The sequence below is a fragment of the Schistocerca americana genome, chromosome 5 (genome assembly GCF_021461395.2).
Source record: "Schistocerca americana isolate TAMUIC-IGC-003095 chromosome 5, iqSchAmer2.1, whole genome shotgun sequence".
In the NCBI taxonomy this organism is placed as follows: Eukaryota; Metazoa; Arthropoda; class Insecta; order Orthoptera; family Acrididae; genus Schistocerca; species Schistocerca americana.
The window spans coordinates 156,369,474-157,522,906 of record NC_060123.1 but is presented as its reverse complement, the minus strand read 5'-3'; the positions used below and the strand labels follow the sequence as shown (position 1 = coordinate 157,522,906).

At 42.2% G+C, this 1,153,433-nt stretch overlaps 2 protein-coding genes and 1 pseudogene across 3 annotated transcripts; 2 read left to right on the top strand and 1 right to left on the bottom strand.

Annotated features, from left to right (window-relative positions):
* Positions 1–215,408: 215,408 nt before the first annotated feature.
* Positions 215,409–832,605, bottom strand: LOC124615605 (E3 ubiquitin-protein ligase mib1). Its single transcript, XM_047143599.1, has 12 exons — positions 832,429–832,605; positions 832,211–832,352; positions 827,496–827,667; positions 808,538–808,772; positions 803,575–803,694; positions 796,078–796,232; positions 770,421–770,595; positions 762,334–762,481; positions 760,992–761,233; positions 760,682–760,879; positions 439,790–439,941; positions 215,409–215,445 (listed from the first exon to the last, which is right to left on the bottom strand). Exons 1-12 carry the CDS (start codon positions 832,528–832,530, stop codon positions 215,424–215,426), a joined length of 1,863 nt encoding a protein of 620 aa, XP_046999555.1. The 5' UTR covers positions 832,531–832,605; the 3' UTR covers positions 215,409–215,423.
* LOC124617167 lies at positions 655,464–655,581 on the top strand (annotated as a pseudogene).
* Positions 832,606–832,705: 100 nt separating the features above from the next.
* LOC124616795 (CDK5 and ABL1 enzyme substrate 2) lies at positions 832,706–1,012,317 on the top strand. 2 transcript variants are annotated; one of them, XM_047145210.1, is made up of 9 exons: positions 832,706–833,398; positions 853,208–853,353; positions 874,109–874,310; positions 912,018–912,138; positions 930,760–930,890; positions 935,191–935,226; positions 986,408–986,618; positions 992,248–992,559; positions 1,011,334–1,012,317. In XM_047145210.1, the coding sequence occupies exons 1-9, from the start codon at positions 833,004–833,006 to the stop codon at positions 1,011,472–1,011,474; spliced, it is 1,695 nt and encodes a 564-aa protein (XP_047001166.1). In that variant the 5' UTR covers positions 832,706–833,003; the 3' UTR covers positions 1,011,475–1,012,317. The 2 variants fall into 2 exon arrangements, with proteins under 2 accessions (XP_047001166.1, XP_047001167.1); XM_047145211.1 differs by lacking the exon at positions 935,191–935,226 and having other exon boundaries at positions 1,011,334–1,012,316.
* The last annotated feature ends 141,116 nt before the right edge of the window (positions 1,012,318–1,153,433 follow it).

Here is a 1,153,433-nt window from a genome sequence, read left to right as displayed (position 1 = left end):
ACTATCTAGGCAGGCAAAAATAAGAATATATCAGACCATCATCAAGACAATAGTGTGCTACGCAAGTGAGCCATGGACCCTGATAAAGAAAACAGAGAAAAAACTCATCACCTTTGAAAATAAAGTAGACTACTGAGAAAAATATATGGACCAGTGAAAGGAAACATACAGTGGAGAATAAGAAAAAATAGAGAATTCAAACAATTACACTCCTGGAAATGGAAAAAAGAACACATTGACACCGGTGTGTCAGACCCACCATACTTGCTCCGGACACTGCGAGAGGGCTGTACAAGCAATGATCACACGCACGGCACAGCGGACACACCAGGAACCGCGGTGTTGGCCGTCGAATGGCGCTAGCTGCGCAGCATTTGTGCACCGCCGCCGTCAGTGTCAGCCAGTTTGCCGTGGCATACGGAGCTCCATCGCAGTCTTTAACACTGGTAGCATGCCGCGACAGCGTGGACGTGAACCGTATGTGCAGTTGACGGACTTTGAGCGAGGGCGTATAGTGGGCATGCGGGAGGCCGGGTCGACGTACCGCCGAATTGCTCAACACGTGGGGCGTGAGGTCTCCACAGTACATCAATGTTGTCGCCAGTGGTCGGCGGAAGATGCACGTGCCCGTCGACCTGGGACCGGACCGCAGCGACGCACGGATGCACGCCAAGACCGTAGGATCCTACGCAGTGCCGTAGGGGACCGCACCGCCACTTCCCAGCAAATTAGGGACACTGTTGCTCCTGGGGTATCGGCGAGGACCATTCGCAACCGTCTCCATGAAGCTGGGCTACGGTCCCGCACACCGTTAGGCCGTCTTCCGCTCACGCCCCAACATCGTGCAGCCCGCCTCCAGTGGTGTCGCGACAGGCGTGAATGGAGGGACGAATGGAGACGTGTCGTCTTCAGCGATGAGAGTCGCTTCTGCCTTGGTGCCAATGATGGTCGTATGCGTGTTTGGCGCCGTGCAGGTGAGCCCCACAATCAGGACTGCATACGACCGAGGCACACAGGGCCAACACCCGGCATCATGGTGTGGGGAGCGATCTCCTACACTGGCCGTACACCACTGGTGATCGTCGAGGGGACACTGAATAGTGCACGGTACATCCAAACCGTCATCGAACCCATCGTTCTACCATTCCTAGACCGGCAAGGGAACTTGCTGTTCCAACAGGACAATGCACGTCCGCATGTATCCCGTGCCACCCAACGTGCTCTAGAAGGTGTAAGTCAACTACCCTGGCCAGCAAGATCTCCAGATCTGTCCCCCATTGAGCATGTTTGGGACTGGATGAAGCGTCGTCTCACGCGGTCTGCACGTCCAGCACGAACGCTGGTCCAACTGAGGCGCCAGGTGGAAATGGCATGGCAAGCCGTTCCACAGGACTACATCCAGCATCTCTACGATCGTCTCCATGGGAGAATAGCAGCCTGCATTGCTGCGAAAGGTGGATATACACTGTACTAGTGCCGACACTGTGCATGCTCTGTTGCCTGTGTCTATGTGCCTGTGGTTCTGTCAGTGTGATAATGTGATGTATCTGACCCCAGGAATGTGTCAATAAAGTTTCCCCTTCCTGGGACAATGAATTCACGGTGTTCTTATTTCAATTTCCAGGAGTGTATTTTGTGTTAAACCTCCTAATTCTCTGGAATTCCTGGCCATTTTCGAGAGTAATATTTTCCGCTACTTTATTCTCCGAAAGTTGGTTGAGAAATTTGGGAACTTATGTATCTAAAATACAAACACTTATATGATAATACAGTACTGGTCATTAAAATTGCTACACCACGAAGGTGACGTGCTACAGACCCGAAATTTAACCGACAGGAAGAAGATGCTGTGATATGCAAATGATTAGCTTTTCAGAGCATTCACACAACACTGGCGCCGGCGGCGACACCTACAACATGCTGACATGAGGAAAGTTTCCAACCGATTTCTCATACACAAACAGCAGCTGACCGGCGTTGCCTGGTGAAACGTTGTTGTGATGCCTCGTGTAAGGGGGAGAAATGCGTACCATCACGTTTCCGACTTTGATAAAGGTCGGATTGTAGCCTATCGCGATTGCGGTTTATCGTATCGCGACATTGCTGCTTGCGTTGGTCGACATCCAACGACTGTTAGCAGAATATGGAATTGGAGGGTTCAGGAGGGTAATACGGAACGCCGTGCTGGATCCCAACGGCCTCGTATCACTAGCAATCGAGATCACAGGCATCTTATCCGCATGGCTGTAACGGATCGTGCTGCCACGTCTCGATCCCTGAGTCAACAGATTGGGACGTTTGCAAGACAACAACCATCTGCACGAACAGTTCGACGACGTTTGCAGCAGCATGGACTGTCAGCTCGGAGACCATGGCTGCGGTTACCCCTGACGCTGCGTCACAGACAGGAGCGCCGGCGATGGTGTAATCAACGACGAACCTGGGTGCACAAATGGCAAAACGTCATTTTTTCGGATGAATCCAGGTTCTGTTTACAGCATCATCATGGGCGCATCCGTGTTTGGCGACATGGCGGTGAACGCGTGCCATTGCTTACACGTATCGGTCACCTCTTGTTCGCACTGACGGCACTTTGAACAGTGGACGTTACATTTAAGATGTGTTACGACCCGTGGCTCTACCCTTCATTCGATCTCTGCGATTTCAGCAGGATAATGCACGACTGCATGTGGCCGGCCAGGGTGGCTGAGCGGTTCTAGGCGCTACAGTCTGGAACCGCGCGCCCGCTACGGTCGCAGGTCCGAATCCTGCCTCGGGCATGGATGTGTGTGATGTCCTTAGGTTAGTTAGGTTTATTTAAGTAGTTCTAAGTTCTAGGGGACTGATGACCTTAGAAGTTAAGTCCCATAGTGCTCAGAGCCATTTTTGAACCGCATGAAGCAGGTCCTGTAGGGGACTTTCTGGACACAGAAAATGTTCGACTGCTGCCCTGGCCGATTCTCCAGATCTCTCACCAATTGAAAACGTCTGGTCAATGGTGGCCGAGCAACTGGCTCGTCACAATACGCCAGTCACTACTCTTGATGAACTGTAGTATCGTGTTGAAGTTGCATGGGCAGCTGTACTTGTTTACGCCATCTAAGCTCATTCTGACTCAATGCCCAGGCGTATAAAGGCCGTTACTACGGGCAGAGGTGGTTGTTCTGTGTACTGATTTCTCAGGATCTATGCACCCAAATTGCGTGAAAAAGTAATCACATGTCAGTTCTAGTATAATATGTTTGTCTAATGAATAACCGTTTATCATCTGTATTTCTTCTCGGTACAGCAATTTTAATGGCCAGTAGTGTATTGTTGGTGGAGGGGACGGGTCGCGACACTCGTGACCCCATATCACCCCTTGGATCCGCGCCTCATGTTTTTCGTGGTACACCTCAAAACGCAAGGTGTCGCGCTTATAAGAGAGATGTAGACGTAGGCAAGGGCGCTGGCAGTAACAAACTTGTCGATCAACAACCTCTAGGGCTGCAAACTCGGTACCGCATCTTGTCGCGATGGAAGCTGCAGGGCTCTTTCGGACCCAAGTCCTTAAGCTGAGCGTCCGTCCGCGGGCCGCATCACGAGATCGGGCCAAGTTTACCCGCCAGAGTGTATCTGGAAATGTATCCCACTTAAGCTGGATCAATACGGAGACGGCAGGGCAGAGCACGGCAGGGAAGGGCAAAGCCGGCGGATCCCCCGGCCGCGCCACTTGCTGGATAGCGCCGCATCGCGTCGGATCAGGCGCCGCACGCGGACGCTACCGCAAGGTTTACGACCTGCCAGTCAGCGGCCATCGTGACCTGATGCACTCCCCAGATGCGGTCGCGGTACACTCGCGATGGGAAGACAACGGAACGTCTCTTCTCTTCAAATGAGGCTCGCCTGTTTAAAACGTTAGTCCGTAGACTTCGGCGGCAACACTAACTGTGAGTAACAGTATGCAGCTGACTAGTAATCTCCGCGTGTGCACCCCGACAGTCGGCTAGCAAACACGGACGTACAGATAATTGAATTTATGGCGTCTGCATCACAGCCATTAGGATTATGTCCGGAGGTATTTCACGATAATCTCGTGATTTATGTCCAACTACACGACGACAGAACTGTGCGACTCCTTCCGATATGTTACTGTGTAAGTGATTTACGTGTTGAATTAGTACTCGTTATCCGACTGACTCTAGTTGTCCAAGTGCCACTATTAATCAACTTTTGTTTTTTTATTTTGTTTATAACCCTCCTTAGAGCCAGATTCGGCATTTCGACTCTATCCCTTGGGTTACAGATACTCTGCAGAATGAATTTCTAGCAAGAACCATTCATACATAAATAAAATTTCTCTCAAACGAAAAAGTCTAAGGGTTCAAAGCCTCTAGAGCGCAACCGATATCGATAAAGAGCTACCGAACAATATATTTTGTGTCACTTACGAAGACGTACAGCAAACACGAAATCAGATATGCAGTTAATGTCAGAAGTCCGTTCCCGAAACACGCTGCCAGGGCGACAGTTTACCAAATTCTGAAACTGCGTAACGTGCTGCCTACGCTTATTTTCAGTAATATTCGGTTAATCATTAATCGGCAGAAAATGGATATGGGATTCGAGAGAGAAAAGTTAAAGCATAACATTTAGTGGCTGTCGGTGCAATCGATATATTTCTTTAGTTCACTTTATCCAGGACAAGGGAGGAAGTCATCTTCGGCGTTCCTGAAGCAGCCATCCCGACATTCGCTGACGGAAGTTTAGGGAAATCACAAAAGACCTACTCGTGATGACTGGGTGTTGTGTGTTGTCCTTAGGTTAGTTAGGTTTAAGTAGTTCTAAGTTCTAGGGGACTGATGACCATAGCTGTTAATTCCCATAGTGCTCAGAGCCATTTGAACAAAAGACCTAATTCAGGTTGTCGGGGTGTCGGGAAAGATTCTAAAAGGAGCCTAGTTGGAAAAAAAATGGATCTGTGCCATCCACTGAAACTTGAAAACATTATCTCATTCTGTACAAGACACTTCGGGCTCGGTCACTGATACGTATACCACTCTGGCACAGGACCTACTTGCTACATGCCCACTAACATCTCCCCAAGAGCACAAAAAAGTGCTGACGGAATGGAACAACTGAACATGTCTTTGCACAATACCATCGTTGAACGATTTCTTTTCCTTGAAATTATTCTGTCTACTGGGATTTTATTGCCTAGGCGCATTAAAACAATAATTCACATTCTCGTCAAGTCTCTTTTTGAAGCGCTTCCTGATTTATTTTGATTTTGACAACAGAAAAATATAATTTCTAATTTCTTTCGATTTAAAAGAAGTGTCTAAACCGGTTAACTAACAAATCAATCGTTTGTTTTTCTATCAGTATCAGATGTACGAAGTGCTACTGTTTCTTTAATATAAAAATTATTTTTAGATACATCTGTGAATGTACGAAGTTCACAGTTTCTGAAGGTAGAAGTTCTATAGTTCCTACTTTTTTCCAAGCAAAACTGTATCAACGTATGATATTCTTGGAAAATTACTTTCTTCGGTTACATTCCGCCACTTTCTGTAACCTATAAGACAAAATATGTGGCAAGTTTGAATATATGTGTTACATTAACATTTTTTTTAAATTTTTTTGTCGCACGTTGCTGTCTCTATGAATTTTTGCGCTGCACACTGGCTCACACAGTATTACTTTTTTCAACTTTAACAAATGCTTGTGGATTTGAACGTTCTATTTGGGTGATTTGTTTTTTAATTCATTTATTTAGCCTCACCCAGCAACAAATACAAATCTTCTCTCCTGGGACATTAATCAAATTAATGATTACAATGTTTCAATAGACTATCAATGAAACATTTTGCACTTCACATAAAAATGCTACAGATTGATTATATACATGTTCAGAATTTAGTACCAGAGCGATTTAAGAGGGCTGCAAACTTTCCTTAGCTACTAGGAATTGTAATCCTAATTGTGACCTACAAAACTTATTCGTAGTGGGTTCTTTTATTTTTAAAAGTGCGTCTGACCTAGAGGGAATACTGCGACAGCCATTTTACTACTTTTTTCTTCGCGGGCAATAAATATTCCGAGTAAGTTAGTTATGTGTCTGGTAAGTTAATTCCAATGGCTTCTTGGGCTAAGAATAAAAAAACACAAGTCGGCAGAAAAGAAAATCATCCTAGAACTCGTTGTCGCGGAAAAAAGTAAACAGAGCACGCGAACTTGGGGGCGAGATTAAGTCGAAGGAAGGGGCTAATATTGCCGTTTATAAGGAGTGCTTCTGGTGCGTTAACGTAAGTTAATATGTATGCAAATTTCCGGCGGACCAATACGCCGCCGGTAATTCTAGCTCGTGGGCAAGTAGGGCAGACGATGGACAAAGAAAACTTGCCGATCTGCGAACAGAAATGACGACGGATGATGAAGCGGGCGGCCCTCTGTGCGGAGCGGAACCGGCTGCGACCGCATTATACGCGAGGCGCTGCCTTAAGCGGCCGTCACGCAGTGCTCAAAGGCGCAGCCAGCCGCTGGAACAGGCCGGCGACCGGCTTGTGTACTGAATTCGCGAGAAGCAATTCTCAACTTGAAATGAGATACGGCCGCCCGGAAAAGGAACGACGAGAGCATTACCAAGAGCGGATAGACACTTTTCGAGATCGATAGTGCCCAAGTTTTTCTCCTGAGAAAGAAAGTTCCCTTTGACAGGCGAATGTTCTGTGAGGCCTTGCAACAAGGTTCGCCGCTGGCGGAACGGATCGGCGAGGAAATGCTGCGGCGGGCCATTGTGGTTCCTCCACGAGGAATCCCACTCCCTGCGAAGGTGCGCGCCCTCGAGAGCGTGCAAAGAGTTCTGCATCTGCATGCCTACTCTGTAAGTCACACTTCAGCGTCTGGCAGAGAGTACACACACCACTATAAGACTATGTCTCCACCTTTCCACTCTCGAACGGCACACGGGGAATATTAACACCGGAATCTCTCCGTGCGAGCTCTGACTTTTGTGATTTTATTACGATGGTAGGTAGGAGTCAACAAAATATTTTGGCATTCCTGGAGGAGGCTGATAATTAAAACCTATTCCGCAACAATAAAAGACGAGCAGCACTTCTTTGAACTTTTTCGATGTCCTCTGTCAATCTTATGGGTTAAGAATACCACACAGCGCAGCAGCAGGGAACGGACAACAGTAGTGTAGGCAGTTTCTTTTAGTAGAGCTGTTGGATGTTCTATGTGTTCTGCCAATGAAATACGGACCAGGGTTGCCTTCCCCACAACATTTTCTGTGTCATGCTACGTATTTGCTACATACTTGAATCAGCAATCTTACGACAACAATACGATCCTCTCTTGTGCATAATGTTTAATATTAGACTCTAGAAAATCATTTGAGGAACAAACACCGACCACAAAGGCGCCGACCTGAATGGAGGAACATATTTGTTACAACATGCCGACGACATTACAGACCTGGCACAGTGGTAAGGCGGTAGGGTGGAGACAGTGAGGAACATATCATAAAACGCAACAAAAAAAAAGTCAGTTTGAAAATCAACGCTGAGAAGCGGCAGTTACGGTACTATTCAAAGCAGCAATGTAGAAAATCTCATTGCAAGCTAGTGATATAACAGCTAACTATTAATGCAGCCAGAACATGCCTATGCGTAAACACATCTGAAGTCACACGTGCTCTCTAGTAAACTCACATTAAAGGATTACAATGCAAAAATAGTGCCAGTGGCGTTATATAGAACAGAGACTTCGAGTGATGAGAAACTGTTAGTAGTTAAGGGAAAATGTTGACGCAGGTCTTTGGCCCAATGCGAGATGCGGATGACTTAAACAGATGGAAGGGCCAGTAATTATAGTAATCGACACAGCAGCCAAACATCGTCTATGAAATAAAGGTGGGAGGACTTATACAGCCCGCATGCCTCAGTACAGCCAAAGACTCCAAGAAACATGTCCGGTAGGCTGACCCACGCAGCGATGGGTGGACAAAATCGTGGTAAGACCTATGACAGCTGGAAGTTTAATCGAACCTGATGCAAACAGTCCAAGAGCGCAGTCACCAGATTAAGAATGTGTGGTCGAGCACGGTCTTCGAGATCGGTAAACGCCTGAGAAGTAAGGAAAAGCATGTGCTTTCACAGAAAGCGCATCTACATTAGACCTGAGAGACAATATTTGCTGAGGCGCAGTCCGCGGTCTCTGCAGTGAGACTGGCGCCGCGGTGTTGTGCCCGTAATGCGAGATTCTCAGCATCTCTCTTTTAAGAACTAGTCTACGGCAGTAGCCGGGTATATGTACTTCGCTTATCTCAAAGTGGTCAGAATCCCATGACAATGACTGGAGAAACGGCTGCCCATATGTTTGGAAATTGAATATTTTCACAAGCAGTCATTTAGTAGTAATTAGGAGAACATGAACTAAATTTATAACCAAAGAATCCTACCATCTGAAGATACAGTTATATACTTTTGCTCCTAACGGCGTGTACAAACGAAATTCTGTCCTAATCTGTCAACAAGAAATCAGAGTGACAGGCCCTGATGTCGAATTGAAGTTATGTTCTAGCAACCATGAAAACGCGTCACTAAAATTACCAGATTAGTGGTGGCAAACTGGAACTCTTTCAAGATGATAAATGAATGGAATACTGACTCTTCATCGTGAGTTATTGAACATGAAGTTCTTTAACTCCTAGAATACGCATACTTCTTCATAAAAGCACAAATGGTATCAGTGAATTTTCTATGAAGTTACATTACAGATCAATATATGCAATAAGACTATCGGAAAACATACCTTTAAAAACATCACAGCAACTTACACAGCTCAAATGAAATTACAAAATAAAGCAACTGCCAAGAAAACAAATGCATCTTATATACTTACCTCACTGGAGAGTGACTCAGAACATGAGTAAATTGCAGACGGCAAAAAAACTGCCGTTAACTGCACAGCAGAGACCTCCAAATTATTTACTTACCTGTAACAAAAGAAAGAAACAAAGATATGATTCTGCAGCAAACAAGTAAAGTCAATGTTCTACGATGTAATTTCTTAATTTTACCAGACAAAAATTACGAACCTGTACAACACACGAAAGATCTAATACAACGTGCACAGAACTCGTAAAATGTGGCTCGTATGCAGTGGTATGCATATAAGATGGACTATCCACTTACGTTAAGTAGCTACCATACGCTTTTGGGTGCATACGTGACAGTTCACACGTTTTATGTGGTGCTCTCAGAATGGAATAATTTCTTTTCCTCCTGTTAAGCTAATTGTTACTTTCCTAGTGGCCAGTTAACTTCAATTCGATCCTTTGCCTTACAGAGATGACTTCCACCTGACTACACAACAAAACGAGAACAAAAATTGCTGAAGTCTGTCAACAGCGAACAACTTAAACATACGACATGTGCCATGAGCAGAAGTAAGAGGGATAAACGCAGTTATTTAGCACAGGCACCTGAGAAATGCCTTACATGAGTTTTTGTTCAAATTTTCGAGAGGAACGAAAATAAAAGCGACACACTATAAATTACGCAACGGTTTATTGTCCACATCTTCACAGCAAAACTGAGTGTGAGAAAAGGACAAATGGGGTATGAAATTGACCAACGTGTGGTCTTGTTTTGCAAAAAGATACTTAATTGTTTGAAATTATTCACGCTAATTAAGTAAAATTTAACTAGCGATTTGAGTAAAAACTGAAATATTTCACTATTTTGCACATCAGAAGTTACAATGGTGTGATATTTAACTGTCGTAATGGATTCGTTCAAATCTAGTACTGAATTCAGGAATTTGGAGAACACAAAACGCTAGGAAAGCAAAAGTGGTGACAATAAGATGGTGTTTTCTGAACAACATTTGAGAATTAAAAAAAATATTGAAAAATTAGCCAGATGTTTTGTGACATGATCCGTGTAAAAGTAACAAATAAAACATACTAGCAAAATACTTGACCTGACTTTGAATGACGGTCGAAATTATTTACAGCAAATGAAGTATATGAAATGTTTCTGGACTTTATTTTATTTATTCCATTTGGACAAATCGTTTCACAAAACATTTGATCATTTTTTTCTTATTCCATCTTTTTCGTTGAAATTATCCATTTTTCAAACTAAATATTTTGGCCTCTATCTGTTTCACAGTGCGCAAGTGCACCCACATGAAAGTGTGCTGAAAAGAAATAACAGAGCTCTAGTTCATTTTACGAAAGGGAAGCACCTATTGAGGAAACTCTTAATGAAACGAAATTTTTCATCAAATATTATTATCCGAGAGATAAGCAAGAGGAAGTAATAGGCCTCCACTGCTTGACTCGGATTGGAACGCTGATATTCTGAACACTGAGAACAGAGCCTTCCTTGTATAGTATCCCACTGGAGTTTGTTGAGAATTTCTGAGGCGTTCTCGCGAGGTCACTAAATGCTTGACGAATTACGCAGCTCTTTTTTTATATCTCTTCTATATGTTACGAATATTTAACTTTGTACGAAGCCAGTATTCAAGAACTGGTCGCGAGAGAGAACGCCAATGTACTCTTTCGTCGAAGGATCACACTTTCTCAGGAGTCCTCGAACAAATTTGAATCTATTAACTTCCCCATCTCCCACGAAGCGATGAGATCCTAAAACTTTTCTAACGACATAGCTTTGTTGTTTACAACTGTGTCGTCTCGAAAAGCCTGAGGCTCTGAGAAATTTGTCTGTCAGATTGTTTGAATGTATCGTAAACAAGGAAGGTTCTGCCAAACTTTCTTGAGGTACAATGGATGCTGTTTTCGCTTCTAACGAATCACCTCATTACACAGTTCATTTTATAACACTACAACACAGTACTACACAATTTTTTGTCATCTTTCGCAATTTTCATAGTAACTTCAAATTTTAATTGTATATATTGCGTCATTTCATTGTTAATATTAATTATTTGGAGTACAGCAACGCAAATTTACTGTAAAGTGTTTAAAAACAACATTGCAAAGAAATGCAGTAGATACGTTGGCGAAGTCAGGAATTTTGCTATGTATGGCAAGAATCTGTACCGAAAGATAATTTCGGCACGGCAATAACATCGTTGGTGTGCGGGAACGCAAACGGCGTAGCTGCACGTTGACAGTGAGCGGGGCCAGCCATGAGTAACTGCGAAAGCGCGCGTAAAAGTTAACGTGTGTGTACTTGTTGGTGATAAAATGTTGGGCGAGGCAATGTGAAGATAATGAGCAATAGTACGGGTCACAGTGCAACAATTATGTGAAAAGTGTTAGAGAGTATTAATGAAAGAAACGCGGCTACAGAAAATCAACTCCAAAGTAGGACTGTGCCATTACGGATATTTAGAAATGTAAAAGATTTGCCAGCGTATTAGGATCAGAAATCTAAATTTTGCAAGTGTTAATAACTTTCTCAAGTCATCACTACCGACTGTAGGATCCTGTTCTTATCACTGTAATAACCGACTGCCGCATAACTGCAAAGACTTGCATCTGAAATTCATGTAAGAGACAGAGAGTAAATCTTAAATTTTATTAGTTCAGAAAAATGTTAAACTTAACAATTTAAGTGATAATGTTGATTTATTTCGCAAATTCTGCTAGGAAAAGACTTTTGTGAGGCTTTTGGTAACTACGTTAAACAACTTGTCTTGATATCTACCTAGTAATATGCGTCAAAAATAGAATCTACTGTGCGTTATATGAGTTTATTTGTAATGTAACTATCGCAAAAATTGAAAATAAAAAATAAAACATTTCTGCACAGAGACTCGAGCCTACGACCCTCGGTGTGCCGTTCTGCACCCTTTCCGCTACGCCAGCCGCTGCCTGGAAAGTATGGTAACATAAATGGCTCATCATTCGCCCCACCCGCGCGAATTATCATATTTTTTTGTGTTCGTTTGGCCGTATGGATTACTTGTTTCATTTTCGTTTCTGGCCAGCCCTTCATATACCACAAATTTGAACAAAATCGGTGATGACGAAGAGACGCGGCCCCTGGTGAGTAAAACACGAAATGACATCAGTAACGTTTCAGTGAGAAGGAAATCGTATCATCCTAATGTGAATCACACTGACCGAAGTAGTGCGTAGTCTAGAGAAAAAGAAGGAAGCGCTGTTAAGTCCAAGCTCGGATTGGGGAATGATAGGGAAGGTGTTTCAGCGTGTCCTTTTCGAACAAAATATTCCGGTATATTTGCCATCAGCTATTAGCAAAACCATAAAATACATAAATCTCGATATCCAGACGAGGAACTGACCCTGGTCCTTGCGATTGCAGGACCAGTACCTCAACCACTGTCCCACCCCGCAGGCTAGAGTTGACTCGTAACCGATGGAAGATACGTCAGTAACTGGCGTATAACACAATCTAAGATGAACCTTGGTCTAAGTAGAAAATACATCTATATGCCGAGAGACATCTTGCAGTGCACGGCAGAGTGTCCTTCACGCTGCACCGTAATGCAGCCTTTCCTGCTCCATGCGCAAATGGTACGTGGGAAGAACCATTGTTGTAGGCCTCCGTATGAGCCTGAGTTTCTCCTGTTTATCATTATCCTTATTTCGTAAGGTAGTTCAAAAGTGTTCGCAAGGCAGTTCAAAAGTGTTCAAATGTATGTGAATTTCTAAGAGACCAAACTGCTGAGGTCATTGGTCCCTAGACTTGTACACTACTTAAACTAACTTATGCTAACGAGGGAGGACCCGAACGTCCGGCAGGAAGGGCCGCACTGTCCGTGACATGGCGCCTCTAACCACGCGGCCACTCCGCGCAGTGATAGTAGCACATTGTTTGACGTTTCTTGGAATATAGGCTTTCTGAAAAATAACCATAAAATCCTCCGTGATGTCTAAAGCCTATGTTGCAGCGTCTGACACTGGAGTTTCATGAACGTCTCCCTGAGCTCTCGCACTTCACCGACACAGGGCTCTTACTGGGGACACTGTGGTACGAATCCCTACCCGGCCATCGAGTTTTAGGTTTCCCAATACCTCCTTAAATGGATTAAGTTGAATGTCGAGATGGTTCCTTCGAAATAGCGCGGTCGATTTCCTCCATCATCCTTCCCCTATTCGTTCCTGTCTGTCTCTAAATGTTCTCGTCGTCGAAGGGACGCTAAATACTAATACCCCTTAGTTCCTTTCCAATAAATTTGTCCAGCATCTGCTACATCTGCAACTCGGTTTATGTAATCTTTAGATCGCTTCGGGTGCACACTGTTAGACATTTTTCTATCGCTGCTGTTTCAAGTGCTTTATGTGCAGTACTTTACACGTCCTTGTCGCAGGCCGGAGTGGCCGAGCGGTTCTAGGCGTCACAGTCTGGAACCGAGCGACCGCTACGGTCGCAGGTTCGAATCCTGCCTCGGGCATGGGTATGTGTGATGTCCGTAGGTTAGTTAGGTTTAAGTAGTTCAAAGTTCTAGGAGGCTGATGACCTCACAAGTTAAGTCCCATAGTGCTCAGAGCCATTTGAAATTTGAACGTCCTTGTCTTGAGGGTCAACAGCCAGTTCTTGCAGGAAGCGTTGAGCGTCACCAAGTCTTCGAGTATTTCGTACTATTCCTGTGTATTTCAAAAAATGTTCAAATGTGTGTGAAATCTTATGGGACTTAACTGCTAAGGTCATCAGTCCCTAAACTTACACACTACTTAACCTAAATTATCCTAAGGACAAACACACATACCCATGCCCGGGACCAGCCGCACAGCATTCCTTAAAATTGTTTCTCATTTACCACATAGTGTACTCCAGCTCATGGATACTTTATGCTAGGTTGTAGAATAAATCATGAAACCAGGTTAGGACCTTTCCTAGTGATTCCGCGGGCGCATAATTCTTAAATCTGTGGCTGTCACATGGCACTGCTGTTTGTTTTCGTCGCCTTTTGCGATATTCCCATAAATCATAGATTCGTCGCGATTTTTATGTTTTAATGATTCTACATAAAAGTAAGGAGAACTTATGCTGCATTCTTCCAGCGCGGCAAAAACAGAGTCACAATGATAACTGAGGACAAAGAAGATTTTCTAAGCTTTAGGGCTGCTGCCTGCAACCTTAGTAATGTATCTTACAGCAGGGAAAGTGAAATTGATTCAATTCGACTGAAATAAAGCAAATGAAACTTAAATTTTCTAGTCGACTCATGTTGTTTCCAAACCATCCAGTTATGTGACTAAGTCTACCGTTCGTCGGACACACAAATTGCTTCGTGCCAGACTGTCTCATTTGCCCTCACATTCCAATGTACGGCACGTAACTGAGAAACCCGGTGCTGCACGGGTATTTACTAATACCAGTTTTCTATTGATCATCTCCTTCTGCCCCTCTCTGTCCACCTCCTCCTCATCTTCTCCCTGTCCATCACTCCGTTACCACTCCCATCCCCAAACCACAATGGGAGGTTGGTGATTTTTTACTCTCACAGTATATCTTTCCAGACAGTAAGTAATATGTGTACCTAGTTTGGTTGGAATCGATCCAGGAGCATAAGAGATCCTGCTGTTTTACACGAAACGACTACATAGAGGACGTTGAATTTATCTGTGGTATTCGGCCTTGCGACTTCTTCTTCGGACCCGAAACACGTTGACAAAATTATTGACTTGCTGACGCACCCATTCTCCGACCTGCTTAACTCACTGATCAGCTCAAGTACGAGAAAAATATGCACTCCATCCTTTTAAAAGTATTCTAGATCAACTAAATACAGGAATAAATACCAGCAGGTGGTTGTAGTACATTTTTACGTCACTCCTTTTCACCTTCGTCCCCACCCTTAGTGCTAGTGAGGAATCTTACTCCCGCAGTAGCTTTATACAATTAATAATTCAGGTACATAACAAATTTAGTTGATCTGCTCCAGAGTGCCTGAATTATGCTTCAGTGTCACCCCCTTTTCATTCCCACTCTGCGACTTTCTAGATAGTAAGCAGGGTAAACCCACAGTTCTTTGAAGCAGATGTGGCCAAGATTTCAGCTCGCGAGCCACGGGTGGTGGGAACGAGTGCCAAAGCGCTCAGCCTCGCTTCACATTTTCCCAACAGTCACGCCACGCTGTCTGAGCTCAAGAAAGGGGAACAGGGGAAAACATGAATGCGCCGCATTTAAATGGCAGTGCAGTCGCAATGCATGCGACTTGGTTTTATATTTCACATTTCTCAACAGCACAGATCACAAACAAAACAAGTTTTCAGTGTTAATTGTTTTTGGCGCGTTGAAGACATAATATAATTTTTATCTGGTACAAACTGCCGGCATACGGACAGACGCAGAAAATTTAACAGAGTTTCGCACTCAATTGCCACGAAGTTGTGACTTATTTAGTTTCATAACCGAAAAAAGGTCTTTCACACAAATATGTCGATCGCAATATTTTAGCAGCTTTGCAACCTCATTAGGGAGACTTGGGAAATTTACCTGACGAGGGAAGTGTAGATGTCCTGGACAGTTTAACGCAAAAAGATGTGTCACTGAAATTGAAATTACCTTTCAGGACAATCGGTTACATCTGCGCATGCACTGGGCGCTTTCAAAGGAAACGGCAAACGGTGTCGAAAACAGCTTGAAAAAAGATGTAAGACTGACAGTGTCCTCAAAACTTTTATAAATCTATCCTTTTAATTCTTGCAACGTCACTATGAATTATTGAAACCTCGCGCTTTCGTTAACGGCAGTGAACTTACGGCACTGGACTGCATTGTCAGAATGTGTCCCTTCTACAACGCAATTTTCTTTTTGAATGCATCCCCATCAAATCAGAAAGAAATTACATTGCAATGTTTTGTTGTGGGCAGCGTACAGTCAAATCCACTAAAAAAAGGAAGTCTGCAATCCATTCCGAATGTTCTAATTTTCGTTAAAATCGCTCCAGTTATGCACCTTGACTTAACCTACGTACTCTACAGTAATACAGTATATGAAGTCCTCATATCCTTCGTTCATCTCCACTGAAAACCGATACAACTGACAACTGAATAATGGCGGCGACTTCACGAATTTTACTATTCGTACCATCAATTTCTTCAAGCGCTCCATGCCTGCTAATTTAGCGCAAAGTACTTCTTGCTGGACAGAACAATGAATGCGGTCTGTCTTTCATTGTCATCAAAATGCTTAAATTCTCTCTGCATGATACTGTAATGTCGTTTCATAGCAAATAAGCAGTACCTGTCGCTTATGCGAATTGCGAATTCTCATACCTCTCTTCTGTCATTCCCGTTCATTTTAAAGGATTTTTACAATAGATCGCTAGAGTGCCTTTGTTTGCCGAAACAGCCTCTGCACCTGTGAGCGTCCTTCATATCACAGACAGCGCCGAACTGAGAGAGTTGTGCCGACCGTGAAATGGCGAAGCCGCAGTGCTAAATGAAGTGTCGCGCTGCTTCAGAGAACGACCGAGCAAGCCCGGGCGGGAGGCCGCGCCTCGGCGCGCCCGCGGCTCGCAAACGCAGCCGGCCCTGTACATGAGAGCTTCAAACTTCTGATTACTTTACAAATAACACAATGTGTCGAATATTTTGACGTTGAGCATGTTCTTGTAAGCGAGAAAAATTTTAGAAAATGTATGACATTATGTTCACAGTTCGTTGGACGTCGCTCAGTGCTCTCACACTCAAACACTGGGTGAGCGTAGCCTGGGGAATTTTCACTCCGTTTTAAGAAAACCTAGTTCTTCGTGCATTCAGAGGCTATGACGTCCTATCTCCTGAACTATGCGTCGTATAATGATATAATTTTTCAGGTACTTTTAATGGTATAAGTGGATACTGTCCGCAAAACGTGTTGCGAACCGAGTTAATAGTAAAAGAAGGAAAAAATTTAAACGTCATTCTTGATGCGACAGTTTTGCTGCACGAACAGCGAAAATGTAGCAAGCAATAAACATTTATTTCTTTCATCATCTTGTACGGGCTGCCAGCGAAAAGAAGCTTCCAAAAGTTTTGAAATTATGTGTAAAGTCACTGTGTACATGCGCGCGCTGCGTTACGCTTCTTTTTCACCCACGCCCCCTCCTTATTGGGAGGCAGGTGGTTCTTACACCAACAGCGCTTCTCTCCAGATAGCAAGTGATACGCATATAAAGTATGGTTGCAATCGACCCCTCACTGTCGGAGGAGATGTTGAATATACATACATAAACCATATACAGATAGAGACACTGACGGAAAAATAATCGTGACACCAGAAGGAGTCATGCGACATTAACTAAAGTTGGTAGGCGTGTTCCTATATCTGAAAGATGATCTCTAATCAAATCTCGCGCCAATTGCTTAAGAGTGGCGCTAGTAGCAACACTTTGAGGATACAGATCAGGTCTGCTTTAATAATAAATAAATAAATAAATAAATAAGATATTGGACGTGGTGAGTAGACGTTAGTCAAGAATGCCTTTAAGGCTACAAAGACGCCATTATCGTCCCGGCGGAGGTTCGAGACCTACCTCTGGCATGGGTGTGTGTGTGTGTGTGTGTATGTGTGTGTCCTTAGGATAATTTAGGTTAAGTAGTGTGTGTGTTTGTCCTTAGGATAATTTAGGTTAAGTAGTGTGTAAGCTTAGGGACTGATGACCTTAGCAGTTAAGTCCCATAAGATTTCACGCACATTTGAACATTTTTTGAACGCCATTATCAGTACATCACTGAGTTTGAACGCGGTCGTGTACTACGGCTACGAGAAGCCGGATGTTCCTTCTGCAGTACTGCAAAAGGCTTGGCGGGATGATGTGTTGGCAGCGGTGGTCACGAGAGTGTACGATGCCAATATCGAGGTGGAACACCATAGTGTTCGGCATATGGCTCCTGCGTACCGTACTTCATCTGCAGCAGCAATATGAGCAGCATTTGGCACCACGGTGACAACGAACCGTCACAAATCGGTTACTTCAAGGACAGCTCCGAGCCAGATGCCTTGTGGCGTGCATTCCATTGACCCCAAATCACCCCCATTTGCGACTTCAGTTGTGTCAAACTACAGTTCATTGGAGGGCTGCTTGAAGGTCTGTTGTTTTTTCTGGTGGAAGTCGGTTCTACTTCGGTACCAGTGACGCTGTGTGTTGGTAAGAAGGAAGCTAGTTAAGGGCCTGCAAACAACTCGTCTGCGTGCTAGAAACACTGGACCTACACTTGCAGTTGTGGTCTGGGATGCGATTTCGTATGACAGTAGGAGCACTCTCGTGGTGATTCCACGCACTGTAACTGCAAATTTGTGTGTCAACCTGGGCATTCGACCTGTTTTGCTGCCATTCACAAACGAAGTTCCGGAGGGTGTTTTCCAACAGGACAACGCTCGCTCACATACCGCTGCTGTAACCCAATACGCTGTACAGAGTGTCGACATGTTGCCTTGCCCTGCTCGATCGCCAGATCTGTCTTCAATGGAGCACATAAGGGACATTATCGAACGACAAATCCAGCATTATTCACAAACAGCTTAAACCTTACCTGTATTGACCGACCACGTGCAACAGGCATGGAGCTCCATCCCACAAACTGACATCCGGCACGTGTACAAAACAATGTATGCACGTGTGCATTGTACAACACAATGCATGCACGTTTGCATGCTTGCATTCGCCATTCTGGCGATTATACCGGTTATTAGTCGACCAGCATTTCACATTTCCAATGGCTTATGTCGCACTTTCATTAACATGTGATCTTGCAATGTTAATCACTTAAATATGTAACCTAGATAAATATATTCCCGAAACTAATTTCATTAATGTATATCAATAAATTTCTGGACTTGCCACTTTTACCCGTCATTGTAAATACACACATTTTTGTAACGAGATACATAAATAGCGTTGCAGTAATCTGTTATCAAATGAGACGTTAGAAATATTGATGTGATGTTACTTATCAAATCCATGTCTTTTTATAGTCTGTAGGAGACTACATTTCTATTGGTGACGCTGCCTGACTGTATGGACTGCCGGCACTCTGTTAAATACAAAATACATGGCAGCCGACGGAGAATTTGCGACTAATCAGGATTTTTGAGCTGGAATAGTAAACATTGTAGTAGGTGGTTCTGTAGACTGTCCGCCTTCGTAGCTGAGTGGTCAGCATACTTGAGTGTCAAGCCAAGGACTTTTGCTTGTCGGGAGGACCAGTACTGAGCTCTTAGTCTAGTGATGTCAATTGAGGAGCTACTTAGTTGAGAAATAGCGGCTCCAAGATCTTGTAAGCCGGTAAAACTGCCGGGGGAGCGGTGTGCTGATCACATGCTCTTGCATACCGCATGCGTATGATGCCGAACGACAGAGGATGACACGGCGGCCAGTGGACATCCACCGGGCAGAGCCTGGGAGAGTAGCTTGGTGGTATAGACTAAATAGAATAGAGCATGCCATATCACATATGTCCAATTTTTACTGGTCGCAGAGATACAACTGTCAGAATGGAACTCAAACAAAGACTCACAGAAGGTGTTAAGCTAAGACAAATGCTTAAGTTGTAAAGGCGATTTCATATGTTCCATATCGTCCGAATTCTCTTGACAATACTACGTGTAGGTCATCTCAGGCGGTCTTGGCTTTCTTTGAAGAGAGCAGCACTATCCATAATCTGAGTGATCAGTTAAAATCCTTTATTTACTTCAGGGGAATCATCGGCTTAGATGGTTCAAATGGCTCTGAGCACTATGGGACTTAACTTCTAAGGTCATCTGTTCCCTAGAACTTAGAACTACTTAAACCTAACTAACCCAAGGACATCACACACATCCATGCTCGAGGCAGGATTCCAACCTGCTACCGTAGCGGACGCACGGTTCCAGACTGTAGCGCCTAGAACCGCTCGGCCACCCCGGCCGGCCATCGGCTTAGATGTTATGTCACCGGACGACTAGAATATTCAGCGGCCCCGTCATTCCAGGAGATGGTATGCGATGTGTCGCTCACGCCGACACAGGGAAAAGTGATCAAAGTTTACAAAAGTTTATTGACCATGGAAAGAAATGTTCCAATGTGTGCGAAATCTTATGGGACTTAACTGCTAAGGTCATCAGTCCCTAAGCTTACGCACTACTTAACCTAAATTATCCTAAGGGCAAACACACACACCCATGCCCGAGGGAGGACTCGAACCTCCGCCGGGACTAGCCGCACAGTCCATGACTGAAGCGCCTCAGACCGCTCGGCTAATCCGGCGCGGCCACGGAAAGAAACGTCTGCTTCGACGATAACAACAAAACACGATCACAGTGTCTCATAGGTATCAAGACTTGACAGTATGGTGATTGCAAAGTCAGGCACGTAACACGGTTAGGATCTTCACAGATAAAAACACTTGTATGGAAAATATTCTAAGCTGTCCTGGATAACACCAACGTAGGAACAGAAAAACCTATCCTGGATGCAGTCGGATTGCACAAAGGGAAACAACTATGAATGCCGAATACAACGGCCTCAGTCCCTACGATGGACGTCGAGGGCGTCCTAAGATGATGGAGTGAATAGCACCCGTTCAGAAGTCAGGAGATGGTCTCGAAGCCGGAAGAAGTGACATACGCATCTCTGGCGCCAACCTTTATAGTGGTCGGCGGCGGAATACTCGCGGCACTACTTTCTGGTCACACGTGTGGTAGACGCGTATAGGTCCTTTGGAAGTGGCAGCCCCTTCTACCGCTGGTACCTCCGCCTGATGTCCGCCTGTTACTGAGACAGCGCGACGTTCGCGACGCTGACGCGTGCAGGGGAATGCCGGACATTTGCCACACTTGCCCCTTCGCCAGGTAGCTTGAGTAGCGATCCCTCAGGTAAGGGACGCCCTTCCCCGCACTACCTCTGTCCGCTTTCAAACCGCCGCCTCCACATCTTACTCGATACAACCAGTACGTAAGGGACCTTCTTCTTCGACATCTTGGCCAAATACAGAGCTTCTTTTCCGAAACCGAAATATTTATAACTTTTGGGAAACGAAAGCAATACCGACGATTATGTCAGTATGTAATTAGTTCTGCCAAGTATAAATATAGATTCCTCTGCCTGTACGGTAGCGTCCTTTCACGCTTACTGATTGCGATAGAAACAGTCCATCGGCCTGGTAGCAACAAGAAAGGAACGATGTAACGAGAATGCGAATGTACGCTAATCATTTCTTTTTGATCACTGCATTTGTGCCTACTTTAATTACTACAACTGCATACTCAAATGACAACAGGGAAAGAATAAACCGGTATGTGAATGTTTGAAAAGAAGAACGACATACTCCATATTAATTTACTCTCTAAAAACATTAGTTAATAAAGTGTATGTTCAAAACATAACTGAAAACACGTTCACTAAATAGAGATAAGAACATCTATGATTGACACGTCATCTAAAGTCGACTTACAATTTTAAAATGTTAGAAATAAGGACATGAAGTAATACAGAATGCTACGCTTGTAACGCACGTTGTTGTTCTACATTGTTTAGCTCTGGTATTTACAGTGTCACAGAGAAAGCATCTTAGGTTCTGGAGGGAAAAGCCGTAATTGTAATTATTTGCACTACAAAAGAAACAAGAAGGACAACGTAAGGAAAAATAATGTAAGCTCACAACCGACTTTGAAGCAGATAGTTTCTGTGACTTAGTATGGGCAGAGGTTATATTCGACAACCGGAATAAATTAATAACTGGCTCCTTTTACCGACCCCCTGTCTCATATGAAACAGTTGCTGAACAGTTCAAAGAAAACTTGAGTCTCATCACAAATAGGTACCCTACTCATACAATTATAGTTGGCAGTTACTTCAATCTACCTTCCCCATGTTGACAAAAATACATTTTCATACCCTATTGTAAATAGAAAACAACTTCCGTAATTGTTCTAAATGCTTTTTTTTAAAAAATATTTTTAACAATTACTTGACGAGGCCATTCAAGTTGTAAATGGTTACGAAAACACACTTGACCTCTTAGCTGAAAAAAATAATCCTGAGCATCACGATGGATACAAGGATTAGTGAATACCCAGTCGTAGCGAGGCTCACTTTCGTAACAAAGAAATTCACCAACACTAAACGCGAAATATATCTATTTATAAAAGCAGCTAAAAATTCGGGTGACGTCTTTCTAAGAGATAGTCTTTAATCCTTCCAAACTATGTAAATGAAGACCATATGTGGCTTAAGTTCGAAGAAATAGTATCAACAGCACTCAAGACATTCATACCAAATAAATTAATAACAGACAGTACTGATCCCCCATGGTACACAAAACACGACAGGAAGCTGTTGCAGGAGCACCGCAAAAGGCACGTATAATTTAGACGAACGCAAGCTCTCCAAGATTGGTCAAGTTTTACTGAGGCTCGAAATCTGGTGCGGATTTCAATGCGAGATGCATTTAATAGTTTCCACAACGAAACTCGCTCTAGAAATGTGGCGGAAAATCCGATGAGATACTGGTCCCATGTTAAGCAAACCAGCGGAAAGGCTCAGTAAGTACCTTTTACTGCGCGACAGCGACGGTAATGTTACTGATGACAGTGCCACTAAAGTGGAGTTAGTAAATGCATTTTCCGAAATTCCTTCACCAAAGAAGACGAAGTAAATATTCCAGAATTCGAAATGAGAACAGCTGCAAACACAATTTAGAAGTAGATATCCTTGGTGTTGCAAAGCAACTGAAATTACAGTAACAGAGGAAATGATCAAATATCTTTTCAAAAAGTCTATAATGTATAAGAAAAGTAGGTCTAATACATTTGTTTCTGATGTTCTTTACTAACAATTAATTTTCAGTAGTAAGCTCCTTGCTTTTACTGGCCTGTTTAAATATAATTAACAATTTAGTAAAAAATTTTAATTTTTTAAGGACTATATCTAAATGTACTAAAGTAGATTTACATCTGCTATAAATGTTTGCAGCTAAACTTAAATAAAAAATATTTGAGGTGCCAAAATTGTCAACCTTAGGATCAGATCATTTTTGGGATGCAAATTTTAGGTGCATTTCAAAGGTTCAGTTCCCATTTTCTTTTACAAAAGCGTATACTTCATCAGTTTAACAAACCATGATATTTTAGGTGATAGTTGCAATTCTGAAGCTTCCGAAAATTATTTTAGAACTCACAATTATTTAATAGTATGGCGATAATATTGGAAGGTAGAAAAAAATTATCTTAACGTGACAACAATAGGAATACTTTTGTGAGGCTTGAAACACTTTTTAATTTTTACATTAATGGCTGATTCGCATCACACTTTGCACAGGCTTTGGACCGTGAAAATGATAAATGACCACTTACCATTCTGGCGTGTGTAAAATCAGCCTAAACACGCTGAACTAATGTACACTGTATTTACAATTACAACTTAATATTAGGTCCGATAATGCTGCTTCAATGTTTTAATAATTTTATCTCAGTAATCTGCGAGGACTCAGTGGTGTTCACAGTTTTTAATGCATTATTATGAACGTATTTTAGTCCAGTTTCAGAATATGGGCAATGGCTTTCAAACAAGGCCTATGTTGCCAGTCTCTTCATAATTCTTTACGATTCTCTCTGTCCTGTCGTCCAGCTTCAAGTACTTCTTCCTCCTCTTCTTACCTTCAAGATTCATTTCTAATTTCATGTACATGCAGTTTGTGAGCTCTGCTTCCTCTTTCAAGCACTCCAGCAAATAGTTGATTCTAGGGTGAGGGTTTCCAATAATACTATTTATTTTGTTGTGCCACCCTTCAACAGCATTCGTCGTTCGGTGCCTTTTTCCGTAACAGTCCCACATTTCTATTGCGATATCCTCATTCTCTATCCAATTATCCACAAAGTAGTCAAAAAATTGAGAGAACATTCCGTTATCAGAAGCTTCTGCATGAATCTCAATCCATCCATTGCTTACGTCCTCCGGTTTTGCAGCTGCCAGCGCTGCACACCTGCTGACGTGAAGTCTTAAATCCTCGTTCTAGCGGTACTCCTCAGTTAGACCGAGAACTCGAATTCTTCTCTATAAACTCTTCTTCATATGGAAATAGAATCCATTTATTTCAGTTGTGGGAAAAACTTGACGAATGGCCGATATCGCAGCTACCTTAAAGTCCACCTTTACTTGTTTAGGACACCACTCAGTGACTGCCTGTTTTATCAGACGAAACAGACGAACATATGCGTCTTTCTTCTTATTAGGGAGCAGTGCAAATACAGTAGGAAGAATGTTTGTTTCTTTAATCGGGCCTCCTAAGTCTACGTGTTTTGTGTAGATCTGTGCAAACTGCTTGCTGCATCTCTTAAATGTTCCATCCACAAAAAAATGGGAAAATGTTTTTAAACTTTCTTTTCCTTTGTTTCCATTAAAAATCATTATTCTCACCTCTAATCTATCGTCTTCCAGAAGAAAACTACTGCCATCTCCCATTTTTCATAGATCTTCATGAAGATCAATTACATAAGACTTCTTAGGCTCTTGTTGGTTCCCCCGCTCTTGACTCCATCAACGACGCATGGTTCTCTTCATAGATCCTGAATTAGGCATCACTGTAACAAAGTCATAAAATTTATTATGTAGATTTCCCATTTCATCCGTGTATATCTCCCATAACTGTGTAGTTTCTTCTCGAGACCTTCTCTTCGCCCTTTCCATTTGCTTTCTCACTTTCAGAGCCGCATCGTCAAGTGGTCCACAGAGATGTTCTAATACGTTCATTACTTCTCCGTTCCCCGAAAGCAGCTTTCCCTTGCAATGATCCGCTTTTCGGCGTAAGCACATCCATGTAACGACACCTACTTTAGATTCCCTCTGTTTAAGATACGCGTAACCTTTGTAATGAGCAGGACGCCGGCCCTTGTCCGTTGTAATAGCTTCCATACTGATGGTCACGTTAGGAACTTCGAAAGCAAACTGGCCGGGCGGGTGAGGAGGAGGAGGAGACAAGGGACCCAACCCTACGGAGCAGGTAAAATCGTGGCAAATGTCCGGCGTGGCAACTGTCCGGAGACCGTGCAGGGGCCATGTAGACTGTACGCGTGCCTGTGATGCCCGAAGGGTTGCCGACCGCTTTTGCGAAGATGTCCGGTGCAGCAATATCCATCCTTGCACCCAAGGGAAACCTCGTTCAGTAATTTTGAAAACTCATTTCAACAGTGTCTAGTTAATGAGGCCCAGTAAGACGACGCTGTAACGCAACAGGCCCAACCAACTGATTGTCTATCACATCGCATCACGTACTTACAGCGAAGCGTTCTTTCGAATGTATCTCCATAAAAGCATGTGCGTTTTCGTTTGACAACCTATGTGATTACGAATATTATTGATACCGTCAGATTTGAAGTGGCTTCATCAGTAAAGAGAATCAGTGTAATTACTCGACAAGCTGCGAGTAGCCAACAGCGGAATTCACATTGTCTAGCTTCATCTTCTTCACGAAGGTGTTTAATCCACTGGAGATGGCAAGGACAGGGGTCCTACATATGTAGTGTCCGACAATATTGTCGTATGTGCAACGCCGACACGTGCAGAGATTCTGCGAGTGCTTGCTGAAGGACTACATTCTACCAACTGAATAGTGTCCTCTATTTCATTCACACTCTGTTAAATTGCACTTTCACATGAAATACGGTAGATCGACACTGCAGCAGTCCTACATAGTTTAGCGAACACTCAAGAAAACGCTCTTGAGTCTGGTAATCTATGGTTAGCAAACAGCCTGTCATACGCCCAAATGTGGCAGCAGCATTTCCATTATAAAAGCCGCACTTAAATACCATATCGGCAAACTAGCATTTGTAAATATGTACCGCATGCCTAAACGATGCAGTAAAATTGGCCAAGCATCGTTGTTTTCGTCTTCAGTCCTGAGACTGGTTTGATGCAGCTCTCCATGCTACTCTATCCTGTGCAAGCTTCTTTATCTCCCAGTACCTACTGCAACCTACATCCTTCTGAATCTGCTTAGTGTATTCATCTCTTGGTCTCCCTCTACGATTTTTACCCTCCACGTTGCCCTCCAATACTAAACTGGTGATCCCTCGATGTCTCAGAACATGTCCTACCAACCGATCCCTTCTTCTAGTGAAGTTGTGCCACAAACTTCTCTTCTCCCCAATCCTATTCAGTACCTCCTCATTAGTTACGTGATCTACCCACCTTATCTTCAGCATTCTTCTGTAGCACCACATTTCGAAAGCTTCTATTCTCTTCTTGTCCAAACTAGTTATCGTCCATGTTTCACTTCCATACATGGCTACACTCCATACAAATACTTTCAGAAACGACTTCTTGACACTTAAATCTGACACCAAGCATGACAGTTGAAAAATGCAATAATACTCAATGAAGCATAACATCACAACTTGAACTTCAAAACAGGGAAAATTAAAACTTCTCTCTGTGCGCAATAAAAACTGTACACCGTTGGGACGCCCGTTATCCGTTCTCTTGTTCTACGAAACCTAAGGCGCCGCCTAAGAGCACGCAGAGAAGTATATATATATAACTAGGAAAGGTCATTGTTGAAAGTCGCCATACGCATCATTTAACATATATATTCTCCATAAGACGCAATTGTTGACATTATGAACACGAAATTATCAAGAGTAGCACTCGTTTGCTACAGTTATTTCGGCGATGGACTACAAGGTTTGTTCACCTGGGGAACACAAACTGCTCAGGAGTTTAGTTATCGACTGAGAACGTACGGTTCAATATAATACAGCAAGGTCCACTGCAACTGATACATGAAAATCTGCGGGTGGGTCACTGTATCAATAATATTGGCAACTGACTTGTCTGGTTAGATGTTGAGGCAATGCTGTAATACTGCTTTTCCTAAAAATGTAAAATGTAAGTTTCAATGGTATTCGTTGGTTCTCGCAACGAAGAGCACAATGAGCTAACGTTTTGTCTTTTACTAAGCTCTTGGATGCAAAAGCTCATCGATGCAGTAAGCAAACCTACTCTTTGTCAAACGTTGGACTACATGAACATACAGATTAATCACGAGTTTTGTTAAACCTGTAAACTACTCCTAAGACAGAAGAGCTGCGGCCCACATCTGCGGAGAGGTTAGAGGAAATATTTGCCTCATCGGCCCTTCCGAACTTGTTGCCGTCTGCCATCGTGCCTAAACTTCAGAATCAGTTTCCTCATGCTACAGGACTGTTTAACAAGACGCCGCGAGACCCTCAATCATCTGGAACGTGCAGACCTTTAACATAGAAATATTTTTAAAAAAAATTCACATTTGATTTACTTACGCAGTTTACTAATTCCGACTCTAATGAGTTATGAGCAGAACTATAAAAATACAGAGAACACTGAAAGAAAAGTTATATCAAATATAAAAAATATTAAGTACAACATAAAGAGAAAAATAAAATACACCCAGTGACTTCTTACAAAAGTAACAAGTCGAACGGTTACCTAGCGCTCAGGTTGCTCACATGACGCCAACTGCCGTGCCTGACCATGCAAGTGCGGAGGGATTAAATGAAAACTTAGCCCATCATTTCCTCCAAACCTATTATCGTCTGCTACCTTGAACTAAACTCCACGAAATTATGTTCATGGATGGTCCACGAGCTTGCTCGGCTTACATGAGCGAAAGGTACACTGATATATGTTTAAAAAATAATAACGTAATCACCATTTTTTATTTTTGTAATACAATCAACCACCATGTTGAAAATATATTTGTTTTTGGATGGGGTCCGCCTTCAGCAAAACACAATTTTGTTTCATGTCATATGACAAACCGTAAAAGAAAACAGACACTGTAAAAATATACAGCAGAAAAAACACCCCAAGTGGTAAAAAGGTATGAACACATAATTTTATGAGCTCTTCAAAAATCTATAATTACTGTTTAAAACCTAATATTTACATGTATATAAACAGTAAAGAACATTTTTTTATGTAACTCTTCAGGCTTTCCCGGCGAGATCTTGACATGTGGAATAATCGGGTCTACTGCCGGATGTTTGTGTCGCTCTGGCACAATATTTCGGCCACATAAGTCGTATACTGGACAAGATCCTCCAATACGGCAGTCTCAGGTAGCACCTGAAGAAGGCAACGAGTTACGTGGCCGAAATATTGTGCCAGAGCGACACAAACATCCGGCGGTAGACCCGATTATTCCACATGTCAACATTCTTTATGTCTAACAACCATAAAATAAAAAACCCACTGATGATATAACTGCAGTGAAACATGTTTGGGATTAAAAAAAAACTGTGTTTTGCTAAAGGCGGACGCCATCCAGAAACATACGTATCGTTAAAGTAAACACAGACAAAAGAGCTTCAACCTTAAGGTGATTACCATGTTCAGTATTTATAGAAACTAAGATTAACGATTACTAACGTTACAGGAACCATTCGTTCGACGCAACGAAAAGAATATGTTTGTTCAATAAACAAAGAAGTTAACAAAGGTGTTATTTCTAATTTAATAAGACGCGTGCTCCACATGATGCCAGTAATCGTTTATCTTAGTTTCTTTAAATACTATGTAAATGAAACTTCCTGGCAGATTAAAACTGTGTGCCCGACCGAGACTCGAACTCGGGACCTTTGCCTTTCGCGGGCAAGTGCTCTACCAACTGAGCTACCGAAGCACGACTCACGCCCGGTACTCACAGCTTTACTTCTGCCAGTACCTCGTCTCCTACCTTCCAAACTCGGTCGGGCACACAGTTTTAATCTGCCAAGAAGTTTCATATCAGCGCACACTCCGCTGCAGAGTGAAAATCTCATTCTGGAAACTATGTAAATGGTTTTTTGTTGAACTGAATTTTCTGGGCGTCTAAGCCTAGTATACTCAAGCGCCACATTCGCACGTAACAGTGCCACGTTATAAGTGAAATGTCTGATAAGCTACGGTACGTGATGCCAACGGACAACGATGGCCACTACGTGACTGCTCGACGCGTTAGTTTTCTCTTCATCTTGCACTTTTTAATTTTTGTATGTTTCACAGTAACTCCCCATTCTGTCTTTTCTTTTTTTTGGTTCTGATGATGACCTCTCTTAAGAGCTGAAACCGGAAAACTGTTGTAATTTCAGCCAATGCAATCAAGACAACTGTCAATCAAAAAGTATCTCCAACGCTAGATCGAATGCTCCAAACTGACAATGTCAAACTTTTCTAACAGAGGCTAACCCATGCCCACAAAGAATTCTAAGCTGTACCCTGTACTGTGTGAAATCGCTCTACACGCTGCGGAGAGACATCGGAGATCCAAGAACATCCTGAAGAAATGAGACATACCAGAAGAGGAAGACATCTTTTGTGAATGTGAGGAGCTTCAGACAACAGTGCACTTCGTGTACGTATTGTCCCGTACGAGCAACGCCCTAAGAGTTGTGCACAACTTTACTCGTCACTGGCTATTGACGGTGTCGTAAAGATGGTCAAATTTTGGAATGAAATGCAAATATAAACACGCAACTAATAACCATCACGATTAGTTTAACGCCGGCCGGGGTGGCCGAGCGGTTCTAGGCGCTATAGTCTGGAACCGCGCGACCGCTACGGTAGCAGGTTCGAATCCTGTCTTGGACAGGGATGTGTGTGATGCCCTTAGGTTAGTTAGGTTTAAGTAGTTAAGTTCTAGGGGACTGATGACCTCAGAAGTTAAGTCCCATAGTGCCCAGGGCCATTTGAACCATTTGATTAGTTTAACACTATTTACATTTTTAATTCCTGGGGCATTACGTAGTTATTTCTCACATCGTTGTACAAAAAAATTTGTGTGTCAAATATTCCTCCTTTCGAATTTTTATATGTAATAATTTAACATCTACGTCTTACGTCTCAGTGTTAATTCTTTACTTATAACATACAGGAAGGTGTATCGTGTATTGGACTACAGAAAAAAAAGCTCCTCTGATTAGCACGACAGACGTGAGCGTACCGAAAAAATATTCTTCGAACCTCTAATGTTATGCTGCCAACAAGAACAATGGGTCCTACATTTTTAACTTCATGTCTAGTAATTGCAGATTTAAAACTGGCCCTGTCTATCTAACGAAACTTTAAAGGTTTCTTCTGACTAAGCGCAATAATACCAGAAAGCATAATTACTTTTTATACACGTCAACAAAAGAGAAAGATGTATTAGTAATGCGACATGATAATTTTTTGTTTTCATCCAAGGTATTTTGAGTATTAACAAACTAACAATCCCCGTACACCCCTCCCCCTACCCCATTCTCCCCATTCCTCGCAACAAAAGAATGAGGTCATGCCGGGAAGTAAATGATCACGAGTATTTGACCTAAGGTATCAAAATAAAACGTTTATAATAATTTGCCACAATGATGTGTTAGGAATATGTATATAGTCATCCTCAGATTATGATTTGATATTTTTAATGCAATGTACTTGTGCATAATATGACTGATGGCATAGCGTACAATACAAAACACACTGGGAGGGAGAGTAGCTCCCCAGAATGAGCCTACAATGGCGCATAAAACTGAAAAGACTAGTGTTGATGATTTTGCATACAACAACCTCAGGCGACAGGAGAGAACATAAGACAGATAAAAAAATTGTTCCGCTTATTATTTCTAATGGTCTGCTTCTGCCAAACAGTTCAGATCAATCAATTCAATTAAACAGTAGTTCTGCACCACCCATTTATTTGAAATTCATGTCACAGAAAAAAAATGGCCCATTTTCATAGGATTCGTAAGCAACGTCAATACGTGGTCAGACGTCCCCTTGCTCTGTTGCAGGCTTGAATCCGTCGTAGCGTACCATCGTTAAGATCATCAAGCAAGCTCTGGTCCAAATTTTTCCATTCTTCAATCGCGATTTTGCGTAAGTCGGTCGTTGTCGACGTCCAAAAACAGCTCAGTTCAGTTAGTCTCACACAAGTTCGATTGTGTTCGTGTTCGGGAAACAGGCAAGGCACTCCATTCTGGTGATGCTACCATGCTGAAGCAAAGTGTTCGCGAAAACAGAAAGATGAGCACGTGGGACATCATCCGTCAACATGAAACTGTTAGCACAATAATGGTGATAGCTTCCCAATAGGTTGCAGAATCTCGTCCCTGTACCCCAGTGTAGTGCGATTGCTCTCAACACTAACGAAAGATTTATGCCGGCCTTGTATAACACCACCAGAGGGAATCACTGCACCACCACCTTGTTGCACATGTGGGACACAGTGTTGGAGGCGTTCGATATTACTGGTTTGTCTCCAAACAGGTCCTAGGTTCGTCCGTAAACAACACCGACGCCAATTCTGGGGCGTCCATCTCGCATTATTTCTTGCCCATTTGTGACGGGGTCCATGGTGTTGTTGTGTACGACGTGGCTCTCTCCATGGTCGTCGTGAATGAAAATTCGAATCATGGAGTCGTCTGCTAACAGTTTTATGCAAAACATGACGTCTTGTAGCCCTTTCTAACGCCGAATTGAGTTCCGAAGCACTTAGCTTAGAGTTACTTTCTCCAAAGTCGTAGGTACCGATCATCCTGGGCACCTGTCGAACGCGGACGGATCGTTCGGTGTAATTCCTCAACATTAGCTCTCAACTGGAACCCATAGATGTCCTCTGCGCACCACATCAGTCTGACACCGGTGCATACGTCGAGCAGCTTCACTGTTTCAAAAGCCTTCTGCGCATTACTTGTTAACGCGGAACCGATGATTGGGCACGACTATCCTTCGAGGCAGGATGGATGTTCACTTTACTGTACCACAGGCGTCTCTAATGCGTCCGCAGCTCGTGGTCGTGCGGTAGCGTTTTCGCTTCCCGCGCCCGGGTTCCCGGGATCGATTCCCGGGGGGGTCAGGGATTTTCTCTGCCTCGTGATGACTGGGTGTTGTGTGATGTCCTTAGGTTAGTTAGGTTTAAGTAGTTCTAAGTTCTAGGGGACTGATGACCATAGCTGTTAAGTCCCATAGTGCTCAGAGCCATTTGAACCATTTCTCTAATGCGTCCCCTATGGCGCTTTACTTACAGTTGAAATGCTGCAATCCATTCGAGTGCGGCGTTCTAGCCCCAGGTAGCGCTCATTGTAACTGTGTGTATGTTTATAAAGAACATCTTACAATAAAGAACACCCTGCAATCGGTACAGAAACACTCACAACAGCAACACACTTGCACGACATACAGTGCTCATAAAACATGTTTGTTGATGTGTGTATTTAAATTATAACCTAATTTTCATATGGGCCCGCAAGTTTCTTCATAGAATTTGAGTTATCGCAACGCGTTCATGTGATGAGAATATACTTGTCCCCTTCTTGAAGTTTGGAATTTTTAAATGCCTCACGCATGTGAGATGGAAAATGGCGGAAAAAGCTGTGCACTTGTGCAAAGTTGTGCAGATAGGTGCTGAAACAAAACATTCTCAGGCGAGTAGATGCGCCAAAGCCAGACCGACGGTCATTAACCCGGCGCGCCAATTCGATCCGAGTCTGTCTCAACTCGCTGCACAGCTCTACGCGTTGTCCCGGAGGTGTTGGCTCTTAGCTGCTAGCAATCTGGCACTCTTATCTTTCTACTATGTTGAATTATCTGTGGCATCACCACTTTGAACCTGGTAAACTATACAGTCTACCATATTTACTTCTTTACTTTCAATACGCCGCCGCCAAGAGAAGAAATCAGACGAAATCATGCATTTGCGTTAACATTTACACAGGTCCACCGGCAGCGTCAGCGTTGATTCTTGCATTTTTTACTTGCAGATGGTGTTTAATTGCCCCCTTCTCCACCCAACGAAAAGGACTATGAGCTGCGGAGGATGTGTTGAGCAGATAAGAAGCTGCTACTCCGTAGGTAGAGCGGCCAGGAGACGCAGCGGCGCAGTGTATGACCGGCAAACACACAACAGTGTCCTCTCAATTAATACGCATACCGCCAGCAATATCGCGACCACCGCGCGGATGAATTCACGCGGGCGCTTGCGTGTGCTATTCGCATTCCGCGTGTCGCGCGCGTCACTCGCATGCATTCCAGTCATCTCACGTCTACCACGTACCTTTCTTATTTCCACTGCGGCGCAGTTTCCGAGCAAAACGAGTGCCACAAATCCCGCCAGTAAACCAACATGCGAAGACGTGTAATAAAACCGCGAAATTTTCGAAATTAAAAGCGATATGTATACGCCGGGCACTCAAACATTCAGCATCGATAAATAATTAAACTACTGATTTCACCATACGATGAGCTATTCCATTAGTGATAAACCATCTTATATAAGTATAGGGATGGACGTAACAGAACGACTTCTAGAAATATATATTTTAGATTTCCTGGGATGTGTCTTTCCTGGAATGGGAGGAATCCATGGCCAACCTTCCCATTCATTGTCTAGGGCGCAGATGCATCACTATCTTGGTCGATTTGTAGTTGTTCCTGGCAAAGCGTAGTGCCCAATGACACTTCAGAGTCTTGCGACACACTCGATAACGTCATACACCGTTGTTCTTCTCCTTACCTATCTGTTCCTTGTCATATCTCTCAGACTCACGCCGGGTATTGGTCTCCATATTGCCCCTTCACGGACCAGCAGTCGATTTGCGCTGCTTGTTGGATCACTGTTTCGAGCCAGCATGTTATTACTGGCAGAATGCATGTGTGATAAACCTTCCTTGTTAAATTTATAGGAATAGTCGGCTCGGCTTACGGAGTATCAATATAACAAACCAAAATTACACACGTTTTCCTCATGTATGTCTCGTCTGTAGAGCGGTAGCAGACCGTGCAGGACACGTGTCTGCACACCCCGAGGACACACGATCCTTTCTCTATAGGTGGAACATGTTTCACCCACATTCTCTGTTTTATTTATCTATTAATTTTACAAATATTATATACAAGGTGTAGTCATAAAATTTTGATCGTCATCTCCAAAAAACAGAGATGTAATAAATTCATGTTTCATTGCAGGTATATGTCTGCAATCCTCGCCACAGTTCCGCAGCACACCACTACAAGAGATAAAAGAAAATGGCGCAGCAGACTGATAAAACGGCGTATCGTGTCGTAATTTGTTTCCTGCGTTTGAACGGTAACAATGCTATAACAATCCATGCAGAGTTGGTGGGAGATTGCAACAACACTGCACAGTCAAAGGATACAGTCATTATAGGACGCAAACGTTTCCAGTGTGGTCAAACGGGCCTCAATGACAAAGGACGAAGTGGAACACCATTTCTCTCTTAAGAATGGCTAGAGAAGTGAAGATCCTGCTGCTCGACTATCGGCGTGCCACAATCGAGGCGTCAGTGGAAAAAGTGAAAATCAATCACGGATCAGTTGTCAGTGTCTTGTACGACCTTTTGAATCAGACAACAGGTCACCGCGCTGAATTACGTGACTATTCACACCCACTGAAAAGAATCCACCGCACCGAGTCAGCAGTGGATACGTTGCAGCTTTGTGAGGCCAGTTCAGATCACGTCTTTAGCCGCCTTATCAGCGTGGACGAATGCTAGACAAAAGAGCAAAGCAAGCCGTGGAACGAATGAAGGACTGAAAAACAAAGCAAATCATAATCATCTACATTATTATTCTGCAATTCACATTTAGGTGCCTTTCATATGATTCATCAAACCACATTCAACCCACTTCTCCACCTTTCCACTATCCGAACAAATGGTTCAAATGGCTCTAAGCACTATGGGACTTAACATCTGACGTCATCAGTCCCCTAGAACTTAGAACTACTTAAACCTAACTAACCTAAGGACATCATGCACATCCATGCCCGAGGCAGGATTCGAACCTGCTATCGAAGCGGTCGCGCGGTTCCGGACTGTAGCGCCTAGAACCGCTCGGCAACACCGCTCGGTGCTATCGAACACCGCGCGGGAAAAACGAACAATTAAATCTATCCCTGCGAGCTCTGATTTCTGTTACTTTATTATTATTATCATTTCTCACTATGTAAGCAGGCGCCAACGGCATATTTTCGCAATCGGAGGAGACAGTTGATGATTAAAATTTCACGTGAAGATCCTACCTCAACAAAAAGCATGCCTGTGTTATAATGACCGCTATACCAATTCACGCATCATATGCGTGGTAATCTCTTCCCTATTTCGCAATCAAATACAAAACGTGCTCCCCTTCTTTAAGATCTTCGTTGTCCTCCGTCATTCCCGTCTGATGCGGGACCCCACACCGCACAGCAATATTCCAGAAGAGAGCGGAAAGGAGTGGTTTAAGCAGTCTCTTTAGTAGACCTGTTGCATTTCCTATGTCTTCTGCTAAGAAATTGTAGTCTTTGGTTTGCTTTCATCACACAATTATCTGAGGTGGTTCCAGTGTAAGTTATTCATCATTGTAATCCCTACGTATTTAGCTGAATCTATAACTTTTTAATTCATGTGACTTATCGTGTAACCGAAATGTAGCGGATTCCTTTTAGTACTCTTGTGGATGACTTCACACTTTTCATTATTTAGAATCAATTGCCACTTTTAGGCATCATAGAAATATCTTGTCTAAATCGTTTTGGAATTTGTTTTACTGCCGGCCGAAGTGGCCGTGCGGTTAAAGGCGCTGCAGTCTGGAACCGCAAGACCGCTACGGTCGCAGGTTAGAACCCTGCCACGGGCATGGATGTTTGTGATGTCCTTAGGTTAGTTAGGTTTAACTAGTTCTAGGGGACTAATGACCTCAGCAGTTGAGCCCCATAGTGCCCAGAGCCAGCCATTTTGTTTTACTCATCTGATGACTTTAAAAGACGGTAGATGACAGCATCATCTGCATACAATCTAAGAGGGCTACTCAGATTGTCTTCCGAATCGTTTAGATAGATAACGAACACTAGAGGGCACATAACACTTCCTTGGGGAACGTTAGATATCAAGTCTGTTTTACTCGATGACTTCCCATCAAGTATTTGGAACTGTGACCTTACTGACAGGAAATCACGAACGTAGTCGCATAAATGAGACAAATACTCCACAGGCACCCAGTTTAATTAGAAGTCGCTTGTGAGGAACGATGTCGAAAGTCTTCTAGAAATCTAAAACTTTGGAATGAATTTGACGTCCCCTGTCGATAGCACTCATTACTTCATGAGAATAAAGAGCTAGTTTGTTTCAAAATAAGGATATTTTCAGAATCCATGTTGGCTGTTTGTCAATGAATCGCTTTCTTCGAGGTAATTGTACGAGCACATTATAAGTTCACAAATTCTACTGCAAATCGACGTTAGTAATGTGGGTCTGTTTTTCAGCGGATTACTCCGATTGCCCTTCTTGGGTATTGGTGTGGCTTGTACAACTTTCAAGCTTTTGGATACTGATCTTCCGACGAGCGAGTGGTTGTCTATGACTGCTAAGTACGGAGCCACTGTATCAGAAAACTCTGAAAGGAACCTGACTGGCATACAATTTGGACCTTTCTTAAGTGTTTCGAACTGCTTCGCTACACAGAAGATATGTAATTCTAAGTTACTCATGTTGGCAATGGTTTTTGGTTAGAATTCTGGCATATTTACTTCCTTCTCTTTGGTGAAAGACTTTCGGAAAACTGTGTTTAGTAACTGTGTTATAGTGGCACTGTGATCAACATCACTACTGTTATAGAACAGTAAAGGTGTTGATTGCGTCTGGCCCCTGGTGTACTCTACATATGACCAAAATCTTTTTGAGTCTCCTGGCAGATCAGGCGAGAGTTTCGTTGCGGAAACAATTATAAGCATCTCGCATTGGAGTTCGAGCAAAATTTCGAGCTTCTGTACAATTTTGCCAATCATGGGGATTGCACCAACCCATGTGATGCTGATTTTTGTTTTTTTGTAACGGACTGCCATGGGATGGTCTTAAAAGCTTATCCTGTTAAGGAGAAAAATGTCGCAGGAGCATACTACCGAAATATTCTGACGAGGATATGGGAGGCTGTCAAGATGTCAAGACGGCGCGTCAGAGAAGCTGCCCAGTGGGTATGGTGTGGGGAGGTGAGGGGGGGGGGGGTTGTTTGTGCCCCACGACAACGCCTCAGCTCATTTCGTTTGTATTAAGACACAGTAACACGTGCTGCTTCATTTGACCACCAATTTCTACCGCATTCCTAGTTTTATCCCGACGTGACTTCTTCCTCTTTCCTGTGATGAAGAAACCACAGCGTGGCAGGCATTGCGAGAATGACGACGAGGTGATACTAAATGTGAAAATTTTCCTGAACAGCCAGAATACAGATTTCTGCAACCGAGATCTCCGCCAAGTCATCCATCGTTGAGAAAAATGGATCGCGCGAAAGGATGAAAGTGTACAAGAGGCGAAACACCGCCGACAGGTTTCATGATCGCAGGCAATAATTACTGTTATTCCCACCAGGTGACAAGTAAAACTTCATGACTAAGCATACGTGCATGCCACTTTCAACCGCGTGCAGGAACGGGTAGTGGGTTAGAGGGAATCTTTAAATGGAAAGCTTCGGCAGGGGCGCAGGACTCTGACAGAGAACACTTGTTTCTGGAGCATTACAGCGGCGGCGTGATGGACAGGGTGGCGTCGGGCGGCCGGAGCGGTCGCGATTAATTCGCGAGCCAGGAGCCGGTGGGGCCACGCCGCGCAGGGCCGGGCCGTTACAAATGCGCGCTCTTCTCCATCACACTAATCCCCAATTGCGCGTTACGGCGCCGGCGCTAATATTTTACGTAATTTATTTGTCTTGCGTCCGCAGTTGACTACGGCTTGTCCCTTCCACCGAATTTATCTCCGCCGCAGTATTAAACACAGTCAGTTTGAGCCGGTTAGCACGGCGGATCGCTGCCACTAGAGTGCAATGCATGTGCACCGTTATGTCCGCCGACCGCGGCGCTTCAGTGTAATGGCGTTTCCGCCGTGTTGGCGTGCAACAGCGTAAAATGCATTTCCGCGTTTTAGCATCCTACACACACTCCTGCGACATCTAGCTACAAATTACCTGCCCTTCAACGACTACTTTATTTTATTTCTGGCAATGTTTGAAGTACTGGGCGAGCCATATTAACCTGAACTACTTCAATTGGTCACAATTTCCTCCGAAACCTCGTGCAAACGGGAAAGTTATTTTAACGATCTGAGTAGCTCTGGTAGGACCAGAAGTTCCGCCCATTGTCCGTTATAATGCCGCGGTTGATCGGCTCGTATTAGTTCGTTCATAGCCTCGTCGGTCGCGGTGTGTGAAGTCTGTGAGTGTGTAGTTCGTGCCGCGCTACCCTAACGAGTAGATAAGTAATCCGTTTGCAGTCTTTTGCTGACAATAACATGCAATACACACTTCGAGAGCTGGTTTTCATTGTGAAATCATATTGGAAGACAGACTCATCGATTACAACGCTACGGGTATTCCGGAGAGAATTCAATGCGCGCGATTTTGTCGACTGTAAGTAAGGAAGGTAGAGATAGCTAATGTCAAAAACAGTGACCGTTACTGTCGATGGTTTCATGGGTTTCTTGTTCAACGTCTACATAACTTGGTTTACAGATGGGGCATGGTACCACCATCTGTCAGTTTACGCCACCACACAAAACAACAGATACTGGGCTGGTACAAACCCTCGTATCATCCACGAAACACCACTGCGTAATAGAAAGGTTGGAGTGTGGCGTGCGGCGTCAGCTTCCAAGATTGATGGCCCCATTTTCTTTGATACGACCTTAGACACTACAGTGTATATGGCCATCTTCAATACATTTGTTGAGCTGCTGGATGACGTCGAACTTACTGAAGGTTAGTTTCAACAAAATTGAGCAACATGGTATACGTCCAACGCTTCCACGCAACTTGTAACCAGTTTCTTTCGTGACGGAATGATCTCAAAAAAAATTGTGTCTCCTCTAATCATCTGATCTCACTCCTTGCCTGGATTTTTTCTATGGGAATTTTAAAAGCCGAGTGTATAAGAATAGAACACCGACAACAGCAGAGCTCCGTGAGGCCATTACACACGAAATAAGCGAGATGCACCCCACAGAATATCGCGGATTATGGTGAACAAAGTTCAGTTGTGCATCCTTACTGCTGGAAACGTAAATGTGTCCCATTATTAGTTCAAATGTTATGGCTCATTAAAATAGTTCACTATGGCGACACTATTACAGAAATAAACTAGTAACAAGACTGTGCAAGAAATTGGAACAATGTATTTATCAACGAATGCAAAAGATAGAACGGTATGGACTGCTGGCCCACATTTAATGTCATCTTGTCGTTTTTCAAAGTACACCAACTATGAACTTTGCAGTTACGTGGCAGTCAGAAATAAATTTCTTATTCCGAGTAGAGTGCACGTTGTCTTTATTATGTGAGAGGAGTTAAAAGTGTGCGCCGGACATTTCGTAGGCAAAGCGCTACCGACCGTGTGTCCAAGCATAGTTCACGGGCATACCCAAATCTTCCAGCCTTCCCTCCTAACAAACTCTAGAAAGACTCTTCCACATACACCTCAGAGAGTTATGTGCTCGGGTGACGTCGCTGATAGCACACATTGTGTGAGAGGCACGACTCCCGTTTCCGTGCGGCACATGGTTTTATCTTGTCTCATATAATCATTACATGGAAATTATATGAATGGACTTCCCAAAGACGACTAGTATACAACTTCAATTCATGCCTACATTGAGGATGAATTTAATTTGGAGACCGAACTGACGGGTAATAGTTCCTACACTACCGCCAATATTGACTCGTAGCAACAGTGACACGTCAACATCATTATTCTGCCGCATAGTGACGTACACCAGCTAATACAGTGATTCGGTACACACGACATGACGTACTTTGTGTAATCCCTGAACGGTGTGATTGTATCATTTAAGTGACGGGTGAATTATAGGTAGCGCTTCACAACAGCATCCTTTTGTTGTGCTCACGTTGTCTATTTGTCCAGTCTCTCTTATCTCTTATACCATTTCAATGCAGCGAAGAAAACAGTACTAGTTGGAAATCTGGTATCTTATAGTTGACTGCTTTCGTTGAAAAGCTTCCACAGCTACAAAACAAAAGGAAACTTTGCTGTGTAATTGAAATTTTAATTCCGACTGGCATATACTTTTACAATATTTATTCTACAAGAATACAGATACTTAACTTTAATTTCGTTCTGGGTCTAAGAAAAACCTACGGCGGCGCCCTAGTTTTTCAAAATGGTTCAAATGGCTCTGAGCACTATGGGACTTAACAACTTAGGTCATCAGTCCCCTAGAACTTTGAACTACTTAAACGTAACTACCCTCAGGACATCACACACATCAATGCCCGAGGCAGGATTCGAACCTGCGACCGTAGCGGTCGCGCGGTTCCAGACTGAAGCACCTAGAACCGGTCGGCCGCACTGGCCGGCTGCACTACTTTTTATTTTATTTGCTGTGCGCCTATCTAATCAGCGACCTAGGTAACCACAGCTGATTACGACGTTTTATCAATGCTCTTGTTGTTATTGCTCACAGAGTGCAGGTATTTTCTCTGATATTTCAATCAGTTCTATGCAGTTACACGCCACTTCTACCAGAAAATAGTGAGAGTCGTGTTTCAGTTGTTAACGAGTTTTGAGCGGCAAGAGGGAGGCGCAAACACACAACCCACTCATCTTCAACAGACCTGAGGAGGCTGTCGCCTTAGCGTCCCCGTACAGTCCCTGAGGCACAGGGGAAATGTTTGTATATAGAGGACGTTGGTCCATTGTCTGATGATCCCACAATACTCCACCATCTCTCTTCGCCTTTCTGGCCAAATTATTAACTTTTTTCTACGAGGCCAATTCAAGCCAATTGCTGTAGTATCAAATACCACCAATTTCACTGGAGGTCGGTATTTTCCCATGGTTACCGCGGAAGCGCGTATAGATATTATCTAACTGTAAAATAAGAAACAAAAAAACGAGGCATTTCAGAAGGTAGGACTATATCTTCAATAATATTTCTCTTCCAGACGGGTGTCCAGCACTCAATGTGTGTGGAGATAAGGTTACTTGATGGTACGCGCTAGGTTCCAATGAGCTGTTAGCTGAATCGGACGTTATTCAGAATTCAGTTGGCCGTTTCGTTTATTGGCGTTTGGTTACAGATCATGTAGCTGTCATAAGATTACATCCGGTAATGGTACTGACTAAAACAACGTGATGTAAGTAGGCCTACATACAGAGCACGTAACAGCTGACAACGGATCACAATGACACATCATGGCAACATCTAACAGACAAAATTGTGTCACATTAAAACACGTTTATGAGCAACATTCAAAGACTTGTAACTCTATATATCTCGTAGCTGATACATGTATGTTTATACTAACATTTTAGCTCAAAACTGTTCGTAGAAGGGAGATTATAAATGTTTCCAGTCTACGTAGGGATGACATAAGTGTGACTGAACTACTACGACATTCGGTAAATACGTACGTTTATTTATTAATTATGGCGGACGTGTAAGAATTCTAGAGTTAAGAATTTCACAAACGACGAATAAAATTGAATAGCGAATTGTTAGAAAGTATATCTTTTAATAAGTTAAAGCCAAAGAATATAATATAGAAGTCAAGGCTCGAGATTAAAAAGACTCTTTCCCTGCGTTTCCGATGTGTAAGAAGTGACCAGATGTATTGAAGAGTGCCCGTGCATTCGGTGAAGCTGATCAGCGCTTATGAAGTCCAAAAACGTGTACGGTTGTATAACAAATTAAAATGTTTTATTCACGGCCAAGATTGCAAGAAAACTTGATGTATTGTGTTTACAGCATTTCACACATTTATCAACTACAAATCCTTCCGTTCAATGACTCACCGCCGATCAACCATCATTCAAAAACGCATTCAAATGAACATCGTTAAGACTTGCTTGATGCGAATTTAGTGAGTTCCTTCGACGTTCCATAATAGAAGAGAAAAGATGATTTCCTCATTAAACGTCAGAGACGACGGCCCAATCGAAACAGTGGGCGACAAAAGCTGAAACTGTACAGAAGCCGTTGTAGGCTGTTAGCGGATTTTGAGAGGCTTACAGATGAAGAGCATCGCTATAGATTACTTCAGTAATGAACAGATGGAAAGAAGCTACTTCAGGCTTTTTCGCCACACGCCTCGAGTAGTTGTTGGAAAACTGAGTAACCTTCGAAGTAGTCCCACATCTGACCTTTCGGTTCCAAATCCGAAGAAATTTCTGAGGGGCGACACTTCACGTCAAATGAGAAGGTTAGTGCTGAGACAGTGTATTCTCCAATTTCTAGGACCACCACATATGTGGCGACGCAATAAAACTTTTGTAAAACACATTTCAATTGCCACCAAATAGCTCTTGGCAGCTTTACATTATTGTGAAACACTCGTACGTATTATTTTACCTTAACTTAACTTTAAAACGCGTATAGAAATCAAACTGTAATAGCTTCCACAACCTCGTCTAGCTATATGAGGACTTGCAGTGGCTAGCTCCAACTCATCCTCTACTCAAGTATGACCCTAATGGGAAAAATTGACTTCCAGCGTACTCTGACGTAAAGACGAGGGCTAAGAAGTGTTCATCGTTTCAAATTTAAACATTATGTAATGTGGTTAGGTATTTACTCAACTTATTACATGCGTATTTGTTTACTTTATGGGTACTTCACGATTTGAACTTTTTTACACAGCATTTTATAATTCTTAGTCAGTTAATGTGAGCACTGACTGGCATAAACTTTATAGCTAAAAATAATGTTCTAATTGATGTTCTTTCCCAGTAACATGGCAAATATTAACAAGAGGCATAAATGGCACCACTGGAAAAGCTTATTTTGCTGATGGAGTTATAAAGATGGAAAAATTATTGAACTAAATGGATGGCGTTAAAATTGTAGAAAATAAACATTATCTGCATCAATTAAATCTTACGTATCTTTTCAGGACGAGATATTTTTGAAAATTCGATGTAGTATCACCTCTTCGTTTTGTAATTGCGTTGTGAATAGTTACGCGAACCAAGGAATTTTGACTTTGTCTTTCGCTTGAAATGATGAAGACACAGAATTTTTCTTTGCTGAATTAAATTCGAGATTTTTCTCATAAACTTCAACAGGTACTTAAGTTTCTGTATCCTCGTCATCTATAAATGAGCAAGGGTGTCAGTGGCCGATTTTATGTTGAAGGTCACGCCTTTTCAATAATACAGAAGTATATACAGAATATTATGTACTAGTGCAAATATTTCTTTTGTGCTGTATTATTTGTTTGAGGTACTCCTTGGACAGCGTGTAGCGGTTGGAGTGCGCCAGCAGAAGCAGAAGCCTCTACGTCACAGCAAGGGCAGACTGGGTCTCCAACAGTGTCCAGAGATTTGCGGATGCCGGAACTTTTTGGACACAATAATTGCACCCTTCCCCCATCCTCAAGCGCTAGATGGCTCCCTGTCCCTGTGCCTGTCCCTCAGTCGCTCGCTGTACTTTGGCCTCTGTCCCGATCCTCAAACACTAATCCCTGTCCGTATTTTTCCGAAGATCCTAGTGTGATTTATTAGTATGGAAGTTGTTACATCGACCAAGGACAGACCTTCTGCTAGTTACAGTAGATATGCCCATATTACATTTAGGGGATCTAAAGAGGGTGTTGTTGCGTGCATGTGCTTCCGCAAGAAATCGGATCACTGCAAGGGGAAAATGGAGAAGTGTTTCACGTGTCCGAACATTCTCTGTGAACTACCTGACGACGCAGCTGTAGAAATAAAGAAGCTAGTGAAGGGGGGCGAAGAAGAGTGATCCAGAAGAAAGTACCAATTTATCCGAGATATGTATGGATGAAATGGGAAATCGCCCTAATGAAGGTTATAATTTCGTTACGGATCGCCTTACTCAGACAATATGAAGAGGGCCTTGCATTATCAGCGGAGTTAAGCACGAGGTAACCTACATGATCCCAAGAACTGTTTCACGAAGGCCTCTAAAAATTGATGGCGGCTGTTGTTTTCTTCTGGAAGATGAGAGATTAGAGGAAAGGATAATCAGTGTTCGTGGAAGCAAATGAGAAGAAATCTTAAAAACGTGTTCCCATTTTTTTAATGGACGGAACATTTAATAGGTGCAGCAAGCAGTTTGCGCAAATCTAAGCCAACAAGGACAAGGCTCAATAAAGAAACGAAGATTCCTCTAGTTTTATTTGCCACGCTCCCTAATAAGAAGCAAGACACCTATGTTCGCCTGCTTCGTCGGATTAAACGAACAGTTCCTCAGTGATGTCCAAGAAAAATGAATGTTCATTTTGAAGTGTATGCGATATCAGCCATTCGTCAAGTTTTCGCCTCAAATGAAATAAGTGGAAGTTCCATATGAAGATAAGTTTATGAGCAAATGAAATAACTGGAAGTTCCATATAAAGATAAGTTTATGAGGCAAAGTTCAAGATCTTGGTCTAACTACGAGACTGTCACAACGAATATTTAGGACTTCACGTCAGCATGTGTGCTGCGCTGGAATTTGTAATACCAGAGGACTTAAGTAATGGATGGGTTGATATTCATGCGCAAGCTCCTGATACCGAAAGATTCTCTCGATTTTTTGACTGATTTGTGGATACCTGATAACAGAATGAGGATATCCCCATAGCAATATGGAACAGTTATGGAAAAAGCCACTGAACGACAAATGGTGTGGAAAGAGTGGCGCAACAAAATAAATATAATTGAAAATCATTTGAAAAAGGAAGCGGAGCTCACAAACTGAATGTACAAAAAGTTGGAGATTAATCTTGAAGTGACGAATAGACTGCAAAATCAGATTATGTCTGACAGCCATTACCCACATTCACAAAGCGGACTAAGATCTATTTACAGTGACATACTAAAAGGCCGTAAAAGCCATCGAGTCATCGCAGATTATTTGGTTAAAATGATTAATTAAAATGTACTGCAGTTCTAGCATAAAAATAATAAAGCCTGTTTAGAATGACTTTAAACACTCCAAAATCGAAAATAATTAATTATGATTTTGACTGTCCAAATCCTCTGCATGTAGCAATGGGAATCAGCTTGCATTATTTGTAACAATTAAATATTGTTTCCGATCTCGGAACAGCTTTCTTAAACAGTTTAACGATGAAACTAACTGGTCGCAGTTCGGTTCACTAGCGCTTAATCAGTAATGCTTGAAATTTTGCCCTGTAGTTCGACTGAGTGTGGATTTACGATCCACTCGATCTGAGTGTAATAAAAGTGAATCGTCGTCTACAACAGTGAATGGTCTCTGTAAAACCTCTTTCATAATATTTTGCTATATCTTAAATTCACTTTCCATGTCTTTATCACCTCGAACTTTTAGTGCGTTTAATAAACCATGCTGGGAGAAACATTCAGCAGATACGTACTGTATATGATTATCAGCGACGAATCCAGACATTCCCGAATTAATGTTTGTATTTGTTTTACTTGCATATATCTCGATTTACTAAGTATTTATGTTTCCTCCACCTTCCCCACGCTCGATTGTGATGTTCTAATGTTGTGCTGCTATCCTTCTTTCCCGTTCCTATCTTCTTTGAATGACAGAACGGGTGAATGCGTCTGGATATTGGGTTCTCATTGTGTCTGGTGGACGGTACACGTCTTGTCTGCTATTGTGGCAGTTTACTCAACTTTTGAGCAGGCTTAGAAAGAGGCAAACAGGTTTCGTTTCTTCAGGTCGAAGGTGGCTGGGTGTGGACGAGTTTTGTCTGACGGTTACCGCTACCTGTGAGGGGCCCCGCTTTGGCTAGGGTGCTGCATACTCGTCCCTGGGATTTTGGTGAAAGACGTTGGACTTGGGAGTTCGTCTGCATTAGTGAGCAGGGTAACTGAATTTACGTAAGTTTTAGCCTAGGTGAGGTCTTAAACCGTTCCTTTTGTAGCTTCAGACTTTAGTAAACATTCAGGATATTTCATTCAGAACAGGAAGGGCGTAATTATTCAAATTTACTAGTAGTTTCTTTGTTCAACCATAAGCTAGGACTGTGGAAGCGTCATGTGCTAGTTATGCTTCGTTTCTGTTAATATTCGTGTATCTCAGTGTAAATGTGCATGTGCTTCGTTTCTTATATTAGTTATTCTTCTGTTTAGTTAGTTTAAGCTTTAAACAGTAATTTCCATCAGTTGGTAGGTGTGCCTTTGTTTTTTCAGTCGCAGTTGTCCGTCGTTGATTTGAAGAGCCATCGGCCTGAGGACAGGTACAGCAAACATTACGTTTTTATATAAGTATGTAGCGCTTTTCTAGTTGTTTATGGTAATATGAATGTCCAGTACTAGTTAAGAGAATCTCAGTGTTACTGCTGCTAAGTCTTCTCCCGCATCCCAACCTTTGTCCCATAGGATACATACTACAGCGTTTTCCCTTGTGCATATATATCTGAAGAAGTAATACACCTAGGAACAGATAGACTGTTTGATTAATAATAGATTTAAGCCATGAATCGTATACTCTCAGCCTGCTCCACCAACCAAGGAACTAATATTTTAATGTGGACTAAATATTGATGAAGGGCGTACCCTTCCCTTATTAAATTCAAACTATTTACTGTTTACTGCTGGAGTTACTCTGAATTAACCCTACGATTCATCCAAAAATTGCACCACTAGATCATTTAATCTATTAATTTTTAATAAAATATTTGATCTTTCTAAAAATTGACAAATTGAGACGTGTTCTCAGGCTTTCGAGAATCAGTTAATGGAAGATATCTTCCGCAAAACCTGTTGTATCACTGCGAATAGGAGATGTTTCTGGCTTTCAAAACACCTTAATATAGCTTCGGATAATTTCTTAAAGAGGAACCTAATACGAAAATTATACAACTAAAAAGATCGATAGGGGAAGGGACGGAGAACTTCAAGAAATTTTATGAAGTGGTCGAAAATGTCTTATTTTGCATCAGAACCGAGTTTTTTTACGTAGAGTTTTAGATTGCAAATTTGAAAAGTGTTTTCAACTGAAGCAATCGACTCGAAATAAATAGAGAGCAATCTATCCCCGATGTATGAAAACAGCGGCGAGTTCAGTAGTTGTATCGCATCATCATGATTACATTTCTATAGGAAATATTCGGAGACTTCTGTAGCAGAGTAAGTGTGTGCGGTTAATTGAATTTAACGCAGCATGTTATTTCCAGCAGCCGCAATGCTCGACTCAGTGCAAAGCCGGGTAAACACTGGGTAATGCCGGCAGGCCCTCTCTGAAGGCTGGGGTAACGACTCGGGTAACGCACGATACGCCGTGCGATCCCATTACCTGGCGCATAGGTGGCCGGCCATGCAAATAACGGCACGGCGACGGACGCTGCCCTGACGAGGCGAATTAAGCCCTCTCAACGGCAACACCGGCGGCGCGCTTTGAGGGCGACGGTTACGGCCCGCCTAAATCATTTAGCGGCGGACGCGCTTTTCGCACCTGCACCAAGTCGTTCTCGTTTACCAGAAGAATCTCAAAAGTGAATCATCAAACTCGAAAAAAAGATTTACACGAATCAGTCGGAAGAGACTGCCGCTAATATGAGAACAGCGCAGGCTAAGAACATGCATTTTGTTTGTGGATGTCTGTACCTACGAGACAAGCTCTGCGCCTGCAATCTTACAAGTATCAATTTAATTTTATATGTTAGAAAGCCTACAACAGTAAAAACAATGATTTTCTCTCTTATACAATAATACTTTCTGGTATCAGTCAGTCACGATTTTCCTTTATTTATTTCTTGCACGATGCGTTTCGGGGAATGATTCCCGTTACCAAGTACGTGTTTCATGTATCACGGATATTTTGAGCGTGAGGTTTGCCATCTTTATATCTGTACATAAAGATGAATCAGTAATTACGACATAGAGTGTCTTTATATTGTAGTAAAGGCACCAGAATAATGCAGCAGCTCGCACAACACAAACGTCATGCCAAAAAATACGAAAAAAAGATTCAAATGGCTCTGAGCACTATAGGACTCAACTGCTGAGGTCATTAGTCCCCTAGAAGTTAGAACTAGTTAAACCTAACTAACCTAAGGACATCACAAACATCCATGCCCGAGGCAGGATTCGAACCTGCGACCGTAGCGGTCTTGCGGTTCCAGACTGCAGCGCCTTTAACCGCACGGCCACGTTGGCCGGCTAATACGAAAAACGCAGTTGATAATGGGATTTATTTCCCGAAACGCATCGTGCACCAAATAGATAAAGGAAAATCGTGACCCCTGACAGCAAACGTTTATAACAAACAAAACCATCACAAGTTTTATTTCCCTTCCTCGGTATCGTATAATAGGTGAACTTTGTTATGGATTGCCCAGGACGACCGACTGTATTATATTTTAATCCAGAAGTACATCGCAAAGATAGGGGATTTTATTAATAAATACTGCTGAACGGACAGGCGAACTACAAACAGAGGGATTTATTGTGTGCTAATATTTGCGACAGTGTGTTGCAGAAGCTGTATCTTGCAACGAGCTTTACAGTGAGCGGATCTGCTGCGAGATGTGATTGTCGCAGGTCCGATGTTGCGCGGCAACAGCAGCCGCCACACAACGCCGGCGCGCCACTGCCGTCGAACGAGAAACAGAAAAAAATCTAGTACTCTACATTCGTTCTACCTACCTTGTTCCGAATAGACTGATGTGCTGAAATTATTACTGAAATTATTTTGAACTATTTGAGTTCACTACAGAAAAGTTAGCGAAATACGGCGCATTGCATGTATATTGCGTTTTATGAATATTTTAAGGATATCGATAGAGCAGTCATACTTTTCTGATTTGTAGTTGAAATTTAATGATGTGAAAGTATTTCAGCATGTATCCTGATTTGTAATGTAACATGCTCAACGCTTTATTTCAAGTGACAAATATTTACGTGAGTGACTCCTTGGAATTAATAGTTATTAACAGATATTTGCAAATTTTAAAGATCGCTTCAAGGGATGAGTATTTTAACTTTTTACGCAGCAGATACACTTATCAGTCAGGGAAAACATCTCAACTGACCTGGGGATTTATTTTAGGCCCCTACTGCCGGTGATCGTGTCTGGACCTGACTTACAGCCTCTGGCCGTCCAGGATCGGGAAAGTGCGAAGTTAGTCCAACTTCGTAATTCCATTCAATAAATCACATTTCGATAGGGAGACCGCCAAAACTTTCAGGCCAGCAAGTGGATGTAAGCAAACTCTTGTTTCGTAATCTTGTTCGAGTAGCTTCCAGCACTAATCTGAAATCGCTTAAAGTAAATGCTTGGTTCCTTTGCAAACATCGCGGCCAATTTCCTTTCGAACAGTTGCAAAACTGAGCTACAAGTATGTCTTTAAGTGTTCTCGTCGTCGACGGAATATCGAATTATAAATGTCCTTCCTCCCTCCATCTCCCCCCCCCCCCTCCCTCCCCCCCCCCCCCCCCCCCCCCCCCGGGCCACCTTGTCTGTGCTTCAGTTTGGTTTAACGTCACATGAAAACCTGAAGCAAATGTAAAACTGAAAACCAGAACTGTAATCCTCCAATAAACTTTACACCGAAACATATCTCACGCTGCGGAAATCAAATACTTAGTAACTAGAGACTTTTTGTATTACTAAATATAATATCCTAAAACTAGTGGCTCGTTGGCTCTATGTCATCAAATCTAAAAGTATGGATTTCGTTACCCAGTCGGGTCTGGGAGTTAACTGTCTCGTCTCTCTTCTTCTTCCTCTGGAAATTTTTTGCTAACGAGAAACTGCCAAGCAGTACCGTGGTTCGGAATCCACGATACATTTTACCTTTGCCTACCCTTGGCCTGGCACATAATGATGATGGGTGGTTTGTGGTGCGCTCAACTGCGCGGTTATCAGCGCCCGTGCAAATTCCCAACCTTTGAACAGTCCAAACTCGCCACTTTCATGAATGAAATGACGAGGACAACAGAAACACCCAGTCATCTCGAGGCAGGTGAAAATCCCTGACCCCGCCGGGAATCGAACTCGGGACCCCGTGCTCGGGAAACGAGAACGCGACAGCGAGGCCACGAGTTGCAGACGGCACGTAATGAAGAACACATCAGTCTATTCGGAACAAGATACGTAGAACGAACGTAGAGTACGGTCAAACAAAGACATACCACCTTCAGCAGGACCATGCGTAGTAATAAACTGCTGCCTTTAAACCAACCTTTGGGTTGAGGACAGCTTTTGCTTTAGTTTTGTACAAATTATACGTGTTAATAATGAGTGCTAGAAATGTTGGGAGCACGACGTTCTGTAAGGACACTGTGTAGTTTAGAAACCAAATGTTCTGTAACTATCCCTTCTTTGGGAGCCTACTCGTATTATGAAGAGGTACGCCTTTATCGCCATTAACTGAAACACTCGCCTGCCATATTTAATCAGATTCTTTGACAATTGAGCGTCAGAAAGATGATGTGGAGGTCAACATCGAACTCTGACGAGTCTCAACGCACCAGCAGAATACCCTTTTCGAAAGGTCAATCGCCGTTTCGAAATACAGGTCGAGGCGACTAACATGTTACTCATTATAAATATCACGTCTTCCCATCTAGAATCGTAGACGAATCTTGACCAAGCGTTCATGATGTAGAGATTGACACGTTTTCGCAACTTCATTGATCACCGAGATACACCATTAACTTCGTTTTTGATAAACGTAACTGTGGTTGTTTGGTGACAGAATAACACACTGCAGTGTCTGGGCTACCTATTTTGCAGGTCTGACAAGAAATTTCGGAGTAAGAATACGTTGAGTATGGGGATTTGTGCGCTGCTGCCGTGTCATCTTGAATAGCGCGATGCCCATAAGTTTACGCCACTTGCCACAGAAACAAGCACCGCCGAGGCAAATGGTGCGCCGTGTTGACGCCTGTCTCGAGGGAGACTGGAGTAAACGTAGGGGCGGCCCAACATCTAGACAGCCTCAACAACAAAAATTCCCATGAAACTTCCTGGCAGATTAACACTGTGTGCCGGATCGAGACTCGAACTCGGGACATTTGCCTTTCGCGGGCAAGTGCTCTATCATATGAGCTACCCAAGCACGACTCACGCCACGTCTTCACAGCTTTACTTCCGCCAGTACCTCGTCTTCTACCTTCAAAACTTCACAGAGGCTCTCCTGCGAAACTTGCAGAACTAGCACTCCTGGAAGAAAGGCTATTGCGGAGACATAGCTTTGCATTTGCACGCGAAAGGGTAGGAAGTTTCATATTAGCGCACACTCCGCTGCAGAGTGAAAATTTCACTCTGGAAAAATTCCCATATTCAGTGTATGTTTACTCCATAATTTCTTGTCAAACTTTCAGAACACTGCCTATGTAAAACTAGGTTACAAATATCCACTATTATTTCTCATATACGCAAACGACCTTTCATCCAATATACAACAAGCAGTTCAATTATTTTTGCAGATGACATTAGTATTGTAATGAGACATACATACGTACAGTAACAAAAGAAATGTTAAATAATGCTCTTGAAAATATTGTTGAGGTTGTTTTTTCTTTTTTTTCTTTTTTTAAACGGTCTCACTCTCAACAGCAAGAGACATAACATGATCAGTTCTGCACATCTAGGAGTATTACTCCTATGGTATATGTAATACATGGTGAGGTAACAACAACTGTCGCGCGGGATTAGTCGAGCGTTCTAAGGCGCTGAAGTCATGGACTGTGCGGCTGGTCCCGGCGGAGGTTCGAGTCCTCCCTCGGGCGTGGGTGTGTGTGCTTGTCCTTAGGATAATTTAGGTTAAGTAGTGTGTAAGCTTAGGGACTGATGACCTTAGCAGTTAAGTCCCATAACATTTCACACACATTTGAACATTTTTGCATCAACAACTGCCGAAAATTTAAACTGGAGAAAAAAAAAAAACTGAACAACTGTGCCTAGGATTCCGTACAACCTTGGCTAGGGTGATTCAGCTGCCCCTACATCTGCCATGAGCAAAATTTTTATAGGAAATTTAATGTAGTCAAATATGGTATTTGAAGCTTTTGCAGGTTGCATATCAAATCCAACGATAGAGGCAGCTGAATAATCCTGTATAGATATTTTATCTGTCCCGGGAAATAAGAATCTCATCGATTTTTTTCTGATATCGATATGAGTCCCAGGAATTAAAAGACTTTCAAGGATGTTTTAATTTTATGTTTAAGTTTTTTGTGTAATTTCGCATACCTTATCGTAAATTTTCATTTAGTTTAATAATTCTGAAGTTATATACACATGCTATGCTAACTGGCAATTGCATACGCGCTGACTCCATCTGCTCTCGTCCTTGGTGCGATTATTGTTAAGATTTGACGGAAGTCTCCACAAAAGAAAACGGTACACCCAGCCGTAGGGCAAATTGTTATGTGAAATGCTTCAACGGATATTTTATCGGATACCGGAACGTCATTCCACACCATGGAAGAGCAATCCAGCATCCATTATATCCATTACCGGTATTACTTTGCTCTGAAACATCACAAATGCTGTACATGTCGTTGGCATAGACTATCAGGGAATGTTTGTAGTGACCTGTCCGTAATGCCCTCTGGTGTCAGCGCCAGCGACGTGACGTGGTAGTAGACCTGCCTTACGCCTGCCAATGCTAGATGGCAAAAGCATCGTTTTCACAATGGCATGGGACTTGACTTTATCGCAGGTTAGCCAGTTAGCCCAACATGTCAGTAAATTATATACACAAACCTTTCTCGTCAATTACTCTACCTATTACTGAAAACCAGACCAAAATTCCTACAGCAGTTCCCGCAATTTTTGACGGACTGCGAATGCAATGTAAGTTCGTAATGGCAAAACATTTTTATGCCATATTATTACAAATTAACCATTTTCCGATTTTGTTCTTTACTTGTACTGTGAAACCATGCCCCTTGCCAAATTTCATTATTCTATGTCAATGGGAAGAACCCTACAGGTCTTCATGAGTGAGTTTGCGATTGCCAAAATATGTGACATAAATGGTCGTATCGTTTGATTGCATAATACTAACATCAACGTTGTCTTTGGTACAAAAAAGGGTGCACAGTGCTGCCACCTAAATTTTTGGTCCCTTAGCCAACGGCATAAAAGTGTGACAGAGAACACAGTTAAATTTGAAGACAAAATGAAATAGTTTCTCCTTGACAGATTCTTTTACTATGTATAAGATAGGGGAGTAAGAATTATTAATCCATGTCGTAGGTGTTTAAAATACTTGTAAATAATCAGCATATGGCCACATTTATACATGAATATAAAATGACTCGTGCCACATCGTTACGATTAATTGTGTACATGTTCCACAAAACCAACTTACTAACAAGAACTTAATTAAAGTGAATAATTTAAGCGCCTAATTCTGTATATAACAAAATGTCGCCAGAGGAAGGAAGCCCCGGTCAGAAGCATTAACTCGTCCTCGCACGGACCATGAGTTCGAAGGACAACGTACACGCGGTACACGCACCGTATGAAGAAGACAGACAGTTTCTGCACGTTAGGCATGCACGGAATGGCAGGTCCTTTGGCGACATTTCTGGCCAAGTATCTAGGGGCACGAACCTTCGCAGTGCATTCAGGAAGCAGTGTCTCCAACAAGCGAGAGACAGTTGCTAAGTTACCGCAAAGGTCGTAAGTTGCAAGGTGCTCTACAATGTCTACAAAGCTGATTTCCCGAAATCGCCGCGTGTCTGTAGAAATGTGTACGCTTACGACACTGCGCTCATTACAAGGAGCAGATGGTCTGCAGCAGTCCAGAGAAGATTACAAGGCGCGTGGAACGACCCGGAATAATGGTTGGCTGAGTGGAGCATAGGAGTACAGCTTGGCAGGAAAATCGTGAGGAGTCAGAAAGAAGCCGCTGCAGAGCGTAGACGCCGTCTGCCTGCTGCTCAACAAAACTTGACCATCTCCGTAGATTGCAGATCTGGAATCTATAGAAGCCACGTAAGACCACTGGTGGATTATGCAACTCCAGTATGAGGTATGGCAGCCAAAATCTATTTAGGCAGGTCCCAGAAGCAAGAGTACGTCGATCTCTGAAGAATACACTACTGGCCATTAAAATTGCTACAACAAGAAGAAATGCAGATGATAAACGGGTATTCATTGGACAAATATATTATACTAGAACCGACATGGATTACATTTTCACGCAATTTGGGTCCATAGGTCCTGAGAAATCAGTACCCAGCACACCCAACTCCAGCCGTAATAACGGCCTTGACACACCTGCGCATTGAGTCAAACAGAGCTTGGATGGCGTGTACAGGTACACCTGCCCATGCAGCTTCAACACGATACCACAGTTCATCAAGAGTAGTGACTGGCGTATTGTGACGAGCCAGTTGCTCGGCCACCATTGACCAGACGTTTTCAATTGGTGAGAGATCTGGAGAATCTTCTGGCCAGGGCGGCAGTCGAACATTTTCTGTGTCCAGAAAGGCCCGTACAGGAGCTGCAACATGCGGCCGTGCATTATCCTGCTGAAATGTAGGGTTTCGCAGGGATCGAATGAAGGGTAGAACCACGGGTCGTAACACATCTGAAATGTAACGTCCGCTGTTCAAAGTGCCGTCAGTGCGAACAAGAGGTGACCGAGACGTGTAACCAGTGGCACGCCATACCGTCACGCCGGGTGATACGCCATTATGGGTTAGGTAAGTGTTGTTTAACGTCCCGTCGACAACGAGGTCATTAGAGACGGAGCGCTAGCTCGGGTTAGGGAAGGATGGGGAAGGAAATCGGCCGTGCCCTTTGAAAGGAACTATCCCAGCATTTGCCTGAAACGATTTAGGGAAATCACGGAAAACCTAAATCAGGATGGCTGGAGACGGGATTGAACCGTCGTCCTCCTGAATGCGAGTCCAGTGTGCTAACCACTGCGCCACCTCGCTCGGTCTACGCCATTATGGCGAAGACGAATACACGCTTCCAATGTGCGTTCACCGCGATGTCGCCAAACACGGATGCGACCATCATGACGCTGCAAACAGAACCTGCATTCATCCGAAAAAATGACGTTTTGCTATTCGTGCACCCAGGTTCGTCGTTGAGTACACCATCGCAGACGCTCCTGTCTGTGATGCAGCGTCAAGGGTAACCGCAGCCATGGTCTCTGAGCTGATAGTCCATGCTGCTGCAAACGTCGTCGAACTGTTCGTGCAGATAGTTGTCGTCTTGCAAACGTCCCCATCTGTTGACTCAGGGATCGAGACGTGGCTGCACGATCCGTTACAGCCATGCGGATAAGATGACTGTGATCTCGACTGCTAGTGATACGAGGCCGTTGGGATCCAGCACGGCGTTCCATATTACCCTCCTGAACCCACCGATTCCATATTCTGCTAACAGTCATTGGATCTCGACCAACGCGAGCAGCAATGTCGCGATACGATAAACCGCATTCGCGATAGGCTACAATCCGACCTTTATCAAATCGGAAACGTGATGGTACGCATTTCTCCCCCTTACACGAGGCATCACAACAACGTTTCACCAGGCAACGCCGGTCAGCTGCTGTTTGTGTATGAGAAATCAGTTGGAAACTTTCCTCATGTCAGCATGTTGTAGGTGTCGCCACCGGCGCCAGTCTTGTGTGAATGCTCTGAAAAGCTAATCATTTGCATATCACAGCATGTTCTTCCTGTCGGTTAAATTTCGGGTCTGTAGCACGTCATCTTCGTGGTGTAGCAATTTTAATGGCCAGTAGTCTATATCGTGTCTCTCGGAACTCACCAGCCAACTGCCTTCATGAAGATGCCGTCGATCGGTTCCATGGTCATGCCACGAACATTCATCGTAAAAACAGTTCACAAATTACCCACTAGTTCGATGCCTGGTACGTCGAAATGCAAAAGGAGATTACTAGCGAAAGGATAGATGGTAGTACAGCTCACAAAAGGACAAATTGGCTGAAGATGAATAAGTGCTCCAAAAGAAAAACAATAGATACAGATGTGCACAAAATCTCACCCTAGAATAGCAAGCAATACTCTGCAGTAAATCCCACATCATACACGGCCAGCGAACCTCACCCCCTAACAAAAGAGTCGTGTGGACTGAATGAGAGTCAAGCAGCACGGCGGACATTACGTTTAGAGGCCGCTTGTCGACTACGGCCTATTGAGAGGAGTATCGAGGAGGCAGGCGCCTGAGCGCCGCCCGCGAGCGTTTTACGAAACGCGCAGAAGGAGCGGGACCCGCGCGGCGCTCGCGGCCGCCGCTACCTGCCCGCCACCGGCCGCCTTTGAATTGCAAAGTGCGGCTCGGCGCGTGCCGTAAGTCTTGGCCCGCAGGCAGCAGGCGTTTGCATAACGGCTCTCCGGGGGCAGATCGCGGGGACCGCGTCTAATCTCCTTACTCCGCTCCCATTCTTACCTCGTTCAATTTCGCTGGTCCGCGTCGCCTCGCTACGTGACGTCTTCGAAAGGTCCTCATTAAACTCTTCCGTGTAGTAACAAGCAGAGTTCGCGATACCGCCTCGTAAACTGCGCCGTCATCGTGTCGAACGACCCGCTCAAGAAGCTTGTTAATTAAACGTATTACCAAACTCAGACGTGCAGAACTCACGTTAGTGGTTTTCTCGTGCTCCGTGACCAACATTATTAAGTGCCGGCCCACTTGGTCAATCTGACGAGATATCAATAATAGTAACTTTTCGCCACTATTTTAACGGTCCATGAATGGTTACAATTTCCTTGTACGAGGCGTTGTACCGCTTTGAATTTCGTTAGACCAATTCTTCCGAAAACGCGAAACCGACTTACCGGAGGACTATCTAAAGAACTGCATTCGTCATTCACCTGGCCCTCACTTCATTTTAAATACCTATTGTATTTAGCCGCTGTACAAGCGAATGAATTTAAATGTCAGATCCGTTTGGAAATGCTGTTCACTGGTCAAGCAGTCCTGGGTAACATCTTCTCACGATACCCAGGGAAATACATTCGACATGGTGCTCTGCGCCAGGCTGTACCGTTCTTCCTGCAGAACATGAAAGGATGGTTTCACTGACCATGGAACTGAAGATGGATCACGCGACGCTATCCGATATATGGAAAGGAAGTGGCTCTCACTTCTTTCTCGGAAACACCCTCTCATCACTTACGGCCAGCCACTCTTCGACTTTTTTTCGTAACGGACAATAAAACAAAAAATTAAAAATTACGAATTCTCAAAAAATCACCTTTGCAGATTTCGGAAATCCAATTTTCAAAATCAGTTTATTCGAGTTCTAGAGCTGCGCCGTACTGCCTTACCAAACTCCGCGCACTGGCCTTGAAATGCTGCAACTACGAAGAAAACCTACGACAGCAGACCAGACCCTGAGAGGCCACCGTCAGAGTCAGTTGATCATCTTGGCTCTAGTCAAGACATGTACCCGTTGCTGAATGATTGTGGCAATGAGGAGGGCATTTTGAACGTTAGGGGTTTCGGCGAATATTAAACGAAACACATGGTCCTATTTATTAATTTAAAAAAGCAATGGTGGATGTTTCTTTTAAGTTGTATAGTAACACTTTTTACAGCAAAAATTACTTCACGAGTCAGCACGGGGCCAATTCGACGAAGAAATATATTAACCAATGACAGAACGATAGTTGTAAGCACACTGAAGTATCGCCGCCCGTCCTGTGTGCCCTCAACACTTGCCTCACTGGTGAGCGCAGAAAGTGGTTCTAGAGTCGTGGCTTACATTCCGCGTTGCACGTATCGTGCAGTGTTGAGGCTGTTGCGGCAGAATGTGAATCACGGTAATTCTCAAAGTAATTAAAATTCTTACCACGGCAGTTGTTTATTTTATACCACTGTTCAAGACTCAGTATTGGTGATTTATTTAACAAGTGAAAAATCCGATATCGTGTGTCAAATGGTTCAAATGGCTCTGAGCACTATGGGACTCAACAGCTTAGGTCATCAGTCCCCTAGAACTTAGAACTACTTAAACCTAACTAACCTAAGGACATCACACACATCCATGCCCGAGGCAGGATTCGAACCTGCGACCGTAGCAGTCACGCGGTTCCGGACTGAAGTGCCTAGAACCGCACGGCCACAGCGGCCGGCAAATCGTGTGTCGTGTCGCGAGATAAACAATAAACCGCGTCACGACGGTTACAACACAAGTAACGTCGATTACATTAAATTAAATCTCAGTGAACATTCTCAGTGACAGATAGGCATATAATCAATCCGACTAAATACTACGGGCACCGGATATTGTACCGCTGAATCATCAAACAGCCGCGTTGCGATAGTCACGCGTACGCTCGTGAAAATAAATGGTAGTGCCACTAAACTGATTAATATAAACTGAAGAACTCTGGCACCGTCTAAACTCATAAAAACCTGCTGGAACAGCGGATTTCTTGTGTTTGTGCTCCAAGCATCTAAACCGAGTAATGAACGGTTCGACAATGGATTTCAGTACATTTCTGCTCACTACGTGGCTGAAGTGCCAGTAAATGAGTACATCGATCATTTGAAAATATTAGCTGCGAACAGTGCAGCTCAAATTTAAGACGTTTTATTAACTCTATGTATTTGGATTTTACCAGATAACGCTTGATCTCATTGTGTGAGCGTTTACTCAATCTGTCAACAGATAAATATTACAGGATTCTATCTTTACGATCACCTGATGAAGAAATACAGCCACGGTAGAGGTGACCACACAGATTTGGCACAACTTTGAAATATAGGAACATTTTGATCGCAAAGTTCTTTATTAAGCGTTACGCGCTTCAAAATTTCATCATCAGACTAAAGATTTAACTCAAACTTTAGTAAAAAGCTCAAGAAAGTGATCAGATAGTCTAAATATAATACAGATCTCATCTCATATTGGCCTAGTTGATACTGCCTTTGTCTATTCGCAGAGAACCAGTACCAAACGGAGTTCTATTCTTAGCTGACGATGGGAGTAGCCGCGAGCTACACAGTCAATACAAAGGAAGACAAGCAAAAAAACAGTACTAGTGTGCATACGTTCGTTGACCGTGAGATAAAAAGAATTCTCATTCAAGGGAAGGCTGGTGTATCAAACTCATCTGTCTAGCATTAAACACTAGAGTGTAGCAAATAGGCTCTGCAGTACATGCGAGAAAGAGCAGGTACAGACTGAGATTCCCGTACTTGCCTAACAACAAGTGCCAAAATATTATGACAGGAAATTTCGCCTATTTATTTCACATCCACTCTAAGAGCACAGTAAAAAATAAGTAGCCCAGACAATTCTAGCGCACCGAGTTGGAAGACTGTACTGTAGGCTAAGCCAGGAGCATAGTGCAGTCTGTGTAAACTGCTGGTTTCTCGTCTACTCATACAATGACAATTTTTTGTAAGTTATAGAGGGTAACAATTATTAACATAATGTCTTTCAGTCGACACCAGTCTCTTTTGCAACTGGCTTATCCCCTAAGTGGTCTCGTTTAAGAAACAGCCACGCATATTCTTGTTCATATGTAATACACGAAGTACATTTATTTGACAAATATGTAATAATATATGCAGGAGGTTGTGAATTAATATCATGAGTGCCAACGATACTGTTTTGCGAGAGAACAATCTTCGTATGTGTTTTAATCGTCCACTGGCAATAGTTTAATCAACTCTCAATGCAGCGTAAATAATTAACCCAATATATGTATAGTAATTTGTACTGAGAGAAGTAAATGCTTTAGTGGTACTCATTCCAATATGTTTAACCTACGTAATGTGAGAGTGACACGCTAAGAGTTATGTTATTTAAGTAAATATCTTCATTTGCATAATGTTGAAAGTACTAATGCAAGATTCTGGTTTTTTAATTCAAAATAACAAGATTCCGTCAGGTCCAATGAGCCCTTTTCTCTATTAGGTGAGTACTCAATTTTTAGTACAATTTATGATTAATAATATAATATTTCATTTGCTACTGTGTGTAGATTTGAGTTCTGGCATTATCTCTAAGAGTTAGCTACACAGCATACTTCAACAGTCCTGGTTTGGCTGGTGTAGTAGAAGCTCATAGCAATAAAACTTGAGCCGGCCGTTGTGGCCGAGCGGTTCTAAGCGCTACAGTCTGGAACCGCGCGAACGCTACGGTCACAGGTTCGAATCCTGCCTCGGGCATGGATGTGTGTGATGTCCTTAGGTTAGTTAGGTTTAAATAGTTCTACGTTCTAGGGGACTGATGACCTCAGATGTTAAGTCCCATAGTGCTCAGAGCCATTTGAACCATTTTGAACCAATAAAACTAGAGAAAAGTTACAGCTACGGTCGCAGGTTCGAATCCTGCCTCGGGCATGGATGTGTGTGATGTGCTTAGGTTAGTTAGGTTTAAGTAGTTCTAAGTTCTAGGGGACTTATGACCACAGCAGTTGAGTCCCATAGTGCTCAGAGCCACTTACGACATTTTCTATAAACATTTAGATTAAATGTAATAATATCTTTGACAAAGTCTGTGTTTGTTTTTGGATAGCAGTCTTTAAGTCTCTGGCGATAGGGCCGAGCCGCTTAGCTGCTGACACGCATCCATTTTAGAACGCTGACCATGCCATGTGTGTTTTCATCTCTGTAATTACGGTAACGTATTTTGAAATACTGTGTGTGCTGGCACAGTGACAAAGTCCGCATAAGCGTTGCAATATTTTCTATTTTACGTATGAATTTCATGTCTGTGATAGTAAGTCATTCTTCGATAATATAGTACGAAATGAATCTGATGATGTGTTTTTGGTATGAACTACACTACTTGAGAAAAAAAGTACAGCACCTAGAAGACGTCAATATAACTTCGTACATGAACACACACGTCAATGACTAGAGTTGCAATTCTCTGTGCCAGGTAGAACAGCCACCAAACTGCATTAGTGTTGTTTGTGTTTAGTATCGCTACCAGACGACGTACGATACGTGAGGAGAGTGAACAGCGCCAGACGTTGAGCAATCGCAACACGAAGATGCCGTGCACTCGTCTGAGACAGCGTTATCAGCTCCTGACAGCGTTTTAAAGGCCGAATCTTGCAATATCCACATTTTTAGGGTTTTTGGATATGACAGCGGCCGGATGTTGGATTGCCTGGGAACGTGAGGACAGGAATACTCGTCTCGTCAACATTCCGATCGACAACGTGTGACCGCCGCAAGACAGGACCGCCGTACTGTGTACCGAGAATATCGTTTAAGCCCTTCACACCTGCGCCAGTCAGCCGAGAAACAGTAACGGACTCCATGCACCACAGTGTTATCCCGCACCCTTTGTCGGGGCTACCAGCAGCCTTTACCGCCCCACGCACAGGCTGCCGTTAATGCCAGGACACGAACGGCTGTCTCTGAAGTAGTGCCGTGACCGGTGAGCACGGGCTGCTGCCGGATGGCGTCCAGCGACGAATCGCTCTTCTGCGCTGCCCCAGATGGCCGTCGTCGATGAGTGTGGGAGAGGTCCCATTCTTCCAATCAACGATTTGCAGAAGCACAACGATGTTACTGCCGACGTCATAGTTATTAACGGGGAAGCTTTCTAAAACGTGAAGCTATCGTTGTGACAGCGGAAACAAATGTCTAAGAAATTACAATTACGGTATTAATCTTCAAACAACAGCAAACTTCCTTCTGCTGTGCTTGCTGACTTGAACAATGGCATTCTGGTAACCAAGTCCAAAGAGGAAAACTTACTTTCAAAAGACACTCGAAAGCACAGCAAAATTATTGCAGAATTGCACGTCGGCCCGAATTGTGACAAGAAAAGCAGCACTGAACAATTATGTACATGGCGTATGCAATATCTGAAAACTTTCTTAATTGTTAAATGAGACACACGAATAGCTGCTCGTTTGCTTACTCTCAACAGTGTCATTAAGGGTGTTAATGCATGTCCTCGTAAGGGAAATAATAAATTTTCTTATTAATGTACTCTCATTTCTTTTATGTCACCAAGACGTCTATTCCTGTGTTGATTATTGTCTTTTGTCTTCATTCGACGCACGAGCACGATAGTAGTGTTCTATCATGACGAGACTCTCCCCCCCCCCCCCCCCCCCGCCACACACACACAAACCTCCTAATTTTAATTATTTAATTATGACAGCATTAGTTTATTTCGTGATTGTTACTAGCAGGATGTGTTATTAGGTCTCAGACTTGTAATTTGGTATCGATGTGTCGTAGTCCAGTCTGGTAAAAAAAAAACAGAAGTAAGAAGAATGTGGAAGAATTATAATTCTGTACTTAAGAGCTTGTGCGTACAATGGGCAACAACCGAACAGTATAGTCTCAGCAACATTTCTTTGCATTCAGAGACTAGATACGTGATGCAGTCTCTCTGAACTATTCTTAACAGCATTAGAAGTAAAGTTACCCAACATCGAAAATCTTTGTTCACCTACCCGAGAGCGCTTTTCTGTACCCACGAGGGTTTTAGAGCATCTTGTAATATCTTCATGTGCAGAAAAAGCTCCCCTGACAACGAGAACATTACAGTAAAGCCATTATGCACCATAAAGTCTGCGAAGTATATGGCGGTTTTGCAGATATTATGCTTCCAGAACTCATAGTTCTAATTTTTCTCATTTTTCTGTGTTCTTCGTCAGGATAACCAGCTGCCAGAAGAATATCAGAAACATATTTTGAATGGTTATATTTGATGGTGCACTCGTTTCTTTCCAAAGCTTCTTCGTCTCAGGTCTATCTACCGCCTGCATACCCCCGTCTTTTGCATAATCTGTCATTTTCATCTGCCACTCAACCCTGATTACCAGGCCAAGCAGCGGCTTAGTCCATTCCCCCTGTATACTAGTCGGACTCCTCCTTCGGTGTGCCAAATATGTTTTCAGGGTTGTGATAAATCATTTAAGGATGATAAGACGACAGGCCCTTACGTTCAAAATCCTCCTTCATTCTTCTCGAACTGAAAATATTTACGTCCGCGCCGCAATATACCCTATCATATACTTTCTATCCTTTGTAAAGTCGCAACGGGGATACAGCTCTTCCCGTCTAGCTTCGTTATTGGCGACTATGAAGGTAATGCTTTGCACAAGTCTTCAATCCTGCGTACACATCTCATCAACTTCTTACGGTGTCAAATTGTACACAAACGACAATTACGATCCACAGTTAACTAAAATACGTAAGTGACTACGTTATTTCAAGATCTGCACCAATTTTCCTCCATCTGTTATCATTGAAGCTATATCTAAACCTTTATTAAGGAACTTAATTCCAAAGCGTCTTAACTTCATGAAATAGAGAAAAACATAAATCACACCTTTTTGAACTGTAAAAGATGTCGTTCGGTTGCAGCTATAGAAAGTGGAATTATGTTTACAACCGTTTCCCGCTTTTTCAGACTAAATTAAAAACGTATTAACCTTCTGGAAAGGTTAAAAGAAAACACTTTCTACTGTTAAGTTCTCTGGGAACAAGAAACCGTTTAAATATGATTTAGCTAAGGTAAAATTCATTTAATACACTCCAGTAGCCAACACTCACTACACTATAGCTGGTTTAACATTTATAAGGAAGATATTTAAACAAATAAATGCGAAACTGGCAAGAGAGAATAAAAATGTAATTTTATTGTAGTAATTTAACCATTTGTAACCAAAAAAAGATATTCAATTACTTCTGTTCACACAGATATATTACACACATCCGAAATATTTGCAAACGTGTGTAGACTTATATTCTGGAATGGTGGTCAGGCATGCAGTAAGCGCTAACTGAGGATGTTAGGCACGTGAGATAGTTGAAGTAGGAGCAGGCAGAGTTAGTATCGCGGTCTTTTGGTTGCTGTTCTCGGTTGGGCAAGGTGATAAATGCTTGAACGGCCTACGAGTAGCGCGTATGTAAAATTGTTGGCGTGAGGTGCACCTAGATCAGACATGGTCATTTCAGTGCAACAGTTTGCAACTTGATAATGTGCGTTCATTGTGAGTTAACATAGACTTTTGATACTGAATGTTACTGTTGACCACTTGCTATTCGGGTAGCGTACTAAATGTGGGGAATTTGTTCAGTTGACGTTCTGGTGTACTGGACAACGCTACTGGCTCTGCTGACTTTGACTGCACTGCGATTTTATATCGTATTTTTTTCACGTAAACGTTAGCCATTGTAAGGCCACCATTCAGTATAGCTTTTTTCTTGAGCTAAATAAAACTGAGGTGGTTGTAAGAGTACATCCTACGCCTGAAAGACTGTTTCTATATCATGTTATTTAATATTTCACATTTGTGCATGTTTTGCAATTTATTCACTGACTGTTTCTTAGGCTGGGCTTTTATGATTCAAAAGATTTCATTAAGGCATAGTGCAACATTGCACAACCACACTCGTACTAGTAGTCGAGCAATTAAATTAGTAGCCTATATGATTACACGCCCACCCGTGATGGTTGGAATGTGACAAATAAGTTTCATCAGATGACTTATTTTACTTCAAAACTATGTTACCATAAACTACCCCAGTGCATTGCAATTAGTCGGTCTCGTCTCGCATTAATCAGTTGTGTTCGTACTTTTGTCAAAAAAACGTTGGTGTGACACTAAGTCAAGAATATCTGTATACCCTTTCCAGGTCGTCATGTGAGAAGAGCGTTAATTGGGTTTCGTATGACTGATGTTTTCGGAATCCATGTTGGTTGGCTTGATGAAGGTCATTTGGTTCGAGACACCCTATGCGCGGGGTTTCACTGATGGCCACTACACGTAACGCAATTTTACTTGCCCGACGGAAGAACATGTTCACTTTATGCACTACATTATTATTATTATTATTATTATTACTATTATTATTATAAATAGAAACGTTTCCTGATCTGGAAAATTATATTTCTTTGGTCACGAGCCACCTTTCGCCTTCTTAGGGTATCTTCTGGTAACATCTGGATGGCACCAACATAGACACAATTACGTACGACTTTCACAGATATAATTACACATAAGATGAAAAAATGATGACATGTAGAGTTTTAAATAGGAGAGTATTAGGTATACCTGTATTTTTTTCCACACAGATGTTATTACATCAAATAAAAAAGGAAACAATGTTATTTGCGGAGGTAATTTAACAAGCGATGAAAAATAATTTTGAATTTAGAGTTTCTCTTATTTGTAACTAAATTTTAATTTAAAAGAGGAGAAAAAGGAAATTGATTTTGATCATTTAATACTAATTTGTTATTCTGTATCGTATGTTTGTCTACTCTTGTTTGCAGAATGTAAAACTTCGCATTCTACATCATATGAATGGTTTTATGGTAAAAGATGATCGGCAAAAGCTGAATCATATCTCTTAATCTCCACCTTCTATCATGTTCAGAAAAACCTAATTGCTATAGCTCTGCCTTACTGAGCAATATACAGGATGATTAAAAAAAAGTCATGTCCCATACGACAAAGCATGTATTGGTGATAGACAAAGTCGTATTCAGGGCATGACAAGAATGATCATTTGAAGCAAAAACACCAGTAAACATGGGCTTTAAAATGCGTACCTTAAGAGCGGTGAGCACTACCTCATCTCCGATAGTGTGAAACAAATCTCTTCTACGACAAGCTCTTTTTAATATTCTGAGAAGCCGTAGTACGGACCAAAACAAGAAAAAGATGTCCAGTAAACAAGGGCTCTAAAGTGCATACCTTAAGAGCTATGAATACTTGTTCATATTCGCTACTGTGAAACATGTCTCTTCCACTGAAGAAGTGTTCCCAGCTCTTGAGGTATACACATTATGGCCAATGTTTACTCGTCTTTCTTTTTGTTTCGAATGATCGTTCCTGTCATATCCCTGAATGCCATTAAACCACCAATGTACATTTTGTCCTAGGGGACATTACTTTTGAAACACCCTGTATATTTCCACCAAACCCTCCTCCCCCGTCACTATCCAGTGCCAAGAGTTGCAGTATGTCTTTACTATCGAATACAAGTTTTGATATGCTATTAGTATTACTAAATGTAGTACATATGTATGTAGCTGTGAGATTTCAATTTTTTCCGAGGTTGCTGAAATACTGCCAGTATATGGGATGATGCATTAGTGTTCCGTTATCCGAATGTACGTTTCAACAAGAGCTACAGACCATCAAATACATCGTTTTAAATAATGGCTACTGCTCTTCCCTAGTTCATAGTATACCATAAAATCACAGCACTTGTGTACGCAGGGCAAAAGGACCGAATCAGTCGTTACAGAAACTGTTGCATCATCCCATATACTGACACAATTTCCATGTATTAAGCGGGAAGTCGGGGTTCGAGTCCCGGTCCCGGCACAAATTTTTAACTTTTCACCATCGATTTCTTTTGATGTCAGATTGCGGTTAGAGTCGGCCTCTCCTTTCAAATTAATACTAAACGATCGAACTCTATTTCTTTTTCCCTCTCTTTTAAATTAAGTAGAAAGTAATAGACTGAAACTGTAAATTCAAAATTATTTTTCACCTGTTGTTAAATGTACTTCCATAAAAAATGCTGTTCCTTTTTCATTTAATGTAGTTATTTCTGCGAGAGAAAAAAATGTAATACTTGCCTATATGAACACTCTACATGTCGTCATTTTTGTATCTTTTGTATCTTATTTGTAAATAATATCTGCGCGATCCGCACGTCACTGTGTCTGCGTTTGCGACGTTCAGTTGCCGCCCTAAGATGATCTACGAAGCCCAAAGTCAGTTAGTGACCAAAGAAATATAATTTTGCAAAACGTAAGAAAGTGTGCTCCCAACCACCGACGAAAAAATTTAATTATTATTATTATTATTATTATTATTATCACCACCAGACAAGTATTAGTCATTTCCTTAAAAAGAGTGCATTAGTCGCTTTGGGGTGCTGTTGATGGTGTAGAAGTGGTATCTACATATATCGAAGACTGCTGAAAATTTATTTAAATAGTTTAAATGGTCAAAATATATTCAGAGAATGTCTAAGAACTGCGTTGACATACACACACTTCGGAGGCGTTACCGAGTATGTGGCGACAGTAAAAAAAAGGAAAAAGTAAAAATAAAAAATACAGCAGTCTTCGAATAAGTAACAGAAATGAATGACAAGTTCGACAACTCGCTGTTAACACACAAATACAACTTGCCATGACCAAAAAAGAACAGAAATACCGCGCTTTTTGGTCGCAAGGGCATAACAGTGGTATTGCTTTACACCCACTTTTTGTTTCATGATGAAGGTGGAATAAAAAAGAATGAAACTGCTTTGTTTGGATTGGACGAACTTTATGTGGACAGTAACATGGAACTTATTCCAGACAACTCTTAACCGCACCACTTAATTTTCGTCTTATGCCTTGGACAGTCTCACAAAACACAGCTTTGTTAAAGGCCGTCTGATGCTGACAATCAGTCATTTCGCCTTGTCAGTGATACTTTACAACAAAAACATCGAGCACTAAACTTCCGTACAAAGTCACGACCAGCCTCACTCCAGCACGTTTTAGTGAGGGAGAACGAGTCGAAGAGTACGAAACGACAGCAGTACCATCGTTGTCATATTCGCGAAAAGCGGGAACGAAGGAAGTCGTCACAACCCTTACCTAACAGTGGCGCCTTATTCGGAAAATATTCAATCCGCAATCGCCACATTAGTTTCTTGTCCGTTTCTGATCTCTGGTGCGTATGTGCCATTCGTCGGTATGAAACACTGCAGGAAGATGGGTCGGCGCGGCGACGTCACACAACGGCAGAAGGGAAATTTGTGGAACGTTCCTATGGGACCAAACTGCTGAGTTCATCGGTCCCTAGGCTTACACACTACTTAATCTAACTTACACTAACTTAGGCAAAGGACAACACACACACATTCATGCGCGAGGGAGAACTCGCACCTCTAACGGGGAGAGCCGCGCGAACCGCGGTAAGGCGCCTCACACCACGCGGCTACCCCGCGAGGCACGGCAGAAGGAAACTATCGTGTTGGAACGCGAATAAAGTTGCTCTATTTCTTTGTTAGTTAGTTACGTGACATTTGAACGATTCTTTTACGAAATGATGTCGAACGAGTCAGTTTAAGCATACGTATACATGATTAGTGTTGACATTAATGAACACATTAGTTTTTAGTCCTATTCACCAGCAAAAGTTGAAAACAAGGTTTTCTTTTTTTTTCGGCTACCAGTTTTTACACTAAATTTCGTCGATGGAGTAGGAGTTATCTAGAGGAAAAAACTTTAGGTTTGATTTAAAACTTGCTTTGCTAACGGTTGACATTTTACATTATTCAGCAAATGATAAAAAATTTTAGTTGCTACGTACTGAACTCCTGTCCGAGCCACTGATTCCTTTAATTATGGGTAAAATAGGTAACTTTTTTCGCTAGTCTTGTAGGTATCCACATAACTGTTCTTCTCAAATTGTGATGGATTTTTATTTATGACGAATTTCACTAGCGAATATATACATATAGTGAAGGTGCAGATAAAATGTTTAGCCCCTTGAAGAGGTAATTACGTGACGGCTGCGGGTGAAGACTAGACGTTATCGTTACCGCTCGCTTTTGTGCAATTAATACTTTCTTTCTAAGTGATGTGCTATTCCAGAAAACATTACTGAGTTGGTGTATCAAAGCCAACAGTCCAAGGTGACTACAAGAAATGGTGTACCACTCGCAGCCACGCGATGCGGCGTACAAATAGCGGTCCGGAAAAGGTCCTCACCGACAGCGACCGGAAATGAGTGTAACGCTTCGCCAGTGACAGTCGGTTTCATACTCGTCAGGAACTGCAGCTGGTAGTGAATGCAGGTACACTTCGAGCACTTTCGGAGCTAATATTGAGAAAGGTGGTGCGTGAAACGGCCATTTACAGTCGAGTCCGCTACAAAAGGCTATAGATCACAGCGGTACATGAAGTTGCACGTCTTCCATGGGGCAAACAGCAGAGAAACTGGACAGTAGTATCCGACGAGTGGCGATTTTGCAGCCTTTCAAACGATGAAACGCGTAGGGTGCACCGATGGCCCAATGAAACGATTAACTCGCTGTCTGTGTGTGGAGAGTGTAGTTCCTGCTGAAGGTGGTCCTGTGAAGTTTGTGAGTGTTTTTCATATCATGGCTTGGGGTCACTCACTATGGTTACGTGATCGTGAACTATGATGTTTATTTCAACATTCTATGTCATCTAGCGTTGCCCTTCCTTCTACAGGGTGACACAGAATAACGGGAATGTATGAAATAAATAGTGGCAACCATGGGCAGCTGGCAGCACTGTGAGTTAGTGACAGCGAGTAAACAGTCCACCATTTCAGTAATCATGGATCAGTGGAACGGACAACTGCGTGTGTTAGCCATAGAAATGTTATATAAAAACAATGATAGTTTGGTAGCGGCGCAGACGGAGTTTCGACGTTTTTCTAATTTAGGACGTCATTATGCCGCTCCGTCGAAACACGCGATAAAATACTGGATTAATAACTTTGAAGAGATTCGGTCTGCCTTCGAGAAGAAACCAACAAGACGACCAAGAAGTGTGCGTTCTCCAGTGAACAATGATGTTGTACGCGAGTCTGTTTCTCCGGAGCCCACGGCGTTCAATTCGTAAGCAAGTAGCAGTGGTTGGAATGTCCCAGGAAAGCGTTCGCTTTATTCTTCATCTTGATTTAAAATTTCATACGCACAAACTACAGATGCTGCAACAATTGAAGGACAACGATTAGCGGTTACGATTAGGATTCTGTCAACAAATGATAACAAAAATAAACAATGGCGATGAATTTCTAAACAGGTTGTGGATGTCAAATGGTTCAAATGGCTCTGAGCACTATGGGACTTAACATCTGAGGTCATCAGTCCCATAGAACTTAGAGCTAATTAAACCTAACTAACCTAAGGGCATCACACACATACATGCCGGAGGCAGGATTCGAATCTGCGACCGTAGCGGTCGCGCGGTTTCAGACTGAAGCGCCTGGGACTGCTCGGCCACTGCGGTAGGCTGTGGATGTCAGATGAGGCACATTTTCATCTCACAGGTTATGTGAATAAACTAACCAACCGTTACTGGGCAAACACAAATCCTAATGACTTTCATGAGCGCCCTTTACACGTTAGCAAAGTGACGATATAGTGTGGTGTTTCATGACATGGCATTATCGGACCGTAGTTTTTCGCAAATGAACACGGAAACACAATAACTCAATAACTGACAATGCCAATCGTTACAAACTTTCGTTACACCTGCATTGAACAACTTTCCAAACGTTCAAGAAGCCTGATTTCAACAAGACGAAGCGAAATCACATACTGCACGGCAATCAATGGCATAAGTGCGAGAACTGTGTGGCAACCGTGTGATCTCACGATTCGGTAATAATGCCTGGCCCCCTAGATCGCCAGATTTATCCGTCTGTGATTTTTTGTCTTGTGGGCCTACCTCAAGAGCGAAGTCTACGCGACTCGACCAAGAACCCTGGATGAGATAAAACAGAAAATTAGGGATGCAATTCACAGTATCACAGCGGTCAATGAGAAATCTCAACGGCAGATTTCACGAATGTATTTGTACAGGACGACGCCATTTAACGGCCGTAATTTTAAAAAGTGATAAATGCCATAAATGTTTCTAAATGGCAAGAGTTGTAAGGTTTCAATTACTACGAATGCAATTTCTTTTCTTCATCACTTCTAGTTTTATTCCATTGTGGAAATGTTCCCGTTTTTCTGTGTCATCCTGTACATATTCGTGACGACGCTCCCGTCTTCCCAGTGCTGCACAGTGATGTTGTTGATTTGACGAACCTGTCGCACCTAGAGTGGCCAGCTAAATAAACCGATTGTACTCCCAAATTAGCTGTGTGGGACTGTTTGGAACAGCGGCTGAAATGCAGCAATAAACATGCCGATAATTTGGTATCCCTACGGGATCCTTCAGTGGCTCCAGCCGGTGTGGCAGACGTGAGGAAACTCGTGGACTCTCTTACTCGCCTAAATGAGGCTATTACCACGGCTAGAGGCAGTATTATCGTGAGATATCCCGGGACTGACTAATTTTTTGTCGGTACGATTAAAAATTGCGAATACGAGGGTGATTTGATAAGCCTGGTAAATATCTATGAAGGAATGGAAATTTTTTGTTGCGCCCTCATGGTTGGTAAGCTTGATTATTCCAAGGATCGTATAAACAACTTCCACAATGTACAGCGTACATTTCATTGCTGACAGCCGTCTGAATTGGTCAGCGTGTCAACTGCGGTTGAAAATGGAGACAACAGGCTTTCAGGTTGTTATTACACATTTTCATTCGAAGGCTTGGACTGCCGCACAATAAAAACATAACTGGATGAAGTTCAAACGGACTCTGCACTATCACTGCAGACCATTTACCAGTGGATTGATGAAATTAAAGGGCGTCGGACAAACACCAAAGACGAAGCGCGCTCCGATCGTCGAAATGAAGGCACCACAAGAGAAGCCACTGCAAAATACATGACATGGTTCTGCAAGACCGCCGAATAAAAATTCGTACGACTTCTGAGATTGTAGCCATGAGAAGTGTGCGAGTGCATAACATCCTGCACTGAGAATTCGCTATGAAGAAGCTGTGTGCGATGTGGATACCGCGTTTTCTTACAGTCGGCCAAAAGCACATCCGGCACAACATTTCAACACAATGTCCGACGATGTTTAATCTGAATCTGCAAGATTTTTTGCGCCGATTTGTGACTGTTGATGAATCCTGGATCCATCAAAACGGTAGCCAAAACAGTGATAGCCACTGCTTTTTGGGATTACCAGGGAATAGCCCTAATAGACTACTTCGACAAAGGCAGGACCATAACTGTAGCCTACTATGCTCCATTGCTGGATCGTTCCAAGCTTGCGTTAGCTGAAAAAAAGGTTGGCACGCATAACAGTGGTCTTTCACCAGCGTAATGCACCATCCCACCTGGAGCTTCGAATTGCTTCCTCATTCACCCTGTTCACACTTAAAGTAGTAAAGGAGTTTTGCTATTTGGGGAGCAAAATAACTGATGACCGTCGAAGTAGAGAGGATACAAAATGTAGACTGGCAATGGCAAGGAAAGAGTTTCTGAAGAAGAGAAATTTGTTAACATCGAGTATAGATTTAAGTGTCAGGAAGTCGTTTCTGAAAGTATTTGTATGGAGTGTAGCCATGTATAGAAGTGAAACATGGACGATAAATAGTTTAGACAAGAAGGGAATAGAAGCTTTCGAAATGTGGTGCTACAGAAGAATGCTGAAGATTAGATGGGTAGATCACATAACTAATGAGGAGGTATTGAATAGAATTGGGGAGAAGATGAGCTTGTGGCACAACTTGACTAGAAGAAGGGATTGGTTGGTAGGACATGTTCTGAGGCATCAAGGGATCACCAATTTAGTATTGGAGGGCAGCGTGGAGGGTGAAAATCGTAGAGGGAGACCAAGAGATGAATACACCAAGCAGATTCAGAAGGATGTAGGCTGCAGTAGGTACTGGGAGATGAAGAAGCTTGCACAGGATAGAGTAGCATGGAGAGCTGCATCAAACCAGTCTCAGGACTGAAGACCACAACAACAACAACTCACCCTGTTCAGCAGACTTAGCGCCAAGTGGCTTTTTCCTGTTCCCTAACTGGAAGCTTTGGCTTTCTGGGAAGAAATTTTCATCAAATGAGGAAGTGATAGTTGCTGTTATTTTTATTTTGCAGAGTTTGACTAACTTATTTTTCCAATGGGATGAAAAAGCTGAAAGATCCCTGCACCGAGGGCATACCTCTCAAAGGAGACTATGTCGGATGGTAAGATGAGTTGTTTACGAAACAAACATTTTTCTTGCTTTTTTAGCGGGTTTATTAAACCACCCTCGTAAAGCTAACTTTATCCATTGCATCTTTACCTATTTTGATTCTCTTTCGCGATCTCATCGCTGCTTCGGACGCCGTTCCTTCAGCGTATGCCACTAGAAGCGACGCCTGCTCCCGCACGCACGACGCACGGGGTGATGTGGGGCGAAGGGGGGCCCCGAGGTGAGGAGGGCGGCGGGACCCGGAAGATGAGCGGAGCGGGGCCAGAGCTGGTAGCTGGTAGGCCGAGTGCCGGCAATCGAACGATGCGCAATCGTATTGATCCCCGGCGCCGCGCCCGCCGTGCCGGCGTAGTCCGGGCTGCAGCAGCAGCAGCAGCCGCAGCCTCTGCCTCTGCCAGCACGTGCGGACGCGGCGCGGCCAGGCGAGCCGCAGCGACACGCCGCACCGTCTCGTTCCAGGCGCGGCCAGGCCCCGTGGTCGCCGCGTGGCTCTCAAGAGGCCCACTCTCCGTTGGTTTCGGGGTGATTCGTTGATTTGGGAAGGGCACCAACCAGCGAGGTCATCGGTCCCATCGGGTTAGGGTGGATGGCGAAGGAAGTCGGCTGTGCCCTTCCAAAGGAACCATCACGGCATTCGCCTGAAGCGATTTAGGGAAATCACGGAAAACGTACATCAGGATGGGCGGACGCAGGTTTGAACCGTCGTCCTCCCGAATGCGAGTCCAGTGTGCTAACCACTGCACCATCTCGCTCGGTCGTTGTTTTCCGCCTGTAAAACAGTACATTGCCAATGGACTGCAACAGCAACTGTCGAGTTCAAAGAGACTAAAGTTTCTCTCAAAAGCTAAACGTTAAACTCACACTTTCACGAATGAAAGGAAAACAGCGATGTGATTCTCTAACTTTCCTCCGACTAGATGACTGACGGTACGTTTCGCCTTTCCAGTCGAGCTGACGATTCGACTTTCGCGCAGAACATTTCGACGACACAATGTCGTCTCCGTGCAGAAGGTGCGAGTGGAGACGGTACTTGTCCTCGCTGCGTATCTCCCGCCAGAGTGCAATGTAACTGGTATCACGCAGTGTCCAAATAACATCGCCGGGCTACATCTTATAGTGAGTCTCTCTTTTGCTCCACGTGTGTTATTACCCCGCCAAGTTCTAATACCCGCCCTGACGGATGACACGCGAGATTTTAATAAATTGAGAGCCGTACTCCTTTTTGTTCTGAAACTGATACCAAGGATTCTCTTCGATAGACTTGTCGATATATTCCACGATTGGATATCTAAGACTATGTAATGTACAACGCTACATGTTTTCTGATCACTTGACAACCAAAGAATAGAAGTTAAGTGTATCACCATGTCCACGTTGAGGTCATTAAAGACGAAACACTACCTCTGTTTCACAAGTACGACTTAGAGACTGTCAACCGCGGCACCATAAAGGGAATCATTACATTATATGTCTGAAATAATAAAGGAAAACCACACAGCCTCTGAAGTACAAAGACTGAATGGTGATCTGAACTTCTCTTCTTAAAAACTCGTTTCAGTGGTTTAACTTATTTCAGGCGGTAACTCTTAAGAGAGGGGAACTAGTGTCACTATACAAGTTATAATCATCGTAATGATAGCCACAGAGTGTGCGAATAAGAAACAAACCGTTGCCAAAACAGTCCTTTTAACGCCTTTCTTTTTATACCTTTCATCTCTTATTTATTTTTTGTGCTCCAGTACCACAGTGAAGAATTGGTTCGATGTATATCTTATCGCTCCCAGAATTTAACGACAGGCAGAATAGACTGGACTGTAAGTAACATAGTGTCGTTCATATCATTAGGGAGTCTACATGAATAAGAACATAGCACGACCTTGTAAAGAGGGACGAGTTTTCTACTTAGGTTATGCATCGGATACAGAACTCAGTTTGTTAAGATCTTGTCGGGGGTCTCGTCAGTGCACATAACACCGAGGGGATTTATGTTTCAAGGAACACAGCGGAGTGGTTAAGACGCCGCATTCCATTTCGGCAAGAGCGAAGTTCAAATACCCATCCGTTCACCCTGAGTTAGGTTCTTCACGATTTACCCCAGCCCGGTTACGGCGCATACTGAGATGATTCCTTTAAAACGAATGTGGCATTATTCCTTCCCCACCCTACAGCAAACTCACATTTTTTTCGCTCTCACAGTGTCGTCGTCGTCATTGGAAGGTTTAACTGTAGTAGCTTATTCCTTCTTCCATAACTCTGCTCCTATTCTCGAAGTATTCTGCTTCTTTCGTTTTCTGGTGGCAACGTCTCTGTAGAGCGTCAGAAACATAATTTGGTTCGACAAGTGCTTACTTGACCAAACTACTGCCCCTGTAAGCTCGAAAACATCCGCAACACTTTGGTATGTATGAAGCTTAACACTAAGTAAGTTACTCATGCACTATAAATGCAACTGAATAATCTGCTACGACAGACGAAAGTACGCGTAGGGATGACAGTCAAACAAGGGCGCCCATACCATACCCGGGAGCAAGGAGGGGCTGAGAATTCTACCCTTCCCCCCCCCCCCCCTTCCCAATAAATTCAGGGAAAAGAAAGAATATACTATAGTCAGCTCTTTTTCTTTCAAAAAAGTGAATTAAAAGGCGGTTTTGTGCAGGTTTTTAACAGAGCTGGAACTGGAATTTTATAATGGCTACTTGCAAGTTGGCTTTCGTCTTCCAAACAAGTAAAAATACTTCATAACCCTCTTCCCCTAACAATTATCATATGGGAGCTCTTGCATTCGAACTCCGCTTCTCTTTTTGGCGCCAATGTTGCACACACCGTGAGGGCAACCGCACGAGCCATCACAGAGCTTCAAATTTCACAGAGGACACCTCCGCAAACCACGTCAACCTAACACCTCTGAGCAGAGGATATGAACGACACTATGTTACTTACAGTCCAGTCTATTCTTCCTGTCGTTAAATTCTGGGAGCGATAAGATATACATCGAACCAATTCTTCATTGTGGTACTGGAGCACAAAAAATAAATAAGAGATGAAAGGTATAAAAAGAAAGGTGTTAAAAGGACTGTTTTGGCACTATTTCATGTAGATGGAAACGGTTTGTTTCTTATTCGTACACTTTGTGACTATCACCACTCGTTACCCTCTCTTAGAGTTACCGACTGAAATAAGTTCACTGCAAACGAGTTTTTAAGAAGAGAAGTTTAGATCACCATTCAGTCTTTCTAGTTCAAAGATTGTGTGGTTTTCCTCTATTATTTCAGACAAATAATGTAATGATTCCCTTTATGGTGCCGCGGTTGACAGTCTCTTAAGTCGTACTTGTCAAACAGAGGTAGTGTTCCGTCTTTAATGACCTCAACGTAGACATGGTAATACACTTAACTATTATTCTTTGGTTGTCAAGTGATCAGAAAATACGTAGCTTTGAACATTGCATAGTCTTAGATATCCAATCGCCAAGAAGTTTACTGATTATGCACAACTAGGGGGACAAATTGTGTCAACACGACTCGGTTCAAAATGGTTCAAATGGCTCTGAGCACTATGGGACTGAACATCTGTGGTCATCAGTCCCCTAGAACTTGGAACTACTTAAACCTAACTAACCTAATAACATCACACACATCCATGCCCGAGGCAGAATTCGAACCTGCGACCGTAGCGGTCACGTGGTTCCAGACTGAAGCGCCTAGAACCGCACGGCCACCCCGGCCGGCAACACGACTCGGTTTATTGTTACAAAGCACTAGGAGTTGGGCGGAAGGGAGGTTATTTTCTTGTGACAGCTCTCAGCAATTTGTTCACCTGCTTCCAAATAAATTTAGCAACATAGCGACCACAGAAAACAGTACTTTGTGTGTTAGTCTTCTACACTGTTGTAAACTCATATGGCTTCGCAGATATTCAACTCTTCAGACATGACACGTACGACGATTCTATTAGTTCTTAAAAGCCCACTGTTGAATTTACACTGCATATTTCTTCGTTGTTCGCGATATTCTTCAGTAAAATTCTTACCGTGGGACATGTTGCTAAGGTCAGTGCTTCTATTATTTCCTTTTACTTTTCCATTCTCTTCACCTATCAGTAGAGCGGGCTGAAGAGTCAGGAATACCAAGATACCTGGTAGTGGGGCAGGGTGATTCCAGTTTGGGATATGTCCCAGACAGAAAGTATGTAGCCTAGTGTACGTGAATGTGTTATGTTGACGTGCATACCAACTAAAGTCGATGACCTGCTACCCATATAGAGCGCCTAGAAGAAACAGGAATACAAACACAGGGAACAAGAGTTTAGTGGACGACGGTGTTATTATTATTGGAACGAAAATGAAATGGGACTAGCTGGGGCATAGAGACAGGAGAATAAAAGGAAGATTCATCAAGTCAAATTATAGAGTCCAAGACAAGGAAAGACCGAGACGACTGTCCAATTGTGATCGCGTAAACGTCACCGGGAAACCTCACTGTAAGTCCAGCTTTACACTGGATGGTTGCGGGACCTCGGCTTTACAAACAAAAATTTCAGATCGAAACACTTTCAACCGTCTAAATTCCCAGCTTTATTTTATTTTTGTTACCAGTTTCAGCGCTACACTACGCCATCCTACGTCCCCCTGGTTGACATGTAGGAAGAATCCCACTTCTTGAACAATCAAAATAGGAAACAGCATGCAGTCACTGGTACCCGACTGGTGCCGGCAGAGAATGATCGCAGGGATCGCTTTGTTAACAAGAAGTGCGCGCATGTGACTACGTGCAGGCTCCTAGTTTGATTCTGCAAGAGGTGGGGTTCTTCCCACACGTCGGTCAGGGGCCTGACGACGGCGCAGTGTAATGCTGAAAGTGGTAGGAAAAATAAAATAAAACTGGAAATTTGGACGACTGAGGTGTTTTGATTTGAAATTCTTTCACTGTAAAACAGCTGCAGCTGCAGTGCATGGTTGCGTATCGCTGGAGGTCGTGATGCACAGAAAAGCTTAGAGGCAACCTTTAAACAGCAGTTAATGTCAAGGGACTGAGGATCGTAACGACCACGCATCCTGTGATTATGTCTGATGAATAAGAAACTCTTGTATGAAGTAAGAGCAGCAGTCAAACAAACACTAGTTTAGTTTATATTTTAAATTATTTGTACTTCTCCTTACGGCTTAAAGAAAAGCGGATGAATTCTCAGAGATCTTTGTGGCTAGACCATAGCGCCCAAATGCACATGGTCCAGAAAATGATGGTCCTGTAATATCTTCCATGTGGTGATGAACTTGCAGTGGCTGCAAAATTAGGCAATGGTACTACAGATCGTGTCAAATTCAAAAACCGACTGGTTTCGTAGTATACCAACATAAAATGCCAACGTAAACGTTGTTTATGAGCTGTGACTTATTGTTGAGTACAAATACAGTAATGAAAGAAATACACTGAGGGACAAGGACCAAAAAGCCCAGTTAATCTAAGGCAATACCTAAAACAGATCCGCATTTTACCCTTACTACACATTTCGTAGCTATGAATACTTTCTCCTCTAAAGAAGGTCTTTGGTATTTCTTTTATTTCTCTAGTTCTTTTTAATCACCACCTTCAAAAATGTTGTACATTCGATTTTACTTTTCCGTCTTCCCACATGTCTAACAGATGAAGCGTACATGAGTCATCCGCGTTACAGAAGTGAATTTTTCCTTCTAGATAAGTGGCAACCATTTGCTGAGAAGCAACAAACGAAGCTGCAGAAAGTTTAGCTTAGCTTTTCTGGTGCTGAAGTATCACTTATATACCAGACAATAATTCTTGCACACCGATTTAAAAACGCTCAGTATTCAGAAGAACCAAGCTTAAAATCCCCATGAAGATGTCTCGTTTTAGGCTTTCCGTGATTTCCTTAAACTACTTGAGGGTAATCTCAAAATGATTCCTTACTCAAGACCATGCCCGTCCAGTCTGAATTTTTGCTCCATCTCTGGCCACCTCATTGTCAGTGGAACTGTTTCTGGTTCTAGAATACTTGACGGCAAATCGTATAAAGGGAGTGAGTCACGGACAAAGAAAAATATTCCGAAGCCGGCACGCTACTATGAATAGAAAGTCAAGAACACATAGGCTTGGTTTTCTCTCTTCCGGACTTATTGCTTCCAAAGCAACAAAACGCTTAACCATATACCGCAAGGTATGGACATATTACTCTACCAGAAACGCATTATGTGAAGCACCCAAGCTCTGAGTTGTAGCAGTCAGCGCTGAGAAGAGCAGGAAAAAAATGATCTAATTGAACGGTAGTAGCAATGGTAAAAGAACGTATGGACCACATGTTGGCGACAGTGACAAGGAGGAGACTACTAAAAAGCGCGCAAATTGGGCTCTCTTGTCGTTCTCTTTTCCTGGCTTATGCAGGCGCACTACAACACTCAAAAACTGCCTTCACCTTTCTCAGCTTTATGAAGCCGTTTATGAAACAGATGCACTCGGGGTTTTTGACACAAGAACAAGGGAAAAACAGTATGATGCCAGAAATATTTTTCCTTATTTATGAATCAAGTTGTATAACAAGCATATCTAAATTTTGTAAGCAAAACACTTCAAACTGAAGACTCGTTCAAACTGCGTGCCACTGTAAGCGCAAAGTGGTGGTTCAAACAAATTGTACCCTCGTAATAATATTCCGAATAGCATATAGGAGTCAGCTGATGAACACATTCCTCACAATCATTAAAGTTAAAATACTGTGTGTCACGACTTAATACGCGCTTAATAAGTAGCCCATACATTTCTGTGAGCAGCATCATCCAAAAAATTCTAACCTGCGCCACGCGCGACCTGTCTTACGAGAGACGTTTTTCATTGTTTTGTTCTCCGAAGAGGCGTACAAAGATGCTGCGAGTGCGGACGTCCGCAGGATATTCCGGGCACTTTCTCGCGCGCAGCTTCTGCATTTATGTATGGGCCTCCCGGACAAGGCCCCGAGCCGAGTTCTGAATAACGGAAAAGTTACTCGGGGCCGAGCACGACGTAACGGCCACCGCTCGCTCCCAGACACCGCCAATCCGCCTCGCCTCAGCAGATGGGGCTCCCCGTGTCAATAGCCAGGCGTTTACACAATGGAACGGCTCTCCGTTCTGACAGCAATGTTTCTCATAAATTAAAATGTGTAGCGCAAAGTAGTGACTAAATTAAACGTTTGAATGCGCTGCTCTCTCTCTCTCTCTCTCTCTCTCTCTCTCCAAAAGTCTAAAATATTGCAACGGCCGAAAGTTTTTTTGTCTACTAACGCGGTAGACATAATATAGGCCTAAAAACGCGTAATATCTCCCCAGTCTTTTTTAAGATCTTGGTTTCATCAGATCTTATATCAGTTTTGAACGCTATGAAGCAGAGTAGGTGAAATTCCACGACAAGCAATCTTATTTGGCAAAGCATCCAGTTTGAAATTCTGAAATCCTAGGTCAGGCGAAATAATTTATTGGTTTATGTCTCAAATGGTGAAGGCACAAAAACGAATTTTCCCAACTGACTTCAACTTTCGCTCTTTGCGCAGTCTGCTTTGAACACACAAAACGACTTCGATGATGGTTTAAGAGTTCTGACACGCCTCTACGGCAGCCACAGCTGCATCTCTTATGCATGAATTCAGCTAGTTGTCCCACGCAGACTTCGTTTCACGATGTGTGACAACCTAGATGGCCAAGTTAACTGTTCATCACATGAGGTATTTTCTGGTGCACCTTCACCGCATTGGCATCAGCCCAACTGCATGAACTCAACGAAAGGTGAAATTAAGCACAATCTGTTGCGTGCACAAAATTGGAAAGAAATAAGCGAGTGTTTTTGCTACGGCTATACCGCCTGAAACTAGAATTTGCCACAACCTTCCTCTCTGTCACGATATCATTGTAATTACAACGCCCCACCGGGGTTTATATTAGCATTTCTTGCAAAAAAGTGTGTAATTTCATTGTAAACAATGTCTGACCAAATTATGAAGCTACTCCACCACTATTAGGTATTAATATTATTATGTCATGTTTTCACCATTTTCGCTTTTGTACAAAATAATACTTTAAGATTGTCTGCAAAACCCGCTCTAGACTGTGACGCCAACGACCAATTACTATACTCAAAAAATGGTTCAAATGGCTCTGAGCACTATGGAACTTAACATCTCTGGTCATCAGTCCCCTAGAACTTAGAACTACTTAAACCTAACTAACCTAAGGACATCACACACATCCATGCCCGAGGCAGGATTCGAACCTGCGACCGTAGCAGTCACGCGGAATTACTATATTCGCCGCGGGCACAGGAGTGGTCCCTTTCCATCTGATAGGTATCTCTCACTCGCTTATGTTCATCTTACTACATTCAACAATCGTCTTATCAGTATATGAGTAACTCATAGTGGACATTGATCGCTCCCGTAAGAACCTTTACATGGAAAAACTGGTAGAAGCCGACCTCGGGGAAGATCAGTCTGGATTCCGTAGAAATGTTGGAACACGTGAGGCAATACTGACGCTACGACTTATCTTAGAAAATAGATTAAGGAAAGGCAAACCTACGTTTCTAGCATTTGTAGACGAAGTTCATTTACCGGCTAGAGCTGTGGATTTTTTGAAGTAAACAAAGTTAACATACAGGGAGCGACAAGTTATCTGCGAATTGTAGATAACACAGATTATAGTTCAGAGACAAAGGACACGAAAGGGAGATAATAAAAGAGAAGGAAGTGAGGCAGAGCTGTAGCCTACTCAGCCTGTACACTGATCAAGAGTACACGAAAACAAGGAGGAAGTTTTAAACGGAATTAAGGCTCAAGACGGAGAAAAAAGAATCGTGAGAATATGCAATAGATCGTAATTTTGTAAGAGTATAGTCCAATTACATCATGTGATGCTGAAGGAACTAAAAAGAAATGAGACAGTAAGAGTAGTGAATGAGTTTTGCTATTTGGGTAGCACAATAACAGACGATGGCCACAACAGACACAATTAATATGCACAATAGCGACAGCGTCTAAGTTTTTCTGAATAACAACAATATCATTTAGTTTAGCAAAAAGAGGTACGAATCATTTTACAGAAGTAAAATTTTAAAGAAGTCTAGACTTATATGGGAATGAAATGTGGACAATTAAGAATATAGAAAGAGGAAAATGAAAGCTTTCGGAATGCAATGCTACATAAGAATGTTGAAGATCAGATGGGAAGATCGAGTAACTAACAAAACAGTGCAAAGCTGCTACTCTGTCTGTGAGTAAAAATTATAAGTCTGCAGTAAAAGAATGAGATGTATTGTAGAAGCCTCTGTGGAGCATTGCGTTAACACCCGCGATTCTGTATACCCCAGTGTGGTGACATTTGGGTCACAATAATAGACACGCAAGCGTACTGCGAAGCCAGGATAGGCACGTGTAGCAGGAAACCGTACCGCACAATAACCGTGCAGCCAGCGGGGCGATGCCACCACACGAGGGCAAGTCTCTTGTTATGGGCGAAGTGACTACATACCAGTTTGTAGCGAAACAAATGCGCTAGAGGCGCATAAACAAGTCTGAATTTCGAGGCAAGGGATCACTAGTCTTCGCCGGAAACCAGCGACGTCACAGCTACGCCGAACCGCCAGACAACTGGGCACCGCCAGCAGCAGCCACGGATTCGAGACCCGGCTGCACCTGCTTCCAGCACTAAGTCCTTCACGGTACTTGGTACCACAGTCACGACGACATGGCGACGGGGCCTGCCGCCACCAGCGGCGAGTTCCTAGTGGAACTCGGCGACTCGTGCCAGAGGGTGGCGAGTCGCGCCTCGCGCACAGCAATCTTCGCGTGCCGTTGCAGTGACGCGAGCGGAATGAGGGGTCGCCGGGCCTTCACGACAACGGGGAAAGTAGCGCGCCACTGATGTTAAGGGGCTCCGGAACGCCCTATACTTGCAATGTTAAAATAACGCTTATAAATTACATCTTTCCTCACAAAGTATTTGAGGTAGGAAGTTGAACTTTTTACAGATTATTTATTGGAATATGGGCTACAACTTAACACAGGGATTTTACAAAATTTTAGTTCAGTTATTAAAGATTATTTTTTTCAATTGTAATGAAAATTCACAACATTTTTTTGCAATTTTTTATTTATATATTCAAAAATATACAGTTTTTTGGAAAAAGGCTGTGTTAAATTATGCAGAAGGTACTGTGTAACATTTACTGAAAGTTTGAAACAAATATGTTTGGAAGACCCTTAGAAAACATGTAATTATTATGACAAAATAAAAGTTTTGGGAATCGAGCGACAAAGATTGGATTAACTTTTTAGTGCATTCAAGGTCCATAGGATGGATTATCTTCATCCTCTGCAAACTACTCCTCCAGCTTCCTCTTGTTCCTCCTCCTGTTTACTCTTGCTTGTATTTCTAGACTCTTTACAGCCCTGTCTGCAGCCCGAAGGCGTTCCTTGTCTAAACCAAGCATCGCTCGTTGTTGTGTTCGTAGATTTTGCTGCCATTTTCTTCAATTGCAGTTACTGCAACACTGTTCCAAAAGGTGGTCATGTATGAACACTTATCACATTTCAGTTGTATTTCACTAGCAAGTCCTACGTGCTTTATTATGCAGAGTTCCAGACCAACTTCACTACAATGAATACATCTTACACAGTTTGAAAAAATTCCTTTGAGAACAGACATATCAAATATTTCATTCACATCCGATTCGCCCATAAAACATTCATAGTTTTCACTCATTGAACCAAGCTTCTTCTGTGAAGTATTTTCTTTCCCACTTTGACTGCTATGGGCAGGTGTACTTGAGAGGTTAGGTTCACTCACTTGGTTATCGTCTTTATTGTTTACAGTAATAACACATACCTTTGGCTTTCCAACATTTCTCCTTTTCTTAAAAGCCTTCAGAGGATTTCTAATAACTTTACTTTTACTCATTCTTATACTCCAACAAAACAGAGACTCAAGAAACAGAATTAATTATGAATATTTTCGAGATAACGACAGAGTAAATAAACATGAAACAATCGACAATCACACCAGCGATATATATTGAACCACCACAGGTTAGCCACAACACATACTTTATCTCACATCACTAAAATGTACCTGATGAACACGGACGTTAATAATAACACCATTTGACAGCAGTTTAACAGCGCCACAGTGGGTCACGCCCATGTAGAACACATTTCAAAAAAAATTTAAAAATAGTTGTAGTCTTCGGAATTGAATAAATTATATATCTATTAAAAGGTAATAGTCTGCAGATTCATAAAACGCAAAAAAGTAAAAATTGAACTTTTCATTATTTTGAGCCTTTCCGGAGCCCCTTAACGGCCGTGGCCTCTGAAAGCTGTCGGCTGACAGCGGGCCGCCTTCCGTCAGCATAGCAGAGTGCCGCTCAGCTGTCAGGGCGGAAGCTGCCGCTCGCTCATCGGCACCAGCCAGGGACAACAGACAGACAGGGGATCACCTTGAAACGCCGGAAATGCATATCCTCCTATTTACATCTATAGTACTATAAATTTTTTTCCTTATTTTGTTATCTGAAGATATGACGTTTCTGTGTCTTTGTATATTGTAATTGTTTTACTATTTGTATATATATGCATTTATGGCGATGCATAATTGGATTGTTTTGTAAAGATTATTGTATTTTTACGCTGGGTCCGGCCTAGGGAAAACTATGCTATCGAACGATTACATCGATAGGTTGTGTGGAGAACCAAAGTGTTTAAGATCTTTGGTAGTGTCAACTCAGCCGCATGGAGCGCGAGAGCAGAGGGAGAGTCTGGCTGCAGGAGGGCAGTGGAGCAGGTATATTGTGTGACGCTCCCGCGAGTTGCCGCGCTTTCGGGGTTTGGCAGCATGTAATTGCGCTCGACTTGCTATGATAGTTTCTGACACGGTGTCGTGGACGGGAAGCATTAGCTGGTGCACATCAAGAGCCCGTTTCGCCTGGTGACCGTGTCGAGAAGAAGGCGCGCCAACATCCAGCTTCTGCAACAGCGACGGCCGACAATGAGTGACTGTCGCCACCTCCTCGATCGACGGTTTCAAACCTTCAATCAACCAACAAGGAAGACTGGAAGCACGTAAAGTTTTAGAACTGTATGGCAGACCTCAGTTTTTAAAATTGTTGCATCACAAAATTACAGCAACTTAGCACGAACCTTTGTTGCTCATTGTCCCAATTGCATTACCAAGCAGGGTCCCTTCCTTTTCCGAAATGAACCCGAGTGTTGTTGAAATTCAGACGCCAGCATTAAAGTAATATCATTCCATTTCACTGCTTTAATTTCAAAGTACAGTTAAAGTATTCATAGCTGGCTACAATATTTAGATTACTCAAGCACAAATTAAGAGTGCGAGTTTTGTTACCATATTTTAGCTTACCTGTGACTGCAGCTCAGCTTGGTACGTACTAAATTTTACTATTGTTAATTGTTCAGAATCATTTAATTCAAGTTCAAAATTAAATCTCTTATTTCTAAATTGCATAGATTCAAGTAGCTTTTGAAATGATTGTTGAGGTAGCCCAAGACTAACCGTATTTTACTGAACTTCGATGTGCTTCAGAAACAAATCTCACTATTAATTTCAGTCACTAAATTAACTTTCAATTTTCCGGTTTTATTAATTCTTTTGCTAAATTAAGTCAGAGTGTAGCGAAATTTATTACTTCTGACAATCTTTCAGTTTTCACACTACACGTGTCAACCTTCAGTTGCCACGCTTCTAGTGCTAATTATATGTGTAATAACCTTTCTTTTTCAGTTACTATAGTAATTGTCCATAGGACTGGCGACCGTAATTTCCCCCAAATCTCAAATATCTAATTACCGCTAGTTAATTGTTAACGTAACGGCCGCACATTTACTTTCTTTATTAACTTCACCCCTCTTCAAAATTAATTTCTACCAGTTTCATTTGCATTTTTCCCTTTCATTTAGATGTAACCCTTTCCTCCCTCTTTACCGACAGATTAACTTCGGTGACGATTGCTTTTCCCAAATTTCCATTAGGTACACGCGGTTTAATGTTTCACTGTCATTAAGGTCGATAAGAGAGGGGGAGGTTACAACCTCACTACGCCATTTACTGAAGAAAATAAAAGTCATTATTAATTGTCAACAATGTTTCCTCTGGGGCTTTGACCCTACTATTCAACTCGCATCCTACAAAAAGTAGACTAAAAGGGATAGGTTGATGCCCACACCCCGGGGCCTGAATGAATACTTAATTTGGTACAGGAGTGAACAGAAAAAATCAAAAATTGTAGAGGGAGACCAAGGTTTGAATACAGAACATGGGTTCGAATGTATGTAGGCTACAATACAAAGAAAGAAAGAAGATTAAGGCTTAAAGTTCCATCAACAGTGAGGTCAGCCGAGCGGTTCTAGGTTGCTAAAGTCTGGAACGCGCGACCGCTACGGTCGCAGGTTCGAATCCTGCCTCGGGCAAGGATGTTTGTGCTGTCCTTAGGTTAGTTAGGTTTAACTAGTTCTAAGTTCTAGGGGACTGATGACCTCAGCAGTTAAGTCCCATAGTGCTCAGAGCCATTTGAACCATTTTGAACAGTGAGGTCATTACATTGAGCATAAGGGTAAGAATGTGGAAGAAAATCGGCTGCGACCTTTAACAGGAACCATACTGGCTTTTGCCTTGAGCGTTTTAGGGAAGTCATGGAAAACCTAAATCTGGATCACCGGACGTGTATTTGATCCCTCGTCATCCTGAATGGGTGGGAGTCCAATGTGGTAATCACTGTGCCATTTCACTCGGTAGTGGGGTATAAAAGTCATGTACATATGAAAACAAGCTCCTCAAGACAGAATAAAGCGATGTGCTGTATGAAACGAGTCTTCAGCCTAATGATTACAACAACAAAATCGAGAAGCTGCCTGAACCGAGGGGGGAGGGGGGTGCTTAATACAACACAGCAAATTGACATGTCGACACTAATGTCTATCTTTGTGGACTAAAAAGTTACCCATGTTCGTACGTATTCAACGACTATGGCATCAATCGAGATTCCGGTACCTGCAGTATACGACAAGGGAAGAAGTCGCGCCGACAGACACGTGCTTTGGTTTCCGTGACAGTGGATTAGTAAGAGCAACTGTAGATTTAAGTGGAACCAATTTTAAAGTTTGAGCGTTGTATTACATTTACATATTCAAATGGTTGCGGCAGAAGCTATTCAAATTTGGAGCAGTTTTCGCCATAACTCGATTATCGCCGGGTTTCAATGACTTGTGAATTATTCAGGGCGCGAGGAGCCCTCTACTTGGCTAGTCGGCGCGGGGCCTGCAAGGAGCGGCCGCATTAAGCAGAGCGCCCCGCCCGCCGCAGGACGCGGCTCTGAGTAAACACTGTGCGAGGGGCGCGGCGCAGCCTGCAGATTTCCGGCAGCGAGTCTCGTCCGCGCACTAATGGTTTACACGAGACTCTGCCAAGATTATAGAAGCGATCGAGAGACGTTTGCACAGAGAACTGTCAGGCTGGCGTTGACAGGGACGATGGAAATCCTGCATCTTAAGGCTTGTGTTCACGTTAATGGGAACACCACCTACATCCATACTCCACTCGGCATCATACGGAGCATGGCGGAGGAGACCTTCACCACTGCTAGTCATTCTCTTTCCTACTCTCCACGTAAATGGAACGAGAGAAAATCCGCTTTCTATATGCCTCAGTACGAGCCTTAATTTGTTGTAGACTATCTTGTCCTCGCTGTTCTTACACGAAATATTCGTTGCTGCAGTAGGATTGTCCTGCATTCTGTTGGAAACGTCGGTTCTCTGAACTTTAACAATAGTGTTACGTGAAACCCTGGCGGGATTCTCATTTCAGCTCTCGGCCCATTCCTGAAATAAGGACAATCTCTCTAAAACTCGAGTGTTGATAGAACCCACCGACAACAAATCTAGCGGCACGCCTCTGAATTGTTTCGATGTCTTCCTTTAATCCGACGCCGGCCGGAGTGGCCGAGCGATTCTAGGCGCTTCAGTCTGAACCGCGCGACCGTTGCCGTCGCAGGTTCGAATCCTGCCTCGGGCGTGGATGTGTGTGATGTCCTTAGGTTAGTTAGGTTTAAGTAGTTCTAGGGGACTGATGACCTCAGATGTTAAGTCCCATAGTGCTCAAAGCCATTTGAACCTTTTTTTTTAATCCGACCTGGTGGGGATCCCACAAACAATTGAGCACTACTAAAAGATCGGTCTCTCAGCTACTCTGTACACGGTGCCCTGAACAGATACGCAACAGTTTCCTGGAATTCGCCCAATAAACCGAAATCGACCATTCAAGTTTCCTACAACCGACCATAAGTGCTCGTTCCATTTCATGTCGCTTTACAATGTTACGCCCAAATATTTAATCGATATGGCTGCGTGAAGCAGCGCACTACTAACACCGTATTCGAACATTACGGGATGGTATCTCGTACTTATCCGCATTAACTTACATTCTTCTACATTTAGAGAAAACCGCTGTTCATCACAAAATGGTCCAAATGCCTCTGAGCACTATGAGACTTAACATCTGAGGTCATCAGTCCCCTTGAACTTAGAACTACTTAAACCTAACTAACCTAAGGACATCACACACATACATGACCGAGGCAGGATTCGAACCTACGCAAACGACAAAACACTGCCTCAGACCAAAGCGTCATCGGCAAACAGTCGCACATTGCTAGTAACAAGAATGGTGCTATCAAACCATAGTTAATACACTTATATGTTAACACGTGTTTCCTGAAGCATGATACATTCACGCTGTGCTTTCCGTTGGTGAGCCGAGTTGTTGCTTCAATTTTCATGGACGTGTCGACCACCACCCCAGTCGTTTTCTAGAGGCCAGTCGTTTTCTAGAGGTACTGCGAGCAGTGTTGTTATGTGTACTCCGTTTATTAAGATCCCTCCGGCCAACTCTGCGTTCACGCACTCTGAAATGCAGGAAAGGTCGAGGATGGATCCGTCAATTCCCTACCGGAATGTCGCAATTTGCCCTTCACGGTCAAAAGCACGCACACTCATCCTCGCAAGCGAGGCATTTGCTATTTGGAGAACGGGAGATACGTTTGAGAGTTTTCATTCTCTCTAATATTTACATTTTTGAGAGCAACTTGTGAGACTACGAACATTGTCTTAGATTCGGTTAAAAAGTGTCAGCTCTGGTTCCAAACCAAAAACTGACAAGAAAAGCAAGAAAGACAGGTGAACAACCAGAACGAAACTCAGCAATGGCAATATGGCAAAACGGAAAGCTTGCGTGAATTAAACTGTGTTTCCTACTGTGGGGCGGCGGATAGAATTAATGTTGTTAAATGTTCCTATTATTTAGAATGTTATTTATGCTGTCTTTCGCCGTTCTCAACACTGGCTCTCTAACTACAATATTGGCAACCAGAAAGCGATTAGTAAAACGTGAAGCCTGTAATTAGAATTCCTAGTGCCCACTTCATCTGAGAATACACTTATAGTTACAGCTTATAGCTCTGAGGAATTAGGAGATTGTCCGGGATTTATAATCAAAAACGATTTTCTAAAATAGTTGAGTATATTCTGAAAGTCACAGATGAAAAACAAAAGAATCCACACAACCTAACTAACAGAGCAGTTCAGAGTCTAATGCGCTGATGCAACTATAACTGTCCAAATTGAATATTTAGATGAATGCTCGCCATAATTTGATGATTAGTTTCATCAAACGCCACGCTAAATAAAAGTAGAATGTTTGTCCCGCGACGGCACGTGAAAATACGACAATACGCAAACTGAAGATCGATAATTAAAGTCAACCCAGAATTAAAACTTCACTCGCAAATGATTTCATGGTTACGCGTATCTCGAGTAACTTAATACGGCATCCGAGGCTGTTTGTAGCAATGATACCGACGCGACGCGATTCCCGACACAGATGACGTGCAATTCAGCGTCTGGAGAGAATTGGGGCCTTGCTTCCTCTCGCAGCGTTCTTATATATAAAGCCGCGGTGCGGACGGCTAAGGGAACGCCTGATCAAATCAGCTCTCCCGACTAGCCGCTGGGCTAGTAATGCACCACATTAAGTTATTGAATAAATCGTAGCTTCTTTTGCTGATGGCCGATGAAGCTCTCAATTTAAATGTGCATTCAGCACACAGGTAAGTAATCTTAATAAAAGTTTGACGTGGCTAAGTTAAATCTTTTGGGCGAGAGAATTATTTTAATTACACTGCACGCAGTAGACGAGCTCTGAACTGGCCATTTGGAGATACGCTATCGCTGTAGTTTTATAGGTATTCAAATGAAACTTCTCACATCTTCATAGTTATAGCGGATCTCCAACCTACTTAAATATAAACATCCTAGCCTTATTTATTAGCCTACTTAATCTATCTTGCTTCCTTAAGTTTTAAGACAAAAACCAGAAAATCATGAATTTCCACTAAAATCTTAAATTGTGAGATCCAGAAGACTGTTTTTATTAAATAATTATGAAAAATGAATCTAATTATCAATTTTTAATTCTGTAGCTCTTTTCTGTTGCGCCAATGATTTTTACAAAAATGGCTCTGAGCACTATGGGACTCAACTGCTGAGGTCATTAGTCCCCTAGAACGTAGAACTAGTTAGACCTAACTAACCTAAGGACATCACAAACATCCATGCCCGAGGCAGGATTCGAACCTGCGACCGTAGCGGTCTTGCGGTTCCAGACTGCAGCGCCTTTAACCGCACGGCCACTTCGGCCGGCATGATTTTTACAGAAAAACGTCCAAATTTCGAAATTGGTTAAAGTTATTGAACTGATATTCAACACATATTAATTTAGTATTACTCCTGACATGCTAGAAACATTTTAGGTTATTTATTTGATTTTTAAAGTATTGCGCAAGATTTATGACGTCAGAGCTAGTTACAGCGGACTGGCTGGCACACAATGGAAAGACTGCTGTGAATTTACTACGGCGTGAGTAGGCTGCTTCCCTACACTACAAAGCTTAAATGTTATCGTTAGCTTAAAAAATGTCTTCTGAATAGAAGTGTGATAGTCGCAACTGACGGTCGTTACAACACACTTTCTTCCCTTTAAACACTCCTTCGTCATCCTTCTGTTGCTTGACGTTGCTACACTCCTCTAATATGCCTACATGGCATGCTGCGGGGAGTGGCCAAGACAAAATCACAGGTCGGCTGCCGGTTCGTTACTGGCTGTAAGGGCAGTCGTGAGCAGCCTACTGCAGGTAAAAGTTGCGTAGTTCGAGTGAGCCACGCCAACTCATCGACCAGAGCTGGCAAACGCTGAAAGAATGTACCTTTCACGGAATATCAATGTGGGATGTAAAAAACAAATAAGCGTCCATGTGAACAGGAGGCATCGCAAGTGGAACTCAGCTATGACTAGGGGTGCGACACCAACAATTCACAAGCTGGCTTGGAGTCCAGGCGGCGAGTACGCTTAACAACACTGGATCGGTCATAGAAATATTATGCATAGAAATGGGATCAAAAGCTCGACTGAACAGCAGATAGCACGCCATTAATGTGTTAACATCCTTCGGGAAAGAGTATAGTATCCCACATGATCTTTTGAGAAATCATGTGTCTTTATCCATAATGGGAGCCCTCAAATAGAATTTCAAAGACGATACACATTTAGCACATTCTACGACGATTACACATTTAACTCAATCGTCTACTACAGTAACAAACATTATTCAGTGTAGCGATGGAGACATTTGTGAAGTCATCGTTACCTGGTAAGAAAAATACCTTGGAACAAAGCACACAAGAGGAGGTCCTTGTTTAATGCTTTTAAATGGTGTCAATGAGTTTCCATAAAATTTGAAACTAATTTAGGATTAGTAACTGAATTTTACTGTCTCATAATACGTGCGAGTACTAGCCAGTCTTCACCACATTTAAAACATTTGCATTTTATTTACCGTTCCATTTATTATTTCGTCACAGCACACAATGAAAACACCATCACACTGAAGAATCTTCTTAAAGTACACTTGGTTGTATTTATTAAATAAGGGCTACCTAACGCTGGAACAAACAGTACGAAACTGGGTTCACAAATATGAATCAAGCTAACATCTACGAAAACTTATATTTAGTTTTTAAAATCACCAAAATGAAATCTTACTGCGATGTTAATTTTCAAAACTCTGATAAACTAAGATGAAAACTGAAGATAAATACTGTGGGACTTGGACTGAAATCATTTGAAAGAGTGAAAGAAGAAAAAATAAGAGATCCTCGTCTGACCAGCTCGAATTTTCAAATAAACAAGAGAAGTATTGACACAATGAACACTGTGTTCGAAATGACCTAATGAATAAGTTAAATGTGAGCTGCTCAGAACACGGACCCTTAAATACATCTAACATTTCATGCTGTCTGCGCTTCTTCAAAGGCGACACTTACATTTTCAAAATCCACAGTCAGCAAGAGGCGAGACCCAGGAAACAAATGCAGTAAAAATTAGCTGTACTCTGTTCTGAGTTGAAGACACAGCCCAAACTCCTATGGAGGGCCGACTAAATGGTTCAAAATGGCTCTGAGCACTATGGGACTTAACATCTGAGGTCATCAGTCCCCTTGAACTTAGAACTACTGAAACCTAACTAAGGACATCACACACATCCATGCCTGAGGCAGGATTCGAACCTGCGACCGTACCGGCCGCGCGGTTCCGGACTGAAGCGCCTAGAACCGCTCGGTCACAAGGGCCGGCGAGGGGCGATAGAATGCTTGTTGCCAATACGACGAAATGTGAATAGGCCTTGTAGCTTAAAACTGGGGAGGGGGTGGAGGGGAGGGGGGAACACTGCTACAATTTCACTGGCGTGGAGCAGAAATACACGTACTACTATATGGCATGTTGGTACGAAGTCTGAGCAGTCTTGTTCTATTGGTAGGCGTAGTACACACAGTATCTAGTAGCAGGGACAATGCGCTGGATTTGACGGTCAAAATTTGTAGACATGGTATGAAGATTCTCAGGCCCTAAGGGAATCGAAAGACAGTGTTCTTGTAGACATCCAGTATGAATACGCATTTGTCATAACCCAAGCGGGCCTTGACCCCTTGAAGGCTTAGCGCTCCTACGGCCATGAAGACCACTTGCAACAGTGGCCGTAAAGGTGCCTGTCTGTAAAACGTGCCACTGCCTACAAGTCTGACGAAATTTTATGGAAATGGACAGCGACCGCGAACTAACATCATGACAATGGGGTCAATTAGTTTCTTTGGTCAGTGTAATTATTTTACTGCAATTTTAATCACAGGTATTCCTTTTCGCTGCAACAACGATTTCCACACTTCATCCGAAAGGTTTCTTTGGGCAGTATTCATGCATGAGGTAATGCGTAGTTTTTAATGAACAAGGTGTGGACTGGAAGCTCAACTTGCGACGTACTGGCAATAAGTAACTTGCGATCCCTGATCAGATCAGTTATCTGTACTGCGATGGCTGACCTGCGCTATGAACGGAGTATCAAGAGTTTTGAGTCTTCTCACTTATTTTAAGGTACCACTTACAATACGTATATCTTTTCCTCTCGTTTCGGTCGGGCTCAGTTGCAATGGGAAATTTCGTTAACTGAACACGTGTTAGTTAGCTTTACAGCTTTCTATTTCTTTTGCCAGTCACAAACATTACAAAAATACCATTTCTATATGAGTCCACCACTGGTATCTATGCACTACTATTTCAATAGATTTTAAATACGTCAAAAATGAGTCACAATAAAAGCAAACGTTTTCAAAGCTGTTGTCTGGGCAGCAATGGCACAACAAGCAAGACAGCGTAACAACCTAGAAGACTAACTGTTACTAGGAACGATAATGAGTAAGAAATAATGTTCAGCGCTCAACGTTCCGTCAACGATCAGGTAGACAGAAATGAAGCGCACCACTGGAATCGATAAAGACGAGGCTGAAAATTGGCCACAGCACGGCTCGCACTTTAAACGATTCAGGGAAACTCGGTGGATGGCTGCAGAGGTGAATTCCAGTCTTCCTGAATGCCAGTCCAGTGTTGTAGCGACAGTCACCTGACTCGGTTCACGGAATTGAGAATGCCGGGTTGGAAGACGAACATAGTGAGGGAAGAGAGAGACGAATGTTTACGCGTCAGGATAAACGAGGATGGGAAATACGAAAAGCGACCGTTGTGCTAGTGCGTGCACGTGACTCCATTACTCTACAGAAAATAGTTTGAACACACGAGGCGAGTGGGCACCTGGAAAGGCAGCGTCGCTGGGCGCGGAGCTCCGCCAGAGTTGGTGCCGCGGGACGCCTCCGCATTAATGAGTACAAGTCCGACCGCAAGAAATTCGCCTCTTCCAGAATAACAAATTAGATCCGCTCTCCGAGGAGCCTTTTAACGGCTCCCTAAAGCAGTGCGGGCCAGCGCTCACTGGGCGGCGGCTAACTTGGTAGGAGCAAAGTACCGCCCAGCGCTGCCTCAAAACGCACACTCCGACTAAATAACACCCTACGAAAACTTCCTCAATGTTCCACAACGTCATTTTTATCCTGAAATACGGTATTTGCGTTCAAGAAGCAAATTAACATTCATAACAAACCACAAGTTCGTATTCTTTACTTTAAACGCGAAGAAATATACACTTCACTGTAGAGAACACTATAATTATGCCGACGCTCGACATGTTGAAAAATTATTTCCTATTTTCCACATTCGTCATGAGCCCAAGTGTATTAACCAAAAAGACCCAGGCACCAATGTGGCTTTTGATATACCCAATACTGTAACCATGGTATGGTTCAAATGGCTCTGAGCACTATGGGACTGAACATCTTAGGTCATCAGTCCCCTAGAACTTAGAACTACTTAAACCTAACTAACCTAAGGACATCACACACATCCATGCCCGAGGCAGTATTCGAACCTGCGACCGTAGCAGTCCCGCGGTTCCGGACTGCAGCGCCTAGAACCGCACGGCCACCGCGGCCGGCTAACCATGGTATGCTGAAAGGACTTAAGGTGATTAATTTTAAAGACTTATCCAGAAATTTGACATGAGTACTGTACTAAGTAAAAATGCTATTAGGCAACAGCAGGATAGTAATCAACACAAATAACAGGAAATTTATGAAGTAAGTATGTTTCACAAGAGAGCATAAAACTGCAACTAATAATGGAAAGGCGGATAGTATAGACAAAAAGTAGACAAGTTTTCAGAATTATGTATGAATTAACTGTAGAAGCCTTTACGACGAAATACTGGCGAAGAATAAGATTTGAAATGGGGAATTTGAATACAAAATCATCAATGCAAAGAATAGAACATAAGAAAACTACATAGCCGAACAACAGGCGAAATGAGGTTACAGAATATTAAAAGGAATAAAGTAAAGAATTTATAAATTACGAGACATCGAAGATTTCTTGGACAGGTTCATCTATAAGAACTAAGATGCAGAGGTTACACAAATATCTTGAATGAGATTGGCGAGGTGGCTTGTTCATCGCACTGTGGATCTGTAAGGTATGCAAACAGATCTTCAGGAGTAGAGGGCTGTACTAGTGAAGTCTATAAATGAGAGGAGACTTTTGGACAGGGTATACAAGCAAACAAAGCTGTGAAAATATTAAGTGAACTGAAATGGATGGATTCAATGCTGAATTTTCAAAATCTGGAGAATGATGCAACCGCTTAGCATGCGATGCAAGTAAAAAGGCAGAAATAGGCGACCGCAACGCTGATGATCTACTGCTCCTCGGGTTTGTGTGTTCAACATGAACTGTTTATTACCAACACTCAATTCCGCATACCTAATCGCTACAAGTCTACTTGGCTGCATCCTCGCTCGAAGCTCTGGTACGCCCTTGACTATATCATCACCAGGAAATGTGATAAAAAGGATGTCCTTGTCACCAGGCTGCAAGAAATACTGATGACTGTCGGACAGATAATAAGCTTTTTTTCTGCTGGTTGAAGATCTCAATTGGTCACAAACCAAAAACATCCATTAATAACCTGCCCAGATGGAAATTCGACAATTCTAAACTTCAAATTAAATCCATTGCTACAGATTACCGAATCCCAAACTCAAACAAGGTGCCCACGCTTTTAGTTGGCACTGATAGTGCAAATCAGGAGTGGGCCACATTTCAGAAGGTCATTACAGAGTCACCTAAAAAAAAATAACCGGTGTTGTGAAGGAAAAAAAGACAAGACTGGTTTGATGAAAATAATGAAGAAATTGTGCAGTTGATCAATGAGAAAAGAGGTGCCAATTCATCTTTTCTTCAAGATCCGTCTTCCACTGCGAAGAAATCACATTTAATGGAACTTTAGGGGAAATGTCCGGCAAAAATTAGGGAAATCCAGAACAACTGGTGGCTACGGAATGCTGAAGAACTGCAAAGATTATCTGATGCCTGTGATGTGCAAAATTTCTATTGAGGCATAATGGAGATATACGGTCAACTTCGATCTTCATCAGGAACACTGAGGACTGCTGACAATTCCATCAGTTTAACTAAGGATGAAAAAGTCGTAGAGCGCTGGAATGACAATTTTTTCTGTGCTTCTAAACAGATCGTCCAACGTTGCTGAGGACTCTCTTTGTAATGTCCTTTAGGAACCCCAACAACCACTTCCGCTCACATACAGAGACTTCATCAAAGCACTCAGTCAACGAATAACAAAAAGGCTTCTAGTCCTGATAACACCCCTCTGAAATTGATAAAAAATGGAGGTACACCCTTGAAGAACAGACTTTTTACACTGGTCCTCTTAATTTGGAAAACTCGAGAAATACCTGGTGACTTGAAGAATGCTACTACCATCATCACTATCTTCAGGAAAGGTGACCATGTGTATGTGGGAACTACCATGGTAAGTCGCTATTGTCAGCTGCGGGTAAAATTTCGCAAGAATTCTTTTAAATTGGCTCCAGATTATTTCAGAGAAGATTTTGCGCAAATCTCAATGCGGTTTCCGAACCTTCAGGGGCACAACGGATATGATATTTTTTGCTAGACAACTCCAGGAAAAACGCAGAAAGCAATAGATGCCAATATCTTTAGTTTTCTATGACCTGGAAAAAGCCTTACTAAGACACTTTGGATGTCCTGAGCACTATGTGGATTTGGTTCAAGCTCTACATGATGGCCTGCCTCGGCTGCTTCTTCGTGGTAACTCTGCACTGGGTTCGCTTCCAATCACTCAGGGTTTGAAACGAGGCTGTAGGCTTCCTCCAACCCTCCTTGCTCTGTAAATGGCTGCCATGCTGTTTGAATGGTCTGCAAACAACCAATGCATGGAGATTAAATTTCGTTTTGATGGAGGCCTCTTCGATCTCGCAAGACTTTGTTCGCAAAGACATACCAACGTTACCCGAGTGACAGAACTACAGTGTACAGATGAAACTGCATCTCCTGCTTTAACACCGGCAGAGTTACAACAGCCAGTCAACCACTTTAAAAATGCATATGACCACTTTGGTCTTTCCATCAACGCGGGAAAAACTAAGGTACTCGCACAACTTGTCCCAGGTTTAACCCTCCTGAGTTCAGTACCTCTATCCTAGACAGAGCCCTGGTGTAGGTTGAGCGCTTTTCATATCTTGGGAGCATCCTGCTTAAATGGTGTACCTAGGAACAAGATGTTGATATAAGAATTGCGGCTGTTCATGCAGCATTTGGACGGTTAATACACAGAGTCTTCATGAATAAAAACCTAAAGCTGCACACCAAATTAATGGTGTTTAGAACTGTTGTCATTTCTTCGCTCTTGTATGGCTGTGAAACTTGGGACACTCTATCGTCATGATATCACGAAACTTGAGCGTTTCCACCAACAAAAAATCAGATACATCTTGAACATTATGTGGGAGGAACATGTGACCCACACTGCAGTTCTCAAAAAAGGGCATCCAAGCAACACTGAGGCAACCATCATCGCTCATCAATTGAGATGGTTAGGCCATGTTCATCGCATGACTGATACACGACTTCCCCGCAAAATCCTTTATTGTGAACTCTGCTCAGCAGTAGACCTTATGGAGCCCTCTCAGGTGCTTCAAGGACCAGATAAAGCGCACCATGAAGACAACTGGCATAAACATACAAACATTGGAAGAATATGCTGTCGACCGCTTACTCTGGAGGAACACTAAATCCAACACTGCCAACTTTTTTGAGGGTGAGTGCCGCAGGCACGAAGACGCCAAGCAACGAGCAAGGAAGCTCCTTCAGTTACAATCCTGCCCTTCTCCAACCATTCAGTGCGATGTATGTGGACGTACGTTTTATGCCGGCACTGGTCTGTTCAGCCACTAGCAACACATCCATAAGTTGAGTTGGAATGCTCATTCTATGCAGGAAGAAGCTCTGCATACTCGGAATCGAGTGCAGTGGACTGCTACACGATACAGAAACAGTCTCAACTCAAATTACCTTTCAGAGGGTTGTAATGGGTTGTAGACTAACAGACAGAGAGAGAACGCGATTTTTAAAAAAAAAATAAAGTTCATTTAATTAAATGGCAGTACAGACTAGAAAAATTAACTTAAATTTATGAGCTAAGAGACCGCCGAAGCGTATAATATCTTGTTGTGGTTTGCAGAATAAGCTATGTAACATAATCTTTAAATGCGGTCGAAGATGATGATTATGAGATAATGCTCCGTTTTCGTAACATCTAACGCTTTGATAATAATGCCGCTGTAAGCACACTACATGATACGGAGAAATCGATACACCTTTATATTTGATTTAATAGACTGATACGATTTTATTTTATGCTTACGAAAAAAAGGGAACAGAAAGAAAATAATTACAAAAAAATCCGATGATCATAAAGCAAGTCAACATGTGAGCTAATTTCAAGACAGTAAGATACATGAATAATCTTAGCATGCAGTTGAGTGGATAATTAGCGAATAATAAAGCCATTTAATCGGTAAACATGGTACTCGGCTCCCTATCATTAATGTGCCAGAGAGAGTTCATCTGTTAAGTGTCTCTGTACAAAGCTATGCTAATTAATTTTAGTAGAATACAGTGAACCGTTGCGGCTTAGAAAATAAATTAGGACTGAAACATACGAGTTGTCAATCTGTTGGAGACGCACAGGACGAAAACTTCTGCGAAGAAAAAGATACAATACCGCGTGCGGGGCTTAAGCTTGCTGTCATTTGATAGATACTAGTGCGTCAACCCAGCTTAACTAATATCTTTACCGTCACATTCGTCATGCACTGACGTAAACCTTCTTTTCCAGAAAATTTTTATTGCAAATATGCTTACACCCCATTCGCCACTGATCATAAAATAGCACCTTTTTTCATTAGCACGTAATATCCAATGTTGAAGAGAGGTCATGTAATGTTCACTGGTTTCCATTTACCATGGGAGAAAAATCACGGAAACAGCTACAAATGAAACGTTTGCGTCTTGACTGTGACGAATATATGACAAGACGTTAAAAAATATGAAAATGCAGCTCCAGTCGTAGAATTTCTTTCCGAAATGGAAATTTCGAAATGTTCGTAACAGAGGAGGTGCCAGTCTGCCACAGAAAAGTAAGCTATATTTCCCGCATATTGCTCAAACCTTTGCAAATTATTGATACAAACATCTATAACAACAAAAGGGCAACATACTAGGAAAACAAGAAAACTGATTTTCCCTAGCATTTAACAACGACCTACACAAACAAATTTAATGTTTCTAAGGCTACGCAGCCTACACAGGAATGCAAGCATGTCAGACTCAAAACCAAACTCCGGTAAAATAAACGAAGTGTGCATTCTGATGAGAAAAACTGAATTTTCATAGAAATGAAAATGGAGGTTTATTTTGAATGTGCAAGACACATATGTTCAAGAACACCGGTAAAATTACTGTTTTGTCCATGCCACAAAAAGAAACAATCCTTACTACCCTCATATTTCTGCAGTAGTTCAGGTTTATTTTGAATGGTCAGAGAGAGAGAGAGAGGAGAGGAAAAAAAGAAAAAACACCAACGTAGACAAAAATCTGTGTTTTCTTTCTGACACTTCACGTGTATTCTCTGATTTTATCTTTTCTACATCGAGAGAAACTTTGCTTGCAATTATTACTTTTAGTATTGATCCAGGATGAATGTAAATAATTCTTAATCTGACACATTTATTTCCCTTTATGACTGTAAATAATTTCTCTCAGCATTAAGACATTCCACACATACATACAGTTTCATACGAGAATTTCCTGGTATTTTATGATCTGGGCAATAAATATTTTTGAAATCTATTTAAATATTTATTGAAAAAAATTGAAGAAAACAAAGAAACGTATTGTTAATAATTCGAAAATTTGCCATACTCAGTTTCAAATGTTCTGAGGCTTAAAACAAATCTCCGTTGCATTATATCCCATGGCTTGTAGTGCAATGCGTACGATGAATCTAGGCTCCATCATTTCGTTTTGTTTCTTTTAGTAATGACACAAAACCACTGTTTTTTCGATTATACAACGAAGTCCGTTTATGCCGAAAAAGATTAATTTTTAAGTAGCCATACTGATCTTTTCAGATATCCAAAAGCACATATAAATTTACACAACTATTCCTCAAAAATATTTAAATGCTCAAGCATGAAGAAATAACTAATCGAATGTCACTAGCATAAAGAAACAGCTAATCGAGGTACGCACGCAATATTCGTATTTTCTTCATAGGCCATGGTAAAAGTTTTGGAACTGTATGAATATTTAAGTTGTTGGCCAAGTCAGTAATTCTTTACGCAACTATCCCGAGACAAAGAGATTATTGAAATGTGGTTTTTAATTTATCCGTTAGAAGTGTTTGGTCAAAGTACACAACTGTAAAAACAATGGTTTTATTTGTTAAAAATAACTTTTTCTACTGTCAATTTTGATTTTCTTTCATTTACTCTATTCACAACGCGTTTCGGAAAATGATTTCCATTCTTAACTGCGTTTATTCGTGTATTGTGGCATTTGTGCGTGAAGTTTACGTTGTCTGAGTTTCTGCATTATTCTGCTGCCTTTAGGTTTCCCTGTAGCGGTCTTTTGCAGCAATTCATACATCATTGCATCACTTACAGAATTTACAGCAGGCAGTACATGTGAAAAAACAGAAACGTATTAATGTGTTTTCTTTAACAGTAGTTTCCATATACCACAACTGGAAAGTTTATAAACAAACACGCAAACAAACATTTTTCCTGTTCACAGAAATTGAAACATTTTCTTTTAACACACATCAGAAATCAGTTCGGACAAAACGCTGTCGTTGATTTGCAGCTACTTGCGATATTGGCTCTGCCACTACAAAGTTAACTTCAAACAGAAACCTGCAGTGTAGCTTCTTCCTCAACGATTATGGAAGCAGTGATGAAAGAAAGTGTGAAATTCTCCCACTCTGAGGTCAATGAATACTAACCGACCAGTATTACTACATTTTTTGAGCTATGTACTTAACAAAAAATACATGATACAACACTCGCATGACTGGATCGGCAAAAGCCCGCGAGTCTGACACCTGCGCAGTAAAACACAAAACGCTCATATCGTCCTCATTATTTTTCTGATCGTGTTAACGTACAATTACAAAATTGGAAAACGAAATTTCCAAGTTTTTCCTAGAATACTGTCACTGGAGAGAATACTTGTAACGTGCAACTGATGAAAAATTCTGTAGAATCCTTAATTAACTTTTTATGCTTACTGAAATTTTAGAATTTATTGTTTTTAAGGTTTGTCTCCTTTTAGGGATCAAAGACGTATAGACGCTTCATATTGCGAATGTCAGAAGACGAGGGCATATTTTCGTTGCATATTTGTTTAAAACATATCGCAGTGTAGTGGCAACATCTGGTTTTGGGCCATCGATGTTTCGTCAGACATCTCGTGCGGTTGAATGTGATACATGTGTTGTAGTGCTCTCCTGAAGACCTTTATTTGACAGTAACACTTAAATTTTACATCAGTAATATCCTATTTTACCTTCCATTATGTCGATGTCTAATTCATTCTCATGTAAACGAGCAATCAACTAAGTCTTTACGACATGTGCCGTCCGAAAAGGTTTGCAAATTTCGGTTCCTTTTCTCTTGTTCTAATTTTAATCTACACCAGCTGATCTCTTCGTTACATCAATTATAGTCTCACCGATCAATTACGCTGCAATCCTACATACAATAGAATAGCCACGGACATGAAATACCTTAATTGTCCTATAGGACTCAGGTGTTATGAGCCCTGATTTACATTTTCTTCGCTGAATAATAATAATAATAATAATAATAATAATAATAATAATAAAATCGGACGTATTGTGTCGGTTGTGAAATTGCAATATCCATACAAAAAACACTTTTGGTGTGATACTGACGTTATATTTTAAGTGTACGCTACCAAAAACGAAATAAAAATCTCGTACAGAAGTTGTTACTGCACCATCTTTCTCAACATTGCTAACTGGAATCGAGAAACATCAGAACCTAAAAGATGAGTCGTAATGAAATGCTACCTTCTGTAACGGTGCCTTCGTGTAGATGTGGCACAGTAATAGTGACAAACTCTCTCTTGTTGGCGCAAATTAGGTGCTGGCCGCTGCTAAATCCCTCAGATTAGCAAGATTAATTTCGCCAACGCAGGGGCAATTATATTGGAAATCGTGTACGAGCTGCCCTTGGGAGCTATAGTTTCCTATAGAGTCAGCACGGCAGACATTCAAGCGTCCGCGCCATTACTTGCTGGCTCCCGATGTTATAAATCACGCACATACTGCCTATTCTTGTGGTCCGAATTACGAGCTACCGTCTAATTAAACAGCTGTTAATTCGACTAAACGTATTAAAAGCGCTAATACGAATGCTATCTCGTCCCAGTTAAAACAGAATGTTAGCAAACACTGTACGTGAACGGATGTGGGCACTTCGAATGAAAGGCAACTGGGCAGTGAAAGGAATCGGCCGCAATTACACGCTCCAACGACTGAAGCAATTACGCTGGACTGCTAATTAGTCACACACGCCGAATTTTGTTAGAACGTTATGTTCGATGTTTAACTGGGTCCAAAAATAGGAGTATTTGGCAGGCTGATCATCTTAAATCATTCTGCCCCGTCAACAACCCGCAACAACAAGTGTAAACAATATTATCTCGGTAAAGGATTGCCTCTTGAGCGACCATATCTTATTATGTTGTAACTTTTTCTGAATAATGCATTTCCACGAATGACAGGCTAACTTGGTACTCTGTGACTTTACATACCATTTCCAAGCTCAAGAGGTTCTGCTATTGATTCGTCCGCGCTATTAATCTATACGGCACCCTGTTTTCTTCTTTTTCTTCTTCTTCTTCTTCCTTCTACACTGGCTCCCTTGAGTATGATGGTATTGTATGAGTACAACGAACAAGGACTACAGAATGCGGAGGACCACTTGGATGGGATCTCTTCTAATGACTTCATCGTTGGCGCGACGTTGAATTATGATCTACTTTCCTTGATTGGAACACTGTTAAATTTATGACAGTAAATCCAGTCTTTTTAATAATGATGGCTGACGTTTGGTGAGAAAACGGCAGAATGCTGAATTCTACAACATTAATGTACGACCTAACGAGAAGCACGGCTAAGTAACGGTGAAATGGAATGAGAATGAAGACTATATCTGGAGTAGGCGAAGAAGGCTCCTTCGAAGGAGTAAAAATGTTGCAAGCTGAATTCTTCTAGCGTGGAAAGTATCTGATACATACGGCATAAATTGTCCTCTGCGGGTGGATTATCAATTACGAGGCCCTCTCCCTTCCAAAAATGTGAAAGTCACCGAGAGAACTTGCGAATAGACTCCACAGGCGTCTAAAGAAGCACGAAATAACTAGAAAAGCGCGATAGAAACGAGAAATCCTTCAGACAGTGCCGCAATATTGTGGAAATGTAAAGCCGGCCGGCCGCTGTGGCCGAGCGGTTCTAGGCGCTACAGTCTGGAACCGCGCGACCGCTACGATCGCAGGTTCGAATCCTGACTCGGGAATGGATGTGTGTGATGTCCTTAGGTTAGTTAGGTTTAAGTAGTTCTAAGTTCTACGGTGGCCGTGTGGTTCTAGGCGCTACAGTCTGGAACCGCGCGACCGCTACGATCGCAGGTTCGAATCCTGCCTCGGGCATGGGTGTGTGTGATGTCCTTAGGTTAGTTAGGTTTAAGTAGTTCTAAGTTCTAGGGGACTGATGACCTCAGCAGTTAAGTCCCATAGTGCTCAGAGCCATTTTTTTGTGGAAATGTAACAGTCCAAATGGGTTCGGTATCAAAGAGGAAACAAGATATTACATCAATTAAGTTGTCCTCAAATAATTAATCGGTTTTGAACACCGACCCGCAGTGTTAGGCATAGCACAACTGAAGTTAGCTAGCCTTCGTTTTCCTCGGAACTGAGAATCGGATCACTCGGCCAGTTACAGGGGAGGAAACCTTTTCTTTAACTGGGGGTCCGAAACAGGAAGCATCTTAGCAATTCTCACCAGGACCAACCGCGATAGAACCCTAGGGCTTTGTATTTGCAGTCGACATCCGCGCGTTTGGTCAAGGTACTCCTACAAGGCGAGGCTGCCAAATCTGGCTTACTGATCTGGATACTCGCAGAAACGATCGCCACTGAAATAAAAACGTCTGCTTCGACATTCGGATGACCACGTCGTCGTTTTTGGAGAACTGCCGAGGCGAATTATTCGTATGTTACACATGATGAAGCAAAGCCTTGATATTTCTACTGCATGTACCACAAGTTCCTTTCAAATCTCACATACAAGCCCCTAAGCTGAGATTAAGTTAATGTTATGGAAAAACGTAAAAAAGGAAGAGTTTATAACGTGCCGCAGGACGACGAGGTCATAAGGGATGGAGCACAAGCTCGAATTAGGGACGGAAATCGGCTATGGTCTTTCAACCTTCCCAGCATTCGCCGTAACCGATTTAGGGAAATCACGAAAAGCTTAATTCTGTATAACCAGACAGAGATTCGAACCGTCGTCTACCCGAGTGGAAGTACAGTATTCTGCCCACCGCGCAATTCGCTTGGTAGGATAATGCAGTTTAGTTTTGCTGTGATAAATTAAGATATATTATGATATGTAGTAACAAAACAAGATAAATAAGAACAATAAATTTTTTAAAAATGCAAAATTTTATAATACTGACGATCTCCTACTTATCGAATTTAAAGCTATTTACAATGTTTATAACGGTACTTACAATATAGTTTACACGAAAAAACAATTTCAAAACGGCAGATGGATTTGAGTCCAAGTCCGAAAATCGGAAGAATGACGTGTTCACCACTAGAACACTCACTCCCATTTTTCTCCTGCGCTCTTCATTCGTATTTTATACTTTCTTTTTGTTTGGAACATGTCCTTTGTATACGAGTCACACGCCTAATACTAAAATATCATACGTCATAAATTTCTAGCGACTGGGAATTATATGCTGCTAAAAAAAAAAAGTTACTTGTGCACGCTACTGAGAAAACGGCGATGCGTGAAGACAACGTTCGTGCAATATGGCCGTGAACGATGGAGCCTTTAAAGAAGACAGAGAAGAAAATCTGCGACAGTTTAATTATTCGTCATCGACGACGCTATTTTAGTCACTGTTTTAGATGTGTAACAATGGTATAGAATTTCTACATCTACATCTACACAGATACTCTGCAAATCACACTTAAATGCCTGGCAGGGAGCTCACCGATCTACCTTCACAATAATTCTCTATTATTCCACTCTCGAACAGCGTGAGGAAAAAACGAACACCTACATCTTTCCGTGCGAGCTCTGATTTTCCTTATTTGACTATGATGATCGTTTCTCGCTATGGAGGTCGGCGTCGCAAAATACTTTCGCATTCGGAGAAGAAACTTGGTGACTGAAATTTCGTGTGAAAATTTCGTGCCGGCCGGGGTGGCCGAGGGGTTCTAGGCGCTACAGTCTGGAACCGCGCGACCGCTACGGTCGCAGGTTCGAATCCTGCCTCGGGCATGGATGTGTGTGATGTCCTTAGGTTGGTTAGGTTTAAGTAGTTCTAAGTTCTAGGGGACTGATGACCTCAGATGTTAAGTCCCATAGTGCTCAGAACCATTTTTTTGAAAATTTCGTCCAACGTAAAACGCCTTTCTTTTAATGATGACCACCCAAATCCCGTATCATATGAGTGACACTCTCTCCTCTATTCCTCGACAATACAAAACTTGCTGCTCTCTTTTGAACTTTCTCGACATACTCCACTAATCCTATCTGGTAAGGATCCGACAACGCGCAACAGTCCACCAAATGACGACGGGCAAAGGCAGTGTAGGCAGTCTCTTTAAGATCTGTTGCATCTTCTAAATGTTTTGCCAATAAAACGCAGTCTTTGGTTAGCCTTCCCCACAACATTTTCTGTGTGTTCCATCCCAATTTAAGTTGTTCGTAATTGTAATTCCTAGGCATTCAGTTGAATTTACGGCCATTACATTTGACTGATTTTTCGTGTAATCGAAGTTCAACGAATTTCTTTCAGCACTCATGTGGATGACCTCACACTTTTCGTTAGTTAGGGTCAACTGCCAATTTTCGCACCATTCCGATATATTTTCTAAAGCGTTTTGCAATTTGTTTTGATCTTCAGATGACTATTAGTCGGTAAACGACAGCGTCATCTGGAAACAACCTAAGACGGCTGCTCAGATTGTCTCCTAGATCGTTTATATAGATAAGAAACAGCAGAGTGTCTATAACACTACGTTGAGGAACGCCAGAACTTCCGTTTTACTCGATGACTTTCCGTCAATTACTGCGAAAAGTGACCTCAATGACAGGAAATCATCAATCCAGTCACGTTACTGAGACGATATTACATAAGCATGCAATTAGACAACAACCCGCTTGCGAGGCACGGTGTCAAAAGCCTTCTAGAAATCTAGAATTACGGAATCAATTTGAAATTCGTTGTCAATAACAGTCAATACTTCGTGCGAGTTAAGAGCTAGTTGTGTTTCAGAAGAATGATGTTTTCTAAACCCATGTTGACTGTGTGTCAATAGACTGTTCTCTTCGAGGTAATTCATAATGGTCGAACACAATATATGTTCCAAAAATCCTGCTACATATCGATGTTAATGATATGGGCTTGTAATTTAGTGGGTAACTCCTACTGCCTTTCTTGAATATTGGTGTGATCTGTGCAATTTTCCAGTCTTCGGGCACGGATGTTTCGTCGAGCGAGCTGTAGTATATGATTGTTAAATATGAAACTGTTGTATGATGCAGTTTGGGCCGGAAGACTTGCTTTTATTACGCGATTTAAGTTGCTTCACTACTCAGAGGATATCTGCTTGTAAGTTACTCATGTTGGTTGCTGCTCTTGATTCGAATTCTGCAATATTTACTTTGCCTTTTTTCGTGAAGGAATTTCGAAAGGCTGTGTTTTGAAACATTGCTTTATCAGCATTGTCATCGATAATATTTCCATTGCTAACGCAGAGAGAGCATTGATTTTGAATTCCGCTGACATATTGTACATACTACCAGAATCTCTTTGGATTTTCTTCCAGGTGTCGAGACGAAATTTCACTGTGGGAACTATTATGAGTATCTCGCATTGAAGTCCGCGCTAAATTTCGAGCTTCCGTAAAAGATCGCTAATCTTGGGGATTTTGCGTCTGTTTAAATTTGGCATGCTTGTTTCGTTGTTTCTGCTACAGTGTTCTGACCCGTTTTGTTTGCCTATGAGGGTCAGCTCCGTCGTTTGTTAATTTAGTTGGTATAAATCTCTCAATTGCTGCCGATACTATTTCGTTGAATTAAAAGCCACATCTGGTCTACACCTATATTGTTAATTTGGAAGGAGTGGAGATTACCTCTCAGGAACGCGTCAAGTGAATTTTTATCTGCTTTTTTGAATATTTCGCTGTAAAAAAGTGTTCGAGATTTTAAGATTCGATGGGTATTGTAATTTGTTCTATTCTGCAATATAATGCATACTGTCGAAAGCATCTGTTTGTTTACCAGATTAGAGCCTGCTACTTTGAAAGATTTCACTAATATTTTTAGTGATAATACAGCCTGAAGATGAGAAATGAGGATCGGATATTGTGTTTGATGTAAAACTGAATGTAATAAATTTCTTTCAGACAGCAGCGTAGAAAGGACTTCACGAAATTTCACCGGAAATATAACTTATGTTGTGGCAGGGTAGAGGCGGTTGGTTTTTGTTAAAACAGATATCCGGATGCTTTTCCGTATATCTGTGAAAGTGGTTGTCTCCTACGTTATTGTGTGATGTTGGAAGTGCAATCACATTTAAACTTGAATGTATTTTTGAAGCTTGTGTAGAGAGGATTGCTCCTATTTTGAGCCACTACAGAAATGATGTATTTTTTCCTCGGATTTTTCGTGGAAAGCGGATCATTTAAGCTCTCGACTTCACTGATCGTTTCAGGTGGTAATTTACACTTCACCTTGGATAATACAATGCAAGCCTATTGACTACTGGTACCCTGGCGACCACATAATCCAATATAGTCTATTTATAACTATTCTTCGTTCGCATTCACAGTACAGTAAATATTGACGTAGCAGCATTACGGTAGATTATTTTTTATCTACAGTTCGCATGCGCAAAGTTTATGATAGTGTTCGCATCAACTACGCATTACTTCTTAAAGAAGTTGAAATTAATGAAACGTGCAGCGTTGACAAATTCTTAATAACCTTGTAGTTTAGGTCAAAATGTAATTCTTTTAAATTTGGCCTCTTTTAGTATTACGTTAGGGTAAACCAGTGACAGACAGCCATACGGGGGAGATTTACAGCACTACCCGTGGTTGATAGTGAGTCTTTGTCGTGAGTCTTTGATTCTCTTGACTCTTTATATCAACGAAAAGTAAGTATTTTTCATCATTCTAGATTTTAATACACGTTAATACTGTATAGCACGTCAGTACTTCTCCACTTTTCCGTAAATTAGACTGTGAGTACTTATGGAAACTTACATTTCAGGGCTGAATAAATTTAGCTGCATACCATTGTGTTATTTCTCTTTTCGTTCTTGTCCACCATGTTTGATGACGCGCTATGGCCATTTCTCCTTGCCGATGGGGAGATGGCCGTGGGATAGTTAGCCACCGCTTGAAACTTTATTTTCTAGTTCTGACAGTATTTTTTTTCAGGTGCCAACTAAGTACATTCCCAAGATTGGTTCTACAATAGCCAGATTGAGAGAAGAAGACTTCAAATAGCTATTAATCAAGTAAAAAAATGCTAGCTATTCAGTCAGAGTTTAATATTCCAAGGAAAATCCTAAAGAGAAAAATAAAAAATAAGTTGCAATTAAAAAACTCCTATGGATCCAGGTTCCTGTTTGGGTTGAGCCATTGAGGAACGACTTGTTTGATTTCCTATAATTTTCTCTACAAAACTTGCCTGTAACAAGTAGTTCAATAAAAATATCTTAAGACTATTAGATACTCTTTTAATGAGATTTACTTTTTGGTTTTGAAGTGTTTTCCAATCCCTTGCTTGTCTGGCCATCTAACCCCGATACACGAGGGAGACGGCCAAGTGTTACACAATTAAAAAAAAAATCGTCGTTAACTTTAAATTTGGTCGAGCTTCGTGAACCAAGTCATTTTTTATGAATATGTAAATCAATATACGTAAATTTCCCAATTTTTTTGTGTATTAGAATTTGATATTGGCATTTGAAAAGTATATCAGGCCATCCATCCCAATTTTACTCTATCATAATCTGTAATAACAACAGCAACACGCTCAAAACACTTGGAAAAGCTCTGAAGGGAAAACAACAATCACAGGAATTCCAGCAGACTAACAAAGTGCGTGAAACCATATATGATGTACAGAAAAAATAAAAACGTCCATAACAAAATTTCTAATAAGCAGCAAAAAAGAGAACCGATTCGCACAGTTCAAGCTAAAATAAATGTGGCTCAAAGGTAAATCGAGGAGATAAAGAGACAGCTATCGTCGCCATATTTCACCAATTAAAACGGAACGGTGTATATTACGCTGGCGTCCGGGAGCTCCGAGAAAGCAATTAAAAAGTCCCCCAGATTGGCTCGGAGCGAAGTGTATTTACGGTGTCGGCACAGGTATTTTATTGCGCCGGAGTCTCTGTTTCCTTTTTTGCTCGCCCCGTTCCGGTTTCGTCGCTCGCTGGGGTCCGGCGGTATTAATCCCGGACCAGGGGGGAGTCGAGCCCACGGTTGGGATACACGTTAGTCCACGAAGTCGACACGAAGCGCGCTACAATAGCTGTTTCTCGGTGGAATTGTTCGTCGGTCTCTAGGCGTTGAAACAGCGTTTTGCAGGGATTAACACACATACTTGCTCAAAATTTGAATTAAGATTTGTATGACATGGCGGGAACAACTCAAGTAATGTACAGCGTGATGGCACTACTTTAACGAGCCATCGGGGAAGCAATTTCCTTGTTGTGCCTGAGAGACTACTCTCACGATTTCGAATAAACTTATATAAAATTGAATTGACTGCTTTTCGTCTTGGAACAGAGCTCCTATGTAATTTCTGGTGGAACTGGTGCAATTCGAACCACTTAAAACAAAACTCCAATTTTTTTTTTTGGGGGGGGGGGGGGGGAGGCGGGGGGGTTCACTTCAGTAGAACGTTACTGTCCTGAAAAAAGGCAGCAGTGGAATCGTTCTGTTCACATGCCAACGCATGAGGTTCTACCTCGGCGGTACTTCTGTTTTTCTATATTTGCAAACAGAGCTTCCGTAAATAAGTTCGCAGAACCGTTGAGTGCAGCTACGAGACCTATGAACTACAGTTCCCGCTAAAGATTCTGCGATACAAACATTCTTCAAACGATCATATCCGTAAGAAATCAATAAAGGCAGTTGAATTCTTTCTCCTACGACTGTACAGTTCCTAGCGTGACCATCAGCATGAAAGTTATTACAAGGACTAAAGGCAGGGCTTCCCCTCATTACAGTGGTTAGCCTATCGTAAAGTGAAGACATCTAAAGAAGGAATTGTTACGTGAGTGCGCTTACGTCAAATAACGGATCGTCGCAAGGGAAGGATGCATTCGACGAACGGACAAATGCTTAATGTATCAGAACATCTATCTGGACAACCTGACGATGCAGCTCTGGAAGTGAAGAAGCAAGTGGAGAGGGCGAAGACGAGGGCTCGAGAAGAAACTACTAAGTTATCCAAGATATAAGTGGATTAAATGGGAAATCTTCATAATAAAGATTAGAACTTTGTTACCATGATGCCTAACTCAGAATCTATGAAGATTTTGAGTTGTCAGCGGATCAAGCGCATGGGAGCCCTCAAGAGCCCAAAAACTCTTATGAAATTGATCTTCACGAAGATCTCTAAAAATGGGAGATGGCAGGAGCTTTCTTTAAGAAGATGATAGATTAGAGGAGAGGATAATCATTTTCAGTGGAAACAAATCAAAAGAAAGCTTAAAAGAATGTTCACAATTTTTTTATGGATGGCTAATTTAAGAGCTGGAGCAAGCAGTTTGCACAACTCTATACCATACACACAGACATATGAGGCCTGAGTGACGATATAAATATTTTTCCGGTTGTATTGCACCGTTCCCTGGTAAGAATAACACATGTTCACCTGTTTCGTCTGATCAAACAAGCAGTTCAAAAGTGAACGTCGATTTTGAGGCAGCAGCGATATCGGCCCTTCGTTATGGCCTCCCCAGAAGTGAAATAAATGGATGTTATTTCCACATGAAGAAGAGTTTATGGAGAAGACTTCACGATCTCGGCCTAACTGAGGATTCCTGCCAGAACGAATATTCAAGACGCGTCAGCATGTGTGCAGCGCTGGCATTTACAAAATCAGAGGACGTAAGTAACGGATGGGTTGAGATTCATGCACAGGTTTCTGGCAGCGAAAGGCTCTCTCAATTTTTTGACTACTTCGTGGACAACTGGCTACAAAATGAGGTTATCCCCGTGCTACGGAAAAAGCACCGAACTACATATGCTGTTGAACGGTGGTACAACAAAATAAAAAATATTATTGGAAATCCTTACCCTAGAATCACCTATTTGGTGGAGTGTTCGAAGAAAGAAGCCAAGCTTACAGACTGCATGTACATGAGGTTGAAGATGAATGTTGAAGAGACGAAGAGGAAGACGGAATACTTGAAGGTGGACGACAAATCGAAAGCACAAAAAAAAATTATGAAGAGACTGGCAAAATTTGGTCCTGCTTAAAAGCCATTGCCCATATTTACAAACTGGACTAAATTATGTTAAAATGTAATATATTGAAAAGCTATGAAAACCACAGAGTCCTCGCAGATTATTTACTTAAAATCATTAAGTATATTGAAGGAGCACTATCGGCGTTAATATTAGGTTTTAAATTAAGTGTACAGTAGTCCTTGCAGAAAAATGATGAAGACTACTTAAGTTTGTTTTATATACGCCAAAATGGTAAATGACCATATGATGGAATCAGCATTTATTATTGTAAAAACTGAACTGTGTTTCAGGCCTCACAACAGTATCCCCAAATAGCTTAATGAAGAAAATATCTGGCTGCAGCTAAGTTGACTAGCGTTTGAGCAATAACCAGTGGGATATGGCTTAACGCAGCCAACATTAAATACTACTCTGTCACCAGAAATTAAAGTCACGTCTATTTTTTTCTCAACTGTACTTTACTATTTAGTTAAAACACATTCTTTCTCTGAATGTTGTCCAGCAACACATTATTAATGAATTTTTGGCCGTAAAGGATATCGGATTTTAGTGAATAAATTAACATGAAACATGTCGTCCTTCTTTTCAACGGTTCACAGCCCCAATTTGCTTCTTTTTATGTCTTTTCTTTCCTGCTCCTCCCATGTGCGACGGGCAGTCTCAATCGCAGAAAATAAGTACGGAAATCCGCAGAAATGTTGGAACACGTGAGGCAATACTAACCTTACGACTTATCTTAGAAGCTAGATTAAGAAAAGGCAAACCTACGTTTCTAGCATTTGTAGACTTGGAGAAAGCTTTTGACAATGTTAACTGGAATACTCTCTTTCAAATTCTGAAAGTGGCAGGGGTAAAATACAGGGAGCGAAAAGCTATTTACAATTTGTACAGAAACCAGATGGCAGTTATAAGAGTCGAGGGGCATGAAAGGGAAGCAGTGGTTGGGAAAGGAGTGAGACAGGGTTGTAGCCTCTCCCCGATGTTATTCAATCTGTATATTGAGCGAGCAGTAAAGGAAACAAAAGAAAAATTCGGTGTAGGTATTAAAATTCCTGGAAAAGAAGTAAAAACTTTGAGGTTCGCCGATGACATTGTAATTCTGTCAGAGACAGCAAAGGACTTGGAAGAGCAGTTGAACGGAATGGACAGTGTCTTGAAAGGAGGATATAAGATGAACATCAACAAAAGCAAAACGAGGATAATGGAATGTAGTCAAATTAAATCGGGTGATGCTGAGGGAATTAGATTAGGAAATGAGACACTTAAAGTAGTAAAGGAGTTTTGCTATTTAGGGAGTAAAATAACTGATGATGGTCGAAGTAGAGAGGATATAAAATGTAGACTGGCAATGGCAAGGAAATCGTTTCTGAAGAAGAGAAATTTGTTAACATCGAGCATAGATTTAAGTGTAAGGAAGTCGTTTCTGAAAGTATTTGTATGGAGTGTAGCCATGTATGGAAGTGAAACATGGACGATAACTAGTTTGGACAAGAAGAGAATAGAAGCTTTCGAAATGTGGTGCTACAGAAGAATGCTGAAGATAAGGTGGGTAGATCACGTAACTAATGAGGAGGTATTGAATAGGATTGGGGAGAAGAGAAGTTTGTGGCACAACTTGACTAGAAGAAGGGATCGGTTGGTAGGACATGTTTTGAGGCATCAAGGGATCACAAATTTAGCATTGGAGGGCAGCGTGGAGAGTAAAAATCGTAGAGGGAGACCAAGAGATGAAACACTAAGCAGATTCAGAAGGATGTAGGTTGCAGTAGGTACTGGGAGATGAAGAAGCTTGCACAGGATAGAGTAGCATGGAGAGCTGCATCAAACCAGTCTCAGGACTGAAGACAGCAACAACAACAACAACAACAACAACAACAACAAGTACGGAAAGAAGCTACCGAACAGGCAGAGCGAGGGTGGTGCTATGTTTAGGCTTTAAAGAACTAATTAAATGTTAACATAGTCGACGGTACTGCTTTCGCTTTCCAAAAGTTTTAAATATTTCGATTTCCGGATACTGAGAAGGAGCTGTGTAATTCGGTACATTGGAACGGTTTTTGGAAATATGTGGGCATTAAATACAACTACTATATCTAAAAGCCATCTATGTAGTGAGGCATCATCACTAATTACATCAGTATTTTTATTTGACAACGTGACTTCAAGAAGCCAAGATGTCGAAGAAAGAGGCCACTTCCGACTGGCTGTGTTAGGTATGATGCGGAGACGGCGGCTTCAAAGCGAACACTACGAGTGCAAAGGGGGGGGGGGGGAGGTGGGGGAGGGAACGCTCCTGAAACTGCATGGCGAAGGGGCTGACCGGAAATGTACGGCAAACTTTTCGACTGCAAAACGTTCTCAATAGCAACTTCCGGTGCCACATCTACGCAGCCGAAGGCCGATTAGTTCTCAGCAGCGAAAAAAGAAAGAAAAGCACTACTGTTGTATTGTTCAATCAGTGACGAAAGCAGGTTACGCTGCGGTGAATTCCTGTTAGGCATGGGATCACTGGGCGTGTTTTTCCTTTTGAACGTTGCTGCATGCTGAAAACTTAAGGTAGTGGGGACTACTTGTCCCAGATTGAGGAAAAGCGATTTTTTTCGCCTACATCAGAATGGTACGTGCATTGCTAAGTGAACTGGTACCGTAAAGAAAGGTAATACCCATGCAAAATTAGGTATTATTCACTGTAGGCGCAAATCAGACATACCAAAGCGAAGCAATAAAAACTTGTTGAATATTAATGCAGTTGCCATCAAAGGAGCCTTATCATCGGCCGAACGTCGGGAGATGTGTGTTCATATATTTTACTCAGACTTTAAAAGAGAACGTTGGGAACAATTCGAGGTACATAAATTGCCTCTCAAGTAAAACTAGAATTTTTTTCGCTCGAAGGAAGTACTTCATTAAAAATATTATCTCCTCCTTAAACGTGTGCGGAAAATGCCTTCCACAGTAGGATTTTTCAACAGACTGGATCAAGACTGGCGAATTTTCGAATCGTAAAGATATCAACAGAGAAGAGACAACAGCGTTGTAGCAAGTGTAAAACAATTCGTCGTCACTTTCCAAAAATGATATATTTTTGGTACGAAGTTGCTGAAACGAGAGAGACGTCACACAAACAGCTCCTTTATCTTATGACACTTCCGACTGGTGATATCCAGAAGAGTGGCCTGAGATGTTTGTGACCTGCAAACCAGTGACTCCGAACAATCACTGTTTTTCCCCTCAGAACTTTGTTTTCCCCGGGATAAATTGACTGTCGGAGAAGAAAGACGACTTGGAACGTGGCCACAGAGGGACCCGTTTCCAAGTGCAGAACTACCGCCGCACTTGTGCAGGCGAATCCCAAGATGAGAATTCAGATCTACACGAAATTAAGCAATATAGTTCGTATAAAATGACTCTGAAACAAAATGATAGCAGTAGCGTTTCGTAGTTTCTAAAGGTTATGCATTACGAATCATCGATTTCGATCTGCTTTCACTATTAAATTACACAGCAAAATATTGTGAAATTTTCAGTATTTATAGCACCTATTAAATACTTTCACAGTTGCGATAGTGCTACGTCTCACTTCCTTTCTCACATTAAGATGTAATTTCAGTTGAATGGTTATAAAGGCAGTCACGGAGTACACATGTGGACGAGCGAGGCACCCACATACGAAATAATTTTTCGTAGCTGACACTAAGATAGAAGCTTGAAATTAGCTGCCGAACGAACAATGCGGTAATTTAGCCCCATCGTGTACTGGATGTAAACCACGCTATACTGAACGTCATAAATTTCATTCACAAATACTGCCCTAAGACTATGTTTCACGAGTACTGACGGAAATGTGAAAAGTCGTATTTTAGTGAGGTTTATCGAAAAACACGAAATAAAAGGATTGAGTACAGTAGCATATCGCAGAAAAATTACATCGTAATATTTGTTTGAACGGAATTAGAAAATAAAATACTTGCAGATTTCTACTGATACAGCCACAGATACAGCAGAACAATGTCTGTATAGCGTTAAAGCTGGTGCTTTGAAACCAGCCCATTTCTTCTTAATAAACCCAAGAAGAGACTAAGAGACTTGGGAACTGATCTCACTGTTTGAAAACTGCGTTAGCTTTCTTGTAGCCAAGACGCGTACTCCTCTTCCCGCACAAGCCATGAAGGCCCAAAGGTAACGACTGGCCGCCGTGTCATCCTCAGCCCACAGGCGTCACTGGATGCGGATACGGAGGGGCATGTGGTCAGCACACCGCTCTCCCGGCCGTATGTCATTTTCCGAGACCGGAGTCGCTACTTCTCAATAAAGTAGCTCCTCAGTTTGCCTCACAATGGCTGAATGCACCCCGCTCGGCAGACCGGATGGTCACCCATCCCTACAGCGCTTACCTTCGGTGATCCGACGGGAACCGGTGTTACCACTGCGGCAAGGCCGTTGGCGCAAGACGCGTACGGTATACAATAAATATTGCTCCTTCTCGGCGATGGTTCTCTATATATTGTTGATGTTGCACGTGGAAAGTAATAGCTTAGTTAGAAATGCCTTTCCCTAACGGAGCACTGTAGAAATTCTTGAGAGTTAAAAATTGTTTGTATAATTATCGAACAGAGTTAAGCAATTTCGTGAAACCCATCCAATTTGGTCTTTTATCTCGGTAGGGTTTGTGGTTACAGCCTGCGACATGTTAAGCAGAGCATTCTATTGAAGTGAAATGCTAGGTTTCTTATATCCAGTCTAAACAGTCGGTAACGGTGCCTTCCAGGAACGATTTAGTAAAACGAACAGAGTACATCTGTACATTTAATCTCGATAACTGAAACCTAAATAGGGGAACCATACCTAAAAATGCGCAGTCAAGGAATAACCTTAAATATCTGGGTTATTATCAAGAGGGAAACAAAATAATTTTAGGTTTATATGTACTAATACAAAATCTACATGTTTAGAAAACCACTGCAGCCGATAATACTGTTGTTGAACTTTTCCAAAAAAAGAAAAACATGAAAGGCGCACTCTTTCGTTCACCTGCGCTTAACAGTAGGCAAATTATGTACAAAGAGTACGCATATAGCAAATGTCACGAATAAACGCAATATCATCCTCAAGTGAAGAGCGCCGTTCGTGCCACCATCTCCCACACTCAATGCACTGGATCCAGTCCTCTGGAAACGCCAAAATCTATGTTCTCTACTCACAGTTTTCAGCCTTTTCCTTAAAGCAGACTCTTTCGTACCAGGAGCACCGGCAAACTAATCTGAAGTCACTCAGAAACATAACCTTTCCTTCGGACTCCACAACACACTCAAGAGGTACACATTTGCAGCTGGGCCCTAAAGACAACGCACACACTCTTTTGGGACGCTATATGCACGCTCTTTCGAACAGAAACAACGGTTCCAAGTGAAGTCAACAGATTGCAGCACACGTCGCATTTGCAAAATATGTGGATGCAGAATCGTAGAGTATAAGGCAGCCTTTCAAAATGCAATCAGGAATTAAAGGCTATTGCTCGTCGATTCTGTGTGTAAATAATGCAGCAGAGTGCCAGAAATACATCAAGAATGCTGAAAAGTGATTCTTACCCGTTTCACTATGGAAACACACCATTTCTTCACACAACTTCTGCAAGATGTTTCAGATACCACTCTGAACACAACAACGACAGTGGCGAGCTGACGAGTTTAGTCAACTGCCAGGAACACAAGCTGCACTCTCTTTGGCACTGCGCACTCGGTACATTTACCCTACTAACTTCACGACCAGCCATTAGGAACACACGCTGCGGACTGAAGAATAGCAAAATCGTGAGTTCCAAATAAAAGCAAAATATCAGACAAGTTTTACCATGAAATTCCGTTTAAAAAACTGTCGCATATCTGTAAGCTTGCGCGGAAGAGAAATTTAACAATGAAGAGCAGCACTCTTCTTCTGGTACACATGAAGCGCCATGTGATGCCAAAGGAACATTTTCACTAGACAGAACATTCTACGCTGCAACAAAATGAAATTAACACAGCACAGCAAACTCTCGAGATGACTAATTTCTTTTGAGAAACCAAGATATGACCATACGGAGACTCTTCGCAAACATGCGATTGCCTCGATGAGTACTTAGCTAACAGAATCCAGTACGTTACACTGCACGCCAAATGTTTTACAGAAACGAAAGTACTGGAAGGAGGGCCGCAAGGAAGCGTAGTAGGGGGTTTTAATGTCCTCAATACAGTAGATAAACGATTCATCAGAAAGGATCAGCAGCACTATGAGTCTGTTCACTGACGGTGTTGTCGTCTGTAGGGAAGTATAGCCGTTCGACGATCGTGAAAAAACGGAAAAACATTTGCCCTAAATTTTTACCTGGTGCAGTTCTCTTTAAATGTGGATAAGTGCAACATAATGCCTATAACAAAGAGAACGAAGTCAACAGTGTCGGCTACAAGGTGAGACGTGATTATCTTGAACACGTGACAACGCACGAGTGCTCAGCCGTGAGGCTGGTTTGCAGCAGTACGCCATTTCCCTCTTCTGTCTGCCTTCCTCTTCATTTCCGCATGTGTAGTGCATCACTCATCATTCATAATCTGCTGCATGTATGGCATCCTGGGCAGGGCACCCGCTTGTCGTGGAAATGAGAAGCCATTTCTGAGGGCGGATGAATCAACTGATGGTCAACGGCGCAGGATGTGGAAGTCAAAGAAAAACCGCCACTTCAACGGATATCCCAATCATCAACAATACCTTCTGTAACATTTGCCGAAGACAAAATAGTTCTCCAATTGGATATCTGGGGGAGGACTGCAAAAGATACAGACAAGGTGAAGAAAAACGTATAAGAATTTGGGCGTAATACTGTGTATCTGTATGAAATAGAGCGACCTCGTAAAATGGATATCAGATTTGTTGAAAGGGATTTGGGATAGTGCAGTACATCTGTAGACGAAATCATGTTCACGTAATTCTAGAGTATTGTTCCTGTTTGGAATGCTCACCAAGTAGGCACGAAATCAGACATCAAGATGCTGCTAGGATCGTAACAGGTTGTTGCAGCCAGCAGCAAAGCGGCATAGAAACTCCTGTGGAAATGGGAATCTTTGGAAGAAAGACAACGTGGTTCTCGCGGAACCCCAAAGGGTGAATCTAGAGACCCAGTATATGAAGAAGAATGTGCGACCATTAGATTTCCATCAACGTATATCTCATAGATTCTTGAGAAGCAAATAAGAGATGTTAGGATGCGCAGAGAGAGAAACGTTTTCCATTTGCTCAACGGCGAATGAAACAGGACGAAAAATCGGTAGTATTGGTACGAAGTATCCTCCGCCTTGCCCTCCATAGTGACTAGCGGAGTATACAGGGTGAATCACTAGCTATTGCCACCTAGAATAGCTCCGAAAGTATGACAGTAGCTGAAAAGTTTGTGGGACGAAAGTTGCATGGGACAACGGGGACCATATATGACGTTGGTTTTTTGTTGCTAGGTGGGGTCGCTTCAGAGATATGAAGGTCAACTTTGTTTTTTAAATGGATGCTGTAGTTTGGTACTTATTTTATGAGAGCGCCTATCGTGGCGAATCCAATGTTGTGTAATAGTAAGGCCTTTGAAGGTCAAAGAAGGTCGAAAAGATGGTATGAACGTCCATCCCATATAGCATACCATTTAAAAGAACAAAGGTAATCAAATGGCTCTGAGCACTATGGGACTTAACATCTATGGTCATCAGTCCCCTAGAACTTAGAACTACTTAAACCTAACTAACCTATGGACAGCACACAACACCCAGCCATCACGAGGCAGAGAAAATCCCTGACCCCGCCGGGAATCGAACCCGGGAACCCGGGCGTGTGAAGCGAGAACGCTACCGCACGACCACGAGATGCGGGCTCAAAGGTAATCTCATATCTCTGAAGCGGCCCCACCTAGCAACAAAAAACCAACGTCATGACATGGCCCCGTTGTCCCATGCAACGTTTGTCCCACAAATTTTTCAGCTCCTATCGTACTTTCGGAGTTATTCTTGGTGGCAATAGTTAGTGACTCACCCTGTATACATGTATGCACATATAGATTAAGATAAAAGGTGTACTAACAGTCTGGGAGATGCGATATTTCTCAGCTGTTTTCTTGAAATCGTTTGTATTATGTGTATGATGATTATCAAGCTTACGTAACAACTGATGAAATTATGTGACTCAACTATTTTTCTTAAACTGGGTGCTTTGAAAACTTCCAGGGTGTTATAATACGAGTGGGAGACGAAAGACATCACTGTTTCGCAATTGGCCTGTTTATACCAGACTGTCCACAGTATTTCATACAGTCACCGTAGGTATACTTGTATTCCGTAACTATACAACATGTGGACTATCAAAAGCACTTTGTCACCTTCTGGAGGGTATGCCGGCTGTGCATCCGACACGCGGGATTACTGGTACTCGGCAGAGTGCGTTTACGGTTTGCGCCTGGTCACGTTTCCCCCTGCTGGAGTGCTCTGCCGCAGCCGCCTCCGTGAGCTGCCGGTGGTCAAGAGACAAGGAGGAGGCAGCGTTCGGCTGACCGTGGGCCGTGCCTGGCGCCAGTCGCCGCTAATACAGACGACGCTCCGCCGCTGCTGCGGTCGCTGGACGGCGCAGACAAGCCGCCTCCCGCTCAGTCTCTCACTCTCCCTTTCTTTACATTCCGCCCCGCATCACACCTCCGTCTTGCGCTTCTACTAAAAACGCAGACCAATCCCCTAGAAAAATTTAAAATGTTTGCGTATCACTTCCAATACAGCGAGGTGGCGTTGTGGTTAGCACACTGAACCTTTGCTAGGGTCCATATCCTGTGTCTGCGTATTCAGGTTTTAACTTTCCTTTGGCTACCCAAAATTGCTTAAGGCAAACACCAGGATGGTTCCCTTCAAAGAAAGCAGCCGATTTCCTTTCCCATTCTCGTTCATTCTGGTGCGGCCGCTTTTTCATCAAGACGACGGATTCCTTCCCAAGCCCTTCGCCATTTGGATAAATGCCCTGTTTATGATGACCCCAATATAGACGGTACGTTAACCTCTTCTCTCTCCTCGTGGTGCAATGTGATACAAGTATGACAACTGTGATGTCACACACGAAGTGTTGGAACATATAGCTGATACATAACTCACGAATCAAAAACAGTCCACAGTTTACGTGCCACCTGTTACTTTGAGTAAGAAACAATTTTGAGATTTGCCAAAACAAGATATGCAGGGAGCAACACACCAAATATGAGTTTAAGCTGCAGAAATTAATAGTACGAAGCCAAATGATTGACAGTCTGAATGACAAACGTTAATAATGAATACGGATAATAGACTGGACAATAACGGTGTGTGATGTGATGTGTGTGTTTGTGTGTGTGGAGACGAGAGAGAGAGAGAGAGAGAGAGAGAGAGAGAGATAAGGGGAGGAGGGAAAAGATGAGGAGTTGCTGAGGTTAGTAGGAAGGGAGGCGCAACACGATTAGGGCGTGACACTACTTCTCTCTTAAGTCAAAACAAGATTAGTGCAACTGTTTCGTAACAGCAGGCTACGGAAAACTAAGTGCCACGAGGAGCAAAGGATTTACTTCACATATATTCACGGAAACTTTACAAATTGCCAATTTTGTAGGTGAAACAAACGGAATCAAAGATGTCCATCTTCATGTTTCCCGGCGCAATGACTGAAGCATTAAATTTCGATCGTCCAACCGCACAAGCCCCACTTCTTATCAGCTTACGAGATTAAGTAAGGCTTATTCAGTTGCATACCCGAAATTTAATGGATGAGAAACAAAAGGTACTTCCTCTGTGAATATACATTATAGGCACGAGACAATACATATTACATATCGATTACGTTTTTCCATTTCTTTTATTGGAATCATTATTTAATGTTTGTCGGACACAGCTAACACTTTCTTACGGAGCAAGCATCAAAAACAATAACCACGGCAACTGTAAGACATTGACGGCTATATACGTGTTGTAAAAGGGAGAGGTTTCCAAATCAACAATACAAGTAAACTTCGCGTCATACTCACGTTCAAAAAAATTGTTAATGCATAAAGAGAAATACAAACAGCGTCGCTTAACACAAAAGCATTAGTTCATAACTTCCATGCCAAGCAACCATTTATGGACCAGCTTTTCAACCATTCTGTTTATTCTCTGTTCCTTGCCAGTGTTTTTTTGTTATGATTTAACGTTATCTTCATCTACGTACATAGTCCGCAAGTCACAGTGTGGTGAATGGCGGGCGGTACCTTGTACCACTATTAGTCACTTCCGTTCCTGTCCCCCACGCAAACAGAGCGAGGGGAAAATGACTGTCTGTGTGTCACAGTACGAGGTCTAATTTCTCTTCTGATCTTCGGGATTCTTACGTGAAACTAGCGATGCCGGCAGTAGGTTCGTTCCACAGTCAACTTCAAATGACGGTTCTCTTAATCTTCTCAACAGACCTCGTGAAAAGAACATAATCTTCCCTGCAGGGCTCCCATTTCTTTTCAGGAACATCCCTGGAATTCTCGCGTGTTGATCGAGCTTACCGGTAACAAATCCAAGAGCCCAGTATCGGTCGCACTTTTCCTAAAATTACCCCAATAAACCAAAGTCGACGATTCGCCTGTCGTCCTACTGTGCTCCTTCTATTCCGTATCACTTTGCAGCGTTACGCCCAGATGTTTAATCGATGTGACTGTGTCATGCAGCACACTACTAATGCTGTGTATTCGAAAATTACGCGATTGTTTTTCCAACTATTTTATAATGAGGTACGAAATTATGGGGCTAGGTAACGGAATTACTATCTAAGTAATGAAAAGCATCATCTCACGAGTACTTACAGGTAAAGTTTTACTGGAAGAAAATTAAATGAAGATGTATAAGTATTGCAGCGCGGTAGAGAACGAGTTTGAAGAGGTAAATATAAGGTTAACATTGTATCAAACCGATTAATAACAACAAGCAGATCGATAAAATCACCTATGAATGCCCAGCTGGAGTATACACAAGAACGTTACCCAGATCCAAGAACATCATGAACTAGCGAACCCTGCTGAGTCATCACGGCCACTGTTCGGATGACGCTATAGTAAGTACAGTCCGCAACCAAGACAGTAATGGTGCAACACAATGCTCGATTTTCTGAAGACACTGCGTACGAGTTTAAGGTACATGTGTGTATCTGGAGTTAGATATACTTTTTACGGCGATGTCACGTAAGTATAGTAAATCATCCGAGTTAGGAGTAAAAACATTTTCTTTTATTTCTATAGAACTTTTTCCACTCCAACACGCTGCCTATTCTTAATGCATTTTTAAATCTGATGTTGAATCACATTTTCCTTGTGTATACGAAGAGTATGTTGGACGTAAGCTCTGCAACAGCATTAGATACCAAAGCATGAAAGGAACTACGATTTTAGAAATTGGACGGACCCCATCTGCGTCCACGAACTCCTAACAGACCTCACGTCCGCGTAATGAGGCGCCAGCTGGTGCAGGAACGGAGGAATCATATGCAAAGCGACGGGCCGCGACGCGCCGGCGCCAGAAAGAATGCTGTCATTCCGTTTTACAGCTAACTGGCTGGCTCGTAATGAGATTACTACGCCGAAGTGCCACTGTACGGAAGAAACTTCCTTAATGGCATCTTAAACCGGTGAATTACTGTTTATTAACTACCCAGACAGCCATGCGCTCTCTTCTCGACACCACCGCCCGCTGGTGAGGAAGGCGTTTTCAATCCAAAGCCGCCAAGAATCCAGACTGTCGACAGCTGATGGGAAAGAATGTAAATTTGTAAGTTAAATGTGTGGGACAGGTTGCTCACAGTTTCTTAATATTAGTCAAAAGAGGTATGTAACACCACATACAACTTTACTACTTACACACACACACACACACACACACACACACACACACACGAGAGAGACAGAGAGAGAGAGAGAGAGAGAGAGAGAGAGAGAGTGAGAGAGAGAGAGAGAGCACTAAATTTTCTCACATTATATACTGCGAACTATGGATGAAGGGCAACAGGCAGATTGTATTTTTCTAGGTTTCCGGAAATGAAACGAAATGATTGTATGGCATTTATTGGCCGGGATATCACCTTCGGGGATCGGCCGCCGTATTGCAAGTGTTTTTAGTTGACGCCATTTCGGCGACTTGCGTGTCAATGACGATGCAAATGGTGATGAAGGACACACAACATCCAGTCCCCCGCCGGGAATCGAGCCCGGTCCCCCTTGCGTGGTAGGCGGTAACACTACCGCTGCGCTATGCAGGCGGACTTGGATTTCCGGAAAGCATTTGCCCCATTGCAGCCTGTTAACGATGGTACGAGCATATGGAATTGTTTCACAGATATATGAGTGGCTCGAAAACTTCTTAAGTAATAGAACTAGAACCCAGTAAGTTGTCCTCGGCGGCGAGTGTTCATCAGACACAAGGGTACCGTCAGGAGTGCTCCATGATAGTGAGATAGGACCGCTGTTGTTCTCCATATACATAAATGGTTTGGCGGACAGGGTTGGCAGCAATCTGAGGTTTTTTGCTGATGATGCCATGGTCTACGGTTGGGGTCGAAAGTGAGTGACAGTAGGAAGATACAAGACGACTTAGACAAAATTTCCAGTTGATGTGATGAATGGCAGCTAGCCTTAAATGTGAAAAAATATAAGTTAATGCGGATGAGTAGGAAGATCAAACCTGTAATGTGCAGATACAGTATTAATAGTGTCCTACTTGACACAGTCAAGTCGTTTACATATCTGGACGTAAAGTTGCAAAGCGATATGAGATGGAACGAGTATGTGAGACCTCTGATAGGGAAGGTGAATGGTCGACTTTGCTTTACTGGGAGAATTTTAGGAAAGAGTGATTCACTTGTAAAGGAGACAGCACGTAGGACGCTGGAGGGACCTATTCTTGAGTATTGCTCGAGTGTTTGGGATCAGTACCAGGTCGGTACAGAAGCCTCTTAAACGTGGTTTGCCAATAAAGTCAGGTCACCAGCAGAAATCCGGCATGGGATGCTTACGTTGTCTGCTGTCATCCCCATCCTTAATTCGGTGTTCGCTGGTAGAGCTCTGATCCATTCCCTGACGACTTTTTCTAGGACACAGCTAAATAATATATATGAAAATTAAATACTTGCCTCACCCCTTTATATTGCGTTGTACAGGGTGGCATGCACCAACCTACTGAGGTTTTCGTTGAGTCCTAGTCTCTTAATATTCCAAAGAGAGTGGTTCCATCTATGGACTCGTACGTCTTTTGTAAGTTTACGAAGATAGCAACCCACTGTCTGTCCTGTTTCTTGCTGTATTGGAAGATGGTCTTGAGGTTATGTATTTGTTCAATAGAGATATTGATACTCTAATACCTTTTGCTAAATCATTTTCCAGCTCTCTTGTTACACGTCGTTCGAGAATCCTGGAAGAGATTTTTTATGTGACTGCAAGGAACGATACTCCTCTGTAGTTGCTGAGATCCGTTTTGCTTCCTTTATGCCGCATTGTTCAGTTATCGGCTGATTTCCAGTCATCTGGGAATTTCTCGCTAGATCCAATATATTTTACAACTGTTTTAGTATCAGCTTTCTGTGATTTCTCATCAAATAATAGCACCAAACCATTGAATACATCAGTTCAAGAGGAATAACAGATTATAAAGTCTCGACGACAACGATTCCATTAGAGAAGGAGCACAGATCGAATAGGGAAGGCCGTCGGTGTAAATCGCCTGCGTCCTTTCTCTGCAGCCACCGTAATCGATTTAGAGGAATCAAGGAAAACCTCTATCACGACTGTTTGAACTTGTATCGCCCCTAATGCGAATCCAGTGTGCCAGCCACTGCGCCACCCAGCAGATGCACAGCCTGACAACCGAAGTGGACGCGCAGCACTGAGTTGGCGTAATGCAGGCTGGTGGTTGGTAGGGCAGATGAAACATGAAACACTAAGCGCAGCCTCTTATAGATCTTTATTTTCTATTATTAATAAGGAATAAAGACAAATAAGATAAAAAGCTCGTCATGATATTTCGCCATTCGAAGGGAAGTCATAAAGTTTTAATTACAACTTCGAAAAGATCAAACTGCGAGCATCAAATTTGTTGCTGGCGTTAGTCCATCTCTACATATTCACCCTTCAATTTTTCCAAAAAATACATGACTCGACGGAGATCTTGGATGTAGAAGTCTGCATTATAGCAGTTGAGGAAACACTGCATCCCAAAAATCACCTGGTCGTCATTCTCGCAATATCTGCCACACAATAGTTTCTTCGTCCGACAACAGAGAAAGGAGTCACTGGGTGCACACAGAATGGGAGGCGAAGCAGCATGAGTGACTGTGTACAGTACAGAATGAGATAAGAGCATAATCGTTTAGCACCACGCCACGGAAGTCCCTCCCACAAAAGTCAACACCACGTTGGCTGATAATGATTCGGTTTTCGCTTTCTTTTTCAGCTTTCCATCCACATGTTTCCACTGCTTGCATTCCTCCTTTGTCTAGGAACCACAATGATACACGAAGCACTCCTCCATGCTGATAAGGGCGCTAATGAATTCATCTGGATTGGCCTCACACAGTAGCAACTATTCCGCTGCTGCCTCGGTGCGGTGCATATTTTGAGTGGGTGTTAGAAGTCACGGAACCCAGCAATAGTGCCCTTTCTCAAGTTCAAAACATCGTGAAAGATGTGGAAACTGCCCCACGACTGATTTTCACTTTTTCTACTAGCGCCTTGAATGACACACCAGACACTGACTCTGGTGATTCCGGTTTTTCAAGGAGAAATGGCCTGCCACTCGGTTTCTCGTCATTCAGTCTTATTTGGCCACAGCGCAACGTAACCACTGAGTCATATTCCATGGTTCATTGTTGCTGGACACTACCATCTACTGTGCACTGATTGTTGCAACGTTGTTCCCCTTCACAGACAAATAATAGCCTCACGAGTGTAATTGTTTTTTGTCTCCTCCAGCAGCGTGTTCTGTGCTTTGGGACAGGCATATTAACGCATTCCAGGACTACAGACGTGTACCTCCAAACAGACAAAAGCATGCAGTGATATTACCACAGAAAAAATTAAGAATATAAGTCAACGACGGTGTAAGTTAACTTGTTTTCAAGAATTCAGTATGCCGAGAATTCACCACCAAGTCTATTACATTGTTTTTTCGTTTTCTTGCCATTTAACGACATACAGGAAAGCAGCACAAAGAAGAGCGTGTTTAATATACTTCTCCATATGTAAACTATAGTTATTAACAAGAACCAATATTTTTTAGTTCCTAGAATTTATCATCATCAGCAGAACACAGGAGAAGAACAGTCGTAAACACAGTACTTGTTTCCCAGACGCTGTAAACATGTCAAATAAGAAACGTTATCCGACCTCGGACTCAGCTTTCAGGTAGCAGAATTCGTAGTTTATCTCTGACAGAATTTAATTGTTCACGTAGTTTTGTTGTTTACTAAACGCCGTGGCATAAAAAAATGCCCACAAAGGTGTCTATGGCGGCAAAATCACGACTGCAAAACATATCTACTCTAGCTAATGCTGCTTATCATAAATTAATAGGCTGCTCCCAAACGCGTTTTTCCTAGCATCTAAATGTTCCGCCTGGCGATATATTAAGTAGGAGTACGAACATAGACGCACTGCACGTTGAGTGTTGTGTGCGTAGTAACATTCTTTGATAAAGGTTCGGCACAGGTTCGTAACAAAGGAAGACTTGCGCATCGTTCTCCGGCATGAGATATACGTTCCGATACTCACATAGCGTATACTGACAGACACCGAGGGTGGGTAGTATGAAAAGATAAGCTTCCGATATCGCGTACTCTAGACAGGACTGCATAATTTCTGGGAATCCGCTAAAGTTACGTGGATAGGTTGAAGATAAGTAGGGGCTACAGCCAGCCGCGCTCGCTCGAAACTGTTGTCTCCCCTACGCTTCCATGATATCCTTCCACACCTATGATATTACCGTGGTTGTTATTTATATCGCTTATCAGTCAAATCTTCTACCCACTTGAGTTTATAGCACATCGTCTGGCTTAATATCCTACCTCAGGGCAGCAATCCTATTCATCGCTCTTTCTGTCGTCCACAGGAGATAAGCCATGTCTCCGCAATAACCTTTCTTCCTCCTGGCACTTTCTCCTAGCACTCCTGTGCTAGTTCTGCTAGGTTCGCGGAAGAGTTTCTGTGAAGTCTGGAAGGTAGGAGACGAGGCACTAGCGGAATTGAAGTTGTGAGGGCGAGTCGTGAGTCGTGCTTGGGTAGCTCAGATGGTACAGCACTTACCCACGAAAGGCAAAGGACCCGAGTTCGACTCTGGGTCCGGCGCATAGTTTTAATCAGCCACGAAGTTTCACATCAGCGCACACTGCACTGCACAGTGAAAATCTCATTCTGGAAGCACAAAATCGTTCACACGAGGAGGCCGACGATTCTAACGATTCTACTGTAATGTCGGTCAATGATTGGTTAATTGACAGTTTTCTTGTGTCCGTGTTTGTACTTCAGAACCATTCATTGTCGGTAGAATACATTCGTGAGCGGAAACGTATCGCGCCAAAGCCGTGGACGGTGGAATAATGTACTGAAATGTGTACCGCCATGGTGACCTACCTATTGGTTCCTCGTAAAACTGAGGGCTGACCGATTCTTTGTCGACCTGCCGTCCTTACTAAATACAATTCACTGTACAACGAGAAAAAGAGTAAGAGAGAAAACAACTGTGGTTCGTCATCTCTCCAGCCCATAGGGAGAGAGAGTCACACGAAAAGAGACAAAGCCACTATATAACAATTTTTAGCATTCGAAACAGATTCGGATAACACCGTACGGGTTTGGAGACGCTACTCAAACAACCGAGGACGTCATCAGGACAGCATCCGAATTTCACTAAGACATCTACAACGTGAGGTGCCAGATCACGTATAGCGCCAGCAAATATACCCGCACTGGCAAAGGTGCTGGCAGCCAGATCGACTCAATAGATTTGGTTCTGTCGTCTGGTCAATTACGTACCCCATGTTCTACGACCATTTGTCAAAACTTTACTGGAGGAACTACTTGTATTTGCGATTGTCTTATTACTAATAAGTCAGGTCAATGTTAATGACTCCCGTTCCTTCCGAGAAGAAAGTTCGTACATTTGTTTCCTCCATCATGGAGAGATTTACTCTTAAAATTACAAGTGTGAAAGTTCCAAAATCTGTCATCAAACTTCACTTCCTGGGACTTAACCATCACGATGACTATAAAACTAGAATGGGTCGCAGTAGTGTCCTATATGCGGTTTCCTTTACAAACGAAGCACAGTTTCCTATAATACTAGAGGCATTCGACTTTATACTGACTGACGCCAACAGTAGTACACTCTGCGTATCACACGCGAAACGAATGGGCAAGGAGGGAGGCGACACGTTTGTATTATTGAGCATCCTTCACACGCCGTGCGGCAGATGCTGAGTGTGCATGTAGGCCTCGATATCGGTATCGATGTCAAGTGGACTACAAGCATTATAATATATAGGCACACAAGTCTCGTGAGATATCCTTTCGCTAAAAGGTACGGAACGTTGCGGTTGCAGCAATAAATTTACTAGCGGTATTAACCGTAGTTACAGCCACTCTCTTGCCGTAATTCCTACGTTACAAGAGTCCTCCTACCAAAAAGCACGAAATTTATCAGATGGTTGCAATGCCTTATATTCTGCCCTTATTTGAATGTAATAATAATAATAAAGGTGATAATTATTCTTAAGACTCGTGGACGCGCCACACGTTTCTCATTAGCGCCAATGTTTTTGTGATTTTTTTCCAAGCAAATGAAACGCTGGAAAACGAGGAAACAATATGAAATGCTGTACCTAAACTGAAACAGATTGAACCAGCAGACATTACTGATATCACTATCGCGTACAAAAATAATTCGTGTGGACACGACAAGTGGTGAGGGGAATGGGGAAAGAGAGGGGGAGGAGGAAGAGGAGGAGGGGAGAGAGAGAGAGAGAGAGAGAGAGAGAGAGAGAGAGAGAGAGAGAGAGATAGTTTCGGCAATTTCCACTTGTTATGCACTGATTTTATACGATAGTATTAAATGAATTTATAAGAGCCGTAAAATTACATTGTCAATATGAGTTATACACACGCCTTTTTTACATACGTTACCTTCGATCTTTGGCTGTAATTACGGTGCGTTCTTCGTTCATAATCAACATAAATCGGAATAAGTAACCTCGAAATTAACCGGATACGTAGCAAATAACTGAAACTTTCAAACTCATCCATTAACATACAGCCGGCCACTGTGACCGAGCGGTTCTAGGCGCTTCAGTCCGGAACCGCGCTGCTGCTGCGGTCGCAGGTTCGAATCCTGCCTCAGGCATGGATGTGTGTGATGTCCTTAGGTCAGTTAGGTTTAAGTAGTTCTAAGTCTAGGGGACTGATGACCTCAGATGTTAAGTACCATAGTGCTAAGAGCCATTAATATACAAAACATGAAATCATCCCTGTTTTTTCGAATAATAATTCAGCACAATTATTATTATTAGCATTTATCGACGCGGTTGGCATACTATTTCTAAGATGAGAAGTAAATGAAATTATCTAAAAGCCTGCCTTCCAGAACGCGTGACTGCACTGTTTCCGTCAGTCTTCTCGTTATGCTACATCCCACAAACATCGATATTCCTGTACGGTAGGTCCATTCTGAGTGTTACGATGGTGTATTCTGTTACTGTACAACACGATCGCATATACAACGCAAAAAGATACCAAACGATTAGTTAATTTTTTTGTACGAAGCAGCAAAAGTCAAACGAATGGAATAAATCAGGAACTACATTCATATTTTCCTAATAGAATTTTCGGAAGATTTTTAGACTGACGATCACCGAAATATTACAGATGTTCTGACACGCTTTATACTTCGTACAACTATAAAAAAAAAAAAAAAAAAAAAAAAAAAACGCATCTTTCGACTGACAATACAGAGAAGTGGAGTTCAATAGTTCCGTACAGGGAGCAATTCAACTGTGTCATCAACTAAACTAATCCACAAAAGCTAACTTTAATCAGAAAGAGAGTAAAACGAGAGAAAAATAGTGACCAGTCACTGTCAATAACCATAATATAGCGATGTTTGTGAAGTTCGCTGGCTCTAAGAGGTATTAATTTCAAAAATAAAGAAAAACGTTTTATTACACCCGGTACTATGTAAGCCAAGTTTGCACTACTCTTGCGAGGATTATGTAAATTTTTCAACAAACGTACGATGTTAAATCAGGAAGATGACATTTGGATTCGTATTTTCAGGACAGCATTCTCGGACACCTTGAAGCAGGTCAGATGCTACAGGAACTGACTTTCACATATTCGTTCTCGGTTGGAGGAAATCTGTAACTACCAACGGAATAGCGACGCGCGCTGCAAAAGCTCGTAGGGGCTCTTCAGAGGTGTAAACGGCCCAGATTTTCTCATGCAGAGCGATAGTGCCCTTTCGTAACGAACTGCTCTGGTGTATGAATTCCTCGCAATTGAAGATGGCCAGCGCAAGAAGTTACCCTGGATCTGAATCCCAGAAGTAAATTCGATAGTACCACCGATGAACACAGCCCTCTCTCGGTAATGGGAGTGACTGCTACAGGACCACTTCATGGAGAACACGCCACGTCGTTGCCAAGCATTTGTAGCAAATAGGACTAACACTGACCCATAGTAACTGTTATGTTGATGTGGACGAGATATTCAGATTTTGTTACTTGTTGGATAAGTATCTTCCAAATCGGAACTTTTCCAATTATAATTTTTGGACACTGTTGTGCAAAAAAGTCTTTGGATCAAAATTTGCCTTTCTCTTTGACCCTTTCCACATTCTGTTCAGAAAATACGGTATCACTTACTTACTATGCTTAACTTATGAACATTAGGGTTTATACACTGTCCACTCACATTAATGAGACCATCTGCCAAAAGCCTGAGTAACGACATTTTGCAGTTCGAGACGTGCAGGAAGAACGTCAGTGAGGATCCGGAAGGTACCGACGGGGATGAGTAACTATGCTCACTCCAGTGTCGCGGCCAGCTGCGCTAGGTTTCTCGGTTGAGGGTCCATGGCGCGAACAGCCTGATCGCGGTGGTCCGACAGATTCTCGATTCGGTTTGAATACGGGGAGTTTTGTGGCCAGTACAGTAAACTCACCTTGGTGTTCTTCGAACCTCGGACGTACAGTATGAGCCGTGTGACACGTTGCATTGTTCTGCTGGCAAATTCCACTGTGCCGGGGAAAAACAAACTGCATGTAGGGGTGGGCATGGCCCCCAAGGATAGAAGAGTACTGATCCACTGCGCCTTCCAAAATGACGACGTCACGCAGGGAATGCCACGTAAACATCCCCCGGACCATAACGCTCTCTCCTGCCTGCAGGATGTTTGCTTTCAGACGTTTCACGCCCTACACGCCAACGGCCATCTGTCCAACGAAGCATTAAAAGTGATTCATCTCAAAAGGCCACACATCGCCCTCACAAGGGAACATTCCTGAGTATAAGTAACCGATCCTGATGAAGCTTGGTGGGTGGGTAGAGGGGGCAAAATTGAGTAATACGTATTTATTTTGCTTGTGGCCAGTTTCACTTTTAAAGGGTAAAACGCATCCCGAAACGTAAACTGGTGTATTATGTTTAGAGGGAATATCTATGAAATAATGACAAATTCAGATGTTTTTCACGTAAAAGTCGATACGTAATTAACGTTCTTGAAAACTGCATGATCAACTTCTGTAGTAATTAGAAATTTTTCACTATACCTCACCAGCATCAATTAATTTTGAAAAATGAAAACTTTAGTTACAACATAAATTAAGGAAGCTTTGAAGCCATATACATCCACGTGTAATAAAGCTGGTTTCTCAAATACCAATTTTGGAAAATAAGCTATATTGAATGTGCAGTGGGAGTGTTTTCAACAAACCTATTTCATATACCTAAACACTCAGCCAAAGGGCTAGACGGCACAGATATAGCTATATAGGACGTATACGGTTTTCGAAGTCAGAAGAGCGTTGTGAGAAGATTTTCAGATCTAGTTCTAATGAATAATTATGATGTCAGTCTCCACTTTAGAAACAATATAATCAAGCTGCAGTACGTAATCAATTCTGTTCGCCAAGGCTTACCAATGTGCTGATACGTGCCTGATAGAAATGACGATTTTTGGAGGATCACCTACGATAGCTGAATTTGGTTTTATACTGTGCTCTCCATCTGTGTATTCTGTGAAGAAATTTCGCTCATTTTATGTTTTACGCATTTCTTTACATATTATCATTACTGTAATGATTTTGAATCATAATAGTGAGTTAGTTACTATTTTCAAATAATAACATATTTGCGTGTGGAACGGTAAAGTAAAAAACAAATAAAAATACGAACGTAAAACGTAAAACAAAAGTAAGTAAAATAAGTAATTAGGATGATAATGAAGGTTTAGATATTTTAATTAAATATGTTGAAAATATTCCGGAGCACAGTTTGTCCAGCTCATTTTCCAAAAATGGTATTTCAGAAACCAGTTTTATTACACATGAATGTGTGTGTCCCGAAAGCTTCTTTAATTTATGTTTTGTGCGAGAAACATTTTTTGTGAATCGTGGTTTCGAAGCTATTCCCTCTAAACCTTATATGCCAAATTTAAGAATGCAGTTAAAACAGTAACAGCAAATTATGAGTATTAAATGCAATTCACACATCAGGCATTTGAAATTGCAGAAGTGAAGAAGAATGCTTTGAGAAAATGGCATGACAAGCTGAATAGGAAAGGCGGTTGAAACATAAAGACCGCGTCCCCAGCTGTGCGCACCGTAGAAGAAAAGCGAGCAGTAATACAGTTTTTGTGGTCGCAGGGCATAAAACCTCTACACATCCATAGATGGATATTGGAAAAGTATGGAGATAGCTGCATTAGTGAGAGAAGAGTGTACGAGTGGGCAGATGCCATGGAAAGAGGACGTACGGCATTTACAGATGAGCAACATTCTAGTAATCCCAGCACGGTCTTTACTGACGAGAATATGGGACGCGTTGACGCCTTGATTCGTGAGAACCGACGTATTTCTGTAGAAGTTTTAACCAAGGAACGGAGTAGCCGCTCATACCATTATTAGTGAGGTTCTCAAGTACCATTTTTTGTAAGCACGGTAGATGCCTAGGATGCTCGCTGTTGAACACAAGATGATGCGTGTTCAGTTTGCCACATCATTTCTGGCACGATATAACGCTGAAGGACACAACTTTCTGGCAGGTATCGTCTCACAGGAGACGAAACCTGGGAGCACCACTATGAACCAGAAAGCACAAGACAACCTTCAGAATGGCGACACACAACTTCTCCACCCAAAAAGAAATTAATATCTCAGCCTTCTGCCGGAAAGATACTTTTCACTCTCTTCTGGGATATGAATGGGCCTATTTTGGAACACTATCAGCAAAGGAATGAAACAGTGAACAGTGCCCGGCACAGCGCCATGCTGGAGAACGAGCAAAAGCTAGCAATAGGGAGCCATCGCAGAGGACTTCTGTCTAGAGGAGTTCTTCTCCTTCAGGACAACTCGCATCTCCACACCAGCTGAAAACTCCTGCCGACATTCAGAGATTGAGGTTGCATCCTCCATACAGCCCTCATCTCGCTCGATCGGATTACCAAGTGTTTGGAACGGTCAATGACTCTCTCAGCGGACGACGATTTGAAAGTGATGACGAGGTTAACGAAGCGGTGTACTCTTGGTTGCGGGTGCAACCGAAAACCTTTTATTCGAATAGAATAGAAAATTTGGTGCAACGGTATGAGAAGTGTATCGAAAAGAAGGGCAGTTACGTTGAAAAAATACATGTTATTTGCATCTGTAAGTTAAATACATGCTTCGCAAAAATAGTTCGCTGTTACTTTTTGAACCACCCTCGTACCTGTCACAGTGTGTTTTATTAATTAAAAATGGAACTGGGCACACAAAAAAGTATTGCATTATTTTTCCACCTCTAGACAACCGCCGTGTATCATCACGATCGTTTATTTACACTTGGGAATGTTTCCTTGTCAGTGGACGTCCAGTCGCGGTACTGGAGTGCAAATTCCAGCCTTCGCCCTCGATGAACAGCAGCCAGCATGGGAGCATGAACCAGGCGCCTGCTGCGGAGGCCTACACAGTGCGAAATTCGCCAAACGTTCGTGAGGAGATACTGTTGGTAGCCCTGTGGTTCATCTGGATGGTCAGCTGCTCAACAGTTGCACGTCTACTCGGCCATGCGTATCTCCCCAGCCATCGTTCACCTCTGTCATCTATGGACCATAGTGCACCACTGTTTCCTCGGCGCCGGTTTTCGATGTCGCCATTTTTCTGTATAAATTGTACGATATACTTTAACCAGCACGCGAACAGTTTACAAACTTAGCCGTTTCGGAAACGCTTCCACCCTTGCCCCGTAAGCCAATGATCATGCCCTTTTGGAAATCAGATAATTCGCTCCGATTCCACATTACGACAAGGACTGCATTGTTCTCCGCGCCACTCCCCCCCCCCCCCCCCCCCCCCTCTCGAGACGCTTTATATATCCTCCACTGCTAGTGGCGCCACCTGCTGTCCGTGATTGGTTGGGCTGTGGTCATATTAATATGACTGAACTGTGTATGGTAGGCAGCTGCAGTGGGGATTGACGTTAAAATACGAAGACTACTCCCGCGAAGCAGTCAGTTTATCTGACAACAGCAACAGTATGGTGACTTTACAAGCTGTAGCGATTGCAATTGGTAAACACTACATAACCGAAGTCTCCCAACGCGGCAGTGAACGCGCTCTGTAGGCAGGGTACATATACGTGCCAGCGGAATGCTCCTGCGACTGTCATAAAGGTGTCAACGAAGGGAACAGACGTGGAAAACACGGAAAGTCCATCACCTGATTTCCCAGAAACTTCACTAAGCGGTAGAGAAGTCGAAATAATGGAAAACGTGTCTCGGGTTATCCGTAGATACTCGTTCGTTTCTGAAAAAACGACGGTCAAAGTGTTCCAGGTATTTTCGAGAGACTTGATGTGGCTTTTAGAAGGGAATATCCTGGCGAAGTGGTGGCTCACTGGTTAGCATCGTGGATTTTTAATTTTTCTTTTATTTTATTTTTAGTGTTTTCATTTATCTACCCATATCCGTAAGTTACTACACGAATTCTTCTTATCAATTTAGGGGTCACAAAGGTGATATATTAATTGTAAAATTACAACTGGATTCAAAAATAAATGCCACACATTTATTATAATATATATGTATGTATGTATGGTATTTGGGGGGTTACAGTCTTTTCAAACCGTCATATTAGCCGGCCGCGGTGGCCGAGCGGTTGTAGGCACTTCACTCCGGAACTGCGCGACTGCTACGGTCGCAGACTCGAATCCTGCCTCGGGCATGTATGTGATGATGTACTTAGGTCGGATAGGTTTAATAGTTCTAAGTTCTAGGGGACTGATGACCTCACATGTTAAGTTCCATAGTGCTCAGAGCCATTTCAACCATTTTTTTTGTTGTCAGTAGTTGTGCTACTGCACTTTGGCTTGAAAGAATACAGTCTGTATCATATTCTGATATTTGATTTTCATATTAATTTTTAAATTTTATTCATATGTTTATTCTTCAGAAAGATTTGGTTGATTCCCTTGGATGGTACCGACCATAGAAATATTCGAAAACCGATGGTCCGAAGGCACGTTTGCCACAGAGACATTTCTCCGTACGAATCTCACTCAGGAAAGAAACGTCGTTAACATTCGTGAAGATTTCGCGCGTTGGCAGTAACTTCGCGGAAAACAACGCATAACGGATCACTTTTTCGAAAACTGGCGCTTGTAATTGATTATGAATCAAGATACACAGCTGAAATTTCACCGAAAACAATTTCAAATAATTTTCTCATTCCTTATTGTTTTAACTCATTCATCTGACGTACAATTAGTAGACGAATAAGAATAACGTTATATCGACACACGCTGGAAAACATTCGTGCATGGTTATATAAATGAAAAACAAAAATAAAAGTAAAACTCGGGTTGGGAAGGGGCGCAAAATTAAGAAGCCGCGACGCTAACCACTGTGCCACCATTTCGTCTGAGGATATCCCCTTGTAAAAGGCACTTAAAGTACCTACAAATTACCCCGAAAACTTTGACCGTCGGTGTTTCAGAAACGGTCGTGCATCTACGGATAAGCCGAGACACGTGTTCGATTATTTAGATCCCTCTTCCACTACGCGAAGTTTCTGGGAAATCGGGTTATGGTACTTGCCGCGTTCTGTTCGTGTATTCTGTCCTACAGAATACACACCAGTTATATTTAGGTACCAGTTAAAAAAACTATTTCCTCCACTGTACAGCCAGGACTGGCCGTGTTCCCTAAAGGTAATCGTAATTTAAAACGGCTCATACTTGTAGGTGCGGCTTATCGAATGCCACTGTCAAGTTCTAAGTGGGTCTTACATGCGTCAAGAGATGGGATGTGAAATGAGCGAAAAAGAAGATAATGGCGTGTGACATAATTGTGGTCTTCAGAACCATATTTGATAGCAATACTACTACTTCCATCTATCATACCATCATCAGACGATCTCACGGATCGAAACCCGTCTTAACATAAAGGAAAGATTTTCCGATCAAAGACTCTTCTGAATTCCACGACTTTTTGGCTTCCTGGTAGCAAATAACGATGAGCTATGAGGCGGAGGAATATTTCCACTTCACTCGGGCGTTGGAAGGACTGTCTTCCATTCCGCAGCAGACGCACTCGCTTCCCCGCTGGAAGCGCGGCAGAAGAGAGTGGCGGCCGGAGCTTCCGGGCGACAGCAGATGTGCCTGCGGCGCGGCGGTCCTCCGTGTTAAGTGGGGAGAGAGACGGGTGGGAAGAAGAACGCCTCTTGTGGCGCCGCATCGATTGTCGGCAGCTGCCGTCGCCCGCCATAAACCGCACGGTGGCAGACGCCAGAGCGGAAGCCGGCCGGACGCGCCCAATGACAGAACTACGGCCGGCTGGCCTGCGCCACGTCGCGCCGCGTCAGCGAGCCGCGCCTCATCTCGTCCCGTCACGCCTCACCTCACCTCACGGCCGCGAGCCGACGCCGAGTTCCACGACTCCTGAACCGAGTGTTTCCCGTCCACTTGCCACCCGGCATTTATGTTAATACTTCTGTTGTTCATCATTTATAGCATTAGTCACTTGACACTGTCAACAACATATATTGAATGTCCCAAAAGTGTGTCAGTAATCAGAACTATTTAGTTGCACTGTACTTAAGATAAAAATGAAATACCGGTGCAATGATGTTATACATTTAATCAAGCTTCTTTTGTCAAGTAAGCTGCGATAAATTTACTGTAGTGCAGATCTTTGAAAGGTCTGGAAGTCGAAACTGTTCACAAATCATTAACAGTCCAATGTGAATTGCTCGATCACCGATAAGAACAGAGAGGAAATTTAAGGTTACGTATGGAAAGATCCCAATGTTAAGGTTTGCATACAACATAGCTCTTCTGGTCGGGTCTAAGGGAAACTTAAAAGATGTGTTCAAAGGAATGGAGAACACACTAAAAATGTAATACTGCATAGATTAACTATAAACAGGGCAAAGGTACTGGTTATGAAGAGTATTAGAAAGCACGATAACGACTTGCTTAAGATCAGTATTGGGAATGAAACAGTAGCGAGGCAAATTTATACAGGAAGCAATGAAGTAAACTGATGCAGGTGAAGAAAGCTCCCTTCAATGAAATAGTTGTGTTGATATGATAGGTTTATATAGAAATATTCGCTAAGACATCCAGAAATACACTGGTTGACAAAAAAAAAAAAAAAAAAAAAAATGGAGCACCCAGAGGACATGGTCGGATGTCAATACAGATTCGTACACCCGCACATCACCGGCATGTAAGTGAATGATTCGAGTTGGAATTCTCTGTGACACGTAGAACGGCCCAGAGTGCATTAGTGTTGTTACCAGGCCTAGTAGGGTGTGTAAAGGGGCGCTACCACGTCAGATGTTGAGTGGTCACAGTGAGGACACGAAAACGCCACGTACTCGTTTGAGACAGCGTTATGAGCACGTGACGAGTGTCGGAGGAGCCTCACCGAGGCTCCTTGTAGCCGGCTGCGCGAATCGTGTAATACCCAGAAGTGGAAGTGGCCCGATGGTAGACTGCATGGGAGCGTGGAGCTTCACAAAGTTTCGGGGGTACATATATTGCAAGTATTCGACAGTAGCCGCTCGAGTAGCGGCTCCGCTATTAATGTCGTTGAAGGTGCTAACAGCAGTGTTTTGGGAAATGTGTATAATGATAATCGTTGTCACTATAGGTTGAATAACCCCGGACCAAATGATCTGCCATTTCGAAAGGAGTTTGCTGCACACTTATCGGCAACATTTACTCAAAATGGTGGAGGCTTCCGTAGCACCGTAACTGCATTTATAACAAGTGCTACAGCTAAACGTGCACGATCTATTAGCTCTCACTGGAAATTTCTTAAAGCTATCGATCTGATTGTCCAGCTTACCATTCGCAGCAGAAGTTACAAATCTGTGCACACACAGACAACATTATAATACAGTAAATCAGCACAACGAACCGTTATACAGCTACCGTACGTACACTCCGCATGGAACTGTGCAGTGTATGGCGGAGGCTACATTGCAGCCGTATTATTAATTTTCTTTCCCACTTCAGCGGCACACTGAACGAGAAAAACGATTGTGTATACGCCTTCTAACAGTACCTACCTACAGCTAATCCAATGTAAACAGTAACCTGAAGTTGTCATCCTGCAGTTAAATAGTCTATGCATTCAATACGGTTGCAAGTTAACAAAATACACAGAAATATAAAGTAAAAGTTAAACGAGTAATTTAATAACCAGTGTTCCACTATAACGTCCGTAACTGATGTAGCAGACAGAGAATTACGTTGAATATTGTTTATTCAAGAACGGACATCTCAAATAAACGGGAAGTGGTCCTACGATATTCAGCTGAAATACAGACAGAAAATACCCTTATAAAATGCAGTGAAGTTACGTTCAAAGAATTACGAGAATGGTAGCAAACCCCCGAAACTAGTCATCAAAGATTGCGAAAATTAAACCCATTCCGCGATCAGAATACACGAAACATCCGCCAGTTCAAAATAGTTCAGAGTTCAACACGATTATTGACAAATTAACACATCGCGATACAAAAAATAGTAACTCATGCTCTGTCTACGCGCAATTCCGTACTGCCAGCGAAAACATAGTCATATTCTGGAGCACATTCAGACCTTTCGAAATGTGAAGCCCCCTCAGAAGCACGATAGCGGCCGTTCACCGCTCAGAATCAAACACCTCCACGATCGAATCACGCTCGTTGCCACAGGCAGGTCTGCCTTCTTCCAGCACTCGACATAGTGTTTAGAATCGATCCCTCGAAAAGTCCCAGTCTCCACTTGACTCCCTTAGTGTTCCGCTACTATGTGCTCTTCCTATCAAAAATTCATCGTCCTTAATCTATAGAGACATGCTTTGATTTAACATGATCACTTCCCGGACTGAACTAACATAGTACAACAATCTTTAAGTAAAGAAATTTTATAAAAATTCTCTCACACTCAGATAATTTACAATAATTACAAAGAAAGGTTTGTCCATAGGTAAATATGCCAGTATTTTTATGCCAGTGCGCCCACATTAAATGACTACAGATTATCTCTAAATTATTATTATTTTCGATTATTCCCATTTAAGAGAGCGTTTGAACTTGAATTCCTTTATGATGATTGTTTGTGTTTTTTCTGAGCCCAAATTTTCTTCATGTGTTCACTGTGTTGTTTCTTTCGCTCCGCTGTCCATTTGCATCCTGGTCTCTTCTGTGTTGTGGTGTCAAATTTATGTTTTTTGATGATGTTCCTGAATTCAGTTCTGTTTTCTGCATCGTTTACTGTTATTTGTGCTTGTCTGAGGTCCTCTTCAACTTCTTTTATCCATTTTGTTTTTCCCCTGCCTGAGTTGATGACTTTAAGAATTCGCTTTGAAATTCTGTTTTCATTCATCCTGTGGATATGTCCGTAGAACTGCATTCTTCTTTTCCTTACTGTATCTGTAATCTTGTCTGTGTATTTATATAATTCTGATGTTGGTCTCTTCTTCCAGATTCCTTGCTCTTGTATCGGGCCAAAAATTTTCCTGAGAATTTTCCTTTCTTGTTTCTCTATTTCTTTGATTTTAGTTTGCCCACCTATTTGTGTTGTTTCAGATGCATACAGTGCCTCCGGAAGTACGACAGTGTTGTAGTGCCTCAATTTTGCGTTAGTGGATATGGACTTTTTGTTATAATAGTTCCACGTGAGTTTATATGCTTTCTGTAATTTTTTTATTCTTTCCTCATTGGCCTTTAGGTTGATCCCTGATGGCTGAATGATTTCTCCCAGGTATTTAAAATGTGGTACTTGTATGATTTTCCCATGGGTTGTCACAATAGGCAATTTGTCTTGTGGCACTCTTTCTATGTACTGGGTTTTCTCATATGAGATTTGCAGGCCAGTTCTTTGTGCAATTTCGTGTAACTTCTCTATGGCGTTAGTGGCTTCTTTTCTATTATTTGTGAGGATTGCAAGGTCATCTGCAAAAGCTAAACACTTCACATTGAATCTATTATCTTTTCTAATGCCAATTTGGATTCCATTGACTTCTTTTTCCCATGTCCTGATGATTTTTTCAAGAATGATATTAAAGAGTAATGGTGAAAGTCCGTCACCCTGTCGCACTCCAGTTTGGATTACAAATGGTTCCGAGATATCCCCCATAAATTTAACCTTGGAGACTGTGTCAGTTAATGTTTCCTGAATTATTGCTCTTGTCTTTCTGTCAATGCTGAATTCTTCCAGCGTCTTGCAGAGCACTACTCTGTCTATTGAGTCGTAGGCCTTTTTAAAATCTACAAAAGTAACCACTGTGTTTCGGGTGTTTCTCATCTGGAGAATCATTTTCAGATTCCAGATCTGCTCTATGCATGATCGTCCCTTGCGAAAACCAGCCTGGTATTCTCCTATTTGTGGGTCAGCTTGTTCTTCTAATCTATTCATGAGAACTTTTGATAGGATTTTATATGTGACCGGTACGAGTGAGATACCCCTGTAATTATTTGGTTCAGTTTTGTCCCCTTTTTTGTGGAGTGGATGGATGAGTGCGCATTTCCATTCAGAAGGGATCTGTTCAGTTTCCCAAATGTTTAATATGATTTTGTGAATTTTTCCTGTTAATCTTTCATCATTTAGTTTCCATAGTTCTGCAATAATTCCATCTTCTCCTGGGGCTCTATTGTTTTTCAGTGTCTTGATAATTTCTACAATTTCGTTGATGGTTGGCAGTTTAGCGTCAGGATTTGGTGTAGACGTCTCGTAGTGAATGTCCTCTGTAGGTCTTTCACAGTTGAGAAGTTTGTTGAAATAGTCTGCGAGGATTTGGCAGTTATTCTTCGTGTTAGTTTCTAGTGAACCATCCAGTTTCTTGAAGCAAAGATTGGGTGGCTGGTATCCTGCAATATGTTCTTTAAACGTCTTATAAAAATTCCTGGTGTTGTTCTTCTTTAAGTCTTGTTCTATCTCATCTAGTCGCCGTTTGTCATAATTTCTTTTTTCCCTCCGAATAGTTTTCGATGTTTGTTTTCGGATTACTAGAAATTGTTGCCATTTTTCTGATGTTTTGTGACTATTGAAGTTTTTCCAGGCATTGGTCCTTTCTTCTATTGCTTGGTCACATATTATATTCCACCACCTGTGTTTTCTCCTTCTCGGGGGTTGACCCAATTTCATTGTGGATTTGAGGACGTCCACAAGTTCTGTCCAGTTTGTGGTGTTTGTCTGACTAATTTCCTGTAAGATGTTTTCCTTGTTGAGTTTTATGTATTCGGGGTCTGGTCTCAGCACTTTGTTTAGTTTTGGTTTTTTTCTATTGGGTTGTAATCTGGTCTTTATCTGTAGAAGATGGTGGTCTGAGTCAAAAAATCCTCTTCTCGTTTTCACATTCAGAATTTCTGCTGTGTTACTCTTGGAGATGGCCACATGGTCTATCTGGAATTCACCCAACATTGTGTTGGGCGACTTCCAAGTATACAGTTTCTTGTTGGGTTTTTTGAATTGTGTTGACATAATTACGAGGCCGAAATTTTCGCAAAAGCTTATCAATCTTTCCCCATTCTTGTTAGTTCTCTTGTGAGCTGTATGGATTCCGGTGATTTTCCTGTATTTTTTCTCTTTACCTAATTGTGCGTTAAAGTCGCCTAACAAGATTATTACATGGTGTTTGGCAATTTTGTTTGTCGTCTCTTCAAGGTCATTCCAGAAGTCATCCACTTTCTGGCAGTTCTTCTTGTTATAGTTATTTGTGGGTGCGTGTGCGTTGATCAAGGTATATGCTTTGTTGGCCGATTTGACGGAGAGCGTTGATATACGTTCTGAGGCAGACTGGAAGTCAATGACAGAGTCACTGATAGATTTGTGGACTGCAAATGCTGTGCCAAACTGTTTGAGTCCTTTCTCATTAGTTTTAACTGCTGGTTTTCCTTTGTAGATCCTGTAGTTGTCTGTATCAAAATGGGTTTCGTCCGTAAATCGTGTTTCCTGGATTGCAAGGATTTTGATCTGGAATTTTTGCAGCACGTCTGTAAGTTGTTTGATCTTGCCCAGTTTGAAAAGAGTATTAGTATTAAGTGTACCGATGAAGTGTCTTTGTTTTGTGTGTAATAATTTGGACGTCGTCTGGTTCTCAACCTTAGGCGTAACATGATGCTCCTGGTCCCCCGGAATCCGATGACCAGGTAAAGCCAGCCTTGCGACTGGTGCCCGGGGTAGTGGATTCATTCCTTGTGTTATCATCATGTTTGGTTTTCAAGTTGAAAACTAACTTGGTGGTGGTCCTTCCGAGGAAAGATCACGAGGAATACGACTTGATTGTTGAGATCAAGAAGGTTGCTGCAGCCGCACCATCTAGGCGAACAGACGCTGACCCCTAACCGCTGGATACCAGGCAGACGTTAGTGGATTTCGGTTGATAGTTTTGGTCCACCCCGGGTATTTTATTTCCCCGGTACCCTCCATATTTAAAACAATTATTTATGCGTTTTTTTTTACATAAGGAACTTTTGATTCTCTTTTCAATTATGATGTTCGCTAATACATGTGATTGACCAGTTTTAAATTAGCAAATTTTTTTTAGTAGCACTTTCGCTCAACATTTAAAAATCAATAGGCAAAATACTAAACTGTTCAGTAAATAAATGTACAAGTATAACAAAATATGAGGTATTGATGCCGTATTCATTTGCTGTGTAAATGTGGAGAATACGATGTTCTGACAAACATTTGCAGAATGAAAGCTATATAAGAGACGTCGTAAATCAATAAATAAAATAGATAAAAATAGAATGAGATTTTCACTCTGCAGCGGAGTGTGCGCTGATATGAAACTTCCTGGCAGATTAAAACTGTGTGCCCGACCGAGACTCGAACTCGGGACCTTTGCCTTTCGCGGGCAAGTGCTCTACCATCTGAGCTACCGAAGCACGACTCACGCCCGGTACTCACAGCTTTACTTCTGCCAGTATCTCGTCTCCTACCTTCCAAACTTTACAGAAGCTCTTCTGCGAACCTTGCAGAACTGGCACTCCTGATGAGTACTGTCACATGCACTTGCTGAGCACTCAAAACAATGGAAGAACAATCTAAAATTAGTCACACTAGCATCTGCTACACGATTTCCATTACAAAATGGCTCTGAGCACTATGGGACTTAACATCTGAGGTAATCAGTCCCCTAGAACTTAGAATTAATTAAACCTAACTAACCTAAGGACATCACACACATCCATGCCCGAGGCAGGATTCGAACCTGCGACCGTAGCGGTCGCGCGGTTCCAGACTGACGCGCCTAGAACCGCATGGCCACTGCGGCCGGCGATTTCCATTACAGATGGATGCATTTTTCCACAACCCTTCCCACAAATGCAAGTCTTCCTTTCGCATTCCCTAATGCTGATTTTATGCGATAGTCCAATTTAGTATCGGTTCATAATAATACCCCTAAATAGTTATACAATGTCGTGCGCTCAAGATGCTCCCCACTAATCTTGTAACCATATACTATCTGGTTCTTCCACTTTCCTTCTAGGTATCGTCTTACGTTTATGTTCATTTAAAGGCGGCTATCATTCATTAAACAAATGAAAATTTCGTCCAAGGTTTTCTGCTAGGTTCTCAGGATCATCGAAAGACGATACGATTCCGTAGATAAAGACACCGTCAGCAAACAACGTTATAGTGCTACTGATCCAATATGATGAATCGTTTCGCTGTACATCTGGTATAAAATGACACGCAGTTGTGAGAGGTGTCTGTCTACTGGCAGTAAGAGGCACCTGGGAAGAAGCGCGCCCCCTGACTTGGTGTGCGCGGCGTTTCAATCCCGGCTACGGCCCCTGCTACGGCCACGGCCACGGCGGGAGGGGACAGATAGCCCGGCTTACGGCCAACGGCTGCTGGGCTGTTACGTCCGCTTCTATCTCCGGCGCTCGCCGACCGCCGCCGCCGCCCGCCCGCCCGTTTACTCTGATACCGGGACAGGCGTTCCATAAGTTCCCATCTAATCCCCGCCCAATGGACGGCTGAATTAAATCGATAGCAAAGATTAGGGCCAGGTTTGGCCAGAACACAGACGAGCAAGATGTCGGGATCAAAGGCTGAACTACCGAGCCCGGAATCCGTCCCGCCGGCGCGGCTACGTCAGCTCAACGGGACCCGTCCGCTGGGAGTTAGCTGTTCTCTCTCTCTCTCTCTCTCTCTCTCTCTCTCTCTCTCTCTCTCGCTGTCACGACACACACACACACACACACACACACACACACACACACACACTCACTCACTTTAGCGTCAGCGCCTCTCCAAGACGTTCTCTTTCCGAAATCTTCTCATGTGATGAGCTACGTAAGAGCGCTCCAATATGTTCGCTTTCCGAAATCCTTTCGTGTGGTGAGTACGTACTCCCAAGGTAATTTGTATCATGAGCTCTTCCCAAGCTGGTATTGTTTCGCTTCTTATGAATTGAATACCAGAGTAAAGTTGTTGCTATCAATTACGGATGCAGTGGTCAGTAGCTTCGTAACAAGTGAAATGAACGAAAGGTAATTTGTTTAGAAAAGGACACCGTCTGAAACATTACTGGATACTTGATTTACGTGATTCTAAAAGAAAGACCTCAATGTTTCCTTAAAGCCTTACTGATGTTCACTGCTTCTTGAATTAACGATAAATGTTAATCTATGCCCCTAACCAGATGTCCTAAGAATTGCTCCTTACTATTAAAATTGCATTAAAAAAAGGAACGCAATTTCGAATTGGATTTGAGGTATCTTGCTCGCTAGTACGTTCCACAGTACGCGGCTGATGAAGAAAGAGTACAGCCTTTTAATTTAGAGCCAAGGCACCAGGCGTATCATCTTTTAGTCCGTATTACCATCAGAAATCACAAGGCAGCGAAATCAGTACAGTTACCACTCGAGTAAACTGGACGCCAAATCTGCTGCGAAATTACTAACTGAAAGTACACTTACTCAAGAAATAACAAAACAGGCCTGTTGTTGCGTTACTGAACAGATTAATTAAAACAGATTACAAATAAATTCGATTAATTTTAATGAAACTTCTGAGCGCGTATGAGTAGATCTAGGTGCAAACTGTACCTACTTTTCGACCATTATCGCCAGTGTCGTTCATCTGGATGACATTTTAAACTATAACGCCGCCATACACTCAGAGAACGTACTGCAACTACCAGTTGGTCAGGAAAGCGCTCACTCACTAAATCGTCAAATGCCGAATAGGCTCAAATATCTTACGAGAATGCAGACAGGTGACGCAGTCGACAACCGCCGATATTTCAACGGGAGCACACCCCGCCATTTTCAAAGCATAACTGTGCAAGAGAATTTGAAACCTCCGTTTTCAGAGAAGCTCCGGAAAGGTACCACACACACACTGTAACCACTATCGCTATCAAAAACCACAGATGATCGACGTGAGAAGCTATCGATGGTGACATTAACGGGTGAGATAGCATTGACTCACTCTTTCTGTTTTCTTAACAAATCACAGAGCAGGACTCCATGCAAAGTTTAAAGAAAAACCACCATTTTCATTTATAATTTAATTATAAATATAAATGGTGGTGCTAGTCTAAAGTCCGCATGGAATCCTGCTACTCACTTGTCATAAAACAGAGGTAGAGAGTTAATGCTACCTCAAGCGTTGATTACTAATTTCACCATCGATAACTGCTGACGCCGGTCGTCTACGGTCTGTGATGGAGATAGTGTTTACAGTGTGTGTGATTGTTACCTTTCCGAAATTTTTCTGAAAACCGAGGTTTTAAATTCCCTTACACCGCGTTTAATTGCTGCAGTTATGGCGTGAAAACGGTGGAGTGTGCTCCTGTCGAAATATCGGCAGTTCTCACCCGGCTGCATCCCCATAAGTTATTTGAACACTGTGTACGCCTGGAGAAACTCAGGCCTCACAGAATAGGCTGTCACACTACCGTCGTACGATGCCGTTTAATTTCAGGGGCCTACTCAGAGAAATGTAACCCCGGCAACCTTTGGTTGCAGATAGTAGTCACCCTGAGAAGATAGCCCTCAAGGTAATATTTTTTCCTCTCCTCGAGATGGCGTCCCGATTCCGCACCTTCTTACTGCAACTTCTTATCTGGCTAATTTCTTCTCGTTTTCCTTTCTGCCCGAGTTCAAGAGTTTCCGCCCCGTTTCCTCGTAGTACTTAATCTTCCGCAGTTTGAAGAAGTTTCTCTGCAGCCACCATTTAATTGTCAACAAACGTGGCCGGGCGTTCTCTGCGAACGGGGGAACAACTTAATTTCCAGATATTCCGCACTGTAATTAAAAGGGACTGTAAATCTGACTGAAAATACATTTCTTAGTTTTACCGCCGTCGGCACCCGAGTCGGAATTACGTTTAATAAGAGATGTATACTACGGTGATAATTATGAATCTCACTGCGGCCGCTCTGGCAGCGTAATACAGCATAATGCATGCTTTACGTAGACCTATTGACAGTAAATCAAATTAGCGAACTATAAAGCCGCGGCGGCGAACGAGGAAGGGGAAACATTAGAGGGAAAAAATGGAAAAAATATTACGTAGAGGGCGGCGGGGAGGTCGTTACGTGCTCAGCTGCCCCCGAAACGCCGGCTACAAGTGGCTGGCTCGTTGCTCTCGGCCCGAGCACTCCCAGAGCGCGCCTGGGCGCCTTCGTTTACGCGCCGTGAGGCGCCATCGCCGGCACACGCAGCTGCCGCGTGGCATGGCGTGGGAGGCGCGCGCCCCAGCGCCAGTCCGCCGCAGTCCCGAGAGAGCAAATAAACTCAGGCTTCAAAATCATCGGATAGCGACACGCACAGATACAGACGGCGGTAGTATCGCGTACACAACGTATAAAAATGCAAAGCGTTGGTGGTGCCGTCATTTGTACTTATGTGACTCATGTGAAACGGTATCGACGTGATTATGGCCCCCCGACGGGAATTAACACATTATGCACACGGAATGGTAGTTGGAACTAGACTCATGGGACATTCCGTTTCAGAATCGTTAGGGAACTCCATATGCTGAGATCCACAGTGTCAAGATTGTGCCGAGAGTGCCGTGAGAATACGTGGTCACCCTGAGAAGATAGCCCTCAAGGTAATATTTTTTCCTCTCCTCGAGATGGCGTCCCGATTCCGCCGACGGCTTTCACTTAACGATGGACCCAGAGCAGCGGCGTTTGCGTATAAGTTGTCAGTGCTAACAGACGATCAGTACTGCGTGAAATAACCGCGGAAATCATTGTGAGACGTACGACGAACGTATCCGTTAGGACAGTGCGGCGAAATTCGGTGTTAATGGGTTGTGCCAGGAGACGACCGACGCGACTGCTTTTGCTAACAGGATGCTATCGCCCGCAGTGGCTCTCCCAGTCTCGTGACATATCGGTTGCAACCTCGACGACTGGAAAACCTTGCCCTGGTCATATGCGTCCCGATTTTAACTAGTAAGAGGTGATGGTAGGGTTCGAGTGTGGAGCAGAACCCACGAAGCCATGACACAAGTTGTCAGCAAGGCACTGTGCAAGCTAGTGGTGACTCCATAACCGTGTGGTCTATGTTTACATGGAATGGGCTGGATCGTGTGGTCCATATGAACAGATTATTGACTGGAAATCGTTATTTTCGGCTATTTGGAGAGCAGCTGGTCCCAGACAACGATGGAACTTTTATTAGTGCGACACATCACAGGGCCACAGTTGTTCGCGATTGGTTTGAACTACATCCTGGACAATTCGAGCGAAGGATTTGGCCACCCACATCGCCGACATGACTCCCATCCAACATTTATGTGACATAGTCGAGAGGTCAGCTGTTGCACAAAAATTCTGCACTGGCAACACTTTCGCTATTAAGGACAGCTATAGACGTAGCATGGCTTAATATTTCTACAGGGGACTTCCAACGACATGCCACGTCGAGCTGCGGCAGTACGCCGGGAGAACAGAGGTCCGACTCGATATTAGGAGGTATCAGATGACTTCAGTCACCTCACTGTAAGGCGGTAGCCACTGACCCACATCACAGTGCATCCAGACAGGCCGCTTTTCACTCCTTTCTTCCACAAAGGTAACATTAAACTTTAAGAATCGACGGGAAAAAAGGCACCCTCCTCCTCCTTTGTCGAGCAGAGTACATCAAAAAATTTCAATTAAATGCAGCGCTCGCAAGCAGTATATCGTAGTTAAAGAAACAATGCCGCATAAATCAATTTGCAGATTTTCCGGATTTCGGTCAGTTGGCGTACTTGACTCTGCACCCCTGATGTTATCACGGGCAGGAAGAATTTTCAGCTGCTTACGAAGACAATGGAGCTGAAAGAATACCACAGAGCTCACACAAATTGAATAGAGATGGAAGTCCAAGGGAACGAAATAGCGCGTAACTGGAGCGTAGGAGGCTTCGTGTGGCTGCTCGCGGAAGATGCTGCAGTTTACCTTTACCACTCAAAATGGCTCTTCGTTCAGAAGTAAAATAAACAAATGTACCAAGCTGCTGATGTTTAGCTACCAGGGGGACATTAATCAGCATGACTGCTTTCTCCTAATTGTGTTCGTAACGAAGACATAAACAGCAAGCAGTATGTGTTTTTTTAAATAGCAACCCATATTTTTATTCGGTAACCCAGTTCCTCTCTTCATGACCTGTTCAAATATGTACGAGAGTGTCCGAGTCACGTAAACATGACGTTGCTGAAAACGTAACACAAAACGGACTTTCATTCTTCTCTACTCACACACAGTGCAGGTCACCATGGGTTACGTAATTCGTCCACTAGCTGTAGTTGACAGTGAACAAATGGAAAAGCATGTAAAATGCACATCGGTCATTCAGAGCACTGTGCTCAGCTGAAGGATTAGAGATCTGCAGGTGAGCGGCAGTACCATACGGACAGCAGTGACACAGTGCGTACGTGCTAGTCGGTTGTGTGGACTCAACGCAGAGAAAGGCGTCGACTTAAAGACGTGACAGCAAGGAGCAGTGTTGTTTGCACGCACCCACGACCACAAAGTGAATTAAGTTGCCAAATTTATTCGTCTATCAACGATAACTGTCGAAAGTGTGCAAAAGAAATGGTGTACGACTCGCACGCTTGTAACAAGATGTAAGAACGGTATTCGCAGAAAGATCTCAGCTGACGGGAAGCAGTGTCACACTTTGTCAATGACAACTGATTTTAAATTGCTGCTTTCAACAAATACAAATCCATCTCAATTATTTTTCGAATGAACACTGCGATGGGAGCATCATGCGGTGGAAGTTTGCAGGTGAGTACTTTGCACACGGGTACATGAACCTTCACGTCTTCAATAGGCCAAACAACACAGAAACCGGACGGTAGCTGTCTGCAGGCGTGTTTTGCCGCTTTTCAAATGATCGAAGGCGTCCAGTGCAATGACGGCCCGTGAAACATTATTGTAGTGTGTGCAGGGTGTAGTTCAAGTCGGATGTGACCTGTGACGTCCCCGGCTAACGCACATTTTTCTCTGAACATGATGGAAGATACTTATTTAGAAACGATAGGTGACCCATCTTCATGAGGACTTCTCTACTCCCATGACGACAAGAACCGTATCCACAGGACGGCGCACATGGGCTGCTGGTTTGAGGAACAATCAGGTATCGTATGGCACCTCGACTATCGAGCTAAATCATTCATCATAATCGCATCGAAAATGGTTGAGACTATTTGCGAGAGTTTTATGGCGTACCGAGAAAATCTTCTCGACTGTGCACCAGGCCGAAATGCACCCATTCCAAGCTACAGGCAGTTTTAAACGCTGTTAGCGCGACTGCTCCTCCGGGTGACTAATTTTTTATCCTGTCTGATTACACTGTGTGTCCCTCTTTCCTTATAACTGCTTGTGTGAAATTCGAAACTGTATGCTACTCGTGGCGAGTTGTGGCGTTACGATCACTGAAGTGAGGTGGCTCCATGGTCACTCCTCCAAGACAATGACTCACCCAAAGCGAAGACTATGTGGGAATTTTTGGCCGGCAAAGGGATCACAGTGAAGGATCACCTGGCGTATTCGCCAAATTGGCCCCAGTCGACTTCTGGTTGTTGACAATGAAAAGACAGAATTACGATGTAATTCACGATATCCAAGAAAATTGTATTGCAGTACTACATGCAGTTCCAAAAAAGGACGATAATGTCTGCTTCAAAACACTTTTGAAACGATTTTAGCTGTGTATTGATTCAGGGGGAGACTTTTTTTTGAATAAATACAGTGATGTCGTGAACATAAGCTACGACTTATTTTTCATGGCCACAGTCCTAAGTGAACTGGGACACACTGTGTATAATGCGGAGTTTGCCACACTGAAAGAGTCGTCGTGAGCGGGTGAACCTTACCTGAGGCAGCGTAAACACAACACGAATGCCGCTGCGGAAACTAAGAAGGCCCGATGGCCAGCGACGAATAGAGCCGCGTGTACCGACGGCGCGTGGTCCTGCGGCGGACGGCCGTTACCTCGGCAGCGGCAGCAGCAGCCTTTACGACCTTAATCATCTTAAAGCGGCTGCGGCCGCGGCGCATTACGTCGCGATGCGGCGCTGCCCAATCCGCGGCCGGGCAGCGACGTTAAAATTAAAAGCGAGCGCCGCGACCGCGGAGAGCGCGAGGAGCCTGTCAAACCAATATCTTCAGCTCCCGTTAAATCGCGCCCATGTACCCGGTCCCTGGAGCGGAACCCTTTACGTGGAAACATGCATCTAGCATAGTTCAAATCGCTAACCAATTATCTTTTGCTACCGCCAGTGGAACAGTACGCCATCAATGAGCGGAACGTTTGGATTGATGCGTTACCGTCTCTATTTCTTTCAGTTGTAGATCGTTTGTCTTGGAGCAACCAGTCGAGTTAACGATACCACTGCGACGAATCATCTAGTTGTTTTGATGTGACGGTGCACTCACTACCTGAATCCCAACCACTCCTGACCAAGACGGTTCGATTAATGTTCGAAATACTGTGTACTCCTCGTATTGCTTAATAGTTCACCATCTGCAATAACATTTAGTGATCAACACAATAGACACCTTAGTTAAATCAGAGGAGACGCCTAATGTCTTTTTGTTTAATACATCCAGTGCCTCACAGAAAAAAGGGACTATAGAATTTTGAGTTGTTAACCCACTTCTAAAAGTAAACTGTACACGTAACAGCAAATTACATCAACTGACATGAGCAGTTACGCTTGAATAATATAGAGGTTTTTTGCAAACAGTCGGCCGGAGTCTCATAGTGCTCAGAGCCATTTGCTAACACCGATGGCGTAGAAAAAAAAAATTGTTCAAATGGCTCTGAGCACTATGGGACTTAACATCGGAGGTCATCAGTACCCTAGAACTTAGAACTACTTAAACCTAACTAACCTAAGGACATCACACACATCCATGCCCGAGGCAGGATTCGAACCTGCGACCGTAGCAGTCGCGCAGTTCCGGACTGACGCGCCTAGAACCGCTCGGCCACCGCGGCCGGCGATGGCGTAGAAATCGGTCGAAAATGTCTATATTTTCCCGTTCTCCTTTTTTTATTTTATTTTTTTCCTAAGAGGTTTCACTATTGAGTATTTCAGTCGTTCTGGAAGGCGACCATTCCGAAAGAAATGTAACTAAATACAAGAGTAACACATGCAGAAGACTGCTTTAGTATCCTACTAGAAATCCCATCATACCCACAAGAGTCCTTAGTTTCCAGCGATTTAATCAGTGACCCAGTATCTCCCTTGTCACACTATCACGGTAGTGCGTTTCAGACGGCAGTCTTGGAAAACCATTTTCTAAGAGTGTTATACGGTTCCCTGCAGAAACTAAGTGTTTGTTTAACAAACCAGTTAAATTCAGAAGTGACTGTTAAATACTGTACATATATCTGACTTAAAGGTAGCAAAAACATATTTACTACGTTCTGGTTTCGTGTTATCGACCTTATGCTGTAGGTCAGACATGTCCTTCACGGCTCACCGTAAGACTTCAATTTTATCCTGAGTATGAGCTATTCCATCCGCATACCACATGCTTTTTGCTTTCCTAATAACACTTTTAAGACCTTATAGTACCGTCTGTAAAAGACAGTTGCCGTTCGATTGTTGCTATCGTTAATGTTTTGATTTAAGTCCTACTTTATTCTACGTGATATCCTATTCCATTAGTCAGGCAAGAGTTCACAGGGATACCACAAAATACATATTTTACAAAAAGCAACTTGCGGAACGCTCAGAAACCACATCTATTCAATCTATTTCGCAATTTTCTAGATCGAAACAGAGGACAAATGATATCAAAACAAATAGAATAAACAATTGTTCACATAATACCTAAAAGGCAGCCGGCCGGTGTGGCCGTGCGGTTCTAAGCGCGTCAGTTTGGAACCGCGAGACCGCTACGGTCGCAGGTTCGAATCCTGCCTCGGGCATGGATGTGTGTGATGTCCTTAGGTTAGTTAGGTTTAAGTAGTTCTAAGTTCTAGGGGACTGATGACCTCAGTAGTTAAGTCCCATAGTGCTCAGAGCCATTTGAACCTAAAAGGCAGGAAAATTGTATGTCCGAAGAAAATGCAACATTCTGCGAGAAAGTACACATAATCCTACGTACGCATATTCTTGGCGCAACTGGCAAGAATTTGCGTTAATGTAGACGCGAAATTAGAGGAATGACCTGACAACAAGAAGCAGAGGTAGGGAACAATTTGACGACTGGTTTAAAATCTTGACTTTTATCAACAGTCCTACACCTGTTCAGAAAAACGGCGGATTTGCTCGAGTAGTGTGGCAAAAACGAGTTAGAATGTTTATTCTGTTACTAAGAACTACAAGTTTTTCACGTTTCTAGATATAGATTTACCGTTGTGTGTAAGAAAACTAAAAATACAAATATAATGTCAAATACAAGATTTATATTTATTCCTACAACTGTCATTTACGTATTTACCACTATAATACGTACTATTTGAGCGAACCCGAGAAATTTTTGTGGCAATTGTGCCACTGTGCGCTAAATTTCAAAGAGTAAAAAGTCTAAAATATGTGTAACAAAGATAGTATAATTATAAGATTTGTGACAGCGCCCAGAAGAGGCAACCCAGTAATAAATTTTTTACCTTAGTAATGTACAACTAAATTGGGAAAACACCGCGTTTAGAAGTCGCGCTACGGCATGCGCGCGCTTTGAAATCAGCCCCTAACAGACGGTGCTAGGCTTGGGACACCCTGATTAAGCTGTTGTGTGCGAGGGGAGCTGCATTGTTCAAGCGATTGAAACTGGTGCTAATCCTTCGTAATACAACTTACTTTCGCCTGGGATGGAGGGGTGGATGCCTGTAAGTACGGGATTCTGGCAGAATTGCCTCATACATCGATAACCAGAGGGAGTGATGCCTGCACGATTCAGTGTTGCGCAGTACACCTAGAATTTGTTCTACTTCCACCACAATAACATACAACATCGCTTCATTTATTCAGGTGAATCTACAACAGGGGAAGCAGCAATTTAGAGGTGTGAACTGAAACACTGGAATATTGCGTCAAGGCCGGCCGCGGTGGCCGTGCGGTTCTGGCGCTGCAGTCCGGAACCGCGGGACTGCTACGGTCGCAGGTTCGAATCCTGCCTCGGGCATGGGTGTGTGTGATGTCCTTAGGTTAGTTAGGTTTAAGTAGTTCTAAGTTCTAGGGGACTTATGACCTAAGATGTTGAGTCCCATAGTGCTCAGAGCCATTCGAACCATTTTTTTGAATATTGCGTCAAATGTATCATATGACTCTCAATGAACCCAAGATTGTCCATATCCATAATTTTCTCAATATAATTTCATGCGCTGTTAAATGGAAGTGAAAAAAGTATTTGTTCGTAAAAGTGTACAGTTTTAAGGTTATAAACTGCTGCTTCAAAGCACTGAAGAATGAATGGTCTTAAGCCACTTCATTCAATACCGCTGCAAACACTTAAACATGCTGAGGCTCTTCTGCTATGATTTTTCTTATAGTTTTTCTGGAGGTTTGCTTTTACAGAGTAAATTATCTCACTGAGTAGAATCAATCCTTGCGAAGTCTTATAACACGTCATCTGCAGTGCTTCTGCTACGTAAAATATCAACGTAACAGATATTTCTTAGAAGCAAAAGTCGTTTCTATTGAAAAACGGCTACTTTTCGAAATTCCAAGTTTTCAATTAGTGTCCGAAATAATACGGTATAACAGGTGGAAATTCTGACGGTAGGTACTCAGTCTCAGTACGTGTGTGCTACACTGCAGTAAAACTACTTAAGTGTGGGGAAACACTCTTGCAGCTAAGAAGTGACACAGGGTATGTCCTCCCGAGGGGGGCCTCGAACCTCCGACGGCGGAGCCACGCGGACTGTGACAAGGCACCCTAGACCGCGCGGCAAAGCAGAAAGCTGGAAGGAGTGTATAGAGGGTCTATACAAGGTCTATGTACTCGAGGGCAGTATTATGGAAATGGATATAATTCCAACCCCAAGGAAAGAAGGTGTCGACAGGTGTGAAAATTACCAACTATCAGTTTCATAAGTCTTGGCTGTAAAATACTAACACGAATTCTTTACGGATGAATGGAAATGAAATGATCGTATGGCATTTATTGCCCGGAATATCCACTTCGAGGATCGGCCACCGTATTGCATGTCTTTTTAGTTGCCGCCACTTCAGCGACATGCGTATCAATGATGATGAAAATGACGTTGAAGGACACACGACATCCAGTCCCCTGCCAGGAATCGAGCCCAGGCCTCTTGCGTCGTAGGCGGTAACGTTATCGCTGCGCTACGGAGGCGGACAGATGAATATAAAAACTGGTAGAAGCCGAACTTTGAGAAGATCAGTTTGGATTCCGTAGGAATGTTGGACCACGCGAGGCAATACTGACCCTACCACTTATCTTAGATTAAGGAAAGGCAAACCTAGTTTCTAGCATTTGTAGACTTAGAGAAAGCTTTGGACAATGTTGACTGGAATATTTTCTTTCAAATTCTGAAGGTGGCAGGAGCAAAATACAGGGAACGAAAATCTATTTACAATTAGTGCAGAAACCAGATGGTCGAGAGGCATGACAGGGAAGCAGTGGTTGAGAAGGGAGTGAGACAAGGTTGTAGGTCATCCCCGATGTTATTCAATCTGTATAATGAGCAAGCAGTAAAGGAAACAAAAGAAAAATTTAGAGTAGGAATTAAAATTTATGGAGAAGAAAGAAAAACTTTGTGGTTTGCCGATGATATTGTAATTCTGTCAGAGACGGCAGAGGACATGGGAGAGCAGCTGAATGGAATGGACAATGTCTTGAAAGGAGGATATAAGATGAACATCAACAAAAGCAAAATGAGGATAATGGAACGTAGTCGAACTAAATCCGGTGATGCTGGGGGAATTACGTTAAGAAATGAGAAACTTAAAGTAGTTGATGAGTTTTGCTATTTGGGGAGCTAAAGAACTGATGATGGTCGAACTAGAGGATATAAAATGTAGACTGGCGGTGGCAAGAAAATCGTTTCTGAAGATGATAAATTGTTAACATCGAGTGCAGATCAGGAAGTCTTTTCTGAAAGTATTTGTATGGAGTGTAGCCATGTATGGAAGTGATGGTTCAAATGGCTCTGAGCACTATGGGACTTAACATCTGAGGTCATCAGTCCCCTAGAACTTAGAACTACTTAAACCTAACTAACCTAAGGACATCACACACATCCATGCCCAAGGCAGAATTCGAACCTGCGACCGTAGCGGTCGCGCGGTTCCAGACTGAAGCGCCTAGAACCGCTTGGCCACATCGGCCGGCGTTATGGAAGTGAAACAGGGACTCTAAATAGTTTAGACGAGAAGAGAATAGAAGCTTTCGAAATGTGGTGGTACAGAAGAATGCTGAAGATTAAATGGGTAGATCACGTAACTAATGAGGAGGTACTGAATAGAACTGGGTAGAAGAAGAAGAAATTGTGGCACAATCTGACTAAAAGAAGGGACCGGTTAGCAGGACACGCACTGAGACATCAAGGGATCACCCATTTAGTACTGGAGGAAATTGTGGAGGGTAAAAATCTTAGAGGTAAACCAAATGATGAATACACTAAGCAGATTAAGAAGCTTGTACAAGATAAGTAGCATGGAGAGCTGCATCAAACCAGTCTGTGGACTGAAGACGACAACATAAACGTGCAATTACATGTACCCACTCATTCCATGACCACAGAGACTGGATTTTCAATTTGGTCCTTGGGAACTAAACGTGTAAAATAAAATAAAAAATAAATAATATAAAAAATATGAGACTGGACCAAATGCACTGCCTGATAAGAAAAAGGGAAACATGCAGAAGATGTGGTCGGATGTCAACGTAACTTCGTACACGTACACACTATCGGCGGATGTGTAAAGTTACAATTCTCTGTGTCTAGAGCGGTCAGCCGGCCGGAGTGGCCGAGCGGTTAAAGGCGCTACAGTCTGGAACCGCACGACCGCTACGGTCGCAGGTTCGAATCCTGCCTCGGGCATGGCTGTGTGTGATGTCCTTAGGTTAGTTAGGTTTAAGTAGTTCTAAGTTCTAGGGGACTGATGACCACAGCAGTTGAGTCCCATAGTGCTCAGAGCCATTTGAACCATTTTTTAGAGCGGTCACCAGAGCGCATTAATCTTCTTTATGTTCAATGTTGTCACCAGTGTTGGTAGGGCATCTGACATGTGTGTTTAGCATCTGATGTTGAGTGATCACTGTGAAGGACACGTAAACGCCACGTACTCATGTTAGGCAGCGTTATCAGCACCTGATAGAGTTTGAAAGGGACATCATTGCGGGTCTCCATTTGGCTGATTGGTCGAATCGTGCAATATGCACATTTTTACTGTATTTTGATGTGACAGTGGCCCGATGTTGCACTGAATGGCACTGTGAGGACAGGTATTTGCGTTCGAAGTTCCGGTCGACCAAGTCTGAGCTCTAGAATGGGCGATCGCCATACTGGGCACTAAGCACATCGTAACCCCTTCAGATTTGCGCCTGTTATCTGAGAACTACTAACAGACTCTCCGAAACACTCTTTATCATCCGCAGCACTGTTCGGGGATTAGCAGCAGCCTGACTGGACAACAAGGATGTGCCGAATGCATGGATTAGGGGCAGAAAATACCCACCGCGAGGTATTAATGAAATTCGGAAACTGCTGAGGAAGCAGAAATAGTTGCCCTTTCCACGGAAAAAAAAGAAAAATTCGACAAGCAAAAGATAGTAGAAAATATTCATGCACGAAGCATACAACGTCCACAGTCGTACCTTGGAGGAAGATAACCCGAGAAAATTCTAGTCCTACGAAATATCGCTTAACGGGTGGAAGGCTTCTATCCGCTCACTCATCGATCAGTCTGATGTGGCAATAGAAAGCTGAAGTTTTAAATTTCGCGTATATGAGATCATCCACGCGAGAGGATCGTACAAACATAGCGTCGTTTGACCGTCGCACAAGTTCCATGTGGAGGAGATAGTTACAGGGATCCCTGGCGTAGAGAAGCAACTGAAAAGGGTTAAAAACAAACAAAGGTGCCGATGGAATCCCCATTCGGTTTCACAGTGTTCTCTACTGCACCTGTACCTTACTCAGCTTGCACTTCTCACGAATCTCTCGCCCAGCGCAATGTCCCAAGCGACTGAAAAAAAAAAAAAGCGCAAGTGACTCCAGTATATATGAAGGGTAAAAGAATGGACCTGCAAAATAACAGACCGGTATCCTTAACGTCAGTTTGCTGCAGAATTCTTGAAAATATTCTGAGTTCTAAATTTAACAAAATTTCTTGTGACAAAAAAATTTTCTGTCCACAAATCAACACGAATTAATAAAGCATCGTTCGTGTGAAAGAGCTTGCTCCTTTTCTTACACGATATTCTGTGAACCGTGGATGAAGGGCGACAGGTAGATTCCATATCACTAGACTTCCAAAAAACCTTTGATACGGCGCACCATTGCAAACAGTTACGGAAGGTCCGAGCACACGGAGCAACTTCGAAGATGTGTAACAGATGCGATTAAAGAAAGACCTCAAAGCAATTCAGAGGCATGCTGCTAGATTTGATACCGGTAGATTCGATCAACACGCGAGTGCTAAGGAGATTCTTCGTGAACTCAAGTGGGAAACCCTGAGGGAAGGCGACGTTCTTGTCGTAAGGCACTATTCATAAAATTTAGAGAACCGGCGTCTGTGGCTGATTAGAGAACAATTCTACCACAGCAAATGTACATTTCGCCTAATGACCACGAAGATAATCTATGAGAAATTAGACAGTCGTTTTCGCTCGCTTGATCTGCGAGTGGGACAACAAAGAAAATGACTAGTAGTGGTTCGAAGCAATCTCTGCCACGCACCAAGCGGTGGCTTGCCGAGATTTATGGAGATGTAGGTGAATTACCGTCCCACGTGTACGCTGCCGTTAGCAGCACCACACAAAGTGCTGGACTGGTGCCGTTACAAGGAAACATGGACTGCTGATGGATGACGTTACACTGTGTTCAGCGATGAGCAGCACTTCTGCATTGTCCTAGATGATCATCGTCATCGAATATGACCGCGACCTGGAGAGAAGTACCATTCTTCCAATGTTTTAGACAGGCACAGAAGTGTTACGTTACTCCATGCGCCACGGTGTGGAGAACCATAAGGCGTAACTTCTGGTCACGGCTGGTAGTGACTGAGGGAATCGTCCTATGTCCTTATGTGTCACCCCTCATTCAATAGTATCGCGGTGCCATTTTTCAACAGGACAATGCTCGTCCAGCTCCTAGTGACTAGTTCTTTGTACAAGTGACTCGATTTTGCAGCCGCTGAGATATACCCTCTGAACTCGCTAAGTTTCCTATCACTTCCTCTTCGCCGTCTAAGTGCTACACTTTTTTTTGTCAGGCGTAGTATTTCTCAATGAAAACTACCAAGCACTTATACTTACAGATGATTATACTTGACATTACCTATGTGTCTAAGCGAGCATAACACGCTCCTTATTTCAGAAATCGCTGTAATTGTTTTCCAGATGATATACTGCTGATTTACTTCACAAAGATGCCTTGCCGCATACATAACTGCAAAGAAAATAAAAAAGACTGAATTTGTTTAAGAGACAGAAACCATGGCCTTAATGTAGATAACGCAGGCGTTGATTCATAATCAGGACTAAGAATCCAACTGCTGTCGGCTACAGCACGGGCAAATTTTTGTGAGAACTGTCACAGCGGTCTAATACTTGACGTTAAGACACTACTGAGGGTGTCCACGACGTTCGGACCACGGATTTACTTGAAACTTTGTACACTTTTATATTAGCCCATCAGGACAGAATGATGGTCAACAAGTAAGGCGCACTAATTAGGCGATTTCGATAAAATGGCAAGAAAAGTTTTACGCGTCAGTGATGAACCGGTGATGGTTGGTTGGTTGTTTTGGGGAAGAAGACCAGACAGCGTGGTCATCGGTCTCATCGGATTAGGGAAGGATGGGGAAGGAAGTCGGCCGTGCCCTTTCAGAGGAACCATCCCAGCATTTGCCTGGAGTGATTTAGGGAAACCACGGAAAACCTAAATCAGGATGGCCGGACGCGGGATTGAACCGTCGTCCTCCCGAATGCGAGTCCAGTGTCTAACCACTGATGTAGCGGTGAGTAACGACGTTGAGCACGAGATGGCGGCGGTCATGTGGTTACCGTTAGAGTACCGTAATTAGTGAATCGCTGGATCGAGTCCCATTCATGTTTTGTTTTTAATTTATATTTTTCAAACATTAGTCACATTATTTCATGCATATTAACTTCGAAAAGGAATATGATGAAAAGACGCGTGTATTCGCAAGAACTTATCTTGAATTTCCATTGTTATTTGGTTGTTCGCTAATTTTTATTATCAGAACAAATATTATATTTATAATCAACGTCAAGTAGACGACCAAATTCACAAAGTTTTCCTGAAAATGTGTGCTTGTCGTCTTTTCCGAAATTCCTTACACCTGCGATTGTTTAAGGTACCGGGAACTACTTTGCACCTGGACGCTTCCATCTGCAGGCACAGGTTTCAAGTACGAGGGCAGGTTTGGAAAGCCCATGTCATATATCAATAAATAAAGGTGTAAATAACTATATTCGACAATACAACTTGTTACAATATGTCAGAATATGAGGGCACGATTAACTGCTGGAAGCTGTTTCGATATTACAATTTGCAGGACGATAATTACAGACATAAATTCAAACGGCAGCTACTACATCGAATGAATTCAGTTTTTCAGAATGTAAAAGAATCTTCAGAATTTCTACGAAAAAAAAAGCTCTTTGACATACTGAAAAAAATTCTCTTTCTTCCGATAGTTTGAATGCCAACCATGCGTAACGCAATATTTTCGTAAATATAGTGCTGAAAGTTGGCGATGTACGATAAAATGTACATCATCTTCTAGAGAAGCAATTTCTCGTTCGTTGTTAATCAAATATAAACAAGTATGAAGGCGCTTGATAAAGTAGAAATGCGTGTAGAAATAAAAGTGGGCTAATATTTGTTGCAATTACAAAAATTAGTAAACAGCCAATTAACATTGGAAATTCAATATAAGTTCACGCAAATACACGTGTCTTTTCATCATATTGCCGTTCAGACATCACTAGTGTTGAAAAACGTGTAAATTAAAAAAAAGGTGGGCGGGACGCGATCCAGCGACTCCCTGATTACGGAACTTGAACGCTAACCACATGGCCGCTGCCAGCTCGTGCTCAGGGTCCCAACGCACCGAAACATCACTGACGCGGGAAACTTCTCTTGCGTTTTCTCGAAACCGCCTAAGTAGTATGCCTTACTACTTCCACATCATGTTAATAATCAACTATTAAAAGTGTACAAAGTTTGAGGTAAATTCGTGATCCGAACGTCGTGTATCCCCCTCTTAGTAACAGGAAATGGAAAACAAAGAGCTAACTTTCGGGAAAACCGAAGGAATCAGTCAGTTCATACAAACATTTAGGTGTAACAATTTACCTCTGGACCTATGGGACTTACCATCTGAGGTCATTAGTCCCCTAGCGTTAGAACTACTTAAACCTAACTAACCTAAGGACATCACACACATCCATCCCCGAGGCAGGATTCGAACCTGCGACCGTAGTAGCAGCACGGTTCCGGACTGAAGCGCCTAGAACCGCTCGGCCACAACGGCCGGCTGTGTGGATATGAAATGGAATGTTCGCAAGGGCTCAGTCGTAGATAAACCAGGTGACAGACTATGGTTCACTGGCAAGATGAACATAGTGGGAAAATACGTCAGTCTGCAGAGGAGAGAACTGGCTGGAACTAACAGAGGATACTGAAGGTATACAAAGAATGGCAGCACGAATGGTCAGAGATTTGTTTGGCCCTGGGAAAACATCATAGAAGTGCTGAAGAACCTGAACTGGCAGACGTTTGAATATAGTCTCAATAACCAGTGAAAATTCTACAGATATACTTGAATCCCCTGCATTCCGCTCCCAAAGGTACCGCGAAAACAATGTACAGAGTCATGTAAGACGTATTGTCTGCCATGCACTTCGCACTGACTTGCGGAATATGTGTGTGGGTGCGGGTGTAGAATCCTCCGTTTCTTACGAAGATTTGTGACACAGTCTAAGAAATATACGCATGAAATGAAAATGTCAAGCATCCCGTTCTTGGTTACTACTCCATTGTTCGAGATTTATGACTGGTTCTGCTTTTTGAAACTAATCTTACCGCAAAGAAACTTAACTGCAAAGTTTGTGGAACTAGGAGGGGATGTAAAATTTTTAACGTCTCTTTTTTCCTATACATATTGGCTAAGTGAATAAAAAAGGAATATTATAAGGGGCATTAAAAAAGAAACGAACCGGAGGCATAACCACAGAAACCAGTACCTGTATGTTAGAAGTACTGACCCTGGCTGTTGAGACACTTGTCCCACTGTAACACATGGCGGTGAATGGCTGTCTCATAAAATTCCCGGAGTTGCGATGTTAACCAGTTGGACGTCGTCGTCCGAGGTGGATCGTTTGCCCTCAGAGCCTTTTTAAGGGAACCAAAAATGGCGTTAATCACAGAGCGAGAGAGAGGTCTGGACTGTATGGAGGGTTTGTGGGTAACGCTGGGCAGTCACCGTTGTCCCGTGCTGCAGGGAGTGAATCAGAAAGGGGCCGTCTTGGTCAAAGAAGAATGCCAGCATAACCTTCACCTCGGACGACGACGTCCAGCTGCACATACGTAACTGGTTAACATCGCAGACCCGGGAATTTTATGAGACAGTCATACACAGTGGGACAAGTGTCTCAAAGTCAGGGTCAATACCTCTAACACACAGGTACCAGTTTCTGTAATTACGCCTTCGGCTCGTTTCTTTTTGAACGCCGCTTATAAAAAGACAAGTACAACGTACGCAGAATTTTGCGTATTATAAACGTACACACGGATATAAAACAATAGGAAAAATGACAAAGAGGCGTAGTTCCACGACGAGAAGTAAATATCGTGTTGTTCAGAATAAAGAACAGTTTTATCACATACTGCGCTAATTTTGCCACTCGCCTCTGTGTCCTGAAGAGAAATTTGGCTTACTTCGAACACGAGCAATCTTTATATCGAATCAGCGTGTGAAACACGCAGCCAATCTGTAAAACCGGCGCCAGAGTGTGGTCTGCTCGGAAGCGCCTTCCGCTGATGGGTCCCGACAAACCAGTACAGAAATGTGTGCGACACGATGGCGGAAAGCTGTTAAAACAAATGATGGCATCCACGTGTGACTGATGCGCTGCAATTTTGAGCCGCCTAACAAAGCAATCAACGTAACGACGTGGCATCGAGCGAAAAATACACCGCTCTACAGCCGTGCGACACACGGTAATATACGTCCTCGTCATCCATCTGTGTATTTCGGTGTTAGGTTATTACACAGTTGGAAAACGTTAAACGAATTTGACCACTGTTGGAAAACTACTGATGTTGTCTAAAATGTACGTCAATGTAAAAGCTTCAAAACATTCCCCTCAGAAAATTGGTGTCTCTCGAATGTTTAGCATTTGCATACAGTATTAGAGAGCACAATGACCAGTAGAAACGACTTAAGTTATCCTGTCGTAGTGAAAACCGTGATGGGTCAAGTCATGTTCACAGTTTCTCAGCATGTGATCATCGTCATAGCCCTGACAACGTAAAACTGCAAGCAACTGGATATGACACTATGTGACCTCCGCAACATTCGACTTAATGACAAATCAACGATAGAAGCTGCATGTTAACGAGAAATGTCAGGAAAAGAGAGACCTTTCACAAAACATCTGTTATTTACAAAATAATTTTATTCTGCTTCAGTCACTTTTTACAAATATTTATTAGTGACAATAAATATTAGTAAAAAGTGACTGAAGAAGAATTATTATTTGACAAAATTTGTGATAAACTCGCTGACCTCAACAAATTCCACACAATATGGATAAATTTAACTCAAACACATAAATCTGTAACATCAGTTATGTTCCAAAAAAAACAATTCACGTTCCCTTGCTTGCTGTGTTTGTAGGGAAACTAAAATGTTATATTTTTTAATTATTTATGTAAATTACATGTAATGGCGCTGTGCCCTGACTGGAAGTGTCAATTTTAATTTATTTTTATGTACATTTTATGTTCCTGTAGAAAATATAAATAACCCTATGGAGTCTCCTATTCTCTTTTCGCGTTTCAACATAAATCTATACACAATTGCGCACTTAAGCTGAACAGTCATTGAAGTTTTGTAAAAAACATTTTAGTACATGTGTACAAGTTACCTGGCTAGTACCAGCTAAGGCAGTTCAAAATTTATGTACAGCCGGAAATATGGTCCAAATGGTGCTAAGCACTATGGGACTTAAAATCTGAGGTCATCAGTCCCTTAGACTTCGAACTACTTAAACCTAACTAACCTAAGGACACCGCACACATCCATTCCCGAGGCAGGATTCGAACCCGCGACCGTAGTAGCTGTGCGGTTCCGGACTGAAGCGCCTAGAACCGCTCGGCCACCGCGGCCGGCCACAACATAGTGCCACATAGTTATCACTTCCTATACTTTGCAATCTTGACACTATTTTTCGAAAATAAATGTACGTATTTTATTATTTTATTGGCAAAGATCACAATCTCCCCACGCGTTGTTCGCAAGTGAAAAGCGTTGGAGCGCTTAGTTAGTGGTACAAAAAGTACCCTCCGCCACGCACCATTAGGTGGCTTGCGGACTAAGGTGTAGATGTACATTTGTGACAAATTGCTCAGAATTTGTATTGTAAAATACTGTAGTAGAAACACTGGCAAAGACAGGGACCGTGTGATGTGTAGAATCCAAAAACATTGTTAAGAGTATGGCAGTAACATGGTTGATGCGCGAGCGCGCAAGGACAGGCAGAGAGTTGCAAGCATACAGTGTGGCAGAGAATGGATGCGAAGTTGCTGTGCTAGCGAGCGTAATTAAGTGCATTGTCGACGTGATACCCGAAGCGGCAAGATGGCGGCCGAGTAGGTTGCAGTGTGATGTGACTCCGCATTCAGATGCAGATTTTGTCGGTAAAAATTTGATTGTGGACACTGATTTTTAGTTATCGTGTACCGGGAGTTATCTTACACAGTCCGTTCTCGTTATCTCTTTAAATACTGTAAATAAAACAGAGAGAGTGATTAAAGTGCTGCTAGTGCGTTCGTCGTGTGCAACGCGTCAACGGAGAGGCCGAGCGCGTGTCGGTTTGGCCTGTCAGCCGCGTCGGTTCTCGCGTGTCAGCACTCCGCGCCGCGCGCTGCGACACCTCACCAGCCGCAGCGGAATCCGACGCGTCGGCAGCGGCCACCGGCTGCCCGCGCCCCGCCGTCGACGTCAGCAGTAGCGGCCACCAGCTGTGCTCCCTGCTGTTGGTAAACAACAGCCTGCCTACCTTCGGCCCTGGATTCCAGCCGACGAAGCAGCGACAACACCACACCAGAGGCCGACGGAAGAAGAAGGAAAGCATGGGGGTAAGACGCTAGCTCGAGCAACCAACGTCACACCCGACATGGAACACACGGAGGAACAACTTGTGCCCATGTCCCCCATTCAAAAGATAGCAGCCATAGACAAAATATTGAGTGAAATACGAGCAGAGTTAAAAGCTAAGCATGTTTCATCTGCCCTGTTAACCGTCATTAGAGACAAAGTGTTTCCCTTGGCTTTCGAAATAACTAGCCTCGAAGCTAAACTGTCCTGCCTAAACGATGAACATAGGCGACTAAGACTAGAACTACAGAGAGCCTCGAATCCAGTCAAAGATTTACAAATACAAACTTTGCAAGAGAAGGCTGAGAAATTAGAGGACGAAATCAGGGAATTGAGTGTAGCGAACCAAGACTTGCAGCAACAAATAAGAGAACTAACTAATAAAGTCACACAACAAGCACAGACACTGACATATGCTGCCGCCTTAACAATAGAGCCCAAAACCAAACAGGCTCGAAGAATAGAACAGGCTAAAACAAAACAGGCCACAACCCTCTATATCAAATCGACAGAAAATCAAGACGCCAAAGCTGTTCGACACACCATCACCAAGAATATAAATCCCAGGAAAGAGAATATACATATAAAATCAATCAGAACCACACAGACTGCAGTTATAGTAGAAACGGAAACACAGGAGGACTGTCGAAAAATAATAGAGAAGACTAAAGACCTGCACACCATTGTCTGTGAAGGACCGCGAAAACGCAAGCCACTCGTGGCAGTATATCACGTGCCAGATACACTTACCGACGAAGAGTTTCTAGAAAGCCTTTACGAGCAGAATCTAAGCGGTGACACCACGAAAGAAGACTTCGACAGAGAGGTCAAAATAAGATTCAAAACAAGGCCTAAGGGAAGGGGTTTCAGTCACCAGATACTGGAGGTCAGCCCACACCTGTACAGAGTCGTTACAAGAAGACAGAGAGTCTACATAGACTTCGAATCACTTTCTGTGAAATACTATACAGTAGTAAACAAGTGTTTTAAGTGTTGCGACCTAGGACATACGACTAAAACCTGCAGAAACGCTGACGTCACGTGTGCCCAGTGCGGCAACCAAGGACACAAGCGCAGTGAGTGCAGGTCCGCGGTTTGCGTCTGTATCCCCTGCAAATACAGACACCGCGTCTGCAATAAAACAAAAGGTGGTGATTGTCAGACCTATAAACAGCTGCATGACCGGCTCCTGGACAGTATAGACTATGGCAGCTAAAATCAGCACACACACAAGAAACGCGAACGCCCAAAGCCAATTACCCAAAACACATAAATACAAATCACCGTCAACATTACAGAGAAGCTACCAAAGAGCAGTTTCCTGGAGAAGACAAATGAATCTTCTGCCGGAGAATTACGTCGATAATGAACCCATCCCGCCCCTAACACACTCAACGACGTTACAGGATAGCAGCATTAATACGATTGAATATATAGATGACATGACAATCTGTGGCTCCATCCACTGCGAGGTGGCAAAGCAACTTAAAAGACAATTACACCACTGGATAAACTTTCAAATAACATTAATGCAGAGGATAGATGAGTTGGAAGATGAGCTTACATATATTGTGCACAAGAAAATGTACAAACAAAACCGACATACTCCCTCACAATTTCTCCCAGCCGAAGTACATCACACCACACACACACAGGATGAACACAAAGCAGAATCATCATCACATGGAAAACCCTACGACACACGTAAATGTGAACAGTACATCAAACCAGTCAAATTTGTCTCGGGAGGCACTCTTCACCCCGGGAAAAAGGAACAAGGAACAGACAGGCACGCAGTCCCTGAATCAAAACACATCGAAACACTCAGGCTACAGACCAATACAAAACTCAAAACTACCGGACCCAGACTTATAAAAGTAGACCAATTAGATGAGGACAAATCTGAGGGAGAGACATGTGACATTTGCAACGATGTCAACGTGCGTCTAGCAACAACCTCCACTCCAAACACAAACAAAGACAACATAACACATACAGTCAGTCCCATACAAATCACCACCATCGCCGACACCACGCCAGCAAGCACCACCAACATCAGTGAAAAACGTGTGAAGGCAAACAGCATTGAAGAGGCGTGTGACAAAACGAAAAGTAACCGTGTGACATCCCAAAGAGGACTTAAAATGTCCCCCAGTCAGCTGCCAACACCAAGCCACAATCCGTCTAGTACCACCTCAGAGACCGGAACAGAAACCAGCACCAACAGCAAGCCAGCTGCACTTAATTATGATAATTTAGAACTTAACTTACTTTTAAGTAGGCTAGAGAAAAAAGAGATACTGCAGACAGCGCAGCGGATGCTACTTAGATTGTGCCATCCAAAGGGAGATTCTCTCTGTTTTCCAGTAACTGAGCAAACAGACAGAATCATCCTATAGACAGAAAATATTCCTACACCAGCAGAGCCGCTGCTCGATCTCATGCTCCAGGTCTGCCTGCGCAGGTCAGAATCTTTCGACTTGGACAAAATATACATAGATCATGTAAGAGCATACGGACGAACATATTTTGATTACTCACAGACTGGCAGTAAATGTTTTGTACACGTAAAACACCCAGAACACACAGACAAAAAATGAATATCTTACAACATAATACAAAAAACAGTACGACAGTCAGCGCGGAAATCCCTAAAATAGCACAAGACCTGCAGGCAGACATCATGTGCTTACAAGAACCTTACAATAGAAACGGGCAACTGATATGTATACCAAAACATGCTACCACAATAACAGGCAGCAATGACTGTAAGGCTGCAATAGTAATTCTAAATAGAACTTATAATTAAGGTAACACAGTTGTGTAATCAACACTTGGTTACCATAGAGATAACTAACGGGAACGTCACATGGGTTATTGCATCCATGTACGCCCAATACAGCCATCAAATACAGCCGTATGCAGACTACATCAGAGACCTAGTAATGTATGCCAGAGGCAAAAAATTAGTGATAGGTGCTGACATTAATTCCAGATCGACCCTCTGGAACTCAGACAGAACAGATGACAGAGGACGCATAATCACCGATCTAATACAAGATACACAATTACATGTAATGAATACGGAAGGACCTATACCAACATATGCAGGGTTTGATGGTACGAGCAGTAATATCGACTTCACGCTAGCAAATAATGCAGCAATGGCATACGTAACAAACTGGACTGTACACGACAACATAACCAGTAGTGATCACAATGCCATAACATACACACTAACTCACACTCAGAACACAATGACCAAATCACACACCAGACACTTGCTGTTGCACAAAGCAGACTGGAACAAATTAACGGAAATTATCCAGCGACACGATCTAGAAAACATCAATGGAAGTATCGATTATAGAGCACACAAGTTAACACAGGTGATAAAACATGCACAAAACACTTCAATACCGACAGCAAAGAACACAAATTGCTCATCAGTACCATGGACCAACGAACTTACGAGACTCAAACAAGACGCAAGACGCAAACGAAAATTATATCAAAGGGCGATAGCAGATATGGACAGACGAATAAGACTTGAAGCATATAGGCATGCACAAGACTTATATAGACAGACCCTATACAACACGCGCGCAGACAACAATGGGAGCTATTTGTAACAACACAAACAGAGCAAAATATATGGGGGGGAACCATACAAAATACTGACAGAGAAGATAAAAACCCCACAAGTTCTAGGAACGCTAAGGCAGGATGACGGCACGATAACGAGGGGATGGAGGAATACAGCGGAGTTTCTGCTGTATAAACTGCTCCCTGTCGACATTATCGATACAGACACACAATATCATGCAACACTAAGAGAAAACCTACACACACCATACAACACTGCAACTGTCACCTGTCCTTTTGCGCAAGAAGAGGTTGCGCTAGCAATCTCAGAGCTCAAAAACAAAAAAGCACCTGGACCAGATGGTATCCACTCGGAAACACTGAAAAAACTAGCACCGCAGATCACCCCGTTCCTAACAACGTTACTGAACGATGCCTTACGGCTGGGCAGGGTACCTACAGGATGGAAAACCTCCAAAGCAGTCATTATTAACAAATCAGTGGACAGGGATCCTTCAGATCCAAAGACTTACAGGTCAATATGCCTAATAAACCCCCTAGCAAAGATTCAGGAGAAGCTACTGTGTAAGCGCCTGCAAACACACAGAGCTCTCAGGGGTATGGGCCAACACCAGTTCGGCTTCAGATCTGGCAGATCAATAGATGCCATCAACCAGGCCCTGCACATAGTTAACACCACAAAACAGAAATACGCCATGGCAATAATGATTGACAATGCTGGAGCATTTGATAATCTTTGGTGGCCAGCACTGTTTCAGAGGCTAAGACATCTGGAGGTACCGCAATCACTGTACAACAGTTTTCTAGACTACCGTAAAGGCCGAGTAGTCGATTGGCAGATGGATAGCCGGAAAGTAATTAAAAGAATTACCAAAGGCTGTCCTCAAGGGTCGATCTGCGGCCCCATCTTCTGGGACATAACAATCGAACCCCTCCTACAGCTTCTGGATGGGGATGACAGGTCAGACAGAATTGTCGCCTACGCAGATGACCTATTAGCTGTAGTCACTGCAAACAACGGAGCCCAGTTAGAAGAGAAAGCCAGTGGGTTACTACAAACAATTACTCAGTGGTGTCACAACAACAAACTCAGGATAGCCGAAAACAAAACAACATACACTTTACTGAAAGGATCACTCCAAAGGAATCCTTCGATTAAAATTGGGGCACAAACATAAAACGAGCACGCATTACGCGCTATCTTGGGGTACACATAGATGAAAAATTGAATTTCCACGAACACATAAGGCTAACAACAGACAAAGCAGAAAAAATACTCCACAAACTGGTGAGGCTAAATTCAAAACCGTACAGACTACCTCTACCAGTCATACGTACATACCACTGTGCGCTCTTCGAATCAGTACTCAGCTTTGCAGCTAGCACGTGGGCACATAGACTGAACGTAGTCACCAACAAAGCATCCGTCAGACGAGGGCAGAGAAGTGTCCTACTTAGGCTATCTGGAGCCTTCGGTACCATATCTGCCATCTGCGGATGCACTGTGTGTGGTGCTCGGAATATGCCCCATAGATATCACGATCAAATACAGAGCTGCAAGGTACTGGTTAAAGGTGGGGAGACTAGATAAGGCACACACAATAACCGGTGTGCCCATAGAGACGATACGTCACCTTAAAAGTTGGCGTTTGTATACATGGCAAGGTGAGTGGGATGTAAGTGATAAGGGACGTAGACCGCACGACTTCCTCCCTGACATAAGGGAGCGGTTGAGAATGAGACATATCGATCACAGCCGCGGTATGGTACATTTCTTAACCGGGCACGGACCTTATCCCACGCACTTAAACCGCGTGAGTCTGAGGCAGACACCTACATGCACATGCGGGGAAGAAGGTTCCCCAGAACACACTGTCTTTTTCTGTGGGCAATACGCGAACAATAGACATACACTACACTTAGATTACACAGATACAGACATAGATATATACACAGCAATAAGAGACGAAGAACAATGGGCACAATTAAACGCACTGACAAACAGTATTTCAAAAACAACACATGAAGAGTATATGCGGACACGACATCACAGACATGCCTATGTGCAGCGTAACAGAAATCTCTAGAGGATGGACAGCGATACCCACAGTGACAAAGAAAATAGTGACAATGAGAAGGAACAGGAGGAGGAAGCTGAGATGTGACAGTAAATAAGCAAATTGCTGGAAATCTAGCCAAGAAAACACCAAATGCTGTACATGGATGCGCACCTAAAGTAGTTCATACATAGGGTTAGTAACAAATAGGATAATCAACATTATTTCTGTACTATAGTTCAATTCTTTTATCTTGGCGGCTCGCGCATGCCCGCCCAGGCGATGGTGATTGCTGCGTTGCCAGTTGCACACGACGCACGCGCCAATAGAAGCAGCGCCGTAGTATAGCATAGTTCGCAAGCTTACGTGTAGGGGGGAGCGCGCAGTTCATGAAGTAAAGCCACCACGGCCGCATTAACCCTTTCGCTGCTACAAAGACGTGCTCCCTGCATTCCGCGCTGTGGGCGATTTTGTCACTGCACTGCTCGCCTGTGCAGACACATTGTGTTCCGACTGCTTTGACACTCTTTATCATTCGATTCCACAAAAACTATTTGGCTCAAAAATTAGATTTTTACCTATCTTCTTGACTCATACCTTCCCCCCATAAATGACTTAATTTTGTTTCGATGTTCAACGCAGTTATTATGCAGCATTAAATATAGTAAACCTTTGCACGAAATTTTGAAGAGTTTGCAGAGGTAAAAGTCCATAGAGTATACTTTCCATATGGTCGATTTTAGTTGCCACAATGTTGAGAATGAAATGTGGACAAGATACCTATATATTTCATTTAATTTAAGTACAACATAAGTGTCGTATGTAATATTGAGAAATATTCCACCTTTCGCGACTGTAACAAAAGTTTTACTTACACTGGGCACGTTTGGCTTTATTTTCAAGCACTTCAATCAATCAAAAGGAAGTAGACAAAATACATTAAACAAAACTGTGGACTTACAAAAACATTAGAACTTGAATACACCGTCTGTCAGTGAAGTGCTCAGAGCTATGTCAAATATAATTTTGTGTGTGGCACACACAAACAGCATTTTATGAGCCAACACAAACGTTGAATATTGTGCTACCGCAGCACAAAACTACGAAAGGTGACTTGGCAATGGAGGACACAAAATACTGTCCTCTTATGATGCTTCAAAAGAGAGAAACGCGTCTGGTCTAAATAAGTCGCTTATTACAGTTGCAGAAGAGGGATATATTTCAATACCATTGGTAAAACTGCGACTGTGGAACAAAAACAAGAAATAGAACATAAATACCATTGTGTATGTGCCATACCTTTCACCGATGGAAGTGCTTTAAAATAAAGCCAAACGCGCCGTGTGTATATAAAACTTTTATTACAGTCGCGAAAGACGGAATATTTCTCAATATTACATACGACACCTATGTGGTACTTAAATTAAATGAGATATTGTTATACAGTAAATATTATATGAAATTTAGGTATCTTGTCCACATTTCATTCTCAACATTGTGGCAACTAAAATCGACCACACGGAAAGTATACGCTATGGACTTTTTACCTCTGCAAACTCTTCAAAATTTCGTGCAATGGTTTACTACATTTAATGCTGCACATCAAAACAAAATTAAGTCATTTATGGGGGGAAGGTATCAGGCAAGAAGACGTGTAAAAATCAAATTTTTTGGCCAAATAGTTTTTGTGGAATCGAATGATCAGTGTGTCAAAGCAGTGGGAACACCATGTGTCTGCACAGGCGAGAAGTGCAGTGATGACAAAATCGCGCACTGCGCGGAATGCGGGGAGCACGTGTCTGCACGTTAATGAAGAGGCAAAGCACTAGAAATTTCATTCAAACGAATAAAATTCGTGAAGTAAGGCACTCCAATATTGTTTTTAAATAAAGAAAATATTAAGCACCGCACAAGGTTTGAACTCATAACCTTTCACTTGGCAGCCCAACACCTTAACCGTTCCGCTACCACAGCTCATCAAACAGTGTGACTCCATAAGGACTCTAACATCTCACGCAACTACTTATAAACACTGTTGGTATGACTATGAATTACTCACGCTTCGTCGAAGTACAATAGGAAATAAACAATTACCGCTGTTCTTTATTGCGAAAAAGCAGTTCGTGAGATTGAAACAAACACCTTTCCTTGCTATCGCCTGAATTAGGAGTCTTATTGCTTGTTTGGTTTAATTAATTAATAGAATATGAAGCAATTGGTATAAAGATGCTTTTTCCAAACTTTCTGTAAAAGAAAGTCTGCTATCAAGACATTGCTTTTGTTCTATTACTTTATTTATGACTGAACGTTTCTAAAACTGAAGACACTCGTCCGTGCTCTGCACTGCTGTCGAGATCTGGCAACGTCGTTTTCTGTTCATTGGCTGACTATTTGTCCAGCGTTAGCTGGCTACTGATGGTACGATTCAGTATTTAATATTTCAGTAAAAGTCACTAACGTAATTAATTAAAACTTCAGCTAACTACAACGAATTAATTAATTTGAGTACAAAGTTTATTTCCGATCGTTGTTGTACAGTATACTCAATTGTTCGATAACGATCACTGACAATCTTGTTGGCAGTCTTTCTGCCGAAGTTTATTCTTTGGAATCTATGTCTTTTCTGTGAAGCACAGAACATTTGGGCAACACTCTATTCACAACACTTTCCGCATAAATGACGTCATTTTGACGCCAAGCGCAATATCAAATGACAGCAGGAACTGCTATCGAATTTCGTTAGCGATCAGCAAAGGCCTCTCAGAACACTTCATGTATGCATACCGGATATTTATAAAACACATAATTCCTGGAATTATTTATTATAATTATTGGTATAACTAAACTTCAGATAATGGTTTATCGACGATTAATGCCTTCGTATAAGAGAACTCTCTCAGGAGTGAGTTGTTATCGTCAATAATTTACAAATTAAGCATGAAACACGCTTCTAATATAATTTGCAGTACGCCGTTTCAAGGTAACGGAACACTGAAAATTTATCACCAGCACATCACCATTATAATTAAACGTCAGTTAATAATGCATCAACCACATAAGCATTTAAGAAATACTATGATAATCAAGAGACGAATTCACATGCCAAAGTGCTAGTGTAGTGGATAACGTAATGTTTTCAGGAATCATAAGACATAGGTTTGTATTTCGAGATACGCAATTTTTTTTTCATGTTACCATTTTTGACACATTCTTCGACTCTCTCATGAACGTAATACAAGTATGTTCTGCAATATTCGATGTTGTTTACATTTTCATTCGATTATAGAACGAAGAATGAAGGAAATATTTTGCGATTTCCGAGTGTGTGGTTGGGTAGTAACCTAAAAAGGCAGCTTTAATTTCTGCGACTGAAACGAGCACCTATTAAATTCATATTCTTAATTTTTACAAATATTTGGTTCTATATTTCCGAATATGTGACGATTTCCGAAACCTAAGAGGACAGCTTAAATTGCTGCGAATTAAAGCAACATCCATATTCTTCCTTGTCGCAAAGTCGATAGCGGTTCCTGCGGTAATCGATATTGCGCGTGGCGTCAAACTGACGTTATGTCTGCGGGAAGTGTTGTGAAAAGAGTGTTACGCAGAACATTAGGTCAGACGTGTCATTAAACGTACCGAAGAGTGCGGGAGGATTATCGGTTAAGTCGGCTAATTGTCCCGTGCCTCCCCGAAAGCGTACCCCGGACAACGGCAGAAATGACTGAACACTTCCTGGAGGCCAATGCTTTCAATTGCAGAGGGGACGACTCCAAAAGTCTACGTGGTGTTTATCGGGAGGTCAAACCGTCTCCTCTGCTACTTGCGGGGACGTGGCGCCCGCGCCCGTCACAACCGGTGCCGTCCGCTCTGCAGGAGCAGGGCGCAGCCGGCAGCTCATCAGGAAGGTAGGCAGCCAGCCACGCAGCAGCGAGGCGCCACGCCCCCAGACGGCTCGGGTGCTGGCGGAGGCGGCGGTGGCAGCGCCGCTACAGATCACACAAATTTGTCTAGTTACGCTTGATTAAACCCCGGCGGGCGCGCCCAGCAGCCGGTAACGAGGCACGCGAGCCGCCAGCCCTCATATGAGGCGCCGGCGACGAGGTGCGTCTTCCCAAATTAATAACTGACTCGCCTTCCGCACAGTAATTAACGGCACGTACTGCTGCAAGACGCCCCACGGGCACACCTCCGTCCCGTACCTTCCTGTCTGTCCTCCAATTTCTGCCGTTTAGAACGACGTCAAGGGAGATTTGTTGTTCAACTGAGCTGCAACTTCGTCTGCAGTGCCCTCGCCACCTACTTAACCACAGCGCGAACATGGCAGGAACACTCTCAGCGTCTTAAGGGCCCAAACACGGGCGACGGATCGCTGCAATCTGCCGCTCGCCTCGACATCTCGTACACGAACAATTTGTCAAGCAATATCAACCAGTATTATTGATCATTGTATTGAGAAGTTGTGTTATGGAAAATGAACTGTTATGTTTAGCAGCAGTCGCAGCTGATTTGCGTATCTCCACGAATACTTGCAAAAGAAATGTAAAATACGCGAGAATTATAATTTATTAAACTTATTTTGAAACGCTTTTCTTGCGCACAAACTTCAATTGACTCTTACAGTCTATTTTACCCTTCTTAAATCGTCAGTATTGCCGAGTTTATCCGGTATTGGAATAGTTCCCCAGCTTTGTAAGTAATGGGGAAATCTTGCATTTATATTAAGCAACTTAATCTTCGATAATTAAACAAGCTGAAGAAATGAATCAAAATTTGTGCCACGGCCGGGGTTTGACCCTGGGTCTTCTGCTTACTAGACACATGTGCTAGCCATTTCTTGGAAAATGTAGGTCACTTTAAATATACAATTACATTTTTCGCTGACGTCAAATGGAGTGTGTTTATCATTCCAGTGTGCCAATACAATTTGTTTTACGTTTATTAGTCCTCAATTCATTCATATTCATTTGTTTTATAATTAAAATGCACATATTTACACTATTTCCTCGATGTGTCCATGCCCGAGGCAGGATTCGAACCTGCGACCGTAGCAGTCGCACGGTTCCGGACTGCGCGCCTAGAACCGCGAGACCACCGCGGCCGGCAAAATGTTTAAATGTGTGTGAAATGTTATGGGACTTAACTGCTAAGGTCATCAGTCCCTAAGCTTACACACTACTTAACCTAAATTATCCTAAGGACAAGCACACACACCCACGCCCGAGGGAGGACTCGAACCTCGGCCGGGACCAGCCGCACAGTCCATGACTGCAGCGCCTTAGATCGCTCGACTAATCCCCCATTGTTAACAGCAGCACTACTGATTACCGTAACTGTTGCCATTAATTGTGTGAAACGTGGATGAAATGACAAGGGACTTGATTGTAGAAGTATAAGAGATGTGCCCTGAACATTTAATTCAGAATGTCCTCTTAACACTTCAGTAGGTATGTACGCCATTCTGTTCAGAAGTTAAAATCTTTAATAATATTATAATTATTTCATAAATAACTCAAAATCGTAAGAGGCTGCACATTATATTACGATTATTACTGTGAACTTTCCATAAATTTTACTTCTATAGCACAGGCTTCCAAATGCTAATCTCTACAAAATTGGAGGGTGTATTCTCTATGACTTCTTGATATAAATGACAACTCCACCTTCCATTTCTCTTCTCAGGGGAGTTCATAGTCCATGGATAACTACCAGTTCTAACGTGAATTCCTCTCTCAACGTGGGCAAAGCGAAACGAAACAACACAACCACGCTTAGTAAACACAGGCGAGTCGGAGTCGTGGTCTCGCTGTCGCGTTCTCGCTTCACGAGCACCGGGTCCCGGTTTCGATTCCCGGCGGGGTCAGGGATTTTCACCTGCCTCGAGATGACTGGGTGTTTTTGTTGTCCACATCATTTCATCATCATTCCTGAAAGTGGCGAGATTGGACTGAGCAAAGGTTGAGAATTTGCACGGGCGCTGATAACCGCGCAGTTCAGTGCCCCACAAACCAAACATTACCATCACCATCATCATCGGAGTCATATTGCCACACACCGCTGCTAAGCAGCCACGCGGCCATATTCCATGCACGAATCGAATGCGATCCATCAGACTGCCTGAGATTTCCATGCGACGAGTGATCGGAGACCGATCGCTACGATCTGACCACACGCATGCGATGTATGAAGCGGTCGGCCGCCCATGCGACGGATAGCTGCGATCCGTCGCTCGTGTGTCGGTCCCTTTACACATTCCGGAGTGTGGATCCCGGCAAAATTAGCGGGCAAAATCAAATTATTTACGAGAAACGCGAGTAAATTTTATAGATTTTTACAAACGTCGTCTATAAGATAGGTGGTCATAAAGTTTTGTCACCTCGAATAAATAAAGTTAGGAAATTATTTTTCTTTGAGGTACATGTGTACAATCTTGGTACACAATGAATTACCCGAGCCGCATTAAAGTACAATGCCACTAAAGGGACCAAGACAACATAGAGCAGAACATTCATAAAGTGAGCTATCGTGCGGTAATTGGTTTTGCGGCAGCAGATGACTTATTTAGCTGTCTGGATTGGCCTAACACAGTTGCAACGTTTAGCGCTACTTCCTACTATTCCTTTCCACCATTTTGCCTCATCACTCTGCAGCGGTTAACGTTCGGAAAACGCAGAGGGAGTCATATCAGATCATTGTGGCCTGGTCAGTTGCACAGAACAAAGGACTAGCTAAATAATGTAGTACTCCTGCAATGCCATCTCTCAGATACACTTGAAAAATGATTCTATCAAAACTCTTCTGTATTCAAATCTTGTAACCCATAAAGATTTTCACCCGGCACCTCATCTCCGACACTGACCTCCTACCAACACCAAGGAAGGGCAGTCTTATTTCGGTCCCAAATCTCCCATATACCGTGGCCCCATAAGAGATCTAAATTCCTAATACGTTAAGGCTTCTTGCACCTTAAAAGCAAGATCTACAGCAATGGGTGTGTCAAAAGGCAGCCGAATGCACCTGCCTGCTTTCGTTCGCACAACCTATGGCAGCAGAGCTTTAACTTTCTGGTGTGTGTGTGTGTGTGTGTGTGTGTGTGTGTGTGTGTGTGACCGGCGCCCCGGTCCGCTTCGGCACACGTGACGCGGACAATGAATCCGAGGCGGACCCGGGCCGCGATCTAAATTGCATCTCTCGCCTGAGAACGTGCCCCGCCGGCAGCCGATAGCGACCGGTTTCATTTAGCGGGACGTCGGAGCCCCGACTCGCCGCACTATCTCTCCTGCAGTGGACACGACGCTGCCGACTTAAAAGCCGACAATCTTCTCCTTCACTAACGAATGATCTTTTTCCGCTGCATTTCGTCCTCTACCGGACGTCTACAAAGATCGCGCCTGCATCTGCTACGAAACAACACGTCTTTCAGTTCAATATGGACATAACATCAATTATTGAACTTTTGTTGCAGCCAGTAGAGGTACGTTATTTGGAGAGTATTGACGGTCGGTGAGAGTTGGAGTTGTATGTAAATAACGCTAACTTTAGAATCTAAATAGCTGCCGCTCTGTCGAGCCAATGACTACAAACCCCACAGATAGTACCAGGATGTAAGCATAAACATTGTGGTGAATTTCTTCCTGTACGTTAATGCGCTATTTTTTCTCACTGTGATAGCTCTATAAATATCTAGTGACAGGTAGATGTCTATAAAGGCTTCTGGCTCGTGGAACAGTGCTGTCGCCAGATTATGAGATTTTGAGAAAGTTACCAGGGCTCTGTGACTTGGCTGGGGACACCTAGAGTGAACCTTACTCGTCAAAATGAGGTTAGTGCAAATTCTATGCATCGAACACTACGATTTGTGAATGGTGAGTATATGAGGAGAGGAAGGGGGGGGGGGGGGGGGAAGTTAAGCAATAGTCTGACAAAATGGGAAGGCGGCTGAGAGGCGATGTCTTTACCGCTTCTTCTGTGTGCTGTGAGGAAACATTAATTCCACCTACAGACACTATGTGATCAAAAGTATACGGACACCTGGCTGAAAATGACTTACAAGTTCGTGGCGACCTCCATCGGTAATGCTGGAATGCAATATGATGTTGGCCCACCGTTGGCCTTGATGACAGCTACCTCTCTCGCAGGTGCTGGAACGTTTCTTGGGGAGTAGCAGCCCATTCTTCACGGAGTGCTGCACTGAGGAGAGGTATTGATGTCGGTCGGCGAGTCGTGGCATGAAGTAGGCGTTTCAAAACATCCCAAAGGTGTTCTATAGGATTCAGGTCAGGACTCTGTGCAGGCCAGTCCATTACAGGGATGTTATTGTAACGTAATCACTCCGCCACAGACCGTGAATTATGAACAGGTGCTTGATCGTGTAGAAAGATGCAATCCTCATCGCCGAATTACTCTTCAACAGTGGAAAGCAAGACGGTGCTTACAACATCAATTTAGGCCTGTGCTGTGATAGTGCCACGCAAAACAACAACGGGTGCAAGCCTCCTCCATGAAATACAAGACCACACCATAACACCACCGCCTCCGAATTTTACTGTTGGCATTGCACACGCTGGCAGATGACCTTCACCGGGCATTCGCCATACCCACACACTGCCATCGGATCGCCACACTGTGTACCAGGATTCGTCTCTCCACACAACAGTTTTTCACTGTTCCATCGTCCAATGTTTACGCTCCTTGCACCAAGAGAGGCGTCGTTTGACATTTACCGTCGTGATGTGTGGCTTATGAGCAGCCGAGCGACCATGAAATCCAAGTTTTCTCACCTCCCGCCTAACTGTCACAGTACTTGCAGTGGATCCTGATGCAGTTTGGAATTTCTGTGTGATGGTCTGGATAGATGTCTGCCTATTACACACTACGACCCCCTTCAACTGTCGGCGGTCTCTGTCAGTCAACAGATGAGATTGACCTGTACGCTTTTACGCAGTACGTGTCCCTTCACGTTTACCCTTCAATATCACATCGGAAACAGTGGACCAAGGGATGGATAGGAGTGTGGAAATTTCGAGTACAGACGTATGACACAAGTGAAACCCAATCACCTGACCACGTTCAAAGTCCGTGAGTTCCGTGGAGCGCCCCATTCTGCTCTCTCACGATGTCTAATGACTACTGAAGTCACTGATATGGAGTACCTGGCACTAGGTGGCAGCAAAATGCACCTAATATGAAATTAGTATGTTTTTTGGGGTGTCGGGATACTTTTGATCACAAAGTGTATGTCTACCACAACCAGATGGTAATGGGGACTCACTCCCGTTTCTCTGTTTGCGACTACCATACTGACAGTGCCGAACCAGCTGCACTTCTTTAAGCATTTTAAAAGAGGTGCAAATCATGCAGCCAGTGACATCCGGCAGATTAAGGGGCCCGCCGCTATTCTATTATGTACTTGAGAGACGCAAAAAGGCCTGGAAATAAGCACATACGACGTTCTAAATAGCTATGCCAACATATAGCAAATATAGGAAAAGAAGTTGTCATACTGAGGGGAATCATGTCTACATAAAAAAGCATCGGGTCAAGCGATTAAATAATGTGTAACAAAGAATACGATTGCGCTAAAACGTACATGAGAGGGAGGACTTTGATAGAGACATTGTAGGGTGATATAAATTGTCGATAAATGTAATTATTTATAAAAATAACTCCATCGACACTTAGGCAGAGTAGATGAAAATATGTTCAATCAGTGAGAGAAGGTCTCAACCAGCATGTATAAAGAGGCTTGCGGGTGAAGAGTGAAGTGTACGTAATTGTAGTACACATGAAGTATCATAAGTGAATCGAAAATGTTTAATTCCAGTGAAGACGTACTAATATACAATCGACATTTTTCGCTGTATGTAGATATTTCAAGTGCAATACAGTGAAACCTTTGAGTTAAACAACGTTTTTGAAATCGTTTTATTTATCCAACGACATTCCAGGGTAATACAAAATGCACCAAAAGGTACCAGGTGGGACACAAATTCACACATGCAGTCTGCTGGAATACATGAGGCTACGGGGGGGGGGGGGGGGGGGGGGGGGGGGGGGGGGAATTTGCTGAAATGTCATTACCCTTTATTAATCGTGATACGTGCGGAAGGGTGTCATAGAAATTTGGTGCGCTATCTCTCGCACGAGGCAGGGGGGAGCTTTGTGGGCAGCTGGCGGTTACCGGTCGCAGCACCTAGTGCAGCCCGGGGCAGCTGACGTTATTTTACACGAGGCAGCCCTCGGCGCAGACAATCTCTCATAATCAAAAGTGCTTTGGTGCGGTGAACACAGAGTGTTCTGCAGTGTGATAGGAATCACTGTGTGAAGTACAGAAGCTAATGTTTTGCAAGTTTTTAATGGGTCACTGCACTGTCGGGTGTTTGTTTAAATACTGGCTTTGTAATTAACTGCATGCTATCCTACTAATTATCTCACGGCGATACTAAAATGCGAAGCACTGACGGCGGCAGTTGCGAACAGGGAGTGACTTCCGTACACTAGGTACTTGCAGACAGACGTGTGTCTTCCCCTAGCCTACTGAAGGCTTTGCGTGTGGAGTGTATGCCTTTCTTTCTCTGTATAAGCGTCCTCGTAGCCATTTTTCTGTAGGTCCTGTGTAATCATGTAGTGTTAGGGGGACCTGGTAGTTTTGTCGTCCATTAAAATTTCAGTGGATGAGTTCGTTTAAACAAAGCTTAGGCCTAGTGGTGTTGTGTAATCATTTCTTTACGTGTCTTCCTGAAAAAAAAGTGGCAAGTTGTGTAGTAGTAGGCTAAAATCCGTAGAGTCGTGCATAGTACCACAGTGGTTACAGAAGGTACGTTGCGGAAATTTTTAACCTTTATAGCAAAGTATTTACGTGGGTATTTTCGAAAAAAATCGGTGAAATAAGCCATGAAACCAGTATTTATGTGTATCTTCTTAAAAAGTCGGGGACGGCAACTAAACCCACAAAATTTCTTCCAATCCATTACATCGTCCGGTCCAGACGCCGTATTTGGGATATTTGAATTAAAAACAGTCTTGGTTGCAAACTGATCTTTTATTAACAATGCGTTTTACTTTGGGGCTATGGGGCATTTTCAGATTATCTTAAACTTTCCTTTTCCACCGTTTTAAAAAACCATAAAACGCTCTCCGCTTTCATCTGATTCGGCGCGTATCTCAATCCAGCACACACCTGTTCCATGGTTTTTAAAATGTTGAACACGGGAAAGGTCTCGGCAGGTACATCTGATTACACGCATGCTTCAACCTAGCATAGATCCGTTTTTTAGCTTTAAAATGTTGGAAAATGAAAAGAACTCAGCGAGTCCATCTGATCGACGCAAACTTCAGTCTAGCACAGACCCGTTTTATTGTTTTTAATATGATGTAAAAGGAAAGTTTTAAGATAGTCTGAAGATGCCGTATGAAGGCGAAACGCGCTGTTAATAAAAGACGAAGTTACAGTCAAAACTGTTTTTAATTCAAATACACTAAACCCATATTTACAACAATCATCTTAAAAAGTGGAGAAATCCATGAAATAACAATGAAAAGTATGTCTTCCTAAAAAAACCGGGAAATTAACCACAAAACCATAAATAATGTCGTTCGTTGCACAAAATAGCGTTGCGTATAATACCTGTTGAACATACGAGAAAAGTGGGCCAATACCGCTGGGTGCTATACTATGCAGAAAATCTGCAATAACACGTGATGCTCTTGTGCTGCTGCTGCTGCTTGAGCAAGGTCCGTGCTATGAATGACGTTCAGGGTACTGAGGTCGGTGGTAGGGGTGCAAGCGGAAATAGGAGCTTTGTGTGGGAAGGGGCACACTCCGCCGGTGGTGGAGGGGAGAAGCCATTCCTTGGCTCACAGATTTTTGTCATTAAAATGACAGCTATCAATTAACGCTGAACGCATTTAACCACTAACACCTGGCTAAACATTAATGGAAGTGCCCTACCCGGCGGTCATCTTGCCTATAAATTACGGCAATTATCATGACAGTTACTGGCCATTACTGATGATTATCACGCCGCACATTGCCAATTAAACTACACAGTAAAAAATAAACACGAACACAAGTGAGCAGTTTGTTTACATAAGAGGAGCCAGGGCAATTGGCACGTTTTTTACATACTAAGAGAACAATGGCCACTTTGTTCGAGAACCTACCTTCACCTACTACTAACGTTCAGCACAGTCACGAAAACATCTTTGTTCACTAATATATGCACTGCACGCAACTGACGCTGTACTTTGACGCCTCCTTCGATTTTGATAGTGAAGTTTACGGCAAAGAGGCGACAGTAATTTCCCAATCAGTAACGTACCTACCACAGAAATGGAAATCTTATTAAGGGCGTATTTTCGAATACTATAGTAGTAGTAGTAGTAGTAGTAGTAGTAATAGTAGTAGTTTTATTCGTCTATGGATCACTTTTACAACGACATTTGACACGTCATGGTATTACAATTTAAGAATAAGGAAAAAAAAAGAATTTGGGATGGTAGTTAGCCGTGGCCTTATCGTAGGAATCATTTTCGAATTTGCCTGACATAATTTGGGGAGCCGTCCGCGGTGGTCTTGCGGTTCTAGGCGCTGCAGTCCGGAACCGCGGGACTGCTACGGTCGCAGGTTCGAATCCTGCCTCGGGCATGGATGTGTGTGATGTCCTTAGGTTAGTTAGGTTTAAGTAGTTCTAAGTTCTAGGGGACTGATGACCTCAGATGTTAAGTCCCATAGTGCTCAGAGCCATTTGAACCATTTTTTAATTTGGGGAAACCATGGAAACCCTAAAATCAGAATGGCCTAGTTGAGACTGAAGCCCCCGTCGTTCCAGATACAAGGCCAATCTGTTTGAAACGGCGCAACCTCATTCGGTTTACCGCTCGTGCACAATACTGGATTGCGAAGGTCTTATTTAATAATGTAAAAAGCTAGTGCTAGTCTGTTCAATCATTTGTCAATATCGATCGCTAAACTGACACTGTTTCATAATAACTTAGCACTACACTCACTACCAGCTACCGTCAGGACCGTAACGGCGACGATTGGTTTTCGTCATGGGTTCCGCAACTTCCACTTACTAACCTGGAAACCATCCCTCTATTGCGAGTGAGATGTTGACCTCATAAAGACGATAAGGTGTTAGTACTATGCAATGCACTGGTTTGGCACTAAAGTTTTAGAGTAAAAAATAAACATTTTGCCTCACAAGTGTTGTATGAAATTATTATTGTTCTTATTATTCCTATTATTATTTTATTTTCTAAATAAGTTTGTTTTAATAATTTCTTTATCATCCCTGATACATTTATTGCACTTCCTTATTCCTTTTCTTTCTTGGTAAATGTTACGTTCTGACTACATACTGCTCCATGGTCGTGGACACAAATGTTTCCGCAGTATTTATCAGTTTAATTTTGATGTGCTTAGACGACTGGAGTCCGCCTCCGCAGCTGAGTGGTGAGCTCGGCTGGCACCATGCAGAGAACCCGACTTCGATTCTCAGTACTGCCAGGGGTTTTCCCTCGGTGGGAGGACTGACTGGTACGGGGCGCGCACAGCCTCGTGAGGGCAACTGGAGGAGCTACTCGGTCGATTAGTAGCAGCTCCAAAGACAGCGACCCGGAGAACGGAGTGCTCAGCACGTGTCCCTCCATACCGCATCTAATGACACCGCTGGCAGAGGGTTACAGGGAGGTCGGTCGGGTCCGATTGGCCGGTCCAGGGCCACAACGCAGAACTTTAGCTTTAACGAACCGATTGGTATATATAGTTACATGGCGCAGATCATCTTTGAATTCATTCTCTCTCTCTCTCTCTCTCTCTCTCTCTCTCTAGCATAATTTTGACCAGTCAATAATTATATTTAGGCCTTCGTTTGTGGATGAATTCTCGACGATGAAGTGAACTAACAATGTAGGATACATTCACCTATTTATGCACAGTACGAGGGTTAGTTTTAATTACCACTCCAAAATTTGAAGTTAATTACTTAATAGTTTGTTGTTTGTAGCCGCATATCTTACAGTCCTTGTGTACAGTGATACCCCGTGACACAGTACCGTAGTATGCCGGTAGAGGAACTGAAATAGAATGGCGGAACCGACTGGTGAAATGGAGTATCCTGAGGTAACTCGTTTTCTGCATTTTAAGGCGAAGAACGCTGGAAAAATCTATGCTGAGTTGGTATGAGAATACGGCAAAGACGCACCCTCAGGACATACTCGTCAGCTGACGCAGACGCTTCCAGTGTGGTAAGACTAGACAGAATGACGACGAAGGAAGTAGTAGTGTGACATTAGAGTGTCTTTTAATGACTGCGACGGCGTGATGCTAATAGATGATGCTCGTACGGGCAAACCGTCATGGGAACATGCTGTCGACATATGCTGACGACTGTACGCATAGCTATCAAGACGAAGCGTTGCGGGAGGCTGTCTACCGAAGTGTTTTTGCTCCACGACAAAGCGTCATCTCATTCCGCACGAGTAACAGTCATACGTACTATTTCCGTGCGGTATCAAATTTTGACTCAGATCTCGTATATTCCCGCTACGGCGTCCACTGTCTTACTCCTCGTTCTTCGGGTCAAGAAATCATTGCGTAGCAGCCTAAATGAATACTTCCGCAAGCTTAGTCTCCACTAAGCCATCCGTCGTTGTGAAATAAATGTGTTGCACTGAAGGGTGAATAAGCAAAGGACTAACGCCATCACCAGCTATCATCGTCGCAGCATGATTGTTTTTTTCAGAGGTAATAGTTAAAAACTTTGGGACTCTCCCATATATTAATAGATTGGTGCATGCATAAGTTCGTAGCGGTTTCCCATAAGCTTAATAAACTCAACAGCTAAATATAACAGAGACTTTAGTAATCAGTAACATATTTTCCTTCACTTTTTATAACAGTCTGCCTACGCTGGGGTGACTTTTCGATTCTGCGACGTGCTTTGGAGCCTAAGAACTCGTCAAGCCACATCAGGAGCGCAGTTGCATCCCTTGAACGATTGTCCGATAGAAAGTGGAAAAAGTGAAAATCTGAGGGCGCGACATCAGATGAAAAGGGTGGTTGCGGAATGACTTCCCAGTCTAACTCTTGTATAATGTTTTCTGACAGTCTAGCAGAATGCGCACGGAAGCTATCGCGAAGCTGCATTACTGCACTCAGTCTTCCTGGTCGTTCTTCTTGGATTGAGTCTGGAAGACATCTCCGTTGTTGACAATAAATGTCAGCATTTCTTGTCACCAGCAGCGATGCAGGATAGGAATGATCATTCACGAGCCAATTGATTACGAGCAAGCAGAGACGTACATACGGCCACAGCTGATTTTTGTGAACTTGGCTTGGAGCATGCGGTACGCATACACCCGATTTTTGAACCTTTCCCACTGCATGAAAATGTCGCACGACGGTTGAATGATAACAGTTTATCACACTGACCATTTCTCGACTATAGTGATGTGATCACTGTAGATTAAACCGTTTAAACAGTCTTCAGCAAACCCCGAAGGTGTTCCTGAACGGCCGGCCGCGGTGGCCGTGCGGTTCTGGCGCTGCAGTCCGGAACCGCGGGACTGCTAAGGTCGCAGGTTCGAATCCTGCCTCGGGCATGGGTGTGTGTGATGTCCTTAGGTTAGTTAGGTTTAAGCAGTTCTAAGTTCTAGGGGACTTATGACCTAAGATGTTGAGTCCCATAGTGCTCAGAGCCATTTGAACCATTTTTTGTTCCTGAACGTGAAGAGTCACGAATGTCAGAACGATCCTCCTTAAAACTAGAAAGCCGTTTCCTTGACGCAGATGATTCTGGCTGCTTCCGCTGCTGTCACCCCCCCCCCTTTTTCCCTAGCGAACTCAAACAGAAGAATATGGAGGAAATGTTCAGATTTCTCCTCATGGGACCCCATTTTCTAACGTTCACAGCTACTTACTCTCCCCAAATGACAAAATGACAACATGTAAACTCAAATAGCAACAGTGAACTACAAACAAAAAATGGTAATCGACACACAAACCCTTAGCATGCGGAATACTAACATCCAAAACAAAAACCACAGCGACATATGCATCAGTTGATGATTGCTAATTGCTGCAACAGTTCGTTTCTAGGCTTAGCTTGCATATGATTCTCTCATAATACTCGAAAGCATTACCCGACGACTACATTCAGTTGCCCACGACACTGAGAAAAATACAAGTAATATGTTTTGTTCTGGTAATGAAACTGGAGTGTGGAATATGCAAGCCAAACGACTGTAGTAAACGGGATGGATGAGGTACGAAAAGACGGTGAGGAGCAGGAGCTGAGGGCACGCCGTTCGGACGTCTATTAAGATATTGGAAAAGTGCCGCCTCAGATTTACGAGCTGGCACAGGGACGGCGTTAATGACACGGGGACGCGTGTAGCTGGGCAGCGGTACCGGCGGCGGGGGATACGCCGTGCCAGCTATAAAGTTGTCCCGGTCGGCGAAGCGGCGTCCCCGCCCGCTGGCCGCTGCAGAGCCCATTGTCTGCTGCGGGCTTACGTGCGAGCGCCGCCGCTATACGGCAGAGTTTTGTCACCACTCGCTTTTGTACTTTTCACTTTACGGCGTCCCATAAACAAACGGATATTTATTTTTGGGAGAATAATAGCTTTTCCTTTTTTGCTAAGCCGTTTTCAGCTGGCGCACTGCTACATCCCTTGGAACATTTCCATAAAATTTTGAGACAGGAAACAACATTTCAGATGCACACCGAGCAACGGCCACGTTTCGAAATGTTCGTGTGAATTACAGCCGTGACAAATCGAACAAGAGTTACATCTCGCCAGATTTCTAGTTCTCTGGATAGGTTCTTCCTGTGTCTCCCGCAGCTGTGTGCCGTGTACACGAGCAAACTCACAGCGGATAACTGAGTACACTAGACGATCAAAGAACTGGAATGAAAATCAGATTTTTTAACCCATAATCGACAACATTATAACTCAACATCTGACGGGGAAAGGAACTTTACAGTTCAATCCTGACGACGTCATACCCATTTTAAGTGACAGAGAGAAAAGTAACTTCACTTTTCTATTGTAAATTTGGTCACAATCACGGACTGGACGAGCTAGCGGAATGGAACTGTCTGCGTTATTGCTAAGGAAGTATCCCAACAGTTGCCTCAAGCGATTTACAGAAATGATGAAAAACCTGAACAATGATGGCTGCACGGGGATTTTAATTCAGCTCTTGGGGGATTACAGTGTCCGTACCTTAAAAACTGCTCCTTATCGCTCCTTCGCATTCGATATGTGCCTGAAAGTCTGTTAAATAGACACACAGTGCTCTACTGTTACACGTCGCCATAGTACTACAATGACAGAGGTAGCGCTACACAGACGAAGTAACTATATTACATAGGGTGATGGTGGTATTAGCAATACTAAAAATTATTCTGACTGCATTTTTTAACAGTAGTGTCGTTATTATTTAAGTTACAGCGAATAAAAACATACAACTGCACCATCAGCGGAAATAGGTGTTAGCAATAAATACTCGTCGTTCCATCTGTACCGCTTGCAAGCACTGTCTATTATTTGAACTGTTTTTCCTTATTGTATTTAAGTTCTTGTCTCTGAATTTTGTCAGTATAACACACTCAATAACTCAAAATTATGCTCTCGTGTAGTATCGTGTTCTCTCTTCGAACTCTTCAACTGCAGACATACCGAAGTATAGCGTATTGAAGAATACTAGGTAACAGCCTACAATGTAACGTAAATAAATGTATAAAAACGTTTTTAAAACGATTTTTATCAACACAGATCCATGTTGAGACGTACACATAGCTGGAGAACTGTCGCACCTACACAGAAGAGGAGTATCTGATGAATCATATTTTAATATTTTCAGACTACAATATTTTATAAAGTACACTGAAGTATATTAATTTCTGATTTTAAGTGATGTATAGAAAAGTAATTTCAGTTTCACATTGCGAATTTGCATCGCGAAAGTAACAAATGTTTTTAAGAAAAAATTCTCTAATTAAGATATTTACACTACATTAGAGAATAACAGTATCAAAAACTTATTGGTATTTCGAAAGATACTGCATAATACGTAAAGAGTACCCCTAAATTCCCATTACACATCCTGAAGGATTGTTCAAGGGACCGGTTAAGTGCCATTTTGTATACAAAATCGTATTCGGAACAGAGGTACTCACATGTAAATGAATGTGTCCCACTCTCCCGCTACTGAATGATGGAAGGGCAACAATGGTTTACTTACATTATTAACCAGTGGAAGCAGGCATAAGCGCTGGGTTCGCTCCCGCGAGCTAAGTGGGCGATATTGTTCCAAGTTGAATTACGTCGTGTACAGCTAGCCTGAGCGTGGAACTGGTACTGAGTCTGAGGGTCCGTTTTTTGAATTTACAGCTGCTGTTCCTATTTGTTGAAAAACAATGCAGAATCGGTGGATTGTAATTGCACCAAACGCAGTGTGCGGCGTCGGCGGTATATGACAATCGTCAACGACAGTCCTGCAGAAATTAACTACAACACTGACGAGGTAACTGTGGCATTGTGATTTATAGCAACAGTCAAGGATTATGAGATAGACAGGGTTATTGTGGATGTTACTGGGAGTAAAGATGCATTAAACACTAGGGCGTCAAAGTTAGTGAAGTGGTGACAGGTTCATGCTTTAAAGAGAATAAGGAGAGTAGAACTTTTGTTGAATTACGCTTTTCTTAACGGAAGATCAGTATAACAGATATATTAGAATACGTGGATCGTTAACCGTCAACATTTCAGAAAGTTGGTACGACATCGCACACTAGTACGCAATCAATGGCAGCAGCATGGAGATAGGTTGATGACAGTGTAACCGTAAGTTTCATTGACATTTCGGGAATTTTTCGATATTTTCGTGCAGCTACTGTAAGAGTCACGTTAACACCACTCGGCCACAGACGAGAGATCAATAACTAATTCAAGACGATATCTGTGTTGTCCCTGTTAAAATGCTACAACAAGCAATGGCAAACTTCAAGCAGCCTTTGAACACACTAATATGAGGTCTATTACAAAAAATTACGGGAATTAATTTTTTCGGAAATAATTTTGTTTTTTCGTCTACATCAATGCTATCATCTTGTTCTGGTGTAACCATATGAGCCGGAACAAAGATGAAGAATGCGAGAGCAGAGAAGGCGATGAGACGATGTCGGCCAATAGTGTGCTGATCAGGACCGCACCAAGTCAGGAGCGCCCTCTAACCGAAGGCAACATAAGCGCCGCTCCTGCCAGCCTCGGCTCGATACTATTCGCACAGTACTAGGAGAGCACTGCAATAGCACTAACGTGTGATCCATATCAATTGCTTACGTGGACCTTCTAAACAGTAAAGGACTTGGACTGTTTGCATGTCGCCTATCGCTTGCGACACCGTGCAAATTTAAAATTAAGTATTGCCAATCTTCTTATTTGCAATAAAAACTATTAATGTCATTTGCTTGAATTGTTGTACAGCATTCTGAGAACGCAGCATCCTTTAGGCACCCTATACGAGACGAGTGGGTAGGACCCCACATATCTAGTCTCCATCAGATATTATTCACTTACGCAGGCTCTTTCTCTAATCTCAGAAACACTTCTGGAACGCAATCTTTGGGATAGCTTTCAGGTCTCTCAGTGACGCGCGTTTAGTTTCATTTACGGTTCTACTACACCGATCCTTTAAGGTTTTCTTTATTTTTGGGAACAGAAGAACCTCAGACGGGGCCATGTCTAGCGAAAATGGAGGATAGGGCAACAATACAGTATTGGTTTTGGCCAAAAATTACGAAAAAGCAAACAAAATGTGAGCAGGTGCATTACCGAGGTCCCAAAGCCATGGATTCTTCAAACAACATACGGGAATTCAGCCGAGTGACGTCTTCGAAAATTGCCGATATGTCAACAGCTGAACACGCTGTCACATGTCGAAAAACTGGCGGTTGTCGAAGAAGTTATGCAGTTGCAGTCCGTAAGTTGTCTGAATATTTTATACGCTATGAAAAATCTTATGTTTCACAAGTCATGAATCGTTTCTGCAAAAATCCGGGTGGTTTTTTTTCCGAAATCGTGTTGAAATTGTACAAAATACTACTTCTTGATCATTCGACGTTGTGGTAAGATCCCTGGTGCACTATATTTGTATAATCGAAGAACACAAATGAGCATAACCTTTACATTTCACCGTAACAGTCGAGCTTTTTCGGTCTTGACGATCGATAATGCTGTCACTAGGACGATGGAGCCTTAATTTCTACTTGGTACCCATAAATGCATGTTTCATCATCTGTTATAGGGCCTAACAGTGTCAGTACATCTGCAGCGTTGTTGGCATCTATCGACTACTAAGCAAATTGCATTCGCCGTAGTTTTCGCTCGAAATCGAACAATTGTGGATCAAATGTTGCCGTCACACGTTTCATTCCCAAATACAGTGATCAGCCAGAAATTATGACAACCTACCTAATAGTCGGTATGTGCAGCTTTTGCACGAATAATAGCGGCAACGCGCGGTGGCATGGAAGGAATGACCCCTTGGTAGATTGCTGGAGGGAGCATGATCGTTAATAGGGGATCTGCAACTCATTGGGCGTCATGTTGCCCTCCACGAGCTCCACTGGACCCACTGATGCCGTCGTGATTGCGCCGCCGCCAGTTTGTCTTCCTCCCGCAGTACAGGTGTTAAGGAGCCGTTCCCCTGGAAGATAAGGGATTCGCGCCCTCCCATCGGCATGATGAAGAAGATATTGGGATTCATCAGACCATGTAACGCTCTGTCAATGCGCCAATGTCTAGTGCCGATGGTTACGTGCCAATTTCATCGTAGTTGCCGATGTCGTGGTGTCAACATTGGCACATACATGGGTCGTCGGCTGCGGTGGCCCCTCGTTAGGAGTGTTCGGTGCACTGCGCGTTCAGACACACTTGTACTCTGCCCAGCATTAAAGTCTGATGTTAGTTTCAGCACAGTTCACGGCATGTCCTGCTTTACCGGTCTGCCCAGCAGTTGTAATGAGGCGTGGCCGCCCAACCCCATGACGTCTGGACGTGGTTTTACCTTCGTTTTGCTACGTGTTGGAGACACTGACCATAGCACTCCACGAACACCCAACAAGTCACGCAGTTTCCGAAATGCTTGTGCCGTGCCTACGGGCCATCGCAGCAACCTGCCCTCGATCAAACTCAGACAGATCGCGCGCCTACTCATTCTACACGCGATCAGCACGCTCTCTGCTACATCACCGTGCGTGTGTCTGACGAGCAGTAATTCCTCGTCAGGTAATGCTGCTATCCGCTGGTGTGCTCCCTGCCGCCGTTGGATAAGCAGCTGAGCAGCAAGTCGTATACTCCTAGCTCACTCATTTGTTACATAGTTTAATTCTTAATTTCTTTGCGTGTTTTTGGTACTTGCATTGTTTAATTCATAAATTTCGGGCGTATTATAGTATTTGAGAGTTGTAGCATCGCGTTTTAGTACGTGAATAGTGTAAATTCGCGTAGTCGTTTGTCTTCTGTTTTTGTTTTGAACGGCCAGTGTCGGTTGGTCACAGTCAGTGTGCTCCCTGCCGCCGTGGATAAGCAGCTGAGCAGCAAGTCGTATACTCCTTGCTCACTCATTTGTTACATAGTTTAATTCTTAATTTCTTTGCGTGTTTTTGGTACTTGCATTGTTTAATTCATAAATTTCGGGCGTATTATAGTATTTGAGAGTTGTAGCATCGCGTTTTAGTACGTGAATAGTGTAAATTCGCGTAGTCGTTTGTCTTCTGTTTTTGTTTTGAACGGCCAGTGTCGGTTGGTCACAGTCAGTGTGCTCCCTGCCGCCGTTGGATAAGCAGCTGAGCAGCAAGTCGTATACTCCTAGCTCACTCATTTGTTACATAGTTTAATTCTTAATTTCTTTGCGTGTTTTTGGTACTTGCATTGTTTAATTCATAAATTTCGGGCGTATTATAGTATTTGAGAGTTGTAGCATCGCGTTTTAGTAACTGAATAGTGTAAATTTGCGTAGTCTCCTTCCGCCGCCGAGCAGTGTCAGCAGTGCGCAAGTAGCAGCATTACTGCATTTACTAGGCAATCTTGTATTTTAATAACCATTTAAATTTTGTTTATTTGTTTGCGCTCTCTGTAGATCAGTTCAGACGTTCTTTGCACAACAGTTTTTAGCATGGATAGGGACTGCAACTGCTGTGATCGGATGCAGGCTGAGTTGGCATCCCTTCGCTCCCAGCTTCAGGCAGTGTTGGCTTCAGTCACACAGCTTGAGGCTGTTGCCAATGGGCATCACTGTGGGGGTCCGGATGGGAGTTTGTCGGGGACGGCCAGCTCGTCCCACGCATCCCCTGATCGGACTACGACTGTGGTTGCCCGGGATACTGCCCGCATTGAGGCTGATCCCTCACCTGTGGTAGAGTGGGAGGTCGTCTCAAGGTGTGGCAGGGGGCGAAAGACATTCCGGAGGGCTGAACGGAAAGCCTCTCCAGTTTGTCTGACGAACCGGTTTCAGGCTCTGTCTCAGGCTGATACTGATCTTCGGCCTGACATGGCTGCTTGTCCTGTTCCAGAGGTTGCCCCTCAGTCTGCAAGATCCGGGCAGTCGCAGAGGGTGGGCTTACTGGTAGTTGGGAGCTCCAACGTCAGGCGCGTAATGGGGCCCCTTAGGGAAATGGCAGCAAGAGAGGGGAAGAAAACCAATGTGCACTCCGTGTGCATACCGGGGGGTGTCATTCCAGATGTGGAAAGGGTCCTTCCGGATGCCATGAAGGGTACAGGGTGCACCCATCTGCAGGTGGTCGCTCATGTCGGCACCAATGATGTGTGTCGCTATGGATCGGAGGAAATCCTCTCTGGCTTCCGGCGGCTATCTGATTTGGTGAAGACTGCCAGTCTCGCTAGTGGGATGAAATCAGAGCTCACCATCTGCAGCATCGTCGACAGGACTGACTGCGGACATTTGGTACAGAGCCGAGTGGAGGGTCTGAATCAGAGGCTGAGACGGTTCTGCGACCGTGTGGGCTGCAGATTCCTCGACTTGCGCCATAGGGTGGTGGGGTTTCGGGTTCCGCTGGATAGGTCAGGAGTCCACTACACGCAACAAGCGGCTACACGGGTAGCAGGGGTTGTGTGGCGTGGGCTGGGCGGTTTTTTAGGTTAGATGGCCTTGGGCAAGTACAGAAAGGGCAACAGCCTCAACGGGTGCGGGGCAAAGTCAGGACATGCGGGGACCAAGCAGCAATCGGTATTGTAATTGTCAACTGTCGAAGCTGCGTTGGTAAAGTACCAGAACCTCAAGCGCTGATAGAAAGCACCGAAGCTGAAATCGTTATAGGTACAGAAAGCTGGCTTAAGCCAGAGATAAATTCTGCCGAAATTTTTACAAAGGTACAGACGGTGTTTAGAAAGGATAGATTGCATGAAAACCGGTGGTGGAGTGTTCGTTGCTGTTAGTAGTAGTTTATCCTGTAGTGAAGTAGAAGTGGATAGTTCCTGTGAATTATTATGGGTGGAGGTTACACTCAACAACCGAACTAGGTTAATAATTGGCTCCTTTTACCGACCTCCCGACTCAGCAGCATTAGTGGCAGAACAACTGAGAGAAAATTTGGAATACATTTCACATAAATTTTCTCAGCATGTTACAGTCTTAGGTGGAGATTTCAATTTACCAGATATAGACTGGGACACTCAGATGTTTAGGACGGGTGGTAGGGACAGAGCATCGAGTGACATTATACTGAGTGCACTATCCGAAAATTACCTCGAGCAATTAAACAGAGAACCGACTCGTGGAGATAACATCTTGGACCTACTGATAACAAACAGACCCGAACTTTTCGACTCTGTATGTACAGAACAGGGAATCAGTGATCATAAGGCCGTTGCAGCATCCCTGAATATGGAAGTTAATAGGAATATAAAAAAGGGAGGAAGGTTTATCTGTTTAGCAAGAGTAATAGAAGGCAGATTTCAGACTACCTAACAAATCAAAACGAAAATTTCTGTTCCGACACTGACAATGTTGAGTGTTTATGGAAAAAGTTCAAGGCAATCGTGAAATGCGTTTTAGACAGGTACGTGCCGAGTAAAACTGTGAGGGACGGGAAAAACCCACCGTGGTACAACAACAAAGTTAGGAAACTACTGCGAAAGCAAAGAGAGCTCCACTCCAAGTTTAAACGCAGCCAAAACCTCTCAGACAAACAGAAGCTAAACGATGTCAAAGTTAGCGTAAGGAGGGCTATGCGTGAAGCGTTCAGTGAATTCGAAAGTAAAATTCTATGTACCGACTTGACAGAAAATCCTAGGAAGTTCTGGTCTTACGTTAAATCAGTAAGTGGCTCGAAACAGCATATCCAGACACTACGGGATGATGATAGCTTTGAAACTGAGGATGACACGCGTAAAGCTGAAATACTAAACACCTTTTTCCAAAGCTGTTTCACAGAGGAAGACCGCACTGCAGTTCCTTCTCTAAATCCTCGCACAAACGAAAAAATGGCTGACATCGAAATAAGTGTCCAAGGAATAGAAAAGCAACTGGAATCACTCAATAGAGGAAAGTCCACTGGACCTGACGGGATACCAATTCGATTCTACACAGAGTACGCGAAAGAACTTGCCCCCCTTTTAACAGCCGTGTACCGCAAGTCTCTAGAGGAACGGAGGGTTCCAAATGATTGGAAAAGAGCACAGATAGTCCCAGTCTTCAAGAAGGGTCGTCGAGCAGATGCGCAAAACTATAGACCTATATCTCTGACGTCGATCTGTTGTAGAATTTTAGAACATGTTTTTTGCTCGAGTATCATGTCGTTTTTGGAAACCCAGAATCTACTCTGTAGGAATCAACATGGATTCCGGAAACAGCGATCGTGTGAGACCCAACTCGCTTTATTTGTTCATGAGACCCAGAAAATATTAGATACAGGCTCCCAGGTAGATGCTATTTTTCTTGACTTCCGGAAGGCGTTCGATACAGTTCCGCACTGTCGCCTGATAAACAAAGTAAGAGCCTACGGAATATCAGACCAGCTGTGTGGCTGGATTGAAGAGTTTTTAGCAAACAGAACACAGCATGTTGCTATCAATGGAGAGACGTCTACAGACGTTAAAGTAACCTCTGGCGTGCCACAGGGGAGTGTTATGGGACCATTGCTTTTCACAATATATATAAATGACCTAGTAGATAGTGTCGGAAGTTCCATGCGGCTTTTCGCGGATGATGCTGTAGTATACAGAGAAGCTGCAGCATTAGAAAATTGTAGCGAAATGCAGGAAGATCTGCAGCGGATAGGCACTTGGTGCAGGGAGTGGCAACTGACCCTTAACATAGACAAATGTAATGTATTGCGAATACATAGAAAGAAGGATCCTTTATTGTATGATTATATGATAGCGGAACAAACACTGGTAGCAGTTACTTCTGTAAAATATCTGGGAGTATGCGTGCGGAACGATTTGAAGTGGAATGATCATATAAAATTAATTGTTGGTAAGGTGGGTACCAGGTTGAGATTCATTGGGAGAGTGCTTAGAAAATGTAGTCCATCAACAAAGGAGGTGGCTTACAAAACACTCGTTCGACCTATACTTGAGAATTGCTCATCAGTGTGGGATCCGTACCAGATCGGTCTGACGGAGGAGATAGAGAAGATCCAAAGAAGAGCGGCGCGTTTCGTCACAGGGTTATTTGGTAACCGTGATAGCGTTACGGAGATGTTTAATAAACTCAAGTGGCAGACTCTGCAAGAGAGGCGCTCTGCATCGCGGTGTAGCTTGCTCGCCAGGTTTCGAGAGGGTGCGTTTCTGGATGAGGTATCGAATATATTGCTTCCCCCTACTTATACCTCCCGAGGAGATCACGAATGTAAAATTAGAGAGATTAGAGCGCGCACGGAGGCTTTCAGACAGTCGTTCTTCCCGCGAACCATACGCGACTGGAACAGGAAAGGGAGGTAATGACAGTGGCACGTAAAGTGCCCTCCGCCACACACCGTTGGGTGGCTTGCGGAGTATAAATGTAGATGTAGATGTAGACGGCGGTCATGATGTTCTGGTTGATGAACGTTTAACCGAAGAAAATTCATGGTATGAGTCAACTGAAACGCCATCAGGGACTTCTGTGATTATGATTCGGTGATCGATCACAACCATTTGCTTCACCTTTTTCCACGATTTCAAGGCTGATGGTGGTATGACTCAACTGAAACGCCATCAGGGACTTATGTGGTTATGATTCGGTGATCGATCACAATTATTTGCTTCACTTTTTTCCACGATTTTAAGGCTGATGATTTCTGGAGCGTCCAGGGCGCTAATCACCTTCACCGTCAATATGGCCCTTTTCGTAAAACCTTGTTTAACCCGTAGCAGACTCACCACAGGCGATATTTAAAACTTCTAAGAGTTTGCTGAGCGCTATTCTGTTCTCATAGCAATATTCAAGACAAATACTTTGATACATTTATATTAAATAAGTAACTACAGATACTACCAAAACATATGTAATTCATTTGGTAGCTGACAACAGACTAAATATCCGAAATGGCCAACACCAACACCGAACAGATACTTTCGATACATGTTTACCAACACGACAGCGAAAAAATCGCGCGAATAGGACTGATACACCACATGAAATTTTGCAACTCCCGTTACTTTTTCAACAGAAAGGCATCTTCTACAAGGACTAATTTTCAAAGCGACATAATTACGAAAATTGGTTCTGCCCCCCCAAGTGAGTTGCAGTGTGTGGCGCGCTGCCGGCTACTGCAGGGCACGCAGACGCATGTGCTCAGACGGAGCGAGGCTGCCGAGAACAGTGGCGGCGGCGCCGACGACAGGGTTCTTGCGCCAGGCGGCGCCACTTCGGCCGTTTTTCGCGCAGTTAATCAAGCAGTGCACGGCGCATACTGCAGGACGGATACGCCGGCAAGAAGCGTCATCTCCCGTCCCGCGGCTTCCCTTATTAAATAGACTTGCGACCGGCTGCCGCCGCTCTTTGCATAATCAGTTGTTTTATAAGCTCATGACAACCAGACGAGAGAGCCCGGCCGCACGTAATCCACTTCTCGTAAAACGGGTAAACCTGTCATGCGAAGGGCGGGAAGCCACCTTATCAAGTGCTCTACATCACTCGCATGTTTATGACTTACTATTTGCGCTCGTTCATATTTCTCCTGCAATAAGTCCATGCTTGGAGTAGTCTATACCTACATGGAAGTGAATTAATAAACACAGCGACATCGAGGTCTACTGTAAATGAAATCATGAGATGAAGCTCGAGGATCCATCATTATCGATATGTCTGATAGTGAATTAAGAAAAGTTAAGACCGTTTTCCATGCAACGAGATAATACCTGGGACGTTCAAAAAGGAATGCAACGCTTTGCTTTCTCAGCCAATTTCGGCTGAAAAAAATTCAAAATTTGTTGTGGGACATGGAATATTCCCACTTCAGCGTCTTTAGTTAGTGCCGATAGATTGCGACGCTAAATGTAGCTTTCAAAATGGCATCTGGAACGGAGACGCCTTCCACGTGGAGAGCTGTCACCGAGTTTCTTCTGGAGGAAAATCAGAGCATCGCAGATATTTAAGGCCGCTTGCAGAAAGTCTACGGAGACCTGGCAGTGAACAAAAGCGCGGTGAGTAGATGGGCGAGGCGTTTGTCAGCATCACAACAAAATCGCGCAAAACAGAATGCCTGCCGGCCGCACAAACCTGTGACTCATGCAATGTTGGAACGTGCCAGGCCCCCACAACCGCACTAGTGGTCGACTGTGAAGAGCGGACAAATTGAATAGCTGGCCGGCGGCCATTAGAGTGGTAAACTGACGCGCGGGATTTCGAATGTTTGGTTATAAAATGCCTTCCCTAGAGTTAGGTCACAAACATAATGCCTCATTTAAATACGTTACTACAATATAGTTTTTAATTTATGAACAAACAGCAACTAGTCACTGTTTATGAATTTATATTACGTAGTACATGGAATCAGCCGTAGCTAAAAGTTATGCACTGGACCCCTAGCATTTTTCGTAGTTCATTTACGATAGATGTACGCAAAATGCATCAAAAAACTCGAAGATTTGCCCACTATGTCAATAGATATTTTCTGACTCTACCTTGCTTTAGATTTTATGACGAAAAGTGCGTTATATATGGCGTGGTGCTTTGGCAACTCACGACCAAATTATCAAGTTTCAACCTAACCTAGACCATGAAAACACTACCGATCAGACAGCTACAACAAACAAGACTTCTGGCAGGCATCCAGTATCGCATTAGTTACAATATTTACTTTCGTTGTACACTTCAGTTTATATGTGTGGTTTTTTTCATATAATAAATAAAACTCAACAACTGTTCCATCAAGAAAAGTTGTGAAATCAGATTACAATTACACACATTCAGTTGCATTTTATAACGATAAAAAACCTGCTAACTCAAATTTCGTGTTGCTTGCAACTCAACTTTTATAGTTAAAATAAAATGTGGTTCACAAAGAAAAATTTATCTTCTGCTGTATATGGTCTGGAAAACGAAAGATGGATGGAACAGCATCATCTTTCAGCTTTCTGCGATTTACGTAATTTTCAAGGAAACAACTTTCTTCAAAATGATCGGAACATATAAAATGGTATTCTGTCGGTCGGAAATCTTGCCTCCTGACAGCGTGTAACCATTTTTGTAACAGCTGTGGTTTTGAGAAAGAAACCTGCAAATATATGCACAGACATTATGCTAATACCGTGTTACAAAAACATTTACTAAGCAAGTGCACTGACATACAAAACAACTTAAAATATCCACATACCTGTGAAATGTAATATTCGTTCCTTTCTCGAATTTATTTGTACAATTAATCGCTGCACAACTCTCCACCATTGTACTTCTTTTGATTGGAACGTACAGACAGTAGAATTACGAGTAACAAATACTGTATGTACGCCCCAACAAATATACAACGTTGAATCAGGGTCTTCATAAACAACAGTACTACACAACACATCAGACTACCACCACTATAATGGCGTCCAGCCGAAGGTTCAAATTATCCCGCGACTGCAGCGCCATCAGTGAGTCTAGTTATTTTTTACAAGGTCTTTGGAACGTGCGGACACATTGACTATAAGTGTTTGACGGATGTAAACGAACTCCTCCCCGTCCACGACAACGCAAGGCCTCACAAAGTCTGCGCACTCTCGAGAGGAGCTCACGAAACTTTACGGCGGGACTGTTCTTCCTCATCCACTCTACAGCCCGGATCTCGCACCTTCCGACTTCCATTTCTTGGCCCAACGGAGGATGCACTCTGTGGGAAGCAGCAGAACGTTGACTCCGACGTCGACCAGCAGATTGGTAAATTGTGGGCACAGAGACCCTCCCCATAACATGTTGCAAGGCCTCTATTTGAACGGAGATTATGTTGAAAAACAGGGTTTCGTGGCGAAAAGAGCTGAGAATAACATGGTGCATTGAAATCCTGAATTAAACTAAACTGCATTCAGAACGGCATTCGTACAAAAGTCAAATAATAGTAGCGGAACCGACATTTATCAGTAGTAGAGGTCTCAATATCACCAGGAGGTGACACGTTACACCGACACATTACACCGACTGGAATGCCTTACTTGAGATTCAGTAATGGCAAAGTCTGCGGCGCGAGGTACAGCGCAGCGTTACTTCGCCGTGACACTAGGGGGGCAGGTTGGCGGGCACATCTCCCCGGACGCCTTGTACCCTGTGAAAGATCTCTGGTACTCAATTTAATGGCAGGCTCAATGGGCCCGGGGCCGTCCTGGAAGGACTGAAAAGAGGAAACGTCTCCGCTGCTGTGCGGGACTGAGCACAAGACCTCCAGAGCTGGGTCCAATTTAATTATGTATTAACAATAATATGTAATACGAAGTGTTTCCAAATTATCTGACGACTTCATAAGGGTTTACTATCAACAGAATTAAACATAAATCGGGAAACTGCACGAAAGTTTCCTCTGGAGCTCCCAGAGAACAGCACCGAGAACAATGCTCATAAATGCGTATTTACAAAAGTTCTCCAACACTTAGAACGGTAAGAATACACTTACTCTACCACATCAACAAACTTCGTGTACGGACTTTCCACCAGGTGGTTTCAAGTCAAATGACGACAATGTTTGGGCCTATGGAGATTTTTTACCGTGGTACAGGCACTAAACATCCAAGGAATGAAGAGGTGGAAACTTAGTTTAAAAATTCAGCGTTATAATCCTCCGGAACAAAAAAGTTAAGTCTGAAATGCACGGAAAACTAAAAAGAAATATTGTGAGTACAAACGACTTCTTCAGGAAAAAAAATTGGCAAATATTGGTAAAAATTCCGCTCTGGATGCACTCTGCGGTGGCTTTTAGAGTATAAATATAGATGTAGAGGTCATGAATTGGTTCAGCCCGCCTTATCTCCCAGTGTTCTTGTATCGATAATCTCATTCAGAGAACGAAGTGTTTAATTGAATTTAGCTTCCAAACGAATCGAGTGGGCTAACTAACCACAACTTAAAATGTAGCATAATATTCTTACTGTTGTACTGTGGTTCCATTTTACGTCTGACGGTTGCCATCATTAAGACAGAAAAATCGTTACTAAGCTGTTCTCAGAAATTTAATTTGTCCATTAATACGGGTTTCTTTTACATTTATCTCTTTCCACGACATTCTTAACTTAGTTTCCAGCATGCACGTTTGTAATTTCGTCAAACTGAGAAGGTAACTCATATCTCATCGTCTCGCCCACATCGAGGACATTAGTGATGGAGTCCTAGTCAATTTAATTAAAGGATGAGAGAGACAATTTGTCACATATTATTAGAGGAATAATTCAATTATTTACCTTAAGAAATTTAGAGGAGGAAACACGGAAAATCTAAGTCTAGATGACTTGAAAGTCACTCTAGTGGCTTCAACAGAACTACATACATCTTAATATGGGTCATGGACCAATTTCAGCTGAAATAGCCATCACCACAATTCCACTGCACACGAGTATCGAATAATAATATGTCGATTTTTGATATCTAATCACAACAAAATGATATTCAAATTCGCCATTAAAAAACTTATTTTTTAAATATAGGCCTCATTATCATTAACACCTTTCCAAACTCGTTCATGTTATCCGAAACTTCCATATATACCTACTACAGACAACACCATGTTTCTGAAGGAAATGACACCAAAGAGAATGTATATCGTCGCCAAGCAAAGTATAATTATCATTACACATTTCTTGCACGTCTCTTTCGGGATTCGCAGAGGTATGGCGGCCCCGGATCTAATTAACGACGTAGGTTGGTGTGACGAGCAGCCTGGATGTATTTTGTAGACACTGTCCCACAGCCAACTTCACTATGGGATCAAAAGTATCCGGACACCCGGCTGAAAATGACTTACAAGTTTGTGGCGTCCTCCATCGGTAACGCTGGAATTCAGTATGGTGTTGGCCCACCCTTAGCCTTGATGAAAGCTTCCACTCTCGCAGGCGTATGTTCAATCAGGTGCTGGAAGGTTTCTTGGCGAATCGCAGCCCATTCTTCACGGAGTCCTCCAATGAGGAGAGGTATCGATGTCGGTAGGCGAGCCTGGCATGAAGTAGGCGTTCCAAAAAATCCCAAAGGTGTTCTGTAGGATTCAGGTCAGGACTCTGTGCAGGCCAGTCCATTACAGGGATGTTATTTTAGTGTAACCACTCCGCTACAGGCCGTGCATTATGAACAGTTGCTCGATCGTGTTGAAAGACGCAATCTCCATCCGCGAATTGCTCTTCAACAGTGGGCAGCAAGAAGGTGCTTGAAACATCAATGTAGGCCTGTGCTGTGATAGTGCCACGCAAAACAACAAGGGGTGCAAGCAGCCTCCATGAAAAACACGACCACACCATAACACCACTTCCTACGAATTTTACTGTTGGCACTGCAAACGCTGGCAGGTGACGTTCACCGGGCATTCGCCATACCCACACCCTGCCATCGGATCGCCACATTGTGTACCGTGATTCGACACTCCACACAACGTTTTTCCACTGTTCAGTCATCCAATGTTTACGCTCCTTAGACCAAGCGCGGCGTCGTTTGACATTTACCGGCGTGATGTGTGGCTTATGAGCAGCCGAGCGACCATAAAAGCCAAGTTTTCTCATCTCTCACCTAACTGTTAAACTATTTGCAGTGGATCCTGACGCAGTTTGTAATTCCTGTTTGATGGTCTGGAGAGACGTCTGCCTATTACACATTACGACCCTCTTCAACTGTCGGCGGTCTCTGCCAGTCAACAGACGAGGTCGGCCTGTACGCTTTTGTGCTGTACGTGTCTCTTCACGTTTCCATTTCACCATCACATCGGAAAACGTGAACCTAGGGATGTTTAGGAGTGTGGAAATCTCGCGTACAGACGTTTGACACAAGTGACACCCAATCACCTGATCACGTTCGAAGTCCGTGAGTTCTGCGGAGCTCCCCATTCTGCTCTCTCACGATGTCTAATGATTACTGAGGTCACTGGCATGGAGTACTTGGCACTAGGTGGCAGCACAAAGCACCTAATATGAAAAACGTATGTTTTTGGAGATGTCCGGATATTTTTGATCATATAATGTATGTGAATACCGTGATGGCATCAAAATCCTGCCCCAGTTAAGTGTTCGCAAACATTTCGAAACGGTTCTCATTCTTTCATACGGATAACACACTAAACTCAAACATTTGTGGTACATATATTCTGTCCCGTGGGGAGGGGGGGGGGGGGGGCAGGTAGGTGTTGGGAAGCTGGGAGGAGAGGATGGTGACAGGAAGGACATCTGATCATCCTCTACCACTAATTTGTAGCCATCAAATATCAATTAAAATAAGTTACGGTTCCGTTGAGGCAGTGTGTTACCTGAGTAAAATATGTATTAGACATCAGTATCGGTCAATTTTGACCACACCGTCATTAACAAGTGTCACGCAGATATGATCATATACAAGTCTTTGGTATGTTTCTGGAGGTGTGTAGCACCAGATGTCTGTGTACAGGTCACACAACTCGTAAATTACAACGCAATGGTCTGTGTACGAGTAACTGGTGGCCGATAATTTCCCAGATATGTTCCATCATGTTCTGATCAGATTAATTTAATGGTCAAGACATCAACGTGAGTTCACTATCATGTTCCTCAAACCCCTCTAGTACGATTCTGGCCATGTGCCGCGGGCAGTTAAGATTCTGGAAGATGTCACTGCGCTGGAGAAGACATCAGAACTGAAGGGATGCTGGTGGTCCGCAATAATATGCGCGGAGTCGACAGCTCTCATGGTTCCTTCAATTGCTACCAAAGGTCCTATAGAAGCAAAGACGCATGTCTCCCATAGCATAATACTGTCCTTACCGGCCTCCGACTGTGGCGCGCTGAATGTTTCGTGAAGCCGTTCGCCTGTGTGACAGCGTATCCAATCCAGACACGAGTATCGACCTGGCTTAACAAGAAACGTGATTCAAATGGTTCAAATGGCTCTGAGCACTATGGGACTTAACAGCTGTGGTCATCAGTCACCGAGAACTTAGAACTACTTAAACCTAACTAACCTAAGGACATCACACACATCCATGCCCGAGGCAGGATTCGAACCTGCGACCGTAGCAGTCGCACGGTTCCGGACTGCGCGCCTAGAACCGCGAGACCACCGCGGCCGGCAAACGTGATTCACCCAGAGGTGTACACATCACGCTTTTAACCTGCCCATGCTTGCCTGTTGGTCCGGCAGGCAAGCTGCCGCACGTTATCAGCAGTTTCTGTAACCTTAGTGTGTTCCAGCCGAATATGACGCAGATTATACTAATTTTAATCACTTTTTTGGGATTCTATGAATTCATTCTAAATTCACAAAATACGATTTAGTAAACACAAAGTTCGTTTTTCATATTACGTTAATATAAGAAGTGTATGTATGACACAAAAACCTTTTCTATCATACTACGCTTTCCTCGCACTAGGTTGTATACCACCAGAATGTTGATTTTAATATCCAGTTAGCCATATTTTTTTCCTGTTTCAATCAACGTTTATCGTAAATTTAGAAAGCCTATACGCTATATAACGGCCTCAATCTCTTAGCGAACATTTCCACATACTCGCCAGCAACTAAGTCTTTGTCTTCTTTCAAAATATTTGCGGAGTGAGGAATCTGCTGGTTAAGTTTACAAACATGTCATAAAACACTCGAGGTTCCCGAATGAGTGTTTAGTAACTTTTTATACAGTTTGCAATCCGAGACACCTATCGATTTATCAGAAGCTGTGTCACATACACACGACAACTTTTCTCCTGCTGGACTTGGGCTCTGCTTAATGAGATGTACACAGTCCCCAATTCTTTATTTGTCCTCAGTCTCCTGTAAGTCTGGTTCGTTCAGTTTCTTGCTCTGATCGATAAGATAAATGAGCGACAGTGAAACTATCTAGGCAGACATGTACCTGGCTACTCTGTAGTGACGTTGAACTGACGGCGCAACCTGTTGTCAGGTGCGGCAGGCTGACCGGGTCCCGTGGAGCTTGCTAGGCTTGCGCAAACCGAAGTTCACCTGCTTTAACCACTGTGCTACAGTACACGTATACTCTTGTGTCATCGTTGCGGCTCGTAGAGCTGTTGAAATGGTTGCGGTGAAGATCGGGGGAGAAGGTCTGGAAGGAGAATTTGTAAACTCTGGACTCGTCCGATCAAGCGGCACGTTTGCACTGAACCACTGCCCAATCTAATCATCCCATGGGTACTGCAACTGTACGTTACCTCAGCACGGGAACATGGAATGCAGGACGTCCACCGCAGTGAAGTGGCAAGTGGCGTGGTGTGGTCCAAGGCTTGCGTCTAGAGTGCAACTTGACGTGGTACAACAAGTCTAACGGAGCAGCGCCTACCTGACTGATGCGACGTAAGTGTGCCACATGTGGCACGCCACGCCACAGCCAGATGGATGCTGTGTGCTCTAATTTTGCCGCGCGCCATATCTTCTTTGGTTGAGTGACTGCCTCTTCATCGAGGAAAATGTGGGACGATCCAGAGCTCATTATATATTTCGAGGGTCGTGGGAAGATATATCCGTACATTTATGATCACAGCAGTGCTAAATATATTAACACTAAAAGTCAAGATAACAAGAGAGGGAAAGGATTACAAGGGAAATATCAGAGATACCGAAATCCATGTAATTTATTTATGGACATGAAAGAATTAGATAGAAACAGGTAATGTGATTCACTACATAACACATTTGCAAATCTTTTTACTGATTCGTTGGAGGTAATCTAATACCAGATCCTAGCGGTATGTAGCTACATACACGCTTTGTTCTGTCAAGTCATTGCACTATTTGGGCTATGAATGACTACTGTGCCGATTTCTTGTCTCCGTGGTATTGTTTGTACGCCGCTGTTGGTCTCCAGGGTTTTGACGTAAGTTCTCAGTAGAGTAGTCTGCACTGTGCTGAACTTAGAATATACGCAAGTTGAATCTGAATCAACTTACGTAACACAGTAATATCTTCAACTATCACATCGATTTTGGTCACGTCAAATTTTCTTGAGGTATTCAACACCAGAAATTTCGCCGCTAACATACCAAAAAGACGTTTCACAGACCTTCTTTATCTAGATAATTAATACTTAAATAGGGTCCTTTCATTAGTTGCGTGTCTGGGATGATATGATTTCTCTATGTGTTTTGTGAAAATGAAAAGCTTACAAAAATGAAATTTACAGTTTTCTGTTGTAGATTTCGAAAGCGGGAGCTCCCTTCCAAACAATGCTTTAATGAGAGAACTCTCTCTTGATATTCCCCCGTCACTGTTGCTGCCTTATTCCCCAACGTCAGTTGATACAAATAATACATCTACTTCTGAAACAGGTAATAACCCTACGGAAAGAGAAACTTTGTAACTATAAAATGCCGATCCAGTTTTCGAAGGAGCTTTAACTCTGATGTGCTTCCTGTCTGAGCTACCACAGAACCCAGTAACGAACAGCAATTTTCTTCCAAATTATCTGAGTTGGCGTAGGTAAATGTTCACGCTGCAAATGTTCTTACATCGCCAGAGTTCTTCGAATGAAAAGCCTTCCATTCCATATACACTAATGATCACATCGCTTCGATTCATTACACTTCTTTCCCACAACAGGTCTTGTACCACTTCGAAATCACTCCACAAGGCGTCATTCCGTCTACATAACATAACATGAAGGAGGTGCCCACGGACGTGGAATACATGCAGGCTCCCACACAAAAATGAAAGCTGATGAGGGCGTGCATGAGGCGGTGCACCAGTAATCTGTTTCTACGTTGCAGGAAAAGGAGGTTTATACAAGGAATGCTTACGAGTAGGCAGTGCATATGTGAACAGTATGGTGCAAAAAATGTAAATATTAATTCAAATGTTTCTTACGTGGGCACTGATAGTGTAAATGCTGCGTGAAAAATAATTTTTGGATCACTTTTGAGTAATAACAACTCTTGATGTTTAGTTCACGAGAGCTATAAATTTTATGTGGGCACAAATTTTACAAATGCTGTGTGAAAATTTCTTGATCATTTTTAATTAGTGACGGCTCATGTTGTTTAATTGATGTCAATTGTTAATAGGTTAGTGGACAAATGTTCTCGTTTTTTATTGTGTGCTTTACAGCAAGTTGTCGGACTAAAAAATTTCCTAAATGACTGAATGTTTTTGTGTACATAATTAATCAAATGGATGCCTCAGCCACACTGCTGCTGATAGAAATGAAGCAAGTTAAATTGGGAAAAACAAATAGAAAAAACTTTAGAACCCGCAACACATCTACTAAAGAGATTGCCTCCACTATACTTGTCCGTCCTCTTTTGGGTATTGCTGTGCAGCGTGCGATCCTTACGAGATGGGATTAACGGAGTACATCGTGAATGTTCAAAGAAGGACAGTACTTTTTGTACTATCGTGAAATAGGTGAGAGAGTGTTACGGACATGATATAGGATTGGTGGTGGACATCATTAGAACAAAGGCTCTCTCGCTGCGGCGAGATCTTCTCACTAAATTTCAATAACGAACTTCCTCATCCGAATTCGAAAATATTTTGTTGGCCCCTGCCTACATACGGAGAAACCAACATCACAATAAAATAAGGAAAATCAGAGCTCGCACAAAAAGATGTAGGTGTTCGTTTCTTCCGCGCGCTGTGAGAGAGGAATAATAGAGAATTATTGTAGAGATGGTTCGATGAACCCTGTGCCAGGCATTTAATGTGATCTGCAGAGCAGCCATATAGATGTACACGTACATGTAGATGGCAGAGAGCTGTAATACAGGAATTTGAACAGCACAAAACCATCCCTCTGACTCTGGCCTTCCTCATTTGGTTTTCGGTGCCTCACGACTGCATGTAGTCCGGCGGTTCTCCACAGCCTAAAGTGACCCAAAGGGCAGCCGTGCTGAGCCAGGACAGCGTGTGTCATCTCTCTGTAAACAGTATCACTTGATGGTGTTCTGTTCTACATCTACCCGAGACCGGTATCATAACAGTGACTCTTTTTTGGGTGCTGAAACTGTCACATGCGTCAGCGTAATTCCGTACAGGAAAGAACGATGCAGAGGACTGGTACAGACGCAATTGTTTGCCAGTTTGGCAGGGCGAGGCAACGGCGGGCGCCCACAGAAGCGGCAGCAGGCCGCTGTGTGATATATGGCCGGTGCCGGCCCCCGTGACGCTAATGTAAAACATCCCTAATGAAATTACGGCCGCAGCGCCGGCCCGCCGCCGCCGCCGCCGCCACCGCGCTGGCTCGCACCTTGCCCCGGCTGGAATTAGCAGCGGCCACACGTAGCCCGAGCCGGCCCGCCCCACTAACGAGCGCCGCCCGCGCCGCCTCCTTTGTTAACAAGTGCGGGACCGGGCGCGCATACTCCTCTGCTGCGCCGCAACCGCGCTCGCCCCACTTCTCCTCCTTTCTGGCCGTGTCCTCTTTCGACTGCCTCCATTGCTCGCTGCTTTACCTACTATTCCAACTGTCCACTGTTTACTGTCGCCTCGCACCGTCTCCGGCGCTAGTCGCAGACCGTCCACAGTATAGTACAATCCGCACTTGCACTGCCTCTGTCAGCATATCCTGTGACCTTTGTTCGGTTCATTTACCCTATTCTATACATTTGGCTTGCTTGTGACTGTAGCTAAGTGGCAGACAGTTCAGAATGTCTCTCGATGGACATGAGGAAGAGACCGAATATCACGCCCAAGACGGCGGCGTAGCAGATTCGGCTCATGAATTGGGCGACGGCATTCGAAAGGACGTTTTCATTTAGCTGTTATGACACTCTGTTACTACAAAATGGCTCTGAGCACTAGGGGACTCAACATCTTAGGTCATCAGTCCCCTAGACTTAGAACTACTTAAACCTAAGGACATCACCCGCATCCATGCCCGAGGCAGGATTGCCGAGCGGTTAAAGGCGCTACAGTCTGGAACCGCACAACTGCTACGGTCGCAGGTTCCAATCCTGCCTCGGGCATGGATGTGAGTGATGTCCTTAGGTTAGTTAGGTTTAAGCAGTTCTAAGTTCTAGGGGACTTATGACCACAGCAGTTGAGTCCCATAGTGCTCAGAGCCATTTGAACCATTTTGAACCGAGGCAGGATTCGAACCTGCGATCGTAGCAGCAGCGCGGTTACGGACTGCAGCGCCTAGAACCGCTTAGCCACCGCGGCCGGCTCTGCTATTACATAACACGTCAACAGTCAACGTGACCCATTCGGGTCATTTTGGGAAATTTGGAAATTTGTGGTAACGTTTTATGGGACCAAAGTGCTATGGTCATCGGTCCCTAACCTTACACACTACTTAATCTAACTTATACTAATTTACGCTAAGGACCACACACCCATGCCCGAGGGTCATTTCGGGAACTTGCTCCGCAATTTCGATCTAATTTACTACTGGAAATTAAGCTATTCACTCCAGCACGGAAGACAGCCAAAGGTGGGAAAAGTGGAAACACGACACAGTCGAAACTAAGTTCAAAAATGTCTTACTGCCCTTTTTATATAAAAAAAAAAATCAGCTAGTAATTTTATTCTACGCAAGCATTATGCACATAATCTCGCTACGGATACTGGTGGAAGTATTCTAATAGTCATGTGCGGTGTACAATTAGCAAAACATTTGATAAAATGTTCATCGTGATTTTGAAGGTTATTTTTTGTCCGCGTTTGCTTTCACATGATTGTGTTTTGGAACTGGATGCTGCCTTGAGCAAAGACAATTTTCTTCTGTTTCACTAATACACATTTTCAAAATAATATTAATGTACATAGCGTACTATGAATTTGACTTATCCTAGGTTATGCATTGCCCACTCACATTAATGTCATCACCAATCAAAGCCCTGAATAACCACTTACCCAAGCGTGGACCGCTGCGAGACGTGCACGAAGAGAGTAAATGGGGTTCTCTAAGGTACTGACAAGGATGTGTAGCCATGACGATTCCAGTTCCGTGGCCACCTGCACTATGTTCCTCGGCTGAGTATCCATGGCGCGAACGGCCCGTTTGACATGATCACACAGATTCTCTTGAGTTTAAATCCGCCTTGTTTGGTGGTCAGGGGAGTACGCTAAACTCATCCGGGTGTTCTTCGAACCACGCACGTACACTGCGAGCTGCGTTGCATTGTCCTGCTGATAGATGCCATCGTGAGGAGGAAAAAATAAAATACTTGTAGGAGTGGACGCGGTCCCACAAAGTCAGATGCAAATTTGTCTTGACCCTTTGTCCAGAATAACGAGATCACCCAGGGAATTACACGAAACATTTCCCGGACCGTAACGCTCCCTCCTCCAGTCTAGATGCTTCCAGGGATGTCGAAGGGCTGTTGAAGCCAACGGCCATCTATCCGATGGAGCACCTTAAAAGGAATGCCTGTCGCCTCTCAGAGGACACCCAGTTGCCGTACCGGCGTGCAAATTCCAGCCCTCATCGCTGAGGAACAGCAGTCATCATGGGCGCATTGATTGCAGTGGAGGTCCATACACAGCAACATGTACATCTACATTTGTTGTTGAACCACGGTGGGTTTTTACCGTCCCTCACAGTTTTACACGACACGTACCTGTCTAAAACGCATTTTATGATTGCCTTGAACTTTTCTCATAAACACTCAACATTGTCAGTGTCGGAGCAGAAATTTTCGTTTTGATCTGTTAGGTAGTCTGAAATCTGCCTTTTATTATTCTTGCTAAACAGATAAACCTGCCTCCCTTTTTTTATATTCCTATTAACTTCCAATTTAGGGATGCTGCAACGGCCTTATGATCACTGATTTCCTGTTCTGCGCTTACAAAGTCGAAAAGGTCGGGTCTGTTTGTTATCAGTAAGTCCAAGATGTTATCTCCACGAGTCGGTTCTCTGTTTAATTGCTCGAGGTAATTTTCGGATAGTGCACTCAGTATAATGTCACTCGATGCTCTGTCCCTACCACCCGTCCTAAACATCTGAGTGTCCCAGTCTATATCTGGTAAATTGAAATCTCCACCTAAGACTATAACATGCTGAGAAAATTTATGTGGAATGTATTCCAAATTTTCTCTCAGTTGTTCTGCCACTAATACTGCTGAGTCGGGAGGTCGGTAAAAGGAGCCAATTCTTAACCTAGCTCGGTTGTTGAGTGTAACCTCCACCCATAATAATTCACAGGAACTATCCACTTCTACTTCACTACAGGATAAACTACTACTAACAGCGACGAACACCCCACCACCGGTTTTCATGCAATCTATCCTTTCTAAACACCGTCTGTACCTTTGTAAAAATTTCGGCAGAATTTATCTCTGGCTTAAGCCAGCTTTCTGTACCTATAACGATTTCAGCTTCGGTGCTTTCTATCAGCGCTTGAGGTTCTGGTACTTTACCAACGCAGCTTCGACAGTTGACAATTACAATACCGATTGCTGCTTGGTCCCCGCATGTCCTGACTTTGCCCCGCACCCGTTGAGGCTGTTGCCCTTTCTGTACTTGCCCAAGGCCATCTAACCTAAAAAACCGCCCAGCCCACGCCACACAACCCCCGCTACCCGTGTAGCCGCTTGTTGCGTGTAGTGGACTCCTGACCTATCCAGCGGAACCCGAAACCCCACCACCCTATGGCGCAAGTCGAGGAATCTGCAGCCCACACGATCGCTGAACGGTCTTTGAGGAGACACTGTTGATAGGCCCTTGGTTTATCCAAGAGTTGGACGTCTATTCGCTCGTACACATCTCCACAATTGTCTTTTACCCCTGTCACCTACGGCTCGTGGTGCACCATAGTTGCCTCCACGCCTGTTTTGGATTTCGCCGTTGTGCCATGCATGGTATACTTTAACCACAGTATACTTTAACCCTTGGCCCGAAAACCAATGATCGTGCAGTTTTGGACGGCAATAAAACGCTTAGTTTCTGCATTACGTCCACGACTGCACTGTTTTCCGCGTTCCCAGGACACGCTTCGTGTACTCTCAACTCCTAATGCTGCCACCCGCCGCTTGTGAGTGGTTATTGTACGTTGACGTCGAACTTAGGCAGTGGTGACATTAATGTAACTGGACCGTGTATTAGGTCAAAAACACGGATTCTCATCACCAGGCTCAGTAGATAAAAAAAAGTTTCGTTTCCAACTACACATGTTTATCAAAACTGTTGTACTGCTGCCGGACGCGGTGGACGAGCGGTTCTAGGCGCTTCACTCCGGAACCGCGCGACTGCTACGGTCGCAGGTTCGAATCCGACCTCAGGCATGGATGTGTGTGATACCCTTAGGTTAGTTAGGTTTAAGTAGTTCTAAGTTCTAGGGGACTGATGACCTCAGATGTTAAGTCCCATAGTGTTCAGAGCCATTTGAACCATTTGCTGCACTACTAAACAGAGGAATACGCTTGCGCTAAATGTAGCGCTAGAAATCGACTGGAGCTAGGAACACATGAGCAAATTGACGAGATGACCAATTATTAAATGTACAATTCCTCTTTCGCCGGCAAAATGCGAGGCGGTCAAGTTGTTACCAGCTACGCGCAAGACTAACAAACGGATTTTTCTGATACGACCCACAGCTTAATTGACAAGAGAAATTAAATGAAAACTATGAGAATAACAAACTCGCAATCCAATGGAGGCTTTGGAATGGACCCTCGATAGCAAGTATGCACATACGAGAAACTGGATTTACATTTAAATGAAACAGCAAGTCAGCTTCCTCCAATTACAACCAAACGCTATAAAATTTTAACTCCATTTCACAAATTACAACACAGGTAGTTCTCAACAGAACTTAAAACTTATCTTGCTACCTTTTTCAAGCAGTAACAGACCACTGATTTTTAAAGCATATGTATACAGCGGCTAAGTTTCTGAACTTATTTTCGTATGTGGTGGCTCCAGATAGAGGTCAGGTATTAAATTCTTTCACGTGTAGAAGTAATCATTGAATGGTCTTAGCGTACTGTCTAACACGCCTTTGTAGCTGTAGGAAACATAACGGTCGACTGTTAGTTTAAAATTCTGATATTAAAAACCCGTATGTTAAAAAAAAACGTCATCTGATATCGGAGTGAATGGGCTAAAAGGCAAGTGAAAAGCGGATACAATTATTAGCCAGATTGAGGAACTTACACGAGAGTGGAATGATTTTCTGTTTACAGCTTTTATTCAATTATCATATAGTCAACAGTTGCGAATAAATTCTTACTCACAAATTACCAATTTAAGAGAATTATGTTTGCTATAATTTACTACTTTCCGTTAATTCACTCTTTATTAGGTGGTAATATAACTCTTACAAACGGCAACTGTATAAAACTATAAAAATCCGTTTGTGCATACATCGCCACAGGTAAGGGAGTATTACAGATCTGAAAGTGCTGCTAGAGCTACAAACGCACTTGAAGTGCCATGCGTTATTCCCGGACGTCACTAAACACAGAGTTCTTCCTAAAGATCTGCAGATAAGACAATTAAAAATGAACGCTGACAGTACGCGCCCGTTTCAGTATCCGCTGAGGTGGCAATACCCTTCCGCAAGACAGCTTTTCTTGTCCTGATGTATGAAAATATAAATATTTACCTTCTCCGCTGAAGCATCATCTTTCGTTGAAAACGTACCTGCAACAAAACACAAGATCGTTACAAATATTATTCACATTCTTCCGCCTTAAATGTCACAAAAGTATGCTTGAAAGAGACAATATTCTTGTTTCGCTGCTTTACAACGATAAGCTAGAAACACAATGCCAATAACTTTCTATTCTCCACATGTCATACGTAATGTTCCAGTCGGATAAGTCAATATAGGTATTACCACCTCCTCAAATATTTACCATTTCTCCTGAAAACCCACATGTAACTACTATAAACGCTTTGGCCGAAAGTTGCTGTGAGAATTAAAACAATGTCAGCTCAGAAGCAAAATCTACTGATAAAAAAATTTTTACCATTACCTTAAAGCTGATTTAGCAACGTGTTGTCACACTGTACTTGTTCGTAGAAAGTACTGAAGACTTATGCCACACCTGCACTCGAACCCGATCTCCCGCTTATCGTGCGCGGCCTCCTCACCCACCGCGCTACCTGAGCACGCCTCCAGGCCCGACTGAAACTGACACTGTCCTTGTCACTGCCCTGATGTCTCCCCCAGTTCTCCGAAATACCTCACCATTACGGGGACAGAGTCGCTGGACTAACCTGGCTTAACCCAGTTCATCACATTGCAGGTTCACGATATTTGAACGGTTTGCAGTGATATCTTCGTGACACTGCATCCACATTTATTATACCCGTGAATCAGTTCATTTAATTTAGGTGCATTTAATTTATTTCATACATTTTTTTATATTTTTGACCAACATAGATAGCTACGGCGACATGTATTTGTACCAACGAGAAGAACACGGCAAGTGCCATAATTCGATTTATTAGAAACTTCTCTCAGTGGAAGAGCGCTCAAAATAAGTGAACAGATGTCTCGGCTTATACGTAGATACACGAGCGTTTCTGAAGAAATTACGGTCCAAGTTTTCGACGTACTTTACGTAACTTTTTGCGAGTAAATAGTTTAACTGAAGCGGTGGCGGGGTGGTTAGCATCGCGGCTGAACAGTTTTGCACCCCGCGTTCGAAACCCGATTATTATTTTTATTTCTGTTTTTCATTTTTCCGTAAAAGAATACTACACGGATGCTTTCCAATGTATACTGAAATAACATCGTCCTTATTCGTCGACTAAATGTACGTCTGGTGAATGAATTTAAAAAAAGAAAAAGAGCGAGAACATTATTTGAAATTGTGTTCAGCGCATTTCCTTTAGTGTACTTTGATTCCTAATCAATTGCAAGCGCCACTTATCCGTAGAGTTATCCGTTATGCGCTGTTTGACACAAAACTGTCGCGAACGTGTGAAATCTTGAGCAACGTTAGTGAAGTTTCTTTCCCGGGTGACATTCACATGAATAAATGCCACTGTGGCAAACATGTCTTCGCGCGATTCTTGAGGTGTTTGGAATTTGATGTTTAGAATGTTCCTACGATCGGTATCATGAAAGGGAATGCATCAAATCTTCCTGAAGAATAATCCTAAGAATAAAATAGAAGAATTAATATAAAAATTATTATAAGAATTGAAATCTAAAAAAGATTGTAGTCCCTGAAAACACCATACACACATACATTACGTAATAAATGTGTGACACTTTCAGTGAAACCTAGTTTTAATTTTAGCATTAATACAATGCCATTGTAACCACCAGCTTGATAAGAAACATTCGTGTGGGGTAATCTTCTAGGGACATGGGTACATAAATGAAACAGATAATGAAATAAAAGCAATAATTTGGTTACGAACTCAGCGCGCAAAAGTGGGAGGCCGTGACGCTAGTCAGTGTGCCACGATTTCGGCTGAAACTATCGTGCGCCAAAGGGCGCATAAATTACGCCAAAAACTTTGATCATAGTTTTCTCAGAAATGGTCGAGTATCTACACATAAACCGATAAAGGTTTTCGGTTATTTTGAGCACTCTATCGCTGAGAGAAGTTTATGGGAAACCAGGTTATGGCGCTTGCCGTGTTCCTCTCGTAAACACAGAGAGAACCATTACTGGGAACCAAGCAAAGTGCAGAGATTCATTTAAATCACAGAAATAAATAATTTGAAGTGGAATATGTCACTGAACAAGTGAAACGTAGCTGCTTTATATCTATGGACCATAACTGCCGAAGTCACTATTGGTCTAAACACAACATCACCATTGTTTTATACCTCGATGCTCGACAGATCGTACGGATCTCAGGAGCTTCATGTTTGATAGCAAAAATGTTGACAAAGACTGCACAGAATTCAGTTTAAATTTATTATTCCGTAGTGAGTCAGAAGCTCATCTTCAACAGCACTTCATAGAAGACGATTCGTATGTTAAAATATACACACTTGCAAACCTACGAAACTTGGTCAACAGTTTTGTAGAGGGCCAAAATTTTTTTTCCAGGCACTGATCAAAACTGAAGTTTCTGACCATCGTCATTCCGGCCGCTAAAGTCGGCAGCAATGTTTCAACTCAATGGTCGAACAGGGATCAGCATGGAAGTACAAACGGCGGCCACCGCATCTCATTCGCAGTAGGCAAATTATTCACAGATGGAACTGTGCCGACTGACAACAAATAAATGGGGTGCCGATACAAAGTCCAGTCTAGGACAGATCTCTATCTAGGACTCTCGAAGAAGGAAGTTCAGTGACTACAGATCACCGAAACTGCACACAGCTGTGACAGTTTCCAGCGATTCCAAAAAGATTCCAAAAGATGGTGGCGGGAATAAAGACGAAGGGAAATTTAAGTGCGCTTAATTGCGTAATTATTAATTTTAATTAGCGAACTTGGTGCCATTAGCGGCGATCCGTTTTTCCGGCGCGCTGTGCGCTGCGGGTCGGCCTCGGCCTCATTTGCAGGCAGTAATGGCGCTTCTTGCGCGCTTGCCGCTACGCTGGCGGACGCTCTCCCCAGCGGCTGTCGGAGCGACGGGCAGCCGGCTGCGCGCGGCGGCGCTGTATTAACGGCGCCGCGGGTGTCGCCGCTTCTTGCCGCCGTCTTCCGCACTAAACGCTGCCTGCCCTCCACGCGTCGCTATTAAACCTAACTCCTAATAGGAGGTCTCCAGAAACAGGCCTCTGCACATTTCACAAGCTGCGACATGGTCGCGGATAGAACAGTGATCCAGAATGTGTAGAATAGATTTCTTTATTTCCGTCTTTGATCACAAGTCCTCACACTACCGGTTTCGGTCGGCTGCTTATCGGGATAAGCAACACTGAGATACTCTCTTGCCTCTAGACTCAAATGTGCAGGGCCACCGTCGTGCATAAACCGCGAGTTGGTTCGCGAAGCGAGTATGACATCATGAAGCAGACCACCCAAAAACTGTCGATACACTCTATCACTCACGAGCTCTGGAATAACATGCGGTCCGAGTAACCGATTGTCCGCTATAATAAACTAAATGTTCACTGCACAACGATGTTGATATCCCCGTACTGTGGTTACGCGACGTTTCTCATACGTTCGCCGAGCCCCACAGCGCCATAGAGTACAACAGACTACACCGAAGTAAAGTAAACGACGTCATTTCGTACCAGAAGCAACCGAGCATTTCGTACCAGAACCAACCGAGCAGTGTAGAGGCGTGTACAAAGCACCATCAGTCGATATGCTGGCGAACACGGCACGTTAAAAGCCTGTACTGGTCCATAATGTAATGCCTATCACAAGTGACATAATATATCATAATTCGAGAATAAAGCAATTTCAGACAGAATTTTATTTAACATTTTACATTTTTTAATGCATATATGACACCCACGAAGGGTGCAGGTCTACAGCTGCTTTTGAATCACGGCGTATAAAAAAATTTGGTATATATTAGAGTCATCTAGACAACAGCGCTACTGTTAAAAATAAACTGTCGTACAGTAGCCACAAAATGTTTGTGTCGCAAGCTCGCCAGACGTCGCTACTGTAGGGGTACGCACAGTCTTCAGTCATATAACTGTACGATATGGATTAAAAAGAAGAATACAATCTGTGAAGTCTGTAGTGGGGTTACCTGCTGTTTAAGCCATCACAGTAATAAAATGCAGTAATTTATCATTTTTATATTATTCTGTGAACTCCGTGAGCTTGTTCTTATGTATGTCATTATATTTTCACCTAAAATACGCCACAAGGGCGTATCAGAATTATCGTCACCTAACTATTTCCTTCTTAACAATCTAACTTTGGTCGTGTTTTTAATTTATTGCATTTATTACTTTAATGACTTACACACCTTGTAAGCCCACTACAGACTTTATCGATTGCATTCCTCTTTCTATTCCATATCGTAGAATTGTATGACTGAAGAGTATGTGTCCGCCTACAGTAGCGACATATGGCGAACTTGCGAGGCAAATATTTTGTGGCTACTGTACGTCAATTTGTTTTGAACAGTAGAGTTGATAACAAGATGAATCTACTGTACATAATATTTTTATGTATGTGCGAAGATGCTGAGCTAATTTTGTGTTTATCTTATGACGATGCCACCATGGCTCCATTGTATTAGGATATGTTTTTAAAACGGATACGCTTCGTCACATTCAAAGCGCATAATTTTCACATGTATGTCAGTAACACTTTTCGTTATGGCCTATTTTATTGTTTTAAGCTGTAGACAATCCATTAGTTGTATTTGTGTTTTCCCATGTTTTGCTGCAGATCGCAAGATGATCATTGCTGACAGAAACCGATAGTCTCAGAACCTAACAAGTTTGTGATCACATGCGGAAATAAAGAAATTTAGCCTCTGCACATGCTGTGTGTTTCATCCAGCCGGTGGTCTATCTCGCACCGTCACCTGTACTTTCACGGCACTTGCCGGATCTCTGTATCCCTACCACAAAGGTAGTTGACGCGAAATACAGGGAGTAATTGTTAATCTGTCCAACATGCTTTTTGGACACAGGACATCTGAAACAGTTATTAGTAATTAGATAAATGTCCTTTAATTTACGTCTATGGTCACAAACTTTTTGTTAACAGATTACCGGTTCCGGTCTATAATGACCATCTCCAGATCTGTGTTTTATAAAAACAGTGTGCTAATGTACTGCAGCCAAAGTGGCATCGTCAAATGTTAAATGCAAACATTTGACGATGCCACTATGGCTGCAATACAATAGGACACTGATTTTATAAAACACAGATCTCAAGATAGTCATTCTAGACCGAAACCGGTAATCTGTGAACAAAAAGTTTGTGACCGTAGCCGTAAATTAAAGCAAATTTATCCTATATACGGGTAACTGTTTTATTCGCGACAATGTCGCAGCTTGTGAAAGCAATTAGCTAATTAAAGGTATCCTGAATACATTTGACACAACCTTATTTGTGTGTTTTACTCAAACGGCACGTGGCACCTATGCAGAAAAAACTGGCAAAAGTGGGCTTCTGAATTTCCTACATCTGAGTCACTTCATATCCCAGATATTCATATGACATGATTAGCTCAGTTGTTAGGCCTTATTAGTGTAGTCCCAAATTACATTTTTACGTTTAATTGACTGCATAACTACAGGATGAGTCACGAGGTTTTCCGCCGGTTTCTGGAGGGTATTCCTTAGGTTATTTGGAACAAAAAATGTAAATAACGTAATGGGATCAGATCCATAATTAAGGAGCTACAGTAATTGAAAAAAGGAAAACTGCACAAAAACTTTTATTGTAGGATTTTACTATGAAAAATGCACATAATAATTAATTTAAACAATTTTGTCTCTTGCATTCAGTGTGGATTTAAAGGAAATGTTCAAAATTTCCTCCCTGCATTTGAAGGCAAAGATTCGTACGGGAGTGAACCGTGCGAGAAGCATTTCGCAGTTTCACATGCTCGTTCCTTATTTACGTTGCGGCATCAAAAAGGCGTTCTATCAATTCTTCTCGTGTTTACAGCTTAACTTCATACACGATGTCTTTCATCCACCCCCAGATGCAGTAATCTAGGGAGTGTTAAATCTGGGGATCTGGCAGGCCAGTTGATAGGGCCCCCGCGACCTATCTATCGATGTGAAAATTGTTGATTAAGATAAGCTGTTACCACACGGTGGAAGTGTGCAGGTGACCCGTCATGTTGGACGTACACGTGGCGTCTTGTTCCCAGAGTAACATATTCAAGAAGCTGCGATAAGTCTTCTCGTAAAAAGTTACCGTACATCTGACGATTTAAATTTCCGAGGAGAATAAACGGCCCCAGTAACTGGTCATACACAACACCACACCAGACATTGACACTGAATCTGCGTTGGAACTGAGATACTACCGTGACATCGGTATTTCCGTTTGAACAGACATGCATGTTCTGCATGTGGTTGACAGTTGCCTCATCACTGAACATTATGAAGCGTTAGAACTGCCGATTTCCATTTAACCAGCTATAAAAGTTCAAACGGTTGGTACAATTATGTGGCTCTAAATGTTGAGCTTTCTGCTCGTGAAAAGGATACAGTCCATTCTCATGAAGAATCCTACATACCTTAGATTGTGAAACGTTCAATCGGGTAGCTAGGCGTCTTGTACTTGAACGAGGACTGCGCTCTGCTGAATTAAGAATGTTTTCCTCTTCTTGAACGTCACGATGTCTTTCGGAGTGAACACGAATAATGGGAAAAGTACCATTTTCTAGCAATGTTCGCTATGTTCCACTAAATGTTTTGGCACTCGGAATCCTACGATTAGGATACAGACGGCGATATTCGGCAACAGCAGCTTTCGCATCTAAGAGTGATCGTGTGTCCTGTGAACACAAATGTAGCGCTCAAACACCGCGGCATGTTTCGGAACTATGTTGTATCTCCTTAATTATAGATATGATCACATTATTCTATTTACATTTTTTGTTCCAAATAACCTACCGAATAACCTCCAGCAACGGGGGTAAAACCTCGTGACTCACCGTGTATACATTTCCCTGGATCAACACCTAGTGTCTCAATTTTGCTCTGTGCTGAAATTTTTGTCAAACTCTAAATGGAATTTTACACGAACTCCAGACTTTCGCCCTGCCAAATCTTTACTACCGTCATGTAATAATATTTTAGTTGGATCGCAATACCAGTTACATCAAAATTTCTCGATTTTTTTCTTTTTTATTAAACAGCTTCGGACCTTAGGCAATTTTAAAGTGTTCACAACTTATAATAAAATACGGACAAGTATCTTAAAATAGGCCACTAGCACTTATAAATAGTGTAATTATGAATAATATCGGCTAACAACTCGTCATAAGTAAACTATACGCTGACTAACTTTCAGAAATTCCTCTACGGAAGCCCCTCAGTCAGTCGGAGTACAGCAGAAACGCTGGTGATATAGTAGCAGCTGTTTCGGTTACAAGGCAGAAAGAGGAGGAGACGGACTACACAGCTGCTGGGTACAAATAAACCCTAAAAACTACCTTTGAAAACTAGATGATGATACAGTAATACGGATAAATACAGTTTGAAAATAACATAAGCTTAATAGCTGTAGGATTACATGTTAAAATTATATATGGAATGCCCAGCAGATGACGCTCAAGGTACACCAGCGAAGAAGTAACCAACATGGCAACTCAGCGATAACATTTAGCTGGATGGTCCTCAGATTCATCTCTGCATCCAAACAACGTCTTTCCCAAGCGTATATTGTGGACACACACACACACACACACACACACACACACACACAAAGTGGCGCGCGCCGGCCACTCGGGATTACCACTCCCATTACTGGGACACAGCAGTTATGAATACCTCCCGTCTCTTTGCGCTACTCCAGTGGTACAAATGTAGTCCTCCCCACGACCTAGTCGTTCTCCCCAGGCCCTAGTCGCATAGGGATTTATTATACTGCACCTACATCAATATATTCCTGTATTCGTCGATGGACCAAAACACTATTACCACTGCGAGACTGAATACGGGGACGTAACACGGTAGGGGAAGAATACAAGCTGAAAGCATATACCAGCCGAAAGCGGCGAATGGCGATTCATTCTACCGACGGTATGGGCCACATGTGGGGAAATCCACTGACACAGGCCACGTTCGTGAAGGAAAAATTGTTACGACCCGTCGTCTCGGAATCAGGATCTCGGAAAAGGCGATAATCAGCATCTCGGAAAAGGCGAAGCTGGTCGGCTGTTCACGTGCGACAGTTGTGAGCATCTTTGGAAAGAGGACGGTGGACGGTGAAGCATGGGTAGGCGACAAGGAGTTGCACCTCCACCCCTCGTCAGAGAACACGGAGGTCGGGTGTCGTTCGCTCTGCAAAGCAGTACTGGCGGCCAACTGTAGCAGACCTGACAACAGAGAACACTGCTGACGTAAACACAAGTGTTTCGTGGCACACCCTTCGGAGCACATTGTTGAGCGTGGAGCTCCGCAGCAGACGAGCGATACGAGTTACCACGTTGACATAAACGATATCGTCAACCACGATTGCAGTGGGCACACGATAGTCGACACTGGGTCGTGAATTAATGGAAACGTGACAGCAGTGCGCGTGCACCAGGTTTCTTGTTACACCAGGTCGATGGTCGAGTCGTGATGCGCCGTCACTCGGACGAACGGCTGCTCGATACACGCACCGCACCACGGACTTGTGTCGCTGGGGGGCAGTATTACGCTGCCAGGGACACTCACCTGGGCTTGCGCGGGACATTTGCTAATAATCGAAGGCACCGTGACGCGTGCTGGCTGCGTGAAGATTATCTGATGTGTTCCCCGACGGCAACAACATCTCCCAGCAATACAACCGTTCGTGTCACAAGGCCACAATGGTGCTACAAAGGTTTGAGGAGCACTGTGGCGAACTCACATTGATTCTTGGCCACCAAATCTTCCTATCCTGAGCCGGTTGGAAGACATCCGGGTCGCTATCGGCAGCCAGCTCCGCCCCGCAAATCACCGGCCCGTAATTTCAGGGAATTGTACGACTTGGGCTCAGACATGTGGTGCCAAATACCTACGGAAACATACCAATGACTCGACGAATCCATGCCACAAAGAATCGCTACTGTACTGCGTCCCGTAGGTGGAGCAACGCGCTGCAACGCAGGTGGTTATAATGTTGTGACTCAGTATACCTTCACGCGAGAGCAACAAAAGTACTTACTGTGCGAAGTATCGTGGTTTGTTGTTTGCAAGCTAAACACTTACAGAACAATAAGTATAGTCAGTCGCACAAAGTAAAAGATGCTGTATAATGTTTTTACCCACGTTTCCGTGAAGTCAGAGAGGACATCCGCAGCCGTTATGCTGCATGTAAGGTTATCCACAGACATAGGCGTAATTCAGTTAATTCTTCATGCCATATGTTAAAATGTTAGCAATATTATGGAAATAGAAGAGGAGGGAGATGAAATGGGAGATATGATACTGCGTGAAGATTTTGACAGAGCACTGAAAGACCTAAGTTGAAACAAGGCCCCGGGAGTAGACAACATTCCATTAGAACTAATGATAGCCTTAGGAGAGCCAGTCCTGACAATACTCTACCATCTAGTGAGCAAGAAGTATGAGACAGGCGAAACACCCTCAGACTTCAAGAAGAATATAATAATTCCAATCCCAAAGAAAGTAGGTGTTGACAGACGTAAAAATTACCGAACTATCAGTTTAATAAGCCACGGCTGCAAAATTCTTTACAGACGAATGGAAAAACTGGTAGAAGCCGACCTCGCGGAAGATCAGTTTGCGTTCCGTAGAAATATTGGAACACGTAAGGCAATACTGACTCTATGACTTGTCTTAGAAAATAGATTAAGGAAAGGCAAACTTACGTTTCTAGCATTTGTAGACTTAGAGAAAGCCTTTGACAATGTTGACTGGAATACTCTCTTTCAAATTCTGAAGGTGGCAGGGGTAAAATACAGGGAGCGAAAGGCTATTTACAATTTGTACAGAAACCAGATGGCAGTTATAAGAGTCGAGGGGCTCGAAAGGGAAGCAGTGGTTGGGAAAGGAGTGAGAGAGGGTTGCAGCCTCTCCCCGATATTATTCAATCTGTATATTGAGCGAGCAGTAAAGGAAACAAAAGAAAAATTCGGAGTAGGTATTAAAATCCACGGAGAAGAAATAAAAACTTTGAGGTTCGCCGATGACATTGTAATTCTGTCAGAGAGAGAGGAAAGGACCTGGAAGAGCAGCTGAACGGAATGGACAGTGTCTTGAAAGGAGGATATAAGGTGAACATCAACAAAAGCAAAACGAGGATAATGGAATGTAGTCGAATTAAGTCGGATGATGCTGACGGAATTATAGGAAATGAGAGGCTTAAAGTAGTAAATGAGTTTTGCTATTTGGGAAGCAAAATAACTAATGATGGTCGAAGTAGAGAGGGTATAAAATGTAGACTGGCAATGGCAAGGAAAACGTTTCTGAAGAGGAGAAATTTGTTAACATCGAGTATAGATTTAAGTGTCAAATGTTCAAATGCCTGTGAAATCTTATGGGACTTAACTGCTAAGGTCATCAGTCCCTAAGCTTACACACTACTTAACCTAAATTATCCTAAGGACAAATACACACACCCATACCCGAGGGGGGACTCGAACCTCCGCCGGGACCAGCCGCACAGTCCATGACTGCAGCGCCTTTTTTTTATTATTATTATTATTAAAGCCGGGAATCGAACCCGGGCCCTTTGGATTGACAGTCTGTCGCGCTGACAACTTTTTTTATTTTTTTATTTTTTTATTTTTTTCAAGGGAACCACGTTTTTAATTTTTTATTTTTTTATTTTTTTTGTATCCAATGTCAGGCTTACCACCTTTGCTGACAAACATGTTGTTGTACTATCGCATAAATAGTGTCTACAAAGTCCATATGTTGACAAATAGTGGCTAATTAGAAAATTAATTAATTACGGAAATGAATAAAACTGAAAATGCCCAAATGAAAGACATGAAGACATTGCGGATAGTACAAATACAAAAGAAACATGCTCCTGTAGCAATGAAATGAAATTCGTGTCTGGGGCGACACCTGCTCGCTACCCGACGTTCGATAGAGCAAGAGATCCATCTATCGACTCGTTCTCCAGACGTTGGTGTAAGACTGGGTCGTCTTCTCGAAATTAACTAAGGGTCCGTAAGTGTGATCGATGTCTATCTCGGCTCCTTCGTCTATCTCATCTCTCACCCGTCACACCCCATCTGGCCGGCGGGTCGGTAAATGTAAGTCGCAAGTAATTAGCGAAGTCTTGCCTATATTTCTTATGCTGTTGGAGCTTCGTGTGTCCATCCAGGAGAAAATGCCAAAAATCAATTTTGTCCTTTTCCGATTCGTTATACACGTAGCCCACCACCATTCCCCGCACCCATGTCACTGCATTGGTTTTTTGGACCGGGAAATAAGATTCTTGGGGGGAAAAAAAGTGTCTCTGATGAAATTGTGTGAGGGGCGGAGCGTAACAGGAACGCCAATATCTGTTGTGCCAAGTGCCGCACTGGAGCCGTCCCACTACATGCTAAACGATGTTCATCAGTGTCCACTGTTGCGCAGCCTAAAAATAGTGGAGTGTCTGCCAAATGAATCGCGTGCCGCCGTTGATTCGTTGCGAACTTCCTATTTATCACCACATACCATGTTGAGCGTACCGACGTTGGAAGGTAAACGTTCCGTATAACGCGCCATATCTGTCGCCAGTTCTTGTCTGGGTACTTCTTTCCAGGGTATTCCTGGGGCACCGGCGCAGTAAGAGTTGGTATACGTCTCGCGTCGTCGGTAGTCGTGTTGTTGGGAAGGAATCTCTGACATAGCTAAGCCCCCCCCAAAAAAAAAAAAAAAGACTTGAAATGTGACAGCTTCGGTGAAATATGGCCCACATTGACTGGGGGAAGCATTGAAGTGGGCGCTAGTACATCGGCCAACGCACCCGCGATATTGCGAAATTGACCGCACCACTGTCGGAAAATCGTACTGACGAATAACGCCCGTGCCTTTTCATATACGTTCACTAGACCAAGTCCACCCTCTCCAGGTGGTAGCGTAAGCGTTGTGTATCGTATCTTAAACAGGTGTCCCACACTAACGTAGGTTCCGAAAGTTGCTTGTATCCGTGATGCCATTGTGCGCGTTAAAGGCAGGACATGCGCTACGTGAGTGAGTCTCGGTGCTAGGTATACGTTAACATAGGTCACCCTCTGAATCATATCCAACGCTCTTAATTTCTGTAACAGCACCATTGTCCGCATCAGCTTCAATATGCGTCGGTAGTTATCCGCTGCTGTCCGCTGCACATCCGTGTGGAACGTAATACCTAGACATTTTATGGTCTTAACTAAGATGAGCGGGCCTTCCTCCCCCGGTTGTAATCCTCGACCGACATTCATGCAGCGTGATTTTTGTAGATTAAGCACGCTTCCTGCCGCTATCCCGTATCGCTGTATCCATGCCAACGCCGTACGTACGTCTTCGCCTGTCCGTGCCACCAGCATCACATCGTCAGCATAAGCGCGGCAATGAAAGGTCAGTTGTGGCAACGGCAGTCCCTCCAACCGTCTTCGGAGACCATATAGACAGGGTTCCAAAGCCATTGCATACAAAAATATCGAAAGGGGGCAACCTTGACGAACTGACCTTGAAATAACAATGTAGTCAGTGCCCCGCCCATTCACCGAGACCTTTGATCGTACGCCGTGTAACAGTCGCATGACCACTAGGATGAAGGCCTGTGGGATTCCCAATCTGCCCATCACCGCATGCAAAAAGGTATGATCCACTCTGTCGAACGCATGATCGAAGTCAATAGCGACGAGTGCCCCACGCACTCGGCATGCCGCTGCTAATGCGATGATATCTCGGTAGTCACCGAGCGCCGTTTGTACGTTGCTCTTACCGCCGAGGCAAGTTTGATCTATGAGGAGTCCATCAGAAAGTGAAGACCGCAGGCGAGCCCCAAGGATGCGCGCGAAAATCTTATAGTCGCAGTTCAAGAGAATGAGTGGTCTATAATCTCCTGGATTTCTGCCACCGCGTGGTTTGGGTATTGGGATGATGATACCCTCCGTGAATTCGGCAGGTATCTCAGTCTGCGGTGACAGGAGTTCATTGTACATCTGAATCCAGGTCCGTCCCATGAGGTATGCAAAGGCGCGGTAAAATTCAATTGGGAAGCCGTCCTGTCCTGGGGACTTGTTCGGAGCCCCCCTGGGAATTGAGTCTGTCAGGTCGTCCTCTTTTATCGCTGTGATGAAAGTCTCTGCATCCAGTGGTGGTCCTCTATCTGGCATTTCCGAGATGACATCATGTAGTGTCTCGTGGTTCACATGTACAGATCCATATAACTGGCGGAAATAGTCGGTAAACACATGCGCAATATCACGCTGGTGCACAACTTGCTGGCCAGTTTCAGAGATTAGTTCCCTGATCAATGTTCTGCGTCGTCGTTGGCGTTCACGTACCACGTGGTGCTTGGAGGGGGTTTCGGCAGCAACTGTGTCCGCCAATCTCGCCCAGACCATTATACCTTCCATTCTTAGTCTCGTCAGCTGTAATAACTTGGCTTTTATCCTGCGCATGGCCGTGTGCCTTTCCAGCGATGGTTGTTGGGTCATCAGCTCCCTCAGGGCTGTAAAATAAGAATCAGCCGTCGTGCAGTTCCACTGCGATTTGTCCTGCCCGTATCGTATCAACGTTCTCCGTAACGTTGGTTTTGCGCATTTAATCCACCACTGGAGAACCGAGGTGTATGCTCGTTGGCGACGAACGCAGGTCTCCCAGGCCGCCTCTATCGACCGGTGACATTCAGTGTAACGTAAAAGTGCACAATTCATTTTCCAGTGACCTTTGCTCCGCCATATCTTCTGACGTGTTAGTGAAATCGTACAGACGTACGCCATATGATCCGTAAAAGCCGCTGGCCAGATTTCGGCATCCAGTATCGTCGTCCGTAGAGCTCGTGTCACATACACTCTATCAAGTCTACTCGCCGAGTGTCCCGTGACAAACGTATAACCCGGTCTGTCACCATGCTGCAGTTCCCAGGTATCCAGAAGCGCCATTTCGGTAATCAACGCACGCAGTTCCATGCATGGCACTGGTCCTTTTTGTCGACGACACAATTAAAGTCGCCGCCCACTATATAGTTATCAAAGCGTCCAGCGAACAACGGTGCTATCTCTTCGGTGTAAAAAGTCGCCCTTTCTCTTCGTTTTGTGGAGCCAGATGGTGCGTATAAATTGATGAAACGAACGCCGTCGACAGTGATCGCTATTTCACGTGCCGAAGGGAGAGACCTGACGTCCTCCACTCCTATTCCTTCCCTGGTGAGAATCGCCACACCGCATCCACTTTCATCGTGCACTGAATAATGTGCCTCGTAACCGTAGGAGTAGGAGTACAATATCCACGTCCGCAGCGCGTAACATATCTTTCAGCATTTGAATTTTAAGCGGTGTCCGTATGCCATTAATGTTTATCGTGGCAATGCGGTACGCCTGGCTTGTGTTCATCAGTCGTAGGGCGGTGTCATTAAGCGTCCATCTGCACCCCCGGCGCTCCTCAACACACTAAGTTGGTCAACATTTCCCGACCCCTCCCGGCCTCTGGCCAGGACTGTCCTCAATCGTCGCGTTCGTATTTTCATCCTGTTCCTGTTGGTCCATTTCTTGCGCCCAGTCCCCCAGCATATTTCCGGAACTGGTCGAAGGATGGGAGGTAACGTTGTCATCGCTCTGATGTTGGACAGTTGTAATCTCCACTTCCGCCTTCCGGTCACCAGAAAGAGAGTTCAAGTTATCGTCGCTGTGTAGTTCCTGCATCGTCATCTCGGTATCTGTTGAATCCACTGGACTCAGGTCGATACTGTCGTTGTCGTCCACTGTCCCCTCGGGACTATGGCTATCGTCAGCAGAAGTCAGTCGACGCTTCTTTCTTCTCTTCGGCGAACGCTGTTTCCGTTGCCTTGCTTCCGCATCGGTTGTTTGGGTTGTGTATCCTCCGTCTTGGGCCTGGCCTATCACGCTCTCGGTGGAAGCACTGGCAGCCACCACGGATGAGCCTAGAGCGGCCGTCAGCTGCATCTCTTGTGTGGTGTCCTGTGCCTGGTGTGGTGGAACCGGTGGTCGGAGTTCCAGTCCGTTGGTGTCCATGTTATCTATAGGGGGCAGGTGCTGGTGCCCATAGGAAATCTCCCTCACGTCGCCTCTCAGGGCTTCCACAAAGGTCAACGGTAAGACAGTCGTCTGTTGTGGCACCTGAACGTCATCCCGTGGAGTTTGCACTAAACGTCGCTGGAGGCATTCCGAGCGGACGTGACCTTCTTTCCCGCACCCCGAGCAAGTGCGAGGTTGCCCATCATAGATTATAATCGCTCGACAACCTCCTATGTACAAATAAGAGGGGACGTGCTTGCGCAGTTCTATCCGTATTTGTCTCACCCCATTTAAAACGGGGTACGTGGTAAAACTCGTCCATTTTTCGGCCACATGGGATAGAACTGTACCGTATGGTCGAAAGGCGTCGGTAACAAGTTCTGACGGGACCTCAAACGGAAGTTCGAAGACTCGTATAGTGCGGATCCCCATTCCCGCGTGATCGACTGTAACCGCACCAACATTCCCGTCGGCATGACAGAAACGATACCCGTTCGGTGATCGTTGTAGAAGTCTTTCGCAAGCAGCCTCGTCAACAAGCTTGACATAGACGACGCTTGAAACGAGCGATAAATTGATTCCCACGATTTCCTGTGGATCGATTTTTACCTCTTCTCTGAAGAAACGTTAAATCTAGTGTGCCTTTGGTCGTGTATAGTCGTTCGCAAAACTGAACTTCAAAGTCGTTTTTCTGTACGAGTGTGCCATCTCGTTCTAGACTCACAACACCGCACACGCAAAGCTCCTCCCGCGTAAACAAACAGGTGCGCGCACCACAGCGCGGCCGGCAGGCAACACGGTCCGCACTGTGTCACTGCCGAAGCCAGACTGCGCGCCTGAGACCGCTCGGCTAAATTTAAGTGTCAGGAAGTCGTTTCAGACCGCTCGGCTAAATTTAAGTGTCAGGAAGTCGTTTCTGAAAGTATTTGTATGGAGTGTAGCCATGTATGGAAGTGAAACGTGGATGATAAGAAGTTTAGATAAGAAGAGAATAGAAGCTTTAGAAATGTGGTGCTGCAGAAGAATGCTGAAGATGAGATGGGCAGATCACATAACTAATGAGGAGGTATTGAACAGAACTGGGGAGAAGAGAAATTTGTGCCACAACTTGACTAGAAGAAGGGATCGGTCGGTAGTACATGTTCTGAGGCATCAAGGGATCACCAATTTAGTACTGGAGGGCAGCGTGGAGGGTAAAAATCGCAGACGGAGTCCAAGAGATGAATACACTAAGCAGATTCAGAAGGATGTAGGTTGCAGTAGGTACTGAGAGATGAAGAGGCTTGTACAGGATAGAGTAGCATGGAGAGCTGCATCAAACCAGTCTCTGGACTAAAGACCACAACAACAACATGTTAATGACTGCTGAGAGGTCAGTGATATTTGCGGTTCAGATTCATCGCAGGTGTCGCGGTAGTCTATGTGGAGGCATCAGTTGATAATAATGTTTTTATTTATTTATTTATGCATTTATTTCACCTGGCGAAAAAGATTAGTGCATTCAGTCCCTCTCCTACATATAATCAGACATCTATGATCAGTTAACATTACAATATACATAGTACAAGGGCAGTATATAATGATAACGATGTTAACAATAATAATAATAATAATAACAATAATGATGACGACAACAGAGATAACAATGATATATGAAATTTCAGAATTATGAGCCTTAACATTGTTACACAATTTCCTCATTACGCCCTTGTAGAATGTGAGTATTCCGAAAGATCAGATGAGATAGAACGAAGACAATACAAATGGCCTGGGTAGTATTAACAGCGTGACAGAGACACTAGTTTACTGTTGAACAGAAGGAATGTGGACAGGGAAGCTACGCTGATTATAACAAAGCTTAAATCTCCTCTTGAATGTATGATCTTGGATAAGGCACTATTACTGGGTACTTTTTTTTTTAGGCAACATAGTTGTGTGTAGATAACAGCGATTAATTTACTTATAATCAATTATTCAAAATGACAGTCACAATCGCATTATTTATTTTGCTGCCAACCGGTGTCAATCCGCGATGGAGTCATCTTCAGAGCAATTTACACTGTAAAGTTGTAATATTAGTATTAATCATGTACGTAATCTACAAGCAATTAGTCAAAGTTACATAAATAAACAGCTTTTTATACCCATTTGGTCGCTCGCTGGCCGTTATTTAAGCTCATACAGAGAACCATCCATGCATAGCCCAACATTGCACAGGCAGGATGACGACTCCAGCGAGCGACCCCAAATGGGTATAAAAATCTGTTTATTTATGTAACTTTGACTAAATGGCTCTGAGCACTATGGGACTCAACATCTGTGGTCATCAGTCCCCTAGAACTTAGAACTACTTAAACCTAACTAACCTAAGGACATCACACACATCCATGCCCGAGGCAGGATTCGAACCTGCGACCGTAGCAGTCGCGCAGTTCCGGACTGAGCGCCTTAACCGCGAGACCACCGCGGCCGGCTAACTTTGACTAATTGCTTGTAGATTACGTACATGATTACTTGCTAATATTATAACTTTACAGTGTAAATTGCCCTGAAGATGACCCCATCGCGGGTTGAAACCGGTTGGCAGCAAAATAAATAATGCGTTTGTGACTGTCATTTTGAATAATTGATTACTGGATACTTTGTTTCGCAGGCGTATGGTTGAAATGTAACGGAAGGAAGATTTAGAGTTTCATATAAGTACAGCCCAGATGCTTTACGTGTGACATCTATTGTAGTTATGGAATGATGGTAGGTATGTGAGGAGAGGTATTAACGACACCGGTGACTAAGAAACACATTAGGAACAAAACAGGGCGTGAACAACTCGCGTCCCCTACCCAACCCAACTCAGCATGCAGACGGTCGACGTGATCAAACAAACGAATATCACACACCTATATTACGCAGGCATTAATTACTGGTTCGGGTTGTCTGAAGTTCTCACGTTTTATGCAAACTACATCACAGTAGTAAAGATATGACACAGCTAAAGATACTGGACTAATATTTGTTTTATACAACGTGGGAAATTTTTTTCTAAATTTTTGGATAGCATGCAAACAAGAGTGAAATTTCCTGCATGCTGTGACAGTTTGTTCTTCTCCCTTAGAAGCTCAGTCAAGATTATGCCGAGGTCTTTTACTGCGGTTTTTCTAACAGAAAAAGAGTAATTGAATATTAACAAACAGTACCGCAGCGACTGTTTCACAACAATGTCCGCTGATCCATTTTCTGTCTGATATAGGCTGACCTGTGACTTCTTAGTCTCTATTTCGAGACCAATTTTGTGTGTTGATCGTGATACTTGACGGTGGTCGTTTATCAACCGTGGGACAGCAGCGCAAATTTTCTACGACTGGACCATAGGTAAAAGTAGGTGACTTGGCGTCCAAGTGGTAGTCACAAAATGAAGCACAGATGAAATATCATTAATACATACCACGACGCAATGTATCAAAAACTAGACGCTATGGAATCCAGAGAGCACACGTTTCAATGACGAATTATACGATGCCCAGACAACGCCCTGGTATCTGTTTTCCTGTAGTATCCGTTGAAGGTTTAACAAAACTTCAGCACATGGATTGGGTCAGACACAAGACTTTTATGTAGCGAAGCGTAAAGTTATGCACTTCATGAAATGTAAACATATAATTACGTTCGAATAAACTAACAATGATTCGCATTTGCAGCCAGTCATATTATGTCTGGCAGTGTATTTTATGATTCCATTACCGTTAAAGCCATAACATGGGAATACCGCAACGATCCCTTAAAAAGAAGTGGCCGAATTCAACGTATATTCTTCTCTCAACTGAGACACTACACCGTTTCTAATGAACTCGATGTCGACAAAACGCTGAACTCTTATTTTCATTCTTTCCTTCACCCCTGCACCAACTACTCATCAAATTCCTCGCTCCCTCGGTACTGATTTCATCCAAATTATTATCTGCTATACCATTAGTGTTCTCGCTCAGATATTTAGCCTTCCTCCAATACGATAGCGTAAATCGTGCAATAATGTACTTACAGAGACTTTTGCGCAGAGATAGGAAATTTCACAGGAAACCAGAACTGGGCACGAATTGGATATAAGATTTTATAAGGTTGGTCTGTTTCATACCGATTCAATGGATGCTGAATGTTCTCCAACAATTGTTCCTAAGTTATCGAACCACAACCAGTATCACAGTACTTAACAACATACTTAAAGGTAGGTTGTTACGTATTTTACGGAATAGGGCACGGAAAACACAAAACTGAGAATTGAATAAACAGGATATCTAATAACAAACATTTGCTACGTATACGCTACAGGAAACAGAGACGAGCGAGAATCACGGAGCAATACGCTGTGCATTCTGTGCGTCTGTATACAATGAAATCACATTCACGCAGCAGTAAGTACGTCAACTGAACACATTTCTCATTTAACCTGCTACTCAGCGATCCAAAAGAATTTCGCTAATTGTTCCACACCATTTCTGTCTAAAAGGATTATTCGGAAACAGCTCGTTAGGAGACTACAATATTACTCAATCGAAAAAAATTTAAAAAAATATCCGTGCGAACAACGAGCGGAATGTGATGTCCTGTTAACATATGTTCTACGTTACATCAGGTTTTTGCAGAAAACAAACAACATACAAAAGTTGCATGTAAATAAGTTTAAGAGTAACTTACTTACAAAAACGATAAAAATTCTTCCATTTATTGCTGAATGAAATTTTGCGATCCCGTCCTTCGCTACTAATTTACATTACGCAAAAAATTATCTATATCTTTATAGTGACGAAACGTAAACCAACTTTTTCTAAGTGCAATAGAGAGATGGATGAGTTACAATTATTGTTGATCAGCGTTTCTAATTAGTTTCATTGCTAATATCTACAAGCAGAAACGCTGCAATTTTATGCATCAGACTGACTGAACGAACTGTACACTATTACTTCTTTCAGGTCTTTGCATTTATTTAGCGTATGGAGAGTATAACGACGTTTAAGGGCGTGCTGTAACGCACAAGAGACGACGTACGCTCTGCCGCGATACGAAAATATCGTTTACCTTAGAGCCAAATAAGAATTGCATTCGGGACAGCGAAGTTTATTCGAGGTTGGGCCGATCCGTAAGGTACGTCATCAACATTTCAAACTACGAGGCGTATTGCAAAACTAAGGTCTGTTTCTTCATAAAAAATAGGCTCATGAGAAAAAGTTTTATTGACAGTAATATTTTACTACATGTCTACTTTTACACATAATCGCCTTTCATACCTGCACACTTTCTGTAACGCTGCACAAGCTTCTTAAACCTCTCTGCATAGAAGTCTGCCGCCACGGATAGACCCAGTTGATAACGCCAGTCTTGGGTTCGTCGTCGTTTTGAAATCGTTGTCATTCAGTCGCATTTTAAAATGCAAAAGGGGAAATAGTCGCTTTTTGCAAGGTCGGGGCTGTACAGAGGGTTCTCAACAAGTTCCCTCGCGAAAATTCTGATTTTTCACCTTGGTTTGGGCAGCAGTGTGAGGGTGTACGTTGTCCTGAAGGAGGATTACGCCAGAGGACACCTTCCTGTGCCATCCGTTATGGACCGCACGCCTCAGTTTGGTTAGCGTTTCACAGTATACGTCAGCTGTAACTGTTGAACCACGGTGCATGATATCAGTCACAAGGACGCCCTTTTCGTCCCAAAATAGGTGCCCATCATTTTTCAGTTCGAGAACGGAGTTTCCTTACACATTTTTGGTTTGGGTGAACTTGAATAGCGCCACTGCATTTGCTGTTCTTTCGATTCTGCGTTGATGTACGGAATCCACGTCTCGTCGCCATAACAATGTGGGAAAACGAATCATCTATATCCGTCTACAGTATCGTATATCGCGCAGTCTTTGCTCATTGTGTTGATCAGTGAGAATTTTTGGAACCCACCTCGCACAAAATTTGTGGTATCCGAGCTGTTCAGGAACAGTCCTGTAAACTGGACTTCAATAACCACGCAACTAATCGTCAATTGCCGACCTCTTCGAAGTTCCTGGTTCACTTGGTCAACGATGTCGTCGGTTCGAATACTGGGCCTGCCTCTCCCCTTTTCATCGTGAACATGTGTGTGGCCACTTTGAAATTATCGACACCATTTTCTAACTTGCTTGTCACTCATTATTTGAGGCCCATACGCTACGCGTAACTCACGACAGATTTCAGCAGCTGAAGGTCCTTCTGTCAGCAAAAATCTAATCACACCGCGCATTTCACAACTGGCGAGATCTATGATTGTCTCGGCCATTGCGTCTGCTCTCACCGACTGGCGAACAACCAATAAATCAAACTAACACTGCAGTAGTTTCCTCAACAGTCAGTAGACAGCACGTAATGTTTAAAACTTCATTCAGGCCCACCATCTGTTAAATACTGGTCATCGGACATTACTTTCGGAATATACCTCGGAATATCTATGCTGATGTTAAATTGTAGGCATGTCTTTCTCTCCCTTTTACTTGAGTCCTCCTCGTACTTCAATGATTTATTATCGCCAAAGTTTGAGTTCTTTAAGTACTGCAGTAATCGTTCGTCTAACTACAGAGTTAGGACAGAATACTGGTAACTGATTGGTAGAGATGTCTAATTTCTAGGGTCTGGTTTCTGATACCTGTAACACACTGGCGTTGTACTATTGTCCATTTGCAGATATCTGAAAGACTTCTGACCCAACAGCTTGTTACGGACATCCTCAATTCCTTCAACCTACCGTCATGATGGGAACTTGAAGGCATGCATTAACGGCAAATTTTCAATGCTCACGCACTTTTGGTGCATGTACTACTACCGTCCCAAATCTATAACAGCTAATTGGAACTGCTGCGCCTGTTATCCTATCAACACACACAATCTAACAGAAAGAAGTCTCTGCTAGATATAATACTTGAAGCAAAACTAAACCAACGGGTATAGGCAGAAAAGTATTAAATAAAACTGGTGTAAAGATAAAGCTGCCATCAATCCGACGGCTAGTTTGAAATCTTAATGCTGTAGTAGACTTGGTCATAATCGACCTTTGAACTGACTTACACAGCCGGTTAATGGTGCATCTGCAGTTTATCGTGTACTCCGAACAACGGTGCGACGTGGGGTTTTTCAATTAATACGTCAATGCCAGAGGTGATAAAAGACACAAAAAATTACTGGACCGACTAGTGATCAAACACTGGACCACGGTATCGTAGTCTGGCATTTACCCAGTGAGCACCGAGGGGTACTAAATAGGACTGATACCTCTAATGAGACGAGCAGCGTCACGGAAGTGGCTGCTGATCTTAACACGTATCAGCAGAAGAAGAAGAAGAAGAAGAAGAAAAAGAACCGAAGACGCTGTCAACGACAACAGTGAAACGTAAGGTACAAATCAATGCTGTCTCCATGAAATTCATGGTAAAGCTGCTTTTACCAAATCTTTTATAAATCACGTGAATACAAAGAGTTCTGAGAAGAAGGCTGAAGATCGTGAGTTTCAGATCAACAGAAACGTATACTGCGATTTAACGAGTCCACTTTTTTCTCTGTTCACTACAAGGGATGTGTTTACGTGCGGACATCTCATGGAGAAACGTTCAGTGCACACTGACTTCTTCAGTTGTGCTGAACTGTGGTGATTTTGTAATTATTTGGGCGGTTGTATAGTGTTTCTTGACAAGCAATGTTAAAAGGAAAGGTTAGTGATAAGGCCTATGAAATTATGTAGATGCCCTTTCTCATTCAGCGGCTTATGCACTGATTCCTACACGAGTACATGTCTTCAAACATGATACTGTCATCACGCACACCTCTGTCAATGGCCGAAGTTAGTTTGATGAGGATGAAAGTGGAAGTCTTCCTTAGCCTTCTCCATCACCAGATTTGAATTTTATTTAAACTAATGGCTGTCTGCATTGCTCCCTTATTACAGAGAACAATCTTTAGAAAACCTCACCGACCTCAATTCAGGATAGACCTGCACCTACCTCCACCATGATTCAAACCGTTTTGAACTTCAAAAGCTTGAAGACTGGATATTCGTATAACTTTGGTCATTTGATGCAGTTGGAAACTACTTCGTTACATACACAAATCGCGCTTTTACAAAAGCCCACAGCTCGATACGAATACAGTCTGTTTTCCTGATGTGCTTCCTAAACAAATCGTGTACCATGTTTTGGACAGTTTCGGACTTACAAAAAAGATAGGTTGCCAACTATTTTCACGCAATATAAACGCTAAAAATGACTTGGAGTCTGTATAACAAATGCTGAGGACCAACAAAATCGTGTATTCTTTGAATAAAAATACAGGCAGTGCGCCCCCGCCTGGCGCAAGCGCAAATTCGTCAGTCCAGGTTGGATGCAAATCTACTGGCGAATATATTTTTCAACATTTTTCACGTTTCAGCACGGCCACAGCAATTTGTGGTCTCCGCGCTGTCGGTCTCCATGTACCGTGCCGCATCTCATGTTCACAAGTCTTCCGGGCACTGCATTCCACACAACTCGAAGCTGGGTGGCGGCTCGAAAGCTCTTTGACGACGTTATGAAACAGATTTTCCCACAAATGTTTAAAAAAAGTGTTTTCCCTCATTTGACGCCCTTCTCTCATCACTCAACAACAATTTAGAATGAATTTTTCCTCTTTTATGTGTGAAATTAATACTTAGCGGGGAATTAAAAAAATCGTATGTAACTGGACTATTGCACGACGCATGAGCACAGCAATCATCGATAGCTGCTTATTTTGTATCTTAAGTTGTTCTTAGCAGGGAAGATCAAAACATGACTGCAAAAGTTAATAAAAACATTATTTACCATTTAATAGTTTAAACCATATGTTAACTACAGCGTTATTAGTCCCGGTTTCACATTGAGAGTTGTAAAAGTACGAGGGTTGACTGAAAAGTAATGCCTCCACCTTCGTAACTCTTCAACAGTTGGCAAGCACTGGTATGCGGCCGGTACTGGCTTGTTCCGTAGCCTCTTCTCTACAGCTCCAGTTGGCGGGAAGCCTTAGGATTGAACGGTTGTGTTGTTACAAAGTATGGAACCCTGCGCAGACGGTCGGTCAGTGCGATTTAAGCAACGTGCAGTCGTTGAATTCTTGACAGTAGAAGGTGTCACCCAAAAGGAGATCCATCAGAGAATGAAAGCAGTTTATGGTGATTGTGTTGATGTGAGTACTGTGCGTCCTTGGGCGAGTAAGTTTAAAGATGTTGAGGCGCGAACATCTGACCTGTGTGACAAACAAAGAGTTGGACGTCCTGTGACAACAACCATCGAGTTTCACAAGCAAAATGTTGACAGACTCATTCAGGACGATCGTCGTATCACTCAAAGAGAAACTGCAAGCACAATCGACATTTCACAAGAACTTATGGGTCACATTATTTATTTTACTTGGTTATCGGAAGATCTGCGCACGATGGGTACCCCGGATGCTTACTCCTGAAAGGAAAGCGCACAGACTTGAAATTTGCCAGGAACTCCTCTCGCGTTACGAGAATGAAGGTGACGCCTGTCTCCATTCAACTGTACTCACATCAACACAATCACCATAAACTGCTTTCATTCTCTGATGGATCTCCTTTTGGGTGACACCTTCTACTGTCAAGAATTCAACGACTGCACGTTGCTTAAATCGCACTGACCGACCGTCTGCGCAGGGTTCCATACTTTGTAACAACACAACCGTTCAATCCTAAGGCTTCCCGCCAACTGGAGCTGTAGAGAAGAGGCTACGGAACAAGCCAGTACCGGCCGCATACCAGTGCTGCCAACTGTTGAAGAGTTACGAAGGTGGAGGCATTACTTTTCAGTCAACCCTCGTACTTTTACAACTCTCAATCTGAAACCGGGACTAATAACGCTGTAGTTACCATATGTCACTAGAGTCTTTTTATATGCAGCGCAGAATGTCAGCTTGCATACGTATCCAGTCAATTAATTGTAGATAATGCATACGAGGTGTAAAATACCCTAAAAAGCTAAGAGCAGGTGGGCGATGGAACAGCCACTCCGTAAAAAACTTCAACCTCCAGTCTAAGAGCTCACAATGGACTCCAGAGATGGCAAACATTTCGGAAATTTTATTGAAATGTTCACATGGCTCGAAGCACTATGGGACTTAACATCTGAGGTCATCAGTCCCCTAGACTTAGAACTACTTAAAACTAACCAATCCAAGGGCATCACACACATCCATGCCCGAGGCAGGATTCGAACCTGCGACCGTAGCAGCAGCGCGGTTCCGGACTGAAGCGCCTAGAACCGCTCGGCCACAGCGGCCGGCAGAAATTGTATTATACTCAACCAGTCATCAATGGAAACAGAGAGCATATCTAATTTAAATTTGTTTACGTTCTCTCATTACAACATAAAACTCTCTCTGTTAAAATGTGGTACGCTAGCAGACGTTCCTCCGCTCACAGTGTAAATCTAAGAAAAAGATTCTGAAGGAAGAAAACTTTTAATCTTGTCTTCTGGTGAAGCACAATCGCGATCGCAAGTGGTTGGTCGGTTCTCCAGTCAGGGCCAATAATTTGTTCATCTTCTCATAGACGCCGAATATCGCTTCATCGCAAAAGATAAGTCTCTACACGGACCCGTCTACTTGTTTCTTCTACTGGTAGGGAAGAAATGTTGTCAGACTGAATCTCTGGTCCGAGCTGTGATTCGTGGCCCTTGAAGCGCTGTGGCCCCTCAAGAGCCAATGATTAAGAACGTTGCCTATGGGAAGCAAAAATCCTGATTCGCGACCCAGCCCGAAATACAGTTTTAATAGCTCAGGAAAAATCAGAAAAGCGCAATGTCGCTGGAGTATAAGATGTTGATGGAAGGTATTGATTAAATTACTTACGTCTAAAGAACCGAGCGAGATTACCTTTAAGAGACACCACGTTATTAGGGCTGAGAAGAATACAGGTAACAGGAAAATATTAGCATTATTAATTATTCCAATTCCGTTAGAAGTATCCCGGCATAATTATCTTTACAAAACGGTGGGCGCGTTGTAGTAGTATCATCATTTCTACAACTTTATAAGACATGGAGTGCTCGATACGATTTGGCATTCGTCAGCATCTCTACCGTAGAAACATCTGAGTAGCTGCTTGTTTAACACAGGAAATTCTCCGTCCCACCCACAAGGCTATCCTCCCACTGTCGTGCCGTGCTACCCACACCACGGACCCGCTGTAAAAGGCTAAGAACGATCGGCTTTATGGTCGCTAAAGTCCCCGGAAAACCATTTTTATTGCGGCAGTTTCGCCGATTCTGTTGCCAGAGGGCGCCCATTTTACGGACTTTGTATTGAGTAAAGACTTCAGCAGTTGCCGCAACGACACAACAAACCGTCCCTTTGGCGATCCGCTCAAGGGGCTTACTCAGTTTCCAATAAGGTTGTGAACGCCAATACAATGCCCACAGAACGGACTGCTATAACACCGAATTAGGATTATCAGATCAAATTGTGGAGTTTGTTCTACGAAGCAATCGTAATAGATAATAAAACACAATGGTACACAGCTGAAAGCTGCTCCCTTCAGGAGCTCATCAGTGTGCTCATGATATCTCTGCTAAGCAGAAGCGCAGCTATGTTTGTGGAAACCACACTCTTTTTCAGGGGTAGTAGTTATAGTTGCCTCGCCTACTTCAGAATTACGTTACAGATATCCTTGTATTTACTAAACCAAAAAGATGTGTATTTTAGAGCATTCCTACGCCAGGGACTGCGTTGTATCTGAAAGTTTATCCAGTTAAGTATGATATCAGAGTGAATTATCGGCTCGGCATGGCGATAATGGGATATTTCTCCATGAATATCAGTATTGTTCTAGTCTGTTCTTTTTTCAGGTGTAAATATGTCGCATCTTTTTTAAATTAAATTGCGGGTCATCAAATAACAAATAACGATTCTGCCCAGTACGTCCGATCCATGACGTTACATCGTGAATTTGGAAGATTCCTCACTGTCATAGGGAAAAAAAAACCACTCGCCTTTGTGCCTAGAGGCCTCTTTCGGGACAACGACTATACGCAGAATGATATGTTATTTTACGTCCTGTTTGCTACTTACAGAGGTCGTTGTAGCTAACTTGAGTTCCGCCACGTTTTCGACAGAGGGAGCGAGCTAGACGTAATTATCTGCTCAAGCAGTAATTGTTCATGGACGTCCTTGTCCAAATCTCTTTGAGTACTGTCCGTTGCTTGAAGGGCGAAGGAAGATTAATGTTTTAAAGTCCAGTTGACGACGAGGTGATTAGGTACGGAGCACAATCTCGGATTAGAGAAGGCGGAGAACGAAATCGGTCACGTCCTTTCCACAGCAATCAAAGCTTTAGCCACCACCATAAAACTGTGAACCGAATTCTGAAACAGTGGTTTGTTTTCCTCTGCTACACAGAGCCACAGGTTACGCCAAAGCCACACCACAGCACATACATCTCATACTAACCCACATAAATCCACCCGATGATGGAGATTTAAGCCTTCGAAACACATTGCGGTAATAAATAAACAGTGACTGATAATAATAAACTAATTGTTTCATTTGATGTTTCTTCATCTCCACAAAGAGTAACGAAATGTAGCTGCAGTGCCGTTCAGACTCGTGCACTCGGAAGTTGACTATGGCTTGACCCCAGATCTTACAATACTTGGTCATTTCATAACCTCAGCAGCAAGCAAAGGATTTTCTCCTTGATTATATCAGCAACGACTAGAAACTATTAATTCTTCACTTTCTTGGAGAGCATTAGATTGCGGGCCTGATATTCATAAATGGAATTACCTTATTTACATCATTGGCCTCTATTTCGTTCGAAAACAAGAGTGTAGAGACCTTAAACACTTTCATGAGAATTACTTTCGAGTGGGTACCAGAAAGTTATTTCTGTGGAAATGTGCTGCCCTTGACCTCGTGTAAGAGTTTACACTGAAAAGGACATCTGGTGGCGTCACGTTACCCACTTGGGCTCCCCTGGGGAACAACCATGAATTGATCAACGTCACCCAGGGCTACCTCCTTCCCCCAGGGAATAGTGACAGCTATATTCAATGTCATGATGTTACTCGATACTGATCACGTAGTCCTACCCACACACCATATGCACGTGACATAAAATTGACGGGAAACCTCGCTCAGCCAATGGGATCAGTGAGGATTCAGCATCTCCTTCCCCTCTCCCTCTACCCTCCCCACCCCTATAGACCAACGATGATCAAGCACCCTTTCCTTCCTCTCCCCAACCATAATCATCTTATAAAACTCGGATACTTGAGTGCGGGATATTCACTCTGCAGCTCAACAGCATAGAGATAGGATCACACTGAATCTATTTGTTTAATAATAAATTACGTTAAGTCATATCACTTGAGTTATGTTTGTTAATACCAATTTAATATTACATCATTCGAGACACCAACAGACAGCACACCCAGGAAGATAAGTAAGTACTTACAGTCTTCCACAATTTCACATGTTTTTCCATTTTTTCATATTTTCCCTAATTTTGTGTGTTTTTGTCCATTTAGAGTATTTTTACCGGGTTCTTCCACAAATATACGTAATTTATCCCAAAAATGAAAGATCCAGCTCACTGTTCCCAACATCGCATCAAGTCCGAATTAGTTATCACTGATGCTGAAGGACACTTCCCGAACCACGTTTTTATAACTGCGACACTCTGAATCTTGGCAACGTAGGGAGAGGTTGTAGGGTGTGTAACTTTGTCAATAACAATTCAACATTTCGGCATTCGAGACACCAGCAGATACCATACACAGGCAGATATGTAAGTATTCTCATGGTGATGTCGTGTCAGATCAACATTGCATCGCATCACATCAACGACATGATGCTCTCAGCTGATCACAATGCAGCAAGGGGCCCTATTTATTTATCAATGCTACGTCACCACTCCATCACTAGTGTGGGGGTGGAGGGTCACAGTCTGTGTGTTAGAAACTAACGTATCGGTACAAATAAAGACGTCACATCTTGTAAAAGATGTCACAACAAATTCTATGAGCACTACCAACTCCCAACAAAAGATGTTATATGTATAACAAACACTAGATTGCGATAGATAAACCTCTGACAAACCACCACTACGTGTGACGTCATAGTCTCATGCTCCCAACCAAAGATATTGGATGTGTAGCACAGTGCCACAAAATGCGCACTGAGAGAGAGTCGACTAGTAACTGCAACCACCCTCGACGAAAAACATGTCGCCTGCAGGATCACCCACCCCTTGGGATGCAATGTTTAGTATAAATTTCCTTTACTTTACGTCTATGGTCACAATTTTTTTTGTCATTAGATCACCGGTTTCGGTCTATAGTGACCATCATCAGATCTATTATCAGTAAACTCTTCCGGGCTAAGTTGCCGTGGTCGATCTGTAGAAACTTCTTCTCCCTGACGTTTCGTTCTCAACTACGGAGAACATCTTCCGAGGTGAGTCGACGACTGGCTGCTAGGAGCTGGGGCCGCCGCTTATATAGAGATCGTAGGGGGCGCCACCACACGTCACATGGCGTCGATGTGCAGCTATCTCTGGCTATCGTCTGTTCTCTCGATTGCAGGCAATCGATTGTCACGTGATTGAAGCAACGTCGACCGCCATATCTTATCCAATTTTAATCCTTCTTCTTTACGATTAAAATTGTATTGATGTTTGTGGATTTCAATTGCCTCTCTATACATACGTGTATAATAGTGCGACGTCCTCGCTAGCACGCTTGTTTCACCAAATTTTATGTCGTGATCTCCATCCTTAAAAACATGTTCCGCTACTGCCGATTTGTCGATATGTCCCAAGCGACAGTTTCTTTTGTGCTCCGTCAAGCGTGTATTGATGCTTCTTTTTGTAGTTCCTATGTAAACCCTGCCGCAACTACATGGAATTTTATATACCCCTGGGGTGGCTAGGGGGTGACGAGCATCTTTTGTTGATCTTAGGCATTCACTAATTTTCTTAGTAGGTCTAAAAATGGTCTCTACCTGAAACTTGGGTAGTACTTTTCCAATGCGATCCGTGATATTATGGATGAACGGAAGAAATACTTTTACAGCTGATGGTTGTTGCTGTCTCCTATTTTTAGGAGACGTTCTCAACCGACGTGAGTAAAAACCTTAAGAGAGTTTGGTCGTATGTAAAATCAGTAAGTGGGTCAAAATCATCTATTCACTCTCTCAGCGACCACACCAGCACCGAAACGGAAGATAACAGAGAGAAGGCCGAAACACTGAATTCGATCTCCAGAAGTTGTTTCACCGCGGGAAATCGTAACACTGTCCCTCCTTTCAATCGTCGTGCGAACGTCGAAATGGCAGATATTGAGATAACCGATCGAGGAATTGAAAAGCAGCTAAAGTCGCTTAGTAGTGGAAAGGCTTCAGGATCAGATGAGATACCTATAAGATCCTATAAGATTCTATAAAGATTATGCGAAAGAACTTGCTTCTCTTATAGCAGTAATTTATCGTAGATCGCTCGAGTAACGTATCTAACAACTAGAAAAAAGCGCAGGTCATTCCAGTTTTTAAGAAAGGCCGTAAGAAAAAAAATGGTTCAAATGGCTCTGAGCACTATGCGACTTAACTTCTGAGGTCATCAGTCGCCTAGAACTTAGAACTAATTAAACCTAACTAACCTAAGGACATCACACACATCCATGCCCGAGGCAGGATTCGAACCTGCGACCGTAGCGGTCGCTCCGTAAGACAGATCCGCTCAATTGTAGACCTATATCGTTGACGTCAATCTGTTGTAGAATTATGTAACATGTTTTATGCTCAAGAATTATGACGTTCTTGGAAAATGAACAGCTCATCTATAAAAACCAACATGGATTCCGCAAACAGAGATCCTGTGCACTCAGCTCGCTCTGTTCCTCCATGAGATCCACAGCGCAGTGGACAAAGGCGCTCGGGCTGATGCCGTGTTCCTTGATTTCAGTAAGGCATTCGACACCGCCCCTCCCTGGCCTTTAATGAAAAAAATACGAGCTTACGGAGTATCGGAGCAGACCTGTGATTGTATTTAAGACTTTCTTGCAGATAGAACTCAACACGTCGCTCTTAGGGAAACTAAATCGACAGATGTAAAGGTATTATCCGGAGTACCACCGTTGCTGTTCACAATATAAATAAATGATCTAGTAGACAGCGTCGGATTATCTTTAAGGCTATTCGCAGATGATGTAGTTGTTTACATCAAAGTAGAAACGTAAGAAGATATTAAGAATTTGCAGAACGATCTGCAGAGAATTGATGAATGGTGCAGACTCTGGCAGTTGACCCTGAACGTAAATAAATGTAACATATTGTGCATTCATAGGAAAAGAAATCCACAACTGTACAGCTACACTATTGATGACAAACAGCTGGAGACAGCGTCTGCCGTAAAATATCTAGGTGTAACTATCCAGAACGATCGTAAGTGGCATGACCATATAAAATAAATAGCGGGAAAAGCAGACACAAGACTAAGATTCATCGGAAGAATCTTAAGGAAATGTAACTCATCCACGAAAGAAGTGTTGTTCAGCTATCTGGAACCCCTATCAGGTAGGAATGACAAAGGAGATAGAGAAGATCCTTCGAAGAGCGGCGTGTTTCGTCACGGGATGGTTTAGCTGACGAGAGAGCGTTACGTAGATGCTAAACAAACTCCACTAGCAGACGTTACAAGAGAGGCGTTGTGCATCACGGAGAGATTTACTATTGAAATTTCGGGACAGCACTTTTCAGGAGGAGTCAGACAATATATTACTTCCCCCCATATACATCTCGCGTATTGACCACGAGGAGAAAACTCGAGAAATTAGAGCCAACGCAGTGGCTTACCGACAATCATTCTTCCCAAGTGCTATTCACGAGTGGAACAGGGTTGGAGGGATCAGATAGTGGTACCGAAAGTACCTTCCGCCACTCACCATTAGGTGGCTTGCCGAGTATGATGTAGATGTATGGATCCATCCACACGTGAAAGCTTGATGTTCCTAAGTTAGGTCCAACCACCCAACCTCAAATGATGTAATAGTGTGACCCTCTTCCTAAGCTGTTCAGCTACAGAGTAAATCTCTTCCACTCAAGTATCCGAGTTGTAAAAAAGCCTAGTATGAGGGAAATTACTCTTGCAGTTTTCTCGCAAGGTCCGCGAAGATATCTGCAGCGCCACTGCATAATCCTATTGCCACGATACGGGCGGGCAGGATAATGTCCTGGAAACGTGATTCTGACGCGATCGAAATCCGATTTGTCAGTGGAGAGCGCAGGACGGCGGCGTTCCTCGGAGAGGCCCGGGCAGTAATGGCGCCACATTAGGCGGCCGTGCCAGTGACAAGTGGCGGTGACACGGTGCCTGCGACGCCCGCATAAAAGTCGACTGATGACAAATTCCCCGCGCGTGATAGCACTTCACCGCCTGCCGGGACCATTCGGGAGGCGTGATCTGCGGTCCTAACGACCCTCCAGCGGTCGTGAAAATAATTGTTTGCTTAACTGGCGCCACTGAATGCAGCGCGCCTGCCTGTGTCTTCCGTCTCTCTTATGCCTACGGCTTAATTTTTTGCCATAAAAGTGACCATCATGTACTTTCTCCAAAAAACTAAAGCACGCTCTCAGTAAGGACACTGATACGTGCGAATGCACAGAATATAACGCGCGGCAATTATGGGTTATTTACGGAAGGGTATGTAATGAAATGAAATGAAGGAGCATTACAGTCTGATATTTCTTTTAGTGCGATATCACAGAAGTGATAGTACGCGTGACGCATCTCTAACCGCTTATTACAAGATGGCGGACACTCTTATGAACGACCGAACACGTGAACCGTAGTTACTATAGTTAAAACTACAATATTAGTGCGGTTAGAATTAAAGTTAGTATTTTTAATTGTTCCTCCAAAATTACTAAGTTAATTTTTGTCATTTTATTTAATCGCATTAATAACAATATGCAGAAGGAACTTATTACTCTGATAATCTCGTCCCTACTCCCCCTATTAAAAAAATAATCAAATTACTATCATAACCATTATTATGTGCAACGCAACCAATAGAATGAAAGAACAAAAATAAAAACTGTCGTCGATAAAAATGTGTAATAACTCGTTTTTGTAACTCATTAGTAACTGCTGACCGAAGGAAAAATTAAACAAGCTCAACTATGTTTAAGGCCTATATCTTAACAACCATTATTGTACCAGTGAAATTTTTCTCAAAAGATGATTTACACTTACGAGTGACCACTGCAAGGGCGGTTAGTAATAATTTACTCATAAACAAGTTCATTACATTATTGAATCATAAATTTAGGAGTAAATACGGACAAGACGCAAAATTCTGCTCTCAACACTACGCACAATGACACACTGTGATGTAAAACTATGGTGGAAATTTTGTTCTCGTATCAACATTTCTAGAACGGTTTAATTACTAGCGTTTAATTTTTCCTTTTATAGTTGATTTTTTGTACAACTGACTTTTCTATCGACTTCATTGACAATGTTCCGTATCTGCACTGCCAGCATTTCCTAGGACATGTGTAAATCCTTTCAAAAAAGAATAAAAGAGAAGAGTGACTTTGGAATTCGATTTTATTTATTTTAGATGATATAGTTCTAATCTGCTGTCTCTGATTTCTTCCAGGGGTTTAATTACGCTTATCATTCATTTCTGGTGTCGACTGGATGGATAGAAGGCCGATTAAAAACCTCTACCTACAACACAAAATTCGAGTCGGATTGGGAATGAGGTGACGGAAGAAAGCACAAATGGAAGTGGAATGAGGGAAGGCTTCTGTCTCTCCCCAATGTTGTTTAATGTATATCTGGAGTGTATCATTCAGAAATGTTTGAAATAAAACGAGGAGTGCGAATTGGTGGTAGGAGTACAAACTGTGTTCGACTTGCGGATGAAAAGAATCAAATAAGACCTGTGAGGAATTCCGAATGAGAATTAATAAGAAAGAGACACAATTATGGTGACAAATACAAGAAAAGTAAGAACAAGTATAAAGTTAGGACGAGAAGATGTAAAACAAGTTAGTGCTTTAAAATATCTGAGAAGCATTATTACGCACGACATGAGATGTAAAAAGGAGGTGAAAACACATACAGTAATTGACAAGGAGGCATTTAATAAAAAGACGAGGATTCTATGTATGTGGGGGCATCGACAGGGAGCTGAGGAAGAGTGGCGAAATGCTTCATAAGGACCGTGGCACTATACCAAGTTGAGTAATAGACACTGAGCCTCCCGTTGTGGCAGAGCGGTTCTAGGCGCTTCAGTCTGGAACCGTGCGACCGCTACGTCGCAGGTTCGAATCCTGCCTCGGGCATGGATGTGTGTGCTGTCCTTAGGTTAGTTAGGTTTAAGTAGTTCTACGTTCTAGGGGACTGATGACCTCTGATGTTAAGTCCCATAGTGCTCAGAGCCATTTTTTGAACCACTGAGGAAAGAGGAATAAAGGAGAATAGAAGTATTTGAGATGTGAATTTGGAGGAGGTTGGAAGGGATAAAATGAGTAGACAAAGTGAGAAATGAGGAGGTGTTGAGAAGAGTGGGGGCAAGAAAGAGAAATTTTAAACGTAATCAGGAAAACGAAACACAATTGGCTTGGACACTGGATAAGAATAGATTGTTTACAGATGGATGGTGAACGGGAGGAGGAGGTGAAGGAGGAGAAGAAGAAGAAGAAGAAGAGGATGCAGAAGATATCACATGGTGAATAGCATAAGCATAGGAAAGAGTTAAAGAGTTATGAGAAAACAATGAGGGTAGCAAATGACAGAACCGCTTGGAGAGCTACATGTGTAGACCTGTCTGGGGGGGGGGGGGGGGAGAGAGACAGATGACGATGGTGGTGGTGGTGATTATCCAAGTAGTCTAGGTATCTTTTTACATTTAAGATAAATTTTCCAGATGGAGTTCTTGTTGATCTTGTTGATTTCGGTTGATACTCGGAATTACTATAGTCTGTCAGTGATGTTTAAAATGTATGGAATTTATTGCAATGTTTTTCGTAGTTGTAACACGTATCACTATTTTTCAGACATCTGCAGTGCCTTCAGAAATAAAAACAACCGGAACGTGCATGACAGGCAATATTAAGTAGCCAACAGCACATATGCAAAATGAAAAACTTGTTTTATGTATGTCGTTACTTAAACAGTTGACACACAGGGTGAGTCAAAAAGGACTTAACAACTTTAGAATGATATAGAAATTTTTTAAGATAACTTCCAGAATCGGTAGGCGGGTCATTTTGTAGCAAACAATCTCAAGTTTGATTCACGTAGTGCATCAGTACCCCGTTTCGCCACCAGGAGCGCCAGTGTAGTGGACAGTTAAACAGGCTGCTTTCAGTGGTGTAGAGAGTGCTCGCTGTGTGTTTTGGTTTCATAAAACGAAGTCTGTAACAACTAATCGGCGTTAATTTCGCACGGAATACGCCAAAGAACGCTACCAAACAATTACGCCCACCTGAAAAATCGAATCTACACTGCTGTTGCCCAAGCTCCGTCTGATTTGCTGCGAGTGTGGGAAGAAATTGATTACCGACGGGCTTGTCCCACCACAACGATAGTCACTGCCGAACAAAATAGCACTTGACGTTGTTTGCAACGAAACGACAGATCTAGCGATTCTATCAGCTATCTCAATAAATTTCTTTATCATTTCAATGTTGTAAAGCTCTTTTTGACTCAACTTGTACTCTCGGTAGCATACCGGTACAACCTGTATGTGTTACAGTATTGTGAGAAAATAATTAGTGAATCATAACAGTAACGTGCACGCGTATTTCTTTTTTTTTTTTTTTTTTTTTTTTTAGATATTCTATGCGTCTGATGCCCAAACGTTAGTGTGAAACACATACTAACGAAAGACATTGTAATAAATACAGTTAAAACGTAGAATCACCTTTTTCTAACATGTGAGACAACAGCGCATTTTTGCTAGCAAAGGACGCGATGGAGCGTTGAAAAGTAATAGTTCGCCTCGCACGAGTTGCGTCTACAGAAAGGGCACTGACAAAAGAATTCCTATGCGTGATTAATGTAACGCGTAAAAATTAGCAACGAATGACTATTAATCAGACGCGGCGCCTCTAGTGCCACAGGAAGAAAGAATGGCGGCGGGCAGGGTGGCAGGGAGAAAGGCGCCTTAACGAGGCAAACATCCGGGCCGGTGACAGCGGTCGAGCAGCGCAATTACTGCATTCCACTTTTCTTATTAGCGACGACTCATAAACTTTGGCGCGTCGCGCGGCGCGGAAAAACTGAGCCCCGGTGTACGGCAGGCATTACGGCGAGGCGACACCGCCGCGCCGCCTCTCCGCTCTCCGCCTCCTCTCTTCCTCCCGTGTTTCCTTACGGGCTTTCCCCTTTTTTCCCGTCGCCTCACGGGAAAAGTTCAGAGAATGAGGTAGCGGGTGGCTCACCGTCGTGAAAGAGCCAACTTTGCGCAGGGTGCGGCGCGGCTGGTGGGGTGGGCGGGGGGACGGAGGACTAGAGAGGGGGGAGTAGGTGGAGGACGGCTAGAGAGGTGGACGGGCGGCGGCGTCGCCGCGGTGGCGCGCTAGGACGGACGCCGCGGTAGGAACTGAAAAACGGCCGCCGAGAAATGGAGGAAGAGCGGCTTCCGCAAAATGAAACCGTAGCGGCGACATTGGTTTGAGAAGTGTAAAGCCGGGCCGGCGGCAGCCCCAGCGCGCGCTAAGAAGCGAGGCAGAGGCGGGCTGAAAAGCAATACAGTCAGAATGGGGCTAACGAGCTAACAATACGCCCCTGCATCTCCCGCGAGGCTCGAATACTGACAAAGATAAATGGCGCGTCTTATCAGCAGACTCAATGCCCGCCTTCTCATAAAACACCAGCGTTCGCGAGGGAAATCGTTCCTTGCCAGCGTTGCTTGTTACGGCGTTCGAGTTACGCTAGCGCGTAAATGACTCTTCGAAACATCTTTTGCGGTTCATACAGTTACTATTAACTGACAGGACAACAATTCAAACACACGAATCGACTACATACGCTGATTGCCAGGAAGTAAAAGTAGCGTACATATTTAAATTTTCCATCGTTCATGGCGCTGTGGGTAATGCAGTCGTATGATTAATTAGGGGAAGAAAAGGGATTGCCTCAGACTGCAATTAAGGCTCTTCATTTCATTACATCATGATCTATTTCGAAGCTTCTGGACTCCTCATCGGCTGTACTTGATTCATACACATCGAATGGTCATGCATTGTGCTCATCTTAGGACTGTGTTTTATCAACATCAGCTCTCCTTCAACCAGCCACTCACCGTGCGACTCATAAAATGTCACCGACCAGTGGGGTATCAGTATCAGAATGAATATGCTGCAGCCATCTACTGAGGTTGCCACTTTATGAATCACACTGCGGGGCCTTGGTTTGGCAGTTCATTGTATGAACGACAAGTGACGTCAGTGAAACATGGTTTCAACCTGAACATATCCAAACTAAGAAAAGTCCCTCAGTATTCCAGATATGGGAACGAAAATGGTGTAGTTAGAAGCTCCTGATAAATTAACGATGATCGCGGGGTGGGGGGACTGGGGGGACGTACAGCAATAACGACTTTTCTTTCCTGTCAGCTGAGCTATACTAACCATAAGCAGCAGTTTAACAGCAGTTTTTAAACATCGATAACTTATATGTAATAACATTCATATAATTAATACACTTTCAAATATTAAGTATTTTCAAATTTATGATTTATAAAATTCACTAATATCAAATTTCAATACTAGATTAAAAACGCAGTATTCCTTAAGTTTTTATAAAATTCCTGAAATTACGTGAGATTTGCCTGATTTTTCCGTGTATAATGTAATTCCCTGAGAATTCCAGGTTTTCCAGAAGAACCGCCATCCCGATACCGCACATCACTTCGATGTATATGTCGGGGAAAGTGGCCATATTTCGGATGGGTGCCTAATTCCGGGTAGATGAATATCTCCCTTTCTTGGTGCTGCACTTCTAGTTCGCTCCGACAACCAGTTGCGAAGGTCATTCTGATACGCCAATGTGAGTCTGGTGCCTGAGCAGTTAATGGTTCGTTTCTCCACAGTTCTTTTTGCATTGTCGTCAAGATAAACATTTTCTACAGAGTTCAGTTGGTACTTGTTCCTCAAGCCAGCGAAGACGCACTTTCAGAGTGTTTCATATGAGGCGCCAGTTTGAAGCAGGCTCTTTCTTACCTAATCGATAAAAGTGACGTCCACCGCTCACTTAAAGGTTGCATTGTGCCTAAATAGAAGTAAGGGATGATCCCTAATATAGGATAGTAAAAGGATACACTATTTCGGGTACCCGAAATTCGGGACGAGTTGATACAAACCGATACTCTGAACTTCAATCTCTGCCACCTTTCCTGTATTTGAGAGACAAAGACGTTGGGCTACTGATGGATGGGCATATTGCAGAACCGCAACAACAGAAGTGGCTGCAAATGGGTTCAAAAGATGTGGGATCTGCCCTTGTAAACCCGTTCTTTTTCAACTTACGGATTTTCCTCCTTAGTAATCTGCAGCATATGCTGGTAAAACCTCTTAAGCTACAGCAGGGCCACTGGCGACTGTAGTTACTGAAAAGGAAGAAACATCGGTTTCTACTTTTCGAAACAATTCACCTCCTCCTCTTCCACCATCAAACACCACGTAAAGCAGCAGTTTTGACGTAATCTCCTTTTAAAAAGGCTTTGGAGCAGACCCTAGCTACAGGAAAAAAAGAAAGAAGGTACCAAGGCTAGAGGAAAGACACCAACTTCAACAAAACTTACTACAGGAGCTTCAGATGATTCATCTGATGGACCTTCAACCTGTGGGACTACGAAAAGAAAGCTCTTCGTTAATGAAACGTCAATTATGCAGCACTCTTTAATTCTGAAACAAACATTTGGTGCGAATAAAGGCTACGTTACTGATTAATTAAATTTTAGAGTTTATTTAAAACTTCAGAGAATTAGGAACCATATTTACCGGAGGTAAAAATTGCACGTTTTATTTCTTTGTTCCGTTATTACAGAATGAGAAAATATTTGAAAGATTTTTTGCAAGTGTACTACTTAAATATTTCCTAGTAATTTTCCACGATTTAAAGACCGCTAATTTACTGGTAATCTTAAATTTAAAACCGCTTCCCAATAATAGGACACTTTCCCCGATATGTACATCTGATGATCAGACCAGAAGCGACGAAATCATGGTACAATGAAATAAAGGAGTATTTATTTGCAGTCTGAGGCTGTTTCTATTTTTCCTAATTTGTGGTAATTATACGATAGTCGAACTACACGTCTAACATTCTTTTATTCTTCTTCTTCTTCTTCTTCTTCTTCTTCTGCAGTCATTTAACAGAAATATAATGCAAAAATTTAATGAAATAACTAACTTGGAGTTTCTGGAAGGCGAATTTATTTCTCAAAAAAATCTTTTCTTAGCTTGTAACTTCGGTTTTTCACCTTAAAGGGGTGAGTCATCAGAACCTTCATGATCAGGGAAGTTTATTTACCACTACGTGAACAGGATACGACATAGTGTGTAAAGTGCTTCATTCAATCCACTGTTGCTTCAGATTAAAAATGAAATTCTAACCCCAAATCAATTAAGTGATGTACGGTTCGGGCTGTAGGAACACCATAAAGCTATAAGTACGGGTGTCCCTACAGCATGAAGGTTCTGATGACTCACCCCTTTAAGGTGAAAAACCGACGTTACAAGCTAAGAAAAGACTTTTTGAGAAATAAATTCGCCTTCCAGAAACTCCAAGTTAGTTATTTCATTAACTTTTTGCATTATATTGCTGTTAAGTGACTGCAGAAGAAGAAGAATAAGAATAAAAGAAGAACGAGAATAAAAGAATGTTAGACGTGTAGTGCGACTATCATATAATTACCACAAAAAGAGAACAGAGTGACGCATACTCTGTCATTTGCCTACAAGAATTACAAACATTCCACAGAATTGGCAAAATTGGAAACATCACAAAAGATGCTCTCTGAACACAGACAACGATGAAGTGGCATTTTAGAATAAAAAAAGTCAAAAGCTAAAGTATCAAAAGTTAACACAGTGAGGAGAGACCTGCTCATATTCAAGGAATGAGTTTGGCCGATGTCTTTACCACTCTGACTTCTCTTACGGTAATTTCTGCAATTTGAACAATATTGGCATGTGATATTTTAGTGGCCCATTATTTTCAGCTAAATACGCTAACGAATCATTTACTGACATTGTAGACGAAGAATTTTTGAAACAAATCTAGGAAATACAATATGGAAATTTCGAAAGCCGTCGATCGATTGACCATGCTCAGGATTGTACTGACCTTTGCAAAAGTAATATCTTCCACAGCACTCTTGGAAAAGGTAAAGAATTGTCTCCAGCTTCTTCGTGATGTAATAATGCAAACCAGCAAAAGTGAATTTACGAACAACAGCACACAACAGTGCAACATTTGTGAATCGGACTAGTTTCAAAATGTAGAAAGATCACGTCTATTTTACATTAGAAATGGAGCAAGCAATAACGTGAAAGGAGTACATTAAATATCTGAAATTTTGGGAATTTATAACATGTCATATTTTACATTATTGCTGATTTTAATGTTTTGTGAAAAACAATATTCATGAAAATATGATAAAGAATCGTGCTACTCAAATTGATACATTAGATATCAAATTTACCTTGATATAGGAAGAGACGTAGCTATTTGGATTTCTGTAGCATTTGAAATAGTGAAAGTGTGCGTCTTGCACGTTCATCGCGATAATTTATGTGCTAAAATAAGTAAATAAGAAGTCTCACATTTACAGTTCCTCTCAGATGTGTGACTGACTGAAGAGTTCTTCTAAAACAGAACACAGCAAGTCATTTTTAACACAGAAAAATTTTCACACATAAAAATAACTTCTGTCGTTCCCCAAAAGAATGTTAAAGATCCATTACTTCTCACAAAATGTATACGTGACCTACTGGATAACGTCGGACGTCGTCCGTGGGTGATGCTGGTGTATACAGAGAAGTCGGTATATTAAAAAATTGTAGCGAAATGTAAGGAGACCTGTAGTGAAAAAACGCTTGGTGCAGGGATTGGGAGCTGACTTCCATCATAAAGAAACGCATTGTACTGCGCATAAACAGGCAGAACGACCCAGTATTATACAACGAGACGATTGTAAAAGAGACATTGGAAGCATTCACATCCATTTAATATCTGGGAATACGCATACGGAGCGATTTAAGTGCACCGACAACATAAAACTAAAACTACTCACAGGTACGGCAGACGGAGACTGATTGGAAGACTCATCAGGAAATGTAGTCATAGTTCATGCAGTAAGCACGGAAGCATCACGGAGACGCAGGAGAGGGTTTCTGTATTAGTATAGTGTTAAAATTCCCGCAGCGTACATTCATAGAAGAGTCGACCAATACATTGGTTCCTTGCATATGTATCTCGCGAAAACATCACTACGGTAAAATAAGAGAGAGTCGAGCTCCCGTGAAGTCTTACCAACAATCGCTCATACTGCGAACCGTGCGCGGATGGAATAGGAAAGGGGAAAGCGACAGCGTAACGCAAAGTGCCCTCCGCCACAAACCAAGGTGACTTGTGGAGTAAAGATGTACATGTAGACACTCAATCAAATTTTAACTACATCTGACAGTTTACACTACGCTTTCTCAGCTAGTGGTTAATTGTTGGCTTCTTACTATACAGCAGTGTTTTTGCACTGCTTCAACGAATTTCCTATTTATATTACATTTTCCTTCTTCATTCCCCAAACATTACTTTCACTGGCGACTGTGGTCGCTTTTAGATGGCCGCAACGATCTCGCGGTACCGGTTATTAAATACCTTAGTTTCGCTGGCGCTATTTGTAGCGCTCCGATAGACTGTTCCGCACTATTTTCACACGTAACCTACTCCAAGTGATTTTTATCTTGAGCCAGTAGGTACGCAACTCTAACAGTTTCATGTAACGAGCCCTTAAGGCGCGATTTAAATCAGTAAGTTCCTTAAACCAGGCTGAGCACAATGGTCTAGGGTGGCAATAAGCGCCTTCGGCTGGCGCCGGAAGGTGCACGCGCAAGACGACGCTTCCGGCTATCGCCAGCGGAGGCGGGCAGAGCCGGTGGCGCAAACGGCCAGGACGTGGCGCCCTAAGTTAATTCCTACCGGAGGGCAAACGGAGGCGCAAGGAGCCAGAAGTCGTTTGTAAAACTGTCCACGACACTAAACTTTTTTCCACTCACAAAAGAGAGAACTTTTTTTGAACTCGCTCGCGGGCGCTCGTATATTTCCCCAAAGTGCTCCGGCCGGCCGGCAGGCAGGCAGGCAGGCCGCTGGGTCTGCAGAGTCCCGCCCCGCCCCGCCCCGCCAAGCGCGAAGAATCCCGCGGTCTCTCTCTCTCTCTCTCTCTCTCTCTCTCTCTCTCTCTCTCTCTCCCCTCGCGCGTAATGGCCTCTCTGCGACGCGCCGTTCCTCTCCTCCTCTTTCCTTTCCATTCCATTCCTTTCTTTTTATTTTGCACCGCACGCCGCTAATAATTCAATTCCGAGCCGTGATTTGCGGGATAAACTCCGCAAGAAACGGACACGTAAAAGTCTCTGGAATTATGACACTGCTCTCCAACACTCTACTATAGCTGGCGCTGTCTTTGAATATCCCTAGGTTCGTACCGGTGACTGCGAAACTGGCTTCTTAAGAAAAAAAATAATAACACTAACAAATCTATGGTCTACGTGCAAGGAGCCAAAGACAAGAGTCATTTTTTTTCGCAGTACGAGACTGTGATATTAAATGAGCAGATATTCGTAATTTAGCTACCCAGTTTCTTGGAATTTCATAAATCATAATACACAGGATCACTACAAGAGAGATCGGTGAACACGACAACTTGTCCAGTTCTGGTTCGGAGTTGCGCCGGCCGAAGTGGCCGTGCGGTTAAAGGCGCTGCAGTCTGGAACCGCAGGTTCGAATCCTGCCTCGGGCATGGATGTTTGTGATGTCCTTAGCTTAGTTAGGTTTAACTAGTTCTAAGTTCTAGAGGACTAATGATCTCAGCAGTTGAGTCCCATAGTGCTCAGAGCCATTTGAACCATTTCGGAAGTTGCAAGTAAAATGTCTTCCAAATTGAGATTTGCGCTGTAATTAGCTACCTTCGATAATATATCGAAGATAAGCTCGTGGAATGATACAACCCGCGTAGAGTTAATTGTTTGTCTTCGATATCGCATTTTACATTGGTGTATCAGATTTAAAGTTGCTGTTCGAAACCATACAGACGTAGGAGCAGCTGCTCGCACACATACAAATGATCCTGCTGGAGAAAGTACGACGATGGAAGATGCCGTAATCAGAACATGAGCATCCCTAAAAATTTTAGTACAAGAATTGAACATGAGGGGGGCAGGCAGATGGGGGGGGGGGGGGGGGAGTTCGGAGGGTGTTCAGTGCAGCTGTTACAAGTAGAGGCTGTGGGTCGGTCCACAAATGTTCCCTAGTTCTTTAACTGTAAAGCCAATGTCCGAGAACGGCAGGCATCTAACTTTCTGACCCGTCCGACACATATTAATTTATCTGTTACGGGTATCCAACTCTGTAACGACTTAACAAAACATAATGTTTCTTCTTCTGTAAGGTGTCGTAGGTCACAATATCCGTAATAGACGTCCTTTTGCAATAGAATGTTTTGACAAATGATCCACAGGCTCCCAAGATCTGAGATGACGTAGAAGTCGATATCTCTCTGCAATCGCTCGGCGGATTAGTGTAGAGGTCAGGTGTGCCGGCCAGCCTGTGGATGGTTTTTAAGGCGGTTTTCCATCTACCTCGGCGACTGCGGGCAGGTTCCCCTGATTCCGCCTCAGTTACACTATGTCGACGATTGCTGAGCAAACACTGTCTCCACGTACCCGTACGACATAATTTACCAAGTAAACATTTGGGGTTACACACTCGTCTGGTATGAGGCGTTCACTGGGAGCCGAACCACACAATAACCCTGGGTTCAGTGTGAGGCGGTAGTGGGGTGGATGAACTGCTGTGGCTTGTTGTGTGGTTGTGAACCACTGAGGGCTACAGCGGGACGAAGCCTCTCCGTCGTTTCTAGGTCCCTGGTTCAACACACAATACACAAACAAGCTGTGGTGGTGGTGGTTAGTGTTTAACGTCCCGTCGACAACGAGGTCATTAGAGACGGACCGCAAGCTCGGGTTAGGGAAGGATTGGAAAGGAAATCGGCCGTGCCCTTTCAAAGGAACCATCCCGGCATTTGCCTGAAACGACAAACAAGCTGTATTACTACTATTTCTCATCTTAACTTTGTTTTGTATGTTCTCACGGCCTTGCATCGGTGAGCGCCTAAAGAAGTTGGGTGTTATTAATGCAGTGATGATACTGATCTGCCATCATTGCTGCTGCCTTAAATGCATACTAGATGACCACTAAGATAACCTGCGATTACTCAACATTCATTTTACGAACTCTGGTCCTTTCTAAAGAAGTACTGCTACCCTACGCAAACACTGGCGTTGAAATACTTATATTTCTTTCCACTTTCATGCGTCACTCTATTAGTAACGAACCAGGGATCATCGATTGTGCCGATTTTACCGTCGCTCCCGTCGTTAAGATAATTTCGCTCTCTGTTCTTTCTAATCGTATAAGACAAATATCATCTAATTATTCATCAAATACGGACTCTCGCTCGCGTGTGCGCGCCTGCACACACACCTTTTCAGCATACCATTAGGGAACAACTAGTATTACACTGATACGACCGACTATTTCAAATCCTTTCCGATGAGCATTTGGCAACATACGTTGCTGTGTTTACGGAAAAATGTCTTCGGCATTGTGGCCACAATATCTACCGTTTCTTATTCCTAGAAAATGGAACTGATAATTTCGCAAACTTTGGCATTTCTTTTGTAAACAAGTACGTAACCTGGAATTGTAAAAACCCATAAGAAGATAGAAAAATTCAATATGAAAGCACAGGTCTTAAAATTTCATTTATTTTTACATTTTTCAGTGCACATTACAGAGAGAATTAGGTAATCTACCTGATAAACTCTGACTGAAAATGGCGGATTTCAACTGACTTTGGACAACACAAATTTAAATGTAGTCTTCTACATCTACATAACTACCTTGCAATTCACATTTGAGAGCCTGGTAGTAAGTTCATCGAACCGCTTTCAGACTATTTCTCTACAGTTCCACTCTCGAATTGCATGGGCTAAAACTAAAAGTGTAATCTTTGCATGCGAGTCTCGATTTCCCTCATTTTATTACTATGGTCATTTTTCCCAGTCTAGGTAAGAATCAGCAAAATATTTTCGCATTTGGAGCATAAGGTAATTGATATTACGTGAAAGGATCTCGCCGCAACGAAAATCGGCTTTGTTCTAGCGACTGCCACTCCAACCCGCGTATCACATCCGTGACGCACGCACTCAACTTTTTCGCGATAATACAAAACGAGTTGCTTTTCTTTACACTTTTTTGATTTCCTTCGTAGGTTATATCTGGTAAGGATCTGACTCCGCGCAGCAATACTCCAGAAGAACACGGACAAGGGTAATGTAGGCACATTTTTAGTGGATTTGTTGGATCTTCCAAGTGTTCTGCCAATATAATGCAGTCTAGGGTTTGCCTTCCCCGAAACATTTCAAGCTGTTCGTAACTATAATCTCTAGTTGTTTACAAGAATCAACAACTTTTAAATTCGTGTGATTTATCGTGCCACCGAATTTAAACAGATTCCTTTTAACGGTCATATGAAGAACCTCAAACTTTCTACTGTTTTTGTGTCAAGTGGCACTTTCCGCACCAAACAGATATCTTATCTAAATTATTGTGCAACTGGTTTTGATATTCTGATGACTTTACTAGATGACAAATGATTGCAACATTTGCAATAAATCTAAGAGAGCTGCTCAAAAGGTACCGTAAATCGTTTATATAGATTAGGAAATGCAGAGGACCTGTGATACTTCGTTCGAGGACGCGAGATATCACTTCCGTTTCAGTCGATGACTTCCCGCCAATTACTGCAAACTATGACCTTTCCGACGGGAAATCTCCCATTGATTCGTGTGAATAATCTGAATCCAGGCTGTGTGTCAGCTGATCGTTTTCTTCGAGGTAATACTTAATGTTTCAACGCAGTACATGTTTCTGAATACCACTGCAAATCGGCGTCCGTGATATTGGTCTATAATTCACCGCATTGCTACTATTTTCTTTTGTGTGTATTGGTAGGACCTGTGCAACTTTCCAGTCTTTTCGGCGTTCGAGGAGCTGTATATAAATATGGAGCTATTACTTGAGCAGATTGGACGAATGCAATAGTGTCGTGATTTGGGCGTATTTTAGTCAAATATGGACGTTCGGCTTGGTCCCCGTTGTCACCAAGAATTAACGAGATAACTGGAGGTTATTATGTTTTGTAATATAATTTTAATTTATCTTTACAGTTACTAGAAACAAATGTGACCTAAATAAGTGGTACAAAGTTTGAATTTATTGACTTCGAATATTCTACATTTTTGCTAAAAGAATGTTCAAATGTGTGTGAAATCTTATGGGACTTAACTGCTAAGGTCATCAGTCCATAAGCTTACACACTACTTAACCTAAATTATCCCAAGGACAAACACACACACCCATGCCCGACGGAGGACTCGAACCTCCGCCGGGACCAACCGCAGTCCAGGACTGCAGTGCCCCTGACCGCTCGGCTAATCCCGCGCGGCTACATTTTTATAAACCTGTACAGTATATTCGATATATTCTATATTAGCTTTTACCCGTGGCTGCACTCACATATCAGTAGTTTTGTTATGGTGAGTAAGTAAGCTATTGCACATGCAATAACGTCAGCTGCCCTCATGTGTCTGCCTATTCGGATAAGTGTCGTCCTGTCGAAGTAATTACGCATTATGCAACATGCACATTATGTAAAAAATGTAATGGCATTTTAACAAGATTTTTGTTCACAGATGTACGGAAAGATATTCCATTCTCTTACTTTATCTTCTTAGAGGTCGACAGTTCTTTTATTTTACTTATTTATTTTACTTCCTCAGGATCCAAGTTTACTCCATAACACATTTCATCGAAATCGGATCAGCGTTTTAGTCGTGTAAACGTAACAGACAAACACTTTCGCATTTATAACATTAGTATGGATTCTTAAATCGTTTATATTCTTGCTAATACGATATGATTTCTAAAACTTAGGTGATTGTTTTACAAAAAAAGAAAGCAACGACTGTAGAAACGTAAATTGCAAGCGGGGACTCCAGAGGTGTTTAGGAACAAAGGCATCGTTTAGCACTTCGTGAATATCAGTAACTACGTCCAAATATGCGAGCTGGATGATGTGGGTCAGTAGACAGAATGAGCATCTGCAAACAGTCACACTCCAGATCGCTTGAGAGGCAACAGCTTATTAGCAGCCATAAAAGTTTAGCTACTGCTAAATTAGATTTAAGAATAGCCTAAAGTATTTACTGATGGACAACTTCTACCTTGCCGATCAACGGCACAGCTTCACATGAAGTAACCGTCCTCCCACTCCAACCGGGTATACAAATAGCTATGATCATGTGAACTTGATCAAATCAAAAACTTCAAGCAATCAGTTCGGAAATAATAAATGATTAGCGGAGAAAGTGTACAAGAAATTACTTGTACAAATTGTTACACCCCTCCTCCTTATAAAAATTTTGAATGATCGCTATAAAGTAGTCCGAATCTCGGACAGCGAAGATAACGAGAAGTACTATGAAATTTTGAGCAGCCCACAGTAAATCAACGAAGTTTTTTCTAAATTAGGTTACCAGTCCAACTGGACAAACTCCGTTCATTAACCAGTCAGTTACTAGAAAAGTAATTATAAGGGGCGATCAAAAAGTGTCCGTTCGAAGGCCGTAAAGTCCAGAATCGGTGTACCAATCAGGCAAAATGGCCGTGAGCATCCCACCGACGCACCAGGTTGAAAATACCCGTTTGGTAAAGCAGCCTTGAGAGGTGGCCATTGCCTTCGGCAATGGCAACTCTCATTTATATTTCTAATAATGTAACAATATTTAATGCAATTAATCGTCGCGTTCTTATGAGAACACGAGTTTGATCTTAATAATATCATTTTTTGATCGCAATAATACCATTTAATTTACTTGGCACAGACTTACTGTCTGTCGGTGTCTGCAAACCAACACCAAGTTATAACAGAATGACCAGAGGAATCGAACTGTTTTTATTCATTGAATAAGTTAAGAATGCCCACTGTCTCCTATATTTCCTTATCCTATTGAGTCCACAGCAGGAGGGGGAAAGAAATGAATGTATGAAAATAATTGCAGGAAGAATGTTTGGGGAGAGAATAAAGCTTGAACGACATTTACCGATTGTGGACGTACGTTAAGGAACAACTAGTCGATAGGCAGCGATTATGGAAGCTCGGAAACTTCAGCCTTTGGCTGTAGGGAGGTGTAGGAAGGTTGGATAGTCTGCAAAACTTACGTTTCAGTCTTTGGGAGGCAAAGCGCGGGATCTTTCCCAATGTGTAGAAGGGAGGTTTGACCGGCAACTTTAAACCGGGGAAATTCTGAGCTGATGATTGGTTGGGAGCCGTCCCCACCATGAGCGGTCAGACGAGCAGAACAATAGCGTGGGTCCGAGTCGTGGAACTGCTGCTGAAGACTTAGACGAGAGAGGACGCTTTTCTGAGATGGGTCGAGCGATGCTCGATTTGAGTGTGGGAAATGTGCTATATTTATGATTAATGGCTTCGCAATAGGTGAACAACCCTCTTTTTGCAGTTAGACATAAAGTAATATTAATATTTAGAGGGAACGAAATTTATTTAGGTAGGTAATGTGCAATAGTAGGTGATGTAGAAATGTTGCTTTTGGGGTTTTATAACAATTCAGCGGTGAATAATTTAATCTTAATTTGTTGAGCAAGCAAGTTCATTAGGAAAAATGAAATATTTAAATGCGTGTGGCAATTTACTTAGTTTTACACCTGCCACTCACCACGTGGGGCTGATTAAGAATCTTATAGCTAGTGGAGGCACGAGTGTTAGGGACCTATAACATGTAAGTAGGAAGTACGCTATTAGATGAAATATGCGTGTGGAAGTAAGTACTGTTATAATTTTTCAATTTTCTTAAATATCTGCAATCTTGAAAGATTTAGTAACGTGGATCCTTTGTTAAGGACACGTGGTATCTCGTGTGAAAGCGTGAAAGAGTTTTAGCAAACCAAGTGAAGATAATGCTTGCTTATTCATGTTTATTGGAATGTAGAGTCACGTGGGGAAATTTTCTGAATAATTAATATTGCAGAGTGGGGAAAGAAATTAGTTAACTGATAACGTAGCCATGAACTTTGGCTACAACAAAGTAAGTAGTTCAACTTTTGTATGTGTAATTCTCGAACTGTTTTCATATTTCAATGGATGAATTTGTGTCGGGAGTAGGCAGCAGTGCAATAGTGGCTATTAAAATGAATGATCAAACTGGCGCGGAATTTATATGTGATAATTTTGGTTTTGGGTGGGATAATTTTGAGCAGAGATAGTTACTGAATGGTGAATATCAGAACTGCTAACGGCTCGTCCCTTACGTTTCTTCTGTGCATATGTTGGTGTAGTAATTGCGTGTGCATGTTGATTAATGGATACAGTTATGGAATATCCTTTTCTTCCGATCCAAAAGTGGGCATTTTTGGTAACAAGAGGTACCATTCTGTAGGAGACCATACTTTTAGTAAAAAAGTCAGATGCGTTAACGATAAATAACGATAAAAAGTCAGATGCGTTAAATCTTACAGTGTTAATAAGAAAGTCAGATGCGTTTAATTAACATTGTGGTATCTGATGCAAATTTCATGCTGTGTAAAGATCAGATGCGTTAAGATTTGTTTAAAGAAGTGATTTTTTTTGTTCTTATAATTATCTGAAATGTTTAATGAATAAACCACTTGTATATAAAATTCAAATTTGAGTCGGAACATGCTTTCTATAAGAGTAGACAAACCTTTCATTATTTTATTTTATTATCTGTTGAAAAAGGAAATTTTATTTAACGATTTTGCTATATGTTTGAATGTCAATCATTGGGCCAAGCATAATTGACATAGCTTTCAAGTTAGGGCATTTATGCAAAGGTCCCGCAAATAAATCCGTTGCGCTTAGTGTTAAACTGAAGTAGTGGAGGGAACCTTTCAACCTGTCCTGCTGAGAGAAGTAGTCCGTAACTGCCTGCGGCACATCCCCATTCGAGAGGATTAGTGTATTCTCAAAGATCTTTTCTAAGAGACCGATACAGGTGACAATCGCATAGACAGAGAGAGATGAAGATTATTGGGAAAGTGAAGGTCCTTGAGTGTCTCCCATTTCAGTAGGTGTTACTTTCGCGTCACGGGATTTGCGGTATGGGGACGTGTGTTATCATGAAGCAGCACGGAACTTGGCGCACCATTCCACGACAGTGGCTTTCGACAAATATGCTGCCCCATACATATTCTTCATTCTCCGATGGATGTCCTCCGGGCGTTTGACCTTCAGCAGCCAAGAAAATAACAACACGTTGGTCTTGATTGGGCGCATTTGGTTCAAAATGGCTCTGAGCACTATGCGACTTAACTGCTGAGGTCATCAGTCGCCTAGAACTTAGAACTAATTAAACCTAACTAACCTAAGGACATCACACACATCCATGCCTGAGGCAGGATTCGAACCTGCGACCGTAGCGGTCGCTCGGCTCCAGACTGTAGCGCCCAGAACCGCACGGCCACTCCGGCCGGCGGCGCATTTGGTAATTACGTCGCCATAGTTCACGTTTCGGCATCTACATCATGCGCGTTGGAAAGATACGGATGATACAGTAATCCCCTGCCTACATGTCGGTGCAAATATGAAAGGCGCGCTACGTTGCATATACGCTACAGCAATTCCCTCAAGCGTCGAAATCAACAGAAAACATTAACAAAGACATATGTTAGCTATGATTTTTAAATTACTGAAGAAAATTAAATCCAATCATTTGGAAAAGAGATGCAAATACTACTTATAGTTAAAGAAATAGTTAAATGGTAAGCTTTCTCTAATATAGTCAGAACTGCGTTACGTCCCGGTAACGTTTGTCTATAGAGGTACACATTGGATGTGTACTGTGTATTAAACTGGGGACCTAGAAACGACGCAGGGGCTTCGTCCCGCCGTAGCCTCAGCCCTCAGTCGTTCACAACCCCACAACAGGCCACCCACCCCACCGCCGCCCCACACCGAACCCAGGTTTATTGTGCGGTTCGGCTCCCACCAGTGGACATCCCCCCCCCCCCCCGCCCCGCCCCCCCCCCCCACGGGACTCAGGAACGACCCATTCCAGACACGGGTGTACCCCAAATGTTTGTGTGGTAGTGTAATTATGGTGTACGCGTACATGGAGACAGTGTTTGCGCAGCAATCGCCCACATAGTGTAACTGAGGCAGAATAAAGGGAACCAGTCTGCATTCGCCGAGGTAGGTGGAAAATCGCCTTAAAAACCATCCACAGGCTGGCCAGCAAACCGAACCTCGACACTAATCCGCCGGGCGGATTCGTGCCGGGGACCGGCACGCCTTCCCGCTCAGGAAGCAGCGCGTTAGACCGCGTGGCTAGCCGGGCGGGCTTACAGGTACACATTAGTTAACTTTGGAAACAAAAATTACAGAATTTATTTATTTTAAATAATTTGAAAGTCATTGTGTGAAATAAAAGTAATCAACATTCAACGCAGTTCCAACACCTAAATACAAATCACCAAACAAGTAACAGAGGACATTTTCACGAATAGTCATGATATGGAGGGAAAAAAAAGTAGTTTTGGTTTGCCAGTCTTAATGTATACAACTCATTTTACTGATAGGATAATATCGCTTTTATTCAAATTAAATTGGTTCTCAATCACTGATTGTCATATTGAAAAAAGTAACTGAATGATTGGCCTTACTTCTGAACAATTTAGATCATTTTCAACAAAACAATACAGGCATTTATTTTGAAACACATTGTTTCTTTGACAGATTAACAATACTCGGTTCTATTAAAATAGGAAAGGGCAGGATCTAATTCAGGTAACAATTATTAAGGTTAATGACAAGATTGGTGGAGGTAGGAATTTACGTAGTTTTCTTAATTAAATTCACGAGGTATGTCTTAACATGCTGCTAAGCTAATCTGATGTGTACAATTAGAGAGGATGTCGATGCTGGTGAGACGACGGTGTCGATGCTTGCGACAATGCTCTATTAGCTCCAGTCAATACATGCATTCTCTGGTTTAACTGTAACCGATTCTGGGGCAGTTTCTTTGTTTTATTCGGAGCTTATATCACCTGCCCCCTGTGTCTCCTAAAATACGACTTAGCTTCAGATGGACCAACTTCTCTTCTTGCACAAGATACACACATCTATACGTCCCGGCGGGTACCAGAGTACCAAATGCGGCCACTCTAGCGTAACAAAGCAAGTGTTGCTACCGTCACCCTTTACTCTGTGAAAAGTATAAAAACACTTAACTTTACTTAACATTTCCCTACTACTGACAGTAACAGAGTATAATAGTAATTTTCATAAATTTACAGTGATTGTTAAAAATCGTTCTACAAAATGCACATCTAATTTCGCTCACAAGTGAAGTTTCGAAGTTATGATAGTACAAAATTACATGATGTTCAAGGAAAATGTCGAAAACATATCTCAACTGTGTTACAGTATTAGGAGTTGTGATGCTCCCTCCTGTTTTGGAATATATTTTATATTCCAAATTTGACGTTTACTAGAACTCGGCAGATAGCAGAAGTAATTCGTTTCCTTAAACAGCACTGCAAGTAGGAAGCTAGTTCCCGCGAAGGTAGAGATGAATGGACCATACGGCACGGTAGTTAATTAATGTGGGGAGAAGTACGCGATCCTTGAGAGCGAATCTTACTAGACAGTCAATGCCTAAAGCGCCCGCAAGTATTCTGGTGTGCGACTCGGTATTAAATATACGTTATTAAAATCCACTTTTGACCCAGCCAATATTAGGAGCAGCCTACGGGTCGTCAGGGCTTTAATACGATAATATCGTTATGTAGTAAACCAGTTACTTCAGTATACAAATTAATATGGTTAAATTACTTAAGATGTACGAAGAGCTAAGAAGTTTCACGATATGAACAAGTAATTTCGGCCGCGCGCCAATCTTGTCGGTCGGCCATAAGATGCACTCAGAGCCTGTTCTTATGTGATGGACGACTTTACCATGCTTCCGAAATACATTAATCTTTTGAGTTGAATCATTTCAGACTATTAAGTTGTTAATATTTTACGGTGTTTCCTAATAAACGAATCGGAGTGGCATCTGGGGATTTATTTCAAGTAAATCAGCTATTCGCATGCCCACAAATAATCACAGGTAGCCTGCTTGCATCTTCTTAAGAATCTAGTGTGCTACAAGTGACATCTACGAGAGATTTACAAAAACACGTTGGAAGAAATCCTACCCGCTGTTTCATTACGATCATCCACGAAAAGTTTAGTTTAAGTAGTGCATTCTCGGCTGGGAAAGCATGATCAGTTACACTGTACATAACCTATTTCCTATGAAGTAGCAGCTGAACTGAGAAACTTTTATATCGGTTTAATAGAGCAAGGGGATTTCGCAAAGTAGTGCGGCCTTGCAGATTGATGACTGATTTTGCTTTTAACAGTGCTTGGCTGTAACTTCCATGGAATTATCTTAAGAACTTCGTTATTTATACACTGAAATGTTTATGATAAACCTTTCCAATAACATGAACGTGGAAATATTTTACATATATAACAACTTTATCCCTGAAGACTGCCTCAATTAGAGTCTGTTCAAAAATTCAAATGGATCTAACCCCTATGGAACTTAACCTCTGAGGTCATCAGTCCCCTATACTTAGAACTGCTTAAACCTAACTAACCTAAGGAAGCCACACACATCCATGCCCGCGCAGGATTCGAACCTGCGACCGTAGCAGCAGCGCGGTTCCCGATTGAAACGCCTAGAACCGTTCGGCCACAGCGGCCGGCATTTAGAATCTGTGGAAGGGATATAATCATATCAGTTCTTTTGTAAATACGCATTAAGCGAGTATACAGGATGGTCAGAAACTGTCATAAAAGTTTGTTAGGGTGTGGTAGGATAAGTTGCGGTTTGAAATAACTGTTAGGGAAAAATTCGATATGTTGCGCCGATCCCGTGTTAATTAGCATCGAAGTTAGGCAATCAGGTCGTTGCGCGAGCAAATTCCTACGGCCCAACAGAGACGGTGTCATCGAACTTTTTCTTCTTTTGGTTCCCTAGAACCGAACAAGAGAGCAATACAAAAATTGGCCCGAACCGAAGGCAGAGCAGTCTCGTGCGCTATCATCTACGTCATGAAAACAACTGATGCTAATTGAAGTCTGGGGCGCCGCTTGAATCTGCAAACCTGACGGGCTGATTGGCTAACTTCAGGTCTAATTAACTCGTAAACCGTGCAACGTACCGAATGTTTTCCTCAGTAATTATTTTTCAGCACAACCTACTGTGAAACACCCTTAAAAGCTTTTCAGACTATTTTTGACCAAGCTGTACAATTTTTTTTTTTTAGATAATCCACGTCCTTGAGATTCTATTCACAATGGAAAATACGATACACAAGCAGTTAGAATACGATGAGACTCTATTCCGGGACCACCGCTGTAGTAGCGCAAATCCCCGCTGGGCGCTGAAAGTGACTTGGAGCGCACAGTAGTGGGAAAATTTTCGACATAACGTGACATCTCTCTTAGCGGTATTTCATTTTTGAAAGAGAGAGAGGTATAAGAGCAAGAGGAATAAAGCTACGTTAACCTGAACGTACATGACATCGTTGGCCCGAGGAGCAGCCATTCCAGCGAGTGTAAACAGCGCACTCAGGGCCGGTAAGATGGCTCGAGGAGAGCTGTTTAAGCAGCGGAGTCGCCCTCACGGGGCCAGCGATTGCCGACAGCGGCGCCTGCAGCGCGACGGTCCCCAGGTGGGGACGTTTATGCGTCCCACAGCGACCGTGCTCCTCAGCGGGTCACTATTTCACGCCGTTGCAGCGCCGCGCCGCCCACTGTTCCTGAACAGATAAGCTGCCTCGGCCTGGAAGGGAACGGGACACTCACCGGTTAGTGCTCTTATCTCCAGCACTTTCTCATGCACCTGCGCTGCGGGCAGCCCTAGGCTCGCGCAAGAGCCAGCGCAATCAGGACTCTCGCAGTCTATCATTCGCACACTCTGAATTTCTCGAAACACTTTTTCTCATATTTTCAATGTTTGATACGGGCAGTTATATCTTATGGATCATCTGTCTCTAACATATCAAGCGTGTCGCAGACTTACAAAGATTCACTGCCCTAGGCAGAAATGTCAGACTGAGTTTTCTGAACAGTGTCGTAAAACCTTATTCGCATCAACAATTTAATCTGAGCAAAAAAAGCGGTATAGATCTCTTCGTCAATTATCAAGTACTTCCGTCTTCTTCACGGATGTAACCGTTCATAGGATACAATTGCAGTAACTGAATTCCACTGCAGACATTGAGGCGACAGACGCTAGTCTCCCTTTCTTTTCTCTGATGCAGAGGACTATGGGTCAACTATCTAGCGTAACTCTGGTTATTCATGGTCCACAGCGGTCTGGATTGACACAGGATTCACCTAACGATACGAATACCATTGAAAAACTAGCTACAGTAATTCAGAGAAATTAAAAATACATCGCTTACAAAATTGTCACTCACCAAGACGAGACGAACATGTCACGTTACGACCTTCCTGTACGTCAACGTTACGATTCTACCCGTCGGTCGGGATGGTTTGATTTCCTATCATGGATGGGTTGATGTCAGAGGGGTTTCATGTTATAACAAGAACTGAGTTACTACACGTAAACTTGTCGAAACAACTGGGCAACATGGAAGAACTTATTACCTCCTTCCGTGTACTAATTTAAAGGAAACTAATTCTGCTCTTCAGCATTTTTCTGGTCAGAAAATTCAATGAATTACACGTTCGCGCAAAATCTAAGTAGGTACAGCCCATAGAATACTCAAAATGTGTTCACTGTGCCGGCCTTAGTGGCCGAGCGGTTCTAGGCGCTTCAGTCTGGAACCGCGCGACCGCTACGGTCGTAGGTTCGAATCCTGCTTCGGGCATGGATGTGTGTGATGTCCTTAGGTTGGTTAGGTTTAAGTAGTTCTAAGTTCTAGGGGACTGATGACCTCAGATGTTAAGTCCCATAGTGCTCAGAGCCATTTGATTTTTGTGTTCGCTGTTCAATAAATACAACCCACAAGCACGAAAGACTTTAACTGCAAGTCCATTTAGAAAAAAGTGTGATTTATCCCATTTGGCGTTCGTCTCTTTTGCAAACATGCAACAAATTTTCGAAGCTGGAACGCAAACAAATTCTTTCCAATAACTACGGCAAATATAAGACATAGAGATGCCAAAATGTTCTTAAATACCGAAATATTTCTATCGACTTTCGGATAAACTGCGTCAGTGAAATCGATGCAGGCGATATATTGGATGTAAACTATACATTCTTTAGACATAAAAAAAGATTTGAAATAGATAACTTGTAATTTATATTTCTTCCATGAGAGATCTGACGTCGTTAACTTATATACAACTGAAGTCAACAGATTTTCTTTAATTACCATAAAACACACATTTAAAAAAAAATGGTTCAAATGGCTCTGAGCCCTATGGGACTTAACATCTTAGGTCATCAGTCCCCTAGAACTTAGAACTACTTAAACCTAACTAACCAAGGACATCACACACATCCATGCCCGAGGCAGGATTCGAACCTGCGACCGTAGCGGTCGCGCGGTTCCGGACTGCAGCGCCTACATCCGCAAGCCACGACGGCCGGCTACACTTTTTAAAATTATTATGGAACATTCTAACAGTTTCGCTGCTTTTAGATTAAATTTCTAGGGCTGATAAACACTAAAACTATATCAATAAAATAGCAAATAGTAAGCAGTTCCTCTAAACTTAAAATAGTATTTGGAAATCGGAAACATTAATATGTTTAAAATTCTGTTTATTATCTTAGTTAGGCATGGCTCAGAGGACTGCCACTCAAAAGCGGTGTGAATTTATATACGAGGGTCATTCGGAAGGTAAAGAATGTCTTGTTTTGACACATTAGCGCGTCCCCCCACCACCACCACCGCAGACCAGCCACAAACCTTGGCACTCATCCGCCCACGATCCAATACGGTTGCTTACAATTTCACGGTGCGACTTGCAAACATGCACAAAATCGACAATCCCGCCAAGTGTGAGGTGCGCAGTGTTATCCGCTTTTTAAACGCACAAAAAGTTCGACCCATCGAAATTTATAGACAGATAAATGATGTTTACGGTAACGTTTTGAATGAAGCGTCAATCCGGAGGAGATGCATCATGTTTAATGGTGGACGGAAGAATGTTCACGACGAAGATCGCTCGGGCAGGTCATCAATGCTGACTGACGGACACAAAGCAAGGACTGAAACAAAAAACCAAGAAGATAGGCGTTTCATATTAGTGGACTGCATTCATTCGTTCCAGTCATTTCGAGGACTGTGTTGCACGAGATTGTTAGTGCAGATCTGTGCTATAAAAAAAGTTGGTTCCTCCAGTTTTGTCGGGCGAACACGAACCAAAACGAATGGCAGCTGCAATGACATTTCTAAGTCACACTGAAACGGATGTTGTTGAATTTTTGAATCACACTGTCACTGGTGATGAGACTTGGATATCAAATTTCACACCAGAAACAAAATGCCAATAAATGGAATTGCATCATTAATAATTTCCAATGTAACCGAAAAAAGCAAACCTCATTTTGAGCACCAGACAGATTATGACTACGGTGTTTTGTGATGGGAAGGGTGTCCTCTCATCGACTTCTTGCCTGGAGGTGAGACCATAAATGCAGCGATCTACTGTCAGACGCTTCAGCGACTTCGCCGCGCCATTTAAGACAAGAGGTGCGGAATCCTAACCAGTGGAGTCATCCTCCTTCACGATAATGCACGTTCGCATCCAGCGGAAGTGAGACAGGACTTGCTACAGCAGTTTCAGCGGGAAATCTTTCAACATCCGCCATACAGTCCGGGCTTAGCTCCAAGTGATTATCACTTATTCCCCCCACTGAAAGATGCTTTGATTGGACAGCGCTATGGAAGTGATGATGAACTTAAAGAAACCGTTAATCAGTGGTTCAACAAGTTGGCGGCAACTGATTATGCAGAAGGCATAGAAAAGCTGGTTAAACGACGACTATGCAGAAAAGTAGTTTGGGTATAAAACTGCAAGTAAAATACGCTTTCATTTAATTATATCTATTAAAAATTCAGTAGAAGTAAACGTTCTTTACGTTCCGAATGACCTTCGTCCTAATAAAAAAGTAAGAGCTACCAAAAAGAATACAACAGTAACTTTAAAAACTATGAATTTCTTACGGTCTAACCATTGTAAAAGGGTGTTTTTGATTACGTCCATTCACAAAATGGAGATCGGACAGAGCATGCCACATAGTCCTAATTTGTTTCTTGGTGATCGTTTTGTCAGCATTTGGAAATAGCGTTCCAAATGGGACAGAAATCATAACAAGACTCAGGTACTTTTCTTACTAAAGCATTCAGTCAGGCTTCAATTCTTACGATTTTTCACACATCTATAAATGTGATTGACAGCTGCATGTGTTAAAAAGTAGAGAAATACTTCAGCTGGGGCAAGGTTTGGCAACATGGGACAAACGCGCTCCCATTTTCTTGAGTGAGACCGGTGCTTATAACGGGTGACCCTATCTCTGAAGCCTCAGTTCCCATTACTTTTAAAAATTTTCCAACAAATGTTACACATAGCATCAGTTGTTCATTTATTTTTATTAACTACGCCTTTCTACTCTATGTTAATGACCAACATCACACTCCGTACCAAATCACTAAAAGACGAAATATGTCACTTCAGCAATTGCAAACCTACAATTTACACACGCTACACTACACGGTCGTGATTGAAGATCCGACCTAACACATGAAGATGCATTTCTGGCTTCAAGCAAGGAAGGGAATTACTTGATAGTTTGTAGGATTCACCAAATGGTCAGTTTCAAACATATCAGAATTAAGCTAGTAGTTCAATGTTAAGAGTGAGAGACATGAATACGCGTGATACATGAAAAATTATTTTCACTGCTGAGCAGGTAAAATGTGTTCACTTAAAAAAATTTAGTACTCATCATACTGAAAAGTTAAGGTGTGAGATATCAGCATGACACCAGAAACACTTAATAAAACGATGATTGATTTAGTTTATTGGACAAAATGCATGAAAATAGCGATCACCTACGCCCAATACACAGCGAAGGAATGTACAAAATAGAATTATAAAAGTACGATATATCAGGTAAATGCATCTATTATGTCGTATACTAACTGCAATATGATACCGATGTACTTTTTTTTTCTTCATCAGCCTTCTGACTGGTTTGATTTCCTCTCCTGTGTTAACCTCTTCATCTCAAAGTAGCACTTGCATCGTACGTCCTCAACTATTTGTTGGATGTATTCCTCTACGGTTTTTGCCCTCTACAGCTCCCTATAGTACCATGAAAGTCATTGCCCCATGTTTTAACAGATGTCCTATCATTGTGTCCCTTCTCCTTATCAGTGTTTTCCACATGTTCCTTTTCGCGCCGATTCTGCGCAATACCTCCTCATTCCTTACCATATCTGTCCACCTAAGTTTTAACATTCGTCTGTAGCACCACATCTCAAATCCTTCGATTCTCTTCTGTTCCGGTTTTCCCACAGTCCATGTTTCACTACCATACAATGCTGTACTCCAGACGTACATTCCCAGAAATTTCTTCCTCAATAATTTAAGGCTGATATTTTATATTAGTAGACTTCTCTTGGCCAGGAATGCCCTTTTGCCATTGCTAGTCTGCTCCGTCCGTCATTGGTTATTTTACTGCCTAGGTAGCAGAATTCCTTAACTTCATCTACTACGTGAACATCAGTCCTGATGTTAAGCTTCTCGCTGTTCCCATTTCTACTACTTCTCATTACCTTCGTCTTCCTTCGATTTACTCTCAATCCATAGTCTGTTCTCATTAGACTGTTCATTCCGTTCAGCACATCTTGTAATTCTTCTTCACTTTCACTCAAGATAGCAATGTCATCAGCGAATCGTATCATTGATATCCTTTACCTTGAATTTTAATTCCACTCCTGAACCTTTCTTTTATTTCCATCATTGCTTCCTCGATGTATAGATTGAACAGTAGGGGCGAAAGGTTACATCCTTGTCTTACACCCTTTTTAATACGAGCATTTCGTTCTTGGTCGCCCACTCTTATTACTTATTATTCCCTCTTGGATGTTGTACATTATTGTATATGACCCGTCTCTTCCTATAGCTTACCACTACTTTTCTCGGAATTTCGAACATCTTGCACCATTTTACAATGTCGGACGCTTTTTCCAGGTTGAAAAATCCTATGAATGTGTCTTGATTTTTCTTTGGTCTTGCTTCCATTATTAACCGCAACGTCAGAATTGCCTCTCTCGTGCCTTTACTTTTCCTAAAGCCAAACTGATCGTCATCTAGCGCATCCTCAACTTTCTTTTCCATTCTCCTGTATAGAGCAACTTGGATGCATGAGCTGTTAAGCTGATTGTGCGATAGTTCTCACACTTGTCAGCTCTTGCCGTCTTCGGAATTGTATTGATGATGCTTCTCCGAAAGTAAGATGGTATGTCGCCAGACTCGTACATTCTACACACCAACGTGAATGGTCGTTTTGTTGCCACTTTCCCCAATGATTTTAGAAATTCTGATGGAATATTATCTATCCCTTCTGCCTTATTTGATCTTAAGTCCTCCAAAGCTCTTTTAAATACTGATTCTAATACAGGATCCCCTATCTCTTCTAAATCGACTCCTGTTTCTTCTTCTATCACATCGGACATATCTTCCCCCTCATAGAGGCTTTCAATGTAATCTTACCACCTATCCGCTCTGTCCTCTGCATTTAACAGTGGTATTCCCGTTGCACTCTTAATGTTACCACCCTTGCTTTTAATGTCACCGAAGGCTGTTTTGACCTTCCTGTATACTGAGTCTGTTCTTCTGACAATCATTTCTTTTTAGATTTCTTCACATTTTTGCTGCACCCATTTCGTCTTAGCTTCCCTGCACTTCATATTTATTTCGTTCCTCAGCGACTTGTATTTCTGTATTCCTGCGTTTCCCGGAACATTTTTGTACTTCCACCTTTCATTGATATTTGAAGTATTTCTTCTGTTACCGATGGTTTCTTCTCTGTTACCACCTTTGTACCTATGTTTTCCTCCCCAATTTCTGTGATGGCCCTTTCTAGAGATGTCCATTCCTCTTCAACTATACTGCCTACTGAGCTATTTCTTATTGCTGTATCTATAGCCTTAGAGAACTTCAACCATATCTCGTCATTCCTTAGTACCTCTTTTCAGTACCCAAGTCCCTAAGGGGCCCCATAACGCGCCTAAAGTTGAAGCTCCCAACTACCAATAATCCCACCCTATGTGATTGCCCGGATCTTGCAGGCTGAGTGGTTTGCTCTGAAACAGGACAGGCGACAGCATCTGGCTCAGCGACAGTGTCAGCCACAGACAGCACCTGGAACCTGTTTGTCAGACAAACCGGGGAGGCCTTACGTGCGGCCGCCTAGGAAGTCTTCCGCCGCCTGCTTCGCCCCGGGGCGACCTCCCACTCGACCACAGCTGAGGGGTCAGCCTCAGTGCGAGCAGTAACTGGGTTGGCCACCGGTGACGACCGATCGGAGGACTCTGACGTGCTGAACGTCCGTTGGATCCCCACGGCCGGCCCATAACAGTGGTGCCCATCCAATGCTGCCTCAAGCTGTGTAACCGAAGCCATCACAGCCTGAAGCTGAGAGCGAAGTGTCACCAACTCGGCTCACATCTGCACACAACAATAACAGTCCCTGTCCATACCAAAGACTGTGGAAAACTAAACTAAGCATATAAACTAACTATCGGCACCTGCTGCGCAACTGTAGACCCTGACGAAAACGCACGAACCGTGTCTAGTAATACGCAGATATTCAGAAACCTAACTACCGACGCACTCAGGTGAAACTAAATATTTCGCCTGTGATTAGGAACTTGTAGTATGTCACAAAATCGGTTTACTTTCCGACGCAAACGAAAACACGAGAACTGTGGTTCTTAGATATTAAATTTACACTCAGAAACTCAAGAAACTAAACTATTAAAGCACACAGATGATGATATAAAATTCGCTCCTGGTTAGGAACTCGTAAATGTCACAAAAGCGGTTACTTCCCTGTTGCTGCGTCTGTCTCGGTCGGCTATTACTGCCTGACTGGACGTCAGTACAATGCCTTTGAAACAACGCCGTATTGTTCGCTGGAAGCGGAGGAAGCAAATTTCACAGCGAGGACGCACGATGCGTACAGTAGGAGTTCTCGAAATCGGGGAGTCCACCAATATCGAGTACCTTGGAAGACGTCACAAATAAAAGGGGAGAATGTCTGTCACAGGATGAAATAGAAGTATTAATAAGAAAACAAAGGAGAGAATGAAGAACATACGGATAGGCCCAGTATATGACCAGAAAGGTATACAATAAACGCAATTTCTCATTGGACAGAAAGAGCAGACACTATATTCTAAAGTCCACCCAGGGGAATTGCTTACAGGAGGCTGTGACACAAGCGTACCAGAGTATCACAATAAATAACAAAAATAGTAATATTTACGATTATGTAATATAAATGGATACAGGGCGGCCAGAGATGGGTAGTAACCAACGGCCAATTCGAAAGTAAAGAAAGTGACCAATTGTGTTCGTCAATTCGAGAAGGTCCGCAGCGAGTAGAGAATCTGCATGGAAGAGATGAAGACCTAGAGGATAAAGTATCCTGCAGTCACCGACAGAGAACAGCGATGCACCACGGGGCTGGAGCCACCAATGTGGAAGACGAGATTCTCAATGAGAATGGAGACGAGGAGAGTAAGCATTACAACAGCTACGGGAAGAACTATGGAAATTGGGTTGACATTGGACTTACAGAACTCGAAAGCGTCGAAGAAGAAACGGTTACAAATGGTTAAACGATGGTAAAAATTGCTTCTCCATGGAGGTGGACATGATGGGAGCCCAACCGAGAGTCAAAAACGGCGGCGCTGACATTGGTACTGTGTTACAACACAGCTTTCTGGAGCAGATGGCAGGCAAAATACCACAAGTCCGCCGAGTTCTGACGTTGCACGACTAGTTGGCCGACAAGCGAGGAAGAAATGTGCAGATAGTAATACGCAATGCGCTACCTCAGCGCCCACGAACCAGAGATCCGTAGGAAAGAAACTGGCGGCGTTTCGCAGCCGGTTAGAGCGGAACGACGGAGCTGAGTGCAGATGCGGCGGTGGTTGCGCTGTGGCGAGCGCCTAATTCGCTTTACACGAGTCGCTGGCCACCAACAGTCGGCGGCGAGTTTTGCTTCCTACATCCAGCGCGGGGAGGGGGGGGGGGGGGGGGGGGGGGTGCGCCAGGGCGGTCCGCACCAGCACTCTAACTCGATTCGCGCAAGTTTCCGAGGACAAACCGGCCGTGATGCGGTGGCCGCCGCCCGCGGCAGCCTCCACCCCATCTCATCCAACCCCATTGTGCGAGTCCGCATGCGGTCAACTGAAACGTCCCACATCGCTTCAACGACCGCTACTGCTGTTTCGTGCTTCCTTGCAGCACGGAAAGATAACCGTGTACCTGCCGTTAACATGAAATCCCAGGAATACTATTGCCTCGCGATGGCGTTTACTAGTAATGAAAGAAAGCTTCTAGTTACGAAACCCGCCAGCAAACGAAACAAATTAATTGAAAATTCTCAAAAATCGTGGTATTTTGAGATTCCCGAAGGCACATAATGGTTCCAGAGACAAGTTTTCCTAAGACAGATTTCAGAGTCGCTATGCCCCTATTGTATAAAAATGTTGTTGTAGGCACTCTTTTAGAGATTTTCTGCAGGCATTTCTATATCCAATTCGGATAATACACCTCAGTGAGGTGGCGCTTCGCTCCGAAACAGTCTTTTCGAATCTCACGGACGGAAGGAATATGCACTGTCTGTATTTTGATGATAAGGGACAAGGAACAGCAATGGACAGTTTTTAATGACCAGCTCGTTCCAAAATATCCTGGAACATACCTTTCAACTCCCATAACACCTCAGAGTGTGAGCATATGACACGGTTGATCATCATGATGCGTCTTTCTGGTACAGAAGCGAACTTCGGTAGTACGAGAGTAGCAGGTTATGTGCTGGGCCCAGCTTTCGTCCACTCCCTGCATCAAAAGCACAAACCCAAACCTAAAACAACATTCTACACAGACTTATCACAGTAATTACCATTGCACTCCTCAAGACACCTCTTGCTCTCCTATCTAATGAAGTCTTCGTATTCGTGTCGTCTAGGTTTCTAGTCATTTTTAAGAGCAGTCCAAGAATATCGTAAAACAATGCTTCCCTATTACGGTACATTAAGTGGAATATAACACCGTGAAACGCTTTCCTGATGTTTTTATACTGTTATTCATTTGAGCACAAATCGCTTTTGGGATTCTCAGGATTTCGTCAGTACCAACCGATTGTCGTAGCCATGGATAAAACGACGTACGACTACTGAGTGATTACAAATGCAATTGATACTTTTTTATGTTATATGGAAAGCGTTACACTTACCATAGAAGTGAATAAAATACATTGTAATCTAACATTTGATTAAATAAAACTTAATTTAAAAGGTGTAGAAAAGAGGAAATGGTTTTCAATCCTGTAAAACTAAACTTGCAGTCTGTGCCATACCTCTTCTTCTTTATTCAGCTGCCCCTATTGATGTGTTTTATGCAGTCCACAACAGCTTCAAAAACCAAGCGCGAGATTTTCATATTCCCTTGCTTGCTCCGAGCACACTATTAATCTCACAGAAAAATGAGTAGTACATTTTTGTGGGAAATTTAATGTAGTTAAATTCTGTATTGGCGATAGGTTTTCCCCGGAAGCCACGTTTTTCGCGTTATTCATGAAAAACGCGTTTAAAGTTCACTTTCGTGCGTTTTTCTTGAATAATTCGAAAACTAGGGCCTCTCGTGAAAACGTATCCCAGTACAAAATTTAACGACATTAAATTTCCTACAAAACGGTCTAAATCATTTTTTCTGTAGGACTAATAGTTTCCACGAACCGAGCGAGAAAATGAAAATCTTGCACGTGGTATGTGACGGCTTTGTGAATTGCATGAAACACAACTGAATCACTGTATGCATAAACAGAAGCTTCCTGCTTGCTTCTCTCTGTATTTACCGGTAATTTCGGGAATTACAGCAGGGATTTTGATCTGGTTTTGACTAACAGATGGACTGATACACGAGGAAGGTTTGTTTATGTAATTTATGAGTATTTCATGGATACTGGCTGAACTATAATGAATAAAAGTCCGCCACCGATGTGGAAAGATGCCATTGCCGTTTAACGGTACACCCACTGTAACTTCAAACGGCAGTTAGCTCGAACGATTCCATGTTAAAGTGTAGGTCGCCTTTTACCTGTTGAATAACTGTTTAGGGAGACGCAAACCGCCGAAGTGACGTCCTATTTAATGACTCCCATCAGAACATTGAGCCACACGAAATCATTATTGCTAGAATCTATACATAATAAATACATTCTCCTTCTGTATGTGTTATAAATTAAAGGCCCCCGCTGTTTTTTTTTCTGCATATATGTGAAGGCTCATCTCAGTAACTACTGTGAGATTTTTTGTGACATTTTCACTAATACAAGGCGGCGTTCAGTACGTAAAAAAATGTGGACTTTATTGTGGGACATCGTGGAATATTCCCACTTCAGCCCCTATACTTTCATGAAGTTCTGATTGGTGGCAGCACTTTATGTAGCCTTCCAAATGGGATCTGTAACGAAGGTTCCAAGCACAGAGGTGTGATTGAGTTTCTTCTCACGGAAAATCGGAGCGTCACAGATATTCATAGGCGCTTCGAGAATGTCTACGGAGAACTAACAGTAAAAACTAGCACGGTGCGTCGCTGGGCGAGGCGTCTGTCGTCACTGCCTCAACGTCGCGCAAACCTGATCGATCTCCCGCGTATTGGGCGGCTGCACACAACTGTGACCAATACAATGTTGGAACATGCGGACGCTCTCATTCGATGTGATTGACGGATCACAGTCAAACACCTCGCTGCACAACTGGACATCTCTGTTGGTAGCGCTGATACACTCGTCCACCAGTTGCAGTACTCTAACGTGTCCGCTCGTTGGGTTTCTCGCCGCCTAGCAGAAGACTGTAAGGAGCAACGAAGGACCACCTGTGCCGAGTTGCTTGCGCGTTACGAGGCTGATCATGACAATCTTTTGTCGAACATCGTCACCGGCAATGAAACATGAGATCATCACTTCCAACCGGAAACAAAACGACATACCATGGAGTGGCGCCACACCACCTCTCCTCCCAGGAAAAAGTCCATAGCCGCACTGCCAGCCGGAAAAGTCTTGACGACGGTCTTCTGGGACTCTGAAGGGATTATTCAATTTCATGTCCCCTCTTTTAATGCAATGATCAACTCCGAAGTGTATTGTGCTAACGTCAGAAGAAACGACTTTAGCGTGTTCGTCGTCACAAAACTGCAAACGAATTTCTTCTCCATGACAACGCAATGCCTCATACAACTCAGGGCACCCGAGAGGAGCTCACAAAACTTCATTGGACTGTTCTCCCTCATCCACCCTACAGCCCGGATCTCGCACCTTCCGACTTCCATCTGTTTGGCCCAAGGAAGGATGTACTCCGTGGGAAGCAGTACATGGACGATAGGAGGTTATTGATGCAGCAAGACGTGGGCTCCAACTTGGTCCAATAGAGTGGTATGACACAGGCATACAGGCCCTTCCAGTAACGTGGCGTCAGGCCGTGGTGCTGATCGGAGATTGTGTTGAAAAACATGGTTTTGCAGCCAAAAGACTGAGGAATAATGTGGTGGATTGGAATCCTGAATGAAACCTACCTGCTTTCAGAAAAAAAAAACCGTGTGGCATTACTTATTGAAAACCCCTCGACCACTGGTTTACGAAGAAGATTCGTGTACGTAATTTATAAATATTTGGTTCAGATGACCGAACTATGATAATTACAGCCCCCCGCCGCGGCTTTTCTGTCTGCATGTGCAGACTGCTCTCACGAACTACTGTAGGGATTTTTATACTCGTGGCGGACTGGCGCGACCTCCCAGGCAACAAACGAGCGACAGTGCGGCGCCTCTGATGCACGTCTCGCACTGTTAGCAGGTTTCCGGTCGAGCAGTCGGCTCACATCTTTAGGGGCTGCAGTGCACCGATTAGTGGCGTCTGTTTATTCCATCACTTAATTTATATGAAAGTGAAGATTTTTCGGTTACCTAACATCGTTCTTTGATTTTTAATCATGATTATACGAGGCGGCCCAACCGGAAAATTACCACTAAGCCAGTCAATTCACCCGGCCGTAGATACTTGGTGCTCACCCGTGCAAAGCCGGGGTATGTACAGGGTGTTTCAAAAATGACCGGTATATTTGAAACGGCAATAAAAACTAAACCAGCAGCGATAGAAATACACCGTTTGTTGCAATATGCTTGGGACAACAGTACATTTTCAGGCAGACAAACTTTCGAAATTACAGTAGTTACAATTTTCAACAACAGATGGCGCTGCGGTCTGGGAAACTCTATAGTACGATATTTTCCACATATCCACCATGCGTAGCAATAATATGGCGTAGTCGCTGAATGAAATTACCCGAAACCTTTGACAACGTGTCTGACGGAATGGTTTCACATGCAGATGAGATGTACTGCTTCAGCTGTTCAATTGTTTCTGGATTCTGGCGGTACACCTGGTCTTTCAAGTGTCCCCACAGAAAGAAGTCACAGGGGTTCATGTCTGGCGAATAGGGAGGCCAATCCACGCCGCCTCCTGTATGTTTCGGATAGCCCAAAGCAATCACACGATCATCGAAATATTCATTCAGGAAATTAAAGACGTCGGCCGTGCGATGTGGCCGGGCACCATCTTGCATAAACCACGAGGTGCTCGCAGTGTCGTCTAAGGCAGTTTGTACCGCCACAAATTCACGAAGAATGTCCAGATAGCGTGATGCAGTAATCGTTTCGGATCTGAAAAATGGGCCAATGATTACTTTGGAAGAAATGGCGGCCCAGATCAGTACTTTTTGAGGATGCAGGGACGATGGGACTGCAACATGGGGCTTTTCGGTTCCCCATATGCGCCAGTTCTGCTTATTGACGAAGCCGTCCAGGTAAAAATAAGCTTCGTCAGTACACCAAATGCTGCCCACATGAATATCGCCGTCATCAATCCTGTGCACTATATCGTTAGCGAATGTCTCTCGTGCAGCAATGGTAGCGGCGCTGAGGGGTTGCCGCGTTTGAATTTTGTATGGATAGAGGTGTAAACTCTGGCGCATGAGACGATACGTGGACGTTGGCGTCATTTGGACCGCAGCTGCAACACGGCGAACGAAAACCCGAGGCCGCTGTTGGATCACCTGCTGCACTAGCTGTGCGTTGCCCTCTGTGGTTGCCGTACGCGGTCGCCCTACCTTTCCAGCACGTTCATCCGTCACGTTCCCAGTCCGTTGAAATTTTTCAAACAGATCCTTTATTGTATCGCTTTTCGGTCCTTTGGTTACATTAAACCTCCGTTGAAAACTTCGTCTTGTTGCAACAACACTGTGTTCTAGACGGTGGAATTCCAACACCAGAAAAATCCTCTGTTCTAAGGAATAAACCATGTTGTCTACAGCACACTTGCACGTTGTGAACAGCACACGCTTACCGCAGAAAGACGACGTACAGAATGGCGCACCCACAGACTGCGTTGTCTTCTATATCTTTCACATCACTTGCAGCGCCATCTGTTATTGAAAATTGTAACTACTGTAATTTCGAAAGTTTGTCCGCCTGAAAATGTACTGTTGTCCCAAGCATATTGCAACAAACGGTGTATTTCTATCGCTGCTCGTTTAGTTTTTATTGCCGTTTCAAATATACCGGTCATTTTTGAAACACCCTGTAGCTAACGTTTATTAATTTCAGGCACTTCCGGTAGTGTCATCTTTATGATTTTCTTAACGTCGTGGAAAACATCACTCTACATCGTATGGACGCTTTTCTGTTACAAGATGTTGCGCAGAAGTTGAATCAGTCTTCCCTGGTTTCCAGCTTCTCTCGCGTTCCGACAACCTAACTGCCACAGCTCTGTCTAACTGACCAACATGCACTAGCTTTTCAAAGGTCGTTTTTACACACCATTACATGCCAAAAGTTTCATTGTATCAAATAGTTTCGGTAGCACGCGTTGTAATTTTCACCAGATGATATCAACTACTAGATTTTCTTCAGCAGTAACAGCACATATTCGGCAGCATAAAGCACTCATAAAGCACAGTATGATTTGAAGAGAAAAGCTTCTACAAGGCAGTTTGTAGTATGGATATTCCAAACTTCAGAACTAAACACATGCCTTTTAGAAACTTAAATCACTATGTACTCAAACTCGATAAACGAAATACAAGTTCACATTCTTGATACTTCATATAAAGAAACTTTTTGCGATGCTGAAATGTCAGTGGTTGGCTCCTGGAGCCAGGAGCTATCAAAATCTCTCTCTCCTCTCTCAAAGAACAGCCACTTGTGGAGGGTGTCAGTTGTGACTGGGAACAGACTGTATGATAATTGCGACTCAAGTATTCGATGTTAACCTAGCAACATTTCAGTACTCAGGAATGGATGTGTTCGGCTGACAACATATAGTGCAGTGAAAGGTTATCAACAAAAGATCGAGTGACACCTAACGTGCAATTTGATTACAAACAATACTTCCTAAAATACTGTATTGGGTATCCAGGTCTACATAAATTACATACTTGATCCCCTGGACAACATGAACTACAGCCATGGAATTTGAGAGATACGTATTCACTTTTAAACGACTCATTAACACCGAAAATAAAGTGTGTGACAACATGATTGATCTAATTTCCAATTATACAATGGCGTTCCTAGAGGAAAAAGTCTCATGCTGTACAAAGCTATCACATGCCAGCTAGTGGTGATCCAATCTCCTACCGTCATCGGCCTACACAAAACAACTCGAATGGGGAAAAAATCAATAATAAAACCGCAAGAATCAACTCTCAAGTAGGACGGGAGTTGGAGCAGTGTGATTTAGAGAGGTCTGAATTAGTTTCAGACTTTATCGAACGGCAAAGTCAGAGCTGGGCACATCCACATCCTGCATCATGCAATAGCTGAAAAAGGCAATGTACGTACGAGATGATCATCTATGGGTGCATCACTGAATGTTTATCACAGGAGAAAGCGTACAAACAGGTGCACATAGTACAGCAGATCCATGAAGGACGCTACTGTCGAGAAGCCATCGATACTGGCGAATGTGGTACTGTGAACGTGCGAGTTTACATATCTACATCTACATCCATGCTCCGCACGCCACCTGACGGTGTGTGGCGAAGGGTACCTCGAGTACCTTTATCGGTTCTCCCTTCTATTCCAGTCTCGTATTGTTCGTGGAAAGAAAGATTGTCGGTATGCTTCTGTGTGGGCTTAATCTCTCTGATTTTATCCTCATGGTCTCTTCGCGAGATATGCGTAGGAGGGAGCAATATACTGCTTGACTCCTCGGTGAAGGTATGTTCTCCAAACTTCAACAAAAGCCCGTACCGAGCTACTAAGCGTTTCCCCTCCAGAGTCTTCCACTGGAGTTTATCTATCATCTCCGTAATGCTTTCGCGATTACTAAATGATCATGTGACGAAGAGCGCTGTTCCCCGTTGAATCTTCTCTATCTCTTCTATCAACCCTATCTGGTACGGATCCCACACTGGTGAGCAATATTCAAGCACTGTACTGTAACCTACTTCCTTTGTTTTCGGATTGCATTTCCTTAGGATTCTTCCAATGAATCTCAGTCTGGCATCTGCTTTACCGACGATCAACTTTATATGATCATTCCATTTTAAATCACTCCTAATGCGTACTCCCAGATAATTTATGGAATTAACTGCTTACAGTTGCTGACTTGCTATATTGTAGCTAAATGATAAGGGATATTTCTTTCTATGTAATCGCAGCACATTAAACTTGTCTACATTGAGATTAAATTGCCATTTCCTGCACCATGCGTCAATTTGCTGCAGATCCTCCTGCATTTCAGTACAATTTTCCATTGTTACAGTCTCTCGATATACCACAGCATCATTCGCACAAACCCTCATAGAACTTCCGATGTTATTCGCAAGGTCATTTATGAATAGTGTGAATGGCAACGGTCCTACGAAACTCCCCTGCGGCACACCTGAAATCACTCTTACTTCGGAAGAATTCTCTCCATTGAGAATGACATGCTGCGTTCTGTTATCTAGGAACTCTTCAATCCAATCACACAATTGGTCTGATAACCCATATGCTCTTACTTTGTTCATTAAACAACTGTGGGGAACTGTATCGAACGCCTTGCGGAAGTCAAGAAACACGGCATCTACCTGGGAACTCGTGTCTATGGCCCTCTGAGTCTCGTGGACGAATAGCACGAGCTGGGTTTCACACGATCGTCTTTTTCGAAACCCACAGGTAACTTTATGCAGTTCTTGAAGCTTATTTACATTCTGGTGCCTTTGCAGCAGGTGGTGATTATGTTTAATCCTGCAGTGGTCCCGTGGATTACATACGTAATCAATTTGTCCAAATTTAAAAAAAAAAATTCTAAAGGTGGGGTAGCGACAATGCTTCGAGCCTCTACGGGAAGATGAATTGTTAGCGGACGCTCTCAGTTTTGCGTGAGTGCCGCTTACGTGTGGTTAGGTCACAGAAGTTTCGCGGATCTACCACTCTAATCCGCGCGAACAATTACGTAAGTATTTTTGGAACAAACTTTTTTTCTTTGTGCTTTCGTTCACTTTGATTGTTAAAATAAGTTTGTTATATTGGATAATTCTTCTTTTAGAAAGTATAAACACGTGAAGTAATCGTGAAATTCCATTAAATATGAGCAATATCAATGCATCATAGACAAGAAGATCAAATTCTAGTGTGACTGGAGGAGACTGAGTTCTAGCGATGAAGATCATGTTTTGGAACGGCATTCCGACATTCCTCTGGTGAAAAATCAGCCAACAACAACAGGAATGACACAGAGGTGTTCCGTGGGTCGCTGCTATGACTGCGGAAGAAAACGAAATAGAAGTACTCGAAAAGTGTCTAACGCGTTTCATAAATTCATTTGCCTCGATCATTTCAGGATCATGTGTCTTGCTCCGGAAACCATGAAGAGATAAGCGTTTATCAGAATAAGTATTTTTTCCTTTTTTTCTTAACTCAATCAAAACCAATATGACGTTTCACTTAAAATTATGTTTTCTTATTAGAATTTTGTTTTCTTTTTTTCTTTTTTTTTTTGAAATTTGGGTAAATGTGTTTACTTTTAGTTGATATTTATTAATAAACATTAATATGGACAACACACAAAAAACTCTTTTTTCAGAATTCAATGGCTTCTGTTTTTAGGGGAGAAAATGGAATATCCCTTAATCCATAGAACCACTTACTTTTCTATTAGAGCGCGAGCACTGTAGGGATAAAAGGGCAATACAGCAGAGCCTTGATATTTCGAATCTCGGAATTACGAGTTTCCTACAAATCCGAGCCTCATAAAAAATTAAAAAAAGCTACCGTACAAGATCCGTTTCCCCACCTGCTCAAACAACAACTCCTGTCGAACAACTCAATCCTCTTAGCTGTGTTGATGGCAATGGCTCCACGCATGCGCTTCTCCAAGTTCTTAATAGTGTACACAAGCAAAGCTTTGTTGGAAGTGTTGTTTCGTTTCTCTGTTGACTGTTTTCATTTGTATACCTATAAATGAGTGCTGTAACAAAGAAAAGGAAATCGATGACTTTAATATTAAGTTTGGAGCACTGAAATGACTTCAGAAGAGACAGGCAATTAGAAAAAAAGTTGCCCTCGAGTACAGTATCGACGAAGTTACCATTGGTGACTGCCGAAGAAACCGACTTAAATTGGAACATTTTCCTTGAAAGAAATGCTATGAAGGGTCTCGTAACCGAGAAACTATTAAAAAGTCGTTATTTGGAAAAACAAGTGAGGCGTTATTGATGTGGCTTATTCTTCTCAGCATCATTTTATTCCTTTTTCTCAAATAAATTTCGAAAGTCCGAGTTTTCAATAGTTCGACGTGGTCCCGGTTCATCTCGACTATCGAGACTCCATTGTACTACTGACGCATGGGGAATTCGTAAACGGATTACGTCAACGGAAAATAGGTAGAGCTCCTGTGGTAGGTACGCTAGAGTTTGACGCCCCGACGAGGACGACGACAGCAGGAACCGAGTAGCAGCGCTAATTGAGATATGATGGGGAAGAAAATGGGTCGTGTCATCTCCAAAGGAAACATTTCGGAATTATCCTTTAGCGGTTATGTAAAACCGTGGAAACCAACATCATCAGCGTGTGGTCTGAGCAGACCACTCCACAGAACATGTTGAGATGCTCCGAGGGGCGTGTTGGTGTTTGCAGTGTTCTTGCAGCGGGCTTCGCAAGAAGGATTGTATTCACTCTCTGTGGAGCAGTAAACGTTGTTGTATGTACTGTATTGCTGCCCGGATTAATCAAAATCCATAAAGGCGCAACTTTTATACATTTCAAACATGTATTCAGTTCTAAGATACTTTTTTCGTCTGGAACTGTGTTTATGTATTTTAATTGTGCAGTCACTTGAGTTGCGTCCGGCCACCCTTATTTAGGTTTTCCGTGATTTCCCTAAATCGCTTTAGACAAATGCCGAGATGGCTCCTTTGACAGGGCACGACCGACTTCCTTCCCCATCCTTCCCTAACCCGATGAGACCGATGACCTCGCTCTTTGGTCTCTTACACCGAATCAACCAACCATCCATCTCATGAGTGATATGTATATTTCACCATTCTCAACACGGACCCCACAAGGCCATAACTAGGTGCATACCGCCAAGGATGTAAGTACAGAGAGGGTACGGAAAAACTGATTTAAAAAAAATGAATTAAGTTGGTTTAAGAATTAACCGGGATAGATACTACCTTATGTGTACGAGAAGCCTCTCTCTCGACCCACCAGTGTGTATGCGTACGAGAAGCCTTTCCCTCGACCCAACAGTGTGTACGTACACTGTTGTAACAGTATTTTTCCTCCAGTGTCATTTCGACCAAGCAGAATCATAAAGAAACGATTACTATCGAACAGCGCGTTGTTTTAGGATACCTGGCGCATACACACCTTCCTCGTATTACACAATGCTGTTGTTGCTGCCTCAGTACTGTATTGTGAGACCTCAATGGTCGGTGAGCACCTGCTGAAGCAAATACTTTTTTTTCCGCTTTCAGCTGACTAAGGACCAGAGCGGCAATGTTAAAGATAGAGAGCTACAGAGTATTTTATAGAATAACACTAGTCTGTGAAATGAAGAACAGATATCGCATTTATCACACCATCTGATCTGACTATAATTTCCTATTACTAAAATGAAAGCCTTGCAATTTAGCTTGAAAAATGCGCCGCTGATTTTTGTGCCAAGTATAACAGTGGTATTAATACAGCACTGATAGCTAATTAAATAGCTGCTTTCAAGTTACATCTGAAAGGTGTGATGAAGAGCATTGATACGGATTCCTATTTGCATATTTTGAGGTTTTTTCCCCACTGTATTGGTTAAGTAACACTGATCGAAACAACAAAAAGAACTTGAGAATATTTATGACAATTCCAGTGACCTCAATATCTTATGAAGTCAGTTTAAAAACTTTATACAATATGTAAATTATTTATAACGATTATAGATTGAATTTGTAGCGTGCAATATTTTTCATCAATACAGTTATTTTAAATAATACTTTTCAATAATTCTTCATTTTTGTTAAACCACTTACAAACTTATAAACCGTGCTAAACCTGCGCAGAAAAAAAATGGAGAAAGATAGTTCTCCGGAGAGGAGGGCAGCATGACATTACTGCCAGTGGAGCAAGATCACCCTGGTACGGCTGCGCTTGTTACAAGTGATTGCAAAGTGAATCCACTAATGACATCTTCAAGTACCGTATCTCTGTTGTGGATAGCTATTCAATACAGAGCTCGTGTACTGAAAATAAGCCTGGTGTTCCTCTTAATCCACAAGGCGGAATGTAAAAGATCTGGTACCACGGAGATATTGTAACAGTGAATTACACTGTGTGTGTGTGTGTGTGTGTGTGTGTGTGTGTGTGTGTGTGATTGTAGAGGCTCGTATCTCGAGCTCAGCCGTGGCAGCGGGTGCGGTTGCACCTGCCCCTCAGCCGGCCCCTAACCAAACCTCGCCGGTCCCATAAATCAAGACAGCGTACACTATCGCCGACCCCGGTCCGCTGCGGCAGCGCCGGGGTATCACCCTAATGCCGTATTACACAACGCAGTTCTCCAGTCATACATATGTATGTAACTTCACTGCCAAATGTACACAGTGTAAGAGACTGCTGGTACAGACTTTCATAGCTGTCTTTATTATTTTCAGAGTCTAATACTTGGCCCAGCGGATTAACAATTTCCGTGACAATGTGATTTTACCACGTACGACAGCTCAAAAGTCGTAGCGGTACAGTGACAGTTTCGCTATCTTCAACAGATTTACTAAATTAACAGAGAAAAATTGAGTCTACAGACCGACTCCAGTAACCTGCTGTTATCAAGAGATGTTTCCGTGGAGAAATTTACAACAAAACCAAAAGAATTATCGCAGCACCCAATATCAACTCGATGTAACTATGCGACTGTTCAGCAAATTAACCACCACGAAGACGGAAACAGAATACATCAAGACACAAAGGAATTAATAACATTAGCTGCCAGTAGGCACCGACTTAAGTCAACGGGGAATCCGGATCTCCTGCTTACTACGAACTACATTACAAAGCGTGCAGTTAGTTAACTCAAGAAGCCTGTCACATGATCGTGACCGGCTCCGTTCCGATCGAAAAAGATATCAGAATAATGTGTAAATCTGCAGTTGCAGCTAAAAGAACTTTCTAAAATATCATTCGAATAAGGAAATAACCACGCCGCCAAAATGTTATGAAGTTGCGCTAGTGTCAGCCAGAACAGGATCGGCTAGACAGAGAAGTGCTTAGCATTTACTAATATTTCGTTGAGAGAATACCTTCAGCTGCTGCCTTTCTGAGTTGTACTAAACTGGCAAAGAACTTCATAATGAAAGGAATTAATAATAAATCTGAGCAATTTCTCATTTCATTTTGTCTCCTCCTCGCTTTCTTCTCTTGGAAGAAATTCCAATCGAGAACTTCACGTTTACCTTGTTTTGTGCCCCTTACTGCAGACACACACATTAAGACGTCGCGAAGGATGTGTGTCAATGAATACGAAAGAATAAATGCTTTCCAATTAGGTAACTGTAACCCATCATCCAACGTAATACGACTCCTTCATTTTCTCTCCCCCCCCCCCCCCCCCCCCACATGGGCGTCAACAAGATGAATCTCTCTGACTCATTAAATATGTGTCAGACTGCAATTCGAATACGGATCTCAGTCGAACTGGATGCACGGGAACTCTTAGGAATGGTTTGAAGGCTTCAACCAGCACCGACATAACTCATTCAGGTTCGTTCTCCTCGTACGGTCTTTCACGCTTGAAGGACTAGGACTGAAACTGGGGCTTTCACGTGGTCAATAATACGGACATGAGTAGCTCTTCCACTACAGTACTCTTTGTCAGACGTAGAGCACTGGGTCGCAGTCCCGGTCGGATAAATAGTTGTACACTCTCACAAAGACTCATATTTGGATTTAAAAATGCCATTTAGATATCAATAAAAGAAACTGATTTCCAGCGAAGATCTTACAAAGAGGCGCTGCAGTCTGGAACAGCAAGACCGCTACGGTCGCAGGTTCGAATCCTGCCTCGGGCATGGATGTTTGTGATGTCCTTAGGTTAGTTAGGTTTAACTAGTTCTAAGTTCTAGGGGACTAATGACCTCAGCAGTTGAGTCCCATAGTGCTCAGAGCCATTTGAACCATTTAACCATACGCTGAAAATTATCAATCGAAGCATTATCGCAACATCTGCTGGTAGAAAACATAAAGAAACACACAAATGTACCATATTTTTACAGCGCACCATTTGCTGGCAGCCGTTCCTGTGGCATTACATGACAAAATTTAAGTTTTATTTTATTTTTATATTTATTGCGAAGTAAATAAACTTCTCATATAGTTGAAGCTGGTAGCTGGCAAGATCATTATTATCTTTAACAAAATACTACTGCTGCTGCTGCTACGTCTCTTCAAAGAATCACTATACAGAGTGTTTCACAATTCATGCTACATACTTCTAGAGGTTATACCGGGGACTTAGAAGATAAAGTTTTACATAGGAACCCATGGCTGGAAACGGTTCGTTTCAATGTTACAAGGAAAACAAGAGCTACTCAATCACGCGCTATACGTTCCTCACGAAGTTCGCCTGTTTTGGTAGGCTATCGAAATCATGAATTGTACGATGACGCGATGTCCTCTGTTTCCATCTGCCTTGTTTTCATGCTTCCTGGTGTGCGTCAGTTGACATTATGGTGACTAGTACTGCAGTAACAGGACGCCTGGGTACAAGTTCGCGGAGTACACCGATATGTTGTTAATTTACGGTGAAGATCGTTCTAATGGAAGAGGAGCTCAACGTCCATACCACGAGTACTCTCCAAATCATCGGGTTTCATTTCACCCTGTGATTGCCAGAGTACAATAACGTCTGCAGGAAAGTGGGAAATTCACAAGCGGTAGAGCAAACTGCGTTGCTCCAAGAAGGCGGCGCACTGTCATACTGGAAGTGCTTCATCGAGTTGAGGAGACCCCACTGACGAGTACACGAGCCGTTGCACGTGACTTGTATGTGTATCATTCGTGTGTCTGCCGTGTTCTGCACGAACTGCAGTTCCAACCACATCAGCCTTACCCTCAGAAGGTGCACAACATGCTCCGGGGGATTCTGTGCCGCGTGTCAATTTCTGAATTTGGTTTTTACACCGTTGTGAGCATTTTCTCTCTTTCCAAGGTGATTTTGTTCACGACGAAGAGCATTTCAGCAGGGAAGACAGAAAATCCCAAAGCCGTGTGTACACGAAGATTTCAGCACACCTTCGGCATTAACGTCTGGGTAGGTATCTGCGACGGCCGTGTGATTGGGCCGTACAGCCTTCCTCCCTGCTTAAAGAGTGCCACTTACTTGATACCCCTGCAACAAGCGCTGGCGGCGTTTTTGGAATTGTGAGTCCAACATGATGGCGTCTCAGTACATTTTTCAGTTCGCGTCAGAAAACATCTGAACGTAGTCTACAGGGACAGGTGGATCGGTCGCGGCGGACCACATGCTTGGCTAATAAGATCCCCATATTTAAGCCCTTTGGACTTTATCTTGTGGAACCGCATGAAGAGTCTTGTTTATGAGACCCCCGTCCAGTTGGAGGAAGATCTGGTTGCACGGATCATTGCTGCGGCACAAGTGATTAACCATACACCACGCATGTTGGACAGGGTTTATGCGAACTTACTACGCACATACACTTTGTAAACCGAACTTGATGGTCCTCATATCGAACAGCTGTTGTAACATCACAGTAAATAGGAGTGAAATATGTACATCTTGCTTTCCTCGTAGCATGGAAATGAACTGTTCCCGGACGTGGGTTCCTATGTAAAACTTGATCTACTAAGTCCCTTTTACGCTCTCTAGAAGCGTCTAACATGAATTGTAAAACACCCTGTATACACATAGCATATATGACTGATAGGGTTGTACAAGGAACAGAAACTAATCGCGATTCTACAGGCTTCCTCGGTGAAACTGATGGTTTATTAACTTTAGGGTTTCGTGTAGACAACTAAGTACGTTTTCAAATTATCTTATAAGACAAAATGACAGGACCGCTGCAAACCAAAAAGCTATTAATCAGATATATTATTGTTAGTTCACTTTTTATACATAAATCTTGGCGCAACAAGGGCTTCTTTTCTTCTTTCCTTCATTCTTTTCTTTTCTTTTTAACACTGCAAAGAGACCGAGTACGTGAAACGCCAGCCAGCGTTTCCGCGCTCCATGCGCGGTGACTCACTTGCAAACATCGGCCAGAAGACTTTCCGATACTTCCCGAAATAAGCATCATTCTCTTGATCGGAATGGCGTTATTGACTGTGTGCAAGAGTTATGATCACAGATTGATCCAATAATGGACTAAAAGACTAAAGTTGAGGTACTGAGACATATCTATGGCCAGAACCCGGGAGTCTTGCAAGCAAGACTGAAGATCGCTCGAAAATCTGTGGAAATGCGAGCCTTGCATGACAGCGGAAATTGAACAACATGACATAAAACTCAGTTGTGTAAGTTCGTTCTTAAATCTTTACTTAACTATACCAGAGAATCTGTGAGTTTGTGAAAGTAATTTGAGATTTGCCATGAAACAGCCACATAATATCACAGTTTTGAATTAGTCACTGTTTTAGGAATTTGAAACGGTTCTTTCTGAAGCTAAAATAAATGGAATTGCAAACGATGTGGCTACTAAAATTATCTGTTGCGCCCCCCTGACGTGTAACAGGCCGGCCGAAGTGGCCGTGCGGTTAAAGGCGCTGCAGTCTGGAACCGCAAGACCGCTACGGTCGCAGGTTCGAATCCTGCCTCGGGCATGGATGTTTGTGATGTCCTTAGGTTAGTTAGGTTTAACTAGTTCTACGTTCTAGGGGACTAATGACCTCAGCAGTTGAGTCCCATAGTGCTCAGAGCCATTTTTTTTTTGAACGTGTAACAGGACGGAAAAACAAAAGTGTATGTGATACCACTCTTATATCTGTCTCCATAAACAAACTAATGCAATGTTTATGCTCTTTTCGTCCTCTGACGCTAGTTACAGACTGGGACAGTTAAATTGCAATGCTGTATCCTACAGGAGGAGAAATAGTACGTCAAATAAACGTTATTATGAGGAGCATCATAACGTTTTTAATCATCACCGCGAAAAAATAGCGTTACGTAAATAATTATTTGTTTCTTTGCCGGTATGCACAGAAATCCCTGCGCCACGGTACAATAGCGCGCCGCAAGAGGCGTCAAAACCGAGCGACGGACCCCACCGGAAAAGTTGAGTATAGTACGAAACTTCGTTTTTGGCAGCAGCTAACACGTTATTCCTATTTCCCCATGCTGTTATACTTCTTGTACCAACCTTGCCCCGTTCACTTTGCTTCCAAGGTAGCAGAATTCCTTCGCCTTTTGTACTATATGGCCGCAATTTAGATGCTGAAGTTTCCACTACTATAATTTTTTTGCTGTTCCTCAGTACTTTCGACTTTATTTAGTTTGTTCTTAGTCCACACTCCGTCCTCATTAGACTGTTTATCTCGTTCAACATTTATGCTGTATTATCAGTACAGGTAATGATACAACGGTGCAACTGACATCAAAAGTGTTACAAAAATCGTTAAATTGGTCCCTAAGTCAATTCTGGAAACTGCGTATTTCATTCAAGGATCTGTACAGTTCTTGTATTTTCTTACCATGATCTTCCGCGGTGACTTTACTTTCGCACATGAGGAAAATTCTTCCGACGTCTGTTTATAGCCACGTTGTTGTAATTCTTCTTTCTTGACTGTGTCGCCTCCGTTTTAAAATAATGAACTTTTCTTCTGAGTACTGCTTAATCAGAAGGACCAAACCTAATTTTCCTTCATTTGCAACTGTATTTTTGCTACATGTTCGGCTGCGTTACTTTACAGTTGACGTATTTATAAGCTTCGTGATAAAATAACTTTTGTTTGTTTTTCAGAATTGATTTTCGGTGTAGCAACTTGACAAGTGCTCACGAAAAAAAGTTTAAATAACGCAATATACAGTCCGCAGCTCGTGGTCGTGCGGTAGCGTTCTCGCTTCCCACGCCCGGATTCCCGGGTTCGATTCTCGGCACGGTCAGGGATTTTCTCTGCCTCGTGATGACTGGGTGTTGTGTGACGTCCTTAGGTTATTTAGGTTTAAGTAGTTCTAAGTTCTAGGGGACTGATGACCATAGATGCTAAGTCCCATAGTGCTCAGAGCCAACGCAATATACAGTTCATAAGACGTCATGTAATAACACGTTTTTAATGCGCAACAGTCTACAACGTAATTTAATGTACGGTCTCACAACAATTATCCCCTGACACGGAACGTTTATGCTACAGGCACTTACAGCAAATACTGTATTTTATAAAAGTAAACGTTAAAATGTTCCTACTTGGGTTTCCTTCTTATTTGACGGATCTTTTAGTGTTCGTTATGGCGCATTCCATAGTTTTAAACATCAGCGTACAGCAAAAGTCATGCACTTAAACGATACACTATAAATTATTGCTTACTTTTACTGGGGATAGCAATGTCATCAGTGAAATATATCAAAGATATGCTTTCATCTTGAATTTTAATGCCACGTCTGAATATTTCTGTTATTACTTTCATTGCGTCTTCCAGGTACCGATTGAACAGAGCGAGGAAAAAATGGCATACCTGTCTTAACGTCTTTTCAGTCCGAGCACTTCTCTCTTTGTCCTCCACTCTTATTGTTCTCTCTCTTGAGCACCAGAAGTAATTGTTCATCCAGAAGCAGAATAAAAACTTATCAAGTAAATGTTCTTAAGCTACTGGGGGGGCCTCTAACCAGGATGACTACCTTTGTTTTAAATTTGTTCGTTCCTAAAATACGAACAGAACTACCTTTAAAAAAATAGCATCTTTCATTTTTGTTTCATAATTCACTTTTTTACTGCACTTACGTACCCATTTGCTGGAGCTGACGGTAAACAAACGGTAAAACAAGAAAAATGCGCACTGCTGATTGAGTAAAGCGTTAGAACTGAGTTGTATGTTTACCTTCCCTTTGTTGGTATTCATTGGAGTCTCACAAAAGCTCAGCTGAAGCCAGTTGACTGAATGACCAGTGCGCATCTCGCTTATTCTTAGACTTTTGTACTGTCAACTCTAGCACGCGGGCGTGCTAAGTTCCCCCGGTTGCTTGCACTGTGTGCTAGTACACGACAGTCAAACTCACGTCTGTGTCGTGTTTTCAATAGCTTCATCTTTACATGAATGGTATAATGTGATACGTTTACAACAGGTCTTCAAAAGAGATAGTAGATTAGCGAATAAAAATGTACGGTGCAATTTCTTTAAAGAAATAGGCTACCTTAACACAGGTTCCTTTGAACACTTTTAGACTTCAACAAGAATTCCACGCTCATATAAATGCATTCATTTCTCCTCTTTCACCAAAACAGGAGGGCTATGGAGGTGAAATGATAATACTCTTCAATATTTCTTACGTAACAATTGTCAATTTATAAAAAAAAATTGGAAACGATGTGTTCAATCGATCCGCGAGATTGGGGTAACTTTGAACACACATTAATTTTTATTGATTTTCAAAGTTATACTGAAAATGGGTAACTATAAACATCAACGATGATTTAAAAAGAATTCAAGGTTGGGGACGGGGCGTGGAGGGGGGGGGGGGAGGGGTGCGAACCAACCAGCGAGGTCACGGTCCCATCGGATTAGGGAAGGATGGGGAAGGAAATCAGCCGTGTCCTTTCAAAGGAACCATTTCGGCATTTGAAATCAGGATGGCCCGACACACGTTTGAACCGTCGTTCTCCCGAATGCGAGTCCAATGTGCTAACGACTGCGCCACATCACTCGGTAACAATTAAAGCTACATCAAATACATAATTACACAAATGAGAGTTAATTTAAAACGTTTGGAAACTTACAACAAACATTTCTACGGTAAATTGACTTGAGCCTGCAGAAACCAGAGCCTACAAAACTTTTGGTAATCACAATTTTGTTTCTACAGTAGTGTCTTCTAATACCGTTCAAGCTCCTTCGCGATGAAAATTAGAAATCCTCTCCAATCAAATCCCGTAGCCCTCAATGACCTCACAATATCTTGCCTACTAACAGTTCCTTCGTCAGCCACATTAGGTCCGAAAAATTTTAAAGCAATTCTTTCACTATCTCTTAGCAGTGATGTCATACGTTGGTCAACCTTCAACTACTTAGGTCGCTTTTAGAATTTCGCTAACGTAATGTGTTACAGATTTCTTTGCTTGAAACAGAGAAAAAAATCCTCAATTGCTAAATGCAGTCAGAAACTCAAAATCTCGGTACTGATTGTGATTCACGGAGCCGGCCGCGGTGGTCTAGCGGTTCTGGCGCTGCAGTCCGGAACCGCGGGACTGCTACGGTCGCAGGTTCGAATCCTGCCTCGGGCATGGGTGTGTGTGATGTCCTTAGGTTAGTTAGGTTTAAGTAGTTCTAAGTTCTAGGGGACTTATGACCTAAGATGTTGAGTCCCATAGTGCTCAGAGCCATTTGAACCATTTGTGATTCACGGACTGTGGGACGATCAGCTGTGCTCAATATTAGCCCATTTTAGGCTAGAAAAATGGTTCAAATGACTCTGAGCACTATGGGACTTAACATCTGAGGTCATCAGTCCCCTAGAACTTAAAACTACTTAAACCTAACTAACCTAAGGACATCACACACATCCATGCCCGAAGCAGGATTCGAACCTGCGACCGTAGCAGTCGCGCGGTTCCGGACTGAAGCGCCTAGAACCGCTCGGCCATATCGGCCGGCAGGCTAGAAAATCTGGCATTCATAAAAATATTATATAACCGAGAATTATGGAAGAAAGTGCAGCGTTCTTGATCTAAATGCACTCCAGGAGAAAAAAAAATGCAGCCCCCTCAGGGACAAGGTCATTTTAGTAATAAGTGATTTTACGACTAGTTTCATCATTGTACTTAGCGGTATATGATAACAACATCAGAACAAACAAAAACAGATATCACAGTGAAGAGTGCCGCAACAGTCGAATCAAACCTCAGCGTACATCCCTCTAGCGACAACACAGGCGTGTATTCGCGCGTCCAAACCGTCGTGTCGCGATAGTCATCAGGCACCGATGTCACCCTGCAGCACACCTGTGCCACGCGGGCTGCAGCAAGGACAGCCCCTGCGACTCAACGATCGCACTGTCCAGTGAGCCAAGAAATTTTGCAGTCCGACCCGCAGAGCGCCTTCGTGTACACCAGACACGAAGAACAGGGGGCGTGCACAATCGTGACAGGGGTCGCTTCCGCTGCGGACCTTTCGTTGCATCCGTGTGGCCAGTCGAATGCATGTATACCTACGCCATGCGATTATTTAAGACCCCGATCCAGGCAGTTTGTCTCGTAGCCAGCCACTTGATGCCAGATGCCACGCAATCAGCACTGCCTCCGACCGCACGCCGCCTTCGCCTCCAATGGACAGCGCTAAGTAATTATTGTCAGACTCGTTCGGTGAGATTGAAGGGACTTCGAAATTATAACGGTCTTGCCGGAACCTTAACTTTAATCCTATTCAGACTTCTGCCTCCCTGTAGGAACCTAGATTTATGAGTTTTCAAAGTGTTTAATCAAGTGAGGAGACTGTATCATATCACAGAGAATATCTTAGCGCATTTCAGTAATAGGGATTGTGTTATCAAGTACTCAGTGAACTTTCCTTTTAGTCTAAGATTTTCTACTAGACTACTGACATTTTTTTACTTTATCTATGTTGAGCTTCGCCGGCCGCTGTGGTCGAGCGGTTCTAGGCACTTCAGTCCGGAACCGCGCGACTGCTACGGTCGCAGGTTCGAATCCTGCCTCGGGCATGGATGTGTGTGATGTCCTTAGGTTAGATAGGTTTTAGTAGCTCTAAGTTCTAGGGGACTGATGACCTCAGATGTTAAGTCCCATAGTGCTCAGAGTCATTTGAACCATTTTTCTAGCCTAAAATGGGCTAATATTGAGCACGGCTGATCGTCCCACAGTCCGTGAATCACAATCAGTACCGAGATTTTGAGTTGCTGACTGCATTTAGCAATTGAGGATTTTTTTCTCTGTTTCAAGCAAAGAAATCTGTAACACATTACGTTAGTGAAATTCTAAAAGCGACCTAAGTAGTTGAATGTTGACTAACGTATGACATCACTGCTAAGATGTGGAACCGCGCGACCGCCTCGGGCATGGATGTGTGTGATGTCCTTAGGTTAGATAGGTTTAAGTAGTTCTAAGTTCTAGGCGAGTGATGTCCTCAGATGGTAAGTCCCCTAGTGCTCAGAGCCATTTGTGCCATTTTTTATGTCGAACTTCAGTACCGGTCAAATGACACCACCTGTGTGGCGGAAAACAAATGAAGACATAACTTTATTCTTATGTTTTCTTGTGGGAGTATTCCGAGCCCAGAACACTTCACAAATCAACATAAAGGTGCCGAATGGCATCCCACGATAGATTATTCGAATTATCTTGCGCCTTTTGTTGCAATTCGGATAGTTCTTGCAGGCTCTGGAGAACGAATAACTTCCGACTACATCACATTCCATACGTGGCTACTTGACGAGAGATCAAGTTACCTTTATTGTCAGAGCAGTTGTACACCACGTGCAATACTTTGAGTCACAGCAGTCGTAAGGTACATATCCAACTTCCTGCTGAAAAACCACATTACCTACTTATCACAGAACCAGCAGTTACATGAGATGACAACAATCGGAATAAAGGGCGCACTCGTTACTTTATGCTGCACAAACACAAAATGTGACTGCGGGTTGTAACTGGTAGAACCTTACAGCACAAAGTGTGGGATGGGACCTGTGTGTCGTGGGCGAATACGCTCTGGGATACGCAGCTGACCACTACGCCATGCACGTTTGCGTCCATAACTAACGTGCGTACAGAACCCGCTCTCATCACTGACGACAACAGAGCGCCACTCCATTCAGCACTTAACTACAACAGAGAAGCCATGTTTGGTGGCGTCGTGGTGTCAATAACAGGCTGCCCAGAGGCACGCGTGATCTTAATCCTTCTGCAAGCAGACGGTTCCGAATGGTCCCTGATAGCACGGTAGGTGCAATATGTGGCCGGATTTCGTCTCCAGACGACGTTCAGTCGGCCACCGCTGCTCGGACGGTGCCTCGATATTGGTGTGAGTAAGTATACGCGGGTGTCCGGAACGTGGTCTACAGGTCTGGTAATGTTCCTCGAACCACTGTTGAAAACAGCGACACGCAATCGATACACTGTGTCCAAATGTCCGGCAGTACGTCGATACGGCTAGACCACGCCCACAATGTGACCCCGTTCAGTTGGCTGAAGCTGTTCAACAGGAGTACGTACTGGTTGGTGCGGAATGATTGTGGCCTGTAATGAATGCTGCAGACACTGTTCACCTCTAAATCCAGCACAGTTACTGCCTGCAGGGTCACAACAGACAGGCCTTCTGGGAGCCATCTGAACGCCGATGACTGCCACGAAAGAATCACTAACACCACAACCCATCAGTACGCACATATTTTATCCTGGTGCCATTGGAAACAGTTCTTGAGGGTGGTCCATGTTTTTTTATGCAGTATTTGACAGAAACAAATGAAAATGTAAAACAGCAATAGCAGTTAAGGTTCAAATCCCGCCCTTTGTAATACTAATGTCGCCTAGGCTGTTAACTTCAATAAAATGATGCTGTCATTTGAAAAGCAGTAAGACAGCATATAATAAGTAAATTTATACACGATTTCGGAAATTCTCGTTACAAACTTCTAGGACTTGTAGGGAGGAGTAACTACATGACATTCTGAATCGGAACCTATGCCAGGAAACGTACCGTTTCCGTTCTCCGACGGTTTCAATTTTGATGTTTAACCCATCGACTTCTGCTTCTGGAATTGATGTGACGCAGTACAGTTATTAGGTAACAATTCGAAAACAACAAAACGAAGGCGCATTAATCACTTAAGCACGTTCTGTACATACAGTACGCTGGGTTCTTTCTTTGTTCTGGAATAATGTAAACACGTAACGTGTAAGTGTTAATACAAAGAAATGTAATTAAGTGATAACGAAACATCCATTTATGTTTCCTTTCGAATTGTTACGTAATAACTGTTCTGCATAGCGCCTAATTCAGTTCTTCAGGTAGAAGTGGATGAGTTAACATCTGAACTGAAACCGTCGTAGAACGAAAACTGTACGTTTCCGGACATGGATTCCTACTCAAAATATTATGTACTCACTCCCCCCTAGAAGTTGTAGACTTTGTAACGGGAATTTCCCAACACACTGTATATCAGGAGACCCAACATAGTATGAGCTAGCACAGAATACACATTTCCAGAGGAAATCTACCTTCATCAACGCAGGAGCGACAGCTAGTAGTAAATATCATTTTCTGAAATAATGTTCAGTGTTTCAGCAGTATTCAACGTAACTCCCGTTTACAGTAATTCAAGATAAATTGACATCCTGTATTCTACCTGTCTTTCCCTAAGGCGTGTAACTATGTTCCTGGAGATTTTAAACACACTGAATGACATCCTTTAATACGACTGCCGCTATACCTGGAGAAGCCGCTGGAGGCAAAAGTTCCAGTGCGCCCTCGCAGGCGGGCAGCAGATAACGGCGCGACAGCCGCAGCGGCGTCCCGCTGTCGTTTTCGACAGGAGGCGCTCCGCAGCCGCAGGAGGAAGGCTGCACAGTCGTAATCTGAGCTAAATATCAACAATGTCTGCGCGCGCGCCAGCGAGCGAGTTGGTGCGGGCCGGGATTACGGGCCGGGATGAAGTTGGCCCGGCGCGGCACGGCACGGCACGACCCCGGATTAGGCCGCCTCCGCAAGTTTTAATCTTGTCCCCGGCAGCCGGCGACCTGGAGCGAAGCCGGGCTAACACTTGCAGCGCCGCTTTAATTACTTGGCACTTTCTGAAACCGTGACTCGGGCGCCGGAGCCGCGTCACGCGCACACAGGCGCGAGTTCAGCGGCACCTCGGCCATTAATTCCCGGCTCCGGCAGTGCGACAAACAGGGCGCACGCGAGCGCCACCGACTGATAATTAGTGTCGCGGAGAGCGGGCCAGGAGCGAGCCGAGCACCTCCCGGCCCAGCCGCGCCCACGCCGGCTAGTCTCGTTTCCTGCTCACCGTGTGACGCACATTACAAGCAGCGTCTACTACCGTCTGCTATCTATCGTTTGCTACAATTTTTCGCAAATCTATGTATAGGGTGTCCTTAAAAAAGTATAGACAAGCTATAGGGAAACGATCCTTACAACCAAAAAAGAAAATATGTCTCGTAAACAAGGGCTCTGAAGTGCATACCTTAACAGACATCAGTATTTGTTCATCTACGGTACTATGAAACACATGTCTCTTCTACTGCAAGTTCTTTGGTTTCCATGTTTTGAGAGGAGGTAGTATGGACCAAAACAAGAAAAGAATGTATAGTAAACACGGCTCTAAAATGCATACCTTATGAGCTACCAGCACTTCTTCTAACAAGTGCTCATAGCTCTTAAAGTATGCATTTTAGTCCCCATGTTTACAACACATTTTTTTCTGTTTTTGGTCAATACTTCCTCCCTTTTGGTCTACACTTCATCCTCCAAAAACATGAAACGCAAAAGCCCTGCAGAAGTGGAGATCTGTTGTACAGTATCGAAAATGAACATCTGCTCATACATCTTAACGCTCATGTTTACTAGACACTTCTTACTTATTTCAGTATAAAGTACCTGGCCCTGAAGTTTGTCGTGGTTTCTTTTCTTTCTTTTGAGTCGATAATAAGACCTGTGTCAATTCCTACCTATGGCCGAGCGGTTCTAGGCGCTACAGTCTGGAACCGCGCGACCGCTACGGTCGCAGGTTCGAATCCTGCCTCGGGCATGGATGTGTGTGATGTCCTTAGGTTAGTTAGGTTTCAGTAGTTCTAAGTTGTAGGGGACTGATGACCTCAGTAGTTAAGTCCCATAGTGCTCAGAGCCATTTGAGCCAATTCCTACCTTTACATTCTACGGAGCGACAAGTATTGAACTATATGAAATAAAATTGTCACAACTTCTGAACGGTTTGCGTTAGGACGTTCAAGCTGCACGGTTGGTCGCGGGGCATGATAGGAATTAGTATGAGAATATGGTTTGGTTTAGCGATGAAGCCCGCTTTCACTTGGATCGATTCATCAATAAGCAAAATTGGCGCATTTGGGGGACTGAGAATCCGCATTTCTGCGATAGAGAAGTCTCTTCACCCTCAACAGGTAGCTGTGGTGTGCAATGTCCAGTCAAGGAATAATCGGCGTGATATTCCCCGATAGCGGGGTGACCACAGAAGGTAAGTGGAGGTATTGGAAGATTATTTCATCCCCATTATCCAAAGTTAACCTGATTTCGACAAGATGTGATTCATGCATGACGGACCTCGACCCTATCGAAGCAGGAGAGTGTCTAATGTCCTGTAGGAGCACTTTTGGGACCGCATTTTGGCTCTGGGGTACAGAGAGGCCGCTGGCACGGGCTTCGATTGGCTGTCATGTTCTCGGAATCTGAACACACGCGACTCCTTTTTATGGAGCCATATTAAAGACAAGGTGTTCAGCAATATACCCAAAACCGTTGGTGAACTGAAAATAGCCATTCAAGAGGTCATCGAGAGCATCGATGTTCCGTCACTTTAGCAGGTCGTGCAGATTTCGCTATTCGTCTGCGCCACATCATCGTCAATAATGGCAGGCATATCGAGCATGTCATAACCTAAATCCGAATATCTTTAGTGGCGTTTACATATTGAATAAAGCGTGTGCACGCCGTCGCTTCTAGCTCCTGCTGATTGCACCGTCAGTTCAGCTCGTGGACAAGTACGATGTATATAGCTGACTCACTTTGGTTTGGCACGTCTTTATTATGCTACAAAGGCATTTGAACTGGTGAGTATTCTATCATGACGATTACCACGAAACTACATACCAATTTAAGGCAAGGTTCTAAATACTAGTGAGTGTTCTAATGTGACCATTTATTAATCCTGCTCCTTTACCTAAAAAAGCTTTATAGATGTTCCCTTTCGGATCATAATGACCCGGTTCGTATTCAAGGGCATAATAAGAAATTCTTAAAAGTAATTTTTAGTTTCCATTTGCAACAAACTATGAGGGGCGTTCAAGTGATGCATCGCATACATTTTTCTCAGCCAATTTCGGTTGAAAAAGATGCGGTATTTGTTGTGGGACGTCGTGGATTATTCTCGCTTCAGATCCTATAGTTTTATGATATTCCGATACATGGAATTGCTACACGTAGCCTTCAAAACGGCGTCTGTAACGAGGGTGCGTACGAAGCAGGGAGTTGTTTCCTAGTTTCTTTTGATGGAAAACCGGAGCGTAGAAGATATTCGCAAGCGCTTGCAGAATGTCCACGCAGACGTGGCAGTAGACAAAAGCACAACCAGTCGTTGAGCGAGGCGTCTGTCATCATTGTAACAGTGTAGACTTGTCCAACCTCCCGGGTGCCGACTGGCCACACACAGCTGCGACTCCTGCAATGCACCTCTCATTCGAGGTGATCGACAGATCACGATCGTCTAGTGGCACAACTGGACGTCTCTCATGGTAGTGCAGACACACTCGTCCGCCAGTTGGGGTACTCAAAGGGAAGTGCCCAATATGTTCCTCACCGCCTACCAAAAGCTTTTAAAGAGCAGTGAAGGATCCACTCCACGGAAGCAGTACGTGGATGTTTGGGAGGTTATTGGTGCAGCAAGACATTAGCTCCGCCATCGACCAGTAGAGTGCTACCATGCGGGCATACAGAGCCTCCCAGTAAGTTGGCGTAAGGCCGTCGCATTGAACGGAGATTATGCTGGAAAAGAGAGGTTTTTTTATTTTTTATTTTTTGTTGAGAAATAGGTTATTATAGCCAAAAGTGGTAATAATATGACATATTGGAATCCTGACTAAATATAACTTGCTTCCAGAAAAAATATGTTACATTACTGATTCAACGCCCCTCATACATAAATTTACAGTGTTAGAACCATCATGACACAAAAAAAGTCATGAATTTAACCGGAGTGCTCCAGGTTTCAATGCGATGTTACGTAATTGGCTTCTTACCGTCTGAAGGGAAAACAAATAAAATTGTCAACTAACTTACATTGAGAATTAGAATAATAGTAATTTGCCAAGTCTCGTCTTCCTCTACTGAAACTGATTCGGGTATTATTACGGTATTAGAAGCTAACAATCACATCTGTGACGTAAAAGATATATTTCTTGCACCCGTTTTGAAATTGTACACAACAGAAGTTGTTAATAGAAAGGAAAATGCAGTATCTGTAATATCACAGTTCTTGGCTGCCTCAGCTGAACATCAGTGCAGACAACTTACTATTTACTACATTCCAAAATCTGGGCAGTGGTACCTAACGTGAGTTTTACAAAAAAAAAATTGTTACAACTTAAGCAGTTCATAGGGCTTTGTTGTCACATCATGGTGGACAGAATTTGCATTTCGCACGTTTGGAATTTTTATGTCCGGCAGCAGAGTTTCTTGTTGAAGAATTTCCTATTCATATTCTTCTAACAATGGCCGCTGATTGTTCATTTCGTGGCTGATTTTTTCTAGCTTTGCAGTAAGAAGTGACTAGGATGATACCCATCCATGAGGAAATCGATGACCTAATGCCTAATATCTCAAAAAATTGTCATACGTGACATTTTGTCCTATACTATCACGTGTCCAGGTTTTTGGTCAGGTCAGTTTCCCGGGTAGATTCGTGTTTTGGAAACATAAGAAGGAGCACTATGGCACACTATCCGTATTTTTATACCAATTTTCAAGGTTCACTCAGTATACATTGATGAGCCAAAACGTTATGACCACGTGCTTAACAGCTTGTTTGTCAGTCTTTGGAACGAAATATGTCACTGATTCTGCGTACCAGGGATCCGACAGTTTGTTGATAGTTTTATGGAGGTATGTGGCATTAAATGTCTAAGCACAGGTCAACGTGAGTTCACTATAATGCTCCTCAAAGGACGGTAGCACGGTTCAGGCTCCAAGACACGGACAATTATATTGCTGAAAGACGACATCGCTATCGGGGAAGACATCAAGTATGGAGGGATGCTGGTTCGAAGCTGTCAGCTTGTCTTCGATAACTACCACAGGGTTCATGCAAGCGCAGGAGAATGTCTCTCATAGCATAATACTGTCTCTACCAGCCTGCGTCCGTGGCGCGCGGCACGTTTCGAGCCGCCGTTCACCTCGATGACGACGTTTGTGGAGACGACCATCGACCTAGTGTGGCAAAAATGTGATTCACCCGAAGAGCGGACACGTTTCTATTGATCGACGGTCGAATCCCGATGGTCCCGCGTCACCGCAATCATAATTGACGATGTTGTTGTTACACGTTCTAATTTGTCATTTGGTACCGATTTCAGTACATGTTGTGAGCATTTAAACACCAGGGTCGCATGGACCCAAGGGACACAAGTGTAACAAATTGCACTACAAAAAGGGAGAAAAAACCTAATTTTTTCCATTTTAGCCTTTAGCCTCGAAGTCATCAATTTTGGAGCGTCAAGTTTAAAATATATGAACAGCGTGGAAGAACAAATTGTTTTCCGGGTCACGTTGACCAGAAGAAAACAGCAGGATTAAATGTTCTTATCCTATAACGATAGCTGCTTTTACTAACGTACGGTTCTGTGGCGTTATAAACCAGGTCACACGAAGACGGTCAGGGTATGTACCTGTTAGTGCACGTCGGAGTATTTCATAACAGCGGCTCAGGTGTGTCTTATGTACCTTGAAGTATTAGTAACTTTGACTACACAATACAGAACACGCATAAAATTATCGTAATGCACAAGGCTACTGGGTAATCAGGTGCAGTTTACAAGATAGGAAGCTACAGTGTTACTTATGAAACAAATCTCTCGAAACGATTAAACATCCGAAATTTAGGAATTTCCTATGTAACTAACAGAGCTTCTTATTTGTGGGTTACGTGGGAGTAACATCATTTTGCACAACAAGCAACTCACATTCCTGCCGATTATATAAGTAATATAAATAATTTACAAAATACACTTGGATTATTCTTCAGTGCTGAATAACAAACTATATCAATGTCTCCCACGCACACAGTACTCCAACCGAAGTTCGTTGTAGCTGTGCGACCAACCTGCATTACCCGCAATCAATCACTAAATCACATTTAAAAATTTTTAGTACCTAAAGAGAGTCCTCATTATTATCTTTGTCTTCGATTACCAATCCTTGTTACTTCGTACTATTGATAGTTTATGAGCCATTACCATCAGTTCTATAAAGAAGATGGTGACAGTTTATTAGTTATTGTTAACAGATACGCGGATAATGTCATTCAAGCAACATTTTAAAAAAAATCTAACTTCCAGGACGTAAGAAACAGCAGAAAAATTCTCAATTTTCCTAAAGAAGAAGGAAAATTTACAGAGCCTTATAAACGAAAGTAGATACCTACGTAAAGTTTGGAAAACCATTAAACCGATGGATATTATTTATTTGCCACGACATCAAAGACTTCGCTTATGGTGGCAATTGCAAACCTTGATAACCGTCGCATAGGAAGAAAAGTATGTTATAAATTTATCATACTTTCCCCTGTTGTTACTTGAATTGTAGCATAATGTTTTGCTTAGCTAGTTCAGGAAGTATCACTTCTATTGTTTAAAAATTTATGTTACATTAACACTACATCTAATTTAGCAATATGCCTGTAACCTGACATGAAGAAAGCGAAAATGATTACGACAAGGATGACGGCGAATTCGTACATTGGACATGAAAAAGACTCCAGCTGCTGAAACGAACACTATAACAGTTGGAAAATGGACGGCCTAAGACTAAGAAAAATATCATCAAATATACATTCCGAACAATCATCTTTATTCTGGTCACTGTATCAATGATCACTCTTCAAACACATCAGTAGATACTTGATTTTAAAGCTGCTGACGAACGACGAAATATTAGTCGACACTGAGGTACATTTCGCGTTCGTTATTCGCAATAGTGCCTGTTCATCCATACCGACACAGAGACGACAGATACTGTCATAATTACTTGTTCTTGCTTGACAAGTCATACAACAACAGGTCAAATTATCGCCGCAAGCAGCTAGAAGAAATCCTACAGCCCCTTAACCTTCACGACAAGCGTACGTTCAGTAAATAGACTCATTTGTGTGCGTTTTTTAAACATCCCCACCATGCGCTACGGGACATCGCCTCATAATTACTGGGGATGTAAGAGCTTGGTAAAACGGTGTTAATAAAACTTAATTGCATACTCTTCCAAAAGGAGATAGTGTACACTGTAACAACGCAAAGCATCTTTATCTTTTTTTTCACGCTTACCCCATAGCTGCAAGTAGGCCGAACTTCACCACGATTCGGCGCCTATAAACTAAGTACGTGAGGTCAGCTGTTTTTAACCTCAACATGCATAAAGCTATGTAACGTTCAGTATTAAATATTAGTTTTCCTTTGACTAAGCAAGTTGTTCAAACATCATTTAACCACATTGCAACACGAAATATGTACAGTCTCCACGCAAAGAAATCCATTAATCTTTCATTAAGAACGGTCGGACAGTTGTTGCTGGTAACTACAAGGAAAGCATTGTTTACGCTCTCTAGACACAGTCGCATAAAAGAAGCCCAAGAATCCCCTGGAAACGGCCGATAAGTATGCACATTCACGTCACGAAGGCTACGAACATCGCTACAATATCCCAGTTTCTAATACCACATTATCGTTGTTGAAGATAAAACCATAGTAAAATTGAGTGAGCATGAAACACTCAGTTAGATTCTCATCTGAATGTCAAAATTTATCTATATGAATTACAACTGTACGTGTACAGCTCGCTACTGTTTCAAATTAGTGTCTGTTCCTCTGTACTACAACATAACATCGGTTATTTAACTACAGCAACCGCTAATGACTATGCTTTCAGTTTTGTTCATTAATGCGCGGTACTAGTTTTTACGAAGACAGCATATTTTTATTTTTATTGTAATTGTGCAGCTCAACTAATAGTTTAATTTATTTAACGCCGCCATATTACAAGAATGTGGCTAATTCAGTAGTATTTCTATCGTGATTAACCGTATCGCCATAGTATAACTGCTGGAATACGTATGATGATATAATTATATAAAATAATATGGTCTTTCACTACAGTTTCCATTTCACTACAGTTTCCATGTCTGTAATTAAGCTGCGGTGTCATTCCCATATTTTGAATACTGCATCAAACGATTGTTTCTTTTTTATCTGTGTGCAATAATTACTATTATACTGTTGTTGTGAAAGTGGTAACGAATAATTAATCGGAGATCGGCTCTCACTGTTTGAAATGTATTTCTATTCAGCTACTACGGATCTCCACTTTCTGAATCTTGTTGATGTTGCATTATCATCTTAGGTTTAGACTTATCACCGAGGTAGGATCAGTACTTAGCGTCTCTCTGCATCCAATTTTAGAAAATAGGCACACAAAGTGAATAAGACTGTTCATAATAAGTTGAAAATATTGCGGCAATGAGAAGACCGCGTCACTAGTTACATAAAGTAATAAGCCATTCCGTTACACCAAGTCGTAACTTAGGAAACTGGGAAGAAACATTGCAGACGTATGTACTCCAGGATTAATCGCGAACTCAGACGTCATTCTACGAATAATGGAAGAATAGTAAATCTAATGAAAACTGGAAAACACTAACGTTATTGTCAACTTCCTAACTTGAAAAGTTCTCAATTTACGTGAAGAATGTCGTTTGGAATTGCAAGACACAATAATATAATTTCTGAGAGGTCAAACGACTCCAAAATCTGTTTAAGATACATGTAATACCAGGTATAAAATTTGCACATTTCTTCAAAGCGAAAGATGAGTTGCAAAGTGAAAAAACACTGACATCTAAATCGCATATTCCGGTTCAAAAAATGGTTCAAATGGCTCTGAGCACTATGGGACTTAACATCTGAGGTCATCAGTCCCCTAGAACTTAGAGCTACTTAAACCTAACTAACCTAAGGACATCACACACCCATGCCCGAGGCAGGATTCGAACCTGCGACCGTGGCGGTCACGCGGTTCCAGGCTGAAGCGCCTAGAACCGCACGGCCACACCGGCCGGTGCATATTCCGGATTAACCATTTCGGTATGAGTTTAAGTGACAGGTACGTGCCGAGTAAAACTGTGAGGGACGGCAAAAACCCACCGTGGTTCAACAACAAAGTTAGGAAACTACTGCGAAAGCAAAGAGAGCTTCACTCCAAGTTTAAACGCAGCGAAAACCTCTCAGACAAACAGAAGCTAAACGACGTCAAAGTTAGCGTTAGGAGGGCTATGCGTGAAGCGTTCAGTGAATTCGAAAGTAAAATTCTATGTACCGACTTGACAGAAAATCCTCGGAAGTTCTGGTCTTACGTTAAATCAGTAAGTGGCTCGAAACAGCATATCCAGACACTCCGGGATGATGATGGCATTGAAACAGATGATGACACGCGTAAAGCTGAAATACTAAACACCTTTTTCCAAAGCTGTTTCACAGAGGAAGACCGCACGGCAGCTCCTTCTCTAAATCCTCACACAAACGAAAAAATGGCTGACATCGAAATAAGTGTCCAAGGAATAGAAAAGCAACTAGAATCACTCAACAGAGGAAAGTCCACTGGACCTGACGGGATACCAATTCGATTCTACACAGAGTACGCAAAAGAACTTGCCCCCCTTCTAACAGCTGTGTACCGCTAGTCTCTAGAGGAACGGAGGGTTCCAAATGATTGGAAAAGAGCACAGATAGTCCCAGTCTTCAAGAAGGGTCGTCGAGCAGATGCGCGAAACTATAGACCTATATGTCTGACGTCGATCTGTTGTAGAATTTTAGAACATGTTTTTTGCTCGCGTATGATGTCGTTTTTGGAAACCCAGAATCTACTCTGTAGGAATCAACATGGATTCCGGAAACAGCGATCGTGGGAGACCCAACTCGCTTTATTTGTTCACGAGACCCAGAAAATATTAGATACAGGCTCCCAGGTAGATGCTATTTTCCTTGACTTCCGGAAGGCAGTCGATACAGTTCCGCACTGTCGCCTGATAAACAAAGTAAGAGCCTACGGAATATCAGACCAGCTGTGTGGCTGGATTGAAGAGTTTTTAGCAAACAGAACACAGCATGTTGTTATCAATGGAGAGACGTCTACAGACGTTAAAGTAACCTCTGGCGTGCCACAGGAGAGTGTTGTGGGACCATTGCTTTTCACAATATATATAAATGACCTAGTAGATAGTGTCGGAAGTTCCATGCGGCTTTTCGCGGATGATGCTGTAGTACACAGAGAAGTTGCAGCATTAGAAAATTGCTGCGAAATGCAGGAAGATCTGCAGCGGATAGGCACTTGGTGCAGGGAGTGGCAACTGACCCTTAACGTAGATAAATGTAATGTATTGCGAATACATAGAAAGAAGGATCCTTTATTGTATGATTATACGATAGCGGAACAAACACTGGTAGCAGTTACTTCTGTAAAATATCTGGGAGTATGCGTGCGGAACGATTTGAAGTGGAATGATCATATAAAATTAATATCTGGTAAGGCGGGTACCAGGTTGAGATTCATTGGGAGAGTCCTTAGAAAATGTAGTCCATCAACAAAGGAGGTGGCTAACAAAACACTCGTTCGACCTATACTTGAGTATTGCTCATCAGTGTGGGATCCGTACCAGATCGGGTTGACGGAGGAGATAGAGAAGATCCAAAGAAGAGCGGCGCGTTTCGTCACAGGGTTATTTGGTAACCGTGCTAGCGTTACGGAGATGTTTAACAAACTCAAGTGGCAGATCTGCAAGAGAGGCGCTCTGCATCGCGGTGTAGATTGCTCGCCAGGTTTCGAGAGGGTGCGTTTCTGGATGAGGTATCGAATATATTACTTCCCCCTACTTATACCTCCCGAGGAGATCACGAATGTAAAATTAGAGAGATTAGAGCGCGCACGGAGGCTTTCAGACAGTCGTTATTCCCGCGAACCATACGCGACTGGAACAGGAAAGGGAGGTAATGACAGTGGCACGTAAAGTGCCCTCCGCCACACACCGTTGGGTGGCTTGCGGAGTATAAATGTAGATGTAGATGTAGAAGTATCGGTCATTTATCAAATGAACCATTAAAAATCCAAACCATAATCGACAAAATATTTGTAGCGATATTTCAACATAAAAGACCCATATTTTATAAGATGCTCTGAAGGACAAAAAATCTTAATTTCGGAAAGCTATAGAATACCATGCTTAAAAACAGAATGAAACTACAGTTCAAGATTGAATGAAACAGTCCATTTGTAGGCTCTACAACGTGACAGTTATGGTTAAATCTTTTATTTTCACGGAAGCGTTTTGTGGAGCTGTAGTCGGATTAAGAGTTTTGTCTACAGTCGTGTGTGGCCGTGTACTGATCAGTGACGAAAGCTGTGAACTGTGTAGGTTCCAAAACAGATGCTTGTACGAAATTCTTACTACCACATTCCATGCAACAATTTATATTTTTTAAAGCTAGGAGCATATACAGCAGCACTGCGAACACAGATTCTAAAGGAGCTAGAAACAATTACGTAAGTCATGCAATAAGTGACAAAACGTACAATACGAACCCAGTTAACAGATGGTTTCGTATCAATTAGCACATAAACCGGCATATAATCACACACTTTCCTCTTTTAAATGCATATCACAAAACTAAATTTTTGTAACACATGAAGATGATATGTATTACAGGACAAGAATTTTATAACGGTAGTATATTAAGAAGAAAATCCTCATAGGTTAAATTAATAACTTGACAACAGCTGATAATGAGAGTACAGTTACGAGTGAATTCATTTGGTAAAAAGACATGTGTGCCAATGTAGAAAGGTAATTTCCTGCGTAATAATTGTACGAGGGGTGGTCATTACTCGTAATCATCATCTCGAAAAATTAAAGTTGCGCAGTTAATATTTTGTTTGGTTTCGTTCACTTCTACAGTCCTGGTACATACTGAAATCCTTAGGTCACAGTGCCGTCGCACTCCGTTAGAGGCACCAAAACGAAATGGCACAGCCACCTCTACTTAATCAATGGAATGCGCCATTTCGTTCTGTCTCCCTGTGGGGAGCGATTTGACGAGTCGTACACGAAGGGCAGATAGGAGCAGCAGCATAGCGGCACCAAACAGTTGAAAACACTGGAAACGACGCTCAGGCAGGGAGGAGTGGTAGTGCTCGGGAGGAAGAATAAGGACCAAACAGCCTAGCACACTAGTTTGTGGGCCTGAAGGAGGTGGCTGCCCGAAGTCCGTCTGAAGGACGCAGCATTTCGCCCGCTGACAACAATAAAGTAAAGGCAAGAAACGGGCCGGCGACGGCTGTGGCGAGTTTCCCAAACAGTTGCCAGGAGGGCGAGGCGCAAAAGTTGGCCACGGGGGACCTGTATCAGAAAGACTCCGCTGCGCCTAGTTCCAGACAATACCGCTGCCTGCCGGGTTGACGGGTTGCAGCGGAAGCGCCTGATACGCTCCGCTTCCCAAGGCACATAACACAGCGAAAGCATACTCCCTAAGCATTCAGACGCCCACACGAAGATGTCAGATGCTTCGGATCTACGTCGCTTCTGAATTGAATACAAATTAACGCCAAAGCAATGAAATGTTAACAACAGCAGCAAACAGCTGACGTATATGGTTACGACAACACATGCAACGAAGATCTTGGTATAAAAGTTCTCTGTTAACCTGCCGGGTCAAATCTGGAAATAACCACAAGCAAGATTTAAATTACTGCCTCCATCACAGTCGTCAGGGATTACATGGAGTTCGCCTCCGTCATCGCCATCATGGGCTATCGTCGAAAGCTTGGTATTTTATCCAAATTTGACCCGGAAAGTTAGCCGAGAACTTTTTATCCAAACGTCGTTTAATTTAACATAAATATGTTGGTAACTTATAACATGATGTCATGTCTCCACTGAGTTGTGATGAGTCGGGATTTTGAAAGAACGCACAGTAGTCCCAAGCTTATACATGATAAAAATTATATGTAATGTAGATAAATAGTATGTTCGGGGTCCGTTCGAGAACATTATTTCATGCACGCGACTTATCGTTTGGCGGCGCTCTCCCTCCCCTACCCCCCCCCCCTCCTTCCCCCACCCACCCCTTTCGCTCTTATGTCAGTTTTCGCTCTCCTGGTATCCCTCTCAATTTGGCCACAAACGGCCGCTAGTGATGGTGATACATCTTGCAGTGCACATCGGCAACGGCCTCTTTTTTTTACAGTAGCAGTTTCTTCCTTCATGGCAGTTGTTTTCGCCATATACTCGAGTTTTGGTTTATTGAGTTTGACCTCTTCTATTTCCAGTTTTCTTTTACACAGGTAAAACATATCAACTGCACTTAAAGAAGTAATTTCATTAGTGCATAGTCTGTTTACATTAGCGACATAAATTACATTTGTATAAACATAGCTTACGAGCCATTTGTGTGAGGTTTGTTTACACAAGGGTCAAGACGATGTGGTGTCACTGTTTACATAAGGAGAACATTGGGCCCATTCGTCTAGAAATGGCTTTGGTCCACTAGCTGTGGATACATCTCCCTCTGGTCGTCCTTCAACACTATCGACAGAAGACCCACGCTCATGTAGCTCTATTACACGGCCTCCTTTAAACTCCATAATCTAGTGATTCTGCTTTCTTTGTCTCTTTAAGTGCAAGTTTGATTTGTACCGACCTCACAACGTCAAATTCAGACGATAACTAATAAACAACTGTGTAGATCGAGTATTTTTAGCAAACTTGGTGTGCCACATCATAGTGGCGCTACTCTTTATTTAAAAGGGCGTAATCTTTCAGACGTGCAAATACACCTTCCAGATTTAGCACATCTCTTCCTGTGTTCTGAAAGTCAGGAGACTGGCCTGATGCAGCTCTGCACGCTGTTCTATCCCGTGCACACGATTCTTCATCTCTGCATAACTACTGCAACTTACATCTATTTGGACTGATTGACTGAAGTGAAGTTCACAGTTTTTGCCCCTAACGTTCCCCTCCATTACTAAACTGACAGTACCTGATGCCTCTGGATGGTCCGTACCAACTCATACCTTCTTTTAGCCAACCTTTGCCGTAAATTTCGTTTTTCTCCTAACTAGATTGACTACCTTGTCATTAGTTCTTTGAGTTATCCATCTAATCTTTAGCATTATTCTGTAGCACCACATTTCAAAACATCCGTTCTCTTCTTGTCTGAAATGATTATCGTCCACTTTAATTTCCGTAAAAGGTTGTACTCCAGTGAAACAGCTTCATAAAAAGTCGTTCTAACTCTTAAATTTATATTAGGTGGTGCTAAATTCTTCGTTTTCAGAAATACGTTTCTTTTTATAGCTAGTGTACACTTTATGTCCTCTCTGCTTCGGCCATCATCAGTTACTTTGCTGCCTAAATAGCGGAACCCGCCAACTACTTTCAGTGCCAAATTTACTGATCTAATCTCCTCAGCAGCACTCGAATTAGTTCGACTACATTTCACTACCCTTGCTTTACTGTTGTTGATTTACGAGGGTGATTCAAACGAAAAACTTAAAAGTGCTATAATATTTTTAACTCCAACAAACAGACATCTTACAGGCTACTTTTCGACGTAGTCTCTCTGACGCTGAATGCACGTATTCGACCACTTCGGAAGTGCATAGATACCACGATGAAAGAATTCTTTAGGTCGTATGTGTAGCCAGTTTTCCACAGCGGTTTTCACCTCTTCGTCGCTTCTGAAATGTCTGCCTCCCATTGCGTCTTTGAGGGCAAGTAACAGTTGAAGGTCAGTAGGAGCGAGGTCTGGTGAATAAGGAATATGTACCAGACATTCAAATTTCATTTCCTGACTCGTCACAATTGTCTTACGGGCTGCATGCGGTCGCCTGCTGTCATGCTGTAACAATACTCCTGAAGTCAGAAGTCCTTGTCGTTTAATCCTGATTGCAGAGCAAAGGTGATTTTTGAGCATATCTGAATAAGAAGTACTGATTGCCGTCACTCCCTTACCCGTGTAATGCTCCAGTATTACACCATTTGCATCCCAGAAGACAATGAGCACGATTTTTCCAGCAGACAGTTAAGTGGGGATTTTTTTCCGGCGATGAGCTGTGGCGCCATTCCTTTCTTGGTCTTTTCGTCTCTGGTCGGTGATAGTGAACCCAAGTCTCATCGCCTACAACAATTTACCCAGAAATTTATCACCTTCGACGTGGAACGGATGCAAAAGTTGTTCACAGGCTTCGACGCGACGGTCTTTCAATTCGGCAGTCAACTGACGTGGCACCAAGTTGCAGACATCTTGTTGAAGTGCAGTACATTGTGAATAATATTCTGCGATGAACCAGTACTAATCTTCAGTCAGACTTGAGACTATTTCATTCAGAGTTACCTGTCTGTTCTCCTTTAGAAGCTCCTCCACCAACTCTTGGGGCATCCTCGACCAAAGTTACACCGCTTTTAAACTTTCTACAGCACTCGTACACTTGCTGCAACGACGAACACAAATCACCATACTGTGCGGTCATTCTGTGATGAAGTTTCATTGGTTTGACAACTTTACTACACAAAAAACGTATCACAGATCCTTGCTCAGTTGTAGTGATTGTTGACAGCGGGGCGGCCGTCGTGTTGTGGACGCTGCTGCGTTTTCCTGCGTTGTAGCATGACTCTGCCACCTGTTGGTCACATTCTGGATCTCTAGGAACACTATCGTCACCTACCCACTCAATCACACAACTTTTCCAATTTTTATGGACCTTAAAGTTTTTCTTTAAAATCGCCCTCGTACTAATTAGTTTTTCACTGAAATATTAACAAGCAACCACCGAGAGACTTGTTTGTACATCTCATTTTCATCCCTCTTAAGGTTTTCATTTGAATGACTTCCGTACTAATTAGTTGTCGACTGCAACATGAACAAGCGGCCTGAAAGACTCATGTTTTGTACTTCTCATTTTCATCCCCCCACGCGCAACGCGACGGGATAACTGTAGCTTTTGCGAAACTGCAATATCCCAATTGCTGCTGTTAACTACAAGGCGAACTCGTGCGGAGGACGCGCAGAGCGAAGGCGGAATGAGCGCGCGTCGCGACGTCCAGGGCACGCGCGCTGCCGTAATGGCGCCAGTTTCTGCTGCCGGAATGTCGGCTCTGGGACGTCTTTCCGCAATAGCGAGGCCCACCCGCGAGCGGCGAGGCACGGCGCGGAACGCTGTGCCCCCGTGGAGTAACAGCGGGAGTTATTAAAGCCGAGAGGAGCGCGCCGAGGCATCGCTGCGCCAAATCACCGGCAATTTGCATCTGAATCACCGGCGCCGCGGCAAAAAAGCGCGCGTAAAGGGAGAGCGGCGCGCTGTTCGAAAAACCTGCGGCCGCCCGCCGACCTCGGGCCGACACCGCCGATTCGGAAGCCACCGCGCCCAGAGTGTTGTTTTATCATCGGCGCAGAGCGCGGGAAAAAAACGCCCTTTACCGAAACGAAGGGCAGCTTTTTATTACCGCAGAGCAGAATAAACTTTAAATGAAATATAATTTTGGAAGCGGACGAAGCTCCCCTATTAACGGAACTGTCAATAAATGCACCACACCAATATCTGTCAGGCATAAATGCAAAAATGAACAGCATTTGTTATAAGCGAAACCGCGAACAAGGGAGACATATCGACTGTCATTTAGCTGCATAAACTGTCAATACAAATGACGACAAAACGAGGATAAAAAGCTACGATCGGATGGAGAAACGTATATATTTTTCAATTTATGCGACTGAAAGGCTCACAAAGAATTCTATTACTAAGGGATATTACCACGGAATCCGTGCAAGAATTCTCTAAAGGACGTTAGCTATAAACCTGTTCTGCACGTGAATGAATCTGAACCATTTCCAAACACTACGTATGTTTTCCCATGTACGCATATCATCATTTCATGAAAATTTTTTACGTATTACTTCTCAACTCAATCGAAATCTTGATATTGCGTTACAAAACCGTACGTCTTCAACTTGGCAAGGCATTGTAACGGTTCACGTATGTCGAGCGTTCATATACCTGCTTTACTCCCTCAGAAAACCAATAAAGTTACACTGTGTGATCAAAAGTATCCGCACACGTGGCTGAAAATGACTTACAATTTCGGGGCGCCGTCCATCGGTAATGCTGGAATTCAATATGGTGGTGGCCCATCCTTAGCACTGATGACAGCTTCCACTATTGCAGGCCTACGTTCAATCAAAAAAATGGCTCTGAACACTATGGGACTAAACATCTATGGTCATCAGTCTCCTAGAACTTAGAACTACTGAAGCCTAACTAACCTAAGGACATCACACAACACCCAGTCATCACGAGGCAGTACGTTCAATCAGTAGACCAGTCCATTACAGGGATGTTATTGTAGTGTAACCACTCTGCCACAGACCGTGCATTATGAGCAGATGCTCCATCATCTTGAAACACGCAATCGCCATCCCTCAATTGCTCTTCGACAGTGGGAAGCAAGAAGGTGCTTGAAACATCAATGTAGGCCTGTGCTGTAATAGTGCCACGCAAAACAACAAGGGGTACAAGCCCCTTCCATCAAAAACACGACCACACCATAACAGCACCGCCTCCGAATTTTACTGTTGGCACTACACACACTGGCAGATGACGTTCACCGGGCATTCGCCATACCCACACCGTGCCATCGGATGGCCACATTGTGTACCGTGATTCGTCACTCCACACAACGTTTTTCCACTCTTCGGTCATCCAATGTTTACGCTCCTTACACCTAGCGAGGCGTCGTTTGGCATTTATCGGCGTTATGTGTGGCTTATGAGCAGCCGCTCGACCATGTAATCCAAGTTTTCTCACCTCCCGCTTAACTGTCATAACTTGCAGTGGATCCTGATGCAGTTTGGAATTCCTGTCTGATGGTCTGGATAGATGTCTGCCTATTACACATCACGATCCTCTTCAACTGTCGGCGGTCTCCGTCAATCAAGAGACGAGGTCGGCCTGTACGCTTTGTGCTGTACGTGTCCCTTCACGTTTCCACTTCACCATCACATCGGAAACAGTGAACCTAGGCATGTTCAGGAGTGTGGAAATCTCGCGTACAGACGTATCACACAAGTGACACCAATTGTCCGCAGCTCGTGGTCTAGTGGCTAGCGTTGCTGCCTCTGGATCACGGGGTCGCGGGTTCGATTCCCGGCCGGGTTGGGGATTTTCTCTGCTCGGGTACTGGGTGTTTGTGTTGTCCTCATCATTTCATCATCATCATCACCATCATCATTCGTGACAGCGGCTAGTTAGACTGTGTAAAGAAGTTGGACTGTGTAAAAATTGGGACTTTGTACGGGCGCTGATGACCGCGCAGTTGAGCGCGCCACAAAACGGTTCAAATGGCTCTGAGCACTATGCGACTTAACTTTTGAGGTCATCAGTCGCCTAGAACTTAGAACTAATTAAACCTTTTTTTTGTGGTTTTAGGGCGCACAACTACAATGGTCATTAGCGCCCAGACTAAGTTAGGAATGCACTGCGAGGCACAAGGTTAAAACAGCAACTAAAAGGGACAACACTATAAAAGACATATTAACAGGCATAGGATACTAATTAAACCTAACTAACTTAAGGACATCACACACATCCACAAACCAAAGGTCATCATCATCATCATCATCATCATCCTCACCCAATCAAATAAACATGTTCGAAGTGCGTGAGTTCCGCGGAGCGTCTCATCCTGCTCTCTAACGTTCTCTAATAACTACTGAGGTCGCATATATAGAGTGCCTGGCAGCAGGTGGCAGCAAAATGCATCTAATAAGGAGGACGTATGTTTTTCGGGGTGTCCGGATACTTTTTATCACATAGTGTAGGAGAAATTAAAGAGAAAATTTTATGAGCGATAAGATTAAGTCACAAGTAGGCAATAAGTCGAAAAGTAATTAGTTCCAAAAACGTTCTAGAAACAATTATTACGTCGCCATGCAGTGGTATGTAGCGCTTGCAACAGAAGTACCACGCGATGTCAGCGCTACAGTGCACCGGCCACCAAGAAGCGTCGGGACGCTATTGTTGTCTTGAAGAAGTTACAAAACTGTAAAAATTGATCAGTCGTTGTTTTGTCTAAATTTCTGACTCACGTAACACCCTTGTGTTGCGCATTACCAAATCTTTTATCGAACTTAATGTTAAAACTGAGTGAATACTTAAAATCAAGAGGATAGACAGGGAAAAGATAGGTCAAACCGTGTGTAATATTTGTACGAGAATAGATTTAGTATGTGTTTCAGCGTTTCTTGATCTTTATTCGTAGTAGAAAGATATGTGTATGACAGTAAGGATCTGTGACAATTGAATGATTGTTGGTAATCAGTGGAGTTTTGAATTTATCTAAAAATTAGTTACGATAACTGAAAGTTACCCTCTTTCCCCAGAAGTGATAGAATTTCTGACGGCTGGAATATTATAGATTTCGTGTAGGAAGAAATTAATTTTCCGAGACTTGAAAATACACCTCTGTTGTGGTCAGCTTCAACTGAGCCGGCGTTGAGATACTCTTTGTGCGTTCGTGATCGAGAGTGAGTGAACACACAGACAGATCAAACTTATCCCGACATCCCAAACAGGAGAAACGCCACAGATATTATTCACGATTTGCAGTTTGTTGACAGCTGACTTCTATTTGCGTAATCCGGCAGGGAAGTTCAGTAGAGGCAGAACAGAAGCTCAGACTGCAGTAGTACTAGGAAGGAAATCGATCGTGTTCTAGCCAGACAACCTATCGCCGATTTTGGGAAATCACGAGAAACCACAAACCGAATGGAGGTCGGGAGTTTGAAACGTCCTCCTGAATGAGGTCCCATGTTTTACCATGGCGCTGCCTCTCTCAGTGCGCACTCCGGGAGAACAATTCTAACAATGTAAGTGCGAAATATCTGGTTTCATAAAGGTAAGCACTACGAAGTAATCGAATATTTAGTGGATTTACATGCGTCTCTCAGGGATGTTGACTCATTATAATTCATATACGATTTCCAACACGTTGTTTCCATGCAGATACCCGTGTGTAATACTGAAGTGACCGTTACAGTCATGAGAGGCCAACTCATAAGTTGTGTTGTGCTGTCAGTAGAGATGCAGTAACAGGAAAATGTGTGGGTCAGGAGAGCTAAGTGACTTGCAGTGTGGATGCCACCTGAGTAACAAATCCATCAGGGATGTTTCAACCCTTCTAAGATTTCCCAAATCGCCTGTTGTAGGTGTGACTTTCAAATGGAAACGTGAAGGAACAACCAGAGCTAAACCACGACCAGGCTGACCATATGTACTGACGGAAGGGAAACGTCGAACACTTTGGACTATGGCTGTAAAAAGTCACATGAAATCAGAGGAAGGAATCACTCATGCGTTCGAAAGTGCTAGAAGTAGTCCAGCTAGCACAATGTGCGTACGGAATTGGAAAGAATGGAATACAATGGTCGGGTAGTTCCTCATAAGATACAAATTTCTGTAATCAGTGCTAAGCGACGCTTGAGGCGGTGCAAAGAGCGACGGCACTAGACAGTGGATGACTGATAACATTAATTGGGAAACCTGTGTAATCGTGCATATGGCTGGTTGTTACGCCGCACTGCAAGCTCTGATCGTAAACAGGCTGCTCATGCAATTTGAACAAACTGTTTCATTCAACAACAGGCACTGGCCTCAAAAAGCGTTAGCCTTGTACTTCATGAGCCTCTTCGTTCAGTGATCAATGTGTTCAACTTCATTAGAAGTCTCCACTAACTCGAGATATTTTCAGTAAATGTGCGTTCATACGAAAGCTGAGCATATTTCCCTAATTTGTTTCAGTAACTCCCGCTGGATTTCAAGTGAGAATGTCTAGAAAAGTATGTATACACTCGAGAATGAACTTTGCTATTACGCTGTTCTAGAGCAATATCTGAGATCCGGAAAGTTAGTAGACAGTAATTTTGTTTGGAAGCTGACATATCTTTTTGACATCTTTAAAAAAAATCACTTCATGGAATATATCTCTTCAAGGCAATGAGACCAGCACTTTCTTAATGTCAAACAAAATTTCAGCCATCAAAGAACTACTACTGTGGAAGAAAAGTTGGATGACAAAGATACACAGAACGTTTTTCCTGCTCTACACGCGGTTTTAGAAGACAATTTCTTTCAGCTGAGTAATGAACTGAGGTCAGAGTTTGTGGATCATTAAACTGAACTGAGTGATCACTTTCTGAAGTACTTTCCAGAACAAGTTGATCAACACAACTGAGTCTCAAAGATCCTTTCAGTGCAGAACTTCCATCAACACTTGCCACTGAAGAACAAGTGCAATTTCATTGATTTTAATGAAACGAGAGTGTCAGTAAGTAAGTAACTAGGCCCCACGAGTTTTGACACTTTTGCAAGATCTTACTTATATGGTGTAGGGTTTTCAGCATTGGCAGTCAACAACATGAAATACAGATCGCGAATGAATTTGGAGGAATAGACGATAGTCGCAATTATGCCGAGACAAAGCGCAACATAATTAAGGGCAGGCGGGCCACTGACCTCGGCAATGTGTCAAGTGGTTGCCCACCTGCAGGCGAGCTACTTCGCAGGTTCTCTCTGTAAGACACATTTTTAAAATTCTTAATAAATGTGGGTAGGTGGTCGTCGCCGTGGGTTTTGCAAATGTGGGCGCCTTAGAGAGACACTTTGCTGTTTTATTCACGCACATGGAAATGGCTCTTCCCCCCGTGATCACGCCACAGAAGGGCGTGAAAAAGGAGCCCTGAAAAACCATAAAGATCTTTTGCTGCTTTGGATAACGTTCAAATTTCGTCAAATTGTTTTCAAAGGTCGCTAGAGATTCCACCCCGTACACCAGATTAAAAACTGCGGTCGCACTGCACTCCAAAGGGGTTAGATCACGTTCACGGGGTTGCTAGAGAAGTGTCGAAGCTTCAAGGAGACGTCAGCAATATCAAACATTGCCAATTACGTCTTCCTGTCGCTCATCGCACTGTAAACTAGTTTTCGAGTGTGAAACGTGTCGGAGTCAAAGTCCCAAAGGAAAGGATGGTTTCACTTATGCCTATTATGCCCCCCCCCCCCCCCCCCCATGCCTTTCGTGTCGATTCGAAGTGGCTGTGTGTCTGAAATGATTTTCACGGCGTGACTGACGTTCGCATCCTGTGGTACATCCACGATGGCGATGGGCAGAATTGTGGTGAAATTTGGTGTCAGTGTGACACCATTAAGCCGCCTCACGAGTCACGTGGAGTCCTGGGTCCTGCCTTTGTCTTCGCCGACACCCAGCTCTTAGAAGCGTCGTCGAACCCGAGGACGACGTCGCAGGGCGCCGTTTTTTTTTTGCGTCATTACAGAACAAATTTCAAACTCATGCACTGAAATGGGAAGACGATTACGGGGTTTTGATAAAGCGATCCTTCAATTTTGTTGCACAGTGTAATTGCATTAAAAGTTGATTAAATTGCGTTAACAGTTAATACATGAATAACAACTCTTATTCATTTTTTTTAGAAATTTAAGTTTATTGACCTCATACATCGAGGTGCATGTCATGTGCGAAAGCGACCGCGCGTTTTCATGTTGAGGTCAAGGGAGATGTGGACCCAAAAAGTTTGAAAATCACTGCCGTGGACTAAGTGTGCAGCTTCATACGAATTTTTTTATTCGATTTCGTTTTCTAAGCAACATTCCATCATTCATCGCGATGTGTTATATTTCATCATGGGACTGACAATGTCTGCTGTCACCTACAGCAAGTAAAACATACAAGCTCTACTCAAATAAAACATTATGAAAGTTTTTAAATTTTTTACCGTCATGCTGGAACGTCAGCGATCGTTCTTAATGTAAAGAAGAACTGCAACTCCAAATCGCATTACAGTAATTATAATTTTACTCGTAGTTACCAGTTTCGGTTACAGGCAGTGACGGATATATTTTGGTAATCACACAATAGTTCCACGCAATGGCTCCTCAAATGGATTTGAAATTGGTCTGATAATGACTGTCATATAACCTAAACAAACTTAACATCTAATTCTTTCGCGAATGTGCACCCGCAGGTACTATGTCATGCAGCACATTCTAGAGCGCTTCTGCAATGCATACTGAACAGCGTCTATAAATTAAGAAAAGCGATACTGCACATCCCGCGCGCGACACACGGCCATCTACATCGTTTCCCAAATTTCTCTCGGCTCCCATGTGCGGTTGTGGGTCACTGGGTCCCAGTTCTTGATAAGGTCCTAAGACAGGGCTTCACAACATACGTGCTCGCGGAGCAAGCTGTGAGCAGCAAGGCGCGAGCATGGAGCAGCGCGAGCACGCTACCCCCACTACCGGACTAGAGCGGAGAGTGGGGAGAATCATGTGAGGCACACAACAGCTGCCGCCAGTCAATGTAAACCCGCGGCCACTTGCAGGGATATTGATATTATTGTAGCCGCCAGTTTGTGCAAACGAGGAAATCTATGCTGAGGGAAGTGTCTGTAGAATTCCAAAATGTTTTTCTTGTTCTGAAATTTGTCTCCGTATTCTCTGTCACACTGCAGGTCAATAATTTCTAGTTGCAGCTCAGGACGAATCTCTTCAATATTCGCTGAATATGGAGAGGAGAACAGATCAAAATCACTGTCTAGTGCTGTCAGATCTTGAAAGCGTTGATCAAATTCTTCCTTAAGGGCAATTAAGCTATGTGAATATCGTTCACAGTTTTTGTGAACATCTTGCATGGATGGTAATTTAGGAAAATGAGCTAGATTTCCTGTTTCCAGCTGACTCGCCCAAAGTGTCAATTTCATTTTAAAAGCTCGTATTCGATCTATGAAATGAGTAATTAGCAGATCTTTACCTTGTAGTGAAATGTTCAAAGCATTCAGATGGCTAGTTAAATCTGCTAAGAACGCGAGACCACATTTCCATGAAGGCTCTTTCAATTCAGGAACACACATGTTATTTATTTCCATGAACATATTTATCTCATCTAATAGGCAAAAAAATCGATTTAATAATTCGCCACGACTAAGCCAGCGGACCTCGCTGTAATAAGGCAGGCTACCATACTAGCTTTCTACACCCTCAAGAAAGCTTTTAAAGCCGGCCGGAGTGGCCGTGCGGTTGTAGGCGCTACAGTCTGGAACCGCGTCACCGCTACGGTCGCACGTTCGAATCCTGCCTCGGGCATGGATGTGTGTGATGTCCTTAGGTTAGTTAGGTTTAAGTAGTTCTAAGTTCTAGGGGACTGATGACCACAGCAGTTAAGTCCCACAGTGCTCAGAGCCATTTGAACCATTTTGAAAGCTTTTAAATTGATTGTGTTGTAGCCCATGCTTCCTTATATAATTGGTTGTACGAACAACAACACTCATCACATTTTTTAGAGTGATACTCTTTGCACATAAGTTTTCCTGGTGGATCACACAGTGAACGCGCTTATTTCATTCGGCACGGTCAGTTTTTGCATTTTCTCCTTCAACAGCGCAACGAAACCTGATTTTTTTCCCTGTCATCGCTGGTGCACCGTCTGTAGACACTGAAACTAAAGAATTCCACGACAATCCTATATTTTCAACACTTTCTTCAACACTACTTAAAATATCACCTCCAGTTGCAGTGTTCTTCATGACTACTACATCGAGGAGCTCTTCCCTCACCTGAAGATTTCTATTAACACCTCTAATAAATATGGCAAGCTGTCTGTTCCAGTGATATCAACACTTTCGTCCAGAGCTAGAGAATACGCCATAAAATCTTTACAGATATTTGCAAGCTGGTTCTGGACGTCGTCTGCCATGTCCTGTATGCGACGCATAATGGTCATGTTAGATAATGGCACAATCAGAAACTGTTCAACTTGAGATGGACACAAATGTTCCGCGGCAACTACCAAACATTCTTTTATTAAATCGCCATCAGTGAAGGGGCGCAGGGATTTTGCTAAAAGCAAAGCAATTTTGTAACTCACTCTGAGAGCTGCCTCAGTTGATTTTTCTTCGTCGTCCAGATCTTCTTCGGATAGCTTCCTTTTAAGTTTAATAACTTCCTGTGCACGATCTGGTCCATCACATTATTTACTTCCGTAATCTTTCGCGTGGTACGACATATATTGTCGCTGCAAATTAAATTTCCTAAAAGAATTCAGCGTTTTGTGACATACTAAACATTTTGCAACTCCATCTTTTTCTGTAAACAGATACAATTCCTCCCAATGGGGGTTGAACTGCGAAAGCATGGTTGGGGTTACACAACGGCGACTTGACATGATTCTTAACCAGCGAAGTGACTGTTAGAGCTGATCGTAGTACTTTAAACGTTAAACAGTCGGTGCGAATTCAATAGGCATGCTGCGGCCCTATTGAAACGTGCGCGCGCATTTCCCCTCCCTCCCCTCCATCCCTACTCCGCGATCTTGCACCTGCTCGCGAGCACGTGCCTGAGCAGACGCGAGTACTCGCGCTCAAAACCGGCCAGTTGTTAAGCCCTGTCCTAAGACCTGAGTGCGTCACTCCAAAACAAACAAGCAAAAATTGTTTCACTTAATGTTGAGTCACATCACGTCCCAAAGCTAAAGCTTCCAAGCGTTTACTCCAGAAACACATTCATTTCACTACTGCTTCTTGAGCCGAGATGACTGTTCTTTTTTTCAGTTTGTACAAATTTTATATTTTGAAATAATGTACGGAAAAAGTCCGGATATTCAGTCTAGAAACAGCAACCTTCCTTTTTTATGTATTAGTTATTCTTCTGAGAAAATCTATAATTGTGACGCACGAACTCTGAGCTTTCCGAAGCCTATCTAGAAGCACATAGAGAATATAATTTTACAGAAAATGTAACTTTCAAGTAATAGGCTATTAGCCAAGATAATGCTGTCTTCGCCAATAATCAGGCAATTAAGAACTCGCAAAAAAACAGTTACTTTTATTTTCCTAGCCAACAGAATACAGAGAATCCAAAAATTTCAAGTCAATTAAAAAATTAATAGAATAAAAGTTGAAAATACCACCCTCTTTTAAAAATATGATACTTATGGAATGGGGAAAAAGTCCCTAAAATAATTAACACAAATGTCTTTTTTTAAATGTATTGCGATATGAACAATCTACAAAAGACGTGTTCAAAACATCGAAGTAGACAACTGTTCCGATAACTGTATCCTGTGAGGTTATTTGTGTTACCCGATTGTGACATTTACCGCATGTGTGATTTCTGACAAATAAATTCGCTCTTGTCTTCATTAAGTCATTTGTAGAATATTGTCGCGGTTTATCAACGGCAATGTGGTGCCTATGACGCTAATGACACTGATATTTATTGCGTGCACCCGGAATGGAATTATGTCGCGTCGCCAGGGGGCAACTACGATTGATAAAAAAATTATGATAAGACGAACTAACAAACGTGCACTCTCTGAGACAGGTGAATGCGATTTAATTAAAAAACAAGACCACAAGCATTGTTAGTTACAAACAGCCACTTGTGTTCAAATATGAAAATAAATACTTAACAATCGAAAAAGGTATGGGGCTAATAATAATTTTTAAAAAAGAATTTTTTTACAAAAGCGTCGCAGTTCCTGCACGACATGGAAAAGTACAAATTGTTATTTATTTCAATTTAGATGGATCTATGTGTGAAAATAAGTTACATGAGGAAAGGATACATCATTACACGCACATGTTTTTGCAGTCAGAAACGTTAAAACATTGACAGGTGAAATGCAAAAAGCAAAATAATAATATTAATGATAATAATTACCATTCCACATAACAATTTAACTCATATTAATGATGGGCGCAGCATGATTACTAGCAGGGAAACCAAAAGACAGTTAATGAAAACGACACGTAGTGAGTTCGGTGTTATGTCCTTGGTGAGCCTACACAGGCTATCCTCCACTGACGACACGGCAAGAGCCTAGGCGCAGGCTTCCGCACTGCTTTAGTCGCACCTTCCAGTGGTGACTAACAGTTTGGTGTCAGTGAACAAAGTGTTTGAGGAACGAAGGGCTGTCGTGGGTTGCTTTCGATGGATGCAGAACGAATGGAAAATGCGAAACACAGTATCCACTCCGCTCTTAGAAGCGCTGCGACGACTTCTGGTATGAGCAACACAATCTGATGGATAAATCATTGTAATGTTATATGTTGTTGTATGTTCACGCAGCAAAGAGAAAAATCGGAAAACTTTGGAATGTAAGCTACAGTGCTGCTGCACTGTTTAACTTCTTAATACTAAATAAATTTCTAGAAGAAAAACAAAAATAAAAAATCGTAGAAAAATCGTGGCGCGTTACGAATACTCGAAACACTCAGGAGAATGCAGTACTTGTCAGAAGCGTTGATAGCTTCATGTAAAATCACCACCTACCAGAGCTGGCGCTCTAAAACAGTTAACCTTCCAGTTATTAGCACAGCACTGTTACGATGTGAATTCAAGACATTCGGCATTAAGGGGTTAATGGTAAGATGCGGTACACCGCTATCTTTCCTCTAACGCCAGGGATAATGTTGGCACGACAAATGTTGACATTGTGGGAACTAAAACCAGGTACCTAAAGTCCAAACTCCAACGCTCGTGCTGATATACTGAGTCTGGGGATCAAAAATACAAAAGTAAGGCGGGTAAATTTCTAACAAGAGTAGAACCCGAAACAAACTGTAAAAATAAATTATTTCATATTAAGTAATGGCACACACTTCGTTGACAATAGCAGCGAAAAGCTATTTCGCCATGGCAGTGTGTTTTGTTTTCATATTTTCTTCGGGAAATGGAACAGAATTTGCATTTGCTGTGCACGTTATCCACAAGGAGTCTCAAAATTGGATTTGCCTCGGCGAGTAAAGCCGACGGCGTCCCGTGGGCAGCGGCGGGATCCAGAGAGCGGCTTGAGTGAAAGTAAACACTGAGGCCGGAGGATCCGGCTGCGTCGCGAATGGATTTGCCGGGATGCCGGCCACTGGGAGGAGGTGAGGAGGAGCTGGAGCAGGAGGAGGAGAAGGGGGGAAGGGGAAGGGGGAGGAGGTGGCGGCGGCGATGGCGCCCTAACGTCAGCTGTGGTCATAATCGGACTGTTGGAGCTGCAATTACGTGGAGGCGGCGCGGCGGGACGGGGAGTCCCGAGAGGGGAAGGAGCCACCGCCGCGACCATCGCCGCTGCCTCCTCGTCCAGGAGGTTGTGCTACTCTGATAACACCGCCAGCAGGTCCAAACCTCCATCAGAGAACGCGGTGGTGTGCACCTATCGCGCAGTACGTTAACCGACAACCCCTGGGAAGAAATTTTACAATATAGGCCTTCACAGGCTGGCTTTTGTAAAACTTTGCTCCTTGCGGCTAAATTTCACAGTAGCCTAGGAGTAGGGCTGAGGGGTGCCCAATTCCGAATAATTGGGAACAGATTTTCCAGTTCCGGAGTTTGCCCGTTGATCAAGGTAAACTTTTCGAAAACCTAGGTCGGAACCGGGGATTGCACTTCTTTTTAATGTATTTCTAGGCCGATTGTGTCCATTGTCCCAAGAAAAGAAAGTATGTGTGTGTGTGTGTGTGTGTGTGTGTGTGTGTGTGTGTGTGTGTGTGTGTGATTTTTTTCCGGTCGGTCAACGATTAAAAATCCCTGACGGCAGGCAGTATTTTACCCTCGAATGATTAGCGCGAGCGCGAAAGGGCCAGTGATGTAGCCTACATGCGGCTTCCGAGTCTGACTGGCCAAAAGACGCGAACGCAAAGCAAATTCCTGGTGCGGTCTGGAGGTGCTGAAATCGAGGATTCGGCGAGTAGCACTCGTCCAATGTAGAAGTCGTGTGCCCTGCGACGGAGCTGGTGTTTTCGTAGTGCATTTCGGAAGTCGGGAAAATGTCATCCTTCGCCATCAACCGACTTATATCTTGCAGTTCGGGAAACTGAGAAGAGTCCAGAATTGCGTTCCCTAGCGTGGTCGCGCATTTCGGATTTAATCAGTCTCGTTTTCCAGGCGAATATTGCCATACTTCTACATGATTACTGTACAATTTACAATTAAGTGCCTGGCAGAGGGATCATCGAACGACCTTCAAGCTATTTCTCTGCCATCCCACTCACGAACAGCGCGCGGGGAAAACAAACACCATTTAGCGAATGTGCAGACACTCAGTAGGCAAAGGCCTTAAATTACGTTGTGGCCAAAATAAAGGGATCGATTGATAGGAAACATTTTGAGACATTCTCAAGGGATTAACGGGAACTGGGGGGGGGGGGGGGGGGAGGAGGTCGTAGAGGGAGACTAAGAAATGAATACAGTAAGGAGATTCAGAAGGATGTAGGTTGCAGTATTTATTCGCTCAGGATAGAGTAGCATGGAGAGCTACATCAAACCAATCTTCGGACTGAAGACCACAGCAACAACAACAGTTCCAATCCCCCACAATCCGCCCAGTTCTGACCAACGTTTCCGGTACATTTTCCCTGGTCGTGAGACAAATATCCGAACTTGTAAATTTTCCCCATTTTTCTCCAACTAGAAACCCACTCTGTTCCACTACCAGCTTGGTGCCATTGGCTGAAAATAACCGCGACCCCGTAATAGGTCGGATCCAAAAAAGCCCTTTTCACTCCGTGGAGTGGTGTGAAATAAGAACAATAAGCACGCGTATCTCCAAGACAGCGTTCATACTGGCGACAGTAAACACTGGAATCGCATCACGCTTCACTGACTTTAATACTATCTGAAAGTCTCATTCATTCCTTGTCTATCATGTATGCATACCTTGCTAATAATATTCTACTCCCAGGTGCTTACAGAATACCAAAAATCTTCACTGTAGAAGCAGACCGTCTATCACCCTGCAGTACAATCGGTGAACTCTGAATCTTAACATATCGCTGACAGTTCTAAGGGCAGTACGAATGGCGAAATGTTTGTTTGACCCACGAGAGAGCATCAGGGAAATGCTGAAAAACTTGAAGTCACCAACGCCTGAAGATGGACGCCAACCATCTCGCGAAAATCATACTTTCAAAGTTTGAAGAACCAGCACTGAATGAGGGATTTAGGAACACACTACAACCTTCCACGTACCACTCTTGTAGGAACCGCAATGGCAGGATTAGACACATTACAACGCGCGCAGAAGCACTTAACTAAACATTCTTCTCTTTCTCCACACGCCAAAGGAACGGGAAGAAGCCTTAATAAGCGGTACAATGGAAGGTTCCCTCTGCCATGCACTTCAAAATGGTTTGTACACACTAGATACATATGTACAACAATAATAAGCGATAGTTTACTGACGTACTGCTACATCTAGAACGATTTTCAGTCGCCTTCCTGCACAACTCTGACAAATGCTACACGTAAATGATGGAGGAAGAATTTTTTCGAAATTTCATACTGTCCGTAAAACGTTTTACAATCTGCTGACACACTCCAACGATGCACCAACACTGTCGATTAACTTACCGACCACTCCCGAATTCAAAGCGATGTTAACAAATCAGGGAAAACTTTCATGACCGGCCTGTGTGGCCGAGCGGTTCTAGGCGCTTCAGTCTGGATCCGCGCGACCGCTGCGGTCGCAGGTTCGAATCCTGCCTCGGGTATGGATGTGTGTGATGTCCTTAGGTTAGTTAGGTTTAAGTAGTTCTAAGTTCTAGGGGACTGATGACATCAGATGTTAAATCCCATAGTGCTCAGAGCCATTTGAACCATTTTTGAAAACTTTCATGCACTGTAAGCAATCAAACAGTGTACTACTCGCTGCTCGAATGTAGAACTTGGGCAGGCAGGGAAACATGCTACTGAAAAGTGTACTGGCGTAAGGCAGAAACTCCTCTAAAAGACTTCAATAAATTCTGTAATTCAACAGAATTTCCGAATGTATGATTTTCAACCACTAATTGAAAAACGATGTCTGTACTAATTTTAAGACAATAGTCACTGAAATAGAACATACGTAATATTTAAAATAACTCTTAAAATAGCATAATTAACTGAGCCAACTACTTTATGTTATTGAGCGTAAAATTTTTTTCAAACTATCAGCTGAGACAAATTTATCCGCCTGAAGGCGGGCACTTTGCTTGTTATTTAGCAGAAAGCAGATGGAGCATTCACGGCCAGCGTTGCCGGCTCAGGTCTTCGAAAACTTTCGACATTATGGCACACGAAAGCGCTTGGAAAACTTTGTGTACATTGTCGATGATGACGTAAAAATTAAGATTCACTGCTTCTGCGAAACGTTCTTCTCCAGCTGCTGCTAATAACTCCAGCTTGGCATTCATGGCTAATGCTGGAAAAATACCAATAGCCATGTTATAGGACATACAGCACAATGCCTGGATGCTGACTGCAGTTTCATAAGAAGTTCCGATCATTTGGGGAAACGATGTTTTCGGCTATACGATACCAGTATTTCTGTTACTAGCAAATAATTCACGGTTTGTTTCTGAACTTGCATTTACTAACAACGCGGTATGAAAGAGCAGAAAATTATGTCAGCGTTAACTTGTGCATCATCGTACTAAAATCGCACTAAAAAACTGACTCAGTTACATGCAAAACTAGATTCCGAAAAACATTTAATAATGATTTAAGAAAAAAAAATGTTTTTCCGGTGCATGTTTATCATTACCTGGATCTGGAACCCTGCTGTATGTTCAATATTTGAGCAGATATCTACATACCACTAAGCTCTATGTAGACACAAAACAATGGAAGTCAATTTGAAGGGAAGATTCACACAGTCGTCCGACTGAAGTGCGATAATATGTGAAATAACGTGGGCACTTAACAAACGAATTTTATTTTTAAAATATATTTAATGCAGAAAAGTCGAACACACAATAAAAAATAAATATAATGTTGCTTCTGGTTTTGCCTGTGTATGTCAGAAGAGAAAAGCATATTTTTATGCTATAATTACTTTACTTTTCTGCTAAAAAAGAAATGAAAATAGAGTAATATAGAGCATAACTTTGTTTGAACTGACGTTGACGTGAACTGCTCGAGGCGTACGAGCTACACTGTGTGATCAAAAGTATCCGGACACCCCCAGAAACATACATTTTTCATATTAGGTGCATTCTGCTGCCACTTACTGCCAGTTACTCCATATCAGCGAGCTCAGTACTCATTAGACATAGTGAGAGAGCAGAGTGGAGCGCTCCGCGGAACTCACGGACTTCGAACGTGATAAGGTGATTGGGTGCCACTTGTCACACGTCTGTACGCGAGGTTTCCACACTCCTAAACATCCCTAGATTCACTGTTTCCGATGTGATAGCGAAGTGGAAACGTGAAGAGACATGTACAGCACAAAAGCGTACAGGTCGACCTCGTCTGTTGACTGACAGAGCCGGCCGGAGTGGCCGAGCGGTTCTAGGCGCTATAGTCTGGAACCGCGCGACCGCTACGGTCGCAGGTTCGAATCTCGCCTCGGGCATGGATGTTTGTGATATCCTTAGGTTATTTAGGTTTAAGTAGTTCTAAGTTCTAGGGGACTGATGACCTGAGAAGTTAAGTCGCATAGTGCTCAGAGCCATTTGAACCATTTTTGACTGACAGAGACCGCTGACAGTTGAAGAGGGTCGTAATGTGTAATACGCAGACTTCTATCCAGACCATCACAAACTGCATCAGCATCCATTGCAAGTACTATTACAGGAAGGCGGGAGGTAAGAAAACTTGGATTTCATGATTAGATTAGATTAGATTAATACTAGTTCCATGGATCATGAGTACGATATTTCGTAATGACGTGGAACGAGTCAAACTTTCCAATACATGACATAATTAAGTTAATTTAACAACATAACTAAGTTAATATAACAACTATTTATTTTTTGTTTTTTAATTTTTTTATAATTTTTGTTTGGTTTTTTTCTTTTTTTCTTAATTTATATCAAAACATTCCTCTATGGAGTAGAAGGAGTTGTCATTCAGAAATTCTTTTAATTTCTTCTTAATTACACTCCTGGAAATGGAAAAAAGAACACATTGACACCGGTGTGTCAGACCCACCATACTTGCTCCGGACACTGCGAGACGGCTGTACAAGCAATGATCACACGCACGGCACAGCGGACACACCAGGAACTGCGGTGTTGGCCGTCGAATGGCGCTAGTTGCGCAGCATTTGTGCACCGCCGCCGTCAGTGTCAGCCAGTTTGCCGTGGCATACGGAGCTCCATCGCAGTCTTTAACACTGGTAGCATGCCACGACAGCGTGGACGTGAACCGTATGTGCAGTTGACGGACTTTGAGCGAGGGCGTATAGTGGGCATGCGGGAGGCCGGGTGGACGTATCGCCGAATTGCTCAACACGTGGGGCGTGAGGTCTCCACAGTACATCGATGTTGTCGCCAGTGGTCGGCGGAAGGTGCACGTGCCCGTCGACCTGGGACCGGACCGCAGCGACGCACGGATGCACGCCAAGACCGTAGGATCCTACGCAGTGCCGTAGGGGACCGCACCGCCACTTCCCAGCAAATTAGGGACACTGTTGCTCCTGGGGTATCGGCGAGGACCATTCGCAACCGTCTCCATGAAGCTGGGCTACGGTCCCGCACGCCGTTAGGCCGTCTTCCGCTCACGCCCCAACATCGTGCAGCCCACCTCCAGTGGTGTCGCGACAGGCGTGAATGGAGGGACGAATGGAGACGTGTCGTCTTCAGCGATGAGAGTCGCTTCTGCCTTGGTGCCAATGATGGTCGTATGCGTGTTTGGCGCCACAATCAGGACTGCATACGACCGAGGCACACAGGGCCAACACCCGGCATTATGGTGTGGGGAGCGATCTCCTACACTGGCCGTACACCACTGGTGATCGTCGAGGGGGCACTGAATAGTGCACGGTACATCCAAACCGTCATCGAACCCATCGTTCTACCATTCCTAGACCGGCAAGGGAACTTGCTGTTCCAACAGGACAATGCACGTCCGCATGTATCCCGTGCCACCCAACGTGCTCTAGAAGGTGTAAGTCAACTACCCTGGCCAGCAAGATCTCCGGATCTGTCCCCCATTGAGCATGTTTGGGACTGGATGAAGCGTCGTCTCACGCGGTCTGCACGTCCAGCACGAACGCTGGTCCAACTGAGGCGCCAGGTGGAAATGGCATGGCAAGCCGTTCCACAGGACTACATCCAGCATCTCTACGATCGTCACCATGGGAGAATAGCAGCCTGCATTGCTGCGAAAGGTGGATATACACTGTACTAGTGCCGACATTGTGCATGCTCTGTTGCCTGTGTCTATGTGCCTGTGGTTCTGTCAGTGTGATCATGTGATGTATCTGACCCCAGGAATGTGTCAATAAAGCTTCCCCTTCCTGGGACAATGAATTCACGGTGTTCTTATTTCAATTTCCAGGAGTGTACTTGTTGGTTATCTGTCAGACTTTTGATACTATTTGGTAAGTGACCAAAGACTTTAGTGGCAGTATAATTCACCCCTTTCTGTGCCAAAGTTAGATTTAATCGTGAATAGTGAAGATCACCCTTTCTCCTAGTATTGTAGTTATGCACACTGTTATTACTTTTGAATTGAGTTTGATTGTTAATAACAAATTTCATAAGAGAGTATATACACTGAGAAGCTACTGTGAATATCCCTAGATCCTTAAATAAATGTCTGCAGTATGATATTGGGTGGACTCCAGCTATTATTCTGATTACACGCTTTTGGGCAATAAATACTTTATTCCTCAGTGATGAATTACCCCAAAATATGATGCCATATGCTAGCAATGAGTGAAAATAGGCGTAGTAAGCCAATTTACTAAGATGTTTATCACCAAAATTTGCAATAACCCTTATTGCATAAGTAGCTGAACTCAAACGTTTCAGCAGATCATCAATGTGTTTCTTCCAATTTAATCTCTCATCAATGGACACACCTAAAAATTTTGAATATTCTACTTTAGCTATATGCTTCTGATTAAGGTCTATATTTATTAATGGCGTCATACTATTTACTGTATGGAACTGTATGTACTGTGTCTTATCAAAATTCAGTGAGAGTCCGTTCACAAGGAACCACTTAGTAATTTTCTGAAAGACGTTATTGACAATTTCATCAGTTAATTCTTGTTTGTCAGGTGTGATTACTATACTTGTATCATCAGCAAAGATAACTAAATTTGCCTCTTCATGAATATAGAATGGAAAGTCATTAATATATATTAAGAACAACAAAGGGCCCAAGACTGACCCTTGTGGAACCCCATTCTTGATAGTTCCCCAGTTTGAGGAATGTGCTGATCTTTGCATATTACGAGAACTGCTTATTTCAACTTTCTGCACTCTTCCAGTCAGGTACGAATTAAACCATTTGTGCACTGTCCCACTCATGCCACAATACTTGAGCTTGTCTAGCAGAATTTCATGATTTACACAATCAAAAGCCTTTGAGAGATCTCAAAAAATCCCAATGGGTGGTGTTCGGTTATTCAGATCATTCAAAATTTGATTGGCGAAAGCATGTATGGCATTTTCTGTTGAAAAAACCTTTCTGGAAACCAAACTGACATTTTGTTAGTACTTCATTTTTACAGATATGTGAAGCTACTCTTGAATACATGGTCGCTCAGCAGCTCATAAGCCACACATCCCGCCGGAAAATGCCAAACGACGCTTCGCTTGGTGTAAGGAACGTGAACACTGGACGATTGAAGTGACAAAACGTTGTATGGAGTGACGACTCATGGTACACAATGTGGCGATCCGATGGCAGGGTGGGGGTATGGCATGGCGAATGCCCGGTGAACGTCATCTGCCAGCATATGTAGTGACAACAGTAAAATTCGGAGGCGGTAGTGTTATGGTGTGGTAGTGTTTTTCAGGGCTTGCACCTCTTGTTGTTTTGCGTGGCACTATCACAGGACAGGCCTACATTCATGTTTTAAGCACCTTCATGCTTCCCACTGTTGAAGAACAATTCGTGGATGGCGATTGCATCTTTCAACACGATCGATCACCTCTTCATAATGCACGGTCTTTGCCGAAGTGGTTACACGACAGTAACATTCCTGTTTTGGACTGGCCTGCACAGTGTCCTGACCTGAATCCTATACAACATCTTTGGGAAGTTTTGGAACGCCGACTTCGAGCCAGGCCTCACCGACCGACATTGATATCTCTCCTCCGTGAAGAATGGGTTGCCATTCCCCAAGGAACCTTCCACCACCTGACTGAATGTATGCCTGAGAGAGTGGAAGCTGTCATCAAGGCTAAGGATTGGCTAACACTATACTGAATTCGAGCATTACCGATGGAGGGCGCCACGAACACGTAAGTCATTTTCAGCCAGGTGTGCTGACACCGTCAATCACATACTGTATCTTACTATTGTGTTGTCAAAATTATAACGTAAAATCAAAGCAAAATTAGAAAACTAAAGGAATCATAAAAAATATTTTTCTGATTCATTCATTCATTTCGTGTAGGCTATCTTTGGACCACGTTATTTCAACTGTCTTGCTTTACGTGTTCTAATGCTTTCCCAGTGCTCCCGCATTCTTTCTCGGTGTTCCTCCTTCCTCTCGTGGGTCCAAGCCTTTCCTGTTTTTAGTTTTGGCTTTTCTTGGAAATCCTGCCACGATATAAGTTTCTCCGTGAGTGGGACCCGCTCCAAGATGCTATCATGGATGATCCCCAATTCTTTAAGATCTTTCTCCACTTCTGTGAAACAGACCCATTTTGTTTTCTTCTCCTGAAACTAGGTGATCATACGATTGGTGAGTCTTCCAGGGCTCATTCGGGTCATATGACCATAAAACATAATCCTTTTTTTCCTGATGGTATCGATTATCTTCTCTATGTGGGAATGCAGTCCATGATTATGACGTCTTCTGTAGTCCCCATTCTATTTGATGGGACCTCAGACTTTTCTCAAAATGTTCCTTTCCCTGGCCTCCAGTTTTTCGACTAGGTCTTTTTAGATCATTATTAGGCATTCAGAAGCGTACAAGACCTCCGAGCGCGTAACACTGCAGTAATGCCTTAACTTTGCACTGAACGATATTGATCTTTTGTTGTAGATGTTTTTGGTTAAATGGAATGGCTTTCCCATTTTGTTCATGTGTGATATGAGTTCTTCTTTCTCTAATAATGTGGCTGTTATCCATTCTCCGAGATATTTAAACATTTCAACTCGCTTAATTTTGCCATGACCCACTACAAGCTCCCTTGTTCGTTATAAACTCGGTTTCCTTAAATGTGTTAAGGTCATTAATCTGTCTCTCAGTTGTTTGCATGGAATCAGAAAAACTGCAAGATCATATGCAAAAGCGAGACAATCAATTTCAAGATTTTGCTTCATGTAACCCAGCCTGAAACCATTTTTAATTCCTTGGTTTTCCAGTTCATTGCGCCATTCACGAATCACCTTCTCGAGGTCACAGTGGAAGAGCAGAGGCGAGGGCCCATCTCCTTGCCTCACTCCAGTCTTTATTTCAAAAGTTTGTGATGTTTCTCCTCTAAATTTCACTTTTGAGGTTGTGTTGGTTAGTGTTTGCTGGATTATCGCTTTGGTCTTCTTGTCTAGGGCAAGTTCTTCTAGAATTCTGATCAGGGTTTTACGATCAATCGAGTCGTATACCTTTTCTCTATGCTGTCGTTTTTGGAACACAACCTACGACAAGCTTAGGGACAGAAGTTAGGACACTTTCTGCAGGACCTGCCCACCATTTTGCAGGACAATACTCAAGCACGTGCAGTGCAAGCTGTTACTGATTTGTTTGACTGATGGGGCTGCTAAGTGCTATACCACCTACTGCACTCACCTGAATTAAGCCCTCGTGAGTTCAACTCGATTTCTAAACTGAAGGAAACACTTCACGGCTTTCGCTTCGGAACTGCTACAAATTCTTCGGGCAGTAGACCGCGCCGCTCGAACTGTCAACACAACTGGCACCGCTAAGAGTATCCTACGACTTCCACATCGCTGGCAACGGGTTATACACAATGCTGGTGACTACTATGAAGGTCAGTAAAACTTTGAAAGACGTATCTATTTTGTGCGAGCTGTAAATAAATAGTTGCCACTATTAAATTTCCAACCCTCGTATCTCATACTTTATCCAGATTCCCCCAGTCTTCATCAGTTACAACGGAATATGAGTACTACTATATTTTCACTTGTCATTAGACAACAACTTAATAATAATAATAATAATAATAATAATAACAATAATAATAGTAATAACGATGTGCCATCAGTAGTGAAATCAATAACAGCGAAGCAGCTGTTGTTTTGTATACGGTGAGATAGGACAAAGTGATTTAGAACGACAGCATGTATTCGAAAATTGATGACCGTGATACAAAGGAATTTATTTATCCTCCCAGTCAGCATGAACTGGCGTAATTCTTGTTCGAGGAAAGAACTTTCGAGATTACACATCGGAGTATGGTCCAGTTAGGATAGCATGCGGCTGATTGCACTTAAAACCTGTGTTACCGGAGGAAATGAACTGACAGAGAAAAACGCAACTCTAACGACAGTCCAGCAACCGACACCAGCGTAACACCTCTGTCGGCATGCACTCTGCACGATACGACCACACGTCAACAAAATAACTTTCGCACCGGCAGCAGCGCTGTCAAACCGCAGTGAAGGAAACAAAGCCACGAGTGTTGCGAATTGCTGCATTCGCGTGAATGCTCTGAACTGAAATTAATGTAGCGGAACTAAAGCGTTAATACAGCCAATGTTTCGTGAGCTATTAATGAGGTTTCCAAATCTCCGGACAGGGCGGTGACTCCGCTCGGGGAACTGTTTCGCGATGGCAGTAACGGAAGCGAGCGCATCGCGCCCACGCACGCGAGGCTGGCGCCGCGGCGCTGACAGCGGTTCGCGCTCCGGCGACTCGCGCTCCAGTGGGAACGCTGTGGGCTTCGCACCCAGCATCCCACGGCGCCCATCAAGCAGCGCGCCTCCAGAGCCAGTCCAGTCCGTCGCTTTCTGCCAGCCGCTGACTGGTACGTTAAGGCTAGAACTCCTTCATTTCATTAGTCCGTACAGGTGACAAAAAAAAAAAAGAGCGCTGAACCTTATCAGATTGGAGACGAGAGTATGGTGGAGAGCTCACCCCAACACTTAGCTTACTTTATACCGCGCGTTCATACGTTCCCGTATATATTACAGATGCACGACCTACCACAACGCTGCATAAAATTATCTAGCACTGTTGGACAGACTGCAGCACAAAAGCCTGCGCATTTACCTCGGAGCTATGTTTTCCTCCCTCAGTAACTCCCTTCTCTCGGAAGCAACAGAAATGCCTGTAAATAGTTCCAGAACAATGCTGTGAGATCATTATACTGCATAAAGAACGGCAGATGCTAACAATCCACTGATACAAAAAGAACGAAACGGTCTCTCAAACCGGGAATTAAAGAATCGTGAGGAAACAACGTTTCATATCTACAACCGGTACGAAATCTGGAAAAATCTGCAAAATAAAATACAAATTCAAGTCTCTCCAGTGTTCCTATATGACTATCACAGCTCTTATCACAATATTCTTGTAGCACAGGTCGATCTGTGCAGTTTTCACCTACGTATGTCGTATCTGGGAGAAAACTGGATAGGATACACACACACACACACACACACACACACACACACACACACACACACATATATATATATATATATATATATATATATATATATATTAACACAGAATGTTACAGAAGATCGCCGGCCGGGGTGGCCGAGCGGTTCTAGGCGCTACAGTCTGGAACCGCGCGACCGCTACGGTCGCAGGTTCGAATCCTGCCCCGGGCATGGATGTGTGTGATGTCCTTAGGTTAGTTAGGTTTAAGTAGTTCTACGTTCTAGGGGACTGATGACCTTAGAAGTTAAGTCCCATAGTGCTCAGAGCCATTTGAACCATTTTTTACAGAAGATCTTACTTTTGTAAACACTAAGGAATAAGAGACAACTGAATCGTCTTTTTTTTATCCAATCTTGTTTGGGTTATGAAGAAGAAGACGGAAAAATATGCACAAATGTCTACTTATTGCTTAGAATAGTAAAACTATGGCAATTACTATCACTATATTTGTCTGTCGTCGGAGGAAGAATTTTTCAATGTGTCTTTAACCAACACAAATGGATCATTAGATCCGTTTCAGGAGGGTGGGCGAGGCACGATTCATCCCGACAGTCACCTGCTGAATTTAGGGGAACTAAAAGTGAACGGCAGGCCGGGTTTGTGAACCACGCTTCGGACGGGCCCTAATCGAGGAACCTGACCTCTGTATCAGTTCGTAGGTTTCTGTCAACCATGAAGTCGAGTGTAGGTTTAGAGTTAATTTATCTAATCGCGAAGCCTCACAAATAATCATCCACAGCTACATAAGTGTTTCTCATTCATTTCTCCACACATTGTGAACATATCTGCATAATTGTATAACTTTTACTTTCTGTCTTTTCATATTTTTGATTTGTGTTAAGGTGAAAAATATCATGGCATCTGTCAAACTACCACCATTTTCATGGAAGCAAAACAGGAACAAATGTTATAGGATCAGGTTATTAGTTTCTAACTCTTCAACAACTGTTAAAAATGCAGGTACCAGGGAAGCACTAAATATATGGTATGTACTGAAGTCATTAGAGTATTTACGAATATAAGGCATATTAAGTTACACTACGGTAAAATTTTTGCGCAGTCCACAGTCAGCCCACTAAGTGTATCTACTCACAGAACAACAAATTTACGTCGAATTAACAAATTAAGAAGACACATTCCCATCAAGTTTATTACTGGAAAGCGTTATTCATTGGTTTTTCTATGATTTAAAACTGAAAGTATACTTCAAGATTTATCAGTTGAATGTTGATGTGGCGGCATATCCCAGCTGTCTGAATAATTCGTTATTATCGACTACGCGGTAGTGCTGGTTACGGTGAAATGTAGCTGCTGCATCGTAGGAGCACTGAGAAGGAACCAGTAACAGACGAAGTACTGGAAATTTCCAAGTGACTTGAACCCAACGATAATCAAAGAGCTCATACCAGACATGGTAGACAATCTGAGGTCGCAACTCAACAGCGTTGTAGCGCAGTAGGCGGAAAACAAGAATCACTACATCTTCCTTTTAGAAGAATTAAGTTGCTCCAGTCCTTACCACACATGCAAAACGATTGTTCTTTTCTGTACTTGGTAAAATTTATCCAGAAGTATTGGTGTAGATGCGAACATCCAGATGTCTATAGCAGTTTTTTAAAACGGGTGCTAAGCAGAGGCGAGTATATCGACAGTCCACTGTGACATAATCGGTATCAAAAGATTTGGTTCCTTTTTTAAAACGGCGATGGTCGCCCCTAATATTTAATGGTTAACTTGTTCGTTACGCTAAAATTCCGTTTAGAACGTATAGGATATGCTCGACAAACGAAGTCGACCTTGAAAAATTGCATATAGAGCTTTCCTGAGTTGGAGTTTGCCGTTTTGTATGAATGTCGGGGTTACCCCCATAACTCGTCCGCGACATCGCTGAATCCTTGTAGTTAATATGTGAAGCTGTGTGAGCAGCTAACGTGGCCACACACAAGAGCTGTAGTTCTGGTGTTGTCCCTTACATAAGCTGTGCCCTTGTACACCGCGTCATGTGAACAAGGACTCTCTCATCGGTAACAGCAAAACATTCCACCTTGAGCGAATTCATACCCTTCTGTTTAGATGACCTGCCAGTGATGCAGTTAAATTATTGAGACTTTTACATTTATTTGTACAATAAGAAAGACCTTTTGTCTACAAATGAAAAAGAGCCTTTTTCTCACTAAACCATAGTTGCTTGAATATTACAGTCGTAGTTTACATTTAATTATCATTTTTACCATGATACTATACAAATCCTGCCACTTTGCCACTAGAATGAAGAGTAATCGTCAGCGCGGTCTACTAACTGCGGAACCACTGTCGGCTACTTCTACAATGTTTAGCTAACCGCGTCAGCAATAAACATAACTAAAGAACTATTCTATTATAATGGTGTTAATAAAAATTCTAATCTCTAGAAGCGTTCTACACTTATTATATCAATTTGCTGGTAGAGGTATAGAATGTCAATGATAGATTAACTTGTTTTTCCTTGCCGTAAATAACTCTGATCTATTTTAAAATAAGTAAGGCTGTCTCCGATTCTAACCGCTGTAGGTTCGAACAAAGTCCAAGTGTTACGAAGACATTTCGTAAACTCAAATGGGAGTCCCTGGAGGGGAGGCGACGTTCTTTTCGAGGAGCACTATTGAGAAAATTAGAGAACCGGTATTTGAAGCTGACTGCAGAACGATTCTATTGTCGCCTACATACATTTCGCGTAAGGACCGCGAACATAAGATACGAGAAACTGGGGCTCAAACGTAGGCACACAGACAGACGTTTCTCCCTCGCTCTATCTGTAAGCGAACAGCAAAGGAAACGACTAGTAGTGGTAAAGGATACCCTCCGCCACGCGCCGTACCGAGTATGTACACTGACTAAGTCAAAACATTAAGACAACACCCCATCGTGACGCTGGATGGCGTCTGGTGGTGTGGCGGGCTCGTGACGCGGTAACAAAAGTACGTAAGCGCAGCAGTCACGGAACGGATGGGGTATCACCCCAGCAAAGAAACAGGCTGAAAATGGGCAAATCCATTGAGATAAAATACTTTGACAAAGGTTCCTTGAAATTACTTCAACCACTTGCCTTTTGTTTCGATTTTCAATTTTTATTATCCCATTACCGGTTTCGAACCGCCTAGCGATTCATCATCACATGGTAAACGGAAAATGGAAATGTATCTTATAGCTAGGAGGAGTAATGATCCCGAAGCAATGAAACATTATAAAAATTACTGCACTGTATTAAGAAAAGTTATTAAAAAGTCCAGAAGTATGTGCACTGTGTCTGAGATTAGCACATCTGATGATAAAATTAAAACAATTTGGAATATTGTGAAAATGGAAACAGGCTAACCGAGAGCACAGGAAGACTGTATTTCTATCAAACACAATGAAAAGTTTGTTAACAAGAAGTCAGAATTAGAAAACATTTTTAATAATCACTTTTTAAGTGTTGAGGAGAAAATAGGTTCCAGCCATTCATTAGAAAATGCAAGGAAGTATATGGAAGAGGCAGTACCTACGCAATTTGATAAAATTGAAATTCAACCCACCTCTCCCACTGAAATTAGGAAAATAATAAATTCATTCAAAAGTAAAAGCTCACATGGAGTTGATGGCATTTCCAACAAATAAGTAGGATTCTCAGCCACATATGTAGTAGCTCACTGAAACAGGGAATTTTTCCAGATAGACTGAAATATGTTATTGTTAAACCATTGCATAAAAAAGGGGATGGATCTGATGCTAACAACTACCGCCCAATCTCACTTCTGACAGCTTTATCCAAAAATTCTTGAACAAGAATCTACTCAAGAGTAGCATCACATATTTGTAAAAATGAAGTACTAACAAAATGTCAATTTGGTTTTCAGAAAAGCTTTTCAACAGAAAATGCTATATATGCTTTCACTGATCAAACATTAAATGCAATGAATAACCGAACATCAGCCATTGGGATATTTTGTGATCTCTCAAAGGCTTTTGATTGTGTGAATAATGAAATTCTTCTAGATAAGTTTCAGTATTGTGGTATAAGTGGGACAGTGCACAAATGGATTAATTCATACTTAACTGGAAGAATGCAGAAGGTTCAAATTAACAGTACAGACAGTCTACAAAAACCAGCACAATCCTCTAACTGGGGAGGTATCAAGAATGGTGTCCCACAGGGTTCAGTCTTGGGTCCCTTATTGTTCTTAATATATATTTATGACTTGCCACTCTATATTCATGAAGATGCAAAATTAGTTGTTTTTGCTGATGATACAAGTATTGTAATTACACCTAAGAAGCAAGAATCAGCTGAGGAAATTGCAAATAATGTCTTTCAGAAAATTATTAAATGGTTCTCTGCAAACATACTCTCACTAAATTTTGAGAAAACACAGTTTATACAATTCTGTACAGTAAATGGCATAACACCATTGATAAATATAGACTACTGAACGGAATTCTGTAGCTAAGGTAGAATACTATAAATATCTGGGTGTGTGCATTGATGAGAAATTGAATTGGAAGAAACACATCGATGATCTGCTCAAATGGTTAGGTTCAGCTACTCATGCTATTAGGGTTTTTGCAAATTTTGGTGATAAATATATCAGTAAATTACCCTACTATGCCTATTTTCATTCACTGCTTTCATATGGCATCATATTTTGGGGCAATTCGTCACTAAGAAAGAAAGTATTCATTGCACAAAAGTGTGTAATCAGAATAATAGCTGGAGCCCACCCAACATCACCTTGCAGACATTTATTTAAGGAACTCGGGATATTCACAGTTCCTTCGCAATACATATATTCACTTATGAAATTTGTCATTAATAACCCGACCCAATTCAAAAATAACAGCGAAGTGCATAGCTACAACACTAGAAGAAAGGATGATATTCACTATTCTGGATTAAATCTCACATTAGCACAGAAAGGGGTGAATTATGCTGCCACAAAAATCTTTGGTAATTTGCCAAATAGTATTAAAAGTCTGACAGATAGCCAACCAACATTTAAAAGCAAATTAAAAGAACTTATGAATGACAACTCCTTCTACTCATGAATTATTAGATATGAAGAAGTAAATGTAAAAAATTAATTAATTAATTAATTAATTTGGGTAAAGAAAACTTATGTTAAAGTGACACATTCCACATCATTAACTAATGTCGTATTCATGATGTATGGAACAAGGATTAATGATGTATGTATGTACATATTCATTAATTGTTTGCAGCAGGATGGGAGTTGCGTAGCTGTGGCAAGATGTATACACAAAACATGTAAGCACTGATTGTGGCGAGAGTTACTCACATTATGATTTATTTTGTTGCGCAACAAGCAAGGACAATCTAAATCTGAATGGTCACACGGGCTGGAACAACCGTCCTCCTGAATGAGTCTAGTGTTTCAACCTACGCAAAATGGATTCACCGTTACACATGCTGCGTGAGTTCCCAAGGAAACACGTACTTTGTTCTGACGTAGCCACATGCGCCGGAACGAAGAGGAAGAACGCAACACCATAGAAGGTGGTGAGGCGACGTCAGCCAATACCGCGCTGATTAGGACGTCACCACGATAGGAGCGGCATCTAGCCGAAGTGAATATAAGCGCCGTTCCTGCCAGCCTCGGCCGGACATTAGTGGACAGTATTCGCAGAGTATCAGCACGGCCTAGGAGAGAATGCTACTATAGAAGTTATTGGTGATCCACAAACAGTGTGTCAAACTTGCATCAACATTGTATATAGCGAAGGACTCGGATTTATGATGCATGTCGACCATCGCTTGCGACACCATTGTTATTTCAGAGTTAAGTATTGTCAATCTGCTTTATTGAAATAAAACTACTAATGTTATTTGCTTGAATTGTTGTACAGCATTCCGAGAACGCAGCATCATTTAGGCACCCTATACGACACGTGTGGGCAGGACCCCACATACTTTCCTTTCACACAGCTATTTATTCGAGACCAGACTTTTGTTGAGTAGTGTCTTGTTTACCTTTATGCAAGGTTTCTCAGCACGGTGAATGCTTTTGCAGAAACGTATGGGCTGGTCAACAGCTAAGATGTTGCCCCGTGACGCCACTGAAAACATTCCTGGATGTTACACGACAAAAGGTTCCAGAAGCATGTAACTGCAAATACGTATGTATAATTCCAATAAGAGTGGCAATACTATCAACAGTGTTCGTTTCTGAGAGAAATATCAATCACTCTGTATATTCAGAAAGGTTTATCTGTACGGCTAAATGTCAAATAACTGTTAGGAGCTCGTCTGGAGTCGAAAGAGCGAGGGAGTCAACGGTTCTAGCTGCTGACGTACAGCGGGACACGGAACTATCAAGACAGTTTTTTAGCAGTTCTGCTTTTTGTGGCCCAGTGACAACGGTTGACAGGGTGTCCTAACAACTGAAGTGTGTAGAGCAGGAACTCACGGTTGTGCCTTACGAGCAGCCAATGGAGAGATATGATTCAGTTTTAGTCTGAATAGGTGACTTTTCGGCAGCAGCTGTATGTTAGCTCGTACAGTTAACAGGAAATTATAGGAGTTTGGCGAATGTGAATGATCTGTGCTACTTCTATCGAAAGTAAAGTTTCTGAACTGAGATATTTTCAACTACTAACGTGATTCTCTTCGTCCCAGAGACTAAAGCAATTTTACTTCACACAGTGGCCGGTCCCATTGTTATCTGAAGGAGAGAAGTTACGGTTTAACGAACCACCGACGACGAGGCCCCTTAGAGACGTTACAGGAGCACTGGCCGGGACTAGAAATCTGCCGGACTCGAACAACCCCAGTATTTGCCTGGCTCGATTTACGGAAATCAGAGACTATTTATATCTGGACTGCAAGACGGAGAATCCGAGTCCAAACTCTCAACCAATGCGTCACCTCGATGAGTTGCAGATTTGGTGTTTTGAGTGAAACAGCAGGACTCAAATCCGTAATATACAATCGGCGACTAGTTAACTCTCATGCGAAGCCAGCGACCTACCGTTCACTCTGAGCCACATGGTGGCAGCTGTCAGGATGAAGGTACAAATCAATACAGAAGGAATCTTGCGCTGTACTGAAGATTGTGCACTGTTTTTATAATCTTCCTGGTAGTTTGAAGATGTGCGTCACACTCGGAAGTCTGGAAAAATGGGGAGTGGTACTTACATAAGTAAAACTGTGAGGACAGATCACAAGTCATACATCAATGGCATTATTTACAACAGGCAAGGTGTCGAGTTCGAGTCCTGCTCCCCCCCCCCCCCTCACACACACACACACACACACACACACACACACACACACACACACACACAGTGTGTGCTTAGCGGTTGGAATTAAAGTATTCTGAAATCTAGTGAACATGATGAATCACCTCGAGGAGAAGAATTTATTGACAAATCGCCATCACGGATTAAGAAAATATCGTTCTTGTGAAACACTAGCTCTTTATTCTCATGAAGTAAAGCATGTTATCGCCGGGGGATGTCAAATTGATTCCGTATGTTTAGATTTCCAGAAGGCCTCTGACACGGGTCCTCTATAAGCGATTCTAATCGAATTGCGATCCTATAGAGTATCGTCTCAGTTGTGTGACTGGATTCATGATTTCCTGTCAGAAAGGTCACATTTATTAATAACTGGCGGAAAGTCATGGAATAATACAGAAGTAATTCTGGCGTTCGCCAAAGAAGCGTTATAGACCCTCAGCTGTTCCTGTTCTACGTAAACGATTTAGGAGTCTATCTGAGCAACCCTCTGAATTGTTTCCCGATGATACTGTCATCTACCGTCTTGTAAAGTCATCAGATGATCAAAACCAATTGCATAATGATTTAGAGAAGATATCTGTATGGTGTAAAAAGTGCCAATTGACTCTAAATATTGAAAAGTGTGAAGTCATCCACTTGAGTACTGAAGAGAATCCGCGCAACTGCGGTTACACGATACAACAGACAAATCTAAACACTGCAAATTTAACTAAGTACTTAAGGTTTACAATTACAAATATCTTCATTTGGAACGATCACAACGACAACGTTGTGGAGAAAGTAAACAAAGACTGCGATTTAATGAGAGAAGACTTAGAAAATGCATCGGGTGTACTACAGAGACTCTTTACACTACGCTTGTCCGCTCTCTTCTAGAATATTTCTGTGTAGTGTGAGAATCCCAGCAGATAGGATTCACGGAGGACATCGATGAAGTTCAAAGAAGGGCAGTTCGTTTTGTATTATCGCGAAATAGGGGGGAGAGCGCCACGGATACGATACGTGAATTGGGGTGGCTATCATTAAAACAAAGGCGTTTTCCGCCGCGGCAGGACCTTCTCATGAAATTTCGATCATCAATTTTCTCCTCAGAGTGTGAAAATATTTTGCTGGCGCCCATGACCGTCGTAATACAACAGGAATAATCAGAGTTCGCACAGAAGGATTTAAGTGTTCGTTTTTCCCGCGCGCTGTTCGACAGCGGAATGGTAGAGAAGTAGCATAAAGGTGGCTCGATGAACCCTCTGCCAGTCACTTAACTGTGAACTGTAGAGTAATCATTTATATGTAGACAACCCATCTTTCACGTACTTAAAAAAAAGCAAGAACGTTCTAAAAGGTGATACCAGTGGCTCGGTCCTCACAACGCCCCGCCCACCCAAGCGTGGTTATATTGTGAAGAACCAGCAGATTAGCCTGCAGTTCTCGCCGTGCATACGAGAGAGAGAGAGAGAGAGTTTCATTTCGAAATATGGGCAGTTTTGATGAATTTACCCGGCTGTGTTCCCGCAAGTCATCAGAGCACTGTATTCGTCGGGGCAAGTACAAACTCCACATTCTGTTAAGAGTTGCAATTTTTTACATCGTTTGCCTTGTACATCTGAGACGATCTAGGAGCAGAGTGTCGGCTGGAGTGCAGTCGTCGCCGGGTACTTCATCTGCGGCGACACAGCTGGTGGAGGTGGAGGAAAAGGGGAGGGGACGAGCAGGTTAGCGAACGCAAGGCGGGGATTACCCGCGACCGCCATTTGATGTACGGGCGCGAGAACTCGGCGCCAGGTAAAACTTTGCCGCCACCGCCACCGGCGGGAGGGCGGACTCGCACGCAGTTCTAATTAGTTCCTGCCGGATTGCAGCTAGTATTCAAATGCGGTCGCACATAGTGCTCCATCCATAACGTCTCCTGTCTTCGCAGTCGGTGGCACGCTCTAAATCTTGTGAAAGATTAGGGTAAACAGTTATTTACTTTACATGGAGACTGCGGGGCAAACAGGGAATTTAGCACCACGCTATTTCCTTCGGTTTCAAACATTCTTTTGATTTTAGGTATATTGCCGTACAATGATACCGAGATACAGCCCGCACACATAGAAAGCATTTTAATAAATACTTTGTAACGGAACTGAAATGGTGGTGGGCTGACAGTAATTTGAAGCCCGCGCGTCGGAAACGGGCGCGCTGGTGTGAGACTGCCAGGGAGTGCACCCTGATGCCATCTATTGGCGAAACTGGGAATTAGCGCTGTCTCAGACAATGCGCTAAACTCTCGGAGTCAAATGTATTCTTTTTGATGGTAATTATAAGTTATTACTGTATGATTTAATGTTATAAGGCGCTAGTAGTAAATTATTATGACTGGTATGAACTCCAGGGTAATAAATATAAATATTCTTAAATACTGAATGATTTCGGTGAAAAGGTGGTAGGGGAACGCCCCCACTCTTGGTGATACGAGCGTAGCTAGAGGTAGCTGGAGACACAGGGACTGAACAATGAAATGGCCTGGGGAGTGTTGACGTGAGCGGACGTGCATAACTGTGCTCACGCAAAAGTGACTGTGCAACAGCGAAAAGGAGAATATCGTCGCCGTTTGTGGAGTAGAACGCGACGAATGGTTGTCGAAGCCGTCTCTATGCCACTGGGGCTGATTGTAAGAGTTCCTGCGCCCAGATTTTATGGCGGACGTGCAGTAGCTTATACGAGTGCTACAGCTCGTAGTTCCAGCCGCCATTAAGGGCATGAGGCGTGAAGAGCTGCGTTAGCCACATGCATCCCACCACCAGCACCGACACGTCTACCCAAGGCAAGACTGCTTGAAATTGTTAAGTCGAACTTTGTATACATGTAAAAGGAGAATACCAGTTTTCTTTTGTGCAAGTGCAGAAGACTGAATATAGTAATGAGTAAAATTACAACGCATGTTGTTCATTGTAAAGTGTAGTAACCTGAAACATAGTGTAGTGAAATCAGACTGAGGCCACCATCGCCTCTTTCATTTACAATTCTTTTGGTTGTAGAATACTTTAGCGTTTAAGAATGTAGAAAAGAGCAATGGTCACACCAGAATGAGTCGCCTATTTATAGTTACTTAAATTTTTCTGAGTAACCTTTCAAGTAAAGTCACTTAACTAATTCTATAGCAATTGTCCAAAGAGTAATATCCCAAAATCATTAAATAAGTTGAAGGGTAGAAGTCTGTTAACCTAAGTAGCTTAAATTGTCTTGGTGGTAATTACCAAGCCAACTCACAGAAATTGAGAGAGTATTTGCTTTGTAGAATCACCTAGAATGATCAGAAATAGTAATATTCAGAATTAAGTTTAAAATTCAACTCAAGGCGTTTCACTTTGAAACGAGCCAAAAAATTGATTTATTCTTTTGCTCCTTCAGAGCTGGCGACCGTAGTTATAAGTATTTTCAGGAGGATTCGACGGTAAGTCTGCTGCTCTCGTCGTGCTGATAGGATTATCTACTGCTGCTAGCAATGGTGATTGGATACATAAGCTCACTACCAAGTTAAGTGGGTCAGGTAGGCAGTGTTACCGTGTGAACTTTAGGGCACTGTAGGCCGTGGATCGAACCCGTTCAATCATCACAGCTCTTTGGGAAATAGTCCGGTTAGGAGTGTACTAATCCAATAGGTAAATACTGGCGACTAACGGTCAAAAATGTATACGCAAGTGAATTTAGCAAGGTCCATGTAGCACCTAGTTAATGTGGTGCAATGGCGAGGGTAGGAGTGGAGTAAAAGTGAGCTGAGCTTGTGGCAGCTGTGCTGTCTTCAAACATTAATAATGCCAGAATTCACTACTAACTCTTGCCATTAGGGCTGAGCTATTTACGGTTAAAATACGTAGCAGTAAGCGCAAAGGCGTGACAGCTACAAGTCCGTATTGGCTTAATACATACGGAAGTAAGAAGCGGGTCATTCTGTCAGTGGAGGGGGTTAAAACAACCGAGTCAGTTGAGAACATACCCCGTTTACTGATGGGAAGATTCGGCGGTTCGGTCGCAACTTCCCTCCTATAGACATGTCAGGTCGAACTTCACAGCAACAATAATACACTTCGACAGAGGATGACGGGTATGAAGCGCGACGAAATGTCAGCACTGCAACGTCCCATTGGAAACCCGACAGTTTTTCATCAGGAAGATACAAAACTCAACATTGCTGTTTTTCTTAAAGTCTGTGAGAGTACTCTTAGTCAATTTACATTTTTCAAGTTCACCTACAGTATTTTATGGATTATCCTAGCAACAGCAATACGACTTGGAACTTTACTGTCACTTCTACATCTGCATCTACGTGATGTCTGCAATTCACAATTACGTGTCTGGCAGAGGGTCCATCGAACCATCTTCAAGCTATTTCTGTACCTTCCACTCTCGAAGATTGCGCAGGAAAAACGAACACTTACATCTCTTCTTGTGAGCTCTGATTTCTCTTGTTTTGTTAAAATGATGATCATCTCTCTCTATCTAGACGAGCACCGACAAAATATTCTCACACTCTGAGGAGAAAGTTGTTGACTGAAACTTCACGAAAAGGTCCTGCTTCTGTTTTAATGGCTGCCACCCCAATTCGCGTATCATATCCGCGGCACCCTCCTATTTCGCGATAATACAAAACAAGCTGCCCTTCGTTGAACTTTTTCGATGTCCTCCGTCAATCCCATGTGATGCGGATCCCACACTTCGAATCCTGCCCCGGGCATGGAGGTGTGTGGTCCTTAGATTGCTTCAAATGGCTCTGAGCACTATGGGACTTAAATCTATGGTCATCAGTCCCCTAGAACTTAGAACTACTTAAACCTAACTAACCTAAGGACATCACACAACTCCCAGCCATCACGAGGCAGAGAAAATCCCTGACCCCGCCGGGAATCGAACCCGGGAACCCGGGCGTGGGAAGCGAGAACGCTACCGCACGACCACGAGATGCGGGCTGTCCTTAGATTAGTTAGGTTTAAGTAGTTCTAAGTTCTAGGGGACTGATGACCTCAGAAGTTGAGTCCCATAGTGCTCAGAGCCATTTGAACCATTTGAACCCACACCTCGAAGCAATACTACAGAATAGGGCGGCCAAGCGTATTGTAAGCAGTTTCTTCAGTAAACCTGCTGCATTTCCTAAAAGTTCTACCAATAAATCACAGTCTCTGGTTGCTTTCCTCCACAACATTATTTACGTGATCATTCAAATTTAAGTTATTTATAACTGTAATCCGTAAGTGTTTAATTGAATTTACTGCCTCCAGATTTGTATGATTTAACGTATAACTGAAATTCAGTGGATTGCTTTCAGTAATAATGCGGATGATTTCACACTTTTCGTTATTTAGAGTCAACAGCCACTTTTCGTACATACAGCTGTCTTGTCTAAATCATTTTACAATTCGTTTTGACCATATTACGACCCTACAAGACGGTAAATGATAATATCATCTGCCGGCCGGAGTGGCCGTGCGGTTCTAGGCGCTACGGTCTGGAACCGCGAGACCGCTACAGTTGCAGTTTCGAATCCTGCCTCGGGCATGGATGTGTGTGTTGTCCTTAGGTTAGTTAGGTTTAAGTAGTTCTAAGTTCTAGGGGACTGATGACCTCAGAAGTTGAGTCCCAAAGTGCTCAGAGCCATTTGAACAATATCATCTGTGAATAGTCTAAGGGGGCTGCTCAGATTGTCCCCTGAATCGTTCACGTAGATCTGGAAGAGCAGAGGGCTTATAACACTTATTTGCGGAAAGCCAGATATTATTTCTGTTTCACTGATTATTTACCGTCAGTTACTACTCCAAGTGTGACCTCTCTGACATTAAATGATGAATCAAGTAGCACAATTGAGCCGGTAATCCATAAGCACGCAATTTGATTAGAAGTCGCTTGTGAAGAACGGTGTTTACCTTTTGGAAGTTTAAAAATATGGAATCAATGTGACATCACCTGCCGATTGCACCCATTACGTCATGAGAATAAAGAGCTAGCTGTGTTTCAGAAGAACGATATTTTCTGAATCTGCATTGGCTGTTTGTCAATAAATCACTTTCTTCGAGGTAATTCATAATAGTGAAGCCTGACACTGTCAGGAAGGAGATGGCGATCCTAATGTGATTTATTACATAAACATTTTTAAAGTAAAAAAAAAGACCTCTAATTCCTACACCGCTTTTTCCCTATTAGTAGTTTCTGTTGCTAACTATAACCACATTCAGATCGTTCAAAACGTAAAAAAGCGCAGAATATGCACTGGAGAGCATCATTAGCTGTGGTCAGCCAAGACATGCATGCCGAAGTCAGTGACAGTATGTGGTTTAAAAACATCACCGTGAGCAAGCCAGGTTGTAGACTGTAATCTCGCAGGACTATGGAAATAAAGTAAAAACTTGCATGAATACAAGTAGCATCAACAGGTCATTGTTTGCAGTAGTATAGCAGTTATTACAGTGTTGTGTATAATATGCATTGGTGCAACTGTCCCTCATGCAACTGCTTCTTATGAGAAGCTGTGTCAACTAAAGGCGAAAACAGTGTACTCTGATACGCTGCTGCAGTAAGGAAACCTATCATTCGACTGACTGTCTTCTGGGTAAAATCATATTCCATACTCCTACATATGGACTTTCCCGTACAAGTGCTTGTTTTCTATTACAGCTGTAGCGCATCGATATCTAATCACTATGAAGAGCCATTAGTTATCGGCTTTCTTTCAGTACTCTGACCTGAGATGTAGCCCGAGTGAAATTATTCCCAAACTAAGCGTGAGTGGTACGACGTATCGCTAAGCGACGCTTTATCGAGTCGGTAAGTGATATACCAACATGTGAATCAATTTTGTTGGTTCCAGTACATCGACTACACTACAAACTTTATCCAGCATTACAAATAATAAAAGTGGATCACCATTCAAGTCTCAATCTGATAACGTAAGGTCCGCTGAGATCTAGAAATTAACTTAAAACTCGAAATGTTCAGTCTTGTTATAGGAGGAAAAACTTTCTGATGCATTAGTATGACATTGGATAATTATCACAGAAGTGACACAGCTAAACACATTCTTGTCAAGCAGTCATAAAAGTGCTTTTAGTCACAAAAGTGAAGGGAGCGCAACCCAAATATCCCGGAACCTTCTTTTCCATTTCAAGTTCTGTTTGGCTAATAATGGTTGCTTCTTTGGAATTTTCAGTCCTGAGGCTGCAAATGTACACAGTTCACTGCACTCGGCACTCCCTGCTGATGTTGCGTCCTGCATGCATTTGCAGCCTCATGACTGATTGAAAACGCCAGATAACTGACCATTATAAGATGTCCACCGCAGTGAAATTCACGCACCACAGGGCGAAGTATGTATGATCGTGTGCGTAAAGTGGTGCAATCATGTAGTAAATCACGTACACTATATTACAGGCATTTTGTAAAAAAAAACCATTATTTATATCAAGGAAGTACCGGTAGTATCTTATTTCATTTCTACGGACGCTCAATAACACTGTTATGTACACTCTTTGACATAAAACTCGACCGGCGGCCGGCCGCTGCAGAAGCTAAGTCCGCGCCGATCGCCACATGGGACAAATAAACTGACCAACTCGCTAATTCTCTAAGTCCGCCTATCTGCACAATCTGGCAACACTGTAGACTGCGGCACTTCCTGAACGAAGTCTTGTCCCATGTTAGAGAGAAGGTAGACTATATACGCCCGTGGTCTAGCGCTGCCGGCACGGTAGTTCAGCGTGTTCGGTCAGAGGGTTAGCTACCCTCTGTAATAAAAAAACTGAGTGAACGGATCAACAAACTAACTGAACGGATGTCATGAGACGTCGTCGCCGAACATATACAACGAACAAAATAGAGCAAAATGAGATCAACAAAGAGTTAAAAAAAAAAAAAACAGCGGTAGCATCCGTTGTGTCAGTCTACAATGTCTGTGGATCGAGACCAGCTGGCGCAAAAAATTTTTATAGCCTCTTCTCTCTGAATGCTGAAGACGTGAATGTAATGGTAGCGCAGATTCAATCAATTTCACTTTCTGACACACCGATAGCAAAATTTTATCCAGTAACAATTTTGCGGCATATTTCTTGCAGACTGTCGTCCTCTGGTTGCCGTACGCGGCAAAGCTTCGGGATCCATTTGCTGGCTACCGGCAGCGGCCGTGGCGACAGCACCGGCGCTGCGCTCCCCCGTTCTGTATAGAAAGCGCCTGCTACCGCTCATCGCTTTTGATAATTTACAACGCTTTATTATTAAATGCTGCTCCACAGAAAATTTCTACGATTTCCATTCTCGCTCGAAAGCAATGGAGACAGACGCCCTGATTAGTAGGTGGGTACTGTATTACATTAACCGGCACAAGCTGAGTATGGCCCGAAAGTAATTTTATAGACTGGGACGAAATCAAACCACCTCACTACATTCAATGAATTTATAAATGCTTCCTAACTCGCTTCTTTTCCTTTCACAACAATTATTTGTGCAACTTTTGGCCAATATTCGGATGCTTTCGTCAAGCCAGAGTGAGTGTTCAAAAATGGTTCAAATCGCTCTGAGCACTATGGGACTTAACTTCTCAGGTCATCAGTGCCCTAGAACTTAGAACTGCTTAAACCTAACTAACCTAAGGACATCACACACATCCATGCCCGAGGCAGGATTCGAACCTGCGACCGTAGCGGTCGCGCGATTCCAGACTGTAGCACCTAGAACCGCTCGGCCACTTCGGCCGGCTGAGTGAGCGTCTGTGGTGTAAAGTGTACTACAGTTTTTGTTTCATTCCTTATGGTAAGTTCATGCGATAAACTGTGTGAATAACTTGCAATGCATGCTCTGTAGCAATGTAGGAACACTGAACCTTTGGAGTTCCATGTATGGATTCAAAAGGTATTTAACGTTGATCAGGAGTGACAGTTAAGGTCATCATATTTAAACCAGAAAAATTTATCGTTTTTGAGGTTTCACAGAACGGAAAGGAATTGCTAATGCCGGTGTCATAAAACGTCTACAGTTAAATGCTATTGCAAAAATTTAGAAGAGAGGAACTATATTACTCAACGTGTCACTTAATAAACAACCTCCTGATATGTTAGACCTATATGACGAACAAAGCTCAAATTCGTATCGTTGACAGTCGGATTGAATCTTTTTAGAAACTATTTTAAAGTGAAGCACCTTGGCATTTATAAAGCAGACATCCATGACACTAACATAATTCGAAATTGCACGAAGATTTATGTGTAAAGTCATTCTTGAGATTTCTTATAAGGAATTTTTACTAGTAGTTTGCAATTCCATTAATTAAAATGGAAAATAAAAGGTTATGTTCAGCAGCTTTCACCTAGGTTAGAACTGCCATCTGATATAACACTAACGCCGCAACTCATAAGAGAACCACTGAGTAAACGACACACTCGCGGCAATAGGTGGACTATGGTCACTGCGATATTACCTGAGCCTCAAAACGCAACATTAAACACACAAATAGGTGTTACTTATTTGAAGAAAGCCGTTCTTACAGTCCAGAAATTAAATATATTTTCTAAGTGTCTCATCTTACAGTGAATTATATCGTATGAGTCTTTGATGTGAAAAACTAATGCCAAATAAATTTAACGAGGCAAGCCGGGATACACCCGGAAGTAAATGCACTACCACTGTGTTGACAAATATTTGCAACGACGCTGCCAATTCTCAGCTCTCTTACGAGGCAGCTCTTTAGCGAAATGCTTGTCGTGATTGTCCGATACGGTTCTTCAGGGGGGAGACGCGCACGCAAGTTCGGTTTCTTTGCGGCGTTCTCCCTTGATAGTTTCTGACGTCACCTTGTCGGCTATGTATACATCTGAGGCATTCAATTATCATTAATCCAGAATGATCCAAGTTTCAGATTCTGGCGTGGAAGAAGGCTGTGACGCCGACATTATATCATTTCAACGTAGGGAAAGCAAAACGGATGATTCAGTGTTTCTCATTCAGCATAAAGCACATGAGATAATTTTCCGTAATGTGCATAATCGTCTCAAAATACAAAGGAAGTAAAAATACATCTAAAGCTTATTCGAATTGAATATAATGTAAGATATCAAAAACTTTCCACATCGATGCCGAATGTGTCCACGTGCAATCTTTTGCAGCATACATATAGAATGTCATGATTACCACGAGAATGAAGAAATATGTTGGAAGGGATGGAAGCAAGAAGAGATGCAATCAACAAATATTCGATTCCTTATGGCATTAATTTCATTTGAGATTTAAGAAGAGGTAAAGCGGGATATTACTTTCGTTAACACGAAAGATATTCCGCACATATGGATAATGAAGAAGTCTGCGTCTTCATACGTTTCCTCCTTGGAATCTGTATGCTCTATTATATACTAAGTAGCCTGATCATTGTTCCCGTAATGTTACCCTCTTGTTTGGCCCCTTAACCGATGAACAGATTCCAAATTTCATGTCTCTGCAAGAAAGTAGTTGTTCGAACCCTTCCTGCGTTGTTTTTTGTTTTTTTTTTTTTTTTTTGCTTGGAATTCATGAAGCAGACCGCTGTGCCCCCCCCCCCCTTTCGAGGGTTAGGTCTCAAAACTAAACCGTTTTTTAACCACTGGCATAATTTATTCAGTCAGCATCAGCACAAGGCTATCAAACAAAGCCTTGCATTTACAGTTGCAACACTTTAACCAGCAGCTGACCCAAGGGTAATCCGCTGTCATGATCCGAAATTAGCAGCTCTCTGCTACTGTGGCGAAGTCAGTACTACATTTTCGATTCCGCAGCACCAGTATACCTGGTAACACTGTGTTAAATCAACAGGAGTAGTTGCAGAGTTGTGCCACCATATCTGTCCTCCCATTGTCAACTTTATGTATCTCACTTCTCCTGTAACGTTGATCACGAGGTGCCGAAGTAAATGAGTGTATTCTGCATGACGTAACATTCAGTATTCCCTTCTTTCATAGGCACTCTTCACGTGCATCGATACCAAATAGGGATGTGAAAACTCTTGCGAGTGAGAGAACGACAATTATAATCGTAACGAGAACAAGCAAATACTGAATGAAGTTTATTGCCATGCAGAACGAGAATGGCTGTGAAAATAAAAACCTATGAAAATAGGTTGATCGTTGAGTTGGCACAATGCAAATATCTTCTTAGCATTTTGCTACTGAATTTAGTCCTGGAAGTTTGCAGAGAAAAAGGAAAATTCGGTACTTCTCGCTAGTGCAATATAATGTGAACCAGTAACTACCCTATCCTTAGATCACGACTCAAGGAGGTCCCCAAGTAGCTAGCAACGCACTGCTGCATTCTGTTCCCTGACATTGTTCTGATGACCGTTAATGCAGATAGTTCCGATTATGAAACACAAAACGTATTGCAGGGTAGTTTCTAGGACCGTAATATTAAATTTGCGATGTAGATGGCACATGAACGTGACGACTATCCAGATTACTCGTCAATGTAAAATGATAATGTTATGGTAATTGAGCATGGTCCCTCGGCACCAATACTGAAAGAGTGAATGACCACAGGTATCCCAAACATTTTCAAAACGTCTGCCAAGTACCAAAAACAGTAGCAATATGAAGAGAGCATTGGACAGATCAGAAAGGCCTCACTGCTATCCACAACCTGTTTGTGTCCGCCCTAGTGGAACTGCGCTGACAGACGCCAACCCGATAGCACATTACACTACTGAAATCTACGAATGAATCGTGTACTTATACTGATCAGCTTCAGTGAAATTTGTTATACATGACTGGAATATCAGGTGTTATTATGGATAATAGTCCAACACAAGGAACTCATATGGTGGAGTCACAAAGAAGAATGTAATGTGAGACTACTGATGAAGGAAGGGAACAATGGGAAAATGCGCTGATGTGCATTTTCATACGCTTTTATCTTCATAGCTGTCATAGTTTATACATCAATAATAACCTCGTTTATTGCTTCAGTAATTGTTACCGTCTTGTTTGACACCTAGATGATGTAAATAACACAAATTCGTGCCGATGACAGTTAATTCTAGTCTCTTCGAGGACTTAAGTTTTGTTTTGTTGTTGATGTAAATTGGTATTCGCGAGGAGTACTACTGCCACAAACCCTGAGAGGTTTCCAGAAAACATATGATACGGAGGGTGTATGAATGGTCTCTTAGTTGTGACCTTTAGAATAGCAGTTGCCGCGTGGGGTGGACGGTCGGTCTGGGGCGCCGTGTCACAGATTTCGCGGCTCCTTCCGCCGGAGGTTCTAGTCCTCCCCCGGGCACGAATGTGTGTGTTTTCCTTAGAATAAGTTAGTTTAAGTTAGTGTAAGTAGTTTCTTCGTCTAGGAACCGATGACCGTAGCAGTTTGGTCCCTTAGGCATTAGAACTTAAAAAGAGCAATAGCGGAAGGAATTGGTACGATAAAGCTTTTGCAGAAAAACTGGAACTAATGAAAAAAACATCTATAGTTATATAAATTGAGCACTTTACTGCAGCAGTGCCTTGTTCGCACAGGAGTAAATACTGCCCTTACCATAATCGTAGCTGACGTATAGAGCTCGCAATGTGAAACATGAGTGTATGGCCACTTTTTGCATGAAGCGACCATTTTGAACTGGAATACGTTTCCTAACTCAAAGCCACTCCTCCTGTGGTGATTACTCTCAATATGTGATCGAGATGACAAGAAAATATTAAATGGATGTAGGTCTGTATCACCTAATCGCAGGTCGTTTGCGCTCGTTTCTGCCTGTTACCTTGACATGGAAAGTGCGCGATGACGGGGCTAGGAATCAGAGAATGAACGCACTGGTGACGTAGTTTGAAGTTCCTGGTGTCTCAACCTAAAGCCGTTCACCCTGGTGTTGTTTCTGTCAGGAAATATCGTCCTTGGAAAGTGGACAGGATGATTTTCTCATCCTTTGAAATTGTGAGATAGCCGCATCAGCACGTTTCCAGGGTGGTACACAGTAGTTCATGGGTTCGAGATTTGTTTCTCGTATATCTTTTTCTCTATTCCTCCATTACATTCAATTTTGATATCATCTGACAACTGCCTGCATTGCCTTGATTAAAAATTATATGACAAAGAAACAAATTGTTTTCATGATTAATGTTCCGTAGGCGCATGCAAATACACTCCTGGAAATGGAAAAAAGAACACATTGACACCGGTGTGTCAGACCCACCATACTTGCTCCGGACACTGCGAGAGGGCTGTACAAGCAATGATCACACGCACGGCACAGCGGACACACCAGGAACCGCGGTGTTGGCCGTCGAATGGCGCTAGCTGCGCAGCATTTGTGCACCGCCGCCGTCAGTGTCAGCCAGTTTGCCGTGGCATACGGAGCTCCATCGCAGTCTTTAACACTGGTAGCATGCCGCGACAGCGTGGACGTGAACCGTATGTGCAGTTGACGGACTTTGAGCGAGGGCGTATAGTGGGCATGCGGGAGGCCGGGTGGACGTACCGCCGAATTGCTCAACACGTGGGGCGTGAGGTCTCCGCAGTACATCGATGTTGTCGCCAGTGGTCGGCGGAAGGTGCACGTGCCCGTCGACCTGGGACCGGACCGCAGCGACGCACGGATGCACGCCAAGACCGTAGGATCCTACGCAGTGCCGTAGGGGACCGCACCGCCACTTCCCAGCAAATTAGGGACACTGTTGCTCCTGGGGTATCGGCGAGGACCATTCGCAACCGTCTCCATGAAGCTGGGCTACGGTCCCGCACACCGTTAGGCCGTCTTCCGCTCACGCCCCAACGTCGTGCAGCCCGCCTCCAGTGGTGTCGCGACAGGCGTGAATGGAGGGACGAATGGAGACGTGTCGTCTTCAGCGATGAGAGTCGCTTCTGCCTTGGTGCCAATGATGGTCGTATGCGTGTTTGGCGCCGTGCAGGTGAGCGCCACAATCAGGACTGCATACGACCGAGGCACACAGGGCCAACACCCGGCATCATGGTGTGGGGAGCGATCTGCTACACTGGCCGTACACCACTGGTGATCGTCGAGGGGACACTGAATAGTGCACGGTACATCCAAACCGTCATCGAACCCATCGTTCTACCATTCCTAGACCGGCAAGGGAACTTGCTGTTCCAACAGGACAATGCACGTCCGCATGTATCCCGTGCCACCCAACGTGCTCTAGAAGGTGTAAGTCAACTACCCTGGCCAGCAAGATCTCCGGATCTGTCCCCCATTGAGCATGTTTGGGACTGGATGAAGCGTCGTCTCACGCGGTCTGCACGTCCAGCACGAACGCTGGTCCAACTGAGGCGCCAGGTGGAAATGGCATGGCAAGCCGTTCCACAGGACTACATGCAGCATCTCTACGATCGTCTCCATGGGAGAATAGCAGCCTGCATTGCTGCGAAAGGTGGATATACACTGTACTAGTGCCGACATTGTGCATGCTCTGTTGCCTGTGTCTATGTGCCTGTGGTTGTGTCAGTGTGATCATGTGATGTATCTGACCCCAGGAATGTGTCAATAAAGTTTCCCCTTCCTGGGACAATGAATTCATGGTGTTCTTATTTCAATTTCCAGGAGTGTATATGAATTTGGTTAAGATTTACAGATTTTATGATCTTAGTCATAACAGCAACGTTGCATACACGAATTGTTCTTGATCAATGAGCATTACATGAAGATACGTTCTCGTAGTGGTATTTATTTCTCACTAATATGAAGGAAAGACTTATTTCATTGACATTCCTGAAATCAGCTATTTATCTCGACTGTAGGCGTTTACTCCGAGCGTGGGGCCGCGTTGACACGAGGTGTGAACAGGCGACGTCGGCGGCCACGGTCGCCTTCGGTAAATGCAACACATTGAGCGGACGAGCACGTGTCAAGTCCATAGAGAATATCTCGCTACAAAACAGATTTGTTTCTTCTATATATCTTTGTCAGTGGAAAGATAGAAAAAATAATTGTATAGTGAAGGCTAGCAATCGTTTTGAATAAGCGAAGCAGATTAGCTTTACAACCATGCAACAGAGTCTAACAGATCAACAGACTTCTGCACTGTATTGAACAACTTACACCCCACTTCATCATTACCAAAGCATAGGAGGACGCTATATTCTGAAAGAAGGCCTACCTGCGTGTTATAACTGGCACCTTAAACTATATTACCATTCACTCTGTATTCTGATCTCTGTCCCAGCACCCTTCCCTTGTCAATGTAGGCTTTTGTCAACAGCTATTAGCAAAGTATTTTGAAATGTGGAATTCTCCGAATAATTTATAAATCTGTAGCTTAGACTACAGAGCCATTGCACAGTTGTCTAATTTTTTCACTGTATGGAAATTATGTATTCATAGTATTAGTCGGAAGTGTTTAATTTCTGTGTTAATGGATGATCACTTATTTACAGGACCACAGCCCGATTCATAATAGCAGAGCCGTCCAGAACTGGTTCCAAGGTCAGCAGAGAATAAAACTTCTTCCTTCCGTGCCAAAATCTCCGGACCTCAACCCCATTGAAAATGTGTGGGCGGCGGTTACGAGGTCGTTACCACCTGGGTCAAGGAATTCAGAAACTCTGTGGGAAAATATAGAGAATACATGGTGGGAGATAAACGATCATCACAATCTCTCGAGGAATTGAGCCTTATCACTTCCCCGACGCCTCCGAGCAATTATAGAAAACGAGGGAGGATGGGTAGGGTACAGAAAGAAAAATAAAGGCCAAACCAGTTGTGAGGTCCTAAAGTGTTCCGGAAACCTACTAAAGCTAAATGGTCCCTGTGTATTCTCATTAAATGTGTCACTGCGTGTTTGTTACACATAGTAACTAATAATTAAATTCTTTATTCAAAGAAACAAACAAATGTATGCGCAACGGATAAATGTTTGATATTGAAATGTTAACCCCAAATTTCGTACACTGCTAATCACCCGACTGTGTTTAAAGAAAATGCGTAAGTAGCCGGAATTGTAACTGGGCCTGCATAATAACTCCTCCTCCGTTCTGTAAGCTATTTCTTTTCTTTTCTTTTCTTTTCATTCTGTCTTACTTTCATCTCTCAAAACATACTAACGGTATTACCAGTAACATAGAGGATAAAATTGCCTAACAGCTGATCTTGTAACAGCACACATAAAGATATTTCTACTTCGTATGGTCTCTTACGAAGATAACCTCACCCACGGGAAGGAATGAAGGATAGCCCATAATGCTTGATTCATTACGTCACAGCAACACACTATCACTCTTATTACCACTGGGCAAAGCAATGATGGTATTTCCACGCGGACCAGCACTAGAAAAATTCTGTAACTTCTTCAATCACTGCCTGATCCCAAAAACACCTCTCATTTATTGACGTGCCTCGACGTTAACTAACTCTCGCGTGGTTGGAAAGTTCGCGCGGTCGCGATTCCGAAATTTACATTACCCTCATATTCGTGCGCAGCAGATTATTGCAACTGAAAACAAAAACTCCACAAGTTACCTAGACTGATTTCCTAATTATACCTCTGCACCATTAAATAATATACCATCCAGAACCTCCAGTCCAAAAGATACTTAAATACACACACAGAACTTTTCACAATACTTACAGTTCTTGTATAGCGTGCATAGTATGGCTGCACGAATTATTATTATGCTGTTTCCCCTTTATTCAATTCAGGAAAGCGATCTCACTGATTCCCATGTATCTTTCAAATCCTGTTGTTCTAAGAATCAGCTTGACACGTAAATTTCTACTGACTCATTTCACAGAAGGTGACTTCTTAATCTTTCATATTAAATTAGCAACCTTGCTTTTATCCATGAATTTCAGAAACTCGTCAAATTACAAACTGAAACACACGCAAGCTACAAATGACTTCTATGAAAACTAATTCTTTCAGATCAAAATTAAGAGAATTACTTTCTACCATGAATTTCTGTTAGCAGTTCGATCAGTTAAAGCCACGAATAGTATATTCCTACACTTCCACATCAGATTTTGAAACAAACTAACCAATTGTTGCCAGATTGTGCAGATAGCCGGACTTAGTTTATTTGTCCAATGTCGCGATCGGCGCGGACTTAGCCTCTGCAGCGGCCGGCCGCCGGTCGAGTTTTATGTCAAAGAGTGTACATTTTGTCCGGCTTCTGGTGACCATAATTTTGTAGTCTAAAAGACTTAGGTGTTGAATCATGTATTTAGGTGAGCAACAATATGTTACAGAGGACATTATAAACCGGACACGATCATTAATATCTTGTTTTGATTATTTTTCTGTTTCGAGAGCTAAATTGAAAATCTAATCAGAGAACAGCTTGTGAACATTTGATTGTCAGAAGTCTGATTTCAGTCTAACTAGAAGAGTGTTGGTTCGATATTGATTCTGATTGTTAATGAAAGTGTGTGGTTTGAGTGAAGCGAATGCTAAAGGGAAGATGAAAATTAACATTTATACCTAGAAATGTGCATTAGGGACGTGTACTTACTATCTAGTATGGACTTAGTGGCAGTATTTGATAATTTTTGATACGAAAATATAAAGCAGTTAAGTTTCAAAGAGCTTATTTCATTTTCATAATGAATCTAGAACTGCAGTGGGAAAAAAAGAAAAAAAAGGAAAAACAAGCAGGCAACAAAGAACAGTGTACGGACACATCTAATAGAATCAATTTTTTTTACAACTGGTCTTGAATGAGTTACAGTCTTCGTCGTCCCTGACCAGGTAGCGGATTTGCGAAACCAACGTGCAAAAATAAACTGCGCGTGCCGCTGCGTCGTCTACCCACCTCCTACTAGGACATCCGCTAGGGCCTTTCTCGACACTGAAAACACTAAAATTACTCAACAAGTATGTACGTTACACGCACTCTGTATCACTGAAAAATACTGCTACAGAAGCTATACCATATTTGGACCTTCCAAATAAATATCGGGGCAGAAAGTATATAAATACCTGTGGTCCTGTTAGCGTTGTTAGCAGATCAAGTACCATTTACAAAATATCATTTAAATTTTGAGAAAGAACATTTTATACCTTCCTTGTGAACACGAAGTTAGATTAAAATTTCTCGGTGGTACACACTGAAAGCAATGGAACGTTCTCTATACGTCGTGTGTCGAAGGAGCACGTTGACTGCCTCCGCCTGCATGGTTACGGTGACGTGCGACGCTCGCAATTACGATGCGATCAGTGACCACTGTTTCTTTATTTCACCGTGGTACTCTGATCTTCGTCATCTACTTCTGATATGCTTAAAGGTTTTAACGAGGATCGCCGGCCACGCTTTGACCCTCGAGCTCCTGCATTACTTACTTCAGACCTGTTATCTGAATTCTCTCAGAGAAATTTAAGATCTGACCACAGGCCCAGAAGATCGAGTACAATGATGTTTGCTTCCTGAGAAACAGTACTGTCTATTTGCTTTAAACAAACAAAGTCTTGTCCAGGTGTCGGTCGAAGTTTTCTCCAGCTAGCTATCAGCGATGCAACCCAACACAGGAGAGTCCCGCACGCGCTGATTACAACCCAAGTCTATTCGGAGGACCGCTCCACAGCTATCGCTAGCTCAAACACTCAAAAGTGTTAAGTTACCGCAACTGCAGTGAAATGAGATGGTGTGAGCAAAAACCCGAGAGAAATTTTGGGGAAGAATTCTTGGTAATAACAGGTACTACAAATGGTGTACAACACTAAAATTCGACGAAGGGCTGTGTCCTACTTCTTCACGCTTGAATCCCTCTTGCAAACAATTTGATAAGTACACTGCTGTGGTTTTCCTGAATCACCGTAGGGGAATGCCAGTGCGGTTAAGCTGATTCCTTCTCCACTATTTGTTCAACAGGAGCTACTGGTTCGTCTACAGTGACTTTGTCTTCCACGGAAGATTAAACTGTACCCTTACGTCCTTTACACCAAAGGGCAACAAAAATCATTGTCGTATAGGCGTTGACATAAACATAATCCTTCGTCCGTCACATCGTTTTTATTTCATCTTCTAAGCCTTTCGCTTAAACCATTATTAGCCGGTTGAAGGATTCTCTTACACAGTACCACATAAGGTAATATGTGAATTGCGAAAGCATCTTGTTTACAAAATTGTCAGAAAACTGGAATATCTACTAGCAGCCAATTGCATTTTTGAAAGTAAATAATAAAAAACAGAAAACAAACTTATATAAAACATGAAAGTATTTACACACTGCCAACCGCAAAATTTGTCTCCTTAGACATAGTTAATCTATACAGGAACATCCTGATTCCAAAAACTGTTGCAATAACAAAAAAAAAAAACAATCTTATTATATATAATATAATTATTAGGACACAAGCAACGTATGGATCAGAGTGCCTAACATTGAATAAGAAAGGCGAATTAAGAGAATTCGAAAAAAAAAGAAAAATACTAAGAAAAATTTTAGGTCCTGAGAAAAACAAGGAAACTAGGTGGATTAAAAGGAAATGAAGACTTATACAAAAATACAGCAAAATCACAGGTACAATGAGGAAGAGAAGGCTAAAATTTTATGTACATTTAAAATGAATGGAAGAAACACGGATTACAAAGAAAGTATTTAATTACGTTAGTAAGCTGAAAAAAACTGTGGGATCGATGGAAGCAGTAAAGAAGGACGCCAACAAAATAGGTGTTACAGAAGAAATAATACGTGACAGGAATCACTTCAGGCTACTGATAGAAAACGCAAACTATGAAGAAGACGAGACAAAACCTCGACCTAAGAGAGTGTGGACAGATGAGCAGTGACGAGCAGTTGGCGAGAAAATGAAGAAGTACTAGGAAGAACGGAAGAAAAAGTATCACCATAAGTCTTAAAACGTATGCAGGCCAAAGATGACCAAATTCATAAATAAAATAAAAAAATTGAGTTAGGTAGAAATTTAGAGACTGATAGTATTGTTAGAATTCAGCTTTAATAATAAATTTTGGAAACAGCGTAATGGCTAGCAATGGTCAGCAGCATAGCTGGACTCTTGACCGATATTTACAAAAACTTAAGAGTAGCGTTTTTCTCAACTAATTATCAACTTTATACCAACGTTATCTATTATAAGAAATATGCGCATTCTACAATCAGTTTCTTCAACAACGCAGTGATCAAACTGACACTCTTGCAAATCAACTAAGTAGCTGACATCAAAATATTACATTCTCCTCGGAACTAACAAAGGCACTCATTTCCTCGATATTATTATCATTAAAAGAAATCATAAACACCACTTCATCCACTTACACCTTTAAAGCCTGTTTCATGTTCGCCCCATTTCTTAACAAAAGAAAATGATCACAGAACAGGACGACCCTTCTACTGAGACTGGGGGACATTCTCCCTCAAGGCGCGGACAAGTGTATACAGTCGGGAGCTCCGCCATTACGAATGTGCTCAGGGCCCGAACAGGCAGGTCAGGAACGAAAGCAATTGTCACTAGTAATTAATTTTTTGTTTGTTTGCAGTTACAATTCTTCAGTTCTGGGTACACATTGCAACCCTTACGTCACAGTATCTAAGCCACCGCTAGAAGAACCAAAACAAATATGTCGTAGCCCACCGATAAGATAGAGAACAACTTGATAAAGTAGAGATGAACTGCGTCATTTCTTTTTGCCTACCCCTCGTATTACCATCACACACTATAATGTATATAGGTTGCGGAGTTGAGGTGCAGATAAATAATATAGCCATTCATGATATAGTCACTCCATCCATTCGCAAAAGAAATCTGGAATACACAAGCTTAAGTGCGAATTCTCACCCAAACATGAAATATGTCGAACGGATAGAAACTTTGAGATGAGAATTAAAGAGCACCTCGGTTTACTTCGTTTAAGCACTTTATGCGGGTTCACCATTTACACTCGCGTTGTTGAAGAGTGACAGACTATGCAAAACTCTGAAGACAACGTTCAGATCCTTATAAGTACGTGACTACGAATATGTTAGAAGAAACAGGAATAATTACAAATAAAAGCACACCATCACACAATATTCTCAACGAACAGACGGAGCTGGCTAATAATGCTCAAAAAAAAAAAAATTACAAAAAGATACCCTGTATGTCACACAGAAATCGATACTACCGTCCTCAAGCACAAATTGTGTGGTAATTAGTTTCAATAAATGCAGAATGGTTATAACTAAACTCCCGCTACTAGAGCCAGTACAGACAGTAAACTACACTCCTGGAAATTGAAATAAGAACACCGTGAATTCATTGTCCCAGGAAGGGGAAACTTTATTGACACATTCCTGGGGTCAGATACATCACATGATCACACTGACAGAACCACAGGCACATAGACACAGACAACAGAGCATGCACAATGTCGGCACTAGTACAGTGTATATCCACCTTTCGCAGCAATGCAGGCTGCTATTCTCCCATTGAGACGTTCGTAGAGATGCTGGATGTAGTCCTGTGGAACGGCTTGCCATGCCATTTCCACCTGGCGCCTCAGTTGGACCAGCGTTCGTGCTGGACGTGCAGACCGCGTGAGACGACGCTTCATCCAGTCCCAAACATGCTCAATGGGGGACAGATCCGGAGATCTTGCTGGCCAGGGTAGTTGACTTACACCTTCTAGAGCACGTTGGGTGGCACGGGATACATGCGGACGTGCATTGTCCTGTTGGAACAGCAAGTTCCCTTGCCGGTCTAGGAATGGTAGAACGATGGGTTCGATGACGGTTTGGATGTACCGTGCACTATTCAGTGTCCCCTCGACGATCACCAGTGGTGTACGGCCAGTGTAGCAGATCGCTCCCCACACCATGATGCCGGGTGTTGGCCCTGTGTGCCTCGGTCGTATGCAGTCCTGATTGTGGCGCTCACCTGCACGGCGCCAAACACGCATACGACCATCATTGGCACCAAGGCAGAAGCGACTCTCATCGCTGAAGACGACACGTCTCCATTCGTCCCTCCATTCACGCCTGTCGCGACACCACTGGAGGCGGGCTGCACGATGTTGGGGCGTGAGCGGAAGACGGCCCAACGGTGTGCGGGACCGTAGCCCAGCTTCATGGAGACGGTTGCGAATGGTCCTCGCCGATACCCCAGGAGCAACAGTGTCCCTAATTTGCTGGGAAGTGGCGGTGCGGTCCCCTACGGCACTGCGTAGGATCCTATGGTCTTGGCGTGCATCCGTGCGTCGCTGCGGTCCGGTCCCAGGTCGACGGGCACGTGCACCTTCCGCCGACCACTGGCGACAATATCGATGTACTGTGCAGACCTCACGCCCCACGTGTTGAGCAATTCGGCGGTACGTCCACCCGGCCTCCCGCATGCCCACTATACGCCCTCGCTCAAAGTCCGTCAACTGCACATACGGTTCACGTCCACGCTGTCGCGGCATGCTACCAGTGTTAAAGACTGCGATGGAGCTCCGTATGCCACGACAAACTGGCTGACACTGACGGCGGCGGTGCACAAATGCTGCGCAGCTAGCGCCATTCGACGGCCAACACCGCGGTTCCTGGTGTGTCCGCTGTGCCGTGCGTGTGATCATTGCTTGTACAGCCCTCTCGCAGTGTCCGGAGCAAGTATGGTGGGTCTGACACACCGGCGTTAATGTGTTATTTTTTCCATTTCCAGGAGTGTATTTACCATATGGACGCTCAACTTTACAACAATGGTGTTCAGGATCGACGTATGGGTAGTAATTGTCTGTGACAAGCTCATAGTGCCATATACTCTAGCAAACAGATTAACAGGTGCTTCGTCTAACCGATTTCTACGCGATGAATTACCGCGCTACGTAGTATTCACAAAAAATCTACCATAACAGTTCGATGTTGCTGACCAGGACCTGTCCATAGACGCTATGTTTGTATGAATCGTTTAAGACGTTATTGCGTTAACAATGTTTAAATATGATTTTATATCAGAAACATTTGATGTTAAGTAACTGGAAAAGTAATCTCGTAGTGATGGTGCGTCTTAACTCACCATCACTCACGTTACGTGCACGTCAAATTTTTGTCTTTGAAACTGTGTTACTGAGTTCTCTGTCACTGGTTGGGTTTAGTTTTTTAACAGAGTTTTCCTTATTTGGTATTTAATGAGTCAAGTCAGCCATGGTGGATACGCTTGGAAGTCCACCTAAACTGCCGAATTTTTCGCACCGGATGATCAGAGCCACCGGCTGACTGACGTGCACTCAAGACTTCTCATAGTTCAAACTCTGTCAGTGATCGCGCCTCAAACGTATTGACGGGGCTGTCACAACTCCCGGCGATCAGGCTGCTGACGTCAGAGCAGGACGCGCGCGCACGGCCGAGTCTGTTATTAAAGTTTTTCATAGCCGTTTCCGGGATGTACCGTCTGAAGACGTTCAATTTGTTTATTGTCTCCGGAAGATCTGTTGCTGTCCATATTCCTGTAGCAAATTTTTCTTGTCTGTGAGAGAAGTGATATTCTTGTTTTTAACTGGCAGTGAAATTAAATTTAAAAAATTGTACTGATTTCACTTCCCACGTATTTAGTTGTATATTACGGAAGAAAGGTATTGTGAAGAATACGCAGAATCTGTGTGTCGCTTTTGTTAAACATATTTATGCGTCGCAGGAGTGAACAACAGTTGCCGGAGATGAAATTTTACATGATGTGCTCTCCAAGTCGGCATAATTTACTCATGGTTTTCCTCTCTGGCGACTACTTTGTGAAGAGGTGAACCTTGTATCTCATATTATCTGTTTTTTCCTTACAACTTCTTCGCTACTATGTCTAAATTTTTTGGCGTTCAAGAAATTCTAAATCATATTTTGGACTTATTTCTTGATGTGACGGAAATACACGACTGGCCATTAAAAACGCTACACCACGAAGATGACGTGCTACAGACGCGAAATTTAACCGACAGGAAGAAGATGCTGTGATATGTAAATGATTAGCTTTTCAGAGCATTCACACAAGGTTGGCGCCGGTGGCGACACCTACAACGTGCTGACATGAGGAAAGTTTCCAACCGATTTCTCATACACAAACAGCAGTTGACCGGCGTAGCCTGGTGAAAAGTTGTTGCGATGCCTCGTGCAAGGAGGAGAAATGCGTACCATCACGTTTCTGACTTTGATAAAGGTCGGATTGTAGCCTATCGCGGTTGTTGTTTATCGTATCGCGACATTGCTGCTCGCAGAATATGGAATCGGTGGGTTCAGGAGGGTGATACGGAACGCCGTGCTGGATCCCAACGGCCTCGTATCACTAGCAGACGAGATGACAGTCAATTTATCCGCATGGCTGTAACGGATCGTGCAACCACGTCTCGATCCCTGAGTCAACGGATGGGGACGTTTGCAAGACAATAACCATCTGCACGAACAGTTCGACGACGTTTGCAGCGGCATGGACTATCAGCTCGGAGACCAGGACTGCGGTTACCCTTGACACTGCATCACAGAGAGAAGCGCCTGGGATGTTGTACTCAACGACGAACCTGGGTGCACGAATGGCAAAACGTCATTTTTTTCGGACGAATCCAGGTTCTGTTTACAGCATCATGATGGTCGCTACCGTGTTTGGCGACATCGCGGGGAACGCTCACTGGAAGCGTGTATTCGTCATCGCCATACTGGCGTATCACCCGGCGTGATGGTATGGGGCGCCACTGGTTAAACGTCTCGGTCTCCTCTCGTTTGCATTGACGGCACTTTGAACAGTGGACGTTATATTTCAGATGTGTTACGACCCATGGCTCTACCCCTCATACGATCCCTGCGAAAACCTACATTTCAGCAGGATAATGCACGACCGCATGTTGCAGGTCCTATGCGGGCCTTTCTGGATAGAGAAGATGTTCGACTGCTGCCCTGGCCAGCACATGCTCCAGATCTCTCACCAACTGAAAACGTCTGGTCAATGGTGGCCGAGCAACTGGCTCGTCACAATACGACAGTCACTACTCTTGATGAACTGTGGTATCGTGTTGAAGCTGCATGGGCAGCTGTACCTGTACACGCCATCCAAGTTCTGTTTGACTCAATGCCCTTATTACAGCCAGAGGTGGTTGTTCTGGGTACTGATTTCTCAGGATCTATGCACCCAAATTACGAGAAAATGTAATCACATATCAGTTCTAGTATAATATATGTGTCCAATGAATACCCTTTATCATCTGCATTTCTTCTTGGTGTAATAATTTTAATGGGCAGTGGTGTATGTCGGTTTTTAGATCGCTGATAATTGAACGAAATTCAAGCACCAATGATTGTAAATCCTGGTGATTTGGAAAGGCTATTTCTATTAGGCATCTTTAGAGCTGTTCCATTCGAGACGGCAAAGCTGAAAATGTACTTTTGGAGTTTTTTGATCGTAATTTAGTCGTTGCCACAGGGCGTATGCGGCAGCATCTCGTTAGGCAATTTCGCGGACGCGGAAAGATTTTGGGAGGCCTCTTGCGAGGCTTGTGAAAACGGCCTCTACTTTCTTTATCGAGGAAATGAAATTACTCTGTCGGAGGGATGAGCCGCTCACATAGCAGGCTATCGCGGCGAGTCGTGCAGAGGCCCGCCAGCAGCCGAAGTGTATCACGAGGGTAATCAGGCCAGCCGGCCAAAGGGGAGCCTGGAGCGGCCGCCGCTAATCCGGCCAAGTGCGGCCTCGCCCTGCGCCTTCTATCGCCCTGCTGCGCCCCTCTCCACGTATAAAAGTAAGAGAGAGGCTCGTTCCTGTTTACAGAGGCTAGAAATTACACCACCTTACGTTTGCATGGCTGCTCCATGCTTAAAGTAACGACAATTTTGTTTCACAGGCGCGGAGGCTGCCCTCATGTTGCTACAGTGTTGCATCCAGTGTAATAGAAGAGATTAAGTTTGTGGTGGCTTTCCATCGATGATGTGCGTCTATTTCTCTGAAACCTGATTTATTATGTGATTTTACTGTGAAAGAACTCTCTGATCAGGTTAAAGAAATTTCTGTGCAACACAATCAGAGCCATTCAGTTGCCATACTTGCTTGTGAGTCTTCAGCCACAACGACAGTGAATTTTCTAAATGACAGCACGGTTCCACAACTGCCTCAATTTGTATGCATGCATATATTGCTGTTAGAGCATTTTCAAACACTGGAACTGAAGTAAGTTCTGTCAACACATAGATTTGTGCGAAAGCACACTCTTCTTTTTGGACTTTGTGTGTGTGTGTGTGTGTGTGTGTGTGTGTGTGTGTTTGGTCTTACGGGCGCTGAACGCCGAGGTCATCAGCGCCGTGACAAACATTAAAAGAAACGAATGTGGACAAACTTAGTAAAATGGAAGCATACACGCAACGAAAGCGGGGAAGGATGAAAAATGCTGTATAAGAAAATAAAACGCAAGGAAAACGAGAAAGGAGCGTCAAGGATGCCACGAGAAATTGTCACTGGCTACCCACTTACGTAAAAAATGGGCGAGCCAGTCACCCTATGAACAAATTAAGACCCTCTCCCTAAAATCTTGGTAAAAACATTGGATGCTGTGTAATTTACTGAGATCTGTGTGTCGACAGAACTTACGTCCGTTTAAGCGTTGGAAAATGCCTTAACAGCCGTATTTGCATTACTAGAAATAAAGGTTGCAAAATTCAGCCAGTAGTGAAACCAAGCCGGCATTTAAAAATCAGGCACAGCAATGTGTCATTTCGTGTTGAATGAAAAAAAATTCTCAGTGATTAACATATAAAAAAGTTACGCTAGACATGTCTTACAACAATTACCAACCAGTAACTTATTGACTCATATGCACATGATGTCAGACATAGTTGGTAGGAAACTAAAGTAAACCAGCATACTTCGCTTACCTGCATTACAATTAAAAAAGTCAGCGTACCTCGCTTACATTCATTGCATAATGTCATAAGTTATCATTTTTTGCGGTAACACCAGCAAAGCTAAAATTTTCCGAGTCCAAAATGGTTTAACACAAGTTATTTCTCTTGTGAACTCAAGAATGTCCTGTAGAACTCTGTTCAAGGAACTAGGGGTACTAAACACTACTTTGCAATTTATTTATTCCTTAAGAAATTTGTCATATTTAGTATATCTATTTTTGAAACCAACATCTCAGTTCATGGAGTTAAAACTAGAAATAAGAATAATATAAGAAAGTTGCTTACTGTGGTCCAATGAGGTGTCCACTATTCAGCAAAACAAATTTGCAATAACCTGCCATCCGGCATAAAAACTTTAAATACCAGTAAACTAAAGAGGGGTCTAAGGGATTTACCGGTGGCCAGCCCCTTTCATTCGATTGACGAATTTCTTAGGAGAACCGCTTAATATTATTATTAATATAAAAAATGCACGTATTACGGACTGTCGACTTCTGTACCAATATTCAACGTCCACCGGGACAGTTTCACTTGGGATCTGTGGAACGTACATTAGCGTATCTTTCTTGGTTTTTATTCTTACTTTCTGACGCGTTCTTTATCATTGAGCATCTCTTCAATGTGTATCCATGGAACGAAAAAACCCCTAAACCAAAATATTTTTATTGATGCTTGCCTTTACCAGTTTCGAAATTTCGTTCGTCATCAGACGGCTACCTAAATGACGAACTATTAAGCAGTTCTCTAGTGTTAACAATTTCGCGAAGCTCTGCAGTAAAAAAAATTTTCGGCTGGCAAATAGTCGAAATGGAAATGAAAATGTGGGATAACTCCTCTCGCAACAGTAGAATCATTGTATATTTCGTGTACTAGGTGTGTAACACGTCCAGTCACCGATTCACTTATCGCTGGACTGTGTGTTTTTATTAGCACAGTCACGATTATATCGGGACAGTGGATCACCATTAGCGCTTTGGCAACGAACAGCTAGATTTCACATCAGTACCACGTGTTTTAATACGCACTGATGGCACACAGAAGCAACACAAAGTAAAAAAATGGTTCAAATGGCTCTGAGCACTATGGGACTCAACTGCTGAGGTCATTAGTCCCCTAGAACTTAGAACTAGTTAAACCTAACTAACCTAAGGACATCACAAACATCCATCCCCGAGGCAGGATTCGAACCTGCGACCGTAGCGGTCTTGCGGTTCCAGACTGCAGCGCCTTTAACCGCACGGCCACTTCGGCCGGCCAACACAAAGTAAAGAAATGAATTATTTACATTAGGTGGCCGTTACATGTCGAAAGAGATGACAATAGAATCGATGTGCTAGAGCAAAAATATGACACAATGAGCAGCAGAAACTAAGCAAACATATTTGAGGTGTGTTACTATGATATTACGTAAACATAAATGATGTACTGTTTGCTGTTTAACCAAGGTGGCACTGATGTTTGCAATGAATATGCGGAATGTGTGTTTTAGTCTTTTTCTTATTGTGCTTGAATACATATTACGTATTATGTGCTGTTAGAATTAGTGGTTCTTTAATATAATACATATGAATACAAGTACGCATGAAATAGTGGGATTTCATGTATGTGACATACATTAAGGGTGCGTTTAAAAAAAGTATCACATATTCCGACAGGTGGTAGTACGGTTCAAATCAAGGAAAAAAGTTCCTACAATATGATGTCCAGAGTAATACCTGTTGGGGTATGAGCTACATCTACATCGAAACTCTGCAAATGACACTTTAGTGTGAACCACTTTCACAATAATTCTCTACTATTCCAGTGTCCAACAGCGCGCTGTAAAAATGAACTCCTATATCTTTCCGTGCGAACTCTGATTTCCCTTATTTTATTATAATGATCGTTTCTCATTATGCAGGTAGCGTCAACAAAATGTTTTCGCACTCGGAGGAGAAAGTTGATGGTTGAAATTTCGTGAGAAGATTCCGCCGCAACGGAAAAGTCTTTGTTTTAGTGTGTCCGCAGCTCGTGGTCGTGCGGTAGCGTTCTCGCTTCCCGCGCCCGGGTTCCCGGGTTCGATTCCCAGCGGGGTCAGGGATTTTCTCTGCCTCGTGATGACTGGGTGTTGTGTGATGTCCTTAGGTTAGTTAGGTTAAAGTAGTTCTAAGTTCTAGGGGAGTGATGACCATAGATGTTAAGTCCCATAGTGCTCAGAGCCATTTGAACCATTTGTTTTAGTGAAGTCCACCCAAATCCTGTATCATATCAGTGACACTCTCTCCCCCATTTCACGATAACACGAAACGTGCTTTCACGATTTTGTCCGTGAATGCTATTTGGCAAGGATCCCACACCGCGCAGCAGTACTCCCTAAGAGGACGGACAAGCGTAGTGTAGGCAATCTTTTTAATAGATCTGTTGCATCTTCTAAGTGTTCCGCCAATGAATCGCAGTCTTTGGTTCGCCTTCCCCATAACATTTTCTATGTGTTCTTTCCAATTTATGTTGTTCGTAGTTGTAATTCCTAGATATTTAGTTGAAATTACTGCTCTTAGATTTGACTGATTTATCGTGTAACCGAAGTTTAACGGATTTCTTGTAGCACTCAAGTGGATAACCTCAAACTTTTTATTATTTAGGGTCAACTGCCGATTTTAGCATCAGACAGATATGTTCTAAATCGGTTTGCAATTTGTTTTGATCTGCTTAGGACTATTAAACGATAAACGACAGCCCCATCCGCAAACAACCTAAAACGGCTGCTCAGATTTTCTCCTAAATCGTTTATTTCCGTCCTATCATTCCCTTCTGTCTGTTATGCAGACACTGTAGGCTGTGCTTCATGTTGTTACCTTGCAAAAAATGGTTCAAATGCCCGCGGCAGGATTTGAACCTGCGTCCGTAGCGGTCGCACGGTTCCAGACTGTAGCGCCTAGAACCGCTCGGCCACGCTGCTACCTTGCATTCTGATACATCATTCAGTCTTCCTTCACAGTGAAACACGCAATCTCACATTCACCTGGCTCCATTCGGATTCCATCACATGCCTTGGTCGCACGATCCCGTAACATCTGCACTTATCGTGCGTTAGACACACACCAATGTTTTTGAATGTCCCCACAGCCATAAATGTTACGGATTCAGGTCCCGTGAACGGGGAAGCTATTCTACATGACCAGTCCATCGCCCACGAAACTTTTCAGTTGGATTCTGTCTCACAATCCATAAAAATGGGATGGTTTCCCAAAGTGGGGTGGTGCTCCTTCGAGCACGAACCATAGTCCTTGTCTTGTGACAAGAACATCGTTAAGAGACGAATTCGCACTACCCAATGGGCCTCATATTCTCCGCTACAAACTTCTGGACATCTAAACTTTCGAATGTAAAACATGAAGTTTACGTCCGCGCAGATTCTACCCATCCTTTTCTACCTGGTGCCGCCCTTTGCCACCCAATATTATCTCACGCCCATCTATGTTTACTTATTTCCTTTATTTAAGTATTTTTTGCTTCTTTCCAAAAACTTTATTTGACAATAATCTGAAATCCACACTTTAGTAAAAGACGTATATTAAAGGTTGAGTAATACAAAACCATAACGATTCGAAGGACTTCGTAGCCGAAAGAGAAATGTCTTATTTCAATTTACTCTCGTCACATGAATAACACTTTTGAAATCTAACATCTTTTTGTGACGAGGTCTAAGAAAAATTCAGAATATCAATGAGACAGTTAAAACTGGTTTTCTTTATGCAGCTCCTGACAGTCTGATTTCAAACTAGTTAAAGCGCATCTACGTGCACTCCTCACATTCAGAAGACTGGGTGTTTTGTTTTCATGGTGGCTGGCGTCGAAAATCCGGTCTCACATAGGTATGTATATGACAACTGTACGAAGACTTTTAAGGCTTCATTCATCACTCCTGAATCAATAGCAAGAAGACTGGCCCCAAATTCTTCCAACTCCATTTGTTGAAACTGTTCTTTAGCACTTGAATCACATTTAAATTCAATGCTTCCTTTTGTGTTTCATCAGGAAGTGCACGCACATCAATTGTGAACGGCAATCTTGTTAACGTGCACTGAGAGCCTGCTGAAGACAAATGAGGAAAACAAAGTTTGATCGCTTCTTCGAGCCATTCCAGGTATTCACTGATAACTCTCTACGTGTTAACATCGCACTGTGGTTTATCTAGAAGTTCACTGACTCCGGGGAATAATGAAAAGTTAGTGATGTGAGCATCCTGGCGACGCTTCCATAGTTGTGTCCTTTCCAAGAAGGTCCTTATGGCATTGGTGGCATCCATTGTTTTCGTGTTTCTACCTTGTAGTTTCAAATTCAGATTATGCATGATTTGTAGGAAGTCTGTAAGGTATGCTAGGGAAAATATAAAGCTGTCATCAGTGAATGACTGATAAAGCTCAGGTTTCCCCTGACTCAGCAAAAACATTTCTACCTCTGATTTCAGTCATACAGTCTCCAAAGCATATTGCCCTTGGAAAGTCACCGGGCTACGTATGTAAGATTCAAAATGGTTCAAATGGCTCTGAGCGCTATGGGACTTAACTTCTAAGGTCATCAGTCCCCTAGAACTTAGAACTACCTAAACCTAACCTAAGGACATCACACACATCCATGCCCGAGGCAGAATTCGAACCTGCGACCTATCGGTCGCGCGGCTCCAGACTGTAGCGCCTAGAGCCGCTCGGCTACTCCGGCCGGCCTACGTATTTAAGACTAAAGATTAGCGTTCACCACTGAGATCGTTACATAGGACTCGAAAAAAAAGAGTATTCACACCACTTAACTCTACTTCTGTAACTACACTGATAACCACTTTCAGTGCAGTGTTCAGTTTCTCCGGTAAAGTAAGAGAAGCTGAGGTATGTATGTGGATCAAACATTGGCAACCAATAAGATTAGGAGTTTTTCTTTGGCAGTATTTAGAAAGCCAGAGTGTGAACATAACATAGCTGGTGCTCCGTCACAGAACTCTGTCCCAAGACAAACCATTTTCAACCAAATACTCACCAACGATAGAAAATACATCAGAGCCTTTTTCTGTCGTTCCCAAGTTGATAGAAAACAACAGTTCTTCCGTTATTTTCTTCTCACCCACAAATCGGAAGTATGATATTAAGTGACATTGTTGAGCTACATCAGTGGAATCGACACACGGCAAGGCAAAAAAATGGAGATTTTTAAATCCCCTCGCTACCTGTTCATTCACATTCAGGGCCATTTCTTCGATCCTATGTTGCACAAGTTGTTTGAAAAAGGTATCTTGTCCATCTTTCGCTGACTATCTTCTCCATACAGAAATCTGCTTTCTTTGAGAATGGAAGGTTTGATTCATGTTTCACCAATACTATGAGGATTTTTTGGTTTTTGCTATTAAGAAAGTAATTTCCTATCCTGCTTCAATAACTTTCCAGGCAGACGCACAGGCTGCAGCCAATCGTTACTGGGGAAACATGACACATAACACACTGTGACAGTTGGACACTGTCCTTTACAACAAACGTGAATCCATAATATATTCTTCATTATACAATCTTCTTTTTGCAGAAATTTGCACTCAACGTACAAAATCAATAAAAAATACTAATAACTTCAACAGAACACAACAGGCGTAATAGTTAAGACTGCAGAGCGCAGACAGAAGAATGCGTTGTACCAACAATAATTTTTGACTGGTAGGGCCGCACGCTTCTGCTTTCTTCTGCGCACATCTGCTGCCGCCCCCTGTTGAGGAAGATGCCCCCCCCCCTCACCACTTTGGGAACCACAGATTTGACGGATTTCTATACCCACTTTCGTAGCTATGGTCGCTAATTTACACTGCAAAATTCGGATGGAGCCAATTCAAATCCTGATAGCGAGCGAAGTATTCATAATCGCCTTTCGCTGCCAAGATGATACTAGAGAACAGCCTAAAGTTTCTTCCATCCGACCGCGTACCAGTCTCCTTCTTATGGAGTCAGATCGTGTGAGACTTTTCAGGGTGATATGTTCACCGGATACGTACATTAAGGAAGCACCTTGGTGGTAACAGAAAGAATTCGGAGTAGTCGACAATGTTGAAGGAATCAAACCAACAGTCCCTGTTTATACCCTAAGCGATTAAGAGAAAACTTGGAAAGCGTAAAACTAGGTGACGAGGGTTGGGATCTGAACCCTCTCCTACCACTGCGCCAACTAGCTCGGTCGTACTATTTCGAGAAGAGAAGACTGCGTCACGCGCACAGGTCAATTTATGGCTGGACTCACATAATGGGGCTGTATAGGAATGCGTGAGGCAGTACATCAGACAATATTTACCTCTAGGGTGTATATATATATATTTTTAAATTGTAATGTCTTGATGCTGCTTAATACAATATCATACAGCACTATTGTCTACGTCAGCCCAGGAAACTCCTGAGATATCTATGCGTTGTCATCAACTGATGCAAAATCTGGAAGATCAACACAAATCCGAATAAAAGTGTCGATATCAGTACTAGTTTCTAACCGTTTCTCGGAAATTTCTTTGGCCGCAGGAACTTGAAGGGAATTCGCTTTGCAATTTATTTTAGCCTTCAGCTACAGACTAACATTTTCTTTACAAATTAAAAAGGTTACCAGTAAAGGTGGTAAATAGACGATCGAGTAATATTAAGTCACTTTGTTCAAAATGCCGCATGGATGAAACGACAAAATACACACACACACACACACACACACACACACACACACACACACACACACACACAGCAGGGACTTCACGGTACATAACCAAATCATAAGATTTCACAGTATTTACCATATTCCATTTTGTTTGAACCAATAACCGGTTTCAGCTCTACAGGCATCATAATCTAGTTCTTAACGACCTTACATCCCCTGTGTCGCTGCCTCGTGCGATCACGTGATGTCTGTAAAGTCTAAACAGGTTATCAGTTAAAACAGAATGAAATGTGACAAAGATAGTGAATTCTAAATCTGTTTAGATACCATCTGTCTCTTCCAAAGGTGAAAGCGGCTTTATTTCATTTTTAGGATGTAATGTAGTGCAGACAGAAAGTGGATATAAACAGTCGCAACACATACAACACAATAACACCTACACCCAAGGCATATAAATTTTTGCCGTTTTTATTTGATATACTAAATTTGTTTGTTGTATTATTGGAACTGAAAATAATTATTTCTATTTGTGTTTGTTGCAAACACAATATACCAATTTTATAAAGTTTGTTATTGCAAAAACAGGGTGACAAGTATTGAACTATATGAAATAAAATCGTCATAACTTCTGAACGGTTTGCGTTAATTCGTTCAAACTGCACGGTTGGCCGCGGGGCATGATGGGAAGTAGTATGCGCATGGTATGGTTTGGTTTAGCCACGAAGGCCACTTTCATTTGGATTGATTCGTCAATAATCAAAACTGGTGCATTTGGGGGACTGAGAATACGCATTTCGCGATCAAGAAGTCTCTTAACCCTGAGCCGGTGACTGTGTGGTCTGCAATGTTCAGTCAAGGAATAATCGGTGCAATATTCCTTGATGGCACAGTGACTTCCGAACGGAACACGAAGGTGCGTGCATAACGGAGCTCGACCCCATCGAAGCAGGAGAGTGTTTAATGTCCTGGGGGAGCACTTTCGGGACCGCATTCTGGCTCTGGGGTACCCAGAGGCCAGGGATTCGATTGGCCGCTATATTCTCCGGATCTGAACACATGCGACTCCTTTTTTGCAGGGTCTATATTAAAGACTAGGTGTAGACAAGTATGTCCAAAACCATTTCTGAGCAGAAAACAGAAGGCCATCGACAGCATCGATGTTCCGAACTTCAGAGGGTCATGCAGAATTTCACTATTCGTCTGCCCCATATCATCGCCAAGGATGTCAGGCATATCTAATATGTAGTAACCTAAATCCGAACACCTGTACTGACGTCTACATGTTGCATAAAGTACGTGCACGCCGTAGTTTGTAACTAATTTTCGTTTTTTTTCGTATAGTTCAATAACTGTCACCTTTTATATGTGTAGTCTCTGTTCCTTGTTCAGTGATTAGACACAAAAAATCATGTAACGCAAAGATGAGAGTATAATCTGAAATTAAAGAATTTTAGTTAGGTGAAGTACCTTGGTTAGGGGAGACGGCAGCTCGGAACGAGTGAGATATGAACACGACAGTAGTAGTAGTAGTAGTAGTAGTAGTAGTGGTGGTGGTGGTGGTGGTGGTGATGGTGATGGTGGTTGTACATTACGAGCAGTCATACTGAGCAGAAGTAGAAGGCATAACCTGAGATGCCAGGAGGTTGTGAAGCACACTGAATGGGGGGTGTCCATATTTGTGAATATCTCATTTTAATTCATAGCTCTAGATTCCTGAGAACCGTGATACCACTAAAAAAACCTTTTCGAATTCATTAGCCAAAATAAAATCATTTTCTAAAAGTGTAGAGACGTTTAACAGCGCTTAGGAAGATCAATTATTGCGCGTCAAAAGTAGATAGATAAGCTGCACATTATAGCGCACATCCTTGCAAAGCTACTTTCTAAATTTTCTGCGACAAGCAAACACTCTTATCGGTATGCCCAGTATCGTTTCTGTCGCTGAGGAAAGTAAATAGGCATTCGAGACTATCGGATCGCAGTGGCACAGTTTCCACTACCGGAAATGGCCTGAGGATGAGACGGCAGACGGTATCGTTGGGCATTCCGAGGCTTGTTCGGACGTAGTATTATACCCACTTCCTCACTGTACTTCGACAGAAATGAACATTATGCCGGCGCTGCCCTCCATCATCTGCTTTCCTTCCCTTATTTACATCAGTAACAATATAAGCTGGTCACAGCAGGACCTATGCGACCGTTAGTCACCCGGAGTGACGTGCGTAAAACATTAAACACGTAAGGTGGATGCAGACAACGCGGCAATGCAGATCAGACAGAGTAATGTGGATGCTAATACTGCTTCCCAACATATTTACTCCTTCATGAATATAAATAACACCAGAAACAAGAACAAACTTAATACAAGTTTAAACTCTCTTTGGTCGATCAAGCTGTGTCTTATTAAAGAACACAGATTTCGGAAAACTTGCCAGCAGGTATAACTACCAAAAAACTTTAACTTAAGAGGAGCCTAAACGATTCATTGCTGCCCAACTTCTTTGATTCCTTTAACTCCATTTTTTAGTAGAATCGATTGATATGTATAACGGGGGTATCTGCTTCAGGTCGTCAGGCGCACTTACTTTCGTTTTTCGGCAGATATTTACAATTTCTGTTTCGCAGCGTGTAGGTGGTATCAGCCCGAACAAATCCTGCTCTTTCATACGGCGCCCAGCGTCAAGGGAAAGCGTCGGTTTGTTTCCATTTACAAACGAAATGATTTTTCAATCAGAATTTCAAGTGCTCATTTGATAGAGCGCTCCCAGACTACTATAGTGCGATCTTCTATTTATCAATATGTATTAACAGGAGCAGTAAAACACTATGAATACCCAGTACGCCATCAGCGACTGAGCAGCGCTTCTGCACGACGAAAGCAGTCAGCGCTGGCCAGGGAGGTGCCGTCACTGCTGGAGAACACGTTACTGCTCATGTTTTACCGTCCGTGTTAACAGATATTGGTAAAACGAATATCGCATTACACTAATAAAATCATTTTGCTTGGACAAGGAAGCAAACAGACTCTTTCCCTCGACGCCGGACGTCGTATGAAAGATGTGATTAGCAGTATGTGTCTAGGCTGACTCGAGATAACCATTGCGAAAACAAAATTGCAAATATTTACCGAAGCACCGGAGAAAATGCACCTATCAAGTCTTAGGGGAAGCACACTGTATGTTTTTAATAACATCAAATCTGACTTACGCACATCTTCAGTGAAGTAATTTGATCAGTGCAAATCAGCGTGTTAAGCTGATTTTCTGTTTGATGGTGTGTGATTGCGACAGCCTATTGTTCATATGCACCTCACCTCTGTATGTTGTACATTTTTAATTTTTGTGAAAAGTTCGTTAGTAACTCTTAAATGAAAATACGTTTAAGATTTTTAGACATATTTCACGCGCTTGAGGACCATTTCACTTCGAATATACGTCAGGGGCGTTGGTAAATCTTTTTTAATACAACTTATGTATATGTGAAGTGATCTATCCTGGTTTGCTAAACACCTCTGAATGAGTAATTAAAACACAAATTTTAATAGTAGTTGCGTTGCAACCTACTTTGTGGGACACTGGATTGAGTGGTGGCGAAATTTTAGGCCACGTTCGCACGAGACGACAGCGAAGCCGCTCGCGGCGCCAGCGGCCAGGAGGCCATGAGCACGCACAGCGCGTATCGCGGCCGCAGTGTTTCACGATATCGCGGCCGATCTCGATTTATGAACAGCGGCACATGAAATTACACACTGAACGGCAATACAATGCGCGGCGGCAGATAAGCAAAGATTTGCGTGGCGTCGGCGCTCGCCATCCATTGGGGGGGGGGGGGGGGGGCTGGATGCGTGGGACGTGGCAGCGGACGCGCCACGAGCCACCAGTCGGCGACTGCGTCCGGTTATTACCGGCCGGGGCCAATTACCCGCGCCCTTCACGAGCTGATGCCTGTCCGCCGGTCGCCAAATGAGCATCGCCCACCGCCGATAATTAATTAGGAGGCACGGGCGGACAGCGCTGCGGCACGGCTCGTCCCCCGCACTGTCGCTGCCGCTGCGGCTGCTCGCCCCGTTGCATCAATTGCCGGCGCCTGCGTGGCTGTCACAAGGGCACTCCACAACTCGAAAACCGCGCGCAAAGCACTTCTTACTAACCTAAGCCTAAACCAAACTCATTAAAATTTCCTCCAGTTGGTCATTTACGACTTCCACTTCTGATATGTGTTCTTGTTATACAACCCTTCTGTTCCTACTCTACACTGACGGAAAAAATTGCAAGATTAAAAAAATAATTAACGGAGAGTAACGCAATTTCGGAAATACATTTGTGTAGATATTTCAGTGATTAACACTGCAAGATAATAAGTTATCGCAAGTGTGAGGTAAGCCATTCCAAATTTGAAATACTGGGACACCAATAACAAGAGTAACGACCAGAATGTTGAATGCAAGCATGTAAAGTGCATGCATGGTATTATGCAAGTTCCAGACGTCAGTTTGTGGGATGTAGTTCCGTGCCTATTGCGCTTGGTCAGTCAATGCAGGGACGGTCAACGCTAGTTGTGGAACATGCTGGAGTTGACGTCCAATGATGTCCCAGATGTGCTCGATGGTAGGCAGATCTGATGATGGAACAGGCCAAGGCAACATGTCGATACTCGGTAGAGCATGCTGGGTTACAACAGCGATGCGTGGGCGAGCGTTATCCTGTTGGAAAACACCCCCTGGAATGCTGTTCGCCGGGCGGAGTGGCCGCGCGGTTAGAGGCACCATGTCAAGGGTTGCGCGGCCTTTCACACCGGAGGTTCGAGTCATCCCTCGGGCACGAGTGTGTGTGTTGTTCTTAGCATAAGCTAGTTTAAAGTAGTGTGTAATCTAGGGACCGATGACCTCAGCAGTTTGGTCCCTTAGGAATTCACACACATTTGAACATTTTGAATGTTGTTCATGAATGGCAGATGTGCAGATTTGCAGTTAGGGTGCGTGGCATATCTACGTGAGTACTCCTGCTGCCATATGAAATCGCACCCCAGACCATGATTCCAGGTGTAAGTCCAGTGTGTCTAGCATGCATACAGGTTGGTTGCAGGTTCTCAATTGGCCTCCTTCTAACCAACACACGGCCATCACTGGCAGCGAGTCAGAAGCAGCTTTCATCAGAAAACACAACAGACTTCCATCCCGCCTTTCAATGAGCACTCGCTTGACACCACTGAAGTCGCAAATGGGGCTGGTTTGGGTCACTGGAATGCGCGCTACAGGACATGTGGCTCGGAGCTGCCCTTGAAGTAACCGATCTGTAACAGTTCGCTGTGTCAATGTGGTGCCCACTGCTGCTCAAATTGCTGCTGCAGATGCAGGACAATAAGCCAGAGCCACACGCCGAACACGATGGTCTTCCCTCTCGGTAGTACCAAGTGGCCGTCTGGAGCGCAGTCTTTTTGCGACCGTACATTCTCGTGACCACCGCTGCCAACGATCGTGAACAATGCCTACATTCCTGGTAAGTCTTTCTGCATTGCCACAGAAGGAACATCTAGCTTCTCGTAGTCCAATTAGATGAACTCGCGCAAACTCAGTGAGGTGTTGGAAATGACGTTTTTGTCGCCTTCACTAACATCAGCTCACCACGTCGAATCTCAGAGGTAAAAACGCTCACGTCTGCGTATTTAAAGCAAACCTAATTTGCATCCTCACAGCGGGGCTACTACCGCTACTTCAATGCGCCTGGCGCAAAATTCGAATAGACATCATCTTTCAGATGTAGAAATGCCCTTACCAACTTTCGTTTATATCGCCAACTCCTCTCCTTGGCGTTGATGTTTTTTTTCCATCAGTGTACATGCACGACCTAGGAGACAACCTGTGCATCTCTTTTAGATTGTTTGCATATGATGATGTCATTTACCGTCTAGCAAAGACGCGAGAAGAATAAAACGATTTGGAAAGTGATTTAGACACTATGTCTGTAGTGTGAGAAAAGCCGCATTTGGCCCTAAGCAATGAAAAGTTTAACGCCGACAACATGAGTACTATAGAAAATCCTTTAATTTTCAGTTACAGTGTGGATATCACAAATTTAAAGGTTGTCAGTTCAACCGAAAACCCGCGGACTAGTTACCTACGAAGAACTTAAATTGCAACCCTCACATACGAAGGCGAACAAAGACTGTGTCTTATTAGCAAAACACTTAGAAAGTGCAACAAGTATACTAAAGAGACTGCCTACACTATACTTGTCCGTCCGTTGGTTGGTTGGTTGTTTCGGGGAAGGAGACCAGACAGCGAGGTCATCGGTCTCATCGGATTAGGGAAGGACGGGGAAGGAAGTCGGCCGTGCCCTTTGAAATGAACCATCCCGGCATTTGCCTGGAGCGATTTAGGGAAATCACGGAAAACCTAAATCAGGATGGCCGGACGCGGGATTGAACCGTCGTCCTCCCGAATGCGAGTCCAGTGTCTAACCACTGCGCCACCTCGCTCGGTGTGTCCGTCCGTTTCTGCGGTATTCCTGCGCGGTATGGAATACTTGCCAGATAGGATTGACGGAGGACATGGCGAAAGTTCAAAGAAAGGGGCAGACTGTTTTGTATTATCGCGAAGTAGGGGACAGAATGCCACGGATATGATACTCGAGTTTGTCTGCCAGTCATTGTAATGAAGGCTAATTGCGGCGAGATCTATCACGAAATTTCAATCACCAATTTTCTCCTTCGAACGGGAAAATAGTTTGATGACTCCCACCTACAAAGGAGAAATGATTATCGTATTAACACAAGAAAAATCTGAGCTCATACCAAATCATTTAGGTGTTTATTTCTTCCGTCGATATTCGAGAATCAAACGGACGACAGAATAATTTGAAACGAATTGTATAACCACTCTGCCTAGCATTGAAGTATACACTGCACAGTAGTCATGTACATGTAGATGATGCACACGAAAACTGTTTGTCATTGCATTTGAACAAGTGTCATTTCTACAACTAAAGCAAGAAACGGGTCTCACATTTCAAAGTTATCTGCAAGTCCACGTGAAATATATTTGTCAGTCTTTCGTGAAACTATAGACGTCCGCTACGGTAGGAATTGCGTGAAAGTTCACTTGACTTCTCGAGGAATTTTCTGTACAGGCTATACTTTATGACGTGTTTCTATTCTACTAAACAGCAGACTAGCAGACTTAGCAACTCTGCGATGGGAAATACTGTGACTGCAGCAAACGGCCTCCCCCGCCCCGCCATGACGTCTTGGGCGATGTCTTGCTTTCAAGGCGGATGACAACGTTTACAGAACATTGCGGAGAGAGAGAGACCCCAAATTTTTCTCTGTAGCTTCCTCGTACAGCTCGTTATGCCCCATCTTTACGTGTTGCAACGCATCACAACGTACAATTACAGCGTTACAAAATACGCCGTCCAGTAGCCATTCTGCGAATAACGTCTCAAGAGTGGGCGATGAGTATCGTCTTTTCTCAGGCCTATTTTCCACGCCCATCGAGGCGAATACTGGATCTTGGTTAGAATTTACACAAACAACCCAAAAAATGAAGTTTTATACAGCATTTTATTCAACTTTAATTATGCAGTGAACAAAAAATATAGAAGACATGAAAATACTACAGAACATTCATTACAGTGTTTGTGTGTGATGCTTTGTAAGCAAAGTTTTACAAATGGCATCGAAATTGAATAACCGATATTCAAAGTTTGTCTCCTGTTTTTGTTTTTTTGTTTTTTTTGTTTTTTGCTAATTATTTTTGTTGATACCTAACACGATTTACTGACAGGGGATGTAATTACAGAACATTATCTTGAAAAAGTCGACATCCACACCAACAAATATAATCCAAAATTACGTTTACCTTTTAATCTTCAAAGTAATACACCTTCAGAAATGTTGAACGGATATTTATCAGTCTTCAGAGACAGAAATAGTTTTGAGTCCTTTCTATCAAAATTTGATCTTGGGTCACAACACGCCTTGTCACTCACCAAACCAGCTGTACAAAAATCAGTTTAGGCTCTTGATCCCCTCTTCGACAAATTTTTTAGGGCGCTCATCATCTAGATCAGGGATTCCCAAACTTTTCCTCGACGGAACACCTTGAGAATCCTGGTAATCTGATCGCCATTCTGTTTACTTTGAAGGTTATTAAAATTGTTTTAAAAATGATAAAAATTTGTTTTATTTAGAGATTACTTCAATTTTACATCATAACTAATAACACAAAATAAAAACAATAAAAGTTTTAAAAAACTGGCAACACAGTTCGGGAAACCCTGCTCCAGATTCTGTAAGAACGAACAACGATCGGAATATCAAGAAGGATCACTTCTCTAGCCAACGGGGATAACGCGGTTTCAAAGTGATAGTGAGGTGGTGGTCTGTCTCGGTAACAAACAATACTTCTAATTAAATTCAAGACTTCGTTCGCACTAAGCCACTAATTTAGCTCAGAGGCTTGTGATTTTCTTCGCTAAATGAGTATGCCTTCAGGCATGGTTCAGTTCATGTTAAAGTGGACGACTGGTATGGAGTGTTCAATGAAGTATGAAGCGCAAAGCGAGAGTTAATTAAGAATTGAATCTTGATGCCATGTCTACCCTGAAACAGATGGTAAAGACATTAAAATGAATACAAGGGAATAATGGTAGGAAGACGATTGGTCAAAGAGGTACGCATGGAGCTTCCGAAGTGCTTCTTAGAGAAATAAATTGGAGCTGAACATCTAAAGAAGTGCTTTTGCACACTAAGACTGTTAAAACAATGTTTCAAGCCTCTACTAAAGAAAGTACACACTTGAATCCACTAGACAGTATGCCTGCAAGAAAAAACAATTTGGTGGAAGTGTTGTACTTCCTTTATATTGGCAGTGGAGTTAAGGACCCGGAAGCGTCTCTTGACTACGCAACTCAAGTGTACGGAGGACACTGTATACTTCGCAAGCGCTTCTGTATAGCGTAAGCAGAACATAGTCGACTGTCCAGTATGCCATTGTGCCGATCGTCAATAAAAACAGAAGAAGAGAGGACACTGCGAGACGGAGACGAAAGATCTACTAAACATTCGTGTGCATACTTGTTCAGTTGCGCGCCACTGGCAAGCGAGTTCGGTGTATACTGTAAGCTAATCCACATTCTACTGAATCCAATCCGCTAAATAATTATACCAAATACCTCGGCTAAATATTTTTCGTCGCAGACACTTAGACCTGCCACTGGCCTAAATTACTGGCGGAGAGTGAACCAGTCCTTCCTTTGACTGTTTAGTGAGCAACCTCCCAGTATAGACTGATAAATGACAGTAGGGGAGAAACCGCCGATACACTCCTGTCGAAAACAAAATAACAAGGAAACATTACTTTTTGTTGGTCAACCAGTTTCAGCAGAGACACAGATTCTTCAGCAACCATTGTTCACCTTTCTGATGATGTAAAGGCATTTTCCTTCATATTGCAGAGCATGGACATTGTGCCGAGGGCGAAGGATTATGCAGACATGTAAGTCGCGACAAATTCGTACATTTTATACTTCCTACACGATACGGCCAGCCGGCCGGTGTGGCCGAGCGGTTCTAGGGGCTCCAGTCTGGAATCGCACTTCCGCTACGGTCGCGGGTTCGAATCCTGTCTCGGGCATGGATGTGTGTGATGACCTTAGGTTTAAGTAGTTCTAAGTTCTAGGGGACTGATGACCTCAGATGTTAAGTCCCATAGTGCTCAGAGCCATTCGATACGGCCATTCAATAACAGCAGACTCTGTAATTAATGCCTACACGGACTTTGCTGCAGCCTGAAAGTTGCATTCAAGCACTCGTAACATTCAGAGAGTACAACGTAATGTCATTTTGAATAATAGAGGGAATAGAAATTGTAATAGCTGCGTATGGTACTGTAATACGAGAATCAAAACTTACATGTTTTCCTTAATTCGACAAATTTCTAAATTCTTTTAATTCTGAACTGACAGCATTTTTTCTACCAGAAAATAGCATTCTCTACATTTCCACGATTACTCTGCAATTGATGATAGAAATTTCATGAGAAAGTTCTGCCGCAGCGAAAAACGCTTTCGTTTTAATGAATGTCACACAATTCACACAATTAGTGTATCATATCCGTGGCACTCTCCCCTATTTCGCGATAATATAAAACGAGCCGCCCTTCTTTGAACTTTTTCGACGTCCTCCGTCAATCCTATCTGATGCGTATCCCACAACGCACTGCAATAATTCATAAGGGGGCGGACAATCTTAGTGTAAGCAGTCCCTTTAGTAGAGCTGTTGCATTCTTTCTGTGTTGTGCCAATAAACCGCGTTCTCTGTTTGCTTTCGCCACAACATCATCTATGTGATAGTTTCGAACTGAGTTATTCGTAATTGTGATCCCTAAGTATTTATTTGAGTTTACAGCCTTTAGATTTGTGTGATTTATCGTGTAATCGAAATTTCGCGGATTCCTTTTAGTATTCAAGTGGATGACTACACACTTTTCATTATTTTGAGTAACTTGCCAATTTTTGCACCATACAGATAGCTTGTCTGTGTCATTACGCATTTGTTTCAGATCATCTGACGACTTTACAAGACGGTAGATGACAGCATCATCCGGAAACAATCTAAGAGGGCTGCTCAGATTGTCTCCTAAATCGTTTATGTAGATCAGGAACAGCTGAGGGATTGTAAGGCTTCGTTGGGAAACGCCAGAATTACTTCTGTATTGCTCGAACACTTTCCGCCAGTTATTAAAAAGCGTGACCTTTCTGACAGGAAATCAGGAATTCAATCACACAACTGATACGATACTGCATAGGAACGTAATTTGATTAGAATTGCTTATGAGGAACCGGTATCAGAGGCTTTCTGAAAATTTAAACACATGGAATTAATCTGACGCCCCCTAGGGATAACACTCATTACTTCATGAGAATAAAGAGCTATCTGTGTTTCACAATAACGATATTTTTTAAATTCGTGTTGGCTATTTGTCAATAAATTGTTTTCTTCGAGGTGATTCATAATGTTCGAACACAGTATATGCTCCAAAATCCTACTTCAAATCGTCGTTTGTGGTATGGGTACGTAATTCAGCGGATTACTCGTATTTCCTTTCTTGGATATTGATGTGACTCGTGCAACTTTCCAGCTTAGGGATCTTAATTAGAGTTCGGCTATATACGATTGCTAAGTATGATGGAGCTATTGGATCAGCATACAATGAAAGGAACTTATCTGGTTTGGAGTCTGGACCGGAGCCTTGCCTTTGGTTCAAATGGTGCTGAGCACTATGGGACTCAACTGCTGAGGTCATTAGTCCCCTAGAACTTAGAACTAGTTAAACCTAACTAACCTAAGGACATCACAAACATCCATGCCCGAGGCAGGATTCGAATCTGCGACCGTAGCGGTCTTGCGGTTCCAGACTGCAGCGCCTTTAACCGCACGGCCACTTCGGCCGGCTAGCCTTGCCTTTATTAGGTGTTTTAAGTTGTTACCTGTAAATTACTTATGTTGGCAGTCGTTTTTGATTCGAATTCTGAAATATTTACTTTTTCTCCTTTTGAGAAGGAATTTCGGAAAGTCATGTTTAGTAACTATGTTTTCGTGGCACTGTCATCAACAAAACTACCACTGCTATGGCGCTAATGATTTCGTCTTGCCGCTAGTGTACCTTAATTATACCCTGAATCTCTTTGGGTTTTGTGCCAAACTTACAGAGAGTTTCATAGTGTAAACTATTAAAAGGATACCGCATTGACGTTAACGCTAAATTTCGAACTTCTGTAAAATTCCGTCAATCTTGTGGATTTTGCGTTCTTTTAAATTTGGCATACTTGTTTCGTTGCTTCTGAAACAGCGTCCTTAGCTGTTTTGTGTACCACCGGGGATCATTACCACATCTTACTAACTTATTTGGTATGTATTTCTCAACTGCCGTCGATATTATTTCCTCGAATTTAAACCACGCCTGGTCCACGCTAACATAGTAAGACTGGATGCTTTTAAACAACATAAAATTGCGTTAATGACTCTCCACCGTAGTTTCGTTTCCACTTTCGACATTCTACAATAATGACGTCAGTTTCCCTTCACTAAAAAATCTGTATTGCTGTGACTATGCATTTTCACTTTTCAATATGTCGTGAATATTTTGTGATAAAATGTCATTAAATGTTTCAGCAGTTTCTGCTTGGTAACCCACAACTCTTTTGATACAAAACACCAGTTACCATGCGACAAAATTCGAGTAAGAAACAGCTAGTGTAATGGTATAGGGCGATTTGGGAACGTAAAAGAACATCTACTGACTGTGAGGAGCACATTTTTAATAATTTTCTCGTGGTTATGGATCGAGCAAGCAATTTGCCTTCTCGGTCAACTGTTCGTTCAGGTGATTTCGGTAAAGTCTGAATGATTAGGAGGTAGTAAAATGTGACCGCTGTATGCTAAAGATTACTTGATTTACACAATTTGTTGTGATTGTAATGGTTTATCCTCTTTTCCTCTTTTGAATTCTCTTGTTTTCTTCCTGCCACAATGATGCTTCGAGACTCTTGGGTTAAAAAGTTATCAGGCTGGAAATGAAAGGTCTTGCTGCTGCTGTTTCCGCAAGATGGAGCTGCCTTCCAAGATATTTTAATAATGTAACTGTTTTATTGTTTAAACGTTTTTACACCCAAACAAATTTTTAGGTAATGTTTGGCTATGTTTTAGTTCGTAGGACACAGATTTTATTTATCAGATACGCATAATTATAACAGCAAGCTCTATCTTTATTATCACATCATCTTGTCAACGCAAAATTTGTTTAACACTATAATTTACGCAGCTGTTATATAGACGTTACTGTGCAGTAGACTCAATGATTACCTGTTGGTAGCTCAGTGAACTTTACATGGCCTAACTGGCGCCACCTAAAAGCTAATTTGATAGTATGCAGCTATACTCGTTTAAATAATGTTTCATAATTTGACTTTAGATGTTTGTACTTACAAGACTGTACGTCTTTTCACAAAAGAACGAATATACATATAACAAAATAGAATTCGAAGGCAACGTCCCCCAGAATAGCGCTACCTACGGGCTAGAACTCACGTTTTTGTACAGATTTTTGGACCGATTGTTAGTTTACGCCCGATTCGGCATACGTTTTAATAATGGCACTGAACATTGTTCTGCTTCTTGTTGAGTGTACTTCTAAAACCATTTTTTTTAACTTCTGTAATTGTTCAGTTTTTCATTTTTTGTATCTTGTTGTATAACAACGCCTATCGCTCTTTAGGTTCCTCTGATCATAATTGCAGATATCTGACGATGGCAGCAAGCGAAAAAGCGTAATAAATAAAGTTTTAATAGCTATCTAGACGGTGTTATTCACAAAATAAGTATGAACGAAATCAAATGAGCACCGGTCCATAAGGTCCCGCTGTCAGCCAGAAACTGCGACAAGGCAATAAATTCACTCTGAAGCATTTACTGTTGGTTAATACCGTGAAAAATGAGATTAATGTTCTGTTATGGGAACGTGTACTTTCGTCGGATGATGAGCACAAAAGGGGGCTACCAAAATGTCATTTTCCGCATAAAAGTCAAAGTGCCGTACAGAGAGGCGGAAGCGTGTTAACGGGCAGAGAGAGAGAGAGAGAGAGAGATGCCGAACGGACTAAGTGGGCAAATTGGGGAAATTCTGCGCCCGGCCGTCGCCCTGCGCCACGGGACGGGCGGACAGAGGGACAGGACGCGCCGGGCCGCTGACTCAGTTCCGTCAGTCACAGCGGCGGCGCCGAACCGGCCGGCTGCCGCCCACGTCACCAGCCCGGCCGAGTAATTTGGAGCAGTCACACTTCTGTGGCGGTGATCAGCAGCCAAGGCCACTGTTCCCGTGACGTCCAATGGAAGCTTGCGAAACCTGCGTACGTTTTCAAACTATCCAGAAAAGTCGGCTTCTGTAAATAGTACTACAGAGAGCAAAACATACTTGTTAACCACCTTTTGTGTTACAATAAGCACTTCGGTAAAAAGTCACCCCCAGGAGACACCACGGTGTGACACCGCCTCTTGCCTTGATAATGCCCTCAATTCGGTGACAAAGCGAATCCAAGTTTTTCTGATGTATGACGCATTCAGCTGAAGGCACTCATTAATGCCGAGATCTTGTAGAGGTACCGATCTGCACCGAAGTTGATTGCTACGTTTCAAGCGCTGCTCTGTTTAGTCCCAGTCGTTACTATGGGATTACACTACTGGCCATTAAAATTGCTACACCAAGAAGAAATGCAGATGATCAACGGGTATTCATTGGACAAATATATTATATCCAGAACAACCACCTCTGGCCGTAATAAATGCCTTGATACGCCTGGGCATTGAGTCAAACAGAGCTTGGATGGCGTGTACAGGTACAGCTGCCCATGCAGCTTCAACATGATACTACAGTTCATCAAGAGTAGTGACTGGCGTATTGTGACGAGTCAGTTGCTCGGCCACCATTGGCCAGACGTTTTCAGTTGGTGAGAGATCTGGAGAATGTGCTGGCCAGGGCAGCAGTCGAACATCTTCTGTATTCAGAAAGGCCCGCATAGGACCTGCAACATGCAGTCGTGCATTATACTGCTGAAATGTAGGGTTTTCGCAGGGATCGAATGAAGGGTAGAGCCAAGGGTCGTAACACATCTGAAATGTAACGTCCACTGCTCATAGTGCCGTAAATGGGAACAAGAGGTGACCGAGACATGTAACCAGTGGCACCCCATACCATCACGCCGGGTGATACGCCAGTATGGTGACGACGAATACACACTTCCAATGTGCGTTCACCGCGATGTCGCCAAACACGGATGCGACCATCACGATGCTGTAAACAGAACCTGGATTCATCCGAAAAAATTACGTTTTGCCATTCGTGCACCCAGGTTCGTCGTTGAGTACACCATCGCAGGCGCTCCTGTCTGTGATGCAGTGTCAAGGGTAACCGCAGCCATGGTCTCCGAGCTGATAGTCAATGCTGCTGCAAACGTCGTCGAACTGTTCGTGCAGATGGTTGTTGCCTTGCAAATGTCCCCATCTGTTGACTCAGGGATCGAGACGTGGCTGCACGATCCGTTACAGCCATGCGGATAAGATGCCTGTCATCTCGACTGCTAGTGATACGAGGCCGTTGGGCTCCAACATGGCGTTCCGTATTACCCTCCTGAACTCACCGATTCCATATTCTGCTAACAGTCATTGGATCTCGACCAACGCGAGCAGCAATGTCGCGATACGATAAACCGCAATCGAGATAGACTACAATCCGACCTTTATCAAAGTCGGAAACGTGATGTTACGCATTTCTCCTCCTTACACGAGGCATCATAATAACGTTTCACCAGGCAACGCCGGTCAACTGCTGTTTGTGTATGAGAAATCGGTTGGAAACCTTCCTCATGTCAGCACGTTGTAGGTGTCGCCACCGGCGCCAACCTTGTGTGAATGCTCTGAAAAGCTAATCATTTGCATATCACAGCATTTTCTTCCTGTCGGGTAGCACGTCATCTTCGGGTAGCACGTCATCTTCGTGGTGTAGCAATTTTAATGGCCGGTAGTGTAATATCGAGTTATCCAGTAGGCCAGTCAAGGTGCGATGAGATATCTGTGTTTTCTACATATAAGAAACGAGTGCGTGCAACACTCTGAATACGCTTCTAGTGATCTTTGAAAACGGGAGCATCCGCAGCATTTTCTTCGGAAAAGCATAGTAGAAAAGGCCACACCTGACGCAGTTCGTACTGAGGCGATACGATATCCGATACGGTCGAAATAAAGGTCGCGCGACATGACGCTCAGCGGTGCCAACAGGGTTTGTTCGTTTGACAGTTGCTCTAACATGTATGAAGAGCACACTTGCTCATGAACTTCGGACATCTACAGAACCAGATACGTCTATTGGTGCCTTGTCTTATAGATGCAAGAGTGGTACTTGGTGCCATTCATGCGACAGTCCTGAAGGTGACGTGACTGGAAAGTCGGAAACGTTATCAATATAACGGCTGTTGGTATCCTATTAGTGCATCTCTAAGACGGGCAGTCACGGAAGTTGCACAGACAAATGTAGCTGTAAGGAAGGTACAGCAGCGAAGATATCTTGAGCTACAGAAGAAGTTCATCAGTTGTTGGCGTAAAAAGCAAGAGCAAAATGTTCACGGAAATTCAGGTACATAGAAATGTAAGCGATTTAGGAATGAAATAAATATGAAGTGGAGAAAAGCTAAAGTGGCAGGCTGCAGGAAAAGTTTGAAGAAATCGAAAAAGAGACGGTCGTCGGAAGGACAGATTCTGCCCAGAGAGAAGTCAAAGTAACCTTCGTGAAATAAAAAGCGTTAAGCGTGCAATGGGAATTCCACTATTAACTACAGACGAGAGAGTACATTTGAAAGCCTCTACGAGGGGAAAAAACCGTCTAATGAGGTGATAGAAGAAGAAGAAAGGGCAGTCGATAGACAAGATGTAGCAGCTTCAGCATTAAAATCAGAGTTTAGCAGCGCTTTGGGGCACTAGACATCATATGAGGTGGAAGACACAGACAACATTCGTTCGGAATTTATAAAATCATTAGGGGAAGTGGCAACCAAATGACTATTCAAGTTGGTTCGTACAATCTAGAAGACTGGAAATATAGCATCAGACTTTCGGAAAAAAAAATCATTCACACATTTACGAAGACACCAAGGGCAGATAATTGCGAAAAGTATCTTACAATCACTTTACCAACTCATGTATCAAACTTGCTGATAAGAATAATACACAGAAGAATGGAAAAGACAACTGTGATCTGTTTGATGAGGATCAGTTTGGCTTTGGGAGAGGCGAGAGAGAAGCAGTTTTGAGGTTGAAGCACGGCTGGAGAAAAACCAAGTTACGTTCATTCGATCTGTCGACCTAGACGAAGCTTTCGACAACATAAAATGGTGCAAAATGTTTGGAATTCTCAGAATAGTAGATCTAAGCTGTAGGGGAAGACGGGTAATATAAAATATTTACAAATACCAAAAGGGTACAATAGCAAGACAGGGATGTAGTCTTTCACCCTACTGATCAATCTACACATCCAAAAAGCAATTACGGCAATAAAATAAACATATGACAGTGGTATTACAATTCAGGGTGAAAGGATATAAATAATAGATTCACAGATGACATTGCTACCCTCAGTGAAAGTGAAGAGGAATAACAAAAATGGTTCAAATGGCTCTGAGCACTATGGGACTTAACATCTATATTCATCAGTCTCCTAGAACTTAGAACTACTTAAACCTAACTAACTTAAGGACATCACACAACAACCAGTCATCACGAGGTAGAGAAAATCCCTGACCCCGCCGGGAATCGAACCCGGGAACCCGGGCGTGGGAAGTGAGAACGCTACCGCACGACCACGAGCTGCGGACAGAGGAATAACAAGTCATATTGAATGAAATCGACGGTCTAATGAATATGGAATACGGATTGAGGTTACACCGAAGAAAGACGAAAGTAGTGAGAAGCTGCAGAAATGAGATCAGCGATAACCTGAAAATCAAAATTGGTAACCAGTAAGTAGATGAAGTGAAGGAGTCCTGCTACGTTCAAAGCAAAATAACACATGACGAAGGAAGCAACGGGGGCATACAAAGTAGACCAGCACACTCAAAGAGGGCGTTCCCGACCAAAATAAATTTACTAGTGTCAAACATCTCACTTTTTTAGGAATAAATTTGTGAGGATGTAAGTTTGGAGCACAGCATTGTATGGTAGTGAGTCATGGGCTCTGAGAACACCGCGTTTGAGATGTGAAATGTGGTGCTTCAGATGAATATGGTGCTACAGAAGGATGAAGAAAGGAAGAGGCTCCTTACAGAATCGGCGAAGAAAGGAAAATATGAAGAACATTACAAGGAAAAGGGACGCAATGTAGGATATGTTACGACATCAGGGAATAACTTTCGAGATACTACTTGGAGCTGTGGAGAGTAGAAACTGTAGAGGACGACGGGAATTGGAATATATCCAACAAATAATTTAGGGCATTGGATGAAAGTGATACCCTCAGTAAAGGCAAGTCGCATAAATTGAAGTATCAAGTTAAGCGCCTTACGAAATGAAGAATAAGCACACAATAACGAAAGGGTCAATTATTTTACAAAGCTAATCATGCAGATATAAAATGACGTTCCAAGTACGAAAAATGCAAAATAAAAGAAAATCTCAATTGGAACAAGCCAACCTTCAACTAGAATCCGAAAGATTCAGTAAACTAAACAGAAATACGAAAAAATCTGCGGAATTTCTCACAGGGTACAGTAACGAACACCAGTGGGGAAACTGTACACGAGTTCACAGATTTCTTTAAATACTTTGTTCAGTTCAAGAGATGAATCAGAAACATAATTAATAATGACATTTCAGAATAGTGCCAGATAAGGTGTGTAAAACCATTTTCTTCTCAAATGTGACATCTAAACGAAACGTATGGCAGCGGCGGTACAGCTAAAACCAAATCTGCAGTTGGTTAGTCAGTAGAAGCGCGAGTAACAAAAAAAAAAAATGGCCGGCCGAAGTGGCCGCGCGGTTAAAGGCGCTGCAGTCTGGAACCGCAGGACCGCTACGGTCGCAGGTTCGAATCCTGCCTCGGGCATGGATGTTTGTGATGTCCTTAGGTTAGTTAGGTTTAACTAGTTCTAAGTTCTAGGGGACTAATGACCTCAGCAGTTGAGTCCCATAGTGCTCAGAGCCATTTGAACCATTTTTTTGTTCAAAAAAATGGTTCAAATCGCTCTGAGCACTATGGGACTCAACTGCTGTGGTCATCAGTCCCCTAGAACTTAGAACTACTTAAACCTAACTAACCTAAGGACATCACACACATCCATGCCGAGGTAAGTTTCGAACCTGCGAGCGCAGCAGTCGCACGGTTCCGGACTGCGCGCCTAGAACCGCGAGACCACCGCGGCCGGCCGCGAGTAACAATAGGACAGGTTTGCAGATGAGGTACAAGGAAGAAAACGATAGTAAACAGGGCTTTTTCAACGAAATTATTAACGCTGAAATCAAGGTACTGCGTAAGTAACTTCGAAAATTATTGACAGAATGTTTGCAGAAGGAGTCAATTTCTCAATCTCAGAACAGTGCTATAACTATTCTACTTCGGAACAAAGAGGACTGACCAACAAGAAAACTACAGACTTGTCCTGCCTTTAATGTAAAAATATTCACCGAAAATAATCACAAACCGTCTAGAGAAACTACTACATTTTAATGAGCCAGACGAAGAAGCGTCAGCTGCCTTCTGCGACCAATGTTGTTCGGTAACTGAGAATTACTAGCACCATAAGTGATGACCGCTACGGCAAAACGTTATAGTTCATAAACAAACGTCTTTGCATCAGCACATTTCTGGCCCTATTTCTCAAAACCATGAGCGCCTAGCTTTAACTTACCTTAAGTGCTTGCCTGTTCGGAACCGTTTTCCAAGCTTTATCGACGAATGTGTATGCTTTGGACTGAGCCGAGAGATTTTTACATTGGTTCTGCGCTCTAGTGATATTATCTAAAAAACGGTTCAAATGGCTCTGAGTACTATGGGACTTAACTTCTAAGGTCATCAGTCAGACTGTAGCGGTCACGCGGTTCCAGACTGTAGCGCCTAGAACCGCTCGGCCACCTCGGCCGGCGATATTATCTAGTATTGTTTATCATTTAGTTAATTTTATAATTTATCTCATGAGGTGTCGCGAAACGTGTGTGCAACAGGAACACACGTAAGCTATTAACGAATATAGGAGCAAATATTTCTGACATGCGTATGAACACTTACCAACTGTTCTTCGTCTGTCTGTAACAAGGTGGTCAGTTGCTTACCTGAAACAAGAAACAGAGAATTAAAATGCGTAATCAGAATAACTCTTCGGCACACCAGTGGACCGCGTGCTGCAACTAAACTTGCTGACAAATGCGACTTCGTGCTGCAAGCCAGCCAGCCAGACAGGTGCCCGCCACCAGGCGCTCACCTCTCGTGGGCAGCTCTGGCAACAGCTCGGGGTTCAGCAGCTGTGTCTTCTCCTGTGGGAGGTTTGAGGAGCTGTCTTGACAGCTCAGTCTTTAGGAGAGCTTCTACGGGAACACAAGAATCCGAGTTTCCGTTATCTTCCGCTGCACAATTTTTATCTTTTGGGAAGTTTCAATTTTCATATGTGTCTACGAAGAAATTATAGTAAGACGCCGTACTTCCTCATACAATTACACAAGCAATCTCTTAGCATCTGACATTTACATCGGCTGGTCCCGGCGGAGGTTCGAGTCCTCCCTCGAGCATGAGTGTGTGTGTTCGTCCTTAGGATAATTTAGGTTAAGTAGTGTGTAGGATTAGGGACTGATGACCGTAACAGTTAAGTCCCATAAGATTTCACACACATTTGATTTTTGACATTAACAAAGTTTATGAGACTGTTAAATCTTCAAACGACCCTATGGAAGTGTACAAATAAAAGAAATGCCGTCATTTTCTTTCTCAATTAGAATTACCACGTGTACATAGCAGAGCAGTGAACGCACTGATCAGCAATGATTCGCGGTTCTCCAGACACACATTCTGGTAGAAGAGATAAGTGCCTTTCAAGGAAGATTATCTCTCATGTAACCTGCAGTCGCGATGACTATAACATTCACGTCAGCTGTTTTCAGTGACTTTTGTGTTAGCTGTTTATGCACTACATCGCTTCATGTCGAATTCGGAAGAGTATTAAAGTTTCACAAGAAAACGTAATCTGTCTTAATGCTATTCAGTACTGTCTGACGTCACCTGTGTGTATCGGAAGACGTTCCTGCCAAACATTTGACTCTTCAAAATGTCAAAAATGTACGACGCAAATGATGAGTGGGAACATAGTACCCGTATGTATGACAATCCCGCCTCGAATAGTATGTGGGTTCATTGGAGCATTTTGTGAGTGTGATTGCAGCTTCCATTAGTTAGTTCTACAGTGAAGTAACACTACACGAATCTTTTGTTAAGAGAGAAATAGGCACACTACCGTTGCGAACACTGCTCCAGAAGTCCTCACTTAACAGAAGTGGCCGGCAACCGGAATCCAATGACCTGTGGACCATTGTGCCACCAAAGTAGACGCAATTCTTTATTTATAACGTATCCCGCGACTAAGTTGCCGTGCGTTAGTAAGAACGCCACGCCGGCCGCTGTGGCCGAACGGTTCTAGGCGCTTCAGTCTAGAACCGCGAGACCGCTACGGTCGCAGGTTAGAATCCTGCCTCGGGCATGGATGTGTGTGTTGTCCTTAGGTTAGTTAGGTTTAAGGCATTCTAAGTTCTAGGGGACTGATGACCTCAGATGTTAAGTCCCATAGTGCTCAGAGCCATTTGAACCATTTAAGAACGCCACGACGCCAACTAGGAAACGGCCTCTGTGTTTGCAGGAAGGAAGCAATGATCCAGTGACATCTAGTAATTAGAAGTGGAACACTAACAAACGGAGAGGAAACGTGAATGACTTTCCAACCCCGGTATTTACTGCAGTGATTTGGAGAATAAGAATAAGAAGAAGAAGAAAAAGAGGAGTGAGTCAAGCGTCACAGCCCCTTTGCCGCCTAACCAGACCAATTGGGGAAAAAAACCGGGCGTCAGCTTTATATGTCTGTAACGCGATATATGAATATGAAGTACGTCACCGAAAAAAAAAAGACAGACAACTGATCGAACTGCTGCCGATGACCAGGCTGTCAATGACTAAGTTGCGCATTTGACGCACGTTTACAAACAGAGAAGCTATGGAATATTACGTAATGCGTACATTTAACTTCTGACAATGTCCTACACAAAAACACATTAGTATTTATTAAAATAGTAATTATGCTTAGTAAGCAGCTAAGCGCGACGTAAAGCTGCTATGGTCAGTGCAGAGCGATTTGTAAAGCGTGGTGCGAAGAGGCGTACAGTTCTGAACAGATCCGTCCTTTGTTATGTGTTTTCTCTAGGTTTTCCTGAAGACAACTGAGACTAGGTGGATGTATGGTTGCCAGGCTGCAAAGTCACGCACCTGAGGCATTACCTACCATTAGCCGTAGGATTTTTTCTTTTTTTTCCGGGCAAGTGACTATCACACATGACGAAAACTGCAGACCCTTCTATAACTGGTTGGTTTGGTCCGTTCTCTATTGAAGGTCTAAACTCTAACACGTCGTAACAGTAATGCAGAAATCAGTCACTCCATCTCATTCCAGAGAGCATACAGCTAAGTGCTACAACTCAGAAAATACGCACATAGCCTAATGCAGACCCTCCAGTAGCCGTTGAAATGCATTACTAGATAGGAAATGGATTCTAAAAGCTGGTAATAACTTTCTGAACGATATGTTCAGCATTTCATATCGAATGCATCCCATAAACGCGCAATCGTTTCGAGCTGGTGTTTCGGAGCGGGGACGGCTATATCGATCGATAATATACACATCAAAAACAAAGTTTTGCATCAACCCGGTTCCCAGAACTCCCGAAGAAGTACGATGGCTATGGATATTGTATCACAGACACAGTCCCTTTGACTGTTCAGAGATGTAACTAAACCCGCCCAAAGAGCCGGCCGCTGTGGCCGAGCGGTCTTAGGCGCTTCAGTCCGGAACCACGCTGCTGATACGGTCGCAAGTTAGAATGCTGCTTTTGGGCATGGATGTGTGTGATGTCCTTAGGTTAGCTAGGTTTAAGTAGTTCTAAATCTAGGGGACTGATGACCTCCTCAGATGTTAAGTCCCATAGTGCTCAGAGCCATTTTTGAACGACGGGGGTTCGACAGCCGATCAGTTCCAGTCATTCCACCAGGAAAGAGGTACACGGCTCGTGCTGTCTCTAGTTCAACCATGCCTAGACGGTCAATACCGCGGTTCGATCTCGTCCGCTTTGTTACTTTGTGCCAGGAAGGACTCTCAACATGGGAAGTGTCAGGCGTCTCAGAGTGAACCAAAGCGATATTGTTCGGTCATGGAGGAGATGCAGAGCGATAGGAACTGTCGATGACATGCCTCGCTCAGGCCCCCCAAGGACTACTACTGCAGTGGATGACCGCACCTACGGATTATGGCTCGGAGGAACCCTGACAACAACGTCACCATGTTGAATAATGCTTTTCGTGCAGCCACAGGACGTCGTGTTACGACTCAAACTGTGTGCAATAGGCTGCATGATTCACAACTTCACTCCCGACGTCCATGGCGAAGTCCATCTCGAATGGACCGCTCAGGATAGGCATCATGCTCTCTTCACCAATGAATGTCGCATATGCCTTCAACCAACCAATCGTCGGAGACGTGTTTGGAGGCAATCCGGTCAGGCTGAACACCTTAGACACACTGTTCACCGATTGCAGCAAGGTGGAGGTTCCCTGCTATTTTCGGGTAGCGTAATGTGGGGCCGAAGTACGCCGCTGGTGGTCATGGAAAGCGCCGTAACAGCTGTACGATTAGTGAATGCCATCCTCCCACCGACAGTGCAACCATACCGGCAGCATATTGGTGAGGTATTCGTCTTCATGGACCAATCTGGACCACCCCCTCTGAAAGTCTCGCTGTATGGTGGTACAGCATGCAATGTGTGGTTTTCATGAGCAATAAAAAGGGCGCAAATGATGTTTATGTTGATATCTATTTCAATTTTCTGTACAGGTTCCGGAACTCTCGGAACCGAGGTCATGCAATACTTTTTTTGATGTGTGTTTCATAAAGACGTAAGACTGGGTTCTTATCTGTTTGTCCGTCTGGATGGTGGAATATATAGTTCAAAGGGTGAAAAGCGTCGTTTCAGGCGTTATCTTGACACGATGATATCCTGAGAACGCTATCAACGCCAGGATACATGAATAGCGAGAAAACACATGGTTATATACTTCTCGAAGTTCCTGATCAGTTCTCTTTCATCAGGGAATGAAAACACTGCGACGAAAATACGCTCATCAGACTGCAAAATCGTTGCAATGTTATAACATTATGACAATTCACAGGTTCACATATAATATAGTTTGCCCCACGCCGGCTCTTAGCACACACTCGTACTCAATAAAATCTTGATTCATCAGACGAAGTATGTTTGCAACCAGTACTCAGTGACAGACAGAATGCTAGAGAGAAGTCCCTTTACAGATGACTCAGAGCCTCCGTCACCGTAATAATTACTGCCACCACCACCACCACCACCACCACCACCACTACTACTACTACTACTACTACAAGTAGTGTAGTAGTAGTAGTAGTAGTAGTAGTAGTCTTCCGCCTCCCAAAGACAACCCCTTCTTGTCTTTTAGGAAGTTCTTCGACCCGACGTCCCTCTGATCTTAATTATACAGTCTGCTCCGTTGTCAGTAGTAGTCCTTTATTTCGATGCGTTCAACCAATTTACAGTCTTCTATTCATAATGACGCAACGAATGTACTCGACTGCTGTCTTATGGCTCGTTATCGACACAGTGTCCCAAAGTGAAGTGTAACAAGTTTTATCACTACAGCCTCAGTATTTCAGTTTTGTTTTGTTGGGGCTCCAATTTTCACTGCACTTTTAAGGAACAGTTGCAGCAAGTACTACGTAAAAAATCAATGTAATTTCCTTCTACTCTAACGTGTTATTTAAGCAACCACACAAACCTGCTGAAATTATGAAACTCGTGTAACTGAAAGTGTTAATTCGTTCAATCTCACCATACTGATTACTATTATTTCGCTGAGAAAGACATTTTGTTTCAGACTGAAATTGTCATGTCACTTTCTTCTTAAGTTTTTTGTGGAAAGTGGATAACTTCTAAGACACTGTTTTTATCTTCAGTGAGGTCAAAATGAGCAGAAGCAACTAATATGGACACTTAAAGCCATTTGCCCCTCAATAAAATGTTTGCTTAATTACGATTGTCATTATCAAATAGCTGTACCGATATGCGAACGAAATAAATTGTAGACGACTGTAGAAACCGCGGTCTTTCATTTTGAAATAACTTGATGCGTTATAGATTAACGTATGTACAATTTTTCATCACCGAGAACGAAGCACGTGACTGAAATAAACTGTAAACCATAGTTCAGGTACATGATGACGATTACACAATCGAACAAAAATTTCTAACTTTGAGAATTCAGTATGATGGCGATTTGAAAAGTTTACGGCGGAATAGTGAAAACGAGAATTTGTTTTCAAAATCTTTTTCTTTTCAACAAAATCATCTTTAAGACTAATGCTTTTCTGGCAGCGGTGTTCCAGTGACATTATTCCACGCCTGCAATCTTCCTGTGGAAGTGATGCAACATAATCGTTTATAGTGCACTCACTTCTTGACTGAACGAAAATCACTGACAAGCAAGGAAGACTGGGTGGATGCTCCACATTTCATAGCGCAGACTCCTCAGTTTTCCCGCTGTAAGGACTCGTGTAAAGCGCAGCGTGTTGATGCACGATGTTTCTTTTTCTTCCGCAAACCGTGTGTCTCTTCTCGAATTTTTAGCATCCAGAACGGTTAGAAGACCAGGATAATGTTCGTCAGATATTGTTTCACCTTTTAGGATATAGTCCATTCACAGTGTTCCTTTCCCATCCCAAAAACACATGACCTTTCCCAGTAATAATTATCTTCTCCTTCTTAGGAGCTAACAAAAGTTTCGATGATTGTTTTGATTCTAATGCGTACTGGTGAATCCATGTTTCATCTATTGTCAGACACCGACGAAAGAAATCCCTTAAGCTTTTAAAAAAACGGGCCAAACACTGTTCGAAAATTGTCGTGCGAGTTCGTTTATGGTCCACCATGTGTGAAGGCGGCACTCAACTTGCACAAAACTTTCCCACGTGCAATTCTTCATGCAAATTGTAGCCGACACGTTCGTCTGAAATCACTACCGCCTTTGTACACCAATCTTCCAAGATCATATTATGCACTTTTTCGACGACTCCTGGAGCGGTTGGATTTTTCGAGCGACCTCCACGTGGATCATCTTCGATCTATAGCCTAGTTTAAATTCAGGAGGCTATTTCTTCACGGGGATAGCTGAAGGAAAGAGTCACTATACTCATACATAAACCACGACAGAACTCCTGTTAGTGTAAAACATTACTTTACGAATAAATTTATCACTGCTCGACACTCGAACTCCTTCATTTTTCCATAATTCACGTACTGTAAGTCGTTCAGATAGCTGCCTATAGTCAACTACTGTACAGAATGAATTGCAGCTTCACATAGAACACGCTGAAAATTGTACCAGTCTCTCAGAAATAATCACACACCTAATGCTATGATCTATGGGCTAAGGAGAAAACTTTTCAGCCTCGTCATCATTTTGTTTAACATTTAACGTAATGTATCCACCTCTGGCACCTCAATTCTAGGCGCAAACTGTAAACTACATTTAAAAAATACTGAGTAGCTGAGTGTGTCTATAATGGCCACAAGTTATATTACCTATATTTCACCTCACATTTTACTAAGATTTTTGGTAATTATCGGAGCCCCACACGCATATTCAATACATATGTGTACAGTACGTCACTATATACTTCCGGTCCTCCTCTCACATGATGAATGAAAAGCATGAATGAGAGTGTATAAGGTAAATTTCATAACTACATCTGTGGGAGTAGTAGTAGTAGTAGTAGTAGTCTTCTACTACGGCAGAATAGCCAAACCTATAAAGCACGTAACAGGTAGCAAAGAGGTTTCTATTCGCCTTGGACGAATCTCTTGCACATGTTGGCAACACACGATAGGAACGGGACGCATGAGTTGAGTGGCATACGAAATTTTTCTGGTTAATTTAAGAACATTATAACATGCTCACTTGGCCACGCATGCAAGCCAATGTTCTGTTCTACCTCTGTTCAAACATGTGGACTCTTGATGTATCTTCTCAGTCTCCCACGCCCGGGTTCCCGGGTTCGATTCCCGGCGGGGTCAGGGATTTTCTCTGCCTCGTGATGGCTGGGTGTTGTGTGCTGTCCTTAGGTTAGTTAGGTTTAAGTAGTTCTAAGTTCTAGGGGACTTATGACCACAGCAGTTGAGTCCCATAGTGCTCAGAGCCATTTGAACCATTTATTCTTCTCAGTTCAGTCTGATTTAGTTCGTTGGTAATCTCACGAGTTTAGTATAATTGAATAGATTCCTGAAACGTCGCTAGTTTCGATTTCAGATCAGAATCTAGTTTCCACATGTCTTTGTTGTCTTAGCACGTGTTAAGTAGGATCTGAGAGACTTATGTTCGCAGATCGTGACTCATAGTCATGCATTCTGTCCAAATTGGTCAGCTATTCTGAGTTTTACCACTCATTTTATACAGAACTTTTGTTTATTACGACCACGTCTTCGCGGATTGTGGGAATCGTTACATGTGACAGTTACTGATTCTCGAGGTAAAACTTCCAAATTACTTCCAGAAATTCTTCTATGATGCAACTACTTGCAGTTTATTCTAATTGATGAATGCTTGTTTACTTGCTTCGTTAATTCAACCCAAGGGAACGACCGTTTACCGACCACGTGAATACTGGTGAAGTTTTCTTTATTCTTATGTTTGTCCTGAATATCAATTATATGTGTATAATAGCGTGAATGTCACCATTTAAAGATTCGTCTGACCCTTCCATAATTAACAATTAATGATAATCGCGCCGGGGTTCCCCAAGACGCAGTTGTAAATGTTATTCTGTAACTCAAAAATGGTTCAAATGGCTCTGAGCACTATGGAACTTAACATCTATGGTCATCAGTCCCCTAGAACTTAGAACTACTTAAACCTAACTAACTTAAGGACATCACACGACACCCAGTCATCACGAAGCAGAGAAAATCCCTGACCCCGCCGGGAATCGAACCCGGGAACCCGGGCGCGGGAAGCGAGAACGCTACCGCACGACCACGAGCTGCGGACACTCTGTAACTCAGCCAAGAGTGTTATGAAGAACAGATACCACCACCAATATATCAGTTGTTTATCCTACTGGTTTGTTCAGCTGTTCTTGAATAAAGGTGATATTTTTTGCAGAGGACAAGCTTACGTATTCCCTTGCGAACTTATACTGGACTCGCAATCGGGAGGACGACGGTTCAATCCCGCGTCCGGCCATCCTGATTTAGGTTTTCCGTGATTTCCCTAAATCATTCCAGGCAAATGCCGGGATGGTTCCTCTGAAAGGGCACGGCCGACTTCCTTCCCTAATCCGATGAGACCGATGACCATGCTGTCTGGTCTCCTTCCCCAAACAACCAACCAACCAACCTTGCGAAATTACATTTTACGTCTTACTGCTATCCGTTGTGCAACAGATAAATATGGCCAAGTTAATTATTTAATATTTATTCAACTACCGCAAACGTGCAGATCTAGCAACGTAATTCAGTTAAACATCAAAGGTTTTTCTTTCATGTACATCCAAATACGGTATTCCCACCTTCCATGTTAAGAGATACCTCATTATTATGGACACCTTCATTACGAGCACCGATCCCCAAACAGATCTCTGACTGACAGATACCCTTCAGCCCCACATATTACTATGCGAAGGCCGGCCGGGCTGGCCGAGCGGTTCTAGGCGCTACACTCTGGAACCGCGCGAGCGCTACGGTCGCAGTTTCGAATCTTGTCTCGGGTATGGATGTGTGTGATGTCCTTAGGTTAGTTAGGTTTAAGTAGTTCTAAGTTCTAGGGGACTGATGACCTCAGAAGTTAAGCCCCATAGTTCTCAGAGCCATTTTTTGAACTATGCGAAGGCAGTGACAAGGAATGAAAAAGGTCATTCCTGGGAATACCGCCATGAAGATAAGAGTCCAAAAGTCACCTAGAGTGGTTGCTGGAGGCCAATGACGAACAAACCGTCAACCACTAACATGCCAGAGATGTTCGAAGACCGAAATGTTTCCGAATGTGCAGACCAAGGAGGCAACGGTAATCGTAGTCATCAGATGAAACCTTGGATGTCCCGTGCCACATATGCCCGGAACTGTTCCCTCGATAAACTTCAGGCTCTGATGTAATCATTGCCTTATCAACTGTCCTAGTGACATAGAAGTGTATATCGCATCTTCTATTGACACCTCTCGTTTATCCTCCGAGCAGTCAACAAAACAGGCTAGCATGTATAAGGCCACTACCGTGCGGAAGGGTGCAGCGGGATAAATGGAAAAACACATTTTGCCGCTTCCTGCACCAGCAACGGAATTTACGATCCCACTGCACACACAGGAATTCTTAATTTTTGGACAAGGGGAAACTGACGCAATTGAATTCGGTAAGTGAGCAGATTTGTACCTCCATACGAAGCACCGTCTTGAAAGTTTTAACTATCAACTAAAAATTAAGTTCTGCTGAACTCAAAGTTGAATAAAAAAAGTCGAAATACCATTATTAAGGAGACTTTAATGTACATTGTATGCTAAAAATCCGATTTAACTGAACCGGAATCAGAAATGATCGATCATAATCATTGCAGTAACTACTAGACGTAGTCATAAAGTTTTAATTACAACGTCGACATAAAATATGGCCATCATGTTGATCCTTTTTACATATTCACCTTCCAACGCGATACATTTAACCCAACGATGGATGAAATGGGGAAGTCCTTGATTGTAAAAGTCTGCATTTTGTCTGTTCAGGAAAAGTTCACCGTCGAAAATCACCTCTTCAATGAGTAAATGCTTGCCATGCAATGATTTATTCAGCCGAGGAGACGGGAAGAAGTCAGTGGGTGCCATGTTTGGAGAATATGGTGAATGAGGCGAGATTTGATTCGCCAAACAAGCAGCATGCGTGACTGTGACCCGTGCAGAATGACCAGGGCCATTGTTGTGGAACAGAAACATTTCCTCGGACAGGTTCCCGAGACAACCTCCCACAACCTCGTCAGGAGATTGCTTAGTATGCTCCTGCGACGGATTGCCAGATACAACCATAATCTGTTAATACCATACCATGGCAGTCCCAGAAACTCGCAGCATCACCTTAGTCATTGACGAGTGGATCTTCGCCTTTTTACGGCGGTGGTGAGTCGATATGTTTCCGCCGTTTGTCTGGGGGTCGTAATGATAAACGCAACAAGTTGATTAGGTGGCTAAAGAATTCACGTGGATTGACCGGACATAGATGCAACATTTCCGCTATTACCTCTGTTCGGTAAGATGTTTTGAATGGGGTGGCGACCTCAGTCATGTTCAAAATGTCGCTCAAGATGAAAACTAATCCACGGCTGATTTTACACTTTTTTCACTATCGCGTCGTTTGAGGTACGTCGGTCTTCGAGCACCGGAGCCTCCGCTTGTCTCGGTTGTCCACAGACAGTGGTCGGCCGTTTCGTTGTTCGTCATTCCGACTCGTTTCATCCCACTGGAACCGTCCGCACCAAGTGGCCCTTCACTGAATGATGATGCATTGCTACCGTACATTTCCAACTCAGCTTGGGTTGTTGCAGCGTTATTTCTCCCCATAAACAGAAAAAGAATCCCCGCACGATGCTCCTCTTTATCAGCTACACTATTTCGCTTTGGCTCCTCTAGCGGCGTGCTACGCAATTACGGCACGCGGGTTTCATTGTGTACCAAGACTGCAGTCAGGTAGCTGAAAATAACAAAAAAAAAAGTAATCACTTGGCAGTGTTAACACTCGATCCTCCACGCGGAATGCCGACAGTAGCAGCGCGACGGAATGACAATAGCGGCGTCAGCAGAGCGAGAGGAGCGGTCCCGCAGCAGGCAGTCGATCGAGGCCGGGTGGCCCCGGGCTGCGCGCGCCATCAACTACGCCGAGGAAATCCTGACCATTCGGCTCTGACAGCAGGCAATTTCCTCTATCGCGCGCCGCGCCACGCCACGCCACGCCGCCTGGTCCGCCATCTTGATTCAGACGCCGCGTCCGGCTGATGGCCTCACAGCTGGGGGCTGCCCCGGCCCAAGCAGGTGGCGGCCCGGGCTCTTTCATACGTCCTCCTACTACTGCCTCTCCTCTCTTTGTCCCGCAGAGGTTACAGTCTCAGCTGTGACATCCGTATCAAAACGTTTCCAGATTAGTGAATACGTAGTCTACTTTTGTAACATGTGTTTCAGTTTGCAGATGCAAAAGTCAAAAAGTTGATTTACTTTTCGCCGGCCGCTGTGGCCGAGCGGTTTTAGGCGCTTCAGTCCGGAACCGCGCTGCTGCTACGGTCGCAGGTTCGAATCCTGCCTCGGGCATGGTTGTGTGTGATATCCTTAGGTTGGTTAGGTTTAAGTAGTTCTAAGTCTACGGGACTGATGACCTCCGATGTCCCATAGTGCTTAGAGCCATTTGAACCATTTACTTTTCCTGTCTTCATACAGAAATGTCTTATGGCATCATAATCTACGATAACTCTTCATTAACGAAATGTTTGTCTATTGCACCGAAGTGTGCCATAAGGACAACATGTAGTGTCTACTCTAGAGCAGTGGTCGTGAAACCGTTATGCTGAAGAGCCAATACTAATATTATAGGGCGACACCTAGCGCCGCCGCAAAGGAAGAGGGGTTTGGGGTGGGGTGGAATGGGGGTGGGGTGGGTGGCACGGGTGTAATGTGGCCACTCAGAGAGAAATTCAGTTTTCACCAAACCATGGTTAGTGATAGACGCTTACCACTGCTACTTTTGAATCTACGTACTATAAGAGGATATTCTATGGTCTCAAATCAAATATTTTTAAGGAAAAAGAAAATAATATACTGGAACTACATCCACTTTTCTGAAGGCTTACACAGTGAAAAATTTTTCCGTATTTAAGCGGGTGCTGTGGCCACTACCACAAAACAGGATCTCACGTTTGTTTTTTTCCGGGCGCCCTAGTATCTGAACGAATACCAAGCGGCTGCAGCCCTTTTCGATAGGGCTTTTTATCTGGGACAAATACGTAGAACAGACACAGCTGTAAATATTGTAACTAAATTAATTTGAAATTGACAGAAAAGGATAGAATGGTGCATGATAGCTTTGTATATAAAAGGATGTAACAGTCAGTTTCATCAGTTGTATCATATGCGTTTTTTGGAAATAACTAACTCCTATTGCGGCAAACACGTTGGCTACTTATCCCGATCGGACACCATGTCGCCATTAGCGGTCTACAAAAGAAACTATCAAACTGAACTACATAACAAGGTACTACATTTGTAAGCCAAAAGAACTTGTTTAAATATTGATATTGTAAAAAATTATTGCTCTCAGTGCAAATGAGGGAACAAGATTAATATAAATGACTTATCTAACATCAAAACAAAAAAAAAACATTTTTACTAGAAAAAGGAACGTGCTCCCTCTGTTAGTCTCAGAAGGATGGCGATGTTTATTAGAACTACTCTGGCCACTTTTCGGCAGCGCCGGCCGCGGTGGTCTAGCGGTTCTAGGCGCGCAGTCCGGAACCGCGCGACTGCTACGGTCGCAGGTTCGAATCCTGCCTCGGGCATGGATGTGTGTGATGTCCTTAGGTTAGTTAGGTTTAGGTAGTTCTAAGTTCTAGGGGACTGATGACCACAGTAGTTAAGTCCTATAGTGCTCAGAGCCATTTGAACCATTTTTCGGCAGGCAGCAGCGCTGTTCAGGGGAAAAAAAAGAACATGAAACGTCCCCTTTTTCCGTCCTGACCTCATTATCACACTTTCTCCTAGCCATTAAACATCTAATTGATAACCAAATAAGTTAGTACGTTATATTAATAAATAACAGTTATTGGCATATAACACACGATGACTAAATGTTCTGAATGTTACTGTTTTTTTAATCACTGCATTGCAGTACAGCAGACTTAATTTGATTCCATATTACTTGCTACTGCTTGCTACATTTGGAGATGAACGTCTGTAGAATACGCAGTCACGAATCTATGTTACTTCCGTCTGACATTTTATACCACAGCAGCTGATCGGTGCGAGTTGCTCGCGCTCATGAGTTGTTACCATTGGAAGACAAACACAATGAAGTACGCCCCGTGTCCCTGTTAACCCACGCCCCGTGTCCCTGTTAACCCCGCAGTGGCCACGTTACGTTAACCCTATGCTCGTGACGTAAGCGGCAAGGGTAGCTAACCGTCAGCTCACGGCAGAACTACCAGCATCAATTAAAACTAATTACATCTTAAAATATTACAGTGTTTATAATTATTTTTGTTTGTTACTGAGCAAGAAAAATACACTATTAAGAAGCTCTTAACATTAATTGATGTTTTCGATCGGGATGCTAGTCGCTAGAAGCATTTTATTATAAAATACGGCTGAGAACCGCGGGCCGCAAGAACACCTAATTCGGGCCGCTGTTTGACGGCCACTGCTCGAGAGCCTCCTGTCGACATCTCTTAAAATTCACAGTGATCCAGGAATGCATTTATTTCTTTATTCTAGTTAAAGGTCACAATATTTTACAATACGTAATTAATTTCAGTCTTATGATTACTATTTTCAAGACGTGAGAACAAATCACTTTCAGTCACATACAGCCACTATATCTTACATGCGTAAAAATGTGGTCCAAAAGTACCACAAACATAAAAAAATTCACATACATAATACTAGAAGGAGAAATGACATACTCTATTCATCACTCAGCTTAGTGTAACACAAAAAAATCATATCTATTTGACAATCCCCTACTCTCTACAGAAGAATCTACATCTACAAAGATATTCTGCAATCCACCATACGGCGCGTGGCGGAGGGTATCCCGTGCCACAATTAGTCATTTCTTTTCCTGTTCCACTCGCAAATAGAGCGAGGTGGAAACGACTGTCTACACGCCTCCATATCTGCCCTAATTTCTCGTGTCTTATCTTCATGGTCCTTAAGCGCAATGCTGTACAATCATTGTGCAGTCAGCTTCAAATGCTAGTTTTCTAAATTTTCTCAATACAATTCCTCGAAAAATATGTCGCTTCCCCCTCCCTCCTCCTCCCCCCCCCCCCCCCAGGGATTCCCATTTGAGTTCCTGAAGCATGCCCGTAATACTTGAGCGTTGTTCAAACCTACCAGTAACAAATCTAGCAGTCCGCATCTGAATTGCTTCGATGTCTTCCTTTAATCCGACCTGGTACGGATCTCTAACACTCGAGCAGTACTGAAGAACAGGTAGCAAAAGCGTCCTATATGCGGTCTCCTTTATAGATGAACCACACTTTCCTAGAATTCTCGCAATAAACCAAATTCGACTATTGGCCTTCCCTGTCACAGTCCTCACATACTTGTTCCATTTCATATCACTTCGCAACGTTACGCCCAGATATTTAAACGACTTGACTATGTCAAGCAGGACACTACTAATGTTGTATCCGAACATTATGGGTTCGTTTTTCCTTCTCACCCGCATTAACTTACATTTCTCTAAATTTATAGCTAGCTTCCACTCATCACACGAACTAGAAATTTTGTCTAGGTCATCTTGTATCCTCCTACGGTCACTCAACTTCAGCACCTTATTGTACGCCACACCATCATCAGCAAACAACCGCAAATTGCTGCCCACCCGGTGTGCCAAATCATTTATGTATGCAGAAAATAATAGCTATCCTATCACACTTCCTTGGGACACTCCTGACGTTACCCCTGTCTCTGATGAACACTCGCCGTTGAGGGCAACATACCGACTTTGTAATAATGTATTACTTTATTTTGAGAGAATTTTGAACATAGGTAAGTATAAATAACTGTATGCAAAAACATGTAGCCTAAGGCAATCATGTAATTTGCCGCCATTTTGCCATACGTTGTAGTACAATCCATAACGAGGGGTCGTAATTATGACATGACAACTAACTAAACAGCTTTGCGCAGTACTTCCACGGAAAACTGTGTAGTATTTACAAACATCACTTGATTAAGAGACAAATTAATAATTAAAAAGATCGGAATGTTTGCTTCGCGTTGATTCTCAAGAAGTTCTCCTTACATTTAAGATGACTTACGTCTCTGTCAGTACTTGATGCACATTAATTGCGATTCCCTATTAAGCTGGTAGTCTTCTCCAGAAACACGGAGTGACCTGGTTCTGCCACTGGGGAAATGAAAAAACAACAGGAAAATAGTTATAAAGGTATTATGGTCTTGCAAGGAAGGATCATGAAAGTTTAACGTGCGGTCGACGACGACATTATCAGAGACGGGGATACGTTCGGATCATGGAACGAAATCGGTTGCGTCCTGTTCAAAGAAACATCCCGACATTTGCCTCAAGCGATTTATTGACACCAAATAAAAACCTAAATATGAATCGTCTGACGAAGATTTGAATGGCAGTATAGTGTCCCTGGATAGTGCCATCTCGATCCGCGTATTATGGTCTTCAAATTAAATTTTCCCTTGATGACTGCTTTACTTTTAAGACCTGTAACAAAATGTCTGCACTTTCTCCACCAATTTCCGACGCACTTTGAGCAGCAGTGTATGTACAAAGTGCATCTGGGGCGAAGTCGTGCCCTGAACAAATAGCGAACACTTTTTATAACGGAAGAACTAGGAAATGTCTGTTAGAAATGTAGGAGTAACAGTAAAAATTAACATTGCTGTGATGTCTGTGAATCAGAAGTGTTGCAGTACAGAGTAGTGAGGGGCAAGAAATTAAGAGTTTCTGTTAAAACTCATTCGCACTGCCACAGGCGATACGAAGTTAAGCCAGAGACAGAGGGTGAAGCAGGAACCGTGCCGGTATGTCCTACGTGTGTAAGGCCTTCGACACATTACAACTTGGTCCCCGAGTCAGAACTACACATTTAGCAGAAAGAAGACTGCGACAGAAAACCAAGGGAAGAGAGACAAGAACATCTGTTAGTTAGTAAGACAAGGTGCAAAAAACTCTCTCTCTCTTACACAAGAATACATGGGGAGGGCATGATAGAGCTGTTAAGTGAATATGGCAGAATAAGAACGCATGCAGTCATTACGAACCGAGATTCCTGTCATAGCCTCGTGCTAGATCCCTTTAAATACTCCACCATCCAGATCTCCGTAGCTAATCACTGGGATCGATGACATACACTGCATAATAGCATTTGATTCTATGATTATGATACTGTAATGAATCTATGTCCTAAATGCTCGAGCACAGTCTATGAACCATCTGAAGACGTACTCGAGATGATGGTCTTCACCCACTGAACTTCATACTGCTCGCCGCCGATCATCTGCTGATGAAGAAACTGACTGTCTACGATAACAGCATATCGCAGGGTGCTGTCAGCACTGAATTTCAGTGCGGAAGCAAGCAGTAGGGCCTCTTAGGATCCATGTCTCTACTGACCACACGCCTAACGACACCAGGTACATCGCTGACGGGTCGTCAAGGATCATCGCAGAATTCGGATTGGGACCGAGGACACTCCAACCGCCAGCGCGAGACCAGAACCTTTCGGCGGGCACGGACGCCGCCTGGCGGCCAGCAACCCGCCGTGACCTCACGCATCGCCTGGGCGTGCAGAAGCTAAGCTGACTGAACCGACGTCAGCTAAAATCCAATACGAACTGAATGAAGAATCAGTCGAGGCTGGCGCGGAAGAGCAAGGAATCCATGTACATCAGCACGACAACTCTCCGAATTACATTCAAGCCACATAAACCGGCTGTGTCGTAATAAACATACCTGAAACCAGCTGTGGTGGTTTTTATCAACACTTCTCTCTCACTGCCACTGAAACACATAACTGTAAATTTACTATCAAAATTAAGTCTACCATGTATGTGATACGTGTACACGCTGCAGCATTACCGTGTTCTATGAAGTATTACGTGCTATATCAATGGTGCGTTGATTGTTGAATAGATTGTTTTCAGTCCTTTGGTTTCAGACTTCTCCTCAGTCACCCTCAGTCTTCGCCGAACCTTAAGAAGCATAACCGTAAAATTAATGTGAAGGTAGAAATTCACTCATAAACTGCTTATCTGAGATCGTAAGACCAGAATCCATTTGACAGGAACCGTGACTAATAACTGAATAATAATTTCTATGATACGGTACGTAGATTGTAAGGCTATTTCAGTAATAAAAAACGAACAGGAATCTCCTTCCATACATATGGTTAGCAACAAGTGTTGTTCGAAGAATAAATTATTGCGCAGCAGGCCACCTTCTGGAGATGGGGAGATATCCACAGAAGGACCCATTCGCCGTCTGCAGCTGGAGACAAGTTTCCACAGTTACAAGCTTCCCTTCCGTAGACGCCTGACGGAGTGGCCTCGGCTCACTGTATCGACGCAAGCGTCTGGCTCTGGCGGTCGTTAAGTCGAGTGGAAGTTATAAGAGCTCAGAAATGAAACAGCCAAGTTTGATTTATGTTCGTTTTCCCGTTACATCTACCCTCCTTCGCGCTCCTCTCGAAAATTCGTTACTTCTCAACATCGTTTATCCATGAATCTGCCTCGCAGGAATTTCAATCAATTCTCACCACTGAAACTGCTCGGCGTTCTTCTCCCTCGGATCATGCCTCTCTGTCTTCGCCACATCTCCTTCCCTCTTTACTCACCGAGAGTCGTGTAATATCCAGCTCCTCACCGCAGGAAATAATATTGAAATCCTTCCGATACGGTTCTATCACCGGTTTTATTGGTGCCAGAAATATCAAATAGCTGTATTCGAAGTGGTGGTTAGACATATTCCTCCGCAACTTGCAAACACAAGAAGCTCTGCAACAATACTACGCCTGCAGGAAAGTCACGTAATACACGCTACGCGAAGTAGTTCTTTCATCGTCTACGACGGCCACACAGATTAATTCTGCCTGGAAGTGTGGTTTTGTTACAGCATCTTTGCCCGAAACACTTTACAGCGCAGCTGCAGATGCATAAGACCTCTGCGGAAACCAAGGCATAGAGGGATCGCTCCTGAACTCAGCCATATCAGTTTAATGTTTCAGAAGATATATAAATAGGAACGAACAAACAAAATTCATTTGGAATGTGCGTGAGCTCAAAATTAACGTTCAATGGGAGAATTCAGAGTATATGTAGCCTATAGTATAAATGGCTCGCAGCTCTTGGTCTCGCGGTAGCATTCTCCCTTCCCGAGCATGGGGTCCCGGGTTCGATTCCCGGCGGGGTCAGGGATTTTCGCCTGCCTCAAGATGACTGGGTGTTGTTGTGTCGTCCTCATCATCATCATTCATCCCCATTACTGTCGATGGAAGGCAATGGCAAACCACCTCCGCTAGGACCTTGCCTAGTGCGGCGGTGCGGGTCTCCCGCATCGTCCTCTACGCTGTGTCAAGGAGTATGGGACTCATCATCATCATCATCATCATCATCATCATCACCATAGTATAAATGAATCTTTAGAGACCTGTTTGTGAGTACTGATCGAGTCACTGGTATCCTTACTACTAGCGAGTGTAGGAAAAGTATGAAGCCTTTTACAGTCGTGGCATCATTGCAGAAAGGTTAAGTTTTTTCCTCGCGAATTAAAGAGTTTAGAGGGCTATTTTTGACATATAATTTAGAAACATTATTATTACTATTATTTTTATTTATTATTATTATTATTATTATTATTATTATTATTATTATTATTATATAGTTACTGTTTTGACTGCTATAGCATGAATCAAAGTTTCAGCAATGACGACTCAATGCAACAGCGTGATTGTCTAACAAGCGGCTGCAAATGTGTAACGTGGAGCAGAACACCTGGCATTAAACACAATCGTAACCCTAGCGTACCCTTTAGTACTAAAGGCAGTCCATTGCCACCGTTTCTCGTTAATTTCAGACGACGAAAGGCGTGCAGAAAACGTGCAAAAAAAAGTGGAAATCTATAGACATTTATTGCTTGAAACAATAAATTGTTTCAGACAGCAGTATCTGTAAAGTACGCATGCAAATAATTCAATCAAATTGATATTAATGCATGATGATGATTGGTGCAAAACAGTTTATGGCAGTTACATCATGGAAGATGGTCGAAGTTGGCAAACAGAATTAGTGTACCAATAATAATAATAATAATAATAATAATAATAATAATAATTTCGTGGGGCTCACTGTCCTGGCGCAATTATTTCAATTTGCCACCACTCTGACCACTCGTGTGTCCCTAACCTAATCCAGTTATCCTTCTGGGGAAAAGGGGCCTACAGTTTAACGTGGTATCCGAACCATGTGTCGTTACTGACGGATCAGAGTCTCCACGTAATTGAGAGGTGAGTGCTAGGTCAAAATGCAGACTGAAATAATCCGTGGTCCGACCGGAATTCGATACCGCGACGCCTCAGTTGAAGGTACGCTCTTTACCCCTATACCACCACGCCCGACAGTACTACTGCTAATACCAACTTTATGAAGCAAATTTAAGAGTTATCTCGCCATCGAAGGACCGAGCTGTTATCGAGGAGACAGTCTCAAGGGGAGTAAAATCAGAAAAAAAGTTGAAATTTCTTTTGCCACCAGGTGGTTTTGTAGCATGTTAGAAATATTGCCTGCAGTTTTCACAGTTTGATTCGCTCTACAAATGATGTAAAACCCACCTTGTTTCAACCACTGCGGCCGGCCGCTGTGGCCGAGCGGTTCTAGGCGCTTCAGTCTGGAACCGCGCGATCGCTAAGGTCGCAGGTTCGAATCCTGCCTCGGGCATAGATGTGTGTGATGTCCTTAGTTAGTTAGGTTTAAATAGTTCTAAGTTCTAGGGGACTGAAGCCTTCGATGTTAAGTCCCATAGGGCTCAGAGCTATTTGAACCATCAACCAATACGCGGTGTCACGCCCCCTTTCCTGCACGCCTCTGTCCTTGTTTGCGATAATTTACTATTTCCTGCCACAACAGAAGACTTCTGTAGGGTAAAGAAGGCTATGAGGTCATTTACGAAGCGAATAATTACGATCAATTAAAGAAATGGAGGCATTGTGGAAAATGAAACTCGAATGAGAGCTTTAATAGCCTCACTTAGAAGAGACGCCCAAATATAGCATTTTGCTCGTCTGCTACTGTTAAAATTTCTTCATACGATGCTTGTCTAGTGTTCAGTGATAGTAATACTGGAAGAATCAGGATCCTCATGGGGCTAGAATTTGATGCAAGCTGCCTCAATGAACTGGAGTAATCGTGTGGCGTAGTGTAAGTTCTTTCATTCGACATCACTTCAATGACTTGCGTGTCGATGATGATGATGACAACACCACACTGAAAAACCTACTGAAAACGCCTGGTGATGTGCGTATTGCTAGTTGTGAAGGTTATTGCCAAGGGACACGTCAGAAGGACCAGATTAGAAGAAAAGAGCTACATCACGATCAAAAAGGCCAAATGTATCGTTATGACCAACATTAAGGTACTTGTTTTTGGCATAAATAACAATAACACACATTTTCTGTATTTTCCGTAACTTTCATTTTTCAGTATACACGAAACAGTTTATGCTGTGCCATTACTGATAAAAAAGTGAAATTTGCTACAGACCTTGTACATACTATAACATAACTTTACGTGGTGCAAAATAGTTCAATGTGCATTAGTGTCAAATTTATTTAAATTTTTGTGAAATTAAAACTGCCGTTTATTATATACATAAATTTAAAAAATTGTTGCTAGTTTCTAAGACTGATTTTTAAAACATAGTACACAAATTTGTTTACATAATTAATAAGAATAACCAACTACATTTTGAAAGTGATAAGTAAACTAATCTTTGAGCAAATGTTCCTCACGTGATAGTATGGGTTCTAAAACTATCCAGCAACGCCCTGTGCAAATTATTTGACAAAATGTTGAAAGTAAATCCCGATTATGGCCAATTACATAATGACAACATGTGCAAAATTTGGTTCAATTCTATTTCAAACAGTAAAAGTTACATAAGCTTAAATGTACCCGTGTGTTTTCTCATCGGTCTCCCTCTTAACATTACGAGTATAGAGGAAGAAACGAAGCAAGATTAAAGTTTAACGTCCCATCGATGGTGAGGTCATTAGTCATTACAGACGGAGCACAAGCTCGCCATGGGGAAGAGTGGATAGGGAGATCAGCCGGGTCCATTCAAGCAACCACTCAGACATTTACCTAAAGCGACTTACGGAAATCACAGAAAACCTAAGTCTACACCGTAGGAAGCAAATATGAACTGCTGTGCTCCCAAATAGGAGTCCAGTGCCTTACCACAGCGCCACCTCACTTGGTTTGAAGAGTGTGTCTCACGCGATAACGAAGAAACAAACGCCACAATGACATATTACTCAATTTAGTTAAAAAAACACTCCCGATGTCATCGTGATTTACAGGGAAAGCACGTTCTCTACAGAGCCTCTTTCCGACTGTATCCAGACGCGCCAGTGCTATCGGCGCGTCCAGATGAAGCTGCAAATTATCTGTGTACATCTGGACTCTGCATACCACGGGGAAGTGCTTGGCAGAGGGTACTTCCCATTATCCGTTGTTAGCTAAATGTAACAATTCCAACAGTCTCTCGATATTACAACACAAAAGCATAGCTTACAAACGGTGTGAGAAAATAGATACGGGCCTCAGAATGTACTTTCCCTGGTAACCATGCTTAAATGGAACAAAAAATAGAAAGATTAATAACGACACCAAGCACTTTCGAGTACTTGCTGTACAGGTGGTCGGGAAGCTTTTTTTTTTTCTTCAAGTTTTCTTGTCAAAAACATTTTAGGAGGACGTGGCTGCAACAGAGCTACCAGGCACAAGCACGGTATAACAGTTTATTTATATTTAAACATTACCATTTTCGGATGTAGTACTGTACGGTTGTGAAACATGAACAATAAGCAAAAATGAAATGGAATCTCTATGCGAAATTGCGAAATGTTGCTGAAGACGCTTGTTAAAGTAGACAGATAAAAGCACCAACCAGGAAGTTCTGCTAAGAGTTCGGAAAGGGGGGTCGTTTAGAAGAACAGTGGACCGAGAAGATACAAGAGGATCGGTCACGTAATATGACACAACCAGTTCCCAGAGCCAATACTACAAGGGAAGATAGCCCGAAGAACAACCCGACCGGCTTTTTTAAAACAAGCTGTACACAATGTGGGAGTCTTCGATTATGCAGAAATAAATCCAGGTGGACAGCTACCAACCAGTCGAAAGATCGATGATGATGAAGCAGCAGCTTTTGATACCATACCCGTTAGTTTCTTTTCATTTCGCAAATGACCTTCGACACTGAGCAAACGCCAACTAACCTTAATTCTTCTGATACCTTCGTTCCCCCAACAAGTTTTTTCTCGCTGTACGGAAATAGTCCCTTTGGGCGGTGCGTCGATAAACAGGGGCGTGGCCCTGAGGGTTGGGACGACGCCCGCCGGCGCCGACGGAGCAGGAATATTTCAGGGAGGAGGCGGCAGCATTCCGCTCCTTACGCTTACGGGGAGCGGCAGTTCCGGGCGCGGGAAGGCCTTACCTCACCTCCCGCCTAACAAACTGTTTTGTGGAGTGAGCCTGTGCAAGTGAAATGTACCATAACGCGGCCCGCGCCTGAGATATGCGCGACGACCCGGCCGCGCCGCGCGCCCCGAAACGTATGGCCCTGCGCTTCGCAGCCAAATCGAGCGGAGAAAAAATGGCGAGAGGAAACGAGCAGACCGCCAGCACACGTTCTCCGCCGCAGCCACAACGGGCGCCCGGCAAAGTTTCCCCAGCCACTCTCGAGTCTTTCCATCGGAGATATACGTACCGCCTGAACAGGAATCGCCGGCCGGCTACGGTTCTGTCGTAGTCGGGCCCGCAAACTTGCGATGAAAACTGCACGAACCATTAAACGAAATGAGGCACGATTAGGAGACTTGGCGTCCCGCGGAAGAAACTCGCAGAAAAGTGGCATACACACAATAGAAGAGCACTCCACCATCGCGCAGCTAAAAGAAAACGGCGAGCTGTGTCGCGTCACCACAGTGAACAATCCACTTACAAAACTGAACTCAGTCCAATGTCTCTTCATGTCAAGAAGGGCATGTGCGCACTGTATGCAGCTTACTCTGGGGCCGAAGTAACTGAGGATCTGTAACTCAGTACTGCAACAAATGCCTGCTCGGCTCTAGAGATAAGTCCTGTTAATATATATCGTTGTTAATGCCGAACAACTTACTTTTCGCGACTATATGCGTGCGCAAGGGGGCTGAGAACTAAGGTGGTGGGGGGCGAGGGTGCCGCACTTGCCCCCTCCTGGAATCTGATCTGGGGCTGTATAAATAGCTCTGAGCACTATGCGACTTAACTTCTGAGGTCATCAGTCGCCTAGAACTTAGAACTAATTAAATCTAACTAACCTAAGGACATCACACACATCCATGCCCGAGGCAGGATTCGAACCTGCGACCGTAGCGGTCGCTCGGCTCCAGACTGTAGCGCCTAGAACCACACGGCCACTCCGGCCGGCCTGGGGCTGTAGACTTTATTACAAAATCCTCTCGCATTTCTAGCTCTGAATGTTTACCAATCCACTAAATCGAAGATTTAGCATTGGCTAGTGAGGAATACTGTGGTGTTTTATAGTTTATTTCCGTTCCACCGGCCGTGTGGCCGAACGGTTCTAGGCGCTTCAGTCTGGAACCGCGCGACCGCTACGGTCGCAGGTTCGAATCCTGCCTCGGGCATGGATGTGTGTGATGTCCTTAGGTTAGTTAGGTTTAAGTAGTTCTAAGTTCTAGAGGACTGATGACCTCAGATGTTAAGTCCCATAGTGCTCAGAGCCATTTGAACCATTTCTGTTCCCTGCCACTGATAAGTATTAATTTGGCATTTCTGCCTGATTATTTTTTGTTTCTATTCAACAGGATTTTCTCAATCGTTATGGTTTTGTTTCCAGTTTCAGAGTTTTAATTTTCAGTAGCAACCTAAGTTTCCTGGTTTATAAGTAACTACATTTCTTTTGAACAACTCGATAAATACCCTGGACTTAATCATGAGAAGGATATAATTGTAGATCGCTGAATCAAAATGGTAGTATTTATACTAATGATACAGAAAGATGTACTTGGCACACACTAATGAAATATGCTTACCGTTGAGGTATTAAAATCACTGAGTGATTAACTATCCGTCGTTTAAAATACCGCACGTTCTGTGTAATTCCTCTAACACTGTGTTTATTGGGCTCTACACGTTTTCAAACTCTTGGAATCAATTACATCAAAACTATAAATTTTATAATCTTGTACCCTTTTGCATAAATGGTCTTTTCTTTACCGAACCACGCGATAATGCATGTAACATAGTAGTCAAACAGACACGTAATTCATTTCAACATTTTCAATATTCATAATGAGCTTTGTACAATTTATCATATGAATTTAAAAAAAATCTGTTATACAATACTAGTATAATAAAGCCTGTGGCAGTAAAAAAAATTCAAAAAAATAAAAAATGAAAAAAATTCCTTAACTGTGAAGAGCCAGATGCGGATGTTAACCACGGTCCTCCTGAATACGACTTCAACGCTATAAGCAAAGTACGGTAATAGGTTTCGAGAGTCAAGTTTGCATTATCATATGTAACTGTCTAAGACACCGTGAACTGTGCCGGCCGGAGTGGCCGAGCGGTTCTAGGCGCTGCAGTCTGGAACCGCGCGACCGCTACGGTCGCAGGTTCGAATCCTGCCTCGGGCATGGATGTGTGTGATGTCCTTAGGTTAGTTAGGTTTAACTAGTTCTAAGTTCTAGGGGACTGATGACCTTAGAAGTCAACTCCCATAGTGCTCAGAGCCATTTGAAGCATTTAGCCCACCGTGAACTGTACTAATTGGCGCTACGTAATACATACAACTAGGCCGAGCGCCTGCGACATCGGCCACCCGCTAAAATGACTTGTCAAGGGGGCCCCGGGCCGAGTAGGTGTCAGCTTTGCCGGTCATACTGTACACGCAGACTCTCGTCGGCGGCCATCAGGCGGCCTCAACTGCGCAACACCGGGTCGCGGTGTACGAGGGGCGTTTGAAAAGCCCGTGCAAAAATAAAAACTACTTACCTGTTTGGGGTAAGCCTTTTTTATTTTTCGACATAGTCTCCTTTAAGCTTATACACTTAGCCCAACGATGTTCAAATTTGTTGATCCATTCCGAATAACAGGAATTGTCCAAGTCTGCAAAATAGCTATTAGTTGCTGCAATCATCTCCTCGTTTGAATAAAATCTTCGTCCCGCCAGCCATTTCTTCAAATTGGGGAACAAATAGTAGTCCGAGGGAGCCAAGTCTGGAAAACAGGGGGGATGTGAAACGAGTTGGAATCCTATTTCCATTAACCACAACTGCTGAGGTGTGTACTGGTGCATTGTGATGGAAAAGGACTTTTTTGCGGTCCAATTACCGGCGTTTTTCTTGCAGCTCGGTTTTCAAACGGTCCAATAACGATGAATAATATGCACCTGCAATAGTTCTAAATTTTTTCAGATAGTCGATGAGGATTATCCCTTGCGAATCCCAAAAGACAGTCGCAATAAACTTTCCGGCCTAAGGAATGGTTCAAATGGCTCTGAGCACTATGGGACTTAATATCTGAGGTCATCAGTCCCCTATACCTTAGAACTACTTAAACCAAACTAACCTGAGGACATCACACACATCCATGCCCGAGGCAGGATTCGAACCTGCGACCGTAGCAGTCGCGCGGTTCCGGACTGAAGCATCAAGAACCGCTTGGCCACCGCGGCCGGCTGAAGGAATGGTCTTCGACTTTTTTGGTGCAGATTCTCCCTGGTAACCCATTGTTCAGGCTGTTGTTTGGTCTAAGGAGTACGAGGTTTAATCCACAGTGACGAAATGACGGTTAAAGTCCTGCGCATTCTTCCTGAACAGCCGCAAATCATCTTTGCAACACTTCACACGATTCAGTTTTTGATCAAGCGTGAGCAATCTCGGAATCCATCTTGCGGATAGCTTTCTCATGTCCAAATATTTAGCAAAATATTATGTACCCATTCATTCAAGATGCCCACAACACTAGCAATCTCACGCACGTTAACTCTTCTGTCATCCGCCACCATATCATGGATTTTATCAATGATTTCTGGAGTCGTAACCTCCACAGGGCGTCCAGAACGCTCAGCATCACTGGTGCCCATGTGGCAACTCCGAAAAATTTGAAACCACTTATAAACTGTTCTAATCGAAGATGCAGAGTCACCATAATGTTTATCAAGCTTCTCTTTAGTCTCGTGAGTCGTTTTGCCTTTCATAAAGTAATGTTTGATCACAACATGAAATTCTTTTTTGTCCATTTTTTGACAATCACTCGACTTCCTTGATTCACATGAATGCCAAACACAAAGAAATACACCAATATGGCTGAAACTTTGTGTCCGTTCTTTCCAAAGATGCTACTAACTAAACATGACCTCGATACGCGCCGATGGTGCCATCTCTCGGACTTTGCACGGACTTTCCAAACGCCCCTCGTACACGGACCTAATTTCTTCTGCACGCCACGTGACTGGAAATAGACCGAGATGTACCCTGGAGCGGTCGTCCTCTACAGCCCCGCGCCGAGGCTCGGAAGGGTTCGCACCGAGTGAGCCGCCTGGGCAGGAGCCGCGAGCTTCTGCTCACCGTCGGTCAGGTGGTCATTCCGGTGGCACCGTAGCAGCTACGGGGCAGTCCACCGTGAGCACATCTCTGAGACGTCGACCGACCCAGGAACAGCTTACGTCCGCGGCCATCCATTAAGGTTACATGGTTCTCGACGCCGCTCATCCAAGAAGCACCCGAGTAACTGTGCGTTGTTTTACTTTCCCAGCAATGCCGAACTTATGTCTTTCTCTACAGATGCTATTTTGTTGTATAACGGGGACACTGGTGTTTTTCATTCCTTATTGTGGGACTCAAAATCAGCCAGTAGATCAGTTTCTTTGTACGTCAGGAGGGACATTGTGTTAACAGTTTAGAGGTAACAAAATCCTTACAAGCGGCTTGGAAGTTTTTCTGTCCGTAGTTTGCGAACATAGCACTACGTGCCTGTAAACCCACAGAACTCGCCTTTTTAAAAATTATTTTCACCGTCCTATCGTTGCCATAATACGATACAAGAACATACACAACATCTCCGCAAAAGACTACGCATTTTAAATCGAAAACCCCTGGTAAACGCAACGAGAGTAAGGGATGTCGATATCTTTATTTACAGCACTGCAGTACATAAACTGTTTAATGTCTTATCAATAGTCTAATTTTAATATTAATCGCTTGACCTTCGGTTAAACAGAATAATGAAACTACACCACGAGGATTCAACAATAACCTTGGTTCTCAGCTTGTCGTGTGAATTCTATGTAGATCAATTTGGAATTCAGATTTTGACATTTAAGACTCAATATCCACTTTGGATACCAGAAGTTTTTACTAAATTTTAAAGCAGGCAGTGCTTTACAGCATGAATGAACTTCAAAAGCGCCATCATGCAGTTCCGAAAGATGCATTAGGGATAAAAAACATTTTGACTACTGTAAAAATAACCTAGATCATGTGACCATTATCTGGCCTAAATATTTCAACTCTACAGCCAACGCTGTCACAAGAAATTCAATGACGACAAGTAATATAATAACGAATCTGGTTACCGTCACTAGATGTGAGATAGATCACCCACGTCAAGAATGTTTAACAGACATAGAAAACACGAAGACAATGTTGTTAATACACATAGCACACAAGTTTCATTTCTTATTCAGTTCATTTTATGAATTAGTATAGTTAAATAATAATGAAGACGATCTCAACGGACGCTGTAGGTGGTTCAAGGTAGAGCTTTTCAGTTTCTCAAAACTTATATTTTCCACATTGAGACTCAACCTGACACACAGAAAAATTACATCTAACTATTTAAAAGAGGGTATCAACCAATCTACTGTTCTGGTGCTACTTTATTTTCTTCAAATGTTCCATTTTAAGTTCTACTATATAGTCGGGTTACTTCCATCACGCCAATACAGAAGTTTTGGGCTACGCTATAAACACACTGCTTAATTCTGTGCGCTTTTCACTACGTTGAACAACCACAGATATACCTCCACACTAAAAAGAAGATAACTTTTTTCTAACGTGTCTTCAACAAGTTCATCATAACAAAAAGGAATTACAGACATTGGCGGCGAGTAAGCATTGATTTAAATCAATGGAGAAAGTTGAAAATTTGTGCTGGACCGTGTATCGAACGCAGGTCTGCTGCTTACCAGGCAGATGCGCTGACCCTGTGTTATCCAGACACAGTGGTCACCGCAACTGCACGGGCTACCGTAGCACGCCTCCCGTGAGACTTAAAATTCTTAACTTATCCACACACTACGAATGTAGTGATCCTTGCCCATTATCCCTATCACTCGTGGCATTTCGCCAATTCCCGTAAGTATTGGAGCATCGTGTTCATTTGCACTGAAGTAATGAATTGGTCGTCCTCACATTAATCATTATAGCTGGAGTCATGCTCGCATCTGACAAGGCAGCAAAAGGGTGTGAGACGTGACCTTTTTAAAGAAACCGTCCCAACTTACTCAGTGAGGACCACCGAGACATTCCACGGTTTAGCCCGCTAGGAGGTGATAGAAAGCAGGAATCGATACGTGGAGAATGCATCGATCTTTTAATTTTTTCAATTGGATTGTAAGTGCTTTACAATTAACATTTCATATGTGAAAGCATGATATCCGCCGATACATTACATATATTTATTAACTACTTATGAACATTATCAGCGTGTCGATTAAAACATTGTTGTAATCAAATACCAGCTTTGTTATCCTTTCTGCAAAGCGACTACAGTCTGACTGTCGAGTATATTGTCATGGTGGCATGTTGTTCCTCACTGCAACAGAAAAGTTGTTTGGCTAATCATTTCTTCGATCCTGGAAGCGGTGCAAAGCCACTTGGTGCCAGATCCTACTTGAATGGTTGTAGCAGTTGGGTTGATGCAACTATGCGCGGCCGGCCACTGACGAAGAGAAGGCGGCCCTGACAACATACCACTTTTTTTTTTTAAGGGATCGGCGCCTCCATCGGAATGTCCTCTGATAAGCAGCCGTATCCATTGTTGCAACCGATACCTTCCTCAACTGAGGAACTGCAAGATTCCAGAATGAAATGGCTGGACAGACTGGTGGCACGTTTTTTATTATGGAGGTAAGAAAGATGTTACAATTAATGCGACTAATGTTTCAATCAACATAATGATTATATTGATATATAGTACATACAAACATGTTGTATTTTTCAGCTTTACATTACTCAATGTATGTAAACGTGTGCCTTCAGTTTCTCAGGTTTTCTGCGTGTTACAATAATAATGATAACCTTTTCAAGAAAGAAGTATAAGTTTTTTAAATTTATTGTACCTCTGTAGTTCTTTAAACTACACTTCGTATGAAGGATTTTCAATGACCGTGTGCAGGACGTTGTGGCTATATTAGTCATATTGTTCAAGCTTAAACTATTGCGTGCTTGTGTCGCTAAAACGAATGCAAAAGCTTACAAAAAATAAATCGTCAAAATTGAATATTTGTTCACGGTGGTAATTCGTAGCCCTATTAATTACAAATTTGCTCATTAGAAAGACCGAGCGTGAAGAACGAGATTTTGAATCAATCATTCGTCAATAAACTCAATGAAAATGGTATGTTTTAACACTACAGAGAGTCAGTATTTAAGCGCGGAACGTCTGTTGTAATGACATATGTATTTTGATCAGCGACAAGGACAATACGACAGCCAGCAATACTCTGCATCTCTGCAGCCTAGCATTTGCTTTCTCAAAGTGCCCTGAAATTTTTGGTCGATGTTAAATTTGGGGATTTAGTAATACTTGTCGAATAGATTTTCGCGGATTCTAGTTGGCCCTGAGCACTATGGGACTTAACATCTGAGGTCATCAGTCCCCTAGAACTTAGAACTACTTAAACCTAACCAGACTGACGCGCCTAGAGCCGCTCGGCCACTCAGGCCGGCCGCGGATTCTAGTTCTGAACTGCAGTTGCTGCTTGGTGCTTGTAAAAATTTCGTGTAATGTTACATGCGATCAGGACCTACTTTCACACGTGTTTTCGCACTATGAATATTTTCCGCAGGACGTTTAGCTGACTTTAAAATTGCCTGCGATTATTTCACGGTGAACGACGCTTGGTCAGAACCGTATTTTACACAGTAATGCAACTTGAATTTGAGCATCGAATTGTTTACAACCAGACAGGTCAGTAGATCTGTCGTCACATCACTAGACCTTACACAGATTTATTTATAATACTGTAAAGGTACTTTATTAGGACACTTGTTTCCCGTCATCCTTATATTCCTGCCCGTAACTTAGTTGATTTTAGCGGCACTAATACAGTATTTTGGGCAATGCAACAGATGTGTGGCTGCCCCGTAGACACGTAAAAGGCTCTTGAACACCAAACAAAGTTTTATTTAGTCCAGGTTGTAGAGAGTGGGGAGGGAGGAACGGTCGCAACATATAGCACGGTGCAGAAAAAAAAAGAAGCAAACCCACTCAGCCTTTCCATAAGTCGTTAAGTACATATTATCACTACACTGATAAACAAACTGACAAGATTTTTACGTCTCGTAACGCATTTTTCATTCTCATTAAAATTTTAAAAGCAGTTTGCTCTATCTGGCCAGGGCGAGAATGAAACCATCCCTTCCACACACGGAGTCGGCCGGGGTGGCCGAGCGGTTCTAGGCGCTACAGTCTGGAACCGCGCGACCGCTACGGGCGCAGGTTCGAATCCTGCCTCGGGCATGGATGTGTGTGATGTCCTCAGGTTAGTTTGGTTTAAGTAGTTCTAAGTTCTAGGGGACTCATGACCTTAGACGTTAAGTCCCATAGTGCTCAGAGCCATTTGAACCACACACGGAAATATTTTCCTCTTTAGTTGATGTCAAATGGTGTCTTTCAAGGTATTACGTCAAGTATCGGAGTTTAAGTATGGTGGCTGTTAACCTATTCAGATAAGACAAGCTTCAAGGCAGTATTATTACACTATGGGAAAAGAAATGTGTGTGTCAGTAGCAGCCGGATATTCTGCCCACCTGAAAGGGACTTACGAAAGAATGTCGCTCCTACAAAATATCCGTTATCGGGAATACAACTAACGTGATTTGAAAGTAATCGTATATTCTTGAAAATGAAAACAGCATGCAGCAGGAATAATGTTTTATCTGCATCTGAAATAGCAGGGACGGAAAGCACTACTACAGAAAGACGAAATGGTCGATTAGAGACATAACGCAGCCAGCAAGTAAAAACGTTCTTTTTGTAGCTATCGTTGAGCTTTAGTCTACAGTTTTTAGCACATTTGCACACTAACAGTACAGTACGGGAGAGAGTAAGCATTGCTTATATTTCAAGCAACGTTAATCAGAAACGACTCTGCGGCCTACAGAAGTTTACTCGCCAAAAAGTAACAGCGAGGCGCCACTGTTCATAATCAAGAAGAGCACACTATAAGTGGTTACTTCCTAAGGCAGAACGTGAACCGATATCCGGAATCTTAAATTCACTTCGATTTTCGTGTTAAATTTTAACTCTGCCGTAAATACAATCATCAATTTGACGTTATCAAGTTTATGATAGCACAGGGACGTGGAAAGTTTTGAAGTATGCTTATGGGACTACAGAAATGTAACAAAATTCGCGCCAACTTTGACGCCGATCTATACATGGGTTGGAAAACGGCAAAAGTTTTTGATTACACTGTAACAGGTTTGGGAACTTTTCTGTGCGAGCAAGGTTATTTCCCGCTCCCGAACGGCGACAAATAGTGACCGAAAATCATTTCTCTCCCGAATGTCTCCGTCAGACCGATGGCAACAAATATTCTGTTTTGGACTAACCTAAATATCTTTGTATTAAATTTGGCGTAACAGGCAATGGCATAAAAAGACTGAAAAGTTATAATTACAATTAAATAAAGACTGAATCGGTACAAGAAATACAATGATATTCTTCGGAAATTTCGTCAAGAGTATATGCTCTTATACTTAGCGAACTGACACAAGAAACAAGATAATAATCGTTAAGTTACATGTAAAGCGCAATCCCTTAATGGATTACGAGCATCGGTACTACATTAAGTGTTCCAAGTTTTCAACAAGCGCAGATCATATATCACAAACTTTTGTATGCATTGAAACACTTGACGAATAACGTGAGTTTTACGTAAATACTAACTTCCGCTCATCTCCAATGCAGTGATGTGATCCCCGTAATCAAGAGTTGTAAAGTGCTTTCTATTTGGTGATACGTGACTATAATAGCTGAAGAATTATCTTATTCACTTCAGAGCATACGCAACGGACATCTCTGTGTTTAAGCCTGATATAACCTTTTAAATAAACATATGTTTTAGATATTAAACATAGTCCACATCCTTGGGGACCATTTGACTTTGGATCTGCGGAACGGGCATTAGCATATACATATTGTTTCTGTGACTACATAAAAGTCAATTTGCTCCGTTGTTAGACGCTTTTTGCTTACTTTATTTTCAAATCATCTTCAGCGACCTATAATACACATATTGCTTCTTTTTACGCACATGTATTAGATGAGTAATGAAATGAACTGTTTCTGAACTTTTCCACGTTACAGTTTTAGTTTAAACACATTTTCGAACAAAAATTACACTAGGTTTTTAAGAGTTTTCGTTTTAGAACGAATTCTTGTGGTCCTTCTTACGATTTTACCGTGATGGTATTGTCTTTCCTTGTTCTACAGAATCCAGGATGTCCTATTCTTGACATTTTTTGGGCATAAATGGATTAAATACATGTTTCAAATAAGACACTGGCGGAAACGTTCAGAGTAAGTAAGTGACTCTGTGTGTGTGTGTGTGTGTGTGTGTGTGTGTGTGTGTGTGTGTGTGTATGGTACACAAACGACAAAAATAGGACAGCGTGGCGTGTACACATCAACCAAATTTAGTTCGAATGTCGCCCATGTATGAATAGGATCACATGGGAATGCAACGAGTAACCAGAAACTATATTTTAGAAAGACGTCATGATCTATGAACACATATCTTACATATGAACATAATTCGAAATAACATATGTCGTGTATGCCCTTGAAGTCGTTCGGAAATAGAAGAAGCGGATGCGCTTGGCAGCCTTTTATTTAGTCGTAGGGAGGAGATTTATACTCTAAACGACATTTATAATTATTTTCGCAACTAAGTAACAACAGAAAATACGTCAAATGCTGCTGCATTATGTATATTTGGTTTTATGACATGTTCTACGTCCCTGAGGATCTCCTCACTATCGAACTGTAAAACGAAAAGTAGACTATATCTTCTGTAAGGATTTTTGACATATTGTTAGAATTTGATTACAAAGTAACCAAATTTGTAACTTTTGGAGGGGGTCTGAGAATTGAGATGTTGTGTTACAATCAATTCCTGGCCAAATACTGCCAAAAGCGCCTAGCTTGTATGGAAATATTGCCATTGTCACTGACTAGCAATAAACAACAAGGAACTAGAACAGCCATGTAGACACTAGCATCTCCTGTTAGAAACCACGGATTACGGATTCGTTACGCTCTGCTCTTCACAAGCAGAAAACACTAACGCTGAAACAATTGTCACTGTTTCAAATCGGAATATGCCACAGTTTTCCTGACCCAGAGCTTATGCATTCCGAGGAGCTACTAACATTTCGGCAGTTCAATAACAAGCAAATCTCTATACAGGCGCAGTAGAAATAAAATATATGCATGAGCAGAAGGATTGGACTACAACTTCAAGTTTCTGTTGTTCGCCTTTGTAAATGTATTTGTTACTACCTTTCGGACAGGAGTGGTAGAGTATAATGAAGAGGAAGGGAGGACGAAAGTTTCAAAAGGGCAAGAAGAGCGTCAAAAAAGTTACAAAGAAATGTGTGGCGCTATATATTTGAATGAGGCACCTAGTCTATGCCTGTTAAATTGCAGTACTAGTCTGGAGGCCATGTATGACATTAGAAACTCCAGTCAGAAGCTTGTATACAATATGAACAATCATAGTGTTCGGATGAGAGTTTTTCGGGAGAAAAAAGGATGTTGCAAAGGATGAGATTAATATGCCCGCAAACCTATGTGATGCTGGCATGTAGTTTCTGCTTGTCTCTGTTTAAAAGGCGCGTTACACGAACGAACAACTGAACGATAAAATAAACTATAAAAGGACACTTCGCGTGTACATTCTTCTACGATTCAGCATGGCAAATTCGCTAGGTTTTTTTTTTTCTATAAGTTTACTATAGAGATGCGATATATACTATCGATCTCCAGTATCAATCATTTCTCGGCCTTTTATGACCCCAGATGTCAGTAATGAAAACAAAAACTTCTCTTTTTTGTAATGAGACAGCTTACGTGTGTGTGTAAGCCATCGTAAGCTTCGCATTACTTTTACACTGAATATTAAATCATACTCTTATTTGCTCAAACTGGTTTTAAATTTTCGAAGATGCTCTCCAACGCATACAGGTTACTGCCCACGGAATTCTTATCGATGGAATTCCAGATTTACGACCGTGTTCCAAATAATGACGTAATTTCTGAAATTCTGGAGTGGCGAAGATCACCAGAAATTTTCCTCATTCACATCTCACCCTAGGCAGACCGTCGTACAAAAATGTAACTTGAGTAGGAAAAGAAATGCTTGGGAAAGATATACCAGAGGTTGCGTTCAGTATCGGAAATTTAGTATACATATTCAAAGACATACGCTGGAAGAACGTACTGAACCCTATCTGGAGGAAATATATCGCCCACCTGATTGATAAGGAAGAATACTCTTTGACATTTAAATACGATGTTAGTAATGGCTGCTTGCGGGGTTTGCAGCCTGTGTTTGGGCACACTCGTTACCGCTAGTCAAATACACTGCTACGCCAAGCAGAGGACAATGGGGTACACACTATGCTGTTGTGGGGTTTTCAGCACGACATCCTGACTATATTAAGAAACCTTCTTTCTCGGACTAAATAATAAAAAATAGGCTGCTTTCTATTGATTTAAGGAAGCAAAAATTAGCACAGTAAGTTTATTGAATATTCCATCAATGAAACCAACAGAAATAAAGAATTAATGAAATTACCTGGCATACTAAAACTGCATATAGGTTCAAGACTCGAACCCGGAACCTTGTCTGCAGCAGGTAATGCTCTTAATGACTGAGCTATCCGGGTACGTGTCATGATTCGCGTTCACAGTTTTACTTCCGCTAGTACGCATCTACTAACTTCCCCACAGTAGTAGCATTCCTGGAAGAAAGTATATTGCGGAGAAATGACTCAGTCACAGACAAAAGGACTGTTCCCAAATGGTAAATCCCTCTTTTGTGTCCGGACATGGACCATATCTGAACGTAACTGGCGGGAGGGCAACAACCAGCAGTGACTGTGGCAAAATACTCACAGCAGATCATAGCCTGAAAGACAGTGCACAAGAAACAAGGAAATTATGAAGAAACCCATTAGCTATTCAATCAATTGGCCCAACGACGGAACAGCGAAGTGGAACTAGTACAAGAGGGCTAAAATAAATGGGTGGTACGCTGTGAAAAATGAAGTAATAGTTTCTGGTTCGTCGCCATGCGATCTGGAGACAGAAAAATGTAGCTGAGTCTATCTACACTCCTCATATGGCAAATACATTAAAGTGAACAGAAAATTAGCGCAAGGAGGTAAGACAATACATTATTTCATTGTACTATCAGTGTAAATCTACAATAAACATTAATAAGATAAAAGTGGTTGTAGTAGCAGCAACATATTACTGTTAGTAGCAGCTATTGATGTATTCACGACGGTGGTTTAGGGTTTAGTAGCTGGGTCAGATAATTTCAGTGTCAGTAGACTAAGAAGCTGCATTCCACATTCTTTTTATCATAGCCAAATTAAAAACAAGTAAGAACCGACAGAACATTCTCTGTGATTGGAAAAGGATGCCTGACCGGGAACAGGATTTGATTCTATAGAAACTGTACAGGGATTTGAGTGTACGTTGCTAATATAATGTTAAAATGGTAGTCATAAAAGTACATAAATATAGCACACTGAGTATGGACAATACTCTAATTTTAAATTAAGATTTAGCGCAGAAAAAAATAAAATTGCAAATGTAATATTAATATGTTACACAATTTAAAAGTTGATGTGTAAAGTTCTGTTATTCTTTGGGAGAAATTGGATTATTATGAATGAATAAATAAATAAATGACATAAGGCAATATCAGTAAGACTGGCGATATTTAATTGGCAATGGGCAATGTTTACGATCAGGCTCCAAATTGGATGACTATATTTGCTTGATTGCCATTTCGTACTTCCCACTCATTGCTGATAGCAATTTCATTTGCAGTAGCTACGGAGCATTTTAGCGAGTTCTTACAGTGCTCATCTTCAGCTACAACTACATGGATACTCTGCAAATCACTCTTAAGTGGCTGGCAGATGGTTTATCGAACCACCTTCACAAATATTCTCTATTACTCCACTCTCGAACAACGTGCAGTAAGAAACGAACACACATCCTTCCGTGCGAGCTCTGATTTCCCTTAATTTACTGTGATGATCGTAGGTAGGCGTCAGCAAAACAGTATCCTTTACGAATGTTGCTCGCCTTAATAGTTAGTCACTTAACTCCTATACTTTCAGCATCTACGCGAATATTTAAGCATACCTTGGATTCCCGCGGAGCGCAGCGTGGTGCAGGGCGTTGAAGCCGTTGTTGTTGGTGAGCATGATGTCGGCGTTGTGGTCCAGCAGCAGCGTCAGCATGTCGTCGCGCTTCTTCGATATAGCGTCGTGTAGGGGTGTATCGCCTTCCGAGTCCTTAAACATACCGAAAAACCTACCATGAGCTGATTTAATCAAGAGCGCAAATCGAGCCAAGAGTCTACTTCCTTCGCACAAAATTACGAATGGTGTGCTTCATCAGTTAGTATCAATAATTGCCGAACATCTAAATTACAGTATTTAAATGTAATGTTTGTTCCCTGTCCAGAAGTCACATTCACGCACTGAATTACGGACTACATGCTCACTTACCTGAATTGCGTGTCATGTCCCCAATGCGTATTGGACTCTACTGGCAGTAATATATATCTGAAGATAATTAGTTACATTTTCTCTTCGAATGAAATGAAATGATCGTATGGCATTACGGGCCAGGAGAGCCGACTGGAGTCGTCGCCACTTTGGCGACTTGCGCGTCTATAATAATGCCGTATGGCGTGGAGAAGGAAATAGATAATCTGTTAGATCACTACCAGTTTGTCTTTAGGAACGGTACAGCAACCACAGAGGCAGTTCTAAGTTGCGGTTGACAATGGAAGCAAGACTGAGGAAAAATCATGTCACATTCGCTGGATTCGTCGGCCTGGAAAAAGTGTTCGACAATGTCAAATAGCGTAAGATGCCCGAAATTCTTACAAAAATAGGAGTAAGCTATAGGGAAAGACGAGTAATACACAGTATGTACAAGGACCAACAGGGAATAGCACAGCTGGAAAACCAAGAAGTGTTCGGATTAAAAAGATTGTACGACAGGGATGTAGTCGTTCGCCCCTAATGTTCAATCTATACACCTAAAAAGCAATGACCAAAGTAAAAGAAAGGTTCAAGAGTGGGGTTAAAATTCAAGGTGACCTATATGAATGATCAGATTCGTTAAATCAGGGAAAGTGAAAAAGAATTATACGATATATTGAATAGAATGAACAGTGTAAGGCTTGAGAGTAAATCGAAGAAATACGAAAGTAATGCGAAGTAGCAGAAATGAGAACAGCGAGAAATTTAACATCAGCATTGGTGATCACGAAATAGACGCAGTTAAGGAATTCTGTTACATGTGCACCAAAATAACCCATGACGGACAGAACAAGGACGACATAAAGTGCAGACTAGCACTGGTAATAAGGGAATTCCCAGCCAACATAAGTCTACTAACCTCAAATATATATATTTATCGAACAAAATTTCTGAGAGGGTATGTTTGGAGCACATCATTGTACGGTAGTGAAACACAGATTGTGGGAAAACCGGGACAAACGAGAATCGAAGCACGTGAGATGAAAATTAGGTAGACAGATAAGATAAGGAGTGAGTAAATGCTCTCAAGAATCGACGAGGAAAGGAATTTATGGAAAACACTGACAAGAAGAAGAGACACAACAACAGGACACCTGTTAAGACATCGAGGAACAAATTCCATGTTGCTTGAAGGAACTATTGAGGGTAAAAACTGCTGAAGACGACACAGATTGGAATACATCCAGCAAATAATTGAGGACGTAGGCTGCAATTGCTTCTCTGAGATGAAAAGGTTGGCACAGGAAAGGACTTCGTGGCGAGCCGCACAAACCAGTCAGAACGCTGATGACTCAGAACAAAGAGCATCACGGTTTGATGGAATTCTTTCTATTGCACGCTACTTCGGCGACTTGCATGTTTTTGAGCCAACGGCAACCGGCAGTCCAACCAAGTACTAATAGTGCCCGGTGCTTCTAACGCTGCAGGGCGATTAGCTGTTTCCTCTTGGACCTGTAGGCTTGAAGTCAGATTTATCCTCCAGTGTAGTATTGACCTTAGCGTTGTTTGAAATGAAATATTCGTATACAGTGTTGTCAAATATTGAAATAATGTCTTAAACATATTAGTTTGTTCAAGAGTTACTTAGTTTTCGTAATTGGTGCATCCAAAAGAGCTGATGCTGATCCACCTTTTGTAGACTAACGCTGTTGACAAGTTGCCCATTATCACTTTCAGGCAACAACAATGTCTGTCATGTCGACACCGACATCGAAACGCAACTAAAGTCACTTCGTAAAATCTGTCCAGTTGTGGAGCAGCAGTTCAAATGGTTCAAATGGCTCTGAGTACTATCGGACTTAACATCTGAGGTCATCAGTCCCCTAGAACTTAGAACTACTTAAACCTAACTAACCTACGGACATCACACACATCCATGACCGAGGCAGGATTCGAACCTGCGACCGTAGCTGTCGCGCGGTTCCAGAGTGAAGCGCCTAGAACCGCTCGGCCACAACGGCTGGTTGGAGCAGCTGTTACCGCCTATTCCTCAATTCCTTTTGATCGCCGCTTTATTCTTGATCGTTGTAAATAACCACAATGCAGAATGTAAGATGATGACAGACTTTAGGACGCTCGACCACTGACTCTTTTAGCATCCGTGGAATCGAACAGTCTCACTCACCCAGGAACCGTTGAGTTTCTCATTGCCCCGTCCTACAAATGTTGCGTAGTACAATGTTTTCTGCATTTACCAGCCAATTATTGCTCAGCTCGAAAACGTGACAGATAAGTCGACTACTGGAGGTGTAACAACCTTGTACGCCCCATATAGATGTGTATGAGAGATGATCACGGAACTTTAGAATACTTGTTTAGAATACTTGCAAAACACCTGTAGTGTTAACTGAGCAAAGCCGTATATCGAGATAAACGACAATTCTACAGCCTCCATTATACAGTGTATTCCAAAGAGAGTCATCTGAATTCATAAGACCATATATTCAACATCAATGAATATAGGCATTTATGGTTTCTCACATCACACTGGGTGAACATCGCGCTGGTACTCAAGGCCCACCTCAGCTACACGATTCGTGAACATTTCGAAAACTTCACTGACTTTCACATGAATAACACTACACGAAGACAGTCGGGGTACGTACGGTCTTACGCGCCTTGTCACGGTTCGCGCGGCTCCCTCGTCGGAGGTCGAGTCCTCCCTTGGGCGTGTGTGTGTGTGTGTGTGTGTGTGTGTGTGTGTGTGTGTGGTCGATAGCGTAAGTTAGTTTAAGTAGTGTGTAAGCCTAGGGACCGATGACCGATGACCTTAGCAGTTTGGTCCCATAGACCTTACCACAAATTTCCAATTTTACAGTCGGGGTACACATATTCCGTCCCGGGGGTAACGGGATGCTAGCCGTTGTGGCCGAGCGGTTCTAGGGGCTTCAGTCTAGAACCGTGCGACCGCTACGGTCCCATGTTCTAATCCTGCCTCGGGCATGGATGTGTGTGATGTCCTTAGGTTAGTTAGGTTTAAGTAGTTCTAAGTTCTAGGGCACTCATGACCTCAGATATTAAGTCCCATAGTGCTCAGAGCCATTTGGTAACGGGGTGGCGAAAGAAAGGGCATCCGGCCATCTCTTAGATTACACACGTCAAATCGTTATTTAACCATACCGACCCTGCACCGATGCGGCACAAAGCAGAAAAAGAATGAATATAGACACTTTGGGTTAATCTTAACTCAGGCAGCCAAGCCAAAAGTTTACCTTGCCGCCAGTTGTAAGTCGTCGGTTTCTGTGGTTACTGTTAGGGGTCCCTCTGATGCAGCTAGCACGCTCGCTAGCACATTCAGTAGGCATCCCGAAACTGGATACGCTCGAGATCCGGCTTTTTCTACTATTTAATTATTCAGAACAATGCAGCACCACCTGAATGTCAGAGCAGCCCTTAACAATGAGGTGCTTCAACGATGGATCGACCTAATCCACAATACGTGATTTTATTTTTAGATTTGACTGAGGGGAGGGATGGGGGGGGGGGGGCATGGTTGTAAAAGGCTACAGTTACAGGCCACCCCTTCCAACAACTTTGGGTCAACTGTGGCACTGCATAGCAACAGCAGTGAACGTAATAGCTGCAGACATGCCAGCGAAAAGTTTGTAGACATTTTGATGTTTCTCGTGCATTCGGTGGAGGGCACACTGAACATCTCAATGGTAAATGAAAACTTCGCGTCTTCCGAAAATAAAACCGTTGTATTCCTATTCCGAAGTTAAAATTAAGCCCAAGTTCTCGTCTTCATCATATAGTACTGTGAAATCGAATTAATCTTTTTGAAACACACTGCACATCTCGCATAGGGATGAAGACAACTACACGGAAGAAGTATTGGCGAGCACGAAGCTAGTATACACAAAGCAATTTTTCCGCTTTTCCATAAACGAATGGAACGGGACGAGAAGTCGTAAATATTGGCAAAAGATATTATTTGTTATGCACTAAACGACTGCTCTTGGAGAATATATGTAGATTTGCTTACAACCAGACACCGTACGACCTACAGTAAGCGCTGCGTGGAGTGCTCTGCGGATATTACGAAATATTTCACAGTAAACTAGGTTTGTACCCGTCTAGAGCAACTTTATCGAACCGAGAATTACTCAGCATGTAATTTTTTGCTTCAGTTCTCTTTTTTTATTTCACTGATAGACTGAAACAATGTACTTGTTCAAGGCTCCAGCTGATCTCTTTGCATTTCTACATCTACGTCTACATCTATATCTACATACATACTCCGAAAGCCGCCGTATGTTGCGTGGCGGACGGTACCCTATACTACCACTACTCATTTTCTTTCCTGTTTCCCTCGCAAATAGAGCGAGGAAAAAAAAACGACTTTACATACCTTCTTACAAGCCCTAATTTCTCGTATCTTATGCTTCGTGACCCTTACGCAAGATATAGCTACACCGATAGCAGTATAATCTTTCTGCAGTCAGCTTCAAATGCCGGTTCTCTACATTTTCTCAATAGTGGATACCCATTTGAGTTCACGAAACACATCCGTAATACTTGCGCGTTGTTCGCACCTAGCGCTAAAACATCTAGCATCTCGCCTGTGAATTGCTCCGATGTCTTCCTTTAATCCGACCTGGTGCGGACCCCAAACACTCAAGCAGACTTCAAGAATAGGTCTCACTGGGGTCCTACATGCGGTGTCCTTTACAGATGAACCAAAAAATTCTCCCAATAAACCGAAGTCGACTATTCGCCTTCCCTACTACAATCCTCACGTGCTCGTTCGATTTCATATCGCTTTGCAACGTCACACCTAGATATTTAAACGACATAACTGTGTCAAGCAGGGCACAGCTAATGCTGTACCCGAATATTACTGGTTTGTTTTTCCTACTCATCTCCATTAACTTACATTTTTCTTCATTTAGACCTAGCTGCCGTTCATCAATTAGAAAATTTGTCTAAGTCATCTTGTATCCTCCTACAGTTACTCAACTTCGACACCTTACCGTACACAACAGCATCATCAGCAAACAACCACACATTGCTGGCCAGCCTGTCCGCCAAATCATTTATGTATATAGATAATAATAGCAGTCCTTTCACACTTCCTGGGGCACTCCTGACGACACCCTTGCCTATGATGAATAGTTGCCGTCGAGGACAACATATTGGGTGCTATTACTTACCAAATCTTCGAGCCATTCATTTATCTGGAAACCTATTCCATATGCTCGTACCTTCGTTAGCAGACAGCAGCGGGGCACCGTGTCAAATGCTTTCCGAGAATCTAGAAATATGGAATCCGCCTGTTGCTCTCTCGCAGGACGTCACGCGAGAAAGGTGTAAGCTGATTTTTGCAGTTCTCAAGTAGGATACTTTTCAAGGCTCGATAATTTGGCCCGTTTCATGAAAGTTAATAACAGATATCTGACATGCTTAGACACACTAACAGAGATGGATACTATACGTAAATTGCAGGTTTTTGTATGAGACAGACGCTAAAGCAATTTTCCATCTCCGTGGAACGCATAGCGCTGTGGTAGCCGTCTGCAGACTGTGGAGTCCTCGGACTAAAAGACACTATCAGCTTGTATCTATGTACATTTGGCACAGACAGTTCTGGCTTAAAAAGTAGAGCGGAAGGTGAAAGTGAAGAACAATCACGTCAGGTTCCACCGTAGAGGCGGAGAGGAAAATTGCAGTCACTTGTTCTTCAGACAGACATAGCTTTCGTTGCCGGCAGGGGACAGTGCCGCGTGCAAGAAAACAAAATAATCCGTCAGCGAAGCCTGCGCAACGTAGGTAAGACGAAAGCAAGAGAAATTACATGTACGGAGGAGAGCAGGAGAGCGGGATGGAGAGCGTTTACACACGCACACGCACGCGCGCGCGCACACACGCGCGCACACACACACACACACACACACACACACACACACACACACACACACACAGCCGGAGCAGAGCGGGTCGGTCGATGTCAACAAGCTCTCTGGGATCCGCCTTCCTGCAGCCAACGGCCGTTTACGAGGCCCAATTACGGACTCGAACTTCACTCATAATGTACAATATGCAGCCTTGTCCTCGCAGAAACACACTACGAAGCAAGTCCATTTAAAAGCTATTTCCGGGAAAATCGCAAGGGAAAAGACGAGCCAGAAATGAGGTCGCGAAGGGCAGAAGTACAATCCTGCTATAATAACGCAAAACGCCAGCTCATCAATACCACAACAAGCCCTGTTTCAGACTGCGAGCAAAGCATGATAGGAATGTCTTGTACCTGAAATGTAAAAGACAACGATTACGCTATTACCCAGATCACATGCGGCAAGAATTTCTAATTTACCATGATTCCTGAAAGCATGTGTCTAGGACAGGGGTTCCCTAACTTTTTCTTTGACGGAACACTTTGACAATCCTGGTACTTTGATGGAACACCTTGTTTATTTTGAAGTTTAATAATTTTTTTTTATAAAATGAGAAAAATTTGTTTCATTCAGTGATTACTTCACTTTTAAATCAATAGCTAATAACAAAGAATCATAATAAAAATTTTAAAAATATTATCGTCAAAATGGCGACAAAAAAAAACGCCGAGTTATTAATAGTTTTTCGCGTGGCACTTACTTCCCGCTGCACACCAGTATTCCGCGGAATACAGTTTTGGAAACCCTGATCTAGGAAGATGGGACATGAGTAAAATGAAAAAAAAACTAGCTACTATGTGGTCCTTGAGCTAGACTCTACTGCACAATTCGCATTTTCGAGGCAAGAAACAGGTGCCCGTTGTTAGAGCAGATTTGAGTTTAGGAACTGTTGTAAGATCACGATTAATTATTTTCCTACGTAATTGACAAGCATATATCAATCTATGAAATAGTACTTTTTATTGTGCAATGGATTAACGTTTTCTCCCCTCTCATTTGCAAATGGAGAGAGAAAACCTTGGCTGCTTATACGCCTCTGATGATTTTATCTTCATGGTTCCTACAATTTTCACGTGTTTGAAAATTATAGCAGATTTAGTCCTGAAAACAAAATTCTTTGCTCGTAGCTTCAACAATTACGCTGAGATAATAAGAATGTCAAGAAGTATTTGTAGGTTGCTGAGCTGCAATGATTACTATTAGTGAGACACCTACAAAACCTGCAACAAGGCTGCTTATTTTAGTTTACAAAACTGCTGAAAACAGATATTTGAGGTAGTTACAGCAGCAAATGAATGATAGTTGTACCTAATTCTTAGCACTGTTTCGCTATTTAAGAATCATTTCCCGCTATTGAAGCCTATGTGTTATCAAAAAACATGTCTGTGTGGATATAGAGTGGAAAAAGCAGAAATCGACTGAATTTAGTGCGACTATTGAACCTCAGCATTCTGGTACTACAGTTCGACAGGCCTTCAAACGAACTACAACGTATTGTAAGATTTTACAAGGAGAACTGGCACAGAAAGCCTAGGTATTACTAAAAGGGCACCACCAAGATGAATGTTAATTATCTCCTATTTTGTACATTCATGCAGACCGTCACGCTTGTGTTCTTTGATAATGCACTGAGCTGCCGATTAGCAGTTACGTAGGTAGCAGCCAATAAATTACAGTAAACTGACAGTTAACACGGCACGTACGGTGTTACTTTTGCATTTAATGCTTATATGCACTTGCGATAAAGTGTGCCGACGTACTTCAGGCGTTTCATTTACACAACTACAGAGAAGTTCTGGGTCCAAATTGCAAACGGACCACGAAAACTATGAGAATTTAAAATAACCATATATAAAGAAAAAGTAAAGGAAGTTGCACACTCAACTCTATCGCTTCAAAGTGCTTCAACGCCAAACGGAAATTTAAATACGGTTTCATACCAATAATAATCATAATAAATAAAATTTTTGTCGACACGCGGATTTGTGAATGGCGCCAATAACTCGATCCCGTTATCGGCTCATTCTCTCAAAATAACTTTGCACCTCCCGGTAATCCGCTGAGACGCGCCAGGCGCCTTCGATCCACTCTCCAAATTGCAAAGAGAGGCCCGTGTAATTTATGCACCACAAATTTAATTAACCTGGCTAATGTGCTGAAAACAGAAGCCTGTTCCACCTACAAGGCGCCTCCCATAACAGTAACAATGATACATGAGCTTCCTCCAAATTACCTTTACGATGCTTGCCAGGGACACTTTAACGCTTATTAACGGCGAGGGCGTCGCGCTCGGGTTGTTAGTTTCGTCCAGGCACTTCAAACGCAATTACAACAAAGAGAGTTTGCAGTAATTAGGAATGGACGTCTTGAAATTTAGAGAAAAAGTAGGAGTTAGTTCCCCGTAGAGAAGGAAGTAAGATTATAAACATTAACTCGTCCACCAACTCTCCTCTGTGGACACACCGTATCTGTAGGCTGTAGGTGTCCACAAGATACATGTACGAGGTGCGTAAGAAAAATAATGACACTGACAATACTGCGAACGATCTGACAAAGCTGTGTTGTTGTTCTTGTGCAGACCGGTGTGTTCATCGTTTCCAGGTGTTCAGTACGAGTTTCAGCTCCGCACAGCCAATACGTGATTTTTGAGAGCGCCATCGGTAAAGTTTCTTCTTCTTCCTATTATTTTTTTAATGGACCAGAGGAATTTAGAGCAACTTATACCTTCACGTTTTGTGTTAAAACTTCGGAAATTCACGAGTGTGGGCCTTGAAAAGTTGAAACAGGCCTATGGGGAACATTTCTTATCAAGAGTGCAAGCTTTTCGCTGGTACAAATCATTTTTGGAAGGCCGAGAACACGCTGAAGATGAAACTTGACAGGGCCTTCAACTTCAAAAACCGACGAAAACGTCGAATGTGTGCGTGATCTTGCGAGATCAGAATGACGTTTAACAATGAGGATGGTGGGTTACCTGTTAAACACTTCCACGATACATCAAACTTTGACAGAAGTTTTGCACATGCGAAAGGTTTATGCCAAAATGTCGTCGAAAATACACACCTGAGCACAAGAAGGAAAGTCGAAGAAATGTGCGCGTTGATCATGTTGAGTTCAAAAAATGTTCAAATGTGTGTGAAATCTGATGGGACTTAACTGCTATGGTCATCAATCCCTAAGCCTACACACTACTTAACCTAAATTATCCTAAGGACAAACACACACACCCATGCCCGAGGGAGGACTCGAACCTCCGCCGGGACCAGCCGCACAGTCCATGACTGCAGCGCCTTAGACCACTCGGCTAATCCCGTGCGGCAATCATGTTGAGAGAAATGCCAATGACCAAGAATGGTTCAGTCACGTGATCGTATATGATCAATTCTGGATTTTTAATACGCTCCTGAGACAAAGCAGCAAAGTGAGAAGTGGCACACTGAGCCATCTCCTCGAACGAAAAAAGCTCTAATGAGTAAATCAAAGATCAAACCAACGCTGCTTTGCTTTTCTTACAGCAGGGGTATGATTTTGTTCCCCCTGGATAAACTGTCAACGAAATATTTTACAAAGATGCCCTTGAAAGGCTCAGGAAAATGGTTAATGAAGTGAGACCGGTCATTGCATACAAGTGAATGCTACATCACGCAATGGCCCATGTCACAGAGTCATTTCCATCACGGACTTTTTGACCTCAAAAGGTATTCTTGTTGTTCCACAGTTCCCTATTCATCTGGTCTGAGTCCTTGTGACATTTTTCCTTTCTCGAAATTGAAAAATTTCTTGGAAAGGCTTTATTGTGGGACTCTGGAAAACGTTCAAAAGAATGTGATCGACATGTTCAAGGTCCTTCCAGTTAAAGCCTTTCAGCGCTACTACCAAGATTGAGATGAACCCCATGGTGTATAGCTGCCGAAGGGTACTACTTTGAAGGGCACAATACTATTGTTTAAAAAACAAAGTGACAGTGTTCTATGAAGAAAAAGTTGAGGCGTTGTCAGAGACCAAGAGTATTCCTTCGACAGCTTCCCACAAATTTACAATTACCCTTCGTCGATTCAGTAAACTGCACAGAGGGCGGCAATCCAGAGGAAGAATAGTTGTCATTGCATCACGATGTATTTCTTACTGCTTAATACCCAGAGAAACATGAAGCTTTCACAATGGTTTACTGGTCCTAAGACAGCAGAAGCTCATGGACCTCAGCAATTATCTAAAACTTAGGTGCAGTACGGTCGCGTTTCTTAAAGAGCTCCGAGAAGACTGCATCAAGTGCGGCTAACACGCGGAAAGCATCGACCCTGGAGCATGATCGGCAGACGTAGTCATCTTTTCTAAAGTTTAGCCACCAGGGCAATGATTATCCGAAGATGCTCTAGTGTGTAGACTGCAAATAGTAATAAAGCACATACGAAGGGGCCTGGGGCAATTTATTTGTAAATCAATTCGTAACGGTCGCACTATCCCCTACAGATGATTTTTTAAGTTTCCATTACTCGTATCGTTTCCGCAAGCACTACCGTCAGACTACGTAAAGAGGCGAATATGATTCGCATCAGTCCTTTGCCGATTCCGCGGGCGAAGTGCACAATGCTAGCTAATCTTTTCCCGATACTACGCAGCGTTAAGACAGTGAGGAGTGGGACACCTCCCAACCTGGAGGACCTGCGGCACCCGAGCCGCCGCCGCTGGCGCAACCCCACGCCGCCGCCGCCGCCGCCGTTGTAACGGCGCGGAGCGCCACCCTGCGCGCAACAACGGCCATTCCCGCAGAATAACTGCCTCCCGCGGCCGCAGCCAGTTATCACAGTTTCCGCACAGATTAATGGGCCTCGGAGTGCGGGGCGTCTTGTAGGAGCTGGCGCCATTAGCGCGCGGCGGCAAGTTTTGAAGTGGCACAGTAACCCCGGGCGTATCCCCGGCGGAGGCCGCGATGGGGCCGAGTGGCCGGGCCCCGGCGTAGTTTGTCTAATTATGCCCGCGCCGCGGCATTTATCTCCATTGGGGAAGCGGCTCAGCTCCGGGGCCACGAGCTCTACTAAATGCGCGATTTATACGCGTTTCTGCAGTGGCCTTGCTATTATCTGCCAACTGCTTCTTTCCTCCTCCCTCTAAGCGATTTCCTATACATTTCCGTTCGCGCGAACGGTGCACTATCGCTCAATGAAACTATGGCATATATGAGAGCAAAACACCAAAGTCAGGAAAATTCACGTGTAGTGCGACTTTCACTTCTACGTGGGCGTGCTAAAAAGTAATGTCTCCGGATTTTTTACGTGAAAGCTCTAAGTTTTTTTTTTTAAATAAAACAAACACTATTAACATTCTGCATCTTTGTTCTTCATGTCTACATATTTACTTTTCAACAAAGTCAGCCTGGCGACGAACACAATTCTCCCAACGAGGGACCATTTTGTTGATACCGTTACTGTAGAATGACTGACTTTGTTGACGGAGACACAACCTCACCTCTGCTGCACCACTTCATCACTATCAAACTGAAGTTCTCGAAGAGGCTCTTCAAGTTTTTGAAACAGATGAAAACCGGATGGAGAGAAGTCGAGACTGTATGGAGGATGATCGATGACGGTGAAAACAAGGCGTCGGATTGTTCCAGATGTCGCAGCCCTCGTGTGTGGTCTGGCATTGCCGTACTGAAGGACAGGTTGTCCCATACGTGGACGAACCCTTCGGATTCGCGCTTTCAGTTTTCTGAGCGTTTTTCATGCACCACCATGGTTACGTTACACACTGCCATGTTACACGCCACAATTCGGAACCCTCTAGCGGCAGAGGGCTGCAACTTGCGTCAGCGATGCGGGGAAGTTGATTGAGTAACATGCGTGACATGTTATACCTCAACCGATCTTGAGAACAGAATAAAAAACTCGGAGGCCTTCGTAAAAACCATTTACTAAAGCATGCGTCTGGGTCCGCAGTTTGTTTATATTCTGCGGAGGCGTACTTCGAGTGTAGTGATAAAGACGTAATTATCATACCGAAAAAATAAAGTTACGTTATTGATTTTCCGTTTCTTTGCTATTAAGTGTCTCCAGTCCTGGTACATAATGAAGTCCCCGCGCCATACCAACGGAGCACGCCACTAGAAGAGGCAAAACTAAACGTCGCAGCCCTTGGTAAAGTTAAGACAGGCTGTACCATTTCCTAAAAAACATTCTAAATCCAAGATCAAATAATTATTTCTTTACTTGAAACATCCAGTTTCGAGAGATTTTGTTGTCATCTTCAGGTCTTAAAAATATTTTTTCTACGAAACGTATTCATTTTAAGTTGGACTTCACGCCAAGCTGTCTCGTGGATAAAGACAGCACATTATAAAATGTTCGTCATAATTAAAATATTTAAAAAACAGAGAATAAATATTTTAGTTATGATAAACGTTTTATAATGTGCTGTCTTCTTATCCACATGCCAACTTGGCGCTGAGGGCCAACTTAAAATAAAGACGTTTCATAACAAAAGATTTTTTAAGATGTGAAGATGACAGCCAAGTCAGCAGAAACCGGTTGTTTTAGATAAAGCGCTATTTATGTGAGCTTGGCTTTAGAATGTTTTTAGCAAGTAAATCGCTCCTTCTATCTTCTTAAAACGAGAAATTTCAATCAAATTGTGCCATTCTCTTTTGGCTCCGCTAGTTGTGCTGTGGTGTGGGGACTTCAGTGTGTACCAGGACTGCAGACACATAACAGCAAACAAACAAAACATCAAAAACGAAACTTTACTTTTTCAGGGTTATAACTAAGCAGTTGCGTCCGACTCGCAACGAATAGTGAGGGCCTTACAGGGATGATTTTCTGGATCCAAAGTATGGCGGGTGATCGATCTTACTCTATCCACACTGTTACCAGTGTTGAATTCTGTAACTCACTTAGCCACTTCTAGTGCCATCTAATGGTACCTTGCAAACTGAAGACGTCAGCTTCTGCAATATCGTCTGCTCGACGTTGGGAACATTGTAACTGTGTTGAGTGCGCCTACCTGAAGCAACCGTTCCATTGGTTAACGACTAGCTGCAGTGTCTCCATAGAGACACTGCAGCCAGGAAGCGCCGCAGTGAGACGAATGATTTGCAGTTTTCCTTCTGTTAGTATGAGGGAGCGTAAGGTCCCCGCAGCGAACGGACGCGTTCTCAGACATCCAAGAGCTTTAGCGAGCAGCCTTTGTGAAACCTTACCTCAATGAAAGTACAAGTTGTGTTCTACCTTGTCACTGGAGTGGAAATAAGGGGAGGACAGTTTATCCTCTCGCACCAGAGACCCGCAAGTGAAATTGCGTAAAGTCATCAGTTCGGAGCATATCCACACACCACAGACAGGGCAGTGCTCCACTGCTTCCATTTTTACCTCTTAACTATGGACACCGCTGCTTAGGAGGCTTTTATAATAAATCATCCTCCTCTAACACTACCTTTATTTTTATAGAGATAGCCGATACCATGTATACTACCGATTCTTGCACAGGTTAAAATTATCTCAGCTGTTTCACTAAAGGAATTCATATGATTTTGTATGTGATGTGATTATATTTCAGGCTAAAATGAATAAAAAAAGAAATTAATGTCTTACAATCGATATATACTAACAGTTAAAATTACTCTTCTTTTAAAAATTATTGAAATTACAAAATTTCTGGCATACTTAAAACTCATATTATTAATTGCGCAATCAAACGCTAATTATTAAATTTGTTTCTGGTTTTATTTATGGAATAACGATATAATTTGGTAAGGATTCTTCTCCGGTCGAGAAAGTTTGTAAACTCTTTTGCTTTGTAAATTCTTTGAAAATCGTGAGTACCACATAATGTAGGTAGTAGTGGGCATGCCTCAGATGGAAATGGACGTTTTTATAAGTTTGTCACCAACAATATAATTATCTGGTTTTTGAATGTGGAAATCATTAAGTCGGTGTGATTTAGAAGAATGGGATAAAATAAAAAGATATTCATAGCAACAGGCAACTCTTCATCAGTTATTTCGTCTTCAAGAACCCGCAACGTTAAATCAAAATTTTCAGCAGCAAGAATGTACTCTTAGACACAACAAGATTTTGAGCCAGCAGCAGCAGCAACAACAACTACAACGAGATAATCAAGATAAGTAAAAATGTTCTTATTCCTCTCGAAGTTTTCAAAATTTCTGCAAAGAATGAGAACTTTAATGGTGATGTGTGGGACAGAAAGATTACACGTTCTCCAAACTAGCCTAACGTATATTCCCTCCTCGCGATCAAAGAATGAGAACTGGTTTCAGTACTTATCAGACGCGTGTCCGATGGTGCTCCAGCAGGTTTCCTCAGGATGTAGGAGCTGAAGATCAACCAGAATTTGTGTATTTACACCACAGCATTCGAGACATCATCAACTGCAAAGTGGCCATTTACAACTACAATATACTTTTCTTTGGACAAGGAAAATTTTACTTCCACGAAGATATCGTCAGAAAACGTGATAGCCAAAGACCCATAAATCATCTTCCAATTCGTACTTATGATCTGTCAATTTTCCCACTACCAAAGCATCTTGATTTGAGGTCAGATGATTTTTATTTTCCCTTTTCATCGGAAGCTTCTTCTAAAGTACATTTTCATTCAGTTAGTCCAGAAAATGAGTTGGATAGTGTTCTACAGTTACTATTTTATGTGAGGAGCGGTGTGCTTTCGGTATACACTCCTTCCCTGGACTGTTTGTTGACCGTTCGGCATCTAGACTAACACTATCCTTCTGAACTGTAAACACGGATACCAACAACCTGCCTCGTAGTATCAGAGAAACACAAAAACTACTTTTCTGATTTTGTGTCATTGTTTTATTATGCTTTGGGTACTGTCACAAAATACTTATTTTACTAGAGTAACGTAATCGTGGATAGAAAATTTTCTTTCTCTTTTTAATTTCTTATATGTATTAGTGACCTGTAGCAAACCCAACACTTTGTCCGATACAGAAACTTCAAAAAAGTCGTCAGGTATAATTTTTCTCTTGTGTCTAATGGTGTTTTCAATTTTATTTTCGGATTGTGTAATCTGGGTCTGTCAAAATAAAAGTATAGTCATGGTGGGGTTCACACGCGATCCAACGTGAACAGAAAACAAAGGTTTTGTTCCCATTACAAAGAAATGTTATCTGAATAGTAATTTATGTGTCCTTTTAGAGAGTAGCCTCAAATTAATCTGGTGTTATGTAAGGTATTATTATTGACTTTGACAATAAAATACGAAGAATAATCAATGCTTTACGCTACTACGAACAGCTACACAGCCATCAACGCTCGGTGCTGTAACAGGTTTACGCAAGAAATTAAATTTTATTGTGTTAATGATGCAATACCTTTGGAAACCAGTACACGCACAGAGATATTTAGGTAATGGGATGGTAAGTCCTATAGAGCGCCCTAATTCATTTACTTGTATTTTATTTTCCTTTTCCAAATTCGCATCACCTCGCACGTCCTTCTCCCTTTTATTTTTCACGGCGTGCTTTTGGCAGACTTCAGAGAGCCAAATCAGTGAACAGTCGCGGGATGGGAAGAACGTACGAGCACCCATCGCAGGAAGAACAGCTCTAGCGGGTAGGCCGACTCTCATCGCTCCGATTGTTTGCTCTTTGTTACGATCTCAGTTTCCGCGAAGCGCCACAAAACTTGGCTGCCGCTGTCGTTTGGACTGCTGCCTCTGCAACAGCTGCTTCTGCCGAAAGGCGTCAAGTTTTGCTTAAGGAAGAAATAGCTAACGTAGTAAGAGCAAGCAACTGGTGTTCCACGACAAACAGCGTTTCCTAATCGGCATTACAGGCTCATTCCAAAGCTTCCACAAGGTGGGAAGTATGGCGGAAATATGGCCGCGAGAATAATCTCGTAACAGAGGGCATTACGCACGTTGCACTGCTGTTGGAAAAGAACTACGTGTTTCTGACCGATGTTAGTACAAATAAAATGAACAGGAGCTTGCAGTCAAAACACATCCATGAGACTTATGGAAATGAAAGAAGGGATGACTACAAAAAACCCAATCTCTTGGTTAGTGAGGCCCAATTCGAAGCCACAATTTATAAATATAGCTGGATGAAGAAAAATGCACCTAATAAACGCATTTATTTGTTTCTATTTCACCAAATGAGACTCGCTAATCTTTCAACGTTCCATCAATAGTTTTCATAAATCATAATGAATCTAGCGCTGTATCATGCGTAATGGCGAAAAAGTACTGCGCACAAAAACATAACGACTTTTCATTAGTATGGAGTCTACTTGCCTACTTTAAACTTCCAACATATTAACGCGTTGTTATTTCCCGTCTATAGAGTTTTCCCATGTAAACTACACATAACATCATGCGTTACATTTTTACATATGGTTGATACCATTTACATGTTGGGTGCAATCTCTACACATCTTACCGAATTTTCCGGACGTCATTTAGATGTTTATCGTGTTGAACTACAAACAATGAAGCCTATTGCGGAATAATTTCACACTTTGCAGAACTTTCGACTGCTGACCTCGTAAGGTTCAAATGGTTCAAATGGCTCTGAGCACTATGGGACTAAACATCTGTGGTCATCAGTCCCCTAGAACTTAGAACTACTTAAACCTAACTAACCTAAGGACATCACACACATCCATGCCCGAGGCAGGATTCGAACCTGCGACTGTAGCAGTCGCGCGGTTCCGGACTGAGCGCCTAGAACCGCTAGACCACCGCGGCCGGCCCTTGAAAGGGGAAAAGTAAATAACTGGTTCTTAAGTACAATGTGAGAAACCGTAATATTTCGGATGATTTCGTCTATACAACGGCATTCTCAAAATGTTATCAACGGCGTCTGTTCACCTACATAATTATGACCTACATGATCCACCCACGATAAAACAGTATATATCGATTAACACTATGGAGCATTAGATACCACATGAAAATAACCTTACTCAATATTCTACTAACAAATTTCCTCTTTTAGATTTAGTACTTCTGAAAATCACGTCATTATGTAGCACTCTAGAGAGTGGAATGTTGAATTAGTTCGCATCAACCCAGCTAAAATTATTTAACTTTATAAATGAAAACTAAACCCACTGAATACTGTTATGCAATCGTCAATAGAAGCATGGAGGTGTTAATCGAAACCGATCAAATCGCAACCACACAGTACAATGCTGGCCGTACATGCCAAAAACAAAATAGCCAAGTACTCATTCAAACCTCATTCATGTTACCACAGCTATTCGCCACAAGTTAATATTAACGAAAACAACAAAATCTTTTAAAATAAGAATCTTAAAATTAATGTACAGTTCCAATACTAATTGTGTCTAAAAACGAGGTGCAGAGTTTCTCTGAAAGTTGCCATGAACTGAATAACAGATTTTGTGATGCACAGTACATAATATTTTAGCAGAAAACTTTCATATTATTTGTGCTTGCTGCTTTCCATGACCATTATTTCACCTGTCAATGACATCATACTGACCTTGCTCTTTAACAAGAGAGCACTAATGATCACAGGAGCTTGATGTATCCGTAAGAATTATTTTGAAACAGATATTTCATCGAAAAGTCAGAGCTACGGAAGGGCTTTCCAAGTTGTAAAGGTCTATTAATTCTCCAAAAATTTACCTACAGAAGGAGCTGTGCGTTTTCTCATCACAGGTGACAATCACCGTCACATCCTAATATTTCATCCTTCAGCATGTATCTTCAATTGCAACATAAATCGACTTTTTCACTGATCAGAACAACTAGGACGTGCTATGATATCTTGTTCAGTACTAGAGTAAGAGATAAATGGCCATTCCGCTCGCCCATCGTCCTTCCAAACCTCGTTTGAATGGGTGTCTCGGACCTAGTGCTACAGCAGCGGCGCGAACATATTCCAACGTTAGGTATTCCCTCAACATTAGCGGACACAGAGGCGACCTCCAGGCTTTGCGATCCATCAGTGACGACGCAGCCACGGCTCCGCTGAAGAACGTGAACGACCTGTGTCGGTGACAGCTGCGTAGGTGAAGCGCAGTGTTGCCAGCGACGTGAACCAGTCCAGCCAGGGATAGGCGTTTGTTTGGCAATCGTTGTTTAGTTGCGATGCTACTTGTACGGCGGCCGAAGCGGAAGTGGTGCTCAAACGACAGCGAGTGCTTTCAGTCTCGAGCCGAGGGTGCAGCTTTTCACCGACGGTTATAGACGAAGGGAACACTGACGGCACAGAGACTGGCGTTTCCCTCGTAGCCACTCCATTCGATGGTCCGCAGTGTAACACTGTTGTGATTAAGTTAAAAGGTACTGTTCTAACAACTCTAAAAATACTCACAAGTTGTTAGTGAATTTTAAAGATATGTTTCACTTATTAATCTTTCCGCACCAACTCCGCACTTCAACTGAGACGGACTAATGTGTTGAATTAGGGAGCTACGGAAAAATTCTGTTACATTAAGGTCACTGGGACCACAAGAGTTAAAAGCTACGGAGTTTGAACGAAAAATCCAACCATAGTGATTTTCAGTCGACAAGTGGACGCACATTTTTAGACCAAACTACGCGCAGTCGTTTACGTATAGCGTGTATCCTGGATCTTTTCGTGACCGAACTAATTAAAATTTCGCATAGAGCTGTAAAAATTGCCTTCGTTTAGAATGGACACTGGGTCAGGCCTTGTTTCTAAATTCGAATTAAATCAGATGAGTTTGAGGGAATTAGATTAGGGTTGGGTTGTTTGGGGAAGGAGACCAGACAGCGAGGCCATCGGTCTCATCGGATTAGGGAAGGACGGGGAAGGAAGTCGGCCGTGCCCTTTCAAAGAAACCATCCCAGCATTTGCCTGGAGCGATTTGGGGAAATCACGGAAAACCAAAATCAGGATGGCCGGACGCGGGATTGAACCGTCGTCCTCCAGAATGCAAGTCCAGTGTGCTAGCCACTGCGCCACCTCTCTCGGTCTTGTTTCTAAATTTCAATTGTTGTTTATAATTTTATAATTATTTTAAATGGGACGTATATGTCCCAATGGACTTGCGGAGGAATAAATCCTTCACCAAATTTATTCCTCCTCGAGTCCAGAGGGACATATACGTCCCATTTAAAATAATCTTTTTACTAGGGATTAGGATCTGTAAAAAGAAGTAAATAAGTAAGTAAGTAAGTACCATTATTACGTCAAACAAAATTTATTCACAGGTTAATACTTTCATGAAATTTCTCCAAACGCGGCTGAACGTCTAGTGGTACTTAGCAGTAGCTACAAATGAAATTAGCCCTTATCTCTTGCTTCCGCGTACTGCATTGTTTGAATCGTGTTCCTTGTTGGAAAATATTTTCCAAGTCAGCATTCGACTGGGAGAAATATAAAGAGACGAGGAAAGCCAGCATTTGTTACAAAAACAAACCAGGGGTTTGTGGAGTTGTCCGCTTCATAACAAATCAAGAGAAATAAAAGAAGATTATAGCACCGAATCAAATACAACAATGTAAAAAAATTAGATACAAATCTTAATAAAAGGTTAAATAGAAATTATCCGTAAATACGGGCCATAAGGCAAAACCACTAAACTAATATAAAAGCATTTTATCAATAAATATGTACATTTCTGACAAACAATGTAAAAAAGACAATAAATACTTATACTAAACTCATCTAGCACAGACAGGAAAAAAATACATAGAAACACCAAAACACAATGCTCAACTGAAACAGTTAAGCGATACGAAGCGCATCATGTGTCAAACAGTGAGTCTGGTAGCTCCCAACAGTTCGATACATTCAACGCTAGATCGCATCACCACACAGATGATGGACTTCCATATTCCTGTGATCTCAGGGAAATACATTCGTGGGACATACACACTGCCGGAAAAAAATTAGTACACTTGAAAAGACGACGTCGATTTTTGTCTGATGACAGCATACGCCACCTGGGGGATAGTAGGTGTAGTGACAATGGTTTCAACATCATCTGCCAACAGATAGCGTAGTGGCGTAGCTACCGGAGTGCCATCTGTGTCTAGCCTTTACAGGGAAATGCTTACAGCCAAAACGCTCATTGTGCTGCAAACGTGTGAAGCGAGCAGACAACCATGCCGCGAAGACTCACTCGTGCTTCCTACAACCAACTAAGCAAGTTTGAAAGGGGTCAAATTGCGGTCTCAGAGCGGCGGGATTGTTCTTTCGGAGAGCTACCACACAAGTTGGACGTGCTGCGTCAGGTGGTCAACGTAGACGAGGTCCTCGACATCGACACATCACAGACGCCCACCAGGATCGTCGTATTGTAAGAGAAGCACTGGCAGATAGTAAAGTTACCACAACACAGATAAGAGGACCTGTGAGCCCAGACGCGTCAATACGAAATGCTGCGAACCGTTTATTAGCAGCGGGACTTAAAACACGCACACCTCTAACCCATCTTCCACTCAAGCCACAGAATCGACGTGCGCGGCTCGACTGCTGCCGTCAGAGGATCACTCGGAAGAAGGAATGGCGCGCCGTGATCTTCAGCGAAGAAAGCAGTTTCTGCCTGCACGTAATTGATGGTCGTCCGCGCGGACGACGTAGACCTGGTGAGCGCTGCCTCGTAGAATGCATTCGTCCACGCTGGCCCCACCCCAATACAACTCTCTTTTACCTTTGGTGTTTCTGAAGGGGGCGCAGAATGTTATTAGAGCCGTTCATTTGCCGTTTTCACAACAGGAAGAATATTGCTTGCCCACACACTGCCCGTGAAGCTCAATGACCTTTGCAAGACGTGCAGCTAACTCCCTGCGCAGCACGATTTCCAGGCTTGTCTCCAATCGAGCACGTGTGGGATATGATGGAACGGTAAGTGATTTGCGCGACTCGTCAACCAACAACTCTTACAGAACTATGTGAAGACGTCTAGCAGGCGTGGCATGAATTGTACGACCACAGTATTCCCCATATGTACGATCGACGGGATGCCAGAATCACAGCCTGCACTGCCGCCCTTGGAGGCTACACTACGTACTAATATGGGTGTTTCAGCATGCGTCGATACCTGGTACCTCAGAACCGTTTGTGCTATTGATATGTAAATGTAATCATTTGATTTACTCCACGTGCACTGTTGCAACATTACATCTTGAATGCATTGGAAACGTCAAAAAGGGTGTACTAATTTTTTTTCCAGGCAGTGGATATCCCACTGGCAACGAAAGGGTTACATGTACTCCTTGGAGTGTGGCCCATTAACAATGCTACACAATAGCTACCGAAGTTATGCAATGGAGGTGCATGGTGAGAGTGCGTTTTAATTTCTTTTCAGTTAAAACTTAGCAAAGATGCTCCGTCAGTCGTGTAGCTCTCATAAAGAACATATGATCACAGTTCAGTACATTGTATTAGAACGATGTGAATTGTTGTTGTTGATAGACCCCGATGTTTCTTTTACTTGGTGGAATGACATATTCCTCACCCCTCCTCTACTGCAGCAACCTTCTTAACACTGTCCTATCACAGTCGGACTGGCAATGGAGTCCTCGAGGAAGAAGTTACCCAGCCGACACTCTACCTACGAAATGGCAAAAACAACATGGCAAAGCAATGCGGACACCCTTCTCCAGCCACTGTCAGTCGACGAGAAAAACTTTAGCGCAAAATTAATCGCCTCTCTCTTCCTCTTGATACTACTGACTGATCAACACTTACAGGAACACTGATAATGCGCGACTAGTGCTGTACTCTACGACGCACACGTGAACGTAAGTACATCTACATCTACGTGATTACTCGCCTATTCACAATAAAGTGCCTGACAGAGGGTTAAATGAACCACCTTCAAGCTGTCTCCTTACCGTTCCACTCACGACCGGCGCGCGGAAGAAAACCGAGCACTTACATTTTTTTTGTGCGAGCCCTGATTTCTCTTATTTTATCGTGATCATTTCTCCCTATGTGGGTGGGTGCCAACAGAATGTTTTCGCAATCTGAGAAGAAAACTGGTCATTGAAATTTCATGAAAAGACCCCGTCGCAACGAAAAACGCCTTTGTTTTAATGATTGCCACTCCAATTCACGTATCATGTCTGTGACACTATCTCCCCTATTTCGCGATAATACAAAACGAGCTGCCCTTCTTGGTACTTTTTCGATGTCATCCGTCAGTCCCACCTGATGCGGATCCCACACCGCACAGCAATACTTCAGAATAGGGTGGACAAGCGTGCTGTAAGCAGTGTCTTTAGTAGATCTGTAGCAGCTTCTAAGTGTTCTGCCAATGAATCGTAGTCTTTGGTTGGCTCTACCCACAACATTATCTATGTGATCGTTCCAATTTAGGGTATTTGTAATTGTAATCCGTAAATATTTAGTTGAATTTACAGCTTTCAGATTTGTGTGGCTTTTCGCGTAGTCGGAATTTAGAGAATTTCTTTTAGTACTCATGTGAATAACTTTACTTTTTTCTTTATTGAGGGTCCAGAGGACCAAACAAAGAAACTTTCCTAGCGCCGTGTATATAATGCTTTTGAGCAATAAATCCACTGTAAACATAGAACACAACAACGGATGAAATGATTTTCGCTAATGCAGCCTCCACGACGGCCAACGGAGATATTCAGCATGCACTTTCACAACATACCAGACTCGTATTTGAGTACCTGCGGTTGAACTCATTGTCCGACTGGTTGTTTGGTTGATCTGGGGGAGGAGACCAAACAGCGATGCCACCGATACCATCGGATTAGGAAAAGATGAGGAATGAAATCGGCCGTGCCCTTTCAAAGGAGCCATTTCGACATTTGGCTGAATCGATTTAGGGTCACATTCAGATCTTGGCCTTTAATGTCTCCGTAAGTATAACATGACGAGTGAGCGAATCTTTTGCCTGTTTGGTACTGCAAAGAGGAGACAACAACAATTTGCTGAAATATACTTCACGTTCTTCTCTATAAAAATAAATTAAAATGGTCAGTTCCGGCAGTGAAATCGTGGAAACGATGTCGTTCAGCAGATGTGTGCAATAAAATGATGTTTGATCCTGTCGAAGAAAACCCCCTAAGCCTTATTTTATTACGAGTTCATCCCTCGGATATCGTAAGAAGCAAGGTAACGAAGGTATCTAATAGCCATTACACCTCTTCAAAAAGGAAACGAGTTTTCTGGCTCCAGGTTTCGCTAGTTTAATTTTCCTTTATACGAGCGTTTGAAAGCGAGCATGTAAGAGGCAATAAGGTGGCCAGGGGATAGAAATTCCTCCGCTCAGTGTAATATATAGCGAGCCAATATGAAGTAAAGAATGCGATGCCCGCGCCGCTCGTGTCCGAGATTACAGCGAGGGACAATTCTATTAGCCGCACAGCGCTGGCGGCCATCGCATTTCCGAATGAATAAAACCATTCGCCCGTAACCCCTGAATTACTGGCGCTGCCTTAGTCTTCTTTCTTTGTGCGCAGAAGCATTCAATTAGGAGGTGGGGTAAGGGGCTGGGAGGGCAGCAGCGAATAGAGACGAAAACCCGACGTCTTACAAATTCACGACATCCAGAACAATTACTTACTTATTTAGATGCGATTGAAGAACTGACTTCCAGTTCTCTCATTACGCTAAATTTATCTTTTTTTAAAATCTCACAGCTAATTTGTTGCTTAGGTATTATAATTTTATATTTCTTCGTGGTTTCCTCAGAATAACCAGTTCCAAGAAAGTCTGAATGCGAAACACGCTGATCAGCTCAATTTTCCGATATAATGCAGCTAAGTAAGACAATCGAAAAGTTCGTAATAACTGATCCTGCGGCCTTCCACATATTTTATATAAAGTCGTAATTTTGTTATTCCCTCTATCACAGTGCACCAACTTCAATGAATATGAAAGAAACTTCGTAACTTTCACAAAACATGGACTAGAAGAAATGTCGACTCAGCAGGAAGAAACTAATATTCATTAACGTACACTCCGAAGCGAATGAGTTACGCAAATTGATATTCATAAAGGTATCGATGGAAAATGCAGAATGATACACTTTGGTGGCCGATAGATGAATGTGTGACGCTGTAGCACAATTTCATCGCGCATGTGGCAAGGGTAGTAAATAGCGAACATGTCAATAGCAGGGTATAAGCCTCGCAGACAGGCACATGTCAACATTTGAGGAAGGACGTGTAGTTGGACTCAAACACGCCGTTTGGAGTGATCGGCGAATAGCTTGTCATTTCAATAGGAGCGATGGCACTCTTCGGCGTTGTTGACAGGAATGAGTCAACCATGGCCGCACACACCGTCAAGAAGGAAGTGGTCAACCTGGAGAGACGAAAGAACGTGAGGACCGAGCAACCGTCAGAAGGGTACTCAGAGCGCCGGATTCATCATTATCGTTATACGACGTGCAACTGCTGCTTCAGTGAGAACAAGGACCATTAATATGCGGCTCAGAGAAAGGGGACTCAACTCGTGGCGCTCCTTGCGCCGACTACCATTGACCTCTGTATACCAACAAGTACATTTGCAGTGTTGTCGGCCACATTCGGCCTGGAGTCTCATTGGGTGGGGTAGAACTGTTTTAAGTGATGAGTCCCGCTTCGAACTGAGCTCCGACGACCGGCAAAGACGTGTCTGGTGACGCCCCAGCCAGGGATGGGTAGTAACCTGAGTGGTGTCTGCCACACGGCCTGACTACCAGGAATGATGGTATGGGTACTATTTCATTTAATAACGGGACCCCTTTGTTTGTCATCCGCGACACTCTTACACCACAGCGGCACGTCAGCGAAATTCTACGCCCCAATTTGTTGTCCTTCATGGCAAGCCAAGCTCATATTTCAGAGAGATAATGCCCGCCCGCACTCGGCGAGAGTTTCTACTGCTTGTCTTCATGATTGCCAAACCTGTCTTTGCCAGCAAGGTCGCCGGATCTTTCCCAAACTGAGAACGTTTGGAACATTATGGGTACGGCTCTCCAAACATCTCGGGATTTTGAAGACCTAACGCGCCAATTGGACTGAATTTGGCATAGTGTCCCTCAGGAAGACAACAAACAACTCTATCAATTAATGCCAAGCCGAACAACAGCTTGCATAAGGATTAGAGGTGGACCAACGTGTCACTGAGTTGCTCAATTCGTAAAGCTCTTTTTCTTAAATAAATTATCCACTTTTCTGAAACTGTGGTGATTTGTTTGTCTGTACTTGTACATCACATCTACCGATTTCACCCCAGTCGGATAACTCTTTCATGGTTTGTCGTTATTTTGTGGCTCGAAGTATAACAAACCGCGGTCATTTGTTTGAAGGCATAAGGTTCGAAAGTAAATAGACAAATATTTGTCAGGAGTCTCATAACGCATTCCCAAGGCTCGATTTTTGTCTCATCAGTTTAGAACGCTGAATGATTCCTCTCAGATTCTGTACATATAATGACAGAAGAAATTCTTAATGGCAGTCGTTGGACTGTAATGCAAATACAATGACATCGGCTTCAGCACTCGATACTTCTTTCGCAGTTTTATATACAGATGGTAACCAACACCAACAGTCGCATGAACAAATGGTTCAAATGGCTCTGAGCACTATGGGACTTCACATCTATGGTCATCAGTCCCCTAGAACTTAGAACTACTTAAACCTAACTAACCTAAGGACAGCACACAACACCCAGTCATCACGAGGCAGAGAAAATATCTGACCCCGCCGTGAATCGAACCCGGGAACCCGGGCGTGGGAAGCGAGAACGCTACCGCACGACCACGAGCTGCGGACCTCGCATGAACAGTGCACTTCTAATGTATTTTGCTCGTACACGCCAAACTGTAGCTTTTAAGATGATGCCCAGACTATTAAGTCTACTGTCGTTTCACGTCACTGGTAGATATACGTAAAGTTGCGAAAGCACACAATTCGCTCCGCGGGCCATCTATGGGTGCCCGTAACACTTGGATCAATTGGTCTATTTTATCGGAGAGGCGGAGAAGAATTTGGCGTGCCTCTGTTGAAACGACAGTACTTACAATCACCTGAAGCGATATAGGAAACCTATGAATAGAATAAATCACGACGGCCAGATCAGGAACTGAATGGAACTCTTTCCTATCACAAATCCAGCATTTTGGCGCTCCGCCACCCCGTGCAGCGTACCCGTATCTGTAGTTAGCGGCCCCACAATCCAGCAGACCGGTGTTTTCTCTCTCTCTTGCAATTTCCCATCAACACAGGTATTGTAATCTGCAACATTACGAAGGAATGAGCTTGGATTTCTACATGACGCCCATTTACAAACAGTTTCACACTTTAATTTGATGTTTCTAAGCGCTATGTGATGAAAACTTGATTATTCCTCCACCTTACATGTCATTATTGCAATGAATGAGGGAGAAGCGCCAAAGAGAAACGCGAAAAAAGATTGTTAAAATGTAAGCTGCAAGATGACATAGATTACTAGTAATTTAGCTGTTGAAACGCAACCGTAAACACATGAGGTAAGAGTTTAAATAATTAAGCTGTAAATAGCACTTCGTAGCTCTGATTTTAAATTGATGAATATGGAATAATAGTGACAAAAGTAGCATTTGGACGCTATACTGCCTTGATGCGATTATCTTCTTGACGATGCGGTCAAACTAATTATGTTAATGGACAAACGTCGCGCCATCCACACCCGCTGAATGCGTGTGCAGTTTCAGCTTGCTCCTCCGCTTCCTCTTGCTCCTCCCCTTTGGTGGCCGAGTGATTAAAACACAGGATTCACGTTTGAGAGGAAGAAGTGCAAAAATTCTTGTTGAGGCATGTATATATAAGGTTTCGATAAACTATTTAGGATGGACGCAGGAATGGTTCCCCTGAAAAGGAAAAAGCAATTTTAATTACTTTGGTTCTCCAATCTGAACTTTTGCTCTGCCTCTAATGAAAACGAGGTCGACGGAACGTAAGACTCGGACATTTGTTCCATTCTACCAACCTTTGATCTTCGCTAATATATCAGAGAGAGCAGTAACGCGGAATAATATTTGCGTCGACATACAGCGTAATATCCTTATCAACAACAAATCTGATTAAACGCGTCATCACAACGTAGTATTTCAGTACTCCTTCTTCAACTGAAGAATCGCTAAGCAGTCCTTCCGGTAACGAGGTAATTTCTTCTTGAATCTATGCACTATCAAGATGTCATTACTATCTCGCACTGGAAAGCAAATGGGAAACTAAAATATACTTAAGGCCATACAGTCCTCTGCGAATAACAACGCACACGTTAAGCACCTGATTTACTGCCCCCCAGAGCTGGTGATCATATTTCGGAGCGAAAGCTGATTACCTAAACATCTCGCTCAAAATATATTTTGCGGTGCAGTGCTCTTTCGAATAGTGACTTATTAGCGATTCGATTTCAGTAGTAGCACAAAAGAAAAAGCAAAGTTTAACGTGTAGCCGATATCGACGGCATTAGAGAAGGACCATTAGGTCAAATGAAGAAGAATCGGGAAAAAAATTGTCCGCGACCTTACTTAAGGAATCATCCCAGGATTCAGCCAAATCCATTTGGGGAAACTGTGGATAACCAAACTCAGGATGCCCAGGTGAGGGCTAGAACAACTATCTTACCAACTGCGACTCCATTTACTTAATCACCACGACATCTCGCTCGGTTCGTACAGCGAATAAGTCTACTGATTCTGGCAAATTACGTTACTGAGGAACTCGTTTTTTCCCTCGCGCGGCTGTTAGACCAATAAATGCGTAACCTGCAGAGCGGCTCAGGAAAAGGCACCTGGTACAATCTCCAGTTACCCGTCCAACCCTCCTCTATTTCACGCCTCACTGCCTTCTGCAATGGAAATATATCAGTCGAGTGGAAAATTGCGTGCCGTCACAATATGGGATATACAAAGTGCTCTCACAGTTCCACATTAACAACAAAAATGGCTATAATTGCAAAACGTATCTACCTTCTAGGGAATGAGATCTCAATAACACGACAACCCACACGCTTCGCAGAAAAAGAGCAGAAAGAAAAATAATGAGCATTTAGAACCCAAGTTTCCCTTCAGCAAGTACGCCAATCTCCGCAAGCATCCAAGCTTACCCCCCCCCCCCCCCCCCCCCACACACACACACACACCGTGTACAATATGGAGTGACAGCTATACAGGGTCTATCAAAAAGAATCACCCGATTTAAAAAAAATTATAACTATTATGTTACTTGAGATATGCGCGTGAACAACGCACTGTTGGAAAGAGCAAACTCTAGAGTTTTACATGGTTGTTCAACATGAGAGGAACTCTCCGAAATTTAATGCGTTTTGTGCAGTATCATGGGAAAAGGTGTATGGTCTATTTTTCTTTGCCGAGAACACTGTTACAGGAAGCGCATATCTCGATATGCTTGAAAACTTTTTTTCCCCACAGGATGCAGCACCGCTACACTGGCATCTGGAAGTGCGGGAATTTTTAAATCAAAGGATTACTGAACAATGGACCGGTCGCACTGGACCAAATGATTCAACCTCCAAGGTCACCGGACCTGACTGTATTTGATTATTTCTTGTGGGGGGTTTAAGGAAGACTTTGTTTATGTGCCTCCGTAACCGACAACAATGAATGAACTGAGACATCGCATAACAGCGGCTGTGGAAGTTGTAACTCAAGACATGCTCGCTGCAATGTGGGAACAATTTGAATACCGCACTGACATATGCCGTGCATCTCAAGGACGTACTGAACATCTACGAAAAGGTGTGGAGAAAAAAAAAAAAAAACCTTTTTGAGTTTCCCGTTCATCAAAAAACAAAATTCGTTGCATGTCTTCATTAGTTTCAGAAGTATAGACGTGCCAAATCGGATGATTCTTTTTGATATGCCCTGTATTTTGAACGGTATAACGAGCAGACGAAACAACAACATTTCCGTAAATGGGCGCCAATCATTTGAATAATTGCTTTTTTCCACATTCGTCTAGGAATATATTAGAGAATGTTCATTACGTAGATATAATAGCACCCCGAGGATGTGGGACATGTCACAAAAAGGTAAGATATATTTGCAAAGGAAATGACAGTTTAATGTTGCTCTGTAGGTTCTATACAAAATGGTCTACACTGAGGTGCAAAGAGTCAAAATTTTATTCTTTTTTTCATTTACATATCGGTTAAAAAGCTTACCACAAACGTTTAAATGTATCATACTAAAGGTCGCAAGGTAACTCCAAGGCAACTGTAACAAAGCGTCATCAAAAACAAAAACCGTTTTCAAGGGTTACTTCCATACGGAGCAGTACTGCAGTGAAGCTAAACCTACGGCAGTTGCTACATAGATTTAAGTTACAAGACGCAGTTAATTATGTCTATTGGTTCTGCAATGAATTTATTCATGGAAATAGAAGTAGTTGGCCACAGTTAATCCTTTACTCTCCTCTTACAAAGTGCTCTTTTAGTAGCTACACCTTGCTGGAAAGCTACTATAAATGCTTCTTCCTGAATAATGGATATCTTTCTCGACCAAACTGAGTCATTTTAAGATTTTATGAACATTTCACTCACACCTACCATCGTATTAACGAGTTCTTGATTTGTAGGAAACATATATTTGATGCAACAAATTTCGTTAACGAATAAAATGTGTTGAGAACTAGTAGTTCGTACACGCAGTTATTCAAATAGCCTTATGCAAAAATTTCTCTAATTTACACCACAAATAATTCGTATTACATAGTTTTAGATCCAGAAAACTTTAGCTTACCTTGATGAGTTACCCCAAAATATGGTGCCAGCTAACATTATGGAATGAAAATAACCATTGTCCCGGATCTATTATTTTTACATCACTGTTATCTTACAATATTCGCTTTGAAAACCATGATTTGATTAGGCGCTTCAGAATTTTTACTCTATACTCTTCCCAACCAAATTTATTACTGAACTTTAAGACTATCTGTCTCCATGTCTCCATGTATATACACTGTGTAAGTCTTTTCCAAGTTTTCCTGTGCATACAGTGAGTTTTTTCACAGTTTAATGACAGTAAATTGGCTACAGCACACTATTAATGTACACTTAAATGTAATTTCTAATAGTAAATTTGGTTTTCTATTTACTACAATGTTTGTATAAGCATAGTCTCCTTTCTCTGCCTCGTGATGACTGGGTGTTGTGTGATGTCCTTAGGTTAGTTATGTTTAAGTAGTTCTAAGTTCTAGGGGACTGATGACCATAGATGTTAAGTCCCATAGTGCTCAGAGCCATTTAAACCATTTTTTAGCCATAGTCTCCGGTAACATTATTGTTGACAGATCTTTAATATAGACCAAAAGTAGGGTTCCAAGATGGAATCTTGTGGGACACTTTATATAATTAGTTAACATTCCGACAAAGAGTGAAAAATTAATACACCATTCGTGGTTACTGAAGACCTCTGATTTCTATTCGATAGATAATACATGATCGATTTCGCAGAATTTCCTGTGACATCACAATATTCTAATTTGCACAGTCAAATGGCTCTGACGGATCACAGAATACAACGGTATAGTCTGTAATTTGTTGTCAAATCAATGAAGTACATTCTCATCATATGAAGTGGCTAAACAACAGCATACTTCAGCCTGTGAAAATAAGTTCCACAGACAAATGATTGGTTACGCAAATAATTTAAGATACTACGAAACTCAGAAGCACAGTCCTTAATTACATCTGTTAATATTTTATCACAAGCATTAGAATGGATTAATGTTACACATCGTACCTAGAGTCATGCTCATGTTGGTGAGGTCATTAGCAGAGGCTGCTATTCTCGGACAGGATCCATTAAGCATGACACCAAATAAGTTATTGGTATAAATGCTTGTTAAAGAGCTTCGCGACCAGGCACGGATCTGTTACCAATTATCTAATCTTTAAGATGATGAATAATGTTGTACGTATATACTCGTACACAGAAAAGGATGTTTGTTTTACTGATTTTTTTATTTCGGCCGGGCCGGTATCAGGTTACATGTCCATCTTCAGCGGTCGTCCAGTTTACTATTCTGTCCTCATAAACTTTACATAGGTTTTTCCCCTTAATTTTACTTAAACTTTTAATTGGTTAAATGAGGCTATTAATTCGCGAAAAGTGTAAGGTAGTAGTTCTGGCTGGAGGTGGTGGTTCTGTCATGTTTTGCGGTTGTTTTTGTACCACGACTTCAGCTCAATCATTCAGGTTATTGTGAACGAGGATGGTTATTTCAACATTCTCGGCGATTTCAAGTGTTACCGTTTGTCTACATCTTCATGATAAAAATGCTGTGGACGCTCGTGTCCTCCAAGGTGACAAGTGCCGGGTTCACGGGGCTACACAGATACGTTTCTGGCTTGACGAGCACTCAAGCACCGTATTGCACCTGGACTTGGACCCTAAATCGTCAAATGTTTTTGCCAACAGAAAATGTCCAGCACTATTTGGAAGAGCGAGTGTCAAGCAGCGATCAACGTAACGTAGGTGATCTAATCATTTATGAGTGGCTTAAGTTGGATACTTGTGCACTCTCTTTGTTGCCGAGTTGAGGCCACTGCCGAGGCCAGAGGCTGTCTCCTGGTGGTGACTGTTTTTTTGATCAGTGTGCTTAGTCACACCAAGGCGTATATCAAAGCAATAAACGTGTTGGAAACTGCAGAAAACAAAACTATGTGAATATGTGGGGGCTTGAGGCTAGCGGTGAGTTCGGGCCAAGTGGTTCCGCACGCCCCTCGGCGGTATGCACGCTGCACGACGAAACGGCTGCCTGGTGCGTATCGGGAGCAGTGCGAGCGCAGCGCCGTCAGTGGCGGCCGCCGGCCGTCACGGGGGTAATCGGCCGCCTCCCTGCCGCCAAGTTGGTAATTGGCGGCTGGACCGCGCGGGCTCAGCCGGGCCGAACCGGCGGCGGCGGCGGCGGCGTCGGGGCCGCCTGCCACGCAATCAGTCACGTCGTGGGCGGCGTGGGGCCGGGCGACACGCTCCTCCTGTCCTGTCCTACACCTTTACTCCTTCCTCTCCATCCCCACCCGTCCGTCACGACTACCAGCTCCCTTCCTTCAACGGACACGACATCAGCTGGAAACTCAAGTCACCAGCAACGACTAGGGAGCACAAGACTAGCCGACTCAGAGAATCTGTCTCTCTGCAGCGATTTCCAAAGTCAGTATTAAGCGACCAGGGGAGGCGCACAGTCGCTCTTTAGGGCCAATTCGGACAGCAATTATACAGCATTAATAAGCTGCGACGTGGTCGCCAATAGAAAAGTAATCCAGAAAGTGTAGAATAAAATCTTTATTTTTGTCTACGATCATAAATTTGTTAGGCCCTCCGACTACCGGTTTCGGTCAGCAATGACCGTCTTCAGATCTTGTTAGAAGTGCTTGGATTTTATAAAGCGAAAAAAACAAGAGGTAGCTAACGTACTCAATGGGTAGCGTGATTTTGTACCCAATGGCTACTTCGCTTTGTCTGACAATGTTCTCCTTTAATCACTGAACGTATCTCTCATATCTATCTTGTCTTTGAAGAAGACAAGATACAATGACGAAGATACAGTGGAGTCAGAAGGCTTCACAATACTGAAAGGGAAACCAGGAGTTAGAGTGGGAAAGGAAAGACATGCACCTAGGTGCTTTGGTACGGGGTTCATGGTAGACAAGAGATACGAGGATGGCATAACTGAAATGAAGAGCAGGTCAGAAAGGATATCAACATTGACTTTTCAAGCAGGGAACAAAAAGTATACAATAATAAATGGACATACACACACAAATGACAAGAGAAGCAACATAAAGGAGTAGTGGGCGAGTACTCTGTACACCAGCGGACAAACTAAAATGGAGAAAGACTAACTGAACTATGCCGAGAACACAAAATGAGACTGGTGACAACACACTTCAGGGCCAAACCGAGTAAGAAAAAGACATGGACAAACACATGCGCCCGCATTGGGGAATTCCAAACTGACCACATAGCAATCAGCTGGACAAACACAAAAGAGATCATGAACACAAAGGTCAGGAAGAACACAAGAATAGAATTGGATCATTATCTTACAGAAGTTACGTGCCTTTGGATTTCAAACAGGGACAGACTGCCATAGACGAATAGAAGAACCGAAAACATAAAGGCAGACAGAGACAAATTAAGACACAATCGATCCAGATATGAGGAAGGAATTGAATCATTCAATGAATGGGGAGACATGAAGCGAAATATGGTGAAACAAGTTGTACTACGGGGAAAAGAAGAAAAGAAACGGAAGCACTGGTGGTGGAACAAGGAATGTGAGGAAGCTGTAGAGACTCGCAGGAAAGCCTGGAGAGACTGGAGCACCAAGAAGGCCCCGGAAAAATGGGAAGTTTTCTTAGGAACAAGAAAAGAAGCGGGCCGAACAATAAAGTAGACCAGAAGACAGAAGATTAAGCAGTAACTGGATGACATTGGGACCAACTTCAGGAAAAACAACAGCAGACACTTTTTCGAGAAATTCAAAAAGAGTCTGATTGAATACAAGGGTAGATAACTGTTTATAAGAGATAAGAAAGGGGAGCTGGCTGTTAATGCGAAGGAGAACTGTAGCATTTTTGCAGAGTACCTTCACGACCTGCTGGACTGTGAACCACCTGAAGACGAGCTGGAACTGGGGACTGACACAGATGAGAGAGAGCCACGCAATCCAACCAGGGATGAAGTCGCACAGACTCTTGTTAGGATCCTGAAGAACAGAGGACTTGATGGAACTACACAAGAACTCATAAAAGAAGTTCTGACAGACACAAAAGCAAGGGTGATATTCAGAGGAGCACTGTCAGAAGAATTTGAGATCAAGTCTGGTGTTAAACAGGAAGATGGATTGTCACCATTGTTGTTCAACATAGCATCGGACGAAATGATCAGGCAGTGGAGAGCAATAAACGAGGAAATGGGAATACCAAAGCCCCATGTGGGGGACAAAAAGGACAACAGCGCTCAAGTGGACTGCCTAGACTTTGCAAAAACAGACATAATGTCTGATGGGATACCGCAATCAATGGTTATACAATGTTAGTTATAATCCGTCTTGATTGCAAACTTGTTTATTCACATGACCGGTTTCGGTTCCTCTCGAACCATCTTCAGATCTGCAATTTCGGTTACAGGAGAAACCCGTCCACACACAGCAACCTTCACATGCTGCGTCACATGTGCGTGTCGCTAAGTACGAGGGACCCTCTGGTGGTGAGATTCCTCTGATCACTTCTGGCGTATGCGGCACTGTGGCGGAAATGCAAACAGAGGGCGCTGATTACTTACTACAAACTGTTTTCATTAATTTGGTTTCTTTCCCTATTTATATTATCAACTTTATATTATTCTATGAACTCCTCAAGTTTGTTCTTATGTATGTCATTATATTTTTATCTAAAATTCGCCACAAGAACGTATCATAATTATTGTCACTTGAGCGTATCAAAATTATTGTCTCTTCAACTATTTGCTTTTTAACAATATAATGTTGGTCGGATTTCAATTTATCGCGTTTTATTACTGTAATGACTTATACTCCCTGTAAGCCCACTACAGACTTTACCAAATGTATTCTTCTTTTTATTCCATATCGTACAGTTATATGAACAAGAATTTGTGTACGCCTATAGTAGCGACACGTCACGAGCTCGCGACAAACATTATGTGACTACTGTAGGGCCTACGGCAGTTTGTTACGAACAGTAGCGCTATTAACAAGTTGACTCTGATATATACCATATTTATATATGTACGACGATGTTAAATTGATTTTGTGTTTATCTTTTAACGATGCGACAACGGCTCCGTTATATAAAGACGTATTTTTAAAACAAGTATGCTTCCTCACACTTAAAACATGTAATTTTCGCATGTGCGTCAGTAACACTTTTCATTACGGTATATTTTTTTGTTTTAGGCTGTAGACAACCCACTAGTTGTATTTGTGTTTTTCCCATATGTTACTGCAGATCTGAAGACGGTCATTGCTGATCGAAACCGGTAGTCCGAGGACACAACAAATTTGTGATCATAGACGGAAATAGAAATAATTATACTAACGGTTGTGAAAATTTCGACCTGTGGACCGAATGTATTAAACGAATCCAAAACCCGGTGGGTGTGTACACAATGTACCAACATTAAGAAATTGTAGAGAGGTAAAGTACTCGTAGTCCGGGCACCCCTCACTCTTCTTAGCGATTCGAAAGAAGAGTGTTGGGCAAAGCAGAATAACAGGCAAGCCACCACATGTACTGCCACTGACAAAGAAACAGCCGGAACATTACCACGCCGACCGAGGAACCAAATATGCATGTGTGCAGCTTCGAACCGGGCAAAATGATCGGTATCCGGGAAATGGGTCTGGCACGCATCGAAAATTCGATTCACCTTGCAAAGACAGCATGCCTGAGCGAAATATTTGGATACAACAGCGTCGTATGGAGCGATGCGACAATGCTGGGCAGTGTGGCCGCAACACGGAAACAACCTCCGTCTTGTCTACACGCCCATACTTATTGCTCTGGCTCTAAGCTGGAGCTCTGCAACGGATCTGGGCTCAATTTCTACGCCGATTGCTGCGTACTAGACTGTTGGTACACACACCATTACATCGGTTTCCACTGTCAAGAAATAATAAACGCTTAAGAATGCAATGGGGAAGTGAACACGGTCGATGGCGTGCTGATTGGCACTTTTCTCGGTAGAGATGTGTACCTTAGCTGACAAGAAAAAATACTAACACTTCGTTTTCTCTTTTCTCGGTACTATGATTCATAATTACTCATTACGAAAAATACGTCTTTCTCTGCTGTCGACTGTGTGTGCGACGGGAGACACGGCTAACAGCTGCCAGGTTGTATCATCTTCCTATGAATTGCGCTGAGAGGGAAGCACAATAATGAAATAAAAATGAAAATAACGTTTCTGCCATGTATTTTTGGTAAGGCAGATTATATAACTGTAATCAACAAAAAGAATTATTTGATACGTAGAGGAGGAAGCTTGATTTTACAACATCTGATTTCACCTGCTTCTTAAGAGGTAATGCGCTCTGTGCTCGTAGTCATTTTGTGAGACAATGGTGCAGCTGTTATTACATTTTCATCTCTATACTGGTAGGATGATTACGACTAGGGGTTTTGTGCAATCTGTTGTTATTGTCTTGTTCACCGTCAGGGTGGCTATGTAGAGAAATACATATGTAGACACGAATAGCGTTTGTATTATTTAAGAAGCTTTAAGAGTTTTCACATAAAAATTTCGGATGCATTGGTTTTCAAGCACGCCCTGGTATAGCAGGCAATATTATATTCCCATTCAGTTTATTTTATTTTTCTCATAATGATTCATTTACTACACATTTTGACAAATGCAACTACTTGAAGCAGTTGCACTCTTAAATTAAATTAGTACCACATTACTACAACGGGTGCAGATCTCTCTGCTGAGGATAGAGACAGTTCTGAGTTCTGATTGCACTAAGAGTTTCCCGACTCACAAAAACCCGACAATTTGAGAAAACAGGCAAGTGCTAGACGCCTCGCATTCAAACATAGTCACCAGACAGTTAAGCTTAACTGAGCGTTAAGGTTTGAGTAATTAATATAGAGGGTGCTCCACTGATCGTGACTGGGCCAAATATCTCACGAAATAAGCGTCAAAGGAAAAAACTACAAAGAATGGTTCAAATGGCTCTGAGCACTATGGGACTCAACTTCTGAGGTCATTAGTCCCCTAGAACTTAGAACTAATTAAACCTAACTAACCTAAGGACATCACACACATCCATGCCCGAGGCAGGATTCGAACCTGCGACCGTAGCGATCTCGCGGTTCCAGACTGCAGCGCCTAGAACCGCACGGCCACTTCGGCCGGCCTACAAAGAATGAAACTTGTCTAGCTTGAGGGGGGAAACCAGATGGCGCTATGGTTGGCCAGCTAGATGGCCCTGCCACAAGTTTAACGGATATCAACTGCGTTTTTTAAAATAGGAACCCCCATTTTTTATTACATATTCGTGTAGTACGTAAAGAAATATGAATGTTTTAGTTGGACCACTTTTTTCTCTTTGTCATAGATGGCGCTGTAATAGTCACTAACACATGGCCCACAATTTTAGACGAACAGTTGGTAACAGGTAGGTTTTTTATATTAAAATACAGAACGTAGGTACGTTTCAACTTTTTATTTCGGTTGTTCCAATGTGATACACGTACCTCGGTAACTTATCATTTCTGAGAACGCCTGCTGTTACAGCGTGATTACCTGTAAATATCTCATTAATGCAATAAATGCTCAAATTATGTCTGTCAACCTCAATGCATTTGGCAATACGTGTAACGACATTCCTCTCAACAGCGAGTAGTTCGCCTTCCGTAATGTTCGCACATGCATTGACAATGCGCTGACGCATGTTGTCAGGCGTTGTCGGTGGATCACGATAGCAAATATACTTCAAGTTTCCCCACAGAAAGAAATCCGGGGACGTCAGATCCGGTGAACGTGCGGGCCATGGTATGGTGATTCGACGACGGATCCACCTGTCATGAAATATGCTATTCAATACCGCTTCAACCGCACGCGAGCTATGAGCCGGACATCCATCATGTTGGAAGTACATAGCCATTCTGTCATGCAGTGAAACATCTAGTCGCAACATCGGTAGAACATTACGAAGGAAATCAGCATACATTGCACCATTTAGACTGCTATCGATAAAATGAGGGCCAATTATCCTTCCTCCCATAATGCCGCAACATACATTAACCCGTCAAGGTCCCCGATGTTCCACTTGTCGCAGTTTGCTTTTGTTCTCCAATATTCATATTAACAGAATCTCCGTCGGTTCTTGGTAGAACAACTTTATAATAAATGAAAAGCACCAGTTAATAATAACTATTAAATAAAGAACTTGAAGCGATTTTACGTAATTCGTCGGCACTTAAAAGAACAGATTGAGTTTACGTAAAATCGTGGGGGTTCGGTCACAAACTACATACAGCTTGGACTATACCCCTGTGCATTAAACGCTTCATTTGCAATGACGAGATACCAACGTGATGCGCGAAGCACCGGCATCACACTTCACTTCAAACAGGCTTGTACACCTGTCTCACCGATTATTGCTTAATTACAAGTTTCTACTCGTCCCTCGCTTACTGACTACAAATACAGAGGAATAACAACTTCAATAAATTCCGTAGCTACAAAATTCAACGATAGACCATGCTGGAGCCATTTTCTACGGCCAAGTGCAGGAAAATTTCTTCATAACTGATGACAATAGCCGGCCACGGTGGCAGTGCGGTTCTAGGCGCTCCCTCCGGAACCGCGTGACTGCTACGGTCGCAGGTTCGAATCCTGCCTCGGGCATGGACGTGTGTGATGTCCTTAGGTTATTTAGGTTTAAGTAGTTCTAAGTTCTAGGGGACTGATGACCATAGATGTTAAGTCCCATAGTGCTCAGAGCCATTTGAACCATTCGATTACAATAAGAAGTACCTGGAACTAATGAAGACTCAATATTTCACAGAACAAGGTGATGAAATACTGAAGAACTGGGATAATGTCGAGTAACAGCGGCGCTCAAATTCTCGACGAGACCTCCTGCTTATAATTATATGTGGTTTCCTAAATCGCTGCCGAAAAATGACTTCTTACACAGGTCACGACAGCGTCCTTCTTGCATCCTGACACACTGTCCGTAACGATCGCTAAGTCAGTGACTGTCGACAATTCATAGACTCTCTTGGAATCGCAGATTCGACGTTTTGTTCAGTGCGGCAGTCACGATTACTTCGCTTGACGCAAACAGGCTGCAGCTGTTCGTTGCGTATACTCGATTTGCTCCTCTACGGGAAAAGGCAATGAGGGCTGCTGCAACACGACGTTGTCTCCGTAATTATACTTCAGAAATTCTCTACCTGTCAAAGAGGCAAAACCTATACCTCTGCAATGAATTATCTTGCAACAATTTAGAATAACAATAAAAGTGGAGGGAGGGGGGGGGGTTACTATGAGGCTTAATATGTGCGAGAGGCAGCCATCAAATTCTGTGATCATTCTGATCACAATCTGAGTAAAACGTTACTTTCCTATATTTACTTATAAATTTATCTGACGAGCGGTGATGATAAAAATAAGAAAACTGTTTCTCGTAATGTACGTCACCATCAGTACCAATATTTTAGTTAAGATAAACAATCCACGAACATAATCTCCGAAGTTTTCTCGAAGTGACTGATCAAGTTGGTGCTTTCAAGCGTTCTGCTGAATTCTTGTTTCCATTTTGTACACAAACTGGTAATAGCAACTCGTTAGAACATACGGAAGCACACCATTAATCCACAAGTAAATTTTGGATTATCACTAACTACGAACTACATGATGCAACTTATTTATGATTCCCAGAATACTCTCCAGTATTCAAGAGCGATGCAATTTTATAAACTGTGCTGTTATGTTGCCTGCTTCGACAATCGCAAAATTTTGTGGTGGTGTTTTATACTTTCGGCGCAAAGATATTTGTTTGGTTTTCAGCAATACAACAGGAAATTTTATGGGAGGTAGGTTAACAGAGTACGTTACAGTTAGAACGAACGTCCAAACCACCGCTGACGAAGCACACAAGACAATGCTTGGAAAACGGCACCCAACACCCAGTGGAAACTCCTGCAGCAATAGTGTGCGTGTACTATCCACAAAAGAGTATCATATGCCGGTATACGGTATGCTTAACACATTCACTTGTATTTAACGCGTACAATTTCTTCTGACATACGCACTACACAATTTCGTTGTCGTAATGCGGAAGCGGAGCGATTTATCTGACGTCCAAAAAGGGCATCATCATTGACTTTCGCGTCAGCGTTGGAACCATTTCCGAAACGGCTAAGCTTATAAACTGTTCGCGAGCCGCCATTGTTAACGTATATCGAGCAGGGAAGAATGGCGCTATACTAAACAGGCGCAGGGCAACTATTTGAGCTGATAACATGTAAGAACAATTTAGAATAAATGAAAGTTACATTAAAATAAATGAAAGTTATTCAGTTAACGGGCCTCAAACGTAACATCAATTAACGAAAAAAAAACAAGAAAATAAAAGAAAAAGCCCGGAGACTTCTAAAAAGTATAACAGCATTAGCAAAGGCATCATGCAACATCTATAGCAGCATTAACCGAGCTCCAAATTATAGCTCATTTATTCATAAATCATGCTCAGTCACTCATTCCTTGCTTACAGCTGCTCTAGAAAAATAAATGGTCTACACAAACCGATTACACAACATAAAATCAATGGTACACTATGACGAGATAATGGCGCCACCTATGAGTGGAACAAGTAACCTTAATGAAGGAACATTGTGTCTAACAACGGGCAACCAGCTAAAGTAAAGAAGAATACAAAGAGCAATGAATAGTAATAAATTTTGTCTGATTATAACGTTCCCATAGTTAACTTTGAGTAGCAGCACAGGAAAACAGGCGGAGAGGTTTATAAGACAAAATGAGAACTGTTAGTAACCCTTGTTCGTAGCAGCGCCAGAGCTTCATCAAGCGTTGTTCATACTCCGACTGTATATCACTCTCAGCTGAGTATTATAAGAAATCCTTTCTCACTTCTTTAAGATAAAATGCAAATTAAAATCCATTACGTACTGCCGTCTCAGATCTGATCTTTACTCCTTTTCCATGTCCTACTTTGAAACACTTAAACTTTCTGAAGGAACTATATTGTTATTTGGAAAGGCAGGCAGAAATTAAAGTACTGTAAATAATGTTCGGCTAGATTTGTTCTGGCTTTCTTCTCTGGTAATAATGGCAAACTGGTATCATCTCAACAACCGACTTTTTGGAACGCATAAATCGACTTGTTAAACTAGTTTCTTTTTAATTTAAAAAGTACATCAGTTGGCACTCTACGTAACAGAGAAAGATATCTTCCGTATGAGCCATGGAAAATCAAAATAACTAACTGCATTTTCAGTACCACACATGCTGCTGCTTTATATGAGTGTTGATCAATTTAAATTTTTGTCTCTATATACGTCTTTGGTTCCACTGCACCATAAAAACTCACCCTACAATCACTGCGAACACTTTTTCTGTTAATTTTGTAAACTTTATTTCAGTTAGCAGTGTCTCACCAATTAGCTTGATATTTGATACGATGCTTCCCAAAGTAATCATTCGTAATTTCTGCCATCATACACGCACAATTTTCTCGAAAATGCACTTATTACCGATAATACGAGCCGGTAAAAGTTTCTAATATTTACTTTGCTGTTACCAACACCAGTTTTAACTTAAGAAAAATAATGATATATGACTGAGTATTTTATTCAGTTTTCCGCATTTTATTTTAAGGAACATTTACTGCATCGATCAGGAACTGAGAATTTTTATTTGTGAAAAAACAGATCCGACTGTACCATACCGTGAGCAGATAAATTAGCGCGGGAGGGACGAATTTGCATTTATATTCCCTGCAGCAGCAAATATTGCTGCCGTCACAAGTGAATGTCATTCCCAAATAGAGGTGATTAATGGTGGCATTATGTAAAATGTTACGAACGATCCTGCCGTTTAAAGAGGGATATGATTCTCCCTACCTACCTACCTACCTACCTACCTCCTCCTCTCTCGTCTGTCTTTTGTCATGACTTCACGCATCTAAAAATACATAACAGAGCTTTGCTTATCAATGGTGTGTGTACATCTAAGCTCTTCTTTTTACAGTGAATAACACAAAAGCTTACTCTGAAACTACTCGAACAGATCATTCTGGCTTATCTGCTGACAGTCTTCAACAGAAACAAATGACTTACCGAATACCTTATATATGATTCGTTTATCAGTACAGACTACACGAGACAATAAAAGACAACAAAACTGATTACTGAAATTTAAAAGCAACTGCGGCTCAGATGATTTCAGTGACAGGTTATCTTGTCTTTAGAGATCCTTGTTCCTACACAGACGGCGAGGCGGTTTTCACTCATAGTGAGATCTGCGAAGAGTTACCCTCAACCAGATGCTGCTTAATTAAAGAACGACAGCATAATCACTCGTCACATTGTCAAGTTAAGTGCTGAAGGAAGTATCTGACCAACAGCAAATGATATACGATCTATGCAGTTTGGTGAAAAATATTAAACACAGAATTTGGGTAAATGTAGAATTTGAGTAAACACAGATACTGAACTAGACGAATCTATTATATGTTCGTCTAATTTCCAACGACGTTAAGCAATAGTCCTCAGGTACTGAGAAAAACTGGAGTATTTCTGATTTACTGTCTCTTTTGGGCAGTAAATTGTGCTATTAATAACGTGATCATTAAAATCGGAGTGTTTGACCAGCTACGAAAAAATAAATAGAGAACAGCAGGGAAAACAGCCGAAGTTTAAACTTAATATTCACCTTCTCGTAACTACAAAGGTAGCCAGAGATGTGTCGGTAATCCATATTAATGAGCGGCTGTCCCGGGAATCCTAAAACATTTGCAGATTGCCTATGTAACGACTTCCGGGGCAACAAAAATTTGAATTTCAATATTCCGTGTACTTATTGACCGAATTTAAAAATTTTAAGAGCTGCCATAATCTACTCATAAAGAAGTGTAATCTTACGCTAAAAACTTAACACGGTAAGTCAAATACTACAGTTAGAAATAGTGTATTTGTCTTGACGCAGCGCAACTGACGGCGCCCATATACCCGGACTTTGTTCATCAGTATTTGAGAATGCGAGCAGTTAGCGTCTTCCAACAAACTTTAAACATAATTTAAAACCTTCGTGGAACCTTATCTCGCTGACAGCCCACACAAGATGATGAAAGGAAAGAAAGAAGTAATTGCTTATTACAGTTCCGCTGTTCATGCAGTTAAACGTCACCAGCAGGCATGACGTTTCAGTTTACTACTTCTTTACTACTACCTCTATTCACAACACACTTCGCAATCAGTATTTACATACATCAATGAATGTACCTTATATCATTATAAGATACACAGCTGAGGAGCTGTGATGTCATAAAGATTAAGGTGTGACTAGGAGAGCGGTCAATATCGAATCGGCCGGCCGGTGTGCCCGTGCGGTTCTAGGCGCTACAGTCTGGAACCGCGTGACCGCTACGGTCGGAGGTTCGAATCCTGCCTCGGGCATGGATGTGTGTGATGTCGTTAGGTTAGTTAGGTTTAAGTAGTTCTAAGTTCTAGGGGACTGATGACCACAGATGTTAAGTCCCATAGTGCTCAGAGCCATTTGAACCATTTTTTTGAATATCGCATCCGATGACGCCACTGGCAGAGGATTACACGGCGATCGGTCGGGCCCGATTAGTCCGTCTAGGGCCAGAGCGCAGAACTTCACCTTTACCTTTTAGTTTAAAAATAATCGTTTACAAAGATTCTTTTTCATTCTAAAGTGCACTTAGGCTGTAATGTTGACGCTGAGGGAGAGTACCATCTAATATCTCCTAGCATACAGAAACGCTGGTAACCACTGCTCTACATGAACGGCTTAAACATGACGCAAACCCGTCGAACAACTAATCGCAGAAATAAGAACATTTAACAAAAAAACATTTCCCGAGAATGAATCGGTAATTTTTTCAAATTTGATGTTCTTAAAAAAAATATTTTCTTTCTCGTAAATTTCAAAATCCTTTTTGCTGTAGCATGAGAAACACATTCCGCAAAAGCTCACAGTAGCATTTACATATTCGATTTTTCTTTCATCGAATGGAATGAACAACGTTTCTAATATTCAGCATGGTAAAAATGTACAGAAAGGGCTAGGAAATTAAAATGGATTTAGTAACAAGAGTCATGTAATGCGTGTGTAATTTACATTATCTGAGCTCGAAGCAGACGTCTTTCTTAGTGATCAATTAGTTCTCCTTGAGGTATTAGCCTGCATTTTAATCTCCATTATTTTAACATCCACTCGTCTAACAAGAAAATGTTGCCACATCACAGTTTTGTGTGGCTGCCAGACACTGGACATACAACTCGGACTCAAAATGTCTGCGTTAAACACTTTAAATTAAGTAATCTTTGGATGCCATCGCGTCGAAAAGACTCAGCATGCTGCGACCAAGCTGATAATACAGCTTACTGGAACTGACCGTACAACGAAGAAACCAGGCAGTCAACGATATCTAATGCAATCATGTGTCCCTGGGAAAATACAATATCAGCAAACGTAATAACAAGAAAAACGGAAATGCTTTGTACGACAAGATTTTTGCTGCAATAACTTTATAATAAAGCATTAAACTTTTGTCCTAAAACATTAAGCATCAAGGGAGAAAAAAATCGTAATGAAAGTAAAACTGAATTAACTATCCGACAAAGAAAGTGAAGCACCCAGAAGACATGATCGGACGTCAATGTAAATTTTTGCATACCATACTAACGGCTGGTCTGTTCATGATTCGAGTGGAAATTCTATGTTACAGCTTCAGTGGCCACCAGAGGGCATCACAGTTCCTCGTGCTTAGTGCTGTTACCAGGCGTGCTAGGTTATATACAGCGGGACGTGAAAAGCGTCATATGTTGAGTTATCACTGTGGAGGACATGGAGATGTCGCGCACTCGTATGAGACAGTGTTATCACCACCTGACAAACCCGGTGATCATAGTTAAACTTTCCCTATTTAACACGCTACAACACAGAAACTAATTACCGGGGGAGTATCAACTTCGTAGCATCAATGTCAAGGGCATGGGGAAGAGAAATAATGCAGAATCAATTCAACTGAAACACTTTCAATGTGCTACTACTGTACATCACAGCCTTACATACCGGTATCAGTACTGCTACAAAAGAAGCTCAATAAGGCGGCCATCAGTGTCCCGGAGAATCTGAAAGGGCAGGATTGAATTCTGCACAGCAGAATTAAGCACATTCGTAGGTATGTTGGGTACCTCTCTGGATATGCAGCGCTTCAGATCAGCACATGTGTGAATGTTCCTCTGATAAACCTTGTCCTTCAGATAGCCTCACAACCAATCACAGGAGTGAGATCAGGTGATCGCGCCGGCCAAGGATTTGGAAACGGCCGACCGACAATTTGATCGGTTCCAAATGCTTTTCGGAGAAGCACGTGAAAGTCACAAGCGATATGCGGTGGGACCCCATCTTGCATGAAAACTGTTGAGTTCAATGCCTCTCTCTCCTGTCGGGCGGGTACGACATGCTGGCGAAGCATATCACAGGTATGCTGGCTAGTCACATTGCACGTCCTTGGTCCTCGAGAGCCAACCTGTTCAAAAAAGAATGGGCCAATTATGAACGTAGCCGTGAAGCCACACCGTTCGGCGACACGTTCACCATACAGAGGAACCTCATACACAGTGGCTGGAGGTGAAGATCCCCACTCTCGGCAATTCTGTGCGTTCACCTGACCCCTCAGAGAAAAATGAGCTTCGTTTGTCCATAGGATGGTCCAGGGCCAGCCCTTGTCAACTTCAATCCTTGCGATGAAGTGGAGAGCGAAGTCAACACGTCGTTTTGCGTCCTGTGGTGCAAGCTGCTATACGATTATGGATCTTGTACGGATACCATTTGAAAATGGTTCATAGCATCTTCCGTACAGTGGACCACGCGATATCCAACTGTCGTGACACAGCACGCGCACAGCCTGACGATCGGGAATTGCGCCAGCGTTGTCTGCCATTGCAACAGCGATTTCATCAACCATCTGTGGTGTAACCGGGTGTCGGCCTCTTCCCAGAGTGACGCCCTGTTCTCCAGTTGATTCGACCTTCATCATGCTCCGCACAACAGGTGGAGAAAGAGAACCCTTCCGATATCGTTTCACCCGGCTATATTATCGAACTCTAGCTGCAGCATTACTGTTGTTTTGATAACAAAGCTTCACCAATTTTGCCCTGATCCTTTTGTCCAAGCTCATGTTGACACGTCAACAAGAGCACTGCGGCTGGTCAGGTGTGAGAGACTAAATGAATCACGATGACTGGTCACGGCACCTGCTGGCCATACTTGGAACTGGACGGTGGCGCTGTGACCCATACAGATCATGCACCCCATACTTTGGACATTAATGCTACCAAGGTACTCGTACAGTAATTACTTTTCCTGTTGTAACGTGTTAAATAGGGGAAGTTTAACTATAGCCACCTGGTAGTTTGAAAGCCATCTCACTATGGGTCTGCATTTGCCCGGCGGGTCGAATCGTGCAATATACAGATTTGTGGGGCATTCGGATGTGACAGTGGAAAGAGGAGAGGCATACTCGTCAAGATTTCACTGGACTACGTCTGATCACCACAAACGAGGATCGCCGTAGTCTGCACCAATCACACTGTAGTCCTTCCACATCTGCGTCTGCCATCGTGAACAAGTAATGGACTCCCTACAATATCTCGAGTCATCCTACACTACTGTTCGGAGACAAGTAGCAGCCAGACAAGGGAATTACCGTACCATGGTGGCCTGACACTAACACAAAAACACAAATGGCTGCGTTTGGAGTGGTGACGTGACCGGGAACCATGGACTGCTGATGAATGACGTCGCTTTGTATTCGGCGATGCATTTCGGCGCTGCACGACCCCAGATGACCATAGTCGGAATATATGGAGGCGACCTGGGAAATGTATTCTTCCTATGTTTTGGAGAGGCACACCACTGTTACTACTGGTGTCATGGTGTGGGGAGCTATCGGGTATGACTTCAGGCCACAGCTGGTAGTGACTGAGAGACTCGTATGGCACAATGGTACATGAAAGACATTCTGCGTCCTGAAGTGTTACCGCTCATGCGACAGAACCGTGGGGCCATTTTTCAACAGGACAATGCTCGTCACAAATGTCACTCATTTCTATGAATTGTCTGCCTGATGTTGAGATACACTCGTGGACCGCAAGATCACCAGATTTATCGCCGACATAACACGCGGGACCAGCTCGGACGTCAACGCTGTCCCCGTGCCGGTACCCAGGATGTCAAAGACCAGTTACAACAACAATGCCCCATCTTGCTTCATGTGAGGATACAACGGCTTTCTGACATCCTTCCCAGCCCAATCAGTGCATGCGTCCAGCCCAGGGGTGGTGCAGTGCCATACTGGTAAGTGCGCTCGTAATGTATTTTGTAAATATCTGCCGGCCGCAGTGGACGAGTGGTTCTAGGTGCTTCAGTCCGGAGCCGCGCTGCTGCTACGGTTGCAGGTTCGAATCTTGCCTCGGGCATGGATGTGTGTGATGTCCTTAGGTTAGTTAGGTTTAAGTAGTTCTAAGTCTAGTGGACTGATGACCTCAGAGATTAAGTCCCATAGTGCTTTGAGTCATTTGAACCACTTTTGTAAATTTCTCTCGATTTTGTTATCACTGAAACAACGTTATACACACGTCCTCTGACCCTCTGAAGGTTTTCTCTTCTCCTTCTGGGCGCCTCACTTTTTTTGTCAGGGAGTGTAGTTCACACATTTGAAATGGAAACTAATGAAAAATATGAAAACTTCTTTCTATTTAATTATTGCACACATACAAAGACTTCGTTACATGTATTTTACTGGGTTGAAGTCTCTTTAAATGACACCTGGCCATATATTGTTTTGTAAAGCATGTCCTTATCATTGGTCTGACTTCCACTTTTCGAAATAATTCTGAACTTTGGGTCAACGATACTGCGCACAACATTAATCTCATTTCGTTATTCCTTTCGCGTTCCTATTCCATGTGGTTGAATAATTTAAGCAGGTGATAAGTAAATTAGCCGGCCGCCGATGTGGCCAAGCGGTTCTAGGCGCTTCAGTCTGGAACCGCGCGACCGCGACGGTCGCAGGTTCGAATCCTGCCACGGGCATGGATGTGTGTGATGTCCTTAGGTTAGTTAGGTTTAAGTAGTTCTAAGTTCTAGGGCCGCCCATCGTGGCCGAGCGGTTCTAGGCGCTTCAGTCTGGAACCGCGCGACCGCTACGGTCGCAGGTTCGAATCCTGCCTCGGGCAAGGATGTGTGTGATGTCCTTAGGTTAGTTATGTTTAAGTAGTTCTAAGTTCTAGGGGACTGATGACCTCAGAAGTTAAGTCCCATAGTGCAAGAGCCATTTTTTTTGTTCTAGGGGACTGATGACCTCAGATGTTAAGTCCCATAGTGCTCAGAGCCATTTGAACCATTTTGATAGGTAAATTACCTGAAATTACTATGAAATAAAAGTAATTCACAAAACGCATGTTACTACGAGAGAATGAGTCGTTCGTACAGTTTGCGAAGAAACAGTAGAAACATACTTGTTTCCTCTAAATTATATGGGAAAAAACGAATATTTCAGGATAAAGTATCACGATATACATAAGTATGGTACGAATATGCCTTTGGCATAGTTTCTAAAAGGAGTGCTCGCAATCAGAAGACAAGGTAACTCGGGAGGGCAGTGAGGTAAACACCAGCAAACCTCCAGCCTCCAGAGAAATTCCCACGACAGGAGCGAGCTCATTGGCCAGGCCGAGAACGCGACGGCAAGAGGCAGCCTCTGGAGGGGTACTTCATGTGCGGCTGTCCACGTGACGCCACCTTCGTCTGAATCGCACCCCCGTCCAGGCAGTACCATCGACAGAAGTTAGGTTCAAAAATGGTTCAAATGGCTCTGAGCACTAAGGGACTTAACAAAATGGCTCTGAGCACTATGGGACTTAACATCTGTGGTCATCAGTCCCCTAGAACTTAGAACTACTTAAACCTAAATAACCTAAGGACATCACACATCCATGCCCGAGGCAGGATTCGAACCTGCGGCCGTAGCAGTCGCGCGGTTTCGGACTGAGCGCCTGAACCGCTAGACCACCGCGGCCGGCTAAGGGACTTAACATCTGAGGTCATCAGTCCCCTAGAACTTAGAACTACTTAAACCTAACTAACCTAAGGACATCACACACATCCATGCCTGAGGCAGGATTCGAACCTGCGGCCGTAGTGGTCGCGCGGTTCCAGACTGAAGCGCCTAGAACCGTTCGACCACAACGGCCGGCAGAGAAGTTAGGCATGACACTGTTTCTAAGGAAAGGCAACTAGATGAATTTTTAACAATGCTCTTTCCTGACCATAAAATAAAATTAAAAACCTTGTTTACGTGAAAGGCCCAGCTACATGAGTTATCATACTTTCTATTTCCTCTTCACAACTTACACAATCGCTTTAAATTATCCGCCACTTTGTACCTTCGATATCCGCAGTGTTAATTTCAGACAGTGTAGCTTGATAGCTTATAGCATTTTCCTTTGTTGAAAGAATGCTATGGATGAATCAACATCATTACAGTAATAAACGAATTGGCAATTCTGGACCACCGCACTGTTGATGTCAAAACCGAATTTAGGAACGAAAGTATGCGAGGATCTATCGCAATTCTTCAATTAAGCAGCTCAGTCAGAATGAACCACAGACTCAGAACACTGTGTAAAACGACGGATCAGCGAGCACTACTGTGTATAGCCTCCAACGCAACCATTCATTCTAGGTTCCCGAAGGTACACTGGAGGTAAAGACTCAAATTCGCAAGGAAGAACCGGAACAACAGCTCTGTTTGTTTGTAAAGAATTGCCTACTATCAAGATTAACACCCTCTGTTTCATCGAAATGATTGACACTGGATTAAGGGCTGGGAAACAGATCCAGACAAACAATCTGCAGCTACTGATGGAAGGATACATACTGGAAACAGCAATGGAAGCGTTTATCATCGCAGAAGTCACTCTGAAGTTATCCGGCTGTCAGTCCGCTGCTTTGGTTTACGTACACATACACGAAGTGTTTATCTTCGACGTATCTGATACAACAGCAGCAAGAAGAGAGCCAATTACTTCCAGGCCGTCTGTATCCAAGAGTTTCAATTTAATTCGACTGTCGTGATCAAGCTATGATTCATGAGACACGGAAGCCACGAAGGATGTTGCACTGCATTCGTGTTTGGAGGTATTAATTTATAAAATAACTAAAATTAAGATTTGACTAAATTAAACCATTTCAGAGACCCGCTTTACAGCCAGTTTAACCAAGAGACTCTCAGACGTAACTTTGTAGACGTACGAACAGACGGAATAATATTTACATCTGACACTGGATTATTATTATTATTATTATTATTATTATTATTATTATTACAAGTAATTTCCAGCACTTTTCAGATTCTTCAAGAAGTAACATATATATATACATATATGGTAATAAGTTCGTTATAAGTTGGCACAGTGGATAGGCCTTGTAAAACTGAACACAGATGAATCGAGAAAACAGGAAGTAGTTGTGTGGAACTACGAAAAAAATAAGCAAAATATACAAACAGAGTAGTCCATGTGCAACATAGGCAACATCAAGGAGAGTGTGCTCTCGGTAGTGCCGTGGTCCCGTGGTTAGCGTGAGCAGCTGCGGAATGAGAGGTCCTTGTTTCAAGTCTCCCGTCGAGTGAAAAATTTAATTTTTTATTTTGAGACAACTATTACCTGTCCGTCCGATGCGAGGTAACTGCGCCGTAGTATGGGGACGCTACACCTAAACAAACATCGAAACGCACGTCAGTCGACTACAGCGCACGGAAGAGAGAGTATTCCTGCTAACGAGGCTCCCTGGCTGGCAGTTGACTGTTCGCTACTTTGGGCGAGAGTGCATTAAATACGTGAGATGTATTCGGTGGGAAATATGAATGGAGCAAATATAGCTCGCGACTTCAATAACAAGGTCAATGAATATTTTCCAAACCCATACTACGGCGCAGTTACCTTGCATCGGGCGGACGGACGGACAGATAATAATTGTCTGAAAATAAAAAATTGAACCTTTCACTCGAGAGGAGACTTGAACCGAGGAACTCCAGTTCCGCAGCTGCTCACGCTAACCACGGGACCACGGCGCTCCTGAGCTGGTACTGTCCCTGATGTTGCCTACCTTGCACGGACTACTCAGTTTGTATATTTTGCTTATTTTTGTCATACTTCCAAATAACTTCTTCCTGTTTTCTCGATTGATCTGTGTTCAGTTTTTCAAGGCCTATCCACTGTGCCAACTTACAACTAAATCTGAGGGGGGCGCGATGGGAAGGTTCCCTCGTTAGTTTAGTGATCGATTAAGTCACCGCAGTATTCCTTGGAACTTAATGATACCGGGAGGACCTCGACGCGAAATTGTTCGTAGTCACTTCGTCTAAACAGTAGATGAATTTCTGACACACAAAAATGCTTTTAAATATCAGACGGCTGTTTCAAGTAGCTTTTTAAAGAAATTAATTGCACGTCCTTTGGCCGGAAACGAATGAAGACATGAGAGGCACATCTATCGCTACTATACTGTAGAATACGTTTACAGCATGCGCGTTTTGAGGTCATTTACAAAGATATTAAGGCAGAAGTTTACCGCTACCAGTGGGTGAGGGGCCAGGCAGCTCTTACAGAACGTAGCGTCCGCGGGCACAACACAGTGAGAAATAAACTGCGCGCAATTTACCGCGCCACCCCAACAGGGAAGCGCCTTTTTGTGACAGACATATATAAGCCGGTAGTTACAACGGCTGTATTATACTGTGCACGGGCTTGTAGAAGCAACAAAAAAAGTATGTGCTGCCGGTTGGCGCTGGACCGCGGGTGGATTATTATGCTAACCAGCGGGCAAAACAATGGCGAGTGGGGCGTGGCACACCTCGGCACGGCGTAATGGGAGGCGGCGTCCGTCAAGTCGGCCCACCCCACTAAACCTCCCCACCCGGCACCTTAAACCGCCGCCGCCTGCCTGCACTCTTGTACTAAGACATGCGCTACTCTACACCACAACACAGCCACAGTTTGCAAACCATGTCCTAGGTGTTTCTCTACACGATGCCGTAAGGTACACTATCTGTGGTGTCACCGCCAGACACCACACTTGCTAGGTGGTAGCATTTAAATCGGCCGCGGTCCGGTAGTATACGTCGGACCCGCGTGTCGCCACTGTCAGTGATTGCAGGCCGAGCGCCACCACACGGCAGGTCTAGAGAGACGTTCTAGCACTCGCCCCAGTTGTACAGCCGACTTAGCCAGAGATGGATCACTGACAACTACGCTCTCATTTGCCGAGACGATAGTTAGCATAGCCTTCAGCTACGTCATTTGCTACGACCTAGCAAGGCGCCATAGCATTTGATAATTAATATTGTGAAGCATGTACCGTAACGAGAGATGTTCTACAATTGTGGATTAAAGTTAAGTATTATATCAACTACGTACTTTATTTGCTACTATTAATTCCCTTAACTGTTCCAGACCTCACGCCAGTCAGCGTGTAATTAAACGCGTGCATTTCGGCCTCCTCTAGCAACACAGTGTTGGCTCTTCTGCCAACACTACACTATCTACCCCTACTTGAAACGAAACTGAGCACTAGAAGTCATGACAAGCGGACCCAGAATTCAGTGCTGCCAAGTTACTGATATTCCCACTAAATTTGGTGGTTTTGCGTACCCGCCTAGTGTGCAAATTTGGCATCTAGTCTATAAAGGGAATTACGGTGGATTTTAAAAATCACTTGATCCATTCAACATACAGCGAACAGTACTATCTAATTTGCTACCGTCTAGTAGCTCTTAAGTTTATATTACCTCAGTATTTATGGTACAAGGTGTTTCCCATCTTTTTATGAGCTCTACGAAGTGTGCGAGTAAAGTAATGAGTCTAACAACACGGCGAGCGATCTCGTAATGCTATTTTCTTCTAATTGTGTATACCGATGTGTTCATTCTTTCCAGATGGTCAGTACGAGTTTCATTTCGCTACAGCCAACACGTTATTTTTGGAGAGCGCCATCAGTGAAGTTTTGTTTTTGTTGTGTGTTACGACAATGGAACAGCGGAATTTACAGCAACGTTACACCATCAAGTTTTGTGTTTAACTTGGAAATCCACGAGAGTGACCTCTGAAAAGTTGAAACAGGACTATGGGGAACATTCTTTACCAACATCACAATTTTTTGCTGGCATAAATCATTGCTGAAAGACCGAGAACACGTTGAAGATGAACCACGCTCAGAGAGACTTTCAACTTCAAAAAACTGACGAAAATGTCGAACTTGTGCGTGCTCTTTGGAGATCAAAAAATGGTTCAAATGGCTCTGAGCACTATGGGATTTAACTTCTGAGGTCATCAGTCCCCTAGAACTTAGAAATACTTAAACCTAACTAAACTAAGGACATCACACACATCCATGCCCGAGGCAGGATTCGAACCTGCGACTGTAGCGGTCGCGCGGTTCCAGGCTGTAGCGCCTAGAACCGCTCGGCCACCCCGACCGGCTTTGGCAGGTCAAACCAACGTTCAACAATAATGATGATGATGGGTGACCTGGTAAACACTGTCACTGTACATCAAATTTTGAACCGAATATTTGCCCATGCAAAGGGTCTCTGCTAAAGTGGTGCCGAAAAACCTCGCAAGTGGGCAGAAAGACAGTCGAAGAAACGTTTACGTTGATCATCTTGAGAGAACTGCCAATGACCACGATGGTTCAGTCAAGTGATCTCATGTGATCAATTCTGGATTTTTTATTACGATCCTGAAACAACGTGGGAAACTAAGGAGTGGCACACTGAGACTTCTCGACCGAAAAAAAGGTCGAATGAGCAAATCAAAGATCAAAACAATCCAGATTTGTTTTTTTTTTATACAGTAGGGGTCTGTGCATAAAGAATTTGTTCCTCCAGGACAAACTGTCAATCCCGTGTTTTACGAAGATGTCCTTGAAAGGCTCAGCAAAAGAGTGAATCGAGAGAGCGGACTTCGCAAACAAGTGGATGTTGCATGATGACAAGGCTCCATGTCACACTGCCACTTCCATCACGGAATTTTTGACCTCAAAAGGTATTCCTGTTGGTCCATAGCTCCCCTTATCACCTGATGTACGTCCTCGTGACTTTTTTATTTTTTGGAAATTGAGAAAGATATTAAAAGGTCGCCATTTGGGGGCTCTGGAGAACATTCAAAAGAATGTGACCGACATTTTAAAGGCACTACCAATTGAAGCCTTTCAGCACTCCTGCTAAGGGTCCGCCGGAGTGTAGCTGCTGAAAGGAACAACTCTGAATGGGACAATATTGTCGTTTGAAAAAATAAAAACTTTGGTAGATAAAAAATCAATCTCATTACTTTTCTCACACATCTTGTAGTATTAATAGATCCGTAACTGCATGCACATACTTGTAGTGCCGGTGTTAGTGTGGCGTTTTTTACGTCACTGGACATCGTTTTAGTGTTTAACGGGGGTAAAGTAAAGGTACAGTATACCCAGAAATTTCGTGCTGAATGGCTACGCGACAGCAAATTTGCACACTCGCTAGAAAGAATTCAAGGCGATGACACAAGACCATATTGCCAACTTTGTCGTAGTACTTCGATAGCGCGTTACGCTGACATATTAAGACACAGTAACATAAAAAACAAACACGAAATAACTGCAGCACCATTTTCTAGCGCAAGACAAACAAAAATACCTTTCAAACTCGTGAAAGAATCTTCAAAGTGATCTATGCTAAAATAAATTCACAGGCAGTAATGATGCCCGAAAACTTCAAATACATAGAAAAAAGTGTAGTGTAGTTATATAACATGTAGCAAGGTGCTATTTTGTGGAAAATTTGCGGCAAGTTATCAATGACAGCATGTACAGCATTCTAATTGATAAATTAATAGACATTAGCATGACCATATTGTTATTATAATGTTGCAACCAGCGCGATCATTTCAACATTTTTACATCTGACCTCGAGCATAATAATGTACAGTCGATTGTCACAACAGACACGCTTCAGGAATTCAAATTAGATCCAAACAAGCTGGGGGGTATAAGCACAGACAATACAGATATAGTGGTAGGTGTTAACAATAGTGTCCATCAAATTTTGGATAAAAGACATTCCGCATCTGATCCTTAAAAAATATGTATTCCATTCAATTAACTTGCTATTTCTGCTGCGAGTGAAACGCTTGCAAGTTAGGGAAATAGGTAACTGGTTTTTGCAATCTTCAACTCGCCAACAGATGTATCGTGATATTTGTCAGACAATCAATGAAGGAGCGAAACCCTCAAAATTCCACAAGCATAGGATAGAGGACGGTTACCAATAGAGCCTGCGGTAACAAGAAATAAAAGTCATTAGTGATTAGGATGTCCTATGAAATAACGCGAATCAAAGAGGAGGAGGAGGAGGAGGAGATTAGTGTCTAGCGTCCCGTTGACAACCAGACACGGAGCAAAATTTCGGATTAAGGAAGGATCTAGAAGGAAATCGATCGTGTCCTTTCAAAGGAACCATCACGGCACTTGCCTGAACGATTTGGGGACATCACGAAAAACTTAATTAGGATCTCCGGACGCGGGTTTGAATCGTCGTCCTCCCGAATGCCAATAAAAACAAGTGTTAACACTGCAGAAATGATTTATACAATGTTTTCTGATGAATGCAATTGGGCGTATTTAATATTTTTAAAGCCGATTCTTTCAGATTTGCAGACGGTTGAATTCAACGAAGAGGATCCGCGCAAGCTATTAAATGACTTCATAGTGCTAATAAAGGCATTAATGAAAAAAGTTGTTGTCCCCACATATCCTGTACAAAAATAATTAAAGAAGACTTTGAAAAGCACTTAGATCCAAACCCATATATAGGATGTGAATGCGAAAAAAAGACTGATGAATTGAAGAAATCTCAGTTACACGCAGAGCACGTCCTACTTCAGACATGTATCCAGTTTGTTGTCAACAATGCAGTTTTGGAAAGTTTTCCACACAACACTGAAGTTTTGAGAAGAATTTCTTTACTTTCAATGTCCAAAACTCTTCGGCTCGTAAACAGCCACTGATTCCTGTCCTTGAATCAAGCAATAGTGATCCTCGCACAATAACAAAAACTGATTTTAAATGGCAAAATGTCTCTCTTCTCGAAAGGTCCGAAACCAAGACCATTATTTATTTCTGCTGTGAAGCGCTTAAATATAGAGATGCAAGTGACATCAATCCATTTCACGAATTGGCAACGTTTGCATTGTCGTGACTAGAGTTACTAAGGTAGAATGCGGAAGTCGAAAGACTTTTTAGCCAGATGAACATTAATTAAAAAGCGAGAAATACGATGGAATCCGAAATGATGAATTCGCTATTGCCGATTCGAACAGGAATGAGAAGGAAGAAACAATGTTGTCACAAATATGTACTGCGAAGAGAAGTGCTGAAGCAAAAAGGCATATGAGGCTCCTAAATGTACTTCATCCACTACTACAATTGTCTCTGGTGTTGAATTTCCTGTCGAGTAAGACGCTGATCATGCCGAACTGTTCGTTTTCTCTTAGGTAATTTTCCCGTTAGACATTTCAAAACACTGTTCTAGCTTTAAACACAAGGGATGAACTGAATTGTCTCATATTTTTTGGTTACTCAACATACCCAATGCTTCAAAAATAACATTCTATTGGTTTTGTTAAACGCAAGAAAAAATCTAGTGGTTTATGACCCTTCTGAATAAGTTTTTCAGTGGTAAATCCCATTACTCTGTAGACGACACTGGCACAAATATAATACGACGCGAGAGCATTGTGCAGTCAGTAAACCAGCAGTAACAGCAGGGTGTGTCGCTCAGGACCGCTCACTGACTTCGAACGTGGACTAGTCGTTTGATGTTAACTGACACTGAAACCTCCAGGTGTCAAGAGACTCAGATCGGCGCCAAACATTGTATATCGACGGAGTATCAACCAAAACTCGGATTCAGTTCGTACTACGTGATGTCGTCCAGCAGAACGGGCTTAAACTTTAATCAAAAGTAACACCAGAACTACGGAGCACAGGAGAAGTGTAACTGTGAGTAGGTAATCCTCATAGCTTGGTAGAGTGTCAAATCCTTGTACGAGGGGTGCTAGGTTCAAACACCAATGATGACAATTTCTATTTTACTGTACAATGAATGAAAGTGTTATATGAGACTAATAATACTTCCGCACGTGTGATGCAATTGTTCCTTTATTCTACTGTTCCGATGGTTTATGTTTATTCTGTGACGCTATAAATGCACTAGCTGCTTCATCACGAGTGGTTTCTATTCTGTCGCACAGGTCCAACAGACCATCACTCCTACCTATGCAAATGTACTCGATACATTTGCTACTTTCAACTAACGAAGCGAAAGCAGGCTGCCAAAAAAAAACATTTCTACATACTCCGAAAAGTCCGTTTACATGTCAGGAAAATGTTCTCCCATATAACAGTTTCACGCGTGAACAGTTAAAAAAAAAATTGGCATCAGTGGTGTTTGAGCGCAGTAGCTTTGGTACGACTATATCACGCCCAACGAATTTACCCACGCGACTGCTCCAACGCAATGATTCACAGGGTTGCTTTCCATTAGAACGTTCTAAACGGGGTACTAGCAGTAATAGGCAGCCGGGATGGCTGACTAGTGGGATAATGATATCATGTAGAACAAAGCGTGAGTTATAACAAAATGTTAGAAGTAATCACAGTCAAGCTGCAGTAACCCATTACAAACAGTATTGTAAGGTGCTTAAAAATGTTATTAGGAAGGCAAAGAGTATGTGGTATGCAAATAGAATAGCTAATCCACAGGATAAAATTAAAACGATATGGTCAGTTGTGAAGGAAGTGTCTGGTCATCAGCACAAGGTCGAAGATATAAAGTCAGTAAGCAGTAAAAATATTTCTGTTACTGATAAATCAGATATATGTACAGTGTTTAACAATCATTTTCTGAGCATTGCTGGTGAATTAAATAAAATTTTAGTTTCTACAAGGAATCACATAACTTTCTTCGCAAATGCCTTTCCGAGATTGATCTCCGAAATCCTCTCAGACAAGGGGTAGATTAAGTCAATAATTAAGTCACAGAAAACTAAGGACTCTCATGGTTATGATAGAGTGCCTAGCAGAATATTAAAGTACTCTGCTGCACATGTTAGCCCTGTACTTGGCCATATTGTAATTTTTCCTTTAGGAATGGTCAGTTTCCTGAGCGATTAAAGTACTCAGTAGTAAAGCCGCTTTATACAAAGGGGGAAAGGTACAATGTAGACACTTTTAGACCTATTTCTATACCATCTGTGTTTGCAAAAGTTATTGAAAAGGCTGTGTATGCAAGAATAATTGATCATTTCATATCACACGATTTCCTATCAAATGTACAGCTTGGCTTTAGAAGTCGTTTAACAACTGAAAATGCTATATTCTCTTTTCTCTCTGAGGTACTGGATGGGATATACACAAAAGGTTTCGAACGCTTGGCATATTTTTTGATTTAACTAACGCATTTGATTGTGTTGGTCGCAAAATATTGCTCAAGAAGTTGGACCATTACGGAATACGGGGAGCAGCTCACAGCTGGTTCACCTCTTACTTTAGCAACAGGCAACAAGAGGTCATTATTCTCAATGTTGAGAATGCCTGTGATGTGGGGTCTGAGTGGGATACTGTCAAGTGGGGGTGCCCGAGGGATCAGTGTTGGGGCCACTCCTATTCCTTATTTATATAAATGATATGCCCTCTAGAATTATGAGTAACTCTAAAATATTTCTGTTTGCTGATGACACTAGCTTGGTAGTAAAGGATTTTGTGTGCAACATTCGCTCGATTTCAATTAGTACAGTACATGACCTAAGTTCATGGCTTGTAGAAAATAAAGTAACACTAAATCACAGTAAGACTCAGTTTTACGATTTCTAACACACAATTCAACAAAACCTGACGCTTTAATTTCACAGAATGGGCATATGATTAGTGAAACTGAACAGTTAAAATATCTAGGTGTTCAGGTAGATAGTAAACTGTCGTGGAAAGCCCACGTTCAGTATCTTGTTCAAAGACTTAATGCTGCCATTTTTACTATTCGAACGGTATCTGAAGTGAATGATCGTTCGACACGAAAATTAGTCTACTTTGCTTATTTTCATTCGCTTATGTCGTATATTTTGGGGTAACTTTTCCCACTCTAAAAGGATATTTTTGGCTCAGAAACCCCTGTTCACGAGTCTGGGTATTTTGACACTGGCCTCTCAATACACATATTCCTTACTGTCATTTCTTGTTAACAATATTAGCTTATTCCCAAGAATAAGCATCTTTCACTCAGTTAATACTCGGCAGAAAACCTGCATTTGCATCGGGCTTCTTTAACTCGTGTGCAGAAAGATGTGCAGTATAATGCTGCATCCATTTTCAATAAGCTACCACTCGAATTCAAAAATCTTTGCAGTAATCCACGCGCTTTAAAATCGAAACTGAAGAGTTTCCTCATGGGTCACTCCTTCTATTCTGTCGAGGAGTTCCTTGGAAAAGAGAGTTGATTCTTGTTGTATTGTTGATTGCCTTTACTTAAACTTATGGATTGATTTTTTCGGGTTCATAAACATTTTATTTTTATGTGTTATTACTTTTATGTTGTAATTTCATGTACTGACACGTTCCATGACCTTGGATATTTACTCCTCAATTTGCTTCTACGGAACTTGACGTGCAAATAAAATACGCTTTTCCTGTCCTCCGTCGTTCTGGTGTTACTTTTAACTATCGTTTAAGCATGTTGTACTGAACGACATCACATAGCGCGAACTAAATCGGTGTTTCCGATGATATTCTGTCGACATACAACGTCTGGTGCCGATCTGAGTGTCTCACTTCTAGAGGTTTAGGTGTGAGAAACAAATCCAACAGTCATTTCAAACCTTCTAAAGCTTCTCAAGGCGATTAGTGACGTGACTGAAGTGGAAAGGCGAAGAAATAACCGCAGCTTTGCTAAAGCAAAACCAGGCAGGCCTCATGTACTTTGTATCAAGCAGACAATGCACCTAGTCGTAAAGCAGCATGTGTGAGACAATGGTTTGCAGACACTGACATTCATGAAACGGACTGGCCTGCCCGACTTCGACCTAATTAAAACTGTCCCAGCATATTTCCAGCTGTGAAAAAGGTGAATGGTGGACACACATCACATTAATGTCAATGACTAGGTACCCGGATACCTTTGATCACTTAGTCTATAATCGAAGACAAAAATAATCATGTGTAGGTGCCCGATTACAACACTTTCACACGACCTGATAATTGTGGCATCCAGAGCCGATACTCAATAGACAATTTATCTACGTAGTATTACAAACTAACTGTGTGTTGGCAGGCATCCTGCAGTAGGTACTCCAACTTCCTTCGTTCTGGAATATACAGGGTGTTTCAAAAAGGACTTTAGAACTTCGAAAATTCATATAAATTAATTCATAGTACCTACAGAGTTGATTGTAGTGTCACTTTGTACGGAAATACAGCAAGTTCTGTCTCGTGTAGTTCGCTAGTGCCGAATCGCACGTAAGGAGCGCTAGCGGATGTTCCGTTAAAGATGGCTGCCTTCACTGGACCCGAGCGTGCTAGCTGTGCGTTTCGGTTTGAAAAATCGAAGTCGGCGACAACAGTTCAGCGTCATTTCCGTACCAAGTACGCTATAGGTCCTCCTAGTAGGCCTACAATTTATGTCTTGTAGAAACTGCGTGCTCTGTGAGGCATGGGAAATCATGACGTCGTCCACATACATCAGACGACGTCGTTGAGCGAGTGAGACTACGTTTTGTCAACAGCCCTACGAAATCGACCCGTCGTGCACCTCGCGAACTGCAAATCCCATATACGACTGTTTGGCGTGTATTGAGAAACAGTTTGCATATGAAACCGTAGACTCACGATCGTACAAGCAATAAAAGACGCTGATAAAATTGCTCACAACAACTTCTGTGCGGATATGTTAAATCGACTACATGAGGACGAACATTTCTTGGACAAAATCATCTTTTCTGCCGAGTCGACTTTTCACATAAGTGCAAGGTTAACGCGCATAACTGTAGGATTTGGGGCAGTAAAAATCCACATCACACATTGCAACATGTTCGTGATAACCCTAAACTTAACGTTTTTTTGTGCACTGAGCAAGAACAAAGTGTACGGCCACTTTTTTCCGTGAGATAACCATCAAAGGATATGTTACAACAATTTTTGATATCACATATCGGTGAGAATGAGCAAGGACGAATAGTTTACGTCATGCAAGATGGTGCACCACCCCACTACCTGGCCGACGTCCCGGATTTTCGCAGTGACCGCTTTCCAGGTCAATGAATTGGCCGTGATGCGCCAACTGCATGGCCCCCATATTCCCCAGACCTGATACCACTCGATTTTTTTATGGGGATTCAGCTAGGATATCGTGTTTGTACCTCCTCTGCCGGCTTCTCTACCTGAACTTAGAGCAAGAATTTACATCGCAATTTATTGAGCAAGTTACACCTGTAATGCTACAGCGAGTTTGGGAAGAAATTGACTTCCGATGGGATGCGTGCAGGATAACCAACGGAAGCCACGTACAACAGCTTTAGTTTAAGGTGAAAAATTATGTGTGTGCCTACAAAATAACACTAAATCCAGCTCTATATCTTCTTTCAATAAATTTATATGAATTTTTAAAGTTGTAAAGTCCTTTTTGTTACACCCTGTACAAAATACTAGCTGTCACCTGGGCTGCGCTCACTTGTCAGTAGTTTTGTTACGATGAGTGGTGGTGGGGAACTACGCTAGTAATTTATTAATGTCTGGGTATATGTTGGTGCAGATACGTATGCGTGTATGAATAAATGAATGTAGTTGTGGTATATCCATTATTTATTGCAAGACCGTAACACAATTGTATAAACAATGGCTTTTGTCTTGCCTTTTTTTTGTAAGGACGTACAGATTTTGTGGGCTGGATAAAGATGAGCACGCCACAGAACTGAGCATGAGAAAAACACATTTTTTCTAAAAGCACACGGCAACTTTGAGTGTGCGCTCTTGGGCTTTTTTTTACGTCATTCCAAAAGCAATTTTAGCGGGAACTGCAATCTTTTCAACTGAAAGGGTAAATTCGTCGGGATAACTGAGACCCGTGGAATCAAAATACTTTCTCTTTTAGCTGAGCCACTAATTATAATAGCCGTAAAAATACTAGTATCGTGGCACACATGTGTAATTTGTAAGCGTGTATCGTTATACATTGTGGTTTCATCAAGATTTCTCATTAATAGGACTGGAACGCCACCCTTTAACTTCACTTTATGAAAGGGCACTTTTAAAAGTTCCAAAGAGTTAAGAAACTCAATAGGATAAGAGAAGACGTGTTCAGTGTTTGTAATATTATCGACAGAGACTATGACATTTCCTTCTAATTGTGACATAATTTTTTCACTTGTCTGTCTTACAAATCCATTAGTCGGCTTTCGCACAACCATTCTATATTTCCCATATTTACTTGGAGTTCAGGATAAGTTTCGCTCATCAACTCTTCTGTACTGTGAACAACATTACAGAATTAATGGTTTAATGTAATAATGCCCTAGGCTCCTGTAGCAATATGATCTCGGTGATTTTGAGAAGAGCACCAGCATACTCTTGAAATTAATTGTCACTGTGAAGTTCCAGGCGCGTATGTATTGTTAAACTAAATTTTCTAACTTGTTACCTTAAGTTTGACACCTGCAAACATTCATTTACTTTATCTGTTGATGTGCCTTTAGATATTATGGGCAGAGTGTGGCTAAAATCGACAGCTAATAACACGACGATCCCCCTGCGACAGTCTGGTTGCTTTTAATATATGCTGCGCGGGGTAGCCGAGCGGTCTCGGGTGCCTCGTACGGTTCGCGCATTTCCTCCCGTCGGAGGTTCGAGTCCTCCATCGGGCGTGTGTGTGTGTGTGTGTGTGTGTGTGTGTGTGTGTGTGTGTGCGCGCGCTTAGGGACCGATGACCTCAGCAGTTTGGTCCCATAAGACCTTACCACAAATTTCCAAATTTTTAATATCTTGCATGTTACGATTTGGTGCTTCAGTTCCTCATCTGTGGGACATTGTACATTCGCCCCAAATCAACAGCTTACGTTGCTGCTATTTTTATTGATGTTACAAGTGAATATTCATCCGTGAGCTAAGTTCATTGGAAGCTTAGGTATCGAACGCCTGCGGTACTCCAGAGGAGGCTACTGCAACAGCAACTATTTTATTTTTCCGAATTTGGGCTAAGAGCAAATTTAAAAGTAAAGATTTATCAGTCCATCTAACAACAGCAAACCACCACCTCTACTCTCAGTTTGTTGCGTAACATTGTTGGAAAATGTTGTCTGTTCGGGATTCAATTGCGTTGCTGTTGCAATGAAACAGTGACGGAGATAATTTCTCGTAACTACTAACTTTCTCAGTTCTAATTGGTTTACTGAATCCGAAGTCAGAGAAATCTTTTCCAGTTATTGTTATTAGGTGGTATTTAACCAACATGAGAGCTTCGTTGAAGATAAAACCATTGTACGAAGCAGTAAGGGATTTCAATCTGTGCAATATATCCTCCGCCACGTCATTTTTGTATTTTTCCCACATCTGTTGTGGGTCTGAACGCCCACAGGACGGTGTTAACATTTCAAAAAGTCCTCTCGCTTCGTTCGCTAATTTGTAATGTGTGGCCTTCTCCAGTGTTAGATCCCAATGATTACCGTTTCCTAATAATCATTTTGTCTCACCCGCCTATCTCAATGTTAATAAATCCTGACCATTGTGTTTCCTAAGACTTTCGAAACAGGCTGGCCCTCATGCATGGATAGCATCACTCTCACGCAAAAGCATTCCATGTTCCTGATGTGCACCGTACAGACCTAACCTAAATCATCTCCGGATTCAACATCTGGCCAACTGTGAATAGGAATTTCCTGAACTCGACGTCTCCGTTCTTCTCCTGATGTAATCCAGGTATAAGATCTCGGCACCACAACGTACAGAATTTTTTTGCGAAATCGTCTCTTGCACAGAGAACAAAAAATGCGGATAGTGTTGTATTTTCTGTTTCGCTCACGAAAATTATTTACATGAAAATACAGCATTTAGACATTCTCTAATTGGACTTTGAGGTGTGTTAAAATGGGATGTCTTTCGTGTAGCAGACAACATAAAAGACGCCATATAGCTTCGTTGCTGCTAACATACGGCCGGATTGATACATGTGATACTTCATTTACAGGATTTTGGAGGTCTTTGTTTCTTAAGAAGAAAATAGTTTGGTTAGTGCCTCCGTTAATGTATTTACAGATACATTTTATAGCACGCACGGAACTGCAAGCCTCCAGACAGATATGTGCATTACACAATATAAGCAAAATTGGGCAACAGGAGACCATACAACTATTATCGACATTAACGTAACTGGCGTTTCGAAGCTTTATCATTGACATCCGACCCCCTCTTCCTCCTGACTCTTCGTAGGTACGAAGGATATCCGTTTTCACTGTGTACGGCCTCCTTGTAAAGCCTAGGTGGGAACTTTTTCTTATGTTATCCATATTTCATGCAAGGTGATTGAGGATTGTCAGAGCTACATGGACCGTGGATCATAAGTTTTTCTTTACAGTGATTTTGTGTAGTGCCTTGCCAACGGTTGAATCCGGTATTTCTGTGCTGATGTTGTTGTCCATTCGTCTTTTAACTTAAGTAAAAGAGAAGCCGCGTTTTTGCCAATCAATGGAATACATAAAACATAGGATTTCTCCCTATATTTTTCCCTTAGTTATAATTAACATTAGCCTCCTTTCTTGCAAATACGTCATGTCTATAAAAAGCAGCCTGACCTGGTAATACACTACTGGCAATTAAAACTGCTACACCAAGAAGAAATGCAGATGATAAACAGGTATTCATTGGACAAATATATTATACAAGAACTGACATGTGATTACATTTTCACGCAATTTGGGTGCATAGATCCTGAGAAATCAATACCCAGAACAACCACCTCTGGCCGTAATAAAGGCTTTGATACGCCTGGGCATTGAGTCAAACAGAGTTTGGATGGCGTGTACAGGTACAGGTGCCCATGCAGCTTCAGCACTGTACCACAGTTCATCAAAAGTAGTGACTGGCGTATTGTGACGAGCCAGTTGGTCGGCCACCACTGACCAGCCGTTTTCAATTGCTGAGAGATCTGGAGAATGTGCTGGCCAGGGCAGCAGTCGAACACATTCTGTGTCCAGAAAGGCCCGTACAGGACCTGCAACATGCGGTCGTGCTTTATCCTGCTGAAATGTAGGGTTTCGCAGGGATCGAATGAAGGGTACAGCCACGGGTCGTAACACATCTGAAATGTAACGTCCACTGTTTAAAGTGCCGTCAATGCGAACAAGAGGTTCAAATGGTTCAAATGGCTCTGAGCAGTATGGGACTTAACTTCTGAGGTCATCAGTCCTCTAGAACTTAGAACTACTTAAACCTAACTAACCTAAGGACATCACACACATCCATGCCCGAGGCATGATTCGAACCTGCGACCGTAGCAGTCGCGCGGCTCCAGACTGAAGCGCCTAGAACCGCTCGGCCACACCGGCCGGCGAACAAGAGGTGACAGAGACGTGTAACCAATGGCACCCTATACCATCACTCCAGATGATACGCCAGTATGGCGGTGACGAATACACGCTTTCTATGTACGTTCACCGCGATGTCGCCAAACACGGATGCGACCTTCATGATGCTTTAAACAGAAATGACGTTTTGGCATTTGTGCACCCAGGTTCGTCGATGAGTACACCATCGCAGCTCCTTGCTGTGATGCAGCGTCAAGGGTAACCGCAGCCATGGTCTCCATGCTGCTGCAAACGTCGTCGAACTATTCGTGCAAATGGTTGTTGTCTTGCAAACGTCCCCTTCTGTTGACTCAGGGATCGAGACGTGGTTGCACGATCCGTTACAGCCATGCGGATAAGATGCCTGTCATCTCGACTACTAGTGATACGAGGCCGTTGGGATCCAGCACGGCGTTCCGTATTATCCCCCTGATCCGACCGATTCCACATTCTGCTAACAGTCATTGGATCTCGCCCAACGCGAGCAGCAGTGTCGCGATACGATAAACCGCAGTCGCGGTAGGCTACAATCTGACCTTTATGAAAGTCGGAAACGTGATGGTACGCATTTCTCCTCCTTACACGAGGCATCACAACAACGTTTCACCCGGCAACGCCGGTCAACTGCTGTTTATGTATGAGAAATCGGTTGGAAACTTTCCTCATGTCAGCACGTTGTGGGTGTCGCCACCGGCGCCAACCTTGTGTGAATGCTACGAAAAGCTTATCATTTGCATATCACAGCATCTTCTTCCTGTCGGTTAAATTTCGCGTCTGTAGCAAGTCATCTTCGTGTGTAGCAATTTTAATGGCCAGTAGTGTAGTTCATCGTCTACTTCCTGCCGTGGTATGTTACATGTGAAGGTTACGAACAAATCAGGACGACCATAAATGCGCACATAAGCGAATGCGTCTTTGAGTATATTCATCCACGTATAATGGATTATTCAGAAATGAAGAGGGCAGATTTAGCATCACCTGCCACAGCGTGTCTAAGATGAATATAATTCCCTGATCTCAACTCAGCTTGAATTAATTATATGTAAGGCAGTCGTTCACTCTTCCACTTTGACATAGACCATAGTTACGTTTTCGAGGCATATCTTAATAGTTTTAAACGTAGTTCTCGGGCTTACCGTGAGAATTTATTGTTGTGTCTCCACAAAACTCCCCGACCATGTCAGGTGGTGTATGAACTCAATATCATAAACTGCGCGGATACCAAGATTGGAGCCGGCCGTGATGACCGAGCGGTTCCGAGCGCTTAATTCCGGAACCGCGCTGCTGCTACGGTCGCAGGTTCGAATCCTGCCTCGGGCATGGATGTGTGTGATGTCCTTAGGTTAGTCAGGTTTAAGTAGTTCTAAGTCTAGGGGACTGATGACCTGAGATGTTAAGTTCCATAGTGCTCAGAGCCATTTGAACCATTTTGAACCAACATTGGATTCGAAATGTCACAGAATATCTATAAACGTTAAAGCTATGTCTCCCTAGATGCGGATAGGTCTATTTATCGGAGCGTGCCGTGGAATATGCATGTGTCTTCCGTTGTCCGATGCGGGCATTTTCCTAGGCGCGGGGCGGTGCGTATCAGGACGTAAAAAAGAAAGAGGTGTTTTATATAATTTGACAACCGTACATGACAGTGATACAAGAGCTTCCTTCTGACGCCTTTTTTTAAATCAATAAAAAATTTGTTTTACTGAAAGAGAGAAATATTTACGCTTTTAAGAGAAGTTGATTTTTCGCGCAACAAAATATTTATGATTACATATTTTCGAAATTATGTATCTTACAGTAACATAATTTTATAGTTGCCTTCAGTAGTATACGTCGATAACGTGTGCAACCTTTCTAGCGACTAGAGTCAGTAACAGTAAAGGATTAAATTAAAATCTCACATATGAAGCGAACTTTAACTCAACATCTGAAATCTAATAAGCGACAAACCACTTCCCTTTACATTTTTTGTCGAAAGTGAAAGCGGTAAAATGTTTCGGAGAGGTTTAAATTTATTTTTACAGTTTTTTGGGAGTAGGTGGGTGCTACAGTTTCTCCAAGACGGCAGCAGTATTGCGTGGTTCACTGGCGCGACTCGAGTTGCAGAGCGTTGCGAAAAGGAATACTTTGCTAGGCGCGACAGCCGTAGCAGAGGCAACGAAGGCCTAACATAGAGCGCAAAGCTCGATCTACAAAGCTGTTAATTTTGGCACGAAAAAAGTGAAGCATCCAGAAGGCGAGGAGGAAATGAGATGACGCTTCACGGGTTAAGAGGGTATGTGAGGTTATTGCAGTGATTACAAAATCGAGTCGAGTTTTTAAATAATTTGGCGGTATGAGCCCACTTACTAGTAAGACGTTGCATCCCCTCTAGCCTCGATGCGCGGACTGATTCGGATTGGAAGGGTGTCATAATGCCGTTCTATCCTCTCTTGTGGCAAGGTATCCGACAACTATTGTAACTGGTCTTTAACGTCACTGGCACTCGTACGGAGTTTACGTCTGAGCTCGTCGTACACTTTCTATCGGGGACATATCTGAGGAACATCACCCAGACAATTCATAAAAACAAGTGCCATGTATTGACGAGCTTCGTCCTGTTGAAAAATGGCACCACGATGCTGTCGCAAGAGAGGTAACACACGACGACGCACAATGTCCGCGATGTACCGTTATGCCTTCCGAGTTCCCTCAATCACTACCAGCAGTGACCTGATGTCATACCTGATGACACCACACACCATGACACCGGTAGCAACATCGCTGTGCCTCTCCAAAACATAGGACGCCGACGTACTAGCTGTCTGGTGTGCATGATATATGAGACAGTGGAAATACCTTGAGACTTCAAGAGGACTGTAACAGTTCCAATTCCAAATACGGAAGCTGCTGACAAGTGTGTATACCATTGAACCATCAGTTTAATAAGTCATGTCTGCAAAATACTAACTCTAATGCTTTACAGAGCAACGGAAATTCTGGTACAACCTGACCTCAGGGAGATCAGTACGGGCTGTGGAGAAATGTACGAACACGTGAAGCAGTGCTAAGTCTTGTCTTAGAAGATAGTGTAATGAAAGGCAAAACTACATTTATAGCATTTGCAGATTTTGAGAACGCTTTTGGCAATGTTGACTAGAGTACACTCTTTGAATGTAGGGGGGATAATATACAGGGAGCGAAGGCTACTTCCTACATGTACAGAAATTATACCGCACTTACAACAGTCGAAGGACGCAGATGGGAGGCAATAGTTGAGAAAGGAGTGAGACAGGATTGAAGCCTATCTCCCATGTAATTCAGTTCGTGCATTGAGGTAAAATGAAAAGGAGGAGGAATTTGGAAAGAGAATTAAGTTCAGATACAAGAAATAAAAATCTTGACATTTGCCTATGACACTGTAATTCTGTCAGATACGGGAAAGGACTTGGAAGAACAACTGAATGGAATGGACAGTGTCTTGAAAGAAGGAGATAAGATCAACATCAACAAAAGCAAAACAAAGGTAATAGAATGTAGTCGAATTAAAACATGTGATGCTGTGGGAATTTGATTAGGAAACGAGACACCAAAAGTAGCATATGAGTTTCGCTATTTGGGCAGCCAAGTAACTGATGACGGCCCAAGTAGACGAGATGTAAAATGCAGACAGGCAACAGCAAGAAAAGCACTTCTGAAAAAGAGGAACTTGTTAGCCTCTAATATAAATGTAAGTGTTAGGAAATGTTTACTAAAGGTATTTGTTTGGAGTGTAGCCTTGAATGGAAGTTAAATATCGAATATCAGAGGTTCAGACAAAAGAGAATAGAAGTGTTTTAAAGGCGATTCTACAGAAGAATGCTGAAGATTCGATGGGTAGATCAAATAAGTAATGAGGAGGTTCTGAAATCAAATGGGGAAAAAATATAATTATGACGCAACTTGCCTAAAAAAGGCATCGGTTGATAGGACAGATCATGAGACATGACGGGTCATTAATTTAGTACTGAATAGAAGTGTGAGAGATAAAATTGTAGAGAGCGACCAGACTTGAACACAGTGAGCAGGTTCAAATGTGTCTAGGTTTTGGTAGTTATCCACAGGATGGGCTGGCGTGGAGAGCTGCATGAAATCAGTCTTCAGACTGAAGACTACAACAACAACAGCAACAACAAATTAATTAATCCATTTATCTTCTGCACTTTATCTTGAAAAAACATAGCATATGCAGTTCAGAACTGTAAAAGGTTTCCTGCCAGTATATGCCTAAAATATGACGATATGCAGATATAAGAAGTTGACAGTCTTAATTCTTGGGATTACAGTTCGATGACAAATTTAACTGGAAGGAGCATACCACAAAGCTGCTGAAGTGCCTAAACAAATCTCTATTTGCTCTGGGAATAATGTTAGCCATAGGTCATATAAAAATAAAAATCTAGCGTACTATGCTTACTTTCATTCTGTAATGTCATATGGGATTATTTTCTGGGGTATCTCATCAAGTCAAGCTAAGGTTCTCAGAGCCCAAAAAAGTGCAGTACGAATTATTTCTGGTGTGAACTCAAGAACATCCTGCAGAGTGCGGTTTACAGAACTCGGTATACTAAACACTGCTCCCAATTTATTTCCTTTATAGAATTTATTCCTTAACAAAATTCTTCAATAGAAATATTTTTTTTTTTTTTTCAAACCAACAGCTCAGTTCATGGAATCAATATTAAAATAAGAATAACTTTCACGAAGATTTAAAGTTGCTTACTTTGGTTTAGAAAGGTGTCCACAATTCAGCAATACACATTTTCAATAACATGCTAGCACCCATAAAAAGTTTAGCTAACAATAAAGGTCAGTTTTAGAAGGGTCTGAAGAATTTACTGAGGATCAAGTCCTACTACACTAATGAATTTCTTAGCGGAACCGAATGATAAACGTATATTATTAATAATAATATCACATAAGAATGTGTACAATCTGACTTCCATACAAATTTTGTGCAGTAATGCGACCACAGTAATAGGTACAATAATTTTTTTAAATTTTTTAATTTGAGGATGCGTTGCTGTAACAGCCCAAGTGCACCTAAGTGTACTGAACATTTAATATTTGGTGACAAGTTTTAAGCCTTTTAAATGTAAATATGGTTAATAATTTTTTTTACCGATTCCACATCCACAAGGACAATTTCATTTGGGATCTGTGCAAGGTACATTACCATATCTGCTCCTATTTTGTACATATTTATTGTGTCCTCTTGTTTTCTGATATATTACACATCCCAGAGGATCTCCTCATTACAGATGAATTGGAAAGAAAAGTACATCTAACCCAGTTTACACCGTAATTGACTCAAACAGCTAATCCAGGGGTCACAGGACATCATTAATGCGCATCGAAATAAAAACTAGTGCCAGAAACATCTTTTCCGGTTACCAAGTGTGGCTGAACAGTGAATGCGTCAAGTAGTTGAATTTTTAGTACTCTTATCTCTCGATTTTCTCATTCCTAATGCACAGCGAATGGTTGAGAGAGATATGAAAACATATTGTGAGACAACTCTTTTGTGATATCACTCGATGACAAAAATCATGAAGCTGTGTTTATAAGTCATAAGTCCAACATCAGTCCGCTTTTTTCTTTAGGGAAAAAAAGAAGTATCAGGTGTTATGATCTCTGAGGCGCCACCTTGTCGGTGTGATTAAAAATTAAGTCACATCGCTGTATTTAGGTGAATATGCTACTAAAAAGTAGAAGAACAAAACCACTACAGCTTCAAGTACATAATTATTAACAAAGCTATAAAATGTTAGTCTTTTTCAGTACATAAAAGTACGAAGGGTAACAGTAAATATTTCACCATGTGTCTTGAATCAAAGGTTGTAGTCATAGAGGTATTACATGAGCAACAAGACACAGACAATCACATGACACGTATTATTCACTTTTGCCTCAGAAGCCTGAAATATGCAGCGGACAGCCGAAGTTTAAATCAACTGTACACAAACAACTGTTTGCATCGTTAGCACATTAGCACGTCACGTTTAGCCAGCATTCAAACATTAATAATTAGATAGAAAATTAATAACGACTCTTTTCAAATTGCAATCAGCAGTGTCGTCAGAACTTTTTGCCTGACATCCAAAATAAATCTCTCACGTTCAAATAATCATACTAAACAATGTCACTGTTTGACAACGGTTAACTCGCTTTTAAAACGAGCGCCGTGTAAATTGCCATGAAATGGGATAGCAGTGATACGTGTTCGTTATCGAACAGCCAATAATGAAAGCTAACGATCTACTCACCGAGCTTCTCTACTAGATATTCTGCGAGGACACAGGGGCAGTTCACAAAGAGAGTGAGTCACCCATTCAGGAGTGTATCTAAACAGCCGCAATAGTAATCAAGAGATTAACGTAGCTGCACAAGATTTAACTTGCAAAGGTAGCCGCCGGCAATTGTGAGTTTCGGATTTTGATAAAATTTCGTAAAGATGGTCGTAACTGTACAAAGATCTATAGCTATCTCTTAAGACTAGCTAACTGACGAACAATACGCTCAATACTCGTTAATCGCATCAAAATGACGAAGCAGAAATGTCACTTTGACCACGACTACACAGAGTACTCGTAGTTTAAAGGAGGGCACAAAACATTCCAACAAAAGCAACGACGACTGTCTTCGGGTAAAAAGGATGCACTGAATTGCATAACAGGTCGTAAAACAACCTACTATGGCGATCTGTATAATATGAAAGAAATTTCTACAGAACACACAAAAAAATAACGAGGCGCCAAAATGTGTAACTACCTACTGCAGGTGAAAAACGCATTTCACTAAGTGAAATGAACAAGAGACTTCATTGAAACCAGCTCAACGGCTTTCTGACCAACAATTATTTCTTCTTTGAGGGTCAAAGACACAAAAGTCATCAGGAATTCAAGTTCAGCAATCAACAAAACACCTGTCTTTCCAATCTTCTCCACCATTCATACGGTCAACAGCAACTGTTTGACCCAGAGAGAGGGTGCGTGCTATCGTTGGAGTGTGTGTGTGTGTGTGTGTGTGTGTGTGTGTGTGTGTGTGTGTGTGTGTCTTGTCAGGTTATGTCACTGATTTGGCGGCATCGAAGAAGTCTCATCCGGTGATACTGATAGCGTACAAAGACGTCAACTACCAATGAGACATGGCTTTAAGAAAGTGGCCACAGAAAATTAATCTGAAAATAGCAAAACGGGTTCATTAAAGATGTCACAAAATTCTAATTTTGGAGCAAAATAAAAATAGGTTAAAATGGCGAGAAAATCAAATCGTATAGTCACTTGCTATTATATCACGCTTGTTCAAATGGCCTAGACAAGAAAAATTCAAATTTCACTTCTTTCCCAAAGGTCGAAACAAGTCTACTGCAGGCAAGGATTCAAAACAGCTTAACCGTGGAGTAATGGAAACAGTAATTTCCGAATTTCGAAGTATTAACTAGCTAAAAGTCATTTTCCTTCTATCCTAGAACATAATTTCTAATTTTTAAACCGCTGGAACTCACAAATATCACAAAATCAGTTTGTGTAAGTGCGTCTTACCTCTGCATCGGATTCATAAATTTTGGTATCTTTTATCTCTTTGATTTACATAATAGTTATTTAGGTAATTATGCTCATAATAAACTTGGGGATACAACGAAGTGACTGCTAAAAAATACAGTTTTGACCCTGTCGAACAGGCGTGCTGAGAGGAAGTAATTTAGTTGTTGTTGAAGTGTGTGGAAGTCTTATACAACGTGGTGTGTCAGATCACCCCTACTTACCACCACCACCACCACCACCACCACCACCACCACAACCATGGCGGCCCACTGCTGGGACTGCGTGATCTATAAGGGGGCGTGCAAAAGGAAACGAGCCGGAGGCATAATCACAGAAACCAGTACCTGTATGTTAGAGTTATTGACCCTGGCTGTTGAGACATTTATCCCACGTGACACGAGGCTGTGAAGCGCTGTCTCATAAAATTCCCAGGTCTGCGATGTTAATCAGTTACGCACGTGCAGCTGGATGTCGTCGTCCATGATGAAGGTTACGCTGGTGTTCTTCTTTGACCAAGACGGCCCCTTTCTGCTTCACTCACTGCAGCACGGGACAACAGTGAATAGCCAGCGTTACTCGCAAACCTTGACCACCCTTCGCCAAGCGATCAAATCAAAATGATCAGGCACTCTCACCCGTGTGGTCATTCTGCTCCAAGACAATGCAAAGCCTCATCCGGTCATCACAGTCGCGGTAGTCCTGCAGAAATTCAAATGAGAGGTTCTCGGCCACCCTCCATATAGTCCGGACCTCTCTCCCTGTGATTACGCCATTTTTGGTCCCCTTACAAAGGCTCTGAGGGGCAAACGATTCTCCGCGGACGACGTCGTCCAGCTGTACGTGCGGAACTGGTTAACATCCGCAGCCCCGGGAATTTTATGAGACAGCCATTCACCGCCTTGTGTCGCAGTGGGACAAGTGTCTCAACAGCCAGGGTCAATACTTCTAACATACAGGTACTGGTTTCTGTAATTATGTCTCCGGCTGGTTTCTTTCTGAACGCCCCTTATACTTCATACTCCGTGCCCTGGCCTTCCTTTAGGTGGTGGTGGTGGTGGTGGTCGTAGTTGACGTTGACGTCGACGTCGTCAGAGTCTGAAGACGGGCGGGCAGGTGGGGCAGCGAGTAGTAATTTTACGTTGTTGCAAAACTGGATTTTGCAAAAAAGATATCTGAATTGATTCAGAAGGTTTACAGGGAACAGCATTGGGTCGATCAACTGTTTTTCAGTGGTGCAAATTTTGCCTGAGGCCCGGCAATGGTAAAGATCGACGAATGCAGTGATTGGCAGCAACGGGTAGGACCAACGAGTGCGTCGCACCATCGCTGAACTGATTAAAAAAGATTGGAAAATGATGTGTCAGACGATAAGTCAGAAGTGAAATATCAGCAAAACAGTATTTTTGTGGCTTCCGCCTATAGATTTGGAAAGCGGAAGCTACGTGTACAGTTCGTCCCACAATCTCCGACACGAAAGCAAATGAACGACAGAGACTTGTTATCAATACCTGACAGTGATGTCAACTTTTCTGACAAGATAATTACTGGTGATGAGAGTTCTCTTCACAGCCTTCGAAACTAAACACTAAAGCTCCGAGTGAGTCGCTGTAACATCGGCAAGAACGAGGAACAGAACGTGACACGTTTAAAAAAATGCAGAGGTCGGTAAGTCGAATCCATCGAGTGCGCTCATACCTCTTGGTATTACTCTTGTCATTAATGCTACCGTATTTTTGTTTCCCCTTTTGTTCCCTGGGCTCTAAGAACTTTTCTTCACTGAACAAAATTTACCACTTCATTAACTTTCGCCACCGTGCCTCTAGTTCCAATGAAAAACTTCAGTTGTGGAGAGTGAGATGATCATTTCATGCCTTTTCGTGATTTTTGCATTGTTCCACTGTTTGTATTGCGTATCTTCACAAGAGTAAGGTAAAAGTTGTCTGCCTGGAGAGACAGGTGGTTTTGTTACCAATAAAATTTTCTATCTGTTGTGTTGGTACGTGCTTTGCAAGAAATTAAGTGCTAACGTAGTTCGCAAAACAATTTTCTTTATGTACTCTTTCAATATCGTATTGCATCCGATTCGTTAAAACGAATAAAGCAGACCATCGCATTCTCAAGGTTGCTTACTTTGAATCGTCTGCTGCTGACGAAAGTGCATTCAAATTTGGTGAAGGCTTATAAACAGCCTGCTGCCTCGTTTTAAACAGTTAAAGAGGATCTTTAATCTGGTCAACGCACTTACGATGAAGCTGTTATGAAAATGAGAGTTCTCAAGGATTTAAAGTACTGGTTATAAAATCTAGACACTTAACAAATTTCGCACCGTCTACTATTAGCACGTCCAAGAAATTAGAGACTGGAAAAAGTATGGCGTTCATTGAAGATGTTATAGCAAACATCCACTGGTACACTCCCATCCTCTGACGATCACAAATCTGATCACAGAAATAACATTGGAAAAAGTGCATTTTTTACTTTAAAAATTCTGTGTTTTAAGAATAAGTTGAGAAATTTCAGCCGACCTATCACATTCGTAGTGTAGCTGTTCAAAACCCTTAAATCGCGCATAATTACGTAATCTATTCTTTCTGTTAGCACTAGATATAAAATTTTAAACAACCCTATGACACTTTGGGTAAAACAATAAAAGATACTCCTTTGTGTTATTCGAAATTTTGTAGTGTCTGCTCTTAGTATGTCCAACTAAATTTTTGTTGAGTAATTTGTAAATACAAAATACTGTGCCTTTTCTGTAAATTAGTGTTTTCTGAATCAATGTACTGTTCGTGACACCATCAAGTACCAGCCCAAAACACTCCAAGAAATCAGCCGGAGAGCATCAAGAGCTGCAAAACTTGTGATGGGTCGAAATTACCGTGTCGTTAGCTCTGTTACCTACTTCTACACTTTTAATACTGGTCACCGAAAATGTGCCTTTTCTGTAAAACAGTGTTTTCTGAATCAATGTACTGTTCGTGACACCATCAAGTACCAGCCCAAAACACTCCAAGAAATCAGCCGGAGAGCATCAAGAGCTGCAAAACTTGTGATGGGTCGAAATGACCGTGTCGTTAGCTCTGTTACCTACTTCTACACTTTTAAATCTTCCGGAAGTACCGTTGTTCCCTGCAACGTAACTGGCTCTTTCTTATAGCCACTTCGCGATTTACAGCCCATAAACATCGTCAGAATTTCATTTTGAGGAAGATCGCCTTATTTTATAGAGTTCCCATGCACTAACATTGGAGATTCAGCCGGATACAACAAGAACCCTTTTTCGCATTAGAATAGATTGCTAAGAAACTCGTAGAAGTCAGGGGTAGATGCGTTCTCGTTGCGTGCGAAGAGCAACAATCACTTGGTCTTTTAGCTATTCAGCAGGAGCACATTACCTGGTGTTAAAAATGTAAATATTCATAAGCTGTTATCATATAAACAACGCAACTTTTTCCTTGCTACGATGTAGTAATGGATCTTATTCTAGACACGATCAGTTTTAATTTAAAAGCATCTTCAATGACTTTGTTGCCCAACATATATTTAAGAAAACGGTATCTTGATAGTTTTTTAATGAAACCTTGTTACTTTTTACCGATTACTTGCTGCGGAAATGACCAGTCCGAGAAATCATGTGTGTGCAATGTTACAAAAATTGTTTATTTCCAATAAAATTAGAAACTATAACAACGTTTTATGTGGACGTCCAAGATCACTATTGCAGACATTCTCAAAAGTGACACAGTTAGCAACAGCTTTTTTTCTTTTATTCCTTTTTTAAAAAATCTTCTTTTCTAAAGCTGAGGAATTATACATAATCACATCATCTACATGTTCGACAACTTCAAAGAAGTGTAACTTCCACGCATCTACTGGGGTTAGCGATTTTATCACCACCCTGTGTAGATCATCGTCTTAGGTTACGTTATCAACTTCTCATCAATTTTCTCTGCCTGTCGACGCCGTTACAGGAACCTTGGACAGCATTCCTTACGTCACGATAGGATGTGTATATTTTATCGCAGGGCTACTGCAAAAACAACGCGGCAGCAATAATTGAGTATGCCACAGAGAGTATTCGTTCCTTCACATGTTATTGAGACTTTTCACAGAAACGTATTACGTTAAGTTCCCCTACTTTCGCCTTCTTAATTTTATCGGCCATTTCTTTCTCGCCCCGTCAAAACTTCTTTCTAAGCCGTTTATCTCCTCTGAAACAAATCTACATTCTCGAAGGCAGCTCTTACAACAGCCTCTTTCAATTACAGACTGTGCACTTGTTATTTTCATATGTCCATTATTGTCTCCGTTGAAAAGCGACGGAACGTAAAATGCTTCCATTTTCATCCAGCTGTAAACTCGTGGTATAAAATCGTTTGTTACATCATTGAAATTTTTTTTTTAAATTTCAACTCTAAAAATATTAACATCTTCAAAATAGATGTTTCGGTTTTATATATTGCCCTTCGTCGTTAGTATCTGTTCCCGAGAAAAGCACCACTCAAATTTTATGCTGTCGTTTTATACTTATAGTTTTATTCCATATCAGACGTCTAGTGCATGGCGAAATGCAACCGTAGCCAACATTATTCGATCTCTTCTCTCTAACCGTCCTGTTTTATCGTCCGTAAGCCTACACAAAACCCTTAAAACTTCGTTCTTCATGTTATCTCCTACTGAACGAATTAATGAAGACACTATAATTACCTCCACATCAAAATTTTTTGAACCACCTTTCATAAAATTAACTATAAATTCTACTCGACTGTCGGCTATTTTATTCTTTACATGAAACTATTGCAGTTTTATTACTTTAGGTAATTATACAGCAACTATCACAAAGGTGCTCTTACATCTTGCGGCACGAAACCAGCAATACTGCACTGGCGTAACTGTGTAGTTCCCAGAAACAGAAATAATATCTCCATAGTATGCATTCATAATGACTGAACTAGGCATTACAAATGGCCTGTTGCCTGCTTTCGATGATGTAAGGTAACTGATGTTAAATGACTGGTTGAAAGTACCAAACATTTCGAAGTACCTCAAACAGGAGGCCGTGCAAATAACTTATTAGTTACTGATCAATATAGGGAGAACAAAATTCGACGATGCATGAGAAGTATCGAGTTGGACCGTTTTAACAAAATACACGATCGTTTTAAGGAATTTCAGTGAGAAAGCACCATCCTTTACTTTCACTGACGTAAAAACCTGATCCTGTATCCTGATGATACAAAAAACTCATTTTACAACAAATATGGCATTCCAAAAAGCGTTTAATTGCTTTCTACCTACTTTACTTATTTACTTTAAACTACCAATGCTGTTCTCCTGTATTACCTAAGTTCTCGAGAGCAAAATATGTTCTATCATCTCTTTCATTTGACTGATGCGAAGCACATAGTAAGACAGCATTTAAAATTGGCCATAACTGATCCACAACAAATTTCTATGTAGATCACTTCTACACCTGGTGTACACGGATTCTGTACTCTTCTAAACTACAAAACATTCATGGCGGGAGCAACGAGATGTCTTCAATGCTCAAGCGAAAGATCCATTTCTGGATGACTGAAGGGGTTAGAATGGAACGAACGCCAGAGTTAAAGAAACCGAGAAAATATAAATATTGTTTGTGTCCTAGAAAACAACAGAAAAAGAAACAAGTATAATGTTACCTATCCTAGTAAGTTAAAACTTCGATGTAAGACGAAAATCACAAACTGATTTCTTGCTGTTTCACAGCCTGGCAAAAATGTGCATCACTAAGACAAATTTAGCCACAAATACATCCTTGAACAACAATAGTTTGTTAGACTTGTATGGTAGAGACACTTTTAAGGGCAAACAAGGGGGAAAACATTTCTCAGGCAGTTCAGAAACGAATTCGGGAATAATCCGTGAAAAAAATAATAAAGAATAAGAAAACGCGCCACAGTTCTTTAAATTTACGCAAAGAAATGAAAATGGTTCTAATACTGTCACAGTATTTCTCGAGAAGAGATGGTGAGTACTTAAAACTAAAACTTTAAGATTACTTCAGGTTCGATGCACCTGCGAAAAACTGAAGAACAAACGAAGCTAAGGACTACGAATATAAGAAAAATATAGATAACACTTCCGCGGCACATTATAAAAGCTTATCTTTTATTTATCGCCTTACCTACACAAAAAATTGTAGCAGATGGAAGGTGCATTAAGAGGTGTCACACTTGGTTAAAAGAAAATAATGCGTAGAAAGCAGGGCTGCGTCGAAACGGATTAAACTATGGCACTCACGAATAAAGAAAAATGTGTGTGAAGGTATGAACAGCAACAGGATACTGCATATGATGAACGTAAGACTAAAAAATGAAAGATTAGCAACGCATCATAGATAGTAGTTTCAATAAACCACCTCAAAAAAATTAACTAGTTTTCTATTTTCTTCATAACACTGAGATGCATACGATAAGGAAACGTGGAGGGAGCATTAGACATTCTAATGTATGTGCATCAACTTCCGTAAGTGGTTCTTTATAGGAACAACGGCTCTTGAATCGTAAGGCATGTGCTACTCAAAAGAGTGCCGGCACGGAGCAGAATCTGCCCACGTGGGTAAGGCAGAGTCCGTCACCCTGCAATAGGCGGTGCGACATGTGACGCCACTTCCTACCAACGTTACTCGTTAAAGTGTTCGCCATGCAGCAATAATCTAACGCTGAAATTATTGGAGGTAATTGTAGCCTGTTTGTATAAAAGAAATAAAGGCTTGTCCCTTAAATGCTAAATATTCAAATGTCAAGTAGAGACTGTAAGACGTTTGGAGCAAATAGAATGGAAACGATAAAAAAACTAGAAACCGGTTAGATATCTGAATCGCTTGGGCCGTCTGTGACCATGCCACAAAGACCGTACCGCAGATTATCTTACAGCGTATCATTGCGATGGACAAAAATAGAGAAAAACCAGAAATACAACACATTAGCATGCCTAACACAGTGGGAAGCCCGTTGGCATCCCAAACAGCATCCAGTCGAAATCGATAAATACAGGAGCTGTATGGTTTTCAAGGGAATCTTATCCCATTCTTCGTGCAAAATGGTGGCAAGTTCGAGTAACGATGAATGTGGATAGCGATCGCGCACCCTTCTCTCCAAAGTAGACGACGAAGGCTCAATAATATTGAGATCAGGTGACTGTGATGGCCAGGAAAGATGCGACAATTCATTCCTGTGCTTACGAACCTAATCCTGGACGACGCGAGCTGCGTGAACAGGAACACAGCATCAACATTGTACCATGGAATTGACCTGATCAGCAAAAATGGTCACATAATCCATGCCAGAAATACGACCTAGTAGATTAACCATGGGCCTACGAAATACCACATCACAGCTGCCACAATCACCACCCAAACCCCGGCAGGTTTCATTCTCGGGACGTAAACTCGACCAGAAGTTGGAAACAGAATGAAACAAGATTCGTCCGACCAAATCACTTTCTTCCATAGCTCCATAGCCCAGGTTTTATGACTTTTCGGCCCCAGGTTTTAAGGCTTCGGGTCCACGTTTTCCCTTTACGGGCATTTGCATCACCGATGCGTGGTTTTGGAATTCCAAATCGCCCTGCAGTTGTCTGCTTTATGGAGTTACCTTCGTGTTGTTTTGATGCTGCCAAGGTTCGGGAGGGCGACACTCGGTTCTGCAGTGACTTTTGTAGGTGTTGTATGACAGTGCCCGTCACGATCACTCAATAAGTACATTCGTCCGCCTTGTAAATTAGCGGACGATGTTTTTCCGCATTCGCTGTAAGCAATATAAACCTTCGATACTGTGTCTCTTGAAACACCAAACAGTTTGATTTCCTCGGTTATGCAAGAACCCACCGTACGACCAACAATAATTTACCCATGCTGTAAGTCTCATAGATCCAACATGCTGCACTCACAATACACATAACACTGTTCTGACCACGACTGACGCAACGTGTTGCTGCGACCCTGCAGATGGAGTCGCTCTCTGTGCAGGAGGCCCAGTACGGGGTGTGGGGGAATAGTAGTGCAGATTACGTACCGAGGCGCTAGGGCACAGCGGTATATGTAATAACAATTTGCCAGGCTGAGTTTACAGAGCTATACAGTGTTTCTGTGGCCGAGCATCAGTCCAAGTGACGAGGAAGTGCTGATGTGGCCCGTCAACGAAACGTGGATTCGGAGCCACAGATCAGTGTGCGGCGGCCATGTGTTGTGGAGACGGGCAGGCGGCACTCGCCCTCAACGTTTCTGCGGTGCAGTGTGGTCCATGTTTTCGGTTGTCCTGATGAATGGGCCCTGTCATCCACCTACGATTGACCACGACTGCAGCAGATGTTCACGAGTCAGTCAGGCGGCTGTGAGAACGCGCCGCGTCTGGATGGTGTGAGGATGACAGCTTGCAGATCATCTACGATTCAATCTCAATGTAGTAAGCAATTGGGTAGCAGGTCGACCATTATCGATCAGCTTGTCGCAGTTCCTCTCCGGTTCTAGTGACACAAACAGAATGGCGTCACGACTGGATCTGTCTTTGGGCACCAAACGTCTCGTTATTTCCACAGCCGAGACTGCGCCTACGATGGTGTGGCTCTTGTTTATTGGCCTAGTCAGTGCCCCTTGCTTCGCTGTGGTGGCTCAGTAACTATTCTGAGTCGCCGAGTAACGTTTGACTACTTCAGTGTCGCTCTGACGTTCGAAGTTCCCGTGTCTTACTTCATACGGCCCTGTTATGTGGAATTGCGGAGTTTGCGCTGCTGGTTCCCTAGCTGTGTGGCCATGCTCGCCTGGTTCCCTGTCTTCAGCTACATCGGTGGGACGCTGGTGTTGACATTCCGATTGGCGCACCGGCTCTAACTGGCCTCCTGTCTCTGAGCTCGCCGGGTAGAACATAAAAAATTTAGGTAAGTACATCGAAATTATTGTGCGGAAGCACTGCACAGGTACCGTTCAACGTCAAACATAAAAACGCAACCTGCAAGCTTGACTAGCGTCTGCGTTTCTATTCAAGAATGCATTTCTCGCGATGTTTCCGTATTTATGTCGAACCCCTGTAACTCTAAACATAGCTTATCAGTGCGCATACATACGTGACACAAAGTAAACATTTTTGTCACTTTTATCTCTCGGGATCATGCTTGTGGCGTCAACTTATATATTCTCAAATTTGTGATATAAGTCAAATCACAGATCGTAAAGACATGAAGTCTGCCGTCAGTTTTGAAGAATGCGAGGACGCAATCACACTCGCATTTTCAGGATCATTACGGAAGACGCAAAAATACTTCTATATACAAAAATCGCACATGGAGTAATACGATTCAGTCATGTATTCTCGTCCTCCAACCTATCGGTGAGGAAGTACGAGGGTGGTTTGAAAAGTTCTCGGAACGGAATAGAAAAAATGTATTTACATCACTGAACCTTTTTTATTTTTCAATGTAGTCTCCTTCTAGAATAATGCACTTGGTCCCATCTGGAAAATGAGTTTCCTTCAGGGCTGCAAAATAGTTGTCAACTCCGGCTATCAATCGTCCACCATGAAAAATTTTCAGTTTTGAGAAGAGATGGAAGTCTGACGGAGCCATAGCAGGTGAATAAGGTGGACGTGGTAACAATTCACACCTTAGTTTGTGTTTCTGATCCGGCGTCAACAGTCGCGGCACCCATCTTGTAGATAATTTTTTCTATTAATAATAGATACTGCAACTTTCCTTTGGAGGGAAGAAACATTACGGTTTGACAACCTGTTATTACAAATGGATCACAAACTAGGGTACGACAAGGATGGGGAAGGAAATCGTCCGTGTTCTTTTCTGAGGAAATGTCCGATATTCACCTAAAGCAGTTTAGGGCAAACATGGAAAGCGGAAATTCGGATGGCCTGATGTTGTTGTTGTGGTCTTCAGTCCAGAGACTGGTTTGATGCAGCTATCCTTGCCACTCCACCCTGTGCACGCCTCTTCATCTCCCAGTACTTACTGCAACCTACAGCCTTCTGAATCTGCTTAGTGTATTCATCTATTGGTCTCCATCTACGATTTTTACCCTCCACACTGCCCTCCAATGCTAAATTTGTGATTCCTTGATGCCTCAGAACATGTCCTACTAACCGGTCCCTTCTTGTTGTAAAGTTGAGCCACTAACTCCTCTTCTCCCCAATTCTATTCAGTACCTCCTCATTACTTATGTGATCTACCCATCTAATCTTCAGCATTCTTGTGTAGCACCACATTTCCAAAGCTTCTATTCTCTTCTTGTCCAAACTATTTATCGTCCATGTTTCACTTCCATACATGGCTACACTCCATACAAATACTTTCAGAAACGACTTCCTGACACTTAAATCTATACTCGATGTTAACAAATTTCTCTTCTTCAGAAACGCTTTCCTTGCCATTGCCAGTCTACATTTTATATCCTCTCTAGTTCGACCATCATCAGTTATTTTGCTCCCCAAATAGCAAACTCATTTACTACTTTAAGTGTCTCATTTCCTAATCTAATTCCCTTAGCATCACCCGACTTAATTCGACTACATTCCATTATCATCGTTTTGCTTATGTTGATGTTCATCTTATATCCTCCTTTCAAGACACTGTCCATTCCGTTCAGCTGCTCTTCCAGGTCCTTTGCTGGCCCTGACAGAATTACAATGTCATCGGCGAAACACAAACTTTTTATCTCTTCTCCATGGATTTTAATACCTACTCGGAATTTTTCTTTTGTTTCCTGGCCTGATACGGATTTGAAACGCGGCCCTCCCAATCCAATGTTTTCGTGCCTCTGGCTCTCTTCTTGGGGTTACGTAGTATCCCAAAAAAAATTTTACTGGAATTACCGTAATCACCGCATTCTTGAGTTGTCACTGCATTTTTTCATTACAAAGCATTTTAATACATGAGCTTAGAGAGAGAGAGAGAGAGAGAGAGAGAGAAACAGAAAGAAAACGGCTCAAAGACATAAGTCCTCGTATCCATCGAAGATTCCATTTTGCTGAACACTATTTCGGTGAGTCGTCTCGTCGTGTCCACTAGGTGCTGCGGGCGATGGTTATGCGCGAAACACTGCCACGGCCCCACAATATGAAAAAGCGACCGCCTTTTTCCCTAAGCCCACTGCACAAGTGGAAACATCTGACAGGTTTCCAGTTTTGGAATTTGTCTTACAACCTAGGGAAACAGTCCGACAAATCTTATTCGGAAATGGGGGGTTTTATCTAAATTGATTACTGTCCCAAACAAAAGTTCGTGGACCTAACGTATGTAAGTATAGGTCAATTTGTGCAAAGTTAATTTTCTCGGCATGTCCAGCAGTATATCGCGTTTGGGTCTAAATGTTACAAACCTCTATATCGAAGTTCAATTCTAGTCACCAGCCAGCTTTTTACTGTGCGTATAAGCACATGTTTTCCAATGTTTACGGAGGGCTTTGGTTGCCCACCACATCTGCCCATCATCGGGGCTGCAATCCAGCACGTTTACGCACCTGACAAAATTATTTCAGCTTCCGAAATAATGTCCAGACAAATAGAATCGTTAATCAGGCTGGACATTCAACTCAACATACCAAAATACAGCAAGAATACGACTGTCAGGTTTGCACTAAATTACTGTCTAAATGGCAAACTAAAACAACAGCCGATAGTATCATTGGATTACGTGGCTTCCTTCTGTAGCACTCTATTCTGTATAACGCCGTCTTCACGCCTTACCTTTTATTTACTATTTTCGTCATATCTTATCAGCTACAATCAGACTACGGTATTGACATCTGCTTCTGCGATTCCAAAATTGGCAACCGTTGTTCTCTTTGTAACATGTATGTTATCAAGTAAAAGTAATAACTAGCCGCAGGGGCAGTGACCAATCATGCCATGCCAGTAACGACACACTTCGACGACGACGCAGTCCATTGTAAGAATATTCGTTGCAGTGAAGCATGCAGCATCGAAATAAGATCCAGCTATTTGAAATAAACTTACTTTCTGTGAACGCTGCTAGCTCACTACCAAAATCTCGTTAACGCCCAATGAAAATGTTTGCTTAGAATAACAGAAAAATACAACAACAAAAATACAGACGCATATTTTCACAAAATGACATCTGTTCAACAGATACGAAACTGTTTCCATACAGAACGCTATGCCGACTTTTTATTTTCTTTGGGATTGTATAATATACCTTCACTAGCATGAGGGACGAAATAGTGTTCGGGCAATAATCAGGACGGCAGTTACGGCTGACAGTTCCAAGCTGTCCCCTATGAAGAATTACCTACGTGCCAAAGACTGACGTCTCATCTGTAACGCTAAACGACGCTCCGTAATATTTAAAATAAGCTCTTATTCAGACCAAAATAAATCAAGCCTCGGAGTGATCTCCGCACATCGGTCTTTCAGCTGCAATGGCCAGGATCTGAATTATAGCTCGCTCTGCACCGTGTCCAACGTCCACAGCAATTTATATTTAGCTGTCAGCTTCAAGCTGGCGGTAAATAACCGTCGTACATTTAGTGGCCAAAGGCTGGATCTGCGGCATCAGCCGAACTGGGGAACTGTCTTATAAGCAGAAGTAACATAATGACAGTTGTAGAAACTAATTCTTTCATCTCACCAGACTGTTAAAAGGAAATCATTGTAAAAATCTAATGAATGTACATCATTACTTCATAACGCTTAGTTGACGCACAGGTTGTGAATCTCAAAATATCGCGAAGCCCTCTGTGTGACACTTATACTTGATTTAAATGGATTGCGCACCATCGTTAACAAAGCACACACGAAAGTCTTTGAGCGGATGGGCGTCTCATTATAAGAAAGACAACGACGTTCAAGCGATTCTCTGCTGCTACATTAAACTAAGGCTTCAATAATTAAGTCTTTAATACCCGCCTACTTTTGGTTAGAAATTGGGTATGGTCTGTAGTTGCATAAAGTTTGAAACAAGTTTTTTGGTGGATGTATCTTTTAATTAAAATACTTTTCCATTCACTTACTGGCACTATTTTCGAAACGTGGGCTTAAGCAAGCATGTTTCACTTTGGCGAAAGGAGGACTGGCGTCCACTACACACATTCGGACATGCAGACAAACAAACAAACACAGTGACCGTATCCTGTAAAATGCGCGGGCGGTATTCTTATCATCGATAGTATCACATGTGGGGTGCGGTGCAACTGACAAACGCGAAGTTGAGGAGTCGGCTTGGCAACAGTAGTGATATTTTGTTTTTGTTATGATGGCACGTAAAGGGGAACAACGTAAGTTAAATGTAACTGTGAATTCCTGAAGGTCGACTTGTGTGTATTTAGTTGAAAATGATAAACTGCAATACTGTGCCACAATAAGATGTTTTGGTTTGGACGATTTATCACCAACAAATGTTCATTCAAAGTCGGTGTGATTTTAAAAGGCGTTCGGCCCGTCATTTTCAACAGTTAAGAAATTGTTTATTGAACACAAACGTGGGCAAATATTTTCCGGAGATTATCCGCGTAAGGACATCCTAAAACAGCAGCCACGGATGAAAACATCAAGATAGGATACAATTTTCCATGGGGCAAGTGGCTGTAACGGGTACATGAAAAAGCTTACGCCGTAGGCATATTAGAATAAAGAGCGTCATGCATTTCAAATGCCCAAGTTGTGCCGTAGTTGGAGAATGATGACAAGAAGCAAATTCCAAACAAATTTTCTGCGCAAAGTTCGAACTTTTACAAAAAGATTCCACCCGCTTACGTGGGGCGGTTTGTCAATGTTGATAAGACGCGGGCCCACTACTAATCGCAAGATACAAAGCAGTGTGTGGATTCCACTGGCTCTGCGCCACAAAATCCACGGAAAGATCTTTTCATGGACATATACAGTATTCTTCGTATTACTGACTTGCAATGGGTGAAACAATAACGGGCAAATATTATGGAACTCCTCTGTACCAACGGAATTAAAGAAAAAAAAAAACACACAAGGAAAGGTAGAGACTCTCAGTTGGGAAACAAAGAGAAAAAAAAAAAAGAATCATAGGAATTATGTACCTGCCGACAAGAATTCTGACAAAGGGGAGAAGGAGATTATGAACTGGTGAAACAATTTTCACCATATCTGGCACCTTCTGCGACTATATATTCCCATAGGTAAAGAAATCTGTGGCTGGAAAAAGAATTAGGAGTAACGAAGAGGTTATGACAGATGCTAATGCGATTTCTGCATACCTTACAAAATTGCAGTTAAAACAGTAGAATATGCTCACATTCTGTAAAGATTCGACAGAGTGCACTGACCTAAAATGGAATAACATCGGAAAGTAAGTGTATCGCTGTACGTGCACTCGAACTTTTCACAATGTCGTAGTTTCGCCTGACTTGAGAAGCAGTAGAGCGTCACTTAAGTGAGAAAAATCCCAGGCATGAATCGTGTACAGGATCTCTGTGACATTGGCTGCTGTCAGAAATGTGAAAAACCACGCATAAGTAATGGTGAGTTCAGAGTCCATAAACGTGTCGTGGGCTGTACGCGAGAAAGCTTTCGACATGCTCCACAGACAGTGGTTTCAGTAAGGTGGCCGTCCCCTGATGACCCACGCAACACAAGACCATTAACTCGCTCTGACTGCAAAAGGTAGTCGCCAGGAAACGTGCATTGCACTGGCGGACGACCTGCTCTACGTTACAAATGAAACGACTCGCAGACGGTTCAGAGTGCAATGCTGTATACCAGGAAATTGGTGTCGTACGGTTCAGACACCGCACCGCCAACCTGTGCCAAACCCAGAGCTTTGGGCATCAGGTGGATTCTGTACAAGGTTACAGATAGGACGACGACGCGCTAGGAGATAAGTACACGTATAGATGAAGAATTCCTACTGTTTGATAAATCTCTGCCAGACAGGGAAGTGAATTCAGATTGCCTGGTTCTAGTGACCAGTCCTCTTAACCATTAGTTAATATGAGATGGCCTAGAGGCCCGACTGACACGTGCGGTCAAAGAAATTTCCATTTATGATTTCCGAACACTACTACGAAATGATTTCGCGGGGATATGGGGTAATAACACCAAGAGGACAAAACCATAAAGAACTGTGGCTGACCCAACCACAGTTCATATGATATGAATTAAATTCATTGAAATGAAATGAATGGATCGATGGAGATTAATCCAGAGAACATGCAATAACGTGGTATAGTGTCAGTGAAATCCGTTGAGACAGTCTGAACATGAGATGTAATAATTGATTACACAGCCATTGAGCCATTCAGTTCATTTTAGTGTATTTGATTCATTTCACAAATATCACCTACTCAAGTGCAAGCGACGGTCGTCCAGAATCCCTTCCTCTAATGGTACTATTCCCGAAGAGAGGACAATTTATTGCAAGATTCAAATTTTCGTTTAATGAGATCGTTGGTCGACTTATATGAACTTTTGTTTATTTTTGACACAATCACTTTTTATGACACAATGATACCGACTCAGCTCAAAATAGCTACCTCAGACGTTAAAATGGGAAGAAGATCTTAATAGAGAATTTTTACTTTCTCCCCATTGTAAGATCTGAAGATGGACGCTGGGGGCCGATGTGAGTTATGATTGTACCATAACAAATGATTGCGTCAAAAATTAACAAGTTCAGAAGCATTTATGTTCGTTTGGTAGTAAAAGAACGAGTCAGATCGGGATGAGTGCTCAGACAGATTAATGGTTAAGGCTATTGCTCGCGAAAACCACGAAATCCAAGTTCCTATGCTGGTGTGACACACACTATCAATTTCCAAGATATATTCATTACACTTCCTAGTCCAGAATATCTGATCGGTTTCCTGGATACCATTTGCTATCATTCTATCTTCACCGATACCATGCCGACGGATCTGATCATTCATTCGTTTATTATGTAAAACTGTGCAGTGTATAACCCTATACTCGCGTCCATCAACAGGCACCAAGGCAGTGACTAGGCGATAACTACTGCACGGCGAGCATTCACGTAGCGTTTCCGCTATTGTCGGGAATACGTCAGGACGGGGAAGCGCTGCCAAATGGCAGTGCAGAGCGGCGGATCGCGACTGCGACTGCGGCAGATCGGGGAGCCGTGCGAGCGCCAAGGGAAGACAATGTGTTTGGCACGGCCCCGCATCCGCCGCTGCAGGAATGTCTCTCATTGTTTTCGCGCTCCGGGCGCCCTTTGAGGCGGCGGAGTGGGGTTGGGGGCGGACGGCGCGGGGGTGAGGCGGCGGCGATCAATGAATACTGCGGCGGTACAAAAAGCACGCCGCCAATGGGTTCCGCGCTCTCTTCCTATAGCCGCTCAGCCAACAAGGGGGGCATTACAACTATATTCTTCAGTCGCTGCACTCTTCGCCTGAGGAATAAACCATTTATTTTCGCGGGCCGGAAGTATTAACCAACGCAACATAAAAGCACTTCTCCCGTCCGCTTGAGGAAATATCTCGTCTCCGTAAGGAGTTCAGATATACTGCACATGAAATTCTACTGAATTCGACACTAAACATAAAACATTTCAGCTTAGCTTTTTTCCTCAGCATGTGAAACTGAAAAACATCTATATCAGTACGCTGTACACCGAAGGAAGTGCGTGGCAGAAAATACTTCCCACTGTACTACCTGTGCGGACTACTTCGTGTTCCAGTCGCGTATGGAGCGCGAGTAGAAGACTGCTTAAATGCCTCATGTCGCACAGTAATTAGTCTAATCTTGTCTTGACGGTCACTATGAGATCGATACGTAGGAGGCTGCAGTACATTTCACTGTGAACGGGTTCTTCTTGAGTAGGCTTTTAGCAGGAATGTAGGTGTCATCTTCAAGTGTCCGTTAGTACAGATTTTTCAGCTTTTTTGTGCCACTTTCCTAGGGGTCAAACAAATCTGTCATCAATCGTCCTGTCCTCCTCTGTATATCCTTCAAAATATACTCTTCACCCTGTTAGGTATCGACCCACCAGTATCCAGAATACCTGAAACACTGAAACCACCATCTTAACTGTTCTCTATATTTTATATTCATTCAGTCTCGAAAGTTTTTTGATTGACGGTAGAGCATTACTGCACAGCTGATCCTAAACAAGCAACCTTACATTTCGAAACATTTTGTTCTTCACAGAGCTTTAGAATAATAAAAATTCCTCACCACACAAAACTTGCTGAATCATTCTTTACTGTTATTAGCAACATAGTAAATTTAATATAACAGCCAAACATCTGTCCGTAAATATACGACCACTCTGAACAATACTAGTACATCAGCTACTTTGTCATTGTATTAATTCACCTTAATACGCAACACAAATTCTTTATCACCATCTTTTACTGTGAAAAAATAAATAACTGTTAAGCCAGTTTGTTTTGTCCATTTCAAACAACGTACTGTCGTCGCACATAATGGAAGAAGCAGTTAATATTACACTAGAGACCTATTGAGGAAGAACAACAAACGGTCTTAGCACACATTCCATTCATATCATTACATTTCGCCAACTGCAATAGGTAGCAAGTCTTCCTGACCAATAAACGTATCAGGTATCACGAATGTGCATTTACTTTAGGAACATTGTCCCCCTTTTTACTTGCACAATAAATTATGAACATAACAAGAGCAGGTATTACCTGCAGGGGAAACAGCAACTGTCGACATTCATAAAACATACTGAGTGTGACTTGTCACCATCCTGAAAAACTTTCATTATAAATATACCGTTTACACGTTTTGACAACAAAATTTACATAATGAAATTTTCACTCTGCAGCGGAGTGTGCGCTGATATGAAACATCCTGGCAGATTAAAACTGTGTGCCGGTCCAAGACTCGAACTCGGGACCTTTACCTTTCTCGGGCAAGTGCTCTACCAACTGAGCTACCCAAGCACGCCTCACGCCCCGTCGTCACAGCTTCCTCCTGCGAAGAACTTCTGTGAAGTTTGGAAGGTAGGAGAAGAGATTCTCGCAGAATTGAAGCTGTGACGACGGGGCGTGAGTCGTGCTTGGGTAGCCAGTTGGTAGAGCACTTGCCCGAGAAGGGCAAAGGTCCCGAGTTCGAGTCTCGGCCCGGCATACAGTTTTAATCTGCCAGGATGCTTCAAAAAGTTCATAATTCGTAAGTTTATAAAAGTACGCATTTACCAGAGCGTGCCTGGAAAGTAATGCCTCCGAATTTTTTTATGTGACAACTCTTACAGTTTTTTAAAATAAAACAAACGTTATTAACATTCTACGCCTATATTCTTCATGCCCACAATTTATTCTCAACGTACGCGAAGGAACTTGCCCCCCTTCTTGCAGCGGTGTACCGTAGGTCTCTAGAAGAGCGTAGCGTTCCAAAGGATTGGAAAAGGGCACAGGTCATCCCCGTTTTCAAGAAGAGACGTCGAACAGATGTGCAGAACTATAGACCTATATCTCTAACGTCGATCAGTTGTAGAGTTTTGGAACACGTATTGTGTTCGAGTATAATGACTTTCCTGGAGACTAGAAATCTACTCTGTAGGAATCAGCATGGGTTTCGAAAAAGACGGTCGTGTGAAACCCAGCTCGCGCTATTCGTCCACGAGACTCAGAGGGCCATAGACACGGGTTCACAGGTAGATGCCGTGTTTCTTGACTTCCGCAAGGCGTTCGATACAGTTCCCCACAGTCGTTTAATGAACAAAATAAGAGCATATGGACAATCAGACCAATTGTGTGATTGGATTGAGGAGTTCCTAATAACAGAACGCAGCATGTCATTCTCAATGGAGAGAAGTCTTCCGAAGTAAGAGTGATTTCAGGTGTGCCGCAGGGGAGTGTCATGGGACCGTTGCTGTTCACAATATACATAAATGACCTGGTGGATGACATCGGAAGTTCACTGAGGCTTTTTGCAGATGATGCTGTGGTGTATCGAGAAGTTGTAACAATGGAAAATTGTACTGAAATGCAGGAGGGTTCTGCAGCGAATTGACGCATGGTGCAGGAAATGGCAATTGAATCTCAATGTAGACAAGTGTAATGTGCTGCGAATACATAGAAAGATAGATCCATTATCATTTAGCTACAAAATAGCAGGTCAGCAACTGAAAGCAGTTAATTCCATAAATTATCTGGGAGTACGCATTAGGAGTGATTTAAAATGGAATGATCATATAATGTTGATCGTCGTTAAAGCAGATGCCAGACTGAGATTAATTGGAAGAATCCTAAGGAAATGCAATCCGAAAACAAAGGAAGTAGGTTACAGTACGCCTGTTCGCCCACTGCTTGAATACTGCTCAGCGGTGTGGGATCCGTACCAGATAGGGTTGATAGAAGAGATAGAGAAGATCCAACGGAGAGCAGCGCGCTTCGTTACAGGATCATTTAGTAATCGCGAAAGCGTTACGGAGATGATAGATAAACTCCAGTGGAAGACTCTGCAGGAGTGACGCTCAGTAACTCGGTACGGGCTTTTGTTAAAGTCTCGAGAACATACCTTCACCGAAGAGTCAAGCAGTATATTGCTCCCTCCTACGTATATCTCGCGAAGAGACCATGAGGATAAAATCAGAGAGATTAGAGCCCACACAGATGCATACAGACAATCCTTCTTTCCACGAACAATACGAGACTGGAATAGAAGGGAGAACCGATAGAGGTACTCAGGGTACCCTCCGCCACACACCGTCAGGTGGCTTGCGGAGTATGGATGTAGATGTAGATGTAGAACGTAGTCAACCTGGCCGCGAAGACATTTGTGCCAACGAGAGACTAGTTCGTTGATACGGTCACAGTAGAATGTTTGACTTTGTAGACGGAGCCACATCATCACCTTTGCTTCCATCGCTTCATCACTACAAAAGACAAGTCCTCGAAGGTAGAGCATTGAATGAGACCAAATCGGCACTGTATGGGACGATGATCGATGGCAGTGAACCCACGGGATCGGATTGCTACAGATGTCACAGAGCTCGTGTGTGGTCTGGCATTGCGATGCTCCAGGAGACGCTCCTCCACGTGTGGACGAGCTCTTCCAATTCGAAGCTCAGTTACAGCACGCCGTTTATCACGCTAAGACTTAGCTACGTTATACACCACCTTGTTACATGCTACAATTCAGGTTGCAAATATGTAGACATGAAGAATAAAGATGTAGAATGTTAATAACGTTTTTTTTATTTAAAAAAACTGTTAGACTTTTCACAAAATGGCTCTGAGCACTATGGGACTCAACTGCTGAGGTCATCATTCCCCTAGAACTTAGAACTACTTAAACCTAACTAACCTAAGGACATCACACACATCCATGCCCGAGGCAAGATTCGAACCTGCGACTGCAGCGGTCGCGCGGTTACAGACTCTAGCGCCTAGAACCGCTCGGCCACGCTAAGACTTTTCACATTAAAAATTTGGAGGCATTACGTTTCAGCATGTCCTCGTAAACGAGAAAACACACCCATCAATAATATAAACATGTTCTGTCCCGTTGTCCGTTCTAGCACATTTAGTTGATACTGCTGTTTACTAAAAGCTTTCCCAATAAATCGTTAAGTGGCATAAACATTCAGCTTATCACAAATGGGCTACATAAGTATTACTAAAAGCATCGCACTCTGCTATTATTCCAAATAACACTCAGGGCGCCGCGCATCTAAGTTCGTCAGCTACACGCCTTTCACAATCAACCAGGCAAAATTTTTACCTTCGTGTTTTCTACTGACGTACAATTTTTTTTTTTTTAAAGAATGGGACGGAAATTGGTAGATGTGTTTTACACGTACGATTTACAACCAATGTTTATAATTTCAGAAAATGGTTCAAATGGCTCTGAGCACTATGGGACTTAACATCTGTGGTCATCAGTCCCCTAGAACTTAGAACTTCTTAAACCTAACTAACCTAAGGACATCACACACATCCATGCCCGAGGCAGGATTCGAACCTGCGACCGTGGCGGTCACGGGGTTCCAGACTGAAGCGCCTAGAACCGGACGGCCACACAGGCCGGCAATTTCAGAAAAACCCGGTGATTTATTCAAAAGGTTTTACAAATTGAGCACGTCAATAACGCGTTGGTCCACCTCTGACCGATATCCAGGCAGTTATTCGGCTTGGCACTGATTGTTGCAGGTGTTGTATGTCCTCCTGAAGGATATCTTCCCAAATTCTGTCAAATTGGCGCGTTAGATCGCCAAGATACCGAGCTTTTTGGAGGGCTCTGTCCATAATGCTCCAAATGTTCTCAACTGGAGAGATTCGGTGACCTTGCTGGCCAAGGAACGATTTGGGAAGCACGAAGACAACCAGTAGAAATTTCACTGTGTCCGGGGGACGGGCATTACCTTGCTGAAATACAAGCCCAAGATGGCTTGTCACGAAGGGCAACAAAATGGGGCATAGAACATCGTCGACGTACCTCCGAGTTGTGAGGGTGCCGCAGATAACAAAGGGGTCTCGCTACGAAAAGAAATGGCACACCAGGCCACGACTCCTGGTTGTCGGGCCGTATGGCGGGCGACTGTCACGTTGGAATCTCACCGCTGTCCGAGGCATCTTCAGACACGTCTCCGCAGGTCATCGGGGCTCAGTTCGACGCAGGCAATTATACACCAGTATATCAGATTCAAGGCCGAGGGCGCGTCTGGAGATGTCCCGGACACAGGCGGGATGCGAACCCGACTGTATCCCGCATACGGCTCCACAACCAGAAGTGATGGTCTGGGGTGTCATTTTATTTCACACCAGAACCCTTCCGTTGTCATCCGGAACACCCTTGGAGCATAAAGGTATGTCAACGATACGCGCCGATTTGTTGCCCTTAGTCACAAGCTATCCTGGCCTTACGTTTCAGCAAGATAAAGCCCGCCTGCTCACGCCGAGAGATCCTACTACTTGTCGTCATGTTTGCCAAACACTACCATGGCCAACAAGTTCACCGGGTCTCTCCCCAATTGAAAACGTGTGGAACATGTGCGCAGGGCCCTCATACCAGCTGTGGATATTGACGATCCAGCGCGTCAGTTGGACAGAATTTGGCACGAATCCGCCAGGAAGACATCCGGCAACACTATCAATCGGTGCCAAGCCGAATAAATGCTTGCACAAGGGGCAGAGACGGAGCACGGCGTCACTGAATTGCTCAATTTGTGAAGCTCTTTCTCTGGAATAAATCATCCAGTTTCTCTGAAACTGGAATCACTTGTTTATCTGTACATCACATCTACCGATTTCGAATGAGAAACCTGTCTGAAGTCATTAGCGTAACAAACGTCAATAATATTTTGGTAACCAACTACGAGTACAGGGTTATTTACAAGTACTGTTAGCCTTTCAAAAGACGGCTGCGTGAAAACTATAAGACATGCAGAAAATAGACACATCCAGCTCACTGAAGTAGTTTCTGCTGCCGCTGCTACCGCCATCGCCCGAGGAGGCGCCAATACGGAGTGGATGATTTATCCACATGTCTTGACACGCCTGCCATAACGCCACAGCGCGATTTACGGACCGAAACTTGCAGACATGTTCCAACCATTCATATGCAATATTTTCATTTTCGCCGAACCGGAACCGCCGGAGATCTTTAACACGAGATAATCTTGGTTAAATGCGACTCGCGCGGAGAAACCTCAGCGTAGGCCCGTTCGGCTTCACTGCGAGAAATAGAGCGCTAGATCTATAACTAACCTGTTATTAAGCACTCATCAAATTCTCTACTTATCTGTAAAATAACAAACAAAATTATGGATGTTACGGAAGGTGAGGAAATTACACTAATTCAGTATTGCAACCATTAACATTTTTTGTGCTTTAAAACAGCCTTATTATTAACAGTAAAAACTACTTCTTTTCAGCGATCACATGCCCTGTAAACCATGCGCTGCATCAACGATCTGCTTCCATCATCTTCCATCTCTCGCTGCCTCTCTCCACCATGCGCGGATTTCTAATGCTGCGACGCCCGTCATCTTTCCACCGTGTGGGAGGACGGCCCAATGGTCTCGTTGCTCGGAGAGTGCCCTCAAATGCCTTCTTAGGAATTCTATTGGTTTCCATCCTAGCCACATGCCAGCCCATTGCAGTCTTTCACTTTTTAATTTCTGGACCATAGTGTGTTGCTTCATTAACTGATAAATTTCAGAGTTCTTTCGAACTCTCCATTTGCCAATCTCCTACACAGGTCCCCAGATTTTTCTGCTCACTTTCCTTTCGAAAATATTCAATTTTTCTTTCTTTCTTTCTTTCTTGGTAAGCGTCTAGCTTCCCGAACCATATAGTATTACTGCGCAGATGACGGCGTTATATATATGTTCATTTTAGTGGTGACTGACAAAGCTTTACCTTTGAGTGGGCTGCTTAGAGCGTACAGACATCTTGATCCTGAGGCTATTCTCTCATTAATATCCAGTATTACGATATTTTTACTGCTGAAGCGCGATCCACGGTATTTGAACTGATGAAATGTTCTGAATCTAGAATTGTGGTCAATTTCAAAGTGTGGGTTTAGGTTTATGACTCGACCTATTTCCATATATTCAGTTTCCTCTTGGATTATCAAAAGTCCCATTTTGCGGGCACTGTGCCTGAGAGATCTTCACATGTCCTTCAGCTCTTCTTCTGTTTCACTGAGTAACACTACATCAGCTGCGTATGTCAGGAGTTTTACTTCACTGTGTTCGAAGAGAAGGCAATTGTACACCTGTAAATTACTCTCTCCAACAACTTTCTCTAGTGCAAGGCTAAAGAGAACACACGAAAGAGCATCTCTTTCTCGTAAGCCTGTTTTGATATGAAAGTCTTATTACGTTACTGTCGCACCTCGTATATGGATAGAAAAGAGGGCATAGAGTCGTTTTAATCGCTAATATAAGCTGAATATACCGGAGGAGGAAATTATGCGAATGACTGTTAGGTCAATGTAGATAACTTCTTTCCCTAATCGTGAGTAAGGAACAGGTGCTGCATTCGATTAAAGTTATTTACGGAAACAAAGGGAAATATAAATCAGGGTGGCTGACTGAAAAGGGAAAAGTACCGAACAGGAACGCAGTGTCTTAAACACTGCAGTCGCGTCAACTCCTAACTGATGTTAATTCAGATATTGCAAAAAGCTTTTACTACAGGTAATATTCAAATGTTCCACTCTTGAGAAAAACATAGGGCAACATGATAAGTAAAAGTGTATTCAGCACGTCGCATCTCCACTAGTAAGCCAAATGTATGATTAAAATCCATCAAAATCTTTACTAATCAACGATTCGGAAGCACTTACGATATTTCTTTAAAGTTAATTACTAGGAATATGGCCTATTTATGAAACTATTATTAATTGCAGATACTTTCTATGTCTTACGTACAGGAAACCTAGTAGGTAAACATAACGTTCTGTTTTGTCTTGAACTTCCGTAAAACCGCAAGTAGTGAATTATTTGCATAGTCGTATGTACAATTACAGCCTCGCGACACAAAAAAGCAAATGTTTTATAGGGATAAAGAAAGCGTCTGATAAATGAATCCTTTTCTTCTAAATCTTATTTTGGACTCGTAGTTTTCTAAAAACGTCGTAAAAAACGTTCCCCACCTAGAAGCGTACCAATGAAAGCAACCTATCTCTTAGTAGTCACAGTAACCTTTGACCTTTCGTGCCACTGCATCGAGCTACTCCATGAATACCTCTGCTGCAATCACAACCCAGTCTTAAATTTGCTGTTAACAGAGAGGAAAAAAAGAGAAAAAACGGCCACAAAAATAACTTATGTTTCTAAGAACCCTTATTACGACGACATATCGATTGTACTTCCAGCCCGATGAATTAATTCAAAAGATGCAGATTAAATGTATCAACCCAAATTGTTATCTAAGATACAATCGGTAAACGACTACATGCTGCAAAATTAAGAGAAGAATGAAAGTGTCACGAAATGTGGATTCACGACGTTGCCTCTATCGACCTTCTAAAGCTGCAGCTGTTCTTGGGACAACGAAACATGCGCTGTTTAATACTGCACACTAGTGGGAAGATCCAGCAAGGTTAACTGTTATTATTGCTTTTGACTGATGTAGGAGTAAGGAAGGGAAGTACAGAATAAAAGTATCAGTAAAATCGGCTTTACACTGCCGCAAGTCTCTAGACGCTTCCTACAGCTATTCGTTCCAAGAACTCCGGCGAATGTAACAAGGCCTAGTGGATGCAGAACCTTCAGCTGCTACTATTACAGCATTTAATCTTCAGGGGATAATGGTACATCTTTGTTGCCGTGTTTTATCCATCAAACACATAATACGGTTAATTCATCACATAATGTCTGATTGTGCTTAGCTTGAAGCCTGTTAAAAAAAAACACGTGATTTTCTTCAACCTATGACAGAAAGGCCTTTGCTTTGTGGGCGCTTGTATTATCGCACGTTATCGGAGGACGTCTCAAGACGTGCTATAGCCACACTGCTGCAGGCGCGCTATTGTCTAAATATTTGCATTTCTTTTGGCATTGGGTAAAACTTTTGGAACAAACTCCAGTAGACATGCACCAACCACACCTACGTCCATCAGAAGCTCACACTACGTATAATGACTCATAATCCCGTCGAGCGTCCAAACTATTATTCCGCAGGCCACTGACGGAGTTGTCTGTACCACCTTAACCAACGCCGCCTATTTATCGTAGTCCCTGGACACTGGAGACTTTTGATCACAGAGTGTATCTATGTGCTAAGCCACCAGTTGCGGTCGAATGCCGATCTTGAACTCTAGCTAACTGCCAGATCAACTAACCGAGAAGTTGTTGCGGGCAATGTCGTTGGATCTAAGTGTTCAGTTTCTAAACCCCCACTACTAACACAAACCACGTAATATACAGTAACACGTACCTTAGTTTTGTGGTTAGGGGGATCTATTCATTTCGCCATCAGATCCAATACATCTAACATCACCGAAGGAGGGCACAGAACGTCATCAGAACTACTCGCGTCGGTGACAGAAAGCTAGTTATTCTTCCTGCGACAGATGTAATGCTAATACCGCTCCCCAAGCAGCTTTGTGAGTACATCAGCAAAATTACGTTTCCACCTTCCATAACGAACAATATTCTCAGTTTTTCCTCCTGATTATAACTTATTCCTTATGTAATACCAGCGCACCGCCAACGAAGAAGATTTGCTTCCATAACTGAATCTACAGTGTCTTATTGGAATTAAATCTCTGTCGGATTCCCGTGGTATGATGACACTACATGAATTTTTGTTCCCTACGATATTATGTTCGTTTTGCAATGTGTGTTATACACTAAAACTGATAGCACTTCTAAAACAATTTAAAAAACGGACAATTCTGTGGCAGTAAAGAAAGAGAAAAGGAAAGAAAACACGACTGGGGTTTCAGGCGGCCATCATAAACTGAACAGGAGAAAGAATTGCTGGGAGCAAGGCTAGGGAAATCGATGGAATTCTTTTCAAAGGAATCGTTGTGACATTTGCCTTTGAATTAGGAAAAACCGTGGAGAACCTAAATCTGGATTGCTGGAGTGGGATTAGAACCCAGGTCAAACAAATGCGAGTCCGGTATCCTGATTTTTGTCACTAAACTGCAACGAGTCCATAACGAAAGATCTAGATCCTTCATTCTAAAACACTGATCACTGATGGTAAAATGTACTGGAAAAAGCGTTGGCATTCAAACTAAAAAAATATTCTGTGTGTCACACAACTTTTCTCAACTTCCTAATACTTTATGCATTCACAGTTCTCTTCAAATATTAGTAAAAGCAAGCTAAGTATAACGAGACACACAGGAAGTCTAGCAATATTCACTTACAAGTTTAACAAAGAATTTAAGCATGTAATACTACGAAGTGAAATGATATGGGACGCTCAAGTAAAATCAATGATACGAAAGCCCAGCCTAAGAGCTGGATTCGTTGGAAGGGTTCTCGAAGACGCTAGCTCGAGCAATTGTAGAGTACTGCTCCTGCGTTTGGCGTTGTTATGAAGCAGATCTAACAACAAGAACAGCATGAATCCAGAACCGTGTCGCTAGGAACGTAACAGGTCAGCACACCTCCAACGGCAGTACAACGAAGCAGCTAAAATAACTTAAATGAATATAAAAATGGTTCAAATGGCTCTAAGCACTATGGGACTTAACATCTGATGTCATCAGATGTCAGACTTAGAACTACTTAAACCTAACTAACCTAATGTCCTTAGGTTAGTTAGGTTTAAGTAGTTCTAAGTTCTAGGGGACAGATGACCTCAGAAGTTAAGTCCCATAGTGCTCAGAGCCATTTGAACCATTTGAACTACTACTTAAATTACGAGGGCTACTCGAAAAGCAAGTCCCGATTGGTCGCGAAATGAAAACCACTGTGACAATCCGATGACGCTTTGCACAGCTGTATTGAGCAGTGTCTCCAGTGCGCCCGTCGATCGCTTAAAGTCACTCTTTTGTCACGTCACTTTTTTTTCAGTTCTGAGCGCACAGTGAGCACGTAAAGATTCCTGGAAAATAGTGTCTCCCGCCAAGTACGACGGACTGGTGAGAGACTCCGCCTGACATACCATAACTGTCGTGCGTTTCCTCCTCCTTGACGATTCTCGGCCACACTCTGCAACGGCAATAAGGATGCTCCTGGAGCGTTTTCGATGGGAAGTGTTTGATTACCTACAATATAGCTCGTTATTTGCTCCCTCCGAGTTTCATCTCTGCTCACATGAACCGCTGAGTATGAAGACAACATTCTGGCATACACAACGAGATATAGAACAGCGTAGAGAAGTGGCGAAAACCATTGGCGGCTGTCCTATGTCGACGGTATTGGAAAGTTGGTATAACGCAATGACAAAAGTTTGAGTCGGAGCTGGGAGTTGTATCTAACTTGCAAATAAAACATTTTTTTTATTTTTACAGTGGTTTCCATTTCACGGCCGATCGGAACTTACTTTCCGAATAGCCTTCGTTTTAAAATGCATATCTTAACACAAATTTAATACATGAGAAACGAAAAATTTTATTTAAGGGGTATCTTAGATTTTCTTTCTGACGATGCCGGTTGACACTTCGCGTAATTACACAAATCCGTCTAAATTCTTAGCTAATTGCAATAAAACCCTTTTCAGATGTCATCATTTTCTAGGGGATCCACAATAATCTCAGTTAGGTTTTTCCTTTCTCTTTTTTCCAAAAATTTCACATGCTAGTTTGTTAATTAGATGACATGATCATGTTAAAAAAACCGCCTCAGTAATTGATATCGCTATTGCACGCCTGTGCGGTGGTGCTCGACTCGGAGGTAAGCCGGTTCGAATCCTGGTGATAGAAGTAATTTTCAGCGCCAGTATTTGGCCGGTAGGGGGAGGAGAGGTGGAGGCGTAAAGTTCCTGACCACACGTCAGTACCCTGGATTAAATTTCAAACCTCTCCGCAGTGTCTCATGAACTGAGGGCATGTCACACTGTTGATGGTGATTCATCCCTCGGGTGGGAACATTAAGATCGCCGGCCCCATTGGTACTATTCGAGAGGAGCATCATATGTGCAGTCACTGAGTTCCACTCTCTCTCTGCTCATATAATAATGCGACATCGCACTACACACGCACTAATTACAATTACTACACTCAACAGACACACTTTAACGTACAACTGTCATATTTTGCGAAAAAAAAGAAAAAACCTTTTCCAGTTAGCGATCTCACATCCAACGACAAAATAAATAGTCGATGGAGAACGGACTCTCAGAGGTATTATTTTGCCAACAGCGAGGAAAAACAACACATCATCGTGAAGGAAAGAAAATCTCATCGTCAGGATGTTTAGCAAGAGAAGCAGTAGAGACCTGTAGTCCGGCACATTGCTGCAAGTTGGCATGTTCCCTGTTTGTGCAGCGGGCTCAACTTGTGCCAGACGGCCGACGAACTGCTTCAATGCGCTCGTAATGCTCCATAACGTGTCTCTTAGCATTATGTATGGCGACTAGACATATTTACATCACAACTCCGACATATATGTTTTGCACGAATTAGTTACGAAGCCTGTCGGCGGCGCAAAAAGCGTATCTGAAATGCAGTTGTGGTTTTTGTTATCATTTACATATTCAGCTGTAAAAACACAGAATGATCAAGATTAATTGTAAAGAGTACGCCTGGAAACCGTATACTCTCAAGTTCGAATCCCGGCCAGGCCTTGAAATTATTCAGTGTAGATAACACCTCTCAGTGATGTGAAGATGTGCAAGCAACGACACGCGGTTCATATTGCACATTGAGCTATAGGTCTCCTTTGCTCGGTAGGATTAACTGGGATAGGCTAGCAGCGACTTGCACGAAGCGGATGAACATCCGAATTATATGGCACGGAAAACACCCACTGTACTACATCTTTAACATAATGAGGGCAAACGTTTCACTGGACTGTTGGTAGTCTCGAAGACTTCAGTCGCTTGAAACGAGGCAAAAACGAATCGTCGAAACACTACACGCTAGCAGTCAGCTACTGTTCTGCGTAGTTTTTCCCCCTGAAGGGGTGCCAATTTACGTAACACTGTGAGAAATGGACTTCTGCAAGGTACCCGACTCCGAATGTCCATTATAGGTTATCCCCGTCGCAGCGTGCGCTGTTATATCGTTTGTGACTCGTGTGTATTGACTAACAAAAGACTTCCTGTCGGGTCTGAAACCGCCTGTCACTGACAACGCATGACACTCGTCTCCGGTCCCAGGCGGTTAAGATCTTTGGAGTATCACTGTTCTTACGCCCTTTTAAATGGCTATGAATGGCGGCACGCCATTTCTTGTAGCCGCATCGGACTGTCGCCGCTGATTCCAGAACAAATCATACGACTTTATTCAGGGTACTTCCTAACATACTGATCTCTGCCATTCTGTCATGTCTTTATGCCAAACCATCTTACTCCCCTGATTCAGAACAACCAACTCGTGTATACACTGAGGTGACAGAAATCATGGGATACCTTCTAATTTCGTGTCGAACCTCCTTTTTCCCAGCGTAGAGCAGCAAATCGACGTGGCATGGAATCAACAAATCGATGGAAGTCCCCTGCAGAAATACTGACATATGTTGCCTCTGTAGCCGTCCATAATAATTGCGAAAGCGTTGTTGCTGGACGATTTTGTGCACGAACTGACCCCTCCAATATGTTCAACGTTGTTAGGGAAGACGAAGTCCATGAGTGGCCGCAAATGGTTTCCAAGTAGCCGAACATAACTACACACATCAAAAAAAGTTTTGTATCGCCCCGGTTTCCAGAACCCCTGAAGATAGACGTTGACTGTGGACATTGTATCACAGACACAGTCTCTTTGACTGTTGAGAGATATCACTAAACCCGCCCAAAGATGTAAACAAGCATGCGTGAGCAGCGCCTATTAGCCGGAGGGGGTACGACATCCGATCAGTTCCAGTCATTCCACCAGGATGGAGGTACACGGCTCGTGTTGTCTGTAGTTCTACCATGTCTAGACGGTCATTACCGCGGATCGATCGCGTCCGCATTGTTACTTTGTGCCAGGAAGGGCTCGCAACAAGGGAAGTGTTCAGGCGTCTCCGAGTGAACCAAAGCGAAGTTGTTCGGACATGGAGGAGATACAGAGAGACAGGAACTGTCGATGATATGCCTCGCTCGGGCCGCCCAAGGTCTAATACAGCAGTGGATGACCGCTAACTAAGGATTATGGCTCGGAGGAACCCCGACAGCAATGCCACCTTGTAGAATAACGCTTTTCGTGCAGCCACAGGACGTCATGTTACGACTCAAATTGTGTGCAATAGGCTGCATGATGCGTAGGTTCACTCCCGACGTCCATAGCGAGGTCCATCTTTTCAACCACGACAACGTGCAGCGGGGTACAGATGGGCTCAGCAAAATGGCGAATGGACCGCTCAGGATTGGCATGATGATCTCTTCACCGATGAGTGTCGCATATGCCTTCAACCTGAAAATCGGCGGAGACGTGTTTGGAGACAACCCGATCAGGCTGAACACCATAGTCACACTGTCCACCCAGCGCAGCAAGATGGAGGTTCCCTGCTGTTTTGGAGTGGCATTATGTTGGGCCGGCGTACGCCGCCGGTGTTCATGGAAGGTGACGATCTGCGAGGCATTCGTCTTCATGGACGACAATTCGCGCTCCCATCGTGCACTTCTTATGAATGACTTCCTTCAGGATAACGGCATCGTTCGACTAGAGTGGCCAACATGTTCTCCAGACATGAGCCCTATCGAAAATGCCTGGGATAGATTGAAAAGGGCTGTTTATGGACGACGTGACCCACCAACCACTCTAAGTCATCAACGCCGAATCGCTGTTGAGGCGTGGGACAATCTGTACCAACAGTGCCTCGATGAGCTGCATTAATGCAGGAGGCCGTGCTACTGGGTATTAGAGGTACCAGTGTGTACAGCAATCTGGATCACCACCTCTGAAGGTCCCGCTGTATGGTGGTACAACATGCAATGTGTGGTTTTCTTGAGCAATAAAATGGGCAGAAGTGATGTTTGTATTGATCTCTGTTCTAATTTTCTGAACAGGTTCCGGAACTGTCGGAACGGAGGTGATGCAAAACTTTTTTTAATGTGTGTATTTCCAGCCAACGATCCGTTCAGCTGGCCCACAGGACCCAGTCTATGCCACGTAAACACATCCCACTCCATTACGGAGCCACCACGAGTTTGCACATTGTCCTGTTGACAACTTGGGTCCACGGTTTCGTGGGGTCTACGCCAGACTAGAGGCCTTCCATCAGCTCTTAGCAACTGAAGTGGGAATTCATCTGACCACGCCAAGGTTTTCCAGTCGTCTGGATTCCAACCGATATGGTCACGAGTCCAGGAGAGGCGCTGCAGATTATGTCGTGTTGTTAGTAAAGACACTCGCGTCGGTCGTCTGCTGCCACAGCCAATTAGCGCCAAATTTCGCCGCACTACGCTACGGATACGTTCGTCGTACGTCCCACATTGATTACTGCCGTTATTTCGCTGAGTGCTGATCTTCTGTTAGCACTGGAAACTCTACGCAAATGCCAATGCTCTCGGTCGTTAAGTGAAGGCCGTCGGCCACTGCGTTATCCGGGCTGAGAGGTAATGTCTGAAATTTACGAGTAATATCCTGCGCACACTCTTGACACTGTGGAGCTCAGGATGTTGAATTGCCTCACGATTTCCGAAATGGAATGTCCCATGCGTCTACCTTCAATTACCATTTCGCGAACAAAGTTTGCTTGTTCCCGTCGTGGGACCATAATGACGTCAGAAATCTTTTCACATAAATCGCCTGAACAAATTTACAGCTCCGCCGATTCACTGCCCTTCTATGCCTCGTGCGCGCGATACTATCGCCACCTGTATATGTGCATATCGCTATACCGTGCCTTTTTTCACCTCACTGTACACACCAATTTTCTGCCACGACTTTCGTTATCGGTCATGGGGCACAGGACTACCTGGTACCTCCTCTACAACATTTACAGTGCTCCTAAGCGACCGGTGGCTTTTAAAAGTAGTGGCAAATAGTTTATCAGATAATTGATCGTAACGGTGAGTAAACTGCATAGCGGAGAGCTTCAGGGGTGTAACATTACGAGTGAAATGGTTCGGTTGGATGACAACAGCAAGTACGGGCTCCATGGCACCTTCTCGTCGGGAGATGCTACAGGCACGGAAGGCGGTGGTCGAAGCGAGCCCGGGAAGAGGCAGAGGGCGCAGTGGGCGCGGCGGCCGGCGCTGCGGCAGCCCCGCCTTCGCCGCTAAAAACACTGCGGCGCCGCCGGCTGCCAATAACACTAGCGGTGCGCCACCGCGCCACGCCGCTCCGCGCTCAATCACCTGCGGCCTCCCAGCCCGTGGCCGTTTGGCGCCCGACAACGACTCCGCCCGCACTGGACGGCAACCGAAACGTTTCGCGCCCTCCAAACGGCGCCATACGGCGGCTGCGCTCCAACCCGCCGCTGTCTGCGCTTCGACTCACGTCTAATGCCATTTCCTATGGTTGCTGTAACGGTAACCACAGCCTACACATCTCTCGGGAGTCACATTTTTATATCATCGTCAGCAGGACAAGATGTCAATGACTCGTCAGGCGATGAGGTTTCTGCGTGTGATGGAAAAAAACGACCTGTTAAAACCGACACCGGCATTCTAGTTCTGAACAACCGTTTTTTTTTATTTATTTGATCGAACTCAGTAAGAACAGGTGTTTTTTATTTTATTTTTTTTTTTATTTTTGCTAATGACCAACCAAATATCAATTAGGCGTAGCGGCAGCGGTAAATTTTTGGTTTTCAAATAAACCTTTCTAAAAATGAGTAACGTTTATTCTTAAAATTTACGTTGCTGTGAAATATTGCGTTACTGTAGAAAATAGCAAAAGCGATCAGTGCTTCTTAATAACAATGACAACAGAAACGAGCAACAAACGCATGGCACAAGAACTGGTACAGCACTCATGAGACAATAATCTAATTGTTACTATGTGGCGTGCTTATACGTTTGCAGTTTGTAAGACTTGCCCTGTTTGTTCATACGGGAATTTCTCGCTGTCGTCATTGGATATGAGTTGTATAACAGAATGGCGGCATCCCTAGTCTGAAAACTGGTATCAATGAAGTACAACTTTCCACTTGCTTTAAAAGATTAGATACAGCTGGAGCTACAGCAAACGTGCTACATCATATAAGTAGAAAACTTAAAACTTAACAATTCAATCACGGTTTACAGCAAAAATAAAAAATACCTGATCTGCTGCCTGTTCTACATACCACGCCTTTATCTGCCTCTAGCCCTTAGAAACGGACAAAATAACACGGAAAACATAGTTCTTCACCCTTTCGCAATGACTATTCGTAAATCCCAAATACAGAGATGATCCTCAATTACAAAATGATTTTTGAGCAGGGTTTCAAAAAGTTAGAATCAGATGCATTACATTGGTGATGCTTTTGTAATATTGAACCACTTATCACTTTTCGAGACCAGCAGCGAATGTTGGACAGACTACGTTTTCTTTTCTTTGCTTATTTAATTTAATGTTTTGATTCTATCTCGAAAGTGAGGGAGTCAAAATTTTTCAATCTCTTTTCCATTTCTTCGTTTACTACAGGACATCATAGGTACAAAATACCGAAAATATATTATTTCAGAAACCGGGTGTCTTGAGTGGTTTTACGAGTCAGGTTAAATTCGCACAAAAAACCGAAAATCGAGAGTTTCAACGATTACCGCCATCTACGGGTATCAGAAGTCACAATTGTTGAGCTTTCCGCAGGTACTGAATAATGCATGGACATAGATTCACACTGGCGACCAATGTGGCCCAAAGATTTTCGGAAGCTTTAGGATGGAAGCTTAGCGATCAACGTACGATCGACGTTGAGGTTAACTGAGGCTGAGCATGAGTACTTATTGCCCAACGTGTAAGGAAGAAAACATGCCCTGGTGTTAAAAAGACCCATCTTGCGATGCGCGCTAATCGTGTTCTACGGAAACCACTTAAAACCCAAAAACAGGGGGTCAAACGAGGAATTAAATTCCGCTCCAGAAAATTTACAGAGCCGTTTTACGCCTACTGTCGTTCCGATGTTCTTTTCATATAATTTATTGACCTTTGGCGTTAACCATTTAGCCAGAGAAGTGAGTAATTACAGATTTGGTACACAATATCACTCATACAACATACATATTAGAAATTACATTAATTCCAGGTAAACTTCATGGTACAGTATGTGCATTCAAGCACTCGACACAGTCCATACATCACAATTTCTTACGCTGGAACTTTGAGTATGGCTTATAACAGGATATCCGCTTCTTGCGGAAACTGGGCATCACCGACATAGTCCATTGTGGTCAACTGTGAAACAGATCCATCACAGATGTGAGGATGTCCTGCTCTGAGCATGGCATTAAGAAACTTGCGGCGTTGTCTGTCATAGCGCGAACATCCCAATCTCACATTCTTGAGGTCTGCAATTTCAGTTGGATAGTCCGAACTTTCATCCTGCAAAGATGTCAAGGGTAACCAAGCCGGAAGCGCGTTACAGTAGTGTCGTTCCGATGTAGTCTTATCCTTGAACTCTGTCGAGTGCAGCTGCTCAATGTCGCCTCGGTTTTCACTTTGTCGCTGACTGCATGCCAAGGAGACTGGTTCAAATGGCTCTGAGCACTATGGTACTTAACTGCTGTGGCATCAGTCCCCTAGAACTTAGAACTACTTAAACCTAACTAACCTAAGGACATCACACACATCCATGCCCGAGGCAGGATTCGAACCTGCGACCGTATCGGCCGCGCGGTTCCAAACTGAAGCGCCGAGAACCGCTCGGCCACACTGGCCGGCTGCACCACAGGAAGTACCATTGAGGACACGTGGGGCATTGAGGGACTGTGTACAGCGTACTGCCAGATAAGACACATGGGAGGACCAAGAGAGTTTCCTATAGAGCATGAGCCCCAGGAATTTCGTAGTTTCAACGAACGAAAGGGCAACAGGCCCAAGATGTAAAGATGGTGCGAGAAACCATTTGCGCCGCCAGAAATTCACACAAACCGTTTTGTGAGTGGAAAAACGAAAGCCATTGGTGATGCTCCATGAGTAAAGACGATCGAGGCATCGTTCAATGAGAGAGGTCCGTGGTGAATTGCAACAGATATCACAATCATCAACAAAAAGGGAGCCGGAGATGCCTGGTGTGAGACAGGCCATTACAGGGTTAATGGCGATAGCAAAAAGGACGACGCTTAGGACATAACCCTGAGGCACACCGTTTTCCAACACAGATGGAGTAGAAACACTATCCCGTCCACACGAAGAGTTTTTTGTGTAATACCAGTGGCATATTGCACTACAGAAAATCTATAGTATGGAAAAAGACCAAACGCATATGATCATTAGTTTACTGTTTTGTTCCTCGGTAGTTTATAATAGCGCTTGGTTGATACATGTCATCTGGCGGCTTCTATTGCACCATCAGGTATCAATACTTGGCACTGCCACATAAAATTTCTAAAGCGTCTGACAGCAAATAACAAAGAGGAATGTCCACAAACAACTGCTTTCGGGAAATCATGCGCTGAAAACGTATCATCGAATGGAAAAATTACTTCTTGTAAGAGACAGTGGACATTTATAGCACTATGAGGCGTTTATTTAAACATTTTATTTGCTTCCTCTGTTAATTTTAATTCGTATTCGCATTTCATAGGAGAATAAATTAAATCTGGGAAGATAACTGCTAAGCACGCGTCTGAGCGTCCCTTTACACTGCAGAGATTTCAATGACTCGCACGTCCAGCCTACCAGTGCCACATTATTCAATGTTATTCCGAAAGCGGAAAAAGGAAAGCACGGACTCAGCTCGCACGGTGGAGAGGCGTATTTACCAACGCAAATTTAATCAAAGCGGCCGGTTCGGTGCGCTGGATATATAATTTCCAACGACGAATGTTATACTTTGCAGCGCCGTAATTTATTCGGCAAATTCAGACGGTGGCGCAAAGAGGACGTTTCGGGGATTTGCGAGCACGCGTGCCCCGCCGCAGTCCAGTCCAGCGGGGCTCGGCCGCGCTGCCTGCACCAGCCACGCCGCTTTCTGACAATATGAAGCCGTGGCGGCAGCGAGATGGTTCCCTGCCTAACAGATCCGTCACACACTGAATCAGGCAGCGCTCAGCGTTTTCTTGCCTGATGCAGTTCGCTTTAGAACAACATGGAAATACGAGCTCAAGGATTTGGATGGTACTCTCCGTATATGTTTTCTTTTTAGCCTTGTTACTTAAAGGAGGTTAACTGTACATTTTCAGTGAAAGGGAGGCTCCAATGGAGCAGTGGAATTGTTACTGATAATAACCGTTAAACCAGATTCACTGAGCTCGCACATGCGAACAACCCTGAATGCTTCACTCTGCACGAACAGGTTACAGTTACATTCTGAGAAAACAATCCACTTACACAAAAAACTAGTATCGTCGTAACTGCCGCCTGCTTCACATCTCCTGTGCAGCAAGCTACGTAAATTTAAGTATTAACTATGTTTTTCTTACCTGTCACTCCTTTTTCCGTGTGTTTTTGCTTTTAGGAAGCTTTAATTTTCGAGTAAAAAGTGTCTAGTAACCATAGTTTAGTCAGCCATCAGCCGCCTTTAGTGAATTAGCAGTCTAGTTAAAAGTTGATTACTTAACTCTCTACAGTAAATTGTTGATTTCTTAGGATGGATAGGATGTGTGATTGCTGCGTACGGACGCAGGAGGAGCTGGCCACTGTTCGCGAACATCTGAACGTGCTGATGGGCACGGTCAGCCATCTTCAAGCTGCTGCCTCGGAGTGTAGCGGCAGAGGGGAGTCTGGTGCGTCGCATGGTACACCCCAGGTGTTACATGCTTCACCCACTGTCCCTGCTGTCGAGACATCTTCGCGAGTACCGGGCGCGGTTGGGCCATCTTCTCCCCAAGGGGAGTGGCGGGTTCAACGGCGTTCACGGCGCACGAGGCGGAGGGTCAATGTGGAGGCTGGCCGTGTGGCATCGCCCGCTCTGCCTGTGAGTGGACATGTGGCCGCTTCTTCAGCAAGGTCTGAGCAGGCACACGGGGGGAGGGGTTTATTAGTGATTGGGAGCTCCAGTGTTAGGCGAGTGATGGAGCCCCTTAGGTAAATAGTGGAAAGGTCGGGGAAGAAGACCAGTGTTCACTCTGTCTGCTTGCCGGGGGGAGGGGGGGGGGGGGGGGCGCGGTCTCATCCGAGATGTGGAGGAGGGCCTGCCGGCGGCGATAGAGCGCAATGGGTGCACCCGACTGCAAATAGTAGCTCATGTCGGCACCAATGACTCCTGCCGTCTGGGTTCAGAGGTCATCCTCAGTTCAAACAGGCGGTTGCAGAGTTAGTGAAGGCGGAAAGCCTCGCTCGCGGGGTGGAATCTGAGCTAACAATTTGTAGTGTCGTTCCCAGAACCGATCGCGGTCCTCTGGTTTGGAGCCGAGTGGAAGGCTTAAACCAGATGCTCAGACGAATCTGCGGAGATCTGGGGTGCAAATTTCTCGACCTCCGCTATCGGGTGAAGAAACGTAGGGTCCCCCTGAATAGGTCAAGCGTGCACTACACGCAGGAAGCGGCTACAAGGGTAGCGGAGTACGTGTGGAGTGCACAAGTGGGTTTTTTAGGTTAGAGAATTCCCTCCCTAGGCCCCACAAGACGCCTTCTGAGACAAGACAAGGTAGCAGTAGGCAAAACGCAGCAACAAATGACAATGTTAATGTGGTAATAGTAAACTGTAGGAGCGTCTATAGGAAGGTCCCAGAACTGCTCTCATTAATAAACGGTTACACTGCCCACGTAGTACTAGGGACGGGAAGTTGGCAGAAACCAGATGTAAACAGTAATTAAATTCTAAATTCAGATTGGAATGTATACCGCAGAGACAAGCTGGACAGTGAAGGGGGAGGCGTGTTTATAGCGATAAAAAGTGCAGTACTATCGAAGGAAATTGACGGAGATCCGAAATCTGAAACAATTTGGGTGAAGGTCACGATTAAAGCAGGCTCAAACATGGTAATTGGATGTCTCTATAGGCCCACTGGCTCAGCAGCTGTTATGGCAGAACACGTGAAGGAAAATTTTGAAAATATTTCGAGTAGATAGACCATGTTATAGTTTTGGGTGGAGAGTTTAATTTACCAAATACAGACTGGGAGACTCAAACGTTTATAACGGGTGGCAGGCACAAAGAATCCAGTGAAATTTTTTAAGTGCATTGTCTGAAAACTACCTTGATCAGTTAAACAGAGAACCTACTCGTGGCGATAACATATTAGACCTTCTGTTGACAAACAGACCCGAACTATTTGAAACAGTTAACGCAGAAGAGGGAATCAGCGATCATAAAGCGATTACAGCATCGGTGATTTCAGCCGTAAATAGAAATATTAAAAAAGATAGGAAGATTTTTCTGTTTAGCAAAAGTGACAAAAAGCAGATTTCAGAGTACTTGACTGCTCAACACAAAGGGTTTATCTCAAGTACAGATAGTGTTGAGGATCAGTGGACAAAGTTCAAAACCATCGTACAATATGCATTAGATGAGTGTGTATGCCAAGCAAGATCGTAAGAGATGGGAAAGAGTCATCGTGGCACAACAACCGACTTAGAAAACTGCTACGGAAGCAAAGAGAACTTCACAACTAACATAAACAGAGTCAAAAAAGCCTTGCAGACAAACAAAAATTACACGAAGCGAAATGTAGTCTGAGGAGGGCTATGAGAGAGGCGTAGAGAGGCGTTCAACGAATTCGAAAGTAAAGTTCTATGTACGGACTTGGCAGAAAATCCTAAGAAATCTTGATCTTATGTCAAAGCGGTAGGTGTATCAAAACAAAATGTCCAGACACTCCGTGACCAAAATGGTACTGAAACAAAGGATGACAGACTAATGGCCGAAATACTAAATGTGTTTTTCCAAAGCTGTTTCACAGAGGAAGACTGCACTGTAGTTCCTTCTCTAGATTGTCGCACAGATGACAAAATGGTAGATATCGAATTAGATGACAGAGGGATAGAAAAACAACTAAAATCGCTCAAAAGAGGAAAGGCCGCTGGACCTGATGGGATACCAGTTCCATTTTACACAGAGTACGCGAAGGCACTTGCCCCCCTTCTTGCAGCGGTGTACCGTAGGTCTCTAGAAGAGCGTAGCGTTCCGAAAGATTGGGAAAGGGCACAGATCATCCCCGTTTTCAAGAAGAGACGTCGAACAGGTGTGCAGAAATGTAGATCTATATCTCTAACGTTGATCAGTTGTAGAATTTTGGAACACGTATTATGTTCGAGTATAATGACTTTTCTGGAGACTAGACATCTACTCTGTAGGAATAAGCATGAGTATCGAAAAAGATGATCGTATGAAACCCAGCCCGCGCTATTCGTCCACGAGACCCAGAGGGCCATAGACACGGATTCCCAGGTAGATACCATGTTTCTTGACTTCCGCAAGGCGTTTGATACAGTTCCCCACAGTCGTTTAATGAAAAAAGTAAGAGCATATGGACTATCAGGTCAATTGTGTGATTGGATTGAAGAGTTCCTAGATAACAGAACGCAGCATGTCATTCTCAATGGAGAGAAGTCTTCCGAAGTAAGGGTCATTTCAGGTGTGCTGCAGGAGAATGTCGTAGGACCGTTGCTATTCGCAATATACATAAATGACCTTGTGGATAACATCGGAAGTTCACTGAGGCTTTTTGCGGTTGATGCGGTAGTATATCGAGAAGTTGTAACAATGGAAAACTGTACTGAAATGAAGGAAGATCTGCAACGAATTGACGCATGGTGCAGGGAATGGCAATTGAATCTCAATGTAGACAAGTGTAATGTGCTGCGAATACATAGAAAGAAAGATCCTTCATCATTTAGCTACAATATAGCAGGTCAGCAACTGAAAGCAGTTAATTCCCTAAATTATCTGGGAGTAGGCATTAGGAGTGATTTAAAATGGAATGACCATATAAAATTAATCGTCGGTAAAGCAGATGCCAGACTGAGATTCATCGGAAGAATCCTAAGGAAATGTAGTCCGAAAACAACAGTACACTTGTTCGCCCACTGCTTGAATACTGCTCACCGGTGTGGGATCCGTACCAGATAGGGTTGATAGAGAAGATCCAACGGATAGAAGCGCGCTTCGTCACAGGATCATTTAGTAATCGCGAAAGCGTTACGGAGATGATAGATAAACTCCAGTGGAAGACGCTGCAAGAGAGACGATCAGTAGCTCGGTACGGGCTTTTGTTGAAGTTTCGAGAACCTACCTTCACCGAGGAGTCAAGCAGTATATTGCTCCCTCCTACGTATATCTCGCGAAGAGACCATGAGGATAAAATCAGAGACATTAGAGCCCACACAGAGGCATACCGACAATCTTTCTTTCCACGAACAGTATGAGATTGGAATAGAAGGGAGAACCGATAGAGGTACTCAAGGTACACTCCGCCACACACCGTCAGGTGGCTTGCGGAGTATTGATATAGACGTAGAAATAGATCTTCTTTTAAGAAACGTATTACCTGTTGGGTACCATTATTCTAACCATATTAACCATCCTATCACTATATATTTAATAAAATACGAAAGATAAAAAACTGCGCTGCTATCCCCATGACTTAAATCGTATAAATAATTAGCAGAAAGCTGTCGTCACCACGGGGCTGCTTGAAACACCACATTCCTTTACTAGGAACGGTTCATCAGAGGTGGTGCCTGTGCGCTTTCCTTTCATCTGCTAAATGACTCACGCCGTCATTTATAGAGGGACCAGGCATAACGTGCATTGACAACGGCAACGGATCTTGTCTTTTTCACATATAAAAATCATTGTCCAAACTGAAAGTGACATTCGAACACTATAACCCACCCGAAATCGGACTCCTTCGGCTTTTTAAAATCTGACGCATCCTTCGAATCAAATACCAACCGAAATAAGCAACTAAAATCGACAGGACACGCAGGTCTATCGTTTTCAAGAAATACTTTTATACATGGTGTTTCAACTAGTATCCGCCTCTAGAAAACTTCGTAATCACTGAAAATTTACAAACCATATTTCTAAATCGAACCGTTTTTATGTGCTATAGATCGTTAAGCAACTATAGAAATTGACTGAATTCTATGGTATTCGAAAGTTGGAGTAAAGCTGATAAGAAAAGAAAAGGGAACTAAATCTATTACGTAATTCTTGAAGGAAGTATATGGATGTCTAAAAGCCAAACACATGTATCTGCAATGGAATAAAAATACGAAACTTTTCATTTCTGTTTGGGGATTTATGGGAATTCCAGACGAATTTGTTATCGATGCACATTATTCTGCACTGTCACGAGATAGCGAGGCGCTATGTATTATTTTTCCAATCATTTACAGACTCTCAGCAAAGACACATAGAATCTCCGAGCATTAGCATCTCTAAATGAAGAGTATTTATTCCAACCGTCGCTAGTGAAAAGTAGTGAGGAATGATAAGGGTTTAATATCGAATCGACGACGAAGTACAAGGTCGGATTTGGCAAATATAAGGCAGGAAATAGATCGTGGTCCTTCTAAGGATCAATCACGTTCTTTCTGAAATGTACTTTAGGAAACCCCGTGGAAAACTTAATCTGGATCGTCAGGCTTGGTTTTGGGACCTCCTGCTCTCGAATGCAAACAAAATGTCTCATTCAATTGGTTATCATGCTCGATTCACTGTTACAATTGGTTATCATGCTCGATTCACTGTCATCGATGACTACTAGCTTCTCTTTCGTTCCGAGCTAACTTCTCTTTCGTTTCGAAGGATGTTCTGCTTTTCACAAATTCGGTAAATGATGTAGGTTCCATCTGAGTAGCAAAAAATTCAGTTTAGCAATAACCTCCGTAACTCGTCCAAAGCAGGCTATCAAATTAAAATTAACCGCAATGTTGCAACAAATGGCATCGCAGTAATTTTCATTGATCTGATCCCTTAAACACAGTCAGCGAAAGATGGTCCTGAGGGCTGCCAGTGCTGTTGCCAGCTTTCAACGGCGAACCGCAAATGGCTGCACGCGAAGACGGTTGTCAGCTCTGCAGAGAGCTGACATGACACCAAGGCACTGACAGTCCGAGATCAGCCACAACATATTGACCGCCTACCTAATAGCCCGTATGTCCACATTTGGCACAGATAACAGCGGTGACACGTCACAGCATGCACTTGGTAGATCGCTGGAGGGAACTGGTACCACATCTACACCCACATGTCACCAAATTCACGTAAATTCCGAAGAGGGGGGGGGGGGGAGGATGGGACGGGGGATGGGGGGGGGGGGGAGATGAGCCAGATGTGTTGGATCGGGTGAGTTGGAGAGCCTGAACATCAATTGGAACTCGCCACGGTGTTCCTCGAACCACTGCATCACTCTCCTGATGACATGGCGCAGTATGTTGTTGAAAAATGCAAATGCCAAAGGGAAACATGATTGTCATGAAGGGGTGTGCGTGGTCAACAACCAAAGTACGGTACTCCTTGGTCATTATGGTGCCTTGCACGAGCTCTGATGGACCCATGGATGTCCACGTGAATCCTTCCCAGAACATAACGGAGCCGCTGCCAGCTTGTCTCCGTCCCGCAGTACAAGTGTCAAGGAACTGTTCCCCAGGAAGACGACGAACTCGCGACCTCTAGCAGCTTGATGATGAAGGTATCGAGTTTCATCAGACCGTGCAACGCTCTGCCACTGCGCAGGCGTCCAATGCTTATGGTCACGTGCCCATTTCAGTCGTAGTTGCCAACGTCGTGGTGTTTTGGGTTGTCGGTTAAGGAGGCCTATCGTTAAGAGTGTTCGGTGTACTGTGTGTTCAGACACATTTGTACTCTGCCATCATTAAATGGTTCAAATGGCTCTGAGCACTATGCAACTTAACTTCTGAGGTCATCAGTCGCCTAGAACTTAGAACTAATTAAACCTAACTAACCTAAGGACATCACACACATCCATGCCCGAGGCAGGATTCGAACCTGCGACCGCAGCGGACGCTCGGTTCCGGACAGTAGCGCCTAGAACCGCACGGCCACTCCGGCCGTCCCCATCATTAAAGTCTTATTTTAGTTCCGCCACAGCTCGCCGCCTGTCCTGTTGTACCACACTGCCCAGCCTACGACGCCTGGCATCTGTAATGGGAGGTGGCCGCTCAACCCCACGACGTCTGGACGTGGTTTCACCTTGGTTTCGCCCCGTCTTGAAGACGCTCATCACAGCACTACTCGAACACCCGACAAGTCGTGTAGTTTCCGAAACGCTCGTGCCGAGCCTCCGGGCTATCAAAATCTGCCCACTGTCCGACTCAGATAGATCGCGCGCTTTCCCCATTCTACACACGGACAACTCGCTCACTGATACTACATGTACCGTGCGTTGTCTAGATTAGCAATCATCCCTCGCCAGGTAAAGCTGCTATCGCCTGGACGGGTTTATATTGATAGTAGGTCTGTGGCCATTATGTCCTGGCGGATCAGTGTATAGACGCTTATAAAATCGCGTTATGTGGCTGGTTGAGTTAGAAGGGCGAAGCAGCTGCTCCAAGGCCACAGCCACTGCTACGTAGCTTCTTTTGCCGAAGCTACTGTTACACATTAGACGCACGCTTATCCTTCCGCAATATCCACGTGCGCAATTTACAAAAATGATCACTTACTCGCTTCTCTTTCACTTACTCCACGGACATACAGAAAAGTCAACAGAATGTTCCACATACCCAGTGGCATGTGGTGTGGTTCCTGAAGAGGGGCAGCAGCCTTTTCAGTAGTTGCAGGGGCAACAGTCTGGATGATTGGCTGATCTGGCCTTGTAACATTAACCAAAACGGCCTTGCTGTGCTGGTACTGCGAACGGCTGAAAGCAAGGGGAAACTACAGCCGTAATTTTTCCCGAGGACATGCAGCTTTACTGTATGATTAAATGATGATGGCGTCCTCTTGGGTAAAATATTTCGGAGGTAAAATAGTCCCCCATTCGGATCTCCGGGCGGGGACTACTCAAGAGGACGTCGTTATCAGGAGAAAGAAAACTGGCGTTCTACAGATCGGAGCGTGGAATGTCAGATCCCTTAATCGGGCAGGTAGGTTAGAAAATAACTAGTTTGGACAAGAAGAGAATAGAAGCTTTCGAAATGTGGTGCTACAGAAGAATGCTGAAGATAAGGTGGGTAGATCACGTAACTAATGAGGAGGTATTGAATAGGATTGGGGAGAAGAGAAGTTTGTGACACAACTTGACTAGAAGAAGGGATCGGTTGGTAGGACATGTTCTGAGGCATCAAGGGATCACAAATTTAGCATTGGAGGGCAGCGTGGAGGGTAAAAATCGTAGAGGGAGACCAAGAGATGAATACACTAAGCAGATTCAGAAGGATGTAGGTTGCAGTAAGTACTGGGAGATGAAGAAGCTCGCACAGGATAGAGTAGCATCGAGAGCTGCATCAAACCAGTCTCAGGACTGAAGACCACAACAACAACAACAACAACAACCCAGTGGCAGAGAACTACTAGCAAAACAAAAACTTTCTGAGATCCACGATATTCGACGCGTTTTACCGTAGAAGTGATATCTGCGCGAGCATTTTTAATCTAACATATCCCTGAACAAAATTAAAATTCGCACCCGCAGTGTAAAACGCATACAGTTGAATCAGACTCCTAATAGAAGATATTGCGAAAATATCGGGTCATCAGATTTGAATGATCTGTCGTAATTAACATGTTAGTGAAGAATGGCTGCAATACTGTTTTATTCCTTCCCCAACACGTCGAATGCCGCACACACAGTGATGGATGTTTGACCGCGTGGCCTGGGCGTCCGGAGTGGTGAGAGGGGTGGCGGTGATGCTCTGTTGTGACCGCCGTGGCAGCCAACCTGTTGACCTAGAGACTTAAACTGTTTAGGATTACAACGATGGCAAAACACTATAACAAGTTACAAGCACTCATAAAAAAAGAGGGAATTACGTCGTACAATTCACTAGAATGAACAATTTACAAAACGTTCAGATGGCGATATACATTAGTTTGTACAGCGCGTTAATGCAGAAAATGAATACTTTCTCGGAACAAAAAATGAATACCGCTGCCTCGAGATTAATTTCACGCAGAAACGAATTACTCCTAAATAAAATCGTCCATTCAAAGAAATGGTAACACTATTAGAGTATTCAGTTCATTTTCTCATGAATTTCTTTCGTCTGGCAAGATCATGGCCTTCAGCCAAACATCTTCAATGAGTTCATAAAATTCATGAGCAATATATAATACTGATAAGATTTATTATCATCGTGTTAAACAATTTCATTACGTTCTTGTCGAAAGTGAGTGCTGACATCGAACAGGAACACATAACAACAGTACAGAAGGAATTAAGTGTGGAGAAGACATCGACTTTGTAAGATGGAAGGCCTTCTGGCCCTCCCACATATACCCCAGTCCATCTTCCATTATTATGTTTGATTCTGCATACATGCAAATTGCCTTTAATATGCCATGGACATACTTTGTTATGCCAATCAGTGATCGGATGCTCTGTAACAACATGTACGGGAAATAATTAGTTTGAATGACGAATGTATTTTTTTTTAATCGTTTCTCCTTCCACCTTGAGACCACTGTGGAGGTTTCAGCTGCCAGAAATGCGGCCAGCTTATACAATAGCCGCTCTGACCCAGCGATGAATGGACTGGGGACGGGCGAGGTTACCAGCCGCAGGATAGGCAGCTTAAGACGACGTCCACGGCTCGCCTTCTGATGTTGGCAATAGGCGGCTAGCGGACGCCCCAGACACTGTGTTACGAGGGTGAACGTTGTTGTCCAAAGCGGCCTGATTTGAGAGAGAGAATGGTGGACAGACGCTGCAGCCTATGGCATTGTCTGCTAGGGCCTCGCGGACGGGCTGTGCGCCACGGCGGCGCATCATGTAGAGTATGTAATTATGAGAATTCGTTGATTTCCCACACCCGAAATCTTACCGCACAGACGCCTCGCAGAGGCTGCGATTGGAAGGCTGACTCTTATATCAGCTCATGAATACGCCCGCAATGGAGATTGGCTGGAAAAGCTGTCATTGGTGGCTACGGTATTTGATTAATAGCCATTATTGCCAGAAAAACAGTTGTTAGGCCGTGACTGGCTTCTCACTACCACAACGGAGCAGAAGTTCTGGCGGAGCCGTGGCGAGGAAAACACAACAGCGTCGTCCTGATCGTCGCAGGAGTCGGACGTTAGTTACTCTTTCGCACTTCATCGAACAGTAGTTTGTTAGTCTTACCTGTCCGGTCACCCGGACAAATAGACTTTCGTGGTCGAGTTTGGAGCCATCTACCTCGGATGTCATCAGCCTCAACGCAGAGCACCAGGCCATGACTCGCACCCCAGTCGTCTACACGCAAAACTTTGCTGTTTGCGGTTATACACGCTACTCTGGCTAAGAGGAATCCGACAGTTGATTTTACGTCCCAACCTAGCGCCCTTTTCTTCACAGCGGATGCACTTAGAACCACTTTCCTTTCGGTAGCAATAGTGCGGCAAAGTGTTCGATCACTGACACGTTACCTGCGATTACAATTAATTTACATCTAATTCCGACCCCAGTCGCATATAGGTCGCTCTCATCAGCTTGTTCAGATAGGTCCTCCACTGGATTTTCCCAGTGCCTCTATCGATTTTTGTCGGTAAAAAACTGTCATTAATTCACGGCGCTTATAAGTCTCGTGCAGCTCACTCATGTTTGTCTTTGAGTCAATAAAACTCATTGTAACACTCTAGTTCAGAATTTTTTCTGTGGAACCACAGAAAGTCCCCTGCATTCCTACCAGTCATTATTTTGGAAGGGAAATAATAATCAGTCTCTTAATTACATTTATGTAAAGTTCAGCGCCTCATGAAATGTTGCATTCGGGACATTAATTCAGCATCTTTCCTTGCGCATAGTTAATGTGCACCATCATGAGTGTGGTTTGTTTCAGAGCTTCACTCTGGTCCTAATTTGCATGCCAGTTAGGGTCACCCACAACTTGTCCGTGGAACAACGAGAAATAACAGGGTGAGGTTGGCAGACGAAAATGAAAGAACAAAACACACAAGCCAGCGATGAGGAAAGTGAGCCGTGCTGCGGCTCGCGTTGGTGCTGTTTGTAGGTTTCCGCCCTCTGTTGGAGGCCAGACGGTATCGTTTAGTTGGTATGCTTGCGGTTCTCTGTTTTCTTCTCATGTTGACTGGCGCCACTCGGTTTCGCAAGCGTTGCCTGTCCGCTAGTGGCAGCAGCGGCGGGTATGGACATGTAGTAACTATTGCCCTATCTTTGGGGCGACGTCGTTGTTTTGCCGGGTCGTGTGAGTGGCGAGTTCGGTTGGGGACTGAGGAGAAGCCAGGTCCGCGCAGTGCGCGAACACGCTGGGGCCGCTGGCGGCACGCATAGACTGCCGGATGGAAGGGCTGTGGTCACGAGGGTGCACGACATCGTCGTAAACCGGATCCAGCAAGCTTTAAGATGAGTGCATTTCAATCCAAGTAGAGAAACCTCCAACAGTGTGATACGCCGCGATTCTCCACAGACTTGGGTTCGTGTTGTTGCTCGAAGTGTCGCCGAGGCGAAGAGCAGCGAGTGGAGTGCTTGGGGGGAGGCGGATCTGATTAGCTTTCCTCGACTTCTTATTACTATTTACTGCGTTCAACTTGTTACAATTTGTTAAGTTCAACCAGCGGTAATTTTTCTTGCCTGGTGGCCGCCAACGCCCCCGTTACCTGCCTTGGGGGTTAGTATACGTAACGGCAGTGTACATTTCCTCGGCCTGCCACTGCTGTCCGGTAAGGCGTGTAGTTTTGACAGCTTTCTTGATCGTAGGCCGGTTAGTGATTCCTCTACTCTGGTGGAAATGATTCCTTTCTCGTTTCGGGGGCTCTAAGCACAGTATTCTGGAGTGCAGACCGCCGGTTCCGGCTTTGGCGTATTGTTCCATCGTTGCATTTGGTTTATCGGACGTCAGGTAGCTTGAGCAAGATTATCATTAGTCATTCGTTACACGGCCACTAGTCTGAGTTACCATCTTGTGAAGTGAATGCAACTCTTGGCCGCCTATCTCATCGCTCGCGAAAGTATTTGTTGCCGGACCTTCTCAGGGGTCAACTCCTGGAGCACAGTCTGGATAAGTTGCTTGTTTTTTTAATTAACTTTTGCAATTGTATTTGCTGTTTTACAGCAGGTTTCAAATTGTTGCCGTTCGTGGCGTGTAAGGCCTTCAGCCGTGATTGTGGTCATGTGCCTTAACATTCATATTTGGTATTTCTATTTTAGCAGTAAGCCTTAAAACCTTATTTACTGCCATTCCTGGCGTCTGATGCCTTCTGCTGTGTTTGTGGCGACTTGCCTTTAATATTTCAATACCTGTAATTTGTAAGTTGCAGCGAGTTTTAAACAATTCTTAATTTAGTGCCATACCTGGCGCGTAAGGCCTTCTGCCCAGATCACAGTGGCTTGCTTTTAAAACATTATCTGTTGTATCTGTATTTAATGGTGATTTGCTCAATTATAACTCACTGAAAACACTATTATTTACACTGTTGTTTATTCATTCATTAATAACGTGTGGTAGTTTTTATTTATTGTTGAGTCTGTAATTACTGGTTCAAAATAAATTGGGTGTAACTGTAAAAGGCAACCAATAGTAACTGATTACGGCCCCGTTCACAATCATAACCGAATCCTGCTTTCCCTTGACTACCACCAAATTTCAGAACGTATAGACAGTGTTGACAGTACTATTAACTTTCGGCTGCAAAGAAGTAAATAGCTGGGGTATTTAGAGAGGGAAGCTACGCCGACGCTTGAAAGCAAAGTGGTTTTGGATAACACGCATGTCACTGGGCAGTTTGTTCCTGAGTCATCTGCCAGGAACAGAGCGAGAGGTGGAGAAAAAAAGGGAAGGAAGATGACTGTTTAACATCCCGTCGACGACGAGGTTATTAGAGACGGTGCAAAAGCTCGGTTTAAAGAAGGATGTGGAAGGAAACTGGCCATTCCCTTTCAAAAGAATCATCCCGGCATTAGCCTTCAGCGACTTAGGAAAATCACAGAAAACCTAAATCAAGATGGCTGGACGCTGAGATGCCGAATATATGTTGCCTCACAAAACTGTTGAGGCTTTTGTGATCGCTTGCTGACATATTATCTGCGCGCTTTCATCTTCGCAACCTACGCCCGGCGTTTGTTCAATGAGTTTTCAGACGTTTTGCAAGCATGAGTGGTACTGACAAAGACTCACCCTACATAACTAGTAGCAGAGTGGAGTCGAACTCGTGACCAGAAGTTATACGTTGTTAACGCGACAACGTCTGAAAGGCTTTTCCTGGTCATTACCACAGTGTTTCTCGCCATGTTACCAGCAAGAGTCGTTCGCTCCAGCACGGGTTCCGTCATCCGTTTACCTTCACGCTTTCTTCTCCTTTGTTAAAACTATTATTATGCTCATGAATCTCAATAGCTACCCCAACAAACTGGGGAGGTATCTCTTCTCCACAGCGAGAACCTGTTTATCGGTGAATTTCATTTTCGTGGTTGCTCTCATACAGCACGCGCTCCACCACGACAGATTTCGCCACCTGGCAGTCTCACCCTGCCTTACCATTTATTTTCGATGATTCTGTTACTGGTGGAACATCCGGTGACTCCAACATAGATTTTTCCACATGTACACGGTATGCGGGACACTGCGAGTGGTCTGCGACGCAATGGGTCTATTATTTACCAATTTCAATGACGGTGAGCAATTCTGATACAAGCGGAGCGATATTGAGGACAACAGCGATTAAGAAACCAATGGATAAAAATAGTGTGTGTGCAAATCACTTGATGAATTAGCTCACATGCACTTCAAGTGAGCACAGCAATGACTGACGTGTCCACACAACACTGACATGTTACACATGTCTCTTACGAAAGCCTTCACGGCTAGATCGAGTCGTCTGAGTTTTTATTATTTGTGCCGAGTTGCACTACATCATAGTGGTAAAGATTTGGCAGAAGGGAAAACTGGACGTATTTTTATTTAGTCTGATACGGAAATATTTTTCTAAATTTTAGGATTGCATGTAGGCAAGGGAGATATTTCCTGAAGTTGTGTCACTTTGTTCCTCTAAGTTTAAATGTTCAGTCAAAGTTATGCAGATATCTTTAACTTTTTTTATAAAAAAGCTGCATACCATTAAGGATTGCTGAAGGAACAGTGATAGGAAAACGTCTGCTTATCAACTTTAGGTGTGATATGAGCATGATTTCTGACTTCTTAGGATTTAGGTGTTTATGAACAAGGTTTAGTGTCCTCCAAAATACTGATAAAGATCATGAGCCACGGAATGTCAAACGAAATTATCCAAAACCTCGCTCAGTATCAGTTTGGAATTAAGGAAGATAGAGAACTATAGAAGAACATTAGCTTAAGAATACTCTGTGAAAAATGCTCAGAGTTAATAAACAGCCTTTGTTTTGAAAATAAAAACTGTCTTTCTTGCTGCACTGTAATTTTTTTGTCCCAGACGCGTTTTGCCCCCCCCTTTTTTTTTTTTTTTACTCTAAGGCATCTTCAGTGGGATCTAAAACGATACAGTTTTGTTCTGATATGTGTTTATCGAATAGTTCATGTCGCTTTTCTTTATGTAAATAAATATTTACTGAAATAAATAATTACTTACAGTTTTTTGGTATCTGCGTTCCCCCTCATCTGGTATGAAGGTCGCACTACCACTTCATTTTATAAGTACATTTTTATACTCCGAACTTTTTCCTTCACACTGTTCATTATGTTTACCCTTCTTTTTGTGGTGCACTGTTACTCTTTTGCCACCAGTTACAGATACGTGTTCGAAGCCGGCCGGCGTGGCAGAGCGGTTCTAGGCGCTTCAGTCTGGAACCGCGCGACCGCCACGAATCCTGCATCGGGCATGGATGTATGTGATGTCCTTAGGTTGGTTAGGTTTAAGTAGTTCTAAGTGACTGATGACCTCAGATGTTAAGTTCCATAGTGCTCAGAGCCATTTGAACATTTGAACGTGTTCGAAAACTGTGCTTTTAAAGACGTAAATATTGTGACTTCACTGTGTGTTTACTCCTGTTTGGTTTGTTTACTACATGTTGCCAACCTAACGAAGTATATATCGAAAACTAACGTCTCTCTCTCTCTCTCTCTCTCTCTCTTTCTCTCTCTCTCTCTGTGTGTGTGTGTGTGTGTGTGTGTGTGTGTGTGATTGAAAGCTTTGGTGATCAGCTGATTTGAGTTTTGGTTCAAACGTTCTGTGGAGGGGTTCATGGACAAGTAAGTGAAAAGATGTTGGGTGGTATAATAATGTGATTACGTTCTCTTAGGTCTTCTGCAAATGTGGAGTGGTTTGTCCCATACTTCCAGGCTCTCATGTATTCTTTGTACTTGACATCAAATGTTCTGCCTATTTGTCCTATGTATCTCCCTTCACAAGTGTTACACTGTAGTAGATATATACCTGCTTTCTAGTATGTGTCTCTGTTTTTTGTAGGTGTAGGGTGTATCTGTGCATATAATTGTCTATTGTGTTTGCCATGTTTATCCCCTGTCTTTTGAAAATGTTGGTGAAGTCACAATATTTTCGTCTTTAAAAGCACACTTTTCGAACAAATATCTATAATTAGTAACAAAAGAGTAATAGTGCAAGACAAAAATAAAGGTAAATATGGTGAACAGTGTGAAGGAGAAAGTTCGGAGTCTAAAAATGTGCTTATGTTTCGTAAATGAAGTGGATGTGCGACCTCCAGACCAGATAAGAGGAAACGCAGATGCCAGCAAACTGTAAGTAATTACTTACTTGCATTAAAAAACGCTATGTGAACTATTTAATAATCTGCAAATAAAATGCATCAAAACAAAACCGTATCCTTCTAGATTCCACTGAAGTTGCCTTAGAGTGAAAAAAAGTAATGGGAAACGCATCTGGGATAAATAAATTACAGAACAGCAAGAAAAGGCGATTTTTATTTACAAAACAAATATTTCTGTGTTCGCCGTGGAGGATGGCCAGGCAAACAAACTTGTTAAGAAACAAAAAAATGGTTCAAATGGCTCTGAGCCCTATGGGACTTAACATCTATGGTCATTAGTCCCCTAGAACTTAGAACTACTTAAACCTAACTAACCTAAGGACATCACACAACACCCAGTCATCACGAGGTTTAAGAAACAGCTTTTGTAAGTAGGCTCCACTGATTTAGCAACGGCTTTCGACAACGTAGACTAGTCTAAAATGAGAACAATTTTAATCCCCAATGTGTTGGATCACCAAAACAGTAATATAAACTTGTAGTTTTACAGGAACCAGACAGAAAAATCAAAATGAAAGATAATGACGCAAAACTGGGAAGAGTAAACAATTGTGTTCGGCAGGGATGCAGTCAATCCCTGTTCAACATATTCATTGAGAATGTAATCAAAGAATGCAAAGATACATATACCAAAGGAATACTCCTAATAAAAATTCTAGATATGCAGACGACGTAGCAGTCTTACCCCAATCTGAAAACAAGACAAAGTGGTCATAAAAGGCATAACTAGGTATTTTCAGAAATTTGTAACATAAAAATAGGGAGAAAAACGAAATCCTTGTATGTAGTAAAGATCCAACAGCCGCAAAAAACTACGTCTGAGTGGTGAGAGCCTCAAGCAAGTCACCAGCTTGACCTGGGTATTGGAATAACGAGAGGATGGCATATCGTACCAGGAGATTAAGTGCAGAGCTGCGCAACATAAGCCAGTGTTCAAGAACAAGTAATAGTATAATAAGCTACCAACATCTAAAAATATTAATTTAAGCACCGATAAACAGTACGTAAATACGTTTTGTTTGGTGCGTTGCCCTATGTGGCTCGGAGAAGTGGACTGTAAGGGACCTGGAATTGTAAAGACTACAGGCTAAACGCGTGGAGAAGAGTCCTAAGGATTTGATGGCCAGACAGTATGATCGATGAAGAAATTGTCGAAAACATAGGAGTGAAAAAGCGCTGTGGACGACTATCAAGGAATGGAGGGATCGTTGGATTGGATCCCAATACAAACATTGCCCCTTCCTTGTGCACTGAATAGAAGGAAAACTGCCTGGAAAGAATGTACACGGAAGATAAAGAGTTCAGTACATCAAACAGACGGAACACGATCTGAAATTGAAAACATACTGTGAAATTAAGTTACTTGCGGAAGATAGGGGAAAATGGAGAACAGAGTTGCTGCTGACCAACCTACACAGACAGAGAGAGAGAGAGAGAGAGAGAGAGAGAGAGAGAGAGAGAGAGAGAGTGAGAGAGAGAGGGGGGGGGGGAAGAAAATCTGTGCAAATGTCGTCATAAAAATCTGGTACGGCAAGAGGGATGTTCCTAGAGATGGCATTTAAACACCACTGGATGTTGTGAGAATGTGAGTGGTAGCTACAGAAACGTATCACATGTGAAGTATCACTGAAGTACACACAGAAAAGTAATGGCACCAAGACTGAATCCTGGGGAACACCAAAGAGCATTTGTTTCCAAGATCACTTCTGTGACCCACAGACGACTCATTGATTTCTGATTCTGATTTAGCAAAACAGTAGTAATTATTTTACAAGATTCGCGTTTCTGGCATTCATACAGCGCTCGCGGTTGCCGTGGGACGGGGAGCAGCGCGCAGCAGCTGTAGGCCTAGCTAGTCCAATGGCGCGCTTTCCGGACAGAGACAAGGCGGTGGCGGCGGCGGCGGCGGCGGGCGCTCTCGCTTGTTCCCGCAGCTGTTGAGCCCCGTCCTAACCTCGGTTGACGACCTCGCTAATCTGGTCGCCCATAAGCCATGATTTGCCGTCGCGATAATAGCGCCGAGCGGCCGTTTAACCAGAGGAATATATCGGGCAGCCTTTCCGCAGGGCTTAAGCCCTTCTGCCAGCGGGGATTTCGTGGTCTGTTGGTGAAACAAGTGCCGGCGGGCGCAAACCTCTCTCGAATTGCCCAAATGACCGGCAGCGCTAGCGGCGGGCACATTCACTGGAATCGCCGTGACAGCTGGAACTCATGCCTGTCATAGTTTTGCGCCACACGACATTGCGTCCCCCCCCCCCCCCAACATACACACCCGCACACCGAAAATCCATCCCCCACCCCCACCCCCCACCCAAAAGATCATACACGATACGCGCCACTTTACCCCTCTGCAAGTGATATACGTTTAATCACATGCTCTCCTAAACGTAATGGCACTATATTTCAAACCACAATTTGACCAGACCAGCAAATTACTCGCATTATTCGTCTCACAACACAGCTAATACAAAACAAGGGATATATTAGTTCGATCTACAATTTTAAATACTTGACTACCGTCGTCAAGCAATCGCTTATAGTTGCCTCAAGCATTAATAAACAATTGAACGGGACTTACTTAAGCTCTCACCACAACGGAATGGGGTTACCACAAGTCACAGATGAATATTTCATGTGTGTGAAAAAACAGAAAAGTCTGCATGAAAAATTATCTATACTCCGACTCATAAAAGTATTTTCACGGTGTATTACGGAACTAAATGAAGTATACTCGTAGAAAGATGAGTACATCGTTATATTAGTTCCCAGAATTGGATAATACCGCTCTGAGAACACGAATAAGTCGAAGTCTTTTCCTCAAGTAAAACACGACACGATATTGCCCTTACAGCAAGGCCCACTTTTTGCTAGGCTGATTTATACAGAACACGTGCGATATTCGGACTGCAGGTAGGATGCATAAAATAATGTTTGATGATGTAAAACGAAAAAGATATTGTAATCTGTTGGACACTGGAATACAGTGTACGTTATTGGCAACAAATCTATTTTTCATTATCCAGCTTGGAGCCTGCTGCCTTTTTCTAAAGGTCTTATAATCAGTTGCAGCCTCGACGCAGAAAATAATTTCTGGAGTTTGCTCTTGCTGTAAGAATTAATTCTTTAAATGGGCCGCCATATTACACTTCCGTGTCGCAAAATACGACTTTCCTTTTAGAGAGCTACGCAGCTCGACGTCTGTTCTTCAAATATATGCAAAAAATAAAAAATAAAATATCATCACGAGATGTGGTTATTGTGATTGATACTGTGCGAGTGGTGGTATATCTGTAGTAATTCAGGCCTCCCAGTGTGACACAGAAAGTGAAATGGTATATTTTTAAAAAATATGGATACATATTTTTTCTGCAATCTGCAGACTGCACTTCTTACACACTAAAGCCACTACAAATTTTTAAGTCTATTTCTAGTAAACACGGGTCTTAACTTCACTGATCACTACATTACTAACAACAAACTCATCTTTACTTCAAATGCACGTTTTTGTTTTGGACCGGTATCCTGGCTACAGCCGTTATACTGCTGCTACTGCTTGTTACGTGGCAGCCCCTTACAATGATACCTGTATGGTAACAACTTTGAACTTGAGCCGTGACTGTCCCCATCATAATTTTCATAGTGGATGCCACAGCCATGAATTTATTTTTCCATTTGGGCAGCGTTTACCGATACCTTTCCTCGTTACAGAACGAATTTCGGTTTTTTAGAGCATTATCTAATGTCCAGCTGTATAAAAAGCACACTACATTACCGCCACTTAAACGGGGACATAATGCTATAGAGGTAACTTAACGGAAAGATAGTTACCTATAACAAGGTGGCGATATGTACTATAATGTTTTAAAGATCGTCGATCTTGAATTTCGGGAAGTCACCTCAAATTCCAAATCCATTCCAAACTCTTCAACGCTACTAGCATCTAAGCGAAATGGCGCCGGTAAGAAAACCTATTGAATAACTCACGATTATAAATTGCATTCAGCGATATTTTAAGCTCTTCATCCACTTATTAAAGAAAAAGTTCACTTTGAACTGACTGTACCTGTTCCCGAAAAGTTATGATGAATTGTGGAAATGCGTAGAAGAAAATTTGTGTCCTTCCAGAAAGTGAGCATTACTACTTGATATGACGTACTGTCTACGTTAGACCAGTGTGCTTATTTATTACTTCCTTCCTCGATGTTGTGCTAAATTTAATTAACACTGTCGCTTACTTGATTGTAACTAACCTCTGAAACGGGTTGCTTTCAGACAAGGTTTATGTTTGAGTAGCACACACTTCTACGATTACCCTGTTACTCGTGCTCAACGTCTCTTGATGATACGGTATCGCGCATTTTTAATTTCGTTGTCTGGTTCAGGAATTGAACGTATAGATACAGGCATAGGCATACTGCCTCAGAGAAAAGCAGTGACGGTCTTGTAATTTTTTTTTACTGCATATATATGAATCAAGTCACACAAATGATGTCATTTCCTGTGTGGACTTTATACCAAATAATAATCACATGATTTGAACACGTTACATAGTACCTGATAAATTGAACAGCATGTACAGACTTCTTTAAGACACCTGTCAAACTCAATCTTACATTCTAAAACCGTTTGCTGGATGCATCAGGTTGATTTCTTCTTGGGCTGGGCGTATTAACTGTCCTCGCAAGTGCTGCTTTTATTTAATGATCCTGCGCCATGCGATCTTTGTTTAATTTCTTGTTTAGTCGTACTCATGGCCGTTAAAGCGATACTATTGCTGAAACCCAACATGATAGCAGTGCGTAAAGTACTAATCGTCAAGACAGAAAGCTACTATGTTTCTTCAAGATTTGAAACATTCTATAGGTTGTTCTATACTGATCAGCGGAATAAGCTTCTTACCATTAACTTATCCATTCTGAACACTGACTATACTGACAGTATAAACATACGTTGCTTTAGGGAAATACTGTAATAATGGCGGATGTTTTCAATCATCTTCCAAGGTGCACTCATATGTGCAAATTTCGACTAGCCTCCAACGTATCTATTGTTTGTATTGAAAAGGAAATTATTTCCGCGATAAAAAGAAAAAGAAGAGAGGGAGTGGTGAAATATGGAATATTGGATACGGTAAGTTGTTTCTCAATAGATTAATGCAAACAGCGAAGGAACAGGACCGACGTTTTGTACATCCATCGCAAAAAGAGAAGTCATGGCAGAAGAAAACCAACCCACAATATGTATTAACTGTGCTGCAATGCAAATGATTAAAATAGAAATAAAACGACTTACAACGTTAAAGTGTATAGGCAATGAAAAGTATGGCCCAAATTTAAAGGAACACAATTCTAATTTAAAATCTCTAAACCAGCCGATAAAAACCAAGAGGTCGCAAAATTTTAATTAAAGTAATATGAAAATTTAATGCCGGAAAAAATGGTCCACAAACGATTATTTAATTTTCCTCAAGTTTGTTAACGGAGCTACATTAGAAGAGTCAACATAAGTACTGGACATTTTTTTTTTCATTCCCGCAGAGGTGAAGTTTATTTCGTCTGCTTCATAGGTCACAGCGAATTTAATTAAAACGCTGCATACACGTTCGCAAATTGGGAGCATATGCCGTACTGGGGAAATTAGTTAGAGCTTTAAGTACTTATGGAAGCTACGTAACGGCCGAAAGCAATGCACAGCGTGTTCACTAAACGATGAATACAGTCACCTCTCAGAGATTTATAGTAACGGAAAACATTAAAGAAGGCCTGTATCGTATTTATTGTCTACATTTAAATTTGCGGTAGGTAGCGACAGGAAAGCTGACTGAAATGACACAGAAGTAAGCGAACTGCGCGAGATTGGCTTCATGTATAGCGCAATTCGACACAGGTTTTACTCTGTCTCAAGAAAATCGTAGCAGTTAATAATGACCTAGTGCACATCCCGCAAAACTCTATTTTATCTGTTCTGAAAATCCTCCAAATAGATACAAGCAGCGATCTATTGTTATGCGGAAACGCATGTAGGCCTACATATCCAGGAGACAAATAAATGTGAACCGAACGACGTACACTGTGCCAAAACATTATGACCACTTCCCAACGCGGGACTGAATGTCGGCTGGTGGTGGAAATGAAAGTACGTAAGCAGAGAAGAGACGATCGTTCTAGCGGCGATACCAGGCCGCAAATGGGGAAATCCACTGAAATGAGCGACGTTAACAACGGTCTGATTGTTATGGCCCGGCTCTGGCAACATGCATGTTAAAACGACGACGCTGGTCTATGGTTCACGTGCTACTCTCGTGAGCATCTACAGAAAGTGGCAGAAGGACGCTGAAACCAGGAGTATGCGAAAAGGTATTAGACGTCCACGTCTCGTCACAGAGCGTGGAGATCGGAGGGTTAACAATTCTGCGACACTCGACTCATGCGCTACACCACGAACACAGGCCGATAGGGGAAGACTTTTGCTGTTGGGGACTTTTGTCTGTGCTCCGTGGGACCTTTGGTAGTAATCGAAGGCAGCATGAAGTCCGGATCTTCTCCGACAGTCCTGGCATCTTCCAGCTGGATGAATTCTAACACTACAACACAGTACCTCATAATTATCACATTATTTCTGCAATCTCGATATTATTTGCGGAGCATAAATGTGTGCATTTTATTATTTTACTGCCAATTGTAATTAATTGAAGGGACGTAATGTATATTTACGACAAACCATTTGAAATTAAGATTTTAAAGGATAGTAGTAGACACACTGGCAATGTCATGGACCTTGCATTACGTAGAATCGAAAGACATGGTTAAGATTTTATTAACGGCTGCAATTTTCAGTAGTTGTATTATTTTTTTTCTGGATAAAATTCGGTTAAAGAAAATTAATTTTTACTATTCTTCACCGATTTCGACAAATTAATTTGTCATCAACAGAAGCTTACAAAATTAGGGATATTATACCTTTTTACGTTACACATAAATATATAGCCAAGGTCTGAAGATTCATAACATCCCTAATTTTGTAGGCATCTGAAGATGATAAATTAATTAGTCGAAACCGGCGAAGCACAGAAAATTGGAATAGAAATCAACATAAACATCATTTCCGCCCTTTTTATTGCTCATGAAAACCACTCATTACATTTTGTACCACCATACAGCGAGACCTTCTGAGATGGTGGTCCAGATTGCTGTACACACCGGTACCTCTAATACCCAGTAGCACGTCCTCTTGCATTGATGCATATCTGTATTCGTCGTGGCACACTATCCATAAGTTCATCGAGGCACTGTTGGTCCAGATTGTCCCACTCCTCAACGGCGATTCGGCGTAGATGCCTCAGAGCGGTTGGCTGGTCACGTCGTCCATACACAGCACAGGCATGTTCGATAGTGTTCTTGTCTGGAGAACAAGCTGGCCACTCTAGTCGGGCGATGTCGTGATCCTGAAGGAAGTCATTGACAAGATGTACACGATGGGGGCGAGAATTGTCGTCCATGAAGACGAATGCCTCGGCAATATGCTGCCAATATGGTTGCACTATCGGTCGGAGAATGTCATGCCATCTAGAGTTCCTGTCTCTCTGTATCTCCTCCATGTCCGAACAACATCGCTTTGGTTCACTCCGAGACGTCTGGACACTTCCCTTGTTGAGAGCCCTTCCTGGCACAAAGTAACAATGTGGACGCGATCGAACCGCGGTATTGACCACCTAGGCATGGTTGAACTACAGACAACACGAGCCGTGTACCTCCTTCCTGGTGGAAAGGCTGGAACTGATCGGCTGTCGGACCCCCTCCGTCTAATAGGCACTGCTCATGCAAGGTTGTTTACATCTTTGGGCGGGTTTAGAGACATCTCTGAACAGTCAAAGGGACTGTGTCTCTGATACAATATCCACAGTCAACGTCTATGTTCAGGAGTTCTGGGAACCGGGGAGCTGCAAAACATTTTTTTGATATGCGTAGGATAAATTTTGAGAATTAATATTTTTGATGTTGCATCATATCAGTCACAGTCTGAATTTTCACCCGTTTTTGATTTCATTAGTTATTGTCGAATAATTCCGACGTTTAGATTTGTTTCTAAATCACAGTACTTGGGCAGACTTCAGGTCTCGCTGTCGAAAACTGAAAAACTAGCCCTTGTTAAGATGTCTGGCAGTGGAGGAGCGAAGCATGCCCTTGAGAAAGCACGATACGCATTACGCCGGGAAAGGCTCTAGAAAAGCACTGCGTCTGCTAAGTGAGTGCCGTGCGCCAGGTACTGTGCAGAACGAAAGCCAGAGCAGCCGGGGCCGGGGCGAGCCACGACCAGCGGCGCCTGCCATCGCTGGAGATTGAATTGCTCCGGCGCCAGTCGTCACCGCCGCCCCGAACCTCCATTTCCGGACACCCGTGAACAGGTTCCAGAAGCGGCAGCCGACACTAAAAGTCAGCTCCCGGCGAATGTGAAGCCCACCGCCTGCAGAGCGCCTGCAAACGCCAACGTTCACTTTATAAGACGGCACGAGGGCAGTTTGGTTTGTCAGACAACCGTATCTACCATTACTGAAGTCACAGGGCCGATCGAAAAGCGATCTCATGCAATGAAGAAAAATCCGACTGCGCGAGGCAGTATATAGCGTTAATTATGCACTTATTTTACCCGCTTGAACAGCCGGACGCGTTTCTCATATCTTCCGGGTTTCGGGGAGGCGAGTCACACCCAGATCGAATCCACCTCGGGGATTAACGACGACGGCTGCTGACCCGTCCAGCCTGGATGCAATTTCTAGAGGGTTTCCCACATACAACTAGGTGGTACCCGCCTCCCGCCACAGGGGGATACTACCAAACATTTAGAATATGACCCCAGTGGAACATGAGATTTACTCTAGACGCAGACAAATGAGGTACACAGAATCCGTCCCAGGGGTTGGGGGAGGGGAGGGGGGGGGGAGACGGAGGAGAGGAGAGGGGGGTTGGCGTCGGAATCGCATTCCGGCCACTGACTGTCACTAACATTGACAAGGACAATGCCGACCCCGCAAACGGGTCTAAGAAGAAGAAGAGGTATCATCCATTTGTACTGAACGTATCACAAGCGTCATTCCTGGAATTGTAGAAGCGTGCTCAGAGCCGCATCATAGGCACGTGCTATCATAACACGTGCCTAATAACTTTAACTTCTCTGCGTTACTTCTAACATTGCGAGCGACCCGTTTGCTGTAGAACAGTGAGGTAGAAGAACCACTGGAGCAAACATAGAGCAAATTTAAAATTCTAAAATCATTCTGGCTTGAAATTATGCTTCCTGGAACTTACAATACTGCGACTGCATGATTCCATGGTTATAAAAACACGCCAAATGATTCTGCAGTAATCTGAAAGATTCAAAATTTGGGGATGGATAAAATTCGGAGAAATGGAAAGAAATTTTGCAGGAACTCTTGCGCCACTACTTCAACCACATTCTTCCGAAAGTGGTCTGTTACTGGCACTTACGAACTATGGGACTAAGAAGAGAGGCAGATTTCTATACAGAGATTTGAACATTACCTTTCCCATATGATCTCGCAATGTTTCCTGGTGTTCTGTACAGATCCGATAGAAAGAATTTAAACTATTAACGAAAAATGTGAACCTTCGGATCTCCTTCGTAGCGAGTTACGCGGTAAAGGAAACCAAAGAGTAATTTCGAAAAGGGAATCAAAGTTCACACAGAATGAATTGCAACGTTGAGGCTTGCAATGACACTCTAATTCGGTCTGAGACAACAAAGAATTTGGAAGAGCAGCTGAACGGAATGGATAGTATATCGAACGCAAGTTATAAGATGGACGTCAGTAGAAGTAAAGCAAGGGTAATGGAGAGTAGTCGTATTAAATCAGGAGATAACGAGGGAATTAGATTACGAAACGATACACTAGGAGTAGACGAGTTCTGTTATTTGTCAGAAAAAAAGGACGATGGCAGGTGTAAACAGCATACAAAATACAAATTGGCAACAGCATCAAAAGCGTTTCTGAAAGACAGAAATATGCTAACACTGAATATAAATTCAAGTATTAGGATTACAGTCCGATGAGAAGAGGACAGACGATTTTCAAACGTACAGCACTGCAAAGCCTGTGTTGTTCCGAATTACGATGCAACGTTCCTTCGGATATGCATGCATGTCCGAAAGGGCACTGCATCGTAATTCGGAATAGCACAGACACTGCAGTATCGTACTCATTCGCCGACACCAGGCAAACGACTTTCCAGTAAAATGCCTCGCCTGTACGGGAATACACATAATGGATGTGCGAGAACGGATTGTAGACACATGGTTCGGGTCTGGCCGTGAGCCGTGCTCGGATAGCCAGACGGTAAGGCGATCGGTAGCAATAATCGGGAAATCAGGGTTGGAGTCCCGGTCCGGCACAAATTTTCATTGTCTTCATTCCCTCATACAGCTGATGGTTTTGTATATTTGCAACTGCGAATATATTTCTCGTATTTTCAAATGTGGTGCTACAGAAAATGCTAAGTATTAGGGTAACTAATCACCAGGTACTGAATCGAATTAGGGAGAAAGATATTTATGGGACATATCCTGACTGATAGGCCATATCCTGACGCACAAGTAATATTTAATGGACGGATGTCTGGGGTATAAGAGTCAGAGCAAGATCAAGGCTTGAATATAGAAAAAGGTTCAAAAGGACAGAGGTTTCCGTAGTTATGCGGAGATGATGACCCTTACACAGGATATACTAGCGTGGAGAAAGGCATAAAACCATTCTTCGGATGAAGACCAATCAGCAACAACAACAACAACAAAGAACGCAAAGTATCACATGAGCTACAAACACAAGAGTCAAAATACAAGAAACGGGAAAAATGCAAGAATGTCTTTCCTCCTAATATAAAATGTTCGCACAGTTCCATTTCCATATTTGACACTACTCCACAGCAGTCACACGACCAGAGTTTCCTACAGCCAGCAGCGTCTCTCGCAAGCAACACAAAACGTGTCAATGAGAAGCTGGATACGAAAGAAAGAATGATTTTAACCCTTTAATGGATAAAATTTTTAAAATATTAAGGTGATAACGTTTTCTTTTCAGTCCCATTATTATATTTTCACCACCAAAATATTTTTTAAGTTCTCCATTTTTTCACAACAGGAAGTGGGACACATATGTCCCATGAACCAACGCGAGATACCTTTTCTGCTGACAGACTGATTTTGTAATTTTATTTTTTTTTTTTAGCCATAAACTGGAGTTTGTGAAGGATAAAATAACTACAAATTATACATGCACGTAATCTTTTTATTTGTGTAGAGCCAGTGTAAAAAATATTCATTACCTTTCAGTTTTCATGATACATGACCAATACTTACAAAACTTTACATTCCATGAAACTTGGAAAAACATGGTGTGGCACAAAGTGGTACACCACAAGCAGTGTAAACAACTTTTGTTCTCAGAATGAGATTTTCACTCTGCAGCGGAGTGTGCACTGATATGAAACTTCCTGGCAGATTAAAACTGTGTGCCGGACCGAGACTCGAACTCGGGACCTTTGCCTTTCGCGGGCAAGTGCTCTACCAACCGAGCTACCCAAGCACGACTCGCGCCCCATTCCCACAGTGTTACTTCTGCCAGTATCTCGTCTCCTACCTTCCAAACTTTACAGAAGCTCTTCTGCGAACCTTGCAGAACTAGCACTCCTGCCTTTGCAGTGCAGTCCCGATTTTTTCTCAGGTTCAGTACAGTCGTCCCTAGATGGCAGCACCGTGCAGAGCTGGGTAACATATATCCCGACACTCGAACTGGCGCTCAATGTTAGTGGGACATATATGACCCATCAACCACGAAAGGGTTAAGAAAGACCTTGCGCCAGTCTAGCACAATGACGAACAAAGAATGTATCACAATCATAATCTACATGGAAAATATAACTGATGAGAAGTACATGGCAAAAATATCCTCTTGCGGACACATGGCTTGAATGAATCCAGAAAGATAAATATCCGAATTACTGTGCGAGCATACACTTCTGCGACCGTTGTCATATACAATAAAACTTTTCTGGTTATGTCTTGTACAAAGAAGCGTCTTTTCGAACCTGTATAGAGAAACGAAGTATCAACTGACTAAAGAAACCACAATATCTGAATTAAAATACACTAAGAAGAATAACGAAAATTACGGTTAAATCCCACCATGTCGACATAAATTATTCCAGGAAACTACACACAAATGAAAATAAAATAAAAGACAGCATTGTATTAACAAGGGCAAATTATAACAAGCATACACAATTCACTGTCATACCATATTGGGGAAAAATTTCAAATAAAATCAGAGCTGCACTCCAGAGAAGCAATCTAAAGGCTTCAGAACGTGGAACACATTGCGATAACAAATTTCTGTTAACATAAAACAATCTTGTAAATTTACACGTTGGGGGTGTTTATAAATTAAAATGCGGTAATTGTGAGAACATTAACGTACGATTAACGAGACGAAATTTCAAAATAAGGTTCAAAGAATGTCTGAACCAAACTGCAGGAAACTGTCTTCGCATAGCACACTCTTAAAAGAACAAAACCACAAACCTAGTAACATGACACAGTGCCTATCAGTCCTACATATAGCCTAAAAAGGTAGTATATTAAACATTTTGGAAGAAATAGAAGTTTTCGCATACATAATGAAACATCGCGACATTATTATAAAAAAACGAACAGACTGATCTAAAAAAACAAAAAATCATCGAAAATTTCGTTAATATACTTTACTGAAGACACATTCATTGTTCTGCTCACACAGTTAATACAAATTGGAAATAACATCTATATTCTATGATGTATACGAAAAATAATCTTTGCGTGTACAATAATTGCCAATAACAACTACATATATTCCGTAAGAAAATCCTTATCCTTATTACGTTTATGAATATACACTCCTGGAAATGGAAAAAAGAACACATTGACACCGGTGTGTCAGACCCACCATACTTGCTCCGGACACTGCGAGAGGGCTGTACAAGCAATGATCACACGCACGGCACAGCGGACACACCAGGAACCGCGGTGTTGGCCGTCGAATGGCGCTAGCTGCGCAGCATTTGTGCACCGCCGCCGTCAGTGTCAGCCAGTTTGCCGTGGCATACGGAGCTCCATCGCAGTCTTTAACACTGGTAGCATGCCGCGACAGCGTGGACGTGAACCGTATGTGCAGTTGACGGAATTTGAGCGAGGGCGTATAGTGGGCATGCGGGAGGCCGGGTGGACGTACCGCCGAATTGCTCAACACGTGGGGCGTGAGGTCTCCACAGTACATCGATGTTGTCGCCAGTGGTCGGCGGAAGGTGCACGTGCCCGTCGACCTGGGACCGGATCGCAGCGACGCACGGTTGCACGCCAAAACCGTAGGATCCTACGCAGTGCCGTAGGGGACCGCACCGCCACTTCCCAGCAAATTAGGGACACTGTTGCTCCTGGGGTATCGGCGAGGACCATTCGCAACCGTCTCCATGAAGCTGGGCTACGGTCCCGCACACCGTTAGGCCGTCTTCCGCTCACGCCCCAACATCGTGCAGCCCGCCTCCAGTGGTGTCGCGACAGGCGTGAATGGAGGGACGAATGGAGACGTGTCGTCTTCAGCGATGAGAGTCGCTTCTGCCTTGGTGCCAATGATGGTCGTATGCGTGTTTGGCGCCGTGCAGGTGAGCGCCACAATCAGGACTGCATACGACTGAGGCACACAGGGCCAACACCCGGCATCATGGTGTGGGGAGCTATCTCCTACACTGGCCGTACACCACTGGTGATCGTCGAGGGGACACTGAATAGTGCACGGTACATCCAAACCGTCATCGAACCCATCGTTCTACCATTCCTAGACCGGCAAGGGAACTTGCTGTTCCAACAGGACAATGCACGTCCGCATGTATCCCGTGCCACCCAACGTGCTCTAGAAGGTGTAAGTCAACTACCCTGGCCAGCAAGATCTCCGGATCTGTCCCCCATTGAGCATGTTTGGGACTGGATGAAGCGTCGTCTCACGCGGTCTGCACGTCCAGCACGAACGCTGGTCCAACTGAGGCGCCAGGTGGAAATGGCATGGCAAGCCGTTCCACAGGACTACATCCAGCATCTCTACGATCGTCTCCATGGGAGAATAGCAGCCTGCATTGCTGCGAAAGGTGGATATACACTGTACCAGTGCCGACATTGTGCATGCTCTGTTGCCTGTGTCTATGTGCCTGTGGTTCTGTCAGTGTGATCATGTGATGTATCTGACCCCAGGAATGTGTCAATAAAGTTTCCCCTTCCTGGGCCAATGAATTCACGGTGTTCTTATTTCAATTTCCAGGAGTGTATAAATCATGTAATCGTATTATTACATGAACATTTCGAAATACTGACACTGGGACACGACAGAGAACATTACATATAAGCAAGTCGAATTTCAATGAACCGAATAATCACAGATACATAAAACGCTACATTATACACTGCAAATAAATTATAAGAAACATGTGTCTTTTGTGCAATACAGATATCGCTGATAATGGACAACGCGAGAAGCTAGTCAGATGAAATAAAATACTACCACAAAGCAACCTCTGTCGAATACGAAATTAAAAGGATCACTTATTTACAATTTTCTGATTATGTGACCGCGCCGTTATGTTGTTTAGTTTTAAAAGACCAACGATTAGTTCAGTGATCTTATCAATAATTGGGAAATTTTACTGAAGAAAAATAGTGACTGTTACTGACTTGATGGATCAGAAAACGTAGGAAGCTTAGACCAGTAAAGTAAAGAGAGACCTACAACAGTGAAGCACAATTATAAAAACAGCTACGAGTGTGGTCCCTCTTATATATTGCAAGAGCACGAGGGTTTTCGAAGGAGAAAACTAAAGCTTAAACAGATAAGCCTAGGTTAGAGGAGAAAACAGAACAATTACACCAGTGATAAACGAGTGAAGAAGAGAATCGGAATAACGTTATTACCAGCTGTATGAAACGAATAAAAATGAAAAGACACAAAGGGAGTTGGGAGTTACGCCCCTATGCAGCTTTCTGCTAACTTCGCAAAGTTGTAAATCAAATTATCAGATAGGACAGATGGCTTAAGACTCTTTCCTCTTCCTCACGAATACCATAGATGTGATTAATGCCAAGACACCATAACTCAATTAAAGTGTTCGCTCCACACTGTCGCACTCAAATAGAATTATCGTATGCTGTATAAATGTAGCCCGAAGTTTGCACTTTAACGAGTAATCTTTGGTAACAGATATTCCTCTTTCTACGTGATAGGCTGGGGGGCGGGGGGGGGGGCTGGGGGGAGAGGGAGGGGGAGAGAGAGAGAGAGAGAGAGAGAGAGAGAGAGAGAGAGAGAGAGAGAGAGGAGGGGGCGTTATCTCCGGGTACACAGCCAAATTAAATATCTCAACTGTAGATCCCTAACGCGTGTTATGATGGGATAGTACCACGTATTACATATTACAACAGAAAGGCAAAGCTGTTGTATAAATCGCATTAAATGAGTTGCAGATTGCGTAGATGTGGAGTGCACCAAGAAATTAACTCTGATGCCGATATTACGACTTGGCTGATTGTAGTTGTTAATGTGATAATACAAATGGGGCAGATTCACATGCCTGACTATAGCAGTTTTTGCAGATACGTACAGAACAGTTTCCGTATCAACTGTTCGTATTCTTCGAAGCTAATCAAACGACATTCAGTTTTATTTTCTGTAGTTCTTCTTTATTATCTACGAGCGTAATGGGCTTTTCGGCATGGAAATTATAGTTCCGTTGCGCAGATATTGATGTACATATGTCGTAAAAGAACTGTCAAAGTACACGGACATACAATTACAATCCTCCTCGCGAAAACAATCTGATTGTCATTAGTAACATGAAAAGGACATTAATGGAGAGCTTTAGCACCGAAGAGAAGATCCATTTTATGGCTACGTGAACGATAACTCAACTCTGAACACATTTCCTCAGAATGATGATTGCCTTCGAGATTAAAACACGGAGCTGCAAGCGAAGCACGAGGCTCGTTCAATAAGTAATGCCCCACATTAAAAAAAAAAACATTAATATACATAGACAAACGTCCTTGTTGGTGCTTCACATCTGATGCTTGCGTCGCTGAAGTTTCGAACCGTTCTGGAAGAGGGCAGAGCAGTAATACAGTGTCAAAATGGCGTATACATAAGACTCACTTTACAAGCAGCGTCCTGTTATTGAATTCTTGAGTGCAGAAAAAGAAACCGTGGTGAACATCCATAAACATTCGTGTGCAGTGTATGGCGATGCTGCAGTTGATAGGAGTACAGTTGGGTGACGGGTAAAGAAAGTTACAGCCTCAGGAAATGCAGAAACAGAGCTCCATGATCAGCCACGTTCGGGACGTCCTGCCACAGCCACTTCTCCAGACTTGCTGAATCGTGCGGATGTCATTACTCGTGCTTAAAGATTCTCAAAGAGGAACACACTTTGAAGATGACGAGAGTGTCAGTCACGCAGTGAAAACATGGCTACGTCTACGGGATAAGAGCTTTTACCAGCACCGAATACATGGCCATACAACGTGATGGAGACTATGTAGAAAAATAGGAAATGGACAAGACATGCTGATGTATACTGTCACCAAATTCTGACTCTAAACAATAAATATGTTCTGAGAAAAAAAAATGTGGGGCATTACTTATTGAACGACCCTCGTACATTTGAAGTGCCATAATTTATTATGATCACGAAAATAACGAGATATCATTACACATTTCCTCTCTGCGTTTCGTGCAACTACTCGTATATGAAATCAACTGCAATTTGAGAAACTGACTCTGGTCAATGTGCCCGAAAATGATATGGCTCCAAGAAACTGAAATAGGAAACAATTCGTTGTTGTTATTTTATGAAGCCCAAAAACGGCGAGAGAGTTCTGCTGACCCAATATGGAGAAAATGACACAAATGAGTGTCCGACAGCGTAAGACGGCAAGTGTTACTGTCTCATACCATCTCAATCACTGGGTGTGTGTTGGGGCTTTTGGGCGCTCAACATCGAGGTCATCAGCGCACAATCACTGGGGACTTTTCTCTCATCAAGACCTCCCTTCCACCGAACATATTCATAAAATCTACAATATAGTTACTAGTCGGAACTTGGGGTTTCTTCTTAACTGATAAACTTTTTAAAAAGATGCACTTCAATTAGTCTCACAACAACGACGACGAAGCAAGTTTCCTTTTTTGTGGACTAAGGTGGTAAACATTCAGTTTTGGACGGAAGAAACACCCACGCAAAGAACTACGGAGAATTCCCCAGGACAATACGGAAACCAAAGCCAGGCCTGACCTATATGATAGTCCACCTGCTTAGCTGGGTGGTAACGTGCTTGTCTCCCATGCACTGGGCCCGAATTCGATTCCCGGCCGGGTTGATGATTTTCTCCGCTCGTGGACTGGGTGTTGAGTCGTCCGCATCATCATTTAATCCTCATCGTCGGCCGCAAGTCGCCCAGTGTGGCGCCGAATGAAATAAGACTTGCACTTGGCGGCCGAACCCGAATGGGACCTCCCGGCCAACAATGCCATACGATCACTTCATTTCATCTATATGATAGAAATAAACTACTAACGCTTTTACCCAAAACTATCAAATCGGTATTTCTGCGAAGCAAGTATGAGCTGAAGGAGGATCTACTGGCTATATCATCAAATTAAAGTTGCGTTTCGAGCGCCTGTGAAGTACTCTCATCAGGGTGGTTTCATCAAAGTAACACTCATTCGCACTTCCATCTGCGATGGTGAGAAGCCAGTTGACGAGTATTCGAAACCTACACAGCCGGAAGACACTTCTTACAAATGAAGAGTTCAAGGAAGAAGAGCTCTGTGTGTGCAGCGAACAACACCTATAAGATCTGATCACTGTGTGGTTGTGCCTACCTTTTGTAAGTCAGTCGGTGTAGACAGTGGTCCCCAACCTTTCTGAGGTCATTACCCCCGAGTGCAATCAAATACACTCCTGGAAATTTAAATAAGAACACCGTGAATTCATTGTCTCAGGAAGGGGAAACTTTATTGACACATTCATGGGGTCAGATACATCACATGATCACACTGACAGAACCACAGGCACATAGACACAGGCAACAGAGCATGCACAATGTCGGCACTAGTACAGTGTATATCCACCTTTCGCAGCAATGCAGGCTGCTATTCTCCCATGGAGACGATCGTAGAGATGCTGGATGTAGTCCTGTGGAACGGCTTGCCATGCCATTTCCACCTGGCGCCTCAGTTGGACCAGCGTTCGTGCTGGACGTGCAGACCGCGTGAGACGACGCTTCATCCAGTCCCAAACATGCTCAATGGGGGACAGATCCGGAGATCTTGCTGGCCAGGGTAGTTGACTTACACCTTCTAGAGCACGTTGGGTGGCACGGGATACATGCGGACGCGCATTGTCCTGTTGGAACAGCAAGTTCCCTTGCCGGTCTAGGAATGGTAGAACGATGGGTTTGATGACGGTTTGGATGTACCGTGCACTATTCAGTGTCCCCTCACGATCACCAGTGGTGTACGGCCAGTGTAGGAGATCGCTCCCCACACCATGATGCCGGGTGTTGGCCCTGTGTGCCTCGGTCGTATGCAGTCTTGATTGTGGCGCTCACCTGCACGGCGCCAAACACGCATACGACCATCATTGGCACCAAGGCAGAAGCGACTCTCATCGCTGAAGACGACACGTCTCCATTCGTCCCTCCATTCACGCCTGTCGCGACACCACTGGAGGCGGGCTGCACGATGTTGGGGCGTGAGCGGAAGACGGCCTAACGGTGTGCGGGACCGTAGCCCAGCTTCATGGAGACGGTTGCGAATGGTCCTCGCCGATACCCCAGGAGCAACAGTGTCCCTAATTTGCTGGGAAGTGGCGGTGTGGTCCCCTACGGCACTGCGTAGGATCCTACGGTCTTGGCGTGCATCCGTGCGTCGCTGCGGTCCGGTCCCAGGTCGACGGGCACGTGCGCCTTCCGCCGACCACTGGCGACAACATCGATGTACTGTGGAGACCACACGCCCCACGTGTTGAGCAATTCGGCGGTACGTCCACCCGGCCTCCCGCATGCCCACTATACGCCCTCGCTCAAAGTCCGTCAACTGCACATACGGTTCACGTCCACGCTGTCGCGGCATGCTATCAGTGTTAAAGACTGCGATGGAGCTCCGTATGCCACGGCAAACTGGCTGACACTGACGGCGGCGGTGCACAAATGCTGCGCAGCTAGCGCCATTCGACGGCCAACACCGCGGTTCCTGGTGTGTCCGCTGTGCCGTGCGTGTGATCATTGCTTGTACAGCCCTCTCGCAGTGTCCGGAGCAAGTATGGTGGGTCTGACACACCGGTGTCAATGTGTTCTTTTTTCCATTTCCAGGAGTGTAGTAGCTAGTAACCCCCCCCTCCCCCCCCCCCCCCCAGTTCCATCGTTGTCAACAACAACGTTAGCATTTAATTAAACCAAAGAACTGTCTTTTAACACTTCCACGTCTAAAATGATGAAAGTTAAATAATATTTAGTTTTTTTGATCCCAGGAATCAACCTGGGAGGAGTCCTTGTGACTCTGGGCCAATGGGAGTGAAACGCGTCGTTGCCTGTCACATACAACCATAATATATTGGATTCAGCAAGAGTATCCAACTAGCCTCTTTCACTCCAACTCAGCACGTAACCTACAAGAGGTACCCCTGTTACGCCGAGCAACCCATTGGAAGGTTGGGTAACCAACCCCCAGCGGGAAGCCGGGTCAGCGAGCCGATCAGTGCTGGGGGCTCCAAAGCTCACAACCTTGGCAGGATCTTGGTCGGCGCGAAACATCGCGACCCCAAAAACCAGTTTTATCAGCTGACAAAAGCATGGAGGAAATCTCAGTAAATGCTACTACCCCAGGTGGTACCCAATCCACCGTGGTCTCGGTCGACGCATGCAGGCTTTCGAAGTCTGGGAAGCCTGCACGAACGTGCTTGGAGGTATCAAGAGACACTTGCAAAGATTAAGCACAAACACCCAAATTACTATGCCACCTTTAATGCCAACTCACTTCTGAAGGCCGATAAACTAAAACAACTTACAGATACCCGCAGCAACATAAGATACTAATTGCAGCGATTCAAGAAACAAGATTCACAGATGAACATATCTTTGAGTCAGAGGGCTACAGAATATTCAAAGGTAAAATTGGCAAACGGGTTGTAAAAACTATTCCTCATCAAGGCACAGGATTTATAATCAACAAGAAAATTCTAGATTCCATCATAGATTTTAGCTCACCACATAGCCGAGTACCTACTATTTCTTTCCGAAGCATAAACAAAATTTACAGCATTGTGAATAATCGTGCATCTACCAACCAGGCAAACAAGGTTAGGTTAGGTTAGTGTTGTTTAACGTCCCGTCGACAACGAGGTCATTAGAGACGGAGCGCTAGCTCAGGTTAGGGAAGGATGGGGAAGGAAATCGGCCGTGCCCTTTCAAAGGAACCATCCCGGCATTTGCCTGAAACGATTTAGGGAAATCACGGAAAACCTAAATCAGGATGACTGGAGACGGGATTGAACCGTCGTCCTCCCGAATGCGAGTGGCAAACAAGAGAGATCCGAAAGGAACAGATTAATTTTGGGCAGATACCAGACAAACACATCATCATCTTGTTCGGAGATTTCAATGCACAACTTGGCAAGGAGAGAAAATTCCAAGACATTGTTGGAAACTACCCAGCACATAAAAGAACCAACGCCAATGGAGAGAGACTCGTGGAATTGTGTAAAGCTTTTAACCTAGTCATGAAATCAACAGCATTCAAACACTTGTCAAGAAAACAGAAAACTTGATCATGCCCAAACCCGAATCTTGGAGAGTATCAAATTGATCACGTTGCAAGCACAACGAGAGATCCAGAACTTTAAAGTTCTGAGGGATGTCCATCTGGATTGAGATCACTATATTTCAAAGATTAAAATTAAGCTAATTCCGAGAAATTCCAGAAAAACACAGGCAAAGAAGATAGATAGATTTGAGAGGGAAAAGCTGACGTCCAATCGAAAATTCACTTGTAAACTTGAATCCTTAGATCCAGAGTGCTGGGAAGAATTGCAACAAGTCCTGGTCAGAACAGCAAAGGAAACTGTTCCACTTCTGAAACCGAAGAAGCGTGCTTGGTGGAACAATGATTGTGAGGCAGCGGTGAAGCTAAAACAGCATGCGTGGCAGAGACGGAATGCCAAGAAAAATGAAGCTAACGAAACTAACTTCCTGGATGCTAGAAAACACTGCAAAGGTCATACGGGGAGTGAAGCGTACATTTGAGAAAAGGCAGTTGGCACAAACTGAATAAGACTTCCAGAAGACAAATACACGAAACTTCTATAGAACTTTTAAGGCCAATCTTACCAAGTGCAATCCTCCATCTCCACACTTCAAAGCTCCAAACGGAAAGCTAGCTCACAATGATAAAGACAACTGCCAGATATTACATCTATATCTACATACATACTCCGCAATCCACCATACGGTGCGTGGCGGAGGGTACCTCGTACCACAACTAGCATCTTCTCTCACCGTTCCATTCCCAAACAGAACGAGGGAAAAATGACTGCCTATATGCCTCTGTACGAGCCCTAATCTCTCTTATCTTTGTGGTCTTTCCACGAAATGTAAGTTGGCGGCAGTAAAATTGTACTGCAGTCAGCCTCAAATGCTGGTTCTCTAAATCTCCTCAGTAGCGATTCACGAAAAGAACGCCTCCTTTCCTCTAGAGACTCCCACCCGAATTCCTGAAGCATTTCCGCAACACTCGCATGATGATCAAAAAAAGCGCTCTTCTTTACAGATGAACCACATCTTCCCAAAATTCTACCAATGAACCGAAGGCGACTATCCGCCTTCCCCACAACTGCCATTACATGCTTGTCCCACTTCATATCGCTCTGCAATGTTACGCCCAAATATTTAATCGACGTGACTGTGTCTAGCGCTACACTACTAATGGAGTATTCAAACATACAGGATTCTTTTTCCTATTCATCTGCATTAATTTACATTTACCTATGTTTAGAGTTAGCTGCCATTCTTTACACCAGTCACAAATCCTGTCCAAGTCATCTTGTATCCTCCTACAGTCACTCAACGACGACACCTTCCCGTACACCACAGCATCATCAGCAAACAGCCGCACATTGCTATCCACCCTATCCAAAAGATCATTTATGTAGATAGAAAACAACAGTGGACCTACCACACTTCCCTGGGGCACTCCAGATGATACCCTCACCTCCGATGAACACTCACCATCGAGGACAACGTACTGGGTTCTATTACTTAAGAAGTCTTCGAGCCACTCACATACTTGGGAACCAATCCCATATGCTCGTACCTTAGTTAGGAGTCTGCAGTGCGGCACCGAGTCAAACGCTTTCCGGAAGTCAAGGAATATGGCATCCATCTGATACCCTTCATCCATGGTTCGCAAGATATCATGTGAAAAAAGAGCGAGTTGCGCTTCGCAGGAGCGATGCTTTCTAAAGCCGTACTGATGCATGGACAGCAACTTCTCTGTCTCAAGGAAATTCATTATATTCGAACTGAGAATATGTTCGAGAATCCTGCAACAAACCGATGTTAAGGATATTGGTCTGTAATTTTGAAGATCCGTCCTTCTACCCTTCTTATACACAGGCGTCACCTGCGCTTTTTTCCAGTCGCTCGGGACTTTACGTTGGGAAAGAGATTCGCGATAAATGCAAGCTAAGTAAGGAGCCAATGCAGTAGAGTACTCTCTGTAAAACCGAATTGGAATCCCATCGGGACCTGGCGATTTATTCATTTTCAACCCATTCAGCTGCTTCACAACCCCAGGGATGTCTATCACTATGTCCTCCATACGGTAATCTGTACGAGACTAAAACGGCGCTATGTTTGTACGATCCTCCTGCGTGAAGGATTTCTCAAATGCTAAATTTAAAATTTCAGCTTTCCTTTTGCTGTCTTCCGTTGCCAGGCCAGACTGATCAGTGAGTGACTGGATGAAAGCCTTCGACCCGCTTACCGATTTTACGGAAGACCAGAATGTCCTTAGGTTTTCGGCAAGCGAATTATTTTGCAGCTCTTCTGAACTGTGAACCTCCGAACTCCACATTTCCCTTTACCGACTATGTAGAAGTATACCCAAATTCATTACCATCCACGAAAGAGGAAATCAAGCTAATCATTCACTCGCTTAAAAACAACACAGCACCAGGGGAACATTCTGTAATTGCTGAGCTTTGGAAGTATACAGGGTATAAGGCAGTAGATAAACTAACAGAAATTATGAGCCAGATTTGGGAAACTGAAAGACTCCCAAATGGCTGGAATTCGGCTTTAATTCATCCTCTTCATAAGAAAGGCGACAGAACAGATGTAAATAAACATCGTGATATTCTCTCATATCAACAACCTCTAAGTTTCTGTCGAAAGCTCTGCAAATTAGGACAGCATCGAGCAGATAATGAACCTCAAATCCATCCTTTCGTACCTGAAGTTCAGGAATAAAAATTTTGTTGTGACCTTTGTGGATTTCAAAAAGGCATACGACTCAATTGATCGTAAAACCTTGACCAGAATTCTAGAAGAACTTGGTCTAGACAAGAAGACCAAAGCGATAATCAAAAAATGGTTCAAATGGCTCTGAGCACTTTGGGACTTAACATCTGAGGTCATCAGTCCCCTAGAACTTAGAACTACTTAAACCTAACTAACCTAACGACATCACACACATCCATGCCCGAGGCAGGATTCGAACCTGCGGCCGTAGCGGTTGCTCGGCTCCAGACTGTAGCGCCTAGAACCGCACGGCCACTCCGGCCGGCCAAAGCGATAATCCAGCAAACACTAACCAACACAATCTCAAAAGTGAAATTTAGAGGAGAAACATCAGAAGCTTTTGAAATAAAGACTGGAGTGAAGCAAGCAGATAGGCTCTCACCTCTGCTCTTCAACTGTGCCCTCGAGAAGGTGATTCCTGAGTGGCGCAAAGAACTGGAAAAAAAAGGTTCAAATGGCTTTGAGCACTATGGAACTTAACATCTGAGGTCATCAGTCCCCTAGAACTTAGAACTACTTAAACCTAACTAACCTAAGGACATCACACACATTCATGCCCGAGGCAGGATTCGAACCTGCGACCGTAGCGGTCGCGGAACTGGAAAACCAAGGAATTAAAAATGGTGTCAGGCTGGGTTACAAGAAACAAAATCTTGAAATCGATTGTCTCGCTTTAGCAGGTGATCTTGCAATTTTATCTGAGAGACAGATTAATGAGCTTAAGGTACAAGCACAGAAGACTGGCCTCCAAATTTCATTTGAGAAAACCGAGTTTATGGAGAGCATTAATTCACCACCAAGGGAACTTGTAGTGTGTCAAGGCAAAATTAAGCGTGTTGAAAAGTTTAAATATCTCGGAGAATGGACAACAGCCACCTTATCAGAGAAAGAAGCCTTCATATCACGCATGAACAAAATGGAAATGGCATTCCATTTAACCACAATTATCTACAACAAAAGATCAGCATCGTTCAATGCAAAGTTAAGGCATTACTGCAGTGTTATCGGTCCGGAGGTCTTGTACGCTTCTGAATGTCTAGTAATGAACACGAAAAGCTGAATCGAAAAACTGGAGGCCAAGGAAAGGAAGATTTTGAGACAGATCTTAGGTCCCATCAAAGAGAATGGGGAATATAGAAGACGTCATAATCATGAAATGTATTCCCACACAGAGAAGGTAACCGATACCATCCGGAAAAGGAGGATTATGTTTTATGGACATATGACCCGAATGAACCCTGGAAGACTCGCCAATCGCATGATCACCTACTTCCAGGAGAAGAAAACAAAATGGGCCTCGTTCACAGAGGTGGAGAAAGATATTACACTCCTGGAAATTGAAATAAGAACACCGTGAATTCATTGTCCCAGGAAAGGGAAACTTTATTGACACATTCCTGGGGTCAGATACATCACATGATCACACTGACAGAACCACAGGCACATAGACACAGGCAACAGAGCATGCACAATGTCGGCACTAGTACAGTGTATATCCACCTTTCGCAGCAATGCAGGCTGCTATTCTCCCGTGGAGACGATCGTAGAGATGCTGGATGTAGTCCTGTGGAACGGCTTGCCACGCCATTTCCACCTGGCGCCTCAGTTGGACCAGCGTTCGTGCTGGACGTGCAGACCGCGTGAGACGACGCTTCATCCAGTCCCAAACATGCTCAATGGGGGACAGATCCGGAGATCTTGCTGGCCAGGGTAGTTGACTTACACCTTCTAGAGCACGTTGGGTGGCACGGGATACATGCGGACGTGCATTGTCCTGTTGGAACAGCAAGTTCCCTTGCCGGTCTAGGAATGGTAGAACGATGGGTTCGATGACGGTTTGGATGTACCGTGCACTATTCAGTGTCCCCTTGACGATCACCAGTGGTGTACGGCCAGTGTAGGAGATCGCTCCCCACACCATGATGCCGGGTGTTGGCCCTGTGTGCCTCGGTCGTATGCAGTCCTGATTGTGGCGCTCACCTGCACGGCGCCAAACACGCATACGACCATCATTGGCACCAAGGCAGAAGCGACTCTCATAGCTGAAGACGACACGTCTCCATTCGTCCCTCCATTCACGCCTGTCGCGACACCACTGGAGGCGGGCTGCACGATGTTGGGGCGTGAGCGGAAGACGGCCTAACGGTGTGCGGGACCGTACCCCAGCTTCATGGAGACGGTTGCGAATGGTCCTCGCCGATACCCCAGGAGCAACAGTGTCCCTAATTTGCTGGGAAGTGGCGGTGCGGTCCCCTACGGCACTGCGTAGGATCCTACGGTCTTGGCGTGCATCCGTGCGTCGCTGCGGTCCGGTCCCAGGTCGACGGGCACGTGCACCTTCCGCCGACCACTGGCGACAACATCGATGTACTGTGGAGACCTCACGCCCCACGTGTTGAGCAATTCGGCGGTACGTCCACCCGGCCTCCCGCATGCCCACTATACGCCCTCGCTCAAAGTCCGTCAACTGCACATACGGTTCACGTCCACGCTGTCGCGGCATGCTACCAGTGTTAAAGACTGCGATGGAGCTCCGTATGCCACGGCAAACTGGCTGACACTGACGGCGGCGGTGCACAAATGCTGCGCAGCTAGCGCCATTCGACGGCCAACACCGCGGTTCCTTGTGTGTCCGCTGTGCCGTGCGTGTGATCATTGCTTGTACAGCCCTCTCGCAGTGTCCGGAGCAAGTATGGTGGGTCTGACACACCGGTGTCAATGTGTTCTTTTTTCCATTTCCAGGAGTGTAAATAAGTGGGGAACACCTATGATATCTTGGAGCGTGTCCCACTCAAGGAGGAACTTACGGAGTGGCAGGGTTTCCAAGAAAAGCCAAAACTAAAAACAGGAAAGACTTGGACCCAGGAGAGGAAGCAGCAACACCGAGAACGAATACGGGAGCACTGGGCAAACATCAGAACACGTAAAGCAAGACAGCTGAAATAACATGCTCCGACGACGGCCCATGCGAAATGAATGAATGAATGAATTTAGTTTTTTGAAGACGTTTTATTAAACTACTCACTAATGAGCGAATGACACAACTGGCACTATTTATTTGTAACAACCTTTTTTTCTTGAATGATGAAGCAATTCTAAGTAACTACCCTTTAGAGACCTGCAGGGTTATTTTTTCTAATAGTCAGACCACTTACAGAATTACTACATACTACTCTTAACTCTGGGTTTTGGAAATTCCCATTTTATATCCTTAACACCAACCTGTGGGAGGGAAAGGCCTCCCGGACACGCCACCGCCCCTGGGAGCAGCCTCCGTGCATCAGTCCCCGCACAAGGGCTGCGTCTGGTAGTGAGCAGACACTGCAGTGCACCGCACTGCGTCGTATGGAAAGAGACCTCTACAGTGTAGGCAAAACGCTGCGGTATAACCTGCACCACGGCTGGTGGTGTACCGCAAGCGACAGGCATCACACGTGAAGTGCACACGCAAAGAGGAGTCTAGAAGCTCAGATTCCCAAAGCTAGTATGCTGTTGTGACGGCACTGCAACCACAGCCTGCATGACCTGAGTTGAATGAGGAAAAACTAGAAAAATGAAGGAAGTACAACTGTACTTTAACCCAAATGATATGGAGTCAAAGTGCACATAAATTTTGCGTGGAAACCGGAAAATCAAGAGATGCGTATTCGTCGTCCTGATGGTGGACACTTCTGTACTGGATCTGGAAGAAGAAGGCGGAAAAAAAAAAATCAGGTACTATGTTTGTAAAAATTTACCGCGAAATAGTGTGTGTGGAATCGATGGTGGCTAATTCACCTGAAAATAACATAGCCAATCACCAAAGAGCCGTCAAACACGCAAACTTATACGACCCAGGCATGTAACATCATCATCTGTGAAAGAAACATGCCTATGCTTATTTACTATCCCAGTCGTAGCCATCAGAAACGCGGCAACTACATATGATAGGAAGGTGTGACAATTTCCACGAGAGTGGTGGTACTTATACACCACATTTCAAGGTGAAACACTGAACTACCATCACCAGCGGACCCACCTGTAAGATGTAGTGCAGAGAGACCAGCACATTGTCCCAATACAGAGAAAGCTGTGCGCTTCTGTAAAAACGCACCAATCATGTGATTCACACAATTCGCGCTGACAGCCCGTAGCTGCCGGCAGCGGTGCCTTCTGCAACTCCGCCAGCCAGCAGCAGTAAAGGGAGTGCATAAAGGCTTGCAAAGTGTACATAGTCACTTTTCTAAGGCTTGTAGCTTAGCAGAGGCAGTGTGAAAGTCAGTAGTTTGGAATAACACGGTAATTCCACATGTTCCTTAGGAAGAGAGATTTTCATAGTTGATATGCCTTGGTGTGAGGGGGAATTTGTTAAAAAGTTAAGCCATACAGAGGCATTTATTTAATCGTATAGCTAGGGCCCCCCGTCGGGCAGACCGTTCGCCGGGTGCCGGTCTTTCTATTTGACGCCACTTCGGCGACCTGCAATCGATGAGGATGATAGGAGGATGATGATGATGATGATGATGATGACAGCACAACACCCAGTCCCTGGGCGGAGAAAATCCCCGATCCAGCCGGGAATCGAATCCAGGCCCAGAGGATTGATAATCCGTCACGCTGACCATTCAGCTATCAGCGGTGGACATCCAGGGGCATGAACGAATACAGCTAGTTTAACCACCGTTAAGGACAACATGCTATTTCCTAGGAACCCATCAATTCAGTCATAAATGCCACATAAATATTCTGTTTCGCTCATGTTGTGACAGCTGAGAACTATGTTTACCACCGACCAGAATTTGGGTGAAAACACAACAACAACAACAACAACAACTAGGAAACAGGGTTCTACACATGTTTTTGACGAATATTGGTGCTAGTGATATTCTCCGTAGTGGGACAGTGTGCTGGTGTCCTACACCACAAAGCTAAGTCTTCCATTGATTCTCCTCTACTTTATGAATCGAAACAACGACTCAACTCTGTGATGATCATAACCGTAGCAGTTTAATATGCTTCACGCAACTTCAAACGGGAAGTGGTACTACGTCTCTCAAGTACATGATGTTAACACATTTTGCTGTTGATAAACCTTTCAATTCTCTGCGAGTCTCGATGTTTTATGTCCGAATTTAAACAGCATGCTGCACTAACATCGTGAACAGAACACTAGATCTACACAATTTCTCTCTCTCAAGAGATATGTATGCTTAGAACTGGCAGAATCTCACCAGAACTGTAAGTGCTTTACTTTGTATACAGGACATCCTACATACCTAGCAGATTACTTCTGGATGCAAACGTGCTGATGATGACCTGACACCATCAGACAGTCCTTAGATCCATATGCTGAAGTAAAATCAATAGAGCAGTACTGCATTGTTGTATCTATCACCTTCTGGGTCTTGTGGACGAAGAGTGCGAGCCGATTGCCATACAATCAATGTTTAAGGAATATATGTTGTTATTCAGTTTCAGAAAGAGCGTCAGTCCAAAACCGAAAAGCCAACCAACACTAGTGATACAGACCTTTGGTTACGTGCATTAACTCGAGGCTACTTTACACAGTACATTTTACATTTATACTATAATTTCGTACTTGCAGAACAAGTATAGCTCTGATTTATGGCCGTACTGTCCACTGAATTATCATGTTAAGGTATCTGCATTTCTACCACAGACTCGAAACGACCACAACTTGAAAGCTAAACGTTCCATACACATTTCTGACGAGAAGTGCAATTTTGAACCAGTAGATCATTTTTACGTCTTTCTTGGATGAAATATGTTCAGATGGAAAGACTTCCTACTGACTGAGACGTGAGTAGCCAAGACGAAACTGAAGAACACACACAAAGCGAACGTGCTGGTGATTATTTAATGCCATCCATCCAACAGTGCATCAACATACATTCACCAAGCAAGTTCCACGCATTGTCGTTGCAAACTTTGACAGGATGAAATTACTAATTTGTATACTAAATACAAAATAGATTCTGTATGCCAAAACAATTATAGGCTTCCAGAGGTGCATAACATCAACCGTTTACGAAATTCACATCCGATTACCGTATGGAACTTATGGTAAGCACACATCGTTCCTATAAAATGATCATCAGTGACGGTAAATGTATGTGACGAGAGAGTGACACCTTACGAGAGCAATTGTCTGTTCCCTTCTTATTCACATTTCAACATGATAAACAGCCACCAGTGTCATATGTCAGACCACAGTGTACTCTGTGTGTAACACGAGTTACTCCATAGCAATCCTTATTGCAGCGTACAAGGCAGGTTAACGATTAAAGTTACTTAACAGACACACATATTCGTTCTCGCAGTGATATAAGGTTTCCTCCATAATGTGTTATATGCAGCCTCGCAGAGTATACATAGCTGTATTTCTAAGGTCTGAGGTTTAGCAGAAGCAGCATCAAGGTCTTTAACACCACTCTCTCTCTCTCTCTCTCACACACACACATACACACACACACACCAGAATCTGCACATCATACATCTCATTCCTGATGAATTGTAAGAGTGCTTGTACAGGTAAATGTACTATAATAGTTGATACAAACTTGTGGTTCGCTTTGGATCAGTTAGTATAGTATCACTGTAGCGGTTCTAGAAGTGGTAGTAGATTGAATAAATTCGAACTGTAGGCCCACGGAAATCTGGTAAGGATGCAGATAGGCTCTCTGATGCAGTGCCCGACAAATCGAAACAGGACACAAAATTGTTTCCAGACTCCGACCTTTTTACGACAAATGCGTAACATTAACTCTTGGGTGGAAAGTAGTCGAAACATACATTGACACGGCACCAACTCAATCGTAAAGCCTCTCTGACAGTGAAGATGTATGAACTACTAAGGCTCTCTCTCTCTCTCTCTCTCTCTCTCTCTCTCCCCAACATCTCAACCGTTAAGCCTCATCATGATACATATGTTGGAATAAAACGTATTACACACTGTAAAAAATATTATTCATGGTTATATACTTTTATAAATCGTGCATACATTATCAGTATATATTTTGTACTTTGTGAACTGTGGGAAATAAATCACCATCGTTAAAAAAACATTGTCATTCTTTTTTTTCAACATCAGCCTGATTCAAATACGTTTGAAATGAGGGTTGGTTGGTTTGTCGATTCGGGGAGAGGAGACCAAACAGCGAGGTCATCGGTCCTATCGGATTAGGGAAGGATGGAGGAAGGAATCGGCCGTGCCCTTTCAAAGGAATCATCCCGTACTTTGCCTGAAGTGATGTAGGGAAATCACGGAAAACCTAAATCAGGATGGCTGGATGCCGGAGTGAACCGTCGTTCTCTTGAATGCGAATCCAGTGTGCCACCTCGCTCGGTAAAAGAGGGCTACTATATTTTCGACTACACATGTTTTGACTACTTTCGACGACTTTTTGACTTCATAAGTAAAATATAGATACTTCCAGAGTACTGAAAGGGGTGTCAATAGCTAAATACGTAAACGCAATGTACTTGACACTATACATGTGAAACTGCGAGTAAGACATCAAACTGTTACGATTATCATCATCACAGAGTTGAGTATTCTTCTGATTCGTAAAGTACAGGAGAAGTGGATGGAAGATTTAGATTTCTTTGAAACATTAAAAAGTCATTATATCCATAGCACCAGTATTCGTTAAACAACAAAAAAAATAAAAAATAAAAAAAAGAGTTGCGGGAGCCTGTTTTCTAGTTGTTGTTGTTGTTTTGGAGCTGTGGCAGAAACGGAAATGGTGGACATATCTTCAATCGTTCTTTGATAACGTTGTCAGCATGTGTTGGAAAACAAGGTAAGTGATCCTGACTTCTGATCGGAATTAAACCCAGTTTTGAGTTTTCACATCATGAGCAAAATACGGAATATTTAAGTGGGATTTATGATTGAATGGATGAGTTGCTAGCAAATAGTATGTTGTTCTTAACAGCTGTGAAACGAACTCATGTTTTTTGGCGACCCTGGTTGGCATCACGTTTCTCTATATCGAAATCAAATTTCCATCATACCAAAGTCATATTTACAGTGAGAATCAGTGTGTATAAGGGACATATGAAATTATCGTGTTATCTCAACTACAGACTTTCAGGTTGCTTCTGCTAAGCTACAAGCCTTAGAAAAACAACAAGCCTTTAGGAGTTTAGGCGTTCCGTTTACCAGTGCTGGCCGGCGCAGTCGCATAATAAGCCGGCTGTCGGCAGCTGTGAGTCGCCAGTGCTTGCCGGTCGCAGCGATTCGTGTGAATCAGATCAATGCATCGCATTTATGGAAGCGCACCAGTTTGTCCGTACTGGGGCAGTGTGCAGGAGGCTCCAGACCACATCTTACGGCCAGTGGGTGGCAAGTGGCTCTGCTAGTAATGGTTGTTCTAAACCTTGTAATGAAGTATACGAGTATGGTATTGAACACTACTCTCGTAGAAATTATCGTACTTTCCCATCATATGTATTTGAGGCGTTTTTGATGGCTTTGATTCGACTTGTAAATAAATATAGGCGTGTTTCAGTCTCAAGTGTTGTTAACACAAGCCTGTTACTTGTAAGTTTGCATGTTCGACGGCTCTTTGTTACTGGCTATGTTACAGGCGGCGAAATAGCCACCGTCCATTTCAGACACATAAATTTTAGTGGTGAAATTTTTACTAGAATAGTACTTGATCCTATCTTTTTTTTCACTTCAGATTCACCACAGCAGTGTCCACTATCAGGAGGATGAATATGTATCTCTCGATTTTTTAATTTACATGCCGAATGTACGTATGGGTTATGGGATATTTTCAGCTTAGATGAATTTTGACTCCCTGTCATCCGCATTAATGTATGAGTGTGCTCCCCGCATTTTTCTACTTTTCCATCAATTTTACTCAGCTCATGTAGGCTATGATTGCAGTGCCACCACAATACAAACATTAGGAATCGAAGCTTCTATACTCCACTTACCATGCACGTTTCACGTCTGATGCCTATATCTTGTGGCACACCACCAGCCAGGCTGCAGGGCCACAACACGACGTTTTGCCTACACTGCAGGGGTCTCACTCCACACAGCGAGTGTTAGCACGGCGACATCGCCAGTTACCATGGAACTGGGGGCTGAGGGATTGGCGAGGACGACGGTGCGGGGTGGAGAGCCCTTTTCCTCCCACAGTGTTTGTTTGAATGAGATGCAAGTGAAGAGATCCGAACATAGACTACGGAGAAGCAGTATGTAGGAATTTTACAAGTGCCGGCCGCGGTGGTCTCGCGGTTCTGGCGCTGCAGTCCGGAACCGCGGGACTGCTACGGTCGCAGGTTCGAATCCTGCCTGGGGCATGGATGTGTGTGATGTCCTTAGGTTAGTTAGGTTTAAGTAGTTCTAAGTTCTAGGGGACTTATGACCTAAGATGTTGAGTCCCATAGTGCTCAGAGCCATTTGAACCAATTTTACAAGTGGTCTGGTTGTTATAAAAATAGCTCTGCTGGTCTCTCCAAGCAAGTTACTTCCCTTTGTACTCGCTTTCTAGATTCTGAAGTCACGGACCTGTGTCTGTATGACCTGGTCAGCCATTTTGCATTCTGTACTTGGCAAAAGTGACATACTTCCACCAGTATGACAATGCATCATCTTGGACTTTTGAATTTCTCGCCAATGTATGGTGAAGACAACTGGCCTACTTCCACAAGCGTGAGGGAAACACACTAGCGCAATTGGCCTAATCTTTTTCCATTTCCCGTCATTTTGTATATAGGGAATAGGCCTTTGTTAAATAGGAGAGGGGGCCGGAGAGGGGGGGAATCCCATGACTCGTCGATGGAGGGAGGGGTGGGGCAAGCCCATGACTCATCGATGACGACGTCGATGAAGTTTTTTGCTGACGTATGTATTCGTGCTTGCAGCCTCTCCAGGGCATTCGTTGCACGACTTATCAGCATTCATGACACAGGGTGGTAGCCTCAACACTCGTACCTGCATTTAGTTTTTTACTATTCCCCGTGTCTCACGCTACAGCATGGCACTGGAGTGCGGATCCCTTGCTGCAGAATGCACGCACTGATATCGTCAATGGCCTTCAGGTTGGCAACAGGTACAGTTGTTGGAAGCTCTAGCTTATCTTGAGTTCAAATGCCAGCTGAATATGCAGTAGCTGTCTGCTGCGATTCTGCATATATTACGGCCCACCATAGCGGACATATAGTAGGCGTGACGGCGCGTTGCACCTCGGATAATATGCTGTTCTAAACAAAAAAACTCTGCACCTGGAAACTTGCAAAAGGCGAAACCACGTCCTTTTTTCAACTAACGCTCCGGGTCGAATTACAAGAAGATAACGCGTTAAACAGTTTACGTCACTCGGTGACGAATCCAACAGAGTAGAGAGATCGGTAACAATTAGTGGAAATAGCTTACGCACGGCAAAATCCTAAAACTACGTCATATATTTCCCTGATTTATGTTTTGTCAAGACGAAGGTTGTGCTAGATTTCGATGTGTAGTTGCTACCTCCTTGATTTTGGTCAGTTGTACATTCTACATTTCGTGTTTAGCGTCATTGCACATTATCAAAAGATGGTAGCGGTAGGCTACAAGTCGAACTATTTCTTTGCCATAATTCTAGCCTTCTGATGACTCATGCATAGCCACACTGAAATCTGGACAGGCAGTATGTACTTCGTAACGTGTTTCCATGTCGAGGGAGTTATGAGATTCACAAAACTTATAATAAAAGATAGGCAACTTAGGTTCTGAAATGACCCACTCAAAATTTATAACTCAATAGCCACCACCAACCTGCGAGTGGAAACAACACTCGACAATCAAACAGTAAAAGGCACAAAAGAACTTGTGACAGGGAGACGCATATTATGAAGGACTAGTAACTCTCCACCAGACATAGCATTTAATGAACTATGCTCATCACTGTTTATGTTATGAAACAGGTTATAAATCTGGTCTATTATCTAAGGGAGGGTCGACCACGGCGTGCCAAATTTCACAGGTGCAATGTGTGCCGGCCAAGGCCCAGCCTGTTTCGCGACTTTGCCCGATCGTTCTCGGAAGTACCCGAAACAGCGGCACATTTCATCCAGTATTGCGTTGCGGTATGTTCAAGACGGCAGAACTCTGAGCTCGACAGAATCGTGGTGTCATCGTTGCAGAGAACGTTGGTTAAGTCAAAGGGCATGCCTGGAACGATTTTTCGATTTATAACTAGCAATTGTTCAATTTAAGAGGAAAAATGAAAGCAGGAACGAAAATTAGAACATAATCGATTGGAGACTTCTCATTCTAAGTGGAATTTCACAACACACTGCTCACAGTAAGACAATGCAAGGTAACTTTTTTCGGATTTGACAAGAATGCATTTAAAAAGAAAATCGCGTTGTAAAAGTGTCACAGTCTGACAAAGACAGCCCAGTTCCCTAAGCTCACTGGTGTCACAGAAAACGCGAGGATCCACGAATTCATTGTAGCTCTGAAAGAAGGATAGTTTTATAAAGGTTTTAAGGACACTGTGAAATTAGCATCTGTTTGAAGCTGTTCCCGAGACCTTTTACCATTTCAATTGAAAGCGTCCCTGTGCACGTGCAAATGAAACTGATTGACCTGCAAGGTAATTCTAGTTTTAATAACAAATCCTTTATATCTGGCCGAGCGGTTCTAGGCGCTACAGTCTGGAACCGCGCGACCGCTACGGTCGCAGGTTCGAATCCTGCCTCGGGCATGGATGTGTGTGATGTTCTTACGTTAGTTAGGTTTAAGTAGTTCTAAGTTCTAGGGGACTGATGACCGTGGAAGTTAAGTCCCATAGTGCTCAAAGCCATTTGAACTTTTTACGTCTCCATAATGAGGTTGTATAAGTGCTACAATATTTTGATCCAAATATATGTGTGAAATATCTTTTTTGATCACGAATCTAAATACGTAACGAACATATGGTAACTTGAGTGCGAAACTCTGTGAAATTTTCTGCGTCTGTTCGTATGCCGACAGTTTGCAGCAAATAAAAAAAATATGTTTTCAGCGCGTCAAAAATAATTAAATCGCACTGAAAATTTGTTTGTTTGTAATTTACGTTGTTGTCAAATGTTAAATATACAACAAAGTCGTATGCAGTGAGACTGCACTGCCATTCAAATGCGGCGCGTTCGCATATTTCCCCCCCACGTCTCCTCCTGACGGTGGGGGAACGTGCCGGCCAGGCTGAGCGCTTTGTCGCACGGGCCCCGGCAAGGCTCGCGAGCCGAAATCTTGGCAGCCCCTGATCTAAAATAACAAAGTTTTGACGTTTAATTTCATAGGGGAGGGTAGAGAGAGTTAGTGTCTTTCGACAATTAAAATCAAGTCCATAACAAACTCTGTACTGTGAAGAAGGACGAATGGGGAAAGTCCTTTCGCCTTGCTCGAAAGAGCCTGCTTTTACTCGACAGACATGATCTAAAGAAAATATGGAAACTTCAGTCACAGTCGACTGCTACGGTCGCAGGTTCGAATCCTGCCTCGGGCATGGATGTGTGTGATGTCCTTAGGTTAGTTAGGTTTAGGTAGTTCTAAGTTCTAGGGGACTGATGACCACAGGTGTTAAGTCCCATAGTGCTAAGAGCCATTTTCAGTCACAGTGAGCATTGGTACCACATTTCTTCTGAGTATAAGTCATGTGACATAACTAGTTAATGAGCTTAGCTGGTAATCATAGGCGTGATTACAACATTATTATTAAATGACATACTACATTGCTTAGCGCCATTGACTTTCATTACAGCACCTACGCCCGTAACCGAAAAAAAACCTTCGGTACTTTTATTTCCTAAGGTTATCGGCATTCAGAATAAAACAACAGAAACTTTCCGCCATACAAAATCTGCGACACGGTTGGAGAGTCGACTTTATCGACAGAGCTATCCAACCGCCCATCACGCTCCGACCAAATGCTTCAATTTGCCAGCACTTCTCTCCTATTTCAGGACCTCCTTAACTTACCCATAAACTGAAGCACGAAGACCACCCGTGTGGGGGCGCTCCGACAGTACTCTGCAAGCCACCTGATGGTACCTGATAGAGGGTACTTCTGGTACCACTAACTGATCCCCCTCTTCCTTGTTCCATTCGCGAAAGATGCGACTGTCTGTAAGACTCTGTACTGGCTCTAATTTCTCGACATGCTCGTTTCGCGAAATGTATGTGGGAGAAAGTTGATCTGTTGTGCGACTCTTCCCAGAAAGTACTCTCTCTAAACTTCGACAGTAAATCTCTCCGCAGTGCACAACGCCTGTCCTGTAGTGTCTGCTGCTACTGAAGGCTGCTGAGTATGTCCATACCGCTTTCGCACCGACTAAACGATCCTGTGACGAAACAAGCTACTCTTCATTGGACCCCACTCCCTCCCTCCCCCCCCCCATCTCTCTCTCTCTCTCTCTCTCTCTCTCTCTCTCTGCCCTACCTGGTAAGGGTACAAAGTTTACTAACAATATTCAAGAATCGGTCAAACAAGTGCCTTCTTAGCCACTTCTTTAGTGGAAGTATTACATTTCCTTAAGATTCTTCCTATGACTCCCAGTCTGGAATTTGCTATTCCTACAGTTTGTTTCATGTTGTCATACCTCGTAACGTTTCTCCAGGCAGATACTGCTAAATATGTTACGTTAGTTACTGTTTCCAGCAATTTGTCATCAACAGTATAGTTCTAATGTGCAGAGTACTAAAGCCTACGAATCCGAGTCCCAGCCCGGTACACAGCGTTACCCAGTTAAAAAGTCGCGCGTCCTGTTCTACACACTATATTTCTTCAGACTTTAAATTCAGTACTGTTACAGACACCTAATGTAGCGAGCATCTGAAGATGCACATTGCTCACACAGAGACATCAAAACTGACAACAACAAAAATCACACTTTATTGCCATAACAGAATTTGTCAAGCTTTCCACGAGATAATGTTACGCTCCCATCACATCATTTCTGCTTCATATCACCACAGAACACTGAAAGCAAGCTGCGTTCACACTTAAGTATTCACTGACACAGTTAATAAAGCCTAACACGGGTCATTCTGGAATTTTATCGGTAGCTAAATATGACGCAAAATACTTCATTAACGCAAAAACGTTTGAAAAATTTACAGTACAGATTATCAGAATACAGTAGAAATCCAACTGAGGGAGGGAGGGAGGTTTTACCGTGTTATTCACCATGGAGTTACTGCAGATGGCGCACTAGTTCAAATGGTTCAAATGTCTCTGAGCGCTATGGGACTTAACAGCTGAGGTCATCAGTCGCCTAGAACTTAGAACTACTTAAACCTAACGAAACTAAGGACACCACACACATCCATGCCCGAGGCAGGATTCGAACCTGCGACCATAGCGGTCGCGCGGTTCCAGACTGAAGCGCACTAGTTCAGTTGAAATAAAATGGCTTGTGGAGAGGGCCTCCCGGCGGGTAGAGTTAAACAGGATAGAGAAGAAAATGGCTATGGTCATATTAAGTAATCATCCCAGAATACTGTCTGAGTAACTGACGGAAATCGTGAATTCAGTTGGTACATCAAAGATAGTTACAAACTATCTCATGATTTAAACAAGTTCTATTTTCAGCAATCCTGGAGTATCAGCGATGCAATCTGACTTCAGATGCCATCTGTCGTCCAGAGAGAAAGGCGTAAAGATTATTTTCACTAGTAACACGTCGCCCCAGTCATGTTGGCCATTAAAACTGTTAACTCAAAAAAGAATGGCAAATAACCAAATTTTACATAATGTGCACATACGGTATAGCAGGAAAAACATGTTAATAAAATTTGTAGGAGCTCCTAGGGGTATACAAGAGGCGAAGTGTAGTACTCAGGGGTGCCACCTCTGGCAGCAACAACCGCGCGGTTTGAGGCAGCTTGTCACGGACTGCGCGGACCCTCCCGCCGGTTCGAGTCCTCCCTCGGGCATGGACGTGCCTGCTGTTCTTAGCATACGTTAGTTTAAGTTACTTTAAAGTAGTGTGTAAGTTTAGGGACCGATGACCTTTGTAGTTTGGTCCCATACGAATTCACACACGTTTGAACATTTTTTCTGGCAGCAACAATTGTTCTAACCCACCTGTGCATCTTGTCGATCTGATATTGGATGAGAGATGCGAGTATGTAATTCCACGCTGCTTCACCTCTATGGCAGAGCCCATCAGTCGTAGTGGTTGGCGAATGATGGCGAGTGAGTCTCTCGGGAAACTCGAATCCAGATGTTTTCAGCTGGTAAGAAATCTGAAGAACCTGCAGACCAGCCTATGTATCGAGGTGGGTCAGAACAGCAAGGGCAATATTCTCGTTGTTGTCAGTTTTGCCGTCTTGGCTTCAGCAATGCCCACGCTTACATGCTCGCTTCAGTAGGTCTCCGAAACAGTACGGAGAACGTGCTGGCCAAGACAACAGTGGCTCGATCTGTGCTGCGTGCAGTGTGGCGTGGCGGTCAGTGTCGCTAGCCAGTTCAAATCAGTGCTAAGTGTTGAACTTCACTGAAGACCCTGCTATCGAATTTGGCCTTGGTTGTGCTTAAAACATGACAATATTCGAATATCGAGGTCAGTCAGGACAGCACTAGCGCAATCTGGCATTATCCTGTTGATAGATAACGTCACGAAGACTTCGAAGGCACAACACAGTAACCATCCACAACATGACTAAAATGTAACGGTTTCTGTTCCAGATAGAAGTGATCGCGGTATCCGACACCACCAGGCCAGGTGTTGGGATGACGAAAGCAATCTGGCAACGTTCGTTCTCTTCGAAGCCCCCGCACTCGAATATGTCCTCCGTGATGCTGTTTGTGGAACAGGGACTCGTCGGAAAAGGTGCAACGTTATTGGGCGCACCACAGTCTGCCGCTCTCCGCTGGCGCGCCGAGGGAAGCTCATCATCTATGGTGATCCATACGTCGTCGCACTTTCCCTGTGGATACGCATCTCGCTGCAAATAAACCCGTTTCCTGACTCACGGTACCTTACTTCACTGTACGGTCCTGCGCAGTCGACCGAACAAAAGTCTGACCTCTCGTGTGCTATTCACGTGAGGCTGTCGACATTTTTCCTGGTGTTGACTATGGCCCACCTGAATCCATAGATTCCATATTTGCATGTCAGTGGTGGGGTCTGGAGCAACGCGAGAAGCAACATTACGGAACAATAAATCACAGAGTCGAGAGGCCACAACCCTGGCGCTGTTGTTTCCGACACGTGCTGGTATAGGTTTCCTGTCCTTACACAAGGCATTACACAAGCTTCTCACAAGCGAACAACATTCAAATGAGATGACCTTAAAAGAAAATCCGTTCTGTAATCTTTCCTTATATACGGCATGAATATGGAGTTACTCCTACCACTGCTAAAACGCTAATTATTTGCATGTTCAAGGATGTACTACAGTTTATGCCAATTTGACGTTTGTTGCATGCCGCCTCATTTTAAGGCGCTGCAGTTTTAATGGCGAGAACTGTATATCCCGTCCGACGCTTTCTGAGCTAGAACTCCATCTTCAAGCACTGCATTGACGTTGATCGGCGTTACATTGTTCGAGCCTATGTAGTTCTTGAAAATGGATTAGGTGCTTTGCAACACAATAATTTACAGTGCTCATCTCGTCGTTAGGTGCACTTTGCTTGAACATGTGCTTCAGTTTTTACGGCTAGTGTACCGCGAAATTCTCTATCTTGCCCAGAAAAGAACTGCTGGGTGGCAAAGAGCGTTATGTGGGTGGGACGGCCACGACCATCTACCTCGTTATCAGAATAACGAGCTAACTAATGCGGACGAGCTTGTAGGTGCCTCTGATTATCCTGCAGGGCACGACACAAGCACCCACCCCATGGAGCACGCCGGCGACGAGCGAGGAAAGCGAAGGTCCTTATAATGCGGGATTTACCGCCACACTTGAGGAGAGAGATGTACGGGCAGAGGAACTCCTCACAAACAAGCTGGCTGGAAGTATAACTCAATAGCGGCCCGAAAGGAAGGAGGAAAGGAAGGAAGGTGGGTCGGGCGGGGCGGGGGCGGAGCGCGCCGCAAGCTGCGGGCCGCCGGCTGGCCGCCGCCGCAGTTATCTGCGCCATAACTCGCCCGTTTCGCGCCATTCGCGTCAGCCGCACTGGAAACCGTATATTACGAGGCGGCGCGTGACTCCACAGCCGGCGCTGCCGACGCCGACGTCGACGCTATTTATGATTGCCATACCGAGCGCCGGCAACCGACGCATTCGTCACGGCCACCTATTTTCACTGCCGACGTCATCTCGTAAGTACCGCATTATCGGCGAGGCCCGAAAAACAGGAAAAATCGTGTTCATAAACCAGTCGCGGCTATGTTCCTGTCTTCCTTATAGGACTGCCCATCAACTGTGCACGTCGCTGCATAAGCACCACCGAAGCCCGGAAGCCTCCTGGACTTCAACGCGACAACCACGTCTGACTATGAAGCTGCGCAGCAATTCAGCCTTACGAGTATTACAGATAGACAGTACTTACACGTCGTCGAACATCTTTCTCGGCTCACCTGGAAAAGAAATTATATTTGTTAACTACCAGTTAAAAAAAGCATTTGTTCAACATACATGTTAGCAATTTTCACATGTTAGTTAATCCAAGGCTTACACTATGAGTAAATTTATTGGTCACGACCTGACAAATTCGCGTCTTCTACTTGTAATTCTGGACAGGATGGATTCACATAAAGACAGCACCTTTTCACTGCTGCTTCTGAAAATACCTAAATCTAGAAGCAGAGCCCTTTACAGCCAGAGAATGGTGTTCCTCAGGGCAATGTTTTACGTGTTACCCTCTTTGCCACAGTCACAAAACAGTAACACGTCTACGGTATAGAGTCCTGTACACTGCTCCTTATTTGTGGACGATTTTGCGTTTTCCCGTTACTCCTCCAGTATTGCAACAGATACTCATCAGTTACAACTTACAAGAGGTTAGAGGCGTGGGCTGCAAAGACCGGTTTTCAATTTTCTGCAGTTAAGTGTATATGCGTTCATTTTAATCGTCCTCGTCGTATTTTTAGTTTACCTGACTTGCATATGAGGGACACCGTTCTACTATTTAAAGACTAGGTGCAGTTGCTGGGCCTCATTTTTTGCTCCAAACTGATGCGGTTATCATACCCCAGAGATCCGAAAGCCAGGACGCAGAAGGCGCTCAACATCTTTAAGTGCCTCAGCCAGAGGTCTTGCGAGCGGATAGGGCGCGTCTGCTCCAGTTTTGAAGGGCTTTCCTGCTTTCGCGGCTAGACATGGGCGAACAGTCTATTGTATCAACAAGGTCTTCTTTCTGAAGATCATGAACGCTATCCACCATGAGAGGCTTAAGCTGGCCACGGGAGCTTACTGGGCTACCCTCATACCCAGTGTCTGTACCGAGGCTGGGGAACTGCCGCTCATCATCCGGTGGCAACTCCTCACGGTGCGCAAGGCATGTAAGTTCCTGGCTGCTACCATTTCATTTCATCCGCATATCACACTGATACTGAGCAACAAATCCACTTGGGATCCGTATTCAGATTGTAATGGAGTCACTTGTTATGAATCAAGTACCAACTCATATCAAGGTTTTAACCGACTGCCACCCTGGATACCGAAAAGGCCCCGAGTAATTTTAGATTTACTGCAATATAGGAGAGGCTGCACTCCAGTATATGTTTTAATACACTATTTTATACCATTTTCACCGAATATACCACTTCTACAGTTGTGTTTACAGGCGGTCTAAACAGGGGGATTTCGTTGGTTGCCCTGTTGATTTCCCAGTTCTTGTCCTAAAGATCCGATGCCTCATGACTTTACTGTGTTCGATGCGGAATTGTACGCGATGTTACGGGAAACAGAGCACCTGAGTTGTGTTGTGAGTGCAGAATTCTTCGTCCGTTCCGACTCCTCCACTCTACACAACTCCTGTATTCAGTAGCTAAATAAGTCCAAAATATCCAGGACGCCCTCCTCCATCTACAAAGAGTGGGGAAGAAGGTGTCTTTTCGTTGCATGCAGGGGCATATGGGTGTTAGGGGAACGAAAGGCCGAATGTAGCAGCCAAGGGGGAGTGTCGTGATCCTCAGGCACTTCAGTGTACCATCCCCCTATCTGCTATCGCCTCGCCGTTGAGGTACAGAGCCATGCCTCGATGGGAAGAAGAGTGGATGGAAGTGGCAGACAATAAGATGTGTCTAGTACAGTCCACAATGCGGCCGTGGCGTGCTTCCTTCCAGCCACACAAGCGGGGTGAGGTCGTCCTTGTCTTCGCACTGGCCACAGCCCTATGACGCACGGCTTCTTGCTCCGGCGAGATGACTCTCCCATGTATGGTGCTTGTGGCGTGTAGATTATCGTACATCAAATTTTAATAGATTGTGTTTTGTATTCATAAATGAGGGTAGCAGTTCTTACGTCAACCGATTTACCATCCATTTCAAATGACAGCAACGCGAATGTGGTACGTCTCTAAGTTTTGTGCAGTCTCCGACTAGTTCCCTACAATTTCAGGGTGACTTTTTTAATGTATTATCAGGGTGGGAGTTCATCCGTGTTTTCTCTAAGTGATCAGCCACCGACTATTCCTGTGAATCTTTTTTAGTTTCCCCCTAAGTTACTTACGATATTCTTAACAGTTTTACAAAATCTGAACAATTTTAACGCTATCTTCCATGATATGAGCTAGCGTGATTGTGCGGGTGACATGTGTCAAAGTGAATGTGATTTTTACGTCTTTGCTTTTAAGCTCTCTTCTCGCATTTTCCCCGTTTTAAGCACACCCGTGTCTATTAATTTCGTATGGACGCTGGTAACCTCGTCGCTTTGTGTGTGTGTGTGTGTGTGTGTGTGTGTGTGTGTGTGTGTGTCTGGCAGAAGTGGGCTACGTACCGATAATCAATGGACCCAAGAAAATCGTTCGATTCTGAGCACTGACACACTGTTACATAGCGGTAGTCCCACGATGGATAAATTGTCTACTTGGTACCCAGGATGTAGCGGGGTCAGATGCTATTCGAGTAACTACATCGACACTTTAGACTCACATGTGCCGTGTCCAAATCTATCTGCGAGTTGTGTGTCTGAGGCATGCACAATTCAATATCCAATAGCTGGATTTCTTAGAAGAGTAAAAGGTTATAGCTAAGGCAAGACAACTCTGATATCAAAGATGAACATATACAATGAAAAAAACAATACTCAATAATATTTTTAAAAACTAAGTGAGTAAACTACACATAAATGCAGTGACGGGTACCTTTCAAAACAAGAACGTATAATAACTGAAAAATCTGAACAAACCCTGAATACTACGATTACTTTAACAAACTATGCCCACAACCGTAAGGAGGAGGAGGAGATCATTTGAATACGTTAAAATGTGAAGTATCTAGACGGCGCAATCTGCACTCACTCATATACCACACTACATAAATCTAGATACCTGGAAAGCAGGTACTAGGTAGAGGTAGAATGGAAGAATTTTGGAAAATGTAACCCTTTGCACAATTCATGGACGCAAAAGTAGGACAGGCTAATAAGACTGTGGACTGACTTTTCCCTCTACCATACAATCGTTAGCTGGGTATACAGGCAGAGTGTTTCAAGAACAAAGGTACATAAATTAAGGTATTATAGTATGAACCATTTCGGAACACTGCTATTTGAAATGGTGACTGCTGTGCCGCTCACTTAAACATTCACATCGACATTCATTCCCGCACTTGTCGACGATTGTTTTTAAAATCGGTTAAGTACTGAGAAATACAGGCAAAAAGTGAAAACATGGAGCAATTGCTTGCCCGCACTTTAAATGCTTGTGCGTACATATGTAAAAACGTAAACCCAGTCCCGATTAAAACATTGTGCCTAAACGAACTGCAAACTGTACTGAAGCAGGATGGAGAATCTTGAAAGGCAAGTTGTAAACATGAATTGCCAACAGTATGCAAGAAATAGTTTCTCTATTTCCAATCACGCGCACCTTTGTATGAGAATTTCAAAGAGTTGCATACCGGAAACAAATGACAATGAAACATATGTTTCCCCTTCAGGATGGTTCATTATATAACTTATTAAAATACAGGGTGACACAGAATAACGGAAATGTTTGAAATGCGTGGTGGCAGCCATGGGCAGGTGGCAGCGCTGCGGGTTCGTGACAGTTAGCGAGTAAACAGTCCGCCATTTTAGTAATCATGGATCAGTGGAACGGACAACAGCGTGCGATAGCCATAAAAATGTTTTATAAAAACAATGATAGTTTGGTAGCGGCACAGAGAGAGTTTCGACGTTTTTATAATTGAGGACGTCATGATGCCGTTCCGTCGAAACACGCGATAAAATGTTGGACTAATAACTTTGAAGAGACTGGATTAGCCCTCAATAAGAAACCAACAGGACGACCAAGAAATGTGCGTTGTCCAGTGAACATCGATGTTGTACGCGAGTCTGTCGTACGGAGCCCACGGAGTGCAATACGTAAGCAAGCAATAGTTGTTGGTATGGCCCGGGAGAGTGTTCGCAAAATTCTTCATCTTGATTTAAAATTTCATCGGTACAAACGACAGATGGTGCAACACTTGAAGGACAACGATTACCGGTTACGATTAGGATTCTGTCAACAAATGATACCAAAAATAAACAATGACGATGAATTTACAAACGAGTTGTGAATGTCAGATGAGGCACATTTTCATCTCACAGGTTATGTGAATAAACAGAACTACCGTTACTGGGCAAACACAAATCCAAATGACGTTCATGAGGGCCCTTCACACGCTAGTAAAGTGACAGTATGGTGTGGTATTTCATCACATGGGATTCTCGGACCGTATTTCTTCGCAAATGAACAGGGAAACACAATAACAGGCAGTGTCGATCGTTACGTGGAGATCTTACGAACTTTCGTTACACCTGTATTGAACAACTTTCCAAATTTCCAAGAGGCCTGGTTTCCAACAGGACGAAGCGACATACACACTGCACGGCAATCAATGGCGTATGTACGAGAATTGTTAGGCAACCATACGATCTCACGATTCGGTAACATTCCCTGGCCCCCCAGATCGCCAGATTTATCCGTTTGTGATTTTTTCTTGTGGGGCTACCTCGAGAGCAAAGTCTACACGACTCGACCAAAAACCCTGGTTGAGTTAAAACAGAAAATTCGGCATGCAATTCACAGTACCCCAGCAGAGATGTTGCAGCGGTCAATGAGGAATCTCAACAGCAGATTTCACGAATGTATTCGCACAGGAGGACGCCAACTAAAGAACTTAATTTTTAGAAAATGATAAATACGATCAATGTTTCGTAAATGTCGAAGTTGCAAGGTTTCAATTACTATGAATGCAATTTCTTTCTTTTATCACTTCTAGTTTTATTGGATTGTGGAAATGTTCTCATTTGTGTGTTTCATCCTGTAGATAGGGGAGGGGGAGGGAGGGAGGGAGAGAGAGAGAGAGAGTCGAGACTACAGATGGAATAGGAAACAGCTATGACGTCACATTAATATATTCCTTTTGGTTTAAAAAGCTCTTCCGACAAACAGAACAGAATAAAAAACATTTATTTCTTTCATTTCAGAGAGGGCTGCATTCCTGTTCCGAGCTCTAGTCACGAGAATCAAGCAAGGCGTTTAAACAGCAATTCCTCTAACCTGCTTTTGCAACTCTCGCTGAAGATGGGTTCCTACGGAGAACATCGTGTAGTGAACAATCGAGCAGCTGCTAGCCTGTCATTCACTACGTTCATAGTCCCGCCTATAGTATACTTTGACTAACGGCGATTCGTCGGCCTGCGTACCCCATTCCATCGACCCGCACAGTCAAAAATTGCAAACATCGGGCGGCTTCTAGTGGCCTCCGATCACTTTCAGCGTACTAGGCGTAGATCCAAATCAGCGTACTAGGCGTAGATACAAATCACACAGCGATTCAATCTGTAGTTCTAACGTAGCTGAAAATTTTGACAGAGCGCGCGCGAATAAACAGTGAGCCAGAAAATTGCTCTGACACTTTGCTTGCCCTCAAGACGTACAATCAATCATTGTCGATATCAGTCTACTAACGAGAAATATGATCTGCTGTAAGTTCCATGTCTTGCGTGAATTACAAGATTACAAATAACAAATTATATAGAAATAACACTGCAGTAGATAAAGCACAATCACGAACGACCTTTTGTCTGCGACTATTGTACACAGAGTGACCATTATACTAGTTAGCTGTAACTATTCCCCAAATTCTAAAGCAATTCGAAAAATAGGAGTCAAGCATAAGGTTCTCCAAGAAACGTTTTAGAAGAGAGCTCGGGACAGATTTAACAGCGCATAATATTCAGAGAACTGACCACCAAATGTAATAACTAGCCACTAAGACAACAGTAGAAACTATCTTTCGTAATACCACAATGAGTCACGTGGAACATTTATTATTTTCTATTTTGTGCAGTTAGATTCTACACACGTGACTTACGAGTCAAAGCCATTTTATATCCTTTCGAAAATAGTGTTCGGTTACAGACAGAATAAAACCTAAGTTAAAGTGATACGAAGTAGTTGATGCGCATTCTGCGAAGTCTGACAATCGCATCTGCAGTGTACGCTGAGCCTATTGACTACTGTAAGCCTTCTTCACTACAGCCCCAATATAATGACGGTGGATTGAAATATGCACAGTAAACAGACAATGTTGTCAAGACAGCCCCAATATAATGACGGTGGATTGAAATATGCACAGTAAACAGACAATGTTGTCAATGGGGATACATCGGCAGAACCTAAAGTACAGTCCAGTCAAGATGAACAATGTGTGATAGGACAGTCATTGTTCACGATATATAATGTTCTAGCACATAAGATTCACAGCTATCGGTGAATATTAACGGATGATAAGATGTTTGTATACGGACCACGGTCAGAAAATAGTTACGAAACATGGGATGACTTGATGATCATCAGCTGTTGGTAGAAAGGCTGTGCGTAAATAGCTAGAAACGCCAATACTGCTCGACTACACAATCGACGGCCAGTCTCTGCTGTCAGTCACAATGGAGAAGTACGGATGCATACCTGGTCAGAGCTATCTGCTGCAATCTACTGGCTTGCGAGTGTTTCTACTGTGACAAATTTCAGTGGAGAAGGTGTTAATCAACGGTATATCCTTACCATCTGCCGACGACTGTCAAATATCGAGTCTGACGCAACAGAAACAAGCTGTTGATGCAAGAATTTTGAGCTACCAAATACGATCAGTTAAGGGTGTGCCCTTCGGAGTTGGGCTCATGCGACCCATATATGTCTACAAAGTGTTATAAACTTTCCTGTGTGTCATTAACAAGACGCCTGTGAGGGAACTTCTCCATTTCTGCCATATGGCACAGCGCAAGAAGACATCTGCAGTAAACTGCTCGTTTTCTGCCATTGAGCTGATCTGCTTTTAGTACTTCTCTCGGTGAACGGACACATTTCAAATAAGAAAAGTGGTCACAAATACGCAATTACGACAAATAGTTCCTTAGTAATACGTAGTGTCTTTTTAAGACATCGTGTGTCGTTTATGCAGTCCTCTCGGTGACAACTACTCTTTGCTTACGTTTGTTTTCTCTACGAGGTAATGGAGAAATGTTCGCCAGATAAAGTCTCTGAGCAGATAAAGATTTCTACGTACAAAGCTGCAATGCTAAGACTTTGAACCATACGGTTAGTTACAAGTAGCTCTTCCTGTCCCTGTTGCCATTTACTGCCGACCAACGGTCCGATCATGATCGCGAAGTTGCTGCATGGTGCGTCGGAACAAGCACATCACTTGAAGGCTTAGGAAGCCCAGGCAAATCTGAGCAGGTTACTACAAACTAGTTGCCGGCCAGTGTGGCCGAGCGGTTCTAGGCGCTTCAGTCCGGAACAGCGCGACCGCTAAGGTCGCAGGTTCGAATCCTGCCTCGGGCATGGATGCGTGTGATATCCTTAGGTTAGTCAGGTTTAAGTAGTTCTAAGTTCTAGGGGACTGATGACCTCAGATGTTGAGTCCCACAGTGCTCAGAGCCATTTGAACCATTTGAACTACAGACTAGTTCTCCCTCTCCGCCATAAGGAACAACCCAATTGCGTTCTTGAACAACCTCCCGAATAATGATAGGCACAAAAGTGTGAATTTGTAGATGTTAAAAAGTTTGGGCCTTGCATCCGCTTCTTCGTCATAATACTTGGGTTATTGATCTCACGGGGTTCAGGACATTCTTTTCTTCACTGTCATGCAGAATCCATAGGCCGTTTCGTAATTGTGAAATGAGATTTAGAAAATAAAGACGGAGTAGTATACTGCTGGAGGACTGCCCACTTGCGGTGAGGTGATTTTAATAACGACTCATTACTGGAATATTCTCGGTATTTAGAGAGACGTTAATAACAAAGTACTAGAGCAGAAATGCATACTGGTGAGGTACAGCTTATCGAGGCTGGGCACCCATTCTCCAGCGTGGGCCGAGCCTTGTGAACAGTGTGGTTCTGCCAGCTACTTCCCGCTGGCCTACCGTATGTGGGTGAATTTTTTGATGGTCGGTGCGTTGTATGACAGAGGACACTCCCCTCCTCAGTCGCTCTCTCTCCAATTTGTGCGTGGGATGCTACGACTGTTGCCCGTATCAGACAGGGGTGCCGTGTGCGATAAAAACAAGAGGAAATTCTCTCTCTCTCTCTCTCTCTCTCTCTCTCTCTCTGTTGTGTGTGGGATGCTTCCGCCTGTTGCTAATGGAAAAGTAAGGACTTACCGGCTTCGGCCGAGGACGGGCGGCAGTTCCCGCTGCCATATCTGCCATATGGTGTACTTGAGGCAGCAATGGTAGCTGTTGGCGCTGAGTCGGTCGTCTGAACAGGTGTGCGGTACTACTCCTCGCATTTTTCTTTAGTTTGTTTTAAATATGAGTGTAGTGCATTTCTCTACCATTCATATCCTACGCCTGTCACGGATTGGGAAAGTCGTATAATGTGTAAGGTGTAAGTTAAGCAGTACGTGTACGTACCGGTTTTTTCCGTCGTTATTTATAAGTCTAATCCTACAGTGTTATTCTCCTCTAAGGTAATGTTGTACTAGAGTCAGACTCTAATAATGCAATGACAGATGGTGACAGAAGGGGGATTGCCCAGAATCATTGGCATGACTTTGAGATAAGATCGTTTTCGGGCCAGAACCCGCACTATTATACAACTACGAACTCTTTTCTGAGGATATGTCTATAGGAAGTAGTGTTGTGCACAAGTTAAACGTGAATAATAATAAGTTTATACAAGAAGATTTACGAAGCTTTTGAAACGTGGTGCCACAGACGAATGCTGGATATTACATGAGTAGATCGAATAACTAATGAGTAGGTACTGAGTTGAGTTGGGAAGAAAAGTAATTTAGAGAACAACTTGACCAAAAGAAGGCACACGTTGACAAGACAAATCCTAACGCATCATACAATAGACAGTTTACTAGTGGTCGTAAGTATGAGTAGTGAAAACTGTAGAGGGAGACCAAAGCTCGGATGTAGTACGCTGATTCAAATGGATGTGGGTTACAGTAGTTGTGCACAGACGAAGAGGCATGTACAGGATAGACTACCGTGGTAAGCTGCATCCAACTAGTTTCGGAGTGGTGTCCACAACAAAAACATCAAGCTGCATTACCTTCATTTCTGTAAAAATACTTCCACAACAATTAATAGTTCTGTACTACGCAATCACCAAAACGTACAACACAAAACATAGAATGGGCGTCTGTGTACAGATGCAAAAGTACTGGATGTGGGTGTCGTAGCCGTACGCACAATTAAGAGTAGCATTGTAATGGTGCTTTCCGATTGCATTCCGTGAACCCACACACGAAGTGCACATCGGCCAACTAACTATTTACCACTAAATCTATTCATACTGCTGTGTACCATTGTTAAGGTACAACTATCACCACCGAAAATACAAACTACAGACAGAACCGAGCCATTACTGAGTAACGTGGTTATTACTGATGTCATTAACAAGTACCGTGAGCGAGTGCAACAAGTTTGTTTCCAAACAAGACCCGCAGAGTATACCGTCGATGTTTGCTCCCCTAAACAAAATTTTCAGCGCAATGTGAGTACAAAGACAAACTGTGCAATATGTAAAAGGTTTCTGGGAAAATGGAACGTATCTGTAAACTAAATCGCATACAGGATGTCAGTGCGAACAATTCTTGAGTGTTGTTCCAGTGTTTGGACAAGTTATCAAGGAGGCATGACAACAAACACCGAATGAATTCAGAGAGGCGCTGCCAAAATAGTAACAGGTCGGTTTAGCCCATACAAAAGGGCAAAATAAATGCTTGGAGATCTAAAATGGAAATCCTCGAATTAAAGACGACCTAGTTCTCGTGAACTTTGTTGTGCAAATTTAGAGTAACTATATTCGAAGAACACTGTGCGATCATACACTGACACCAACACATATTTCCCGTAGTGATCAAGAATAAGTTATGAGATATTAGGACACGTACAGCAGCATAGAGACAGTCACTTTTTCCTCGCTCAATGCGCGAATGGAATAGGAAACGAAATCGATAATATTGGGACAATACACGCTCCGCCATGCACTGTAGAATCACTTAGGGAGTATATACGCTCAAGAACGAAAGAAAACTGGTACACCTGCCTAATATCGTGTAGGGCTCCCGCGAGCACGCAGAAGTACCGCAACACGACGTGGCATGGCCTCGACTAATGTCTGGAGTACTGCTGGAGAGAAGTGACTCCATGAATCCTGCAGGGCTGTCCATAAATCCGTAAGGGTACGAGGGGGCGGAGGGCTCTTCTGAACAACACGTTGAAAGACATCCCAGATATGCTCAATAATTTTCGTGTGTGGGGAATTTGGTGGCCAGCGAAGTGTTTAAACTCAGAAGTGTGTTCCTGGAGCCACTCTGTAGCAATTCTGGAAGTATGGGGTGTCGCAAGTCCGTCGAAATGCACAATGGGCATAAATGGATGCAGGTCATCAGACACGATGCTTACGTACGTGTCACCTTTCAGAGTCATATTTAGACGTACCAGAGGTCCCGAATCACTTCAACTGCACACGCCCCACCCCATTGCAGAGCCTTCACCAACTTGCACAGTTCTCGGCCGAAATGCAGAGTCCATGGATTCATGAGCTTGTCTCCATACCCGTACACGTCAATCCGCTCTATACAGTTTGAAAGATACTTGTCCGACCAGGCAACATGTTTAAAGTCAACAACAGTCTAATGTCGATGTTGACGGGCCCAGGCGAGGCGTAAAGCTTTGTGTCATGCAATCATCAAAGCCTTCGGCTTCGAAAGCCCATATTGATGATGTTTCGTTGAATAGTTCGCACGCTGATACTTGTTGATGGTCCAGAATTGAAATGTGCAGCAATTTGCGAAAGGGTTGCACTTCTGTCACGTTGAACGATTCTCTTCAGTCGTCGTTGGCCCGTTCTTGCAGGGTCTTTTTCCGGCCGCAGCGATATCGGGAATTTGATGTTTTACCGGATTCCTAATATTCACGGTACACTCGTGAAATGGTCGTACTGGAAAATCGCCACTTCATCGCTACCTCGGAGATGCTGTGTCCCATCGCTCGAGCGGCGACTATAACACTCACTTAAATCTTGATAACCTGCCACTGTAACAGCAGTAACCGAGCTAACAGCTGCGCCACATACTTTTGTATATAGGCGTTGCCGACCGTAGAGCCGTATTCTGCTTCTTTACGTATCTCTGGATATGAATACGCACGCCTATACCAGTTTCTTTGGCACTTCAGTGTATGCACATTTAAATGTAAACGAAATGCAGTTATTCTGTAACAAACCGTCGGAGACCAAAACACTCGTTAAATATGAACAACTTCCGTATATTGTTCGGCTTCAGGCTGTAGAATTCACGAGTCATGCCAGAGTAATTGCCTATGATTGAGGGGCTTGCTCCGTCGTGTTTTCTGTGTTCTAGCGCACGTAACCAAAACTTGCTCCTGACGCCAGGACGCGTCCAACTGCAGTGGTTTATTGCAGAAAAGCAGAGGGCACGCAGGGACGTGCAAGTTGCGACGGAGGCCGCCAAGCGTCTCCACGAGGGCAGGCGAGCGCAGACTCCGGATTAATGCCGCCTCCGGCTCTCTCCGGCTGCGGATCCTCCTACGCCGCCTCGACGCACCGGCTATGCATCAACGGCAATCCTCTTCCGTCGCACGGAACTTTACAACACAGCGGCACGGTATTGCGAGATACGGCGCAGGCAGTAACGAATGTCGACCGATATATTTTTCGTATCTCAGGCTTCGTTCCAGATCCCCGTTCATGCGCGGCGCCAATCTTGCGCTCCTGCGGAATAAAAAATCGGACCGCCTTAAATTGCATTCTTATGGGGGAACGCCCCCTATCGATCTTTACAACTTAGGCAAGTGCCTCCAGGAATGAGGAAGAAAACAACGTACAGGATATTGTGAATTCTGGCAGCGAGCCCTCGTCTCTGAATTTATGGAAAACCCCTCTTTTTCCACCTTTTGTAAAATACAAATACTCCAGGGAAAGTAATGTTTTGTGTACATCTTGTCTGAAGAAATTGCTTCTTCTTTCAACAGTTATCGAGCCCATATGCTGTTAAAGCAGACAGTCTTCAGAGAGCGTGCAGTGAATACTAACATAAAACTAATTTTTTTAACTGGCAGATTACAGGCCTCAGGATTTTCCAACAGTTGAAATAACTGTGTTCATCTCAAACCTAAAAGCGTATTTTTAATATTCAACTGTTCTTCGTACGTCAGCTGTATTGCTATCATAGTGTTAAAGAGCTGTGCATTGTCTGAGGTACGCAGTGAGCTCTACGCTAACACATTATGACAGTTTTAAACTGAAATACGAGAAACATTAAACAAATGGCACAAATGCGCCTGTCGAGTCTCTGTGGCACCAACCAACACTTCCAGCAACTCTGTTGTTCGACAGCTTTCAGTAATAATCAGGATACTGCGACGCTAGTGTACCAAGTTTCAGACATAAAACTTAGGTTGAGTGTTTATCTTCAAAAGAGCGACTTTTTTTATTAATTTATCAAACAGAATTATTATAATCTTTCGTTGAGATTTTTAAGAGTCCTTACTTTGCAAAATGATTGAGAAAGAAGCAATCTATATTACTACCGAAACATGAGAGGGTCAGTCGAAAATGAGTAGTTTCGGGTAGCTCGTTTTTTGGAATAAGAAGAGAGGTTTTTAACCTGTAACTGCAGACAGTGGAAACTGTGCTTTATCTCCCCCCCCCCTCTTGTATCACGCATAACATTTATCTGTGATACGACGACGGAAACACTTTCCTTTTACTTGGGTATGAAGCGTTCGCCGGCGGCAGAGACACGAAACACTAAGCACCAACGTAACAACTGCAAAAGCACTGAAGCAAGCATCAACCGTCGGCCTGCTCAAAGATTCACCTTATAGTTCACCTGGTGTGATAAGCACCCAAAGAAAAGCCAAGTCTCGATGAGGAGGGGGCTCTGAGCACTATGGGGCTTAACATCTGAGGTCATCAGTCACCTAGAACTTAGAACTAGTTAAACCTAACTAACCTAAGGACATCACACACATCCATACCCGAGGCAGGATTCGAACCTGCGACCTTAGCAATAGCGCAGTTCCGGACTGAAGCGTGTAGAACCGCTCGACCATAGTGGCCAGCTCTCTATGGGGATTGCGAGGGATTTGACGCAGGCCGCCCAAATTACGAGATAGTGTCTTATCACAGGCAGAAATTTAATTTTATGTGTTCTATCCAACCATCTACAGACACCGAAACAACTGAAGAAACAAGTAACATTGAATCTGTCCACAGTTTCCACTTAGTACAAGAACTCCTCTGTTCTTTTTAATAATCTACAAGTGTTTATTAAACAAAAATTTATCCAGAATTTCATCGACTCCATTAGATAGCTATTACGATTTTTAAAAAATCTACTTTTAAGCAAGAGTTCATCTAGACATGATTATAATTCGAACTGCGCTTTAAATCGGAAAGCAATAACACTCCTTGTTGAATCATGTACTTCGCTGACAGTTCTCTAGAGATGAATATTACATTTACCATACACTACTGAAAAAAAAACAATGTACTGCGCAAAATCACCATAATTTCCACATAATGATTAGGAATGGATTAGACCCTTCGATTTGACATGTACACTATGTGATCAAAAGTACTCGGACACTCCCAAAACCATACGTTTTTCACGTTCGGTGCATTGTGCTGCCACCTACTGCCAGGTACTCCATATCAGCGACCTCAGTAGTCATTAGACATCATGAGAGAGCAGAACTGGGCGCTCCGCGGAACTCACGGACTTCGAACGTGGTCAGGTGATTGGTTGTCACTTGTGTCATATGTCTAAACGCGATATTTCCACACTCCTAAATATCCCTAGGTCCACTATTTCCGATATGATAGTGAAGTGGAAACATGAAGGGATACGTAAAGCACAAAAGCGTACAAGCCGACCTCGTTTGTTGACTGACAGAGACCCCCGACAATTGAAGGGGGTCGTAATGCGTAATAGGCAGACATCTATCCAGACCATCACACAGAAATTCCAAACTGCATCAGGATCAACTGCAAGTACCATGCCAGTTAGGCGGGATATGAGAAAACTTGGATTTCATGTTGGAGCAGCTACTCAACAGCCACACATCACGCAGGTAAATGCCAAACGACACCTCGCTTGGTGTAACGAACGCAAACATTGGACGATTGAACAGTGGAAAAACGTTGTGCGGAGCGGCGAATCACGGTACACAATGTGGCGATCAGATGGCGGGGTGTGGGTATGGCGAATGCCCGGTGAACGTCATCTGCCAGCGTGTGTAGTTCCTAGCACCTTCGTTTTCCCACTGTTGAAGAGCAATTTAGGGATGCGATTGCATCTTTCAAAACCATCGAGCACCTGTTCATACTGGACGGCCTGTGGTGGAGTGGCTATACGACAATTACATTCCCGTAATGGATTGGCCCGCACAGAGTCCTGACCTGAATCCTATAGAACACCTTTGGGATGTTTTGGACCCCCAACTTCGTACCAGGCCTCACCGACCGACATCGATACCTCTCCGTGAAGAATGGGCTGCCATTCCCCAACAAACCTTCCAGCACCTGATTGAAGGTATGCCAGCGAGAGTGGAAGCTGTCATCGAGGCTAAGGGTGGGCCAATACCATACTGAATTCCAGCATTACCGATGGAGGCCGCCACGAACTTGTAAGTCATTTTCAGCCAAGTGTCTGGATACTTTTGATCACATAGTGTATATGGAATCAATCTAATTTATAGTAAATCATCTTGTGCTTTTGTAATGTAAGAGCAATGTAATTTTGGACTGAGAACTCTGAGAAGGCACCCCTTTTGAGTAAATAAAAATTTATCATTCCTGTAGGATCAATTAGTCACATTATCTCCATGCTTGCCCTTGGATACTTTTTGAAAGTTTCTACAGCCAAGTAATGTAGACATCATGAGTTTATTTTCATTCAAAATACCAATATTCGACTGAAAAGATATCGTATTCACTGTTGGATTTCTTCAATATTTTAATTACTTGAGCAACAGAGAAAGTCAGAGTGACCTACCTTTACATCTCACGTGAGGACGAAAGAGGATAATTCATGCTCTCCTCTTTGTCAATGCACTACTTTATGCTATGTAATTGTGCAATTTGGGGTTCAGCACGATAGAGATCGAGCATATATTTGATGGAATGCCTACCACTTGACTATGGGTTATAAAAGTGGAACACCTTTAAAACACAGAAAGATCGCCACAAATATTAACTTTTGTTAATGGTCATCTTTAACTCGTCTTCGTCTGTTCTATACTAGGAAATTCAGTCTGTCTGTCGTTGGTTTTCGTTCGCCTTCCTAACGGAAGAAGTTTTTATTTAGTTTGCTTTTTGGTATTTTCATAGCCAGGTAGCTTTGTCTCACGCTAAAGTACAGTAGTTGGCGCTCTTGCAGACAATTTCTGAAGCAAAAGAAGTCTTGCTGACGAAACTCCGCACACTCGTACCAGTCGGGAGAAATGCTCTTACCAGCTGCACCATACAGGCAAACTTCGCGACCCAGTCTTCGGTTTGCCAATATCTCTCTTCCGCTTTGTTCAAGTTTGCTTTTTTAAACTAAGAATAAAAGTGAGCACGGTTTTAAGAAATCGGAAAATGTTATTTCATGATGGCTATTGGGTGTGTGTAACATTACGAGCATTTTTCACGGCATATCGCAACACAGCATGCTCAGAGGACGAGCATTTGCATTTTATCGCCTCTTTCGGACTTAAGAAATATCGAATGAGTGGTATGAGGGACAAGTGAGCATCATACTGATCGACAATGGCAGCACTGCGCTGACTGCGGAAGTCGTGATGATGTGGACTCAAGACAATAGTGTGGCAAGGAGGACCTGTAAGTACTCTTCGACACGTAGTCATCGTAGGATGGATTGACTACCTCTCATGGATGACAACATTTGAAACTCGGGCAGTGTGCCACTAGAAACCCTCGGCAACAGGTTACTGAAAGTTAGGTTGTGATCTCGAGATGTCACGCGTCGTTTAGCGCAGTCGCCGTAGTACGAACACCAGAGGCTTACATGGTGTAGTGTAACAAATCAACTGGGATATTGAGCAGCAGCAAGTGGGGTTCAGTGAAGAACTACTTCTTTTCGCGTCAGTCTCATCGACTCCAGTGTGTCCGTGGACGACCTGGTGGAATACCTCAGGAAGCAACGATTCTGGAGACTCATATCTCTCCAAGTCCTGGAATCAGTGGATGTGACACCTGGAGTGTTTTGGAAATTGTTGAAGGGAGAGTGAATGGTCGCTAGTATGTGGCTAGACTGGTAAAACGTGTTGTCTTACGCTTCGTGAGCTCTGTAGCAAATGACATATTCCAGCAGGATATTCCAACACACAGACTGGAGTCACATAAAAAACGCTTTGAGGAATGTGCGGATAATTGATTGGCCTGTCTCGTCCGCTGAATTGTCATCTGTAGACCATATCTGAGCTGTGATGAATAGACATACACTTTCGCACCAACATCTAGCCAGCATTCTTCATGAAGTGACACAATATTTGTTTCAAGCAGCAGAATTAGACATGGCAAGAAATTCCTCAAGCTGACACTTGGAGGCTGCTTGTTTCCGTTCTACAACTAGTACAAGCGCATATTCATGCCCGCTGTGATCACATCGCATCCCGTTGTTGACGATGGACATCAATTCTGAATGGAATGAAAGTTTTACGATTTACTACCCTTTATGTAATAGAAACCACAACGAACTTTTATAAACATCAGTCTGGTGCTTCACGGTGTAACATTCTCCATTTCGTCAGTGAATGTGCGAATACCACTTTCAATTGAAAGGCCATTTTAAATAGAATGTACGATGAGTTTTAGCCTATGACAGAGTCATGTTTTGCATAATCATCCACGTTAGGTCAGGCCAAGAAACTCTATTTTTTTTCTTCAGTCTTGTACTGGTAGGCGCCCACGTTCGTAGCGTTTTTCCACAAGTTTAATAAAAAACACAACAGATTCACATAACAGAGACTTTAGTCATCAATAACATATTCTCGTTCAGTATTTAAAACAGTGTGCCAATGCTGGGGTAACTTTTCGATTCCACGACTGTAGAAATGTGGTTTTTAGGCGAAGAATTCGTCCATCCACGTCCGGAAGGCATATTCGTCCGGAAAGGAAATTGCTTCAAGGTCGTTCGATAGAGAGCGGAAAAGGTGAAAATCTGAGGGCGCAAGACCAGGTGAATAAGGTGGGTGTGGAATGACTTCCCAAGCCAAATCATGTATAGTGTTTTCTATCAGTCTAGCAGAATGCGGGCGGGCGTTGTTCTTGGATTGTGTGTGGAAGACGTTTTAGTGATCGTTACAATTCGGGGAAGCAATTCGTAGTACACCACACCGTCACTGTTTTGCTAAATGCATAACATTATCTTTTGCGGATGCGCGCAGGTCTTGTCACTTTGTTGAGGCTCAACCATTCTTTTCTTTTCTTCGTCCTAGCATAAAGACACCATTTATCGTCACCACTAATGATACAGGATTAGAATGGTCGGTTGTTCATGAGCCAATTGATGACGAGCAAGCAAAGCTGCACATTGGCCACCCAATGATTTTTGTGATTTTGGCTTTAGTGCACGCGGTATCCATACAATCGACTTTTGAACCTTCCCCATTGGATGCAAATGTCGCACGATGGTGGAATGATCACAGTTGATTACATCTGCCAGTTCTTGAATACACTGGCTTGGATCATTGTGGATTAATGCGTTTGAATGATCTTCATCAAATTCCGAAAGTCTGAGTCACTAATGTCAAAACAATCCTCCTTAAAAAGAGAAAACTATTTTCTCGCCGTGCTCTGTCCAATACCATTATCGCCATCCATGGCGCAAATGTTTCTGGCTCCCTCTGCTGCTGTCACCATTCTACAAAAAATTGAAACAGAAGAATATGTCGGAAATGTTTCGATTTCTGCACTTGGCACTCCATATTTTAGAGTCCACAGCTCCACTCACTCACCTCCAAATGACAATACGTAAACTGAGAAAGTAACAGTGAACTACAGATAAAAATGACAATCGATAAATAAACTCCCAGCAACCGGAATACCAACCGTCAAAACAAAACCGCTACGATCTTATGTACCAACACAATTCTATGAGAACTTCACAGAGACTCTTCATACATTACTGGCCATTAAAATTACTACACCAAGAAGAAATGCAGATGATAAACGGATATTCATTGGACAAATATATTATACTAGAACTGACATGTGATTACATTTTCACGCAATTTGGGTGCATAGATCCTGAGAAATCACTACCCAGAACAACCACCTCTGGCCGTAATAACGGCCTTGACACGACTGGGCATTGAGTCGAACAGAGCTTGGATGGAGTGTACAGGTACAGCTGCCCATGCAGCTTCAACACGATACCACGGTTCATCATGAGTAGTGACTGCCGTATTGTGACGAGCCAGTTGCTCGGCCACCACTGACCAGACGTTTTCAATTGGTGAGAGATCTGGAGAATGTGCTGGCCAGGGCAGCAGTGGAATATTTTCTGTATTCAGAAAGGCCTGTACGGGACCTGTAACATGCGGTTTTGCATTATCCTGGTGAAATGTACGGCTTCGCAGGGATCGAATGAAGGGTAGAACCACGGGTCGTAACACATCTGAAATGTAACGTCCACTGTTCAAAGTGCCGTCAATTCGAACAAGAGGTGACCGAGACGTGTAACCAATGGCACCCCATACCATCACGCCGGGTGATACGCCAGTATGGCGATGACGAATACACGCTTCCAATGTGCGTTCACCGCGATGTCGCCAAACACGAATGCGATCATCACGATGCTGTAAACAGAACCTGGATCCATCCAAAAAAATTACGTTTTGCCATTCGTGCACCCAGGTTCTTCGTTGAGTACACCATCGCAGGCGCTCCTGCCTGTGATGCAGCGTCAAGGGTAACCGCAGCCAAAGGTCTCCGAGCTGATAGTTCATGCTGCTGCAAACGTCGTCGAACTGTTCGTGCAGATGGTTGTTGTCTTGCAAACGTCCCCATCTTTTGACTCGGGGATCGAGACGTGGCTGCACGATCCGTTACAGCCATGCGGATAAGATGCCTGTGATCTCGACTGCTAGAGATACGAGGCCGGTGGGATCCAGCACGGCGTTCCGTATTACCCTCCTGAACCCACCGATTCCATATTCTGCTAACAGTCATTGGATCTCGACCAAGGCGAGCAGCAATGTCGCGATACGATAAACAGAAATCGCGATAGGCTACAATCCGACCTACATCAAAGTCGGAAACGTGACGGTTCGCATTTCTCCTCCTTACACGTGCCAACACAACAATGTTTCACCAGGCAACGCCGGTCGACTGCTGTTTGTGTATGAGAAATAGGTTGGAAACTTTCCTCATGTCAGCACATTGTAGGTGTCGCCACCGGCGCCAACCTCGTGTAAATGCTCTGAAAAGCTAATCATTTGCATATCACAGCATCTCCTTTCTGTCGGTTAATATCGCGTCCGTAGCACGTCATCTTCGTGGTGTAGCAATTTTAATGGCCAGTAGTGTATATCTTACTACACAGGAATGTTGCTTTGGTACACTGCTTGAAACTAGCAGGAAATATCGTTAGGGGAAGATTCACTGTGGACGCATGTAGGACTGTAAGCTCAAAGAGAAGCTAACGCCCCGCGCCACATCGCGTCTGTGTGTCTTGCCCATTAAGCGGGTGCGGAAGTTGCTCGGAGGCGACTTGCTCGTTACAGGTGGCGGCAAGTTGGCGGGCCCGCTAAGCGAAGCTGCGGGGGCAGAACAGCGTCTGGGGGGATGGGCGGGGGCGGCGGCTGCCGGGCGAAGGCCGCGGCCCGGCCATTAATCACCGCCGGCACGTTAACTGATAACATTCAGAGCCCGCCGGTCGACAAGAGGCTGCGCTACGATAAGGCGGCCGGGACGGCAAGGAGCCGGCGCGATTTATTGTGGCCCGCCCGGGCGGGTCCGCGCGCCGGGGCCGCCGCTGCAGCGGGTCCAGCGCCTGCCGCGCCCGCTTCCCGCGCGGCGAAAAACTGCTCTCACGTCTGGGACAAGAGAACGCACCACTGGACTGAGGACTACGTGAAACGAGGCCTGCAATGCCTCTACTGACGTCACAACCCAACTGCTACGCATAAGCACAGGTGTGACGGCGCTAGCGGTGACGGAGCGACTTCCGTTATGAAGAGTAAACTATTATACATTTTCTTCATTTAATGCAAATTACATTACGCTGCAGAGTACCTGATAATCTGGACTAAATAAAACGAATAAGTGAAACTGTTCACACTATTCAGCAACATTTCTTTAAACACAATGTACTTCGAAGCCAATTACTTGCTTCATTTTAGAACTGTGCGGCCTTGGAGCTTGATGCAATGTCGAATATATCAAGTAGCACAGACAAACAAACATTTGGGACGGCAAATAGTAAAGAAAAGACAAGCCGCTACATAGAAACCTGCATTCTCTCTCTCTCTCTTTTTCTTTTTTGAAAGGTGTATAATTTACGTTTACATGGCGGAATAATTGTTTCTAAAAATAATTTTCCAAAAAGTATTGCGTTTCTGAAGTGATTTCTTTGTCTAACACGGGTACATTTCTCAGAAAAGCGAACATAGGCAAACGTCATTTCTAGAAGCTGGCCACTTCCCTATGATTTGCGCTGCTTAGGAACGAAATTCCAATGTCATCAGTAGTACGTGCCGACAACAACTGATATCTTTAAACACGATATGAAATATCAAATCAGCTGGATGCTTTAACGCGCCTCTGCACACGTTGAGTAAACATGAGAAAATGCCACTGTTTATTACACGTGTAGCGAGCTCGACAAGTGCTTTACATTTATTGCGCCCAGTTATGACGTTTAATAATTCCATACATAACCTCGTATGTAAAACAGTACACTGAAGTTATCAAAATGGTTCAAATGGCTCTGAGCACTATGGGTCATCAGTCCCCTAGAACTTAGAACTACTTAAACCTAACTAACCTAAGGACATCACACACATCCATGCCCGAGGCAGTATTCGAACCTGCGACCGTAGCGGTCGCGCGGTTCCAGGCTGTAGCGCCTAGAACCGCTCGGCCACCCCGGCCGGCCTGAAGTTATCCTCAGAGGTTTTTGTTGTAATGTCCGCCCCGTAACTGAGCGGTGTAGATACCTGCCATGTGGAGCAACCGGATCGATTCCTGGCACTGCCAAGGATTTTTCCTTGGCGTGAGGACTAATACGCGTCCCGACTGAGGAGCTACTTGACCGTCTGCAACAGCCGGGAGAGCGGTGTGCTGACCACGTGACCCTCCATACCAAATCCGCACGATGCCGCAAGGCAGTGGATGACACGGTGGCCAGCAGACATCCCTTGTACCTACAAGGCCTGGCGAGCAGCTCGTTTTTTGTTGAACCTGATGAACCATAAACGTGCTCGACGTCCTTAATAGATACCCGTTCGCCGAGCGTTTCTTAAGAAATGAATGTCAAGTCTGTCACACAGAAGTGCTCAATGGACGCGGACATTACTTTAAATAAAATGATTATTTTCAGCGTCTAAGACCTGTGAAACCGGCACACGGTAACATGCACTAATTATTCATTTATAGCGACCAAAGGATGTAGAGGCTTATCTCACTAGGAGTAAGATAGATACTGCTTACAGGAAAATTAAAGAGACCTTTGGAGATAAGAGAACCACATGTATGAACATCAAGAGCTCAGATGGAAACCCAGTTCTAAGCAAAGAAGGGAAAGCAGAAAGGTGGAAGGAGTATATAGAGGGTCTATACAAGGGCGATGCACTTGAGGACAATATTATGGAAATGGAAGAGGATGTATATGAAGATGAAATGGGAGATACGATACTGCGTGAAGAGTTTGACAGAGCACTGAAAGACCTGAGTCGAAACAAGGCCCCCGGAGTAGACAACATTCCATTGGAACTACTGACGGCCTTGGGAGAGCCAGTCCTGACAAAACTCTACCATCTGGTGAGCAAGATGTATGAAACAGGCGAAATACCCGCAGACTTCAAGAAGAATATAATAATTACAATCCCAAAGAAAGCAGATGTTGACAGATGTGAAAATTACCGAACAATCACTTTAATTAGCCACAGCTGCAAAGTACTAACACGAATTCTTTACAGACGAATGGAAAAACTAGTAGAAGCCGACCTCGGGGAAGATCAGTTTGGATTCCGTAGAAATACTGGAACACGTGAGGCAATACTGACCTTACGACTTATCTTAGAAGAAAGATTAAGGAAAGGCAAACCTACGTTTCTAGCATTTGTAGACTTAGAGAAAGCTTTTGACAATGTTGACTGGAATACTCTCTTTCAAATTCTAAAGGTAGCAGGGGTAAAATACAGGGAGCGAAAGGCTATTTACAACTTGTACAGAAACCAGATGGCAGTTATAAGAGTTGAGGGACATGAAAGGGAAGCAGTGGTTGGGAAGGGAGTAAGACAGGGTTGTAGCTTCTCCTCGATGTTATTCAATCTGTATATTGAGCAAGCAGTAAAGGAAACAAAAGAAAAATTTGGAGTAGGTATTAAAATCCATGGAGAAGAAATAAAAACTTTGAGGTTCGCCGATGACATTGTAATTCTGTCAGAGACAGCAAATGACTTGGAAGAGTAGTTGAACGGAATGGATGGTGTCTTGAAGGGAGGATATAAGATGAACATCAACAAAAGCAAAACGAGGATAATGGAATGTAGTCGAGTTAAGTCGGGTGATGCTGAGGGTATTAGATTAGGAAATGAGACACTTAAAGTAGTAAAGGAGTTTTGCTATTTGGGGAGCAAAATAACTGATGATGGACGCAGTAGAGAGGATATAAAATGTAGACTGGCAATGGCAAGGAAAGCGTTTCTGAAGAAGAGAAATTTGTTAACATCGAGTATAGATTTAAGTGTCAGGAAGTTATTTCCGAAAGTATTTGTATGGAGTGTAGCCATGTATGGAAGTGAAACATGAACGGTAAATAGTTTGGACAAGAAGAGAATAGAAGCTTTCGAAATGTGGTGCTACAGAAGAATGCTGAAGATTAGATGGGTAGATCACATAACTAATGAGGAAGTATTGAATAGGATTGGGGAGAAGAGAAGTTTGTGGCACAACTTGACCAGAAGAAGGGATCGGTTGGTAGGACATGTTCTGAGGCATCAAGGGATCACCAATTTAGTATTGGAGGGCAGCGTGGAGGGTAAAAATCATAGGGGGAGACCAAGAGATGAATACACTAAGCAGAATCAGAAGGATGTAGGTTGCAGTAGGTACTGGGAGATGAAGAAGCTTGCACAGGATAGAGTAGCATGGAGAGCTGCATCAAACCAGTCTCAGGACTGAAGACCACAACAACAACAACAACAACAACAACAAGCGACCAAACGTATTCTCTAAATGATCTGTCTGAAACTTTCCCAATAACTAATATTTGCAGCCTATAAAAGTACTGAAAACACATTTATTTTAATGAAATGAGTGCAAGTGTGGCAAGCAGAAGTTTTAGTTTAGATGAAGATACAGTTACTTCTAGACACTTCCAGTGCGTGACAGACTTGACAGAATTCCTCAAGTAATCAGTACTGGCATTATCGACACTTTATATTCGTTCTTGCAAAGGATCGCGTGGAGAATCTTCAAAATCTTCCACTGTGCAATAATAATGTCAATAAACTCTATGCCGCTCACTGAACATCGATGGTCCTCACACAAACGCTTAACATTTTCTGAAAGCAATAACCGACGACCGTAGCCTAAGTGATCAGGGCTCGCCAGTAAATGAAGGGATTTCCCAAAACTACAAAGGGATTTAACGTGGGACTCGAGCTGACGTCAAGCAGGCCACTTGCTAGATGTCACAGGCTCTAGATCCCGTAGGTCACGGCTACCCCCCAGCAGCTGTGCGAGAGCATCCACATCTACTGCACATCTACAGTCAACATCGCAAGCCACCGTAGGGTGAGTGGCGGAGGTTTCCTGTACCGCTACTAGTCATTTTCCTTTCGCTTCCACTGGCAAATAGAGCGAGGGAAAAGCGACTGTCTACATGCCTCCAAACGAGCGTTGACATCTCTAATCTTATCTTCTGGTCCTTAAAGGAAAGGTACGTTCGTCGCCGTCGAATCGTTCAACGGTGAGCCCGGAAATGCCAGTAGTCTAAATTTCCTCAATAGCGCTCCTCGGAAAGAACGCCGCCTTCCCTCCAAGGGGGGAGTTCGCGAAGCATCGCTGTAATACCTGCGTTCCGTTCGAACCTACTGGAAACAAATGTTGCAGCCCGCTCAGAATTGCTTCGATGTCTTCCTTTAATCCTACTTGGTGCGGATTCCAAAAACGGCTTTTTAATGTACGCATATTTAATCTACAACTTTAAGCTATTTCTCAACACAGTTTTCTGCGATATTAAGGCAGTTCTCACTTATCGACAGCATACCTTTCTTTCATCCTCGTTCAAAAAACTATGTCGCTACTGACCTAAACCACGACTCAGCACCGCACTGAAGTACCTCATCACTTATAAAACATTGCCACATTTCCAAGTTTTTAATTAATTTCCCCATGTTAATGGAGGCGAAACTCTGTGGCTATGCATAGAATAACTTTAACAAAATACAGCAACTAACCACTTTTATATGACTCTTTTACGCCAAGAAGCATTTCGGGCTGTCGCTCATCTTTAATTGGCGCAATACACTGGGATGACAAAAGTCGTGGGACGGCGATATGCCCACATACAAGTGGCGGTAATACAGGGTACACAAGGAATGAAAAGGCGGTGCATTTTGTGCATTTCTACTCAGGTGATACACGTGCAAGGTTTCCGAAGCGATTATGGCCGCACGGTGGGAATTAACAGACTTTCAACGCAGAATGGTAGTTTCTATCAGGAAGTCGTTAGCAAATTCATTATTCCGAGATCCAGAGCGCCAAGAGGGTGCCGAGAATACCAAATTTCAGCCATTAACTCTCACCACAGACAACACAGTGGCCGACGGCCTTCACTTAACGACCGATAGCATCGGCTTTTAGGTAGAGTTGTCATTGCTAACACACAAGCAGCATTGCGTGAAATAACCGCAGAAGTCAATGACGCTCGTGCGGCGAAGGTATCCGTTAGGACAGTGCGGCGAAATTTCGCGTTAATGGGCTATGGCAGCAGACGACCGATGCGAATGCCTCGACTAGCGGCACCACATCGCCTGCAGCGCCTCCTGTGGGCTCGTGACCATGTTGGTTGGACCCTTGACGACTGGAAACCCGTGACCTGGTCAGATGACTCCCAATTAGTGTTGGTAACAGCTGATGTTAGGATTCGAGTGTGGCGCTGACCCACGAAACCATGGACCCAAGTTGTCAGCAAGGTACTGTGCAAGCTGACGATGGTTCCACAAGGTGTGGGCTGTGTTTATATACAATAGACTGGCAGCAGACCACTGACTGGAAATGGTTATGTTCGGCTACCTGAAGACTAGTTACAGCAATTCATGTTCCCAAACAACGATAGAATTTTTGTAGATGACATTGCGCCATGCGGGTTTGAAGACCATTCTGGACCACTTGAGCCTGTGATATGGTCACCCAAATCGTCGAAACGAATTCCCTTGACCATTTATGGCACATAATCGAGAGATCAGCACGTCATAAACTCCTGCACCGGCAATTATGGACGGCTATAAAGGCAGAATGGCTCAATATTTTTGCAAGGATCTTGATTCCATACCACGTGGAGCTGCTGCACTAGACCAGGCGAAAGAAAGTCCGACACGATATCAGGAGGTATCCCACGACTTTTGTCACCTCGGTGTATATTTATATCCTTGTCAGTACACATTTTTTATAGAATGCAGTTTGAAAGCAGTAGCTAGCCTGTGCAAAATAACAATACGTTTAGCTACCACGTTTCCCGAGTTGTATATCTGCGTTTAATTAATAGTTAGGTACACTTCATTTTGTTCAGTAGCTTGGAGCTCTTTTTTTTTCGCCTTTATATGTGTAGTGCTAATACTGCCAGATCATTGATGCGCTCATGCAGCGGCATGCGTTTGTTTGCATCGGAAATTACACCAAGTCTTCTTAAAAAATGCGTGGATTCAAGGGCGGGTGTTATGATAACATTTAGATATTATATAATTTTATTGTTAGTATTTTTATTATTAAATCTCTAGGTATCTGTAATATGTTAAATATGGGGGTGATGAGAAATTCTTTTTTTAGGGGGAGGGGGGAGGGGGGAATACACTGAATAACCAGCTGCCTGCTCTTCACCCATTTAGACCCGAACCTTGTATCCTGGCCTGTCTTACAAGTTCCGGAAGAATTACTACAGAAGTCAGGTAAGTTTGTAGTCTTAATATTGCTGAAGTTAAGACTTTACAGATGTCTCTGTATGACCAAAAAATTGCTGTGTGTGTGTGTATTGTTAAAAACGTGGAAAAAATGTATTTCTGTTTCGCAAATCCTACTTCTTTCAACGTCACAACGCACGGATCAGCTAAGCTTTATAATAAGAATTTTATGATATTTTAAAATTTGCAAAGAATCCCAGATTAACACAAGCTGTCGATGAAAATCACCTAACTTATTTAACGTAGCTTATAAGCAGCGCGAACGAATTTACAAATGTAAAGCGAACAGTAAATGGAATAAGCTATCCTAAATCTACATTTGTCAGTATAACTACAATTATTAACTTGTTTCATCTAATGGATTCCGTTTAAATTCTACGAACTGCAAATACGAAAGATTAGACACTCACTGATTGTTTACTGTAACGTGGAGCGTATGTTAAACTCGCCACATAGTGGTACACGGAAGGGCAGCTGCGGACTTCGATTCAATTTCCTGCCAGTAACTAAATCCTAGCGCTGGAGTCACTATCAGAAGCACCTACCGGGACGGCGGAGGTAATGTATTTTTTACTTTTGCATATAAAACTCAGTAATAATTCTCTCATGATGTTATACAACCTTTTACTGGAGTACATTACTTCGATGTTATAAAAAAAGAAGTTCTGTATCTTTGAAATAGGGTATCTAAAAATTCAGGAAACGGCTGCCTAACCCAGTACACAAATTACGAATATACGAGTAATTTACTTTAACGCCCTCTTGTCGACAGGCAGGAAACGACAGCCCGGGATAATTTGAGCAGCAGTTTTCTCGTTCGCAGTGAGCGCTAAAGCAATAAACGAAACGGTCCGCGGTGGACAGACAAATAAACTACCATTATCATTGCGACGCAATATTTGCAATTGAAGAATTGTATTTTGATATGGCATTAATTACTAAATTACTAGGACCGATGCGTAACTGGGACAGTTAAATAGATACATTGTCCTGTACCAAAGAATAGTAACCGTTAGTTACGTGTCTCATCCCCTCCACCTCCCCACCTCCCCCTCTGCATGGTTCTAACCGAGACCGAAACTTGAAACCTAAGTGCTGCACCGTTCTGTTCTAAATTGTTAGCCACTCTTTTTTTTTCTGGTGAACAAGTTTAAACGGGGATAAGAAGAAAAACAACAACGCAGTGCCAGGAAGCTCATCCCAGCGATCACCATTACGTTCACTTGTGATTTGTATTCTGACAAGGGAACCTCCCCATCGCACCCCCATCAGATTTAGTTATAAGTTGGCACAGTGGATAGGCCTTGAAAAACTGAACACAGATCAATCGAGAAAACAGGAAGAAGTTGTGTGGAACTATGAAAAAACTAAGCAAAATATACAAACTGAGTAGTCAATGTGCAAGATAGGCAACATCTAGGAGCGACCGAATTCAGGGGCGCCGTGGTCCCGTGGTTAGCGTGAACAACTGCGGAACGAGATGTCGCTGGTTCAAATCTTCCCTCGAATGAAAATTTTACTTTCTTTATTTTTGCATAGTTATTATCTGTCCGTTCGTTCATTGACGTCTCTGTTCAGTGCAATAAGTTTAGTGTCTGTGTTTTGCGACCGCACCGTAAAACCGTGCGATTAGTAGCCGAAGGACCTGCCTGTCCAATGGAAACCGAAAACATTTGATTGCAAGGTCATAGGTCAACCGATTCCTCCACAGGAAAACACGTCTGATATATTCTATACGACATTGGTGACGGCATGTGCGTCACATGACAGGAATATGTTGTCGACCCACCTAACTTGTACACTTGGTGAATGGGTAAAAAGATTCTTCTACCTTGTCCAATTTAGGTTTTCTTGTGGATGTGATAATCACGCCCAAAAAAGTGTGAAAACATAAAGAGTTTGTCACATAAACTGCAACAAATGAATGCAACAGTTTCACAGTCGCACAGTTTTGTCTGTGCTCTGTCAAAACATATGTTTTTAACGTTTTCAAATTTTTCCGTGTGTAGACCGTCAAATCCTGCATGTGTCCAAGCAAATCTGAACATGTCCTGGAATTTTGGAGCGAAGTTGATTATATGTGAGTGCCTGAACTTTGATAATTGTCTGAAAATAAAAAATTAAAATTTTCTCCCGAGGGAAGACTTGAACCAAAGACCCATCGTTCCGCAGCTGCACACGCTAACCACGTGACCACGGCGCTCATGTGTTTACAGCAACCTGATGTTGCCTATCTTACACATGGACTACTCAGTTTGTATATTTTGTTTATTTTTTCATAGTTCCACACAACTTCTTCCTGTTTTCTCGATTGATCTGTGTTCAGTTTTTCAAGGCCTATCCACTGTACCAACTTACAACTAATTCTGAGGGGGGTGCGATGGGGAGGTTCCCTTGTGAGAAGACTCTTCTCTCACAGGCTCTATTTATTAGTCAGACTACTCCATTTCATACTTTTTATTTTACGTGATGCATTAAGTATGTACTGTTTAGTAGTTTCCCGTCGTTAACAGTCCTTCTCTAATAGATACTAGGTTCTCATTTTCCGTCGAAGACGAATGTTTTACTCAGCAGTGGTAACTACAGTATTTAGAGTTACACATAATGAGAGCAATGGAACTGTTTTATTCTCATTGTAGTTCTGTTACCGTGTCAAAGGAAAAGCCCAGGCTGCAAAATAAGTGCCATTCGGAGATTTGAACATGACCTAAATATAGGGTACCGGATTAAAAGTTAACAAAAACATGGATTAAAAATAGTAGTATAAGTCTCTGCATCACCCTAGCTGGCAGTACCAGTTCTACATTTACATCTACGTTAAGATCTGTACTCCGTAAGCAACCATTTGGTGTGTGTCGGAGGGTACCTTTCCTTTTCCAGCCACGCACGGAGCGCGGAAAGAGCTATTGATTGTAAGCCTCGTGAGATCTCGTATCTCTATAGTTTTACCTTCATCGTCTTTTCGCAAGATACGTGCAGGACGGAGAACAATGTAACCGGACTTCTCTCTGAATTTCAAAAGTCGCTCCCGTAGCGTCGGCCCCCTCTATCAGCCTACACGGTAAAAGTCGCCGAATGAGAAGCGACCCCCAGGATGGTTGACGTTGTATTTGCACGGCTTGGTTACAACAGTCGCTCCCAATGAGCCCTCCACACCGCCAAAAAGTTGCTCATACAGAACAGACGCCTCTGAACTCGTACATATCCAACAGACTGCGCTTTTTAATGAGCAATCACTTCAAATTTTATGAAAATACGTCTAGAAATGCTTGAAAGTTACATTAGGATGCAACACTTACTTCGATTAGAAGTGGGTTTATATTATGTACCTGGGTATCTGTAATTATGGTGTGTGCATTCTGTGTTAGTTAAGGTCACTGATTTGTGACAGGAAATTTAGTTTTGTAATGTAGAAATGAAAAAAAAAATGATTTGTTAAAATAATGAAATTTTATAATGTGTGTATGTTTATAAGAAAGACAATATTTATTGGAAGCTGGTTCATGCTTAGGGCACTTGTACTGTAAAATGTAAAAGATTTAGTGAAGTCCATCCGCAACGGAAGTGGCATGGCGCGATGCAAAAGGCGGTTTTGGCGGTCTAACTGGGCGGCTCCTTGGTGGGAACAGTACACAGTAAGAGGGCAACCGTAGCACGGTACACTTTATTAGACGGTGCCAAGAGAGGCAATTGGAAGCTGCTTTGCAAGGGATTTTTGCATCGGATCTGGGTCTGGCTATTGTTTGGTATTCTCGGCAAAAAGGAATGACCGTAACATGCTGAAAATCCGACGCCAAGAAGAGATTTTATAGAGCATTCGAACATCAAGAGCAGTGAGTACAGTTAGCCGCAATGTCGCTTGCCACTGCTTCGCTAACTTCATACATCCAGATATGTTTATGTGGATGGACCAGTTAATTTGTGTGAGTGGTTTCAATAATATTCCAAATGCAATAAATCTGTGTTCGGAAACAACAGTAGTACTCAAAGAAATGTGACTGACGCCCGAACAACAGGGACTTACTTGCATCGAGAATAGAAAATAGTGCATTGATAATGGCTAGCCACTAGCCGAAATCTGGATCTGCGTAATAAAATCTAAAAAAAGACGACTGATTGCTGCGCTCTATAATTTATGAGCTACATAATTAACCGTTACTGAATGGAATTCGTTATGTCCATCGATTTTCCAGACTTTCACTGAGAAAGTATATCAAAATGCGACGAAAATAATGAAGAAGTCTATACTATTAATGCTTTCATTATGAATAATACCTTGCTACCATTAGAAAGAAAAAAGTCGAGGCTATCATGGTGACTGTAGAATGAGCATGGAAAGTCAAGTGGGTGCCTGCCTCAGTAATCGCATGAAAGCAACGATGTGTTACACTTTAGCTGGTGGAGCACACTTCTCAACATCTCCCCTTCAAAAGCGATTTTTTTTTCTTCAATATTCAAAACTCTCAGTATTAATAGAAGCCGCAGTTCCGAAAGGAAATTGCCAGCGGGCGCAAAATCCTCGAAAACAACGACTCTGGCATTAACAACATTTCTGTGTAAAGCGCCTAAGCGATATTACATTTAAAATTTAAACGGCGCACAGAAACCGGAGAGCAAAATTAATGTCTCCACTCAGCGGGTCCTTCCCCGGCGGCGCGCCGTGAGTGCCTCGGCAGGGGCGGCTGCGCGGCGCGCGACGGGGATTAACGCCGTATTTAAAAGTGAAATCAGCGAGGCGGGCCCGACACGGACTTAAAAAGATGTCGCCAGAGTCGCTCACTGTCGCCGTGATTTAAGCGGCGAGCTCCAACTAATCAAGGTCCGCGCCTTTCTCCCAGCGAATAAGCATACGCGCGACTACTTTATTCTCAGATTTAAGATAACTGCCCAGTTAATATCTCCCTGGTCCGAAAATTAGAAACGTCTGCCTGAAACAACCATTCCACCTTACGAAAGCACCTGAAGGGGTTCACGCTTTGCCCCCAGCTGGAAAAGGTAAACAATGAGGGCATCAAAGCAGTAAGATGTAATTTTCCTATTGGCAGGTCCGGATGTAGGACGTTAATCGGAGTGGGGCTAACAACTGATTTGATAAACGTGTCACACATCCCAGCAAGAAAAGGAGGAAAACAGAAAAGAGACGGAGGAAAAACTTACCACGTCGGTTATACTTAAATCATTTAATTTGTAACTGTTTACAGAATATTTTCCTCGGTATCGTAAGTAAAATCTCTACTACTTATATGGAGTTTCTGTTCTGTCGGAAAGGCTGCGAGAAAATCAGTTGATAGGACAGGGAAGCAAATGAGATAAATGGTCGTTACGCTACTTCGTATTCTGCGAACAGCTGAGAATTTTGGGTCGCCTGGTTGGCAGTTAAGGCGACCCGTCGCATAAAGGAGGAATTCCGGGTTCCAGTCGAGGTCCGGCACAAATTTTCACTGTCGTCACTGAGTTATTTCAATGCCCACGTGCAGATGGCGTCGATACCTCCCCCGGAATATTAGCCTTTGTATTCCCCAAGCGACTAACCAGCCACACAAAAACTAGATGAACTTCGTAAGTAACATCCCTTATCAACTAATTAACTAATTTCACTTTCACTGAAGAAAAACTAGGAGTCTCAGTGTGGCTTCTACCTTCCTCACAAATAATAAAGAAGTCGTTACGTCCGAAGAAGATTTAGATGGTGACCCCTAAATATTAGGCTTTTGTGATATTGCCCAGTTCTTTGTCCGATTTAGAGAAACCAAAATACACAATTTTCTTGCACCCCATCCTCTTTCGATGCATTAAATCAAATCCTTTTCCTGGTAGGGGTACCTGACAAGGTGTATTTCTTTAACATTCTGATACATGTTCATTTAGCGCTTCGTTGTCTCTAAATGTGACAGTTAACATCAGCACTATATTTTAAATACTTTCAGTTACTTCTTTTATGTTTCCGAATGTTCACGTTGTAATTTCGTAGAGCGCTACTTACAAACGTTTACTCGTGTGTGTGTGTGTGTGTGTGTGTGTGTGCGCGCGCGCGAACTCTCGCTCGCATCCATAATATGTAACAAGCTTTGGCACATACGTATCTCTCCATCAAAATCACAAACATTTAATTATCAATCTTGATGTGCCAAATAAATGTGTCAAAGCAAATTTCTTCGCTATGAAAGTAAGTTAAACTCAACTGTCTGTTATTACGTTTCACTAAAAGCACGGTTGTAGCATTTGACTTCCCTGAAATGGTAGCACTTCTTCGAACGCGAGGACCTCTTATCTCCCTGCTCTAATGTAACCAAATTCCACCCAGAGTAATAACCACCATAAACCGACAAGTTAACCTCAGTTTCGCTTCATAGTAATAATGTTGATTATCTTTCCGAGGAAATGACAATTCCCACCGACTCTGGCCCTATCGTCTCTTTACGGACCACTTCATTTGAATTAACAGCTCTCGGACGGAATGCGAGCGCCGACGACTGTTAAACGTACCGCAGATGTTGCAGAGAGAGGCTCTGCGCATTTCAGAGCTGTAGTTGACGCAGTTGCTACCTCCATGCAATACTGTTCCTGATACAATGGCACCATTTTCTCTACTCCGAATAAAATAACTTTCCGATTGACATATTTCAATGGCGGGTGGCGCTGTTGCCTGCGTACAGCTAGGCAATGGGACTGGCTGATGGCTAATTCGAACCACTCGACTCGCTGAAACTTCAATCATAGAGCTATTTCGATCTAATCGTAGGCCACTATACTGCTTGCGAAATAGAAAATAAATCTGGTATTATTAGACAGCTGGCGCCTAATTATAGCTTTACGTCTTAGAGTATGACACTGAAACACTATGGAATATAGCAGCACCTAACTTCAAAAGTAGTTCATAAGTCTGATTTCTGAACTTGTCATTCGGGGGAATGCAGCACAGCATTATATTCACTTCAGTTATCAATCGATGACGTGTTTGTTCGTGGTTCTTCTACACTGTACTGTGGTAGGTGGTGCACTTCCATACTATATACACAATTTTCGGTTCGACATGCATACCATTACAAATTCCCGCTTTAATAGCCAGTAGTGAGTGCAGAGTTGCTATGTAGCAACAAGTGTTAAGAGACATAACCTTCCCTTGCTATATCTACAAAATCTATATGATTACCCTGCAATTCACTTCACTTTGCAATAATACAAACTAAACATTTCTCCTTTGAACTTCTTCGATGTCCTACAAATCTATTTGGTAGCCACTGCGCAGCAATAGCTCAGAAGAGAGCTGATTGTAACACACAAATCGACTCAAGAGATGAGGAATGTGCTAATTTTGAGATGGATCAGCCGTTTTGACTGTGTTTTACGATGGACTGTAGTTCAACTTTCTCCGTTAGTGTGCTACGAGTGTAAGTGGTCACGCATGTCTAACGTGATAAATAAACTTACAGCTTCGCATCGCTACCACTTGATCATTACGGCGACTGTCGAACCTGCGTCATATTTTCCGACGACTTTACTAGATGGTAAACGACAGCAACATCTGCAAACAAACTAAGAAAGCTGCTCAGATTGCCGACTAAGTCACTTATATAGATCAGGAACAGCAGTGGGCCAGTAACATTTCATAGGGAAACGCCAGATATCGTTTTTGTTTCACTCGAGGGCTTTTCACCAATTACTACGAAGTGTGTCCTTTCTGGCAGTAAATCTCAGGATGCTGTCGCAAAGCTGAGACGATACTTCAGAGCCATGTAATATGATTAGAAGACGCTTTAAATGGTGTCAAAAGCCTTCGGGAAACTTAGAAATATGGGATCAACAAGTGATCGTCCATCAACAGCAGGCATTCCTTTGTGTGAATAAAGAGCGAGTTCAGAACGATATTATCCGTGCTGACTACACTGATCAGCCAGAACATTATGAGCACCTACTAAACAGCCGGTGTGTCCACCTTTGGCACGAATAACAGCGGCGGCACGTCGTGACATGGAAACAGTGAGGCCTTGGTAGGGTGCTGGAGGGAGTTGGCACATCTGCACATACAAGTCACCTAATTCCCGTAAATTCCGGGGAGAGGAGCGATGAGCTCTGACGCACGTCTAATCACGTGCCAGATGTCTTCGATTTGGTTCACATCTGGCGAGTTAGGTGGCCAGCACGTCTATTGGAACTCGATAGTGGTCTGCAATCAGTGTACAATAATACTCCTTGATAATCACGGAGCCTTGCACGAGTTCCACGGGACGCATGGACGCCCATATGAACGTTCCCCAAAGAATAATGAAGTCGCCGCCAGCTTGTCTCCGTCCCGCAGTACAGCTGTCAAAGCGCTGTTCCCCTGGAAGACGACGGATTCGCGTTATCCCGATATAGACGATGAAGCGGTATAGGGATTCATCAGACCATGCAACGCTCTGCCACCGCGCCAATGTCCAGTGTCGATGGTCAAGTGCCCATTTCAGTCGATGTTGCCGATGTCTTGGTGTTAACATTGGCACATGAATGAGTAGTCGGCTGCAGAGGCTCATCGTTAGGAGTGTTTGGTGCCCTGTGTGTTCAGACGTACTTTAACTCTGGCCATTATTAAAGTATGATGCTATTTCCGCCACAGTTCGCCATCTGTCTTGTTGTACCAGTCTGCCCAGCCTACGGCGTCCCGACATCTGCAATGAGAGGTGGCCGCCCAAACCCATGACGTCTGGACGTGGTTTCACCTTGGTTTTGCCACTTACTGCGGGCTACGCGTGAAACTTGCCCGCACGCGTTCAACCGTTTCTTCGCTCACTGCAGGCCGACCCGTTGATTTCCCCTTACAGAGGCATCCAGAAGCTTTAAACTGCGCATACCATCGCCGAATGGAGTTAGCAGTTGGTGGATCTTTGTTGAACTTCGTCCTGAAGTGTCGTTGCACTGTTATGACTGACTGATGTGAGTGCATTTCAAGCACGACATACGCTTTCTCGGCTCCTGTTGCCATTTTGTCTCACTGCGCTCTCGAGCGCTCTGGCGGCAGAAACCTGAAGTGCGGCTTCAGCCGAACAAAACTTTGTGAGTTTTTCTACGTATCTGTAGTGTGTCGTGACCATATGCAAATGAATGGAGCTACAGTGAATTTATGAAATCGCTTCAATCATTTGTAATAGCCCTGTATTTACTGCACGAAAAGTTGTGTTTAGTAACTCCGCTGCAGGAATAAACATGAAAAATATTATATTACACTGTACCGCTTCCGCTAAGTGAAACAGCGGTACCAATTTTCTGTGATTGAAAATGTGTACATCTATAGAAAACTCAATAAAGTGGGCCTAATGTCCCCTGCTAATAGACAAATGTGTAATTACAGTCCGGCCTCCAGGCAATGCAATTCTCCGTCTCTGCTCTGCCCTCTCAGACTGGCCGCTCTCACGAATGGTATCAAGCTGCCGGTCTCCACCTCGCTGTACTCACAGGATCTAGACTTTGACGTGGTTGATCATATGGATACTCCTAATTCCTTGAGACCTGTGTACATGAGATAATACATCCTAACGTCTTTTCAGGAGATCCTAATGTTATATGATTCATGTCTATGTCTTCTTCTTCTTCTTCTTCTTCTTCTTCCTTCTCCACAAGTACAAGGAAGGTTGCCGATAAGACTCAGGTGATGTAAATTTTTTTACAAGGACTCTTGACACCGTGTGCTTCTTCATATGCCAATGCACTAACAGGATACCAGGGTGCGTCGCTCTATAACGTTTCCCTTCGTCGTTGGTTCGTCTGTTCCTTGGGCATTGTTAGCTTATTGGTAAGTTCGTTACAAACATGACATTTGCAATAGCAACTGAGACTTTGACCAGACAGACACGAGAAAGTGAGATTCAGTAGTTTACATATCCGGAGACAAAGGGACGAAATGAACGTTTCCAGCATAATTTCTTGTCCAAAATTGTGCATACTCCTTCCTTTCCACAATTCCTTGTATATGTACCGCTGTAAGTCATCTCAAGTTCCTCAAGCATAAGGTAAACAGTCAATGACAATTATAAAAGTCACGCAAAATTTTCTCTAGACTGGAATATTCTATTCGCATATATAAGCAACAAATATTTAACCTGAAAACACTAATTCGTTACAGAATCTCAAGAGGCCAGAGATTTGCAATAGTATTTGTAGATTTCAAAAAAGCATACGACTCGGTAGATAGAGAAACATTACTGAAAGTATTGGAAGAATTTGGGGTCGATACGAAAACAATTCAAATTATCAAACAGACGCTAACAAACAGTAAGGCAGTAAGGCCAAAGTTAAATTTATGGGTGAAATTTCAAGGAAGTTCGAAATTAAAACAGGTGTTAGACAAGGTGATGGTTTATCCCCAATCCTCTTCAACTGCGTACTGGAAAAGATATTGAGAATATGGAAAGAAGAACTCAAAGGCACCAAGAATGACATCAGAATTGGAACAAAAAAAGAAAAAATAGAAGTGGACTGTTTAGCTTTTGCAGACGATCTGGCAATAATTACAGAAAACGAAGAAATAGCTCAGAACTACCTGGAGAAACTACAAGAAGTTTCGGCCAGAGCTGGACTGCAGATTTCATTTGAAAAAACCGTGTATATGTCTAATCATAGAAATAACAAGAAAAATCTTATTACTAAATACGGCAATATTAAGAGAGTAGAAAAATTTAAGTATTTAGGTGAAATAATTCAAGTGAATGGTTTAGACAAGAGTGCAAACCAGGCGAGAGCAAGGAAAATGGAATTTGCTTTTCAAAAAACCAAAGACATATATAACAAAAAAAACATTTCGATTCAAGCTAAATTAAGACATTATAAAACTGTCATTAGACCAGAATGCCTGTATGCATCGGAGTGCCTAACTCTTAACAAAAAGGGGGAAATAGAAAACATGGAAAAGAAAGAAAGGAAAATTTTGAGAAAAATATTAGGACCGAGAAAGATTGGAGAAGAGTACAAGCTAAAGAGTAATAAGGAAATATACAAAACTATTGAGAAAGTGAGTGAGGCAATGCGTAAACGCAGACTAACGTTTTATGGTCACCTGTCGAGGATGGATGGAAACAGACTAACAAGAGAAGTGTTTGAACATAGTAACAGGAACGAAAAAACCAACAATAAATGGATACAGATGGTGAAAAAGGATTTGGCCTATTTTAATGTCACCGTGAGTCAATCAGGGACAGGGAAAAGTTTAGACAAATAGTGAACGAAATTAAGTGTTTTCCAGAAGAAACGAAACTAAAGAAGGGGAAATGGTCGGAAGAGCGGAGGAGGAACCACTCGAAAATGATGAGGAAATATTGGGAAGAGAGAAAAAAAGATCAAAAAGCCGGGCAAGTGAATTGTTGAACGTGGTCCAAAGATGGCCGAAATCGAAAGAAGAAGAAGAAGACAACAAAATCACTACCATTCGTTTACGACATTGTTCCTCTGGCACATTTACAACTGAAGAACATGCCGAAAGTGGTGAAGGAATCGCAACCTCAGCTTTACTACGCAATCACATCGGTTGGCTGTACTCACAATACTGTTCGGAACTTGATCCATGTCGCTTACATCTATCCACTGTATATATACATTCTGTGAGTCACCTTCCGGTGTGTGGCGACGGTACTTCTGGTACTACTGTCTGTCCCCTCTTTTCTGTTCCATTCACGAATGGCCCGTGGGAAGAACGAAGTCGGTAAAGCTCTTTATCACCTAATTTTCCTGATTTTCTCCTTTAGGTCATTTTGCAAGACGTACGCGAGAGGAATAAATATAGCGGCTGACTCTTCTCGGAACTTACGTTCTTGAAATTCCAACAGTAACCTTCTGCGTGATGCGCTACGGCTCTCTCGTAGTGTCTGCCACTGCAGTTAGTTCAGCATCGTCGTAAGGCTGTCGCGCGGAGTAAACGATCCGATGACGAAATTGTAATATTTCTGGCTTTGCAGCCGTCATACTCAGATACAAGAAGCTCTTCTTACAGCAGCTGAGACGGCAGCAGTTGAAAGATGATGTAATGAGGTGTGAGGTACCCATGACAGATGGTCTCTTAAGTAAGGGTATCGTGAGAAAAAGCGCCTAAATTGGCGTCCTTCCCCGCGATTGGCTCCTGCGTTCGGAATTTGCGCGCCAAAATGGTCATCTTCTGTTATAAATATTAGACAAACTAAACAGCGTATTTACTTGAATTTCAAATTAAATTACCTCTCAGAGGCGTGCTATCATTCCATTACTTCACAAGTATTAATAACCAGCAGAGTAATAAACAACTGCCAAACTAAAACACAGACTAAGCACTTCGGTGATCTTCAGGTCGTGCCTAACGTGGATGGCGGGCGTAGTGGTTCGGCCGTAAGATCAGAGCTAGTTCGGCGGTGTTGGAGGACAGACACGTTGTCTGCCGCGATTAGTGTCAGTCAGGATTTCACTAGTAAGCCTTGGTTTGTAAAAATAAAGAGCTGTTTCGGCAGTGTCGGAGGACAGACATGCTGTCTGCCGCGGTCGGTGTTAGTTAAGACTTTAATACTAAGGTATGGTTATTAGGACATATAGGTGAGAACACTGTGATACTAATTACAGAAATATGCAGTTAATTAATTTGTTGAAGAATAGAAATCATTTTTGACTCTAAAGTGGAATGTAATTGTGCAGTTTCTCGTGTTCAGCTAATAAAAATCGAGTGGCGTTCCGGATAAACGGATTGGAAATTTAATCATTGCTAAAACAACAGTTACTCGCTAAGAGTTTCTTACAGCCTCCAGATAACGGATTCACGACCTACGTACTGTTTTCCGCGCAGGGGAAAACAACTATAGACGACTGCAGGTTGGTGACCATTTGTTAGAACTTACGCATTCCATTCAGAGCGGTGGAAGCAAATAGGCAACTCGCGGGTATAGCAATCTTAGTACAAATGAGATCAGTGGCAAGTCATCTGTGATAACACAGAAAAGGTATGAAAAAGAGAAATGTTTCTGAGGGAAGAGGTTTACAATACACACGTATATATCACCCTGTCCCTCTCTCTCTTTTTTCAACTTACCGTAAAATGTGTCACACTCTTGTACGGATATCGCCAACCTCTTCTATTAATCCTACTCGGTAACGGTCCTACACTGGCGAACATTACCCTGGCAACAGCACCCTTGACGCCTTGACAGGATTACCGGTGGTGCCACTTGATCCTGGAGGACAATCATTAATTCGAATGTCCGCAGGCTGTTCATCGTTTTACCACGACGTCCACTTGTCATAACTTCTATGTCATTTGTAGAAAACAATCTATGTAGGTTTTACGAGGTGTCGTAGCAGATCAATTTTCGGTTTCCACCGCTGAATTTGCGAGTTTTCTGTTACTGCCCGCATCTCGTGGTCGTGCGGTAGCGTTCTCGCTTCCCACGCCCGGGTTCGATACCCGGCGGGGTCAGGGATTTTCTCTGCCTCGTGATGGCTGGGTGTTGTGTGATGTCCTTAGGTTAGTTAGGTTTAAGTAGTTCTAAGTTTTAGGGGACTGATGACCATAGATGTTAAGTCCCATAGTGCTCAGAGCCATTTGAACCATTTTTTCTGTTACTCTAAGCCCCATGTACACGCACGTATAATCGAAATTAGCGGACGGCGAACCGATTGTGATAATGGCTGGTGATTGCACCATCCTATATTTCACTCAAACTGATGTATTGAATAGACATATAGTCGTACTTGCACGACGTCCACGATGGAGAAGTGCTACTTTCTTTCATTGAACGCCATACGGAAAAATGATTAGCACTTGGGTAACGTTTCCTTACGCATCGCACAGTGCAGCGTGTAGTATTCAACAGGTTTCGTTTTCAGTAAGATTCCCCCCCGTTTTCAAATCTAACTTGAAAGGTTCCTTTGTAGCACACCACTCCTATTCTCTACAGGAGTTCCTCACTGTAGTTGACCACGTCTCTATGTAACGTTTATTTGAAATTTTCTGTTTTCTACTCCATAATGTACTTTGGACTTCCCTGAACATTTTGGTATATAATACATTAAAATCAGACAATTGTGATACCTTCAAATAATATTTTGAATGTTGATGTGTGATTGTCACATTACACTGCCACAGTTGAGCAGTCACATCTTGGGAACTACAAAGTCTAGAAGGCCGTGAATTGCCTTTTTTTTTTTTTTTGCCTACTGCTACGTCTCAGAAGTTGGCATTACGAATAAACAAATTAGTCCTTTGTTTCTGATACTAGTTTTCATTGAAAGTAGTGTGATTATTGGCTATTTTTGTAGAAAGCTAACTTCTACTGCTTTTTATATGTTAATAAAATGACTAAGCTTAAAAGTAACTTCAAGAAACGTAAATTTGCGGGTAACAGATGCGTGGGATCTGCATTGTCTTCTGAAGTACTTGAAAACACGTGTGCTGGCAGTGAAGCAAACCACGATAATGTTTCTGAAGGGACCACGCCCCCTAGTGCATCGAAAAGGAAAGTAACTTTAGAAACGTGTGACAGCGGTACAAGTAATGATATTATGGGCAAAGTCATTATTGATCTGCAAATCCTTGCACAAGTTCTTTCTGAAACTGTCTCTTGCTGTCTTTGTGGTGGTGAAGTTAAACTTTATGAGGATATTGGAGCTAGAATAGGTGTTGTGTCTAAATTAATAATGAAATGTCAGAAGTGCAAAAACGAAAAAGCATTTCATACTACTTCAAAGTGTCCAGGTAACGAAGTGTATGAAACTAATGTGAGATAGTTCTATGGCACTAGATACATTGGTAAACGTGCAAGGGTTGGTAATGTTCTCTGCACAGTGTTGCATTTACCAAACCACCTTCTAGGTATACGAAATGTGTAACAGCAATTGAGGACTCTGTAAATTCTGTGGCTGAAGATTCAATGGTTGCTGCTACATCAGAAGCTGTTGAACAAAATGAGGGTGACACAGACATCAGCATTGCTGTGAATGGATCCTGGCGTGGGTTCAGTTCTAAAAATGTTTTTACATCTGCATTAAGGATTGACAGTGGAAAAGTATGGATTTTGAAGTTGTCAGTAAGGTTGTACAGCGAACCAGAAGAACAGATTATTTCATAAGCAATAGTGTACAAAAATTATGGTGGCAAAACGGAGGAATGGAGGTAAAAGGAGTAGTTAACATTTTCCAGCATTCGCAGAAAGAGAGAGGTGTCAGATATGTGAATTACTGAGGTGATGGAGACAAAAAAATGGCTCTGAGCACTATGGGACTCAACTGCTGTGGTCATAAGTCCCCTACAACTTAGAACTACTTAAACCTAACTAACCTAAGGACATCACACACATCCATGCCCGAGACAGGATTCGAACCTGCGACCGTAGCCGTCGTGCGGTTCCAGACTGTAGCGCCTTTAACCGCTCGGCCACTCCGGCCGGCGGTGATGGAGACAGCACGGCTTTCATTGCAATACAAAACAGTACGCCATATGATGTTCCTATACAAAAACTTGAATGTGTAGGACATGTCAAGAAAAGGATGGGAACACGTAACTGCCTGATGGCAAGACAATAAAATGTGCTGGAAGACTAACAGACAAAGAACTTGATGAATTACACGAATATTATGGGAAGGTCGTTAGAGATAACTATGACAATTTAGAGAAGACGAAAAGAGCTGTGTGGAGCACTTTCTTTCATGTTGTGTGTCCACTTCCATCAAACACTTGGTGTAAATATACGTAAGCTGGATTTTCTGGCACCCTGCATGAATTTATATAAAACATTATCTTCCTTTGGCAGTAATGGAGGCAATCAAACCTATTTACAGAGATTTGGCAAATCCTGAGCTACTAAACAAGTGTTTACAGGGGAAGACCCAGAATGTGAATGACTCCTTCAATAATGTTGTGTGGTGCTGTGTGCTTAAAAATGTATTTGTTGGCCTTAAGTTAGCAGTGTCTGATGCTGTAATAACTTTTAATGGTGGGGACTATGAAAGACTTAAGGTTCTGGAGAAGTTAGGGGTACGATTTGGACAGAACACAGCTAAAGGACTGCGGGAACTGGATGAGCTTCGTGTACGTGAAGCAGAGTTAGCTGCTCAGCAAATGACAAAAGATGCAAGAAAGAAGAGGAGGAGGCAAGAACTGGGCTGTTGTGACACTGAAGAAGAGACAGACTATGGGCCTGGGCAATTCTAGTGCATAAAAGACGCAGAAATGTAAGTCTGTATAAGAATTTGTAATAAAAGAAGTTTTAAACCTCAATATTTCTGAACTACATTTTTTGCAATTAATGACCCGTTTTCTAAAAAAGTACTGATGGCAGAGACATGATATTTTCACAGCATACCAAGTGTGAGATTCAACACATATGGAACTAGATTAATTAAAATATCCTGAGTTGTTTTGTTTTTATGTTTATTTATTTACAAAATTCTGTCAAAAAATTGAGGATTTGAAAAAAAAAGATAACATGCCCCACAATAAAATTTTAGTAATAATTCCCGTGCACTGCATCTAGAAAGGTGCATACAATAATTATGGAAAATTGTAAGTTGGTGTCTTAAAGAGTTTCCGAGATAATTGGTCACAAAATTCGATGATTTAACATTGGCGGCATAGGACATATAATGTCCCATTAATTGTTTCGTTTATAAATTTTCTAATGAGTATTCTGTAAACTATGTACAGATTCCTCCCATGGTCCTTTGGCTCGTATGGTCCCACAGGACCCGATAAAAAATAAGTAATTTTCCTTCGACACAATACCAGGTGACGATGAAGTATCTCTTTTAGATACATAGAACCTGAAGCTGGATCCTTCGCTCTGAGATACGTGTAAGATCAAAATTGTACTCTTAAGGAAGTTCAAAATTGAATTCATATACAACAGTTGTTCTTTTTTAGTGATAAAACATATACTGAAATATTATTTTTCGACAGGAGACTCCAGTTAACCTTCACAGAACCGTCATACTCTTTGTCACAAAGCGATGTAGAAAGTAACTAATGCAATCATAGACTGGCATGTCCGCCTCCGTAGCTAAGTCTCCAGTGCGGCAGAATGCCGTGCGAGCGGCCCGGGTTCGATTCCTGGCCGGGGTCCGAGATTTTCTCCGCACTATGAAGGGCTGTTGTGTTGTCCTGAGCATCATTTCACCCTCATAGACACGCAAATCGCCGAAGTGGCGTCAACTAAAGAGACTTGTACCAGGCGGCCGGCCTACATGCGTGTGCGGCTCTGGTCTAGCCACACGTATTATCATTATCATTGTCTGGCATAGGAGTTCTGCTTTACTTAGGGGAATGCTCAGTCTTAAGAGTACAATAACAGTTGATATCAGAGAGGAGCTAAAAGTACGACGGCTGACATAAATTAGTACGTAAGTAACACACGTAATAAAATAATTGGAGCAATTTGTCATTAGAACTCCAATGTAAACAAAAAATGACGAAGAGCTACAATAGGCCAACATATCTAATGCTTAATGATGGTGAGGGTGTAGAAACATGTTCAAAGCAGCCACCTAAGGAGTTGTCCGAATATTTACCTTTATCTTTTATTCAGAGTTTTGTTGCGAGCTGATATCTGATGAACGCTACTGCTATTCCAAGTCTCCAGGATCACAGTCAAATGCCTCAGAATCACGGACACATTGCATCATCATCTAGTAAGAGATGTAGTTTCTGCAAACGCTAATCATAGCTCCAACTCAACACACGAATGAACCGTTCAACGAAACGAAATGGCTTTTGGGTTCTGAAGACGAGGTGGTGCATCTCTGATTCTGTATTCGTAGGTAAGGCGATCACAAAGTCTACATAACATAGAAATGTACAACATTCTTGCTGTGGCTTCGAACAAAATAAATGCATTTCGAGTGCGCGGTACTTAAGGCTCAGCCTGATAGCACAAGATATGTTATTACTTTTACCGCATTCAGTCGCGTCAACCATCCAGTGATTTAACACGAGTACTTAAAATTGCCTTCTGGCTGCAGCATGGAGTAGAGGGAGCCCACTTTCTGAACAGGGCGACCGTCTCAGGCACGGATGCGGGTACAAGACTTGCACCGTTTTCTAAGCCTTAACGCCGCCTGGCGGCAAAGGGATTGGGAAGCTATTAGCGGAAAGGAGCTTCGCTGGCCGCATTGGCGGCACAGTGGAGTAGAGCAGCCAGAGCGCTCGGCAGCGATCGGCTGCTGGGTAGAGAGAGAGAGAGAGAGAGAGCGGCGCAGAGCTGCCCACGTGTATGATTGGGCGCCAACATAATCCCTGCGAACGTCCGGACGAAGAGGCCGCGCTCACAAGTGCTCAACGAAAAACGACACACACAGCCCAGGCACTATGGCACAATGCCCGGTAAAGGAAACACGGAACTGACGATCAAGTTTAAGCGGCTACATTCCATCCTCTAAACACTCCGGTTTTGCTGGGATAAAAACGTACGCAATATTTTTCCCCTTTATTATATTTGCTTTCCGTTACACAACCATCCATCACACGAACAAACGAGATGAAAGCAAAAAAATTACTGCTTAACAGATAGACTGGCGGTGATATTGAAATCTTGTATTTGTTATTTGTGAAACGCTCCTTTCTACCGCGACCAGGAGTTTCCGTTGCGTCGCCCCGTAACACCAGCAGCCACGGCCGGAATAAATGCACACTTGCGCTGCACCGCGGGTACAACCGGAAACATATATTCGCGGTCATCTATTAGTCTCTACTCTGCAACACTATCAAATCAGTAAAAATAAGGCTCCCGATCCTCGATCGGCAATAGCCACAGATATACATGGGCGCGACCAAGGAACAAGATATACTCCAGTATCGTACGCCTAGTGCCTACACACAGCCAAGTACCGCGCGTCGCCGCCCTCTTTGCCTGCTTGCTTCATGGACTCTGATGAGCATTGGAAAACAGCCCGACGTATATAAAAACAGGCAGGACTGTTTTCCTTGAAGTCCCCAGCAGTCGCCAGACGGCATGGGCGCTCAAGCCTTGGCCGCGTGTGTCGCTGCCAGTGCTGCCACTGTATCACCGCCGCCAGCCACATGCCTCCAAGCGCTGGTACCTTCAGCGACCCAGCTGCAAACGTAACCGCTCGGCCCGTCTACGGCATTTGCACACCGGAGCAGCTCCGTGGCCATGCGCTTTCCGTTCGAGATTCTTCAGTACGGAGCTCTCCTGACCGAGCGCAGCAGTAACTCCTCGGGAGCCACGCCGTAGCTATTTCCCCGTCGTTCCTCAGAATGGAGTTCCCATCGCTGAGAACACCAGACTCGCCTGACTGACGTCCACAGCCACAGCAGCATATCGCTCAGCTCGTCCAAGCCGCTGGCCCTCGCCGTACGTAGTGGGACGTGCCCACCGACTTCGCCCTCAAGCTACCAATCTCGCAATACACCAACTGAAACTATTCCCAGGACTTTCCATCATACGGTGACGGGCAGTACTCCGACACCAAGCCACGCACTAAAGAAGTTTCGTTTTGTTACTAGTTTTGCACTGGTAGCGAATAAGCAGAACAGTTTTCCGTTTGTTCCTAGATTACACAAACTTCTACTGTTCTGGTTACCAAAGTTTTCGCATGTTATAGTGTGGTCCCTCACCACTCGGACACTTCTTAGGTGATAACTCTAGTCAAGTATCAATTTCATTTTCGGAATACTGCTCTCTGAATTATGTTTAACAACAGTCCTGTAGCGTGAGTTCCTTTCAAACGGATATATTCTCCTACCTAGACGTCGTAGAAATGCTCTACGGTCTATTGTCAGCACAAATTCATTCAAACTTGAAGCTTTCTAACGATTCTGATCCTTTATGTTCAACATCTTCCACATTAAGAACGTCCCAAACCACAGAAGCGAATATCAAGGAGTTGCGCAATATATTACGAAGTGATCAGCGATTACACGCTTATAAAAAGCCTTTTCCATATTGCTGTTGTGGTCTTCAGTCGGAAGGGTTTGGTGCAGCTCTTCAAGCTACTCTATCCTAGACAATCTCTTTATTACCGTATAATTACTGCAACATTTGCCTCAGTCAGTTATCCCCCAGTGTCAAAACTCGTGTACTGTATTCTTGGCTGTTATACACTGAGGTGACAAAAGTCATGGGATACCCCCTAATACCGTGTCGGATCTACTTTAGCCAGGCGTAGTGCAGCAATTCGACGTGGCATAGGCTCACCACGTCGTTGGAAGTCCCCTGCAGAAATACTGAGCCTGAAGCCTCTATAACCGTCCATAACTGCGAAAGTGTTTCCGGTTCAGGATGCTGTGCACGAATGGACCTCTCGATTATGTCCCATAAAGATTCGATGAGATTTATGTAGTGCACTTCGCATGGGACTCACGTTAGGCAATCTGTGTGGCCAAATACTCTCTTAAACTGTCCAAAACTTTCCTCAAACGAATCGCGAACAACTGCGGTCAGTGACATCAGTGTTCGGGAACATGAAGTCCATTAATGCAACTGGTCTTCAAGTAACCGAACATAACCATCTACAGTCAATGATCGGTTCAGTTGGACCAGAGGACCCAGTCTATACCATGTAAACACAGCAATTATGGAGTCACCAACAGCTTGCACAATGCCTTGTTGCCAACTTAGGTCCATGGCTACGATTAGCTCTTATCATCTAAAATAGGGACTCATCTGACAAGGCCACGGTTTTTCAGTCGTCTAGGGTCCAACTGACGTGGTCACGAGTCCAGGAAATGCACTGTAGGCGATATTATACTGTTAGCAAAGGCACTCGCGTCCGCCGTCTGTTGCCACAGCCCACTTACGCAAAATTTTGTTGCACTCTGCAAACAGATACGTTCGTCGTACGCCCCACATAGATTTCTGCGCTTATTTCACGCAGTGTTGCTTGTCCGTTAGCACTGACCTGACAAGTCTTCGTAAACGCCACTGCTCTCGGTCGTTAGGTGAAGGCCGTCGGAAACTGCGTTGTCCGTGGTGAGAGTTCATGCCTGAAATTTGGTATTCTCAACACGCTCTTGAGACAGTGGATCTCGGAATATTGAATTCTCTAACGATTTCCAAAATGGAATGGAAAGCCTCTAGCTCCAACGACCATTCCGCGTTGAAAGTCTGTTAATTCCCGTCGTGCGGCCATAGCCACGTCGGAAACCTTTCACATGAATCACATCAGTACAAATGACTGTTCCGCCAATGCACTGCCTTTTTATACTTTATGTACGCGATACCACCACCATCTGTGTATGTGCATATCAGTGAGTCACCTGTTACTACAGATGACCAATTTGAAGGTATGGGACGAGGGCAACGTAAAAATCTCTCTCAGTAAGCACTCGACTTCCGAGGTAGGGGCAGTGCGATCCTGCAGATGGCACGCGCAGGACCGGAACCTGAGAATATCTGGCCGTTCCTCGAGGATAGGGCAGGTGGCCACAATAGACAGGCGCCAAGTGTGCTCCCCGTTGGCAGAAGGGCCGGATGAAATATGCATGCGGGCTCTGGCCGCGTTATTTCATATTCCTGGTGACTACTGGCGGGCCCGGCGCGGAATTGGTTTGCCTTGACCAGAAGCACGCGGCGCTCCAGGGCGCGCCGAATACTGATGTGGCGGCGCGGGGAGCCAGTCGACAGTTGGCGCTCGCCCGGCGCGCCTCCTGCCTCCGCGGAAGCGGCTCTGAATCTTTAGTGCCCCTTTAGTGCGCCAGATGTGAATATATCCACCCAAGCAGCGGGGCCGCGGTAGCTGCTGACGGGCACTGGTTTCACGCATCAGCAAACTTCCGTGGCTGCTGAAGACGCGGACAATCAAATGCTTGGGGCAAAAGCAGATTTCAGAAGCGCGCACTCTTAATTATACCTCCTTATGGGAACCGTTTTATACTCGGACAGGTACACTCTTCTCTTTTATTTCTAATCTAAACAGGAAGCCAACATACTCAGTACCTGATGTACAGTAGCGATGGTCAGGGGTGTGTGTGTGTGTGTGTGTGTGTGTGTGTGTGTGTGTGTTTTATTTTTGCAAACTTTAAATCACTGCCGAAGACTTGGGCAGGGTGCCACTAACTTCACATTTCTCGTTCGAGAACAGGAAACGTAAATAGTAATATAACTCCAATACTCTTGGGCTGGAGTCACAGTAAAATCTACGTGAGGAAATTTCGCCGCCGACGGCCAATCTTTTCAAATCAGTACACTCGTACTTGCTTGATCTGAGCGCAACCTATCTCAACGCCCGAAAGTACAGACTTTGCATGACGGTCGGCGGAATTCAAATCGATTCGTCGTTTTTTCTTCGAATCGAGCGACGTTCACAGACGAAAAACATTAATTGTGAGAAACTTGTAAATTTAGTACAAGAACGAAGTAATCTATAGCGTCCTCGGGATGACAAGTACCACAACTATATATATAAAACTTAAAAATGCTGTCTTGTACACAAGTAGAATTGGAGTTAATCTATACTAATATATAGCCTACGGCCTTGCCGCAGTGGTAACGCCGGTTCCCGTCAGATCACCGAAGTTAAGCGCTGTCGGGCTGGGCTAGCACTTCGATGGGTGACCATCGGGTCTGTCGAGCACTGTTGGCAAGCGGGGTGCCCTCAGCCCTTGTGGGGCAAACTAAGGAGCTACTTGATTGAGAAGTAGTGGTTCCGGTCTTGTAAATTGACATACGGCCGAGAGAGCGGTGTGCTGACCACACGCCTCTCCATATCAGCATCCAGTGACGCCTGTGGGCTGAGGATTACACGACGGCCGGTCGGTACTATTGGGCCTTCCAACGTCTGAAAATGTGTGAATTCCTAAGGGACCAAACTGCAGAGGTCATCGGTCCCTAGACTTACACACTACTTAAACTATCTTATGCTAAGATCAACACACACACCCATGCCCGAGGGAGGACTCGGACCCCGGCGGGAGCGGCTGCCCAATCCGTGACATGGCGCCTCAAACTGCGTGCCCACTCCGCGCGCTTCCAAGGTCTATTCGGACGGAGAGTTATACTAATATATAAAGGGGAAACATAGTTAGCAAACATCTCGAAAAGTTCTTGACCGATTTGCTTCAGTTTTTCACACGATACTCAAATAAACATTCGGACGTATTCAATTTACAGTAAAAATATCATGGTTTCGTTTTCTTCCTCGTACGCGGTTTTAACTCCGATAGTAGGGCATTTCAACAATTAGACAAACTTTTTCTCCCACACGATTTCAGAAGAAGAGGGATTTCTCTCAGTCTTCTTTCCGACACAATTAAGTCACCATCTATGACCATACATGTTTAGCAACTGCGTAGCACTGTCGAATTCGCTAGTAACAGATGTAGAGCAACCACAATTTTCTGATGAAAGTATTAAAGAGAACAAAACGTTCGCTAAGAGTAGACTCTCCCCCTCTCAAAGGCATTTTTTGAAATCTGACTGACTCCCTTTCAGGGTCACCATACATTATCTCGCTTATGTAATAGAAAGCACCTCTCTTCATTTTCGTACTCGTATATTCGTAAAACTGTCTGGTTGTTTCGATAATTGAGGAAAGAGGGTGTAGTATTCGCCACGTTCTTCTTGAGTCAGATGTAGCTTATTCACATGCTTTCCACGTCGTTTAATAGCAAAAGCCTAAAGGCAAGACTCGTCTCTACACACAGAAGCGTCGTGGCATCCATTCCGCCTAAACATGACGAAGGAGATCGGAGTCTGTGATCAAGCTGTCGGCCGATGTTATCAGATGACCTCTGACACTGTCATCTGGCGACCGTTGTCGAAGCCTCTCTCAGCGCTGCCTTCCGTGTGGAGAGCTAGCACATGCTACACATCTATACGCCTTCGCCCAGCATGACGCAACAATTAAAGACTCAAAAGCACTTTTGTTTGAGAAATCTCCTCGCCTCGCACACTTTCAATGCGACGAAATTTATTCACAGTGTAGTGTGTATGAATAAACCATTACCCGTTTTAATTCTGCTGCTCCATATTTTCTAATATATTACTTATTTATTGAAAGCATCTCGTCTCGTTCGCACATGATGACTCGTTTATCGTGACACCTTTTAAAACTAGGTAGTACTGACAGAGCAGTTTTTATCAGAATTTCTTTGGTAGCCTTGACGTCCAGTTCTCGTCAACAAAAAGTCGTGTATGGAGTGAGTGCCATCGAAGAAATTACACCAGAAAACAGTTTCCTCGTTTCACGTAGGAGCATTTCAACGTGAATTATTCCTCACATTCAAGATGACGAACGGGCTCTGTTGAGGGCATTTTTTACACCACACCACTATGGTCCGCGACAGTGTATACTTAATTGGCAAAGGCGAGGAACTGTGAGCATTTCAACTTCGTGCGACTCTTGCACTAAGTGGGTAACGATGGGGGAAAGAGAAAGGAAAGTCGATCACGGTTAAACGCCCCATCGAGGACGTGGTCATTAGAGACGAAGTAAGAGCTCAGATTGTGTCGGATTGATAAAGAAACTGGCTATACCCTTTCAAACGAAAGAGCCTAGTATTCTCCTTAATCGATTTAAGACAATCATAGAAAACCTAAATCAAGATGGCCAGACTGGAATGAACCTCCGTATGTAATTTCATAAAAAAATAATAGTTTAGCTGTAATTAAAATAATTCTTAAGCAAAAGCCAATGTGAGCCCGTAATATGTATGTTAATTTCTCTCTTATTTTTTATCTGCTTTGTAACGACCGAAAGAACGATACAAAATATGAATTACACTAATACAAATAAATTACAACCTATGATGAAAGACTATCTTAATTAAAAAGAAAAGTTATCTGTAACTCGACAGTGTCCACATCGTCACGAATTAGTTGACATGACACATTTTTTATCTCAAAATGGTCTCTTCCGTCCTTTCGCATATTGAAGCATTATTGTAATATTAAGGAACTACTATGTAAGTATGGGAATATGGCAGTGGGAGTAGACACATACAGAAATCCAATTAACAAATCATTCCACGCTACATATAAATCAATCAAATTATGCATTATATAAAAAACTTACGTTAGTGTAAGAAGGCAACTGCAAGTTTCAGTAAGGGTGCAATATCGTAATTTCTTAATTTTTGCAGCTTTGTAACTGCGGTCACTAAGTCGAGATTGTAAGAAAACTTACGATGAAGTAGTTAAAATTTCCCGTTTTGCGGTCTGGCAGCTTGTGGATCGATAACGGAAGAGGTAAAAACCTGACGAACTATCCAGATCTCCAGCAAGATTGCAACCGACAGCAACGGCAGCTCAACAACATAAAGCAAGCAAGTTAACGCTTAGCTCGCAAGCCACTGCTGCACTTTCTCCACTCTCATTGCCACAGTGATTGCCAACACAACAAAATTCACAACATAAAATATGCGATGCGATAGTATATTCTGCATGAAATGAGCTTCCTAGAATGTAAATCATAAATCTGGTAACCCACTGTTATATCTTAAGTCCGACTCATTACGATTATTTAATGGAAATGACAATAAAATATCAACTGCATTTAGAATAATAATTCTGTGTCAATCTATGAAGTAGATAGATGATCATGTAACTGCCAAATGTATCTACAGTGCTGCGATCACTCGGTCATAACAGCGGCAGGAAGAATACGCTTCCACAGCTGATACTTTTTTAAGATGGCTCCCACTTGGGAAGGTCGCTCTTCAAAGACGCGGTGGCGCCAGTCGCCTGCAGTTGCTGACACACTGACTCTTGACTGAAGTACCTACAGTACAGACCAGTGAACTTTATTCCCATTTCTGTAATCAATATTTGGGTGTAAAACGTAGTTACAAATAATATCCTGATGTACTGACTATAACCTGAACACCAGAAATAGAGGGCATGTAGGATCATTTGGAGACCCCTCCTTTTCAGCAGCTCCCGTAACTATTTTTGGTTTTCTGTCTTCAGCGTACTGCAAACTTTAAAGCTTATTCAGAAAAAGTTATACGCTTTTCTCAAAATCGCCATACGCCACACAGTAAACAATTCTTATCCAACCTAGCCGTCCGAGCTGCTGCCTCATCTCTAATGATCTCGTTCTCGATTGAACATTAGTTCACCCCCTATCGTCCTTTATTCCCCTTATCATCTACATTGCCAAGATTCGCAGAAAGTTTAAGTTGTGTATACAGTAGAGGTGAGGTGTAAAATCGTCCTCAACAAAGCTAATCTTTTTTCGTGAATGAGGTGAATATTCACGTCAAAGCGATCCTACCTAAAATGAGAACACTATTTTCTAAGAGTATTTCGTCGATGGCACTCACCACACAGACTGCACAAATCTTTCAAGCTGCCTCTGCTGCCTTCGCCCCTCCATTACATACGAAGAGAGCGAAATGTCACAAATGTTAAAACATTTTTCGTTTTACGCTGCTTTTTCCAACGCTTAAACAAAGCTCCTCAACACCTTCAAAAATGTAACTTTCAATAAGTTACTGCAAGAACAATACTAAAACTTCAAGTAAAAATGACAAAAGGCAAATATACTTATAGCAGTCTGCGTGACAACAAGCCAAACAATATACTCACAAACTTCTGCATCAACCCACTTATTTTAGGTTAGTTTAGCACGTAACAGTGGACTACATTCATCAAGCCATATGCTGTGCGAGCAATGGTCACAACGTTGTTGCCTACGCAATTACATCAGATAAAAATACATTTAAAAAATTAAACCATGTCTCGGCTGTTCGTTTGCATTGCACGATGTTTACCACTAGACCACCAACAATACGTCACCGTGACAGCTCAAGTGGAAAGCAACACTTCCAGCAGAAACTATCACATCCAACAGTGTTGCTAGTTCGAGCAGATGGCCTTCATATGATTTTAGTGATTACAGAATGAAGTCAAATGTAGGCAATAGGAAGCCGAGTCTCCTGGTGAATGTATTGAACAGCTGCATTCAACCTCCAGGAAGTTAGAATTCTCACCCAGTGCAGCGCATCCTCCGTTACGAGAAAAACATAATCTGGCCAAATGTAGAGTTCTGTGGTGTGTTGGGTTGATGGAAGCCTGGTATGCCTACAATTTGGTTTCGATTTCCATTCCAGGCGACTATTTTTACAGGTGGAACAGACCCCTCTTCATTCTGGTACAGCCAAGTCAAAAACGTAGGGTTGCGCAATGGTAAAAAATGCACGTTAAACATAATGTCCCTTTAAAACATAATATCCCTTCCCTACTAGCTGGAGATGAGTCAGTTTAAGTTGGGCCATGAAAGAGGCAAAAATCGCACCAAGTAGAAAGCCTGTTGATTGCAACCTTTCTTATACTAAAAATTTAATGAGCCAAGTTGCTGGTGATAAAGACTTGGATAGTTAACATCTCTTTGTGTGTAATCAATGACGACGATATATGTGGAGTTTGCCTCTCAATCAGCACAGAGCTTTTTGTCATGTTATTTCTAGTTCAAACACGCGTACATCTCGCTACTAGTGAAATAAATCGATGTCTGTCATCTGTTCGTGGTTAGAAAATAACGGTGATAGGTGCCGGTTTCGAACCCTGGTATAGCAAATAAAAAATTTTAAAAAACCGTCTCGTCAGTGCAGCTTCAAACATATCGCCATCGATGAAAAAAATTCGGTATCTAACATCTGTGTATGCTAAATTACCAATCCGATTACGTGTTAGGTTCGAATCCCCGTCCAACACAAAACTTTTTGTGACTTCATTTCAAGTTTAAACATACGTGGACTTTGTTACTTAAGACTGAAACCATAATTAACATCTTTTATGGTTAGTTAACGGCGATAGTAGTTGCTGGATTGGAGTCCTAGTGCATTACTAATATTTTAGTCGTGTAATTCCAAATTGGAGCATTGGCTATAGATGCTGAGTTTGAATCAATATCCAAAACAAACAGATGAGCATGTACTTTGAAGTCGAAACATGCACATAGACCTTCGAACCGCAGTACAGTGAAATTACTAGTGAGCCGTTGTTGATGTAGACGTTTCCACGGTGTCTGGCGCTATTAACAGCGGTTTCTAACAAGTCATTTCATTCAACAGTTATTGTAAAATCATTTACAAAGCGAACGACGGGTAATATGTGGTTGGGAAACTGGAACAGACGATAATACTTCGAATTATCATAGAACTTTGTATGTCCAGATATTGTTGCAAAATCTCTTATGCAGAAAAAAGAATAAGTTTTGGCTAGGGGTTACAGAATGATTTATGTGGTAGATTTATAAGTATTCGTTGTCTCAGATGCTAGTGAGAGTGGCAACATTTCTGAAATATCAGATTTTGTAATAAATTTGCGTTTACAAGCGTCAAGGGTTGTCTCGTGTATAACAACGTGTCATTCTAAAAGTAAAGACAATTTGTTTCTCTGGACATTTTTATAGAAAACAATTAAAGAAAACTTATTTTAAAACACATTTTGATATCATAGCTATTATGCTACGTAATCGCCGTTCAAGTTTAAACCTTTATTGTATCGCTCCACAAGCTCGTTTTTCAGTTCGTTGTTATTTCCTTAGTGCTCTCCCCCAAAAAAACATTCAAACTGGGAAAACGATGATAATCGCACGAGGCAAAGTACGGGCTATACGGCGGATGTTCAAAAATTTCCGAGTGCCGAGGCAAATGCTGGGTCACTGCGAGCGAGCGTTATCGTGAAGAAGCACAATGGTCCAATTCACCAATAACATTTTGATAAAGCACTGAACGCGAAATTTCAGAAAGCACGAGCTCAATCCATCAATAGTCAAACGTCTAGCATTTTGAATTTTTTCTTCAATTAGTCAGTCTCATCTAATTGTTCTTTATCGCGAATATTCATTTGTCCGCCATTAAACAGGATGCGCTGTTTTGTAGTTTCATTCGTCAAATTTCCATGAACTTGTTTCAATTTCTCTCTAAACTTCCATAGGACGGACTTCTTTTGTATTTAGTAAACATATTACATTACAAACGTCACACTTCGCGGGATCGTCAATTCTGTGAAAGATTTAAAAATCGAGCAAATAAATAGCAAACAACCGTCACGGCTCGTTTGTAGCGTCATACTGGCGACAACGATCAGGAAGGTCTACGTCACAGCGTGTGAAGAGAATTGAGCGACTCATCGGATCAAAGTGTTCTTTACTTTTAGAATGACACTGGTACCTTGCCAAGACAAGTAAATCAATACATGCGGCCACGGTTACTTTTAACAGCGGGTACCTGGCTGGGAGTACAGAAGCGCTTCGCTTCTTGCTGCACGAGTATGTGTAACGAGATGCGCGGCCGGAGGAGTAGCGCGCCGCCACAGCCGGACAGAGAGCGGGCTCCTGGGTGGGAGGAGGATGGGGGGCCTGCAGACAATAGTGCGTCCGCTTCCTCGGCGGACCAGCCAGCCCGGCAGCCTCGGCTGCGCCGGAAGGAATAACTCCGCCGCCGGCGGCAGCCAGGAAATGCATCTCCCTCGTACAGCCGCACCGTCCCACACCACTCCCTGCGTCCCCTGACAGATTTAAGGGCTCGCTCAAAGCCGCTCCGCCTTTACGTCTCTCGTAAGTGAACACCACCTCGCTGGCTGAGGCATCGCCCTTCGCGAAACAGGACGGACCATTCTTGGCCATTTATATCGTGTACGCTGCAACTCTTCTCTGCCGAAAAAGTCGCGCGAAAGAAATCTTCCAACTAGCAGAGTTGCAATTGCTCAGTTAAGGCGCGCTCTCATTTTCTGGAGTTCACGTTTGTTTGTGGGCTTTTCAAATCCAGAATAAGCCTACGGCATTCTCGGTGCCCTGTATAGCTCTAAATAATTGTGCACTGTAGAGTATTTCTAGGAAAACCTCATCGGCAGTCTCCCGTAACTTCTTCAATCTTTCAGATCTAAATCTTATGGTGTGTGACGGGGGTCCTTGGTTACCGCTTGGAACGTTCCATGGTCTCGTCCTTGTGGTGGCACTGGTGTCGCACAAAGTTTCACTCGTCGACGCGGCCGGAACCCGAGCGCTCTTTGGCGCGCGAGACAAATTACGCGACTGACCGGGTCGTTGATTAATCAAGACCCGAATTAGTTCCCAGTAGAACAACATCTCAGAAAAGAGTCTTAATAAGGATTGGCAGCCTCACTTTGATCCATGACACAGGGTTAAACTTGGCACTGCCCCCAAAGCCAATGATCCATACCCATGCCCTCTGAGTGCAATCAAGAAGATTCTGAGGTTTGACCACTGGGCTGGAAGATGTACACCGCTAGCAGTTCATACAGCGCCCCAACTGTCTCCCAGCACCTCCCAACGATAATCACCAAGAACAAAACAATAATGACGTCTCAAAGTGGAGGTGAGAAGCCACACAAAACGTCACACTTTAAGTTTCCACAAAAACAAATGTAATAAATCAAAAGCACCAGTTTGCATTTGTTCTACAATTGTATTTGTAGAACAAAAGCAAACTGGTGCTTTTCATTTATTATAATGTTGTTCTACGAAGAACCGACGGAAGATTCTGTGAACATGACAAAACAAATGTAATTTACGATATAAATTAGAGCTAGCCAAGTCTTTCTCTTCAATCAAGTCTCATCTTGAGCTAGCTAATGACAACACGACCTCATATCGGCGTCTTCCTGCCAACCACGTGCGCACACTCTAAACTACACACCCGCCTAGCTGGAGAGAGTCCACGACTCCAGCAGCCAGGCGGGACGCTGATCAGGTCCCGGATTTCGCTAGCTACCAGAGCCAGTTCACAACACTGTTCTCATATCAATGCTTCCCCTAGAAGTATAATGCAAGCAAGCATTTCCACTCGATGTATTTTTCCGCTATTAATGCTCCTCTGGAAAGTGCTGTTTTCTACCAAAACTTTACGTAATACTGCATTACTTCCACCTGTCTTCATAGTAAACTTACTAGCGCTCAATCCTGTTTACTATACCACGACTAAAACCCACTCATACGGATTAGTGGAAGGGCCAACCCACCTGCTCGACACCGGACAAGGACTACATCCATAGGATGCCGTGAATATCTAACTGCCAAGAGGGAGATCCCACCAGATGCCTGGCAATCGTGCTACTCACCGTCACTCGTCTTCCGGTTCCAACGACGAACTGTGGCCAGGAAGAACGACTGTTAGTAACCATATGTTTCAAATGAAAACTCGCGGATTTTACGTGCTAGGTTTTTTCACAAGATACATGTAGGGAGAGAGCAACACGTTCGTTGACTCTTCTGGGAACACTTCGGAATTTTAATAGTAAACCACACAATGGCTACAGCCCCTCTCTTCTACCATCTGTAATGTGAGATGCATTAGGATTTCTGGAAAGGTTCATGCTTACCAAATGAAATCGTTGCGATATGTGCTGCTCTTCTCACGGTCTTCTACACTTCCTGTATCAATCATACCAAATATGTGTTCCAGTCAGAGGAGCAATACGCAAGTTTTGGTCGAGCGACGGTTTTCTAGGTCATATCCTTAGTGTTTTTTGTCGTTGTGCCATATCTCCTACAATATCTTCAGAGGCCAATACTTTTTATATGTCGCGTAGTAGTACAAGATTCAACACACAATGGTTCTTATAAACGTGTCGAAAAATAGAAATCCAGAAATAAGAGTGGAAAATATACCCGACAAGGGTAAAGACGTGCCAAACCGTCGCAAAGTACGCTATAACATGACTCACTTTCACGATATATGTACAACTGACAACTGCATGTTGAGGGTAGAACGAAAGTTGGCGAGTAACAGAACTAGTAAAGGGCAGAAATGTCCCACTTCGTCGAGCTGCATCGAACTACTATTTATTGGACGAAAAACGATGCATTCAGGTGAAACTCATACGAAGTAAGCCAGATGGTTAAATGTGCCATCCTCCCTTTAATAACTGCACGTTCAGGTTTAGAAAAAGATGGTTAAAAGTTTCGAAGCGCACCAATGACAATTATTTGCTGTTAGGCATTCGAAGAAATAAGACTAGGATCCATTATACATGTTCTACCGTTGCTGAACGGGAATATTATCCTAACCGTGTACAATGACTTGATCAGGACGTCGTGTTTTACAGCTCAGAGACTTCGTCCACCGTCCCCAGGGCGCTGCCAGCAGATCTGTGAAAAGTATGGCATCCGCATTCGGGGCTCACTGGTCACTTTGGAATGATGAAAGTATAGAACTGGTACCACCAGGCCGCGACATTTCATCGCTCAAGTAAGCCATTGCAGAGAATTGATGTGTACGTTCCAGTCGTTCGTATGGCATCATCGCAGCAGTAAGCAGACACATAAAGGCGTGACAGGGTGCCAATATAGAGATATCGTGTTGGGAGGTTCCCACGACCACATCGGCAATGAAGTTGCTCAGTTCGGTGGGGGAACAGTGCAGCCTCTCCAATGTCCCTACGAGGCAGGGCTGGTCAGTCAGAGACAGCTAACACATGTAAAAAGTGATCGTGAAAAGATATTAAGCGACGGCCACTGGACACGAGTGTCAAGCGTTGCCAATGACAATCTGTTTCAAATCCGATACGAATGGCGGCTTTCATCTATTTTGTATCACAAGCAATATACGAATGAAGACGGCGAAGGGAACTGCACGCAGCTGACATTAGGAGATAGATACTCCGTAAAACATCATTGCTCACAGCAGCAGCACAAAAAAAGATAAGAAGTATTCAGTGGACCAAGCAACACAGGAACTAAAGTTGCTAACTGAAGACATGTAGTGTGGTACGACGAGTCACTATTTTGCCCGTATTCACATGATGCAAGAAGTCGAGAGCACCGAAAGCCTGATGAGGTGTTTAACCTGCGGTGTGTGGAGGGTTTGTTGAGGCCATATCTGTTTCTATGATACTTCGAAAGTGTTTTTTGTGCCGTGACTTCGGGCACTCATTCTAATTATTTTGAACATGAACGAGGATATTTATTTCAACTTTCTAGGTGACTAAGTTTTGCCATTTCTTCTGCGTTTGCACGAGCAGTGTGCTACGCACAAACCCATCTTCCAAGCTGACAATAGCCTTATTCACATGTCTTCAGGTATACTGTACCTGACCAAAAACATCCAGACAGTCCTGTACATCGCGGAACTGACCACAAGATGTTACGAGAGCGGACCCGCCAGCATAAAAGGAGACGGGTAGTGCTGTGTTGTCCGTAAAGAAGCAGTAGGCCCAACAGAAGCGGTCGATATGGAGATCTCGGTGACTTCGAACGTGGGCTAGCCACTGGATGTCGTACGAGTAACAAACCCACCAGGGACATTTCAACCCTTCTAAAGCTGCCCGAGTCGACTGTTGGTGATGGGATTGTGACGCGGAAACGCGAAGGAACAGCCGCCGCTAAACCAAGACCTGGCAGACCTGCCGGTGACCGTCGGGTTTTGCGGAGGGTGGTTGTAAAAATAGCACGAAATCAGTGCAAGGAATCACAGGTGGCTACCAGAGTGCTATGAGCAGTCCAGCTAGCACACTGGCCGCGTGTAGGGAGTGAGAAACAATGGAGTACAATGATCGAGCAGAGCAGCTCTTCATAAGCCACACATTTCTATAGTCAGTACTAAGAGCCGCTTGAAGTTGAGTGAAGGGGGACGCCACTGAACAGTGGATGACTGGATACGAGTTATTTGAAGTGATGAAGCACGCTATACCCTGTGGCAAACCGACGGAAGGGTTTGGGTTAGGCGAATGCATGGAGGCCATTATCTGCCACCACGTGTAATGCCAAGAGTGAAGTACGGAGGATGTCGTGTTACAGTGTGAGGGTGTCACCTATTTCTTGCTTTCTTGCAGAGAAAGAGGAGTATACCGAAATAGTACCTCTTTCGAATTCCCTGCATTCTTCATATTATGTATGTGGTTTTAAATAAGTAGCTGAACCTCTTTTTCACGGACATTTTTTACGCTTCTGCAGTTTCAACATTTTGTTGACGTAGGATCGGCAATCTTTTTATTTCATGAAGAGTTTGATTCTGACTTGCATATTGATCATATGCATATTATAACATGTGTCGATCTTTACTGTGTGATGCATGCATTGCAAATTTTAGATGGTTGTCATTACGATCAGGCACTTTCAGTGCCGCCACAGGGTTGAGAATGGGCTTGTCGGTTCGAAACCAGTCGCCAAAATATACAGTATGTACTGCAGCTGTGACTGATTTGCAATAAACTCTTTATTTTACTTTTCGCAATATCAGCGTCCATTTCACTGAAATAATTCCAACTCTCATTTCTCTTTACCTTCATTATAATTAATCTTCAGGGTCAGGAGTGGGGGTTAATCTAAATTGTCTCAAACAAAGGGGTAACTGAACAACACACAGAAGGCTACATTTAGACTGACTCCAGAGAGTGTTCAGACCTCATCACCTGAAAGCCTCTTGTGTATTTTTTTCACTCTCCACTTGAAAGATACTCTGCTCTATTACGGAAACTACTTAGGAAATTTTACTAATGCTTCCCACAGTGGACACGGAGTGCGCACAAAATAACTTGAGACGTACCTGCGCAGATGGAGGGGTAGGGTGGAGGTGCAATTCGACAGTGGAAAGCTATGGACAAACGCACATCTAGCGTAACTTGTAAGGTACAGCTATCGAGTCTGCTAACGATCCTGTTAACAGGTTATGTCAGTATGACCAATAATTCGACAAATTTACAGGTTCATAGTGAATAGTTTCTCACTAGAGTACCGAAAAACAAATTAGTCGCATGAACAAAGGACGGACCAAAGTAAAACGCGACCGATCACGGACTATAAATTGCGTGTCAGTCCGCTGGCAACATGTTCGCCAATATCAACTAAAAATAAAATTACTTTCTTCTTTTATCAAGTCTCTGCAATGTAGTGAAGTTTTAGGAAGTACTGGAGCTACGTTTTCCTCCTCCTCCTTTATTATCTTCATCATGCTATTCGAATAGCCAGCAGTTGCTGCAACCTTTTGCTTCGTCTTTTAACTGGAATTTAATGGCAGTAAAGATTATCAGACGTGTTTGATTAGGAAGAAGAACTTCCCCTGCAGCTATGGTGCGCGAAGACTGCTGAAACGTGCTATGTATTGAAAAGAGAGCTATAAAAAATGAGGGACCACCGCTTCGTAACAGTGGGACGGAATAGCCCAGCGCTCACGACGAGAAGGCGTTTCTGCGCGCGTGCCACGTTATTCTGCGCGATCTCTTCCTGAGCCTATCTGCAAATCGGCAATTCTTTAGGGTGCGCTGAGTCAGCTCGGGAGACAGCAACATCCCTCAGCTACGTGAGGTATTCTGTTGGCAACACTACTGCTGCTCCTATTTGAAGTCTGATTTTCGAAGTTTGGTGTTCAATAGCTGAGGTTTCGCCTGAAGTAAAACCTCCGTCTACAAAGTATCGGAATGGAAAGTACAATTTACATCGAAAGCTGCAACTCTCGGAGACGGAGAAGACGCTCCGTTACAAACCTAATGTGAATGCAGTTATTTCAAACCGTCTGCGTTCAGTCAACGTCGTTCCCGAAATGAAGCAGCAGGTAAAAGAAGGAAAGAGGCTGGGAACGTCGGGACGTGAAAAACAATCAGAGCTTGTCCGGGGGGGCGGGGGGGGGGGGGGGGCGGTAATCCGCGCGAGCGTCGAGTCCCGGCAGGAGTGTCGGCGCAGAGATAGCGCCGCCGCGCCGCCCGCAACCAATTAAAGTAGGCTGGCGCGCGGCTAATTGCTCGCAGCGCCGAGAGCCGAGGGCGATCCCCGCTTACCGCCGCCGTAGCCTGCAACCCGGAGAACTGCCCAGGCGTACACCGTCTGGCTCTACGACTCCGCGCCGAATGCGTTTACACGGGCCGTATTTTACGGCAATGTTTGGCCGCAGTAGCAATGCCGTCAACATTGCTGCAATAGATGGCAATACTTCGTATGTTCGGACCATATCTACCTCGTTCTTTCTCTTTAAATGTTCCACTCTAACTCTCAGCCTTCCTTTCTTTTCCTCATCACGCCGGCAGCGCTGCAGTCCCAAGTCAAGTAATCTGGGCGGTTAAACAATACTATCTCGCTTCCAGCAACTCGATGTGACATGGACTCAACAAGTCGTTGGAAGTACCCTGCAGAAAGACTGAGCCATGCTACCTCCACAATCGTCCATAATTACAAAAGTGTTGCCAGTGCAGGATTTTGTACACGAACTGACCTCTCGACCATCCCCCACAAATTTTTGATGGGATTCATATCGCGCATCTGCGTCATCAAGTCATTCGCTCGAATTGTCCGGAATGTTCTCCAAACCCGCATGGCTCAACGTCATCCATAAAAATTCCATTGTTGTTTGGGAACAGAAAGTACATGAATTGCTGCAAATTGTCTCCAAGTAGCAGAACATAACAATTTCCAGTCAATAACTGGTTCAGTTCGACCAGAGGACCCAGTCCATTGCATGCAAACACAGTCCACATCATTATGGAGCCACCACCAGCTTGCGTTGTGCCTCGTTGACAACTTAGGTCCATAGGTTCGTGGGAGTCTCCAACCCTACCATGAGCTCTTAACAACTGAAATCGGGTCTCATATGACCAGGTCAAGGTTTTCCAGTCATCTCGAGTCCAATCGACGTAGCCACCAGTCCAGGAAAGGTGCTATAGGCGATGCTGTGCTGTTAGCAAAGGCACTCGCGTCGGTCGTCTGCTGCAACAGCCCATTAACGCGAACTTTCGCCGCACTGTGCTAACGAGTATGTTCGTCCTACGCCCCATATTAATTTTTGCGGTTATTTTAGGTAGTGTTGCTCGTCTGTTAGCACTTACAGCCCTACGCAAACGCCGCTGCTATCGGTCGCTAAGTGAAGCCCGCTGGCCACTACTTGTCTGTTGTAAGAGGTAGGGCCTGTCCGGAGTTTCTCCAGAGACGTTTTCACCCTGGAATTTCTTTGACTGGAGCAGAATTGTGTTTAGCGATGAGTCTGCTACGAATTGAGCCCTGCTGCCTAGCGAAGCGATAAGGGAGGCGGCAGCAGCGTCCATGGATAGGTTCAGAGTCGCACCTGAAAGGTGGATCCACCTACGCTAATGGTGGATCTACAACACAGCACATTAGGTCTGCATCCAGCATGCACTAAGCCTGGGAATATTGTTTGAGAGGATCCACCTGTGCAAAAGCCAGGATAATGGGTGTGCAAAAAATTCCTGGATAAAGTTCTGAATAGTTACACCCCTGTATGACATGAGGTATCGCCCAAAAGGCGAATTAACGAGCACTACGTATGGGAATACTTTTCAGGTTGGATCCAGCATGCAGTACATTGAGGAGTATTGTTGGGCTGGATCCAGCATGCAGTGCATCCAGGTACATTGTTTGGGGCTGATCCACCTGCAAAAAGCTTGGAGTAATGTTTGGGGTGGATCCAGCCATACAAAAAAATATTCTGGGATAATGTTCGGTGTGGATCACAAAATCATTATACAGATGGTAATCAGTCAGGAGCAGCTGTAATGAACAGATATTGGAGAGGGAGAGACATCACATATGCCGTAATAGTGGAAGGAGGGAGGAAGTTGGACCCCTACTGGAAGCCAACACATGAAATATTGTATATGTGTTTACAACAGAATAACGTCAACGCTACTCCTATAGCAATCTATCTACATGCATTTGGGTGTTTTACAGTTGGTACTGGCACTTAGTGTTAACATTTGGAGCAATAAGTAGACACTCTGGCTTGGTTGGGACTCTGTATCAAAATTGGATGGTATACACCTGGATATGTAACCAATATGTGCACGTATACATTTGTACATTAACATATGGAATATGGAAAAAATTGACAAATATCGAAAAATGTGGAAAATGACAAAAATTCGGTAAAAAATCTGAAAACAAGGCCAAATTGTTGCAAGAGATCTCTTGGATACTTTCCTAGAAAGCTACAAGAATGAGTAATTTATTAGAATCATAACACTATGTGCCTCCAATTGATGGAAATCTGCACTAAAGTGTGTGTGTGTGTGTTGTGGAGAGAGAGAGAGAGAGAGAGAGAGAGAGAGAGAGAGAGAGAGAGAGAGAGAGATGTAGACCCCTTGGAATATATAGTTATTTATACAGACGTGACACAATAGACATACTCAGAAAAAACAAAATCATTATACAGATGGTAATGTCAGGAGCAGCTGTAATGAACAGATATTGGAGAGGGAGAGTTATCACATATGCCGTAATAGTGGAACAATGGTGCATTCTTGAGAGACAAGACGAAATTGTTATCTCCAACTTGTTATGTGAGAGTGAGGAAATGGCTGTGTTATTTTATTCTGAATGCTGCTACAATCCATTCATCATAAGAATAAACCTGGTGTTGTTACGCTCTTGGAAGTACGTCCTACTTATGTATTAGATATCTTATTACTACATTACGTTAAATAAAACTTTAAGATATTCCAATGTATTAATAGCCATCAACGTTTTCCTTAATCACGCTTTAGCCACGTAGTTTTATTTAAAAAATCGTGTGCAGTCACAACCTCTGCAGCGTTGTGCTATGATTGTCGCGCTGTTAATGCGCAGTATGAAAATGGCTGAGGTTGCTTTCTGTTCCGTAGTGAAACATGCAGGTGGAACACGATTAAAAAGGGCCAAGAAATAGGCTGTTCTTCTTGTTTTTCATTATTTTACACGGAGATAATCGGCTTTGAATCTTTCCCAGCGTTGTGTATAATGCAGTTGATAAACAAACTCACACTGAACTACAGCGCAGTCGGTAGTGCAATGGAATGTAAAGCAAATGCGGTTATTCGTGCGTTTGTTCAAATTTCCCCAGTATCATTTTTTTCTTCTCGTTCAATTTGAAATACCTACATCTCGTAATTATGAAACTCATCATCATTTTTTATGAATAATGCACGTCTTCTTATTTCTAATTCCATAATGGACGCGAAATTCCTTTTTCCATTTCAAATACAAATTCTTAATTATCGATGTTTTATGAAAGACTGTTCACAGAAGTTGTTTACATTAAGAAAACATAATTTAATTTTTAAGGCAAAAATGAAAAGCCAAATCCTCTTTATTTGGACTACGTCCATCGTTTTATAACACAGAGGTAGATAAGTATCGTAGAAACATGAATAAAAAATCATGTTCACAGCATGGAGCACATCATACAAATGCTGCATTTTTACATTTGCTGCAGTGGGATTCAATTGGCAACGGGAAGTTCAGGATCGGAAGAAATGGAAGATCTTACTGGGATGCTTTGTTACACGCCGACTCAAAGAGGCCATATCATTATGTGATAGAACTGGTTGTTGATGATGATGATGATGGTGGTGGTGGTGGTGGTGGTGGTGACTGTACCATTACAATATGAACCCAACAGAACTGATCTGGAGCCAAGCTGCAGCATTTGGAGCGAGAAGTAACAGGACTGTTAAGCTGCCAGACCTACTGGAACTAACGCACGCAGCTTTTTCATACGTCATTGCCGAGCGCTGGCGGGATACAGAACGGCTCGTCATAAAAGAAAAAGAGAAAATGCTGCGACTGGTTGGCTTCTTGGATTTCCAGAATTGAAATGTATTTATTGAATTCGGACAAGGAAAGAACTAAGAAATTACCAGACGACTGACTGTAAGTAACAGCTTCAGTGGCTTCAATATTTAACTATACGGCGAAATCCTTGAATACTCTCTTACGTTACACAAAGCTTATGCAGAAAAATTGCCCTGTGGTTAAGTCGGGAATTTTCATCATTCTTGTTTTTATTTACAATAGTACGTTGGTTAAAAACGATAACGTGTTGCGGTTTTCGTCTAGTCGTCTAAGGAACGTAATGTGGGAGAATTTGCAGTGTATTATTTCATGATGCTTAAAAATTAAATGAGATTCGAAGCTGTATTTCTCTCTGCTAGTCTTGTTTTACGTGTGAACTGCAACTGGCCACGTCACTGCAGGCTAGCTGCATCAGCTGACAGGCCAGTGCCAAGTTAAATGCACCGGTAAAGCTGTTGTCCCGTATTATCGCTGCTAAGTCGATGTACGCGTAACGTACAGCACAAAACGTACCCTTATTATCGTACTTGCCAGTACTCGCGGCAGCTTGGCTGCAGTCCCACGTGAAACTGAAATCCAATGAGGTTCCAGCAAACGCGGAAGAAGAATATATACTGCAATGTTTACCTAATGTTTATGCTTATGCTTATGAGGAACGAATTATAGTTGCAATTCAATTCATATGTATTTGGAATCGGAAAAAGATATTTGGATGCTACGTAAAGTGGTATGATTTCAGAAGCGAAACACACTGATTACATACTGACATTACTGTAGACGAAATCATGATAATGTTGCTGATAGGTGACAAAACGGGACTCTGTGGGCGACATGGATAGCATAATTTTTGTCTACATGACTTAGATTAGCTCCTGGTACTATTGGTTGCAGTTGTCAAATTTTCAACACCCTTCATCCTGCACCTTAAACTTTTTTTTTTTTCAATTGTTCTCTCCGACAGCGTCAGTTGTGGGAAATTTACTGCTTTCAACACACAAAACATTGACTGTTTTGGCGGAAGGTGAATGCGCATTGGCAATTGATTGTGTAAGACGTCATCAGTGCAGATAATGCTTTGTATCTCCACGTTATGGTGCTATGTGCTAGGTTACTCTCTGCTGAATCGTCAGGGGCAACTAGAAAGCTATATATCTGCCTATCTGCGATCTCCTGTGTCCATCCTCTGTTTAAGTTTTTACCATCATATGTCATTATAATTAAAAAAAATAAGCAATTACTCTCTTGCTAGAACGTGTTCTAGGTGTCTACAAACTGAATTCCCTTCATTGGTAGGCTTTTGAGTAACGTCATGCGTACAGGAAGAAATCACATCCACCCTACCCCGCCGGCCGCCGAGGCCGAGCGGTTCTAGACGCTTCAGTCCGGAACCACGCGGCTGCTACGGTCGCAGGTTCGAACCTTGCCTCGGGCATGGATGTATGTTATGTCCTTAGGTTAGTTAGGTTTAACTAGTTCTAAGCCTAGGGGACTGATGACCTCAGATGTTAAGTCCCATAGTGCGTAGAGCCATTTGAACCACCCTACCCCTTGGCCTTGGGTATTCACTTTGCACCACCAAACATGTAAAATAACCGAATGTACGTACATAAACACTTAGAAGATATAACCGAAAGTGCAGTCATCCTGAGTATTTATCTAGATGTTTTATATAAATCATACCTGTTTGACCTGTAGGGGTGTACTGCGAAATATTATCTATCTACATTTTAATTATTTAGCAGGGAAATCGATTACGGAAACTCAAGTGGTTTGTGTGTGCCTGTATAAAAAAAAATATATTCTGAGCCGTTTGCTGCTATTACGGAGAGTGCATAAGCACTGGACTGAGGACTTAAGTCTAGATTGTGTGTATTGTTTTATCAAAATATACGTCTTAGTTAATATTATTGTAGCTGGGTACCAGTAGTGTGTGTTTTTCCTACTAAACAATCTAATTTTTCTTAATAAGACTTTATACGTAAATCCATAAGCTTACAGACATGTAATAAAAACAATATTAGAACGTTTTTGTTCATACACGTTCCTCTGGCTGCTTAGCATTTCGACAGGTGATACGATGGTAGCCTTATCAAAATAGCCACTGGCGATTACAGACATTATCGCTAATGTGTTGTGGGCATTGCTCACACACTGCTTCTTAACAGTCCGTGATTCCCGCCTCTATATTAGTTTGTACTGGATGAAATTCACGCCGCTACTTGGAGCCAATGAGATGGCTCTTCTTCCGGGACTGTCAAGAGGGGTGGTGAATATCACTGTCAACCTACATTCCAGGTCTGTCTTCCTCAGGCCCTGGGTCAGTAGCGTCGATGCAGACGCACAGTATCTCGTCACAAATATGTTGTGACTGTACTGTTCTCGGGTATGTGTAGCCTGTTTTTCCCGCAGTCATTATGCATGTGTTGTCTGCAATTTGAATCACGCTGGTGATCTCTAACGTCGCCTTTTTTTACTCTGCAGTGTGATAGGTATTGTGACGTCCGTGATTCACGGACTTTGAAGAGTTTGTTTTTGCTGCATTGTGGAGACTGCTCTGTCTCATTTGCGTGTGGCGAGGATGTAAATACTTCCCATTATTTCCGCATCTATGTAAGAGTCTTATAATGAAGTTGTACAGTATTAATATTGTGAGAGTTAGAGAGCTTCATATTCTGCCTGGGAGCTCTGGCGGATCTTGTCCACAGTCAGCATTCTTGGACCATCATATTTACGTATCTTACACCATAGTCACATACTGCAATGTGCTAGCTGTCCAGCCTGTGTCTTTGGAATTCTATGGATCAGTCAAAATTACTTTAATAGCGATGGCTCTATTCGGATTTTCCTGTAGTTAACATACGAGACTTACAATAATGTCACGTACACTAATAACACTGAAGCGTTTAATTGGTTTCCATATCATGATTATAATTGTGTGTCTTCATTCAACCTAAGAGTGTAGTCTGGATGAAAATGGAGACGCCAACACTAGTTTTAAAAGCATGATGGCTGGAGGAGGAGGGGATACATGTCTCTGATTGGTCCAGAGAGAAAGAGTGAAGGTGAGGAAAGTGCTTGTTGATTAAAGTGTCAGCAACATTTACACGCAAAGGTACTCACTGATTTTCTCTGGTGAGCATGTAAGTGTCTGCAGTTACGAATGGTATGCATAGGTGGTATGCCCTCTCCGTGAACGACTGTCTTTCGTACACGACATGTTCTCCACCATGCCTACCACGTCTGGCACTGCGTTGGACAGAGATATGGAGCTCTCACATTCACAACATATCAGTTTTTGATATTTCCACTGGTAAGTTGTGTTCTGTTTGTCATTATTACTCCGGGTGGGAGATTCCTCGGGCAGAATCGATATAGCAGCTGTGTCAGCCACCACACCTGAGTTGATTACCCCTATAATTATCCATTTTTCTCAGCCACTGCTAGCGCAGAGTACACAGCTACAACCCACAGATCTGCATTCGAAGGGTGGGCTATACTGCATGCGACATGCTTCTCACAGAGGGTTGTTACAGTTAGTGGTCGACTATTTCTAGGTGTGTATTCTGTAAAGCAGTGATACACATACATTATCTTTAGTTGGAAGCATCAGAATTTTAGTATGATGTGACACAATGTTGTCATTAGTGGTGGTTTGACAGGAGTTTTTATCTACCACAGTGTGATATTTATTATGTACAAAATATCTTTGGTTAGACATTGGTAGTACTGATAGAGTTTGCTATGGCATCATTTATATGGTGTGACATCATTATTTTTACCAATGTGTTCCTTTTCAAATTGTAACACACACACACACACACACACACACACACACACCAGTATTGGAGCGGTGGCTTAGCAATAATAAATAAATCGGGGTCCAACCTGCACTGTGGCTGGCTTAGAGTACCATGATATCAACCCAACAAGACTCAATGTGATGTGTCGTTTGTGTGACGTATGACACGATGACGCAACACCGTAACGTGACACTGGTGCCTCGAATGATGAAATGTTAATTTGTTATTAACAAACAGGCCTTCAGTGACGATTTGTTATTAACAAATTGACAGCTTACAGCCACTTCCTGTGGTACCCACTCATGTGTCCTGTTGATAAAAGGTGGTGGTCTAGAAAGGTGCTTCAGTAGCTGTGATAAGTAAGTCGTGAATATACGTCACTGTAATTGCCTAAGAGCATTAAGACATCGACGTGATGATAGGAACAGTGGGTCACTTCCAGATCTCCAAACCACTCTTGCTGAGGAATGGGATCGACTGCCAAGGGTTGGGTTGGGTTCTTTGGGGAAGGAGACCAGACAGCGAGGTCATCGGTCTCATCGGATTAGGAAAGGACGGGAAAGGAAGTCGGCCGTGCCCTTTCAAAGGAACCATCACGGCATTTGCCTGGAGCGATTTAGGGAAATCACGGAAAACCTAAATCAAGATGGCCGAACGCGGGATTGAACGATCGACTGCCAAGAGAGCTCTTGAACCATCTCATAGAGAGCATGCCACATCACTGTGCAGCATGTGTGGCTATTAGGGGTAACCATATCCCCAATTAACAGCGTCTTTTGCTGTGGAAGAGATTTCCCTGTCATGTCACCTTCTTACAAATGTGTATCTTACCTCTCAGATCTTCTCTAACATAGTGTTTGGCGAATGTCTTGTGACTGAGCTGCATTTTGTTTAGTAGTTCGTCTGACATCCTGATGAGGAAAGATGTCATCTTTTCTTGATTATGCTTAACTTTTGGGCACCAGTGTATTTACGGTGATGGTTCAAATGGCTCTGAGCACTATGGGACTCAACTGCTGAGGTCATTAGTCCCCTAGAACTTAGAACTAGTTAAACCTAACTAACCTAAAGACATCACAAACATCCATGCCCGAGGCAGGATTCGAACCTGCGACCGTAGCGGTCTTGCGGTTCCAGACTGCAGCGCCTTTAACCGCACAGCCACTTCGGCCGGCATTTACGGTGATGTAACGCTCAATAAAGTGGGCTCTTGTATCTCGCATTTATGTTTCAAGTTTTATTTATAATAAGATGCATTGACATTTTTACTGTCATACTCAGATGGAAAGTATCCAGATACACCTATACAATGCAGAACTGACCATTAGAGTCATGAGAGGTGGATCCGCCAGTATAAAAGGAGGTGGGAAATATTCGGTTGCCAGCAGAGAGGCAGTAATAGCACAGTATATCAGTCGGGACAGCTCAGTGACTTCAAAAGTCGACTAGTCATTGGATGTCACTTGAGCAATAAATCCATCACAGATATTTCATTTTTCGCCAGCTTGGCCATGCCTTGCTTGTGATTTCTGGTCCCTCCGGCACTGTCAAGCGACACCGGAACCAGATCCGTCTGTGCCGTCTTCGGTTTTCTGCCGCTGGTTCTTTTCCGGCAGAATTGGATGCTTCGCGGCTACCGCCGCCACAGCCCACGAGTCCAGCGACGGCGCCTCAGCCCTGCCTGCGCCGCCGGTCCGGTCTGCTGCGCCGGGCGGGCGCCTCTCGTCGCCGCCATGGCCCCATCTCCGGCTGTCGTCGCCGTCGTGTTCCTCCGCGGTGCCGGAGCCGATGGACTCTGAGGCCGACGTCACGCCGCCGCCGCCTTCACCCATGGAAGTTGTTGCTCCGCCTTTTCGTCTAAGCATACCCAGTGGCGGTGCGCGTCCCGGGCAGGTTTTGCAAGGGGCGTTTTCCTCGCCCCCTCGCGAGAAATTTGGGGACGCGGGAGGGCAGCACGTCCCGGCAGTTCAGCTGTCCGCTCCCTCAATTGCGCCGCCCCTGGGTCCCTCCCCCTGCCGTCGGAAGCCCTATTCCATAACGGTGTGTCGTTTCAGGGGGGGAAGGATGTGGCGTTATGATACCACAGCATATGTGCATGCTCTCATAAGTTGCCACTACGAGAGAAGACTAACTAAGCTGAGCACAGCGCCCTCTGGCCAACGCTGTGGAGCTCAGCAAATGCCGTCTTGATTTCTGGCCCCATTTCATCGAGAGCAGACGGCCTGGAAATATCGCTTCTACTACCGAGTGGGCTAGCTTGCTATTGAGACTTTGTATTAGTTACGTTCAGTTTAAGTTTGGACAGCAACAAGTATTTGTTAGTTTTGAGATTATACAGAAGAAGCATCCTAACTTCACAGGATTAGACACTATGGCTTCACACCTATGTGCTCATACTAGCCAAAGTTATGTATGCATTTGATATTTACTTGTGTTTTTGACTCTATTAAAAGTGTTAAAGTTACATGCAGTACCGAAGTACTTCACCTCTCCTGCTCCTAGTCGCTTCCTTCACTCTCGGCCTATATTACAAAAGCAGTTCACAGGAGCAGACCCACGTGCCACGTATCCAGGCGGGATACAAAACCCACACTTCCGTAATCCAGAATAAGAGATGTTTAAGGCTGTGTACAGAGTGACGCCACTGGTCAGCAGATAACTGGAAACGAGTGATTTGAAGTGGTGAACTAGGCTGTACGTCGTGCAATCCTACGGACGGGCTTGGGTTCGGTGAATTCCTGGAGAACGTTACTTTCCATCATGTGCCATGTCAACAGTGAAGTATGGTGAAGGTGGTGTTACTGTACGGGGGTGTTTTTCATGGTCAGGTTGTAGTCTCTAAATTGCACTTAAGAAAATGCGAAAGGATACAAACACATCTTACACCATTGTGTACTGCACACATTAGAGGAACAGTTAGGAGATGATGATTGATTGCTTCAGCTTGACAATGCACTCTGCCTCCTGACATGGACCGGCCTGCCCTGAGTCCCAACCTGATTCTAATGGAAAACCTTTGGAATGGGGTAGAACGTCGTCTTCGCTCCAGACTCCAAGCGTCCAGTATCACTAACTTCTTTGATTTCGTCTCCTGATAAAGAATAGGCTGCCATTTCTCTACAGATATTCAGAGACGTCGCTGGAAGTGTCCCTAGCTGACTTCCAGCTGCCGTAAAGGCGAAGGGTCGACACATCCCAATTAAATGTCCACTAACAGGTGTCCAGATACATTTGATCGAACAGTGTCTGTATTAAGAGTATATCCACATCCTTTCATTATTATTTTTACCAACATATGTCGTGTGCTTTCACATATTTCGTTATTAGATCAACATGATGATGATGATGATGATGATCTATCAATAAAGTTAGTACTAAACAAAGATTTATTGACAAAGTAGCTTTCGGCTGTTCAAAGATGTAATTATTGAACCATCTGAGAACTTTGGTGCATACCTGTAAGACAGTTCAAGTGCTTAGTTTTAAAAGTTATAGTATCAATGAAAATAAAAGAAGAGCTAAATGACATATTTTTTTCCATTCTTCTTCGATGGTTAAGGAATGCACTGATGAGTTCAAGTTTGATTGTGCATCCACTGAAGATGATGACCACTCTGGGTGTACAGCATTATATAGAGCTAATGAAATCACGGCAACAATGCAGAATTTTTACCGAAACAAGATATGCGAAATCGTTATATTCTAAAGATTTTGATATGTCGTGCACTACATTTTACACGAAGTTGAAATTTTTCACGTATGTTTGGCCTTGTCTAAAGGCAATTACATGGATTTCTCCCGAGTGTGGTACCAGTACATCGAAAGGGAAATCCTCGTTAAATGCGAGAGTCTATGTATTAATCGAAACACTGGATGAAAGGGAAAAGCTCCGCCTATACGAAAATCACAACAACAATTTACAGGTATTCTCATGTTGTAGTGCTCACAGGAACTATCATAGTGGAGTTTTACACTTCACTACTAATTAGATGGTCACTGTCTGCTTCGTTGGTACTTTCGTCATAATAACCGCAGCTACTAGGAAATCTCCTAATACAAGGGACTCGTATCCGAGAGGGCGGCGGTTTAAATCGCAGAGGCTGGAATTCAGGTCAAATGTGGGGATGGTCCCTTTCGAATGGATACAGCGGATTTCCTTTCTCGTCTGAGTTTGTGTTCTGTCTCTAATAACCGTGCCGATGCTACATAACCCCTCCCTCCCCCCTTTCTTCGTAACTTCTACTTTCAAGCCACCACATATAATGCCACCGCAAAGTATAGGATTCATGGGAAAAAATTGTCTTCTAAATACAGTGGTGTATGAAAAATAACCCCCTCCCATAAACCATGACCCTTGCCGTTGACGGGGAGGCTTGCGTGCCTCAGCGATACAGATAGCCGTACCGTAGGTGCAACCACAACTGAGGGGTATCTGTTGAGAGGCCAGACAAACGTGTGGTTCCTGAAGAGGGGTAGCAGCCTTTTCAGTAGTAGCAGGGGCAACAGTGTGGATGATTGATCTGGCCTTGTAACAATAACCAAAACGGCCTTGGTGTGCTGCCTATTGCAAACGGCTGAAACCAAGGGGAAACTACAGCCGTAATTTTTCCCGAGGGCATGCAGCTTTACTATATGATTAAATGATGATGGCGTCCTCTTGGATAAAATATTCCGGAGGTAAAATAGTCCTCCATTCGAATCTCCGGGCGGGGACTACTCAAGAGGACGTCATTATCAGAAGAAAGAAAACTGGCGAACTACGGATCGGAGCGTGGAATGTCAGATCCCTTAATCGGGCAGGTAGCTTAGAAAATTTAAAAAGGAAAATGGATAGGTTAAAGTTAGATATAGTGGGAATCAGTGAAGTTCGGTGGCAGGAGCAACAAGACTTTTGGTCAGATGAATACAGTTTACAAATACAAAATCAAATAGGGGTAATGCAGGAGGAAGTTTAATAATGAATAAAAAAATAGGAGCACGGGTAAGCTACTATTAACAGCATAGTGAATGCATTATTGTAGCCAAGATAGACACGAAGCCCAAGCCTACTACAGTAGTACAAGTTTATATGCCAACTAGCTCTGCAGATGACGAAGAAATTGAAGAAATGTACGATGAAATAAAAGAAATTATTCAAATAGTGAAGGGAGACGAAAACTTAATAGTCATGGGTGACTGGAATTCGGCAGTAGGAAAAGGGAGAGAAGGAAACGCAGTAGGTGAATATGGACTGGGGTTAAGAAATGAAAGAGGAAGCCGCCTGGTAGAATTTTGCACAGAGCATAACTTAATCATAGCTAACACTTGGTTCAAGAATCATGAAAGAAGGTTGTATACATGGAAGAAGCCTAGAGATACTAGAAGGTTTCAGATAGATTATATAATGATAAGACAGAGATTTAGGAACCAGGTTTTAAAATGTAAGACAATTCCAGGGGCAGATGTGGACTCTGACCACAATCTATTGGTTATGAACTGTAGATTAAAACAGAAGAAACTGCAAAATGGTGGGAATTTAATGAGATGGGACCTGGATAAACTAACTAAACCAGAGGTTGTATAGAGTTTCAGGGAGAGCGTAAGGGAACAAATGGCAGGAATGGGGGAAAGAAATACAGTAGAAGAAGAATGAGCAGCTTTGAGGGACGAAGTAGTGAAGGCAGCAGAGGATCAAATAGGTAAAAAGACGAGGGCTAGTAGAAATCCTTGGGTAACAGAAGAAATATTGAATTTAACTGATGAAAGGAGAAAATATAAAAATGCAGTAAATGAAGCAGGCAAAAAGGAATACAAACGTCTCAAAAATGAGATCGACAAAAAGTGGAAAACTGCTAAGCAGGGATGGCTAGAGGACAAATGCATGGATGTAGAGGCTTATGTCACTAGGGGTAAGATAGATACTGCCTACAGGAAAATCAAAGAGACCTTTGGAGAAAAGAGAACCACTTGTATGAATATCAAGAGCTCAGATGGAAACCCAGTTCTAAGCAAAGAAGGGAAAGCAGAAAGGTAGAAGGAGTATATAGAGGGTCTATACAAGGGGAAGGTACTTGAGGACAATATTATGGAAATGGAAGAGGATGTAGCTGAAGATAAAATGGGAGATGGGAGATATGATCCTGCGTGAAGAGTTTGACAGAGCACTGAAAGACCTGAGTCGAAACAAGGCCCCCAGAGTAGACAACATTCCATTAGAACTACTGACAGCCTTGGGAGAGCCAATCCTGACAAAACTCTACCATTTGGTGAGCAAGATGTATGGGACAGGCGAAATACCCGCAGACTTCAAGAAGAATATAATAATTACAATCCCAAAGAAAGCAGGTGTTGACAGATGTGAAAATTACCGAACTATCAGTTAGTCACAGCTGCAAAATACTAACGCAAATTCTTTACAGACGAATGGAAAAACTGGTAGAAGCCGACCTTGGGAAAGATCAGTTTGGATTCCGTAGAAATATTGGAACACGTGAGGCAATACAGACCCTACGACTTATCTTAGAAGGAAGATTAAGGAAAGGCAAACCAACGTTTCTAGCATTTGTAGACTTAGAGAAAGCTTTTGACAATGTTGACTGGAATACTCTGTTTGGCAGAAGGTGGCAGGGGTAAAATACAGGGAGCGAAAGGCTATTTACAATTTGTACAGAAACCAGATGGCAGTTATTAGAGTGGAGGGGCCATGAAAGGGAAGCAGTGGTTGGGAAGGGAGCAAGACAGGGTTGTAGCCTCTCCCCGATGTTATTCAATCTGTATATTGAGCAAGCAGTAAAGGAAACAAAAGAATAATTCGGAGTAGGTATTAAAATCCATGGAGAAGAAATAAAAACTTTGAGGTTCGCCGATGACATTGTAATTCTGTCAGAGACAGCAAAGAACTTGGAAGAGCAGTTGAACGGAATGGATAGTATCTTGAAAGGAGGATACAAGATGAACATCAACAATAGCAAAACTAGGATAATGGAATGTTGTCGAATTAAGTCGTTGATGCTAAGGGAATTAGATTAGGAAATGAGACACTTAAAGTAGTAAAGTAGTTTTGCTATTTGGGGAGCAAAATAACTGATGATGGTCGAAGTAGAGAGGATATAAAATGTATACTGGCAATGGCAAGGAAAGCAATTCTGAAGAAGAGATATTTGTTAACATCGAGTATAGATTTATGTGCCAGGAAGTCGTTTCTGAAAGTATTTGTATGGAGTGTAGCCATGTATGGAAGTGAAACATGGACGATAAATAGTTTGGACAAGAAGAGAATAGAAGCTTTCGACATTTGGTGCTACAGAAGAGTGTTTAAGATTAGATGGGTAGATCACATAACTAATGAGGAGGTATTGAATAGAAGTGGGGAGAAGAGGAGTTTGTGGCACAACTTGACTAGAAGGAGGGATCGGTTGGTAGGACATGTTCTAAGGCATCAAGGGATCACCAATTTAGTATTGGAGGGCAGCGTGGAGGGTAAAAATCGTAGAGGGAGACCAAGAGATGACTACACTAAGCAGATTCAGAAGGATGTAGGTTGCAGTAGGTACTGGGAGATGATGAAGTTTGCACAGGATAGAGTAGCATGGAGAGCTGCATCAAACCAGTTTCAGGACTGAAGACCACAACAACAACAACATCATCAACAACATCAAAAACAATGAAAAATAAAACTAGAGACAGTTGGGTCTAACACAACGTTTCATATTAAGAACAGTATAAACGAAAACAGAACCGCAAAAAATATGACGGGCGTTCGATATGTAACGCAACACATTTATTTTCTGAAAGCAGGTTGGTTTTATTCAGGATTCCTATACACCATATAATTCCCCACTCTTTTGGCTAGAAACTCCAATTTTTCTACATAATCCCCGTTCAATGCGACACCTTACGCTAACTTACTGGGAAGGCCAGTACACCCGCATGACCACTCTACTGGGCGACGTCGGAGCCAGCGTCTTGCCAGCACTACCAACAGACGTCCAGTTGCTCAGCGACGTGTTTGTTTGCGATTCGTCGATCATAGTTGTAGGACTCAGAGCTTTGCGTGGCCGGCCGGCAAGAGGCAGATTGAAAAGTTTTGCGCGACCTTGTTGCGATTGTGACGGACGCCTCGCCCCTGCCAGAGATCTCTGTAGACATTCTGCAAGCGTGTATGAATATATGCGATACTCTAGTTTTCCGCCAAATGAAACTCAATGACAGCTCTATGCTTGGAACGCATCTCCGTTACAGACACTATGTTGAATGCTACGTAGAGCGCCGGCGCCACCTATCTGAACTTCATGAAACTAGCGGTTGAAGGAGGAGTATTCCACTATTTCCCACAACAAATTTCGCTTTTTATCACCCGAAGTTGACCTTAGAATTGAACGGCCATTCGACGATGAGTTCACTTGAGACGGAGAACTAACTAGTTGTACTGGGGAAGCAAATCGGCTGCGGCTTCTTCAAAGAAATCGACCCAGCGTCTCCCTGATGGGATTTCGGGAAAATCACAAAAACTAGATTTGAATCGGCGAAATCGAATCTTGACTCCTGATCCTGCCGAATGTGGGCGAGTCAACCAAGTGTCAATCCACTCGACAAATGTCGAGCGGATGTTTCGCATGAGCAACGATTAGAAACGGAAGGAACATACAACGTGATCTGACGCCTTTTGTTTTATTATGAATGTTTTTGCAGGAAGTGTTTACCACACGGGAACTGCAGGGAAGTGCTGTCCGAATCTAACTATGATGTTTGATAGAGGCTTTGAAATGGTGTCCTAGAACTATATGGCAGTTTTCGTAGGATGTATTGTCGCACTAAAAGGAAGGTAACAGGTAACTAAATAGACTTCGTTGACGAGCTGCCTTCAACGGCCTCCAGTTTGTTCTCGGCGGAAGGGTGCTTATATGAGGTTGTGGTGACTCTTTCCGCACGGAAATGTCCGAGATTTGGATGTTCAGGACGAATACACAATGATTTGAGTGCCGACATGGCTTCCGAGTCGGTCGCACAGTGATGTGGAACGAGTCAGCTGTGTCGGTTCTTGCACCGCCAGCCGCCTCCAGCTGCTGCACGCCAGTAGCAGCGGCCACCAGCTGTGTTCTCTGCTGTCGATAAACAACAGCCTGCCTACACTCGGCCCTGGATCCAAGCACACGAAGCAGCGACTCAATCAACAGGCCGACGGAAAAAGACGCTACCTTCAGCCATCAATGTCACACCCGGAATGGAACACGTAGAGAAAGAACTCGTGCCCATATCTCCCAGTCAAAAGATCGCAGCCATAAACAAAATACTGAGCGAAACAGGAGCGTAACTGAAAGTAAAGCGCGCTTCATCTGCCCTCCTTACCGTCATTAAAGACAGAAGTGTTTCTCTTAGCTTTCCAAATAACCAACCTTGAAGCTGAACTGGCCTGCCTAAATGACGAAAACAGACGACAGCATCTAATCAAAAAATACAAATACAAACTCTACAAGAAAAGGCAGAGGGCGAAAATAGGGCACTTGGTGTAGTCAACCAAGACTTGCAAAAACAAAATTAGAAAATTAACTGATAAATTCGCTGAACAAGCCCAAACACGAGCACGGACAATGACATATGCTCCCGCCTTACAAAAAGAGCTCAAAACCAAAGAGGCGCGGAAAACAGAATAGGTTAAAACAAAACAGGCCAGAACACTACACACAAAATCGATGGTAAGTCAAATCGCCAAAGCTGTACGACTGACTATTACCAAGAACAGAGTCCGCCCCTGGTAGCTGAGTGGTCAGCGCGACGGAATGGCATACCTAACGGCCCGGGTTCGATTCCAGGCTGGGTCGGAGATTTTCTCCGCTGAGGGACTGGGTGTTCATCATTCATCCCCATCGACACGCAAGTCGCCGAAGTGGCGTCAACTCGATAGACTTGCACCAGGCGAACGGTCTGCCCGACGGGAGGCCCTAGCCCTAGCCACACGGCATTTCCATTTACCAAGAACAGAACCCCAGGAAAAAGAACCTAAATATCAAGTCAACCACAACCACTTACACAGCAGTTATAGTAGAAACGGCATCACAGGAGGACTGTCGAAAAGTAACAGAAAAAACGAAAGACCTGCACTCCATTATCTGTGAAGGGCTGCGAAAACGCAAGCCACTCATGGCAGCGGAAACACTCACCGACGAGGAATTTCTAGACAGCTTCTATGAGCAGAATCTGGGCGGTGAGACCACGAAAGAAGACTTCGACAGAGAATTCAAAAGAATATTTAAAACAGGGCCTAAGGGAAAGTGCTTTAACCATCAGGTACTGAGGTCACCCCCCTCCCACCATCACCACCGCCAACACCACCACCACCACCACATATATAGAGTCCTAACACAAAGACAGAGTTTACATAGACTTTGAATCACTATCTGTAAAAGACTATACGGCAGCAAATCTGTGTTTTAAGTGTTGTGACATTGGCCATACGACTAAAACCTGCAGAAAAACCGACGTTACGTGTGCCAAGTGTGGCAACCAAGAACACAAGCGCACTGAGTGCACGTCCACCAAGACTTTCGTCTGCATCCCCTGCAAATACAGAGGCTGAATCTGCAAAAAAAAAGGAGATCACAGTCAAACCCATAAACAACTGCACGCCCGGTTCTTGGACAGGAAAGAATATGGCAGCTAAAATCAACACACAACAGACATGAACATCCAAGGCCAATCACCCAAAACACAAATACAAATCATCATCAACAATACAGGGAAACTACAACACAGAAAAACAACAATTTCCTGGAGAAGACAAATTAGTCTTCTGCCAGGTAATTATGGCGAAAATGAACCCTTCCACCCCTAATATCCTCAACAACGTTATGGAATATTAATACAATAAAATATATAGCTGACATGATAATCGGTGGCTCCATCCACTACGAGGTGGAAAAGCAAATCAAAAGACAACTACACCACTGGATGGACTTCCAAATAACATTAACGCAGAGATAGATGAGTTGGAAGATGAGCTTACACGTATTGTATACAAGAAAATGTACAAACGAAACCGACACACATATACAAAATACAACCGAAGTACATCACATCACGCATACACAAGATGCACACAAACCAGAACCACGACCACATGGAAAAACCTACGACACATGTAAATATGAACAATACATCTAAGCAGTAAAATCTGTCTCGGGAAACACTCTCCACCCCAGACAAAAGAAAGAAGGAACAGGCACAAAGATAGAGCTTGAATCAATAGACGCCGGAACAATCAAGACTACAAACCAATACAAAACCCGGAACTATCGAACCCAGGTTTATAACAGCAGACAAATTGGAATACGACGAACTTTAGGAAGATACATGAGACATTTATTACGATGTCAACGTGTATCTAGAAACAATCAGCCCCTCAAACATCAACAAGGACACCACAACACACACAGTCAGTAACCACAAATCACCAACATCGTAAACATCATACCAGCAAGCACCACTAACAACAGTGAAAGACTTGTGAAGGCAAATCAGTGGCCATTACTAAACCACACTCCATCTAGCACCATCGCAGAAACTGCAACAGACACCAGCACCAACAAGAAGCAGCTATACCTAATTACGATAATTTAGAATTTAGCTTACGTCTAAGTGCACTAGAGAAAACAAATATATTGCAAACAGTGCAGCAGATGCTACTGAGATTGCACCATCCAAAGGACGATTCTGTCTGGTTTCCAATAAGGGGGACCGTTCGACTTGGACAAAATGTATATAGAGATCACGTAGGAGCACATGGGCGAACATATTTCGATTACACACAGGCAGTAAACGCTTCGTACAAGTAGAACACCCAAAACGCACATTCACAAAATGAATCTATTACAACATAATACAAAAAACATTACTGCAGTGAGTGCGGAAATTCCGAAAATAGCACATGAACTGCTGGCAGACATCATGCGCTTAAAAGAACCTTAATATAGTAATGGGCAACTAATATGTCTACCAACATATGCTACCATAATAACAGGCAGCAATAACCATACGGCTGCTATAGTAGTTTTAAACAGAACTTATAACGTAATTAAGATAACACAGTTATGCAATCAATGTTTAGTTACCTTAGAGATTACCAATGGGAAAGTTACACGGGTGATTGCTTCCATGTACGCCGAACACAGCCATCAAATAAAAAAGCAGACCCCATCAAAGACCAAGCAATGCACGCCACAGACAAAAGAAGATACTGAGAAGCGCTGACATTAATTCAAGATCTATCCTCTGAAATCAAGACAGAACAGATGACATAAGACGCATAATTACCGACCTAATACAAGACACAGTTACATGTAATGAACGCATAGGAACCTAAACCAACCTACACAGGATTCGATTTTACGAGCAGTAGCCGTGATATCGACTTTATGCTAGCAAATGGTGCAAAAATGGCATACATAACAAACTGGACCATACACGAAAACATAACCAGTACTGAGCACTATGTTATAACATACTATCTCACTCTCAGAATGCAACTACCAAAACACACACCAGACACTTTTTGTTCTACAAAGCAGATTGGAACAATTTAACAAAAATTATACAACAACATGATATAGAAAACATAATGTAGGGATGGATTACAGAAAACACGAATCAAAACAGGCGATATAACTCGGATAAAACACATCAGCACCGACAGCAAAGGACACAAAACGCTCACCAACACCATGGACTAATGTACCCACAAGAAGCTGGACGCAAACAAAAAGTATATTACAGGCCGATAGAGATATACGCTTAAAACTTGAGGCATGTAGGCACGCACAAGACTTATACAGACAGACCCTATACAGCACACATGAACAACACTGGGAATAATTTGTAACACAAACAGAGCAAAATATATGGGAGGAACCATACAAAACACTAACAGAGAAGATAAAAATCCCACTAGTTCTGGGAGCGCCAAGACAGGATGACAGCGCGATGACGAGGGGATGGAGGAATACAGCGGAGTTTCTGTTGTATAAACCGCTCCCTGACGATGTCTTCGATACAGACATACAACATCACAAAACACTACGAAAAAAAAAATCACACACCTTACAACACTGCCACTGTCACCAGTCCTGTTGCGCAAGAAGAGGTTTCGCTAGTAATCCCAGAGCTCAAAAAACAAAACAAGCACCTGGACTGAAGACAACTAGCACCATAGATCAGACCGTTCCCAACAACGTCACTGAACGATGCCTTACGGCTGGGCAGGGTACCTACAATACCGTAAACCTCCAAATCAGTCATTATTAATAAATCAGCAGGCAGGAATCCTTCAGATCCAAAGACCTACAGACCTATATACCTAATAAATTTCCTAGCAAAGATTCCGGAGAAGCTACTATGCAAGCGTTTGCAAACCCACAGAGCTCTCAGGGGCATGAGCTAACACCTATTCGCCTTCAGAAGCGACAAATCCACAGATGATGCACATCAATCAGGCCCTACATAACAAAGAAGAACTCTATGGCAATAATGACTGACACTGCCGGGGAATTCGTTAACTTCTGGTGATCCTCAGTGTTTCAAAGTTTAAGACATCTGGAGGTACAGCAATCACTGTACAACAGTATTCTAGACTTCTATAAAGACCGTGTAGCGAATGGCAGATGGATGGCCGGATAAATAATTACAAGAATTACCACAGACTGTCCTCAACAGTCGAATTGCGGCCCTATTTCCGGGTCTTAACAACTGAACCCTTCCTAAAACTTCTAGATAAGGATGACAGGCCAGATGGAATTTTTTCATACGCAGATGATCTATTAGTTGTAGTCACTGCAAAAAAAATAGAGTTCAGTTTGAAGAGAAGCCAGTGGAATACTACAAATAGTTACAAAATGGTGTCACCAAAACAAACTCAAAAAAGCCGAAAACAAAATAAAATACAGATGACTGAAAAGATCACCACTAATGAATTCCTCAGTTAGAATAAGGTACACGAACATCAAAGGAGCGCCCGCATCTCGTGGTCGTGCGGTAGCGTTCTCGCTTCCCACGCCCGGGTTCCCGGGTTCGATTCCCGGCGGGGTCAGGGATTTTCTCTGCCTCGTGATGGCTGGGTGTTGTGTGATGTCCTTAGGTTAGTTAGGTTTAAGTAGTTATAAGTTCTAGGGGACTGATGACCATAGATGTTACGTCCCATAGTGCTCAGAGCCATTTGAACCATCAAAGGAGCATGCGTAACACGCTACCTTGGGGTTCACACAGGTGAGAAATTGAATTTTCATGAACGCATACACTATGTGATCAAAAGTATCCGGACATCCCCAAAAACATACATTTTTCATATTAGGTGCAATGTGCTGCCACCTACTGCCAGGTACTCCATATCAGCGACCTCATTAGTCATTATACATCGTGAGAGAGAAGAATGGGGCGCGCCGCGGAACTCGCGGACTTCGAACGTAGTCAGATGACTCGGTGTCACTTATGTCATACGTCTGCAAGCGAGATTTCCACACTCCTAAATATCCCTAGGTCCACTATTTCCGATATGATAGTGAAGTGCAAACACGAAGGGATACGTAAAGCACAAAAGCGTACAAGCCGAGCTCGTTTGTTGACTGACAGAGACCGCCGACAATTGAAGGGGGTCGTAATGCGCAATAGGCAGACATCTATCCAGACCATCACACAGAAATTCCAAACTGCATCAGGATCAACAGCAAGTACCATGACAGTTAGGCGGGAGGTGAGAAAATTTGGATTTCATGTTCGAGCAGCTACTCAACAGCCACACACCACGCAGGTAAATGCCAAACGACACCTCGCTTGGTGTAAGGAACGCAAACATTGGACGATTGAACAGTGGAATAACGTTGTGCGGAGCGGCGAATAACGGTACACAGTGTGCGATCAGATGGCGGGGTGTGGGTATGGTGCATGCCCGGTGAACGTCATCTGCCAGCGTGTGTAGTTCCAACAGTAAAATTCGGAGGCGGTGGTGTTATGGTGCGGTCGTGTTTTTCATTGACGGGCCTTGCACCCCTTGTTGTTTTGCGTGGAACCATCACAGCACAGGCCTACATTGATGTTTTAAGCACCTTCTTCTTCCCACTGTTGAAGAGCAATTTGGGGATGGCGACTGCATCTTTCAAAACGATCGAGCACCTGTTCATACTGCACGGCCTGTGGCGGAGTGGCTATACGACAATTACATTCCCGTAATGGACTGGCCTGCACAGAGTCCTGACCTGAATCCTACAGAACACCTTTGGGATGTTTTTGACCGCCAACTTCGTACCAGGCCTCACCGACCGACATCGATACCTCTCCTCAGTGCAGCACTCCGTGAAGAATGGGCTGCCATTCCCCAACAAACCTTCCAGCACCTGATTGAAGGTATGCCAGCGAGAGTGGAAGCTGTCATCGAGGCTAAGGGTGGGCCAATACCATACTGAATTCCAGCATTACCGATGGAGGGCTCCACGAACTTGTAAGTCATTATCAGCCAGGTGTCCGGATACTTTTGATCACATAGTGTAAGTCTAACAGACAGATAAGAAAAAATGCTAAATAAACTGTTGAGACTAAATTCAAAACAGTACAGACTGCCTCAACCAGTCATACGGACTGTGCGCTCTTCGAATCAGCTTCGCAGCTAGGACGTCGGCACACAGATAAAGTATAGGACGTGGGCACACAGATAAAGTATCAGTCAAACTACAACAGAGAAATGTCCTACTTAGGTTATCAGGAGCCTTCGGCACCACCTGAGTGGATGCACTGTGTGGTGCTCGGAATATGTCGACAGGTACCACGATCAAATACAAAGCTGCAAGGTACTAGTTAAAGATGGGGAGACTAGATACGGCACACACAATAACTGATGAACCGATACAGACGACACGTCACCTTTAAAGTTAGCGTTTGGATACATAAGGTCAATGGGATTTAAGTGATAAGGGACGCAGAGAGTACGACTTCCTCCCTGACATACGGAAGCGGTTGAGAAAGAAACGTATCTATCCCAGCCATGTTATGGTACATTTCTTAACTGAACACAGACCGTATCCCACGCACTTAAACCGTGTGAGTCTAAGACACAAAGCTCTATTCACATGCGAGGAAGAAGGTTCCTCACAACACACTGCCTTCTTCTGCAGGAAATACGCAAACAACATACACAACACAGACTACAAAGAAACAGAAATGCATATAAACATAGCAATAAGAGACCCAGAACAACAGGCACAATTAACTATATTAACAGACAGTATTACAAGCACAACACATCAAGAGTACCTGAGGACACGACATAACGGACATGCCCATATGGAATGTAACAACAATCTCCAGAGGGTGGACAGCAACACTCACAGTGACAGAGAAAAGGATGAGGAGGTGGAGGAAGATGAGATGTAACAGTAAATAAAACAGTCTATTTTTTATTAGATATAACATGCCAAATGCACTGATAAATTGTACATATCAGCCAAATAATTGTTAAGGATAGCGACTACTACAGTAAATGGAGTGTAAAGTGCTGTCAATCTAGCCAAGAAAGCACGTAGTGTTGTACGTGGATGAACACCAAATGTTAATGCATAGGATTAGGAATACCATTTCTCTGCTACTAACTATGAACTATTTTGTTATGAACGGCGGCCAACAGCTCAACGAAACCATTCCGAGGTATTCACCGCCAGCCACTATCGGTGGTGACATTAACAAATCTCTCCTGTATTTTATCTTTTTGCATTCTTCTTACAAAAAAGAAAATTTTATTTATAATTCAACATCAAATTATGTTATTTTACAAAAGTATTTATTATGTGTAAAATGTTGCAGATAAAAACCAACAAAAAAACTACGAAAAAGATGACACACGAAAACTGTAATATGTAAGACCTGCTTTAAAATATCAGGTAAGATATCTTTAAATTTGCAATAAAAATAATTGTCCACATGCCTCTGTACGCGTTCAATTCTCTTATGTTACTCTCATGATCCCTAGACGAGACACACGATGTTGCACGGTCTTTCTGCAAAACAGGTTCTCCTAATTTACCCAGCAGTTTCTCATGAGAGCCACGCTATCTTTCTCCCATTTAAGTTTCCCGAGCGTTACTGTTACACTTTGATAACGGCTGTACAGGGCTGTTACGATCCCAGCAGATTGTCTCTGAATTCGTTCGACGGCCGTTGTCGTGCGTGCCAGCACTGCAACAACACTAGAACTGGGCGCGCTAGAGTGACATATGTATTACTTTTACAGATACGGTACACTTTCCGACAACCCTTTCAACAAATCGAAATATTCATTCGTCTTTCCTAAAACTGAGTTTACATGATTGTCTTAATTTACATTGCTTCTTAGTATTCTCCCGAAATAGTTTTATGGCGTGACGTGCTCAAGACGCTCACCACTGATCTCGTGATCGGATGCTATTGGATTCTTTCTCTTTGTTATGAGAATTATATTTATCCACATTTTAATAGAGCTGCCATTCATTAAACCAAATGGAAATTTTGTCCAGTCTTTCTGCAGTTTCTTTCTATCGTCCAACGACGATAGTTTTCTGTATACAACACCAATCTTACAGCGCCGCTAATCCTGTCTTAATAATTCGATTATGTACGTTGAGAACATTAGAGGTCCTATCACGCTTACTTGGAAAACGTCAGATATTATTTTCCTTTCTGTGGAACATTCCTCTTCCAGTATAATGTACTAAGTTCCAATAGTCCAATATTCCTCGAGACAGTAACACATTTGCGTCGATACTCCTTGTATGTTGGTTAGTAGTCACGAATGTGGTGCAGCGTAGACTACTTTTGGGAAATCTACGGAGACGGAGTCTTACCTTTCCACCTGCATGTATTGCTGGCAAGATGTCGTGTATAAATAATGCAATCTGTATTTCACACGAGTAGTTTTTTTTCCGAATCCGTGCTGATTATTGGAGAACAGCTCTCAGAGAGGCTCTCACCGCAATTGTAACAAAGTGCTCTGTTGATAGATAAGTCCAAATTTCAGGTGTCTGGTAGTGTAAACAGTCGCAACTGCGTTTACTGCCGGGATGTTTAATCTATTTTTGATAGCTGAGTACGATGATAAAAAAAAATTGTGCATGATGGTCTGACAAACTGGCGCCACTGATCCTATGCTCTTTCAAGATGGCGCCAATAGTGACGAATACCTGAAGCTCATTAGGAACACTGTTCGAAATTCACTCCGAGAGACAGACCACTTTCGCTGTGACCAACAACGTACGTTGTCGGTGGCATCGGAGTAGTATTTGTTTAAACACGCTGTGGCTTTTTCTGGTTTTGGTGCATAAGCTCCATAGCCGTCTTACAGTACTCACCTTGACTAATCCTCACAGAGGTTCGATCTGTACCTTAAGAATATTGCAATATGACACTTCTGTTACCTGTTACAAAAAAAACTATCAGAAAACGCACTTCCGCTAAACGCTACAGCTTTTCAACTTATTGTCTACCGGTATAGGGCCGTCCCGCGCCGGCTTCGCGCGGGCGTACCAACTACCTGCGGCCGCACAATTTGTCTGGCGTAGCGTTGATAAATTTATATTCACAAAGCTTCCTCGTGTATCATTCTATTTCTATTAGTGGAAACCGTAGCACAATCCCCACATATTCCTGGAATTAGCTTCCAGGTACAGAGACAAAAACGCAGCGGAGGACGTCAATTTACAATATGTAGTGATATTTAGGAAACAGGTCTATTAAGATTAAGATGGTCTAATTACTCACTAATCTGTAAGAATACACTCTGCCTCACTCCCAGGGAAAGACAGTAAAGTTTAGAAACTACCTCAGGAAAAAACAAATTTCTTGAGATCGAAGTAGAGCATTGGTGAGATCCTTTACAATTCCAAGAGCTCGCCATTCGAGTGCGCGTTGAAAAGTGTCGGAGACACTGTTTTCGATTAAGACAAATTCTTCGTGGCCGTTCGCCAGCGGAGCGCCGCACTTAATGGCTCGTACTTCTTCGCTGATGTCGTCGTATATCGTCTGGACGTCGCCGCCGCATGCGGGTCCGCGGCTTTCATGGGAAAACTCGTATCTAAATTCTGCCTCAGGCACCACATTCGTGAGTTTGCCAGTTAAACGCAGCATACCATACTAAAGAGACCTGACTCATGGAGACATCTAGTTCCTACCTTCCGACGAAAGGCATTAATTGCTAATGTGATGGTGAATGGTTGCTACATGAACGAAATTTCAGACAGACAGATTCAGACGAGGAAAAGTGTTAAAGCAGATCTCGTTAATATAACTACTGGTAAGGTATCTTCTCCATTCTCACTATATCCTTCGTTACATCGTTTCTCAAGAGGAGTGTTAGCTTGCACTTGAAATGCACAGTTGTTGAGTCAGCAAAAGATGGGCTTCCGTCAGAGCTTCGCCTTTGCGTACAAGCGACGGCAGTGTGATTTTGTTTCTAGACATTCATTCGAAGTTTGCTGGTTTGTCCGCCTCGGTAGCTGCACAGTCAGCTCGGCAGAATGCTAACATACAGGGCAAGGGTTCGTTTCCCGGCTGGGTCGGAGATTTTCTCCGCTCGTGGACTGGGTGTTGTGTCCTTACGTTGGTATCATCATTATTGATATTCCGCTGTTGAAGTGGCTGCATAGCCACTTACTTCCCTGTACAAATAAATTCCTTGCGAAAGTGCAGAAGCGGATGGTTCTCCGTTGACCGCTTCAGAACATTTTACGTTGCTCTGATACAACAGGTATTTTAAGATTCTGAAGAACTTCAGCGACTCATGAATTGATAACGAAGAATAGTTGGTTCTGAGTAAGAATGCCACAGAGAGTCGCATACTGGGAGCTATTCGTAGTTATACAGCTGAAACAAACGTTACAAATTTCTTTTAACTTCTGGAATTTTATCTGTTAATTCTGGAATGAGCGTTTCCGAAAAAAAGAGTTCAACGTCATGTCGACGTCAGTGTCACTATAGACAGAGCAAGGTCCACAATCCCAACCAGACATTCACCTAATGTGATTTACAGAAATTACGGACAACATGGTTGGGCAGAGGATCTCAAGCCTCTCCAGTGTCTTAACCACTGCGCTGTCTCGCTCACAACATGTACCATAGAATCAAGGTTGTTTGCTGTATTTGATCATCGAATCAAGATTGTTTACCGTCTTTGGTCACGTACACTGGCGCAGAACGCGTACCTGCACCTCACAAAGTTAAAGAGGAAAGTGTCCGGCAGCGTCTACAAAGACGGTAGAATCAGATTATACACATAAATACATGAAAAATAATTTTCAGAAGCATCGCTGGATTATATTTAACGCACCGTGGTGTATGCTTTCGTTGAGGCCACTTAGGCGTCTTTAACTGTACCTCTCCTGTGTCAATATGATGACTGCGTACACAGTGTAGTATAATGTTGTTATTGTTTGTGGTGGTACAGAAGGGAGAAGCTAAAATCAGATGCTGCCGTATAGCCTACTCCTAACGAATAGCAGCAGACGGACAGTACCCTATCAACAGGGTCATACTACGGAGGGGTTTGAAATTTAATCTAGGACTCTGGCGTAAATTCTGACGATCAGGAGCTTTAGGACACCACCTGCCCCCCCCCCCCCCCCCTTACTGCCATATGCCGCCAATGAATATTTTTGTATCAGGGTTAGAAGCGGCTACCTGCAACTCGAGCGGCACTGCAACAGCTTGTGTTAGTGACATCTGCTATCTGCTACGGAGTGGGTAAGCACGAAGAACGTTCTTAAGATGGTTTAAGAACAAGCACTGAATCTGCATAGTGTTAGTGAGATTCACTCAAAAACCAACGCAGATTATATGATACTTCGAAAATAACCCTTATCAAAAGATTTGCTTGAACTGAATCATTGAGAAGAAGAGAAGCAAGTTCTAGGTGTGCCTACGGATGAGGAATTCTAGGAGTTAATATTTAAGCGCGAAATCACGAGTAAAATCGTCAGATGTAGTGTTTACACAAGGAGCTAGACACTGGTAAGCTGCAGTACATTAATCACATACTGTAAGCCCGACTTTTCGCTAGATGACATCTGCTTTGAGGAAAAGTAAAAAGCGTGTCGGTTCTTTTAAGCCTTTATAAGCAAATGCCGTAAAAGATCCACGGTGCTCCGCTTTTTTCTATCAACTGGCTCCTCATTTTGGCATCGCAACTAGTAAATATTTTATACACACTTTCGCTCCATTTCGAGCGATCACTGCTTGTGAAATTGGATACCTCGCTTGACAAATGATATCCGACGAATATCTTTAGGAAAATCCTACAAATTTGATTACTGCTTTCGACAAACAGAAGACGTAAACAAGCTTATGGTACGTCTGATTGGCCGCGCGGTCAGCACAACCTAAAATCAGACAAGCTTACAGACAGAAATCAACCATCTCTTTGGTAACGAATCACCGAGGCAATCACATGGAATGACAGCCACGTCACGTAAAACAGAAATGAAGATGATGGGACGGAGAATGAATGGTAGAAGGATAGTCAAAATGGGGAAGTGAGCGGCAAAATTTGAGATTCTTTCTACAGGCTAAGGTAACGACCCTGAGAGTTCCAATATTTCTACGTGAAGTCTACAATTTATAGTAGGGGAACCATTATAGCTGTTACAGATACACCACAGAGGGTACACTGGGACTATTCTACTCAGTGCTGAACCCACGAATCCCTCCAACACGAAATGAACACCCTACACGACAACTGCATCGAATTTAAGTAAATAACGAACTGACATTGCATATGAAACATTTGGGGCACCTAGCTGTTTGTTTAACCCTACAATACGTCAGTGAGTTTTCGGCGTTCTAGCGTCGCGACGTCAAGAAATAATAGGACTTCATCTAGCAAGATCAATGATCCCATTAATTTAAGTCCGAGAAATATACACCAACGACTTTTTGAGGACAGTCTGCGGAAGGCAGCATCATTCGTTATCAATTTATTTAGCTGAGGCACCACCGTCGTAGTTGTGACAACTGGATCCTTACACAATCTTACAAAACAGTATTTGCTTCGACTCAAGCCTCCGCCCAACTCCTACACCACATTACCAAGCCTTAAGTAAGCACCCCATTGGGTGACTCATCAGTTCACAAACATGATGCATGCTAGCCTAAGAATAAACACACGACGTTATATTCGAAACATTCCGTTGAAATCACCCTGTATGACGAGGTAAAGCGACTAACATGTTTGTTTCAGTTGCCAATCGCCCGATACACATCCCCTCTCCATAAATCAGTAGCGGTAACAACACCATCTCAGTCTGATCAAGGAGAAGGATTGAGATTGAAACAATTATCTCTGAATTGCCTTGAACGATTAAAAACGTCTGATACACAAAGGAGGACGGGAATTTGCTCCCAGCTCCTCCCGAATGTGTGGCTACGACTCTATCCGAGCGTTTCCTCGTTTATGCCGTTAACACCAGGAATACCAGATACATGTACCAATGATCCGCTTGTTCTCATAATACCCAAGGCTAATGACGTCGCTAGCGATGGGGCATTAAATTCTAGTCTTGCTTCCTTCTTCTTTTCTCTAAGAGCACCCCAAAATTATTTCTTCATGGGAATAGGAAATGAAAACGATCGAGAGAACTGGAGTGCTCATCTAGCAACGCCACAGAGTCCGGCAGTTACGCAAACCTCGACACAGTTTTCGCCTCTTCGGAGTATCTACTGGACCCTCTGAAAAAAATTCCCAGATAAAAGGGTTGTTCCATTTTTCTTTATTGTCACCTGTGTAGCAAAAAACAAAATGAGAGAGACGCCTCGTTAACTAGAATATCGTTACAAATCGAAGCTGGGAATCACGTCGGAAATATTCTAAAAATTCGAAACATACACAGTCGAGAGAATTACGGCCAATTAGTACAAACCGCTGACAAAATGTGTTATACAAAACATAAAGAGGATCAGGTAACATCAAAATCAACGAGCGAACAGCGTCATCGTTACACTATACGCAACAACGGGCATTAGCTAATTTTGTCTCCGTACCTTATTTAAACATACTCGACAAGCGGATCCACGAGACAATAACCTGGAAATTAACACAAATACCCCGCTGATCACCGCAACATATGTCCTAACCGCTCCCTTATACAGCTACGCGTTATCGTGTTGGTACATAACGAGACGTGATGAACTACTAACTCCCTCCACTCCCCGCCTCCCACGGCCATTTTCCTACGGGCAGAAAGTGGATGTCTAACACTGACGACACCTGCTCATAACTGCAATTTTTATAACGGCTCTCACTGTCTCTCTATTACACCGCATCGGCAGTACAGTACATTACGCTAAAGGGGAAATAAAACTGGACACTGCGAGTCGGCATGCATTACATTCTTTTTTTGCCCCCCCCCCCCTTTCCCCAGCTCTACTAGGTCGCCCGCTGGGTCAGTGCGTAGCTCACGTGTTCAATTAGGCGCGCCGTTAAATCGAAACACACACGCACACACCAGCATGCTTACGATCCTGCGAGTATGGGCGTCCCGGAGGAGGGGAACGGAGTTGGCGGGGAGGGCTGGAACGACGAGGAGGGAGGAGGGAGCAGCAGAAGGGAACGAAGCGCTCGGGTGGCCAGGGCAGGCCGCGCGCGCAGATTGGTCAATTCCGCAAATCACAAATTATCGCAGCGCGCCGCCGCAGCGCACCTCATTCATAACGGCGGAATTACACCCCACAGCAGCAGTAATGGTGTTATGGCTGCGGCGCGGATACAATCACGCGGCTCGGCCCCGCCCGCCACGGCGGCATTACCCGCTGGATGAGCTCGTGAGCCCCACACGCCTGTAGTTTCCGTCTCCACTCTCCTACGCTAGCCTGTGCTGCTGCAGAGGCTGCGAACATTCCACGTCGATTGGCTCGGTTTTAGTGCGCTATAATTGCGTCGAAACTAAAGTATTAGGTGCAACAATAAAGGATTGATAAAAGTTAATGTTCAACCAACGTCAAATTTATTGCAGACGAAAGGTTTGCTTAATCGGCCAATGATGGAAACAGGGTACAGGCTGTGGTGTCAGTGAAGGAAATATGCCGGCATTCACGCAATAAATTCAATATGACCTCGATACCAACCTAGCGCCGTAATTAACGTACAAGCTCGCTCGATATGCACACTGACACGAATCAAAGTTTGAGCTCTTGGGGGAGGACACAGTTTCTGACTTTCCCCTCCTCCCTCCCAAAGACAATGACGCGAAAAAAATCGCGTCACAGAGGAGTTGTGCGACACAAACGAAAGTTGGTAGGCATGTTTCTACGTCTGAAAGATGACATCTATGCAGATTTCGTACCAGTCGCATAAGAGTGGCCTTAGTGGCGCCACTATGAGGATGTAAATCAGGTTTGCTTTAAATACAAGCTGTAATGGTCGTGAGCGTTAGTTACCTTTGAGACTGGAAGTGGTGACTTGATGTTAGTCAAGAATGCCTTAAAGGCGATAAAAACGCAATCACCACCACCTCACTGAGTTTGAAGGGTTCGTGTAATAGGGCTACGAGAAGCTTGGCGTTTCTTTCGTGACACTGCAAAAAGACTTGGCAGGAATGTAAGCACTGTACATGACTGCCGGCAGCGATGGTCACGAGAATGTACGGTCGCGAGACACCGGACTCTGGACGGCCACGTGGCACTACCGAGAGGGAAGACCGTCGTATTCGGCGTATGGTTGCGGTGCATCGTACCGCATCTGCAGCAGCAATATGAGCAGCAGTTGGGACTACAGTGACTTCATGGACTGCTCCGAGCAGCCAGACGCCCTGAAGCGTGCATTCCGTTTGCGACTTTAGTGGTGTCAGGCGAGAGCTCACTGGAGGACAGGGTGGAAGTATGTTGTGTTTTTTTTTTTTTATGAAAGCTAGTTCTCCCTGTGTGCCAGGGTGTTGGTTAGGATGAGGCCAGTTAAGAGTCTGCAATCAACCTGTCTGTGTGTTAGACACACTGTACCTCTACCAGGAAATATGGTTTGGGGTGCGATTTCTTAACCCAAGCACTCTGACTGCAAAATTGTACTCAATCCGGTGATTCGTCCTGCTGTGCCGCCATTTATGAATAGCATTCCAGGGGGCTCTCCAACAGGACAACGCTCGTCCACATACCGCTGTTGTAACTCAACATGTTCTACAGAGTGTAGACATGTTGCCTTGGACTGCTCGATCACCAGATCTGTCTCCAATCGAGCACGTATGGAATATCATCGTACGACAACTCCAACGTCATGCACAAACAGCATTAACTGTCCCTGTATTGACCGACAAATTTCAACAGGCATGGAACTCCGTCACACAAATCGACACCCGGCACTTGTACAACACAATGTACGCTCGCCTGCATGGTTGTGTTTTACATTCAGGCGGTTACAGAGCTTATTAATGTACTAGCATTTCACATTTGCAATGGCTTATCTCGCGCTTCCTTTGATCTTGCAATGCTATTCACTTAGATGTTACCTAGACAAATGAATTCCCGAAATTTCACTACTCTAGATTATTTATATTTTCGTATTGCGATTTTTTTCCATCAGTGTATAATCTGCTGTCACTTCCTCTTTTAGCGTACCTTAAAATTAATAATAACAATATATAAGGAATTTTAAAATAATACTGGTAGTAGTAGTAGTAGTAGTAGTAGTAACAATAATAACTTGCTTATATTAATGCGCAGTACATCGCTTTATCTGAACTCACAAGAATAATAATTAACACATCATAGATGGAAGTGCGAACCCACTATTATCAGTATTTTATTTAGCACTACAATTGCGAATAATGGTGTGAAGCCTGAGGCTATGCGAGCATATTAATGAGAGGAATGATGTTTGTTTTAGTCGCTTCTGCCAACGGTCAGGAAATTGTTTACTTTTCTCCCTTACTAGAATGTCTTCCCCTTTCTGTCTCGCCTTACTCGACTTCCGGTGTTGTGCCGGTTGTACCTGAGGACTTACGTGCCGTGTGGGATTTGTTGTTGGCAGCAGATGCGATCGGCCTGTGAATTTACGAACTTACCTGGCTGGAATGCTCTTTCTAGCCACGTGAGTTAGCCCTCATGTGAGCAACTGAAAAGGTCCTGTGTTCAACATAGCTTGTAATTTTCTACAATTATTACTTACCACTTCATACTCTTTTATGCTCCTCCTCTCCCCGGAAATGATCTAAGAAACTTGGAAATTTATATACATAATAATATAAAAGGCTTTTAGCAAAACGTTCTTTGGAGGGTGCGAGGAAGATGGGGGTGGAGGGGGGGAGGGGTGAGGAGATCCGTAGTTCTATGAACACAAGGCAACTATGAACACAAGGCAACTATGAACACAAGGCAGCCGAAATTATTAAAACCAATTACAAAAAATATATACATATAGCATTAATTTTATAACTTGTGTGCAGAACGTGTAGTGATCCATGCCATTCATGGAAGGGTCTGTTATCACGAACGTCACAGGTAGAGCTCAGAGTAAAGATGTGTGTGATCGTAATTAGTTTGGAAACATCGGGCCACATACTGTGGGAAAGTATTACTCAACAGATGCGAAGCATACCTGCTGGAGAGCACTTGTAATCTCCGTGGAGCAAGGAGGAATGATGAAGCTCTGGTACCGTGGATGATTTCCGGTACCAAGGAAGACGGATATGATGCATATAAGCGAATGTTGTTATATACTATTCACAAAATGTTAACAAGAAGTTTTTGAAAGAATAATATTAGTTGTTTCCCACGTAACGTGTAAACTTTTGTGCAAGTTTGTGACAATATACAGAGTTGGGCCCTGTCTACACTTTATTTAAGTAGAGAAGCAGTATTTTGTTTCATAGTCACTTCGCTTATAGATATCTGCACAGAAGAAAGAAGTTCGATGCCGAGGAAGAACAGGGCACAGCATAGCTGGACCCCGGGGTAAAGCAATAGAGTTGCAACTCTGATTATCTACACCAATCAAATAAAAGAGTGTTAAGGCGCCGGTATTACGTGTACCTGCATGCAGTAATAGGTCTCGAGCAGACATTGCTGAAGCACTCAAAACATCACCACACTAGCTCAATACAGCAGTCATCAGACACCAATAAACACTTCAGACCGTGAATGGTAACTCGTCACAAGCACAACGAAATGGAAGAGCAGGCATATAAAAAGTCGGAAAATCATGAAGAATTACTTAGTACTGGCTTCAGAAACAAACCCTTGTACTCAGCTGATACTAGGTATTTATTCGAGTCAGAACCAAATACAATTCATGATGATTAACAATAAAAAGAAAAGAGAGACACAATGACTAAGCTACACCACTGTTGCCCAAAATCTTGCAACATCAAATGCGCTCAATAATGGCGAGCAGTCATCTTCCTGTATTCAAGACGCAGAGCATACTCGACAGGCCAGTAGGTGTTCCACGGTGTGTTCTCCTCCGTATCACAGTTGGTGGCATTAAGAGAGAAGTGTCATTTCTGGAGGGTACAACTGGATCTTCCAACTACAGATCGAAGGCAGCTGAGTGACCTTTTGCTTTCACAAGATGCTCTGCGGCATATTTGAAGAACCACTATTTATTTCATATAAGACGACGCTCCTATCCCCAACGTATATATGCCCAAGGGCCATAACAGCAAGCAAAAATTGATTAGGCGAGTATAGTGTAGTTCCACTCGTGAATGGAACAGAAAGGTGCTAGTTACAGCACTGAAGATTAATCTGAAAGCTTTACAGTGTGATTCCACGAACTAAAATTATCAGAGAGAGTGAAAATAGTGTACTGAGTGGTGTCTTACAATTGGAAGTATACAACATCAAGAAATTATCAGTTAATACCACACAATTACGTAAACTGCGACTATTGGTCATATTTACCATTTTCACCAGTGGTATAGGTTAACATACAAAGAAAAGAACAGCTTTCTTATTCGAAAGCTTTATCATCACGAGGTTGCATAGGCTTTACCTTAAGTAAAATACTCGTTACGGAGATTCAAGTAACACTAGTGTGTACTACTACAAGCAAGCGTAAAAGTCTTTAAGCACTGTGTATTTTCTTAGTACACAGCGTAAGACACTATGACAACTGGACGAAGATATCAGATCGTATGTCTTGTTAACGTGCGTGATGTGTAACTCTCAAAATGGAACAGATATCAACTCTGACAACTTTCTTGAATCTCTTCCATAATTATATGCAGCGAAGTTCAAACATCACACATAAGCTTAATACAGCTGATCATTATCAGCAACAAGGGGATATGTTCCTAGCCAAGTAAGGGACAGACCTCTTGTCAGCACTTCCGCCATAAAGAGTTATGCTGAAACAGGTAACCGCGTACTTGTTACCCTTGTCGCCAGAGTACGAAATCCTCTATTCCAACCCGGCGCGAGTAAGCGTAACAGGTCATCAGCAATGTGAGCGAGAGGGATGATATGTGCTGCAGCAGATTAGCTAGCGTCTGTGAGTGCATTTTATGGCTATTCATTTCCACTTGGCATTTTGACATTCTCAGCAATGAGAAATTAACAATGGGTTTCTACACCATAAGGCCACTGTCTCATTTTACGCCCCCAAGCGTGCGCCACCCCACGTCTGCGAATTTTCAATAGGTGTTATTTAGGCCTACAGTTTAACATTAAGCAGTAAACACGCTTACCAGATGGAGGCCACTTGCAACATCAGCAAAATGTTGATCTATATAACAACGTGACAATGCGGTCACACATCCCCGAAAATTTTACTGAGAACGACAACGGTTGAGGAAGTATACGCTCGCTCATTATGCTACAATTCTTTGAAAGTGACGGCTGCTTTCTTCTCTATGCGCTTGGAGTGACAGAGAGATCAGTTTTCTTGTGTCACACTGTAACTGCCACTCGTCTGCGTGATTACGTTGCCAGTATATACGTAAATTAATCGTCTCGCTCCATTCCAGGTTGAGTGCTTTCGTACTATGTAGTGGGTGAGATAGTTCTCGATTTATTTTTGATGAGAAGTCAAAGTAAAAGTTTTAATCCCACCAATCATATCACAGAAACACAACATGAACAGTATTATTTTCTTGCAGCACTTCGTGTTTACATTAATAGCTTCATTTTACCGACACTGTCAAGATCTTTACAAGAGCACTTTTTCAGTATAAATATTACAGATAGTTCTCCAACACTCTACGTCCTTCCAGTAAAGTTGGGTGTTAAATCAGACACAGACTAAACGCTTATAACCACTCTGCTAACAATATTGTGAATGGCAAAGGCAAAGGGTTAACATCATCAACAGACAGTACAGCTGTTTTTGGCTGGCACTTATCCTTCAATAACTCCATACTTAGTTTATGCATAAATTCATATCGCCGTGATTTATACTGACATCATCGCAAATACTTCATTGTGTAGCCATTTCACTGGCAACGCATTCGTCAGTAGAATATATTTATTTAATATTTTATTATGCTACAAGTTTACAAATGTTCTAATTTGTTTCCTTCTGTTCAAACGTTAAATGGCTTCTATATTGCGACATTATTAGAGAAAAGGTGCACGATTCCAGATTTGACACTGAACGGACACACAGGCTTCGCTTAGTCTTTTATTAGTAATTACATCCGCTAGTTCTGTAACGCAAGTAATAGTCCAACGGTTCGTAAAAGTATTGTTTCGGTAAAGATGGCGTTTCTAAAGGCAGCTTTTTCTTTTATAACAAAATTCGTCTGTATGAAATGGAAACTGAGGGCAGTATACAACACGGAAAGCAAACCAGGGTGGCCACTTTGGAAGGATATGTCTGCATACAACGAGTTCATGGAGCGTTTCCACTAACTCATATCAACAACGCTTTTATGCGGCAAAAACCTATTTACTTACCCGGATAGTAACCTTTGACACTGACCACATTTTTGTCCGCAGCATAGGCACTGAGGTTGTACCTGCCTCAATTCTCTTAAGCAGAACTGAGGAAGTTAAATAAAAAGCATTAGTGATTCACAACTGTGCGTTTTATTTCATGTGGCGTGTTGCTTTATTACCAAAAGGAACAGCAATTAATTCTGTGGTCGCAACTGCTGCTGCGTTAACTGTCTACATCTCGCTGTCAGCCGTCTTTCGCGTAGCAATGCGGCAGTCAAAATAAAAACCTACGTTATTGCCGTAGGTCCTGAGCAATTGCTGTTAGCACGACCACACTACAGCATACTTTTCAAATACAAGCTAGGCATCGCACCATTGTTCTAAAGTATAAATGTACATGGAAAGAAAAAGCAGACTAGAATCACAGAATGTGTTGTTCGTCTCCGGGTAATTACTGCAACCTGCATCCTTCTGAATCTGCTTAGTGAATTCATCTCCTGGCCTCCCTCTACGAATTTTACCCTCCTCGCTTCCCTCCAACACTAAATTGGTGATCCCTTGATGCCTCAGAACGTGCCCTACCAACCTTCTTGTAGTCAAGTTTTGCCACAAAATCCGCTTATCCCCAATTCTATTCAGTACCTCATCATTAGTTACGGAACTACCCATCTCATCCTCAGCTTTCTTCTGTAGCATCACATTTCAAAAGCTTCTATTCTCTTCGTGTCGAAACCGTTTTGTTTTTTTTTTTTTGTTATGGTTTTAGGGCGCAAAACTGCTACGGTCATTAGCGCCCGGGTCTCAACCGTTTATCGTCCATGTTTCACATCCACACACTTAAATCTATACTGGATGTTAACAAATTTCTCTACTCTAGAAAAAGCTTTTCTTGCCATCGCCAGTCTACATTTTACCTCTCTCTACTTCGACCATCATCAGTTATTTTGCTCCCCCAAATAGCAAAACTCATCTACTACTTCAAGTGTCTCATTTCCTAATCGAATTACCTCAGCGTCACTGGATTTAATTCGACTATGTTCCATTATCCTCATTTAGCTTTTGTTGATGTTCATCTTATATCCTCCTTTCAAGCCACTTGTAGCGGTACCACCGTTTAGGATAGGGAAAGTTAGTTTTGTGCAATATTCTGAGCACAAGTTACAGCCAGGTGCGGGCAGGATTGCAGTGAGTTACACATACCAACAGTTGAGAAGTAGAATAGAGGTCACAGGGCCGTCAAATTGCTGAAAGAGTATACGCAGCGGTTTTGCATGTCGCAAATCACAGGCACAAGGGGCCCACTGCCCAACGTAGCGTGTTAAGAATACGTGACGCGAAACAGTGCGTATGGCAAAACAGAGGCGCACAACGGTGTATAAATAGGTGCGGGTTTCGAACGAGATTCATTCAAGTGTGGCAGCGCTCCTGGACGGCCGGGCGTGTCACACCACCAGCTACATGCCGCAGCAGATGGGGCGCCAGCGTTCCAGTCCACAGTGGGTTGCTGGTTCGACCCTCTGAGGCAGACGCGGGATCTGTAGCCAGCCAGCGGTGGGCCACTCCATGGATCCCTACTGCGGGCAGTCGTCCCGTCTTCCAACACTCGCCGGAGGCATCTCGAGGCTTGGAAATCTCGGACGAGTCTTAATACGGTGCCTTCTACCTCTTCCCACTACATTTGGTGGTGTTGTTACATGCAGTGGCAGAAGCTGCCACTACACACTGTCCATTCCGTTCAACTTTTCTTCCAAGTCTGACAGAATCACAATGTCATCGGCAAACCTCAAAGTTTTCATTTTTTCTTCCTGGATTTAAATTCCTACTTCAAATTTTTCTTTTGTTTCCTTTATTGCCTGCTCAATATACAGATTGAATAACATCGAAGATAGGCTACAGCCCTGTTTCACTCCCTTCTCAACCGCTGCTTCCCTTTCGTGCCCCTTGACTCTTATCACAGAATATGCTGATCAAAACTGTGCTCTGAGAGTCGATCAAACAATATTTATGATCATCTTTATAACAAACAATATCATTCTCAAAGCACTTTAGATAGCATGGAACGAGATTAAAAATTGCGTCTAGTTTCGCCACTTTACAGCTGGTCTACAACTGACGTTTTCATAGTTTCAATCACACTGACCCTTCAATAATCGAGCTGTCGTAGAAGCTTCTTATCTTCATGTAAGCATTATGTGACTTATCTCCCGTGTAAAGAATGATGTTTTGGCAGACATTGTGATTTGGTATATCATACATGTCATCCGAAATCTCGGCTCCCCAATAAATGTCAACAGCAAGTGCTACGTCTCACAAGTTGTAGGACGAAAAGTTCCAGTCTTCTTTCAAAACAGTATTGGTTTTCGTTCGCCTTGCCTGATGTAAAAACACGCGTGTGAGAGGAAGTGATCTATGAGTGTTCTGCTGTATATAACTACAGCTTAAAATGCCTCCTTTGTTTATGGTTGTGGTAACGAGAAAGCAACTACATTCTGCCCAATTTGAGGTTCTACTGAAGAAGACGGCTTCAAAAGTGCCTAAACATCTCTGTAAGGTTTCCCACGAGTCTATATGTTTCGTGATGTACGTTCCAGCGGCCATGAATGCTTTACAGACAAAAAATAGAACGGCAAGCAGGGGAGGGGGGGGGGGGGCACCACTGTCCTTACCGAGATCACTGTCAACTAGAGGGTATGTAGCTAAAAACATGCGCGAGGAGTACCGCTGCACCACAGTAACAAGTGGTCACAGCACTTCAAAGGATACCTGTAACATATTTGCGGGTGAGTGTTCACTGGATTTACAGGATGACGACTCCAGTTAAAATAAAAAAATAGTAATGCAACAGAATACAGTTTGTATGGCATTAATGAAAACATCGCGACCAGTATGAACAGGGGCATTGGTGGGAAATCGTCGCCCCCAACACATGGACATGCTATCATGTCCTCCGACCTGAAAACAGAGAGTGTAGTGTTGACTCAAAAGGACAACACTCAGTAGAAGAACGGACGTGTCCGGATACCTGAAAACGATAGTTTGGCAGAATTCACAGCTATTTTGATATCGCGACACAGTGCACACACCTCAGCAAATTACAACAAGCCCGTGGAAGATCATAGCCCCAAAACAAAAAGGAAGCAATGGACTGGTAATACCTAAAAGTTCTCTAGTAAGAAATTACCCAAATGCACTGTCACCATTGGAGGAAACTTCAATTGTCCAAAAATCAGTTGGGAAAATGAAGTTTTGTAAGTGGTGAGAGTCAAGAGGTCTGGCAAAACATTACTAAATGTCTTCTCTGACAACTGTCTCGAACAGATTGTTCGGAAGCCCACTCATGATGGAAATACCGGGTGATCAAAAAATCAGTATAAATTTGAAAACTGAATAAATCACGGAATAATGTAGATACAGAGGTACAAATTGACACAGGCTTGGAATGACATGGGGTTTTAATAGAACCAAAAAAATACAAAAGTTCAAAAAATGTCCGCCAACCATATCTGATCAGAATAGCAATAATTAGCATAACAAAATAAGACAAAGCAAAGATGATGTTCTTTACAGGAAATGCTCAATATGTCCACTATCATTCCTCAACGATAGTTGTAGTCGAGGAATAATGTTGTGAACAGCACTGTAAAGCATGTCCGGAGTTATGGTGGGGCATTGGAGTCGGATGTTGTCTTTCAGCATCCCTAGAGATGTCGGTCGATCACGATACACTTGCGACTTCAGGTAACCCCAAAGGCAATAATCGCACGGACTGAGGTCTGGGGACCTGGGAGGCCAAGCATGACAAAGTGGCGGCTGAGCACACGATCATCACCAAACGACGCGCGCAAGAGATCTTTCACGCGTCTAGCAATACTTTTTTTTTTTTGTTCCAATAAAACCCCATGTCATTCCATCATTCCACGCATGTGTGTCAATTTTTACCTCTCTATCTACATTATTCCGTGCTTCATTAAGTTTTCAAATTTATACTGACCTCTTGATCACCCGGTACATAAGATCTAACAGCAACACGTACACCAGACCTCTTTGAAGATGTCCAGATAGGCACTAGTATCAGCGCTAATGAAGTAGTTGGGTTGGGGGAAAAGACCAAACAGTGCAGTCATCGGTCTCATCGGATTAGGGAAGAAGGGGGAAGGGAGTCGGCCGTGCCCTTTCAAAGCAATCATCCCGGCATTTGCCAGGAGCGATTTAGGGAAATCACGAAAAACCTAAATCAGGATGGCCCGACGCGGGATTGAATCGTCGTCCTCCCGAATGCGAGTCCAGTGTGCCACCCACTGCGCCACCTCGCTCGGTCAATGAAGAAGTAGTAGCAACCATGTTTACCAATGTACAAACGACAACTAAAACAAGCAGAAAGATTTATACCTGCAGAGGCAGTAGAGTAATATCTAAATGAGGAACATTTACACTGGTCAGGAGCGTGTAGAATTGGGGCTAGTGTTTGAAAGAAGACTTGACCATGCACTGCACAGATGTGTATCTAGTGGAACAGTTCATGATGGGAGGAACCTTCCACCGATTACAGTCAGTGGGAAAAATAACCCTGAAGAAACACCGATATCTGCATCATTAGTGCAAAAATAAACCGTAGGGCTTTAGATAGTGAGATGCTGACTGAAACATGTTTAGCTCTTAAATGGGCAATCAACCATTACCTTAGCAGAATATTGCTGACGGGTCTTTCACAAAATCCAAAGAAATGCTGATCATATGTACAGGTGTTTAGTGATACCAAAGTTACTGTCCACACACTCACGGACGATACAGGAACTGAAATTGAGGTTAGCAAAGCAAACGCAGAAATGCTGAGCTCCATTTTCAAATGTTCCTCTAGGAATGAAAAATTCAGAAATACTGCCAGAACTTAACTCTCGCGCCACTGCAAAGACGAGTGATATACAGTTTAGTGTCCGTGGTGTTGAGAACCAGCAGAAATCGCATTAACTGATCAAAACTCCAGGTCCAAATGGAGTCTCTATCAGTTTCTATACCCAATTTGCGGCTGAGTTAGCTGCTCTTTTAACCATAATCTACCGAAGGATCCCTCGAAATAAACCAATGTCCAGAAATTGTAAGAAAACACACGTCAGTCCAGTCTGCAAGCTGGGCAGCAGAAGTGATCCAAAAAACTACTGTACAATGTCCTTGGCATCCACTCGGTGTAGAATCTTAGAACATATTCTGAGTTTAAACGTAATGAGGTATCTCGAATAGAACGACATCCTCCACGCCAACCAGCATGGATTCGAGAAACACCGGTCTTATGAAAACTCAATTTGCACTTTTCCCACACGATATCCTGAAACCCATGGATCAAGGCAGTCAGGTACACACAGCATTCCTTGATTGCACAAAAACATTTGGAACATTTGAATCACATGCTCTCCTCTTCCCAGAGTTCGCGTTAGAGACACACTCGTGCGTTATCCACGTGCTGTGCTAATATGCATACTTAGATGTTAGCTCGTCGCTTAATTCCCAAGGTGAATATCTACCCTATTCACCCCTCCCTCTAATCCTAACAACTAGCTCTTGTAACCATGGTTGAGGAGGTATTGTCAGTATACTATTTTTAATATTACTTTTACCACATCTGTTTTTACAAGTGGGTTATATTCAAAAAGGATTCACATTCTATATACAATCAATAGGCTCTCCTAGTCATCTGTTTTTAGGCAATGTGTATCTTTATCAATTTTATGTTACACAAACCGTTTTTTTGGCCTGTGGAGGGATTCACAAGAAATACAGCTTTGATGGGAAATACCTGCTATCTTGTATGGGCCATCATATTCACATTTGAACCTACGCTTATTATGAAAAGCACGATCGTATAGGGTGTCAAGTGAAATTTGCTACAAAGTTCAGGATTTATTTTCGTAGGATGGACGTAGCAAGTTATCGTGAATGGAAAGTCATCGAAATAACTTCAGGTGCGTCCCAGGGAAGTGTGCTAGGACCTTCGCTGTTCATGTTGTGTATTAATGACTTGGCAGACTATTTTAATAGTAACCTCGAGCATTTTGCAAATAAAGCGGTTATCTATACAACACTGACGTACTGTCTCAAAAAAGGGCACAAATATTCATTTCTTGACAAGATTTCAAAGTGTTGCATAGACTGACATGCTGCTTTAAATGTCTAGAAAGGTACAATTGTGCACATTACAAAACGAAAAAAAAAAACCTAATAATAAACCCAATACCACATGAATACAGTATCAACAAGTCACAATAGAAATCGGTCCACTCATACAAATATTTGGGTGTAACAATTTGTAGGGATATGGAATGGAATGATCACATAGGCTCAGTTGTACGTAAAGCAGGTGGCAGCCTTCGGTTCATTGGTGGAATACTCTGTAAATGTAGGCACTCTGCAAAGGAGATTGCTCATAAAACACTGGTGCGGCCTATCCTAGGATTTTGCTCAAGTATGTGGGATCCGTACCGAATAGTACTAACAGGGGACTTTGAACGTATACAGAGTAGGTAGTAGGTTTGTCTGACTGTTGGAGGAGGTCACAGAGATACTTAACAAACTGAACTGGCACGCACTTGAAGATATACCTAAGTTTACTGCAACCACCTTTGTATCACTGCCGCGGGCATCGCGGGGACAAGATTAAATCAATTCCAGTGCGCGCAGAGCCGTTTAAATTGTCCTCCTTCCCGCGGTCCATATATGGATGATTCGGAAAGAAGAGTTAATAACTTGTACAATAGGAAGTATCCATTGCCATGCCCCTCATGATGGTATGCAGAGTATGGACACAGATGTACGCAAGTGGAAGCTACACAAAGGCTGACTCACATTCGGACAACTGTTACAACGCTTGTGGTTAAGAAAGGCATTAATAAGACCTTGTCTTCCGTGTAGCACTGAATTATTATGACGAGTCTTTTTGATCACAGCTGACAACGATGCAATGATAGCTTTATGGCGATATTGAAGCATGTATCAAAGCCACTACTGAGCACGTCGTCTGATAGTGGAAGAGAAATGTTGACGAAACAGCCTATGCAGCTCAAAGAAAGAAGGATTTTAATGGATTTTTTTGTGATATAGTTTATTCGGCATCAGTTTGTTTGGACTGAGCTTATGCGTGTATTGCCATCGTTGTGTTAGCCCGGACCTGAAATACCTTATTTCCATTAGTACATACGATAATGATTATTTTCAGATGATTTCCTGATACCGTTGCAACTGCTTGGTAAAAACAGTGCATGAAGACTTAATGTAATGTCAATAAGTGCGTAGCAATGTTGGTGGAAGTGTAGAACTCTGCAGCAATACTCTACAAATCACTAAAAAGTGCAACAACAACAAAAAAATGGTTCAAATGGCTCTGAGCACTATGGGACTTAACTTCTAAGGTCATCAGTCCCCTAGAACTTAGAACTACTTAAACCTAACTAACCTAAGGACATCACACACATCCATGCCCGAGGCAGAATTCGAACCTGCGACCGTAGCGGACGTGCGGTTCCACACTCTAGCGTCTAGAACCGCTCGGCCACCTCGGCCGGCTAAAAAGTGCATGTCCAAGATATTTTTATTGCATGATTTGTATGTCGAGGTTTCTCCCAGAAATTCATGAATGGAACATAAATAAAGATTGATCGCCTAGATGCTCTGTTTGAGAAGTTGTTTTGAATTTAATCTTTCGATTGTACGATCATAGCCCGATACGAGGGGGGTAAAAAAGCAATGTAATGACACTGCCGTGGGCGGAGCTTGTATAATAAGCATTTCTGCAGCTAGGCGTGCAAGCCCAACTCACTGCCAGTTCGGTGCCGACTGTGTTGTCGACCTGGCTTGTTCTGTTCATCTACAGTGATTGTTTTTGCTAGCGCGGTTTTCTTCTTGTTTCGCTTTTTATGATGGCAAATTTAAGTGAACAATATGCAGCCGTGAAATTTTGTTTTCTACTCGTTAAAAATGCTGCTGAAACAGTTTTAACATTGAAAACAGCTTACCAAGACGACGCTATGGGAAAAAGTGTACGAGTGTTTCGCTCGGTTTAAAAATGGCGACATGTCGACTGATGACAAACAGTTCTGGACATGCATCAGGTGCCCGAATCGACGAATAAATTCGAGAGCTCGTGCTCACAGACCATCGACAGACCACTGATCAATTGTCGGAGATTGGTGGGCTTATTTCGGAGCTCGGTTCAGCGAATTTTAACGGAAGATTTGGGAATGAAAAGGGTCGCTGCTAAGTTTTTTACACGCGTTCTGACTGACAATCAAACGGAACGTCGAATTGAAACATGTCGTGCTTTGAAGCAACAGCTTGAAACTGATTCAGATTTTATGTCAAAGGCTATTACTGGTGATGAGTCACGGTGCTATGGTTACGAACCAGAAATAGTCAAGTTAATGGAAGACATCATCGTCACCCCGTCCAAAAAAATGTCCTCAAAAGTCAAATCAAACACCAAAACAATACTGATTTGCTTTTGTGATGTCAAGGGCGTAGTTCATTCAGAGTTTGTTCCCCCAGCTCAGACCGACAATCAGACCTTTTATTTGGAAGTTTTAAGAAGATTGTGCAACAGTGTTCGTCAAAAAAGACCCTATTTATGGCACCTGCACACTCAGCCATCTCTGTTAGACAGTTTTTGGCTAAAATGGCATGGTTCCACGGCCTCACGCACCTTACCCGCCTGACCTAGCTCCGTGCGACTTTTTCTTACTTCCACGTAGTAAAATGGGCATGAAAGAACACAGATTTGACAACATTGAAGAGGCCAAGAAAGAAATTGAGGTAGGAGCTGTCAACCACTTTGATTAGATTAGATTAGTTTTTCGTTCCATAGATCCATGCTGAGGAGATCCTCGTGGATGTGGAACATGTCAACTTTTTTTTTTTTTTAAGCTGAAATAACAATACTAATAGTATGAATATATACAATACATCATTTGTTTCTATTAAAAAAATCGTCAATGGAGTAGAAGGAGTTGGCCACTAGTAAGTCTTTCAGGCTCCTTTTAAATTGATCTTTATTTGTAACTAAATTTTTTATGTTTGCTGGCAAATTATTAAAGATGAGTGTTCCTGAGTAGTGGACCCCTTTTTGAACTAAAGTAAGTGCTATTAAGTCTTTGTGCAGATCATTTTTGTTCCTGGTATTGTATGTATGAACTGAGCTGTTTGTTGGTAAAAGAGATATATTATTTAGGACAAATTTCATTAAGGAGTAAATATACTGAGAGGCAGTGGTTAGTATACCCAGTTCTTTGAAGAGGTTTCTACATGACGTCCGTGAATTTACTCCACAAATAATACGTATTACACGCTTTTGGACTCTGAAAACTTTTGTTTGACTTGAAGAGTTACCCCAAAATATTATACCATATGACATTATGGAATGAAAGTAGGCAAAGTATGCAAGCTTTTTTCATTTTTATGTCGCCTATGTCTGCTAACACTCGAATTGCAAATACAGATTTGTTAAGGCGTTTCTGCAGTTCTGTGGTGTGCTCCTCCCAAATGAATTTATTATCAAGTTGTAATCCCAGCAATTTAAGACAGTCAACCTCTTCTATCTGCTCTTCTTCATACTTTATGCATATGCTGGCTGGAAACCTCTTACAGGTTCTGAATTGCATGTAGTGAGTCTTTTCAAAGTTTAATGTCAATGAGTTGGCTTTAAACCATTTATTAATATCCATGAAAATATCATTAGCAGATCTTTCTAGAACTACACTCGACATACTATTTATTGCAATACTTGTGTCATCTGCAAACAAAACGAACTCTGCTTCTGGCAGTGTAACTGATGAGAGATCATTAATGTACACAACAAAAAGCAATGGCCCTAAGATGGATCCTTGTGGGACACCACATGTAATTTCATCCCATTCTGATGATGACTGATGACTTAATTCACTAGTCCGTTGTACTGACACCCTTTGTTTCCTGTTAGCTAGGTATGACTTGAACCATTTTGCAGCACTGCCCGTGACACCATAGAATTCTAATTTATTTAAAAGGATGTTGTGGTTCACACAATCAAATGCCTTTGACAAATCACAGAAAATACCTGCTGCTTGTAATTTGTTATTTAATGAATTAAGTACATTTTCACTGTAGGTGTAAATAGCCTTCTCGATATCAAAACCCTTCAGAAATCCAAACTGTGTTCTTGATAATATGTTATTTGTGGTCAGATGGTTGAGAAGCTGCCTGTGCATTACTTTTTCCAAAATTTTTGAGAATGCTGGCAAATGTGAAATCGGTCTGTAGTTTGATGGTATCCCTTTATCCCCTTTCTTGAATAGATGCTTAACATCTGCATATTTCAGCCAGTGAGGAAATGTCCCAGTTATAATTGACTGGTTACAAAAGTAACTTAGAATTGTACTAAACTCACAAGAACATGCCTTAATTAACTTTGTTGATATTTCATCATAACCACTAGAATGCTTTGTTTTCAGAGATGTTATTATGGAAGTTATTTCTTTTGGTGAAGTGAGTGACATATTCATGTAGCTGAAGCTATTTGTAAAGGCTAGTTTCAGATATTCAAGGCCATTATTTGCTGATCCTGACAATCCCATTCTATCAGTAACGGATATAAAGTACTTGTTAAATAGATTTGCCACACTATGCCCATCGGTTACTAGTGTGTCGTCTACCCTTAATGCTATTTGCCCCTGTCCCTTTCTGGTTCTACCAGTCTTCTCTTTCACTATATCCCATATTGTTTTTATTTTGTTCCCTGACATTGCTATCTTCTTCTTGTAGTGCATTTGTTTAGATGTCTGAATTACTTTTTTTAATATTTTACAGTATTCCTTGTATTTAGCTAAATCATCAGTATTGGAGCTATTCTTGGTCGACAGATACATTTTCCTTTTTGTCTTACAGGAAATCTTTATTCCTTGTGTAATCCACGGTTCTAAAGATGACTACAAAAAAAGTTTCGAATAGTGGCAGCATCGGTGGGACTAAAGTGTTAGTTGTAATGGATAATATTTTGAAGCGGATAAGGTTGTTTTGTGAACGATTTGAAAATATATAGCTTTTTAAAAATAATTCCGGTTCTTTCGGGTACCCCGTCGCACATGATGAGAGTTGGGTCTTGGAATTTTCTGATGAGATTTCTGGGTGATATAAAGCGTATTCTTTTCTGTGTAAGCTAGTTCAAATATTCAGCATTGTGTTACACTCTCCCACTCTGCATACAGGCCTGTGACTATTCACAGAGCACTTTCTACAAGGTGCTTGATGTTCCATGTAGTCCGACCTTAAATGAATGCCACATACATTAGTAGCATTCTACTATTTGCCTCAGAAGTGTTTTGCACGTAAGCTCTTCCTCAGACATGCTGCGGTTTTTGAATGCACTAAAGCCTTACAATTTGTTTTACTTACAGTAGATCCTGTGTAATCCTTCTGCTTCACACCCCCCTTACGTTGAACATAATTTGCACAATTTTTACTCGATAATTTATAGTGAAATTTTCTATATATAAGTTTGGTTAAGCGCACAACTTAACGGCTCTTTACACTGATGGTTGGTTTCTTGTCTTTCACCGGCTTTATGAGTGAATACTACTACAATTTATACCAGATAACACTTCCTCATTGATAATCGCTCTGTTTCCGGAAAGTCGGACATATCTAATACGGCCCGTTAAGTAAGTAATATACAAAATGAGCAGTAATGGCGCTATATCACTGCCCTGAGACACACCTGATTTACTTCCGTGTCTGTGGATGGACACCAACTTAACTTGCTCGGTTATTCGTATCAATAAGTTCACAATATGGTCCGAAATATAGCAAGGTGATCTGACAGAATATTATTTTCTTTTTCGGTGTCAGTGTAGTACAAAAGTGAAAGATCAATGAAAGTTTAGAAACATGAACTCCATTTGTTTATCTGCACACCCGACTCGCAGAATATCATGACTGAATAATGCAAGCAGAGTTTTGCATGACTGATGAATTCTTAACGCACGCTCGATGCCACGGAGATCATCGCTTTGTTGCAGAGGATGAGGAACGCGTTCCGTATCTAAAAGGCCTGAAGCGTGAGCGCAGAAATCTGCAATCATCATGCTTTACAAAGCTCTGTATTACTGGTTTGAAGGGCTTTCTGTAAAAGCACATTCAACATGATAATGAGAAATGTAATCTTAAGTCATTATCAGACAACTATTATCCAGTTTGTCGACTAGTTATGTCAACGTCTACAGTGTGTAAGCGTACCGTGGATGCTTTTTCTCTCGCCGGTAGTCCTCTTTGTGCTGCTGCACGTCCAGTGTGAGCGTTGCGATTTGTCGTTTCGCGGAACGATAGTGAGGTTAAAACTGAATTTGGTGAATTTTTGTTTTCCGCTAACGAGAACTGTTCTTCGGAAAGGCGAAGTATCGCAGTTTCTTGTGGAGAGGCAGATTTATAACGATTACCTAAGGGTTGGCTGAGGCATGGGTAGGCAAAAACACACTTGATCGTTGAACATAGCTTGAACATCTTCAATCAAATTTAGCGACTCCGACGAAATTATATGCAGACTGTAACTCCGTATCAATCAATCCCAACGAAAAGCTAAATTTATATACCAGGTAAGGTGCTAATTTGTGTGAAAGATAGAACCGTGATTTCCAAATCGAGCGTGAGAGAGTCCAACCCGTTGGAAGTATTAAACTGTGCTCCAAAGAACGAACTCAAAATAATAAAAACAATTCTACAACGTTTTCTATTTTTTTTAAATTCCTATTGATTTATTACAGTATTTGTTCTGGGATTTTTAAACGTGATCGTACTTGCTTAGGGTCACGGGATTTCGTTGGAGTTAAATAGGATCAATGAATATCGGCCCCTCTATCAGTTAATCCTCCAACGCCAAAAACTGGCAAACTAATAGCTTTACACGCGAGGCGGAAGGCGGTGGAGTTGTAGCAGTTACTGTTGTCTTCAATCCGTAGACAGGTCTGTTGCAGCTCTCCACGCTAGTCTATCCTGCATAAGTCTCTTCATTTTTTGCATAATTACTGTAACCTACAGCCACTTTAATCTGCTTACCGTAGTTAAGCCTTCGTCTCTGTCTACAACTCTTACCTCCCACACTCCCCTCCAGTACTAAATTGACGATTCCTTGATATCTCAGAAAATATCCTATCAACCAATCTCTTCTTTTAATCAAGTCGTGCCACATATTTTTTATCTCTCCAATTGTATTCTGTATCTTCTCACTAGTTACGCGATGTACCCTTCTAATCTTCAACATTCTTTTCTATCACAATATTTCAAAAGCTTCTATTCCGCTCTTGTCAGAACTATTTATCGTCGACACTTCACTTCTATACAAGGCTACACGTCGGACCAATACCTTTCATTAAGGACCTCCTACCACATTTATATTCGATGTTAACAAATTTCTCTTTTTGAGAATCGCTTTCCTTGCTGAATTTTGTATCCTCTTTGCTTCGATCATCACTTATTTTGCTGCTGAAATAACAAATTTGATCTATTAATTTTTGATGCATTTTCCTAATGTAATATTGTCAACAACGCCCGATTTAATTCGACTACGTTCCATTAACCTGATTTTAATTTCCTGGTGTTCATCATATAACCTCTTTTTAAGACACTATCCATGCAGTTTAGTCTCTCTTTCTAGTCCTTTGCCATGTCTGATTGGTTTCCTTCACAGCTTGTTTGGTGTGTAGTTTGGATAACTTTAGGAATAAGCTACAGTCCTGTCTCACCCCCTTGTCAACTATCGATTCTCTTTCATGTTCTTCAATTCTTACAACTGCAGTCTGATTCCTGCACAAGTTGTAACAAACTTTCGCTCTCTGTATTTTATCCCTGTTAATTTCGAAAATTTCAAATTGTGTAGGCTGGTCAACACTGCCAATTGCTTCTCAAATGTGCAACAGCTATGAAGAGGAAGGTTACAAGTACTTATTCTCTATCTATCGATATTGTACAGAAACCAGATGGCAGTTATAAGAGTCGAGGGACATGAAAGGGAAGCAGTGGTTGGGAAGGGAGTAAGACAGGGTTGTAGCCTCTCCCCGATGTTGTTCAATCTGTATATTGAGCAAGCAGTAAAGGAAACAAAAGAAAAATTCGGAATAGGTATCAAAATTTATGCAGAAGAAATAAAAACTTTGAGGTTCGCCGATGACATTGTAATTCTGTCAGAGACAGCAAAGGACTTGGAAGAGCAGTTGAATGGAATGGACAGTGTCTTGAAATGAGGATATAAGATGAACATCAACAAAAGCAAAACAAGGATAATGGAATGTAGTCTAATTAAGTCGGGTGATGCTGAGGGAATTAGATTAGGAAATGAGGCACTTAAAGTAGTAAAGTAGTTTTGCTATTTGGGGAGCAAAATAACTGATGATGGTCGAAGTAGAGAGGACATAAAATGTAGGCTGGCAATAGCAAGGAAAGCGTTCCTGAAGAAGAGAAATTTGTTAACATCGAGTATAGATTTAAATGTCAGGAAGTCATTTCTGAAAGTATTCGTATGGAGTGTAGCCATGTATGGAAGTGAAACATGGACGATAAATAGTTTGGACAAGAAGAGAATAGAAGCTTTCGAAATGTGGTGCTACAGAAGAATGCTGAAGATTAGATGGGTAGATCACATAACTAATGAGGAAGTATTGAATAGGGTTGGGGAGAAGAGAAGTTTGTGGCACAACTTGACCAGAAGAAGGGATCGGTTGGTAGGACATGTTATGAGGCATCAAGGGATCACCAATTTAGTATTGGAGGGCAGCATGGAGGGTAAAAATCATAAGGGGAGACCAAGAGATGAATACACTAAGCAGATTCAGGAGGATGTAGGTTGCAGTAGGTACTGGGAGATGAAGCTTGCACAGGATAGAGTAGCATGGAGAGCTGCATCAAACCAGTCTCAGGACTGAAGACCACAACAACAACATCGATATACACGAGCTCCGAATAGCCAAAAGACTTGTTGGAGACATGTTAGTGTAATAGCTCGCAGCGGAGCTCGTAGCAATTAGGGAAATACGTACAGGAGGCGGCATAGGAGCGATGGCACGAAGCCTCCAAACGCGATGGTGCGTTGCAGACGAACGGCGCAGCCATCGAGACGTGAGCGCACGCGCCGGAATTACAGGCGGCGGGGTTTGTGCGCAGGACGTGGTCTCGGTCGGACGCTACGGCGCGCCCAGATAAATTCGCGCCGGAGAATGGGATTCCCGAATTTACTGCCTGCGCAAGGACTGGAAACTGTTTTAATTGCACAGCGGAGGGCGCTGCGGGCGCAGCCCGGCTCGCTCTGCGAGCGCAGCCCTGCGGAGACGTTATATTACTCGACCCGACCAGCCTCCGTAGCCGGCGGCGCTTCACCCGGAGGTAGCCAATTCGAACCGTGTCTGTGGAGGACATTTTCACCTTCCGTATCTGGAAGGCAAGGGGACGAGATCTGTTGGCGGCAAGTCCCTGATCACCAGACTTGACGCAAATGTCCTGGATTAACTATCCAAACATCCGCTCCGTATCACGAAATGAGGACATGTGATACTTGATGATGATCCGTCCATCATGGGGACGTTAAGCCCGGCGCCCCCCTTGGCGGTATTCGAGGGGAGTAGGCTTTGTTCTCTCACTTCTCTAACCAACATAAACAGAGACCAAACTACACGCACATACTCATTACAGTCACAATAGTCAACAGATATAACTTGGACATAATTCTCCGACATTGTGTGAAAATGGGTCTTTGTGCGCCATGGAAGAAAACCCTTTTCCAATCAGGAGGCTGAAACCACCCCCCCCCCCCCCCCCAAACACACACACCGGTGTCCTAGCCATGCGACGCTTTCCATTTTGCTCCCGTTACATTGCGCTAGTAAGCAGCACCTTCACAAGTCGCTAGTGCCACCATGAGTCCATCGTAGCCGTATCTGTCACTGGACGATGATATCTGTAGTCACAGGCTTGAAGGCACTGCACATTTTGTTGCGTGTGATTGCTACAACCAAGTCTGTCAGATCCACATCTAAACTCTGCATGCCGCTTTGTGGCGAAGGATACTTCGAGTGACACTGCTACGACCCTAGCCCCTGTTGCAGGCGCCAATGGCGCGTGCGAAGAACGACTGTCGGTATGCGTCGATATGATCTCACGTCTCTGGAATTTTATATCCATGCTCTATTTGGGAGGTGTATCTCGGTGGAACTAATATATTGCCTGACTCTTCTAGGAATGTACTTTCTCGCAATTGTAGCTATAAACCATGCCGTTATGCACAACTCGTCACGCGTAACGTCTGCCCCTGGAGTTGGATGATCGTCCCCACGAAATTTTCACGCAGAGGAAACGCACCGCTTTTCTCGGCATGCTCTCTGTTGCTTTTGTCCCAGACTGAAGAGCAGTGCCCTAGTATCGGTCGAATGATGGTTTTGTGAGCGTACCGCCTTCGTAGGTGGATTACACTTCCTGTGGATATTTCGAATCAACCAGAGGCTGGCATCTCCCTTTCTCAGGAATTGGTTTATGTTGCCGTTCCTCCTCAACTCGCTCCGGACGCATACTCCCAGACATTTAACAGAGGTGATAGTTTTCAGTAATGTTCACCTATCGCGTAATCAAATAGTAACGAGTGTTTATACGCAATACACGTGTTTGCGCTGAGGGCTAACTGCGAATCGTGAACCAAGCGTAGATTATATGAGGGCCTTGCTATATTTCATTGCAATTTTCTAGTGCTGCGAGGAGAGCCACATAGAGTTTCCGACCTTATTCACATTCTTAACTTCCGTTTCAGCGATCAAACACTCAGACTTTGAAAAGAGGTAACTCGGTAATACCGAAAGACAGCAGACTGCAACAAGTTCTCTCTTTGTTCAAAATGCAATTACAATCGTAAACACAAGACTCACAGATACGAGTAGTTTGATTGGTTGGTTGTTTTGGGGAAGGAGCGCAGACAGCGTGGTCATCGGTCTCATCGGATTAGGGAAGGATGGGGAAGGAAGTCGGCCGTGCCCTTTCAGAGGAACCATCCCGGCATTTGCCTGGAGTGATTTAGGGAAATCACGGAAAACCTAAATCAGGATGGCCGGACGCGGGATTGAACCGTCGTCCTCCCGAATGCGAGTCCAGTGTCTAACCACTGCGCCACCTCGTTCGGTACGAGTAGTTTGAAATGATGTCGATAGGTAACGAAATGTACTCGTAAGTACTCACAAAAAGGGGAAGTGCTTGCGCCTGTACCGCGAATGCTGACATGCACACGATCACAGCACTGAGATCATGGACAGCGAAACGAAACTGGCTATCACCGGCTGAAGTGATACGGAGATGTTCGCAAATGCCTGGCTGGCCTACTATCGCGGGATCATCACAGAATATGAGAACCCTTCAACACGCTTCACTAAACTAGTCGCACTGGAAAAGATCGCCCAAGTGTGGAAACCAGGCCATGCGTGTACCAGTACATGCGGGCTACTTCAAACCAAATCGCTAAGAAAAGGCAAAAACTGTTTTGGTAGTCAGTAGTCAGGCACAATCTTGCGCGAACCAAGTCTTACCTGGTATTTCCTCCAAGCCGGCCGGTGTGGCCAAGCAGTTCTAGGCGCTTCAGTCTGGAACCGCGCGACCGCTACGGTCGCAGGTTCGAATCCTGCCTCGGGCATGGATGTGTGTGATGTCCTTAGGTTAGTTAGGTTTAAGTAGTTCTAAGTTCTAGGGGACTGATGACCTCAGATGTTAAGTCTCATAGTGCTCAGAGCCATTTGAACCTTTTTTTTCCCTCCAAGCTTGTAGTGGTGCGACAATAGTAGTTGTTCTTCGTTTAACAAACCGATCACAGACGTGTTTTTTATACATACATACTGCAGTAAAAAAACCATTCTGCTTTAAAAAATGCGGGCTCCTGTTACTCAAAAAATTGCTTTTTTGTCTGTCCATGAAAAGTGTCCATGAGAAAACAGAGCTCATTTTATGAAGAGCGGGCAGCCAACACCAGATAAATTGTGACCACGTATGCCCTGGCAACAATAAGTGTCTATAGGTATTAGGCAGTATGGTTACATACTGAACTCGGATGCCGTTCGTCGTTTGTGTATCCTCGTTTCACGATAAGTAAGCAGCAACAACTTTCGTGGTGACAATATCGTCTGCAATCACCTTTCGGCAACATTCGGAGCTAACTGAAAAACTTCTTTATGAGATTTTTACGGCATTCTCAACACAGGAGCAACGTGGTGCACCTTTCTGTCGTCCATCGTTATCCGTTTATCTCAAAGATACATCGATAGTGAAACACACCATATGAGTGTAGGACCTTTTGTTACCCAAAATTTCTTCATTCGACATTTCTATCCCTATGCGATGGACCCACATTCATAAACTTCTGACTTTACAGAATGAAATGCTATGGTCCGCATTCACACATTGTACACTGAAGATCAAAGCTGATAAAGTTGTCAGTTCAAGTCAATAGTCGTCAGCACACAACCCCAAATGTAACACTCGTGAGGTCAAAAACTGAACAGGTAAAACAGTTTTTTTACTTAAGAAGCATCAATTCCAAAAATGAAAAATGCATTCCGGAAATACAAAGCGAGTAGCCCTTGCTAATCGTGAATTCAAGGACAAGCGAAGTCTCTTAAGCAAAGGTCTATATACACCGAGTCAAGCAGAGCCTTTCGTGAATATTTTGTCTGTGACGCGTAACTCTACAGAAATCATTAGCGGGCGAAGGGAGAGAACAGGTACAAACGATCGAAATGTGTACTAGAGGCGAATCAACACAAAAGAAGAGAGTTACAGAAATAAACGAAGGTAATTATTAATTAAAAAAGAACGATAGGGCAAAAAATTCACATACACTAAAACACAACAAATAGACAACTAAAATTTTGAAAGCAAAATACGGAATAAAAGGAACCGAGGCAGCCTCAAACACCGTTTAACGACGACCAGAACAAAAGGCTAACAAGCAAGAAATGCGAACCAGATCTCTGGAGAAAGAGGTATCTATTATATGCCTTAGCCTTTAGACTATTTGACGACGGCGGCGACAATTTCGATGATGATGAACCGAAGAAGCTCTCAAATTAAAGTACTGAACACATTACTTCGCCTTCGTTCACAAATAGATTTATAGTTATGCGAGTTATTTAAAACGTTTTTTGCCAAAAACACCGAAAACTCAGTGTATACACCATTAAGCGCGAATGTGGCATGCCGTATGAGAGAGAGAGGCCGTTAAAAAAGGACCATAAATGCTCCAAGAAATATCAAAGACAAACCTGACGAAAACAGCTACGCAAATCAACTGTCGTCGAGCAATGGGAGGATTACAAACACGAAATAAAATATAGGACCACTAACGGGGTGGAGGTTCCAAGTACTTCCAACAGCGCCGTTGAGAAGTCGATCGAAACAAGGGTGTCGTGAGTGAGCCGTGCCTCTTCAAAGAAACCATAAGCTGGATGGCGGGCCAGGGACCGGAAACGTCATTCTCTCGAATGCGAGTCCAGTGCCTTAGTAGTGCACCACCTCCCTCGGGTTCGGCTCCAACAGCGATTCATCGCCTAGTTCTTGAGTCCAGGCAGCAAGCAAACACGAAACCACTGCTCGGACTGCATTATGAAGACAAGTAAGTCCATTCTTCGGAATTCAATGTACAAAATGGAATCGACAACTCGGCTAGAAATCCCGAAACATAACATCAAAACTATGGTTGAGTCTCTTGCTATTTTTACGGCGTTCAGCAACTTTGAATTAAGCGCCACTGCTAACAAAGCCTTACGAGGTGTTGTACTAAATTTTATGACATTAACCTGCTGAAGCAGAACACAGTATGGAGACTATATGTGAACCTTACATACGGACCACAAAAGGTCAGTGAACGTGACTGCAAATAAAGCTTTTTTTGGATAGAATTTATAACAACTTTTATCTGAATTACAATACTGATGACAAGTTTTTCTTCTTAAAAAATCATGGAGATAATTCTTCCTCATTATTTTTAAGCTTTTTCGCTGTTAGATTTTTTCTCTACCGAACAGGGTTTCTACAGGTTAAAATTATAGTTGGGGGAGGAGAGAATGCGGAGGAGTTGCGTAACGAAAATTGTATAGGTTTGTCAATATTGTTCTACCCATGTGAGGTTTCGCAATACCAAGAGTCTGTGGTACGCTGCTAAGCTATTGAGGTATTATTTCCATCCAACAACGAGCAGTGCGTCTCAACACTCTATGTTTCGACGCTTTTTCAGGAAGAAATAGTGATTAACAATAGCAACACACCACAAACGTAGGCATCTTCATTCTCAACTGATAAAGTTCGATATTTCGCCATTCACACATTGCACAAGACGTAGAGCAGTATCTAGCAATATTCCATTTTTCATGTGCTGCTACGGATAAATGAAAAAAAAATTGAATACATGTATTCCAAGATACCACATAAAGACAGAATCTTGGGTGACGCATTATGTGTTATGTCCCTCGGGCGATAACTTGTTATTACATCGAAATTACAGTTTTTTGACACCGATATATCGGTTTGAAAGAGCTCCAACTACGCCAGTGTTGGCGTATTCATGCGATTGTGTCTCAGAGTCCAGTAATGGCAAAGGAATTGTTTTGCCCATAAATGTATCGTTCCTTCATTTAATGTGTGATTCAGAAGCTCTCTTGGCGTCCTTACGCACGTACCTGTCGTTTTCCGGGCAATTCGAGCTGTCTTATGACGTTTCGGGACATTTAACGTCTGCCGTCCTAAAGCAGAAATGTGGTGTGCTATGATCTAGTACCTGAATCACTTGCTCTCAGTCCACAGCGCAAGGCAACTGCCAGCAGACAGCCACAATATGATTTAATTTAATTTAATAAGAGCACAACTGTGATCCTCAGGGCGTACATGTGTACGAAGAATCTGTATGTTTCTGGCTAATCCTTGAAAAATTTTATATGGGAATTACACTACAGGTTTTCCACTTTAACCTCGAAACTTTAATATTGTATCACTTCCCATTCAGTCTGCTAAATGTCTCTAATAACATGAAATGCATATACTGTGGCAAATGAAATTTTGTGACAGACTGGACTGAACTTAAGACCACCAGTTTTTAATGAGCTGTTGGCTTAGCCATTAGGCCGTCTGAGCTCGCCACCAAGGCTGATTTAAACTTTCACTGTCACTGATGTTTCCTCCTATTATTTCCGAACATTGTAAACAAAGATAATGCAACGAAGTATGTGGGAATAGGACTACTGAGGGAACGAATCTGGTAGAGGAGTGCAGCTTATTCTGTCATGAGAGATACTTATTACCGGAATTAAATGAGTTGAAATGAAATTAAGTGAGTCAAAGCGCAAAATTAATGAAGATACAATTAAGTGAAATGATATGAATGACAACTGTTCAAACAATGCTGAATTTGCGAAGTAATGAGTATGTTGTGACAAAGGAAAATCCGTGCCAGATCTGAAATCAAACCTGGATTTTCTGCTTTTCACGAGTTTCTCTGGTTTTTTTTCGCTAGTAATAACAGGAAATACCAGTGAACAATGGAAGTCCGAATCAGGTCTGGAGGTCTGCTTAGAGAGACTGGTTAAGGTGACTGTTCCCGATGAAGCAGATTTGACACGGAATAGTTTTTAATTTAGCCCCATATACGGATGCCAATGGTTTAGCATTTTGGAATTGTTTCGCCTATATAATTTCGTATCTCTGCAAGTTAACTGATTTAATCCACACTGACTCCATTCATTCATTTCAGCATGTTTAATTGAAGGAAAGATATGCTTCTGTGTTTTACACATTCCCAGAATTAAAATATGTTAGGACAACGAACAATTCATAGTAGTGAAATTGACGATGATATCCAAGGCACATTGCAGTAATGTCAGGGCCAACAGTGTTTTCAGCAATGAGCCAAATGTCCATGGCAACTCAGGTGTTGCCTATGAAGACAGAAAATATAAACGAAACCATCAGTCAAACTAAGTTTTCGCCCAGTTGTCAGTAAATACACAATAGCCCGCCCCGGCTAACCGCGCGGTTTAACGTTCGGCTTCCTGAGCGGGAAGGTTTGCCAGTCCCCGGCACGAATCCGCCCGGCGGACTAGTGTCGGGGTCCGGTGTGCTGGCCAGCCTGTGGAGGGTTTTAAGGCAGTTTTCAATCTACATCGGAGAATGCCCGATAATTCCCCTTATTCCACCTCAGTTACACTATGTCGGCGACTTCTGCGCAAACACTGTCTCCACTTACGCGTACACCATACTTACTCTACCACGCAAACATTTGGGGTTACGCTCGTCTGGTATGAGACGTTCCGGGGCAGGTCCATTGGGGGCCGAACCGCACGATAACCCTGGGTTCGGTGAGGGCCGCGGTGTGGTTAGTGGACTGCTGTAGCCTGTTGTGGGGATGTGAACCACTGAGGGCTGCGGCGGGGACAAAGCATCTCCGTCGTTTCTAGGTCCCCAGTTCAATAAACACACAAATACACAATACCGAGAAACAGTAGCGGGTAAATATATTGCACGCAATTTTGAATGAATACAGGCAGCGACTCGGCAGAAAAGTAAAATACAGCAGCGACAGGTCGCGGCAGCGAAAGAAGATGTGCGGCACATTTGCTGCGGCGCTGGGCGGGGCGGCCACTGCGGACGAGTGCGGTTTCTTGCCAGCACGACGTGACGTCACCGCTTGCGGCGGGCTGTTGTCATCCGTATCCGCCGATGAGGAAGTAATACCAGCACCGCGGAATTCGTGAAGGTTCAACCTTGGTGAATTGCCATAGCATGTTAGTTTCAACGAAGAAAAGAAAACAGCACGGCAGCAATTTTCCACACAAAACACGAAGGCGCGAGGAAGGGGGTCACGGAGGGGGGAGAAGGGGGCGAGCGGAGGCAGCAGACAGATCACGCAAACAAATCTATCTCACAATTTTCAACAGTCCAGACAGTTTCGGAATTGACAGTGAACAGAATTTTAACCGTGGATTTCAAATGGTTCAAATGGCTCTGAGCACTATGGGACTCAACTCCTGAGGTCATTAGTCCCCTAGAACTTAGAACTAATTAAACCCAACTAACCTAAGGACATCACAAACATCCATGCCCGAGGCAGGATTCGAACCTGCGACCGTAGCGGTCTTGCGGTTCCAGGCTGCAGCGCCTTTAACCGCACGGCCACTTCGGCCGGCCCATGGATTTCGGTGGACGAACATGTTAAGTCCAAACATAGTTTGTGTTAGCTGATGATTATTTTTAAACTCATTTCCAGTTTCTACATGTGCACTCGTCAGGCACGGGAACTGAAGAACAGGAACGTCCAAAAAAGATTTACGAAAACCTGAAGGAATGTAGCGCACAGATGTCGGCATATGTACGGAAAACGAACCCATATTTCTCTATATATCTGGTGCTGTGCGTACACATGTAGACCTCCACACTATGCACTCTTTCAGGTTTTGATGTTACATTTTCTTACCTAAACCAACTGTTAACTTGTAAATGATGATTTACGTGTTAAACTATCCTACCAAGATGTTTTCATTAAAATGTATTTCTACGTGAGTACATGCACACAATTTTCTGTATATTACTGTTAAGCCTGTCATTTATAACAAAATAATTATATACTTATATCTTATTTTGTGGTATTCCTTCTGTTAACTGGATCTACTTGAAATGACGCTCCCTACCAAAACTAGTCACTGAAAAAGCATTATACACTAAAAGCAGCTTATGGTCGTAACACGAATTTCTTGTAATTAAAAAAAAATCAGAACTCCAAAGTAGAAGACAATGTTGTTCTACAGCTAATTTTCTTTCTTAGTTCAATGAATTTTAAGTCCATTCACGTAACTGGTAGTCTATTAGCACATTTCAGCTGTATGTCTTGAAAATGTTCGTGTACACAACTAAAACTTTAATAAAATTGTTAGAATTTTCGTACAATGAGTAACAGAACTAAGTATCATCAAACTTAAATTAGTTCTGAAATATTTTATCAGTCCTATAAAACTGGCTAACATCATAAGTTCTGGTGTAACGTACCCTGAGTTCTAAACTAAATCCAGCGCTTCATACGTTTACTAAATGACATTAACATATAATTTTTATATTAAGCAGCTCAATGCAAGAAAGGAACAAGTGATTTAATGACGGCGGGCATAACTTTCTCGTATAGCGAGGATGGGTGTAATTATATACAAATAATCGTCAGATGACTCATCCTTGCTGTTTCTGAATAGATTTATAAATTTTGTTTGCGTGATAAATGGGAGGAATCAGTCAAAATATGTACTGCCACGCGGCGTTTCATGTGAGGCACAGAACCAGCAAAAACGGAATTTTGTATTTCATTAAAGAAAAAAGAAAAACACAGTTCTGTGACGAGACAATGAACTCAGTGCAAGGCGGAACAAATGCCTTCAGTTACTGCTGGAAATACTGATTGTTCTGGTTCTGTCATCATCGCCAACAAGTATTGTACTGAATATTGCGCAAGTGTAATTTTAGCTGTCTCTATCGACTGGGCACATAAGATTACAAATTAGATAAGATTTTATATGTAAGAGATACAAAACACCGTTTCCCGCTGATACTGAACAACGCATGAGAAGAGAAATGAACAGTTTTTGCATCGGCTAACTCCATTTAAAAATCACAAAAACAAAACTGAAAACTTCGCAGAAACGGCGCCTGGCGGATTTTAGAAGATATCAGTGTGATAAATAAATTGAAAAAAAAAAAAAAAAAAAAAAAAAAGAGCGGAGACTCTTCGCGCGGCTAAGAAAACGTGTCTCACGGTGTGTTCCAGACGTAATGCCAGATGTGTATAAACCCGTTCGAGGTACGAAGAAGGAAAGGAGTCGGGAGATGACTGTTTCATTTGACATGATTAAAGCTAGATGAGAAGTGTCGCAGAAACCTTGCAAATTGATTTAAGGAATATCTGCAAAGAAAGGAAGTTTGCAATAGCTTGAAAAATTCTGCACTTACTCTACTTCACGAGAAAGGAGACAGACAAGACGTAAAAAACCACAAATCTATAATCCTGATGTTTCTAAGGCACAAGATATTCATTACAATTATACCAACAGCACAAGAAATATCCGAATTTAGTGGAGAAAACGAAAAACTTCACTTTAGAAATACATATACAGCGATGATCACTTGCAAATCGTGAACGAAACAAACAGGCAATGCCCGAGTGAAATTGCTTGTAATTCAACGCTTTTGATTCAATCTTAATAAAATTTCTACTAACATCCCTTGGAGCATTGATTCAATCCATGTTAATACCATGAAGAATATACACATCAACATTACAGCTTCATGGTGGAGCGAAATTAAGAATTGAAAGAAGAATCGGGCAAGGAAATAGTACAGCATCAAACAACCTACACGAGGTCTTCAAATACCTATACTACGGAGACCAGTAAGGAATATCTTGATGGAAAACGCTTGAACTACCGTCGTTTTGTTGATGGCATTGTATAGACTAACTCTCACGCATATACACTACAACAACTAACGGACTAATTTAATACAGCAAGTTTGAAAAAACTCCTCAAAAAAACAATTATAATGAGATTAAAATAATATACATACACACATAATCGAAAAAAAATTTCCCAAATCAACGACGTTGGCATACAAACCGGTCGTTGAATGTTTTTGATAATCTAAACGGAGTTTTCTAAAGCAAGTTCTGGTACGTCGGAAAAGAAAAGTTCGGCATGTATTACTAGTTTTCACTTACGACAGTGAGAATAAACTTTTAACGCGGAAAGTATCCAAGAACATCTGAGAGAATTATTAAAGAGCACCTGAGAGAATAGTGTTAGGAATTAATAGGTAAAACGAATAAGAAACAAACAAAAGACGGATCAGATAATTAAAAGGATTGGAAGATGCGATTATGTCTGCAATGAAATTGAAATGGTGACTGGCAAGTCATACATCCAGTCGAATGGATGGTACATACAGCGGGAAGCTCTTTGCTGAAATTTAAGAGCTGGAAAACGCCGACAAGACAACTGAATGGAAGAGGAGAAAACACGAAGAACCGACAAGGGGCCATGTACCTGAGGATGATAATGCACGTAAAAGTTTGGAAGACGCCTTTATGCATCAGTGGATATTGAACATGTCGAGTATCAGAAATACTTTTACAGAATTGAGGCAGATTCATCATGCCATAACAAGTAGTGGTTCATACAGACTTAATTGCGTAAAATCCTTCGTTTCAGCTCAATAATAAAGCAACCTCTGACATATTTCAAACCAGAAACTCGAGAAATAAGTTGAAAATATCCGCTTGTTTCTTTGCACGTATGCACTTCCCATAAAGTATGTAGTTGCATGCGCTGGCGTAAGCTGGCGCCAGCACACCTTGCTGCAAAGAGGTTGCGAGACGATAGGTAGAGGCCAGAATAGGCTCGCAGGAAACGCCACCAACGCCCTCTCGGCCGCCAGTATTGAGGATCGCTGCTGCGGACCGAGAGACGAGACTGTCGCACAAATTAAGTTCCAGTGTCATCAGTCGCAGCCGAGCGGGAACCGCAGTAGCAGTTAGCTCCGCCGCTAACTCAGACACAGGCAGCACATAGCAACCATAACTGTGAACATAGCGGACTTTGTACTTCACCAGCAGTGAGGCTAACGTGGACTACACAGAAGAGCTTGTACCACAACAAATATCTTCAGATCAGTAAACTTTCCACTCTTACGAACAAAGAACCCAGTTAATCTATGCGTGCAGTTTGTAGTTTGGTGGCCAGTATCCTCTTTCTATAACACAGACACAATGAGACGACATTAAAGGGCACTAAAATCGTCATGGTAAAATTCAAGCTGGATACCAGAAGCACTTTAAGCTTAATTGGAGGGTTCGAATTTCAGTAAATGTCTGTTAAGCCCGTATACTGTATTTTCGTCTTGCAGGTGCCGCATATAAGTTCTTATACACTGAGTTGATAAAAGTCATCGAATACCTCCCAATATTGTACCGGAGCTCCTTTAGCACGGCGTTCTGCAGCAATTCGACGTGGCATGGTCTCAACAAGTCGTCGGAAGTTCTCCGCAGAAATATTGAGCCATGCTGCCTTTATAACGGTCCATAATTGCGAACGCGTTGCCGGTGCAGAATTTTGTGCTCGAACTGACCTTTCGATTAGGTCCCATAAATGTTTGGTGGATGTGCAAATCTTTCGCTCGAAATGTTTAGAATGTTTTTCAAACCAATTGTGAACAATTGCAGCTCGGTGATGTAGTGCGTTGTTGACCTTAAAAATTCCATCGTTGTTTGCGGACATTAAGTCCATAAACGACTGTAAACGGTCTCCAAACAGACTAACATAACGATTTACAGTGAATGATCGGTTCAATTGGACCAATCCACAACATTATGGAGCTACCAACAACTTCCACAAGGCCTTGTTGACAACTTGGGTCCATGGCTCCGTGGGGTCTGCGCCATACTCAAACATCACCGTGAGCTCTTACCCACCGAAATCGGGACTCATCTGACCGGGTCACGGTTTTCCAGCAGTCTGGGGTGCAACGGATATGGTCACGAGCCCAGGAGAGGTGCTGCAGACGATGTCGTGTTGTTAGCAAAAGCAATCGTGTTGGTCATCTGCTGCCATAGCCCACTAACGCCACGTTTCGCCGCACTGTCCTAACGGATATGTTAGTCGTACGTTCCACATTGATTTCTGCGGTTGTTTCGCGCAGTGTCGCCTGTCTGCTAGCACTGACAACACTACGCAAACACCGGTACTCTAATATGAAACTTCCTGGCAGATTAAAACTGTGTGCCGGACCGAGACTCGAACTCGGGACCTTTGCCTATCGCGGGCAAGTGCTCTACCAACTGAGCTACCCAAGCACGACTCACGCCCCGTCCTCACAGTTTTACTCCTGCCAGTACCTCGACTCCTACCTTCCAAACTTTACAGAAGCTATCCTGTGAACCTTGCAGAACTATCACTCCTGAAAGAAAAGATATTGCGGAGACATGGCTTAGCCACAGCCTGGGGGATGTTTCCAGAATGAGATTTTCACTCTGCAGCGGAGTGTGCGCTGATATGAAACTTCCTGGCAGATTAAAACTGTGTGCTTGGGTAGCTCAGTTGGTAGAGCACTTGCCCGCGAAAGGCAAAGGTCCCGAGTTCGAGTCTCGGTCCGGCACACAGTTTTAATCTGTTGTTAAAAAGAGATCTAAATATATAAGATTAGCCTGTACATAGAGACAGAAGTAGCTGCTGCAGCTGCTACTACTGCTATTACTACTACTACTTTGGATCTGAATCACGTTTCGCTTCTGGAAAATCTGCAATCACTGAGATGTGAATGCTATCATAAAAGACAGTGGAAAATACGTGGTGCTACAGGGATTCTATTCCGTGACCTATCAGTTTTTAAGCACACGCTACAGCATGAGGCCAGACTCAGATTCTGGAGTGCGGCGGCTTCACCACTAGATGGAAATGTCACCGTTTTCCCAGGGTGGGAGACTGTAATTCGTCATAGCTCAGCCAGTCTCCATGATAAGCTTGTAAATATTATACACTAAGCTTCCTCGTGAATCCTATCTACTGCTCAAAACCAAATCAAAATCCTTAAAGAGATTTCTACGATTAGCCTGTACATACAGACAGAAGTGAGCAGGGAATTTGGAACTTCCAATTTCTATATACAGAGATAAGACCGGTTTTGATTGTGCTAGTGATCATCTTCACATCATAAAACTATTGTTGGCGTGTGTAAGTCATCACACATTGTCCAATTTAGTTCCGAGTTTCAATAACTCACAATGTCAGTACTTGATTGTACAACATGTAACGAATTACACTTGGTAACAATAAGTTACCACACACAATCGAAACCGGACAAACCATTGTATAAAACTGCAATCTACACAAATAAAATATTTTATATTGAAAATTAATATCGCTGTTCTATATACTAGACCACGAACATCAACTTTGATTCATTACTGCACTACCTAGCCTCATCCTTCCTACCCCACTGTAAGAATATATCCCCACTGGGTGTAATTTTTTAAAGAAGGCTTAATACTAGACGAATCCAATATGTTATACTGGAGGGAGAATGTTGCACACAAAGGACAATAACGTTGACTTTGTCACAGGAAAACGTAACAAGGCCTACAATGCTTTCAAGGTACGTAAATGATTTATCAGAAGGGTCAGAAAGACTGTTGCTTACAGCAAAGTACTGTCGGTAGATGATCAGAAGGAATTACAGAAAGACTGAGGCAAAATTTTCATTTGGTGCGTCCTCTTTAAATCTAGAAAAATATAATACCCATGCCAAATACAAAAAGCCCAATAATATCTGGTGTCAAGTGTAGTGATGAATATCTCGAGTACATCAAATCATGCAAGTATTTACGGGTAGTTTTACGAAACTATACAAAATGCTTAAAACAGGTGACGAATGTAAGACTTTAGTTTAAAGGTCCTGGGAATGTTTAATGCACCTGTAAAGAAAATAGCATACAACATGATAGCGCGACAAATTCTAGCGTGTTCTTAAGATGTTTAGAGACACTATTGGGTAGACAGGACAATAGAAATTGAATGAATTAGGACAAGTGCTACTAGGATGACGACATGTCGGTATATCCCATATCAAAGTGTAACAGAAACACTCGGTAAACTTAAACGGGAACCCTGGGAAGAAACATGTCTTAGTTCTCGCGAAACATCGTTGGGCAAATTTATAGAAGCCGCATTCGAAGAAGACCGTGACAATTTTTCTGCAACCATCGTAACCTCCCGTGCGGATCGTGAGAATAACCTGAGAGCAACCAGTGCACAATAACAGTCATTTTTGCCTGGCTCAACAGGCGAATGTAATGGGAGAGAAAAGCGACAATATTAGTACAGTGTAGTCTCAGCAATGCACAGTACACTGGGCTTGCAGAATATATACGTGGATGTCAAAACAAAAAGTTTCACCTACGAAGTATTGCCAAGGGTCGGCGGTGCTACACTTGTAAAAGGAGGCGGCGGCTTGCGAAGCCGCGCGAGAACGTCCTCGAGCTGCAGCGCTGACTACCTCCCGCTTCTCTCCCACCTGCCCGGAAGCACACGTTTGATTTATACGAGGACCTTAGAGCCGTCGGCGCCTGCTGCAAATCCGGTTGCCGAGCAGAAACGCTAACTAAACACGAGCGCGCACACAAAAGGAGTCAGAGATGAATGGCACAGAGCGCGACGCGGCAAACAGCGAAGGCGGCCGGGCCGTGATAACAACGGATGAGAAGGGAGAGCGGCCCTGACAAAGAGCCGAAAAGATAACTGGCTCCAATGTCGCGGCTTAATGACAGCGTGCAAGAAGTAATGCAGATTTACCAGGTGCGCAAACGAGCTGCCGAGACGCCACGGCGCGCGTGTGTGCAAGCAACGAGAGGGGCTATTCACACGACGCGCTGCTCACAAAAGGGGCAGACAAAACACGGCCAACGGACGGTTACATCACAACGGCGGTAGTGATGCGCTGGCGCCGCTGTTAGTAGCGTAACTGACACCACAATATCCACAGGAAACAAAGGTCGCTGGAGACGCGACCAGCGTGCTCCTAGTGTTCTGCGCCGCGAACGTCGCGCGGGAGATACCAGGATAAATTAAATCCCCGATGTTATTTTACGACGGTACGCACACCAAGAGAAGATTTGCACAGCAAGCAACAGCGTGTGGGGAAAAATGATGCATCTCCTGCGCTATGAGGAGGCAACTTTTCCCGTTCACACTCTTGGGGCATTTCACTGCTTCCACGAACTTTTCATATCTACAACGTACACCAACTCCATGGTCATCACATCTCTAGAGTATCATTCAAAGTGGAGACATAACAAAAGCGCTCACTACACGTGTGAGGGATATTTCACATCAGTGATGAAAAACGCATACTTCTTTCTTTTTTAAGACAAGCATCGGCTGGATGCCATCACTTTTACTATGTTTCTTCCTTAACCAGCTGCTAACTTCATCCTTTTTTTAGTGTCACGTAGCATTCCAAGTCGTCGTCGTCGTCGTCGTCGTCGTCGTCGTCATCATCATCATCATCATCATCATCATCATCATCATCTTCTTCTTCTTCTTCTTTTCTTCAATGAGTCATCAATGCAGACACTCTCTTTTCAGTATACTGGATGTTCCAGCCAAGCAGTTTTCCTCACTTTCATCATTTTCACTAGTTTTCTTTCCTCGCCTGTTTTAGAAATTTCATTACACATTCAGCATTTTTCCGCAGAACCACATTTTGAAACTATCCTGTTATTTGTCATTTTTTGTCTTTTTGACTGTCCATGACCAACTACCACTATAATCCTACACTCCAGATAAAAAAATCTCTTTTTAGTTCTAATGGACTTCATTTTATTGTTAATAAGCCCTACACCATTTCAAAGGTTTTTTTACTCATAGGTATTTTATTTCTATTTCCTAGGCACAGCTTCCATTTTCATAAGAACCTCAAATATTTTAGTTATTCCAAGGTTTTTCTTTCTTTCCAATGACATGTTGTCGGCACCTGCAGACTTGCCAATTCTTGATCTTTCCTTTATTTATCCCCAAAGTCATGCTCTTCCCCACCTTTCACAATCTCCTCCATCATAAAATATAATTCTTCCCCTGATTTAGCCAACACTGCTTAATCACTGCGTAATCATTTTCAAAAATAATAGTCTTTATCCTGCTGCATCCTCCCCCTCCTCCTACAATTATGCTGCATGCATTTTTCTAATGTTTCATCTGTACAGTTCACAGCACAGCTATTGAAAAAAATTGGTAAAAAACAACAACTTAGTCTAAAACCTTTTCCAATACCTGTCTTATCTGTTTACTCATAATCAGACATTACTATCAGTTTGTTTGGAAACAGTGAAATGTATTTGTAAGAAACCTTGTAAGAAACCAAGGCTTACTAAAGAAATAAAAATAACTTATAACCGGAAAAGAGAAATGTATCTAACAGCAAGAAAAAGTAATAACCCAGAAACAGTCAAACATTATAAAAACTATTGTATTATATTGTTGTCGTTGTTGTGGTCTTCCGTCCTGAGCCTGGTTTGATGCAGCTCTCCATGCTACTCTATCCTGTGCAAGCTTCATCATCTCCCAGTACCTACTGCAGCCTACATCCTTCTGAATCTGCTTACTGTTTTCATTTCTTGGTCCCCCTCTACGATTTTTACCCTCCACACTGCCCTCCAGTACTACGAGGGTTGCCCAGTAAATAATGCCCCATATTTTTTTTCTCCGAAATAAAAAATATTAGAAATGTGACACTTTAGGTGCGAGTTATTTGAAGTTTCCCGCGTGTGTACGCAAAGTTTCAATTTCCTCCGACAGAGAGCGGTGGTGTAGGAATGTTCTAAAATGGCGTCTGCAGGTGACATCCGTCATAAACAACGTGCAGTGATTGAATTTCTCGTAGCAGAGGAAGAAACCGTGGACAATATTCATAAACGCTTGTGCAAAGTCTACGGAACATCTGCATTCGATAGGAGTACTGTTGGTCGCTGGGCACAGAGGGTGAAAGCATCAGAGGGCGGTGCTGCGGAGCTCCGAGATTTGCCGCGGTCGGGAAGGCCTCCCACGGCTGTCACGCCTGACATGTTGCAGCGGGCTGATGTTCTCATTCGACGGGATCGACGCATTATGACTCGACAGAGGCTTATGTCAAAACATTAGACAAACTTAAGCAGCGCTTCCGGCGCCTTGGGCGTCATGTTAACCCACAGGATGTTTTGATTCAGCATGATAACGCTCGTCCTCACACAAGTTTGAGGACTTGTGAACACATCGCGAAAGTGGGTTGGATAGTGTTACCCCATCCACCCTACAGCCCCGATTTGGCTCCTTCAGACTTTCACTTGTTTGGGCCAATGAAGAATTTCATTCGTGGAAGACGTTTTGCCGATGACGAAGAAGTGATTCACGAAGTGACAACCTGGCTCCGTAGGCAGAGTACAGATTTTTATCGGCAGGGAATACACGCTCTTGTGTCTCGCTGGAAAAAGGCCGTCGAACTTGAAGGAGATTATGTGGAAAAATAAAGCAAGTAGACAAAACATCAGTCTTTCACATATGTAAATTTGATTGTTGTGGAATAAATACTTCTGGAGAAAAAAAATATGGGGCATTATTTACTGGGCAACCCTCGTAATTTGGTGATCCCTTGGTGCCTCAGAACATGTCCTACCAACCGATCCCTTCTTCTATTCAAGTTGTGCCACAAGCACCTCTCCTCCCCAATTCTATTCAATACCTCCTCATCACTTACATACATGGCTACACTCAATACAAATACTTTCAGGAACAACTTCCTGACACTTAAATCTATACTCGATGTTAACAAATTTCACTTTCCTTGCAATTGCCAGTCTACATTTTACATCCTCTCTACTTCGACCATCATCAGTTATTTTGCTCCCCAAATAGCAAATCTCATTTACTACTTTCAGTGTGTCATTTCCTAATCTAATTCCCTCAGCAGCACCTGACTTAATTTCACTACATTCCATTATCCTCATTTTGCTTTTGTTGATGTTCATCTTATATCCTCCTTTCAAGACACTGTCCATTCCATTCAAAGGCTCTTCCAGGTCCTTAGCTGTCTCTGACAGAATTACAATCTCATTGGCAAACCTCAAAGTTATTATTTCTTCTCCATGGATTTTTATTCTTACCCTGAATTATTCTTTTGTTTCCTTTACTGCTTGCTCAATATACAGAGTGAATAACATCAGGGATAGGCTACAACCCTGTCTCACTCCCTTCCCAACCACTGCTTCCCTTTCATGCCCCTCTTCTCTTATAACTGCCATCAGGTTCCTGTACAAATTGTAAATAGCCTTTCACTCTCTGTAGTTTACCCCTGCCACCTTCAGAATTTGAAGGAGAGTATTCCAGTCAACATTGTCAAAAGCTTTCTCTAAGTCTACAAATGCTAGAAACGTAGGTTTGCCTTTCCTTAATCTATCTTCAAAGATAAGTCGTTGGGTCACTATTGCCTCACCGTGTTCCAATATTTCTATGGAATCCAAACTGATCTTTCCCGACGTCGGCTTCTACCAGTTTTTGCATTGGTCTGTAAAGAATTTGCGTTAGTATTTTGCAGTTGTGACTTATTAAGATGACATTTCAGTAATTTTCTCTTTTGTCAACACCTGCTTTCTTTGGGATTGGAATTATTATATTCTTCTTGAAGTCTGAGGGTATTTCACCTGTCTCATACATCTTGCTCACCAGATGGTAGAGTTTTGTCAGGACTGGCTCTCCCAAGGCTGTCAGTAGTTCTAATGGAATGTTGCCTACCACCCGGGGCCTTGTTTCGACTTAGGTCTATCAGTGCTCTGTCAAACTCTTTACACAGTATCATATCTCCCATTTTATCTTCATCCTCTTCCATTTCCATAATATTATCCTCAAGTACATCACCCTTGTATACAGCCTCTATATACTCCTTCCACCTTTCTGGCTTCCCTTGTTTGCTTAGAACTGGGTTTCCATCTGCGCTCTTGATATTCATACAAGTGGTTCTCTTTTCTCCAAAGGTCTCTTTAATTTTCCTGTAAGCAGTATATATCTTACCCCTAGTGAGATATGCCTCTACATCTTTACATTTGTCCTTTAGCTATCCCCGCTTAGCCATTTTGCACTTTCTTTCGATTTCATTTTTGAGACATTTGTATTCCTTTTTGCATGCTTCATTTACTGCATTTTTATATTTTCTCCTTTCATCAATTATATTCATTATTTCTTCAGTTACCCAAGGATTTCTAATAGCCCTTGTCTTTTTACCTACTTGATCCGGTGCTGCTATCACTACTTCATCTCTCAAAGCTACCCATTCTTCTTCTACTGTATTTCTTTCCCCCATTCCTGTCAATCATTCCCTTATGGTCTCCCTGAAACTCTGTACAACCTCTGGTTTAGTCAGTTTATCCAGGTGCCATCTCCTTAAATTCCCACCTTTTTGCAGTTTCTTCAGTTTTAATCTACAGTTCAAAACCAACAGATTGTGGTCAGAGTCCACACCTCTCCCTGGAAATGTCTTACAATTTAAAACCTGGTTCCTAAATCTCTGTCTTACCATTATATAATCTATCTGAAGGTCTCCTCCATGTATACAACCTTCTTTCATGATTCTTGAACCAAGTGTTAGCTATGATTAAGTACGCTCTGTGCAAAATTCTATCAGGCAGCTTCCTCTTTCATTTCTTACCTCCATTCCATATTCACCTACTACTTATCCTTCTCTTCCTTTTCCTACTATCAAATTACATTCACCTGTGACTATTAAATTTTTGTCTCCCTTCACTATCAGAATAATTTCTTTTCTCTCACCATATATTTCATCAATCCCTTCGTTATCTGCAGAGCTAGTTGGCATATAAAATTGTACTATCATGGTAGGTGTGGGCTTCATGTCTATCTTGGCCACAATAATGCATTCACATTTTAAATAACCATTAAATGTCATGGAGGAAACAGGCTCAAGATCTTTATTAGAAAATAAAGGCTATATATGGATAATGCAATACTTGTGTAATTTGATAAAATTAAAATTCTAACCACCTCTCCTTCCGAAATTACGAAAATGATAAACTCACTCAAAAGTAAAAGCCCACATGGACTTGATGGCATTTTAACATAGTACTAAAAGCTTGTTCCCACCAAATAAGTAGGATTCTCAACCGCATATGTAATAGGTCACTGACAGACAAACATGCTACATATTGCTAAACCACTGCATGAAAAGGGGGATAGGTCACATGCCAACAATTACCACCCAGTCTCTCTCCTGACAGCTCTGTTGAAAAAGTAATAACTAACAAAATGTCAATTTGGTTTTCAGAAAGGCTTTTCAACAAAACATTTTCATTGATCAGATATTAAATGCTTTGAATAACCGAACATCACTCGATGGTATTTTTTGACTGCATGACTCATGCAATTTTTCTAGATAAGTTTAAGTATTCTAGAATGAGAGGGACAGTGCACAAATGGTTTAGTTCATATTCAACTGGAAAAGTGCAGAAGGCTGAAGTAAACAGTTCACATAATGTGCCAAACTGTCAGATTTCTTAATCTAGGGAGGTATGAGGAATGGGTGTCTCACAGGGTTCAATCTTGAGCCCCTCATTGTTCTTAGTATAGAGTGTGTTTGTTTTAACTTAAGACAACTAAATATATAAGAAATGATGCATTGCAATAAAAAAAGGAAAAACACACGTTTTAGGTGAAAAGTTAATATTAGTAAGGCGACATTAGTCTGTGTTACAACTGGCCACCTCCTAACCATCCCTCCTCCTAACCATCCCTCCTACATGTGCGGGGTCAACTTTGTATTTTCAAATGGGAACCCTCCCCCATTTTTACTGCATATTCAGATTCTATGCCAAAAAATATTTAGGGTTTACTCAAGCCATTGTTTCCCAATCAAGGTACATAGCACTATAATAAGGAAAAACATCATGTGTGGCCATTTTTGCAATTAAGATCGAATGCATGAGACTACATTTCATTTACAAAGTAAATGTAAATCTTTGTGTCCTAACAGTTGATACTGATATTCAAACAGTACTTGAGCATTGCAAATGTGATTGTATAGTGCACATAATATGGCCCAACATTGGCACCATTGAAATTCATATGCGAGCGCGCGCGCACATCCACGCACGCACGCACGCGCTCTCGCGCTCCCACACACACACACACACACACACGCACGCACGCGCACGCACACACACACACACACACACACACACACACACACACGCACATGCACACACCATCACTTAGCACCCCATCATGCAGTGAGCACCAGTGCCTTTACAGGCACGAACATTGAATGTTTCGCCACCACTCCTCTCTGGAGCCTCTTCTGGCACAGCTGGCATACTGGATCTTGTAGCTGTCACAGAGTAGATTACAATAATTTTACTTTACAGTGAGGCTGGAAGCAATTCGATGCTGCTGTTGCTCTCTGTACTGAACATTTTGCCGACAGGCCACAATACCGTGCAACTATTAATCGTGCTGTACAATTTACTACTGAAGGACATGTGATGGTTAAAAAGCAAACTTGTAGAGCAATTGTAAAGAGAAACATCAATAATGAAATTACAGTACTAGCTGCAATGGCTTGTAATCGACATGGAAGTATCCGAGACATATCGTTGCAGTCTGGAATAGTTCACACAAGTATCTGGGAGATCTTACACCATCAGAAATACCACCTCTACCAAATCTCAATGTACCGAGAACTTCATGGGAATGATTTTCAGAATTTGATGTGGTTTTGTAATTGAGCACTCGTGGAAATACAGAACGGCCCACAATTATTTTTTCAGGTAATGTTCTCTAACAAGTCAACATTTAAGATCAATGGCAAAATTAATCGGTATAACATATTATTGGAATGTGGATCACCTGCACAGGGTATATGAGGTTGCTTGTCAACATCCATGGTCTGTTAATGTTTGGTGCAGCATCATAGGCAACAAATTAATTGGCCTCTTTGTTGTGCAAGACACACTGCACAGGGATAAATGTTGTGAGTTACTGCAAGAAGAGCTACCCATTCTGTTGGAATATGTACCCTCATAGAGAAACATAGCACTTGGTTGCAATATGACTGTTGTAGAACACATTACTCTACAAGAGCCAAAGAACAACTGAAACGCAATTTCAATGGTCACTGGATCAGTAGAGGTGGTCCGGTAGCGTGACCTGCCAGGTCACCTGCCACCTTGCATCACCAGAGTTTTTCTGGTGGGGTTATCTGAAGAACAAAATGTATGCAGAAGTACCAACTACTCAATAGAAAATAATAGAAAGTTTCAGAAGTGCTTGGGGAAACATTCTATCACACATGCTTTCAAGTTGTGTTCACATATTCCATGCACAAATTAATAAATTAATCAAAATGGAAGGTCATCAGTTTGAGCTTTTATTACAATTTACAATTAATGTGAGAGGCAACAAGATTCACTGAAATCAAGCAGCCCAATGGTAATAGGCAAGGAGATTCAGCAAAATCAAACACCCCAGTAGTGAGAGGCAAGGGGATTCATCAAAATCAAACACCCCAGTAGTGAGAGGCAAGGGGACTAACTGTTAGCAAGCATCCCGCTGGGAACAAAAAACTCACATCCATGTCGTCGTTCATGTATCATGCTGGCAGCAGGACAACACTCCTATAAAACAACGGTTTTACTTACGCAAGCTTTCAGAGCCATTGGCTGCTTCTTCCAGCAGAAGGGCTGAAGTGGAAGGAACAGGGGTGAAGGGAAAGGAATTGGGGAGGTTTAGGAAAAGGGGGTAGAGTTTGGGAAAGTCACCCAGCAACCCATGTCAGCAATTACTTACTGGACAGGATGAGAAGGAACTAATGATTGCTATAACTGCTATAACATCATGCATGAGTTAAAAAGAGTGAAAAGCTAATTGTATTGTGCGTAACAGAGGTGGGTGGGGGATGGTAAAAAATGGACAGGTCAGAAAATGAAAGATGTAGAAAACTAAAATGGAATGAAGAAAGGAGTAGTTACGGTGAAGAACTGCTCAGACAGAAGAAACTAACATAAATTAAGGACATGTTGTAGTGCTAGTTCTCATTTATGGATTTCTGAGAAACTGGTGTCTCGAGAAAGAATCCAGATGGCATGTGTGATGAAACAGACACCGAGGTCACGACTGTCACGTTGTAGAACATGCTCTGCAACAGTACATTGTGTTTTGCTGGTATACACCCTCTGCCTATTCTCATTCATACAAACTGTTAACTCTGTGGTAGTCATGCCACTGTAAAAGGCCGAACAGTGCTTACATAACAGCTAGTTTATGATGTGATGTTTCCCAGGTGGCTCTCCCTTTGATAGTATATGTTTTGCCACTTACGGCGCTGGTGTAAGTGGTGGTAGAAGAGTGCATAGTGCAAGTCTTGCAGCAGGGATGGTCACAGGGCTATCACATTCAATCCTGGTATTGCTGATCCTTTCAAAAAACAACATGGAAGCACACTAGTCACTCAGTATTAACCAGGTCTTGAAGGTATTAATTAGCTACTTCGACAAGGCTATGATTTCCTAAAATCATGCAGTGAACAACATGGGAGCACACTACTTGTCACTCAGTATTATCCTGGTCTTGAAGGTATTAATTAGCTACTTCGACAAGTCTATGATTTCCTAAAATCATGCAGTGAAATGAGATCCATTCAACCTGAGATTTTGCCAACTGCACCTAGAATAGTGTTTCAATGCCCTCCCAATCTCTGCAATATCCTTGTCAGACCCTATGCTTCTTTTGCACCCATCTCCCTACCCTGTGGTTCCTACCCCTGTGATCGTCCCTGCTGCAAGACTTGCCCTATGCACTCTCTTACCAGCCATGCAACTGGCAAAACATGTACTATCAAAGACAGAGCCACCTGCGAAACGACACGTCATACATCAGCTGTTATGTAAATAATGTTTAGCCTTTTACGTCAGCACGATTACCACCAAGTTATCAGTTAGGTTGAATGGGCATAGGCAGAGGGTATATATTGGCAACACACAGTATCCTGTTGCAGGATATTGTCTCAGCATTTCTTCACAATACCTACTCTGTTCTTCACTCCATTTTAGTTTTATTTTACATTTCTACATATTTCATTTTCTGATCTGTCTATTTTTCGCCATCTCCCTCCCTTCTCTGTTACATACAAGGTACTTATCTCTTCACCCTTATTAATTCTCTGTGTTGCATGTTACCCTTTATTCTACCTTTAAGTTCTCAGGTTTTCAAATCTCATCCTGTGTAGCCCACAACAATCAGTCCTTCCTCCTCATCCTGTCTGGTAGGTCTCCCCCAACCCAGGGTTCTGGGTGACTTTTCCAAACTCTACCCCTTTTCCTAAATCTCTCTAGTTTCTTTCCCCTTCACCCTCTTCCTCCCCTTTCAACCCTTCTGCCAGAAGGAGCGACTCCCTCCAAAGGCTTGCATAAGTAAAACTTTTTTTTGTGTGTATGTTGTCCTGCCCCAATTGGTGAGTAGATTTTTTATCTATCCAATTACATTACACAGACATTGAAATAGCTAACCATATTGTACTGCACAATCAAATCAGCAACACTAAATCAAATGATGAACACAATGGTTTACATTTATATCATAAATGAAATGTACAATCAAATGCTTGGTTCCTAATTGCAAAAACACACACACTTGGTACCTGTCAATGACAGCACCATCTACCACAAATACAAAAACAACAGTTTTTTGGTGTAGTATCTGAATATGCAATAAAAATGGGGGGGAGGGGGGGTTCACATTTGAAAATACAAAGCTGACCCCACCCAGGCAGCAATGGTGGTTAGGAGGTGACCAGTTGTGGCACAGACAGATATCTCCTTTGCTAATATTAACTTTTCACCTAGAACACTTTTTTTTTCACACAAGGCATCATTTCTGGGAAATCTAGTCATCTCAATTTAGAACAAATCACTCAATATATTAATGACTTACCACTCTGTATCCATGACAAAGCAAAGCTAATTCTTTCTGCTGACGATACAAGAGTAGCAAGCACACCCAGCATATGAGAATTAGCTGAGGAAATTGTAAATAATGTCATGGACTCTCATTAAATTTTGATAGAACACAGTATATACAGTTCTGTACAGTAAATGACATAACACCATTGAGAAATGTGGACTTTGAACAGAAATCTGTGACTAAGGAAGAATACTCAAAATTTTTAGGTGCATGCACTGATAAGAGACCGAACTGGAAGAAACAAATTGATGATGTGCCTGAATGTCTGAGCTCAGTTACTATTAGGATTACTGCATATTTTGGCAATGAATGTACCACTAAATTAGCTTGCTTTACCTATATTCTTTCACTGCTTTCGTTTGGCATCATATTTTGCTGTAATTGATTATTAAGGTAAAAAGTGTGTAATCAGAATAATAATTGGAGCCTGCCCAAGATCATCTTGCAGACATTTATTTAAGAAACCAAGGATATTCGCTGTAGCTTCACAACATATATATTCACTTATGAAATTTGTTATGAACAACCCATTCCAATTCAAAATCAAAAGCAATGTGCAAAGCTAAAACACTGGGAGAAATTTTGATCTTCACTATTTTCAGTTAAATCTAACTTTGGCACAGAAGTACGTGAATTATGCTGCCACAAAAGTCTTTGGTGACTTACTGAATAGCATCAAAAATCTTACAGACATCTAACCAGAGTTTAAAAACAAATTAAAAGGCTTTCTGAATGATAACACTGTCTACTCAATAGACGAATTTTTAGATGTAAAATAGTACTTTACAATTTAAAAAAAAAAAAAAAAAAGAATAATGTCTTATAAATAAACCTTCTGTTAAATTGTCATGTTCCACATCATAACAAAGTGTCATATTCAATATCTATGAAACAAGTATTAACCCATTTCAGCCTGAATTAATTTTCACTTCTTTTTTACAAATCAGATATTTATTTGTTCATTGTCATTAAAGAAACATACTACAACTAGCTAAACAAGAAAGTAATTAAAATTTAAGAAAGAGAGGGTGTAACACGTATGTCACACTAGGCAGATCATGCATTTCAAGTAAAGTAAATGACAGAAGTGTATGTCATTTACATTATGTTTGGGCAACAGCATCCATTCTCTATGATATGGTACGAAACACTCTAGGCACAAACCAACATCACATTCTTGGAGTTCCTTTGCACCATTTTCTTTGTTTCTGTGGTACCACAGCTAACAGATGACTTTTTTTCATCGTATTTGATGTCATACAGCACTCTACCTTGATATCGATTACTGGCAGGGTGACCAGGACCTCTAGGGATTGTTGCAATGGAAGCTAGGTAACATTTCACAATGTGGTGCTGAAACTGCAGAAGTGATATATTCATACCTGTCTTCCTGCAGAGAAGCCACACATTACATACAGACACATCCAGTGCCCATCTAAAAATTGGCCACCACCATTTCTTTCCTCTGATGCTCACTCTATACATTGCTGTATCTTTGTCCATTAGGTCAGTTCCCCCCAATATTTTTGCTGTATTCTCCAATAACATGTTGCCATGTTACAAGTATTCTTTTTGTCTCTTGTCTTAAATATCGGCTCACAGAGTTTACTGGACTGATCACATGGCTGGTCGAAGCAATTGTTACTGCAGAATTAACTAGCCATCTAGTAATAATCATTCCACTTTTTTTGCTTCTCTTGTAATCAAAATCTCCTCTCTTATTCCTTTTGTACATTGGCTTAGAGGTTATAAGTTGACATTCTTTAGGCAGACAGTTCTCACGAATAGTACCAGTTGTACAATAACCTCATCCTTTTAGGTGAACCAACAATGTTGGTGATTACAGTACAATGTTGTTGATTACAGAGTGAGAATTTTCACTCTGCAGCAGAGTGTGTACTGACATGAAACTTCCTGTCAAATTAAAATTGTATGCCGGACTGAGGCTCGAACTCGAGACCTTTGCCTTTCGAGGGTAAGTGCTCTACCAACTGAGCTATCCAAGCATGACTCATGACCCATCCTCATAGCTTCAATTCTGCCAGTACCTCATCTCCTACCTTCCTAACAACACAGAACCTCTTCTGCGAACCTTGCAGAACTAGCACACCTGGAAGAAAAGATACTGCAGAGACATGGCTTAGCCACAGCCTGGGGGATGTTTCCAGAGTGAGATTTTCACTCAGCAGCAGAGTGTGCACTGATATGAAACTTCCTGGAAGATTAAAACCATGTGCCGGACCAAGACTCGAACTCGGATCCAGCACACAATGGCCTCACCCTCAGTTTTAAAAAGACACACCATATTCAGTTCTCCAAACTAGCATACTACACCAATAGTGTAACACAAGCAAGAAAATAATAAATACGGTGGAAGCTTCAAAATTCTTAGGTGTCCATATTGCTGAGCATTTGAACTGGAAAAAGCATATTTCTGAACTTCTAAAACAACTTAGTTCAGCCGCATTTGCAATTAGACTCATTGCAAAGCTTGGGGGCACACAAATCAGTAAGTTGATACATTTTGCACATTGTCATTCAATAATACACTACGGAATAATGTTCTGGGGTAAGTCTCCATTGCTAAAAGACATGCTGTATGAATAATATGCAGTGCTCACTCGGGATCATCTTGTAGACATCTGCTTTAGAAGGTGGGTACTCTGACTACTGCTTCACAGTATAATTATTCCTTCATAAAATCTATTGTATATAACTCATTACAGTTCAAAAGGAACAATGGCGTACATTTAATACCAGAACGAAAAACAACATTTATTACTCAACATTGTCTTTAGCATAATAAGGGGTGCACATTGCTGCAACTGCAACGTTTGATCACTTACCCAGTGATTATAAAGTGTCTGACAGACAGCAAAGTAATATCTGAAAACAATCTGAAAGAGTTTCTTCTCAACAACTCCTCTTATTCTGCAGAAGAATTTCTATTACTGTAATGTGTAAAAGACGGTGTGAAGGTATTACTAATTCATATCTGTATATACTTTTTAAAAAATTACAAATTAATTTGCAATGTGAATGGTAAAATGAGTCAAATCACATCATCACATTTTGTCAAGCATATGATCCGTGGAACATGAAACTAACTAAAACTGACTCAAGAATGGGAACAGTGCATGTAATGGTAAATTATTCTGGTTCTCTTTTTCTATCCTCTATTTCCCTTTACAATTCATGTTTTAAAATGCCACTCCCAACTTTAATACATTGAAATAAGGAAGGAAGGAAGGAAGGAAGGATTATGGCTTAATGTCCCACTGACAGTAATCAGTAGAGGCAGAGTCTGAGCACCTATTTCCAAATGCCATTCTAGTGCTTTAACCACTGGACCACTTTGTTCACCCAGTGCATTGTACATGAGGTATAAAACGGATATAAGGTGACAGTGGCATTTCAGACCAAGAACTTAACATAATACACAACAATAACACCCCTTTTTTTCATTCCTAATACTTCAAACAGCTGTGACTTGCAAAACAAGAAGAATAGAGGATATATTTAAATGATGTTTTCTCTTGAGAACAGTTCATACTATCAGCTTTTCTGTGTGTCAGTTTCCTCAGAAAGCACGATATATTTATTACTACAAAATATGATAATACGTTTCCCATAAAAAAAAAAGAAGAGAGAGAGAGAGAGAATTAAAAAGTCCAAAAGGTTCCCACAAAAAAATTATTGTATCAGGGATTTCACTGAAAATAACACACAGCCCTACCACGATTTTCGCAATTAATTTAAAATAAATCTGAAGCATACAGTAACCATTTCTTATTAGGTACCCCTTAACTGCTTCTATCCGAGTTGAAACACTTCATTTAATTCTGTAATTATGTGGCCTCAAAACAGAAATAAATCTAAACATTTCTTAATACACTAATTCAACTAACATTTCTACAGGCAAAGTTTGCCTCTACATACAACGAGAAATTTCAGTTTTGGTAGGTACGAAGTTTCCTACATTTATTGTAGGTAATATTCCATCTCCAAAGAGCACAACACCTAAAGTTGCACACACAGTCTTCTCTTCGACTTGATTCGACAACATTATTTGTTCACTCTGAAATTTCTGGAGCAGAAACACTGCTGCTGCTGGTTGTCCACTTCATATGGAATCAGTTGAACAACAATTCTCACACCTTGTTCTTCAAAATATTTTGGTTAGTCTGTAGACTGAATCACTGACAGAATTACTCCTCCACCTATTTCAAACTAGTGTTCTCTCCAACAATTTTTCCATCTTCCAAAAATCTAGATACCACAAAGCCATATATCAGGATTGTGGACAATAATGTGGCAGCTTACACAACCAAGTCATGAATACAACAATTTCTTGCATGCAAACCTTCAAGTTGAATGTGCATTCTCTGGCAACAATTTGACGTATTCATGAAAATGTCAAGGTTACTTGTTCTTAATGGCATGGCTCAAGTCAGTATAAAGGTATCAGAGTAATGAACTGAGCAAATAGGTTCTCACAAAGTGGCATAATAATGGGCCCCCTGAGTCAGTATCACATTGCTTAAAACAATAATTACTATAGTATACTTTGGAGGATGTGGCAATGCATGTTATATTTAATACAAACCAGTACTTCATAGTGCTTGCACAATGTTTCATCCTCTGTAACCCTGTCCACAGAGAATCAGATGTAGCAAAATTAGTCCAATTCAGTGAGGTTTCCTCACATTTGTAAGACATTTTGGTTCTCAATTTTCACACATTTTATGATACTGTAATTGGATATCATTTAGCTCACATACAAAAATAAAAAAGTAAGGATGATTAGTGTTTCGCAAACCATCAGCTATGATGTCATTAGTGACTAAGCAGAAGCTGAAGCTGGACAGAGATGTGGAAATACATTGTCTGTGTACTTTTCACAGTTATCTTCCCAGCAATTGCCTTGACTGATTTAGGACAGTTACAGAAAGCGTAAATTTTGTGGCTAGACATCGACTTCAATGCTACTGTTACAAAATTTGAGTCTTGCATTTTTACAATGAGAATGCAGATAAAAGCTTATTTCAATGGCCTGATCCATGTAACTGAGTGTATACCTCTGAAATAACAGCTGAAATATTTATTTTGCTCTGCTAATGACTGTGTGGCGCTGAGCAGGAAGCAGCTCATATTCCTGTGAGGTTTTCCTCAGTTGGCATTGCATCAACATTCAAACACATATATTCTCTTCAACCTGTGGTGCAAGGAAAACTGTATTGCACACAAATGATGCTATATTAAGCTACAGAAAACCATTGCTGTGAACATGATCTTTGCTTTAATGCTACGTACCATTTCCTAAACATGGAAATTGGCCATATTCAGAGTACACAACTCTCTCCTAATGATACCAATTTACCAATCTCCTTTCATGGTACTATATTACTTGATTATTTGCAACCTACATCATGCTCAAAGTTTACTGACATTATCAATCCTTCTTCAGCCAACTCTAAGCCATATTCCAGCAAGACAATGCTCATTCTTCTCGGGTATGGAATATGCAAGCCTTTTTCAGAGAATTTGGGGTAGCCCTGCTCACCTATTCTGTCTCCTGCCCATCACGCTACCCACAAAACATGTTTCAGAGAGGGCTGGTTGGCAGTTCATTCATCACTGTCCTTTGGCACCCACTGTTGACGCTTTGTGAACTTACATACAAACGATTAGCAGAAGATTCCTATGGACATATCAATGACCTCTACAATTCTGTGCCAATATACTTCTTCTTCTTCTTCTCCTTCTCCTTCTCCTTCAGCTCTATAGTTCACTGTGAGCCACGGCCTCTTCAAAAATTCTCCGTCAATCAACATAATCCAACATTCATGCTTTCCATCCTCTACAGCCCAATTTCATAAGGTCATGATACACAGAGGCTCTAATTGTAGCGCCTTAGGATTTCACACGGTAAAGAAGTTTTAAAGGCAGAGAGCAAGATCAGTTATACAATCTTATGTTTAGATACCTGTGTTACAAAATTCACTTCAGCCACATCTACCACTGTTTCTCTTGTGATTTTCACAAACTGCAGTGCACAAGTAGAAAAACAAATCATCACCTGGTAGAACAAAAGTTCAGATAAGACCTCCAGTATATTTTCAAGCTGTCAAATTTTTGGATGATAAGGAAGACCTTATGTCTATCATTATTGATTCTGCTCACATAATCAGTTACCGAGTTACTTGACGACTTCATGCAAAACAAGATATTTTGCATTCCACTCACTCTCCACATGGAAACTTGACTACTCTGAAGCTTGATTCTAAATCATCATCCATCAGAGAACAAACATATTACTCCATTCAGTGAGTTCCTCAGTCAACAATGTTCAATCATTAAAAGAAGTAGATATTTAACGGAATGAAGCACAGGGTGTAGAACTCACGGATAACAAGTTAAAATGTAGTCAACACATGGATAACCTTGTCAAGAAGCTCACTGCAGCATCTTATGCCCTTAGAAGTGTCTCTCACTGTGTTGCTCTGAAAGCAAAAGTGTTGCCTTATTATGCATGTTTTCATTCCCTGTTGTCTTCTGGGGCAGCACGCAAAATAAATGAGGTGTTTGTTCAGGAGAAGAAACAATTAGAATATTGTCTAAAGTATATAATTGTACACCCTGCATGAGCATTTTTAAGGATCTAGAAATTCTTACACTTGCTTCCCAATACACTGAGTCATTAATAGTCTTTGTTGCCAATAATAAAAATCAGTTTCAACTGAGCTGTGATGCACAAGTCACAACACAGGACACAAAAATAATTTTCATGCAGACTTTGCCTCCTTGTAAAGGGATCAGAGTGGAGTTATGTGCTCTGGTGGTATGACATTCAAGAAGCACCCATCTAATGTAAAGTAAGAAATTAAGAATATCTACCAATTCCAATAAAAATTGAAAGCCTTTCTCACTATCCACTGTTTCTACAAATGATCTGAATATATATTAACATTATATTATAAGATCAATAGACAGGCAGTCAAAAAAATTATATGAATATTTAGAATCAGGGACTGAACAGTTCTGTTAGCTCCATAGCAAATACAAGCATTTGTTGTATGCTGTGCAGCAAGTTATAATGAATTATAAATAGGATTCAATACATACAGATGTAAAAATGTTTTCTTTGAAAAATACCATTGAAATCAAGTAACTCTTAAGCTACTAACAGCAGACAAACAGCAGCTGTGTAACAAAACTGAAGAGACAGCAGCTTTCTTTCACAGCAGTAGCTTTCAGTAAATTTAAGTGGCAGAAGTGGAAGAGGCCTGGAGATAGTGGAAGAATTCAGATAGATTATATAATGGTAAGACAGAGATTTAGGAACCAGGTTTTAAATTGTAAGACATTTCCAGGGGGAGATGTGGACTGTGACCACAATTGGTTATGAACTGGAGATTAAAACTGAAGAAACTGCAAAAGGGTGGGAATTTAAGGAGATGGCACCTGGATAAACTGACTAAACCAGAGGTTGTACAGAGTTTCAGGGAGAGCATAAGAGAACGATTGACAAGAATCGGGGAAAGAAATACAGCAGATTGAGAATGGGTAGCTTTGAGAGATGAAATAGTGAAGGCAGCAGAGGATCAAGTAGGTAAAAAGACAAGGGCTAGTAGAAATCCTTGGGTAACTGAAGAAATATTGAATTTAATTGATGAAAGGAAAAAATATAAAAATGCAGTAAATGAAGCAGCCAAAAAGGAATACAAACGTCTCAAAAATGAGATTGACAGGAAGTGCAAAATGGCTAAGCAGTGATGGCTAGAGGACAAATGTAAGGATGTAGAGGCATACATGACTTGGCATAAGATAGATACTACCTACAGAAAAATTAAAGAAACTTTTAGAGAAATGAGAACCACCTGTATGAATATCAAGAGCTCAGATGGAAACCCAGTTCTAAGCAAAGAAGGGAAAGCAGAAAGGTGGAAGGAGTACCGTATTTACTCGAATGTAACCTGCACTTTTTTCCGGTTTTTGCAATCCAAAAAACCGCCTGCGGCTTAGAATCGAGTGCAAAGTAAGTGGAAGTTCTGAAAAATGTTTGTAGGGGCCGCCACAACTAACTTCTGCAGTCGAATATATGTAGCGGGAGGATGCTAAGTTCACCGGACTTGGATACGATGTGACGTCATTATGACGTATACACGCTACATCGAAAATGATAGAAACCGTATATCGACTATTCGACTTTTGTGAACTTTCGAGAGATTGTGACAGGGTAGCGCTGTGCTCTGCGCCATTCGTTTAAATGTGTTTTGCGTTCCTTGCGTTTAAATCGTGTATTGCACGGTGTTTGTGTCCTGTGCGTTGTTTTTCGTTTGCTCATCTCTAATTATGTGTTCAGCATTCGAGAGACTAATGAGAGAAAAGCTTACCACCATGGAATGCTTTGACACTATCATACCACCATTCAATCATTTCATACGTCAATCAGTACTAGACACTAACCTTTGGTTAAGATTACATTGAGAAATCCACTTCCCCTTGAATTTAATCTCCGGTCGACGATTTTTCTTCAACAATGCCTCATATTTTTCTTTTTAAGTTCGAAATTCAATTATTCTACACATCAGTCATTACTGGACACTAAGGTACCTGTCTCTGCGGTCCGAGTGTAAAATTACTTGGAATTTTGGTTGATAAAAGACTATCTTGGGATGGGCATATAAATGACTTAGCTAACAAACTCTTTCAGCTATATAAATTAAGAAAAAAAAGTCAGCAAGAGTATGCTGCTACAATCTAATATGTACTGACAAGACCAATTGTATGAAATTATACTAAAATGTTGATAATAAATAAATATTATTTTCGGCGTAAGCATTCAATACAACAATCACACAATCTAATCTGAAGGGGACATAAGAAGACTTCACTTTTTTACGTGGCGTTTTCAAGGCCACGGTCAGGAATATTTCTATTAATATCCAGCTCTTTTACTTTTATTTTGGCGAAATACATATACGCTGCCACACTGAGCTGTTTTCAGAATCGCACGTGTCAAAACAAACCACTAGCTGACGACAGTTTAGAATCTCGAACGTTCGTAAAAAAGTCGATAGGTGTGTTAATCGACTAAAGCGTATATACGTCATAATGACGTCACATCATATCCAGGTTGGGTGAACTTAGCATCCTCCTATGTAGCGCTACACAGGCATGCTTTGCAGGCACAAAGATAAATACTGGCGCCAAAACCTCTGCGTCAGTAAATAAATAAATAAATAAATAAAAAAAGGTGGAAGACGAGCTTTTTTTCCTCCGCCCCGAGTTTCGACCACTGCGTTTTCATACATTATCCATCGAAGTAGATACAAATTCCGTATTGTTCATCTTCGAATGTTGCAGCGTTTCAATGTACTACGAAAATCCGATTGGCGAGACTGTTCAGGGATGTTTGTCAATACGGCCAACTCTACGTTCTGAATTTTTTCCTACCTGTGAGCAGAGATGGTTGCTAATAGGAACTTTTATGAATTGTGAATCACATGCAGTATTCGCTTCACCATAAGAATAATACGAATATAAACATTTTGCTATGTATTCTTTCGTGTTTGCTGCTATCTCATTTAAATCCTTTCTGCCTAATAAACTACAAAACTAGAGTGAGACAACAGCAAACGCGGAAGAATATACATATCATGTCATGTTTATATTCGTATTATTCTTATGCGTAATAGTGATACAGTCAGAAATGAAGCACGGCAATTGACTAGATTTTTAAATCTAAGACGACTCTAATTTCTGTGCAGAATATAATGTACTAAAGAGGCGTCTGCAAAGATTTTCAAACGGAGAAAAATTTTCTCTAAACTCTCGTTCAGAACATCTTCTATCATACGCAGTCTAATATTTGGTTCTTGTTGATCATTATCAAAGAAAGCAGCAGTGTAAGTAACAACAAATAGCAGTCTCGTGCCATTGTTTCGCTAATGAGGCGATTCCACTCTTTAATTGTAAGCAGTGGTAGCACGCACAAAAGCAAGCCATGCCGCGAGCGGCGATAGGCCGTAAACACTCGTTATCAGAATGCGACAAACAATGCATGACACAGTACAGTAATGCATCTTCAGCTTAGAGTGACGTCAACACCTATAACAAAGAGAACGGCACATATCAGATCAAAGAAAAATAAGCAGTCAATTCAAACCAGACGAAGCACGTGAAAAACGAAGGGTACCCGCATAAACACGGACGGAGCGCCTGACACATAGCAATGGCTACCTGGTAAAGTTTAACTGCTAAGCTTATGACTCGAACCAAACTACTGTAGCTGTATCGTCATTCATTCAACCTAAATTGTGTCTCATATTACAATGTACCAACTTTGTTTCGGTTTCGAGGTGCGGCCAAAAACTTCTCTCTCCCCTTGAATTTCGAGTCTCAAATTTCAGGTGCGGCTTAGATTCGGGAAATTTTTTTTTCCCTTGATTTCGAGTCTCATTTTTCAGGTGCGGCTTAGATTTGAGTGCGGCTTAGATTCGAGTAAATACGGTATATAAAGGGTCTATACAAGGGCGGTGTACTTGAGGACAATATTATGGAAATGGAAGAGCATGTATATGATGATGAAATGGGAGATATGATAAACATTCCATTAGAACTACTGATAGCCTTGGGAGAGCCAGCCCTGACAAAACTCTACCATCTGGTTAGCAAGATGTATGAGACAGGCAAAATATCCTCAGACTTCAAGAAGAATATAATAATTCCAATCCCAAAAAAGGCAGGTGTAGACAGATGTGAAAATTACCGAAATATCAGTTCAATACGTCACGGCTGCAAAATACTAACATAAATTCTTTACAGACGAATGCAAAAACTGGTAGTAGTCGACGTTGGGGAAGATCAGTTTGGATTCCGTAGAAATATTGGAACACACGAGGCAATACTGACCCTACGACTTACCGTTGAAGATAGATTAAGAAAAGGCAAACCTATGTTTCTAGTATTTGTAGACTTAGAGAAAGCTTTTGAAAATGTTGGCTGGAATACTCTCTTTCAAATTCTGAAGGTGGCAGGGGTAAAATACAGGGAGCGAAAGGCTATTTACAATTTGTACAGAAACTAGATGGCAGTTATAAGAGTCGAGGGGCATGAAAGGGAAGCAGTGGTTGGAAAGGGAGTGTGACAGGGTTGTAGCCTATCCCCGATGTTATTCAATCTGTATATTGAGCAAGCAGTAAAGGAAACGAAAGAAAAATTCGGAGTAGGTATTAAAATCCATGGAGAAGAAATAAAACCTTTGAGGTTCGCCGATGACATTGTAATACTGTCAGAGATAGCAAAGGACTTGGAAGAGCAGTTGAACGGAATGGACAGTGTCTTGAAAGGAGGATATAAGATGAACATCAACAAAAGCAAAACGAGGATAATGGAATGTACTCGAATCAAATCAGGTGATGCTGAGGTAATTAGATTAGGAAATGAGACACTTAAAGCAGTAAATGAATTTTGCTATTAGGGGAGCAAACTAACTGATGGTGGTCGAAGTAGAGATGAAATAAAATGTAGGCTGGCAATGGCAAGGAAAGCATTGCTGAAGAAGAGAAATTTGTTAACATCAAGTATAGATTTAAATGTCAGGAAGTCTTTTCTGAAAGTATTTCTGTGGAGTGTAGCCAGTGGAAGTGAAACATGGACGATAAATAGTTTGGACAAGAAGAGAATAGAAGCCTTTGAAATGTGGTGTTACAAAAGAATGCTGAAGACTAGATGGGTAGACCACATAACTAATGAGGAGGTATTGAACAGAATTGGGGAGAAGAGGAGCTTGTGGCACAACTTGACTAGAAGAAGGGATCGGTTGGTACGACATGTTCTGAGGCATCAAGGGATTACCAATTTAGCATTGGAGGGCAGCACTGATGGTAAAAATCTTAGAGGGAGACCAAGAGATGAATACACTAAACAGATTCAGAAGGATGTAGGTTGCAGTAGGTACTGGGAGATGATGAGGCTTGCACAGGATAGAGTAGCATGGGGAGCTGCATCAAACCAGTCTCTGGACTGAAGACCACAACAACAACAACAACAAGCATGACTAACACTAAGCATTACATTAATAGTTTATTGTTGGTGTAGTATACACATTAGGTTTTTCTGATGTTTTTGTCTAGTGGAAATATATACATTGACTTGTTCTACATCCTTGAAGTTTCTCCTTCGTGGTAGGCTCTACAGAACACAATGAATGAATGAAAGAATGTGTGATGTCATGTGTTGATGAGATGCCTACCATGTGGGTGAGAGCACTGACGCTACCTTCTGTATGATGACTGCACCTTGTTGCAGCTACAAGGCTTGCTGCAAGTGAGTTGCATTCTGTAGCTTTTTCCGGCATATTGTGAGCAAGAAATGAAGCTTATCTCAGACTGTAGTTTCTTGAATGACTAATGTAAGCTTTCATCATGCTTCTCTCACATGAACTAAACAATCTGCTGCTACAATTCATGAAACACTTCCTGCTTTAGTCCCCTGGAAGTCTGTCATGTGGAACAGGTGTTCCTTCATATATTCTTCATATGATGCCCCCCTAAGAACATTCACTTCTGTGACTTAAAATTTTCTTCTTACTCTGCAGTTGTCTGTGCCTTCTGCTTCATGAATTACCAATAACTTAATATAATTGTTGTACTGTTTGCGCGAACCAACCATGAACTTGTACGAGGGTTGGAACATAAATAGTGACAACTATTTATTCACAACCAATACAAAAGAGTTACATGTTTGCACCTGTTACTGTCCTTCAAAGTAGTCACCAGTGTTGTGTAGAGCCGTTGCCAGTGATGTGGAAGACGTAGTATACCGTTAGCAGAGCCTGTTTTGTTGATGGTGCGAATGGAGCGGTATACTTCCAGTCGAATCATTGGAACAGTTCTGGTCGTTTTTGGAGCATCACCTGTGACCAGCTTTGCAAAAGAAGTGGCGACACTTTCCGCGCAGCCCACCCATTATTTTGCACGAATATGTACGGGCGCAAACAACGCAAGCTGTGGCTGCTCTGTTCGGTCGATGGGACTGGGAAGTACTGTACCATCCACCATACTCCATGGACTTAAGTCCTTGTGACTTTCATTTGATTCTAAAGATGAAGGAACCAATTCATGGCATTCGCTTCAGAACTGTTCCAGAGATTCCACAGCCAGTAGACTGCTCCATTTGCACCATCAACAGAACAGACTCTGCTAACGGTATACTACGCCTTCCACATAGCTGTTAATGGGTTCTACACAACACTGGCGACTACTTTGAAGGACAGTAACAGGTGCAAACATGTAACTCTTTTGAATTGGTTGTGAATAAATAGTTGCCACTATTTAAGTTCCAACCTACGTATATCCGCATTTATCAACAATGTGTTGTCTTTTCAGTTCCCTTGTACTGAATTGGCAAAAATTCGAACACTTCTCGCTAACAGTGTGTGTCCTTATTTTTGCCAAACTTGACAATCAACATCACTGTTGAGCAATAGCAGCCATAGTGCTGTTGTTGTACCTTGTATTTCATTTTTCGTCTAGCATCTTATGTATTCTGTTTGAACATGTTTATGATAGTATTAATTTGTCTCCTGTAGAAATGTGTACTATTGTTGAGTATTTTTCTGTTGTAAATTCAGTTCAATTCCAATTATAATTAGCTTCTAGCAAGCTGCAGTTTAAGCGCAGTAAATGTTCACAAAAAGCAGGGTGTGGGGGATGCATTTCCATTGTAGGTAATACAACGAAATTTGCTGGCTATCCACCACTTCTCTCGCAACATTCATCCTAGTGCTTGGCAAACCTAGTACCCCTCCCAACCTTCTGAAATCGTCAAATTAAATCTGCGTGTGACCTCAACTACCAAAGCTTTATCTGTAAATGTAAAACCACCCTGTATTTTTTGAATTATGGATTTGAGCAAAATCTTTCCATAGTCAGATAAATACAGTAAACTATTTTCAATAATCAATACCAGAAGCAGAATATTCAGAAATACCTGTAAGCTGGGATGACATCCGAGCTCTAGAAGTGTTTTTACTACTCCAACATGACCTTTGTTCACAGCAATATGTAGAGCAGTCTGGCGTCTCTTATTTCGAGCATTCAAATCTGCACCAGCATGAGCAAGGAGTTCCATTACACCTGGTTCGTCGCCAAAAGCTGCATGATGTACTGCTCTGTCACCATCTTTATCCTATAAAGCAACATCAAAGTCTACGTAAATATGTTTCCAGCATACTGTAAGTTGTTAACTAAACACTGAGCACTAGTAAGCATTCAATTTGACACACATAATACATATTAACCTCTATTTCCACATCAGCCTTATGTCGTAGCAAGATTTTGATTACTTCTAAATGGCCATTCTGGCTTGCAGCCTGCAGAGCTGTATGACCTCCAAATACACCGTTTACATCTGCATCAGGTCTCTTAAGGGAATCTTCACACTTCTGTGCATCTCCATTTGCTGCTGTTTTGACAAGCTCTTCTGTCACATCTCCAGAAACATGTGTTTCAAATAACTTTTTAAGCAGTGCACTCAGCCTCTCTGGAACATAAAAGGTCATTTAACCCAAATGTCGCAGCAAGAAATTATGCTTCCTAGAGAATAATTCAAATGCCCATCTTGTGCAGGACACAGATATGAAAGAGAATGCTTTGGTATCAAATTGACCAAAGCCAACTGAAATAATTTTAAGATATTTGATAAACTTCAGAAAAATACTTTCTTTTCTTCCTTGGTTTGGAAGGCCATAAATTTAATGTATTGATCCACAACAACAACTCTTGTCGGTTTACCTGGTGTCTTGCCAAAGAGTCACCAAGCACATTATCTCTGGTGTTCTGCTATTTTTTTTTCGCAACATGTACACAGAGTCCATGTAAACAAATACCGTTCATCATGTGTTTCCTGTGTCACCAAGTCAACAGAAAATATTAGTTTGTGTTTTGTTCCAAACAATTTTTAAAGGAGAATTTTGTGTGTCCATTTGATAGAATGATGTAGTGTGATACTCTGTTTAACAAACTGTATTAGCATGGACTGTTATACATGGAAAGTACCTAGTAGACCAACAACACCTATGTAATAGCATTACATGACAGCAGCAGAGAGACAGCAGAGGGCTGGCCAGCACAAGAAGGAACAAGTGAGACAAGTATGATGTGGTAAACAAATGTTTAAAGATCTTTTCATATTCACTGTTCTTAATGAGTGTATTAGAGACTAATCAAGTCGCGGAACTCATACACCCCTGGACATTACCACTTTACAGAATAGCCTTAGTGTTTCATTTTCCATGCCACTAACATTATGATAACAACTATATTTTACTATGTTTTGGGGTTAAAAAAAGAAAAAAAAAGTAATCTAGTAACCTCAAACATTCATCACATCTTCTTGATATGATTAGTCCCATCTCATGTGCCAGCCAATGCTATGATGTCTGTCTGCCACTCCTGTACAGCAGTGCTATTCCGTCACTGCTGGAGAAATTGCAATTCTGTGTGTTTTGCTGTCCCCATTTGAACATATTTGTTTAGGCTGGCTCCAACAACACAAAGAAAAAAATTGCAAATATCTGCCAAATAGAGAAAATGACTCTTAGGAGAAATGCAGAATAAAAGATAATAACTTTATTACCATACCTCCACTAGATGTTCCTGGAATACTGCCATCTGAAGATGCCACTTTTGTGACAGCAACTGGATTATATGTCCATGAGGTGCCACAAACTTCAACTTTCAGATCATTGTCATGATATATCTGCTGCACTCTACCAATTTTCCCCAGAGTCTGAAACATATTCACAAACTCTTATTGGAGCACAACAGCTGCTAAAAAAATTAGAAAAATCTTCAAGAATTAACACAGAAAGAAATTACCATATTCTGCTACAATAACAACAAATATCGTCTTGCTGAAGAGTCAAATTTATAGATCAGCAGTGAATGTAAGTAATCAATGATGAAATCATCAAGCAATGAGGTACAGGAAATCGAAATGAAAATAAAGATTTTGATCACCAAGAAATTGACTGTGCTGATAAAATGCAGCAACCAGAAATCAGTGTGATCTAGAGGGTTAATCACCAGTAAAAGGGAATTAACTTATAAGGTGACAAAATGCATAGATTCACACTTGCATCTCTATGCAACCTTAAAAAAATATTGACATTAATAACTAAGCATATAAAGAACATGTTAACAATGGCAAAATGTTATATTACTGCTGTGGGGGATTGCATTATTCAGGAAACTTTTTTATTGTGTAGATACAAATTTTCCAATACGTCTATAGATATTTTTGATCATTCCCTCTGTTACATAATGAAAAATCCTCCATCCAAATCAGACTAAAAAAGGTAATATCTCATGGACCTGAAGAGAGGTTTGAACACCACATTTAAGGTTACACACTCTGAAGTTGCAACACAAATTTACTTGCTGCATGTGTAAATTGTCTAAAGAAGACACTGTTCCTGTGTTTAGAAGATAATGTAGCACTAATATGAAGTTCCATTTTGAAGGTAACAAGACTTTGTATACCAATAAATAATGTACTGATATTATTAAATAAAGTGTATAAAAAAGCCTCTAATTGTGTCATGGGTAGTGATGCATCCTGAAACATCCCAGTTGCTAATCAGTAGCATCAGCTCATTTATGTGGCATAAGCTATATGGGGCATTTGCCATAGAGTATGTTGTTGTAGTTGTTGTCGTATTCAGACCAGAGACTGGTTTGATGCAACTCTCCATGCTACTATATCCTGTGCAAGGCTCTTCATCTCCAAGTAACTAGTGCAACCTACATCCTTCTGAATCTGCTTACTGTATTCCTCTCTTTGGCTCCCTCTACAAGTTTTACCCTCCACGCTTCCCTCCAATACTAAATTGGTAATCCCTTGATGTCTCAGAACATGTCCTACCAACCGATTTCTTCTACTAGTCAAGTTGTGCCACAAATTCCTCTTCTCCACAATTCTATTCTTCAGTACCTCCTCATTAGTTTCATGATCTACCAATCTAATCTTCAGTATTCTTCTGTAACACCACTTTGCGAAAGCTTCAGTTCTCTTATTGTCTCAATCATTTATCAGCCATGTTGCACTTCCATACATGGCTACAATCCATACAAATACTTTCAGAAAAGACTTCCTGACACTTAAATCTATACTTGATATTAACAAATTTCTCTTCTTCAAAAATACTTTCCTTGCAATTGCCAGTGTACATTTTACATCCTCTCTACTTCGACCATCATCAATTATATTGCTCCCCAAATATCAAAACTCATCTACTACTTTAAATGTCTCATTTCCAAATCTAATTCCCTCAGCATCACTGGATTTAATTTGACTACATTCCATTATCCTCTTTTGCTTCTGTTGATGTTCATCTTATATCCTCCTTTCAAGACATTGACCATTCCATTCAGCTGCTCTTCCACGTCCTCAGCCATCTCTGACAGAATTACAATGTCATTGGAAAACCTCAAAGTTTTTACTTCTTCTCCATGGATTTTAATTCCAACTCCATTTTTTTTTTCCTTTTGTTTCCTTTACTGCTTGCTCATTATACAGATTGAATAACATCAGTGATAGGCTACAACCCTGCCTCACTCCCTTCCCAACACTGCTTCCCTTTCATGGCCCCTCCACTCTAATAACTGCCATCTGGTTTCTGCACATATTGTTAATAGCCTTACGCTCCCTGTATTTGACTCCTGTCACCTTCAGAATTGAAAGAGAGTATTCTAGTCAACATTGTCAAAAGCTTTCTCTAAGTCTACAAATGCTAGAAACATAGGTTTGCCTTTCCTTAAACTATCTTCTAAGATGAGTCATAGAGTCAGTATTACCTCACGTGTTCCAACAATTTTATGGAATCCAAACTGATCTTCCCAGAGGTTGGCTTCTACCAGGTTTTCCATTTATCTATAAAGAATTCTTGTTAGTATTTTGCTGCAGTGACTTACTGAACTGATAGTTCAGTAATTTTCACATTTGTCAACATCTGCTTTCTTTGGGATTGGAATTATTATATTCTTCTTGAAGACTGAGGGTATTTCACCTGTCTCATACGTCTTGCTCACCAGATGGTAGAGTTCTATCAGGGCTGGCTCTCCCAAGGCTGTCAGTAGTTCTTGGAATGTTGTGTACTCTGGGGTCTTTCAGGGCTCTGTCAAACTCTTTACACAGTATCATATCCCCCAATTCATCTTCATCCACATCCTCTTGCATCTCCATAATATTCTCCTCAAGTACATTGCTCTTGTGTAGACCCTCTATATACTCCTTCCACCTTTCTGCTTTAGCTTCTTTACTTAGAACTGGTTTTCCATCTGAGCTCTTGATATTCATACAAGTGGTTCTCTTTTCTCCAAAGGTCTTTTTAATGTTCCTGTAGGCAGTATCTATCTTACCCCAAGTGATATATGCCTTTACATCCTTACATTTGTCCTCTAGCCATCCCTGCTTAGCCATTTTGCATTTTCTGTCGATCTCATTTTTGAGGCGTTTGTATTTTTATATCTCTTCTATTTGCCCTCATCTTTTTACTTACATGATCCTCCGCTGCCTTCACTACTCAAAGCTACCCATTCCTTCTTCTACTGTACTTCTTTCCCCCATTTTCGTCAATCAGTCCCTAATGCTCTCTCTCGGAAACACTCTACAACTTCTGGCTCTTTCAGTTTATCCACATCCCATCTCCTTAAATTCCCACCTTTTTGCGGTTTCTTCAGTTTTAATCTACAGTTCATAACAAATAGATTGTGGTCGGAGTTGACATCTGTCTCCTACCATTAATCTATCTGAAACCTCCCAGTGACTCCAGGCCTCTTCCATGCATACAACCTTCTTTCATGATTCTTAAACCAAGTGTTAGCTATGATTAAGTTATGCTCTGTGGAAAATTCTACCACGCAGCTTCCTCTTTCATTTCTTATCCCCATTCCAAATTCACCTACTACTTTTCCTATTCTTCCTTTACCCACTATCAAATTCCAGTCCCCCACGACTATTAAATTTTCGTCTCCCTTCATGTCTGAATAATTTCTTTTATTTCATCACAGATTTCTTCAATCTCTTTGCGGAGTTAGTTGGTGTATAAACTTGTACTACTGTGGTAGGCGTAGGCTTCGTGTCTATCTTGGCCACAATAATGTATTCACTATACTGTTCGTAGGAGCTTACCTGCACTCCTATTTTTTTATTCATTACTAAACCTACTCCTGCATTACCCCAATTTGATTTTTTAATTACAATCCTGTATTCACCTGACCAGAAGTCTTGTTCCTCCTGCCACTAACTTCACTAAATCCCACCATATCTAACTTTAACCTATCCATTTCACTTTTTAAATTTTCTAAGCTACCTGCCTGCCCTATTAAGGGATCTGACATTCCACGTTCCGATCCGTAGAACACCAGTTTTCTTTCTCCTGATAACAACATCCTCTTGAGTAGTCCCGACCTGGAGATCTGAATGGGAGACTATTTTACCTCTGGAATATTTTACCTAAGAGGATGCGAACATCATTTGACCATCAGTAAAGTTGCATGCTGTTGGCAATAATTACGGCTGTAGTTTCCCCTTGCTTTCAGTCATTTGCAGTACCAGCACAGCAAGGCCGTTTTGGTTAATGTTACAAGGCCAGATCAGTCAATCATCCAGACTGTTGTCCCTGCAAGTATTGAAAAGGCTGTGGCCCCTCTTCAGTAACCACACATTAGTCTGGCCTCTCAACAGATTCGATTGTAGTTGCACCTATGGTACAGCTATCTGTATCGCTGAGGCAAGGAAGCCTCCGCACCAACGGCAAGGTCCATGGTTCATGGGGGGGAGATAGAGCATGTAACAGTTTGTTTTATGTGCTTAATCTGTGGCAACGTCACATAGTGTTCATTTGACCTTTGGTCACTTTGATAACACCAACTGGTCCGCAGATGTGCATACCAGAGAGCACACGCATCCGAAACCAACATTCGGCCATCCTGACAGTCATCTGACTCAGATAATGAGTAGTCACTTGATCAGGACAGCATAGATTTGGTGCTTGTTGTGTAGTCCTGGGACCCTTATGGTTATCACCTTTTCAGTAAACATCATATGTATCATTAGTTTTAACTTTCATACTCAGTAAAGACAGCTTAATTTTGGTCCAATTTATGTTTGCTTTATTGCCACTGCACTGGAAAGCTTTGTTAGAACACCATTTGATGCTAGCAAGGCGGTCTTCTTGAGGGGTAAATATATTCATATAAGACACCGTGTGTAACGGATTATCAGGAACATTTTGAAGCAACACAACTTCAGAATCTTTTTTGTTTGCTTATGTGTATTTTTCATTGAGGATTTTTTTTTTAAAATCCAACGAATGGATACCTTTGAACTTCTTGAACGTTCGCTACTACTCTTCTTTGAACTTGTATTCCTGATTGCTCCTCAGTAAATCACTCACAGATTTTTCAATTGTAGAGGACTGTGATATCAAATTTCTAAAGCATCCTGTAACTCCTATGAAACTTTGTATCACAGAAACAAATTTTGATTCTTGAAAGTTTTTAGTCTTTCACCTTTTTGGGAGAAGGTTAAATTTGCCAACACTGTGCAAAACATACAAGAAACTTGACCATTCCCTTCAAGACATGGCATTTTGCTACATTAATTTCAAAGCTATATTTTGATGAACTTGATTCTAAAATTCCTTGACCAAGTGATACTGGACTTGGTTGCTGACATCTTCTTTCTCTCCTGATGCTAAACTTCTGGTTATGCTATATTTTGTTTGTTGTACTTTCACAACAATCTTCATTCTGATATTGTTATAACCAGGAATAACACAATAACCTCGTCAGTCTGGTTTATTAAATCACAAATCACTTTTTAATAATTATGTTAGCCAAGCGTCTACCCAGGCTCACACTCAGAAGTAGTGCATAATTAAAGTTTGGTTATACCAATGTCCAAATGTGCATAGTAGGGTGCACGTTCCGTAATTATTCCCAAATCCAGTGATGTTCAGTCTCTCCAAGTGAAGTCGCTAGATTTCTGCCGAGCAGCCAGGTAACCTCGAGTGGTGCGGCGAGTCATCCACAAGCAGCTGGAACACGACGTACTGCACTTCCCGATGAGAACTGTCATTTGCGGTGGCGGCCGGGTTTATATAAGGCTTGCTAGTTAATGGAGCCGTCGGCTGGGGTCGCTGTTTTCCAGGGAAAACCAATCGCAATGTTTCCTGGCGTAGCCAATTGCTGTGTGCTGACAAACGCGCGCGCGCGAAGGCGGCCAGCGATGGTAGCCGCGAGCTGCCCGGAGAAGTGCGGCCAGCGATGTATTTCTCGGCCACGTAAGGGAGCATGCATGTGAAGATGGCCAGTGATGAAAGCAGCGGGCCGCCCAGAGAAGTGCGGCCAGCGATGTATTTGGCGGCCGCGTACTGGAGCGCGTTGTTCGGTGTTTGTTAGAAGTGGTGTATACCACAGATATCAACAGTTTTTTTTCATTTTTGTTGGAACGTACTTTGTCACTAAACCTTCAATTTGTTCCCTTGTTTCATCACTTGCTGTGTTCTTAATATTTGGTTTATCTGCTTAAACATACATACGAGATGAACTCCCCCTTCTGTCTTGATAATACTCTTGATAATACTATCTTTGTTCTTGTTTATTAAAATTTCAATTTTTTTAAATGCAAAGTGTCTCTACAAACCATATAAATACCTGTTTCTCATGTAAACAACTCGGACAGCAAGATGGAGTTATCACAACTATTCTGAAGCGACCCACAGCTGTCACCACAAAACGAACACTGGAAAGAAGCCATGCCCTCAAAGCAATTGCCACATTGCCTGTCAGGATCTCATGGCTGACCTGCCTCACATAAGCAGGTGCTCTGCCGACAATGAGAGTTTTCGATGGTGTTCCATATGATCTTGTGATGACAATTACCATCTCGGACCCAGACTACTCTTCGACTGTGTAGTTCTGTACTTATTCACCATGTGTCTATCCAGTGAATATGGAATAAAAAGTGTTAGTAAGTGTAAACCCCAACCGTTTCAGTTTTCAAATAATCGATCTCAGCAGCAACTGTAAGATATCCTTGTGGAGAGATGAAGTTTTTTCCAAACCCCGTTTAAACTACATCTGCAGGTATATTCCACAATCATAAAGCATCCATTCTCTCTTGTAGTTAATAAATTGACTGCTACTGTCAATTAGCAGCCTTACCTCTTGGTTACTTGTTGGACATTTTTAGATTAACAATTGTTAATACTCCCCGTAACAGTATTTGCATTTTTTATCATCTTTTAATTATTATTCTCCTTCATGCACTCAGATGAGACATGGACAAACTCGCTGCAACAGAGGCATCTCTGTCACAGCAAAACAATTATGGTTTGGATCTGAAACTACAGTTTTAGTGTTTCTGTTACTTGAGTCTCTAGTATCTATGATACTGAGTTTCTAAAATTTTCACTGCTGTAACCTGTGCTATTTATTTTTGCCAATGACTTCATAACTCATCATTTTGTACTTCCAGCACTATAAAATAGACTTTTTGTGCCACAGTTGTCTTCTATCTCATTAATCATAGACTGGAATAAAAAGTTGCTATCAATGTCAGCACGGCTGGCAATCTCTTTCCTTATGTGAAACTATTCTTGAAGAGACTTTTCCTGTTTCTTCTTTTGTTGAGACAACAGCATGTTGATAATATACATTGATCCCATGAATGTGGTGTAACTGTGTTTGCCTCTTATTGCCTTTCATTGAATCGGATTCTCTTTGTCTTCTTGTACACTGAACTCTATCTTCTGTTGCTACCCGTCTGGATTTCATCCTCATTATCATCATCATCATAAGCATCAAGACTATCCTTTTCACATTCTGTGTCGTGGTTAATCTTTAATGCAAGTTGGTCAGTGTCGGATAAATAATAACAAATTACAGTAGTTATTTCCCCATTCTATACACAGCATATTACAGACTGCTCCTCATTCCTCTTCTAAAATGACAGTTCAACAAATGACTTCTTAGCTTCAATTTTGTCAATTGCTGGTTGAAAAGCAATGCCAAAATATTCTCTCAAGATTTCAGTTTTTTTCTATTATTGGGGACTGTTTTGAAAATTAACTTACGGAAAGAGTTAAAGGATTTAACCAATGCACAGATAATATTTTCATTTTCTTTTCTGACTTTGTCTCAGTATTAATAACCAGTTAAATTTGTCATTGCTAGTACCATCTTGGCATACAGCATTATAAATTGATATGGACAAAAAATTTTTGGTTCATTTGATATTTCTCCTTGTGCCATAAAATTTGAAATTCCTCCTTACACCATTCTACTGCTAATCTACACAATCACGCATTGCCACATCATCATAAATACATTACTGGCTAGAAAAATTTGGCATAAATATTATAGACAGACAGACAAAACTGTGTCATCACTGGTACAGCTGATTACAGCAGAGCCCCCACAATTTCTATGAAAAAGTTTCTGATTCTCACATAAACTGTTCATTATCACAACAACTGCAAATTCTAATGATAAACACAACAAAACAAAAAAATGAACAGCACAGTGCAACTGTTTTCCATGAAGACACGAAAAGTACTCTGCAATATCTTCCTTAGCTTGCTGTGTCACTTGCCTCGTCAGTAGGAAAACCTTTAAATCCCCCCTCCAAATCCCACATACAGTGTACAATAACAGATACTCACTGGAGCCATTGCCTCTGCCCATTCTCCATGGCCACGTTGCAATATCTTGATTCTTTCAAGGTCACTACAAATCTGAACAAGATCACCTACAGTGAACTGTTGATGGGTTTCATTTGTTCCTAAACTTGGAACTGATGTAGACACTTTAGTGAGAACTGCTGGATTAAATGTCCATCTGGAATAAAAAACATCACTACATAAGTATTACAACAAAAACATTAGTTATCAGAAATTAGGACACATTAGGTGGAACTGAATGCAACAAAGAATTTCACTTTTCTTAAGGTAAGGTGTTATAACATTACAAGAGGAGTTGATTGATTGGAATCTCATCTCTCTCAATAGCGAGTCATATCAACATCCATGCTGAAATACACACACACACGCACACACACACACACACACACACACACACACACACACACACACACACACACAAACCTCCAGCTAATACAATGAGTAAAATCTACAATGAACTAACTTCTTTGCAACACATTTGAATTTAAATGTCACAAGATCAATTTCTGTACTAACTTCCCATTATCACCAGAAAGTATGTCCTGTTTCCCATTTAAGACAATATACTACTTGCCATTAAAATTGCAACGACATGAGGGCAGCATACAGCACACACAAAATTGCCAAAAAGTGAACTACTTGCCTTTAGATGCAAGTAATTAGCATTTCAGCACAACCACACAAATTAAAGATGAATAATGCCATCTATGTTCTGTACATAAGGAAAGGTTATGAAGTGGGTTTGCAATAGGTTCCCAGGTTTCCTATCATTGCAATTTGACTTCATTATTCTGGTAGTTAGTGTTTCATCACTCTATCCACCAAAACTTTGTATGTTTGATCCATGTTGAAGCTTCAGTGGCATACCAACCAGATCCTGTCAGCTTCCCCTACTGACCTGGTTCTTTAATCCAAATATTAAGACACACTTAAACCTACTTTCACTTTCCTCCCCTGGTGTGATCGCCACAAATATCATGATTCTCAGCTGCTGCCTCCGAAGATATAGTCTGGTTGCCTATCTTGCCTATTTGCTCTAGGCCATAAAGGCACACAGGCAAAAAAGGGGACCACAACCCCACGGCAAGCCCACTTATGCCTGGCGAGATCACTGTTTCTTTCACTGCATCAAAATATTTCAGTCTTCCCACTGGTAACTTTTGACACACAAGTTCTTACATACAAAACAATATCTTCTCATTCTCAACAATATCACGATGGGAAACTGGCAGAATACCAATGCTTGAATAACAATCTTGACTCCACAGAAGAATTCAAGCCTGACTTATATGCTAAGAATCAAAACTACTCATAGATTCTACTGGATTTTACATGACTATTAATCCTGGGAAAAAAAAGAGGAAGAAGAAAAGAGAGAGAAAAAAAACCCTCTAGCAACAAGTCACATTCGAAACATAATGGTCCCACTGAAAGGGTATGGTTATAGTTATAGGTAATGTTAATGACCACTTACTCTCCATAGGTTTGAGTATGAAGCTCTCACTGCGACAATCTTGGGCTGTTTCCTACCTGCTTCTATCTTGTTCCCCTAGGACAGTCACACAAGAAAGCATTCAGCTTTGATGAAATAAAAGTCATCAGTTTATGAAACCAATTCTGTATGCTGCATTCCCCATTAACAAAACAGTTCTGAACCAATGTGTTACATTGTTACTGACTGCTACTAGTTGATGTTTAAATGTCTGAAGTTACCACTCCTCCTCTCACACCTCAGAAATATATTGCAATAAATTGCTGACAGCTTGATGGAAAGGCCACTACCCTGTACAGCCTGTATGCTGTAAGGAGATTTCTCTCATGTTCCTGATAGGAATCCCCACATCTGACAGCTGAAGTTCCACCTATAATGGTGGCTGATGATTGCATGATGGACTGCACTGCTGGTGGCCAAAATAAAAGGTAGCCACTGTATGATGGGTCTGTTATGACCTAGGTCGCGCATCTCACAATGGACAGCTAGCACTGTCAACAGTCCACCTTGTGGCGAAACAAATGCTGTATCATTTGAAGGCAAGTGCGTGAGCCAGGACTTACCCCAGTTCACTGCTACTGGTGCCACGTCACCATAACATGTCTGTGCATAGCATACAAGTATTGCACTGTAATCTAGGGATGAAAATAAAAATTAAAGAAGCTTCTCCAAACTTTGTCAACATATGCTTCAGTTTATTAATGTTCAAATTGTCCAATCTCATAGTAATCAGATGAATATCTTTTCCTAAATACATCGCTTTGAGAAAAAAATAAGTGGCGTTAAATAATAAAGCTAGAAAGCCAAAAACTGGTCAGAATGTCCAAATGTATGACAAAGTTAACTGTTATTTATCGTATGGCATACATCACAACCTTTATACATGTTGCACATATGTTAATTAAAGACTGACATCAAGACATTTAATGTAATCTATTGCCTCTTCTGTTGCAGTGAGGAAATCATTTAAGGTTCCCTTGTAGGCTCCAACCAAGCTTTCTTCCATTATGTGTCAGACTGTTTGTTTTTCAGGGCCGCAGTTGCAATTTGGTGTTGGTATCATTCCCCATTTGCAGAGGGCTTCAGGACATCGTCCGTGGCCAGTACGTATGAGTTGTCCACACTTTGCGTGACTAGTTGAAGCCAGGCAGTTTCTCAACCAGAATGCAACTTTGGCATTTTGGTGGGCAGTGTTGTTTCCACAGATTGTCTACATCAGAGTTGGAGTTTGTCATCTCTCTGGCAGAGAGTAATACTGGTAATCTTGATTTAAGTCTTCTGCGCTCCAAGTCAGCTATGTCACTGTGTATGAGCAGCTGTGGGTTATTAGTTATCTTGCTGAACTCACTGCGAAGAGCGTTTTTCCGTCACATATCTCGGGGGTGATATGTGACGCAGGGTTGACAGCCATACAGTGGGCATAGATTTTATTGTGCCACTGATAGTGTGCATGGTGTCATTTATTATCACATCAATCCTGCTTCTATGCGGGCTGTTAATCCACACATGAGCGCAGTATTCTGCCACCAAGTAGACAAGCCCAACTGCTGATGTGCTGAGTGTGCTTGCTGTGGAGTCCCAGGTAGTGCCGCACAGTTTATAGATGATGATGTATCTTGTCCTCATTTTATCTGCAGTCTTTGTTGGATGCTCCTTGTAAGAGAGCATCCTGTCCAAAATGACTCCTACGTACACTCCTGGAAATGGAAAAAAGAACACATTGACACCGGTGTGTCAGACCCACCATACTTGCTCCGGACACTGCGAGAGGGCTGTACAAGCAATGATCACACGCACGGCACAGCGGACACACCAGGAACCGCGGTGTTGGCCGTCGAATGGCGCTAGCTGCGCAGCATTTGTGCACCGCCGCCGTCAGTGTCAGCCAGTTTGCCGTGGCATACGGAGCTCCATCGTAGTCTTTAACACTGGTAGCATGCCGCGACAGCGTGGACGTGAACCGTATGTGCAGTTGACGGACTTTGAGCGAGGGCGTATAGTGGGCATGCGGGAGGCCGGGTGGACGTACCGCCGAATTGCTCAACACGTGGGGCGTGAGGTCTCCACAGTACATCGATGTTGTCACCAGTGGTTGGCGGAAGGTGCACGTGCCCGTTGACCTGGGACCGGACCGCAGCGACGCACGGATGCACGGATGCACGCCAAGACCGTAGGATCCTACGCAGTGCCGTAGGGGACCGCACCGCCACTTCCCAGAAAATTAGGGACACTGTTGCTCCCGGGGTATCGGCGAGGACCATTCGCAACTGTCTCCATGAAGCTGGGCTACGGTCCCGCACACCGTTAGGCCGTCTTCCGCTCACGCCCCAACATCGTGCAGCCCGCCTCCAGTGGTGTCGCGACAGGCGTGAATGGAGGGACGAATGGAGACGTCTCGTCTTCAGCGATGAGAGTCGCTTCTGCCTTGGTGCCAATGATGGTCGTATGCGTGTTTGGCGCCGTGTAGGTGAGCGCCACAATCAGGACTGCATACGACCGAGGCACACAGGGCCAACACCCGGCATCATGGTGTGGGGAGCGATCTCCTACACTGGCCGTACACCACTGGTGATCGTCGAGGGGACACTGAATAGTGCACGGTACATCCAAACCGTCATCGAACCCATCGTTCTACCATTCCTAGACCGGCAAGGGAACTTGCTGTTCCAACAGGACAATGCACGTCCGCATGTATCCCGTGCCACCCAACGTGCTCTAGAAGGTGTAAGTCAACTACCCTGGCCAGCAAGATCTCCGGATCTGTCCCCCATTGGGCATGTTTGGGACTGGATGAAGCGTCGTCTCACGCGGTCTGCACGTCCAGCACGAATGCTGGTCCAACTGAGGCGCCAGGTGGAAATGGCATGGCAAGCCATTCCACAGGACTACATCCAGCATCTCTACGATCGTCTCCATGGGAGAATAGCAGCCTGCATTGCTGCGAAAGGTGGATATACACTGTACTAGTGCCGACATTGTGCATGCTCTGTTGCCTGTGTCTATGTGCCTGTGGTTCTGTCAGTGTGATCATGTGATGTGTCTGACCCCAGGAATGTGTCAATAAAGTTTCCCCTTCCTGGGACAATGAATTCACGGTGTTCTTATTTCAATTTCCAGGAGTGTATTTGGGGTAGTTGTTATGGCTAAGGTGTTTCCCTTCAAAGATGACATTAAGCTCTCTTCTTGCTGAGGTGCAAAGGTGGAAGCATGATACTTCGGTCTTAGTCAGATACAGCTGCAGTCTCCATTTGCAAAAATAACCACTCAGCAGCTTCAAATCGGAGCACAAGGTGTCTTCAGTAGCCTCGAATGATTCATGTTGCGCGGCTATACCCAATCGTCTGCCTAGCCAAACTTCCTAGATTGTGTGTTTGGGATATCAGAAGTATAAAGATTGGAGAACAATGGAGAAAGGACTGAGCCTGCTGTTGAGAATTTTGGTAGAGCTCATTTGTTCTCCAGTAATCATTTGAAAAGCTCTCCCGGCAACCATGATATCGACAAGTCTGATGATATTGCTGCATGGGATTATTTGTATTAGTCTGTACACCAGGCCTTGCTTTCTCTGGTGGCCTGCCTCTATATGTGCTGTCAGGGAAAGTACTCGATCAGTGCAGGTTCTATTAGGTCGAAATCCTGATTGTTAATCTGGAATTGATTCTAGTATTTTTGGGCTCAGTCTGTTATATAGGAGTCTCTCGAGCAGCTTGTATACGACACTTAGCAATGCGATTGGCCTATAATTCTTTGGCTGATCACCTGGTTTTCCTGGTTTAAGCAGTGCAATGATCTTTGAGTTCTTCATTTTCTGTGGTGTGTTCCCTGTTGCCATATATTTGAGTAAAGCTCTGCAAGCCATTTTTTGGAATATTCCCCCCAGTGAAGAAGGAATTCTGGACGTATTCCATCCAATCGATGTGCCTTCCGCACCTTGACACTCTTCAGCACTTCTCTGACTTCACTGGTGGTTAATTTCGAGGAATACTGGTCCAAAGGTGTGCTGTTTTTCTTAAGAACACTAAGTTCACGCTGTATTATTCTTGTACGTTTCTTTTTTATTTTTATTTATTTATTTATTTACTGTTCCGTGGGACCAAATAAGGAGAAGTCTCCATGGTCATGGAACGAGTCAATAGATGAAATTATAACACGATATTAGAAACAGATAAAATGAAATATAAAAAAACATATTCAGGTGACAAGTCGTAAGTTTAAATGAAGAAAATCAACAATGTAACACTGGAATTTGCTTAATTTTTTAGCTCTTCCAGGAGCTCCTCGACAGAATAGAAGGAGTGAGCCATGAGGAAACTCTTCAGTTTAGACTTAAAAGAGTTTGGGCTGCTGCTAAGATTTTTGAATTCTTGTGGTAGCTTATTGAAAATGGATGCAGCAGAATACTGCACTCCTTTCTGCACAAGAGTCAAGGAAGTGCATTCTACATGCAGATTTGATTTCTGCCTAGTATTAACTGAGTGAAAGCTGCTAACTCTTGGGAATAGGCTAATATTGCTAACAACAAACGACATTAAAGAAAATATATACTGTGAGGGCAATGTCAGAATTCCCAGATTTTTGAATAGGGGTCGACAAGATGTTCTCGAACTTACACCACATACAGCTTGAACAGCCCGTTTTTGAGCCAAAAATACCCTTTTTGAACCAGAAGACTTACCCCAAAAAATAATACCATACGACATAAGCGTATGAAAATATGCGAAGTAGACTACTTTTCGTGTTGAAGTGTCACTTATTTCAGATACTGTTCTAATGGTAAACAAAGCAGCATTTAGCTTCTGAACAAGATCCTGGACATGGGCTTTCCACAACAGCTTACTATCTATCCGAACGCCTAGGAACTTGAACTGTTCCGTCTCGCTTATAATATGCCTATCCTGTCTGATCAAAATATCGGTTCTTGTTGAATTGTGAGTTAGAAACTGTAAAAACTGAGTCTTACTGTGATTTAGCATCAAATTATTTTCCACAAGCCACGAACTTATTTCATGAACTACATTATTTATTACTGTTTCAATATTACACACAAGATCCTTCACTATCAAGCTGGTGTCATCAGCAAACAGAAATATTTTTGAATCACCTGTAATACTAGACGGCATATCATTTATATAAATAAGAAACAGCAGTGGCCCCAGCACCGACCCTTGGGGAACGCCCCACTTAACAGTGCCCCACTGGGACTGAACACCACTACCACTCTCAATATTGCGGAGAATTACCCTCTGCTTTCTGTTCTTAAAGTAAGAGGCGAACCACTTGTAAGCTACTCCCCTTACTCCATAATGGTCCAACTTCTGCAGTAATATTTTGTGGTCAACACAGTCAAAAGTCTTCGTTAAATCAAAGAAAACACCTAGCGTTCGCAACCTTTTATTTAATCCGTCCAAAACCTCACAGAGAAAAGAGAATATAGCATTTTCAGTTGTTAAGCCATTTCCAAAACCAAACTGAACATTTGACACCAAATTATGTGAATTTAAATGCTCCAGTAACCTTGTATATACAACCTTCTCGATAACTTTAGCAAACACTGATGGCATAGAAATAAGTCTAAAATTGTCAACATTATCAATGCCTCCCTTTTTATAAAGTGGCTTCACTACCGAGTACTTTAATCGGTCAGGAAACCGACCACTCCTAAAGGAAAAGTTACAGATATGGCTGAGAACTGGGCTAACATACATAGAACAATACTTCAGTATTCTGCTAGATACCCCGTCATATCCATGAGAGTTCTTGGTCTTTAGTGATTTAATTATTAACTCAATCTCCCTCTTGTCAGTATCATGGAGGAGCATTTCAGGTAACAGTCTCGGAACACTTTTTTCTAAGAGCGCTATATGATTCCCTGTTGGGACTAGGTTTCTATTTAGTTCACCTGCTATATTCAGAAAGTGATTATTAAATACTGTACATATATGCGACTTATCAGTAACACGCACATTCCCACTACGCACTGATTCTATACCCTCGACCTGTCTCTGCAGACCAGCAACTTCCTTTACGACTGACCATGTGTTTTTAATTTTATCCTGAGACTTAGCTATTCTATCTGCATACCACATACTTTTTGCCTTCCTAATAACATTTTTAAGCACCTTACAATACTGTTTGTAATGGGCTGCTGCATTTAGATTTTGACTGTTTCTAACGTTTTGATATAACTGCCACTTTGTTCTACAAGATATTCTTATCCCTCTAGTCAGCCACCCAGGCTGCCTGTTTGTGCTAGTATCCTGTTTTAAACGTTCTAACGGAAAGCAACTTTCAAAGAGCAGGAGAAAAGTCTTGAGAAAAGCATTATATTTATCGTCTACTGTATCAGCGCTATAAACATCTTGCCACTCTTGTTCCTTTATAAGGTTTACAAAGGTCTCTACAGCAACTGGATCAGCTTTCCTGAACAGCTGATGACTATATTTAACACGTGTTGCAGCACAAAAATCATTTAAAGTTAAAATTTGTGCATCATGATCTGAAAGGCGATTCACCTTTTTGCTAACAGAATGCCCTTCTAGTAATGAGGAATGAACAAAAATGTTGTCTATGGTTGTTCTACTGTTCCCTTGCACTCTCGTTGGAAAGAATACGGTTTGCATAAGATTATATGAATTAAAGAGGTCTACCAGCATCCTCTTCCTTGCACAATCACTTATACAATTAATATTGAAGTCACCACATATAACTAACTTTTTGTATTTCCTATAAAGTGAACCAAGAACCTCCTCTAGCTTTAACAAAAATGTTGTGAAATCGGAGTCTGGGGATCTATAAATAACAACAGTTAGAAGTTTAGCTCCGTTAAATTTAAGCACACCTGCACAACATTCAAACACCTTTTCAGTGCAGTACTTTGAAACATCAATTGACTCAAATGGGATGCCGTTTTTCACATACATGGCTACTCCCCCACACCGCAAAGAGCTCCTCGAAAAGCTACCAGCCAACCTGTATCCTGGTAAAGGAAGCCTCTGAATTATCTCCTTATTTAAGAAGTGTTCAGATATACCAATAATTTTTCCTTTGGCGCTCTAGATGTTGCCTGTATGTGAGCTGAAATCCTATTTGCAGAAATATCTGATGAGTTATGATGTAGTTTGTTAGCTCCACCTAGTTTTCAGATGAGAGACCAGGCCTGTCTACCAGATGTCTTGAAATCAAGCGACTCAACGGTTTCAATCCACTTCTCTCGCCGTGCGTTGTCTAGGCTGTGTAGCAGGTTGTCTGCAATCTCAGGGTCTCCAGTCTCAAGGAATCTCTGATACTTATTTTCGCACTCTTTGTACCATCCTGGCACATATTGTTTATGGAACCCCCTTGGAACAGCAGCTTTTGCTGCACTTTTAACTGCACCTATGAGTCTGTCACAATTACTCACTGTTGGGTGAATCCATCCCAAGCACTTACCCAATTTTTCCACGTAGATATCCCACTTTGCTTTTCTGAAATTCCACCTTGGCCTTTGTATGGTTGTTATTGGTGGGATATTGATTCCAATTTCAATCAAGACTGGGCAGCATTGGCTATGAGGGAAATCTGTTAATACACGTCTAGTAGTTCTTAGTGGTGTATGGATATTGCCAGTCGTCACAAAGCATAAATCTGGATTATATTCCTTTCTCCACGCTGCTGACCTAAATGTTTCCTTGGTCCTTTGGGTCAGAAACAAAGAACAGGTGGTTACTCTCTGCCCCGATAGTAAGAGCCTCGCCATTTCCATCAGCTGTTCTGTATTTCCACACAGGGTGGTGGCTATTAAAATTCCCCACGTGTATTGCTGAGTGTGGCAGGTATGGCAGGACATCTTGAGGCCAGGGAATGGTTGGTGGTTTGCACACATTGCTCACTGACGGATCTCCTATCTTGTCAACAACTTCATGTTGTCACCATGCACTGTTGCCCAGTGCAAGTGGACATCTCCAATTGATGATTGCACATGTGTAGCCACACCATATGATATCTGTGATATACAATGTACAATTAGCCAGGAGATCAGAATTGTTACGAGTTTCAAATTGATCAGAACAAAAGTTTTGTCAAAATCCAAATTTTTACGAAAAGGAAGTGGTGCTAAATAATAACACAAAAGAGCCAAAAAACCTGAAGTATGTGACCCCTTTAAGCTATCTCTAACAGTTTTTGAGTAATTTTCTGAAAACTTAACTTGGAGCAAAAAGTCCTTATTTGTAATAGATTAAGTATCATTTATATTAATGATAGGAAGTTTTGATTATAGCACCTGGTGAAACCCATTTAATAACAGAGCTATAACAAGTCTCCAGAACTAGCTGCAAATACCAAACAATACAAGATCTCTTAAAGATATAGCTCCGAGGTCATTTTCCACTGTTGGTTCTGCTCTAAAAATTCTACACAGCAAATTTTATATGTAGGCGAACTAAATCTTTTTCTGTGATTATAGCCAACTTAATTACATTCATACAAAAACTACAAAGATTCTAAATTAATACACAACAGTGTTATAAAACATTGTGTATCTGAGAAAGTGTCCATTTAGAGGCTACTACCAGGGCATAGAGCGGATGACGGCACGTGCTACCTTGGCCATGCACTGTGCCTGTATACAAATACAGCCTGAGAGGCAACAGTGTCACTTCATTTCGCTTCCAGCTACCATGAAGTCCACTATGCCTCGGGTGACGTCACAGCAATGCTGTTACTAAAGTGCGCTTCATTTATGTTGGCGGCCTAGTTTAGGTTCGTTCTGCGCATCTGACGTCACAAAACACAGTCAGTCAATGAACAGAGAATGACGTTGCCAGATCTCGACTGCAGAGCAGAGGACGGACTAGTGTCTTCAGTTTTAGAAACGTTGAGTCCTAAATAAAGTAATAGAACAAAAGCAATGTCTCGATAGCAGACTTTCTTTTATAGAAAGTTTGGAAAAAGCATTCTTTATGCCAATTGCTTCATATTCTATTAATTAATTAAACCAAACAAGCAATAAGACTCCTAATTCAGGCGATAGCAAGGAAAGGTGTTTGTATCAATCTCATGAACCGCTTTTTCGCAATAAAGAACAGCGGTAATTGTTTATTTCCTATTGTACTTCGACGAAGTGTGAGTAATTCATAGTCATACCAACAGTGTTTGTCAGTATTTTGCGTGATATGTTAAAGTCCCATGGAGCTACATTGTAGGACGAGCAACGTTAGCGCAACGGTTAAGACGTTGGGTTGGTCAGCGAAAAGTGACGGGTTCAAACCTTCAGCAGTGCTTAATATTTTCTTTATTTAAAAACAATATCGAAGTGTCTTACTTCACGAATTTTATTCGTTTGAATGCAATTTTTTTTTTGTGCTTTGTCTCTTCATTAACCCTTTCGCTGCTGCAGACACGTGCTCCCCGCATTCTGCGCTGTGCGCGATTTTGTCAGCACTGCACTGCTCGCCTGTGCAGACACATGGTGTTCCCACTGCTTTGACACACTTATCATTCGATTTCGCAAAAACTATTTGGCCCAAAAATTAGATGTTTACACATCTTCTTGACTGATACCTTTCCCCCATAAATGACTTAATTTTGTTTCGATGTTCAACCCAGTTATTGTGCAGCATTAAATGTAGTAAACCATTGCACGAAATTTTGAAGAGTTTGCAGAGGTAAAAGTCCATAGCGTATACTTTCCGTATGGTCGATTTTAGTTGCCACAATGTTGAGAATGAAATGTGGACACGATACCTAAATTTCATATAAAAGGTATCAGTCAAGAAGATGTGTAAAAATCTAATTTTTGGGCCAAACAGTTTTTGTGGAATCGAATGATAAAGAGTGTCAAAGCAGTCGGAACACCATGTGTTAGCACAGGCGAGCAGTGCAGTGACAAAATCGCACACAGCGCGGAACGCGGGGGGCGCAGTATGCGGGGGGCACGTCTCTGTAGCAGCGAAAGGGTTAATGCGGCCGTGGTGGCTTTACTTCATGAACTGCGCGTTCCCCTCTAGACGTAAGCTTGCGAACTATGCTTTACTATGGCGCTGCTTCTCTTGGCGTATGCGTCGTGTGCAACTGGCAACGCAGCAATCTGCCGCGTCTGGACGAGCATGCGCGAGCCGCCAAGATAAAAGAATTGAACTATAGACACATGCTTTAGCCACAAATAGGAAGTGATCTCGCGAGGATTGTACACCATCCTGAATTGCTTAGATTTTGCAGAAGGAACTGTTTGTGTGCCGCCCGTAATGATACCAAAACCGCGTGGTAAGTGGTGAGATTATTGTCCACTTGTGTAGCAAGCAATTAACTTATTGTTAGATTATTGGAAGTCAGAGCGAAAGACCAGTTATTGGGAACTTCACCGTGGAGGTCCCCTCTGAGTTCAGAGCTCATAGTGTTGTTTATGATAGAGACATCAGATTTATTATTAGTATAGGGCTATTACAAATGATTGAAGCGATTTCATAAATTCACTGTAGCTCCATTCATTGACATATGGTCACGACACACTACAGATACGTAGAAAAACTCATAAAGTTTTGTTCGGCTGAAGCCGCATTTCAGGTTTCTGCCGCCAGAGCGCTCGAGAGCGCAGTGAGACAAAATGGCGACAGGAGCCGAGAAAGCGTATGTCGTGCTTGAAATGCACTCACATCAGTCAGTCATAGCAGTGCAACGACACTTCAGGACGAAGTTCAACAAAGATCCACCAACTGCTAACACCATTCGGCGATGGTATGCGCAGTTTAAAGCTTCTGGATGGCTCTGTAAGGGGAAATCAACGGGTCGGCCTGCAGTGAGTGAAGAAACTGTTGAACGCGTGCGGGCAAGTTTCACGCGTAGCCCGCGGAAGTCGACGAATAAAGCAAGCAGGGAGCTAAATGTACCACAGCCGACGGTTTGGAAAATCTTACGGAAAAGGCTAAAGCAGAAGCCTTACCGTTTACAATTGCTACAAGCCCTGACACCCGATGACAAAGTCAAACGCTTTGAATTTTCGGCGCGGTTGCAACAGCTCATGGAAGAGGATGCGTTCAGTGCGAAACTTGTTTTCAGTGATGAAGCAACATTTTTTCTTAATGGTGAAGTGAACAGACACAATGTGCGAATCTGGGCGGTAGAGAATCCTTACGCATTTGTGCAGCAAATTCGCAGTTCACCAAAAGTTAACATGTTTTGTGCAATCTCATGGTTTAAAGTTTACGGCCCCTTTTTCTTCTGCGAAAAAAACGTTACAGGACACGTGTATCTGGACATACTGGAAAACTGGCTCATGCCACAACTGAAGACTGACAGCGCCGACTTCATCTTTCTACAGGATGGTGCTCCACCGCACTTCCATCATGATGTTCGGCATTTCTTAAACAGGAGATTGGAAAACCGATGGATCGGTCGTGGTGGAAATCATGATCAGCAATTCATGTCATGGCCTCCACGCTCTCCCGACTTAACCCCACGCAATTTCTTTCTGTGGGGTTATGTGAAAGATTCAGTGTTTAAACCTCCTCTACCAAGAAACGTGCCAGAACTGCGAGCTCGCATCAACGATGCTTTCAAACTCATTGATGGGGACATGCTGCGCCGAGTGTGGGAGGAACTTTATTATCGGCTTGATGTCTGCCGAATCACTAAAGGGGCACATATCAAACATTTGTGAATGCCTAAAAAAACTTTTTGAGTTTTTGTATGTGTGTGCAAAGCATTGTGAAAATATATCAAATAATAAAGTTATTGTAGAGCTGTGAAATTGCTTCAATCATTTGTAATAACCCTGTATTATCATCAGGAATATTACTACGTTGCACATGTGGAAAGTTTATCAAATATATCTCTCAGTTAGAGCTTAAAACTTTCATTTATAATCATAGTTCCCGATCCCACTGAGCAAACAAAGAGCAGAAACATTTCTTCCAGGGTAAAAAAAAAGAGAGAGAGAGAGAGAGAGAGAGAGAGAGAGAGAGAGAGAGAAGAATGCAGACTTGCAGACTGGAAACTATGGTCAGTATTTTCCCCATCACTTTTTGGCTGATCACAAATATAGTTTTCGGGCTCTTATAAAAGACGGCACCACCACTCCACAACCTGCGTCTCCTCAACAATTCTATCATTATCAATGAAAGAAGCATCACTTCGTTGAAGCCTTCTCCCACAAAGGGACACTTCCATTGGTTAATTTTTTTGACCTTCTGTTTCTTTAATATATTTAAAATTTGTCTGGTTCAGAAAAAAGTTTACTGGTTGGTTGGTTGATTGGGTGGAGAGGACCAAACAGCAAGGTCATTGGTCACATGATTTAGGATGGCAGAAGTCAAGGAAGGAACAACACAAACAGCACAGTCAAGGGGAAGTGATAATGGGCAAACAAAGAGGGAAAGGGACATCAGGGCAGCGGGAAGGGAAAAGAACAGGAGGACGGTTGGCAGAAACATGAAGAGTAGGGGTGCCCCAGAAATGCTACACGGGGGGGCACTTGCACTGCCACTGACCTGTCCCGACACCCACACCATACCATTATCACGATACAATGGGGACAACATCAGGGTAAGAAGACACAAGAAAAATGGAAATAGCACTGCACAACAGACCAGAAAAAATGTAGGGAAAAAGTGCGGGAAAGGTCTGGCTGGTGTAGACACCATGTCATGGCCTCATAACCAATGCCTAAGCTAATTGAGTGACTCATATTCCAGAGAAAAATTCAGGGACTTAAACCTGAGAGGAAAAACCATTTTCACGAAGAAAGCCAAGAACACGTGTAACTACGCAAGGGTCGTCCACTAACACCTGAGACTAGGAAGGTGAGAGGGCATATTTAGTGCAAAAGGCCAAAAGGGGGGGGGGGGGGGGCAATACAGCAAAATATGGATCACTGTGATGAGAGCCCCACAACTACAAAGGACGGGGGAGGAGGTGCAGCTCACTACAGAGTAGAAAACCATGGGTCACCCTAGTATCACCAATACGAAGAGAACAGAGAATGCCGCCAGGAGAGGCAGAGGGAAGAATGCCACAGGGTGAGAGCCTCCTTGATTGCACAAAGTTTATTAGACAGGGGGAGGGGGATGGGAGGGGGAGTGGGGGCTGTAGCCTCCCAAGAGCTGGCCCACAACTGAGCAGAAAGGGATTTTATGTAAAGCAAGAAATCCATACCCAGAGATGTCACAGAACGGCGAGTAGGTGGCGGCTTCCCCAGCCAGACAATCAGCAAATTCATAAACCGGGATACCTATGTGGCCAGAAACGCAAAAGAAATTAACTGAACAAGCAGCATCACCAAATCAGTGAGAAGGTTGTGGATTGTAGAGACCAAGAGGTGGTGGGAAAAACTCCAAGCGATAGTGTGAAGGCCAGTCATTGAGTCCATGCATAACAAAACTAAGGTGAGTTTAATGAAGCAGGGGCCCCAACAGGTGGCCATCAATTCCACAGTAAACACCCCTCATGTGGCAGGCAAGAGATGGTGTTCCATGCTAACAGAGTAAGTGAAGGCATATGATCAGCAGATTTAGGGCCATTGGTGTAAAAAAACAATGGCATCCTGAAACTCCAGTGTAAATGGAAATGAAGTCCCATGCTTCTTTACAGAGCGTAGGGGAACGATGCGAACGATGCGGGAGACCCGCACCACCTTACTAGGCAAGGTCCTAATGGAGGTGGTTTGCCGTTTGCCTTCCTCCGACCGTAATGGGGATGAATGATGATGATGAAGACGACACAACAACACCCAGTCATCTCGAGGCAGGAAAAATCCCTGACCCCGCCGGGAATCGAACCCGGGACCTCGTGCTCGGGAAGCGAGAACGCTACTGTGAGACCACAAGGGGCGGACGAAACTCCAGTAAGAGCATTTAAAACAAACAACGGAATACCATCCGGGGAGGGGGGTCAAGAGAGAAGGTGGGGAAAGGGACAAGGAGGGGAGCTGGAAGTCACGCTGGAGAGAAGTGTGGCAGAGCCCAACTGGTAAACCCACTTGAGGGTGCGCAGCGGACAGGTGATGCAATGGCCCAAAGCCATGAAAAGAACAGAATAGGTGGGTGACCAGGAGAAAAGTGGATACTGAGGGGATAGGAAACTAGGAACTGGGACTGCCAAATAAAAAGGGGAGGGATTCCATTATTACTGACGACTAGTGCAAAAGGCACCAATGGCTAAATGGAAACTAAAATGGTGAACCGGGAAAGGTTGAACAATCTGCGCTCCAAGAGGTGCGGGCAAGGAAGTAAAGGACTTTGTGTTTATGAACAGCCAACCTCCAGATAATGGATATGGGCCAACCAAGTAAGCTTGTTGTCAGGAAGAAGACCCAAGAAATGGATCTGAGAGACCAGAGTCAGATGTTGGGCATCAAGGTAGAGCTCTGGATCAGGATAGATTGCAGTATAGTGACAGAAATGCACTACCCTTGACTTAAGGAGAGGGAACCAAAAACTGTTTGACTGTGTCCACATGGAAGCACACTGGGTGACACCTTGGAGCTGTTGTTCAGCAGAGGCCAACGAATGTGAGCTAGCCCGAATACAGGAATCATTCACTATTACAGAAAAGAGGTGATCCAACAGTCCACAGAGGCCACAAGTACATTAACAGCATTGAGAAAAAGGAGGACACTTTACACAGAGGCCTGTGGAATGCCATTCTCCTGGTCCACCGACAGCTCAAAACAGTGACAACCCAGACTCTGAATGACCTGTGGGACATTGAGGGTAAGGAGGATGTGATGGCGCCAAGCAGTGTCATAGGCTTTACAAAGATTGAAGAAAGATACAACAAGATGGCAACGCTGAAAAAAAGGCCTGTTGAACTGTGGTTTCTAATCGAAGCCGATGATCGATCAGAAAGAGGCCGTCTTAAAAGCCACACAGGTAAGGAGATAAAAGGTCCCAAGATTCAAGGACCCAACTGAGCTGAAGAGTCACCATCCATTCTATTAACTTGCATGGAACACTGGTCACACTGATTGGCCAGTAACTATCAAGGGACAACAGATCCTTGTCAGGCTTACGAACAGGAACCACAATACTGTCTCTCTATTGAGAGGGGAAAATGTCTTTGAGCCAAATATGGTTAAACACCTGGAGGAGATATTGTCATCATGGATGTTGAGGTGTTGAAGCAATTGGTTATGGATGGAATAATGTGAAGATGGAATAATGGGAAGAAAAGAGGGCCAGAAGAAGCTCCCATTCACTAAAAGGTTCACTGTAGGGTTGTGCCTGACAAGAGGTAAAGGTAATTCTGAAGCTTCAGCCAGCTGTTCCCAGAGGTGGAAGGCGGCTGTATAGGAGGTTGATGCTAATGGTGTCACAAAATGGGTTGCAAATGTTTCACGAGAATTGATTGGTCTGGACAATGGCCACCTGGAAGGGCAAGGCCTAGAATGGAAGACTGCCGCTGACAACCTTAAAGGGTGTGGAGTGTGGTCCACACCCATGACAAAGGGACAGAAGAACCTAGAGAGGAAACAAAGTGTTCCCAACACACCCACTTGTTCTGTCTCATTGACATGCAGATGTTTAAAGGTAATAAGACCAGCAGAGGATAAAAGCTGCTTAAGATGTGGCAAGGCACAATGACGATCATGGATAGTGGTGGCAATGGCTGTGCTCCACCACAGAACTGGCAGATGGTGAACAGGGCCTGTCAAGCAGGAAACAGCAAGCCTCACAGCGCAGAGTATCCTATTGACAGACCACAGACAACTTAATCACTACCCTCTGACAAATAAGTTATAAACAAGACATGGAACATATACAGAAGCCAATCACAGCATGCTGGAAAGCCCAGTGGGGTAACATGGTCATTGGAAGGCATGAAGGGAACGAGAGAATCAACAGGAAGTGGTCACTATCACAGAGGTCATCATGGGGTGACCAGTGTAAGAAAGAAGGAGAGGGGAAGAGAGCAAAATATCAATGGCAGAGAAAGTGCCATATGCAGCATTAAATTGAATAGGGAAGTCATCATTAAGAAGGCACAGGTTGTGGTTCACAAGAAATTGGTCAACAAGGAGTCCCCGACTACACATAAAAGCACTGACCCACAAACGGTGATGGGCATTAAAATCCCCAAGGAGGAGGGAAGAAAGGGAGGAGACACTAAAGGAGGGCAATTAGGGCAGCAGATGTAGGTGTTCTGTCAGGCAAACTGTGACTGCTGATTCCAAGAGGACCCAGATGGCAACTGCTTCCAATGTGGTACAAAATTAGATCCACATACTAATAATATCAACACAGACCAATGCATAACCATCACCGGAAGACCAAAGAGGGTCGATCTGGTTCTGACAAAGCATGGAACCCACGAAGCACCAGTGAGTGAGTGTTAGTAAAATAAGATTCCTGGGGAACGACACAAGCTGCCAAGCAAAAGGCAATACGGGATTGCAACTCAGGGAGATGAAGGTAATATCCATTACAGTTCCATTGAATAAGCACAGAGTGGATATCCAAATGGAAAGCGAACGGACTAGAGCCTCTAGATCAACATCCAAAAATAAGAGGTCAGACTCAGGTTGTGAGGGGAGAGATGCATCTCTGTGGGCACCTTGTCCTGAGACTTAAGTTTCTTCTTTTTCTCTTCCATACGTTGAGGAGAGCACGGTACGGAGGGAGAGCAGGTTTTTACAAGATCCGAAAAAGAAAGAGAGCGGGCAATCTTGGGGCACGTGACTGTGTGTACCACAGCCAAGTTGTGGTAACAAGCCTCTGGCCTAAGAGATGCCGCAGGCAAGGCTCCTGGGAGGGAGCCCCATCATCAGCAGGTGCTGGGTAGCAGGGGGGGAGGGGGGGGGGGGAAGAGTGGCACCTGGAGGGCAGGTCATGAGAACTGCAGGGGCAGGGAAGAGGAGAGGGGAATGGAACTGGACTAAGGAAGAGGGAAGGTGGGGAAAGGACATAACAGAGGCAAAAATAGAAGTCACTGACACAGTCATATTTCTGACAAGCCTCAGTGTAAGATAAACAATCAAGGGACTTACACTCCCGTATCTTCCTTTCTTTCTCATAAGCTGAGCATGGGGAGTAACACTCATGACAATTAACATGCACAAGTGGTGGAACACAGGGGCTCCCGTCATGGAGTGGGTGTCTGCATTCACCACATAGATGGTTCGCTGTACATCGAGATGACGTTTGTCCAAAATGCAAGCACTGAAAGCCCCCTCATGGGTAGCGGTACGAATAGTTTCACATCGGACCGATAACACACAAGCTTGACCTCCTGCAAGAGGGTATTCGCCTCAAAAGCCAGAATAAATATGCAAGTATCAGTGTGATTGTCCTTACAACCCATCTGCACACATCGAACAAAACGAAAGCCCCATCATTCCAGACTGGTCTGGAGTTCCTCATCAGTTTGAAGGATGAGTTCCCTATGAAAAATGACTCCCTGAACCATATTCAAAGACTGGTGAGGACACCAGGCAGTCGCCAACATGAGCACAAGCACAAAGGGCTGCAGATTGGGCAACAGAAGAGGTTTTGACGAACAGTGAACCCAACCACACCTTACCAAGCGACTCCACTTTGCCATACTTTTCTTAAACATTTTCCAGTGAATGTCCTTGTCCATCCTAGTGCAGACCAGGTAGCGGAGAAAGTGTTTCATTCCAAGTCAGTGAGTCTGGCCCTCTACCCATGGTGTAACCAGGGAAGGAAAGGCTGCACAGTCAAAGAAAGCAGCTTTCAGTGATCTGTGACCAACTGAAGAGATGGCCATAGAAGAATGGCCAGTTTTTTGGAACTTTATATGTTTCATACACAAAGCACCTGCCCTGATACCACCCACTCTGCTCAGGGGCTCTCCTCATGGGAACCACCCAGCCACCACAAGGGCCATCTGGCATGGCAGCCATTGGTGGGAGTTCTGATGCTCCAGAACGATATGCAACTGTTCCTAGGCATACAGGGGGAGGCAACAACTCAGCTATCAGAAGTGTGATCCCTGTGTTGTCAAGGAGCTCAGCCTGTTGGATACATAACAGCCCCACCACACAGACTGGCTACACATCCTGGTGATCTAGCAGGGTAGAGAGGGGCTACAGTGGGAAAGGAAGAGGGGAAGGGAGAAGGGGAGATTTCTTCCCCAAATGGCTCACACAACGAGAGAAAATTTTGACATGGAGGTCAAACCCCAAAGGAGGACCAACGTACAGGAAGGAAAAGCAGCCTGCGAAGGAAAAATGGGCTACAGTAGCTTAGGGACCCATGTGTGCCACACATGAACTCATGAGTCCCCTGGGGAGAATATAGTCTATATTCTTATTTATAATTTTAGATGGTATCTACCCTTCCCCCCCCCCCCCCCCCCTATCCCCAATGAACCATGGACCTTGCCATGGCGTTCTATGGATCGGAGCATGGAATGTCAGATCCCTTAATCAGGCAAGTAGCTTAGAAAATTTAAAAAGGGAAATGGATAGGTTAAAGTTAGATATAGTGGGAATTAGTGAAGTTCGGTGGCAGGAGGAACAAGACTTTTGGTCAGGTGAATACAGGATTATAAATACAAAATCAAATAGGGGTAATGCAGGAGTAGGTTTAATAATGAAAAAAAATAGGAGTGCGGGTAAGCTACTACAAACAGCATAGTGAACGCATTATTGCGGCCAAGATAGACTCGAACCCCATGCCTACCACAGTAGTACAAGTTTATATGCCAACTGGCTCAGCAGATGACAAAGAAATTGAAGAAATGTATGATGAAATAAAAGAAATTATTCAGATAGTGAAGGGAGACGAAAATTTAATAGTCGTGGGTGACTGGAATTCAATGGTATGAAAAGGAAGAGAAGGAAACGTAGTAGGTGAATGTGGATTGGGGGTAAGAAATGAAAGAGGAAGTCACCTGGTAGAATTTTGCACAGAGGATAACTTAATCATAGCTAACACTTGGTTCAAGAATCATGTAAGAAGGTTGTATACATAGGAGAAGCATAGAGATACTAGACGGTATCAGATAGATTATGTAATGGTAAGACAGAGATTGAGGAGGATTGGGTTGTTTGGGGAAGGAGACCAGACAGCAAGGCCATCGGTCTCATCGGATTAGGGAAGGACAGGGAAGGAAGTCAGCCATGCCCTTTCAAAGGAACCATCCCGGCATTTGCCTGGAGGGATTTAGGGAAATCACAGGAAACCTAAATCAGAATGGCCGGACGCAGGATTGAACCGTCATCTTCCTGAATGCGAGTCCAGTGTAGAGATTTAGGAACGAGGTTTTAAATTGTAAAACATTTCCAGAGGGAGATGTGGACTCCGACCACAATCTATTGGTTATGAACTGTAGATTAAAACTGAAGAAACTGCAAAATGGTGGGAATTTAAGGAGATGGCACCTGGATAAACTGACTAAACCAGAGGTTGTACAGAGTTTCAGGGAGATCATAAGGGAACGATTGACAAGAATCGGGGAAAGAAATACAGTAGATGATGAATGGGTAGCTTTGAGAGATGAAATAGTGAAGGCAGCAGAGGATCAAGTAGGCAAAAAGACAAGGGCTAGTAGAAATTGATGAAAGGAGAAAATATAAAAATGCAGTAAATGAAGCAGGCAAAAAAAATACAAACGTCTCAAAAATTAGATCGACAGGAAGTGCAAAGTGGCTAACCAGGACAAATGTAAGGATGTAGAGGTATATCTCACTAGGGTAAGATAGATACTGCCTACAGGAAAATCAAAGAGACCTTTGGAGAAAAGAGAACCACTTGCATGAATATCAAAAGCTCAGATGGAAAACCAGTTCTAAGCAAAGGAGGGAAACCAGAAAGGTGGAAGGAGTACATAGAGGGTCTATAAAAGTGCAATGTACTTGAGGACAATATTATGGAAATGGAAGAGGTTGTAAATGAAGATGAAATTGGAGATATGATACTGCGTGAAGAGTTTGACATAGCACTGATAGACCTAAGTCAAAACAAGGCCCCGGGAGTAGACAACATTCCATTAGAACTACTGACAGCCTTGCATTACATAAGCAGAGCAGGTGTTCATTTATTAGATAATGAAACAATAATGGAATAATAAAACAATAAATAATGTTAGGGTCTTTAAAGTTAGTGAGCCTGTCTCTGCAGTAGGGTTATTTTTTGAGAATGCACTCAACTAGCAAACAAGGCAAGAAACGTAAGTAAAATAATGAAGCTGACAGACATGATTAATGAAAAAGATAAATGTATACAGACAAATGTGGTTTAACTATCTTGATGATATATATTTTTTTGAACTAGGCAACATTGGGTACTGTTTGTATTGTGCAATTCATGACACTGCAGCTGGGAATGAAAGCTTAATGGAAAGATCAATATTTTGGTGACGTACAAGTCATACAATGCTGCATTATCAGATCTGTAGGTTATCTGAAAACTTCTATTTGCGTTCTGAGGAATTATGAGCTTAAAGTGCTAAGACTGGGATGAAGAAAAGTAATTTTGCTGATGAAATGATAACTGTGGTACTAGAGTGATGTTAATATTCTGACAGGTCAACAATTTGGTAACATTTAGTGATTTTTGTGAGGATTTAATTTTCTGGTTGAATGAGAGTAGTACTCAGAACTGAGTGGAGAAATATGGCAATGATTTGGTACAACTTCCATCCCCTTGATTTTGATTTGACTGGTAATTAAGTTATGTGATGGTGACTCTATTCTTTGTTCATTATGTAATGTTTAGTAAATCTATGCTACTGCACATCTTGAGCTTTTGCTATTTTGAAAAAGGGGAAAGAGACCCAAATCTTTCAAGTTTAACCAGTTTCAGACAGAGTCATGATTTAGAGCAATGTTTTGTAATGTAATGTGCACTTGATTTAAAATTTTTACTAGGCCCCACCTTTTGTACTATAGTCAATTTTAATGCTAATTACTGTAATGTTACGAGAACTATGTAATGTATTTATTTATGATGTAATGACTACCATTTGCCATTAGTGTTAAACATTTTGTTTTCTTTGACTTAAGCCAGAAGAAAAATTAAGTGTACTAAAGTACCGCATTTTTCTAATTTTTTTAATGTACTGTGGCGGAGGAGAACCACCTCTAAGGGAACTGATAGCAGTGCATTTCCTCACTTGGGCCTGTTAAAGCTGTTTAAAAAGTGTGAAAGTGCTTGTGAAAAAATACTAAACATTGAGCAAGTGAAATTTTCTGCCTGAAAATTAAGTGTAATGTACAGTGTAATTTAGTTTTTTTTGCAACCCATGAGGATTTATTTTGTTTAGCAAGACAGGACTTGCCCAAAGTGATATGTCTCTTTGAATATAATCCTTGTTTAACCCAAGAAGGACATTCACTTATGACACTGCTCTGATTGCATGTCCCGATGGTTTGCAGCACTGCCACCAGAACCAAATTTGCGCATGTCATTCGCACCATGATTATGTTGCTTTTCTTCCTCATTGGACCACATGGCCATCACATCTGCCCACTGGTGCCACCAGGGCACCCGAGGAGGAGCAGATGGGCGATGCGCACTGGCACTCTCCCCTGCCGTCTCAGCTTGCCGCCCCAATGGACTTCGACTCATTGTCATCGTCGCCATCGCTGTCATTGCCCCAGGACATACCCCCAGGACTGGACGTGTGCCCAGGCAGCAGTTTTCTGGAGGATGCTCCTGTTGCCTCACAAGCTAGATGGCAGGATAAGTCAGGAGTATACCGTTCTCCACTGTCATGGCTCCTGGCTTTTCTCTACGTACAGTTTCCTGCCTCATACATTCCTACCCCCCCCCCCCCCCCCCACTGTTGTTTGCATCCTCTTTACATGCCAATAGTGCGACAGTTTGGGGGAAGGGGGGGGATGGGGGGGATGGGGGAGGGGAAGGAAGTTGCTGGCGTGAGCTGTCATTAGCACACCAGTCGGCAAAGATGAAACACAAAGATTGATTAGTAGGTGCTGTGCTGGATCAAGCGTGCCTAACACGAGAGGGGCCAGAGGCACACTCACAAGCAACACACCGCCAATGCTCTCTCGACAACATGTATTTAGACCACTGCCACTGACTGGAGGGCCTCACTCACTCACTCACTCAATCATCCAGTTTGGCGTCTATCAGTTTACTCACAGAGCGGGTGTAGTTCGTCAGAGGCTATGACAGTACATAGCAACCAGATTAGTGACTATAATGGGACTAGTTTACGTCAACCACAATTGTACCTTACATCAGTCTGCAGCAGGACTATTGCTGATGAGCTTGTACCACAACACATGGATTCTATTCAAGTTAAATAAAGTTTTCAGTTCATATACATAAAGAACCATATTAATCCATGTGTGCATTTGTGTTGTAGAAAGAGGATACTGGGTCACCCGTAACAACATCCTCTCCCTTGCTTTACAAGATGCTACACACAACATATCTCGTCAAATGGTTGGTCGCTGGTGTTGCACGTTCAGAGAAGGAAAATAAAGCGTGGGCATCCCTCCACATCCACTCTCGGGACAGCACTTCCAAAGCAATGCCAAAGCTGATGTGGAGCAGGCTGTGCAACAATTCCTTGAATTGCAGGACATGGAGTTTTACCAGAGAGCTTTCTTCAAACTGATTACATGCTATGACAAATATCTCATTGTTGGTGGCGACTTTGTCAAAAAATAGTGCAAGGCCTTTAGTTAATGATGCCATGGTGTATTTGTTTTTGGCAATAAAGTTTCCAAGTGAAAAACATTGATGAAACTTACTTATTTTGAGAACATCCTTCATAATATCCTATTCTTTTCCACTTTCTACCACAATATACATGATTCTTCCAAGGTGTGACCTCTCTAGTAGGTAGACCCCAATTTGTATTACATGATGTGAACTTTCATATTATTGACAAAATTATTTAATTGGATAGATAAAAAGTCTACTCACCAAGCAGCGGCAGAACACACACATAAAAGGCTGTTGTAACTGGCAAGCTTTCGGAGCCAGTGGCTCCTTCTTCAGATAGAAGGATTGAAAGGGAACAAAGGAGGGTGAAGGAAAAGGACTGGAGAGGTCTAGGAAGTGGGGTAAATTTCAGGAAAGCCACCCAGAACTGCGGGTCAGGGGAGACTTACTGTATGGGATGAGAAGGAAGGTATACGAGGAAACAGAAATGTTATTTGCACACATTTTACTCTTTGTTGTCATACTTACACAGAAATGGATGAGCATTGATTTTTAAACCAAGGGATAGGAGAGGGTAGTATTTGAGAAATAGCAAAGATTGTAAACTATATGCGTGCTGATGTGGTAAGGGAGTATCCTGAATGTACCAATATCATGGGTATGAATGACAGTCACAGAAACTGAGCAGCTCAAGCTGTCAGAAATGTTTGAGGTGAACAGGTAGTGACAGTGCATGGAAGGCAACCACATACTACAGTCAAACAGCTCAGTGTTTAAACATTTGGGGGTAACAAAACTAATACCTATTACAGCAGGTCCAAGAATCCTGCTGTGTATGTAGCTCTGAAACACAGAAATGATGCGCATATCCATAGCAATAACAGTACACAAAAGAGAGAGATTAGAATTTGCTTGATATCATCGAAACCAGGCAGCTCTTAATTAGTGGCAGTAGCCTTATCTGATGAGTCACATTTTTATTTGAAAGGACAGTTGGATTTAGAGATACCTGGCAATAGCTGTTTAAGAACAAATAGTCTGCAAACAATACTGGGCGAAAATAGGGAAGTGGGAGCGGCATTATTTTCCAGGAAATGTTTTTCTGGCTTTTTAAAGGACCATTAATCCACGTGGAAAGAATTATTGACAGGCCACGTTTTGGATGCACTCTCAGATGTCACATTTGTAGATACATGTTGATTGCCTTCCCTGAGGGGATAATATATTTCATTACAGCTGAGTATGGTACCTCACCACAGAGCTACAAGTGTCTGTACAAGGATGAAGATGCTCGATAAGGATGTGAAGGTCCATCTTAGTACCCCACTTTCTCAAATCTTAATTCATCTGAATACTTGTGGAGCCAGATTAATTGTTGTGTGGGATGTCTAAAACCTCAACCACCAACATTTAAAAATGTGGGGTAAGTACAGCAAATAATATAGCTCACGTACCTGTGGAGACCCATCATGATCTAGCATTTTGCTTCCAGTTCATGTAGTGGGAGTGTGTGCGTACATACAATTACAACTTTGATTTGTTACAACTATATTCAATTTTTCTCATATTTACATACCTGTTGCCACTTGGGTAGGATACTACAATATCATGATCTTCATCTATACCAACAACTGTTCCAGTTGTGCCGAGACACTCAAACATTCCATCCGTCCAGCCTCCATGCCCATGCTGCAATGACTGGACAATTTCCAACTCCAAGTCAACATTTACCTATAAATTCATAACTTATGTTTAGTTCCTACACAATGATCAATATGACAAAATGAATTTGTATGAACACAGCAGATTACATAATCAAAAACTGACAGTTTCCTATAAATGTTAGTTTCATCAAATGAAAACATACCAGTATGACAAATGTATGGAAGATAATGGAGTTCTTAAAAACATCAATACATTCAACAAGTATGTAATACAAATCACACAACTAAACAAAGTCATTTTTTTCTAAAACTTGCTCCACAGCTTTAACATATTTGAAGAAAATCATATTACCATCTTAAGCTGTTTTTACTGAATGCTTTATTGATGACTAGTTCCAGTAGGAAGTACTATATTCATATTGACATAAAATACATTATAAAAAGTACATCTTGACAGGACAGGTTAAGACACACAACACACAAAATGTCAAATTCATGTTAACAGTTGTCTTTGTCAAGAAAATTTACATCAAAATCTTCTGTACTGCTGTCATATTTTCTCCACTTCACACATAAACATATCTGTCGAAGTTGTATGACGTAAATCAATCTTAGTTATGTATGGCATAGAACTGTGACAGAATTTTATTGAGATGTGATATGGAACACACATGACAGCAGCACAGACAGTTCTTATGTAAATTTTCTTGACAAAGACAACTGTTAACATGGATTTGACATTTTATGTGTTCACTTAGCCCGCCTAGAGATTTTATTATAATATATTTTAAGTGTACTTGAAAAAGTTACTTATCATAGAAACAAGTCATCAATGAAGAATTCACTGAAAGCAGCTTTTGTTGGTAAAATGAATGGCTTCACTTTTTCCAATATTCAGCTGTCTGCCATGCATATGTAGTAGGAAGTTTCATACCAACATCCAACAGTAAAAGGTTTAACCAAAAATACTCTCTCACCAGTCATATGTTATACAGACAGCAGTATCTGACTGGAAAAAAGAAGTCTGTATATTGTAAATAGTTTATTCAAATGTAGCGATATTTTGAGAACAAGTAGGTGTTATATTTTTATTAAAACATTTCTCCATAATATCTGATACCTCAAGCACAAATCAGTTTCATTTTTTCCATGTACATTCTACGGGATGCCAACATAAATAATGGCTATTTTGAAAGGGGGGGGGGGGGGGGGTGAGACCACTTAAGGCTATACAGATTTATGAATTTTTTTGGGAAATGCATCATCACTCTCACTTTTCCAATAGGATGGTTAAACAGTTAGTCATTAGTGAAGACATTATTTTGTGCAGTTCATTTCCTCTTTAACATATTTTCCTTTGGTACATCTTGTTTCTTATTTAAGATTCCCTATTGAATGTGAAATTTAATTTTATTGGGACATCTAGCAGTAGAGGCAGCTAAAGTGCTGTTCACAAAATGACAAGAAGGGACTGAATCTCCAAAGTTTCAGAACTGATTCCCATAAATAACACTCTGAATATTTTGTACAAAATATAATTAACAATATTTAAAGGATATAGCATTAGGACTTTGCATTATTGTGCAAGCCCAAGTGTTTAAAGCTAAAACAAACACTTTATTGGGAAAAAATGGTTTATACTGTTGAAAACTGAATGATGTTACATCTTGTATTGGTTTTTCACATACACTAATCATCTCCATGTATTTGGTTTTATACCTGCACAGGCATAGTCAATTGTGCCAATTACAGCAAGAATGTTTGTCTGGCAATTGTTTCAGTAATGTAGTTATGTTCCCCAATGGAACACATACACCTCTAACTGATTTCTTGACAAGCTTGAAGTGATTAGCTTGCCTGAATCGAAAGTATTTCCCCTCTCAGCTTAATAAATTTCATGTGTTGCATTTTCTATGGTAAAGTATATCTCTGTTTGCATGTCATGTCACTAATCATTCCATAGGAACAATCTTGTTTCTGAACAGCACTCACACATGAAATATGAGCAGTTTTTGTGATCTATGTTACTATAAAAGTGGGTAACAAGGTTTCATTACGTAGGAACAATTTTGTACTACTGTGCATCACAGCCTTACCTGTGAATACAAATTATGTAGACTGAGGTTAATAAATTAAATATTTACAAGTAAATATTGGACTTTTGGCATGTTATCAACCAGAAGAAAAGAATAAATGCCAGCAAGTAGATTCTTAACAGTAGTGTGAATGTATCAAAAGTAACTGTATAAATATATAAACATGTTATCAGGGAGTGGATATACTGTCAGTTTGCATTTAAATATTAAACAGATTTCATTACCTGTGTTGCGAAGCTGGTGGGAGGGGCATATAGTGTCACAAAATTATAGACACTGACAATCATACTCCTACTGCTAGTACAATCACAGCTAATGTCAAATTTTGTTGTGTTTTGAACTCAGTATGTTCTGAAGTTAATACATTTTCTACTTTAATGCACTACAATTTTAATACATTTATTTTCACACAAATACTGATTTGGTGTCTTTACTTTATTTTATTTTTCCCTGTGGTTACTGAAGTCTATCTACTACAAGTCAACTGGCCACTATTATGCCTGTCACTCTGGTCAAAGATCTTATGATGATGAGCCTGTGCTTCATAGCTGTAGCTTTTGTTAATATTTTTTGTTTCGGAAAAGAAAAATTTTGGTCATGATGGATACCACTCAGTACTGAAGTGTGTGTCAGTCAGTCTCTCTCTCTCTCTCTCTCTCTGTCTCTATAATGGCTATTTTCCAGCACAAATATACACAATTTCAGCATTAAACTATCAGTTTCAGCTGTCACTGAATTTGTTCAATGCTTTTAATAGTAACATTTATACACATTAAACAATAAAAAAGAAATGCCATAAACTACAGACTTCTGGTACAATATGGTACTGTCGATACTTCTTTTCTTCATATCTGTAGATATATTAGTCACATAAATTTTTTTGTTGTGCACAAAATTTTAAATGGTATTAAAATTCAAATTTCGTGAACTATCTTATCACAGATGCATAGCATCTCAATTACAAATACTAATGTCTGCATTTTTAAATTTTGTTTCAATATGTCAGTGTATGTGAAACTGCATATGAATAGTTAGCTAATGTGCACAACGGTATTAGCCTTTATACGCATGACACTTGACACTCATACCAATTGACAATGTGGTTTTCTCAAAGTTCTTGGGTGTGAGCTACTGTTTCTTCTTATGGTATGACATCACTGTAGCCCGTACATTTTAATTTTGACAAAAGCTGTATAATCATAGCGTGTAGGCTTTCACGGCCGGCGTCTTCAGTAATTAAAACTTCTGAGCTAAGAGGCCGTGGTCCAATAGTAGAAATACTTCTCCCTGACGTTTCGTTGCCAGCTGCGGGCAACATCATCTGAGGTGAGTCTACGACTGGCTACTACGCCGTAGAGGTCCTGTTTATATAGAGCGCGTACAGGGAGCCACCACTCGTCACGTGTTGTCAACAGTAAAACTATCTCTGGCTGGCGTCATTACTCTCAATCGAAGGTAATCGATTGTCACATCTTTGGTACAGAGTCGATCGCCATATCTTATATAGCTTCAAGCCTTCTTCTTTCCTGTTAAAATTATTGTGGTGTTTAAAAATCTCTACAGCCTCTCTATACATACGTGCATAATAATGCGATGTCTTAGCTAGCACGCTCGTCTCACTAAATTTTATCTCACGGTCACCCGTTTCAAAAACATGTTCCGCTACAGCCGATTTGTCCATGTGTCCCAGTCGACAGTTCCTTTTATGTTCAGTTAGGTGAGTATTGATACTTCTTTTTGTGGTTCCAATGTAAACCTTCCCACAACTACACGGAATCTTATACACACCAGGAGTAGCTAAAGGGTGTCGTGCATCTTTCGCCGATCTTAAGCATTCACTAATCTTCTTGGTGGGTCTGAAGATTGTTTCAACTTTGAACTTGGCCAGCACTTTCCCGATACGGTCCGTAACATTGAGGATGAATGGAGGAAAAACTTTCCCCACCGATGGTTGTTGTTGTTGCACGTTTTCGGACTTTTTCTTCTGGGATGGAGTGCTCTATCTATCTTCTTACCAGCGTACCCATTTTTTTGGAAAGCGGTTCGCAAGTGGTTTAGTTCCTCCTTCAAATAAGCTGGCTCACAGATTTTATTAGCCCTGTCCATCAATGTCTTGATAATACCTCTCTTCTGCCTGGGATGATGGTTCGAATCCTTATGAAGATAACGATCGGTATGCGTATCTTTTCTGTAGACTTTGTGACCCAGAGTCCAATCTGCTCGTTTAATTACTGAGATGTCCAAAAAATTTATCTGTCCATTACTTTCTGTCTCCATAGTGAACTGTATTTTTGAATTGATGCTATTCAAATGCTTCAAAAAACGGTTCAGTTCTTCTTCACCGTTATTCCATATGACAAAAGTGTCGTCCACATACCGATACCACTTCAAAGGCCTTTTTCTGGCTGACTGCAGTGATTGCTGTTCAAAAAATTCCATAAAAATATTGCTACCCATTGCCACTCCATTAATTTGTTCATAGAACTCATTATTATACTGAAAATAAGTCATGGAAAGGCAATGTCTAAACAAAGCTGCAATGTCAGTAGAAAATATGTCAGATATGCAAGCAAGAGCTTCGTTGAAAGGAACCATGGTGAACAGAGACACCACATCAAAGCTGACAAGAATATCACTGGGGCTGACGGTAATCTCCTTCAATTTTTCGATGAAGTGTATAGAGTTTTTAATATGATGATCAGTTTTTCCAATAAACGGTTGTAACAAGGTGGCAAGATGTCTTAGCCAGCTCATGAGTAGGGGATCCAATAGCACTTACTATCAGTCTCAGTGGGACATTAGGTTTATGCACCTTAGGTAGCCCATATAATCTAGGAGGATAAGCTTCCGTTTTGCAAAGATCTTTTTTATCCTCTGAAGGAATAGAAGACTTTTTTATTAATTGATTGGTAACTGTCAACACTTTCGTTGTAGGATCCTTTTTTAACTTTTTATAAGTGGTAAGATCCAAAAGGTCACTGATCTTCTTGTGGTAGTCTTCACTCTTCATCACCACGGTAGCATTTCCCTTGTCAGCAGAAAGTACAATAATACTCTTGTCCGCATTAATCTCCTGTAATGCTTTCCTTTCTCCTTGAGACAGATTACTGCTAGGTGGCTTAGCTTCACGCAGTATCCTGGCTGTTTCCATCCTAACTTCATCAGCAGTGTGTGATGGTAACAGCCGAATCCCTGCCTCTATATTAGCTACAATATCCTCCGTCGGAATCTTCAGTGGAGTAATTGCAAAATTTCCTCCTTTCGAGAGAACAGAAGTTTCTTCCCTGGATAATTCTTTTCCGGAAAAATTTATAACTGTTCGAAAATTGTCTATAACCGGTGTTTCCTGTCTGCTCTTATGTAGATTATCAAACTTCTTCTTCTGTCTATTACAAGACACTTCTGCACTATGTTCCATGGATCTAAATGTTAGCCCATCCACCTTATTCCAATCGCAAACATGCATTGTATTGCTAATAAATAGATGGAGATTTAATAGTTGACTGCATGTTACCGCCAGTCCTCGACGTGTTTGATGGATCAGTTCCCGTAGCATTGCCAGTTCCATGCGTGAATAGATACGGCTAGCTTGCGCTGAATGAAACAATCTTCTCACCTTCAAAAACTTTGGAACTGTACCGGTGTCACGACAACATTGCAAGAAAGTGAGCGAACAAAGCTGCTGGGCCTTCTTCTTGCGTAGGCTCTCCAATCGTCGTACCATAACCGGCATATCCTCCCCGTAGAGGCGTCTAATCATAGCGTGTAGGCTTTCACGGCCGGCGTCTTCAGTAATTAAAACTTCCGGGCTAAGAGGCCATGGTCCAATAGTAGAAATACTTCTCCCTGACGTTTCGTTGCCAGCTGCGGGCAACATCATCTGAGGTGAGTCTATGACTGGCTACTAGGCCGTGGAGGTCCTGTTTATATAGAGCGCGTAGAGGGCGCCAGATAAGATATGGCGATCGACTCTGTACCAAAGATGTGACAATCGATTACCTTCGATCGAGAGTAAGACGCCAGCCAGAGATAGTTTTACTGTTGACAACACGTGAGACAACACGTGACGAGTGGTGGCGCCCTCTACGCACTCTATATAAATAGGACCTCCACGGCCTAGTAGCCAGTCGTAGACTCACCTCAGATGATGTTGCCCGCAGCTGGCAACGAAACGCCAGGGAGAAGTATTTCTACTATTGGACCACGGCCTCTTAGCCCGGAAGTTTTAATTACCAAAAGCTGTATAGTTTCACTTTTAATTTATCATCATTACTGTTTATCTTTTAGATCTTAAGATGGCTGATTATGGCCAAAACCGGTAAGATCTTGTCGAAATTGTATGTGATTGTTCCAGAAAATAAACAATTTCTTTGAAAAATGATAATATTTATCTATCAGGAAAATAATGTGACTTAATTTTACATCACAGTCATAACAAAGATTACCACCAAACCAACAAATCAATTAAAAACACTGCAATTTCATTCACCTCTTGAGATGATTACTGTTATGTGGAAAACGGCAAGTTACATTGTGGATTGGAATCGACATTAAATTATAAGACAAACTACAACTGGCTGGGTTAATCAGATCAAACAGCAGAGGAAGGCAGGGGTATACCATATTACCTCTAACAGGACAAGGCCTAATAAAGCATTGGGATACTCAAAGCAACCTTTGGGTTGAGGACTTCTTTACTTTATATGGAAAATATTTTTTGAATAGCTATGTTCATCTACATTCCGTAACTAGTGATGTTCTAGCAAATAAGACAGTCACAAAAATGTAAAATGTATTTCCCACACTGTTCCACCACAAAGATGAAGAAATTTAACCAATTTTAGCACTAAAGGGAAGTTGCTAACTGACCATTTCCCAAAATATTTGTGATGAAAAGCTGTTATATTAGGAAATCAAATTAATCAAACAAACAGTAAATGGGTTTCTGAAACACATAACAAAACACCAACAGCTTATTAGAAATACCAATGAAGAACTGAAGTATGAATTGAAGCCCAAATGATGTACAATATGTCTAGCTTCAACAAAATATGACTTTTTTTGAAGTACCTTTGACGGGAAACAGCTCATATTATAAAAACATGAATTGCTATAACAAGGTAACACATTCTTTCTGATTATCTTTCTAAAATGAATAGAAATGAATTAGACTACAGCTATGAAACTGCATAAGACTTCAAGAGATCACTAAAAATAGAGGTTATCAAAAATACTATGTTTGTGGTGTCGGAGTGTGCTTCCACAAAAGCCAAAGTATATTTGTAAGGGATGTAAAGTGCCAAAGAAGCATACCTGATCACCAATTTGCAGACCATGTGGTCCAGTACGTCCTGGACCTTGTTCTCCCAGCAGTGGCAAATGGTCTCTGTACACTGTTTGCCCTTTTGCATCATTTACAACTTTAAGGTCAGCCTGAAATAAGAATTGTTTAAATTCAGTTCTGTTTCAGCAGATAACCAACACTGTGAGAAATCACTGACTGCAAGTAATGGTTACTTTAATTAATGTTACTTAAAAACTACAAACTATGATGTAAGTAAGAAAAACTACCAATAAGAAGTATATGAAAAATAAAATGTTCCAGGCACAAGTTTGACATATGTTCTGTGATCTGAAATAGTTTTGTTGTAATTGTATTCAATTACCAATACATCCCAAGAAGTAAAATATGATGAAACCATATTTTCTTGTAGAATGCTCAAATTGCACTTGGTTCTACCAATTACAAATTCTCCCATGTTTACGCACTTTGCCACACCACTCTGATGTAGCTCTTTGCCATTTCCATTCAGTGACATTCAAAACTACCATCTTATTGACCATAGTCCACAAGCACAGTTCACAAGCACAACACAGTTCATCAAGCAAACTACATAAAATCTGCAAACTCTTCCCTGAGAACCTGGCTCCCCAGTTCTTAAAGTATAAGCCTGAACACGTCTGTCTGCTAGTGATTTGTGTCCAGCCACTTTCAACAAGCTACTGTGCGCAACAGCACTGTATTAGCAGTTAATGAATACTGAGTTTTTATTTCACTTTTTGTTTTCATTGATTGACCTGGAAAGAATGATGACATGTTATCTGAGCCATAGATATGGCTCACTATACAATGGGCTCAGCATAAAGCACAAGGTGCAGATATAGTGAGTGTCTTACATCCTCTGTACAACTGTCCTCACTGCATGAACTTGTGCTCGTTGGAAATCTCTTCCCCTGCCCCTGACACCTTCCTCTGCTAGTGCTCAAGTGAAAGTTTGAGAACTATACATCGCAAAGTCACAATTAATTACAAAATGGAGCATAAACTATGTGCAATGGACTAACTGGAGGGAAGCAGCTAAGGGCCATAAAAGATTTTAAAAAATACTGTAAAACATCTTATCAAGAAATTCTATCTGTTCATTAAACACTGTGGCAGATTTTAATACACAACTGTGATTATGCACAGTGCAACGAAATCCTATTATAGAAAAATTGTTAATTTTTCAAGCTTGACTTGCATAATGACATACACTAAAGTAATCGATTTATTATGACATTATAATGTTATGGTATCCAAGGAGTTGCCTACAAATGGTGTAAGAGGTATCTTTATGCTAGCAACAGAAGGTGGAAATATATAACAAAAACAAATAATTCTTCACAGTTTATATGAAGGCTAATTACTGTGTATCTCAAATCCGAATTTAGGGCATTTACTGTCCTTAATAATTAGAAATGATGTACCATTTCCCCTCCAGCACCAGAGGCACTGATTTTCATGTATAGTGCCAGCCTTTTTATAAATTTATACAATTGTTGTTTTAAGGGAATGTATTGATGCTACAGTGTTCATCTTTTGCATGCTACTATAAGAGGTTTCATCAAACCAATGGTGTGCACAATCTGTGTCTTCTGCACTTTTGTTTACATAGATAAGCGATTTCTGGTATTTCCTTAGTGTCTGAGTTAAATCATGTGTGAGATTGTCCAAAACCTTAGGTACTAAAACTTCACACAAAAATTAAACATGTCTTTAATGTGAACTGTGTCAAAACTTGAGTATGTGTAGTGATATATCATTGATTTTTGAATTCTGAGCGCTACAAAAAATAATTTCATGCTACAACATCAGTTGTAATCTATATCTGTGTTTCATACTTGGAATGCAGTCCCAGATTTGTGCATTCAGCCACGACAATGTAGTTGCAAAAGTGTGTGTGTGTGTGTGTGTGTGCGTGTGTGTGTGTGTGTGAGCGCACGCGCGCATGTGCAAGCATATGTATGTGCACTCCAGCTCATTATAGGTTTACAAAAGTTATTAAAGTTACAATTCTTCTTTGTCTACCAGTTGATGACTCAATGCTTCTACTATCTGTTGAGTTGTCAACTTTTCTCCTAAGTTATTTATATTAACAGACATATATTTTTGAGAAGTTTTGGAAGTCACTAGCCTTGGAACTCACTACTGCTGTGCATGAGATTTTCTGTAGCAAACTGGTGTTTGTAGGTTATAGTTATTGTACTGTATATAATAACTATCATATATTAAAAACAAAGATTCCATGACTTACCAAACGGGAAAGCACTGGTAGATAGGCACAATAAAAAAACACACAAACACACACACAAAATTTCAAGCTTTCGCAACCAACGGTTGCTTTGTCAGGAAAGAGGGAAGGAGAGGGAAAGATGAAAGGATGTGGGTTTTAAGGGAGAGGGTAAGGAGTCATTCCAATCCCAGGAGTGGAAAGACTTACCTAGGGGGAAAAAAGGAAAAGGACAGGTACACACACACACACACACACACACACACACACACACACACAAGCAGACATATTAAAGGCCTTTACAAATGTCTGCTTGTGTGTGTGTGTGTGTGTGTGTGTGTGTGTGTGTGCGCGCGCGCGCGCGCACCAGTGTATACCTGTCCTTCTTTCCCCCTAAGGTAAGTCCTTCCGCTCCCGGGATTGGAATGACTCCTTACCCTCTCCCTTAAAACCCACTTCCTTTCGTCTTCCCCTCTCCTTCCCTCTTTCCTGATGAGGCAACAGTTTGTTGCGAAAGCTTGAATTTTGTGTGTATGTTTGTGTGTGTATCGACCTGCCAGCACTTTCGTTTGGTAAGTCACATCATCTTTGTTTTTAGATATATTATTCAATACTACCTTTGATCAACTGTTCACTTGGAAACATTAAATTATTTTTGCCAGTAATGTATCATTCCTTTTATGGCATTTAAAAATAAAATAAAAAACACTCCTGTATCACTGAAATTAAGTATGTAGAGTGCACCCCATACGTCAACACTGAACTTGAATACAGACAGTGTACTAAGATTATTTAACTGTATTACTACATTTCACTGTTGACTGCAGTTTCAGTGACACAGGCATGGTGTTTTTAACACATCTGTTAGAAACTATACAATACAGTCTAATTAAAATAATTTTATGTCTCCTGATAGCAACTGTCTCATCAAAACTGGTAATGGTTCAAATGGCTCTGAGCACTATGGGACTCAACTGCCGAGGTCATTAGTCCCCCAGAACTTAGAACTAGTTAAACCTAACTAACCTAAGGACATCACAAACATCCATGCCCGAGGCAGGATTCGAACCTGCGACCGTAGCGGTCTTGCGGTTCCAGACTGCAGCGCCTTTAACCGCACGGCCACTTCGGTCGGCAAAACTGGTAATGAATAAAGGTTCATTTCATCAGCAGCTTTTGGTGGTTCTTAAATATGACTTTAATTATTTTAATTAAATGCGATAATGATTGAAGCACAAGAAATGGATTAAAATTTGTGCTGCAGCCAGGACTCAAACCTGGGTCTTCTTGCTTGCTAGGCAGAAATGCTAACCATTATATCACTACAGCACGATGGTTCACATTACTGCACGAACTACCCAAGTTGAATTCCCTCCCCAACATAAACTCCAATTCATATCCTCTGCTTATTTTTCCCTTACATTGTCACTACTGCCAGGGCTCTCCAGCATTTGGAATAGCACCCCAGCATTGGACGTAATGGGAAAGTCTGGTAACATTATGTTTGTGATAACCAATTCAACGTCCCTAATTTGTGGACTCTCAGGAACTGTTTTTAATGCATGAGAATGTGAGACCCCATACTGCTTTATCTCTTACTGAATATCTGGCCAGACAGTCTGTTATTGCCACCCCACATCCGCCATATTCAAGCAACCTCTCACCTTGAGATTTTTTTCTTATTTCCGTAAGTGAAAAGGCAAAATTTTCGAGCTTGCTTGCCAAGATCTTGGCAACTGTGTATACACAGCCAAGGAGACGACTTCGATAGGCACTAGGATCATTACTTGGCAAATGCAATTTTCTATTTTTTTAAAAACCTGTCCTGGAACTTTTGTGACAAAAGTAGTACTTTGGTCATGAGCTGGTACTTAAATATCTAGGTCAGTGTTAAGATTCTGAGACTGTTGGAACTTATGATTATTTGTACTGCTTTTGGTGACAGACTCAGGAGAGATTTAAAGACTTTGACATCTCATGTGGATTGTAGGACTGTGCTGTGAGAGATTAAAATGTATTTTGTAGACACTTTAGTGAAGTTAAAGTGCTGCAAGACTTTGGATTTACACACTAGTTACATAAATAATGGCTCACTGAAATCTGCTGAGTTCCATATATGCAAGCATTTATTGTAATGGTTATATTTCATATGTTTAATTAGTTCTCTATTTATATCTGCTATTTGTTCCATTGTAAGCCCGTTATTCAAAAGTTTCTTCAGTGTGAATGGAAAATAAAAATTTGATTTATTGTATTAAAACATTTTTGGTATTGGCAACGATCAGTGATCTTTCTGGTTTCATTTGTTATATAAACCTGTAAATCTGCAAACCTGCTTTACTTATTGTTTCAAGCACATTATCACTTGTGAAACTTCTTGTATTTTTAACTGTAAAAGCTGTAAGGCAAGGATGTACAAATGTGCACCCCGCCTCCAAAAGTATAGGAACTAACAGGATCATCCGACATCCCTTAATAGACTGCTGGTCACTCTTTTGAAAAAGGGAGACTAAGTAACAAAAATAATTAGGAGGGACCTTACAACATACAATGCAGTCAAAAGTTATCAAGATGCAAAATGAATACTAACAAAATATTAAATTATTCACAAAGATTTTAATACAGTTTATTACTATGTCTGAAAACTACAGCTCAACTGTGAAGAGATGTACCAACTACATATAATTATTAGTTTTCATTTTCATTCATATTAAATCTATGTTTACCATTCCCTCAAATCCGACACGGTACAAATTTTTTGCACCATTGTCCCAAATAACATAGGCTGCAGAGCGAGGACTGGCTGCTGACCAATCTTGTATTTCATTTACTTTTCCTCGTCTGCCATTGCCTCCATCCTGATCTTCCCATTGCCAGTCTACACCACGTACAACTCGTGCTCCTGGAAATATTCCACGTATTCCAACCTTCTTGCTTTTACGTCTTGGTTCCAGCAACACCCTAGAAAACATTAGTAGTAGATTCTTGATTTCTTATGTAATGCAAACTTTTACTTCAGGGAAAGCAGGAGAGGCTTTTCATAAACACAAAAGAAAATGCAAACAATAAAAAATATTGCAATAATCAAGTGATTGGGGCTAGTGGTCAAGGTCATGAAGAATAAAGCTGAAATAACCATGGAGTTCAGTGCTGCATGGGATCAATGGAGTTACAATTCATGTTTTAGATTTTAAAAGTTGAAAGGGTTTCCTCAATCTGACTAGCAAATCTTTGTCCTTCAAATAGAACCCAATATATTAAATTAAATATGCAATGAACCTTTTTACAGTGGTAGTTCCTCAAACAGACATAAGTATATTATTGTTAGGCCACTTAGTAAAATGGATTTAAAACAGCAAAGAACTACTAAACCAATTAACAGGTGTCAGACGTAGCAAATATTTTCAAATCAATTTCAAGAAAATTTAATGATACATATCAGAAGCAAAACATTCTACAGAGCAAAATGGTTTGGATTTCAAAATGGTTAGAGAATTGAACAGGCTATGTCCACACTCTCAGATATGAAAATAGAATCAATAAATCAAGACCCTCTATCACTGGGAATGTCTGTGAGAATAACTACTCCTCCTATAATGTGTCAGAATATTTAGACTCAAGACTGAAAATTTCAGTTAAGACTAATATTCATATTGTAGAGGTTTTAACTTGCCCAGCACCTACACAGCAAATATCCTTCTCTGAAATCAGCAAAATAGCACATATGTTTTGTATGAATTAATAGGTAGAAACAGCAGATGATTGGTGTAAGAGGAAAAGTAGTGGCTCTTTTTCAATGTAATTTCTTTTCTACTCATATTATTAACAGTGTAGGTAGAATACCAAAAATGGTTCAAATGGTTCTGAGGACTATGGGACTTAACATCTGAGGTCATCAGTCCCCTAAAACTTAGAAGTACTTAAACCTAACTAATTTAAGGATATCACACACATCCATGCCCGAGGCAGGATTCGAACCTGCGACCGCAGCAGTCGTGCGGTTCCGGACTGAAGCGCCTAGAACCGCTCGGTCACAGCGGCCGGCTAGAATACCGTGAGTCACAATTGTTTGTAGTATACTTTACTGACGTACCCTGCAGTGGCTGCTTCTGTCTGTTAATGTATAACAATTAGCAACAATCGGTATTGTAGTTTTAAATTTTTGTATCTGTACTGGGAAAGAACCACAGCCCCAAGCTTATAGAAAACACTACAGCTCAAATCATTATAGGTACTGCAAGGTGTCTAAAGCTCGAGATAAGTTCATCTGAAATTTTTACAAAGGATTAATGAGGTTGAGAAAGAACAAATTAAATACAGTTATTGGTGGAGTGTTTATTGCTGTTTGAAGTAGTTAAACTTGCATCAAATTGAAGTAAACGGTGCGTGTGAGTTAGTATGGGTAGAATTTACACTTGACAACCAGAATTAATTAATAAGAGTATACTTTTCATGAGTGGGATTATTACAGAAGCAGAAGAAGACTTCCAGGGATGGAGGATCAAGAATATGTACGGAAAGGGTAACTATCTGAGGAGAAACTAAGAACCCATTGAGAAATTCATAAAAAATGCCAAAGGAGAGATGCTGACAAATGAATATCAAATTGCAAAGAGATGGGAAGAATATTTCAGTGACTTGTTAAACTGTGAAGACCCAACAACAATCTTTGAACTTTCCCCGCCCACAGACAGAAGACCCAGAATACCGAACGCCAACTGTAGAAGAGATCAGGAAGCAGATAAAACACCTTAAAAAGGACAGAAGCCCAAGATAAGACGGCATCCATGCTGAAATAATTCAGGAAGGGGTGAATACCTTGTTGCAAGGATTCACAAATTAATAGAGAACATTTGGAATACTGAAAACATTCCAAAAGACTGGAGGAATGCACTAATCGGTCCCATCCACAAGAAGAATGACTGAATGGCATGTGAAAACTACCATGCTCCACTCAATATTTGTTATAAGATCTTCTCAAACTGTCTTCTAGATCGAATCCAACCATTGGTAGACATCATTATTGGAGAATATCAAGGAGGATTTCATCACAGGAGATCTACCATCGACCAAATCCTTGTCCTACACCAGATCGTAGAAAAAAGGTGGGAATTTGGCCAAGACCCACACATGCTGCTATGATTGCATTCATCGGGAAAGTATGCTGAGATGTCTGGAAGAGTTCGGTTTTGTCAAGAAACTAAGTCTCACGAAGGCCTGCCTGATGGATACCACAGCAAAGGTAAAAATTGGAAATAATGTAACTGAAGTGCTGAAAATAAAAATAGGCTATGGCAGGGCAATGGACTATCACCTGTTCTTTTCAATCTCGTATCAGAGAGGAGGTAATGCAAGAGATGTCATCTAATGAACTCGGAGGAGTCCAGACCGGGGTTGTGAACATCAAGTACCTTAGATATGCCGATGATATAGTGCTACTATCTGGGTCGCAAGAAGAATTAGGGGAAATGGCTGACATTCTGGAAATAACAGTGAGGAAAATTGGACTTAAAATCAATCGTGACAAGACATAATGAAACTCAAGAACCACTTCCACCCTTACAGACAACTGAAGGTGCTTAAGGCGAAGGCAGGGAGTTCAAATATCTGGGCGCAGTATTCAGAGATGAACAATCCAGTTAAATGGAAATACAGGCAAGACTACAGACAGGTAATTGCTGTTACCATGGCCTTAATGCTCTCCCCAAACACAGAAGTTTGTCAAGACATTTCAAAATAAACATCTTCAAAACACTCCTACAGCCAGGAGTAGTATATGGATGTGCCACCTGGAGTACAACCAAGCAAGATCTGAAGAGACTGATAATATTTGAAAGGAAAATCATTCAGAAGATTTTTGGGCCAGCTTACGATAACAAGAGTGAAGAATGGAGGATTCGTCACAATACATAGCTGTATGATATTTAAAGAGCAGAACATTGTGGCTATAATGCCACGACAACTCCAATGGGCAGGCCACGTTGCTCGGAATGCAGGACAACTGATGGTTGAAAACTGTACTCAACACCAAGCCAACCACCAGAAGGCCCATAGGAAGACCTAGAACTCGATTGAGTGAGTGTGTATCCAAAGACCTTCAGAGAGTGGGACTGCTGGAAGGATGGCCAAAAGGAGCTGAAGACAGGCTGAAGTGGAGGCAATCTCTCAAAGCAGCGTGCGGTCCATTGGGTCTGATCGGGTAAAGTAAGGAAGTCTACTTTTACTGAACACTTGACTCAAATGATACAGTTGCTGAACACTTTTAAAAGAAAATTTGAGTCTCACTTCGAATAGGTAACCCAATCATACAATTATAGTTAGTGGTGACTTCATTCTACCTTCAATATGTTGGCAAACATACATGTTTAAAGTTGGTGGTAGGCATAAAACATCATCTGAAATTGCACTGAATGTTTTCTCCAAAAATTATTTTTGACGATCAGTTCAGGAGCCCACTCAAAGTGTAAACAAATGCAAAAACATACTTGACCTCTTAGCAGTAAATAATCCTGAAACAATAGGGAGCATCACAAGGGGTAAAGGGATTAGTGATCACAGGGTGGTTGTAGTGAAACTGGATACCATAACATCCAAAACTACAAAAAAAAAAATGCAAAATATATCTAGTTACAAAAGCACACAAAAATTGGTTCATACATTCCTAAGAGACAGCCTCCACTCCTTCCAAACTAACGATGTAGGCAAAGACCATATGTGGCTCAAATTCAGAGAAATAATTTCTACGGCAATTTGGAGAAATATACCAAATACATTAGTAAGAGACAGTACTGATCCCCCACGGTACACAAAACAGATCAGAAAATTGTTGCAGAAGCAATGAAATAAGTATGCCAAATTTAAAAGAACACAAAATTCACGAGATTGGTACAGTTTTAAAGAAGCTCAAAATCTGGCAGGAAATCCAAAGAGATTCTGGTCATGTGTAAAGAACATCAGTGGCCAGCCTCAATAATAGCTTCACAGTGTGATAGTGATGGTGATGTTATCAACAATAGTGCCACTAATGCAGAGTTATCATACACAGTTTTCAGTAATTCCTTCACCCAAGAAGACAAAGTAAATATTCCAGTATTTGATTCAAGAACAGCTGACAGCACGAGTAACTTATTAAGGTGGCTGAGAAGTAATGCACACACGCTTGTGGAACATGAATAAAATCAATTAGTAAGATTGGGCAAATTGTTAGTTAAAGTTAAATTCTTAAGCTTCAAAATCATTTTTTTCAACATAGTCATTGTTAAGACCAACACATTTTTCCCAATACGTAATAAGTTTTTTCGTTCCATCACTTTAAATCAAACCGTTGATGAGTTTGCAATGTTTATTGTCTGTGGCAGTGATCGGACGTGTGCTGTGTGTTTCATCAACAATTATGGCTTTTTCAGGCTCACAATCATGAAATTTTATTACCCATCAATTCGATCAACAGCACTGTCATCATAAACAGCCTCTAAATGATGATGAACCTCACTAAGAGGCACTTTTTCAGCTGTTAAAAACTCAATAACAGCATGCTGTTATCTCTCGTTGAACAGCACTACAACACATCTCTATCCTTCCACTATTCAAAATATGTAGTATGAATGCAACATGCTCAAACTGTGCTTGTGTATGGAAGGGGAAGTTATATTTTACATGCCACTTGGAGTGTTTCTCAAGGTCATTTAGGTTGCACTCTACAAGCATGTGTGCATTACTTTTCAGCCTACCCTTGCATAAATAGATACCCTTAATGTAGTAAAGCAGCTTAAATCACTTAATAATGCAAGTCCTCCAGTCCAGATAGTATGCTAATACAATAGTTCCATACTTAGCAATCACATGCAACCTCTAGCTTGACAAAAGATCTGTACATAAAGACTGAAAAGTTGCACAGACCACACCAAAACTTAAGAAAGGAAATAGGAGTAATCCACTGAATTACAGGCCCATATCACTTACATCAATTTTCAACAGGAATTTGGAACACATACCGTAACTGAACATTATGAACTATCTCAAACAAAACAATTTAGTCACAAGTAGTCATCACGAATTGAGAAAATATCATTCTTGTGAATCACAACTAGCTCTTTGTTCACATGAAGTAATGAGTGCTATCAACAGGGAATCTCAAATTGATTTCGTATTTCTAATTTTCCAGCAGGTTTTTGAGATCATTCCCCGAAAATTATTTCAAACAGTGTGTCTGCTGGTCGTAGGTTGTGTTCCAAAAATGAACAGCATAGAGACAGAAGTTATGACACTTTCTGCAGGACCTGGCCATCATTTTGCAGGACAATGCTCAAGCACATACAGTGAAGGCTGTTACTGATTCGCTTGACTGATGGGGCTGCTAAGCGCTATACCACCTACTACACTCCCCTGATGTAAGCCCTCGTGAGTTCATCTCAACTTCTAAATTGAAGGAAACACTTCATGGCATTCGCTTCAGAACTGCTACAAATTTGTCAGGCAATAGACCGTGCTGCTCAAACTGTCAACACAACTGGCACTGCTAAGAGCATCCTGCAACTTCCATATTGCTGGCAACAGGCTATACACAATTGCTGGTGACTACTTTGAAGGTCAGTAAAACTTTGAAACATGTATCTATTTTGTACGAGCTGTAAATAAATAGTTGTCACTACTAAAGTTCCAACCCTTGTAAAATCACCATCTATTACTATCATACGCTCAGGGTATTCCCATGTTATTAAGTTTAAGCTTTTCTTTTTTTAAGATTTTGTGACCATCAGGTGACCAATAGACATGCATCTAAGTCCACCAACTACGGTGGCTATTGATCTCACTAGTTCGCAGTTGGATTCGCTTTGGACCTCACTACACCTAATTTTCCCGCTTGTTGGTATACATACTTCCTCTGAAGAAGTCTCAGTTGTTGTTCCAAAATGTGTTATTTGTGATGTCAAAACTTCCCTATGCTCTAGTTTGGATTTCATCAAGTCTCAGATCCTAATATGACATGAGGACTCCTGCTTTCTAATAAGACCCAAGTTCGGCACTTTACTGCACATGCTCTGGCAGTCAACAACTAGTATTTTAAAATTTTTGCTCTCTACATGTTGTAGTACTTGATCTGATGTTGGGAAGAAAGAAAGAAAGAAAAATTATGTGCACATGCTCTGACACCAGAGTTACTGTTGCCAGTGCACTGTGCATACCTGGTCTTTCCAGGGCAACTTTCCAAATCTTCACCCTGTACTGCACACAGCAAGGAATCTGCAGCCAAGCTCATTTCAAGCCCAAAAATGTCTCTAGATGAGACCCTCCACTCGGTTCCAGATCAGAGGGCTGCAACTGTCCTTGTAATGAGGAATCATGTTGCAAACCAACAGCAATGCTGAGATCCCAAAAATGATGCTAACTGTCTACCACATCTACAGGTCTCTGGAAAGAGCAGATAATAGTTTTGGATCTCAGGTGGCAGACTTTGTTTCTTTTGACATCAGCAGTGTCTGCAGTTGACTGCAACCTGTGTTCTCAATTAATACTGAAATTTTCTCTTGCACCAAGTGGATGATTTGTCCCAGAACACACACTGACTGCACAATTCACTTGTTTCTCTTACATGACACTATTTTCTCAAGAAGTCCCATTATGTGCCTTATGTTGGAACTACCTACAATCAACAGCCACTTCTTTCATCTCTGTACATGCCTAGATCTTGACAAAGCGGAAGAGGCAAGGCCTACTTGTTTCACCTCATTATCACAGGAGGCAGTGCCACAAATTTATTTGTCAGGAACTTTGGCTTTGGCTTTTGGCCATCTAACACATGCAACCAACCCTGAAAAACAGTTTTAGATCTGGCACAACTTGCAGCCACCATTGGTAACCACTCTGAGCAAGTCTAGATTGACAGTATGAAGGTGGTCAACAGTGGTTCATGAATATCAGCCAGCCCCTCCATGATAATCCCACAATGGTCACTATATACCTGTGAATCTAAAAGCCAACAAGAGATAGAGGAATTAAGTTCAACACTGAATGTTGCTTGCAGCCAAAGTGAAGTGCACAAAAAATTAAATCAAGCATACCACACAGGTTTGAAAACTGGTCTGAACAACACACAGCATCACAGAGCTTGTCCATAGTTTCCCTAAAACATGTCAGGCAAATCCCAAATTGATCCCTTTGTTGTGTTTCTGGAGATTTCTTTCATAGCTCTTGTTAGATCTTCTAATATACTCTATTTACAGTGACTTCGTAGTTAACAGGTATATCAAATACCCATAAACATATTACATGTCAATCAACAGTGTCTGGAGGATGCCACACACTTGCTACATAAGTCTACATTGTATCTGTGTGCAATAGTAATCTCTATTTGAAATATGCAGTGACCTTATGAAATTATGATGCATCTTGTCTTTTACAGATCTGAATTGCTGTAATGCAAGACACAAATAATAGAGAGGCCACAATTAACAAAATTTGTGGCCATGATAGTGGCGGTAGAAAGAGGTTCTAGGCCAAAAAGGGTGAGAAGGGATGGAAGTGGCGCATCCCTGGACATATGCGGTGGCCACCCCCCCGCCACCCACCCCGTCTCCCAACCAAGTACCACAGGAGATTACTGTTGACAAGGCTGCTGGTAGCATCTTGACGTCTGAAAACTTGATCCTTTAAGTCCAGGACATCGGCTTGGAGGAACAGCACCAATGGTGAAGGTGCCGGCAGCTCGCGTGGATGTGCCAGGGACCTGGCGGTGAAGGACCCGATGGCATCTGGGAAGCCAGCAAAAGAAATGCTGGTGGCAGCAAGGCGTTACGAGAATAGCCCACAGCATGTGGGAGGCAATGGACCACAGAGGAGAGGCCAGAGGCAGCGACCTACACAAGGAGGGGGGGAGGGGGGGGTGAATCTCCCCTGCAGCAGGGATGCCCTGTGAGACCTGGACAGGTGCTGAGGGAGGGCAGCAGCGATGAATCCGTGGCTCTCAGCATGCCACAAAGACGCAGCTGATCGCCATGGCGCACCACCATCCCCTCATTGGTGCAGGCCATACAGAAGCGGCAACAACTGTGGATCGTGGCTGGAATCTTTTTTAGTCAGCAGCCAAACCCCCAAGACCAGACTGTACAGCCAGGAGCAAACTGTGATGAGGGCTGCACCGATGGCTGCTGGTGGGGCAGCATGAACAGATGTAGGAGGATGCGTAGCTAGTGACGAAGGAGCGTCTTGGCTGGACTCCAATCCCTCGCTGCTTGCTGACATAAACCTGCAGGAACTCAAGAAGCATGTCAAGGCATAGTGTCCGGAGCAGTCCGCAACATACTTCTTCATTTGAGCCTTGACCATGCCAATAATATGTTCTGCCGCATCATTACACTGGGGGTGGAAAAGAGGAGCAGTCACATAGCAAATGCATTGACGGCCACAGAAACTGTTGAAGGACTGAGATACAAACAAACAACAAAGGAGGCAGTATCAGTGGATTAAAGACAGTGACCAGGCCTAATACTCCAAGCAACTTGTGAGGACAAAGAGTCCCCAAATAAATACAGATAAAGACAAAATATTAACTTTTTTACAAATCAATATCTGTTGCATTAGAAATAAGATTTTAGAATTAGAACATCTTTTTAATGATTTGGTTGTAGATGTTATATGTATATCTGAACACGAGCTAACAATTGAGCAAGTAGACGTATTTGTCCCTCAGGGGTATGTTGTGGCCGATATCATATGTAGAAAGCAGAGAAAGAATGGTGGTGCAGGTACCGTATTTACTCGAATCTAAGCCGCACTCGAATCTAAGCCGCACCTGAAAAATGAGACTTGAAATCAAGGAAAAAAAAAATTTCCCGAATCTAAGCTGCACCTAAAATTTGAGACTTGAAATTCAAGGGGAGAGAAAAGTTTTAGACCACACCTCCACATCGAAACAAAGTTGCTCGATTGTAATATGAGACAAAATTTGGGTCGAATGAATGACAATACAGCTACAGTCATTTGGTTCGAGTCGTAAGCTTAGCAGTTAAGCTTTACCAGGTAGTCATTGATATGTGTCAGGCGCTTCGTCCGTATTTATACGGGTACCCTTCCTTTTTCACGTGCTTCGTCTGGTTTGAATTGATTGCTTATTTTTCTTTGATCTGATAAGCGCCATTCTCTTTGTTATAGGTGTTTACGTCACTCTAATGCATTACTGTAATGTGTCATGCACTGTTTGTCGCATTCTGCCGGCCTGTCGCCGCTCGCGGCATGGCTTGCTTTTGTGCGCGCTACCGCCGCTTTTTAAAAAAAAAAAAAGGAATCGTGTCACTAGCGAAACAATGGAAGAAACTGCTATTTGTTGTTACTTACATTGCTGCTTTCTTTGATAATGATCAACAAGAACCAAATAATATACTGCGTATGATAGAATTCTGAATGAGATTTTAGCGAAAATTTTTCTCCGTTTGAAAATCTTTGCAGACGCCGCTTTAGTACACAACATTCTGTACAGAAATTAGAGCCATTTTAGATTCAAAAATCTAGTCAATCTCCGTGCTTCATTTCTGACTGTATCACTATTAGGCATAAGAATAATATGAATATAAACATGACATGATATGTATATTCTTCCGCGTTTGCTCTTGTCTCACTCTAGTTTCGTAGTTTATTATGCAGAAACGATTTAAATGAGACAGCAGCAAACACGATACAATACATGGCAAAATGTTTATATCTGTATTATTCTTATGGTGAAGAGAATACTGCATGTGATTCACAGTTCATAAAAGTTCCTATTAGCAACCATCTCTTCTCACAGGTAGGAAAAAATTCAGAACGTAGAGTTGGCCATATTGTCAAATATCCCAAACAGTCTTGCCAGTCGGATTTTCGTAGTACATTGAAATGTTGCTACATTCGAAGATGAACAATACGGAATTTGTATTTACTTTGTTGGATAATGTATGAAAATGCAGTTGTCGAAACTCGGGGTGGAGAAAAAAAGCTCGTCTTCCACCTTTTTTTAAATTTATTTACTGACGCAGAGGTTTTGGCGCCAGCATTTATCTTTGTGCCTGCAAAGCATGCCTGTGTAGTGCTACATATATTCGTGGGCAAAAGTTAGTTGTGGCGGCACCTACCAACATTTTTCAGAACTTCCGCTTGCTTTGCACTCAATTCTAAGCCGCAGGAGGTTTTTGGATTACAAAAAACCGGAAAAAAGTGCGGCTTAGATTCGAATAAATACGGTATTTTTGTAAGAGAAGGAGTGAAATTTTCTAAAATTGATGTAACAACTCATAGCTCAGAATTACATGCAGAGCTCAGCTGTGTTAAGCCGCTGGATGAAAACATAATAGTAGTTAGCCTATACAGATCCCCAGATGGTGATGTTTCCCTATTTATTTTGAAATTTGAATTATCAATTTAAAAAAATTGAAATTTAAGACAAGAATTGCTGTCTGTGGAGATTTCAACATTGAAATGGCTAACACAGACAAACAAGTCACAAAAATATTTTTGAAAGTACTAAGATCATTAAACTTATAGTGTACAAATAAGTGTTCTGCTCGTATGGATGCATGCTTGGACAACATTATAGTTAATTTCATTGAGGAATATTTTAGAGTCACAATTGTAGGAGGACACTTTGCAGATCATGATCCTTTGCTCCTTACACTTTATAAGAGACAGCCAATTAAAACTACCGAACCTAACTCTGTGCTGGTGAGAGGACAAAAAGAGGAGTACATAACATTGTTTATTGATAAGTTAAGGAAGGAAAAGTGGGACTGGGTATACAAATGTCAACCAGGGAAATTGGGAACAGAAATAGCCTTTGGTAACTTTTTTTGAGAAATTTATAGAACTATGGAATTCTTGCTCTCCATTAACAAAAGCTAGAGCTACAAGGAAACCTAAAAATAAAATGCACACAATACACCAGATTTACAAGCACATCTGTATTCATAGGACTGAGCAGAGAGAGAGAATTTATAACTCATATATAACACTTAATATGCTCACCATTAGCCAGTATTTTCAATAAATGCTTAGAAATTGAAGTTTTTCCTGAAACACTCAAGTTTTCTAAAGTCATCCCAGTTCATAAAAAGGGAAAAAGATATGAGACACTTATGCACAACCAGCTAAATACCTTCTTTGAAGATAATGGCTTACTTTGTAACTTTCAGTTTGGATTTCGCAAGGGAAAAAACACAACTGCTGCTGTTTTAGAAATCATTGATCGAACATTATCTGCTATTGAAAACAAAAACAAAGTATCACTTGTATTATGTGACTTAAGCAAGGCATTTGATTGCATTCCTGTTGACATCCTACTAAAGAAATTGGAATACAATGGGTTGCAAAAGCACACTTTAGCCATCATCACTTCTTACTTGAACAACAGGAAGCAATTCGTTTCAGTTAGGAATATGCATTCTTCTTTGCTCGAGATAGACACAGGTGTTCCCCAAGGATCTATCCTAGGACCCTTCTTTTTCATTGTTGCAAACAATGACCTGCCTTACAACATACCACATCCTGTCATATGTTACACAGATGATACTACACTGTTTACCTCTCATAAGAACATCTCTGAGCTCAAGCAGCCATGCCGCAAGTTTCAGGGTAATCTGGGTCGCAGGAAATAGTGGCACAACCTAACCCATCCAAAACAAAAGAGATGAGAACTCAGAACATAGGAAATCTAAGTGCAGGTAGGAACCTGATTTGAAACGAAGTGCACTGTATCCGAAATGGAAAAACCAAAAGCACTGAAAGAATCCACACCAAACATATTATTAATGCTAGTATTGTAGTGATTCGAGAATTTCTGTGTAAATTCTAGAACCACTCAGCCTTCTACTGCCTCAAACACACAACATTCTGGATATGAGTGTGGGATGGTAGGATCCTACCTACTGCGCGTCACAAGTCTGTGTGTGCAGGTTTAAAATCAGTCACGGGAAAAAAGTAGATATGGCGGTTGGATAGCACCGACAAATAATGAAAAGAAAAAAAAAAAAAAAAAAAAAAAAAAAAGGAAATAAAGAAAAGAGAAAGAGTCCCCACAATTCCTAAATATTAGTAAAGCTGACTAAAAAACCACGAGAAAATGCTTATGTCTTAAGTAAAAGTAAAATAAAAAAAAGAGCAGAGGAATAGTAAGCGAAAGATTATTCAAAAGAGGACAGAGAATTGTTATGGAAAGGAAAGATACATATATAAACATATGTAAGAAATGTATACTGTTAAGATATGAAATTTTATTATGAGTGATATCGTTTGCATAATGATTATTTATAAAATATCCTGTGTTCAATCTGAGGGGGGGGATATATAGTGATTTGAAAATTTCTGTGTAAATTCTAGAAGCACTCAGCCTTCTACTGACTCGAACACATGATATTCTGGATATGAGTGCGGGATGGTAGAGCCCTACCTACTGCACATCACGTATTTGTATGTGCAAGTTTAAAATCAGTCGCAGGAAGAAAGTAGACGAGGCAGGCAGACGGCACCTGTCATGCAATCCATAGACATTTTAGTGAGTGTGTAAGGAAGAACCATGGAGTTTATATGAAGCTCTGTGCTTATAGTGTCAGTGACTGTTGTTATTAAAACATGAACCGTTGAAAAAGTACTCTTGCAGACTCTTGACGCAACCTTGTTAGAGGCAAGACTCATTTTATGATTCATGTCAGGAAAGGTCATGGCGTCTAAGCCAACTTTCTTGTAACTGTAACTCAATTTGTTTCTAATGTCCGACTATACGAGAGATGTCAAATACATGGAGGTCAAATACATTGTTAGTCGACGAAAAGTAAAGTTTGTATGTCTACTTATTTCATAAGTAGAAAGAGTCTATAAATTCCTGTACCTTGTGTTATTCAGCGGAGAAGAAGTCAAGAGGATTTCTAGCAGCCAGCAATTCAGTAAAGAAGAGTCACCTCGTAAAGAAGTGGAAGGTGGTTTGGGGGAATAAGCCATTATAACCAAGAACCACACTCACACTTTAAGTCATCGGAACATTACGTTCTAACGTTCCGATGACTTGTAGTGCTTCAAGAATTTCTGCTGAAATTCCAGAACCACTCATCCTTCCACTGTCTCGAACACATGATATTTTAAGAATAAGTGTGAGAGAACATACATACTGTGTAACACATGTTTGTGTGGGCAGGCTGGAAAGGCGTCATGAGCGCAAGGTAGACAAGACAGTCGAACGGCGTCAACAAGTGTTTGCCGCTCGCACCACGGAAACCGTATCAGAAGAACAAGAAGTGTTTATGTATCTTATGGTGTTTTATATTGTTGTCTATTGTAATGAGAAAAAAGAAAAACAGTTGAAACATTGTTAACTATACTTCATGTCTTAGCTCTGAACGAAGCAAGACATAGTTCATGTTAATAAATTACGAGTGCTTCTTAAACCAACTCACATATGAATGTTAATTAAAAATGTTTCTAAAGCTCGAAATATGAGTGAAATACGAGAAGATGGAGATATTTATATGTGGAATGTGAGAATGTTATTCTGCATAGTCCAAAACATCATTAATTGGTGAAAACATAAAGTTTGTATTTTACTCCACACGTCTTATCGTGACACATCGTTAGAATGTGGTGATCAGCGAAAAGGACTCAAAAACATGGGAATTTTGAGAGGAAATCGAAGTAGAAGATATAATGTGTTGCCATAGCGACCAGGCATAACAAGACAAGAGAACTGTTTCATGGAATTGGATTCAGCCTAAAAGTTCAAATGGTAAAAATTAACAAATGCAATAAAAGAGAAGACGTAAGAAAGATATAACATTAAAAGAAGAGAGAGAAGATTCTGACGTATTAGATTAAGAAGAAATATGACCAGAATAATTCATCAAAGAAGGGGAGTAAGCAGCTGTCACACACATCGTGGGGACATAGACGTAGAAACCAGCCTAAGTCCGACGACACCGGCACCAGTCACTGATCACCGGTGCTGATTCCAGATATGCTCACCGACGCTGAAACCAACATTTGACGTCGCCCTGTCAGCGCTGTTCACCGGTGTTGCTTACACATCCGCTCACCAACACAGCTAGAACTCTATGCCCGGCGAGCGCAAAACAATAATTGTTTTAGTGTAAAGTTAAAGAAACTGTTGAATAACAGACAGTTAGTATAGTTATTATACTCAGTGTAGAATTTTTTTGGATGATTACTAGATATAAAGGTAAGAAGAATATGGATAATACTCAGAAAAGTGGGAAACTTCAGAACCAGCCATGGCTATGACAGTGAGTAAAGAAATGCCAGACTGGTCTGAATTAGTGAATTTGATCAAAACTTTAAGTGATAGAATAGATGACCAAAGGGTAGATTCAGTAGCTTTAAGATAGGAACTAACTGCTCAAAATACTTCATTAAGAAAAGAACTAAATACAACTATAACTGCTCAAAGTCTTAAATTAGACTCAGTAAACACTCAATTAAATGATAAAATAGATGACCAGGGTGCTTCTTTGAGAAATGAAATACATGCAACTTTATGTGGAAAACTGGATGCACAGAGTGCTAATTTAAGTAAAGAAATAGACACAGTGAATAGTCAATTAAGTAATAAATTGGATGTTCAGAATAAAATTTTAGGATTGTTAAGTGCTAAGGTATATGCACAAAGTAAAGACTTCAGTAATTTATGTGAAGGGATGAGAAATTTGAAGACGGAATTTGACGCAGCTACTACAGTAGAGAATTTTAAAATAGATTTGAAAGAGGAATTCACTAGTTCGTTAAGCAGTCATGTAAACCAACTATTCACTGACTTTAGTCAAACACAGAGTAACCAATTTCAGGACTTAGCAAAAAAGTAAGAATGTGACATTGAAGATAAATATAATAATGTAGAAGCTGAACTTGGTGAAAAATTAGGATCATTTCAAAGTGTATTTAATGTTACGTTTCATGCTGTAAAACATAGATTACACACCTTAAAAGAGTGTGTTGAGAAGCAGGAGAAGTTATTACCAATAGTCCAATCGCAAATTGCAGGCGTCAATACTCAAGTAGATAACCTGGAATTAAACTTTAAAGAGAAACTAGCAACTTCAGATATGATCAATATAAGTAGCCTGGAGGAACAGGTAGAAGAAATGATAGACCGAAAAGTGGCTGTGAGAGTAACCTCTGGAAACATTTTGACTATTGCTTCTTCCAAACTTAATAATACCAGCAAAGTTACAGGCGACTTGCGGAAAGGATTCAAAATTCATCTAGGATAGAGTGGAAAACAGAATAACTTTATCTTATGTTGTGTTATCTAGTAAAGTGGTGATTGTTTTGCCGTGGGGAGACTTTCACACAAAATTTAACAAGAAGGTTAAGATTGGATCCATGGGATCCAGCCGGAGTCACATCTGTCCCCCAGGGACATTAACGTTCTGAGTTAACGGAGGGAATGACAACCGTCAGATCCCGAGTTGATTTCAGTGTTTCTTCATCAATTTCTTCATCATCTGCAGAGCTAGTTGGCATATAAACTTGTACTACTGTAGTAGGCATTGGCTTCGTGTCTATCTTAGCCACAATAATGCGTTTACTATGCTGTTTGTAGTAGCTTACCTGCACTCCTATTTTTTTATTCATTATTAAACCTACTCCTGCATTACCCCTATTTGATTTTGTATTTATAACCCTGTATTCACCTGACCAAAAATCTTGTTCCTCCTGCCACCGAACTTCACTAATTCCCACTATATCTAACTTTAACCTATCCATTTCCCTTTTTAAATTTTCTAACCTACCTGCCCGATTAAGGGATCTGACATTCCACGCTCCGATCCGTAGAAAGCCAGTTTTCTTTCTCCTGATAACGACGTCCTCTTGAGTAGTCCCCGCCCGGAGATCCGAATGGGGGACTATTTTACTTCCGGAATATTTTACCCAAGAGGATGCCATCACCATTTAACCATACAGTAAAGCTGCATGCCCTTGGGAAAAATTACGGCTGTAGTTTCCCCTTGCTTTCAGCCGTTCACAGTACCAGCACAGCAAGGCCGTTTTGGTTAGTGTTGCAAGGCCAGATCAGTCAATCATCCAGACTGTTGCCCCTGCAACTACCGAAAAGGCTGTTGCCCCTCTTCAGGAACCACACGTTTGTCTGGCCCCTCAACAGATACCCCTCTGTTCTGGTTGCACCTACGGTACGGCCACCTGTATCGCTAAGGCACGCAAGCCTCCCCACCGATGGCAAGGTCCTTGGTTGATGGGGGTAGGTCTTGAAAGGTACCTCATGAAACTGGTGTATTAAATATACGGGTGAGTACAGTAGCTACATCAAAACACGGTTTTACTGAAAAGCTTTGCTTTCAACAGTTAGCTGTTTTTCTGCTTTCCCTGTAAGAAGCTGGATTTACCTAACAATGAGTAAATGCTTATGCCATTGTTGTAAATACTACAAAGACTTTTCTTTGAGCTGAGTGTACAGAGTTTCTTATTTCCATTTAGAAAGCGGCTGTTAAAGAGGTCTGCTATATGTTTGGTGTGATGGATGATTTGGTCATTATATAAAATAACTAAATCAGCTTGACCCAGACAGGCTTTCCTATTTCCCTTCTAATGACCCTCCATATTGTTTCTATTTTATTTATAGGATTACCGAGAAGGCATGCAAACTTTCTTATTTTTCTTACAAATTTTCTCAATAACGTGAAATACCTTCTACAATACAAAATCAGTTGCACATTCGTGCTTATCCTGACCATTTTTATAATCCTCTCTTTATGCTACACAATACTTTAATGCCTTTTGTTATCCGTGATCTCTCTGATAGATCACTAGTGCCAATGTTCATAGTTGGTTTCACAACCTTTATGACCTGGAACCACGAGTTTTCCAAAAACTGTCACTCTACAGTCTTCCTTTGTCTGTTATATAGCAGCAAAACATTCTGTTCCTATCTGGTTTTATTTTCAATCTAGCTACAATCTTCTTTCAACCAGTCTACTGCACCCTTTTCATCTACTGCTGTATTAGACTCTTCATCTCCTGCTTCAGGTAACAGGTCACATTTATTATCCAGCCAGACACTGAAAAAACTCTGCGAATTGGCCTCGGTTTGTCCACTAGCTGCTACCTTTTCCAATGTCCTAGTCTTTTTTTCCTCTTGTAATTACCTTAATTCAAATTTTGTGTCCACAAGTTCTGCCTGAAGAGATCATATCCTAGCCTCCATTTCAGTTATTTTTCTGTGTCTGCAACAAAGCCTAAAAATCTGCTGATGAGCATCTTTAGGTACTATGCCAAAGCATTTGCACATATTAAACTTGAATTTCCAGTTGCCACAAAACACCCCCTCACTAACTAGTGGTGGCATCCACATATATCACACAGGGCAGTTTAGCTATTAAGAGATACTACTGTTAAAGAAATTACAAAATGTAATTTGAACTAAAAAAACAGACACAGCACAAACAAACTCACTGTTTTCAAGTCTACCAGTAAGCAACTGACTTTTTACTTAATCCAAACTGCAATACTAATTTGGATGCCCTTTTTTACAAAGAGAGTCACAGAAAAATTATGCCAACATACATTACCAATCAAAGAATGGCATGCTGTACTCCAGTATTAATTAAATTAGCACAGATAAACCTTCAACAATAACTACTTAAGAATACATTCAAAGGGCTTCACTCTTGAATCTGTATAGTAACTGAAACAAAATAAATTAAGTTTTACTTCCTCCAATGAAAGGTGGTGTAGTTCGTCTTCAGTCAGACAGTATGGTGTGGCCTTTAACACACTGTTCCAACCAAAATAATACCTCAACAAACAGAAATTTCTCCTAGGTAAGCAATTACAAGACAAATTAACCATTTAACACTTACATCTAACTTTGCAGTTGCATATCACACATATATTTTTAGAACCGGAAAAAACCTATAAAAATCACTTTTTTAAATAAGCATTTTACAATTAAATAAACTAATGTTATGAATTAGTTTCAGTGTACTTATTTGAGACCTGCTGTTGCAGAACATGATGTGAGTACACAAAGAATACTGATATGTCAACAACAAAATCATTGGAAACAAAACTAGGTGGACAATAATGAGAGATAAATGGGCCTCGGTCATTCGAAAAAGCCACCCTGGCTTTTGACAGAAATTATAGCTCTACAATCAGGCCCAAAGACCCACACCATGCTGGCTGACTGCTGTGTCACCCTCTACCATATGGTACCACTCAGATGGAGTATGGAAAGGCATAGGTTCAGTAAACCGCTATCAGCTTTCCAGCTCTCATAGCTATTACCTTACTTTCAACTAGCTCCTCAATTCACCTCAAGAGACTGAGCGCCTCCGTCCAGGTCCTCCCATCAAGGAAAAATTCCTAACAGTATTGGAAATTTAATCTGGTTCCTCAACATGGCAGTCATATGCAATGATTGCTAATTGCAGAAATATTTGATGTTACTGAGCTCTTTGGTGAAGAAGCACTGATATAAAGTTAATTTAAAGTTGGAGCATTAAATCCACAGTTTTGCAATTATTTATTTCATCTAAAGTGTTTTTCAGTGAATATTTCAGTTTCACAGGGAAAACAGAAAGTAACCATACATACAGACTGCAGTTAATGTGTAAGTAATAAATACACAAATAATTTTAACATCAAAGTTAATTTATTATAACAGTTTTCTGAAGTGGATAACAACAGCTACAATATACTTACCTCTCACTTCCTGGAGTTGTGATCCGATTAAAGCGATGGCGTAGGTGGTGTTTATCCCCATGATAACATATTGAGCACAAATCATAGTTACCACACTCCGCACATTTCCAACGAATTCCAAAAATTGGCTGTTGGCGGCAAGTATCACACATGGTACCGTCATGTTTTACACCTTTAAATGAATAGTATTTTTATTAAAAGATGTTATCAGTAATTACTCAATGAGATCTACCTGAAGATGGGTCACTGCAAGCACTCGATTCCACCCGTCTGCTTTGACCTATTAAGTAATGGTGTTGCAATGTGTGATGTCACTAGGATACACTGTTTTTGAGTTGGTTCACATTTGTATATGTTGCGCTGTTGAATCTGATGGCACCCTTTGGTGGTGGATGATGACATGTTAAGTTTAAAGTGTGGTATTGAGTTCATTTGAATCTTGGTTATCATTGTGGTAGCATGGGTTTATTTGTGCCTGTAACATAGATTTGGAAGTGTTTGTTTTGTTTTCAGTGAGTTGTCACAAGATATTTTCTGTTATGTTTATGTGTTTGGCATATTTGTTAGGTGTGATTAATTTGGTGTTTGTCATCGTGTGTGTGCACGGGCGCCAGCTTTGATCAACATAGATGATTTTCGCTAGAGGCTTTTGTCGGTAAATAACTTTTGTCTTGGTTTTATTATACACTAATTGTGATTTTGTGTGTGTTTAAGTTGTGTTTTAATTGATCTAGCAAGTTATGTATGTGTGCAAAGTTTGTGATTGTGCTTTTTTAATTTGTGATTTACCAGAAGATACCAAGGGCTGCGTTTGAGCTTTTTAAGTCATGTGAAACGTCCAATTCCACTTTTCAGAGTTGTAGGCATTGGCTTTTTGTTACAAAGGGCTTCATTTGAGCTATACAGGTCAAGTGAAATGTCAAAGTCCACTCTTCAGAATTGCAGATGTTGGTCTTTTGGGATCAGGGGCTTTCTTGAGCTATACAGGTAGAGTGAAGTATACGATTCCTACTGGTTTTGTGGCTGTAGCGTTATGTCGAAATTGAGAATTTTTTTTTAATAATATTTGTTTTGGGATGATGTGGTGTTTTGTATTGTTACATACACTCCTGGAAATTGAAATAAGAACACCGTGAATTCATTGTCCCAGGAAGGGGAAACTTTATTGACACATTCCTGGGGTCAGACACATCACATGATCACACTGACAGAACCACAGGCACATAGACACAGGCAACAGAGCATGCACAATGTCGGCACTAGTACAGTGTATATCCACCTTTCGCAGCAATGCAGGCTGCTATTCTCCCATGGAGACGATCGTAGAGATGCTGGATGTAGTCCTGTGGAACGGCTTGCCATGCCATTTCCACCTGGCGCCTCAGTTGGACCAGCGTTCATCCTGGACGTGCAGACCGCATGGGACGACGCTTCATCCAGTCCCAAACATGCTCAATGGGGGACAGATTCGGAGATCTTGCTGGCCAGGGTAGTTGACTTACACCTTCTAGAGCACGTTGGGTGGCACGGGATACATTCGGACGTGCACTGTCCTGTTGGAACAGCAAGTTCCCTTGCCGGTCTAGGAATGGTAGAACGATGGGTTCGATGACGGTTTGGATGTACCGTGCACTATTCAGTGTCCCCTCGACGATCACCCGTGGTGTACGGCCAGTGTAGGAGATCGCTCCCCACACCATGATGCCGGGTGTTGGCCCTGTGTGCCTCGGTCGTATGCAGTCCTGATTGTGGCGCTCACCTGCACGGCGCCAAACACGCATACGACCATCATTGGCACCAAGGCAGAAGCGACTCTCATCGCTGAAGACGACACGTCTCCATTCGTCCCTCCATTCACGCCTGTCGCGACACCACTGGAGGCGGGCTGCACGATGTTGGGGCGTGAGCGGAAGACGGCCTAACGGTGTGCGGGATCGTAGCCCAGCTTCATGGAGACGGTTGCGAATGGTCCTCGCCGATACCCCAGGAGCAACAGTGTCCCTAATTTGCTGGCAAGTGGCGGTGCGGTCCCCTACGGCACTGCGTAGGATCCTACGGTCTTGGCGTGCATCCGTGCGTCGCTGCGGTCCGGCCCCAGGTCGACGGGCACGTGCACCTTCCGCCGACCACTGGCGACAACATCGATGTACTGTGGAGACCTCACACCCCACGTGTTGAGCAATTCGGCGGTACGTCCACCCGGCCTCCCGCATGCCCACTATACGCCCTCGCTCAAAGTCCGTCAACTGCACATACGGTTCACGTCCACGCTGTCGCGGCATGCTACCAGTGTTAAAGACTGCGATGGAGCTCCGTATGCCACGGCAAACTGGCTGACACTGACGGCGGCGGTGCACAAATGCTGCGCAGCTAGCGCCATTCGACGGCCAACACCGCGGTTCCTGGTGTGTCCGCTGTGCCGTGCGTGTGATCATTGCTTGTACAGCCCTCTCGCAGTGTCCGGAGCAAGTATGGTGGGTCTGAAACACCGGTGTCAATGTGTTCTTTTTTCCATTTCCAGGAGTGTATTTAGCTTGTGCCCACTCTAAACCCCCTATTTCCCGCAGTTGTCCCATTAGTTTCATTTTATTTTTGGAGTGAGTTGTCCTTGTGTCATTTTACTTTTGCTCATGTTTGTTGTATGTGTATGTAGTGATGACATCATCACCATTTTGTATATGCTGGAAGTAGGTGTTTCCACTCTACTGAAGACGTCAAAAGTCAAAGCATGCAGGTTGACTCAGATTGCTTCCCTAATGCCCTGAACATTAATTAAAATGACAAATCTATGATTAAGAGAGCCATTTAGTGAAGTTATGTTATAGTTGCAAAAAATATATGTTCATAGCATGATTTTATACTGAATAAATCAGATGACAATATCAAGTAGTAGGTATTAAGTTCCCTCATTTCCTATTGGGAGAAGGGGGGGGGGGGAGTATAGGATCCAGTGAATTGATGCAACAGATCAAGAAACAGAAGGTAAATGTACATCTGGTTATAAGAAAGAATGTGCAGCACAGAATAGGGGGGGAAAAAAACTCTTAGAAGTAAAAATCCTACAATGTCAAAAATAAACACCTGTATAAAACCACTTCATATGTGAAGAACAGTAAACTGGAGGAAAATTGGATCAATAGAATATAAATTAGATAAGAAAGGGAGGGAGAGAGGAGGGGGGAGAGGGGGAGGGGGAGAGGCAGGGAGAGGGGGGAGAGGGGGAGGGAGGGAGAGTGAGAGAATTCAACAGTTATAGTTGATAACAATAAAATAATAAATTTATTAATGAAGAAAGAAAGTATAATGTGCAGTAGAAAGATCACTTATGTACTTGTTTACTGTCACTGGGCAAACTGTGAGCAATAAAGAAAAAAATAAATGTAAACATAACTTACAAAGTTTGCAGGAGAGCTACTGTGAAGTGTTGGTTGAGAGTTGGGCCAGTACAGCAATAAGTGTTTCCGACAGATTTTTAATGTTGGCCTGATGCAGAATTTTAATAAATTTCTTTATGTATTCAACTGTCTTTGACATCAAGCATTTTGCCCAAAATTTTAAAGTAACAAAAAGTAAAGAACACAAAATAGCTGTTAGTATTTTTTATTTCTTTTCATTTAATATTACACCAGAAAACCCCCAACCATTTAGCCAATTAGGTGGAGAACACATTAACCTGAAACCTAAAGAGAAATTACGGCTGCTTGACAATTCCTTAAGTGGGCCTGTAAATCATCATATAGAAAATATAAAATATTAATGTAAAAGAAAATCAATCATGTAAATGGTCATAATATTGCCATATTTTTCACTGAGACAATGCACTGCATTTGTAATCTAACTGATATATTCCACAATGTAACAAGAGATAGGAGATACGATTCATGTAACAAGTAAATAAATAACTTTGATAACTAACTTTCCCTACAAGGTGGGGACTGGGTGTTTGTGTTGTCATCATCATTTCATTATCATCATCATTTGTGACAGTGGCAAGATTGGACTGTGAAAAAAATTGGACTGCATAAAAATTTGGACTTTGTATGTGCTCTGATGACCACCCAGTTGAACGCCCTACAAACCAAACGTAATCACCATTCCAACATTATACATGTAAATGATATCCATGCTACATTAAATGCTTCAGCAATTTTGATGGCATGTATCAGGTACATAGAAATCTTTCATTCACAATAAATGGGACTGATGCTGGCTCTGAGCACTATGGGACTTAACATCTATGGTCATTAGTGGGACTGATGCAAGGACATAGGAAACCAAATTACATTTCTTACAGTTATGACTATGTATTACACCCTCTGCATGTCAATGAACTTCTGATAAATACTGTTAAATGTAAAAACTATGTTAAGAGTGTACATGACAAATCAGCAGAAAATATCACAATAAACACAATGCAGCAAAATCAACAAAATATGAATCAGAACAGGAAAACAACATGTTTAGTACAAGAAGTCATGTGTAGGTCGTGTGCAACTAGAGTGATACTACCTACCTACAAGAAAGTAAACAAAATAAATATATTAGGGCCTATCACTTCATGGCTAAAGAATCTTCAGTAACATGGATCTCATACCTAGCTACTACAATTCTTGCAAATGCAGGGGTACAGGATGTTACTTTGGCATGGTCGGTTTCTGAAATGATACACTTTGCCGTGCTAGTACTGTAAAAAAGAGGGGTCAGTTAAGACCTACCTGTAGGGGCGCTATCCAAAATCCGTAAATCATACGCTCCTGAACATCGGTAATTCGCTGCTGTTCCATTGTCCCACACGACAACAACTTCTTCTGGTGATTCAAAGTTTCGAACAGTTCCTACGTGTCCTTCCCCACCGTCCTGCAAAAGTAAATGTAAAAATAATATTAACACAGTAAAGCGTCCACTTACACATTTCACACGTAGTGATTCCGACCTGTTTTCCCCATTTCCAGTCTGGTCCTCTGATCACTCTAGCACCCACGCCTTCCATCATAAACCTTGTTGTTCGACTCCCAGCCCCGGCACCAGCATCCATTTTTTTATGTCATGTGGGCACACCAAACACTACTCCACTCTTCCAACGCACACTCAACTCTCGGCTACCATAAACACAAAACGCACTCAGAGATATTCCTTGTGGAGTAACAATCTGCCGCTACTCATATCTCTGACTTCTGTGCTAAAACAAAAATATCACTGGTCAACGTTGGAGTAAGTACTATGTAAGCGGGTAGTGGGAGAAGAGCTGATGGAGTGGATGTTTAGTGTAGCCGAAAATGGAGTTTCGTATGGAGAAGATAAATATGCAACACTGCAGCGAAATCGCGATAAACTGTAGTAACTTTACTATGTACCGTTTGTGGCATAACAGTCCCACGAGTGTTTCGTAGATTACAGTTCTTGTGTCAATAGTTTTCTGTTTCTTTTTTGTGTTAGCGATGCGTAGTGATAGAACTTGGTACAAAATGACAAAATTTCGACGAAAATACGTGGTGGAATGAGGATGATATGGCGGCTTCTTTAAAAAGAAATAGGTCGCGTAGGAGGATAGCCGCATTGACGTTCCTCTCAAATATCTCTCTTGATGGTACACACAGAGACACAAACTTAGGGCTGTTTGCAAAGAATGACCAAACAAAAAAATTTGGTTTCGATAGGGAGGGCAACGAATACGATGATGAGATTAATTTACAAAATGTGAACAAACATAATGTGTACGATTCTCTACGCGAGCAGAGGAAAACGAAGGTGTATCAACCTCCAGGCCAGCACGGAAGATCACAGGAGCAGCTTTCAGGAAGCCCGGATTCGAGTCTAAGTGATGTAGTAACTTCTTCCAAGTGCACAGATAATGAATGTCAACTTTTGTCAAGAAATGAGTCATCTACCCCTTTCAGGGACAGGTGAGACGAACTTAATGCAATGTAATCAAAATAATGCCATAACACTGATTTCATCTTTGTACAAGAAGTGTTGGCAGCTAAACTTCTTTTTGCAATTAGTTTCAAACATGCAAAAATTGTTTAGTACATCTGTGGAATAAGTTTAGGTACTTGATAATGATGCAAAATCTTTCAGATAGAGGTATATAGCTTATTGGATAACAGTTAAATTATTGTTTTACTAAGTCGAACTACCGGGCCCCTCATAATTTAAAGCGATTTTAGATGTGTTGTTCAGCAGAAAAAATAGCAGTCTTTTCCTGAAGAATAGAAGATAATAGTGCCCGATCTTGTATGCAAGACAATTGGAAGAATATCAGGTCCTCCATGTACATATACGAATTTTTGGCTAGTGACATTTAATACAGCTATATTTTTATCTGCCATGAAATTCAAGAATTATTCACTGCCCTATTTCACGTTACAGGAAAGTTCTTGTAGAATGCAAATACTTTCGGGTTAAAGGAGACCACTCACCGAAAATCAGAAGCATTGAGTTGTCAGTAGGCACATGCAAAAGAAAGAAAAGTTACTAGCTGTCAGAGTCATCTTTTGATGAGCTACAGAGAGGAGAGGGGAGGGGTGCATGAAAAAAAAATTCTCTCTCTTTCTCTCTCTGACCAAAAGTATCCGAATACCTTGCTGAAAATGACTTAAAAGTTCGTGGTGCCTTTCTGTCGGTAATGTTGGAATTCAATATGGTGTTGGCCCACCCTTAGCCTTGATGACAGGTTCAACTCTCACAGGCATACATTCAGTCAGGTGCTGCAACATTTTCTTGGGTAATGGCAGCCCATTCTTCACGTAGTGCTGTACTGAAGAGAGGTATCGATGTTGGTTGGTGAGGCCTGGCATAAAGTCAGTGGTCCAAAACATCCCAGAGGTGTTCTTTAGGATTCAGATCAGGACTCTGTGCAGGCCAGTCCATTACAGGGATGTTATTGTCATGTAACCACTCCAACACACGTTGTGCATTATGAGCAGGTTATCAGTTGTGTTGAAAGATGCAATCACCGTCCCCAAATTGCTCTTCCAACAGTGGGTAGCATGAAGGTGTGTAAAACATCAATGTAGGCCTGTGCTGTGATAGTCCCATGCAAAACGAGGGGTGCAAGCCGCCTCCATGAAAAACACGACCACACCATAACACAACCTCCTCTGAATTTTACTGTTAGCACTACACACTGGCAGATGACGTTCACTGGGCATTCGTCATATCCACACCCTACCATTGGATCACCACATTGTGTACTGTGTTTCCACTGTTCAATTGGCCAATGTTCACACTCCTTACACCAAGCGAGGCGTCGTTTGGCATTTACTGGCATGATGTGTAGCTTATGAGCAGCCACTCGAACATGAAGTCCAAGTTTTCTCACCTCCCACCTCATTGTCATAATACTTACAATGAATCATGATGCAGTTTGGAACTCCTGTGTGATGGTCTGGATAGATGTTTGCCAATTACACATTACAACTCCCTTCAACTGTTGGCGGTATCTGTCAGTCAACAGATGAGGACGGCCTGTACATTTTTGTGCTGTATTTGTCCCTTCACGCTTCACTTTGCTGCTGTTGTTGTTGTTGCTGCTGTTGTTGTTGCTGCTGTTGTTGTTGTTGCTGTTGTTGTTGTTGTTGTTTAGGTCTTCAGCCCTGAGACTGGTTTGATGCAGCTCTCCATGCTACTCTATCCTGTGCAAGCTGCTTCATCTCCCAGTATTTTACTGCAGCCTACATCCTTCTGAATCTGCTTAGTGTGTTCATCTCTTGGTCTTCCTCTACGATATTACCCTCCACGCTGCCCTTCAATACTAAGGCCAGAATCTCCACCTTATCCGCAAATGCAGAGCTTGTAGGTAGTGATGGTGTGGGTGCCACCACAATTCCCGTGGTCTTTGGGATCTTCTTTTTGGATTTCTCTTGCTGGTCCTTGGGTTTCCCTGGCTGGGAGCACTGATTCAATCTTCGGGACTGAGGATGAGTGTGAAGCCCTATGACCAGCTGCTTTTGGGATCTTCAACCACTGGCAGGTGTCATTTTTCCCACTAGCAGAAACCTGGGGAGTGATCCAAGGGACCCCTTCCTAGCGAGAGGACCCGAAGAAGACCTATGCTTCTCCGGCGCAGAAGTGGGAACTGATATCCCCGATGGTTGGGAGGGGGAGGGATGTTGGTCACGAAGTAGGTGATGCAGCAGAGCAGCAACAGGGCAGGTGTAGCCTTCTTATTATGAGAGGTGACTGGGGTTGGTGGAACAGATGGGACTAGAACTGTTGTAGTGGCAGAGTAAGGCGATGTCATACGTACAGTATGTAGGCGTTCAAATTTCTTCTTAGCCTCAGTGTAGGTCAGTCGGTCCAGGGTCTTCTACTCCATGATCTTTCTTTCTTTCTGGAGAATCCTGCGGTCAGGCGAGCAAGACAAATGGTGCTCTCCGCAGTTGACACAGATGGGAGGCAGAGTAAATGGAGTATTGGGATGTGAAGGGCGTCCGCAATCTCGACATGTGACACTGGAAGTACAGTGGGAAGACATATGGCCAAACTTCCATCACTTAAGCACCACATTGGGGGAGGGATATAGTGCTTTACATGAAAGTGGTAGAGCACCACCTTGACCTTCTCGGGTAATGTATCACCCTCGAACCTTGACCTTCTTGACCTTTGGGGAGGTGAAGTCCTTGTCTAAAATGAGATCTAGGTCAGTCTTGATCAAAACGGCATCCTCTGCCCAGTCATGGGCATTACTCATTTGTGACAAGCTGGGTGCTGTTTCTTTAACCATCACGCCCCATAAGAACTTAAATATGGTCCAGGGAATCATATTTCATGGGGAGCTTCTTTTGCAGTCTGACGACGAGCTGTGTACCAATTTAGAACGGCAAGGTGTACATTTCGTTCGGCGTGTCCACCTGCGTCCGAAGCATAATCAGGTTGCCACTGGTGCCTTCATCTTGGCCTTTGAGGGTGATACGTTACCCGAGAAGGTCAAGGTTCAAGGGTGATACATTACCCGAGAAGGTCAAGGTGGTGCTCTACCACTTTCATGTAAAGCCCTATATCCCTCCCCCAATGTGGTGCTTTAAATGCTGGAAGTTTGGCCATATGTCTTCCCACTGTACTTCCAGCGTCACATGTTGAGATTGCTTACGCCCTTCACATCCCAATACTCCATTTACCCCGCCCCCCATCTGTGTCAACGGCGGAGAGCACCATTTGCCTTGCTCGCCTGACTGCAAGATTCTCCAGAAAGAAAGGAAAATTATGGAGTACAAGACCCTGGACCGACTGACCTACACTGAGGCTAAGAGGAAATTTGAATCCTGTACGTATGACATCGTTTTATGCCACCGCTACAACAGTTCTAGCCCCAATTATTCCACCAACCCCAGTCACCTCTCATAATCAGAAGACTACACCTGCCCTGTTGCTGCTGCATCACCTACTTCGTGACCAACACCCCCTCCCCCCCTCAACCATCGGGGATATCAGTCCCCACTTCTGTGCCGGAGAAGCATAGGTCTTCTTCAGCTCCTCTCGCTAGGAAGGGGTCCCTTGGATCACTCCCTTCCCGGGTTTCTGCTAGTGGGAAAGATGACACCTGCCAGTGGCTGAAGAGCCCAAAAGCAGCTGGTCGTAGGGCTTCACACTCGTCCTCAGTCCCGGAGACTGAATCAGTGAAGTCCTCCCAGCCAGGGAAACCCAAGGACCAGCAAGAGAAATCCAAAAACAAGATCCCCAAGACCACGGGCATTGCAGTGCACCCACACCATCACTACCTACAAGCTATGCATTTGCGGATAAGGTGGAGATTCTGGCTTGAGGACATAGATCTCGCCGGACCCCCAGACAGGCAATAAGTTGGTGGCAGCAGGTGACCTTGAGGTGTAAACTGCCTCGTTGAATGTTCTATGCCTTCAGTCTCACAATGACGTCATCCTCTAGTGGAATTGGGGCGGTTTTTTTCCACCGCCTGGCTGAGCTATGGCAACTGTTAAGCTTTACATCTGCTTTCTGCATTGCCCTCTAGGAAACTTGGTTCCTGGCAATGTGGACCCCTGCCCTCTGCGGTTGTAAGGGGTATTACAGGAACCGTAGCAACTATAATAGGGTGTCCAGTGGAGTTTGTGTTCATGTACTAAAATCAGTCTGTAATGAAACTGTGCACCTTCAAACCCCTCTTGAAGCTGTGGCTGCCAGAATAAGGACGACACAGGAAATAACTGTCTGCAATGTATATCTTCCGCCAGATGGTGCAGTACCCCTGAATGTATTAGTTCCACTGATTGATCAACTCCTTAAACCTTTCCTACTTTTGGGAGATTTTAACACCCATAACACCTTGTGGGGTATCACCATGGGTACTGGCCAAGGCAGAGATATCATAGCTTTACTGTCTCAGTTAGACCTTTGTCTCTTAAATACTGGGGCCACCACACAATACACTGTGGCTCTTGGTAGTTACTCGACCATTCATTTATCAATTTGCAGCCCAGGACTTCTCCCATCTATCCACTGGAGAGCACATGACGACCTGTGTGGTAGTGACCACTTCCCCATCTTCCTTTAACTGCCCCAGCATCAGGCACATGGAAGCCTGCCCAGGTGGGCTTTAAACAAGATGGACTGGGAAACTTTCACCTCTGCTGTCACTGTTGAATTGCCCCACATGGAAATATTGATGTGATGGTTGGACAGGTGACTACAACAATCCTTTCTGCGGCATAAAACGCGATCCCTCGCTCTTTATGGTGCCCCCTTCGAAAGGCAGTCCCTTGGCGGTCGCCAGAAGTTGCGCAGAAGCAATTGAGGAGTGTCGGCAAGCTCTACAGCAGCATAAGTGGCACCCTTCCCTAGAGCACCTCATAGCCTTTAAGTGGCTCCGTGCCCACATTCGCCAACTTATCAAACAGCGGGAGCAGGAGTGTTGGGAGAGATATGTCTCGACCATTGGGTGCCATATGTCACCTTCCCAAGTCTGCGCAAGGATAAAATGCATTTTCGGGTACCAGGCCCCAACAGGTGTTCCTGGTGTTAACATAAATGGCGTGTTATCTATCGATGCAATTGCGATTGCCTAGCACTATGTTCAAGCCTCTGTGTCGGAGAATTACCCCCAGCCTTTTGCACTCTCAAAAGGTGGATGGAAGGGAAAGTACTCTCGTTCACTACATACCGCAGTGAATCCTATAACGCCCCATTTACAAAGTGGGAGCTCCTCAGTGCTCTTGCACATTGCCCCAACACAGCTACTGGGCCAGATTGGATCCACCATTGGATGATTAAACATATCTCACCTCACTACAAGTGACATCACCTCGTCATCTTCAACTGGATCTGGTGCGATGGCATTTTTTCATTGCAATGGCGGGAGAGCACCATCATTACGGTGCTCAAACATGGTAAAAACCCGCTTGATGTGGATTGATATCGTCCCATCATCCTCACCAGTGTTCTTTGTAAGCCACTGGAACGTATGTGTGTTGGCGGTTGGGTTGGGTCCTGGAGTCACGTGATCTACTGGCTCCATGTCAGGGCGGCTTCTGCCAGGGTCGCTCTACTACTACTACTACTACTACTACTACTATGATAATCTTGTGTCCCTCAAGTCAGCCATCCAAACAGCCTTTCAAGACGCCAACACCTGGTTGCTATCTTTTTGGTTTACGAAAAGCATATGACAACCACCTGGCGACACCATATGCTTGCCACATTATACAAGTGACGTCTTGAGGCCCGTTCCCGATTTTTATACAAAATGTTCTTTCACTTCATACTTTCCGTGTCCAAGTTGGTGCCTCCCATATCTCTCACCATATCCGGGAGAATGGGTTTCTGTAGTGCTCTGTATTGCGGGTATCTCTATTTTTAGTGGCCATTAATGGTCTAGCAGCAGCTGTAGGGCTGTCCGTTTCAGCTTCTCTGTATGCAGATGACTTTGGCATTTCGTACTGCTTCACCAGTACTGGTGTTGCTGAGAGGCGCCTACAGGGAGCCATCCACAAGGCGCAGTCATGGGCTCTAGCCCCACAGTTTACGGTTTCTGGCCGCAAAGTCTGTTTGCGTCATACCGCTCACCCAGAACCAAAACTTTACCTCAAAGATGATCCAATCACTGTAGTCGAGATATATTGATTCTTAGAACTGGTTTTTGATGCCCGATTGACTTGGCTTCCTCACCTTCATCAGCTTAGACGGAAGTGCTGGCAGTACCTCAATGCCCTCCACTGCCTGAGGAACACCAACTGGGGTGCAGATCGCTCTACGCTGCTGCAGCTCTACAGAACCCTTGTTCAATCCTGCCTTGACTATGAGGATCTGGTTTGTGGTTCAACGGTGCCTTCAGTGTTATGTTTACTCAACCCAGTGCACCACTGTGGTTTTCCTCCAGCAACAGGAGCTTTTAGGATGAGTCTGGTGACCAGTGTCCTTATGGAGGCCGGATTCCCTCCATTGCAGGTTATGCGTGCACAACTCCTGGCCAGTTATGTTACACACATTCGTAGTTCTCCTGCACATCCGAATTACTGTCTCCTCTTCCCACCCACGGCGGTTCATTTCCTGCATCGGCAGCTGAGGTCAGGGCTTCCAATTGCAGTTTGTGTCCGATCCCTTCTTTCTGAACTGGAGTCCTTGCCATTACCACCTATACTTCAGGTCCATTCACTTACACCTCCATGGATTACACTTAGGCTGTAGCTTTGGCTGGACCTGTCACATGGCCTTAAGGACTCAGTTAACTCCGCGGCTCTCTACTGCCACTTCATCTCGATTCTTGATATGTATACCGAGGCCATGAAGTGGTTTACACCGATGGCTTGATGGCTGATGATCATGCCAGCTTTGTGTATGTCCATGTAGGACATATTGAACAGCATTCCTTGCCTGATGGCTGCAGTGTTTTCACTGCTGAGCTGGTGGCTATATCTCATGCTCTTGAGCACATCCATTCATGGCCTGGGGAGTCGTTTCTTCTGTCTATTGACTCCTTGAGCAGCATACAAGCTATCAACCAGTGCTACCAGGGGGTAAATTAATATTCTCGAGGAAAAAATCCTTGTTTCACAAAGCACCTAGCATCCAGCGCACATCGGTCTGTCGGTTATTCTTAAGATTTTCAAACGCACCCCTGCTGGTTTTTGAACACATTCTAAGTTGATTTCTGAATGAATTATAAGTTGATTTTTGAATGCGTGCATATTGTATATGATGCCTCTGTCAGGGGAATCGTCGTCACATCTAGAAACAAACTTTCTTGCACACAAAACAGGACGGGGCTTTACGAGCTGAGGGGAATCAGACCGAACCAGAGAATGCCAACTGCTGCTTGTTTATGTGGTTGATTCGGTTTGCGAATGTTCAGCGTTGTTATAATTACTAGCGAAATCCATAGATTCAGACTACCAGAGTGGAAATAAACGTCTAACAGGAGTAACAGGTAAGAAAGATTACGTATTATCTTCTCGGTGTATCCAAGAAAGTGAAATTTTGACAGAAAATTTTTGGCCTGATCGCTACACTAGACAGGGCCAGTTGTAGTCCCCGGCTAGCAGCCGTTTAACTTCCATTCTGGAAGTAGCGCGGGAAACGCATTCTACAAACCCGTAATGACAGCTAACCGGAGAATAATCTCTGGGTAACTAAACCGGTGATTGTGACAGGGGTAGTAAAGTTAACCAGAGAATGAGTTTTGACAGTGGTAGGAATAGTTACAGAATTAGTGATGATAAGACTGTTTGTTAGAACATGGAAGGAGAAGAAAAGGGGACATCACACAAATTATGGAAGGAAATGACGATTCCAAATTTATACAAAAATTTCGTTCTATTTTTCGCTCTCGTGCATGAGAAACAGGAGCACATGAATGAAATGTGAAACTATTTCCTAACATAAAGGTTTTTGCTTGTAGTAGGGCGAATAGGTGTTTCGTATTGGTACTTTGTGAATTATTTTGTCGTATTATAAAAATGATCATTATTGCCAAAACAGTGTTGCTTATATGGTGTGTGTTAAAATTGCTGCAATATTAGAAAGGCCTCTTTTGTTTTATCTGGCACACGGTGACAAAATAGACGTAATCAGATCGAGAAACCACACCAGTCTTGGGTACTAATTGTATTAACAGCTTTTTCAGTATTAAACGACGACATTTCCATTTTTCACGTAGCAAAACGTTTGACGAACTTTGATAAGGTAATACTTCTTTCGCAGAAAGGTAAGAACGCCATGTAAAGCTGTAGCAAGATTAGAGAGAAAACTTGCTAGGGCCTAAGAATTGAAGAAATGTGTACTGTCTTGCCTGTCTCCTGTCTTTACTGGTTTTAGGTATCCTATATTTAATTTTATGTTGCGCAGAAGAGCAAGTTATTAGCTAGTAGGCAATAAAGAGTCCAGATTTTCTGAAGAGCACTTGTTCTCCTGGTTACAAATAATCCTATCCAGTATTAATTGCGAGGGGTTGGGCAGAATGTCAAACTGGCCGACTGGGAGCAGGATAGGCATTATAGGACATATTAATTTCCACTGTCCTGATATAGTTTGATGGCATCGGTTACAAAATGTACACCTTTGAGTTCCACAGAGCAAAATACAGTGATGTGCGCTATAAGAATGTTGTTTGAAGAGGCGTGGCACCAAATAACGTGTCTTACATTTCCTCGAAGATATATGTTTTATGTATCGGACTCTTCAGAAAGATGTGCGCTCCAAAATGAACTTATTTTTGAAAAGTCTCCACGTGACCCGTGTTTACATTTAGTGATTTTTTTCCGTCTCCTCAAACAAGACGGATTTCTGTGGCTGGGAGCTATCAAGTGAATTAAAATATATTCACATAATTACGGAAGGCTGAAATATGTTATGTTAGTAGTTTCAGATTTTTTTCTGACAGTCAAGCATTAATTGCCTTGCAGAACAATAAAGTTATTTTTGTCGGTTTGCTAAAGAAATTTGTATTTTATTATGGTTTCCTGCTGAGGCAGTGAATTTATTTGAAACGAAGTGTTTTATTCCACACTATTGGCTAGTTTCAACTGTTCGCTGCATTTCAAGTGCACGTTTTCATCTTCTAGCACGTATGGCATTATGCGGGTTTTTCGCCCCGAGTTTCTATTTCTAAAGTGCCGGGAAATTCTGCGCTGCTGTATAAAACCATAACCATTCAAAGGATACGCTTTACAGTTCCGAGGGAAAGTATACTGCCATTTAACACAGAAAAAGTGTATTTTCACCTGGGAGAAAATGAATTTTTAATTGACAGATCCGGGAAAAAACCGGAAATTTCTTTTCCTTGTCCGTGTATACACCCTGTATTAGAACAGCTGTTTGATCGTTATAGTAATAATTAGGTTAATACCACAAACTCGTATAGCTTTAAAAACTTAACATTTTATTATAAGCTCCTAACCTGGTCACAATGTAAATGTCCCAACATCTAAATTCTATGGCAGGATCAATCAGCTGGACTCTTTTGCCCTTCAAGTAGTAAATTTCATTGGACTTGGCTGACCATTTCCAGTGGACCCTGGATTTCTCCAAGGCAGTATTAGTTATCTGTGCCATTTATAGTGTATCCTCATGATTCACTGGGACAATCAGATCCACTTCCAGATTTTGAAGTCCCCCACCCAGGGGCCTCACCATTCTTTAGTGAGTACGTGCTTGACTATCATGGGGCCCCAGCCTTTGCAGCATTGCTTCATATTTGTGTGCTGCAAACATACACTTTCTACATCTACATGGATACTCTGCAAATGGCATTTAAGTGCCTGGCAGAGGGTTCATCGAACCACCTTCACAATTCTCTATTATTCCAATCTCGTATGGTGCGCAGAAAGAATGAACACCTATATCTTTCCGTACAAGCTCTGATTTCCATTATTTTATCGTGGTGATCGTTCCTCCCTATGTAGGTTGGTGTCAACAAAATATTTTCGCATTCGGAGGAGAAAGTTGGTGATTGAAATTTCATGAGAAGATTCCGTCGCAACGAAAAACGCCTTTCTTTTAATGATTTCCAGCCCAAATCCTGTATCATTTCTGTGACTCTCTCTCCCATATTTCGCCATAATACAAAACGTGCTGCCTTTCTTTGAACTTTTTCGATGTACTCAGTCAGTCCTATATGGTAAGGATCCCACACCGCGCAGCAGTGTTCGAGGACAGACAGGCGAAGTGTAGGCAGTCTCCTTGGTAGGTCTGTTACATTTTCTAAGTCTCCTGCCAATTTAAGTTGTTCGTAATTATAATACCTAGGTATTTAGTTGAATTTACGGATTTTAGTTTAGACTGATTTATCGTGTAAGTGAAGTTTAACGAGTTCCTTTTAGCACTAATGTGGATGACCCTCACTTTTCATTATTTAGGGTCAACTACCACATTTCTCACTATTCAGCTATTTTTTTCTAAATCGTTTTGCAGTTTGTTTTGATCTTCTGATGACTTTATTAGTCGATAAACGACAGCGTCATCTGCAAACAAACCAAGACGGCTGCTCAGATTGTCTCCCAAATTGTTTATATAGATAAGGAGCAGCAAAGGGCCTATAACGCTACCTTGGGGAATGCCAGAAATCACTTCTTTTTTACTCGATGACTGTCCGTCAGTTACTACGAACTGTGACCCCTCTGACAGGAAATCACAACTCCAGTTACATAACTGAGATTATATTCCATAAGCATACAATTTCACTACGAGCGGCTTGTGTGATACACTGTCAAAAGCGCTCAACACTTCATGTGAATAAAGAGCTAATTGTGTTTCACAGGAATGATGTTTTCTAAACCCATGTTGACTGTGTGTCAATAAACAGTTTTCTTTGAGGTAATTCATAGTATTCGAACACAATATATGTTCTAAAATCCTGCTGCATATCGATGTTAATGATATGGACCAGTAATTTAGTGGATTACTCCTACTACCTTTCTTGAATATTGGTGTGACCTGTGCAACTTTCCAGTCTTTGGGTATGGATCTTTTCTTGTGCAAATTGTTTATATGCAGCTAATGCATCAGCATACTCCGAAAGGAACCTAATTGGTATACAGTCTGGACCAGAAGACTTGTTTTTATTAAGTGATTTAAGTTGCTTCACTACTCCGAGGATATTTACTTCTATGTTACTCATTATGGCAGCTGTTCTCAATTCGAATTCTGGAATATTTACTTCATCTTCTTTTGTGAAGACAATTCGGAAGGCTATGTTTAGTAACTCTGCTTTGGCAGCACTGTCTTCGATAGTATCTCCATTGTTATCGCATAGAGAAGGCATTGATTGTTTCTTGCCGCTAACATATTTCACGTATGACCAGAATCTCTTTGGATTTTCTGCCAGGTTTCGAGACAAAGTCATGAAAACTGTTATAAGTTTCTCGTATTGAAGTCCACGCTAAATTTCGAGCTTCTGTAAAAGATCACCAATCTTGGGGGTTTTGCGTCTGTTTAAATTTGGCATGTTTGTTTCGTTGTTTCTGCAACAGTGTTCTAACCCGTTTTGTGTACCAAGGAGGATCAGCTCAGTCATTTGTTAATTTATTTGGTATAAATCTCTCAATTGCTGCCAATATTATTTCTTTGAATTTAAGCCACATCTGGTCTACACTTATATTATTAATTTGGAATGAGTGGAGATTGTCTCTCAGGAAGGCACCAAGTGAATTTTTATCTGCTTTTTTGAATAGGTATATTTTTTGCTTATTTTTCGAGGATTTGGGGATTACAATATTCAATCTCGCTATGGCAGCCCTGTGTTCACTAATCCCTGAATCAGTTTTGATGCTTGTTATTAACTCGGGATTATTTGTTGCTAAGAGGTCAAGTGTGTTTTCACAACCGTTTACTATTCGCGTGGGCTCACAAACTAACTGCTCAAAATAATTTTCAGAGAATGCATGTAGCACAATTTCGGATGATGTTTTATGCGAACCTCCGGAATTAAACATGTATTTTCGCCAACATAGCGAGGGTAAATTAAAGATACCACCAACTATTATCGTATGAGTCGGGTACGTGTTTTAAATCAAACTCAAGTTCTTTGAACCTTTCAGCAACTGTATCATCTGAATTGGGAGGTCGGTAAAAGGACCCAATTATTATTTTATTCCGGTTGCCAACAATGACCTCTGCCCATACCAACTCACAGGAATTATTTACTTCAATTTTGCGACAGTTTAAACTACTTTTGACAGCAACAAATACGCCACCACCAACCGTGTTTAGCCTATCCTTTTGGAACACTGTTAGGTTCTTTGCAATAATTTCGGCTGAGCTTATATCGGCTTTAGCCAGCTTTCAGTGCCTATAACGATTTGAGCATCAGGGCTTTCTATTAGCTCTCGGTGCTCTGGTACTTTCCCAACACAGCTATGACAATTTTGAACTGTTATACCAATGGTTCCTGTATCTACGTTCTTCCTGTGTTCAGTCTGCACCCTTTGTGACTGAAGCCCTTCTTGCATTTTCCCCAGACCCTCTAACCTAAAAAATCACCCAGTCCATGCCCCACAGCCCCTGCTACCTGTGTAGCCGCCTCCTGCGTATAGTGGACACCTGACCTATTTAGCGGAACCTGAAACCCATTCACCCTATGGCGCAAGTTGAGGAATGTGCAGCCTACACAGTCGCAGAACCATCTGAGCCTCTGGTTCAGACACTCCACTCGGCTCTGTACCAGAGGTCTGCAATCAGTCCTGTTGACTATGCTGCAAATGGTCGGCTCTGCTTTCATCTTGCAAGCAAGACTGGTAGCCTTTACCACTTCTGTTAGCCGCTTGAAACCAGAGGCACTCTCTTCTGATCCAAAGTGACACACATCATTGGTACTGATGTGAGCAACCACCTGCAGTTGGCTGCACCCTGTGCTCTTCATGGCATTCGGGAGGCCCCTTTCCACATTTGGAATGACTCCACTCAGTATGCAAACAGAGTGCACATTGGTTTTCTTACCCTTCTTGTCAGCCAAATCCCTAAGTGGCCCCATTACATGCCTAACATTGGAACTCCCAACTTCCAATAATCCCACCCTCTGTGATTGCCCAGATCTGGCAGGCTTAGTGGTTTCCTCTGAAACAGGACAGGCGACAGCATCTGGCTCAGTGACAGTGTCAGCCACAGACAGCACATGGAACTTATTTGTCAGACAAACCGGGGAGGCCTTACAAGCGGCTGCCTGGGAAGTATTTTGCCATCTGCTTTGCCCTTGGTGACCTCCCACTCGACCACAGGTGAGGGGTCAGCCTCAGTGTGAGCAATAACAGAGCTGGCTATCGGTGAGGACTGATCAGAGGACTCGGACGTGCTGGACGTCTGTTGGATCCCCACGGCCGGCCCACAACAGTGGTGCCCATCCACTGCTGCCTCAAGCTGTGTAACCGAAGCCATCACAGCCTGAAGCTGAGAGCATAGTGTCACCAACTTGGCTCGCATCCGCACACAATAATTGCAGTCCCTGTCCATACTAAAGACCGTGGAAAACTAAACTATACGGATAAACTCTACTGTAGACCCTGAGGAAAATGCATGAAATGTCTAATAATACGCAGATATTCAAAAACCTAACTACCGAAGCACTCAGGTGAAACTAAATAATTTGCCCCTGGATTAGAAACTTGTAATATGTCACAAAATCAGTTTACTTTCCACTGCAAACAAAAGTGCAACAACTGTGACTATTAGATATTAAATTTACTCACACAAACTCAAGAAACTAAACTATTAAAGCACACAGAGATACAATAAAATTCGCTCCAAGTTAGGAACTCATAAATGTCACAAAAGCAGTTACTTCCCTGTTGCTGCTTCTGTCTCGGCGGCTACTCTCTCCTACTTCCTCTGACTTCCTGTCGGACGGTCCATTTGGTGCAGACCCTGTTTGGACTTGATTCACAATTTTGGGATTTATTTCTAGTTTCACTCGCTGTGCTGTCTTCACCTTCCATTAACTATTATATGTTCCCCATTATTGGGTCTGACCTGCCACATTTTCCAAATTTTACAGAAATGTGTGTCTGCAGGGAAGGTCATCCACTGAGGTGTATGCTCAGCCTCTGTGCCTTTCCAACCTGGCACCCTTTCTTCCTGTTGTAGTATGCCCAAAACCCAGCATGGTAACCATCCTGTTATGGGGACGGGGGCGGGGGCGGGGGGAGGTGTCAAGTACCTGCACAATGGTAGTCTCCTGACTATGCAGTGATCACACTGTTGGTGCCTGCACTGTACACTCATCATGTATTCCATGGAGTATGTGCCCATCATAACCTGGGGCACAGGAATGTACTTCATCTGTCATGACCATAGAGGACGAAGGGAGAAGAGTTGCTATCGGGGCCTTCATCTTGGCTTTTCAGGGTGATACATTGCCTGAAAAGGTCAAGGTGGTTGTCTGTTGGTATGAAGTGAAACCTTATGTTCCTCCTCTTATGAGATGCTTCCGTAGTAGGAAGCTACCCCTGTCTGCAGGGATTGTGAACATCTGCTGCAGGCAGACGTTCCTTGTGCCCTCCCTCATCTGTGTAGATTGTTGTGAGCTCCACTCCTCCTCCTCCTCACCAGATTGCACCATTTTTAAACATGAGAAGAAAATCCAGGAGAATAAGACTCTGGACAAGCTCACATCAAGAGGCCTGAAAAAATTAGGAGCCTCATAATCCAAGGCAAATGACACAATGTGCTACATCTGCAATGTCATCATCTTCTCTGTCGATGGTGCCTTCCTCTGTTGCGACTCTTACAGTGGGCCATCAGAGCTACCTGCTGATACCTGCCGCCAGGCAGTTGGGTCCCCTTCTGGTGCTTCCACCACACCCACTTCGGGAGTATTGGCTTCGCACTTGCTGGAGACACCGATCCCCATCCCCCAACCTGAGGCACCTCATCCTCTTCTGGCTTCTCTAGCTAGGAAGAGTCCCCTTGGGACTCTTCCTTCAGTGGCTCCTGCTGGTCCATGACCAGGTGACCAGATGTCCAGTGACTGATGGAACCACAGGCTGCTGGCAGTCAGACTTCTTGTTCTTCCTCTGTCCCTGAAAGAAATTCAGGGAAATCTTCTCAGTCCTCATCTTTAAAGTAGAAGGACAGCAAAGATAAAAAGACATCTTCTAACACAAAGGAAACTCTGGTGGCCCCCATGCCACTGGACTCTGCATGTGCTCCTTCTGTGCCCACGGTGGAGATCCCAGTGGCGTCTGATGCATCATATCTCCCCAAGGTAATGTGCCACATAACCTATGTCAGTGGATCCCTTGATGTCTCAACCGGTTGCAGCACATGACCCTGGGTCACAACCTGCCCCACCCACCCCCTGGGTTGCTTCATGCCCTCACAGTATTCAGGCAGTCTGATCCTCCAGTGGAATTCTAACGGATTTTTCCACCACCTGGCTGAGCGTGGAAGCTAACGGATTTTTCCACCACCTGGCTGAACTATGGCAGCTTTTAAGCATATACCTTGCATTCTGTATTGCCATCTAGGAAACATGGTTTCCATCAACTCAGACTCCTGCCCTTCATGGCTACCAAGGTTATTGAAGAATCATACCGACTATGAGAGGGTATGGGGTGGCTTCTGTACATATGTGGCAGACTCTGTTAAAGTGACCTTGTGCCTTTTGATGCATCACTGGAGGCTGTGGCTGTTCGGATATGGGTACATCAGGATTTTACCATCTGTAATGTTTATCTCCCTCCCGATGACGTCATGTCCCAGGATGTAGTGTCTACATTACTCCCTCAGCTTCCCTCCAACCTCTCCTAGTGTTGGCTGATTTCAATGCCCATAACCCTTTGTGGGGTGGAAAAATGATTACTGGCCATGGTAAAAACACCAAAATGTTACTAGCACAGGTTGATCTTTGCCTCTTGAACTCTGGTGCCCCCACACACTTCATCATGGCACACAGATCTTATTCAGCTATTGATCTATCCTTTTGCAGTCCTGGTCTTCTACCATCTATCCACTGAAGGATCCACAATAACCTGTGAGACTGTGACCAAATTGTGATCTTGTATCTTCCGGGTGGGTTTGTAGATTACAATGGTGATCCAGTTTTTTGAGATGTTTCCTATGCAGCCACTAATGTCCGTAATTAAAGGCAGGAAAACTTTAGATGTAACCGGCACTTGAGCATCGCTATGATTTCTACATGGTGGTCTTAAAGCTCTTTTTACCTCAGTGAACAAACAGCCATTTTTGAGCAATGTGTTGGTGAAATGTTTGAATTCTGTGTCAAGCAACTAAGGTTCACAGATGTTCCTTGCTCTATCTGCCAATGTTTTTACAATGCCTCGCTTTTGGTGTGGGTGCTAGTTCAAATCCTAGTTTAGGTAACTGTCTGTGTGCGTAAGTTTTCAAGAAAGAAGATGGTTCACTGAAAACTCACGCTGGGGTTCAAACAGCATCAGCGGACGATAGCAGTCAACAATGGCCAGTTGTGCTTGGGTATTCAATACGTGATGTCACGCCATGCACTGAAGCATGCAAAAACGGAATTTTGCTGCAGTCAGTAGTGAGCTGGGGTATGAATCAGAGGACATTCAAAGAAGCTACAATCTCCCTTGAAAATGCCCTCCACAGAAGGGGACAAAATGTTGGGATTTAATGTGGAATCCGTTTGACCACCACATAATAGCCCAGAACATTTTACTGATTGTGTCAATTTCTTTCACCATGAAATTGTGTATGGTTCGTTGTTTTTCTTCTTGTGGTTGTTGTTCTCTTGCTGCTAGATGTTCAAACTTGGAGGATTGTTTGGCTGTAGTACTGCACTGAGATTGGTCTGCTCGAGTTCAATAGGCAACATGTATCCACTCCCAAGAATCGGGCAAGAGTAAAACAGCCTTTTGTAAGTGGAGTACAAGCAGTTCCTTAGATGTTGTGTCCAGTCACCAATATGTGTACTAGGTGCTTTACCTTATGAGGGCCAGACTTGCTCTTCTTGTGACCTGGTAGTTGGCCACATTATTTAAATGATAGGTGATCCTTGTGAATGTTGATATTATGCCATGGTCATGGCACCTCATCAAGAAGGTGAGGTAACACTCTTTTCTGTCACAAAGCTTATACAGCTTCTCATATACCTCTCCATAGAGAAGACTGGGGGGTGATTTTAGGTCCTCCTAGCGCCCAGTGATTCAACTGTTTTTATTGCTGTCGTGAGTCCAGTTGGGAGTAGATCTTCGTGAAACGTGATATTTTGACAGTGTGTCTTACCAGCATCTCAAGGTGATATCTGCAGAGTAGTATCTTTGCTACATAGTGCCTCCTTCATACCTTATTGCTTCCATCCACTCCGCACCAACACACCCCTAGTCACATATCATATTCATCATTTGGTGGAGGGCTGGGGGGGGGGGGGGGGGGGGGCAGACAGGATTGCTGAATGCTGATCATGAAGTCTGGTCACTCAGAGTGCTTCTGTCGCCCCCATCAGGTTCAGAAGTTGCTCTCGGCCAATGTTGTGACTTCAGTTGGCTGAGTGCTGGCCTCAAGCTTTACTGAGAGTGAAGCTACTGTCCCTGTTGATAGGCAGTTTGCCACATGTATGTCTATAACCTCCTCTAAAACCCAGTCTCAAAACACTGAGGCCTATCTTAGCACTTTTTTTGTTCTTATTTCATTGAATCCCCTGTAACCAAGCAATGTTCTACAGCCACAGATTTTGTTATAAGTTACACCACCCGCACTGCTTTCCATCTCCATGCCTCCAACTGCCACCATCCTTCACAGCACAAGGGTGTGCTACGTACACTGGTTCCATAGGGTCCATGCAGTATCAGATAAAGTAAACCTGCCATGTGAGCTTAGCCATCTTAGACATATTCAAAATGAATGGATATTTTGGAAAACAAATCTTATGTGCTTTCGAGCAAGAAGTACAGGTCCAGCAAATAGAACATGACAAGCAGTATAAAACAATGGCCTATCTGCTATATGCCAGCAAAACATCAAACAAAACTGGCAGAATCTTGACTCATTGTAACACACTTTGTTTTCCATCCACATTCAAAACCAAATGCGGTATTAGGTACAGTGAAAGATGACTTGGTGTCTGTAAACTGAGTGTCTATCGTATTCTGTGCAAAAGTAGTAAGGCTTATTTTGGCTGGACTGTGCAGACAGTCGAAGAAAGATCCAAGGAGCAAAGAAGACACACCAAACTTAAACAACCAACAGAATCTCAGGTACAGAATATTGCATGGTTAGAGAAAACTCAGTGAGTTACGAACAAAGGGATTTGCTAAGACAGACCCCATCATTTTGGGGTTGTGTCCTAAATGATTCTATTGAAATATGAGTGGAAGATAGTCGGACAGACAGAGACAGGGGCTTCACCCTCAATAAATAATTTTTCACATTTATGCCAGCCAGGAGAATCCTCTTAAGCTATTTCTCTGATTTGCTTGTAGGTCTGGTCTTCAAATGTGGAGTAGATTAGGTAAGGATGAGGTTGTTTAGAGTGATATTGAAATAACTTTTTGGGTCATTTGCAAGTGGACATTGGGGGAGAGATTGTATGCTAAAGCTGAGTGACCATTTGTATGTGGAAAATTTGTGCATAATGAAATAACATTAATGATGACAAGCAAGGTCCCATATAGGATGAAGGAAATGGTATTCCAGGAAATGGTTCAAATCTTTAATGTAGAGTGGGAGGCTCCATGTAGTGGGTTGGAGGTGTTGGTCTACCAGAACTGAGATGTGTTTGGTTGGGGCATTGGAACCATCACCTTCCTAACCTTTGTAATGTCATTGCCAGACATTATGACTATCCCTACTCCATTGTCCCCACCCGTACAGTCATTACTGCTAAAAAAACTGTTCCATGCAACCACCCATTGCTATTTACTCCAGTTAATCCAACAACATCAAAAGCACAGCAACATGTGAAACCATGCATTTTGTTTACAAATTAAAGGTGTCCACTTCACAGATGGTTCATATAGAATGACCAATATTAAACAAACCGAGCACAGAAATGGATCAAGAAGAAATGTCCTTTCATGAACATCCAAATACCCAGTTACTGAGCATGCTCTGCAGAACACCTCAAGAGGCATGAAGCCTGGTACATCACATAGGCCGCACCGCCTCTCTTTGACATCTTTCTCTTCATCCTTGTTTTCTCTTGTTTGAGGAGGGAACATAAAAAGTCTAAGCTAGAAATAACTTTTTTCTATTTTTGAATGTTTCTGTTTGCAGTATTTGGAATTTCAACTCCTAAAAGTAAGCACTGGCAAAAAAATGTCCCCTGGTAATTTAGCAGTTGTTAAATTTATGTAGTGTTTGTCCTTTGCCCTACTTTTTTCTTTTGACTGGTAGGTAGACAGCTCCCCTCTGTGCCTAAAATAAGTGCCTGGAAATTGGAAATTTTTTCAAAGGAGAAGTTTTTTAGGTTCATCAGTGATTTAAGTTATTTCAACATTATTCTATATACTTATTTGATTAGAAATGAATGATATGGTTTATGAATGAATGTGAGAAACTTGAACTATGTAATCTTTCATGAGTAATAGGAGAAATAGTAATCTTTCCATTTTATATACTATATTATTCTTTCACTATTCACCACAGTGTACACACAGTACAATGGACTACATGTGCTACGTAATAGGATAGTAATAACGAATGTAATTTTATCACTGTGGATTGAATACGAATTCTTGCATTTTGTACTGTGTGCATTAAATAGAAATTGTGTTAATAATTTTTTGTGTCCCAATATTTTCTGTTTTTGCTTTCTGTAGCATAATATTAGCCTTATTATTTGTTCTTGTTTTTAGGACAAATACCACTGGCAGTGACTGTGGAATTGAAAGAAAATTTGGATCTATTAACTACAGAAGGCGACTTGTCCATCAGACTTCACTCGGTGATGAAAGATATCGACATAATTTCAGTAGCAGTGAGAGCCTTGGTTCCAATTTAGGTGTGACTCTTATCTGTCTATCTGCTTCTAGAAGTCTCAGCAGTGTACTAAAACAGTTGCGGTGCTAAACTAAAACTCATTTTGAATGTAAAATCACAAACACTGAATAGATCTGAAGGACAGGCCAGTTTCCTACTATATCTCTTACTTTATGAAGGCTGAACGAAAGCGCTGGCAGGTCGATAGACACACAAACAAACACAAACATACACACAAAATTCAAGCTTTCGCAACAAACTGTTGCCTCATCAGGAAAGAGGGAAGGAGAGGGGAAGACGAAAGGAAGTGGGTTTTAAGGGAGAGGGTAAGGAGTCATTCCAATCCCGGGAGTGGAAGGACTTACCTTAGGGGGAAAAAAGGACAGGTATACACTCGCACACACGCACATATCCATCCACACATACAGACACAAGCAGACATATTTAAAGACCAATATGTCTGCTTGTGTCTGTATGTGTGGATGGATATGTGCGTGTGTGCGAGTGTATACCTGTCCTTTTTTCCCCCTAAGATAAGTCTTTCCACTCCCGGGATTGGAATGACTCCTTACCCTCTCCCTTAAAACCCACTTCCTTTCGTCTTCCCCTCTCCTTCCCTCTTTCCTGATGAGGCAACAGTTTGTTGCGAAAGCTTGAATTTTGTGTGTATGTTTGTGTTTGTTTGTGTGTCTATCGACCTGCCAGCGCTTTCGTTCGGTAAGTCACCTCATCTTTGATTTTATATATAATTTTTCCCACGTGGAATGTTTCCTTCTATTATATTTATAAAGGCTGAGTATGATTCAACTACAGGACAGTTGTTAAATATCCTTAAATTGCTGTATGAATTTGGTTTGTTTTAAAACCCTTCAGTTATGTTCTTTGTGTTGTGTTTTTTTCATAAGTTCTGCTCTACCCTTAAAAGGTAAGTATATTTAGATGGTAAAGTTCATAATGTGTAAGCACACATTGTTCAGTGGAAAAAGTTTCTAAAAATCTCTCTTGCCCCACTCCATCACCATTCCTTCCCTCCTTCCTTACACCCTTATTTATATTAACATGTGTTGAATAATTTAAATAAAAGTATTCCAAAAATGAAAGAAAATTGCAAGACTGACTGACTGATAATAGGTCATTACTCGCCAAAGTAACAGACAGCTACGTAGAAAAGTTTGAGCATGCTCCACAGTCAAGTTGGGGCGAGCAATTATCTGATGGTGGTGGTTATGTGAAAAGGGTGTGGAGAGGGGAAAGAGAAGATCAACAATAGAGATGGTTAATAAGACTGATTGTGTGGAGCATGTGGCTCCCTCCTAGGTTGGGGCGGAAAAAAAAAAAAAAAAAAAAAAAAAAAAAAAACTGCAGGTTGAAGGTGAAGGATTTTGAGTGAAAAGAAGATATCAGAGGAAGAAAAGGGTGGCAATATTGAAATGATACTGGAAAGTCCTGGCTGGAATAAAATAATGTAATGAGTAAAAGTAACAACTCGCCACATAGCTTAGGCACAGCACAGGTGACTAGCATGCAGAGAAGCCTGATAACCATGAAGTTCCGAGACCGCATGTAACTGGTTCTTCCACTCGCATGATATTTCAGCTGCAAAACAACAAGCAACTTTCTGGGTGAGGCCTAGTAATAATGGTATAGGATTCCTGTTTGCCTTATAGACCCTTGGATCACACCAACTCACATTTAGTCACAGTATCAGCTGAAGAAAAGCTGTTCGGGTGACAAAGACATGTCTTGGGTGCATATCCCTCACTATGAGCATTGTTAGTTATAAACTGTGATCATAAACTTAGGGCCATAGTAACAAGGACAAACTGTTGTTGTCTACAAGAGTGAATCAACATAAACACCAGATTCCACACAGCATCCAAACTGGAAACATTATTGTGATTATGTCTTTCATCAGGTAAATTCCCATTGCATTCTTGATGATTGAATCCAAGAAGAATGATGTAGATACCAGAATTTGTATGTTGTCATAGTTCATAGGGTGAACAGTCTCAGTGCAGTGACGGGGTACCCTGCCAGTCATTTTCTGGTGTATGCAAGCTGTACAATGTGGGACCTTACACGCATTGCGGCAGGACAGGTTGGTCCCTCACTATCCATTAAACTATCAATCTGCCTACCTGGATGGGATTCAGGTTGTCTGATCCTTCACTCTGATGGTAGATAACATAACTGCAGTCCATGGGCAATAGCTGAAAGTTAGTTAAACTATCAAGCATTTGGGATTCTTGCACGACTGATTAGAAACAAATGTCTAAAATTCCCATTAAGTTGGTTTATTGTCTTTAAAAGATGGAAAATGGCCATCAGGTCTGTATTTAATAGCCCAGCATCAATTATACTATGTTACTGACTGTGTTAAAAGTTCACCTGTGTTAAAAGTTCGACCTATATTGTGAACATTCTGAATGATCATTGACCCATAATTATTTGCAAGTCATTCAGTCGGCTTCTTATAAAGAAGTGCTCACCATAAAACCTCGTAATCTGCATGAAACACGCCTCGCGGAGTTTATGTATGACGTGAAAGGTTCACACACAAATATCTCCTGAAATGCACCAGTCACCAAGCTCAAACTTTCACAAAATACTCAATATTGTTGTCGCTTTCCATCAACGACACAAGAACTGGTAAAACACTTTAATTACTCCATTTTAATCCAAATTTGATTAGTGTGATTTAACATAGATGTTTAGCAGAAGATGGCTCCCAAGCGACTGTATCGACTTGTAGATCTGAGGCACAAAGACCTACTTAGACATGCATGAAATGCTGAATTCCTAAGGCTAGTTTGTTAAGCAGCCAATCAGATCATCTTGAGCACTTCTGTACTCGTGGCATTTCTGATGTCAGACAATCAGATTACAAAAAGAAATGTAGACCAGAAATTTCATAATTCCAAAACTAAATAAAATGTAAGGAAAAGAAAGTTAGATATATTTTCACAAAAATAAATGTAATGCTCAACACCCCTTCTGGTTGCCTTTAACAGAATCAAGCTCACTTGGACATATGTCACAAATTCCTGTATTTCACAATAATTTTATCATGCATACATTTTCATAGTTTTAATAAAATATCACATTCTCCCTTTATGTATGCCCTCCATTCAATTTGTCTCTCCAAGACACTGACACAACCAAAACACAATGAAACAATAATTTGCCAAATTACTTTTAATTGTTCCAGAAATCTGTGGTAATGAAACTAAAGACAGTTCCAAAAAATTCAATTAAAATGGACCTGTTGTCTTCGTTATAGTTTTAATTGATACTATAGATGAATACATTACAGTCCCTAACGGAGTTTCACAATGCAAGCACAGTTATTACGTGTTTTAGGTAAAAATTTATATTTCCGAAAGTGTTGAAGTTGTTGATTTGAAATTCTAACAGTATGATTGTGTTATCCATGGAATGTGTATATTAAGTATGAAAAATATCGATTAATATTTGGTAGTTCTTCTTCAGATTCATAGGGAGTATGTGTAATATACCGCACGCAGCATTAGTCAAGTACACGGCACACCTGGCCTGTAGTCAGTGTCAGCTGTGCCAGCATGAGAATCAAAATCTGCTCTCCTTCTGGCTCCACAGCAGGCTGTTTCCAATGCAAGATGAAAGTTCGTAGTAATTTGCTACGCTGCAGCATCTGCTTTATGAAGCATCAAATCATCATACAATGTAAGCTTTCACGGCCGATATTGTCTTCCCTTAAAACTTCCGGGCTGATAGGCCGTGGTCGAAGTATAAAACTCCCTCCTGACGTTTCGTCTCCGACTGCGGGAGACATCCTTGGAGGTAAAGCGGCGAACTGCGAAGAGAACTCTAGGAAGTGCTGATTATATAGGCAGTACAGAGGGCGCCACAGTCGATCACGTGGTGTCGGCTATGAGATTGCCTCTGGTAATGCCAACATTCTCGATCGAAAGTAATCAATTGTCACGCTTGCAGTGCAACGCTGACATCCAAATTTCATCCAGTTTAACACCTTCATCTTTCCTGTTAAAATTATTACGATGTTTATCAATCTCGATAGCCTCTCTATACAAGCGTGCATAATAATGTGAGGTTTTTGATATGATGCTCGTCTCGCAGAATTTTATTTCATGATCATCTTCCTGGGAAACATGTTCCGCTACGGCCGATTTATCCGTGTGACCCAGGTGGCAATTTCTCTTATGTTCAACAAGACGGGTGTTCACACTTCTCTTTGTGGTACCGATGTAAACCTGTCCACAACTACAAGGAATTTTATATACCCCCGGTGTAGCCAGAGAGTCTCGTGCATCTTTTGCCGACCTTAGAAATTCTTTTATTTTCCTGATGGGTCTGAAAATAGTTTCCAGCCCAAACTTGCCTAAAACTTTCCCAATGCGGTCTGTGACCTTACTAATGAACGGGAGAAAAACTTTGCCCTTGGATGACTGTTGTTCGTCGTTACTCCTGATTCTCTGCCTAGAGCGAAGTGCTCGATCTATATCCTTGCTAGAATAGCCATTCTTCACGAAAGTTGACCATAGATTTTCAATCTCATCTTTTAAATAAACAGGTTCACAAAGTTTGTACGCCCTGTCTACCAAAGTTTTCATTACACCTCTTTTTTTTGTCTAGGGTGGTGGTTTGATTCTTTGTGTAGATAACGATCAGTATGTGTGGGCTTTCTATGCACCTTATGGCCCAACGTTCCGTCCCGTCATTTAATCACAGACACATCCAGGAAGTTCAATTGCCCATTCCTTTCCGTCTCCATAGTGAATTGGATTTTCGGATTAATGCTGTTTAAATGTGTCAGGAAGGCATCCAACTCCTCTGCTCCGTGTGTCCATACTACGGATGTGTCATCGACATAGCGATACCATCTGGCTGGTCTCTTACTGGCAGTCTGCAACACCCGTTTTTCAAACGTTTCCATAAATAATTTAGCCACAGCAGGACTGAGAGGACTGCCCATAGCCACCCCGTCAATCTGTTCATAAAAGTTATTGTATTGAAAGTAGGTTGTGGTGAGGCATGTCGGAGTAATGCCACAATATCGGTAGGATATTATTTACCATGATTCCGGTAAACGAAGCTATCTTATGCATAGCGGATATTTTTCCTACTGACAGTCCAGTAATACCGAGCGAAGGTATTTCTGGAATGCCAATAGCAAGAGATGGCCTGTTAGTAGGCAATTTAGCCAGTCGACCGACAAGTTTATTGCCAGGGATCCCAACATGGCCTGGGGTCCAAATGATAACCACTGAGCATCCACGTTGATCAAGGAGAGAAAGGGAGACCTGGATAGCTATGACTAACGGATGGTGAGGGAAGCACTGGCCGATAGCTTGCAAAATGCTCAAGGAGTCACCACAGGTAGTGAAGGACAGTCCTGAGCAGAAACGGACAGCCATCTGGCAAGGAACGAATTTCCACATGTATCGTATATATGTAAGCATAACCAGTGTAACCAGCAATCATGGAGCTATCAGTATAAATCACTTCTGAACCCTGGAATGAACTGAGGAGACAGTAGAATTGGTGGTGAAGGGCCTTCGGAGGGGGCAGAATCCTTTGAATTGATGAAGTGATCAAGACAGAGCTGTGGCCGAGAGACGCACCAAGGAGGGGTACATGTGTGAGTAGAGAAAAGAAGAAGAGACGGTAGAGGGAAGTGCTGGAGCTCAGAAAAAAGCGACTGAATGCAGACAGCCATGGTAAGCCCACATCGTGGCCACTGCCACGGAAGGTTGATCTCCATGTCTGGATAAAGGAGATTATAATTAGGGTGCTTTGGGGTGCAATGAATGCACAGTGCATAAGGGACCAGTTGTTGTTGGCGCAAAACTCGCAGCGGTGGAATCCCCGCCTCTGCGAGAAGGCTAATCACTGGGCTAGTCCGGAAGGCACCAGTCACAAGTCGTACCCCACAATGGTTGATGGGGTCTAATATTACCAATGTCAAAGGTGACGCAGAACCATAGACAGGACTCCCGTAGTCTAATTGAGACTGGACCAGCACTTTGTACAATCGCAGTAGGATAGAGCGGTCTGCACCCCAGGTGGTATTGTACAGACATCTAAGAACATTGAGATGTAACCAGCATGTCCTCTTCAGATGGCAAAGACGAGGGAGCCATGTCAACCAGGCATCGAAGACCAGAGCCAAGAAGTGATGGGTGTCCACCACCTCAAGGGATTGGCCATCAAGGAACAGGTCCGGATGGGGATGGACTGTACAGTGATGACAGAAATGCATGACACACGACTTGGCCTCCGAAAACTGAAAACCATGGGAGAGAGCCCAAGATTGCGCCCGGTAGACTGCCTCTTGTAGATGGCGTTCTGCAGTGCCCATGATGGCGGAAACGATGTAGATACAAAAGTCGTCAGCATACAAAGAGGGGGACACTATCGGACCAGCAGCCGCCACCAGTCCATTAATGGCTGTGAGAAAGAGAGGGGTGCTCAGTTCGGAACCCTGTGGAACCTCATTTTCTTGCCGATGGGAAATGCTGTAGGAGGAACCAACTTGACCCAGAAAGAGTGACAAGAAAGAAAGTTACGGATAAGAACAGGCAGAGCGCCATGAAGGCCCCATTCATGAAGGGTGGTGAGGATGTGGTGGTGCCAGGTGGTGTCGTAGGCTTTATGCAGGTCAAAGAAGACCGCAATGAAGTGCTGCCGATGGGCAAAAGCCATCCGGATAACAGACTCCAGGTGGACCTAGTTACTCACTGTAGAGCGGCCACAGCAAAAACCACCTTGAGTCGATGGCAAAACGTTGCGGGATTCAAGGATCCTAAACAGCCGCCGACTCACCAGGCATTCAAGGAGCTTGCACAGTGTGTTGGTAAGGCTAATACGACGGTAGCTATCCAACTGAAGATGTGGCTTCCCAGGCTTCAAAACCAGAATAACAATGCTTTCCTGCCACTGGGTAGTAAATACCCCCCCCTCACTCCGCAGATGGTTGAAAAGGGTCAGTATACAACGGTGGCCAGCCACCGGTAAGTGTTGGAGCATTTGGTTGTGTATCCAATCCGTGTCAAGACAAAGGGCGAGGGTGCTGTAGAATTCCCACTCGCTAAATGGGGCATTATAGGACTCAAAGCAGTGAGAAATGAAAGACAAAGGCAGTTGTTCTGAGCACTCATTCAGGAGGAGTAGAGGCCACGCACAGAAATTCCTGCTATGCCGGTGGGAGGATGATGACCAAACATTTGCCTGAGTTTCACACAGACTTGTGAAGAGGGGGTGTGCAGTCATATGGCAGCCACATATCATTCCAAGTAAATCCATTTCTGAAATTTGATTTGGTAACGGGCCCAGGAATGGAATTGTTTAAAGACCAGAAGGAGAGCAGTAGAAGGGTGCTGCTTGAAGTGTTCAAGAGCACAGCGGTGATCTTTAATGGCCGCAGTAATTTACGGATTCCACCAAGGACCATATTCCGATGGGGGAAACCTGAGGAAGAAGGTATGGCTGAAACAGCTGCGGAAAGAATGGCAGCAGTCAAAGTCTGCAAAGTCTGTGTAGATTCATCAGTACTGCTGTGTTGTAGTACAGGGGGGATGGTAGCAGAGGAGATGGAACCCCAATCAGCTTTACAGAAGGTCCACCTGGGAGGGTGACGGAGCGAAATACACTGAAGGAAGGTCAAAACAATCAGGTAATGATCGCTGTCACATAAGTCATCGTGGACACCCCACTGAATGGGGGAGGTCAATGGCAGAGATAGTAGCATGTGCCACTCTAAAGTGTGTGGGAGCTCCGTTCTTTAGTAGACAGCGGTCAAGCTCTGCCCGAACAGCTGCAACTGTCCTGCCCAGGGCAGTAGTCGTGTGACTACTCCATAGAGGGTTGTGGGCATTAAAGTCCCCTAGAAGCAGGAAGGTAGAAGGGTGTTGTTGAAGAAGGGTGGTTAGGGCAAGGGATGTGGGTGGCCTGTCAGGCGGGTGGTAGAGATTACAGATGGTGATTGGAGTGGTCAGATGGACCCTGACAGCAATTGCTTCCAGAGTGGTATGGAAGGGAACCCATTTACTAACAATGTCCTTGTGGACCAAGGTGCAAACACCACCAGAAGCCCACAAGGGCTGAAGCAAAAGTAGAAGTTATAGGCAGAGGATGGAGCCGGTCATACTCCGTCGTTCTTTCACATACATCAGGCATGCTGGCGAGCATGGAGGATGCTGCGCATTACAATTTATGCACATTGGCAGGCTTTTGCCCATTGGCAGCAGCTCACTGCAGTCTTCTTTTCTTCGACAAGATCGCCGTTTAACAATCAGAGCAGTGTCTGAGTTAACAGGAGTTGACAAGGAAACTTGTCGAACAAGTTTACCGATTTTTTCAATGTTTGATCAGTTTTTGCTGACAATGGTCTGCCAGTGCGAGTGTCATCACTGGTGTCTTCGCGGCCATCTTTAAATCGTTTAAACCACTCAAGCACTTGTGTTCGCGATAAACAATCATCGCCGTACACTTGTTGTAACACTACAAACGTTTCACTTGCAGATTTTCCTAGTTTGAAACAAAATTTGATGTTAACACGCTGTTCTTTCTGTACACTTAGCATTTTCCGACGCACAGACAAAACGTCAACTACTTAAAACAGACGCCACGGGCAGACTGAGTGCAGGAGGCAGATGAAACTCGAGCAGTAGGCGGAGCGAGAGTCACGTGACAGGCCACGCGAATTTCAGCCTTGTTGCATTCGTTTTATTGTTTCACCAGTACTAGTCCGGTTTTTTTCTAGCCACACCTCGTATGTGGCTGCCATACAACTGCACACCCTCTCTTCACAAGTCTGGGTTAAACTCAGGCGGATTTTTGGCCATCATCCTCCCACCGGCGTTGCAGGAATTTCTGTGCGTGATGTTGTCCTTACCCATCCGGACTGTGTCGCAGAGCATTTCGCTCAACACTTTGCCCAAGCCTCTACATCGACTCAGTATCTGCCCATGTTCCGTCTCCTGAAAGAGCACTCGGAATGACTGCCTTTGTCTTTCGTTTCTCGCTGCTTGGAGCCTTATAATGCCCCATTTAGCAAGTGGGAATTCGCCAGAGCCCTCACCCTTTGTCCTGACATGGATTGGATACATAACCAAATGCTCCAACACTTATCGGTGGCTGGCCACCATCGTATACTGACAATTTTCAACCATCTGTGGAGTGAGGGGTATTTCCAACCCAGTGGCAGGAAAGCATTGTTATTCCGGTTTTGAAGCCTGGGAAGCCACCTCTTCAGTTGGATAGCTACCGTCCAATTAGCCTTACCAACACACTGTGCAAGCTCCTCGAATGCCTGGTGAGTCGGCGGCTGTTTAGGATCCTTGAATCCCGCAATGTTTTGCCATCGACTCAAGGTGGTTTTTGCTGTGGCCGCTCTACGGTGAGTAACTAGGTCCACCTGGAGTCTGTTATCCGGATGGCTTTTGCCCATCGGCAGCACTTCATTGCAGTCTTCTTTGACCTGCATAAAGCCTACGACACCACCTGGCACGACCACGTCCTCATCACCCTTCACGAATGGGGCCTTCATGGCGCTCTGCCTGTTTTTATCTGTAACTTTCTTTCTTGTCACTCTTTCTGGGTCAAGTTGGTTCCTCCTACAGCATTTCCCATCGGCAAGAAAATGAGGTTCCACAGGGTTCCGAACTGAGCACCCCTCTCTTTCTCATAGCCATTAATGGACTTGTGGAGGCTGCTGGTCTGATAGTGTCCCCCTCTTTGTATGCTGCCGACTTTTGTATCTACATCGTTTCCTCCATCATGGACGCTGCAGAATGCCATCTACAGGGGGCAATCTACCGGGCGCAATCTTGGGCTCTCTCCCATGGTTTTCAGTTTTCGGAGGCCAAGTCGTGTGTCATGCATTTCTGTCATCACTGTACAGTCCATCCCCATCCGGACCTGTTCCTTGATGGCCAATCCCTTGAGGTGGTGGACACCCATCACTTCTTGGCTCTGGTCTTCGATGCCTGGTTGACATGGCTCCCTCATCTGTGCCAGCTGAAGAGGACATGCTGGTTACATCTCAGTGTTCTTAGACATCTGTACAATACCATCTGGGGTGAAGACCGCTCTATTCCACTGTGTTTGTACAAAGTGCTGGTTCAGTCTCATTTAGACTACGGGAGTCCTGTCTATGGTTCTGTGTCACCTTCGGCATTGCAAATATTAGACCCCATCCACCATTGTGGGGTACTACTTGTGACTGGTGCCTTCCAGACTAGCCCCATGATTAGCCTTCCACTGCTGTGAGTTTTGCGCCAACAACAACTGATATCTTACACACTCTGCATTCGCTGCACCCCAAAGCACCCTAATTGTGATCCCTTTATCCAGACACGGAGATCAACCTTCCGTGGCAGTGGCCACGATGTGGGCTTACCATAGCTGCCCGCATTCAGTCACTCTTTTCTGATCTCCAGCACTTCCTTTTACCGCCTCTTTTCTCTGCTCACGCATGTACCCCTCCAAGGTGCGTCTCTCAGCCACAGCTCTGTCTTGATCTCTCCATCAATTCAAAGGATTCTGCCCCTCCGAAGGCCCTTCACCACCAGTCTCCTCAGTTCATTCCAGGGTTCAGAAGTGATTTGTACTGATAGCTCCATGATTGCTGGTTACACTGGTTATGCTTACACATATGCGATACATGGGGAAATTCGTTCCTTGCCAGATGGATGTAGTGTTCTTACTGCAGAATTGGTAGCCATCTTGTGCGCCCCAGACCATGTCCGCTTCTGCCCAGGACTGTCCTTCACTATCTGTGGTGACTCCTTGAGCAGTTTGCAAGCTATCGGCCAGTGCTTCCCTCACCACTCGTTAGTCATTGCTATCCAGGTCTCCCTTTCTCTCCTTGATCAACGTGGATGCTCAGTGGTTTTCATTTGGACCCCAGGCCATGTTGGGATCCTTGGAAATGAACTTGCCGATCAACTGGCTAAATTGGCTACTGACAGACCATCTCTTGCTATTGGCATTCTAGAAATAGACCTTCGCTCGGCATTATGTCGCCAGGTTTTGGGACTTTGGAATGCAGAATGGCACATTCTTTCTTCACCGAACAAGCTCGGGGTGATAAAGGATTCTACAGCTATGTGGCGGTCCTCCTTACAGGCCTCTTGTAAGGCCTCTGTCGTTCTTTGCCGGCTTCACGTCGGCCATACTTGGCTGACTCACGGTTATCTCCTCCATCGTGAGGACCCTCTCTCTGTCGTTGTGGATCAATGTTGACTGTGGTTCACCTGTTACTGGACTGTCCCAACTTAACCACCCTGCAACGGACGCGTAGCTTTCCTGACACGCTACCCCTGGCATTAGCTGACAATGCCTCAACAGCTGATATCGCTTTATGGTTTCTTCGTGATGGGGGTTTTTATCGCTTTATATAAGGGTGGGTCCTTCAACCTTATCGGTGGGTGGAGGGGTTGGCAGGCCGTCTTGCACCCCCCTTCACCCTGATTGGACTGGCTTCGATTGGGCTTGGTGGTTCACCCCTCCCCCCGCCCTCTGCCTTCCCACTCCTTTCCTTATGGGGTCTGTTTTATCTTGAGTGTCTGTCTTGTCTACCTGTGCTTCTTCCTTCCCGCTCCTGTCATTCCTCACTTTCTTTCCCTCCTCTCTTCTTCTGCCTTCTTCCTTCCTTCTCTGTCAGTTGTTTATAATTTTACGGCCACTGTAATTCCATCTTATAGTGTGAGGTTTTATCGGTTTTAGTTATTCCAAGGTCGAAGGACTGATGACCACATAGTTGGGTCCCTTCTACAATCCAACCACCAATGAACTGAAGGAACATCCGGATTTTGAAATGGATGGGAGCCAGTCTTTTAATGATGAACCAGCAGCAGCAGAAGAAGCAAAGAGCAGCCCGAAATCTCAAGACTGGAAAGAAGTGATGGAGAGAGAATTGGAATCTTTATCTCAATATGAAACCTTTGAATGAGTAAAAAACACCAGCAGATAAGAAATCATTACAGGCAAGATGGGTATTCACTTTGAAGAGCCTCGAAAATTCAACACCAAGATATAAAGCACAACTTGTAATAAAAGGATATTCGTAAAAATGAGGGGTACATTACAATGAAACTTTTTCACCTGTAGTCAAGTATGCCTCATTGAGTCTTTTAGCCTTGGCAGCACAGCGAAATTTAACAATTCATCATATGGATGTAAAAACAGCATATTTAAATGGGAAATTGGAGGGGGCGATATATGTCACTCCACCAAGAGAAGTCATGAAAACCAGATATGAAAGGGAAGAGATTTGGCGTTCGCGAAAAAATATTTGTGGACTTAAAAAGAGTGGACATGTGGAATCGATGTCTACATAAAACTCTAATGAATGTGAATACGAAGCAATCTAAGGCAGATCTGAGTATATACTATAAAAGGGGAAGAGAAGGAATAATAATAATAATAATGTCAATATGGGTGGACGTCTTCTTTATCCTGACTGAAAATGAAAGCCAAATGAGAAATTTTAAGAAACAACTGCATACCAAGTTTAAGGGGCATGATTTGGGAGAAGTTAAATGTTTTTTTAGGTGTGCAGATGACTAAGGATGAAGAGAGACAAGACTTGAGCATAAAATCATTCATCATATCCAAAATGATCATAAAGAAATTTGGCATGAGTGATTGTAAACCCATAACTACTCCAATGAAAGTAGGAGTGAAGTTAAATATAAATGACAATGAAAGTAGGAGTGAAGTTAAATATAAATGAGACAGATGTTGAATGTGATAAGAATGTTCCGTATTTAGAAGCAGTAGGGAGTCTGTTATATTTGTCTCAAATGTCATGACCTGACATTGCTTTTGTCACCAACACAGTGAGCAGATATTGCACAGACCCAATAGAAAATCGCTGGAAAGCTGTGAAAAGTTTATTCCGATATCTAAGAGTAACTTCAAACCACAAATTGAAATACCATAGAAAAGGTAATGCAAAACTAGAAGACTACAGTGATTTGGACTGGGGGAATGAATTGGGAGATATGCATTCCACTACTGGTTGCTGCTTTAAATTAATGGAGGACCTCATTTCATGGTACTGTTAAAAGCAGAAAACTGTTGCATCTAACACCACACAGGAAGTATTATGGCTAAGAATCTTAATATGTGAAGCAGAGCCCAATTTAATTGCGGAACCTATAATGATCTTCTGTGACAATAAAGGAGCCATTGACCTAGCCAAAATTGATGTCACCAGTGCTAAGACAAAATGTATTGTAATAAGGCACCATTTTATTTGGGACCACAGAGTGACAGAACATCGCCGTGGACTACCTGCACACACAAGACATATTGGCTGATCTTCTGACAAAACGCTTGGATAAAGAGAAGTTTCAACAGATTGTAGGGCTATTTGGTTTATCTTGTGAAGGCAAACCACGAAATAATGTTCAAAGAGGAGGATGTTGGTATTGTGTGAACAATATGTTTCACGTATGAAATCTAATAGACCTCTCTGGTGCTATTGTACGCTCTAAGTTTTATGTGTGTAATATAGTGTTTCTTGGTTGTTGTGTTCAATGTATTTTACCTGTAAGTGCAAATATAGTTACTGGCACTAAATGTCTCTTTCTCACTATTACTTATTCAACTGTGTCGACTCTAATAGTAAGACATAAAAAAAAGAATATTTATGTGCATGAAACCAGGATAATCTGTGAACTATTAGTGGTTCTTTCAATTTGCTCATAAAATTCGTTATTAAATACAAATTGATTAAGATGATCATATGCTGAAACCATGCTCCAATGTTTTTATAAAAAGGTTTGACTGTCAATATGAGCATTCAGAGTAGCACCTTCTGTCTCATTTACTTGATTAAAATTAGCTGTCATCGAGCAATGTAATGATAGTTTACTGTTAACAAAGTTTACAGATCGATTTTCTACGATTTGCTTGTCTTTTATTAATGTATGTCTTGATTTGTTGCATATCCTCTTAAGATTTTCCTCCTTGACAGCATCAGTGGAACACAATGAATCATTGAAAGATAATTCTGCAGCGAGAACTTCAGTAAGAAACAATACTATATCAGAAGAGAAGATTGAGCTAGAATTGTTAAGCTTAAGAGTTTGTAGTCTGTTTACAAATTTGTATGTGTTGCAGATATAGTGAGCACATTTCTCTGAAAGTGGTGATAAAACTAAGGCTGCATGCTGAGCAATGTATGAGAGAGGGAATATTGGGTACAGGAGAACTGTGCCCTGAATCTTCAAACACCTAAACGTCTGTTGAGGGAGTGAGCAAGATTAAAGGGACCCAGCTGTCTTGTGACTGACAGGGTTGATGGGCTCCTTGTGTAAAATCAAACAGCATGCTGTACAATTTTGCATTGTAGGCCTCACATGACAACAGAACACATACATTGCCTGCATGAATTGGCAGGATAATTTATTACTATCATGGTTTTTTGTAGTGTGGTCCACCCTGCCAAGGAGATAGACATTGTAATCAAGATTTTGCTATATCCCAACAAGTTTCTCATAGTTGGTCTGCTCAGTACTGGGGAAGTGGCTGACAGGCTCACCTCTAGCACTTACGAATGCTGAAATCAGTAAAGTTTTTTGTCTAGCATTTTACTTAGAGCTTTCCATGTAATGTCATCAAAGTCTCTATAAGTCAGATTAATGATGTAGTGTTATGTGAGCATTTCTTACTATAAGACTGGCAAAAGAAAGTCAACTTTGTTTTGTCCAGCTGTAACCATCCATGCACGCAATCAGATGTAGACAACATTAGAGTCCAAAGTGTAGCATTTGCATGTCGGCTGGATGGATTGTTGGTTTGGTGTGCATTCATGTATAATGCTGCATAGTGGTTGAAGAATAGTTGAAGGTGATGTTGCTGCTATTACAGGTTGTTGTGTCTATGATGAAGTAGAAAATATCAGTGGCAGAGCTGGAATAGAAGGTGTTGAACAGAACAACAGTGCACAAATAAGTCTGTTAATCGTTCCAGTGTTATTCTTTCTCAACGTTTTCCTCATGTTATCACATTTTTCATCTTCAGTAACATCATTGTTGAACTTTTAATTGAAATTAAGATGAAAAGACTAATGGTAAAAAGAATGCATTCTTTGATTTCCTGGTAACAGTATCAGTTATGCTAACATCTTCTGCCAGATCCTGGCCCTTCTATATTCAGTATATGACTTTCTGAGCCTTTCCACACCAGTTATTTTGTCACTCTTCTCTGTGGCCTCTTGTGTATTTTTCCTCCATTTTGTGCCATCTCCTCCTGTCATTGCTTTTCACTTTACAAATTGCATAAACATTGAGTAAAGATATATATTATATGGCCAAAATTTCTAGACATCTCACTGAATGCAGTTTCAGGTGTCTGGCTCTACAATGCAAGTATATAATTTTGAGTTACATGTACATCTATACTCCACAAATCACCTTACAGTGTATGGCAGAGTGTACTTTGGGTACCATTATGACTTTCTCCCTTTCATATTCCATTTGCAAATGATGCTCAGGAAGAATCACTGTTGATCAGTCACCATATGGGCTCAAATTTCTCCAATTTCATGCTTGTGGTAGGAAGAAATATGTTGGTTGATTCTTGGTATGTAAGTTTTCAGAATTTTAATGGTTAACTTCATTGTTACACACAATGGCTCTTTTGAAGTGTTTGCCACTGTTTGAGTATCTACTCTGCCTCACAAAAAGGTGAAGCAACCAGAAGTCATGGCCAAATGTCAATATGACTTTGTATATGTACCCCCATTGGTGGATATGTAAATGATGAGAGTTAAAATTTTCATTGACAGGCAGAATGGCCACTGGAGTACTTTGGTGTTCTTCATGTTTAGCATTGTGGCTTAGTAGCATCAGATGTTGAGTGAGCACTGTGAAGTACACTTAGATCTCACATACCCATGATAGACAATGGTATTAACACCTGATAGAGTTTGAAAGATGCCTCATTGTGGCTATTCATTTGTCCGGCTGATCGAATCGTACAGTATTCAGATTCGTGGAGCATTCAGATGTGACACTGGCCCAGTGTTGCACGACATGGGAATGTGAGTCCAATCCAAAGACTGGTTTGATGCAGCTCTTCATGCTGCTCCACCCTGTGTAAGTCTGTTCATCTCTGCGTAACTATTGCTACCTACCTCCATTTAAACCTGCTTACTGTAGTCAAACATTGGTCTCCTGCTACAATTTTTATCCTCCACACATTCCTCCCTTACCCATTTTCTTGATACCTCTGCTGGTGCCCTATCAGCTAACCTGTTCTTTAACGCAAGTTGTTTTTTTTTTTTTTTTTTTCCTCCCCAATTTGATTCAGTACCTCTTTGCTTAATTATTCATCCTGCCCATCCAGTCTTCATCATTCTCCTGGTGCACTACATTTTAACAGCTTCTACTCTCTTCTTGAGACAGGGACAGTGTTGGATAAAGGGAGGAGCAGGCGACCAAGAACATCCGAGAAAAACATCAATCGCGTTTTAAACGTCTTCACTCATTCACCTACGAAGTCCATCTGCACTGCTTCCAAACAGTTGCAACTACCACGTTCAACTGTCCATAAAGTCCTCCACAAGACTTTACAGTTGTTCGCTTACAAAGTGCAACTGTTGCAGACACTTAAGCCAAAACTGACAGAGTTTGCACTCAACATGCTGGAACGCCTTTTGTAGGATGAAGCATTCCTCAAGCGAGTTTGTTTCAGTGATGAGGCAACTTTTCATGTTTCTGGGACATTAATCAGACACAGTGTGAGAATCTGGGGATCTGAACACCCCCATGTGACTAGGGAGCTTCACCAGGATAGTCCAAAAGTGAATGTGAATGTGTAGTGAGGAATCGTGCAACTGAATAATAGGTCCATTTTTCTTCAACGAGTCAATAATTACTGCAGATGTTTACCTTGACCTTCTGTCTGAGCACCACAATTGATTGACTTACAACCAACTATCATTTTCCAGCAAGATGATGCACCAACACATTGGGGACTGATGTTCGCCAGTTCCTTAATGAAACATTTCCAGGCAGATAGATTGGGAGGGATGGGCCAATTCCTTGGCCACCACGTTTGCCAGATATCACTCCCTTGGACTTTTTTTATGGGGGTATGTAAAAGATATCGCATATCAAACACAGATACTGGACATTGCTGACTTGAAGCAAAGGATTCGTAATGTCATTGCCACCATTGATGATGCTATGCTACAGCGAATATGACAAGAAATCGAGTACCGTCTTGATGTGCTTCGTGCAACTAAAGGTACCCATGTAGAGGTCCGTTAAATACTGTCAATAAACTTTTATAAAAACTGATTACTATAAAAAAAGTTGTTAAAATATTTTAACAACTGCCGTTGTAATAAAATTTTTAAGTTGTAAGACAACTTGTATATCTTCTCTACTTTGGCCATCATCTCTTATTTTACTGGCCAAACAGTAAAACTCATCAACTACTTTTAATGTGTCAGGCTAATATAATCCCATTTGCATCATCTGATTAACCTCATTTTCCTTCTTTACATTTTTCATCTTACAAATCTTTCTTCAGAATATTACTCGATCTGTGCAACTGACATTTCAAATCCCTTGCTGTCTAGAACAAGATTACAATGTCATCAGCAGACTTCAACCTCTTGTTTTTTATTCCTGAAGTTTTTGAAATTTAATTAATTTTTATTTATTTTATCTTACGTATGTTTCATAGGACCACATTGAGGACCGAATGTCCATGTTCACGGAACAAGTCCGTACATGAAATAAGATAAAATATGGCAAATCCTAAGAAAAAGACAAGCTGCAAGTATGGTAATATGTGTATCCAAAATATAACACAGGATTAGCATAATTGTTCCAGGAGCCCCCTTACAGAATAGGAGGAGTGAACTACAAGGAAATTCTTCAGTTTGGGCTTATATGTGCAAGGATTACTCTAAGCTCATTGAAAATGCAGCAGCAGAATACTACACACCTTTCTATACAAGCATCAAGGAGGTGCGATCCAAATGCAGATTGGATTTCTGCCTAGTATTAATTGGTTGAAAGCTGCTAGTTCTTGGGCATAAGCTCATATTGCTAACAACAAATGACATAAAGAAAATAAATATTGAGGGGCCAATATCGGAAGAGCTACCTCAGATATAATGTTGCATGTCAGAAGCAAATTAAAATAAGCAAAAGTTTTGGACTCACTTATTGAAGATACTTTTCTAGGGGTAAATATAGCAGCATTCAGTTTTTGATAAAGATCCTAAACATGAGCATTTGTGACAGTTTACCATCTATCTTAACACCTAGAAATTTGAACTGTTCAGACTCACTCGCCATATGCTCGTTCTGTGTAATCAAAATGTCAGTTTTAGGTGAATTGTATGTAAACAATAAAAACTGAGTCTTACTGTGATTAAGCACCATTTTTATTTTCTACAAACCATGACATTATGCCTTGAATTTTAGTATTTGACACATTGCCTGTGTTGCATCCTTCACCACATGGTGCCGCCCCCCCCCCCCCCCCCCCCCCCAACTTAATTGTGATCCAATCGGACACCATCTAACAGCCGTTTCCATTACTGCGGAGAATGATATTTTGCTGTGTTTTCTTCAAGTATTGAGAGGAACTAATTGTGAACTGTTTTTCTTATTCCATAATGATCAAACATCTGCAGTAATATTTTGTGATCCACACTATGAAATGCCTAAGTTAAATCAAAGAAGATGCCTATTGTTTGCAACTTTTTGTTTAATTCTTTCAGTGCCTCAGCAAGAAAAGAGAATACAGCACTTTCAGCTGTTAAGCCTCTTCTGGGACCAAACTGTACATTTGACAGCAAATTATGTGGACTGAAATGACCAGGTGTCTTTCCAAATTTCTCTTTGCTTACCTTTACAACATGCTCAATGAACAGATTGAATAACATTGGGGATAGGCTAGAAATATACTCTAAGAAATGTTATGGTTCTGAATGTTTCAAGTGATTGGTCACCATCCATGTAATCAAACAGTAATAGGCTTATGTGTATATGCACAGTACACTACGTTTCTTTATGCTGAAAGTCAGCTGCCAGTCCCTGGGCCAGGAATCAGTCCTTTGTGGGTTTTCCTGCTTTTCACTACAGTTCGTCTATCATTGTGGCTTCCCTCTGTATGGCAGCATCAGTCATGAACAACCTCATGAATATAATCATTTATGTTTCCTCTTAGAATGACTCAGTAGAGAGATCTAAGTGAATTCATCCATGTATTATTGCATATAGCTCTCAGTTCAAGCATTCCATCAGAGAAATTTCCACTGTAAGCAAAATTATTTTGTAGTTAAAACATCAGAGAAGTTCTAAACCAGGTCATCGATCTGTTGAGCTAAGAAATTAATGTGTAGCAATCCCAGAATTCTAAAGAATATTTTGAGTCAATTATCAGATGTCTTTGCAAGCTGTTTCAATGGACTTCTCTTGCACTCTAGTACAGCAGCCAGTGACAGAACTATCTGTCAAAAGGTGATAGGATTCACTTTTCATAGTTGTGTAGGTGCATAGTAGTCACTGATCAGAAAACTTGTGTGACATTCAGAGTGATGCAAGCAATCCAGCCATTAGTGTCTGTACCAGTGGGAAGAATCTTCAATGTTAATAAATTGCGATTCATAATATGGCACTCAGAGAGACAACTTTAGGGTTGGAGGATAATATTTACCTGAGTGTGCTGTGAGAATAGGGAAATAGCAGGTGATAATGTGACATGGTAGTGTGATATGTGGATTTTTTTTATGTGGGGGCCTTGGCTTTGTTTGATAGTGAAGTGATCATACTTCTCATGCAATGACAGCAGTTTTTAATTAAACCTTTCCATGCATCAGATTGTACATCCCCACCAAACCACGATAGATTTACTGGACTGGCTTACTCAAAGCCACATCTGCATGTTCATGAAACATCTCAAGGATGTATTAACACGTCAGTCATATGCCAAATCAATTCACTGTAAAACCCAGCAATAGCTGTTTATTATTCTCCAGGGAGAACTGTAATAAACTCTGGTGTCATTGTATAAGAACATAATGGGTAGCCTTTCTTGAACATTTAGAGGTGTGATAGTTGTAATATCAGCAAAATACTGTTATTCATGTGAACTAAGTACCAGATCACATACATTGCGTACTCATTTACATTTTGTCTGTGACTGCTCTTTATTGCAGTGCTGTTTTTTCCATAAGCCATTGGTTTTATCCTTGTCTTCCTCACTATGTCATCGTGTACCCCCTATGTAGTTTTTATTCTCTTTTTAATGTCTTTTTCTGATTTTGGAAAAGAGTAATTTGAAATGAAATGTAATTTATCTGTATTATGTATTCTGTAAGTAGATTTCTCTTTCAGAGCTGTATTACTACCTATGGCTTCAGAATATTGAGACCTTTGATGGTCGGTTTGCTCTGTTAATGCCAAATTGATTTACTTAATTTATGTTTTCTTGCAGAATAGATGAAAGTAAGAGAATTCACTCTTTTCATAGTTTCAATGTTAAGTATTACATTGTACTACTCAACTTAAGACTGGTTGAATATAAAACCATTGTTGCTTTATGATTGTTTTTGTGTAGATGCTAGGTGCTAGACACATCACAATCTCAACAATGAAGTAAGTTAACATGAAGATCATTTAGTAGCTGTGTTGACTTCTTAGTTTTAAAACATCTTATTTGTGGCTGATATAGTAGTGGATTTTAAACAAATTGCAACTTGGAGATATATTACTTTATTAACTATTTCATTGCATTTCAAGGAGCTGGAATAAGGCAGAAATACCCAAGCAATACAATTCCAGAGGTTATACAGCCATTACCATGTAAAGAGGTTAGATTCACAAGGCCTGGAAAGGAACTTATTTTTAGAGAAGATAATAGACTGGTGTTGGTGTCATCAAAGAGAGTGCCATTTCTGATATTTTCTTCAATTCCTTACAACAGGGGACTTCGTTCAGGAAGGTTGGTTAGAACATTGTGTAACTTACAATTGTCAACTAGATCTTTTTAAGTCATTTTTCATTTCTTAATTCCTGTGCACACCGCTGCAGTTGTGAAAATGAATAATTAATATACTAAAAATATCAGTTTCTTTCATTTTAATATGTATAATTTTTGCTTTTTGTTTTAATGTCTCATTTGCTTTTAGAAAGAAGATTGAATAAATGCTACAAACTAGGCACAGTATTGTATAAATACACACTTCAGTATTTTCATAGCAAATGTTTTTACAACAGTATTTAATACAAGTATTTAAAAAAACTCTGGTCAAGTTAATCATATTCTACATGTGTTGCTACACACACAATTTTAGCCTCATTATATGACCACCATTGTTCGCTGCACGGAGTGGCCGCGCGGTTTGAGGCGCCATGACACGGATTGCACAGCCCCTCCCGCCAGAGGTTGAGTCCTCCCTTGGGTATGGTGTGTGTGTGTTGTTCTTAGTATAAGTTAGTTTAAGTAGTGTTTAAGTTTAGGGACTGATGACCTCAGCAATTTGATCCTTAGACACACACACACACACACACACACACACACAGACACACACACACCATTGTTCTCTGATTTTTAGAAGGTGCAGTACTAATTGATACCTGATGTTGCCTTATTACTTGTGCCTCATCTCCTCCTCCTTTCCAAAAACTTCCAGTCTCTTCAATTGCCATTTGTAATTGCTGGTATTTGTATCTTCAGTTTTAGAATGATGAATGATGCATCACAGCAAGAAGTTATTTATTTTTAGCAGGTTGCACAGAGTTAAGTTTGATCTCTTTGACAGGACTTGGACTGTTACCGATCACAGCAAAAACTATAAACGCAACGGGAAACTGTATTTATTAATTTTGCTACCATGATGGGAGCCACTACAAGTAATCTAAATGACATTTTACCACACTGGTAATTATTAGATGAAGTAGTACATCCTTTTATTTTGTTTTCATTATTACTGTTTAGTTTCAACTTGAAAAACTTGCTTGCACAGAAAGGAAAATTCATTCCAGTCCCTCTGATTGCAGTCTTTGTAAATCCCCTACTTTGGTATCATGTGAATCCTGCAGCATCGTAATAACTTCAAATAAATTGCCCACTTGCATCACTTCATTAGCATCAGCAGCCTTAGCTACTTTACATTCTGTAACAGTCTCCACTAGTGCACTCATCCTACTGTCTTAGGTTTTTAAGTATCAGATTCTTTTTTCATTCTGTTGCATCTGATTTCATCACAAGAAAAACTTCTCCCTTGTAAACATTTTCTACATTACCAGAAAAATCAGCTACATCTTTATCTGAATCAATATTAACTTCACCAATAATGTATTCATTGCATCTACATCATCGTTATCAGAAATATAGTCAGCAGCAATATCGACACAAAAGTTAGCATCCCACATACAAGAAACATTTCTTACTTATGAAACCATAGAATTTGATCTACAGCGATTGGCACATTACTCCCTGCTGCATTCACTTTCTCACATTCATTCATATTATTTGACTGCTACAAATATTCAGCTTCCATTCAATCTTATACATTCACTTCAGTTACTTTCTGTCTCCATCTTTAGACTGTTTTCGATGTCAATTTCTCTTTTACACAAAATATTTCCCGTTAGCCCCAGATGCTTTTCCTAACTTCAGGTTCTTGGTCTTTTATACTTGGTTTAATTTCACCTAATTGGCTGTTCATTTTCTCTAAAGCTTGCAATATTAAATTTTGCTACTTCCCATGAGATGTTTGAAGCCATTCCTCTGCTCTGCCACTGCTGTTGCTGCCACATTGTGACCAGTGCTGCCACTTGCTGCAGTTCCCGCTTTCGGTGCAAACGGCTACTGCTCATTGTGTTTCACACTTCCTGGCATGGGCTGCTGCTGCTGCTGCTTTGTAGCATCAAATGATTATGCTGGCAGTTGATCCTCACCAAGTGCTCCATGGCTTCCAGTGTCCTATGATGCCACTTCCTAAATCATTTAAGTACACATGACCCATTCTGAGTACTACTGAGTGTTTGGAATCCCCACCAGATCAGATTAAAGGAAAACATTGAAGCAGCTCAGAAGAAGGCTGCTAGATTTGTTAGTGGTAGGTTCAGTCAGCATGCAAGTATTGCGGAGATGCTTCCTGAACTGAAACGGAAATCCCTGGTGGCAAGATTATGTCCTTTCTGTGGAACACTATTGCAGAAGTTTAGAGAACCTGCTTTTGAACTTGACTTCACTGCAATGATACAGTAACCAGTATTCATTTCTCATAAGGACCCCAAAGATAAGAGAAATTACGGCTTGTACAGAGGCATATAGACAGTCATTTCTCCCTCACTCTATTTGCAAGTGGAACAAAACGGAAATCACCAGCAGTGGCACAAGCTATGGAGGTATTTCTTTGTATGAAATATGTATGTATTTGGATTAAATATCATGATTCTGTTAATTATTATTTCTGACCTTAAAAGCTTTTTGCCCCAAAGATCAGAATAACCAGGTGCATTTCTTTGTCATTGCAGACTCCCTTACCTCTGCATCTTCTTCTGTGTGGGTAGCTAATGTTTTTCCAATTCTAGAGCTCTGCTAAATGATCTTAAACTGTCTTCCTGAACACTTATATACTGACTTTCGTTTACACCCAGGAAACACTTTGTAACAATTTGTGCTAACTCTGTATGACGTGACATGAATGACGGATCTCTCAAATCTTAATGATGGATCTCTCAAATCTTAATGATAGTTCAGCTTCTTCTTTCGTTCCTGTCATGTCATGTTGATTGTCATGGTACTCATAGCTCAATGGCATGTGGAGCATGTGCAACATGGGACAAAGCGGCATGGAATAAACCAACCAAATCAGCAGGTACCATGAAGTGTATAAAGTGGCTATTGTTGCCCTACCTTGCAGGAATACTGCATCCATCTCCACCAGATTTCATGCATTAATTAAAAGGAACCAACAGCATATAAGTCTAAACTCACAATTCAAACTAAAAACCATTTTTGAGGTGTTACTCATCATTCGTATGTATTATAGACATTGTGCTATGCATCACTTCACCAAAGTGATATGTTACATCAATACCTCTCTTCTTAGATGAATTTTGTCCTCACAGTTATTGAACCACAGTGATAGTGTTAAGTACAATTTGGAATTCACACCATTTAAAATTGTATGTAATCAACCTCTGTCATAAAATCATCTTTTTGAACTTTAGAAACTAAAAAGAAAAAAAATCACATTGCTTTCACATTAATCATTATTACATATAATTTCATTGTGTAACTTTCATCATGTTTCTAACCTAGAATCACTGTACTCAAAGTTTTTTAAGCATAAGTATAAAGTAGTTGCATTTTTAACATGAACTGGAATTCATAAAGTGAGTGAGAGTTATCGCATGTTCAGATTATAAATTCGTTTTACATCATTATCAGTACTTAACAGTCACAGACTAGCCAGTAAGAGAACTGGCTATCTAGTTGCAGCTCTAGTTACAATTAACAGCTCTTCCATTACATGTAATGAATATTAATTGCTGAGTGGTACTCATTGTACATTCAGTAATTACAAATTTCTGTTACCCATTTACATTGTTTGCACTTCATCTGGAAGTTACTGGTATATGTACTATGTCTCTAAAGTAATGCAGACAAGTAGGTCAATTTACTACTTACTCTAACTTAACATCTCCTAGTAGATTCCATATACACTCAACAATAAAATGTAACCAATCACAAAAAAGGTATAAATATCCCTTGTACAAATGTCTTAACCAACCAGATTTCTACTAATCAATAGAAATGTATGCCGAAATTCAGGAAGATATACTACCTGTCCACAATGTTATTGCACTTGGCCTCACATGGCCATTATTGGAAACACACGGTGACATTATGTCAACAAGTACATTGGTGACTAAGGAAAACACTCGCACTGTGAATGATTTCAGAACAGTGCTTCAGCATGTTCCCTTGAAATATCATGAACAAAACTCACAGTAAGCCAACTGAAGTGCCCTCATTCCCAGGTACAATTTTACTTGCATACTGTATTATATTCATCTACTTTTTATTAGCTGTATTAAGAACAGTCCTCAAAACTCACACTTGCATCCTTACTAATCGTTTATTAAATTTGTGTAAACAGTATATTACAGAACTCAGATAGGTTCATCTACTCCCCACCCTCCCACCCCTGCCACCGCCGCCGCCAGGTGGCTCACAACTCTTTTGAGAGAACATGCTTGGCTAGCACGGGGCCCCAGCCTTTGCTGTACTACTTGCCCTTCTGTGCTGTATCCCTGTAGTTGGACTATCCCTTTCCCCCTCTGTTTTTCTATTGGATGGTCTTTCTGGTGCAGTCCCTGTTTGGACATAATTTAGGACCTCACTTTTCCAGCACTCTCTACAGCTTTTCATTAACAAATACAGGGTCCACATGATTGGATTTTGAAACTACAAAATTCCTGGGGCTCATGCTCGATAGGAAACTTTCTTGTTTCTCCCACAAGTCTTACCTGGTCACCCACTGTATGCAGTCCCTCAGTGTCCTCAGTGGTACTTTGTGGGGAGCAGATCAGACTACCCTCTACCCTCCTCCGTTTGTGCCGAACCCTTGTCCATTCGAAACTAGACTATGGGTATTTTGTTTATGCATCTGCATGTCCTTCCATCTTAAGCCGTCTCAATACAATCCACCTTCGTGGCACCCGTTTGGCCACTGGCGCCTTTGACACTAGCACGGTTGAGAGACTGTATGCAGAAGCTGCCTAACTACCATTGTCATACCGATGTGATATTCTCCTCAACAGATATGGATGCTGCTTGTCTGCCATGCCTGGTATAATGTTACCTCTCTCATCCAGGGAACAAATATTAAATATCATCAATTATTTTATATCAAATTATGACACGTGTTTAAAAACCTGTGTGGTCTTCCTGGTTTCAATAGTGGACCACAAGTCCCCGTCAGTCTGTTCACTCTATTAACAGAGCATAAGAGACTTAAATATTTCACAAGAGAAGGTAACTTCACAGTACGAATACGAAATAATTTAATTACCTTACCTTGAATACTCGTTGTTGATTGCTCGTTGTCTAGGGGTAACTTCTGGATTTTTGCTGTAATTTTTAGTACAATGGGTCCTTGGGTTTGTAATATGCTACGTAAGAACTGATACTGTTTAAAGCTTTCCATATTATATACTTTCGTAATATCTTCATAACAATCAGTATTTCACCAGTATAAGCTTTTCCAACATAAGTCGTCTCAAAATGTTCATCAACATGACCTTTCTCAAAATCGACCATTTCTCACGACTTCTCAAGACTCACTGTCTCTTAGACTCACCAAAACACGACTGTCCCTTAGCCTCACTCAGCAAAACTGTTTCTGCATTAACAATCAAAGACCTTAAAAAGTACACAGGTTTGCCAACATGAATTGAGCATAGATATTTTATACATCACACATATACACTTATGAAAACAGTACGAAAATTGAATAGAGTTCTCAAATAGTTCTCCAGCAATACATAATATGATCGTCCTGCAAATTATTAGTTTTTATAATAATATATTAATATTCAAGTTCACTGTAATTTTATATTAATATAATTGTTCCTTCATGTCTATTCACGGCACTGCATAGCTCGCCAGCCAATGGTATCGATAGTTTCAGTAGTCAGTTACATTACACTGGCCACCCATCCTATGCCTCCTTCTTCAATGACTTCTTTGACTGCCAGTATGGGGCATGTCCCTCTTCCCTGTATCCTCCTAGAGTTTGCTTTCGACTATTGCTCTGACAGCTTAAATTCATGCTACCTGCCACTTGCCACTTTTCCAATGGGTGTGAAACCTTCACCACCATGGCTTTGTGTAGCGGCCCGTGTTCACCTTGTTCTTCATTCGCTTCCTAAGGACACTTCTTCAGACTCGCTCTATTGCCGTAAGTTTCACAACTTTCGCACAGAACTTCGCGGTAGTACCTTTGTGTACACTAATGGCTCTTGGATTCACCATGGTGTCAGGTGTGCCTTCGTCATTGGCATCGACGATTTTCGTTATCGGCTTTCAGAACATTGCTCAGTATTTACACCGGAGCTCTTCACCTTGTATCAGGCCACACAGTATATCCGGTGATACAGTCCTTTCAATTGTGCCAATTGCTCTAACTCTCTCTGTCCCCTTCAGAGCCTTTGTGTGCTGTACACAATCCATCCCATATTGCAAAGGGTCCAGGGAAACTTTCACTTGCTCACTCTTGATGGAGCCACTGTGATATTTATGTGGGTCACTGGTTACATTGATCTGACTGGAAACAAAGCTGCTGATGCTACTGCCAAGGCTGCAATCCTCATACCTCGGCCCATAGTTCTTCCATTCCCTCCGATGATCTCTGTGTTGCCACCTGTCAGCAGATGGTGTTACTTTGGCATCACCACTGGTCTTCCCTTTAAGAGAGCAAGCTCCAGGGAATTAAACCTGTCTCAGCAGCTTGGCTGACCTCATCTCGGTCCTCTCGGTACGAGAAGATCATTTTAGCTAGGTTGCATATTGAGCACTGTCGTTTTAGCCATCACCATTTGTTAAGTGGTGCTCCACCACTTTGTACTCATTGTCATCAACCTTTGACAGTTCACAATTTTCTGACTGGATTCTCTTTAACTGCTTATGTTCTAATTTATGTTTGACATCTGAGTCATTGGCCAATTTAGAGAATGACGTGCGGGCTGTCAACCATGTTTTACTTTTTATCCATCATAGCAATATGGTGAAGGACATTTAATCTTTGTTTCAGGACCTCCGTTGTCTCTATGGCATATTTTATGGACCTCTCTCCAAGAGAGAGTCCCTGTTTTTAGCTGTCTTTGCTTCGGTCGATTGGACTTAACGGGTAGTCACTTTTAACTCCTTTTTCATCTTGGTGTTCTATAGTTCTGACAAGAACGTATGTGACCTTAGTTGTTTTTGCACCCTAAAACAAAGCAAATTGTTGGGTTTGACCTGCCAAAACATTTTGAAAATTTTTAGAAGTGCAGATCATGCAGGGCAGGTCACCCAATATTGTATGTGTTCCACCTTTGTGCCTTTCCACCTTAACACTCTTTCTTTACAGCAGGGTAGTTCACCCAAAACCCAGCGGGGTTTTTATCAACTGCCTGCATGGTGGTAGCCCCTGGACCATGCAGTGATCACACTGTTGGTACATGAGCTGAAACCTGCCAATGAATGCCAAGGAGTATGTGCCCATTGTGACTGGGGCACAGGGACTCAGAGCAACAGATTACTGGACAAGTAGCTGTTGCTGAGGCTGGGTGGCACTCGTGGGGAGAGCCTCCATTCAGAGTGGGTGGAATCACGGCGAATGACTTGTCTTTTGATGCGGATAAAGTTTTCTCCTGCAGGTGGTGATACAGCCCCAGCAGTCTCTTCAAATGGAAAGAATTAATTCAACTCGGAGGGATGCTACATAAAAATTTTTCCAGCCCTGGCTACGCCATTAGAGGAACATAGGGCTAAGTGACAAGCAAAGAAATACTCCCCACCCCCCAGTACCTAGCTAGTACAAAAGAAAATGGGGATTCTTTTTTGGCCACAAAGCCTTTATTCTTTGTAGAGCCTATAGAGAACAAGTCTGAGGAAGTTGCAGCCATCTCCAAAATGAAGACCGCCACTTGTCCATTGTGTCCATAGTGGGGACCAAAGGACAGTGTTGCTACTGGAGCTTTCATCTTGATCTTTGATGAAATTTGTTGGCTTGAAAGGTCAAGGTGACAGTATAGTGATGTGATGTGAAACCATATACCCCCATCCCTACATGCGCTGCTTCAAATGTGTGAAATTCGCTCGCATGTCTTCACATTGCAACACCAGACCAGTCTGCAGGGGTTGTGGACAACTGATGCACATGAACATTCCTTGTGTTCTTCCACTCTGTGTGTGTCAACTTGGGAGTGCACCATTCTCCCTGCTCAACAGGCTGCACCATATTTCAGAGAGGAAAAAAATACAGGACTTTAAGACTGGACAGACTGACATACCAAGAGGCAAGAAAAAGTATGAGTGTCTACATCCTGCACATGTGACAATGTCACATGATATAGCTTTGATGATGTTGCCCTCTCTGCCAATGGTACTATTTCCCCATCACGCATCCTACAGCGAGCCCTCAGGGCTGCTCGACCGTGCCTGTCTCTGCTGATGGTTGGGGGCTCGGCTGCTGCTACTGCTGCTGCTTCCCCTACACCCACTTTGGAAGCAGTGGCTCCCTGCTGACCAGGAATGCCAATGCCCATCCCCCAACCGGTGATGCTTCACACTCATCTGGTTTTTCGTGCCAGGGACCCTTGTGACACTCCCGTCCAAGATTTCTGCCGGTCAACCACATACCTGCCATTGGCTGAAGTAGCTACAGGCTGCTGGTCATACAGCTTCACTTTCTTCTTCAATTCCTGAATCTCATTCAGGGAAGTCGTACAAACACACTAAAAAGAAGAGAGACAAGAAGTAGTCTTCCTAGATGAAGGAAATTCTGGTGGCCCCCACGCCACAGGGTCTCACAATTCTGCTTTTTAAGCGTGGCAGTGATTCCAGTGGCCCCTGAGGCTCCAGATCGCACCACACAACATTTCCTAGACCCTGTGTGTGCTGATAACATTACCTCTCAACCAGTGGCAGCAGGTGACCCTGAAACATAAGCTACTTCCTTGGTCCCTTCATGCCTAATAGTATTACCGACAGCACGATCCTCTAATGGAACTGTAGTGGCTTTTTCCACCACCTAACTGAGCTGTGACATCTCTTAAGCTCCTCCAATGCTTTCTGCATTGCTCTTCAGGAAACTTTCCAGCAGTGCAGACCTCTGCCTTTTGTGTTTGACGGGGATATTTTAAGAATTGTGCTGATTATGACAGGGTGTAAGATGAAGTTTTCACATGCATTCTGGACTCTATATATAGCAGACTTGTGCCTCTTGATACGACTTTCGAGTATGTGGTTGTTAGGATAAGGGCATTACAGCGTTTTACAATCTACACTGATGATCTCCCTCCTGATGGTGGATTGGCTCAGAAATATTGTCTGCATTGGTTTCTCACAACCCCAACCTTTGCTCATCTTGGGTGACTACAATGCCTATAACCCTTTAAGGAGTGGAACCGCAATCAGTTGCCTTGGTGAAAATATCAAAGACTTACCAGTATATCTTCACCTCTATCTTTTGAATGCTGGTGCCTCCACACACTTTGATGTGGCATATGGAACTTACTCAGCCATTGATCTTTCTGTCTGCAGCCCTGGTGTTCTCCCATCCATCAACTGAAGGGTTCACAATAACGTGTGTGGCAGTGACCACTTCCCAGTCTTTCTGTCACTCCATCAGCATCACTCTCCTGGGTTCTGCCATGATGGGCTCTCCACAATTCCAACTGGGATGCTTTTGATTTCACTGTTATTCTGAGCTACCCATAACATGGAAGCAGTGACATGGCTATCCAGAGTGAACAGAGCCATTATATCAGCAACTGACTTAGCAATCCTTTATTCTTTGGGATTCCTCCCGTGGGAAGATAGTGCCTTGGTAGACCTTGGAAATCACAGAAGCCATTAGAGATTGCAGGCAGGCTCTCCAACACCATAAGCAGCATCCATCAATAAAGCACCTTATTGCCTTTAAACAGCTTGTTTTCACTGGCCCAGACACCATAACCGAACATTTTGCTCTGCATTATGCTCGAGCCTCTGCATCTGAAAACTATGAGACTGCCTTTCATGTTATTAAAGAGCAGATGGAGAAATTGCACATATCTTTAACTAAACACTACCTGGAGCTCTATGATGCTCCATCCAGTGAGTGGGAATTCTTCAGTGCCAGGGCCAGACTGCATCCATATCCAAATGGGCAAACACCTATCAGTGGATTGTCAGCATCATCTCCTTCCATCTTCAACCTTATCTGGAGTGAAGATGGGTTCCCATTTCAGTGGCGGGAAAGCACCATCATCCTAGTACTGAAACCTGGTAAGCATCCCCTAGAGCTAGACAACTATAGCCCAATTAGTCTCACCAATGTTCCCTATAAGCTGCTTGCATGCATGGTGTGCCAAAGGCTGTGTTTGCTCCTGGAGTCTCAGAGCCTTGTGGCTCTGTTTCAAGACAGTTTTTTTCCAAAGCTGTTCCACTGCTGATAATTTGGTTTTTCTGGAGTGTGCCATCTGGACAGCTTTTGACCAATATCAACACGTAATTGCAGTCATCTTTGACCTTCAAAAGGCTGATGACATCACATGGCAACACCACAGCCTCGCTACCCTTACGTACGTGGGGTCTCTGGGGCCCACTTCTGATTTTTGTCCAGAACTTCGTGTAGCACCATACAATCTGGGTTTGAGTTGGTGCTTCTCACAGTACCCCGACATCCAAGAGAATGGGGTCTTGCGGTGCCCTGCTAAAAGTATATCTTCCTGTATGCCGATGATTTTTGCTTTTACTATTGCTCCTCTAGGGTTGGTGTTGCTGAACACTGGTTGCAGGGCACCATTTGAAAGGCACAACATGGGCTCTCACCCACAGCTTTCAGTTTTCAGCTGCCAAGACTCATGTCATGCTCTTCTGTCACAATTGTACTGTTCATCCGCAACCAGAACTTTACCTTGATGACCAGTTACTCAATGTTTCACAGGCATCACATTTTGGGACTGGTCCTCGATATCCAACTGATGTTGCTTCCTCATCTTCACCAATATAAGAAAAGGTGCTGGCTACACCATAATACATTTCATTGCTTCAGTAACACCATCAAGGATGCAGACTGCGCTACCCTTCTACAGCTTTACAAAGCCCTGATCTTGTCCTGTCTTGATTATGAGAGTCTGGCATATGGTTCATCATCGCTTTCGGAATTGTGGTCACTGGACCCGATACACCACTGCAGGGTCTTGTTTGCAACAGGAGCCGTTTGAACTAGCCATGAACTACCTACTCGCGGAGGCTGGCATCCCTTCACTAAGGATCAGGCACCAACAACAGCTACTCAGTTATGCTGCACATGTTTGCAGCTCCCCAAAGCATCCAAACTACCATGTTCTTTTCTGTAATAGGGAGATCCACCTTTCGCAGCAGAGACTGAGAACTGTGGTCGCTTACAGTTCGACTACAGTGACTCTGCACTGAACTTTGACTTTCTCACTGTCGCCTCTTGTCATGGAGAAATCGCATATGCCCCTTGTGTGTAACCTAACCTCAGATCTGTCTTGATTTATCATTTGGACCGAAAGATTCAGTTGATTGCATAGTGTTTTGCCATCTGTTCCCGGCTGACCTTGATGTATTTCTGGGTTTGGAAGTGGTGTACACTGATGGCCCAATGGTCAGTGGAGAATTTGGTTTTGCATACTTACATGTAAGGTGCAGTAAACTATGTTTCCTGTCAAATGTATGCTGTGTCTTCACTGTTGAATTGGTGGCCATCAAATGAGCCCTTAACCAGGCTCATTTGTGCAAAAGCAAGATGAGTCTAACTTGCAGTATCTCCCTGAGTAGCCTTCAGGCTATAGACCAGTGCTACCCTTGTCATGACTATCCAAGATCTTCTTTCTGATCTTCATCAAGCTGGATGGCCAGCCATCTTTGCTTGGGCCCCTGGACATACAGGGATCTTTGGAAATGAACATGCTGACCGCTTGGCAAAGTTGGCTGCTAGGATGCCCTTTTTGGAAATAAGGGTTTCAGAACTGGATCTTGGATAGACTCTACGCCATCAGTTATTAGAAGTCTGGAACTTGGAATGACCCATTCCGGACTCAGCGAAAAAACTAAGGGCAATAAAGGAGACAACAAACAGTCTTCGCTTTGCACTTCTTGCATGGAATGCACTGTCCTTTGTTGGCTCCGCATTGGCTATCCCACGACCACATTCCCCAATGTGAAGACCCACTTTATTGCCGATGTGGTGCCTGCCTGGTGTTGGCCCACATTCTGCTAGACTATGCAAATTTGGCTGTTTTATAGCAATATCTTAACCTTCCTGACATGCTGCCTCTGGTGCTAGTGGTAGATGCCATAGAGGTGGTTCCTACTCATCTCTGTGGGTTAGGGCACTTTGCCCTCATTGACTGCCTGAGGGAATCGAGGGCAACTCTCGCCAGCTCTGGCCCAGATTAAATTTGATTAGATTCAGTTTTCGTTCCATAAACCCAAAAAATGAGAATTCTTGTGGGTGTGGAATAAGTCAGAAAGTGTAACATAAAAAACAAAAAACATTCTAATACTTACTACACTGATCATTTGTCAGGAGATTGTCAAAATAGGTGAATACAATACAATAAACTGGAGCAGCTAATATTTACAGAATTAATGCACTGTCAGAATGAAATACTGTTATGCACTATTAATAAATTGATCATACACAAAAAAAACCTAATCTTGACTTTTGTGACCAAGTGCTGTCAAAACTGAAATCTAACAGACATTTTTACTTAAACTGGCCTGACAGTCTCTGTTAAGGTAGTCATCTATAGAGTAGGAGGAGTTGCCAATCAGAAAGTCTTTCAAACTCTCTTTAAACTGTGCTTTGTCTGAAACCAAGTTTTTAATGGTTTCTGGCAATTTATTGAAAATGTGTGTTTCTGAATATTGGAGCCCTTTTTGGACCAAGGTAAAAGATTTTAGATCTTTATGTAGATTTTTCTTATTCCTAGTATTGACACTATGTATTGAGACAATTGTTGGAAATAGACATAATACTTGCAACAAATTTCTTTAAGGAATAAATATACTGAGAAGCAGTGGTTAGAATACAAAGTTCCGTGAACAGGTTTCTACATGATGTTCTTGAATTACACTAAAAATGATTCTTATTACTTGCTTTTGCACGCTAAACCTCATGCTCGGTTTGATGAATTACTCCAGAATATGATCCCCCATGACAAATAGAATGAAAGTAAGCAAAGTATGCAAGTTTTTTTTATATTTATATCTCCTACATCTGACATCATTCTCACCCCTAATAAAGATTTGTTTAGGCACTTAAGCAATTCTGTGACGTGCCCTTCCCAACTGAATTTATTATCGAGTTGTAATGCCAGAAATTTAACACTGTCTACCTCTTCGATCTGCATGTCTTCATATGTTATATACATGCTGGAAGGAAATCTCTTACAGGTTCTGAACTGCATATAGTGGATCTTTCCAAAGTTTATTGACAGTGAATTAGCTTTAAACCATTTATTAATGTCGGTGAAAGTTTGATTGGCAGCTGTTTCTAAATGTGTGCGTGACTTGCTGCTTATTGCAATGTTTGTATCCCTGAAAACAAAACAAACTTAGCATCTGGCAATGTAACAGATGAGAGGTCATTAGTGTACACAAGAAAAAGCAATGGACTCAAGATGGAACCTTGAGGAACACCACAAGTAATTAATTTCCTATCAGATGAAGATTGACTATTTACTGCACAGGTATTTCACAGTGACACCCTTTGTTTCCTGTTAGTTTATAAGATTCAAACCAGGGAACCAACAGCAGCACTAACTTGATGGTCTGGCATGGCCTGACCCCTACCCTTCCCACCTTTTTATTCTCCTTATTCCTTTGTGTTTGCTGTTCTTAAGGTTTTATCTTTTCTAAAATTTCATTGTCTTGTCGGTGCTGCTTGTTTTCTTGGAGTAAGGGACAGCGAGGTGGTGCTGGTGGGAAGCAGATGGTGTCTCTCTCACCACATACTGCGCTTAGGGAACCTCCAACTACATTTTGGGCAGAATGGCTCACCCACCTTAATCCCTATCACTCCCTACTACTACTTCTTCATTTTATGTTAGTCTTGTTGTATCATGCCTTCTGTATTCTTCTTCTGGGGATTATTCCTGGTTTGATACATATAGGACGAAAGGACTGATGATCTTGCATTTTGGTCCCTCTAATTCCAATAACCAACCAACCCTCGCCTACTTTGCAATCTTGAAGTAAGCTTCAAAACCAATAGTATTGTGTTTCTAAAGGAACCTTCAAGAACACCACCATCTGCAGGAGGATACTCCCTAGAAAAAACTATCAGTTTACGCAGTGATAGTGTTCTTGTACAGGATGTCCTAGGAGGAATGGTCAGTATTCAGGGACATAACATGAGTGGCCATTAGAAGTAAAAGTCTAGTAAGCATGGGCTCTGAAATGCATACCTGAGGAGCTGTGGCCACTTGCTCCTCTTCACTACTGTGAAACACTTCTCTTCTACTGAACAAGGGCCCTTAGCAGTTAAGGTGAACATTTTAGGACCCATTTTAGAAGACAATTTTTTCTTGTTTTGGTCCATAGTACCTCCTTCTAAAATATGGGAAGCTGAGAGCTTGCAGTAGAAGAAATTTTTTTCCATAGTATTGAAGATGAAGTGGAGATCATAGCTCTTAAGTTGTGCATTTAGAGCTCATGTTTACTGGACTCTTCTGCTTTGAATGATCATTCCTGTCATGTCCCAGAATATTGATCATTCCTCCTGAGACATCTCTCCATCAAGACAGAGGTCATCCTTTTCCCTTTGGTTCATGTACTCCATGTAATGCACAGTTCGTACATGAGAGTACAGTATCCTGTATAATCATCATTTACTGCTCTATTCTCTCCTTTCCTCGTGTATTTTAAGGTAACTTACTCCTGATTCCTGAGCTTCTCCAGCCACAGTCTTGTGTGTACGCCTCTGTATGTGACCGCAAATCAACATCAAAATTTGTTACTGATGTACTATGCTGCTATAGCTTCAAATATCCTTACTTAGATTTCATCAGGATTTAAGTTGGGTGTTAGAATGTCAATTACTTTACATATATGGGTACTGTTCTTTTAATTCCCCATATGATGTGACTTCATTAACGGCCAGCATCTGGTGTTCCAGGTAGGATTAAAGGAAGACATTGAAGCAATTCAGAGGCAGGCTGCTACATTTATTATTGATAGATTTGAACGACATGCAGTATTTTGGGAAATCAAATGGGAATCACTGGAAGAAAGACGGTGTTCTTTCCGAGGAGCACTATGTAGAAAATTTAGAGGACCAGCATTTGAGCTGACTGCAGAATGATAGTACTGCCATCAACATACATTTTGCGCGAGGACCACGAAGAAGAGATTAGAGAGATTCATTCTTCCTTCAGTTTGGGATTGGAACAGGAAAGGAGATAACTAGTAGTGGTACAGGGTACCCTCTCTCATAAACCATACAGTGGCTTTCAGTGTGTGTATGAAAATGTAGAGGGTGGTTGCAGAGTAGTACAGTGAAGGAATGATGCAGAAAATATACACCACAATGTGGTGTGGACTTTACACTTTATTTTGTACAAATGATAAACAGTGAGAAATCACGTATAAATCATTTGAAGCCATAGGACGAACGGCCACTCACAGTCTACACTAAAGATCATCCACTATGATGCAAGATTGATTGCCAGTGGGATTACGCAGTGTGGTACCCCCCAATCTGCCCCCCAACCTCCTTCTCGCCCACCCTATAGTGTGGACCACAGGGAAGGTAGTGTGCCTCTTCTTAGACAGCTTTCAGATGGTAATCTTGCAGGTATGCGGAAGGGCACAGAGTGCGACCGTAGCAGGATTGTTGTGAAATAACAGTTGGTGAGGATGCTGCATCTAGGATGGCTTGTGGTGGATAGTTTTGGTGTTCCTTTGTTGTGGCAGTAGATGGGTATGATGTTAGAGGAATGACGATGGTGAGAAAACTGTGGAAGGTAGCTGCCATGTGATGGCTGCTGTGTCGTCAATGAGCAGTTTGTAAGAACGTGAAGTACTGGCTGATGAAACCATTCCCAACCTCACATTCAGGATGCTGACCTTCAGTGACCAGGAACTCATCAAACAGCTTGATGCTCAAGTCACGAGGTCAAAAGTCTTTGGTATAAAGCTTTACCACAAAATCGATGTCGGTCACAGTGTGTCTGGTCACGTCATGGTGGTGTGTAGCAGAGGTTGTTGTGTCATCAGTGGATGGAATATCCACACAGGTTTCAGATGGTTTATGGATACTGTGCTGGGTCTTGTGTTCAGGATTATATCGAACTTACGTGTATCATGTTTTAGAACAATGTATGGAGCTGTATAAGGACGCTGTAAGGTGGATCGAATTGAATCGTCATGAAGCATGGTATGGGCGCAGTCCATGAGTGCCATACGGATGAAAACTTTAGGAATTCTGTGAGGTTGTGGAGACAGTATTTAAAAACATGCAATGTGTTGTTTTACCTGTGTAACAAGGATGGGAATTTTGGTGGTTTCCAGGGACAGCACCTGAGCACGAAGTTGGCGGGAAGGGTAAATGGATACAAGACTTCAGCATGGGAAGTGTTGTGTGGACAGTGTGTATGCCTAAAGTTACCCATGGCAGAGCTTTTGTTGGTGTCTGCCAAGGCACAGAAGAGCAGCTTTTAATGTGTGATACCACCGCTCTACAAGGCCATTGTTTTGCCAGGTGGTCAGCAGTAGTTCAGTAACAGTGGGTACCACAGAGGTTACGTAGTTCGCTGAATGGGATGGTTTCAAATTGTCAGCCTTGGTCAGTGGTTATGGATGCTGGGTACCCATATCAGGAATATCAGGTGTGAACACTGTGGCTGTTGATTCTGCTGGAATGCCTCATAGAGACGTGGCATCTCTCTACTGCATTATACAGTTGGCTGTTGAGAGTGTATATTTACAACCCTAATATTCAGAGAGTGGTCCCACTAAATCAAGGTGCATGTGTTGCAAATGTCCTTTGGTATTGTAAACTGTCTGAGTGGTGTGTTTGTGACAGCATCCCACTTTGCTTAAGTGACAAGGTACGCACATGCATGCCCGCTCCTGCAGTCTTCCTTAATGTTTGACCAAACAAAATGATCTGCATTGTGTCATTGGTCAGATGCCAGGATGCAACAAGTTGAGGTACTAAGGGACAAGTTCTATTTGATGGAGAAGTGTTCAATAGAGATTTGGGTATATCATACTTAACATCTAACCAGGCATTTTGGTTTAGAACAAGGAATCACCGTAAAATAAGTGAACAGGAGAGTGTGTGTCTGTGGATTAAAGGTGCAGGAAGATGTGCTAAAATACAAGTTACTGGAGATGTAACACATTATTACAGAAATTAAAATAAAGAACTTCTTATCCTATCCTGAATTCCTTTAAAAAAAAAAAAAAAAAAAAAACATTGACCGGCTAGATTCTGAACGCCAGACGTACGCTACATTGACCGGAGGCCATAGAGCGAGAACAGTATTTTTAGCTCGTTACGCAATGCATATCGTCAGCTACGCATGACCTTGAACAGCATTGCCGCTGCGCTGAGCTGAATCCCGTCCGCGCGCGGTCTAGAGATCCTACCGCGCGCGGACGGGATAAGCCTTTGCCAGTTGCTGCCCAGCGTTCGGCGAGTGCAGACGCCAGTGTGTATCAGTCTAAGCCGGCGTCAGTCGGCGTGCAGCAGCGCGTGCAGCAGCACCGTACTATTATTTGAGATGCCACGTTACAGGACAAGATACAGACGTTCGCGTCTAACTGTTTATAAGGCCTTAGACGATCTGGAGATCAGAGTTGCTAACAAAGGAGCACAGGTCATTTTGCAAGGTCCATCTGTGTTTTGCGGTTGTGTTATTAATTTTACACTTACTCAATTAGACACACATCAAGCTGGTAATGGTTGGATTACTGTTGCTGTTGTTCGTTATAATGGTGATAAAGTGAAGAATGTTACTGGTTTGGAAGGTTTTAATGCAAGAGATGTGATAGCCTACCGCACTTTTCATGTTGGAGAAGTGTTCAATAGAGATTGATGTGTGTCTAATTGAGTAAGTGTAAAATTAATAACACAACCGCAAAACACAGATGGACCTTGCAAAATGACCTGTGCTCCTTTGTTAGCAACTCTGATCTCCAGATCGTCTAAGGCCTTATAAACAGTTAGACGCGAACGTCTGTATCTTGTCCTGTAACGTTGCGGTTGTGTTATTAATTTTACACTTACTCAATTAGACACACATCAAGCTGGTAATGGTTGGATTACTGTTGCTGTTGTTCGTTATAATGGTGATAAAGTGAAGAATGTTACTGGTTTGGAAGGTTTTAATGCAAGAGATGTGATAGCCTACCGCACTTTTCATGTTGGAGAAGTGTTCAATAGAGATTTGGGTATATCATACTTCACATCTAACCAGGCATTTTGGTTTAGAACAAGGAATCACCGTAAAATAAGTGAACAGGAGAGTGTGTGTCTGTGGATTAAAGGTGCAGGAAGATGTGCTAAAATACAAGTTACTGGAGATGTAACACATTATTACAGAAATTAAAATAAAGAACTTCTTATCCTATCCTGAATTCCTTTAAAAAAAAAAAAAAAAAAAAAACATTGACCGGCTAGATTCTGAACGCCAGACGTACGCTACATTGACCGGAGGCCATAGAGCGAGAACAGTATTTTTAGCTCGTTACGCAATGCATGACGTCAGCTACGCATGACCTTGAACAGCATTGCCGCTGCGCTGAGCTGAATCCCGTCCGCGCGCGGTAGGATCAGCATCACGGACTGTACATAAATGTCTCTGTTGTAAAATGTAGCAGCTGATTAAAACTGTAGGTGACCATTGCATAAACAACTCATAAATGCAAAAAATGGAAAGAAATATCAATTTTTGAGTGCTACAGATTGGTCTATTATTTTATGGAGTGATGAAAGTAAATTTAATGTACGTTATGCTGATGGTGTGCAGTATATAGGTCACCCAGCAATCCAAAAGGGATGACAAAAAGTACCAGATGCCGATCATTAAGGATGTTGATAGCTGTGTCAAACTGGAGGATGTTTTTCTGGATTCCGTTTGATCCTCTAGTCCAAATAGAAGACAGAATGGATTGTTTCCTGCACAGTGACATTTTAGAAAACAGTATGGTTTTGCATGGGAGAAAGAATATGCCACATAATTGGATATTTCAGCAAGACGAAGATTCAAAACACCACTGGCCATTTTTCACATGAAAAATTCAGACTTTTGGAGTGACCAAGCCAGAGTCTGGATCTAAATCCAACTGAACACCTCTGGGATGCATTGGATCAATATTTTAATCATAGAAGTTACTCAAACAAGGATCATTTTGCTGCTGCCTTATTGGACGACTGGTCAAAACTCTCACTTGACCTGTTACAAGAACTTGTGAATTCAATGCCTAACAGATGTGCAGCTGTGATCAAAGCCCCTGGGTATGCAACAAAATACTGACTTGGTCTTAAGATTCGAAAATATTTTTTTTATCCTTTCATACTTAGACCTACAAATAACTTTTGATCCAGAAGAGTTTTTCCTGTTTTGATGTAAGGTAAATTTGTTTGACTAAATGTAGTTTTGTACTAAATGGATTATAATTACATACTTTTCAAGCATCCATTGGCAGTTTTTTCCTATTACATACTTACTTTATGTAATTGTAATTAAGGTTTTCAACAAAATACTTTTGAGCACCACTGCATTTTTTGTGTTAAAAGTCTTTTGGAAGGCAATTCAAGGAGACATAACATTTTGTGAACTGGGAGGAGATATGCCTCAGCTTTATTGTGTCTTTTATGGACTGAAGGTTTTGTCTCTCACAGACACCTGTGTCTACACTCAGTCAGCAATATTACCCCATGTGGTCGAGAGCACTTTGTGTTCCATTATCAGTTTCCCCTCTCTTGTTTCATTTGTGAATGGGGTACAGGAATTAAACTGTCAGTAAGTATCTAAGTGAGCTTGCATTTATCTGAATTTACCATTATGGCCATTTTGCAAGTTATCTGTAGAAAGTAGTAATATGTTGCTTGGCTCTTAATGATATGTATGAGCCAGAATTTGAATAGTAAATCTTTCAGTAATGCCGACAACTTCTTTTAGTGCCTGCCATTCAAATTATATGAAATTCTCTGTGATGCTATCTACATACTTCTCCAGCCACTCACTCTTTCACTCTGTTACAGCATACTGGAGGACAAATGGTATGTTATATAGTCCATGAGGGCAAGCTGAAAAATGATGCCTCTGCATTTTTTATTCTGTTCTCAATATTGTTTGAGGTATTATGTGTCATGCTTATTACGTGGTCGACTATCCTGCTTTACTGACCCACATTGCAACCCTCTGCCGCTAGAGGGCTCCAAATTGTATTGTATAACATAGTGCTGTGTAATGTAACTATGTTGCTGCATGAGAAACAATGTTCTGTAATTTAATTCAGGATAGGATAAGAAGTTCTTTATTTTAATTTCTGTAATAATGTGTTACATCTCCAGTAACTTGTATTTTAGCACATACCATCTGGTACGTCTGGCGTTCAGAATCTAGCCGGTCAATGTTTTTTTTTTTTTTTTTTTTTTTAAAGGAATTCAGGATAGGATAAGAAGTTCTTTATTTTAATTTCTGTAATAATGTGTTACATCTCCAGTAACTTGTATTTTAGCACATCTTCCTGCACATAGAGCGAGAACAGTATTTTTAGCTCGTTACGCAATGCATGACGTCAGCTACGCATGACCTTGAACAGCATTGCCGCTGCGCTGAGCTGAATCCCGTCCGCGCGCGGTCTAGAGATCCTACCGCGCGCGTACGGGATAAGCCTCTGCCAGTTGCTGCCCAGCGTTCGGCGAGTGCAGACGCCAGTGTGTATCAGTCTAAGCCGGCGTCAGTCGGCGTGCAGCTGTGATCAAAGCCCCTGGGTATGCAACAAAATACTGACTTGGTCTTAAGATTCGAAAATATTTTTTTTATCCTTTCATACTTAGACCTACAAATAACTTTTGATCCAGAAGAGTTTTTCCTGTTTTGATGTAAGGTAAATTTGTTTGACTAAATGTAGTTTTGTACTAAATGGATTATAATTACATACTTTTCAAGCATCCATTGGCAGTTTTTTCCTATTACATACTTACTTTATGTAATTGTAATTAAGGTTTTCAACAAAATACTTTTGAGCACCACTGCATTTTTTGTGTTAAAAGTCTTTTGGAAGGCAATTCAAGGAGACATAACATTTTGTGAACTGGGAGGAGATATGCCTCAGCTTTATTGTGTCTTTTATGGACTGAAGGTTTTGTCTCTCACAGACACCTGTGTCTACACTCAGTCAGCAATATTACCCCATGTGGTCGAGAGCACTTTGTGTTCCATTATCAGTTTCCCCTCTCTTGTTTCATTTGTGAATGGGGTACAGGAATTAAACTGTCAGTAAGTATCTAAGTGAGCTTGCATTTATCTGAATTTACCATTATGGCCATTTTGCAAGTTATCTGTAGAAAGTAGTAATATGTTGCTTGGCTCTTAATGATATGTATGAGCCAGAATTTGAATAGTAAATCTTTCAGTAATGCCGACAACTTCTTTTAGTGCCTGCCATTCAAATTATATGAAATTCTCTGTGATGCTATCTACATACTTCTCCAGCCACTCACTCTTTCACTCTGTTACAGCATACTGGAGGACAAATGGTATGTTATATAGTCCATGAGGGCAAGCTGAAAAATGATGCCTCTGCATTTTTTATTCTGTTCTCAATATTGTTTGAGGTATTATGTGTCATGCTTATTACGTGGTCGACTATCCTGCTTTACTGACCCACATTGCAACCCTCTGCCGCTAGAGGGCTCCAAATTGTATTGTATAACATAGTGCTGTGTAATGTAACTATGTTGCTGCATGAGAAACAATGTTCTGTAATTTAATTCAGGATAGGATAAGAAGTTCTTTATTTTAATTTCTGTAATAATGTGTTACATCTCCAGTAACTTGTATTTTAGCACATCTTCCTGCACCTTTAATCCACAGACACACACTCTCCTGTTCACTTATTTTACGATCTGGAGATCAGAGTTGCTAACAAAGGAGCACAGGTCATTTTGCAAGGTCCATCTGTGTTTTGTGGTTGTGTTATTAATTTTACACTTACCCAATTAGACGCACATCAAGCTGGTAATGGTTGGATTACTGTTGCTGTTGTTCGTTATAATGGTGATAAAGTGAAAAATGTTACTGGTTTGGAAGGATTTAATGCAAGAGATGTCATAGCCTACCGCACTTTCCATGTTGGAGAAGTGTTCAATAGAGATTTGGGTATATCCTACTTCACATCTAACCATGCATTTTGGTTTAGAACAAGGAATCACCGTGAAGATGCAAAATGACCTGTGCTCCTTTGTTAGCAACTCTGATCTCCAGATCGTCTAAGGCCTTATAAACAGTTAGACGCGAACGTCTGTATCTTGTCCTGTAACGTGGCATCTCAAATAATAGTACGGTGCTGCTGCACGCGCTGCTGCACGCCGACTGACGCCGGCTTAGACTGATACACACTGGCGTCTGCACTCGCCGAACGCTGGGCAGCAACTGGCAGAGGCTTATCCCGTACGCGCGCGGTAGGATCTCTAGACCGCGCGCGGACGGGATTCAGCTCAGCGCAGCGGCAATGCTGTTCAAGGTCATGCGTAGCTGACGTCATGCATTGCGTAACGAGCTAAAAATACTGTTCTCGCTCTATGGCCTCCGGTCAATGTAGCGTACGTCTGGCGTTCAGAATCTAGCCGGTCAATGTTTTTTTTTTTTTTTTTTTTTTAAAGGAATTCAGGATAGGATAAGAAGTTCTTTATTTTAATTTCTGTAATAATGTGTTACATCTCCAGTAACTTGTATTTTAGCACATCTTCCTGCACCTTTAATCCACAGACACACACTCTCCTGTTCACTTATTTTACAGCTTGATGTGTGTCTAATTGAGTAAGTGTAAAATTAATAACACAACCGCAAAACACAGATGGACCTTGCAAAATGACCTGTGCTCCTTTGTTAGCAACTCTGATCTCCAGATCGTCTAAGGCCTTATAAACAGTTAGACGCGAACGTCTGTATCTTGTCCTGTAACGTGGCATCTCAAATAATAGTACGGTGCTGCTGCACGCGCTGCTGCACGCCGACTGACGCCGGCTTAGACTGATACACACTGGCGTCTGCACTCGCCGAACGCTGGGCAGCAACTGGCAAAGGCTTATCCCGTACGCGCGCGGTAGGATCTCTAGACCGCGCGCGGACGGGATTCAGCTCAGCGCAGCGGCAATGCTGTTCAAGGTCATGCGTAGCTGACGTCATGCATTGCGTAACGAGCTAAAAATACTGTTCTCGCTCTATGGCCTCCGGTCAATGTAGCGTACGTCTGGCGTTCAGAATCTAGCCGGTCAATGTTTTTTTTTTTTTTTTTTTTTTTAAAGGAATTCAGGATAGGATAAGAAGTTCTTTATTTTAATTTCTGTAATAATGTGTTACATCTCCAGTAACTTGTATTTTAGCACATCTTCCTGCACCTTTAATCCACAGACACACACTCTCCTGTTCACTTATTTTACGGTGATTCCTTGTTCTAAACCAAAATGCCTGGTTAGATATGAAGTATGATATACCCAAATCTCTATTGAACACTTCTCCAACATGAAAAGTGCGGTAGGCTATCACATCTCTTGCATTAAAACCTTCCAAACCAGTAACATTCTTCACTTTATCACCATTATAACGAACAACAGCAACAGTAATCCAACCATTACCAGCTTGATGTGTGTCTAATTGAGTAAGTGTAAAATTAATAACACAACCGCAAAATTACAACTTTAGATATAGTTACTTTAGAAAAATAATTTTTCATCATAGTCCAGTCATTGGTGTACGGAGTAGGAAAAAAATAATCTAGATTATACTCATGAACAGGCCACTTTTGATGATCATTATCAAACCCTTTCAAATTAAAAAAAAAAAAAAAAACATTGACCGGCTAGATTCTGAACGCCAGACGTACGCTACATTGACCGGAGGCCATAGAGCAACACAAAATTATTAACACAACCGCAAAACACAGATGGACCTTGCAAAATGACCTGTGCTCCTTTGTTAGCAACTCTGATCTCCAGATCGTCTAAGGCCTTATAAACAGTTAGACGCGAACGTCTGTATCTTGTCCTGTAACGTGGCATCTCAAATAATAGTACGGTGCTGCTGCACGCGCTGCTGCACGCCGACTGACGCCGGCTTAGACTGATACACACTGGCGTCTGCACTCGCCGAACGCTGGGCAGCAACTGGCAAAGGCTTATCCCGTACGCGCGCGGTAGGATCTCTAGACCGCGCGCGGACGGGATTCAGCTCAGCGCAGCGGCAATGCTGTTCAAGGTCATGCGTAGCTGACGTCATGCATTGCGTAACGAGAGCATTAATTTTACACTTACTCAATTAGACACACATCAAGCTGGTAATGGTTGGATTACTGTTGCTGTTGTTCGTTATAATGGTGATAAAGTGAAGAATGTTACTGGTTTGGAAGGTTTTAATGCAAGAGATGTGATAGCCTACCGCACTTTTCATGTTGGAGAAGTGTTCAATAGAGATTTGGGTATTGTGAATTGTGTGATGTAATCCAGTTGGCGGAAATTCCTGGGGCACAAGACTTACAATGGGTTACAGAGAGAGTCCACTAGCAGCTGGTGATCAATATAGATGGCTAGCAGTTGCCTTCCATGTCGCCTTTGAACTGATGAATTGCCTCATAGACTACGAGGAGTTCGTGTTCGTAGATGGAGCATTTGGTTTGGCAAGGAGTCAGTTTTCTGATAGAGAACTGCGTCAATCGCAAAATCATTTACATCCACGATTATTGTTAAACAGCCTTTGAGCTTGCCGAAGGCATCGTGGTGGTTGGTTCACTTAGCTTCCGTTTACCATTAGTGTTTTTCCCTCGTAGGACTACTGTGATTGGGGCCTGAGTGGTGGCTGCCCATGAAAGGTGGCACCAGTAGAAATAGGTCATTGCTAGAAGTCGACGTAGTTCCTGGTAGTCTTGTGAAGATGGTAGTTGATAGATGAGTTCCATTCGTTGTGGTGTAGGGCGGGTGCCTATAGCATTGACAACGTGACTGAGAAAGATAATGTCACGTTGTCGAATTTGGCTTTTTTCCATCATTAATAATGATGCCATTGCCATAACTACATCATAAACTTGTTTAAGGTGGGACTCGAGCATGTCATTATCTGAGGAAAAAATGAGGTTGTCATCAAGGTTAGCAAAGCAGAAAGGTACCTTAAATAGGATACGTCCAGAAATGTTGCCACATTTGGCTGCATTTTTGAGGCTGTAAGCACAAAAAGGTACTCGAATAGGCTAAAAGGTGTAAGGACTGCTGTCCTTTGCACATCTTCCTCATTCGTCGGTATTTGGTGATAAGTTCATTTGCAATTCAGGATTCTGAAGACAGAATTGCCCATGATATAATTAGTAAATTTCTGTGTGTTTGGTATCGTGTAACTGTTGATTATAGTTGGTGCATTAAGAGTTCTGTAGTCACCACATAAATGTCAGGCACTGTTTTTCTTTGGTGCTGGTTTAATGGGTAAAGCCCATGAACTATCTGACTGTTCCTGATTTTAAAAGTTCAACTGCTGCCTTGGCCACACTAAGTTCATCTGGCAGGAGCTGACGTGGTATGTCTGAACGGAAATCCCGTCATAATGGGGATCCTGTTCTCTGCACCATTCCATTTGTGAAGGTGCACTGGGTGAATAACAATCGTGAAGAATTCATGAGTGGCTGGGAGTGCAGATTAGGAGCAGGAAGCACTTAGGCAGGAGGTGCATTATTAACCTCATTGGTACATAAAGGCTGCATAGATGGTGGCACTTCCTCTGAGGTAGTTGTAGGTACATCAGAAGAGTATTTTGCTTGTACTGTGAGATTGTAGTTGATGGTTGATGTCGGTCAAGAGTTCTGTAGGTGACATCAAGCTGTCTTGAGCTCATCAGATGTTTTTTGTGTTGCCAGTCATATATTTTTGTTCTGCTGTTAGATGCGTAGAGACTACAGGTAAGTTTTGGAGCAAAGAAACTGGTTTTGTTAAGTTCCTGCAAGCTCGTTAACACGGTTGAGTAGATGACAATGATGACCATCCATCGGAGTGCTCTGCTGCTTGTCAGTTGGAGGAGATGTAATAAGGGGAGGACGTGACCAGAGAGCCCGGTGACTGACAACTAATGTCGCAGGGAATCAGTGTGCTGTGAACAGATCCCGTAGCAGCTGGGAATGGAAGAGAAAATAGGCACTGAGTACTAATTTTCTGACATCTGTGATTAAAAAGTTCCATGTGACCATTGTTCCTAACTCCAGGTGTAGTGTTTAGAGTCATGAATGGTGATAACTGAACTGATAGTTGCACAGAACTGGCTGTCTTGTCATTTGCTGTGGCGGGCGAGGTCGGAGGTGCGGAACTGATGTTGGATTTAGAATCGACTAAATAGTATTGCTGTCTGAGGTAATCCAAGATAGAGAGCCTACCATTGTCCCGTGTTGCTGAAAGGTGAGGTGGTCCATTGCTACATGAGATGAGCTGGCTTTATTGATAATCCCAGTCTGGTGCACTTGTTGTCAGCTGCATGACTCTTTTGAGCATGCAGGGCTGATGGCAGTTGTGCATGGCATCACCGATACCAGCAGAGACATGAGGTGGTGGCCTGGGGTGCAGTTCCCATTAGTTTGTTTTGTTGACACAGCTGTGTGGAGGTCATTGTCCCTGGTGGGGGCTGTGACATGACAGTTAGTGACAGTAATATGTGGTTAAGCTGGCTTGGCTGTCACAGGGAGCAGTGCACACAGGCTGGTGCTGCTGTCTGTGCATTATGGTGTAGTTGTCAACTGAACTGATACATTGCTGGTATTGAGTAACAGCAAAAATTCTGCAGTCCACTGATTCTCACTGATACTCACTGATTGGCGAGCATGGCAAGCTGCAGTTGAGATGGTAGATGTCCACAGCTTATTGTAGAGCATCAACTGGTAGTTGATTAATGTTTGTAACTGTTGTGCTAGGCATGATGTAGTTTCATGTTATCTGTTCGTGGTAGATCACTTGCTGCAGTTGCTCGTAAGGAGTGTTGGAAAGGCGTTGCAGAAGTGCTGATTCGTTGTAGAATATTTGTTGCCCACCGTTGGTGGAAGGATGTTTTTACTAATCATGTCTGCATATTCACCGAAGTGGCTGAGTGTGATGAATTTTGCAGCGTCAACAATAACATGAGCAGCTAGAATGCTGTCCACTATGGGGAACAATATGGAGGGCTGATTGGAATGAAATGGTGGTATCTTGGGGTGTGCACTAAACTGGTTAGAGACAACCTCTGCGTGTGATCATGCCGATTGCTGTGAAAGTGTTGGTGACAGTAAAATAGGTGAAGGTGCCAAATCCGTACATGCTGCGGTTGATAGCATGGGCAGACTGTGCATCTGTATGGGTGGATGGGTCACCAGGTCACAAATTAGTTCTTGTAGTATTGAAGAGACATCATTCACAGCAGGTGATCGTGGGTACAATCGGTCAGGTAGTAGCAGTTGAGAATGGGTCACTTGCCAAACAGAAGTTGTGATATTTCACAATAAGTGAGTCATAGGACACCATTGTTTAACATGATCCACAGTTGTTGATGCACTGCACTGGCTAGTGCCACTGTTACTTTTAACAAATAAATTTTTTGGAAGAGTCAGTTGCAGAGCATTGTATGTCGTGGCACTTCACTCATACGCGTAATCTGCAAATTGCGATACATAGTGGTTACACTATGGCTGTGTTGTTGATGTTTAACATCCAGTTCAATGGATATTTGCCATAGTTCGCAGTCAACGCAGATCACCATGTAGATCCATATGGTGAGGGTATGGTGCGAAATATACATAACACAATATGATACAGACTTTATACTTTACTATGTCCAAATAGTACACAGTGAGGAAGCACATTTAAATCATTTGAAACCATAGAATGGGCTTTCACTACACAGTCTACACGAAAGAAATGGATGTTACACCATGAAACAGACACAAATTTGAATACAGTGAACAGTGGTGAAGAAGAAGAATATTGACTCGGGGGAGGTTTGAATATGGCTTGCCCACTTGGAATTCTAACACCATGACCCCTTAACCACGACGCCGTCACTTATTGAGGTTTATGCATTTCTTGTCCTTGGATCATTCACATTTTCCATTTTACCCTTGTCTAATCTAGCACCTAGCTCCATCATATCAGTACTTAAGTGTGCATAAAATTTTTTAAAGCAGTCCAGCATAGTCACCTCCAAGCCTCTCATAACACTAGTATTCAATAACTTCAACATTACCTTTACAATTACACTTAGCTTACCAATGTAGCAGTTCTGCGGTTGTCAAACCACTTGTAGTTAATAGCACAACTCTACCACTACCACTCCCATTCCAGTCAACCACAAAGACGCTTCAGTGAGTACTGAACACAGCTCAAAGAATTTCTTGACGTGCTTGCCTGGTTGTGGTTCTGATAGAAAATGGTGGTGATGCAATGTACTTCAGGGCTGGATGCTAGGACACAGCTGAAGCTGATGCTGTTGATGGATGAGCCATGAATGTGATCTGTGACTGCTGCTGTGAAGTTGTTGTGGACCTGATAACATAACTGAAGTCCTCCTGTGGACAAAGAACTTCCAGCTCATGGACCAATTAATTTCTTCTTCAATATAAGCATAGTCAACAGATATATTGATTGTTTGTCGACTAGTCAGATCTTCTGCAGATTCTTAAGCTGTAGTGCTGGCAATTGCTTTTGCACTACGGCATAATGTTGGCTGTTGACCTTTATTGCTAAGGACAGCCATCCTGTTTAATGAGAATTCTTCTGATGAAATCTGTTAATTTATGCTTCTCATCAAATTCATGTTTAATTTTCAACACAGAAATGTTTATTGTGCTGTTGGTCACCAAGATGAGATATTTAGTACAGTATGTGATGTGCTATCCTTGTGAGTAAATTTCCAGTAACTATTAATTAATAATTATGATCATTTACGATTTGAAGTACGGAGTCTGACTAACAGTATGTGTCTTCGTTAACGTAGACTTCATCTCCACCTGCACTACTTCTGTACTGGAAATTAAGAGGTCTCACACAAATCTCAACTTTCCAACAAATAAGTAGAGGCCTTCTTCTTTAATATCAATATATTGCCTGATTTATTATAATAATCAAACACTTATTTGTACTTTGACAGACAAACTGTATCAATACATGTACTCAGTAAACTGTCATTTGTTAGTAATTGATGTTCATTCTCTCCTGAGTGGCAGCTAACTGAATGACAACCAAAACATTTCCACTGCTGTTATGACGTCATTCTGTTTGTCACAGCAGTCGTTCTGCCATGGCTCATACGATACCTCCAGGACAGGATCCGACGACATGGAATAAACCAGCCAATCAGCAGTCACAGCAAAGCGTTGTAAGAGTGCTATCATCATTTCAAATTGGAGATACACTACATCAGTCCCTTTGCAGAGTACATTCACATACACACCACTTCATCAAAGTGGCATGTTACACACCACAGGGTCCATCCCCTTAGACAAAAGATTTAAAGATTGTTGTGAAATGTACACACATGGCGATAATGCTAAGGCTAAACATATATTGAAAGGAATTGCAATCATTCCCTATACCAGATTTGTCTACTCCAAATGCAGAAATGATTCCATCTAAGTTCTTTAAGAGTGAAGTAATCATAGTATAGACTAGTTGTCATATGTGGATTAACTCCAGATAACTAAAGTGCCCGTCATTTATGACGGCGGCCGAGTTTAGGTTTGTTCTGTGCATCTGACATCACAAAACACAGTCAGCCAATGAACAGAGAACGACGTTGCCAGAGCTCGACTGCAGTGCAGAGTACGGACGAGTGTCTTCAGTTTTAGAAACGTTCAGTCATAAATAAAGTAACTGAATGAAAGCAATGTCTTGATAGCAGACTTTATATTAAAGAAAGTTTGGAAAAACCATTCTTTATACCAGTTGCTTCATATTCTATTAATTAATTAAACCAAACAAGCAATAAGCCTCCTAATTCAGATGATAGCATGGAAAGGTGTTTGTATCATTCTCACGAACTGCTTTTTCGTAATAAAGAACAGCGGTAATTGTTTATTTCCTATTGTACGAAACGTGAGTAATTCATAGTCATACCAACAGTGTTTGTCGGTATTTTGCGTCCTAGTTTAAATTCCTCCAGAAACTATATTGAAGGATGAGCTGCGTTAGCGTAATGGTTAAAGTGTTTGGCTGTGAAGCGAAAGGTTCCGAGTTCAAACCTTGATCTGTGCTTAATATTTTCTTTATTTAAAAACAATATCGAAGTGTCTTACTTCATGAATTTTATTCGTTTGAATGTAATTTTTTGAAATTTCTTGTGGCAACTGAAATCAACCATACGGAAAGTATACCCTATGGAATTTTATCTCTCCAAACTCTTCAAAATTTTGTGCAGTGGTTTACTACATTTAATGCTGCACAATAACTGCGTTGAACATGGAAACAAAATTAAGTCATTTATGGGGGGAAGGTATAAGTCAAGAAGATGTGTAAAAATCAAAGTTTTGGGCCAAATAGTTTTTGTGAAATCGAATGATAAGTGTGTCACAGCATTCGAAACACCAGTGTCTTCACAGGCGAGCAGTGCAGTGATAACAAAATTGCGCACAACGCGGAATGCAGGGAGCTTGTCTCTGTAGCAGCAAAAGGGTTAATGCGGTCGTGATGGTTTTACTTCATAAACTGCGCACTCCCCCCTAAACGTAAGTTTGCTTGGCGCGTGCAACTGGCAATGCAGCAATCTCCCGCATCTGGGCGGGCATGCGCGAACCACCAAGATAAAAGAATTGAACTATAGTAATCACTAAGCTCTAATCAAGAAATCCTTATACTATTCCATATTTATTACACGTGGATTTCTCACAAGCAATCCTTAACTGGTAATCATCAACATACACGTGACATAGCATAAATTAGTTCAAGATTGCATGCACATCTCTACAGAGTAATCATTCAGTTAACTTGGATTCTCAAAGTAACTTATATTCATGACAAATTCTGATCATCAACCAGGCTTACGTATTTCTTTGTATGCATAGACTAACCGCAAGTAAGACTGATAAAACACACACATCACTATTTTAATCATCAATACTTCCATTCTTCAGGATGAGTATTAGACGCTTATTATGACTAGTATAATGTCAAACGAGTATTAACCTTAACTATAATTTCCACCATGTGTTAACTGCATCCAGAGATTACTTGCATGGTTAGGTTAACTAACTCTGGCAATATGATAAGCTTACAGTTTCAAGTCCTGTCATGGTCTCCATAATGAAGTTTTCTGTCAAATGAAACATTTTCGTACTTGGATAAAATTTCGCGACTGCCATTAGTTATTACTTCTGACCTTCAACTTTTTTCTTCAATGATCTGGACAATAATGTATATTTCACCATAGTTGCAGACTTCTTTATTTCTGCATCTTCTTCTGTCAGATAGCTGAAATATTTTCTCAATTCTAGAGCTCTACTAAATTATCTAAACCCTTTTTCTACTAACTTTTGCTTAAAAGCAGGAAGCACTTCGTAAGAATGCATGCTACTGTAACATGTACTCTGTAATTGTATAGATAAAAAATCTACTCAACAAGTGGCAGCAGAAGAACAAATATAAAAAAAGGATTTTATGTATGCAAGCTTTCAGAGTCAGTGGCTTCTTCTGGTAGAAGGGTTGAAGTAGGAGGAAGAGGGGTGAAGGAAAAGACTAGAGAGGTTTAGGGAAAGGGGTGGAGTTCAGAAAAGCCATCTGGAACCTCAGGGTAGGGGAGACTTACCGGACAGCTAAGTCCTATCCAGTAAACCTCTCCTGACTCGAGGTTCTGGGTGACTTTTCCAAACTCTACCCCTATTTGTAAACCTCTCCAGTCCTTTTCCTTCAACCCTCTTCCTTTCACTTCAACACTTCTACCAGAAGAAGGACCCACTGGCTCCGAAAGCTTGCTCACATAATACCTTTCATAAGTGTGTTCTCCTACTGCCACTTAGTGAGTAGATTTTGTTTATCCAATCTCATTATATTGTCAAAAATTGATTATTTTCATTGTTATAAAATGTACTCTGTACGACATGATGTGAATGACAGATCTCTCAGATCTTAATGGTGGCTCAGTTTATTCTTTTGTTTCCATGACAGCATGCCGATTGTCATGGTACTCATTGCTCTAAGCCATGTGGCGTATCTCCGAGCAGGGATGAGACCTCACGGAAGAAACTGTGCAAATAAGTGGGAATGTGAATTGAGGTAAAGGAGCTACTGTCATCCTGCCTTGCAGAAATGCTGTGTCCATCCACATCGGATTTCATGCACAAATGAGATAAAATTCCCAAACAACGTATAGATCTTCAACTTACTATAAAAACTAAACAATATTTTCAGGATGGTGGTCATCATTCAGCAATACTATAGACATAATGCAACATATCACTTCACCAAAGTGACACGTAACACTACAGCCACCTCCACCATGCACCATACAGTGACCTGCAAAGTATGTATGCAGATGTAGACATATTAAAGACATTGACCATTCTCCATGGCTGGCAGCAACAGAGTGCCTGCTCTTGGCTCTGAGCCCCTTCTCACTCACTTGTCTGATTTCACATCTGACAGCTATAGAGTGTGTGTGTCCACTGCATGAATTCAGTGTAAAATATATGTCTGACCACATATGTTGTTATATTTAAGTGGAGGCTGGGTTTCATACTGTCACAAGTGGGGTTGGAATTTTGAGTGCCCGTGGTCTTACTGAATCCTAAATTTTGAATATTTCCTTAAAAATAATCTATAGCTTACATCATACAGTCAGTCAAGTCTACAGTAAACTTTAAATAATAAAGATTAGAAAATACCTCTCACAACAGAATTTAGGGTTTTCAGTTAAATACTGTGTGTGGATTAGATAAAAAAGGGGGGGGGGGGGGGGGGGGAAGGCGAATAGTAATGTTAGGAGTGATATCAGAGGAAGTGAAGCTCTTGCACCATGTTATATTTAAAGCCGTAAAGCCATTTTCAAAAATTTGGCTGGAATACACTTTAGTTTTCCACAACTAAAATAAATAAGAGAACCTCTAACTTTACGGTAATGGAAACAAAATGAAGGGATGCTTTACTTTATCCTATGACAGCTAGTCTGACTATTCTTACATGTGACTCCATTCCCACCCACTGCCTACTCATTGGCATGCTAGAGGCTTCCTACCTTTACAGTATTTTTTTCACCGTATGATATGTCTTCTATGTACTAAGTTTCTCTGACATTGTTCCAGTGATACCTGGATGCTTGTTTTTTCCTTGTCATCACTTCCTTCTCTACTCTGTGATAGTATTTTCTTCCGGCAGTATCATATATGTGCACAAAGTTTCGTTAAAATTACTGTTGGCATTGCAGAACTGTGCTCACACTTGCAGCTTCATGAGAATGTATTTTTGAACATGATCTTGAGTTCCTTCTTTGAAACTTGTACATAGCCACTTTTTCTGTCATGTAACCATTAAAATTTGTTTTCTATTACTACCACAAACACTGCTTTAAGTTATTATTATTATTTATTATTATTATTAAACAGTGGAAACTCCAGTTGGGAATATCAACAATATTAGGAAAAGGATAGATTGACACTCACCGTAAAGATAATATGTTGAGTTGCAGACGGGCACCATGAAAAGACGGTTAACATATTATAGCTTTCAGCCAAAGTGTTCCTCCAGTCAGAGCAGCTGGTGTTTATGGTCATGTGTGCATGAGGTGTGCTTGCTTGTGTGAATCTGTGTGTGTTTTCTTTGCTGAAGAAGGCGTTGGCCAAAAGGTATAAAATGTGTAACAGTCTTTTCTTTGTGCCTGTCTGTCACTGAACAGGTCGTCTTTATGCTGAGTAGCAATCTACCCTTTTCATTATAGTGTTATTATTATTATTATTATTATTATTATAGCTTATTTTTCAGCTCCTCTTCCACTGCACCTAATGTCCTGCTAGTCCAACACTCTGCCAATAAAGAAAATTGCCTTACTCCTGTCAAGAATCAAGTCCCATGTAATCTTCCTGAAAACTTGTTGGCACTCGGTATCCCCGCTGGTGGATTTCTTTAACTTTTAATATATTGTTAGTGCTGTTGTGATCCAGGGAGCTATGGTTGCATTGTAAACAGAAGATAGAACATGGAGTGTGGATGAATGGTTCAGTTCATGCACAGAGGCACCAGTGAAGCAGTGGTATCTGCAATGACATTTGTTTATTGTGCAAAATGCACAGAGTTATAAGTGTCTTCAGAGTGGCATTGGCAGCCGAGCTGAAACGCACATGCTGTGAAGAAGTACTGATAGTTTGTCAGCAAGTTGTGACACTGCTTCTGCAGGTCAGTGCTATGGCCACATGCTGTGGTGGTGGTTGAAAAGGTACGAGAAAAGTGTCACCTGCCCAGATGTTCCTCAACCAAGTGCAGCTTCACCTCAGCACTCTTGTAGTCAGCTTGTCGCACACTCTGGTGGAGACTGCCGACTGTTGTGTAGGATGCCAGTTGCCATGAAGTCTATGCCCTTGTCAGCCACTGTGGATTGACCAAGACAGTAGCACATGCTCATGATTCGACCAAGAGGCTTTGCAGACATTCCTTGCCTGTTTGGTGAGGAGATGGCAGCTTGCAAATCATTCCCAATGACCTGTAATGTTGGAGGGCTAGCCACACACCAGTCCTCCCATCCATGATAACACAGTAGGCTGTAACACAGGGCACTGCTGTGGTGAGCCTCAAGGTGGCTGCATCTTGATGTTGAAGTGAGCAAGCAAGTAGCAGGTTGCCCATGATTGATAAGCTCATTATGATTTCTCTGAAACTCAAAAGACTGTCATTCTCTCTGATTCTAGCGACATGCTCAGAATGGAAGCATAAATGGTCGAGCCCCTATCTATGAAGCAGTTGCTCTGGGTGTGTGAGCACTTTTGTACTCGTTTATCTACACATACATCTACATGTTTACTCTACAGTTCACAATTATGTTCTTGACAGAGAGTTCACTTAACCACCTTCAAGCTGGTTCTTTACCATTCCACTCTTGAACAGCGCACAGGAAAAACGAGCACTTAAAACTCTGTGTGAGCTCTGGTTTCTCTTATTTTATTACAATGATCATTTCTCCCTTGTTTTTAGATGCCAGCAAAATATTTTTGTATTTGAAGGAGAAAGTTGGTGATTGAAATTTCATGAGGAGGTAAACGAAAAACACCTTGTTTTAATGATATTGCCATCCAAATTCACATATCATATCCATGGCACTCTCTCTCCCGTTTCACAATAATACAAGACGAGCTGCCCTTCTTTGAACTTTTTCAATGTCCCACATCAGTCTTATCTTATGTGGATCCCAAACCATGCAGCAGTACTCCAGAAGAGGAGGAAAGTGTAATTTAGGCAGTCTCTTTAGTAGACTTGTTGTATTTTCCAAGTATTCTGCCAATAAAATGCTGTCTTTGGTTCACTTTCCTCACAATGTTATATTTGTAATCATTACAATTTAAATTATTTGTAATTGTAATCCTTAGATATTCATTTGAATTCACAGCCTTTAGATTGGTATGATTAATAGTGTAACTGAAATATAGCGGATTCCTTTTAGTACTCATGTTAATAACTTCACACTTTTCATTATTGAGAGTGACTTGCCACTTTTCACACTATACACACTATACACATATCTTGTCTAAATCATTTTGCAGTTGGTTTTGATCATCTGATGACTTAACAAGACAGTAAGTGACAGCATCATCTGCAAACAATCAAAGAGGTATGCTCAGGTTGTCTCCTAAATCCTTTATGTGAATCAGGAACAGCAGAGGGCCTATAACACACATTTGGAAAATGACAGATATTACTTCTGTTTAACTTGATGACTTTGTCAGTTATTATGAACTATTACCTTTTTGACAGGAAATTATGGATCTAGTAACAAAAATGAGATGATACTCCATAGGCATGCAATTTGATTTGAAGTTGCTTCTGAGGAACGGTGTCAAAAGCCATCTGGAATTCTAAAAATATGGAATCAATTTGACGTCCCCTGTCGATAGTACTTGATACTTCATGAGAATAAAGATGGTGATGGCTCTGAGCACTATGGGACTCAACATCTAGAATAAAGAGCTAGCTGTGTTTCACAAGAACAATATTTTCTGAATTTGTGTTGGCTGTTTGTCAATAAATTGTTTACTTCAAGGTAATTCATAATGTCTGAATACAGTATATGTTCCAAAATCCTACTGCAAATTGACTTTGGAGAACACAGTATATGTTCCAAAATCCTATTGCAAATTGACAGGAGTCTGTAAGTGATCGGATTACTCCTATTTCCTTTTGTGAGTGATGGTGTGACCTGTGCAACTTTCCAGTCTTTAAGGTGGATCTTTCAACTAGCGAGCTGCTGTATATGATTGCTAAGTATGGAGTGCCGTCAGCACTCCTTGGCTCAGTGTTGTAATTCATTAACTATTCTAGGTCACTGACATCAGTTCTGCCTATGTTTGATTTTACAGTGGCACTTGGACTATGAAGTTACATAGCCTTACTTCAAAGTGCCTTGTTATGTAAAGCAATAGTGTTTGTGTTCGCCAGCCAGTGTGGCCGAGCGGTTCTAGGCACTTCAGTCTGGAACCGCCCGACCACTGCGGTCGGGCGTTCAAATCCTGCCTCGGGCGTGGATGTGTGTGATGTCCTTAGGTTAGTTAGGTTTAAGTAGTTTTAAGTTCTAGGGGACTGATGACCTCAGATGTTAAGTCCCATAGTGCTCAGGGTCATTTGAACCATTTGTTTGTGTTTCTGTCTACCATGCTCTGAGGTTGTGTGGCAATGCTTGTCTCGTGCCCTTACACCTGTTACATTGGCAGTATGCCCCGTTGACAGTCTGATTGACATCCTGGCCCAGTGTTAACTGCCTCTGTTCTTAGCTCATCTGGTAGAACGTTTTACAAAATTTAAACATGCAATAAAATTACTCTACAGCACAACAGTGCAACAGAGCAAAGAGATTTTGTGAACAATTAACTGTTTGTGCTCATTTCACAAAATCTCTTTGCTCTGTGACAGTAATTTCCTGCATCATGTTACTGAGGTTTGAGGTTGTTGTCTGACATCTAAAAATGACAATTCAAACAGCATCTGAGAGCTGTCTCATCTGGGAGTACGCGTTTACCCTACAGGGAACCTATCATTTACATCTATCCCCCCAACCCCTTACAGACTCTAGACACACTACCTTGCTTACATACTCTGCCTCCCACAACAATCCTTCATCCTGGAAAACACCCTCTCCAGACTCTCAACACTTTCATCAACCTTCTTCGGAAAACCTAACCCCAAAATCAGGTTAGACCATGGGCTAGCAAAGGAACCTCATTTCCTTTTCCCCTGAGTGTGAGGATTTAGTCAACACCCAATCTACTGTACAACATTTAGCCAAAAGCACTTTGGATCAAGCAGTTTTGTGTCATCTGTGACTGGTCCATCTTCCACCTTATCACTTCCTGATAGCCTTTCCTAAATCTCCTCCCATTGAGTTTAACATCTCAGCTGTGTAACATGTTTTGATAGTGAAGTGTTGCGGCTTTTGACCAAATTGTTCATTTTCAAAAGTCATCTGTTTTAATTGGAGTACCATACTATACTTACACATATTTTTGAATTGTGTACTCAATATGTGACTTTTTGAAATCTTGTTCCAGAAATGAAAGAAGAGAAGGAGGACGGAGACGTCATGCATCAGGCACAAGGCCATTATCATCAATCAATGATGGCAGAGATCCATTTGATCTTCTAGGCCTGGAAAAAGGTCAAGATGGGCAAGTAGGTTAAGATTTCTATCCAACAGTACTACATGCACAAGTTACTGTTTAAAATTGGAATGGTTGTACCTTTCACCATTAATTTAGATAATATTCTTTCAGAAACTGTGCAGTGGTTAGTGATTGAAAATTTGAGGAATTTTTTGCTGTATTTTTAGCTGAAATTTTCAGTCGAATAGCCCTTCATCTCCCTCTTGGTATATGCCTAGGAGCTTCAGTTTTTCCATCTTTGACAGTATTCTATCACTTGTCATTCTCTTTACAAGCCCATACAAATGAAATCTTGATGATTCTATCCTTTCCTGTAAAGGCATTGCCTTTGTCATCTCCCTGATCTCTTCATTGCTTATTCTGTCCATCCTTGTAACTTCCACTCTGTTTCTGTGAAATTTCATTTCATGTGCACATATCTTGCTTAAGTCTCTTTCTTTATTGTTCATGTTTCTTAAGAATAGGTCAGGATAGGAACAGAATATGATTGCTACATTATTCTTTTGGTCTTCTGTGGAACATCTTTATTCCACATGCAGCTGCTGACACTTGTCAGAAATGCTTACCTTCCTCTTTCATTGAAGTCCATCCCATGTCTTTCGTTTGATACCATTACATATTATAGAAAGATATTCGAAAGTGTCAACTTGACATGATTGCGACAGGGAGGAAGGTGAGGACTGCCCCAGGTTTCAGGTTGGCAGGTTAACTTGGCATGTTATTAGCTTATTTTGTAGAAGCTAAAGAAACTCTAAAATTAAATGTACAAGAAAGCTGAAAGGTATTTAAGAACAAAAACATTATATAGCATTCTGGTGCAGACGAAAGACCAAACTGTATAAAATGATACTGAGAGTAAAAGATAACATCCCTCTTGAGAGAATAGAGAAGACATAAGTTAATCCCCTCCCCTACTATCAGTAGGTGTCATCCTAGGCATAGACATACAACTCAAACCTTGATGATTCTATCCTTTCCTTTGCAAGTCTAGTTGTGACTCAGGAACTACTCGAGTTAGGACTATCAATGCAGAGCCACTACTAAATATTTCATATATATTAATATTTGCTACATTTGCCAGAATGCTGTATCCATCACTCCATTAAGATAATCATTGAGGAGGATGCTTACCTCAATAAACTGATTTGGTGTGGTCCTGTGTTTCCTCAGTCTTCATTTTTTCATGCTGACAGTGTCATCATCAATCTACAGGAAAAATTTCATCTGCTGTCATCTCAAATAAGTAATTGCCCTACACTTCTTTCGGTGCCAAAGTCTTTAGAAATTTTACCATGAAATTTGTACTTTTCTCTAATTATGTACTTGTAAAGTATAAGTAATTTGGACATCAAAAAGAGTACTTAAAAAACATTTTCTTTTTTCCAGAGCAGTGTTCCCTACGAACTGCTTTGGTCGAACTGGAAATTTTTGCCTCTTAAATAGCAAAACCCCCCAAAGTGTAATTTTCTTCACTAGTTTTCTAGTGTCGTGTGCTCCTGTAGGCTGTTACACATAACCTCTATCCTTCTATCATTTACAAATAGTTTGGAAGATAAATATGAACCTCCCATTCCAGGAAATGAAAATACATTTACAGTAGAAGCTCTTCTGCTTTTGAATGTTCGCATGAACATTGAAACACAATACCTCTTAATACAGTCCCCCCCCCCCCCCACCCCCCTCCTCGTACAACTTGATGTTCCTATATTAAAGTGGAAACAGTGCAGCCAATGTTGTCATTGCCTATGCAGTGGCAATAGTGTGACAGCTCCCACTTTAAACATGGGAACATTTGGAAGTCAGTGGACATGAGGTCAAGCTGTGTGGAAGTTGATCTATGTTTTCACACTCAAACTTCTCCTGAAAAGCTGCTGTTGCCACTTTCATTTAAGCTTGTGCATTGACATGAGGCACCACATCTGATAGCAACAGCTTTCATTACCAGAATGATATTTTCACTCTGCAGTGGAGTGTGTGCTGACATGAAACTTCCTGGCAGATTAAAACTGTGTGCCCGACCGAGACTCGAACTCGGTTTCAGCTTTCATTACGCTCTTTGTACTGAATTTTCACTAGAAGCTTTATTTATTTGTTGTGTGCTCCTGTATGAAACACAAACATACACATCTTAACTAGAATCTAAATACGAGGTGTGAGAGAAAAGTAATGAGACTGTATATCTACCAAAGTTTTTATTTTCTTCAAACAACAGTATTGTCAACTTCAAAGTAGTTCCCTTCAGCAGTTATAAACCGGCTGAGTCATTCCTAGTCGTGGTAGCAGCTCTGAATGCCTTCAACTGGTTGGGTTTTTAATACATCAGTCACATTCATTTGAATGTTCTCCAGAGTTCCAAAATGACGATCTTTTAGAACATATTTCAATTTTGGGGAAAAAAGGTCACAAGGACTCAGATCAGATGAATAGGGGCATTGTGGAACAACAGGATTGCCTTTTGAGGTCAAAATTTCAGTTATTGGAATGGTCTTGTCACATGGAGTGTTGTCATGATTGGAGCATCCACTTGTCTGCAGTTTCAAGTCTCACTTGATTCACCCTTCACCTGAGCCTTTCAAGGACATCTCGGATTCTCCAAGCATAGTATAAAACTTAGTGGCATAACATTGCTCAAAATTCTGATGTTTCTTCTTGGTAACACACAACAAAAACGCAACTTCATGGATGGCATTCTCAGAAATCTAATAATGGCCATAGGAAATACTGCCAGAAAAAAGCTGAGGGTGCTTAGCCTCACATTCAAGAATGACATCTCCACATTGGAACCCCATCTTTGGATATTAGTTTTATCCGTTTAACACCAGCGTGGATTCAGTTGAGTGACTTCCAGGTGGTCCACTCTTAAATACTGTGTGTTCCTGCTGTTGTCCAGGTGTCATTTCTTTTTCACACTGTGTTTGTAGTCTAGATTGTTGTGGTGAATGACTGAGTTGTTTTAAGGAAACTCTTTCTCAACTTAAGTTGAGAATGTGCTTTCTGGTAAGCAAATAGTCTGATGTTATTAATTTGATCTTTTCTGTTCTTGTATTACTTCTCTCATCACCAATGGGACACTAAGTCATAATCTTCCTTCCTTCCTTCCTTTGTTATTTCTCATCAAATGTCAAGGAGGAAGAAGTGCAGCAAGACAGGAGACAGACTGTAACAATGCAGCAATTGGCTTTGATAACTATGAGGGTGACTAAGTAATTAAAGAGACAAATTGGTCTGGGGAAAAAACTGTTCGCAGGGCAAATTTGGTACTTTTATGGATTTAATTTCACATCATTGGGATGAGCTTTGATCAGCTGATGTATCAACATCTTTTTATTTATAACCTCAAAAATACATTTCAGGATGGCAAGTATGCTTGAAACACCCACATTAATTGAACAATGTTCTGTTATTAGCTTTTTTAATTGCTGAAGGCAAGAAACCAGTGAATATGTAGTCTAGAATGTCTAAAGTGTATGGTGAAGTTGGTATGAATCGTGCAAATTTTTACGAGTGGATAGAGCAGTTCGAAAATTGTTGCGACTCAGTGACTGACTCCCTCACTTGAAAGTTGAATTGATGACATTATTCATGCCGACTACCATGTGACTGTGGAAATGATAGTTGATAAGATTCAAATTAGTACTGGTACAGTTCACAACATTATCTGTAACAAGCTGAAGTACCGCAAAAATGTGAAAGAGAAAGTGAGCACTTCCTCAACAAATTTCAACTTGTGATGAAACTTGGGTTCACTATTATGAGCCAGAATCAAAAAGACAAAGCATGGAGTGGAAGCACGCCAGCTCACCTGTCAAGAAAAAATTTAAAACCCAAGCATCAGCCGGAAAAGTCATGTTGGCGGTGTTTTGGGATGCTGAAGTTCCAGTTTTTTGTAATTATCTCGAAGAACAGCATATAGTGAACAGCGAATACTACTTGGATTTGCTTTTAAACAAGGTGAAGTCAGCCATGAGAGATGGACATCGTGAATTTCAGAGGGAGGTGTAACTCTACAGGATGACAACACACTCCTCACATTGCTCAACTAATCCATGAAACCATCAACAAAGTGGGCTGGAACTACCACTTCATCCCCCTCACAGTCCTGATTTAGCACCTAGTGATTTCCATTTGTTTGCTGCACTGAAGGAGGCATAACGTGAGAAGAGGTTCCAGAACAACAAGGACTTGAAAAAGTTTGTCGGAAATTGATTCCAACATCAAGATAGAGTTCTTTGCAGCTGGAATAAAAAAAGCTTGTAGCCCATTGGAACAAGTGCATAAATGTTTAAGAGGATTATGTTGAAAAGTAGAAAAAGTATTGTTTGGTAAAAATAAATGCTTTTTTTTTTTCCAGACCAATTTTTCTCTCTAATTATCGAATGACTCTCGTACATTCAATGCTTTTATATGATGGGATCTGTACCATACAGGGGATACAAACATAGCTATAGAGTGACAGAAAAAAAGTGCAGAAGTTCTCATAGTTTTTGGTTGTTCTCCTCAAGTTGTTCCCATCAGTTTGTGCACGATATTATTGTTGGCAGCCACTTTCATCTTGTTGTTCATTATTTTTGAGCTACGTTATATTCTAGTGTTGTTCCATCCCAGAAAAGATTTTGAGCATCTCTTTGCATTCCTGTTCCTCAGATGTAAAATACTTCTGTTTCTCATTGAGTTTGGCTTGACCTGGTAGTTTTTATACTATCGTCATCGCTGCCCCATCTTTTCATTGGGAAGACGTCAGCCGGCATTGACACAGTACATGCTTAAACAGATATTAGAGCAAATTAAAATAACAATACATCCTCAGTCCAAGATGAATTTTCATTACATGGCTTTAAATTTTAATATGAACAAATGCCTCCTCTGTGAACCATGGACCATGCCGTTGGTGGGGAGGCTTGTGTGCCTCAACGATACAGCTAGCCGTACCGTAGGTGCAACCACAATGGAGGGGTATCTGTTGAGAGGCCAGACAAATATGTGGTTCCTGAAGAGGGGCAGCAGCCTTTTCAGTAGTTGCAGGGGCAACAGTCTGGATGATTGACTGATCTGGCCCTGTAACACTAACCACAACGGCCTTGCTGTTTTGGTACTGCAAACGGCTGAAAGCAAGGGGAAACTACAGCCGTAATTTTTCCCAAGGGCATGTAGCTTTACTGTTTGATTAAATGATGATGGCGTCCTCTTGGGTAAAATATTCCGGAGGTAAAATAGTCCCCCATTCGGATCTCCGGGCGGGGACTACTCAAGAGGACATTGTTATCAGGAGAAAGAAAACTGGCATTCTACGGATCGGAGCGTGGAATGTCAGATCCCTTAATCGGACATGTAGGTTAGAAAATTTAAAAAGGGAAATGGATAGGTTAAAGTTAGATATAGTGGGAATTAGTGAAGTTCGGTGGCAGCAGGAACAAGACTTCTGGTCAGGTGAATACAGGGTTATAAATACAAAAGCAAATAGGGGTAATGCAGGAGTAGGTTTAATAATGAATAAAAAAATAGGAGTGCGGGTAAGCTACTACAAACAGCATAGTGAATGCATTATTGTGGCCAAGATAGGCGTGAAGCCCACGCCTACTACAGTAGTACAAGTTTATATGTCAACTAGCTCTGCAGATGACGAAGAAATTGATGAAATGTATGATGAGATAAAAGAAAGTATTCAGGTAGTGAAGGGAGATGAAAATTTAATAGTCATGGGTGACTGGAATTCGACAGTAGGAAAAGGAAGAGAAGGAAACGTAGTAGGTGAATATGGATTGGGGCTAAGAAATGAAAGAGGAAGCCACCTGGTAGAATTTTGCACAGACCATAACTTAATCATAGCTAACACTTGATTCAAGAATCATGAAAGAAGGTTGTATACATGGAAGAACCCTGGAGATACTAAAAGGTATCAGATAGATTATATAATGGTAAGACTGAGATTTAGGAACCAGATTTTAAATTGTAAGACATTCCCAGGGGCAGATGTGGACTCTGACCACAATCTATTGGTTATGAACTGTAGATTAAAATTGAAGAAACTGCAAAAAGGTGGGAATTTAAGGAGATGGGACCTGGATAAACTGAAAGAACCAGAGATTGTACAGAGTTTCAGGGAGAGCATAATGGAACAATTGACAGGAATGGGGGAAAGAAGTACAGTAGAAGAAGAATGGGTAGATCTGAGGGATGAAGTAGTGAGAATGCAGCAGAGGATCAAGTAGGTAAAAAGACGAGGGCTAGTAGAAATCCTTGGGTAACAGAAGAGATACTGAATTTAATTGATGAAAGGAGAAAATACAAAACTGCAGCAAGTGAAGCAGGCAAAAAGGAATACAAACATCTCAAAAATAAGATCGACAGGAAGTGCAAAATGGCTAAGCAGGGATGGCTAGAGGACAAATGTAAGGATGTAGAGGCTTATCTCATGAGGGGTAAGATAGATACTGCCTACAGGAAAATTAAAGAGACCTTTGGAGAAAGAGAACCACTTGCATGAATATAAAGAGCTCAGGTGGAAACCCAGTTCTAAGCAAAGAAGGGAAAGCAGAAAGGTGGAAAGAGTATATAGAGGGTCTATACAGGGGCGATGTTCTTGAGGACTATATTATGGAAATCGAAGAGGAGGTAGATGAAGATGAAATGGGAGATATGATACTGCGTGAAGAGTTTGACAGATCACTGAAAGACCTAAGTCGAAACAAGGCCACAGGAGTAGACAACATTCCATTAGAACTACTGACAGCCTTGGTAGAGCCAGTCCTGACAAAACTCTACCATCTGGTGAGCAAGATGTATGTGACAGGTGAAATACCCTCAGACTTCAAGAAGAATATAGTAATTCCAATCCCAAAAAAAGCAGGTGTTGACAGATGTGAAAATTGTTGAACTTCGGAAGGACTGGTTGGAATTGGGGATCAAGGTTGAAGGAAAGGAAAATTGGAGGAACAAATAAACACCGACAAATATGCCAGAGATCAATGACAGAGAAGAATACAGGAAGAGATTAAAATGTCACCAGTGGAGTGACAAGGAGAAACGGAAACTGAAGATCTCGGAAGAAGAGCGGGAGAGGAGAAGAGAAAGAATGAAGAGTTTCTGGGAGAAGAGGAGGAAAATGCAGTCCAAGAAGGGGCTACCCGTGGTCCTACAGAGGCCGTAACGCAAGAAGAAGAAGAAGAAGAAGAACTGAAAATTACCGAACTATCAGTTTAATAAGCCATGGCTGCAAAATACTAACGCGAATTCTTTACAGACAAATGGAAAAACTGGTAGAAGCTGACCTCGGGGAAGATCAGTTTGGATTCCGTAGAAATGTTGGAACACGTGAGGCAATACTGACCCTACAACTTATCTTAGAAGAAAGATTAAGGAAAGGCAAACCTACATTTCTAGGATTTGTGGACTTAGAGAAAGCTTTTGATAGTGTTGACTGGAATACTCTCTTTCAATTCTGAAGGTGACTGGAGTCAAATACAGGGAGCGTAAGGCTATTTACAATATGTGCAGAAACCAGATGGCAGCTATTAGAGTGGAGGGGCCATGAAAGGGAAGCAATGTTGGGAAGGGAGTGAGGCAGGGCTGTAGCCTCTCCCCATTGCTATTCAATCTGTATATTGAGCAAGCGGTAAAGGAAACGAAAGAAAAGTTTGGAGTAGGTATTAAAATCCATGGAGAAGAAATAAAAACTTTGAGGTTCGCCGATGACATTGTAATTCTGTCAGAGACAGCAAAGGACTTGGAAGAGCAGTTGAACGGAATGGACAGTGTCATGAAAGGAGGGTATAAGATGAACATCAACAAAAGCAAAACGAGGATAATGGAATGTAGTCGAATTAAATCGGGTGATGCTGTGAGAATAGATTAGGAAATGACACACTTAAAGTAGTAAAGGAGTTCTGCTATTTGGGGAGCAAAATAACTGATGATGGTTGAAGTAGAGAAGATATAAAATGTAGACTGGCAATGGCAAGGAAAGCGTTTCTGAAGAAGAGAAATTTGTTAACATCCAGTATTGATTTAAGTGTCATGAAGTCGTTTCTGAAAGTATTTGTATGGAGTGTAGCCATGTATGGAAGTGAAACGTGGACGATAAATAGTTTGGACAAGAAGAGAATAGAAGCTTTCGAAATGTGGTGCTACAGAAGAATGCTGAAGATTAGATGGGTAGATCACATAACTAATGAGGAGGTATTGAATAGAATTGGAGAGAAGAGGAGTTTGTGGCACAAACTTGGCTAGAAGAAGGGATCGGTTGGTAGGACATGTTCTGAGGCATCAAGGAATCACCAGTTTAGTACTGGAGGGCAGCATGGAGGGTAAAAATCGTAGAGGGAGACCAAGAGATAAATACACTAAGCAGATTCAGAAGGATGTAGGCTGCAGTAGGTACTGGGAGATGCATGAGGCTTGCACAGGATAGAGGAGCATGGAGAGCTGCATCAAACCAGTCTCAGGACTAAAGACAACAACAACAATAACAACATGAACAAATGATACTTTACCATTTGTTTAAACATACACGAAAATGGGGACTTCATTGAATTTCTCAAATTGTGTACTAGAGATAAGTGTCACTGATCAGTTCCATTATAATGTTATAGTTGCCTAAAACTAAAACTTTTATCCTGAGGTTTGACCATACCATTAGAGATTTGAGCAAACTACATTTGGATTCAAATGTTATGTAACATGTAATAATAAGTCTTAAGTGGATAAGGACAGGGGGAAGGCAGTGAAAGAGGAAGCTGTTAGTTAGAATTTTGCACTGGGCAGAATTTAATCATCATTGACACTTGGTTTAAGAGTCATGAAAGAAAGTTATATATATGTAAGAGACCTGGGGACACGAAGGTTTCTGATTGATTATATAATGTTAAGAAAGAGATTTCAGAACCATATTTTAAATTTTAAGACACTTCCAGTGGCAGATGTGGATTCTGACTGCAATGTACTGGTCATAAACTGTAGATTAAAACTTAATAAATTGCATAAAGGTAAGAAATTAAGGAGATGGGTCTTGGATAACTTCAAAGAATGGCAGGTAATTGAGATCTTGTGAGGGTGCATTAGGCAATAGTCGACTAGAACAAGGGAAGGGTATAGAGAAGTAGATATGTAGTTTTAAGAGATCATACAGTGAAGCAGCAGAGTTTCAAAAAGGTAAAAAGACAGGGCCTAGTAGAAATCCTTAGATGACACATGATATATTGAATTTAATTGATGAAAGGAGAAAACATAAAATGCTGCAAATGAAGCAGGTAAAAGGGAATACAAATGTCTAAAAAATGAGATTGAGAGGAAGTGCAAAATGGCTAAGCAGGAATGGGTAGAGGACAAATGTAAGGATTTAGAAGAGTATTTCTAGGGAAAAGATAGATTCTGCCTACAGGAAAATTAAAGAGACTTTTGGAAAAAAGAGAAAGAGCTTTGTGAATATCAAGAGCTCAGTGAATATCAAGAGCTCAAATCAAAAACCGGTCCTAAAGGTGATAGATCGAGGGAGTATATAGAGGGACTATACAAGGAAGATGAACTTGAAGGCAGTGTTATAGAAAGGGAAGAGGACATTGATGAAGGTGAGATGGGAGATATGATACTACAAGAAGAATATGACAGAACACTGCAAGACCTAAGTGGAAACCTGGCCCCTGGAGTAGATAACATTCTGTCAGAAATACTGATAGCCTTTGGAAAGCCAGCCATGACAAAACTCTGGCGTAAAAGATGTATGAGACAGGTGAAATACTCCGACTGCAGGAAGAAATTCCAATTCTGAAGAACTATCAGTTTAATGAGTCGTGGTTGCAGAATACTAACAGAAATTCTTTACAGGAGAATGGGAAATACGACAAAAGCCAACCTTGGGGAAGATCAGTTTGGATTCCAGAGAAATGTAGGAACATGCAGGGCTACATTGACCCTAGAACTTCTCATACTCGTAGAAGATCGGTTACAGGAAGGCAAACCATGTTTACAGCATCTGTGGACTTAAACAGAAAGCTTTTGACACTGTTGACTGGAATACTCTTTGAAATTCTGAAGGTAGCAGGTGTAAAATACAGGGAGCAAAAGGCTATTTACAACTTGTACAAAAACCAGAAGGCATTTGTGTCTACCATGAAAGGGAAGCAGTTGAATGAATGGAAAGTGTCTTGAAAGAAGGATATAAGATGAACATCGACAGGAGGAGAACAAGGGTAAAAAAATGTAGGCAAATTAAATCGGGCAAGGAAATAGATTAGGAAATGAGACACTAAAAGTAGTAGATGAGTTTTTCTGTTTGGTTAAAGTTCAGAGGATATAAGATATAAACTGGCAATGGCAAGAAAAATGTTTCTGAAGAAGAGAGAGTTGTTCATATTGAATGTAGGCTTAAGTGTCAGGAAATCTTTTCTGAAGATGTTATTAGTCGTGTGTGCAAGTGAAACATTGATGATAAACAGTTCAGACAAGAAGAGGATAGAGGCTTTTGAAATATGGTGCTACGGAAGAATACTGAAGATTAGGTGGGTAGCTCAAGTAACTAATGAGAAGATACTGAATAGAAATGAAGAGAGAAGAAATTTGTGGCTAGCTTGACTAAAAGAAGGAATTGATTGACAGGAGACACCAAAGGACCATCACTTTGGTATTGGAGGGAAGTGTGTGTAAGTATGCGGGGGGTGTTGAAAATCGTAGAGGGAGACCATGAGGGAATACAAAAGGATGCAGGTCACCATGGTTATCAAAGGTGAAGAGGCTTGCTCGGGATAGAGTAACATGGAGAGCTGCATCAAACCAGTATCCAGATTGAAGACAGTGACAAGAAGAAGAAGAAGAAGAAGAAGGGTCCATGTTTGAAAAAATCTGTGGAAAATTTCAGATCAATTCAGACTAAGAGATCCAACAATTACCGAATGCAAATTTTCTCTCCCCAGAAACTGAGCAAGTTAACTGTCCCTGTAGGTCTGGTTTGGAGGAGTAGACTTAATGTTGACAGTGCCAGAATTTATCCAAAAAGCTGTTAACCTGTGTCCATGTAACATATCACAGTAAGAATGAGTGTGAAGTAGGACTTTGTTTTACTATATGCGCATATTCAATTTTAAGAAGGAAGCTTGAGTGCATAATGATAACATCAAAATTACCATAAGAATACTTCCATGGCACAGGTATACCACCTAGGAGCAACAGCACCAATTTAACAGAACAGGGCTTTGCATATGTCAAGAGAATCATCTAAAAAAGAACGTGTTTTAGTAACAGGTGCAGAATGTGTGACAGATTTTTTTACTTAAAAGTCCTTAGAGATCGCTTGGAAAGTTGGCACCACTTTTTTTATTTATAAAAGCTTGTCATGCGTAGCATATGCTTAAATTTATCAGCCACTTGAAGAAACAATGTTGAGGCAGGCTGAGCAGATAAACTCTTTAAGTGACAAAATTTTTTCAGCATAAGAATGGAATACACATCAGCATGCACTCTTGGGAATAAAACTGCTCAATTTATTGTGTATTTCATACAAATGGATCAGGGGCAAAAAATTTATAAAGAATTATTCTTTTTATGTCCAGTATATTTATATGTACCAGTGTCACTAATAGAGTTAAAATAGTGAAAATTTGTGGTAACTACCCATCCATGGTGGAACTGCACAACATCCTTAACACTGCCATTGGTGTTATATCATGCACAAACTTGATAAATATATATCAATATATCAATATATCAATATTGGTCTTTAAATATGTCTGCTTGTGTCTGTATGTGTGGATGGATATGTGCGTGTGTGCGAGTGTATACCTGTCCTTTTTTCCCCCTAAGGTAAGTCTTTCCGCTCCCGGGATTGGAATGACTCCTTACCCTCTCCTTTAAAACCCACTTCCTTTCGTCTTCCCCTCTCCTTCCCTCTTTCCTGATGAGGCAACAATTTGTTGCGAAAGCTTGAATTTTGTATGTATGTTTGTGTTTGTTTGTGTGTGTATCGACCTGCCAGCGTTTTTGTTCGGTAAGTCACCTCATCTTTGTTTTTATATATAACAAACTTGATAAATATTGATGTAGAGGAAATAAAGGAATAGTGTACAGAAAATGGTGTGAAAGATGTTAAAATCAAAACATGAAGAAGATACTGAAAAATCACTCATTTGCATGTCTTCATTCAATTCAGTTACCTAAATAACATATGAGAAGAAGGATTTGGCAACACACACATCAGCAGTTAAACCTGGCATTAACATTCTGTTTGCAGTGTTGGATGTTGAATAAAATAAACTTTTTTCCCAACATCAGAAATATTTGTCGTAGAAAAGCATTCGTCAGAAGTTACTCTGCGTCCCTCTAAGGGCAAATGACCCTGCTGTATAGGGATCATATAAATTGTACTAGCCTGGTTTCTCCTTGAAGGTTCACAATACCACTAGGAGACATAATATCCTCAGACGACTCCACGCAAAGAGTTTTACATGATGTCTTCCAACTTTAAGATACTGTATCTCACCACTGTTTAAGATACTGTATCTCACCACTGTTTGCAATACTCAGCTTGCACACAATTGCTTCTCTTCGTGTTTTTGTAAGTGAACAACATCAAAAACCACTATAGTTAATTATGTATGCCATTGATTTGCACTACACCCATTCCATTCACTTTCATGGGTGATGGAAAAGGTTTATCTAGATCATAAAGCTTCCAGTGATCAGATTTTGATCCAAGAAAAGCAATATTTCTGAAATGGAAAACTATGTGTTTGCCTTTATGGTCAAAAGTCTTAAGTGGACTAATGGTACCTTTAAATTGTGATTCTCCAAGTGCTTTGATTTCCTAGGTGAATGAGAATAACCACAGTGGTGCTTGGTGACCTGTCAATGCACTTACAGCTTACCTATCTTATTTGTGTGTTCGAAATGAAGGTTTCTCTGAATTATAGCATATACTCATAACAGTGCGATTTGACAGGATAACTGCTGGCTCTCACAATACAGGTGTGGATGTAAAACAGCTGTATATAAAGGGTCATTTTGTCATTAAAACAGCAATTAAACACTGGTTTCAAATTTTGTATCAGTTATTTACAATGCTGTATACAATATTTTGTCAGATATGCTGCAGATCTGGAATACATTTCTGTAGCAGTTAAATGAAACCTGTTGTACCATATAATATTTTTTATTAGACATTTCACATTACATTTTGGTTCTTGTTCTCCTTTGTACTTTGGTTACTGTTATTATAATGGCCAGAAAACGTAGATACAAAATTGTTTGAATGGCTGTTTTCTGTTAGTCTACACTTTTACCAATCCCATTGCCTGCGAAGATGACTGTGAAGTTACAGTCCAACCTCAGTTAACAGAGCTGAAGGATGGGAACCAGTTTTGAACAACAAATTTGTTGGTTAACCCATGACCCATCTAAAGTGCACTACAGAATTTTGTATTGCAGTTACAGTACGTATACTACTGGTCATTAAAATTGCTACACCAAGAAGAAATGCAGATGATAAATGGATATTCATTGGACAAATATATTATACTAGAACTGACATGTGATTACATTTTCACGCAATTTGGGTGCATAGATCCTGAGAAATCAGTACCCAGAACAACCACCTCTGGCCGTAATAATGGCCTTGATACGCATAGGCATTGAGTCAAACAGAGCTTGGATGGCGTGTACAGGTACAGCTGCCCATGCAGCTTCAACACGATACCACAGTTCATCAAGAGTAGTGACTGGTGTATTGTGATGAGCCAGTTGCTCAGCCACCATTGACCAGACGTTTTCAGTTGGTGAGAGATCTGGAGAATGTGCTGGCCTGGGCAGCAGTCGAACATTTTCTGTATCCAGAAAGGCCTGTACAGGACCTGCAACATGCGGTCATGCATTATCCTGCTGAAATGAAGGGTTTCGCAGGGATCGAATGAAGGATAGAGCCACGGGTCGTAGCACATCTGAAATGTAATGTCCACTGTTCAAAGTGCCGTCAATGCGAACAAGAGGTGACCAAGACGTGTAACCAATGGCACCCCATACCATCATGCTGGGTGATACGCCAGTATGGCGATGACTAATACACGCTTCCAATATGCGTTCACAGCGATGTCGGCAAACATGGATGGGACCATCATGATGCTGTAAACAGAATCTGGATTCATCCGAAAAAATGACATTTTGCCATTCGTGCACCCAGGTTCGTCGTTGAGTATACTATCACAGACGCTCCTGTCTGTGATGCAGCGTCAAGGGTAACCGCTGCCATGGTCTCCGAGCTGATAGCCCGTGTTGCTGCAAACATCATCGAACTCTTCGTGCAGATGGTTGTTGTTTTGCAAACGTCCCCATCTGTTGACTCAGGGATCGAGATGTGGCTGCACAATCCGTTACAGCCATGCGGATAAGATGCCTGTCATCTCGACTGCTAGTGATACGAGGCCGTTGGGATCCAGCACAGCATTCCGTATTACCCTCCTGAACCCACCGATTCCATACTCTGCTAACAGTCATTGGATGACGACCAACGTGAGTATCAGTGTTGCGATACGATAAACCGCAATCACGATTGGCTACGATCCTACCTTTATCAAAGTCGGAAACGTGATGGTACGCACTTCTCCTCCTTACACGAGGCATCACAACATAATTTCACCAGACAACGCCGGTCAACTGCTGTTTGTGTATGAGAAATCGGTTGGAAACTTTCCTCATGTCAGCATGTTGTAGGTGTTGCCACTGGTGCCAACCTTGTGTGAATGCTCTGAAAAGCTAATCATTTGCATATCACAGCATTTTCTTCCTGTCGGTTAAATTTCGTGTCTGTAGCATGTCATCTTCGTGGTGTAGCAGTTTTAATGGCCAGTAGTGTACTTTTGATAGCTTTTGAAGGTCTAACAAATTCAGAAACCTCTGGAGGGTACACTTAAGATCTTTAAAGTCAAAATTTCATTTTTAGTATTGCAGTATCTCAACACACAGTACAAATACAGTACTGTACTTAATAGTTTGTTGCATATGAATTACTCATTCAAAAAACTTAGTAATTTTTGTTCGTTCTTGTGACCCTTCAAATGTTTTCAAGCACTAATGTTCCCCCTCCCAATATTTTTCATTAGAAGGATGCCAGCAAGCATTGACTCACTGCATTGTTTAACAGATCTTAGGGTGACGTAAACTAACAACACATGTGATCTAATATGTGTTATTCTGTACCCAGTAGATCTCTGAAAGATAACAAATTCTTAATTTAGGTGACAGTTCCCTAGACATCCTAGAACTTTTTTGGGATCCATAAAAAACTCGTAGCACATTTTGGCAAGATCCTCCAAGGCTCAAGATTTTTTTCAACTTCGTAATACATGTTGGAGCCCTCTATTCAGTGTGTTCAAGGAGCTTTTGATGCCAAACTAACAGTTATCTTTTCTTTTTTTCATTTTGTTTCCTGGGGCAGGCATTTTTTTCTGAGGAAGCTAAAGGTTTTGTATGTAATATTATGAAATTAATACCAGTTTCATTTGCTTAGGAAGTTCGGGCATTAGTATAGCTTTGAGTGTGAACTTAAACTCTGTCTTGGTCTACAAATAACTTTTCTCCATGGAAAAGAAACACCCTTTCCTTCCTCACCTAGCAAGACAGTTAACATTTTAGTTTTTTCTCACAGTATTGGTCAGGTTAAAGGTGTGCCTTCTTCTCATTGATGGATGAACGAAAGAGCTTCCCCTACTTTATCAAAGTTGGATGTTTTCAGCAATATCTAGTAGGCCTTTTCAAATTTAGATTTAGTCGCAACTCATTCTGAAATGTAGAAATACCATCTCTGTAATTAGATGCAATAGGTTATTGAAAACTACTACTACTACTACTACTACTTCTTCTTCTTCTTCTTCTTCTATTTAACTTCTTTGACAACAGTCAATATATCAGCAAAAGTACACTTCCGCACAATTCAATTGCAATAGCATTAAAATACACACACAGGGGGAATCAACTGCTTGAATGCTCTGTTGTTGGCAATGTAGCTATATTTGGACTGGTGAGTTGGTTGCTGGGGAAATAAGAAGTTCAGCCATTCGTGTCTCTTTGCTAACAATAGCCCAACACACTCTCACCCTCGAATTACTTGTGTGGAGTACAGTGTTATGTTTGGATTGGGAACCTTTTGGAAGCATTTTGGATAACCTGGGAGTTTGTAAAACCAAGTTTGGCTACAAGGTGTTGTACTTTATCTGGATGAAAATAACCAGTCTCGGTGAACTCAAATTAATCATCACATGTTTTTACCACCTACTGATCCCACTTTAACAGTTGTGGAATTGTTCAAAGAAAGTATATAGTAGTGTGGTAGTATCTTTATCATGAAAATTGTATCGTAGGCAATTTTAAACCAACCAACTAAAGATTGGGATGCCTGTTAATTTGTTGCAGGTTGTATGGACAAGGCAGTCTCCCAAGAAAGGTCTGTAAGATTTCTCCGAAAACTGTCTCCCACATGTAATGGAAACATTTTAGACCTCATAACTACAGACAGGCCTGACCTTATCGACAGTATCTGTATAGAAACAATGATTAGTGATCACGATGTTATCTTGCCCGATGGTTACTAAAGCCATTAAAACTTTCAAGAAGGCTAAGAGTGTCTTTATGTTGGAAAGAGCAGAAAAGCAGTTATAATCGTACTTAGTCAATGAAAAGACTTAGAGAAATTATGGGCAGAGTTTAAACTGATTGTAAAGTCACACTGGAGAAATATGTGCCGAGCAGGTGAATTAAGGGCAACAACAACCCACTATTTTTATAACAACATTTGGAAAATACTGAGAAAACAGAGATTGTTGTACACTTGGTTTAAAAAAGAACAAAGGTTGGATGCACAGAGCTTACAAGTTCCTCCTTCATTCATTATCTAAATATCTTGCTGCCTCAGAAAATTCTGGTCCTATGTACAATCGCTAAAAGGGTTGAAGGCTTCTGTTCAATTCACTTGTAAGCAATTCTGCTGTGGAAGCAGAATATAGCATAAAGAAAGCCAGAGTTTCAAATTTCACATTGAAAAATTTATTTGCGCGGAAGGGTCGTACAGACATGCCACCATATGACTGCTACATACTCTCCCATATAGAGGACCTAGAATCAGGTATTCCTAACACTGAAAAATGCTGAAAGAGATGAAAACAAATAAGTTGCCAGTTTCAAATGGAGTCCTAATTCAATTTTACAGAGAATACTCTTTGACTTTGGTCCCATACTTACCTTGCATTTATTTGTTGCAAGTATCTCATCCAGTGAAAAGTCCCAACATACTAGAAAAAAGTGCAGGTGACTCATGTATAAAAGAAAGGAAAAAGAACAGGCCTGCAAAATTACAGACCAGTATCCTCAATAACAGTATGCAGCAGTAGTCTTGAGCATATTCTTAGGTCCACTATAATAAATTTACTTGAGAGAGAGAAGCTACTGTTTACAAAATAACACAGATTTAGAAATCATTGCCCTTGCAAAATTCAGGTTGTCACTTTCTCACACAATATCCTGGATACCGTGAGTGAGCGTCGACAGGCAGATCCCATATTCTTAGATTTCCGGAAAGCCTTTGACACACTGCCAGAACCCAGTATGTTGTCTTGGTTGGCAAGTGCTCATCAGAGAAAAAAGTATCTGTAGGAGTATCTCAGGGAAGAATAATAGGACTGGTCTTATTCTCTGTATACATAAACTATCTGTTGGACAGCATGAGCAGCAATCTGTGACTGTTTGCTGAACACACTATGGAGTATGGGAAAGAGTCACCATTCAGTGGGTTTTGGAGAGGATACAGAAAGACTTGGGCAGCATTTCTGTTTGGTGTGATCAATGGAAGCTGCCTCGAAATGTGTAAAAATGTATACTGACGTAGGTGAGTAGAAAAAATTGTTTGGATACAGTACTTCTCAATTCAGTCTTGTAGGTTAAGTATCTACGCATAATGCTGCAAAGTGACTTGAAATGAACGGACATGTCAGGTCAGTTGTAGGGAAAGTGAATGGTCAATTTTGGTTTATTGAGAGAATTCTAGGAAAGTGTAGTGCAAAGAATGTTTATGAGATCCGTTCCTGGATGCATCTTTAGTGTATGAGATTCCCACCAGATCAAATTAAAGTACGACATTGAAGCAATTCAGAAGCGTGCTGCTTGATTTGTTACCAGGAAGTTCAGCCAAAGTGAATATTACAAAAATTGTGGGTTAACTTAGTTGGAAGTGCCTGCAAGGATGAAGATATTCTTTTCATAAAATGTTATTAAGAAAGTTTAGACAACCTCCATTTCCAATACACTGCAGAATGATCCTACTGCAGCCAGCACGTCTTGTGTAAGCGCAGCAAAAACAAGGTAACCGAAACTGGGGCTCATATGGATATAGACAGTTGTTTTTCCCCTGCTTCTTTTCACCTGAAACAGGAAAGAGAATGACTGACAGTAGTACAAGGTACATTACGCACAAACCATATGGTTCCTTGCAGAGTATGTGTGTAAATGTAGATGTAAATTAATTTGTAATAATGTTTTTAAATGAAATGCCACCTATATTTCTAAAAAATGTTAGTTTCAGATTCTTGTTAGTAAAAGAATTTTCTTGTTGCTGTTTCATATTTTGTTTATGATGACTGAGATGTTTTATATGTACTGTTTATAGGAAATATCATACGGTGCTTTGCTGGTTCCATCAAGACACTCCTTTCGTGACCGTAAACATTTTGGGATGGATGGTGAGATGGCAGATTTGACTCATGGTCCTCATGGAAGTTCCAGACATGTTATTGCACGGTATGAATACCACATCATATGGAAGCATAAAAATTAAATTCTTCAAAAGAGAATTATGGAAATGGGCAATATTCCACAGCCATATATATGTATTTAGATCATATTCTTATTGGACGTTCAGAGATAAACTGGCCTGTGTTGTTGACGTGTTAAGTGTGCTTCATCACTGTTCTGTATTGTTTGGCTAAAACTAACAAAACTTGGATAGTAGAGACAATTTTTATCATTTCTCCACTTTTGCTACATGTCTAGCAGTGATTGGACTGCAGTGCAAAATTGATCTGGAGTCTATGAGTCAAAGAGGTTGTAATCTACGCTGGCATGGCAGCTCAGTGTGTTGTGTTTGGTAACGGTTGAGATATTTCCCAAGAAGGCTGTGCACTAAAGTGAGTTACTATTAATTGTGTGATGGTTTTCTTGTCGAATAATTCATTGCTTCTCCTAACAATATGTAACGTTCTGGTTCTCAATGAATTCTGTTATAACATTATTATCCATATTTACTCACATGGGTCATTTTAAGATGTAAATCCATCTGTAATCACAAATGAAACTGTTGAGGGCTTGTTTCTACTGTGTGATGACAACTTCTTTGTATTAGCGACTCCTGATCGTTCATGCCATGCAGTCCGCTTATTACTTGACTCGTAGTCATTGTGCGTGACTCCTGGGAAAATATGAATGTGCTACCCTGATGTTGACATTACAATGAAAATTGTAGACTGGTATTTGTCATAGTTGCATCGCACAGTTTAATTACTTCCATGAAAAAAGTTTATTCATTGCATATATTCACAGCTCACTATATTACGCTGCCCAATGAAACGCACATTCTCTGCAGTGTTGATAAACAAATCAAAAGATGACTTTAGTACCACAAGCTGTAGATTGTGTGAATTGGGGTGATGAATAATAACAGAGGAAGCAGTCGTGGAAACCATTGTGATCACAGGATGAAGGAAATTTATGTAATTGGTCAACCTGTGCAAAAAGAATCTGGCAATCCGCAGACATTAAGTGCAATGTTTACAATATGTAATACTCTCTGCATGATGGCTCTCACCACAGGAAACAAGCATACCTCATCCTGCAAATAGACTGCTGTGGGGAGGGTAGCAGTGTGTAGGGTAGTAACAATGATTTCGTCATGTAATACTGGCATCATATTCTTTGTTATGTACTTTTCTGAAAACACAAGTGACACATGGAAGTAACAGTCACTTTCTAAATGTTTCCACTGGTCATAACTGAAATCAACTTATTAACATGTTGAATGAAGATACTTACAGCTACAAATTGTGTATTATTTAGAGAGAGTGGGGGGGAGGGGGGGGGGGGGGGACAGGTGAAGCTTGTAACACCATGAATCAAAGGCCAATGACTGTTCTTCTATTTATTTATTGAAACATACAGTAGAAAAAAATGAAATAAAAATTTCAAGAAATAATCACTTCATTCACGATCACTAATCCCATCTGTGTACATGTACAGGTCATGATCATGTGAAATTGTCACTACTTCAGGCCATGTCTCACTGCGTAAGTAGTAGCGTATTCATTCTCTCTCTCTCTCTCTCTCTCTCTCTCTCTCTCTCTCTCTCTCCTCCCTCCCTCCCTCCCTCCCTCCCTCCATTGCAGAAATCCAATACATTCTGCATCATTTTCTTGTCACCAATGCAGATTACAGGTATCCTCCATTTTGGAGTTGGCGAGGTGGATAAACCTTATGGTGAGTCAAGAATAAATGGTGCCTTCACTCATGTTAAAACCTGATGTTGAAGAAACCTTGAAGATAAAAGATAAAGCAGTGCACAGTATACAATTAATGATTGTTTCAGTTATAATACACACAGTGTTTTTGCTGGTTAACGTTGACATAAATAGAAATAAGTGGAAATCGACTGGCATCACATTCTCCATTACTGTCAGCAGCAGCACGATTGGTCTTCCTGCTGTGGTCAAGCTGCAAATCAAAAATTGTCTTAAGGGAAGACTTACTGTTACTCTTGAATTTATGGAGCCCTTTGGATGATCTTGTCGGAAATCATAATGCTTTCATATTGGTGACTGATCAAAGGTGTAAGATAAGCAACAAAATCTAAGTAAGTATAGACAAGAAAACCCAAGAACACATAGTGAAATCATTAAACTAAAGTATTACAAGCACACACCAAAGATTATTGAAGAGGAAATTCTAAACTGTAACAAGAGGGTTAAATATTACCTTCATTCTGAAACAACCACCCTCTACAATGAAAATGAGAGCAGAAAATGAAACTCAGTTTAATAGAATTTTACAAAAATAGTGGTAATTATGAGAACATTTGAAATGGAGAGGAAAGCTACTAATGGTTGTTTCTAATATGTGGTCAAAATGAGACAGTAAGACAGACAAAAACAGTATCATCTGTTATTATATGTTACAGCTACACAAACAAACACATTAAAATGGTATCATCTGGATGTGTGAAGAAAATGAGTCACAAAAAATTATAAATAGAAATTATAAGCACAATATACAATGCTAGACAATATGAGAACAAGAAGGAAGGGGTAGTTTTTTAAGGTGAAAAACCTACAAATTTTTGTAGTAATATATAGTGGGGTAACTGTGGTAGTAACTGGATGCTGGTGGAAGTGGAAACATAAATCACTTTAAATTTTTCCTCCATTCCCACCACCGTCATAAGTACCCCTCTGTTTCCTCCTCTTCCCTGTTTGTCTGTAATGTATCCTGTCAGGCGAAGTCGCTTTGTGTTGTATCATCATAGAAAGTGGAGCTAATAGTTGTTTGTTAATATTTTCCAACATGCAGGTGAAACACCAGAAGTAATTTCTTTGTATTGGTAATCACTCTTGGTGATTCCAAAGAAGTAGTAACAACTGCATCAATGATGTCTAGAGTATATTACCCCCTTCCGCATGTAAAGGAATTTTAATGATCCATGGAAGAAGAATTGGTTCTTCCTTTTGGAAGTTAATGTGGTTGAGAAGGACATGGAAACAAGAAATGGTGTGCTTCAAATACCTGAGGATTTGGTTTGTCATTACCAAAGCATAAGTTATAGGGTGATTTCCTGTAGTTTTCTTAATAATTAATGTGTATCATGTCTCTTGTTGTTTGATGAAATTTTGTGCTTCTCTTTTTGGAAAGCTTTTTTTAAATTTGAATCAAATTATTTGGTAAAGGTTCAGATCATTGACCAAGTATTTCTCATGCACTACACCATTATGTTTGGCATTAGATTTGGCTTTTGTGTTACAGCTGTTTAAAACAATTTTATTGAGAAGTTACGATTCATTTGCTATTTTGATAAAGCCATTGGTGGTTGAACTGACGTCATTTCAAAATTCTTTGATACTGTGATTCTACAACAAATACAATTGCAACTTATTGTGATACTGCAGAAAACCAATTTTATGGAATTATTTGCATTTGAAAAATTCCTCAAAGCGACAAAAACATCTTATGGTTTATTTGTTGCAGTGAAATGTTTCAGGGCAATGTTTATAACACTCTAAAAGCCTAGTAATATGAAATCCATTCTTAAGTATTATGTTTATGGAAGAGCGGGGCATTTTGCTGGCTTTATAATGTGCTAGTTTCCTTTTTGTGTTACAGCAAAATTAAATCTGTTTATTCTGATTCTGTCAGCTATAAACCACCTAATTAATGAACACGGTAGTCTGTATTCTCAGTACTTTTTACTATTGTAGGCCATGCATTATGCTGTCTGGAGTTTTTGTCCCTACATTAAATTGTCTACGGCCTCAGAACATCTACATGTTTTCAACATGCACCAATAATCTTCAGTTGCACTTCTCTGTTTTGTAGCAGATATTGATAGTGCTTAACCTTCTATTCAAAAAAAATGTGCATTATTAACTTCTAATAAGAGTTGGCTACTTTATTGTTAGTTGTAAACTATAATAATACAGTCACCTCTGATAATAGAATACTTCATTCTAAACAAATGAAGAAAAAAGAAAGAAAGAAATTAGAAACACAACAGTGATGCAGTATATGTCAAAGCAGATTTTTCATCTGTGTTACCTTTATTGGTTCCTCCATATTTGATTTTGAACATTTTGCCTTGTGGAGACATCGCTCTGATGCTCATGTACAGTTACATTCAACAGGCCTGAAAAGTATCACTATCAGTACATTATCTGAGCTAAACACAATGCACGCATGCATGGTAAATACATAGAACATGGTCTGAACTTGTACCAAATTTTTTTAATGAAATAATGTGAACCCCTATTTTTATTTTTTCAATTGTTTTACATTTTTATTGCAGGACAAAAGTCTTAACGTGGCATATGGATCACAAATGGTAAAAAATGCATATGTATAATAACTTCTGTATTTTGTAGAATATCTTGCTGTTGTAGTAGTTGATTATGTAGTTTTATTTGTAGAAAAATGCTGTCCAGTGAATGTTCTGGGGTTTCACTATCTGTACTATATGGTGAAGGAAAGTCAATGCACATAACACTAATACATGGATATTCTGGAACTTTGACCTTCATTTATCTAAACATATTAAAATATTTATATAGCTGTTGATCACCACAGATTCAGTGCTTGCTTTCTTAAAAGAATCTTTCTTGACTAACATTGTCTTGAATAAGTTTTGATGCAGTCCTCTCTTTCAGTTGCTTGCTTCAAATGCTCTTCTGTATGGTGAACAGTATTTTGTCAGAGATGAAAAAAGCTCATCACACACAACAAATAATTGAAATGTCTTCCATACCGACCATGCAACAATAGTATTGTTGGCATACTGCTCGAATTGCAAGCTTGAAAGAAGTACTTCAGTGTTATTTTGAATAATAATTTCATTAGATTACCGTAGGTGTTTCAGAGTGTCAGCATATGTTTAATATTGTCAAGTAAAATAAGCACAATGCGTGTCATATAAAGTATTGTATTGTTGTTCCTTAATAGTTTATCACCATTCATGATCCTGTGAAAAGAAAAGTAGCGAAGTATTGTACTGTTGGTGCATGGTGTGCAGAAAATTATTATTTTGTGGTTATTTTATTTTGTAGCACACATTCAGATAGAAGTGTGTGTCTGGGAGAAAATGTATGTTGCATGCACACAAAATTGGGTGTACATGCTTACAACCTTTGTGATCATGCTCTCAGCAATGTGGTTGCTGTACCCTAGTACGCATAGTACTGGTAAAATACACTCCCTGACAAAAAAGTGAAGCACCCAGATGGAGAGGAGGAAATAGTGAAACTTCACGGCTTGAAGAGGGTATGTGATGTAATTCCAGAGATTACATAACTGGGTCAAATTTGCAAAGAGTGTGGCAGTATGAGCCTGCTTATCAGTATGACACTGCACTCCCTCTGACCTGAATGCGTACATTGATTTGGCTGGGCAGGATGTCATAAAACTGTTGTATATCCTTCTGAGGCAAGCTGCCCAACAACTGTTACAACCAGTCCATGATATCCTGGCTATGGGCAGCATTGATGTGCAAACTAATCCGACACATTCTATTGGGGACAGATACGGGGATGTTTCTGGCCAAGTGAGTACCTGAAGATCATTCAAACAGTTCATAGAGACACATGCCATTTGCAGAAGATAACTGACTTCTGGAAAAAATGGCACCACAATACTGTCACATAAGAGGTAAGACATGAGGATGCAGGATGTCAGTGACTTACCATTGTGCCATCAGTGTTCTCTCAGTCACCACTAGCAGTCACCTCAACTCATACCCATTGCCTCCCGACACCGTGACACCAGGAGTGACGCTGCTATTTCTCTCCAAATCACCAGAAGATTTGGACCTCTCCCCAGGTTGCCGCCGTACTTGAGGACAGTGATCGTCCAGGGTAGTGCAGAAATGCAATTCTCATCACTAAAGCCAGTCAGTCACCACTCGTCGGCAGTCCATGCTGTCTGGCCACAACACCAATGCAAACACAGCCATTTGTGCTGTGGTGTTCAGTGGCAGCCTATGCATGAGATGGTAGTTCTTCAGTCCATCTGCTTTTAATCTCCAACCAATGGTACAGGATGAAACAGAATGTTGCAGGGAGTCTACTTGTTCTCAGATGGCAGGCACTGATGTGAAGGTGTTACAAAGTGCTAGATGCACATTACGGTGAATCTCACTTACAGTAGTTAGAAGTGCTTGACTAGAACCTTGATGACAAGTACACCTGCCCTCAAGTTCCCATGCAGTCCAAAGTTCGGCTAGTCCAAAGTTTGGCTACTGTCATATCTAAATGTGCCACAAACTTTTATATTGTACAATCGGACCACCTCCCCCCTGCGGGTCCGGGGATTAGAATAGGCCCGCGGTATTCCTGCCTGTCGTAAGAGGCGACTAAAAGGAGTCCATCCCCCTCACGGGGGTAGTTAGCGCCTGTGTCCGGAGACGGACGGTTCCACGACCTATCATCGTGGTCTTTTTGGTTTTTCACTTCTCGTTTCTTCCTTCATTTTGTTGGTTCCTTTCTTTGCTCTTCTCCACCTCACTGTCTTCCTTACTCTTTCCCTTGCCTTCTCCTTGCCTTCTCATTGCCTTTTTCTCCTTGCCTTCTCATTGCCTTCTTCTCCTTGCCTTCTCATTGCCTTTGCTTTCTCATTGCCTTCTTCTCCTTGCCTTCTCTGGTCTCCGCCTCGGCGTTTGAGACAGTCTGTCCTCTTTCTCCCTCTCTCTCTTCTTTTTCCTCTTCTTCCTTCCTCCCTGTGCATGCCTGAAGGCCGACCCACGCGTTCGCACGCGTAGCCGGTGACGGGGTAACGCGTAAGTCCCCGCCCTGGGTAGACATGTAAGGCACGCGCGTACCCCCTGGTAAAGGCCAGGCCCGGGGAGGGGTGATTGCCTGAGCTGATACCTTCTGACCATGCCGATTGGTCCCTCCGTCTGTTTCTCGGGAGGTGTGACCTGAGGTGTAAACATTCACCTAAGGCGGGAGTGCCCTCTGAGAGGGTCCCCACAAGGAAGGAGCGCGCCATCGGAGACGCTGGCAATCATGGGGGATTCCTCCGCAATGGATTCTACTCCATCTCTTTCGACTTCGACCCAAAAACGGAAACGTGACCAGCCAACAGTGACAAAAGTACTACCGCCTGCCCCACAGTTCCTCATAGTTTCTCGATCTGAGGACGGAAAGGATTTTTCCTCTGTCAACCCTTTCGTTATTCAGAAGGGTGTAGATGCCATAGCCGGATCTGTCAAATCTTGTACCAGGTTGCGTAACGGCACCTTATTACTAGAAACTGAGAGTGCCTTTCAGGCACAAAAACTGCTTCGGGCCACCCTCCTGTATACGTTCCCTGTCCGGGTGGAGGCCCACCGAACTTTGAATTCGTCTCGTGGTGTAGTCTATACTAGCTCCCTCGACGGACTGACTGACGAGGAGCTTCAATCATTCCTCGCTGAGCAGGGCGTGACGGCTGTCCATAGGGTCATGAAAAAGGTCAACAATGACCTTGTACCGACCCGGACAATTTTCTTGACCTTCGATAGTGTTAAGCTGCCATCGTGCATCAAGGCGGGCTACGAGGTTATTTCTGTTCGCCCCTATGTCCCGACACCTACGCGCTGCTACCAGTGTCAGCATTTCAATCACACTCGACAGTCTTGTTCCAATGCGGCTAAATGTGTCACTTGTGGCAGGGATGCCCATGAGGGTGACTGTCCACCTCCGTCTCCTCGTTGTGTGAACTGTCAGGGTGACCATGCCGCATCCTCCCGCGACTGTCCTGTCTATAAGGAAGAACGCTGTATCCAAGAAATTCGGGTCAAAGAGAAAGTGTCCACCTCGGCTGCTCGCAAGCTATTGGCTAGTAGGAAGCCCACGCTGCTCCCAGCGGGGAAATACAGTATTGTCCTCGCCTCTCCTCGGACTACCCGGGAGGTAGCAACCCAGACATGCGATCTGACCTTCAGCACCACGGTCGTCCGTTCGGCCAGTGCTAAGATCGCGCGGTCGACGTCTCCTCTTCCGCCCATCACCCCACAGACACGAGCACCTTCCTCAGCTTCTGCTAAGACGAAGACATCGAAGACAGATGCACGGGCCTTCAAGAAGGAACCATCCCGTGCAGACTTCCTCCGTACCTCGACCTCCCAGCCTTCGACCGGTGCTTCCACTACACGTCCTTCCAAAAAGGCGCATAGGAAGCACAGTTCTCCTTCTCCGCCACGGCGCATTTCTTCTCCTGCGCCACCCAGCGGTTGCCGCCCCAGGCCGTCATCCGTTTCGCCTGGCCGCACCGCTGGTAGCCGTACATCTGGCCGTTCACTGGCGGAGGAAGCTCCCCCTCCCGGCCATCCTCCCGAGATGGCCGATGACCCTATAGACCCAATGGACGATGACTGTCCGCCTACTGATAGCGGCGGCAGTGCTCGCTCGAAGCCAGGCCCTAAGCGGCCTTCGAGGTGACCACTTCTCTCATCTTCCTTTCCTTACGATGGCACTTATTCACTGGAATATTCGCAGCATTCGCTCCAACCGAGAGGACTTGAAGTTGCTGCTCCGCTTGCACCGTCCGCTCGTCGTAGCCCTCCAGGAAACGAAGCTACGCCCATACGATCAAATTGCCTTGGCACACTACACCTCTGTGCGTTTTGACCTACCCCCTGTGGTAGGTATCCCAGCTCATGGAGGGGTTATGTTGCTGGTCCGGGATGATATTTACTACGATCCCATCACGTTGCACACCGGCCTGCAGGCAGTTGCCATCCGCATTACTCTCCCCACTTTTACGTTTTCCTTTTGTACCGTTTACACTCCATCGTCATCTGCCGTTACCAGGGCAGACGTGATGCAACTTATTGCTCAGCTACCTGCACCATTTTTGTTAACTGGAGACTTCAATGCCCACCATCCCCTTTGGGGCTCTCCAGCATCCTGCCCGAGGGGCTCCTTGTTAGCAGACCTTTTCAACCAGCTCGATCTTGTCTGCCTCAATACTGGCGCCCCTACTTTTCTTTCGGACACATCTCACACCTATTCCCATTTAGACCTCTCTATATGTACTCCCCAACTTGCACGCCGGTTTGAGTGGTATGCACTTTCTGATACATATTCGAGCGACCACTTCCCGTGTGTTATCCATCTCCTGCAGCATACCCCCTCTCCGTGCTTCTCTAATTGGACCATCTCCAAGGCAGACTGGGGGCTCTTCTCTTCCAGGGCGACCTTTCAGGATCAAACCTTTACAAGCTGCGATCGTCAGGTCGCACACCTCACGGAAGTCATTCTCGCTGCTGCTGAATATTCCATCCCTCACCCTCCTTCTCCACGTCGCGTACCGGTCCCCTGGTGGACCGCAGCATGTAGAGACGCTTTACGTGCTCGTCGACGTGCTTTACGCACATTTAAACGCCACCCTACAGTGGCGAATTGTATCAATTATAAACGATTACTTGCTCAGTGTCGTCGTATTATCAAAGAAAGCAAGAAAGCCAGCTGGGCTGCTTTCACAAGCACCTTCAACAGTTTTACTCCTTCTTCTGTTGTCTGGGGTAGCCTGCGCCGGCTATCTGGCACTAAGGTCCACTCACCAGTTTCTGGCTTGAAGGTCGCGAATGACGTCCTTGTGGCCCCTGAGGCTGTCTCCAATGCCTTCGGCCGCTTTTTCGCAGAGGTTTCGAGCTCCGCTCATTACCACCCTGCCTTCCTCCCCCGCAAACAGGCAGAGGAGGCTAGGCCACCTAACTTCCGCTCCTCGAATTGTGAAAGTTATAATGCCCCATTCACCATGCGGGAACTCGAAAACGCACTTGGCCGATCACGGTCCTCTGCTACAGGGCCAGATTCTATTCATATTCAGATGCTGAAGAACCTTTCTCCTGCGGGTAAAGGTTTTCTTCTTCGTACATACAATCGCATCTGGATTGAGGGACATGTTCCCGCATGCTGGCGCGAGTCTATTGTTGTCCCGACTCCTAAGCCGGGGAAGGACAAGCACTTGCCTTCCAGTTATCGACCTATCTCGCTTACCAGCTGTGTCTGTAAAGTGATGGAGCGAATGGTTAACTCTCGATTGGTTTGGCTGCTAGAGTCTCGACGCCTACTTACCAATGTACAATGTGGATTTCGTAGGCGCCGCTCTGCTGTTGACCATCTGGTTACCTTGTCGACCTTCATTATGAATAACTTCTTGCGGAAGCGCCCGACCGCGGCTGTGTTCTTTGATTTGGAGAAGGCTTACGACACCTGTTGGAAGGCGGGCATTCTCCGCACCATGCATACATGGGGCCTTCGCGGTCGCCTCCCTCTTTTTATTCGTTCCTTTTTAATGGATCGACAGTTCAGGGTACGTGTGGGTTCTGTCCTGTCCGACACCTTTCGCCAGGAGAATGGGGTGCCACAGGGCTCAGTTTTGAGCGTCGCTCTCTTCGCCATCGCGATCAATCCAATAATGGATTGCCTCCCAGCTGATGTATCAGGCTCCCTTTTCGTGGACGATTTTACCATCTATTGCAGCGCTCAGTGTACACGTGTCCTGGAGCGCTGTCTTCAGCGCTCTCTTGACCGTCTCTACTCCTGGAGTGTCGCCAATGGCTTCCGTTTTTCTGCCGAAAAGACGGTCTGTATTAACTTCTGGCGCTACAAAGAGTTTCTCCCACCGTCCTTACGACTCGGTCCCGTTGCTCTCCCAATCGTGGAGACAACCAAATTTTTAGGCCTTACATTTGACAGGAAACTTAGCTGGTCTCCACATGTGTCATATTTGGCCGCCCGTTGTACCCGTTCTTTAAATGTCCTCCGTGTTCTCAGTGGTCTGTCGTGGGGAGCGGATCGAACCGTCCTACTTCGTCTATATCGGTCGATCGTCCGCTCCAAGCTGGATTATGGGAGCTTCGTATACTCCTCTGCACGGCCATCCATCTTACGCCGCCTCAACTCCATACAACATCGGGGTTTACGACTTGCGATCGGAGCATTTTATACCAGTCCCGTAGAGAGTCTTCATGCTGACGCTGGCGAATTGCCACTCACCTACCGGCGCGATATACTGCTTTGTCGGTATGCCTGTCGGCTACTGTCAATGCCCGACCATCCGTCTTATCGTTCCTTTTTTGACGACTCTCTTGACCGTCAATACGGGTTGTATGTCTCTGCCCTGCTACCCCCTGGAGTTCGATTTCGTCGCCTCCTTCAACACCTTAATTTTTCACTCCCTGCAACCTTTCGAGTGGGCGAGAGCCGCACGCCACCTTGGCTCCGGGCTCAGGTCCGCGTTCACCTTGACCTCAGCTCGCTCCCAAAAGAGGTCACCCCCGGTTCGGTCTACCACTCCCGTTTTTTGGAACTTCGTTCGAAGTTCATCGACATGACTTTCATTTATACAGATGGCTCTAAGACCAATGACGGGGTCGGGTGTTCCTTTATTGTCGGGGCACAAAGTTTCAAATACCGGCTCCATGGCCATTGTTCGGTCTTCACAGCAGAGCTCTTTGCCCTCTACCAGGCTGTTCTTTACATCTGCCGCCACCGACATTCTGCTTATGTCATCTGCTCAGATTCCCTGAGCGCCATCCAGAGCCTCAGTGATCCGTACCCGGTTCACCCTTTCGTACACCGGATCCAACGCTCTCTTCAGCAGCTGGTGGACGTCGGTTCTCCAGTTAGCTTTATGTGGGTTCCTGGCCATGTCGGTATCCCTGGGAACGAAGCTGCAGATGCCGCGGCCAAGGCTGCGGTCCTCCAGCCTCGGACAGCTTCTTGTTGCGTCCCTTCGTCCGATTTTAGCAGGGTGATTTGTCGGCGCATCTTATCTCTATGGCATGCCGATTGGGCTGCACTTACCGGCAACAAGCTTCGGGCCTTAAAACCTCTTCCCGTGGCTTGGACGTCCTCCTCACGGCCTTCTCGGCGGGAGGAGGTCGTATTAGCCCGGTTAAGAATTGGACACTGCCGGTTCAGCCATCGCCATCTGCTGACGGCTGCGCCGGCGCCGTTCTGCCCATGTGGGCACTTGCTGACGGTTAGACACATTTTAATGTCCTGTCCAGATCTTAACACACTGCGCCTCGATCTTAACCTGCCAAAAACAATCGATGACATTTTAGCGGATGACCCACGAGCAGCTGCTCGTGTTCTTCGTTTTATCAATTTGACAAACCTCGCTAAGGACATTTGATGATGCTGTTTTTTAATCCTATGCCTGTCAGTCTGTCTTTTATCGTGTTTTCCCTTTTAGTTGTTGTGGTCAACTTGTGCCTCGCGGTGCATTCTTAGAGTAGTCAGGGCGCTAATGACCATTGAAGTTGTGCGCCCTAAAACCACAAAAAAAAAAAAAAAAAAAAAAAAAAAAAAAAAAAAAAAAAAAAAGTCTGACCACCTGGCCAGATCGAGACCCACAGTGAGGCCCCTTTCGTACTTTTAGGTGCTGATAACTTTGTGCCACACAATTATATGGCATCTACATGTCTTTCAGAGTGATCACTCTGTATCTGATGCTGTTTGCATCCCTCATAGACCCTACTAGACCTGCTAACAACACTAAACATGGAAAACATTCGTGCTCTTTGGTGGCCATTCTGCCTGCCATAGAGAATTTTAATTTTGACTCTAATTACCTACATACGGTGTGTGCAGTACAAAGTTACAATGACGTCTGCCTGTGTCTTCTGGGCACTTCACTTTTTTATCAGGTAGTGTATTAATGTTGTTTGTTTATTGTTGCTATGCAAAAAATGTGGGACGCATGATGTAAGATAGTTGGTTCAGTCTGCTAATGCTGAAGATGCATAACAATATTTATTGGAAAATCTGCAGTAATTCTAGTGACATTAGAGAAAGAGCTGACATTTGCAGAATTTGAAAGCAGTTATATAGATTTTAAATATAGTATGTGTACATTTGTACTATAAAACAGGTTCAGTTTGCAGCTGTGAAAAACTCGGACAATACAAACTTACCAGGCCCAAAAACTTTCAAGACTGTATTAATAAATAATAGAGAAAATTGAAGATGGTGATTTTAATGCTTGAGATGCTGTACATAATCTTTCCCCGTGTAAGTAAAGTGCCGGTAACATTCATACAGTGATGTGAAACTATCAGAAAAATCATTCTTTGAGATGCTGTTCAGTTTGCACATCACATTGGCTTGAATGTTGGTTATATTGTAGGAAAATTGACCCATTGTGTGTATTTCTGCACTTTGTTATTTTATGGTAGGTTTGCATTGATAACACCAAGTATTTTTACCTGTAATGATTCTTTCCACAAAATAATTATCAGTCTTTTGCATTTAAATCAAGTCACAGCAAATGTCCACACATTGTTTTTGTTCTGGATTCAAAATGTGCAGGTCAAACTTTGAACACAATTTTTCTCTTTTTCCAAACATTCTAGAGAATGTCTTGAACAGTTGATTTAGAGATGGAGTGCTCCATTGTGATGTGTGTGACAACTACTTTGGCACACTATGGCCACACGTCCACTACTTAACATTACCTGCTCACATCTGATTGGCTGCATGCACATCTGTTGTTTACAGTCGTTAATTCGAACCAACGCCATAGTTACTGCATTGATGTTGCTTACACACCAAGAATAAAATCAATTTTGTAAAATTTTTGTTGGACAGTGTATATTAAATAGATGTATAAGTTTAGTAAATACCATATGATTGCAGATTTTGGAAGTGGATGTAGTGGCGATGTTTACACATTAACTAGACGTAGTTCATATATTTTCCAAACCTTTTTCTGATACTTGCAGCACTAAGTTATGATATTTAGGCCCAACACCAGTAAATCTTGAAACATTGTCCATATTTCATTCTTGTTCTGGTATACTTAAAATATTTTTTTGTCCTGTCAGATTGTTTAAAGATAAGGAAACATTGGTCAGAAACAAGAGTGCAGCTTTCAACTAAAGTTCTATCCATTTCACTGTGAGTGATGTTATTCTTTGTTACTTACTGCTAGCAGAATATGAACACTTAAACCTGTAGCATTACATAACTCATAACCCTCTGGATTATAAAATTGAGTATTACTCAGAGAGCTGAGTTAGTAATGGCTTTGTTTTGTTTGGCAAAACCAAGTGTTTCCAAACTGGAAACAGATCAGTGGACTCTGTCCTCTGTTACCATATACTCCGTGTGAGCTTTAACAATGTTCATGAGATATGATGATGGAAGATAGTGTGATTCAAATTTAACTGCACACATCAAAATGATGGCAGAAAAAACTCAAACTCACTATGAGCTGGGGACAACATCTGGGGCACCTGTTACACCCTTGCTCAGACATCCTGTATTCTGTTGATTTGAGTCCTGCTTCTGTAGTGTGTAGTCTAACCTCTTATTACTTATAGTATAACCTAGCTTTAATGTTCACAATGTTCATTTGCACCAATTTTTCCATTAATGTACTTATAATTTTCAAACAATTTACATTTTATGGATAATTGTTTGTGGCGAAAAAAATTGATATAATTCATATAAAATGAAGCTGACATGACATTTGCCTTAAAACAGTGTTTACGGGTGACACATTGTTAATTTTCTTGAGTGTGGGCACTCTAAATCTGGATCAGTAAAAGTCAAAACAATTTGCGGAATGAGTGATTTTCTCTTGGTGGTGCCAAGCTCTGCTCAGCTTGGTGTTGATGGGAGTAACTGTTTCAGTAGAAGTCAGAAGAGAGTGTGACTTCAGGCCTACATTAACTTGTTTGTTGTTACTGCCAGCCTTAGCTTTCAGTACTGTGCAATATGCAATAAATAATCTGCTCAAATTATTGTAGCCATATTGTTTCAGTGTTACCTTTGCTCTGTTGTTATAATTGTATGCAGAGGACATCCACTTCCCAGTATTTGTAAGTAATAGTATAGTTTTAATAGAGGGAAACATTCCACGTAGGAAATATATATCTAAAAACAAAGATGATGTGACTTACCAAATGAAAGTGCTGGCAGGTCGACAGACACACAAACAAACACAAACATACACGCAAAATTCAAGCTTTCGCAACAAACTGTTGCCTCATCAGGAAAGAGGGAAGGAGGGAAGGAGAGGGAAAGACAAAAGGATGTGGGTCTTAAGGGAGAGGGTAAGGAGTCATTCCAATCCTGGGAGCGGAAAGACTTACCTTAGGGAGAAAAAAGGACGGGTATACACTCGCGCGCGCGCACACACACACACACACACACACACACACACACACACACACATCCATCCACACATATACAGACACAAGCAGACATATTTAAATATGTCTGCTTGTGTCTGTATATGTGTGGATGGATATGTGTGTGTGTGCGCGCGAGTGTATACCCGTCCTTTTTTCTCCCTAAGGTAAGTCTTTCCGCTCCCGGGATTGGAATGACTCCTTACCCTCTTCCTTAAAACCCACATCCTTTTGTCTTTCCCTCTCCTTCCCTCTTTCCTGATGAGGCAACAGTTTGTTGCGAAAGCTTGAATTTTGTGTGTATGTTTGTGTTTGTTTGTGAGTCTGTCGACCTGCCAGCACTTTCTTTTGGTAAGTCACATCATCTTTGTTTTTAGATATATAATAGTATAGTTTCATTTATGGTTTATACGTGTATTGAACTCATATCATCTGGTAGCTAAGGTTGATTACATTGGCTGTGCCGACAAAGAGGTCACTGCTGATCAGGATCAGTGGATTTCAATCAACACAGCTACTCCATTCAACCACCATCCCAAAACATTAATTGTGTGTACAGTGTAGCATTGATCATAACCATACCTGTTATCAAAATGCTTTGTTGTTAGCCATTTATTTCAGTTATAAGTTTAGTGTTTTCGGCCTCAATTTTGGGATGTAAAACACAGAGGGAGTTCAAAAAGTTTTGCATAGTCTCTCTAATGTTTTTATTTTTTGCAGGAGGAGAATGAAATTTTTTGTAAACATACTTTGAACATTTAGCTATACATTGAGCCTACTCAATGTAGCCTCCATCAGCTGTGACACCTCTGGCCCACCGTTCTTTCCATTATGTAAATGCAATTTGGTAAAATTCTGTGGATTGACTTTTACAGCATCACTTGACACAGGAAATACAGTCTTTCTCACTATCAAATGTTTTACCGTGCAGGTGGGCCTTCAGAGGTAAAAATCAGATGGAGCTAAGTCTGTACTGTATGGAGGATGAGGAACAATTTTCCAACCCATTTTCCTGATTTTCTCCTGCATCATAAGGGCTGTATGGGGGTTTGCAATTGTCATGCTGTAGTCTGATGAACTGACCCTGAAGCTATGGTCTGTGGGTCTTGATGGCATGCTGTAGCTTGTCCAGTGACAAACAGTAATGGTCCCGTTTAATTGTGGAGCCAGGTTACAAACAGTCAGTGAAAATGACACCACACTTATCCCAGAAGGAGGAGGTCATCAACTTTCGACCTGCTGTTCGTGAAAGTCTCGGTTTCTTGTTCCGAGGGGAAACCGGATGACACCACTCCATGGATTTGGTTTTACTCTCAGGTTTGGACAAAAACAACTATTTTTCATCCTGGGTAATGACACCATCAAAACACTGTTTCCACTCTTCAGTAAAGGTCTTCATGAGACCCTCGCACACATTCTTCCTCATTGTCTTCATTTCTCTTGTCAGTAATCTAGGCACCCAACGTGCACAGATTTTTCTGTACCCTAGTGACTATGCCAGTGATACCACACTACCCAGTGACAAATGAGTCATTTCAGCAAGCTGTTGTATCATCACACATCTGTCATTTTGGATGATTTGATCATTGGTCTCCTTATTTACATCACTCACTGCAGTCGATAGTCTACCGCATCATGGATTGTCCAGTATAGAGAAATCACCTTCTTTAAACCTCTGCAACAACCACTGGATACTGCTGCTATACACTGTGTCCTCATAAACAGGGAACAACTTCATGTGAATCAATGTGGCTGAATCATCACTGATCTTGAAGAGGAACTCCATCACCGACCGTTATTTCATGGTCCATTGTGGCTCACCTGTAAATAAAAGAAAATACTTTTATATGACAACTTATAGCTAAATTTTCAAATAACTTCCGGGAATTCAGCCAGGTAACACTTTCAGCGACCGCCGATATTTCGGCGGGAGAACACCCCGCCATTTTCAAGGCAAACTGCAACGGACAGGCGGCGTACATGCAAATTTAATACCTCTGTTCTCGGACCCAAGCAGGAAAGATAACACACACACACACTGAACACTAGTGCCACCAAAGATGGCCCAAGTCAGAGCTATCGATAGTGAGACTATGAATTCGCAGGTGAGGTAGCATTGAGTCTGTCCCTCTGTTTCTTGACAAGGGAGAGAGCCGGATTCCAAACAGAGTTTAAACAGAAACCTCCATCCCTGTTAACAAGGTTGCTCGCTAATTTAATCTCAACTGCCTCCCGAATCACACTGTCCCAATAGCTGGACGTGCATGCCAATATCTCGGTGTTATTATATAACATGGAGTGACCAGTATCCAAGCAATGTTCGGCAATAGCAGATCTATTTGGCTGCTGTAATCGTGTGTGCCGTTTATGCTCAGTACATCTGTCCTCCACGGTCCTGATAGTTTGACCAATATATGCCATGCCGCAGCTACAAGGGACACGATATACACCCGCCTTACGCAGTCCAAGATCATCCTTAATGGAACTCAAAAGTGCTCTAATTTTAGATGGAGGTCGGAAAACACATTTCACATCGTATTTCCGTAAAATACGACCAATCTTATTGGACGTGTTTCCTACGTAAGGCAAGAAGGCAGTAGACTTAGGTGTTGACTCAGAATTATCATCAATCACCTGATGTACAGTTGGTCGATAGCGCAACGCACGTTCAATCTGTCTATCACTGTAACCATTTTGACGAAATGTAACTTCAAGATGGGACAGCTCAGCTGGCAAAGTCTCAGCGTCAGAAACGATATGTGCCCTGTGTACCAAGGTACGAAGTGGGTAGTCCGTTGTCTCCTGTGATCGCAAATTTGTTTATGGAAGACTTCGAGGAACGTGCATTGGAGTCGGCGCCTTTAAAACCCGCCTGTTTCTATAGATACGTTGACGATACCTTCGTTGTTTGGCCTCACAGTAGGGAGAATTTGAATGTCTTTCTAGAACATCTGAACTCGATCCACCTGAACATTCGTTTTACGATGGAGGTGGAAAAGAATGGTTGCCTTCCCTTTCTCGACGTGTTGGTTAGGAGGAAGGATGATGGATCATTGGGACATGCAGTATACAGGAAACGTACTCACACCGACTTGTACTTACAAGCTAATAGTTGTCACCATTCGGCTCAGCGTGAAGGGGTACTTCGTACCTTGGTACACAGGGCACATATCGTTTCTGACGCTGAGACTTTGCCAGCTGAGCTGTCCCATCTTGAAGTTACATTTCGTCAAAATGGTTACAGTGATAGACAGATTGAACGTGCGTTGCGCTATCGACCAACTGTACATCAGGTGATTGATGATAATTCTGAGTCAACACCTAAGTCTACTGCCTTCTTGCCTTACGTAGGAAACACGTCCAATAAGATTGGTCGTATTTTACGGAAATACGATGTGAAATGTGTTTTCCGACCTCCATCTAAAATTAGAGCACTTTTGAGTTCCATTAAGGATGATCTTGGACTGCGTAAGGCGGGTGTATATCGTGTCCCTTGTAGCTGTGGCATGGCATATATTGGTCAAACTATCAGGACCGTGGAGGACAGATGTACTGAGCATAAACGGCACACACGATTACAGCAGCCAAATAGATCTGCTATTGCTGAACATTGCTTGGATACTGGTCACTCCATGTTATATAATAACACCGAGATATTGGCATGCACGTCCAGCTATTGGGACAGTGTGATTCGGGAGGCAGTTGAGATTAAATTAGCGAGCAACCTTGTTAACAGGGATGGAGGTTTCTGTTTAAACTCTGTTTGGAATCCGGCTCTCTCCCTTGTCAAGAAACAGAGGGACAGACTTAATGCTACCTCACCTGCGAATTCATAGTCTCACTATCGATAGCTCTGACTTGGGCCATCTTTGGTGGCACTAGTGTTCAGTGTGTGTGTGTGTTATCTTTCCTGCTTGGGTCCGAGAACCGAGGTATTAAATTTGCATGTACGCCGCCTGTCCGTTGCAGTTTGCCTTGAAAATGGCGGGGTGTTCTCCCGCCGAAATATCGGTGGTCGCTGAAAGTGTTACCTGGCTGAATTCCCGGAAGTTATTTGAAAGTTGTTATCGCCAGGAGAAACTCAGGTCTCACATTATAGCTAAATGTTTGAAGTGTTGTTGTTGTGTTCTTCAGTCCTGAGACTGGTTTGATGCAGCTCTCCATGCTACTCTATCCTGTGCAAGCTTCTTCATCTCTGAGTACCTACTGCAACCTACATCCTTCTGAATCTGTTTAGTGTATTCACCTCTTGGTCTCCCCCTACGATTTTTACCCTCCACGCTGCCCTCCAATACTAAATTGGTGATCCCTTGATGCCTCAGAATATGTCCTACCAACCGATCCCTTCTTCTAGTCAAGTTGTGCCACAAACTCCTCTTCTCTCCAATCCTATTCAATACCTCCTCATTAGTTATGTGATCTACCCATCTAATCTTCAGCATTCTTCTGTAGCACCACATTTCGAAAGCTTCTATTCTCATCTTGTCCAAACTATTTGTCGTCCATGTTTCACTTCCACAGATGGCTACACTCCATACAAATACTTTCAGAAATGACTTCCTTACACTTAAATCTATACTCGATGTTAACAAATTCCTCTTCTTCAGAAACGCTTTCCTTGCAATTACCAGTCTACATTTTATATCTTCTCTACTTCGACCATCATCAGTTATTTTGCTCCCCAAATAGCAAAACTCCTTTACTACTTTAAGTGTCTCATTTCCTAATCTAATTCCCTCAACATCACCAGACTTAATTAGACTACATTCCATTATCCTCGTTTTGCTTTTGTTGATGTTCATCTTATACCCTCCTTTCATGACACTGTCCATTCCGTTCAACTGCTCTTCCAAGTCCTTTGCTGTCTCTGACAGAATTGCAATGTCGTCGGCAAACCTCAAAGTTTTTATTTCTTCTCCATGGATTTTAATACCTACTCCGAATTTTTCTTTTGTTTCCTACACTGCTTGCTCAATATACAGATTGAATAACATTGGGGATAGGCTACAACCGTGTCTCACTCCCTTCCCAACCACTGCTTCCCTTTCATGCCCCTCGACTCTTATAACTGCCATCTGGTTTCTCTACAAATTGTTAATAGCCTTTTGCTCCCTGTATTTTACCCCTGCCACCTTCAGAATTTGAAAGAGAGTATTGCGGTCAACATTGCCAAAAGCTTTCTCTAAGTCTACAAATGCAAGAAACGTAGGTTTGCCTTTCATTAGTCTAGCTTCTAATATAAGTCGTAAGGTCAGTATTGCCTCACGTGTTCCAACATTTCTACGGAATCCAAACTGATCTTCCCCGAGGTCGGCTTCTACCAGTTTTTCAATACGTCTGTAAAGAATTCACATTAGTATTTTGCATCCGTGACTTATTAAACTGATAGTTCGGTAATTTTCACATTTGTCAGCACCTGCTTTCTTTGGGATTGGAATTATTATATTCTTCTTGAAGTCCGAGGGTATTTCGCCTGTCTCATACATCTTGCTCATCAGATGGTAGAGTTTTGTCAGTACTGGCTCTCCCAAGGCCATCAGTAGCTCCAATGGAATGTTGTCTACTCCTGGGGCCTTGTTTCGACTCTGGTCTTTCAGTGGTCTGTTAAATTCTTCATGCGGTATCGTATCTCCCATTTCATCTTCATCTACATCCTCTTCCATTTCCATAATATTGTTCTCAAGTACATTGCCCTTATATAGACCCTCTATATACTCCTTCCACCTTTCTGCTTTCCCTTCTTTGCTTAGAACTGGGTTTCCATCTGAGCTCTTGATATTCATACAAGTGGTTCTCTTTTCTCCAAAGGTCTCGTTAATTTTCCTGTAGGCAGTATCTATCTTACCCATAGTGAGATAAGACTCTACATCCTTACATTTGTCCTCTAGCCATCCCTGCGTAGCCATTTTTCACTACCTGTCGATCTCATTTTTGAGATGTTTGTATTCCTTTTTGCCTGCTTCATTTACTGCATTTTTATATTTTCTCCTTTCATCAATTAAATTCAATATTTCTTCTGTTACCCAAAGATTTCTACTAGCCCTCGTCTTTTTACCTACTAGATCCTATGCTGCCTTCACTACTTCATCTCTCAAAGCTACCCATTCTTCTTCTACTGTATTTCTTTCCCATGTTTGAAGTATGTTCACAAAAAAAAAAAAAAAATCATTCTCCTCTTGCAAAAAATAAAAAAAATTAAAGACTATTGTTCAAAAGTTTTTGACTGCCCTTTGTATTACTAAAAGAAAGAGAAAAATCGTTTTGATGGAATAGAAATCATAAATCCCCAAAAGAGATGTAGTTTAACACAGAACACGTGTTGCATTTGCACAATGTTTAGGGATACCTGTATCTGTGCTGAGCATCATTAACAGAGAACCTGGTTAGAAAAAAAATTTGAAGTATGCCAGTTACTCTAAATATGTGGACCTGGAAGAAGTACGAGGGTGACTACAAAAAAAAAAATGCACACTATTTTTGTAAAAATACAGTTTTCATTCTGCATGTGTGAAAGTTTTACAGTGTGTAGATACATCCTTCCTGCTTGTTTTCAAACTTAGTTCAACTTGTTCCCTTGAGTGGCGCCATCACAGCATGTCTTCAAGATGACTGCTACACCTGACATTCATCAAAAGCAACGTGCTGTCATAGAATTCCTGTGCTGTGAAAACGAGACAGTGGGAGACATCCACAAGAGGTTGAAAAAGGTTTATGGAGATGCTGCTGTCAATCGCAGTACAGTTAGTCGGTGGGCAAGCAGGTTACGTGATGAAAGTAGGCACGGCAATTTTGAGGAATGTTCTCGCAGTGGCAGGCCTCGTACTGCATACACTCCAGACAATGTGCAGAGAGTTATCGAATTGGTGACTGCTGACAGACGCATCACAGTGAACGAATTTTCACGCTATGTGGGGATAGGGGAAGGAGGTGTTTGCAGAATACTCAAAGTGTTGGCGGTAAAAAAGGTTTGTGCCAGGTGGGTTCCCCGGATGTTGACAGTGGCTCACAAAGAAACAAGAAAAATGGTATGCAGTGAACTTTTGGAACAGTACGAGAATGGTGGAGATGCATTTCTTGGAAGAATTGTGACAGGTGATGAAACATGGCTCCATCATTTTTCACCAGAGATGAAGAGGCAATCAATGGAGTGGCATCATGCAAATTCATCCAAGGAAAAAAAAAATTCAAAACCACGCCTTCTGCTGGAAAAGTTGTGGCTACGGTGTTTTTCGATTCCAAAGGACTCTTGCTTGTGGACATCATGCCAAGTGGAACCACCATAAATTCTGAGGAATATGTGACAACACTGAAGAAACTTCAAACTCGACTGAGTCATGTTTGACCACATCGGCAAAAGCAGGATGTTTTGCTGTTGCACGACAATGCATGGCCACATATCAGTCAAAAAACTATGGAAGCGATCACAAAACTCGGATGGACAACACTGAAACACCCGCCTTACAGTCGTGACCTGGCTCCATGTGACTATCATCTCTTTGGGAAACTGAAAGACACTTTTCTTGGAATAAGGTTTGAAGATGATGACTCGCTTGTGCACGCTGCCAAACAATGGCTCCAACAGGTTGGTCCAGAATTTTACTGTGCGGGTATACAGGCGCTGGTTCCAAGATGGTTAAGGCAGTTGAGAGGGATGGAAATTATGTAGATAAATGAAAATATTGTTCCTAAAGGATGTATCTACACACTGTAAAACTTTTAAACATGTAGAATAAAAGACGGATTTTAAAAAAATAGTGTGCATTTCTTTTGGAGTGACCCTCGTACAAAGAACTACTTTCACACAGCATGTGCTTCCAACATCCTCATGAAAAGTGTAGCATTGCACGAAAATGTGCTGAATGTGGCCATTATGCTTGGAGTCTAGGACTTTTCCACAAGTAACAGTTGGATCATTAGGTACAAGAAGCAGTATAAAGTTTTAAACAAAACTGTGTGTGGTGAAGGAAACAGTGTAAACATAAAAACTGTTAGTGAATGGCAGACTGGTAGATTACAAGAACTTAGTATAAACTGAAAGACATCGTCAACATAGGTGAAACTGTTCTCCCTTTCAGCATCCATTCAAACAAAACACTTTCCTCTAAAACCAAAAATGACCATGGTGGGAAACACTGTAAAGTTCACCTTGCAGGCTTGCAGTAATGCTAGGCAAGAGCGGTGATGACTTGGAAAAATTAAACCCTTTGTGTTTGCCAAATAAAAAATGCCACATAGCTTTAAAATTGTGAAAACATTACCCACGAACTACAGTTCCAATAACAAACTGTAGATGACATTGGAACTGCTTGAGAAGCAATGCTGTAGTCTTGATGCAAGAATGGTAATGAATAACACAAAATTCTCCTGTTAGTGGAATGTTGCCCTGCACATCCAAAAAATATAAATTTTAGCAATGTGCAGTTAGAGTTCCTGCCTCAAGATTGCACGAGCAAATTGCAGCCCTTGGAATAAGACATTATGTGGGCCTTCAAAACTTATTACAGGAAAGCCATAGTGCAGAAGGCCTCAAGTTTGATGGAAGCTAGAAGAGACCCAGCCTGCTTTAAAGTGTCAGTTTTAGGTGATTTCTACTATTTTGCCAACACATGGACATAGGTTAAGGAGTCCACCATCTCCACTGCTTTCTAAAAGTGGGATTTATTCAGAAAAAGGAAATGCATCCAACATACCAGATCAGCAACAATGATTACACTGAAAGCCTTCTTGCTTCATCGTGGGAGAAGATGCAATTGGAGCATCCATTAAAAGGTTTCCTGCACGTTCACGACATGCTGTCTCTGTTGAAAACATACATGTTGAAGATCTAATTGACATTCATACACCGGAAAACAATGACAGTGCAAGAAGTGATAATGATAATGACTGTGACTTAGTTCCTTATATTGCAGATGTAAATGCAGCAATGAAGACAATAAAAATTATATTCCTACTGCAGATATATGTCAAATCTTTTTATTGTGTTTATGAACTGGAAACCCGTATTGAAAAAATTCACCAAAAAATCAAAACAACCTACAATTTTGGATATTTTTGTTAAGAAGTATGAACAGATGTATCTATTTGTTCATTAAGTCATGTTTATGCAACACCATCCAAATTAAATGTTTTTATTATAAATAAAATGGCTTATTAATGTTTCATAACGTGTGAGCTTAAAAGACTAAAGTGTGGAACCCTCCCACTGTGAAATCTTTGTTGTAGTGACAGACTGAATTGTAGCATAGTCCAAGGTCTATGTCAGGGGAAGGTGACAATTTGGTTACAAGCCTGTGAAGCCAACAAATACAAATGTGGAATAAAGTCTGTGATGACAGCTTGACCTGTTCACACACCATATTTAAAGCATTTTGCAGTTATTTACACATTATTCATTATAAAATCTAAAATGGCCAGATAAGCTCGGGTACTTTGTCTACCTGCCGATGTCACTTTTCCCAACACCTTAGGAGAACAAATTGTGCTAAGCATCATTCATTTTGGAGAGATCTATAATGCAGTGTATCGCTTAAACTGCATATTTTCATTGTATGCAAGTATAAATTAGAACACTGTCAAATACAGTGCCTTAGCTTCACAAACAATTAATATGAACTTGGCTCAGTTTGTTACTATCTGTCTCTCTCCAGAACGCATCATTTGTAGTGTGATTTGTTGTGCTAAAGTGTTGTTGAATATCTCATTGGAAACTAAATGTGGTACCAAATCCAGAAAACGTCCATTAGGTAATAAACAGCTCTCCAACAGTATTTTGATGCATATTATGTACATACATCATCTGTCCAGAAAGTTTCGAGACTGATTTTATTCCTAGTATATAAGTGACGTCAGCACAGTAGCTACAGTAACAGCTTGAACTAACAACTGTAAACAACGGATGTGCATTCGAGCAGTCAGCTCTGAGCAGGCAGTATTTAAGTAGTGGATATGTGTATGTAGTGTGTCAACATTGTTGTCACAAATAGCAGTGGAGTGGTGCCCCTCAATCAAGTGTTAAAGACATTTGTCAGCACGTTTTGAAGAAGAAGAATAGAAAATGTGCAAAGTTCGTCCGACACACCTTGACTCACAAACAAAAGTTAAAACATTAGGACACCTGCCATGACGTGAGTGAACTACAAAATACAGACACTTCTTTTCTGGCAAAAATCATACTAGGTAGCAAGATTAGGTATTGTCAGTATGAATCTATCACAAAATGACAAACTGCAGAAACTCACATGAAGAGTGACATAAGCGAAATTCGAGCTAATGCAATGCGCAAGTTGAACAATATCCCAAGGAAGACTATCTAGACAATTTCACATGGTTGTATGAATTTTTGTTTGTTGTACTCTAGTGGGGGGGGGGGGGGGGGCATAGAATACCTGAAGCCTTAAAACCACCATTTCAATTTTCCTCTCTCTCTCTCTCTCTCTCTCTCTCTCTCTCTCTCTCTAAATGTAGCCTTGAAACTTCTTGAACTGACAGTGTATATCATGTATAAACTATGATGTTGTGATTTCTCACCTTTTACATTTTCCCACAGTTTACACCATTTTTTTAACTCAATTGAAAAGTGCAAAAATTGGATTTCACTGCATCTAGTGAGGTGTGCAGTGGTAAGACATTAGACATGCATTCATGAGGACAACGGTTCAAATCCACCCGGCCATCCAAATGTAGGTTTTCCATTGTTTCCCTAAATTGCTTAAGTCATTGACAGAATGTTAAACCCTAATCTTCCTTCTTTTCCTTCCTTAATGTGCAAAGAAGTACTCACAGTGGCTCAGTGAGCCTTCAAACAGTAATAGGGCAAGCATAATATGTTCGGATTTATTTATTGTAGTGAAAAGAAAGATGGGAAGGTGTAGTATTCAGTTTAATTGGCTTTATTGTAGGACCCTCTTCCTCCAAACTTCCACTAGCATTTGTGTAATAACCATATGAAAAATGGGAAACTAAAGGAATTCACATTTGCTGCGAATTTAAACTGCACCACGCATTTTAATAAACAGTAAGCAACATGCGGAATGTAAAGTATTGTTTTATGCGATCAAAACAGTTTGTGCTCAACTGTATAAATCTACATTAATAATTATGGAGATCATCCCACCGAGCAGGGTGGAGCATTCTGATGGACAGTTCACAGATTTCAGTTTTCCAAGGTATCCCTAAACTGTTTAAAGCAAATGCCATATTGTCTTTTTAATTTCTTTTCTTTCTGAAAAAGCGGGGGTGTCATGACCAGTTTCCTATCCAAGAAGTTTTTACCAATCTGAGCTGAATCTAGTCACTTACAGAAAGTTGTTACACCTTCATTTCCTTTTGTTGTGGTCGGGCGGCATCCACTTTGATGAAAATCTCGCTGCCACTGAGAAAGACTAATAAAGGTGTCATGGTAGGGTGTATGCATGGGTTCTAGGACAGTACACACACATTAAAAGTAAAACAGAATAGTGAATAGTAAAAAATATCACTGAACTTTGGTAACACTGGTTACAGCAGTTTTAGAATGCAAGTTTAGCCTATCTGTCCTGCATTAACTACAGTTTCATGAACCCAAACTAAATAATGTTCTTGGAACTAAAGTCAGAAGAAAATAAATCTTTTGTCTTGATACTGTTTGAAGAACAGTTCCAAACTAATGGACTGGGGGCATTCCCAAAAAAAAAAACTGGAATAGACATTGCTGTGAGCAGAGCTTATGTAGTACGCCTTCCTGCTGGTAGACGTGTATAGAGCAACTCATTGCCAGTTCAGTGCCGTCTGTGTTGTTGACCTGGCATGTTCTGTTCATCTCCAGTGATTGTTTATGCTAGCACTGGTTTGTTAGTGTTTTTTATGATTGCAAGTTTAAGTGAACAATGTGCAGCTATGAAATTTCATTTTCTGCTTGGTAAAAATCCTGTTGAAGCTGTTTTAACATTGAAAACAGCTTACCAAATTGCTGCTATGGGAAAAACTAAAGTTCAAGTGGTTTGCTCAATGTAAAACTGGCAACATGTCATTTGATGACAGACCTCATTCTGGACATCCACCAGCTGCCTAAATAAACAAATACAAAGGTCATTCAAAAAGTTATGCACAGTCGTCTCTATTTTTTTATTTTTTGCAGGAGGAGAATGAAATATTATGTTAACATACTTGGAACATTTAGCTATAAGTTGGCATATAAAAGTATTTTCATTTATTTACATGTGAGCCATAATGGACCATGAAGTAGATGTCAGTATGCGACAACGGTTGGTGATAGAGTTCCTCTTCAAGACAGACGATGATTCTGCCACATCGATTCTCAGGAAGTAGCTCCCTGTTTATGAGGAGGACACAGTGGATCGCAGCAGTATCCAGTGGTGGTTGCAGGGGTTTAAAGAAGTTGATTTCTCTCTACTGGACAATCCACGATGCAGTAGACCATCGATGGCAGTGAGTGATGTAAATAAGGAGACCATTGATCAAATCATCCAAAATGACAGATGTGTGATAACACGACAGCTTGCTGAAATGACTCATTTGTCATTGGGTAGTGTGGTATCACTGGCACATTCACTAGGGTACAGAAAAATCTGTGCATGTTGGGTGCGTAGATTATTGACAAGAGAAATGAAGACGATGAGGAAGAATGTGTGCGAGGGTCTCATGAAGACCTTTACAGAAGAGTGCAGACAGTGTTTTAATGGTGTCATTACCTAGGATGAAACATGGTTGTTTTTGTCCGAACCGAGAGCAAAACCCAATCCACAGAGTGGCGTCATCCAGGTGCTACTTGGAAGAAGAAACTGAGACTTTCACGAACAGCAGGCTGAAAGGTGATGGCCTCCTTCTTCTGGGATCAGTGGGGTGTTATTTTCATTGACTGTTTGGAACCTGGCTCCACAATTAACTGGGACCGTAACTGTTTGTCATTGAACAAGCTGCAACGTGCCATCAAACCACAGCTTCAGGGTCAGCTCATCCGGCTACACCATGACAATGCCAAACCCCATACAGCCCTTATGATGCAGGAGAAAATCAGGAAAATGGGTTGGAAAATTGTTCCTCATCCTCCCTACAGTCCAGACTTGGCTCCTTCTGACTTTTATCTCTTTGGTTGTCTGAAGGCCCACCTGGGCAGTAAAACATTTGATAGTAAGAAAGACCTTCCGTCCTGTGTCAAGCAATGGTCTAAAAGTCAATCCCCAGAATTTTACCAAAGTGCATCTACATCATGGAAAGAACATTGGGCCAGATGCATCACAGCTGATGGAGGCTACATTGGGTAGGCTCAATGTATAGCTAAATGTCCGAAGTATGTTTATAAAAAATTTCATGTTACTCCTACAAAAAATAAAAAAAATAGAGATGATTATGCAAAACTTTTTGAACGCCCTTTGTACATTGAAAAAATTTAAGAGCTTGTGCTCACAGACTATTGATAGACAGTTGATCAACTATCAGAGATTAGTGGGTTATCTTGGAGCTTGGTTCAATGAATTTTAACAAAAGATTTGGGAATGAAAAGTGTTTCTGTCAAGTTTGTTCCTCAGGTTCTGACTGATAATCAAAAGGAAGGTTGAGTTGAAACATGTCATGCCCTGAAACAACAGCCTGAAACTGATCCAGATTTTGTGTCAGATGTCATTACTGGTTGATCAGTAATGGTGCTGTGGTTACAATCCAATGACGAAGCAACAGTCTAGCCAATAGAAGACATCAACACCCTGTCCAAAAATGTCATCAAGTCAAATCAAATGTAAAGTGATGATTTGCTTTTTTGATGCCAAGGGCGTAGTCGATTTAGAGTTTGTTCCTCAGGTCAGACCCGTCAATCAAACCTTTTATTTGATAGTTTTAAGAAGATTGCACAATAGTGTTTGTCAAAGAAAACCCAAATTGTGGCCGACAGGAGACTGGTTCTTCCACCATGATAACACACCTGCACACACAGCCATCTCTGTTACATATTTTGGCTAAAAATGGCATGGTTCTGCTGCCCCACACACTTCACTTGCCCGACCTGGCTCCATGCAAGTTTTTCTTATTCCCACACTTGAAAAAGGGCATGAAAGCACATCGATTTGGAAACCTTGAAGAAGTGAATAAAAAATGAGGGGGAAACTGTCAACCATTTCTAAAGATGACTACAAAAAATGTTTCGAACAGTGGAAACATCGGTGGGAGAAATATATTTGTTGTAATGCAGCGTATTTTGAACGGGATAGGGTTGTTTTGTAAACAGCTTGAAAATATGTAGCTTTTAAAAAATATTGTTTTCAGTTAAATCTGTAGGCATGCAGTCTCTGTCCATACACAATAATTCAATTCATAATTTCTACTGAAGACTAACCAATGTCTGTCTATCAGCACTCTTTCAATCTCTCTTGATGACTTGCTGACACGACGAATATTCTGCAGGAACTTCCTAGTAAGACTCGGACCGGATTACAGCTTGCAGTTCACAACTTGTGCTGGTGCACGGTTACTTAGGTGTGCGTCTCTCTACTTGGTGGCGCTGCCGCTCCTGGGGGCGTGATTCTCGTGGGCAGTATGATTGGTTTGCACGCAGCGATGTTCCTGCTGTAGACAGACGTCCACTGTACTTTTGGTGCCAATTGTCGCAAACTCTTCTTATGTTGTATCTCAGTACACCACACCTTTTTCTTTTTTGGAAGCTCTCCTGTATTGAGTAGTACATTCCTAGTTTTTCAGGAAGAAAAGTACTTTCTGAATTTATAGTGATAGAACACAAATTGTAGTGCATCCAAGAAATTTAGAAAATCATACTGTCTCCCAACTTTTCCACATCTTTTTGTATGTCTCTGAAGAAAGTGGCTTCTGAATTGGATGACCCCTCTGTGTACATAGAGTATGTGATACTCAAACTAGTGTTGCATAAACATTTGCACCTGCACCACACATGAACCACCCAAGCAACAGAACATTTGTTTCATCTGACAATGATGAAAAACTTGGAATCCTGAGATCTATTTGTAAGAAACAATTTGTCCAGTTCTTCAGGAATAGTGGAAGCAAGGGGATCAGAAAATTGTCAGCTTTCAAATGGATGCCGTACTCAAGTGAAACATAAGCAGTTTCAGAACACATGTGAATCATCTTTTTGAGTTGACAGGTAATTGACCTTTTCTGTATTGGTTTGCAGAAGTATTTGTTTTTGTGCACAAATTCTAGCCGTTCGGCTCCCTTGTGATAAGAGGCTGTAGGATGACATTAATTTTTAGTGGGGTACTCCACACACTTGCTCCCACCATCAATTTACAGGTAATTTTTGTGACAGTACATGTTCCTTATATATCTGAGGGTGACAGTATATTCAGTATATTTATCATTCCATGAGCCTTTTGACCGGAAGGCACTCATATACGTTACATTAGAAAATGTTTTTTGTGTTATAACTTTCAATAAATGAAAATAACTAACTTTTCATTGAATTCTGGTTTCCTATATGGCGACACTCTTTTTTACCACTTGTGGAGGAAACAAGGTCTTAAATGTTAAACATCTTAAAATACTTCAGTCTCAGGTAACAGTGAACATGTGTATTATGTATAAAATCTTTGTTAGATAATGCTTTGGTTGTAGATGCACAATGTATGGATCAGCAAGGCAGTCATACCTCAGGATGATAATATTTTTTGCCATGAGGAGACTACAGTGTCCTGCCACATTAATGTGCATGCCCACCTGTCAAAAGCCTGAATAACCACATTTTACAATGTGGACTGCTGTGAGACGTGCAGGAAGAATGTCAGTGAGGTTCCGGAAGGTACTGACAGGGACGTGGAAGCATGCTAACTAAATTGCCATGGCCAGCTCTGCTAGATTTCTCAGTTGATGATCCATGGCACATAATACAGTCAATCAAGATGGTCCCATGGATTCTCAGTTGGATTTAAATCTGGGAAGCTTGGTGGCCAAAGGAGTATAGTCAGTTCTTAAACCATGCGCAGACATTGCGAACTGTGTGACATGTTGCATTGTTCTGCCAGTAGATGTCGTTGTGCTGTGGAAAAACAAACTGCATGTAGGGGTGGACATGGTCCCAAAGGGTAGATGCATAGTTGTGTTGACCAATTTTTCCTTCCAGAATGACAGGATCACTCAGGGAATGTCCTCTGGCCTGAACCCTTCCAGCGAATGTTGTAGGGCGCTTGATTTTTGACATTTCAGGCCATACCCTCCAACACTGTCCAGTGGAGCATGAAACATGATTCATCTGAAAAGTATGTCTGTCTCCACTCAGTGGACTGCAGTTGCAGTATTGACATGCTAGCTGCAGTATTGACATGCTAGCTGCAGTATTGACATGCTAGCTGCAGTATTGACATGCTAGCTGCAGTATTGACATGCTAGCTGCAGTATTGACATGCTAGCTGCAGTATTGACATGCTAGCTGCAGTATTGACATGCTAGCTGCAGTATTGACATGCAAATTCCAGCCTTCATCGTCAATGACAACAGTGAGCAGGGGTGCGTGAACAAGGCGCTGTTTGTGGAGACCCATATGCAGCAGTGTTTGCTGATTGGTAATAGAGGAGGCACTGTTGGTAGCCCTTTGGTTCATCTGGTTGGTCAGTGTACATCTATTCATCTGCACAGCCGTCATTCACCCCTGTCATTTATGGCCTACGGCTTGTAGTACACCACGATTGCCACGGCGCCTGTTAGGATTCTGCCGTTTCGCCATGCACAATGTACTTTAGCCGTGGCAGCACACAAACAGTTCACAAAGTAAATGTGTACACCCTTGTGATAATGCCCTTTTGCAAATCAGATAATCAATCAATTTCCATATTACTGCTCTGTTTCCTGCGTCCACCTGACACGCTTTATATACCCTTCACTGCTAATGCTGCCACCTGCTGGCTGTGAGTGGTATTTGCATGATGACATAGAGCAAAGGCAGTGGTTACATTAATGTTACTGGACCATGTAAGTTACCAACAGACATTTTTAAGATTATATTTCTATCAATCCTGTGGATTTCCCATCAGACATTGGCTTTTTATAGTGTGCTGTGGTTTTTTGGAAAATAATTAGCATAATCATTTCCTTGCTCTGCATAAATGAGACAGAATTTAATAAGTTGTATATGAACACTTATGGTTTATGAGACAGGCTTTAGTAAGGCTTGGTTTGAATCTAATTAATGTAGCTAGAGAAAGATTGGGTTATTTTCTACATTAGGTATTTTTTTAGATATCCAGTAGTAATTTTGTACCTAATGAAATATAGTAGAAACCATACTTCAATACACTGATGACTCATAGTAGAAGATTCTCTTGGCTCTGAATTGCGTGTGCCCCCCCTCCCCCCCCCCCCCCCCCCCCCCCAAAAAAAAAAAAATATCGCACACACACACACACACACACACACACACGCACACACGAGAGAAGGAAAGTTGCTACTCACCATATAGCGGAGATGCTGAATCATGATAGGCACAATAAAAAGATTCACACAATCATAGCTTTCGGCCATTAATGGCATCTCCGCCATATGGTGAGTAGCAACTTTCCTTCTCTCGTATTGTTACATTTCATCTTGGATTTTCCATTGTTTGATTCCTGCCACGCATATTTACCAACGTCTTAAATATCGTCTTGAAAGCACTAAATTGGAAAATGTTGCAATGCAATGAAGTTTGCAATGAAGCCTTCTTGGCTGGCTTTGAAGCTATTTGGCATGTGTTTCTAGCAGTAAAAATACTCAAAAGTGTGCTGTGCTTCCTTCTCCGTTTCCAACAGCAGGCGGTATTTCTCTGTTGGCTGCCCTGGCACATTTGTATGTAGAGAAATGACCTGATAAATGCACCAGCTAAGAAGAGCTGAAGTAGGAATCTTATGGCAAGATACCTGTACTCCTGCAGCCACTGATCACTGTTTAGTGTGCAATATTTCTATGGGAAGAACAGTGACAGGAAGGGACAACACTCTGAGGCCAGTGAAAGGTACTACCTGGCCATGGCATAATTCCTCCTTACCACCCCATTGGCTTCAAAGAGGTGATTGCCCAGTGGCACATGGGTTCCTTTTGTGGTGAGGGTGTGTACCAGTTGTGAAGCCTGTGACAGGCAGCTATCAATATGCTCCATTTACCACAATGTGTTTTTACTTCGTGTACATAATTACGTGTTAACTTCGCTTCTATTTTAGTTTTTGAGGAATATAAATGTGGCACTGGTTTTTAACTGTATTTGGTTCCAGTTATTGCTTTAAGATTCTTTATAATCTTGGCATTAATCGTCACAATAGAAAAGCATTGTCATCTTTTGCAACATACCATGTTTTCTAGAGTGAGAGTGATTGCAGCCATACTTATGTCATTTAGTATGTCTAGATGAGATAAAACATTTGGAGGGCATTGTCATGTCAGTGCTGTGCAAACCAAATTTGCAGAGGTCATGAGCTGGCTAATTATCTTCAGAAAACATTGGGTCTGAAGAATTTTTGTGGTGTTATTACAGATGTGCACTTTCTTTTTACCTTTGTGAAGGGTACAGCATTTAGGTATAAATCTTTGATGATTTGATTGCTGCATACTGTAAACTAAAGTTTCTGTTTTGACTTAATAGTATACTTCATACTATCCATTCCTTGGACATATGGATGCCAGATTAGTGGAAGTGGCATATTCTTGAATGTGTCTGACATTTATTTTAAAACATAAGGGATATACTTTTTTAAATCCAAAAATACAATTATAAAAACATGGGGATATACTTCAAAATCCAAATAGATTCATTTTCAAAGAAAATGTTGTCCCTGAGAGTGTACATAATTATACAGTAGTTTCACCCACTATGAAAAGTGTCTCAAATTTTTAATTGTTGCAATGATAATATGTGACGGCAGCATGCTTTATCATGCAACTGCTTTACAAGCGTTACATTGGCACTGCATTTATCTGTTGCGTAGTCTACTCCAGGAAGACCATCTGCAACTGCAGCACCAGCATTGTGAGAAATCTCCAAGCTCTCTCCTCCTATGTCCTCTTCATCATTTCCATCAATACTTTACTGCACGCTTCTATTTATTTCTTCATCTGTTAAAGTTTAGTCTGTCTCACACTTTTCCTGGTTCATTCACTTAGAAACATCTTCATAATCAATTTATCCTCCTCTGGGAAGCTTGTAGAACATATCAGCGCACAAAGTAACAGCAGTTGATGATTCTGAATTGACTGACTCATCATTGTCGCTCAGTACTGGGCCCAACTTTGTGTCAATGGATGGCCACACTTTTCTCCAGCTCTTCATTATGACAGTGCTCTCCACTTTATCCCATGCTTTGGTTGCTTGGGAAACAAGTCACGTAAGCTGTTTTCTTTCCACACGTTCATCATAGTCGTCTTCACATTCATTCAATAAGGCGACAAGAAATGCATGTTGATTTTGATGTTGAAGTGACTCAAAAATTTCCTGGACCATGGGCTGAATCAGGGGACTTCAGTGTCACATTGGAAGAATGACTGGATGCATTGTCAATAATAAGGATAGCTTTCAGTGGAAGCTTTTCGTCTTCAGCTCTCTTCTCACTGCTGGTACAAATGTTTTGTGGAACCATTCTCTTATATTTTCTGTCCATCCATACTTTTTTCTGCGTGCAATATTCGACTGGTAGTGTATTTATGTCACTGTGTCGAAAACAGCATGAATGTTGTGGTTTCCAAATCACCAGGAGTAGTAGTTTGACTCCCATTTGCATTACAATATGCTATTAATATTATGCTTGTTTCTGTTGCTTGTACCCAAAAGCTTCCGTCTCATTCTTGGCAGCTACTGGTTTCGAAGGAAGCATCGTGTAAGAGAGTCCACTGTCATCAGCCTTGTACGAGAGTTGCCCAGAAAGTAATGCATCACATCTTTTTTCTTAGCCAGAAACATTGCTGTGAATGCGAAACATTATATTTGAAGTTTCCTGAGTTAGCACACCAAGTGTCCTCACTTCCAACAGATAGCGTAGCCGCAGGACAGTTTCAAAATGGCGTCTGTAGGTGATGTGCATTAGAAGCAATGTGCTGTCATTGAATTTCTCAACTGCAGAGAAAGAAGCTGTGAGGAATATTCACATATGCGTGTGCAAAGTCTACGGAGCATCTGCTGTCGACAGAAATACACTTAGTTACTGGGCACAGAGGGTGAGGTCATCAGAAGACGGTTCGGCAGAGCTCCACGGTTTGCAGCAGTCAGGGAGACCATCCACAGCTGCCACAGCTGACATGTTGCAGAGAGCTGATGTTGTCAATTGTGATGACAGAGAGCTGATGTTGTCAATTGTGATGACAGACTCATTATGACTTGGCAGTTGGCACCGCATCTGTCTATTTGCAAAGGAAGTTCACACAGTGAAGCACTGGTACCATCACCAGGACAAGGATTCGTATTTACAGGACATACACACCCTTGTTTTTCCCTTGGAGTAAGGCCGTAGGACTTGATGGAGATTACGTGGAAAAGTAGGGTGTGTAAATAAAACACCATTCATTCGTGTATGTAATTCTCATTATGTTCAATAAAGCATTGTTGAAGGAAAAAAAAAGTGTTGCATTACTTCCCGGGCAACTCTCATACAAGGCATCATCAGTTAAATCTTCTTTCTCTGTTATCTTCCATATCTTGTTTACAAACTCTTCTGCATCTTTTCCTGTGAGCTGAGTAACTTTCCCTGGCGACCATCAACTGCTAAATGCCATGCCATTTTTTTTCCAGTTTGATAGCCACCCCTCACTTACTGCGAACAAGTTACTACTGCCAAGTTGTTTATTAAATACATCTGCTTTTTCTTTGTTATCGGGCCACCGACTGGAATTCCTATACCATCTATAAACAGCTATATACAATTCTTCATTCTCACTCTTTTGCTTAACCTTAGGTTTTCCTAACTCGCTATCCATTTGGGTTGCATATGGTCAAACAAGATCCTCGTTCATTTTGATGGCAGGGGAACAGACAAAAGAATTTAACTTTTACAAGCTTTCAAGCCAGTGGCTCCTTCTGGTGGAAAAGTTGAAGGGGAAGTAAGAGGGGTGAAGGAAAAGGACTAGAGAGGTTTAATGTAAGGGGTACAGTTTAGAAAAGTCACCCAGAACCCAGGGTCAGAAGAGACTTAGAGGCTTACCCGATGGTATGAGAAGGAAAGACTGACTGTTGGACAGACGAGATTTGAAAACCTGAGAGCTTAAAAATGGGAGACAGGGTGAAATGCAAGACAGAGATTACTACTAAAACGTTGTGCACAAGTTAATAAGAGTGAAAAGCTATGTGCATTGTATGTAACAGAGATGGGAGGGAGGACGATGAAAACTAGACAAGTCAGAAATGAAAGATATAGAAAACTAAAATGGAATGCTGAGACGGAAGGAAGTAACATAAATTAAAGCCAGGTGGGTGGCAAGAACCAAGGCCATGTTATAGTGCTAGTTCCCACCTGCAGAGTTCTGAGAAACTGATGTCTGGGGGAAGAATCCAGATGGTGCTTGTGGTGAAACAGGCATGGAAGTCATGAGTGTCATGTTGTACAGCACGCTCTGCAACAGGATATTGTATGTTGCCTGTACACACCATCTGCCTACGCCCATTCATCTTGACTGATAACTGTGTGGTAGTCATGCCGATGTAAAAGGCTGAACAGTGTTTGCATAGCACCTGGTATATGATGTGTCGTTTCACAGGTGGCTCTTCCTTTGATAGTATTGTTTTTCTAGTTACAGGGCTGGAATAGGTGGTGGTAGGAGGGTGAATGGGGCAAGTCTTGCAATGGGTATGGTCATAGGGGTAGGAGCCATAGGATAGGGAGATGGGTGCAGAAGGAGCATAGGGTCTGACAAGGATATTGCAGAGATTGCGAGGGTGACAAAAAGCCATTCTAGGCATGGTGAGATTTTGCCATCTCTCATCTTCTTCTTTCTCTTCTGTTTATTTTTCACAATTACCGGGCTAACACACACACTTTGTAGTCATATCAGTGGCAGCATATTTTGTAAACAGTTCTGTAACAAACTCAGCATTCTTGTCTACAGATACGTTAGTCTTCCATAGATCACAGTTCATGTTATTGTGATGGTATTCACTCATGGACATTCACACACATTTCTACATGATGTGCTCATATCGGATGCTGCTCATGGACTGCTGGACCTTTCTGTGGATTGCATATTAAGATGTGCATGTGAATATTTTGTGAATTCCGTAACTATATTTCAGAGTATAGTAATGTAATGTCAAGTTTATGTTGCAGTGCTGTCAAACTATATAACTCAACAGTTATCTTGTTTAACTATGTTAACAGACAATTAAAAAAAGCATTATTGTTATGAAAATTTTAATTGGTGACTTATTTGAATAAACAAATGCATTACCCAATTCAGAAAAATTATGGCAACAAAAGTATAGCTTCATACCAGGGAAGCAAATAAGCTTATGGCCTCAAATAAAGAAAATATATCTGGATGTGCAAAAATTTTGTTGTGGATAATTACTTGGATAATGAGGTTTTCCAATGAATGGGCTTTTTGTGAATAAACAGTTGTGTTCTCACCACAATTCACAATTAAGGTGGATAGTACTGTCTTTCATTCTGTTACTACACTTTCCTGCATATCCTTAGCTTCACCACACACTTCATTCCACACGATGTTATGCCTAGCTTTGAAACTGTCCAGCCACCCTGTGGATGCCTTAAACTTCGTAATTCCAAGCTCTTCAGTGACTTTCAGAGCCTCACTCTGCGACACGGGTCCAGATAAAGATAAGATTTTGCCCGCACACTTACGAACCATTCCCTCACTATTTCTTTAATTTCTTCATTTCTGGTCTTCTTCGCCTTTCTTCTCATCTGATTGTGTGCTTTCATCCATTCATCCCAAATCTTTTCCTTTTATCTTAAAGTCTCATAAATTTGTGTTTTACCGCACTTGAAACACAACATAATGTCATGCACTGTTTGTTGGGCATCATGTTACTGTATCTCTTAAATTGCTACTAGTCAACTGAAACTGGCAGAAAATAATGACCTTGCTGGGTAAAACCACCATTTAACACAACAATACTCACCTCTTTCACTGAGCACATTGCAGCAGAGTGCTGGTGGATGCCCAGTAATGTTCCTATATGCACCAGCATGTATGAGAAAGCCCACAAACAGAGCGCTGACGAAGGAACCGTTTCCTTTGATGTACTGTACTGACACTGAGCGTAACTTATTCGTTGTTGCACAGAGCAGTGCAGTTTTAGGTCCGCACCAGCAGTGGCGCACTGCGCTGGATCTCTTTTCTTGGCTCTGCGCTGCTTAACAGAAGTGTTAAAAGTATCATCCTTATAGAGTCGTGAATAATTAATGAACTGTAATACAGTAGTACTGTATAGCCTCTTTTCCACATTATACAATGACTTATTAAGTATGTTCTAAGATTCGCTTTCCATTTCCACGTTAGGCACATTTTGCTTTATACAAAAAAAATCAGCATATAAAAGTGCACAGAATGCGCCGGGACTGAAACACTTGTAGGGTTTGGGCAAATTTCCGAATTATACCCGTGCCGATTTGAGCAATCTTTACTATAGTAGCTTTTCCTAATATAAACTCATATAGTATGTAAAAGTTCTCTGTTGGCGTGGTGGCCAGTATGGATACTGGAAAGGTAATAGACTTCCTGGTCCTGACAAAACATTGTTATAAATACAAATCAGTGAACTAAGCAGCACATATTGTGATAGGAACTATGAGGGAACAAGTGGTGAAATGGAGGTCTATGCAGCTACTGAAATATTTAGTTAACCATAAATGAAATGGGTATTTGTTATTCTAACTTATTAGGTGATGAGGACTCAAAAACATTTAGAAGTGTAGTAGCTGCTTAGTCGGTGGAAGTAAGATTATCACAAAACTGGAATGTGAGGAGCATGTCCAGAAGATGATGGGCACCAGACTGAGGAAGTTGAAACTAAGTTTGAGATGCAAGAAATTTTCTGGTGGTAAAACTGTAAGGGTTAGACTGGCAGACAAAACTATTGATGCCATGGGACAGCCATTAAGAATAACATCGATGATTTGTTCAGAATGCAGCAGGCAGTATGGGCCACCTCCTCATACAAACTGTCAACAGATGTCAGCAAACCAGTACATCAACTTTGACCTTCTGGACCAGATTTGTGGTGCAAGTAAATCAATGTCCAATATTCGAACACTAATACAGCCAAAAACATTCCATCCCAGCAACATTATGGAAGTCATAATGTCAATTTACAGAGACCTGACTTGTTGAATGAGTGTTTATATGGGAAGACACAGAATCCAAATGAGTTATTTCAACAATCTTATATGGGTTTGCACACCAAGAAATGTTTTTGTTGGGCGGAAGACACTAAAACAGAGGGTCTGTGAAGTTGGTATTGCTTTTAATGATTACAATACTGGTAGGGCGAAAGTGCTACAGCATATGGAAATTTTTCCTGGATGGACAAGGTTCACATTGATGAAGCACATTATGCAGCAGAAATGAGCAGTAAGAAGTCCAAAGGGAGAGAAGAATGATATCTATGAAAAATGTTCAAGAGGATAATACACAGCATGTTTAATGCTTTGAGTGAAAAAAAAAATAAAACATATATTAAGTAAGTATTATTCATTTATAGCTTTAAAAACTGTTCTGAAAAATTCACATTTTCGCTTAAATTATTGCTTAAATCTCAGAAACCAAGTGGAGTGGGGTATTGAAATTTTCAAGCAGTTGCAAAAGTAATTGCCATAAATACATTTAACCCACTGTGAGACAAGATGATGGTCAGTGCCGTCATCGAAAAATGTTTGTGATTGACTGTGGAACCATGATTGTTCTCAGGTGAGCACATTTACATCCGAAGCAAATCAACTGTCCCACATGTTGCCATGCTTGGTTTGACTATGCTGAAGAAGCTTTTCTGGGAAGTACATAGAAATCCTCCATATCATCCCGATCTCCACCCATGCAATTTCCATATTTTTGGAGCCCTGAAGAAAGATGTTTGTGGCTTTTCGGATGAAGAGGTGCCCACCTTGGTACAATCGTGGTTCAGTAGACAATCGCAGACATTTTTCTGTAAAGGCATTGACCCTCTTGCCTCACAGCAGGGTACAGGTATTAATAGTTATAGTGGTTACTTTTGAAATAATAAACAGTTTACTTACCTTTTAGGGTTCCGCACCTCAGTCAGTAAAAATGAAACCCCCACTTTGTTGTTTGTCTGACGAAGGCCTTACAGGCCGTAAGCTTTATTTGTGACAATCTTTTTGTTGTGCCTATCTGCAACTCAGCATCTCCACTGCATGGTGAGTAGCAATTTTCCTTTTCATAATATTGTTACAATCCAAAGATATGGCCATTTATGTCACACATTTTGACACTCGCAAACTCATTCGATAAGGCTTACAGGGTATTTCCCATTACCCTAGAATCATCAAATTTGGAAGAAGTGTAGTTTCATAGCATAATAAAAGGTAAAAAAATATCTAAAAATTGTTTATTTGGAATTTCATCTCACAGAAAAATATTTCTTTTCTCACTTGAAACAATGAAAATTCCAGGTTGACATATCATCAATATAAGAACATGCCGAGTTGCAGACAGGCAAAACAAAAATACCTTCACACATTTAACTTTTGGCCAAAGTCTTCTTCAAAAAAGAAACACACACACACACACACACACACACACACACACACACATTCATTCACATAAGCAAGCACAACTCTTGCACACACGACCACCGTCTCCGGCAACACATATTGGAATGGCATTCCAGTCTGAGAGCTGCTAGAGATGTTGGTCGTGTGTGTGTGTGTGTGTGTGTGTGTGTGTGTGTGTGTGTGTGTGTGTGAGAGAGAGAGAGAGAGAGAGAGAGAGAGGTGTTCTCGATTCCCACGATGGATGAACTGACTATACAGGGTGGTCCATTGCTCATGAGTGGGCCAAATATCTCACAAAATAAGCGTCAAACGAAAAAACTACAAAGAACGAAACTTCTCTAGCTTGAAGGGGAAAACCAGATGGCGCTATGCTGCCATAGGTCAAACGGACATCAACTACATTTTTTTAAATTGGAACCCCCATTTTTTATTACATATTTGTGTAGTACGTAAAGAAATATGTATGTTTTAGTTGGACCACTTTTTTTCGCTTTGTGATAGATGGCACTGTAATAGGCACAAACATATAAGTACGTGGTATCATGTAACATTCTGCTAGTGCGGACGGTGTTTGCTTCGTGATACATAACCCGTGTTAAAATAGACCATTTACTAATTGCGGAAAAGGTAGATATCGTGTTGATGTATGGCTATTGTGATCAAAATGCTCAACGGGCATGTGCTATGTATGCTGCTCGGTATCCTGGATGACATCATCTAAGTGTCCGGACCGTTCGCCAGATAGTTAAGTTACTTAAGGAAACGGGAAGTGTTCAGCCACATGTGAAACGTCAACCACGACCTGCAACAAATTATGATGCCCAAGTTGGTGTTTTAGCTGCTGTCGCAGCTAATCCGCACATCAGTAGGAGACAAATTGTGCGAGAATCAGGAATCTCAAAGACGTCGGTGTTGAGAATGCTACATCAACATTGATTGCACCCATACCATTTTTCTATGCACCAGGAATTGCATGGTGCCAACTTTGAACGTCGTGTACAATTCTGCCACTGGGCACAAGAGAAATTATAGGACAATGACATATTTTTTGCACGTGTTCTATTTAGCGACGAAGCGTTATTCACCAACAGCGTTAACATAAACTGGCATAATATGCACTACTGGGCGACGGAAAATCCATGATGGCTGCGACAAGTTGAACATCAGCGACCTTGGTGGGTTAATGTATGGTGCGGCATTATGGGAGGAAGGATAATTGTCTCCCATTTTATCGATGGCAGTCTAAATGGTGCAATGTGTGCTGATTTCATACGTAATGTTCTACCGATGTTACTACAAGATGTTTCACTGCATGACAGAATGGCGATGTACTTCCACCATGATGGATGTCCGGCGCATAGCTCGCGTGCGGTTGAATAGCATCTCTCATGACAGGTGGATTGGTCATCGAAGCACCATCCATGGCCCGCACGTTCACCGGATGTGACGTCCCCGGATGTGATGTCCCCGGCTCTGACGTCCCTGGATTTCTTTCTATGGGGAAAGTTGAAGGATATTTGCTATCGTGATCCACCGACAACGCCTGACAACGTGCATCAGCGCATTGTCAATGCATGTGCGAACATTACGGAAGGTGAACTACGCGCTGTTCAGAGGAATGTCTTTACACGTATTGCCAAATGCATTGAGGTTGACAGACATCATTTTGAGCATTTATTGCATTAATGTGGTATTTACACGTAATCACGCTGTAACAGCATGCGTTCTCAGAATTGATAAGTTCAGTAAGGTACATGTATCACATTATAACAACCAAAATAAAATGTTCAAACGGACCTATGTTCTGTATTTTAATTTAAAAAACCTACCTGTGACCTACTGTTCATCTAAAATTGTGAGCCATATGTTTGTGACTATTACAGCGCCATCTGTCACAAAGCGAAAAAAGTGGTCTAACTAAAACATTCATATTTCTTTACGTACTACACAAATATGTAATAAAAAAATGGGGGTTTCTATTTTAAAAAATGGAGTTGATATCCGTTTGACCTATGGTGTGTGGCGGAGGGCACTTTACGTGCCACTGTCATTACCTCCCTTTCCTGTTCCAGCCGCGTATGGTTCGCGGGAAGAACGACTGCCGGAAAGCCTCTGTGCACGCTCGAATCTCTCTAATTTTACATTCGTGATCTCCTCGGGAGGTATAAGTAGGGGGAAGCAATATAATCGATAACTCATCCAGAAACGCACCCTCTCGAAACCTGGACAGCAAGCTACACCGCGATGCAGAGCGCCTCTCTTGCAGAGTCTGCCACTTGAGTTTGCTGAACATCTCCGTAACGCTATCATGCTCACCAAACAACCCTGTGATGAAATGCGCTGCTCTTCTCTGGATCTTCTCTAGCTCCTCTGTCAACCCGACCTGGTACAGATACCACACTGATGAGCAATACTCAAGTATAGGTCAAACGAGTGTTTTGTAAGCCATCTCCTTTGTTGATGGACTACATTTTCTAAGGACTATCCCAATGAATCTCAACCTGGCACCCGCCTTACCAACAATTAATTTTATATGATCATTCCACTTCAAATCGTTCTGCATGCACACTCCCAGATATTTTACAGAAGTAACTGCTACCAGTGTTTGTTCAAAATGGTTCAAATGGCTCTGAGCACTATGGGACTTAACATCTGAGGTCATCAGTCCCCTAGAACTTAGAACTACTTAAACCTAACTAACCTAACGACATCACACACATCCATGCCCGAGGCAGGATTCGAACCTGCGACCGTAGCGGTTGCGCGGTCCCAGACTGAAGCGCCTAGAAACGCTCAGCCACACCGGCCGGCCCAGTGTTTGTTCCGCTATCATATAATCATACAATAAAGGATCCTTTTTTCTATATATTGGCAATACGTTACATTTGTCTATGTTAAGGGGCCAACCATAGTGCCATCTGCTTTCCCTTTTCAAGCTATACAAGTTTCGTCCTTTGTAGTTTTTTCATTTGACGCTTATTTTGTGAAATATTTGGCCCGGTCACGATCAATGGACCACCCTGTATAAGTAATTAAGTTTGTATGAAACCTTCAGAGTGCGAGTACTACTTGCACCTGGCAATTTTTTTTTTCCGTTTGTCTCAACAAAATTTGAAATGTATAGATAAAAAATTGTATTTCTCATCCACTGGCTGAAACACAATTATTTTAGTTCAGTGCCCAAAGTGCATAATGTCCTATAAAAGTCTCGTGTCAAGTGTTTTCAGAAATATAGGGAACCCAAGTCACAAAATTTAATATTGTCACCACTATAGGGCGTTCTACATCCCCTTAAATGTTGAGACCAGATCTAGCGGTGGGTGAACTGCATCATAAACGGAATCCACCACATTACCCATGTATTAATTCTGAAGTTTACAGGGTAAGTACGTGGAACACGTGTACCTTGGTAGCATGAGGATCTCATCTCTGGTGTAAAAGATAGGCCCATGGCTCTGGATGGGTTCAATTGACAACCGATTGCAGAGAACCTTGCAGTCTTTCAAGTTGAAGTTATAGACACAACATACTGAATTTTAACCCTCTGCTGATAAATTTGTATGTATTATTTTTAAAACTGTTAAGATCATGCTTTTAAATTTTTGTAAATTAAATTAAGGACCTGATACTAAATTTTAATGGATCATTGTGATTTTTGGGCACCGTTATCAATAATGAGTTTTCCTAGTTGCTATAGCCGAGGAATCTTGAAAGCCTGGTCCCTCAGACAGTTCAACATTATACAGTGCTTTGATCACAGGACATGTGGAGCAACCAAAACCAGCTGCTTTAGCTTTATAAGTCCTTCATAATGTCCCCACTCAGTTATTGTTGCACAATGTTTGGGTTTTTCAGCCATCTAACGTGAACACTCTCAATACAGTTAACCATAAAAGAGTTACACTGTGTACTGGGGCTTCTATGATCACCTCCATTCCTAGTATTTATGCAAACACTTATAACCTGCTACAGTCCATTAGGTGACAATTTCTGGTGGTGCACTTATGGTCTGCAGTGCAGAATTATATGCATCTGCTGCCGCCACCACCACCACCACCACCACCACCACCACTAATTCTTGAAAGAATTGAAGTCCCATGTATAAAACAGCTTCAAATGTCTCATTATTTTATAAATGAGATAATGTGTTAAATATTTGATGTTAAGTATGTAAAACCTTTGTGGTTGAAAGCTCTAATAATGTTCATTTTATTAATTTTTTATTTTTCGCCCATGGACTAAAGAAAAAGTCGGAACCGAATTTTGGTAATTTGCACTGAGTTTTGCAATCTGTTTTAAGAAAAGCAAGTTTTACATGTATCTCAATGTTTATGACATAATATCTCCTGAACTGTGCATTGTACAATGAAATAATTTTGCATGTACATTCAGTGATAAATGACAATGCTGTCTACAAAATGTCTTGTGAATAAAGCTAGTGGCTAAGAAGTAATAAATTAAAAAGTCACACCTGATGCTGAAGTTTGGGAGCATCAATAGCGAAAATGTGGTAAACGATAAACTTTTTTCCTTTCATTATTATGTGAGGGGTGTCTTTGAGAAAAAGGTTTTTAATGGTTTAAAATTATTTGTACGGTTTGTAGGAAGTCGGTAAGTGCTTACGTTCTCAAATACTGGGTTTAAATAATGTGGGTGATTTGCACATCGTGTTCTACACTGCCTTAGTACAAGTACAGTTACTAATTTTAATACTTGTCATATTATGTTAAACCTTAAATGTAAGATTATAGTGCTGAATAAGTAGGTTATAACATCATTTTAAAGTTAGTCAATATTTATATCAAATACTGAAAATCAAATCTTTGTTGCCTCTGGAAGGCATTAAACAGGCAACCTGCAAGGTATTGCATAACCGTTTTAGCGATTTAATAATACAGATCCTTAGGAGTCTGAAGCAGAAGAGGCATGACTGAGGGAGGAGTTTCTTGTCCCCCCTTATTCTCTAAGTGCCCTCCAAGCAATCATATAGATATATGCAACATAGAAAATTATGCTGATGTTGTTCTACTGACTTCTCCTGCTAGAAACACAGGAGATGATTGTAACATTCTGCTCAACACTGGGGCACATTGAAATCCAGGCAAAGACAACAGCCACGAAAACCAACTTTGTACATACTGTAGTGAAATGTGCAGTCCCATGAGAGATGTTATGTCTCTGTTAAGTCATAAGGTTGTGTGGCATGAGAAAGAATGATTGAAAGTGATAGATAGCAAGCTACAATCAGTAAAACAAAATGTCAAGTTTTGGCATTCCTTCTCATTCACACAGACAGAGGAGAAAATTACACTGACTACTGTCAAGTGATTAGAATCCACTGTGAATAGTGTGTTGGTCAAACTACTGCGAGTTAACAACCTGAGATTTGGAAGGTACCTCAGTTACTATCTTCTCACATGATAAGATTTCCTTCCACAGAATACAAATCCTGTCACGACTTGTCAACTTGACTGTGTGTGGCATGTTAATGTTTAAACTAGGGGCTTTGCACAGAGGGCACAGAAATCAGGCAGAACTTAGGCTTCTACACTCGTGCACCTTATCAACTAATTTGGCATGCTGTCACCCACAGGAACTGAAATTGAACCAGTGTGACACATTTCACCTGGTGGAATGCTTGCTCTACTTTTGTCAGTGGAAAGCAAGTGCAAAAGGAATAGTTTCTGTTGATTGGGGTAGATTAAAAATACTGCGAATAGTGCTACTTCTTTGGTAGTGGTTCCCAACCTTCCTGAGGCCATTACCCCTGAGTGCAATCAGATATTACAGTGAGACAATTGGTAATGCTTATTTCTAACAACCTTTTTTTGTAGATTGATGAAGCAGTTTTCAGTGCATCACAGGTGCTACCTACAACTCAAAACAAAATCAGATTGTGGTAAGATACTTGTTACAAAACATACTTCCTCTGCAGCACTCCTCTCCCTAATGACACATACTTCACCCTAATGACACATACTTCACCCTTTCCTCTATACTTACTGTTTGTAAATCACCTGATTGCTGGACTCCTTACTATTTCAGTGCAAGAAATTGGAAGATTTCAGCTTACCAGTACTTTGTGTCTGGCCACCACTACTACCATTACTACTACTACTACTACTACTACTAATAATAATAATAATAATAATAATAATAATACTGTTTGGGACTTACAGCAATGTGGTAGCTGGTACATAGATCACAGTTGCTGTTGTGTTGTACTGTCAATAAGTTTATCTGTTGCGAATGATGTAGCAGTTTCTGGCTCATCATGGGAACTACAAACAACTCAGAGAAGGCATTTTCATGAGATATTTAAGTATATGTGATGTCTGTGTCTCAATTTTATCATTATAGATGTGTGGTACAAAGTACAGCATGTGGGTAGTGGGTTGATTATGTGAGGAAGATGATGTCCTTACATTCATTTAACAAGCTATAACCTACACCACATTGTGTCATGCGTTAATGCTATTATTTTAGGAAAAAAGAAAAGAAAAACTATTTTTAACTTTTGTAATCAGTATTACAGTCTTATGAAAAAGTGATAATAGTGATAATCTTTTAAAAATAAGGAAGTTTGCTGACTGAAACACAATAGAACCCTTTGTTTACCCTTCCAAAAATTTTGTATTATCCCTTCAGACATAATTAACCCCCAGGTTTGAACATCTGTCTTTGGTACATGGAAGCAAAGGATAAGAAGCATCACACTATGTTCTGTATGGATCTCGTTCAACATGTTGAAAAGGCTGTTCCGTCAGCCAATGAGGAAACATGGTGCAACCATGGTGTGGCAAAATCGTAACAAATTAAGTTTGTTATGTGGTCTCTGAGATCATACTTCAATCATTCCAGCAACTGCCAAAGATGATGCAAAAGACTAATGTGTCTCATGGAATTTCAGTGAAGTACGCAACCTGCAGTACTGTACAGAGAACTGAGAATAGGCCTGTGGTTCCGAGCGAGTGGAAGGTTTGAATCGAGGGCATAGAAAGCTCTGTGACAGACTAGGCTGTGACTTCCTATATTTGTGTCAAGAGATTGAGAACTATATTGTTTGCCTATATTACTCATGTGCAACACAAGAGGCATATAAGTCAGATAATGATAGCTGTAGATCACCCCACAGCATTCATACAAGACCACAAGACATGTCATCCCCTCCAGATGACAGGTTAAAATCTTAGTGCAGAACTGTTGAAGCATTCATAGCAACTTGCCAGAGAATGAAACACATCTAAAAACAAGGGTGCCCCCATAATACTGTGTACAGTAAGCTATTTAAAACCCAAAATTGGCAATGGTGAGATTTTTGCATCTAAGCTCATATAAAAAAGGATAGGCCACACTTGTTGAAGTACACAAGAAACTTAAATTCACTGAAAAAGAAATTGAAGCTCCAAGCTAGATTATTTGGGCATGAGGCAGTATCAAGAGCAGGCAAACACATGTATTTGGGGCCTTCTATTGAACACCAGACTCACCCCCAGGCGTAACAGAAAATCTTACAGAGGAAACCCCAAACTATCGCCATTGGATGAGACTTAAACCATATAACAATTATAAAAATAATTACAGTTCTGTAAATGGTCAGTTGACACGATATCCTGTGAAACAGTGACCATGAAGCAGTTGAATCAGCGATAATTGCCAAAATACGGAGGGAAACTGAAACAAATAAAAAGTTTTGCATGTCTTGTAAAACAAAAAAGACATTAGTATCATATCTCAAGAAGAAGCTAGAAGCGTTTATCTCTGGGCATGAGCATGCAGAGGAACTGTAGCTGATGTTGAAAAGAATGGTTGACCAAGCTTTGGATGGATGTGTACGAGGTATGACCAGAAAATAAGAGCGCTGAGCCTCTGACATTTATTTTACGCAGTTGGCAGCATTGCACTGAAGGACATGGTGTTGGTAGCAGAAAACATACTTATTTGTCTCAATTGGCTGAAATCTCTTGCTGTTGTGCTGTGTCGAAATGAGTGTGTATGTTCCAAATTCCACCAGTGGTGAGGTGGGGAACCTAATCTGGTTTCTTCTTGCAAAGGGATATGAGCTGTTCCAGATTTTTAACAAAATCAGAATTGTTAATGGGGATTGGCAGAATTGATGTTTGTGGTGAATAAGTGAATCTTTGTCCCTCAATAATGACTGATGGGATGTTGAATGAGATTGAAAAAATTATTCATTGTGACCTTTAATTAACTTTGGCCCAGAAATATCCAGATATATTCCGCATGAAATCATTACTGAAACCCTTGGTTTTCAAAAATTATGAGTGAGTGAGTTAGCAGAATAGCTCACATATCACCACAAAGTTGACAGAATCAAAACTTCCCAGGAGTTACTTGAGCACTTCAAACTGGAAGATTAATAATTCCTTGACTCTGTTGTGACTGGTGACAAAATGTATGGGTTGCCCATCGCACCCTTGAGGCAAAAGGAGAGTCAGTGCATTGGTGACATTCCTCCACACCATCAGCCAAACATTTCAAAGCCTGGGAAATCATGGATTCTGTCTTTTGGGACTGTAACAGGATTGAATTTTTACCACAGGAGAAAATACTTAATGCTGTGTGGTACTGTGAAAGCTTAAAAAAAGTGTTGTAGTGTGATACAGAACAAAAGAAGGGGAATGTTAACAAAGTGACTGTGCTTGTTGCATGACAGTGTGTGTCACCACAAAGCAACTCTTGGATTCATTCAGTTGGGATATTAACAATCACCCCACTAATAGACCTGATCTGGAACATCAGATTTTCGTCGTTTCACCTCTTCTCTTTGAAGTTGTTCATGATTGAAAAAAGGTTTCGTACCTATGATGGGGTACAGAGTGCCATTTAACACTAGGCCAAAGAGGCAGCGGGAGACTTTTTCGATGATGATATTGGGAAGCTAATCTCTCAGGTCAGAAAGTGTACTGAGAATGAAGCTGACTGTCAGAAAATAGTGCTCGATGTACATCTGTGTATTTGTACATTTTTCATAAGTATGATGCTTGTCCAATTTTTCAACTGAATACTCTCAATTCCTAGACAACTCATACCCAGTAGAATATCATGATGGGAGGGATCCGCCATGGTATACAGTCACTGTAAAGAAACTTTTAAAGAAACGGTGACTAGTATACAACATAGGAGTATAGATATTGACGTGCTAAACATGTTTTCTGTCATAATGGCTTAAAGACCTCTGGTTATATGTTAAGGTGTTAATGACACCCAAGTAAGTGACCGTCCTTTACAAAGGTAGATCCATGAATACTGCCACAGTTTTAACTCTTACAGCATTGCAGAGATGACTGATAGAAATATTTATGTCAGTGGCAATAGGAAACAGCCAAAATCACTAAAATGCTCCATAGCCCAATTGAATTACTGTTATATCAATACAGAATTTGCAGCCGAATTAGCCATCTCACAATAATAACATACGGTAGATCTCTCGAATAAAAAAAATTGGACCTAGTGGCTGGAAGAAAAGACAACTACAAGAAGCACTTACCTATAAGAAAGACAGCAGGGGTGATTCACAAAACTACCATCTAGTACCATTGAAATCAATCTCTTGTGGAATCATAGAAAATATTCTGATCTCAAACACAATGTGGTATCTCAAACAGAATTACCTCCTCCATGCCAACCGACACTGATAGATATACAAGTAACTCCAGACTTGTCCCAGGGAGGTGTGTCGTATATTATTGACCTGGTTGGCACTATTAATAGATATCTGACTCATTGCAGGTGATGCAGTTATCTTTGGAAAATGGAAGTGAAGTCCCATGCTTCTTGACAGCGCGTAGGGGAACGATGCCTCCAACCATTATGGGGATGAATGATGATGATGAAAAAAATGAAACAACCACCCCCAGTCATCTTGGGGCAGGTGAAAATCCCTGACCCTGCCAGGAATCGAACCCGGGACCCCAGACTTGGGAAGCGAGAACACTACCACCAGACCATGATCTGTGGACTGCAGTTATCTTTAATGAAGTGCAACCTGAAAAATGACTACCCACACACATCGGGTCAAGTCTTTGTGTGTTTTCAATGTTGCACAAAGACCTGAAACTTTCTTTAAATGTCAAGAAATGTAAAATTGTTACTTTACAAAATGCTACAATACAATATCGTATGTTCACAATGACAGTGAATCACAACTGAAATCGGTCAACTCTTATTAATACCTGGGTGTGGCAATTTGTGGGGGTATGAAATGAAATAATTACATAGGCTCAGTTGGCAGGCCTTGGTTCATTTTGCAGTATCAAGAAAATGTTCTCATTCTACAAAGGAGATTGCTTATGAAACCCTTGTGTGACTCATCCTAGATAATTACTGAAGAATGTGGGAGCCATATCAAATAACTAGTGGAGCGGGGGCACTGAACATACACAAAGAAGGGTAGCAAGAAAGGTGTGTAAATTCGTTTGGCTTAATGGAGAGCTTCATGAAAATAGGGAAAAATGTGTTGTGGCCTACTTACAAAGTTTCAAGAACAGCCCCTCACATACTACCCCTTTGAAGATAGCAAATACAAAATTAGACTAATTATATCATGCACACTGGCATTTAAGCAGTCATTCTTCTTTTTCTCCATGTGTGACTGTAACAGGAAAAAAAAACCTGGTTTAGAAATTAATGGAAATTACTTTCTTCTATGCACTTCACAGTGATTTGCAGTGTGTGGATGTAGATGCGCACCCATTTTGTGTATAGGTATGGTATTATGAAGAAGAGTCTGCTATAGCTTGATTCCCCCCTCACCCTTTAGTGATATGAAAAGTCATTTTCTCACCAGTGAAGTTTATTGTAGTACAAAATACTTTTAGATTTGAAGCCCTAATAACTGCAAGACTGATAATGGGTAAACAGTGGTTGGGCCCAGAAAAAATAGATCATGACTGTGTTTGTTGCACATTATTTGTTTTGCCTGTTACATCATCATAGCAGTGGAGCCACTTGCATATGATTACTACAAATTAGCTCTGTGTAAAGTTATAAATTGGTGCAGCATAGAAACAGATTCAGCTTAGAACGTTGATTCAGATGTCATTGTATAGCGCTTTCAAATTACTATGAGGACTCATAGTGACCAATAAAAATAATCTCCAAAATACAAGGAAAAATGGATTCAATTTAAAATCCCAAAATAATGCAAAAAATGTCATTTCATGTGACTCGTAAATATGCCAAAAGTGTAGAGAACGCAAATCACAGGACAGTTCATGTTAAAAGGAATCCAAAAGGCTAGTGTTCTGTGAATGCAAAAGCTACAGCAATGTCAAAAAGCACATTAAAAAATAACAAAATGATATAAGAGGTCACTTTGTGACTTATAAACATGCTCAAAATTATATAAAACCGAATTAGAGGAGAGGTTGTCTCGAAAGGAGTCAAAGAAGCCTGAGAAGTTCACTGCCAAGTTACTGCGAGAGCTACAGCAGCATTGAAAAGGAAAACAGAAATGACACAAAGCTATTATATTACTGGCCCATGAGGCATATCACTACACTGTATTACATTGTGCCCGCCGGAGCTCATGTCATGATGTATGCCTGTGATCTACTTCAGGCAGTTGTGTAAAAAGATGCCACTGCTGATTGTGCTGACCTCATTGGTAAAATTCCCTCAATGCACTTGTTCAACTTTGAGTACACAGATCAATACTACATATGATAAACTTGTGATTTCTCTATTGTATAAGCAGTACTTTGTATTAAAGAGGTTTACAATTAAATAACATATTAATATCAAACACATGCTAAGATTTTATCTCAACATTTTCAAGAAAAAATCTCTGGCCCTGGCCCAAACTAAATTTTTTACTTCTTTATATATTTTCTTTGGTAAACACCAGTTCCTCAATGGCATTTCTTAAATTTATAAATTTTCTTTTTTGTTAAAAAGTGTATACACGAAAAAAACATTTTATCTATATACAGGGAAATATCCTTTTATCTGTTTGGAAATTCCCTTTCAATCATTCATCACAGTTTGAAGCAAATCCATTAGGGATTGGGAATAAATCAGAACATTCAGCAAATGACTTCATATGCTGCACCAGTTACTGTTGTTACTAATAAATCAATAGTAGATATTAAGGATGGAAATTTTATTTACTCTGTTTATTCTTAAAATTTCAGCAAAACATAGCTTGAGTAAAAGGCTGCTGTTTTCCTATTAATACTATTGGATTGACATTCATCAGCCATTTCGTATTTGTATATCTTGGTCCTGATCCAGAAAAAGTCATATAATTTACTTTACTGAGATCATTATTTCCTTCCCTGCCTAGAGGATTCTGTGGTTCAAAGTTTTGAATTTTCAAACAATGCAAAAAGATGAAAAAGAAAAGAAATGGCATGTCTTAATTTTTCATGATTTCTCATTTTACTGTTTGTGAGTGACTATATAAAGAAATTTGCATTCAAGTACCAAACTCCATTCAAAAACTTTGACGCACGTGGAAATTTCACATCCAAATGATACAAAACCTAACAGGAAAGTTAAGTTTCCTCAGGGCTGGAAACAAAATGAAGTTGTTGTTACCGGTAAACAATTATTGAAAAAGATACAGCAACTGTTCACTACTTTTCAACATATTTGAGAGAGAGAAAGGGGGGGGGGGGGGGGAGAGAGAGAGAGAGAGAGAGAGAGAGAGAGAGAGAGAGAGAGAGAGAGAGAGAGAGAGATCTCTCCACAATCAGGCCTTGATGACCAACTGCTGAGTCATCCTCTGTCCTGTGGCGTCATTTGAATACAGTATGAAGGGGCACAGGGTCAGCACACCTCTCTCCCAGCCATTTTCACATTGTCGTGTCTTGGAGCCACAAATTCTCATTCAAGTAGCTCTTCTATTGACGTCCTATTCTGAGTAAACTCTGTTCCAGTTCTACCACCAAGAAAAATCCCTGGCAGTACCAGGAATTGAACCCAGGCCATCCACATGGATGTCAGACTTGCTGACCACATGGCTATGAAGGCGAATTCTTTTTTAACATATTAGCCTCAAAATATGTTTGTAATATCATTGGATCAACTTCAGTGTTCATGGGTAACAGAAGTCTGCTTGGAGGGACTGACTTTTCTGTGAAAATATTGGTTCAGTTGTAATGGCCTCAGATAAGAGAAATGATGGTTAACAATAGTGGTAGGACCTGGACTATAGTATGTATAGTCAAATATTGGCCAGTATAACTTGTGTAGGGAACATGTTGTGCACAGAGTCTTAAGTGTACTATTATTCTTATCAGTCAGTAAAGTTTCTGCTGGATGGATCCTTCATCCTTCCTTGTGATTGGTTTTACAGTTTTGAACAGAGTTTAGTATAAGAGCCAAAATTTGCTGTGTCATCTCTGCATTAAAAACCAAAAAGCAAAATTCCCTTTCTGTCCCACAATGTTATGAGCATCATTTTATGCATCAGAAGAGCCCATTTGAATTTTATGATGCATGAAGATTATCATTAATATTATTGCATAAAATCCTGGTTTTCTTTCTTTTCTAAGAAAAATGGGAAATTTATTTTTCATTTTATACCATATTCTTGTCTGAATTAGTCCCTGTAAACACGGTACTGCTGTAGTGGTTTCAATTATACTTCCATTTGTTTGGATATCAGGAACTTCAGCATCTATCTGCCCTTCAATTTCTGTTTGTCAGTAGGCCATTTTTAATCATTGCATTGGTGATACTGGTGGTATTGCTAGGAATCAGGAAGTACCAAGCCACAAGGAACCTCTTTATGGAGGGTTAAACCTTTGTTCAGATCACAGAAAATGCTCACCGTTTAATTTTTCTGCTTTATCTGTGCCTAACGTCATTAGTGAGATCAAATATGATGACACTATTGTAGAAAAGATACTTTGAGAACTGTGTTTAGTAGTCCTGAAACAGTTATTGGAAAAGTGGGTTTGTTGTTATCATACACTAATTTTCTAAAATAATAATGGTAGTAATAAGAAAAGAGTATACTGGTATGTAATAACTCATTATTAGACTGTCTGCCTTTCTATTGTATGTTCTGGCACAATGTTTGGTACTGAACTCATATTCAGGAATGATGTTCCAATTCTTATGTGGTCATCCTGAATAAGATTTTCAGTAGTTTCTATAGAAGGTATAAATGTACATTAGTATAGTTCCTTAAATGAATTTATGATCTAATCCTTCTATGGTCCTTATTCCAATCACCTGGCTGCTACGGTGTTAGATTGTAACGCACCCATGTGTCCTCAGTTTTTTGTCTGCGTGGTTCTAAAATTAATAGAACTGTGTTGTCTTTTACCTCAGCTATACATGAATTAACTAGAAACTTGTGTAGATATAGCTGCAAGGAAGAAAAATAATGGTTTAAAGTACAGATGAAGTCATATGTTGTGAAGGAATATGCCGTATGGGGCAGGAAGTGTTTTTAATTTCTGGAATACAGTTCTTATCTTGAATACTGTGATGAAAATGGTGCAAATTCATATATATCATTCTGTGAACAGTTAATACAACTTGATAAAGATCTGTGTAGCGTTTTTAATTTTAAAATTTCACTTTTTTATAATTTTGAAGTCACACTGTGTTGAAATTTATATTTCTAGTGGCAGCAAGCATCCATATGTTTAAAATTATTATTATTATTATTATTATTATTATTACTACTACTGCTACTACTACAACTACTACAATGCCTTCATTATCTCTAAATGTTTTATGTGCAGGTACTTTTCATATGATGCCAGTGGGCACAGACCATCATATCATACAGCTCCTGGTTCACCACCTTTGCTCTTTGCCGACAATAAAACATTTGACTGGGACGAGACGCATCAAGTGCACTCGTCTTTGGTTCATTATTCGCCAAATGTATTGGATGATCCAGAACTAATTGCAGGCAAACATCGAACACTTCTCACATTCACCTCTTATATGGTATGTCATACATATGGAATTTTATGTAAGCACACTTTCAAGGAAAACATACAAGAAAAGATTTTGTTTCCATTACTAAATGAATGGCTGACCTGAGACTTGTATTTTTGCCCAGTAAACATTATGATATTAGTATTTAATGTAATTAATATGTCATTGGGAAAATACACACACACACACACACACACACACACACACACACACACACACACACACATACCACCGGGGTGCAAGCAGGGGGTTTGGTAAGGGATAGTAGTGTATGGGTGGGGAGAGAGATGAACACTGTCTAGTGGAGTGCGCAGAATCTAGCCTGCCAAGAGGCGCAGTGTCAGGAAGTTGTGGGGCAGGGAGATGGGGGAAAAAAGGAACAAAAAAGGAGAGGAGCAGGGAAAGACAGGAGGATACAGTGGCAGAGGTCTGCAAATAGAGTGAGAGATGAGAATGATGAGTAGATGATAGGATGGAGGGGGTGGAAACAGTTGGGTGGAGTGTGTAGGGACAGTATGTTATCCTAGGTTAAGGCTGGGATGATTACAGGAGCTGATAATATGTTGTAAGGATAACTCCCATCAAAAAAGCTGGTGGTGGAGGGAAGGATCCAGATAGCTCAGATAGTGAAGCAGCCATTGAAATAAAGTGAGTTATGTTCAGATGCTTGTTATGCCACATGGTGGCCTACTTTGCACTTGGCCAGAGTTTGGCAATGGCCGCTCATCCTGGTGGACAGCTGGTTGCTAGTCATACCAATATAAAAAGATGTTCAGTGATTGCAGCAGAGCTGGTAAATGATACAGCTGCTTTCACCAGTGGCCTGGCCCGTGATGGGGTAGGATGAACGTCTGACAGGACTGCAGGTTTTGCATGTGGGTCTTCCACAGGGATATGATCCTTGTAGCAAGAGATTGGGCATAGAGATGGACTAGAATGTGGTGGTTGGGTGGGTGACAGATCTCCACTATTGGAGGGGTGGGAGGTACTCAGGTAGGATGTCCCTCATTTCAGGACATGATGATAGATAATCAAAGCCCTGGTGATGGATTTGGTTCAGTTGTTCCACTACAGGGTGGTACTGTTTGATGAAAGTACACTCCATTGTGGCTAGGTGGTGGGGGGGGGGGGGGGATTTGGGGGTGTTGCAGGATATTTGTTTGCAAACTAGGTCTGGAGAATAGTGCCTGTCTTTGAAGGCCTCGGTGAGACCCTCAGCGTTGTAGAGATGCCTACCCCAGGTGGCCAGGCTGTGTGGGAGGTAGTTTTTGGTGTGAAAGGGTTAATGGTTGGTGGGTTTAATGTGGACAGAGTTGTGGATGGAGCCATCATAGAGGAGGAGGTCAACTTCTAGAGAAGTGGCACGCTGGGTTGAGGAGGACCACGTGGAGGGGATGGGAGAAGTGGTGTTGAGGTTGTGAAGGAACAAAGTAGGGTACCTTGGCCCTGAGTCCAGATCATGAAGATATCATCAATGTACCTGAACCAGGCTAGATGTTTGGTGTTTTGGGAGGCTAAGAAGGTCTCCTCTAGATGGACCATAAAAAGGTTGGCATAAGAAGGTGCCATGCGGTTGCCCATGGCTGTGCTGCGGATTTCTTTATATACCTTCCCTTCAAATGAGAAGTAGCTGTGGGTTAGGATAAAGTTAGTGTGGTGTATGAGGAATGAGGGTTGGGTTTGGAGTCTGAAGGATGTTGGGGAAGGAAGTATTCAGTAGTCATAAGACCATGGGCATGAGGGATGTTGGTGTGCAGGGAGGTGGTGTCAACAATAATGGGTAGGGATGCGGGAGATAAAGGGGTAGGGATGGTGGAATGTCTGCAAAAGAAGTGCTTGGTATCTTTGACATTGGAGGCTAGATAACAGGCAGTTGGTTGGAGCTGTTGATCAGTGAGGGCCGAAATTCTTTTAGTGGGCACACAATAACCAGCCACAATGGGGTGTCCAGGACTGTTGGGTTTGTGGATTTTGCGGGGAATATAGAAGGTGGGTGTGCATGATGTTATTGGGGTAAAGAGGGATATGGATTCAGGGAAGATGTTCTGGGAAATGCCTAATAAGGCTTTAAGTAGGGATTGGAGTCAGATAATTGGTGGAGGCCTTCTTTCGGAAGGATCGTCCTGGATCCCTACTCATCACTGTCGACGCTGCCTCCCTATACACCAATATCCCTTACACCCATGGTCTTACAACTATTGAACACTATCTTTCCCAACGGCCTTCAGACTCCAAACTCACTACCTTATTCCTCATACGCCTTACTAACTTTATTCTAACCCACAATTACTTCTCATTTGAAGCAAAGATATATAAACAAATCTGCAGCACAGCTATGGGCGCAACACATGGCACCCTCCTGTGCCAACCTTTTTATGGGCTGTCTAGAGGAGACCTTCCTAGGCTTCCAAAACACCAAACGCCTAGTCTGGATCAGGTTCATTAACAATATCTTCATGATTTGGACTCAGGGCCAAGACATCCTGTCTTCTTTGTTCCTTCACAACCTCAACACCTTCGACCCTGGGTGGCCAAGCTGTGGGGAGGGATTTTTTGGTGTGAAAGGGATGATAGCTGTCAGAATGCAGGCACTGCCCCACAACCTCATGACACTGCACCTGTTGGCATTCTAATCCTTGCACACTCTGCCAGACATTGTTTCTCTCTCGCCCCACCCATACACTACACCCCTTCCCATTTCCTGCCCCCTCCAGGTTGTTGCTTTCCAGCCTGAGATGCTGGAGTTTGCAGTCATGTGTGCATGAGGTGTGCTTGCTTATGTGTGTGAATGATGTGTGTTTCCGTTTTGCGGATTAAGGCTGTGGCATAAAGCTTTATGTAAGTGTCTTTTAATTGCACCTGTCTGCAACTTAACATGTCTTCTTTACAGGTAAGTAGCATCTGTCTTTTCCTACATTGTTAATATCCATGAGAGAGTTTGTTTTCAGAGAATTAATAGGTCTCATAAATGCTGTGAAGTAGTTAGGGTGATACTGCTACCCAAGTATAACTAAATGATTTTTCATTTGGGTTCATTGCGCCAATTTCCTCACTTAAAGAAATAATTTTTAGAATCAGCTATTTCATGCTGCTGTTTCCTTTTTGGATATCAGTGACATGTTTCAAGTTTATTCTCAGAATTACGAAATTTTGGTTATAATATGTCCAAAATAATTATAGAGTTTTATAAAACAGAACAGTGCCTATTATAAAAGAAAATTAAATACACGTCTGTTCATGTTGGCAAGGTAGACCTGTACTGTGTACTTTAGGGTACTACTTGATACTTGTATAGTTACATTTTCTTCTATGAAGCTGAAAAATGAGTTCCTGACTCATCTTTAGTTCTCGCATTGGAGATTCTAAATGTAATTACATTATGTGTGAATTGTAATAAACCATGGTTTGTAACATAATCTTTAGTGCTGGGTTAGTTTTGGCAGGTAGCTATAGGAGACACAACAGTTTTCCTATTTGACACTGAGTAATGTTAAGACAACGTATTTTGTAATGTTAGAGAGAAAGAAATAAGACAAGAATTCCTCATTAGTAGGTAACTAGTTCTTGTGACTATATTTCTCAAAAATATTAGGTTAATGGAAAATAGAATTGACCGTAATGAGTCAGCCGCTGTGGTCGAGTGGTTCTAGGCACTGCAGTCTGGAACCACGCTGCTGCTACAGTCGCAGGTTCGAATCCTGCCTTGGGCATGGATTTGTGTGCTGTCGTTAGGTTAGTTAGGTTTAAGTAGTTCTAAGTCCAGGGGACTGATGACCTAAGATGTTAAGTCCCATAGTGCTTAGAGCCATTTGAACCATTTTTTGACTGTAGTGATCTAGAAATGCAATTCCTGCAGATTACACTTTAATATAAATCATTATGAGAGTGAAACAGGGAGGTGGACTGCCACCAATGTTGTTGAACACAGCACTGGGTGGAACAATCATTGGAGATTAACAAACAGTGAAATTGGGGTATATATGACGCATATGCGGGCAAGAAGGATAAAAATGCACAGTTTGATTGCCTTGCTTATGCAGATGTTGAGATAAAAGGAAATGGTAAGAAATGATGTAACAGATGGAGCAAAGTAGTAAGAGGGGAAATATTAACAATAGCCTAAAGACAGAAGGACAAAGACACTTAATACTACCGAAGGAAACACCAGAAGGCACCAATGAAAAGATTGACAAGTTCAAGTAGCTTGGAAATATAGAACTAGAAGAATTAAGTGTAGTGAGGGGCAGAAATGACAGTGAGCAAAATTGAGAGTAGCTTACCATATGGAAAGAGAAGTTTTAAATAGAAATAATACACCAATAGAAACACATATCGGACACTATGACATAACATTGGGTAACATGGCATTATTAATGGCGGGGATGATAATATAAGGAAGAAATGGTTTAGAAAAAGAAGATACCAAAATTCTTGGGAAGATGCTATGCCTAAAAAGCGGTGGTGAAAAATGGACCGAGGATTAAGAGAAGGAATGTACCAAAATGTGAGCACAGTGTTACAAGGAACTGGACTCATGTGGGCAATATTTGCTGGGCATGTAATCAAGAGAGACCTTGGTAGAATTAATAGTTGAGTATGGGAAACAGTGTGTTGGATCAAAGCAAAGGACAGGAACTAATTGTACTCAGGAATGAATGGTCTGAGAGAGTAATAATGGTAAAAGGGAAGAACAAGGATAACTAAATGCACACCAACTAATATGTTAAAAATGATAAAAACAAGTAATGATCTATGACTGACTAAAAGGTCACCAATGGAACAGGCAAGATGAAAATACAAGACTTCATAAGAGGACGAGATGGAGGAAAAAGGATAAAGAGGTTCTGGGGAAGTCCAGTCCATGAAGGATTTGCCTCTTTTCACACAGTGCCCATAACAAAAGAAGAAAGAGATAGTTACAATAAGGCAGAATTGTTTTACAGGATTATATTCCATCTGTGTGGAACTTTGCTGATGGGCAAGTGGCAAGTTGAAATGAGAAACTGTCACTATTCTTATAAAATATAGAACAGGGTTTATTTATACTCTGAATTTTATAAAAAAATCTCGAGTCATACTGCCATCTATTTATAAATCTGCATCAATAAATGGTTACCTAATTCCTAACTTGCTTTTAACAGCATCTCTAGTTTACTGCATCTGTGACAAAAAGTTACATAGAGGACAGGTTTTAAGAGAGAGAGATATTTGAACAGGGAGAAATTAGTAACGAAAGACTTAATGACAGATTTCTCTTCCCCTGGTTGATTTTCTCAACAAATTACTAATTGATCTCATTTCGTAAACATCATTTGTAAAAGGACAGTACCCATTAGTCAGAAAGATGATGGCAAGTTTTATTTAAAATGAGTATACTACTTTCAAGCAGGTTTGAAATGTATTTTGTCTGTTTTTGATCATGCTAATTTTGTTATTAGTTGTAGCAGGTACGATGATGATGTATGTGATTTTTCAGCAAGATCGCAGAAGACTGGTCTAAGTTTTGTGTTAATATTGCAGTACTATTAAGAAACAAGCTTATAGAAAAGAAAAGTCCACCATAATTATTATTAGCATTAATATTAAATTTATGTTGTGTGTGCAATAGTTAACTGAAGAAAAATTTAATATGTTTCAGACATCAGTGATTGACTATGTGCGCCCATCTGATCTCAAGAAGGAATTAAATGATAAATTTAAGGAAAAATTTCCTCACATAAAGTTAACATTAAGTAAACTCCGAAGTCTGAAAAGGGAAATTAGGAAGATTGCAAAACAGGAATGTGGCATTGACTTACTAACTGTTGCACAGGCGTACGTTTACTTTGAAAAATTGATCTTACGAAACCTTATAAATAAAGAAAATCGTAAACTATGTGCTGGAGCATGTCTCCTCCTCTCAGCAAAACTAAATGATGTGAAAGGAGATGTTCTGAAGATGTTGATTGAGGTGAGATATTTCAGATAATTGATGTTTGTCTTTCTCTGTTCACACATATTTTGTATAGCACAACTAAAATATACTTACAACTGTATCATTATTTCTGGGAACACATTTCATTCTTTCAATTAAATTTATGAAAACTTTGGCAGAAATGAAAGAAATTCACCATTGAATATGAGCTCATAAAGACTTGCTACCTATCTTATCTGATTTTATTTCATATGTCCTCCTTTTTAATTGACTTGAAAAGTAGATTGTAGTATAACTAAAATAGAATGTATGAAATATGAAGAGTTTTAAGATAACAAAAGAATTAATTCCACATTAATTCTACCAGATAGTAGAAAGTTTAACCATCACAGCTCAACCAAGGAAAATTAGTTGTTTTCTTCCTATATCTTAGTTTCCTGTGTCATTGATCAGAGATATCATAGACATACAGTCATTCACTACCTCCAGATCCTTTAACCTATAAGTGGAATTTGATCTAAATTGTGTTGATTAGTTAACCATTAGTTTGGTCTTCTTCATGTTTATATTTAGCCCAAAATTTAAACTAATAGTCTTCACCCTGGAGAACAGATCATTAAGTTCTTCCTCATTTCCTACAGTGACGGTAGTATCATCACCAAAGCAGTGATTGTTGATTTTCGTGACAACAATTGAAATTCCACCATCCAAGTCATTCAGTGTGCCACTCATAACATATTCTGCATAGATGTTATAGAGCTGAAGTGACAGTATACAACCTTGTCTTACCCCATTTGACACCAGTTATTTATCATCCACTGTTATGGTCGCAACATGATGGTTATAAAGACATTTTAGTAATGATACTAGGTTTTTTAGAACCCTAAACTGATTGAGGACATGCCACAACTTGTCCAATGTGACACAATCGAAAGCCTTTTTATAATCTCTGAAACAATTAAGGCAAGGAATCAGAACTCGTGACTTTTTCATTAATCTGTCTCAAATTCGTGATAGCCTCTCAAGTACCTGTACCTGTCACAAATTCTGCTTGATTCATTATGTACAGGAGAACTTTGCTAGCATGTGGTATTAATGTTATAGCCCAACAACTGAAAAAGTTTTAACATATTACACTCATAGCACACGTGTGTTTCTCTCCCATCATTGCATTCTTTGTTTCACTGAATAGAATGTCAGGTTCTGTTTCTGATTCCACACAAATGTTCACTATTTCTCAGTGTTATTTCCTTTGTAATAAGTGTTGTTACCATCTAACTGTTGCTTCTTTCTGGTCACCAGTAAGACTGCCATTTACATCTTCTGTAAGGAACAATCAAAAAATTTCCATTTGAGGATGATGCGAAGCATATACACAAGTAGGGTGACCAGATGCAATTGTTTAAAAAGAGGACAAACAGCTTCAAAAAGGAGGACAAAGGAAGAAAAAAGAGGACACTTCAAATGGGTCAACTGCAGATGAGGATACCACCCGTCAGCTTTGGACATGTCATGTGACTGCCGGGAATTACCGGTAAAACTAGTAGTTAATTGTTACTGTTGGTCAGGTGGTGATTCCCAGAGCAATATTTTTTATTTTAAATTAAAAATATTGATTGTTGTGACAGTGTAGCATCAATTGTTTTTATATTTACGTGTAGTTTTAAGATTTAACAAAGACGGCAGCCTAAACGCCACACCTGATTGGCTACTTTCATGTGGCTTGTCCAAAGCTGACTGGTGGTATCCTCATTTGCAGTATTCTTCATCAAACATACATTCAATTTTAATAAATGAGTTTATTATTAAAAACATAACATACATACATTCCTTAACAATTATTGATACTTCTCGGAGGAAACAATTTTTTGCAGAAGTTTAGGCTTACTTTACAGATTATTGTAAAATGACACACACAAAAATTCTTTTAAATTATATTGGATCATCAACAGACCTTTCACTGATTCAAGGTTTAATCTATTCCTCTCATCAATCCACTGTGTGGTAATTAGATAAAATATTCTCGATCCTGGTGCCACCTACTAACACCGCCTTCGTGCGTGTTTATCACGAAGGCTGTGCCAATAATCCAGATGTCTGGTCACCCCATACGCAAGCCAGTGTGACTTTGATGCTGGTATATAGCACCAAGATGTGCTCACTATTTCTCAGTGTTATTTCCTTTGTAATAAGTGTTGTTACCATAGGCCTGATTGCCCCTTATATCACCCATGTGCTCGATTTGAACCCTTGCACAATGCTGGTGAAAGGTGTGTATGAACCAAATGGGAAGGTGTAGATGAACCATAGTTTAAGGAATGAATAAAGCACAGTTAGTTTTGAGGAATACTGAACGTTTAAATGAATCTGTAAATGAATTTTCACAGAGGCTTGTTAGTTGACTCAAATATCTTTCGGTATTTATAGCAGGCACAAACTGTAGTAACACTTGCACTTTGAATGAGGTGGCCTCATGTATTACCATTGTGACATTCGCCTGCTTTATTTCCCCATGGATTGTCCTCGGTGTCAACATACTGCGTTGCTATACTGGCTCAAAAGTGGGGGTGGAAGTTCAACACTGACTGCTGTAAAATATGTAGCTGACAGGAGCACATCTGCATTTCACAGTTCTTTACTTTCACTGTTCACAAACCAGCCTCCCAATATACACATTTAATATGGCCAGTTAACTATAGTTTAACTTTTGATAAGCCTCATTAATAGGTTGCAGGCAAACATCCACATACTGCTACAATAGTTTACGGTAGTACACCTATGAGCAGTAGAAACCTAACCACACATTTCACAGTCTTTCAAACAAATTGAACAGACACTGTCATTGCTTCAGCACACGGCCTATGGGTGTAACACTTATGTCACAGTTAAGTTGATGCATTGTTGTTGATCTAACCAACACAGGTTTCATGTCTGAAACTCGGCCATGGACTGACTGTGTCAGGACCAAAAATCGGGCCCTTATATATTATGACAACAATAGGCACTGAAACTATACATTGTTTGATGTTTAATTTACAGAAATCACAATTAAAACTTAACTCATTAAATTAACTGAATGCATTGAAAAATTGCGTCTTTTTAACAGTTTCTTCTACTACAAGGGTCAAGCTGTATTATTTGTTTAAATCATGAAAATAACAGATACAGTTATGCAAACAATATTTTTGACAAAACTGGAAATTACTGTGGAATTAATTAAGAGCTGGCTTTGCTAACATGTTTTTCAATAGAGCCAAATAAATACTTTAAGAATGCTATTAGTTGTTCCTCCAAATGTTTATAATTAGTACAGAATTGATATTTGTTTATAAGTCAACAATAGAATTTAAGTTACAAAACAGTTACTGATTTCACTGTATAACAAAAGGTACTAACTAATAATAGCTGAAATAAATTAGGAAATCAGTTACATACATAAAACTAAGCATAAAATTAGATCTGGTGTTACATTGTTTAAAACTGTGGGCCAACCTTTCTCTTTTATGAAAATGCAGATTATACTCACGTATGTTAATGGTAATTAGTCAAAAATGAATTTTAATGAGGCAGATGGCAAAACACAAGAGGGGAGGTAAAAATATCCTAGCTTGCTTCATCGCATCACCCCCTCATTGGATTGACCAGATAGATATTGCAAATAGCTAACTGGGCGATTCAATGACCACAGCTGACCCCAGAAATTGGGCTTAACAATCTACACAAAAAAATATTAAATAAGAAATCTTACCAAAAACCACAGTACATATATTTTTTCAAATTTATACTTACATGAAGTGGCCATATGAAAATCCCCATACAAAATATTTACATACAGTGTATTGTACATTCGCACAAAATATCCACAAGTTATACTTCTAATAAAAATTAGGCATCTTCATCATAAGTGACGTCCTTCTTGGATAAACAAGGATTACATTTTAAGATATATATTACTTTGTACAAGTCCCGTCTTGTGAAAAAACAATAAATCCTCATTGGTTGCAAAAAGTTAAATTACACTGCGCATTGCACTTCACATTTTTAGACAGAAAACTTCACTTGCTCGATGTTTAGTATTTTTCACAAGCACTTTCACTCTTTATCAATGAGCTGTTACACATTTTTTCGCCAAGTTTATAACACTAACCTGTTACATTTCACTCTTCCCTGACAACCTAACCTTAAGTCCTGTCACGGGAAAAGCCACATATAACACTAACTTGCTGTGACACAAGCTAATGTTACCCTGTGAGAGGATTTATAATTTTGACCGTGCATGTATGTCAAACAGATAAAAGTATCAGACTGTAATTTTGAATATATACAGTGAAACCCCACTTTTACACTTTTCAAGGGACTTCAAAAAAATTGTGTAAAACGCGGTAAAATGTAAAATGTGGGAAATAGTGTTTTAAGCTGTGAAAGCTACATATAGGATACCCCCTTGCACTTTATATATGATATATGTACATAACAGACATCAAAAGACTTGTCAGGGAATTTGTTATTCTCTAATAAAGGTTTATTATCTAATAAAAACCGACAATGTAACTGGGATTGATAACTGTCTGGGAAGTGGAAACGTTTGACTTAATTTCAAATGTCATAGTTGATGTTTTTGGAAAGCCTGCAGCTGTCATTCATTATTTAAATAATGAAATACTGTGCTAGTTATGTATTTTTTCATGCTTAGCATGACGAATTTTGAGAAATTTTTCTCATAGTCAGTGCAAATATGTAAATAAGTATTTTGTATGGTGTTTGGATGTGTGTTATTCTGCGTCTCTTGCAATGTACTCATCTTTTTTGAGGTTATCGGGTACTATGCCTCATCAGTTGTGTAGAAAGCCACACACACGGGCAAACTATCACTCGCATTGTTTGTTTGTTTAACATCACAAAAATACATACGTAAATACTGCACTTGACAACGAGAATAAATTCTCGAAACACATTTTGCTCAGCATGAATACAATATATAACCGACGCTTTGTTTACACTAAACACATTTGAGCAACGCAAGGTGAATGACGGTGTCAACTAGCGCTCCCCATGGCCATACGCTGAAACGCTCTAAATATGGTTCGACAAAGGTGTCACGATGATAACGACAATGATGGAACAGCATTTGCGCAGTAGAGACAGTTTGGAAATGGTTTGATTGGTCATGATATCTTCATTTGAACGAACCAAGTTACTCCCATCAGCCACCCAAGCCAAGTAGAGCTTGGCATCGGTGGGAGATACAGCGCAAATTGTTACAACTTTTACTCATTTACCCGTTCAAATCCATGGAATAGAGCATCCTGGTGTCAAGAAACTTAACTACATAATATTTGTAAACCGTACTGGACTGCCAGCATCACATTTTCCCCACAAACATTTTTTCGTAATGCGCAAATCGCAGGAAAATTATAAATATGTTGATGCAGAATCAGGTGCAAATTAAAATTGTGGGCATAGGAAATTTAACGGGACCGATAAAAAGAAAATGTCGTAAACGGCGGGAAAATGTTAATTCCGGGAATGTAAAAGTGGAGTTATTCTGTATTGTAATTAACAGGAAAACTAAACAGGCTTTAACCTTTGGGTTTAATGAGAGTAGTAAAATCTTATGCGAATGAAAAAAACAAATGGTCGCCAGCCTAATTAGGCACATTAATTTGGAAATATAAGTTTAAGAAAATTGAATATCAGTTATTGAAGTTATTTTCATTAGTATTCCCTTTGAATAGCACACAGGATACAAACGGACACAGGGCACTCTTGAGCTGTGGGTTACAGTAGTTACCAATAATGCACAAACCAATAATCATAGAAAGCAAAAGTGTACCAAACTTATACTAATAACAGCTACAATCAAGATCATTATTTGACTCAGTACTGAGATGTTACTGCAGGAAGTACAGAACTAAAGTTGTACATGGAGAGCTTCTAACATAACTGATATGTAACAACCACTAATTTTAAAAAAATACCACAATTACACTGTTTATACTCCCATTTAAAGAAATATGTCAGATTTCCTTAGTAGCAATAATATTCCAATTACCTTTCTAATATGAGAATAATATGGTGGGGCCCATAAACTGGTATAGTATCACTACTCAAACTCTGATTATTTCAGTAGCAAAAATTAATTCAACCAAAGTTAATTCAGAGCTTCAATTGGAATAGTTTATATTTTTACATTTCAAGGCAAATTGATCAACACTGAGCTCAATTAACTTACAAAAAATCATTCATGTTAGTAATCGAGGCAAATTATGTTTCAAATTAGTTTAACTTATTTACCTTTTTATCGCCTGTGAAGCAGGTATTTTACACAGTAACATTCACACTGTCTAGCACTATATTTTTGCAAAAATGATAGTTTACACTAAACTGAGAGTACTTTAGCAAATTTCTAACTAACTTCACCTTTGTGGTTTTAACTTCAACTTTTGCTAATCTTTGCACATTTGACCAACATAAATAAATCACTAGTTCATTTGAAACAAGATACTCAGTTTTATACACACTTAGGAGAGAACCATGCATATGTTCATGATCAAGATATAAGTTATGGTTCGAAACACAGATTTATAGCATTTGGATTATTATTAAAATCACTCGCACAAATTAACTGGTCCATGCTCTGATACCTCCCCCCCCATGAACCATAGACCTTGCCGTTGGTGGGGAGGCTTGCGTGCCTCAACGATATAGATAGCCGTACTGTAGGTGCAACCACAACGGAGGGGTATCTGTTGAGAGGCCAGACAAACATGCAGTTCCTGAAGAGGGGCAGCAGACTTTTCAGTAGTTTCTGGGGCAACAGTCTGGATGATTGACTGATCTGGCCTTGTAACACTAACCAAAACGGCCTTGCTGTTGTGGTACTGCGAACGGCTGAAAGCTAGGGGAAACTACAGCCGTAATTTTTCCCGAGGGCATGCAGCTTTACTGTATGGTTAAATGACGATGGCATCCTCTTGGGTAAAATATTCCGGAGGTAAAATAGTCCCCCATTTGGATCTCCGGGCGGGGACTACTCAAGAGGATGTCGTTATCAGGAGAAATAAAACTGGCGTTCTATGGATCGGAGCGTGGAATTTCAGATCCCTTAAGTGGGCAGGTAGGTTAGAAAATTTAAAAAGGGAAATGATTAGGTTAAAGTTAGGTATAGTGGGAATTAGTGGAGTTCGGTGGCAGGAGGAACAAGACTTTTGGTCAGGTGAATACAGGGTTATAAATACAAAATCAAATAGGGGTAATGCAGGAGTAGGTTTAATAATGAATAAAAAAATAGAGGAGTGCGGGTAAGCTACTACAAACAGCATAGTGAATGCATTATTGTGGCCAAGATAGACACGAGGCCCACGATTACTACAGTAGTACAAGTTTATATGCCAACTAGCTCTGCAAAATGATGAAGAAATTGATGAAATGTATGATGAGATAAAAGAAATTATTCAGGTAGTGAAGGGAGATGAAAATTTAATAGTCATGGATGACTGGAATTCGACAGTAGGAAAGGGAAGAGAAGGAAACGTAGTAGGTGAATATGGATTGGGGCTAAGAAACGCAAGAGGAAGCCACCTGGTAGAATTTTGCACAGACCATAACTTAATCATAGCTAACACTTGGTTCACGAATCATGAAAGAAGGTTGTATACATGGAAGAACCCTGGAGTTACTAGAAGGTTACAAATAGATTATATAATGGTAAAACAGAGATTTAGGAACCAGATTTTAAATTGTAAGACATTTCCAGGGGCAGATGTGGACTCTGACCACAATCTATTGGTTATGAACTGTAGATTAAAACTGAAGAAACTGCAAAAAGGTGGGAAGTTAAGGAGATGGGACCTGGATAAACTGACTAAACCAGAGGTTGTACAGAGTTTCAGGGAGAGCATAATGGAACAATTTACAGGAATGGGGGAAAGAAATACAGTAGAAGAAGAATGGGTAGCTTTGAAGGATGAAACAGTGAAGGCAGCAGAGGATCAAGTAGGTAAAAAGACGAGGGCTAGTAGAAATCCTTGGGTAACAGAAGAGATACTGAATTTAATTGATGAAAGGAGAAAATACAAAAATGCAGTAAATAAAGCAGGCAAAAAGGAATACAAACGCCTCAAAAATGAGATCGACATGAAGTGCAAAATGGCTAAGCAGGGATGGTTAGAGGACAAATGTAAGGATGTAGGGGCTTATCTCACGAGGGGTAAGATAGATACTGCCTACAGGAAAATTAAAGAGACCTTTGGAGAAAAGAGAACCACTTGCATGAATATAGAGAGCTCAGGTGGAAACCCAGTTCTAAGCAAAGAAGGGAAAGCAGAAAGGTGGAAGGAGTACATAGAGGGTCTATACAGGGGCGAAGTTCTTGAGGACAATATTATGGAAATGGAAGAGGATGTGGATGAAGATGAAATGGGAGATATGATACTGTGTGAAGAGTTTGATAGGGCACTGAAAGACCTAAGTCGAAACAAGGCCCCGGGAGTAGACAACATTCCATTAGAACTACTGAAAGCCTTGGGTGAGCCAGTCCTGACAAAACTCTACCATCTGGTGAGCAAGTTGTATTAAACAGGTCAAATACCCTCAGATTTCAAGAAGAATATAATAATTCCAATCCCAAAGAAAGCAAGTGTTGACAGATGTGAAAATTACCGAACTATCAGTTTAATAAGTCACAGCTGCAAAATACTAACGTGAATTCTTTACAGACGAATGGAAAAACTGGTAGAAGCCGACCTCAGGGAAGATCAGTTTGGATTCTGTAGAAATGTTGGAACACATGAGGCAATACTGACCCTACGACTTATCTTAGAAGAAAGATTAAGGAAAGGCAAACCTACGTTTCTAGCATTTGTAGACTTAGAGAAAGCTTTTGACATTGTTGACTGGAATACTCTCTTTCAAATTCTGAAGGTGGCAGGGTAAAATACAGGGAGCGAAAGGCTATTTACAATTTGTACAGAAACCAGATGGCAGTTACAAGAGTGGAGGGACATGAAAGGGAAGCAGCGGTTGGGAAGGGAGTGAGACAGGGTTGTAGCCTTTCCCGGATGCTATTCAATCTGTATATTGAGCAAGCAGTAAAGGAAACAAAAGAAAAGTTCGGAGTAGGCATTAAAATCCTTGGAGAAGAAATAAAAACTTTTGAGATTTGCCGATGACATTGTAATTTTGTCAGAGACAGCAGATGACTTGCAAGAGCAGTTGAACGGAATGGACTGTATCTTGAAAGGAGGGTATGAGATGAACATCAACAAAAGCAAAATGAGGATAATGGAATGTAGTCGAATTAAGTTGGGTGACACTGAGGGAATTAGATTAGGAAATGAGACATTTAAAGTAGTAAAGGAGTTTTGCTATTTGGGGAGCAAAATAACTGATGATGATCGAAGTAGAGAGGATATAAAATGTAGACTGGCAATTGCAAGGAAAGCGTTTCTGAAGAAGAGGAATTTGTTAACATCGAGTATAGATTTAAGTGTCAGGAAGTCATTTCTGAAAGTATTTGTATGGAGTGTAGCCATCTGTGGAAGTGAAACATGGACGATAAATAGTTTGGACAAGATGAGAATAGAAGCTTTCGAAATGTGGTGCTACAGAAGAATGCTGAAGATTAGATGGGTAGATCACATAACTAATGAGGAGGTATTGAATAGGATTGGAGAGAAGAGGAGTTTGTGGCACAACTTGACTAGAAGAAGGGATCGGTTGGTAGGACATATTCTGAGGCATCAAGGGATCACCAATTTAGTATTGGAGGGCAGCATGGAGGGTAAAAATCATAGAGGGAGAACAAGAGATGAATACACTAAGCAGATTCAGAAGGATGTAGGCTGCAGTAGGTACTGGGAGATGAAGAAGCTTGCACAGTATAGGGTAGCATGGAGAGCTGCATCAAATGAGTCTCAGGACTGAAGACCACAACAACAACAACATGCTCTTATACATATCTGTATGCATGAAGTTAGTGGAGCAGTGGTGAAGTTGTGGTGGCAAGCAACATGGTGACTAACTGTACTCACGGCTCTTGATGTTTGAAAGCTCTATAAAATTTCTTCTTGGCAATGGATTTTTAATGTGTTAGAGCCAGTCGTTATTGCCCAGAATACCAAGCAACAGCCAAATCCGCATCCGAGGCAAAATTCCTTGCAAAGCGGCTTCCAATTGCTCCCTTGGCACCATTGATGGCTAGACACCGTTCACACCAAGGATCCGCCCAGTTCGACCACCTTAACCACCTTTTACATTGCGCCATGCCACTTCTATTGTGGAGGGACATCTCTACATCTTTTACATTTTACAATACAAGTGCCCTAAGCATGAACTAGCTTTCGATACATATTGTGTCTCTTATAGATATACATATATTATAAAATTTCTTTATTTTTGACAATCATTTATCTTTTTCCATACAAACATCACAAACTTTAAATTTCCTGTCACCAATCAATGACCTTAACTAACAAAGAACACACACTCCATAATCGTAGATACACAGTTACTTAATATAAACCTGGTACTAATTGATATAAGTCTTATAAGTTGTCCACGCCTGCAACAGGCCCAAATGGCAGTTAGTAAGGAAATGCACTGCTATCAGTTCCCTTGGAGGTGTTCTCCTCCACCACAGTACATGAAAAAATTAGACAAAATACCCTAATTTAGTACATTTACTTTTACTTCTAACTTATGTATAAAGAAAAAAAATGTTTCACACTATGGCTGATAGTCATTACTTCACAAATAGATACATTATATAGTTCTCATAACATAACAATAATTAGCACTAAAACTGACTATAGTAGGAAAGGTTTGGACTAGTAAAAATTTAAAATCAAGTGCACATTACACTACAAAACATTACTCTAAGTCATAACTGTCTGCAACTGGTTAAACTTGAAAGATTTCGATCTCTTTCCCCTTTTTCAAAACAGCAAAAACTCAAGATATGCAATAGCATAGATTTACTAATCATTACTTTATGAAAAAGAATGTTCACCATCACATAGCTTAATTACTACTCAAATGAAAATTAAGGGAATGGAAGTTGTACCAAATTATTGGCCTACTTCTCCACTCAACTCTGAGCACTACTCTCATTCGCCTCACAAAAATCACTAAATGTTACCAAGTAGTTGACCTGCCAGAATATTAGCATCACTCTAGTAGCACAGTTATCATTCAATCAGCAAAACTACTTTTCTTCATGCCAGTGTTATCACTTTAAGCTCATAATTCCTCAGAACACTAACAGAAGTTTTCAGATAATCTACATATCTGATAATGCAGTGTTATATGACTTGTACCTCACTAAATTATTGGTCTTTCTGTTAAGCTCTCATTCCCAGCTGCATATATCACCAAGATAGTTAAACCACATTTTTCTGTACACATTCATCTTTTTCATTAATCGTGTCTGTCAGCTCCATTATTTTACTTACATTTCTTACCTTGTTAGCTAGTGGAGTGCATTCTCAAAAAATATCCCTACTGCAGAGACAGGCTCCCTAGTCATTAAGACCCTAACATTATTCATTATTTTATTATTTCCTTATTGCTTCATTATCAAATAAATGAACACCTGCTCTGCTTATCCAATGCAAAATTGATTCTTCTGAAAATCATTCCACAGTAACAGGTCCTTATGCTAAGGCAAACTTAACCCTCGTTACCGATCAGACAAAATTATCACTTAGAAAAATTATTATTTCACTGTATTCCATCAAATTTCTTAATATTCTAGCCTGATATACATACAAATCTTGCTTACTCTTTCCACACATTACCCCAGGAAACTATAAAGTTCTATTTCCTTAATGTTAGAAGAGGCTGTACCATGACACACTTCTGTAGGTAGATAGCTAGATCCATATACTGATGGCAGTGAATACAAACACTTCTATTGTACTACAATTAATATTAAGATCTGGTATTCAAGATGATATTTGCTGCACATTGCCTCTGATGCTACACCCATGAGCTGATTACTTCAGATGTTAATTATAGTTTTCAGGTAATCTGCACCTTCTGCTCCATATATGCCGACACCTTTCATTTTCTGTTTACATTACCTCATTGTTTGACATAAATTCTTTAATCACCGTACCAATTTACTTTCTTCCATCCTCTTATGATTCTATTACTTGTAACTAACATAACCTAATATAATATATACATAAATAATACTGGAGAAACCTTTTCTAAAATATTACTTTACTAAAGTATGCTGCTGCACCAAATCACGTGACAGTCAAAGAAGTAATTTTCTGACTCACTTATAAACTACAGATAGGATAGGAGAAGAGTTTGACTGCCTCAGGAAACATGAAAAATGAGACTGACAGCTGGGGTAAGCATTATCGCCACATAATGAATCCAACACAGAATGTTGAAACCCCTACTTGCTAATTGCACAAGAAATTAGACTCAAATATTACATCAATGCCGAGATTTTGAATCACCAATAAATTGCACTCCAACAGCTGTCCTGCCAATTCCACAGTTAATAGTACCTCTTGTTTCACAATATTTGATAGCTTACCAGTAGCACCAATAATTTTTATTCCAGAAACATGCATCACTGCTATACCGTCTGTGTTCTTAATAGATTCAAAAAATGCTTGTGAAATGCCATTCAAATCACTACCACTGTCCAGTAAACACTTAACATGTTTACCATGTACTCTTGCTGTTATTACAGTGTGTCACACTTTCTTTTTACTTACCATGTGATCTTCTCCAGACAACAGATCCTCATTAATCATTTCCGTGGAAAAACTATTATCTTGCTTACCAAAGTGATTACACAGGCCAAGCAAAATTTTTTTTAAAAACTTTTTTGCTTTGATAGCTGATCATTTTAGATTTTTTGAGCTGAATCCAAACTAGCCTTAGTTTGCTTGTATCATCCATAGTTTTTGAGCAATATGCTTTTTTTATATAGTATAAAAATCCTATGCTATACGGTAAACAGGGAAATTAATGAAACACTTTGTTACAACATAAGCATGGTTTGTATTTACAGTAAGCTACTTAAAACAATGATATGTGTTAACAGAGGTTTCAGTAAAGTCTGGAATTGGTTTGTATTTTCTTTCTCTTTTTTCTTTGAAGCTTCTGGTGTAGCTTTTTCTACAATGAGTCGCTTGCTGAACTTCTCGGTGAAATGACCAACAGTAGTCCCCAATCATGTTGGTGTTCCAGCAGCCTTGGTAGCGTTTTTCCATCACTGTAATGTCCTGGTGAAAACGCTCTCCTTGCTCCTCACTAACATCTCCCATATTGTCTGGGAAGTAATCAAGGTGACTGTTCAAAAAGTGAACTTTCAGGCTCATTAAACATCCTAAATTTTTAAACTTCTTTAACATTGTAGCTATGATAAACATATTCTGGGTCTTTTTCATGTCCTAAGAACTTTGTAACGACTTGCTTGAATGATACTCGTGCTTCTTTCTCATTTAAGGTAATTGTGTGTTCAAAGTTAACATCAAAGATGAATTTTCTGATGTCAGGTCCGACAAAGATGCCTTCTTTTAGTTTAACTTCTGAAAGGTGTGGAAACTTTTGGCAGACATACTAAAACATGGTCTATCTTTAGACTAGGTTTTCATAGCTTTCTGTCATATGTACAGAATGTCCAACAGGTATAGATGCATACATGTTATCATTGTGTAATAAAGCAGGCTTTAAACTAGTTTTGGATGGATCAATAAACAGCCCCCAATCTTCCTTTTTTGTATTCAATACCAAACTCAGACCGGGAATGTTTGAGCAGTACACTAAATCACCTTGTTGAAAAAACTTGGAAAATTGCTGCTCTCTATTTCTATACATGTGTATTCTGGCTCCAACTGTTTTCTTTTAATCTAGAGCCAAGAAATTCAGCTTTTTCTTTTGTTAATCTCAAATCCCTAACCAAACTGTTAAGCTTGATCTGTGTAAACAATTTGGGCTCTAGACTTTCTTTATTACAATGGAATTCTTCATCATCTGGTTCATCTAAATCAGATTGTACAACAGAAAATACTTCTGTTGGAACAGAATTTAAATCATCTGGTGGTTCAGGAACCAGCAAATCTACACCATGACCTACTGGTTGGATGGCAGACGGAAGGTTAGGGTAGCTTATTACCTTCTTGTTTTTCGAATTATGACTAATATCAACACTGCAAAAGTAGCGATCATTGGAAAGATTTCTTGGCTCCCTCCATATCAAAGGAATAGCAAGTGTGAAGGCTTTTTTCCTCCTTTTTGGACCATTTTCCCAGATCTTCAACACACACACAACATATCTTATGCGGTGCCCAAGATGTATATTGATCACCAAGTTTAGATCTAAAATATGATAGATAAACCTTTTTCACAAAGTCTGTAATGTTTCTTTGGTTTTTTAATCACAAATTCACCACAAATGTAACAAAAACTGTCAGCAGAGTTTTTGCAACCACAATTAAACATTGTACTGAGCACATGAGTAGGAAACAGGAAAGTGAGGTTAGGTTGACAGTAAACAAAACACCATCTGTTAGCACAAAAATAGAATTGACCTTTTTTTGCCAGCAAATTTTTTTCAGCAGTACTACCAATGTCATCTACATTCGTTACACCTCCTTTTAAAATTATTTTGACTATATAAAAGCTGTTAAATTCTTTAAAAATCGCTTAATTTAATAAATGTAATTGTAAAATGTGAAGAAATGTTGGGTGATACTGTCTTTTAAGTATCATATTTGGATTTCCCACCCTAAAAACATAAGAATAAGGTATTTTCAGCAAAACAGTTTTTCCATTGTTGACCTGTGTTATCAGACCCACTCACTTTCTCTATGCTTTAGATTTTGTACTTCTTCCACCTTTTTCTCTATTGTAGTCCAATTTTGAGTCTACATTTTCATTTACTTTTTTCTAGTTTTTCCTATACCACTACTGCACATTTGGTTTCTACTTCCTTTTCAAAATCATTATTAATCTGATCAGTTTGGTTCTCTAGTTTATCCCTATTTTCAGTACAAAATTTCATGTCAGCTTTGATTTCATCTTTACACTTTTTCAGAATCCTCCAGCCTCCTACTATAGTAATCACAAAGCTTCTTCCTGTTTTCTACACATTTGCTTCTCATCAATGTTAATTTCTCTTCAGTACTCTGGACTACTTTCTTTAAATGAAAGGTTTGAGCTGACTACCTTAATTTCTTTCTTCAGTTCATCCTTTAAGCTAGTCATGTATGTTTTTTTACTACTATTTTCTTTCATACTATTTTCCACCCTATTAATGTCTTCCTTCGTACACATACTACTCAAACTACTCGTAATTTGCCTTGACATCGCTTTCAATTTTTCATCTGCCATAAACTTTTGCCCTTGCTGACTTTTGCTACTAGGTTCCTCCCACTTAACCTTAATGACTTCATCCACTTCAGTACTGTTTTTGACCATTTTGCTCCCCTCACCATACACTGCAGATGATGCTTTATCATTTCATCATGTACTCAATGGCTGCTTCCATAGAACCCACTCGCTGATGATTGGCTGCTTTCATACTGTGGCCATGAAACCCCAACGCTGATTGGCTGTAGCATCTCCTCCACTTAAATCACTCTAGTTCACTGTCAGAGTTCATGAGTCCTAGTTTATTGTGCCCACATACAATAATCCTCACCCACAGGGGCACAATATGTGACATTCACAGTTGAAAATGTTTGTCTACTTTTGATCATCAGCATCATTTTATGTTTGAATTTCATTTTGAGGTTTTCAAAGCATGTAAGCCTGTACCATGCTTTTTCATGTACAAATAGATAGTTAGTTTCATGTTCCATGTATCATTTTCATAATGAATTGTAATTATGTAGAATGAGTCATTTGATATTAGCGTCCTTCCTTTAAAAAAACATGCCTCCAAGCTGATAATTTATTAGCTTTTTGTTTGTTGATTAAAGACAAACATGTTAATCAGTAATTTCTACCCATCACCATATACACATTACAACAATACACACATCAAAATAAGTTTTGGATCACCCCAGTTCCCAGAACTCTTGAAGATAGACATTGACTGTGGATATTGTATCACAGACACAATCCCTTTGACTGTTCAGAGATGTCACTAAACCTGCCAAAAGATATAAATAACCATGCATGAGCAGTGCCTATTAGACAGGGGGTCCGACAGCTGATCAGTGCCAGTCATTCCACCAGGAAGGAGGTACACAGCTCGTGTTGTCTGTATTTCAACCATGCCTAGACGGTCAATACCGCAGTTAGATAACGTCCACATTGTTACTTTGTGCCAGGCAGGGCTCTCAACAAGGGAATTGTCCAGGTGTCTCAGAGTGAACCAAAGTGATGTTGTTTGGACATGAAGGAGATATAGAGCGACAGGAACCGTCGATGACATGCCTCATTCAGGCCACCCAAGGGCTACTTGAGCAGTGGATGACAGCTACCTACAGGTCATGGCTCGGAGGAATCCTGACAGCAACACCACCATGTTGCATAATGCTTTTCATGCAGCCACAGGACTTCATGTTATGGCTCAAACTGTGCGCAATAGGTTGCATGATTCACTCCCGACATCCATGGCGAGGTCCATCTTTGCAACCATGACACCATGCAACGCGGTACAGATTGGCCCAACAACATGCCGAATGGACCGCTCAGGATTGGCATCATGTTCTCTTCACCAATGAGTGTCGCATATGCCTTTGACCAGACAATCATCGGAGACATTTTTGGAGGCAATCCGGTCAGGCTGAACACCTTAGACACACTGTCCAGCGAGTGCAGCAAGGTGGAGGTTCCCTGTTGTTTTGGAATGGCATTATGTGGCACCGACGTACGCCGCTGGTGGTCATGGAAGGTGCTATAATGGCTGTACGATACGTGATGCCATCCTTCGACCGATAGTGCAACCATATCGGCAGCATATTGGCGTGGCATTCATTTTCATGGACGACAGTTCGCACCCCCATCGTGCACGTCTTGCGAATGACTTTCTTCAGGGTAACGGCATCACTCGACCAGAGTGGCCAGCATGTTCTCCAGACATGAACCCTATCAAACGTGTCTGGGGTAGATTGAGGAGGACTGTCTATGGACATTGTGACCCACCAACCACTCTGAGGGATCTACGCCCAATCGCTGTTGAGGAGTGGGACAATCTTTACCAACATTGCCTTGATGAATTTGCGGATAGTATGCCACGATGAATACAGGTGTGCATGAAGCAAGAGGATGTGCTACTGGGTATTAGAGATACCGGTGTGTACAGCAATCTGGACCACCACCTCTGAAGGTCTCGCTGTATGGTGGTGCAATGTGTGGTTTTCATGAACAATAAAAAGGGCGGAAATGATGATTATGTTGATCTCATTCCAATTCTCTGTACAGGTTCCGGAACTCTTGGAACCGATGTGATGCAAAACTTTTTTTTAATGTTTGTAGATAGTCTCCTGCAGAGGAGGAGGAGTTATCGGTGTGTTTCATGCATTTTATATCACTGGGTAAATGATCAAAACTTTTGGTTGTAGCATTGTGAACCCTTGTTTGAGCTTCAGACAGTCTTACTGTGGTGTAATGAGTGTCACTTCTTTCTTCTGGTATTGTAATTATCTGCAACATGTTCTTGTTGAAATGAAATGCAGTGGATTATTTACAACTAACTTCATGAGAGAATAACTGTACTGTGAAATGGATAGATTGCTACTCACACACCGAGCAGCAGGCAGGCACAACAAAAAGGTTATTCATATACATTTTTAGCCAAAAACTTCTGTTCTAGCCAGAATATTTTTTAATTAAAGAGGGAGAAAATGTGAACAATGAATAATTGTTGGTGGGAAGAGTGCAAGCATAATTCATGTATACAAAAGAATATATTGCTTGAACAGTTCCACTTAGGAATAAAATGTGATTCTTTTAAACTTTGTAGATCTGCTATGTGTAGATAACTTTTTACGCACCCACAATCCTGGTTGGAATACAAATAGTGGAACAAGTAAAGAATATCACTCTTCTTATACCTGACGGGCATGGGATAGACACAATAACATACAAACATGAAAGGAAACGTCTTCAAATTTTCTGTCTTTTTACACACACACACACACACACACACACACACACACACACACACACGCACACGCACAGAGAGAGAGAGAGAGAGAGAAGTGTGTGTTCATACAGTCAGTATTTCATCCATTCTACCCATTTTCTCTGAACTTGAACCATATTCCTTTCTTAATGTGCTGCTGCTCTCATCAATTGTAAATAACACTTCTGATGATAATTATTTGATTTGCATCATAATTTTTTAATTCACTGCCTTAGACATTTGTGGAGTTATTCTTGAGAAATGGAGCTTAGGTCACCCAGGTTATGAATGAAACATACACTCTTTGAGACTAGAGAGATTCTCAGAGCAACTATAGTATAACTTTGAATTCCTAAGTGAAAATTTTGCGAGAAAAGATTGTTGGTACTTGAGCCCTGTCCATTTGTTTTCTCTTGAGGATGGCCCACATGGTGATTCACTTTTCTTCTTCATTCTTTTGATATTCTCAGTGTTTATTTCTTATCAGTTTTGTAAGTTTCCTTTCTTTTATGTATGTGATATATTTGCTTGTAGGCAAGATACCAATTCACACTAACAATTGATATAATCTCCCATGATTTGATACTCTCATCATAGATACACAATGGCTATGAATGTTTCCTCTTTAAATCTTTAATTATTGGTATTCCCTGTTAATGGTTTTGCTGGAATATTATGCTATTTGACCTGTGTAATTTATTACATTTCAGAAAACAGAAAGCGTGTTCCGACTGAATCGCAAGGATTTATTGGCGTCAGAATTTGCTGTTCTAGTTGCACTGGAATTTGCTCTGCACCTGCCAACATGGGAAGTCTTCCCACATTACCAACGCCTTGTTTATGAATCCTGACAGTTGCTGGAATCTTCAGTACATACAACTTCAGCTATTCAAGAAAATCCGTGCTACAGAGGAGTTGTTTAGTGGCAGTCATTTTTCAACAGGATGAAAGTGCAGGGATGTTTGAATACTTAAGACTATATTAGTGTGACAAAAAAGAGCACCAAATACATTCGTGCTGAATAATATACACAAAGGAAATGGAAAATTTCATTTTACCAGAACTCTGTAAGAACAAAAGTGTTCCTTGTAGGAAGTGATAACTGCATATATTTGGTATATCGATATATATTTTGTTTTTCCTTTAAATTATCTGCAATTAAATATATGTTTTGTTAAGAGTAATTGAATCATTCACAATATAAGACAGAAGGATGATATCTACTTATCACAACTGTATAATTACACTGGGCTAGCAGATAAACAAGAAAAGGTGACAAAGTTGGCAGTTCCAAAAGAAATATCGTGTTTTCTTGTGCAAACCTCTTAGCCTTGCTTGAGTTGTTTCAGTTCCATTGAGTAATAAGTGAGTGATATCCTAATGTTTTATGTATTTGTAATGTTCATTTTTTACTTTTTTATTTTTAGTTGACTTAAGTACCAGTCAGTTTTGCATTTGTTTTTTATATGTCCATTGTACTCTTATCGCTCATCTTGACATGTTATTTAATCTTTGGTTCCTGTGTTTTAAGTATGGAATTGGTAATATCAAAGGGGAAATAATGGTATAGTATTATATTTTAAGGAGTTTTTTTTTTTTTTTTTAGTTAAGATATCCCATAGTGGTGCATTCATTTTGTTTGAGTGACCTTTTCTATAAAAGTGATTTCATGAATAGAGAAGAGAGGTTCTAGTCAGTAGTTTTAAGTATGTCATATTAATTGTACCTGGTATGGTGTAATAACTATTAAAAATTATTGAAAGATTATTATTTGTCCCTTCACATACTTGTTTCTGTTGATTAATCTACTGAATTGTACACAATGCGCATCACAGCATTTATCATATAAAATATAGCTTGCACTGCACACACTAAGGACACCCACTGGCCACTCCTGAACCATGAACATGTTGTTATGCCTCTTTGTATTTCTTCCAGTATGTTCAGAAAACACTCCAGAACTGTAAACATACGAATATGCCCCATGCATGTCTTTATGTACTCCCTTCAGTCCACCTGAAATAGTCAGCATCCCCCCCCCCCCCATCATTAGTGAGATGTTGAATTCAGGAGAATGACAGAACATTACTATCATGCACTATACACCTTGACACACAATTTTCTTGTAGAAAGATTATGTTGTGATAATGTGTTGTAATGTGGGAGGTTGCTGTAGTTGTCCCCTTTCATTAATAACAACTCTGAGTAATTCTTAATTGTGGATTATGCATTACATGATGGAGGCGGAAGTGGAACTTCGATTTTACGTACCCCGATTTTTCGTCTTTCTTGATTCCGCTCCAAAAAATTCGCAGCCCCTGTGAAAACCCTCAACATCAGTGCTACAAATTCCGTTTTTTACGTTTCTTCCTAGTAAGATTTACTCGATTCTACGTTCTTATTTGATGTCTCGCTTGACTTCGTCCCATTTTCATCCTATTGACATTTGATATGACTAAATGAGTTATGTCTCGCAGAAGACAGACGATTCTCACCACGGGTGACGCCAGAGTTAAGGGGATATTTTGGCCATTGCGGAGAGGGGAGATGTGAGTGAGGAAATGCTGACGTAATTCACTATCATTGTTGCCAACATAACTTGCAACATTTAGCTTCACCGCACAATGGTAACGGGTCTAGTATGTTTCACACTAGTTTCTCCAGGAACTTACGTAATCACAACGTGGTGGCATTGTGAAGGCGAATAGGAACGAGGCTATCGATTTGTCGAAAGCCATAGTGTCAAGTTGGTGTTTATGGATGTGTTTGGAGAATCTCAATTGTAGCAACAACTCTTTTGAGAAATAAAGCGCAATATTTCAAATATTTTTTGACATGGAAGAATATGAATGTTACTGCTCATCGTTTCACTTGTAGCACTTTAAGTGCCTCTCTTAGGTTCCTGTCTAACCACACATTCGGTAATCCCCACATATTCGGAAATGAACAGCGAAATATTTGTGGCAAGGAACTATAGGAATTTTATGGCTGCTCGTTTCACTCGCTGGAATGTAAGATATCTTCTTAGGTTTCTGTGTACCACACACTCGGGAATCATCACACATTCGAAAAAAACGGGCAAATATTTATCTCGAACTTCGTTCACTAATCAGACAAAAACGTTTAACATCATCATATATTGCAGAATATATCGTATTACGATCGTAAAGAACGTGATGATGACGCTAAGTATGGGGGGAAAAAAACTGGCATGCAGCAAGTTGCGAACTTATAACCTCTGAGTCTGTAAACTGTGACGTTATTCATTATGTTACAGGTTACTCGTCTGATGTTTATATTGTGCATTAGTTATAAAATTAACACGTCACACTACGAAGGAAATAAATAATCGAAATGCACAGTTCACAGAAGGGTCGTTCACAAGGGCCCGCAAAACTCGATCATGGAAAGCCCACTAGTGACGTCACAACTGCAAATAGTAGTGCGAAGTTGCGTCGACACTGCCATTCTAAACATTAAGGGGCCTGCACGTTGCAAGAATTCGATTACAGTATTGATGTTTGCCGGTTCACTCATGTTCCGCACATCGAATGTTTGTAAAAAAAAAAAGAAAAAACTTAGTGTTTCTCTTCAAAATGCAATATGTCTGACATCTGTACAGTGTTTAGTTCTTCTGCAATAAATAATTGAAAGTGTTGCCGGGCTTAATGTACACGCTGTATTAGCAACAGAAAAAGACGAAATGGGCCCGAGAATAGTTGAAAAAAAGGAGCAGCTGGTCATGCGTTCATTTACTGACTGAGATCAGAACCATGGACCCAAAAGATTTCGTATGTGGAAAACGGAGGAAATTATATCTGCCTGGCAAGGACCTGTTCAGGCAATTAACATTAAACAGATTATTTTTACGGTTTGTGATAATTTGGTGAAATTTACTTGCATTTCGCTGGTCTCTTACTAGTAGTTGAAGATATAGGTCACATTTTTCGAAATCTGAGCGTTTTTCCGAACTGCTATGTAATGCTCCAATCTATATTCTATTTTCATATTAATGAAGGATGCACTCTCATAGGGCATCCTCCTTTAAACATCCTTAAGTGCTATATACAATGATTATCCATGCATAGACCTATCAAAATTATTTTAGTTTAAAAGATTCTTTAAAAATTACATCTGAGGTATGATACACAGGATTGCGTTTTAAAGATTAAACGGTGCACACTAACGCCGTTTGGCTGGTTACTGAAGCTCTGTCAACATCTGAACGGAGAATATCGTCAAACTGTCATTACTTGACCCCACACGTTCAGGATGTATTGACAATACTGAAAATATTTTGAGGTCCATCAATACTGCTCGTTCAGTATTTCTAGTATTGACAATACGTCAATACGCGCCCTCAGACGGTCAATTTATTGATAGTTTCACAATATTTCTGAACGCGAGAGCCCCTTAATTTCCTGCAGTGATCTCAATAGTAAAGTCGAGAGACTACTGCACGAAACAAAGCTGTTGGGCATGACGTCACAGTTGCCATGTTAAACCAGGACAAGGTGTAAAATTGTTCTTCTACATAGAACAAATACGGTTAGCATTTATGTACACTATATGAAGCTATGTGTGTGTGTGTGTTTATAGTTTACTGTTAGCTGTTGCGTTTTACCTTGTAACCGTTTCCTGCAATGTCAGTTTTGCAATTATTCTGCTATGTTTACATACGTAATTTCCGTACTGTTGCTAAGGCCAAACTATGCTTCTCAAAAACATTACCTCTGTGCAACAGATTTTTTGCTTTCACTTTTCGCATTTTATTTCCTGAATGATGAAAGTATATAGTGATACACAATGACCAAAACATTGACACGAAAAATTTCTCATTACAATTACAGCTTCATTTATGTGGCGAAATTTCACACACAAACACATTTAATGGAAAGTGCATGTTGTCATTACACCTAACGATAAAAGTTCTGTACACACCATTAGGCAACAAAACTACTAAACAATTATCTTCTTGCTAATTTCAGCTGCTAACAAGGGAAAAAATATTTTAATGTTCATATGAATCACTGTATAGGTTTTTAGGTTTTTTTGGAAAAGGTCAAATTAGTAACATGTAAACATAAAATTTTAATTTTTATTTATTGTTTTTCATTCAATATATATTCACACGTCATACATTTGCAAATGTTATTAGCTTCCCCAACCTCTGCCTCATGCCAGCAACACTTACCCTGTGCAGCACCTGTTGCTTTTTTTGGTGTTTGTCTTTAAACTGAAGGTAGACGGTAACAATACGTTATACAGTCAAACCCCCGTATAACGATTACCAATAAAACGATAAACCCAGGTACAGCGATAATTTTGTACAGCCCTGGCTGATTTCCTATATGTACTGTGTTAATTACTCCATTACAACGATGAAGTAAATTTAGCAACACCCTGTTATAATGAAGACAATAATTTCGAGGAATTTATTATTTCCAACTTTTAAGAAGCTCACTATAGCGATAGGTATTGTTTATTTAGTATTCTTTATTTAGCTACTAGGCTTTCGGCGCTTTATTTCCAGGAGCTTCGCTACATACTACAGTATTGTATTTATTCTAGCGGTAGAGAGAATGGCTTACAGCCGCGGGCGTGTTGTGCTGAGCGGCAACGCCAAAGAGCTCCTTTGTTTGAACAAGTGTTTAGTGTGTCCATTGTTGAGCTTCAGTAGCACGCAGAAGTGTTTGGTTGGGCTCATACGCAGCTTATCTCTGTGATTTTTGGAGTCTGTGAATGTTTATTTGATGTAAACGCTTTTAACTTCGCCAAGATTTGGACAACGGCTGGAACTCGGAAGCAAATAAGGTTGGAGACAAAACTTGAGGTTTTCAAAGACATTGATAACGGAATGAAACAAGTAGACGTGGTGGGGAAGTATGGACTTGCTCAATCTACGTTAGCTACATTCCTTAAAAAAACGAAAATAAATTGAAGAAAGTTTTGTAGGTGGCTAATTTACCCTTCAAGGGAAAAAATGAAGACGGCTGCTGCTGCTGACGATGTAGACGGTGCTTTACTGTGGTGGTTTAATGAGATGCATGCGCAGATGTACCAATTAATGGTCCATTGAAGTTTCAAAAAGCTTTAGATTTCGCAATGTTGCTTGGCGACTCTAATTTTAAGGCAAGTAACGGATGACTGCCAAGATTTAACGGATCATTTTGAAAGTGATCTCAGGAGAAGAAAAATGAGCACCTTTAGGTGACGCAGAGTTTTGGAGGAAACACCATCTGTAAACGGCTAGAAAAATACAGTCCTGAAAACTTGTACAACGCAGATGGGACGAGATTATTTTATCAACTGATGCCAGAGAAGACGATGGCCTTTAGAGGAGAAAAGTGTAAAGGAGGGAAGCAGTCTAAAGTATCCATAACTGTTCTTCTCTGCAGCAATGCGCCAGGGAAACTCAAATTGACACCACTGGTGATCGGACGATCAGCAAACCTACGGTGTTTCAAAAATGTAAGAAGCTTACCAGGTAAGAGGGTACATACATTTTGTTTTACGTTCCTTTAATTTATAAGTTAATTTAGTACAGTATAGCTTCAGCTGTAATGTTTTGCTACAGTCGTATTGTAAACGTGATTTCTTTTATTGCAGTCAATTACAAGCCAAATCGAAAAGCATGGATGACGTCTACTCTTTTTAGTGAGTGGCTGCTTTCGCTAGATAAAGAATAAGAAAACTGCATTGCTGGTGGATAACTGTAGTGCGCATAACAACATGCCAGCGTTGAAGAAGTTGAACTATGCTACTTTCCCCTCCTCCCCCCCCCCCCCCCTCAAACTGTTTGCCACTAGGTATGGGGATAATTAAGAACTTTAAGACAATATACCGTTCACCTTTAGTTCAACATGTGATCGTAAACATTGAAAGAAAGCTGAGCAATCACTACAGTTTCAATGTGAAGCAGGCTTGTCACATGATTGCTAGTCCCTGTAACAGTGTACAGCCGAATGGGATTGTGAACTGCTGGAAAAATGCTAGAATTTCCGAAAGTCAAGATGTTGGTGCGAATGTTGTGATGGATGAAATAACACAGGATGATATTCAGAGTGATCTGGAGATTTATTGAGCAGTTACTGGTAAAACCATAGATGTTTCAGTAGTCGAATACTTGTCAGTGGATAATAAGGTGTTGGTGTTTGTAGCATATACTGACAAATCTATCATTGAGGAGTTAAAGGGTAATTCGCCTGTTGAAGATTCTGACGATGACAGTGATGTGATAAGTGCGATTCCCCCTCCTCTGATGGAGCTAATAGGTCAGTTTGAAACCATTCAGCAAGTAGCGTCATCAATCCCCAGTGTTCAGCGCAGCAAATGATTGTGTTGGAGGAGATAACGACTATATTCACAAGAGAGTCTTTAAGAAAAAAGAAAAAAAACGAAAATAAGTTAATTTTTTTGTACACAAAAGTAAGATATTCTACAAGTACAGCATTAATAAATAAAGTGAACAAAATGTGTTTTATTATTTGTCTTTCAATGTTATTTTTCATCAGAAAAGTAATACAGTAATGTACTTCTCAGCCACGAAAACGTATCTCCTTGCTCTGAGTCAGAATAACACAACCTCATTATACCAATAATCCTGTTACAACAATTTAATTTTCATGGTCCCTCGAAATTCATTAATCGAGGTTTGTATTAATTGTGACTCGTGCATATCTTTACAGTCAATGGCAGAGACTATCATATGCACTTTTGTCAAATACATCAGCTTATACACTAAATAAACAATAAGCAGAGTTCATAAGTCTGACATAAAAATGGTTTTGAGTTTAAAGTAAATATCACTAGAACAAAACGAAAGCATTTTTCTGTTTGCTGCACTATTTTAACACTGCTACAGATGGATGAAGCAAGCCACGTCTTTTAACATTCATTGTAAATGCAGCTGGATTTGCCACAAGAGTCTTTCAGTAAGTGTGATCATCTGGGCACATGTAGGGAACAGCAAAACGTTCTGTGCACTCAACATATCTTAACATTTGCACAACTCTTCTCACACCATATCTGGTAACCACTGAGTAGTGTTTGAATCAAGAACCTTAAAGTGAACTAGTATTTTCACTATCATCAGTGAACTTATCACTTTGCTTTTTATGGCACATGAATTCATCAACACTGGAAGAGCTCACATTCTCATCGTCATCTACATTACTCTTGTCATTTGCATTAACATGTTCTCACAACAGACTGGAACTAATGCGATGGGATTATTGTTACTACCAAACCTAGAGCTAATGCAAGAAAAAAGTGTGTTCCAAATGATCTTGTGAGGGTTTGTATGTCAAAATAATACTTTAGAGGTTCTGTATCCTGAAACAGAAACTCCTGTGAGAGGCTTCTAATATAATTTATTCAAGTCAAAAATCCCAACACAAATATTTTTCGTGGATGTACTACACTACAAAGAAATTCAGTCCAATAATTTACATTTTTAGTTCTCAATGGCCATTTGAAGCCCTTAGTATGAACGTTCCTAGAGTTGCACACATCAAACAGTTTACCACTAATTCTGATGAATTCTGTAGTGGCAGATGCGTCCTGAAAATCTAGGTGCTGGGAACTCTCTAGAAATTCAACGATAACAGCAACACTAGAGCTCATTGACTGGGCTGCTAAAGAGACATTCATTTACTTATTATAGAAATTCATATGTGAACCAGAGAGTGAATTGGCAAATTTTAAAGACTCACACTCTTGCAGATAATTTAACTTCAAAATAAAGTCCAACTTCACAGAACTAATTTCACCATATGGCATAAATCAAGAATTAAGGACTGCTGAAGAGTGGGATGCAACCCATGGTCTTTGACTAAGCTTTGTCCAATGATGTCAGAATTTGCCAGAGATGATTTATTTCACAGATTTAACCATGGAGGTAAGAATAGTTACCTCCATGGATTTAACAACAAAGACGAGTGTTCAGAAACAAAGAAATGCAGGAGAGAAAGAACATATAGTACACTTATATCACGACCATTAATATTTCGAACATACGTCAAGTATATCTCTTGCTTGTGTACTAGTACTTCTGTAAACATATACATTACGTGTATCCCAAACTTCAGTCGATCTGTATAGTTTAACTGCAGTACGGACCCAGGCACAGGCGTGAAAGTAAGGTTTTATAAATGTTAAAATCGAACTCGTGCGCGGAAATCCAGAGCCAGCTCGGAAGTTACGCGTGTGTCGATCACCCATATTTTGCCCAGTGATCATTCTTGCGTGCAGACTGCCGATATTTTTCACTCTTACTCAAAGCTAAAAATAAGTGGTACAGCCTCAACAGGGACTTCCAAAAGTTGACCGGGCGTGAAAATTACTCGATGTGGAAATTCGCCATTAAGGCGTATTTGGTCCATGACGAACTGTGTTGTTGTTGAAAACGCTCCTTCAGATCCCACGAAACGGGACGATTCTTGGAAGAAGAGAGGAAATGGCACAGCTCAAAGTGTCATATTGAATGGGCCAATTTTTTTCCAAGGCTATAGGGTAAATTTCACCCTAGACGCCGCCATGGGAAATCTGGTAATGGTTGGTTCACACTATAGTTCAATTCTTTTATCTCGGCGGTTCGCGCATGCCCGCCCAGACGTGGGAGATTGCTGCATTGCCAGTTGTACGCGCCAAGAGAAGCAGCGCCATAGTATAGTTCGCAAACTTAAGTGTAGGGGGGGAGCACGCAGTTTATGAAGTAAAGCCACCACGGTCGCATTAACCCTTTCGCTGCTACAGAGACGTGCTCCCCGCATTCCACGATGAGCGCGATTTTGTCATCATTGCACTGATCGCCTGTGCAGACACATGGTGTTTCGATTGCTTTAACACACTTTATCATTCGATTTCACAAAAACTATTTGGCCCAAAAATTAGATTTTTACACATCTACTTGACTGATACCTTCCTCCCATAAATGACTTAATTTTGTTTCAATGTTCAACGCAGTTATTGTGCAGCATTAGATGTAGTAAACCATTGCACAAAATTTTGAAGAGTTTGCAGAGGTAAAAGTCCATAGCGTATGGTCGATTTTAGTTGCCACTAGAAATTTCAAAAAATTACATTCAAACAAATAAAATTCTTGAAGTAAGACACTTCCATATTGTTTTTAAAAAACGAAAATATTAAGCACCAAGCAAGGATTGAACTCAGAACCTTTCACTTAGTAGCCATACACTTTAACCATTACGCTAACGCAGCTCATAGTTCAATATATTTCCCGGATATCTCACCAAAATACCGACAAACACTGTTGGTGTGATTATGAAGTACTCACGTTTCGTCGAAGTACAATAAGAAATAAACAAACGCTGTTCTTTATTGCGAAAAAGCGGTTAGTGAGAATGATACTAACACCTTTCCTTGCTATCGCCTGAATTAGGAGGCTTATTGGTTGTTTGGTTTAATTAATTAACAGAATATGGAGCAATTGCTATAAAGAATGCTTTTTCCAAACTTTCTATAAAAGAGTCTGCTATCAAGACATTGCTGTTGTTCAATTACTTTATTTATGACTGAACGTTCCTAAAACTGAAGACACTCGTCCATGCTCTGCACTGCAATCGATCTCTGGCAACGTCGTTCTCTGTTCATTGGCTGACTGTGTTTTGTGACGTCAGATGCGCAGAACGAACCTAAACTCGCCCGCCGTCATAAATGACGCGCACTTTAGCTATCGTTCGTTGTGAATATGCATCTCTACCTGGACTGGAATCCTTCGCCGATCGAGATGTTATCGCCTACAAAACCTGGCATTGTGGTATTGCCGTGAAGACGCAAAGTAGACCTAGGTATTGTATAGTAATATGCCATTTACTTTGTATACACGATCATGTAGAAAAATCAGTAATAATGAAAAAATACATGAATGGATGAAAGGACTTGGTGTACTTGCAGAAAATGTAACTGTAACTGGAGACATTACTCTGTACTATAATTATTAATAAAGTGTGATCCATGACCTCTGTGACCTGTAGATGTAAAAGCGGGCAGTGCACACAAAGACGGCAACAGAAACCTGGACAGCCTTGGAAAAGGCATTTGAAGACTAAGGACTCATACGTAGAGTGCATTTGCTTAGATCATTAATAACTATCAAATCAGATAAATTCAAGTCGTTAGACGAATACTGCTTTCGTATAATAAGAAACACAATTAAATTAAACGAAATGAAGTTTGCGGTGAGTGAAGAGTGGATAAGAACTTTGCTCCTGGCTGGATTACCTGATCATTATCAGCCTATGATCATGGCACTTGAAAACAAGGCATACGTATCACGAGAGATTCTATTAAAGTGAAACTGCTACAAGACGTCAAACTGGAAGACGCAAATGGGAATGAAGAATCTGCTCTATATACAAATAAGAACAGGCCTACAAAACGTATTATTAAATGATACAAGTGCAGTAAACCGAATCATATTGCTAAATATTGTTCTAGCAAGGACAGAAAAGAGCAGCTCGTCAAAAAATAACGATGATGGATATGTGTTTAGGAAACAGACACAACAAAAGGAAGCTTTTCTTGCTGCTGATGTTAAACAGTCTCACGTAAAGGATATGTGGTATTTAGATTCCTGTGCCTCGACTCACATTACTAATCATGGAAAGAAGCTTCATAATGTCAAGCCATGTAATAGTTCGGTGACCATCGTGGGAGGTGATGGCTTAGTAGCAGAGACTATTGGAGGTCTCGATCTGACCTTCTGTACTGGTAAGAAAACATTAGAGTAGAAGCATCTGACATCATTCATATCCCAAAATCAGCTGTAAATTTGCTCTCAGTAAAATTGTAAGCAAATGGCATAAAGTGACTTTTAACAAAAAAGGTGTACTCATCTACAATGTAAAAGGTGAGCTAATTGCCAAAGCATTGATTAAGAATGGCATCTACTGTTTAAATACAAGTGAAACGAAACAGTGCTACTATACAAAAGGTTGTGACTTCTTAAGGCATCGCAGGCTAGGACATATGAATCACAAAATACGTTGACGTTGTCAAAGGTTTCGACTGGACTAAAGATATTGTGGTTAAGGATTTCTGTGAGTTGTGCATCATGGCAAAACAGTCACATCTTCCATTTAAACCGAGTAAAAGCTATTTTAAACACATCTTAGACTTGGTACATTCTGATTTGTGTGGAAAAATGGAGACAGAATCTATTGGTGGAAATTATTATTTTTTCACATTTATGGATGATTTCTCAAGATTTAAGTTTGTCTATTTCTTGAAGAAAAAGTCTGTACTGACATACATATTTAAAAAAATTCAAAGCCATGGTGGAAAAGGAGATAGGCAGAAACATCAAGAAGTTGCATTCTGACAATGGGAAGGAGTACATCAACGATGAACTAAAAGGATTTCTGGCTTCTGAGGGTATCATCCATCAGCTTGCAGCACATTACTGTACACAGCAAAATGGTGTTGCCGAGAGAGCAAACAGAACACTGGGTGAAAAGGCTTGTACCATGAAGATTGATGCTAACCTACCAAAGGAGTACTGGGCTGAAGCTGTGTCTACAGCTCCGTACCTATCAAATCGTTCACCATCCACCACACTTGGAGATTAGACACCATATGAACTTTGGGATAGGACAAAACCTTGTTTATCACACCTGAGTATTTTTGGCTGCAGTGCAATGGTTCACATTCAAAACCACATCACAAGAAGTGGGATAAGAAGTTACAGAACTTGACATTTGTAGGCTACTGCCAGGCAACCAAAGGCTATCAATTCATCAATAGAGAGGCTGGCCGGATAATTGTCAGCAGGGATATAAAATTCCTGGAAGATGGGAATTTTTCAAATTCAAAGACAGAGAAACCTAAGACCCCAAATGCCTTAGGATTGGAACAAGAAGCAGTTCTTCAGGACATAAATATTTCACAAACTAAAGAAGAAGTTAAATCAGAAGACAGTGATAATGAACCCTTTTTTGGCTTTGACAGTGATTCAAAAGAAACTGAAGCTCAAGATGAGAGTCATGAGGATCGAAACATAGTTCAAGAGGTCACACCTCGAAGATGAAACAGAGAAGCAAAACTCAAAACATGGCCTGACCATGTTACTTACTATCTGAAAGTGGAGATATTGATGACAAGGAAGCTTTGGAAGGGACCAGTAATGAAGAACAGAAAAAAGCAATGAAGAAAGTATTCTCATCTCTAGTTTGTAATAACACATTTGAAGAAGTAGAGCTACCCAGAAGGCACAAAGCACTCAAGACTAAGTGGGTATGATAAAAAAAAACCTGGGACCAGCAGTCCACCAGAAATGTTTAAAGCACACCTAGTGGTAAAAGAATGCCCTCAAATTCAATGTGTTGATTATTAAAGAACCTTTTTACCAGTGATCAAGCATGCATTCATTATATATCTCTTGTCTATAGCAGCTCGAGAGAACCTGGAGATCGACCATGTCGGCATCGCTACTGCTTATCTCTATGGAGACTTAAATGAAGAAATTTATGTCGTTCCACCAGAAAATTTGGCAACACCTGGAAAGGAATGAAAACTGAAGAAAGCTGTTTATCGACTCAAACTTGCTGCCAGGAATTGGAATCAAAAGATTGATGAAGTGTTAAGAAAACTGAAACTGAACAGATCAAACACTGATCCATGAATCTATTTTCACAGAGATAGCATCAAACCAGTCATCATAGCTTTATATGTCGATGATATGTTATTATTCTCAAGTGAAAGGAGTTGTGGTTATCACGTAAGGCTGGTCGGTAATAAAACACTTCAAATATCATAAATGCATTTATTAGACACCAAGGCAAGAGGAACAAACGTGGCAGTACACATGTTACGTGGCGAGAAAAGACATAGAATAAAGCAGTTCAAAGAGGTCAGAGACAAAGATAGGGGACTCCGTGCCAGAGACGCCACGGAATCCCCTCCCTCCCCAAGCAGTGCAGAGCACGGCGGAGGGAAGCTTCATCATTCGAAAATGTAATCCTCATGGCAGTGCAGCAGTTGTAGGCAGAGGCTGGCGAGAGAAGTAGGCATGCCAGAAACTGCGCTGCAAGAGTCCCATGTGGCCAACTGCTGCATATGCGGAGAGGCGTAGGTCCACAGCAGGTTGATGGCATCAGGAGGTGGGCGATAGTGACAGAAGGCAGATTGGAAGCGTCTGAAGACAGGTTGTAGAGTGACCACGCCGGTTTCAGGCGATTACCAGACACGGTCTGTGGTCGTCCAAGTAGATGATCTACAAACGTCTTCACACCTCGACGTAAAACTCAGTGAGGCCCCAAATAAAGTGGTTGCAAGGCCGCTCACACAGAGTCGTCATGCAGCATCACAAATTCACAAAATGCAAGGTCTTTATGGATGAACACAGGTGGATTGGAATGAGGGCGAGGCAGGTGGTACGGAGGCATGCAACGCATACACGAACCCATTCAACCTGAGCCGGAAGGTCCATAGTATCAGCTGATGGTGAGTCCCCCATGAATTCTGCTGGAAGGAGGAGGGGCTCACCGTATAGAATGTCAGCAAGTGATGCGTTCAAGTCTTCTTTATGTGCCAAGGGGATGCCCAGCAAGACCTAAGGGAGGGCCTCGGACCATAAGCCACCGTGGCGCATAAGCACAACCTTGAGGGTTCGGTGCCACCATCTGACCAGGCTGTTCGCCTGTGTGTGGTAGGCCATGGTGTGGAATTTAGCAACACCACAGACGTTGCGGAGCTGTGCAAAGAAGACAGACTTGAACTATTGTATCTGCTCAGTTGTGAGGGTAAAGAGGACAATCAAATCGTAGACCCACGTGGATACGAGAGAATGAGGTATGGTCTCGGCTGTGATGTCGACAAGGTTACGCGGTCGACGATTGATAAGATGTATGTCTATCCCTCGGAAGTGGGTAGGGGGCAAATGATGTCGATGTGGACATGCTGAAGGCGTCCTCTTGGAATGTCAAACTTGCCTAATGGAGGCTGAGCATGCCTCCCGACCTTGCTACAATGACAAGGTACACACGCGCGAGTCCAAATGGAGCAGTCAGGCTTCACACAGGGCCAGACGAAGTGCTCAGAAGCCAGCCTCATTGTGGCCCGCATTCCCATGTGGGCAAGCCATGTTAAGCAGTAAAGACCCCACGTTGAAGAGTGATAGGGACCAGGGTGCAGGGAGTTCCCATAGAGATGTCGCAAAGGCCGGGGTCGTCAACCCTTGTAGGATGTGGGGTTGGACAGAGAGCAATTGTCCGAAATTAATCGCGGTGTATCGTCGTCTTCATCCTGAAGTCGGGCGAGCTCTTCCAAGTTCAACAGTGCAGTTAGCGCGCAGATGTGGTACAAGTAGTCTGCCACAACATTCTCCATGCTGCGGATATAGCATGCGTCGGAAGAGTGCTGACAGATGTAGTCCACATGGCGAAAACGCGTTGGCGGAAGGTCCTTAGCCAGGTTACGAATAACGTCCACGAGAGGCTTGTGATCTGAGTAGAGCGTGATAGTCGTGTCTCAAGGGCACTATGGAAGTGTTTAATTGCCTGGTACACAGCAGGAAGCTCACGATCGAAAACCGGCCACTTATACTGGTTCTTAGTCAGTTTCTTGGAAAAGAAGTGGAGCAGTCAGTTTGAGTCAGCAGTGTGCTGTTGTAAAACAGCGCCCACAGCTGAGTCACTAGCATTAGTCGGGATCGAAACACGTGCCTCAGGGTCAGGGTGGGCGAGTGTAACAGCTTTGGTGAGGGCAGTTTTAAGGCTATCAAATGCATCGAGCATGGGCTTGGTCCACTCCAACTTTAGTTTCCTCATCATGTTTTTGCTGAAGAGGGCATCGGTGAGGGCCTATTGGACAGAAACAGCATGAGGAATATGGCGGTGGTAAAAGTCTGCCATACCCAGAAAACGACGGAGCTGAGCCTAATCTTCCGGAAGGAGATCAAGTATGGTTTCGACATGAGAACTCGTTGGTTGGAGGCCATCGGCAGAGACAGTATGGCCTAGGAACATAACAGATGTCGAACAGAGTTGAGATTTATCATGGTTGATCACCACACTGTTATCAGCAAGGGCCAAACGGACTGTATCGAGGTGAACTTGATGTTCCGCAGCAGAGGAGGAAAAGATCAGTATATCATTTAAGTAAGAGTGAGCAAATGGCGAAGGTAGCAAAATGGAATCAATGAACCACTGCCATGTCTGCGCAGCATTTTTCAGTCCATAAGGCATGTAACAGTATTCAAATAGGCTGAAGGATGTGATGATGGCCATCTTCGGAATATCTTGAGGATGCATAGGAATTTGATGGTACCCCTTCGACAATCTAAAACAGAGAAAAACTTAGAACAAAGTAGCAGTTGTGTGAAATCCTGGATATGGGGAATGGGGTAGTTATCGATAATTTTGCGAGCATTAAGAGACCTGTAGTCCCTGCACATGCGTATGGAGCCATCAGTTTTAGGAACAAGGTGGATAGGTGAAGACCAGTTGCTATCAGAGGGGCAGAGCATGCCCGAAGCCAACAAATCTTGAACGATGTCTTTTGCACTCAGAAGTTTAGAAACGTTACGGTGCTTGGCTATATAATGTACAGGTGGGCTGTCTGTGGTGTGAATCCTATGACAAGTGTCATTACTCATGGCTGATACTCCTGAAAGGAGGCCGGCAAGGGAGGTCGAGAGAGGGTCCAGAAGGAATGTCGGTTCGCTGAACATGCCAGATTGGGGCACTGTAGGTGGGACATCAGCTGTAGTCGACAAAGGAAGACATGGTGCAGCAGCTACGTGGTGCGAGGAATCTGGAGTAGTGCAAGCAGGTTCATTCTGGAGATTCGTCTGTGGCGATGCGAAAACGGCAGCAGGAGGTGGAATGCTCGACACATGAACTGATTCGGGAGAACACGCAGTAGAGGGTGTGTTGGGTCGCCTTGTTGAAGTTCTGCAGATAGGCAATGTATCGTATGCTGTGCGTCTGACAGTCCAGCAGAGGCACAGGCAATGTGAGCCCAAAACGCATCATTCTGGGAACGGAGTTTGTCGATATGTGTGTGCACGTCCGACAAATCAGAGAGCCGTTTAGTAATACATTGGAAAGTGTAGCCAAGTAAGCATAGTGTGTAGCCAAGTGGAATCGTGCTGAACTCGTTTGTGCACAAAAGAGTAGAACCAGAGGTGTAGCAGCTTGCAGGTCCAGTGAAAGTTCGTAATGGTGTAGAAAGTCCCACCCGATGACAGATTCATCCACGTCAACAACGTGGAAAGACCAAGGGAAGGTGTGGACCGGCAATAGGCGAAGCGATATCTTGGTGGAGCCAAGGGCCACAATAGGAAAATGATTTGCAGCGATCAGAGCGAGGTTAGCAGGTGAAAGTATGGTGCCTGCGTGCTTGGCTGGCGTAACGCTGACGTTGGCGCTGGTGTCGACGAGAAAGCGAGTGCTTGATGAAGAGTCAGTGGCGTAGAGGCGTCGCGCAGCTGAAGCGAGTGGTGCGGTGTCAGACAGTAGGCGCCATGAAGGAACATGGTGGGACGTGGCGCCTAAACGTGCCCGCCAGAAACGTTTGGGTAGGCGCAAGGTGTGCGACAGTTGTGTGCAGCGTCCCTGTAAGTAACATGGTACCAGCACAATGGGTAGGCTGGGAGGCGAGGCGATGTGGAGAAGGAGGGGGCCGCAGCTGGCTGTGTCGGTGCTGGGAGCCACTTGGGTTGCTGCTTGGGTGAGGTCGGCTGCTGTTGGGAGGCTGCAGGCAGTACCTCCTGTAGGCCACTAGGTGGCAGCTCCCGACTGTCAGCTGAGGTGCCAAGGTGTGGAATTGAAGGTGCAGGCATGTCAACTCACAGTGATGAAGGAGTCGACCATGACAGGCAGTCTCAGCGACGAATGATTGCGTAAGCTCGATCAGCCATGTGTAAGCAAACCTCAAGTAGGTCGGCAGTATGGGACAGCAGGTGGAGTTGTAGATCCAAAGGCATTTTGACCATCCACAATGTCCAAAGCACAATGTCAGGTAATGCTTGATCATCAATTAATGCACGGAGGCGCCTCCAAAGTTGCGAAGGGGTGTGGTCATCAAGATGCTCCTTGTGAATAATTTGATGAATAGCCTCTGCTGGAGAGTGGGAAAGGCGCTACATGAGGAGTGATTTGGCCATCGAATAATTGTGTGAGACAGGCAGTGAGAGGAACAAGTCACTGATGAGGTCCGTATGTGCACGGAGATGGCTCATCAGGCAGAAAAAATGAACGGTATCGCCAGAAATGCTGTGGGTGTCCAGGAGGTGATCCACTAAGGCGAACCAAGTCTTTGGCTATCTTTTTGCAAAGCAGGTAACTTAGGATATTTGCTGTGTAACACACATTGACGCAGCACCAGCAGCCGAAGGTCCGTACGAGCAGGGCAGGACGCCTACGTCACCTGGAGTGCAGTAGTCGTGAACGGTGAGTCACCCGAGCTTTGCGTGGGGGAGGAGGGTGGCCGCATGCAGCATTCAGTGTGGAGTGTGCGGGTGCAGAAGTCGGCACGATGTGTCCACTGACAAAGAACATGGCGTGGGTGTAATGGCTGGTGCCACTGCAACAGCAGTTGAAGGCGGTCGCAGCGCAGCCACAGAGGGGCTGACCCGGTTCCCGGAAAACGGCATGGTCAAGGCGACCAGCATCGCTGAAACAGCATGCGGGGGGAGAGGGGTGCTGCAACACTATGTAAATTAGAATGTGCTACCCAATGCATAGAAATGTTCGATCGCAGTTCTGGAACTGTCCCAAAGTCCCAGAGGTAATGAGTTACATGAAGGCTAAACAACAAAGTCCTTAACTGGAAGGTCGTCTACATTGTCGTTAGGCGGTGTGCATTGTCCGTGTTGTGGCTGTTGTTGTGCTGCCACACTAGGCGGGTGCCATGTTGAACTGGTTAGGTGGCCACCGGTGTAGCCGGGCGTAAATAACTGTTCACTTTTAACCAAGTTCGAAGTAGGTACACACATGATCGCAAGCAAAGTTAATTAGGTATATTACACTTGCACTGAAAGACACTGGTAGATCCATTATGGCGAAAACAATGTGGGCTGCCACACGAATTTCGTTGATCACGAAAACAAGCACAAAATAAGTCGCGATTACAAGACGACAATGTCATGGTCACGATTGTGGTTATCAAGTAAGGCTGGTCGGTAAAAACACACTTTAAATATCGTAAATGCATTTATTAGACACCAAGGCAAGAAGAACAAACATGACAGTACACAAGTCGAGTGCCGAGAGAAGATATAGAACACAACAGTTCAAAGAGGCCAGAGTCAAAGATAGGGCGCTCCACACCAGAGACGCTACAGAGTGTTTTTGATCAATTCAAGAGTTCTTTGAAGAGATTTTTTAAGATAGAAGATTTAGGACAGATACATCAATGCCTAGGTATGGAAATTACATGAGATAATGACAAAGGAAAAATCTGGATCTCCCAGATGCAATCCTATGCAAAAAAAGGTGTGGAGAAATTTGGAAGGAGTGAAGCCAAGCTGGTGTCAACATCACTTGAACTTGTTTTGGACTTGGAAGCAGTTGAATCAGGTGATATCAAGGTACCATATCATGAAGCAATAGGAAGTCTATATCTATCCCAAATCTCCAGACCTGATCTGTGTTTCACTGTAAATCTCCTTAGCGGATATAATCATTGTTTTAAAAAGATTCACTGCTTTTCAGTAAAAAGGGTGTTTAGATATTTAAAGGAAACCATGGACTACAAGCTAGAATTTTCTAGAAGTGGTAACAGAAAAGTAATAGTCTTCTGTGATGCAAATTGGCGAAGCAAAATCAATGATGGACACCCTGTAACTGGTTCATGCATAAAATTGCAAAACTCTTTAATTTCCTGGTCTAGCAGAAAACAAAAAGCTATTGCAGTTTCTAATTGTGAAGCTGAATATATGGCCTTGGCATTGACTGTTCAAGATTTACTGTGGTTAAGACAACTTGAATCTGAGGTAGATCCAAGCAGTGTCATAAAGCCATTTACAGTGTACTTTGATAATAAATGAGCCTTTCAGTTAGCCAAAAATCTAGTGACAAAATCTAGATCAAAGCGTATAGATATAAAGTATCATTTTATAAGAATGCATGTCGAATCATATGTTATTAATGTTAAACATCTGCTTTCTGAAGAAATGTTAGCCGATGCTTTCACACAACCACTTAGCAATTACAGACATGAAACATTTGTAAGAAACTGTGGCCTTGTGAAATAAGTGAAGAAGAGACTGTATATTTAGATTTTGTACTGTGTGTCGGTGTCAGTTTAAGGGGACATGTTAAGATATGTAAACTGATATCGACTGATTTTTGTTTACTACATTGTATTATAATTACTCTGTGATTATTATGTGTTCTGGGATGTATAGTAGTTGTTATGCACGAACTGATTAACTAATAAAACGTTGTTTCGGAAAGCTTTCACGAGTTTATTAAAAATGCTCAGCATTAACTTATGTCGATTTATTCCTTTTCGGTACCATTAGTACCCTATTCTTCAGTTGACTTATACAGGGTGTTACAAAAAGGTATGGCCAAACTTTCAGGAAACATTCCTCACACACAAAGAAAGAAAATATGTTATGTGGACATGTGTCCGGAAACGCTTACTTTCCATGTTAAGAGCTCATTTTATTACTTCTCTTCAAATCACATTAATCATGGAATGGAAACACACAGCAACAGAACGTACCAGCGTGACTTCAAACACTTTGTTACAGGAAATGTTCAAAATGTCCTCCGTTAGCGAGGATACATGCATCCACCCTCCGTCGCATGGAATCCCTGATGCGCTGATGCAGCCATGGAGAATGGTGTATTGTATCACAGCCGTCCACAATACGAGCACGAAGAGTCGCTACATTTGGTACTGGGGTTGCGTAGACAAGGGCTTTCAAAGGCCTCCATAAATGAAAGTCAAGAGGGTTGAGGTCAGGAGAGCGTGGAGGCCATGGAATTGGTCCGCCTCTACCAATCCATCGGTCACCGAATCTGTTGTTGAGAAGCGTACGAACACTTCGAGTGAAATGTGCAGGAGCTCCATCGTGGATAAACCACATGTTGTGTCGTACTTGTAAAGGCACATGTTCTAGCAGCACGGGTAGAGTATCCCGTATGAAATCATGGGGGTGAATCGAGGAAGTACAGTACATACTGACGAAACTAAAATGAGCTCTAACATGGAAATTAAGCGTTTCTGGACACATTTCCACATAACACCTTTTCTTTATTTGTGTGTGAGGAATGTTTCCTGAAAGTCTGGCCTTACCTTTTTGTAACACCCTGTATATGTCAGCTGAAGTACAAGATACAAATTTTACAGGTTTCGCCTCTTTCCTCGCTACTACTACCATTTCGTTCTTTAATAGATGGTATTACTAGCAAAGGTGGAAAGACCTACATACATAATTTTTGTATCCCATACTTAAGTTGACCTATATACATCAACTGAAAAATAGGATACTAGTGCTAATGGAAACAAAGAAATCGATGTATGGAACATGGACATCCTGTACCTCAGTTGAACTACGCGATGGTGAAACAAAAGCGACACCCATAGAATTCGTATCCTATACTTCAATTGAGCTAGGCAGGAAAACTGTGGTATGGGATACAATTTGTTTGCCTTCGACATATAACGTTTCTATGACTTAGTTTTTGACTTAAGGTCGTGTACTCATCATTGCAGACGATCTGTCGCAGCCCAGCCATAGTCCTGGATTCTTAGACAGCTACAGCAAAATTTAACTATAAAGTTAAATGAATATTTAATCAAGTATAATGTTTTATCAAAATATTTATTGCAATCTCAAAAAATAAATCAAACCATCTTTACAAAACTCAAATAATTAGTAACATACTTACAATAATGAAATGAGTCTTACTCAACAAGCAACATGCTTTCTGTCCAAATGCACACAAAGTTTTGACTGACTCGCCAATACAGCTGCCCCTTTATATATAAAGCCCAACAATCCTCAGTATTGTTATAAAGTGTTTTTTAGTAAAATTACAATTAAAACTGTTATCTAAATATTAATGTCCGATTGCATCAGTTGCATTGGCACTTATAGAACGAATACATATAACAAACTTTAAGCATTTGATATTTTATAAATATGAAAATACTCCCTGCCGCCGTTGGATAAGCAGCTGCAGCAGCAAGTCGTATACTCCTAGCTCACTCATTTGTTACATAGTTTAATTCTTAATTTCTTTGCGTGTTTTTGGTACTTGCATTGTTTAATTCATAAATTTCTGGCCTATTATAGTATTCGAGAGTTGTAGCATCGCGTTTTAGTACCTGAATAGTGTAAATTCGCGTAGTCGTCTGTCTTCCGTTTTTGTTTTGAACGGCCAGTGTCGGTTGGTCACAGTGTGCTCCTTGCCGCCGTTGGATAAGCAGCTGCAGCAGCAAGTCGTATACTCCTAGCTCACTCATTTGTTATAGTTTAAATCTTAATTTCTTTGCGTGTTTTTGGTACTTGCATTGCTTAATTCATAAATTTCGGGCGTATTATAGTATTTGAGAGTTGTAGCATCGCGTTTTAGTACCTGAATAGTGTAAAATCGCGCAGTCTCCTTCCGCCGCCGAGCAGTGTGTCAGCAGTGCGCAAGTAGCAGCATTACTGCATTTACTAGGCAATCTTGTATTTTAATAACCGTTTAAATTTTGTGTCGATTTGTTTGCGCTCTCTGTAGATTAGTTCAGACGTTCTTCGCACAACAGTTTTTAGCATGGATAGGGACTGCAACTGCTGTGTTCAGATGCAGGCTGAGTTGGCATCCCTTCGCTCCCAGCTTCAGGCAGTGTTGGCTTCAGTCACACAGCTTGAGGCTGTTGCCAATGGGCATCACTGTGGGGGTCCGGATGGGGGTTGGTCGGGGACGGCCAGCTCGTCCCACGCATCCCCCGATCGGACTACGACTGTTGTTGCCCGGGATACTGCCCGCATTGAGGCTGATCCCTCACCTGTGCTAGAGTGGGAGGTCGTCTCAAGGTGCGGCAGGGGGCGAAAGACATTCCGGAGGGCTGAACGGAAGGCCTCTCCAGTTTGTCTGACGAATCGGTTTCAGGCTCTGTCTCAGACTGATACTGATCTTCGGCCTGACGTGGCTGCTTGTCCTGTTCCAGAGGTTGCCCCTCAGTCTCCAAGATCCGGGCGGTCGCAGAGGGTGGGCTTACTGGTAGTTGGGAGCTCCAACGTCAGGCGCATAATGGGGCCCCTTAGGGATATGGCAGCAAGAGAGGAGAAGAAAACCAATGTGCACTCCGTGTGTATACCGGAGGGAGTCATTCCAGATGTGGAAAGGGTCCTTCCGGATGCCATGAAGGGTACAGGGTGCACCCATTTGCAGGTGGTCGCTCATGTCAGCACCAATTATGTGTGTCGCTATGGATCGGAGGAAATCCTCTCTGGCTTCCGGCGGCTATCTGATTTGGTGAAGACTGCCAGTTTCGCTAGCGGGATGAAAGCAGAGCTCACCATCTGCAGCATCGTCGACAGGACTGACTGCGGACCTTTGGTACAGAGCCGAGTGGGGGGTCTGAATCAGAGGCTGAGACGCTTCTGCAACCGTGTAGGCTGCAGATTCCTCGACTTGCGCCATAGGGTGGTGGGGTTTCGGGTTCCGTTGGATAGGTCAGGAGTCCACTACACGCAACAAGCGGCTACACGGGTAGCAGGGGTTGTGTGGCGTGGGCTGGGCGGTTTTTTAGGTTAGATGGCCTTGGGCAAGTACAGAAAGGGCAACAGCCTCAACGGGTGCGGGGCAAAGTCAGGACATGCGGGGACCAAGCAGCAATCGGTATTGTAATTGTAAACTGTCGAAGCTGCGTTGGTAAAGTACCGGAACTTCAAGCGCTGATAGAAAGCACCAAAGCTGAAATCATTATAGGTACAGAAAGCTGGCTGAAGCCAGAGATAAATTCTGCCGAAATTTTTACAAAGGTACAGATGGTGTTTAGAAAGGACAGATTGCATGCAACTGGTGGTGGAGTGTTCGTCGCTGTTAGTAGTAGTTTATCCTGTAGTGAAGTAGAAGTGGATAGTTCCTGTGAATTATTTTGGGTGGAGGCTACACTCAACAACCGAGCTAGGTTAATAATTGGCTCCTTTTACCGACCTCCCGACTCAGCAGCATTAGTGGCAGAACAACTGAGAGAAAATTTGGAATACATTTCACATAAATTTTCTCAGCATGTTATAGTCTTAGGTGGAGATTTCAATTTACCAGATATAGACTGGGACACTCAGATGATTAGGACGAGTGGTAGGGACAGAGCATCGAGTGACATTATACTGAGTGCACTATCCGAAAATTGCCTCGAGCAATTAAACAGAGAACCGACTCGTGGAGATAACATCTTGGACCAACTGGTAACAAATAGACCCAAACTTTTCGACTCTGTATGTGCAGAACAGGGAATCAGTGATCATAAGGCCGTTGCATCATCCCTGTATATGGAATTTAATAGGAATATAAAAAAAAGGGAGGAAGGTTTATCTGTTTAGCAAGAGTAATAGAAGGCAGATTTCAGACTACCTAACAGATCAAAAAGAAAATTTCTGTTCCGACACTGACAATGTTGAGTGTTGATGGAAAAAGTTCATGGCAATCGTAAAATGCGTTTTAGACAGGTACGTGCTGAGTAAAACTGTGAGGGACGGGAAAAACCCACCGTGGTACAACAACAAAGTTAGGAAACTACTGCGAAAGCAAAGAGAGCTCCACTCCAAGTTTAAACGCAGTCAAAACCTCTCAGACAAACAGAAGCTAAACGATGTCAAAGTTAGCGTAAGGAGGGCTATGCGTGAAGCGTTCAGTGAATTCGAAAGTAAAATTCTATGTACCGACTTGACAGAAAATCCTAGGAAGTTCTGGTCTTACGTTAAATCAGTAAGTGGCTCGAAACAGCATATCCAGACACTCCGGGATGATGATGGCATTGAAACAGAGGATGACACGCGTAAAGCTGAAATACTAAACACCTTTTTCCAAAGCTGTTTCACAGAGGAAGACCGCACTGCAGTTCCTTCTCTAAATCCTCGCACAAACGAAAAAATGGCTGACATCGTAATAAGTGTCCAAGGAATAGAAAAACAACTGGAATCACTCAACAGAGGAAAGTCCACTGGACCTGACGAGATACCAATTCGATTCTACACAGAGTACATGAAAGAACTTGCCCCCCTTCTAACAGCCGTGTACTGCAAGTCTCTAGAGGAACGGAAGGTTCCAAATGATTGGAAAAGCGCACAGGTAGTCCCAGTCTTCAAGAAGGTTCGTCAAGCAGATGCGCAAAACTATAGACCTATATCTCTGACGTCGATCTGTTGTAGAATTTTATAACATGTTTTTTGCTCGAGTATCATGTCGTTTTTGGAAACCCAGAATCTACTATGTAGGAATCAACATGGATTCCGGAAACAGCGATCATGTGAGACCCAACTCGCTTTATTTGTTCATAAGACCCAGAAAATATTAGATACAGGCTCCCAGGTAGATGCTATTTTTCTTGACTTCCGGAAGGCGTTCGATACAGTTCCGCACTGTCGCCTGATAAACAAAGTAAGAGCCTACGGAATATCAGATCAGCTGTGTGGCTGGATTGAAGAGTTTTTAGCAAACAGAACACAGCATGTTGTTATCAATGGAGAGACGTCTACAGACGTTAAAGTAACCTCTGGCGTGCCACAGGGGTGTTATGGGACCATTGCTTTTCACAATATATATAAATGACCTAGTAGATAGTGTCGGAAGTTCCATGCGGCTTTTCGCGGATGATGCTGTAGTATACAGAGAAGTTGCAGCATTAGAAAATTGTAGCGAAATGCAGGAAGATCTGCAGCGAATAGGCACTTGGTGCAGGGAGTGGCAACTGACCCTTAACATAGACAAATGTAATGTATTGCGAACACACAGAAAGAAGGATCCTTTATTGTATGATTATATGATAGCGGAACAAACAGTGGTAGCAGTTACTTCTGTAAAATATCTGGGAGTATGCGTGCGGAGCGATTTGAAGTGGAATGATCATATAAAATTAATTGTTGGTAAGGCGGGTACCAGGTTGAGATTCATTGTGATAGTCCTTAGAAAATGTAGTCCATCAACAAAGGAGGTGGCTTACAAAACACTCGTTCGACCTATACTTAAGTATTGCTCATCAGTGTGGGATCCATACCAGATCGGGTTGACGGAGGAGATAGAGAAGATCCAAAGAAGAGCGGCGCGTTTCGTCACAGGGTTATTTGGTAACCGTGATAGGTTACGCAGATGTTTAACAAACTCAAGTGGCAGACTCTGCAAGAGAGGCGCTCTGCATCGCGGTGTGGCTTGCTCGCCAGGTTTCGAGAGGGTGCGTTTCTGGATGAGGTATCGAATATATTGCTTCCCCCTACTTATACCTCCCGAGGATATCACGAATGTAAAATTAGAGAGATTGGAGCGCGCACAGAGGCTTTCAGACAGTCGCTCTTCCCACGAACCATACGCGACTGGAACAGGAAAGGGAGGTAATGACAGTGGCATGTAAAGTGCCCTCCGCCACACACCGTTGGGTGGCTTGCGGAGTATAAATGTGGATGTAGATGTAGAAAATATGAAATATTAACAATACTTTGGATGTTTTGATTAATTACAGAAGATTCATACTGAAGTGAACATTCCTACACCCTTCAATATTAGTAACTATCCCACAGGTACATGTTTATCTACACCCCGACAGTAAGTATGTCAGATATTTTCTGTTTATGGTCGAAAATATTTTTAAAAAAGTCGGTTTTAATGGACTGTTACATCTCAACAACCCCCAAAAGGATTTGTGCAACTAAAAGTTGAACAAAACCTTTTCTGACAGATCTACGTAGCAGTACACATTTTTACAATAAATTGGAAGAACAAGCATTTTACTTGTGGTATGAGAGAAATCCTGCATTTGATTAAATATGTAAATTAAATATAAAGCTTTATGCAAAAATTATTACTCAATAGTACAAGGAAAGAACAACTTATTTCATAGCTGTATGAGCTAACATGTAACTTTGAGTCTCAAACCTAGTACAAAATTCCTGAGTGTAAATCCACTGACCTCTGTACTTTACATAAAATATTCAGAATTCAATACACTGACTGGTTGGTAGGTAGTCTTGATGTTTGCAGTACGCAGCTTGCTTTATAGAGAGTCTTGAAGTTTGCAGTACGCAGACTGCTTTGTTGAATGAAATGTGTGACCAACGACCAGTCTTACTATTTTTCATTTGTTCAGACACTTCCAACGCCTCCTTCCCACCTTTACAATCATTCAATCATTAATTAATGTATTTTTTCTTCAAGAATATATGTGCAATGCAGTTGTTGGCCTTCCCTTCACAGTAAGTGCTAGTATATAACGGAATGATACGTAAGACTCCCATTACATATTACTCTGAGTGACAATATATAATAAATTTAATAAGTGACTAATATATCATATTGCTTGTGTTTTATAAGTGATTGAAACATCACAACAATTATGTGGCTGGGACTTATACAAAGGTAAGTGTTCACGGCTTGGGTGTGAATACACAATAAATGAATCATAAGTGACTGGTACATCACGATAAATATATGAATAGGCTTTATACATTGGTAAGGTGGTTTGAGCATTATATATATAACATATACAAGTAAATTCAGTATCTTCAATAGTGCAGAAATACTAGCTTGTTTCCCAGATCTTCCTATATAATAGGCTTCATTTAACAACAGCAAGCGTTGACACGGTAAATTAGAAGGATCTCAGCATTAAAGACATTTGCATGTGGACAGAGGGAATGATAGCTTCATACTTTGATGAAATGAAATGTCGTGTGGCTAGGGCCTCCCATCGGGCACACCATTCGCCCGGTGCAGGTCTTTCGAGTTGACGCCACTTCGGCGACCTGCGCGTCGATGGGGATGAAATGATGATGATTAGGACAACACAACACCCAGTCCCTGAGCAGAGAAAATCTCCGACCCAGCCGGGACCTTAGGATTGACATTCCGTCACGCTGACCACTCAGCTACCGGGGCCGGACCGTACTCTGATGCGAAGTAAGAAATGAAACAGAAGATTCGGAGTATTAGAGTCAAAGAAGAAAAGATGACAGACCCCAAAGACAGGAAACCCTCCTACTCCCCTCCACAGGACCCCTACTGTTCCAGTACTTCACTGTGGCACTGGAGGGAGAAGCGTATTCAGCATTCCCTACAGAACAGACTTGCCACAGCTTTACCTTCCCAGTCCCCAAAAATTAACCCCAACACTCCCTTTTGACTGATCATCAGTGGGCAAACAATTAGCATTCTGCAGGACAGAGTAAATGATATGTATAACCCTGGGTTGGTTCATTCAAGTAACAAATGCTAGATATAACCAGCTGACGTACAAGCAGTCCCTCTAATATCTAGGTTTGATTAGACATAATTAATTACATTAATTACAATTTTGAACATGGCCGATAATGCAGCAACCGTAGACAAAGTATAATATTACTTGAAAATACAGCTCTTTGGTTGCACAGGTAAAAAATTTTTCAACTTTACCTAGGTTTCAACTGCTCTAAGGCAGCCTTCATCAGAAGTTAAAAAAAATTATATTACCTATAACAGAGTTTTGAATAATATAAAAATTATTAAATGAAACATATGTAATATAATTACATCATAGCTAACTGTTACGGTACAGTAGACAAAGAAAGCATACTTACATAGAGTAAATAGTTATGAAATGGTTTAGAGCAACAGTGCTCACGTTAAAGATAAAAATATACTTGTATATTATAAAATTTTCCTAGGAATGCACAACTTGATTAAGACGCGCCGCTAAGGGTCGCGTGTGCGGCAGGCACTGTAAGCAGCAACAGACTGACAGGCGCGCGCGCCGTCGATGTTAGCAAGTCGGCACACTCTGCTGTTCATAGAGCAATCTCAACCCCTTTGTCCTCTGAAAATTTAAAAACCGAATTGAATCTAATTAAAACCATTGCAGTTAATAATGGTTACGAACCAAATATAGTAGAAGATGTCTTCAGACAGAAAACCAATAACAGAATTACCACGCTTGGGACTATTATTGACGAGCCTAGCGATTTGAAGAAATATTTCTCTTTACCGTATGTAGGGCCAATAACCCACAGATTGCAACGCCTCCTTAAAAATAACTATGGCTGCAACACAGTTTTCTCTACCAGCAACTCTCTCAAAAATAATCTTGTCCACAATTTAAAACCAAGACGGTCGCCTCTGCAAAACTCAGGCGTTTATAAAATCACCTGACACTTGCGCAGCCTATTATATAGGACACACTGGACGAGCTTTTTCGATTAGATACAAAGAGCATCTATTAGGGAAAAAAGGTACGAACGTACATAATTCGTCACTCGCTGACCACCTTCGTATCACAGGACACAAACCTAAAGATGTTCATAATATTAGTATTTTACATACGGAAAAGAAAGGCTTCAGACTTGATATTCTTGAACAGTTGGAAATTTTCAAACATTTTTCCTGTAACGACCATTTAATCCTCAATGAGCAATTGCAATTGCGTGATAAAATTTTTTTTGATGGTGTAAAGGCCTTGCTTAAAATCACTTAACGCAGAATATTGCTATTATGCTTCCCGTACTGTAGCCTTAAATATTGTTCTCTCTCTCCCTGTTTTACAGTATAATATTTTGTTCAACTTTCGATCTGTTACATACTATCTGACATAATGTAATCAGCACAGTACGTGCACTCCTGTTCCAATGCTTCTGACAGCTGTTTTCACTGTAAATTACAAGCGTTCAATACTAGATGGCGCGGTACAAGGTACCGACTTGCTAACATCGACGGCGCGCGCGCCTGTCAGTCTGATGCTGCTTACAGTGCCGGCCGCACACGCGACCCTTAGCGGCGCGTCTTAATCAAGTTGTGCATCCCTAGGAAAATTTTATAATGTGCAAATATATTTTTATCTTTAACGTGAGCACTGTTGCTCTAAACCATTTCATAACTATTTACTCTATGTAAGTATGCTTTCTTTGTCTACTGTACCGTAACAGTTAGCTATGATGTAATTTTATTACATATGTTTCATTTAATAATTTTTATATTATTCCAAAACTCTGTTATAGGTAATGTAAAAATTTTTTACTTCTGATGAAGGCTGCCTTAGAGCAGTTGAAACCTAGGTAAAGTTGGATAATTTTTTACCTGTGCTACCGAAGAGCTGTATTTTCAAGTAATATTATTAATTACATTAACATGAAAATATTGAAACCTGTGACATATCTGATACATAAACATGGAAAAACTAAAGTGAGGTACAGAATTACTGTGTTCCTCTTATATCTGTTGCAGCTCAAACGTAAATTAGTACATAAACATGAAAATATAGAAATAAGGTACACAAATATCATATTGAATTACTGCATATCCCATGTCGACAAATAAACAAAGTGAGATGCCTCTTTGGGCGGATCATCCAACTATCATAATGTTCACATTAGAAGTACTTTCTCATGGACCAGTATACTTCCTAAACATCATAAAGTCAAGTGTGATAATAAAAAAAATTAAGTCACATTTTCAAAATTAAGCAGAAGGCAAGTCTGGGATATAAGATTTAATTTCTGGATTCTCATTCAAACATCATATATGTTCTCTTCTCAAATGACAAGGCATATGAAAGTCCAAGGACTATTTCATGTAGAGCAAGTAACAAAATTATTTCAAGTGGCAGCTCATATAAACAAACAGAAGTAAGTTTGAGATTACCTTGACAAGGAAAGATTACAGAGAATTAGGTTGCATGTGACATTATATCGTGGTATAATATCAGGAGAAAGAAAACTGGCGTTCTACAGATCGGAGCGTGGAATGTCAGATCCCTTAATCGGGCAGGTAGGTTAGAAAATTTAAAAAGGGAAATGGATAGTTTAAAGTTAGATATAGTGAGAGTTAGTGAAGTTCGGTGGCAGGAGGAACAAGACGTCTGGTCAGGTGAATAGAAGGTTATAAATACAAAATCAAATAGGGGTAATGCAGGAGTAGGTTTAATAATGAATAAAAAAATAGGAGTGTGGGTAAGCTACTACAAACAACATAGTGAACGTATTATTGTGGCCAAGATAGACACGAAGTCCATGCCTACTACATTAGTACAAGTTTATATGCCAACTAGCTCTGCAGATGACGAAGAAATTGAAAAAATGTATGATGAGATAAAAGAAATTATTCAGGTAGTGAAGGGAGACGAAAATTTAATAGTCATGGGTGACTGTAATTCGCGTGTAGGAAAAGGGAGAGAAGGAAATATAGTAGGTGAATATGGATTTGGGTTAAGAAATGAAAGAGGAGGTTACTTGGTAGAATTTTGCACAGAGCGTAACTTAATCATACCTAACACTTGGTTCAAGAATCATAAAAGAAGGTTGTATACATGGAAGAATCCTGGAAATACTAAAAGGTATCAGATAGATTATATAATGGTAAGACAGATATTTAGGAACCATATTTTAAATTGTAAGACATTTCCAGGGGCAGATGTGGACTCTGATCACAATCTATTGGTTATGAACTGTAGATTAAAACTGAAGAAATGCAAAAAGGTGGGAATTTAAGGAGATGGGACCTGGATAAACTGACTAAACCAGAGGTTGTACAGAGTTTCAGGGAGAGCATAAGGGAACAATTAACAGGAATGGGGGAAAGAAATAAAGTAGAAGAAGAATGGATAGCTCTGAGGTATGAAGTAGTGAAGGCAGCAGAGGACCAAGCAGGTAAAAAGACGAGGGCTAGTAGAAATCCTTGGGTAACAGTAGAAATATTGAATTTAATTGATGAAAGGAGAAAATATAAAAATGCAGTAAATGAAGCAGCCAAAAAGGAATACAAACGTCTCAAAAATGAGATCGACATGAAGTGCAAAATGGCTAAGCAGGCATGGCTAGAGGACAAATGTAAGGATGTAGAGGCTTATCTCACTGGGGGTAAGATAGATACTGCATACAGGAAAATTAAAGAGACCTTTGGAGAGAGAGAGCCACTTGCATGAATATCAAGAGCTCAGATGGAAACACAGTTCTAAGCAAAGAAGGGAAAGCAGAAAGGTGGAAGGAGCATATAGAGGGTCTATACAAGGGCGATGTACTTGAGGACAATACTATGGAAATGGAAGAGGATGTAGATGAAGATGAAATGGGAGATACGATATTGCATGAAGAATTTAACAGACCACTGAAAGACCTGAGTCAAAACAAGGCCCCGGGAGTAGACAACATTCCATTGGAGCTACTGATGGCCTTGGGATAGCCAGTACTGACAAAACTCTACCATCTGATGAGCAAGTTGTATGAGACAGGCGAAATACCCTCAGACTTCAATAATAATGTAATAATTCCAATCCCAAAGAAAGCAAGTGTTAACAGATGTGAAAATTACCGTACTATCGGTTTAATAAGTCATAGGTGCAAAATAGAAAGATTAAGGAAAGGCAAACCTACGTTTCTAGCATTTGTAGACTTAGAGAAAGCTTTTGCCAATGTTGACTGGAATACTCTCTTTCAAATTCTAAAGGTGGCAGGGGTAAAATACAGGGAGCGAAAAGCTATTTACAATTTGTACAGAAACCAGATGGCAGTTATAAGAGTCGAGGGACATGAAAGAGAAGCAGTGGTGGGGAAGGGAGTGAGACAGGGTTGTAGCCTCTCCCCGATGTTATTCAATCTGTTTATTGAGCAAGCAGTAAAGGAAACAAAAGAAAAGTTCGGAGTAGGCATTAAAATCCTTGGAGAAGAAATAAAAACTTTTGAGATTTGCCGATGACATTGTAGTTCTGTCAGTTTTGCTATTTAGGGAGTAAAATAACTGATGATCGTCGAAGTAGAGAGGATATAAAATGTAGGCTGACAATGGCGAGGAAAGCGTTTCTGAAGAAGAGAAATTTGTTAACATCGAGTACAGATTTAAGTGTCAGGAAGTCGTTTCTGAAAGTATTTGTATGGAGTGTAGCCATGTATGGAAGTGAAACATAGACGATAAATAGTTTGGACAAGAAGAGAATTGAAGCTTTGGAAATGCGGTGCTACAGAAGAATGTTGAAGATTAGATGGGTAGATCACATAACTAATGAGGCGGTATTGAATAGGATTGGGGAGAAGAGAAGTTTGTGGCACAACGTGACTAGAAGAAGGCATCGGTTGGTAGGACATGTTCAGAGGCATCAAGGGATCACAAATTTAGCATTGGAGGGCAGTGTGGAGTGTAAAAATTGTAGAGGGAGACCAAGAGATGAATATACTAACCAGATTCAGAAGGATGTAGGTTGCAGTAGCTACTGGGAGATGAAGGAGCTTGCAAAGGATAGCGTAGCATGGTCAACTGCATCAAACCAGTCTCAGGACTGAAGACAGCAACAACAACAACAACAACAACATAATATATGCTAATACATCGCTAGTTCTAGCTTTGTACCCATAACTTGCAGATCTAATGAAAGTGATATATTTCTTTTGAAGGGGTAAGAGCACTGATAATGAGTGGTTACTGAGAACCATGTTGCACATGACAGTATATCATTGTGTTAAGTGGAGGTAGAAGAATTTCAAGCAGCAGCGCGTATGAATGAAACACTCATAAGTTTGAGAATACATTGACAATGGGTGTTATAAAGAATTATTTTGCATGTAACAGTATATCATTGTATTAAATCTAGATAGACCAGATTAAACAGATGACGATGGTGTGCATCGTATCACATAAAGGTAGTTGGCAAGCAACTTACAAGAAACAGTAGTTGTCAGCCTTTCAGACATCTATTTTCATGGAAAAATTATGTCAGTTTTCAACTGTAGAAATGCAACAAGACATAATGACTGTACCACTTGTAGGACCAAACGTTCTTATTTCTTTACAAGTCAAACTCAAACTTTAGAGTAACTAAACCGACATGAACATTTCAGGCCAGGAAACCACAAGGATGGATAGATGGATTTGCCCACAATAACTGTCAAAGGCACCTTGTTTTCGTAGTATAAATGTCGTCATCCCAAATTTTTCAGCATCTTCTTGTGGAGACTGAGAGCCACCATGGCCACATAGCACAATAGAATCAGATTTACATTGGAAAAATTAAGTACCAGCATGGTACTTCCAGAATATACAGGGTGGTCCACTGATGGTGACTGGGTCAAATATCTCACGAAATAAGCGTCAAACGAAAAAACTACAAACAACGAAACTTGTCTAGCTTGAAGGGGGAAACCAGATGGCGCTATGGTTGGCCCGCTAGTTGGCGCTGCCATAGGTCAAACGGATATCAACCGCGTTTAATTTCATAGGAACCCCAATTTTTCTTACATATTCGCGTAGTATGTAAAGAAATATGAATGTTTTAGTCGGACCACTTTTTTCGCTTTGTGATAGAGGGCGCTGTAATAGTCACAAACGTACAAGTTCGTGGTATCACGTAACGTTACGCCATTGCGGACGGAATTTGCTTCGTGATACATTACCCGTGTTAAAACGGACCGTTTACCAATTGCGGAAAAGGTCGATATCGTGTTGATATATGGCTATTGTGATCAAAATGCCCAATGGGCGTGTGCTATGTATGCTGCTCGGTGTCCTGGACGACATCATCCAAGTGCCCGGACCGTTCGCCGGTTAGTTACTTTATTTAAGGAAACAGGAAGTGTCCAGCCACATGTGAAACGTCAACCACGACCTGCAACAAATGATGATGCCCAAGTAGGTGTTTTAGCTGCTGTCGCAGCTAATCCGCACATCAGTAGCAGACAAACTGCGCGAGAATCGGGAATCTCGAAAACGTCGGTCTTGAGAATGATACATCAACATCGATTGCACCCGTACCATATTTCTATGCACAAGGAATTGCATGGCGACGACTTTGAACGTCGTGTACAGTTCTGCCATTGGCCACAAGAGAAATTACGGGACGATGACAGATATTTTGCACGCGTTCTATTTAGCGACGAAGCGTCATTCACCAACAGCGGTAACGTAAACTGGCATAATATGCACTATTGGGCAACGGAAAATCCACGATGGCTGCGACAAGTGGAACGTCAGCGACCTTGGCGGGTTATTGTATGGTGCGGCATTATGGGAGGAAGGATAATTGTCTCCCATTTTATCGATGGCAATTTAAATGGTGCAGTATATGCTGATTTCCTATGTAATGTTCTACCGATGTTACTACAAGATGTTTCAATGGATGACAGAATGACGATATACTTCCAACATAAGGGATGTCCGGCACGTAGCTCGCGTGCGGTTGAAGCGGTATTGAATAGCATATCTCATGACAGGTGGATTGGTCGCCGAAGCACCATACGATGGCCCGCATGTTCACCGGATCTGACGTCTCCGGATGTCTTTCTATGGGGAAAGTTGAAGGATATTTGCTATCGTGATCCACCGACAACGCCTGACAACATGCGTCAGCGCATTGTCAGTGCAGAAGGCGAACTACTCGCTGTTCAGAGGAATGTCGTTACACGTATAGCCAAATGCATTGAGGTTGACGGACATCATTTTGAGCGTTTATCGCATTAATGTGGTATTTACAGGTAATCAGGCGATAACAGCATGCGTTCTCAGAAATGATAAGTTCACAAAGGTAAATGTATCACACTGGAACAACCGAAATAAAATGTTCAAACGTACCTACATCTTGTATTTTAATTTGAAAAACCTACCTGTAACCAACTATTCGTCTAGCCATATGTTTGTGACTATTACAACGCCATCTATCACAAAGTGAAAAAAGTGGTCCAGCTAAAACATTCATATTTCTTTACGTACTACACGAATATGTAATAAAAAATGAGGGTTCCTATTTAAAAAAACGCAGTTGATATCCGTTTGGCAGCGCCATCTAGCGGGCCAACCATAGTGCCATCTGGTTTCCCCCTTCAAGCTAGACAAGTTTCGTTGTTTGTACTTTTTTTGTTTGACGCTTATTTTGTGAGATATCTGGCCCTGTCACTATCAATGGATGACCCTGTATACTGCTCAATAACCAGTTGACAGACTTCTCATTGATTGTCACCACATTAGACCTGATGTAACAACATCAGATTAGACAGCAAATAAAACTGACACAGATAAGGGTAAATTCCAAGATAGGTTAAGGTAAAGGGTGAAGTATCACAGGTTAAACATTATAAAAAAAGGTTAGTTCAGCCATTCTAAAAGTGTGATCTATACTTTTCCTTATCAGGTAAGGAATAATGAATCATCTAGACTCCAATTGAAAATAGATGTCTGCACAGACTACAGCTTTACCATGGATACAAATCCTCATGGGCTTCAGACAAATATCTAATCTTTGAAACATTATTTTAGCAATTGTTTATGACAATCAGAATACAAATGATATAATAACAAAATTGAACTGGTTTTCATTAAGTACATCACATTATTGAAAAGCATTGGCTTGCTGTAACATACAGCAACGTTGAACAGCACCTAATTTACTTTTTTCACCATTACAAATTTTCATTTCAAACATCCTGCATTACATAAGATTTATAGCTGATCAGTTTGCCGATTTGAGCAGACATAATGACAAAGAACACTTTATATCTATAACAAACAGATAGCATAATATATGCAGATACCAGACATGTAGCAAACATCATCCCTATCTTATAGTACTAAAAGGGCAAAAGGATTATTAAATAGGACTACCAATGGTTGACCACAATGCTCATTGAGGCAGTAGAAATAACATGAAGAGAAAAATTGTATGAATCTCAATACCTGGGAATCAGAACATTTCTATTTCAATAACTATCTCCAACATAAATTTCCATTTTCTTCATGCTCCACAGATGCAGTCAGTCAAGTAATACAAACATAATAAATTTCTTTCTGTAAAATGATCCTTTGCCATGTACAGAGTAGTTCTAATGAATAGCCAGACAATCTAGCATGTCTATTTAGTCTTAATGTTTAAATCAGAACATATATAGGAGACTATAAACAGTCTAACCTAATTTTAATCACATCCAAGATGTAAGGTGATAGAATTGCACTATAACTGCACAAACGTCAAAAGTAAACTTTACGCCAACTCTAAACGTTTTCTCAACTTTTCACAAAATCATCAGCACAATGAGAGTGTCATATCCAAAATGTAAAGTAACAGAACTTCATTATAACTGCACAGACATCATAAGAAAATATCAGATCAACTCTCCTCAAAATCACATATGTTGCATTATCACCTGCATTTATTTAAACAACATAATCCCCGACTTACTAACTATTGGAGGATATGGATAGCAGAAGGACGGTCAGTTTGGACAGAAAAGTAAGAGAGGATGTGATTTGAAAAGGAAAGAGTCATAACAGCTGGGAGCATTGGGATTGCCACCCCCAAATTGCAAAAAGAGCTTGCAATCTCCAGAGTAACAACAATTCTTGTGATGTTATGTGAGTGATCAAGGTCGTCTGTATAATTTCAGCTGTGTAACATTCCTGAGTCCAAATAATCTTTTGGACTTAGGATATACAAGTCTGTATGCATTTGGGTGTGGGTTTTTAATAATTTCAAATGGTCCTATATAAGTATAAAAAATTCTTTATTTCTCTGTTTAGTGCTTTAGATTTGGTGCAACTTTTTGTCAAAACTAGGTCTCCAACAGTGAATTCTGTGTTTTTTATTTATTTGTCATGCCATTTCGTTCTTGTTTCATAATAATCTTTCATAGTTATTCTAACTACCTCCTCTCTTTCCACTGTTGTTATCCTTTTACAAGCTGGGAACTATAAGTTCTTTGATTAGGTAGGGTGGATTTTGGGCAAACATAATCTCATAAGCAGAGTATCCTGTGGTGCCATGATGTAGGCTATTCATAAAGTGTGTGATCTGAGGTTTTCCCGGCATACAGAAATCTTTCAAGTATTCGTAATGTCTACAAATTCAGTAATATAACTTAACCTATTTGTGTGATCTTTCTGACAGTAAGTTCTACATATTCTACCAATTTCCCTCATATACTGTTCAGGTGGGTTACATTTAGGTGAATAGGATGATGTTAAGATATGTCTGATGTCATATTCTTCTACAAATTCCTTCCAAAATTTTGAAGTAAATTGACTCCCATTGTTAGATAAAATTTCTTTTGGTATACTTATTTTAATAAAGTAATCTTTTACAAATATAGGAGCTATTTTCTTGCTAGTTGCTTTCTTTAAAGGATAAAATTTGACATATTTAGAAAATAAGTGCACAATGACAAAAATATACTGAAGTCACCCTTTAGCTCTTGGAAGTTGACCATACACATCTATCCCTACCAAATACAACTGTTTATGTGGTACTACACTTTGTAAAAGTCCCTTGTTGGTTTGGTTGCTAACTTTTGTTCTTTGACATCTCTCACAGCAGGCAAGTAAGGTCATAACTCTCCTAGACATGTTATCAAAATATATACTTTCTTGTATCTTTTGAATACATTTCAAGGCACCACAGTGGCCGAAGCTTTCGTGTGTGTATTTTATCAAAATATTTATGTGAGAATCTGGCCAGCAAACTTTCCAAGCATCGCTGTCTGGGATGTGTCTATAAAATAGAATACCTTTGAAGACCTGGTAGTACATTTTTAGTTTGTTATGACCTTTCCTTCCTAGATAACCCTTAACAAGTTTCTAATGATCATCGCCATTTTGATATCTTCTCAATTGATTGCAGATTTTCCTAATTTCACTTTCCTGTTTGACATCTTTAAAATACAGTATTTTAAATTTTTTCCCTCAACCATTGTTTTCACTATCATTTTCATTTCCCACTGGCATTGTTAACAGGGCATCAGCAATTACATTTTCCTTTCCCTTTATAAAATGAATTTATATTTGAACTGCTGTAAGAACATTGACCACCTGGTAATTCTCCCATGATATAATTTGCACTCTTGTAAGTTAATGCTTTATGATCTGTATAAACTTTGACTTCATGCCTAAACAAATAATTTTTAAAATTTTTCAATCTCAAACAACTGACAAAATTTTCTTTTCAGTTATCATATAATTTCTCCCATGTTTTTGTAAGGCTCTACTTGCAACTGCTATAGAATGATGTTCCATTTCCCCAATAAACTTCCCCAGCACATAATCACAACTGTCTGTCATCAAACAAAATGGTAATGATAAATCAGGTCTATGAAGGATTTCACTTTCTACCAACTCTTTCTTAATTTTATCAAAAGCTAATTGGCATTCATAAGACCAATCACACACTGCATTTTTTCTTAACAGGTCATTTAAACATGGTGCATTAAGTGCCTGTGTTTTCACATATTTTTGATAGAAGTTTACTAATCCAAAATAAGACTTTAAATGTTTTTTATTTCTAGGTTTTGGGAATTTTGTGATGGCCTCAATGTTTTCTCCATCGGGCAAAATCTCTTTTTCACTTAGGCAATGACAAGAAATTTTAATTGATTCATTGCAAATTTACATTTTTCTAATTTCAAAATCATACCCCCATACTCATTTTCTCTCCAATTTCCTTTAAAATTCGAATATGTTCTTCCCAAGTCTTACTTGACACCAAAATGTCATCCACATAAATAATTAACTTTTCTAAGAGTTCTTTACCCAAGACAAAGTCCAATCCCCTAATAAATTCTGCCACAGATACATTTAAACCGGATGGTACAACACAATATTTAAAACATTTTCCATTAAACAAGAATGCAGTGTACTTTCTAGAATCTCTTTCTAATTCGATCTGATGAAATCCAGAAGTTAAGTCAAGGCTAGTCATATATTTTACGTTTTCAAACTTATTTAGCAGTTCATCCATGTTCATTTTATCAGTCAAGTTATCTTTTATCTAGTACATGAAATCAACTGGATGAATATTCCCTTCCCCTGAAAATGTTTTAACATTGACCTTGCTCCACAATGGATTGTAATTACTGAAAGTTTTCATAAGATCAGAATCTTTGATTTCTTGGAATTCTGATTTGAAGTTTGAAATTTGGCCTTAACAAGTACCTACATCTTCTTTTAATTATGGAAAATTGTCATTTGCGATTTTTGTGAAAGTTTGTGTACTATTCTCGGTTTCTGAAAATTTCTTTATGACCTCTTTACTAAATCCTCTTTATTGCTGCGCTTCTGCAGTGGCAACTTTTTCGAAACTATCCACAGAATCTAACCTCTCTTCAAATTATTGGTGTTCCTGTTTTAAGGTAACAGTTTCCCCTTCTATTGTCGACACATTTCTGGTATTCTCGTCTTCTTTTTCCCAGCATCTTTCTAAACTCTATTTTGTCTTGCGAATTTGATTTCCATGTTTGTCTAATTTTTTATCGATAGAATCAAGCTTTTGATCAAAAAAAGTTTTATGTTCATCAAACGATTTTTCAAATGGCTTTTTCTGTTCTTCCATCAGTTGTATTAACCTATCCACGGGAGATACATTGATTCAAATCCACGAAAGGGTAAACATACACTACTGTGATCACTTTCCTGGCTTGATGAGCAAATAGTTGTATTATTATCAGTACCATTTACTTTGTTCTGAATGTCGTCGTTAATCTCCCTATTATCGTTAACCTCCCTATTGTCCTCCATATTGACAATGCACATGAAAAACAATTTCCAAAAGTAAAATTTCAAATAAGTTTCGTACTCACAGTTCTTTTTCCACATTGCGTTTTAAATAAGCATAATTAAGTTCTTTTGTTGTGTTGTTCATTTTCTTTGTTGTCTGGTCATCACAAAAGGAATTTCTGCAATACATTAACAAATAAATTCTGAAATAAAATACAGGATTAGCTTACACATTTACACTGCATCCCAGCTCCATTCACCACATATAACGTTTCTATGAATTAGTTTTTGACTTAAGGTCCTGCAGCTTCTCATCGTTGCAGACGATCTGTCACAGCCCAAGCGTAGTCCTGGATTCTTAGACAGCTACTGTAAAATTTAACTATAAAGTTAAATGAATATTTAGTCAAGTATAATGTTTCAGCAAAATATTTATTGCGATCTCAAAAAATAAATTGAAGCATCTTTACAAAACTCAAATAATTAGTAACATACTTACAATAATGAAATGAATCTTACTCAACAAGCTACATGCTTTCTGTACTTTAAGCATTTGATATTTTACAAATATGAAATATTAACAATACTTTAGATGTTTTTATTAATTACAGAAGATTCATACTGAAGTGAACATTCCTACCAATTGCAGGACCTACACTCTTCAATAAAATTTCATTGTACTAATTATCTTATTAGTAACTATTCCATAAGTACATGTTTATCTACACCCCGACAGTAATTATGTCAGATTTTTTTCTGTTTATAGTCGAAAATATTTTATTAAATCGGTTTCAATGGACTGTTACGTCTCAGACACCAATACATCGACTGGAAATTGTCTTAGCCTTTCTAGCGACAGCAAAAAACTGACAACAGTAAAATTTGTATCCCATTCTTCAGTTGAGCTGTATAGGTCAACTGAAGAATAGGATACTAGTGGTAGTGAAGGCGAAAAATACCGAATTACGTAACATTTGTATCCTGTTCTTCATATAGGTAAATGATACCAATGTTAGAAATGTCGCTTTTTTTCATCTGGTTAGCACCAGTATCCCGAACTTCACTTGACCTATATACATCAACTGAAGTGCGAGATACAAATGCTATGTACATCTGTCTTTTCACCTTCAGTAGTACTACTATAGACTCGAAAAAATCATAGAGATACCAGTACTCGGAAAGGGGAAAAGAGCAAATGTAAAATTTGTATACCATACTGCAGCTGAAGAACACATACTTACCGCAGAACAATATAAAAAGACAAAAATACATAGACAGGTTTGGTACAGCATAAAAATAAACAAAACTTAACTTGCAATATGTGAACTCCTCCGCAAAAAACCAAAGCGTGCCTTGAAAGATGTCAAGAAAGATCACATACCCTTATACACAAGAAACATAGCATCACAAAAAATACACATACATACAAACATATAAACTCAGAAGTACACATCAACGAAATGAACTAAAATAATGAAAAAAAATATCCACAGAAGAAAATTACCTAACATAAGAAAATGAAGAATGATGGATCAACCCCAAAAAATCCAAATCAATATTTTAACCATACAGACAAAACCCATCCTTTTCCTTAATTATCATTTACCCCCCACCCCCATCCCAACCTGAAATTATCTAACGTATTTTGAAGGATACATTTGCCCCACACTTCTAAGGAAACACTTAAAAAGTAAATATGTATCAGGTACACTATGCCTCCATGAATATTCACGTAAATAGCTCTGTAGTGTCGATTGCATCGTTTCCCCCTCCCTACAACAGATTTTATGGCTGACCAGTAACCTTCTATACTACTGGTACAAGCCCCAGGTGATGAAGATCAGAATTCAGTATTATGATTGACGAAAAGATGCTGAAAACCTCTATTCTCCAAACCCCTACATGAAGAAAAACCATCGGAAATAACTACAGAATCCTTTGTCACAAGATCTTCAATTAATTTCACCAACAGTTTCTTCATTCTATTAGGAAGTACTTTAAAAACTACATCATCACATTCTGGACCTGAAATTACAGCCCCCAAACCCATAACCCCACCACAGGTTCCCTCCTGTTGTACTTGATTTTTCCATAATGAGACTCATCGATTTCAAGTATAAGACCTTCCCTCCCCCTCCCAAAGGCCCGCTATACTTTATATATTCCCCACAAACGTCCCTACAAAACGAATACTAGCGTAAACTGTATGCCCACTCACACAACATTCGTGCACACACAACCACACAGGATACCTCAAACACCAACAGTATATAATTTTTATTATATTCCTCAAGGCCATCTTCGATTTCTCAAACCATGTTACTGGTCTAATTGAGCATCATAGTCGATCCTCGCTACACCTCCATATGGATAAATCGTGAGTACGACGAGTAGACATACTTATCAGGCGCATATACTCGCTGCACTCACAGTATCGAACGTAATCAACAAGAAGACCGCACATTTGCAATAATCGAATGGTTGCCATCATTTCTACACCCAAAGCCTGCTTTAAGTATTCCATATTCATGGGAATAGATAAATCCATGCCTACAAACGAAAGTCAAAAAGTAAAAATTTTTCTAAATGAAAAACTTTTTTTCCAAATTGTTTGACTCACTAAGAATAAAATTTAGTATGAAGGAACTCGAAAGAACCAATTATTTAAATCAATGCAAACGAAAAAAATCTCGCACATTGTCTAGCCCTGTCTTTTAAAATCATTTCAACTTAGAATGATGGCGCTTATCCACATCAGATAAACGATTTATTACCTGTGTCTCGAAAATAAGGACATTAATGTCTATGAGTAAACTATGACATTATTGGTCAAAGCTGACCCATTCTTCAGTTGACCCAAGAATTGCATGAACATTACTGCCATTGGTAGGATGCTTGAAGTAAGGGGCAAAATTTTCCAGGTTCTGCTAGCACCCCAGTGTTTAAATGTTGACAGCAGTACCACTGACCTCACAAGAACACCTACAGAAAACAGTTTCTGTATCCAAACTCTCACAATTTCAGTCATTACATCTGACGACATTTTATTCACAAGGAAATATGCAATCGGACACTTAAATTTTTCAGTAAATGACACTAACTGGGGAACTAAAGCTTCAGTAACCCGTTCTTCTGCATCTACATTCACAATGTTGCCGAAATCAACATAGCCTAAATACATTTTCTTGTTGTTGCTCCATATAAGCTAACTCCTAATTGACATACTACCAAAAATAAGTGCACACTCTTCGAAATATCGTTTGTCACTATAGTTCGCGTCACATAGGACGGCATTTCCGCGCATAGAGGCGGAGCCGTAAGACAGGGTGGAGGGATGACAACAGCACATGAGAGGCAGCAGAGAGCGGACAAAGTAAGTCCACGTTGCCGAACTGCGTTACTGCGAACAACAGTCAGGTTCATTTGCCTCCGGTGCATCGTATTATATGTTCAATTCTATGAGGGGAATAGCACATATTAAAACGAATTTTGATCAACTGTCATGAGAGAGATACTAATTCATGTCTTGACGACGTTACGTCCACTGCTCCACAGATTTACTCTGCGTGACATCGGGTGGCAAGAACAGCTGACACAACTTCGTGTAGACGTGAAGTACAATTTTTCTCAAAATGACAGTTGTCTAATTGCTTGCAATAATTATCATTTATCGCGGTTTGAACTGTGTTATAAGTACAAATTTACAACAAAATTAACTTCAAGCAAAACCAAAATCATATGCTTGTGTGTGTGTGTGTGTGTGTGTGTGTGTGTGTGTGTGTGTGGATGTAGTTAAGTGTAATCACTGAGCGTAAAAAAGAATTAGTGGTAGAAAAAACTAATGTAAAAGAATATCGTAAAAATCGTCAGTAAGTTGTCATATTTCTCGCTGTTAATGGGTATTATGAGAGAAACTAACTCGTTCGACATTATAGTGAGAGACAGCATTTATAATCCATTTAACAAGCAAACAATTAACATCCGCAAATAACCCCAGGGAATGCTGACCGATAACATCGAAAACCACAGATTTCTCGACAAGTAACAGTAACTGTCGTTTTAGGGCCTTACCCAGTTCATGCCTTGGAACTGACAGGGGTTTACATGTGGAAATATTGGACTTCGACGAATTCATCCAGCTGTATTCTCGCATGTTATTAGAGCATACAATATGGTGGGAAAAGCTTAACTTGTCCTTGGGCAATAGGCTGAACATTATAATCTGCATAATTCAAAGGATACAAAGTCCTAATTAAAAAGGGTAGGAAGTTCTCATTATTACAGATGCAACTGATATGTTGACAAACACATTTTTTTAAATCATATGTCTTTAAAACTACGAAATATTGTTATTTTGTTCGTAAGTTTACATCGTAACACTATCGTCACAACTATTTGAGTCTGTTTCCAAACAATCTGATTGTGAATTTACGATGATAGGTTCAAGGCTTATATCCATCATCGCTTCCCTGTCAAACTCTTCTTTTTGAAGCTTTTCAGCAAGCCGCAAAGACTGTACCCAAGCTACATGTGGGATATTGTCTATTGCCTCATACACAAGCGATTCATTGAAAATTTGTTATCTTGAATGTTTTGTTTGTGTCTTCCACGTAGCCTTCACCCTTTACCCAAATTAGTTCTATGGGGCTACACTGCCAGTGACACATGAGTAAACGTAAAACAGTGTGACGCCATTCACGTGCAAGGAAGTCAAGTTTGTAAATTGTCGCGTGACTGGTATAAACTAACGGGCTGCAGGAAACGGCTCGAGTCTGGTTTACACTGTGCTTAATATTTTTGTTTTCAAACCGAGGAAAAATATCCGCTTGTGCGTTGTGTTTTCTCTGCAACAGTAGAATTATAACTGTCAATGGCCGACTTCAATGCAAGGTATGACATGAATTGTGCATCACGTCACGAAACTGGCAGCGTTATTTTCCGAATGGTAGTCACTGCTGTTTTCCTTACACGTAAATCCAAGTTTATTCTCAGAAACAAAAGCAGAAGAAGAGTCAGCATGCAGAATAATTATCCGAGAACCTATTCCTATGAGAACTTTAAAACCTCCAGTACCACCACTCATTATCCAACATATCATTCTGGAATGATTGTAATTGACTGTTGATCTACCTACTTCTCTTGTATCGTGAATCTTTATATGAGATACAGTTCTGCTGCACCTATGTCACTTCTTTGAACTAACAACTCTCGTCTTGACATGTCTGGAACACCGTCTTTTAATATTCTTTACGTTGACGAAGTGCTTACCATCGAAGCGAATTTTCTCCTGCGGAACTGTAACACGGTTTTGTTTTGTCGGGCATTCATAATTCACATGGAGATCTTTAAAACGGCATTGTTAAATCCATTCATTAGTGTTACAAGTGCTTTGCGATTTCGATGCTTTCCAGGCGCTAAGAAACCAAATTTTTCTACAGTTCCTACAGGCTACAGCTCTGACACTTTCGTTTACAATTCTCTTTGCAGTTCTCTTGGTGACACCTCATGGTTCTCGAGTTCGTTCTTGTGTCTTCAAATGTCAACAGTAGGAGACCTGCTTTCAAATTCACGTGTGAAAAAGTTGTAAGTGCGGCAACTAATCCCTCTCGCATGCTTATGAAGCACTTCACGTATATTGCCATCACCTGACTATTCTTAATCGCACTTAAATATCTGAAGATACACATTCACTGCTATATTGCTACAAGAAAAAAAAAAGAAAACGGAAAAAAATCTGATAGCTGGATGAATAATTCGGCTGTCTTGAAGTACAGCAACAGTGTAGCATGTAGAAGCTAGATTCTCGCTGTCTAGCCGTAACCCGCTGCCAGCCGCTGGGAAAGAGGATGAATATTATTGGCTATCAGTGGCTAGTGGAGGGGGATGCACAGAACGGCTGAAAATTGGGCTGCCTAGCTACATGACGTGGACTTAAGTGTTACGTTTCCGAATCAATTCTGGTGTCAGATTCCACTCGTCGGCTTTGAGCGATGACGTTATGCCTAAGGCAGAGCCGCTACTTAGAGGCAATCTTAGAAAGCAAACAAACAAATGCAGCACACGATCAAATTACAAACAGAGGTCACGTGATTAATTACTTAGCTACAAATTCTACCGACAAGAATTAAAGGTAAGTAAAATAAATAAGAACAGAAAAAGAGAAGAATACACACACGTCTGAAATAAATTACTATCGTAATTTTTTCAATTAAGGAAAGCACAGAGAACCTTTAAATCGAGTACAGTATAGCGCATGATGAAGTCATAACATTCTGAATCAGCATTAACTTTTAATACTAATTGTTAAATTTAACAGGACGATTAAACAAGTAACAAAAATTGTCAAAAAGTAGGGTCTAACAAGTATTGGAATCAGTAACTGGAACTGACCTATATAGGTTAATTCCATGGTTCGTTTTAACAACAAGCGTGTGCACTAAAGTGTTACAGGATTTCTACATATGGTATTACTCTTTTCATTGGTATAAAAAAGATAAAAATTTGGATGCTGTACCTACAACATTTATTAGTTTTTCATAGAAGTTCTGAGATCGATAAGAAATCTAGAAATCCTACAAAAACATAGTTCACAGATTCACAGCAAAAATTTACTGCAGTTTTATTGCAAAAATGTGAAAAATTATGAACCATCGAATAGTTGCAGTCGGTAACTAGAACTGACCCCCATAGGTTAATTGACCAATAGGGATCAATTCTAGTTACCGATTTCAGCCATTAGATGATTCTTTAGTTAGATCGTTTTTCCAGCACGTGTGTGCACTGAAATGTAGGCTAATATGATTTATGCACTTGTAATTGCTCTCTGAACTACTGCAAAAATGTTGCTAATATTCGAATCAGTAACTAGAAGTGAGCTGTATAGAAAGTCTGTTCTAGTTACTGACTCCAATTTTCGCTATACACTACAGTAGTTTTAGAGAGCAATCACAAATATAGAAATGCTATTACGTTTCAGTGCATGCAACTGGAAAAGTAATTTACACGCGAATCATTGAGTGGTTGGAAACTGTAACTGGAATTTGCCGATATAGGTTAATTCTAGTTATCAATTCCAGTATTCTTTATTTTTTGTAGATATTTGTTAGTCTGGCACTGGCTTTCCTTTCAGAATTTAGTGTGTCAGTTTCTCCACATTTTATGCTACTATTTCGTATTTGTTGCCATTCATTTGATTTCCTTGATTCCCTGATACATTTTGGTTTCTCTCTGCCCAAAACCCCAACTATCCTGCGTTTCTCCCATTAGGTTCAATAATTAAAGTAAAATTAACGCTATGTTATAACAGTATGACTTCACCATTCGTTTTACTATAATGCAATTTAAAGGTTCTCTGTGCTTTTCTAGGCATATAAATAACAAGAATACTTCTTAACAGACATGAAAATTTGTTTTTAATTCCTACTCTTAATTATTTTCATTATCTTCAGTTCGTTTTTATATAAATCATGGCTAAGTAAATACCGGCGTGAACGTGAGTGTAATTTTGTCATGTGCTACATTCGTTTGTTTACGAGTATGATCGGTTGCTTTCATAGATTGCCTGTATGTAGCGTCTCTGCAATAAATGTGACATCATTGCTCAAAGCCAACGAATGGAATCGGACACTAGAATTTATCCACGTTTCCTATAGTTGAAAACCTCTTTTAGATAGCCAAGTTCAAAATTTACTGATAACACCCAACCACAAAGAATACTGTGGTGGGGCAAAGAAACATAGAGTGTACAAATGTACATGCCCTAGGGGAAGAGAAATGCCACATGAGGGCAAATTGTTTGGTTAGTTCGCTGTATCATCTGGACAGCTGTATTTCATTTGGGTGAAATTCTAAAGGAAAACCTCTAAAATGTTCCTCAACGTTTTCCACGTTGCCATTTTACATGGTTTCTTTTTTTTAGCACTGTAATCAATTCTAACATTGTTTCCACCTGTAGCCACCTGTAGCCATATCTTTGAACTCGATCATCTTTGACTTATCTTTGTCTTTGCTCTCCTTTGGCGCGCTATGTTTGGACAGCCATGTTGTATTCGCTTTCTTATGTGTTTAAATAAATGTATATTCTACACCTAAAGTGTGTTATTACTGCTCTGCGATACGTAATATCCACTGTGGTAAACCCAACTTCGTGAATTATTTTGTGCTTCTTTTCATCAGTAACGGACTTCGTATGCCGCCCCATTGTCTTCAGAACAATGGATCTACCAGTGTCTTTCTGTGGTACTGCCTCACATCCTATTAACTGTGCTTGTGTACTTACAAGTGTACCTAATGTGGGTTTGATTAAAAGTGAACAATTACCTACCCCCAGTCATGCCGGTGGCCACTTAACTGTAACAAAAATGGTGCAAATGGCTCTGAGCACTATGGGACTCAACTGCTGAGGTTATTAGTCCCCTAGAACTTAGAACTAGTTAAACCTAACTAACCTAAGGACATCACAAACATCCATGCCCGAGGCAGGATTCGAACCTGCGACCATAGCGGTCTTGCGGTTCCAGACTGCAGCGCCTTTAACCGCACGGCCACCTCGGCCGGCTAAACTGTAACAAGCACAACATGACTACCGTCGAGTGAAACTACGTGGTAATGGCTGCTACACGGACGGTGCACACCACTTAGTGACACTGTGAATGATAATAGAGTGAAGGACATTGTGGTTCACCCCTCAGCTACACAGTCTCCTTTGGTTTGGTTTGATGTGCCGACAAAGTTCGAGAACTGTAATTCGAACGTTCAAGTGCACGGGGTTGCACACTGTCTTGGCGACGCCGGTCGCCTCGGCCGCGTCGGTTTCAATGACCATCGCTCCGTGGTCACACCACGATCACCTTCCACCCGCTTTTGTAACGGCACCGGCCGTTCCACCCGCGTCAGTTACAGGATCAGTCCCCCCATGGCTGCACCGTGACCGCCTTCCGCCTGCTATTGCAAGGCACCGGCTGTTACATATGCGCCGCGTTCACCATCAGGCCCGCAGTTGGGACACATCATGACATGGGCCGCTCCCCCATGCAGACCTCGGGCGGCGCACTGTCCACAACTACTGTACTCCTGGTGTCAGGGGCTTCCTACCCTGCTGATACAGATCTTCACCTCCCAGTGCTGCATCAACATGTGTTAACTGGGAGGTTTCCTAAGCTGCCTGCTTTGCAAAAGGACAGCTCTAAGCCTTGGTTCACATTGGTGGATCACCTATTGGATATCCATGGGATTTTGGACGACGACGCATGTTTCGTCTGCCTGGTGTGCCACCTCCATACTCCCCAGATCTCATCAGTGATCTGCTCCTCTCACCACCTGTCTTGTCAAGTATTTAACGGCAGTAACATTGCTCACTGAACGCCTTTCTCGCCCACCAGCGGAGGCTATCCACCACAACATCCATGACGAGCACCTCGACGACCGCGCGCACCTTCGCTGGTTTGGCGGCGCCTTCATGCATTAACCGATGATCAAGCTCTACCAGACACAGCACTTTGGCCTTTGTGGATGGTCAAACTTCCATCGGAACTACACCTTCACCTGCTATCTCACGTCACTGACCCTCTCGAGCTTCGCCTCTGCATGGCCGATCAGGCCTACGCAATAATTCGTCACTGACACCGCTTGTCAAGGATGACATCCCCTTAGCCATAAGTTGGCATGCCTACACCTTCAGTTCCATGCTCTGCCGGCAGAGGCCAGCACACTCACCTCAACACCTCAGCGGCCTGTCAGGAGCTGCCACCTTGCGGCCTACAGGAGGTACAGCCTGCGGCCTCCCGACAGTAGCCGACCCCACCCGAGCAGCAGCCCAAGTGGTCCTAGGCAATGACACAGTCAGTTGTGCCCCCCCCCCCACTCCACTCTGCCACCCCTCCAAGTTTACCCGCTGTGCTGGTACCATGGCACTATGGGGACACCGGCCACAAATGCCGCGCGCCTTGTGCGTACCCAAACGATTCTGGCGGGCACATTTAGGCTTCACGTCCTGCCACAATTGTCCATGGCACCTACAGTCCAATGCTGCACCACTTGGCCCAGCCCGCGACACCTCTACGTCGCGTACTTGTCGCTTTCTCATCAACACCAGCGCCGATGTCAGCGTTATCCCGGCCAAGCACAGGGGCAACATGCTTTCTCCTGCTAACCTCGCTTTGATCGCTGCAAATCGCTCTCCTATCACAGTCCTTGGCTCCATCAGGATGTCGCTTTGCCTATCACCAGTTGCTACCTTCCCTTGGACTTTCCACTTCACTGACGTGAATGAACCTGTGATTGCATTGGACTTCCTACACCATCAAAAACTATGGCCAGACCTACAGGCCGCCATGCTCCCCCACGCATCTGGTTCTACCACTCCGCGCTCGAACCAGTTCAGCTACAACTCCACTCTCCACCTCCTAGACTTCACTTTCCACATGTGCTTCTCTGCTCGAGTTTAGTACTGCACGACTCTCTGATTTATCAGATGTGTGTACACAAATCGACGAGCTCCACACACATAACAAGGCACTACGCAGCCACATTATCACAAGCAAAGAGTATGATTCGCAGCCTGTCTGCAGAGTCACAATGCACGGACCCATCACCCACATTTACTGCACCTTTGCACTACATAGCTCCTCTATCGAGTTTCCCTCTGCCTGCTGCTGTGTCCGGCCATTGCAGGTGAATCTACAGGACACTCATGTTCTTACTTCCTGGGATCCCTTGCATCATGTGGCTCCCGTGCCATGCTCTCCGTCGTCCTCTGCTGCCGATGCTCCGCCCACTCTGTTCTGGCTCGGCGAGGTCACTGAACTGTCGTCGCACCTGGCACACCATTCGCCCCACCCCCCTCTCCCGACAGCCTCCCTTCACGGGTATTGGGTATCAACAATGCATTTGTGTTAGAATCCACACCATGGACAGCACTTAATGCTTCCAAACTTCTGCACACAAAATAAATCATTCTGGACTTATTTTCATCTGGCATGCTCAGTCTATCAGACAGCAACTGGTCTTCACCTATCCATCTTGTTCATAAGAAGGATGGCTCCTTACACATGTGCAAGGACTACAGGTCCCTGAATGCTCGAACAATTATCGATAACTATTTCACGCAATTGCTATATGGCTCGAAGTTCTTCTCTATGTTAGAGTGTTCGAAGGCATATCACCAAATTCCAACACACCCGCCGGATATTCCGAAGACGGCCATCATCACACCCTCCAGCCTATTTAAATACTGTTATATGCCTTACGGATTTAAATTGCTGTGCAGACGTGGCAACGGTTCATTGATTACCTTTTGCTACATCTGCCTTTCACTTTTGCGTATTTGGATGACATCATAATTTTTTCCTCGTCTGCCAACGACCACCAGTCTCACCTTGATGCAGTCCGCTTGGCTGTCACGGCCAACGGTGTTGTGACCAATCACGATAAATCTCAACTCTGTTCTACATCAGTTGCATTCTTAGGTCATACTGTATCGGCCGACGACCTCCAACCAACGGATTCTCGTGTCGAAACCATTCTCGCACTGCCTCTTCCCGAAGATTATGCTCAACTCCATTGTTTTCTGGGTACCGTAAACTTTTATCGACGCCATATCCCTCGGGCTGCCTCCGTCCAATCGGCGCTTTCCAACGACTTCTCCAGTAAAAATACCACAAGGAAATGAAAGTTGGACTGGACTAAACACATGCGCAATGCATTTGATAATCTGAAAACTGCCATTGCAAAAGCCGTGGCTGTCGCCCAGCCCAATCCTGAGGCTCGTGTTTCTATTACAACTGATGCAAGCGAGTCAGCTGTGGGCGCTGTTTTACAACAGCACACCGCCGGCTCCACCCAGCCGCTCGCTTGCTTAAAAAAAAATACTATCCAGGAGTCAAAGCAAGTTGTCGGCCTTCGACCACGAGCTTTTCGCGGTTTATGTAGAAATCAAACACTTCCGTAGCTATGTGGATGACGTCCTTTCACTATCTACGTAGACCACAAACCTCTCGTAGATGCGATATGCTACCCGGCGAAGGAACTTCCGCCGCAATACTTCCGGCACATGGACTATATTTGCCAACATTCCTCGGATGCTTGTTACACCCGTCATGCACAAAATGTTGTAGCTGACTATCTGTCTTGTATCTCGGTGCTTACTACACCCTTGAACTTAGATGACCTCGCCTGACTCCAGAGGGAAGACAATGATACACAGGAATTAGTTTCAGACAATGAGTCTTCGCTCACTATCCAAGTTCTTGACCTGCATGGATCGACGACCCTGGTCCTTTGCGACGTTTTTACAGGCTCCCGCCACCCGTTGGTGCTGTTCTTCGGCGCGGGATCTTCGATGTTTTACACAACTTGGCCCACCCCAGAATGCGCGCAATGACGAGACTAGTCACTGAATGTTTCATCTGGCCCGGCATGCGTCGTGATTGCCGCACCTGGACCCGCATGAGTGTCCCTTGCCAATGTAGTAAAGTAGGTAGAAACGCAGTCTCCTTTAGGCCAGTTCGACGTCGGCTTCGGCATGTCCACATTGATGTGGTCGGTCCTCTGCCCCCTTCCAATGGGTACAAATGCATATTATCTATGATCGACCTCGTAACCTGTTGGTCACTCTTGTCGACATAACAGCAGAGACCATAGCTTGTGCTTTCTTACCCACGTGAGTCACGAGATTTGGCTGCCCTCTTTCACTCACTACTGATCAGGGACGACAATTTGAGTCCACGCTTTTTGCTCAACTGTGCGAGCTGTGCTGTGTAGCAAAATTCCATACTATAGCCTATCACCCACAATGACGCTACGTTTCGATGGGGTCCAGTATTCCTTTCGTACTGCATGTACTAACTTCTTTAAAAGATTTGGACGCGAGTGAGGAAAACTGAAAAGATTTTGTATATTTTTTTGCAGTATTTGAATTTCTCAAGCGCTCTTTGCTTTACTGTATAGTAAAGCATATGGAACTTGAGGTGAACTGAATCCACTTCCGGTTGGCCATCGGTTACTACGTATGTGTGCAACACTATTCTTGACTATGTTTGTTACAAAACCATGTTTGTTATAAAAAGAAACAGAACCACTTTAAAGTCACGAGTAGAAGAACAAGAAGTACTACTGCACTGTTACACACCGAGCGAGGTGGCGCAGTGGTTAGCACACTGGACTCGCATTCGGGAGGACGACGGTTCAATCCCGCGTCCGGCCACCCTGATTTAGGTTTTCCGTGATTTCCCTAGATCACTCCAGGCAAATGCCGGGATGGTTCCTTTCAAACGGCACGGCCGACTTCCTTCCCTATCCTTCCCTAATCCGAGCTTGTGCTCCGTCTCTAATGACCTCGTTGTCGACGGGACGTTAAACACCAATATCCTCCTGCACCGTTACAGTATAGCGACTCCACCAAGGAGCTTCACTGTTTTGCAGGCAAAGATGGGTTTGAGTAGTCCCTGCAGTTTAGTACTGAACTCACTCATTTCCTGCAGTGTGTCGCATCTGTTTACGACTTTGTTTCTTGTCTCTGTTTCTGTTCACACTGAGAGTAAACATTTCTCAGTGTATTCGTTCGCATCGTCTGCAACGCTATTTGTTGCATTGTTTTCGTGTCGTCCACCACGTCATGTCTAAAGACGAGGAAACTGTAGCATGTGCTGTTGCATTATTAATACCCACAGGTGCACGCAAACACGATGAAAGACGTCGTCGTCGTCGTTCAATCCTTTTTCTTTATTAATGTGACTTGTGACCTGAAGGCCACAAGCATCTGTCAGTGTTAGGTGGTTTTACAGAATAAGGTTGCATTTATCAGAGTTTCGTAGTTGGTTTTAAAACTACGATATTCTTTGATGGAGAGTTTGTATAGTAGTTGGTAATGATTGATAAAATCAGATGAGTTGTTGTATGAAATTGATTTGTTAGTTTGCATACATTCATCGTCTTTGGTGAGCGAAAACATACTATAGAACTATTGATGGAGAAAAAATGCCATGTGTGGGAACTGAATGTGGAAGACAGCTGTAGTTTCTGTAATTTCACTTGGACATCATCTAACTATTTTTAATTTCTGGCAAATATGGTATCACCGTTTCTTAAAAAAGAAAATAACAGAAATTTCATGAAAGCAATTAAAACCAGACATGCTGTTAGTCTAAGTTTTCCATTTCAGAGCCTTGAGTAGTTATTTCACATTTCAAAGGAAGCTACGAAAACGACCTCATTTTGTTTTCTACGCAATCTTTCCCAGTATTCTATCAAATGTAGCAGCAGTTTTCTGCAGAGAGTATTGTTTTATTGCTGTTGTCCTACTGCTTGCTTCATATATTCCACAAACAGCGGTCAGCCAGATACAACGATAACAACTCGACAGTCTGCTGCCTCGTTGCACTGGACTTTAATACAGCAAGAGAAAACAAAACACCTAACAACTCTATACAACGGACGATACAGTGTGATATATAAATATACACTTGCATCGTGCAGTGGCGATATGCTGTAGCTGGCCTGAACCATTGTTTCCTTTGATCTGTACCAACACTGCTATGGATAGATGTTTCCATGTTTCGAAAGGTGTTTCCAAACGGTGTCCATCAAGTAGCTGGAAACGTGTTTAGAAAACAAGTTTCAAGCTTAGTGAAATGAAATGTCGTGTGGCTAGGACCTCGTGTCGGGTAGACCGGTTGCCTGGTGCAAGTCTTTTTAGTTGACACCACTTCGGCGACTTGTGTGTCGATGGGGATGAAATGATGACGAAGACAACACAACGCCCAATCCGTGAGCGGAGAAAATCTCCAACCCAGCTGGAAATCGAACTCAAGCACCTTTGCATCGCCTTCCCTCACACTGACCACTCGGCTATCGAGGCAGATTTCAAGCTTAGTGTGTACGTGGGAGCCAGTTAAACTGCCAGTGGCTACAGAAGGAACCCCCCCCCCCCCCCACATGTTAAATTCCGATGCCTTTCATCGACAGTTTTTGATTTAATTCACCATAATCATCAATTTTTGCTTTTTTTTCTGGAACAATGCGAAGGAAAGATAACTCAGAAACGAGTGTTTTGACATATAATTCTGGAGTCGCAGCCTGTCGGAAAATAGCTCGATTACCTTGTTCCCAGATAGCAAGATGGTTGTAGTGTCATGACGCCAAGCCATTGGAAATGCACACAAGGAAGCAGTGGCCCTGGCAGTAATGGATGACTGCTGGTATTCGCTTAGGGCACTGGCCAAACTCTGGACCCCACGAAAACGTAAAGTTGGGGCTTTACTGTATGCCCCATGCGTGTCTTTATGTCCGCCCTTCAGTCCACCTGACTTTTTTAAGAACTGATGAAATCCATTACCACAGACTATTGTATAAACATTGTAACGTAAATTTACTTTCCTTTACTTATACAGATTTTATACAGTTGGTGAGGATTACGATATTTAATCTTATATGCCAATTACATATGTTTTTTCTCGTATTTTGGTGGCTTTTAACATTTTCTTCGATTCTGCATTTTTCTCAATTTTACGGTTTTTAAGTCTGGACCCCACGAAAACGTAAAGTTGAGGCTTTACTGTATGCCCCATGCGTGTCTTTATGTCCACCCTTCAGTCCACCTGAAAAAGTTAGCATCCCCCCCATCATGAGTGAGATGTTGAGTTCGGGAGAATGACAAGACATTACTATCATGCACTATACATTTTGACACACAATTTTCTTGTAGAAGGATTATGTTGCACTCAAGTGTTGTAATGTGAGAGGTTGTTGTAGTTGTCCCCTTTCATTAATAACCACTCCTCTGAGTCCTGTAAGTAATTCTTAATTGTGGATTATGCATTACACAGTGGAGGCAGCCACAGGGGCGCCGAGATCTCCTATGCACGGTTGGTCACGCATAGGCAGATCTGGTTGTAGTGTCATGACGCCAAGCCATTGGAAATGCACACAAGGATGCAGTGGCCCTGGCAGTAATGGATGACTGCTGGTATTCGCTTAGGGCACTGGCCAAACTCACGGGCCCAGGTGATGGAGCGTGGATGGAGCTGCCACGAGGCAGGTGCCAGTGAGTGGCCAGGCATTGGCTGGAGCAGAGGAAGCGGTGCACAGGTTTGGCAGCCGTGAAGTAGCTCTGCTAGACTACAGTCACCAACTTGTGTGAACCTGTATGAGCTTAAGAACCCTTGAGGGCTTCCTCAAGAGAAGATTGTGTGAGATACTTTTTTCATCTGAGTTTTGAAAGTACAGACTAGCCACTCTGTATCTCACCACTGGACTGAGGGCGAAATGGAGGGGCTGTAACACGCCTGATGCCAATCTTTGTGCAATAATCTTCAAAATACTGAGACACAAATTGTGGACCATTGTCCATTATGAGCATATACAGCAAGCCTTCCAGGGAAAAAAATCCTAGGGCAGTGACTCTAGCTGCCTTGGATGAGAACAGGCAATGAATCACATAAGGAAATTTTGAGAAAGCGTCAGCTACTACAAGCCAAAAGAAGTTAAGGAAGGAGTCCCTAAAATCAGCATGAATACACTCCCAGGACCTCTGTGGGATGCATCATGGCCGAGGAGAGGCTCATGGTGCTGTATGATGGGTGTCACACTGTGAGCAGGCTCACTGATCTCATTGTTGATACATAGCCAAAACTCATGGCAGTGGGCCAGCAATTTTGTACAAGAAACACCCCAATGGTCTAGGAGGAGCAGGTGCATGACATCCCATCACACTGCAGACAGGATCACAAGCCTGGGTGCCAACTCCTCAGAAACCAGCATTAACACACCATCAGCAACAGAGAGGCAGTGGCAGAAAGCAAAAATTACACAAGGGATAGGGCACCCAGCCTGGTGGTTTATCGAGCCAGCTGTACTGGACAATTTGAACAACCTGACATAAGACAGAATTGGCCTTGACAGCTGCCGAAATCTGAGAACTGTTAATTGGAAATCCATCCACAGTGTTTTGGCCTTAGATTCTAAACGGAAACACAACAGTTCATCATGATCAAATCATGGATCAGGGCCAATTAGCAGCTAAGAAAGAGCTTCCGCATTAACATATTGTGTTGTGAGTTGGAAATGACTCCCATAGTTATAGAATGACAAAAACAGAGCCCAGCATCGCAGGCTGCTTTGCCTGAGCTGCTTTGTCTGGTAGAGATTCTAAAGGATGGAAAAGTGAAACCAGAGGTTTATGATCCATAATCAAATGTAATTTCGAACCATATAAGAAAACATGAAACTTTTTAGTGCATATCCAGTGGCAAGGGCTTCGTTTTCCATAAGTGAGTAGCACTGTTCAGTGCCTGATTCAGGGGTTTGGAAGCACATGCAAAAGGGTGTTCCAAGCTATCCACATGTTTGTCTACAAAATCGGCCCAGAGCCATACTGGAAGGCGTCTGTGACAAAAACAAGATGTTGACATGTTAGAAGATTTGACTGCAACAGTGTAAAAGCATGCTTGTAGATAGGCGACCATTGAAAAGGAACATTTTTACATAATAGAGTATGAAGGAGCTGAGCCACTGTGGGTGCATCAGGAAGAAATTTATGGTGGCATGCTGTCTTTCCAAGAAAGGCTCGCAAGTCTTAGACACTGGTGGAATATGGCAATGGTGTCGACATGCTGGTGGTAACTCTTGACACCTGGACATGAGACTTCAAACACAAGAGAGATAATAGGTGACTGAAAAAATTGTGAATAGCCTGCAGCACCATGATCAAGGCTCGAAGGTTCTGCAAGCATTCATCTGTTGAGGAACTAGAGACCACAGTATCATCCAAGTAGTTAATGCACCCCAATACGAAGGCCATGAGTTGCTCCAAAAATCTTTGGAAAATAGCAGGGGCACTAGCTATTCTGAATGCCAGGCTCTGGTATCGTTATAACCTGAATGAGTATTCAGTATGAGGATACATCTGGAATCATAATTTAGAGGGAATTGCAAGAAGGCTTCTGAAAAGTCTATTTTGGAAAACTATTGGTGTGAGAAAGTTGTCCTCAGAGTTCGTCCCAGTGGGGGTAAGGGATAGACATTGTGAATTTACAAAATTTCAAAAACCACCACAGGGCTAAAGGTTGTCGTTAAGATTTGCAACAATGACCAATGGAGCAGGTATGTCACAACATCCAAAGACACAAATCGATCGATTTCCGATTTGACTTACACCCTTAAAGCTGTTTGGGTGGGGCAGGCACGAAAAGAAGGGTGGTGCGCTGTCGGTTTCATTGTGATATGAACCTTGAAATCGCCACCACACCCTAAACCGTCCAAAAAAGTGCGGAAAATTCCAAGTAGAGTGCATCCAGTTGCTGATATGGAACTTGATACAATACCAGATGCACATTGTCAGAAATACACAATACAAAAATTTTGAAGACATTTAACCCAAATAAATTTTCTGTGTTTGTATCATCCATCATTACAAAGGTCAAAGGCTGAACAGCTCCTTTTTAGACTTCAGGAGCAGAAAACTGTCCTGTGATGGGTATATGTTGTTTGTTGTACTTCATCAAATGGCGAGATGGGACAGAGGACTCTGGTGATCCAAGATCAACATAGGTTTGAGAATTTAACCAAGCCACTGTCATACCAATTTATACTTCTATTTTTGGCATATTTTTCATAATATGTCTTCAGTATAAAGTTTGTCTGAGGCTGCTATCACTTGGGAAAACTGTTCACATCCACATTAATGTCTGATGAAGGAGGTTGAGAATTGCAGTAGCTGCACATCGCGAAATGCTTTGGGCTTGCGACCCGCTCATGAGGAACAAAACAATAAGGGCATGCCGGGAGAGGAGCGCGCAGCTGCTGTTGTGATACTGACTGCTGTTGCTGTTTAGTACGGTGCTTCCCACACACCCGTGACGTCATCTTCCCCAGATAAGCTAACTTATGGCAGCTGACGAGGACAAGCAATGGCGGCTACTTCACACCAAGTTCATATCTGATTTCCTGCTTTCCAAGATACTTCAAAAGACTGGGCAATGTTCAAAATCTCTGTGAGAGAGGGATTTCACATTGTAAAGTGCATTCACAAACTTCTGTATCAGGTGCCAAGCATATTACAGCATCATGAACCATCAAATTAGCTTTTGAGGCCTGGTGAGCTTCAGTAACAAACTGGCAGTGATGACTAAGCCCGTGAAGTTCCACTGCCTATGCTCTGTACGGCTCTTGCGGTCGATTTGACAACGGTGAAACACAATGCTAGCAGCAATAGCATGAGTACATTTGCAGTGATAAATAGAGAGCAACTGACGCATTTCATCAAAAAATATTGGCAGGTTCCTGGAGAGGTGGTACCTAACACTAAAGGTGGTAAACACAAGGAGGAATGCTTCACAGAAAGAAAACCTTACACACTTTGGGGTTAATGGCAGCAAAAGCTTGGAGATGTTGTGAAGGCGTTTTTCGTATGCATCACAGTCTTCCACAGAATCGTCATATGCAGGAAACAGTGGGGCATATGTCAACGGCAGCGAACCTGGTGAGTCAACCATGCTGCCAAATTGTTTAGTGCCACAGAGAGAGCCTGTTGCTGGTTGGTGAGAGCTCGCTGCTGTTCAAAAAGAGACTGAAGAACTTCTTCCAGTGACATATTGGCTATAGGGAACTTCACAACGAAACACACGAAGTAGAATACCGCTCTCATCGCCAAACGTTGCACAAACACAATACCAGAATTCCCACCTAACAAATTTTATTCTGTTTCCACATGAAGGAATACACTAAGGCACCGAATCACGTAATAATCAGTGCACACTCACATAACGAAGGAGTACAGTAAGGCACCAGCTAACAGTGATGTATACATTTGTCACATAAACATTAGAGTGGGTGATTACCCAGCGCACTGGCATATGTAAGGGTGTTTTGCACATGACACAACGCTTGCTGCACCATCTGTGCCGATGTGAGACAGAGTCTTTAGGCTGACACTCGGTTTAATTATGTGCACTCACTGTATAGGGTTACAATAGAAATTAACCTAAAACAGGTATGTAAGTAAGCTAGACCAATTCAAGAAAGATACAAATACTTTCTTTCAAATGGAATAAACTATTGTTAATATAGTTGTAGTTCATAGTAACTAAATAGAAAACATTTTGCCAGTGATCTTTGTAGCTGAATGTTTCTTTTGGCTGTAAATCAAAGAGGGTCACCTCCAGCAGAAGGTATGGTAAAACTGATGCCAGCTTTTATGATCAGCCTATCTGTTCATAATGGCTATAATCTCTGGAAAAAAGTAATATAAATTAAGTCTTAAGTCAGCAGAGCAGAGTGCAGACTTAAGAATATGTGCACAGTAAACCAGAGTTATTAATAATTATCAAAATGTTTACAGGCAGATGTTGGTCAAATAGAAAATGTTAAAAAAGTAAGAGTACCCAGGAGAGACAATTCAAGAAAATTGATAGAACACACAAAGTGAAAAAGGCATATGCAATAACAAAAAATATTTACAGTTAAAAAGTGTACGTTAATAAATGCATAAATATTGCATTAAAACATAGTAGTGAAACCAAAATGCCTCCAGGCAAATGAATGGTTAGCACTGAATTGTCAATTAGACAAACGATAACTATTAGAAAAATTGTGAAGAAAATTTTGGACCAATAAGTAGCAAAGAAGACTGAAAACTAAGTAATGACGTTGAAATATTTTTAAATATGGAAAAAAACTACAGAAACAGTGATGGAAACAAGAATAATATTTTTTAGATATTTATACATTAGGCTGACAAAACAAATCGTCATGTATCTCTGGGACAATGGGTCAACAACAAGCTGTAACTGGGAAGTTAAAAAAAATCAGAAATACACAACATAAAAAAGAAGGAGCAGAAGAAGACATTATTAGCGGAAATTAAATTTAGAGGGATTCCAGGGCAGAAATAGTATAAGAACGCTTGTGAAGTTGTCTGAAGAAATAGAAAAAGGGACATGATGGAAAGATGAAAAAATATTTCAGAAAAAGAAAGAACAAAAGAGAAGGATGGAGGGGTGGGAGGAACAGTCTGCACAGTCTACCGTGTCAGCTGCCATAGGGAATACAGCTCATGTAAATGCAATTACTTCAGAGATTCAAGAAAGATGCATTATAATAATAATTATTATTAATAATCGTATTATTGTATGGAGTTGGTGGTGCAAGAACAGCGCAAGCCACTGCACAAAATATTCCTGTACAGATGCATCATAATACATGGTTTGGATGATTTATAAGCAGGCTGATTTCACAGATATGATGCAATATTCATGAGTGAAGAAAGGTTTCAAGTATATTTTAATTATCATAGGTCTGTATTACAAATTCGCCTGGGGCCTATGTGTGAAAGCAAAGAGAGGGAAGGAAGTTCCACAGATTCTGAACACTTGCTACAGACTGGGATGAATTAGTGTCCTGGCAGTCTACAAACCGACTATGGCGTCGAATTTTACAATAGATATTTTATGTTGATAATAGATCAATACAGAATAAATCACTACGTGTCATTCTCCATTGTGAAAGCAAACATTGTGGAACGTTTGAATATAACAATAAAAAACCTTATGTGGATGTGATTTAATCTTTATGGTTGACAGAAATGGCCAGATATTCTCCCACAAATTATAACTGAAATTAACATCCTACAATTACAATGAGACCAATTGATATTCGTGAATATGAGCTACTGAATACTGTGTACAATTGTATTAAAATGGTGGATCAACACAAATAGAAATTCAATGTAGATGATTTAGTGCAAAGTTCCAAATAAAAAGCTGTGTTTGAGAAATCTCACCTTCCAAACTGGTCAATGGAAATAATTAACTTTCCAAAGATGAAAGGACAAATCCGAGAACTTACATCTTAAAGGACAGCACAGGTGCAGAAACTGATGGGAATTTTTACATAGAGGGATTAAAATAAAGCTCTGAACTCGACATATTTCTCATATAGCATGTTCTAAGACGTCAAGGAAACAAAGTTATAGTTAAATGGTTCAGTTTTCCAACATCACACAACAGCTGGGAGAACACTAATGATTTGGCGTCTATAACAGTATGCACAAATCTCAGATAGTGCGGTAACATAACACAAATGCTAGTAAGCGCATCAGAGAAGGTGGTAGTATTCATAATACACTCCTGGAAATGGAAAAAAGAACACATTGACACCGGTGTGTCAGACCCACCATACTTGCTCCGGACACTGCGAGAGGGCTGTACAAGCAATGATCACACGCACGGCACAGCGGACACACCAGGAACCGCGGTGTTGGCCGTCGAATGGCGCTAGCTGCGCAGCATTTGTGCACCGCCGCCGTCAGTGTCAGCCAGTTTGCCGTGGCATACGGAGCTCCATCGCAGTCTTTAACACTGGTAGCATGCCGCGACAGCGTGGACGTGAACCGTATGTGCAGTTGACGGACTTTGAGCGAGGGCGTATAGCGGGCATGCGGGAGGCCGGGTGGACGTACCGCCGAATTGCTCAACACGTGGGGCGTGAGGTCTCCACAGTACATCGATGTTGTCGCCAGTGGTCGGCGGAAGGTGCACGTGCCCGTCGACCTGGGACCGGACCGCAGCGACGCACGGATGCACACGAAGACCGTAGGATCCTACGCAGTGCCGTAGGGGACCGCACCGCCACTTCCCAGCAAATTAGGGACACTGTTGCTCCTGGGGTATCGGCGAGGACCATTCGCAACCGTCTCCATGAAGCTGGGCTACGGTCCCGCACACCGTTAGGCCGTCTTCCGCTCACGCCCCAACATCGTGCAGCCCGCCTCCAGTGGTGTCGCGACAGGCGTGAATGGAGGGACGAATGGAGACGTGTCGTCTTCAGCGATGAGAGTCGCTTCTGCCTTGGTGCCAATGATGGTCGTATGCGTGTTTGGCGCCGTGCAGGTGAGCGCCACAATCAGGACTGCATACGACCGAGGCACACAGGGCCAACACCCGGCATCATGGTGTGGGGAGCGATCTCCTACACTGGCCGTACACCACTGGTGATCGTCGAGGGGACACAGAATAGTGCACGGTACATCCAAACCGTCATCGAACCCATCGTTCTACCATTCCTAGACCGGCAAGGGAACTTGCTGTTCCGACAGGACAATGCACGTCCGCATGTATCCCGTGCCACCCAACGTGCTCTAGAAGGTGTAAGTCAACTACCCTGGCCAGCAAGATCTCCGGATCTGTCCCCCATTGAGCATGTTTGGGACTGGATGAAGCGTCGTCTCACGCGGTCTGCACGTCCAGCACGAACGCTGGTCCAACTGAGGCGCCAGGTGGAAATGGCATGGCAAGCCATTCTACAGGACTACATCCAGCATCTCTACGATCGTCTCCATGGGAGAATAGCAGTCTGCATTGCTGCGAAAGGTGGATATACACTGTACTAGTGCTGACATTGTGCATGCTCTGTTGCCTGTGTCTATGTGCCTGTGGTTCTGTCAGTGTGATCATGTGATGTATCTGACCCCAGGAATGTGTCAATAAAGTTTCCCCTTCCTGGTACAATGAATTCACGGTGTTCTTATTTCAATTTCCAGGAGTGTAAGTTACCAGTTGAATTGCAGATCCCTGGATACAACTACTGTGGACCTGGAACAAGACTGACGAGCTGACTAGCTCGTGGTGATAAGGGGATTAATCTATTAAACGAGGCCTGCCAGGAATGTCATTTAGCGTATGCTGCAAATGAAGGTTTGGCAGAATCTCATGCTACTGCAGAATTTTAGCTGATAATGCCAAGCAAATATGTCAAAGAAAGGACACAGAGCAACATATCTTAGCACTTGCAGTTGATAATGCAATGTATGCCATACTTAAATTGGATACTGGGATAAATTTCGAACAAGCTATGAACACAATTCGTTATACACTAAAGAAACGCAAGAAAAACGCTGTAGGCAGTTAAAACTAGAATACCGTGTTCTACTTTGACTCTAAAAGAGATTTACACCTGGCTAATGAACTGCACTGTTACTTTGCCAACAACTGAGTGTAATACAATTTTCGTCAGAAGCAAGATCTAGATTCAAATCTGTGTGAACAATTCTGCCTAATGTTTCTCCTAACAACTGCATAAAAACAAGCTGCATGCACATCATGGCTTCAGTTGAGGTTTTGTGTGTGATGTACGTTCTAATGCTAAAATAATGGTCATCAGTATTAAGTGCGAATTACTTTCCACCAATAGAGCAAAGCGTGGTGAATTGAGTATTACATAGATTGGTTTGGAAACATACAATAGCATTTCTGATATCACTGAGGTGAATAATAAACTCTATCTAGGCAGTGGCAAAATTATAGAAATACCTCATAGCTCATATGACATTGGTGATTTAAAAGCAGTTATAAAATGATCTACAAAATTTTTTGAGTTACATACAAACATTAATATTTTTAAAACAGAAATTAGGCTTTAGCCAGGAAGGTCGAATAGTATAAATATTGTTGCATAACCACATGTATTTAATTACAGTCTCTCATGCCTACAGCTTGGACTTAGTGCGTGGGCGTGGCAGTAAGCCAGGCCACAAAAGACAGGTTTGAAAGCATAAAAGAACCATGCGTTCCACGCTTCAGATGTACAAATCCAGGGTAGGGTGCAACAGACGACTTCTCCTCAGAAGAAAATGTTACTTGGATGCTGATAGCGAGGGGATTATAATGTATCTAACACGGGTAGCAAGACAATGAGGTAGAAGCTGACACAAAATATAAGTATATGATTAACACCTGTAAGTGAAGCTCATACAATCATTGCTCATCTCTGTGTAACATTGAACTTGACCTAAGGAAACCGAATTTAAATACTACACTCATTTCTTCTGCTATCAGTTCAAAAAATGGTTCAAATGGCTCTGAGCACTATAGGACTTAACATCTGAGGTCATCAGTCTCCTAGAACTCAGAACTACTTAAACCGAACTAACCTAAGGACATCACACACATCCATGCGCGAGGCAGGATTCGAACCTGCGACCGTAGCAGTCACGCGGTTCCAGACTGAAGTGCCTAGAAGTGCTCGGCTACTGCGGCTGTCTCTGCTATCAGTCAAAAACCTTACAGGAAGTAATAACACCAGCTAATGCTATACTAGCACTTATTCCATATGCAAAAAAAATTAATGTCATTCCAGAATACACTTTATATGAGAGTTAGTTCCTCCAGTGGTGTACTGTATGAAGAGACACATTCCATCCCAAAGTTTACACAAACGATGACAAAGAATGATTAATCGAAGTGCCATCATAATGGAGGTAGTAACGCTGTAGCCATGAGCACTTATACTAAGATTGACTAAGAAATCTTTCAATGACTATCACGTAAGGTTGGGTGGTGGGTTAATAATAATAAATCATAAGTAATAGGAAATATTAGAATATTGTCCGCTGTCTTTTACAAGAGCCTAGAAACTATTTCTGTGGTCAGCCAGGAAGCGATGGAGAACTTACTGACCATAGTTTCCAGTCTGCAAGTCCACATTCTTGTGCAGCTCACTGAAAAAAATAATTCCATCCTCAATTTACTCAGTGGGATCAGGAACTATGAATATAAATGAAGAACTTGATTTCTCATTGATAGATATATTTGATAAATTTTCACACACACAACATAGTAATATTTCTGACAATTATACTACTAGTAACTGTCTCTACCCTAAACAGCACTATGAGCAGTTATCATTAAATGATCTTTTTCCCTGCCTTCTGATAATCAAAATAATTGCTCACCACAAAAGTGTAAAATAAATATCATCACATGCTATGCAGATTTGTTAACATTACAGGCGGCACACTAACAGTTACTTCCGCGAAATCTAAGCGATCTAGGACGATGTACAGTTCTCGTGAGTTCACATTCCATTATTATCGAAAATACGTGCTTAGTAACAGCCTGTTTATGCTGTCATCTCAGGCAGAGCATACTCCGGCGTTTGACTGACGCAGACCATATGGCAGCTGGATGCGAAGTGAAGTCTTGCCTCTCAGGCCGTATTTATGTACAGGCGCAGCGGACGGCCAAGGGGACATCTGCTTTTATCCGCTCTATGCCCAAGGTAGTAGCCTCTAAACGGCCGCTTCCTCCGACATGCAATATTTTATAACAATGTAATGAATCAATTTAGAATCTATGTAATTTTTGTATATATGTAGTTAAGTTGGTTAAAATCACAAAAAAGATTTAGCTTGCCTGCATTTAAACTTTGTCGTCCATTATTTTTAGAACGGAACAGACAGTAGAACATGACCTCTGAACTAAAACTTTAAGAGACCTTTTTTTATTATTATTTACATCCAGGTCTTGAAACTTGTTATAGTTCTATTATTTAATAGGTTTCATCATGTGCTGTAATCAGAACTTTCTAGCATTAATATAACAGATACTTAATCTACTACAAATAAGGACGTTTTTGTTCCAAATTTAGTTTTCAGTAAATTACTCGAAAACTATCAGAGGTAGCTCAATGGGGTCACATAGTTACTATTTTTATGTTGAACTGAAGCGTCATACAAATTTTCATATTTCTAAGTCTAATATTTAGCGCCTTCAATTTTTCTTGAGACTTGTACCAGTTAATTTTGACATACATCTGGACATATGACCAATTTTTGGCTTCCTATCTTTATTATTTAGCGCCATTTATTTTTTTCTTAAAACCATGTATCTAGGGAAAGATATTCATCTGATCAATTTGAGATTTGACAGTTTAAACATTGATATACTAAAGCACTTGCTGACAAAATTAGGAAAAGCAACTTTAACTTTTAATTTCATTATTAAATTATGGTGCAATACTTGTGTGCTTGTGCTACGCACAGACGCGTTATGGTGACGCTGCGCTACTAGCAGTGAACTGGGGTAAGTCCCAGCACACACTCTCACCTCTGTATCTCTCAAATGATTCAGCGCTTTTTTCGCCGCAGTACTAAAAACTATTGCTGAAACTTGCCTCAAGAAATGAACGTGAAGAGAGGTCACACATACTGAACTCTCAATGGTATCTCAACATGTGAAACGTGAATAGACACACCAGCATTTCATAAAATTACACACTTGTTGACTGTGTGTAAAGAATACTCAAATGAAAAAACAGCAAGTGGGTACTGTTTCAAGTAGAACCTTATGTCCTCACATGCGTTCCACACTCAGCTTGTTATTTTCTCACTGATCCTAGAAGTAATAAGATTCTATGTTTGTACCTACACAAAGATTTCAGGAAGTTTCAGTGTATAAAAAACCAGTAAATAAACAATACGAAAGGTGAGAACTAATGTCTAGGATATTTGTCATACTGAGAGCCGAATAAAGCAAAAAGCATCAGATGTCATGTATCCTCACTTTGTTTTAGAACAAGTATTAAATTTGCAACACACTTATGTATCAGTGATACACGATCTACACAAGCTAGTATTTTATTTTCCTGTTTGTATTCGTTCACTCGTATTGATTTCAGAAGATGTGCAGTACTAGCAAGTCACTTAAATCTATGATTTTTTCTATATTCGTTATAATGTCAAGTAGTTTTTACCCATACAGGTATCAGATTTTTCTCTGTGTGAACAGGAGTGCAGCTCAAATTGACACATTGCTGAATGCTTCATATCTTAGCGCATGTAAATGTTATGATGGATACTTTGTGAATGAAGTAAAGGATGTTCATGAACTAATAAAAAGCTGCACAAATAGTAAAAGGAAGAGAATGACATCCTGTCAATAAATGAAAGCGTTTATACAGAAACACTGTACTGTGTAATACATATCATCTAAACACAATATGATCATACACATATATGTAATACAGTGGACTATATACAAAGCAAATATCAGTTGTACACTTACACAAAATGCAGTTAAGCAACGTGGATGGTAGTGTACTCTTTGTTCACGATAAGTTGACGGTTGGTACAGTGCAGGTCAGTAACGGCCGTGCTTCCGCGTTACGTCTGCCGAAGGGAGGGGAGTGGTTAGGGGTAGGCAGCGTCCACTTCTTGCAACAGTGCTGGCACCACTACCCGTATTTTGCGCTTACTACAAAATCTCAGGCGGTACTCGCGAAAGTGACATTTCTGTGAGATGGGAAACCACCTAATCTGTTGACATATTCAAGCTGTAGAATTTTACCTATAACTTACGTATTATTTGTACATGGAAAATGAATGTAGATGAAAGTACGACTTACTTTATCAAAAAACTTATTTTTGGAATCCCTTTGTACATTGCATTTATTAAACGCAGACAGCAATAATGTCTATAATGTGTTATTAACTGTGCCTGAAATAACTGTCAAAATGATGATCACTAAAGGTCACTTTCATTTGTGTTTGTTTCAAGATAAAGTCGTCATGATCATCATCATCATTGTCATCGCTTGAGGGCGTGGTATGGATGATAACTTCGTCGATGGCCATTTCCATTATTCCAATTCGCGTCCAGTACTCCTGCTCCAGCTGCTGCACATCCCTGCAGTAATCGTGTCAGTCTCCTGTGCAGTAACTGATAGAAACGCAGCATTAAGAAGAATCTGCAGTCTTGGCTCTGATCTCCCTGAAATTGTGTTTTATTTTGCCCAATGCCAATTCTATCGCATTTCGATCGCAGTTGTAGGACGGTAAACGCACTACTTTGTGGCTTCTGCTCCCATGGATTTTATCCATAATGTACACTTTCATGATTTTTTTTTTCATTGCAGATAACATTTCAGCTTTACTCATTGAGTCGTTGCAATTTCTTTGACCATCTTGCAACCACTCCTGAAATCATGTTCATTAGGCATTCTTTCGAACTTTCTACTGTGGTATGGCGCATTGTGCACAGAGTAATGCAACAACAGTGGCGACTGCTCTGGCTTTTAAGAATAACTGCACTTCTGTGACAAGTACTTGCGGCGAGTTCCTGAAGTAAACTTGTCCCAGTAACTTGAAGAAGTTAACTTGTCCCAGTGACTTGAAGAAGTAAACTTGAATAAGTTTTTGTTCTAATGCAAACACCTCAGCAAGTGCTTACAGAAGTTAGGACGCAAACCTTTTGTAATACTTCGCATCTAGGGGCAGCTTGACGTTGCAGTGCATAGAGACAAATGAATATCTGGCAAGTACTGCAGATTTTCTCCGCATGGCGCGAAACTTGTAATTAGACGTTCTTTCCTCAGCTCTTTTTTTATGAGCATTTACTTGTCTTGTAATTGAATCGTTTTACAGAGTAGTTACGTTGCTATTTTTACGCTTCTGTAACTTGACTTTTATGTACTTATAATCCATACTTCAACATACTTCTTATTTCAAGACAAATATTTTGAACATGTGGACGGTGTAGCCATGAAAAGCCCTGTGTCTCCTGCGGTGGCCAATTATTTTATGGAGGACTTTGAAGAAAAAGCACTACAGTCAGCCACTCTCAAGCCCTCTTGTTTTCTGCGGTATGTGGATGACATTTGTGGTGTGGCCACATGGACTTAATACTCTACCTACGTTTCTTCAGCATCTGAATTCGCTCCATCCGAATATAAACTTCACAATGGAAGTGGAAAAAAGATGGTACGTTATCTTTTCTTGGTGTCTTGGTACGAAGGAAACCAGATGGAACATTGGGACACAGCGTCTACCGCAAATCTACGCATACAGATCTATATCTGCAGGCCACAAGCTGCCATCATCCTGCACAATGCGGTAGTGCATTAAGTACGTTAGTTAATAGAGCACATGTGGTATCTGATTCTGAGAGACTGTCGGTGAATTACAACATTTGAAGACAGTGGCCCGATAAAACGGTTATTCTGAGAGACAGATACGTAATGCATTCAGGCTTAGGCGAGTTCAATCTATGGAGCAGAATGAAGATACGAAGACACCCACCACTTTGGAATTTTGCCGTATTTTGGTGCCATGTCGTCACGAGTCGCAAGAGTCCTCGGGAGATACGGAATTAAGTGTTTTTCAACCATCTTGAAAAACTGAGAAACCGGTTGGGTTCGGTTAAGGATGACGTTGGACTGAGGAAATGTGGTGCGTACAAGATTCCTTGTCAGTGTGGGGCAGCGTATATAGGCCAGACATGCCGTACAGTACAAGAACGCTGCGATGAACATCAGCGTCATGCACGCTTTCGTCAACCGGGGAAGTCGGCAATTGCGGAACACTGTCTGAATACAGGACATCGTATGATTTATGAAAAGATGGAAGTTTTATCCCCGGCATCAACTTTCTGGGACTGCGTAATTAAGGAAGCAATACATATCCTTACAGCCGATAATCTCATCAACAAGGATACCGGATTTCAACTGAGCACAGCCTGGAACCCTGCATTGGCTGCTATTAAAGCACGACGCGAAAATCCAGATTCTTCGCTAACAGGCCCGTCATAACACTGGCCTAGTACGGCCGTTGGTGAGTAACGTTTGGCCGCAATTGACAAACGCAGAGGGAGTTTGAATGTGGTAAATCACTGCGCATGTGCGATTTCCGCGGCTCCGCATTCTTCGCGTACGTGTTCTATAAATGGGACGTCGGTGCGCGTATACCGTCAGTCGTACCTACCCACGAGCAAGGTTGAACCACCTGAAGATGTCGGACAGTTTCTTCGAGAAAATATTGTGGAACTTGCGCAACGTGATCCGGCGGCAAATCCGTGACGACTATTTACTACATATAATAGCTTGAAATTCCAATTTCGCGATGTGTGACTACTAAACCCAGATTCCAAAGCGTCCTTTGAAGGCTGAAAATGTGTTAGAACTTTGCAAAAATATGTATCTGGGTAGTTAAAATAATATCAGCAGATAAAACGACTTGGTTAGAAAAACTGTAAACATGAAAAACCACAATAAAAAAGAAATTACATACTGAGATACCTAGAGTTTTCTTATAGTGAAAAACAAACTAATGGTGTGTGGCTGATAAAAAGTGACCAGCTGTGTGTTGGAATAGAGAATGAATGCTTCATGTGTAATCCCAATCTCTCATGGGTTTTAAATGAACATTAGATCAAGTAAACAGCATTCCTGCCAGATATAAAGTGTACACTTATCTTGGGAAAGAACTGCTTAGTTCTAGAGGGCGTGCTACCAGAAGAAATGTGTCGACTCTCATACGCAGTAACCCAAAATGCATCTCTAACACCAATCCTAACTGAAAACATTCCATGATACGTAAACATGGTGTGCCACATCCAACGGCCGCAACTGTACTAAGCCACAGCATGCCAGCAGCAAAATGCAATTGTTGCCAGACTTCTATACAGTCCATATTATTGACTATATAAAATGTACACATTAATATGAGTACGAAAAAACTTAAGGACTCTTGATATTCGAGTGAACTCAACAACTTTTTACTCTTGCAGATAAGCAATTTATTCTCCAACGAAAAGTCACAAACTTTCAGCTTTGTCTCAATTTGTATAAAATTGTGTCGTTGCTATGTCACGAAGAATGTCCAAGCCCTTCCCGTTGACAAAATACGATGAAAGAAGAATAGTTGTGTATTATAATCCAATGTTATTGCCTGATGTATAGAAATGAAGTTGAGATATTTATCTATTGAAAATGTATTTCTGTATGTATTGTAATTCTGTAGGCACCATAGAAGTGCAAGTGTACAAATGTTTCATGAACTACTGAGCCTCGGCACTGCTACATGTATGTGAGCGGACACTAGGATAAGAACCAGGAAGACAACAAACAATGTGTGTATGCTCTACAGGCTTCTCAAAGAAATCATGCTAAGTTGGAACTTCGATTTTACATTCTCCGATTTTACGTTTTTCGTGATTCTACACCATAAATTCGTAGCCCCTATGCAAAACCTGTAAGATCAATGTTAAAAATTCCCTAATTTTACATTTCTTCCTAGTTATCTTTACCTAGATTCTAAGTTCTTACTCGACTTGTCACTTGAATTTGTCCCGTTTTCTTCCTATTGACATTTGATGTGACTGAATGAGTTATAAGTGGCATGAAAGATAGATGGTGCACACCATGGAAGGTGGTGGAGTTAAGTGAATATTTTAGGGCGCCGTGGAGAGGGGAGATGTGAGAGAGGAAATGCTGGTGTAATCCACAACAGGTATTGCCAGCACAACTTGCAACATTTAGCTGCACTGCATAATTATGATACCGCTACTGCTAGGTTGCAGTGGTAATGGAAAAACAAGACAGTCAATGCAAAGTGTTCTGGACCGAGACAATATGTAATGTAACGAAGGGGCGCAGCCACCACATTTTCTTGTGCCACTGAATCTCATCTTTTTACATGTCTTTCAGATGTACTGTATTCAGCAACAATATAACTCGTCAACCTTTCAAATTCAGACACAAAGCCTCGAAGAATATGCTCCGCCATAATCCAGGACACGTTGTCCATTTCGGGCTAGTGGACTCTTATTGGCTGGCGACTTGTTAAGTCAAACAACAGTCAGAACACCACACTAACGTAAACTGTGCTCGCCTACTGGATGTGCGGAGAGGGGAGTGGCTTTTCAGCGACAGGAGTGCTGGTAGGGGTGAAGGCATTATGTGAAGTGCTGAAAATATACTTTTCATGCAGATGATGTGCTATGACAGAGATTTCACATCGAAATGGAACAAGGGCTTTGCTATAGCACATTTTAAAGACTTTCATGTTCAGATCTCACATGATACAGTTGCAACAACTACATACACTACTCATGTATCTACTTTGCCCTGCACCCACGTCACACTGTAGATCGTAAAGGCTGGCAGCAGTGATAGAGGGCATGAAGCGGATCTGTAGTATCTGCACTTCCTTCCAAATTTACATTTTACAAAGTCCACAGAAATTCACTGAGCAGATTTCTAATAAGCTTGTAACGTCAGTTGGGGAAGTAAACTAACTTTTTCAGGTCTCTGTTTCTCTCATCAAGCCTAAAATAAAACTTTTAACGGTGGTGACCATGTGAAGCGTGGCTCACAAGAAAGGCACTAAACAATAACAGCAATGTCATTAAGTAGACGTCCGCACAATGCTTATGACTTACCACATAGCTGCTGTGATGTTTTTGATTTAATTCAACATGTTCATCAATTATTGTTCCTTTCTGGGTGAGCACAAAGGATGTGTTATGAATGTATAATTTGTGGTTGTAGCATGTCGGAAAACAGCTCAATTTCCTTATACACAGATACCAATTTTAATTTTGTGAGGAGTTTTTACTTGCTGTTATACATCTGTGATTTTTTAGGAACTGATGAAATTCATTACCACAAATTATTGTACAAACATTGTACTGTACATTTAATTTTCTTCACTTCGACAGATTTTATGCAAGGTGTTGAAGGGGACTGCAATTTTTAATCATAAATGCTATATAATATATATATATATATTATAAAAAATTATATAAAAACTGGATTGCATTGTTGGGGAATATATATATATATATATATATATATATATATATATATATATATATATATATTCCCCAACAATGCAATCCAGTTTCACTTGCACCAAATGAAGAGGAAATCATTAAAGAAATTCATAGGTTGAAAAACAACAAAGCATCTGGTGAAGATGGAATTGTTGCAGAACTTTTAAAGGCAGCTGGTCCAAAAACCGTTAAAGAAATTACTTCAATCATGCAAAACATTTGGCAAACTGAAAAAATTCCTGATGAATGGAAAACCGCCTTGATTCACCCACTTCATAAGAAGGGAGACAAAACTGATGTTAATAATTACAGAGGAATTTCTCTTCTTCCAGTCACATACAAAATCCTCTCTCAATGTCTTCTGAACCGAGCACAACAACAACTTGAATGGAAAATTGGCGAATATCAAGCAGGTTTCAGGCCAAATAGATCTTGCCCAGAACAGATTTTAGTCCTCAAACTAATTCTCAGACATCAAAAAATTTACAATAAAAAACTAGTTTGTACCTTTGTAGATTTTAGAAAGGCTTATGACTCAGTGGATCGTGAATCTCTTTTCCAAATTGTGAAAGAACAAGGCCTGGATCCTAAAACCACGGCAATTATCAGAGACACGCTAACTGGTACAAAATCAAAAGTAAAGTTCAGAGGAGAAATTTCAGAATCCTTTGAAATAAAAACAGGCGTGAGGCAAGGTGATGGACTCTCTCCGTTGCTATTTAACTGCATTCTAGAAAAAGTAATACAAGAGTGGCGCGAACGAAAATTGGAGTTCAAAATTGACCAACCAGTGAAATTAGGACGAACAAATATTCGAATAGACTGTTTGGCCTTTGCAGACGACTTGGTTATTCTAACGCAGGACATCCAAATTGCTCAGAAACAAATAGAAATTCTTAAAAAAACAGCAGAAAGAGTAGGTCTCCAAATCTCATTTGAAAAAACACTGTATATGACTAGCAACAAACTGGCACCCAAACTTTTGGAAACTAAGTATGGAAAAATCAAAAGAGTTTCGCAATTCAAATATTTAGGTGAAACAATCTCAGAGACTGGTCTAGAAAAAATTGGAAATGAAATTCGTTGTCAAAAGATGGAGACAGCTTTTAGACTTACAAAAGACATCTACAACAAAAAATGTCTCTCAAGGTACTCTAAATTGAGACATTACAACACGGTCATAAAACCAGAGTGCCTTTATGGGGCTGAAACGCTAATTTTAAACAGAAAAAAGGACATTCAAGAAATCCAAAAAAGAGAAAGAAAAGTAATCAGAAAAATTCTAGTTCCAAAATATACTGAAGAAGGAACATACAGGCTAAGAGCAAATAGTGAAATTCAACAATACACCAGCATATATTCGGATATGAAAAAACGCAGATTAAAATTTTATGGGCATATTAAAAGAATGGATGCTACCAGAATAACTAAACAAGTAGTGGAATTCTACGAAAATCGAAGTAAAGCTAAATTTGAGACAATAAAATGGATTGCTGCTATAAAAGAGGACATGAAAGAGGCAGATATAAAACAAGATGAAATTCAAGACAGAAAATTATTTAGGCAAAAAATTCATGACTGGGTAGTTGGTCAAGCTGAAAAACCAAAGAAAACTGGAACCACATGGTCTGATGAAAGGAAAAGAGCTCATTCCGAGAGAATGAAAACAATTTGGGCAGAGAGAAAGTCTAAAAGAAAATAACTGAATGCCCCGTGATTGTACTTCGCGTGGTCCAGTAGGGCCCAAACGTGAATAATATATATATATATATATATATATATATAATTGGTTTTTTTAACATTTTCCTCGATTTTGCATATTCCTCAATTTTGTGTTATTTTTGGTCTGGACCCCACGAAAATGTAAAATAGGGATTTTACAATAGCCGGCCTGGCATTGCCTATGGGTGTCACCAAATGCATCTGATCCTATAGCCTTCATCTGACGTCACCATTCTCGACTATTGTGAGACTAATAGCCAGCATAGCACCGAGTGCACCAGCTGACAAGTGTTTGCTGAGCCCCAGAACTTTGTGTCACTCATGTGTCATGTTGACAAAGGAGAAGACTGCACCAATGACTTCATTATGAATAAACTGAACATTTTATGAAAATGTTTTTATTGAACAACAAAAAGAAATGTACATATTAACTTTTCTTTCTGATGTGTAAAGATTGAATGACTACTCACAATGAAGCAATGAATTGTATTGTAGTCATTTGATGGCATTTTAATATACATTTTGAAAAACCTATATTTTATGTAAAAATTTATCTAAACATTTTCTGACCAAAGAGTCAATGTTTATACTTTTATTACTTCTGTAGTAAAACTAAACACAGCCTTCAAATTTTTCGATAGCAGCTAGAAGAAGCGTGGTTGTTTGCACTTGTCTGTCTTTCTGTCATCTGCTTTTGCATGTAATCATTCCAGGATGTAGTTGTAGTAACTTTGCAGTATACTAACTTATTTTGAGTCACTTAAGAGCTGTTTTATTATCATTTAACCAGTTATAGCTATGCTTTGATGACCTACAGCCATAATTTAATTAAAAACATTAATTAGTTTAATTGAAATAATTATGTATAGGTTATAAAAGAGGAATACAATATAATCCTAAGAGAGTAAAGGAGTAAGAATACTCTACATTAGAACACCGAGCGAGGTGGCACAGTGGTTAGACACTGGACTCGCATTCAGGAGGACGACGGTTCAATCCCGCGTCCGGCCATCCTGATTTAGGTTTTCCGTGATTTCCCTAAATCACTCCAGGCAAATGCCGGGATGGTTCCTTTCAAAGGGCACGGCCGACTTCCTTCCCCGTCCTTCCCTAATCCGATGAGACCGATGACCTCACTGTCTGGTCTCCTTCCCCAAACCAACCAACCAACCAACTCTACATTAGAGTTCATTTGTTTGTATTAATCTATAAGTAATAGGGAAAATAGTGTCTCGTTCTCATTACGTTCAGATCTGTTCTGTAAGAACCTTGTCTGTTTACACTAATTGCTTCAAAGTGATATGTAATCGCGAATTGAAAGTTCAAACAATTTATCAATATTATTAAAATTGTTTTTCACACAATTGATTCTAAAAAGTAGATTAGCATTATGGTTGGTATTGATTCCAAAGATCAAGAGTTTTCCCCATGTATGATAAATCAGTTAAAGAAATAGAAAACCTTCTTTTCTGAGATAGTTGAAGAGACTAAAATGAAGTATATGGACAGTGAATAGTGTTGAAGTGATAATACCTCATATTGCTTTTCTTGATGTTTTAAAGTAGCGAACATTACGTTAAGTGATAGTGCAGTGTTCAATAATCAACCAATATTCGTCCTAACATCACTGGTCGCTGTAGAAAGCAATCATTGAAATCGTTTTTACTATGAAAAACTAGTTTTCAAATATAATAAAGTACATTTCAGTTTGCTAGGCCCAAGACTATAAAACCAGATAATGAAAGACATTTTTTATCTGTGAGCACACGATGCGCCAGCCTCACGGCAGACGGGGATGAAGGCTGGCCAGCGCATTATGCCGGTGACACATTCTTGCAACGAGCATCGTATGTGTGTATGTGCGCGGCAGCCATCAACAGCCAGAACACAGCATTAGCAGAATTACGCAGATGCTGGCCGTGTGTGGCGCGGTTGCATTAGCCAACTCATCGAGAACATTCTAATAAACACGGCGCAGTGTAACCAGCGGATTCAGCAGTGGTCTGCACTATTTAAGGGCATCAGAGGTGGGTGTCGGCATTGGTTCGACTGATTGGGCGTTCAGTCGCTGTGACGTCATCGTCGTCAGTGATGCTGTCCCCAAGGACCGGCCAGCGGAGGGCATTGCCCGCTGCTGCACCGATGACTCCTGGTGTTGTCACGAGCCGCAGCATCTGCAGGAGGGGAGCTAGGCCGGGCCTCGTGCTGCTAACCTCTTACCACCTGAGCAGCCGCTGACCGCGCACGGTGTCGCGTTCCCTGCGCTGCGTGCATCAGCATGTCTCCACCACGACACGAGCAGTGGGGCTGAGCTACCGGAAAATGTATTGGAAGAACCAACAATAAAGAAGAAGACTGCTAAAAACAACCACCTTCTTCTACCCAGCCACGCCCTACAACCCCGACCACGTCACCCGCTCCGGTCATCCTACTACAAGTGGTGTCAGTCGGGTAACCTGCGCATCACACACTCCTGTTGCAATTGCTGACAGTAGTGGTCTTCTCCCTGGATTTGGAGGAAATTGTGGCTGGTAATCAACGATGATATGTGGCACCTGAGAAGGGCAACAATGGATCAGCAACTCCTGAAACATGACAAGTAAGTGCCAATTTTTCGATTGGTGGTTTGTCTGAACCTGTAGCATAGTCCGTCTTCGCTTCCTGTTCATCTTTCTGGGCTTACTGTTGTCTTGATTCGATAGCTGGTAGTGATGGAGGAGTCTGTGTGATCCAAGCTACTTGAGCGAGTGTCACAATTAGAGATAGAGCTTGCTCGGTCTAAAGAAGCGAGCAAGGAACGTTTTCCTGTTAATATAGTAATTCTTGACACTAACGCTACGTCTTTGGTCACCTCTTTCTCGGGAAAAGCTGCGGAGGATGTTATGATTTTTTTTAGAACCTTAGCACGGCCGCTAAATTGGGAAATTGGGGTGCAGAAACACTTTAGCATGTGGCAAAGCTGAAAGTAACTGGGGACGCCAGAGCGTACATTACATGCCATGTAGAATTAAGGGATGCTCGGACATTTGAAGTATTCAAAAAAGGTGAGCTGGAAAGGTATCGGAGGAAAAATACGTCTAGATATTATCAGGAACAATTGAATAGAATGTATCAAAGGAATGGGGAATCAATAGAAGCTTAAGTAGATCGAATTCGAAAAATTAATGTTAATACCTATGAGCTGGGCGCTAAGTGGCGTGGGTTGGGGACAGGTGAAGTCACTCGGATCAGCGGTGTTAAACTTCCAAGTGGAAATGAGGAACTTCAAGGTGAAGGTAGAAGTTCTTCCAGATGTTGGCAGCAGCTATGATGTCATACTCGGATCATGCAGAAGTTAACCTGGAACGGCGTACAGTACAACTGGATGGAATACAATTTTGCCTAGGTTCTGCGGCCGAAAAACCATTACTGTCGCAAGGAACTGCCGACGTTGGGTGGGCCACCTAAACTACGTACAAGGTCCCTTAGGATTAACTCGCGGGATACTATACCGAAGGGTACAGGGAAAATAATCTGGGCAGATGTTGGAGCTAGCGTGCCGGTAAATTCGTTGTGTGTCGTGGAACCTTTGTCTGAGAATGAGCTGCTGGATGAAATGAAGTGTTTTACACGCCGTAGCGTGTCCTACGTGCGGGAGATAGAAGGAAAGGGGTACCATAGTAGCGAATCTGGAGATAATAGGGGAATATGAACTGGATAAGGATTTCGCAGCAGATTACACAAAGCCGGGAGAGTCTGTCAGGTGGTCCACACTGAGGGGTAAAGTAGCACATTTAGAAGGGCAAGACAGAGAAGTCATGGAGAACCTTTTGACGGAATATAAAGAGTTATTTAATTCTCATGGTCCACTGCCCGCCACACCATTAGTTCAGCATTACATCCCCACTGGGAATGAAGCACAGGTGTATAAACGTCCATATCGTGTTCCAAAAAGTTAACAGCCTGTCATGGAAGAATTTATTAATAAACAGCTTAGGGATGGGATAACAGAAACCAGTAGTAGTCCCTGGTCCGCTCCTGTCGCAATAGTGGGTAAAAAATCACCTGATGGGGCAAGGCATAACGTTTTTGTTGTGATTATCGTTTCCTGAATCAAAAAACTGTATCAGATGCATACCCAATACCTAATATCACTGAAACTCTGGATAATTTGGGTCAGAGTCGGTACTTCACGACCTTGGATCTTCGAAGTGGGTACCACTAGTTGGAGGTCGCCCTGGAAGACCGACCGAAGACAGCTTTTTCAACACCTACAGGTCATTTTCAGTATCGGTGAATGCCTTTCCGGCTCAAAAATGCTCCGGCAACCTTCCAATAGTTACTAGATAGCGTGTTACGAGAGCTAAAACTTAACCAGTGTATGGTATATTTGGGCTACATAATTGTTTTCTCAAAGGACGTGCAAGAACATGTACGCCGTTTGCGTGAAGTTTTTGATCGTCTGAAAGCAGCGCGGTTAACTCTTCATATGGAAAAATGTCATTTTTTGTTGCAAGAAATCCATTATTTAGGTAATATTATAGGACAGGAGGGCGTCCGCACGGACCCAAAACTTGTAGAGGCAGTAATGAATTTTACGACACCTACAAAAGTAAAAGAGTTGCAGTCTTATTTAGGTCTCGCCAATTTTTGCAGGAGATATATTCCAAAATTTGCAGAAATTGCAAGTCCGCTCACACAGTTGTTGAAGAAGGGAGCAAAATTTCACTGGTCAGCAGAATGCAAAGAGGCTTTTCAAAAGTTAAAAAATTTGTTAACATCTAGTCCGGTTTTGGCTTTTCCAGATTGTAGTAAATAGTTTATATTATTTTGTGACTCTAGCAATTTTGCTTTGGGTATTGTATTATCTCAGGAAATAGATGGGCAGGATCACCTGATAGCATATACTTCCAGACAGTTAAACAATGCCGAATTAGGCCTATTGAGGGGAATTTTGAGGAACTTCCTTCACTGTCTGCAGTAACTTCTAGTGGAGAAAAAGATGAATCTAAGAAAAAGAATAGGAAAGGAGTAGATAAACAAGAGAACCAAATTAATTGTGCAAGCGATCAGACATGCTATTATGCTCTTGGGCCACACGTAAAAAGGAAGAGCTAATGTGAGTTGTTTTTCTTTTGTTTCTCAGGAGGCGTGACGTTCTGGTAAGACCAGCAGTTCCAGCGTCATGGGTTGCGCTGAAGAGGGAAGAGGGAAGGTGTGCACTATCTCTTAGCACAGTTATTCTGTTTTGCTGTTGCAACTTACCTGAACCCTTGAAGGTACATCCTATATCAAATGGTGTTTTGTTCTTGCGACAAGCGGACGTAATTATGTCCGGACATCAATGGACTTTAAGGGTGGACTGTAATATTTGGTGGCTAATCAATCAAGGTTTAATGACACACAGGGGGAATATCAGCTACTACGATCAGCTTTTGCATGCTTACAAGCTCAGTTGCGGCAAACTGCAGGGTTAATCCCGCACGTCCGTAGGAAAAGAGGATGGTTAGACGCAGGTGGCCGTATCCTATAAACTGTTTTTGGGACTGATGCAGAAGATATTAAAAGTATTAATGAAACGCTACGGCAGGTACAGGATAATGTGAATAGCAACCAGGTAATGCTAGATCTTCACACAACCCAATTAGAGAGTTTGGAGAAACATGTAGCTAATAATACGCGCCAATTGCGACCTTTGGCCGCGACCTTGATGTCCCACATTAAGGCCACAGCCGACACAATCAATGGGTATAATCAAGTGCCGGTTGGATAACATCGATTCACAGCTGATAATCGCTAAGCTGCTCCGTTTTCTTGCTGATAGTATTACGGAAGCACGCATAGAAGCCACGGAACTACAAGGAGGCTTTGTTGCACGCAGTGCGCGGGCACCTAACCACAGTACTGTTACTTTCGGAACAACTTCGGGAACGATTACGGAAAGTTCAATTGGAATTGCCCGCATCCCTGGAGCTACTGACGACATTAACAAACGAACACTTATCTCTGTACTACAAAATTGCCACTATTACCAGTACGCGGACGGGTACCCTTGTAAGAATTCATATCATAATACCATTAACATGTAAGGATTGTAAATTTGAATGTTACGCTTTGCATACGTATCCAGTCAGGTGGGAAATTTTGTAGAAATTCGTACAATTAATCGTACGGGAAATACTGTAAGTGGCACGTAACAGACAAGTTCATGCGTTCCTCACTGCACTTGCTAAATAGTCGAACAGGTCCAGTTACCATCTGCCCCGCGAAATTGTTACACACTGTACCCAAATCTTGTGAGTATTCTCTATTCTGCTCTCAAGAACCAGTCGCGGAGTGCCCTAAGGAAATTATAGCAGGCTCGGTGCAGTTCTTTCAGCAAGTGAGTCCACATTGGGTACTTCCCAGTAATGGAAAACACAGTCCTTATTTGCGTTTGTTACAGAGCAGGGTAATCAAGGGAGTACGCAAAGAATAGAATTGCAGGGGCAGGGACTGTTAATTAATGGTACACAGTGTGACATTTCAGGGCCAACTTTCCGTTTACCAGCCACGATTACTGGAGCTACAATCATGAACCTAACACGCACATTGATTTATGTACCCGACCAATCGGTGCAATTCGTCACGAAAGAAAATCTCACTCTTCTGAATAGCACATTAGACCCGACTTTGCTTGTATCTTTGGACCGTATGCTAGCAGCTCAGGATGGACTTATAACTATGGAACATCTTTTTCAACAAGTGCATGAGTACCGTAATGAGCATAAGCAATGCTTACTAGTTATTGGATCATCAACCACCGACACCTGTATTTTTATCTTTGTTGTGGGATTAGTGTACTATCGGCTCAAGAGGAAGGTAGCCCAAATCCCGTCCCTTCCAATCATTAGCCTAAGGGTCCAGACAAAATCACTGAACAGTTGTGAGGCACTGCAGCAGAACACTGAGTAATGTTTATGAACAAAGATTAGACTGAGGATAGAAGTGAATGAACACAGTGTAAATAGTGAATCAATCGCATTTTGTGGTGTTTGTGAAGTGAACTGTGGTTGTTTTGACTTTTTGGTTGAATTCGGGGACGAATTCTTTTCGTACAGGGGAGGAATTGTAGAGGACATGGGGCTATTTTTAGAAAATATGGTGCGAAATTGTGATTTAGTGTGTTTCAGTGCGCGATGTGCCACCCTCACATCAGACGGCAGGCGAAGGCTGGCCGGCGCGTTATGCAGGTGACACAGTTTTGCAACGAGCGTCGGTATGTGTGTACGTGAGCGGCAGCCATCAACAGCCAGAATGCAGCATTAGCAGAATTACGCAGGCGCGGGCCGCGTGTGGCGCAGTTGCGTTAGCCAACTCATCGAGAACACGGCGCCGCGTAACCGGCGGTTTCAGAAGCGGTCTACACTATTTAAGGGCATCAGTGGTGGGCGTCAGCATTGGTTCGACCGATTGGGCGTTCGGTCGCCGTTACACCGTCGTCGTCAGTGACGCTGTCCCAGAGGACCGGCCGGCGGAGTGTGTTGCCTGCTGCTGCACCGGCGACTCCCGGCGTCGTCACGAGCCGCAGCATCTGCAGGAGGCGAGCTAGGCCGGGTCTTGTGCTGCTAACCTCCTACCGCCTGCGCAGCCGCTGACCAAGCACAGCTTCGTGTTTCCTGGGCTGCGTGCATCAGCATGTCCCCATCACGACATGAGCGGTGGGGCTGTGCTACCGAAAAATGTATTGGAAGAACCAACAATAAAGAGGAAGATTGCTAAAAACAGCCACCTTCTTCTACCCAGCCATGCCCTACAACCCCGATCATGTCATCCGCTCCAGTCATCATATTACACTGTATTTCACCTGGAGTCTGGAAAGTTTTGTCTTCTTCCATGTCCCTGACATTCTCCAATGTGTGATTCATAATAAAATCTACTACTAAAACTTAGCAAGAATGAACCCACATAAGCACATCCAACTTTTCATGTGACTATAAATAAAAAATAGCCAGGAGAACACCAGATTAAATACACAGTCCACGTGTTTATTTCATTAGTCATTGTGTTATGAGTCTTATTTTTTAGCATTTCTAGCAGGGAAAACTCAACAATTCAATGTGCCACTGATCCGCCATTGGCGTGATTTCATTATTAATTTGCAACATCCATTGTCATTTATTGTATGTGCAGAACCTGTACTCATTCAGAAAAGAAGTCCGAGTTTTTTACAGATCAACCATTCAGCATAGAGTGACTGCCAAATCGTGATATGCAGATTACATTTCCTAAAATTCAATAGCTACAATCGTCTATTGTGCCACTCCCAACACCAATCTGCGATCACGATCTTCATTCAGGTAAGCCAGATTTTAAAATATTGGAGTTGGCTGAGGTGGAAGCCCAAGTTGCAGAGTCCACTCAATCTTGCGTTTTCCAGTTGTGGCCCTCCCTCCTAGTAGTTCAGTCAGTGGTGCCAGAACGGCATCTGTGTTGTGAAGATGTTGAAAAAAATGTTCAAATGTGAGTGAAATCTTATGGAACTTAACTGCTAAGGTCATCAGTCCCTAAGCTTACACACTACTTAACCTAAATTATCCTAAGGACAAACACACACACACCCATGCCCGAGGGAGGACTCCAACCTCCGCCAGACCAGCTGCGGAGATGTTGATAGCAGGATTTGATCATACCGAGGAAATGGCGTAATTTATCGAAGTCATGAGGCTGAGGTAGTTACATAATGGACCTGGTCATAGTGCTGTAGGTCTAGTACTGGCAGTATTGATCAAATGGTTGGCAGAGCTGGTACTTTTCGTCATTGATGATGATATAGGAGTACCGAGGACTTGTTATTCCTCATAAACAGAGAAAATTAGAGTGTCATCTAAAAACTCATAACATAAGGAAAATTCCAGCAGAATAGTCTTTATGAGTCATTACCACGTTTGGGCGGCACTTTTAAGGCCATGTTCAAAAATTTGTGTAGTCCAAAGCACGTGATAATGGCTGTCTTTTGAACACCCTACTGGCTCATTGGAATTTGCAGATATGCCTTTTTGCATTCCAACAAGCTGAACAGTGAAGTACCTGCTAACTTATATGTGAAACCTTGTATATTTCGAATAAGATAACTAGTGTGAATTACACAAGAACTCAATGCCCAGTTGTAGCCATATAGCCTAACTGTACCACTTTTTTTGAGAGCAATTTTGATAGGTGAAGCCCAGGGACTATCATAAGGTCTCACATTTCCAGGTTGTATAGTTCGTTGACAGTCATTTTGGTCACATGAAATTGTTCTAGTGCTAGTCTTCGCGCCTCGTATTGGCTGGAGGGGCGTAGAGTTATTGTAATTTTGTGGACAGTACCATTTCGTACAGCACTCTGATTAAACTGCTCTTGCCGATGCATAACTGGAGGGGAGGGGGAGGGGGAGGGGGGGGGGGCAGCACAACACACTCAGTCAATGCGAAAGGAAGGCGAAGAAGGTGCACTATACATATGTAGATTGTACATGGTGAAGTTGTTACCATGCATATTACCATTGTTGATCTCCTTCCAGATGATGGTCTCCATGTATTGTCTCATTGAAATCTACATCTGTATCTACATAGTTTCTCCGCAAGCCACCTACGATGCGTGGCGGAGGGTACACTGTACCACTATTAGTCATTTACTTTCCCATTCCACTCGCAAACAGAGCGAGGGAAAAACAACTTTCTGTGTGCCTCGGTATGAGCTCTAATTTCTCGTATCTTATCTCCATGGTCCTTACGTGCAACGTATGTTGGCGGCAGTAGAATCGTTAGGCAGTGAGCTTCTAGTGACTGTTCTCTAAATGTTCTCAATATTGCTTCTTGAAAAGAGCAACGCCTTCCTTCCAGGGATTCCCATTTGAGTTCCTGAAACATCTCCATAACACTTACATGTTGTTTGAACCTACTGGTAACAAATCTAGTATCCCACCTCTAAATTGCTTCGATGTCTTCCTTCAATCCGACCTGATAAGTATTCCAACCTCTCGAGCTGTACTCAAGAATAGGTTGCACATGCATGTATATGCGGTTTCCCACTTTTTCCTAAAATTCTCTCAATAAATAAAAATCAACATTCACCTTCTCTACCACAGTTTTCACGTGCTCGTTTCATTGCATGTCGCTTTGCAGGGTTATGCCTAGATACTTAAACGACTTGACTTGTCAAGCAGGACACAAGTAATACTGTAACCGAACATTACATGTTTGTTCTTTCTACTCATGCACTTTATCTTACATTTTTCCATGTTTAAAGCTAGCTGCCATTCATCACGCCAACTATAAATTTTGTCTAATTCGTCTTATATCTTCTTATAGTCATTCAGCTACGACACTTTACTGTACACTACAGCATCAGCAAACAACCGCGCATTCCTGCCCACCCTGTTCGCCAAATCATTTACGTGTATAGAGAAAAATAGCGGTCTTATTACACTTCCCTAAGGCGCTACTGACGATACGCTCGTCTCTGATGACCATTCGCCGTCGAGGACAACATATTGGGTTCGATTACTTAAGAAGTCGTTGAGCCAGAAACATATCTGTGAACCTATTCCATATGCTCGGATCTTCGTTAACAGCCTGCAGTGAGGCACCGTGTCAAATACTTCCCGGAAATCTAGAAATATGGAATCTGCCTATTGCCCTTCATCCATAATTATCGGTATATCGTGTGTGAAATGGACAGGCTGAGTTTCGTATGAGCGATGCTTTCTAAGACCATGCTAATTTATAAACAAAAGATTCTGTCTCAAGAAAGCTTATATTCGAACTCGGAATATCTTCAGGGATTCTGCAGAAAACTCAAGTTAGGAATATTGGCCTGTAATCTTGCGAGTCCGTTCTTTTACCCTTCTTATATACTGGAGTCATCTGCGCTTTTTTCCAGTCGCTTGGGACTTTGTGCATGGTGAAAAGTTCACGATAAATGCAAGGGGCCAATGCCATAGGGTACTCTTTGTAATAACGAATTGAGATTCCATCCGGCCCTGGTGATTTATTTGCTTTGGTTCTCTGTGCCGCGGATGCTTATTACTAGGTCGTCCATACGGGAGTCTGTCCGATGGTCAAATGACGGTATGTTTGTACGATTCTCCTGTGTGAGCTTAATTTAAAAATTCGTCTTTCGTTTTGCTATCTTCAATTGCCACAGCAGACTGGTCAACAAGGGACTGGACAGAAGCCTTAGACCCGCTTATCAATTTTGTATATGACCAGAATTTGCTTGAGTTCTCTGCCACTTCTTTTGTCAAGGTGTGACTGTGGTTGCTGTTGTATGTTTCGTGCATAAATCTTTTCACAGACACACGAATCACTACTAAACTTTGCGTGTCTTCATTTGTGCGTTCATGTTTGAACCGAGAGTGCAACAGCCTTTGTTTGCTCAGCATCTTCCGAAATTCGTTATTAAACCATGGTGGGTCTTGTCCATCCTTCGTCCACGTACTAGGCACTTAACTCTCCAGACCACTATTTACCATATATTTAAACTTTGGCCATAATTACTCTACATCCAGCTTCCTGGAATTAAGAGATGTCACTTCATTGTCGAGGTGAGACGCTTTCTAGCAGAAACATTTTCCTAGTCTTCTTAAATGATTTATTAACTCTCATGCTATAATGACATCATGATCACTAATCCCCGTTTCTGGACTGACATTGTCGATAAGGTATGGCCTGTTTGCAGATACAAAGTCTAAAATATTTCGATTTCTTGTGGGCTGCCTAGACTAGCTGCTCAAACAGTTTTCAGAAAACTGTCTGTACCCTCTGCAATGAATCCATAGACATCCCAGTCTTCCCACTCGGAAGGTTAAAGTCACCTCAAACTAGTATTGCATCATGTGGGTATTTCCACGCTACTTACCGTAGACTTTCTTTGTGTGACTCTAGAACTGTCACAGCAGAGTCAGATGGCTGTTAAAATCATCCAGTAATTAACTTGGTTTCACCTACACCTATTATATGCGACCACATAACTTCACTGTCACACTCAATTTCGACGTCAATAGAGACAATATTTTTGTCAACTGCAATGAACACTCCCCCTCCTATGGGCTCTAATCTATCTTTCTGATATACGTTCCGGTACTTGCTAAATATCTCAATGCTTTCCACTTTGGGTTCCAGCCAGCTTTTTGTCCCAAGAATAATTTGAGTGGGAGAACTTTCCTGGACCTTTATTACAAATATTTGAACATTTTATTGATAACGTTTTGGCAGTCGAAATTTTTTTACTCTGAACGGCTTCAGACTTCCCTTTCTGCATATCGACTGGCTAGTCCTCATCAGAGCGCCAAACTACCATCTAGCCTAAAAAAACCCTCATGTGCAATCCACAAGTACTCTGTTACCCTGTCGTTTCTGTAGTGCATCCCTGACCTATCAAACGGAGGCCCACAAATACACATATGATAGTGCAGGTCTAGAAATCTGCAGCCAAGACTGTCACAGAGACAACGAAGGCTTTGTTTGAGTCCCTCTACTCAGCTGCAAACCAAAGGATCCTAATCAACTGGAATGCTGGAAATGCTGGAAACTGCGAGCTCTGCTTGAACACCGCATACAAGCCCTGCAGTCTGCACCATCTCCACCCCAGCTGCCTGTATGCGGTGACGATAGTCTCAGAGCCCAGGTGACACGTGTTGTTAGTGCCGACGTGAGCCACAACTTGGAGACGACTGCACCCTGCTGGCTTGATAACTGCAGGCAAGGCTGACTCCACCTCTCAGATGAGCCCCCCCCCCCCCCCCCCAACAAACATACCGAGTACACATTAGCTTTCTTTCCAACCCTGAATGCTATCTTCCTAAAAGTCTTCATAATGAGCCAAACATTGGAGCTCCTGATAACTAGTAAACACCTCCCCTCATTTGCCTGCTCGGACCCTATCGAAGAAGTGGCCACCCGTCCACTCTCAGGGTGAACGGAAGAGGGCTCGAGATGCTGGAAACTGCGAGCTCTGCTTGAACACCGCATACAAGCCCTGCAGTCTGCACCATCTCCACCCCAGCTGCCTGTATGCGGTGACGTTAGTCTCAGAACCCAGGTGACACGTGTTGTTAGTGCCGACGTGAGCCACAACTTGGAGACGACTGCACCCTGCTGGATTGATAACTGCAGGCAAGGCTGACTCCACCTCTCGGATGAGCCCCCCCCCCCCCCCCCAACAAACATACCGAGTACACATTAGCTTTCTTTCCAACCCTGAATGCTATCTTCCTAAAAGTCTCCATAATGAGCCAAACATTGGAGCTCCTGATAACTAGTAAACACCTCCCCCCATTTACCTGCTCGGACCTATCGAAGAAGTGGCCACCCGTCAACTCTCAGGGTGAACAGAAGAGGGCAGGTGACCAGTCTCCACATTGGCTGTCGGCCTCCGGCGATGCAAATGCGTTACCAGCTGCCACTCAGCCTACTGCGAGGGTAGATCCACTGTGTTTGGTACACTAGGTTATGCCTCAGAAGTAGAGCCTGTGCGCAAAACAGGCGACACCTGAGGTGTCCCATGTGACACGCCAGGATCTCTGCCACCGCCACACCCCGAGGAAGCAGCCTGACACTGACTGACAGTAGCCAAAATTGGAATCACCTGATAGTGAACTGCAGCCAGCTTTCCCTACATCCGCAAACAGCATGCACACATCCTAACCATCCTAGCAAAACTAACTGAAGAAGCAAACTATAAAAGCAGGCAGAATCCTAGATATGTAATTTGCTACCCTCCTGATGTATCACCAACGGACCCTGATGCATTAATGATTCTATGTGGCTGGCTGTTCAGTGAGAAACTATTGTGCTTCAGACTGAATGAATTCACCCTTACAAAAACGCAAGACTGAATCTCTTACAGAGAAAAACATGCACGAAATATACTAAATTTTGTGGTGCTAAGTTCCTATGGGGCCAAACTGCTGAGGTCATCGGTCCCTAGACTTACACGCTACTTAATCTAACTTAAACTAACTTTCACTAAGGGACAACGCTCACACCCATGACCGAGGGAGGACTCGAACCTCCGACGGGGGAAGCCACGCGAACAGTGACAAGGCGCCCTAGACCGCACGGCTACGCCGCGCAGCAAATAAACATGTTATGAGGAAAACACATCTACTCTGTAGATGTATATCAACCGAGAGCTGGAGCCTGACTGACTGGCTTACTAAATGGACGGTTGACTTCAAAACAAAACAAATGAACAACTACAGAGCTGCAGACTGAATGAATTTACTCTTACAAAACTGCTAAATTAAACCCCTTAAACAGAAAAACACGCACGAAATGTAATAAATATACTATGAGGAAAACACAGAAAAAGACAAACACTTAAATCATTGGACTGAGGAAGCTGAGGTTATTCTGTTGTAATGTAACTCAAGGGGGAACATATAATAGAGAGTTCTTTCATCACCACAAGATTTTTTTGGCGTACAATGCCATTTTCCTTGCGTAGGTATAACGTCTCTGATCTCATGTCCAGGTAACATTGATTGAGCTGTTGTAGATCCGATACTAATGTTATGCAGTCTTACAGATGTCATTGGCATTGTTGGTGTGCATCATCATGTTGAAAGCTTTTTTAGAAGAGGTTTGTTAAACGCTGGTGTGGTGGAAGAGTCACAGAGTCGATGATGCCAGGGAAGGAGTGACCACAGTCCTGAGGTTGCAAGGTATCGCCTGTTAAATCCAGAGGGACACTAAAGTGGTGGAAGAAATCAGCCCCAAGCACCAGTTCGTGGACACCTGCAATGAGGAAGCTCCATGAAAATGGCTTCTCAAAGCCGAGATGTAAGGTTCAAGCTGAGGGTCCACAGGTGGGAAAGAATCATTTCCAGCTCAGATTTGAATGGCAGGTATGTCTGTCGTCGTTGGTAACCGTTTAGGAGGTGAGGTGCTCACTTCTAAATCTGTGTCAGTGCGGAAATATTGGTTTTGGATGTCATCGACGACGTGGGAAGGTGGCAGGCAGGACGTTTTGCTGATGTGTTGCAGAGTTAGGTGCCTTAAAATGCTGTGACAGTCCGGTGCTACTATTGTGGATTGGGCTTCTCGTTTGGGTGCTCACACACTAGCCTACAGTTCTGTGTTCTATAACAAAATTGTGTATGAAATCAGTAAAGCTGTTGCCTTGATACAGCATATGCTCTTGAGGCTTTGTTGCTGGCAGCACAAGTATTTGTTCTGATTGTCTGGAGGTCATTGCCCCATGTGGTGGGACTCACGTCATGCATGGTGGATATTGTGTCTGGTTGGGTCAGTTCAGTTAGCTTTGCTACTTGGTGGGACATGGGTGCTTTGTGTCCCAGTACAGGGCATGGTTCTCGGTGGCGCTGATACATTGTCTGTGTTGCAATGGTGTATAAATTCCTATCTGATAACATTAATTTCTGCTCCAGTGGTTCATGCTCATGTGAAATCTTCGTTAGTTACACTTGGGGTTTTATCTTGATGATGCATAGAGTCCAAAGTGTGTGATCAGGCATGAGATTAATGTTCACAAGTGTACATAACGTTCGTCAATTGTGAAGGTGTCATAGTTCCCAGAAGTCCCTCGTTTTAGTTTGCTTCTCCAGCATCTGTGAAAGGTGCTGGAGTAGTATTTGTTGCTGTCTGGGGGTACTAGAATGATGTCACTGATAATATTTGCATGTTCACCTACGTGGCACAGTAATTTGAGGAATTTTGCACTATCATCAGAAACGCCATTGGTGGTAAGTATGCTGTCAGTGATCGTGGACTACATCACCATTTGCTCTGGATGGAATGGTGGAACTAAAGTGCACTGGTGTGTGCCTGTACTGCTGGACACGTCAGTATCCACATAGGCATGACAGGTAAGTTCTCAGTTTCCAGGTGTGGCACTATTGTAACTCTGGTAGGGATCTGTGCGTTGTCCAACTGGGTACACTGTTTGGTGCAGTATGAATGGATTGATCGAATATGTATTTTGTGCAGTGGGGATGACAACTTGGAGAACATACAGTAATTTGGTTCAAAAATGGTTCAAATGGCTCTGAGCACTATGGGACTTAACATCTGTGGTCATCAGTCCCCTAGAAGTTAGAACTACTGTGTTTTGATGGTATTCATGCAGTTTACAATCATGTACAACGTCACTCAGTAGATTGTCCGTGGGTACCCGTTGTTCACGAGTGTAGGTAGCACTGTGAAGAGCAGTAGCACTACGATGAAACATGCCTTTTTCCTGTTTCACAAGCGGCAGTCATTGAACGTATGGATGTGAGGCACTGAGTACATCCATATGAAAGTCGCTGTCTGGTTGTAAAAATTCCGCTGTACAGTAGGACAATAGTTGCAAGATGGTTCCGTTATCGACGACAGTAGCCAGTTTGCAGAATGCGGAAGAGTTCGAATTTGCTGTAGGTGATCGTCACAGTCTACCAATGTGGATTTTACCTCAGCAGAGGATAAACCCAACGACTAATAGTAGCACGGTTGCAATTATTATTTACAGCTGTACAATCTGATATGCGTCCGTACAGGCAAAGAGCTCAGAACACATGACACTCCTCCTAAGACATTCCACTTTCAGCCGCTGTAGTGTTGATCACGAAGTCTTATCTTCTCTGCAGTGGCTAGTGCCGATGCAGACTACACAAACTATTCAAAAGGAAATAATATTGTTGCCACTGCAAAGAAAAATGGGGTGAGAATGTAGGCTCTGAAATTCGCCAGAAGCCTCCACATGGCAGTTCTTACTGAAACACATCAAATCTGGCATCAACGATTAGAACACTAAAAATAGGCAATCTAAAAGTGCTTCCAAAATATATAGAACGAATGAATGTTGAATATGAAGACACCGGGATTGTGCACCATCTGCATGGAAAGCAAACAAACAAATACTTCCACAGAATCAGAAGAGGACAAGAGCAAAACGTCCACTGGAGTTAGTACACAGTCACATCATGGGTCCTATTACTCCCATGGTTTACGATGGAAAGAGGTACATCGATAGATTTAAAGATGACTTTACTCTTTTTACAGCTGTATATGTGATACAAAATAAATCCGAAGGACTGGAATATGTTAAATAGTATGAAGCTAAGGCAATACAACATGGGAATTATTGGGGAGCATCAAAGATGACATCGGTTTGCAGAATGTTGGGGTAATCAGATTCTGTGCCAATGTGACAAGAAGTATATTGAACAAACAGCGTGCACTATTGAAGATCGATGCCGAGAACACCAGTACCTCTCTTAACTAATGTATCCCAACAAGTTGGAAGTCATAAAGCACTGTTTCTCAGAGAATCATGAGGTAGAATACGAATGTACCAGGATTTCTAGTACAGAGTTCCAAATTCTGGGACAGTGTCGCTCGAGAACCCATCGAAATTCGCACCAGGCACAATCTTAATACCCAGGACTTTGACTGCAATCTCAGCAAAGCTTGGGAACCATCACTGGATCTAATTAAGAAGACACTCAGCAAATACAACGATCTGGCGGCCAGGGTGGATAAAGCAACTACAATAATGTTACTATAGATGCCGATGTGAACGCCTCTATGGCCACCAGTGCCCACTTTCGGACATGGGCCACAGTGGTAACAGCTCGTAGGGCGAGGGAATATTAGTCGGTCTTGTGTCCCTACGTGCTCAGTTCGTCAGCACATCTGATAATGGCTATATGTCTAACCGCCGAAATATTGGGCCTGTCGGACACAATCAACTGGCCGTACACTTGTGGACTGTTTGAGTATAATTAAGAACATTATGAACAAGGCTGGCTGCATGTTGTTGAACAATAAACTTGAAAACTCATTTTTGGTCAGAAGCAGTAAAGACTACTGTTTGCTTGAGAAACAAAAAATCAACAGGAGCCTTCAAAATGACAGTTCCTACTACTCTGTGGTATGGTAAAATGCCAAAGCTGCGGAAACTGAAACCACTTTCTTGTGTAGCATATGGAAAACTTCCAGCAGAAGTGATAGCTGGAAAGTGTGATTCTAAAATAAAGAAGCGCTTCATGGCTGGATATTATGTTAATGGATATTGGCTATCGTGTCGTGAAGAGAATGGATCGTTCTTGGAAGGGATGTGAAGTTTGATGAAAATCGAATTGATTTTAATGATGAAGACTGGTATGCTTGCATAGAAGACACAAACGAGGAGGGTATCATTGATGAAGAAAATATCAATGACTACAGAAACGACTCCATATTAAGTGAAAATGGCGTACCTTTATTTACATATATGTTAAGAGAGGACATGTTATCGCTTAGTCCTATAAATAAATACTGTTCCAAATCATTAGCACATTAACAGATACAGTTTATTGAGAATAAAAATGAAATAATGAATAATCGGCGTTTAAGGTTTCAGGAGAAGCATGCCACAGTACAAGGTTATCATTTGTACATCATTTCCATGGTGTGGTGGATAACGTCTTTTGTAGTGACAGAAGAGGTGGAAATACAACTGCAGTTATACTGTTTCACATTCTGTCATTGGCAAAAACTTTTGTTATTCACCTTCGCGTCTCTGAGAGGTTCAAGGACTTGTCATTGTCAATAATTTACAAATCAAGCGTGAAGCACGGAAATGCATGTGAATATTCAAAAAACTACTACTCAGAACAAAAATCATAAAAGAGACTGACACATGTGAGAAAGAATTAAAAAGTGGCTTAGTGTCACTGGCACTCACCTGTAAAATATTTACAACCAAGTTATTTTAGGAGACTTGCTTCCAAACAAGAACAACCTCAAATAAAGCACATGCACAGACGAAATATGTTCTAGTACTGGTAGACACATATTCCTGCTGATGTGTTTTCTCGTTGTTTCAGTTATTTTCCAGAGCAAAGGAAAGAGTTTACTTTTCTGGCAGTGAACTGTATTTTTTCGCACGAAATGAGCATACTTCACACAACCTGCACATGTATTGAGCAGTGGGGGAATTTCTGTTTAAGTAATTTTTGTAACACATACCCCCATGTAAATAACAAGTATGTGGTAAAAAGGTTCGCACTTTCAAGGAAAGAAATTTTTTTGCACAAATTAGAACATACTTCACACAACCAGCACTTTTATTTAACACTGGGGGAGCTTCTTAAGTACTTTTCATACTTTACTCTGCCGTGTAAATAACGAGTATGAAGTGGCAGGGTCTCGCTTAAAAGGAAAAAAAGGCAGAAATAGCTTCCAAATTAGCGTTGAATAAACCAGATGAAATATAAAGAGTTGCTGCTTTAATTCACGTGCTAAAATCGTGTCAAAGTCGTGACAATACTTTGACGACAGAGACATATTTTGATGCCTCTCAAAAAGGAAAGTATGTCTTTGAAAGGAGTGCAGCCACGGTGCCTCTCATGACCTACGTGTAAAATAGAGGTGAATCTAGCTACTCACATTCAAGGGTTGGAATATCTCTTGCTCCTGGGCACAAGAACTGATTGGGTTGCTCTGAGGATTTAAAGTCAGATAGGGATAAGTTTCCAACCATCATCGTCATCACCTTCGCTGCCAGTGCAGACTACCTATTATCGCAGTCATCATTATTGCATCTAGACCTCACCCTCGCCACTAGTAATCACCAGCCGACATCTCCATTGCCAGTTCTCGCCTCCACCAGCCAGTCACCCCCATTTCGTTGCCTGTTTGTCACCACCACCAGCTCCATCCGCTTATCGCCGCCAGTGCATCACATCAGAGACATTGTCATCGTTTGCAACTCCACTGTAGCTTGTCATTGTCGTCCTAGCGCAGTTTCAACGGCCGTTCACCCCAGTCAACGCCATTTATCACTCTCTGCCATCATGGGCCATCCTAGTATGTCCATCATTTACACTTCCATCTCCCGCTCCCGTTGTCACCACAAGGATCATGTCCTCTAATTCTCCCCCCTGTGTCTGTCCCTCCTTACCTGTAGTATCCTGTTCCACCATAGAAGTGACACATGCAGCTCCATTTACCTTTTTATTTCGGCCATAACTCACTGGCAGCTTCCGAAGAAACTGCACCACTCCCTGGTAACCATCAAAAACGTCACATCTCGCCACCTCCAATTCGACAACCATCTTTCCCTCCAACAGCCGTTAAGAAACTTACAAAACGTCATAACACTGACGTCTCTCCCTCTCCCACACCTAGAAAACTGCAGAGTGAACCTGACGACTCCTATCATATGGATACAACTCCTCCCCCTCCAACTTCTTCCCCTACCATCCACATCTTCATCCTCTCCAACCCTCACCCAAAATCCATCTAACCCAAATCTCTCACCCTTTAAATCAAAATGTACCTACCAAGCCTCCACATCCAACAAATCATCCCAAGGGAAGACTGTCTTACTATAGCCCAACTTCCACACTGACCTCCTCTCCAAAATTCTGAGCATTACCTTTCGTCCCAAAGCCTCCTCAAGATCTCTCTTCACCAAACCCAGGTTCAAACAACCCCAACCTCTCCACCATCCTCCCATTCTCACCACAATGATCACTAGGTCGACCTTGAGATTGTGGATAAGGAAGTGGCATCTGAATTGAACAACCATCCAGATTTAGAAGTCTGAAAAGCCTTTCAAATCAGTAATGACCTTGGCCCCATTCACCTTGTCTGTGTCTTCTCTGAATCTGCTGCCACTACAGAACTCTTCCTTCAAGAGGGAGTCCTAATATACCACTACTACCACAAGGTCGAACCTCTGAAATCCAATCTCCAGTCCTACAGCTATCAAAAATGTCTCCATTACAATAATCACCTTACTGCAGATTGTAAAAACCCACCTACAGGTCCACACTGCAAAGCCTCTCATCTTCTTAAACCTAGCATCTCCTCCTACCTGCAACATCTGCAACGACTCTAGCCCAACCTACTCTGTCAAATGTAAAGCAAAACCACAACCTACTCAACCAGAGCTCAGTGCCCCAATCCATCCCACTGATACCCCATTTACTCAACTATTCTCTTTGTCCATGTCCAGACACACATCAAAAAATCTCCCTAGATGCTCACCCCATGTTTCATTCCAATGCCCAAGCCATCTACTCCCACAACCAGGTCCACACTGTTTACACCCATCTCAACACCTGTGTCTAACCCTCCTCTGTCATCACTCACACAAACCAGTCTAGTCACTTATAATAGTGTGACACCACTGTAAAATCCTGTACCACAACGTCTGCTTCCTTCCACCAGCAGACATCTTTCAATGCATACCCTATTCCAACACAACATCCATAGCTTTACAATTAACGGAACGTTCCTCCATTCCTCTCACACCATCTGAAACTTTCCCTATGTCCTACAATGCTCAGATATCCATCTATCCTGGCCAGAAGCAGTGTTGCAATTGGCCACCACAAGAATGTCCCTGTTCAGCCACCTTGTACAATACTTCCACCGAACACCTTATCCTTACCCTCTTTTTCCAATCCTAACCATTACCTGTGCATCCATCTACATCCAACGTAATCAACAAGCCCTCTATGACTTCATTACCCACATAGATCATACCTTTTCCACATATATTATTGCCACTGACCTCAATATCAATTTTAGATTCCCTGCAGAGCTCCAGAGGTGGTGTAAATTTACTGACTCCTTGTGACGTGACATCAGTCCCATTCCAGATTACACCAGTTCTGCCAACAACAATGCCCCCAATGTCATCCTAGCCAGAGGTGCACCAGACTCAACACTACATGCCACATTAATTCTTCCAAATACTGGAATGCATTGCATCGACTCACTGACAATACCTCACTACCTGCTTATCCACAATAACCATCCCTTACCTCACAACTTGAGCAAAGCGTTCCATGTTGCATCCTATCTCTCTGGCATCTTCTCCATCCCTGAACCCACATTTTGATTACTCATTTTTCCCTACCATCCACAAATGTATAAATGCTACTGTACCACCACTGGTTCATAGCTTCCAGTACTTGGACAACATACCACAAACAGAATTAAATACTCCAGTCACAGTACACGACATAAACACGTACTGTACAAAAAACGCAACACTTCTTGTGGTCATGTCTGCCTTACTTACCAACACCTTAAAGAATGCCCCCTCTCCTTTCTAGTCATTGTTGCAGCCCATTATACCACTATTCTCTCCACAGGTTACTATCCTCAACAATGGAAAACATCCAAAATCTTACTTTTCCTCAAACCACACAAACCTCCTACTGATACCTTCTCCTATTGCTTCCTCTGCCTCATCCCGGTGTTAAGCATGTTCTTCAAACCCATCCTCTCCCAAAGCATCCATCAATGCCTGAACCAATCACCTCCTTCCCATTAACTACTGTGGCTTCTGTCCCAAATTCTTCTCTGATGCTTAGTTCCTGCAACTCGCTCATCTCCTATTCCACCAGCTCATCTCCCATAAATCCACTATTTTTGTAGCCCTCAACCTAGAGAAAGCCAACAACCATGCATAGCATCCTGGTCTCCTTTTCAAACTGCAGACCTATGCACTTCTAGTAAACTATGTCTGCATTATTGCATCCTGTATATTTTCTCACCCCTCTATTAACAATACCAATCCCCACCTATACCTTACATACCACTGCAGGAGTGCCCCAAGACTCCATCCTCTCTCCTCTTCTTTATCTCTTCTACACTGGTGGTGTCCCCAAACCACCTGCACCATTCCACCTCCATCAGTATGCTGATGACACCACTTCCCTCGCCCTCTATCCTGCAGTACAGAAATCCCAACCATCCTTCCAAAACCATATCAACCAATGGCTCCTTAACATCAACCTCTCGAAAATTCAGGTAATAATTATGGCACAACCACCCACACCTTCTGCCTCCATGACTGCTACCTTAACATTTATGACTAGCACGTCCAGTTAACTAACACACTACAACACCTTGATTATCCCTTGGCTGGCAACTAATGTGGAAACCTCACATATTAACCTTCAAACAGGAAATCTACAATAGAATAAAACTACTAATGGGTGGAACTTGGGGATTACAACCCTCCACTATTCTCCATGCCTACAAAGCCCTTCCTCTGCTACGTGAATGTTGCATGGATCTCAACTGTACCCAAGTTCTATGAGCCCCTCTGAATCCTCAAATGCCATTCACTCTGTCTTGGTTTCCACTTCCATTTACTTTCTCCACATGTATCCTCTGCCATGTTATCAAATTCCCACCAATCCTCACCCACATCGAACACCTCCGCATCTCCAATACTATCCACAAACTAGATTCCAATAAACCCATTGTCTCCCCTTCACAAACATGTCCCTCCATCCCTAGACCCACACATGCTCCATTTTCTGTCTCAATGTGACTCCAACCAATTCCCTCTCCCAGACAATGTGGTCTGTCCTGATATTTATCTCTCCTGCCAACTTTAACTCTTCCCCATCTACCCCACCCCACATCAGGGCCTCTTTCTTCTTTTCCCTCTCCATTCATCTCTATTCTTGAAACCACTACCTTCCCCACACACCACACTACTCCTCCTCCTGTGTCTTTCCCACTGTCTGTATTCCCACTATCTGTGTCACCTCTAACCTATCATCTCCATCTTTTCCCCTTCCTAACCATCTCTATCTCATTACCCACACCCCTTGATGCAATGGACTATCTCTCCTTCGACTATACTTCTCTTCAGTGCAGGTCATTCAGATTTTAAGTGAAAGTGCAATGCTTCAATTATGTTTGTCAGAAGAATTTCACCTGTCTGAAATTTGTTTTTTAAAATGTAAATATTTTTGTGATTTAGATGTCCATCTAAGATTTTTAATTTAAAACAAATAATAGCATCAAATCTTGTTCCTCACTCTATATTTAATCAGCTTGGCTGAAAACCAGAATATTGTATCAGTGACAGCTCATGCACCACCCATATGGGGTGGAGGGGGATGAAATAACAATAAAAGAAAAATACTTCTCCCTCCACAGGAGGCTCACTGCGCTCAGACTCGGTATGACCATGATAGTCGATAGAATTCCGCGACGATCGAAACTGGGCATTTATACGCCATAATGACGTTACAGAGAAGTGCTGTAGAGGCGCTGTCTAACACAACAGTCATGACACTCACTGCCGTAAAAGTTCTTACCGTTTGGCAGCTGGAGCGACACTAGCTCTCCAAGCAGCGAGAAATGAAGACGTCAGATGCGTCGTAAGCATAATGTTTGTTTTGCACCCCTTTCCTACATCGTTTACGAAATATTTGAATTATTTTTTTGCCACCAAGAATTTGTGTAATAACAGAAGACATAGATGTTTCTAAAAATTACTCTAAAATAAGCGCAAATAACGATAAAAATCATGAATCTGGTGGCAACCTACAACACCTTAGTGAAGAAACATTTTTGATGTTGGGTAGAACTGCAGCTTATCACGACGATACCAAAGGGATATAAACACACAGATTCACACGTAAGAAGCACAGATATGTACCTCTACGTGCAAAGGGGATTGATGCCCATTTGTCGTTCCATAGGCCCACTGTGTTTTAGTTATTGTCGCCTGTTGCCACAAGTACGAACTTCATCTTTATATTATTCTAAATGGGACAAGTAACTGTCATACAGTGGGAGAAATATACTGTGCGTGTAAACCCCAAGTCCTCAAAGCCAATAACACAGTTGGAAGTGCAGCCATATGTTAAATTTGCCATTAGAGATATTTCATCCGATGATGTATTCAGTAATTCATCAGTTTCGGAGAAATGCTGTAACTTCTGCTTTAAAAGGTGGAATATTGTCTCTTATCCCACATTATATTCGTATGCCTTCCACATATGTCTGTAATGTATCCACTGATGGAAACACAAAACGTTCTAACAAAACCTGTATGCCTGAGTGCTGAACATAACAAATTTAGAGCAAGCAGCTTACCTTATCTTTCCATCTTGCAGCACGTTTCTCCTCCAATGGCAAGCTGATCTGACTTAACAACAAGTCAAGGACATCTTTTTAAATGTCGACATCCTACAGTCTTAATAACTTGTTTGTCCTTCTTCACTTCATCCTTCTGATGCAGTTTCTGTGTACTTAAAATGATAGGCACTTTCCTTGTCCCGCATAGTTTTGCACGAAGTCTAGCGATCTGCGCATTCTGACACTTCACACGCTTTTGCAAGGCACGAATAACTGCACTTAATCTAACCACTTCATCGTCAAAGCAGGTCTGTGTTGACGATTCAGATGAATCTAGCACTGATATATGGAAAGTTGTACTGGCTGCTTCTGTGCTATAGGTGTGTTTTAAAGAATTTTAGATGGACTGTCGAACATACAAGAGAATGTGGTATCGAACACTTCAGTTTACATCACCTCAAATGAAGCATGCGATTCCCACCAACCCCTGAACAATAAAAGAAAATGGTATCGTATACTTCAACAACTGACCTATAATACACCTCAAATGAAACAGGTGAGTACAATCAACCCTCCTACATACAAAACAGTACAAGGAAATTTTACCGAACACATATTTTAACCTATAAAACACCACTAAAAGACACAATGCAACAAAAACCATCCACACCTATCATCAGCAACAATAGAAACTACACTAAAAATCTTTTGTGACCTTGTTTGGCTCCCAAAATGGCATAAAGAGCAACAAAACAAAGATGGCAATGAACCGTGAAGGATCATGGTAGCGGGACCATAGAGACATCTACCTGTAGCTCGGCGTTTGAGCTTATGCATATCCATTTAGCACTACCATCACCTACTATTAGCGGGCGAGGGCACTACATGCTTGTCGAACTGGCTGCCAGCGATTCAATTGTCGAGAACAGTTGTCGCAGCTTCTAAATGCTTGAAACACTCAATGACATCACTTTTCCCACCAAAAACTGCGCTGGCATCGTTCGTATTGCAATTACCAACACGAAAAAGTGAAATAAAAAATTTACGTACGTGAAATAATACTTTGGCATACTTCCAAGTTCTCAACATCGTAAAAAAAATTACTTTGTCGACGAAAAAGTTTAGGGGTACGCATCCCCCAGTGTTCCCCCAGAAAAACAGCACTGGTTATGTTAGATTGTGGCAGAGGTGAACCTAGCTTCTCCTCCCCAGACTCAAGTAGCAAAGATGACCAGCGGAAATATACTACTCTTTGTGGAAGGAATGTGTTGTTATTGAACTTAAAATAAACACGCGGTTACAGTTTGAAAGTGAACATAAATGCTTTTATTAACGTGTACAGAACGAATGTAACAGAAGGGTAGGCAAAACACAACCATGTTAATAGGAACGTCTTAAAAGCGTCCATAACAACTGTGGCACAGATAAATATGTAGCAGAGGCATCGATTCTAAATTCCTACACCCGCACTAGAATTGATGTCTCTCGGTACGTCTTTCTCAGAGTCCAAATTCTTGTGCTAGTTGCTTATGTCTGGTTCTTGGCAGTGGCTTTGTCATCATATCTGCAAGCATTCCATTTGTGGAAATTTGCTCCACTGTGATTTCTCCTGTATCTGTCTTTTCCCTGACGAAATGATTCCTGGTGTCTATGTGTTTAGTGCGACCTTTGTATCCACTTGTATTTGACAGATCAATTGCAACTTTGTTGTCACAAAATAATCTTATTGGGCCCCTTTTTGGGAAAGGGGATATCTCTCTTTGCAGACATTGCATCCAAAATGCTTCCTGACATGCAGAAGTTAAAGCCATATATTCTGCTTCTGTCGTTGAGAGAGCTACTATTGGCTATTTTTTACTATTCCATGAAATTGCTGCACTGTGTAACATAAATAAAAAACCAGCAGTTGATTTTCTATCTCCTATGTCCCCAGCCCAGACAGAATCAGTGTAACCTGTGATGTCAGGATCTTCTTTCGAAAATCGTAGCTTGAAGTCTTTAGTTCCCTTTATATACCTTAGGATTCGCTTTACAGCTTACCAGTGGGATATACCAGGGTTTTACTAAACCGACTCACAACTCCAATTGCGTACGCTAGATCTCATCTAGTACTACTTTGTGCATACATTAAGCTACCTATGGCTTCTTTATATGGGACTTTCTTCGTGGCATCTCTTTCTCTCTTTGTTTTTGGGCTCATTTCATGAGTTAATACTTGGTTATTGTCAAGCGGAGTGGATACTGGATTACAGTCTTCCATGTTATACTTTCGTAAAATCTGATTTATTTAATGAGTCCGATCCAGCCATAAAAGCTTACGATTTCTGGTCACTCAGATCCCTAGACAATTGGATACTTCTCCAAGGTCCTTTAGTTTAAGTTGTTCCTTTAGTTGTTTTTAAATGCAATTTTCTGCTGAATATTGTCACAAAATATCAGCAGGTCATCTACGTAAACAGCCACAAATAATATATCACTTCATTGGTTTCTGTGATAAACACATGGGTCAGCAGTGGACCTGCTGAAATTTAAACTTAGCAGAACTTTGTCCAGTTTGATATTCCAAAAAATGGTTCAAATGGCTCTGAGCACTATGGAACTTAACTTCTGAGGTCATCAGTCCCCTAGAACTTAGGACTAATTAAACCTAACTAACCTAAGGACATCACACACATCCATGCCTGAGGCAGGATTCGAACCTGCGACCGTCGCTGTCGCGCGGTTCCAGACTGTAGCGCCTAGAACCGCTCGGCCACCCCAGCTAGCTTGATATTCCAACAGCGACTTCACTGTTTAAATACATACACTGCTTTCTTGAATTTTTTATTTATTTAGATGTCACTTTCTGTAGGACCAAATTGAGGAGCAAATCTCCAAGCTCATGGAACGTGTCAGTACATGAAATTACAACATAAAAGTATTAACAGATAAAAATAAATGATTAGGAATCCGAAAAAAATCAGTCCATAAGTTTAAGTAAACGCAATCAACAATACAACAAGAATTAGCTTAATTTTTCAAGGAACTCCTCGACAGAATTCAAGGAGTGACCTATGAGGAAACTCTTCAGTTTTGATTTGAAAGTGCATGGATTACTGCTAAGATTTTTGAATTCGATTGGTACCTTATTGAAAAGTGATGCAGCAGTATACTGCACATCTTTTTGCACAAAAGTTAATGAAGTCCAATCCAAATGCAGGTTTGATGTCTGCCGAGTATTAACTGAGTGAAAGCTATATATATTGAGTGGCCAATGTCAAAATACCCAGGCTCATAAACAGGGGTCGACAAGAGGATCGTGAACTTACACCACTTATTGCCCAAACCGCCTGTTTCTGAGCCAAAAATATCCTTTTAGAATGGGAGGAGTTACCCCAAAATATAATACCATGCAACATAAGCAAATGAAAATAAACAAAGTAGACTAATTTTCGTGCCAAACGATCACTCACCTCTGAAACCGTTCGAATAGTAAAAATGGCAGTATTACGTCTTTGAACAAGATCCTGAACATGGGCTTTCCACGACAGTTTACTATCTATCTGAACACCTAGAAATTTGAACTGTTCAGTTTCACTAATCATATGCCCATTCTGTGAAATTAAAACGTCAGGTTTTGTTGAATTGTGAGTTAGAAACTGTAAAAGCTGAGTCTTACTGTGATTTAGCGTTAGTTTATTTTCTACAAGGCATGAACTTAGAATATGAACTGCACAATTTGAAACTGAGTCAATGATGCACACAACATCGTTTACTAGCAGGCTAGTGTCATCAGCAAACAGGTATACTTTAGAGTTACCTGTAATACAAGAGGGCATATCATTTATATAAATAAGGAGCAGGAGTTGCCCCAACACTGATCCCTGGGGCACACCCCACTTCAAAGTACCCCACTCAGTTCCCACATCACAGCCGTTATCAACATTGTGAATAATGACCTTTTGCTGCCTGTTGCTAAAGTAAGAGGTGAACCAATTGTGAGTTACTCCCCGTATTCCGTAATGGTCCAACTTCTGGAGCAATATTTTATGATCAACACAATCAAATGCCTCAGTTAAATCAAAAATTTTGCCAAGTGTTCGAAATCTTTTGTTTAGTCCATCCAGTATCTCACAGAGAAAAAGAGAATATAGCATGTTCAGTTGTTAAACGGCTTCTAAAGCCGAACTGTACATTTGACAGCAAATCGTGTGATATAAAATGATCAATTATCCTTACATACACAGCCTTTTCAATAACTTTTGCAAACACTGATGGCATAAAAATAGGCCTAAAATTATCTACATTATCCCTTTTTCCGTTTTTATAAAGCGGCTTTACTACTGAGTACTTTAATCGCTCAGGAAACTGACCATTCCTAAAGGAAAAACTACAAATATGGCTAAATACAGGGTTAACATGTGCATCATAGTACTTTAATATTCAGCTAGACACTCCACCATAACCATGAGAGTCCTTAGTCTTCAGTGATTTAATTATTGACTCAATCTCCCTCTTGTCTGTATCACAGAGGAGTATTTCGGACATCAGTCTTGGAAACACATTTGCCAAGAAAGTTATATGATTTCCTGTAGAAGGTAAATTTTTATTTAATTCACCAGCAACGCTCAGAAAATGATATTTAATTACTGTACATATATGTAATTTATCAGTAACAGAAACATTTTTATTGCAAACTGACTTTATATCTTCACAACTGACCACATGGTTTTAATTTTATCCTGTGAATTAGCTATTTTATTTGCATACCACACACTCTTTGCCTTCCTAATAACATTTTTGAGCACCTTACAATACTATTTGTAATGGGTTACTGTAGCTTGATTGTGACTACTTCTAACTTTTTGATACACTCCTGGAAATTGAAATAAGAACACCGTGAATTCATTGTCCCAGGAAGGGGAAACTTTATTGACACATTCCTGGGGTCAGATACATCACATGATCACACTGACAGAACCACAGGCACATAGACACAGGCAACAGAGCATGCACAATGTCGGCACTAGTACAGTGTATATCCACCTTTCGCAGCAATGCAGGCTGCTATTCTCCCATGGAGACGATCGTAGAGATGCTGGATGTAGTCCTGTGGAACGGCTTGCCATGCCATTTCCACCTGGCGCCTCAGTTGGACCAGCGTTCGTGCTGGACGTGCAGACCGCGTGAGACGACGCTTCATCCAGTCCCAAACATGCACAATGGGGGACAGATCCGCAGATCTTGCTGGCCAGGGTAGTTGACTTACACCTTCTAGAGCACGTTGGGTGGCACGAGATACATGCGGACATGCATTGTCCTGTTGGAACAGCAAGTTCCCTTGCCGGTCTAGGAATGGTAGAACGATGGGTTCGATGACGGTTTGGATGTACCGTGCACTATTCAGTGTCCCCTCGACGATCACCAGTGGTGTACGGCCAGTGTAGGAGATCGCTCCCCACACCATGATGCCAGGTGTTGGCCCTGTGTGCCTCGGTCGTATGCAGTCCAGATTGTGGCGCTCATCTGCACGGCGCCAAACACGCATACGACCATCATTGGCACCAAGGCAGAAGCGACTCTCATCGCTGAAGACGACACGTCTCCATTCGTCCCTCCATTCACGCCTGTCGCGACACCACTGGAGGCGGGCTGCACGATGTTGGGGCGTGAGCGGAAGACGGCCTAACGGTGTGCGGGACCGTAGCCCAGATTCATGGAGACGGTTGCGAATGGTCCTCGCCGATAACCCAGGAGCAACAGTGTCCCTAATTTGCTGGGAAGTGGCGGTGCAGTCCCCTACGGCACTGCGTAGGATCCTACGGTCTTGGCGTGCATCCGTGCGTCGCTGCGGTCCGGTCCCAGGTCGACGGGCACGTGCACCTTCCGCCGACCACTGGCGACAACATCGATGTACTGTGGAGACCTCACGCCCCACGTGTTGAGCAATTCGGCGGTACGTCCACCCGGCCTCCCGCATGCCCACTATACGCCCTCGCTCAAAGTCCGTCAACTGCACATACGGTTCACGTCCACGCTGTTGCGGCATGCTACCAGTGTTAAAGACTGCGATGGAGCTCCGTATGCCACGGCAAACTGGCTGACACTGACGGCGGCGGTGCACAAATGCTGCGCAGCTAGCGCCATTCGACGGCCAACACCGCAGTTCCTGGTGTGTCCGCTGTGCCGTGCGTGTGATCATTGCTTGTACAGCCCTCTCGCAGTGTCCGGAACAAGTATGGTGGGTCTGACACACCGGTGTCAATGTGTTCTTTTTTCCATTTCCATGAGTGTATAATTCCCACTTTGTCCTACAAGTTATCTTTATTCCACCAGTCAGCCACCTGGGCTGCCTATTACTGCTAGTACCCCGTTTAGAACGTCTGATGGAAAGCTACTCTCAAAGAGCATAAGAAATGCATTAAGGAAAGTATTATATTTGTCATCTATGTTATCAGCACTATAAATATCCTGCCACTCTTGTTCCTTAAAGAGATTTAAAAAGCTCTCTATTGCTGTTGAATTAACTTTGCTACATAGTTTGTAATTAAATATGGCATCGGTTTGAGTACAAAAGCCTTTTAGTGTTAAAATTTGTGCATCATGGTCTGAAAGGCATTTCACACTTTTACTAGCAGAATGCCCATGTAGTACTGAGTACTTATTCTCTTCATATTTGACTGTTTTTGTCATACAGTCGACTGTGGGAATTTTAACATAAATTTCTTCTTTCAAATCACCTTGCTAAAAAAGCTGTCACCACATTACAATGATCAATGTCCAAGTCGTATTGAGCAGCTAGACTAAACAAATATCTGAGTGAAATGTATCATATCACTGGTGAGTATGTTTCTTCATAGTCTAAATGTTTAACTTGTCAACATCCCTTAACTACAAGTCGAGCTTTATGGCGAATTATCTGTCCTTGTAAGTCTCTTTTTATCTTAAACACCCACCTAGCATCAATCACTTTTTTGCCTTGAGGCAGGATAGCTGATGCCCAAGTTTTATTTTCTCATTTGACTTCAGTTCTTCTTCTATTGCTTGAAACTATTTCTCTGAATCCTTGGACTGCAAAGCTTCTTCCAAAGTTGATGGTTCTTTATCTTGTGAATCTTCTTTAGTACAATAGGTAACATAATCGTCCATCTTCTTCGTTATGGGTATTCTGGAAAGCATCAAAAGCCTGACAGATAGCCAACCAACATTTAAAAATAAATTAAAAGAATTTCTAGATGACAACTCCATCCACTCATTAGCTGAATTTTTAGATATAAATTAAGGGAGGGGGAAAAAACCAACTTAAACATCAGTGTCGTGCAATATTTTGTGTAATGTAATATCTTGTACAGACATCTTTTATTAACCTGACACGTTCCACATCATCGCAAAGTGTCGTATTCATGATCTATGGAACAAGTATTAATCTAATCTAATCTAATCTTCTGAGCACTTGTTGAGGCGTTTCTGATTCTTTTTCTATTTCGACTGAGCCTGTTTCTTCTGAAATGCTGTTACCTGATCTTTTGTCCCTTGAATCATCTTGAGTTGTAATGTTATCCTTCTTATTTGTGAACAGAATAGATATTTGATTTAGTTCCAGCAGATGATCACATGTTCCTGGCTTGTTATTATTCTCCCGAATTATTTCTTTTTTAAATATCACATCTCTGGATTTAATGATTCCTTGTTGAAGTGGATAGAACAACCGGTATGCCTTGCTGTCTTCACAGTATCTGACAAGTATGCACTGAACACATTTCTTGTCCCATTTGCGCCTAATGGTTTTTGGTATGTGGACAAATGCCTTACTGCCGAATAATCTTAGATGTTGGAGGTCAGGTTTCTTTCCTAGGAAAGCTTCCTCTGGCGTTATGTTGTTCAAAGCTTTTGTTGGTGATCTGTTCATGAAATCAACTGCAGTGGACACTGCTTCTCCCCAAAAATTTATAGGTATTTCGCTTCAAATAACATACAACTTTCCTTTTCCACGATTGTTCTATTGTACCTTTCTGCAACACCATTTTGTTCTGGAGTGAAGGGAACAGTGGTTTCATGTTTAACTCCTTCTTCCCTTAAAAATTTCGTCAGTCTTTCGTTTACATATGTCTGATTCTCTATGAACTCTTTAAAATTACGTGTAATGTCAGGTACTTGGTATTTATTGCTGACAGTATACAAAAAAATCTTTCTAGAGAAATCATCAGTCACAGTTAGAAAATATTTAGCTCTACCAATCGATGTGGTTTGCATTGGAGCACACGGATCTGAATGCACTAACTCCAAAATTCTTGTAGCTCTGGAAGTGGAGTGAGGAAAGGAAAATCTAGTTTGCTTACCTTCTAGGTACGTAACGCATGGAGTGTCGACGGCTCCTTTATATTTGATGCTTTTAGCCAAACATTTTCGTAACTCTTCCATCGCATATGAGTGTAGGTGGCCTAATCTTCTGTGCCATAAATTCACATCAATAGACAAGGATGAATATTTTGTTACTGCACTGCGATCACTTGGTTGATGCAGCCTACACATTCCGTTGATTAACGATGCTGTAGCTATCAAATTTCTTCTCTGTATCTCGAATGCGACAGCCTCTATTGTCAAAAATGACTGAGTGACCCTGTTGGGCAATTTCCAAGAATGATTGCCTATGGAAGTCACGGGGTCCAAACGATACATATCGACGTGCGACAGTAAATCGATCATTCGAATCTCGTGGTGGGCTTTATGATCAATCATTTGTGATGGTCATTTTTGTTTGTTTTCCGTCATTCCTTTAGTTCGTCTATATTACATTCCCGCCCTAATTATTTGTGACTTGATTGGGAAACCAAAACGGTTTCTGTCGATGTCGAGTGTAATGTCTGGTGTTCCTGACGTTTCTTCCGCAGATTCTCTGACATGGAAAACTCTAATTCCATGTATGTCCAGCATAGAGAGTTGTTTGACTTTTTGCCGCAAATATGGAGTTCTGCTGGAGGAGGGAAGGAGGGAATGTGTTGACTGTGGAGCGGCAAAGTCTGTAAAACTTCGTAAGTATCGATTCTGAAATCCCGTTGCATTATCATAGTAGAGAATGCAGAAAACGGACGAGTATCAGGAAAAATACGTAGTTCGACTCTTCCAAGTTATCCATTCAGACGGGCGTAATTCTTGTATCATGTTGGATTCCAGACTACACGTTGCAAGCAACAACATCAAAAAGTGAGTTATCTGCAAATACAGTGTGTGACTACTTCGGGTTTTGCCGAGAAGTCTGTTACGTGGTAGTGACAAATGATAGTGTACCAATTGGTGGAGCGAATAAAGTTGTAGAAGCAGACGAATCTCATATAGCTAGGCGAAAGTACCAGAGAGGACGACCTTCAAAAAGTGAAATACATCACATTTGGGTATTCGGCGGAATAGAGAGTCCCGGAAGTGTTTCGTTGTCAGAGTATTGCCCCGAGACAAGGTCACTTTAGTGGATCTCATGAGACACTTCATACTGCCTGGTACTAAAGTTATTGCAGACGGGTTTCAGTCTTAAAAAACTCTGAAAGCTAAAGGGTTTGACCACGAATTTCTGAACCATTCTGTGGAGTTCGTGTCTTCGGATGACCGCAGTGCCCGCACCCAGAATATTGAGTGGCTGTGGAAATCTGTTAAGTCTTCCATAAAAAGAGAAGGGCGTCCCGGACAAAGGGACGAACTGTACCTGTTGCAGTACCTACACTTCCACAACTTGCGTTTGCGGGGGAAAGTTAAGGCATAATGATCGATATACTATCGCACGTCCGATATGTATCGTTTATACCCCGCGACTACGATAGGAAATCATTCTTGGAGATTATTCCCTGTTGCCCTATTTTATGGAAAGTAAATTTGTAGCAGAGACATCGATTCTAAATTCCAACAGAATGCATCAAGGTCCATTATTCCAACCTCATTGGTTTTAATGTTTCGCTAGCGAATACTCCAATGGGGCTACAGTTAAGTAATAACATAGTTGGAATCCATCAATTTACTAATCAGTATAACTGCGAGTAGTGTTAATCACAGAACAAGAAAAAAAGAGAAACACAACTCCCGTGTTAAAAGTGGGAAAAACAGACCGACAGAAGCGCCTCAAGTGGTATGGCGGCAAGTGTACACATAACTTTAAACCGCTCTGCAGTTTTTGAGGACTTAATTTCAATCAAGTGTATTGTTTGTGACGAAAGAGTGCTAAATGGAATTAGAATATGCATGTTTAAACATAAATGGTGCCATTCTCACTGCTTTTCTCAAGAAGATTTACAAATACAGTGTAAATGTGACATAGAGTGTAACGGCCGCGAGATCGCGAGTGAAAAGTGCTACGCAGGAATAGAAGACAGCGTGCATGACGAACTACAAAAAGAACTTGACGTTATAAAAAAATATATAAAAACAATGGAAAATTTGGTACTAACCATACGGGAACTGTCTGAATCGTCAAAGCAACAAGATCTCATTAATGCTAGCCATAAAATTCGTAGGTCTGCACAACCAAATGTACAAAGTGTAAACAGTACGACTGTAACTAGAAATATGAACGAACTGATCACTCAAAAAGGCACAAGTGAATTAAACGCAAGAAAAGAAAGTGTTAATAGTGCATCTATGGATAAAAATATGAACAAACTATCCACTCAAAAATATACAAGTGGATTAAACGGAGAAAAACACAAGGTAAATATTCGTAAAGAAAAAAAGTAAAGATCCACATTATGCATAAGCAAGGATACAAGCAACGGACATATATTTTTGCAGATATTCATGGGAGAGGAGTTACGGAAATTATGAGAAGAAATCAATCAGACCTTAATGTAACAGGCATCATCAAACCAGGCGCGCCATTACGCGAAATTCTGAAAAACAGTGACAACATATTAACGACCGGTAACAGCTGCATCATAATAGGAGGCGCAAATGATGTTTACTGTAATGAAACTTGGCGTGCAATGAGAATCCTAAAGGAAACAATCAAAAGGATGCCTCGCGTGCATTTCTACATTGTTAGTATCCCCAGGAGACACGATCTGATGGAAAACTCGTGCGTAAACATCGAGATTGTTACAGCAAACAGGCTATTTGAGAAAATATGTAGAGGTTTCCAGAATACGACTTTCGTAGAGATAAACAGTGTTCACAGAGAGCACTTCACAAGACATGGTCTCCACATGAATGTAAAAGGGAAAAAGATTATTAGTGCCGAAATACTTAAATTTATTAATGAGTCATCTGTAATGGAAGTGTCTCCAATCCCAATTCCGCCAAAACAAGAGTTGTCTGTAACAGTGTAACCATTATTATCTGCAGTAGAGCTACAACAAACACCAGTAGCAGCAGCAAAGACTCAGATATTCTCAGCAGCACTGTCAGATAAACCAATAGCAACAGAATCACCACAATCATCAACAGAGCTGTCGTCATCAGCAACAGCATCCAGAACAGCAGACCCCATAATACTACCTCAAGGCAATGAAAATGCATGTGAGGAAAACATACAAGGGTCATTAGATGCAGCAGCTAACAAAGAAGGGCAGTCACCAAGTCGGGGAGCACAGGAGCCACCAGAAACATCAACCATACAGAAGAGGTATCTGAGGCCTGGGAGATCAACAGCAGAAGCAGCTTCCAATCAAGACAGATGCCTGAGAACTAGGAGACCTGCTACATTAAGTGAGGATTTTTTATGGTACCGAGTAAGCAGAAAGAGAACATGGAAAAAGATGTAAGTAAAACTGTCCATCTTAAATACCAATGTGACAATAGTGAGAGGAATATAAACACCAGACAAAGATACGATCCAGGTTTAATGACACAAACTGAAAAAAATCACTGCATAGTACCAGAAGCAAAGGGAGCAAGTGAAGTGCTTAGTATATTACAGGAAGGGGAACTACTACATTTAAAGCCAACTGTTAGAATACTTCACCAATATGTTCAATACATAAACAATAAAACAGAGGAACTAGAGGTAATATTACAGGAGTATAGGCCAAACATTCTAGTATTTACAGAACATGTGCTAAAAGAAAATCACATAGGCATGTACAACTTGAAGAATTATGTGAAAGTAGCCAGTTTTTGCAGAACTTCCTATAAATGTGGTGGGGTTGCCATTTTTTCTAACTATAAATCAACTAAAGCCATAAATATAACAAAATATGCTATAGAATTGAGCTTTGAAGCTACAGCACTGGAAACTAAAATTGCTGGGAATTTATGTTGTGTATTAGGTTTGTATCGATCACCAAATGGTGTAATTAAAACCTTCTTTGAACAGCTGGAAGATATAATCCAACGCCTCTCCAAAACATATGCTTATTTGATCATTATAGGAGATCTGAACATAGACACGAGTAAAAATACAGACAATACTAAGACCCTACTTGACTTATTGTGCATATACAATCTAAAAATAAAAATAGATAAACCAACCAGAGTAACAAAGCATAGTGAAACTATAATTGATCACGTAATAACAAATATTCCTACATGCTATTGTGACACACAGGTAATAAACTCCACATTAGCAGACCATTTTGCAATCATGATAGACATAAATATAAAGACTAGTGATTCAGTGCAGAAGATATGGGAGATGAGAAGACAACTACCCACATAACATAAATCTGCTAAAAAAGATGTTAGAGGCAGAAAACTGGGAAACAATATATGCAGCTAAAGATGCAAACACCAAATGGAACCAGTTTTTTTCTTTATTCAATTATTATTATGATGTTACATGTCCTGTTAGTAAAAGGCTTGTCAAACAGCAACAAAAAAAGAAAAGCTGGGTGACTGGAGAAGTAATCCATGCCAGAAATAATCTGAGAGTGTATTATGACCTCTCCAAACACAAAAATACTGAGGCCTACAACACACTGTATAAAATAAAAAAGAAAGAGTACTGTAGTTTTATCAGAGAAACTAAAGCATCATTCATCAAGATGTCTATAGATAAGGGAAAAAACTACTCAAAAGGTTTATGGTCGTTCATTAATGAAGAGAGAGGAAAACTAACAAATCGGGCAGAGGACATCTGCCCACTGATGAGTGGGAAAAGCAAAGCAAACCCTCTAGAAATAGCCAATACTTTTAACAGATATTATATTACTGTAGCAGACGAATTAATAAGACAAAATAAAACAAATGCAGTAAGTAAATTGTTAAACCCCCCACAAACAAATCATACTATGGTTTTCATACCTACAACAGATGCAGAAGTGTCAAACCTAATAAAACAACTTAAAATTAAACATGATGTCACATCACATCTCATAAAGGAATGCAGAGAATGTATATTAAAACCATTGACACACATGCTGGATGCTTCAATAGAAGAAGGTATATTTCCAGATTCACTGAAAGTAAGTAAAGTAAAGCCAAAATTTAAGGAAGGGAACAGGGATGAATTAGGAAATTACAGGCCAATATCATTGATCTCAACATTTGCTAAAATCTATGAAATGATAATAAAGAATAGAATTGTAAGTTTTATAACAAAGTACAGTACACTGCATTCATCACAATATGGTTTCAGAGAAGGGAAGTCAAAAAAACAGCATCAACAGATATAATTGAGCACATTCTTAATTTACTTGACAGGCAACAAAAGATTTGTGGGATTTTTATGGACCTATCTAAGGCATTTGATTGTATGAACCGCTCAGAATTAATGATGAAATTATCAGTATGGAATTAGAGGAAAATGCTATGACATACTTAAATCATACATTACAAATAGGAAACAATGCACAGAAATCAGAATACTAGTGGGGGAAATATAACAAACTACAGATCAGAATTACAAACAGTTAAACACGGTGTGCCGCAAGGGTCTGTGCTTGGGCCAATACTATTTATACTCTACGTAAATGACTTCCCTAGCTATATAAATCAGAAACTTATAATGTATGCTGATGACACAACGATCATTTGCACAGCTGACACAAAGGAGGGCCTTGAGAAGGAAGCACTCCTGACCATCGAAAATGCAAATAAATATTTAACACAAAACAACCTGTTTATGAATCAGTCTAAAACAATGAATGTAGTATTTCAGACCAAGCATAGTGAAAATTGTCATATAAATGTTAATATAAATGGAACGACTATTAAAGAAGTAACCAGCACAAATTTTCTAGGAACTATTATAGACAAACGTTTGGCATGGGGGGAGCACATAGATGCACTGTGTAAAAAGGTAAACAAACAGATCTTCATCATGCATAAAACAGCTAAGACTGTGGATGATAAAGTCCTCAGATCAATGGATTATGGACTTGTCTTCCCACATTTGTCTTATTCAGTTCATATATGGGGAAGTACACAAGCTGACTACCTAAAAAGAATATTCACAATTCAGAAAAGGGCAGTGAGATGCATTGCAAAAATACCATCAAGACAGACCTGTAGGCAAGCTTTTGTACGCTATAATATTATGACAGTATATTCACTGTACATATACCAAAGCATAATGGCAATAAGGTCAAGCGATAAACTTCTCCTAAATAAAGATGTACACAAACACAGTACAAGAGGAAATGAAAATTACTACATGATAAACGGAAATCTTAAACTGTCTATGACTGCCCCAGAAGAAGCAGGCGAAAGGTTTTTTAATAAACTCCCCAAAATCATTAAAAAAGAAACAGACCTAAAGTGTTTTAAAAATCATTTGAAACTATATCTCACAGAGAAATGTATATACAGTATGAGCGAATACTAAGATGGTGTTTAAATATGTTATATCATTACTGAAATGTACCTTTAAAAATTATCATTTCTGTTTGTTGTTTGGATTTGTGTGTAAAAATGGTTCAAATGGCTCTGAGCACTATGGGACTTAACATCTGTGGTCATCAGTCCCCTAGAACTTAGAACTACTTAAACCTAACTAACCTAAGGACATCACACACATCCACGCCCGAGGCAGGATTCGAACCTGCGACCGTAGCAGTTGCGCGGTTCCGGACTGCGCGCCTAGAACTGCTAGACCACCACAGCCAGCATTTGTGTGTACATATAATGTGAAACATGTAATACCTTTGTATGATTATGGACTATTTCTGTTTAATTATTTGTTTCATTTATATACACTCCTGGAAATTGAAATAAGAACACCGTGAATTCATTGTCCCAGGAAGGGGAAACTTTATTGACACATTCCTGGGGTCAGATACATCACATGATCACACTGACAGAACCACAGGCACATAGACACAGGCAACAGAGCATGCACAATGTCGGCACTAGTACAGTGTATATCCACCTTTCGCAGCAATGCAGGCTGCTATTCTCCCATGGAGACGATCATAGAGATGCTGGATGTAGTCCTGTGGAACGGCTTGCCATGCCATTTCCACCTGGCGCCTCAGTTGGACCAGCGTTCGTGATGGACGTGGAGACCGCGTGAGACGACGCTTCATCCGGTCCCAAACATGCTCAATGGGGGACAGATCCGGAGATCTTGCTGGCCAGGGTAGTTGACTTACACCTTCTAGAGCACGTTGGGTGGCACGGGATACATGCGGACGTGCATTGTCCTGTTGGAACAGCAAGTTCCCTTGCCGGTCTAGGAATGGTAGAACGATGGGTTCGATGACGGTTTGGATGTACCGTGCACTATTCAGTGTCCCCTCGACGATCACCAGTGGTGTACGGCCAGTGTAGGAGATCGCTCCCCACACCATGATGCCGGGTGTTGGCCCTGTGTGCCTCGGTCGTATGCAGTCCTGATTGTGGCGCTCACCTGGACGGCGCCAAACACGCATGCGACCATCATTGGCACCAAGGCAGAAGCGACTCTCATCGCTGAAGACGACACGTCTCCATTCGTCCCTCCATTCACGCCTGTCGCGACACCACTGGAGGCGGGCTGCATGATGTTGGGGCGTGAGCGGAAGACGGCCTAACGGTGTGCGGGACCGTAGCCCAGCTTCATGGAGACGGTTGCGAATGGTCCTCGCCGATACCCCAGGAGCAACAGTGTCCCTAATTTGCTGGGAAGTGGCGGTGCGGTCCCCTACGGCACTGCGTAGGATCCTACGGTTTTGGCGCGCATCCGTGCGTCGCTGCGGTCCGGTCCCAGGTCGATGGGCACGTGCACCTTCCGCCGACCACTGGCGACAACATCGATTTACTGTGGAGACCTCACGCCCCATGTGTTGAGCAATTCGGCGGTACGTCCACCCGGCCTCCCGCATGCCCACTATACGCCCTCGCTCAAAGTCCGTCAACTGCACATACGGTTCACGTCCACGCTGTCGCGGCATGCTACCAGTGTTAAAGACTGCGATGGAGCTCCGTATGCCGCGGCAAACTGGCTGACACTGACGGCGGCGGTGCACAAATGCTGCGCAGCTAGCGCCATTCGACGGCCAACACCGCGGTTCCTGGTGTGTCCGCTGTGCCGTGCGTGTGATCATTGCTTGTACAGCCCTCTCGCAGTGTCCGGAGCAAGTATGGTGGGTCTAACACACCGGTGTCAATGTGTTCTTTTTTCCATTTCCAGGAGTGTATAATGAAATCAAGTTTGATGTTAATAGCCTATTGTATGACACACCCAATACTCTCAGCTAGATTTTCAGCTGGAGTCCATGGGCAAAGAATAAATAAATAAATAAATGGAGATGAACTAAAATATATAAACATTGCGGTTTGCATCTGCCCCCCTAGTTTACTTATGTTGTAGGTTTTTATTTTCCTTTTAATTCTATTACCTTATTTTTCAGGGTGTGCTATGTAATTATTTTGGCTGGCATCATAATAAAATAATTGAAACACTGCTATAGCACCCTGTACTACAGCAGAGAGAAACCTATTCAGTAATATTTTCAGTCTATTTTTGACGTTTGCATCTGACAGACAAGAAAAGGTGATAGGAGCAGCGACTGTCAGGCGCAAACGTCAAAAATAGACTTTTAAATTGACATGCTTATATTGTTATCTATCAACATGTAAAAGCTCCAGTATGTTTTATGGCTCATAAGAACCAGTTGCAACACTTGAAACTGAGAGTAAGTAGAAACAAGCTTGTAGTGTAAATAATTGAAGCAAAAGAAAAATAACACTGTAGCAGCTAAACTGGACTACAAATATTCCTGAATAATGTCATAATTTTTACGTCATACAAGCTGCTGGATCAATGGAGAAAAAAAGCCTGTTATTAAGAGATTAAGCAGCAGTTAAAGAGGTTCAATTAAGAAATATTCATCACAGTATTAATTAATGAAGAATTCTAAAATTTGTTACAACTACGTTTCAGGATTATAATTTCTGAGTAACTGTCCAGCAAACTTGCACTACTGACCATTAATTTCTTAAAAAGGTTCCTACATCTTACTACTGTAAATGCTTCAACGCACAAAAGAAAACATCAATACCAAGTACCAAAAGCAGGAAAGGTGGATAAAAACAGTGAAATGAAAACAAAACTTACTTTTTATTTCTCAAGCACACAAGAAAAATTTTCTTTTAACTGTTATAAAGCTTTAAACTGTTCACTGAATTTGTCTGTAACAATATCAAGTCTTATTACTGATGGCGTGTTTCCAAACTTTCACATACTTCTACATCTACATCTACATGACTGCTCTGCAATTCACATTTAAGTGCTTGGCAGAGGATTTGTCGAACCACAATCATACTATCTCTCTACCATTCCACTCCCGAACAGCGCGCGGGAAAAACGAACACCTAAACCTTTCTGTTCGAGCTCTGATTTCTCTTATTTTATTTTGTTGATCACTCCTACCTATGTAGGTTGGGCTCAACAAAATATTTTCGCATTCGGAAGAGAAAGTTGGTGACTGAAATTTCGTAAATAGATCTCGCCGCGACGAAAAACGTCTTTGCTTTAATGGCTTCCATCCCAACTCGCGTAACATATCTGCCACACTCTCTCCCCTATTACGTGATAATACAAAACGAGCTGCCCTTTTTTGCACCCTTTCGATATCCTCCGTCAATCCCACCTGGTAAGGATCCCACACTGCGCAGCAATATTCTAACAGAGGACGAACGAGTGTAGTGTAAGCTGTCTCCTTAGTGGACTTGTTGCATCTTCTAAGTGCCCTGCCAATGAAACGCAATCTTTGGTCGCCTTTCCCACAATATTATCTATGTGGTCTTTCCAACTGAAGTTGTTCGTAATTACAACGCCTAGGTACTTAGGTGAATTGACAGCCTTGAGAATTGCACTATTTATCGAGTAATCGAATTCCAACGGATTTCTTTTGGAACTCATGTGGATCACCTCACACTTTTCGTTATTCAGCGTCAACTGCCACCTGCCACATCATACAGCAATCTTTTCTAAATCGCTTTGCAACTGATACTGGTCTTCGGATGACCTTACTAGACGGTAAATTACAGCATCATCTGTGAACAACCTAAGAGAACTGCTCAGATTGTGACCCAGGTCATTTATATAGATCAGGAACAGCAGAGGTCCCAGGACGCTTCCCTGGGGAACACCTGATATCACTTCAGTTTTACTCGATGATTTGCCATCTATTACTACGAACTGCAACCTTCCTGACAGGAAATCACGAATCCAGTCGCACAACTGAGACGATACCCCATAGGCCCGCAGCTTGATTAGAAATCGCTTGTGAGGAACGGTGTCAAAAGCTTTCCGGAAATCTAGAAATACGGAATCAACTTGAGATCCCCCGTCGATAGTGGCCATTACTTCGTGCGAATAAAGAGCTAGCTGCGTTGCACAAGAACGATGTTTCCTGAAACCGTGCTGATTACGCATCAATAGATCGTTCCCTTCGAGGTGATTCATAGTGTTTGAATACAGTATATGCTTCAAAACCCTACTGCAAACCGACGTCAATGATATAGGTCTGTAGTTAGATGGATTACTCCTACTACCCTTCTTAAACACTGGTGCGACCTGCGCAGTTTTCCAATCTGTAGGTGCAGATCTATCGGTGAGCGAGCGGCTGTATATGAGTGCTAAGTAGGGAGCTATTGTATCAGCGTAATCTGAAAGGAACCTAATCGGTATACAATCTGGACCTGAAGACTTGCCCGTATCAAGCGATTTGAGTTGCTTCGCAACCCCTAAAGTATCTACTTCTAAGAAACTCATGCTAGCAGCTGTTGGTGTTTCAAATTCTGGAATATTCCATTCATCTTCCCTGGTGAAGGAATTTCGGAAAACTGCGTTCAATAACTCCGCTTTAGCGGCACAGTCGTCGGTAACAGTACCATCGGCACTGCACAGCGAATGTATTGACTGCGTCTTGTCGCTTGTGTACTTTACATACGACTAGAATTTCTTCGGATTTTCTACCAAATTTCGAGACAATGTTTCGTTGTGGACCCTATTAAAGGCATCTCGCATTGAAGTCCGTGCCAAATTTCGCGCGTCTGTAAATTTTAGCCAATCTTCGGGATTTCGCGTTCTTCTGAACTTCGCATGCTTTTTCCGGTACCTCTGCAACAGAGTTCGGGCCTGTTTTGTGTACCACAGGGGATCAGTTCCATCTCTTACCAATTTATGAGGTATGAATCTCTCAATTGCTGTTGCTACTATATCTTTGAATTTGAGCCACATCTCGTCTACATTTGCATAGTCAGTTCGGAAGGAATGGAGATTGTCTCTTAGGAAAGCTTCTAGTGACACTTTATCCACTTTTTTAAATAAAATTATTTTGCGTTTGTTTCTGGTGGATTTGGAAGAAACGGTATTGAGCCTAGCTATAACGACCTTGTGATCACTAATCCCTGTATCAGTCATGATGCTCTCTATCAGCTCTGGATTGTTTGTGCCTAAGAGGCCAAGTGTGTTTTCGCAACCATTTGCAATTCACGTGGGTTCGTGGACTAACTGCTCGAAATAATTTTCGGAGAAAGCATTTAGGAAAATCTCGGAAGATGTTTTCTGCCTACCACCGGTTTTGAACAGGTATTTTTGCCAACATATCGAGGGAAGGTTGAAGTCCCCACCAACTATAAGCGTATGAGTGGGGTATTTATTTGTTACGAGACTCAAATTTTCTCTGAACTGTTCCGCAACTATATCATCGGAGTCTGGGGGTCGGTAGAAGGAGCCAATTATTAACTTAGTTCGGCTGTTAGGTATAACCTCCACCCATACCAATTCGCACGGAGTATCTACTTCGACTTCACTACAAGATAAACCACTACTGACAGACACAAACACTCCACCACCAACTCTGCCTACTCTGTCTTTCCTGAACACCGTCTGAGACTTGGTAAAAATTTCTGCAGAACTTATTTCAGGCTTTAGCCAGCTTTCTGTACCTATAACGATTTCGGCTTCTGTGCTTTCTATTAGCGCTTGAAGCTCAGGGACTTTCCCTGCACAACTACAACAATTTACAACTACAATTCCGACTGTTCCTTGACCCAAGCACGTCCTGTATTTGCCATGCGCCCTTTGAGATTGCAGCCCACCCCGTACTTTCCCGAGGCCTTCTAACCTAAAATAACCGCCCAGTCCACGCCACACAGCCTCCGCTACCCGTGCAGCCGCCAGCTGAGTGTAGTGAACTCCTGACCTATTCAGCAGAACCCGAAACCTCACCACCCTATGGCGCAAGTCAAGGAATCTTCAGCCAACACGGTCGCAAAAACCGTCTGAGCCTCTGATTCAGACCCTCCACCTGGCTCTGCACCAGAGGTCCGCAGTCGGTTCTGTCAACGATGTTGCAGATGGTGAGCTCTGCCTTCATTTCATAAGCAAGACCGGCAGCCTTCACCAAATCAGATAGCCGCTGGAATCCAGAGAGAATTTCCTCAGATCCAAAGCGACACACATCATTAGTGCCAACATGTGCCACCACCTGCAGCTGGCTGCCCCCTGTGCTCTTCGTGGCATCCGGAAGGACCCTTTCCACATCAGGAATGACTCCACCCGGAATGCACACAGAGTGCACACTGGATTTCTTCCCCTCCTTAGCCGCCATATCCCTAAGGGGCCCCATTATGCGCCCAACATTGGAGCTCCCAACTACCAATAAGCCCACCCTCTGTGATTGCCTGGACCTTGAAGACTGAGAATCATACTCTGAAACAGGGCAGGCAGCTGCATCTGGCTCAGCCAGAGACAGTGCCTGAAACCTGTTTGTCAGACGCACCGGGGAGGCTTTCTGATCATCCACCGGGGACGTCTTTCGCTGCCTGCCACGCCTTGGAACGACCTCCCACTCAACCACAGGCGAGGGCTCAGCCCCACTGCGGGCAGCAACCAAGGCAACCACAGCGGCAGACCGATCTGGGGGCAGACGGGACGAGGTTGATATCCCCGTGATAGCCAAGTCCGGCTCCCCACAGTGGTGCCCATTGGCAACAGCCTCAAGCTGTGCGACCGAAGTCAGCGCCGCTTGCAGCTGTGAGCGAAGGGATGCCAACTCAGCCGTCATCCAAACACAGCAATCACAGTCCCTGTCCATTCTAATCGTTGTTGGACAACAGTTACTGAAACACAAGTGAGTGCCTAGATAACGCAAGGGAAACACGCAAAGAATGTATTAACTAACCTGTACAAATGCCTAACGACTGCGCTACAATCTGCCTGAATTTACGATTACAGTAACTAAAACTCGAAATTACACCTCCTATACGAAACTCACACGCAATTTAAGTAAGAATCTACGAAGTAAACACTAAAGCGCGATGCTACAACTCTCAAATACTATAATACGCCCGAAATTTATGAATTAAACAATGCAAGTACCCCAAAACACGGAAAGAAATTAAGAATTAAACTATGTAACGAATAAGTAAGCTAGGGGTATACGACTTGCTGCTGCAGCTTCTTATCCAACGGCGGCAGGGAGGTACACATTGTCTTAAAATATACTGTTCAGAAAAATGGGCCTTGCAATATGTTATTTCCTCTAGAAAGTTAAACAGTGAATAGAATGTATTCTCCAATTGTTTCTGGTGTCCACATTTATCTAAGAATGCATACAACTGACTATGAACATTTGTTACAAAGGACTTTAAGCTATCACTAGCATACAATAATTTTGGGTTTAAATCATTATATTCTTTGAAACTTGTAAATAAATGATGCTCTGTGGATGTTGGTGAGAACAGAGTTGTTTTACAGTCACTACAGAATATAATAATTCCAATCCCAAAGAAAGCAAGTGTTGACAGATGTGAAAATTACCGAACTATCAGCTTAATAAGTCACAGCTGCAAAATACTAACACGAATTCTTTACAGACGAATGGAAAAACTAGTAGAAGCCAACCTTGGGGAAGATCAGTTTGGATTCCGTAGAAACACTGGAACACGTGAGGCAATACTGACCTTACGACTTATCTTAGAAGAAAGATTAAGGAAAGGCAAACCTACGTTTCTAGCATTTGTAGACTTAGAGAAAGCTTTTGACAATGTTGACTGGAATACTCTCTTTCAAATTCTAAAGGTGGCAGGGGTAAAATACAGGGAGCGAAAGGCTATTTACAATTTGTACAGAAACCAGATGGCAGTTATAAGAGTCGAGGGGCATGAAAGGGAAGCAGTGGTTGGGAAGGGAGTAAGACAGGGTTGTAGCCTCTCCCCGATGTTGTTCAATCTGTATATTGAGCAAGCAGTAAAGGAAACAAAAGAAAAATTCGGATTAGGTATTAAAATTCATGGAGAAGAAATAAAAACTTTGAGGTTCGCCGATGACATTGTAATTCTGTCAGAGACAGCAAAGGACTTGGAAGAGCAGTTGAATGGAATGGACAGTGTCTTGAAAGGAGGATATAAGATGAACATCAACAAAAGCAAAACAAAGATAATGGAATGTAGTCGAATTAAGTCGGGTGATGCTGAGGGAATTAGATTAGGAAATGAGGCACTTAAAGTGGTAAAGGAGTTTTGCTATTTGGGGAGCAAAATAACTGATGATGGTCGAAGTAGAGAGGATATAAAATGTAGACTGGCAATGGCAAGGAAAGCGTTTCTGAAGAAGAGAAATTTGTTAACATCCAGTATTGATTTAAGTGTCAGGAAGTCTTTTCTGAAAGTATTCGTATGGAGTGTAGCCATGTATGGAAGTGAAACATGGACGATAAATAGTTTGGACAAGAAGAGAATAGAAGCTTTCGAAATGTGGTGCTACAGAAGAATGCTGAAGATTAGATGGGTAGATCACATAACTAATGAGGAAGTATTGAATAGGATTGGGGAGAAGAGAAGTTTGTGGCACAACTTGACCAGAAGAAGGGATCGGTTGGTAGGACATGTTCTGAGGCATCAAGGGATCACCAATTTAGTATTGGAGAGCAGCGTGGAGGGTAAAAATCGTAGAGGGAGACCACGAGATGAATACACTAAGCAGATTCAGAAGGATGTAGGTTGCAGTAGGTACTGGGAGATGAAAAAGCTTGCACAGGATAGAGTAGCATGGAGAGCTGCATCAAACCAGTCTCAGGACTGAAGACCACAACAACAACAACAACAGTTGGTTTCAGGTGTTACACCCATCTTTTGGGGAATCTAACCAGCTGCATATGCTAGTGCTTGTCTGTCATTTCTTACATCAGCACCACCACTACCAGCACCAGCTTCATTATCAGCAAGGGCACAATATAAAGCACTTTGATCCATAATGGAATGGTCTGTTGTGGAGTCAAGAAAGTTGTCATCGCTAGTTTCCAAAAATTGTCTTAAATTGCTTAATGGCATGCATCTATCATCCTCACAATTACCTAGTGACTTTATAGGTAAGGACATGTTATTGACTATAACTGTTTTCAATGCTGCTTTGAACTGAAAGCAAGTTGGGTTTGTGTTTGCAACACCAAGCTGCCTCACACAACAAAATACATTCTCCACTGGGTCTTGATTGAAAGCCCTCATGCTTAAAAAATTAAAGCAATTTTTTTTAAATCTGTTCCAAATGAACATCAGTGATTTTATTGTAGTTTGCCACCCACTTATGAAACTGAACATATTTGTCTTATCTGTCCCTGTGCCTAGCTCCAACACTTTCCAATTTTCCACTTCCTTTAACAGACTGTACCACATTTCAGTATGTGGGGAGCCTGCAGAGACAATAGGAACTGTTCAGTGAAGCAAATAAACAATCCATCTTTTCAACAAATTCAGCAGGTAAGATGTTAAATGCCCCATAAGTTTCAATAACTGCAGCAACTGTATGACTAAGCTGGGCTGCAGCTACCTTGACTTTCATTTTAGTAAAAGAATCCTTTAATTCAAAATGATTCTTATGTAATTGGCAATGTCTTAAACATCTTCTGCGGATCCAGTAGAAAAGCCCTGTGAATATATTCAAAACTGGCCTCTTTTTAAACCCAAACTGTATTTTATTTCCTAGCAGAGCATTTCTAGTATTTTTTAATAGATGTGGGACATCATAAATGACTGCAATAGGTTCATCTCTGACTACAAAATGAAATGGACTGGACTCAGTAGATTTCTCACAGCAGAGTTCCTTCTGTGCTCTCTGGTTGGTTGCACCCTGGTCACAAACTGTACAAACTACCTTTAGCTCTATTTCTTGCAATAACATAGGTAATAAGACTTTTTAAAGTGATACTTGAAACTGAGTTGTGAGTGAAATAATAAGCAACAACCTGCTTACAGCTTTTATGTATGCCTCTAACCATGAAAACTAATGCATGATTTACATGAACATTTGACCTCCCTAAATGTCCTAAATCTTGAAATCCTGAAATTTCTTGTCTGCTTGCATTATAATACAACACTCTTTCTAAAGACATTTCATCAAACAACAAAGCACAATATTTGTCACTGTTGTTCACTATTTCAACTTCTGCTTTCATTACATTCATGACCGAAGTATTAAATCCTGGTTCAAAAGGTATAGAAGACAACAGACATTTCAGATACCTCACAGATTGAAGATAAAAATGAACTGACAAATATTTGTATAGGTGGGGACCTCGTTTGTATAAGGATAAAGCAAATACTTTGTCCTCAGGTGTCCATTGCCTTGCATTTGCTGACTGATGAGCATTTCGTAATTGGCTGTTTATGAAATCTTTGGCAACAGTGTTTAAATTACATTCTATGACACAGAAAGTATTGCTGTCATATAAATCTTTTAAGTGCTTTCAGTTCTGATTTTTCATGATGTAGCTTTGCTTTCAGTTTTGATAGCCTTGTTAGAGTATTCCTATGAATCTTGTACATTTTTGATTTTGTTGGAGTTAAGTCTGCTTTTGAAACCCCTGTACCTAAAACGCCACTTTCCTCATTACAAAATGTTTCAGATAATAAGTTTTACTCACCATCTGCAGATTCATTTTGAGGGGAGATGAAAAATTTAAGAGGTGCGTCACTCAATGAATTACTCTGCTCAGCACAACTAGTGCTAGGTAATTCTCTAACACCAGTTTCACCTCTGGTATTGGCACCTGTACAATAAAGATTTTCCATGATACCACTAGTGCTTGGTAAGTCTGATTCACTTCTTAACACCAGTTTCACCTGATCCACTTCTGATACAAACACCTGCATGAGAACTACTTGCCATAGGACAACTAAGGCTTTGTAGTTCATTAACACCAGTTTCACTTCTGGTATTAGTAGCTGTAAAATGAACAGTTGCCATAGGCCATAGGCCCAATTCACTATTAACACCAGTGTCACCTGATTCACTACCAATTTTGGCAATTTCACAAGGAACACCTGTCACATGTTTTGCAAACACACCCCTGTTTAGCCTATGCCTACTTTTATTCATAAAATCTTCTTAGAAAAAATGATGTTCACAAACAAATTAAGAAGCACAGTTCACATCTGGTGACAGTTTACAAACACTCTTCCACTTTAGATGCAGCTCTTGAGGTTGTTTTGGAAATCTGTAGAAATGCTTGTTGCAAATTTTTCCATTGAACCCACGGAATAGCGAGATGAACAGCCAGGGAACTTGCAGGAGTATTTCAACGTCAATCTGCTGTGTTGAACATTCTGTAAAAAACATAAATGTCTTCATTAAATAAAACTACTACAGACGTAACAAAGTTATTTAAATAAACAAACGGAAACCACACTGCTTAATTCACAATCGAAGAGAATACATTTCATTTATAAGCTATGAGATTATTTAATGCAAAATTAAATGTCTTACCTTACAATTAATTGTGGACATTTTTGAGCAGGAAAATTCTTCAATTCCATTTAAAGTAAAAAATCTGTTTATAATGAAGATGAGTAGTATGTAAATATGAAATAAATACAAAGACAACCACCACTGGAGTTTAGACATCTCTCATTGGTCAATTCTAGCTTCGTTTGACCCCTAGCGCCTCTAGTGGTCTGGAATGGAACTACGAGGCTTGTTACTTCTTTGCCCATATAGCTTTCACCCCCATGGTGTGAAATGGCAGGAATGTCGTGTGAATCGTGTCATAACTTTAGCTAATTAACTCCGGGTACATTTTAGTTGATGTTAGAACGATTATTAGTGTTTCATATTATATGTTTGTAGGTTATCGGTCGCTATTAGAAATATTATCTTCGCAGCTGCAACAGAAAGTACGTGGAACTTCGCCACAGCACTGTTTAAGTAACATGTTAACAAAATGCGTTTTTAAGTATGAAGTAATATCTAAACTGAATACTGTAGGTTAAATTCAAAGCTTAATTTCTTGTACTGCTCCCTTAATAGAATAAGTGTACCACCTTGTAATACAACAAAAAATATACGTAATGTGACAGATTCGTTTACTTCTGTCCTGTAAAAGATAGTACTATTGGGGAAACTGTGAGTTCACTAATCCAAGTTTTATGTGAGATTTGGAAACTGCTCGATTTCTCAAGCTACAGCATGTTTATAACATATGAAGACACGCAGATCGAAAAGGTTGACAGTGTTACATTTCTGGGACTACAATTCGATAATAAATTCAGTTGGGAAGGGCATGCCACAGAATTGATGAAGCGCCTAAACCAGTCTGTATTTACAGTGACAATTATGTTAGATGTAGGAGACATAGATGTAGAAAATCTTACATATTTTCACTCTATTATTTCATAAGGGAGCATTTTCTGTGGTAACTCATCAAACGTAGCAAAAGTTTTTCGCTTGTAAAAGTGTGTAATAAAAATCGTTTGTGGTATAAATTCAAGAACATCATGTAGGAACCTGTTCAAGGAACTTTGTATTCTAACCACTGCTTCCTAGTATATTTATTCCTTAATACAATTTGTTACAAGTATTTCCAACCAATAGCTCAATACATAATATCAGTACTAGAAATAGGAACCACAATCTATATAAAGACTTAAAATCACTTACCTTGGTCCAAAAGGGGTCCAATATTCAGGAACATTTTCAATAAACTGCCAGCAAGTCAGCAACCATTAAAAACTTGGTTTCAGATAAAGCACGGTTTCCAGTGTGTTTGAAAGACTTTTTGATACAAAGTGTCTGATTCCACCCATCTGCTTTGACACAGGATGTCATAAATATGCCAGAAGTAGCTGTTTTAAGTGTGTGTATGACACACTACATACACATGACAACAAACATGAAGATACATATAAATAATACAATAACATCTTCCACCAAGAATACAGTTAAACCAATGGGACAACTGCGGGAAATTGGGTGTTTTAGGGTGAGGACAAACTAGTAAAAAGTAAATAAATAAATGAATACAGCATTCCGCTACACCAACAAAAATCTGCAGGAATCGGACACTTCCCTTGAAGAGTATAGGTCAACCATAGGTGACCATACCAAAACACCAATCCCCACACCTAAAAGATATGATCTAAGCCAGTTGTTAGGCATACTTCTGATACCAATTCTTTTCAAGCTTCTGCAGCAATAGGGTGTGTTCTATGATGTCGAAAGCCTTAGACAGATCAAGGCATATGCCAGTTACTTTTTGTCCACTATCAATTTTTTCGAGTACTTCACCCAGAAATTCATATATTGCTGTTTCTGTTGATCAGCCTTTCCAGAAGCCATGTTGGCTTGTGGATAATATTTTGCACTTTTCTAGAAAATATAGCAACCTCTTATGAAAAAAAATTTCTAGTATTTTCGAAAATGTAGATAGCAAGGCAATAGATCTATAATTGGCTATATCTTCTTTCTTACCCTTTTAACGGTGGTTTCAGTTTCACTGTCTTTAAGCAGGAAGGAAAGACTCCATTTGTTAAAGAACTGTTGAAAATGTGGGCTAATGGTATTGCAATGAGGACACCCACATTTCTAATGACGTAATCTGGAATCTCATCCACACCTGTTGAAAATTTTGTTTTTAACTCTCTAATTGATAGTATAATTTCCTTAGGGTTGGTTGGAGTAAGAAATAGGGAGTTGCAGTTTCTATTTTGATTTGGTGGTGTTGTAGCAGGATTTTTATTTGAAGATTTTATGTCAGAGAGTAATTTTTCACTAATATTTGCAAAGTATGTATTAAAAGCATTGGCTACTTTTTCTGGATTTGTAATTTTTTTGCCATCTTGTATTACCTGGAGCTTTACATTTTGGGAGGTCTCATTTCCTACTTGTTCTCTGACTATCTTCCACGTGGCTTTCATTTTGTTCCTGGCCATTTTTATATGGTGATCATTTGTTGTTTTTTTAGCTTCTTTTATGACTTTGTGAAGCACTCTCTTATATTTCTTGAAATGCACCAGAAATTCTTTTGTAATATTTTGTGTCTTTGAGATTTCATAAAGTCTCCTTTTTTCAGCACATGATATTTTAATGCCTTTCGTCAGCCATGTAACATTTCTTTTTCTAGTTTTTAATGTTTGGTTTTTAACTGGAAAAGAAATATTGAAATAATGAGAGAATATTTCCATGAACATGTGAAATTTTTTACATGTGTCCTCATAGTTGTCTATATCATTTCATGTTTCTTTTTTTAGTAATTAGCAGTTACTGTAATATATTCACATATTTTGACAATCTCCTGACAAATGATGAGAATAATAAATATTATATTCAACTGTATTATGCTATACTTTCTGACATGTTATTTGTCATTCACGATGGCCAGAGGCTATTTCCGAACAAGTACATAAATATTTGTTCGCTCCAGTAACTATCGTCTCTGGAAATATCACCAGAGTCTAAGAATGGAGTCACTGTGTCAGGAACACAGACACACAGTTATTCCATTACCAACTTCCAGGTTACCTGTAATGGTAGCCCGATAATTGCCAGAGAATGAGAATGTGAGCCAATAACGATAACTGCCAGAGGAAAATACCAATCTCTGACAGTTATTTCCATAGTCGCTCGAATTCCTTATGGTAACTCTCTTTATACTACCCGTTCAAGCTAAATTGACATATAAGGCGGTGGCTCAAGGGAACGACCGTACTTGTTAATGCCTGTACTGCAGCTCCTATCAGCCAGCGCTCGGACATTAACTTTATTTAATTGTTTGTGCTAAAAGTAACGAAGGCACACGATATAGTGTTGTTGTCGTTGTTGTTGTTGTGGTCTTCAGTCCTGAGACTGGTCTGATGCAGCTATCCATGCTACTCTATCCTGTGCAAGCTTCTTCATCTCCCAGTACCTACTGCATCCTACATCCTTCTGAATCTGCTTAGTGTATTCATCTCTTGGTCTCCCTCTGCGATTTTTACCCTCCACGCTGCCCTCCAATGCTAAATTGGTGACCCCTTGATGCCTCAGAACATATCCTACCAACCGATCCCTTCTTCTACTCAAGTTGTCCCACAAGCTCCTCTTCTCCCCAATTCTATTCAATACCTCCTCATTAGTTATTTGCTCTACTCATCTAATCTTCAGCATTCTTCTGTAGCACCACATTTCGAAAGCTTCTATTCTCTTCTTGTCTAAGCTATTTATCGTCCACGTTTCACTTCCATACATGGCTACACTCCATAAAAATACTTTCAAAGACAACTTCCTGACATTTAAATCAATACTCGATGTGAACAAATTTCTCTTCTTCAGAAACACTTTCCTTCCCATTGCCAGTCTACATTTTATATCCTCTCTACTTCAACCATCATCAGTTATTTTGCTCCCCAAATAGCAAAACTCCTTTACTACTTTAAGTGTCTCATTTCCTAATCTAATACCCTCAACATCATCCGACTTAATTCGACTACATTCCATTATCCTCGTTTTGCTTTTGTTGATGTTCATCTTATACCCTCCTTTCAAGGCACTGTCCATTCCGTTCAACTGCTCTTCCAAGTCCTTTGCTGTCTCTGACGGAATTACAATATCATCGGTGAACCTCAAAGTTTTTATTTCTTCTCCATGGATTTTAATACCTACTCCAAACTTTTCTTTTGTTTCCTTTATTGCTTGCTCAATATATAGATTGAATAACATCGGGGAGAGGCTACAACCCTGTCTCACTCCCTTCCCAACCACTGCTTCCCTTTCTTGCCCCTCTTCTAACTGCCATCTGGTTTCTGTACAAATTGTAAATAGCCTTTCGCTCCCTGTATTTTACCCCTGCCACCTTAAGAATTTGAAAGAGAGTATTCCAATCAACATTGTCAAAAGCTTTCTCTAAGTCTACAAATGCTAGAAACGTAAGTTTGCCTTTCCTTAATCTCTCTTCTAAGATAAGTCATAAGGTCAGTATTGCCTCACGTGTTCCAACATTTATACGGAATCCAAACTGATCTCCCCCGAGGTCGGCTTCTACCGGTTTTTCCATTCGTCTGTAAAGAATTCGCGTTAGTATTTTGCCGCTATGACTTACTAAACTGATAGTTCGGTAATTTTCACATCTGTCAACACCTGCTTTCTTTGGGAGTGGGATTATTATATTCTTCTTGAAGTCTGAGGGTATTTCGCCTGTCTCATACATTTTTCTCACCAGATGGTAGAGTTTTGTCAGGACTGACTCTCCCAAGGCTGTCAGTAGTTCTAATGGAATGTTGTCTACTGCGGGGGCCTTGTTTCGACTCAGGTCTTTCAGTTCTCTGTCAAACTCTTCACGCAAAAGCATATCTCCCATTTCATCTTCGTCTACATCCTCTTCCATTTTCATAATATTGTCCTCAAGTACATCGTCCTTGTATAGACCCTCTATATACTCCTTCCACCTTTCCGCTTTCCCTTCTTTCCTTAGAACTGGGTTTCCATCAAAGCTCTTGATATTCATGCAAGTGGTTCTCCTTTCTCCAAAGGTCTCTTTAATTTTCCTGTAGGCAGTATCTGTCTTAACCCAAGTGAGATAAGCCTCTACATCCTTACATTTGTCCTCTAGCCATCACTGCTTAGCCGTTTTGCACTTCCTGTTGATATCATTTTTGAGACGTTTTTATTCCTTTTTGCCTGCTTCATTTACTGCATTTTTATATTTTCTCCTTTCATCAATTAAATTCAATATCTCTTCTGTTACCCAAGGGTTTCTACTAGCCCTCGTCTTTTTACCTATTTGATCCTCTGCTGCCCTCACTATTTCATCCCTCAAAGCTACCCATTCTTCTTCTACTGTATTTCTTTCCCCCATTCCTGTCAATCATTCCCTAATGGTCTCCCTGAAGCTCTCTATAACCTCTGGTTCTTTCAGTTTATCCAGGTTCCATCTCCCCAAACTCCCACCTTTTTGCAGTTTCCTCAGTTTTAATCTACAGTTCATAACCAATCGATTGTGGTCAGAGTCCACATCTGCTCCTGGAAATGTCTTACAATTTAAAACCTGGTAAGACAGAGATTTACTCTGTCTTACCATTATATAATCTATCTGATACCTTTTAGTATCTCCAGGGTTCTTCCATGTATACAACCTTCTTTCATGATTCTTAAACCAAGTGTTAGCTATGATTAAGTTATGCTCTGCGCAAAATTCTACCAGGCGGCTTCCTCTTTCATTTCTTAGCACCAATCCATATTCACCTACTACGTTTCCTTCTCTCCCTTTTCCTACTCTTGAATTCCAGTTGCCCATGACTATCTCATCATACATTTCATCAATTTCTTCGTCATCTGCAGAGCTAGTTGGCATATAAACTTGTACTACTGTAGTAGGCGTGGGCTTCGTGTCTATCTTGGCCACAATAATGCGTTCACTATGCTGTTTGTAGTAGCTTACCCGCACTCCTATTTTTTTTATTCATTATAAAAACCACTCCTGCATTACCCCTATTTGATTTTGTATTTATAACCATGTATTCACCAGGCCAAAAGTCTTGTTCCTCCTGCCACCGAACTTCACTGATTCCCACTATATCTAACTTTAACCTATCCATTTCCCTTTTTAAATTTTCTAACCTACCTGCCCGAATAAGGGATCTGACATTCCACGCTCTGATCCGTAGAATGCCAGTTTTCTTTCTCCTGATAACGACGTCCTCTTGAGTAGTCCCCGCCCGGAGATCCAAATGGGGGACTGTTTTACCTCCGGAATATTTTACCCAAGAGGACGCCATCATCAGTTAATCATACAGTAAAGTTACATGCCGTCAGGAAAAATTACGGCTGTAATTTCCCCTTGCTTTCAGCCGTTCGCAGTACCAGAACAGCAAGGCCATTTTGGTTAATGTTACAAGGCCAGGTCAGTCTATCATCCAGTCTGTTGCCCCTGCAACTACTGAAAAGGCTGCTGCCCCTCTTCAGGAACCACACTTTTGTCTGGTGGCCTCTCAACTAGAGGTGGCAAAAAATAACGTAACTGATAGAAATAACCGGTTACTGAAAAGTAATGGTTACTGCGATAATCGTTCCTCTGAGACAGGCAGTTATTTCAATAACTGTCTAATGTCAACAGTGCCTCGCGCCATCTGTTGACGAAAGATCGTACTACGCTTTCCCGTCAACTCATCGGAGATCTGGCTAGGAACTAAGGAGAGGGTAGACCATTTGGAAGGCGTTCTATAGTCTATGGGAATAACTGTGAGACAGCGCGCCATCTGTTGATAAGAACTGTGTACTATATCGTGCGCCTTCGTTACTTTTAGCACAAACAATTAAATAAGGTAATGTCCGAGCGGTGGCTGATAGGAGCTGCAGTACAGGCATTAACAAGTACGGTCGTCCCCTTAAGCCGCTGCCTCATATGTCAATTTAGCTTGGACGGGTTGTATAAAGAGAGGTACCATAAGGAATTCGAGCGACTATGGAAATAACTGTCAGAGATCCTGGCAGTTATCATTATTGGCTCACAGTTTTCGCTCTCTGGCAGTTATCGGATTACCATTACAAGTAACCTGGAAGTTGGTAACGGAATAAATGTGTGTCTGTGTTCCTGATACAGTGACTCCATTCTTAGACTCTGGTGATATTTCCAGAGACGATAGTTACTGGAGCGAACAAATATTTACGTACTTCTTCGGAAATAGCCGCTGGCTATCGCGAATGACAAATAACATGTCAGAAAGTATAGCATAATACAGTTGAATATAATATTTATTATCCTCATCATTTGTCAGGAGATTGTCAAAATATGTGAATATATTACAGTAACTGCTAATATTTACAGAATTGATACACTGTCAGAATAAAACACAGTTACGCACTTTTAATAAATTTATCATACACAGAATACCCGATCTTGACTGTTGCAACCAAGTGCTGTCAAAACTGAAATATAGCAGAATTTTTACCTAAGCTGGTCTATCAGTCTCTGTTACAATATTCATCTACAGAGTAGAAGGAGGGGTCAATGGAAGCGTCTGATTCCACCCGTCTGCTTCGACGTAAATAAAGGTGTTGTGGTGTGTGAATGTCATTACGGCACGGTGGTTATGAGTTGGTTTTTGTGTGTGTGTGTGTGTGGGGGGGGGGGGGGGGCTGTCGATCTAGGTTGCAGTGCCGGAATTTGCTGGTGGTAATTAATTTTTTTTTCTAGCTGTGATGTTTTGTGTATTTATGAAGTATTGAATGTGATTTAATTTATGTAGGGATGATTGATTTGTGGACTTTAGGGATTGTGGTTTTATTTTTCGCAGTTGTAGGTATTGGTTTTTTGGCATCAGTAGCTGTGTTGGACCTATATAGGTCACCAGAAATGACCGATTCCCATTTTCATACTTGTATGTGTTGATGTTTTAGTATCGTCATCTGAGGTTGACCTATGTAGGTCAAGGGAAATGTCCGATTCCAATTTTCGTACTTTTAGTTGTGGGTATTGGTGTTTTGGTATGGTCACCTATGGTTGACCTATATTGTTCAAGGGAAGAGTCCGATTCCTGCAGATTTTTGTTGGTTTAGCAGAATGCTGTATTTTTTTTCTTTTTGTTTTTCATTTTGTGTTTTGGTATCATGGTGTGTTTTTTTTTTTTTTTTACTAGCTTCTCCTCACCCTAAAACCCCCAACTTCCCGCAGTTGTCCCATTGGTTTGATAGTATTTTTGGTGGGAAATGTTATTGTATTATTTATATGTATTTTCATGTTTGTTGCCATGTGTATGTAGTGACGTCTTAGACACACTTAAAATAGCCATTTCCGGCATATTGATGACGGGTGGAATCAGACACTTCTGTATCAAATAGTCTTTCAAAAACACCGTAAACCGTGCGTTATCTGAAACCAAGTTTTTAATGGTAGCTGACTTGCTGGCAGTTTATCGAAAATGCATGTTCCTGAATATTGGACCCCTTTTGGACCAAGGTAAGTGATTTTAGGTCTTTATGTAGATTGCTGTTCCCATTTCTAGTACTGATATTATGTATTGAGCTATTGGTTGGAAATACTTGTAACAAATTTTATTAAGGAATAAATATACTAGGAAGCAGTGGTTAGAATACAAAGTTCCTTGAACAGGTTCCTACATGATGTTCTTGAATTTATACCACAAACGATTTTTATTATACGCTTTTACATGCGAAAAACTTTTGCTATGTTTGATAAGTTACCACAGAATATGCTCCCTTATGAAATAATAGAATGAAAAAATGTGGTATGCCCTTCCCAACTGAATTTATTATCGAGTTGTAGTCCCAGAAATGTAACACTGTCAACCTTTTCGATCTGCATGTCTTCATATGTGATAAACATGCTGTAGCTGGAGAAATCGAGCAGTTTCCAAATCTGACATAAAACTTGGATTAGCGTACTCACACTTTCCCCAACAGGACTAGCTTTTACAGCACAGGAGTAAACGAATCTGTCACATTGCGTATATTTTTTTGTTGTATTACAAGGCTGTACACTTTATTCTATGATGTGAGCAGCACAAGAAATTAAGCTTCGAATTTAACCTATACATATTACTTCATACTTAAAAACGCACGTTGTTAACATTTTACTTAAACAGTGCTTTGGCGAAGTTCCGCGTACTTTCTGTCGCAGCTGCGAAGATAATATTTCTAATAGCGACCGATAACCTACAAAAATATAATATGAAACACTAATAATCGTTCTAACATCAACTAAAATGTACCCGGAGTTAATAAGCTAAGGTTATGACACGATTCATACGACATTCCTGCCATTTCACACTACTCGCAGTTATACTGGTAACTAAACTAATGTATTCCAACTACGTCGTTATTTAACTGTAGCCACGCGGACTCGCGGCGTATTGGGCATTCGCTAGCGAAAAATAACTTGGCAGTTATTAATAACCGTTAACGATAACGGTTATCAAAGAATAACTGGAACTGTGATAACGGTTACTCCTGAATAACCGTTTGGCCCACCTCTACTCTCAACAGATACCCCTCCGTTGTGGTTGCATCTACGGTAGAGCTAGCTGTATCGCTGGGGCACGCAAGCCTCCCCACCAACGGCAAGGTCCGTGGTTCATGGGGGGAATTATACATATAGTACTGTAGTACACAGTTCTTATCAACAGATAGCGCGCAGTCTCTCAGTTATTCCCATGGCCTATAGAACGCCTTCCAAATGGGCTATCCCTCTCCTTCGTTCGTAGCCAGATTTCCGATGAGTTGACGGGAAAGCGTAGAATGATCTTCGGTCAACAGACGGCGCGAGGCACTGTTGACACTAGACAGTTACTGAAATAACTGCCTGTATCAGTGGAACGGTTATTGCAGAACCGTTACTTCTCAGTAGCCGGTTATTTCTATCAGTTACGTTATTTTTTGCCACATCTAGTGTAGGATCTTTGCGAATATTTTGGACAGGCGTCTAAAGCTAGCGAAATGAGGGATGCTCAACTACCAGACCTACCGATAGATGGCTCTAGCGCGTGCCGGCAAAAGATTATATCATTGAGTGTTCACTAGAAATCACTGGTGTCCGCCATATCTGAATTTGGCAAAGAACGAAATGTCAAAACACGGATGAAAATGTTTTTCGTTCTGCGCCCTCATAAGTTTTTTTATATTGGATGTTCTAGACATCTACACATCAACATAATGAAGTGTTTCTGATCTAGCGAGAAAAAACAGTGACAGTTCTGCTATGAAATTCCTAAATTCGAGTGTGTTTTGGTAGTTTGAGAAGCTGACCTATAAATCGTTTACCATTAATTTTATGAGTACTTATTTGCCCATATTCAAACACTATTTAAGATTCAATGGAGGTCAACTAATTACCTTACTTCCCAAAGCTTTTAACTACAGGTATAATTCGGAAAATCAAGTTTGGAAAACAGTGAAGACGTCTCTTTTTTTTAAAAAAAAAAAAAAAAAAAAAAAAAAAAAAAAAAAAAAAAAAAAAAGGTGACATAGTTTGCTTAGGGGTATCTTTACTGACAACAGAAATTACAATTTAACTATTAAAGTATTACTTACGTATAAACGGAAAAATTGTTATTTTTCTTTATCTGAAGTGATGCATTACCGATCTGCATATATGCTGACACTAATTGCAACATGCACTTACGAATGTGGCCCTCTCTTTGATCAGAAATGTAAATGCCATGATTTTATTAACGCCTGTACGTGGCATGGTGTATTTTAACTGAGCAATAAGGTAGAAGCACCAGTGTTTGACAGTGCTTCAGTCTTTGATACGAGACAAGAAATACATTTACATGAGACAAACATAAAGGCCAACGTTAAGGCTCCTCTTAAATGCATGACTTGCATCATTTGGAAGTTAAGTCTAGTAATAATATGATACTGGACTGATCCATGATGTAGAAAGTGAAGGAACTTGTTGAAAATAACATCGATCACAGCTTTTAGTTTTAAGGTTGGGGTGTCTTAAAACTGTAATTTTCCAGTCTGACACCCAAACAATGACTGGTACCATGGTTTTATTTTAAAATTGAATTCAAAACATGTCAGTGGGCAAAATTAATTACACTGTGAATTACAACATGGAATTTTATTTCTGTGAATCTTGGTTCCAGTTTATGACATGTGTCAATCACTGGAATGACTGGTTGTCAGTATAGGGCCCAAGCAAAAAACAAACCTGAAAGCGAAAGCTGCAGAAGCTGGCCAGACAGGCACCCCAATGGCTGCTACAATCTGTGCGAGACAAGGGTGACATTATATTGCAAATTTAGTGTAAAAAGTTCCATATTGCCTGAATCTGTCCTATACTGACGGCACATTCTAGTCCAGTCGATTTTCTTCTCTGCAAAAGTACACTAGTCAATACCAGTGGCACAAAGGTAGTGCCAAATTACAAACTATCCGGTAACAACAGAAGTATTGCTGGACAATGTACAGTAAATAATATGTAATAACCTGAAAAATTCAGAATTGGCTTGAAGAAATAGAACAGTATTTGGAAAGAGAGTAACATTTTGAAAATAACAAATGACGCAAGTAGAGTTTTCAGTTCTTATAAAAGCTCACTTAATTATTTTTTTTTCCCCCCCATCTCTTCTCCATTCTCAAGGGGAAAATGTGATAACATAAAAGTGCAAGAAAGTTGTGTACAATGTTGGAAATGAAAAAGAAAATCTCACTATGCTTTAACAGCATATGCTGCTGTAAAGCTTGCTCCTCCTAAGAACATGATTTCCTCCCATCTCTCTCTCCCTCCCTCCCTTCTCCATGTGAAGAGTATTCCTGTAATAATAGCTAATAGCATACCAAGAACATGAGGGTGTCACAGTGGAGATATGTTTTCTGGTACAGACGTCTGATACAACTATTCCACAGCAAAACTTTCTTTCAATAGGTGTGGTACGAGTGCACTCCCATAGGATAACAGAATATCATGTCCTCCAGGAATCACATTGGGTACACCACATTGAGCATAAACTGTACAGCAACTACAACATTTTGTGAGCAAGTAATACCAGTCAGTATCTTTAATTTTAACATAACTCTTGACTCCCATAATTACCTTCTTATATGAGTGCTTGTACTACAGGTTATTGGTAAAGCAAATACTAACTGAATAGGTCTTCGTACTTTCAATACTTAGCAGAAATTCTGAAAAAGTAAATTGTTTTATTACTGTATCACCTCTATGGTGACTTAAGAGGTACTGACTGGTTTATTTGAACATTTAATAGAAGCCTTTTTACCTGCTATTGATAAAGAGCCATTCCAAGTTCTGTACTGAACAATCTCTCGCTTTTTTCATGAGGTTTGTTATTCTGTATACTAATATTTCTTCTTCTAAATGGTAAATAATGCATTCAGACATGGTTGGTATTAAAGATAATTCATGAAATAAATTATATTTGAACCAGAAAATTAAAGGTTCCACATGGCACATGAAAAGTACCTTGCTACACACATGTATGTTCAGATTCCAAAATGTCTGTGAATGAGTTACAAACTTTTTTAAATAGAAATATGAAGAGCACAATACTTTGGGTCTGCAATAACTCAAATGTAAAATACTTTAGCTCCCTATGGGAAACTTTGTTCTTTACGTGACTCGTGCAACTGCTTTCACTGTTAATGGAAAACTAAATGGTTTATGTTAAAGTTAACTAGCAAAAAGTGTAACCATTGTTACATAATTTCTGTGAAGTAAGACTCCTTAATGTTAATTCCTTCCTTTGTCATCATAACTTGATAATTTCAGGTCCGTATGGGACATATGAACTAACAAAATGAAATGCTTTTATTACTATGACCAAACAAAATCTTTTTAACATGTAGTACACACTTCAAATCAGCAAAAAGTGTAACTGTATAATTAAGGTAAATGTTGATGAAAATTAGGCATGTAACATGAAGACTGAAATTTCCTAGATTTCCAAGTGTAACTGTAATCACTGTATTCTGTACTTTGTGGTGCTACAAAGATAATTCTATATGATTATTTGCATCCCCCCCCCCCCCCCCCCCCTACACAGGAACATATAATAGGAAGACCTCCTAGCAAAATAAAGACAAAATTCAGAAAATTAGGTTTTGTCTTACTCAGGCCCCATTATTCTAGAATGGTTCTAAAGTAATAAGAATGCTTACGATCAATTGGAACATTGTGTTCATTCTAGGAAGTATTACAACAAGAATTAACAGAGTAATGATTTTATTGCTCTTATGTTGCAGATTATCCACGAAACATAGGGCTACTGCGTACTCCATTAGATCACACCCATCCTGTGACTAAACTGTTTTCTTAAAGTGAAAAATTCAAGTTAACATAGTTATTGAGGGAAATATTTTCTCACACTGAAAGCCATCTGTCAAATAAGTCTCAGAACATTTTTTTCATTAATTTCACACAAATCACCTGTTTTTAATGCAAGTGCATATTTTGTAACACCAAACATCTTAAAATAAGCTTATATAATAAACAATTATAATTTTGTTACAATATCTACACAGGATGTAAAGAGTTAATTTTACTTCAATGTGATTCATCCTTTGAAGTTCATCATTACACAACAACAAACCTATGGACAAAATAGTTTTAAAAAATCTGTCAAAATGTCACATCCATCTGCATGGAATGTCCCATTACATAATCTTTTCCAATTTGAGCACTATACATGATTAAACAATATGAGTTTATTTAACTTCTGCCTTATACTTGATTTGTTGTTTAAAATTTTCTCAGTAGACTTTTTTTCCATATGTTTTTAAGCATATGCAGGAGTACAGGGATGCAATCTTACAAACAAGTTGAGTCTGATGTAAGTCCTCAATTTCATAATAGTAATCATGACCAAGAGCAGGAAATGGCTAAACTACAAATTTATTTTTAACACAATGAAAAATCTTGGCCTGTATATATTTCTGTCGCCTATCCCCAGCAATCACAAACATCTGAAACAGTTTCTCTGAGTATTCTACAACAGAGTACACACAGTCACTTGTTTTAACCAGTTTTCCCCGGTTAACAAAATTTACAAATGCATTTTTATTGGCCATATTGGGAAAAGCTTGGAGAGCATCACATTCTAATGCAGATTTAACTACTGGTGGCTTCAGTATGTGAAGACAGTCTTTGCATGTGATCTGCCTTGAAAGGTGCAATGACACATACCATGCAATATAATAGAGTATATTTTGCTTGTAAAATGAGAACTTAATCTTATCATCAAGAAGTGCACACCACTTTTCTACTTCATTTTCTGCAGCACTTTCATCGCTTTCTGCTACATGCTTTCTTGCATGAAAATCACAAACAGTTGGCAAACAACACACATTAAAATTTGAGCAATTCCCATTCATTGCAGTGACACTGTTACCCAAGAGCAACTTTCTCATGGCACATTTGAACTGGTATGCATTTGGATTGTTGTTCCAACCACCTCTGGACCGAATGCAGGGGGGGGGGGGGGGACTCTATGTGGTCTTGTGACAGTTTATATGTTAGCAAATACTTCAGAGGAAATTCAACACAAAACGTACTTGCCAGAGCTATGTGCCTGACTGATTGCACATTGAAAATTATCCAAAAAGCAAAAGTATTTCTTGCATGGAGCAGCAACGGAACACCTATGATTTTTCAGCTTTTGATATAATTTTCAGTGTCTCTGAAAATACCAAGCCAATAAGAATTGTTGTCAAGTCTCAGGGGGCTCTTGTACCCTTTACCTAATGGATTTCTGGAGTTCATAATATCAAAAATTCTACTGTTGCTTTCACTTCCTTTAAAATTTAGATCACCAACCCTCCTCAAAAACTCCATACTATCTGCCACACTAGAACTCAAAGTCTGTGCAGCTAATGAAACATTCATTTTTCTATTTACATAACTTAGGCTATATGTTGTCCTGATAGTTTGTTGGCAAATGTCATACCTTCTTGTTGTACCTTGTTCAATTGCTCAATGAAATGCCATCCAATAATGCCAGTTGGAGACTCAATAGCAGATACTTCTGCTAGAGCGTTTCTGGCTAACTTAATCATATGACACATGTCCAAGATACAATGAACATTGTATTTTTCCACAAGGAAAGTGGCTTTTAAAATCACCCTTGGAAAAATTTAAAGTACAGCCAAGTGAACATAAAGTGCTTATATTTACCTTGCAGCCATCACATGTAACACACCAAACCCTAATGCCAGAACTGTGCAGCCTCTCTAAAGCAGATTTTATCAGTGTGGCCTGATTATTTGCCTGTACAACACTGATAAATAAATATACAATTGGGCATTTAAATTTGCCTTTAATAGAGACAAGCATGAAAACCAGAGCCTCAGATACCTCTATTACTTCTTTTGACTGAGGCACTTCCACACCAAAGTCCATAAAACCTGTGTTACTTCCTTGGTCCCAAACTACTTGCTTCCTAATTGCCATACTGTCTACTATTAGACATGAATCGCTGAACTGGTCCCTTACAATTGGTTCAAATCAATGAACTTAAAAACCATCTTTTAAGAGGCCAGGTTCACAGTCTACACTTGCCACCCATTTGGAAATCAATGATTTATGGGGCAGATGCATTAATTTTTGCAGGTATGCATATGCTGCTGGTGAATAAAAGTACACAGTCATCGCAAACATTTTCACATTTGTTGTGTATCTATTACCCTTTGATGAGAGAGAGTTGTTCACTAAATTGCACACTAATTCCACTTGTGTTCCTTTCTGATGATTGAGGAAGTTATGTAACTTCTCAGGAAGATGCCCCTCCTCCTTCAATGAACTTATGATGTCATCCATGGAAAACACTTTCTTCTCTCTTCTTCGAAGTTTTTCACGGACGCACTTCAGTTTACGTTTTAATTCGTGCACAATGTCTGAGAAAAAATTGCAAATTTCGGTCGCCTTGTCTTCCATTCCTACTTTCGACTGTATACCACAATCAATTACTGAAGAAGCAACTGCACTCTGAAATAAAGAAATAATTTCGTTATATATGATTGAAATAACTCAAGGCATGATGAAAAAATATTATAAGAAAACTTTGGGGGTGTGAAAACATCCTTATACTAACGTTTTCGACACAATTCGCAGCTTCTGCATTGGATAAATGGGTCATGCTTTCCACGCAATAATTCTCATTGACAACATTGTCCACGCAATCAGTAGCTTCTACAGTGGGCAAATCGAGCACGGATTCCATGACAGGACGC

Bases quoted from the DNA above. Each gene is read 5' to 3' on its own strand.
- LOC124615605 (XM_047143599.1), bottom strand. From the start codon at position 832,530: ATGGATGCTGGTGCCGGGGCTGGGAGTCGAACAACAAGGTTTATGATG. The intron at 760,880-760,991 runs GTTAATATGTAT...GTTGCTTTATAG, and splicing joins AGGCTGATGTGGAAATAGAG to GATAAAGATGGTGACAGAGC. The intron at 215,446-439,789 runs GTATGCTTAAAT...GTTTTGTTGCAG, and splicing joins GCGCTCCGCGGGAATCCAAG to GTACGTTTTCAACGAAAGAT.
- LOC124616795 (XM_047145210.1), top strand. From the start codon at position 833,004: ATGGCGGCTTCTTTAAAAAGAAATAGGTCGCGTAGGAGGATAGCCGCA. The intron at 912,139-930,759 runs GTAGGTTAAGAT...TACTGTTTATAG, and splicing joins AAAAAGGTCAAGATGGGCAA to GAAATATCATACGGTGCTTT. The intron at 930,891-935,190 runs GTATGAATACCA...TTTTTATTGCAG, and splicing joins TCCAGACATGTTATTGCACG to GACAAAAGTCTTAACGTGGC.